The 1,011,247-nt window shown below is 39.1% G+C and overlaps 5 protein-coding genes across 13 annotated transcripts; 2 read left to right on the top strand and 3 right to left on the bottom strand.

The window, feature by feature from the left end:
* The first annotated feature begins 14,751 nt into the window (after nt 1-14,751).
* cadpsa (Ca2+-dependent activator protein for secretion a) lies at nt 14,752-276,673 on the top strand. Of its 8 annotated transcripts, none has more exons than XM_084725959.1 (30): nt 14,752-15,412; nt 71,319-71,432; nt 80,944-81,276; nt 125,195-125,275; nt 125,388-125,624; nt 130,106-130,227; nt 137,696-137,807; nt 137,911-138,050; nt 142,868-142,934; nt 157,997-158,105; nt 159,284-159,496; nt 169,229-169,365; nt 171,217-171,404; nt 179,413-179,514; nt 180,653-180,716; nt 180,857-180,980; nt 187,665-187,733; nt 194,270-194,376; nt 204,018-204,174; nt 209,720-209,861; nt 213,566-213,703; nt 218,320-218,475; nt 221,077-221,224; nt 221,548-221,562; nt 225,620-225,694; nt 227,820-227,903; nt 228,840-228,872; nt 233,965-234,072; nt 270,671-270,775; nt 274,638-276,673. In XM_084725959.1, the coding sequence occupies exons 1-30, from the start codon at nt 15,032-15,034 to the stop codon at nt 274,806-274,808; spliced, it is 4,032 nt and encodes a 1,343-aa protein (XP_084582085.1). In that variant the 5' UTR covers nt 14,752-15,031; the 3' UTR covers nt 274,809-276,673. The 8 variants fall into 8 exon arrangements, with proteins under 8 accessions (XP_084582085.1, XP_084582136.1, XP_084582100.1 ...); XM_084726010.1 differs by lacking the exon at nt 213,566-213,703 and adding an exon at nt 171,783-171,953; XM_084725974.1 differs by lacking the exon at nt 187,665-187,733.
* Nucleotides 77,245-79,248, bottom strand: LOC146331010 (arylamine N-acetyltransferase, pineal gland isozyme NAT-10-like). The gene has a single exon (XM_084743845.1). The coding sequence runs from the start codon at nt 79,240-79,242 to the stop codon at nt 78,370-78,372; it is 873 nt and encodes a 290-aa protein (XP_084599971.1). The 5' UTR covers nt 79,243-79,248; the 3' UTR covers nt 77,245-78,369.
* A 23,991-nt stretch (nt 276,674-300,664) lies between the features above and the next one.
* On the top strand, nt 300,665-305,980 carry fezf2 (FEZ family zinc finger 2). The gene is made up of 4 exons (XM_084725947.1): nt 300,665-301,917; nt 302,319-302,453; nt 302,555-302,687; nt 305,273-305,980. Exons 1-4 carry the CDS (start codon nt 301,150-301,152, stop codon nt 305,524-305,526), a joined length of 1,290 nt encoding a protein of 429 aa, XP_084582073.1. The 5' UTR covers nt 300,665-301,149; the 3' UTR covers nt 305,527-305,980.
* Nucleotides 305,981-321,576: 15,596 nt separating this feature from the next.
* Nucleotides 321,577-327,700, bottom strand: cep15 (centrosomal protein 15). Its single transcript, XM_084725934.1, has 4 exons — nt 327,609-327,700; nt 325,848-325,971; nt 323,783-323,851; nt 321,577-323,483 (listed from the first exon to the last, which is right to left on the bottom strand). The coding sequence occupies exons 1-4, from the start codon at nt 327,659-327,661 to the stop codon at nt 323,307-323,309; spliced, it is 423 nt and encodes a 140-aa protein (XP_084582060.1). The 5' UTR covers nt 327,662-327,700; the 3' UTR covers nt 321,577-323,306.
* A 13,728-nt stretch (nt 327,701-341,428) lies between these two features.
* Nucleotides 341,429-1,002,394, bottom strand: LOC146331006 (receptor-type tyrosine-protein phosphatase gamma-like). Of its 2 annotated transcripts, XM_084725921.1 has the most exons (30): nt 1,001,866-1,002,394; nt 880,268-880,384; nt 626,370-626,552; nt 605,205-605,353; nt 525,499-525,594; nt 496,604-496,670; nt 476,647-476,804; nt 451,600-451,792; nt 437,275-437,459; nt 421,488-421,596; nt 420,920-420,969; nt 416,836-417,595; nt 405,935-406,088; nt 395,132-395,233; nt 389,164-389,255; nt 380,285-380,376; nt 372,181-372,277; nt 368,719-368,801; nt 367,320-367,454; nt 365,270-365,404; nt 364,383-364,558; nt 360,379-360,514; nt 358,968-359,114; nt 355,469-355,562; nt 353,188-353,264; nt 350,999-351,127; nt 349,266-349,412; nt 347,405-347,547; nt 344,032-344,167; nt 341,429-342,415 (listed from the first exon to the last, which is right to left on the bottom strand). In XM_084725921.1, the coding sequence occupies exons 1-30, from the start codon at nt 1,001,954-1,001,956 to the stop codon at nt 342,266-342,268; spliced, it is 4,383 nt and encodes a 1,460-aa protein (XP_084582047.1). In that variant the 5' UTR covers nt 1,001,957-1,002,394; the 3' UTR covers nt 341,429-342,265. The 2 variants fall into 2 exon arrangements, with proteins under 2 accessions (XP_084582047.1, XP_084582038.1); XM_084725912.1 differs by lacking the exon at nt 395,132-395,233.
* Between the last annotated feature and the right edge of the window lie 8,853 nt (nt 1,002,395-1,011,247).

The following is a 1,011,247-nucleotide window of genomic DNA, read 5'->3' as shown; positions in this document are numbered from 1 at the left end:
AAACCTGTCTCCTTATTTTTTATCAGGGACCTTAAAGCCAATCGTCTCAGTGCCTTAAAATCAATTAAAAGGAAACACGCCGAGTCTCTCCTCAGAACTTATGAGTACTGATTGTGCTTTTTTTGTGCATTTTTCTTCTCTCTTAATTTAATTTATTTTCCTTTCACAATTTTGTTTTTTCTAGCTTAATGTTTCATTATGTATTACTCTACATTATAATATATAATTTAAGTTATTTTTCTATGAACTGTGTCTTGTATTCCTCTATAATCTAATTACTATGCTTCATTGTTGTAAATGTTTTTTTCTATAAATAAAGTATTAAAAATATGTTCCTTGTTAACAAAATTAGTATTAAAGAGACATTTAAAAAAATCAAAAATACATATTTTTCCTCTGGCCTGTAGTGCTATTTATCCATCTTGATAGTTGGTGTGAATTGCAGAGTCTTAGAGATATGAGCCAAAGAGATGTCTGCCTTCTCCCCAGTAAATATAAAAATTACATATAATAATTTAAATATAATATCATAATATAATTATTATAATTAGATATTAATGATAATATGAATATATGCATATATTTTCATATAATTAAAGATAAATATGGGACTAAATGGCACTCAAATTGTGATGCTCAAAATATCCAAAAATACATTTGAAAAATTCAAAACCAATGTCCCAGAGACTTTGTTGTGAGCAGTTTCATGAAGGAACTACTTTGTCTCTGTATTAGGTCTGTTATTTCTGTCCAACAGACCATTGTTATGAAGAGCAGACCAGCTATGGACACAGTACTTGACTCTGGAGGAACAATAAAATCATTGTTAAATCACTGAATTCATTGTGTCAAACAAATGGTGTTTTTTTTTTGTTGTTGTTGTTTTTTTTGGTACGTAACCATGTAACAAGCAGAATAATGTACAGTAAGCAGGTCATTATTATGAAATAAATCCCAACAGGGTGATACAGGACCCTGATGTGAATCTACCAAAACTAATCAAGAATCTACCGGAAGTACTCCCTTTCCTACATGAAAGAAAATAGTTCCTAAAAAAATCTACACGGCATGTGGGGAAAAAAAAGATTTTGGGGTGAACTGTCCCTTTAAAAGTCACAAAAATATCAATAATTATGTATAATATCTATCTCATCTATAATAATAATTGATAACAAATATGAACTCTGTAAGAGTGAAGAAGAAATGACTAATGACTAAGCATCTATTTCACATGTGTCAAAATCGAGCCCCATGGGCCAAATCTGGCCCAGTATGTCATTTTATGTGGCCTGCAAGAGCTTTCAAAGAATATAATTTACACACTGCAATTCTGTGCTGCAACACAGAAGTATGATGTCCATAAACTACATGTTCCAAAATGCATCCACATTTCATTATTCGCAGATTGATGATGTCTAGGTGGTAGATTTGTGCTAGATGTCATATAACCATTTCCTACAGTGTCACTCTACACTGTAACAAATTGCTGTAAAAAAAACAGGACATTTTGTACAGTATTGTGTCATTCTTTGTGAATACAGTGTAATACTGTAAATGTTGATGTCTTTAAGGAGCAAAGTATTAACAACTAGCTACTGTAAGAATTTACATTATTATACAGTATTTTTTTCTTTTTCCGTTACTCTGTTGCTTGAGTCCCCCTTTAACTCATTTGAGCAAAATCATGTGGCATCAAGTCCCAACATCTCATTTAGCTCAAATTCAACACAAAGAAGTTAAAACATAGACTTAAAATATTGAAAATAAGTGATTATTTGAAATAGAAGGAATAATAATAATAATAATAATAATAATAATAATAATAATAATAATAAGAGAAGAAACTGAAGATTTGCATCTCTAAGCATTCAAATCAGTAAAGTAGAGTTTGCTAGCTTGGGGATTCACAGTTAACTGATGTAATTAACCACTGATTGAGGCTCATTTTTACCCTTTGCTGTTGGGCTATTTCAATCAAAACTCTTTGTAGGATGTTTTATGTTGGTTTTCTCCACACCTAGGGAGGGGAAACGCTTGTTTATGCAAGTTGGTGTCAACAAATTGATTGAAATGTGCACTTAAATTATAGCTGTGTCATATATAATGGTCATATGCATGAGAAAAAAATCCTAGAATTTTGCATGCAATGGGTTTCAGTATTAAATACAAAAATCTTTACTTACAGCACCTAATATCATACATGCTTTCTCTGTTATTACACTGTTAGGTGCTTCATTGGAATTAATCTTGAGAGGGGAACAAAGACCAGCCAGGGGAAGGTGGTGTCCAAGAAGACTGGGAAGCTGGTCCAGAAAAATGCAGCAACTGTGAATCCCCATGTGGCCACCCTTATAAGAAACCCAGTGGACTTGGAGTGGTGCTTTATGTAGCCCAAAAAAACATCTCCACAGAGGACTTTCATAGATAGGTAGTCCACACTCTAACCAGGTGTTCATGCTGACATTTTAAGGTAACAAACCTCAGCACTGTGTTATGTTCAGTATAGTTTGTTCCAGATGTCTCCATTGTGCAGCTCCAGGTGTGTTTTGTCACTCACTCTCTTCTCTTATCAAAGTTGAAGAAAAAAGGAAACTGAATTCAGGGTACATGGACTAGACCATGCAGTTGAGAAAATGTTCTGTGCAAGGCATTTTGTTTTTATGGATTGGATTTTACAATAACAAATTTATTTAGTTCAAGTACGTCAGTGACAGAATGTGTTTGATGCTGCACAGAATTTAATAAAAGCTCAGTGTTGTAAAGTAATCTCTTCTTTGAGCCATTTCTAGCAATTTTCAGTGTCTTTTATTTTAAATTGTAGTTTTGAATGTTAAAATCATTAACTTTTAGCAGTGTTATACTGTAAAGATCACACTATACAGTACTTAAATAAGTTTGACAGTAATGAATTGTTTAATTAGGTTACAGTAGGAACACTAAAATAACAGTTTCCTGCTGGCAACTGTAGTTGCCAGTATTTTACTGTAAAACCTACATTCTATACAGCACAGTACTGTAATATTTTTTACAGTAATAAACTGTTGTTGTAGATTACAGTAGATAAACTGTAGAATACCTGCCAGTATTTTACTGTACTATACTGAAGTTTGTTACAGTGTAGACGGTGGTTGTAGTTAATAATGTTTATAGCAGCAGCAAAAATGCTGTCATTTCATTTTGAAGACAATATAAATTTTGGATTTCAAATCAGCTATCCAAACTGAAATAATGCTTATCGTTAATTTGTCTTTATTACTATGTATGTTTAATTTTTTTAAAAATAAATCTTATAATAGTTTCACACTTGAATTTCTGCATTACTTTTCCTAGTCTTCTGCTTTCAGAGCTGGGAAGTAAATATTAAGTTATTACTAAAACCAATCATCAAATTCAGATATGTAATATGATAACAAGTAGATATGGTTATATTGTCTTATATTGTCAACTGGTCCTTTGATGGCAGCCATAATGCTGATGTGACCCAGGATGAAACTGAGTTTGACACCCTGCATATTTTGGTACACAAACCAATCACTCGATTTAAGGGATAAATCACTCCAAATGACATTTCAGTCATCATCTACTTACCCTCATGTCGATTCGCACTCTGGTTGATTTTGTTAGTTCACAAAACACTGCTTGAGTTTCACAGGAAAACAGAATCTTCTAGACAATGAAAGTGAATGGTGACCAAACCAAAATAAATAAATAAATAAAAAACCCAAATAAAATAAATGCCATAAAATGCCTACATGTTGCTCTTCCGGCGTAATTCAAGCCTCGTAAAGCTCCAACGTGCCGTTTGCACACCGTCACAACACACACACTCCTGGTTCAGACAGTGTGCACATGAAGGTGGCTCCAAGCTAATGACCTACAGTGAAGATTCAGGTTAAAAACATGGTGTAAATGATGTTTTTCAAGTCAGCTTGTCATGTTGGAGCTTTAGGAGTATGACACCTCTCCCTCCTAATGGAATCAATAAAAGGTCCCCAGATCTTAAGAAACTTGGGGTGATTATTTGACAAAGTATACTGAATTTCCTCAAGATATAAACAAGAAACCATGTTATTTAGCCATTTTCTTAAAGGATGGAGGAGAAACAGATTTCCACTCTCTCAGTATAACCCTTTTTGCTATGACCACACCAAACATGAGGGCTTGTTGTAATGCAGAAGGGAGAGTGACACAAAAGATAGAGCAACCCAAAATCACAAAAATACTGTCAGGGGTTAGCTGTCTGCTGTTAACGTAACTGTACAACAACTAAATTTTGATTTTTGAGTGAACTATCCCTTTAAGCTGGAAGACAAGGGTGTGATACCATATAATAAAAACAAAAATCAGCAGAATGTCAACCCATTAATCTTAATAAGGGAAGTTTCACATCCATAAAGCACAGGTTCTAAAGGTCTCACCCATCATTTGAATCATTCAGGATGGATTTTAAGATGCACTCATAAACAACAACTCATATAGTAAATATGATACAGTAAGTTTCATTGCCCAGTTATGTTTTTTCTCTTTATCCTTAGGTTTCTACTTTTTATTTGTACCAATGTCATGTTAATTGTATGATATCATACCGGAGAAGATAGCAGGCGTTTGATGATAATTACTATGATGTCTAATGTTTATAAGTCATTTTAGGGTGTCATATTGTAAAGTAAATGACAAAATGTTCAAATAAAACAAAATATTAATATATTTAGAACAGTATGTTTGATGTAGATATCACATCTGTCTCCTTTTTATCTTTCAGCTCATCCTGCATCTCATGTTAACTTCAGATTTCTTACTACAGTAACACTTCATTTTACAGGTCCTGGATATCATGATATTGTGCTATTTCCTAGTAAGCAGGTAATAAATAGTCATTCAGATTTAATGAACATATATGTATTTTTTCTATTTGTGTTTTTTTTAATTAATATTTATTTATATTAATTAAAATTATTATTTATATTCAGAAATTACAGTGACTGTTTACTGAGTGCCCTGATATCATTTTGGACAATAAAGTTTATTATTAAAGCATGAAATATCCTGCTTCCATTACATATCTTTGTCACAAGTGTGAACCACTTTTGAGGGATCTATGTATTCTATACTCTGTATATTATGTTTTGTATTAATTAAACTGACCATCAGCCTAAAATGAAGTGATACCATTTATCAAATATGTCAGAGAAGCAAGAATGTGAATTGTACATGCTCGCCTTAAAAGCAACTTCTGCATAAATGAGCATATAGCTGAAGACTTATAATTTTTACTTCCATTTAAATCAAGATGTTCCTCAAATCATCATGGACCTTTATCCCTTTGTATGAAATCTGTTGCTGCCTAAACCTGAATATAATATGAAATAACCATAAAATAAGTCACTTAGCAAGGGGCTGTCAGTTTACTCATTGATAGAAAAGGGCTTCTGTAAGGAAAAGGTTTGGAACCTCTGGTATCATATTAAACAAATTATATAAATCAGTCCAACAGAGGCAGTCACAGGGGAGAGTGTTGTGAGTGAGTGTCTGAAGTGTACCAGTGGGAGACAGGTGTGTGTGTTGTGTAGGGGGGTGTTTTAGGAGGGAGGTCAGAGTGATTAGTAAAGTCTGTGGTCTCCACTGCTGTTGTACAGTCTGATAGCACCTCCTCCTCCTCTCCACCACTGCCTTTACACTCCTCAGTTCCAGCCTGATGATGGAGGTAGCCTTCTTTATGAGCTTGTTGAGTTTCCTAGCCCTGATGGCAACAGCCCAGCATGCACACAACAGCAAAGAACACAGCACGGACCGCTTCAGATTGGTAGAGGATCTGCTGGAGCCTGTCACACACACTGAAGGATCTGAGTCTCCCTATAGAAGGAGCAGTCTGCTCTGTCTCTTCCTGAAGAGGGCGTCAGTGAGCCTAGTCCAGTCTCAGTAGGATATGGAGAGGGAGAACAATTACATCAACCAAGAACTCTTCCAATGTACACATGGATATGTTAACATAAAAAAATGCAAAAATTAATCAACAATACATCTGGAAGGTGTGTGCACATCTTACAAGTTCTTGGTCAACCTGAGACCCTGAGTTAGTGTGCCTCTTCTTCCAGCTTTCTTCCTGTCATTCTGGGATGGTCACATCACTGTCGATCCAGCTGGTCTGGTCTGTGAGTGGGGGTGATGGGGATAGGAGATACGCTCAGCGCTGCACTGGCTAGTTCTAGTACCCCAGGTTATTTCCTATTTCACCATTTTAATTGTATTTAATTCTTCACCTTATTTTCATTTTAGTCACAAACTATTTTAAAGGGATAGTTATCTCACCGTCTTGCTGATTTAGCATTAATGTTATCTACAAAACACTGCTTCACAGGAAAACTGTGTTGCAGAATCTCACAAACAGTGGAGGTGAATGGTGACCAGTTTTCAAATGTAAAAATCAAATGAAAAAGTCCCAACATGATGTTTGCACACCATCACACCACACACACCCAGTTCAGACAGTGTGCATGTGAACGTGGCTCCAAGCTAAGGATCTACAGTGAAGATTTAGGCTAAAACATGGTGTAAATGATGTCTTTTTAGTCAACTTGGCATGTTGGGGCTTTAGGAGACTTAGATTACACCGGATGAGCAATATGGAAGCATTTCATGTTTTTATTCTGTTTTTTTTTTCCATTTTAAAACTGGTCACCCTTCACTTCCATTGTTTGTGAGATTCTGCAACACTGTTTTCCTGTGAAACTCCAACAGTGTTTTGTGGACTAAAAAACTGAACCTGATCTTCAATCAGCATGAGGGTGAGTAGATTTTTAACTTTTGGATAAACTCTCTTAACTCTGCCCATCTTGCCCCCCCCCCACACACACTTCTGGTCTAATTACTGCACACACTCCTCTCTCTGTTCCTCTAATCTCTGGGTACTGTTTTTGTCTGATCTGTTGACTTTCTTCATCAGCAGGATGTTTTAGTCACCCAAAAAACACAACCAGTGCTTTGGATGTTTTACACCTACGGTTCTGTTTTCACAAGCCAAACCCATTCTGGTACTGTTCTTAACTGTTCTTACATCATGTTCTGTCGGCAATTATTTACTTCATGTTCACACGTAATGTTGCTTGTCCCTCTAAATGGTATTTGGAAATTTGGTCTCTCTTGTGTGGAAGTGTAGTCTGCCCTCATTCCATTCAGGGCACAGAGCAGGTTTTGGTTCTGGTTTTACCAGTGCTTTGAGGGACTTGAATGTGCTTGATGTCTTCTCTAATTAACATTTGAAAATAATTTTTGACCCATATTCAATACAAAAACAAGAAATTTAATATTCCACCCGATAAACTGTTTTTACAAATATACACTCATTCTGAATTTGATGCTTGCAACATGTTCTAAAAAAGTTGTGACAGGAGCATGTTTACTACTGTGATAGATTCTTTTAACACACAATAAGTATTTGTGAACTGAGGACACTAACTGAAAGTGAAATTCTTTCTCATTCTTACTTGATATATGACTTCAGGTGTTCAACAGTCCAGGGTGTCCGTTGTTGTATTTTGTGCTTCATAATGCAGCACACATTTTCAGTGGGAGACAGGTCTGGACTGCAGGAAGGTCAGTCTAGAACCTGAACTCTTTTACTACGAAGACACGCTGTAGGAACACAAGCACAATGTGTCTTTGTGTTGTCTCACTGAAATAAGCAAGGACGTCTCTGATAAAAGACGTCGTCTGGATGGCAGCATATGATGCTCCACAACCTGTAGGTACCTTTCAGCATTAATGGGGCCTTCACAGATGTGACAGTTACCCATGATGCCATGGGCACTAACACACCCCCATACCATCACAGCTGCTGTCTTTTGAAGTTAGAGCTGGTAACAATCTGGATGGTCCTTTTCCTCTTTAGCCTGGAGGACACGACGTCCATGATTTGTGAAATGTGGACTCATGCACACTTTTCCACTTTGCGTCAGTCCATCCCAGATGAGCTCGGGTCCAGAGAAGTCTGCAGTGTTTCTGGATGTTGTTGATATATGTCTTTCTCTTTGCATGGTAGAGTCCTAACTTGTATTTGTAGATGCAGAGACAAATTGTGTTTATTGACATCAGTTTTCCAAAGTGTTCCTGAACCCATGTAGTATCCTTTATACAATATATTTAGGTAATCTTTATATATCATATATGTGACTTTTTAATGCAGTTTTTAATGCAGTGCTGCCTGAGGGGTCAAAGGTCACAGACATTCAGTGCTGGTTTTCAGTCTCACTCCTTACTTGCAGAGATTTCTCTGGATTCTCTGAATCTTTGAATGATATTATGGATTGTAGATGGTGATTTTTTTTTTTGGTGAGAAACATTCTAAAATTGGTGGACTACTTGCCCACAGTTTTTCCCAAAATGTTGACCATCATCCCATCCATGCTTGTGAATGACTGAGCATTTCAAGGATGCCACTTTAACACCCGTGGAATGATTTTCAAACATTCCACAGCTTCCCCAGCATTTTCCTATTTTCTATCCCAACTTTTTTGGAACATGTTGCAGGCATCAAATACAGAATGAGTGTTTATTAACAAATACGTTAATCACTTTGAACATTAACTATCTTGCTGTTGCTGTACTGTTTTCAATTGAACAGAGGTCAAAAAGGATTTGCAAATCATTCCATTTCTATCTGTGTTTTACATAGGGTCCCAACTTTTTTGGAACTGGGGTTATATTTAAGCCACTAATTTTGAGTCTACACTATGTTTAGAATATTTTCACTGAAGAGAAGTTGCATAAGCTACATATAACTCTTGTCACAATCTGCCCCTTGGATCACTCCCATTGCCCCACATTGCACCAGATGTCCTCAGACTTTTGTCCTGACCATACCTCTCCCACATGCCTTGCAATCACTCCCAGGTCACCTTACCTGAGTTTTCCCTCCATCCTCCCACCTTCACTTCATTTCCTTGCTGGCCATCCACTCCATTTGCCAGACTGCATCCTTTGTTTCTTGTCAGTTCATCTATGTTTCTCTGTGGATCAAGCCTCTTTTGTTTCCTGGACTCTTGCTAGCTGTGCCTGCCTGCTTCATTTCATTGTAAGACTGATTTCAATCATTAAATCAGTGAATCCACTGGTAAGCCGTGGTTGTAGGCGTTTGAGTCCAAACCTACATTTTACAACTTTGATTTTGAAACTGCTGAGCCCATACTTGGTCAGTTCACAATATCAGTTCACAATATCACTTTTTTTTTGAGAGACCCAGGCTTCCTAGAGTCTCTGGCTGTCTTCTGGAAGCAGGATCCTGAATTTACCACCATGTTAGCTTTGCTTCATGTCCTGTTTTTTTCAGAGCCTGTAACTCCAGCCTCCTCTGGTCCCAAGCTTCCCAAGCCTGTTAGCCCCCAGCCAGCTACTCTCCCCTCTCTTAGCACTCAGCCAGCTAGCATCTTGTGTGTCAGCTCTTAGCTATCTAGCCTGCCTTGGTCTTTGCCACTGGCCTCCTGAGGGACCCCAGGTTGGTCTTCGCCGTTGCCGCCTTTGTTGCCTCCAGAGGTGCTCTACCACACCATCCACCTGAATTCTCCAGCTCTGCCCCTATCTACCCTTGTGGTCCCCAGGTCCATTCTTCAGCTCCCACTTGCCCTTCAAATTTTTAGTGTTGTGTGACTTCAGTGGATCTGAATAAACCTTTTAAAACATCCCAGTCACACCATAACACAAACTAACTGAGGCAGCAGTAGACCAGCAGCTCTTGTATTCTGCAAGGTAAAACCTCTGATTCAGTCTGTAGAGGAAGTCTGTCTTCTAAAATACCTTTTCCATTGTTTAGCTTCCCACACCGGTACTCCTGCTGCTTCTCTGAATAAATAATCTGAAGTATCCCTTTAATGAGACATCTGTGTTGATGTCTCATCACCATTACATCTCACCCATGTCCTATTGTCTTGTCACATTTAGGCAGCACCAGTGGGATACTGATGATTCTAGTGTAGACTTCACTGGAGACTGTTGTACCTTTTAGAACTTGGGTTCAATCTCTTATGATATGATGTAATAACATTTTGATTAATGCTGCCCAGTACTGATGTGTTTACATATTAGATTGTGTATTGTGTGTCCACCTGCCTTATTTTCCTCTCTATCTGTTTCTCTAAATTCAATCAACTTTTTCATTACAGTAAATTAGTTTTCCTGGCACCAAACTTCTGAAACAACTGCCAAAGCAATTATGTACGAGTGACATATAGTTAAGATAATGGCGAGTCATTCAATCAGTGTGTGTACAGTGTGTCAACAGAGGAGGAGAGCAATAAAAAAGATTAATAGATTCATTATAGCAACGTGATGACAACTGAAGAAGAAAACAGATTATGAAGAGCAGATTAGGAGAAGATTAATCTTTTTTCATGCAGTGAGTGGATTGTTGTCTAATATATTTTCTCTCTCCTGTAGAGTGAATGTTATTTTTGTCCTAGCAGGTATTCTTTTCACAGGATGTATCAGATTCTTCGCATCTCTATAATGAAGCAAAGACAGGCAGTCACCTCTCTGCGCTCACATATAAACACCCGGCTCTTTCTCTGCTCTGCTGCTGCTCCTGCTGTATCATTGCTCTTCAAGTTGATGCTGCTGCTTCTCTTCATTGAGACCTCCCTCTACCACCTGAGCATCCACCTGTAGGGTCGGTCACTAAACAAAGACTAAACAAAGACTAACTTTGGTGTTTTTCTGTGTCTAAGAGACTAATGGAGACAACAGTTTATTTAAATTGGTCCAGCTCTGAGGGAGAGCATTGCAGCCATGCAAAAGCAAAACTGAGCCACAACATAATCCCACTGGGTAACTATGTGCGTCAAAGTCCATTCACTAAACATGCTTATAGTTGTGTGTCTGGCAACATTATGGAAAGGATCGTTAAAGGATTGTTAAAAGAGTGAGACCATTTTTGTAAAACCTGAAACAGCAGCTGTATCGCTCAGCTTGAAGGAACCAGACTCTAGTTACAGAAACACTCATTTTCCCTCTCTGTTCTGTTTCTGCCTCCATCAGTTTTGTTGGTGTGACTAAACTAGGGCTGACAATTGTAAGCACTTACCTTAATTAGTCATTGGTAATATTAACAATCAATCAATAATCGTTATTAAAACATTTTGCTTATACTAAACAATACTAAATATATTTTTTCCTAAATCAAAGCTGTATTTCCATAGCAACATATCGTATATTCTCTGACAGCATCACGTAGCCTGGTGATTCCCAAACTGGGGCAGACCCCCCTTGGGGGGTGCAGAGCCACTGCAGCAGGGGTGCGGAAGACCAGGAGACAAATAAAGAGTGAAACAAAGCTGAATGAATATGATCTATGTAGTGGAAATAAATGATCAAGAGTTTGCTGATTCTATTCTGCTAACTTTTATTTCACCTTTTTGGTCAGTTCCATCTCCAGTTATTGTTATTGATTGATAAAAATTCTGGGGTAGGAGGTTGTGAACTTTTTTCATCTTGTGAAAGAGGGGCACACCAGAAAAAGTTTGGGAACCACTGACCTAGCCTATGAAACATATAAGATGTAGAGATCTAGATATTAATTACATATATCTGAATATCAGATAACTTGTGGAGCACTTCAGATCTTTATTTGACTGACATTGATTCAATCTGAGATCATCAATCATAAATCAATCTTCATCATCCCTCGACTTAACCAATTGAAGCAGGAGTAGAAGAGTACATGACAACATGGGTGTCAGAAACTCAGGTACAGTGCATTCTGGTATATGTAGGCACTGCCAGCACAGCTCTGTGAGCAGGAGAACGTTCTCTGTCATTATAGAAGCACTGAGGAATTTATTGCTTCAATTCATTACATCTACCATCTCCACTAACTGGACATCCACATGAAAAATGGTGAATTTCCCCTTTAACTAAAAAAATATTTTCTCTGCAAAGAAACTGGTTAGCTCAGGCAGAGTAACACACAAAACACTGATAAGTTCCTATAAAAAGGCATAAATAAGGCCATGAACTGCAAGGGTTGCTCTACATTAAAGGGACAATTCACTCTCAAAATCAAAACAAAATATATTTACTCTTAGTTGTAGTGTTATTTATCCATTTAGAATTTTTTATGTGAGTTGCAAAGTTTTGGAGATATCAGCCATAGAGATGTCTTCTTTCTCTTCAGTATGATGAGACTAGATGACACTAGTCCTGTGGTGCTCAAGATGCCAACAGCAATATCTGTTTCCAGAAATCCTGTCCCGGTTGCTAAAAGTAATCCACAGACCTTGTTGTGAGCAATTTTATGTAGACTTTCTTTCTGCAGTGAAATCTACTGGAACTAATTTCTAACAGAAAGGAAGTACTTCCTACATGAAACTGCTCACAACAAGGTGTGAGGATCATCCTGAGTAATCAGGTCATGATTTTTGGAAAGAGACGCTAGTTTTGAATTTCTTTTTTCTGTTTTTTGTGCTTTGAGCACCACAAGCTGAGTGCTATTGTGCTATTTATTCCCACTAGAGAAGGCAGACATCTACAGCTGATATCTCCAAAAGTCTGCAAAAAATATGTAATGTGTAATATGTAAACTGTCCCTTTAAGTATTTTAGTAGATCTACATTATTAACTGTAACAAGATCCAGTGAAGGTGTTGGCCATGGATGTGCCAGACACTTTGTGCTTTGATTGCTAGCTGCCGTCCCATCTCTTTCACCAGAGTAACACTTGCTGTCATTTAATGTTCTGTCTTGAATAGAATAAACACAGTTATCGAAAATGTAAATAGTAATAAGCCATGACTCAACATAACAATAACAGCAGAACTCCTCTTTCATGGATCAATGGGTAGACTGTCATTGATTCATCAATGTTCAGTCACATGAACCAAGAGTTCTTCTTCCTCTATCATCTCCCCTGGCTGACAGTGTCTAACAACAACACAAACATGTAATGACATTTTTCAAACAGCACTCATTGTTGTTCAGTGTTCACTGTGATTGTGTTGCTCACTGCCTTCACATGTCTTTCATCCAACAAAGTGGCTGTATTAATGTTTTTCCTGATCCTGTGCAACTTCTTTTAGTGAGGGCTACATGAGAAATGTCATCTAAGAACTATGTAAGATAATATAAGATCAGATGAGATAAGATAAGATAGAACTTTATTCATTCTGAACAAAGTTCTTGTACCAGATTGCTCCAAAACAGCAATATCAAAATAAATGACTAAATGAAAATAGCCAGTGCCTAATATAATAACAATAGAATTAAAATAAGTTAAGTACATAAATAAGCTAAATAGAAAGTAGTATTGGCAGTTACATTGAAAGAAATACTGGCAGTTGTATTGTGATGTAATAAAAAATATATTGCACCAGATAATAAATGTTAAAATAGCACATAATATTACATGTAATTGTAAATGTGTAAAAAGTAACATCGCATTATAGTGAAAATAATATTACACATGATAATGAACATAATATAGCCCATGATGTTGAAACGTAACATTGTACATGATATTAAAAATTGTACATTAAACATAATAGAAAAATACTAAATTGTGGAGTTAGACTGTTAAACAGCTGTTGAGTTTTTCTGTGTTCAGGACTTTTTGGTGGACTTGAAATGTGGCTCAGTGACATGCTGGAGCCATGATATTGTTGTTTTACACAAACTTTGAAGTTTATCCAAAAATGTAAAATTCAGTCATTATCTTCTCATCCTCATGAGCGTTAGTTATTTACTCTACAAAACACTGCTGGAGTTTCACAGGAAACCAGAGCTGCAGAATCTAAACAATGGAAGTGAATGGCGAGTAGTTTTCAAATTAAAAAAAACCCTCCAAGCTAAGGATCTACAGTGAAGATTAAGGCTAAAAACATGGGGTAAATGATGTCTTTGAATGTTGGAGCTTTAGGAGACTTGGATTACACCAGATGAGAAATATGGAGGCATTCTTTTCAGTTGTTTTTAACATTTGAAAACTGGTCACCATTCACTTCCACTGTTTGGGAGATTCTGCATTCTGCGGTGAACTGTACCTTTAAAGCAGCTAGCAAGTGCTAGCACTGTTACCTTGAACAAATTATGGCTTTCTCAGCGTTTGAACATTGGAAACAGAGGGATTAGGATAATAAATTCAGCAAAATATAGGATATAACGTAGGTGTACTGGTTTTAGACATTTTAATGTGGAAATATTTCATATTACAGCGTTAAATTAGTAGTTTGTTCACTATAGAGCACTTTCATGTAAACAACATATTTATGTATATTTATAAATCACATTTCTATCTCTTATATTGTCAATGTTCTATTTAAACTTCTTGATTTGCAGTACTTCCTCTTTATCTTTTGTTATATTTTTTCTACTTTCTGTTTATTGTTATGCACCCAGGCAAATTCCTCATATGTATAACCGTTCCTGTAAATAAAGCTGACTGTGATTGAGTTGATTATTTATTCATTTTGAACCAGTCGCGACGCTTTTATTGTGAAAGCCGGAGCGCTTTGATTCCGGTGTGGTGCTGTCTGATCCTGTCTTCTTTTGACTCAGCTGGATCATCAGGTGGCCGCTCATCTATTGTGCTCCCAGCCTGATCAAAACTGATCCCAGAGCAGCCGGGGGATCAGGTTTCAGCACCGCGGTCAGCTCCGAGCCGAGCTCAGCCTCCTCCTCTTCCTCCACCTCCTCCTCCTCCTCCTCCAGCAGAGGAGCAGAGCATCAACACATCAGCGACCCCTCCCCCTTTAGATCTGCTCCATCACAAATCCCTCCTGTGTGCCGCTGACTGGCACACTGTGACCGCCTGCAAATCACACAACCAACTCGACTCTTCATCACTTTGCTTTTCCTGCTCACACTGACTCGTCTGGCGGCAGTTTGTTCTTTTTTTTTTTCTTGGAAAGCAACAGTGTGAGGCGCTCCTCCTCCTCCTCCTCCTCAGTCAGTCAGCTGGAAGTCTCCACAGCTGCTGCTCCTCATCTCCTCCTCTGAGGCTCTTTTCTTTCTCCACTTCTTCTCTACAGTTGTCCCTCTGCAGCCTCGGCAACATGTTGGACCCGTCTTCCAGCGAGGAGGAAGGGGACGAGATCCTGGAGGTGGAGCACAAAGAGGTGGCGGCCCCGAAGAGCGTCGGAGGAGCACGGCTGTCCCCGGGCCGAGCCGCCGACGGCCACGGCGGCGGAGGCGGCGCGGGGCTCCAGCCCCGGGGCCGCGGCCACGGCGGCGGTGGCGGCGGCGGCGGCGGCGGCCGACCCTGCAGCCCCAGCCCCTCGGTGGGCAGCGACAAGGAGAAAGAGGACCTGGAGAAGATGCAAAGAGAGGAAGAGGAGAAGAAGAAGAGACTCCAGCTGTATGTGTTTGTGATGCGCTGCATCGCCTATCCGTTCAACGCCAAGCAGCCGACTGACATGGCCAGGAGGCAGCAGAAGGTAAGAGCAGAGAAAAGCAACTCCAGAGCTGTGCTTTACACACATCTGTCACTTCTAGAAGATTCATGAGATTCATGGCACCAACTGTTGCTTCCACAGTCGCACCATGACGCAAGAGCAGTAAAATAACTGAGTTCACTCATTCTTACAGTCTGATACCAGTCTGCTTCACTACTGCACAAACACCAGGATCCAGATCTCAATACTTTTAGGAGAAAATGTAGCTGATCGAATGTGATGGATGACGTGCAGCCTGACACTCAGGGCTCTCAAACAGTTACTAATTACCTACAGTCAGTAACATAATCCAAGTATCACACTATTAAAGTAATGTAACTATTTTCCATTACTTTTGGATTACCTTGATATAAAATGTGTTGAATTTGTTTAGCCTAATATAGTGTTTTTAGGGTCACAACTAATGAACTAACGATTATTTTCAACACAAGTAATCGGCTGATTTTTTCCTCTATTAATCGATTACTTGTTGTCAGAAAATGGTGAAAAATGTTGATCACAACCCAATCTGACATCCTCAAATGTCTTGTTTTGTCCATAACTCAAAGATATTCAGTTTAATGTCAGAGAGGTGTAAAGAAACCAGGAAATATTCACATTTAAGAAGCTGAAATCAGAGAATTTGGACTTTTTTTTTTTTATTAAAAAATGGCTCAAAACGATGAATCGATTAGTCAGTTCTGTCACAGTCTTGTCTTGTAATGATTATTTTAATTGCTGATTAATCTTTCGATCATTTCTCCATTTCTCAATCAATTATTTGGTCAATAAAATGCCAGGAAATGGTGATAAATGTTGATCAGTGTTTCCCAAAGTCCACAACTCAATAACATTCAGTCTACTGTCAGAGGGGAGTAAAGAAACCAGAAAGAAGCTAAGAATTTTTACTTTTTTAAATTAAAAGTCTCAAAATGATTAATCAATTATAAGAATAGATGCAGATTAATGTAATAGTCTATCAATAACAGATTAATCATTGCAGTCTTTAGTGTTTATGTTGGTTGTTAGGTTTATTAGTTTGTCCAGCTGTTCCTTCCTTTGTTGTGCGTAAGTTATTGATTGATTTATTGATTTAAAGACAAAACATGGTGAGATTTCCACCCAGTGAAACATTTTTTCACTAGAACCCATGATAATGAATTGGGAGCTGTGTGTGTGCACTGTGCATGGTAGGATATCGTTCTTTATTTGAAATTATAATCCTACTAATAATCCCCATTTTTACTAAATGTATCTGTAGTCAGTTTACATCTTTGTTATCTATACTTGTAAAGCAATAGTTTCCATTTTTTTGTTTCCAGATCACATAATACTGTTATATGTAATCTGTTACTCCCCAAGCCTGCTGACACTACCTCACTGCACATACAACATCTAGCAGAGGCATGGCTCTAACTCCACGAGAACAAATGTCCACTTGATGTCCATTTGATTTTATTTTCTCCCTCCACAAACATCCTGGCATGATGACAAAGCTAAACTGTGCCAGAAAGGGTTAAATCCAAACTGAAGACTGACAGGGTTGGCAGCATGAGGAGAGGCTGAGGGATGAGAGAGAGAGAGAGAGCATCATGTTGTTCCCACCCATTGTAGTAGCTCTTGCATATGTGAATGGCCTCTGGGCACAGAAGCATCAGTCCCCTCCTTCTGCTCGTCTCAGCCGAGCTCTTATTAGAACATCTATTGCACAGGAGGAACAGCTCCTCCACCACGCATCAGAGACACTGAAAGACATCCTGTCTGTGTCTTCTTATCAGCTTTGATGAGGGAAATATCACTGTTCTGAATGCAGTGAATCAGACACAGCATTGGGAAGGTTACTTTAAAAATGTATTTCGATACAATTACTAATTAAAAAAATGTGATCAGTAACCTAATCCAAGTATCACAATATTAAAATAATGTTACTAAATTACTTTCTGTCATTTCTGGATTACCTTAAAGCTATAATACTGTTTGTAATGTTTCAGCATTAAAATGTATAAAAACAGGAATGTTTTGGGGAGGGTTCAAATATTACTGTCTATCTGTTCATTGAGAGTCCATGTTGTTTTTTTTTCGCTTATTTTAATTTTGTTAACATGGTTAATTTACATCATGGATCATTTAATAACGAGATATTAGTTGTAGTTCCATATCATCATCACCATTATTATTATTATGATCACTATTACCTATTACTGTTATCATGCTACTCATAAATACAAAAACCATAAACAAAAAACTTTATACAGCAAATGGGTAAATCATAAAAATAAAACAATTTTTCATGTTTCATTTTCAAAGTAAAATGGTAAATTAATGCGCGTTATGATATATGTATGATGCCACCCGTGCATAAGTCAGTGCCCCCCAGTCAAAAAAAATAATCTGGACACGCCCCTGTCTAAAAATACTACTTTTGTTTTAATGCGTACTTACTTTATCCTAAATGTTTCCAGCACTGTTCAAACTGAGTGAAATCCATGATTTGTTCAGGTAATGATGCATTCCTTGTTAGCCGTTGCTAGCTAGTTGTTAGTTGCTGTATCTTACAGACAGGGGCGCCGCCGGGGGGGGGTTAGGACGATTCTAAGGGCCCGGGCCTGACAGGGGGCCCTTTGAGGGCTATCAATATTATTTTAATAGTATTATCTATCTAATCTTTCAGGGGGCCCAAGATTTCTGGCAGCGCCCCTGCTTACAGGAGAATACGGTGTATGTCACATACGTCAGACAGAGAGGAAGGAAGTCAGCCAACATGACTAAACACAACTAAAGACAATAACTACCATGATCCAAAGCTCACATCATCAAACTATGCCTTTTGTTATTAATTTAATTTGAGAGAGCCCTGACAGCAGAACTCATAGTAAATTAAATTGTTTAGACTAATATGATGTTTTCTGTTCATTCTAAGGTTTATTAATTAGCTCTGATTCCTTCCTTATTATGTGCAAATACCCATTTAGATAATTAGCAGCAATTATGCACATTTAAATTAGTTCAAACAGTGAGTTGGAGCCACAGACTGTATATTAAATAGGTTGAAATCCTGTTAAATATATGACTGAAGTGAGTTGTTTCCCCCCGGCCCCTCCTCTCCAGAATCAGTGAAGCTCAGGCAGGCTGCAGGAACACTGCAGGAGCACAAGACGCATGCAGCAGTCTAAACTGACAATAACAAGCGAGGACGAGCCCTCAACTGTTAAGTCAGTCAGCTGTTTATAACTGTCAGTTGTCTGTCAATGTAAAGTTCAGCCTGTTATCCCAAAAACAAAAGCCCACTTCTCTGAAATAACACTCTCTGGATGATGAGTTAAAGGGATAGTTTAGTAGAAGTGCAGAGAGGTCCTGGCACTGGAGCTCAGCATTGTACTGCTTCAGACAGGGTCAGCAGAAATACGGCTTTTAGCCACATAAATAAAGGCCTACCTAAAAATCAATATCCATTCAAGTGTAATTTAGATTTTTTTCCCCTGCTTTACTTTGTCACTAGACAGCCTTTTATTATGGCACTACATTTTCTCAACCACAGCCCTTTCATACATCCCCACACTCAGGAGCGCCTGCCTCTACTGCGCTCCATATCAGCTGTTTGGCAACTGTTTGAATTAAATGCTGTGTTGGCCAAGGAAATCTGGCAACTCACTTGCCTGACAGGGAAAGTTGTAAAAAAGAATTAAACTTTAAAATATTTTGATATTTTGATATTATGATAAGTAGATTTCTCTCTTTTCTCTGTTTATTGTCGAATTAAACTGAATATCTTTGGGTTTTAGACTGACTGATATCACCTTCTACTTAGAAAAAGTGGGCAAGACATTTTTCAATATTTTGGTTGCAGCCCTATATTAAACATGACAGATAAATTTAGTCTTTGTTGTTATTTGATAACCACTAATACATAAAACAATTTGTACAGGAGCAAATTAAACTTGACTTTGGGTAAGTAGATTTCTGACCCACTTGCCTGTCTGCTGGCCAAAGTTCAGGTATCAGGGGAGAAAAAATTGTGTTTGACAGCTTGAGATATTTTCACATAATGGCTGAGCTGAAAGACCTGCTTTACCTGTACTGGAATTACAGGCACTCAAACACAGTACAGCACTGAGCTTACACCCTGTCAACACCCTGTCTACACCTCATCTACACCCCATCTACACCCTGTCTACACTGGTTGCGTAGTGAAGGCAGCATGTGAGCAGCTGCAGCAGTAGTCCTCCATCCATGTCTACACCCTTCAGTCGCAGTATTGCTATGCAGTGTTCAGACAAGTTTTGACAGCACGCAGCCGAGTAAATACAGTCCCAGCAAGTTGTCAGAAAAGACAGCTGTAGGTGCAGAATGTGATCCATTACAAGGCTGGTGTGGAACAGCTGGAGCTGTTTGGCCAGATGTGCATGAGGACTGAAACATGTCCAGTGGATACAGCTCTGAATGCAATGTGGCAAATGTCACATCTCCACCATAGTACCAACGCACACTGGAAGCATTTAAAGGCACAGTTCAGCCCCAAATCAGAAATGCCTATCCTATTTATTCATCTAGATAGTTTTGGTGTGAGCTGCAGAGTTTTGAAGACATTGGCTGTAGAGATGTCTGCCTTCTCTCCAATATAATGGAACTAAATGGCACTCAGCTAGTGGTGCTCAAAGTGGCAAAAATTACATTTGGAAAAGTCAACAGCAATACTTTCCAGAAATCATGAGCCAGTTACTCAAGATAATCCACAGACCTTGCTGTGAGCAGCTTCATGTAGGAACTATTTTCTCACTGCACAGCAGGAAACATGCAGCTTCTCATGGACGAGAGGCTCGTTCTTGTGACAGTGTGGGATGTAAACAATAATAGTGTTCTCCTTGGCCGGGCTGTAAACTGCCATCCATGAGTAAATACACGCTTACTTCTTTGTGGTGCTACAGTTTGGCATTCAGTCTGTCTCTGAACACTGTACAACACTGGTATCAACTACTGTGAGGCGACTGCTCATGTGCAGTGACCATGATATACTGTATATGGTCATAATATAAAGAATTATAATTGTGGCGTTCTGTCTGCAGCATGGTTACAGACCACACAACTGTTACATTCTTGGTTGAATTCCAGCTGGGCACCTTTGTTCCACCCCATCTACCTCTTTGTTTCCTGTCTTCCTCTTTACTGTCTGCTAACAATTAATAGCAAAAACGTGAAATTAATGGAGAAAGAGGGTAATAATAGACTGTGTTTGTTTGTTTGACAGTTGGAGACGTCCCTTTAACAGTTTCACAGACATCTGTTTTAGAATGGTGCTCTATGGGCAGAGTGTTTTTCGGGCAGTAGCGCAGTTGGCTACTGGAACAAACTGGCAGCAAGGCTGACTCACCACGCTTTATCTGGTGACTGCCTGGAATGTTGACATTACTGTGAGGTTGCCAGGCAACCTGCTTAGACTCCAGGAAGTCACAATGCCGGGCCGCTGTTTGCCAAGAAATACTTCTAGCACATAGCTCTCTGTAAATCCACCACTTGTCAATTTGAATCAAATAAATGAGATACAGTGCCTTAGCTGGTGAGTTTTAGAGCTGTTGGACAACATATTTTTGATGTTTGAACACAAGCCAGGTTAGCTGTTTTCCCCTGCCAGGCTTTGTGCTAAGCTAAGCTAACTGTTTTCTGGCTCCAACTCCCACAAACAGAGAGTGGTATCGATCTAAACTCTTGGCAAATCGTTCCCTTGGAATTATGAGGTTCTATCAGTGTTCTTAGTGGTTTTGAGATATTGAGCTTCAACATTTTTTCATTCCAAATAGCAAACATGATGTGGTCTCTGTCTGTCATACATGAAAAATGACAGATAACCTAAATGTAAACTAAATGTATATCAAAATCATATCAATCTACTGTAAATGTTCTTTTTGGAACAGGTCAAATGCAGATAGAACATTCTAATCCTATGAAGTCACTGTCTGTTTGGAGATTCTATCTCCCAAACATGAAAAGAAGCAATGATTTAAGTTGATTTAATTTGTTTTAAACTATCAATTTAGTGTTGTAACAGATAGTCTGCATGTATGAGAAAGAATGCTTTCTCTGACATTTTTTATAAGGTTTTGTTTTATATCAGAAATGTTGATACTTGTCTTATTTTCAGGGGGAAATAAAAGCAAAAAAAATGGCAGAGGAATGAATTTATATTGTAATTAAGACCCCATCAAATCATGAACTTAAAGGCTTAAAATTTCTAAAATCTCAGACACTGTAAGACTTTTCAAAAAACTGCAAGACAGCACGTCTTGTGATGGACAGTTTTTTATTGTTAGCTACCACCTATGTTAGTCTGACAGCCAGGGTGGAAAATTAACTTAATAGATGTGAAATTCTACCAGCCACTGACAAATAAAAGTAATAGTAAAAGGTAATAAAAATAAATTCACCAGCTACTCAACCGTAAATAATTATAAATTTAAAATTTATAAAAATTTAATTATTTTGTGTCAGCTACCTTTATATTTTGAAGCATGTAATGTAACATGAATAGGAAAGCACTAAAAGATTGGTTCAAGGTTATTATTGAAATCCATAACCTTTATTCCAGTCGCAGACAAAAACCTGTGAATATACCCTTTAATTTAGTGCCTGCCTCTTAATGTCTCACTGTGGACTAACATTAGGAAGTAAAATGGCTGACATGGTTGGTAGCTAACAATCAAAATAAACTAAGATCTAAAACGATTAAAAAAGGCTGAACGTGTCTGTCATCAATAACACTCTCCTTCACCAGATCATCAACAGAATCCTTGATCTTCAGGTTTCTTACAAACATTGTGGTGTGCTTAATTTTCTCAGCAGAACCTGGTTGGTCCTCATGTGCTGATTGGTTCTCGCGGTTAGAACCTTATAGAACAAAGCTGGAGTTTGACTTTGCAGATGGAACCTTTTTGTTTTTTAAATAAAAACAAAATTGCATTTAACTTAAAAAAAACAAACACCTCACTTAAGGTTAGTAAGTGGTTGGAAAATAAGTAAATAAACATATTTTCCAAAATGTCTATTTCATTATCAGGAAAAAAAAGTGTATCATTATAGCTACGTGCCTGGTGTTAGTTACCTGTTTGTGTTGTTAGCAGTGCAGCTTGATGGTGTTAATGACGGTCAGTCAGCTGTTTGATCACCAGTGTATCTCTGGTTGTATTCACTGATTGGTTCGTTCTATAAATATCATCTTGACAAGAGCACTTGTTTGCATAATGATCCATAATTTCTCTCAGCGTGTGATGAACTTGTGCTTTCTAAAGTGTGACATGATACATCAGAAATTTAATGGAATATTCTTCCTGCATCTGCAGCCCGGCACAGAGAGCTCAGTGATGGAGCTGCTGGTGTAAATCACACAAACTGAGATGTCACCCTGACTGACGCAGAGAACAGGCAGCAGCCATTAAGACAGATAGCAGTGTATCTGTGACTGACCGTGAACACACAATGCTGTGTGTCTGTCAGAGGTCAGCTCAGCACACAGCTCTGCTCAGTTATGATGTTCCCTCTCTTCGGTAAAAAGAATTCTTCACATCCTCGAAACTGACACATCTGGAGCAATGAAGGGAACAGTGTGTTATACTGAAAGACATCTGATGCTGTATCACTGTTGTATGAGAATAACAACAGAGCTAAACTGATTATCATGATCATGATCATCACCTGGCTTCAGGAATGTGCAGAATACTGAGAATAAAACACAAAAAAGTATTTAAATTATTTGATATAATAAAACAGTAAAACTGTGATGTGTTTTAGTTTAGAGTTGTGTGGAACTGTGGAGTACTTCATTCAAAAATATTATTACTGGAAGGGCAACATGTCCTCATACCTCAACACATCGATGCCAATGATTCCCAAAATGCGATATGACCGCAAGGGCTAGGATGACGACTCGATACTATCATAGCACTTGGGTGCTGATTCAATGTGTATTGCCATTCTTAACTCTTTCCCTGCCATTGAAGAGATATTCCATCAACTGCAGTTTTCACTGCCAGGCAGTAGGGCACACTGTGATGGATCATCTGACAAAAATTTGTCATTTGAAGAAGAAAAGAGCAGCCACAATTGAACAGCAGTAGAAGAATATGATGTTATGTAGCATGAAAACATCAGTACAAACTGAGGCAACAGATTTTACAAAATGCATGCCCCTTGCCTTTAAAGCCTTCCTCAAGAAAAGGGAATTCCTCTCAGGTAGTCTGGCTTGATGTCGCTGTGAAACACTGTCAGCAACAGGTTGCGATAATGAAAAGGAAAAAAGTGAAAATTTGTCAGAAATCGAGAGGAACGCAGGAGAATTGTGATCACGGGAGGAAATAGGGAGGGGGCGAAAAAGGAGCCTCCTGGGAAAATTGTGAGGGTTGGCAAGAGAGTGAGGACAACAGTAGCAAGTTGAAGAAAGTAATTTGCCCCATTTCACTAAAACTCATCTAACAAAGCCATTTCCATTGCAAACCTTCTGCTCACCGTAATTACTGTTCTCTGTCACAGTCAATGAAAGAACATAATTATGGTGTGTAATTATTGCTCTAGGGAATATAATAAAAGCACAATATGCACAATACAGACAGACATCTAGTATTGCAGCAGTTCTATCAATGGATAAAATCTTACACTTAACTTTAAATAAAAAACTATATCATAGTTATCTACAGTGGGACTGCTGTTCATCTCATGCACCAAGTATCCAGTTTAACTCCTTGATTCCAGTGAAGTGTGCCACAGTTTTCATCCCTTTCACAGTTTATTTATTTATTTTCAGTTTATTATGACAATGAGTCTGCACGGGGTCTTTTATTTTGAAAACTGACCAGATTCCTAATGTTGTTTCTGTGTCTGACTTCCTGCACACTCGATCTGCTCTGTGCAATTTGACGCGGCATCCATCAAAAACAGACTCAGTGCGTATTTCAAGCAGAGCAGAGCGGAGAGCCGCTCCTGGGATGCACTGCAGCACGCCATGTGGAATCGCAAGCATTGTACTACCTCTCCAGGGCATCTATAACGCGACACAGCTGTAATGCAACGCAGCCGTGCCTGGTGGAATCAAGGCATTAGGGCTTTCTGTTTTTAAGTTGTAATGTGGAAACAACATGGACGCTACAAAAGGTAGAGCAAGGAAGAGTTGTTGTAGTGTCTGGGTGATGGGTGGCAAAGATGGGTCTCCAATGCTGCTATCCAAGTCTGCTGACACAGTATGAAGATACCTGTGCGAGTTGGGAGCAGCTTGCTTGTTTATATTCCAACAAATTTCCCCTGGTGGCATTAATAAGGCTGTATAGAATTTAATTGAATTCATCAAAACCACAAGAATATTGTTTTAACTGACCTATTATCAGGGTTAATGCTAATAAATAACTGTTCTAACTAATCTGGGTCACTCTACATGGACAGCAACTACAAGTTATGACCTACAGTATATTATGTTAAAGCAAAAAGCTGATATGTACCAGGTGGATTAATAAAACGCTTCTTACCATCAACTAGGTGCTTTTGTCCACCATGTTTTTGTGATGTAAACAACTTGGCAAGTCAAGAACCAAAATTTTGGCCCAATTTCTGAGTTGTTGGCTCGACTTGAGGGGTCATTTTTTACATTAATTTTTTACATTAAGTTTTTACATTAATTTTCCAAGTGGAGAACCAGAGCTGGCTAAAGTGCAAACATTGCTTACTCAAGTAGTAGCTGACTGTTTCTGTGTAAAGCAGACTGAACCTCAGCTTTTCTCCACAGTCGAGTCTCTCTCTCTCTCTCTGTTTCGACATGTTACTTCTTTTTGTCTTGTGATGTTGTTTTAGTCTTGTCACGTCTTGTTACATCTTTTTCGTCTTTAACATAATTTCAATCAGGAGAGACTAAGAGTAAAAGAAAATGGTTTATTGACACGTGCATGAGATATGAAATGTAAAGTCTTTGGTGGTTAGACGTCATTGAGGTGAAACAATAAGCACATATATAAATGGGGGTGATGAAGCTGTAATGAAGAGAACCCCCCGGGGTCTTGACACTGGTGGTGGTGGTGAAGAGGTGCAAAGCAGAGACTGATGAGGTGAAGTGGCTCCGGACTCCTGCTGCCTGGACCTGAAGACTGGAGGAGAGAGGGGAGGAGGAGGATCGAGGTGAACATCTTGTGAGTCCAGACTCCTGCTGCCTGGACCTGAAGACTGGAGGAGAGAGGGTGTCGGGAAGGATCGAGGTGAACATAATTCTGGCTACCTGGGTCCAATGACTGGAGGAGAGAGGGGTGGAGGAGGGTTGTGTGACTGACTGAATGACAACTGATGGAGCAAAGACAGACGCAGCAAATTGACTGGCTATCGCGACTGTGGCAAAATCTGATTGGATAGTAAAGACGAAGGTGAACACCCGCAAACAGCTGATTAGAGGGAATAGGAGGAGAGAGACGGAGTAAAGGAAAGTTGTGAATGAAGGCAGTGTAATAGAAGGTCTTCCTGATTGAACTTACGCTGAGCTTCATTTTTGTTTTGTTACATCTTTTTTGTCTCATGCGTTTTAGTCTTGATACATTGTTTTCATCTTGTTACGTTGTTATCATCTTGTTGCGTCTTGTTACGTTTTTTTGTCTTGACATGTCTCTCATGTTGTTTTTCATCCTGTTGCATTGCATACATAATTTTTTGTCTTTTGTTTTTCATGTTTTTTTTGTTACATATTTCGCATCTTGTTAGTTTTTTTTATGTCTTGCTACAACAATCTTTTATGCCTTTTTATGTCTTTTACATCATGTTCGTCTTATAACGTTTGTCATGTGTGATATGCACTGATGGATACACCAAGGGATCATCTTCCCTATGTGTTATTGTCCCATGCATTTATGTTGAAATCAGTCCAGCCTCTGCTGAGAACTAATTTGACAGATTATTATTGTAAAGTCAGCCTTTAAACTCAGTGGTAAGATGGCCCTTTGTACTCAAACATGTTTTTTCTCTTTAATACTGTGTTTTAAATATATATTGGTGGTAATGCATTTCTGAACAAACATAAGAAATGTAGGCATCCGACTGAGACAGCCGAGCCCTGTTCCAGCTGTACAGTGTGTGTTGTCAGGTAAAGATCCTCCTCCTGTTGACTCCAGATTTCACACAAAGGGCACCGGTGAGAGCACACCACCCCTACAGTGCTCACTAAAGGTCTTGTTATTTTCTGTCAGTGTCAACATGTTATTTTGGTGTCATCTGTATGTGCTTCATTGTCCCCATGAGATTCTGCTGCGCTCTGGGGAGCACATGATGAAAGACACTTTGGTTTCATGTGCACTGAGGGGCTTTCTCTTCACTGTCTTCATGTATGAAAGGTGGAACGAAGCATGAAGTGACTGCACTTACCAGCACACTTGACATAAATAACCCTCTTACAATCTCTGAAAAAGAGCAATAGCAGAATAATATTTACTCCAGTACTGCACTTAAATACTCTTTTGAGCTTCTTGTACTTCATACTACATTTCAGGGAGAGATATTGTACTTTTTACTGCACTAGATTTATTTCTAGTTACCTGTAACCTAACACACCAGATGGTTTGTTATACAGAAGGCAGGTCATTGGATGAACCATCTGTCTATCACATCTAGCACAGGCTAACTTCAACCAATCAGATCAAACTCTTGCTGAAGCCGGTTGAGAGAGGAGTGAAAACATCTTTTCCATGGAGAATAACCTTCAGTGCCATTCTTTGTTCTTTCAGTGATGAAAAAAGCTCTCTGCACTGTACAACCAAATGTTTACATTAATTCATTGTAATAAGCAATGAAAACCTAAAACCTAAACTTTACTTTAACTTGCCATTACTAGATTTCGGAGCTCTGAACCAAACTCAAACTCTTGAAACTCAAAGTTTGGAACTAAAGTTATCTAAAATGTAATCTTATAATCTGTTGTTGGTAATTTCCCTTTTTTATTTAGATAAAATTGGATCCTTCAGTTTTAGAACCCCCCCAAAAATCATATTTTAAAAATGAAAATCGATCAGAAACTATCAGCCTGACCTTTCTCAGCACAACAGGTCTGAAATCAGCAAACAGACCACATTGTCCTTGTTTCTTGACTTTCCCAGCTCATAACACAATTTCAGTATGGCTGCTTACTTTTTAACTGCGACCAGCAGCTCTATAATTCACTCTGCCAGTCCACCAAAATTTCCCAGCCTCTGATTGCCACGGTTTTCACCCTAAGAGACTGAAGTTTGGCATGGAGGTCAAGTGTGTGTGTGTGTGTTTGTTCATGCCAATTGGCTAAAACAACGCTTGACAATGGGAGTGGCCTGTCACAAGAGAGTATCTAACTTTTAAAAATTAATCCACACTCACACAAGATTTAGTTGTCAGGTTGAGTCAAAGGACGGGTGATTAACTGTTCATACCAACTGGCAAAAGGGGGCGTGGCAGTGGGAGTGGCCTGTAGCAGAAAGGTGCATCATTTTTAAATGGATTCACATAACATGACCAATCTAATGAACCGTTTGCTGACTCTTGTGGGAGTCATTATTGCACTCAGCAGAGTTCCTTATGATCCGCCTCCTACATTTAGCCACGCCCCCCTCCATTCTTTGTTGCCTGTTTGTTACAGGCACTTCTTGGGGTCATTATTGGATTGGACTGAGTTCATTTTTCATCAGTGATGGTCTGTCTCACCTAGGGCCGGGCAATATATCAATATTATATTGTAGCATGATATGAGACTAGATTTTGTGATATATTTTGGATATCATTATATCGAGATATGACATAAGTGTTGTCCTAGTTCTTCAGGCTGCATTACAATGAAGTAATGTAATTTTCTGAATTTACCAGATTGTAATTATCAAAAAATCTCATTAGGTTAATATTTTGTGAACAGTCATCCCTACAATGTTCTGAACAATATTTGGTATTTGGTCAAAAATATTGTGTTTTTTTATTTTTTTTATTTTAACACTTTACTCACTTCCACCCCTCAGAGTACACAACATGTAGTCAGTCACATCCTACATGATCAATAATTATCAATATTGACTGATAAGAACCTTCACTATCGGGATAGGTTTATCAGCCAGGCCTAGTCTGGTCCCCTATTCCTCAGCCACACGTCACCATGATGTTCCACTAACAACAGTCATGTACATTTTAAATGAATGACATGTAAAAGGAAACATTTTTCTGCCATTAAATTGTAAAAATATGATGCAAGTGTTTTCTGCCCAGAGGTTATTTAAAAACCCCACTTCGACTGGTTCTATAAAGCATGTTCTAACTCTACTGTAGGCTTAAATCTGGAACATCATGGCATATATTGCTTCTTCACAACTAATATGACACATCTTCACAAATTTGTCTCCTCTGTCTGTCATGTTCTATTCCTACCAACCACATTTCACACAATTTATTTGCTAGATTTCTTGAAATAAGGCTGCTGCATCCAAACTGATGGAAATAAAACGAGAACACACGAAAGCTTGTAATATTTATTCATAAATGTTTTTTCATCTTCTATTCATTAAAAAACCAACCACAGCAAAGATGAAAAACAACACACGTATCACTAGCAATATAAGTTTAAAAGTCAACAAGGTAATGATGTGTGTGTGTCCACATACATGTACATGCCCTTATAGTCCACACTCATTAAAGCAGATGGAAGACATTCAGAGCTGTAGCCTCCACACCGCTGCTCATGTTACATCAGTAAATTACTATTTCAATATCAGTAATGATGTTTGAGTTCCCAATAATAGAAGCTGTCTGGTTGGTTATTATCATTATCCCACCCCTCCACTGTGTGATCTAAACACAATGTCCCATTCCACTGTGATTTGTTTTCATCATAATTAATAATTTTTCTCCCTCACTGAACTCGCTCAGATGAGAAACGTTAGAAGAACTGGCTCGTAGGTGCAAATACCTTCATGAGTTCATGTAGGAAATGATTATACCAGCATCGCACATCAGTAGTTCTGTTTGTTCATCACTAACAACAGAGGAAAACAACCCATGCTGATTTTAGAAAGGAGGAGGGGATAAAAGGACCAAAGCATTTTTGCCATCAGGTCAAACAACTGTTACAAGTGCAGTGCAAGGGAGTTTTCCTTCCAAACACGTTATACATGTTAGAAAATAGATGCTGAACACATGTGAAAACACTGAGAACTATTTAGTGTTGCATCGTGAGTTTGACTGTTAAACTAATTTCTGTGTTCAGGATTTTTTGGGTGGACCTGAAACATGGCTCGGTGACGTGCCGGAGCCATGGTCCCCCAAAACTATATTAGCCCCACAAACCAACACATGAACGACATCAACTTCCCCTCCCTAACGGTCAGTTACAAATGCACCTTCAGCGACTCTCATGGCTTGTTCACATTACACACTTGAACAGTGTGTGACCACAGAAGGGTTTGAAGAGAAGAAAAAAAGTTGTAGACAATGACTCTGTAGTGAGAGGTGTCCTGTTGTTGATGTAATGTCCATATGACTGGACCGCATGCATCAGACAGAAAAAAATAGGTGAGCCTCCAAATCTCTAGTTGAAACATGGTGAGAGCAGCGCCTGATACGTGCACAAGCAGCGCTGCACACGTGGGCTGTGTGGATGCTCTAACCTGTTAATATGGGTGCCGGAATGAAAACCAGCAGGTAAAGCCATGCACACATGCTGCTCAAGCATATAGTGTGAACAAACCATCAGTCCAAATCAGCCCAGCAGTTCACTTCACCTCACTTCAGTTCCAACAACCTGATTCAGAAGAAAAAAAAAATCATCCTGTCACCATCCTCTGGGTTTGGTGGCTGAAACATGCGCCCATGTTTCAGTGGAGTGGACATGGCCTTAGCATTTCAGAGCAGAGAAAACTGCACATTTTTTCATGATTTTGAGACCTAATTTTAGCATTTTTTTAAGCATTTAAATTTGGCTGGGTGGTTAATAACATGTTTTTGTGATATGACAAACACCCATTTATTACTGCTTCACACAATCTTTAAAAGACTCTTGAATGTGAGCCATTCAAAACCACGTCAGCATCACGGTTCAGACACAATGTCATGACCAGTCTGTGGGTTACGAGAGGATATGTCGAGGTAGACAGAGAATGAAAGTCTAATTTGACATTCTGTGTTTAGATCACACTCTGGTGCTCATACGCCTTCTCAAACACATTTGCCAGTCAGCTGGGAAGTGGGTGGTACTGCGCTGGGCTTGAGATGCTGTGGGCTGAGAAAAGAGAAAGCCATAGCTGTTCCTTATTTGAAAGGTTTCTTCAATGTTTAGACCTGTCCTTGAGACTTGCTGTTTTAGAAGAGCTGTTCTGAAGGCAGACATAATCTCAGAGTTCAGTCAGACTTAACCAGATAATGATAAACACAACACTGACATACTGGCACCAAATAAAGTTGTTACAAGAAAAACTTTAAAAAACTATTTCCAGTTTACTAGGGCTTAAAGTGGGTTTTAGCTGTAGGTGGAACCGTAAAGGGTTGTGTTCACCAAAGTGTGTTTTTTCCCCAGCTGAAAAAGCCAGGTGCTCCTCTGAAAACACCCAGCTGGGATTCCTTGAGATGCAGCGTTCTTTCAGCTAGGAAGCTTTTGTTGCTATGACAGAATATCCATGGAACTAACAGATAATTAATTTGTAGCAATACTTATTGGAATTTTACAGATAGTTTGTGTTATCAATAAATACAAAATGTAAAAATGTCAGCACGAGGTAGTGTACCTGCTCTGGTCCTCGCTTTGGATGAAGGGTAGGCTGAAGCTAGAGGGTGGACCCTGTTCAAGGAGTAGCTATTTTAAGAAGAAGAAAGCATACTTAATTATCCCCGAGGGAAAAATTACTTTCTTTTCACTTTGTTGTAAATTTTGAACATGCATACACAGGCTCAAAATACACACACATGCACAAACAGGACCAATAGACATGCCACTGAGTGAGGTGTCAGAGTGAGGGGGCTGCACATATACATATTGTCAGGCAATCTGAGCAGTTAGTGACTCAGTGCCTTGTTCAAGGGCACCTCGGCAGTGTCCTGGAGTTGAACTGGCGCCTCTCCAGCCACCAGTCCACACTCTGTACTTTGGTTCATGTGGGACTTGAACTGGCAAACCTTTAGTTCCCAAGCCAAGTTCTTACAGACTGAGCCGCCCCTGCCGCCCCATATGAGCATATGAGCAGGACAGTAGGGTGGGGCAGTGTCTGCTGAATTGGCATAGGATGGTGTTCACAGTGAACGTTGTGATGGACAATGATATTTTTGGTTTATTTTTGGTCTCACATCTCTGCCAGGTGAGCGCACAATGTGCATCCCTGTGTCTCTGCACCACATATCTGGAACTTAGTTGTGTTCAGCCTCTCAAGCTTGAAATACAAACAGAAATACCAACTGCATGGGAGAAAGCAACACACTAACAGCGGCTTGCAGGAAAGAAATACTGCTGCCAGTGTCATGGGTTTGCCTAACTGGGCAGGTTTAACGTAACGTTGGTGCAATAACCAGCAGCAACAGCTTCTTTTAATCATCTCAAAAATGAGCCAACACCTCCTGTTTTACAGCAGCCTTTAGGGGAGAAACTACTTCAAATACAGAAGCCTGTTAAATCACAATGTTACAACAGTAGAGGGCTCGTTGGTTGATGACCATTAGCTATCGGTGATGGACGATGCCATTGTGCATCTGCCCAACGCCACAGGACAGTTTGTATATTTGTCCTACCCCTCCTCTGCTGTGATTGGATGGCTGGGTGAAAAATGACAGTGATAAACGTTTCACTCACTTCGAAATAACTCCCAAATACATTTGTACACCCAGATCCAGAGGATTTTGTGATCAGTTAGCACCCATTTCTTGACATATTTTTCTGGATCCCACTGGTCCAAAGGTGGCCCGCCCTAAGAAACATCACTGCCGAGACATAAACATTGTTCATCTGTAGTTGTGTCCTTAAGGGTTTTATTTTATTGGTCATTAGGCCTACTGATTCCATCCAACCATTTTCTTCCGCTTATCTGGCAGCAGGCTAAACAGAGCAGTCCAGACATCCCTTTCTCCACAACACATTCCAGCTCCTTCTGGGGGATCCCAATGCGTTCCCAGACCAGACGAGATATATAATCCAGGAGGCATTCTAATCAGATGCTAAGGAACAGTTGTTCTACTCTGAGCTGCCCCTGGACATCCAAGCTCCTCTTCCTATCTCTAAGGCCGAGCTCACACACCCTATGAAGGAAACTCATTTCAGCTGCTTGTACCTGTATTATTTTTTGACTACCCAAAGGTCATGACTTCAGGTGAGGATTGGAACATGGATTGACTAGTAAATTGAAAGGAATTCCTACAGATTCCTCAAAAGCAAAGCATGGAAAAGTTTCAATGCATGTTTACTTCATCTAGCCTGAGCAAAATGCGCAGGTGGGTAACAATAACATCAGCTGTACTACACACTCTTTCTGACGGTGTGCTCCTGGCTGGCATGCACAGATACTTCCTTGACATGTTCGACCTTAGAGGAAAGTCTTGTTTGTGCAGTTTCCACCAAGTCAGTGGGGTCTTCATCGCCATTAATAACCTCTTCACTGAGATAACTGTCCATCTCCCTCTGCTCCGGGGTACGGCTAATTGGAGGCTTCATGCTCCCTAACTGTGAAACTGAACTGAACTTTGATGACTGCTGTCATGTTGGCATCATCTTTTTCCACTTTAAGAACAGTGTCTCTCGGATGATGGAACATCACAGTAAGAGTGGTTACATTCATGTCATTTTTCACTGGCAAAATGTAAAATTTGTGACTGGCCTTGAACCCACATTCACCGCCTCAAAGACACAGACATGTTGCCAGGTTAGGTTGCCTGTGGTGAAAATCCTTGTAATAGCCAGGGCTTGGTTGAGGACCTGCTGCACGACTCTTTCAGTGAGTTGCACAGTCGTTTAAACATACAAACACACAAAATAGTTAGATAGGCTAATGCTGTCATCTTTTATGCTTTCATCATAACTGATAGCACCACACTCTGAAACAAACCAACAAATATGAACCAGCAATATTTTGTGCTCTGATTAGCTGCTTCATCAGTTTGACAGACACACTGATAGACAGACAGATACCCAGGAGGAAAATGCTCCTGCAGCCTGCACATGTTCATGGTTCACATGAAAAATTAAAAATTGTTTATACAAGCAACAGAGCATCCACTGATACATTATCCACAACTTCAAACAAAGTCTGATCAGTTAATTAAAAGAGACTCAACAGTTGTTGAGTTGTTAAATATGCAGTATATCATATGTCCATTTGGTCTCATTGATCTGAACTTCCAAATGGGGACCTTATTTGTGTCTGCAGCAGTTCTGACATGGAGACATATTGTCCCTGTCAATCACGTCTGGTGCTACCGATCGATCATTTCTAATCCTGTTTCTTATCAAGATCTATTTTCACCCACTGTGAGAGCTTTGCCCCAAATCACTACATCTATACCTGTATCTGCTGAGAGATAAATAACTTTTAACTGCTATAGAGGTTTGATAATCTCGCTGAAATATGACACATTCCGTGAAACAGTCAATACTTGCATTCAGCATTCATTCCTCTGCTCACTGAGCTGATTGGAATTGATCACAGAGCCTAGATCCGTACATCCAGAACCAAATCATAATATCTACAGCACAGATTTACAGTGTGTAGGTTCTTCTGTTCAAAACATTCACTGTGTTTCAGCTGGATTCTAGAAATGAAAGCTAATTTTCATGAAATTCACACTTGATGATCTTTACTATGTTGTTTTAAGCCCTATGCGGACAGGACTAACATTTCAAGGGGAGGTGGGGAATGAAATGTTCACTGTGCTTCTTGGTAATTTAACGTATCACTCCTAAAGACAGTTTAACCATGCTGAAATAACAGGATAAAGTCTGTAATAGACTTTCAGCAAGACAAAGTCAGCAGAGAAAGCCACCAAAGGGAGGAACATGAGAGTTGAAGGTGAGGCAAAGACGCTGTGTGAGGTGAATATGAGTCTAAAATCGCACTCCTTACAGACATCAAATACATAATTATATCATTCAGTTTAGCTTACACTTCAAAAGGATATCATTATCCCTGATGAAAACATAAGATTTCCACACAGTAAAGTCAAGGTGTTTGTCCTGCTGGTAGTTCAGGTGTAAAATCCCAGAGCACCTCTCTCCCTCCGGGCTGCTCATGGCACTGTCAGTCCAATAGTCAGTCACAACATCTGGATCAAAGGTGGTTTCACTAACAAAACCACATCATAAGTTTGGCATGAAAGTATTTTATTTTCAACGGCAATGGGAATCAGGAAGGATGGGATGATAGGGGTCGAGGGGGAAGGGAGGTCGATTGTTGAGCTGAGCAGCTGGGAACCCTGAGGGTCGACATTCAGGGTGGGGGAGATGTCTCGGCGAGCCTCGGTGCATCATCCCCTGTGGTTCCTATGGAAGAAAGAAAGACTTAATGACAAGTCAGCTCCTTGTAGACTACATTTAGCAGATTTCATTGATAGTCATCATCGGAGCAGAGAGCGTCAGAGCAGCCAGCAGACTGGAGTCATGCCGCCATGCCTCACGCTGTCTGGCTTCACGCTGCTCTCCGTTTCTGTCACCCTCCTTTGCTTCCATCACAGTTAGTTTTGTGGTTTGAGAACATGCTTTGGAAAGTTTATATCCTCCTATGTCACTCCTGCATTGCTCTGTGCACAGCTGAAAAACAAAAGTGCACAGATTGGACTGACAAAGTGAATGTTGAGCCATATTTCTGATGTCCATTGAGAAAAAACATCTTAAAAAATCCACTCAGAAATCACAGAAAAATAATTTGCTGTTTGACAGGTTTAAAGAAGAAATCTGTAATATTTTTGCTGTAATAAATCATAAAATGTCTGTGATGTGTCATCATAGATCAAGGAAACATGCTAAGTTGAAATACTCACTTCACTTGACATGAATGAGTGCTACAGCCACAGGGTCCTCCTTTGAAATTTCTATTTCAGACCAGAATAACCATTTTTTTAATGTCAGTTTCACATTAATCAGTGTTCAAATTAATGCTGACTTTTTTGGTGAATGAGTACACGTCTGTTTAAGAGCTGTAAGAAATCTGACAGTTATCTACAGATGATCAACTTGCAGTGGACGACTTGTTGTTGCTTGTTGTATTTATGATACTGCACACATCCTGCACTCATGCAGAGCTCTTGCAGCCTGTCTGTCTCTGCTGTGTCTAGAAAGGAGGGGGGCAATAATAATAATAAAAAAAAACTTGCTTCAAGCATAGATTGTAAATTGAACAGCATTACAACCTATTTAATATACAGTTTATGCCTCCAACTTGCTATTTGGACGGCAGTGCTCATGTTTGCAGATGCAGTGGCTACATATTGCTGCACTAAATCTAAATCTAAATCTAGTCTTTACTATGGTACTTGTATTGGTACATGATACCCTTAAATAGCCCAGCACTAAGTAGTATCAAAACTTCTCCAGTTAAAAGATACCTGCAGTCACTTCCTTATTTGTATGGTTTTGCTTGCAGCCGATCACCGCAAGTGATTTAATGCAAAGTCTGATTGGCCCACCACTGCAGCAACTACAACCCATCACATGTGTAGTGAGGTGAATTTGAGTGTGATTTATTTGATGGAGTTGGCAGTTCTGTGTGTTGAGATGCCACAAAAACGTTGTAAGATATGGTGATACTACATGCCTGCAGTGTCTGATAAAATAAATGCATAAAAGAAGCTTGTAGAGGGATAATTTCAAGAATGCTTCCCTTCACATAATGGATATCGAATGAACTGGAACACATACTCTATTGGTGTCAGTATCACTTTAAGGGTATTGATATCATAATTATCTAAATGATACCCAGCTCCAATAATTACACATAGGAGAATGAAAATGATACCATTTTAGGTCATATTGTGCATGGCAAGAAGCAGAAACAGAAATGAGATTAGTGGGTTAGCCTGCTAAAGCTCTGTTTGTACAGTATTACCCAGGGTCCTCGTGTGATTTATCATAATTATAAGGTTGTATGCGTTCTTGATCTCCTCTGGCATGTTTTAAAAAGTAAAAAATCCCACTAAGAAATATGCAGCACTTTTTATCAAACACAGAGGTCTTCTCATTGTTTCTGCGTGAATTTTCAAGGCAATAGTTTTTTTTCCTCACCTTTTTGTTCCTATTCTCAATAAAGAATTATGACTCGGCTGCATTGGAAGTTAAGAGAGAGCTTTGATATCATTTTTGCATGCAGAGTTTGGAGGACTGTGTGGCTGTTCGGCATGGAGAGCCACATCAAACACTATCTTTTGTCTTTGAACAGGTTCAGTAGAAACTTTCTGCTTTCTGCTACGAGCCAAAGTTATGTAATTTTTCAGTCACACCCAGAAATAATCCTCTGGATTTGGTCGGTGGATTTGAGATTTGAGTGAAGCCCTGACTTTGTTTGTCCTGCAGTGTTAAGTCAAATGTGAGAGTAAATCAAATGATCAGATGATATTCACTGCAATTAGGGAATGAGTTTGAGCAAACCTTGGACACAAACATAGTCTAATATAGTCTAGTCTTGCCCCTCTGTGCTTTAATTGGTCAGTAGTACTGTGCTGTGATTGGATAGTGCTTGTTGTCTGATGCAGGCTGAGTGCAAGCTCCACCTGACGGTGCTGTGAGTGTGAGCGTAGATGCTGGCAGTTCAATTTAGGAAACAAAAGCACTTGGTTAGGTTGAGGAAAAGATCAGGGTTTGGGTTCAAATAGACAATCTTAAACACAAAGGCTTTGTGCCAATCACAAGGACGGCACAGCACATTATTGCAGGCCTAGCAGAACAATGTTAGGGAAAAAAACAACTAAACATAGTGACTAATTGTGCTCTTAGTTGCCATTAGTTGCCTTAGTTTCCATCCTGAAACTCATTTGTGGAGCAGTTTAAAGTCTGGTAGCTAATATTACAGCTTCTTCCATTTTTGGAAACTCTCTGTACCCTTAGAGGTCAGCTTTCAAAAAGATTTGCAATTGATCAGTGGTGCTGATTTGCAGGTCAAACTACTGTTTTATAAATGATATGACTGAACGTTCTTCAACAACCAGCTCTTTGAAAACTACTCATCACTCAGGATTCTGCACAAAATCCCTGCTTTTACCAAACACAGAACTTCCAGGTTCTGTTATAGAATGTCCACTCAAATTCACTTTGACATTTATTTCAATTTTTCAGTAATACAGAAAATAACCTTGATCATGTTATGCAGTTTATGTCATACATCTTCATCGTCAGAATTCTGATTTTAATCTCAGAATTCTGACTACACTCAGAATATTGAATAGGGCTGCAACTACCGATTATTTTCATAGCTGGTTGGTCAGTCATTTCATTAACCCGTCAGTTATTTTCAGAGTTGATTGATAAATAGTTATTTGTTTTAAAATGGCAGAACATGGTAAAGTGTCAATCAGTGTCTCACAAATCTTAAAATTACGTCCTCAAATGTCTTGTTTTACTCCCAACCCAAAGATATTCAGTTAACTGTTGAAGAGGAGTAAAGAAACCAAAAAATATTCATATGTAACAAGCTGTAATCTGAGACCAGCACACAGCTGGTGGACCATTTATCAGTAAGAGAGACAGATTTTTCTCAGGAGGTGGTGGAGACCAAACCAGAGCTATAAGGAGAGTAAATATTGGACTTATTTTAATTAGGTGTCTAGAAATACAACTTTAAATGGATGCTAACATTGTTCTGTATCTGCTGGTTGTTTGCCATGTCCACTTTAAGGTGGTAATATGTCCATGTTCAGTTTAGAACTTATTGTGCTGTCTCCAAGTGGCAAAAGAAATAATAATGTATGCACAGTTCAATTTGTAAAAAATAATGAAAGGTTAAAATTCAAATAGCAAGTGCTTCATCTCAGACAGCACCCATTCTTGAGAATCAGAAAAAATCATGTATTACAACAAAAAACAACAACAAACAAACAAAAAACACTTAAAAATAAATAAATAATAATAATAAATAAATAAATATATATATATATATATATATATATATATATATATATATATATATATATATATATATATATATATATATATATATATATATATGTATGTATGTATATAATTTATGAAATTTATGTAATTTATGAAATGTTTTGGTATGCTTTAATTTGTTTAATTTCTAAACTTGCTCTATGCCAGAGAACATTCTTGTCCCAGACAAGAATTCACAACTTCAAACAAAAAATGTTTAATTTAAAACTGTGTTAAAAACTTCAAAATCTAAAACTAACAACACCTACTGATGACATAGGTATAGAAAAGTTTTTGTTTGATTTGATTTTTTACGAATATGTTGGCCCCTCAAAGTTGTGTTGCAAATTTCTGTCAACTCTGTCAGATTTTTACAAAAATGTAATTTAATCAGGCATAAAAAGGCTTAGCTATAACCTTAGGACCCCTGTCTCACTTCCTGGTTTAAAAACGGCAGGAATACTGCTCAAACACTGGTAAACTTTGTTTTGTGGCAAATTCTTTAAATAATATTTCTATCAGATGTCTCAACCATAACATGTCAACTCTGTAGCCCTTCTAAATCAAAGTTAAAAAAGAATTATGATTTAAAAATGTGTATTTTGATTAACATTAAGAGAACTCTGAGACATTTTAAAACATAAAATGGCTGCTCACCATGTCATCAACTCTGTAAGACATCAACTCTACTTTTAATAAAAAATGTAATCACTAAGCGGTTGGCCTGTTACAAGGTCTAATAGCCCAGAGTTTGATCTTTTAAAATATATTTTGCAGCATGATTGAAGAGTAAAAATCAAAACCCCCTCAAAATACAGTCTTGTCTCAATTCTCAAGAATAAGTGATGGATAAGTAGAAAATAAACCCATGGATCATGTTCCACTGTTTCAGAAAGAGCAGTTTGACTGAGTCACAGAAGCCGGTGGTAGAGCGTGGCCCCGGGGTGATGTCAGGACTTACTATAGGCTCTATGAGCTGTTTCATATCCTGATAAAGGATCAAAGCTCTTCAAGTGTCACATCAAAAAGCAATGGTAGTGGTTTTGGAGGAGTTCCTTTTGGAGCTCCAGTGAGGCTGTGTTGATACTCCTACTTGACATTCTGTCTGATGAAAACATCTCCTTTAATTAAACACGGCCCCCATGAGGTCTCGCCTTCGCTGTATAATAAAGTACCTCCAGCACTGCTGATTGTATTTACCATAGCAATTATGTAAGAGCTGAGAACATGATGATGATACTGTAGATAAACTGTATAACTAACATGACGTGCATACATAGACAAACCAAAAATAAACAAAAGATCCAAATAACAATTGATTTTTAGGAGTGTATAGGTAACTTCCACAATACTGTAGGGTTTCATTAGCGGTACACAATATTCACACAATCACACATATGACACTATCTATGTTCTGTCTCAGTCATCAGAGGAGTTGCGCTGCTATTTGTTCTCTTTTGTTTTGTATTTACGTTGCTTTTCTCTTCTAATCAGGCCGGGGGGGATTAGTATGCCCAGGTGAGACACTCAGCGCACCAACACAATCAGGCCATCTGGCTGCTTGTTTTCTGCACCACAATAGGGGCTCTGATGAATCCACTCCTCTTTCCTCCCCTGCTCTGCTGCGAAACACCTCTTCTTCTCGCACTTCTGTTTATGTCATTTTTTTCCAAATCGGCACAGCGTTAAAGGGGCACCTCACTGATTTTGCGCAGCAAAGTCTGTCTACAGGTGTTTTTTTTTTTTTTTAAGCCTTTAGTGTCTCCAGAGGGAGTTGAGTGAAGTCTGATTAGTTTCCTCAAGTGATGTCAGCGTGAGTTGGGTCTGAGGACTAGAAGTGTGAAAAGTCTAGGACAGTCATTCCCAGATTCTGGGTTGTGACGCACAGGTGGGTCACAAAAGATTGTATTTGGGTCACCAAATCAATAAAAGACTATGGAAGAGGAAGAGGAAGTGGAGGCAGGCTGACACAGACACACCTGGCTGCCCACAGAGGAGAGGTGGTGTTCCTACTGTGACCAGGGTGCAACAGAGACAGAGCTGCACTTCCCGGCTCAGTGTAAACAATGCAGAGATATTAGAGAGCAATATTTTACAAAAATAATACAAATATTCCCTGATGTCCTCCAACTTAGTGACTCTGAAAGACGTCCGGGGAGAGAGGGAAGACTGCTGTAGACTGGCAGCAAAATCTGTTGCAGCCTGCCATGAGCTCCACAACTCTGTGAACCCCCTGTCCCACAAGAGCAGTGATTAATGTTGCTTATTAAAGAATAACAGATTTTATTACTCCATAGCCCCTCATGTTCTCCATGTCTTTTTACCTTTTATGTTGTTATTATTTATTTTGATTACTGTGTGCATGTTCATATTGGTATGCTTTGGCAACATTGTATTTCATGAAGTCATGCCAATAAAGCTGATAAATTGAATTGGAAGAAATTCTACAAATTTAAGATTTCTATCTGCAGAGCAGCTTTTATAAAGCATTTAAAATATGTTTATTGTTTTACCAATGAGAGGAAAAAACAAGAATCTGTTGATTCCACCTAAATGCACATATTTTGTCTCATTTATGAGCAGGATAAAATGCACCATGTTGGAAAATGAGAAAAGTTGAGAAAACTTAAAATTTCAAGGTGATTGACATTTCCTCTTTAGATAAACTTGAATCTTTGAGTTTTAGAAAAAACCCCAAAAACTGTATTTCAAAAAATTAGATTAAACTCAAAATGAAAGTGAATATGGTTAATATTTTAATAATTTTAATTAAATCCATTTCATTTTGAAGCACCCAAATATTGACGGATCAGGTTCACAGCTGACTGTGAACAATTTTTGAAATACAAATTTAAGGTGATGTGGAAATGGTCAGGAATGTTCATTTATGTACAAATTAGATTTATTGACAAGGCCTGTTGTGAAGTGGGTCGCCGTGGTTTGTCATGTTTGAAGCAGAAGCTCCAGTCTGCTCTGTGTCTCAGGTCGTCTCTGCAAAAACCCTGCGATAGACATGAATGAACACAACTGAAGATAAAATGAAAAATAACCCAGTGAGCTGATGAACTCCTGGACTGAGCATGTTGCTCATTAGCTGGACTCTTTTTAATATTCTCTTTCGGATAATTCAGTTTTAAAGTGATTTGTTCTGCACAAGTTCATGACTTTCATTCAGGGTCTCACTGAAGGAATGTGCACATGTAGCTGCACATGTAGAACAGCCAATAGGAACGCCCGGTCTGTGATTGGTTTAAGTCAGGTGACATACCATTAAGAGCAACAAAGTCCACATAGGGTTAGATGGATGGATCAGACTAACAGGACACTGGTGTTTGCGTTCTGTGTGAAACCTAAAGTCAGCATTGATTTATTTTAACTTACATGCCTAAGTTAATTTACTTAAAGGGACAGTTCACCCCCAAAAATGCATATTTTCCCTGGGGCCTGTAGAGCTGTTTATCTAGCAAGACTTTTCTGAGATATTGGCTGTAGAGATGTCGTTTAGGTATTAGGATGTGTTGGATCAATATCTGTCTCTGCACTGGACACAGAGAGGGAAATTATATTAATCTCCATGTTGGACTCTGGCGAAGACAGCACAAGAGAGTGTATTTCAAAATCCCTTCAAATAATTTTGTATAACCGAATAGACGAAGGAAGAACTGCAGTATATAAAATCTACAAACTGATTTTGGCTCTGAATTCAGAGTTTTTCCACATTATTATTAGAGAACATGGTTCACGCCTCCATTCACATAGAAAAGGACATGCTATAAAAGCACATCTTAAACAATGAAGAAATCACCCCTGAGCTTAAGCTGGGAATCAGCACTAACTAGTTCTCACCGCTGTCAGCATCAGTGTGCCTGGAAACACAAAACCAGGCAGTTAAAGAGGAAAACCTTTGTGAATTTCGTCATCAAAGGCTCACAGCACAGTCGTGTGTCTGTGTGTGTGTGTGTGTGTGTGTTGTAGAAACAGATCAATAGGGTCTGCATAATTCATGAGGACAGCATGTAGGCTGCTAATGATGATGAAAGCCTCGTCAGTTGGCCTGTTGTGTTCATGTTCAAACACACACCCACACAGACACACACACATGAATGTACCTCACATGCTTCAGTGTACAGAGGTCCTTTGACACATCCACTTATAGAAAGCAATGAGTGTGGTGTAATTAGGCTGGGGTGAGTCATCATACCAATCTAATCTATTGAGTCTCTAATATGATACTCATCATCACCGTCTGCAGGGCCACAGGGCAATTAGCATGATGAGTCCATCGCTTTGTAGATGGCCAACCACAATTTACTCCTCACGCTCTCCATCACCACTGATGTCATATCAGGAACATACCACATTACATTACGACCAGCATACATACATCACTTCTGTGCATATTCTGTAACCATCACTTCTCACTTCAGACACTTCAAACTGTGACCCTGTAGGTACACCTCTACTGTCAGTTTTGCATGTGCAGGGTCTGTGGGCATGTTAGCAATAATATGCAACATCCAGGTAGACTTTCAAAATACAGACACAAAAACGATGTAAGTTTTTGATAATCAATATCACCATTTGGGTGGACTTTCAAAGTAAAGGCACAAAAATGCTGAAAGTGAGCAGTGATGAATAAGCAACGTCCAGGTAGACTTTCAAAATAAATGCACAAAAGTTACACAAGTTAGCGATAATAAATCAGCAGCAACTGGGTAGACTTTCAAAAAAAACAAAAAAAACACAAAAACTATGCAAGTTTGTCGTGATCAAGACAAAACAGTGAATGTTAGCAATAAGATCATCTCATCTCTCATGAAAGTTAGAAATATAAATAAGCAACTCCCAGGTAGACTTTGAAAATAAAGGCATAAAAACTCCCCAAGTTTGCAATAATAAATATGCAACGTCTGGGTAGGATTTTAAAATAAAGGCACAAAAACAGTGAAAGTTAGCAAAAATAAATTTGCAATGTTCAGGTAGACTTTCAAAATAAAGCCACAAAAACTATGCAAGTTTGTCGTGATCAATAAGAAACATTCAGGTGGACTTTAAAAACAAAGGCACAAAAACAGTGAATGTTAGCAATAAGAAATATACAATGGTCAGATAGACTTTCAAAATAAAGGTACAAAAACTAGGTCAGTCAGCAACAATAAATGTGGAAAGATTATCAAAAATAATTCACAGACAAAGCAGTTTCGTGTAGGAACTTATTTTTTTCAGTAGAATCTACCAGAACAACTTTAAAATCTACTGGAACTTGTTACACCCTGAGGTTCCCATTAAGGTCATGTTTTCCTTGTCTTTAATTCTTGTCAGTGTTTCCTGTTTTATTTTGGTACTCACCCTTGGTTCTTGTTTCAGGTGCTTTACTTCCTGCCCCTGTGTGTTTCCCTCCTGTGTGATTACCTGCCCCACCCTGCCCTGATTGGTTTCCCTTGTCCCTCATTACCCTCCCTCTCTTGTGTATTTAGTCCTTGTGCTGCCCTTTGTCTGTTGCCAGTTGGTTGTCAGTTGTTTGAGTGTGTTTTCTAGCTGTTCTTCCTAGTGTACTGCCTTTGGATACCTGTGTTTGTGATTGTGGACAGATATTTCTGTGTACTGATCCTTTTTTTTAGTAAAGACCTTGTGTTTTTTTTGAGTCCAGCAGAGTTTTTCTTTGTTGGCTCCAGTCTGATAGAACTGTTTTCTTTCTACCAGAAAGAAAGGCACAAAAACTATGCAAGGGGCTGAACTGTCCCTTAAAGGCTGTTAGTCATCGTTGACTATTTATTTCACATGGGAGACAAACCCCGGGCCTCCTGGGTGTTTGTTTGACCCATTAAAACATCACATCAGGGACCCCTCCAGATATGATGCTAGACGGGTACCTACAGCGTCATAGTGTGGAGATTAGAGGCACTGACCAAGCTGCTAAATTTGACATGTTGGGAGTGAGAACAGGCAACATGTATGTAATTCATAGGCATGCAATATGTCATTGCAATCAGCAGCTGTACTCAAACAAACAAACACCAAACAAACAATAAAGAAATTGTACTAAATTTTGAGAACAAAACCTAACTAGCATTCACATTGTGTGTTTTTATCAATATCACAACATAGCTCTTTGTTCCACTTGGCACAGCAGTCATTTACAGAGGAGCTTCTGAAATCCATCCAATCCATACATTCATATGAAACACAATAAAAGGAGCTCTGCTTGGATATGACAAAAATAGAAAACAAAGCTGGCACGGCTGATGTAGCCACAACTCAGAGGAACTCTCTCTCCACCAGCTCACATAAGGAGGAGCAGTTCTCTCAGTCGCTTTAAAGCCAAGTACAAAAGAGTCTGAAAGCTTTCAGTACACACAGTCCTGTTTTTAATTTTCCTAACATACAATTTATGTTAATACATAAAGTGATGTGCTGCTGTGTGTGTGTTGTAAATCCTCAAAGAACAGCTCATACTCGTGACATACTCACCACTCCACTGCTGCAAAGTTTTTCATTAACACAGACACTGTTCCCAGTCACAGGTACTTCCCATTAGTTGTTTTTCGATTGCTTTTAAAGGCACAATTCACCCCAAAATGGGAGTAGATGGCACTCAGCTTGTGGTGTTCAAAGCACCTACAAAATCCAATTTCAAAAATCAAAACCAGTCTCTCTTTCCAAAAATCATGTCCTGGTTACTCAAGATAATCCACAGTCCTTGTTGTGAGCAGTTTCTTGTAGGAACTACTTTCTCTCTGCTGTAGAATCTTCTGGAACTACTTTAGAATCGAAAGAAGAAGAAGAGAAGAAAGAAAGTAGTTCCAAGGTCTGTGGATTATCCTGAGTAACCAGGTCATGATTTTTAGGAGGAGACACTGATGTTGAGTTTTTCAAATGTACTTTTTGGTGCTTTGAGCACCACAAGCTGAGTGCTATTTAGTTTCATTATATTGGAGAGAAGGCAGACATCTCTGTGGCTGATGTCTCCAAACCTCTGTTGCTCACACCAAAAAAAAAAAATCCAGATGGATAAACAGCGATACAGGCCAGGGGAAAAATAGAAATGAAACTTGGCACTTTGTCCAGATGTTGCACATTAAAAGCCCCCCCAGGATGGGAGACATTATGCCTTTTGAGCTGTGTGAAACATCGCTGCATGAAGTGTTAATCACTGCATTATTCTGAAAAAAAAAAACAAAAAAACAGATAGACAGCAGGTGAAGAGTAGGTGAAGTATTAAGTGTGAAAACAAAGATTCCTCTTGCAAAAATACAGGATATAATAGATCAGCTGTCAGTCAGCTCAAACAGCTGTAGAGACTTCTGATGGAGTTTGTGTCTGCACACGTGTGCTGTGTTAATAGGCCTGTTAATAAAGACACACAGTAATCAGTGTTTTCTCTCTGCAGTTATCTGTTTAACAAACACCTGCATGTTATTGCATGATTTCCATCTATATTTATTGTTATTCTGATCATTCATTCATTATTGAATAATCCAGAATATGATCACAGTTCCTTTTGAACATTAGAAATGATTTATTAAGCTAAGTGTTTCAGGGAAAGTTGAAATGATGTAACTCGTATCAAACCCGACACTCAGGAATGATCAGCCTCGCTGGTGACTGAATGAAGTGACAATAAATGATGTGAAAAGTGTTTCTCACTCAGACAGACTCCCCTCCTCTCTCTAACTTGAATTATACTCACAATAAAAATGATGGGGGAAATAACAGGTCATGAGAAGAAAAGTATTTCTATTAAATGAAGAAGATTGTTTCTGATGATTTTTAGTGACGACTGGATCTGATTTCAGATCTTTTATCCACCTGCCACCACCCAAACCCATTATTTTCTCAGATTTCAGGCCAGAGCCTGCAGGTGATTTCTTTATCATGTGTTGTATTGATGTCTGAGCGTTTTAATGATTAGAGTGGCTGTTACACACGTTTCCAAATGTGCAGCACTGCAGTTCCTGTGGCAGGCGTGTAAATCATATTTGCCAACCTTGAGAACTCAAACCTTGTTTCTTGCATTTTGGTGAGTTTTAAAGAAACTACAACCTTGGCAAAACATTCCTGCAGATGACTTATAACTGACAATTATTGGCTACAAAACAGAAAAAGAGCACAGCATTTTACCTTACCCAGTAGTCTTATTTTGAATTTGATAATAAATAGAAAATGAACGTTTTACAAATAATTTTCTAAGGGTATATTAATTAGGCTGCTCTTAGAAAAATTATGCACCTTTCCTTTAAAACTTTATGTAGAAAAATTGCCATGAATCAGGAGAAAAGTGCTGTGACCTGGAGAGGAAACTGGCAGAGGGAAATAAAAAAAATGGAGTCTCCCTGGAAGATTGTGAAGGTTGGCAAGTGTGGTGTAAACAGCTTCTGACTTGAGGGAGAGACATTTCCACCTGCAGTTTTTATGAAGCAGCCTGCTAGATCCACAGATTAATTGTAACACAGATTTTTAGATTTTTGTATCAGGAAATGCATAAAATATGTGTTGGCGTGATATTTAATCTGTTATTTGTCTTCACTCTGGTAAACTCCAGTCATGCTGTGATATATTAGATCGGTCTGACCAGCTGCAGTATCCAGTCAGTAAATGATATCCAATGAGACTTCCATTAAGGCTGCTCTTGTGTATCCTCGCTTCTTGATCCTCCAATAAGAGACGGCCTGCAAGATGATAGACCAGAAGAACTTCTTGTTCAAGCAAAGATCGAGGAGTGAGTGCCACCTTAAGTTCTCCTACATGCTTGGAAGGGGAGTGTGAGGAGAGGGGTTTTCAGTTGGTTGCAATCTATGTAATCTGTAAACTCACTGCTAGATGCATCTAAATCCTACATAGTGGTCCTTTAAGTGAGTACCTACTCATATATCATGCTGTCTCTTCCTACGTGCCATATTACATCCAACTGCAACCGTGTTGCACTTTAGTCAGACTTTTGTCTATTTGTGAAATGTCATAGTTACATGTTCTACATTTCCAACAATTTAGTACTGAGCTTCCATAAAACAAGTGGAATTTAAGAGATATCCTGACTTTCAGTACCTTACAGTAATGTAGCTCAAGTACCAAAAATACTACAATGTAGTGTAGCATCTTTTGTTTGACCCTCCATGCTCAGTGTTTCATTGCCCCCAGTTTTCCTTTCTGTTAAAAATGCATTTTCTCAGATTTGACAAAGTTCCATTAGACATCACACAGCTGTATGTGTGTGTGTGTGTGTGTGTGTGTGTACACCCTGTGACCAGCGCACTGACTTAACCAGTATACAGTCATTTGACAGGCTATGTGTGTGTGTGTGTGTGTTAAGCTTAGAAATGTTTATAACTTGTTTACTCAAAAATTATATTTGTTTCCAGTTTTTGAAACACACGTGAATGTTCTTTTTCACTTCTTAAACTTTTTATGCAAAACAAAAGAAAATAGCCAATTATAGCTCATAAAATGTTTTAAAAGTTGACACATGAACTTTTAAAAACATTGGGAAAATGTTTTATTCATACCCAAAACAGACAGTGTAGATAGCGTAGATGATGTATTTCTGGAGATACAGAGTCTAAATTGGAAATTAAACGTCACATTTTGAAAAGGCATTTTGTTATTTTAGCCTAGATGCATTAGAAAATAGCAATTAATTTGTATTCTAAAACATTTATATGGGCTTATTCATTTAAGGGTTAAATAAGTGCCCTTCTTTAGGAGGTTGTCATGTGTTCCTATGGGTGAGGGGTTTCACTGACATCACTTTGCATCATGTCCACGTCACTGAGACTTGATCTTCAATCACATGCTACACTTTCAAGTCATATAATAGACAACCAGACTCCACTGTGCACTGATCAGACTCTCTAAAACTGCTTTGGATGAACTGAACCAGAGACCAGAGAGCATGACACATGGAGCAGGGTGCTCAGGAGGACAGAGAGCTGAAGACTGATGGACACAGAGGCTGATTTCCAGGCTGTGAGTCTGTTTACTGATGACTCCTTGGAGTAATCCCTGATCTGCCACAGCTAGATTAGTGAAATTTATCTAAAGCTCCACACTTTGTCTTTGACATTAACAGCTCGAGAAGCTGAGCACAAAAGGTTAACTTAATGCCACTGAATGGGAGAAGTCCAGAATCTTTGGCATTAAATGCCTGTTGGCCAGTGAGGAGAGGTTGGCCGCACTTCAACTTTTGACAGAATGACTTACCAGCAGCCGATCGCGTGCCAGTAATGAGTGGGTGGTGTGTTTAGAAGCTGTCTGAATTCAGCGTCCGTCCATACACTCTCAATCACACTGTCAGTGCTCTGAGACCAGGCTCCGGACAAGTGTTAATGTTTAGTTTCACTTGAAAGATTTAAAGCTTACTGGAGGTTTTACACTTTTTCCCTATTTTGAATTTCCATCAGGAGCGTTCAGGGCACAACATGGAGACCAAGTGAGTGCGTGTGTGTGTGTGTGTGTGTGTGTGTGTGTGTGTGTGTTGTAAGCATTTTCTCCTGCCCTGTCTTCATGTGAAAGCCTTGTGTGTGAGTGTGTGAATAGCAGCTCTTGCCCTGATGAGCACTTTCTCAATCCTTTGTTGGTCTGCTGTGCAGTGTGTAATCTGGGATTACGCATCCATTTGATGTTATGTCATCAGCAGGCAGTTTGAGCATGTTCCCTTCCTGCTGCAGGTCAGAGAACGGGTTAATGTCAATATTAGAGCAAGTGACTGTGTGTGTGTCATGCTTCATTGGATTCCGCTGTGTATGTGTGAGCTACTGTATATACTCATGTAGTGGACATTTATCTTGGCAACCTATTCTAAAACTGAAAAGTTTGGTTTTCTTTGATCCAGATGTTGTCTGGTGTTCTGTGAGCAGGAACCTGAAGGATGTTTCACCTTGTAAACTGTGCTTTCATACATAATAATAACCATTAAAATAAACATATATCAATGCAAATGCTATGAATTAGTGATATTCCTGGCAACTTTTTTCCCTGTCGATTAAACACAAATCTTAATTTAGACTAGTTGAATAGTCTAACAGTAAAGGGGCCTTCACATGATAAGAAATTTGTTCCAGACTTACTGCGAGGTAGGGTGCACAGAGGCAAAGCACAGCGCTACAACCACTACATCTTGTCCACCTGGTATGCAAACGGCTGAGCTACCTTGCTCTGGAAGTAGTTCATAAACTACATCATTCTCAGATCTTGCATTATGTTTACTGACAAGATCAGAGTTTGTTTTTAATGTTGTGTTAGTCTGGAGAACCCTGAAACACTTTTCTTCGGTCACGTCTGGAACCGAAACCCTGATTTACGAAACTCTTGTGAGATTTTTACATGTTGTTCCTTCATTGTGATGTTAAAATCATCACTCTTGCAAGATCTTCTGCGGGTCTGGGGTTCCCTTCAAGACTTGACCATCAGTCACCTCTGCTTGTGTCACTTCCACACATCTGTGGTCTCTTCTCCCTACCTTGTCTCATTGGTTGCGCTTTGAAAGGTCAGCAGCAAACGGGGTCAAAGTTCAAATAATTTGAATTTGAATTGATCAGTGGCAGCGGTGCACCACACCGAGGGTAGTGGTTCAGCTTGGTCGGGCGCCACCGCTCTCTCCATAGGAAAACAATGGGACAGCCAGCACTGTCGCTCATGTGTTGGGACCCTAAGAAAACACTCAGAAAGCAGTTCAAATTGAGCACAATTTATGAAATGATAATGTTAAAAACGGTCCAAAAAATACTGTGTATTCAGAGCCACATTAGGCTATTAATCAGTCTACAATCACCAAATCATATTCTAAATGCTGCTGAAATGTGTGTCACTTTGTGCTGTGTAATATGAACATTGCACATTAACCTACAAAACAACAACTCAATAAATGCTTCACCTTTTTCAGATTGAAAAGGATCACAGTGTTTGCAGATAAACAACATCATTTACCTGGAGCTGACGTTAGCTGCAGCCTGTTACACAGAGTGGCTAACAAGCAGCAGCAGCAGCTGCTCTCCCTGCAGGTTAATGTCTGTGTCTGTGCTGAATGTGGTCACGTGTTGCTCCAGTTGAGTGGTTATATACTATATAAATATGCTATATAAAAACACTGCCAAACTGCACTGGTTCTATGAGCTGTCATCTGACTAACTTTTCTGATAACATCTGGGGTTGTGTTGGGCCATCGGGGCATTTGTCTTGGCTGCCGTCTGATGGGGTCACAGCCCTGACTAGTGGTGGGCGGCTGCATAACATCTTACAGGCAACAGTTAACCAGACTGTACATGAATAAAATACTGCTAAATAGTTTAACCAACTGGTATTTCTGGTGTCAACGAGCAAGGATGCTGATGTTTAGTCGTGTAGTCAACTAATCGCACACATCCCTACTATAAATGTTGCATCAAATATTGATTAGTTCAGTTTTGCCTTGTGGAGGTTGGAGCACCTGAGTCATTTTTTTGTAAAAGTTGTCAGACTTAGTAACATTTCTGGAAGACTTTGAACAAATAATAAGTGTTCACTGAATGCTGTCAGACCACAGCAGCACATCATGTTCATCTAACTGAGATCATACATTTCTCATGTATAAACTATTATGTCTTATGCTCAAAGAGAATGACATGAATGTTAAATGATGAAAGTGAAAACACTCTAACATGTCTAAATGATGTTGTAAAGAACATTAATGTGAATGTTACCAACTGTATTTAGTTACATATTCCTACTTTGATCATGTTGTGTTTACTTGGAAGGACACAGTGTGACCAAAGATTAGAGTTTAAAACTGAAGGAACATTGTACATTTCCTGTTCACTCTCACACTATGTCAGCGTAGATTGTGGATTATAAGAAATAAACCCAGAGTTGATGGACTTTCAGAGAAATCTTAAGTTTGTTTAGAAAAGTCACTATCAGTTCTGTTGCATATCTGTTATGGTTGACTTTGATCTCTGAATTCTGACTTTAACCTCAAAATTAAAATAAAGTTATTACATGAGGCCCTAACCCTCTTAAATCAGAATTCTGAGAATAAAGTCAGCAATTCTGACTTTAGAATTTCTTTTAGGTCTGACTTAAAATATTTTTTTTTACGAGTGGTCCTAACCCTAATAATTCTGACTTTATTCTCAGGATTTTGAGATTAAAGTCAGAATTTTGTGATTAAAGGCAGAATCCTGAGAATAAAGTCAGAATTCTTAGAATTAAGTCAGAATTCTGAGTTTTAAGTCAGAACCTAAATTCATTTTTCCCATGTGGCTTTAATCATCTTCTGAAGAAACCAGACTTCATTCACCTTTTCTTTTATGAGGATTAATACAGTTGCCACAATTTACAGTTGAAATGAATGAATGGTCATGAATAATCTATTCTGGACCTGTTAGTGTAGTGTATATACACTGTACACATGTGCCACCTTCATCAGTTTTAGGTTATTTTGTACAGTTTCTTTAAATCTGGGCAGGAGTACATGATAAACAATGAAAATGTAATATAAGAGAAAAACATTCCCTAGCAGATTCTGTGGCAGCTATTAGTAACATTTCTACTTTCTTTTGCAGCCAAAATAAGAGCGCCAGGACTTTAAGGACAGAGCAGCACAGGAGAGAAAATCAGTGGAGACTGTGAGAGGCCGAGTGAAACAGAGACATGTGCACCTTTGCTTCAACACTTCACTAAATCAAAGCTCATACGTCTTTTAATTAATCCACACACCCTCCGTTCACTGCCAGCTGAGCAGCTCACCGTTGGTCTTTTCTGTCAGTGATCACAGATGGAAATGTTCTCTGCCTTTATACGCTGTACAAACAATTAGCACAACCTCTCAGTTTCTCATCATTTGCCTGTATTAATATTTTGCCTTCCAGAGACTCTTATTGTACACGCTAAAAACTTATACCCGAGGACTTATTTTAATATTGCCTCAAAGGAAGTGAATTATTATATATACTTTAATTCTTACTCTGTCCCCCTCCTTCCTGTAATATTCACCAACAAAACAAGCTGGAATAAGCTCAGAGGAGGAATAAGGACTCAGACATTGTTCCATAGTCTTTTTGTGATGCACTCATGACAGTATGGTTTTATAATATAGACTTAAATGGACGGTTCACCCCAAATGAAAAGTCTATATTTTTCCCCTGGCCTTTAGTGCTGTTTATCCATCCAGACAGTTTTGGTGTGAGTTGCAGAATTTTGGCAATATCAGCCACAGAGATGTCTGCCTTCTCTGGCATCTGGCTTGTGGTGTTCAAAGCACCAAAAAATACTTTTGAAAAACTCAACATCAGTGTCTCTTTCCAAAAATCATGACATGATTACTTGAGATAATTTACACAACTTGTTGTTGTGTTGTTCTAGTAGATTCTACTGTAGAAAGAAAGTAGTTCCTACATGGAACTGCTCACAACAAGGTCTGTGGATTATCTTGAGTAATTAGGTCATGATTTCTGGAGAGAGACATTCCTATTGAGTTTGTCAGATGTATTTTTTGCAGCTTTTAGCGCCATGTGACTCACACCAAAGTCATCTAGAAGGATAAGTGACCTGGACCATACTTTTCCATATTTTTGTGTCTAAGTGATCAGAAGAGAAATGAAACGTGACAGCGGGATTTATTTTTGTTTATTCAGAAACATGTTTTGGCATGCTTTTTTTTACACTTGTCAACTGGTCACCATTCATTTCCACTGTTTGAGAGATTCTGCTGTTTTCCTGTGAAACTCCAGCAGTGTTTTGTGGACTAACAAAATAAATCCAACCCTCAGTTGGCATGAGGGCGAGTAGATCATAACTCAATATCTATTTTTGGATTAACTATCCCTTTAAGCTGTTCAGTCTTCAAATAGGAACAATCAGTGACATCTATGACTGCAAACAATTAAATGTGTTGAATGGACTGAGGCCGTGATCAAAACTGCGCACACTGACAAGCTGTTGTAAACTGTAAAAGAGGTCTATATGTCAAACAAAAATCATTTTAGGGCAGGTTCACACCTACAGGTCCAATGACTGAATCTAACCAATATGAGGATGATACAATGTTTCAATTTCCCAGCTGATCAAACAGTCCAGACATTGTAAAGCAAATCATGTGGCGGAAATGTTGTTTGATTACTGGTCAAGAAGTCGGCAGGTAAAGAGACAACAAAGCCTTAATGTCTACCAGGGTATCGTTCATCATGGAGCACCATCAGGTTCTCTTCAAGCTGATGTTGGTCTGGATCATATCAGCAGACCTGTGAGCACTGAGCATATGAACGTCTCATAAGACAGTGATTAATTTAATAATGCAGGCATTTCTCACCTCGCCCTGAGTCCGGGCTTGTCCCTGTCCCCAAGCATTAAGTGAACACACTGAAGGTTCACAGGGATCAGTTGGTGCTCAGTTTCACTTCTTCCAGCTGCAGTGTTCTCCCTCAACACTTTGAAAAATTGTTGTCTTCATTTGTTACTCAGACACAAAACATGGGAAAATAGGGTCCAAGGGCCTTGTTAAAGAAAAATGTCCCAAGTTCTTGTCCTATCTTAAGTTTCCAACAAAGAAAAAAATTCTCTCTTAACTATTACAAAAGTGATTTCTAAACTCATTGCTGTGTCCTGTCCTGAACTCATATTTTATCTTAACTAGATTCTTCAATCAGCACTCGTCCTGTCAGGCCTGTCTGTGTTTATAATGTACACAAGACTGCCTGTATCCATGACAACAGATGTCTTACTTCACTTGTCATTGGCTATCTTGTGAATGGACAGAAAAGACAGGCGTTCAATTTTAGCTTTGATGAGTCAGAGGAATTAGCTGTGTCTTAGAGGAGAGGAAGCACCCTCTTTTGTTGAAGTTTTGGGAAGTTTTCTAAACAGTTATTGACCAGTGATAAGGATTTGAACGGACAGAGCAGGTCGATCAAATTCAAAATGAATCATCTTGGTCGTTGATATTAGGGATGTTCCTTGCGAATAATTTCCCTTTCAATTAAACACAAATTTTGATTTAGATTCACACTCAAAGAATTCACATTTGAGTACATTTTATTAATTGATCATGTTAAACACTGACTGAAAAAAATACTGTGTTAAGAGCAGTTAATCACAGTTTACAACAGCCAAATCACACTTCAAATGCTGGTGGAATTTGTGACACTTTGTGTCATTCAATATGAACATTGCACATTAACCTACAGAACATGATAACAACTCACTAAATGCTTCACCTTTTCAGACTGAATATGATCACAGTGTCTGCAGATGAACAACATTATTTACCTGGAGCTGATGTCAGCTGCCAGCCTGCTACACAGTGTGGTTAACGTTAGCAGTGCTAACAGCAGCAACTGCTCTGCTTGTAGGTTAACGTCCGTGTCTGTGCTGAATGTGGTCACATGTTGCTCCAGTCGAGTGGTTATACAAGTTTCTTTTGTCACAGTCTACATTCCTACAATCTTATTTTCATTTTCTACGTCAAAACACTGCCAAACCACACTGGTTTTATGAGCTGTCGTCCGACCGACTTTGCTGATATTGCTGATGTTGGGTGTGGGGAGACCTATTAGCAGTGGTTTTGGTTATGCATGTGAGTTGAATCCAGTTAGTAACAGATAACATGTTAAATAACAACAGTAGGAGGAGGTAGTCTTTTAAGCTTATATGTGGTACATGGTCCATCCTAGGGTTTGAGTAGCCTTTCAGTCATAAGTCTGTGCCATCCTAACTTAGGATTCCAAAGTTTGTTCAGTTAGGACAGGATGGTTTTTTTTTCCTAAAAGCAAATACGAAACTTGTTTCTATAATGCCAAAAATCCGATGTCATCCTAAACTGAGACAAGGATTTCAGACTCAGGAAGTTTCTGTAATGAGGCCCCTGGTTGAAAAATAGCAAAGCTAGTCTTTAAAAGGAGCTGTGTCTCATGGGAAAACAGGTCTCAGACAGTGACTGATTAGCCAGCGGATGCAGACGAGGTCATTTTCAAGCATCAAGAAGTCATCAACAAGCATTTGAAGAGTTACTGTAAAAGAGGCACTTGACTCAGATGTGTGAGTGGTGGCTCAGGCTGTGCTTTAATTTACAATCATTTCTGAGAGCGTCTTCAGTAAAGATGCCTTTCAGAAACAATCAGCACAGTCCTGAGATGCAGCGGGGGAAATGTGGCCCTGATTTTAAACCACACACAACTAGCAGACGGCGTTATTGGCAACGTTATCTGACAAAGCTCCTAAAATACCACTCTGTTCTCACACTGTGATCTCAGCTGTCAGCTCAGCCTGATCCACGTCCACTGGCTGGAGCAATTACTGACAGGTAGATAGAACCCACTGAGAGAGGCATGTCACCCTCTCACACATACACACACACATGCATATGCATTGAGGCAAGCATCTGCTCACACACTGACGCACATGCATCCACGCAGACACACCCACATACACACACACACACACACACACACACACACACACACACACACACAGCAGTGTTATCTCAGTTTTCTAGCTCTCAGATGGTAGCCGTAGCGACTGATCGTCCTCCACTCACACCAGACACTCTGCTGTCTGCCTCTGTCTGTCTGTCTGTCTGTCTGTCTGTGTAGCAAATTGAAGTCTTAGATCTTGAAACATTTCCTGAATGCATGATGGTATGAAAGAGCAGCCAGCGGCTTGGTTATGCTTCAAACTACCACACTGTACATACCCCTGCAGCATGTTTTCTGTACGCGCCTCTTAAATGTTAAATTTTAACGTGCAAAGTAAGGTGATGTAGTAGAAAGAGCAAGAAACTGTATGTGTATTAGTAGATACCTTGCGCATGTAACTTACCTACGTAATGTAAGTACCTGTACATAAGCTACATATTTTATGTTATGTAGGTAAAAATGTACAAACCTTGCAACCCTAGCGTTAATATTTTGTGAAAGCACCAATAATCCTACCTACAATATTGTAGGTATTGTGTATCATCATGTTTCAACATATCATGATATGTGATTTTGTCTGTATCATCCAGCAATAATACAACAAACTTATTTTATCACCGCAGCCTCTTCCACCCTTTGAAGTACACAACATGTTTTCAGTCACAACATATATGATCATTTATGTTTATGTGCATATATATACATATTTATGATATCTCGTTACATAATACTGCTACTCTTTTCTGCATGTATATACTGTGCAGCACTTTGTAATGTTGTTGTACAGGTGCTATATGAATAGAATACTTATACCAGCCAAGCAAAGGCAGAATAGGGTGGATCAGGCCTTTGTCTATACCGTACATCATTCCTGCTTTATCTTCTAGTTTTCTTCTGCTTTATCTATATTTCTGTCTTCTACCTTCAACTATCTCCCTACATATATACTTTCTTTCCTTTTGGTGCCCCTCCCCCCCTTCTCTTATCCAGGGGAAGCTCCTGTCCTTCCTCTTTTCTTTTTTCTCTCCCCTCTTGTTCTCTGTCTGTCATGTCCTCCCTGGAGTGACAGTGGTAACAGAGCATTACATTATAACAGATGCCTCTTAACATGCACAACTGGAGTGGAACACTATTTTCTGGAAAAAGAGTATAGGGCCCGAGAGTGGTAGCCCTGAGGGGAAACTGGTTCTGGTGAAACAAAAAAAAGTGCACTACAGGCTGCTGCTGCTGAGTGTGTTTGTGTGTGTGTGTGTGTGTCTGCATGTGTGTGTGTGTGTGTGTGTGTTTGCCATTAAACTGGTAAAGATGCACTCAGGATCCTGTAGCCTTTATGTTGAGAATACAAACCCTATATAAAACATACAGTATAGCATCCCATCAGTCTGCATGTTTGATGAGAAAATCCATTAGCTCTTATAAGATTAATGAATTATGAATTCAATAATACGATGTATCACAGGGCTGTCTGCTGGTAATGGCTTCAACAAAACATAACATAACAAAATATCATCCATACTAACACAAAGTGGTTGCAGGAATGTGGCTGCAATGTAACTTTTGAGACATGATGTAGCAACCTACCAAGTGAAATTCAAGCATCTTGTCACCAGCGTGTTATTTTCAGATTCACTGGTATATTGTTCCAGCATGTCCACCACTTTTTGGAGCTGTTGTGATGTTTTAACAATGTTGCAGCAATGTCATTATGTAAGGTACAGGGAACATAATGCAGAGGATGTTAAACAGATGTTGCAAAAATACCAAAATTCCTATTTTGTTGAAATATTAAACAGTGTAACAGCTGTTACAACATTACAAATGCAGACTTTAATCCCATCAACAAGGTCTATGCACCAGAAAATGCTAACTAAGCAGCATTAAAGCAGCATTAAAAGACTTTTTTTTGCTACTTGTTAACATAACACTGAAACATTATCACCCTATAATGGACATGTTCACTAACAGTTGTTAGCGAACATCAGCGCTCATTTGAAAGTGTGTTTTTGGAGAGCCAGGAAATGTAAGTCTGATATTCTCTGTCATGGCTGGTGCTAGCAGGACACAGGGGATAGGACCCAAACACAGACGCCTGAGGCAGAGCTGATACAAGCTAAGAGAAGTTTTGTTTTTTAACACAAGGATGTACAAAGGTTTGCAGGATGGAGAGGCAGGTGACAGTCAGGACCAGAGAAGGGAGTCCAAACAGACCAAAAACCCTGACAAAGAACAGGCAGGGAACAGTTCTCAGGAAAAGCAGATGAACTGGAAACTAAGGCTAGAGAGCAAGACATGTAACACAACACAACATGATTAACAACACATGAACAATCTGGCAGGGAGTGAGTGGGGGTGGGGTTCAGCTAAATATCTGCAGGGGTGATAAGAGTAAGAGGAAACAGTTGAGATAGTGGGCGGAGTCGGTCAGGAAACTGCAGAGCAGATGAGGGAAGTGAGAGGAGGTGTGTAGTTGGGCAGGTGATGGAGAAACAAGGAAAAGTTCAGGTAGAGCAGGGTATGTTGTATGCTGAATCTGTTTGTAGGATATCTGACATACTGGTTAGTGCTCATGAATAACATTTCTAATTTATTTAGGTCATTCAGTGGACAGCAACGGTTACAACTTATGGTCAGCAGACAACAACTCTGCAACTCATGTAACAAAATTCTCTCTTTCTGAGTTGTTGTTTGGACTTGAGGGTGTGATCATGTGAATTTATATTCTTTTTTTGCATCTACAACTTACGGCTGCTCCCATGAGTGAATTGTCTGCTTGCTGCTGCTCACTTAACTCAGTTTGGATCAGCATATTTGATTTGGCGTAGGCTTTTTACACCAGATGCCCCTACAGATGCAACCCCTTTTTATCTGGGCTTGGGATCAGAAATTTGGAATTGCACTAGCTTGTACATACACAGTACCCGGGGAACAAACCAGGGTACAGTGTCTTGCGCAAGGATGCTTTGGCATATGGCTTGTGGGAGGCGGGGATTAAACTGACCTTGCAAACTGCAACTGTGTTAATGGGGTCGTGGCCTATCACAAAAAGGTGCATAACTTTTAAATGGATTCGCAGACTCACACAAGATTGATCGGAAAAGCTGGCCATGAGCCAAAGGACAGCTGATTAACTCTTCATGCCAAATTGCAAAACAGGGGGCATGGCAGGGGGAGTGACCTTTAAAAAATGGGCACAACTGTTAAATGGCTTCACGTAACACGACCAAACTAATGACCTGTTTGTCATAGACTCTTGTGGAAAGCATTATTGAACTCAGCAGTTTTTTTTGTCATTAGTGACTTAAGACCCCCCCCCCTTCATTTAGCCACACCCACTTTCATAACTCATTAACTGCTTGCTGTAGACTCTTGTGGGCGGTATCATTGGTCTCAGCAGAGTGTTTCAAACATGCAAGTTAGCCCTGAACCCAGATACTTTAGCCACACCCCCTCCATCACTTATTACCAGTTTGTTTCAGGCACTTGAATACAGCTTAAAATTGTTTGAGTTTTTCGTCTTATGTCCACATGTTTGCAACACAAATATCTGTACATGTACAGACATTCTGAATCTTAATTGTGTCAATATGAAAAAACTTGGGTGGATTTTTTCACTCATATTATTCTTTCACTTACTTCTATTTGGCGTGTAATCATAGTCTAAAATTTGGAACCACATCCCTAAAAAGTGTCAGTCACAATAAATGTAAAAATATGTGTTTCATGTATTCTTTTGTGTGACACTTGGGTGCCAATGATTTTAAAGTACCTTAATGTCCTCACTGAGCTGTGTGTCACAGCCACTGGTGCTACCTGTAACTGACCAAATCAGCAGGTCAAACTCAAATAACTGACTTCCAGCTGTTTTCAGAACAACATTTTGCTCCAGTCTTTTTCACCTCACGCAGTATGTTTGCCTCAGGTCTGTTCTGGTGCACCCCCACTTCACGTCCACCACATCTCCCCTGCTGAAGCACTTTAAAAACACCTGCTCTGGACAGACAGACCCGCTCTTTTTTGGTTGCCTTCTACTGGAGACAAAATAAACCTTGCAAGGAGCATAGTTATATATATATATATATATATATATATATATATATATATATATATATATATATATATACATATATATATATATATATATATATATATATAGTATATCTATATAGTATGTAGCATCCCAAAACAATTATGTCTTGACTTGGGAATGAGACTGAAAAATTCACCCATCTTTCTCCAGAAACTTACTGCATCTTCAAAAGGATCATCTTGGGAATATTTATAGTTATTTGTGTTGTTCCTGAAAGTGTATTTATTCAGCAAACAGCCAAGAGCTAATGAGCAACTAGCAACCAGTGAGCACCGGCTGCATGTGTGTCTGTGTGTGTGTGTGTCTCAGCCTCTGACAGCACCAACCAGAGAAGTAGGGTCTTTCTGTTCTGTCCCTTCTTTGTTTTCCTCCTCCTCTCTATGTTCATGTGAAGTAACGTGAAAGTACATTTCTCCCCCAACCAGTAGTCAGCATAGACAGACAGACTAATTAACAAACAGGAAACAGTCGAGTGAGGTCAGTTCCTCCGTGGGTCACTGCTGCAGACAGACTGAGAAGCAACAGTGAATATAAATCCACTTATTAATCCCAAAAGTTTGAAAATTTAACTCTGAGCTCCCCTACTGCCAGAAGACAAGTTTGTATTAAGGTTCACTCATGCTCCCTTTACGTATGAAAATAGAAATGTATGTTTTTAATGATATAACTGCCCACATACTTCCCTGTGTCCTTTACATGACATGGATATTAAGCAGTACATCCACTAGAGAGCACTTCTCAGAGTCAACCCTGAAGAAGAAGAGTCAAAAAAAAAGTTTCTGGAAAGTTTCTGTCAACAGCAAGCATGGCGACACTGGAGGAGGTCGTAATAATGTACGTCTTGAGAGAGAGAGAGAGGCAAAAGACGGAGGTGGCTGGAGATTTTTTTCACTGCCTGTTTGACAACAAACATCATTTACAGTGCTTTTACTACTGGATATTTAAAACTTCTCCATTGTGTCCTGTAGTCATGTCTCACTTCAACTACTGGCTACACTGCTACACTGCCCCCACAGTTACTGGTGGTACTGCTGTGTTTGGTCTGTATCCATAAGCTTTCAGAAAATGTGCAGATGTACGGATAAAATGAATGTAGAGTGCTGACAGAAGGCTTTGTCCATTTCTGTATGTGTGTGCATATAAACATGCACATATCCGTACACGCACATGCACACATGCAAATACTTCACCCCTACATAAGTCAGTGCCCCACTTGGTCCACCCCAATTAAAAAATCCGGAAATGCAGCTGAGATGATGTGAGCAGCTTCTCTTGTACTTGCTAGGCAGAACAAGTGTTTGAACTAAACTCACATCTGCAGGGAAAAGAGCTTGTTTGAAGCCAACAAGCTTGTTGACTCCACTTGTGCTGTTTTTCCTGATCACTCAGCTGTATAGGAAGTGAATGATAGCTTAGTCATTATGTTTGTCACACGTTTAGAACCCATAATGTGTTTGAAATTGGCTTCCAACATTTTTCCATTTTTCCATTTTTATCTGCAGTCCAGTGAAACATATAACAACACATAACATGTATATTGTATACTGTTACATCATTGTTTACATCACTTGGCATCCTGTGAAAGCACTTCATAGACATTTTCTCATGAACCATATGTGATTAGATGTAGATAGTAGAATGTTAACCACAGCATGAGTGTGAAAAATGCCTGTGAGCCGAGCATGTGCACAGTTTCCAGTTAATTTCTCAAGAAAACCTTGTAGCCTCATGAATGTATTCTTTTTTTTACCCAATTCAATTAAACCTTAAACTTAAGGTTTCCCTCAAAATTTAATCTAAGGATGCCTTAGGAAAAAAGGAGGTGCATAAAATCCCCCTAAGAATTTTAAAGAAATTTAAAGGAAAGCACTTCAGTCTTTAAGTATTTTCCCTTAGCTATTAAAATATTTCCTTATGTGTAGCTAAAAGGTAATTAGAGAACACTTTAAACAGTTCCTTTAAGTGAAATATTTTGTGGAACATGGCTGAACATTCTCATCTTTTTCTTTTTGTTTCTCTTTGTTTTCCACTTTGGAGAAGCTAGCGAACACAGGCTAACAACTGAATAATGCGATCTAGTAAAATTAAAGAATGCTGAGTCAACTGTAACCATGGTAACTGAACTGTCCATGTGCTGTATTATGACTGCTGTGATAGCCTAGTCTTTGTGCTCTCACTTAGGTAAGGACACAGTTGAGGAGGCTTGATGCAACATTCCCAAGTGAATGAATCAGCTTAGGAATACATTTTTCTTAGGTGGCAAACTTAAGTTTGAAAATTAAGGTGGTTTATAAAACCAGGCAGACATATTCACTTCTCTCATGTGAATTTACATTTATGGATAGCAGCAGACATCCTCTATCCCTGTACACTTGGTTCAGATATAGTCATGACAGTTTGTGGGCATTTAGGTTTGTGAGCACTGCATAAATTAGTTATTTACTGTACTTTTAAAAGCATGTAGAGAGCTCAGAGTAGATTATAGAAATCACCACATATATTTTCACGTATCATGATACTACAGTATGATTCAAGATTACACAGTTATGTATCTTCATGACTTTTTTTTAGAATCTAAGCGAAGTAAAATGAGATAATGCTTGTTATTCTGCATTATGATCGGGACCTTTGGATTCTGAAGACCTGGCTGAGAGCCTGAACCTCAGTGTGAGAACCAGTGGGATGAATAAGCAGTTCATGTTAATGGAAATAATCTGTTTTACACACACTCACACACACAAGCCCCTTTTCCATACACATGTGCTGGCACGGCTTGACTGAGTTTGACGGGGCGCATCAGCTCAGCACAGCAGGGATTTACATCTCCAATAAAACAGGGCTACCTGCTTGTAGATGTGTCTTAAACCAGTGGTTCCCAACCTTTTTTCCTCATAGTGCCCCCTACTTGCATCCACAAACAGCTGAGTCCCTGGAGCCCACACACACACACACACACACACACACACACACACACACACACACACACACACACACACACACTAAAAGAATAAATTAATTTCAAAGATTTATTGACAGAAATGATAATATTTCCAGTCTTGGAAACTTTACCTTTGGAAAATATCTCTTTTCTAGTATAAGCTTAATATTTTCCCATTTAATAACTCAGCAGAGTAGCTAGTAGCTGTGCAATTATGGTCCTGAATCTTATGTTACAGCAAATTAACAAGAAATCAAAGGTGTTCAGTTGCACAGCTGAGAACAGGAATCCTTCCTCTGAACCTTGAAGTTGGCAGACTTAAAAACTGGGAGGATGATAGATTGGGTCAATTGTGTGATTTGAGACAAGTTGAGAATTAATCACATTTTCTTCTTTATGATGACAACCTGTGACCCCAGGTTGGGAACCAATATCTTAAACTGATGATGTGCTTATCTGGAGTTAAGTGTCTGTAAAACAGTAGATAAAATCCCCCTTTATTTTGTAATTTAAAAGCCTTTAACATGAAACAGCAAATTTAGTAATAACAGAACTTCGATATAGCTCAAAGTAAACATCACACAGTACAATAAGGCAGCACAAACAGCGACGCTGGAGAGAAACTGAACTTCAAACCACAGAGATTCAGTTAGAAGCTACAGAAGTAGGTTACATAGGTCACAATAGGTAGGGTCTGATCGTCCTGATGTTGTATGGTGAAAATTGACATGACTGAGCAATTAAAGCCATGTGGACCTTGAAGGTTAGTTGGACATCGATCATGATGCCTAAAATTTGGGTCGACTTTGTTGGTGTGAGTTGGATGGATTTGAGTTGGATACTTACACACACAGGATGGATGGTGGAGTGTGCAAAGACCTTCAATTGAATCCTCTATTAGAAAATAACTGCCATTACAGCTTAGAACATTCTGTTAGATTCCATTTTGGAACAGAATGTATATATTCTATTTCTATATTCAAGAATAGAATCCTCTTTTAGACAACATTCTATTCTAGACCATCAGTTTTAATTTTGTTGCCAAACAATTTTCATCAATGTCTTCGTCAATGATATTTTTTCACTGATGAAGACAAGATGATGACAAAATAAAAAGTAATTTATGATGGCAAAAACTATGATGAAATTTACTATTTATCAACAAATAAAAGCAAGACTTAAATGTTAGGGAAGGACATGTAGACAAGAGATTAGATCTCCAGTGCGGCACTGAGGGTGTTTGTCTGTGTGTGTGTGTTCAGTCTCTGACTGAGACACCGCTCCTTTCTGTTCTTTCCCTCCTGTCTCTTTCTCCTCTTCTTCTTCCTCTCCTCTCTGTATGTCTGTATGTTCCCTCTGTCCACTCCTCACACACTCTGCAAAGCAGCACGATAAACACAACTTTTTCACTGTGTATTTTCTACCACCCTCCGTTCAACTGGTGCTGAAGACAGTATCCCCAGCAACATTATATTAAGCTACACTTAGTCTTGTTTTGGAGCTTTTTAAACATTTTATAGCTTAATAGCAGGGGACCACTGGCACCAGTGACAGGTCACTTCTAAACTATGGTGGCTCTGTAGTGTCAGACTGACGGGTCAAAAAAAAGGCACACTGACTCCCACCGGAAATTTAGAGAATATAGTGAACAGTCTGAATTGGAACTTTCTCATCATTATCACATATTTGAACATAATAAACTGGTTGACTGTAACTCCAGAGGCTGGATTTGGCATTCTGTCTTTGACAAGCAGTCAGCCATCATTTCTTTTACCCTGATCTTTCAGATGTAACCATAGAGGTGCAGAAATGACTCAGTGATCTTAAACATGAGTCATCATATGGACACTGGAAACTGAGTTCTCTGTCACAAGTCAGGTAGTACCATTGCTGTTAAAAATTTTAAAGAATTCCAAGTAAATTACACTAAACTAGTGCAAGAAAGTGTGTACAATAAAGTACACGCTGCAGGCTTACATGCACCAGCAGCTATGCTAATAGGCTGCTTCCCTGTTCAGGTTTAAAAGTGAACATTTGGTGCTACAGTATGTTGGACTTTCTATACCAAATAAAGTGATGCCACAGAATGTCTGCATCTGTATTAAGCTGCCAGAGGTTTTAGGATGTGTTATTTTAAAGTTAGTTAAAGACACATCTGTGAGACACACATTGACCTGCTGTCTCCTCACCAGCTGCACAGATTTCCTTCTGACCTGCTCTTTAACAATATTTATGGATAAACAGTAGCACACAGCTGGCTCTGCTGTAGTTCATCTCAACTTTGACCCCCATTAAGGAAGCTGTAATCTCATACCGCTTCCTCTGCTGCAGTAGCCATGGCAACGGTTACCAGGGGCTATGGACGGGAACTGACCAATGGGTGTGGAGTCATCTAGCAGGGAGGAAGGCTCTTATTGGCCATTTCAGTTTAGTGCTGTTGTCTTCTTTGACGGATGATTCAGTATTACATGTAATAACGTATTATTAGTAAACATCACATTTGTGTGTGTGTGTGTGTGTGTGTGTGTGTGTGTGTGTGTGTGTGGTGTTTGTGTATAAGTTGTAACAAGGGACCACCACACAGTGTGATCCAGGCTATCATCCATAGTATAAAACCAGCATTATTTTTAAAATCTTGTCATATTTATTAAAAGTAGTGTCTCCAGCAGGATGTTTACCTCCTAAAAGTTTACTCTCAGCTTAATAAAGTTTGTTATCAGGTTAAGCGTTTTTTTTTCTTTTAAAAACTGACTTTAATCCTTTAACTCCTGGGTGTTAAACATGGGGTCTGAAAGTTACTGTCAGGGTGCCACCGAATTATTATTTGATAATGTTTAGAAAGTTTTTAAGAGTTTAACTTTTTTCCCCACAAAAATCAAAAATATCTCTGAAAACACAGATTAAAGGAGAAGTCTGTAATATATTTACTGTAATAAATCATAAAACAACTGTGATGTGTCATCAGAGAACAAGAAAACACATTAAGTTGAAATACTTCTGTCGATGTGAACACTGCAGTCATGTGCCCCCCTTTAAATTTCCATTCTTAACCTGAATAACTGTGTTGTGTGTCCGTGTCACATTAATCAGAGTTCAAATTAATGCAGAACTTTCACTGAATGAGTAAGTGTGTGTTTATGAGTTGTAAGAAATCATTAATTATTTTGTAGAAGGTGTAGATGTTAATAATTGTTAAATTGAGCAAAATGTTAATGGAGTTTGGCAGGCAGCACAACTCATTGTCCAGAGTGTTTTTTCAGAGCAGTGGGCTTTTTTTTCAGGGCTTAACTTTACATACAACTGACAGTTATAAACAGCCGATGAAGTTACAGTGGAGGACTCATCCTTGCTTGTTATTGTCAGTGTATGAGGTTGCCATGTCTCTGCCACTTCTGAGGGAGGAGTGGGTAGGAGAAACAACTCGCTTCATCCAAAGATTGGGTATTTAACAGGATTATAGTATATTTTATGTATAATCTATGGCTTCAACTCACTATTTGGACAGTGAGACAGTGACTACATATTGCTCATTTGACTTGAATTCAACATATTATTAGCAAAGATAAATCTGTCTATTCGTGAAAAAACAACAACAACATTTAATTAACACAATACTAAACATAAATCCTTGTGAAATCATGTGAGCTAGATAACCCAAGAAATCACTGAGCAGTGCCTGTCCATAACAGACAACTGGCTTCATATGATGAACATACTGGCTAATTAGTTGTATTATTTTTGTGTGTGTACAGACTCTCTTGTGATCATTTTGTAACAAGCAAGAGACTCTGGGTCCCCCTCCACCTCAGAAACCACTGGCGAACGTGCAGAGGGTGAGGCTACATTAGCCATGCTTAGGGTTGCCAGGTCTGTGAGACAAAGCCAAAGCCAAATGGCAGATCAAACCCACCCCAGCTGCTAATAAAACAAGTGCTTGCGGGCAAAGATCATTAGGCACACTGTGTGTGTGCTTATGTATGTGGATGTTCATAATTGGTGTTCAAAAGAGGTCTATCCAACCAGCAGCAACCTATTCAACATGTGGTACAAAACAAAAGTAGGCCAATTTCCACAGGAAAAACCTGGACCTGGCAACCCTGGCCATACTGCTGACTCAACAGACTGAACTTAGTCCAGCTCTGCAGACACTGTGTGCTTTCCAACTGAGTTTATTCAAACAAGGCAACTGTGTCCTCAACGGTGTCTAGAAAAAGAGAGTAGCAGCATTATGTTGTGCAATTCTATTATGCACAGATATGATAGTATGAACATTCTGACTGTTCAGTTTTGGAATTTATTAGAAAATAATAGTCATTCTATCACAGAACATTCAATTCTGAATTAGGGCATCCCATTTCAGATTGTTCTATATTCATTAGCTGACAACATGCAAATGACTTCCATTTGTTTTATTCTGACACAGTGTGGAATGATCTGTTCTTGATCAGAATAAAAAAATGCCACGACAGAAGAGATCATTCTTTTTTTTTTTTTTTTAGAGCATTGTATTTTAGGATAGAATTTAAATATGCTATGCTATTTCATTCCACAGTACAGCATTACATTCTGAATTAGAACATTCTATTCTAGAATGTTTCATTTTAGAATCTATCAGAAAATAACAGTCATTCTAGACTACAACAGCTAGTCTAACAGAGTGGCCCTGACCTTAGCTAAGTCCTGGGTTAATAATGGATTAATAATGTGTGTGAGAAAAGGGACTACATTAGCCCAGGGTTAACTCTTAGCCCTGGGCTAAGAATAGGCAGTGTAAAAAGCCCTTTAGTTTTATTATTAACACAGTCTAGAATGATCTGTACTTCATCAGAATAATATTCTTTAATATATAAATATTATTTATATATATTGACTAGACAACATCATGTAATATTTTGCATTCTTCTCCCTCTATTTATTTATTTATCATTATTAATTTATTCTTATTGTTAAAAAAGGTCTCTGCACACCTGAAAGTATGACAGGTGTGTAGGAGGAAGATTCAGCTTGAAGAAAAACAGAAAAGGCTCCCGCACACTGTCTCGCTTTCTGTTAAAATAATAAATAATAAATTAACAGAAAGTGAGACAGTGTGCGGGAGCCTTTTCGTTTTTTATTTTATTTTTATTGCCATGTTTTTTCTTTTCCCGTTCTTATCTCTTTTTCTGTTTTGTCTTATCTTAACTAAGTTTCAGTGTCTTTTGCTTGTGTGTTTGTTTTACTAAAATTTTAGCTTAGTTTTCTTTCTTGCTTCCGTTTTGCCTTCTGTGGTTATTTTGCCTGGTTATTAGGCTCGGTTGGTATAAAGTTATTATGGTATACCAGGGTATTAAGACATCCTGATAGTAATAGTAATATATAATATAGTAATACCATTATACAGTAAATACAGACACTCCACTCTCGAATTAACTGGTACTGAGATGCTGTATTGTAGTGTGCAGTGGTTTCACCACCAGGGGTCAGTGTCTGCATGGCAGCACAGCTTAGCAGACAAACATACTTTCATTAGAAGAACTTAACGTTTCGGGAATAAAGTTACAGGACTAACTAATTAAAAAGATGAAAAATGTCTCTGCCCCTGTTTTATGTTGGATTTGTTTCACTGTGAGTGTGTAACTTTATCGAGCATCACAGAGGGAGGGGGGCAGACTAATTACTGGTGACAGAGTTATGGTGAATGCGTGCTGAGTGGAGGGAAAAGTGAACGGGGAAGTTCTCGTTCTGTCATAATATGCGCAGAGACCATGCTGTAAATTTACAATTTCGGTTTGAGTTTGTCAGTGAATAAAGGCAGCAGCTTCTCGAGACTGAAGTGGAGCTCCTGCATGTGGGAATAACCATTATGATGATCAGCTCTGCTGAGTATCAGTCACAGTGGAGTACGGTGTGCCGCCACAGTACACCCTGGTAAAATGTCAGCAGGGTGTGAAGATATGGAAAAAACGGATGTTACCCAAGACTATTGGGTATCCTGCTCTTTTTCCCTGTCTGTCAAAGCATGTTGTGAACTTTAAAGGTGCTGTATAAATAAAGTTATTGTTATTATTATATATAGCACAATACTCCTGCTGTCAGAACAACATATCATTGTGAGATTCTCTACAGACCTACAGCATATACTGATGCTGCCATCTCCTACGTGACAAAAATGATTTTTTATCACGTATTCTTTAACTCTAGATGATGTTCATTTGAAAATCCTCCTATTTGTTTTGCTTCACAGCAACACTTTATAACCCAGCGTCTCCTCCCAGCTCTCTGTGATTGTTTTCAAACTGGATTTTGAGCTGAGCTGAATTGTCAAACACCAGCAGTGTGTTAGGAGGTAATTTGGGGATTTCAGGTGCTATTAGGCATCAGTGAGTGCATCTCTGAACTGGTATCAGTGAGTGTATCTCTGAACTGGTATCAGTGAGTGCATCTCTGAACTGTTACAGCTCTCTTTCCTCCTGTAGGGATCGTCACTGAGCAGATGCAGTCAGCAGTGCTGCCTCTCTGCTGACTGCTCTCACACAGGAGCATTATTGAAGCATGACACTACAGTCTGTTCATGCTCGCTCTGGTTATCTTTTACATCTCTGTAACCAACACCTTTCAATGATTCACTGTGCAGACCAGCCATCCCCAAACACTGGGTTGTGACCCTCTGGTGGGTCACATGAGATTTTATTTGGGTCACAAAATAAACAAAAGACTGTGGAGGAAATTCTGCAAAATTTGAGATTTATATTTGCAGCACAGCTTTAATAAGGCATTTAAAATGTGTATTTGTTTTATTATTTTATTTCAGCCTAAATGTGCTTTTGCCTATTGTTTATGGTCTCATGAATGCAATTTTAATGCCCTTTCCAATGCAATGTTCCTTTAACATTTTATTTTAATGTATTTCTTTACTCCTGTAAACTTGCCTTGCCTTGAGGTTTCTAGAAGCAGAGAAGGATTTTTGGCACAATTTCAAGTGTGTCCAGGGTGCATGGATAAATGAAAAAGTCTGAAGACAACCAAGATGTGTCATAGCTACATTGATCCACAGCACAAAATGTATTAGTTTTACAATAAGGTCTCTAAAATTATAACATATATTATAATTTTTACATATTGTTGGAAAAAAAAGCTCTAGTTTTGTTTTTATTTTAACTATTAGGTTGGAAATTTCAAGTTTTAGTAGTGGTTTTCATAAACCGGGGTAGAAGTAACTAATTACTTAAATTACTGTAATTAAGTAGTTCTTTTAGGTACCTGTACTTCTGAAAAGATTTTCAAGTCTGTACTTTTACTTGGAATTAAGTATTCGTTATACCATATAATCTACTTAGTTACTTTCAAAATCATTATTGAGTACTGAGTACAAGTTGAATTAATATCCAAATCTTTCATGTGCATTTTTGTAGCCAGTAAGGTGGTCTGATGAAAACTGTGATGTCAGAAGAGGTTGTGTCATAGAGGGGTGACGCGTCGTGGCTGCAGCGAGGACAACCCATGGCCTCATGGCATCCATTAAAAGACTACAAAACCCACAGTCAGGAGGGCGGTCATGACAAGGGTTGCTGCCCAGCCCAACCAGATGAGCTGATTAGACCCCCAGTGAGGGTGCAGAGACAGCAGTGAGCAGTGACAGCTCTGAGGCAAGCAGAGAGGAACAGTCCTCTGGTGTTGTTAGAAAGAAGACACTTAAGTTCAGTTTTGATTTTAATTTAATTTTGTTTTGGTTTTGTTTATCTTCTGAGAATAAGTTGTCCTGTTATGAAAAGACTCAGTACACTGAACTGAAGTTGGAAAGCAAAGCCTGGCTGTCCAAGAGAAAAGCTCCCGACCTCTCAAGACATCACATGAAAAACCAAACACTTCAGCAGAACAGGTCTGCAGTAAGGATGTTAATGATTAATCATTAATCGATTAATCGGCATCAGGATTTAACCAATTAAAACTGTATCCACCATGAATATTTAATCAGTAGTCTAGACATGGCAGTAACTGCACCTCATTCCACAGTTTCATTAGGCAGAGCTGTTTGTTGAATTACGAAACTAAAACTTAGAATGAGAAAAAGATGACAAAACAAACCCCTGCCAAAAAAAAAAAAAAAAGAAAATGAGAAAAAAATGTTTTGTCTTTTATAAATTATTAATTATGAATCATTTGTGAAGATGGGAGTAATTTAGACTGAAGATTTGGAGAGACAGAAACCTTTTTGATTGAATGTCTGCTATTGATAATGAATTAAACATCTGTGGTTAAAAGTAACTAATATTCTGGGTAGTTTTTGAGATGAGCACTTTGTACTTTGTATTTTTCTAACACCAGTACTTTTATTTGTAATTGAGTAATATTTTAGTCATGTAACAACACTTGTACTTGAGTACAGATTTTCAGTCCTGTGTCCACCACTGTCATAAACTGAAATAACCTGTGTGTCTCCTGTTTGGTCATGTCTCCTTCAGATCAGTAAGCAGCAGCTGCAGACAGTCAAAGAACGGTTCCAGGCGTTCCTCAGCGGAGACACTCAGATTGTGGCTGATGAGGCTTTCATCAACGCCGTCCAGAGCTACTATGACGTGAGTCTCTATTGTCCCTTTCATGCATATTTCACCCAGATCACCAAATTATATCACTCATTCTTGATAAATGGGACAAAACTGTGTTTTGAAGGGGTTCTTTTGCTGGGAAAATATATTTTAAAAGATTAAACTCTTGTTGTTCCATTTTTCTCATTTCACAGCATAGTCATAGTGAGCAGTCCTTTTATTATTTCAATTGTCTCAGAGTTCTGGTAATGTTAATCAAAATACACATTTTTAAATCGTAATTCTTATCTAGCTTTGATTTAGAAGGGCTACAGCGTTGACATGACACCCATCTGATAGCAATTTTATTTCATGAATTTGTCTAAAAATATAAAGTTTACCAGTGTTTGAGCAGTATTCCTGCCTTTTTTAAACCAGGAAGTGAGACAGGGGTCCTTAGGGTATAGCTGACCCTTTTTATGCCTGATTATGCCTGTTTTTGTAAAAGTCTGAGAGTTGAGATTCTGGGACACAAGTTTTTTTTTTTTTTTTTTTTTTTTAGCTTTCTGGGACACAGCAAGTTTAAAAGTTTTAAAAATGGAGGCAAATATAAACTTTTCATAAAGTGAAAAAATGGGTGATATATATATGTATGTATATGTATTATTTACTGCTGTGTATTAAGTTACTAGCCCTGTGTTTCATAGCTTTGACCTGGCTTCTGACCTTCCTATTGATGAAAAAAAAATCAGTTTCTCTGTGGAATTCATAAGATATATGTTAATTCCATATGACTATTCATAAAAAGCAAATGTCTGCAACCTTAATGTCCTTTCAGATGTCTGAAACCTTTTTTTTGGGATGTTAAGCTCCCCTGGTGAGCCTCCTCTTGTTTAAAATGAATCCGTCCAAGCAAGAAAACTAATAATGGGGTGAAAGTATCCAAACCTCAGCGGAGATAACTTGTCTTGGCTGTGATAAATGATGCAGAGAGCGCACCGAGCTCCTCAGGGTGGTCTTAATAATGTGCTCCCAGACGGCCAGGATTCAGTGGGCCTGATCCAGCCAGAGGAGGAGAGGGAAATAAAATGTGATGAAAGAAGAGCCACAGTTCTTCTCTGCATCTCACACTTATAAACAAGTTGGACTGCAGTGTTCATTTACAACTCGACATTTAACACAAAGTGTCTGCAGTGAGTCACAGCCAGCTGAATGAGATTCACTTCTTTGGTTTTTCCACATTACAAGAAGCTAATAACAAGTCAAAGATCAAGTCCTCCATGCTGTTTTATTACTGTGAACACAGAATAATTGTATTTTGTACATTAATCCAAACTGCGAGGCATATATAATCACTCTATGAACTCTTATGTCAGTCAGCCAGTAGGCAAAAAGCTGATCCCATTGACACACTCTGAATAAATGCCCCCTCATTTGCAAAATGAAGCATAATGCTTAAAGAAAAACAGAAATAAATAAGCTTGGGGAACAAATAATATAAAAATGTAAAAGGAAAATACAGAAACAAACAAATAAATAAATTGAAAACTGAATAATAAATGAAATGAAAAATTAGATGGGAAAGTGAGAGATAGTGGAATTTGCACAAAGTAAGTAATTAAAGAAGCAAATTAAAGGGATGGTTCATCCCTGGTAGTGCTGTTTATCCATCTCGATCAATGTTTCCCAGACTTTCTTCTTGGGGAATAACACGCCATCATGACTCAGTCCACAGCACACCTTACTAATAAATCTTGGTAAGACTTCATTTGTGCATAAATAAATGTTCCTCACCATTTTATCTGCACTCCCACATCACCTATATTATCTTGACTAAAGCTGCAACGATTAATCGATTAAATTAAATGCCAACTATTTTCATAATCAATTAATCAGTTTGAGTCAGTTTTAAAGAAAAAAAGTCAGTTTTTTTCTCTGATTTCAGCTTCTTCAATGTGAAATGTTAAATATTATATAATGTTATTGTAAATGTTATTTCCTCTCATCAGGAAAACCATATAGTAAAAAAATGTCCTGTGACCCACCTGTGGATCCCGACCCAGTGTGTGGGAATGACTGATCTAGATTTGGTGAGCTGCAGAGTTTTGGAGATATCAGACGTAGAGACGTCTGCCTTCTCTCCAGTATGATGGGACTAAATGGCGCTTAGCTTGTTGTGCTCAAAGCATCAAAAATACATTAGAAAAATTCAAAACCAGTTTCTCTTTCCTAAAATCATGACATGTCACTCAAAATGCAGAAGGAGTTTCATGTGAGAACTATTTTCTTTCTAGTAGAAAAGAAAATAGATTCTAATGAAGGTCCAACAAATTCTATTGTAGAAACAAAGAAGTTCCTACATGAAACTGCTCACAACAAGGTCTGTGGATTATCTTGAGTAACTGGGTCATGATTCTTGGGAAGAGACACTGGTTTTGAATTTTTCAAATGTATTTTTTTGGTGTGCCATTTTGCCTACATTTATTTTTAATATTATTTTAGTACATATGATAGCATATCAGTTTATTTATTTAGTAATTTATTTGTAATTTTGCCCATTTCACATCTCCATATGATGCCAACGTGGTGTCTGGTGCCAAAGTCTGGCATGCTCACCTGACCACCTCCTTATGAGATTTATCCAGGAGAAGAACGCAGCACTTAATGGAATGTAAAAAAGTTGCTCAGGAACATAATGCATGCAGACATTACCAGAAGCAAAAAACATTTAGTACTAATGTGATTTCTGGGAGAGAGGCTTGTTAAGAGAGACAAATTTATGGTCATTTTTAATTCCATTGTTTGCGATGTTGTTGAATTGTGTATGTTGTTCAGTACTTTGAGTTCTTTCTAACATTTTGTCTGGTATAAATAAGAAACACAGACAGGTGTTTATGTTATTAAGCCTTCCCTCATTGATTTGAAAGGGCAGAGAAAATAATAAAAACACCTGCCTCTATAATGAAATACAGTTCAACAGCAGCACAAACTGCATCCACCAAAATGACCACACAGTTAAATGAACATCTCTCTACAACAGTTTTAACAAAAGCTGAACATTAGAACCTTCATGAGGGGAGGATTAGTTGCATGACTGTTCAATTACACTGCATTAGCAACAGATAACGAAATAGAATAAATGGGTAGAATGTGATTTTCAAGTTAAAAGCAGACAGTAATTTGCTAATGTTTAAGATGGGGAACGGCCCAATGGGAGCATGCCCTGTATCAACACCACCAGCATCATAATTATGCTCATTTTGAAGAACACACCACAGTTTTGACAGTGTAAAAACTTTACCTGGAATCATGTAACTGTAGCAGCTGAGCACGGTGTGGTCAGTGCAGGTTAATGTCCTCAGTCACATGACCTGCTGCACTGGTCTGAGGCTCTATTTTCAACAGCACAGATGCTTGAATGATCACAGAAATATTATATGAATATTCTAGTAAAACTACTGGCAGCAGCGTGTCTTCATGATCCTCTTGTCTGTGACTATGCGTTGCTACTTGTCATTTAGCTCATGCAGGTGACACTGCTCTATAGAGTATATACACTATAATATCATATAGAATTGAGTGTTTATAGTATATAGTTCAGAAAATATAGATCTGAGATGAAAGTGACCATCAGACTCTCCTTCACTCTGATTTGCAGTCATAACTCTCTCTCTTATCCATATTGAAGGCTAACTTATGATGCAATTCTTTCACACACTATACAACAAAAGATGTTGCCAATGGCAACATATAATGTTTACCTAAAAGTTTAAATTAATAATGTGAAAATGACTGCATTCTCTAAAGGGGTAAATTTTACAGAATGGCTCATATAGATATAAATGGCTATTTTTTAAAATTTGTCTCAATCTAGCAACATAACACATATTTAACACATTTAAATATTTTATTGAAACAAAATTACATGAATCAGTAGAAACCAGAATCAAATTTAACCTGTTGGCTGTTGCAGCAAGGTGTGCCTAATAAACTGTCCTGTTATCTTCATCCTGATTCTGTTCTATCTTCTTCCTATATCAGCCTAAGAACAGAGAATAGAACAATCCAGTCTGAATCAGAACATTCTCATTACCATCACCTTTTAGAACACAGTGAAGTTAAGATTAGATACCTGTAGTGACACCTACAGCATGCAAATGACATTCACTAAATAGTGGTAAGTTCTTTAAAAAGATGAATTAAAATGTACTAGGGCTACACCTAACAATTATTTTTTTTATTATCGATTAATCTTTCTGATTATTTTCTCGATTAATTCATTGATTGTTTCAGAACATATCAGAAAACAGTGAAAAATGTTGATCAGTGCTTCTCAAAGCCCAAGCTGATGTCCTCAGATATCTTGTGTTGTCCACATCTAAAAGATATTCAGGTTTTTTGCAATCTATTAAAAAATAATAGTCATTATACATTAGAACGTTCCATTCTAGAATGTTCTTTTTTGGAATAGGAACAGGATATTGTATTGCATTTCTATGTTCTAGAATCAAATCATTTATTAGAAAATAATAGTCTTCTTAGATTAGATTCCATTCTGAATTAGAACATCCATGCAGATCATTCTATTCTAAAGTGATCTATTTTAGAATAGATCTATTTTAAAATGATCTATTTTAGAATCTGTTAGAATATAATAGTCATTTTAGATTAGAACATTCCATTGCAGAACATTCTAGAATAGAATATTTTGGAATCTATTAGAAAAATAGAACAGTCCTTTCTGAAATAGAACATCCCATTGCAGTATAACATTCTATTTTGGAATCTACTAGACAATAATATCAATCCATTCTAGAATTTTCTATTTGGAATAGGAACCATTTTTATTTATTCCATTTTTACGTTCTGGACTCAAATACTCTATTAGACAATAATACTTCTACTAGATTAGGATTTTCCATTCTGAATTACAACATTTCATTGTAGAACATTGTATTCTTGATTGGTCATTCTAGATTAGAACATTCCATTCTAGAATGTTTTATTTTGGAATAGGAACCAAATATAAATCTTCTTTGAGAAAATAATACTCCTACTAGATAAGAACATTCCGTTCTGAATTAGAGCATTCCATTGCAGAACATTCTTGTCTCGTACACTTCAGTGGTGGGTGATTTTCCCATTTGTGTACTTTTAAATATTTAATCACTCCCTGTCGATTAATCATAACTACGAAGAACTACAGAGACAGCAGAGAGGAGGGAGAGGGATCGTGTGTGAAGTGCTAGTCTAGAATGTTCTAGTCTAGAATGTTCTATTTTGGAATGTATCAGGAAATAGTAGTTATTCTAGATTAGAACATTCCATTCTACAGTGTTCTAATTTGGAATAGAAACCAGATGTTGCACTGTGTTTCAGCATTTTCAAATCAAATCATCTATGAGAAAATGATGGTCCTTCTAGATCAGAGCATTTCATTCTGAATTAGACCATTCTATTAACAGACATTTAGTTCTAGAATGTTCTATTTTGAATTGAATTGGAAAATTAGAATATTCCATTCTGAAAGAGAACATCACATTCTATGAATAGAATGTTCATTCAGAACATTCTATTCTAGAATGTCCCATTTTCAAATCTATTATAAAAAAAATAATAGTCATTGTAGATTAGAACGTTCCAGTCTAGAATTTCCTATTTTGGAATAGGAACCAGATATTGTATTCAGTTTCTATGTTTCAGAATTGAATCCTCTGTTAGTCCTACTATATATTAGAACATTCCATTCTAAATAATAATAGTCCATTTCTAGAATGTTCCACTTTGGAATCTATGAGAAAACAGTAGTCAGTTTAGATTTGAATAATCCATTCTGAATGAGAACATTCTCATTGCTCTCACATATTAGAACATGGTGAACTTGAGGCTACTACACAGAGCTTTGAACTGGTTTTAATTTAATTCTGATCACTGACCAGGGACCAGGCTGCAAGCTTCAGCTAGATGACCTGTATCCAAATAGTTTGAGACTTCAGATTTCCTCCAAGTTCCATGTTGTTTTAAAGGTCAACACAGTTCAATAATCAGTCATTATTACAGGACTGTATCATTTCTGTGTTTTGTAAAAGCTGACTGAGGAACAAATGTTACACTTGTAGGTCTGCGGGTGGTGTTGGGAGTGCGTGTGTGTTGTGTTGCTGGTGCTGACACATTGACTGGCACTTCCTTATCAGTTAATGTGGCAGCACAAACCAGCCAAATGAGAGCAGTGTGATATTTAACAGATGAAGCTGGTGGCACAGGTTATCCAATTCAATTAAAACCCAAAGCTCTCAGCTCGGCTTTAGCTCCAGGGTAACACTGACAGAGGCAGACAGACAGAAATAGAAGGACAGAGGAAAACAGAGACAAAGGGTTACAGAGAGGGTGGCAGTGTTGAGAGCAGGTGACAGGAATTTACCACCCATCAATCACAAGCTTGTGTTCAGTCTTTCAAATGTGAGTCAGCTTTCACTTAACGCACAAATGTTTCCTTTGATTGAAATTCTCCTTTGTTTCTCTTAATTGAATAGAATGGAGGTGAATGGGATTTCATTTGTGCTTTAGACTTTCACAAAAATATGATTTAATCAGGCATAAAAAGGGTTAGCTATTCCCTAAGGACCCCTGTCTCACTTCCTGGTTTAAAAAATGTAGGAATACTGCTCAAGCAACTTTTTTTCCCCACATATTCATGAAATAATATTGCTATCAGATGTGTCCATGACAGATTTTGATTAAGAGAACACTGTGCAACTTTAAAAAATATGTAACATTATATGTATGTAATGTAACATTTTGTTAACGCCACATCTACATTTAACAAAAACTTAAATCACTGAGAGGTTGGCCCAAGTATTAATAGCTGAGAGTTTGATCTGTTCAAAAAATATTTTCCCAGCATAATTCAAGATTAAAAATCAAACCCCCGGAAATATGGTTTTGTCCTAGTTCTCAAGAATGAGACACACAACAGAATGTGTGGATTTCAGAGTGTGTACAGTGGTTTGTTGCTCGCAGGCTTTAGTTTGTTCTGCAGCTTTATATTGAACTTTTCCCTCAGAATTTGCTCTATCTCATCCTCTGCTATGTCCCTCATGTCTATGACATCAACTCCTTCCTCAGTTTTGTAGGTGACCTCACTGTAGGTCCAGCCAATCAGAGCTCTGAACCCTGTCGGTGTTTGCAGAGAGCAGATGGACTTATTGATGAACAGCAGAGTAGGATCTGTTTGCAGTGTGTGGTTTGTCTCGAGGAAATGATCGACCCCTCGAGGCACCAAGGTGAAGCGGTGGATCAGCTTCTTTTCCTGCCTGTTCACCAGGCTTGATTTGGTGAAGTCTGGATTGAGAACCACTGGCTTTCTGCTGGTTTTCTCCAGCACCCAGAAGTCCCCTTTGTCTATGAGGCGAAAGACACCCGCTGCCTGAGGTTGGTCCTTTCCAGAGATGAGCTCCAGAGGCTCCCATACTTGTGAAGACACCCCAAAGCTCACATCTGCTAAATAAGCTTTTCCATCAATGACCACCTTGTTGATGAGGTGGGATTCCAGGGGGCCAAAGTCATTTAGGGCACTGTAGAAAACACGGCAGCCCAGGGTCGTGGTGACGTAGCCCATTTCTCTCAGCACCCAGCCAAACAGGAAGTTGTTCTCAAGGCACCAGCCCCCGCGGCTGCTCCTCACTATCTTATTGAAAATAACCTCCAGGTCCATGGTGATCCTCTCACCACAGTGAATGCTGAGGTTTTCAAATGGAACTGTCATGACATGCAGTTTGTGGATCAATGTCAGCGTTGCAAGATCCAGTTTATCAAAAGAGCCATGGAAACCAATCTTTTTGAAGTACTCCTTCAAATTCATCTCAGCTGTAATAAAGGACATTACATGGATTTTAAATCTAGTTGTTATAGAGGTGCACTTTGCAAAGTTATCTTGATTGTCTCAAAAGTTAAAGGGTAAATTAGTTGTTTTTTAGCCTAGAACCCGAATTTTGTTCTGAGTTTTTGAAATTGATGCAGAGCCAGAAGCAAAACTCAGCTACCAATTAATCCCTCCAGGATTACGCCACTGACAGGCTCAGATTGCTTCTCAGAAGTTTCTAACTACATTATGGAAAGGATCCCTACTGGGAAGGACCTTTTTTAAGTATAGATCTTTTTTGTTTAACCACAACCAGCTGTGTTTTTTTGCTCTTGCCGAACTAACCAGATTCCCTTTGCAAAACTGTCATTTGAATATCATTATCATCATCTTCATTTAGGTGTCTTGGATTGTGTTTTGACTATTCCAAGAATCAACAACTCTGGTGTGTTCAAAGTTAACCTTCAATCCACTGAGTTAGATGTAAGTATTCTGGCTGTACATGCTGTTTCTTTCTGCTACTTCTCTGGTTTTCAACCTCGCTCTTGCTCCTCTCTCCAAATGTTTGAAATCTAACTCAGTGAATAAAGAGTTTATTTCAGCTAAACCGGAGTTGATGATTGTTGTAATAGTGCAAAGATGACCCAGGACAGTTTTGGTGAGTTTGTTTCTGAGTTTAATGTTGAATGTTAAAAATCACAGTTCTGTAAGCGAGTTTGGTTAGTTTGGCAATAAAACAACTGTTTTTGATTAAACAAAAGGATCTTACTATTTAACACAAAGGTTAATGTTGTCCCAGAAAACATGGGAAAATAGGGTCCAGGTTGAAAAGCACTGATGTTACCCTTCAAAAGTCTTCACATCCTTCATTACTGAGGGGAATTTATTAATGAGTCAAGGTTCATTTCTCTTGATCAAGTCTGACATGGATGAAGCTGGTGCTTCTATGCTCTCAGTGCATTTCAATCAAGTGCAATCAAGTACAATTTTATGCTTGTTTTCAATCTGTAAAAAATCTCTTAATCAGATTCCAGACATGTTCAAATTCTACATGTTACATTTAAGAGTCACTTAATTCTGCAACAGAAAGTGTTTATCCTTACCTCATGTAGAGGTTTCACGTGAGAGCAGTCACGATTATGTGTTCTCGGGACACAGTATCTCTATGGAACCAAAGCTTCCTCACAAAGGACTTGCAACTCAGCCGTTTTTGAACTCTGAGCTGTGAAGGGCTTGAGCTTGTATGGGCAGTAAAACGTGACTGTGTTTGGGTAAGTTGATGATTATCTCTGGACCCTTTGTTAATCAGTGCTCAATGTGTTGCTCCACAGCTATTTCCCTATGGAAAAAAAGACAGATAATACACAAAACATATCACACACATATCAAAATGATGAGTTTCTAAACATGTTGGGAGAAATTAAGACATTGTCATGCCTGTCAGCATGGCTGGATTGACCTTCTAGAGAGCCCTGGGGCAAAAAGTTGCTCTTGGACCCCAGGGACCCCTAAGATACATGGCAAGTTCATTATTTCTCCAGACACCCAGACACCAAGCAGTGCTCTGAAGCTGAAAAGATTAGTTGAGTAATCAATTAGATGACTGACAACTGAAATTAAAATTAACTGCCAATACATTTGATAATTCATTAACAAACCAGAAAACATAACTAAATATTTCAATTCTCAAACTGTTTGCAGGTCTTCCTGAAAAGTGACCGTGTGTCCCGGATGGTGCAGAGCGGCGGCTGCTCGGCCAGTGACTCCCGCGAAGTTTTTAAGAAGCACATAGAGAAGCGAGTGCGCAGCCTGCCCGAGATTGATGGCCTGAGCAAAGAGACGGTGCTGAGCTCCTGGATGGCCAAGTTCGACACCATCTACCGAGGCGAAGAGGACCCCAGGAAGCACCAGCAGAGAATGACGGCCAGTGCCGCCTCTGAGCTCATCCTCAGCAAGGACCAGTTGTACGAGATGTTCCAGCAGATCCTGGGCATCAAGAAGTTTGAGCACCAGCTCCTCTATAACGCCTGCCAGGTCAGTCCTCAGCTATAGAGCAGGGTGTTTTATATGTCATATGCCACTTTGCGTTTTGGAATATGCATATGTTCCCTCTCAGTTGTTTATTTCTTAGACATTATGGCCGATCTCTGGCCTAATATCTCCTCCAGAACTTGTGTCCATTGACTCAAATCTCAGTGCTGAAGAGCACAATAACAGAGCTGTTTACCATTCATATTTTTTCATTTACAAACTCAAAATTAGCTTAATAGTCAATTTGAATTGTCATTTAATTTCATAATTCAGACACCATTTTCATAGTAACTGATTTTGTAGTGGGAGTGGTTGTTCGTTTGGCAATCAATAGTGGCTAATTTGTCCTTTCAGTTGATGTAGAAGCTGTGGCAGTGGGTGGTGGGAGCATTTAACATTTTTGATTTAAGAGGTATGTCTGTAAATTGAGAGAGAGGCTGAAGCTTACCTAATCCCACCTACAAAGCTCTGAGTGGTTCAGTTCTCATTCTAATTTAAAGACAAAAGCCACCACCTGCACACACTTATCACCCCTGCATTGATTTATTAAATTAAAAAATCAGTAAATCAATGCAGAGGTGATAAGTGTGTTAATTAATTTTTTTTCTATAAAATTGATTTTGGAGGGTTTGATTCCCTGCACCACGAATGAGGCCAAGTAAGTGATGTGCATGATGCATCTTTAGTTGTCTTTCCAGTCAAAGAAATAATGTCCAGTTTAAACACCATCAGGCCTATTGGTATCCCTTAAAAAACTGGAGTTGTGGACAGCACATTACTGTAACCATGTGTCCATACTGCAGACATCATATTAGCGTTAGCTTGTGTGACGACAGTGTTCACGCCATGCTGAAGTCTTGCGTCTGTACTAGCTCTATCTTGTCCATGCATTTCTAAGCATCAGCAGCCAAACTTCCTGTATAGTTTGATATCTGTGAATATTCCTGATCTTCCATCTTTCCGTTAATGCAATGCATATGATTGTGGCATTAGAACAGCAGTGTGTGTGTGTGTGTAGTGACTGTGGTTGAAAGGGAGTGATGGTGGCTACACTCAGCAGACAGGTGCTGGCGATCAGAGGGATTAAAGTTTAGTAGTGAAATTGTCTAGTGGCAGTAAATGTACAGTTTGGATGGATATTATTTTACCATTATTTCTGTGGCCTAATACACTGTGGCCTATGGGGTTTCAATAATAGCTTCCCCTACTGGTCATTACATTTTCACCATAGATTTTTCTCCGGTATTTTCAGGTTTTCCTTAGTTACAATAAAAAATGACTAATATCAAATCAACCTTACAGTTACAAGAAAAAACATTGCTACAAAACCCAAAAGGTAGCAAGAAAATGGTTCCTATTATCCATAATCTGGACACCTAGCACTGGACTGCCATATATTTTAGAGAGGAACAACTGGTTGATTCCACTAGGCATAAGTACACTACGTAGTTAAATAGTTTCTTTCTTTATGATCGCGAGGCTGCACAGGGAATTTTATTTTGAAACTTGAGCTAAAACAAAAAAAAAAACTCCTGCCCGCTCAATCTATTCTGTGCTCATTGATGAGGCATCCGTCAAAAATAGATGTCATGTATTTGAAGTGGAGTGGAGAGCCACTTCTGGGACGCGCTGAATTGCAGCTGGTAGAATTGCAAACATTGTATAGAATGGTCGTGATCAGCTCCGGCTGCCACGGTGCAGCCATAATGTGATGCAGATGCCTGGTGAAATTTAGTTGTTAGAATGAATGAGAATTTAGAATTAGATGTAAATTTTGATTGAGGCAAACAATCAGATTAGCTAAATGTGCTGGACTTGTATTTGGTTCATTCTAAAAGGCTTTTAGTTTGTTGCTAAAACACTGCCTTAGAACTTGTTAGTTTTTATTCAGGGTAATCAATCCAAACCTCTACTTGTAATAACTTTAAGCAAATGACTCTACACCAGTGGTGCCCAACCCTGGTCCTTAGGGACCCCTGTCCTGCATGTTTTAGATGTTTCCCTGCTCCAACACACCTGATTGAAATGATCAGCTCATCATCAAGCCTCTGCAGAAGCCTGACAACAGCCTGATCATTTGAATCAGGTGTGTTGGAGCAGAGAAACATCTAAAACATGCAGGACAGGGGTCCCTGAGGACCAGGGTTGGGCCACTCTGTCCTTCACTGTAAACAACTTTAATACTGAGCCTTACTTGGAATCCACATAAAAAGTGAGATAAGTATTGGCTACTGGAGTGCTGTGTCCATACAATCTGCACTGAGTCCAAATCTGCTGTCCTTGAAGGCAGCTGTCTGTTAGCAGCAGGTCTTGAGGATCTGAAAGGACAGCGGCCAGCCAAATTGTCTTCATCATACTCACTGATAGGCATTTTTTTTTAAAGTTTGTTTCATGACCTCATCCTCCATAGCGGACGGGGAGAAACTGTCTACAGTTCAACCGGAAAACTGACAGCATCACTGGGGGCCGTGATTAATCATTAGAGATACTGTTTATTTGACAAGATATAAACAGGAGATTTGTGTGATTTAAACATCTGTCTGTGGAGATTATGCTTCACTGAGCACACCAGGAAAAAATCAACAGACTTGGAGTGGAACAGTGTGGTGTTGCAAAGCCATAAAGCTTTTTACTCTTATCATCTACAGTGTAGCTTACAGTGTGAGCTGTATACTTACAATGTACCAACTGTACATGGCATAGTGTTATTTGTATGCTGCAGTTGTAATTCTATAACAAACTGTTAAATTAATATGAAATATTGGAGTTTAACCATGACTGCCACTATTGAAGTCCAATATAACATTACAAAAGCAACTCATAGAGCTGTTATTTCACAAGAACTACTTGGTTAAGGTTAGGCAGAGATGACACACATGTTCTTTACTCAAGTAGACGTACAGATACTTGTGTAAAAAATACCATCCCTCCATCCATCCATTTTCTTCTGCTCATCCGGGGCTGGGTCATGGGGGCAGCAGTCTAAGCAGGGATGCCCAGACTTCCCTCTCCCTGGACACTTCCTTCAGGTCTTCCGGGAAGATCCCAAGGCGTTCCCAGGCCAGCTGAGTGACATAGTCACTCCAGTGTGTCCTGTGTCCAGTGGGTCTTCCCCGGGGCCTCCTCCCAATGGGACATGCCCAGAACACCTCCCCAGGGAGGCACCCAGGAGGCATCCGGTATAGATGCCCGAGCCACCTCAGCTGGCTCCTCTCGACATGGAGGAGCAGCGGCTCTATTCCGAGCTCCTCCTGGGTGACAGAGCTCCTCACCCTATCTCTAAGGGAACACCCCGCCACCTTGTGGAGGAAACTCATTTAGCCACTTGTATCCGAGATCTTGTTCTTTCGGTCATGACCCAAAGTTCATGACCATAGTTGAGGACAGGACCATAGATTGACTGGAAAATTGAGAGATTTGCCTTTAGGCTCAGCTCCTTCTTTCCCACGACAGACCGGTGCAATGACAACATTACTGCTGCCACCGCACCGATCCGCCTGTCAATCTCGCACTCCATCCTCCCCTCACTCGTAAAGAAGACCTCAAGATACTTGAACTCCTCCACTTGAGGCAGGAACTCTCCTCCGATCTGGAGGGAACAAGCCACCTTTTTCCGGTCGAGAACCATGGCCTCGGACTTGGAGTTGCTGATTCTCATCCCAGCTGCTTCGCACTTGGCTGAAAACCACCACAGTACATGCTGAAGGTCCTGGTTCAAAGGAGCCAGCGGGACAACATCATCCATAAAAAGCTGAGATGAGATCCTGTGGTCCCCGAACCAGACTCCCTCCGGCCCCTGGCTGCGCCTAGAAATTCTGTCCATAAAAGTAATGAACAGAACCGGTGACAAAGGGCAGCCCTGCTGGAGTCCAACATGCACCGGGAACAGGTCTGACTTACTGCCGGCAATGTGAACCAAGGACCTGCTCCGGTCATACAAAGACCGTATGGCCCTTAGCAGAGGGCCCCGAACTCCATACTCCCAAAGCACCTCCCACAGAATGCCACGAGGGACACGGTCGAATGCCTTCTCCAAGTTAACAAAACACATGTGGACTGGTTGGGCAAACTCCCATGAACCCTCAAGCACCCTGTGGAGGGTATAGAGCTGGTCCAGTGTTCCATGACCAGGACGAAAACCGCATTGTTCCTCCTGGATCTGAGGTTCAACTATCGGCCAAATTCTCCTCTCCAGTACCCTGGAATAGATTTTACCAGGGAGGCTGAGGAGTGTGATCCCCCTATAGTTGGAGCAGACCCTCTAGTCCCCCTTCTTAAATAGGGGGACCACCACCCAGGTCTGCCAGTCCAGAAGCACTGTCCCCAATGAGTCAACCTCTGGGTCCCCAGCCTCTGCTTCCTCTATGGAAGGTGTGTCAGTGGGATTGAGGAGATCCTCGAAGTATTCCTTCCACCGTCCGACAATATCCCCAGTCGAAGTCAACAGCTCCCCACCACCACTGTAAACAGTGTTTGCAGGGTACTGCTTCCCCCTTCTGAGGCGCCAGACAGTTTGCCAGAATCTCTTCCTCCTCCTCCATGGCCTCCCTGAACTTTTCCCATACCCGGGTTTTTGCTTCCACAACCGCCCGGGCTGCAGCACGCTTGGCCTACTGGTACCCGTTGGCTGCCTCAGGAGTCCCACGAGCCAACCAAGCTCGATAAGACTCCTTCTTCAGCCTGACGGCATCCCTTTTCCCAATCCCTTATTGTCTTTTACGTCTGTTTTGCCTTGTTTCATCTCTTGCGTAGTTTTGTCTTGTTGCATCGTTTTTGTCTTGTTATGTCTTGTGACATCTTTTACATAGTTTTCATCTTGTTACATCTTTTATGTTGTTTTTGTTTTGTTACTTAATTTTTGTCTTGTTGCATCTTTTACGTCATTTTCATTTGTCTTTTACTTTGTTTCCACCTTATTATGTCTTTACATCATCTATTTAGGCTGAAATCAGTCTTGATGTTGGGGAAGCAGAATAAAAATAATCATGAATCCCCATCAAATGCTTTAAAACTAAAGTAACAAGCCTGTTTTGAAAATGTAAGGAGTAGGAAGTACAGACATTTGTATTAAAATATGAGGAGTAAAAGTTAAAGATTTTCTGAAAAATAAATACTCAAGACACCTGAACAATCTATTCAAGTACAGTAACTAAGTATTTGTACTAAGTTACTTCCCATCTCTGACATTATGGCTTAAGTCATTGAGTGTTAGGATGCAGTCTTCGACTTGGTACACAAAACCTTTTACCCAGACATCTTCATCAAGATGTGTTGCATCATGTCACTTTTTAGGAAGGATGGTGTTTATTCTCACCGTCTCTGCATGTGACCTTTGTGGTGATCAGCTCCTTGAAGCTTCCAGCAAGGGATATAAACCATAAACGGAACAACATGTCCAGTTCCTTCATGCGCAGAATAAAATCCAATCAGATGTGTGTGGAGGCTTTCTCAGGTTTTGTGGCAAACTGAAAGAAGCAGTCTGAGCATGGAGGAGGAACAATAAGACAGGCTGGTATGCATAGATGATCCACTATTTAAGTGCCAGGTATTGCATCAACGGAAAATGTGCTGCTGGATGGAAAATGAGTTATTAATATATGCAGATTGTAATGATGATAACAGGGCAGAGAGCTGGGCTGTACGAGCAGATTGATGTGGTAATAACATGTCCAGTCGTTGGCAGCTGGTGGCTGGCCTTCAGGTACTCAGCCAGCCTTTTGTCACAGCTCAATCTATGTCTGGAGACACTGTGGGGGGTGAATCCTGCTCACTGTCAGGGCTCCTTTATCCTTTTATCTCTTACTGTTTCATTCCGACACTGGCTGAGGGAGGTGGTCTTCTAGTACAGTACGTCCACTTAACGCCAGCTGAATGTGAAAATACGTCTCTGACTATTTCGTGTTCCACCCTGTGCCTGCACTAAACCAGTGTTTTCATACCGAAAAACAGCTTTGTGAAAACTTGATGAAGAGCTGATACATTTGAAAACCCCACAGACCACAGAAAGACAAAGAAATTCAGCCATTTTTGCGTTGTTCAAGCGCATTATGACCCAACTAGCCAAAGCTTATGACCACAGGTGAGCACTAGAACGTACTGTAGATCGACTGGTAATCAAGCAGACTCCAGAAAGTAGTACAACCAGAACTAATGGGCATCCACAGTGTCCACAGCTGTCCGTGCACACTCTGCTGAGAGAGTAATCGAGCCTTCAGAAGGTTGGCATTGCCCCCAACCTGAATGCCTGCGGGTGGTGGGCTAACAGGGCAGCAGATCTACTTCATGTAAGCAATAAATACAGAAAACTACTATTAAACAGCTTCAACACTCAAGCTTGTTGTCTAATTAATGTGACATAACGAACTGTGAAATGTTAGTAGGCATAAGCTGAAAAGCTTGTGGGAGGAAAAAACACTAGAAATCTGGCAAAAGAATCCAAGGTTTAAATATATGCCTTCCTTCTAATACTACAAACTGTTGTACTCTAAATTACAGAATGCCAGATTTTCTTTTAGCATTTGCTGTTCCTATCTCTACGCTTCATTTGGATGCAGTCGCAAGGCATTTAGAATTTCTAAAATTGAGATACAGTGTTCTGCATTGCTAGCCAAGGGAATGTTATAAAATTAACCAATTGTGTCTCTGAAGTAGCTTGGATTTATAATAATATGACTAATGATACAAACACTGACCAGCTTTATCACATTTCTTCAGATTAAAATTTAAAAAAATTCAGTTTGCCTTTTGAATTAGAAATCCACTAATTAAAATATAATAGCAGTGATGAGTCAGTGGAAAGTTATTCAAAATTTACAGTCCCTGGCCACTTTATTAGTTACACCTATACAATTTAACACAATCTAGTACAGCATTGTTGCTGCATTTTGTACTGTACCTTCATGAAACATAGCACCCAGTTTTGTTTAAAAAGATATCAGTTCCTAGGTCGTAGTCAGTGCTGATGTTGCACTGGACTGCATAATAATGGAAATTTGTATCAAATATTTTGAGCCCCTCCATGTTTGTGAATAGAGTGGACAAACACCTCAACACCAGTACAAACTACTGTGTCAATAATGAAGGTATTTATGGTATTTAAAGGAGTTTATGGTTGTGCTGTATTGGAGTGCATTATTTTACACTTATGATCAGCAAGAAATTAGGAAGAAAAAGCTTCTAACTGAAATGTAATGTAAATGTACATACACTGAAATTGTTAAGCTGAAAAGCAGTTGAAATGTCAGTAGAGACTCTCACCAGAGAAAGACTTAAATCAAGCCACATTTGCCCTTTTCTCACAGGCAACCTGTTGAGAGGAGGTTTTGATTGATGAGTGGTTTGGGGGCATCAAGTGTCTGACCTTGTTATTCTGTCTCATACCAACCTTGAGGTTTGTTTTGCTGAACTATTTCCAAGAACAAGAACAAGAATGTTGATCCTATCAGAGGAGAGATGCCCTAAATGTGCTATGGATGAAATCATACTGATGTTGCGTTCATTTCAATGCCAACTGACCCAACACTGCCAGTGCCAAGACCGTGTGATATAGCAGAGATCTCTAGAAAAGTTTAATACAATCAGTTGAGATTGTTTTGTTCAAGCAAGTAGTTTTATTTGTCTAAACTTAATTAAAACTTCAGAGGTGGCTGATCAGACAGACTTACTCACATATATTGTTTTGGATTGACTGCAGTTCGGGTTGCAGGATTTGTTTTGTCAGTGGCCATGACTCTATATAATTGTCAGGCCAATTTTAAGCAAACTTTTAAGTAGCAAGAAAAAAACAAAACAAGCAAATGCAAATTATATTTGTTTTTAACAGCTGGTTTGGAGATAGGCCATGCAAAGCGTTGTTTCATCAGAAGTTAGCAGTATAGGCAGCCTTAATAAACAGAGCAGAAGAAGAAGAACGTAGAAGTCGTCTTGACCATCTACAAGAGAAAAATGGAGAGAAATCTTCAGGATTTTTTGTCAGTTTGTCAAGTTGTAAAGTTGTTCCTGGCTCTCATTAAGAGCATTAACTTTTGTTTGGAAAAGCAAATGCAAAAATGTATTTTTCCCAAATTTTCTTGATTTTTGCCATGTCCATCAAGCTCCTCTAATGTAGATACTTCAAAATTCTCAGAAAAGTACAACTGCTGACTATCTGTGATATGTATTTAATTAATTGGCAACTATATTGAGAATTGGTGAATTGGGTTGAGAATTTTTTTCAGAAAAAATGTCAAAATTCTCTGATTCTAGCTTCTTAAAAGTGAATATTTTCTGGTTTCTTTACTCAGTCGTGTCTGTATACTGAATATCCTTGGGTTGTTGTGGACAAAACAAGACATTTGAGGACATCACCTTGGGCTTTGGGAAACACTGAGCAACATTTTTTGCCATTTACTCACATTATATGGACCAAACAACTAATCGATTACAGAAACAGTGTAAACCATTAAATTGTGCATTTATAATATTATAATTTATACTATTTTAGCGTTGATTTAACTCTACAGATAGTTTTTGAAATTGTACTTTATGGAGATGTAAGGAATTTTGTTATATGAAAAGTTGTTTCTCTACATAGATGTAAATGAGGTGGTCAAAATATTAGAACTTAAAATTGAATGCAGTCAAACACAAAAAACAAACCACTCTGTAAAGCTTAAATGTTTTTACAGTAGCATGTTTGCTGGAATCTTGTAGCTGTTGTTATTTTCTGGTCACTCAGTTTGTATCCTCATATATCCTAAAAAGCTCTTTCAGTGTCAGACTGAGGAATAAAATGGAATATTTTTTTTTTCCTTTTCTCCTCTTGTCATGGACAATTGCCATTTCTGGAGTAACCACTCTGAATTAATGAGCTGTAAGCTGAGAAATCTGCAGCTGTCTGTTGCAATCCAGCTCTGAAAGGAGACATGGGGGAAGGGATAATAGAAGGTCTTGGTGGTGATGCCGAGGCTGTTACCATGCATTTGTGATGCTGCTTTGCAATCCTGAATGAGTTATCATTTGAATGGATGCTGTTTTCATTTATAAGTCCTGATACATATGGCTGTGTAAAAGGTCTGTATGCTCTCTGGATGCAGTGCATTCTTATTGGCTTCATGAGCCTGATCTTAGGGGAAATTTGTACTTATCTGCCATCAATTGTAAGATAATGTGTGAAGCACTTTTTTTTACCTGGAATGAGAGGAGACAGGCTATTATTAGAGACACTCTAATTTCCCCTCTTGATCATATTTTAGGAAAGAAGCATCCTGATCTTTTCCTCTTCGTCATTGTTGTTGCCACTATTTGTTTTTAATATACTTAATCAAGCATATTGACATCTTTGAATATACTTAGAGTTTCACTTTTCCAGCATAAACACACAATATGTTGCCTGAGAACATAGAACTTTGTCTGCAGTTGGAACCCTCCCTGAAAGACTTTTATTGTGAAACATTATTCTGAATCAGTGTGGTGGTGGTGACTCTGTGACTCTCTGATGGGATTAGTGTAGTAGAAATGTATAGATCTAATTTACCATGTGAACCACACAGGTACCAGTCATTTCATTTTACTTTGCAGTTTACTCCCTGCAGGATGGACCTTTATTAACAGAATCCAAGTTTGGCCATTTGGACTCAGCATGAGTGGTTACAAATACAATCAATCAAATTTAAGCAGAAATATGTAATATATTTACTGTTATAAAGCATAAAATGAACAAATAACAAATGTGTCATCAGAGATCAAGGAAACATGTTAAGTTGAAATACTCGCTTCTCTCGACAAGAATGATTTGAAATTTCCATTCCAGACTGGAATAACTGTTTTGTATGTCTGTTTCACATTAATCGGAGTTCAGATTATTACTGAATAATTACTAAATGAGTAAGTGTCTGTTTATGAGTTGCAGGAAATCATTAATAATCTTGTAGAAGGTGTAGACGATTATAACTGTTAAATTGAGCAAAATGTAAATGGAGTTTGGCAGGCAGTGAGACAGGCAGAGACTGAACTTATTGTTCAGAGCAGTGGGCTTTTGTTTTCAGGTTAACTTTGCTTAACCTAACTTTACACTGACAGGCAAATGACAGTTATAAACAGCTGATCAACTTATAATGGAGGACTTTTGGTTGCTTGTTATCGTCAACTTGCAATGTTGTGCGCACTCCTGTAGAGCTTCTGCTGACCTGCTGCTGTTCCTGAAACCTGCCTGTCTCTGCCGTGTCTGGGGAGGAGGGGGCGGGGCAACTCACCTCAACCATAGTTTGTATATTAAACAGGATTGTGATTAATATACAGCCTATGGCTCCAACTTGCTGTTTGGAGTGCTGTACTCAGTTTTGCAAGTGCAAACACATATCCTTAACAGAAATGAGTCAGCTCAAACCGTCCCAAGAGCTAAAAATTAACTTGATACAGCATAAGGAAAAGCAAAGTACAGACTGATAGTACTGTTTTTCAGGTTTTGGAATATGTATGAGGAGGAGATATGGCTGTGAGGATGTGTTGCTCATATGAACTGTGGAAAAGCTTTGAAAGAAAATCCACCCTAATGCAACAGTTAAAGCAGGGGTCAGCAATCTTTTATATCAAAAGAGACAGTTTTCTGTCTTTTTTCCTCTGAGGCTTTTGTTTTTTTGATTTGGCATCCATAGCAAGCTTAGGGAGACTCAAGACTAGCTACTGGCAACATTTTGAGGAAAATGGAGCTAAGTCATATATGTAGGCTATGTTGCACATTTTAGGTAATGAAATATTAAAACTTCCATCCATCCATCCATTGTCTGTAACCGCATACCCTAGACAGGGGGGGTGAAGACAAGTCATAAAACTTTTTATTCACTAATCCACACATTTTAACATTTGGAGAATGCAAGAATCACTGTTACACAACTAATTAATCATCTGTCATCAGTAAGTTGTTGGTTGTTTCCATATAACTTTTTGTCAAAGCCTCACAGGGAACTACTGGAAAAGAGCAAAGGAGCTGCGTGCGGCTCAGACTCCCACGTTTAAGGCATAATATGTATAATTTTCCTCAAAAAAACAAAAACAAATAACACATGGTGTATATACTCATGAAGACATAATCCTGTTCAGTTATCTCTTATGATCCACTAGAGGTGTGTGGTGGTGTCTGTATCTGCAGAGACCCAGCAGCCCTCTGCTTGTATTTTTTAAAATGTTTCTCATAATTTTGATGCTTGGGATGTTTTTACCATCCCAATTGTTGAGACTTGACAGTATTTCTGTTGCATTTACAAACAGCTGGAACAAATCCTACCTTTAAAGGACCAGTATCTAGGATTTAGAGGTGGGATCTAGCGGCGAGCTTGCAGATTACAAACACTTTGCCTCCCTCTCCCCTTCCAAATGTCGAGACTCTGCAGTGCCTTTGAAATTTGTGCAAAACACAATAGACCATATCTAGATCCAGTTTGTCTGTGCTTGGCTATGGTAGAAACATGGTGGTGCAACATGGTGGCCTCCATGGAAGATGAAGCATGTCCTCTGTAGATATAAAGGGCTCATTAACAGCAGCTCTTATTTTCAGGTGACATGAATATTATATTACAGTCCTTCCATAGTCTGCTACTAAAATTTCAGTAAATTTTACATACTGGACCTTTAAAAGCAGTTATTTATGACCTATGTGTCACCTTCATTTAGCTGTTTTTCTGGCTCTGGATTTCTTGGTCCTGTAGCTACCTGACCCAGTGCTGATGATATATAGATATATCAACAAATCGTGGAAAAAAAATAACAGAATGGCTTTCAGAATGACTAATAATCTAAAAAGAATATATAAAACTGAACCAATGTTCATAAAACATGAAATCAATCAAGGTTAAGTCTGCAGAAAGTTCATTTCCAGTGTCTTTTGAAGCTGAACTAACATTGGAATTCTCAGAAGTGTTTGAAAATACAAATTATAATGATACAATCCATTGTGCACATTCTTCCAAGAGGATTAAATTCTTTTTAGACATATTTGTGAAAGCCTCTCCCATGGTAGGAGTGACAATATACTACTGTTTAAAAGCCTGGAATCGCCAGGGACAGACGCCTGATTCTGTAGAAAATCCTCATTGCAAATAGATATTATTTTGTGAGATGGGTTTACAAAAAGTGATGTTTTGTACATGGAGAACAGAATGCTGCATAATGGTCCAACCAGATTGACAAGTGAAAAAGCAGAAAGAGACAAAGATCCCTCTGAGCAACAGTTAGATAAGAAAATAAGAAATCAGCAGTCAATGTTAAAAGAAATTAAAGGCTTAGCATCAAAATCTGAGGAGATTTACACAGGATCAGGTTCCTGTTTCAGTGTCAAGTGCGCAGTAATGTCTCTAACAAGTTTGAATTCACTGGCGTGTTTCTTTGGCAAAGCTATTCTTCAATCTTCAAAAATTATTTTGAAGAAGAATAGAGGGTTTTGGAAGGAGCTGGAACACCACATATCAGCTGAACATACTGTGGACTGACAAATAACAGTTGAAACCTGCTCAGTCGAACCACTGAGTGGGCTACAGAGGCACCATGGTGGGTCAGTAATGATGAAAGTCAAAAATTCAAAGTCACAGGCAATATGTTGAGAAAAATAGGAAAAAAAAGCATTTTCTCCTGTCACACAACACTACAGGGACATCAGCTAGTCCGGATAGCTTTAGACTTAAACTGTCCCTTCACAATATTCAGCATTTAGATGGACCCATCAGTTCATTATGTTTGTATTCCACTGTTCATTTAGTTTAGTAAACTGTTGGAAAACACTTCTGGTAGATCTCAGCTTTGTGCAACTTGTCAACGAAGCTTTTAAGTGCAGCATGTTTTTCTTTTCTTTTTGACTCATTCTGGTGCACCAAGCTGTAACAGGCTCATCACTGCCCCCTGAGGCTGAAGACCAGACAACACCCACCAGTAATACAGATGGTGAGATAGGGTTGGGCAATAGGTGAAAATTTTCCAAATGACCATTGTCAGCCCATCATTTGCCGATATGACAATATCTTTGTCCCCCTTCCCCCCTTCTCCCGTCCTCTCAAGTCTCAGTTGGGAGATTCACTGTGTCACTGCGCATGTTCACAACGTCCAACATCCAACACAATAAACTCACAAAGTGAGACATACAACTGTTCACCTTCTGAATTCAAGTTTCTCTCTTTTACCAACTAAGATGAGCTTACTTGCCTCATTAACTCCTTGGAAAACACACTTCATTCAAACTTGACAGAAAAACATGTAAAACTCACCAAAACCGTCTTTGTTAGTCTGTCCACTCTTCCAACAATCACCAGCTCTGGTTTGGTCAATTAAATCCTTAATTCACTGTGTGAAGAGAGTGCAAATTGTTATAATTGTGAATCTGAGCCACTGTGTAAAACAGTCAGCAATGGTGGTGCAAGTTTACTCAGTGGCTAAAGTGCAATATCCAGAATATCGTAGAATCAGAACCAAATTGCATGATGATGCAGATGACCTGACCTAAAAATATTTTTCTCTATGTGAAAGAAAACATGTTTGTTTGGTACAGACCTCAACAAATATGATGTCATCATGATTTTATTTTATTTTTTTCAATAAAAGTGACAATTGTAATGCAAAAATGATCATTGCCACTAATCATATCACATATTGCAGTTGTAGTCAAAATAATTGCAATATGCCTTTTTTTTACCATATCATTCTGCCCTAATTCAGAGTAAGCTCTGAGTTTAAGTGATACTTCCTGATATTCTGCAGATAAAATAAAAATGTCGGGCAGTACGAAAGAAAGACAAACAGAGGCTTTTAAAGAGAACAGCAAGACAGGTGTCAGAGGGGACGTCCATTCAGTCTGTGGAAAAGGACGACAAGATAGACAGAGTGACAGTGAAGAGGTGTATCAACTAAACAGCGAAAGAAGAAGTTCCCAGAATAGGATATGCCAGACCAGGAAAAGCTCATCAAATTTTTGATGAATATATGGAGTTTAGAAGTACAGAAATATGCAGACTAGTTTCATTGACCAACTCCCTTAAAATGCAGAGAACATGCATTTGAGTTTTGAAGGATGGCGTGGAAGGATGGCATTCTTTATTTTAATTTCCATGGGTGCACAATAACCTGAGGTACATACGGTAACTATGTAATTATTTGAAATAAATACACTTTTATTTTGTAGTAAATCATTAAATGTAAAAAGTGTCTCTACCCTAATATATGGAGGTGAAATGAAGGGTGCAGTGACTGTATTTTCAGTGTGCTAGTAGGCTCATCAAGTCCCCCTGCAAAAAGAAGTAATGAGAGGAAGAGAGGATAGAAAAGAGACAGGATTTGGGTGTGGAAGGGGGAGTAAAATGGAAAATAAAAGAGGATGAGAGAGTTGAAGTGTTTAAACAGGCATGGTGATTATTGGAGGAGGCGGTCAGGAGGGAGGCCTGGGCATTAGAAGAAACAAAGACATTTCCACTAAATGAGCCGTTTGTTTTCCAGTTATCAGTGCTGAGAGTAAATATTGGCTCCTTGGTGCGGGAGCTGCACTCGGCGGCTAATAACTGCCAATTAAAATCCAACAGTACCAAGCAACGGCTAAAAAACTATTCTTACACGAGGCAACAATACTCAAGGCAACAGAGCATTCATTGCTAGATGGCATGGAGATTTTTGAGGCTTCAGTTCAACAGGAGCTGCTGTTCCTCACTCCCACAATATGAAAAGCCTTCTCAAAGTCCTGACAGATGGCTTTCTGAGTTAAAAGATGATATGATGCTGAGTAAATATTTTTTTTATGTGCGTCTAACACATGCACATCATTTGAGCAGGCTCTAAATCCAAACCCACAGCATCGTGTATGAGGTAATCCCTTAATCCACATTGTGAGCTCGGGAATCCCTCCACTTAACAAGATGTTGAAACATCCTTTGCCACACAAGCTTATGTCTTGACTTTGGAGCTACGCAGCAGGCTAATGCAGCATGTATGTAACCTGGAGATAACCCTGGCCGGACCCAGTTAAGCACAGATGCAGGTTGTGGCAGCTGGACTGGGATTTGTACCCCCCTCCTGCTGTCATCCCTCGCTGCCCGTGGCTCAGGTCAGATGCTTTTGAAGAACCAGACGGAGCGTTCAGCCCGCCCCCCCATCGCAACGCGTTTCAAAGCAACATGTTGCTGCCCTCATTAGCGAAGTGACTGCTGTCTGGCCCACGCACAATGAGCCAGATGCTGAACGTCTCCGTAGCTCAACCCAAGAGACATGCAAATGATAGGCCGATCATAGTGCAGGTTTACTGTCCTACAGGCAGAAGGTGCAATTTTAACAAGTTGATTTTTGTATGATTAAGCCCTTTTGCCAGCTATTGAGTACTAAATGATTTAAGCTGTGTTCCAACCAAAGGAAGAAAAGATTTATTTCCTACTAGTTTGTTTAAATCTGCGTTGCAACAAGTAATCAGAGTACTCGCGTTACCTCCAACATTATCAGTGACTCACAGTTCTTCTCAGCTCTGTGGAGCTATTTAGCTTCTTTCAGCTCATTGTTTTACAATGTGTTTTACTTCCTGGGTTAGCACTCTCATTAACCTCATTTCCAGCTGCTGTGGACAGCTGTTTGTAATGAAAATAACTGAACGTAGTGCAGCATTTGGCACCTAAGAAAAAAGCTGTTGTTGTCTGGTACAAACCTAAAATACAAACATGTTGTCTGATGAAAAACAAGCACAGTGTGTGCAGTCTCTATGTGATGCTGAGTTTGATGATATGTGATATGCCAACTTCAGCCAGGTGAAATTAAAAATGTGCATAAAAATGAGTGAATGGAAACATGATGTTTTTATCATCAGACTGACATTTGTATCCATTAAGTCACAAGGAGGGCCAGGAGCTCATTCATTGGCCTTTTGTTGGTTTTTCTGAATCCTGACAGCAGCTTTATTCTGGGGACTGACAGCAAATCATCCTGCTGTCAGTTCTGTTGTTTTCTCTCTGTGGTTTGGTGGTCACTGAGAGCTCAGGAGGTTTATGAGCAGAGCTGTACTGCAGCCAGACTTCATCTGTCATAGAAATTAACCATTCTTCAGAACTGGGACAAAGCAAAAAATATAAAACTAATAATACCTACTGGTAGGGTAGGTGTAAAAATGTGCTATTATAATTAATGGAAATACTGCACTGGTAAACTTTATAGTTTTTGACAAATTCATTAAATAATATTTCTATCATGTGTCTCAACCATAACATGTCGACTCTGTGGCTCTTCTAAATCAAAGCTAAATAAGAATTATGGTTTAAAAATGTGTATTTCGATTAGCATTAAGTGAACTCTGAGACACTTTCATTGACATAATTTCTTAGTAAATAGGTGGTAATTACGTAAGGTTTATTTCTCTATAGTGACCTGCTCGCTCTACATTATCCTTATTACATGGCTGCGTATTGAAGAAATCAAGAGGTTGACATAAAATGTTGATTTAAATATGATTGTATTGATTTAGAAAAGATTTCATTGCTTCCATTTGAAAAAGTAGTCAGTTAATTTCTACAGTCAGAACTGCGTCCATAGCCCACTTAGCATTATAATTCACATTAAACTGAACATTTCGCAGTCATGGCCCATACCATGTTCCGTTTAGTGTTACTTCATGTCTGTCTTATTCAGTTTTGTCAGTTTTCTTGTCATCCAGCTCCTTGTGTCTTTTCTTTCTCTGCACTGTTTTCCTCTCCTCTTCTTTACTGGAGACCAATCAGCCATTAACCATGAATCCAAAGTTTTGTTCTTTCTCTAAAGTGGTCCAGATTACAGCTAGGCCTTATTACATGGTCATATTAATATTATGTACTGGAGGGAATACGATCTCACGGGATGATGTTATCTCATATAGAAGCAGATGTAAACAAACCGGAGACTGACATGGTGCTACAGTTTGCTGCAGTAAAACTTTGGCCAACTTTGCTAGCTGACATTAGCCTGAAGAGCTAGAAAGTCTACAGCTGTTTGGTGACACCGTCAGCTGTTCTGTCTCCTTCTAGACTGTCTTGTCTTCTCTTTATCCTGTTCTTGGAGTCTGTTGCTAACGCTGACTTCATGCAAGCATGTGTCTGAGTGTGTGTAACTGTGATGAGTGCTGTGGTGGGTGTGACATTACAAGTGTGTGCTGCATGCATGACATGACCATTGTGCAGAGCGAATATGATGGGCACAGAATTGGATATGTGGCACTGACCAGCTGGTCACCGGTCAGGGCTGGTCATGCAGAAAACCGTCTGGTTCCATTCTGTGGCCGGTTGATCGGTAAATCCCTAGAAAACTTGTTTCATTAAGTTTAGATAATAAATTAATGTTGATTAACAGTAGCTATAACAGATCAAAAGTCAAATTAAGATAAAAAGTATTCTGTTTGTACATAATATACAAATGTGTGTTTGTGAAGTGTTCGTGTGTTAGCACCCTATATGCATGTTGCAGCTGTGGCTGTAGCATTAGTTCAAACAGGCCAGTGAACGCCCCACAGCAGCAAATGAGATGATTGTTCTCTAACAAACTGCACACATCATATAAAGAGCAGCGGGGTCAAAAAGCGAGGCCCATCTCTTTTGATGAATGTGCCTTTGGCAGTAATGATGGCTGGAGCCGGGAGACAAATTGAATTGCAGGCCATCGCAGCGGATATGTAGTGAGGGAAGAAGAGAGTGGGTGTTCTTTCCTTTTTATCAGATGGGTTTGAGCCATTAGGGCTGTGGTGGAGTCAGCTGCCACTGAAAGCCTCTAACTGGTCACAGTGGACTCGAGACAACACATTGGAAAGCTTGGTGAGTGCTCAACCAGTCTGTCCATGAATCGATGGAAGAATAATCAATGTTGATTTCCATAATCAATTAAAGTATCTGTACATGCAAATTACAAATCAACAGCAACATCCATTTTCAGAGATAGTCTCTCTGTTACTCTGCTGATCCACGGTAGTCTCTGTAAAAACCCTGTCAGGAACAGGGACAGTGAAGGACACATTGCTGATGAATTTTATTAATGCAATCTTTCAATTCTGTGAGCACCACGAATAATTAATCAAAAATCTCAGAGACAGATATCTCCAAACAGACAAATAAATCAAGTCAAGACAAAGTACCAGAGCTAACCCAGTTCCAGCCTCCTCCAGTGCAAAGAGTGACTGGTCTTACCTGTTTCGTGTGATTGTAAACTTGGGGTTTTTAACCATGCTAGCTTAGCATCATGGCTCTAGGGAGGGGGCTGTTGGTCAGCTGAGGCACCACAACGATTTCCCTCAAGAGTTGATGGAGTCAATATTGGTATTGTATTCATCAGGTGGTCCAGAAACACAGCCCCAAATAAATGCTAATGTTAATGCTAATGGATGTGTAGATGAACCACTGGTGGACAACATATTGATCATACCAGCTTAATGAACATGTACCCCACAGCACCATCTCACAGTGCATCTCAAGTTTTGTTCAGACCGCAGGCAAAGATTTCAGATTTGTTTTTCAAATCAGATTTTTAAGACACAGATTTATGTGTACAGACATGAGCAGCCTATCTGCATGAGTTGTATTAGATCTGAATTACAAAAATCACATTCCGTGTGTCTTTTTTTTTGGCTGTCCACACTTTCTAAAATCCATTTGGATTCAATCTGGATGTGCCAAAAAGTGGATGTGGGCTGGCAGTCTGAGCAAGTCCTAGACAACCATTCAGCCACACAGCCACAGGGGGAACATGCAAACTCCACACAGAAAGGCTCTGGCACTTGCTGTGAGGCAGCAGTGCAAACCACTGCACCGCTGTGCTTCTCAATTTATAGTATAATAATCGATGAATTGTGGAAGTCATTCTCCAAACAAGAATACCAAAATTGATTGGTTCCAGCTTAACAAATGTGAGGATTTGCAGCTTTTTTCATCTTTTATATCATACACAGTAAATGTAATATATTTGGATGGACTGTGGACTCCAGTAAGCACTTCCATATGTATGAACTTCCTCAATCCAAACAAACATCCCTTTCTAAAAACAGAAAAAAACTGTCAATCACAAGTTGTTTTCACTTGAAAAAATGCAATTTCCTCTTAAATTTGATGCCAAATTTGTGGTATTTGTAGATTTTTAGACCAAATTTGATTCAACATATTTCGAAAAACACCAGACAAAACAACAAGTAGAGTTAAAACTGCTGTAAATTGCTGTGATGGAATGAATCTCTTTGAGAATGAGTCAACCTGAAAGAAGAGAAAGTACCTTAAAGTCAGTTTTAATAACAATTATGATCCACAACGTTTATCTTTGTTTGCTTCCTGAGTCCACATTCAGAGTCTGACAGCAACAGATCATCACTGGATAAGGCTGGGCTTTCAAAATAAAAGAGAAATTTTCCACACTTACCTCCACATAGTTGTTTCATAAGAAAAAGCAGCTTATATAAGAAAAATCGCTTAATTTACATTTGGAAAAGTTGCGACCTGGTCAGTCCTTCATACCATTCTTCATCCTGGAAAACAGTATCCATCCTGGGCAGAGGGAGCCAAGTCAGTCCTGCTCTTTACTGATGGTGATTTTATGATGATCTTATCATGATCTTTGTCATTTTCCACAGCTGTGTTATAAGTTGTGTTTTTGGCAGCTTGTCTCTACAGACTGCACTTCGTGCTTCCATCCCGACAACAGTGTCTGTCTCCAGCAGTGAGAAACAGGGAGGTTCCGCTGTTTAACAGTGGAAAAAAGTTACAGATCTCAACATTATGATGTATATATCCAATTCCATTTCTTCAGTTCCTCCAGGATTTTGTGGGCTGTGTTTGGGATTGTTGCGGCCTAAAATACCTGACTTTACGACAGCTTTTCTAAAAAAAAAATTGTGATGCATGTTGCGATATCTTTAGGCTTTTTTGCAGTGAAATTGCGGGAGCAAGTGAAAATTGCAAAAGAAAGTTGTGATTTTATATAAAATCATTCATTACAGTCAAAAGCTACTTGTTCCAGGGAGAAGGAAGATTGTAAGCAACCTCACCAAACAGGCTCACAAGTACAAAAACTCTAACAAAATCTGCTTTATTTGTAGATGAAGAAGTGCACAGAGCGTTGATAAATGTCAATAACAATGACAAACCTTTTTGTTCTTTTTACTACCTGTGACAAACTAAAAAAAATTATAAATGCAAAACATTTGTGAATAATAAAACAAAACATTGGGGTCTAAAGGGTTAAAAAAACGAATAATTGGATTGACTTGACTGTCCTCCAAAGAAGTCTGACAGGATCAACTGTGCTAATTATGATGAAGGTTGATGTTTACCTCAAGTGACATTTCTATTTTAGACACAAGTAATTGTTTTTTAAAATCTCATAACACAAAATAGCATTGTGAGAGCCCTGATGGTGCTTCTGTGCAGCCACACATTCACACACTCTGTGCAGCAGTTCTGAGCAGGGGACAGGTCTCTGTGAACTTTTACTAAATTAAATTTAGAGTCTAGATGCAGTCGCAGAGGCTTTGCCCTTTTGTCTACAGTTCTCCAACTGCATTTCCCATTTATCTGACTGACAGAAGATGCAATTGCAAATGTGAGCCTGCCATTACCTGCGATTTTCCACAGCATTCTCCACTTTGCAAGCTCAAGTTTTTCTTTCCTTCTGCATCTGTCTGTGTAACCACCCCCCCCCCCCCCCCCCCCCAACCCAGCCTGCTGTTCTGTTCATGAAAGGTAAACAAGACAGGGTGGGACATGTGCTGTGGCTGATAATCCAGTACGAGCACACAGTATTGATGTGAAACCCTTGTTTTCTCTGTGCATATTTGCTCTCATAACACAAATGACGGCAGAGAGACCAAATAACCTGCAACTGTGCTCCATCAAAGACCTGGTGCTGTCCTGCTCAAACACAGAGCGTGAACACTTTGAAGTATGTCTCCATGGTTAAGCTGAGTGTTTGGCCTCAGCACTCTGTGTGTGTGTGTGTGTGTGTGTATGTGTGAGAGAGAGAGAGATATAAAATATGTACTGATGCTACGCCAGACTCATTCCTGAAACATTTAAATGCTTGTATGTACGTGAGCTTCGAACAGACACACACGAACAGGCGCAAACACTCCCCAGTGCCCTTTATCCTCTTGTATGTGGTTGCCATGGCAACTGTACACAGAGGCTACCGCTCATCCCCCCTTCCCTTGCCGTGCCAACTCTTGTCCGCTTATCTGAATTAAGGGCGAGTGATTGCTTTTCTTTTAATCACTATCAGGGTTTGGGCCTGTTAATCCATCCAGAGGAGGTAGCAGCTCGTTTAAATCAATGGGGGAGAGGGGCGGATGAGGGAGGAGGGGGAGGGAGGGCTGTGGAAGGAAAGATGAGGAAGCAGTGACATTATTCATTTTTTTTTAGAATTGGAAATTTGCAGGGTTGGAGAGTAATGGATTACATGTAATGGGATCACATAATTAGGATACAAAAAAGTAACTGTATTCCATCAGTTTTTAAAAGTTATTTTTATGAGCTTTTTTTTGCCTTTATTGGACAGGACAGCTGAAGTGCAGACAGGAAAGGGGGTTGAGAGGGAAGAGATTACATGCAGCAAAGGGCAGCGAACGGAACTCAAACCAGCAGCCACCGCAGAGGACTGACAGCCTCAGTACATGGGGAGCACACTCTACAAACTGAGCTACAGGGGTGTAAAAATGGGGATTATTAGCAGGATTACAATTTTATAATATATTTTAAAATAAAGAACTCAACCTCTAATTTAAATAAACATTTACAGGTCAGACCAACCACTAACATTAGCCACACAGACCAGCCACTGATGCTAGCTACACAGAACAATTGCTAATGTTAACAACCAGACCAACCACTAACATTAGCTACACACAACAATCACTAATGATAGCTACACTGACCTACTGCTAACGTAAGCTACACAAGCCAACCACTGACATTAGCTACACAGACCAAATGCTAACATTGGCTACACAGTCCAACTAATTTACCTATAGCAGAAGCAGACAAACCAACAAAATGACCAAATCAACAAAAGCTGAGCAAGTCAACATAATCAGGTGGGCAAACAGATTTGCTTCTGAGGCACTGCTTGTGATGCATGAAGCCCTGTGGAGGACGGATCAAAACCTGTAGACATGCTGTGGAACAGTGGAACTAAGAAGTAAGGGGTGCTTCCTGTGGCTAAGAGCTGATTCCTGTCCCTATTTTGTGCACTCTGTCACAACTTGAATAATTACACTCATCAAACAGAGACATTTGAAAATGGAAATAAATGCCCGTGGCTAATACAAGCCTGCTTCTCTTAAAGGCCTGTCACCTTCTGCAGTTAGATAAGTAAAGGGCCCTGGTCGCTATTTGAGGAAATATGGTGCGTATTTTACTCTGCCAGTGCTGATATAGTTTATGAAATTCACAATATAATGTGCTCATGAAGGAGTTGAACATTTCAGATCAGTAATAATGTATAAATAAATAATGTATTTTTTTTAGGATGTCTCTTTGTTTAAAGGTATAATCTACACCATTTCTTGAAGAAAACGATATATAGACTCTTATGACATCACCTCATCTTATGACCCACTAGAGGTGTGCGGTGGTTTCTGTATCTGCAGAGAGCCTGAAGTTTTTTCACCCTAAATGTTGATATCTGACATTGTGAAGCATTTACGAACAGCTCGACAAATCCTATGACTCCACCTTTAAGTTGTTGTTGGTCGGATGAGATCCAGCTGACAGTAAACTGAGGGACCATTGTACTGTACATGATAACACATGGAGGAATGATTGAATCAGCCTTGTCATGAGGTCAGCAACTGTTGTCTTGTTTAGTTGAGGGTATATAAGGTAACATTCTCTGATAGCTCCTCCAGAGAACACCAGTCTTCTCCCCATGCTGCATGAAGTACAGAGCTTTGATTCATCACACAGACTCTAATTCTTCAGAGACACCAACTCTCACCATTTTTGTTCCCTACATTTGATAGAATACAGAGACAGAGACATGGTGCACGATCAGATCAATTTGTAACAACTGCACACATAGTACTTCTTGGCTGATTGGATACAGTCTGAGACACCTCTGATTCAATCTGGATTGGGTTGAGATGCATATATCAAATCTGAACCCATGTGTTACCCATGGTAACACTTCACAATAAGGCTCCATGTATTAACATTAGTTATGATCAATAAGCATTAACTCACAGTTCATTAATAGGCTTAATAGACTAATGTGTCTAGTAATCATGTACTAATGGTGTTCATGTCAACTATGGTATTAATCCATACATTAGTTAATACTTAATAAGCATTAACTCATGGTTCATTAATAGTTAACTAATGTGTCTAGTAATCATTCACTAATGGTGTTGTTAATACCAGAAAAAACAACATGTATTATAAATGATTTTATAAACATGCTATCAACATTAGTTAATCTGTAATGAGCATTAAGTAATAGTTAATGATGCTATAATAAGCATTATGTAATGATAACAAATATGTTGTTAAAATTCATTACAGTTTTGCATGTAAATTAAGGTATTAGTATGTGGTTGATAATAATGTTAATAAGCATGTATGGAGTCCATAGTCATAAGCCATTTTTTTTTTTTTTAATAAATGTTTATTTAAGGGTAATAATTGTCCACTTACTTGTCCTTCCCCCAACTTATTTTTGTTAAGGGTTAACATGAGTGGACACAACCTCTGGTCTACATGTCAGAGTGTACTTGTTCTTTTATCTTCATATAGATGTTTATTTACTTATAACCTCACCTATAGTTTTTGTGCATATCATATAAGCATCCATAACCATAACCATAACTGTAATACTGAGGCACTGGAAATGTTAAGCCAATATGGAGTGCAGCCATTGTTAATATTATCTGTTATACCTGTGCTTTCTCAGCAGTCTGCAGTTTTGACATGTCAAAATAACCATGTATCGATGCCGACGGAGCACAAGTTAACCATAATTAACAATACGTTGATGCCCTTTGTGACTCTTATTGTAAAGTTGAAAACACGTATCCTATAACTAACACTTCATTCACGCAGAATTAATTTTTCCTAATTTGTCTGATAGAAATGGCTTAGCTGTGAATTTCATAATATACTGTACATGCTAATCAATCATATACTGACATTAGTTACTACCCTAATTAACATGTAAATCTTTAATTTTAACAAGACATTTCCTAACAGTTATATAATGCTTATTATAGCATTAATTAACTATTAGTTGATGCTTATTACTGTTGCAACTAATATTAATAGAATCTTTATGAGCTATTAACTAATGTATGAATTAATGTCATAGTTAACATGAACACCTTTAGTAAATGATTACTAGACGCATTAGTTAAGTATTAACTGTGAGTTAATGTTTTTTTTAAGCATTAACTAATGTTAATAAATGGACCCTTATTAACTTTTTTAACCATATGGAGTTAGGGCCCAGTGTTTCTTGGATATAGTGTTAATCACTGAAGCTGAAGTTGTTGTTAGCTGCTTGCCTGATGTTAACTGATGCTGCAGGTGACATTAATGCGATCACATTATAAAGGGATCATTCTTTTTTCAATCTGTCTCATTTTTATGGAAGTGCACCTGGACAGTTGTTTTGGATCCAAAATGCAGACCACAAGGGAGGACCAGTTCAAAAGTATTTAATAAAGTGAACAGAGGAACAAAAGCTTTCAAAAACACAGGAGGGTAAAATCCAGGGTCCAAAGAAACAAAAGAATCCATATGAGGGCAAAACACAATAACAGTCCAGGAAAAGAGGTACAAGGTCCAAACACAGGAGGGCAAAAGAGGAGACAGCAGGATGACACGCATGGGCAACAACAAACTGACAAAGAAACAGAGAAACACAGGGTATACACAAAGAACTAATAAGACACAGGTGGACAGGACAGGTGAAACAAATGGCAATCAAAAAAAGCAGGAAAAGGACAAAGACAGGAAGTAAAAACAAAATACATGAGGGAAGACCAGAACTACAAAATAAAACAGGAAATAAGCAAGAAAATTCAAACCATGACAGCACCACTAAGTCTCTGTTGTATCCCTTTAAAAATAACTTGTAACATGCATGCTGTGTCCATGTGTTTTTATTTTAAGGTAGTGCTTTTCTTCCATATGAAGCTTTTTTCAGAACGTAGTTTGCTATAAGTGTGTATGTGACTGGAGCAGAAGTCACTGGATTGATTTAGGCAAATTGATTTAATCTTCTTGCAGTTATACTGATATTTTATGAATTGGTCCAGAACTGTGGTTTTGAACTGATGTAATCATATACAGCATTTACATTTTAAATTAGAAGTGCACATTTCTCCTTCTTTGCCAGTTTCCTGATGATTACAAACTGCTGGTTGGCCTTTTCCAAATGCCATTTCAACAGAACTGATTTCAGGGAGATTTTTGCTGCTGAAACTGAGATTCTTGTCAATTGACAACTCAGAAAAACAAACAAGCCACAATTCATTATTCTTATCTCTAACAGACTGACTGTATCTCTCAGCAGAGATGGAGTTGTCAAGCAGAGAAGTAATTATGTTTGCATTACATTTATGTGTTGCAGTCTCAGGGTTCTGGTATTGCTCATGCTGTCTCAGTGGCACAGCTTCCTGGCAGCCTATATCTAATATCATTAGTTACACCTGTGCTTTTCCTGCTGTAACAAGTCATCAGGTGTTGAAGTTCAACTTCTTAACACAGTTGGACAACAGTAACAAGCAGTGGCTGTACAATAATATAACCTGTTAGCATCTGCTGCCACTAATGAAGCAGTGTTCTCCTTCTATTTAAATAAAGGTATAGGAATAGTAAACATGTTGGCTAAACATGGTGAATCATAAAGTATACAGTTTGACATGTCAAAACTGCAGACTGCTGAGAAAGCACAGGTAACAAATAACAAATAATATTAAGGATGGCTGCATTCCATATTGGCTTAACATCTCCAGGGCCTTAGTATTGAGCATGTTGACTCATTGGTATGATTTATCGGGGCATTGAAAAGGAAAGGAACCATCATTAATGTCAGTTATTTCACTTGTGCTTTACCTGAAAAATTAAAGCCAAGAGAAATGTCTATCACACAGAGCAGTGCGATAGACATAATATTGATTAGTTAGTCTGTTATGTATGCTAAAGCATCAACACACCAAACAACAAAACATATTGTTTACTACATAAAATACTGATACAAATTGAAGATAAAGGTAGTAAATAAATTGGTGTCCTAAACCATCTGCCAAACAGTCAAGTAATTCACATTCTCTGTTCAATTTTAGAACAAATCCTTATCTATTTAGAGCAGCTGTCCTTAGTGAGACTGTCCTGCTGTTCTGAATCTGTTAAGAGGCACACAGAGTCAGATAGAATGAATGAAAATAATTCTCTTTACTTGCCCAGTCTTTGGGTAAGTGAAGTCCTTTGTTAGAATCCTGTCAACAGCACCAAATTGATGAAGAAAACTTGTACTTCTGGACTTCGCTTTGATGAACACAAAAATAAACTCTAGTGTACACATTGGTACAGTTAAGCTTAAAGATACAATAGAAATTCTATTTCTACTTTCTACATACACTGTGTCATACAGAATCATGTATCATCAGGACACCAGACAGGAGGATGCTGCATTATATAAGAAACAATGTAAATGTCACAAAAGACTTTATCCAAGCTGCTCATGCTTCTCATAACTAAGAGTCAAGCCAGTAATCTTGATATTACTTTTCACTGAGATTTGAATTTCAATGGTCAAATGAAATTGGTCACTTCATCTCCTGCGAGACCTAGAAAAGCTTACCAATGCCTTTATTTCCAGGATTATTTCACTGCAGTGGTCTATTCATGAAAAAAGCTCTTTGGCAACTATTCTTATAACTTATTCAGAATGCTGCAGCCAAGGTCCTGATGAAAACAAGGAAATACGACCACATTACACCTGTTCAAAAATGCCTACACTGGCTGCAAGTCAGTATTTGCTGTGCTCTTTTATCTATTAACAATGGATTGAATAAATCATCCAGTTCTCACTCCTGACTCGCCAATTACAGATGTGAGAGCTACCTGTTAGCAGATGAAAGATGCGTCAGGCTTTTCAAGTGACTTCAATGTTAACCTGTCTGTGGCTATATGAGACAACCTTGATCCTGGCTCTCGACACAGTATAAAGTGGGGGAAATCTCATATGGAGGAGGTTGGGTTGATGGACAGCTCAGACAAACACAAGACTTTCACCCAGGAGACCGGGAGTTCATTTCTTGTGTGAAAGCCAGTTAGTGAAAGTTTTAAGGTACATAAGGTGACTTTGGTCTTATGTATATGTAAAGTCACATACATATTGTAATACCAAACACAGTCTTAACCCAAACTTAACTAAGTCATTTTGTTGCGTAAATGTACCCAAGCTGCAACCATTTCACAGCGTTAACCACATCTTAAGCAGCTTTTTGGCAGCATCTCATACAGCCACTAAAGGGTGCCTTGTGCATCTCTATGAGACAAAATTATGACAAAATGTCAGTAAAGAAGGTGTCACATGAAGTGATAAACCCTCAGAAAATTATCACCTGACTTTGCTTTTCCCCTCAGCACTACAGAACTTTTCAGCATCTTTCAGGTCAAACACAATTAGAAATAAACTGGCGAAGCTTTAAGAAGTGAAAGAGCTGGATGCAAGATTTGCTGGAGATCAATTCAGATCTAAACAAGACATTGCTGGATCATAGGGCTCTGCATTGGCAGGAAACTTGTAGCATGATATGTATCACAATACAGGGGTTACCATTCATCGTGATATTGCATTACCATAACCAAGATGATATATTGCACTTTTTTTAAAATCTAATTTTAGGAAAACTGTCATAATATAAAGAACACACCACCATATGCATAAAATCTGAGTTGAAAAAGGTTTACTTTCTGTGAGAACAGTGAGGATAGATAACAGTGTTACCTAATGTTTGGTGGTTTGAACCAAAGACATGCTATATATTAGAAGTGGACAGGATCACAGCTCCCCAAAAATGACGCCAAAGCATCTCAGTTGCCCCCAGGCTGCAGAACAGATCATAAATCCTGCCTCCCAATGTTCATCCAATGTTCATTGATAGCACATGTGCTAAACTAACACATGTTTTCTGCTGTTTTAGGTAAATCTTATCACGCTGTTTGTCCAAGTGTTCATATTTTTGGAGCAGTGGTTTTAATTATTTATTTGATGATATAAAAACAGGGTTGTTTATCTTATATTATGATTGACAGCTGAGGTCTGCTTGCAATTGAGTCAGCTGGCTCTGTGGGTGGGAACTCCAAATTACATCACCAGTGCAAGATGGCAGCACTCATATCCAGGATATTTTGGCTTGATTTTTACAGTCGGAGGAAGTGGAGATGTGGTGTCTATTTTTATTTAGTTATTATTTTAAACACAGCACAAAATGTACCACTATCACAATATCACAGTAGTTTTTTGAGAATCAATACAGTATCACAGAAAATAATATTGTGATAATCAAGTGTAGCAGCATTTTCTCACACACCCTGTGTAAAGTGATAATATATCAGTGTTGTGTTCACAGCTTGTTCCACAAGCAGCCTCAAAAATCAGTTATTGCAGACTGAAATAGAGAGCTGAAAGCTCACATGTCAGTGAGGTGGTCAGTATTGTAGGCAGTAATGACACGCAGTATAATGTGCACAGTTTTTGTCACAGAGGAAAGTTCCCACTGTGAGCACTCTGCAGAACGTGCTGCCTGCTGAATGTTACAGCCTGTAGAGACAGGGGCAGTTAAAGCATTTCAGTAAACAAAGCGATAAAGCAGCGGTGGAGAACAGCTCATACAGGACGCTTACTACAGCTTCAGGAGACATGAGGTATCACTAGTTGCTTTTCAGATCGCTACATTGTGTTGTATCTGTCCTTTTCCATTTACGGTGAAATCTCTCAACAGCCCAGGATACCAGAAAACAGTCATTAGACTCCCAGCAGTCTGTCGAGCAGTGAGTGTAGAGGCCGATGGGGACGAATGAGTTATGGAACAAAAGGAAAGAGATGAAGGTAGCAGGGTAGACAGAGAGCAGAACAGAGAGAGGATGCGGGAGCAGCTTGGAGGGTTTGTTATTCACTGGGTGAAGAGGCCAGGTGTGAGGGCTCTGCTGAGGGACTGGAGGAGAGAAGACGGTAGCACTGGCCTGGACTACAGGACTGTGGGGTGAGGTGAGGACACAGGAACCAGATGCTGACTTAATGATGCCAAAGAGAGAACATCATGCATTTAACAGAAGACAAGATTACACCTCCGCTTCTTAAAAAAAACAACTGCGATTGGAAAAAGTTTCAGTCACAAAAGGTATCAAACAAACATCAGCCAGCCCGACCAGAAGTAAAGAAGACAGTTTACCCGACCTTGACAACCCTGACTAATGTGTGGAGGGTCTTATTTGACTTAAGAAATGAAGAGCTGTAATATTTTATTTTCCAAAATGCGGCACAGGCTTGAAAGTGTGGATGTGTCAAAGTTACAGACTTTCAGGCCTGGATCCAGAACAAATGACTTGGGGTGGCTTCTGAAATTAGTAGGGCTACAGTAGAACAGTGTGGGCTGGCAACAATATTGAATAATAGTGTAGGTGTTGCAGTTCCTGAGCGTGGTCCCTGATGGACAGATTATACAGGAACATAGCTTGGAAAAGTTGTAAACATTCTTAGAAATAAGGGCTGCAAAAAGGTTCTTCCTCAAGGGTTGAGGTTTACTTCCATTAAGAACCTTTTCATCCAAAGAAGACTGTTGAAACTCAGTCTTCAGGCAAACATAACAAGCTAGTAACATCAAGCTAAGTAAGAACTCAGCCTTTGCTTTTTTGGCCTAAACTGTTTATCTCACTGTATTTAAAAGAAAATATAACTAGATTAATTCACATAAAAGTTGTTGCAGCTGTTAGCTAACCACTGTTAAGGAGAAATCCAGCACATAGGCGGCACCTTAGGGTACTTAAAACAGGTGATTACTGCTCATCTTTAGTATCATTTATGCTCTGAGGGAATGTGCACACTTGGAATTCAGTCTTTGTTTTGATTGTGTGATAAAGTTTCACTGAAAAAGAGACATAATGAAGTAGACTTCCCCCGTGACTGCCAGCATGATCACTGGTATTTTCAGTTAAGTGTTAATGAACTCTATTGTCCCACAGTTTACTTTATAGCTGTGAATGCAACAGCAGTGTGACAAATTGATGACAGTGTCAGTCAGTGGAAGTATGATTTTCTCTTTTTAGAAGACTATTGTTTTAGTGCTTCTTGATTACTTTCTGCTAGCCAGCTTTGGCTGCAGGGTGCACACATGGAGGCATGGGATGTTGTGTAAAACTAACACATTCTGCCACTCCCAAGGCAGCTTGAGCAGTGGCCCTACATTTAAAACTATGATGTTGTAGGTACAGTTTTGCATGTGCAATTAGAAATATACAAGAGCTGGGTAGACTCTCAAAATAAAGGCACAAAGGTTTAAGAAAAGATCATAAGTGTGTTATATGTAAGTTTCCATACGAAACATTAGGTACGTAATAGTACTTTTGATTATACATGGGACATAAGCCCCGGTGTCCTGGGTGTGTTCACTTGACTCCATCCACCCCATCTCCTCCATGTGACATCAATGATACATCAAAACATAATGCCAGAGGGCGCCTCCAGAAATGACAGCAGAGGGGTGTAGAGTTTGAAGCACTGGGAGTGAGGACAGGCTGGCCAAACAATCAGTGTGGGTTGCCAGGTCATGAACATTGTGAAGAGAAGGCTTTAATTCTGTTTTTTTTTTTTTGTTGTTGTTTTTTTTGTTATTGGACTGAGATATGTGTGTCTAATTGGAGTTTTGGCTGTTAAATAATTTGTTGTTTTTGACATCCCTTTACAGGATAACAGATTATTTCAGTTATGTTAATTTATGCTATGAAATAAATCATTAAAAAACACAATGTAAATAATTTAAGGATATAAATTACTAGACAGGGAGAATGGACTGTATAATTAATTATTGTGTGGTAATTATCATAAAAAATGTATCCTTAATACTCTCTCTCTCTCTCTCTCTCTCTCTCTCTCTCTCGCTGTGTACTTGGGTTTTATGGGAAAAGACCTCAAATGTAATTGTTCTATTCTATTTCTATATTTTTAAAACATGTAGAACCATATGTCCACACTTGGTTTGTGTAGCATGATAGTCCACTGTTGGTAATATAGGAACGTATGAGTGCATGTGTGCATTAGAAATGACCGTTCACAAACCAACAGGGACCAGTAGTCATGACAACAGGTTTTGGCTCTGTGTTGTTTATTGAAGCAGAAACTCTGTGAAGCAGAGTTCCTCAGTGGAGGACTTGCTCAGCTCAGTGACCCAAACACTCCACCTGCCCCCCATCATCACCTCCAGGAGCACTGTCCTCACATGTCTGTCAAACACGACAGACAGCAGCAGCAGCTCTGATTAAAGGGATAATTCCATGTTATTATTGTGGATGTTTTGAGAGATTTCTAAATATATATTGTTATCACTTCACTTAGTTGTTCACATAAAAAGTGACAGAAGTGGTTGAGTGAAGAATGAAACAATAGTGGGAGAGGAGTTGGTACTCTGCCTTTCACACGCCCACCTGTCCAGTCACTGTGTAAAATCAGCCTGACTGTCAGATTTTCTCTTTCAGCAAATTAAAATAGAGGTCAGAGGCAGGCCCAGCAAACAATACTTGAAACATACTGAGCCTGAGGAGGTGCACTCATTTGTAGAGCTGTACTTCACTCAGATTTGATGATTTGTTCCTGTCTCATTTCACTGCCACACTAAACTCCTTTAGGCTACATGAGTCTGTGCCCAAACCACACCAAATGGCAAACCAAATGATTATTTTCATTAATCTTCCACTCATTTTATTATTTACAACTTCCCAGCACCCAAGTTGACATCTTCAGATTGCTTCTTTTGTCTGTCCAACAGTCCAAAACCCAAAGACTCTTCATTTACTTTCATAAATGGCAAAGAAAAGCAGCAAATCATCTCATATAAGAAGAAGAAGGGAGAAGACATAATTAATTAATTTTCCACTGTAATTTTTGATACACACATAGGCCTGAAATACACACACATGTGCAAACAGGACCTATAGACATGCATTGGAGAGATGTCAGAGGGAGGGGTCTGCACACATATACTGCATATACATACATATAGTCAGGTGCTCCGAGCAGTTAGGTGCCTTGTTCAAGGGCACCTCGACAGTCCCCAGAAGGTGAACTGGCACCTCTCCAGCTACCAGTCCATGCTCTGCACTTTGGGCTGAGCTGGCAACTCTCCGGTTCCCAAGCCAAGTCCTTATGGACTGAGCTACTGCCACCCCAAGAAGCTGGGACAAGCAAATGTTTGACATTTTTGCTTGAAAAATGACAAATCGGTTAATTGATAATCAGAATAGTTGTAACTAATTTTTGTTCGAATCACAATAATCATTGTTGCACCTCTAATTCATAGCAAACTAGCCTATGTAGGTAATGAGTACTCACTAATCGAGTTCCTGAGGGGAGTTTGGGAAAAGTAAGAGATGATTTTGATGGTTTTTAAAGGAATTTTTTGGGGGGGATAGAATTTGCCTCTGTCTTGGGAAATCAGTGTATACTGATATAGTAAATTAGAAAATTAAGTCATGGCTTTTTTTAAATTGTAAAATGCATTAATAATGTAATGTTGTCACACTTTGACACTGTTGGGAAGCCCACTGTATTAATCTCATGTTTCAATACCTTTCTTCATTTACGATGTGAAGATATTGGATTCCCACGCTGTCAGGGAAGTAAAGGTTTATAGTATAAAATCCCAGAGCACCACAGAGCATCACTCCTGCTGAGATTCTGACAGCGCTGTCAGCCGAACAGTCCCCCACAGTGATCGGCAGTGGAGGAGGTTCAGAAGTTGTTTAGACGACTTCACTGACAGTCATCATCAGACCAGAGAGTGTCAGAGCAGCCAGCAGACTGGAGTCATGCTGCCCTGCCTCATGCTGTCCTCAGTTTCTATCAACCTTCTCTGCTTCCATCACAGTTACTTTTGTGGTTTGAGACTTTGTAAAGTTTACAGCCTGCCATGCTGTTGTTCCTGCATTGCTCTGTGCAAAGACAGGTGCAGTAGTGTTGCACGGTATAATGAAATTTTGGTATTTTTCCAATATCTTTTTACTAAAAATGGTCTGGTATTAGAGTTTTTCAAAGTTCAGCCTTTGACCAAGCTCCCCGGGGCTCAGCAGCTATAGGTGAGTGGCGGCTCTGTCCCCTCACTCTACACTCTGCAAAGTGATACATGGAAACTTTTTACTTCACTTGAACATTTTAAACTTGTGTTTTCTACTGCCTTAACTCACTGTTGCCTGTCTCACTGTGTTATGCATGAGATATTTGGGGGTTTTGTTTTGGTGCTTTTTAGACAGAATGACCAGTAAAAAAAGGCACAGTGACTCCAATTTTAAATTTAAATAACATATTAGTGTCCATAGTGACATAAAAAAGTTGTAAGAGTAATGTTTACACCAAGTAAATGTCCTGTTGGTAAAATAATGGTTTGTAGTTCTGGAACTATTCACAGAATAATATATAGGTATTGTGCAGGGCAGCTCTACAATACATATTATATTAACATTTGACCTGATAAATTTAACCATTGATTAGCAATTTTGCCCTCATCTGTATGAAATTAAAATGAATGAATGAATGATTTCATTGTAAATGTGTTTTGTTCACTCCATGTTCTGTTTTTTGGGGTATCGAGTTATGAAGTATCTTTTCAGTCCCAAGTGTTGTTTTGGTGTCGAGTATCATGATACTAAACTGGGTATTGGTATCAAAATCAACATTTTGGTGTTGTGACAGATTTGGATGACAAAAAGCGAGTCTAGTTAGGGTCTCCTTGACTGATGATTTTTCAAGAGACACGAGTGGTTGCAGAAAATGTTCCTTTATATTTTAAACAGAACCGACAAGTTCTCTGATGTAAAAGTAAAATATGCAGTGTGTGTGTTTGACTTGACAGGACAACACCATCTGTCTGAGCCTACAAAATGTTATCATATGATAATGCTGTCAGTAAAATTTGGTTAGGTTTTAACACAAACACAACATTTATTTAAGGAAAGATCATAGTTTGGGTTAAAATGACTGCTTCGTTTAGGGCTTGTAAGGTCAGGGGACCTTTGTTGTCATGGTTACAGTATCACTAGAGGGTACAACGGAGAGGAATGTCTGTATGCTGCTCCAAAAATATTTGAATTCTCTTTAAATGCAGATTTTCATCAGGTCTGTGGTTACAGTACTAAACACATGGTGACGATGGACTGGACTCATAATCTAATGTCTGCTGGAAGGCTTTGACACTTGAACATATTTACTGAATCGACTGATGCTGGTGTTTTTTTGAGCGGACCGTCTCCACATTGCTCCTGTTTGTAAAGGGTGCACTGTGAAGAAAAACAAGCTCACCTTCGCCCCATACCGTTCAATGAATGGCTTCCATTTCCAACGCATTTTCTGTCTGCTGACATCTTAGGTCACATTAAACTCACCGAGGAGTAAACTGCTGTTAGCAGCCGTCCATCCTTTCAGAGTATCCCTCAATGACACATCTAGACGTCAGTGCTTCTAACGAAAACATCAACTTCTTTATTTTGACAAAAATAAAGTCAAGGTCCTCTCTTTGAAAAAGCTCTGCGGTGTGTAAGAGAAGCGGAGGAGCTGAGCTCAGTTTGCAGAAAAAAGGACTGCTAGAATTCAGGGAACATATTTAAAGGTTCACAAGGGGCAGTAGAATAACTGCCTCTGCTGTTTTGGAGTTTTTTCAGTGCACTCCCTTTTTCTTCCCTGCTGATCAACAATCAACAGGGAGCTTAATATTCTGTGGAGGAGGTAGTGCACCTCGTGTGGGACCACCATCAGCAGGAACCACAGTCTAAAGGGTACAGCCATTTATGCCATCAGACATAATTTGACCAACTTTGGTTGCATTTTATTTTACAAGCCCAATAAAGTAAGATAAGATAAAGAGAGAGATAATAGAGAGATAAAGATAAGATAAAATAAAAGAGATTACTTGAGTTTAAATTTCTTTTGAGGAAAAGTTTCTGAAATTCAACTGTAAACTCAACACAACTGACTGAATCCAAATGACTGTCTCAACATGGATAGTGCTTTTTGCTGCCTAAATCACAGTATTTAACTCTATTTGCATGGCACTAGTGTTACCAGGGGAAACTACCCCCCACGTCTGTGTTTCATTATTCCTTATTTTAGATTAAAAAAAAAAAGCTGTAGCTTCTCAGAGAGTGAACTCCAGGCTCATATTGTTCAATGAAGGCTGAGACTGGCAGTGCATTCCAGTATTTTTCTGCCTCTGTGTCGGTGATAGCTATGACCAGAGGTGTTCTTTTTTTTTTTCTGATTTCTGTCCATCCTCTTCTTGTGAATGTGATATCTTGAGAAAGCCTTGAGGGAATTTCTTTAAACATGGCACAAATGACCACGTGGACTCAAGGATGAAATTATTACATTTTGGTGGTCAAAGGTCACAGTGACCAGAGGTGGAAAAAGTACACACATTCTGCACTGTAGAAGTACTGATTCTACTTCTTCTATTTGTGTAAAAGTAAAAAGTACAGGCTTTGAAGTAAAAAGTCGTCCTCTAAAGGACATTTGTGCAAAGCTAACTGACACAGTTTCTCCACAGACGAGTCTCCCTCTCAGTCTGTTTCATCTTGTTACATAATTTTTGTCTTGTTACATCTTTTACACCATTTTGCATCTTTTTCTGTATTGTTATATTGTTTCTGTCTTGTTTCGTGATTTTCTTCTTGTTATGTCTTTCACATTGTTTTCTTCTTGTTACATCATATTGGTCTTAATGTCTTTTATGTAATTTTCGTCCTTTTACATTTTGTTGTTTTCATCTTTTTACGTCATTTTCATCTTGTTGTGTCTTTTATGTCATTGTCATATTAGTTACACCTTGCACATCATTTTTGTCTTATGTCTTTTAGTCATTTTCATCTGATGTCATTTTGTCTTGTTATGTCTTTTTATGTTGTTCTGTACTAAAAATTAGCAAGCCTGTTTTGAAAATGTAAGGAGTAGAAAGTACAGATATGTACTTAATAATAAGTACATATCTGTAAAAAGCTGTGAGAAGAAATACTCAAGTAAAGTACAGATACCTGAAAAATCTACTTATGCACAGTAACTCTCTGATGTTGACCTCACAAAACATGTTTTGCCCATAACACATTTGTTAATTATGACAAGATTTCAATGAAATGATGAAGTGAAATGATCGTTTTGTAACCAAAAGGTCAAAGTCATAATGTTCAGCTCTTCATCAGTCTTCTGTCGTGCTTCATAAGCAAAGTTTCTCACTGGAAATTATTCACTGTGAACTACCTGAAAGAGGCACACAAGCATGAGGTGGTAATTGTTTAACTTTAAGGTGAGAATGTAAAAGGACAAAGAAAACCTTGCATGTCTTCAATGTGACAACAGTCTTCTGTGTGTGAGCTGCTGTCTCTCAGAGGAAGAGAGACAGCATGAAAGCACATACACAGTGTTTCTCTGCACACTTCTTGATGTGTATACTCTAAGCTGCATATCATGTATATTTGTTTTATATTATATAAAAATATATGTTTGTGTGTGAGTGTGTGTGTGTGCCGTGTGTCCCTGGGAGACAGCAGTAATTCAAACATGCTCCTCAGTCAGTGGGAACAGCAGGGGTGGGTGTTCTGGCAAGACGTTAATGCAGACAGTGGGAGAAAATCAATGGCAAGGACAGATGGGTGAGAGGGTGAGAAAGAGACAGAGGATTAGAGAAAGAGAGAGAGAAAGAGTAAGAGAACAATCCCATCAGCCTGTTCTCCTTTCTACTTACCTGTCTGTCACTAGATGACAGCTGAAAAAGTAGATTACCAGTCAGGGAAAGAATACAGGACACTTTCCAAGGCAACAGAAGAGCCTATGGTCAGTCATAAAATAAATAAATAAATAAACATAATAATCTGACAAGAGCCAGTTGTCTGAGATGATCACTAGCTTGGGTGGTCGCTGATACCATTTTTCAATAGAGGTCTGGATGCTTGCACTGAGTGGAACAACTGTGACCACTCAAGCCAGGCTGACTCAGTGTAAATGGTTTTCCATAGGACAGCATGACGATTCACAGTATGTAGAAGAAGTGGTTTACTCTGATAGTCCTTGTAATAAAACTAGATATGTGGTAGTATGATCCACTAACCAGACAAGTTCCAGTTTCTATGCTTCAGCCAGACTCAGATGAGGAGTCTCTTGTGCACCAAAATCAGAGAAATACTCAAAACATATCAGAATTGTAAGTGTAGTTAGGACCTTTTATTTGTTTATGTTGTTTGTTAGCTTGTCAGCTTGTATCCCACTGACACTGCTAAAGCTAACTCTTTCTCTGAACTGACAAATCTGGCTTTCAATTTTTTTTTTGAACAGAAATGCAGACGTATCCAATGTGATGGGAGAAATTCAATTGCCTATATGGTCTAACTGTGTCTGTCTACTGCAGGTTGTCTGTACAGTGGCTTCATCAGTGGGTTTCGCGGGTTTTTTCTGAGAACAGCTGCCTGCTGCTGCTGGAAATGAGGTTGAGAGCAGTGAGACTGAACCTAACAGCATAGCTGAGGGCCATGAAATCCAGAAAATGAGCTGAACGATATTAAAAAGCTCTACAGGGCTAAGAGAAACTGTAGAGTTGGTGATGACTCTCAGCGAGTTCATCACTATAAGTGACACACTAAACATGTTATTTTACCCTTCGTTGAGATAAAAAAAATTTAATTTGTAGCGCTGATCATAATATAATAATCATATCAGTAATTATAGTAGTGCTGTGTGTTGCTTTTATGTCTTCTAAAGATCTCTACTAGAACTGAGCTGAGATCCGATGTTCTTTAAATGTTCTTCCCAGTTTATCTTCTACAACTGCTGCTGCACATTTTGAACCAATTTTAATGTTTCTGTTTTGCTCCACACAAAGTCTGTTCTCTGAACTGTGCAGGAGAAATGTGCTACAGTGATCTATGAGTATATTTATATGTATATAAATATGAATATTTTTGGCCAGGTTAAATGAGGTAATGACAGTTAGTCTCTTTTGACATATTGTTCATGGAGGGTCGTCAGTCAGTTAAAACAGTTGCTGGCTTCTCCCTGCAGCAGCCTGTTTCATCTCACTGCTCCAAACGGCCCTGCCTGCCCACGCTTCCTCCACCATCTGCCCCCCTGTGAAGACATGAGGCTTTCCTCAGAACAACAGCTCACAGAAGCAGAGGAAGGCAGCAGCCGAGAACACTGACAGTGGTCAGAGGGAACTCAATTCCACTCTAACTGAGAGTATTTTAGTTTTTACTATGACTGGCTACGTTCCAAGAGCTGCAGCGGCAGTGATGTGCAACTGAAATACTGGTTTTATGAATTCAAAAATACATGTTTCCCCCCTGGCTTCCAGTGCTATGTAGCTATCCATGTATTTGGGATGTAAGTTGCAGAGTTTTGGAGATATCAGCTGTAGAGATATCTGCCTTTTCTCCAGTATAATGGGATTAAATGGCACTCGGCTTGAGATGCTCTCCAAAAAAAAAACCATATCTGAAAAAAATTCAAAAGCAGTGTCTCTTTCCTAAAATCGTGACGTAGTTATTCATGATAATCCACAGATCTTGTTGTGAACAGTTTCATGCAGGAACTATTTTCCCTGGAGTAGAAAGAAAGTACCGTATTTTTCGGACTATAAGTCGCTCCGGAGTATAAGTCGCACCAGTCAAAAAATGCATCATGAAGAAGAAAAAACACATATATAAGTCGCACTGGACTATAAGTTGCATTTTCTTGGGAAATGTATTTTAACAGTTGTCCGGCTCTGATAGAGAAGCGGTTGCGTTGCATGAAGCGGTAACACCAAGAAGGTCCTCCCGCAGAGTCATTCATATTCGTTGCCTTGGCAACTACCAGGGCGTGGAGACGTACCTGCACCGTTGACAAGCCTCTCCCGGCAGCACGTTGTTCAAGCACCCATCTGTGAACTTGTTCCTCCAGCTGTGGCCATCTTGCTTTTAGCCCGCGATTAGCTTTCTTTGTTTTCTTCATTGCAGTAAGAGTAACCTCCGCTTTTCGCCAGTCCCTCACAAGTTTCTCACTCAGTCCAAACTTTCTTTCTGCTGCTCGATTACTCATTCACTACTTGTAGCTTGTAATCTGCAGAATATGATTTTCTTTTGAGGGGCATTTGTGTTCAGTCTTTCTCAGTTGTCTTTAAGTTAATGTTTAAATTAATTTTCAGTGGTACAGGAGTAGCAGATACCGGTAGTTGTCACAAGCCTAGAGTGCCCTCTCGCTGTTGTAGGTAATGTTTACTCCTGGGTCATGTCGGTCAGTGTGAAATAACATTTAAGAACATGTGAAATTATATATTTTAATTTATACAAGTCGAGTATAATTCGCAGGACCAGCCAAACTATGAAAAAAGTGCGACTTATAGTCCGGAAAATACGGTAGTTCCAGTAGATTCTAAAGTAATTCTGGTAGATTTTACTGTAGTAGTTCCCACATGAAACTGCTCATAATAAGGTGTATGAATTATCTTGACTAACTGGGTCATGATTTCCTGGAAAGAGACTTTGCTGTTGGGTTGTTCAAATGTATTTTTTGGTGCTTTGAGCACCACAGGACTAGTGCCATATAGCTCCATTTTATTCTCTCTGCAGCTGATACCTCAAACTCTGCAACTCACACCAAGATGGATAAATAGTACTACAAGCCATAGGAAAAACTGTGTTTTTAACTGTCACTTTAAAACTGCAAAGTAATATTTTGTATTAATAATGGATCTAGTTACTGTTAACAGGGTCATTCATGGTGCCAAATCCACACAGAATTATCATTTAACTCTTTAGTTCCCTTCAGCTTCATGAAGCGTTGTAGTCTCTCTTTTTTTTTTTTGACCAGGGCTGCAGCTAACTTTTTCTTCCATTAATGAGTAAGTTGCTAAATTTGTTGTTGGTCCCTATGTAGAAATAAAGTTGCTAAGATGGTTTGAAAAGCCACTAAATCTAGAGACAAAGTTGCCAAGTTGGCAACACTGGAAAATAAAGCCAATGGCAGCACTCACACTATCATTACATCCCATTTCCTTGTTATCAGTCCTAATCATAATCATCATCATGGGGCGGCAGTAGCTCAGTCCATAAGGACTTGGATCGGGAACTGGAGGGTTGCCAGTTCAAGTCCAGCACTGACAAAAGTACTGGTAGCTGGAGAGCTGCCAGTTCACTTCCTCGGCACTGCCAATATGTATGTATATTATGTGTGCAGCCCCCTCACTCTGACATCTCTTCAATGCATGTCTATAGGTTCTGTTTGTGCGTTTGTGTATTTCAGGCCTGTCTGCGTAACAAAAATTACAACAGAGTGAAAAATGAAATTTCCCCTCAGGTTAATTAAAAAAAATATGCCTTCCACTAATGCTGTTCACCAGAACAACATAAAAAATAAAATAAAAAAAGGTATCAAACTTCCATCTTCAAATGATATCCCAGGGTGCTGGGTGATGCAGTCATTACTCCTGTGGGAAATGCTCTTCCTCTCGGCTGTTGTCATGATTCACCATAAACAGTAATTGATTGGGTTTATTTATGCATCAACATTCATGAGGTACTTTTCATTGACCATTTAGGGTTTTGAATGTAGGTGTGTAGAGACGGGATAGGAGGTATCAATATTAACTAAGAGCATTCCATTTGTGGATATTTGTGGGAGTGAAGTAGGTGGTGAGTTGGGCTTGTGCATATGAGGACAATTCCAAGTTGGGATTTCTAGAAGGAAACTGCACACTGACATGCACAAGTTTATAATTATATAATGTTTATATATAATATACTGTGAATTCTCTATAGAGATTTTTGAGGTCTCTGAGTGCAAAACTGATCAGGTTTTGATACTTGGTACTGGTTGTTTTTTTTGGATAGTATAATGTAGTCAAGATAACTGCATTCACATATATAAAGATGGACAACATGACAGCTTCCCATAAGTAAAGCCAGAACATCATAGGTGATAAACCCCACCCTCTCCATGTTAGCTGAACTAAGCTAAAACACAACAACAAAAAAAAAAAAAAACAATCAAAGTACATGTCAAATTCATTTTTCCCCAAATGATTTTAAGTAGTTCTTAAACATCAAACCACAGAGACTCAGTTAGAAACTTTAAAAGTACTGAAAGCTGAACACGCAGACACTTTTAAAACTCTGCTCTTATGCACAGACATGAATTGGGTCTTTCCGATGAATGTGACACATCATTAAAATTAAAATAGAAAGGCAAACTCATTGACTATCAAGGGGAAAAGATTCAGTCGCCTATTATACCTTGAAGGTATTGAATACCGATACCCAGCCCTGCAAATATGACAAACGAAAGTGACATTTAAGAAGCTGCAACCAGTGAATGGTCGCATTTTTTAAAGAGAGCTTAAAACACTTAATTAGAACCACTGATCTACTCCACAGGAATCTTCCCTCTTGTGTGCACTGAGCACACATTAGTTTGTGTGTGAGGGAAGAAACACACACACCTTTGTGCCAGTCTGCAGACGGCAGAGAAGCCCTGCAGGCCGGGAGTGGGGGGAGAGTGGCTGATGAATTCCACATGGCTATCACATTGATTTGTGCTCTCTGTATCACTGGCCTCTGTACGCAGCAAGGCTTGGCCAACTGGAAAGGGAAGGTATTGACAGATGGTAGCAATAACATCCCCCAGAGGGCATTCTTCACTGTGATTATGGCTACAAGAGGGCTCACAGGACACAGCCTTTTGAAAGGAAAAATCATAAATTAATACTGTGCTACACAAGCCTTTTAACAAGCCTGTCTAATAAACATAAAATAATTTGAAATCATTACATGGTCACTGAGCTGCTGAACATTAAATCTGACTTGCCTTTACTAATGATATTGGACTGGTTCAGTGTGGACAAATGGAGACTTAAAATTGAAAAGAGTCCAGGGTATGTTGGCTTCCTTTGTCAGTGATAAGTGAGAGGGCATTGTCATTGCAGGAAGGGTTAAAGTGTTCTGCAGTAAGTGATACTCTGATAACATTTGGGCACTCATTGGTGTGCTCATCAGCAGTGAGCAGCAGGGGCAGACTCTTAGAAATTAGGGGCAACAGTGTGCCAAAAGTTGAAATGCATTTATGGTGAAAAATTTCCAATTCCTGGGGGCAACATGATAAACTGATCAGGCAGCTGTGGGCCAAAAAAAGATATAAGGTCCTAATAATGGACAAATCTCTTATAATGGAATGGTAAAAAGTGTTGTATATAGGGTACTACTTCAGACTACTGTTAGTCACCCTCTCTGAATTGTCATGTTGAACTGTGGTCTAATGTTTTGTTGGTAATGTCCAAAACATGATGTTTTACAGTGCAGCATGATGTTGCATGCTGGTCATAATTATATAGCAGCAGCAAAAGTAGAAGAAGAAGAACATAAACAACATGGATGTACAGCAATGAGTGAATAAAGTTACAGCTGAATGTAAAAGATACAGATCATTATCATTACCAATGAACACAGCAGTAAACCCTTTCAAAATAAAGGTTAGCAACATGCTATTGACTGTCTTTGCTAGATTTTTTATTTTTGGTATTACCATGATGACCTCGCAGGGCCACACGAAACCTTTCAGTGGGGTGCATCCAACCCCTGGGCTGCATTTTGCCCAGGTCTGATCTAGAGGGTGCTTTTACATTTTATCCATTGGAGGGGCACCCCATAGGGTACTTTGTTTTCTCCACTGGCAGGACACTCTACGGGATTCATGTTTTAACTACATAAGGGCATCCATGAGGGCACTTCTGCAGCATTTTTTTGAACACGGGGGCAACAGTGGTCAGCAGTAATTCAGAAGTCTTAAATCAAATGTTTTTTTGCCGTTGTGTACTCTTTTTTTTCTTTTTGACTAGCATATAAGTTTGCCTCCTGCCTGCTTGCACACATGCATGTGCATCCTATGTTCTATACTACCCCTTAATCCTAACCCATTAAGTGCTATATACAGTACACTGACACATTTGTGCCAAAAAATACTTAGCTAATACAAAATATATATATGTAAAGACAGAGCTCCAGCAGCTGCACAGCATGAGGGTTTTATCTAACTTAAAATTTTCTCATGCAGTGACTATAATTTTCATGTGAAGGGTTTTTTTTTCTGCAGCAGCTGAATGATGGATGATGATGATGCACTTGACTCTCAGTCTGAGTTTTCTTGTTGTTTTGTTTTGTTCTGTTTTTTTCTTCATTCTGAATCATTTTCAACAAGGACACTTTTTATGCCTCTGTGCTGTCGACAGCTGTGACCAGAGACATTATGTTTTGGAGTTGGGCGTCCATCCATCTGTCTGTCTGTCCCATTATTGTGAATGCACTATCCTAAGAACACCTTGAGGCAAAGGCGTAGAATTAGGTAGAGCACAGTAGAAACCTGTTCTTTCCAATATAAAGGGACTACTGATTTGTCCCTAAACTATAACCACTGTTGTCAGTCAGAGTCTGGCCAATGTTGGAGACGTTCACCACCCACTACATGAAACTGATACTTGCTAATTATCACATGTTTATCCATGACATCTGGGGGTAATTTCAAAGAAATTTTAAATATACTACTTGATAATTACCACCTATTTACCATGAATTTATGGGACATGGAAATTGAAGGGTTACTAGCATGATTATTAAGTTCAGAGTTTCTCCATTTTTAAAATTACTATCATTATTTAGGAACATACATTGTGGATCTGTTTGTGATGTTCTCCATGTGTATATCTGTGTTTCCCCAGCTGGACAACCCTGATGAACAGGCAGCCCAGATCAGAAGAGAGCTGGACGGACGACTGCAGATGGCAGACCAGATTGCTCGGGTAAGATTGATGGATGGATGGATGCATGGATGGATGGATGGAGGTTGAGGAAAAGGTTATTTTTTGACACTGACGCTGATTAATGAACTGGTTGCCTGTCTGTGTTGCTCAGCACGGTGGGAGGTTTCCCAGGTTTGCGTCTAGAGAGATGGAGGCCATGTACATCGAGGAGCTGCGGTCCTCCGTCAACCTGCTGATGGCCAACCTGGAGAGCATGCCCGTGTCCAAGGGAGGAGAGTTCAAGCTGCAGAAGCTGAAACGAGGCCACAACACCTCCATCATGGACATGGGCCAGGAGGACGAGAACACACTGTCCAAATCTGACGTGGTGCTGTCCTTCACCCTGGAGGTTGGTGGACTTAATGATGTTGGTTTACTTTTTTAATTGAATACATTTAACAGTGTAAGGACAGAGGATATATGTTCGAAAGATAGTTGGCATTAACAATGATCATTCTCTTCCTGGTTAGAAGAAGGTACTCCCTTTTAGATTTAGTGACAACTTGAATGTGGGCTGGCAATGTCCAGGCTGGAAAGGCTCATTCTTTGGAAAAAATAAAATGTTTTTGAATATTTCTTTAAATGCACCAGACAACATGATAAATATAATAACTTTAAAAGGAAGTCGGAGCACTTTGCAATGACAGATATGCAGCACAGACTTTATTCCTTGGACTCACATCGCATCACATTCAGCTTAAGACATCGATCCTCATGTAAGAACCATTCACTTTAAAGTGGTGTGTACGACTGATTTAGGAGAACTTGCTTCATTCATCCATTTTTTTTTGTATTTTGAATTTTCTTTCAGGCATGAACACATTTTATGAGGCCCAGACCTGTTGTAGGAGTCATGTGCAGTTAGTCTGTTAATGACTTTATATTGCATCACTTTGAATCAACTGTCAGTTTGAAAATTCCTAATTACACTTTATGTCGACATTATTCTGTTTGAATTATAATTCAGAATTTATTTGTGTAACCTAACTATAATTATAACTAATAATTTAATTTGACAATAACCTGATGTCAGGCCATATCTTCACGTAGGTTTATGCAAGTCTTTGTCCAGGGGAACATTCTGCTTTTCAACAACAACTATAACTTTTATAACAAGTATTTTCATCCATCTCTCTGAATGAGACTTCGCCTTGATCTCCTCCTCTCACTGCAGTCATCTTTTGGCTCGCTGTGGTTTTTTATTTCTTTGAAGTCATTTTCATATTGAGCCATTTCTTCTTTATTTCAATGACAGCCTGACCCTCAGGTAACAAGGCACTGATGGTATTCCTGTTTCTTTTCTTTAGCAAGTCCTCTAAATCCACTGCTGATACTGATAAAATGACAAATTTCCCTTTATGAGACTTCAATCTCAAAACTCGTAAAGTCTTGTTTTTTTGCACTTTGATGCCATTTTCATGAATGAACACTTGACATGAACACCTGACATATGGAGCAGGATGCATATGAAATTACTGGAACTTTAATTGTGTTAATTTACTAGTCTCATGTATGTGTACTCAAATACAAACAGATGGATCATCATTGAAAATGTTCTTGCCTGAGGGCCATTGTGTGTATCCTTGAAGTCTAACAAATTTGTTGAATGTGTTTTCCGTCCTCAGACACTTGAAAAGTCATATTTTTTTAGTATTTTAAAATCTACATTGTTTATATCATGTTTGTGAGCTAGCAGTTTTATTGTCTTTACTGCCACATACAATCAATGGAGCAGCATCAAACCATCAGCATGAAAGTGTCAGCAGTCTCATGGCAGTTTGTGAAATTGTCATGAAATTTCAAATATTAGATTAGTGCACATTCACAAATTTTCCATTTTTTTGCAACACTCTGCATGACTTTCAAACTAATGTATTGTCCACCTTTGTTCTTGCTCTCATTGTCAGTTTTGCAGTGATAAATATGCAACATCTGATTACACTTTGAAAATAAAAGGTGACACACAAATCTATAGATTACAATCTATGACTATTTCACAAACTGGGAAAGATACAAACAAACAAAACAACACATAAAAAACACTGGATGTCATGCAAGACCACTTTTGTGCTCTGTTATTTGAACAGCATCAGCAGTGGAATTAAAAGACCTGCTGAAACACAAGTGCAAATGTGAGAAAAAAGAGTGGTTGATGACTGCAGCAGGAGGAGGGGGTCAAGGGGAAGTCAACATCACAGAGACAGAGGACAGAGGTGAGGATGTTTACTTGGACAGAGACTTCATAAACCTGCATGTGAACATATACGATCAAAACACGTGACAGCAGGTAATAATAGATCATTAAATTAATGATGAGAGGATTTATGTGTAAATTTATAATTATATTGTAATTTGAAATGCAGTCAAACAGGATAATGATGACATAATTATGAAGTGTCATGTATTTTTCAAACTCAGAATGTCTTCAAACTAATGAAACATACAGCCATTAGTGAAAAACTTTGGTTTGTATAACAGCAGACAGACTGCACATGACTCTACGACAGGTCTGGACGGCTTATAAATTGTGTTTGTATCTGAAAGAAAATCCAAAAGATGAGAACATCATTGAATGTGACAAGTTGTCTTAAATCGCTTGCACACACCACTTAAGAACAAATCTGTTCATATGAGTGGCTCTTGCATGAGGCCCACTGCTATTAGTGGTAAGTGGACACTGGGAAGCTTTAGTGTCAGGTATAAAATGAGCTTTTATTTTTTTTTACCTATAGCAGAAACATACGCCTGCACAGCCTCGTGGGGATCACGAGGCTGTGCAGGCGTATGTTTCTGCTATTCTTACGTTGGTAGTTTGTAGTACACATACAAACAATTCTGCACATAATTAGGTAACACAAAGGCCCTGAAGCATCCGCTGACTGTCAGGTTGGTGCAGGGAAGCTGAAAGGTTTAGACATTAAGAGTCATGTTTCTGTTGCCTGGAGTCAACTGCAAATAATGCTATTTTTAATGCTATTTTTTTTTAAATCAGCCCAGCTGCTGTCATATGAATCCACCTTACAGTGAACCGTGAGGATTAGTGTCTGGACCTGCTAATGAGACGAAATGTCTCCCAGGATTTCTACTGACTGACAGACTTTTTGAACCTCCCCTTAATTGGTTGACAGGCTGGTCCATTTCTGTGAGAAGGAGACGGATACCTCCTGTCTCCTTACTATTCACGCAATAAATTACCTGTCCAACACCTATGTCCAGCTTCTCTGTTGGGTTTATCGTCCACAGGGATCCATGAAGCAGAACAGTCCAGCAGCTCCATGATTATTTCACTGCCTCCCTGTTGATTCTTTCTCAGATAAAAGAGGCACTTTTTCATCTCTTCTAGAGTATAAAAATACAATGTGGGAGAGGTGGGAGAAATTCTATCTTTTGTACAATGAATGTTTTCATTAGCCTGGCAGCACCTGCCCACAGTTTGTGCTGCTCTCAAGAGGGTCTGGCAAGGCTCAGTAGACATTTACTCAAGAGGGGCTTCAGTTTCCGTAGGCCTAGACAATTCTCTGCTTCATTCAGGTATGAACATCCTACACCCCACTGCACAAATATAGAGGATTATAGTGACAAAACTATTGAATGAGCAGAAAACAAATTCAAGCGTTCAACTTTTGAAAGTGAGCACAGTGAGATTCACAAATGTAACTAGAGAAGGCAATTTCTGAAGAAGTAGTGGGTTTCAATGCTGGATGTTGAAAAACTAATGCTTAACTTAAAAAGTTGAGTAGTACAAAGATTGTATGAATTATGGTGTGAATGCTGGATGTTGAAAAGAAACTCAGTGGCTGGTTTTAAAAGTTGAATAATAAGGTTTGTTCAAGTTGGCACCAAACTGAATTGCTGACTTTAATTTCATGTACAAGCAGTTGAAGTGGTATGAAGAGTTGGGAAAGTGGGAAACTGTCTAATTAGTATGAATGGGATTTGAAAGTTGAACAAGTTTTGACCTCAGTTTCTTGCTCATGACGCATGTAAACAACCAAAACTCAGTAACACTGTGTTTGAAGGGGTGTACGCGAAACTGATATGACACTGTTCTAACTATAACATGACACTTGTCATGAACATACAATTTCTAAGAGTGTTTATGACAGTTGTCATCATGTGTCATTATGACAGCTTGACATTAATTGAAACGGGTCTCAAACAGCATTTTGATTGGTCAGATGTGTTCCTGTCAGGTGTGAAATTTACTTATACATACAGGTTCAAAAAAATTATAAGCGTATGATTTAATCACTGTAATTGTGCATAAAAAGAGTATAGAAGAAGAGTGAAGTTTTTTAGTGTGGGTTTTCTACTCTGGTGTTTTCATTTAAAAAAGCATGTTGTCCACATTGATATTACAAAAGAAAAACAGAGAAGAGAGGTATGCTTAAATCTCTTCTTCATCCTGTTAATCATGTTTCAGTTGGAGAACAACAGAATTGTGCGACACTGCCCCCATCTGGTAAATAGGTTGGTTGATCTTGTATATACTCTGATCTCAGAAGGGTAAATTTACAAATGCTATTGACATGTCTTATGATGTTCCTACAGTTAGACAACTGCATGTGTAAAATAATGATGTGATTACAGTGAACAGTTTTTTTCACTGACCCTCAAGTGAAACCTCAACTGAAACCAACACACACTCAGGCACCTGATGTCAGCTTTATCTTCGTATTTTTATAAGTTGCTGTTCAAACTTGCAATTTTGAGATATGTTAAATACTTCCCTTTATCCTCCCTCTCTTTTTTCTATCTAAAATTACCTCTTTTTTTTGTGTGTGTGTGTGTGTGTGTGTGTGTGTGTGTGTGTGTGTGTGTGTGTTGCAGGTGGTGATCATGGAGGTCCAGGGTCTGAAGTCTTTGGCTCCAAACAGGATTGTTTACTGCACCATGGAGGTGGAGGGAGGGCATAAACTGCAGACAGACCAGGCCGAGGCCTCCAAACCCACGTATGTACAGCACACACACACACACACACACACACACACACACACACACACACACACACACATGCACGCGCACGCACACACACACACACACACACACACACACACACACACACACACACACACACACACAAAGAAACTTAATGAAATCTGCTTATCTGTAGTGTTGTTTCACCCCACATGTAGTGAAATAAAAATAGAACATACTGTGTTGTCAATGGATTTAGCAAATGGAGCTTCAATAATATCACACACTACCATCTGCTGGTCAGATAACTGCATCAAACCTGAAGACTGCCCTCTGTGCACATCATGAAATATGAATGCTCTGTGTGTGCTATACCTGTTGAGCTTGTGTTTAGTGTGATTGTTTCCCTCTGAGATGTTTTCACCCTTTATTTCTTATAACAAAAAACTGAGCTGCACAAAATGGATAAATAGCATTGGATAAAAGCATTGCAATATTTGCTGATATCCCAAAATAATGTTTAAAAGTAGGCATGTTTCTGCCTCCGACAGCAAATTTGAGATTTTCTTTTGTGCATGCATCTCTACCCCAGTCCTGCAAACCTTTGGCTGTTTGGTTTGTGTACAGTGTAGAGGAGGTGCACAGGAGGTCGTGTGTCACAAACTGCTGAAAAGATCCCAAATGAGATGCATATTGTGAATTTGCTGTTTATATGTCCCAAGAATACTCTTAAAACCAGATTAATAGCAGAATATCCCACAAGGCCTAATTCAGAATATCCAATAGGAATGTTTATATGACCTGTATGATTACCATATTCAGAATATTAATTAATATTACTATCAAAGCAAAATCACCAAACAGTAAGTAAATCAAAACACTCATCAGGCAAAAGTTTGGAGTGTTGATGATTAATCACTAATAGATTAATAGTTGTTAAGAATTTCACCAATTTAATGTATATTATATTTAATAGTTCAGACATGGCAGCAATTGGACTTCATCTGACATTAGTAACACTCAAAAAAAAAAATGTTTTCTATCTTACAAATTATAATGATGAATTGATTAATCAGTTGTCAGCCTTTTTAGCTACTGGTTAAGGAAAATGCAAAAGATCTACAGCCCTAGTTGAGGGAGTCATTTAGACTGAAGTATTTTTCTAACACAAGTACTTTTACTTGTAGTTGAGTAATATTTTCATAATGTGACAGTGCTTGTATTTGAGTAGAGAAAACTAGTGTGCATGTAAATATGGGTCTCTTTTTAGGTAAGAGAATTAGGTAAAAGCCAGGCCTTCCTCCTCCATTCTATATCATCCACAAACTGATTCACATATGGAATCACATATGGTAATGTAGTAAAATGCTCAGGAAGATGCGAAAGCACTTTTTGGCACATGTTCCGTATTCTGTCCAATCACATATGTCCATATCTCTGATTCAATTTGTCAGACCATATAATCAGCCTGGTGTTCAGTCTGCACTCCTCCACACTCCTGTACTACTTGCCACATCCTCCCCCAGTATTAGTATTCAGGGTCTGTTTCAAGCTATTTCATGTTAAATCAAGTGTTGTATATATCAGGGTTTTGAGCTCAGACTGTATTGCAGTTTCTCAGATTTGTTCCAGAGCATCATGTGAGCAGGGTGGCTGTTAAATGGAATGAGCTGAAATCAGGAGAAAGTCTGATTTTGGCACAACAGAAAGGTTGTGTAGGTATATGGATGAAAATATCAAAAACATTGTTACTCAGAAAGTAAATTTGCACAGTGTTTAAACTCTGGGATGAACGTTTAATTTCATGATTTTGACTGAGGTAACAAAGCAGTTTATCTTTTCATCATTTACATCATTATTTGTATTATTAAGAACCAAAAAGTAACAATGCTTCATTGTCATATGTGATATCTCAGGTCATATCTTGTCTCCATAGTAACCACACATTCATTGTCTCATCACTTTCACTTCCTGTTCATCTGGCGTGGGTCTTGTTTGTTACTGTTTGATAGTTCAAGCTGTTGTATGAGTACAGTAGGAGTAAGTGATGGGAGAATGGCGACACAGGGGAGCAGATCCTGGCTGGAAACACTGCTTATCTCTGTCAAATGGCCTGTTTTAATTCTGCAGACGCTGAACAAAAATCAGCCTGGCTTTGTGTTCTGGCTGATATGAGGGCTGGGTAATTGTAACACAAATGGACAGTCCTAAAACCCACTGCAGCTCTGTGGGAATTGGGTATCTTTGCAGTAATTTGGAGAAATGTCTCATTAGAGACACTGAAATGTGGTGAAATTCAACTAAATATTTTGCAAAGGGCAAAGATGCAGTTTCACACAACCTGATCTGCAATTAAGAAGATTAGAGTAGCACTGTTGAGTGAAATATTTACATAATAACTGAAATATAATTTGGGTGCAGAATTTGTGCAAAAACAAGAGGGTCCACTGTCAGTGCTACTGTACACAAAGAACTGGTCTCTGATTGTGGAAATAAAATGGCAGCTGTAACAACTTTACCTCATGATAATCTGCTTTATGTATCTGTATTTTTAAATGTATTTCATTTTTCAGTGTAGGATAAACACTATCAGTTGTGTACAGAAGAGGATGAGGGAGGGCTACATATGAAATCTATATTTGAGCTGAGTTTAAACTCAGAATTCTGACTTTCATCTCAGCAAGGCTGGTAAAAAAGAGGGAAGGGACAGTATACTCCTGAACAAAATCTTAAGACCAGGAGAAAAATTACAAGTATTCGCACTGGTGGATCGTAACCAGGTTGTAAGTAGAACTTCAAAATGCAAAAGAAGAAACAGGAGCAAGAAACAAAAAAATAGAGGAGGCAATTTAGTGAAAACTGCATTTAAACTCAAACAGGCTGTTCATCAGCTGATCAAAAGTTTAATACCATGGCCCTAAAAGGTCAAAATCTGTGCAAAAACTTTCTTTCAACATTTACACTGCCATGACCTCCTGAGCAAAAAATTCAAAGCAAATGGATAATTTTTGTCTGGCAAAAACTGTGGCAGGATTGTTGAGCTGCACAAGCAAGGCCTCTCACAACGCGCCATCGCTGCCAAGGTTGGACACAGTTAGACAGTCATTTTAAATTTCTTAAAAGATCCTGAGGGTTATGGGACAAAAAGGTCAAGTGGTAGACCCAAAAAAATTTCACCTGTGCTGAGCCGGAGGATCTGACGGGCTGTCTGTGAAGACACGGGCCGATCCTCGATCCTGCTCTTACTGATGCTGACTGCAGCCCAATAAGCAGAAGATGGCATCTGCGAGAGATGGGCTTAAAGAACAAAAAACATCTTCAAAGGCCACGTCTCCTCCCACGCCACAAACATGCCCATTTGCAAGGGAGCACCAAACATGGAACATTGAAGGGTGGAAGAAAGTTTTGAAATTTAACCACCAAAATTTAACCTGGATGGTCTAACGTTACTGGCATGACAAGAAGATCCCACTGGAGATGTTTTCTGCGTGGTACAGTGGAGGAGGCTCCATCATGATCTGGATTGCTTTTTCCTTCAATGGAACAATGGAGCAAAATATAAAGATTCACATATTGCAATGCCTTATACTGTATCATATTGTACTGTGACTTGACAGTATCGTACCAAATCATTGGCTGTTGAAAAATTTCCAATTTCCATTTCTTGTAGCGACAAACATGTACGGAGACAAATCGTCTCAGTCAGTGAAATGCACACCCCAACCCAACAAATGTGCACATTTGGAAAAATCACTTAGTATGCTATTCTTGGAAGTGTTTCCTGTCACTTATTTTTCAGTTTTTTAGAGGTGTTTCCTCATCAAAGCTCATACGTCATGAATATGTTGAGTTTTAGTGTGCTTTTTCATGCAGCTCCAGTAAGCTTCAATAGAACTGGCACTGAATTCTGAATAGAATATGCATTAGAAAAGAAAGAAGAAGGATGAGTCATTAGATTTTATTTGTTATTTGTTTATTAGTTTATGTGACAGGGACAAAAAGAAGGATTGCAGCAGGAAAGAACTCAAAACTAAAACAGGAAAAGACCAACAAGAACTCAGATCATTATACACCCCTGTACTGTTTGTCTAATCTAAAGTGTCCATATTATGTGAGCTATTGACCACCAGAGTCATGTTATTAATCCCTGTATGAATATTAAAATAATATTGCTGTGATTTTGTCTAACTGTCTGGTGTCTACTGTAACGTGTGAATCAGTTCTCCTCTGTCCCTGTAGGGACATTACAGGACATTGTGTTCAGTGACAGTAACACAGTTTGGAAGCTACAGACCTATAATAACTGTTATCTGCTCATGTCGAATGTGAGTGGCAACATAATTATCAGGGACTGCCTTATGTCTGCTAATGTACCACATTAGAGTGTGTGCTGATGAGGAAAAGACAGTGTGTGATTTGATCTCATTCAGCAGAGCACAGTTTGGGTTATGTCAGTGATGAGATTACAAAGCTTGTTATGTTTGGATCATTTGGGAATTATCTCATGATCACATAATGAGGAAACAAAGGCTGATAATGTTCAGATGACAGACCAGACTGCATTTCACAAGAGATTCATTTGTGAAACCAGGAGATGAACCTGTGGGTGATGTCACAGGCTCAGCTGTCAGATGTTTCTACAGTTGATGATTCAGACATTTGTGCACACTTTTCCTCAATGGAGCTCAGAGATGCCAGGCTGCATTAATAGATGAAATACACACACAAAGCTTCTGCAGTTCTCTCCTCTAACCTTCCCTTCACTGCATCTTCGATCTACAATATTTATCTGGCTCTCTGTCTGGTGGTCGTCCATTTTTCTGGAGTTCCTGTGTCCTCTGCTCAGTAGAGGATGTGAATAAGGTCCGAGGTGTGGGTGGGATGTGAAATGGATTTCTCCAGCGGGGAAACATCATTACTCTGCACAGCCACAGGCCTCATATCAACATCCACACAAATAACAAGGAAACATGTGTCAGTGCTATACATGAAAAGCCCCAGTGGCTGTATTTCTAATGTAGTCGATGTCTCTGCATAGAGTCATCAATGTACTGACTAACTTTTAGCCACCATAGTCCATATTTACAGGTACCAGATAAAGAATGCCAAATTGCGTGTGCATGGTCATACTACATGACGTTCTGGCAGACGCCCTGGAGGCAGACTTCTCCCATGTGCGATCAAAAGCAGCTTTGGCTCTTACAAACAGCACAGGCATAAAATGATGAGACAGGAATATCATTTTCATGTGGATATCACATGTAGCGATGCCTGCGAGCTAGTTCAGACACTCCTCAGTACATACCGAATGCACCCTTCCAATCTGGTGGTCTGTTTAAACTGCTACAGCCTCCCATCTCTCCCTCTGCCTGTCATTGCCAGTGCTGCCCTGCATCAGTGTCGCTGCCTGTTCTCTCAGCCCCATCACCACCCCAGGATCCACCTGCAGGCTCTAACAAGGGGTTTAAGATATTTGCTCATCACTCATCAGTATCTCTTTGTAAATATAATCTGTGGGGAGTGATGAGGTCGGAGCCTAGACGGCAAACTCTATGTTATGCTGCATCAATAAACTTTCTAAAACATGAGATGTCCGACTGAAATACATAAATGGCATAAAGTGGTTCTTTATTTTGAAAAATGGGTGTCCAGTTTTTTCACATCGAATGGACATCATGTGGCTGATCACAACCAAATGAAACTGTATAAAAAAACAAAACAAGGACATGCACTGATCAATATTTCCTGGGTTGTCAGAGAGGGTCTGGTTGGATTGTTATTGGCTGTAGAAACAATGTCACCATCTGGCTGTCTGCTTAATAACCATGTTGCAGTTTTTTGCATTCAACAGGGACCATTTTTGGCCAGGGTTAGGGTTAGATGATGTCACTGTCCAACAGATGTTTGATGGGATGTCTTAGCAAACAGTGTTTTATCTACACGTCCAGCAGACACAGACAACTTTGGCATTATTTGGCATTGTATTTCTGTATTCTGTAGATTGATTCTCCTTTCAGTGTTTTGTCTCTTTAGCAGCCTAATGCTCCACTATGCTCACCAGCTAGTCTCTAACATTGCCTGCTGTTTGGTGCTGACAGGAAGTGTGCAGTATTACAGTTTTGTTTAGAACAGCCTGCTGCTGGAGACGAGGTTGATGAAGGTGATGATTGTGAACCAAACGGAGTCAGGTGAAAATTCTGTGTGTGTTTGGTACTATGAGTGACACCTATTGTGTCACACATAATCAACAGGCCCCTTGTTAATATAAAAATGTTGGAGCAGTTTTAAGGATTGGAACAAAACTTAGCTGAATATAGTTAAGATAGTATCACCTGAGATACAGCTGTGTCTGTACTTGCAAAGACACATCCTCATCTCTCCACTGGCAGTATAGAAACGTGGGAATTATTCACATTTTAACATGATCAAACAAATTGTGATGAATAAGAAATGAAAAGAACCGGTTTAATTGTGTTTGAGCCAACAACCAATCAGTAACAGTAAAGTGTGCTGTGATTTCCCCAGAGCTCCTCTCCTGAGGGCTGCATGATTAACCCTCAGCTGACTCCTCCAGCTGAAACACTGCAAGAGATCTGTTTTCTGCTGCTGGATCAAAACCAGACTGAACCTTGTGGAATCTGCCTCACTGTTGCACGCATGCAGTGGCAGCAGTTTGTAAGCCAACATGAAATGCTCCATTTCAGCATCTTTGAACACATCGGAACATGATGACATGAAATATTTTGATTAAATGTGTCTGATACCACTGAAAATAAAATTTTCTGAATTTTGAGGATAAAGTCAGAGTTCTGAGCTTGAAGTCAGAAAATGCTGACTTTATTCTGAGAAATCCGACATAAACTCTGAATTCTGACTTAATTCCCAAAATTCTGGCTTTATTCTTAGAAGTCTGACTTAAAACTTATGACTTTGTTCTCATAACACTGACCAAAATGGTGATTTTATTCTTTAAATTCTGCCTTTATTCTCAGAAGTCTGACTTAGAATTCTGACTTTATTCTCAAAATCCTCACTCAGGATGCCAACTTTAAATTCTGACTTTATTTTCAAAATTATGACTTTATTGTAAGTATTCCGACTTTATTCTCAGAAGTCTGATTTTATCCTTACAAGTCTGACTTTAAACTCTAAATTCTGACATCATTCACAAAATTCTGACTTTGTCAATATTCTGCCTTTATTCTCAGGATTATGACTTTAAACTCAGAAGTCTGACTTTAAACTTAGAATTCTTACTTTTTTCTTAAAATTCTGACTCAAACCTATTCTGTCTGTTTTCACGTCTTTTCATGTGATATAACTGTATCACTGAGTCTCATGTCTTTGTGATGTTTCTGTGTTAATAAGGGCCTGTGTGCTCGAGACAAATGTCCCCTCAGGTTCAATGAAAAGCAACAACCTCAGAGACATCATCTTGTCTGACAAAGTGCTTTCTTTCTTGTTGTAACTGTGTGTGTGTGGTGAATGTATGCGTGTGTGTAGTTGGGGTACCCAGGGTGACTTCACCACCACCCAGCCATTACCTGCTGTGAAGGTGAAGCTGTTTACTGAGAGCACAGGAGTGTTGGCTCTGGAAGACAAGGAGCTGGGGAAGGTAAAAAATGACAGATGTCTTACATTTTGGTCATTTGACTTCGAGAAACCTTTATACAGTGTATTATAAAGCTCACATACATATTATTATGTGACTGCTGCAGGTTGTGCTCCATCCGACTCCCAACAGTCCCAAACAGTCTGAGCTGCACAAGATGACGGTGTCTAAAGGCTGTCCAGACAACGACCTCAAGATCAAACTGGCCATCCGCATGGACAAACCACAGAACATGAAGCATTGTGGGTAAGTGACAGTGAGACTCTGCATGCTGGTGGCCCCAGTGATTCTAAAATGACATTCTTCTTATTCTGATTTATCAGAATTTAAGTTAACGACATCATACAGTTGTTTGTATCATCATGGTTCTGTTCACTTCCCTAACCAGAAAACACCCAAAGAGCACTCATTGTTTAGTGACAGTACAACATTCAGGGATTTGAAACTAGATAAAGACATCATAACATTAAAATGTAATATTGCTCTTGTTTAAACAATACCCACAGCAATAACAGTACCCTTAAAGTACTGCTACCAGTGGAGTATTTCATTCCATACCTTTTCTTAAAGGTTCTTTACGCAGAGCACTTGTGGTGATTAGATGCAAGCAAAACCATATAAACAGTGATCTTGGGACCAAAAGGTTTAAATGCAGGCATCGTTCGACTGGAGAAGTTTTGCTACAACTTAACTGGTACTGGGTTATTTCAATCGATGCCTTAAAGGTATTGAGAACTAACGCCCTCATATTCTTCTCTCTCTCAGTCTCTTCTGATCAGTTCATTAGCTTGGCAAGTCACAGGGCTGGATAAAGTCTCAGGCTAATGTCCACCTTCAGGACATGACTCCAGTATTGAGTGTTGATTAGACTTGAATCACTTTCTTTTTTTCTTAGTTCATGACCTGTGTGTCTGTGTGGGTACAGTAAGTACCAAAAAGATATTATCAGCTGGGGGTTTCCAACCAAAGTTATGTCTTCCAGGGAAGAAGGACAGTCCTCGAACAATACAAACAAAACCTCTTCATTATCAGCCAAAGAGGGAGTTCAGTCTTTCTGGTCCACAATCCATCTATATGTCACTTAAAATAGTTTTATGTTGTTTGGTGTCAGGAGCTCACCAGACGGAGGGGAAGTCCCTGTTCTTTGGAGCATTCATGTGTTGATGTCTGTCAGATTCAGGCCTGAGGTAGATGTGAAAGCTTCTTATTTACTGTGTGTTGCACATCTCCAGTGTGAACTATAGTAGGTGTTTTACTGGAGGTGCTCTGCCCAAACCATAATGTTCTGCTTCCCTCTTGTGGTGATCAGTTGTCATTACATAGACTTCATTTTGCACTGCAGCAGCAGATGAGATGTTCACTTTTTTGGGGATGGAGCACTTCTTTTGAAAGGATTATAAATTCTATAAGTGTGGTCACTTTAATGAGCCATCCATCATAGGATTATTCAGACACACTAACTACAAAGAAAACATTTTGACATGTTACCCCTTCATCATCAAACAGAACAGTACATCATTCAAACATAAATTATCTCAGTTATCACTTCAGGAGATATCCCACAATACAAACATCCAAGCACAGCCCCATAAACTCAAAACACTGTGTATTAATCCACTTCATAAACCAGTAATCCATAGTGCATATGAAAATAAATTAAATTATCAGTATCATTTACACACCAGAGTTTTCACTGAGTTTACCTGTTTACACCTCCTCTCAGGACTGTGTAGGAGGGATGTGTGGATCAGTTCTGTGGGATCAAAGCTACTCATTTGGTACTGAGTCATTTTTTAAAAAATTGCTAATTAAAATATAAATAAAATCTGTGGGTGGATGCATCACCTCAAGATGTTTTGCTTTGCTTTATTTGCTAATATATAAATCCCACTCTAAAGAAAACAGAGCGTGCAATATCAAGTGCAACTGTACTGACTGTCGCCATTTTTCAGACATTGGACACACACTGTAGGTGCATGTCATGTGCAACCAGGTAGTAGACAAGTGAGGTCTGTGTGCAGGGCTGTTTAACTTCAATAGAAAGTGGGTCAAACAGGAAAATCACTGGGGGTTAAAGGGCCACACAGAATACTTTGCAAATGAATGGCTACAAATAACTTACAATATAATGTTAATAAATATATTCCACTGAGCCCTGAGGAAAACTGGCAGAAAACTAACCATGATTTGACTTGAAGTGCCTCCTCACATTAGAAAAAACGGATAAGAAACGCACATCCTTAAATCCAGTGGGATGGTTGCTGGATCATAAAAATACCAGAACAGAGAGGGAGATGTCTGCACACCAAAAAACTCCTGTTTAAAGAATGTTTTGAGATCCAGGCTCTTCTTCAGATTGCTTCTCATATGTATAGAGAATTACCATCTGAAATACCCATAATTCATCCTACATCCACCACATTGACACACATGACAAGTGTAATAAACCTTTACAAATTTCACTATACATGTCTACACCAGTCAGAAAAGTACCAAACGTTTTAAAGAAAAATATGGAAATCATTTTGAAAGAATATATTATCTAAGAATATTAAAAAATATGTATGGATCTATATTAAATATAATCCAGAGAATTCATGTTGCTCATACACCCATGTTCTCACAAAATATAGATCTATAATAAATACCTTTGAATCTTTAAGACAAGTCCTAAACGGAGTTCATAAACACCAATCTTTTCAAAAAATGCAATTCTTTTTGCATTCTTGTAGTGTGAAGAGAGATGATGGTTGGTTTAATGAGGAGTTCTTTGGTGGAACAAAGTCTTAGGGAGTCTGACCTGAGATGCAGAGTTACAGCAATTATAATGTACATTGAAGCTTGTGATTGGACAGCAGCCTGACATGGCAGCCTGAGTTGTGTGACAGTGTTTTATACACACACTTCCTGTTTCAGAGCACAGCTCTTCTGTGTGTAGCTGTGAGGAGCTGCCTGTCTGCCCCCCCTTCCTTCCCCTCCATATGCTTTCTTTTGGGGGCCTTGGAGGAGGCTGCTGGGCTGCCCTGTAAGATGCCCACCCTTCCTCCCTGCACCATGTTAGCGGTTCCGCTCTGTGCAGTGGCAGAGGCGGAGGCAGGGCCCTCATGTGTCCCTCATGACGCCGGCTTATTTAGGACGACAGGCTGAAGAAGCTCTGGGAGTGACCGGGGGGAAAGGCACGCTGAGGCGAGCTGAGGTGGGCGAACCAGGCAGACCTAGAGTCAGCCTGGGAGCAGCAGAGACAAATCAAACTGGGGTCCTCACCCTCAGATGTTCTTTTACTACAAAAGCCCTTTTCCCGTCCTTCTCCCTCTGCAGCATGTTTACAAGTCAAATGTAAAAAAAAAAAACCTCACCACAGCACGCCTCAGTACTGACACAACACACACTCACATTTATAAGAAGAAGAAAAGAGTAAATATAAGATCCTCATTCAAGCACTGTGCTGTAGTTCTGAATGAAATCATCATCAGGGTGATTTTCTATTAATGACAGACTCTGAGCTCACAATATCACATTTTGGAAAACAAATGAAAGATTTAGATCTCTGTAGGTGGCATGATATCACTACATACACCATTTTGGTTACGTCAAATATAATGTGATGAATTTTATTTTTAAAAAATGCAGTAAAATATGTATTTTCCATCTGATGCACAGTGATGCAATGCATAATAGGCACTGTGTTTTGGATAAGAATAACTCATAAGTAGAAATCTGCTCTATGGGACAGATGTACAGTGCTGGTGAGTGAAAATACTCCCTGGAGACATATATAAAGACATATATACAAATGGTCTGCTTTCAACAATGTGTTTCTGATGTCTGTTCAACAAAAAGAATAGAGGTCCATCCTCAGTGTTTGTGCACTGGCTGCTTCAAGTTTCTACACTACACGTGTATATGTTGCAGATCGGACCAGGATTGACTTCCAGATGATTTGTGATGTCGCAAATTTTGCTCGTAGGCCCACCTCTTAAAATCAAAATTTCAGTGAGCCGAAAGAAAATTTTCACTTTCAGCAGATGATGTGAAAACAGCCTTCTAGTGTCACATCCGACTGTAGGAGCAAGAAGAAAAACATATTTCTGAGTGGAGGGGGACTTTTAAGTGAGCAGTGAGACATTTCAATGTCAACAGCAAAGTGATTTGAGTTGAGGGGTTTCAGGCAAGGAGTCTTCAGCAAAATGACCGACAACTTGACCCTAACGATACACTGCCTTAGCACGACCACAGCCGATGCAGTGACAACAAAAACAACTGTTTCACCACACAGGACATGGGTTCATGAGCAGATCATTTGTGTTCATTTCAGCCTCTGTGGTACAAAATGATGTGCTCTCTATATGGTCTAGATCAGGAGGTTTTCAACCTGGTTCTTTTTGACATATCACGTTCCACTGAAGCTTAAGAACCTTCCAACAATGTAATTGTAAAGTTTATGTCCCGATGGAGACTCAGTTGAGTTGAAATGTGCTGGTGTATCCATGATTTAATAAAGGATTTTTAATTTATCATCAAAGTTGGATAGTAAGTCTGTTTTATTTTCATCAAATTTTTGGTGCCGTCCTTGAAGAACACCTGACTTTTAAATCTTTTCCATTGCCAATACTACTCCAATACAACAAAACAACAAAATGATATGCTGATTCTACATAAAGTTTTAAAAAATATATAAATAAATATAGTTATCCCAGTTCTGGGCTCTACTGTTCATGTAGCCTGATAGACATTTTTCAGAATTAGATCTCACTTAAATGGAATGGCATGGAAAGTGTCAAGCCACAGATATCTGCCCCTCAGATTTGATGCTAAGGAGTTTTTATCATGTGTCATGTCTGCTTGCAGTAATGGTGTTTTACCAGAAGAGGTTAGTAGATGCACTACAGAAGCACTCTGTGTGTCCTCTCTGTGGATGCAGCCTGGTGCATCAGACTGCTGTCTGATCAGTCATGGCACTGCAGAAAGAAGCAGAAATATTTCATTCAGCTGCATAAAGCCCACACTGAGAAACCTCTGAAGTGTCTTTTGTCTAAGTCAGTGTTTTTATTTTTATCCCACAGCTACCTTTGGGCCATCGGCAAAAATGTGTGGAAAAGATGGAAGAAGAGATTCTTTGTGTTGGTTCAGGTAAGCACAGATACTCCAGACTGGATTGCATTTTATTTTTGGTTCCTACAAAATAAAAGTCAAACATTTTACTATAAAACACAACCACAATGCAAGGTACCACACACACTCACTGAAGTCTTTATGCTGCCACTTTGCAAGTCATGAAGGGAAATGTATTTCTACTGAACTCAATGCAGCTGTGTTAGCTGCAAGCTTTGTGCACTCTGAGGGTCTCAACCTGAGGCTCTGGATCCCATGTGGTCTCATCTTCTCTGCAGATGGAGACAGATATTTTGACATTTCTCTGACAAAATTTTGTATAAAGATAAATAAAATACATTGAAATGTTGCATTGTTTCTATGTAACCCATCTGGAGCATATTTAACATGACATAATACACTAGCATGAGCTAAATACAACCTGCCATCACACTCATCCTCTGCCTTTGTCAGCTCAGATTTATATTTTGTTCAGATCCACATTTTTCAGATATAATTATCAATTAGTCAAATGAGAGCAATTAATATGCAGCTATTCAGATAATCAGTTAATTATTTGAGTGATTCAAGCAAAAAATGCCAAACACTCTCTGGTTCCAGCTCCCAAAATGTGAAGACTGGCTGCTTTTCTTGTATTTCTGTGATATTAAATTGTTTTTTTTGGTTTTGGACTGTTGCAGTAGTATATATGAATACAATGCATAGCACTCTAGGAAATTGTCATGGCAATTTTCATCACTTTATTAATCCAAAGATGATTTTTTAAACACAAGAACATATTCAGTAGATCAGTCAAACTGATCAGTGAAGTATATGTTAGTTGCTGGGCTGAGCAGTTAATAACAACAGGGGGGTAATCTACAGCAACAGCTGTAGCAACAGCTGTCTGGAATGATGAACTTGTAATCATTGCACTGAAGTAATCTGGGTAAAATTTGTCACAACATACCATGAATGAAAAATGAAAGAATAAATGAAACATTGTGGTGTTACAGAGATGCCCTGGCCTACCAATCATATTCTCCACAAGTAAGAGAACATGCTTGTCATGTCAGCAAGAATCACATTTTAATTTTTATTTCAGTGAAAATTCAGAACATACCAATTAAAATCATACCTCATATTGTCATGACAATATCTGTCAAAATAATCCAAAATAATCACAGTATATATATATATACATATATTTGCACATCATTCAGCCCTAGACTTAAATCCATCAGTGATGGACTGGTTAAGGTGATTTATATTTATTTGATTTGTATTCACCATTAATTATCAGATTGGCTTTTGAAATAGACGATGTTCTGGATCTTTGCTCTACAGTTGTCACTATATCCTGAGTTTTGTACAATACAATACTAATTCAATATGTGATACTTCTATATATACCAAGGCACAAAGAAAAAATAGGCACATACAACTTTTTTTCTTTTTTAAATGAACAACCTGCATACAGTGCTGGTACAGGAAAAGTCACTGAACACTGCCTGGTTTTGCAGCAAGCCAAATTTCAAGCAGGACAATAAAGACTGAACTGGACTGAGGTCTTGAATCAGAACTTTATATTATTCTTATTTATATATTCAGTTTTTCTGATATTATAATTAATGGATATTCTATCATTTTATGCATGATGCAGAGAAAGCATTGACGTGTTAATACTTTTGACAACCGTACTTTGCTCTCTATCATACTTTCGAAATCATAAGATCAAACTTAGACTGTAGAGGATGAAGAGTGAGCTGCAGAATCTGATCACACTCAGAGAAATGTTGAACATCAGCTCTGCTTCATGGTTATAATATTTTCCGTGGCCACGTGTTTGTTGTGTGTGCAGCCAGAAAGAGAGATGCAGCCAAGCTGTCTTCCCTCGGCTGTCACAGGAATGATGGAGAGGCCAAGCAGGCTTTTGTCAGGAGATGGGGTGGTGGGTGGTGGGTGGTGGGTGTGTGTGTATGTGGGGGGGTGGTGGCAGTAGCGGCCATTTCCTGGTGGCTCTGCATTGGGAGGTGGGCATCAGGAGGGCAGGGGAGGAGGAGAAGGGGTGGGGGGCAGCTTGTCTCTTGTGCATTGCAGAGGATATGTCTCAGAGCTACAAGTTGACAGGGGATTGACAAAGTGGAGTGAACACTAGCTGGCCTAACACTTGCAGCTAGAAAAGCCTGAGCGCCGCCAACTTGAAGCCTCTCACTGGCTCCCAGCTAAATATATAGCAAGTGACAAATACTGGTCAATAGACTGCGCACTCCTGTGTGTGTGTGTGTGTGTGTGTGTGTGTGTGTGTGTGTGTGTGTGTGTTTGTTTTTCTGTCTGTCTGTGGATGGATGTGCATGGATGTTTGTCTTGAGGAGCACAGACACTATGTGGTTTTTGCTGTTGTGTGTGTTTGAGCACACATACTTTTTGTTGCTGTTTTTTTCTTCCCTTGCTCACTGTCTGTCTGTTCTGCTCATGCAAAGTAAGTAGATACTGACTGTCTGTTGGCATTTTGTTACACACGTCTGTCTTTGTCTTTTTATAATACTGTTAACTATTACATTTATTCATAAGGAGGAATTACACACATTACAAAAAGAGTAAATGGAACATATTCCATTAAGCAAATACAGCTCAGCGAAATTTCAATACTAACAAGTGCTGAGATTGATCTCTTTTGTCTGAAGGGTCAGTTCAGTTACAGTTTGTTTGAAGACTACATCACTTGAAATAGTGACAGGTGAAGGACCACTGGACACCTTGTCTTCCATATGTTTGTTACAACAGTGCATATTATTTTCCGATAAACAAAAACTTTCTGCAACTTTCTGTAGGTACCTAGAAATTCACCATACATAAATACATTAGAGTAGTGTTTCCACAGTTCTTGTTTTACCTGGAGACCCAATTTTTTTAAATGCCAGATCAGAGCAACTCAATAGGCCTTTTCAATACATTTGTGCATAAATGAATGTTTGGGGCCATTTTTGTATCACCTTATACTATCCTGACACTTTATTGAACACATATACACATAAATTAGAAATGAATTCATTTAGGCTGAGTAAACAGGCTTTCTCATTGTTTTTATTTCTTCTTATTAGAAAAACAACACAGGACATTTTAGCCTACTTCATAAATGAGACAAAATATGTTCATTTAGATGGAATTAACAGAGTCTTGTTGTTTCCTCTCATCAATAAAACAATACACACATTTTTAATGCTTTAAAAAGTGTATAAATGAAATCTTTTGTGACCCGCATGTGGGTCCCAACCCAGTATTTGGGAATGACTTCATTAGAGTTTAGGTTTGTTTAAACATTACAAATTTTGAATATGCCAGTTTGTAAATGATATTTTGAGTAAGCAGAATCCAACCAATGCTTGACTTTTGGGGCTGATATAGATGCTGATATTTTTAATCATTATAAAAGAATAAGTAAATATAATCATTGTGAATGATAAGTAAATCCACAAATAAAAAATATACACTTCAAACTTAAACTTAAACTTCAATCAAGAAATTATAAAATACACATAAAGTGCATATAAAACTAAAAAGATTATTAATGCATATCAGAAAACATATATGCTGATACCGACATCGCTGTAAGGGCCAATATCGGATAATAACATTGGCCAACCGATGTACCCGTCTTTTAAAAGAATTCCACATTAATGAAGCCCTGAAGTGATCATTTAAACTGGAATGTAAGGGACAAAACAATATTTGCAAAAAAACATATTTTAGGGTTCAGAACAGAATAACAAAACAACAGTATTTAAACATTCTAATACATGAGTCATTGTGTTAAATTAAATTAAACTGAATGTAAAAGACAACTTTCAGGTTCCACATTTTATTAGACTATTCAGTGATCCTACGAACCTTACATCCATACCACAGGAAGGGGGCATTGAAACTACAGGATAATGTATTTCATGTTTAAATGTGAAAATGAAACACCTTTAAATTCAAGTATCACAGCTTTTGCTGAGATTATACTCCTCCATGGTTATTTGATGTTTGAGATGACAATTTAAAAGAATTGCCATGAGGAGTGAATGTATTTGCACCCTCGCTTGTAAATTTGATGCCTGTTTGAAAAAGTTTTGTCTCAAAATGTTTGGCAGTTATCACGAAGACGGTTTGTGTATATTAGAGATGTAAAGAATAGTTTCAAAGATCACTTTTCTTAGGGAGAATAAAATCACTCTGTTCTGAGTGTTAATAACAGTGACAAACCATGTATTCTTTTAAGTACCTGTGACAAAATAAGAAAAATAAAAATTCAAAAAATTATTAATAATGAAACATTGGGTCAGTTCATTGAGACCAACATGTATGACATTTTCATGGGGAGCTTTTATGGTTGGTTGAATTCATGGGAAGCTACAATGATTGATCAAGGAAAGTTGCAATGATTGGATAAAAATTCTAAAGTCATGCAGAATTTATGGAGATTGGTTGAATTTGCATGAATCATCAACATCACCTGGAGGAACTGATTACATTTCAGGGGTTAAAAAGTAACTAATACTCTGAGTAGTTTTGAGAGGAATACTTTGTACTTTAACTTAATAACTTAGCATATGTGTCAAACTCAAGGCTTGCGGGCCGAATTTGGCCCAGCACTGCATTTTATGTATGTTATGTATGTTTGCAATACAGTCCTACTGTTTTAGAGGGTGTAATTTTGAAGCAGTATATGTTGATGGTCTTTGAACAAGTGTGTCCTGACCATATTTTTCCCTAGAGATCTACTTTCAGAGCTACTATGATTATTTAATTATTGCTATAACCAATAATTATGGAATGCAGAGGTAATTATGTAACATGATAACAAGAAGATGCATTTGAGTCTTAAATTTACAAGTGGCCCTTGGAGGGTTGATGTGGCCCAGGATGGGAAGTTTGACTCCCCTACTCTGGAACTATATGCTGTTGTGGAAGATCATTTTTACTCAAGCTGTTCCATTTGTTAACAAATTCTATTCAAGGTTGATGTGAATAGTTCCTCAAACCCTTTTTCAAAGGAATAAGAGTAAGCCATGGAGAAAGAGGTCAAAGTGCAGTCTGATCAGATTAGTTTTCAGTCTGTGGTAGGAGCTGTATACAGTGTCTGCTGACATGATGTGGATGAGTGGCTCATTCCAGCATAGCAGGACAGCAATCAGTCATAATTTTGTTGACCGCCACCCTCATAGTGCAGGAGTAACAGGTCTGCTGCTGGACATTTGGGTGTGTTAAGTGTAATTGCTTCGTGGTTGTTAAGGTTGGTTGTTTAGGACCCAAAATGCAGACTTCTCGGGAGGAACCAGTTCAAAAAAAGTTTAGTAAAAAGAACAAATGAAACGTAGGCTTATGAAAACAGGGGGGTAAAAATCCAAGGTCCAAAGATACAAAAGAATCCACAAAAAAAGGCAAACACAAAAAGCAAAACTCCAAGAAATGAGAACAGGTCCAACAGACAACAGGGTAACACATTAGGGCAACAAAGGAGACGCAGGATGACTCATGGGTGACAAATGAACTGACAAAGAAACAGAGACAACACAGGGACTAAATATACAGAACCAAGTTAGACAGAGGTGGACAGACAGGTGAAACCAATGACAATCAAAAAGAGTTGGAAAAGAACAAAGATGGGAAGTAAAGACAAGATACTTGAGGGATAACCAGGACTACCAAAATAAAACAGGAAATGACCAACAAAAACAAAACCATGACAGCGGTGCCCTGGTGACTGGATGGCTAGCATTTCTGTTCTGGAAATTGCCCAGAATCCCCCTTTTTGTCAGTATAACTGGGATAGGCATCTGTCCTCTGAAGACTTCAGATATTTAGTTTGTGGTTGTGAACTTTCATGAGGCTGTGATTATCATAGAGGTCACTATAGGTCATTTTATACAGAGAGGTCAAGTTAATAAAAAAAAAAAGAAATGGTTACTATGGGGACTAACATCATCACACATGAATACAACAGGGCTCACTGACTTCACAAGAGTCTCAGCTTTCCAGCCAGATCTAATTTATGTTGCAGGAAACATTAGTGAAAATAATACATTAATACTGCATGCAAATACTGCATGGTTTTTGCTACAGTCTGCATGGGCTTATCACAGGGGTCAGCAATCTGCAGCTCCAGAGCCACATGTAGCTTTTTTTGCCAATTTCCAGTGACATTCTCCAATCATAAAAAACAGTTTTAATATTTTGTGCATCATAGTCTGTGCCTATTGCTCAGCTATTTGCTCAAAATTTTGCCTATAAGTCTATGGATGCCACTCCAAAAAAAACAAACAAAAACAAACGAAAAGTCTCTGAGGATTTAATACTTGTAGCCAAAAGACTTTTATTTTTTTTGGCCAGAATGACTCTTTTCTCTTAGGTACTGATAGAACACATTTTCATTTGGACATCTGGAGGTGAAAGGTCAAGGGACCCCTTTGAAAATAGCCATGCCATGGTACCAGTGGATCTAGCACTAAAACTGAGCCTGCTACAGTGCCTGAACTATAGCACTGACGGCTGAGGCTAATGCTAGGCTAATGCAGTATTTAGAGCTGTTACAGGCTGTTTTGCTGATGTACATGTACCTATCAGGGGTGCTGGGGAGTAACAAGCCATTTGGCTGTAGTGATCAGATTTGAGCAGCCACAGGTAGTCAGTGGAGGATGTGGAGGAGTGGTGCAGCATGGGAGAACTTGGCCATTGTACATTATTCTATGTGCTGCAGGGATTGGATGGCACATACAGGACACACACACAGACTTGAGTCATGAGTCGAGAGTTGCAGTAGCCCAGGCATCAACAAACAGACCACAACTCCACCTCCTGGGTGAGGATCAGACTTATCCTGCTGGGGCAAGTTGTCACTTGTTGGGTTTTATGCAAACATGTATACACACGAGTCTAAATGAACCCTTGTGAGCACGACCAACACGGTTTGGACTGAATCTGATCTGAGTACGTGACACTGTCTTCATCTCAGCTACACTTCGTCTTCCCACTGTTCATCCGCTCCCTGCGTCTCTTCTCATTCCGCCCTCTGTCTCTTTCTCCCTTCACTTGCCCGTCATCTCTTCCTTCCTCATCCTCAGCGCTTCCTCTCTGTCCTTAAATCACCTCCTCGTCCTCCCTCCTTCATCAGTTCAGAATCAGTTTAGTGGTCGTGGCCTGAGTCGCCCCTCCTCACAGAATCCAAGGCAGATTACAGATCAGCATTGCGTGTTCATAGGCTGCTTTATGTCCACATCTGTTTGTTCACTTTAGTTCAGTTCACTTCATGTCAGTGGATTTTACTTTACTTAACTTCAGCTCAGTTTCCTTCACTTCACTTCACTTCACTTCACTTCACTTCACTTCACTTCACTTCACAGTTGAATTTATTTCCATTCAGATCAGTGAAATTTACTTTATTTGAATTTTCTTAAACTCAGTCCAGTTCACTGTGTGTAAGTTACGTTAGACTGAATGTGTTTCACTCATTTTCATATTAGTTCAGGTCACCTAATTTGAATTCACTTACCTCAACTCAGCTTAGTTCAGTTTCTGTCAGTTCAGTTCAGTTTAATTCACGCTGTTTTAATTTAGTTCACTTAACTTTAACTCAAATGAGTTCACTTCAGTTCAGTTACATTCAGTTTGATTAGTTTCAATTAATATCAGTTGAATTCGGTTGAAATGATTTTAATACAGTTCTATTCATGTCATTATTTTATTTCAGAAATAATAAGGGATGTAACAATATATGGAATATATCCTGATAAAAAAAAATGTGTCAATACCAACTGGGCTGTGACAGTATCTACCATGATATTACATGGTTATTTTATTTTACTTTATTTTATTTTTTATTTTTTTTTAATATCACTGCTACTTACTGCTGCATTGATTTTGTTTTGTTTTATTTTTGAACATACATAATTCAAACAGCAATTCATGCCAATTTTTTTTGTCATGGCTCCTATTTTATCTTATTTTATTAAAGAAAAAAACAGAGGCACCTCAATTTAAAAGGAAAAAATAACTTTTTTATAAAAACAAAAAATGCTGTAATGCAGATTTATTTTTAAAGACATTTTTTAAAGGGGTAATTTTTCTTTCTTGGTATCAAATACTTTTTATTGTATTGCTATTATCATAGCTTGAGTGTCTGGCATTGTTACATCCCTAAAAATAATATTACCCAATATTCAAAACAATGATTGTGAGCAGCAACCCTACATGTTTTTATATCGTTGGTTCTTAATAAAAACTCTATTCTGAGCCAATATCAGAGGCCTCATTCATAGAGATGGATTTACACTTGATCTCAGTCTTAGCAATCAGACCAGTGTGTAGGATTTAGTGGCATCTAGTGGTGAGCTTGCATATTGCAAACATTATTCACTCTCCTCTTCCAAGTGTGTAGGAGAACCTTCTGTTCAAGGCTACAGCATTGTAGTTCAACATGGCAGCCTCCAGATAGATCAAACTCATTCTAAGCTGATGAAAACACAACAATCCTTATTTTCAGGTAAAAACATATTGATGAATATGATATTTCATTTTTGCCATATTCTGCCACGATGTCTAACAGAAATCTTACACACTGGACCTTTGAGATAAGTTTGATTTACAACACAGGATAAAAAAGACCTTGGATATGAAATTACGATAAAGTGCCTTTATTTACCATTGGTAATGCAGTAAGCAGGGTTAAGTTATACTTATTCAGCAGTAATACATGATTAATTATAAAGGATACATTTTCATCTTTACAGTAAGAGCAACAAAGAGCATTAATACATGGTTAATAATGGTTAAGTAAAACTTATATTACATGGACAATAAATTATAGGTTAATGAACATTTACATGTATATAAAGGACATGCAAACTTGTACACTAGACCGTAAATTGTGTTCACTGATCTCACCCTTAAACAAAAATAAGTACTAAGTTGGAGGATGGACAAGTAAGTGGACAATTATTACCCTTAAATTAACATTTTTAAAAACAACTTCATGTTAATTGACATTTTTATAAACCATATATTAATGTTAGTTAGCATGTTAATTACCTTTTAGTTAATGCTTATTACAGTATTAACTAATGTTAATACCATATTTATAAACTTTCAAATAATTCATGAATTAATATTATAGTTAACATTAACACCATTAGTAAATGATTACTACACAAAGCTTGTCATTGCAGGCTCTAAAAAGATCATTTGTAAACTTTTTCAGAGGCGAGATCACAGTGATGATAGAAGATGCCAGACAATGGACTAAAAAGTGGGTTATGCACCTTTAATTTCTCATTCCTGTCACATTGCTCATAAAAGTTAATCTAAAGTTCACCACAGACTTGGGCACATATGTGTCCCAAGCTGCAATAAACCAACATAACCAACAGGAAAATCACAAATTTCCACTGAGGTGGACTATAAATTCTGTCAATAAATTAGTTATTTCCCATCTAGACTGTGCTTTCCACGTCTAAGTAAGGTTTTATAAATAACTACTTACATGTATGTGGTTTTCTTTTTAAGACATAAAAATTTATCCCGACTCTGTTTCATATATGAGGCCTCTGGGTTTAAATAGAATTTTTTGCTTTTGGCTCCTGAAGTTTGTTTGTGAACGCAAACGCCACATCCAGCAAATCACGTCCAGTCCTCACGTCCATGTGTTTGCTGTAATGATGTGAATATAAACGACTGTAGCATCCTTCACTCTGTCGTCCAATCTCATTCTTCATCACTGTCTCCCTCCTCTGCTGACTGACAGCTCAGAGACACAGAGAGGGAGAGGAAGCTGGTGTTTTGGGGTGTGGGTGGAAGGGGGGGGGTCAGTAGTTTAGATTTGCCATTGTGGTGTCCTGGAGGCCAGGGAGCTGCTGGAGAGTTGGTCCGGTTCCCTCCATCCTTCCCTTGGCCTCAGGTCTCATCAGTGTTGTCGTGGGGAATCTCATTTGTCACACACACACACACACACACACATAGAATGCAGCTGCAGTGGAGTGAGAGCTGCCACTTGCAGCAGCGGAGGTGGCAACAGCGGTGGATTGGCCAGGCCCGGTGATTTGTGACGACAGGCTGGTATGACTGGCAGCTACAGTAGCAGCAGGCCAGCTACAGCTAGCAAGAGTGTCACTACACCTCCTGTTAGCAACACAGGGAGCAGTGACAGGACCACAGCCACTCACCTAAACCAGGGTTACTCTGATATATGGGTCAGTACTGGCTTTTAACTCTTTCCCCGCCAGCGTTTTTAAGTTGCTAGCCAGCTCCAGCATTTTTGACAAAACTCACAGATTTTTCAACTCTTACAGAATATTCAGTTCTATGAATATGTTAACATGGAATATATCAATGGAAAGAACAGATCTGATAGTATCAGACACAAAAACTATTTTGTTTTAGCTTCATTCATTCTTTTTTTATATGCACTTGAATGTTGGTTGGCTGACTCTTCATTTTTTTTTTGTTTTTTTTCTTATCACTTCATATTACGTGTGTGACATCACTGTCACTAGTGTGGCGAGTGTTAGCGTGTCCCCCGCCCTCTGGTCAAAACACTGTTCAGGAGGCCCGGGCTGGAGTGCTCTCTGCCCCGGCTTGATATGTATTTTAGCTAAATTTTTATTATATAATTGAATAATTAAAAAAATCATTAGGTTAATCATTTAAAAAAATAACTGATATATTAATCGTTTAAAAAATAATCATTATGTGTCGCACGATACATCTTTGTGTTGCCGAACACTAGCAGTTCTCATCTTCTTCAAGTGACAAACTCAGCGTCTTTTCCTGCCTGGCTGTGAAAATAGCAGTTGATGGAAAATCTCATCATTGGTGGAGAACTGTTTTGTCTTAAATGACGGAATATCTTGTCAATGATGGGAAAGCGTTTAAGGGACAGGTCACCTCCAAAATCAAAAAGACATATTTTTCCTCTTACCTGTAGTACTATTTTTTCATCAAGGTAACTCACAACAAAACTACAGGCCAGGAAAGATATATGTGTTATTTGATTTTGTGGTGAGCACGTGGAACAGGCAGCTCATTGTGCTCATCCTGAGGGTGGCACCAAAGGAGAGCGTATTACCTACAGTGGATGTCAGTCGACACGCCCCCAGTTTGGAGAGGCAGTAGGGGTACCGGTGTAAGAAGCTAAGCAATGTACTTTATCTTTCATTTATTGTTAGACCTGGATCTGATGAAGATTCAGAAACCCTGGAGTTGATTTACATGGATGTCTTTTGTCATCTGCTGGTGTATCTTGATTTCAGTCGTCTTGGGTCACATTAAACTGCACCATGTTGCAGAGTCAAGGTGTTTAATGCTACATTCATGTCATTCATTCATGAGTTGCTGTAATTACAGTTTTACTGGTCTTTAATTAGAGTTCAAGTCAATAGCCAAGTTGTAATTATGACAAGAGAACTCATTTTATTCAAAAGGCTGTGATATAGATAAATCCAGTGAAGTACTGCAAGTAAACAAGCCTCTCTACAGAATGTGCATCATATAAGAAGAGTGCAATTTTATGCTTTTACCTTACACTGGTACCACCTTGTGTTTTCAGTGTGTATTACTGCTTGATGCTAACACATAATGAGAATTACCATTAACATGATGAATATTTTCTTAACAAACAGATCTATTTTATTACATCCTAAATGTGTGCTCATACTTTAAGCTATATACTTCCTCTGTGGAAACTGTTGCTGATTTAAACTCAACCTGTTACTGTGGCTTCAACACTCCACACTGATCAGCTACAGTAACCTCAAAGGGTCAAAACTGGCTTTAAATACAAGGTGGAGACATTCCATGCCAGGAGAGGCAGCATACACATATTTTTATTTATCTACTTTATTCATGATTTTCTCATGGCCTGAAAAACAAACAAACAGGGACACCTTATGTCAGCTCAGTGTTAGTCAAGGTAACTGAACTCAGTTTTGACTTGTCTCTGATGAAACAGAAAATGGAATCTCTCATTGTCTCCATCTATTCCATATAACATGCAGTGGGATAAGCCTGTGTTGGTCATTCACAGCAGGGTGTCACAGGACAGTCACTCTTTATCAAGTGCTGCTTTAATTTCGATTATATACACATTTGCATTTGTATAAAAAATAAAAAAAAAGATTGCACACACAGAAACACACACACACACACACACACACACACACACACACACACACACAAAGCCGCTCTCCTCATTATTGCTGGTCATGAACACACATCTTTACTTCCATTATCAGTATATTGAGTAACACCTCTTCAAGTTAACCTTATAATTCAGCCACTTCACTTTATTATAATGTGATTATCAGAACACACAATCACTCACAATGAGACGTCCACTGAAGTATACCAGCTGTTACACTCACACACCCCTCCTCTCTCTCTGGTCTCTCTCTTAAATCCCCCCTAAAAACTGTCATCATTAATGCATCTGTTTTCATTCTTGAGAACTGGAAAAAAAAAACTGTACTTTTAGGGGGTTCTGGAAAATATATTTTAAAAGATCAAACTCTTGGCTATGAAAACATTGTAATGAGCCAACCTCCTGGTGATGACATTTTTTTTATTAAATGTAACAATGCAGCATAGTTGTAGTGAGCAGCCATTTTATTTTTTCAAATGTCTCAGAGTTCTCTTGATGTTAATCAAAATAGACATTTTTAAACCATAATTATTTAGCTTTTATTTAGAAGGACTACAGAGTTGACATGTTATGGTTGAGACACATCTGATAGAAATATTATTGAATGGATTTGTCTAAAAATAGAAAGTTTACCAGTGTTTTTTAAACTAGGAAGTGAGACAGGGCTCCTTGGGGTATAGCTAACCCTGTTTATGCCTGATTAAATCATGTTTTTGTGAAAATCTGAGAGAGTTAATGGAAATCTGTGACACAACTTTAATGGGCCAACATTTTAATTTGGAAAATTAATATCAAAACAAAGATTAATAAAATAGCATATTTTTCTACCTATTGTTATCAGTAGATGTTGTTAGTTTTAGATTTTGAAGCTTTTAACACGTTTATACTGTTTGAAGTTGTGAAGTCTTGTCTGGGACAACACAGTTTTCTGGCACATAGCAAGTTTAGAAATTAAAAAAATTAAAGCAAACCAAAACATTTCATAAATTATGTATATTTCATATTTATAAATCCGTAAAGAATATAATTTCATCAACAAATTGGAATCAGAGTGTTAGTATTAATCACTTTTAAAAGTTTTTTTGGTAGTACATGATTTGTCCCAATTCTCATGAATGGATAAATAGCTTCTGTGATCTTGTCTAGCGCCATCATCGGGTCAATGATTACGTTCGTCCAGTATTTTGGGTTATGACCTGTAGAACTATAGACATTCCCATCAGCCTCAGTAATACTTTGTATTTAATGTTGATTATCAAATGTTGAAATTCATGGCAGCTTCATTATGGTGAAGATAATAAGCTTTTATTAACACTGCTACATGAGTTAAAAAAAATGACTTTAGTACTAACTGCTGCTGATTGACTTTGTAGACTGAAAACTCTTTCTCTCTCTTATTGTTTCTAAATGTAGTTCTAAAGTGTTGACTGATGCAATGTAAAACAAAAGAAAAACTCTAATGGTTTTACAACCCTATGAATTTCACTTCATGTTTAAGTCGATTCCTTGAAAATTCAGTAATAACATCTATACATGTCTGACAATGACTTGACTTCAGCCCTCCACCACCATGCAGCAACCACACCCCCAACAGTTACTACAAACACCTGCACATAATGAATATTCCTCACACTCCAGGCACACACACATATTTTCAGATTTCTCACAGGTACATTTCAGTCTTTAATAAACAGATATGAAACAAATGAAGCTACCTGGATACAGTACATATGTAGTGTTGTTGTTTATCTGTTGTTTTGTAATCTGAGTCGATGCTTCATCTTTTCGGTGCTTGTCATGTTGTGTCTGTGTCCTGGATGGAGGTTGAAAAGATGTGTCCTGACATGGACCTGTGACATGAATTTGTCTTTCTCTACAGTAAACTGCAAATTAATACAAGAAAACAGACTTATATTATTCATCTACTATTTTCAGGGAACAAGCATTATACTGTGCTCATAACAATTTATAAGTACAGTTATATGCATTCATAAATATTTATCATGCTTTATAACAACATTCATAGATAATTATAAAACATTCTGTAATGACTTATATGGTGAAGTACCAGTGGTGAACAACTCTTAGTCACATAATACCTTCATATATTGTTATAAAACATTCTGAATGTATTTAGAATTGCGTGTAACTATAGTTTTACATTGCTATTCACACTGTGTAAGTATGTTTATAACGATACATTGCTATAGGCACAGTATATGTCTATAATTCATTACAGATGTGAGAGTTGTAGTAAGTGTTAATATTAGTTCATTTTGGAGGGAGATATTGCAGTTTCAGTGTTGCAGTGACAAAATGTTTACATTATAGATTCAAATGAATTTTATCTGAGAATTAATGAGGTGTATTGTATTCATAGCCTGGTTGCACAGTGGACATTTTGACTTTTTTTTGTCACAGCAGGAAAAACACATGTGGACTCAAAACAGTAATTACAGGTCAGTTCTATTAAGTGTCCCAGTAACAGTGACAGTGATCCAGCATCCACAATAAAAGATAAATAAATAAAAGAGACCTTCTCTAAGTGGGATGCAGCAGTCATTAATACACGTGTGAGTTTTCTGGTACGACATGTCAAAACATCTGCTGTGCAACCAGTCCATTGTTTTTGAACTGTTGAGAAGAAGTTTCCCTTGAAAGGCACACTGAAGTTTGCATCTTGTGTTTGTGTGTTTAAGGTTATGTTTATTATCCCTGAGAGGACAACAGCAAGACCAACCACAATGCAAACAATAGACAATAAATGCAATAAAAACAATAAATACAACAGACAATCACAATGTGGTGTTTAAAAGGCCAGTGGCAGCAGGGACAAATGAGTTTTTAAGACTTTTTGTTCTCCATTTTTGTACGATGTATCGGCCAGATGGAAGCAACTTAAACATTTCTCTCTCTGTGATTGGTGCAGGTGAGTCAGTACACCTTTGCCATGTGCAGCTACAGAGAGAAGAAGGCGGAGCCTGTGGAGCTCCTCCAGCTGGATGGCTACACTGTGGACTACACTGACCCCCAGCCAGGTGACTGCACACACATCACACAGCTGTGCAGGACATGACAGCAAGTAACACACTATTTTCACATAGACACAGGTATTACCAATGATACTAATTAAAGTCCTGTTCCATTCAGTGTAGCAGAGTCTTTCCACTGAGCTAACATGTACAGTCGCAGCACCCTGACTCCGTTTAAACTGAATGGAACAGAACTAATTAATTTAGTCATTGATAACACCTGTGTTTATGCTACTATTTCATGCCTAATGTCTACTGTGAAAAAGTTGTATCCCTGCACAGCCATAGTCCACTGTATACACACACACACACACACACACACACACACACACACACACACACACACACACACACACACACACACACACACACACACACACGAACAGGTGTTTTCATTGATGTGTGGTTAGTGGTCATTTTAACCTTTGACTTCCAAATTCTATTATAAATACCAGACTAAGAGATTAATGCATCTATTCTGTTCATTCATTTTTTTTAATAAATGAAATAACACAGAAATGTAAATTTTGTAAGATATATTTGCAGCCATCATGTGTAGTAAACCGTAATGATTGCAGATATTCACAGCAGAAACCATCAGTGATCTGATTCAAAATTTAGATTAATCTAGAATTACTCAGAGACTTGAGAAACACACTGTATTTTCTAAGATTCTAAACATGTTAAACATGTTATTTTAACATAAATTAGAATAAATTTCCACCTGGAACCATCACAAAAAATAATCATAGCCTATGGGAAAAGGCTGGAAATAAGTACAGAAATAAAACCAAAAAAAGTTGAAGACATTGCTTTGTGAAATAAGTAAGGGTACTTTGTCTCAAAATTTGAGAGCTTAAACACAAAACTTCGCTGAGTTATAGGTGCTGAGACAAAAAGTGTTACAACTGTCCCTGGTCTCCCCTACTTTATTTTTTATCTATCTGATCTAGTCTAGTCTAATGAGTTAATTATGTATATTTTAATGTTAGAAAATTGGAACTTGAGACCACGTGTGAATTTTTATTGACAGAGACAATGATAGTTGCTAAGCAACTAAGATGCATAGCCAATAAAAATACAACAGCAGGTACCCGCACCATTTTATATTTTAAAAATTAAACAGTCAAAATGACCACCTTGGCTGTTCTACTGTTTACACATAAATCTTGAACATCCCTCAGGTCTGGACGGGGGTCGGACGTTCTTCAATGCTGTGAAAGAGGGCGACACTGTGATCTTTGCCAGTGATGACGAGCAGGACCGGATCCTGTGGGTGCAGGCCATGTACCGAGCTACAGGCCAGTCACACAAACCGGTCCCTCCCACCCAGGTCCAGAAACTCAACTCGAGGGGGGGCACGGCGCCACAGCTCGACGCACCCATATCTCAGTTCTGTAAGTACATTTTAGCTGGTCAAGTTGCATTTTTTGGAAAAATATTTGAGCCTGAATTTATGAAATTGTTATATTTTCATATCAAGCCAGAAATGAACAACCCAAAGCACCTCAGAGTGACAGTGAGGGATTAGAGTTTTTACTACTGGAGCCTCACTTATATGGAGAAACAAATCTGACAAAACTAAAATTACATGAACCAAAATAAAATTAAGTGATTAATTTATAAAATGTTAGTTAAATTGATATTTCTGTTTTAATTTCTTTCTATGTTTACCTTTATATTAATACCCTATTTATTTACTTTCCCAGTTATGTTTACCTTAATTTTTTTAAATTATTTTTATTTTCTCTTTGGTCTTTACTTTTTAACATCCATTTATTTATTTATATATCTAAATATATATTCATTTGTTTATTTTTCTATAATTTGGCTTTGCATTTTTGCCCCTATTTATTTCCACAAACCTATTTATTTCTGTATTTTTTCTTTTTTATGTATATATATATATATATATATATATATATATATATATATATATATATATATATTTGCTGCATTTCTGCTTCATTGTGCAGGCAGCTGTCAAAGTGTGTTATGGGGTCAACCTTTTGCTCATTGATTGATTGATATCAGAGAGGGAAAATAATTATTATAATTATTAAATAAACAATTTAAAAATGAATAAATTTAGAAATGAAATGGAAATTACATGGTGAAGGTACTTAATAGTGAAATTAATACAAAAGTAAATAAATACAGAACAAATTAAAACAGAAATATCAAATTATGTACACACATTTTATAAATTAATTAATGCTGGCATTTATTTTTAATATTTTTGGTATATTTAATGGAGTATTGATTAATGTATTTCTCTTTTTAATTATATAGCAGTTTTGGTCCTCTGCAGCTTTAGGGTTTTTAGATGAAGATCATTCTTATTTTTACATCAGCGAATAAAAAGCAGCGTCTTCTCACTCACAGCTTCCTGTGCTCAATGTCTCACTCTGTCTCTTACTGTACAGTCGTCCTCACAACATTTTTTGACATATCAGCCAATGATGTCCTTACACTGTCCTATTCCTGTTCATGTTTTCAACTGTTAGTGTTAGTCTTTCTCTGTGTGCTGCTTGGCTCTCTGTTGTAGAACTGCTGTAGTGTTAAAGTGTCGGTGGCTTTGCTGTGTGTCTTTATGTTTCTCTGTTTGTTCCTTCCTTCTTTTCTTCTCCTCTTTCTTCTGTCTTCTTCTAAACCCTGACCCTGCTATCTTGTAGCTGGATTGAAGGGTAAGTGCTTTCCTCCCCTTTCTTTCTCTTTCCTCCTTTTGTTGTCCATAGCTCTTCCTCTTTTAACAACTTTATGTTTGTTATAATAAAAGTCACACTAACTTGTTTGTAAGTTAACATGCATGCAGAAGGGATTAGCTTTGGCTGTGCTTCTGTCTGCATATTTATCATCTGTAACAACAGGGACTGACTAGTTTCATGTGTCATGGATCAGCTGACAGAACTACTGCATCATAGGTCAGAGTTTAGTTTCATAGCTGTTGCTTTTTTTCACAAGGACTTCATGTTTGTGATTCCTGCAATGCTACAGCATGTCTACTTTTTAACATGATGCTGACACTACTATTTCGCAAATGTGGTGAAGTTTTATTCTCAGGAAGGTTAGGGTTAGGGGATATTTTTGTTTGATTATATACAAGATCAAACAAAAGTTGATGTAGAAGATCTGATGATTGAGCCTTTTGCACTTAGACCTCTTAGAGAATGTTTGTAATATTTTTCTTTTCATGTATGTTGTAAACTGAGGAGAATTGAAATGTTCAGCATACACAGAAGGAAGTTACCATGTCATCTAATAAAGGTCCTCTGCCTCACAAATGTATTATTTATCTATTTAAAGGGGTCATGTTATAGCTTAAAGCTAATTCATATCTGTAGTCCCTTGGCAGGTCAGCACAGTAACACACAAGGCATGCAAGACAATTCAAAGCTACAAAGAAAAGCACATAATATAAAATGATACAAAGACACACAATACAGTACAGAACTGCACAATAAAAAGTTTTACAAAGAACACACAAGACACACAATACTACTTGCATGCAAAAGCACAACACAAGTATATTCTTGTGAAATTAGTCCAGAGTTCAGGGTCAGTGAGTACAGAGCTGAGCTTTTTAACAGAGTTTTAAAGTTGGTTTTGACAGTATTAACAGAGCTGCAGCTCCTCACATCTTCAGGCAGGGCGTCCACTGGTTTGTGGCTTTTACTGAAAAAGCTGATTGCCCAAATGCAGTGCAGCATAAAGGTATGTTGCAGTCTCGTACAGAGTATATACTGAGTGAGTATACACAAAGTCACATAGTGGAGGAGGGGCCAAACCATTTAAAATGTTATAAACCAGGAATAAATTAGAAAATAATCTAAAATTCTCAAAGCTCAGTAAAGAGTATTTCTCTAGTAAAAAATGCACTTTTCATCCAAAGTTTCCACATTTGTTTGGTCTCATGGCTGTTTCACCAGCCTGCTTATGTGAAAGGATCATAGCAGGCAGAAATATCTTGGCTGCATCCACAGAGAGACAGTTTATAATATGTCTGAAGTTTACCAAGCTGTACTTTATGGTTTTCATCATTTTCTTTATATGCTTCCTAAAGTTCAAATTGATCCACAGTCACTCCAGAACATTTACCTTTAATATGAATATCAACATTAGGAAGTTGTACCATGGTAAGGCAGATTTACCTATATACTGCTCTTCCAATACTGATTCCAGTGTTGGACATGCTTCAGATACAGCTCAAAATGCTGGAGCAGATATTGGTATCATGTTATTTATTAGCATCTCTACCTTTATCCACAATTTTCTATCTATGGTGAATAATGTGTGGAAGTATTTTAGATTGAATAATCTAAAATACTTCCACACATTATTCCTTCAATAGTGATTGCCTGTGAATTCTGCTTGGAAGCAAGTACTCTCACTTTTCTGATACTATAATGAAGAAAGAACAATAATTAACTATTAGGACAACTTTTTTCCAGGTGATCTGTGTGTTGACACAATCAAGTCTTATTGATTGTGTCTATGATGAAATTAGCCCACTCATATTAAAACAGGTTATCCCAACTATCATAGACCCAATAACTCATATTTTTAAAACTTCCTTAGCTGAAGTATTGTCACAAATGACTTAAAAATAGCTAAAGTAATTCCCCTCTTTAAATCAGGTGATAGTAGTGTTTTATTAATTATAGACCAATTTCTATCCTGCCTGCATTTCCAAAAATACTTGACAAAAATGTCTATGAGAGCATAGTAGAACATTTAGATAACAATAACATTTTGTATGTGTGAATCCATGTTTGCTTCCAAATTGCTTCCTTTAGTCAGCGCTGTAAAAACTCTGTGCTGGAAGGCAAAAGTTTAACTTGAACCCAAACAGAAAGAAAATTCCAACCAACTGTGTCTGTATATCACAATGACTCAAAGAGCAATGGGTGCAGACCAGCAAACCCAATAAATGAAAAAGTGCTTCCTGCGTACGTTTGTGTAAGTGAATTTATTGAGAGAGCTGTTTTTGACACAACCACTGGAGTCCCACTGAGTCCCAGCAGCTGGTAATTACCAAGTTAAAAGTGCCAGGCTATGAATAATACAGTGAGGTTGCTGCACAATTAAATCAGGCAGCAATCAGTCAATGTTACCAAATAACTACTTGTCAGTTCACACCTGGATCGGCGCAATGAATAATATAACATCATGTCACCCACACACTCCCACCCCCCCTCGCTTTACTCACCCCCCAACCCAAAGCAAAATAGACTACATTAAAACACTGTAACAATAAAGACAGTGCAGAGATTTGCTTTCAGCTGCTGAGAGGTGAAAGTGATCTTCACAGTTTACTCTTTTCTTGTTATGATGACTGACAGTTTAATTTGTTTTGACATATGTTAGTACCATAAAACAAGATTATGATTTCATAATAAAGTTTGAGAGGCTTTGTGTTCTGTCAAATATAGTTTTCAAATGTTTTCACCTTTCTGCCTCTATTTTCTTTATTGGAGAAAGTGTACATGGACTGATGTGAGTTCTAATTCTAATGAGAGAAGGATCTCCTGCTTTTCCTATAATTTATATGAACTCTGTGAAATTTTGTAGTCCTAAAAACTTAAACTAAATTTTATGAATTACATTAATATACAGTTAATTTGTATGGTAACAAGGTTTTATAGGCTAGACAATGATTCTGAAGGACTTTAGGTTTTTATGGTTCTGTTTAGACAACTCAAAGTGCTCAGTTAACGTTAAAAGCAACACTTGAAAAATTGAAGCTAGTTTTTCAAAATAAAAGCATCCATATTATAACATGCTCAGCGGGGAGCTCTGGAATATGCAGGATTTCCAAAATAAAAACCCCGAACAGATACACACACACACACACACACACACACACACACACACACACACACACACACACATACAAGCACACAGACACAGATTTTCAAAATAAAACTTTGCAGCGATAACAAGGTCTTAACGGTCAAATTTTCAAACTAAAAGCACATTTCTATCACAATTAGTGTTTAAAGTCTAAAATATACTGCCACTGCAGCCTCCCAGTACATCATGTGACATGCGTCACCCATAATACACAGTGGAAGCACTGCACTGCAGTGCATCGACCACACACAGCATAGTGGACTTGGGATATTTCTCGACCTCAGCACCTCTGACCCTCCTTCTCTCCCCTCAAACAAGTGTGTATTGTGAGACTGAATTTCAGCCTGTGTTGGAGAACAGCAAGAAAGTAGTTTTCAGAAGTGTGTTCAGCTCTCAGTACTTCTGTAGCTTCCAACTGAATCTCTGTGGTTTGAAGTTCAGTTTCTCTTCTGTTTTGCTGTTTGTACTTTAAGATATCTTCTTTATTTAACTATTTTATGTTGACTTGCAGCTGGATAGGAGTAAGTTACTGCTAATGAAAACCCAACATTTACTTTTTTGCTGCTTCATAATTAAAGCTTTCATATAGCAACAAAAGTGGTACTTTTACTGTGAAGAATTTGTAAGAGACAAAACATCCAGCATCAGCTAAAGACAAGAGCACAAAAATTTAAAGATATAAATGCAGCACTGCTGAGAGGGTTGATGTGTTGAGTCAAACCGAGTCAAGCCAAATGGCACATGTGTATGGGCAAGGAGAGGAAGTTGAGCTGCCTGCAAGCAAAGAGCTGCAAGAGGAGCTGGGGTGCAGGCAGCGGAGAGTTTCTTTTAGGTGAAATTTCACGTTTTAAACATTCACATGAATCGTGTAGATCTGAGCATTTCACCACTTTAATTTTTCTCTGTGTAGTCACAAACTACTTAAATCTGCTCACCTGCTTTTCTCCTCATTTCTCTTCTCCTCACACTCTTACAAACACAACTCACAATTTGTTTTTTTTCCATAGATGTATTCACCCACGATTCATTGTCTGTGTTTCTCTGTCAGAAACTGTCAGACCTTCTCATAGCAGAGTGAACTGGTGATGGAGGCGTAAGAAAGCAGATTATTAACTAATCAGCTGCGTATGCCGTTGTCCTCTTGGACTGATTACAAACAATAGAAATGACAAAATTGGTCACAAACTACACTTGGGTATCCATCCAAATAATGCAGGAAATGCTGCAGATTGTAACATCACACTGATCACAGACAGGTCTGCTGTCTGGAGTTTGAGCGACAGGGAGAGAGGGTTATCTCTAGACGGGAAACCCAGACCCACGAAATATTGTGCAAGTGTAATTATTTTAACAGAAACAACTGTTAGAAATCTGTTGAGTTTTGAAAATCAAGGGTTCCCTTCTAGAAACAAATTGAACTAGGAGAACTCATATCTCCATCTACAGATGTGTTGAGTTTCAAAATAAATCAGTTGTTGGAAGCTGTGACAGAATTAGAAGAAGTATTTTCATGATTAGGTCTGTAGTGGATTGGTTAGAGAGGTCAGTTGTGTGGGCATCACTGAGGATCTTCACGAGTGTACTGACAGAAAGATGTAGATATGTTTCATGGTCAGTCCACAAAAAAGCCACGTGCTAAATAGCCCCGCGTGCTTTTGGCCATCAAACCCAGGACCAGCAGTGTGTCCGTCCGCTGCCTCCCGGTTCCTCTCTTCTGGATCTATAAATGAATAGCAGCCATCAATCATTGTCAGGGCCGTCCTTCCCCAGCCCAGACGGACGGGGGTGACTAATGTCACTGCATGTTACTGTCCAGCCCTCCCGCCTCCACTCCCGCTCACTCACATCAAACAGACCTGACAGGCCACCAGCTACAGACCAAAGGGGCACCACAATGTCACCTTTTTAGATTTTTGGGGGGAGGGTTGGTGGGAGGGTGACTTGTTGAGGGGACACAATCAGCTCCCAGCATCCCACTCTTTGTTTTGTTTGTTGATTGACAGCTGGGGTGCCTTCGTTGGGCAGTGAAGAGGACGTTGGCTGACAAATCTCTTGATTGCTGTGTAGCTCAGTATAACCTTCATTCACATCTGTCCCAGGTTTGTCCTGACTGATGAACAGAGTTCATCAAAGACACTCAAATAAAATGGCTGACTATAAGAATAGAGCACTCTGTAGTAAATAGGGAGTGATTTTGTGATCTGTAAAGTTATCTGAAAATAATGATGAAATATTCTCTGTGATTGGATTCAATAGTTAGGGAGCTGGTTTACCAACTGGGCAAAGCATGGAAATGCCCAATGGCCCCAGAGCTCAAGGAGCCCTGAATGTCCTGGGCTTACCTTTGGAACTGTTTTTAGTAAAGTGATTACTTGTGGTTGATTATTTGTCATTTAGATCAGGCTTACACTGTATATAATCAGAAATTAAAGTGAGTTTTTAATCAAATTAACCAACTGTCATACTAAAAAGCTGTGCTTGTGTCAGATAGTTGTCTGGATGTCAAAATATCTTTACTGTGCTGTGTACACAATGGGGGCTCAAAAACAAATCAGTGCTTTAATTGTGCATTAAATTCATATTTTTGGTCTTTGAAATAGGAAAGTTCAATTCATGTTCATGTGTTGTAAATGTTCAACTAGGATTTTGTTGCCATTTTACTACCATACAAGGGATAGATACCAATACTTTTAAACACATGCCATGCAGGCCACTAAGTCAGAAACTGGCAGCACACACTGCCATACATTACATCTTTAGATGTGTCAGATTCTAAACTCAGACATTCACTACTAAAGTTTTGTTGATGTTTTTTTTTATATATATTTCTGATTCTTCTGTACAGATCGTGTTTGCAGTTTGAGTAGATTTAGTAAACCCAGACTTTAGTAGCCCTGACATATCAGTAGCTAGCCAGTGATGAGCTGTTCTGTAAATGACGTGAAGGAATCGGGATGTTTGTGGAACTGTAACATGTTGGTGAAAGCCATCTCTGTGCTAGTAGTCCAGGGAAAGCTGATATAATACTAGTGATGAGCAGGCAGAATAGTGGGGGTTATAAGGTTTCCTTTGCTATGACAAATCAAACACATTGACTTTAGTTAGTATCTACTTCATGCTGTTTGAGTTGGCACAACATTGCCCAGCTTGTTAACACTGGACTTCTTAACGTATTGACATGTAAATCCAAAATCATAGAAAGTGGACAGAGCAGGTCCCCCCACCCCCTTTGTACCCCAGCAAAGCCTGGAGGAGGCAGCCTGAAGGTTTATGTGAAATTACAATCCCCGTCAACATTGCAAAATGAAAAAATAGACAGTCATTGCGCATTCACTTCTAAACACCCTGATGGAAGTATAAAACACCACCAGGAAAGCAAGTTTTATCTAAGCCGTCTGTTTTGTAGATAATGAAGATTAGTGTGGGGTTACCACATGTTGGGCTCATTGTGAGATGTTCAGGACAGCGATTAATTAGAGGTCATGGGGCTGGGGCCACCGACGCTGCAATGAAGTGGCATTAGAAATGGGGAGGGTTCATGAATGCAGTGGGGCGACTGTGGGATGGTATTATGGGCAATGCAGCTCTGCATCTTGGTTACACTTGAGTTGCAGGGTTAACGTGTGTGGCTTAATATATAACTGGCTTATTGATGGCCAGTTATAGTTGGTAGAGCATTTGCCACATGTACCGAAGCTGTGAGTCCTCTGCAGTGGCCGTGGGTTTGACTCCTGCTTATAGTCATTTGCCGCATGTCATTCACTCACTCTATCTCCCTCTTTCCTGTCCCATCTTCAGCCATCCTATAAAGGCATAAAATATAGAAAACAAATACATAAATAATCATCAGTGCAGTATTCTGTGTTCTGTGTGTTCTTGTCCAAAGACGTGTCAATATAAACCCATCCGCGGCTGTTTAAGATGCCGGAGTGACTTGTGCACTTCACATGACTTTCACGTTGTGAGTCTCTTAAGTGGCACATTACTTTTGTCAGACTTTCCTAATCAAGGTTATCGCAAACATGGTCGTATCCTGGTGCAATTTAATTAGGCTGTGTCTAGAAGGGAATCCTAGATCTGTGAAACTCTTGTGAGATTTGTATATGCTGTTTCTTTATTGTGCACGTTGTACAAACAAATAGCTTTTTATAATTTGACAATGCTGTGTTTAAGGTCTACTTAGTATCAGGGACAAAACAGTTGGTTGGGGCTCCAGCAAGATCATGGTTTGAGTTGGGGGTTCCCTTCTAGACATTCTGCGTCACACTACAAAGTGAACAGACATCTTGTGACAAGTTTTGATGCTGCTGTTTGTTCATCTTTTCTTTTTTCAAGTTGTCACTACTGTGAGAAACCATGAAGGCAATGCAAGATAAGGCAAGATTTGTTCAATATTAATTCACAAATCTTGAGACACTCAAACAAAGTGATGGTGATGGCTTTCTTTCTTTCTGTCATGCTTTGTCATTGTTTATGCTGCCAGCTGATTTCTATCACTCAACTAAAAGTTACATGATTTTAGAGCAGCATTTTGACTGACTGTTGTGAAAGTGAAAGAATTAAGCTTGGTTCAGTCAAAACAGGTGAAGCCACGAAGGCACTGTCCTTCACAGATTATTGATGACGTATCCTGAAGCAAGGCCATTAACTCTTGTGTTTATGAGTGCAACTATGCAGGTCGCAGCAGTAGAATGCTGCCAGTGTTTGTCATCATCCAGGTACTTGGAAAAAACTCTGACTTAAACCTAATAAGATATTCCAATGCTTTTGCATAGATTCATATTGACGTGTATAGACTTGAATGAATGAATATGCATGAACACATCATGACCCCCAGACCTCAGAACTGACCTTCAACCTCTGGATCAGCAGTCACTTCCTGAAAACCTGCCTGGAAAACTCTCCTGTCCACCTTAACTTTACCCAAAACTGGCAACCCTCAGGAAGGAGCCATAATGGAGTCAATGCTGGACACATGACGTAGTAACTGATTGGCACATTTTTCAAAATTGGATCACTTGTTAGTGCTGTTGCATCAAAACTGATATTTTCCATTTTTAACTTAAACTTGCAGTTAACTTGGACTCTTGTCATAAAAGTGTGTACAGCATTGCTCTATTGTTGGCACTTCATAAAATTATTTGTTATATGATATTTTGTGAGTGCAATGGCAAAATTTATTTTTGTTTTTCTACTACTGTATGACATTTGCCTTCTGTTTCTTTCTGTCTCTCTCTCTCTGTCTCCTTATTGGATGGGTAAATGGTTGTGTACAGATGCTGATCGAGCCCAGAAGCATGGCATGGACGAGTTTATTTCAGCCAACCCCTGTAACTTTGACCACGGCTCGCTGTTTGAGCTGGTACAGCGCCTCACCCTGGACCACAGACTCAACGACTCCTATTCCTGCCTGGTAAGGAAAGCCTTGATAACAACATGACTATCACTGTGTGAGACTGTGTAGAACTAGAGGAGTGAAGAATGAAAAAAAGGTGCTTGAGAAAAAAAAAATCTGTCACCACCACACACCTGAAGAATTACTGCATAATTGTAGGGTTGTCATTTTGGATAATCTGACATAGATTCACTTCACATTGTGTGTAAATGAGTAATGGATGGGAGGTTTTGAAATTGGTCCAGTATTGAAGGAGCTGAAAAACATGTGCAGTGCAATCCTTACAGGAAACTGTGCACCATGTCCACTAAAAGTCTTTGTTTTTGCCAGAGGCAGGCTCAGATTGTTGCCTCATGTATTCAAGTCATTAGATAAAAAAACTTGAGCAAATTTGGTCCAGATTAAAAAATATCTAAGATACCCTTTGAGACACTAGGGCCCTGTTCAGACCTGGTATTAACATGTGTCCTCCATGATCTGATCACTAGTGCTCAGCTCTAAATATGTGCGTTCATGTGCTATTACAATTTGTCTTCAGATGCATCCTGAGTGACCGCCTGTGATCAGATCTCACTCCCTTGCTCTATATGCAAATAAACACTTTTAAGTTCAAGGTCCATCACTGTCCATCGGGCCATGCTGAATTCCTCTATCAGCCCAGCCTGACAGGAGAGAAGCTCTGTGGTCTGCAGGCATTTTATAAATGAACTATGATCACGATTATGCACACTTTTACTCTTCCTGATTGTGTGGAAATCTCATGTATTTACATCATAGATGACAAAGGTATAGGCATTAATGACAGATTCAGACAGTAAAAGTGTGTATCCCAGCACACTGTAGAGCATCTCTTCTGTCTGCTCTTCTCAGCAACATCATGTCTTTTTATAAGGAGAGAAACACCTTAATGTATTGTATTTCATGTTGAATTTTTGTTGCAAAATGCACTGTTGTTTTTAACAAATGGCTAGCTGGAACAAATGGACAGAATGTTTTTTGCACAAAGAAAGACATTAAATTAGTGCACAACACTCCCTCTGAATGTGGTCTTACTGATAAGACCTCAAATGTGTCCAGAATGCATTCAGAACTGTCCTTAGAGCTGTCCACTTGTAATTGGGGGCCAGTTTCCCAAAGATATTTCAGACTAGACTAAATTTTACTAATAGATTAGTCTACTGCAAATTAGACCATTTCATAAAAATAAAGACTGCTTTGTTACCATGCCTTAGTGCCACCAACTGATCAGCAACACCCAACAACCAGAAAAAGGAAACATTGTAATGGAGCAAACAATGATTTCTGTGCATCTTGCACCATATTTTTGTATATTTTTTGAGCATCTTTGATGCTCCTCTCAGTGGTGGGATTAACACTGTTTGACTGCAGTTGTTTTCCATTTTTTTTGTATTGTTATACTCTTGGCTAAACTTAACAAGTAATAGTGTAAGTAAAATGTCCTTTTAATTGTTGAATCTCTCCAAAAGACACACACTTTCTGCTGGTGTAAACTGAGCTGAGTGGTTGGATGCGGTCACTCAGTTGGCCATTTTTTTAATTTTGAAAAAGGTCTTAATTTACCCAGAATTCATTGTGCCATAGTCCCACTTAAGATAGTCAAGAACTAAACTGTTTTGTGCAATGGATGAATTTAGATGTCTATCTGATGTCTTGCCATCTCTCAACAGATCCTAAGACACAGTCTCTCAGGTCACAGTCAAAGGTGTCAAAGACACAGATCTATGTTTTTATCTTTGGGTAAAGATATCAGCATTAGCTTGCAGTCTTGTGTGGTATTTGTATGTGTGTATTAGTGTGTTTACCTGACCAGAGGAGTGCCACAGCAGTGTTTGTGTGTGTAACCCACAGGGCTGGTTCAGTCCTGGTCAAGTGTTCGTCTTGGACGAGTACTGTGCTCGCTACGGTGTTCGAGGCTGCCATCGACATTTATGTTACCTGAGCGACCTGCTGGAGAGGGCGGAGAACGGCGCCATGATCGACCCTACCTTGCTGCACTACAGCTTCGCCTTCTGTGCCTCCCATGTCCACGGAAACAGGTAGGAATCAGACCTCTGGCCCGTCCTCCTTCTTTACTTTCCTCACAGGTACAAACTAGCCTCGGATGCTGAAGTGATTAAAACACACAATGTCATGTTATAATTGTAAAAACTGGAGTTGGAGCAGGGAAATAACAAACTAATGACAAACAAGTCAGTCCATACATACATGATGTAAATATGACCCCCTCCCCCCTTTGTTTTTTATGTTTTTGAGTTTTATGAATCTTGCATGTCTGTTGGTTTTCACTGCATGCTCACGTTTCCTCTTTCTTTTGTCTTTTTGCTCCTTTATAACATCCTTACCTTGTTTACTTTCACAAAATGACCATCCTCCACTGTTCCCACACCCCTGCAACTCTACACACCCACACCTAGTCAGCGCGTGTCTGAGTTGTTAAACTGGCCGGTATCTGAGGCCGAACTCGAGCGAGCCCTGTTCCCCTCTGCCCCTGACCTCCCTGCCCAAACTGCTAAGAGAGAACTCAAAATCATTGAGTTCATGAGGAAAATGGACCCCAGATCCCCAATTTTCACAGGAGCCAGAAGGTAAGTCATCTCATACCCTGTGTTGTACAGTCATACAAAGGGGAAACATTTTCTTTAAAAGGTTTTAGCCATCAGTTCTATTGTTAACTCACTAAAATCATCATCGTCATCAAACAGAAAAGATCTGAAACAAATCAAGTTTAATCCAATTATCAACACCACTTAATGTAATATAAAGGGACCATTCATCCCAAAATCAAAAAGACATATTTTCCTCTGGCCTGTAGTGTTTATCCATCTAGATAGTTTTGGTGTGAGGTGCAGAGCTCTGGAGATATCAGCTGTTGAGATGTCTGCCTTCTCTTCAGTAAAATTGAACCAAATGGCACACTTGTGGTGTTCAAAGCACCTTAAAAAAATGAACAATTCAAAGCTCAAATCCAGAAATCATCACTCGAAATAATCCACAGACCTTTTTGAGCGGTTTGAACTGCTCTTTTCTCATAGACAGAAAGATGATGATCGAGAGAACTACCATGGATGGATGGATGGATAGATGGATTCTTCCTCTATCATATGAAATCATCTGAAATTCATACAGTTCAAGAAAAAGTGTGTGTCCTGATCAGAGAGAATAAAAACTATGAAGCACATGGACCTCTCTTGAGTGACTTGCAACAGTCCTGTCAGCTGAATTGACTGGACACAAGCCAGGACAGGTTGTGTTACTAGTGTCTAGTAGTTTCGTAGTTTAGCTGATTTAAGTGACTTTCAGGCCCAGAACTTACAGCTTGTTCAGACTACACACTGGAGCAGTGCTTGTACATGGTGTGACCTGCTGGTTTTCATTTTGGCACCCATATTAACCAGTTAGAGCGTCCACAAAGCCCACTTGAGCAGTGCGACTCATGCATGTGTCACTCGCTGCTCCTGCCACTCGTCATCTCGAGAATCTGAGGCTCGCCTATTTTTTCCGTGTGATGCGCACAGTTCTTGGCAAAAAATACACATTAAAAATGATCTGTTGACATATGGACATTATATTAGAAACAGAACACCTCTCACTACAGTTTCTTTGTCCACATCTGTGCAGTATGTCACAGACATGAAAAAGTGCAGGGCAGTGTTTTTTTTTCTTTCTCTCTTTTCTCTTCTCCCTCTATCCATCTCTCCCTCTCTGAACAAGTGTGACAATCACTGATTGCATTCACAAAACAGCTCTTGTCTTCTCCTTGAACTCTTCTGCAAACTCTTTGTAGAAAGATAGAACTCTGAGCAGCTGCCTCGCAGCAAAAACGCAGCCTGTGGGGACACCACAGCGGTTCGGTGACGCACTGCTCCAACATATCGTGTGAACCAGCTGTAGTGGAGCTGCAATAAGAAACAAGTGAGAAGAACACTACCAATCTGTAGTTTGTGCAGTAAGTTTATGTTTGTAGCCTGCAGTTGGTCACTGCACTGAACAAGAACACAACAGCCAAGTGTTTTCTGTAGCTCTGACTTTAAACTAAAGAAGGTACAGAGGCATGTCGTTAAACTTGGTTTAGAGGGGCAGTTTTCAGTCAGACATCAGATGATGTGATTCCTGATGTGACACAGGAGTGATGTGGCTTTCTTCCAGTATGTACTCTGTTATCTAAGTTGCAGTATTTACCTCTTGTCTAATCTGCTGTGATGTCTGAGGACATCAAATCTGTCAACATCACAGTCAGCCGTCTGCACATGAAGCCTAACAAAGATCGACGAGGGCCACTCCGGCGCTGAGGGCAAAGGTCGGGGAGGGCTGTCTGTCAGTGCCCCCCTCCCCTGCACCTCCTCCTCCTCCTCCTCCCTCCATCCCTCCAACTTACCCCTTCCTCTTTACATCCATCCATCCATCCATCCATCCTTCCCTCCTTCCCTCCTTCCCTCCCGTCCTGCTGACAAACAGTGACTGAGGACTGAGGCCTTTTCTGATCAGCATGGTCAGATGGACAACACTCGCTCCAAGAGAAACAGAGAAAAAAAGAGAAAGAGAGAGAAAAATACTATAGACGGCAAGTATGACAGGAAAAGGAGAAACATGGAGGTTTTTTTCTTACTAAAAAATGGGCATATGCACAAAGGAGTTTGGTTCAAACACAGGCATCAAATAGTTGTCTCCTGCTGCCAGAGGACAGAGCTCAGATCAGTTTATTAATAATAGTTGAAATTAATATATGTTCATGTAAATTTAGTTCTAAAAATCGATTTTTATTTTCTTAAAATCCTAAAATAATGATCTCCACATCCACGTCCACACACATCAAACAAAGACCTGCTCTGCCAGGCCAGCCATCGTGCCTGGAGGTCGAGGCATGACAGGTTGACAGGTTGTCATGTGTGACGGCCGAATGTCTCCGCTGCCAACGCTGCTGCGTGTGCCCCAGTGCACACACCTCATCCAGACCACCACCGCCCCCTCCCCTCCACCCCCACCCCTTCTCAAACAAACACACACACATGCACATGCAAACACCCCACCCCCACCCCTGCCTCCTAATAGCCTGCTGGCCTGGAGGTGTTGGTGCACCAAGTTGGACTCGGTTGCCCGGTCGCCTGCTAAAGTGTCAGGATTTGACTTCTGTCCAGCTAAATGTCCACTCCATTTAGACAGACTCTTTGGTAGGAAATGGCCCTGAAATAAACCAATAATATATCAGCTGCTCTTTATTAGGTATAAAATAAAATAAAACCTAATTAAATGACACTGATGATGAATAAAAATTTATTTAAATTTAAATTTAAACTGAAGAATATTGCATTGTGTATAGCTACAGATTTAAATATATATGAATCTAAAGAGCAAAATATTGAATATAGAAGTTGTTTCTGAAGTGAAAGAGTTAAAGTCCAAGGATGGACTCATGTTATATTTGATAAATGACTTGCATTTTCTACACAATATATTACCCATACACACATGCAGGGCGGTGCAAACATGTTGCAGCAGTTATGAAATTTATATTTCAAGACAGATTTTGATATTAAGTGTGTGTTGCAAATCCACAGCCATTCTCATAATTCTTTTTTCAGAATTCAGAATCCTCAGATTAAAGTCAGTATTCTAATAAAAAGGTCAAAAGTCTGACTTTAACCTCAGGATTGTGAGAATAAAGTCAGAATTATGAAATAAAAGTCAGAATTGTAATAATGAAGTCAAAAATCTTAAGGCCAAAACACTTTAAAGGCATACTTTCATCTTAGAATTCTGAGAATAAAGTCAAAATTACAAGAATAATGTGTTTAATCTGAGATTGAAGTCAGAATTTGTACTTTATTCTCATGATTTTGATTTAAATCTCAGAATTATGAGACAGACTTTTGACTTGAAAAATTTGACTTAAATCTAAGAATTTAAACACATTTTTCACACGTGGCCCTAATCCTCCCCGATACAAACTTTTAAATTATAGCCCAATTTAAAAGTTTTATTTTTGGAAAATAAATGAATATATTTAAGCTCAAATGTTCTTTGAATGATTTATGTAAGCAACAAACTGTTATTATTTATTTATTGATTAATTATTCTATAATTTCTCAATTGATCTCATAAATATTTTCTTGATCCTTTTGTCAGACCGAACAGAAAACCTGTAGTAAAAAATGTTCTGCCCAGATTCCAACTTAAATTCATTTGTCTTGATTTTCAAACTCCAAAAAGTTTCATGTCACAGGAAATTAAGACAGGCAACAAATATTCACACTGGAACCAGATAATTATTGGCACTCTTGCTTAGAAAAATGGCTAAAGACTGAAATGATTAATCAATTAAATGATCAATCAGTAATCAAAATAGTTTACTATTTTTCTGTGAGTGAAATAATTGATTAATCATTTAATCATTTCAGCTTCAGACTGACTCTGGTAATGAAAGTGTACAAATAAAGACTACACTCTCATTAATGGCAGCAGTTTGTTACACACGATCCACTTAAAGCTGCATTTGTGGATTTAGTGAAATAAAAATTGCAGGAGATTTCTACAGCCAACACGTCACGTGGTAATTTACCTCAAGGACTTGATGAGGTTGTCCGAGGCTGCATGTGAAAGATGTGAAAGTGTTGCTGGCTCGCCGTCTGTCTGTCACTGATGGCTCATTTGCTTGTTGTCGTCATCGGAGCTGTGAGGTCATGAGGTCAAGCAAACATGAGGAAGCTGCCAAGAAACAACGCGCGGCTGGAAGGAAAAAAAAAAGAGAGAGCCCTGCAGGACTTAATTAGTGTGAAATTTTCCTCTTTCATTTTCTGTCACAATGTTGAAAGGTGAGACGGCTTTTTACTGTGAATGTTTCTTATGACAAGTCCTCTCCAGTGTTTCTGTCAGGTTTTTAATCTGTGTTCCTAATGCACATGATCACCAGCCACAAAACAAAACAGAAAAGACGAGGCTTCAGGCTGTTTTTATTAACATTTTCTATGATGCCCAAATATGTCTATAATGCATTATAAACATGGGTTATAATCTGTAATCACTGTACAATTAGTTTAAAGAATCCCTAAATTTTCATAATGATTTATAACAATAATTAGAACATATTTTGAAGCATTTATAATGACTCACAAGGTCTACTGCTTAAAGAATGTTTATGTGAAACAAAAAGATGAATATATAATAATATATGTAATCTTACATTTAATATAGTTTTTTAATATTGTGCAATACTACATTTCAACATAACGGGCTGTATTATGTTCATTGTCATGTGCAATATTATTTTTCTACTACATTTATAGATTTTTTAAAATACTATGTGCAATATTACTTTTCATTATTATCATGCATAATTATGTTTAATTTCATAATATTTTTCCATTCATTAGCTGGTGCACTATAACTTATTATAACTTATTATTACCTCTCAATGTCACTGCCAATATTACTTTTCAATGTACTTGCCAATACTGCTTTCTCTGTTTTTCCTTACTTTTGTACTTCTGCTTTGTACTTCTATCTTACTTAAATTATACTGCTATTATTCTATAATACGATTCCTTTGCATTAACTCCTATACACTTATGTATGTATGTATGTATGTATGTATGTATGTATTATATATATATTCTATTTTGCTTATATATGATGAATTTGGAGCATTCCAGCACAAGAATTTCCTTTTTTCCCTAGGATTAATAAAGTTCTGTCTCATCTCATCTTATCTTAATAGCAGGGGTGCATTAATGAAAGTAACATTACTTCATTGGGAATTTCATTACTTTACTTTACTCCCAATGACCACTTAGAGCAGGAGTCTCAAACTGGCGCCCATTTACGGCCCCTACTCCCTCTGCCAGCATCAAGATGTCCAAAATATAATAAAATTTGGCCTGCAAAATGATTCTGTTTTATTTAATTATTTTTATAGTTGTTTCATACCAATTTAAAGCGACCCTTCATACCCATTTGAAATGAAAAAATAAATATATTCTGCACTTGATGAAAGCACAGACAAAACCAACAATGCTCAACTCACCATCTTCATCAGAGATATCAAAGACCAATTCAAAGTGACAGAAAAGTTTCTGAGTGTGTATCCAGTGCATCACAAACTAAAAAATATATATCTTGTGATTATTGTTATAAAGCAGGGGTCTGCAGCCTGTGGCTACAGCAGCTCCCTGCAGCTTTAACCAAACATTTAATGAAAATGAACTTGTTTTTATCATTTCATTTATCATTGTGGTAGGCCTAAAGTCATTTTCCAAAGGGAATATTCCAATTAAATGTAAAAAATGTAAAAATAATTTAAAAATTAGTCACCTGTACACTGAATAAAAACATTACTTTTAATATTATGTCAACTAAAATATGTGTCATAACTTATACCTACGCCTCAGTGCCTTTTCCTCTAAATTCTGCCAGTTGCTGGTCTTGAGTCTTTCTAGACTAACTATGGATGCCAAATTCAAACAAAGGAAAATAAAGAATTCAATATTTGCAGCTCCAGTAATTTCTTTTCCTTTTCTGCCAAATATGACTCTTTTGATAATAAAGGTTGCTGACACTTGTTATAAAGCATAATGAATATCAATGAGTGCTTATAACTATGATTATACAGTGCTACATGCAAATTATAAAGCATTAAGGCACCAGAGAAAGAGTTACTTAATATACAAAATTTTTAACTGGCACCTCTTGTCACTCTTTTGTTAACTCCGGTTGTAACATTAGTACCATCCTGTTAGCACTGTATCTTCTTTAGAAAAAATATGACAATCAGTAACCCTCGCCTGATGACTCATGATTGTCAGCAGCAGGTCTACAGGTGTCTGTGATACTCTGAGCCTCTGTTCAACTGTCCATGAAGACCGAGTGCAGTCTGTGTGAGGTGATCGCTCAGGCTAAGCAAATCAGTACCACTCAAACATGTAACAAACACAGCACTCACCGAGCAGTAACCCCCCAACCACACACACACACACACACACACACACAGACAGTTTCTTACTGTCTGCTGAAATGACATGTCAAGTTGGGGGGGGGGAGTAGAAAGAGAGAGTGAGAGAGAGAGTGTCATGTCTCCTGCTTCTCATCATGCTGTCATGGCCACCAGTCCAGCGCCTCTTCTGTCACATGCACTCTGCTCACACTCCACCCAGACCCAAGCATGTCACAAACGATAAACACATCACATATATACACACACACATACACACACACATACACACACACCTGCTTGTAAAGCTGTAATTGCTCTGTGTGTGTTGAAATGATAAGAAGAACATGATACAAGAACCTCAGAATTCGTGGTTTAGGATGTTAGAATTGCACGTTTCAGTGTAATGTTAACTATAACTATAGCTTGTCATTTAAACAAATTAGTTTCAAAGTACTAATGATATCTCTGACAGAGAATAAACAGTGTGTGTGTGTTTGTGTGTTTCTGACTTCTACATCCGGGGTCACATGTCAGACTAAAGACCAGTTCACTGGGGACATAAGCCAATGGTTTTATGGTCAGGATTGTTGCGGCCGAAAATGTCTGATTTCTGAGTTTTTTTTGCAATGAAACTGTCGAAGCAAGTGAAAATTGCAAAAATGAGTTCTGATTTATTTATTTATTTGGTATATTTCATTAAATATCAAACATATCATGTTCCTGTGAGAATAAAACTATTCTTTATTGTAAGTGTTCTCAGTAAACCTCACCAAAAAAGGCTCAGGATTACAAACAAAAAAAAAAAAAAAAGCTTTATTTGTAAATGAAGCACACCTGGGGGATGTGTGGGGATTAATCAAATTTGCTGAAATGTTTTAGTGATTCGACAAAATCACAAGGTCATGCAGAATTCATGGGGATTGGTTGGTTGCGATTGCAACATCACAGCTTCCTGGAGGGTCTGGTAAGGGTTAGGGTTTGGTTAAGTTTAGGTTAGATGCAAGCAGAAAATGCAGAGGCAACAAGTTCCTCCTTGAGGTCATTTTAGAGGGGGTTAGTTGCAGCCTCTTAAGAGGGTAATATAGAGAATAAACTTACTTGTCCATGCTGGTGTCTTTCAGGCCTGATGGTATTGGCACAGTGACTGTGGAAGAGAAGGAGCGCTTTGAGGAGATCAAGGAGAGGCTACGGGTGCTTCTGGAAAACCAGATTACACACTTCAGGTAGGAACCATGAATCATACCTGTCAGCACTAGGATTCAGCACCCCACCCCAGCCTGTCCCACCACCCCACTTTCACTGTCCACATACCCCTCACACATTTGCACCCTTACAGACAAGGATACAAATGATGAATCCTAACATCAGCACTCGGCAGACACTTGCTTTAAAATATCAGTTAAACATGAATTAGGTCAACTAGTTCCTGCGTACAGTAAGGGACTTGGGGAAACTTATGTTTGGCCAATTTGTCATGTTGGCTCACATGTGATACACTAAAATCTGTTGTACAAAAAACATGATGACTGATGTTGCTCTTCAGTAAGAACAGGTAAACCTCTTCCCACTGTGTGAGATACTTGTAGGAACTTTTAGCTTTTAGTTTTGGCAGGTACTCCATCTCTCTCACATTCCTCCATTCTTGCATCCTCATGCTTCTTTACTTGTTCTTGTCTTTCTCTGTGTTCTTCTGATTCTGACTGCTCTTTTTCTTGGTCCTCTTGGTCTTCTTGGTCTTTTCTTGTTTTTGTTCTTGTTTTTCATTCTGTTCTTGTTCTTATTCTTCTGTTTCTTCTTTTACTTGTTTTTCTGGTCCTGTGTATTCTTTGTTTTCTTCTTCTAAATCTTCTTTTTCTTTCTCCTCTAAATCTTCTTGGGTCTCTCTCTGGGTCTGCTTCTTCTTCTTCTTCTTCTTCTTCTTCTTCTTCTTCTTCTTCTTCTTCTTGTGATTCTGCCTGTTCATTTTTTTCCTCTTGGTCTTCTGCATTTTCTTTTTCTCCTTTTCTTCTCATTCTTGGTGTTCTTTATCTTGTTCATCTTTTGCTTATTCTTCTACTTCCTCTACTTGAAAAGGCAGATTCTGATTGAATGACTTCTTATCACTAGATGTTACAACTAATGTTCTCCATACTGCCACCTGTCTCACCACAGCAGAATGAACACATCAGCAGGCCCAGCAGGCAATGCTTCCTATTTTTTTCTAGGAAGGTTAAAAATATGGTAGATTTACAGCAAAATATGTAAATGGATGGTCATAGGGAGAGAAGGGTCAAATACAGTAGAATCCCAGAAGAAATGGGAAAGTTCCTGAGCTGAACTCACTGCCAAGGGTCCAAATGAAAATTCAGTCTGTTGCTGCAGGTACTGCTTTCCATTTGGACGACCAGAGGGAGCACTGAAAGCAACTCTGTCCTTGCTTGAAAGGGTAAGTCATTACTGCTGGACACATGTATGTTGTTGTGTGAAAAAGCCAGTTTTCTGTCACCTTTTGCCAACTGTCTTTCACATTCCTCATCATTTGTCTTGATGATAAGGTAAAACACTGTTGCCATCTTTCCTCTTTAGGTTCTGATGAAGGATATTGTAACTCCAGTTCCACAAGAGGAAGTGAAGACTGTGATCCGTAAGTGTCTGGAGCAGGCGGCTCTGGTCAACTACCAGCGCCTGTCAGAGTACGCCAAACTGGAAGGTAAGTCACTGCTTCAGCACTACTCCTTTGTGTTAGTACTTGTGCAGTGAGAACACAGCGTGAGTCTTGTGTCTTGATACAGCTGTTAATGTAACAACTCTGAACCTGCTGAGTCAGTTAGAGAGACTGTGAGAGTTTCCTGTCACACAAGCATTCAGATGTTTCTAAATGCAGTGGTGAGTGGATTTCTGAACTCAGCAGGGCACAGCTTGCACAATGTGGTTCTAATATGCGGTTGTTACTGGAACGCTCGTAGAACGTTGTGGGGTAGTCAGTCAAAAGTAGTAAACATGTTCTCCAAACTTAACAACAAGCAAGGATATTATTAAATGACACTGATGAATTTAGGAAAGTCATTTTTTAAGCAAACTGTGTAGACATCCTTGTCTTCCAACAGTTGAATGAACAGTTGAAATGAGTCGTGTTCAGGTGGAACTTTAATGTTACACACATGCAATCAGATTATGATGTTTACAGCATTATTGTGTATGATATTTTAGAAAAAATGAACTAAGCTATTTACCATGGTCTCTGATTATCTGCTTTGGGACTGACCTCTGTAAATTAAAATTAGTGTACATAAAACTAGTTGCCACATGGGGCCACATGTGAAACATTTATTTTAATTCTGAGTAAAAATCAGAATTAGAGTCAGAATTCTGAGATGAAACTAAGAATACTTATTTATTCTCAAAATTCTGAGAATAAAGGCAAAATTCTGAGTGTAAAGTATAAACTTTATTCTTAGAATTCTGAGATTAAACTTTACCAAGAATACAAGGTGATTTTATTTATCATTCACAACAGGTTGTATATTGGGATTTCAGTGCAGTTACCTCTTGATTGCTTGGGACAAATCATGTCCTACCAAAAAACAGCACATGAAGGCATCTGATGTTCGCGTTTTGAAATGCACCAATTGTACTAAATGGCAGAACACACACTGAAAGCATCTTGACGTGCGTCAAACTGACTTGACACTCTCACTCCGAACTTGTTTTGATTTTGGAGCGTCACATGAGGACCAGGGCTTTTTTATCTGCAGCTGCAGTTCGTGTTTGGGGAGTTAAATAGAATGAAAAAGGCACGGACGTGAGGAGCGAGTGCTGATCGAGCTTTAGCTCCACCTGAAAGCAGATTAAAAAAAAAAAAAAACTACCTGCAGCAGAGAGTGAGGGAGGGAGAGAGTGTGTGAATATGGACAGATGCGCCGACTTGATATAAAAACTTTTTATGATCATTAAACATAATATTACTGTACACTTTGGTGGTGTGTTTTTTTGTTGTTGCTTCAAGTCCCATTTGTGTACTTTTAAATACTTAATTACTCCCCGTTGATTAATCATAACTATGAAGATCTAGAGAGGGACAGCAGAGAGGAGAGAGGGAGAGGGAGCGTGTGTGAAATGCAGACTGATATAAAACTTTTTTGATGATAAATCCTGATGTTACTGAACAGTTACCTGACTAAAATATCTTGTCTCCTCCATGAAACGTTTGTCACTTTGCTGCATTATTCTGAAGCCTGCAGTGTGCTATAGAAGCTTTATCAATAGACGCCTGAAACCTGCAGTGCGTTTTGGCCTTTAGTATCATCTTTATCTTAAAATTGATTTCCCTCCACGCCATTTTTACAAAAACATATTTTAATCAGATACATCAGATGTGTCTCACCCATAACATGTTGGCTCTGTAGTCCTTCTAAATCAAAGCTAAATAAGATTTATGGTTTGAAAATGTGTATTTTGATTAACATTAGGAGAACTCTGAGACACTTTAAAACATAAAATGGCTGCTCACTACCACATGTTGTGAAACGAAGAAATGTAACATTTTGACAACTCTGTCAGACATCAGCTCTGTCAGATTTTCTGTCTGACAGAGTTGGTGGTATAGCAGCAGATACTGGTGGCAGCAGGGTGAACAGGCTGTGGCTGGGGTGGCGGAGTCTCTTGTCTTTCAGTGTCCTCTTGGCTCTGCAGGCACCTCGCCTCCCCGATATCACTGACACTCAGTAGAAGGGTACTAATGATGTTCTGGACAGGTTTAATAACCCACTGTAGAGTTTTCCTGATCTGGGCCGTGCACATCCTATTATGTCAGTTTGTGATATTTATTCTCACATTTCTGACTTTGAACTCAGATTTCATACAAATAAAGTGAATTGAATACATTTTTCACATGTGGCCCTCATCATCTTCAGTGGGGATCTTTAAAATGACGCAGCTATACAGTAATAGAGTATATTTTATTGCACTTACTATTCATGAAGTTCAATTGTGAATTTAAAAACAAAGTCTAACTTCTAAACTTTCCTTCACAGCTGCAGTAAAAGCCTCTCTAATCTTCTTTCATAATGTACGTCATGGCATGACAGATGTTTTAAGTGACAGGAGTTTATTTTGCCTTATCTTCTATCTATTTTAGTAGCAAATGTACAGTAAGTAAAAATGCATTCAATTCAGTGTTTATGCTGACTTTGTCCACCATGCCTCAGCTTCTTTTTCAGCCGAGTCCTACTGCCTCTGTACCCCACTTTGGCCTGCCTGGTAGCTGAAGTGATGCTCCTTCTTTTCCCCTTTTTCTGCCTTCCTCTTCCTCGCTCTCTGATGGTTGCCATGCTCACTCCTCTTCTCCTCTTGTCTATTGGCTTTTGCTGCTTCTCATTAGCTGCTGGTTGAAAACAGGAAGGCCAATAAACAAGACATGGTGGGACTGCCCCTTGTGGCAGTTCAGTGTTTTTCCTGTTGCATGGTCCAGGTTTTCTTTAGTAGGCATCATAGATGTTCTGCAGACCTCTGAAACCAAAGAAAAAATGGAGTCAGAACTCTTAACTGGTGCCAACTTTAGAGCAGATTTTCTTTTTGTTATTGTCTTTGGTTTATGTGATAATTCTTCAAATTTCATTTTCACTTCTGTATCTGTGACTCTAAACCTTTAGATGAACACTGACATTTGGGAAATATGCTTATTTGCTGTTGTAACTAGAATAAGTAAAAACAAAAGAAAGAGAAAAGAAAAAAAGATTGAAATCAGTGTGTCCAGTACAGATCCATCCTGAATGTGATTAGCTTAGCTTAGCACAAAGTCATCTGGCTCTGGTTTGTGATCTCAAACCTGGGAAACTCATCAGGACTGGCCTTTTGAGATGCTGTTTATGGTCACTTAACTTATTGGTTATTTGTTAAAAACTTGAAGGCAGTCTGACTCACCAGATGTACTGTAGGCTGTCAGTACAAGCCTGCTATTGGCTACCTGTTTCAGGCAGCCAATAGCAGGCTATCTGCTATCTGCTATTTGTGTTTGCAAAGTCCCTGTCTCAACAGGAAACAATGACAAGCTCCGAGCTACCAGCTAGAAATGGCAAGTTAGCGCATGGTCACTTGAAATAAACAAGCTAGCAGCTATTACCTCTCCTTTTGCCATTTGAGGCACTGTGAAGATAAGTAGGCCTGGCTATGTGAAACTAGCCTGAAGGCTAACTGTTTCCAAAACCTAAATACACCTATTTCTACAGTGGCCCTACGCTTCAAACAGTGACGCTGTATGTGCACCTCTGCTGTCAGTTTAAGTTAAGTTAGCAATCAAAATAAGTGAATTAAAAGCACTTGGGTAGGTTTAGAAGAAAGATCACTGTTTGGGTTAAAAGAAGTACGTTACTTTCGTGAGTTCACAGACTGTTACATTCTGTTAAGTTATGTTGCGTTGTGTTACGTTATGTTATACAGGGCTGGGGGGTTACTTTAAAAATGTATTCTGATACAATTACTGATTACCTGTTCAAAAATGTAGTCAGTAACCTAATCCAAGTATCACCATATTAAAGTAATGTTATTTAATTATTTTCTGTTACTTCTGGATTACCTCGATACTAAATATGATGAAATAGTTTATAATATAATAATATAATGTTTAGTGTTCGTTGTAGGTTTATTAATTGTTTGTCCAGGTCTTCTTTCCTTTGCTGAGTGCAAATCCATGTTTAGATTAAAAAAAGTTATTACACACTTCAAAATATACTTTGTTGAGTGTAGCTTTCACACTTCATACTCAAGCTTATAGTAAACTGTAGTAAAACCAAGTCATAGTGGTGGTGGTGGTGTTTTGAGACTTGTGAAGAGCACATGGTAGTATATCGGTCTTTATTTTAAGAAGTATTATAAAATTGTAATCTCACTAAATAGTCCCCATTTTTACCAAATGTAACTGGAATCTGATTACATCTTGGAATAGATATATATGCTTTTAACTTTGAATTTGCATATGCATCCCTTTGCATCCATATGCATCATGGCTGCCTTGTGTCCATTTGGAGCAATGGTTGTGTGCATCCTCTGAAATTAGCGCTGCATACATGAATGCAAACATGAAACAAACACGTCACATCACGTCAGTTGCCAGAGCTAGGCAAGCGGTTTTCACAAAGGAGGCTTATCTATAGCTGGATCAGAATGACGCACCAAACAGCAAACAAGCACATTTTTTAATATGTTTTGGTTCAGTTAATGCTCAACTACTTTAAATGTTCAATTTACGACGATGTCTGTAAAGAAACCATCACCTCTCTGAAGACACTAAGGAACATCAACCTTAGTATCTCAGTTGTGATTGTTGATTATCCCTAAAACCCCCCTCCTTCATACTGGTGTGCTTCCTAACCGACAGGAAAAAACTCATATTTTCACATTTTACTTCTGCCTGGCGGAACGAATGGTTAATCCAAAGTAGACAGCCCATAATATCACCCACAGACACACACACACACACACACACACACACACACACACACACACACACACACACACACACACACACACACACACACACTGATATAGTCATCTTATACTCTGGTACCTTTCTCAGCTAAAAACAGGACACTGGACACTGACAACTCTGAGGTTAGAATGATACATTGTTGGGCTGACTGTGACATATCAATGGAAATCACAGACATTCAGCATCATCCAGCTTAGATAAGAGATATGAGGAATTGATGTAGGTTTTCAGAGCACACCAGGCTCAACTTATTTAATCAACAATGTCAGTTTTCAGACAGTTGATTTTTCGAGTCAGGTGTGCTGTTGGTTGGTTGGAGCGAAAACTTGCAGCCACTCAGCCCTCTGTGGAATAGTTTGGACACGCCTGCAGTATGGGGACATATTTGTAAGGAAGGTTCTCAAAGGTGCATTGTGTAGCATTGTGATTGATTAATTAATTACTATAAAACTTTTTGGTTTTTCATTTTGGTACATCCGTTTTATTGTAGTAAACAAAGAAGATTATCTATTAACTTTTAATAATTTATTTTATTAGTTTAGTCAATATGCTGTAATGCTGGAAAATTGCTTCACTATACAGCTATATAGAATAACAACCATAGCATACATTTAATCAAAATACAATGTAGCTTTTGTTTTATTTTGATGTATTAATCCTTTTGATATATTTAAAATGAGCTATATTAAATGCAAACGAAAAAATAGATGGTTAAGTAAAGTATTGCCACATTGCTAATAATATATTTTTTATCTTTTTAAAACTTGAAATGTTTCATGTTGTAACCTTATAACTATGCTATAACAATATAGGTTGTCACATTATAACATGAAACATTTCACGTTCCACCAATAATTTATCATGTTATTACATGAAATAATGATATGTAATGTAACATAATAGTATATCGGTATAATGAGAAAAGTTTTTCGTAATAAGAATATATGGTCCAAACAAACAAACACAAGACTTTCATCCAGGAGACTGGAGTTTGTGTCCTATCTGAAACCAAAAGTCATTGTTGACTTCTTTTTAACTTATCGTAACATAAGTTATGTTATGTATGTATGTAAGTTACATTTTTTAAGTCATATAACGTAAGTTATCAAGGCTGCCAGGTCCATGTTTTTCCTGTGGAATTGGGCTACTTTTGAAATGTTGCCATGGGATGATTTGTTTTTGTCCGCTGGTTCGGTGAACCTATTTTGGTCAAATTACATTCGTAATATCTATAAATACACATCTGTATTTTAAACGAAATAATTTATTTATTCCAAAATCCTACTAAACTGACTCCAGACAAACACATACACACATGGATCTGGCACACAACACATGCACGCCTACATAAACACACACAGCCTACACTCTCTGCTGACCAGTGCCACTTTTATTGGACACTGGGCTGTTTTTGCCACACAGACCTGGCAACCCTGTAAGTTATGCATGTTTGCATACAATAACTTTTGTAATGTATGTTAATTTGCAAAACTAACACTTAATCAAAACCAGACCATGATCTTTTCATCCCAGACACTACATAATTTTGCTGACTTACAGCATCATAGTTTTCAGGCATGTAGCCACTATGCTTATCCTTTTCAGTAAAACTAAAGAAACAAAGCGCCTACTGTCCAATTATTTTGTGATCATACCACATAACTGATTAATCTGCAATGAATATGTTCAAAATGATACATATTGCACCTTTGATACAACATTTTAGACTTGAATTCATTGAATATTTAATAAACTAAATGCTATTATAGCATAAAATAGTCAGATATTAAATAGCAACAAGTATGGGCCTGAAACACTTCCTACTGGTCGAACCCTAGTGATCTCTGTGCTCGTCCTCTCTGACCCTGGCTTCTCGCATGCCTCGGTATCCTCCCTCTTTCTCTGTAGGGAAAAAGAGAGAGATGTATGAGCATCCTGTCTTCTGCTTGGCGTCTCAAGTGATGGATTTAACCATTCGTGAGTACCTTCCTCATTCCCCAGCATCCCCCCCCACCTCTGCACCGATATGCACGCTAACCACGACAAGTGACATCACATCTCTGTCATCCCTGATGTCCTTTGGTCTGTTTGTATCTGTTGTTTTCGTCCCTAAAGTCTTCTTGTTGCACTTTCTTGATTGTGGTTTGAGCTCAGTTTGTCTCAGAGCTACTCAGAACATTCTAATCTTTCCGTGAGCTTGTTTTTAGTCGTGCCCAAACCACCCGTTCTTCGTCTGTCTGCGACTTGAATGCATTTTTACTTTGCTTGTGTGTAAATCCTCGTAAGTGTTTAAAATCATGGTACATCCAAACAGGACACCCACATCCTGCAGTTAAGAGGTCATCTTATTCAGTTCTCAATCATCTGAGTGAAACATCTTTGGACCCACATTAGATGAGCTGTCAAAGGAAAGGTCACACATTCCTATTGTGAACATTCCTCTGTCTATGAATGAAACCACCATCAAATGCTGATACTTCTGGCATATATTATAACCATTTTAACAGGTTTTAATGCTTTTTCAACTGTCCCATACTAGGTTTTAGGTCAAAGTGAAGAAGCTTTGTGTTTTGGGTATTTTCATGGCAAGCCCTTTTAACATTTAATCAGTAGTGATAATACCAATTGTAAATATCAACAGTTGCTTTTTGATAAGTTGAATTCCAAACCATCATATTTATTTAACCAGTAGCAGTTCTAAATAAAGGTATCTGCAATTCATTTATCGCTAGTTCATTGCAAACATCTGGAACTTTATTTCAACTAGTCAAATCTGACATGTTATAATTCCAAGTTAGCATGTTCATTGTGTAATTTGGACTAGTTGCAATAATTAATGATCAACAACTCTACACTCCACACCAGTAAAAATGCCTTACTTGTGGCCATGAGCATTGTAGATCTCCTCAATTGTTCTTACATTCTAGATATCTATCTTCACTTCTGACTAATCAAAATTAAATTAGTGATATGATGATGTGGAATTGAAAATCGCTAAAACAGTTCTGACCCACTGAATCATGGACTCCACAGAGCGGTCAACATCCTTTGCTCCATGGTCCAGTTCTGAACCTTAAATATCCATTGTACATTGTACTCTGGCTGGTCTGTGGCCTCATCTACAGCAAGCTGGGACACCTTTCTACTGGAAAGCAGCACAGTAGATGGGATAACCTTTGGGCGCCCATGACTCACTGGTTTACCAGTTGCTCTTCCTTGGACCACTTTTGCCCCGAACACTTAGAGGTTTTGTGCCTTCCTCTAGGGCCTTCCTTTGGCAGTGCTCAGGAGGTGAACTGGCACCTTCTTGTGCTACCAGTCCACACTCTTTACTCTCCATACTTTACTATGGGCGATTAGTAGTATATGATTTGTAGGCGACCGGCTATGCAACCTGTAAACATGCAAAATGACGCTGACCTTTACGTCCCTCTTAAATGCTCTGCTAGCAACAAAATCTTTTGAGCCAAGTGGCCACCCTCTGGTCCTCAAGCCATATCCTTATGGAAGTACTGCCACCCTAAGGTAGGTACCAACCATCCATACCTGGAACACCCCACAAGACCTGTCATACCAATCAGTTTCACAGATGGTCTGACCCAGTCATCTAGTCATCACCGTCTGGATCTTGTCAAAGTTGCTAAGATCCTCAATGTGACTATTTTTCCTACATCAACTTGTAGACCACTTGCTGCCTAATATGTCCCAGCTCTTGACAGGTGCCATTGTAACAACATGATCAATGTTATTCACTTTACCTGCCAGTGGTATTTATAGTGTGGCTGATCAGTGTGTATTTGTCAAAATTATCTTATAGATCTTAAATTAACATTTCAACATATTATCAAAGTCCATGCTGCTATTGAAACCCAGTACTATCACTGCTAGTCAACCCTGCTGATTAAATGTTGAAAAGGCTTGCGAATTGTCCTGTTTTTGTACTTCTTAAGTTTTGTGTAACACAGAATGCACTTAGAGCCAAGCTTTGTCTCAGAGGCTTCATAGAACTGTCTAGTGCATTGCTTTTGAATATTCAATCTAACCTTTCACTTTATTTCTGATTCCTGTCTTCCTTTACCTCTGCTTATTCTACCTGTATTGAATGATCTCTTCTCTCTCACCCTCTACCTGAAATTTTCACACCTCTGTCCACCTTCTCTCCATCCTTGCAACCTGTTCTTTTTTCTCTCAAAAAAAATGTAACTCTTACTTAGAGGAGAAATCTCAGAAAAAACTGAAGGATCCAGGTGACGTTGTACTGTATGTCTAATCTCTGCTGTTAGCTCATTCCTGACCAGAAAACACTCAGTCTACTTTAAACCATACCACCATGGACCCTGTCACAACCTTCCTGATACCTGTTCATTGCTCAGCAAAGGCACAGAACCTTCACAGAACATGTTTCAGGAATGTTTTGATGGAGTTAAGTGACCCTGTCCCCCTCCTGTGGTGTTTTTCACTGCTTTGAATTCTCAGAATGGAGATTGAACATGAGACATACGATCGATCAGTTCCTGGTGAACGTGAGAAAGAATTGAGATTTGCAATGATTTGATTGAACTGCAGTCTCACAATAATGTAAAATACAGCATCAAATTGGGTCTTCCCTAAATGATACCCTTTAAAAACAAGGAACTGATGACCAAACACGGCAGCAGAGCAGGACTGAGTTGATGACACAGCACACATTGCCAGTGAAAATCACTTCTTCTGAGTGCAAGCATCCAAGCATGGACTAAAACCTGTTTGCATGCAGGTGGCATTTAAAGTATTTCAATCCAAGAAATTGCTTTCTCTTTAAGAACAGCATAAAAAGACCATGCATAAAATGTTTGTTATTACAGAATATCATTCCTGATGGCAAATGTTTTTGTTTGTAGAAAAATGAAACAATCTCAGTGCCTGTTCATCTCAGTGTCCGCAGGCTGGATGTGGCTGCCATGGTTTCTTTTTCAATCCTTTCCTTTATTTAGTCCGTCACAGTGTAGCTTTAAGAAATGCATTTCATCTCAAGTCTCAACAAGTCTTTTTAGCGTCTGGTTAAAGAAGACCTTAAAGCTACATTGGGATTGGAAATGCAGATCTCGCCAGAGTGAGGCCACTTAAACTTTGCTGCAGGTGGGAACGTGATCTGGAACACATTCTTTGCAGGAGAGGGCGGTAGTGGTCGGAAATCGGGGGAGCGGTCAAGACAACAGTCCTACATAGAGCTGTACTTCAGACTCCCAATAGAAGTCAGAAATATCTGTTCATAACTTGTCAATTATCCTGGTGAAATATTAGTGATAACAATTGAAGCCTTGCCCGTTAAAGGGAAAATTCAGCACTTTTCATGTGGATTTCCAGTCAGTGTTGATGATCTATTAAACTTGGGCCAACAAAGAAGGACTCAGATGCAGGACTCAAAAACACGAGGTCTTTAATGGAAAAAGTGGTCAGTACACAGTTAGATCAGTCCAAAACACAAGCAGAGGTATCCAAAGGCGGCAGGCAAAAACAGGGTCCAAAATGCAAGAACAGGTCAAAAAACTAGGAGATCACTAGGAATATGGCTGGAACACACTCAAAAACAACTGAGACAAACTGGCAACAGACAGAGGCATGCTAGATAAGTATTTTTGTCACCTAACACTATGTTACCAATAGGTAGAAAGTTATATGTATGGTATGTGGTGATACATGGCACCATGGGTGAAGGAGTTAGATGCCTGCATAGCTCTGTGCAGGTGAACTAATTCTTCTTGGTCAGTATAGCCACATTGAGAGATCTATTGCTTCAGTTGACTATATTTACCATCAACATTTACTGGACATCCACATGTAAACTACAAAAAGTGCTACTTTTAAACTTCACTTAATTTTCAACTCTCTGTCCTGATTAGATCTGATAAAGCTGCAGTCCATTATCAGAATTAAAAGGTTATAGAAAATAAATACTTTAATAGAAAATGATTCTATTGTTTCCAAAACTGCACTTCCAAATTCTAACAGAATTGCTGTGACTTGACAGACATTACTAGATCCCAACAATTCCCCCTTTAAACCAGTACAGAGGTCCCATTCTGTGGAAGCCCTCAGCCATGTTAGAATAACTGAAGCTCCTGCTGTGTTGTCCACAACATCACTGAGCCACGAGAGCTCTGCCAGTAGATGGACTGAGCACAGTCACGACTCTGACATGGCCAGTTCAACCCATATAAAGCACTGTGTGTGTGTGTTCTTATCCAGCAGGATCATGGTACTGACAGCAACCATAACCACTGTTGCTTTATTCCAATGGTAACACTTGATTATTAAGGTCCTTGTAATGGTGTTAGTTAATAGGCAATGATACCCTTATAAGTCCTTATAAGATGCTAATTAATGTTATGTGTTAATAAGTCCATTAAGTGTTAATAATATCATATACATGTTCATTTTTAGACTGTAAGACATTATAAACTAAAGGTATAAGGCCTTTATAAGTTCATAAGTAGCTGTTAAAGGTGTTAAATAAAGGATTTATTGCTAATGCTAACAAGACAGTCTTCTCACTTTGGATCTAGTAGCTGCAAAAAGCACAGTTAATTGTTAATAAGTGCATAATAAAGGATTTATTAATGCTAACAAGACAGCTCCCTCTTTGGATAAAAAAGAGGAAGACTTTTTTTTTTTTTTTTATCTCTGGGGGAAATTACATGTTTTTGCTCTGTTGTTATTTACAATCAAAGGCCAAAATACATACAGTTGGGTGCCCCGAGCAGTTCATTGCAGCAGGTGTTCATTGCTTTGCTCAAAGGTACCTCAGCAGTGCCCAGGGAGTGAACTGACACCTCTCCAGCTACCTGTCTCTGATCAGTACTGACTGGTCCATGCTGGACTTGAACTGGTGACCCTGCAGTTCCCAAGCCACGTGCTTACAGACTGAGCTACTGCCAAAGGCATAGTTAACTGTTAATAAGTGCATAATAAAGGAGTTATTATCCTGAACAAGACAGTGTTTTGCTTTATATATAGTAACTGCTCATAAATACATAACACTGTATATATTAATCTTTATAAAGCAACAACAACAACAAAAACTTAGTAAAGTTTTAGCAATGGTATGATAGACAAGTTAGCTAAACTCAATAAATGTGTCTGTAATGCCTTTATAAACCTTTATAAACTGTTACGTTTCTAATAAGTACTTATAAATGTCTTCACAAAAACATGCTTATGATGCTTTTATTAACACATAATATTAAAATCTTAATCAGACTTATAAGGGTCTTATTTCCTATTAGGCTTATTAGGTGGACCTTGATATGAAGCGTTATTGATTTATGCTATAGACCATCGATTCTCCAGCAATGGGCCGTGGCCCTTCAACTCTGCCAACTTCACTAGTCTTGTGCAATGTAAATAAAACACAGCAAGTTGAATAATGGATGAAGTGGAGGCACTCTGTTGTATGTCATGGTGTTTCCACCTCAGAATTCATCATATTCTCTGTTAGAGAACTTTGGAGTCATTCTCATACATTGACCTCTTAGCAAAGGAAAAACATAATAATAATAATAATAATAAATTGAACCCCTCTTCATTTAATGCCACCAGGCTTCTGTCAGTTAATCAGAAACAAGCACATTATCTGGCTGTGGTATAACTTCAGTCCTTTCACTGAACATGCTAAAGGACATAATATGGATTGCATCATATACAGTCTATATTAACTGTTAACACAAGTAGAGTGAGAAGCAGCTTCACCATCCAAAACAATCAAACTGTAAACTAAGTCAGATACTGTGGACATAAACACAACACAACATAACTATCACATTACTGCATGATGAGTGTTCAGTGTACATGCTGTCTACATCAACTCATCACGTCCATGTTTCCTCCAGATAACTGTTCTGTCACAGGGACAGACATGTGAATCATTCACTACATACATACCACAGGCCATCACTACTGCAGCCACCCAACAGTGACATCAAAAATGCTTCAACAAAATGTAGCAGTCCTGGAATGACAGTGTAACTAGGGCTGAGTGGTTAATATTGAACTTTGTCTCAGGAAAATATAGTATACAGTTAACACAATTGTGATTTAAATTAGTCTAAATCTGACCTTAATTGGCATAACCAAAGCGTTTGTCTGAAAGTATTTAGGTCTGTTACCCAGCCCTAATTATACCATCTGATATTTCATGCTTGTATTTTTAATATGACCATGAGATTGTTCCAGTGGTTTAGGCTGAGGCTATAGACTGGACTAAGGATCACTTTTGAGGCAACAGCCATATCCAGACTTTGTGAGTGATTTAACCCTTTAGCTCCAGTGTTTGGGTGTAGGCAGGATAACATGCATGTTGTTTACTTTTTTATGTAAAATCTAAATACTGTATAAAAGAAGAGACACATGTATATGTCAGACTAGGGCTATTCTTATACACTTATGGTTGCATGAATACAATAGCAACAAGAGCCTTTGTTTAGAGTAGATAGTGATGAGGCTGCCTGCACTGACCCTTGACCTTTGTGCTCCAGAGAATGTAGGGCGGTTAGTCACCCCTGCCAAAAAACTGGAGGACACCATCCGCCTGGCCGAACTGGTGATCGAGGTGCTTCAGCAGAATGAGGAACACCATGCTGAGGTCAGTGTGCTGATATACATGCATCTGTGCTCACACACACATACACATCCACACACACACACATCCACTCTCAGGCCTGTAGTTTAACAGCAGCATGGGCTGGTGGCTGACTGTGCAAAGCCAGCAGTAACGAGACAGAAAAGATGGGCCTAATTAAAACTAATGAGCAGCGTTGATTATGCCTCTAATGGCCAATTCAGCTACTGATATCATGAACCTCATTATTGTCCAACAGAACTTTACTGATATCCATCAGCTCAGTCAAGTTAGTGTTCAGTTCCCTAAGTGACAAAAACAGCCAGTCCATCCAGTGCAGCCTGTTCCCACTCCCAACTCTTCAAATACAGCAGCTTTACGTAGCAGTAGGTACGATGTAGGTAGCATGATTTCTGAAGGCACCCTTCTAGTGTTATGTTTTGATGTCAGGTGACATTTTATAAAGATTGAGAAAGTCTACATATAGAGGAGGTGGGGTGGATGGAGACATCAAACAAACACAGGGCTTTTACCCATGAGACCTTAGTTTGTGTCCCGTGTAAAACCAAGAGTCAATGTTAACTCCTTTTAATGTAAAATCACACAAGTTACAAAACTTAGGTAACATATATAGATTACATACATGAACTTAGTTAACAAAGTTGCTTGTTGCCTTACCCTACCCAAGTACTTTTTGTGTCTAAACCAAGTAACTCTGTTGCCTAAACCTAACCAAATAGTTTTATTACCTAAACCAAACTGAGTAGTTGTTGTGTCTAAACCAAATAGTTTTGTTGCCTAACCCTTTGTTGTCTAAACCTAAGTGACTAGTTTTGCTGCCTAAACATCAACCATGTAGTTTAGTTGCTCAAACCAAGTAGTTTTGTTGCCTAACCCTAGTACTTTTGTTGCCTAGACCTAACAAAGGAGTTTTTGTGCCTATAGCCAACTAAGTAGTTTTGTTTCCTAACCTCAATCGAGTGCTTTTGTTGCCTAAACTAAATAAATTTTGTTGCCCAAATATTACCAAGTAGTTTTATTGCCTAAGTGTGCTTATATCTAACTAAGTAGTTTTGTAGGTTTTGTGCCTAAACCTAACAAAGTAGTTTTAGGTCCTAAACCAACTAGTGGTGTCTAAACCTAACCAAGCACTTTTGTTGCCTAAAACTTACCAAGTGGTTTTTGTACCTTCATTTTGAACGTTGACACAGATGCTGCATATTTATTATTGCTTTCTTGACTGCGGAGCCCTGCGCATGCAAAACTGATGTTAGAGGGATACCTACAGCATCATAGTTTGAATGCTTAGGGACACTAACCAAGTTGCCATATTTTACAACCTGGGAGTGAGAACATGTTGCTTTGTGTTTTCGGCCATTGGCACCAGTTTACCGCTGTGAAAATAGAGAGCGCATTCTGTAAATTGCTTACATAATGAAAATACTGCTAGTAATGGCTTGCTCAAGATATGTTGACTATTGCACTAATCAGATGGTAACAGCAACATATTGATGTTTAGCTGAAAGGATGGCTCACTAGCTAGCATAAAGTATCATTGCTGATTTCAGTAAGAACATAGAAATTGACTGTGTAAATTTTAAACCACTGGAAATGATCATACAGAAATACAGTCAACCTTTAACAAGAGCTAATCCTCCACTATTGCCACAGGTTGCATCAGATTGCCTGCAAACCCTCTATGGGACTTGGCTGGCAGTATATTTTGTTTAATATTACCCAAGCGATATGAACGTTCAGTTCCACTGATGTAACAGAATAAATGTGGGCCACAGCCTATCTTGAGAAATTGCTTACCAGTTGGAGGTGATGTAGGAGGTGCAGTGAAAAGTCTTAAATAAGTTTTCCTCGTCACCTGTGCACTGTAATGAGAGCAGCATACTGCACTTTTGCTACATTTTGATTTGGTTGGAAGCCGGTGCCAAATTCCATTTAGTGTGAAGTATTGTGTGAGCCATAGGGAGTGTTTTCACACGTTGTTTCCCAATTTGTTAAATCAGATTTATCAGCCACAGAGATTGGTTTATGTTTGGGATATTGATTGACTTCAGAAATCCCATTCATACACTTTCCATTGAATATGTTTACCTTGTTGTCTCTAGTACAGTTTTTAAAAGCAACACAGCACCCACAGGGGATCTCAAGATTGGTTTCAGAAGATAAATTGAGCAAGTTATTTTATATTTCTCCTGTCTGGGAGTCTCAAAGTTTCTTATTCATTCAGATTCCAAATGGTAAATACAAAGTCCCTCACCAGTAACCGCATGTTACTTTGAATCATCATATTGTGTCTTACCTGCACAGTGGGCCTTACCTGACACAAAGTACACACTCTAAAGTGTAGCAGTGGAGACTTATCAATCAGGTCTATTCTTATGTCACAGCAGAGGAGCTCCTCTGTGTCTTTGGCAAACACTGTGCTGAAAAGATATTGAACAATAAGAACAAACATCATGAAGGCAAAGAGAAAAGTGATGCACTGATGAAGAAAACATGAAGTTTTGATGTAAATATTCTGTAACCTATCCAACTTTTCTGCCTTTTCACTGTGAATGCTGTGCTATTTATAATAAATCACATTATTTTTGTTATTTAACCAAAACAAAATTGACTTATTCCCTCTCTGCTTTTTATTTCAATGATTCATTTGTTTTGCGGGGAAATGTTTGAACAGGGAAAAGAGGTATGTGATTGTCTTAGTGCCATATGCCCCGTCTCCTACCCCACCCTTACTCTAAGTCCCGTGCATGCACTTAATGATACAGCTATTGTTGTAGAGGATCATTAATGTTTCCCTGCTCAACAATGACCCAGAACCCCTTTCAGCTTGTGGTCACTGCTAATCAAGTGCTTGTGGCAGTGCTTGTTAGCTTCACAGCTAGCAACAGTTTTGCCTTTGATGATGATGAGAAGAGACAAGCACTTAGGCGATGTGTTTTACTTGTTTAAGTCATTATCCTACCTTACGCTCTGAGGAAACAAAGAGCAGAGTTGTGAGTTTCAAGGGACCAGTGTGTAGGATTTAGTGGCAGCTAACTGAATACCTCCTGCCTCACCCTCCCCTTCCAAGTGCGGAAAAAATTGTGAATAACACAGAGGACCCTCTTTAGAGCCCGCAGAGGTGTGGACACAAGTCACATGACTTGGATTTGAATGAAATTTGAGTCACAGATTTGATAACTTAAGACTTAACTTGACAAAATTGAAAAGGACTTGTAACATGAATTGGACTAAAAAACCAATCACTCATGACTTTGCTTGAGCTTGAGCCTTTTGACTTAAATTTCTTGATATCCTCCCCAAAGTCCAAAGATTAAACACGCACAGTGTTATTTAAAAAGTGCAAGTCAGTACTTAAGTTGATACAGTTTGTTTAAACTGATCTGACAGCATCCAATCGAGTTGCAGGAGGGAACCATGAAGAACTATGGGCTGCAGTTGGAAAGAATTATAAAAACAGATATTTCATTGGTGTACAAAAACTACAAGGTGCTCAACGAAAATTGAATTGCAGTATAAAAAAGTGCAAGTTGAAAATTACCAGCAGACACAACAACTACCAACGTCATTCAACATTCAAAGTTGCACAAAGAACAATAAGTTTTGGCTCTGTTGCTCAAATGGCATTACATTTGGTGGAGATGCATTATGATTGATTTATGACTCAAAATTCCAAGCTTAGGACTTTGGATTTGGATCAGGACTTGCCTGTCTTGACTTTGGAATTGACTTTGGTGCAAGGACTTGAGCCTTTGATAGTGTTTGGTTGGTCCATTCTGGGGTGCAGTAGAAACATGGCGGACTCTGTGGAAGAAGACCCTCTGTAGATATAAAGGGAAAAATAACGGGAAACTATGTAATACAAAACAGTACATATCTGAAATACACATACAGATATACACACATGCATATAGATACACTTTATATTAAGATGTTTGTAATAAGCATTAGTTAATAGATAATAAGGTCCTTATAAGATGCTTATTAACATTAATGTGTAAATAAGACCATGTAAGTACAACTGCATGCTTAAAGTGAAACTCACAGTTTATAGACTGCTTAAGAATGTATCAGCCTTATGGGTTTCTTACAATTATTTATAATAGCATTACAAGCACACTTATTGATTTTAACAAAGATACCTACTGTGTCATTACCTTTACAAAGATTTTGTTGTTGCAGTATTGAGATTTTTACACACTTTATTATGCATTTATTAGCAGTTCTTAATAGAGAAAAAGGCCTGAAATAGTAATAATTGAAAAGAAACATGGGTAACTGTTAACAAGTGCATAATAAAGTATTAATTAACCTTAATAAACATTGTTCACACTTTAGATCCAGTACCCCAAAGATGCACTAGTTGACTAAAACTAGTTATTACTATTAACTCTTAAAATGTAAAAGCTAACATAGATTCAAATGTAAAGCAATGCCCAATTAATATTACTACAAATGATTATATCCGGCTGATTGGTACCTGCTCGCTCTCTGTGGGGGGAGGGGCGAATTTATTGACGTGACCCCAGAGAACTTTATAAACATGTCAAAATGATCTAAACTGTCCGGAGCACAGGGAAGAAAAAAAAGAAAAAGAGAGGAGGAAAAATGGGATTAAGAAAGAGGTAAAGTAAAGATACAGTAATGAAATGAAGCATCATTTGTACTGCGTCAGTTATTTAGCACAGTGTACTGTTAAGTTGATAACTTGATTCTGACTGATTAGCCTCAACATGGTATGCTAATCAGTAAATAACCAGTTTTATATTTCTGTAGCTGGGCGGCATGGAGGGGTCTTTAAGACAATGGTAAAAACAATGCTATTCGATTTCTTCTGTAAGCGTATGTAAATTGCTGATGGAGGGGGGTGCCATATAAAATCTTGCCTAGGGTGCCACATTGGGTAGGGCCGGCTCTGGTTGTATTATACACTAATATAAACATATATATGAATATTCCATTCCATATTCTGCCAATGAATACCCCTAAATCTTACACACTGGCCCTTTAATGCTGAATGTGTAAGTTTTCATCTCAAAGAACACAACTCTGTACATTGTTTTCTTGGAGTCTGCCCCAAATCATCCCTGAAAATGCTAACCTGTCTCCTGTGTTTAGCCATGTGTCATTTATTCTACCAAGTCCAGTAGGTAAGCTTGGGGAAGATGTTGTGTCAACCTTCCTTCCCCTAAAGGACCCCATTCCTCTCCATTGGATCCTTCAACACACACAATGGAGAAAATGCGAGGCATGCTTTGTGTGATAGTAGAAAACATCACTCCCCTTGCATTTCAACGAAATGCATTGACACTGCTGCTCAAATGATGTGAGCGCACTGGTGAAGCAGCCTAACCAGCGTTAGAATCCAACCATGACAAATGGTTTCAGTTCCATTTTTCTTTTGGTCAGCTCACAAAAACACAATCAGGAGTCAAAGTTACTGTAATTGAATGCATTTGACTTTTCACTTGTGTGGCTCTAATGCTGGTTATAGCTCATCTTTTATACAGGCCCCATTTTGTGACTCTCATGTAGTCACCAATTTTAACTTAAAGACTTTCACACTGTTTACTGCATCCAACTTAGAGAAATGACCCACAGTTTTGTCAAAAATGAGGAGTAAAATTGAAGGAAGTTTAGCACTTTTAAGGACATAATCCTCTGGTTACACCTGACATTAACATGCGTCCTGGATGATCCAATCAGAAATGGACATGCATCTCCACAAACGTGTCGCGTCGAGCCACAAGGAAGTTGCCTATATTGGTTACTTTTTACTGGATATGTAAAATTTGACATGTTCACCATCTAGGAATATTGTCTTCCTTCACAAATTTAGTGTAAATGGTGAAATTAGTTGAAGCTGTTTGTTCAAACAATTGCCAAATGTAGGCAGATGGACACACTTCAAACCCAAAGTAGCCACTGGTACAGTGATGCCACTACAAACAGATATTTGTTTTTTGAGTAAAGAACGACTTCACTGCATTTAATGCAGAATTTACACAGATAATTAATAATTTGCCATAGTGGTTTTCCAAAGTTTATTTAGTTCCTCTTCACTCAACAACTCTCAAAATTGTGTGATTTTTGTAAAGGAGTCTGGGGATGTTGAAATTAGCTGAAATTAGTTGAAACACAGACATTGTATATAGAAAAACAAGTGAAGCCAAAGCATCTCTATCTTCCCCTGGTGGCTGCCAAAAATGGTTTCTGTAGTTTTATGCTGTTCTTATCATGCTGAGGTTTGTTCAAATGTTACATTTTCTGATCAGTTTGATTTTAATTAGTTATTTGATCATATAAATGTAGGGTTTCATACACAAGCCTGGTCACTAGGGAAGGCAAAGGAAATTTATTTAAACAGCGCCATTCAGACACAAGGCAAGGTGCTTTACAAGAACTTAGAAATACATTAGAATAAATCATTAACACTGCTGTGCAGACTCCACATGGCATCAGTAGTGCAAGATGGCAGCACTTGTATCTAGGGTATTTTGGCTTCAGTTTTTACAGAACTTTTATTTATGCCAATGGTTGAAAAAGACGGTGTGTTCACAGACATCTGCTGCTTATCTCAGCAGGTCAGAGAGACCACCTCTGAACGTGGAATAAGCGATCAGATCTCAGTGCATCCTCACTATGTCTTGGGTGCATTCACACCTGTCCACATGTGATCAGATCACCCAGGACACATGTTAATACCAGGTGTAAACAGGGCCTCAGACTCTTCTGTCCCACCGCTATGCAAATATTCCTCCTGCTGTACAAATTTAGTCAAATTTCATGTGGAGCATCCCCAAGAACAATGGCAACAGGAAAGTGATAGCTGCCTCATTCATGCAAATAAAAGTTTCTCAACTAAAGCAAATGACAAAAAGGTTAAATTTCTGTAGTCTTGACATTAGAGCATTTGACTCTTTCTGGCTAAGCAGCCTGAACCAGATACATAAATTACATGATAATAACAGTTTGGCTTTTCAGGAAACTTGTAATACATGTAGGACCTGATGGCTCAAATTATCATAATTCAAAGAACACATGTATCTTCACACAACAGTCCAAATTTGCATGATAGTTACATGGAACAACAGCAGTCAACAACAGCAGCAGCACCAAAACAACAATAAATATGAAATATATAAGAGGACTGCATTTTTCACAAGACATGATGCCTTTGTTGGAGCTTTTTTCAAAGTAGCATCAGCAGGGGATTCATAAGTCAATTTATTATCGGAACAACACCCAGATCTTTGTAGGCCCCAACTAGGTCAGTGTCAACACCTTTTACAACAGTTGGCAGAGGGCTTGACGGTAACTTCCTAAAATCAATGATCGTGTTTTTTGTTTTAGACACATTCAGATGTAGGAAAGACTCATCACACCAAGCCAAAAAAATCATCCACCACCTGCCCACGATCCTGTTCCTCCCCTTCAAAAAGGCTAACAGTAACAGAATCATCAGCCAGCTGTGATGTGTCTGTTCTTATAGCTGTTTTGACACCCATTAGTGTACATGATGTAAAGAAGGGGGGAGGTTGGACTCTCACAGACTGTGGCCTTATGAGTTAAAAAGTCAAGTATCCAAACAATCTGTGTCTGTTTAATGACTGTAAGAGCAGCAGCATGAGTTTGTCATTGTTTCTCAACACACTCAATTAAGTGAACCCAACACCCCCTCACACACACACACACACCACCACCACCCCACCTTTTGTTAAGAAGCAGCATATCATTATCATAGCTCAAGCAGTATCCACATGCATGCTGCTACATACCTGATGTCCATGGCCTTAGTTTTGCAGGTGTTTTGTATGTTATTTTCCTAACAATTTAACAACTACACAGTCCACAAGGTTCATGGGGTGTTATAAGCAGCTATACTTTCTGGTTGCCATCTTTGTTTGTTTTATAAAATTCTAAATCTTTGGGAACTCATTTGTACAGACAGAAGGATGCTAGAAGATATGAGCATGTATTAGGGCCAGACATAAGAAATGAGAATTATTTTAGATTATTATTATAATTTTTTTTTTTTTTTTGCATTTAAAGAATCAAATCCAGATGTCGAGAAAAATGGTTGAAATTAAAGTCAAATGAATCTTTTTGTTTTAATTTTGCATTTCTAGAATAAAGTCAAAATGTGGAGAATAAATTTGAAATTTCAAGAAATAGTCAAACTTTTGCTACTAACGTTAGTGCGTATGACTGCCTCTACAAAGTGCTTTGTGTAGATAAATCGGTGAAATTGTACTTCAGAATCTGTTTCAGTAAGAAGACAAATGCATAGATATTGATGGTTACACCTGTGTGCATTTCAGAGAGTACACAAGACTATCACAAGACACAGCACTTGTTTGCTCCTGAAGGGGTGGAGCTCAGGCTGGCAGCATGTGAGACACCGGCATTACTGTATCAAAGATCCCAACTCATATGGCAAGGCATATGGATTTGTGCGATAAACTGAAGCCAAAGGATGTATTAGTTTGATATATTCTCAAAGTTTGACCTTAATCTTGAAATTTTTAAGTTTGTTCTGGACATTTTGCCTTTAATTCTCAAAATGCAATATTGAAAACAAAAAAAATCTCTTATTTAGTTAGACTTTATTCTCAACATTTCAACTTAATTCTCAAAATGCACAATGAAAAGAAAATCATTTTTTCCCTAATTTTTTCTTATGCTTGGCCCTAATACTTTTCCATAGGAAGAAGAGTTCTTTCCAGACATGTATATAAAATACTTACTACTGATACATTTTAAAAAAGCTTATCTTTTACTGATCTTTGTCTTAATTCTGTGACTTTAATATAAACACAAAAGTCTAAAATGTAAAAATGACGATTACATGAGTGGCACTGACTGGATGTACCTTCTTGCCAACTATCCCACACCAACTATTCAATGCTAAGAGCTCCCGTGGCAAGTGCATGCCCCTCCCCATCCCCTCCCTCCCACCACCACCACGTAAGCCCATGGGTACATTCACATTACAGTGTTGACAGCTTGATGTGAATGAGCAAACACCATGGATCCTCAGGGGTCCCTCTTAAGAGGCCCCCGCAAGAGTGGGGGTGCATGGAGGAAAGCGAGTGTTTTCGATGTGCATGAGAGTAGCCTGGTCCCTAACAGTCACTCCACTGCGTCTGTTTTATGGGGAGATACGAGCGCGGTGCAGCTCGCTGGCTCCTTTCTTCTGATTGACTGGCTGAAGGAGCTGTGGGTGAGTGTTTAAGTAGTTCCCTGCCATGCCTGTCAAGGAGCTGCTGCTGTTCCCTGTGCGGGCCAAAAGAAAAGCGTGTGATTTTCCGTGTCCAAGCGCTGGTTTCTCTGCTCCGAGTTGTGAAGAATCCTTCCCCAGAGATCACACAGGGAAGTCGTTGAGGCAACAACTTGATTTCATTTGGTGAAGAGTAAGAGAGATAGTCAAGAGCCTTTGCAGTAGATCAGTGGAGTTTCATCACATATTTAGCCTTCATGGTAAATGAGATTCAGACTGTTAACTGTAAAGACATGCCCACTGGGGAGCACTCATGAGTACTCTCTTTTTGTCTAATTTGTCTCTCTTCTTTCACTCTCATCCTCTTGATTTGTTCCACTCCCTGTACTCTGTCTTCCTGGCTGTCTCTCCTCTTCTCCATCTGAAGGCCTTCGCGTGGTGGTCGGACCTGATGGTGGAGCATGCCGAGACCTTCCTGTGTCTCTACTCGGCCGACATGGATGCAGCTCTTGAAGTTCAGCCGCCCGACAGCTGGGACAGCTTCCCCCTCTTCCAGCTGCTCAACGACTTCCTGAGAATGGACTGTGAGTGAAGAGACACTAAAAACAAAACATATTCAACAGTTAGGATGGGGAACGAAGGAGCTGAACGTGCCTGTAGAGGGCTGATCGGTGAAGAAATGATCAGACACCAGGGAGAAAGGCCTGATGAAGGGTCAAATGAAATGTTCAATGGATGACAGCAGCCCATCCGAGCACTTTCCTCCTGTGTCATGCCACACTTTTTGGGTGATCAGCATTGCCACGGTCATCTAATTTGGTGCCAGCACTTTAACAACACTTGTTTTCATCTAAAAGGGGGCATGGTCAAGAGAAGTCATATATGGCTGCTCTCATCCAATAGCCACTTGCCTAGGTTAGCATAAATTACAACATAATCTAACCAACTTTATTGTGATCATATAATAACACAGTCATCCAAGTATTAGGGGCAGTGGGCAGTTGCTGTACAGCACCTGCGGTCCAGCTCCAGTTGTAAAGTCAGCACCTTGATCAGGGGTACTGACAGGACACACTCATTTTGTTTTCTTGAAAGTCTGTGTTTATTTACCACAAACACCCTAATGATCTCCTCCAGGTGTGAGTCAGCATGCGATGGGTCTTGCAGCTGTTCTGCATTCAGTCAGCCTACAGTTTTTTGCACACATTTATGGCTGTGAATCTCAAGGTCCTCTTGTGGTTGCAGTGATTCACAATCTTTGAAAAACCTACGTAAAACCAACATATAGCCAATATGGACTGCTTAATTGGCAGCTGGGGGCTGCAAGCAACAGCTGCCATGGTAAAACAAGGTTTACCTATTAGCAGTGTTGGGGAGAAACATGTAATTAAACTTGGGCTATTAAACATTGTCCAGCTTTCACTTGCATCTTCCTACACTGGTTTACTAAACATTTTTGCTCTTTCATTTTTGTTAAATATTCTCACAAGTTATAACAATGGAGTTACAAATTAATTTTATCATTTAACAAATGTTCAAAAATATATGTGATAATATTCAGCTGCCTACTCTCAAACCTTTTATTGCGTCTAAATCAATACCATGCCTTGTCATACACCTCAGATTTTACCTGAGAATTTCAACCACGTGTATGTAAACAGAAAGTTGATTATCATTATGCATGGTTATTATGCATAATCAGTCAGAATCTGGAGATTCATTTGGATTGTCCAAGTAAAGAGAGAACTACATGTAGAGTCTACATGTACACAAATTTAACTACATGCAGGTAGACTTCACACACAGCCTTGTTTTTGAGTTTGCTAGTATTTATGGATTGTTGTTTAACTGCTTACAAAACAGTTGAATTATTGAATCTCAACTCATGACCTGTTGAAAGGTTACAAACTCTTTGTTTTTCATTTTATTATCAAGGAAATCTTTCTATTGCCAAACTCTATTTTTCATAATTGACCACATGAATGAGAAGCATTTGATGGTAATAATGAAGGTTTACAGCTGCTGCTGCCTGAGCACTCCAGTCTCCCTGAAACATCTCTCAAATGTCTCTGAAATCATTCCTGTCAGTGTGAGATGTCTCCTTCCAGCCCGGAGCGGTTTACATACTGAACTGTGTGCGTGTGTGTGTGTGTGTGTGTGTGTGTGTGTGTGTGTGTGTGTGTGTGTGTGTGAACAGAGAATGTGTGAGTGAAGATAATAGTTGCTGCTGGTTGCTGCAGGCCAGTCATCTCTCTAATGAACTGCATGCACCGCCTGCAGGAGCTCTGTGGAGCTGTCCACGGTCCTGTAAAGGAGACACTTCACTGTTCACAATGCAGCCTCGGTCTGCTGGGCGCTAATTGTCCCTGGGGAATGCTTCCCCCTTTCAGTTAGTCGGGCGGGAGTCAAGGAGAAGGCAGAGCGCCGTCCACTCATCCAGCTCAGCGGAGATAACTGCAAATAGCTCGTTATGCTCACTTGTTAGTGTCATCAAATTGGCCACCTTCTCATTTGCTACATATTGTCAATTGTGTGAAAGTAGCAATTGAAGTGCATACCAGTGGAACAGCCAGCGGTTAACACAGGGAAGGAAATTGTATAGTTGTGGCAGTAATACAGTGACTATAAACACAGACACCCCTAATGTCTGTCTGCATTTCCTTTTGCACTACAAATTGAGTTTATCCATTCAGCTGGAATATCTCAGGCAAGATCTGGACAAAGAAGTCTTTCATATCAGAGCAAAATATTAAAACTAAAAGAAATAAAAACAATCTCTGCAGTATTTGCTATTTTTATTCTATTCTTTCACTGAAAAACACTTCAGAACATCAACATATGTAACTCATATCTCATTGTAGATTGTAGAGCTGCAACAATTAATCGATTCTGAAATTAATCGCCAACTAGTTTAATAATCGATTATTCCGTTTGAGTAATTTTCTCCAGAAAAAAGGTCTAAATTCTCTGACTTCAGCTTCTTAAATGTGAATATTTTCTGGTTTCTTTACTTCTCTCTGACAGTAAACTGAATATCTTTGGGTTGTGAGTAAAACAAGACATTCAATAACATCATCTTATGTTTTGGGAAACACTGATTGACATTTTTCACCATTTTCTGATAAACAACTACTAATACATTAATCGAGAAAATAAAGGACCAATTAATCAACAATGAAAAAAATTTGTTGCAGCCCTAGTAGATCGCGTAACATAATTTTCTTTGCCGGCATCAATTTGATCTTTCTCACAAACCAGTCTTCTTCCATCACCTTCTATAACTTTTAAGAGATGAGGCTGGTGTTATTGTCTCTCTCTGTATTTTCCCATAAAAAATGCAAAAAAACAACGATGTGTCTCTCAGTACTTTCTGACTTCTCTGCCACCTGCTGTCTGTGGTGCTCAGTTCTTGAAACAGCTTTTTAGCAAACCTTATTCAAAATGGTAGAAATAGTGTAAATATTTGTTGTGGACTATTTTCACAGTAGATTAATCCACATTTGGTGCTCTAGGTAGTATTTAGGGTGGCAGGACCATTTGCGTGGGTTTGAAAGTATACATTTTCCCTCTTATGTGTGGTGCTCTTTATCCATCCACATAGTTTTGGTGTGTGTTGCAGAGTTTTAGAGATATCAGCTGTAGAGACGTCTGCCTTCTCTCCAATATAAAGGCACTAAATGGTATTCTGCTTTTGATGATCAAAGTACCAAAAAATATACATTTGAAAAACTCAACAGCAAAGTGTCTTCCTGGTTACCATGATCTGGTACCTCAAGATAATCCACAGACTTTGTTGTGAGCAGTTTCATGGAGGAACTACTTTCTTTCCTCACACCTTTATTCTATGGATTTATTAAAACTTAGAGAAGGCTCATTACTGTGATCTAATTAGGTTGTCCACCCAAACAGAAAACTATTTTGTCACATCTTTACTTGTAAGATCAAAATATCAATGTCAATATTTTTCTGATTTATGTTATCGTCACAATTTAGCCAGGATGTTAAGTAATACTTAGAGCTTGAGATCTGTGCCTGAACCCAACGTGACCCAATGAGACTTAACAGGTTTTTGTTGGGCCGTATTCCTCACATTATTATCTCATGTATTTCATGGGCCTATGTTGGGTTTGGGCTCTATTATTATTATTATTATTATTATTATTATTATTATTATTACTAGTTGTAGTAGTTTTGTCATTGCCAATTCAAATCCTACCCCCCATGTATTGTCCCTGTCACTGCCAACTCCTGCTGTTTGGCTGTAATCAGGTTCAGCCTGAAATATGCTAATGAGGGACAGGTTTGGGTCGGGTTCGGACATAATTTTTTCAGGCTTGGGCCGTGTTGGGCTCATCTTCTAAGGCCTAATCAAAATTCTAATACTTATCAACAAATTTTTGTTGACAGAATTAAGACTTACAAATAGCATTGCATGAGTTATACTCATGATTAGTAAACTAACCTCATGCATTAGATCAGTGAAGTGCTCTTTTAATGTGCAATAAATGCAATGCACTTATACAAACATATGACTATCCTGACAGAAAGTCTCGGCCCACGATGTTATTATGTATCACAGTAACATCAGAGCACATCACACGTAACAAAGCATCTTCAGTAGCAGCACACTGTAGGAGCCAGCAGAGCCCCCTGTGCTCACACAGAGTAACAGGCAGCAGCACTTCAGTGCAGCCCATCATCATGGGGACATCTTTTCCACAGAAGGTCATCTGCTCTGTTGCCCCACAGCGGTGCACTTATGGAGCAGTAAATAGCCTTAGCACCAGACAGGCGCCAAAGTTGGGCTGCCATTCGAGGAGTTAATGAGGTCTAAAGCAGTGGTAGCTGGGCCGCGGCGAGCCCTGCGAACACACTCCTGGACACAACACATCCAAGTGGACAGCAGCCGCTCAAGTGGCTAATTGGGAGAGTGGCAATCAGGGAACACAACAAACATTGCACCTACTGTGTATCATCGACCTTGACTCCAATGCCAACACACACAAACACAAACACACACATGCTCAGAGGGGGAGAGAAAAACAAAGAGAGGAAAAGCAGACACACTGCATGGAGCCGTGAGGCATCACATTAGCACACACTGGCCTCCATTTTATCTCCTGTGGTCTTTGTCAGTGTTGCCTTTTTACCAGTTGGGAGCCGGGGGAGACTGGGGGGAGACTGGGGGAGACTGGAGGAAATGTGTTTGACGGCTTGGATTTAGATATACCCCGAGACTCGACCTTTTGTTTCGAAAGATTGAAAAGTGGATGTGCTATGTCATACCTGCTAATGAAGAGCCAGAGTTAGACACACACACACACACACACACACACACACACACACACCTCCCCTGTCATTGTTCATTATCACCATCCAGGACAGGCCTTTTCTATTATCTGTCTCACTACCCATCAGGTTTATTTTACAGCCCAGCGTGCACATGAACACATAAGAGCGTAAAAAGGCCCATCGGGTCACAGTTACACATGTAAAGCATGAGTGATCAGTGAGCTGTAACACTGTGTATGCTGTGTAGACTGACCTTTCCCCTCTATGTTTTTGTTGACATCAACATGTGCCCATACTGCTGCACCAGAAGAAACTTTTTTAGACCTCTTGCAGATCTATAAAGCTTAACTTGAGAAAAACTGATGGAGTCCTCCATCACTCAGTCCATCCACAGAGGCTTTGAAAGGGAATCCTGAGAACCTGTCAGTATACTCAGAACCTGTCACACATTCAGCTGGTCTTGACTTATAGCAGGGACTCAACTTGTATTGAGTTATAGCAGGGACTTGACTTGTCTTATAGTAGAGACTCGACCTGTCTTGAATTATAGCACATACTCAACTTGTCTTGACTTACAGCATGGACTCGACTTGACTTGTCTTACAGTAGCACCTCGACTTAACTTGCTTGACTCTCACCACAGTAACTTGGGAGTTGCTTGAGACCTGAAGTTTAAACCTGAGACTTGCTCACAGAAGACCTTCAATGTTATGTACTGTACATGTTAACAGACAGGACTCATACATTAGTCATGACAGCACACTAACTTAACACTACCTGCTATGTGCTCAGGTGTCACTTCAATGTCTCACGTCTGTCCTCCTCCTCCTCTCTCAGATAACCTGTGCAATGGCAAGTTCCACAAACACCTGCAGGACCTGTACGCCCCCCTGGTGGTGCGATACGTGGACCTGATGGAGTCCTCCATCGCTCAGTCCATCCACAGAGGCTTTGAAAGGGAATCCTGGGAACCTGTCAAGTAAGGACTCCTTCATTTATTTTACTTTACACATGTTCTTCACATGCATTACAGTTGTGTTTTTTTTAGGTTTAAGCCACTTTAGCAGATCTCTGCACAGATTTGGCATCTTTATTAAGTACAGCTGCACTAAACTGGGTATGACCCTTCATTCAATTCTTATTTTCAATACAAAAGACTGAGAATTGTCTCTGAAATATTATATAAATAAACATACCAGCGAAAATGGCAATGTATCTCATGTACATAATGACGTGACATTTTTCTTGCTGGCTTTGAAAGAGCAGTTCTTTGAGCAGAACAGATGCAGTGATCATGTCGTTTCTCAGTCTTGTTGTTGTTATGTATTTTTATTCATTTTTGCCTCAGCTAAAAACACTAACATATCATTTGCCATATGTTCAGGTCCCCAGAGTCAATATGCTGATTTCAACAGTGCTGTTCCACTTTTGTACTGTCGTTCCAGCTCCGTAATAGACACTGACACTGCTCTATGACATACTGTGTGTGCAGTCTGCTAGTATTGACAGAGGATATTTTGGCAGTAGGAAAAACAGCAACACTTTATATGAAGAGGGGGATGTTCCATCAAGGCTGATAAATAAGTCTGCACTTGAGGGAAAAAGCCTGACCTGAATAAACTTCAGCTTCCACTCAAGACTTAAGCCGTTCCACTAAGACAACTTATCCTGCTGTGGTCAAAGCTAACTCAAGACAGACTAAAAGAAGCTGCGCTGTGAGTGTGCACCGAGAACAGAAGCAGCCCAGAACAGCTAATTGCTGAAAAGAGGATAAGATGTCACAAAAAGAAGAGAAAATGGGAGTGATTTTCTTCTTAGCAGTGAAACAAAACTTGCAGATTAAACTATGTGAAGAATATAAAGGCGTAATCATGAAGAAAAAGCTAATACTGCATTTAACAAAACAAAGAAGATGACTAGCAAAAATAAAACCTGCAGACGAAGTTAGTGCCAAGATAACATGATCCCAGTAAGTGTTGCCCTGTTCCAATAAATCACATGGTAGAGTGTCCATCCTACATACTGACACCTCAGCTGTAACAGGTTCGATTTCAACCCGAGACTGATCTACATGTTACCCTCCTTCTTTCAGTCCTTATTTTCTTGTTTATCTTCAGCTGTACTATGTAGCAAAAAGGCAAAGAGCCATTAAATTAATTTTAAAGAAGAATACAAGCTTACCTAATGTTTTTTGTCTTCACAGCTTGAACAAATTGAGTGAATGAATAAATAACTTCAAACCAACTTTGGCACAAATTTTTTTCCTTGACTATAAATGTTAAGCTTTTAAATAAAGGGCTGTTGTTGGCTTTTCAAAACAGTAAAATTTGTGAGAGGTGATTTTGTTAATTTTTTTTAATTAATATATTCTTTAAAACTAAAGTGAACACATGCTTGGTCACATAGAAAAAGATTTAAACTTATGTTTCTGCACAGACAAGTGATATGAGCACAAAAGACACTTGATGGAGCTCTCTTTAACACACAGGCAAATGAAGCTCTACAGTTAACCTGCCACAGAGCAGGCTAGTTCAGAGGTGTAAGTTACCATGGTAACTGAGCAGGGATTTATCAAAGTAAGCCAGGCTTTTCCTTTATCCACGTTGCTGGAATACCCCTCAGGTGTCCATAAGACTGACATGAAGTGAGGTCAATGTCATTTTAAATCCAAACTTGACATTGTTTAAGATATACCGCTTTAATTGAGGAAATATTCATGACACTTAAAGTCTCATGATAGACTCAAAACCAACCACATAACCACAGTTTAAGGGAAAGCCAAACCGATGAGTACGAACCAGCAACTAAGGAGAAAAAGACACAGGATTAAATACACTAGGGAGAGGGAGGATAACAAGACACAGGTGAGTCAAGGACAGGTGAAAATAATCAGTGATCAGAAAGAGCAGGAAAGCAGACAAAGACAGGAAGTAAAAACACACAAAAGAAGACACACAAGGGAAGACACACCAGAATAAAACAGGAAGTGACAAAGAAAAACCCAAACCATGACACACTTCCCCTCAGGTGAATCCCTGCTGTTATCATAAGTCTTATTCTATTGAGATCCCGTGGGATCGACCCTCGGGGAGCTGAGGGAGCGAGTCAACAACGATGGTCACTCCAGAGGTGTATATCAAGGTTTCAAGATATCACAAACCTGCAGCAATAATCATGATACAGATCACAAACAGACATTTCTAAATCAGAAATTCTGATGAAGAGGATGCTTTCACCTCATTGAAATGAGTCTGCAGCTATTTCTAAAGAAAAAAAAGAAAAGAAGTAAAGTGCTTACTGGTGCTCCATCTGTGATAGTTCAAGTCCAAGTGGCCTCTGTGTGACATTTCTGTGATGTTATACCAAGGGCTGAGGGGGCGTGAATTGAACTACTAATGAAACACAGAACGACAAGTTATGTTGTCCTGGTTAATGTCAAATTGTTGTATAAAAGACATCTCAAACTATGGGCCTCATTCACCAATGTGTTTGTAATTTTTTTTTAAAAATTCATTCTTAAGAAAGGTCCTAAGAGAAGTCTGTGCCAGATGTTCTTAATTAGCATAAGGAAACACCTCACCAATGCCCATATGAGGGCATGAAAGTTGAGAGAGAACTCCAGAATTCCCAAACAAAAATCTGAAGATGGTGGAGTGCTGTCAGTGGTTTTATCTCCTAGGCCATGTCAGAATCAGAAAGTAAGCTGCTTTTTTCCAGAATTAATATAATTTGATGGTACATTTTTATCTAAAAGCTGTAAAACCATGAAAGACCTGATGATTTAGATCCCCAAAAGGGTCACTACAATGGATCTATTCTTTCATTTATTTACCTCCAGGTCCTGTTTAACTGCCCCTTTATCTCAGATGCTGTCCTGACAACCTGACAATCTCAACACTGGCCAAGATCTCCGAGACACTTAAAAAATGAATACATATTAAAAATAAAGATATGCACTGAAATCTGTTTGATTTATGATGTGTTTGAACTGTAAGATTTAAATGATCACACGATAAAGTCAAATTATTTATTGTAAAGAACATGATGTTTTGTCAAATTTTGAAAATAATTATTTAAAATAATATAAATTCTAAAAAAAAAAAAATTGTAATTTAAACCCTACAATACTATACAAGTGTGGAATTGAAGAAAATGCAATTATAAAATATTTTGCACAAGTATGTCAGCACTCAAATGTGTGTGTGTTCTTAGATTCTGTTCTTACCTGAGAACAGATCCCTCGTAAGAAAACAGTGGTGAATGACAGAATAATTGAGAAAACTGCGAAAGTGGGGTTTAAGAAGAACAGTTGGTGAATGAGGCCCAACATTCATTAAGACATTACAGGTGTCATGTCATTCTTATGATAGTGTCATGTCAGTCTGATGCACATCTCTTCAAATAAAGTGTAACCAGATGTATTTCCAACAGGAAATATAACAAGACCAGGACTGTATCATTTCAAAACTGAGACCATGTTTTCTTGTGTTCATCAATGCCGTATTAAAAAGTCTAATTTCACATTTTCTGCTGGTATTATTCCTGTGAACAAATTCAAAGTGTATCTTTAACTAAAGCGTGACTTAAACTTCTCTTCACTTTGTTGCTCTTTACGATTGTCTGCATCAGGTTTGACGTAGAATCTCTGTCTTCTGTCCTCTGTCATTCTGTTTCTGTCCACAGGAGCATAACAAGCACTCTGCCCAATGTTAACCTCCAAATGCCTAAAGTACCAAATCTAACAGTCAAGCCAAGTGTTAACCTCCCACCAATGCCCAGCTTTTCTCCACCCAACTGGATGTCAGCTAATTATGACTCGGAGTGTGTAACTGTCAGCCTTGTACAGCCTGAGACACACACACATGTGCTTGGCATGAACGTGGCATCTAAGTCGTACAGTACGACCTCGACGCTGCACGGTTAGCTGCAACATTTAGATGCACATCCAAAACTGTCGTCTTTCTTCAATTACACTATCAGAAATAAAGTAATACATTTAAAATGTATCAGGATCAAATGCAAAAGACAGAGTCTAATGAACACAATAGAAGAATTTTTATTACTTTTAATATTGCACATATTAACAGTAATATTGCACATGACACTGAAAATGATGATCATGTGCAATATTGATTTGTATTCATTTTCATATTGCACATGATATTGACAGTAATACTGAAGATGATACTGAAAAGTTATACAAGTTAGCACTGCACATGATATTGAATAGCTTTAATATATACAACATGCATATGATATTAAAGATAGTCTTGCACATGATGCTGAATATAACTTTAAATATTGTGCAATAGTATATATTTCTTATTAATATTCATACTACATTTGATCTTGAAAATAACAGACAATATCATTGACAGTAATATTGTCAGTGATATTGACATGTAATACAAATTCATATTGCAAATGAATGAATATAACTTTTCATACTGCACATGATATTAAAAGTAATTTTGCACAAGACCCTGAATATGACTTTAACTCAACTTTTTTCATGTGAAGTATTAATTTTCATATTGCACTTAATATTGACAGTAATACTGGACATTGGACATTGGACACTGAATAATAATACTGAATAATAAAAAATCATATAATGCATCACAATGAATTATATTTTTAAAACATTTAAAAATCATAAGCAATGTATTTTTTAAATTTTCATCTTGCACATGATATTGATATTGATATTACACATGTAATTAAAAAGTAATATTACTTATTATTGCACATGATATTTAATAAATAATATTATTAATATAATATTTATATATTATTATTAATTTAATATGTGCAACAGAATATTTCATAATAATGCATGATAGTTAAAGTAACATTGCTATAGAAATGATAATGGGAGAGAAAGTTTTTTTTTTTAAATTGAAATTGAAAAGTTTGTTGGTTTTGTAATCATATATCAGGAACCTTAACTGATTGATGTTAAGACTGCAAGTAATAAAGCATTTTTCAAAACAACATCTAGAATGCTGATTAACAAGAGACAATTATTATTGTTTCAAGAAATGCCATAAAAGTTTTAATTTAGGATGCTTTTCATGACTACTTTAGCCTTTTTGAGATTTGAGGAGGAATGTTTTGAGTAGCTGCAGCAGCCAGAGTCATTTTAACAGCATTTATCAATAAATACACCTTTTTTGTTTGCTGGTATAATCAGTTAACATTATTAATTTTTTTGAAGAATGTGTAAAAGCCTCTGATATCAGTGAGGGTTTCTATTAATATGTATGTGATCTTGTGAGTGTTATCATTAAAAGCACTCTGAATATCTCAATAAACACTTGACACATCATGTATAGCACTTTGGAAACTTAAGCGAAACGTTGTCTGCACCATCAACAGGGATCAGAGGTGTAAAAGCTGCTTCATACAGTACGCTGCAGCTTCCTGCTGAGTGTGACGCTGTCGCCGCAGCACATCCAGCCCTATTCCCTCATCAGGAACCTTCTGCATACACATTCAAAAATACCAGCACCTGAGTTTTCATTGTAAAAATGATGAGAGCTGCGTTTCAACCTTCACTTTATATTTAGTAACTAATTCACTTTGCAGATACCGACAGAGATGGTAGACTTGTTTCATTTGCACTCTCCAAAATCAGGAGAGTTGTCACAAAAGTCCAAACTGAATATCCAGAAGGACTGGTGGAGGCAGGTTTAGTGCAGGAGTGTGTAAATTAATTCTTATGAAGCTGTGGTGGCGTGTTGCGTTTCATGCAGACCCAAAGCCACGTTCATGCCAACATCACAGCATGGTGTGTGTGGACGGATGGAGAAGGCAAACATCTTCACTCCCACATATGTATTTTTATAAGGAATGAAAAGATGCAAAATCATAACAAGGAGACAAAAAGCACAAACCAAAGAGCAAGTAAAATTCATTCAAATAATATTAAATCCATGTTATTAACACTGAGGATGTGCAGTATGTTATGCATGCTGCTTTTGTGAATAAGAAATGTTCCTTAGAGAAATTACCAACTAGCAGGCATGTAGTTTCAGGCTATTAAATCATCTCCAGATTTTCTAGTCATTTTCTCTTCATTTAAAATATATTCAATTCCCTGTTTGTTAGTGTACTTTATTTATACCCCACATACATTGTTTATTCTGTATACAACAATCTTTTACAGATTTAAATACCAGTCTATAGCCATGCTAGTTGTACTGTGAATAGCTAAAAGTAAAGAAGGCTACAGCAGAAGCTAATGGGCACGTTACTAGTTTAGAAGGTAGACACATTTTAAAGTGATGACATTGTGCTTGAGTTTTTCAAATGTATTTTTCCCCTCTTTGAGCACCACAAGCTTAGTGCCATTTAGTTCCACCATACTGAAGAGAATCCAGGATAAATAGCACTGCAGGGAAGGTGAAAAATATGTATTTTTGATTTTGTGGTGAACTGTTACTTTAAAAATTAGGCTATAACCACTTCACTTGGCTTTCTGCTTCAACGGTTATGGAATATGGTGCCTGTACTACTTAGTGTAATTTCTTGCACTGTTACAGACAGTTCCTTAAACCAGGGTACACTTCTCAACCAAGGAAACTAAAAAAGAAGGAATGGTCAAAAACAGTATATTGAAACATATTTTAAAACATGTGCATATTTTTGTTTGTCTTTATTTGGAAGCCTTCACCTTTCTTCATCAAAGATCATACAACATAGATATGTTGGGTTTTGGAACCAAGAACCAAGGCACCAAATTCTGGAGCCAAAGTCTAGCACCAAGCAGTTCTATAGTGAAGTGATGACCCTTCTGTCTTTTTTAGTTTCCTTGTGCTTGGTCACAAGCTTAATCTCAACAAATCTAAATCCAAAGTCCTTTTTTTCTTTCACCTACTTCTTTCTGCTACTTCTTTTTTCTTCTTTGTTTCACTAGTTCAGCAAACCAAGAATCTGTGGTGGACATTGTACACTGTAACTGTCCATAAACACCACAGGGTCACCACAAAGACCTTTTAAAAATCATCTCAAGATCTAAACCAATTAAAGATAGTCTATTGTCTTATAATTACTTTGGCAGCATGTTTCAACAGCCACCAGAACTAAAACTTCTGGTAAAGTAAAATTTACACACATGACCTCAATCGCTGCTGTCCTGGTTATGAACTTGCGTCTTTTCATATCATTCCATTCCAAAGCCTTTCCCTCACTTACCCGACGCTGTAGGTCAGCACCCTGGCCCTGACTTCTCTCTACTTCTTTGGAGTAGATGGTTTAGGAGGGGCCCCTTGTGTCTGACTTTGTCCCTGCACTGTGCTTCAGTCTGCTGGGACTGGGTTAAAGGAAGTAACGATCCTAATAATGTTGTCAGCAGCTAATCCTGGTCCTCACATTCCTCCACATGTGACCCCTTTTTCTAGTTCTCATCAGCAGACTAAGGGTTCCCACGCATTCTGGAAAACCTGTTGATTTAATTCAGCAGAAATGCACAAAAAGTGTGCTGCAGATAAAAAGGTATTGCATGACAGTACTGGCGACCAGCACGCATTTGAATTTGAAAATGAGGATTTCTTCAAGTGAGTGGGAACCCTGAATCTGTCCAGTAAAGACTACAGCTCATGGTTTGCCTTCCCTCTTGTTTCTGTTCTTATTATTATAAATGAAATACACTTTGCAAAACTGACTAACCATCACACGTACAGTACAAAGATGAATTTCCTGCACCCACACATTCACACAGTCTAACCCACTAATGTTGCTCGGTATGTAAATGACAGGAGGGAACATGCATACATTTTCACCTATACTCACAGTGTAGTGTGTAAAACAGTGTTAGCATGGATCCTGCTTCCCCTCAGAGCTCAGTATAGACTGTGTTGAGGTGAATACAGTTTACTCACTCAACATTGTACACAAGAGTATGAGAAAAATCAGTTTGATGTTTTCTAATTGAGGTAAGTTTAGAAGATAGTGGAAAGTTAGCAATGTTACCACCGATACCACTGACAAAACTTTTACAACTGGTAATTCCTTATTGTTAGATAAGGAGGAGGATTAGAGCCATGTATGAAAAGACCATATTTTCAAAATTCTGAGGTTTAATGCAGAAAATAAATAAATAAATAAAAATAAAGTCAGAATTCAGAGAATAAAGTCAGAACTCAAATAAATTCTTCACGTGGCCCCGATCCTCTTCCTTAGACAACTATCAAAACAGCCAGAATTCTGAAAATGAAGTCAGACTTATGACAATAAAGTCACAATTTTGAGTTTAATATCAGAATTATTAGAATAGAGTCAGAATTATGGGAATAAAGTCAGAACTCTTCCTTAGATAACTATCATCTCAGATTTCAGCATGAATTCTAAGTAGCCATGTAAACTTTTCATTTGCAGTGATGATAATAGTTGTCTTGTTTTTTTAAAATGCGACACTCTGACCTGTGGCCCTGCAGTAACGGCTCAGGGACATCGGAGGATCTCTTCTGGAAGCTGGACGCTCTGCAGACCTTCATCAGAGATCTCCACTGGCCAGAGGAGGAGTTTGGCAAACACCTGGAGACCCGACTGAAGCTGATGTCCAGCGACATGATCGAGTCCTGCATAAAAAGGTAATACAGATTAAATAAGAATATATTGTAGTACTAACATGATTATACTGTAAACTGAGTTTTGATACATCAACAGTGAACAAGGAAGAAATACTGGGCAGAATTAGTGGAGTGTATCTTGAACCATGTGTTACAACAGGTTCCTGTGAGACATGAAACACTGTGCAGGAAGTCCAGTTTGAGTAACAGACTTTTTAACCTCCTCACTGATCCTTTATCCGACTGAGTTTTGTGGCAGTTAGAATCTGTGGCCTCGACCATGACCCTGAAACATCATCAGTCTAACTGTGCTGTGTGTTGATAAATCCGTGATGCTGTCCAAGGAACTGAAGCTGCAGACATATTTGTAATCATGTCTTTTTCTCTCAGTCCCGCCCTTCTGTCATTACTTTTAACCACTGATGTCACCTCTCTAAACTAAATTTGCGAATTTTGTGCATTTTCCTGAACCAAAATTTGAAAATGAACAACCTATTAATCATTAATATTTTAATTAATTTGCCCTCATTTTTCTGTGTATTATTGTCATTTTTCATTTCATTTGTTTTTCACTTCATTTTAAGTCCAAGTTTAATTTTCCTTATTAAACAAATGGCTTTGTTGGACAAAACAATGTAAAAAGATTATATAAATATCCATGAATGTATTTTTAATTAGCTAAATCCTTAACAGCAATTAATCATTAACATTCTTACTCCAACTGTGTGCTACCATGGCATTTTGTTTTGTTTTGTTTTATTTAATTTTTTTGTATATCACTGGTTTCACTGGCCCATTTGTGATCAGATCACCTTATTGGCTACTAAAACGTTGATGAAAAGTTTAGATATTAATTCAAATTGTACTCAGTACTCAGTTATGATTTTAAAAAGTAGATTATGTTGTGTAATTTTGTTTAGTTTAGATTATTTGATTTCTAAAAGGACAGTTGATCATTTATAGGAAATCAAAACATGATTCCACCAGATTTAGTGAGACACTAATTTCAACGTGTATTCCTGCACATAACAAGTAGATGCAGCAGATAAGAATTCAAGGTACAATACATATTACAGTAAATCCAGGAGCCAACCATAGTAGAAGCAGCAAGAACACACTGCACTTTAGAAAATACAATATGAAATACACAATAACTACCTTATAAAGTGACCAGGTTACCAGTGCAGGTGCCTTACATAATAAAATGCATACTTATGTATGAGTAAAAGTACAAACCTGGAAATCTACTCCTAAAAGTACAAGTACCCCAACAAAACTACTTAATTACAGTAATTTGAGTATTTGTAATTAGTTACTACCCCCTGTGGTTTGAAGGCTTATCAGCTGCCACAACACTTCACAGCAGTTAATAATATTCTGACATGGGATGTGAGGTAGACCAGTTGGGGTTACCACTATCTGAAACTAGCAGACCAGTATTTGAAGATGGATGAGGGGATATGCCATCCACCTTGTCAGCAAAATGACCAGAATGCACCGCCCTTGTTCTGCCCCTCTGTCTGTTTCACTTCAGATCTGTAATATTCTCTAGACCATGTACTATAAATACTCTAATCTACATGATATTGTAGCCTATATACTCTGTGGAGTAGTGTTAACTGTATGAAGTGACAAACAGCGATGTGTAGTTGAGAAGATCATAGAGTCAAGCATCATTCACTTGTGTCAGTGCTGCTGAAAATACACCACCACACCACACCACATCTGAAACGGGATATTTTAGGGAAGACATGACTGAGTTTTAACTATAGGATTTAGACTCTTACATTACAGATTGTTTTTTTTTTTGTTGTTTATTTGTTTGTTTGTTCAGATAAAGACCAGGATTGTGTTTTTTCATTCAGGGTTGAAGTAGGTCTTTAGCTAATTGTAATTTATGATTTGATCTTCTATTTAAATACAAAATTTGAAAAAAGTCATAAGAAGTGACCAGAGTTGTCAAATCTTCCCTTGAAATGTTACTTTACAAAAAAGTAATGACAAGGAAGTAAGAGAGTTGTAATTCTGTAATGTTGTAAAGTTGACCATAAAATAAGAACACTGTAGTACTGGTCCCTCAAAATATTTCTTAAAGGGACAGTTCACCCCAAAATCAAAAAAACATATTTTTCCTCTGTCCTGTAGTTCTATTTATCCATCTATCCATCAGATCATTTTGCTGAATGGCAGAGATTTTGGAGATATCAGCTGTAGAGATGGCTGCCTCCAATATCACAGGATTAAATGGTACCCAAAAAATGCATTTAAAAAACTTCAAAACCAGTGTCTCTTTCCAAAAATCATGACCTGGTTACTCAAGATATTTCCCACACCTTGTTGTGAGCAGTTTCATGTAGGAACTACTTTATTTATAGTAGAGAATAAAGTCGTTCCAGCAGATTCTAATTAATAGACTAAATATAAATAAAATTGACTAATTAGTCAGTGTTTAAAAGGCTTTGAAATAGCATTCAGAGCTTCATGTGTGAAGATTAGAATAAGTATAAGTATAAATGAACCTGGCATTTATTCGGGGGGTTGGTAGATGGATTGAGGGACTCATGACTTCAGTATTTCTGAAATCCTGACTTCAGCCCTGTACGTTCCTCTCCTTCTCTGAAGAACACGGGCAGCGTTCGAGGCCAAGCTTCAGAAGAGCAGCCGGGCCACAGACTTCCGTGTGCCGCAGTCCATCTGCACCATGTTCAACGTCATGGTGGACGCAAAGGCCCAATCAGCAAAGCTGTGTGCCATGGACCTGGGACAGGAGGTAGGAGACACTAAAGATGGGAACTTATTTTTCTCAAAGGAGTGGGAGCTCTGTTTGAGAGCAAATCATTTAATCTTCCCTAAAGTTTGAACCTGCCACTGACTCCATGTGGACATCATACAGGTTCCCTGTTTAAATCTCATAGAATTTAAAGGCCAAATGTTTGTATTTTAGTTATTTTTTTTCTTCTTTGTTAGTGCAACTTTTCTTTCTTTCTTTGCCACTTGCTTCTTTTGAAATATTCACATAATTTTACATGTGCCATGTCACCTCAGTCTTTCTCCATTTCTGCTGTTTTTTTCCTTCTCTCTGTCTTGTGAAAGTTTGTTAGAGACTGGGTAAGTGTGGCTATGAATTCAATTGAAATCTCACCCTCCAATTCCTAAATGTATAATTAGCCATCAGTTTTCCCTGCCTGTCTTCCTCCGCTTGAATTGTTTGGATTTCATTAGCATATGTGTAGATAGTATTGAATATACATGGGGCAGAAGTGAGAGATCTCGTATTTCGCAGAATCTTGAGAGTGATACCAATTACTGACGATGAATAATTATTGCGAAGTCCTTCGCTGTTCTGTTGGTGCTACGAGGCTAAACAACAAAAGGATTCCTCTCAGCAACGCTGCCTCTGAGTGTCCATGACAGCTGCTCCAAAGCAGGACTGATCGCTCCAGTCCTTCACTGCGCTCGCCTTTCTTTAGTGAAGAAGCTCAGTGGTCCTAAAAAATGGTTATGAAGTACTCCATTCATTTACTGCAACTAAAAACAAACACAGGAAAGTATCTATAACGCTCATTCCTGAGAACTGGGACAAATCATGTCCTTCCAAAAACATTTCTCTTCTTTAAAGAGGATGTCATTTATGAAATGTTTTGGTTTGCTTTTTTTATTTCAAAACTTCAGCACCACTTTTACAGGTACTGTCCCTTTAACCAATAATCTAATGGACCTCACTCAGTTATGTATCAGTCTGAGCTTTCAGTTTCAGGCCAGGTTCAGGATTGTTACTGCTCACTCCAATAAAATCCTCCAGAAAAAAACATGCCACCCTCTAATTAGTTGATTTTTGGGGTGAAAATTTATACTTTAAGAATTTACATAATGTTTTGGTTTGCTTTATTTTCTGTGACAGAAAGCAGCCTCATCCCAGACAAGAATTTACAACTTCAAACAATTTAAAAATATGTTAAAAAAAAACCATTGAAATCTAAATAAAACAATACCTACTGATAGTATAGGTGTATAAATGTATTATAATCATATTTGTCTTACAATATTTTTTTTTCTATGAAAATGTTAACCTTTTAAAGTTGTGTCCCAGATTTCTGTCAATTCAACAACATGATTTAATCAGGCATAAAAAGGGTTAGCTGTATCTCACTTCCTGGTTTAAAAAAAAGCAGGAATACTGCTCAAGCACTGGTAAACTTTCTATTTTTTGACAAATTCATTAGTAATATTTCTATCAGATGTGACTCAACCATAACTTGTCAACTCTGTAGTCCTTCTAAATCAAAGCTAAATAAGAATTATGGTTTAAAATGTGTATTTTGATTAACATTAAGAGAACTCTGAGACACTTTAAAAAATAAAATGGCTGCTCACTACAGCTATACTGAGAAATGAACTCGGAAAATCTGATAGGGCTAACATCTACATTTAATCAGTATGAGGCTGGCCTGTTACATGATTTAATAATCAACAATTTGATTATAAAAAAAAAATTTGTCCAACATAACTGAAGGATAAAAATGTAACACTGAACAACTGAATTTGAACCCAAATGCAAGATTTCATATTATACACAATTTTAAGTGAAAGAATTAATCTTTTAGCTGGGGGGAAGAGCAGGGGCTGAGCTATGAGCCAGGGTACGGAGCACAGCGAGATAAGGGGGATTAGTGGGGAAACCAGGCAGAGGGATTCCAAAAATCCAGAGTGTAGATCCAAAGTTAGGAGGGAGAGTTTCAGGAGGGACAGGAGTGGGTCAGAGGCAGGTGTCTGGGTCAAGAAGGAAGCAGGAAACAGGAATTAGCAGAACAGCTAAACACAAAACAAGAAAAATAGAGAGGCTGAAGCGAGACTAACTGACGAAGCTGAGTCAACGATCTGGCTGTGTGGTGGAGTTGAGGCTCAGTATATGTAGCTGGCTTAATTGGAGATGAGTAGCAGCTTGGCACCTGCACACCTCAGAATACGTTTTTCTCCCAGTTCTCAAGAATGAGTGATTAAATTAATAATGCAGTTCATCAACAAGCAAGCAAAACTAAAAAAGGCTTTTCAAACAACTAAAAACAGAGCATGTCCAGAGTACACAAACATAAAAACTCACTTAATAGATTATTTCATGTGAAAAATGAAATGAAAAGAAAGATGTATCAGTTCTTCAGTATGCATCTCTATTGCATTTGTAGTTTTATATTGTAATAGTAGTGAGTGCTGTGCTAACATGTGTGTTTGTTGACCTTAGAGTCTCTTCCTTTAAAGGGCTGTCCACACTGAGACTGATAACTCTAACTATAAATATAATGTTTTAAAAATCATTCTAACTCAAGTGGATGGCCACACAATGAAAGTGGCAAACAGTCAATCCTGACAGTCAGTCCAGCAGATTGCACATGCATGGTACCACTGTTTACAGAACATTACCATTCATCAGTGTCGATACTCACATCATTAGAGTCATTGTTAAAGTTATCGTTCTCACTGCAGACGGTCCTCAACTCTCTAATCCTCGCATCCCCACAGTACACTGCTGAAATCCTTTAACACTCAATTCAGAGGTTTGACTAATGACTTTTTATTACAAATGAGGTCCAGTGACTAAATTCGGTGCTACAGTTCGATTCATGAAGTATACAGATTAAGTTTACTATGGCTCTAATCTGACTCTAATTTTACATTTTTACTGAATTCTGTGGCTTTTCAACAACTTTTGTTCTTCAAAGTCTTGTGGGCATAAAGCATTATAGATCCTTTTTGACCAGATGTCATAACTATGTCATGGTGTCAGCTGGAGGCAAAACGAAGATAAAACTGAAGCCAAACACAAGGTAGACCGCCACAAATTGTCATCTTGCTGTATTGTTGGTGTCAGAACTGAAGTAGTAATGGCTTAAACTTGAAGTTTTATCTCATACCAGCTGCCACTGCCTGTCAAAAAAAAAAAAAAAAATCAGAAAACAACAACAAACAACAAAAACAAAGAAGAAGCTGGGAGATGTGTCCAGGCCTTCACAAAATGTACAAAATGAACTCACAAAATGTCAAGAATGGATATATTCTCACATCTACTTTCCTTATTAAACAAACATACAAAACTACAACCAATCACCTTCTGAATTCAACTTTCTCTCTTTTGCCAAACTAAAACAAGCTTTAATTGCCTTGTGAACATAAAGCACACTTCATTTAAACTCAACAGACAGAAACAAATCAGAACAGAACTGACCAGAATTGTCTGATTAAGTCTTTCCACTGATTGAACAATCATCAACTCTGGTTTGGTCAAAATAAATCCTGAATTCACTGTGTCAGATGTTAAAACATCAAACAGTCAGGCTTTACAGTAACTGTTTTTTGCTTTTATTTGTTTATTACTGTGGTGGTGTTAGAGATAATGTTTATCAAAATGAACACTACATGACTGTTCACTACTACTTCTTGAATGCTACTTAAATTGGTACATTGTATTTTTCACAGCCTACTTCATCCATATACTGAAGGTCCTGCTTCAAAACGTTTAAGATGGTTGGCACAAATTATTAATACAGTATGAACAGAGTGTGAAACTGTTGTGATGTGATCAGCTAACCATTTTCCAAGAAAATATTTATCAAACAGACAAGTTGAAATTTAGGTTAAAAAAGGCATCAGCATTTGTTCAGGAGTATTTTAGTTGATACAGATCCATAAAAATATGGACCAGTTGACCCCAAAATTCATCCTTGGAATAGCAGGATTGGACATGGCTGCTTTTAAGGGGACATGATGAGACATTTTCAGCTATTTTCACCTGTGCAATAACTTCCATGGACCATCAGTCCATTAAGCTGAAGGATTTCGAACACAGGGAAAAGCATCAATCAGGGCAAGTGACACAAACCTCAACTCTTGATATTCCAAATCTTCATCTGTGACTTTCAGGTACAAATAAATAATGTGTTCAAGTCAAATACTGTTGGTAATCAAATTTGTACTATATTGGTGCTCTAACAGAAAATAGTGTGTGACTGTCCTATGACAAAACATTAAGGCAATGCAAATTAACAGGCTATAAATAAAAAATCATGTCAGTTAATAACAAAATGTCCAGTGTTTCTCTGTAAAGTTACTTCTTGGTGGAGTTGCTGAGTGTGGATAAGAAGAATAACATGTTTTTTTTCTTCCTTTGTAGAGACAATACCATTCCCAAATTGACAATCTAATTGAAGAGACGGTGAAGGAGATGATAACTCTGCTGGTAGCCAAGGTACAATATAGAGTAAAAATTTAAATACATTTGCATTTGAAGTAATTGTTAACATCTCCTGTTGGATTCAAATGACCACAGAGAGACATAAAACAACTACAGAGACTCTCAAAACAACCACAAAATGAAAACAGAGACGCAAGACAACCATCCAGAGACTGTAAAAGACATTACATGACTTGATGGGATGCAAGATGACCATACAAAGAGACTCCAAATGACTTCAAACAAACTCCAAATGACCAAACAATCAAGACCCAAAAAGCTACATTCCAGTCAGGTGACATACAATATTACCAGAGTGACACTTAAAGCAAGCGTCAAGGAGGCAAAGAGGAGACATCAGGAGAGACTGGAGAGAGAGCCCTAAACACCAGAAACCCCAAAGATATGTGGCAGGTGATCCAGAACATCACAGGCCCTGTCCATCCCTGAACCTAAAACATCTGCAGTGGCACTCACCCATATTCTGATGAAATACTTTGAGAAGCTGGTTCTCCAGCATATCAAAAATAACTCTCCAACCAGCCTGGAAGATTACAAGAATCATGCAGGTGCATTCATCAGATATGCTAACCTGCTTCAAAGTGCTTCACTTAGTAACAGTAAGATAATAAGATAGGAAGAGAAGGTTTTTTTTTCCATGGGCTAAGGTGCAGTCTGAAGAGATGACTTTTCAGTTTGCGATGGAAGATGTGTAGAGTTTCTGCTGTCCAGATGTCAGTGGGGAGGCAGGATAGCAGACGGTCATAATTTTGCTGAGTTGTGGCCGGGCACCTCTTGTAGTGAAGGAGTAGCAAACTGATTGGTAGTAGCAAAACATAGAGGACATGCTGGGATGTATTGTTTGACCATATCCTGGATGTAGGATGGATATGAGCTATGCAGCATGATAGGCAGTGCCTTTATTTAGATCTGAGCAGTCACTGGTAGCTAGTTGAGGTTGCAGAGGATTGGTGTAGTGTGGGAAAACTTTTGTAGGATGGGCTGCTGCATTCTTAATGAGCTGCAGAAGCCAGATGGCACATGCAGACACACCAGCCTGGTGCAGCTTTCAGTAGCTTAGTAGATGACAAGTGCCTTGACCAGAAGCAGCATCGCCTCCTAGGTGAGGAACAGACATATATTCCTACTGTTGATGTAACGGCAGGAATGGTTTTTTGCAGTGATGTTAGGTGAGGGACAGTTGGACATCCAGTGTTATGCCCAGGTTCTTTGCAGTCTCAGCCAAGGACACTACAGAATTCTCAAAAGTAATGAAACAGTCGTGGACAGGAGATGCCTTACCTGCAGGGAATAGCACCTCAGTCCTGTTGGAGTTGAGCTTCGGTCGGTGTGCAGACATCCACTGAGAGAGGTCAGCCAAGCATGTAGAGATTCATACTGTGACCTAGGTTTCAGACCAGGGAAAAGACAGAATTAGCTGAGTGTCATATGCATAGCTTTGGATAGGAAAAGATATGTGAGTGAATATCAGAGTCAAGTGACCTGGAATAAAGAAGAGGGGATCCAGAACAGAACCCTGAGGGACGCCATTAGTGAGGCTACAATGTTCAGTTACACTGTAAGTGCAGCCCTTGAGGTAGTACGTGAACAGGAAGAGTCCAAGGCCCGAGAGTCACAGTTCTTGGAGGGTTTGTCAGACACTGCTGAAAGGACCAGCAGGAAGGTGAAAGAGGCAGCCTTCATGTTTACCTTGTGACAGCAGGCAGGGGTGGTCTTGGTCTAGTGACCTGCCTGCAAACCACAGTCGTGGGTGTCAAGAAGGTTGTCATTCTGGAGATATGCAGAAAGTTTAGTAAAGACAGTATGCTCAAATGTTTATAGAAATATATATTAAAAAAAAGGCGGATAGGTCTGTAATTCTTAACAATACAAGGCCAGTGGGTTTCTTTAAAAGAGGCGTCACTCTATAGCTGCTTTTGGACAGTAAGGAAAATTACTGCAGAGGGACTCAAAACGACTCCAAATGACAACAAACACACTAATTTTAGACTGGTTACAACTGAAAGAAACTGCAAGACTTCTGACTGTAATAGACTCTCAGTACTTTGTAGAACTGCTGCATTTAATAAGTAAACTAATTCAACATCTGCTTTTTTTTTTCTCTTTTCCTCTTCCTCAGTTTGTGGTCATTTTAGAGAGCGTGTTAGCCAAACTCTCCAGATATGATGAGGGAACGCTCTTCTCTTCCTTCCTATCTTTCACAGTAAGTAACACGCAGAGACACTTCTGACACTGTCATCCTTTTCATTGTTGGAAATCTTGACAACTTTTCAGTGCACCACGTTGCCATGAGTGGTCAGACTGAAAACAACGAATCATTTAGATGTAGCAGAGTTTTCAAGTTTAACTTTGACTTACCATTTTTGTAATAGTTGTGTGATTATGTACATGACGTTTTATTGTGGTGAACAATTATAACAGATAGGAATGCAACAATACCAAAAACTCATTGTGCAATAATACCTCTATCAAAAAGTCCATCATTAATTGATTAATTGCCAGTAGGAATTCAACTAATTAAAAATGTATTAATCGCTAATTAATCGATAATATAGAATGTTTTCCTTCTTTAATAAAATAAAATGAAATAAGCCAGCCATGACCTAAACGTGCAAAAAATGTCAGTGTACCATGTAATATCATGGCGTGCATTATCATCATCTTTTTTATTGCGATATTTGATATATTTTTACATAATCCCTAATAATAGACATTTTGAAAGTTTTCCCTTTTACTTCTGGGTTTGATGCAGTAATGACAAACTTAATTTTCAGTGGCATTTCTTGGATCTTATTTGTTGAATAGCCATCTTCTTGATGACTCAATCATGCTGTATTTTACTTTCTTTTTCCCGCTGATCTTTCATGCTAATTTTCATACAGTTTGACCTTTTTTGATTTCTTCCTGTGCACAAAATCTCTTAATACCTCAGCTGGTTTCCTACAGTATTACAAAAGGCAGGTTATTGAATTTGTGAGTGCACTTTTGCAGCTGAAGTCACCACATGAGTCAATGTCGCCAGTTAAGCAGTAATCTACAGGCTATACAGTCTCACCATGGCCGCCTGGGTTCTGAAAAGTGGTGCCGCAGCTGGAGTCCTCACTGTTTCCTCACTCACTTCTTTTTCTTTTGTGTCAAGGTGAAAGCTGCCTCAAAGTATGTGGACGTACCTGTAAGTGAGACTTATTTATTTTTCTGTGTGTGTATGTATTAAAGCTTAAATGCATTAATCATCTTATTAATCTACTGTGTCTCCTATAAAAGACATTCAGATATGAGTAATTTGCTATTTTCTATATTTTGGTGGTGGAATTTTAGACATACTTTGGTGGAAATGTATAAAATTCATGAAAAAACTTGGCAAAGGTTCAAGAAAGGTGGTGGCTTTAGTTAAAATATTTCACAAAAGTCTCTGTGTTGTTTAATTCTTTAAACAGACCCATAAAACCTTCACTGTGTGTTAAAAACGTATAAAATCAACCAAGTAAATCAGAAACACGAGTAGATGGTTTGGCACACAGTACACTGGGATAAGACCCTGAAAAAAAAGCCCCATTTTCTTTTTATTAAAGGGACGGTTTGCCCCAAAATCAAAACCACACATTGTCCTCTGGCCTGTAGCAGGGGTGAAGGGGTAAATACAGAGGTTAATAAACCAGAGTTTACCCCACTTTGTTTCCCCTCATTGACTGATACAGTGGGTATAAAAATTGGTAAGTAAAAATCATGACCCTGTTACTCAAGATAATTCACAGATCTTGTTGTGAGCAGTTTCATGTAGGGACTACTTTCTTTGCATGGTGGAGTGCATGGGAAATCTTTTCTTTCGACTAGAAAGAAAGTAGTTCATACCTGAAACCGCTCACAACAAGGGCTTGTGAGTAACCAGGTCATGACTTCTGGAGAGAGACACTGATGTTGAGTTTTTCAAACGTATTTTTTGATGTCTCTACGTTCTCCAAATTTCAGCAACTCACACCAAAACAATTGAGATGGATAAGTAGCATGGCTAACCTGATACGCTAGATGGTTTGTTACACAGAACCATTTGGGAAGTTGTCCTTAGAAAGTGTTTGGAAAAGGGCACGCACTTTCAAAAACCCCTTGGCAGGTGATTGTATGAATTGTCAGTCTATCATGTCTAACATGGGCTAACTTCAACCAATCAGATCAAACTCTTGCCAAAGCCGGTCGGGAGAACAGCGAAAACATCTTTTTCATGAAAAGCCTTCAGTCCTGTTCTTTGCTCTTCTTTCAATGAAGGAATTCTCTCCAGTTCTGATATAACTGATGCTATCACAGTATCTATGCTAACCTCCTCAAGAGACGCCACTCGATATGAGTTGCTTCCATGGATGCTTCTCTCTGTTGTCACATCTAAAACCAGACCCACAGCTGCCAGCAGTCCTTCTTCGGATGTTGACTGGCTGCACCACTTTTGGTGGGGACACAAATGGATAACTTGAAGCCTGGCAAGCTGGATTCTCACGTGATCTTGTGCCTCACCCGATAATAGCACTGCAGGACAGAGGAAAAATGTGATTTTTTGGTGTCTCTTTAAGTTGAGAACATTGTGTGTAAATGTGAAGGCTGGTAATCATATTATGATTATATGATTATGTCCAGATAAGATATTCATGCACAATATTTTAAGAGAAGGTTCCATTTTTGTTAGAATCTCATGGATGTGCACAAGGACATACAAGATATAATCCTGAAAATGACTTCCCACTGCTTCACTGATTTGAATGACCTCAGACATGTCTTTGTTTTTTTACTTTTACTTTCTATACTGCACATTTTCTTCACTCATTAGCTGACAGCAGTCTCAATATGTGTGAGATAATATGTTGGCAAATATGTCAGCCCTGATTTGTCAGTTGGCCTCTAGCATGTAGATACTAGAACAAAGATATAGATAAAAGCAGGAAAGAAGCCTGCTAAACTATGTAAAAAATGTTATTATTATTATCATTATTATTATTATTATTAGTAGAAGTAGTAGTATTCATTAAAAATAGGTTTGAATGTTTTATAATGAAAGTAATTGACATGTTTGTTAAACCTCACAGACACACACAATGTGTATTATTTAAACACAAAAGCAATTTTTTATATGATTTTTTTTCATGATACCTTAAATATCAGGTGTAACATCACTGGTCCATCTATATAAATATTTCCTTGTTATGTTGACAAAAAACAGCTGAATATTGGCATTTGAGTTACAGACAGATACAAGATGCAAAAAGTGTTTCCTCTTGCAAATTATTTATTTTTACATTTATTATTACATTAATTTTAAGCAAATAGTTTAATTTAATGGTTCGATTTAGTCTTATTGTGCAAACTAAATATAATATAAATGATCTCAGTGGTTAAATGTCTTAATTATTAAATTAAATTGAAACTAAACTGAAAGCCATAAACAACATTCATACAGTGATCTATTCAGGATTAGATATTGGTGGGAGTTTTAATCTTTGAAATATACATTTGACAAATGAAAGTTTAAGATGGTTTCATGGATTCTAATGGAGCCGTTTTCCATTTTTTTGTGTGTTTGTGTGTGTTTCTTGTGCATGTACAAATATTTGACCATGCTTTCACATGTACAATCATAATCCAGATGGTATTAGTCGTCGTATTTCCACATCGAACCTCCCCGTGTTTCCTCCCCCAAATGTCCATTCATATGCATGCGGCCACGCAGCCATGCCTCATGCCTCGCTCTCTGTGCAGTACACATTGTGAGTCCATGTTGTACAACACATGCCCATTCTGCTGTCAGAGTGGCAGTGCTGGTGTGTGTGTGTGTGTGTGTGTGTGTGTGTGTGTGTGTATGTGTGCATCAGATCTGTATTAGCTGCCAACACTTCGGCCGTAGCAGCACGCCAAATTTCAAATTAATGCCTTGTCAGTGAATGTGACGAGGCACTGTGTACGCTGGCAGGGGTCGCCGTTTCCAGCCCAGCATGCTAATTGTGTCCTTAATGTACAAAATTAGAGTTTCACTGGTAAAAAAGACACTCATTTACACATTGCAAGGGTCACTGCGGATGTGTTAACTAAGTTTAGGAGCAGCTAACAACGAGCTCTTTGCGTGACTTTTAGAATCTGTATGAGCTGGAGAAAAGAGAGAAACTGAGACCAAAAAGGTTTAAAGAGTGTGTGATCTCGTCTTGAAAATGGAAGGATATGTTGATGTAAGAGAGAAGAGAGGGAAGGTGCCGTTTACAAACGCATTGTCCTCAGTGAATATTTTAGATGTCAGAATGGCAGGCCTCCTAACAATCTGCTCTCCCCATCAAACCCAACTGAGTGTCTCCAGTGCCCCTGTTCACTTTGCACATGCCCAGACTGTGAGGGCTGGTTCCCCGCCAAGCTCAACTCTCTAACAAGAGCTGACTGAACTGCCCTGTCGTCCCGAGGCTGCATCCTTATACATCAAACACTTCTATGGAGAGGCAAATGTTACTTTTCTCCAAATAAGAACTGAAGACTTTCTCTTTGACTGTTGATTTTATTTGTTTCTGCTCCTCTGGCATCAGCTACAAGCCAACAATATCTGTCAGACTGAGATGAAATTTGCTGAGCATGTTTCCTTAGGACCAGCTTCACACTTGGACAAAATTAGCAGCATTTTGTTCACTCTGTCCAACACTTTGTATTGATGGGGTGTAATGACAATTTTAACCTTTAGGGGCCACTAGCACAGCTTTAGACCTTAAGTCTTCAGTATCTTTAACGTTGTCTGCAACCTTGTAGTCTGACTGACCAGATGCACACTGCAGGTGTAAGTCCTGCCATTGGTCGCTTGCTCCGAGCAGTATCGCGGCATCTGCATCTATGTTTTCAAAGTCCTTGGGAAACAACAAAAAAATCCTCAGAGTAACCTGCACACTTAAAACTTAAATTAGCGCCTGGGATGCTAACGGTATGAATGTAATAAAACTAAAAGCCATTATCTTTTCTTTTGCAGTCACATAGTCATTTTAACACCAGGACTCGCCTCCCAATGTGCAAATGTTCCACCAAAATAAGTTCCCCCTCAACACTATTTTGAAGCAGAACCATTGCTGCATCCTGGGCTTAGCGCCACCCACATTTAAAGAAATGCAAACAAGACAGTGTTTTTTTCCTATAACAAAATGTAAATGTTTGGAGCCAAACCTTTCTCCAGCTCTGAGTGCTGTGGGGAGACGCCTGGCTGTGTAAGACTAGCAATCTGGGAACGCACTGGCTATTGTCTGACATTAGGCTCAGAAGACGAGATCAGGCAGCTGCAGCAGGAGGGGTGACGAAAAGCTGCAGTCAAGTTGGACAGTTTCGAGCAGAGAATGTACAGGAAGAGACACTAACATCCTGTTAGATCACCTGTAGGTTACCTGTAGTCTGCAGATCACTTTCATAACTGAAGAAATAAAATGAGTTCTTTACCTCTAATTGAAGTTGAAATAGAAGAGATCACCCTTCTGTCCCATGATCATCTGCTTTTTTATCTGGCTTGTAAAGCAGTTTGTAACTGTTTGTTTGATAAATCATATATATAAGCTTTGTTATTATTATCAGCCACAGAATATATGCTTGTTAACAAATTAAAATTTCTCTGCACAACATAAGACTAACCTATTTAGCATTCAATATTATAAGTACACAGAAAATTAGTATGTTATACAACACGTGGTGTTTGTTCTCAAAATCAAGAGCCAGTTGGAGCCTGTCAGCTCATCGATCAGGTGACAGTCAGGAGTTTGCAGCTGGTGCCGAACACCTGCGCTGCCTGGCTCTGAAAACTGCAGCAGCCTCGAACTCATGAGGTTATCGTTGCCTGACGTGTGCATGATGTCAGAGTAAGTCAGGATCAAGTCAGACACAAATAGATTCTGCGCAGGCCTTGCTGATCTCAAATGCACCCTAACGATTTAGCGTCCGGGAAAAATGGTCAATGTATGGGGCTTCTGCTGTGGATATTACTTTCTGTTTCCTTAATAACATCAAAATATTATATAATATATGAAATATTATATAATATCCTCAACATGACTATTGAATACAAAACAATATAGACTACTCACCGTTTTAAATAATTTACGTAGTTTTAGTAGTTATTAGCTTCAAAATGAATATCAATCTTTGTGTATGTATCTAGCAAATACAATTTCAGTTGGATGGGATGAAATAATATTTGTACACTTAAGTGGCTGCCTGAGTAAATGCCATTTTCTCTTCTTCCATCTTTCTCTTTTCCCTGTCCCTTGCAGAAGCCGGGGATGGACGTTGCTGATGGTTATGTGACGTTCGTCCGCCATTCCCAGGACATGCTGCGGGAGAAGGTCAACGAGGAGGTGTACATAGAGAGATTATTTGATGTAAGTAAGCCACAGCACCACCTCCTCCTCGTATCAAAGGGAGGCTTAGCAACGACAAGGTTTCATTCACTCCACCTATGATCACTTGTAGGAGAAGATTAAAATTCACTCCTATCAGCAGAGTCAACCAAAGTCAAATGATTAAAGTCATGTGATAACTGATCTTTCCAACATACATGTGAGCTTTAATCTGTATGGAGTCATTTTCAGACAGCTTTACAATGACTGTTTCATAATAATCAAATACAGTATATACAATGTGACAAATACAATAAAATCAGAGCAGAGTATTATGAGAAATTTGATTTATTATCCATAATTTCAGAAATTGAGAAGCTAAAGGTTTTAGCAGAGGGACATGCAGCACATGGAGCTGCACAATATGTGACTGCATGTCACAAAATGAGGGATACATGAATAATAACATCACTGAATGTGACAAATATATCTTGATCTATCTTATATATATATGTATGGACCCCCCAACACACACACACACACACACACACACACACATACACACACACACACACAACTACTAGTTTAAAACCATTTTCCTGTGCTTTTTTGTTATTTATTTATATTATTTTACTCAAAAAATCATATTATATTAATTATTTGTACTACTACATTAATTTGACTACACTTTTTTGACTGTGTCATTAACGTTTTGACAGTACTGTTTACATTATTAACATTAAGGCCAGTAAAGCATATTGAATTGAATGAAAAAATCCATTCAAACGGTCGAGTAAACAAATGAAAGGGTGTTTCTTTTCGCTTGCAGGTTCATGTAAAGTGGAAAATAGTCTAAAAGTTGTTGTTCAGCTTTTTGATCCTGATTTTCAAGATTTAAATTTCACAAAATTGTGCACATTTATTCCACATTAACAAAAAAACATGAAATGTTTCTTTTAGAAGTGGATTTTTTTTTCTGCTAATATGGCTTTGACCTCAGCATGAAGACCCCATTGAAACTGAAGGACTTATTATATTTCTCCAAAATGAATCTCATTTTTGAAGGCCTAAACATGTTTGAAGCTGCATGAAACTTAGCACACTCATCAGTTGTGGTACATGTTTTGGTGATGGGCGTGGCTGAATGACCTGAACACGCCCCTTAAACAGCAGACCCCCTACGTGCATGAAAATCAGTAGGCACATGTATCATGCCCAGATGCACAAAAAAGCATATTGGAGCCATAGTCTAAACCAAACAGGAAGTTGATTTCCTTGTGTTGTACTTGAACGGAATCTTCCTAAAGAAGTGATCAGATACACAAAATTGGCGTGTGCCATCAAGAGACTGTCATTGAAAGATTCTGTTTTCATTGGCCTTGGCGTCACTTTGAACTTTAGTGTAAATGGTCAAATCTGCCCCAGACTTGACGTTTGATAAAAGTCCTGGCCTGAAGAAATTAGTTCTCAGTAACAGTCATAACACCACCTACTGGAAACAGGAAATGACATCTTTTATATAGTAAAGTGCTCTGCTAGCAAGTTGACCAGATCCAATTCAGATGCGGTCTGAAAATCCTTAAGTGAAGACAATGACATTTTGTAAGTGGGTGCTCTATAGTGCCACCTAGTGGAGACGGGAATTAACACTGAGATCCTTCTGTGGTGTCCAAAACGTGTGAAAATTTCAGACTTGTTAGTGTCTGGCCAAGAGGCCGAGGCCACAACATGCCGCAACATGCGTTGTGGAAGGGCTGGATTATTGCTGCTTGCACCTTTGATTTAGATGTGCGTTCTGATTTTGATGCTGATTTATTTAATTCTGCTCTAACTACAATCATTAGTACATAACTTCCATATTTCATGTCTGTCATTCTGCCAACATCTAGTGCAGATTCATGTCTTTTTGGGTCCTTGCGAGTCACTTTGTGAAGCTGACTGTACTGTTGCATCAGTGTCCTTCTCCATAGCTGACAAACTGTAATCAACTCGAGCTGTAATCAACTTGCAAAACAGTCCATGACACTGTTTGCCTCCAATACATGAGATGAGGTCAAGTGACACCAAAACAATCAGTAAATCTCTAAGCCTCTCTGCTGAGCCTCCACTTAGGTCAAACTGGAGGATTTCTCCCCAAAATGTGCTCAAACAGTCCCTGCACTGGGACGAGCTGCATATTGGGCCACAGCACGCAGCAGGCGTATTTTGTGTGCCGCCGTCCTCTCAGCTCCTCACAGTTTACCAGTTTGTTTCGTGGTGTTTGAGTGCGGTTTGTGCTGATCTTGAGGAGGGATTATCCTAAGCAGAGCTCTCTCTCTCTTTCTGAGTCAGCAAACAACAGTTAATCAATTGAAAAGAGGGCACAAAAGATCACTTTGTAAGATGGCTTAGGTCCATGTTTACAGGCAGCCACCCACCACACATTCTCTACACATTTTCTTTGTCACGACTTACAAATAGGAGCAGCTACTTTTAAAAGAGGCATTAAATCTCAGAGGTTAGTGACTGGTGATTGAGCTGGTGCATTTGAAGGATAGGTCAATCTTTCTGTCACAATGAATGAATAAATGAATGAAACCTTTGTTGCTTCTAAGGGAAATAGTTATGTACAAGGAGCATAAAAAGACTCCAACAGTAATACATGACAGCACATAATGTAACATAAAACAGAAGCATCATAAGAAACACAAAAAAAGGTGTAACCGATCTTCATAATATTAGTAAGAAATTATGTTACTGTAAGTTATTATATTTTATTACACAGCTTTGTTAAATCCCTGATTCTGATTGGTCAGTTACGGCATTCTAAGGTCTTGTATTTCTATATAGCAGGCCATTTCAATAAATAACAGACCGTTGCTATAGACACAGTTCTGATCATAAACTCTGGAGGAGCAATAAAATCTTTTCAAATCAATAAACTAATTTTAAAATTAGTATTTTGTGATGAATTATTTTGTGCCTATTTTTTTAGAAAATAAGCAGGATAATGTACAGTGAGCAGGTCAAGGTGATTTAAGACCCTGTCGGGGTTTATTTTGCAATAATGTGACCTGTTCACTACAGTATTTTTTACTGAGCACAAAAGCCGTGTCAGTCCTGTACATTTTCAGTGGTTGTGTTTGGCAGTAGAAGTGCAACACCCATATGCACATTGTACAGAGAGAAGTAGTCAAGGCACAGTTACTAGAATGTGTCAATCCAGGGAGCAAAAGTGATAAAATTACAGTTTTTTTTTGTTTTTTTTTGGAGACTTGGTACAAGCTGACGCTGTGAAAGAGGACACGCACTAAGATGCCACTGGTGCCTGTGCTTTCATGCTTGTCATAGACCACAGGTGTGTGTTGCTGCAAAGCTTCTCACTGACATATTGGAGATTTGCCTGTGTTTAGGTTTCCAGCCAGCCAGCAGCTGGTCAGGCCAAACTGAGCCACAGAACATAAAACCTAAACTTTTAAATATGCAGTCAGATCTTGCAACAATCTACAACACAGTGCTCACTGCAGGCGTATCATTATAAGAAGTTCTTTATAGTGTCCCAGATTTCCTACAGTGTTTTGGCCGTCATCTAGTGCTTAAATTGATCAGGAGAGGGCATATATCAGGCTCTAGCTGGCTAACTCCCTGAGCTAAATAATTTCATGTGGGACACCACACAATGCTGCAAGAACAGTGTCTGTACAGTAATCTGGAATCAAAGATTATTTAGGGTAATCTGAAGTGAACAGGATCACACAAACATGTTTTCTTTAACTAAGAATCTTATCCAAAGTCTAGTCTTTTCTAAACTTGACAGATCTTGCTGTTATCTTTTCTTGTTGGACTTTTGGAATTTACTTTATCCAGGGCTCAGCTCAGACAGTCTGCTTTCAGCTAATCCAAAACACTCCTCCATTGCAGTGCTGTGATTTCATTCATTTGTTTCTTGATGTACTAGTTTTTATCTTGCAAACATGAATTAAAAGAACATTCCTTTTGGGTCTTATATTGAGGGTTGGCCATTGGTCTTGTCTGTTGTCATAACATTCTCAATTGCTTGATTGCTTATACTTTAACAGGGTTCACAACATCCATCTATCCATCCATCTTCTAGTGATTTTCTGGGGGCGGGTCATAGTGGAACCAGGCATGGTAGTCCAGGCATCTCCCCTGAACTCTGCCCAGCAGTGTTTTACAGCTCTTTCGTATATCACAACACTGAAAACATGTTTGACTTTGTGCAGAGAACATGGACAACAGGTCTTACTCTGGTTATAAAGATCGGATGGCTCATAGCAATGGCTCCAGTTCCCCATTATCCTGCGTAGCCCCTACAGGACTCCCAGGGGGACATGACTGTAAGCCTTCTTCAAGTCCTCAAAACACATGTAAACTGAGTAAAAAGCTGGTCCACTGTTGCACGACCAGGATGGAATCCACATTGCTCCTCCTGGATCTTAGTCAAAAATTGGAATGACCAACCCCATCTCTGTGCAGTGCAATGCTGTAGAGGCATGTAAGCTCATATTCGAGCATGATTCATGATCAAACATGAATCATGCTCGAATATGGTGTTTGTTATGGCCAATCCACGAAGTCTAGTACAAAGCACCATTCAGGCTCGGATTAAGCAGGTCATTCCTCCCAATCACAACAGGTTTCGCCACATCATTGTTGAAGTCCCCCATCAGAACTACCAAGGCAGTACTCTTTCTAGAACCAAACCAAGGCCAGACACTCCAAACTGTAATTCTGAGTTCAGAGCCTTCCCCCTGCTCGTTGTGTAACAAGAACCCAGCCCTTAGCTTGGGGTTTGCGAGTATCCCCACACAGTCCTACACTTTTCACCCTGTACCACTCCAGAAAAGGAGAGAGTCCAGACCCTCTCCAAGAGTCTAGTTTCAGACCCAGTTCCATGCATATAGGTAAGCCCAACTATATCTAGTTGGTATTGCACCACCACTACTTTAACTCTGGTTCCTCCCCTGCCAGAGAGGTGACATTTCACCATCTCCTCTGTCAGTACCTTTGACCATGGCACCAGCGTAGATCTGGAGCTGGTTCTCCGGCACAGCACAGCAGCAGCCCACTGCTCCTAATATTATGATGGGTTACATACAGAGACTGCATCTCCCTGTACATTGTAATTTATATGACTGAATATGTTGCAATAAAATTGACCTTTACCTTTAGTTGTTTTGGGCTGTGCATGACTAGGCCCCATGGGTCAAGACTCCTCACTTGGGACCAAATTGTCATGGATCTGCTGCACCCAACAACACAGCTCTCAGAGTCACGGCAATGCCCTCCCCACCACAATAAGGTGGCGATTCTTGGAGCCATTGCTGAAAATAAGTCAGATAGGTCAAGGAATCTAAATATCCAAATGAGGTGGTGTAGATAATCTGGATAACCCATTTAAACTACTTGTTTACAGCTTGTATTATTGCACTGACAGACTTTGTTGTAGTGATGTTACTGTGTTCACACATCTCAGCAATTAACCATGATCAAATAAAAAAAGATCTGGTCAAACAGAGTGGAGACCACTGATAGAGACAGGGACATCATCCAGGTTGTGTAATCCCTGTCACCTCTGCATCCTGACTGTGTGTGCGTGTTCATGCTTGACTCTCTGCAGACTGAACAGTGGAGGCATGTATACAGTTGCATCTATCTGTCCGTGCCATTGTGTTGAATCGAGGCCTTGAGGTCTAATCCGTCTCCTGTTGTCTTCCTCTCTGTTCGTGCTGACAGAGGGTGACAGAGAGGTGTCCAGTGCTGGATGTTTGCTGTTTCTTGCTACATCTTGACCCGTTGCTTTGCCATGTATCCTCTTTTCCTCCACAAGAGCATTTCTGCCGGGATTTGTCTCACCCCGGCTCCTCTTTGTTGTCATTCTGTATCAGTTCTCCCCGCGGCGTCACCAAGGCCGATGAAGGTGTCTCTGGCTGCTCTCTGCAGCTCTGTTGTGCTTTTCTTGTCACTTCACCCTTTTTTTTTTTATCTACTTCTCTCTCATGCTTGTCTTTTAATCTGGTTAAGGATGGTGACACAAATGCAACATTAGTGTCTGATTTTTATTCTATAAAACCAAACTAGAGTGAATGCATGATGTGTCTATGTTTTCAACACCATTGAAATAAATATAATATTTCACACTTAAGCATACTTGCCAATCTTGTGACCTCTGGGTCTCCTCACCCAGCAAAGTTTAATCTGCATTTTTCCCTGAAAATACAATAACATGCAGATTTTTTGCAAAGAGATGCCTGCAGATGACTTGTAAATTACTTGTAAACAAAAATTATTGTCTGGAAAACACATGGTATATATTATGAGACAATGGATTATACTATAAGCAGAGAAATCCTGAGAGCCTTCTAGACCTTCAGAGAAGGTCTAACATATCAGTCTTTCAAATGTTGTATGTAAATATATTATATTTGATTTCTTTCATTTAATTATTAGGCTGTTCTCTTCTAGTTCTAATTTAAACCTCATTTTGATCAGCAATGAAAGGGTTACTGCTGTGTTGATAGAGAGAAATAACAGAAATGGAGATATATGCTACTTGTAACTGTGTGTGTGGGACTGAAACAGAGAAATAAGAAATGAATCATATAGAGATTCATATAGATTATCACAGCTCTTAATATCAAACACAAACTGAATTATAACTTATCCAAACAATAGTAGCAGTGTAAATGGCAATTATATTGCAGAAAACTGTGGGGAAAAAAACATGACTTATTCTGCTGTGTGGGTTTTGTTGCCCTCTACTGTTTTTTTTGTATGTGGCAACTACACGCTACAAACATGTCACAGCTACCTGCTGTCTGCTGCTTATTCCAGCAAAATCTTTTTACATTTTGCTGCAGTTTTGGTGTTTCTAGCTAAGTTTTGGCTGAACTGAAGTCCCAGCTCGAATAGTCACAGATCACCACTGACTAAGGGTATATTACTTTGGCTGCTCTTAGAAAAAATATGGTTCTTTCCTTTAAAAAAAAATAATTTTACAATTATCCTTAGAGGAGATGCACGGATTCCAGTTTTCTTGGCCAATTCCAATTTCCAATTTTTTTTTTAAGGGTCTGACCTGCCGATTCTGATTTTGGCCAATTGTGATTTTCAGTCTCTCTAAGAAATATAATTAACAGCATTCACAAACATTTGGAGGGTGGATGTTCATCATAAAGCACTGACTATTAAATAACTTATCTATTTTCTCTTAAGTGGTCCAGATTACAGCCAGCCCTTATTATATGATTGTATTAATATTATGTACTGGAGGGAACGCGATCACGCAAGATTTCGTGAGACACGATTTCACATGATCTCATATAGAAGCAGATGTAAACAAACAGGAGACAGTGCAACATTTTGCTGTAGTAAAACTTTGCAGTGAGAAAAACAGAACCAGAAGTTAAACGAGTCTGAATGAGAAAATGTTTGAAGAGAAACATCAACAAAGGTTGTTTATTCTTCAGTCAGAACAGGATGAGATTTTAATTTAGTCTGTGAACAGCAGTCTGCTGCTGGCTAATATTAGCCTGAAGAGCTACAAAGTTTACAGCTGTTTGGCAACAACGTCAGCTGTTCTGTCTCATTCTAGACTGTCTGTCTTCTCTTTATCCTGTTCTTGGAGTCTGTTGCTAACGCTGACTTCATGCAAGCATGTGTCTCTCTGTGTGTGTAGCTGTTATCAGCGCTGTGGTGGGTGTGACATTACAGTCAGTGTGTGCTGCACGCATGACATGACCATCGTGCAGAGCACGTGTGCGAATATGACAGGCACAGAATCGGATATGTGGCACTGACACCGGTCATGCAGAAAACCAGCCGGTTCCGGTCTCTGGCTGGTCGATCTGTGCATCCCTAATCATAAGGGGAAATATGGAAGAATTGTGACCACAGGAGGAAAGAAAGGGGAAAAAAATGTGTGAGTCTCCAGGGACAATTGGGAGGGTTTGCAAGTATGCACAAAAAAGACTTTAAAATCAAAGTAAAGGACTCCAAAATACTGGCCCCAGGCCCACAACTTATATCTTATCATTAGAAAGTTTCTGTCATATACACATAACCATAAATACTGGAAAGTATATCACAGTCTTTCTCTAAATGGGTACTTAATTATGGATGACAGAGTTAAGGTTTAGCTTTAAAGTCTATATATCTAGCTGGCCCTAGCCCTCCTCAGAAATGCTACACCTTGCAGCCATGGCAGGTGCAGAGATACCATGTGGAAACCACAAGAACACAGCTACTACACAGGAAATAAAAATTTGTTTGGGTGATCCAGTGAGAACAGTCCACTCAAGAGAGAGGAGAAGTTGCGAAACTGCAAAAAAGTATAAAACTGAAAAAGGGTTCAAACAAAAAGGGCATCAAAGCAGCACTTTATGCATCAATAAATCCAGCTTAAGAGCAATAAAGACATGATGCAGTCTGCATTTGTGTCTGTCTGTCCATTAAATCATTAATTGATTAAATCAATTAAATCAATTTTAAGTAAGTTAAGTTAAGTTTAAGTAGCCATTTAATAATCATGATAATGTACAGTGGGCAGGTCATTATTGAAAAATAAACCTCATTAGGATAAATCAAAACCCCTCCACTTCATGTTGGGGTCCTGCATTACCCTGTAAGGGTTTATTTTACAATAATGACCTGCTCACTGTACATTATCCATTACATACGATTTATATTAATATTAATGTTATGGATTTTTTCCACTGACACGGATAACCGACAACTACCTGCTTGTCATGGCTGTTGATGATTGATGAGATTTGTATAAGAACTTCATATAACCTGTGTTTATACACACTTGATTGTAAGAAAGGCTCAGGTGTAGTGAGCAAAGATGATGATTTAACATTCCACAGCTCTGACTAGGTCTAACTGACATCACTGTGACAACAAAAACAAAAACAGTTCTGACTCTTCAAATATACGCTAATACATATATAGACCAATATGGCTGGATAGACCAATATTACCGATATACCGCTACTGATATTTATCAATATTTATCCTGTATCCCTTATTAATATACATCTGTACTGTGAGGATTCAATAATAAGGCGTGACATTTTGGGCAAGTGCATCTCACAACTCACTTCCCCATCCAGGCAAGTGGTAAAAAGGAATTAAACTATTTAAGTAATTTTTCATGCAAAATGGCAGAAAATGCTGTTTTTAGCCTCTGAAATATGAAGATTTAAGGCTTTTCTGCCTTCATTATCATATTAAACTAAATACTTTGGGGTTCTGGGCAGATAAAACAAGACATTTAAAGACAGCACCTTGGACTTTGAAAAACTAGCATGAACATTTTTTCATTACTTTCTGACATTGTAGCCCTAGATTAAACATGACAATTAACTTTAGTCTTTGTTGTTATTTGATTACTTTTGATAATTCTAACAGTTTGCACAGTCACAAGTAAAAATTGACTGTGGACAGGTAGATTTCTGACCCACTTGCCTGACCGTGCAAGTAAAAAAAAGAAACATTAACGTTGAACTGACTGTATATGTATACAAGTGTTTTACACTGTGGTGATGTTGAAAATGGAAAAAGTTAACATTTAAAGTCAAGTCCATTTTATTTATATAGCACCAAATCATAAGTTATGTCAAGGCAGTTGTCGCATAGAACAGGCCCAGGTAGTACAATTTATAATATTATTTAGCCAGCAACTCACTGTGTTTCTGTAGAATAGACACTGAAGTAAACAGAGTAAGAGTAATGAGCAGTTAAACACAAATGTTCATCAACGTCCAGAAATTAGAGTGTTACAGGCCACCAGAGCAAATACCCTGTGTGTGTGTGTGTGCGTGTGTGTGTGTGTGTGTGTGTGTGTGTGTGTGTGTGTGTGTGTGTGTGTGTTGAGTTTTTGGGGGGTGTCGTCTTCTTAAAATAAGGTCAGGATGGACTCCCGTTAATCTTTGCTTTGTTAGGCGGCCCCTCCTCTCCCTCGGTGGGCTGCTTACTTCACTTATTTATCTGTTTTGTCCGTTCGTTTCCCCTGGAGAGGATTACAACTCGTGTCCCATACATGCTCACAATAAGGCAGCTTGTCACGTAGATATTGTGTCTTATTGACTTATTGGTTTTGTTTTTGGAAAGGTTGTGATCTTGAAATTAAGTTCATACTGTCTCTATCTCAGAAACATACTTTATTTTTAATTTAAGATACAATTTGTTTCATTAATGTTCTAAAATTCTCTTAAAATTATAAGAAAAACTCAAAAAGAAGAATGAAAAAAGAAGAAAGAAAGAAGAGCAAAAATAAACAGCTGCAAAGGCAACAAAGTGCTTGGAAAACAATTTTCAGCCATCTATATATAATCCATTTACTTTTTCAAGACCAGAAAGACATTTTATGGTGTTTTTTTGACCTGTCAGGACACATTTTTTATGCCAGTTGACAAGATTAAAGTCCTTAAATCTTCCAGTGGGCCATAATGTAGAATGAAAGAACTTTATCAAGTATCCCACTACAATAATAGTTGACTGTAAAGAGATTACATTTCAAATCACATCAACACATCAAGTCCTTTATGCATGTTTCATTTCACACATCCCTGCCAAATCTGAAGAGCAGCAAAGTGTGACAGCCAGCTGGACACAACAGAACAACATGATCCGGCCTTATAAAACTGAAGGTTACAGGCACGAGATGGAACACAGATACTTAACGTGTGCCTCAAAGTAATTTAGGTTTCTTAAACATGTTTGGCTGGGATTTCTTCCACAGACATTAATCCTGAGGTTACATGTCATTTTAATTGGGGTTATGACATGCATTTATCTCGAGATGCCTTCTAATATCAGCCAGAGTAAGCAGATTATTTCACCCTGGCCTCATAATTTCTAAATATGTGTCATCACTCACAATTTGACGTCTAGAGTGACAGCAGACAGGCCCATATGTGCTCTAATGCTGATAATGTTAAACAAACAACAGCGTCTCAAGACATGAATCATAATCTGAGACATATTAAAAGTGCTAATACCCATGTTCTGACATAGATTCACGGGTAGGGGGGCTTGTCGGAGCAAGACATTTTTAATTGATATTTGACCCACTTCTCTGACCATTCATGCAGGGTGGTGGGAAACCTTTACGACTGTTATTTTTGCTCCTTCTGAAGCATAGGATGTGTTCCTTTTTGGTGTTTAAATCAGATTTTCATTAAATCAGATTTACTTTATGCTATTTTGCTAACCACAATCCTGACCAGCAATCCAATCATGGAGTTGTTTTAATATTATATTTTCTGCTGTTGTGGAAATTGCTCTGAAGGCAGGTGTCTGCGGCATCAGTGATTAAACTGGCATGGAAATCCCCTGCAGAGAGGTGGCTGTTATTTATATATATTTATATATTTGGCATCCACACTAAGACTGATTGCTTCCCCAATGAAAATTTCATCAGCTTCATCAGAAACATTCTCCAGAGTGGGTAGTGTGGGTTTAAAAGGCTGATTTTGCATTGTAGCATGAACAGGAAAAGTTGAGCTGCTCAAAATTTTGAGCTTGATTAGCTGATAATACATTACAGGTGTTGCCATTAATTTACTGTATGTTCTTCTCATGTCAGATTGTATTACTGGGCCAGTGCCTGTGGACTGGCAGATCAGAGTTGCATATCCCTCCTTTTTTAAAGGGGCCCAAACATGAAGTCTTACGCAGTTTTTGTGCCAAAGTTTTTTAACCTGGGTAATTCCACTGTCAGTAGTTGAGTTTTTCTGTTCTTTTTCTTATGTGTCATGCTCAACATCACAAACGCAGTGGAAAACAAGTTTAACAAACATCAGAAAGCAGCATAACTTTTTGCTTCTTTTACTTCAGTCTCTCTTTCAAGCTGCTGACTTATTTGGACTAATGTTTGAGCGCTGCTTCAATGGCAACAGATGGAATTTGTCGCTGAGAAGTCTTAGAAATTACTGTCGGTGGCAAGAAGTCTTCATTGTCTCTGCTGGATAAGGGGCAGAAATTACAGTGTTCACCCAGGTGTCATGTCTCCATTACTGGTGAGCAGAACTGAAGCTGATAAATGCTGGTGACTACTACACAGTCATTTGACCCCTTTGAATGTTGACTGTAACTTTTTCCCACTGAAGACAAAAGCCAGATGTTAGTGGGTGTTAGCTTATTGTCATTCTGCTCAGTTTCTGCGTGACACCTTATGCCAAGGTGCTGGACACACCAGTGGTCAAACCTTGAATTCAGTAGGGGAAAGGTGGATCCATTCAGGCTGTGAAACAGTGAACCAGCTTTTTATCCTTGCTACGACACCGGAGCGGGTCATGGAAGTCTGACTATCCAGTCAGCAGGAGGAGGGGGAACCAGAGCTGTGACAAGTCATTCAGTTCTATCCCTGTTCCTTTCCCTATCTATATTATCTGCATTCCGGATAGGAAATAAAGCATGTTCTCAGTGGGCATTGGGTTCTACCATGCAGGGCTGTGCATTGGTCTGTTTGCGATTTTCATGGATGCAATCTCGAGCCATAGCCAAAGTGTATAGTGACTAGTATGATATCTTTTGGTCTGTATATGCATTTTGTGGATGGTATGGTTTTGTTGCCTTCATCAGATGCTTTACCAGGAAACAGTGGAAGGAGTTCAAGTGTCTTGTGGACTTGTTCTTGATTGAAGATAAGGTGGAACACAAGATCGCCAGATGGTGGTGAAGAGGCAACCAAGAGCTTGGAGTGAACCTCCCCTTTTTAAACGAGCTAGATTGAGATGGTTCAGGCATTGTATAAGGCTGCCTCCAAGAAGCGTCCCTTTGGAGGTATCCTGGTCACATACAAGGAATCCATGAGATCCTCCATAAAGTCCAAGTGTCTTGGGGTTTTGTTCTTGATTGAGGCTAAGATGAAGCACAAAATTGCCAAATGGTTGTGAAGAGGCATGAAGAGGCAACCTTGACTGAGGCAAAGCTCTTAATTTATTGGTTGGTCTACTGTATACAAGAGGCCAAGATGAGAGTCTGGGATCACCCTTAGGAGTGACAGAGACGGATTGAGGTGGTTTAGGCATCTTTAAGGGCTGCTTCCTGGTCACATCTAGGAATACCAGGATACCCCATCACACATAGAAACACATGGGATCCCCAGGAAGAGCTGATGGACATATCTTATACACTAAGGACTGGATTATACTCCCAAACAGATGTGTGTAGAGGCAGCTGCAGACACCATGGACACCTTATTAGTTTTGTTGATATGGTCACAATAAATTGGGACATGGATGTCCACATAGAGCCTACATGCCCCCCCCACCTTAAATGACAAAATTTATGTCACACAGACCCTAGCAGACCTTGACGGACACAGAAAGTGTAATACCGCCTTTAGCCTGATGCCACCACCACTCAGATCCTGATGATTAGTGGAAAATGGATGGATGGATGGAAGTGCAGCTGTCCAGCAGTTACTGTTGGCTTAGTGAGCAGGCAGAATTTAAGTTGACTCAAGTCAAATACGCAATTTATACTCTATGATGCAGTCAGCTGACAACAGATATGCATGTCAATGACAATACCTATGAAGTGAACAAAAATACTAAATAACAACAAAATAGGGCAAATGGGTTCTAACCTGATGATTGCTGTCTGATATGAACTGATCAGTTCAGACAGAAAATATAATGAAATATAATACTCATCAATGATGGAAAATGATCCAACAGTGTTTGCATTGACTGTCTTTTGATAATACCAGTTGGATCATCAGTCTTGCCACTAGGGACCAGTTTGCCTTTTACTTCATATCTTTGTTTGTTTGCACGTCTTTCATTTAGTGTCAGAGCACTGCAATCTCTTAGCCACCAAACAAATGCCTTAAAAATTACATAAAAGTGTGACATTTAGGGATGGTGAGATGTGTGTGTTTGTGAGTTAGGGAAATAGACAGAAATTAATTTGATCCCTCTGAACCCCCCAACCTCCCCCCCCCCGGTTTAGTTCTTGAAAGAGTGGCTGAAGAGGCCTGGATTAAGACAGATGTGCTTAAATGATACTGAAGGGGGGACTTAGTGCGGCGCAGCCTGGGGATCATTGATTAAAAAAAGCCATGTCTTTAGCCTGAGCCAAATCCAGCCCTGCACTGATATGCCACAGCTCCTCCATGACACTCCCCCTGTCCCCCAGCCCAGGCAACAAGCGTGCCAGCCGGATTGAGGAAGCTGGGAAAAGAGAGCAGGAAGAAAGAGGAAGATCAGGATGGTGGTATAGAGCCAGTGAGTCTTGGAGTCACCTCCCCCTTTCCCTGGGGCTGCAGTTGCAGATACTGGGATTACACAGGTCAATTATACACTTAATCTGCCTTCGCCCGGAGGGGATTAGGAGCGCGGCTCATTGATTGATTTGAAGTATTTCCGTTGACCTTGGGTAGTTATCAGATTCTCAAGCGTGGCGAAATTGCACTTCTGTGTGACGAAAGTTAAAGCGCTTTTTAATCGCTGCTGCTCCTCCCATCTCGCTGTGTTCACCAACTGCTGGGCGGCTGTGACGGAGCAGAGTGAGGGCAGGGGTCAGATTGAGCTGCAGATTGAGGAGTTTGAGATTGTTGTCCACGCTGTTGTACTCTGGTCACAGCGGGTGTGTCGGTTTGTGTACGGGTGGGTGTGTGTGTATGTGGGGGGGCAGGTTGCCGTCCTGACAGAGAATGCCAGCAGACAGGCGGTTGATAGAGCTGCCGTCATACCACTTGACTGTCCGAGGGATGCTTCACCACTTTGCCGGCTCCGGTCATGAACTGCCGGCACCACAGCCACGCCAAGTGAACAATTTAATCAACACTGAGCTCAGGCAACACGCAAACTTAACTCCCTCAGCCCGACAGATGTCTTATTCTGCTCAGATGACTCTTTTATGTGAGGACAGAGTGAAGAGAACAAGTTGTTGTTTTTTTTAATTACCAGCATGGAAGAAGTGAAAGCTATAATTAAAAAATTAGAAATAACTGAGAACATGGAATTATGTATTTGTGTATAGGTATGTGTATGTCAGGTTTAACTTTTTCTTGTTGTTGATTCTGTTGTTGTTTGGTTGTTGTCTAATATTCTTGTATTTCACTGCTTTGTTTCCCTTCATTCTCAATGTATAAAGACAAAATACTACAAATTAAAAGAAAAAAATGTCACTTTGGAAAAAAACCTTTGAACTCAGAAATTTATGAGTTTTCTCTTGTAAATTTTGATCTCACAGAATATCTGAGTTTTTTTCTTGTATATTTTTTAATTTAATCATGGGAATTTTCTTTATCAGATTTTGACTTTGTTTCTCTGCTTTTCTTTTTTTTTTTTAACCTATAATGGCCCTCGCCTGTCGTAGTTAGTCTTTATGATGAAATTATATGTTTTGATCATAGAGATTTACAACCAAAAATAGAATTCTGTTTTGTGCTGGGTGATATTTTTGAAATCTATATGACAATATTAAAGTTGAATTCTCTTCTCTAATCAAAATATACATTTTAAAACCATAATTCTTATTTAGCTTTGATTTAGAAGGGCTACAGAATTGATCTGTTATGGTTAATATTTGGTTATATTTGGTTAACTGATATAATAATGAATTTAACCAGTGCTTAAGCAGTATTCCTGCCTTTTTTAAACCAGAAAGTGAGACGGGGGTCTTTGGGGTGTAGCTAACACTTTTTATGCCTGAATAAATCATGTTAAAATATTTTAAAATAAAGCTGTTTACAATAGCACATTGAATGAATTTGGACTACAGAATTTGGTAAAATGACATTAAACATGATACTACAATGAATGATAAATTGATATATTACCCTGCAAAGTGTTACCTGATCATTCCCTGACTGTTTTTCTTACTGATACCAAATAACATCAAGCAGCAGTTTATCTCTGCGGTGTTTTGCTGTAGGATTGGCTTGTTTAATTCAGTTGCTGTTTTTGAGGGACCAGATGCCCTTTAGCCTTCATCCACAACAATATGACAACAGTTCTGCCCTGATATCCTCTTGTTGTTTTTCATGCCTTCAGTAATCTCTTTTAGGTTGAAGTAAAATAACTGTAAAGGGATTACACAACCAATAGGGAGGGAAATAATGGTTATAGTTGTAGGTCACAATAATAAAAAAAAAAAAAGGCCAGCCAAGCAGGATAGGGTAAGTTGACTGTGTGTGACTGTTCAAAACATGCTCTGAAAAGGTTTCACTTCCGTTTAATGAAGTCTGTAAGCAGCTTAGAGTCTTTAATAATTACTGAGGGAGAGCATTTTGTTTCCCTGCTTCGTTTCTTTGCCTCTAAATCCTCTGTGAGCATTCCCCGCGCCGTGTTGCCAGGAGGAAACAGCTAAGGACACTAAAGCCATGATCATCCTGAGAGGTGGGAAATACAAGTTTAATGGAGACTTCTCCTTTGTCAGGCCCCGCTGGTTTATTGATGAGGGCCGGCGGGGTGAATTGATCGAGGACACACATGTCATCTCTCGGGTCTCTATCACCCTTTTTACAGCCCCCTTTCGTCCCTCTTTCCCTCCGCCTGATTAAAAAGGGAGGTACGGTGGCATTTGTTTGATTAACTTGTCTGACAAAAGTGACAGCTGCTCACGGGCGTATGTGGATGAGTGGCCCAGCGCCGCTCCCTCTTTGTACATCTGTCAGAGCCGGAGCAGGGCGAGCAGGGTGAAAAGAGACAAATTGGACCCAAAAAGAAGGCCATTCACCTTCCCCAGACCCCCCTCTGGCGCTCCGCCCCTCTATCTCATTCAGGTGCTCGGCGGGACCCTCAAGTGCTTGCTGGCTTATTCCATTTTCACTCCCCCTATAGAGTTCCCTGAGCCCACAAGTGTTTTAGCCCTCTTTTTCCTTCCCTCAATCCACCCCTAAGCGGCTCTTTGTAAGTAGAATGGCTCACTTTTCTCAGGGCCTGAAGCTGGCGGCTTTTTTTTCTTTCTTTATTGTCCACCACAGAGCTTTTCTGTCGCTCATTGTATGTTTACTCAATGACTGGTTGCTGACCATAATTCCAACTGTTTAGTTCCTCACAACATGGCCCCCCAACCCCCTCCACCCACCGCCCCAAATATACACCCATCCCTTCTCCACGCCACCGTGTTTTTATAAAGTTGCTCCTTATTTAGTCTCTCTTGTCCACTGAACTGACACTTGCAGGAAGAAGGAGACGGCTGTTTTGTAAGAGACCCAGATTGCCGGCCTGAAAAGAAACCCAGACCTGAGATAAACATTTACCTTTCTCCTGTGATCCTACGCCCGTGGTCCACTGCCATCCTGTCCCTCAGCGCTCCTTTTTAACCAGCTGCCCGGCTCAAATGCCCACTGGGTCCGTTTTGTTGCCGGCCCAGCTGTGCTCAGGCTGTGGTCAATGGTCAGCCGCGGTTCGCCTTTTGTGTCACCAGCACAATCAAAACAGTTTGAGACCTGTGAGCTCGTTGAGCCCAAAACTTTACTTTAGTCCTACTTTCAGAGCCCCTCTGCTCCTTCCTCCCCCTCGAACAGAGTGAAAAGAGAGGGACAGAGAGAGGGAGAGTCAGAGGATGACAATATCCAGTCTGAGAGGCTGAAAAGCCTCTTTCTTTTTCTTGTCTGTCCACAGATACATTTAAAAAAACATCTTTATGTGTCAGAGTTCCCTTCACACTTGTGTTTTCATATTATTTTCTAAATTAGACAAATTAGACACTCAATCCCACTGTTGACAGTGATTTGCCTGATGTGTGGAGGTGTGAAAGTTGGATTGGAATGCAGCCCAGATCAGGCTGTGACAGCGAGCTTTTCACCTGTCTCTGGGTATGCTCATTTGGAATATGACTAGATATACTTTTAAGGCTGTACAGAATAGTTTGGAGTTTCCAGGCTTGTTCAGTGTGTTCAAACCCAGTATCTAACACTGCACTAGTATTATACTATTTGTAGATTGGTTGAGTAGGATTGTTTCCGACTCCTATGATCCAAACATTGCCAATAAATCCGGAGTGGTCCAAAGTGTAAAACTCAGATTTTATTGAAAAAAAATTAGATGCAATCATTTCCAGAATTCACATGTTTTTAACTAACAAAATATTCTGTTTCAGTCCATATTTGTTAGTGTTTTTCCTTTCAAAAGTAACATTTTTCACCACAGTGAAATAACAAAAGGGAATCATACAACTGTACTGACAGGACAAAAATGACAAGTTATATTCAAGAAAGCTGATTTGGTAAAAAAAAAAAAAAAAAAAAAAAAGACTAACTTACTCAATCTGATGAATCACTTTAGTCACTTTATTTCATGATTTCACAAAATATGTCTCATGATGGTCTAAACCCAGCTCACATTCCCTATTAGTGGGTGAACAATCCAACATTGGTGCATTCTGCTTCATAATGACAGGGTTAGGGTTATGTGCATAATTATGGATGTGGCACAACACTGACACTCATAGTTTTTAAAAATCTGCACTTTCTACATGTGATTTCTGACCATGCTTGTAGCTTTTTGAAATGCAGCTACTGACAGTCACAACAGACCGAGCACTCTGCAGAAGACACTGTATGTCTCTACCAACACTGAAATGTAAAACTGACAAACATCGTCAGTAGAACCCTGCCTGGACTGGAAAATACTTATTTATCTTACCACAGCGTCCAAACCAATGAATTTACTTTGCGAGGATGTGTTGTGTTAGTTAAAGAATATCACTCATTCTGGAGAACTGGGACAAAATTTTGAGGGGGGTTTGATTTTTACTCTTTAATTATGCTGGAAAATATATATTTTTAAAAATCAAACTCTTGACTATTAAACCTTGTAACTGGCCAATGTCCTAGAGATGAAACTTTTCATGAAACATTTATTTTTTCAAGTGTCTCAGAGTTCTCTTAATGTTAATCAAAATACACATTTTTAAATCATAATTCTTATTTAGCTTTGATTTAGAAGGACCACAGAGTTGACATGTTATGATTGAAATACATCTGATAGAAATATTATTGAATGAATTTGTCTAAAAATAGAAAGTTTACCAGTGCTTGAGCAGTATTCCTGCCTTTTTTAAAACCAGGAAGTGAGACAGGGGTCCTCAGGGTATAGCTAACACTTTTTATGCCTGAATATATCAAGTTTTTGTAAAAGTCTCATGGAGATGACAGAAATGTGGGACACAATTTTAAAAGGCCAACATTTTCAAACATCAGTTCAAACAGATGATTATAATACATACACACTTTTACACCTGTGTTATCAGTATTGTTAGTTTTAGATTTTGAAGGTTTTAAAACATTTTTAAATTGTTTGAAGTTGTGAATTCTTGTCTGGGACAAGAATGTTTTCTGTCACAGAGCGAGTTTAGAAATCAATAGCATACCAAAACATTTTATAAATTACATATATTTCACATATATAAATCCTTAAAGAATAAATTAAATAAATAAAAAAGAATAAATCACCAGAAAATGGAATTAGAGTGTTGGTATTAATAATTTGAAAGGTTTTCTCTTTTAGGACATGACTTGTTCCAGTTCTCAAGAATGAGTGTAATAATATTCTAGGATTGATTGATAGGCACCACACTGAGATGTACCAGACTATCTGGACTGACGTTCCTGAGGGATCACAGGACAGGAAAGCTGAAGTGCAGAGTTTGATTCATCTTCTGATTGGAGCTGTGTTAACCTGGTGACATGTAAGGACCATGCGAGGGTTACAGCAGCTTCCTTTTGTGTATCCTGGATTGTGGAACAAAAAGAAATTTTTTGTTGTAAGTTGTTGTATGGTCTTGCTCAGATTTAAAACCTTTGGTAGATGGGGTGCTGCTGGGAAGTAGCAGAGTTCATAAGTTATGTGACTTGCATCTTCACTGATACCCAATCGAGCATTTTAGGCTGTATTGGGGCCATTTCCATCACTGATATCCATCATGAAATGATATTTGTGAAAAGCTCTGGTTTTTGGAAAGGTATCATAGTATGGATACCAGGTCAGGAGAGAAAGATGCATTTATCCACATAGTGTAGACATGTCCTCAGGGATGACGTCACCCAGTGCGAGATGCTGAGCTCCATTAACCTCCAGTGAAAAGCTCTATTTGTTCTCTGAGGGTCAAGCTTAGTCCTGCTGTTGGGTGACAAGGTGAGCATGGAGCTCGGGGGCCTGGTGGCGTTGGTGCTGAGATTGGGCTTGTGGGAGGGGCTCCCAACCTACTGTGTGAGTTACTATGGTAATTGAGTGTCGTCATCAATGGGCCCTCTCTGCTGAGCTGGTGAGCAGGACTAGAATAGGCCAGCGGTGGGCTCTGAAAAGCAGAGCAGGTAGGATTAGACAGACCCTTTGTCCAAAGTGCATAATGTCTTGCAGTCAGATTTAAAGCTCCCCCACCCACACCAACCTTATCCCTACTTGTTTCCTCGTCGGTGTGTGTGTGTGTTCATATGTGTGCTGTGTGTGCACCAGTGTAAGCATGTGTGTTTGAAAGAAAAAGTAGTGTTGCTTTATGGCACTCAGCGGCCTTCCTTCTCCTTCACAAGGAAGCCTGTCACTTGGCATTAGTGTTGCCGCACCAGCAATCATCATTCCATGCCTCCTGCTAATTGCAGACACAGCTGGGTCTCAGCAGGACATGCTCTCTCTCTCTTTCTCTCTCACACTCACACACACACACACACACAGCTTACATACATGGCCTCAGTGTAGCAATGACAATACAGACTTTTAATCTGCTCTGTGCAGAGTAGAAGCTCAGACATTTACACCGAGTGGTCAGCTAACTGGTTGCATGATCATGAAAAAGATGATATCAATCAATATTTATCATTGTTGTCTGCAAGGAATTGAATTATAAATGAGATAATGAATTTATTTAGAATACAGACTAATGCCTTTTGCGTTTGCATTTGAACATTTACTTACATTTAAATGGACGGTTCACATCAAACATTTCTTCTCCTGGCCTTTAGTGCTGTTTGTCCATCCAGATAGTCTTGGCACTCAGCTTGTGGTGCTCAAAACACCAAAAAAATTTAAAAAACAGCGCCTCTTTACAAAAATCATGACCTGGTTAGTCATGATGATACACACATCTTGCCGTGAGCAGTTTCATGTCGGGACTAATTTCTTTCTGCAGTAAAATCTACCGAGACTACTTTCTCTTCTACTAGAAAAGTAGTTCCTATATGAAACTGCCCACAACAAGGTCTGTGGATTATCTTGAGTAACCAGGTCCCATCATATAAAGAGAAGACAGGTATCTCTAAGGCTGATATGTCCAAAACTCTGCAATTCACACTAAAGAAATCTAGGTGGGTAAATAACATGCAGGCCAGGGGAATCACACATACACAGTGGTGGTAAAGTACTGAAAATGTATCCTTAGGTAAAAGTGAAAATTACCATTTGGGAAAACTTCTTAAGTAAAAGTACAAAATACTAGTACAAGTTACTATTTAAATATTTTTAAGGTGTACTGAAATCATGAAAGTCATTTTAATGTTTAAGTATGATGTTGGTATTATTTTAGGTTAATGCTTTCTAAAGCAAAAATTTAAAAGTCCAGACGACAAGCTATGTGATAAGTTCATGTCAACACATGACGTTAGCTAGTTAACTTTATTTTCATTTACAATATGTGCAGTTTACTTCAAGTTTTTAAACATGGAGATCTCAGTGTTTTGGGAGGAACAGCAGCACTCTATCCAGTCCCTCGTGTTTTTTTCAATGATTTGTGATTTTTTAAAATTGTATTTATTTTTTGTGTATTTCATTAAAAAGGGCAGTTTGTTCCAGTGAGAGTACAACTGAACTGTTGCAACAGTTGCAACTAGTTGCAACAAAGGCATAAATAGCAAAGTAAAGTGTAGATTATTGTCTGAAAAATATATTCAAGTAAGGAGAGAAAGTATCATTTGACAAAAAGTACCTGCTTCTTAAAAAAATGCTCTTTGACTCATTACACACTCCTGGTTAGCAGGTAGCATTTGCTGCAGCCAAATCTCTGTTTTTACTCTGTTTCACTGAAACACTGAATAAGTGGTCACAGAGGGTGTCAGAGGAAACAGAACAGCTCTTTACCCTCATGAGGCCAATCAGAGAAATCAGTCCAAACACTGCTCATCTATCCACACTTCTTACCACAGAACTGTTGAACTGCTAATCTCCTATGTGGCATATTGATTTTTTATTTATTTATTTATTTATTTATTTACATCCTATAAGATTGGAACCTTTTAAAAGTCTACAGAATTATCTATCAGCACTTCCTGTTTGCAGTGTACATATGGGTGTACAGAAGCATATTGCTGAATTACTTTAATACTGAAAAATACAAACAAGCTGATAATTCTCAGGCAAGTTCTGAGGTGTCTTTTCTCTATGATTTCTAAACAGGATGGTCTAAACAGATAAACAGGTGTTTGCATTATCCACTCACAGTAAGGATTAGTGCTGTACATCCACAGTCATTAGCATACTAATAGCATAGTTCATTAGCCACTGCTACTTTCTGAGCCTCAACCAGGGAATCAACAGCCTGTACCCACTTCTACTTTTTTTTATTTTGGAGTTTTGAGCCCAACTCAATTTCTTAAGTTTTGAAAAAGTTTAACCAACTACTAATTTAATCTTCTTCAGATAAACGTAAATATTTGAGTTGTAGAACCCCCCAAAATCAAAAACATTACTGAGTAAATAGATTGAAGTGAAAGTGAATAATAAAGGTTGTAAAATTTTAATATTTTCAGTTAAAACCAATTAATATTCAGACACCAAAATAATGAAAAATCAAGTTCATAGTTCATTGTGACCAATTTTTGAACCCCCCCCCCCCCCCCCCCCCCCAATTTTTGAAAGATTCAACTTTATCTTAAGAGGAAAAGTAAATTTTCTCAAGTTAAGATTATAGGATGGTGAAACATTTTTAAGTCTCAGAAGTTGGGTTCAAACTCAAAAATCTATTGCAGCCCACTGCTTTGCAATGTTTTGATACCTCAAGTTTTTTTTTTACAGTGTATAGTTTTTACAAGTGTATAAACACTCATAAAAACTCACATTTGCTAAAAAATACTCTGATAAAATTGTAAGTGATGAATGTTGTCTCAATACAAACAGGTGACCAACAAACATGTAAAATATACACTAAATAAACAAGGTTGTCATTTAAATGATTTGAATAAACAACATGTAAACAAAACTACACCAAGCATTCAATGCCAGCTTTCAGTCCATGACAGTTTTCAGTTCTTTCCTGACATAATCCAGTCAGTACTTAACAAGTACTATGGTTCTTACTCAGCCCTAAACTTTGAAAGCACACACACACACAGGAGCAGCAGCCGAGGCAGAAAGAGGCAGAGTCCCAGGTTGCTTGTAATCCCTGTGTACCCCCTGTGGTGAGGCCCCTCCTCAGCTCCAACATTCCTGCCTCTCAGCAGCACAAAAGCTCCTGAGCGGCCCCACAAAAGAGGGCCTCTGACCTAACAAATCAGTTGGCTTTTTTGGGGTTTTGTGTGTGTGTGTCTGTGTGTGTGTGTGTGTGTGTGTGTGTGTGTGTGTGTGTGTGTGTGTGTGTGTGTGTGTGTGTGCAATATTCTTGTCTTATCTGCGCCTTACACTCACATGCACTTTAATGGTGTCTTTCTCCTTCCACCAATCAAGAGCACGGTCTTTTAACTTTAGAGCAGGCACAAGTACCTACAAGTTTATTAATATTTATACATTTTAAGGCTTCCCCCTCAAAACTCTGCTCTCATACTCAAGTATACCCTGGTCACATTCAGAGTTGGTCTCCTCTTTCTCAAAACTCTGTTTGCGCTCAGATATACTCCAGCTTCTTCTTCCTCTTCTCCTGATTCTGCAGCTCATTAAACTTCTGTTCTCTTGAATTTTTGTGTAAGGCACTGGCACAGGCACTTGTTTTGACCTCAGCACTCTCCTTATGGATGGTTGTCTTTCCTTTAATTGGGTATATCCACTGGCCCTCCAGGGATTCCTTGATTCCTGCATGAATTTTCTGTATATTTGCAGCATTAACCCAACATGAACAATTTGGTTTGTAATGCTAAAATGAACCAACTTCACCAGCTGTAGTTAGGTGACATTTAGCACGCTTACCAATTGTGGTTTTATTAACTTTGGAAGTGAAAATTCCATGATAGCTGAAAATGTCAGCCCACCTAAATTACATCCTTTCCTGTTTTTAAAGTATACATTGTATAATAATGTTGCACCCTAAGTTGCTACTAAGTATACAAGAAATTGGTGTAAAGTTTAAATACAAGATGACCAGGATTGTAAGACTACTACTACCACCTGCTACAAGGGTTGGATATCATTTAAAAAAAAATATGATACCAGTTATACCATTAAAGTGATACTGATACCAGTATTTTTTAAACTTCCAAAGTTTTGAACATTATGGTGGCATCTCAGCATGCTGAACTGCCAACTGGACTTCACCACACCACAGACTGCACATGTATGTAGCTGCTAGCTGTAGCAGCAGTGGACCAATCACATGTTGCATTAAATTGAAGAGTGTGTCTTTTCTAACATTTTGTTTCATTTAACAATCCAATAGAGTGAACTTGCAGAGGAGTAGTAAACAAAAAATAACCTACTATTTTTTATTGAGGACAAAAAAAATCTTTTGAATAGTTTTGTATACGGACATTTGTATAAATTGTGATTAAATTAAAATCTAATTTTGACAACCTCAGAAAAGACAAAGCCATGGTGACCCCCCTGTGATCTTTGGTGCCCCCCTAAGGGGGACCTGGGCCCCAGGTTAGGAACCAATGCCCTAGACAACTACTACCAATTTCATATTTAAAAACTCAGCAGCAGAGAGTAAAAAACAAAAATAAACTCGGTAAGACAGCTAGTGAGAGATAGGAAGCAACAATGAGGGAACAAAGCGAGTGAGCAACAGAAATTTTGAAATAGTTCCATATCTTCTAAAGAAGAAACAAATATCCATCAAACACTGTAGCTGTTTTTTCACCAAACACTTTTGGTACAGTACCCTTGAAACCTTGAAACCTGTAGCTAACCTGTACCTAGTTGCACATATCCATAAATCCTGGCCCTGTTTTGTGTTTCCACCTCTGACAGTACTATTAAATGTAGGCAGGTTGTTACCAGGACCTTGTAACCCTTTTCACTTTTCCCGCAGTTAGGTGACAACAGTGGAGAGTTTTCTTGGTCTTTAGAAGCTGCAGCATTTATTAAGTACCTCACAATAAACCAGGGGTCTCAAACTCAGATTGGCTTGGGGTCACTGATGGTATTGTTATCCTACAGGGAGGCCACTTCACAGTTCAGGTACTGCAAGAAAGGACCACATTTCTGAAAACACACATTTTTGTTTCCATTACTAACATATTTTTGACAGCAGATTCTATACATTTTTACATTCATTGGTTAGCTGTGCTTTGGACACAAATTCGGCAATTCTTCTCTCACTGTGAATTGGTCATTAATACCCCTGATGAAAATGTCGCCTGAGCACTGTCATTTTTATCTGTTTTCATCGAAGTACAGAAAAGCTTTGATGGAATTTAATTTTTTTTTTCTATTGCAGCATATTGCCTTTTATATTTAAAATTACAATTTTATTTTATTAGAATATAAATATTAGTCCCTTCAAATGCTCAGAAACATCTCAGAACCACTGAAATAATTTGATTTTAAAAGTTTCTTGCAACATCAAAATTGTACCATAATATAATAATAAATGTTGTAAATGAATAGGATAATAACAGCAATGTAAAGAATAACAGTAAAAAGTGTCATTTCATTTGACAGACCCAAGATTTGATCATATTTGTCATTATTCTGCTTTTTAAAGCATGAATGAAAGCTTCTGCCTTTTGCTTTGGTAGGACCCGATATTTTTTTGTATGGTCTGCAAAAGCAGAATACAGGAACTTCCAAATAAGGTCAAAGGTCAAATCAGAGGTCAGGATTAATATGTAGAAACAATAACCTGATATAAAGATATAAAACTGACATATATCCAAGTCCTTTTTCTCAGTTCTGCACTGAAGTTCCTGCCTTTTTCCTTTGTTGGGCAGAACTGTTCTAATGTGTAACGAACTGAAGTAAAGTGAAATGGACTGCTTCAGGGAACGTGGTGTAAGTGTGTCACAATAGTATTGCACCACAATGAAAACAAAGAACATGTGAGCAACACAACAGTATTATTGTTTCCTTCTGGAACACAAACTGGACATCAAGCATGGCTGGCATTTTTTAATCTATTACAAAACTATTGTGCTGTCATGGTTTGTTAGATGCACTTTGTTAAATGACTTTAAGATCCTGATTTGATTCTGACAAAAAGGGCATTAATACATACTACGCACGCAGAACTCAGCTTTATTGTCCCCACATCTTGCCACATCATCATCCAGTTTAAAAAATAGTATATTTATCTCTTCTTCTGTTTGTCTCTGCTAGTCACAGCGCTCAGAGTGAAGTAAAAGTTGTCTGGGGCACAATGCAGCTCTGCTGAAACTTGAAGCCACCAGCTTTATCTGTTGTTTGCCCTTTAATTCTCCCTTTAATTCTAAAAGGGCCAGTTCCCTCTCATGACACCAGGCAGCTAATACATGCAGAAGGGTCATGAAAGAGGTGAGTAGGTGGATGGGGAGGGAGAGAGGGAGAGGTGTGCCATTTTTTTGCATCAGATCCTGCTGGTGGCAGGCCCCCCCTGCCAAGCGCCATGTGAAGACTTGGGTGTGAACGCTGGTTCCAAGGCGAGGTTTGTGTGTATGTGTGTGTGGTGGTGGGTGGGTGGGGGGGTTTCGGTGGGATGGGTGGGTTGGTGTCAGATGGGGGCAGGAGGTCGTACTGTCTCCCAGCTCTCGCTCGAAGGGGGATGGACCAGCAGATGTATAAGTGTGTATGTGGGAGTGTGTGTGTGTGTGTTGTGTTGTGCTGGGCGTGCATGTCGCCTGTGTATAGGTAGGGGTTCATCAGCATGTCATGAGGTGACAAAACACACAAGTGCACACACGCAGATAACCCGGTTGAAGGAATGGAAGCCCTTCCTTCAGATGGAACTCGTTAGATGTCACAGATTTGATCCCTGTCGGGTTATGGCATTATGTATTCAGAGCCACATTACGCTTGTTTTGGCTGTCAGCAAGTGCTAGCCCCCCGCTGATCCCCATGCAGCCTAAAAAAGAGAGCTCGGGTGAATTTGTCTGTTCTGATGATTTTCTTTTGTTAGTTCCTGCCAAGAGGAACAAAGCAAGAGGGGCCATCACTGTTCATTTGACAAGCTCAACAAGCGTCAAAGTGCCTTTCAACTTTATCAACATGTGGACACAACGTCTTAATCCTGCCCCGAAGGATCGCCACCTTGTCCAGGAGTTTGATATCAGACTGTGGCTTTAAGGGTTGGTTTGTAGAGCTCAGATAGTTATGTGTCAGAGAAAGTGAAAAGATTGTTCCAGAAATGGTGTAAAGAATACCATTTGGAGGGAAAGAAGGGTAAAGTCAGGGAAAAAGAAATAACCAACGTTCCGGATAGGACTGAAAGTGGATCAAGATGAGAAAGTTGGTAAAATGAGCAGAAAAACCAAAGGAAAAAAAATGTAAAATTTCACATTGAGTTTAAAAAAATGAAACCTAGTGAAAGATTGATGTTAAGATGACAGGAGTACGCTGTGTGAAACATTTGTTTCATAAAGGATTAAAAGACAAGAAAACAAAAATACATTGGAAAAAGTTTAAGAACAGAAAACGATAATTCCGGATAAAGGTTGTGGAAAGAAATGTGTAATCTCAGGGCTGCGTCTTGTGCGTCTTCTTTAACTTTCCAAAACTGACAATACTTCAACTTACAAGTGACAGTGTGTAATTATAATATACTCCTAAGAAAGATATCAGAATCAAAGTTAAGGTTAAAGTTAGGAGAAGGATGAAGCTTTAAGTGAAAAATGTCCCCGTAGTCACAGTAACTAGGGTTAGGGTTATGTCAAGAACATGATGTTTGGCTTTCCTGCATCTTTCAGCAGCAGAGATCAACATAGTCTGTGAGCTGTAAGTTAGCAGTAAATCAGAGACATCATCAGTTAGTTGACAAACCCTCTAAGTCAACTTTGTTTCTGTTTGTGTTGTTGTAGAATGCTATAGAAGGCTTCATAAGAAATAAAATGATATCAAAGTATCTGATATCTTTGTAGAGCCTGGGCTTTACTGTGTAGAGTTGGAGGTGGGAGGAGCTATTTCAGACAGACTGGTTCCAGAAGTGAAAGTCACACTCATTTTCCTGTGGATAATGTTATGTCCAAAAGATTAACAACAGTATTAGAACATATATGTTCTTTGATAAGGTCAAGCTTGTGTACAGTTATATTTCTGTAGCTTGGCATCACAAGGCTCTGGACACAGTTGGACAGAGTTACAACCAATCAGAGCAACAAAACGTGTTAAGTAGCTATGTTCAGTCTGTTTTCAAGCAGGACACAAAACGGCTGCCACCGGATCACAAATTTTCACTAAAATAGGTTTCTGGGAAAATTTAAGGTGAGAAATAGGCAGTGTAGTAACAGAATCATGATCTGTATGTGATCAGCACTGCCTAGTTTGATCGTTTGATCTGAGTTTCAGGAGACTGAGGCGTTGTTGTATAGATCCTATCCATAACACTAATCCAATTTGTGGAAAAATTGTGGGGTTTTTTTTCCTATTTTGTTTTTTTTTTATGTAATGGAGGTAACTGAGGATCTGGCTTTTCTGACTGTCTGGTTAGGCTGTTGTAGCTTGAACCCCAGGCTGACCCTGAGAGCTGAACACTGCCACACACGCACACAGACACACACACACACACACACACACACACACACAGCAATTAAACATGTATATGCTGCCACCAGCACTCATTGTGTGATGACAACAAATTTGTATCAGACATTTTGTTTGTATGAGAACAAAATCATTCACCCATTTAGCTCTGTCATTTATCCTGACCTTTCTGAAGTCTCACACTGTCATATGTCCCAATGCATACTCTGTTTTATATTTTCTATAAATACTATCACAACGTTTCGTCTAGACTCTTAAATAGATTAAGCAGATGATCTTAAGTAGTCATAGCTTCCTTTGCTGTAATATTAGAGTGAGGTAAAATGATTACGGCAGTTCCTTTGCTAAGGTATATCTTATGAATCTTCGTAGCATGCTAAGGTACATCAAAACTGGGAAACGCAGCCCAGAGCAGTTTAATGTGTGACACAACTTCAAATCTGGATTGGTGGTGCTCCTTTGTCAATCACTGGATAAAAGCTGCCCCATACTGAATAAGCACTTTGGATTGGCCCAGGCAGAACCAAGGCTGCTGGAATTCTGTCTGAATGGAAGGCAGACAAATCTGCTAGAGCAGATGAAAACATGAGCTGGCAGATTCATCTTGTTCTCAGTACAAATATACAAAAAGCTTTGTTGCAAGGCAGACTCATTGAAAGTGAAATCCAAAGCAATCAAATCCAGCAAGGGGAAAATGAGAAACCTGAAGTCCAAAAATCCAAATCCAAAGTCCAACAAAATGCCACAAAGGTCTGAAATGTGGGATGACACAAAAGGACGACAACAAACTGACAGAGAAACACAAAGACTAAATAGACAAAGAAGTGATCAGATACAGGTGAAACAAATGGTAATCTAAAAGGACAGTAGGAAGTAACATCATGACACATGAGGAAGGACGAGGACCACAAATTAACAGAAAATGACCAGATAAACCCCAAGACCGGGACAAAAACTCTGATGAATGCCTCTATCAGGCTTTTTCTGCACAACAACAGCAGCCAAGGCTCAGGGGTATTGTAGTGTTTTGAGCAATTCTCCATGGCAAAATGATGGATAACACATGATTTCTCAGAAACTAAGTTGTGGTAATAACATAAACGTATAGGGTCCTAACATCAACTAGGAGAGTCCTGTGTTTCTATGTTGAGTGTATAGATTAAATAAAAAATTGAAAAAAGGGTACAGAATAGGGAAAACACTGCTGAAGCCACTGGCCCCTCCCACTCAGGACCATTACACAATGAAGCTGTAGGGAGACTTGAGGAAATCCTTACGATTCAGAGCAGGCCTGATGCATCACATAAGCTGTAGTCTGCAGCACCAGACCAGAAAGAGCTGGGAAAATGAACAGCTGTGTACCTGATTGTACATGCAATGTCAAGCACATAACCCATCTGCATGGAACCATCTCTGTGATTACTTTCGTGAGAAGATGACTCTCTCCAAGACAACTTGAAAATAATGCTCTCCGCAAGGACGAAAGTGTTAGCCTTGTATTCATGGGCTGGATTATCAGCCATGATTACATCTGGTCTGGAAACAGAATTCAGTTAATGTGATTTCTAAGCTTTTTATCATGGATTTCTGATAGATCTAAGTCTATAGACAGTAAAGACAGGTTGTACTATGGAGTCTGTTTTCTGATTGGCTGGCAGGTGTGTTAAACTGTGAACTATAGTTTCAGTCAATAGTTTAACCATCATTTACCTTCACATAACACGATCACTACTGAACCTGGCAACTGCTTGCATAAAATGAAAAAAAAATGCTCATATAAGTTGTTATGGAAAAAACTTTCTGTTTTGTTTAGTTTGGAAGACTTGATGTAGACAGGTTAGTTGTGACGGTATTCTAAATTCTAGACTGTCTACTTTCAGTTACATTAGTGAAGTTAATTAGTGGAAATTTTGATGCATCTCTTTTTCATGGCAAGTTCTTTCAGAGCGTGAATACATCAGTTCACACCTGACATTAGAATTTGTCTCCAGATGCATCTCGAGCATCTATCGCTTGTGATCTCATTCCCTGCTCTTTATGCACATAAACAAAGACCAATTGCATCTAAAACCTCATATAAATTTGATGAATTTACTGTTTATCAGACCACAAATGAGACAGGCCTCACTGATTAGGCTTTATGTACAAAAACGCAAATTTATAACCCGTACAAACAAAAACCTTTTTAACTTTATTCACTATTTTTGGTGAAACTAGACTGCTCCACCTCAACCCTAGGCGATTTAAATAATTTCCTGATGGTCAGATGGCTTTACTTGTTGCTAAAGTTACCACTAACTGCAGAGCAAACTGTGGCTGCAGTTAGCTAGTTTGCTCATTTAGTGATCTTACAGCTTATATACAGCTTTGTTATCTTCATTTATCCTCTTCCTCTTGGCGGTCTAAAGCTCCTGTGCTAGCAGCGTATACACCAACATTACCCCAATACTCCAAGAGCTCCCAGTCCTGATGGAGTCACCTACTAATAAGGTCACGAACTGTACAGCTAACTAAGATAGCTAGCTAATGTCATCTACAATTTGCAACAGTCAGCATTTACTTTGGCAACAAGTAAACCTATCTGTCCATCAGGCAGCTCTGTAGATCACAGAAAGTTGAGGCAGAGAAACTGGAGGATACAGCATGTTTTACATTTACTCCATCCAGTAGGATCCGTTTATCCTGTTGTTGTGGCGTCATCTTTTTTTCTATTGCACATAGATAAATGATGCGACTGGCGCACAAATGAGTATGAACGACATTAACACTACAATAAATATGTGGTCAAATGTGTCTCACACCTCCTTCGCAAGTGTTTAGAATAATTAGATCACATTGCATCCTGGTGTTCATTTACACTTGTATTTAATGCTGTCCACCTGTGTTTGGAGAGCCCAAGTTGCATGTTCATACCAGGTGTAAACAGGCTCAGAGAACCAAACTGAAACTGGAGTTTGTGGGTTCTGCACCAGGAGAAAGAAAATGTAAATTAAAATCACATTAGAATTATCCAGAACTGAAGCAGTTTGTCATGTGGTTTACTCCATATGCTTTGATAAGGATGGGAAAAGCTAAAAAAAAGTCGAGTCAAGTTATCCCAAACTTGTGTAAAAGGTCTTTACAATCTACGCAGCATAAGACAGCCTCTGTCATTAGATTGGAATAAGGAAAACTGTCTTGAACACATTTTCTGTCTTCATGAGTTTAAGCAGTTTTGTGTCTTGTTCTCTTGAAGATAATTTAAAGTAGTCACACAGATATCTTTTGATGGATCAACAGTCACTTTGAGTTTTTTTAGTGATGAAAGTGGTATTCCGTTCAAACTGGCATTGAAAATATCTTAAAGTTGATGAAAATCACAGGCATTATGTGTACACAAGATGTCCCTGACAGACCTCCAAAATGCCAGTCATGGCAGCAAGAAAACTTGTGACATAACTGTCAAAGCTTTTTTATATAAAATGAAGAGGAGTAAAGCAGAACAGGACACAAAATGGCTGCTGCAAAAAAATGGCTGCAGATGGGAGCTGCGTGGCACGGTGCAAAGTCTAAAGAAAAAGGAGAAGTGAAGGCGGAGTGGATGATGGAAAGAGGGAGAGCAGCCAGTCAGTGGATCAGTCACTCCAGGCCTGGCCTCTCGGCAGGGGGTTGTGCTCGGGGCGAGATCACAGGCCTGCTGCCACGCCGAAGCCTTCACAGGCACACAGCGACAGATAGAAAGCTGCTGGCACCAGGTCGACTCACTGATTCACCCCAGCACTGCCTCGGCACAGCCATCTTCTCTTTCAGCCATGTTCCACTGACTGAGTTTGACCTACATGTAGACCTGGCCTCTCCCTCTTCTTATGGCCTCAACAGGTTTCAGACTGATAACGGTGATCATGGTGTCCCACTGAGCAGCCACTGGTCTTGGCAATTAAATATTGGACAAAAGTTCCAAATCATTTTGTTGCACAATGATGATTTATTGTCAGTGCAGACAGATTAAATACGACGTCATAGTTCTATTTCACAAGTTCATCTCCAGCACTGCAAAAACTCTCAATTTCTGACTTTCAGGTTTTGTGACTATAGGTCTGGACAAGATATTTGCACAAAATCCAGTGCTTAGTTAGATCTTTGTTCCTTTTGCCTCTTACACACCAAAAACATTTGGAGTTGTGTCGTTTTTTCTGACACTTCATGGTCAAAACTGAGTGTCTGACCAATGAAATTCATCCATCTCTTTAATGATGTTATGTGATAAAGTGCAAGGCTGCAGCACAAATTTGTCATCGTTTCTAAACTTACCTAGACCACATGTTATTGAGGTCACCATAGCAACAAAGCCAACAGACAAAGATGGATCCAGTGCCAGTTCCATCCTATCTTCTGTAAGAAGCATGACATCATTGCTTGAGATACTGATGAAGAATCCCAAAAGAAAATGAAATAGAACACAAAGTGGTAGGAGTAGTGCAAGTTGCACACACATGTTGTGCACTGTCACTTGGTCTGATGGATCAGCCCGTTCTCACTAACAAAGCATCAAATACAGCAGCTTGGTCAGTGCCTCTATGCTTCAAACTATGATGCTGTAGGTACCCCTCTTGGATCTTTCTTGAGGCGCCCCTGTAGGGTCAGCAAAAAATGCAGGGAATAGGGTGGATGAACGGGTCAAACAAACACAGGACTTTCATCCAGGAGAGCAGGGTTTGTGTCCCATGTAAAACCAATAGTTAATGTTGACTTCATTTTAAGGTTCATATACAAAAAAAACATGAGTTACTGATCACCAAGTAGTTTTGTGCCTTTTAGTCTACAGGACATTGCATATTTATTATTGCCAGCTTGACCACAGAGCTCTGCACATGCAAAACTACAATACAGTACCTACAGTGACTGGCCAAGCTGACATATTTGACAAGATTGGTTGGTTGGTTGGTTGGTTACTTATTTTAACCCAAACCATGCTCTTTTCCTAAACCTAACCATGCAGATTTTGTGCCCTTATTCTGAAAGTCCACTGGGATATTGCATATTTGTTATTGCTAACTTGACCACGGAGCCATGCATGTGCAAAACAGAGTAGTGGGTACCTACAGTGTCATAGTTTCAGATGTAGGACCACTGACCAAGCTGTCATATTTGATGAGTTGGGGTTTGAGAATGTGTTGGTTGGTTGGTTGGATGAATGGATGGATAACATAATATTTCTATACATCTACAGTAACAGTAACTGCTCATATTCGATCATTAAGTTTACATTCAAAGATAAAATCTGGTGTAACTTGGAAATTACCCCTTGGCATCTCATCTCTCCTAAACACACACACAGACAAACACACACTGCGACCCCCTTCCTCTTCATTTCTCTTCCCATTCTTCTCCAGACCCCCTCCCAACCCCCCCATCCATTCCGCTGTGACCCTGACTGTTGAAAGTCAGTCGGCTTCTATTAGTATCAGCCCGCACTCATCATTATCCATCAATTAGACTGGCAACAGCCAGGGCCCACAGAGAAACATCTGCAGCCTTTCGGCTCTGTTTCTGCATGGCTGCCGTGCTCTGAGCTCACTGTGCCTCGCAGAGGTCACTGTTTACAGGAGGCTTGTCTAAATAGAGCAGTGGGCAAATTTCAAGGTTGAAGCTTGTAACACCTGTGGAAATGACGGGCTACAACACCTCAGTACTTTATAGTGTCCACTGATTGTCCAAGCAAAAACTGACAAGTTCTGACACTCAGCACTGGATGCTTTGACATATTCTTAGTCTTGTTGATAACAACTCTCTCATCATATACTAGCTGATATAACGTGTAACTTTTTCATTCCAAAATCAGCACTCTCCTTTTTCTTCATGGATGGTTAGAAATGAAATGAAATAATGACAATGAACTTCATCCACCAGTCTTCCATGGTCTGATACAAGCAGTGTTTAATGTTAGCTAACTATAGCTTGATGTTGCTCTAGAATCAATGTCTACACATATATCAGCTAAGAAGAACTGATATTAATTCCTGGTCAAATCTGTAGTCTGCAACCAATAATATTTCATACATCAGTAACAAATAACTATTTGACACACTACAATATCCTAAACAGAGGTAGAAGTGTAAAAACACAATGTATAGTAACAATCAAAGGTCTGGTACCAAAACATCACAAATAAATATATAGTGACAGAGTTAAAGTGTGTGCAGGAGTTTACTTGCAACTTTGTGTGTAAATGTTGTCAACAACTTGGCAAGTCATGTACCAAGTTGTTCTGACTTGAGGGGTCATTCATGTCAATTTTCTCAGTCTGAATCAGATTTTTCTGATTATTCTGACGCAAGCAGCAAGTAATTAGTTACTACAGAGCAAGTATTAAACTACTGGACTACAAACATTAATGAATCACATGGTTAAATCACTGGCTTGACTACAAGCAGCCAATATATTGTCATCCCAACTCAATTTGTCATCGCCCAACGTAGTTAGAAAGATGTTTTAACATGTGACTAACACTGTGTAAGAGATGCAGTTTTGTTAAGGCACAAAAAATACTTGGTTAGGTTTAGGATAAGACCATGTTTGGGGTTGTCATAACTACGCTATGTTAGGTACATCACAGGATGCACGTAATGTCATGTTCCTTACAAGTTTTTCACACAGGATATGAACTGCAGGTCTCCTGGGGGAGAGTCCTGTGCTGGTTTGAGTCATTCATCCATCCCAGCTCTGCAGTATGTGGACTTTCTCCCTCTTCATACTTTATCAACAACCCAGGCCATGTTAATGCCGCTGTGGATGGGTTTGCACTGAAGTCACTTGAAAAGCCCAGTGTGCCTGTTTTAGCCACCAGTGGACACTGTTCATGTCTGTATGAGTTGCCAAGGGGTGGCGACATTTTGTTGGTATCTGATGAGTTGGGAGTGAGACCAGGTTGAACCAGACTGACTGACAGTTTAATCCAGAGGGGTGCTGTCCCACAAAATTCAATGGAAAATTGAGAAAAGACGGCTACAACATGATACAAATATGTTGCAAATAATAATAAAACCTGACTTTGTAGTGAAGCTCTCTTCTCCCAGAATCCCTTACCTTTCTTTCATTAAAACAGAAGATCCATGTTCATCATCAAGGAGAGAGAGAGACAGTCACAGTCAGATGCAGTACAGCTTGGAACATTTTGCTAAACTGACACCTAAAAGATTCATTTCATGGACTTTGACAAGTGCCCATGGCAAAGAAAATGTCTCTGTGCACCAAGAGCATCATACGCCGTTTTCTTTATTAAGATCCCCATTAACTGACGCCTCATTGGCTGCTGGATCTTCCCGGGGTCCACACTCCAGACTTAAATAGATCCTGAGCCTATGGGACTATCTGAGGGGGCCCCACATGACAAGAGTACAAACTGTCTCCTAAGCCTGGGTCCCAGGGAGGACTGTGTGGGCATGGCTGAACTGCAGCAGAGTGCAGCGCCTGCTCTGTATGTGTCATTCTCTAATGGCTTGATGAGGCTGTGCAACCGACATGACATGAACATCTTCAGATTAGAGCCGTCTTTCTGCCGAGGGTTTGTGTGTCAGCTTCGTCCCTCTGGCCTTTCTCTCAGTCATCAACAAGGAAACTCTGTCATGATGATACACTGCAAAGATGACATCACATGCTTTTTCTGCCAAAAACACCATGAGCAAAGTAGATGGATTACAGATACTAATGTCCAGGGCTGTGGAGTCATTGTTTTGGGCATTAAAATGTTGATCTCTAATGTTTGTCCTGAAGTTAACAAGACTGCATTTATTTCATGCAGTCCTAGATGATGTCATGTACTAAATGTGTGTGTGTGTGTGTGTGTGTGTGTGTGTGTGTGTGTGTGTGTGTGTGTGTGTGTGTTACAGCAATGGTACACCAGCACTATGAACCTTGTAGGAACATGGCTGACCGACCGTATGGACCTGCAGCTCCACGTTTATCAGCTGAAGATTCTCATCAGGATTGTCAAGGTGAGATCAGCTCTCTGTTACATTTCTGAACCTAATATCTAAATGCAGGCAAGATGTTTCCATCAACTTCTGTCATATGAATTATGGAGGAGAATTAGGGCCACATGTGAAAAATTTATTGAGATTAAAGTTAAAACTCTAAGATTAGAATCAGAACTCTGAGAAGACCCACATGAAAAATGTAGAGTTCTTTCTTTATTCTCAGAATTCAGACTTAATTCTCAGAATTGAGCTGAGAATTGATGTGAAACTTAATTCTTATTCCAACTTTAAACTTAGAATTGCAACTTCTCAGAATTTGATCTTTATTCTCAGAGTTTCAACTTAATTCTCAGACTTTTGACTGTTTTCTCAAAATGTCAGAATTCTGAGATTAAAGTTGGATTTTAATCTCAGAATTATGACTTGATTTTCAGAATGGCAACTAAACTTGACATTTTAAATTTGTTCTCAGAATTCTAACTTTAAACTCAGAATTATGTGATTTTTTTTTCTTTATTCTGACTTTAAAGACTTTCTGACTTTAAACTCAAAATTCTGATTTTAGTTTCAAAATATGACTTTTTTCTTAGAATTCTGACTTTGAACTGGGAATTCTGACTGTTTTTTAAATTTTGACTTTATTCTTGGAATTCCAACTTCAAGCTCAAACTTTAAACTCAAAATTCAGACTTCTTTAGAATTCTGACTTTATTTCCACATGTCCCCAATTGAAATAAATCTTTCAGATGTGGCTCTAATTCACTTACATATTTGAATATTCTCAAGAAGTGTCAAAGTTGAAACATTAAGTTGACTCTTTAATCTCTGCTGTAACATTTCAACACTACATCCCACATGAGTTGATATTTATTATTGTTAAAAATGGATTTGTCTCCTCTATTCACACACAGTGTGGTGTTTTTGTCAGTTGCACTTTTTACACTTTTTTTTATTTGGCCTTTCTGGTAGAGTGGAGGCTTTTAACAGTGAGTGGCAGCAATCCACTCATGTCCTATCTCCCACTACACTGTATGCTGGAATTAAGAGGAGGTGTAAGTAATGTCATTATTATATATTCACTTCTTTGAATCAGCCTTTAGTATTTTCCTTTTACCAATACATCTTGTTTCAGATGGATACTTTTTTGGTTTTTGCTGCTTTTATCTACTTGACAGTCTACTATATTCGACTACATTTTGGAAACATTGTGCATTTACTATTCATTTTACAGCTATAATTACTTGTTACTTTACAGCTTTTAGGTGTAAAACATGAGATCATCCAATAAAATATGATGATTATTATAGTTTAGACAACCCCACACCAGCTGCAACCCTAAAATATGGGGTAACTGGTATTTCTGTCCACATTCATGTCTCCAATCATTCAGCCATTTATTTTTCAAACCTGGTCCACAGTGCAAACCACTGAGCCATACCTGTGATTGAGTTTCATTGCTGAACTGTAGAATAAAAAGTAACAATTTTTCCTCACTCGTGTCAATTCTGCTGTAAACCTAAAGGAAATAGCAGACATGACCTATTTTTTCTTAGCTGGATGTGATACAGTTAGTGATGTAAAGTGAGGTGATAATATTATGGTATGGTGATGACACCGTTGGAATCATGTCAGGTCACCTCAATTCACACTCACACATTTTTCTTGATTCATCTTTTTATACCCTTCCTAAAGACTGCAGCCAAGTATAAACCGTATGTGTAGTATGCGGACAGAAAGCTGACAGCCACACTCCTTTAAGGCAACAGCTAGGTAGACTTTAAAACTAATTCAAAATTAAGGCAGAAAAACTACTTGGTAAAGATTGGGGGGAAGAAAAACAGCACGCACATCCAAAGGCGATGAGTACTGGGTACTGGACAAAAAAAGCAGATAAAGAAAGTATAAAATTGTATAAAAATAATTTCACACACCAGAAACTGCTCCTTATAGCATTATTAATAGTTTCACCATGTGTGGCATGTCGGGGCCCAGCCCTTCATCAGACAAGCTTTGAAAGAAGACCATGGTTTGAAATAAATATGCACATATTACACAAGTCAAAGTTACGTAACTTCCATAACATAACTTGATTTGTTTAAAATGGACAGATCAGATAATAATTCTACCATTCCCTTTTAACTTCTTTACCAACTTGACTTGGGACTTTTACAGCCTGTCGTATCAACTGACCACTCATGTTTCTTGCCCTGGCAGAAGTATAATATTATCATAACTTGTGGAATCCAAGTTTTCCGTTTTTACTCTCACAAGTTAAATTAGATATAAATAAATGTGTGTAGGCTATACTGTACAGCTCCTTGTTCATTATCTGGATTGAGTTTTTTCAGCATATTACTAGACTTTATTTAAATTAATCTGCTGAAAGTGGCAGCTTTGCAGTCCCTCTGGCACTGGTTTTGTTCATGCTTCGGCTGTCTTTTCTATTACAGTTTTTCACAATTGCTAAGACACATTTCTTGAAACCTTCCACCCTTTTGTCAAAACTCTAAACACAAAACCAAATGTTCAAACTACATTCACAAAACCTCTGACTCTTCTGGCAAAATCAAACAGTTCCTCCACACACATTTCATCTGAGCTCAAAATCAAATCGGCTCAGTCAGTCAGTATAGAAGCACTACTGAGCAGTGCATCAGAAAATATAATTCACAGTGTTCAGGCCATGTAGCTACACAAAAACATTTTTATATTAAATGCATTTTGCATTTTCAAGAAACTATATAACCACATGATGTTTCTGTGTCTCATGGTGGTTACAGGAATAAATGTTCATGGGAACATTAGTTTGAAGACTATTTTTCCTGACTTGACATGTATTTCAGTCCAGCACCTATTACTGTTTTTCTCAATAGCTTAAACACATTTCCAGAAACTAAAGCTCAACTTCTCAAAACTCACACACAAAACTGAAAAGAATTAATCATGTTGTCAAAACTCAAAACACTGCACTCAAAACCAAGTTCTGTCCTCTCAAAACTGATTCTTTCCACCAAAATGATACAAACAGCTGTCATATGAACATCTGGAACAGAGCATCACTTTAGACGCTGCTGTGATAAATTTAAAATGCCACTATCAAAATACGGAAAATCCCCTGTTCAACACAGGGTTTGTGTAGAAAAAAGCAGAAATAGATTGCCAACCCTCCAGGTTCTCACCTGTTACACATCCTTGTCATGGGTTCATATCTGTGTGTAGGATGCAGAAATGTGTCTGGGATGTTTCAGCCTGTAGTTCAAAGACTGGAACTATCTGACTTCAGGCAAACATGCATATTAAGTCTGCTCAGATCGACTGACTGCCGATCAGTATCAGCCAGTATTCAGTAAAAAGACAATTCTCAGTCATTGTCACGCTAATTAATTTAAAGGAATACTCCAACCCCAGCATGATTTGTACATAAATTATTAACCCTGTGTTTTCCAAATCAAGTCAAACACAAACTCAATCCTTCCATTTCAAATTTCAAATAGCCCTGTTTAATTTCAGTGGACAAAAAAGGTTTTTATTGTGAAACATTTTGACTTGCAACTCCACTCACTCCACTCTCATTCATGGGCTCTTATTGTGTTCCACTCGTGTGTGTCTGAGTCACTGACTTGTAAAATTTGGTATCACCAGTCCTGGTTGCTTTATTATCAAACTGACAGACAAAACTGCTATACCAGCTGCTGGAACGAAACAAAAAAAAACAATCTGTATCAATCATGTATTGGCTGATATGGCTCATAGGTAATCAGCCGGTATCAGTGGCAAAAAAAATGTGATCGGGGCAAAAAAAAGACACCCTCTATCTCACAGACCTTGTAGTTTCTAGAATGCCTCTGCCAACTATTTCTTTTTTTTTTTTTTGTAACAGAAAAAGTACCGTGACTTCCGCCTTCAAGGGGTGCTGGACTCAACATTAAACAGTAAGATGTATGAGACCGTGAGGAACCGGCTGACCTTGGAAGAGGCCACCGCCTCAGTGAGGGAAGGAGGGATGCAAGGCATTTCCATGAAGGACAGCGACGAAGAGGACGATCACTAGATCAAAGCGCCTGAAAACTACAAGATTGTGGAAGCTTTTCAGAGGGTGAGCGGTGTACTGCCTGAGAACCCATGCAGCCTTTCCGTCAGGTCAGAGCAGGTTGGCCTATCATCCAACTCGTTCCCTCCATCATTTGCGTTGTCAGTTTTTCATTCCTATACTAGATCCACGTTCCTGTCTGAATTAATACAAGAAGAATGTTTTTCTGTCTATACCCACCTGGATGACCCAGGTCTGTCCTATCAGTGCTCTTGATTTTGAATCTCCCCATGTACGCTCATCAACGTTTAATTCCTCAAAACTAAAATTCACAATAGCCAAGTACTATAGGATAGTAGCTTAAATCAAACACTGATTTCTCCTGAAATGTGAGCAAATGTGTCCAGAATATCCAATAGAGGCCAAACCGTTACAGAAGTGTGAGACAAGCACCATGTGACCATGAACACTCGCTGTATGAATGAGATGATAAAGAAAGGGAAGAAATCTTTTAAAGGCATGAAAAATATTATGTTGTATCTTCATGTTGTGCAAACCAAAACGTCTACAGTCTTTGTACGGGAGTTTTCCTGTTGCTTGTCGCTAAGATTTCTCTTTCACATGTTGAAAAGTATATAACGTACTGAGCACTCTCTTTACTTAACGCAGTTCGACTGGAAAAGAACTTTTGAAACACTCAAGTGATCCAAACCAGTACACTTTTGGTTCCAAGTGAAACAGTGAAAATTCATACAGATGCTTTTTTTGTAGCCTGCCAACAAATGTATGATCAAGCTTTTGCTGTTAAAGTCGTGTTGTGATTGATCTAAACGGCACTAGAAGTGATGCTTCCCTCTTGGTTTAAGGTCAGACTGTCCAGTCCCAAACAACAGAGTTCTAAATAAACCATTCAAGAGATATTTCCAGAATGACTCCTGAATGTTCCCAAGCAATATGGATGACCATCTTGTTCCTAGGTTTATGAACACAGCTATGAAATTCTTTGTGTTGTGCTAAAATGTGCGGTGAATGCATTAGTGTGAAAATGGTCTCGTATTACTTTTTTTAATGATGGATCTGCATCATGTCTCGACCGTAAAATCTAAACATAACGTCTACAATGATGTGCTGTGATATGATGTGACAGTAACGTTTTTTCGTCTCTGTCTGCCTCAGACGGTTGCAACAACTGTCACACAGCAAATGAAACTTCATCAGCAAATTGAGTGATTTTAGCAGCATAGTGACAAAAGGTGATAATTAGCATCAATTTCATCTCTTTGAACCATTTCACTTTGGTACCTCTTTGGTTTGGTGCTCCCTGTGAACCATACAGTCAGCCTGGCTTTAGCAGACATGGCTTTAGTCTGATACAATCTAAATATCTAGGTTAGCATGTGTAGCACACAAATTCAACTGTGTGATTGTTTCGTAGGATGTAGTTTGTGGTGCTGTTTAACTGCTGTACATTATGCAGAGAGGTCTTTCTGTTATTAAGCCTACCCTCACTGATAGAAATAAATAAAAATGTCTGTCGGCAGAATGCAACACAGGTAGCAGAAACTACATCCTCCAAAATGATCATGCGGTTAAACTGGGACCTCTTTAGAGGAAACAACACATTTTTTCTCTTACCTGTTGTGCTATATATCCATTTAGATATTTTTGCTGGCAGTTGCAGATATCGGCCGTAGAGTTGTCTGCCTTCTCCCCAATAAACTGTGACTAAGTGGCACAGCTTGTGGTGCCAGAAAATATGTTCTAAAAATTCAAAACCAGTGTCTCTTCTCAGAAATCATGACCCGGTTAGTCAAAGCCTTGTTTTGAGCAGTTTCATGTAGGAACTATTGTCTTTCTGCGGTAGAATCTACGGGAACCAGTTTCTTTTTACTAGAAAGAAAGTGGTTCCTACATGAAACTTTTCACAGCAAGGTGTGTGGATTATCTTGAGTAACCAGGTCATGATTTCTGGAAAGAGACCCTGGTGTTGAGATATTCAGATGTTTTGTTTTTGGTACTTTTGGCACCACAAGCTGAGTGACATTTAGTCCCATTATACTGGGGAGAGGGCAGACATCTCTACAGCAGGTATCTCCAAAACTCTAGATGGATAAATATAATTACAGATAAGAGGAAAATATGTATTTTTGATAATGAGGTGAACTGTCACATAAAACAGATTCGACAAAAACTAAACATTAGAACCTTAATTTGTTTTTGCTGCCACACCAGAAAAAGAAAAAAAAGATCATATCAGGTTATAACATGAAAAGTTTATTGGACTAACAAGATATTTCAAGTTATTAGAACATACAAACTTATCTCATTATAACAAGAAACCTTTCATGTTACAACATGAAAACGTGATATTTTTAATGTGTATTAGAATAATAGTTATCACATAATGGTAGATTGTGATAATAAGAAAGGTTTCATGTTATAATGTGATGTATGAAGTTTCTATGTTGAAATAACATGAAAAACATCTTGTTATAACACTAAACTTTTCAAGTTATAATGTGATATGTGGCATGGCAGCAATACGCTGTAGCAAAGGGGTGGACAATGTTGAACCTAAAAATGACCATTTTATTGTACCAAAGTTAGCTTACAGCTAGACTGCATTAATATTAATTTAGGTGTACCTAATAAACCGATGACTGAGTGAAAGCAAATTAAATAACAAAGTTCTGACATAGAGGCTCACTACATCTTGCAAAAGTGTTGGAAAGAACAAACAACATAATGACAATTTATCAAAAAGTGAAAGGAAATAAAAAAAAAAAAAATCATGCTCTGGAGAGGCACACAGGAATACCCACAGTTAAGTTCACAGCAAATAGTTGTTAAAATATCTCGCTATGGTCCAAAGTGTTGTGCAGATGGATGGACGACTGACCAGCTGACATGGCCATCCTTAGGACTGACTTTAACAGCACAAAACCTAATTTATTCAACAAAACATGAACGCAAATAACTTAAATACTACAATAACATCAGAGGGATCTGCATATGTAGCCTAAATAAGTTTGAAATTTAAACAAGGAGCTAAATGAGACACAGGCTCATTTTAGTAATAATCTGTGAGCACATCGAGGCACAAATGAATCAAAAAGGAAAAAAAAGGGTCAAATATGTATGAAAATGGTTTTGAATCAAAGTGGAGAAACATTTTACTCTCCTGGCACTGACTTCTTCTGAGTGAGACATCTGCATTTATCCTTTACAAAGAGAGTGACAGTGTGGTACAAGTGTAAGAATTGTGTCAAGCTGCCTACATATAAATCTACCAGTGACAACACAAGCTGTATGTTGCTGTTGAAACAAACACCACCTGCCTGTGGTCGCACTTGTTCAGACATTTGATTTCCACATCAATCCAACACCTCTGACATGTTCCTGTCTTTAGTTTGGTTAATAGATGATTTAGCAAGGCAATACACTGATACTTTGGTTTTATCACTCATACACCTGTTTTTTTTCTCTGTTAAAGCAAAAGTTCTATTTTAATCCAATATCGTTTCAATAATATAATAGAGTTGATTTGCCATCTATGATATATGTTCTTGTATGTGCCCTGTACTTCATTCCAGGATGTATGATGGGGCAAATCCACATTTTTATAAAGGATGATGGGAAGTGAAGTCTGCCTGTACTCTCCCTCTGTCAGCTGTTTTCTATACTGTACTCCTAGAGCTGTGTGTCGCCCTGTGTGCAAGTACTGCATGTCCCCAGTATTCACTCCCCAAAGTGTTTTTGCTCCGTGTGTGAAGTTACCGGTGGGTTCGTCATGCTTCTGCCTTGTAGAAGAACCCACCAAGGCCAAGAACATTTAAATAAAGGTGAATGGCAAACGTGGAAACAACTCACCGCCTCTTTTGTTGTTGCTTTGAAATGACTGAGTGAATCTGAATTCATCAATAAATAAATAACTAAATAAATAACTACTCAAATAAAGTACAGATACCTGAAACTCTACTTCAGTACAACAACATAGTATTTTCTACTTAGTTACTCCCACCTCTGAATAATTTGTGAACTAAAAAGCACTATATGACAGTCAGTCCACATACAGTATCCTCAGTAGAGATGTGTGATATCAAACTTCTATGAGGAGGACACTCATTGTAAAGCATCACATTACATGTAAGACATGTCAAAGCTGAGTCACTGCAGCAGCCTGGGTTCAGTTTTAGCCTGCATGGGTCCTTTGCTGTACACTCAATTCTTACTTAAAGGGACAGTTCACCCAAAAACGAAAATTCAGTCATTATCTTCTTACCCTCACCCTCGTCGGGGGCTTTAGAAGTAGTATGCAGTATGGAGGTATTTTTTGTTGTTGGTTTTTTTTACATTTGAAAACTGGTCAACATTCACTTTCATTGTTTGGGAGATTCTGTAACACCGTTTTCCTATGAAACTCCAGCAGTGTTTTGTGGACTAACAAAATAAACCCGACCTTCAGTCGGCATGATGGTGAGTAGATAATGACTGAATTTTTATTTTTGGTTGAACTATCCCTTTAAATCTTATAATTGTGTTTGTGTGAGAAAAATGCAAACATAGCCACTGTCATGAGTAAATCATACTATGTGAACAGAACTTGAGTGGATGCAGAATGAACAGTTGGTGTCAGTGTTGTGGTGTACAACTTTGGTGGGAGAATGAAGCAAAATTTAAGAGAAAATAACATCACCAGAGTAAATGTGGTAAGTGTAGTAATCAGGTAAATCTGTCTGTAATAAGCTGTCTGTCTGTCTGTCTGTCTGTCTGTCTGCCTGCCTGCTTGTGTCGTGCTTTGCAGTCACTCCCAGGGCTGCTCTGTGACTTTGCGCCTGACAAAAGTGAGAGTGAAATACAACCATTCATCAGGTTTGATAAACACCAATTAATGTTTCTAATCTGCAGGTAGGAAAAGATAACCACATTGTGCATGAACATGAATTCATATGCACATGCACAAAATGCAACTCGAGACACTTTCAGCAGGGACCTCTGTGGACCAGTCAGTCCATCATGATGTTAATCCTCAGAGATGCACAATATGACCTAACATTTGTATCATGATATTACAAATATAAAAAGGATATATGCTCAAAAGATGATTCTACAATGTGTGTGTTGGCTCCAAACAGTAATGAAAATGAGGTATAGTCCTTTTGTGAGGAGAAGTCTGCTCCATAATGAAGGTTAATTAGTTCATATGATGAAATAATTACAAATGTCAGTGTAGCACAGTGCAGGTCTGTCAGCAAGTTTACATACAGCAGCAACTGACAGAACCAGCACAGATGAGGGCCTTTAATTAACAAAACCAGCTGAGCTATGCAGTGCTATGAAGTTACACAAAAAGTAACATGATGTCCCACATCAACCTACAACTGTCGTTATTTATCAGGCCTCAGATTAAGTTTAATGTTCACACGATTTCTCTTGACTGTCCCTCAGCAGCCTATTACAACAACACACTGTATGTCCATATCATCCCGGTGCTCTGTGCGTGAGCAATTCAACAAGTTGTTTGCTGCCACATTTAAAATCTCAGATAAAATTCCCAGTGAAAGTCCAAAGCATGCACTGGAAGCACTGGCATTGTACTTTCTCAGAAACACTTTTGGGCTAAACGGCCAACTGGCAGAAGTAACTGCATCTGATAGATTTACCTTCAACAGCCTCTTTCAGAGCAGTGAAGAAAGACAGTCAAAATCTCTCCAAGAATCCATCTGAAAACTAACATCAAGTGAATGCGAACTCTGTCATTGCTTTGATTTTAAACTGTGATCACTAGGCCGACTATATCTGAGGCACACGGTGCAGCCTGCTGCTGGACTCATGCAGCAATCAGCTCTGAACGCAAGATGACTATGTTGGAGTCAAAGTAATTAATAGAATGACTTTGAAAACACCAAATAACTCTCTTTAATTTATTTTGTGAAGAATTATGAAATATCACTTCCACAAGGCTTTCCACTCAGACAGCAACAGATCACAGACAATAATCCTGGCAGTTGCAGCGAAGTTGAAGCTGCTCCTGAGGGTTATATTTATTCTAAATTGCTTAACATTAATGTTGCACTTCTGCCTCAACAACTATTAAAACCACCAAATGACACACTAAAGGTCAGGCTGGGAGCCCATGTTTCTCCTAGTTGCATTTAGTGTTGCTCTAAATATGACCGGTGTGTTTTGACTGTGGCTGAGATCTTTGTGGTGGATGAGCGTGGCACTGCTGATCCCGCCCCTGCCGGTGCACATAATCTTAAAACAATGATTGTATGTCTCTAAATAAAGCTTTGATTGCAAGAGTGTAAACACTATTCAGATCCTTTAATAAAGCAAAAGTACTAATACAACACTGTAAAAATGTCTGAGGTTCTTGGATCAATAATATTGCTGCATTAATGTTTACTGCTGGAGATGTTTAAGGTTGAGCTCACTTTAACTACTGTAGGCCACTGTTATCTAGTTAAATCTACAACAATGATACATATGATCCAAAATGTCAGAAAACAACTTTTTTCAGCTTTATAAAGTACAGTATTTGTAGAAATATAAAGTTGGATAAAATGGAAATACTTAGTTACAGTCTACTACTGATTACAATTCTAAACTAATGCAGGATGGAAATTAATGGATTGGAATTGACTGATGGTTGATTAATTGATCAAATGCTGAACCAACCAATGCTAAAACCAATTAACTGACTACCAGGCAGCAGAGGTAGTCTTATATTTTTAGTATTTTCTATATTTATATATATAATATTTATATATTATATATTTTTTATTTATATCTTCTAAAATGTCTTGGTAATGTTAATATTCATTTATCTTAAGATTCTACACAAAATATTCTATTCAGTATTGTCTTTTTGTACCTCATTCTGATCTGTAAAGATCCCCCTCCCCCATTAGCTGCTGTTAATCCTTGTACATTTCTGATAGTTCATGAAGCATGACATGAATTAATTCAGGCTTTTTCATGATAGATCATGTACCCAGTGTTACCAACTTACGGATTTATGACTAATATAATTTTCAGTCAGCCTTGTTTTCTATTTAGTTTCAGGACAGTTTACTTACATGTAACTCCCAACAACTCCCTTTTTCCTTCCGAGTCTTGTCCTGTTTAAGGATATCCTTATAAAAAGGCTGCTGTGGATCATATATGATGTGCCGCTCAACCTCGTACATTTGTCTCTTGTCCTCCATGTTGACTGCTGACTGCAGGGGGAACAGAAACAACAAGGACATCAGCGTCAATTTTGACGAGACGTGACAAGAGACACTTGGCCTGTTCACTAGAGCTTTAGATCTGCGCCGAGACCCGTCAGAGTCAGGCCAGGAATTATTTCTCCAGCTCACGTTGTATTCGGACTGTATTAATATTATTATTATTTTTTTTAATATTTCCTCTCATTTATCACCCAGATTAGTCACCGCTAGTTCCAATCATCCCTGTCACTGCCAGCCCTTACTGTTCAGTGCACAAAGGGAAGCTTGTTAAGAAAAATGTTGGTCTGTAATCAGTTTGGGGTTGAGATATGCTAATGCAGATCGGGCTCAGGTTGGTTTTGGACAGAGTTTTGTCAGGCTCAACTTTTCAGGCCCATTTAAAGCTCTGCTGTTCACTGACACATGGAGCAGGTTAGGACCAAAAAACTGAAACAATCTGATGTCTCAGTTAGGAAGTGGTGTCATAAGACATACACCATTATTGAAATATAAACATTTACTATTGGAGGCGCTGGGAAATTCTTAGGTTTTCTTCTTCTTAGGTTTTTTTTTTTTATCCACATGGGTGGTGATTGTTCAAAAACAAGTCTTGAAGGTCTTAACAAGTAATACATGTAGTTTTTAGGATGGGTCAGTTCTTTGTAACATGATGAACAAAGAGATACCCACTTAGAGTGGACAGGGATGTTGTGTCAGCAGACTGCAAAAATACATATTTGTTAATCTGGGGCCTGACCTGCTTCCCTCCCCCACAGCAGCAGCATTTTCTTAAGAAACAGAGTCAGAGATTAATGCTGTGGATTAAAGCATCAGTCATCTTGAGAGTTGATATTACAGCTGAGAAGGAGATTGAAAGGAATCGCCAGAGATCAAATCAGTGATGACCAAAATCAAATCCAGAGCCAAAGATGGAAAGCTAAGACTGAAGTCGAGAGGATTAGATATAATATAGTCCCAAATTAAAATAAGAGAGGAGATCTTTTAATTATGTTATAGGAGGCAAGGGGGGAAACAAATCCTTCTTAGAAGAATAGAGAAAAACAAGATTTTGGAGGAAATGAGGTAAATCAAACCACAAGTGAAATTTGATTTTCTACCAATGCTGGATGCATATTATCATCCAGAAGTACGGAGTTGTGTGCCTAAAATATTTTAACAATTTTGCAACCAGTGGATGAATCAACACTATTCTATTATTTAGCTTGATAATCAGGTTCACACTTGGGATCATATGATGGTGGAGTTTGTCATTTTACTCTGTGATTTCATTCATTTCTAGGTTAAACAGTGTTGATTAGGACTTTTAGCAGAATGTTAGATTTCCCAGAATTTAATTGTGACAATGTGACTCTTAAAACTAATGCAATATGATCCACCAGAGATAAGACATATTGTTGGGACTGTTGGAGCCACAGTACATGAACACTGAGTCCACTCTGACTGTGCAGTGGTCTAATAGAGTGCAGCTTGTCATCTTTGGCTGAGCCCAGTCGCCTGCTGCAGAAAGTACTGAGACAACAGAATGCAGTTAAAGCATCTGGCCAGAACAGAGAAAAGCAGTTTAAGAGAAATCAAAAATACACACTTTTTCTCTGGTCTGTAGTGCTGTTTATCCATCTAGATAGTTTTGGTGTGAGTTGCAGAGTTTTGGAGATATCAGCTGTAGAGATGTCTACCTTCTCTCCAATATAATGGAACGAGAAGGCACTCAGCTTGTGGTGCTCAAAGCACGAAAAAGAATATGTTCAAAAAAATTCAAAACCAGTGTCTCTTTTCAAAAACCATGACCTGATTACTCAAGATAATCCACAGACCTTGTTGTGAGCAGTTTCATGTGGAAATTTCTTCCTCCCTGCAGTAGATGTATCTACCAGAACCTAAGAATCTATCAGAACTACTTTCTCTGAAAGTAGTGTATATAGAGAGATATAAATAATAGTGACAGGTATATATGAATATAGCACGATATCTATTAACAGTATGAACAGAGTAATATTGATGAACTGAGATATATACAATGTGCAGCAGTTACAGTCAGCAGTCATTGGTATGAGTTTAAACAGACAGTGAAGATGTAAGAACAAGTGATGCAAGTATAAAAAATGATAGAGAATAAGATGGATATGAATGGATTGTATACACATATGAAAAGTGATAGTTGGACTTTTATTTTTAAACTTGTCTGAGCCTTACTGCATTTTATCCCATTACACTATGACTTGTCACCCACTGTGTTTCTGCCATTTATTGTTTCTTTTACATAAATGAAGACATTTCCACTATAAACTGAAGAACTGAATGCAGGAAATGAAGTGTTTGATGCTTAGGATTTCCTTTTCCACTTAATATGTGGCCCCCTATGATGAAAAGAAGCCTGTGCCCTTCATGATATTGCTGGTATTTTAATGTAACACACCACCTTTTGACTGAAAATGAGATTGTGTTATGCAATATGATTAGTGGTAATGATCAGTTTTGCATTGCAATTTTCATTTTTACTGAAAAAAAATTGTGATCAAGTGACACTTGTTGAATCTGTACCGAACAAACATGTTTTCTTTCATCTGGAAAACATGATGATTTTTATGCCGGAAGATCTTTGCAAAACTAAAGTACTGCAATTCAGATATTGCAATTGGCCAGTGGTGGAAAAGTATAATTTATAAGATACAAAGCACATTTTTTCCCAAACAATCAAAATATAATCTAAATATGCATTAATACATTTTAAATGGTTAAATTCTTAACAGCACACCCTTACTCCAAATGTGTGCTGCTGCAGCATGTTGTTTTGTTTTTCAGTTGTATGTCTTTGTTTTCATTGGCCCGTTTTTGATCAGAGAACCTGATTGGCTACTAAAATACAGATTAAATGTTTGGATATTAATTCAAATTGTACTCAGTACTCAATAAGGTTTAAAAGTAAGTAAATAGATTACATAGTGTGATGAATACTCAAGTATGAGTACAGAGTATAAGAGTACAGACTTGAAAATCTACTCATTTAAGTATAAGTACCCAAAAAACTACTTAATTAAACTGAGTATCTGTAATTAGTTACAATTGGCCATATTGCGATTAGCTGTGCAGCCCTCATCACATTACAAACTGGAGATTTACAGGCAAAGTGTAACAACATGTCAGTATGAATTCACTGACTGTTTAAAATATAGTTTAAAATGATGTTGATGTGAGACAGGCTTTTCACACACAGTCATTCAAACATTAAAAACACTGATCATTACAGTGAGTGCATTCATATTTGAGACATTTTAATCATTTTGTTTGTTTCAAATTAAACTCCTCCACGTCTGTGGTTATTATTCAGTCGATGTTTCCTCGGAATTCATCCCCAGAAATGAATTCTGTCGACATCACTGGAGGATGAGAGGCAGAATAAAAGGAGAAAGAGCTGTTTGAGTTAATGTATCAGAAAGCTAACATGCTCTTAACTGCCTCTACAGAGGTTATTCCTTCATATCCTATACATATGAGAATAATCAACAGCAAACGCACAAAGCAGCCCACCTATTTTAACATCCAATCTGCAGCATCAGTGAGCCGCCTCAGAATATCATTCATTTAATTTCCCCATGAATATCCAGACACGATTGGGCAGTTTTGTGCGAGACACGACACCAGGACGGATTAATGGGCCTGGAGATTTATGCCGGCACGATCTGAGCTGCTTTGGCTTTTAAGCTCCAATCAAGTGGGGAAATGGGAAACGATAACTGTATCAAAATAAAAAGAATCTCCAACTGACCATCACAGTGAGAACTGGCCCTGAGTCTTAGCGCTGACAGGCCGCTGCTGTACTGCGGGGAGTCCTGCAGTGATACGGATGTGAGAACAAGCCGTTCCGACACATTGAGTCCATCAAGCCGTCTCCGACATGATACGTGTGGATAATGACAACAGGAAAATGAAAAGATGAAGAGAGAAATCAGCCCATGTGTAGACATTCAACTTGCCAAATAAATTGGTGTGTGATTTGTTGTGGAGAGGCATTTCATTTACGATGCGTCTCACAGTGTCCTTTAAGGTAAACAGCGTCCAAACATGGCCTAGGAGACATGGTTATTTTCGTACGGCTGCTTTGCGTGCCAGAAGTGTCAAAATTGCCTGCCATTTGAGAGGGCAGGTAGATGTCAGATCCTTTTAATAAAAGCGGCCCCCAAAGCCTCTTATGTTTCCCTCCCCATGCACCAAAACCTTCTTATCGTGGCCTTAAGAGGGGACGACAAGCCCGCTGATTAATTTTAGATCTTTTCCATGAAAAGAGTAGCTTACAGTTTAAAGCAATCTCACCCAATGTTCAGGCAAGACATGAGGGCAGATTGTTTTATAGCTCAGGGATGAATATCACAGGACTGTTTGTCCTGTTTCATGGTCGTATACAGTAAAAGCCCATATGGGGATCAACAGTATCACAGTCTTAAAGTGGGGCTGCTGAGGCCACTGTTATTATTAGATGGATGTCAGAGTTAATCCTCCCCCCCGCAGCCACATTTGATTGTGCACACCTCTCTCTTTTTACCACATATTTTCCACAGCTTTAATGTTAACTTTAAATGTTGAGAGAAAGCATAATTTTCAAGAAATTAGACTGAAAAATAAAATAAATCATTTCAGAACATTTTTTGCTGAAAATATGTGAAAACACTGAGAACTATGTAGTACTGAATTGTGGAGTTAGGCCATTAAACTGTTTTTCAGTTTCTGTGTTCAGGATTTTTTTGGGTGGACCTGAAACAATACATCACAATCACAATACACTGTTGTTCTACATTTTTTAACATTGTGAAGTGTGTTGTTGGTTGTTGGAACCAGTTGTTCTGTTGGAAAATATAATTACACTGATTATCTAGCTTAATCCTACATGTTACTTTTCAATAGACCATGTTTTTAATGACAGCATTGACTCATTTTTTTCAGCCAGTTTTTTAAACAAAAAGGTCTGCCAGTTGACAATCAACAGACCATTTAGCTGCTGGGTTAAAAAAAATGTTCAGCTGGGTTTAGTTTCAGACAAGTGACCAAAAACATTCATTAATAATAATGTTAAAAAATAGAAGTTTCCATTATTCTTTGTCCTGAACTTGTCAGTCAGTTTTAACGCTGGATTTCAACCTCACATGAAAAATAAGACAGCATCATATATTTTACTATTCTGTACAATTCATGGCATTGAATGGCACAGCCCTCTACACAGCCAGTGACTGTACCTTTACAGAGAATAAATCCACCTTTAGGGCTTAATGGAGTCACTGGACCATGACATTCTGAAGGATTCAAATAAACTCGGACAAGCATGCATCATCTGCATATTCTCTGCCAAATACAATAAGGCCCTGATCTCTGTCTGCAGCCAGAGTCTTTGGACTCGAGTCTTCCAGAAGTCATTTTAGTAAATTCAAAAGTTCTGACTGGATCTTTTATCACTGATGCTCCGAGGAATTCCTCAATTCCTTTGTGACTGCCCAAAGACTCCTGAGTAAGGTTTGCCTCCTTCACCTGACTCACAACAGAGCCAGAGGCTACACACATGCACATACACACATACACCTGTGTTGATCTGTTAGAACCATAAATAGCAGAGGAAATCACATAGAGCTGCTTCAACAGTCCCCTTTTTTAATATCAGAGAGCATTATGTTTGATGTTAATGTCAAGAGGCTTGTTTTATTTCCTTTCTCCTTTATTTCTTCTGAGCAATCAGAAGAAATACAGGGAAATAATTGTGAATTCCATACATCCCACCATAGAGTCTGGATCCACTTAGGGTTTCTGCCTCTTAAAAGGTAGTTTTTCCTCACCACTGTCTCCTTACTGCTTGCTCGTGGTGTAAACCAGACCTGATCTATGGGAAAAGTACCCTGAGAAAAATTCTGGTATGATTTGGGGCTATGTAAATAAAACTGAATTTAAATTAACTGTATTGAATTAAACTGAATATAACTGAACTGAGATTAAAGTAAGAATTCAGAGAATGAAGTCAGAATTCCCAGAATAAAACCAGAAAGGCTAAATTGCAAGAATAAAGTCAAAATTTCCAAGATAAAAGTCGGAATTCCGAGAATTAACATCAGTATTCTCACTATAAACTAAATCTAAATAAAGTGCTCACATGTGGCTTATTTGACAGACATGGAACATTGATGGAGGTCCTAGTGCTAGAACAATCCTCTCTGCCCTTACTGAGAAACTCAAAAGCCGAAGCTTGTCTGAATTGCTTGAATTGAACGTGGGCACATTGTGTCACTGTGACGTGCCATGCTAACAAACTCCTCAGAGTGAGAGCAGTCTAACTAAACACTCATCTTATAACGTTTGACATCTTGTCCTGTGCGCCACCTTGTAAAGTTGTCGGGGCAGGTTTGGATGTTCAGTTCTTTGTCTCTGGGCTGCATTCATCTCAACATTAGCAGGCCTCCCCCCCCTCCCCCCCGCCCATCACCCCCACCTCACTGAGCCATGGGCCAGTCCTAACTCCACAGAGGAGGAGAGAGGGTCACAAAAATAGATGTGAGCGGGGATGTTTGGGAAGAATAAAAAGAGGGCCGGAGTGTAAAAGTGGCCAGGGGGTGAATGTTGAAGGGAAAGGGGGGGGGGGGGGGCGGGGGTGACAATCTGCTGAGGAAATAGCAGAGTGAAGTGAACTGAGGGGCAGGTTGCTCAAGTGGTTGCTTTATTGAACCAACGTCTGTTATCTCCACTCTCTCACACTGAGCAGAAGAAAGAGTTTCTGCACAAAATACACTCCCGCTGTATGTCACCAGTGTGTGTGTCTCTGTGTGTGTGTGTTTTAGGACATTTTTGTGTAGTGAGGTCATTGTGCTGCTGCTTTCTTCAACAAGGGGATAGCCCAGCAATATTCAGGCCATTGATTAAAGCTAGAGTTAAAATTAAGTTTAAATGTTCAATCAGTATTTTTTGTTACCATATATTTATGAGGTACCATATGTTCACAAGCACCATTAAGGGGTTTTAATGGTTCTTAATGGTGAGTTTCTAAAGGGTCGCTCAAAGAACTAGTAGAAATCACTCAGTATAGTGCAGATCTTTGCTAGGTGACAGATGGTGAAGATGCATCAAGCAGAGATTTGCAAAGTATTGTATCAAGGTTTTTTTTGTACAGTGTAGTATAATGAAAAATGTATTATCTTAATGCATAAAAAGTTTTGTACAGTATAGCCACTGTTTTCTTTAAAGGTGGTGTACAGCAACAATAAATGCATGTTCTGAGTTTGTCACACATGGAAACATGTTATCAACCACCCAGACAAATCTGAATGGCTAAAAAATTATTCAGTATCTAAAATTCAGTCTCAAAATCATGAAAAAATTATCATTTTTTTCTGCTCTGAAACACTGGGGTTGTGTGCGCTCTGTTGTCTCAGTGTCAAACACCATTATGACCTGAAAGCCACCTGAAACATGACGCTCCATCCAGCAGCTTTATCGGACATCTCTAGACATGTTTGAGCCTCCAGAGCCAAAGTATGGTGACAGGATGGTATTTTTTTTCTTCTGTGTCAGGTTGTTGGAACTGAAGTGAGCTGAATTGATCTGCTGGGCTGATTTGGACTGAGAGGGTTGCTGAAGGTTCATTTGTAACTGACCATTACGGAGGGTGAGGTGAGGGGGAGGAAGTGTTATTCCTGTGTCGGTTCATGGGGCTTATATAGTGTTGGGGGACCATGGCTCCAGCACATCACCGAGTCATGTTTCAGGTCCACCCAAAAAAAAACATGAACACAGAAACTGAAAAACAGTTTAATGGTCTAAGTCCACAATTCAGTACTACATAGTTCTCAGTGTTTTCACCTGTTTTTTAGCAACTATATTCTAACATGTAGAATGTATTTAGAAGAAAAAGATAATGGTATTGTAATCAAGCATACTGACTTCATCCAACTGTATAAACTTAATGAGGAAACAATAAACAGGATGATAAATCCAAGTTAAATTGATTTAGAACATCAGAAGCAACCAGGCAACTTTATGACAGTATAATAGATTCTCATTTTTGGAGGAAATCACAAAGGCTGAAATCAACAGGTACCCAGTATTAAAGGACTTAGGGAACCGCTGTAAAATACAATTATAAAAGAAGAAATGTTGATGAATTTACTGTGAAATCTGTAATATATATACTGAAATAAATAAAAAAATGACCACGATATGTCATCAGAGATCAAGGAAACATGTTAAGGTGGAATACTTGTGTCTCCGGCAACAACAATCCTGCTGCAGTGCCTGCTTTTGAGATCGCTATTCTGGCTGGAATAACTATTTTTGTTTGCCCCTCTCATGTTAATTAGAGTTGAAATTATTACTGAATGTTTGCTGAATGAGGAAGTGTCTGTTTATGAGTCGTAAGAATCATTAATAATCTTGTAGAAGGATTAGATGTTTATAACTGTTAAATTCAGCAAAATGTTAATGGAGTTTGGCAGCAGTGAGACAGGCAGCCACTTAACTCATCATCCAGAGTGTTCTTTCAGAGCAGTGGGCTTTTGTTTTCAGGATAACACAGTGAACTTTACATTGAAAGCAGATCAACTTACAGTGGAGGACTCATCCTCACTTGTTACTATCAATTTACGATGTTGCACTTGTCTTGCACTCCTGCAGTAGTCCTGCAATCTGCCTGAGCTTCCTCAAGTCTGGGAAGGAAGGAGCAGGGGAAAACAATTTGCTACAACCATAGATTGCATATTAAATTGTATTTCAACATATCTGATATACACTCTATGGCTCCAACTCGGCATTTGGACTGCTGTACTCATTTTTGCAGGCGCAATTGCTACATATTGATCCATTGTGATTAAAGTGAGGAAATCACAAATGCAAGCTGGCAGTGAAAGTTCCTTACAAATCTAGTAAAAGGAATATGTGTATGTGTGTAGTGGCAAAGGCGAGGCAGTGTGACAGGCCACATGGCAGCTGGGGGGCAGAGGGGAGTCGAGGTGGCGTTCAGCAGGCCAGGTGAAGACATGACAGGCTGAAAAAAACCTCCACAGCGCTTCAGGACGAAAACTCAGGCTGACAAAAAGACTCACGCAGGAATCCAGTCAAACAGTCAGTTCTGCTGTTCCCCACACAAACACGCCACATCGCCTTGACACACCAGGTTTTCCTCTTTGTCGGCACCCCTCGCCAAAAACTTTCCGTCTTCTTTCAGAGTAGAAGAAGGAAGGAAGCTGACATTGAGTGCCGAACACGAAGTCAGCACTTCCAGTTTGTGAGGACATAAAACCACAGTTTTGATTTTTCAAAGGCTGCCCAATATTTTACAATCTGTTTGATGCCAGAGTGCTAAATAAGATGTAAGATTAATGAATTGATTGTCTGTAAAATGTCACAAGTCATGCTTAATTACTCAAGGCAAATATTAAACTCACTCAAATATACATGTCAAACACACAGGCTCTATCTACAGCCTGCAGCGAAGCAGTGCACAGTGCAGCATGGTTGTCATTGCTATTATTGTTGTCATTTTCTTGTCCAATGCCCATGTTGTGCAGGAAGCAAATGTATATGTCCCCATCTGTGCACCTATTGGTGTGCTGGTCTTAAGATGTGAGGTGTGGTCAGGTGCATTGCTGGTGCATTTCTATCTTGAGGCAGCAGAAAGTGACTGCACACTTGACCAACAAAAGCCTGGTCTAAAGTCAATGCTGCAGCATTTTAGAAGATAGTAAGATGTGCCCACACTGGCAGGTTCACAACATGCTACTATATCTACGACACTGTGTTCAATCCACAGGTCATATAAAATTAACACTGATTGATAGAACAGGATGAAGCTGTGTGTGCATAAGACAGACACTGTGTCATTTACGCACAGCAGCTGTAACTTCATTTACTGTTTAAATCTGACAGGATCGTCAGGATATGATAATTCAGCTTTTTCCAATCCTGGTCCTCAGGACCCTCTGCCCTGCATGTTTTAGATGTTTCTCTGCTCCAACACACCTGATTCAATTGAACAGGTCTTTATCAGGCTTCTGCAGAGGTTTGATGACAAGCTGATCATTTGAATCAGGTGTGTTGGAGCAGGGAAACATCTAAAACATGCAGGACAGTGGGCCATGATTGGGAAACGCTGTGATATTAATGTCCTTTGTTCTTCTACACATCCAAAAGGTCTCTCTCTCTCACCTCTCTTTGTCAGTCACAGTTCATACAGTGAAATCGTTTGTAGTAAAGAAGTCGTCCTCCTGATAAATCCTTAAAAAAAAGATTCCTCTGTTTCCTCAGGAGAGTTCCTCTGTCCTGTCTCTTCATAACTACAATTTTTAGTTTGTCTGCTTAAATAAACATGAAAGGCAGATGACTCACTGATTAGTGTCATTCATGTTACACCCAAAACACACCTATGATGAACTAAGAGACTAAATACATCTTCTGCACTTTGAACCTTACTTTGCACTCAAATTGTGCACCCATCTGTGGATGATCTTCAGTAAATGGGCCATGATTTTTGGAAAGAGACACTGTTTTTTAATTATTCAAATGAATTTCTTTGGTATTTTGAGCACCAAAAGCTGAGTGCCACTTAGCTCCATTATATTGGAGAGAAGGCAGATATCTCTACTGCTGATATCTCCAAAACTCTGAAACTCACACCAAAACTATCTAGATGGATAAATAACACCAGAGGCCAAGGAAATAATATGTATTTTTGATTTTGAGGACAAATTTCATGAGAAGGCTGTTTGGAAATTTTATGGTAACATTGCTTTTTAGAGTATAAATCAGATACAATATAACATCTAATCCCACAAATTGTTTTAATAGTCTCCCTGATAGATAGTCTGTGCCTGAATGTTTAAGATGAATCCTGTGTAACACAGGCAGATGAAATGAGCACTTTCTGTGGGAGAACTCCCTCCCAAGTCACACGTTCCTGTCTCATTTCCTCAGGTTTAACGTCAGTGAAAGTTGTCACCACGGGTGGAAAGCGTGAGGACAACTGTCTGTGATTTCCTCCACTGAGATGTGTGAGGCTTCAGTTGGGCACATTATCAGCATGTTATTTCATCAGCTGTAGGTTGACATGGCAGCCTGTTGTACTTACTGGGGAATATACAGAGAGATTTGACGTTTCGAGGTGAGTTTGACACCGGAGACAGGGGTCTAAGTCCTACTGCAACAGCTCCTAACGGAAATGACACTCTGCTACGTGATATTAGTCAACTGGAAAAACCTGTATGGTTGATACAAAACCAGGCAATGTTGTTTCCTATGAACTGTTATGATTAAAATGTCATCTACAGGCTTAGCAGATGAGACACAATTAATTATCAAAAACTGGAAATGGCTACAATGTTGGTTTTAGTTAACTTAGAAAGGTGATCTAAGAGTCTAAGTCATGTGATGCTCAGAAAACCCAAATACTGAATGTCCCATAAAATACTGTAAAAAATGTTTTATGATGGATGATATGCAGCCCCGAGCTCCTCCACCCCTGTAAGATAAAGGAAAGTAACTGTTATAAAACTGTATGTTAGTTGACTCAATTGCCAGCTATAGCTAACATTAGCTACCTGATACATTTTTCATTAGAACAAGCTTGTGTTTCTAACTATTTGCATGTAGTTTGTTAGCCAACATGAATAGTTCAGGTAAAACTGATGCAAAGCATAGTTTTTTGCTTGTTTCTTGCTATTATTAATTTTTTATGTTACTATTAGCACAGTAACATAGTAACACATGCTACTAAATATCATCCTAAATAAGGCCACCCCATCTTTCTTCATTAAATGTGGTGTTAGTAATGATAATATGCTAATAAGGACATGACAATTGGAATAAACATGTTTTCTTTTATTTTATATATTTCATTTTAGAAACTTACTCCAGCGAGTCTGTGAGGATTTTTGATTTTTGTCTTTATAAAGAGACAATTATACTAACTATGCAAATTGCTCAATGTGCATGTCTTTTCATCCACTTGGCATTTCAATTATTAAAGTTTAAATTATCTACTCACTCTCACACTGATTGAAGGTCAGGTTTATTTTGTTAGTCCACAAAATCCAAGTAATCCAAGTCTCTTAAAGCCCCGACATGCAAAGTTGACTTGAAAGACATCATTTACACCATGTTTTTAACCTGAATCTTTACTGTAGATCCTTATGTTTTTTACTACATAAGTAGGATTACAAACTGTGTGAGTCTGATCTTTCATATAATAATAGCAAATGTCACAACAACCATTTTACTGCCGGCATGACTCAGCTTCTCACAGAGGTTAGCCCTGCATCTCAGCAAAATCTTGGTGTAGCTGTGATAAAAAAAAAAAAAACGTGAGCAAGAGAGCAAAGAATTCAAAACCACCTGTATGCTAACTTTAGTTTAGTTGATGTTATGGACATTAAATCCCAGCCAACGCTGCACGAGTCAAGGCTACATCATACCTCTAACAAATCAAAAGAAAACTACCTACATCCTAACAAATTACTGCAACACAGATAAATGGCTAAAACATTAGCCCTCTCGAAACCCTCTGAAAAAAAGCAAAAAGATACCAAACCTAACCACTGATGATTCCAGGACCACTATGTCTTGTATGAGAACTACATCTCAGTTTAATATTCAGTCCATTCAAATGAACTCACTTGGATCATAGCGGGTGAGATGTGAGTTTGTTTCAAAAGTGCAATGTCTAACTAATCTTAAACTACAAAGCCACGGAAATGCAACAAAGCGATGCCGATGTGATGGAGTGGTCCCTCAGCAGAGGGTGGAATGCCCACATATCACACCTTAAATACAGTAGTCTGGTTCTCCAAACATTCATTTTCCGTGGGAAAGAGAGTCAGAGGTGAAAAAGCTGAAAGTGACGAAAAATCCCACCCACCGCAAATCAGCCTGATCTGAAGTCAGCATTTAGCACTGGCAGGAAGTGATTGGATGTTCATATAGTGCACTGTAGAGTTTTAGATCATTCCCTATCTGCTATCCAGTCCACTGTTTTCACTTTCTGACATTTTATTGATACCTTTACATCCCAAGAGTAAAATGGACAGAGGATTGTTAGGACCAGGCATGAGGGAAAATGTATTTTATATTTCAAGAACAAAACTGAAATACCATTTCAACCTTATTTTCAAAATAGTATTTTAAAATTATTTAAAGTTATTCTGACTGTTTTGACTTTGTTTTGGACATTGTGACTTTATTCTCAACATTTCAACTTCATTCAACATTTTGACATTAATCTCTATATTGTGACTTTATTCTCAAAATCTCAATCTTTTTCAACTTCATTCTCAGCACTTCAGTTTTATTCTCAACATTTTGACTTAATTTGACTTGAAATTATTTAACACTTTGACTTTATTCTTGACATTTCATCTTTATTTTTGAAATGACAACTTAAGTCTCAAAGTCTTAATCTTATGCTTTGCAGTAATAGTGATTGATGAAGTTTATTTCCAACATTTCGACATCATGTTTGACATTTTAATGTTATTCTCAACATTTTGACTTTATTCTGGATATTTCAACATTATTCTCAACATTTCAATTTTATTCTCTACATTGTGCCTTTATTCCCAAAATCTCAATCTTTTTCTTACACCTTGTGCTAAAAGTGATTGTTCAACTTAATTCTCAAGATTTTGACATTACTCTTAAAATTTCAATGTTATTCTTGACATTTCAACTTTATTCTTGACATTTGAAACAATCCTCAACATTTCGACTTTAGATTTTGAATTTACATTAGTTAAGTAACTTTTCTTCATGACCTTCAGGAGGGAGTGGTCCTGAAAGTATGAACTATGAAGTGCTTACCATACATTAAGTTTGTGGAATGGATTAAGAGGTGTTCAGTTTTCCAATTAACTGAAGTCAGGATTTTCAACTTTTCTTTCATGGAACCCCCCAGAGGCTCATGTTTACATCCAAGGTTAAAATACACTAAAATGGTGATCACAGTATTTTATAAGCTGGTCAAAATCATAAATGTAAATATGTCTACCTGTCATATGCTGGCAGGACTTTACTGTGACTCTGAAAAGGATAATTAGTTTTAACAGGTTGTGGATGGATCCAAGAAGACTCTTGAATCATATAATCTTATAAACATCTGTATCCATTTGTGGCATGTAGAAGTGACATTGCAGAATTATTTGAAATAACAAGGAGCACTGCCTGAGAAAAAAAAATCGTGGGGGAAAGCTCTGCCACATCCAGCCAGTATTTGTGACCCTCGCATGCCTGCAGGCAAGAAGGAAGAGTCCCTTAAATCAATGCTTGAGCTAATTGCTGTTAGAGCTGAATAGAGGGGTCTGGGTTACAGCAATAGGATCAATGTTTATTGTGTGGATGAGCTGACAATTGTGCCTGAATAAACTCAAATTAGTGTATTTTTGCCCTATTTACATATGAGTAGCACCGAGACAACAGGCATTAATCCTTCCATGCTGAGCTGCAGGTGTGAAACAAAGCAGACTAGGGATGTTTTTTAAGGTTATTAACAGGAAAACTAGTGTTATAGGACGGAAGCATGCTGGGCTAAGTATGGCACTAAGTCTATAGAGCCTGAGGTAAATCATCACCTTCCTCCACTTACAGTATAACATGGAGCATCAGTGATTAACAACACATGGGGTGGTTTTAGTCAACCAGCACAAAAAGTTTCAGCAGGAATTTTTTTTGTTTCTATATCTCTCTTTATAGAATCCATAAAACAAAAAGCTCCTACAAGTACAGTTAAGCAATACATCTGCATTTAAGTAGCCTTAGAACAAACCGTAGTATGAGAACTACTACAAATAAAAGTTGATTTAAATCAACAGACTGACTTCAAATGTGTGCACGTTGACACACGCCTTGTGCTGTTTAAGAACATTTTGAATTCTGGTGGTGACAAACTGAATTATGGGTAAATGTGTATACAATAAAAGGATGGACAAGATTTGAATTTGGAATGGGATGGTGCAGTCACAAAAACATCAGGACTCGCATTTGAATAATTCACTCGTAAGTGTGACGTGATTTAAATGAAGTTTTGGAAGAAGCATTTAAGAGACAGTTTAGATGGAAAATGAGAGTTTCAGAGATTATAAAACCCAACAAAGAATAAATATAATTGAATTATCCTCACCTAATGCCTCATGTAAAGTGACTGTGTGTGGATGCACAAGCAAGAGGGTACCTTTGTGTGAGAAAGATCACATCACAGCGTCCCATATACTGTATGTGTGCTTATACTGTATATATCAAGGATGAAGGTTCCATCAAGGTTTCCTAACACTATACAGTGTTCTGACAGTTTTACATATAGTGTTAAATTCTAACTTCAATCTCAGAATTCTGACTTTAAACATGGAATTCAGAACTCAGAAAAAAGGAAAAAGAATAACTTTTTAAAGTCAAAGTTCTGACTCTAATCTCAGGATTCTGAATTAAAATTTGGAATTCTGACTTTAATCCAAAATCTCAATATTGTTTGGTGATATGAAAATGGTTTAAAAGAAACCTTAGATCTAAATGTCATGAGATGTCATGGCCTGAAATACTGGTGAACACATTCATCCCAAAGTGTGTATATTTTCAGAATCAACCATGTGAAATGAAATATGTTACATTATAACAGATCTAAATAGAGGTGATCCTAGGATAGTCTTCATAAGATTTTATTTGACCATTTATTTGCCGCCCTCCCTGGTGCTTGGCGGACGTGTTGTAGCTATGAACTCTCTAACTTGTTGGGGTCCCTCAGGTAAAATGGCCCTGCAAACACATGAATTCAACACGGCCCTTGTAGCGAATAGAAGAGAGGCTGCTGCTCATTGTAACTCCCACACAACACTGTGGATTCCAGCAAACTTCTTGTATGCCTCTTTAGAGAGGAAAAAAAAGCCGCTCTTTTCATTTGTCCTTGTATACCTCTGTCCAAGCTAAGTCTTTTCTTTTTCCTCTCTCTCTCCCGCTTTAATCCGTCCCTCTATTTCAGGGGGAAAAAAAACACAAAACCAGGTTCACGCAGTGCTTTAGTGGCTAAAAGTGAAAGAGCTTGTGTTTTTTCTTTCTTTTTTTCCCCTCCCTGCGCAGAGTTGAGCCTTGAATCGCTCTGGAAAATTGCTTCTTTTGAATAGAAGGAAGGAGGAACAACGTTTAATAGGATCCTAAGGGAGTCCCTGCTCTTAAACAGGTGGAAATTGGACGTCCTCGAATTTATACAAATAGTAAGTAAGTATATAAGCCGGCGTGGAAAAGGAGGGATCCCATCTCTGAGGATTAGCAGCTTTCTCCTGAAAAAAAAAATCTTAAACTGAAAAAAGAAAAAAGATGATTGTGTTGTTCACCAAATGAAAGCAGGAGACTTACACATCTCCCCCAATGCATGTTTAATGATGAAAACACAATTATGATCATATGTTCACCCATTTTCCTGAAGGAAATGGTTTCATATTTATGTCACACATGGCAAATGGTAGCCTGTGTCAGTGGTTCTCTAAGTGGGAACCTTATGGAGGCTCCAAGGGGTCCCCAGCAAAAAAAAAGAATGATTTACTTTCACTGTAACTCCATCCATAGGTACGGCAATTCTCAAGATCACAAGTTAGTTAGTTATTGAAGTTTGCTTTCTAAAGATAATGAAATAAATCAACCCATTATCACAAGAAACAAATCTGTTCTAATACACCAATATAACTCTCAATACCAATATCTTTCATTATTATCATGTACAGTTGATTCAGTATCATGTGCTATCTTACATTCATTATCTGGTGCAATAGAATTTTTTACTGCCTCTCGATACAACTGCCAATATTACATTCAGTGAGACTGCCAATACTACTTTTTCTACTTAGCTACTTTTATACTTATATACTTATATTATCATTGTATAAAGCACTCTTTCTTTGCATTTCCTCCTTATGCACATTATATTTTATGTTTATATTTCACTTATTTCAATCTCTGTTGTTATTATTATGTCCCTATGATTTTGGAGCACAAGAGTTTCCTTAGTGATTCATAAAGTTCTATTTTATCTTATTTTATCTTATCTCATCTTGTTATGTTGAGATAAGGAAATAATTAAGCCATTGTTGTGAGAAAACAAGCTTTCTTCTTTCAAGATAAAGAAATATTTCAACCTGTTATCTTGAGAAAATGAGCTTTGTTATCTTATGATAATCAAATAATTAACCCGTTATCATGATAAAACAAGATTTGTTATATTGGGATGCATATCTTAACCTTTTATCACAGAAAAATGAGATTTATTATCTTGAGATAATTATTTCAACCTGTAATCACAAAGAAACAAAAAGAGATAACAAACTACTTAACCTCTTATAAAGAGAAAATGAGCTTTGTCACCTGGAGATAAAGAACTATTTATACCAGTTATCATGAAAAAATGAGCTTTGGATATCTTGAAATAATGTAATAATGAACCTGTTATTATGAGAAAATGAGCTTTGTTATCTCAAGATAATTATTTTAACCTGTTATCATGAGAAAAAGAGCTTGGTTATCTTGTTATAATGAAAAAGTTAAAGTGATCTCAGAGAACAATATTTGTTAGCTTGCGATGAATAAATATTCCTGTCATCATGAAAAAAAAGTTACAAAACACTTAACGTGTTATCACCAGAAAACAAGGTTTGTTATCTTGAGATAAAGAAATATTTCACTCAGTCCTCATGAGAAAATGAGCTTTGTTATCTCGAGATAATGAAATAATTAACTTGTGATCTCCAGATAGGCACAGATCTTTTAGACCAGTGTTTCCCACACTTTTTTTCTGGGGCCCCACTTTTTAAAAATGACAAACCATCGGGGCCCAGTTCATAACAGGCCTTATCAATAACTTCTGGGAAGAGTGAGAGAAAAGAAGCACATTTAGACAGAATTAACAGGCTTTTGTTTTTTCCTCTCATTAACATACACATTTTTGATGGTTTATAACAGGTTTATTGCAGATAAGAAATCTTCAATTTGCATTATTTTTTCTGATAGTCTTTTTATTTGGGGGACCCAAATAAAGTTTCCTGTGACCCACCTGTGGGCCCCAACCCAGTCTTTGGGAATGACTGCTCCAGACCCCTGCACAATTCTAGAATGTTTCTGCATTTCACTGAGAATTTTCACATAAAGGAGCTCAATCTAAACAGCTCCATGTAAAAAACAGAAAGAAATCTACTAATACAAGTTGTTTTCATTTTAAAATGTACAGCCTCTTCTTTAACTGACAGCTTTTTGGAGCAAGTTTGATTTAATACATCTTTAAAACCACAAATTGTTGTAAATAGCTATTTCCTTTAAATCATGTTTCCCTACTATTGGGGATTAACCATTAATTTAAAAAGAAGTGGAGGTATAGCCTTTGTTGGCTTTCAGATGTTTTGGTGATGGGTGTCACTTTCTGTATTAAAATCAAAAATCTTACCGGAGGGGACTCTGAGACAAAATGTTACTGGGGGCCTAATTTGTGTCAGTTTAATGCTCCTTGGCGTGTTAAAGTTTGAGGAGCACTGCTCTGTGTAACCTGCTCTTGTGTCTCTGGTGAGGGCGTGCAGGTTGATGAGGGCGTCTCCCTGTCACCCACTGAAGAGTTCGGGTGCCCGGGCTGCTGATGTCAGGAGACAGTGATCCGCGCTGAGGAGGGGCGGGCGCTGCCAACATGTGACACAGAGCAGTCGTCTGGTTTCTCCCACACCCGTCTGACCATTCAGGAGGTGAACTCCAACACAGACTCAACTTTCTGCTCTCGCATCCTCCACCAGCTCCGACTACAACATTTTGGTCTTTTTTTTCTTCCTCCTCCTCCTCCTCTTCTTCTTCTTGTCTCTAACGAGCTCTGTAATGTCCTGTTAATTTTGTGTGCACTAGTTAATGAGCATTAATCCATCACCCCTGGATGCTATTGTTGCAGGGGGGATGGCCATTTGAATGCAAATGTGTGACACTGTGACAGCAAGGTGCTTATTAAACTGATGTGTCCTCCTGTCTGCGCTGCTGGGAGCTCAGGACAGTGAGAGGACGCGGGGCAGCTGTGCAGGAGGAGCGGCTCGGACTAACTAACGGGAGTTGCTCACACCAAGTTTCTGCTCTGCTGCAAACAAACCAACTACAGCAACAACAGCAACATGGCAAGTTCTGCCTCTCTGGAGACCGTGATGTCGTGCGGGAGGACCGGACCGTCTGCGGCTCCCAAGACCCTGGCCTTCTCCATAGACCGGATCATGTCCAAGAGCTCGGAGCCGAAAGGGAGCGCGGAGGAGCGGGCGGAGGGGAAGAAGCTGCTGGGACTGTGCTCCCCGATCCCCTGCATGATCCCGCTGCAGCCCTTCAGCTACGACCTGCAAGCCAAGGCTCTGATGAACTACTCGGAGCTGTGGAGGGCCAGTTTCAGGGGCACTTTCTGCGGTTCCGCGGCCGCTCCGTGCAAAGGGAACTGCGGCATGTGCGGCAAAGCGGAACCGGGCGGCTTGAAGCAGCCGCTGCTGACCTCCGGGAGCAGGGTGGTGAAACCGCAGGTCCTCCACCAGGCCGTGGCCGTGCCCGGCAGCGGCTCGCTCTACTATCTCAACTACCTGGACTCTGCGTACCAGCAGTCCGAGCTGCTGGCCGGGCACTGGTTCTCCAGTCCGCAGGCCCAGGCCTCCCTGTCCGCGCACCACAGACTGCTGCTGCTGGAGAACGCCAAGCTTGCTGGCGTGGGGGGCGACAAGCTGCCCACACCGCAGTACCCGCACAAGGAACATCTGCCCGGGCAGCTGGACCAGATAGTGAAGGAGAACCACGGCCTGAGCAGCGAGAAGAGCGGCGTCAAGACGCACAGCAAACTGAGCGGCAGCGGCAGCAGCGCGCAGGACGGAAAACCCAAAAACTTCACGTGTGAAGTGTGTGGAAAGGTACGGCTGGTTTTATTTATTTCAGTATTTATTATTGTGTGTAAAACACAACTAAACAAACAAAAAACAACTACTAAAATCTGCTAGTACATAACTACTGGATTTATTTTTTTTTACGTAAATGTACCTTTTTAAAAATTCAGATTTAAGATTTTTAAGTGAATAATGTGGCTTGAAAAATCAAAGGATAAATCAATGTGTTCAATGAAAACGAAAATTTATCCTAAAAAATAAATGACAACAGCACAAATAAATTATTTGTTAGCAGCCAGATGAAATTCCAGAGGATGTAAATTCAATCATTTTACGCGGTGTATTTCTGAAGCTCTCCCTGAGTTCGCAGCTGTTATTGTTGTAAAAATATTATTAATAAATTCCCTGGTGTTTGTGTCTCTCCGCAGGTTTTTAACGCGCACTACAATCTGACCAGACACATGCCGGTGCACACCGGGGCCCGGCCCTTCGTCTGTAAAGTGTGCGGGAAAGGGTTCCGGCAGGCCAGCACGCTGTGCAGACACAAAATCATCCACACACAGGTGAGACACCGCGGCGGCACAGCAGTTTTTCCACAATCAGTGTTTGACTTTTAAAAAAGTAGACATCTGAATTCATTTCGCTTTGTTTTTCTTTCCACCAGGAAAAGCCTCATAAATGTAACCAGTGCGGGAAAGCGTTCAACAGAAGCTCCACGCTCAACACGCACGTACGGATCCACGCCGGGTACAAACCTTTCGTCTGCGAGTTCTGCGGGAAGGGATTCCACCAGAAAGGTAAATAAACCACCTTCATGGCATCTTTAAAAGAACCGAATTACAATTAAAAAGAGAGCATTATTATTCCAAACATTTTGCGCAGGTTTTCCTACTGTTGACCTTATTGGCAATAAAATGATTTGAATATTCCTAAATTATTAGTGTCAGCCCCACAGTTTTTACGCAGAGCAAAGAATCCAATCCTTAGTTTGTGTTTTGTTGTTGCTAAAATGTTTTAAAACATGACCAAAAAAACTCGTTTGGTGAGATGACTTCATTTTCGATCAGGACACAAAAATAGCACCAAAAATACAGTTAAATATGTATTTAAAAACATGGTCATTTATCCAGTGACTTGGAAAATTTGAACATTCATTAATACACAAAAATAGTTAATTCTGCACCCTGTGTCCAATCCTAACGAACTTGTTTAACGTCATTTTCTCGACATCTTTTGGTCATTTTAAAATATCTACAGTTTCAAATTCCTGCACCCTGAACAGGTGAAATAATTCAACTTCGTTTAATAAAATAAGATTTTCTCAGAAAATCAAAATGGTCCAATAAGTTTAAGAATTCCTGCACTTTGTCACTGGTTGATTTACATATTTTTAATTGAGTCTATTATATTTAATGTATTCACATAATGTTGCTTTTTTAAATTTTGTTTTTGCTGCCTGTCTTTATTTTTCTGTCTCGTTTTCCTGCATAATTTCACTTGAGACTTAAAGGGGAAAATGGGGTATAATGTGCAGTAATTTCAGAATTTGGCATGAGGAAACAGGATTTTTTTCCCCCCCTAAACACCACTGGTGTTCAAACTGGGGTCCGGGGACCAACAGTGGTTCTTGAGTGTGTTGTAGAGGGTCCTCAGCAAAAGGAGGAATGCTTTAGCTTTCATCACATTTTTTCTAGGAGAAATAGCTTCGCTCATTTTGATTGATTGAAATTTAGAGTATTCCTGGCTTTGATTGATCATGAAGATTTATTATCTTCAAACATAAAAAAAAAATACAATCAGACGGGATTATTTAAGACAAAACCTTGTCACATTGTTCTGAAGTATAATTCCTGTGAGTGTGCAGCCATGCAGTGTTTGGAGTGAACTCTCAGTGTTTGCTCCCTGTGAAGGAATCCTCAGTTCAGGATTTGTCGGCTGCTGATATAAACATTAGCTGGAGTAAACGCGGCACCATATGCTGCCGCTCTGAGTTATCTGTGCGCGTTAACGAAAGGGGAAATAATTGCAGGCCCACCGATGAGCATGAAGCGATCAGTGGAAATAGGACATGTCACTTTACACAGACTAATTCTCCCTTCAAGACGGCAGCATTTGCTCTGGGTCAGCTGCTGCAGACCCCGGCCAAAGTTAGGGACCGGGGCCTTTTTTTTTGTTGAGTTGTCGCTTGCGCTTGATTCTGACAAAGTTTGACAACTTCTTGACTTCGACACACAAAACCCTGATTAATGAAGGCTGGGTAGAGCGGAGGGACCGAGGAGGCTCTAACTTCACAATGAACCGCTGACCTTGGCAGGGAAGAAAAAGAGGCCTCTTTCATCCTCACTTTGCTCTGAGACTCCCTGTAAACAGCACAGTGGATCAGTCTACACTGCTGCTTTTCTACTACACTCTGCAAAAGTCACCCCTCTTTTCTTGTAGAAAAAGCTGCCACAGGTAGAGAGCTTTCAAATTTTGTGCAGCCTTTTTGAAAAAGATTTTCTTGAATCAAGAAGAATTATTTACTTTGTTTTGATGTAATTTGATTTTAGACAAAGTGACCAACTAGACAGAATTAACTGATTAAAACAGATGCTTTAGAAAGATAAACTTCTCATTATGCTTATTTAGCTTAATTTCTACAGATAATAAATTTGAGAGATGATGTGCACTGATGCTGTTGTTCTTGTTTTAATTTATTTAAATTAATACACATAGACATTTTAAAGAAAGAATTAAAGAATTTTGATTCCATGCAAGAAATTTAAGGTTTTTCTTAATTTTCAATCAGAAAAAAATGTATGTTATAAAATGCAATTCACACTTCACAATTCACAGGATCTTGTGTGGGTTGGATGTGAAGTAATTCTCACTCATTTTCAGGACAGTTCATGTTACATTTAGTGCTCAAATATAGCTGTGATAAATACTTCCAAATAGGGCTATTTTGTCGATTAAACTGTTGAGTAGTTTCTCTTAATCGATTACTTTCTTGATCTGCAAAATGTCAATCACCATTTCCCAAAGCCCAAGAAGACTTCCTCAAATGTCCACAACTCAAAGATAATCAGTTTACTGTCAGAGAGGAGTAAAGAAATCAGAAAATAATCACTTTTAAGAGGCTGGAATCAGAGAATTTTGACTTGTTGTTAAAAAAAAAAAAAAACTCAACACGATTAATTTATTATCACAATAGTTGCCAATTAATTTAATCATTGACAACTATTTTATTATTTGATTTGTTCTTAACTTCTTCAATCTGAGGATTTGCTACTGGAGCATTGAACTGCTGCTCAGAATTAATGCGAAGACATGACTTTGGTGTTTTTTCAACATCAGCCAATCCTCACTGTCCTCTCCTCTCATGTTCATGATTCCTTTGCAGGAAACTACAAGAACCACAAGCTGACTCACAGCGGAGAGAAGCAGTACAAGTGCTCCATCTGCAACAAGGCCTTCCATCAGATCTACAACCTGACCTTTCACATGCACACGCACAACGACAAGAAGCCTTTCACTTGCGCCACCTGCGGCAAAGGCTTCTGCCGCAACTTTGACCTGAAGAAACACATCAGGAAGCTGCACGACAACGGCTTCTCCTCGGCCGCCACAGAGGCCTCCAGAGAGCTGCAGAGCTGAGGCACCCTGAGGCCTCACAGAGACTGGATCATGTCCTGCATTTGAACAGCTTTTGAGAAGGTGTGCTCCAATAAAACTGGACAGGATCCCGTAAAAAAGAACTTTCATAACCCTATATGGTTGAGGATCCTGCAGGGAACACAGAACAGAGCAGAACACCGTACACTTCACAATGTAGGAACATCGTAGGGGTTCTTTTCTTCCTGTGTTGCCATTTATAAGCACCAAACAGAGAAGAGACCATCTGTCTCCATGATGGAACTGTAAATAATAGGCTATGGAAATAAAGAATGTTATTTAAAATGTGAATCATTGCCATGTTGTGTATTTGACAGAAAAAAATGTTAATGTGAATAAATAAGTTATAACTTATAATGAAAATTGAATGTTTGAGCCATGTTGTTTCTGTTTTTTTGAAGGCATTTGAAAATAAAACTGAAGAATAACAATATCATGACAGTTGTATTGACTTACGTGCAAGATATGCTGCTACATTTTAGAAAAAAGTAAGAGCATAAAGATGTCAAACTGAAATGGATAAAATAAAAAATACATTCAAAACTGATCAAAAAAGCAAAAACAAAAACCACAGTATTTCAAAAACAAACACTTGCTTCAAACAGTGGTGAATCTGTCTTCATTTATGAGCTGTTCTGATTTGTGAATTATTTTCTCATCTGTTCTATTGATCCTTTTGAAGTCATTTTGTTTTCTTTTTCCTTGATTTATTTTACATGTTGAGTTTTATTGTTTTTTTTAGAGTTGTTGCTGTGTTTTTAAGAGGAAAACATTTGCACACCTGTAGCTGGAGAGGTGCATAGGAGAAGATCAAATGTCAGTAATACTGATCAAAAGACTGCAGCGCACTTGTCTTTTTCACTTTCAGAGATATTTAATAATAACTTCACAGCACACAGACCCTCATCAGAGATGTTTAATAACATCTCTTTGGAAAATAAATAAATAACCTGATTAAGGTCTGTGTACTGAAACGCTGTCATTCAGTGTGTGATAACAAGAGATGAAGACAGTGTGAGGGACTCTTTTGAGCCTCAGGACCAGAAAGATGAGTGTGCAGCTTCAAGAGGACAATTTTGTAAAACATAGGTATTTTAAAATCTTTTTTTTTTTTTCGGAAAATTACAGTATCAGTGACAGGATCCTTTTTAAATTTTCTCAGCACGCTCCCATGGCAACATTAAAGCATCATATATTCCAGTGGAGGCATGTGTCTGCTGAACTTTGCAGGTGTTTTATTTTGAAGTGCTGTCAGAAACCCACATATAGACTCAGCCTGGCTCTACTGTATGCTCTGCAGCCACTTTGCTTCACCATTTATTGACAGACACGATCTTAATAATGCAGCATTTACACTTGACTCCGGCGTAATGGCGCAAATGATCGGAGATAACATGGGCCCTTGAAAACGAATTACATTAAGCAGCTAAACGGGCTTGGGGAGGCTTGATTGGGGAAAGGAGGGGGGTAGGCGGGTACTGTCGCATCCGGAGCCTCTCATCAGAACAGGAGATAATGGAGCACTCAGGCCGCAGCTCCTCATCTGGGCCTCCGCGTTAATAGACCACAAGTTATTCTCCTCACGGCTCCTGGAACAATATTATCCCTGCACACATTCTGTCGAGAGGCAGATCCGTGCTCCCAAATGGCGCTCTTTCTATTAACAGCCAATTAGCGCTCAGCCGGGCCGGCCAGGCCTGCAGAAGCCTGGCAGAGCTAATATTGCCAGATGAATGCCCTGCTCACCTATTTCATCAGTCCTGCACCACAGACACAGACACAGACACAAGCAGGAAAATCCACCAAACTGTTAACTTTGATTCTACGGACTGACAGGCTCGTGGACGGTCGGTTAAAATACAGAAAATATGTTGGATACAGGTGGAAACCACACATTCCTGGTGGCATCAGCACATAACATTCACATTAACATGACATTTTCTGAGTTACCAAAACCTTAAAGCCTCTTGGTTCAATGTGGGGCTGCAACTAACAATTATTTTCATTATTGATTAATCTGTCAGTCATTTTCTTGATTAATCAAGTAGCTCTTTGGTCCATAAAATGTCAGAAAATGATGACTTGTTGCCTTGTTTTGTCCAGAGATGTTTACTATCAAGAAACCAGAAAATATTCACATTTGAGAAGCTGACATTTCTTTAAAAAATACTAAAAACTATCAATCGTTTATATAGCTGGCAATTAATTTAATACACTGTAAAAACAGTGTATTTCATTAGCACCTGAAGTGAGTCTCTTCAGCTTTCTGCTTTTTCAACTTTTGTGGATTATATCAACTTAAAATTACAACCGGATTCCTTAGCTTGCAATTTCTATTTCAGTAAAATCGTGTCAGTCAGGTTTCTCTTATACTGTGCATCTTCTCCAGATTTTTCCTCCTGCAGTTGAGTCGCCATTTTCTCTTGTGGACTCTTGTGGAAAAGAGTCTAAATGCAAGACAAAATTATATTTTGTGATCAAATAATGTATTATGTGAGATACCTGAATTGCTTAAATTGTATTGTTTAAGTAAACTTACTGAACCAAGCTATTATTAAGTCAGGTTAGCGATTCACATTAGCAATTATTATATTTAACAAACTAAAGTAACATGCTAACGTTACTATAAAAAATATTTTTCCTGAAACCACATTGTTTGGTTGGTAAGGAGTTTTAATTTACTTTTACTTTTAATTTGGCTTGCATTAAGTTGCACTAATGCAAACTTTTTATTTGAGAGCAATTCGATTATTACGTACATCTCACTTAAAGCAGTTGTGTTCATCTAACGTGTTAACTTGATCTGAAAGACTTAATTCATTTGTGTGTCACTAATTGAAGGTTTCTCTTTTTTTTGGTTGGTCCAATATTCCTTTTTCTTCCATGCAGTTGACAACTAATCAATGAATGGTTGTAGCTGTAGTCTAATAAAAACCTTTAGGCTGAACAGATGAGGCTGTAACAAGGCTGTTCAATTCAACTGTTTGGAGATACAAGGTTGTCACTTATAGAGATCTGAATGGATGATTAGATGAGATGCTTTTGTTGGCCGTAGTCAGGATTTAAGACACACTGGGGTCAAGAGTTGTAATCCCCGGTTCCATTTCAGCTGATGGTCTTTGTTGCATGTCATACCCCTGTCTCTGTCCTCAGGCGTCCTGTCTGCATCTCCGCTATCATACAAAATCCCTGAACACAATTTAAGAATATATTTGTCATCTCCTGACAAACTAGTTTGTTGTTTTAAAGCAAATGGAGAAGCCTAAAAATACTGAACTACACGCACTGTAAAAAAAAAAAAAATATTCCTTTCACTTAAAAAAAAAAAAAAAGGTTTGTGTCCAAGCTGCCTTCAAATTTTTAAGTTGACTAAATCTGGAAAGACAAGTTGAAGTAAATTTGTAATGATTCAATTCAAATAAAAATTCTAGTCAAATTAACTGAATACTAATTCAACTTGTAGTTGATAAAACATGTTCAGTGAGCTTAAGATATTAAGTTGAACCAACAATTCTTCAGTCACACTGCCAAACATTACAAACAAATTTGATTTCCGTTTATATTTTCTTATTTTGAAGGTTCAGGTTTTCATTTCACGCTAAGAAAACCCTGAAGCCTGTGAATATATGGATAAAGTTTTTTCATAAACTTCATTTCCTGAATTAGTTGAATTCTGTACAGTACATTCATTCAACTCATTTCAAGTCAAGAGACTTCAAGTTAGAAGAATTCATGTTCTGAAAGATGTGAAAATAGATAAAAATTTTAGGTTGGATTAACTTAAATATGTAAAACTTGTATGTTTAAGTTAAATTAATGAGTTGATTCAATGACTGTGATTTTTCAGTGTGTAGAGTGTAGGCCTACACTCCCCCTCAGGTTAATAAAACCTCCAAATCCACAGAAACAACAGGCTACCAAAGACATGACCTTGATGTACACCCAGTTCATCCTCACACATTCCTCTGCAGCAGATAATACATCACTTTGGAATTTTTGTGTCTGTGTAGCGACTGATACTGGACTTTTTGTTCAGATTATGCTATTAAGGAACAAAACCTCTCATATTGATACATCGGTCAATATTTCAAAGATCCCTCAAATGTGCAAACACTTGTGACAAAGTTATGTAATGGAGGGAGGATACTTTACAGTTTAAAAATATACTTTAGTGTCCAAAATCATCTGGTCACTGATACTCAAAACCTTTCAAAAAAAAAAAAAAAAAAAAAGAAAGAAAGAAAGTTTTCATATTGGCGCATATTGGACAACGTATACACTTTATACTAATATGGACGAGAGCCTGACCGACACTGGACTTTGGGCTGATGGTGATAATATTTTTCTAATTATTTAGATATATTTATTTAGATATAGAAAAATTCTGCTATAGACATATTTTCCAATATTCTTTATTCATATATATTAATCCAAAAAGACATTAGAGCAGTAAGACAGATTTTAATAATCCTAAATAAGTATAGACAAAAAACACTAATATGATAACTTGAATTAATAAAACCGATCAAATACAGAGCTACGTAAAATGCTTCCTGTAAGAACAAACTACAAACAACAACAACAAAATTTGTATTATTATTATTTTTATTATTCTGTAAAAGAAAAGCTACTGGACAACACATACGCTGATACAGATATAGACCAGAACTGGACTTTTGGGGCTAATACTGATATTGATATTATTATATTTATATATATTATTATTATATTTATATATATTTGTTTCATTGCATAGCCAGATTTATTCAGATATTATATTAGGATAATATATATACATATACATATATTTGTAAGTATAAATTCAAATTGATGTTGCACACAGAAACACTTTTTAAAAAACAAATACTCCTAAATAACCAGAGATTAAAAACACACATATAATTACTTGATTTATGAAGAATTATAAAATATACATTAAATTCTTCCTAAAAAAAACTATTTGCGTCATGCTCTGTAAAAAATAAATAGGCTATCAGACAACATATATGCTGATAGCAGTATAGACTGACTGATATCAGTCTGGATTTATGCCTGTGTGCATATTTTCCGTTGAAAAAATGTTTGAATTTCTAGAGAAGGAGCGATATGATGAGGCCAGTAAACAGTTCATTTCTATCCAAAGCAATGTGTGTGGTGAGAAACAGACAACACACACACACACACACGGCTGCTGTGTGTGTGTGTGAGAGAGAGAGAGTCTTGAGTCTTGTGTCTGCGGGACATGAACAACAATGTCGGAGGGAGCAGTAAACAACCTGGAGGCAGGCAGGTTGGCCTTTTCTCTGCACCTCTCCAACATGTGAGCAGCCGCCTGCACATCACACACACACACACACACACACACACGCACACACACACACACGGACAAGCCGAGCTTTAATTAAGGCGCGCGCACGGCGGAGGAGATTAGAGGGAGCGCGAGAGAAGAGCGCGTCGGGAGCGCGCACTAATCGGCTGTCAACAACATGAGGACATCTTTCTTTCTTTCTCTCTGCTCCCCTCCGCCACCGGGGGGATCACCGGGGATTCAGGCAATTTACGGGCCACAAAGGAGCTCGTTTGAGACAGGAAGAGAAGAAAAGGAGAGGCGGACTTTTTGTCTGCGGCCTGAATTGATTGTAAATGGGAGATTAGCGGGAAGCTTCAGCAGCGGCCCGTAAGTGGCCGATCGAGGAGGAGGGAGAGAAAGGGACCAATTAAGTCTACCAAATGTTAACTTCCATCAGTTTCCCCTCAGTTTAGCCCACATGAAATTCCAATTAAAGCGTCCCCGCTACAAGAGGCTGGAGGGGGGACAGACTGTCTCTACAGCCAGCAGAGCACGTTCCCACAACATCTGATAACATTACCTACTGCCTCTGACACAATGAGCCATTTGAACTGCGATGCAACGGAACAATAATACCAACACACTATAGATAATAATGACACAGTGTGAGAATATTGAACTGACATCCCAGATCAGCCTGAATCTAAAACAAACAAACAAACAAACAAACAAGATCGCATGGCACAAGCAACAATCAACATCATAACTAATAAATGAAATGTAAACACCAACAAAATGAGAGATGAAGTGTGTCCATCCAGCTTCTGCATCTGGAGTCAGTACACAAACATCAAGCTGCAGAAGTGCAAACAAAAGGTGTCTGTGCACCTTACAGCTCCACAAAACAATACATGCAAAATTAAATATATACTGCGAAATATGTCACTACTTTATGCTCATATTTCTGATTTTAAACTCAGAATTCAGATTGTATTCTGTCAATTAAAACTTTAAACTCAGCATTTCATTTCAGCTTTAATCTTAAAATTCTTACATTCTCAGAAATGTGACTTTAATCTCAATTCTTTTCTTCTATTCTTCCTAACTAACTCTGAATTCCAACTTTATTTTCAGAATTCTGGTTTTGACTGGAGTTAGACTTTATTTCCTTAATACTGACTTTAATCTCAGAATTTTAACTATTTTCTTATTCCGCCTTAAATCTCAGAACTCTGACTTGATTCTCTTAATTCTGACTTCATTCTGTTAATTCCAATCCTATTCTTTGAATTCTGACTTTTAACTCAGAATCATGACTTTATTCTCAGAATTATTGAAAACAGACATGCAAGTAATGCAAGAAAATCTTAAAAATGTAATTACCACCACTATCACCCCATTAATGTTTAGGTACTGGTGACAGTGTGAGAAGGTAAAGGTCTGAGTTTTGTTGTTTATAATTACTCTTGTATTTGTACATTTTACAGATCTGTAATGATCTACCTTTAACATTTCATAAATGTTTTGAGGACATTTTCTCTGAACATTCTTATATCAACTGCCAACCTGTTATATAAATAACTTCTGAACATTCGGATTGAAAATATGTCAAGAGAAATCAGAAAAAAAAAGAACATCCCCCATAATGGAACATTTTGAGGACACGTCCAAGGCACAGACTGACAGAATCTCTGTGCAAAACTTGAATGGTGTGTTGGAATTTTGTCTAATTGCTTTTGAATTTTGTGCATGCCTCAAGAATGTTCAATGATTGTCTTCACCCATTTTTATAAAAAGGAAGAAGACATTTAGTTGAACTCTATTTTCCAGCAGTTTCATTGTATTTGCTTGTTGTTCTGCCAAGCAGCAGACTGCACACTTAACACTGAGATCAAACTCTGCTCAGGAACCTAAAAGGCTTGGACGGGCCCTGATGTCAGAAAAGCCCCCTCACCCCCCCACTCGGCTCTCGTTAGGGAAGCACTGGCCCTTTGGCACAATGAGCCTCCAGGATTCATTGTAAAGTACTGAGGGGTTAATGAGCAGTGGCTTCTCGTCACTCTTTGGCTCTATTCCTGCTTTAAATGAGAAGCTGCTGAAAGGATGGAGGATGGAACAGGCCACAATTAAATCCAGAAATGCTGAGATGTTATGTTTAAAAACACATGTAAGCTACATTTCTCATAAAGAGCAAGCTGAACATAATATTTACTGAAGAAAATGCTGCCATTGACCCTGATTTGGCTTCAAAACAAGAGCAGAAAGCCCTGAATGTGTCAGGGCTCAGCACTGAGGAATCCAGGGTGTAATGCATGGAAATGAGCCACTCAAGGAGCAGCCGAACACACAGATTAAAATGGAACAGCCGCGGCATTCACTTGCACCTCATTTAGATTCTTTTACAAAGTCAACCCCGAGCCTTTCTCCACCAAAACCTAATCAGAATGTCTTAAAGACAGCAGAGAGCAGCTTGTCCCTGGGATGTGTCTGCCCGCCCGCCTTGGCATGTCAAGGGCACGGCAGGCCGGGCGAAGGTGCTTTGTGGCTGGGAGGGGAAGTGGTGGGCTGCTGGGAACTGGGCAGCGAGGGAGCTCTCATCACTGATCTGTTGTCAGATTCCACTCTCTGACCTCCATCCACCCACCCATCCATCCGTTCATCCACTCTGTAGCTCCAGGGTCCATCTCTGTTAGGTGGAGGAGGAGGAGGAGGAGGGTGATGCAGGCCTGACCTCACCAGGTTTAGCTGTTTCTACACAAACTCAACAGGACTGACAATGAAGGCTCATAACATTATTTTTGAACTACCCACTTGACAAGCAAACTATTTGCCAACACTTGCAAGTATTCACTGCTGTACCTCCACATGTCTTGACTTTTACCATGCAGTGTTAACTAGACTGGTAACACTTTGTATTAAGGTGACTGTAATTAGTATTAGGTAATAGGTAATAAGGTCCTTATAAGATGCTTATTGACATTAATATATGTTAATAAGATCATATAAGTGTTATTAATAGACAATAATGGACACTGATAAGTATTGTTAACAGTGTAAAAGCCTTATGAGTTTCTTGTAATTGTTTATAACAGCATTACAAATGCATTTATTGAGCTCAACTAACCTACCTATAACCTTTTGTTGTTACTTTATTAATTTCCATACTTAATAAAACATTTATTAGCTGTTAACTATGTACTTATTAACAGTGAACTACACATTTTGGGGGTACCTGATCTTAAGTGTGAACAATGCTTACTAAAGTTGATTCATCCTTATATTATGCACTTACTAATAGTATGCTGTACCATTTAGGGGTACCAGATCTCATCAGCCTTAAGCAGTCTATGAACTGTTAAGTTTTTGAGTGCTTTTAAATATCTTATAATCTCAACATTAACATGTTTATTATGTGACTGTTAACACTCATATACTCTTAACACATATTAATGATAAAAAGCATCTTATGAGGGGCATATTACCTATTAACCAATGCTTCACCTTAATGTAAAGTGTTACAAAGCATGAACAAGAACACCCTGGTGGGAACAAAGCAGTTAATACTTGAAACTTTTGGGAACTTGCTTGCTCCTGAAACAGGTTAATATTTCCAGAGGAGCTGTAATAAAATTTTGAAAGAATTTTCTAATGATTGAAATATGTGTCTATGTCACAGAAAACAATCGTGCATTTGGTTCTCTACAAGCATATGTAAACTTTTGACCACAACTGTCTGGAGTAAAGTGTAGTTGAGACGTGTGTAGTTAAACACAAAGACCACCTAATACCATATACCTTGGCAAAATGAAAAAATGGATAGTGGCATACTGCCCAAGCCTACAAGCTTTACGCTGCATGCTGCAAGTGACCAAAACTGAAGTGAAATAATTTGTCAACAATTTTGAGAATCAATTGTTTTTTTCACTGACTGAGTTCAAATGCCAATCATTCACTACTCTTCTGTTGTATATCTTTGTTTTTTTTTTGTGTTTTTTGACATTTTACAGACAAAACTATTAATTGATCAATTACTAAAAATAAGTGATAGATCAAACAATAATGATAATTAATGATAATTAATCCAACAGTTTTGGCTGAACTGTCAAGTTGAGTCTAAAGTCATCAAATTTGTGACTTGAGTCTGACTCAAATCCCAGTCATGTGAGACACATTTTGTAAGTACAGAAGAGGATGAGGGCCACATGAAAAGTTTTTTTGAGTTCTGACTTTATTCTCCATGATCTTCCAAAAATCATGACCTTGTTACTCAAGATAATCCACAGACCGTGTGAGTAGTTTCATGTGGGAGCTACTTTCTTTCTAGTAGAAAAGAAAGTAGTTCAGGTAGATTTTACTGCAGAGATAAAGTAGTTCTACTGCCATTACACTACATGGTGTAATGGCAATACATTTGGTGAAGAACGCAGTATGACTTTTGTAGGACTCAAAACTCAGAGTTTAGGACTTGGAACTTGATTTGAGACTTAAATACAAAGAGATGAGAGACTTGAGACTAGATATATTAGGACTGAGTTGACCACTGAACTGAGGACAGTTAGAATCAGGAATGAATGTGTGTATTAGCAATGGTGCATTCACTTACATGTCCTGACATCTGTGCACCACAGTGAAGTGCACTTAAACAGTGATGTGATCATTTACTTTAGTAAAAAGAAGACTTCTGTCGTGACCACAAATCTTCAAACTGAACAAACCAATTCAAATCAACAAAGTGACTCATCATTTTCACCTCATGTTGAAGAAATCTAATGTGACCTTTATCAGACTGGACAGATGAATCACTTTTCACATCTTTGTGATCAGGGACTCTTGTTTTCAGGTTAAACACGACATTACATATGCAGGGATAGATGATAATATTATAAAGCACTGGCCCCCACCAAGTCCTACATTTGTTGGCCTGAGCAGATTTTTTGTGGCCCTAACATGATGTATCAGATTCTAGCCATTTAAAGGGACAGTTTGCGACAAAATCAAAATTACGTTTCCCCCTGGTGTGTACTGCTGTTTATCCATTTAGATAGTTTTGCAGAGTTTAGGAGATATCAGCTGTAGAGATGTCTGTCTGACTTCTCTCAAGTATAATGTGGCAAAATGGCACTCCCGCCTGTGGTGCTCAAAGCACCGAAAACCAGTATCTTTCCAGACGGTGTGACCCGGTTACTCCACAGACCTTGTGAACAATTTCATGAAGAAACCCTTGTACCAAAAAAGTAGTTTGTAGTAGATTGTAAAGCTGTTAAAATGTTACTGAGCTATATACAACCAAAATTGTTTCATGACAGCATTCTACAAAAGGATGACAAGTTAAAGGAAAAGTTTCTTGCTTCAAAATGTGTCACCTGTCTGTAAGTCAACTTTGAGTTGATTAATTTAACTATATTAATTGCCAGGTATTTTAATTACTGATTAATTGTTCCTTGTTGAGTCACTTTTTAAAGAAAAAAAATCAAATTCTCTGATTTCAGCTTCTCAATTGTAAATATTTTCTGGTTTCTTCTGTCATCTATGAAAGTAAACTGAATATCTTTGGTTTGTGGACAAAACAAGACATTTGAGGACGTCATCTTGGCAGTAATCAACTATTCTGACATTTTATAGATCAAACAAATAAATGCTTAATCTAGAAAATGATCAATAGATTAATCACTAATGAAAGCATGTAGTTGCAGCCCTATGGGCATCCTATACAGCCTGGCTGAGTCAGTATACAACTTATTTCATTGAAAAAGCCAACTATTTAAAGGAACGCAATCGCAATTTCAAGCAGTGTCAAGCACTTTATCCAAAATCCAAGCACTTTTCAAACCTCGAAAACTCACATTGAAGTTTGAGTGTTTTCCAGGACTGCCAGCACCTGTACGAACCACGAGGGAAAAACAGTTGCGTAAAAAAACAACTAAAATGATGCCACGTAGTCGCACACAAGTCAACACACACATTACACAATCTATTCAAATATGTATCTCTTTGTTCAGTTAATTACAAGCAAATTAATTTGATCCTGTGTTGCTGCAAACCAATGAGCCATTTTCTCCATCACGCTCCGGCTGCACTCAGCTCTTTTCTAGTGGCATTAAAGCAGTGTGTCATTGTTAGGGAGGATCAGTTGATTTGGGGATGTCCGGTGCTATGGCTAATCCCTTTGACCTGACCTGGCCCTGCTGGGAAATGTCCTCTTCTCCTTCACTTCAGGCCACCGTCTTAATGATGAACCACTCTGCTAGTTCACACAATTAAAAGGCCCCTCACATTTAATGCAACTCTGCATGGTGCTACACAACAAGCTGTGACCACAACAGGATGAGCATTCACTGTAAAACAACAACAACACAACATGTTTTCATGCTTTCCCTTGAAACTGCATGCTTAAATAATGCTGAATTCTAAAGGAGGACTGAGGAAAGTGACTCATACAACTCGTTTGTTAAACTTCTGGATTGATTCTGACTTTGTTCTCAGAATTATTATATATATAATCAGACTATTATGACATCAAGCTCAGATTTGGACTTTAAACCTAGAAGTTTGAGTTCATTCTCCAAATTCTGACATTAAACTCAGAATTCTGACTTCATTCTGGAAATTGATTTTATTCTCAAAATTCTGGATCAGTAACATTTTTATGTGATTTGATATGATCTTTTTGAAAGAAGAGCCTGACTGAGATGAACTCACTTAAATACAGGGTGTCCACAAAGTCTCTTTACAATTTAAAAAATGTATTACAAAAGCAATTGATGAGATATGTTAATCAGATTTGTTCTATGTACTCAGTGGTTATCAAAGTTTTTAATCGCATTGCATTTGTGTATTTTCAGGTAACCTGTTGATGAAACAGGTTCTGTTAAATAAACCCCTAAAAAATGGCTACTCCTCAAGAAAAGGCACAGCGAAACTACATGATTAAGTATGGACAACTGTCTGGCAGCAGCACGGATGGACATTGTAGGAGAACGATCAAAGGCTTCTCTTACATGATCAACATTTTCCTCAGATGTTCTTGGTCGTGCACTCCTCCCTTTATCCAACACTGTCCTGTCTCCATAAATGTCTTGTGCCATGCATGAATTGACGCACGTGACGGTTGATGTCTTCCATACTTAATCCTGTAGTTTCGCTGAGTCCGCGCATCCGATTTTGTTTCAATAAACCACGATACACATTGTGCCTTTTCTTGAGGAGTAGCCATTTTTAACAGAGCCTATTTCATCAACAGGGTACCTGAAATACACAAATGCAATGTGATTAACTAATAATAATATAATATATTATATATATATATGTATATGATAAGCACTGACTACATAGAACAAATCTGATTAACATGTCTTATCAATTGCTTTTGTAATAATTTTTTTAAATTGTCAAGAGACTTTGTGGACACCTGTATAATGCCTGCTGTAGGTCTAATCACACCAAGGTGTGCTGGATTCATCACTTTCAACATTAAATATATATATATAAAAAAAGAAATAATGAATGACATTCCCAGGGATTTTTTTTATTTTGTTTGATGTACAGTATCCATAGGCATCCAGTTCACAATAACATGAAAGAGGTTGTTTTTACAATGGTTTGTGTACACACGAAAGCTCAAAAACGAGAGAAAAAAAAGGTAATCATACCAAGAAGACTCAGTACTCCAGCATTGTCCCTGAACATTGGTGCTGGACATAAACAGAATTATCTATTTGACTAACAGGGAACTCCCAGGAATACTGGACTCATATTGATATAATTCTTAACAAAGTATTAGATACAGAAGATACAGAAGAGGATTAGGGCAACATGTGAAAAATCTATAGGAGTTGTGACTTTTAATTCAGACTTTAAACTTTATTCTCCTAATTAATCCTTTTGTTCTGACTTTGCTTTCACAATTCTGACTTTATTCTCTGAATTTTGGCCTTACCTTCAGAATTCTGTCTTTATCCTCATAACTGACTTTATTCTCAGAATTCTGATATTAAATCATAATAAAGAATAAAGTCATAAATCTGACCCGAAACTCAAAACAAAAAACTCACACAGCCCCAATCCTTTTCTGTAATTCTTAATGCAACAATCTAGTCATTAATGTTACAGAGTGTTATTTTCAGACAGAGAATACATTTTTAATTTAACTGAAAATACATCCATTTTGAATATGCTTCTACACAGTTACTGTTGAAAATGTGTCTTTACAAATCAGATTTCTTAATAGTAATGAGTGTGGACAGCCTCTACATGTTCATGTTTTCAAAAATACAATGTGACAACTGATGAGCCACCTGGTTACACAAACATACCTCTATTTAACCATTTGGAATGGGAACATAATTTTGAATATATGCTTGTGTCATAACCCTTTCTTCTTCTCTTTAACATGGGAAAGAAGCGAGGCACAAGTGTGAGAACATGTCACTCGGCCTTAAAAGTTGAAGATGTTTTTACAGTGTACTGAAGCAGAAAACAGACAGAGTGATTATTTGTGTGTTTTTTCCTAAGTTTGAAACCAATTTAAGTGTTTGCTTGGACTGGTGTGTGTGATAGTAAACTGATTAGAGCGTGATAAAGGACTTCATTAAGAATCAAACACAACACGCTGGTGCCATGTGTGGATCCACGCCCAGGCACAATCAATATCAACAAAAGGCGCAAGTACACAAACACAAAATTCATACGTGTCCTTTCAGCTGCCCACTTAATCCATCAGTCGATATGAATAGCACCGCACATTCTGACTCTATCAGGCGACGGCAGAAAGACATCTGTGCAAGCACAATCGATACAGTGACTGAAGTGGAATTCAGCGAGCGCAGTCCCCCTGCCGGGCTTCTCTATAAGAGCAATAATGCAGCTCAAGTATATTCAAGTCCAGCCGGGGAAGAATTTTCACATTAGCTCCAGAAAGCTGCACAAAATTTGAAAAAGATTCTGCTGGAAGGAGCTCTGAGAGCCGAGAGGTTTGTGATTCCAGTGAAAGAGGAAATGTTACACTGGTGCCTGAGCAGTGGATGGGGAGCTGGGCCAGGCTACCTTAAGGCCAGTGTTACTTCCTCTTAGTGTACAACATGAAGCCTTCTATTTAATGTGAGACAACATGACAACAGTCAAGGCCTCTGTGAAGGGAAAGACAAAGAGCTGGCAGGCCGGGCTCTTAAGTAGAGGTGACATGCCATGATCAAAGGAGAGACTCTGGAGTTACGAGCTCGCGCAGGGTCAGAGGGAAGCCTCAAACAGCGCCACCAGGCATGCCACCCAGCAGCCGCCCTGATCTGTGAAATCTGAACTTGCAAACTGAGAGAGAACATGGAAAAAATGGAACTCTTCAACAATAAAATGATGTCATTTGCAATTTAAATCGCATCAGCAGTTGATACAAATCTGTGATCTCTCTGGGCTTGAGATCCAAACAAATGCAACAGACCCGACGTGTGAAATAACAGGCTGCAGAAACGCAGCACGCCAAAATATTTTCCCTCCTCCATTCTTTCCCTCTCCTCCACTTGCCCCCGCTACACCCACAGCATATCACTGAATGAAATGCAGCGTGCAATTACCCATTATCCAATCAACTGGAGTCGACACTTAACCATTTGCGCGGCTTTGGGCTCGGCCAATTATCTGTCAGGGCTCTCAGTGGGCTCTCAACAGCCGAACCACATTGCATAATCATACGCGGCTCCAGATTCTTACCGCGCCGCCAGAGACGAAGTAAGGCTGGAGGAGAGCCGGACGGCTGTCTGAGCTGGGGTCATTGTTGTTGGGAGAACGAGGTCTGGTCACTGACAACTGCGGCGACTTGGGCTCCAGCACCCCGGGGCCCCGGCCATTAGAATACATAATGCAGGGCTAGTCATTTGGAAGGGCTCCAGATCGTGCTCTTCAAAACCCTTTTAGATAATTCGCTACATCACATTTTCATCATCCCCCCCTCTCCAACCGATTCTGTCACACATGATTGGACATGCGGCCCCAATACCTCCCCCACCCCTCTGCTTTCCTTGAATCCAGCGTGGCCTTGACCTCACAGCACTTGCCCCCCATCCTAAACCAGCGCCCCACCACCTAGCTCCTATCAGTCCAGGCTGGTCCAGTCACTGGTGGCCGGTGGCTACTTTAACCCCTGAGGGCCCACAGTGCTGGGGCCCCAGCTGAGGAGCCAGGGCAGCTGCCAACCACGGGCCACTTCAACCCCGGCTGTCCGGATGATTGCGTTTGTCAAGCCGCCACTCCGCGTCAGCCAGGCGCAGGCCTGATCACCCACAATTAGAGGTTAAAGAGAGGGAGGCAGTGCCAGCTCTGCGAGGTAGAAGTGAGGAGGGGGGGTGTCTTCATCCACCCTGGCACTGGAGAAGCAGGTGCTGTGTTTTATTTTGCATTTGGTGACAAATCACTGGGATGTTCCTCTCATTCCTCCTCTGTGGCTGCAGCCATACATCCACACACAACTTTGACTCCATCAGCCAGATAAACTGTGGACTGTGTGTTGTTGTGACCCCAGTAACCTCATGACTGGAAGCAGTCACACTTGCATATACTCATTTTGCAAATAGCAGCTGACAAAACCAAGGCCTCCAAAAACACATCAGGGTGCAGCTCATACAGATCGAGGGCCTGAAGAATTTACCACTGCAGCACCTGACTTTGATAAACTAATATTTATTTAAAGATCTTATTTTATTCAAGTACTAACACTACAACTAAATTAGATTCTATTAGTCGATCAAAACAAATTCAACTGCCAACTATTTTAATAATCAATCTAATTAAAATATATACACTTCATATTTGGACTTCTTAGAAGCATCAAAGCTTCATGTCTTCTCGCAAACAACAGTACAACAGCTCTGTAACCAATGTAAGAATGACTCAAAGTCCAACTGAAACAGTCTGTTAGTGGAATCATATTGTGATCAAACAATTCTGATCAAAAACACTGCTTTAAACACCACTCTGTCTTTTTTGTATGTTATTCTGCACATATTTTGCCATATCATATAGATATAGACCAATAACAGAAAATATCTTTATTCACATTTACAGCACTTTAGGTTTTGAAACTTACAGGGGATGATTATAAAGTAATGAGGTTCCATACACAGTCCTGTATGAGCAGCCTGCCTGCAGACCTCTGAGTCTCTGTTCACATCACAGTTCAAATACACAATCAATCAATAATCAAGTGACAACAAAACTGCAATTTACTCTGATTGTCAGGCCAACAGTTGAGGCCTGAATTCCTGAGAAGATGGACAGAATGTTAGCAGACAGAGTTGTTTGTGGACAAAGTCTGCTGTAGAAAAAGTCCAAATCCATTCAGGTCCTCAGCAGACAGAATATTATCTGTGATGCTGGCTCCCTCTAGTGGTTATGAACCAACACTGCAAATACTGACACTTAATTTGAAATGATCTACTCAAAGTCAGTCAAAGATTCTTTCAGTATCACGCCTGGAATTTAGACATTTTTAGGCCACTTTCAGTTTTGAGAAACACAAATTTTTGGGGGCATCACAGCTAAAATGTGAGAAACCATGACCAGAATCAGTGGTGCAATACCAGTAAGTGATACTGCATGAAGACAACATGATATATGTACAACCAACACTTGGGAATCAGTCTGAATTTACCAAAACTGCACACTGAATGTCTGACTCTTCTGCAAAATGCTGATAATTTTTTTAAAAATGTGAACTCATGAATAATTATAATTACATGAATAGTTTTGTATTTTAATGATAGAGTAAAGTCTAGAAATTTATCAAAATTAATCTGAACAAGTCTCAGTACCCATGCAACTATTAGCATTTGAAGTGAATCAGTTACACCCAAAATTAAACACTGATTTGCAACACTGTTAACTCTCTATTGTGTGTGTGAGAGTGCATTTGAGGAGTTTTTTCCAGCTGTTACAAAAGTAACTACCCACTTTGCTGCTTCCTGTTTGGCTCTAGAGAGATATGCACACATAAGGTAAGAAGAAGTTTTTTTCACAGTATGGTTTCTTCTATTTATTTCTATGATTTCAACATGAACTTGTTTTTCACAATATAGTGTTGCAGGGAAAAAATAGGCTGCATCCAATGGAAACATCAATAGAGAGTTTAGTGTGCCATTTTCAGATTTTAATGCAGGACACATGAAACAGAATATTACTGAAGATTGTGTGGGCTCAAGTTACCAGGTAAAAATGGTTTTGAGTTTATATTTACTTGCAATTTTGTCTTGTTTCCTTTCCGTTTCATGCTTTGTGTGCTTCCTCCGTGACAGTGTATGTTTGTATTTAGCTAATGCTCTGCAGCAGTATCCTGATACACTGAATCAATTTCCATCCCTGACAGAAATGTCTGTTTACCAAAACCCTGCACCTGCATCTAGCTCTGGTTCAGAGAGCGGTCAGCAGGGGATCTGAACCACCTGCATCATGTGACCATTGAAGCGATCCTTCTGGAACCATCACTCACCTATCGGGCAGTCCTGGGTTTGGGGCGAGGGGGCAGACCCCGGTCTTTAGCTGTGCTGGGTTTCTGTTTGCCTCTCCTGAGTGAGTGTCCTGGACAATCAGTAGGATGTGGGCCTTTACCCAGGAGGAAGTGCTCCCAGGCTGGGATGGACTCTTCCACAGATGCCCAGTACCTCATCTACCCAAGACAAACAGCGTAACCCTCACTGTTAAATCACCACATCTGAATGCATTATGAAATTATTGCAAGTATTTTAATCAGCTGGAATGAAGTTATTCTGAAGTTGTAGAAGCTCTGAATGCTCACTACTTATTATTATTATTCATTATCAGTAACATTTACACTTTTAAAAACACAGTTCTTGTCTGTAACCATATTTGTTATAAGGAGTTCTACAAATATCTTTGTACACAGAGCTTTATTGCATTTCAGAGGGCAGTACTACAATATGAGCTCCTGTATGAACAGCTTGTTACCTCCAGAGCCAGCAGATCTGGACTTGGCAGCTGTCTTCCGCTGAGACGATCCTCTATCTTCTGTAAATTCTGCAGAAACAGAGAGTGAACACAGTCATCCACACAATCTTAAAATTTAGTCAATAAATCTCAATGTTGATCTAAATGTTTGAACTTTCACTTTAAATGACCTCTTCATTGTCTTACAGAGTTGACTTGGAGAGCTTATGAAAAGTAGATTTACTCCTTATGGCTTTACACCGTTTACTACTGAAGGAAATATTTTTTGAAAACTAGTCTGGACTCATTTTAACACTCCCAAATGGCCTGCAAACCTCCTCTCCTTCACTCTATGTCTCTTCTTTTACTCAGTGGAAATTCAATTCACAAAGGCAGAAAATGTGAAACACACTGAAACACCAAAACAAGAATGATAGAGGTGTAACAGCTGCCACAAATGATGATTCGATTTTCAGTTCAATTTGAGTTCAAGGTAACCCATTGATGATGTTTTTATTAGCTGTTTAGTCACTAAAACATCAGAGACATGAAATTTCATATTCTGAACCTGGACACAGAACTTGATGAATGATTTCAACACTCAAGTGATTATCAAAATTGTCATTGATTAATTTTCGGTCTGACCAATTAAATAAATAATTAACAAATCACTTCAGCACTAGCTGACTAATTCTCTGTTATATAGAGAGATGTCTTGCTTTTCTCTGCTTCTCATCACATTATACTGAAAGTGTTTTCTTTTGGACTAACAAAACATTAGAAGACATCACCTTGGACTTGAAAAACTGGGATAGACATTTTTCACTGTTTCCTGACATTTCAGAGAGGTTGCAGCTAGGCTGCACAATTAATTTAAATTTTATCAAAATTCTGCAATTTTCAAATCGTAGGAGATGCAATAGACACAGCTTGTCTCCACCAGCGTCTGCACAGCTCTGAAGTGTGCTCTGCTACATGTGCTGCACACAGTGCTGACAGGATTGTAATCAATGGAGTCACAGCACACTCTGCTGGATGAAAATGCTATTACAACATTTGTACCATATCCCAAGCACATTTCTTCATTTTGTTCTGTTAAAAAAAACTACATTTATTGGTTCCATTATAAGACATGATAAAATTCTTGACAATAAGTACTAAAGTTTCAAATTTTAGTTATCATTAAAACCCCGTTAACAGCAATGCAGCAGATGCAGCTGCAGCAGCAACATGTTTTTTCTCCAAACTTTATATAAGATATTAATACATAAAAAGAAGTCAGACATGTGCTCTGTTAATGTTCTTCTGAAAAACATTAAACAAAATACAGCATCAACTATACATACATTAATAAATATGCATCTAAATAAATACATATTAAACAAAAAAGACAGAAAGAGAAACACAGGGAAAGTACAGTCATTTTCATTGAGAATATCGTTGTATAATTGGATTGTTTTGGTGCTTTTTCTTTATCGATGACTTCTATGTCCCAATTTAATTCTTAAATTTGAATACGAATCTTGTGAAGTTGGGGTTATTATTTCCCATTCTGCATGTGTGTATGTGCAATTTGCCTTTTAGGATGAACAAATTTAGAAGAAACTAAACTCTTCTATCATCATGTCCAAAATATGTAATGATATTTCTGCAGTCTGAGTTGACATCATGATTATTCTGCGATTTGTTGAAAATACATTGTGTAAAATCATGATGTGTACCTCTTTGATCTTAACAGCATCGTAGGTTTGTTTTGTGTCAATGAAAACACTGACATCACAAGGACATGATGTCATTTTAAATCACTGAGGGGTTTTCAGTATAAAACTGATTTCAGTGTATGCATTTAGCACTTTTTGAACATTTTTGTACATTTTAACAATATCACGATAATACTCATAACTGATCATTTTGGTGACTTTAAAAAAATTCCACAGTTTCATCTTTTTCTGTGATAGGCCAATATTGGCCTATAAAATCAACTGACTGATATACTGGTCAGGCTGTACTAAAGGTAACAAGGAGTTGCAGCCCTATTGCCTTTAGTCAGTACCATCCTGGCTCTTTAGGCATCTGTATTTTCTACCTGCAGCAGTGCAGTGTTCCTTTGGTGAGCAGCCTCAGACTCCATCACCTGCTGCCTCCTCTGGATCTTCAGCTGCTCTCTGCGACTCTCCATCTCCTCCAGCAGCTCTGCTCTCTGTCCTAAACTGATGTCACACACAGTGGAGAGACAAACAACGGACACAGCTAACCTTCATGTTTCAGTAATAACCCTGATATGAACACCTGTGCAGTTCACACCAACTGTTGCTGTTAGAACACAAGCTCTTCTGTCATTTTTTAAATTAACAACTGATATTTCAAAGAATTCAACATTTATGTCATAAAACAGACACAGAAAAGAAGATCCTGCACACTGTTCTTATTTAGAATCTCAAATTATTGATCACCCCAACGTTTCAGTCCCTCTGAACCAGGTGTGTCACTCTACCAGTTCTGACGATAACATTAACCGTAACATTAAAAAAAAGAAAACTGATATCATGTTAATAACACACATAAGATAATATTGTGTAAATAATCTGGTGCTTCTTAAACATACTGCATACTGTTAAACTATTTTCTGTCCTCACTTTGTCTCCCTCCTCCAGCACCCCCCCAACACATAGAACTATTGTTATTTACTGTTCTGATTGCATAGAAAAGTTAACTTTTTTTAAACACAGATTTGTTGCATGTGGTGGTGTTCTTTATTATGACAGAGAGGCTGCAATTAACAATTATTTTCATTACAAACTACTGTGTCCATTACTTTCTCAATTAATTCAGTGTTTCCACTATCCTGGTCCTCAGAGCTCACTGACCTGCATATTTTAGATGTTTCCCTGCTCAAATACACCAGATTCAAATGATCAGCTCGTCATCAGGCTTCAGGCTGCCAGGCAGAGGCTTCATGACAACTGATCATTTGAATCAGGTGTGCTGGAGCAGGGAAACATCTAAAACATGCAGGTCGGTGGGCTCAGAGGACCAGAACAGGGGAAACACTATAATTGATTAGTTGTTTGGTCTATAAAATGTCACAAAATGTTGAAAAATGTCGATCAGTGTTACCCAAAACCCAAGATGACGTCCTCAAAATGTCTTGTTTTGCTGATGACCCAAAACTACTTAGTTTAATGTCATAAAGGAGTAAAGAAAACATTCACATTTTAGAAGCAGGAATCAGAGAATTTGTCCTTTTTTTCTTAAAAAAATATTCACACTGATTAATCAACTATCAAAATAGCTGGCAATTAATATGATAATTGATTACCGATTAATTGTTGTAGTTTTATATGACAGCTTTCCTAAAATTAGATGGAAAAAAATGGCTATATCTCCTAGTTAACAATATTGCAATACATTGGCTCATAACTCCTATATTGTGTATTTGTATTGTATCACCACATTCTTGCCTACACAACACAGGTGACCAATGATACTAATTAAGGTTTCTTTCAGGTCAAACAGTAAACACATGGTGTTAAGACGAGGAAACAAAGGGTAAGTTATGAATTAAATTATAAAAGTACACAAAGAGAACGTAGCGGAGAGAAGAGGAAAGTGCAGCAATTTAACGTGTAAGAAACAATGGCTTTAACTGAGTGTGCAGCTTCGAGTAAAATGAATAAGAAAGTACTCGCACAAACTCTGGTCTAATTGGGGGGCAACTGCTGCTAGTCTGCTAGCTAACATAGCTACCTAGCCAACTGTGTAGACAGTCATGTTCGACAGCAGCCGTTGTCTTTATTAACTATCAGACCGGACCAACTATAGTTCATACGAAAGAGGATACACTCACATCTCCTCGTGTTTCTCTAGTAACTCTGTCTCTTCGTGTGGAGAAGCAGACATGCCTGACAGCAGAAACGCTTCAGACCTGTGGAATGAACGAGTACCTAACCGGAAACGAAGCGATTTGTACTTCAAAATAAAAGCGCGATTTGTTTACAGGAGAAAAATAACTTCAGCTTGTTTGTGCTGAAACCGTCTGAGTGTTCCACTCGGAAAAAATGTTGTTTGTATGATAGTATGTTAATGTATAATGTATTAGAGTATGACTTATTAAAACGGATGTGATTATATGAAGAAACAATGTCTTAATATTTTGAAATTGTATTCGGAAATTGTAATGTTTACCATGGGAGACTTCACAGTTTTTCTCTGTGAGGCATTCAGTTACCATAGAAATTCAGACACGCTTAGCTGCCTGCTGCCCCCTGTTGGTTCTATTGCAGATAGCAACTCTGAAGCAAATAAAGTTTCTGTTGTGTTTTTCTAATGTGCCTTTTGTGTCTGTTTTATACAGTGAAGTCAACATAGACTATCTTTCTTAAAATTCTCTCTCTCTCTCTCTCTCATCTCAGATGAGCTCGGGTCCAGAGAAGTCTGCAGTGTTTCTGGATGTTGTTGATATATGTCTTTCTCTTTGCATGGTAGAGTCTTAACTTGTATTTGTAGATGCAGTTTTCCAAAGTGTTCCTGAACCTATGTAGTATCCTTTATACAATATATTTAGGTAATCTTTATATATCATATATGTGACTTTTTAATGCAGTTTTTAATGCAGTGCTGCCTGAGGGGTCAAAGGTCACAGACATTCAGTGCTGGATTTCAGCCTTGACCCTTATGTGCAGAGATTTCTTTGGATTCTATAAAATCTGATATTGAATATTGAATATTGGATATATATTTTATGGATTATCAATGATAAAACCTCTAAATCCCTGCAGTTTTTTGTTGAGAAATGTTGTTCCTATTATTCATTGCAGGACTGTTTTCCAACACTCTGTGAACCTCACCTCATGCTTGTGAATGACTGAGCCTTTCAAGGACGCCCCTTTAATACCCAATCATGATGCTGTCACCTGTTACCAGTTCACCTGTTTATCTGTGGAATGTTCCAAACAGGTGTTTATTGAGCCACTTTTTTGTTGCATCACATTCAAAATTACTGTGTATTTACAACTGAACACAAGTCAAAAAGTATTTGCAAATCATTGCATTCTGTTTATATTCACGTTTTACCTAATGTTCCAACTCTTTTGGTAATTAGGTTGTATGTTCTTCAATTCTCTTCAGTATCAGTGTCATATTATGGTCAGACAGGTCTATTAATACACTGCATAATGTTGAGTGTATTCAGTATTTGTGCAACAGTCAAATGATTTAACCAGCCTGTTTAAACCATTATGAAAAGGAAAGGCATATATATAAGGCATATATATATATATATATATATATATATATATATATATATATATATATATATATATATATGCAGAAACACTGCAGACTTCTCTGGACCTGAGCTCATCTGAGATGAACTGACGCAAAGTGGAAAAGTGTGTCTTTGTAGTAAAAGAGTTCAGGTTCTAGACTGACCTGCCTGCAGTCCAGACCTGTCTCCCATTGAAAATGTGTGGTTCATATGAAGCACAAAATACAACAACAGAGACCCCGGACTGTTGAACACCTGAAGTCGTATATCAAGTAAGAATGAGAAAGAATTTCACTTTCAGAACTTCAACAATTAGTGTTCTCAGTTCACAAGCACTGACTGAGTGTTGTGGAAAAAAAAAGAAAAAGCTGTATCACAGTGGTAAACATGCTCCTGTCACAACCTGTTTGACAAGTGTTGTTGGCATCAAATTCAGAATGTGTAAATATATACAAAAAAAATGAAGTTTATCAGTGTGAACATTAAATGTCTTGTATTTGTACTGTATTCAATTAAATATGGTCAAAAAGATTTGCAAATTACTGCATTCTGTCTTTATTCATGTTTTACACAGTATCACAGCTCTTTTGGAATTGAAGTTGTATACTTCATAACTCTTCTAGCTCTTGGGAACTCGTGGAACTTTACTTTTAAACTAAATGAGATTTTATGTCAGGTTAGTGAGGTAATAAGGCAGCAATTTCAAACAACCATTATTATGGAAGACATAATAACTACCTTTGCCATAATATGTTATTTTCTAGGAAATATAGTAAAGATGAACATTTACCTTGTTTCAAGAACCCTTTCTTTTATCGCTGAAAAGGCTGAATTTATGATAAATTCCACTCACAAAGGAGTCTGATATGTTTTATAAAGGTATCCACTTAACAAATCAATATGAGGAAAGAATGGAGGGAATCTCTGTGTCTGTAAGTCCTCTGTGTGGAGAGAATGACGGCCAGACAAGAGCAGCTCAGAGGTAAAATGGAGATCTCTTACTGTACGTGATTTTTCTGTATGTATGTCTCTGTTGTAGCTAAATGGTATACATTTTTAATGTTGTCTTCTTACCAGGTTTTTGAAATGCCATCAGTTGTTCCAAATACAGGAATTCTCACTGGATGTATACCAATTCTTACAGACAAACGCCGCTGTTGAGTATGATATGCCGCTACTTTGTGAGACCTACAGACTGCTCATATTTCACATGCTTGATCTGCACAAAACTTGTCAATGACAGACTCGAAAGCACAAACAAATTCACCTGCTGGGATCAAGACAGTCTGATAAATCAAAGTTCATGCTTATACTTATGAGGGAAAGACAGAATCTGAGAACGGCAAGAGGTAGATGATGCAGAATTCACCATTAAACCCACATCACAAGCACCAACCTTGGCAACATTTTGGATCAAAACCTTCATCTTTTAAGAATTTTTGTTTTCGAAGAGCCTGTGAGCTCACTTTTTCATCTTATCAAGGCTGAAATTGACCAAGGTGCTGTTTTTGAACTGCAGGTGGTCCTTGGGTGCTACTAGGTTGGGTTAAATGCAGAAAATGAATTTGACTGTACAATCAGACACTGCATTATTGCATGATCACAACAAAGTTGACCTTTATCTTTATGTATTTGATAACCATGGAGCAATGGAGAAAACATCAACTCCCCTTAAACAGAAAAAGCACCTCCTTGACTCCATCTGTGGTCACAGAAGCAAGGTTTGGAGAAGTGCATAATGCATCAGTGCACTCAGCCCCAATATGTAAAGACAGGAGCTGAATCTTCAAAAATCAGGAATAGGACATCACTCCACTAACAAAGTTTATTCATTGCATAGTTGTTTTGGGGCAGGCAGCTTGCATGAATAAACTAATTTCCATTTGATTTAGAAGTTTGGAGCTATAATGGAGAAGAATCTTTTGATTTGGCCTCAGAGTGATTCAGGAATGGGAGGTAGAGTCAGGAAAATTGCTGACCTATAATTGATCTGGCCAACTGTACCTCTAATTCAGAGGGAGCAATACAGATTCCAACCTGACTGTTGAACAGTGGACTGGCTCTGTTCTTGCGAAGACACCGGAGTGGTCATGGAATCATTTATAGATCATGTAGATCTCTTTGCTTTATCAGACCACAACCTCAGACAAATACTGGTCCAGTTTGTAGTTGAGTGTGAAAGGACCAGGATCAGAATCTTGAAGTCTAAGGCCATGTTACTCTGGCTGATGGCTTGCCCCTATCAACCATGAGCTGTGTGCAAATTGGCAGTGATACAGTGGTATATCATTGTGAAGAGGGCACTGAGTATGAAGGCAAGCCTGTGGTAATTACATCACAGCCCTCACTTCAGGTATAAATGGCTGAAAAGAGTTTTTCTCGTTAGGTGGTTGAGGTCATCCTTAGGGACAGAGTGAGGAGCATGGAGTTGTACCACTCTGTAGAGAAAAGAGGAGACTTCCTTAGCAAGCTGACTGATGAGGGCCTATCTTCAGTCTGCTGAAAGACCACAGTTACCAATCAGTTATTCACCCAGCTATTCTTGTCCTTCCCCATATCTGACACTCAGGTGGAGGTACACATTGCTGCTTGACTGGCTGAACTCTCAGACTGAATGTCAAGGCTAGGGTTAGATGATGTCTACCATACTATCTTATGATGATGTCAGTAAAACACAATAAAACATTACAATGGACGATGATCTTATTGATAGGTCTAAAGGGTCGGCACCACATGTCCATAATTTTGCTTTGTTTACAAGAAAATAATATACATGACATGGACTCATGTCAAAAATGGACACCAACTCTATTGCAACTCTGAGAGGACACTCTTCCTAAAATACAGAAGGCTTTTTGGCAAGGCAATGTTACAATGGTAAAGGGCTGAATGGTTGATGACTATCATCCATTGTGATGCACGATGGCATTGTCCATTGGCCCAACCCTTTTCAAGGGACCACCTAAAGCTACAAAGCACCTAAAGCCTAAAGCTAACCCTAACTCTTAATAAGACTCGTCTTTCCCCAGGGGAAAGGGTCCCCTCACCAAGACCTGTTTGTCACCATTGAAAACACTGTGGTACAGCAAGGAATGTGGGAGCCCCTCTGGGTCATGAACTGTCATTTTTTTGGAAAGCATTGCAGCAGTAGCCCACTCCTGTTGAATCCTCCTTTACAACATCAGGAGGATTCATCCCTCCCTCACCAGGGAGGTGGCCCAGGTGCTCATCCAGGCACACCACTCCTCTTCTCTGCACACTGATCTGTTGTTGCTCACATCTGATTCAAAACTGTGGTGCTGGCCTACTGGGCTGTGACCAGAACTGTTCATTCCTTCATCCAAGCCATGGTCAAACCCTCCATCCCACTGCCTCTGGATGTTTAGCAGTCCAATCACTCAGAGGACCCTGTCATCACTCATCTTGGTCAAGGCTCCTCTCTGTTCTGGCTCCCCCAGTGGTGAAATGAACACTAACTACTACCAACGACTACTGAATTGTCTCTATCAGTAATTCTGGTCAAATAATTAAAATATAACTGTTGACCATCAGTGTTTTAGTTAGCTGGATTTAGTATTGTGACAAGGCTCCTGTGTTACTTATAGATGTAAAACAATGCATTTTTAATTTCTGAAAGATTGCGTGCTTCACTCCTCAAATGCTTTGCATTGGTTTGATCCAATATCTATAGTCATGGGTCTCTTTTTGCTACCAAAATATTTAGACTTGCACCGATTAATCGGCAGTGCTCGGAATCGGGCCGGTTTTCACGTGACTGGCCTTGACCGGTGACCGGCCGGTCAGCGTCACAAATCCGGTTCTGTGCCCGTCATTGTCACACACATGTTCTGCACGATGGTCACGTCATGCGCGCAGCAGACAAACTGACCGTGACGTCAACACAGCGCTGATAACAGCTACACACTCTGACACACGTCTGCTTGAAGATGGTGTCAGAGACAGATTCCAAGAACAAGATAAAGAGAAGACAGACAGTCTACAACCTGGTTGTAATCTGGATGATTTTGGAGAAAGTATCAAATGAATATTTAATAGTCAGTGTCTTATTATGAACATATTTACAAGAAAAGTTGCAAAAATGTTTGTGAATGCTGTCAATTACAGTTCTTAGAAAGACTGAAAATCAGAACCGGCCAAAATCGGAATCGGTAGGTCAGACCACTCAATAATCGGAAATCGGAATCGGCTAAGAAAGTTGAAATCGGTGCAAGTCTAAAAATATTTAATATATGAATTAAGTGACTATCAAGTATTCAGATCATCAGGGAAAAGTGAGAAATATACACTAATCAATTATTTTGTAACTTATACCCATGCATGCTGTAATCTTAGTCGGCACTCCTCTTGCAGCAGCACCCAGTGTCTCTGTCTGTCTCCCTCACACGAGACTGACAGCCTTTAATATGTTTACGGGGACACTCTGTGTCTCAGCTGCTCTGAACCTTTGCAGCAATAGGCAACAGAAGGACAGACAGTAACCTGATTCATTTTATCCAATCACCATTAATGACCTGAGTCATGAACCTACCCCATGTTTTTTGTTCCCACCAACCCTGATATGAGTATATGAATATGGTATCTCCCAGTCTGTTCTCTAGTATCAATCAGTAATCAATAATTACCATATAGACCCTTCTACAGTTAGTAAACAATGAGCAAGATGTGAGGGCATTTTGGCAGCACAAACTTCACGGACCAGAACAGCTTGTCAGTGGATCCTACAAACACGGGTGGTTTGATCACGTCCTCAGTTCAGTGAACACATTTAATAGCTTGCAGCCATAGATATCGCCGATTGTTCTGAAACAGTTGTGATCCAGTTGGAATTCAGAACAACTTAAGCCGACCAGTGGAATATTATATTCTGGACACTGTACATACAACAACCAGACTTTTTATTTATTGTTTTGGTGCTTGTAAATCATCTAATTCAGTGTTTGTAGTTTGATAACTCATCTGGATGACTGGGGGGCGACCAATACTTCCACTGAAATGTACTGAAATGGTGTGCAGCTTTTTGATGACGTTGGCTGTAAATGGGTCTACAGTCCACAAATCACAGTTACTGAGAAAATTACTGATTGTTTCATTAATGATCATTCCTGACTTGTTCCTTTGTACCCATCACATTTTTGTGTACTGTATAAAGTTTTACTGTAAAAGGATTCTATAATGTCACGTTCAGGTAAATTAGAAACACATACAAATGAACTGTATAACAAATCTCTGACCAAAAGCCAAGCACAAGTAAACTTAAGATGGAAAAATGATGGTGGCGACTGGCTGTGTTAACAGGATGCAGAATTTAACACTGGATCAAACTAATGTCTAACATAACAAGTTATGAATGAGCCATATCTAGACTCTCAGGACACCAGGATCCGTTCATAAAAAACATGAAGCCCATTCTTGGACTATATTAAAATGGACAACACCCAAGAACTGATCTCACACATCATGTAAAATGAATATGTGAATTTCTTATATATGAATATATAATGCCTGTCAGTATATGTATAGGTACATAACTTTTATTCTGTTTTTTTTTTAATTTGGTTTTCTTGTTTCTTTTCTTTTTTTATGTTTATTTATGTATTTATTTATTTACGTTTAACCTATTATATTTTCTTAATGTATGTTGATAAATGATCTTTTTGTGTTTTTTAAGGAGATATCAGGAGGGTTAGATGGGTGAGGGGTATCCACAATATGGAAATATCTTAAAGTCTTATAATGTCCATGTTATGACTAAATCAGTTTTTTTTTTAAATTAGATACATGTAGCTGGGAACAAAATGGAAACATTTTACTGGATACTACTGGATACTGCAGAGAAAAAGGAAATACAAAAAAAAGAAAAGAAAAGAACAAAAAATATCACACAAATGATTTCAGAAAATTACATCAAAACCCATATTTTATTTTATGTATAGCAATACCATTTACATATTAAATAACACTATAATAGAATGCTTTGATATAGCTTTCAACGAAACAAAAAAGAAAAAAAGAAATCCATCTTTTTGTCTTATTTCGTGTTACAAAAGAGGAACGAACAGCCACCTTTCCAAAACAGGTCAATGAAGAGGAAATCATCTAGCGACTCACAAGAGGGCTATTCTATTGGTCACGTCTGACAACAGATTCATAGCCTCCAGAGGACGAATACCAAAAGCCAAGAAAAGAAATCAAAAGAAGAGGGGATTAACATCATAATATCACAATCACTGCCTGAACGTTAATGGAGGGCGTGAAGCTGGAAACTGGAATATGATGATGACCACAAGCCGGACGCACGGACACCTGGCTTCCACACGATCCACCACAAATAGCAACGCCATGAGTGAGTTCAAATGAAAGTATCTGTGATTATAGACCAGAAATGTGTGTCAGATTGAAAACCTTGTGAGAGATTTGTGGCACATATAAAGAAATTAATTTGATTTACAAAAACATCTTAGGACAAAAAGAGAAATAGTTAAGTTTGAATTAAATCTGATGAAACAGTTCCTCTGACACAGTCAATACATACACAGTTTCCAGAGAAGGGCTGAGTTACAGAGGCAACAAAATATATGTACATTTCTTATTGACAGTACAGCTGTGTGTGCGCTTCAAAGGCAACACCAAACACTTTTCATTCTGAATGATCACAACGATCAGGATCACTTGAAAACTGGGATAAGAAAAATGGCAGAGTGACCACGTTAAGGGCCCGGTCACACCAGCGTTTATTACAGCAACATTTCACAAATCAGTTCATTTCATCTTATCAGTACATTCGACATTTGAATCCAGGCTGTTAACAACTGCGTCCTGTCTGGACAGTGCTAAACTTTGAGGGGTTGGAGATCCAGAGAGTTCCCAACGTTGGCAGCAGTCACAATGAGCTGTTTGATACTACCCCGCTCTGTGGAGAATAAATTGTTCCACAAAAGACATGCAGCATGGTCTGCATGTGATATACAAGATCATAGTCTGTGAACCACCAACAAGGACTGATTTATAAACCAGATTAAATCATGGCTTAACTTTAAATTATCATGCACCAAACTTTAAAACTAACATAAAATCAAGATTAGATTTAAACCTCAGTTAAGATTTTTACTCAAACCCAACATTACATTTATGTCTGATGCACCAGAACTTCAAACTACAATTTAAAATGTGATCCCGTAAACTTTACACTTAGACGTGAGAAGAGTGAACTTTTTAAATGGCTGCCATTTTGAGGGGATTGAATTTTCAATTGAATTTCATGATAATTCTGCCAGTTGCAGCCCTTTTTCCTCACTGTGCTGTTTTTAAATCTTCTATTTTTAGGCCAAATTGCACCATTAGTTCTGCCAAAGAGTTTTTCCTCAAAGGAGGAGCCGAGCCATCGTGAGTATGATAATTAACTTTTTTTTTTTGCTATTAAGCAATGTATCCTTTTGTTAACCTTTTACTTAGCTAGCAAACAGTATAATTTTTTGTTAACTTTTTAGGTAGCTAGTAAACAATGTAACTTTTTTTTTTTTTTTTTCAGTAGCTTGCAAGCAATGTACCATTTGCTACCTTTTTAGGTAGCTATAAAACAATGCATCATTTTGTTAACCTTGTAGATAGCTAGCAAACAATGTAATGTTTTATACATATTTTAATTAGCTAGCAAATAATGTAATGTTTTGGACATATTTTAGTTAGCTAGCGAACTGTGTAACTTTAAAAAAAAAAAAAAATTGGGATAACTAGCAAGCAATGTAACATTTTGCTACATTTTGTTAACTTTTTAGATAGCTAGCAAACATTGTGACATTTTATTAAGCACTTCAGAGCAGCCAGAAGTTACAGTTAAACTCTGATTTTACTAATCTGAGTTTAAATGAATCTTTGTTGGTGCCACCCAGTATTAGTGACTGGCAGTAAGCAAACCAGTAATGCAAGCTACTTTGACTGACTAGCACTAGCATGTTATCCACTAGCCAGCATGTTAAAAGGTAGCTCAGTGGCAACAGTAGCTCCCAAATTGTTTCAAGGACTCTCTGTTGTGACCCGGAAATTAGAAAAAAAAAAAAAAAAAAAAAAAAAGAAAAATGCCCCAGAAAGAGAAAACATTTTGAAGATGTCTCTCTAGCAGTTGTAGAGTTTAGCTTATATGGACCCCATTTCAAATGCAGATAACACTGCAAGAGAAGCAGAAATAGAAATGTGTTGCATCTTTAATGCTCTCCTGTCTGCTCAGTTTATCTTTTGATGCATCTCTTTATCCCAAATAATGGTGTCTAACAATGACTGCAAGTAAGGACTTTGATGCTGAAGTTAAAGCAAACAGGTACTGAAGTGAGACTTTGAAGCAAACCTTTGTAAAGACACTGATACAGATACAGATACAGAGTGAGGGGTGGTGGTGGGGCATCCAGTCAGGAGTGAAAAGCTCGCCCACCATCTTTCTCTGCACGGGAAGGATTCAAGTCTTTGGTAAAAGTTTTTAAAAAATCAAAATACATTTGTCCCCCTCGCATTCGACATGTTATCTGTTTTGTGCTGTGTGAAAAAAACACTTTCACATTTTCATTCAGAATGTAAAACTACAAGTGTTCATTTCACGCCATCGATCACAGAGGTACAGAGTATCATCAAAATCAGTGGCTAAATTAGAACATCCGTATGTCAAAGAAATGTGTACGTGTGGACATGTGTGTATGTGTGTGTATGTGTGTGTGTGTGTGTGTGTGTGTGTGTGTGTGTGTGTGTGTGTGTGTGTGTGTGAGGGGTTACTGCAGCTAAAGCAGGAAACATTTCAGACTCTGCTCTTTGCTTGTAGGCCACAAAACCACTGAAAAATACATCTCTGGAGAAAAGGGAGTGAGGAACAGAAACTATGTACACAAGGCCTTGGGAGGTCGGAGCAAGTAATCACAACTCTGTCAACGAGCACGGATCTCGAATGGCCCCCCACCTGGTCTGCTTTCTGCAAATGCAGTTTTTGCTTTAGTTTTGTGTAAGGTAAGACATCTTTAGTCATGTTTCTATGTGTTTATGCTTATTTTAATAAGAAGAGCAACAGATTATCAGGCTACGTGCTCAATGAGTGATGTGTGCTGGAATTTACTAACAGCTGCCAATTAGTTTTAATTAATGTTTTATTATCAACAAATCTTATGAAAAGACCAAAATCAACTATGAAAAGATTCACTATGACACATTGTCTGTGTAGCCGAACCCTGACAGGTCTCAGTATATATTCATCTGTGGCTGAAAGTAGTCACCAACAAACGCACTGTTTCTTCCTGTTTGAGTAACATTAGCTAAAAACTACAGTGCCCAGCTATTTTAAGAAATGAAAAGAGTTTTTTTATTTTGCGTTTTGTTAATAAAAGTATTTTGTAAAGGTTAACATTGAGTAGGAACTGAGTGCCACAAATCTGAAAGTCAGGTCTTTAGAGAAGTAGTAGTTTTGTTTGTACAAATTTCTGGCGTCTGCTTGAAGGACATGTCCCACAGCTGTTCTGTGGCCTGTTGTAGTTAGCGGCCTCACCATCAAATCTGTGTGGTTACAATGGGTTGGAGGAATGCAGATTTGTGCACAAAGCCTATACACATAGTTTGAATTATGGGAACTCAGCTCAGAAAGGACACAAGCTCCCCTGAAAGCTTACTTTGAGAAATTTAGGGGCAGTTCTTAAACATGACGTTCCTGAAATAAATAATAATAGTAACAATAAGCCAGTGTTGTATATTTATTCAGTCTTTACATTACAATTTCCAAACATTTATCTTCACTAATTAACACAATGCTGCTTGCTCTGTTTGTTGTGTGCCACTGGAGAGAATTTTTTGCTTTTTATTATTTGATTTTGACATAGTTGCCTTGTGTTGCTGTTATTTAGCCTCTATGAAATGTTAATAACAGAATTAACTGTCTATAGTAGTAACAGTACAATGACTTTTGCAGTAACCTTGAAACTGACCTGACCTCACCGGTATGTACTGGAAAACAGGGCTCTCCATAGAATTTGTCGACAATAAAACAAATATGAAGTAAGGTTAGATATATCTTTCAAGGCTGACACAGGAGTAGGGTTGAGTACAGCTGGAAATTAAAATGAATGATCTGTTTGATCAATTCCATTTCTTAACAGATTCATTTATCAGATTTATGTCATAACTCGGGTAAGAAAAGAAAACTAAGTATGCAGAAGGTAAAGACACGTGTAAGCTACCACTAACAATGACATACAGGGCTCAACAGCAAGGATTGTCCCAATGCCTGGGGCAAATAAATACCATGTCAGGCTAGTAAATCTAGCAACTCACTTGCCCAATCAGGCAAGTGGTAAAAAAAAAAAATTATATTAAACCCTGATGAGACATTTCATGTTTCTTTACCACACCCTGGCTCTTCAAACCTAATCTTACAGACATCACTCATGGATAAGAAATGCAGTTCATCAGAACTACAAACACAGATCAGACTTTCAAGTCCTAAATTAGGGATATCATAAACGGAAATAATTCTAGTCTGATTCTTCATTTTTACATCACGTCATTAAAGATGAACTATCTATCATGATGAGCACCTAAAGATTTAAAGGCTACATTCACACCTTTTTCACACATTTTTTGTTCCAAAACTTACGTTACGTTTATTCCTAGTGTTCACTCTATCCAATGTTTTTGAACCCCTAAAATGGGGACTCTTGGAAACACAGCTGACAGCGTCTTAGTTTGAAAACTCCAGGGTTGCAGAGTCTGGACAGGTGGAGACAGAGTCACAGACACTCATGTTCACTTCCTGATCAAGTCTTATCAGTCACAGTGTGTCCTTCCCTGATTTGTCATGCCTCTAACCCATGATCCTTTGCCAGCATGCCATCAACTTTAACCAGCGGTTAATATAACATAGATAATGAAGCATGGGTGTTTCTGACTCTGTTGTCTCTGTGTTACTTTCAGTAACAATTCCACCCCATTGTCTGTCTGAGCAAAGACATCTCTGGCCTTACTTTTTGCTGTTCTAGTATTTTCTGTAAGCAACTAACCGCAAAGTAGATGTCCTGTTTACACTGGGACCCGCATGCCTAGTGTGTGCTTTCAGGCATGTCGATATGGATGACAGCAGCCATACGTCACATCCCATGACCACGCCCCCTTTTTGGGTGAAAACAAACACTGGAACAGCAGCCAGTCAGTATATGTGTCAGTGGATAAAAAATGTTCTCTAAAATCTAGAGAATGATGCATTGGCTAATAACAGTATTTCATTTAAAATCATATTCTGACACACATTTCACCTTTTTGATAAAATTTCAGCCCTAGTTGTCAGGTTTGGCTTAAAGGTGCCCTACTTCTATAACTTGTCCTATGTAATGATGCTGATCGTTGATTGGCTAAGATGTAGCATAATTGTTCACCTGACTGGCCAGAGGATGTGTGCTCCAAATAGCAAAAAAGTGATACAATTTTCTTACTTTATGTGATTTTCCTGTCAAAGACCTCATAATTTGTATTTACCGCAAGTCAAATTTGAGTGCTTGTTTTCATCCAAAAAGGGGTGGGGCATGATGCAAGAGCAAAGTACCCAGATGGGCATCCATCAACAGAGAAATGTTTTGAAAATGATGGCTGAAAAGGTACCAAAATGCTAAAAAGGAGATAAACGGAGACATGTTTGCATTAAAATGCCATTTTAAAATGAAAACACAGTGTGGTTGTAGCCTAAAGCAGAAATTTAATATTTGATATATTGATATATATTGATATATATTTGATATTAAAAAACTGCTAAAATTTGATATTTAGGAGTTTTTACTGAAGATAACGTAAGCATTAATAAATGAATGGTCTACAATGTCTAAATAATCTAATTGAGATGAGGCAAATCTGCCAAAGACAAATAACCAAAAGACCCTGTTTCAGATTTCTAAAACCTAACCAACGTGTTGCATAGAGCTTGTTTTTGAGTCTGCTGCAGATCACACTGATTTAACCCTGTAATGATGCACAGGTGAGGGCTCCACACACAGCACAGGCCTCTGTGTTCTTAATCCGTGCTTGTCTGCCAGAATGAATTCATGACCAAAAAAAACCTCTTTAACATGATTCTCAGAAAGATGGGGGATGTCATGTTGTTGCATCACCTGCTGTAGTTGTGTCTGTGAATATTGCAAATGTAAAATCACTCACTTCTGGTCGTGTCTGTATGTTTGTTTGTGTGTGTGTGTGTGTGTGTGTGTGTGTGTGAGTTGAGATGACGTAGCAGCATACAGGAACGTAGAGGACTGAGGGAGTCCGCTTCCAGATGGCTGGGGGTCAGCTGTGAGAACTGGAGTGGACGTGGTGGAAATCAACCGGCCTGAGGCGAGAGGCCACAAAGGACATGTACAAAAATCACAAAGTTATTATGATAAGGATATATTTATATATGTATACATACAGTATTTCCATATATTAAAAAGCATAATATGAATTATACAAAGAAATAATAATAAAATTTCACAGTAGCAGTTGTTACACCACCTTAGGTATTCTAACATGAGTGTGACTCGCTAATAATAAGGAGAGTGACAAGAAAACAAGGCAAGAAAAAAAAGGTGAAGAGGAAATTTTAGAAAACAAGCGCTACTTGTCTGTGTGTGATAAATGAGTGGTAATATGAGTAGTATAGATGAGCATGGCGGAGGAGGTCACGCTGACCAGCTTTTTGTTACTGAGTCCGTGCCTTCCTCCGTCCGTGTCTGTCTTAAATCAACTGGTAGGTGGCAAGCAGAGCAATGTCCTTCACAGAAGCAGTTGGTTTAATAAGGGCCAAAGCCGTGGAATGTCAAAAAAATCAGAGCTCAAGTGGAGAAAAGCCAAGTGTGTCAGCTTTAGTATAGGCAGTAACACTGACATTATATAGTGCAAACAAGAAAAGACAGAAAAGTGTTTCTCGTTGCCTACCGACGCCGTCGTGAAACTTAAAACCGCAGGTGCAAACCCTTCAGTAGGAGAACATTAAGACATAAAATGGCGAAAAAAATAAATATCAAAAACTTTTTATCAGTGTAAAAAAGTAATCAGGTTATTTATTTTAACCAAGAGTCTGGCAAAAAAGGCCTCAAAAAGTCTTGTCCACAATAGTTCCTTGACGTTTTACAAAGTTAAGTGCCACCTTTGTGGGCTCAGGGGCCTCGCAGGGTGTTTGGACCCATAGGACACCCTCAGCTCAGCTCCGGGCCCCTGAGGGGCCTCTCTCAGACCAGCGACTCCATGCTCTCTGCCTGGTCGGACTGGTCGGACATGGACGCCATGGTCCCGTTAATGTCCCTGGCCAGAAGACCGGAGCCATTCTCCTTGGTGCTGACGAGGCTGAGTAGAGCTTTGTATAGGTACTGGTACTGCTCCTGTGGACCAATCAGAGACAGACAGAAAACAGACAGACAGAGAAGAGACAGACAGACAGACAGAAGAACAGGTAAGATATTGGATGACCACCATACTTTTTCCTCATCGAACCATATCCTGTAGTTTTGCTGTAGTTTAATAGCTGATGAATGTAGGTGAAAAGCTGACATGTGCTAACCAGTCTTCCTTAGAAAGTGTTTGGAAAAGAGCAGGCACTTTCAAAAAAACCTTGGCAGGTGATTGGATGAATCATCTGTCTGTTACATCGAACACTATGCTAACTTCAACCAATCGGATCAAACTTTTGCTGAAGCCGGTTAGGAGAAGAGTAAAAACATCTTCTCTATGAAGAAAAGCCTTCAGTGTTGTTCTTTGCTCTTTTTTCAGTGAAGAAATACTCTCCAGTTCTGATATAACTGATGCATAGTATCTATGCTAACCTCTTCAGGAGGCGCCACGCCTGTAGCTGCCAGTAGTCCCTCCTAGGATGTTGACTGACTGTGCTTTTGGGTCAGAAAAATTGGATAACCTGAAGCCTGGCAAGATGGATTCTCTTTTGATCTTGTGAATCCAGATGCATCACTATTGGAAGTTTTCTAGTTTCTGTTTAATGTATGAGCAGTACTTCAGTCATGTTTTATCTGGATTTGGTTGCATGCTAGTAAACTCTGTGTGGAGAGCAAAAAAAGCAGAATGCGTGAGCCGAAATGAAATCTCTGAACCTATCAGCTACTATCTGATGAAGATGTAACTTTGTATTAATGTTTTTAAAAAAAATATATGCATTCATATGCAGATATCTGCAGAGATTTTAGTGTCCAACTCCATTATTGCATCTCAAGCTGCTAAATTGACTTTAAACACTGACTGGTGCATGGAAGAGGAAGTCGTGGCCCAAATAATCACCATCTGGATATCTTCTGACTAAACCAAGATCGCAGAGACATTAGACATCGTCCCCAGAGGTTAAATTGTCATCAGACAAAGCTGCTGAGTTCTGAGATTACTGTCTTATTGTACCAGACCCTAGACCCACCCTAGAGCCTGGTTCTGCTTGAGGTTTCTGTCTCTTAAAATGACGTTCTTTCGTGACACTGATGCCACAGTGTTGTCTCTTGGTGGGAATTGTAAATAATTTTATAAAGAGTACTGCTCTATATGAACTGCTCTGAGATAACTCCTGTTATGATTTAGTGCTGTATAAATGAAACTGGCTTGACTTGACCACAGTGAGATAGATTTATCCAGAGTATACATTGTTTTCTTCTACAACTATCAGCACATGGCATGTGGACTTCTTGGAGACAAGAAATTGTGACATTTCTGTCTCAGTAAACTTCCTCTCACTTTGACAGTACAGTATAAGCAATCTGACCTGAGGTTATGAAAAACAGCACACAATCATCTTTTCACTATGCATTGTTTTTTTCAAAATAGTAACATCACATAGAAATACTTAAGTGAAGCACATCAAAGTACAAAACACAAGCAATGCTGATTTTACCCTAAAGGGGATGAATAAAGTTACATCATATTGTATTGTATCTTATCTTTGTGAAATTCCACCACTGTGTATGCCTCTAGATATTATTTCACTTGCAGTTGTCAGACTCACGATGTCTGTGAAGACCCCTGGCCTCATGAGGTTGATCATCTTGGCCACTTGATAGACATCGACGGCGCCCTCGCTCTCCAGCTGCTGAGACAGTGTAGTGAGTGCACACAACATGCCGGCTGACACCGCTCCCAACCTGAGAGACAGGCAGACAGACAGACAGACAGAGAGAGTCTGGGCTTAGCATGTACCTCCACAATATTATCACAAAAGCTCTTATAGTATGGTCTCATCCACTGATTCATCAACATATTGTTGATTTAGCTGTTTTTTTACTTAAAACTTTGTTTGTCTTGAAAATCTCAAATGTTTTAGGCCCATCAGTAGATAGAAATCGTAGTCTGACAGAAATCCATCCCTGTAGCAACATGTGTCATGTCTTCTTACTGTGTTTTCACATCTTTTGGTTTAAATCATCATCAGTTATTGATTTTTTGTGACAACTGCATATGGCTGTACAGAAATCTGCTGGAGGGGCAATTATACAAAGCCCCAGCATCGCAAAACTGTTGTTCAGTCCATGAAGGCATGAGCTGCTGTTGATTTGTCAAAACTATGGCTAACCTGGCTAAATCAAGCTAGCTTTAACAAACATTATGGTGTGTAACATTACTTAATGTTATCATTACTTTCCAGTTCCACCGTGGACGTGAGCTTCAGCTGTTGGGGTCGGTGTGGGGAAAGTTTGATAGACCTGCAACTCCAAACTGAAATATAAGTCAGTCCTCTCAGTATTTATTTTGTTCAAAGTAAGGAGAAGTTCTAAAGATCTAATGTTAAAGATCAAAGCGCTCTAGTAATATTACAGATATTGAGCGTCATCGCTCACATCTTTTCTTGAAAAATGTCTGATATATCAGTAACACTGGTGCTGTTGTGAGTTTATGTAACGTTCCCGACTGTGGCATCCCTACTGTTTATGACTCCTCAGCTTGTTAGATTGATGGTACAGCTGCCATTTGTTGCACTGTTCTTCCTATAAATGTTTTTTCACCAGAGAAATGGTCTTTCACTTGTTCTGTCTCTTCTGATCTCTCAAATTCCTGATTTGGGATTCTGTGCAGACCTTTACAACTCGGCTTTTGAGATGTCCTTGACAGCAGCTCAGCTAGGGAGTGCAGACCGTCACAGATCAGGTATGTCACCTCTGAGATTAAAGATTTATTAGCAAGTGAATCCACCTGAGGACGACAGCTCAGCCCGGTGTGAGGCTCCCTGGAGAACGGCGGGTCGCCTTCACAATGTAAAGGGTCTCCTCTTCCATTAGCAGCCCTGTCAGGAGCTCAGCAGAAACCGCTGCTAACAACCCATGCCTGGCTGAATAATGAGCGCGCAGACAATTAGGACGAGCCTCAAACTGACAATCTCTTAGGTGCTGTGAGCCGGCTGCGCCATAGCAACCAGATGAAGTGCTCAATTAGTCACTTTTCTTCTCGAGGATGCGACAAGCAATCTTCATTATTCTAATGAATAAACATGAGCAGAGCTTCTGGATTAGAGTGTCATTCACGAACACTAATGTGTGTCAATACTAAAGACACTTTCATTATGTTTAATTGGGCAGTTTGCTGGGGCGTCTTTGCTCACTATGCCTGCAGCAGGAGAGTCATTCTGCCAGTGTCTCTGCACGCCTGTTGAGGCCAGTCAGTTTGTTGTTCACATCATTCTGTGTTCACAGACAAAAAGATATTTAAACCTGAGAGTGGACATGATTTAACCAGTCAATATTGTGGATAACAACCATAGAATTATCTACAAAAAAGATATATATGGTTGTGATAATTAAATGCTACAGAGATTGAATTCTACTTCTTTAAGATTGAGGTTATCCATTTTGAAAGTTTCAAAACTATAGCAAGACAACATTTTAAATCTATATTAAAGCACAGTCAGTGGAACTACGGCAACTGTGACAAAGTGTCATGTCCAGTGTTTTCCAATAAAACTGCTGCTGGAAGGTGGAGAGTATCGGCACATCATAGCTGTGTGTGTTTGTGTGGACTGAACAATTAATCAAAATTGATCAAAATCGCAATATGGTCCACTGAAATGTTCAAATCATGGGATGCCCAATATTAGTTAAAGGTGAAATGTGTGTCAAAATACCATTTGAAATTAAATATTTTGCTGCTGCAGAGATGTCCTGGCCAACACATCATTCTCTAGACTTCAGAAAACATCTTTGTTTAGTACAGATCCCTAAAAAAAAAATTGTTTTTCAATGAAAATGAGAATAATGATGGAAAAATTTCCTCAATATCAAAAATCATATCGCAACTACAATACCAATCAAAATAACTGCAATTAGATATTTCTTCTAAATCATTCAGCCCCAGTGTGATGTGTGCCAGGTGCGTGTGTACATGCTGATCTGGTGTCAGTTTGGTAGGATTTGGGTAAAAATAAATGATTTCATTTCAAATATGGATGTGTATTTCTAGATATTGTTTATGTAATTTGCATGCAAAATAGTTTGACCCAACGGGCGGACAAAATAATTCATGACTTGGCAACAACAATTCTGCAGAAAAAATGTGGACCTGGCAGATATTTAAGTTCATGTTTTACAAATACATGTTGTTGTTTTTTTTTTGTTTTTTTTTGACATTTTCTTTGTATGTCTCAGACTGCTAAGTTGTCTGTCTGGAAGTTTAAAGGACCAGTGTGTAGAATTTAGTGGCATCTATTAGTGAGGCTGTAGAATATCCCTTGTCTCACCCTACAGTGTCATAATTACTATGACCAGTAGATGTCGCCACCTATCAATAAATGTAAATATGGGGCGTAATAAGCTACTTGTGTAGACGACATATTCGGGTGAGGATGGGCTGGTTTAGTTTGTTCATTCTGGGCTACATGGTGGCCTCTGTTTAGATACAAAACTTACAAATGCTTCTGCTTATGAATACTATATTCCACTCCTGACATATTCTGACAATTCATCCTCATAAATGTTACATTTAAGGCTGAATTTACATGAAGTGGTTTCTAGGTAAATTGGAACTGAAAGCTACATTTAATTTCAGATGGTGGTGACAGTTTGACTGTCTGAGGCCAGTGAGTTCTTTTTAAAATCTCACTGTACAAGATGTATGTCCAAGAATTCATCTGAAATATTATTACATGACTCTGCTGAAGGCTTATCAATACATCATAAGACACGACGATGCATCAAAGAGCCACAGCAGGTGCTGCGGTTCCTCTCATTCTATTATTTCCAACTATAACTATGCAGCTGGACCCAGTGAAGTACAATGTTATCTACTGTAATATTCTATTTCCTCTGAGATTTTCTGATGTCACATGATTTACAGTACCCATTCAGGGAGGAGGTGAGCTAATATAAGTAGAGTAAATAAAATGTCAGACTGACTCATCGTGGACGATGGTTGGTCCATCACGGGAGGCCGCCTCCTCTTTAATGACGTTGATGAGCTCGAAGGTGCTGCTGAGCGGAGCGTCGGGGTTCGGCCACTTGGGGCACTGAAAGTGACGAACCTCTAATACATAATCATCCTGGTGGACAGACAGAAGGCGAGACAGACAGGCAGAGAGACAGCGAGAGAAAGAGAGACAAGGTTAAAATTATTGGTGGTACTGTTTCACTCAAAAATTGCTTTTTTCCAATAGCATTTACATTTTCAATTTGATACTAAAAAATATGTGTTTATTGTTTCTTGGCAGGAAGCAGTCTGAGACTTCTAGTATCTGAGGCTGGTTCAAGTACAGCCCATTAATCAATCAGTCATGAAATATTACAAAATAATTATAAATGACCAGAATTTCAAGATATACAAAAGAAGGTTACAATCATATTTTAAAATACAGTCTTTACTTATTTTTTTTTCTCTGTCATTTACACGTCACACTTGAATGAACTCCTCCTAGAGAATTACTCTAATCAACCGTAAATTTGGTCAGTGCAATCTCAAGACCTTCCTGATGCTAAATTGCGAAGCTTGTTGTATTTGTGGATGGCGTGTCCGTGGTGTTGAATTTCCATGTTTTGCCATGAAACAGGAGGACGTTATAACTCAGCAGTCCTTGCATTGTGTTTCACCAGGATGAATGAAAAACAGTAGACACATGTATCATATCCAGATGTACAAAAAGTCTCTTGGACCCATACTCTACATCCAACAGGAAGTCGGCCATTTTGAATTAACTGTGCAATTTTAATGACATTTTTGGCCATTTATAAATGGTGTACCTTTAACAAACTCCCACAAGAGAATTTTTCTGGTCGACTTCAAATTTGGTCAGTCTAATTCTAAGACCTTTATGATGTTAAGTTGCAAAGTTTCTTTGTTTTGTTGAACATTGTGTTCAACATATTCATAGCACCACCTACTGGCAACAGTAAGTGAAAGATTCTGAACTGAATTCTCTCCTTTGATGCACTCCTCTTTTGTTGACCAGATCAATCTCAAATCTGATCAGAGAAGTCTTAAGACCTTGATGATTGTGAAGCTTATGACTTTTAATTGAATGGTGTGTCTGTGACGAGGTGTTGAGCTTCCATGAAACATGAAGTTTTTGTATCTTAACCCTAGATTGTCACATCTTCTCCAGATTTCACATATTTGATGAGAGTCCCAGCCTGAAGGTCAATATTGAATTGAATCCAGAGCCCTGCAGCGCTGCTTGCAGCTTTAATTATAGTATTGTTTTTTTTATATCTTGTAATTTGTGTATCTTTTGAAAAGTCACAGATACTGAGCATTGGGACTGACAGAGGACATGTATCAATGTGTCTGTTCAGCTTGTTTCTGTTTCACAGTCAAAGTCTGAAGGAAAACTCTTGGAAACAGTTTGATGTTATTTAGAAGGTGTTACATTCAGGTCAGAAGAAGTTTGTTTTACTCTCAAGTGAAATTTACACAGCAGAGATGAAAAACCTGAGAGGCAGGAGTGTTGAGGGTAGTGAGCAGGGAAAGCCGTGTTTCTTGTTCGATTCTGCAGACCCAGTTTCCAGCCCCCTCTGGAGGCTCCAAACATCGATCACACTCAGCTCTCTGTCCTCAAACACTCTCAAAAACTTTCACTGCGGTTATGAACCTGAATTATACATGCTCGCTCTCAAAACTTCAACTGCAGACTGATTATTGTTTAAATTGACTTTGCTCCCAATCCACTACCCTCTGTCTCTCTCTGACACACACACACACACACACACACACACACACACACACACACACACACACACACACACACACACACACACACTGAGTAACCTGTGTAGCTTCCAGGATGAAGTCATGGATGCTGATCTGCTCCTCATTGGACAGACAGAGTCGGTCTTTACTGATGAGGGTGACAGTGAACGCCTCGCAGTTCATGGCCTCCTCCCGGCTGGGCCAGTACACAAACTCATCCTCCGCCTGCAGAGGAGCGCAAACATCATTTCAGTAAAGGGTTTATTCAATCACCTCATTTAGCCACGTATCACAGGATTTGTATAGCATATTCTCTGTTATCATAAATAAATACTCTGAGGGAAAATGTTCTAAACACAGCATTTGGACTGATATTTCCACTTAAAGTCGTGGCAAGAATAATAGCAGAATAATAGACTTGAATGAGCAATATGTAGTCATTGCTTATGCAAAAATGAGTTCTGCAGTCCAAATAGCGTGTTACAGCCATAGACTTTATATTGAATAGGTTGTAATCCTGTTTAATATATGATCTATGGTTGGAACGAGTTGTTTTCTCCAGACACAGCAGAGACATGCAGGCTGCAGGAGCTCCACAGGAGCACAGGGTAGGTGCAACTGCAAAAACTGTGACAAGCGAAGCAACTGTAAGTTGATCAGCTGTTCATAACTCAGCTGTCTGTCAATGTAAAGTTCAGCCTGTTATCCTGGAAACAGAAGCCCACTGCTCTGAAATAACTCACTCTGGAAGATGAGTTAAGTGGCTGCCTGTCTCACTCGCCTCTCTCACACACCAAACTCCATTAACATTTTGCTTAGTTTAGCTCAGTTAAACATCTACTCCTTCTACAAGATTATTGATTTGTTATGACTCATAAACAGACACTGACTCATTTGGCAAAAATTCTGCATTAATTTGAACTCTGATTAATGTGAAATGTACAATCAAAACAGTTATTCCAGTCCTGAATGGAAATTTCAAAGGGGGACACTGCGTCTGTACCGTTCATGTCCAGTGAAGTATTTCAGCTTAATGTGTTTCCTTGATCTCTGATGACCTATCATGGTCATTTTATGATTCATTAATATATTACAGATTTCTCCTTTAAACATTATTCGATCATTTTGCTGTCACTGTTTTGTGAAATGACCTCTTGCTGCCTCACACTTGTCTCTGAATCTGCCACAGTTGGATTTTCTATCATTTCTGCAGAATCTCTTTCCTGTTCTGTGTGCTGAGACCGAGGCTATCTCCTCTTCAAGATGAACAGAATGCAGTGGAAAATGTTGAGTTTTTCTGTGACCCAAGCTTTCAATTTCAGGCTTGTTAAAGGAGTCCCAATTAGGCACTGTTCCAGTTAGTTAACCTGCACCTATTGACCTACCATGTAACTGCCAATTTGCAAAGCCTCATTGCACGGGCTGTACTGCTGGTATAAAACTAATGAAAGCTTCTTGTAAAAGTGCACATCCTGTTACTGCAGTTTCCTAATTCTAGTTTTGAAAACAACTCTATTGCCTCTCTACATGGTTAAACTGTTTGTATGTGTATGTCCAGGTCCTGTCACTTTTGTGGTTGTCAGTTTTGTCTGGGGCTGATCATGCCATTTTCACTCCCAGTCCCGTTGCAGTTATGGGAGGCAACCAAAATTACACAAACTCTCAGGTGTCTCATGAGGGTGTGTGTGTGATTCATAACACCTTAAACACAAGCTTAGTAGGCAGAAATTGCACATAATTGTCAAAGTGGTAGATGGCACCAAACACCCTCCACAGTATACAGTGTATGTGTTTGTGTGTGTGTTTCCTACCAGTCCGTGGTTGGCAGGTAGCATAACAATAATTTGTGCATTGTGGTCCCAGATCATTCTCCAGAAGTCTTTTGTGGTGTGGGGCAGAGGATGCTGGGTAATGATGAACTCATTACTCCGGTAGTAACCCTGAAAAGTTAACAAAAAAACAGCAGGTCATTGGTGGATTTACTCCAAACCGTTTACACCACATTCATGTGGATTTAGGTTGCACTTAAAACAGTGTAAACACGCAGTTTAAACAGTAATGACTAAAGCTCGTCATCAGAGAGTCATCTGAACAGTCTGGTTTGGTTTCATTTTAAAGCAGTAAACAGCTTTGAGCTGTGTGAAAGCTGCATCTGTGGCTGAGAGGAAAATCCTGAACTGCTGTAAGCTGAGCTGATTTCACACTGTACAGAACAACAAGGCAGTGACCTCACCTGACTGCACACACCAGCCAGCAGCACATGGCAACTCAGCTACCCACCTTTTACAGGCTTTTGGGTTCCTCTTAAAGGGACACTTCACCCCAATATACAAAAACACATATTTTCCCCCTATCTTTAGTGCCATTTATCCATCGAGAAGTTTTCTGTGTGAGTTGCAGAGTTTTGGAGATACCTGCTGTAGAGGTGTCTCTCCAGTATAATGGTGCTAAATGGCACTCGGCTTGTGATGCTTAAAGCAGAAAACCAGTGTCTCTTTCCAAAAATCATGACCTGGTCACTCAAGATAATCCACACACCTTGCTGTGAGCAGTTTCTTGTAGGAACTATTTTCTGTTTTATTAGAAAAAAAAGTAGTTCCAGCAGATTCTACTGCAAAAAGAAAGTAGTTTCTACATGAAATACATTGCTCACAACCATAGACTTATACTGGAACTAGACAGGGTGGTGCCACTCAGCTTTCAGTGGACAATAGTGGTATTGCAGTGAAAAATTCCTCACCAGTGCCAAAGTCCACCCTTACAAAAAAGATGTCTGTCACGCTGTCAGTTATAACTCTTTGTATTATGATTTTTTGATCCATGGAGTTTTTACATATTTGTAAAACTTTCCACCAGCCAAAAAACATAAAACATTTAAAATCTGTAATGTCATCAGAATGTAAAGTTGCATTCAGTCAGCCATATAACCAGGAAGTACAACCAGAAGCTAGGAAACTTTTTTGGCTGATGTGCCAGGTGAGCAACTCACACTGGTTGAACGGGCGCCATCTTTGCACTCGCTGTCTAGTTTATTATTATCTATCTATTCTCACAACAAGGTCTGTAGATTATTTCGAGTAACCGGGTCATGATTTCTGGAAAGAGCCATTACCATTGAATTTTTCACATGCATTTTTGGTGCTTTGAGCGTCACACACTGAGTGCCTTTTAGTTCTATCACATTGTAGAGAAGGCAGACATCTCTGCAGCCCATATCGCCAAAACTCTGCAACTCACACCAAAACTAGATCAGAGGTGGGCAGTTATTTTCCATGGGGGGAACGGCACCTGAGAAATTGATCAGGCTGCTGTGGGCCAGACACAAATGATATAAGGTCCTAATAATGGCCAAATCTCTAATAATGGAATGGTCACCCTTTTGAATTACCATGTGGGCTAATATTTTGTTGGCAATGTCCAAAACTGTGAAAAAATGTTTTACAGTGTACCATACATGCTGCTTACAGGTTGCAATGACAGTAGCAGCAAAAGTAGAAGTAGAACAACATAAACAACATGGATGTACAGCACTGAGTGAATAAAGTTATAGTTTAACTAGCATGGAATTTGAAAGATGTAATCATTATCTGCAGGAATAATAAAAACACAAGTGAGTTGATCCATTTTTGGTAGACACTGACCTGTACTAGCAATTAAGAGTCATCATATCTCACCCTCTGCTGCTGCCCAGATTTTGTCCTTTCTTTCTTTTTTTTTAATGTGAATTTTGCCATGTGGAACTTTATGGAAGTGCAACAGCAAATTGCTGGAGCACATTGTTAAAGGTACAGTCCTAAAATCAAATCCATCCCATTCTGCATGATGTTCTTGAACACAACTCTGAGCTGTGTTTGAGTCAGCTGTCAAACTATCAACCTGAGGACATTTGGGGACATGTATTAAAACACACAGCCAGTGATGGTGACTGAGTGTGTGTTGACTAGTTGTAACCTGCTCTGAGGAAAGATCAATAATTGACAGATGAAGTGGAGGTGCTGACCATGATGTAAGAGGCGTTAATGTAGTCGGTGCCTTTGATGCCGGGCAGAGGTGCCAGGCCCACCCTTGCTCGCTCCGCTGCTCAGACAGAGAGAGAGAGAGAGAGGGAGAGAGAGAGAGAGAGAGAGAGAGAGAGAGAAAGAGAGGGGTCGGGGTGGGAGGGGGGTGGTGTGGGGATAGACAGAAAAAACAGCCATTTAGCAGTTTATTAGAACAGACCGATAACAGTGAGAGGCCACTCTGTGTGCTTTCATTCATGCTTTTTGCTGTTATTGGTCGAGTGTGGACAGTTCTTGGAAATTCCTGGCTGCTGATTCAGAGAACCGTGGAACAACCAGTGACTGTCAACACATTGTGTAATAGCTGCAGAACACACAGAGGGACTGACTGTAAACAGTAGAGTAGTTCACATTTATGTTTGGCTAATGAGTTTTTGCAGCAGGGTTTAACATTAATGTTTTTTCCAACTGCCTGTCAAACAAGTTGCTCAGAAATATACTTGCCCAAAGTCAGTTTTTACTTGCCACTGTACAAATTCTCTTATTTTTTAGAGGTTATCAACAAACAAAGACTAAGGTAATTTGGTAATCTAAGGCTGCAGCATCCATGCCTGTTTACCCAAGTCCAAGGTGATGTTTTTAAATGTTTTATTTTGTCTAAAAGAGAAAAATATTCAGTCTAATATGTTTATAAACAAACAAAACTGTGGAATCTCCATAGTACAGAGGCTGGAAGATTCTTTTTATCACTTGCATGATTGGGCAAGTGAGTTGCCAGATTCAGTAGCCTGACATGGAATTTTACTTGCCCTGGGCAAGCAGCAACCTTTACTGCTGAGCCCTTTTGAAGGCTCAAATCCTTGTAATAAGCATTAGTTAATAGGTAATAAGGGATGATGCTTGTTAACATTATCATGTGTTCATAAGACTATTCAAGTGTTAATAATAGCATCATAAACATGTTTACTGTTTGATTATAAGACATTTGTAAGCACTTATACAACACTTATTAACAGTTTATAGACTGCTTAATAACTTACTACTAAAAGCCTTAAGGGTTTCTTATGATTTAAACACATTTATTCAGTTTAACTGACTTGCCTTTACTAAGCTTTTTTGTTGCTTTATTAATGTTAATAGATACTTACAATATGCATTTCTTGTTCACAAAGTCAATATACTTCTTATAAGTGCTTATAAAGGTCTTATAATTAACTATTTACATATTAAAGGATTATTAACATGTATATAGTCTTTTTTTAACACATAAAAATGTCATTCAGCATCTAATTATTCCTTATATGATGTTTACATAGCACCACAAAATAACTTGCCTATTATGTCATTGCTAAACCTTAAGTGAGCTTTTTGTTCCTTTACTAAGATTAATACATCCTACATTACATACTATATACATTTTAAGGTATATTAATTAACTATTAACATGTTTATGATCCTATTATTTACATTTCTCTATTTTTTTTTTTTAAATGACAATACGCATCTTAATAGGCCTTACAAAGTCCTTATTATCTATTAACTAACATTTATGACAAGGCCATTAATATAAAGAGCTACAATGTTTTATTTTTGTGTACCAGTGTCACAATTTGTAAGTTTCTCATGACAGCAAATTATACAAATCTATAGTCATTTAATTAGGACATAACTTTTTTTTTTCTTTAAAAAAGTTTTAGTCACGGTTGTGTGAAGGATGAGGTACTGTATGTTAAATCTGGGGCTGACCTGATCTGTCACGGTCAGTAAACATAGTTTTTTCTCCACAGAGCTTGGCATGTATGAGCACACATTTTTGGAAAAAGATTTTTTATTTAACCCATACTTGTTGAAGTGAACTGTGACTAGAACATATTGAGTTTTGAAGGCTGATGCTGGTTCAGTTCAGTTGGTTCAAAGGGCTGGCCAAACATACAAGAATTACAGTGAATTAATTGGCGGTTGGCTGATGGCAGTCATGTGTTTCATCCAAAAATATGAACATACAGATTGTGGTACGATCTTTGACCATGGCGGTGTCAGCCATCAGATGTTCTGCGTCAAGCTTTTTAATAATGAGTTAAAAAATCATCTGTCAGTGTGGAACAGAACAGAAATATTCTCCAAACTGTCTGTGTATCATCTTTCTGTAACGCTGTAAACTCACAGGTGATCTGTTCATTTAATTATGTCAGTGGTTCCTAATTGCAGCTGTTTTTATTTTCTGCAGTTTGGTTCTTCATGTCTTTTCAAATCTAATATGTTTTACATGAATGTAACACTTACATGGCACCACAGAGGAATTTCGGTTTTTCTCTTTGTTGCACTCCTTCTGAGCGTTGAAGCAATCCATGAATCTGGCGTTACACTGTGTTACCAACTGAAACACAGAGGGAAAACAGAGGGTCAGTGTGTGTCTGTGTGTGTATGTGTGTTACACTTTGTCAAACATTCTCATGGCAGACCAACTCATCACAGTTGTTTCATTTTACAAAATAACACAATTGTTGTGAAAATATTGTATTTCCCCATTCATTCGTTTCCCCTTGCCTTAAAGGGACAGTTCGCCCCAAAATCAAAAATACACATTTGTCCTTTGGCCTGTGGTGCTATTTATCTATCTAGATTTTTTTATGTGAGTTGCAGAGTTTTGGAGATATCATCTGTAGAGAGGTCTGCTTTGTCTCCAGTATAATGCAACTAAATGGCACATGGCTTGTGGTGCTCAAAATACCAAAAAATGACATTTGAAAAATTCAAATTCCAAAAATCACAACTTAGTTACTCAACACAATCCACAGACACTACATGAAACTGCTCACAACAAGGTTTCAAATGTGTTTTCAAATGTGTTTGGAGCTTTGAGCACCACAACTGATATCTCCAAAACTCTGCAACTCACACCAAAATTATCCAGATGGGTAATAGCACTATAGGCCAGGGGAAAAATAAGTAGTTTTGATTTTGGGGTGAACTGCCCCTTTAGCCCAGCAGTCATCTCTATGATGGCTAACCAGCCTGGCATGGTCAGACTAATTGTAAAATGCAACTGTGAATTAGTCTGGAACCTCTTGGTTTAGATTTGTAAGCAGTGTCAACATGAGCAAACCAAAACGCCTCTGAGTGAAGTGGACAGACCTACAACCAATCAGAGAAAAGAAATGTGACCTACAACCAATTAGAGCATCAGAACATGTGACGTAGCAGTGCTTGGGACGTTTTCAGCAGGACACAAAGTGGCAGCCACCTTGTCGCAGTCCTTCTTGTATTACAGCTAAAATATGTACACTAAAATATGTATCTGTAAATGTTTAAGTTGAGGAACAGGCAAAACAGGAACAGATTCTTGATATTGATATTTGATCAGCACTGCCTAGTTTGACCATTTGATCAAAGTTTCTGTCAATCAGTGTACAGAAAAATTTGCTCTGCATATTTGTTTGGTTCACATTCTGTACTCAAGTAGAAGTACAGATACTTGTGTAAAAAAAGTAGAACTGATTCAACTTCTTTACTGCAGTAAGAGTGAAAAAGTCCAGGCCCTGAAATGTATGATGATATGGAGTGACGGATAAACCAAGAAATCGTCTTTTCTATGTGTTATTATCCATCCATACATTTATGTTGAAATCAGTCTTGGGAAGGCGGTGCACAATGATGCAAAATAAAAAAGTATGTAATCTAATTCCCCTCAAATACATAAAAACTAAAGTAACAAGGCATGTAAGGAGTAGAAAGAGCCAAAGCATGTCTGGAGCTTCCTCTGTACTGTCCACACACAGCTGAAACTGATGTCAGTTTTGTTATCTCAGTGAACTCCCAGTAAGCAAACAAGTGTATTTCCTAAAAATGTTGACTTTAGTAACTGCACCTTAAGTTCAGGATAAAGTTGTGCTATAAAGTACAATAATCTACTTTGCATTAGATAAAATGAATGTCTCCTTTTCATGAGGGCTTATTATGGGACTTGTGGAAATGTACTACAAAATTACATAACTGCACTTGTCCCATACTGCTGTTTTTGAGAATAAAGTGCTCTGTGTTTGTGTGCCCCTGACCCTTTAATTCAACAGTATCAGATTCTTCAAAATGCTTTGGCCACAACAGAGGAGTTCTGTAACACAACAGAAAGTAGCTCACAATAGAAAATCCTCAGCTAAGAACGGAAAAACACCAAAGTGGCTCAAAGAAGTTGGGAAAGAGAAGAGGGAAAAACAAAAGGAGCTACAAACAATGACTAAATTCTAATCCTGTCATGAAGGCATAAAAGCATTACCATGACAAAGGAAGCTATTGTTCTGCATACACACTCCATCAAGTCTGAACCTTGGACTCAAATGCAATATATTGTGACGAAATAACAGGTTTCACCCTCCTGTTGTCAAGACGTCCAACCAGCCCTCATCAAACCAGAAAGAAAATCTAAGGAACTGATCAGGAGAATATTCATTTCAGGGCTGAATTATCAATAAATAATATTCACATAACATTTTATTATCATCATGTAATTGATACCCTCATTTTCATTTGTACCAGAGAAAAGAAACATAGCATTAGTCTTGGTGAAATCATAAAAACAATATTCTCTTTAGTCCAACAATGACTAAATGCATATAGAGCTGCATAAACTGAACAGACGAGAGAGAAACCTACAGATTTGTGTTTGCTAAAGGAATTTTCTACACAATCAAGGTAGATGTCCTTAATCTGAGACTTTTGATATTAAGCTTATTTTGATCCCAATTCTGATCAGATTTGTTTTTAAATTGATATCAGGTATTTCAATCATTTATTTTAATGTATTAAAAACTGCACTGGGGCAACGCCAACACGTTCTCATTTCCAACTCATCAAACATGGCAGCTTGGTCAGTGGCCCTGCACTTCAAACTGTGACGCTGCAGGTACGAAAGTTAATTTTATTTATAAAGTTACAAGATGCTGTTCACTGCAAACACTGAAGAAAAATGAAAAGGTAGGAAAAATGGAAATAGAAAATATGATAGGTACCCTGTTAGCATTGGTTTTGCATGTGCAGGGGTCCACAGTCGAGTTAGGAAAAATAAATAAGCAAGGTCCAGGTAAACTTTCAAAATAAAGGTACAAAAAGTTGGATAGGTTTAGGACGAAATCACTATTAAAATAAACATGTACGTAATGTGATGCGATGTGATGTGACGTGATGAAACGTAATGTAACATGACGTGATTTGACACGATGTAAAGTAACAGAATGGAACAGAACGGAGCAAAACATAACATAACAGAATGTAATGGAATGCAGTGTCTTAAAAAGAAATCAGTGTTAACTTTTGGCTTCACACAGGACATGAAGTCCAGGTGGGTGAAACTCCAGTCGGTGCAACTTTGATGTAGACTTTCAAAATAAAGGCTCAAAAACTACATGGATAGGCTTAGGACAAGATCATGTATGGAAAGCAACTCAACTTACATAGCGTCAAGAAATCACTGTTGACTTTTGGTTTCTTTCTCCCTCTTTATATGTCACCTGACTTTAACAGTATGTCAAAATAGAGGGGAACCTCCAGAAGAGATGCTACAGGGGTACTTACACTATCATAGTTTGAAGTATAGGGGCACTGACCAAGCCAAGCCAACGTCACATGTTGGGAGTGATAATGGGCTGTCAGTACATTATGTTAAAAGTCAAAAGCTAATAAAATTTCACTAATACAGCTTGTCAGCTAATAATGAGCAAGTTAATCCAACCAGATATAAATGTATGATAAATATGGAGTGAATAAGAGATGTCTTTGGTCTCTTCACCTTGAACTGTTTGTCCAGATGTGTCCTGCTGCCGTGTCCCGGCGTCGTGATGCTGTTGAAGTAGCTGTGAAGCTGGCTGGATGCCACTTCCGTCTCCTTCCCCAAAATGGCTTCCATCAAGGCATCGTGGATGAAGACATACTGCTCCTGGATCAGCCAAAAGGTGACAAAAGACACATTTAGCACGCAATATGGCAGATCGGTACAGGTGAACTTACATAAATACACACACAAATGTAGAATTTTTGTATTTGGCAGACCTAAACCATAGATTTACACTGCAGCTGCAATTCTGCAATGAGATTAAGGAGCAGGTATAACAAATTTCAGGTTTTTCTGAGGATGCTAAGTATAGTGAAACTGACTATCTTTCCTGTGCAAAAGGTTAAAAAAAGGCCAACTGAAGTAAAATGATATAACCACACATACACACACACACACACACACACACACACACACACACACACACACACACACTCCTGGATATTCATGGCTCATGTGAGACCACATTTTCATTTTCACATATTCATACAAAATGTTCATAGTTCCTGGAGGATAAATTCTAATGTTTTCTGTGACCCCCTGACCTTAACTCTATTGTCATTGTCAGACAAAATCTCCACCTTAAATTACCTTTTATCAACACTCAGTAACAAAAAAAAAACACTTTCATGCTTCCCAGATGACTTTTTCCAATTTGGTCCTCACATGACCTTTCTTCTGGTGCTTCAGTCCGAATGATGTACTCTGTAACAAATATACCTTTTGCAGGGTGTACAGTTGCCATGAATTTGGTACATTATGTATATTCATGGTCCACACAGAATGAATTCTAATCACGATCCTTTGGTATTTCCTCATTAAACCAACATTTTCAACAATATAATGGGACTAAATGGCCAAGAAATTACTTCTGAAAAATCCAACACCAGTGTCTCTTTCCAAATGTCATGACTCAGTTAGTCAAGATAATCCACAGACCTTGTTGGGAGCATTTAATGTAACTATTTTCTTTCTGGTTGAAAAGAAAGTACTTCTGTCAGATTCTAAAGTAGTTCTGGTATATTCTCCTGCAGACAGGAAGTAGTTTCTCCTAACAAGCTCTGTGGATTATCTTGAGTAACCGGGTCATGATTTGTGGAAAGAAACACTGGTTTTGAATTTTTCAAAAGTATTTTTTGGTGCTTTGAGCACCACAAGCTGAGTGTAATGTAGTCCCATTAAACAGGAGAGAAGGCAGACATCTCTACTGCTGATACCTCCAAAACTCTGCAACTGACACCAAAACCGTATAAATGAATAAATAACACTTCAGGCTAGAGGGAAAATATGTATTTTTGCACCCTTTAAGAGCTTCTCTGCCCAATAAGAGCCCCGCAAACATTTGTTTCGCACACACAGATATACACACCTCAGTCTGGACTAGGTAATTGCGTTGGGTGCGTATGTGTTTGAGGAAGCCGAGTACATTAACTGTGCTCTTGTCTTTGATCTGCTGCAGCATGCTGTCTATGACGATGTACGTCCCCGTCCGACCGACTCCAGCACTGCAACACAACACAGGAAAACAGACAAAGAAATGTCACATGATTTATATGTAGGAAATCAGCTTTCTTATATACATTTTCTAATGACAGGCTTTTAATTCATTGCTGTCCACAACATACTCACAGGAGTAGACTTCTGCCCTGTGTGATCGGAGTTTCAAAGCAAAATGCCTTAATTTTTTAAATTATTTTGTTTTGGGTGGGTGGGTGGAGATGCCCATTTGATACCACAGCCTTGTTAAAAGCATTATTAACTACATTACTTAAGCCATGTGAGGTTAAGTTTGGTTAGGTTTAGGCAACAAAACTACTCAGTCAGATGCAGGAAGACATCATGGTTTGAGTTAAAATCATGGATGTATTCGGGAGAACTGGATACGCTGGAGTTGGGCCTCTGTATACTATGAGAACTGCTCAGTAGCACACGAAGGCAGCTTCCATGTATGATCTTCCACATACTGTATACTTTTACACTGTGTGACCTAAAGAGCAAACACAGTAGACTTCCATCAGTCCAAGCGGCTAACTTCAGTTGTAGTCCTCCACTAACATGAATGGGGATGAAATGATAATTGTGTGGCTCTTCTGGTCATTTCGCAGCGGTTTATCCATCGTTTTACAGCTGCTTCTTTCACAATATAAGTCTTCTCATTGTTATTTCACTGTTTGGCCACTATATCAAATCGTCCCCAAAATCTGGAGCTTGGTTAAAATAAGCATGTTACATTGTTACAGACATACCGCGTTTAGAAAACAGCTATTTTCCTCTCTTCAAACCCTTGTCCAAACTCTATGTTGAAAGACAGAACTTTGAGCAGCTGCCTCGCAGCAGAAACATAGCCAGTGTGGACACCACAGTGACACCACAGCATGTGCGAGTGTGTGTAGTGTGAAACAGCCATAAGTCACGTGATGCAGGTCACGTATGTAACATTATGTAACTTAAAAGTGACTGACTATTGGCTTCACATCGGACATGAACCCCAGTCTCCTGAGCCGTTCATACACCACAGCTCCTCCACACGCTGACTTTCTCCCTCTTTTTACTGCTCATGTTACCTGCTATTACTCTGGCCATCTGCTTGCACAGACGACCTGTATGCCTGCTTTTCTGGTGTTAGAAAAGCTGTCATGAAACAATAAATTCAAAGAGAAAAAATAAATTCATTTACTGTGTCCTTCATTTTCACTGTGTGCAAATTCATTATCAGAACGACTAATTAGTGAGAACAAAGCACTAATTAATCAACATGCTGGTCCAGATTTCAGAGTGCACAGCAGCAGAATTTAAATCCCACAACTTCTGATGGCAGGTCAGGACAGAATGATCTAATTGTTTTTCAGACATTCTCTCTTAAGTTGTGTGCCTCAATTTTGGCAGATTGTACCACTTGTGTGTATGTAATTATCTTGTCATGTCAGCGTGTGACTAAATGTGACCTTCATCAGTGATGAACAGAACCGAGCAATTAAAGGGAAAATTATGTACTTTTCATGTGGATGTCCAGTCAGTGTCAATGGTAAGTGAAGTCATTTGAAGCAATTTATTCCTTGGTGTTGCTGTATTGATGGAGAACGCTCTCCTGAGTTCTCCTGCTGCAAAATCTTCTGTTCTTCCTGACTGAGTGATGTCACAGTGATGTTACTGTATTCAAGGAAGAACAGTGAGCTATTTCAACTTGGATACAGAGGAGAATTAGGACCACGTGAAAAATTTGAGGTTTGAGGTTTAAAGTCAGAATTCTGATAATAAACTCAGAATTCAATCATTGACAATAACTAGAAATCCAAACTATGAAAATAAGAGCATGAGAAGTGTTGTTGAACAGTTTCTACATTTCTGAAAGTTGTCATTAAATACTAAAACTGTACTCAGTTGAGGACTTTCCTGTTGCTTTAAAGCAGTGGGGCAGCAGGGTGACTGTGAGTGTGTCTCTGTCTCCTCTGCTTCTTGCATAATGAGTGGGAGGATGTCTGTGTGTCTGTCCCAGCACAAACCGGTAGTAATGAGTGGTGTGTGTGCAGCCGTGGCGGCGAGGTGGTGTGACAAGTTATTATCGACCATCACAGTGCAGATGATAGCAGAGAGCTTCATACTCAACCCCCCCCCCCCCCCCCTCCCCAGGGGCTGCAGTCAGCACACAATTACGAGTCATTTCCCTGCCTGCCTTACTGTAAAATGTCCTTAAATACAAGCTGACAGCTGTGACTGCAGGTTCACTCCTGCTGCTTACATATGCAGCTGTGCTAAAAACAGCTGGAAGTGTAGAAAAGCACAAAGGTGTTAAGCTGATAGCTGTAAATTGATTTGTAATATATCAGCCTAAAATACAAAGAACTGAATCATGTTTTTGTACATTCTTGTATTTGTTGATTAGATTGATGTATTTACTTCACAAACCCAAACAGATCTTTTACATAAATGAAGATACAGAATGATGAGCTCTGCTCTCACTGTGAACAGGGATTTGAAATGATGACACATATTCACCATCAGAAGTACACTCTTACAAATAAAGGTGATCACTAGAAACATTTTATTAAGGTTGCACCTGGAACCCTTTCAGGGGGCTCTACTTAGAACCTATCATAAAGGGTTATAACTGGAACCATCTGTGAAAAGTTCCACCCAGAACCTCCTATGAGAGGTAAAATTATGTACTTTTCATGTGGATGTCAATGGTAAGTGAAGTCATTTGAAGCAATTTATTCCTTGGTGTTGCTGTATTGATGGAGAACGCTCTCCTGAGTTCTCCTGCTGCAAAATCTGCTGTTCTTCCTGACTGAGTGATGTCACAGTGATGTCACTGTATTCAAGGAAGAACAGTGAGCTATTTCAACTTGGATACAGAGGAGAATTAGGACCACGTGAAAAATTTGAGGTTTGAGTTTAAAGTCAGAATTCTGATAATAAAATATAGGTATATTAGGTTCTTCGGTTTCTTCCTATACGAAAACCCTTTTTGGTTCCTGGTAGAACATTTTATTAAGGTTGCACCTGGAACCCTTTCAGGGGGCTCTACTTAGAACCTATCATAAAGGGTTATAACTGGAACCATCTGTGAAAAGTTCCACCCAGAACCTCCTATAAGAGGTACAACAGAGAACCCTTCTATGGCATAATGGTTACACCTGGAACCCTGTCTGTCAGTTCTATTTAGAACCTTTCCACCTTCTAAGGATGCCAACAAGAACCCACCCAGGGGGTTCCATTAAGAACCCTTATACATCCTCAGGGTTTCATCTAAAACCCACTGTGCTCTGCCAAGAACCATTTATATTCCAAGGTTTTCATCTACAACCCAGCATGAATGTTCTAACAAGAACCCTTTTATATTCCGAGAGTTTCATCTGGAACCCTCACAGGGTTTTCTACGAAGAACTTTTTTTTATATTGAAACAAACTGATCTGTAACCCACTCAGGGTGTTCTACCAACAACCCTTTTATATCCCGAGGGTTTCATCTAAAACTACATTTTATAAGGGTTTCACCTATAACCATCTTCCGAGGGTTTTATGTAAGAACTATTGTATTCTATAGATGAGGCAAAAAAATCATCATCCATCATTTGAACAATCTCCGACCAATGTTTAAATTGTGAAAACATTTTCCAAAAAGAGTTCTCTGGATGAAATAGGTTCTTAATGGAACCTGAAGTCTTACTAAGAACGCCTGACAAACCCTTTCTTCAAAAAAAAAAGAAAAAAAAGAAAAACAAAAGGCTCTTCAGAAGCAAATGATTCTGGGTAGAACATCAGTCCTTCAGGAAGAACCCTTTTGGAACCCTTCTTTCTAAGAGTGTAAATGACAGTAAAATGGTGAAAGACAGATGAGAGACATGATGAAGAACAGTGCAGAGACATTACCTGCAGTGGACAAGCATGGGGCCCATGTCAGGTGTCTGGGCAGCTGAGGACCTGCGGACAAAGGTGAGGACGGGCAGGGTGTACTCGGGGACACCCATGTCTGGCCACTGGGTGTAATGATACTGGAGCACCGTCCGTTCACTCTGCGCCCGCGCCTTCGGGTTCCCCTTCCCACCCTGAATGGAAGAGAAGATTTTGTGTGTTCAGAACTTTGACTGTTTAGGAAACTGCTGCTTAGTCAAAGTTAGTAACTCTTTTTAATTCTTTTCAGTGGTGAAATATTTGTAAAACCCACAGACAGACATAAAGGGTGTGCAATAGCGTTGAAAAAAAATGAAAAAATGAAAATGTCAAATATGGAGAGGAGAGGTTTGTGCCTGACAGCAGTGATATTCAAGATGTGTTACTGCTGACGTAAACCAAACACTTCCTGCTGCTACTTCACATTAAAAGCCTTCCACTGGTGAACTGGATTGTGAAGAAGGTGCAGGAAATGTAATGTGTTTGTCACCACGTTAGCGTAGCAGCATTAATGGTGCTATACTCCAATATATACAAAGGTCTAACCGACCTGATGGATGAATTCTGTATTATTTAATCAGCGGATTAGTTTTAAACATTGCAGGGAGGAATGGTACAAACTTTTAGATGTAGTTTTTCTAATTCTGAGAATAAACTTGTAATGTTGAGAATAAGGTTGAAATACTATTTTGATTTTATTATCAAAATGCAAAATTAAAGAAATATTAATATTTTTAAGAACAAAACCAACAAAAAAAGAAAAACAATCAGGTTAACAGACAAAGAACACATAAAAACAAGGTATGACAGAAACAAGCAACTTAAAATAGTTGGCAAAATCATACATAAACCCCTCTCATTGTCACCTTCTTGACTTTTGTGTTTCGCAGTGTGAAGCGGCGCACAGTGTAGCAGGCGTGAACTTTAGTGCTTTTCAGCGTGACAACCATGTTGCCATACTCTTCACTGTTCTCTGTAGGCCAGTACTGGTCACATTTCCTCTGTAGAACAAACACACACACACACACACAGAGATCAGGTTAAATTACTGTCAACAAACCGTGGAGGGTGTGAGGCAGTATGTGCTGAACCAGAAAACTTGGCAGGTAGTTTTTCCAGGGCTAAACACAGTCAGACGGATACCAAAGTGAGATTAAGTAAATGAAGTAAATCCTTACGCTTCAGGAACTGTTCCACACTTACAGAGAACTGCTTTCCAAGAATGAGCTCAAAGTCTTTGAGTAACACAAGATCATGATGTGATGTAGCACATTATATATCTCCAGGAGACAGATGAGCACTATCAATAATGCAGTGCTCTCTGTCACAGTACAAGAATCATCTAATAATTGTTCAGTGGACACTGAGGACAAAGTCAAATGCAACATCCACATAGAGGATTGAGATCAGGCTGCTGTGGGCCAGACACAAATGTGACACAAGGTTGTAGTAATGCCTAAATCTCTGATAATGGTACCATCAGAAGGAGGGATGTACACGATTAGTCGACTATATGATTAAATGCTGCCACCGTCATTAGTCAGCAGCGGAAATACTAGACAGCTTAACTGTTTATCAATATTTTATTTGTGCAAAATGCCAGTTAATCTCTAAAATGATATGCAGCCACCTGCCACTAGTCGGGGTTTGTGTCATCATCAGACAGCAGCTCCTCTCGCCCAACACAAATGTGCTGATGGCCCACCCGAGCCCACGTTTTTTATCAGCGAAGGCAGACAGATGACAGCTCTTAAAACCGGTTTGGCAGTTTTTATAAAATATGGTTGTCTGTAGGCTGGTATATAAACTCAGCTGGAGCAACATGTGACCACATTCAACACAGACATTAACCTGTGGGCAGAGCAGTTGCTGCTGCTAGCACTGCTAACATTAGCCACACTGTGTAGCAGCTAACGTCAGCTGTGGGTAAATGGTGTCATTTACCCGCAGACACTGTGATCCTTTTCAGTCTGAAAAAGTGAAGCATTTAGTGAGTTGTTCTGTGAACAATGCAGTGTCACACATTTCACCAGCATTTAAAATCTGATTTGACAGACTCTGTAACTTCAAATGGCTCTTAATCCATGCAGTATTTTTTCAGACAAGGTTTCACACGATCAATTAATACATTTTGCTCAGTTTGAACTGCTTTCTGAGTGCTTTCTTACTGTTAGACTAGTTGAATAGTCAAAATTTCCATTTAGTCGACAGGAAAATTAGTCACCAGGAACATCCCTAGTCAGAAGCTTGGGCACACATCTATTAGCTAATAGCTGGCTAACACACAAATGAACTTCTACTGTTGGTCAGTCTGTCTAAATTGCTGTGTGACTGAATTGTGGGCTAATTTTTTTTGTTGGCAGCATTCAGACCTTGAAGTTTTGCAGTATGTAATGAACAGGTAACAACAGATACAGCAACAGTAGAAGCAGAACCACGAACAACACAGATGTACAGCATTGAGTGAATAAAGTAACAATTTAATATAAAAAATTCAGTTCACTATCATTACCAGTGAACACAGCACTGAACCCTTTCAGAATAAAGTCCTGAAAACAGTTTAATGGTGAGCAAAATGATACTGACTGTCTTTGTTAGATTTTAACTGCAATGTTTCCAAGTGCTCATGATGGACTTGTGGACCACACGGAACCTCTCAGCGGGCAGGATCTGGTCCACATTTTGTCCAGTTCTGCCCTATATGTACCCCTCTAGTTTCTACAGTCACGTTCGCAGTAATAAATATGAAACATCTGAGTGTGCAAACTATTTAATCCTAAGAAGTATTGTTCTGATCACTGAGTGTATATCATTGTGTATTTGAATTTAACAATGTGAAACATTTTACAACACTGTCATAACCATCCAGAGATCTACACCGTGTGTGTGTGTGTGTGAGTGTGTGTAAGAACATACCCGGCCTTTCTCCACTAAGTTGGTGATCATAACGATGATGCCGGTATTTTGCTCCCACACCATCCTCCAGAAGTCCTCAAATGTGGACTTGAGAGGTCCCTGGGCTGCGATGTAGGCTTTAGGCTTATTGTAACCCTGAAGAATGGACACCGAGACTTATTATTAGTTTGGCAATATGTGGCATACAGAAATGATATGACTAAACTATTACAATGAAAGTTCTTCCTAACCTTCAAAGTATATCTCCAGATTCATTACTGTTTTTAGAGATGGTCTGATACCATTTTTTCCTTCCTAATATTGATTTTGATACTTGAAATCTGTGTATTGGGTAATACCAGTCTGTAAAAAGAAACATTCTACTCCTTACATTTCCAAAAGAGGCTCGTTACTTTTGAGTTTTGAGGAGAATTATTGATTATTTTTATTTTGCATCATTATGTGCAACATTTCAACATCAACACTGAACAGAAAAGATGATTCCATGTGTGTCCATCAGTGCAAATCACACATGACAGGTGCAATGAGACGAACATGATGTAAAAGACATGACAAAGAAAAAAAATTACATAACAAGATGAAAAACACCATAACAGACATAACAGGACTAAAATGACACAACAAGGCAAAAAACATGTAACAAGACGAAATGGCCATTATTGATGTAACAAGATGAAGAAGATGTAAAAGACGTAACAAGACGAAAAATATGTAGCAAGATATAACAAAAAAGACAGATGTAATAAATATAACAAGACAAAAAAGACGTAACAAGACAAACACACATAACAAGACGAAAAAGATGTAAGACGTAACAAGATGTAACAAAATGAAAAAAGTAATAAGAGGAAAAATATGTAACAAGACAAAAAAGACAAGAAAGAAAAATGACATAACAAAACCTAAGATGAAAACGGTGTAAAAGACATAATAAGAGAGAGAGACTCAACCACAGAAATGTTGTAGAAACATTCTTTTACATTTCAGAGCCTGTACTTATTCACTTTTACTGAAGAAATTGAATCAGTACTTCTACTTTAACCAGAGTCTTTTTTGCACAGGTATCTGTACTTCTGCTTGAGAACAGAATGTGTGGACCTTTGCTACCTCTGCAGCCAACCCTGCATGGATGTGATATGATTGCTATAATTGCTGTATGGCCTGCCTCAGGTTTAAATAAAATTGCCATATGGGACACAGCTGGCCAGTAGCAGAGTCCTGTTTCGGGGCTAATAAATAGTGTGGTGTTCCAGTATTTGAAGCTGTATCAGAAGCGTTTCTGATGCTGGTATCGGTATCAGAACAACCCTAATTGTTTTGTATTTGTTTTGCATGATCCTCCTCATCATACAAACAGAGACAGAGATGAGTGCTGAGATGTCTCAGTGGAAGCACTCACATCCACATAGTTGGCGTTGATGTAGTCGGTGTGTTTGGAGTCCTTCCCAGCCAGCGGCCTCAGCTTCACCCTGCTGTGGTCGTCTGAGGAGGAAGCACAGAGCAGTCAAATGGTGAGTGTGTTTGAGCTAACCTCCATGCTAACCCTGACTCAGAGCTGTCCATGTATTGTTGTTGTCTTGGTGCCCTGCCAAGGCACCTGCTCCCAAACAGGAAGCACATTAACCTTTGAGCCTGGAAACAATGGTCAAACTGGGCTGTGGAGCTTTTTTACAGACAGCTCAGCAGCGTGGCACCTGCCCTCTGCTTCCAGCATTCACTCGGATACACACAAAACTGAGCAGCTCTCAGACGCAGCCAAGGCTTGTATGAGATGTGTGAAATATTTATTTCACATTGATGGAGTCAAGCAGCAGCCTGTGTGAGGTGTTCCTGCGGTGTTTGGGGTGAGCTTTGCTCTGCTGGTGCTGGAGCCTGCATGCTGCTTTCAGCTGGAGGTCTGTTTAACCATTAACACTTCACTTCAGACAAATATCTCTGATTTGTCCTGCATTATATTTTAAAAAGTACAATGTAGCACAAATCACTGCAAAATTTGTGGACTCCTTGACACCTGGACAAGAAAGATAGCTGTGTGTTTTTCACAGTACTTTATCTGAGAAATGTCTATCTAACTTCTGGCCAAATTTTCCATGATAGCTGGCATGAGGATTTTCAGTGAAAATTGGTAAAACAAAACAAAACATACAAAAAAAGGAAAAGAAAATAAATAAAGGAGAGACATCAATTATGACTTTTCTGTTGAAAACATCTGATTAGTATTGATTTTCAACTAAAGCCACATTAGTTTTCACTAAGTTTGAAGAAATTGGTCAGAAACATACATCTGTCTAATCTGCTGAATTCTGCTGACATTAAATAAAAACTGACAAACAAAATATACAATGTAGAAATGGCAGTGGTTATGATACATGCAATAACATATTAAACAATATATTTGAAAATAACAATAAATATGCTCAGTGTGTATCAAATCATCTGGAATTTCCAGTAAAATTTGTGCTTGTAGAAAATTAAAAAAAAATGTGGAAGATGTGAAAAATATTTTTGAGTTCTGAGTTTATTCTTGAAATTCTAACTTTAAACTTTGAATTATGAGTTTGAACTCAAGGCTGGTTAAAACTTTTCTCATTACTGACCAAAAGTCAGAATTCTGAGTTTAAAGTCAGAACTCAAACACATTTTTCATGTGAGTTCTGAATTGTAGAAGTCTGACTTTAAAACTCAGTGCCTGGTTGAATCAAAGTGTTTAGGCTGAGTTTTCCCTTAAATTGTCGTCTAAGGATGCTTTGGGAAAAAATGGGATGAATAAAATCACCCTAAGGATTTCCTTAGGTAGTTTAAAGTGAAACTAATCTTCCCTCAGATAAGAGATAAGATAAGCTATTCCTTTATTAGTCCTACAATGGAGACATTTATAGTGTTACAGCAGCACAGTGGATAGCAAAAATATAAAGACGCATCAATAAATATGACAAAATAAACTAAAAAAAAGTATAGCAAGAGGAAATATAAAAAATATGAACAATTTAAACAAAGGAAATATAAAAAATAGGATCAATATAAACGGGGGAATATAAAACTAGGGACAGTATATACATAATAAGGAGACAGACTGATGATAATACACCTGATTATTGCACATTAGAATTAAAGATTCACCTGAGTGAAATGTTGATATTGTACACTGAATGATAATACACCTGACTGAAGTACTGAATATTGCACATTGAAAATGAAATATCAAAGATTAAAAGTTCACTTGCATGAAATATTGCACAGTATGATGTAACGTTATACCTGAAAATAAGTACTAGTAAGTACTAGCAGTGCAGTCTCTACAGCTACTTCAGTATTCACTTATATGTTGACTGAAGGTCCTTAGTGATCATCCTTAAAAATTCTACAAGAACAGTTCCTTAAAGTGAAATAATTAGTGGAACATCAGACTCTGGTTGAATTTATGGTGACCAAAGAGAAGGAGGAGACACCAAGACACATTTTTCAGAACAGTTTAAACTGACTGGACTCTATGAGAGATGTGCAACTTGTTTGACGTTAGCACTGGCAACTTTACAGCCAGCTCATCAAACATTAACACAACTGTCTCATATATTAACACAAGCTTTTTTTGAAACTTGCCAGTTTTTGTTGTTTGTCTCCTTTCTTGTCATCACAGTAATATTTTCATATTTATGCATCACTTTATCTGTTTTTTTTTCACAGCAGATTTCTCACATTTTCTTTTGTCAGTTACGTCTTGCCACATCTTCTGCTTGTATTTGTTCTGGCTGATTATGTTCTTTTGCTTTCCATATTCTTCAAGGAGAACAACATTCTCATCATCTGTCCAGTTTGGCGTTCTTTCTCATTTTGTTTTCTCTTCGTGGTCCATTTTGAAGAACTGAACAACTGACAATAATGCTATCTGGTGCTAATTAATCAATGCTGAGTGAAGTATAACTGGAATGTCCGCATGCTGCAGTATGACAGTAACTGCGTACTGTGTACTGTGGGAGCCTTAAGGGATAGTTCACCCAAAAATGAAAATTCAGTCATTATCTACTCACCCTCATGCTGACTTAAGGTTGGGTTTAGTTTTTTAGTCCACAAAACACTGCTGGAGTTTCACAGAAAAACAGTGTTGCAGAATCTCCCAAACAATGGAAGTGAATGGTAACCAGTTTTCAAATGGAAAAATCAACTGGGAAAAAAACAAATAAAATGCATCTATACTGCTCATCTGTCATAATCCAAGTCCCTTAAAGCCCTGACATGCCATTTACATACTGTCACACCAAACACAGTTCAGACAGTTCAGATCTACAGTGAATATTCAGGCTAAAAACATGGTATAAATGACATTTTTTAGTCAACTTGGCATGTTGGGGCTTTACAAGACTTAGATTACACCAGATGAGCAGTATGGAGGCATCTTATGTTTTTATTCTGTTGTTCTTTATGTTTGAAAACTGGTCACCATTAACTTCCATTGTTTGTGAGATTCTGTAACACTCCAGCAGTGTTTTGTAGACTACCAAAATAAACTCAGCCATTAGTAGTGACCGAGTTTTCATTTTTGGGTGAACTTTCCTTTTAGTTGAAACACTCATGTAAGGGGGAAACCCAAGATGCTTTATGCATCACTTTCACTTTGGGAAATATTTTGCTCCGACGACAAACAAGTTTGAAACTTAAGGTTGTTTATGCAACCAGGCACAGATCTTTAATCAGTTTTTCACGTTCCCCCAGTCCTGTTCTGTACTCATGAACTAACTTGTGTCTCTTCATGTCTTCATTCACATGCCCAGTGGTCTAACGTTCAGAAGTGCCAGATGTTCACATCATATTGTGTCCTATACAAAGATCACAGTGCAGGGTATACACTGTGTGGTGTACTCACAGGCCACTATGTTGATGTATCTGTTCTTGTGCTTGTTGTCAGGGTGGTTGGAGTGCTCTGATGTGATCTTCATATCAGCAGTGCACCGCTGAACCTCCTGAGGAAGATAAACACACACACACAGACACACCCCTGTCAGTCTGACATGTCTGCACACACTGTACAGGAAGATATCATGACAATGACTGCTTAAAACCTCATTTTACTTCACATATGTCACCACACTGTGTGTTTTACTGTTGATGTGAACTTTTTACGCACGGCTGTCATAAGTTTTTGGTCTCATGCACAAAAGCTGCTGTCCCAGTTCAACCAGTTCGGCCTGATTCCAACTCCCTCACTCTTTTTTCATTCTTCCTCTTTGACCATAGCATGTGTTCCTTTCTTCAGAGCCTGTGCTTACATAAGCTACATCTCTTACTTGGCATCATCATTTATTTTCTTCACCTGAGGGCATGCTTCAACATATTGTTCCTCCAAACCGCCCTGGAGAGCTTTTCTTGTTTACTTCCTGTGAGCCATTCTACCAAATCGGTGCAAACTGTTGTCCAACAACCAAAAAACTAATTTTAAAAGTATTTATGTGCACAAATCTATGATACTCTGATTGCCTATTAAAATCCAAAACAATATTTGAGATAGCAGTAATTTTAATATGTATATAAAATCATCATATGTAGGGTACTTTGAATTGGGAGGTGTCTGTCCTGAACCCTAACCCATAAATTTCAACTCATGAAAATGAAACTAAAATGATTTTTGCAAACTTTTCAAACTTTATTTGTAAATCATCAATCTTTATGTAAAAAATGCTGTCCTACATTTTAATGTCACTACCAAAACAGCCGAAGTCTGAGTCCATGGACTGAGACGGATTTTAGCCACACCCACTCATTTCTGATGAGGAAGTTTGTCTGTGTCCCTCTGTCTCATGGCTGTATGAGGAGATATCATGAGACACATGCCATAGTTTTTAAGTAAAAGTAAAAGTGAATTGTTGAGCTCACCATGTGCTGGTGAGCATCTTTGAGATCAGCACAGAATGATTTCAAATTGTTACAAATGAAACTTGATGATGATGTTTAGATTGTGATAAAAAAGAATATTTAATCTGAGGGACATAAAGACGTTTTTAGCTCATTTATGTGATTTAGTATAAACTCCATGTCTGTTACAACTCAGCAATGTGACAAACACCAGCTTAAATATAAAACATCTAAAACTGTCACTACTGTAAAAGTCACGTCTGAAATGTAATGATGTTTTGGTTATGGCATCATTGTTTCAGTATTGACAAATTAAAATTTAGCTCTTTATTTGAGAGAAAAACTAAATTTTAGCCCAGTTTTATCAATCAAAAGTATCTGAATATAAAGTCCATGTCATTTAAAATTCTGTAATATGACAATGTTTGAATAACAGCTGAAATATATCACTTCTAAAACTGTCACCACTGAAACCTGGGATGCTTTGTCAAAAATGAAATACATTAACTACAATGTAATTATAGTGTTTGATTCAATGTGTATATTAAAACTGATGAATTCTTAACTTTTAAATTAATATGATAAATTTTATGCCCTTCACAAAGAAAAAATGATTAAAACTGCAATAAATCTCGAAAATTACAATGAAAAAAATTGTTAAAGTTGTAATTCTTGTTCATTAATCTTATCGTGATATTTATTATTTTGGTAGTGACAAATTTTGGGAGAAGAAAAATATTCTGAAACTGAAACTGAAAATGACACTTCTATTTTTAAAAATGTGTACCACTCTGACCTTGAACCAGTTCTGTAGAATGGCCTATATATTTATTATTATTCTCTTACAGTATGTGAGTACTGTCGTGTGGCTGCTGCTTACAGTCCTAAAAATGACAGAGAGCAATTCTGGGCTTAGCAGCCTGTGAGTGTATGTCAGTGTTTAATGTTGAGTTCCTGCCAAGCAAACAGCTGTTGGCTGCTAGCTCAGCACAGCCAGCAGGGAGGCCAGGCGCTGGATTTGGCTCTGACCCCTTGGTCTCATTTCCTCTGGAGCTTTACAGGCCGACTGCCTTGTTTTAGCACTATTAAACATGGATTCATCACACTAATTGGGATGGGGGGGTTATTTTGGGCATGGCGGGATTCATGGTGAGTATGTGTGAGCAGATCGGGTTGCAGGTATGATGGGAAGAGGCAGGATCTGACAGGTGATGTGATCAGCAGATGGTACGTACACACACACACATGTGCAGACAAGCACATGCAAAACACACTAATATCTGTTCGCACACACATGCATTCATAGACATAAACGCATCTCATTTCTGTTGCTATCTTAGAACATGAGGGATCATGTGATAGTGAATTTATGTAACATGGTTCAGTGTGGTACATGCAGAGTGTCATGTACTCTCAGGCTGACACAGTGATGTGATGGTGTGTGTCACATGTTATCTGATTCCAGATTCATGAACCTGCTTCCAAACAGATTGGAATGCATCTTTGATATTGCATGAATTTGACATGAATGAACAAACATGTGTACAGACGACTGAAATGTACTCTCACACAGCCAGACCTCTCTCTGAGACAGCTTAAAATTTCAACAGCAGTAGATATTTGAGTTTTGAGCCCAAATCAAACTCTTAAGTTTTGAAATAAACTTTAAAAAGTTTTGCTGAACTATAATCTTTAGTTGAGATAATTAAATTTTCTTCTTTAGATAAATTTGAATCTTTGAGTTTTAGAAACTCAAAAAAAAAAAAAAAAAAAAGATTTGTCTTTCTTTTAGTGCCTAATAGCTTTAATTGAAAATATTAAAATTTGAACACTTCCTTTCACTTCAATGAATCTACTCAATATTTCTTTAATACAATGTTTTGAGTTTCTAAAATTGAAAGCTGTAAGTTTGTGTAAAGAAGAAAAGTAAATTATCTCAACAAAACATCAGCAGAATTTGAGTTGGGGTCAAAACTCACAAATCTATTGCAGTCCGCTGCCCTTTCCTCAGCTTTTTTGTTTTTACAGTGCAGAGTGGTCAGCACAGGAGAAAGGTCTGGCTCCACACATGAACATTTCACTTTAGGGGAGATAAAAGAGCCTGCCTTGTTTGGATTTCCTTAAACTAACTGCAAATGTCTTGGGCAGAGCCAAGTACAGGATGCAGCGATGGTGGTGCTGCAAAACAGTGCAGAGGTGGAGCTTGTTTTGATGGAACGCTTGCATGTCCGGAGATGAGCTCTGGCATTAAAATGGCTAAATCACTGCAAAAGAAAAGGTAACAGCTGCTAGCTTGTTTACATCATACTGTTTGCGTCCCAGGCTCTGATTTATTTAATTATCAGCAGGTAGTTGGCAGCTATAGTTGCAATTTGGAGGTTGTTGTTGCCTCTTGAGGACTTTGAAAACGTGGATAGTGGATGTCATGATGCCAACCGAAAACCAAGCAACCAATGGCAGGCTTATACCTGCAGTGTGCGTCCAGGGAGTCAGACTAATTGAGAGGTAAACCCAACATTAACCCAACACACAGTGTCTTAATTAGTAAGTGGAATTTTACTGGAGGGATGAACAGCATTCTCCCAAAGGGTATAGCCTCATTTGGAGGTTTGATGATGGTGGTGGAGAGAGATTTGGCCGTCCTATAGGAATATTTGATGATTCATCTTTTTATTTACAGTGCAGTGCACCACACAAAATTCCTGTATGAACCCATGTTATAATGCCTGTCTTCATAATTTCAGAAACACAGTCAAATAAACTGAAAGTGTGCTATGTTCTGTCCTATAACTGTAATAACTGTCCTATGTTTCAGTTATTATATCAGTGGACCTGTGGAGCTCCTCTCCAGAGGCTGCAGCTGCTGTCCACCATCACCTGCGCTGTGTGCTGAGCGCTCCTTTACGCTGTGAATAAAGGACTTATTTTCACCAAACCAGAGTTGGTTATTGTTTGGTCAGTGGAAAGAGGAACCAAGACATTTTTGGTGAGTTTGAATGAAGCTGGTGTTGATGCAAAATGATTTTGGTGAGTTTGGCAAGAGCAATCAAATTTCTAGTACTACAAAACATGTCTTACTCTTTAAAATAAGGTCTCTCACTGTCACGATCCTTTCCATGATGTTGTAACACACTAAGAATAACAACCTGAGCCGTCACCTGTGTGCTCTGTGGGTGCATCTGGACCAGGTGCAGGACAGTGTGTCAGGCTGCTCTGTATAGGGTCTGTACAGACAAATTTTTTGTAACTGCACACTTGTGTGTGGACTTGTCCATGTGGCAATGACTCGTGCCCATCCATCCGCATGCGCAGTCCTTTTGTGGAAAGGTACACTATAAACAAAAGTAATAGGATCTGTGGTGTGCGCAGCTCTATGTGTAGGTTTGGGGGTATAATCCAGCCCTAACCCTCTGTTTGAGTCCTGATTCTTCAGCTATGTTTCTTAGACCTTGGCTCCATGGGGCATGGCTCTCTGATGATGCATCTGTGACACGGTTTTGATCCGTTCTCCACAGTTTCATGCCCCACTAGCTTAGTGTTCGTTGACCTGCTCAGATTTTCTTGATTTGGTCTTTTTTCCTTGATTTTTTCTTCTTGTGTCATGGGGAATCAGGCTATGTCACAGGTTGTTTCATTTTTAAAAATGACTGGATGCTCCATGCCATTTCTGTGTCCAACTTCTTGTATGCAAATGGCCAAGATGAACTCTGGGAGAATGCAATGCAGCTGTGCCCGGCAGAATCAACATGTTAGATAAGATGATAAGATCCATAGCCACGGAGACACGGCTTGTGCTCGACATGCACTTATGTAGCTTCTTTTTATTTTTACAATTCAAGAGGCATTTGACTATTTTAACACAAGTAACAAATAGTAAAAAATGCAGCCATATTTCCATGTCATCCCTGAAAATGTTTTATTTGCCATGTTTGCAAGGCAGTCAACTACAAAACAAGGTCAGACTGTTTTATAAATGACATTTTGGAGCAGTGAGGGATAAAAACTGTTCATTCAACCCACTTCACACCCATTCCACCATGAGCACTTTCTGATTTAGTTTTTTTTTTTTTTTTACTAGCTCAGTGTGCATCTTCTCATTGCATCTGTCCTCACATACTACACATTTACGAACTTCTATAGAAACACATTTCTGTCACAAAAAAAAAAAAAATATATCCACATGGTAAGTCGTAATAATGAGGTGAAAACATCATAATGATGAGATAAAAAGTTGAAATTATGACTTCATATCTCATAATTTCAACTTTGTTCTCATAATTCTGACTTCTTTTAATCTCATAATTTTGACTTTTTTATTGATTTTTTTTCTTTCAGTGGCAGAAATAGAGCTTTTGTTTTCAGAGAATTCAATATTTGAGTTCTCTGAAAACAAAATGAATCTGAATGTGGATGTAAAACATGCACCTCTATGTTCTGCCTGTGAGGGCCTGTTTGGTATTTCACTCACGGTTTCTCATTTCATTTGTCACCCATCCTCACCTACGGTAACTACAGAATGGGTGCATTTACTCCAAGCATGTTTAAAGTATTTCCTTCCATCTCTGGAGCATTTGCTGCTACTTTGGCTGGGTGACAGCAGTGCCATTACAATGTAGATGAGACTAAATAGTGATGATTGATGCCTCGGCCTCCCTGAATGCACTCTGTCAAAGGAGGAGAAAGTGGGGCAGCGGGGACGGCGAGGATGTGGGAGGAAGATAATTTGATTTGAGAAGGGGCTCCCTTCCTAAAGCACTTTGCAGTGTCCATCGAGCCTAAAGCGGGGGCACAGGGGAGAGAAGGGGAGGGGAGGTGCTGCCAGTGTGTGAGGGGCTCTGTGTTCCCAATTAAGTAACTCATTCAGGGGGGTCCAGCTCAGTCCACTCGCTTCTCTCTGTCCAGGAAAAGCATGGAGCAGGAATGCAGAGTGGTTGGAGGAAAAGCAGAAAACAAAGCAAGGAGTAAAGAAAAAAGAAAAGAGCGAGATATTTTCAGACCACAATTGCAGAGGGAGCAAGAGGCCGGTGTGATGAAGCGTGCAAGAGATATAACTAAACTCAATTGCCCATCGCTGAAACATCCCTCTCGTTTTAGCTGTGATCACCATAATCATTCAGTATGCAGCCTTTTTTGTCTTCATTATCTCTTACTATGTCTGCTTTCAATATCTGTGTGCTGTGGGAGTATTTAGACAGCAGAGAACCCACATTTTCTTCCCCTAAAATATATTTTGAAGTGACCAGTTCTATTTGAGTTTTCTCAGTACATACTGACGCACTATTAACAATATGCTAGTTAAGCACATTCTTTTATTAGTTTATCATAGCCTGGCCCTACCCTCTCTGATAACAAGTCAGTTTCTAATATGTACTGAAGGACTGGTGCAGTCTGAAACGAGAAGGGGCAGGTAGTGAAGAGACTGGGCAGCACACAGTGGTGTCTATCTGCTACTAGCTGGTCTGTGGTACCAGGTGATGTCGTGTGATTGGCTAGGAGAGGAAGATGTTTTCGGCAAAAAAGCTGAAAAACACCAGACAGCAGACAAACACAGTTTGGAACAAGTGGAGCATTTAGCAGCTAAAGAGGCAGAAGTTGCCCTCAGGAGCTGGTGGAGACCAAAACCAGAGCTAACAGTGGGGCTTGAGACTAATGATGACAGAAAATATGTTTGGGATAAACAGAGATCTTCCATGGCATGAAAGGGGACTTACATCACTGATTTTTTCACCAAAAATTAGATATTTTAAAATCATTTATTTTTTTCTGGGAACCGAAGCACACTCTCTCAGCAGCTACCGTTAAAACACACTGGTCAAAGCTGTTCGTTCACACATTTTTCCTTTTTCAAAAAATTGCGATTTGGTTCTGGTTCTGCAATTTGGATATTGCACTATTGTAATTTTAATAATATTGTGATTAACTGTGCAGCCCCAGGCTTTAGTGTATTATCTAGTGGTATTAATAACTGAGGCAGAAGAGTACTATTGTTGCAACTGAACAAAGTGGAGGACATGCAGACAACACCAGGAACCAGCTCAAAAGGGTTTAATGAAATTGAACAAAGAAACAAAGGCTTCCACTGATTCAGGGAGGTAAAATCCAAAGACCAAACAGAATGGAATCCACAAAAAGGCAAACTCAAAAAACAGTCCTGGAGAAAAAAACATGGAAGAAAACTCGGGGGGAAGACACAAGGACTGGCTGATGTGGAAACACACACAAACGAACTGACAAAGACATAGAGACACAGAGGGACTAAATAGAGGAAACTAAAAAGACACAGGTGGAAGACATGACAATCACAAAGGGTGGGAAAACAGACAAAGACAGGAAGTAAAACCAAAGCACATGAGGGAGGACCAGAAACTACCAAAATAAAACAAGAAATAACCAACAAAATCCAAAACCACCACAACTATTCCAATATTGTTGAACATTATAATGAACACAATACAAACTGACCATCCAACATGCAGCTTGAACTTCACTACAGCTGTGAGAATGAAATGCTTATAAAAAGTTTATTGTCTGTGATCTGTCACTGTCTGACTGAACAGCCTCGTGGAAGTAATTCTTCATATTATAAACAAGCAAAATTCTTAAATCAAGTCATCTGGTGTTTTCATATCCATGATATTAAACTGAGGCAGATTCTACATTTTGTTTGCATTCAGAGGCTGCTGCGACTCCAGCAGAAGGTGTGCAGTGAGTGATCCCTCAAAATTGAAAAACTTTAAATTTGGAGTTGAAGACAATTTTCATTAGTGTCCACAGTGTACCAAGCTTCATTTAAATGAAAGCAAGCAAATACATTTACACTAGAACTTTAATTGGGCCTGAAAAGTTGAGCCTGACAAGATTCAAGCCCTGACCAAACTCAAACCCGTCGGGTCCTGTCGGGTTTGGGCACAGATCTCATGCTCTAATTTACACCACTGTATGTAAATAACCAATGGTTTGCTAAGAAGTCCACCCTATCAACTTAAGTTTCTGATATGTCAGTGTTGTAGTCACAACTTTTTTCTGTTGCCCTCTAGTGGTCAGAAAAATCAGGGTTAGAGTTTCAGCGAGGTTACTTGCTCCTGTTTGGTTTGCTCGTACAAGACTTTACTGCTTACCTCAAAATCCTCCGAGAATCCATGTTGGTTGTTTGAGTAGAGTTCAGAGACGTGTTTGATGAACTGCTTGACTGGAATGGCTTCCATGTCATCTGCAGAGAAGAGGCAAAAAGACCAGGGTTAAACCAGCCTCACAGGAACAGCAACTTGCCCCGGAGCATGGCACGCCCCCTGTCCCACAGCCATTACCAGGTCATTACAAAAACACAACAATCTGTCTTTGACGAGACTGTTCCAGACCAATGCCATTGTTTCGTCAAATCACTTCATCCCTTCAGAAACAGTCTAGGGTTACTGCAATATGAGCATTAGATGTAACCTTGCCAAGCCGGACTACTACGACTACAACTCACTCACAGCTCAGTGTTCATATCACTGATGGCAGACCAACAGTGATATGACTCACCTCTTCAGCACCCTAAACCCTGTGAGCAAATATTTAAACTAAGTGTTGCAGATATCAGCAATTGCATGGCCTACTGATCACCTCTGATTGAGAGACTGATTTGGATGGTTTTGAAGGAATGTGATATTTCCAGAACAGTGTCTTGCAAAGACCAGCGACAGCCCAGCAATCATCCATTTACTGATTTCAAATGTATCACACAATCTTCCTCAGCAAATGCTCCCAAGTTTCAATGAAATTATACTGCAGATGTTCAAATGTCTTTTTTTTCTGAGCTGAAAGTTAATGTTTGACCTTTGAAACTGAAATAATCTCACCACACAGCCCATGTAGCGGCTGTTCCTGAGTCCTTTTGTTAAGTTTTTTTTTAATCCAACGCAGGCAAGAAGTTCTTAAAGTGCTAAAATGGTGATATGAACACCTACATTTCCACGTCAGCTGGGTCAATTCCATCTGCTTACCAAGACCATGTGATACAATGAAAAGCTTCAAAACAACTGGATCTTGTCCTAAGATTGTTTTGTCCACTGCTGATTCCAAGGTCCAGACCAACGTTCAGTCTCATTGTCATTTATGTGTTTTACCAGTGGTGTCTGAAGGACAGGAGTGAAAAGACATGAAGAGAGCACCAGGTGAAAGTAAGTTAAACTGCTTTAATAGTGAAACGGTTCCAATTCCTAGTTTAGATTAAAACTGTTTTATTCCTGACAATTTTTACTGCCATTTCTGCATCACTTTATATTATGTAAATGCATGCATATACACATTTTAAATACTTTATAAATGAAAAATAAATACTTAATTTTTGAAATACATTTTTGGGGGTTTCTAAAACTCAAAGATTAAAGTTTATCTACAGAAGAAATGTAAATTATCTCAACAAAACATTACTAGTTGGTAAAATTACTGGCTGTTGTTTTTTTCCTCTCATCAGTAAAACATATATTAAAATGCTTTATAAGATCTAGTCTCTTATTTATTTCATGACCCTCCTCAGATTCACATTTTATATGGTCAGTCAGGTCCAGGTTGGGTCCCTTTCTACTACCACAGGTCCCAGGACTGTTAAACTGTGATCAGACAGCACTGATCATGATGGAAGTGTTGACTCCTGCTCAGGAGGTGATGGATCAGAGAGGTCAGACTCTTCTTGGAGAACACAATGATCGCGCAATCCTTATTGTAGTTCAGAAGGACAAAAAGTCATATTTATCTTTATTATGAAGGATGCACTGAAACTGCACAGCCAATTCTAAATGAGGCGCGTTTGTCATCCATCACCATGACAGCAAGTGGACTTTTAAGTAGAAGTAACAAGTGGATTAGCCATGCTATACCATGGAATAACAGAAAGCCTGGATGTATTTCACCAATGTTCTTGACAGGAGGATGGATTATATGCATCACTGGTGCAGATCGGGTCAGATTCTCCGAGGCAGGTTTGGGTCTGACATTTCATGCTTCTGCATGAATCTGGATCCTAGCTTTCAAATAATAGATGTGTCTGGTTCAGTTCCAGACAGATATTTCCGTGTTTTTGGGCGGTTTGGACACGAATATGCTGATGTGGATATGTTCTGAATGTTCATGCAAAATAATTCTTATTGAGTGTTCTTTGTTAATTCCCCTTGATACTCTACAGAAATAGATTGTTAGATATCTATGAATCAGAATTTAGAGGTTAGGGGCAGCTGCTAACAGCACTCATGACTCTAAGTGGTGTTTTGAATAAATCCATTCTCTAGAGGTCTCTGCCAAGAATAATGCAAGCTCAGTAAAGTTTCAGTTCCACTGCTTTACCACGGAGAAGCAAGCAATTAAAAACATGCCAGAAAGCTTGCATAAGTCAGATTTTGTGTTGTTGTGATGTTTTGTAGCTTGTGGGGGCTTTTAACGGGACGGTGCAGGACTGCAGTGCATGTTTCATCAGATGGCAAATGCTTGTATACAAACAGCTGCAAAGTGGTAGTCGTTCTTCAGACGCTGACAGAATAAAGAGCTGAACCCGACCCAGATGATCGCGGCGCGTTCACTGTAAAGGATGCTAAAACATTACACAACAGCTAAAACTCTCTCGCAGCTCCCTACAGTTTAGTCTTCATCAAATATTAACAAGAGCACACACCAGCTCGCTCTCACTTTGTGTCTTGCTAGACGTTCATTTAGGTATGCAAATATGTCAGAATTATTTGTGTGTCAGTAAACACAGCAGGCTGCTGACTGTTAAGCAGAGCGTCGCTCAGAGCAATCTCTTTTTATTGCTTTGACATATTACACAGACAGTACACAATCACTTACAGCACGGCACGTGCTCTGTCTAATGTATTTGTTGTTTTGTCCCACAGTACACGCAGAACACTGCAGTAAAACAGTAGTTTACTGAAAAAAAGAGCAGAAAACCTGGTTTCCTCAAATATAAAAGTCACTAATGCGATGAAAAATTATCATTATTATTAGTATTATTATTGCTGTTGTTGTTGTTATCAGTTAAGGCTGCATTAATATTAGAGATGATGGTCATTTTCAAATATTCAAATAGTCATTCAATTTTGTTTTGTCTTTTAAAATCTATTTTCCCTTGTTTGTGTTCCTTGTTTTACCGGAACCTGGAAATAATATGATGCTACCAGAGGCCCAGGTAGAATCTCTGACAGAATATCTGCAGATCCTTATGTTTTATTTAAGAGTGACAGGCTGTTTATTGAACATTCACTGGCCCCAAACTAACTGTCACCATGTCAGACAAGCAGCACAAATCGTTGCATCTGCCCCCCGCCTCAGAGGACAGAAGAGTTGAGTGGACACAAAGTTTATTTTTGATGACAACGTGTGTTACTCCGTCTGACTGCTTTTTTTAATAAGCGCCTGCCAGGATTGGTTCAAGCTCAGTGATGGTTAAATCCAGCTGCTGTGACCCAATGTCAAACCGGAAAGCTGTAAGCGTTGCAGTGTTTTGTGTCGTTTTAGTGTTTATGTAGCTTATCCTGTTGAATTCAGGGCTACTATAATTGCTAATATTGCTATTTGCCTGTTGGACTAATTGTGCAATATTGGGCGAGGGGGGTGGGTGGGTGGTCCAATCTTTGAATGAGTGTCAAATAGTGCCCAGTGAATATCAAGTAGCATTTTGGTTTGAAATGCCCGTCCCTAATTAATGTATCACATCACAAAATGTTTCACAGTACTAAAATGCAACAAAATGTATATCACTCCTTCTTGATCAACTGAGACAAAACCATACTTTGAGGGGGTTTTGATTTTTACTCTTACAATTATGCTGGAAAATATATTTTAAAAGATTGAACTCTTGGTTATTAAAGCTTGTAACGGGCCAACAGTGTAGCGATTACATTTTTTATTAAATGCAGACATCATCTCCATCTGATGGGAAATTTGAAAGAGCTGACGTTGACAAAATGTTCCATGTTTTCATTTCACAGCATAGTTGTAGTGAGCAGCCATTTTATTTTTTAAAGTGTCTCAGAGTTCTCTTAATGCTAAAAAAATACACATTTTTAAATCATTCTTTCTTCTTTCTTATTTATCTTTGATTTAGAAGGGCTAAAGAGTTGACATGTTATGTTTGAGACACATCTGATAGAAATATTATTGAATGAATTTGTCAAAAATATAAAGTTTACCAGTGCTTGATGAGTATTCCTACCTTTTTTAAACCAGGAAGTGAGACAGGGGTCCTGAGGGTATAGCTAACACTTTTACACCTGATTAAATCATGTTTTTCTAAAAATCTGAAAATCTGTCTCTGAAAGAGACAGGAATCTGGGACACAGCTTTAAAGGGCCAACATTTTTCATGAAAAAAATCACTTTAAAACAAAAATCCAAAATATAATAGCACATTTTTACACCTATGCTATATGAAGGTATTTTAACACATTTTAAATTGTTTGAAGTTGGGACAAGGCTGTTTTCTAGCACAGAACAAGTTTAGAAATATTAAAACAAACCTAAACATTTTCATATATATCATGTGTATACAATACTATTTCAGCTGTAAATGCCAGTAATATTAAGTAAATCCTGTCATATGTGTCTCAAAAAGATGTCTGAGCAGTGCATGACTGAATTAAATTCTGGCTCATTTTTACAACTGGAATGTGTTTTTTTTTCTTTTTTTTCACCACAGATGTTGCTTTAACTGACAATATGGATGTTTGCTGTGAAAACAAACTTGGATAACAGAAGATGGGCCGATTTAAAAACATTTTCCTCCTGAGCCTCTCGATCCGTCTCGTCTTTTAAAAATGAACTGAGAGATCCCACACTTGGCCATGCCAGGCTGGTACTCCCAACACCTGGAAACACATTTTGATGGTGTAAAATCACAGGATTTCCAACTTAAATGTGCCAAACAACAGGTGTGACTTTTCACAGGTGTCAGTGCCAGATATGCAGAATCGATAACTCTGATATTCATCTTCAAATCCTCATAAAAACGTAAACAGTAAAGTAAAACATGTATGTGTGTGGTTGTGTGTGTGTGTGTGTGTGTGTGTGTGTGTGTGTGTGTGTGTGTGTGTTAAGTGGAAGGTTGTGTAGTAAGTGGCTGCTGCCGCAGGTTTTAAAACCAGCAGAAGGTCTTAAAGAGGATTATGGGATGTGCGAGGCTCTAGGTCTGAGCGTATTGTGACAATTAACACAACAAACACATGGTCATACAGCGCGTCCCCGTCTCTGATGTCCACACAGTGTGGCTGACATGTGAGCTGTTGGCTTATTCCCTGATGTTTAGCCTCGGCAGTGTGTGTGTGTGTGTGAAGCTACCTGACTGGACAACAAACCTATCATAGCACAGTGATGGTGGATCCGGACCAGCAGCTCAGAGAGCCAGTGTTCCTGCTGGGGGTGGAACACAGGCTCAATGGCAGACCCCCTCTTTGTGTGTGCTGGGCTCTGCCATGCTGGCCACACTGGCCCTGGTGTGAATGGAGGCCTTTGGACTCAGCCAAGACCCATTGTAAAGAGGCCCCACAAGCTTTTAATTGATTTGACGGGTTTGGATCCAAATCCTGGACCTCAGGACCAGAGCTGGAGCAGCTAGAGAGCAGCTAACAAGCCCTGCAGTGGTTTTAAATATGTGTGTGTTCTTTGTAATCGGTGAACGGTGTACCCCCCTCCAACACAGGTTATGATGAGGCTACCAATCACATTTTCTGACAAGGTACCAGTAGTGTAAAGTCTGAGCTGCACATTCCAAAACTCTCACTGCTAAATCTTTGTTTTTCCAAGATGCCTTAACATACTGTGCTTAAAAGCCTTGTCTTCTGCATGCAACAGAAGATTAATTTAATCAATTTTTGTTTTAAATTTTGTATTAATTATTATTATTAATTACTTAGTAATTAGGGTCAAAATATGGGGAAAAATATGGAGGGACCCTGTGGTGACTTCCAAATCTGTTAGAGCAAGAGTTACACAATTAATGATCCTCCATAGAGCTTACATCACACCCTCCAGAATTAAAAAAAAAAAAAATAGACCCAAGCTCTTCTGATCTCTGCTGGCCTGGTTGTAGACAACTGGGAACTTTGATTCATATGTTCTTGCACTTTCCTGCGATCAAGTCCTTTTGGGTAGAAGTGTTTCATTCCATCTCTGTAATAATGAATATAAATCTCTCCCCATGTCCTCCGGTTTGCTTGTTGGGATGTAAGGCTGCACAGGTAAAGTCCAAAGAAGACAGAAGGATAGTCAGCCCAGCCTTCTTGGCTGCTAAAACAATGATTTTATTAAACTGGAAAATTTGTAAGCCAGAATGTTTCTCAATAGAAGCATGGTTGATTGAGTTCTCCAGTCTTCTTGGGATGGAAGGAATAGCTGATATGACCAGCAACACAACTTTTTGAATTGGGACCAAATTTGGAACTGCGTTTCATAATATACTACTTCTCCCTCGGCGAGCCGTGTCGATTGTTGGCAGAACCGACGGGGGCATTTTACGCGTCTCAGCAGCACAGAGCAGTCAGTGGCGCTGAAGAATAAAACCTGCCGTCTTAGAAAAAAATAGCTTCAGCAAGTGAGAGTGGTACAACACGTCGGCTCGTCGACAAGACAGGTACTAAGAGTCGCGTGTGGAAATATTTTGCATTTGAGGCGGATGAATACAGAGCAGTGCCTCAGAAGTTTTCAAACGAAAGGAGGAAGCACATCAAACCTGGCCAAACACCTCAAAGACAGGCACCCCGACTTGTTTAGAGAATTCAGAGTGAGTGAGTTTCCGTTTACTATCACTGTTGTCACTGTCATGTTATACGTTAACCCGAATATGCCTGCTACGTTCCGTCATTTTGGCATGAGAGTCAGCTGAAGCGCAGCCGTGCAGGATTCAACTCTCTCACTCAGTCGTTCCCTCGTGTAGATGACGTTTAACGTAATGTAACGATACGGTCTGCGTCATTATACGTAAGGTGTCATGATGAGATACTGTCTGACAGTCTCTTATGTTATTTAAACTAAAAGTTTTTTTTTCCTTTACAGTATCAGTGTGAGCCAGACCAGGAGAAGCAGGAGGAAAGTCGCACACTAACACAGCCAAAAATCACTGAAGCTTTTGAAAGGCACAGAAAATATGACTCGAATTCAACTGAGGCAAAAAAGCTGAATAGGGCAGTAGCAGAGTTTCTGCGTTTGTGTTTTTTTTTTTTTTTTTTTTTTTTTTAATCGTGGTATTGAATTAGTATCGAGTATCATGAAAATTCACAGGTATTGGTATCGACTACTGAAATTCTGGTATCGTGACAACCCTAACTCCTTAAGATAAAGAATTCATTTATTAATTATAAAGCAAAGGGTGGCATGGTGGTGCAGTGGTTAGCACTGCTGCCTCACAGCAAGAAGGTCTTGAGTTTGATCCCCTGGCTTGCTGGGGCAGGGCCTTTCTTTTCACTCCTTTTCAGAGTTTGCATGTTCTCCCTGTGTCTGCATGGGTTCTTTCCAGGTTCTCCGGCTTCCTCCCACAGTCCAAAGACATGCATGCTAGGTTAATTGACTCTAAATTGCCTGTAGGTGTGAATGTGAGTGTGAGTGGTTGTCTGTCTATGTGTGTCAGCCCTGCGTTGAACTGGCGACTTGTCCAGGGTGAACCCCGCCTCTCACCCAATGTCAGCTGGGATAGACTCCAGCAGCCCGCGACCCTTACAGAATAAGCGGTTACAGAAAATGAATGAATGAATGAATGAATGAATGAATGAATGAATGAATTATAAGGCAAAGAAATGTACACCCCCTTTTATGTTATGTTATATGTAGTTGTGTAATGTGTCATTGTATCGTTTTATACCTTTTGTTGTGGTGCTTTTTGTTTGTTTTATATGTCTATATTGATATGAAAATTATATGTAAAAAAGGAAATAGTATCAAACCTATTGTATTAAATTAAGTCTAAGCTGGGCTGCATACAACCATTTTATATCCTGTAGATTCATGTGAAATTAGCCTAAAAACTGTAGGAGGGATATCCAAAGTAAACTGAAAACAAATGTTGAACCATTTGGAGAAAGTGTATGGTTTCAGTCTCTTTTGAAAAGTAAATCTCTGGAGTTTTTCTAGGGACAGGCACTTCCTTTCAACATTGTGGACAGGATGTGGAAGCTCCTGTTTGGTAAAATGAGGTGTCAGTCCAAAAGGTGAGAGTGCAGCCACCATTCTGATACCATGATTTCCCTAATATCTACATGGTAACCCAAGTTATGATGGAAATACGTGTCGGCCAGCTAATTTGAAATAATGCAACATCAATTTACATGTATTTATTGATGTAAACCTGCTTACTAAATATGTACTGGATTGGATTGATTGGACCTTTGCCAATAGTGAAGTAATATGATATGATTTCATAGGTAAGTTGCCTGAGTTTTGTACTTGTTTGTTTGTTGGGGCTGTTGGTTGTACCTGTGATTGTATCTTTAAATGGTTTACATCAATCCAATCACAAGAACCTTTCCAAGGAAGTGCTCACTTAAACACAGGAGTTGTGTCCATATCATAGCTGTGTACAACACTGAATTGACCAAAACACATACTGTTCTATAACATGTGGCTCTGTTGACTCCAGTCCAGCTCCAGTTTGGATTATTGCTGTTTCTCCAGAATGTTTGGTCACTGGAAGTTGAGACCAGTAGGGTCTTCATGCTGGCCTTTGACCTTGGACCTCTGATGTAAAGATAGCCCTGACCTACGACCCCACCGAGGAGGTGATCACCTAACTTGAACTGTGCAGAAACACTGCACCAAGATAGATGGTTGGTTGAGGTTGCACGGCTCTGAGAACTCATGCTACCACTGCAGCTGAGGGCTCAGTGCCTTGCTTCAGAGCTTGTCAACAGCAGGTGTTAAGGGGGATGTGTCACTTGCTGTCATTTGTCACTCTTGGTCTGGTGAGGTACAGCAGTACATCAGGCCAGCGGTGTTGCATGGATATTATACACATGAGAAGTGTAGTGGTTGGTTGTTACCTGGAATTGGGATGACAGGGATGGTCTCATTGGCTACCACTCTGGGTGAACTGCTGTCTTCCACATAGAAATGGGCTGTCTGGAAGCAGCGCCTGACAGAAAGAAAGAGAGATTAAATTTTAACAATGTTTCAACAATCTCCTGTGACCAATTCATGTTATGGCTCAGCTGTAGATCTCATGTGAGGTCAAAAAACAGAGAGGAAGTCTTCTTTCACCTAAGTTGTATCCTTGGTGGTCATCAGTATCATTAAATCCATTGTGTGCTGATCACTTGTTTAATAATCTCTATCAACGGATATCTGCAACTGAATGCACAATCTGTAGGCAAGGGATGAGACTTTGATATCAGAAGTGTTCTGGTTTCCATTTGTAGTCCAAGTAGTATTGATCTATCTATGTTTGAGTGGGCTTTGACTGCAAGCAAATGCAATCTTAGAACCCATCAGCTATTGTCGGATGACGATTTATCTTCTTTAAAACTGATCTGAAACACTGTGTGTCAAGTTGCTAACCTAAGAGGAAGTCTTGGCCCAGTTATGTATTATCCTGGATAGCTACTGGCTACACCTGAAGCCTTGAAACACTGGCAGTTGCCTCCAGAGGCTAAATTGTCCTCAGACAATAGCTGATGAGTTCTGAGATTGCTTGTCAAATGGAAAAATGTCAAATGGAAGGATCATTTACCCATTTTTTATATATATATTATTTTCCATTTTCTGCCAAATGCATTAATGCTAACTCCACTGTTGTTCTGGGGAAGGTTTAGATTGGATGTTCACACTATCCCCCAGCTTCCACATCCCTCATGCAGGCACCCTGCCCAACGAGGAGTGATTTGCATTTCCATTACCACTTTTATCGTGTTGAGCTCCGCCCGAGATGGACCTACTCTGGAGTGGGGCCAAAGCAAGCCAGACCCGCCTCCAAGTTATCTGCAGTGACATCTCACTGACTGTAGCCAACCTGTGACGAGCCTCCTTTCTCCCCCTCGAACAAGCCATGTGTTGTTTTATTGCGAAGAATTTAAGGAAACCGCATGTTTATCCCCAAGACATATATAAACGGTTTATCCATCGCTTTACAGCCGCTTGACTTGAGCTTTGTTGAGCTCATCTTCACTTAAAAGACACACCTCCAAGCCCTGTTTTAATGGAAATGCATCAGCTGATGGACTGAGTCAAACTGATTCAAGCCTGGCCAGCTAATGTGTAAGGAAAAGGGCCGTAAGAATCATAACTTGTAGTGACTCCCACACACATAAGGCTGATCATGTTCAGTCACATATACGATCAAGCTGGAAGTATTGTTGCAGGAAATGTAACCTTTTAAACAAACTTAAACCTTTGAATTGAAACAAAGCATTCGTTTGGATCATATCTGATCTCTGAGAGACACACCTTCAGAGGCCTGATCTCTCCAACTCTTGAACTCCTGAACCAGACAGAACAAAGACTTTCATCCACTCTGTATGCTGTTGATCTTTGAGAGAGAGACTGAGATAGTGAGCATATGTGTGCTTGTGTGTGTCTAGTCTGATTTAGTTTACTTTCAGGGACATATTCCTAAAGCTGCAATGATAAATTGAATAAGATAGTATTAATCAATGACTAAATTAATTGCTTTTAGTAACTGTTTAAGAAAGAAAGGTCAAATTCTCTGATTTCAGCTTCTTAAATATGATTTTTTTTCTGGTTTCTTTACTCCTCACTGACAGTATACCAAATGTCTTTGAGTTGTGGACAAAATAAGAAATTACATTGGGTATTAGGAAAAACAAATTTTTCATTAGTTTCTGACATTTTATAGACCAAACAACTAATCGATTAATTGAAGAAATAATCAACTGATTAACAATTGACTATGAAAACAGTCATTAGTTGCAGCCCTACATATTTCAGACAAAAGACCAGCTAACTGGGGATGGCTGGTGCAACTGGGGACAGGAGCCATGTGCCCAATAGGAAAAAGACTATTTTTTCAGTGGTTAGGATTAGGTGAAGGTCAGGGTTAGGGTTAGGCAAATAGTGGTTAAGGTCTGATTAAGTTGACCCTCCAGGAAATGAATGTATGTCTATGTAATGTCCCCAAAAGTGACCTAAGTCAACACAGAGACATGAAGAATACAGTTGTCATCATGACAGTCAGCAGCTGATAGTCCTCCTCTCCTCAAAGTACATACAGATGGCAGAAATGGACTTTGAACTTCACTCACATGGCGCACACACACAATTACGCATACAACACAAACACACACACACACACTGCAGGCTTTTAAGCTTGTCAGAGCAGAGACTTCTCATGGAGAATGTCACATTTACCTGCTGGATTTACAGCAAAATGACTTGTCTGTTTTCAAAGCATCACATGCACTGCAGCTGACACACATACACACACAGAAAGTGCCTCACTCCAAGTGTGTTTGAAGTCACATATGTAGAAGCTGTGGTGGAGGGAAGCCTTCAGGAGGAGACACATCAGTGTCACTGTCGTGTTTTTAGTCTGTGACAATTCACAAACGTGATGTTTTACATCAGACGGCTTTGAAATGGAAATCTGCAGCAGGCTTTTAGAGACAAGTTGGAGCTAAAATACAGCAGAAAGCAGCAGAAGAGGTGTCACATGTCTTCTCTATTAAAAAAAACTCTTAAAAAGTAACAGCGTATCAGAGAGCATGAAAGGAAGCTTGCAATTGCAATGGTAACATCCAACTGTCAAGATTTTATAAGGTCACAGACACTGCAGATAAAGTATGTGTCCATTAACAAAATAAACGGCCTGTCTGTGGGTATCATTACATGTACACGTAATGACAAGAACTTTTTGTTGCAATCTAAACTAAACAAGTTATCTGAAGACTGAACCAGACTGAGAAGCAGAGTGGGGACAAAATTAGCATGTATCTTGAAATATTACTTCTGTCTTCTGAATCTCTCCTGAAATTTACTGCAGGAGGAGAAGGATTTTATTTTGAAAATCTTCCAGCCTTCATCAGCTGACCAGATGCTACACTGAACATGACATATCCACTGCAATAACAAACAGTAAGCTGATTACACTCAATGGCTTTTGCATGTTCTTTAAACATAATATCAATATGATTAATGGGAATATATGATTATCAGTTGGTACATATAAAACCCTGAATAAAAATCCATGAAATAAATGCTTTCCTCTTGGTGCTTAAGATAAAAAAAGATGAGGTGTGTCAATCATTTGTTTCAATTTCCTCACATGTAACCTCTGGCTTGTGTGAATAATGACTGTGTGATTGTCTGTCAGTAACAAGCAGCATGATGTTATTATAGTGCTGCAAGACCTGTTAAGGAGAAGGTCTGCTCGACGTTCAGCCTGCGTCTACACCGTGAACGTCACATCACCGTTATGCTCGCATGATGACAGCGTTCACCCCACACTGAAGCCTGTTTACACTGATTCCATTTGTCTGTGCACTTCAAAGCATCAGCAGCAGCTGAGCAGCTTTCTGTGCAGTGTACAACTTTCCTTTGATATGTGTGAATATTCCTGAGCTATTTTTCCAGCAACACATTGGATATGACTGTGTTATAGCACAGAAGTGTGTGTGTGTGTGTGTGCAGTGTGCGCATTTGAGGAAGAAAGGGAGTGATGGTGGCTGTGATCAGAGCAGATAGATGTTGGCTATCAGAGCAGGGGGATTCAGCAGTGAAGTTGTTTAGAGGCAATAAATGTACAGTTTGCATGAATATATAGTGCAGAAGAAGTTCAAGAAGTTCTGTGTCTTGCTTCCCAGCTGCTGGGTAAAGAGAAGGGAGAGTCTGTGGATTACAAATGCTTTCTGGCTCAGCAGCACATTCTGCCTAGTTTTCAAAATGTAAGTGTATTTATTCACTGTTTTTTTTTATTGGGCATCACCTTGCATTTACACACATATTTTCAGCTGCATAGATAAAAATAGGAGCATTTTTGTTATGTGAGAAGTGTGAGTGAAAAACACGTCTGACTTGCTTGCAGTCAAGATGTGAGATGTACAGTGTCTGACAGACACAGGGGACTGTTGCTGCCATTCTGTCTCTCTGTCACTGTTAGTTGTTCTTCACCACAGACTTCCAGCAATCTTAACAAGGTAATTTAGTGGTCTAATCTTAACCATCCTATGTTCCATATTGTTTTGTCATCTAAGTATGAAGACTTGCTGTGTGACAAGCTATGGCTCCACATTAACCGTGGCCTGATGGCCTCTGGCCTATAAAAAGTTACTCTGTGGCCACCAAATATGCCACGTAGGAGGCCTCCTGTGGCCACAAAGTTTTAAAGTGCGTTCATGTGCTCATCAGATGGGCCCAGTTCCTGAGTTAGGAACTTGTTATTCTGACTTCAGTGTGTTCATGAACACTTAAGTTTGGAAAAAACAAGGATGTTACTATGGTAGGGTAGGTAGGGTGTGTGCCGAATCTGTTTGTACCTGATTTGTTATCAGGGTAAATACCTTTTCTAAGTAATCCAGGTCCAGGTGTGAACAGCTGACGATTACAACCTAATACTATTACAAACTACATGTGAACAAAAAATTGATATGCAATAAGTGAATTAATAAAAGGTTAGCAACCAAACGGTTATTTTCATCCCCCATGTTCCTGTGTATATATGATGATGGTGATAATCAACAACTTGGCAGCTCTTGAATTTTCTTTGACTTTGCTTGGGAGTTGTTGCTCTGACTTGAGGTGCTGTTCACATTAACTTTCTTTTTCCAGGTGTTCAGACACATGAATATAGGATTATTCCCATACTGCAGCACAATGTTACAGTTCCACAAATATCCAGACTCCTTTGTGCCCTTTAGTTCAACATTCCACAAAAACATATCAGCTACCTACAAATATGTCGGAGCTACTGAGGTATGGGTTTAAGTAAGCCGACTCAAACTGCTAATGTGCTCCACACAGAAGAACCAAAAACTAAATAATTTAGAAAAAGCAATGAAAATGTAGTAGTAAATGGAAGTATGGGCCATCAAAGGATGTAATGTCCTCTGAAATGTGCTGTCAATTTCTTCAACCAGCTGAAAAGTCTAGCTAGTTTGGCATCGGAAAACACCACATCACAATCCATGGCAAAAGTGGACAACACAGTGTCACAGTTAAGGAAGGCTGTGGTTTTAGTTTACAGAAAACACTGACAGTTCCAACACCAGTCCCTTGATGGGCACTGATAGTTCAAGTAACTGTCAAAATTACAGGTTACAGTGTAGAATCTTAAAATTAGGCCATATAGTAACTTGAAATAGGAATAACTATCTATGATAACACAAAACAGCATACAAACAGAACAAAACAAAAACACAAAAAAAGTCAAGAAGTCAAATAAACAGATAACAGGTTATGTAGTTAGTATCACAATTACAGTTCTGACCAAGTTGTGTTAAATGGCCTTTTCTGTATTGTTTTACATAAGTTTTATGTAAGGTATTTGGACCAAATCTAGGGGCTTAAAAGTATTAGTGAGCCTGTAGCAGATTTTCAAATAAATATGGCTGTAGAGGAGCACTGTATTTCTACCATTCCACCAGAAAGATACAGAACACAAAATACAGAATCAAAAGAGATGCTGAGGGAAAAATCAGTGTGTGGTCCTTCATGACCGTAACATAAATTCTACAGAGGCATTACTGAAACTCTTAGTTCACTCATCCTGTGCCTTCTTGAGAACTTTGATTAAACAGCAGCTGATGGAAGCAAACACTCCTTACTTCTATGAGTGCATTTAAAAAAAAAAGACACACCTTTGAACAGTCCATTCAGACATGATATTCAACAACTAAATGAAAGTAAACTTACTGACAGTGTAGTTAAGGACATCCTTATCCTTATCTACCACTCCCAGTGACAACAGTTACTCAACACCCACTGGAACTCTGTGTGTGTGTGTGTGTGTGTGTGTGTGTGTGTGTGTGTGTGTGTGTGTGTGTGTGTGCAGACCCTCCCTACCTGTATTTGATACAGAGCAGAGAGCAGAGAGCGTTCATCCTGGTGAACATGCAGAGGAGAGAGAACAGACGGGCTGCCGCATGCTGCTGCTGCTCACATGAACTGAGAGACTGTGCACAGAGACACACAGAGACACGCAGAGACGCAGAGACAGACGGAGGGAAGACAGAGGGAGGGAGGGAGGAGGACGGCTTTCCTAACAAGGCATGAAGGGGGTTGTTCCCTCATACACACACACACACACCCACAGGTCAATCCCAAGCCACTTCCTGGTGCGAGACAGCTGGTGTTGTGATGCATTCAAGTCACGTGGGACAAAGTTGACAGAGTCATGCTGTGGTTCAGAGAAATTATTTACAAACAGAGAGGAAGTCACAGTTCTGATCGTCTTTCTCACACTTGGGATTTGGGACCTTTGGGTCATGTACGACTGCTCGAGTCTTGCAGAACTTAACTAAATATTTCATGTTCTAACTACAAACCAACTATTGTTTTTGATACCATTCTTCACTGAAGAATAGTAATAAGTTATCCTTAAAAAAAAAAAAAAAGATAGTTTTTACCTAAAAATACAGTAGGAAACAAATGTCTTATCAAAGAATTAGTAAAATCACTTTTGGACCAAGCATTCCAATTCTCTATTGTTTTGTAAATGTCTGTGATAAAGGCCAAGGATGGATATTTTATGTAACAATAAAATAATATAGCTGCACTAAAAATATAGAGCTAGTATAGCTTCAATGAACTAATATAGCTACAGTAAAATAAAATAATATAGCTGCACTAAAATAATGTCTGTAAGCTAAAATAAAATAAAATAATATAGGCGCTGTAAAAAATATATAGCTAATAAAGCTACAATGAACCAAAATAGCTACATTAAAATAATATAACTAAAATAATAGAGCAGCATAAAAATAATATAGATAATATAGCTAAAATAAAATAAAATAAAATAGGCACTCTAAAACTATATAGCTAATATAGCTATAATGAACCAACAACTACAATAATTAAAATAATAGAGCTACATTAAAATAATTTAATAGCTACAATCAAAGAAAATAAAAGAGCTGAATTAAAAAAACATGACAATGTGTGCATTAGTCAGACAATTAAAGCAGACATTGTAAGTAATGCAAAAGTTAGTTTTCCTTGTAACTAATTTCTTTTATATGCAGTAATTGGTAGAGTAATTCTGTTCATTTTGAGAGAAGTAAATTGTAACTGTAATGAATTACTAAATTTCAGTAATACTGAACTAACACTGGTCTCCTGCCTGAAGTGTGAGGGGAGAGGGAGAGACGCTGTGTTTCTATCAGAGGAATGCTGACAAAAATTACAACATGTATGGGAATAAATTACAAACTAATAAATTTGTGTATATTTTTCATGTTCCACTTGATGGTCTGAATAAGTTGAGAGATTTGTCGCTAGTCGCTTAATTCAGATATTAATTATCTTGGCGGTAAAAAGAGACTCGTTGCTATAGGTAGGAAGTGGACCAAACCACTGTGAGGCATAATGAGTAGGAGCACCTGATCTTTCACACGTTGTTTTGCATTGCTAAAGCTGGGTGCTTTGTCAGAACCATATCTCATTAACTAACACTGACTAGGCTCTGACAGACAGTGTTTGTGTTTAAATCTTTGGATGACAATTATTGCATGTCATGTCCCAATTCTACTGGTAAAGGCTCCCAAACCAGAGACTGTCTTTTCGAGTTTTGTTATTACACTTGCATGTGGACAATCACAATCACCAACAAAGTATCAGCCTGGGAGTGCCCTGAGCTCTGAGATGTACTGTGCATCCACTCTCCCCCATGTGAGCGACTGTAATTCATCATGCCTCATCAGCTGCACGCTGAAACACAAAGTTCTTTCCTTGCTGATATGCTTCAATACAACCTCACATAGCTGTCTAATCTGTCTAATAAATACACTATGATCATAAATGATCCCTTGATGGTTCCCAGTTACTGCAGGGAGGCTGTCAAATTATTGTTTGACAATTAAAAAAACAGGAAAACAAAAATACACATTAACATGTATCCAACACATTATTAGCAAAGATAAATCAACCTATTCATTACAAAAGAAAAAAGACCACCCATGACTCCTTGTGCAATCATGTGAGTTAGCTAACCTGCTAAACCTCTGTATGGCACCGATCCATAACGGTGAAATACTAAACTACATTTGACTGAAATATATTGGCCACTCAGCTGGATTATTATATCAAGAGTACAGTTCTTGAGCCACAATGAATTATTTTGTAACACCAGAAGCAAGAAACTCTGACAGACCCTCCACCTCACAAACCACCAGCGAAAGCACAGACAGTGCCGCTAACATTAGCAATGCTATAACTGCTGCTGACTGCAGCTACATGTGACCACAAATGAAAGAAGAACCAAAAATATTCAATGCAGTATATGTGTTAGCGGGTCCCTCTAACAGCTCAGGGGTCCATGGCCTGAAAAGTGTTGAAAAGATCTCTGCTGGAACATTAGGTCACTCACAGATTAAGGCTGTATTTTTGCTGCTACATTTACGTAACACATAACTCACTCTGTGCTCAACAAGAACAGAAGTTCCTTCTCCAAGTCCGTTGTGAAAAATGTTACAATTAATGTAGTGAGAAACAGTACCTACAGGGTTTTATCTGTGAACACTCACCTTTATTGCTAAAGATGTTTGTGCAGCAGTAAATTACCTTGTATTTACAAATGCATGAGGGTATAAAGTCTTTCTTGAGTATATTTATGTGACATGACTTCAGGAGAGTTTGGGTTGCAGCTAAGAAAAGGATTGGATACTTCTCGCTTAATGTTTATATTTCAGTTCACAAATGACCTTGTTTGCACTGTAACATTGTAAAAATGTGAATACTATCACACTGCGGCAACAAAATATCATCCCACTCTCCATCATCTGGAGATTCAAGGATTCAAGGACATTTATCATCATTATACAACACAGGGTTGTACTATGAAATGAGAGCTGCAGTTCCTTCATAATAATAATCACAAAAATCTGTTCAGAATGGAATAAAGTGAAATTATAAAACAAAATGAATACATACAGTATATACATACATGTATACATACAGGAGATAATTCTGTAGTGCAGTTTTTGAATTTGCATCTGGTTGAATGTAAACAGCAGCAACAAGGTGGTGATGATAATATGGTCGACATCTTCATGTGAAAAGTTTCCATATCTAAGAAACACTGTCCATCGACTGTGAATGAGTTTGAGCACAAGGCATCATCAATGTAAAAACACTGAGTCCTCCCCCTGCTGGAGTCTTGTGTGTAGCATCTTGTCACCTTGGAGTGTGATCCGCTCCTCAGGTGCAACAGCTTGATCCAGGATGTTGTGGAGCAGGTCCAGCCTCAGTCCTATTTCGCGTGTTTCATTTTCCTAACCGGACATTATCCAGGAGCAGCCTTACATCCCAGCTGCAGGTTGGTAGAGCATTTGCCCCTGTGTGCGGAGGCTGTGAATCTTTTGCAGTGGCCGGGGGTTTGACTCCTGCCTTCAGCCCTTTGCTGTATGTCATTCCTCCATTCTCTCTCCCCCTTTCCTGTCATATCTTCTACTGAATTAAAGCATAAAAGCCAAAAAAAAAAAAAAGAAAAAGCAACAAAAATCCCAGCTGTAGCAGGCTCTTTTCTGCTCACCTCCTCTCCACCTGGGGCAGTCACCCATGGATCCAGCTGATCCCACTGCATGCTAAAAGATGCTGACTGCATTTGCTGTTCATCTGAGGTTCTGCCGCTCTTTAATTTAATACACACATCTTCATGTTTCAATGCCTATGAGTGTATTTCTGTCACGGATGATGCGTGTTTCAGCTTGACTTGAAACTTGACTTGAGTACCACATAATGTCCCCAAACATAAGTAATTAAGTAAGTAAAGTTTACTTTTTGTGTAGCTCCTTGTGTAGTGCTTTACACTGATAGAATAGTAGACTGACTATTAAAAACCAGTATTAAAAATAGCAAAGACAAAAACAGCACAGGGGTGAATGCTAGAATACACAGCAAAAACAGATAATTGGGGACAGAAACAAAACCAAATAGAAAATACCAAACAGAGTCAAGGAAAAAAGCCAATAAAAAGTAATAAATAAAATGGAACTGTTATTCAGACAGCTTAACAAGAAGCCTGTCTGAATAAAAACGTTTCAGCTGTGTTATAAAGACATCACAGCAGTCTAGGGATCACAGGAGTAAGGTACTAATATCAGGTGAGATCCAACATGACTTCGACAGCATTTACAGTGAATCCTATATTATAGTTTGGATAAACATTCTCTTATGTGCTCCAGGGAAATAAAGATTTATTTGTTTTGTTAAGAAGCTTATATATTCCTCTTTCCCATAGGACCTGAATGCAGCAGGGCAACTGTTTGGGTAGTGAGGGCGGTACCAACTGCTGCTGGAGGACCAATGAGAGCGCAGCGGGGGTGGAGTCTGTGTGGAACACGAGGTTGTGACCTGAGCTTTGCTCTACAATAGGATTAAATACCCCAACACACCCAGAGCACCTGCTGATGGGATGTGTGTGTGTGTGTGTGTGTGTGTGTGTGTGTGTGTGTGTGTGTGTGTGTGTGTGATAGAGATGTACAGTTTCTCAACAGTACATACCAGCGTTCTCAATATTAACTCTGGAAGCAGAACTGGATTTGGTCAGTCTCACTGGAGATGAAAAAATGAAAAATACTCATGAAGAAAAAATAAAATAATAATCCTGTTAAACATTAGTCAGGCACCAAGTTTAATACTATATGATTATTGTGTCAATATTCCATACTATTATGTTCTGTCTTTGTTCACATGCCAACAATGATTTTCTGTGTGTTTCAGATTTTAATAAAGGACTACACTGCTGGATTTATTCTTCCTTCATTGTGAGGACAGACCTCTCCACAACTTGATACTAAAAACAATCAAACAAAATGTCAATCAAACAAGAACTGACTAAAGTGAAAACCTTTTGAGCTACTGATCATAAAACCAGAAAACTGCTGAAATATAGGTTCTTACTTTGGTATGAACTGTTAGAACACAAATACAAGGTAATATTCTGCCGATAAATAATTTACCAATGTAAGTGTAAGACATACTACATCACCCTCCAGGGCAGAAAAATGAAGCCAATGTGACAGTGACAAAAACTGCAGTTCCTTGAATGGCCACTTGACCCCACCTCCAAACAGGGACTGTCCAATCAGAGGTTAGCAACTGTAACTAGGGCTGGTAAGATTTGCCTTTCTCTCCATGTTGAAGGTATGCAGGACACTGAGAAGAATGATACTCAGTGTTTATGAGTCTGGACAGTGGCATATTTTTTTGGTCTCTCAAAAAGGTGAAACACCTGGTGAATGGATTAAACTGTCTTCATCTGCCCTAACATAAACTGTGAACTGTTAACTTTACCTGTTAACTAACACTAGCTTACTAGCTGCAGTAACTTTACCTCCAGACAAAATTGTTAGATACCACTGAATCTGTATTTGTTCTGTGGGGGTTTGAGGAGGTGGATGTGGGCTGATGCAGAATCAAAGTGGGCCAATGATGATGCATCTCTCTCTGGCTTGCTGTCTCAGGTCTAAGATGGGCTAGCTTAGCTCTCATCCCAGCTGTTTTCCTCAATGACGGTCCAGCAGGTCTGGCTGGGTTACTCGTCTTAAGGTCCGCCGCATTAATCGAGTCCCTGTGCTTCCTTTTCCCATGTTAATGAGTGTATTTCTGTCATCTATCATGTAGATATACAGTACCTGCCATACTTCACCATCCGACCAGTGTTTTCTGAGATGTAAGCTAACATTAGCCTCAGTCTGTTGGCATTAATGTTATATCATGTATGAAGCTGTTAGATAATTTTACACAAACACTTCCACAAGATTCTTGTTTTAAAACGTGTCAGATGGAAACATTAAAATGTCAGCTGGAGACTCCGCTGACTCAAATTGAGTTAGCTTTAGCTCACATCAGCCAGCTACACTTATGAAATCTGCTTGTTTGTCATTATTTTAGCTGGCAAAATCCCCCATCATCAGCTTGAAATAAGAAGCTGCTTTTGCTTAACTTCTCTAAGGAATTACAAACCTCGTGTTTCAACAATTTTGATGTTTAATCTGCCTCTGTTATCACTGTAAACTGAATAAATACAGTGTAAGAATGGAAAGTTTGGCAGGCGTAGCAACAGTAACTAAGGAGGGCAGTGCTTAGTGAAGGGTCAATCTCCACAGAGCCCCACATTAAAATGTCCAACTTTCCAGCAGGAATTAACATTTTTATAGCCTGGTACAAAATACAGTTTTGGTCTTTATAGCTTAATTTCTCATTCATGACTGCACAGGGGCTGAATTTCTATATAACTCACCTGTTTAAATTATATTAAGGCTGAAAGTTATGCATAATTAAGGGTGTGGCTGCTTTGACTGATAGTTGGATTCTGTCACAGATGGATGGCCACTAGGTGGCCACATCATTTGGCCTGCCTCAGATCCACCCACGTTTCACCTCTTTGCCCACTTTTGGATTAGCCAGGAGTTAGCCGAGTCAGGCACTGTCCAGAAGCACCACAGTGAGCTTCAAAAAGGCTTTTTACAAGAGCTATGGGTGATGTCACAGAGACTGTTTTATTCAGTCTGGGATATATGCAAGCACACTAGACTGCCAAGTTTGTACATCCAACCAAAAAGCCTGTGTCAAACTATCTGTTTAGTCTGTATCTGTTGCCTCTTGGTCATGTTATCCGACACTTCACCCCTGTGTCCTACCATTGCTACACAGATGATTCTCAATTGTATGTCTCACTCAACCCCGAAAATCACAATAACCTGGAATCTCTGCCCTGCTGCCTCGCTGCCATTAAGGACTGGAGGGCCTCCAATTTTCTGCAACTGAACACAGATGAGACTGAAGTCCTGGTTATTGGTCCAGATCATATCTCTAACACTCACTCCGTACCTTGGTCCACCAGCAACTACTCTGAAACAATCAGGGAGTTGCTTTTGATCAATACCTCAGCTTCAATCAGCACACTAAGAATCTTGTCCAATCTTGTTATTTACAAATCAGAAATATTGCTAAAATTAAATTTGTGCTCACTATTCACTCGCCTAAATGATGCAGCAGTTGCTCGTCTACAGTTGGTTCAGAGCACAGCAGCAAGACTCTTCACAAACACATCACTCCAGGCCTCACAGAACTATACTGGCTCCTTGTCCAGTAAAGAATTCAATTTAAGATCCCACTGATTACTTTCAAGTCCCTTCATGGTCCAGCTCCACCTTACATTTCAGAACTGTTAACCCCTTACGCTGCCCCAAGACCTCTCAGGTCACACACAGATTTTGTTAAAAGAGCCACGGCCCAGGCTAAAAACAAAAGGAGATGATGCTTTTACTGTTTTGGCTCCAACATTATGGAACAAACTCCAGCAGATGAATCAGGACTCCAGTTTAAAAAGTGCAGAGTAGCATTTTTATAAAATTTTATGGAAATGTTTATGTATATTCTATGTATATTTAAATCTTTTTAGAGGGTGAAAAACACATGTGCATCACTCAAACATTAACACTCTTCCAGCAGCATTAAGAGTTAGATTATCAACCCGGGCCCTGGTCCCCACAATCAGACGTTATATAAGAGCAATGTCAGTAATGGATGAGAGAAGTGAAAGCATGCAGCTTTAAAACAACCAGAAACAGTGAAATACACTGCATAGATGAAGGAAAACAGACAGCTGTGATACAGAAGAGGAGTCAGCCAGACCAAGATAGTGACAGACTTGCCTGTTTTACAAAATCTGCTGTTGGAGCACCATAACAGATGAAAACATAATCAGTGACAGCACCCCTTCACACATAGAAAAACCATAAGACAGATGAAAATATGTAACAGGTACTGGTGCACCTGCACACAGATGAGAATATAATCTGTGACGGTGCACTTTTACATTGAGCCATTAGTCTGAAGAAAAAACACAAGTGTGTAGGATGGTTATTAGTAAGATAAATAATAAATAAGTTCTACTTAATTCATATGTGCACTCTCCTTAATACATCCATGGCAACAACTCGTACTTGCTATTGTGTCTTTCTGAAACTTTCTGAAAGAAAACTATTTGTGGAAGCTTTGCTTTTTCTTTCTCGGCTGCCTCTTTCAATTTTCACCTCTGAAATATGCTTTTGTGTTTGTACTCTATAGCTCATTTCTTAGTCACTTGCTGTCTTGACATCACTCCCTAACTTTTCTGTGTTTATTTTCCCTTGCAGTAGTATTGTGTTTATTTTCCCTTGCAGTAGTATTGGACACGTCCATAATTGCAATAAGCCAGAATTCTGCAGGGGTACACTTTATACATTTTTGAACATTAAATTGCCTGTTAATCTTTATTTTAACAGAATTTAAAAACATGACATAGAGGATTATATGCTTATATATGTGAAACTTATTTTGTGTTATTGTAATGTTATTTATTTGGTGAGTGACTTCCCATTTTGTGACACTATGAAGTGTCTTAACTGATGGAACACTATAAAAAACAACCAGGAGGCCAAATACATATGAGTGATTTACTTTGTTCATGCTCTTTTAAGATGAGATGCATGTGGGCCCTGATTGGTCGTGGGTCCTAATGCAGCTGCAATAACTGCATATGTGGTTGTTCTGCTGCTGCACCCTGAGCCAATGCAAAGATTCTCCTTGTGACGTGAATCCTACTGATTAAGTGTCTCCTCCTCTCTGACATATTTCATGTATGATGCCTATATACCGTATAACGGCTGGTTCACCCAACACGCTGGAGCAGTGTGTGACGGCACTGTTGCCGGCTCACACACCCTGTGGTGTCCACACAGGCTGAGTTTCTGCTGTGAGGCAGCTGCTGAAAGTTCTATTTTTCTACATAGAGTTTGCCGAAGAGTTTGAAGAGAATAAACTGCCTGTTTTCTGAATGCAATCAGTGATTTCCCCCTTGATCAGAGAGGGAGGGAGGGATGAATGGATAGAGGGAGAGGAGAAAAGAAAGAAAGAAAAGAAAAAAACACTGCCCTGCACCTGATCTTTGTCTGTGACATACTGCATAGATGTAGACAATGCAACTGTAGTGAGAGGAGTCCTGTTGCTGATATAATATCCACATAACTGGAAATAGATAATTTTAATGTGTTTTTTGCTGAGAACCATATGCATCACATGGAATAATAGGAGAGCCTCAGAATCTGTAGATGAAGCATGGTGAGAGCAGTGCCTGACATGTGAGTCACGCTGCTCAAGCTGATGTGGACGCTCTAACTGGTTAATATGGGCACAGAAATGAAAACCAGCGGGTAACGCCACGCGCTGCTCCAGTGTGTTGTGTGAACAAGCTGTAAAACAGTGTGTTGGTGCTGAAATCCCCTGTACTGTATTCTGTGCTGCTGCAGTATAATAAACTGCACTCTGCTGCTGAACACGAGGCCTTCCTTATTTATCTCAGTGATCAACTGATCTTCCAGTCGTGACATTTAGGTTATTTATGAACATTAGATTTGGTAATTGTGGCCTCTGAGACAATGTATAAAAGAAAAGTATAACTCCTCACTGGTTTTGTTGCCAACCCAAAAAGCTAAATTAATAACTTTCATTTCATAGAAATCTCTTCTGTAGGACATTCACATCATATCTGGACTTGGTTTTGTCTCTGCCTTAAATGGAAATTATTTCTGAAAAGATAAATGTAGTTCATTCCTGGCTGCGATTTGAATACCTAAAAAGCTTATTAACTGAGCTAAATATTATCTGGAAAGCTAGTTCTCTCTCTGTAATAGACCCCCTGGAGGTTTCAGGTAATACACTTTGTATTTTTTATCATTTCATTAAGCTGAACACAACAAAAGATTTGGCATCCTCCGACACCAGCACTCAGAGGACAGATTCACACTAAATGACTCTCAGGATTCCCACCCTGCCACCAAACCGTGCAGGACGTCTACACAACAGGACTGACTCAGCATTAGTGCACATTTCCACCTCCTACAGTCACTGGGTGAGAACAATGTTACAGGAACACGTTCCTCAGTTTATAAGCACCTGCACCCTCATGTCACCACCAACTCAACAATAAAGATTCTCTGTAGAACCCTCTGAGTGGTTTCTACATAAAACCCTTGGAATATAAAAGGGTTCTCAGTAGAAACCTTGGGCATGTTGTGGATAAAACCTAAGGAAAATTAAAGGGGTCAAATAAAAGGGCTCGCAGTAGAGCCCCTGGGTGGGTTCTGGATAAAACCCTTGATATATAAAAAAGGTTCTTGATAGAACCCCCTGCTTGGATTCTGGATAAAACCCATAAAATATAAAAAGGTTCTCAGTAGAGAACTTCAGTAGAGTGCGAGTGACTTCTTGATAAAACCCTTGGAATATAAAAAGGTTCTTGGTAGAATCTCCTGGATGGGTTCTAGATAAACCCTTAGAATATCAAAGCGTTCTTGGTAAGACCCCCTGAGGAAATCTGTTAGTACCAAGAAAGTGAAAAGGTTCTGAGTGGAACCATTACACCATCTGATGGTTCTCTGTAGAACCTCCCATAGGCAGTTCTGGGAGAAACCTTTCTCCACTGGATCTAGTCATAACCCTTTATGTTGGGTTCTAAGTAGAACTCTCTTGAGCCTTTATAAAAGGTTCTATCAAGAACCAAAAAAGGTTCTCCTATGGGGACAAGATAGAGAACCCTTTACGGTTAAAGTCAGCACCTTTATTCCTCAGAGTGCAAGTTGATGGTACTATTGTACTCACCTCCAGTAGACGAGCACAGCCAACAGAACCACGAGGCAGAGGAACGTCAGGGCTGAGACCACCACCAGAGGAACCAGCCACTCCACACGTCCCAGCCCCGTCCCCGCCCCGGGCCTGGCCTGGTGGGTCAGGTTGGTCACAGCACTGGGACGGTCTGGAAGACAAAGAGGGAGAAATGAACGAGGGAAAGAAATGAAGCCCACAGACCACAGGAGGGAGACAGACTGAGGATCTGACTGAGGAGAAGACAGCAAAATCTGATTCTTGCTGAGAAAATCAGGACTGGATTAGACTGAAAGTAATAACGAAGTAACAAGAAAGAAGAAGAGAGAGAAGAAGGCGAGCCGGAATGACCAGGTTAGTGTTAATAGGAGCCTTGATTATACATGATCAATGTTTAGTCTTTATATTTACCTTCATATTACAGGAAAAATACAGGACAGCCTCCACCACTTATCTCTCATCGTAGAACCAATTACATTAAGTCAGAAAGGTTAACATAATCCCTTCTTCTTATCACTGATCAAGACTTAGGATCAACTGAAGCAACATTAAAGGACCTCTGAGTGCAGCATAGTGTGGAAGAGCATTTCTGCCAATGTGATGGAAAAAAAATCATCACATTAGCAGAAATGTGCTTCCATAAAACACCTTTAACATCTGCAAAAACTTGACAATATATGTATCACAAAACTTTGGTACAACTCTTATAAAGTCATTAAACTTAAATGCTATTTTGAAGGAGTTGGAATTTCAGCACAAACCGAGAACCAGCCACACACAGTGTGTGAAGCCACAAGCTGGAGAGTGACACAAGCGTGACAAGACTTCTGACAGCCCTTAAAATATATGAAATTGCAAAGGGCAGCTGTACACATTACAAAATAGAAAATTGCTTTTAGGGTACACCTAAATGTCACCATAATAACAAAATGAAAATGATGTCCCTTCCTCTTTAAAGAAACAGTCTGACATTTTAGTAAATGTCTTTTGACAGCTTTGGAAGGACGGAGCTGGGCTGGCAGTGTCCAGTCCCTACTCCCAACCCTGTCTCCTACACATGATGATTGTATATTACTAAATTATTTTCATAATTACGTTGTGGTCACTACATAATTCCAGTCTGGATTATGTTCACAGACAACATTTCTTTCAAACAATACATTTATATAAAACCAGGAGGTGGTTGAGGTGAGTGGTGCAGAAGTGCTTTGGTTAATGTAAGGATATATCATGCTTTTGGCTTAGTTTAGGCAATAAACACACTTTTGGTAGAGCTAATTATACTATCAGAAAATGTAATTCTGTTTGCATGGCATTTCTCTTGAATTGTGTTTACTGTTGCAATTGTGTACAAACCTAATTTCTAGGAGGCAGGTCTGTAATTCCATACTTAAAGATGCAGATCACCACAAAATCAAAACTACATATTTTCCACCTGGCCAGTGTTATTTATCCATCTATACTGTTTTGTTGTGAGTTGCAGAGTTTTGGAGATGTCATTTATAGAGATGTCTGGCTTCTCTCCAATATAATGGAAGTAAATGGAACTCAGGAGGAACTGAAATTGAAACTGAACTGTCATTTTCTTTCTTCATTTATTCAGCCTGACTGTGTGTATCTATTTTTTGTTTCGTTTTGACCTAACCAATCAGTGTGTTATCTTTGGTGGACTCTGCGGTAGCTTTTCCCGGGGTAGCAGGTCTTTTTAGCAACTTTTTTTCCAAAAACTGACCAAACCTACCACCCTCATGTCCATCCCCTTCATGTTAGTCTAGTCTACCAGACTCATTGATCCTTTATCTGACCGGGGTTTGTGGCCCTGACCACGGCTCTGAAACAGTCTAACTGTGCTGTGTGTTGGTGACTCCATGAAGCCGTCTGTGGTGCTGAAGCTGCAGACACAGTTGTAACTGTACTCTCCTGTTAGTCTCCTCTTGGATCTGTAATAGTCGCTTGGACTCGTTCATGAGTCAGTTCGCTAGTCGTGGATGAAGGAAACAAACCAGGACCATCCCCCCTGTTAAAACTGAACAAATTGCCTGCTGAGTACAACACCAACACAAACTACAGCTACAAGGCTGTGATTGGTCCATTGTCCCTCAAAGCAGCAGAGACAGCAGTGAGCACAGGAAAACTGACAACATCAAATCTTCTAAAAAATGTCCATACATATACTGACTTCACCCGCTGCTGCACTGGAAAAAATGTATTTCAATACTTTTTTTGTGGATTATAACAACTTGAAATTACATTTTGTTTCTTTAAGCTGCTCTTCTTATGCCAATAAACACACGTCAGTTAGGTTTTTCTGAGTACTGTACACCTGACGTCCACATCTATTATTTATTTATTTATTTTTTGTTACTCATAAAGGTCTCATATAAGACATAATTGTATGTTGTGATAAAATGGTGTATTTTGTTATATATAAAATGAAATTGATTAAATTGTGTTCTTTAAGTTGCGGTGAACTTACTGAATGACATTAACAATTCTATTAATTATATCTGAAATAACACACTAAGGTTACTACAAAAAAAAAAATCCTGAAACCACACTATCGGGTTGTTAAAGAAAAATTTGAAAGCAATCAGATTATTAAATACATCTGATTTCATTACACTTAAAAAAATAGAATTCTTTTGATTGATATCGATTGAAGTTTTTTTTAAAGTTGATTCAACAATTTTCTTTTTACAGTGTGTATACTACCATTCAAAAATACAATTCACAAAGGAAATGAGGAGCTTCCTTCATGGTAGAATTCAGCTGAAGTGTTCCAAAATTTGGCATCTGTTGGAACATGTCTCATTTTATTTCCTGTTCATGTTCATGTTTCTGTCCGCTTGTGGGTTAAGCTAGGCTAAACGCATCCTGAACATCCACATCTTTTCCAGATTTCATTATTATATTTTGTGATCAAATAATGCATTATGTTAAGTCAGGCTCATGTTAAGTCATTCTAACATTAACAATTATATTAATTATATTTTTAATAACACACTAAGTTTACCTTCCTAGAAACATGCTATGAGGTTGTTAAAGAGCTGTATTTTACTTTTGGGTGCAACAAATAATTGAACTTGAAAGCCGGAAACTTTTAAGTTGACTTCCCTTAAATTTTAGTTGCATTAATGCAAACTGTAGATTTGATCAGATAATCAAATTATAAGCATGTGCATCTGACTTAAAGCAATTATGTTCACGTCACTTGTTCATTTGATTTGAAAAATGTAATTCCTTTGTTACCAATTGCAGTAATTTTTTAAAGTTGATCCAACAATTCTCTTTTTTCAACGTATATTACTGTTCAACAAAACAATTCACAAAGGAAATGAGGAGCTAACAGCTGGGAAAAAAATCAAAGAAATTGTAGATGTTGCTGAGACAGGTCCTGAAAAGTCTGAAAATTTTGTAAAAAACATAACTTTGACATCAGCAGAAGCATTCCTCAGTTTGACTGACATCTGTTGGAACACGTCTCATTCATTTCCTGTTCATGTTCATGTTGCTGTCCAGTATTAGAGTTTGTATAGAGTGTGGAATTGGGACACAGCTTATTCTCTAAGCTCAGCCAAACACATCCCGGACCTGCTGTATCTCTGAGCGAGATGATAAAACGCATCAATATCTCCTGCTGGGTAAGACAGCAAACAAGCAAATTTGTTCCTTTAACTTCATCTGACTGAAACACTGCAGAATACAAACCATTAAATAAATGAAAATGAATACAGATCAGCACTGGCCAGTCCCCAGCTGACTGTGTCCCTGCACTGAGATCTGACATCTGCACACTTACTGAGCGAGAGCAGCCAGATAACTGTATCAAAACACACACACACACACACACACACACACACACACACACACACACACACACAACTCTGGATAATTTGAGCCATTTGTTAAATCCAATTCGATTTTCTCTCCCTTAATCACTACCAACACCACCACCACCACCTACCCAGTTCAGCTGCTGCAGCCGTGACGTTGCTGGAGCTGATGCCGGCCCCCATGGCCTTCAGTCTGCAGCCTCGCCTGGAGCCGAATGCTACATCAGGCTGGGCCCCTGCACTGCACCACAGCTGGCTCGCATCACCACTAACTCTGCATCTCCTTCTCCTTTACATCCTCACACACAAACACACACACACTCGGAGAGTCGGAGTATAAACAGAGAGAGCCAGAGATGCTGCCCGCCTCTGTCCCCTTCTCTTTTCCTTCTGCTTTTCTCTTACGACTACGGCCGTCTGCCCAAAATAAATAAATAAATAAATAAATAAACCCTCGCCAGCAGCACGCAAACACAACACACAGTCACACACAAACATCCAGGGCCGGTCAGTAATGTGTAGTGAGATGCATACAGTACAGGCACTAACACAGTGAACACACACCATACACACACATGTAACTATAAATGGAGCAGAGGCTTTTTTTTCCCTTCCCTGCAGCTGAGTCTAGCCTGCGAGCCTCATCTCCTCTCACCATGTCTGAAAGTAGGCCAGCACTCAGATCAGAGCAAGAAGAGAGGGAGAGGGAGAGAGGAGAGGAGGGGGGGCAGAGGGAGGATGATGAGGGGGCTGCTGGAGGAGGGACAGTGAGGGAGGGGGCAGTCAGTCAGTCAGTCACTTCCACGGGTGGCTCAATCAGGGTCCCCACTGTGTGGCCCCAATAAAACTGCACGTCTTCTGCCTTGACTTTCCACCAACATACCACACCACTGCTTCAACACTACTAAAACCATATAAACACTGTAAAAATCAAACTGCAATTTAGTAAAATCAGAAATTCTCTCAGAAACTGAATTTACAGAACACTTCAGATCTTAGAAACATGAATTAATATAACCTGATGTATTTTGACTTGAAATGATGAGTTGAATGAATTTACTGTATCAAGTTCTACCAACTAAAAAAGATCTAAGGAAACACAATCAGCATATTAGCAGACTTCCTAACATAAATTGTTTGACAGTCACAGCTACGATTGTTACATCTTTGTTTGTCTTGTTACGTCATTTTCATCGTCACATAATTTTCACCTCTTTTTTCATATCACATCATTCCTATCTTTTTTCTTGTTCTGTCTTGTTACATCTTATTACCCTAGTTTTGTCCTATCATGTAATTTTTATCTGTTCCGTCTTTTTCATCTTGTTACATGGTTTTCATCTTTTAACATCTCTTTTTTTATCTTCTTATGTCTTTTTCATCTTGTAATATATTGGCACGTCTTATTGCGTCTTTTTTGTTTTTTTATGTCTTGTTTGTCTTCTTATGTCATTTTCATCTTTTTTGTCTTGTCTATGTTGTTTTCATTGTGTTACATCTGTCATGTATGATCTGCATTGATGGACACACTAAGGAATCTTCTTTTCTGCGTGTTACTGCTCCGTCCATCTGGGAAGGTGATGTGCAGTGATACAAAATAAAAATCAGTAATTACTAATTCTCCTCAAATGCATTACAACTAAAGTAATAAGAGTAAATAAACATAGTCAGAGAAATAAATACCTGTAAAATCTACCTAAGTACACTAACAAAGTATTTGTACTTAGTTACTTCTTTCCTTGCATGTATCTAATACACAATAGACAAGTCATGACAGCTTGTTCTCACTATAATGAAAACAGTGAACCATGATGAAGGTCACTATTAAATTCTGCTTCAACTCATCATTTCAAGTCAAAATACTTATATTTTATGTTAAATTAACTTGAATAAATAAAGTTGTATATTTAATTTAAGTTAATGAGAAAAGGTTAGTTGATTTAGTTGGTTCTACTAAATTCCTGTGTGAGTTTTTACAGTGTATAGACTGGGTGTTTCAGACTGGTATTGTTTAGATGGTGTATTATCAGTGCTGAAAAGCAACTAAGTAGATTAATTACATATAATTTTGAGGTATTTCTGTTTTACTTGAGTAATTCTATTATACTTTGTGGTGTCATGTTATGTTGCAGAGTCTGATAAATTATATCAAAATGTAAGTCAATAAAACATGATATATTATTATAGGAAACCAGCTGCAACATAAAAGGGATCAACACATTAATGTACCACTAATTATAAGCAAGTAATATAATACATATGGTTATAAAATGGGCTGTTATGAGTACTTTAGTATATTATATTTAGTATACGCTCAGTATAATTAAATGTTAATACTTTTGTACTTTTACTTAAGTAAGATTTTGAATGTAGAACTTTTACTGATTAAACTGTGGTATTACTATTTACTACTTCTTCCACCACTCTGTATTATATTATTGAAATATTATTACAGTTGGACTGATGTCATCAGCATTTTAATGTTGTTTGTAGATGTAGTTTGATCTAGCATTGACTTTATAAGATTATAATTACATGTTACAAGTAAAACCTAGAGAGTAAGACCTAAGTACTATACCATAAATATAACCATCTGTTATAATTGTATGAGGCCCTGTGCTACTTCCTGCTTTATTTGCCTGCATAGTTTTCAGTACATGTGGTAAAACAGAAGTTACAGGTGCACATGGTTTAGATCATTTACATTAAAAATGGGGCTCCGTTTAAACTGTCTGCTATTCTGACTGCTAATGTTGCTAATCTTGTTGCACTCTGGTGTATGTTACAGCAGGCTCTAGCTGATTCACCATGTCTCATGAGCTATGATAATAAAAAATGTGGTAACACTTCAATTTTCAGATCCCATAATTTCATGGTAAGCAAGTGGCAGTTACCAAATAATATATCTGAAACATCTTAGAAATTACCCATAAATTACCCACAAATTACATGGTTAATTATGTAATGATTAGCATGTCCATTTTTTGTGTAGTTGGTGGTAATTACAAAGCAACATATTTGAAATTTCTTTGAATTTACCTGCAAATTACCCCCAAATTTCATCGTAAGTATGTGACAATTCACAAGTGTTGTTTTCATGCATGTAGGTGGTAATTACCATTTCATATTTCTTTGAAATTAAGTGCAAATTTACCCAAAACTTCATGGTAAATATGTGATAATTAGCAGATATCAGAACTGAAATTTCTTCAAAATTATCACCAAATTTATTGAAAACTACCCTGACATTATATAATAAATATATTCTGGTAATTTCTTAATTTCTTTAAATATATTTCCAGGAAAGTAATGCAAAATTGACCAGCCATACAAATGTTTTACACCCAAGTCTGCCTATAAGTATCAAGTAATTCTTTGAAATATCTTAGAAATTACAACCAAATTAATTTTATAATCAGTAATGCAGTTATTTCAAATATTCAGTTATCACATTCTTACCAGGAAATAATTTGTGGGGAAATTCAGAAATATTTCAAATATATTATTTTGTAATTACTGCCTATTTACCATGAAGTTATGGGACCAGGAAATGTAGAATTTCCATTTGAAAACTGGTCACCATTCACTTCCATCATTTGGGAGATTCTGCAGCACTGTTTTCCTGTGAAACTCTGCAGTGTTTTTGGACTAAAAACCTAAACCTGACCTTCAATTGACATAAGGATGAATAGATAATGACTGAATTTTCATTTTAGGTGAACTATCCCTTTATGGAAAACTGGATTAAGCAAATGTTGCAAAACGACATTGATGCAAAGCTAACCTGCTAGCCTCTTTGCTAACAGATTAGCTGACTCCTCTTAGCCTACGGCTCCTTGTTTTGGAGCAAAGATAACTGATTAAGTTAAAGTGTGTTGGATCAACATGATGTGGCCTATAAACAATAAGATTCACACAGCAGGCCTGAATACATTATTTCAATAAACTCTTTTTATGAGTTGTATTTAGTTATTACACACACTCACAAGATAAACGTCCAGAAAGTTGATGTACAAAATGGAGCCAGACACATTTAGGATTAGCTAAAGTGTCTGTGGCTTGAAAATTGGGATTTGTAGTTGCTTGTAGCTTATAGGCTAAAGATTGATGTTATCTAAAGTACTGAAAGCATGCACTCAGCATAAAAAACACTTCCCACAACAGAATACAGTTACCACTTTCCCAAAGTTGTGCTACAACTTCTAGGTTTTTGCCCTTGAGTCCCTCACACTCAAACAGAATAAAATTTGCCAAATGTGCTTTGACAAAGAGATTGAGAAAGCCATTTCCGGGGAATATCAGAAGATTGCTTTTGTTCATAATAATGTCTGGTCTTGCGCTTAGACTGTTTCAAAGCACTTGAAATTGAATTGATGTCCCATGGTGTTAGCTTGGCTAATGCAGTGCCCTGCTGAAAGTCTTGGCTGGAGGGGGGGAGGAGGAGGAGGAGGGGTGGAAGCATTAGGTCGTCTCTCAGCTCCTGCTGGAACTCCGTTAACACTTTACTTTACTCGACATCACTGCAATTCATCTACTCTAAATCACTGCAATTCATCACCACTTATTACATTAAGACCTTTAGATGTATAGGCCTTTGTGCAAGAGCCCAGTTCCACTTCTTACCCTGCATACTACACACTCAGCCCTCTGCTATCCAACTCAGCAACCTCTAAAGGGACAGTTCAACTCTAAAATACATCATATTCGTCTTACATTTCCTCTAACCTGTAGCTCTGTTTATCTATCTTGATAGTTTTGGTGTGAGTTGCAGAGTTTTGGAGATGTCTGCCCTCTCTCTAATATAATGGAACTAGACGGCACTCAGCTTCTGGTGCCCGAAGCACCAAAAAATACATTTGACAGATTCAAAACTAGTGTCTTGTTCCAAAAATCATGACCTAGTTACTATATCACCCCACAGAGGGAAGCGTGCATCTAGTCATGGACAAGAGGCTCATTCTTGTGACAACACAGGATGTAAATATCCTCCTCAGCTGGAGTTTGCCTATTTCTTTTTTTTTTTTTTTTGTGGACAAATTTCCAAACCCATTAAATTCTTTGGAAAAGTACACCTGGAGGAACAACATATCAAGTCATCAAAGTGTTGTTCCTTTGGCTTGGGCATCGCTTTAATACCCTGTGTTTACTTAATCTTTTCTCGCGGCTTTAATGAAAGAGAGTAGAAGATTACATTTGGACTCACTGAGGCTATCATTTACTATGTGCCATACACATTGCCAGAACCAGCTGATGGATTAGATTTTCTTCACATCTCTCTTTATCTTAATCTAAAAAGAAACAGCATACGCATTGATCTCACACCTCAAGGGAATGTGAGAATGAACTTGTGATTAAAGCAGCCATTCTTCTACATCTTCCTGTTACTTTGCACTGGAATAAGTTGGCCGCAATAGTGAAATTTGAACATTATGAAAAAAAGAGTTAGAGAGAGTCAGTGCTATTAATACTGAGATACAGGGATAATGATCTAATTTCTATTTTCAGAGTGAAATAATTTCCAATTCTACTGTAATGAGGGCAACATATCTGAAATGGTTTATTGACATATTGGAAATGCAATAATTAAATAAAAGGTGTTTTTGACATGTAGAAATGTCATTTCCTCTAGCAAAAACTAAATCACTACCAGTTAGCCCCGCTGATTAAATGTTAAGTGGTGGCAAAAGTCCACACATTCTGTGAAAGAAGAAGAAGAAGAAGAAGAAGAAGAAGAAGAAGAAGAAGAAGAAGAAGAAGAAGAAGAAGAAGAACAGGTACTTGTGTAAAGAAAGACTGGTAAAAGTATAAGTACCAGTTTAACTCCAGTCAAAGTACAGGCCATTTCTACTGAGTGCTTCTGTGCAAACACCTTGTCTCTGTGGTTGAGTCTCCCTCTCTGTCTGCTTCGTCTTGTTTAGTCTTTTACATAATTTCATTTACATCAATTCATTTTTGTCTTGTTATGCCTGTAACATTTTTTTCTTGCTTTTGCCTGGATGCGTCCATTATGTCTTTTATCTTTTATTTTGTTTTTCTCTTGTTATGTCTTTTGCACTTGTTACATGATGTGATAGGTGCTGAGCAGAGAGATACTCCTGTTAATTTACACAAAACTAGGTCTATTTCGAACTATAGTGCCCATTTTGGATATGTAGTGTATAGTAGGTGATTTTGGATGCTGCGTATATATTTAGGGATCTCAAAAACAGGGAGGATTTCTAAACCAGAGTCTTGGTTTCTGGTTGACTTTTAAAGATTGAAAATAACAAAATAATAAGTATTTTTTGATGCCTACAGATGACCTCTAACTGACACTTATTAGTTGGAAAACTCAGTGGGACCACAGTATTTAGCCTTACCTGTGACAAGACTACACAGAATATTAATGTTTTACAAAGGTTTTTCTTGTTTCTCTTGTTGTGTCTTTTATGTAGTTTTTGTCTTGTTGCATCTTGTTTTTGTATTGTTATGTCTTTTTACATCATTTTGTCATTTATCTGTGTTACATCATTTCATAATTATGTCTTTTACATCATTTCCATCTCATTATGTCCTGCTATGTTGTTTTCACCTTGTTACATCTTTTTGCGTTGTTGCCTGTTTTAAAAATGTCAGGAGTATAAAGTACAGATATTTGTGTTAAAATGTGGGGAGTGAAAGTAAAAAGTTCTCAGAAAAATAAATATGAAAGTAAAATACAGATACCTGAAAAATCTACTTCAGGTGGGCAACAAAATATGAGTATTTAAGTACCTTCTGCCTCTGCTTGCCATACTTCTAAAGATTTCCCAAGTGGTCAGAGTGGACTTTATCCTGTTTTTCTATTTCACACGGATACACGGATTCCTTACACAGATCATGGACATTTGGAGAAAAAAAGAAAACTTGACTGATGGAGCTTTCACCAAAGGTGTTGTACCATTTTTGTACATTTTTCTACTTTTCTTTAGAACATGAGAGAGACAGTTGATTCTGTTCTGAAAATTCACTCCACTCCACCTCTCTTGTTCTACAAAGTTTGAAATTGATTTTTTTCATGAGGCTTTAGTACACTGGCTGACTCACCAGTATGGATGGAGAAAGGCCAGTGTTTCTTGTCCGCCCCTGTTCTGGGTCTGAGTGTTGCTGCTGGGCTCTTGGGGGCAGGAAATGCTGCTGTGTCATTGGTTGCATCTGTGGTGGTAGCAGGTGGATTATTGGTATACTCCAGTTGGTCTTCTACATCAGGCGGCGCACTCATTGGATCTGGCTCAGTCTGTTTTTTCTCCTTCGCAGTGGCGTCTGGCGTCTCACTGGGTGGCTCATTCACCGCTGTGCTATTGTCCTTCCTCCTCGCCCCGCCAGCACCTCCTGACCTCTTCCTCCCTTTCTTCTCGTCTTTCTCTTCTTCTTCCTCCTCTTCCTCTTTCTCCTCTCCTTCCCTCTCTCCTTCCTCTCCTTGACCCTTGCCATTCTCTCTGTCCTCACCTCCAGCCTCGCTGTTATCTTTGGCGGTGGCTGTCGTGACAGCAGAGGCAGAGGTGGTGGCGTCTTTGGCGGGCTCGGTGGGTTCGGTGGTCTGCCGTGTGGAGGTGGGATTGTGGGTTGGTGCTCTGCTTGGCCAAACAGAGCTGGGGAAGGAGGAGATGACGCCGCCACTGAAGCCCAGACCAGCCAGTAAAGTGCTGGTCACCACAGATGCCACGGTCGCTTGACTACCGCTGGAGGACGGGCCAATGCCAGTCGCCATGGAGACAAAGGAGAAGGGGATGCCCGAGGAGGTCCAAGTAGATGAGCCAGAAGAGATGGGTGCCATGTCGGCTGAAGAGGCTGGAGACACTGTCGGCTGAGAGAGAAACAATTTACTGATTAGAATTTGAAATAAAAGGAAGTTTTTCCTCACTTCTGTTGCCTCAGTGCTTGCTCATGATAACAATGCTTTGCTCTGTAAATAATATTATAATATTATATATTATATATATAAGAGTACAGTCTAGATCTGCTCTATATGAAAAGTGCCCTGAGATAACTTCTGTTACGATTTGGTTCCTCATAAATAAAATTGAGTTAACTTGAAATCATTTGTTGTTTATCCTACTGAGTTAACTTTTACATTATTGACCCCTGAGTTGCATGTAATTTCTACAAAACTATAACAAAAGATTGCGTAGCTGATGTCTTGAGGTAGTGTGGGATTATGGAAGTTGTTGCCTTCATTGTTAAACAACCCCTTAGCAGATAAAAATCTATCTGAAAAATCATGTTCGTGGATGAGGTCAATTTAAAATTTAACATTTAGTCACGCTCACTGACTCTCTGACATATCCTGTGTTTCCATGAAAGTTACAGCCAGAACAAGGTATTGCTTGAACATGGTTAGAAACATTTGAAATAATGTAAGCCCACATCTCAACAAAACGTCATTTTTTGCACATTTTAAATTTACCTTTAAAGGTTAAGTTTGGATCCAGGGACAGATGGACTTACCAATAGGCAAAGGTTGGCAATTGCCCCAGGCCCCAAGCTACCAAGGGCACCAAATTTTTATATTTTTCCTCCTCTTTCCATAAGTCCAAACATTAAAATGGCCTCAGAATGAATAATTGTCTCCTAAGTGTCTCAGTCCCCACACCAACTAACTGACTAATCCATGATCATATAGTGTATCTGCGAACATGATTCAGGAAGATAGTAGCCTTGCCTCAACGTGGTGCACAACTGTTAACAAATGAAGCAAAGCTACCTGTGCTGAAAAAAATGAGCAAGCAGAAGGACACTGCTGGTATCTGGCAGGAGATACAGAAGTATCCACTACTGTACCACCAGACTACAGGCTGTGAAAGACCTCCATTCACACTCCACTATTTACAAATGTTTATTTTTCTGATATATTCAAGGACTGAAAAAGGAGGAGAGCAAAGGATATGGAGGGCCCTATGCCTATGTTTGCTTGAGGCCCCTAAATGACTAAATCCATCCCTGGATTGAGGTCAGGGAGACCACTGAGTACTGGCCTGGGCCATTATTAGCTCCAGCATTCAGCATTTCACAATTATTGAAATCATTATTTTTAAATTCCAATTTCATATAAAATAGTCATAGTTAAATAATAATAGATAAAGAGGGATACTTTCACATTTATAATAACCCATTCTAATTTATTAGTTGATTTATATTAACACAGTAGAGTAAATATTTACTAAAGTTATCAAGTAACTGTGGAGGAGTAAAAAGTATTAAGTTTGCCTCCAAAATGTTGTGGAGTATAAAATATAAAGTAGTATTAAAGTAAAAGTTTCTCAAGTACAGTACTTGAGTAAATGTATGTAGATACAGTCCACCATTTAAAGTTTTGACTTTTTAGATTTTCATTTTTACGGCAAATGAGTATCTGTAATATTGGTCTCTTTGATTTAGGTCCTGAGCAAACCATACGAGTCAAGATCCTGCAAGATGGACCAGAAATAAATCTAAGGGTTCACAAAATGAGTAAAGGTATAAGAAAGAAAATTAAATATTTGTTACAGACAGTTTTGTTTACTTTCTCTGACTTTTTTAAAGTTTTGTGTTCATCTTGTGAAATACTGGACTGTTTGACCTTTTTAGTGACCTATAAAACTACAAACTATCTGAGGAGGAAAACTCATTCTGGTGGAACGGCTCGAAATTCATGTGAAAATGGGCAGGTTTGAACATTTCTCCCGAGTTCTCTTCTTTCATTCTTCACACTTCCATCACGTTTCGTATGTGCAAGTGCGACACCATGAATGCCTTTGAGGAGAGACTGTCCGAAAACGTGCATCAGCATCCCTACTGTATCCGAACCGTTATGACAACAGGTTTTTCGAGTGGAAATTATATTAAGCACTGTTGCTTTTGGATGTGGACATACAACATGTCAAACAAACTAGTTCCTTTCAAGCATCATGAGTCTTCAAAGGATCAAATATAATCCCTTAATTTCAAACCTTCAAACCAGTTTAGAATTTAAAGATTAATTTGAAATGTGCATGAAGTAAGAGATAAAACAAATTTGATTACTGACAGACCAAGACTTATGAACAGTTGTATGAAGTGTTTCTTTGGACCAAACTGAAGCCTTAAAGGGATAGTTCACCTAAAAACTAAAATTAGGTCATTATGTACACATTCATTGGAAGTGAATGGTGACCAGTTTTCAAACAGAAAAAAAACAGGAAAAAAAAAACATAAAATGTCTCCATACTACTCATCTAGTGCAATCCTCCTCCTAAAGTCCTGACATGCTGTTTGCACACCGTCACACCACACACCACACACACCCAGTTCAGACGGTGTGCATGTGTACATGAATGTGACTCCAAGCTAAAGATCTACAGTGAAGATTCAGACTAAAAACATTGTGAAAATAACATTTTTTTTAGTCAGCTTGGCATTTTGGGGCTTTAGGAGACTTGGATTACAGCAACCAGTATTTTTATTCCGTTGTTTTTTTTACATTTGAAAACTGCTGACCGTTCACTTCCATTGTTTGGGAGATTCTGCAACATTGTTCAGCAGTGTTTTGTGGACTAAACAATAAAAGCTGACCTTCAATTAGCATGAGGATGAATTCTGATTCTGATTGTGGTTGAGCTATCCCTTTAATGTGTCATAGGTCATGACAAAATTTTCATTCATTTAATAAAATTTTTTAGATTTACATTAAATAACCAACTTTGACCTGAAATCCAACATGTTGCTCTATGTGCTGCTGACCTTCATTGTTTATGTACAGCAGTATTATCACATAACTGTAGGTCTATTTTTGTAGCCTTTTGCCAAAGTAATGGAAGATTAGAACTCAAAATTCAGCTAAATAAAAGACCTAAAATTTATTTTAAGTTGTGCGTGCTGAGATTTCGATTAAGTTATGATTCCCACAAGTTGTTACATTTGATGATTTGATGTTTGTGCCATAGGGTCATTAAAGTACAAAAGGATTTCTACATTAAAACACACCGCAGTTTCTTTTTTATTTCAGAATTAAAATCCTGTCATCCCGTCACATGTGAACTACTACTTTCTAACCTTGGTCTTTATTCCCTCTGAGACAGTCCTGTCCACGCAGGGAAGATTGATGCAGATACAGACACTGCTCTCTGCTGGATAAAGAGTGAAAGGACAAGTGATTCACCTCTGCTTCTCTTACCATTCCAGTTTTCACGATCCTCGTCCCCTCAAAGATCCTGGTGGTGTTTGCTGAAACACAGCAAAGAAAAAAAAAAGCGATAATCCACAGTTAAACACAGAGGAGACAACCAGGCAACACTTCACTTGAAGGGGTCCCTATAAGACATCCATGAGTGTATTGTAAGCACAACATGACAGAGTGTATATGCAGCGTGCTGAATACTTAATGGGGCAGACAATAAACTGAAAGCATCTCAGTGCATTTCAGCTCCTTGCTGTTAGTTTCTCTCTTCCCTTCCCTCAGTTATTTTTGCTTTTTCCTGCAGCTGTTGATATGAGCTCACATTTACAATCTGAAGATGAAAGATTTGATATTGTGATCAAAGGAATCCAAACCGTTGGATGATACTGTTTGTACAAATGTAAGACAATATGTTCTGTATGTTGAGGGAGGCCTGTGTACATGAAGGAGACGGGTACTGATGCTCACTCTGACATTTATGATGACATGAGTGATCATGTGGCAGCAATTCATGAGCACTTGAGTTCTAAGTGTGTGTGTGTGTGTATGTGTGTGTGTGTGTTACCTCTGAAGAGCATGCTCTGGCTGAAGTCACTGCGCATGTCATTCATGCAGACGGCCTGGACTCGAAACAGGTAGAGCACATCAGGGGAGACGGGAGAGATGACGGCCTCCTGGACAACAAAACACACACAACAAACACACAAACACAGTCAGTCAGGTCCTTTTGGTTTGTATCATTTGTCATGCTGATTTAGCTACAGGTCAGTGAGTCTGGAGATGTGACATTAAAGGTGACCTTTAGTATTATGTTACAAGGGGGTGCACAGACTAAAACTGTAGTTCCCAAACTGGGTGGGTGCAGAAGACCAGGGGCGACACAAAGAGTGAAACAAATTTGAATGAATATGATTGATGAAGGGGAAATGAGTTTGCTGATTCTATCTTGCAGACCTTTATTTCACAAAAATATAATGTTTAATTCTTTTTTATCAGTTTCACTCCCAATTATTGTTAATGAGTGATTAAAAATTTTGGGGTCAGGGGGCTCAAAAAGGGGGGCATGCCAGAACTACTGGGCTAAGACAAGAAGCTTTCAAATAATGTTTTTTAGTCTAGGGGGAAAAAATCTCCTAATTAGCAACCTTAAAAACAATATCTGTCTTTGTTGCCTCTCATGTGTTTTGCTAACCTCCCCAGTTAGCAAAGACACTCATTGTCTTGCTGTTAAAAGTTTGCTCCACTTTATTTGAAATGAGCTTAATTTGAACTTCATTTATTAATAAAAATACCCTTGTTTACGTATTCATCTCAGTTTTCCCTTCTTCCTTTTACCTGGTTACTTTTAGTTATTGTTTAACTCCTCATCCTCGAGCCCAAACTTTGGAGTTGTAACACTTGGGGGCTTGTAAACTTGACAGAGACAGAGGGGAAAATAATTGGTCACCTGAACAACAAGAGGAGGGAGAAAAAATGGCTCAGGATAGATTTATCTATATAATTTTAAATGTCCTTCAAATCGGTGTCAATCAAAATGTAGGCACAACACGACTTCTGTGAATGAAATGGAAGAGATAGATCAACACCAAGAACGCAGAACAAGAGACTTGAGACTGGACTGGAGTGGCTGGTTTAGGCTAGTATCCTCCTAATGAAGCTACGATGAAGGTCAGCCAGGAAGGCCATCTCATCCCCACACACACTGTCATCTCTCAGCCTGTCCTCCTTGAGCCCATCAGCCCACATTCATAAACTCACCATCGCTCAGTTAAACTGAAAATACCAGAGCTGGCACTGAGCTACATTTGTCACATTATTCAGTCTTACAAAGTGTCCTTGCTCTCATTGTGTAAAACCACACTATCAAGCTTTCCAAACCAGTTAATAGAAAGAAGTCGTGAAGCTTTGCTTCAGCAGAATATAAAAATATTCATCTGGGGAAAATATAAGACCAGTAAGAGATCGATTCCAGTACAGCTTGTTTTAATGGTGTATTAGACTCTCCTCCGCTGCTTCATTCACTCTTCTGACAATTTCATTACATTACTAAAGTCTCATTTTTTAATCAAGTCTGACAAATTTATCAGCCAGAGATTTCATAAGCTGTTTTATCGCAGCAGATAATCAGAATCACACTGAGTACATTGTGCAGAGATACAGTGGGCCACTGGAAAATATCAGACTCTGTTTCAAGAGGTTAAATCAGTTCAGTCAGTCAGTCACTCAGGGGGAGTCTGTGGAAAGCAGTGTTCTCAGAACATGTTATTAACCACCCAGATAAATTAAATACATATACATATAAATTATATTTAAAAAATATATTAAAATAAAACTCAAAATCATGAAAAAATTTACATGTCAAATACCTCTATAACCTGTAAACAACCTGAAACATGGACGCTCTGTCTAACAGCTTTATTGGACATGTCCAGACATGTTTGAGCCACCACAGCCAGAGGAAGGTGACAGGATGGTCTCGAGCCATGTTTCTGATTCACCCCAAAAAATCCTGAACACAAAAATCCTGAACAACAGTCTAACTATCCCTCTTCACATATGTTTAGCAACTATTTTCTAACATGTATAATGTGTTTGGAAGAAATCCTGTGACTTCCCTTTACACAGGCAGACCTTCACATTATATCAACTGCACGTTGCAGTATTAAGCTATCCTGTTAGCCTTCTCTAATTTCTAGGTACTGACATTTTGTTATGTGATTCATTGTCTCATATAGTTGAACACGGTACATGTAAACAGCTGAAAAAGATGCACCCGGCTCGCAGGTGACTTCACTATTAACTCATCCACGGCTGCTTGAGATTCACCAGGCTTTTGACGTCGTATAAAGAAGGAGACAATCTGCATGTGGAGAACTTGGGGTGGATGGATGGCTCAAACAAACACAGGACTTTCACCCAGGAGACCTGGAGTTCATGTCTCATTTAAAATCCAAAATGTTTTTCAAGGTTGCAAAGGCACCATAAGCCCAAACATGGTCTTATCCCAAACCTACCAGAGGTGGCAAAAGTCCACTCATTGTTTACTCAAATGGAAGTACAGATACTTGTGTAGATAAAAGACTCTGCTAAAAGAAGAAGTACTTTAATTTCTTTACTTAAGTAAAAGAGAACAAGTGAAATGTACTCAAAGTATAAAAGAAAACAGGTAGTCCTCTGAGGGACTGACTGTTTCGTCTTTTATGTTATTTTTGTTTTTTTTTTGGCTTGCTGGGTCCTTTAGAACTTATGTCATTTCAGTTGTGTTACCTCTTTAACATTGTTTTTGTCTTTCTTGGTACATCGTTTATGTCGTTTTCATCTTGTTTTTGCCTTGTGTCCTTTTTTTTTGGCTTATGTCATTTCCATCATTTTTACATTGTTTTTGTCTTATTATGTCATGTTTGTTTTCCTTTGGCTTTTTTGCCTTTTTATGTTGTTTTCATTGTCTGAAGTCTTTTGCATCTTTTTTGCCATGTTGTGTTATTTTTTTAATCTTGTTATGTTTTTTGGTTATTGTTCCATCCACTCAGGTTGAAATTAGTCTTGAGATGAGAAAGTGGTGCACAATGAGGTAAAATCCTCAAATACATTAAAACTAAAGGAAAAAACTTTTTTGAAATGGAAAGAGTAGAAAATACAGATAATTGTGTGAAAATGTAGGGAGTGAAAGTAATACTGTACTTAAATACAGCACCAAAATATTTGTACTTAGTTACCTCCCTCCTCTCAAAGTTAACCAAGTATTTTTGTCGCCTTAACCAACCCAATCTGTGACCATTTCACAGCATTAATCACATGTTAAAAAGTTGTTCTGGCGGCATCTCATATAGCTAAAGGGTACCTTATGCGTCAATAGGAGATACTGAGATGCTCTTCCTAAACAGGTTGCCCTTATTTATACCATGAGCCATAAATTTCCCTCCAAATCCAACAAGGTGGACCACAGTAGCCATGTCCCACCTCAGGCTGTACCTCTTTCAAACTAAACTCCCACTGATGTGGTAAAGACACAGTGACATTAAAATGATACATGTCTCACCTTCAATAAAAACAGGCGCATTTTTCATTTTGAAAGTTGAGCCGGGTTAATTAGAAGTTTTCACATCTCGGCTGTGAATTGCCACAGCGCTCCTTTCATCTCCGTCGTGTATTCAGGGAGCCAGATATCATCACCGCAAACGCACCATGGATCTGTGCAGACAATCTGACGTGCTACTGATAGCTTTCATGAGAAGGCAGAGCTCTGTCAGATGTGGGTGTTGCTGTTCGCACTAACGCTGTGGAGAATTCACGCTTCCAGCTGACTCCTGCTCACAAAGATGGGCGGTGAAGATTGAGCAAATCAAAAGGTTTCATGTAAACATCTCAGGGCTCCGACATACAGTGGCATCAAGAGCAGCTGATAAACAGAGTGTCTGAATCTGAATCACATCACTTTCTCCATGATAGAACCCATCTCTATTTATACACTCATACAATACCATGTTTTTTATGTATAAATAAACATACAGTACACAACCACATTATTACTGCTGCAAAAACAACACACACAGTCGTATAGAGCAGTGGTTCTCAACTTTTTTTCCTTGGGCTCCCCAACCCAAAGACATGCTCACACACACACACACACACACACACACACACACACACACACACACACACACACACACACAAACACACACACACATATATGTATACATACAAATTAATGATTAATCATTAACTGATTCATTGCCAAATAAGAATTTAACTGATTAAACATGTATTAACTGATAATTAAAAGTTAACTAAGAAATTTAAATAAGAAAAAAAAGAGGAAAAACAAAAAGAAAATGAGGAATGAAGAAAATCCCATTTTTCATTGATTCCTGATTCTTTCCCATGATTTTCACACATTTTTCCCTTTCATGATCACAATCTGTTTCTGGAACTGTAGAACAACAGTGCAGTTGCACCAAACCAGACTTGATGGAAAGAAGAATTCCCATTTCTTAAGGAAAGTTTGATGCAATCAGCTGGTAAAATCAGCTGTGTCAATTTTCTTTTAGGTCAGGGCAAAAAATAAATTAATTAAATTGAGAGATTTATGCAAGCTGCCTTAGGGGTGGTTCATTCTGTTTTCTTTCCTGAGCATTAAGAGGAAAATGAAAAGAATTCAACATTAAAATGCTGTTGCAGTGTACTAATTAGTTTATCATTTTCATTCTTTAAAAGTCACCAAAATGCAGAAAACAAAATCTCTTCAACTCTTTTTAGGTTTTGAATTCCTCCCTGTTTCTGAAGCCTCAAGGTTGGTAATGCACTAGTGATGAACATGTACTCTACCTGCTAAACATCAGCATGCTGTCATTGTTAGCATGCTGATGTTAGCATTTAGCTCCAGGCACCACTGTGCCTAAAGGTCTGAATATGCTCCCAAACAGACAATGATACCACAGACATGTAGTAGTTCTGTTTATTCTGCTCTCTGGAGTTCATTTGGAGGACGCGTGCCACACATGTGCAGCAGATTGGTGTCTACAGGATGGGTGTGGTGGCTGTGTGGACAAATCTGTACAGTCACAACAAATTTGATGTACACAGACATCTGCACAGAGATCATGCACACACCTTCTGAAGCCACATGGACCTTTGAGCAGTGTTTCCTAAACTTTTTTCTGGGTATCTACTTCTTAAAAATGACAAACCATTGTGACTCAATTCACAGTAGGCCTTATTAATATTTTTTTCTTAATAAATCTTGGAAAGTGTAAATCTATGCACCTTATATTATCTGCATATACAGGTGAGAAATAAATGGATTCAGTCTGAGTTAACAGGCAAAGTCATTGTTTTTAATTCCTCTCATTAAGAAAACAAAGCTTAAAAAAAGTTCAAGGTAATTTCAAGGCAACTTACTGTGATAGATTTTTTGAGTTTCTAATCAAACTCAAACTTAAATTCTGAAATAAACTAAGAAAGTTTTGCTGAGCAATAATCTTTAGTTGAAATAATTTACTTTTCTTCCTCAGATAAATCTTAACTCTTCAAAGTTTAGAAACTAAAAAAAAAAATGCATTTCAAATGTGAAAATGAAAATGAAATGGTTTTAGATTTTATCCAAAGAACAAAAGTAAAATTTCAGAATAAAACTTTATTAGTTGACAAGACTTTTTCAAGACAGCTCAAAACTCACAAAAATCTATCAAACTAAGATGCCTTGAAATTCTTTGAAGTGTTCTGAACTTCTTCGTTTTTACAGTGTAGGACATTTTAGCCTCCTTCATAACTGAGGTAAAAAAAAAATGCGTTTAACAGATTCTTGTTTTTTTTTTGTCTCATCAGTAAAACAATATACATATTTTAAATGCTTTATAAAAGCTATACTGCAGGTACAAATCTTCAACTTGCAGAATTTCTTCCATAGTCTTTTATTTATTTGGTTACTCAAATAAAATGTCCTGTGACTCAGCTTGTGGGTTACAACCCAGTCTGTGGGTGTGACTGTCCTAGTGAACACTTGTGCATCCACGGACATGACATAACTGTAGATTCCGTTGCTAAATATAAAAAAGAATTGCGCCCAGCTGCAAATTTAGTAGGTTCATCTAATTAAACCCAGTCTGATACAACAGTTAGATACATCAGTACTTCCTTCATGAAGGTTTCAATGCTCCCTTTGTTCAAAAATTTTTTAGAGAAACATTTTAATTTTATGATTATTTTGGAGGCTGCAGTTTGAGGGGCTGTTGAGTTGTATTATACTGTGACATGTTTCTAATTTTTTTTGCTTCTCTAGTGTAACATTACAACCTTCCTGAAGCGATGATTTACTGCAGGACGGCTGAAGACTGCATTAGTTTTAGCTGGCTGTACCTAATAAATTGGCAACTGAGTATACTGCATATTTCCATGTCTATCCCCAACCCCACCTCCACCCCCCGCTCCCTGACTCCTGCCAGTTCTGCCCTGTTGAATCCAGTTAGGAACCTGTTTCCCTCATTTGCTCCCCCTTCTTCACAAGTGGTAGGGGCCATAAAATATTCCGGTCCAGGCGTTTTATTACATGGGGATTTTCCATTGATTGTGACAAGGGGGACTTGTGTGGGATTTGGGCGGGGGGGGGGGGGTCCCAGAGCCATGTAAGTCCCTGTTGTGACCTAGATAGAGGCATCAGGGGAGGATATGAAGAATATGAGCAAAATCAAAGGGCTGACAGAAAGAGGCAGGGAGAGATGTGTGTGTGGGAAGGGGAGGGGAAGACCCCGTGAGGAAGAGGAGGAAGGGTGAAGTAGATTTGAGAGGGAGGGATAGTCTCTTGAGTTAATGATGGGAGGATAAAACACTTCCCACCTCTCTCTCCCTCCATCTCTCATCGCGGCAGGCTGCTGCTTCCACAGCCAGGGGGCACTCTGATCCCTCTCCTGCAGCCGCTCCGTGTTCCCACAGAGCCACTGGCCCAAGGTCATGCTTTCTGCACAGGCTGGCAGCCCTGCATCCCCTCCAGCTTAGCATTAGTATTCTGCTAGCCACGCTGCAGACCACAATGTAAGGGAATGAAAGCTCCTGTCTGCTCCACAGCCTTCTCTCATAGCTCATTTTGGCTCCTGATGAGACCATTTGTAATGGAATTGATGGAGGATGTTGCTCGGTTTGTGTGTTATGTGCGTGTGTGCTGGCATGTGTGTGTTTGTGATCAAAAGCCTTTGTCCCCAGACAAATTAATAACTACTTTATTAAAACCCCTGCTGACCCATTTTCTCATAATAACTTGTATTTTGCCAAAGCTGCGTATGTGTGTGCCTTTGTTCAACAAAATAACGCATATTTTTAATGATGCAATCAGTGCTTACTTTGTATGTGTCAAAACAGTTTTGTTCCAAAACAACTTACTAGATTTTTCAAGGCCCTTGCAGTCACATTTTTGATGATGTAAATTCCTCTGTATTTCTGAAATAACACACACACACACACACTGATACTACACACTACATACATATTTCCAAGTGCAGCTGTATTTGACTGTTATATCACAAATATTCTTGTCATCATTAACAGTTACAGCTGATAAAGTTGAGTTTGGCTCAAAGCTTTTTCACACTCTGATCACACATGTACAGGGAAATAACCGTCCATTCCAGTTTTTACCCAGTGCTTACACACTTAAAGTGAATGTTAAGACTAAAGCATCAAACCCTTAAAGGGATAGTTCACCCAAAAATGAAAATTCTGTCAATATATACTCACCCTCATGTTGACTGGAGGTCAGGTTTAGTTTTTTAGTCCACAAAACACTGCTGGAGTTGTGGAAAACAGGAAAACAGTGCTGCAGAATCTCACAAACAACTGAAGTTTTCATACGTACCCAACAACAGGATAAAAACATAAAATGCCTCCATACTGCACGACTGATGTAATCCAGTCTCCTAAAGCTCCAACATGCCAAGTTGATTTGACAGACATTTTTTAGCCTGAATCTTCACTGTAGACCCTTAGCTTGGAGCCACGTTCACACACACACACACACACACACACACACACACACACACACACACACACACACACACACACACACTGTCTGAACTGCGTGTGAGTGGTGTGACGGTGTGTGAGCAAGTGAACAGCATGTTGGGGCTTTAGGAGACTTGGATTACACCACATTCAGTGCGGTATGGAGGGTTTTTTTTTTTTTTATTTTCTTGTGGCTGTTTTTTTTTTACATGTTTGGGAGATTCTGCAGAACTGTTTCCTGCGAAACTCCAGCAGTGTTTTGTGGACTAAAAAACTAAACCTGACCTTCAGCCAAACAGCATGAGGATGATAGTGACTAAATTGTCATTTCTGGGTGAACTATCCCTTTAAACTTTTCTAACCATTCTTTAAACAAAGACACCTAAAGTACAAACACATTTTCTGCTTTGCACTTTGTTTGCAATCCTGCAACACACTGTTTCTTACATGAGACACTTGGTTCAAGAATGAAACATCTCACTATAAGTGGAGAAACACTTCTGTTTAAAATGCAAAACACACACACACGAAAACACTAATGCACCAATCAGTGTGAGTCTTACAAATAGACAAACAGACCTCAGGTAAGCTCACCTCGTCTGTGAGAAGTCAGAAGAAGTCAGAGTGAGAAGTAGAGGAAGACTGAGAGGAGGATAAGGACAACAACAAACAGAAGGACCAGGTAATAGATGGAGACACATTTCTGACATCATTAGACACTGAGGGAGGCTGGACAGTCCAGCACAACCTGAGTCACTGCACAGCAGCATTCATACAGTTTTTTTTTTTTTTTTTTTTTTACCATTGCTTGCACACTAAAATGAGAAATAACAGTTGGTGAAACCTGACGCTCAAGGAGCCAAACCTCAGCCCAGATCTGCACGACTATAAGCACATTCTCAGCTTCACACTTTTTGCAAAATACTTCACACAGTGTTTTCCAAATCACTAAACACTCTTCTCTACATCAGACACAGAAGTCCAACATGATGTCACTTCTTTGCCTTTTCAAATCTCTGCCTTTCAACATACAACACAACTCAAACAACTGATCAAACACGGCTGTCAGGTGTTCAAACACTCAGCTGCTTAACTGTAAACTCACCAATCAGACATGAGAACTATGGCAACAGGTGAGTTTACCTGTCTTCAAAACAAATGGAGGGTGTGACTGAAGAAGACAAGGACCAGGACGAGGGCATGAACTTCTTCTGAGGGGGAAAAAGTTCTGGAGCTGCTGGTTTACAACACTGTAAGTCTACTTTTCTTTGTGGATTTCTTGTTGTCGTACAGTAAAAACTAAAAAAGTTGCATATATTTTTCTGAAGCCTTTATATTTTTGTGTTCATCAAACTAGATTTAGTTTAATTTTTAGTTGAGAAAATAAAAAAAAATGCAAACTAGTCAGCAGTGTTTTGTATAAAGCACAAAATAAAGTGTGTTGTTGCTGCTTTGATAGAGTAATTCAATTTCAAATGGTGCGTGTGTGAATCATTTTGTTGCAGAAATGCTGTTCTGAAAGAGGATTGTCAGGTTTTGATCGCGGAGTTTCATTCTGACACAGAAGTGAGATGTTTTTCTCCAAGTGTTGTGTCTTATTTGGCTTGTGTGAGTAGAGTTTTGGCACAATGAGCCAAATTCTGCAACAAGTGTGCAAGCAATGGGTACAAAACTGTAATCAAGTTAACAAAATAACACATGGCTGCAGGCTGGGCTGGTGGGTGGTGTGTTTTCAGCTCGCGCTGTATCAGCAGAGAGGGGACGAACACGGTGATTGTGAGAGCGCTCTGTGTTCATTTTGTCAGCTTTTATTTTCTATTTAGTTTAATCCAGTGTCAAATGTTTCAGTCTGGACATTTTAGTCTCATCTTCGTTAAAGAAAACCAAAACTTTCTTAGTTGAGTTTTGCTAAATCTTTGTAAATGTTTTAGTCATTGGATATTAAACATTTCAGTAAATCCAGTCGAATCAAAACCAATAATTTTTTATTATTTGATGAAAAACACTGACTAAATGATCCACAATACAGCTGACATGATGTAACACCCAGAGGTGGAAAGAGGACTGAAAATCTGTACTGCATTACTAAAATATTATTCAATTACAAGTAAAAGTACTGGTGATAGAAAAATACTCAGGCCAAAGAACAAAGCACTTGTTGAGTATTAGTTACTTTTTAACTGTTGATGTTTTATACATTATCAATAGCTATTCAATCAAAGAGGTTTCTGTTTCTCCAAATCTCCAGTCTGAATTACTCCCAGCATCCTCTCTGTTCTGCTCATTGGTCACAGTCACCTCTCTAAGCTAGGGTTGAAAAATCTGTGCATTTTTCTGAAAATGCTAACATTCGATTAATAATTAATCATTTATAAGACACAAAACACTTTTTAAAAATTTTGTCATGTTCAGTGTTTTCTGTTTTGTTTTGTCTTTTTTTTCTCATTTTAAGTTTCACTGTTCAGCAAAAGGCTCCACCAGACAAAACAACGTCAGATAAAATGCAGTTACTGCCATTTTTAGACTACTGATTAAATATCCACAAATTTTGATTGATCAAAATATAATAATAATCGATTAATTAATTAATTGCCAGTGAAAATTTTACCAACCATTAACATCCTAACTCCAAACCTGTGCTGCTGCACTGTTTCTCCTGGTTTTTATTGACCTGTCTGCAATCAGATCATCTGATTGGCTACCAAAATGCAGATGAAAAGTTTGGATATTAATTCAACTTGTACTCAGTACTCGATTCTGATTTTAAAGTAGATTACATAGTGTAATGCAAACTTAAATACATGTGAAAGTACAGACTTGAAAATTTATTCATAAAAGTAAGTACAAGTACCCCAAACCCCCCACGACTTAATTACAGTAATTTGAGTATTTATAATTAGTTACTTCCACCCCTGGTAACACCATCATGTTACCTGCTGTCTATAGCTTAAAAAACAGCCTAATGTTTCATTAACCTGTCTCAGTGACTTTGTGGTTAATCTTAATGTGTCTCCTCAGTATCTTATGGTGACATTGTTTCCCTTCTGATAAAACAATGAATGAGTTTTTTTTTATTCAGGCTCACTGTAACAATAACAGACCCAAATTAATCTAATTTCTCTCTCCAGAGCCTTGTTGTTGTCATTTACTGTAACTTGCTTTCGGTCCTGATCAGTCCTGATATGTTGCATTCACTCACACAGACAGGAAACAGAAGGACTTCACTGAAAAGTGAAGTGGTCAATGAAAGTAAAGCAAGATTTTAGTAAAGTTTCTATTTTTTTGCACTACATTTTAGTCCCTTTTTTTTTTTTTTTTTTTTTTTGGGCAACAATATCACATGCTGATATAGTCATGGTTAGTGGTTAATGAGGTCAGCGCCGTCCGGTCACTGTCTCATCTTCGTCAGGGGAATAAAGTAGTTATAGTTTTCATAAACAACGTTACCACTGCTCAGTGCACTGCAGCTTAAAGAGATAGCTCCTTCAAGGGACCCGCATGCTGATTAAAGGTCAGGTTTATTGGAAAACAGTGTTGCAGAATCTCCCAAACACTGGAAACAAATGGAGACCAGTTTTCAAAGCTAAAAAAACCAACTGCCAATTCATTTTACATAAAATATATTATAATATATGTGGAAATTGTATAGCAGTATAAAAATACATGTACTGTGATAGAGGATTTTATTCATATTACACACTTATATTTAGAAAAATCAATAATTTGTTCAATGTACACATGACATGTGAGTGTCATATTAAGGCTGACTTGAAAAAAAAAATCCTGTCCTTTAATGCAGCAGCAATAACTGGAGCTGTGTTATGGAAACACATTTTTGAAAGTGGGTATGTATGAGGTATTTCTTCATAGTCAGGGTTTTACAAAATCAGTAATTTTACCTTGCAGAAAGAAGGAGTTGCTGATCTACTAATTAGCAGATTATGTTCTGCGCGGTAAAATTACTGCTTTCAGCTGTTTTTGGCATATATAACTATTTCCCATCAGAAAAGTCTGTCTGAGAGAAAGGTAAACCAGTGAAAATATTCTAAATATAGCAGACATGTAAACTATTGATTTTTTTAGGTGTCTAAACTACATTTTGCTGCTGACCCTTTCCACAGCAGGACATTGCTTAGCTTTCTACACCGGTACTCCTGCTGCTGCTGCAAAGTGAGGGCATGTTGACCTCCATGTACTGTGGGTAAGTACCTCATACGACCCCAATTCAGATAATATGAACTATCCCTTTAAGTCACTGTTAGCATACTGATGTTGGCATTTATCTCAAAGCACTACTGTGCCAAAGTACAAAAACCTGAACTATCCTTTTAATAATTAAAACACTCAGGGAGCACAGTATTTTTGTTAGAAAAAGAAAGTGGTACAGATAATAGGCCCTTTTGTTATTCCTCTTTTTCCCACTGGCCTTTATTTGAGACCAGCCATTATACGAATACTAACTTTTATTTTTTAACAAAATCAATGGATTTCAAGGAAGAATCTGTTTGTTTGTTTTTAAACTGACTTCCATTTCTAGAAGCTGGTGTCTGGTGTCAGTTTAAAACCTACCAGCACTGCTTCAATATTTATATTATTCACAATTCATTCATTACTGAGCCGTGGTGGCTGCTGCTTGATGTCAGTGTGAGAGAGGCCACAGACTGACACGGATGGAAGCCGAAACTAACTTCACACGTGGACTTCCTGACGGAGGCTGGAACGCTGCTGCGTGATGAGACACACGGAGCTGTGGACATGAAATCTGAGGAAGAACTGAAGGCACTCATTGTTCATGTGTCTCTCGGTGGAATACACGGCGGCACAAACATGGCTGCATCGACAGCTAAGAGTCAGAAAAGTCTGAACATGCTTTTCCTTTTTTTTTCTTTTTTCTTTTTACTCCACACACACAAACCGGGCCAAGGAAGCACATCAGAGAGACACTGCAAATGTGTGTGTGAGGAGAGATGAGTGTGTGTAAAAAGCTAATTCAAGGAAGGATTTAAAGGACTGAGCTCATTATATATACACACATATTTGATGTTCAGCAAATCCTGTCCATACTGGTGATTTCCTAACATGTTACACTATAGAATCCTGGCAGGTGTGGGCATGTGCTTTAAATGCACAGATTATTTTTAACATACTTAAGCCCTTCTGCCAACGTGCATGTTAATGTCTTGCTGTATATATATCTACTGATATTACAAATATGAACGCAGATAAACTTGGATGAATCTGGGTTATTAGATTGTTGTGGATGCAGACATATTTGGGACACAGTTTGTGGAATGTGGATTATTGGCATCTTCGCTTGGCTGAAGGGGCTTCAGGCTCTTTCTGTGTGAACACACTGATTATTCACTGATGTTCATTTTAATCAGATTTTTTGGTATCTAACAGTCTTATTATGATTGCAAACCGCATCTCCTGCAAAATATGTGTTTATCCTACTAATTTGCTTTCCTAAGTATCATTTAGAGGAAATGTCATTGCTACCTGGATTTGATTACTGGCAGTGATTTTTAACAATCAAGGATGTGTGATGTTCTCGCATGTCGAGTCCAACGGCAACGGCGCATCTCCGCCACAGTTTTGATCTGTCCTCCGCACAGCTTCCTCTTTCAGCAGTGGAGCATTTTGCTTGTTCAATTATGTTGAGAATCTTTTACTCTGAAAATTGAGTGAGTATTTGGGACGCCACCAGCAGTGCTTTGGCGCGTTGGAGAAGTGACTACCTACTTCAAATGCAAGTCGCATCAATCTGTACTGAGCAGGCTGAGCGGACAGGAAGCCAGACCCAGAAAAGGCGATTCCTGTCAATTTTCAAAATAAAATACCCCATGCAGACTCACAATCATAAAGACAGACAGAAAAGAATTTATTTAAGCAAGGAACAGAGGACCAGATCAACAAAGCCTGAACATAATGAGGTGAGCAAAATGCGACACTTCTGAAACATTTCTGAAACGCTACTTATGGGGAGGACGGATCAAAATTTTACAATCTCCATCCTGTGTGTTGTCATGTTAAGACAACCAGCTACAACTGCCGCACAACTCTTGTTCAGCATAGCAAGGTTATTCATTCATTCATTTTCTGTAACTGCTTATTCCCAAAGGGTCGTGGGAAGCTGGAGTCTATCCCAGCTGACATTGGGTGAGAGGCGGGGTTCACCCTGGACAAGTCGCCAGTTCATCACAGGGCTGACACATAGACAGACAACCACTCACACTCACATTCACACCTACGGGCAGAATCACCAATCAACCTGGCATGCATGTCTTTGGACTCAGGACCTTCTTGCTGTGAGGTGGCAGTGCTAACCACTGCACCACCATGCTGCCCACAGCAAGATTAATTTAGTAAATGTTTGTGGCTATATTGCCTTCATCAGGGAGGTTTCTGTTGTGGTTTCTCTTATATACAGCCATCGATCACTCACGTGACTGCTTTATCACTATAGCTATTTTGTATAAAGTGATGAAAACATGATATAAAGTATTTACTCATACTGACTGCAGAAACTAACAAGAAAAAAATAAATAATCATACTGCAGATACAAAACTCTGATATTACTACAGCCTTTTTGGAATGATTTTAACTTAAAAGGTACAATATGTAAAAGAAAATATAGTTTAAAACACTCAAAAATTAATTTAAATTATCAACATAATGTGGTGAATTAAGAGTTTTGACATTATCCCAAAGATGTCTATGGATTGTTCTGCAGAGATAGCTACTCAAGTTAGCATTCTAACCAGTTAGCTTTGGCCTGTCCCATCTGGTAATACCACTGTGTGCATCAAGAGGGGATGATCTGTTATGTATGTATCTTTCACAAGCTCTCTTAATTTTATTAATCAAAAAAAGAAACAAAATAAACTCACAGAAAAAAAAGAATGTTCTCACCTATTTTCCTTATTAAACAGAAAAATACAACCAATCTGAATTCAGTTTTTTTCTCTTGGTTGATAAAAAAAACACTTCATCCAAACTGGACAGAAACAAAATAAACTCACCAAAATCTCTTCACAATGCCAGTGGGAAGCCGGCATTGACTGGCAGCCAATTCTTACATATTGAATTTTTAACCCATCAATGCATAAAAAAAAATCTTTCTTTCTTTCAACTCTTTCAGACACATCCATCCTTTGCATTAAAACTCTCACTTGATCTGGTTCAGGCTACTAAAGTACTTGGTTAAAAATGTAAGAAAAAGCAAAGATAGTTCTTTTTGATCATATTGATAAAATCAACACATCCTGTCTCCTACTTCAACTGATCATTATATTTTTATATTTACAGTAAAAATAACCATTTTAAGCTTTAGGTGTCAGGAGGGAATATTGTTGGAAAATTAGTCAAATATGTTGTCAGTGAATGTTTTCCAGGATAACAGACACCTTCATTGTCGGCTGTTAAAATAATGAAGAATATCACAGTAACAGCAGAATTTTAAGGTGTGTATCATTTGCATAGAGCTCATGTTTGCTAATTGTTTGATTTTCCCACAGAGGAGCTCATCAACACAACACTGTTCAGCAGCAAACTCTCAGATATATCTCATTTTTCAGAGCCTCTCAGCACATGAATGCAACACAAGTCATCACTGGCCTTTCCAAACCAGTCTGCACTTATCAGCTGCTTTGCTATGCAACAATAAAGCAATTCAGAAATGTTTACACTCACATATTTTCTGTGTTTTCACTGCCGTCAAACAATGTGAGCAGCTATCTGACCTCAAAGCCATAGTATAACCGTTCTAATTCCTACATACGATGTCACGTGTTTGATTCAGAACCTTCAATATCATCAGTCTAACCCTCCCACTACAGGTTCCAGTCCCTCCCAGTCTCACCAGTTTGTGTTTGGCATCAGTGAGGTGTGTCTCCTCATAGCTGTCGTCATGGGCCGTCCAGCTGTAGGACACCAGGAAGTGGAGGATGGGTGGGTGGTAGGTGACCTCCGGGCGAGCCCAGCGCACCACCAGAGCGCTGCTGTTCACATGCTGCACCTTCATGTTGATGGGAGCGCTGCTGCACACTGGGAGGAGGACAGGAGGAGGCAGGAAGGAAAGAAAGAATGGAGGGATGGAGGGGGAAAGAGATGAGAAAAAGGAATAAGGGAAGATAAAGGAAATGGATAGAAAAAAGAGGAGGGAGAGGAAAGGAGGAAAACATTATTAGGGTAGGTTAGTGAGTAGAAAAAAGAAAGGGAAGCAGTAAAGAAGAAAGGACAGTCAGGTGAAGACATAAGGAAGGGAATAAGGAAAGGATGGATGAGAACAGAGGATTGAGGAGGCAGAAGATGAGAAAGGAGACGAGGGGGAGAGAAGTTGAAAAGGAATGAAAGGAAGGGTGGAGGAGGAAAATAATGGAAGGGAGGGATTAAAAACACAATGATATGAAAGAAAGAAGTGAAAGAAGAAGTCAAAAAAGGATGATAAGGAAAGAAAGGATGGATGTGAAGGGAGAATGAAGGAAGCAAGGGGATTTAAAAGGAGAAAGAGACAAAGGGAGATAATTTAATGACAGAATACATCGACTCAGCTTATCTTTCGAACACACTCAGACACACACACAAACGAAAACACACACACACACACACACACACACACACACACACACACACACACACACACACACACAGGGTGTGTGAGACAGAGTTATGTGAGCGTGAGCTGTATTCATGATGTGTTATTAATATTGCTGTCACACCCTGAGTGGTCCAGACTCACACACACACCACAGCACCATCCAGTACACACAAGTGAATGGCTGGACTCCACACACAGAATGCCTGAAACGGAGACACACATGCATGAAAGCTCTGCACAAACACACACCACACACATACACAGGTTTTGTCTAAAGGGTCCAATAACACAGGTTCATATATAGTGGTCTTGAGGCAGAATGCAGTCATATCTGGCAGTGGGAAATATGAAGACAAACACATAAACATTGCATGTTTTATTATGAATTTGACACACACACACACACACACTCTTGCATTCATTCTGATCAGAGCAGCACTGCACCGACCACTAGATGTCTCTGTTTGACCAGTGAGGTTCTCTGCTCAGCCGGGACACACCACATATTTGATTTCAGATATTGAATATTTGATCATTATTACTGTAAATTCTCAAATACTGGCGGATGGTCAGACTTTTTCTCATCTTTCTCCTTTATATTGTATATGCATCTTTATTTTCTGATCTACACCTCTTTTAATATGTTGTTGATGTTGTTCATACAAAATCAGTACAAACTTCCTCCATGTTTACCTGATGTCTTGATAAATTCAGTATAATATACTGTACATCCAATATGCTGTACATTCTGTTTGGATGTTTCACATTAAAAGCCAACTTAAATGGCATTATCACCACTCCAGTGGGCTTTTAATGTGAAACATCTGCAAGTATTCAGTTTCACTGATGGTGACTCAAAAAAGGTGACAGAGGCAAAAGAGACGTAAAGCAGCAGAGTGGTGAGCACTTTGTGACATTAATGTGTTGTACTGATGGAATTCGTATGGTGGAAATGTACTATATATACTGAAGTTACCATGTAAGCCTCTAGTGAAGCTGGTCACACCCTGGCATGATTTTAGTCTTTAAAAAAGCCATTCTTTAAATACTAGCTTTTCCTTTACAGTATTGTTCTTATTCTAAATAGAAGTAGTAGTCAGTTTTATATTTAGGAAAGCTTGGGTTGCAGACTCACTATGATTTCCCTTTGACATATATGCAGAAATTTAGAAAGGTAACATTAGAGCTTTTCATATTGCACATTCTTAGCCCAGGGCTATATGACTCACACTGCCCTTCTTTTAGCTCTGGATTAAAGCCTCTGTACACCCACACAGGTGTTTTGCGTTATCCTGGCTGATTATCTTCTTCTTTTAATCTTTTAGCCCTGTTTTACACTGGGTTTAGTCAATTTCCAGAGGATAACCCTGCAAACTCTGGGCTAACCCTGCTCCAGAGCAGGGCCAGCTAGCCCTTGGCTAAAGTCAGGGTTAGCCCACTTTGGAATGTGCCTGGATTGTGCCTGTGTGAAAGCTCTTTTAGCCCTAGTCTAACAGCTTCCTTAGCCCGGGGCTAACTGCTCTCTTAACCTGGGGCTAAATGCAGTGTGAAAAGTCCTAATGAGAACAGAATCTTATTCAACATTTTTTCACTCCCATCTCCTCAAATACAGCAGCTCAGTGAGTGGCCCAACGGTTCAGTCTATGATGCTGAGGTAGCAGTCAAGTTAGTAGTAATAATTATGCAATGTCTGGGTAGAATTTCAAAATAAAGGCACAACATGACTTGGGTAGGTTCACAACACAAAACTACTTTGTTAGATTTATAAAAAAAAAATATCAAGCTGTGTATGTATCATGCAGTTGATTTGGGATGGGTGGATGGAGAAAAAGTAGCAAATCTATCTGCTACTTCAGCACCATGGACAGCTCCATGAATTTATCAACACAGAGCACAGTTAGACTGCTGATGATTCAGAGCCATGGTCAGATTCTGTCACAAATCTCTGTCAGATAATGATCATCAGTGAGTTAGATGGACTAGACTCCTCTTTTGCCAGGAGATGAAAGGGAGATTGGAGGTTAACAGGGGGATGCATTTTGATAATTTGGTAATTTAAGAGAGATGGCATCCGCCCTCAGCCCCCTCATATCACTACAGTGCAACACCTTATAAAGAGGTTAATATTGTCTTGTGTTTGTCTGAACTGCTGTCTGAGCTGCCTGCTGTTTGTGGAGCATTTTTTTGTGCCTGATCATGGTGACTCAGTCAGATTTGGTCTTCTTTCCTTGCTTTTGTAGGCTGCTGCTTTTTGTGCTTCTACCATGGATAAGAAGGTTGCGCGGATAAATAGTTTCTTTTCTGTCTGTCTTTATGAGTCTGCACAGGGTCTTTAATTTGCAAACTGACCGGAATCACTTTCTGCTTTTTCTGTTTCTGACTTCCTGCCTGCTTGATCTGCTCTGTGCAGGTTCACGCAACATCCATCAAATTAAGATTTGGTGCCTATTTGAAATGAAGTGCCACTTCTGGGATGCGCTGAGGCAATGCTGGTGGAATCACAGGCTCTGTGTTAAGTGGCAGCGGTCAGTTCTAGCTGATGTGGCGCAGTCGTATTGCAACGCAGCCATGCCTGGGGTATGAGCTGTATTTATTACAGTATTTTTGTATAATTTTGGACTGAGGTTGCTTTTTCATGGTTTGAGCTAGGCCCCATATCTCTACTGAAGAGAAGTCTTAGTGTATCAGTGCATAACGATAGTTCAGACAACAGTGTTCTTCCAATTTTGCAGTGACTCTTTCCTGTTTTAATATAACAATATCCCCATGTACAAAGTCAGATAAAAAAAAGTAATTTCTCTCCCAGTTCGCTGAGGAAGAACTTGATCGGCCTTCACTGAGCTCTGACCTCAACCCCGTCCAAGACCTTCGGGATGAATTGGAACACTGACTCTGAGCCAGGCCTTATCACCCAACATCTTGACCTCACTAATGCTCTTGTGGCTGAATGGGAGCAAATCCCTGCAGCCGGGTTCAACCCCTGCTGGAAAGCTTTCAAACAAGAGTGGAGGCTGCTGGAACAGCAGATTAATGATGGAGACACACTTTTAACAATCATGTCCAGGCGTCCACATACTTTGGTTAGTGCATCTGTAGTGTTAAACAGCAATTCATTGCACCACTCACTGCTGTAAAAGAAGCAGTACCATCAAACAATGCACATAATGATTATTCCACACACTGTATCATATTATGCAAATGTGTAAGGTAATTCGATGATGAACATGGCTTGATTGAGAATAGACTTCACGTGCCTGGTGGAACCAAATTGATTAGCTTGCTCATAAAGAGCTGCAGTGGAGTTTTTCTATTCATAACCTGCAGTCGCGCCCCATGTGGCTTAGCATTACTAAAGCCATTAGTCACACGCACACAAAGCACACATGCTCGCAAAGTAGAACACACACATGCACACACAGACATCATTGAGAAGTCGAGCCGTGGATGACCTCTATGCAGGGAAAACGTATTTAACAGATTTTATCAACCTGGGCCCAGTCAGCCATGCACTGTGTGTGTGTGTGTGTATGTGTGTCACAGGTTAGAAGACTGCCATTCATTCACAGTGTGAATTTAAGTTTTAAGTAAAATACATAAAGTCAGTTAAAGGGACAGCTCACCCCAAAATCAAGATATATCTTTTATTTTTCCTCTGGCCTGTAGCGCTGTTTATCCTTCTAGACTTTTTTGGTGTGAGTTGCAGAATTTTAGAGGTATTGACCATAGAGATGTCTGCCTTCTCTCCAATATAATGGGACTATATTGCATTCAGGTTGTGGTGCTCAAAGCACCAAAAAATACATTTGAAAAATTCAAAACCAGTGTCTCTTTCCAGAAATCATGACCTGGTTACTCAAGAGAATCCACAGACCTTGTGGTTCTACTTTTCCTAGTGGAATGAAAGTAGATTGCAAAGTAGCTTTGGTAGATTCATTCTAATTAACTCTTTACCTGCCAGTGATGAGATATCCACTGAGATAACCGCTGAAACTGAGCAGCAGCAGAGGAAGACAGTGTTATCTAGCATGGAATCATCAGTGTCCAGCAGCAGCAGATTTGAGGGGCAGAGAGCATTGTGACCCAGCCACAGAGCGGGGCTGCTCACGCTGCAGCCGGGGGCAGAGAGCCCACACAGCTAACGTTAGCCACACCGGTGACAGTAATGTCACAAATGTAACATGATGTAGTAAAAAACCCAAAACAAAAAATGTGAAGTCGATATTCTGCTTAAAAATCTCTCTTTCGTTTTCTGAAAAGTGGATTTTTTGATGTAACCAACCAACACTGAAGTGCTTATAAAAAAGAATGAATGAAGCTAGAACAAAATGTTTTTTTGTGTCTGAAACGCTGTTCTTTCTTTTGATATATTCCATGTAACATATTCACAGAGCTGAATATTCTGGGTGTTACAAAATCAGTGAATTTTGTCAAAAATACTGCTGCTGGCAGGGGAAGAGTTAACTTGGGAAGAGGCTGTATAAACTTCACAGTTGTTGGTTACATCTAGAAAGGAACCCAGACCCATGAAGGATCTCATGAGAGTGATCATTTTTACCCAAACCATGATCTTTCTCTAACCATAACCAGATGTTTTTGGTCCTTAAACATCTTAACCACAGTGTTGTCACATTAAAAAACATAATTAGTTAATTAGTAGTTAGTGTACAAAATGTAAAATAAAGAAACTGGGTTTTTCGCAGCGCTAACTTCCAGGTAAATGGAGTGCAGCATTACTGCAGGCCTGCTGGATTTATCTATTTATTCATTTAGTCATGTTTTTATTTCTTTACTTATCTATATGTTTTCATTTAAAAGGGACCCTGTACAGTTTAAAACATAAATCTCACCATTTCATGCACTGTATCAGATTGCAGCATGGTGTATATTCAGATCTGTCATCACTAAACAAGTCAGAACATCACCTTATGAAAAGTAACTTAAAAAACAACAACTAACAAATAGATTTCACTGAAAACATATGTGTGACATATATCTAAAAAAAGAGATACATTTAAATATTTTTTTTCGCTTTTAAATGAGCTTTGTGCTTCATGCTAAACATCCTGGACCTTTCTTTAGCGGGTTCAATTATTTATTGGTTTATTTAACAGAGACAGTGCACATTAATAAACATCACTGTAAATGGTGAATGAGCCAAAAGGATATTTTTCATCTGGAGTCCCTGGACAGATGTTACAGACTCAGGCTAACAAAGAATATCAAACCATACACAGAGATTAAACTGATCATCTTAATCAGGGTGCGATATTAAATAAGGATATGTTAGAGGATTCATTTAAGATCGTGATACAAAGTAATCTGCTATGAAGCATTATTGTACTAATCTAAGAGGAATTTCTTGTGTCATCAGTGAATGTTTGGGTAGAATTGTGATATTTTCTTAAGTCTGGATAAATCCTTGGATAAAGATGTTTTCACTCATGTGGTCTTTTCACCTTTATGTATGTGTGTGTATGAGTGTGTGTGTGTGTGTGTGTGTGTGTGTGTGTGTGTGTGTGTGTGTGTGTGTGTGTGTGTGGGTGCGTGTGTGTGTGTGGGTGTGTGTGTGTGTGTCTGCATGCACTCCTTTTCTGCTAAACTGTTACAACTTATGTTCCCTGTGTGTAACTGAAAGGGTTGTGTAGCCCCATGTGTCTGGCAGGGTGATGAAGAGACCCTCTTATGGCTTTCATCAAAGATAAGTGCGCCAGCACACGCACACGCACACACGCACACACACACACACACACACACACACACACACACACACACACACACACACTGGATGGCAGTGAGTGATGGAGAGTAGGGCCCGATCACACTGAACAGGACGTGGTAGGGGAGGTGCTTGACACAGGTAAACCCCACAGAGGACGATTCTCTGTCTCTCTCATAAGTCTGTAAAAAGCCATTTGCAGGAGGAAAGGACATCTTCGGCCCTGCAGCGTGCTGACCATAGTTGATCGATGACCAGGTCTTGATTTGGGGTTGGTCTGCAAGGTTTCATACAGGGGGAGATTGGGTAGGAACTACAGTGAAAGGACTGCTGCCAAACCCTGCTTTACACTGTTACAATTAGTTGTGTACAGTTAAAATTTTATGAGCAGCCAAAACCCTCTGCTGCTGTTTATATTTTTTACCTTTGTACTGTTAAAGGAAGGAGAGAGAGTCCACATAGCTTCAAACTGTGTGTGCATCCTCAGGTATCAACACTTAGACTGGGTTATATCCAATGAAGACTCATTTCATTTAAGACTAGATCAGAGTTTAACAAAATTAGGTTTAAAATGGGTAAGTCCATACTAAAAAACTGAGATCTCTGTTGCACAATTAAAATCTGATCTCTGATTTGTAAATCAGTTTATTGATGTAAACAACAACTTGCTGTATTGGCTCTTAGCCTATTTGTGGAGGTTGCAATAAAAAATGAATGATAAAAAAAGAAAAAATTAGAGTAAAAACTGAAGAGGGGATTTAATTTAATCTTTCCCTTTTAAGCGTTTAAGAGTCAGGTTGTAGAAAAAAATGATTCCAGGCAAACCATCAGCAACGACTGCTGCACACATTTCACAAGACATTTCCAAGACTTCACTGATGACATTTAGTCGACATGCCAACTTTCCTGAGTGCTAACATCATGAAAATGCATGATAATAGCACGAGTTTGGGTGCACTAACTGTCATTTTTCTGTTGCAGGTAAATGTCTTGTGATGTGAAAAATTGAAATGCTGCTGTGTGTGAAGTACAGCTTGTGTGCGCACCACTGTGCCTCTACGACACTGTGTCATTGTTTTATAACAGGCAACCACTCGATGGCATGAAGGACTGCAAATTGAGTAGCACTTAGACTGCCACTTGTGTTGCTCAAACTACTTGATACAGTACTTGTATCTTTTTGTAAAACTGTTATTGGTGGACCTTTAGATATTATGCAGGGACATCATTCAGCTCTTGGACATCTTAACCTTGACCTCAAACAAAATAGACAGAAAAAAGTGGGCAGAGAGGTGAACAATAAGTACTTTCAGACTGCAAGTTAGTGTCACTTCTTGTTTTAGTACAGGCCCATTTTAACCTATGCAAATAGGCTTAGATCAAATACTTGAAACCTAAATTACTATTATGAATATTTCACCCACTTTTCACTGAAATTGGCAAAAGAGTTGAAAAAGAATACATATCTGAATCTGTGCAGTGTAGATGTTCTTAAATAAAAATACATAAAAGCCAGAGCAGAACACAGACTTGAGGTTTGGCCTCGTTTGGTCTAGTCAGAACGGACTGTGGTCCAGAAAATCTACACTGCACAGATTCAGATATGTTTTCTTTTTCAACTTCAAAAGGTGGCTGTTGGTGTGGTTCTGAACAAACACCATGTGCTGACTAGCATCTTTAAGAGGCTCAAAATTATCTAACCGAAACATGATGATGGTGATGTTTTGGTTGTGAGAAGACCATTTCAGAAGTGACAATAGGGAACATTTAATCCTTTATTTGAGGGGAAATTAACACATTTTTAGCCCTGTAATCCAAATTAGAAGTATTTTAGGAAACACTTTGTAATTTTAAGTTCTGTAATGGGACAAATACCAGCCGAAATATAACACAGTCACTAGTGAAACCTGGGATGTTCGGTCACAAATAAAATATATTAAAAGACCAACTAAGATGTTATTATAGTGTTTAGCTCAATGTATAATAAACGGATAGTTCACCCAAAAATAAAAATTCAGTCATTATCACCTTCATGCTTTAGGTTTTTAATCCACAAAAACACTGCTGGAGTTTCACAGGAAAACAGTGTTGCAGAATCTCCCAAACAATGGAAGTGAATGGTGACCAGTTTTCAAATGGGAAAAAAAAACAGAATAAAAACATAAGATCCCTCCATGCTGCTCGTCTGGTGTAATAAAAGTCTCCTAAAGCCCCAACATGCCAAGCTGACTAAAAAAATGTTATTTCCAACATGTTTTTAGTCTGAATCTTCACTGTAGATCATTAGCTTGGAGCCATGTTCACATGCACACTGTCTGAACTGGGTGTGTGTGGTGTGACAGTGTGAAAATGGCAAGTCAGGAGACTTGGATTATGCTAGACGTCTGAAAACTGGTCACCATTCACTTCCACTGTCTGATAAATTCTGCAGCACTGTTTTCCTGTGAAACTCCAGCAGTGTTTTGCAGACTAAATCACAGTTTCCACCAGGAACGGCTGCACTGCATTATGGCCGCACCATGGCAGCTGGAGCGATTTGTGGCCATTCTAGACAACGCATGATTCCACGAGAAGCGTCACTGCACATCCCACGGCATCCTATTTTTGACGGAAGCCACGTCAATTAGCACAGAGCAGATAGAATGGGCAGGAAGTCAGACACAGAAAACGTAGGGAGAATCCGGTTAATTTTCAAAATAAGACCCTGTGCAGACTCATGATCATAAAGACAGACAGAACAGAATAGAAACTATATAACTACGTAGGCTGCTTATCCGTGGTAGAAGATTTAAGAGCAAGAAAAGATGACCTAATGAACAAAATCTGAGAAAGTTAACATAATAAGGCAAGCAAAACAGCAGAGCTGTGCGGAGGATGGATCAGAACCATGGCGCAGACTGGTGGAATTTCTGGGGAACAAAATAAACCCAACCTACATTCAGCATGAGGGTGAGTAGATAATGACTGAATTTTCATTTTTGGGTGAACTATCCCTTTAAAGGTGCTGTTTGGTGATTGATTTGATTTGATTGTTTTAAACTTCTGAGCGTGGTGACCTCTTCCCCAATTTCCAGTCTTCATGCTCAGCTCAGTGTATTTCCTAAAATATTGACCTATTTGTTGAAATTTAATAAGTAAGCCACATTGAATCAGACAGTGCAGCAGAGGTGATACCTGTCTGTACCTCGCAGGCCAAACAATCATGTTGACTGAAGTCTTTTTAGAAGAGGCAGAGGGAGAAAAAAGTGATCCATCAGTTTCTATGACCACATTCACATTACACATTATTGTTTAGCGGCACAGACCTCCATGCCTGGAAGAACACGTAATGTCTACTGATGCATTATATCACTCATAAACAGTGTAAATGTAATGTGCCATAAAATGTAAGTGCAAGCATAATCTGAAGTTAAACTTTCATTATTAGTCGTGTTTACTTGACATGTTGTCTCTGATCAATAAACAGAAGTCCTTCTCTACTTATTTTTGGCTCCATTAGAGGTTGTGCAACATGACTTACATAATTTATTACGATGTATAATTTATTTATTTCACTTAGCTGACTTTACTTGTAACTTGTTACTTCAACATCAGCACTTTAAATAGTTGTAAAATGCAAATAGGCATATAAGTTGATTTATCTCACAGGAGTCCGTATCAGACAACCTCCAGACATATCATTATACAGCTGTGTATCTAAGTTAGGATGCACTCTTACAGTGCCCTTTAAGTGCATTAGATGTGGTAATAGATTTTATGTTTTGCTCATGGCGTGTTCTGGAAAGCTGCTCTGATACAGCCAGGCAGTCAGTAATTCAAGAACTTAGGAGGGGCCAGAGTTCATCTTTGCTTATGCTTTTAAGCTATTTGTCTCTTCATTGCAAAAAGGTTTCGTTTTTAGAATCAAGAGTTAGACAATATTTTCAAAAAGGAAGCAAGACACTCTGAGACTTTTTGCAAACAAAAGTCAAGAAGTCTCACATCTTGGACAAAATGCATTTGCTTCCTTTTTTAGTTTAGCTTTGTTAGGATTAAAGTTGTTTCTTGTTTTGGAGCACAACTGGACCTGATCATTCCTCTTTTCACATTTTAACCTTGACTTTGACTGAACTACTATAATCTATTTTAAAAGGAAAAGGAAAAGGACTAAAAGTTTGGGAACATGTTTGTTTGCTGTCTGACTCAGAGTCAGATCGATATCAATTTAATCTCGGCCCAGTACAGACCTACAGTAGGTCCAGGCTCTCAAATAGCAGAAAGGGGGAAAGCCAATAGCCCAACAGAGCTGAGGTGACACTGGAACTTCTGGGTTCTTTTTTTTTTTTTTGCAAAAATTAGAATATGAGATCAAAATTAAATGATCAAATTTAGTAGTGCAAACGGTAATATGTCTGTACACTATATGTCTAGATAAGGATTGTCTAATATTCATCAGACCTCGGTGGATTCAAATGGTTTAAAGTTCATCCAGAAATAGCAGGAAGAGGCTTACAGATGCTTTAGTTATTTTTAAAACAGCAAAATATACAGTTAAAGATGGAAACTGACAAGTTGATATTAACTCTTAATTCATGGGAGCTGTATAATAACAAACAAGAGTGTCACTTGCTTAAATCATGAAGGTTTCCAATTCAAACACAGACCAAATGAGTAAAAGGTGAAAGAAAGACAGCTAGCCTGGAGGCAAGTCAGGACTTTGCCACTCTTTAGTCTATGTTGTATTAAAGCTACAGCAGTTAGCTTACTAGTTTGTTGGTTAGGACAGTGGTTTTCAAAATGTTTGTGCCCAAGGCACAACAACAGACAAGCAAAAAGCAAAAATCTGACAGCACAGCTGTATTCATATCCATGAAAAAAAATCTTTATAAGTAACCTAACCAGTGAACAAAACAAGCAGCCTATTGTCAATCAAAGGTCCTCCAAAACATACTTTTCTTTATCTTTATCTTTTTCTGTTTTTAAGAGGATTTACAGTGAACTGTAGCAACATTTGATGATTCTATTGGGGCTTTAAGTATTAAATAGGTGCATAATGTGACTGCCATGTGATCTGAAAGGGTTAAAAAGGCATTTCTCATTTCATCTCAACTTTAAGGGAGGTTAACCACAACAGACCTTTCTCTGTACTGGACACACAGAAATGAAACTGATACTGGTCATCTCATAATTTGCTGGATGTAGCTTTAACAGCATCCGAAAAGTGTTCCTCTTTGTTCTCTGTCGGCCAGCATGCATCAGTCTGTCATTCAGCCTCACTAAATGTGAGCAGTCATTCACAGACCCAAAAGTAAATGAAGCATCATGGCTGATGGGAAACAATCACCAGCAGCAGGAGGGGAGCTGAGGCTGAGCCACAGTCAGATGGAATAAATTAGCACAGGCAGAGGGGGATTGGAAGGAAAATGACTTATGTAATTTAGCTGCTGCTGTATACGCTCCTCATTCTCCAACACCACCTGTGTGGTGTGTGTGTGTGTGTGTGTGTGTGTGTGTGTGTGTGTGTGTGTTTGCAGGGTGTCAGGTGAGGGAGTGGAGGGGTTATAGGCCAGGTGAATACATTACCATCCTGAGCCCACTCAGCTGTAGCTATGGTAGCATGTTGCAGAGGGTGTGTAGGTGGCGTGTGGTCTGTATGTCTCTCTGTCTGTCTGAATGTCTGTTGTATTTTTTCTCTAATCCTCTTTGCCTTTTTTTTCTAAACCGTCCTTTCCCTCCTCCTCCTCCTCTTCTGCATTTCCTCTGCCAGCCTTATAGATCTGCTTACAGCAAACATGTCCCACTGCAGCGCTCAAGGACATACTGCACGAGCATGCAGCACACTGTGCCAGGACAACACACACACACATATATACAGTGTGTGTGTCTGTGTATGTGTGTGTACATCTAGGTGATGCACCTCTCTCCTAGTCGACCATATGGAAGTGTGTATGAAGGAAGGGAGGGGACGAATCCTGCTAGGACAGTTGACACAGCACAGATGCTAGGTTACACACGAGCACGTACAAACGCACATGCGCGCGCCCTCCACAAGAATGCATGTACACACACACACGTGCACGCATGCACGCCCACACGTGCACAATGTGTTGCGTTGTTTGAGTGGTAATGAGGCAGGAGTGGGAGGACGGCTGGTGTGCCTCCCACTGCCTTATGCTAGGGGAGTTACCCAGCTCGCTGGTGAAACGACAGAGAGCTAGTCCAGACCACACACACACACACACACACACACACACACACACACACACACACACACACACACACACACACACACACACACAAAGGACAGTCATTTCCTATGGGCTTTTGAGCAACACTGAATATCCCTCATTTATTAACATTAAGAAATGTCACCATCCAAGAATAATATGAGAATACTGGACCAGTTTAGGGAGAAAAGGGGAACTTTAATGATGCTGCTTGGATCAGAAAAGGCTCTGAGCACTGAAAAATTGTCTTACTGGATGAAGTTAAACACATTTTCACCCTCAATTATAACTGGAATACAGTGAACAGATTGCAGTTTATGTAATATGCAAGACTGCAGTCAGGGTTCTTTGGCTTGTCCCAACAGAAAAACCCTTTGTGGTTCCTAGTGCAACCTTTTAGAAAGGTTTCCTACACAGCCATCTGTTAATGGTTTCACCCAGAAACCCTGATGAGAGGCTCTACAGAGAATCCTTCTGTAGTGTAGTTCCACCCAGACTCCTCTCTAAACCCTATATCTAGAACCTTTTCCCCTTCTAAGGATATAAACAAGAACCCACCCAGGGGGTTTGACCCAGAAACATTTTTATATTCATCTGCTGAGAACCCTTTTATTTTTCAAGTTTTTATGTAGAACACATCCAGGGTTTTTTTTTTTTTTTTTTACTGAGAACCCTTACATATGTCAAGGGTTTCATCTGTTACACACTTCTAATGAGAACCGTTTTATATTTCAAGGGGTTCATATAGAACCCATACTGGAAATTCTACTGAGAGTGCTTTTATATTTCAAGGGTATTATCTAGAACCCACGCAGGGGGTTCTACCAAGAACTGTTTTATATTATTATACAAAGAACCCTTAGCAAACCCTTGACAAAAGGGTACTTCAAGGATTTCATTAATCCTAGAAGGTTCTTAATGGAACTCTACAAAGAATCCTTAACAAATCCCTACTTCAAAAGAGGGTTCTACAGAAGCAAATGGTTCACAGTTTTGCATTAGTTATTTGTTTTTACATTTTAATTTTCAATTATCATTGTTTCAGGTCTATGAAAAAGTTGAGACAAGTCAAAATTTCAAGGCAACATACAGCAATAGATTTTTGAACTTTGAGCTCAACTCAAACTCTTGAATTCTGAAAAAGTTTTGCAAACTACTGATCTTTTATTGAGATCACTGACTTGAGTTAGAGAACCCCCCCAAAAAAATGTATTAAAAGTTTATTCCATAGTTTGACTTGTGCTCAAAACTCAAATCTATTGCAGTATGTTGCCTTGAAATTTTGAGTCGTCTTGGCTATTTTCTTCAGTGTTAAGTGATTCTAACATTGCCAACTGTAAAAATATTTAGCCGATACACCATTTTCTTAAAAAATGTTTTAATATTTTGTCAACTAAAATGTGCATCATAGCCCACATCTTTCGCTCAGTGCCTTTTCCTCTAAATTTTGACAGTGGCTCATCATCTTGAGTCTCCATAAGCTAGTTATAGATGTCAAATAATAAAAAAAGTCTTCAAGGAATAGAGAGAATTTAATAGTTGCAGCTCCAGACAGTTTTCTTTTCTCATTTGTCTGGCTAAAAATGGATGGTAAAGGTTGCAGACTCCTGACTTAGAACAAACTAAGTGTACATTTGAAAATGAGAGTCTCAGCAGCACTCTAACCTTTAGAAGCCTCCGTGCCGTACGGCCCGCTGCCGCTGTCAGTCAGGTCGGGCAGCCAGGCATCTTTGACCGCTGACTTGAAGACGTGGCGATTGTCCAAGCTCTGGATGGGCCTGAAGTTGCTGCGCAGGTACTCCACCGACTTCACATGGTCCTGCTGCTCCGTGGTGAAGATGGAGTAGAAAGCCTCCAACTGGTCCGCGAGAGAGGAGAGAGGAGAGCAGACAGGAAGAGTTAGTGGCAGGATGAACTCACATCCTGTGGTGAGTCTGAACTGGTGATTTCTGCCTCCATCATACAGAAAGCAGTGAGAGCCACTTCAGCTCGCTCCAAAAACACACAACATGAGAATGTGATGCAGACATCTCATTGAAATAGAAAATGAGATAAGATGAAATTTTAATGAGCCCCATGAGGAAAGTGGGTCACTGCTGCAGCAAAACAAAAACTTTACATAAAAACATAGAACTCAAAAGAGCATACTGGAAATACATAAATAATAATCCCAACACATTGTGAACACACTCAATAGACATGTATCCATGCATCAGTGAAAAATATGACACTATTACAGTGAAAAATATCACTCACACACTATTTAAATCATAAGGACGGCATTAAAATGATTCCAAGTAATAAACAAAATAATAATTCATTTCTAAACATTATCTCTTTCAATCATCTCTCATGACTGACTGCACACTAAGGTTTCCTCCTGAGTGGTATGGTTCTACCCAGAACCATTTGCTTTTGAAGAAACCTTTTTAGAAGACAGAGTTCTTTAAGAATTATTGAAACCACAAAAGCATCATTGTTCCAAGATTTTTAAATAAAGGTTTATCCAATAAAATTATTTGAATGTTTCCTCAATTTAAACTTTGGTAACTGCAACATAAATTAATCAAATGATTAATGTAGAATAAAATATGGTTCCTTCATAGACCCCTCAGAGGATGAGGAGATTATTGAAGAAACCCTTGGAAAACAAAAAGGTTCTCATTAGAACCACCTGTGTGGGATTTAGATGAAACCTTGGAAGAAAAAAGGGTCATGGATAGAACCCCTTAGTGGGTTCTAGCTTTAACCATAAGAATATAATAGAGTTCTTGGTAGAGCCCCCTACTCGGTTCTACATGAAACCTTGAATTACATTGTTCTTGCTAGTTGAAACCCTTGGAATATAAAAATGTTTTCAGTAGAACCACCTGCATGGGTTCTGTATGAAACCCTTGGAATATGTAAAAGGGTTGTTGGTAAAACCTCCTGGGGAGGGTTCTAGATGAAGCCTTTGGAATATAAACAAGTTCTCTGTGGAGCCACCTGAACAAGTTCTAGATGAAACCCTTGAAATATAAACTGTTGTCAGTAGAAGCCCCTGAGGGGTTCTAAATGAAACCCTTGGAATATAAAAGGGTTGTTGGTAGAACCTCCTGGGTGGGTTCAAGATGAAACCCGAGAAATATAAAAGGGCTCTTGAACCTTGTTCCTGTTGGAACCCTTGGGTGGAATGTTTCTGGATTTAGAAAGGGTCCTGGTTGGAATGATTACATCACATACAGGTTCTCTGTAGAACGCCTCATAGGGGGTTCTGGATGTAACCTTTACAGGCTCTAGGTGTGACCTTTTATGTTGGGGTTTTCTGTAGAACCCTCTAAAAGGGTTTAAGATGGAACCTGAATAAAAGATTCTACTCTGAAGCAAAAAAGGGTTCTCTTCTGGGGCCAAAAGAAAGAACCCTATATTGTTCTAGCCTGCAGCCTTCTTCCTGGATTTCATTTTTTCTCATTATTTTGCTGCTCAGGATACTTCACAAACCCAATATGTCTGTTTCTGATGTCATGGTATGTTTATGGTGCATTGATGAACAGCTCAGACAAATCTGATTGTACCTTTAGGCGAATAATTTGATCATTTTAATCAGATGGATTTTTGCCTGTTCAGAAAATTCTGATAATCAGCCTCGCAGACCTCACATATCCAGGCTTTAAACCAGACAGTTACATCACAGGACAGTGGAAAAGTCAACTTCCTGATCCAAATCCGAGGGTTTCGATCCAAAAAGTCACTAGAGATGTTTGAGTCTGTCAGCCGCCAGCCCTCCACCTAGCTCCCAGCCCCAGACCTGTAGGGGGATTACTTCAAAGACATGAACTTTCAGTGAGTGTGGGTCCTCGTGGCCTTCGTCTCTGAAGTGCTGTCACAGAGGATAATTGTGGTTTTGGAGTTCTAATTGCATATTCATGTCCTGCCCGTCTGTCTTTCAGGCTGTTTTGTGTGTCCGGCAGAAAGCAGCCACAGACACACTCCAAGCAGCACTACAAATGTAGTGCTGGAGTTGGCCAAGTCCTTGAGAAAGTCAGTGTTTTGATGAACACATTGAAACAATGAGTTGCAAGTAATGTTGTCACATTATTTGCATCTGAAATAGCCCATGTGAAGTTGGCCAAAAAAGCATTGGCCCACCAGCAGTCTCCATCCCGTCAATCTAGCTGTCAGACTCCTGCCAGGCACATGATGAACGATGGATCAGAAATATTCAAACAATACTGGTCTGATTATTTGAGCCAACTGTGGCCCAAAGCTACTTAAAGTGCTGCTACAAGGGGCTGCCTCTCAGACACAACTGGCTCAACTTTGCAGCCCTAAAACCTGGCAGATCTGGCTCCAATGTAAGGGCCAAAGCCGGCTCACATTAGGTCCTCTGGGGAAAGAGCACTCAGTCACACCTGGCTGGATGTGTTGATTGGGTTTAGGAGACTAGGAAATACCTCTGGAAGGATGGACAAGGCTCTCAGAGGCAATTTTAAAGGGATAGTTCAGATTAGTTGAAGTAGGGTTGTTTGAGGTGCTTGGTGGTTGGAAAGAAGCAATGTCCTGCTGAGGACAGGATCAACAGCAATGGTATCAGGTTAAGTGTACGCTATATTTTGAAAATTTTCACCTTGCTGTTATACAGTCTTTTCTGACAGGAGACCACTGTTATATGGGCCACTCTACTGAATGTCCCACAACTACTGTTACACAATCAATCACAGTTTTTAACTGATCTCTTTGATGGTTTTGAAAGTTAAGAGTCTTTATAAATCATAAATATTTAGGTAAAAAAAAGAAAAGAAAATCTTTTTTCATGTCACTACCAGTGTAAGTTCAAGTCCATGGACTGAGACTGGTTTTAGCCACACCCCTACACTTCTGATCAAGAAGTTTAGGTGCCATCATTTTAAGGTAAATGTGCATCGAAAGTCCAAAAATCAGAGTGTAACTTTAACCTTCCTCTTGTGTTAGCTTTCTGTTGCTATCTCTTATGTTAACGGGTCGGTTTTGACCCGTGTCTTGAATCAGCCATAAAATACCCTAAAAACAATTATTTATCATCCAATTTGTTTCTTATCTCTTGGTTACCTTGTTAGGCTTCCCTATCCATGAAAAGTTTGGTTTTAATATTTTTGTTGTGGCCCCTGGGCCTTTCTTTTGACAGCATACCCCTCGATTTCAATATAAAAAAACTGTCAAATGAACCTCAAGAGAATTATATAAATAAATAAAAGGTTGTTATGTTACCTGACTGTTACTGAGGGGTATTAGAACACATCTCTTAAATGTTCAAAAAAAATTTTCTTTAAATTTTAATATTATTGACTATAGTAACATCTATGGTGTTATGGGTCAATTTTGACCCATATATATTTACTTCAAGAAAAACGCAAAAAAAAAAAGTATTTTTCTTTTCAAAAATAGAACTTAATACGAATACAAAATGAAAAGCAGAACTAGTGTCCATCCATTCATTTTCTGTAACCGCTTATTCCCGAAGGGTCGCGGGCTGCTGGAGTCTATCCCAGCTAACATTGGACGCGAGGCAGGGTTCACCCTGGACAAATCATCAGTTCATCACAGGGCTGATACATAGAGAAAGCAATTCAGAGTCACCAATTAACCTAGCATGCGTGTCTTTGGACTGTGGGAGGAAGATGGGGAACCTGGAGAGAACCCAAGCAGACACGGGGAGAACATGCAAACTCCACACAGAAAGGCTCTGCCCCAGCCAGCTGGGGGACTCAAACTCAGGACCTTCTTGCTGTGAGGCGGCAGTGCTAACCACTGCACCACTGTGCTGCCCCGCAGAACTAGTAATAATACAAAATGTAGATTTGCAAAACAACAACCAATCAAGCAAATCAAACCAACAGAAATCAAGTACTAGTTCCATTAAAACTCTATGTGCAAGAACATGCATGTGTACTTGTGTATTTTTAGCTGCATGTGTGGCAAAAAGTGACACTAGTGTGTTCTTTGCAGAGTTATTTTTTGCAGAAGAGGCACAATTCATTTGTACTTGGTCCATAAAAAGTCTCTCTGTGTAATAACATGCATGTGTATGTGTGTGTGTTTAGATGCATGTATGGCAAAAAGTGACACTTTTAGTGTGTTCTTTGCAGAGAATTTTTTTGCAGGTGAAGCACAATGTGTTTGTCTTTCTGTCCTTACAGTAACTCTTCTTCTCATTGTTGCATGCTGTAAACTGGAGATGTGTACTCTGCAAGTCACCAACCCTAAACTGAATTGGCCTTACATCCGACATGTCCGTCTTTGTTTGGTCAAACAGGCAAAGAGAGAAGCCCCTAACTGAAGCTCAAGTGGTTGGAGGAACAGCTGGCTGTGGGCTGTTGGCTGATAGTTTCTTTATGATTTCAGTTTTGGCACTTATTGTTTTATAATCTTATATTATAACTGGGTTGAAACCGACCCTAACAACACAAAGGTCATAATTTTCACCAGAGCATTTTATAATTTAATACAATTATTTTTTTAAATTTTATTTTGTTTAAATAGAAGTTCCTGACAAAGTCAAAAAGTCTTGATGCAATAAACAAAGTTTATGTAGTACTTTTATGCATTTAAAATCAAAAACGGGTCAGTGCCGACCCTAACACAAGAGGAAGGAACCTCATTACCGAACACCTATTTTCTGCAATTAAAGAAACTTTTTGGTCATTCTTCTGGAAAAATCAGTTCTTATGTGTGTATTAAAAATCTGTAATGTGATTCAGTAGAATGGCCCAAATAAGCCAAATATCAGTGTCTCTTGTTCAACCACACACCTTTGGCAAAATAAGTAATTTTACCTGGAACTGCTGGTCTACTGCTGCCTTGACTGCCTTAGTTTGTTTGCGGGACTGTGTGTCCTCGGTGAATCCAAACTAACCTTTTAAAACACAGACGTCACACAACAACACAAACTAACAAATAGATCGAGGCAGCAGTAGACCAGCAACTTCTGCCTTCTGTGAGGTAAAATCAATGATTTCACAAATGGAGCCTGGCTGAGAACAATATTTGTCTTACAACTGTTATAACACTGGTTTATCATCAGAAAAAGCTGTCTGATGGCTGGTTGAAGTGGTGAAAACATTTTAAATACAGCGTACACTTGAACTAACATAGAATCTTTTTTTTAAAGTGGCTGTAATACATTTGTTTTGCTGACCCTGTGCACAGTAGGACATGAAAGAAGACATTCATATATTGCTGTGATTGGTAAAACTCACTATCTGACACACTAAGGTACTGTTCTGAAAGTTATTTTAATCTCAGTGTAGCTGCCATGCTATCAAGCTGTGAACATTTTGTACTTTGTCGGGTTGATGTTGAAGTTGGCCTCTTCCTGCACGTTGCCATTTGTCAAACACGTGCTGGGTGGCAAGACGTGCGACCAGACATGGATTTGCACTGTGTGATTGAAGTGTCATCTTTCTGTCTGTGCTGGCAGATGGATACCCTGTACAATGTGTTTGGAAGCAACGCACTCAGACAAACAGCTTGTGTGGAAGGGAGTGTTGAAAAGGAGGAGGGGGGGTTGGGGTACTGAGAGGCAGATTTAGTTTAATGAAGGTAAATGTCTCAGCGAGTAGAAGTCTGAGAACAGCAAATTCTTGTTGTGACTCTCTTTGTGGAGTATAACAGTCAGGTATGCTGAAATAATACACACCAACTAAACCTCAGTAAAATAAAGTGATCTGGAACCAGAGTTTAAGTTTTGAAGACACTGTCCTTGACTTATTCTTGTAAAGTGGTTTCAAGAATTGACTCTGTGTCCTCTTTGCCAACCTACTGTAACCATTCTTGCAGAAAAAGCTCGTCTACCAGTTAACAAGCTCCCAAAAGAGAATGAACCACAGACCAAACCAGAGAGAGTGAACAAACAAAGATCATTGATTAAAGTAAAAAGACTGCTAATTGCCTTTATAGAAAACGCTCATTAAGCCTGACAATCTAAAAGTAGTGGATAAGAATTGCCTACCCTGAGGCTGGCTTACACCAACAAGGATTCATTTTCATACCTCAATAAACCATGGCTTAATTTTTAATGATGTCACACTAAACTTTAAAACTAGCTTAAAATGAAGAAAGATTACATTTAAACATCTCTGTAAACCTCCATTTAGTTTTTACTCTAAACCTAGATTAGATTTATTTCTGTTGTATCAAAACTTTTAACTTGCAAAATATTGAACAAAATAATTAAGTTTCTCAAAGCTGATCCATTAAAAGAATCTGCCAGTTGCTTTTTGTTGTCTGCTTTTTGTTTTTGTTCTTTTAAAATCTAAAATCTATTATTTGGCCATACTGCTCTATTAATTGAGCCATTTTGCTCAAAGGAGGAGAGTTTCTTTACTAAGCTATCACGAGTTGGTTAACCAGGCTAGCTAGCAAGCCAGCAAACAATGCAATGTTTAGTTAACTTTTTAGTTAGCTAGCAAAAAATCTTATGTTGTGTTAACTTTTTAGCTAGCTAGCGAATAATTTAACATTTTGTTGACATTTTTGTCAGCTAGTTAACAGTAGAATGTTTTGTTAGTTTTCTAGATAGCTAGCAAACAAGGCAATGTTTTGTCATTTTTTTTAGTTAGGTAGCAAATAATTTAACTTTTGTTAACTTTTTTTATCTACCTAACAAACAATGTTACATTTTTACATTTTTGAAGTTGGAGTACCCATTTTAAATCTAATTTCATTAAACTCTGGTTTGAAGTAATCTTTGTCGATGCAACCCATTCAAAAGATACCTTCAGACTTATTGTGTCTTACGGTAATTAGGTGATTGCTAACGTTAATCGAAAGATATAGTAAGTGGATTTGAACACATGCACATTAATTCTTGGTGGCACAGAACAGAAGGGAAAACATACTTTACAGTGCAAAATACTTCAAATTGTGCAAAAATTAAATGCTAATCATGTGGCTCACTTACTCTACATACATGGCTGGTGCATTTATTGCTACCTAGCAAAAGGCAGCATCTGAGCAGTTGGTAAACAGGGGCTGCACAAACCCTCTGGTGGTAAATTTTGCAAAACCAAAATCTATTTTGAGTTTGTAGCTTCAGTATCTAAGGTTGGCACAAGAGGAAAACTAAAGTATTCAAACTGACTTAGAACGTTTCCTGGCAATCTGTGTATTTGATTTCAATTATATTTGTATATATAATGGCATGTTTTTCAGGTGGTGGCCACAGACAGCATTAAGCACTTCCCTCAACAGCTGCAGAGGTCTAGTGTAGTGGAAGCTTTTTGCTCTGATTCAAACAAAATTTAGAATCATCTGGGGACCATGAATATCCACACCAAATGCTATGGCAGGTGGACAGTAGGTGTTGAGTTATCTTTTTCAGTGTGATGCATGGATAAAGCCAGAATCATCCCCTTCCTCAGGCCCCATATTGTGCGAGGGAAAAACAATAGCAGATGAGGAAGTCAGCCAGTGTTCTTTCATGAGCAGAATGTGATTGCAGCAAACCCAAATCCCAAACCCCCTGAGCTGCTGCAAAACAAATGTAAAACGGCCATAAAACGTCAGCCTGCCAGCTTTGGTGACCAGCTTTAGGGGTGACTTTCTGAGATGATGAAAGTCAAATCTGAGCGTTGAAGCAAAGGATTAATAAGAAAAAGCCCTAGTCTGACTCCACTGTTTACCGAGCCATAGTAAACCCTCAGGGTTTAGGCTGGACAAAGACTGAGGATGGAGGTAACACTGCACGATGAAAGAACAAACACAGATCCGTGCACAGCTCTTTAGCTCACTCCTTTGTATTAGATTTTCACTTGTCTTCTCAGTAGCTTTATGTGAACTGCTGATTTATTTTCCTTCTACTTCAGGTAGCAGGTTACATTTCCCATCATGCCTTTGCAGGGCTTTGGAAATGGTTCGGGATTTGTTGTTGCTTTCAATTGAAGGTGGTGTCAGTTGACTGATGTTCAGGTTTGATTCCTGGGCTTAAGTTCCTGTGCTTCCACTGCAGCTAAAACCATAATGTGTCAAGAGAAGTGAATAGTGTGAAAATAGATCAACACAACTTCATACCTAAATGCCAGAATAGGTTGACTGTCAGTTACTCCTGAAATGAATGAGATATTACCGGTAGAGAATACCAGCAGTGACATCACATGTGACTTAAATCATGAAATGGTGGCAGTTTGGTTATGGTTAAGCAAATAAAACTGCTTGGTTAGGGTTAGGAAAAGATCTAGTTTGGGTTGGGTTAGAGTAACTATATTATGTATGTCGTGTGATGGAGGTCACGTGCGACAGAAGTGACACAACAGATGTGCATTACATGATCTGCACTGTGACCACTATATCAACACTCCCTACAACCACTCATAGCTAAATGAGAACCCTAGATTTCTGAAAGTCTTGTGAGATTTGCACACATTGTTTTTTCGCTGAGTGCAATTGTACAACAAACTGTGGTTAAGAGCTGCTTAGGTTTAGGGACAAAAACACTAAGTGAGGGTTAGAGAAAGATCATAATTTGGGTTAAAATCTCTTGTGAGATCTTTCATGAGTCTGGGGCTGCCATATAGACACAACCCCTTCAGCCCAGTGCTTTTCCTGTAGACCGGAGGTAAAGGTCTTGACTTCCTAAAACAGTAGGCACCAAAACTTCTTGGTTAGGTTCAGGAAAAGATCATGCTTTGGTGTAAAATAAGTACGCTACATAAGTCCTGTGATATAGTTCATGTGATGTATGTAATTTGGGACTTTAAAGGTGAAATACGCAACACCCTAGTGTTAAAAAATGGGTATTACAGTACAAATTCAAAATATTTGAGTGAGTTGTGTCCCTTGCCCCTTCCTCTCCGGACTGAAGCTGCAGCCTGCAGTGACACTGACCTCCAGGCCACGAAGTATAAACAAAACCAACAGGCGTCCATGGTGTCCACGGTTGTCCATGTACGCATCCATCTGGGATGTAGAATCAAACCCCAAACCTACACAAGCACAAGACGAGGGCCTTTCTGTGTGGAGTTCTGTGTGTTCTCCCCGTGTCCGCGTGGGTTCTCTGGCTTCCTCCCACAGTCCAAAGACATGAATGCCAGGTTAATTGGTGACTCTAAATTGCCCGTAGGTGTGAGTGTGAGTAGTTATCTGTCTATGTGTGTCAGCCCTGCAATGAACTGGCGACTTGTCCAGGGTGAACCCCGCCTCTCACCCAATGTCAGCTGGGATAGACTCCAGCAGCCCGCGACCCTTCCGGAATAGACGGTTACAGAAAATGAATGAATGAATCAGGGATTGGAACTGTTCAACCATAAATGCATCATGACTTTGACTGTGCTGGTGCCCTTTAATTTTTTTCGGCCCTGACCCTCAGACACCACCACTGACTATGAGTGACACCTTTGACCTTAAATATAATAGTTTGATCCATTGTTATTATGTTACTTAAAGATTTGTAGAAAGATTTAAAGTAATGACTGTAAGTAATAAGTAACGTTTGTGCAATCTTCTATAAAGTTTGCCAAACCAAACTCTGTTCTCTTCAAAGTGTGAAGTAATCAGTGCCTCTAACTGTGTGTGTGAGAGATTAAGAGCATATTTTCTGAGAATGCTCACCACTGTATGGCTTTACTGTGTCTACTGAACTGTGTTTGTCGACTTACACTGCAGACATTGTGTTTGTGTGTGTGTGCGTGTGTGAGAGAGAGAGAGTGAATGATTACTATTTATGGCCTGCCTCCAATCTGTTTCTGCTCACACAGTGGACTGCAGCAGTGCATGAGGCTGAGAGCCTTCAGCCCTTCCTCCACCGCTGGATCAAATGCAGACAGTACTGGCATAAAAACCAGTGCAGCCTCACACCTGGCCAGAACTCCAACTTCCAACATCAGCCTTTAATCTGAGCTGAAATCACTTTACCAATAGAGCATAAAGTCTTGGTCACAGCAGAAATTAGCAGAGTGAGTTTCCCTGACAGATTATAGGCAGCTTGAATTTGTTGCTATTAACTATCAGAGAAACTGGGACATGTTTTTCTCCACAAAGAGTTACCTCTGCATTGTGCTAAAGATGATTTTTACTGGAGTCACAGACCACTCTCTGAAACCTGTGCTAGCTGTTGATGAACGGTGTTACATTTCTACCATTGTTCTGGACGTCTGCAAAGATTCTCAGTCATTTAGGACGTGGTATTCAACAACTCTCATGGTGTTAATGACTCCACAAGAGTTTAAATGCCTGGAACTCCCCATTATTTGGTTAAGAACTGAAAAGGTCTTTCAGGTGAGAGATGAAATATCATCAAGAACCTCAAGAAAATCTAGTTGCCTTGGTATCCCTCCTAGAGAACATCATGCTGAACTTAATAGTTATTATGACAAGGTAGTATAAAGATGGCGGAGGTGGGGTAGATGGATGGGTCTAAGAAACACAAAGTGAAGGTGAAATTAAGTCAAGCGGCTTAGCATGATAGCAAGTCACATAATATAACACACTTATTCTAACTAAAGACAATATTTTCCTAAACCTAAGCAGTTTGTTGCCTAAGCCTAACAAAATTGTGACTGTTTCACAGTGTTAACCATGTGTTACCTAACATGTTGTTGCTGGTACTGTTCAACAGTCACATATTTGTTGTTTGGGGACTCATTGTTTTTTAATTGACCTATTCATTTTTCGTTTAGGCATGAGGATGTGCTGGTCTGCTACAATTTTTTGACAAGAAGAGCAGACTAAAATTGAAGTAAAATTTTGTTTAAAGTTAGAGCTTTATGCTTGTCTCTAACAGTATGAATTCATCCAGAACCATTTGGTACAGGATGTTCTTCTTGTTTTCCCTGCTGAACCAAAAAGATACCAGAGAACATAATGAACACTGGATTCTGTGTACAGCTGCACTCCTGTTGGGTTAATGATACCCAGTCTTACAACAGAATTTCAACGACTAGATGAATGTGTAATTAGGACCCACTTCAAGTGAAATATAATTTCATAATTAAGATGTTTTGTTAAAATGTATTATAGATGTCTTTAACCCCAGATTTATTCTGGATGTATAAATGTATAGAAACATGTAAATCACCAGATCAGTGCTTACTGAGGTATTTTACAATCTAACAATGCTAAATCTTCTGAAAGAGCTCAAGGAGAAAAAGAAACCCATATGGCTGTATCTTATCTGCTTTCTGAAAATGTTGGCAAACTTGCACACAATGCCAGATGGGAAATTATAAAAAATTCCCACATGTCCCACTTGGAATTGCTACGAGGAGGCTGATCTCAACAGTACTTCCCTGTTAGCAGCTCATATTTAGGGTGAATGTGATGTGAGACCAGCATGGCATAAGCTATCTTAGGTTGGTAACATCTGAGACAGAATCTTATTCTCTCTCTCCCACACACACACACGCACACGCACACACACGTCAGACCCACAAATTCAAGTGTGGCAAGTCCACATGTCTGTTTGAAAGGAAGGCATTTTAGGTGAGTTGTTGTGCAAGAGCCTGAGCATCGATCCACTCTAAAAGCAGGCCCAAAGCAACGGCTGTCACTCCTGCTGACCTACTTCAACTATCATCCAAAACAAAAGACGAGCAGAGAGACGGAGAGAAATAAAACACGAAAAGGCAGACAGAGACGATAACTGGAGTCACCATTGGTGTTAATTCTCCTTCCAACCTCCTCCTTTTATCTTTTGCCGTGATGTTTTCTCCGGAGAGTTCAACAAAAGGACTTCAAAAGAGGCTTTTAAACATGTTGAGAAAGACTGGCTAATGGTCAGGAATCCACAGCTAGAGAACAGGAAGGATGAACGATGCCCCCGTCATTCGCTTCTTTATTGACTTTCTGATTAATTTCCCCTTTTTCATATTCCATTGGCCTTTGCATCATCTCCCATGTGTTGACTGTGAATTCTATTTATCCTTTGCTTTTTCCCATCATGCCTGGTGCTGGACTGATTATGTCAGAGGATTTATCAGTAAAGACAACTTTTAATAGCTTTAATAATGACCTGAAAGCATACCTACCAACATTTAGGTTTCAAAATACAGGAGTATTTTTCACCTGGGGTAGGGTGGAATTATCTGCAGGCCATAGCTTCATTAAATCACCTGAAAATGACACCAGGCTGCTACAGTATAACAATACAGACCTCAACATACACAAGACTGGTCGATTATTCTGCTTCTATGAAGGAGATGTCTTAGTGCCAGGGCTCATTTCTTGGTTGTTTGGTCTCAGTTTCTTGTTATCCTTGAAACACATCATGGTACAAATGCTGCTGTGTAACACTGACTTATTAAAATTATGTGAACATGTATGAGGTGATACACATTAGAATTACTGTTAAAATATTGTTGGTCCAATGTGATCATACATCATCCTCAGTCTGTGTTTGGGTGCAGATTTGTGGTGATGTGTGTTCAATGTCGTGTTGCTCTGAATCATCCAAACATGTTGTACATTTTCTGAAGTAAATCTCTCCATTTGCTGGGCTTTAAACGTTAGCATGTTTAAGTGTGACTGGCACATATTGCAAAATATTAAACTGTTGCATGCTTTTGCACCCTGAACTGGGTCTGTTTCAGACAAACACACAAGACTTATAGATCCAGTTATGAAGATTATTCATAATTATGTTTGGAGATCATGCAAATTAAGGAGGTTTCCTGGGAGAAACAACAAGATGGGAGGGCACTGGGAGATGGCCATGCAATATGGGAGAAATCCAGGAAAAGTGGGAGTGTTGGCTGCTATGGCTGAGAGGCCTCAGTGCCCTTCAGATCAGAATATTTTCTGTTAACGTCATGATGATTCTGTATGATATGAGACTTACTGTATAAAACTTAAGCTTTTGTAATGAACTGTGCCCATGTGTACATGCTGTACCAAGATCTTCTCTGTCTGTTGTATTAAACTTCTGTATTAAAGTAATAACAACTGAAGCTCCTCAAGTTTATTCTTTTGGTCATCAAAGTGAAGTCTGACCATAAGTATAAGTTTTCTATGTAAATGTTATTTTTCGTTAGTGTTTTTTAATATATCTGTTCAGAACATGGTGCTTTGCTAATTGTCATTTTGTACTGCTTTATAGTTTTGACCATTAGTGAGGTGGCTGGTACATTTCTTGACACCAGCCAACGGTTTTAGAGTTGTCATCCTGTTTGCTGAATGTCATTAAAGGTTTGATGTCGCCAAGAGCTGCTTCTTGTCTCTCATTTCACGCTGCCTGCCACAATATGACCAATTATACTTATCAAACAGAGGGAATTAGAAGTAAAGCCTCCCTCCCCAGTACAAACTTCAAATAAAGGCCTGTTTCCTTCTGCAGCTGAGGTAAATACATGCCACTGACACCATTTGAGTTAATACAATATGCATTTTACTCCAATAAAAAACCCGTCTGTGACCCATTTTGGGTTGTGACCCTAAATTTAGGAAACGTTTGAAGGATTAACTCAGTCAACAACAGTCTGAAAAGTCTGCTGCTCTGTGAAGCTGGATGTCTCCTAAAATGTAAGCACACATTCAGCATGATGCAGATACTGAACTGTGATTGACTGTCTTGGGCTGCTTGTGTTTTTTCCAACAAGGTTCAAAGGCCTGAAGATGTACGGACAACAGTAGGCAAGCTAATGTAAAACTACATAATCAGGTCCTTTTCAGTGATACACATCTATTGAAGTTGTTCTTTCCGTAAATGTAAAGGTTGCTTAAAGGTCCATTGTGTAAGATTTAAGGGGATCTATTGGCAGAATATGTCAGAAATGGAATATAATATTCGTAAGTATAGCTTTCATTAGCGTATAATAACATGAAAATAAGAACTACTGTGTTTTTTGTGTCCTCTGGGACAGGTTGTAACCGAATGGAATTTCCCCGTTGTGGGATCAATAAAGGTTTCATTCATTCATTCATTCATTCATTCATTTCATTAGCTTAAAGTGAGGCCTCCTCTTCTATGGAGGCCGCCATGTTGCACTGCCATTATTCTGTAAGCCAGAAAGAACAAACCAAAGCCTGTTGTGTTTTGTGCAAGTTTCTTGGCCACCATAGGTTCTCCTACACGCTTGAAAGGGGAGAGTAAGATTTGGTGTTTGCAATCTGGAAGCTCACCACTAGATGCCATTAAATCCTGCACACTGGTTCTTTAAGTACAAGCAGGTACAAACTAAAGCACATTTTAATTCATCTGTGTCTTTTTGTTTTCTGTTTAATTCATCACAGAACCATCTGGGAAGTCGTCCTTAGAAAGTGTTTGGAAAAGGGCGAGAACTTTCAAAAAGCACTTAGCATGTGATTGGATAAACCTCACATCTTACTACATCATACAATTTCATTTAGCAGACACTTTTTATCCAAAGCCATGTACATCTGAGAGCTGATACAACACAAGCAAGGATCTAGTCAGGAGAGAACAACTTGAGCAAGTAAACTATTTATCTATCATGTCTATCACAGGCTAACTTCAACCAACCTCATGCAGAAGTCCATAAGGGGAAGTGTGAAAACATGTTTTCCATGGGGAAAAGCTTTCAGTGTTGTTCTTTGCTCTTCTTTCAATGAAGAAATACTCTACAGTTCTGATATAACTGATGCTATCACAGTATCTATGGTAACCTGTTCAGGAGCCGCCATTGTTTGTTCCAGACAAGTCATTTCCATGGACACTTCTTGTTGTTGCCACACCTTAAGGCAAAAAAGTTTTAAAGTTACTGGCCAAAATGTCTCAGAATCTATGGAATGAAAGAGCCCTTGTGTTAACTTTTTTGATATAAAGAGCTTTTTAAAGTCTGTTAACAAACCTGGTTTGACCTTCACTACTCTTGCATAACAAAATTGATCCAATTGAGACAAAGTTTTTTGATTTCAAATGAGCACAAAAGGCCTCAGCCTTTCTTGATGGATTTTTTAAATAACCCTTGTTATCTTTGAATTGATTTATGCCAAGGGAAGGCATAACAGCAAAATAAAGACTGCACAGTCCCGCAGTGTGTCCCCAACTCTCCTGTTTGTATGTAGGTTTTCCTTCTTGGAGGTGAATGAAATTTCAGTTAAGGTGCAAAACTAACTTCTTAAATAAATTATATTTCTCTTACCTAACTGACCAAAACTTCACTCACAGAAATTAAAACATAGCTTCAGAAAGAATAAATAATAGTTTCACAGCTAAATGAAAAGCTTTGTTGGTCAAAGAAAAGAATAACTACAGTGTTTTACAGGCATGTAGCAAGTTTGAAATGTGTTACAGTTAAATTATTTCTGCTATGATTATGATAAACTCAGAGAAGCAGGACTGAAAGTACTGGTGACCCCTGTCCCTCTGTTATTGTCAGTGGTGTTTAGTGTGGTAGTGTTTTTCCAAAATTAGGGTCTTATTTCCTATCATCTTCCTTTGTTGCCAAAAACACATATCCAAACTGCTCCATTTACATATGAATTCAGACTTTTTGATATGAAGCTTCAAAATTTAGCTGCACTTTCTGTCTGATCATCCTTGAGATGTATCTTGTACTTGACTAAAATCTGGCAATGAGGAACGGAAAATGTTCTCCTGAAAGGTTTGAGGGAGAGCAAACAACTTGTGCTTGTTCACCAGTGCGCAGCGGAGGGTGGATGTCAATGGAGCTTGTGTGGGAACTGTATTGATGTGTGTCACTCTGTTATTGTTGCTGAACCTCGAACACTTTAAGCTGGGAGCAGACCTTAAGATATTAAGGTCTGCTAAGTCTAGACACCCCACACAAAACGAGTCTTGCCACTGACATACACAGATTTTTTCAGTCTTGGCAGCCAGAAAAGAGCACACACTGAATGACTGACAGGTAGAATGGTAGGAGCTGCACCGGAGACAACCTCCAAAAAACACAGATACAAAAACAGAAACAGACAATCAAAAACAGTTTCTAGCCAATGTACAAGGCTGTTTGCACAGAGAAGGGAAAGTGAGTTACTGTGTGAGATGAGAACAATAAGGGCTGCATATTATTGAGAATAGAGCTGGTTCCAGACTCTGTATAACTGCCTGTATGTCTTTTCATTTTGTTCAGTGATTAGACCAGGTTCAGGCTAGGTACATACTGTAGTTACATCCATTAAAAAGCAGAGATCAATATATAAGTACAGGTTGTTGTAAATTTAATTACAGAAATAACAAGTCTTAAATGAGAAATCTGTGATAATATTTACTGCAATAAATCTTAAAATGACCATAAGAGATTAAGGAAACATATTAATCTTAATATCAAATTGATGGCCAATCTTCACCAAATTAGTAAATGTCTATTTATGAGTTGTAAGAAATCATTAATCATCTGGTAGAAAGTGTAGAAATAGGATTTCAACCTGTTTAATATAGTGTCTATGGCTCCAATTCACTATTTGGACAGCTGCACTCATTTCTCCATGTGCAGTTGCTATTTATTGATTTAATCTTTTAGTGTTGTTGTGTCACCTAGCCTGGGAACCAAATGAATCTACCAAGTTTTTAATTTCCCTGAAACTCAGATCAAACTGCCAATCTAGGCAGTGCTGATCAAATATGGATCAATATTCTGAAACATATTCAGAAACATATTGTATTTTAGTGTACCGTTTAGCTGTACTACAAGAAAGATTGCGACCAGGTGGTAACCAGTTTGTGCACTGCTTGTGAATGGACAAAACAACACTACAGCACATGTTATGTTGCTCTGATTGGTTGAAGGTCTATCCACTTGCATCCAGAGTCGTTTTGGCTGCACAAATCGAATGCTCCTTGGAAATTGGAAATGAGCTGAGAGAATTAGTCTGGTGGTGCGAAATCAGGACAGAAAATGGAGCAATTTGTATGATTGCTTAATCATTGTAAAAATACAAAATACTGTGCCTCACAAACCAACATTCTTTTAAATTGTCTCTTAAATTTCCTCTGTTTTCTGCTTAGAGTAAAAATAAGAGAAGTCATCTCCAGATGCACCAAAAGTTGCTAATCAACCAAATTTGCTCTTACTCAGGTATGCTGAATGATAAATATCACTTGACTATAATTGTGGTTATATATTAGACTTGTCTGATCACTTTTTTATTAGATTTTGTCAATTTGTGGGCTCCATAGACATCTTACAATGCATTGTCTTGTCTGATCAATGGTCTAAAACCCTTAGTTATAAAATAGATAAAATCAATTTTGTGAAGCAGGAAGTAGCTGTAGGAAGCATTTTTTTTCTAGGTAAGAGTGCTCTAAAATGCTACAAAAATATTGGTGAATCCCAGACATCAGTGAGTACCAACAAAATCTTACAGTCTCACGGTTTCATTTAGCAGATGCTTTTATCCAAAGTGACGTGCATCTGAGAGCTGATACAACACCAGCAAGGATCTAGTCAGGGAAGAACAACATGACTAAGTGCCATGAAGCAAAGATCAAGTAATATATATGTATATTTTGTGCAGTCAATCAAATGCAAAGGTGTTCATGACACAACTGGGTCTTCAGTCTTGTCTTAAAGATGAGTGGGACTCTGTTGATTGAACATGTCTGGTAGCTCGTTCCACCTTTGGGGAGCCACAGACTAGAAGAGTCTAGCTAGTGACTTTGGGCCCTGTTGTGGTGGTTGAATCAGCCGTCTTTCTTAGGCAGAGCATAGTAAGCAGGATGGAGTGTAGACCTGAATGAAAGAGTTCAGGTAGGTGGGGGCAGTTTTTGTTGCTGTGAGTGCCACGGTCTTGTATTCGATCCAGGCAGCAACTTGGAGCCAGTGGAACCATCTGAACAGTGGGGTGACGTGCTGTTTTTGGCTGACTGAAAACCAGATGTGCTGCCGCATTCTGGATCATCTGTAGAGGTTTGAATGTGCATGCAGGGAGGCCTGCCAGTTAGGAGTTGCAGTAATCAATGCGTGATATTACAAGAGCCTGAGCTGGAGTTGTGTTGCATGCTCAGATAGGTAGGTACTGATCTTCCTGATGTCATACAGGGAAAAACGGCACAACCAAACAATTGAGGCCATGTGGACCTTGAAGGTTAGTTTGTTATCAATCATGATGCCCGAGTTTCGAGGAGACCTTGTAGGTGTGAGCTGGGCGGATTCAAGCTCAATACTAATTTCTTGTTGTATAGAAGGACTGGCTGGGGTGACAAGGAGCTCAGTCTTGGAGAGGCTGAATTGAAGGAGGAGTTCTTTCCTCCATGTCAAGATATCAGCTTAGCATGACGAGAAGCATGTGGTCTTCTGGAGGGAATGATGAGAAGAGGTGGGTATCTCATAAGAACAAATCATGGATACAAACACATAAAAGAAAGTTTATTTGTAAATGGTTTCTTGCATGAGGCCCATTAACTGGTGCTGTCCTCTCTGATGGGATGATTTACAACCTCTCATTTTCACACTGATCCAGGCTCTGGAAATGTGTGGGCATTTGGGGTTTTGTTTGACACTTTAAACAAAAACTGAAAATTGAAAGATTAATTGATACTTAAACTAATTGTTAGTTGCAGCCATAACTTTGACTTGTGTATTTCTGTGTGGGAGTTCTTGCTGTGGTTTCATTCAGTATGTTTGTTAGTTGTAAGAAGTTTGGTTCAAGAGGATCCTCTTACTCTTTGCTCTTCTGGCTCTCTGTCTGTGCTTCATTCTTCATCATTCTCCCTCCATCTCATCAGTCTTTTTAACGTCTCCTGCTTTACACAGACCTGCTCTTCTAACTTCAAGGCAGAGAAGCCAATACTCTGTCCACATTTGGCTTGCTCCACTGCTGCTCTTAAGCAAACTCATTTGGTCTCATTAGTGGACGAGTGTGTCAAGTGCTCTTTAGACTGGAAGGAAGATGAGAGCTAAAGACTTTTTCCACAGATTTTTATTCACAAACACTGGAAACACTGAAGCTGCTTTTCTATTTTAAATACTACTACTACTGTTCCTACAACTAATGCTTGTAGCCTCTGTATTTAATTCAAGAGTCCAGCAGGCACCACAGGATTTGTGTAGGACAACGGAAGTTTTGGACTCACTGTTTTAGAAGTAACAAACTCGTGGCTGGAGAATAAAAAAATGTTGGACTTTATGGTGGATATACTGTGATTCGAGAACAGAGCACAGCTGGGTTTTGTTTACAGCAGCAGTGTAGGTGGTGAACAAAATGTTTGATAGAAAAGTTCAATACAGCAGATCTTTTCTCTTGTGTTTTTTTTTCTTCTTTCCTCTTCATGTTCCACACCTCCTCAGGCAACAGTAATGAAGGAGTGCAGGGTTCAGTGAGCAATCAATTCCAAACAACAGATTTTGTCATTTAGTCTGGGGGATTTGTTGGCTGTTGTGTAACCCACCACCCACCATTATTTATATGTCCCAAGAGGCTGCTCAGTGTTTCTGTTTCTGTAAGTCAAAATGCATCATCTGCAATCCATTCAGTGACCTCGTCTGACAGTCTGGTCACTGTAGGCATTTGGTCCTAGCCTAGCCTCTGACAAGATACAACAATAAATGTGTCTTCTGAGTTTGTCACACCACAGAAACATGTTATTAACCACCCAGCCACATTTGGATGAGTAAAAAAATGCTAAGTATATAAAAGTAGGCTTCAAAATAATGAAAAAATGAGCAGTTTTTCTCTGCTCTGAAACACTGAGGACACGTCCTTTCCACTGTCTCAGTTTCAAACACAACCACAACCTTAAAACAACCTGAAACATGGACACTCCATCTGCAGCTTTACTGGACACGTCCAGGCATGTTTGAGTCACCAGAGCCAGAGGATGGTGACAGGATGTTTTTATTTTTTTCCTTCTGTGTTGGGATGTTGGAACTGAAGTGAGCTGAACTGATCTGCCAGGCTGATTTGGACTTGCAGGGTGGTAAAGTCACAACAACTAGAACTACAACCATAGTGGTGAGCAATATCATTGGGATCACTTACAGAAGTTGTACTTAATGAATAATAGAAACACACCCAATCAAAATCCATCCAATATAACTGTGACTGAGGGTCAGAAAATGCAGATGCATATGCAGTCAGACTCATCTTCGGAACCAGTGGTAAGTGTTTAGTTATTATTATTAATATGTGGAGACATTTTCCTACAACATAATGTTGCTTATAATATTGGTTTCTGACTGGTTTCTACCTCTTAGATGTAAGCTAATTGATGACATTTATGGAAAGTATTAAGATGGTCTACTCATCTCACCTACTGTGGTTTACAACTCATTAAATGCTTATATAATGTAATATTAGGCTGCAAATTACACATTAAAAATGTCATTATACTTGAGATGTACTGTCAAATGGTGTTCGGTGTTGATAGGGTTGCAGAAGTTTGTTTGGTCCTTAATCTTTTGAAGATCGGCAGGATCCCATCAAACTGATGGGGACTGACTCATACGAGGTGAAGTTAATACTGGCACAGACATTTTCAAAGAAGTCTCTTGATATGTCACCTCAATAAATCTGAATGAAAATGGATTCTGCCAAAGAGTCTTCTGCTAATCCCATGCAGTTTCGGGCAAAAACAATGCAGGTTTTTGCATGCAGCATAAATGTGTTATTTTCACCCAGTGTATCTGAATTTCATATTGATAGTCAGGGGGTTTCTGAGCAATTTCCAGAACAGAAGTACTCACCATCCAATTATTGGAAAATGTAATTCTTGCAGAAATCTCCAAATATCAAAAGTCTTTGATCCCAAATCATAGCATGAATTTTTCTTCTTAAGAATGTGGTGTCTTAATATGGTAATTTAGAGGGATTTTTGACCATTTTTTTTAATCAATCTCAAGTGGTCAAGAATGGTTCAGTTTTGCTCCAAATCTGTGTAATCAACCCAAATACTGCTGCAACAACTTATAAGGAATAACTGAGCATGGGCACCCAAATGGCCGGCAGCTGCCTTCCACCGCATCATTAGAACATATCATAGTCTTACCAGAAGAGACCGCCTGCTGCTGCTGAGTCTGTGAACAGAACTAATTACTGTGCACAAACTTTAAGGCTGTTTACAGAGCAGAAACAGTTGAAGTTTAACATGACGTTAAAGAGGTGCAGTGATGGACAGCTTTGTCAACAGTGATTTAAACCTACTGAGGAAAAAAGCTTGAAGTCAGCAGGCATCCAGAAAGTCATCCTGCCGCTGGAGCCAAGTCATCACATTAAAAACAAACAGGAACACCTCCTGCTTTCAATAAACTGAAAGACTGAAACAAACAGAGCTGATGGAAATGAGTTTACATTTGTCCATTACGTATATGAATTTCTGAATGATATGCTGCCATTTTATAAAAAAAAAAAACATTTATTATAATTAGATAAAGCCCTTGCGATGCATAATTAAAGGAGCAATATGGAGCCATTGTGTGTGCAGTAATGAGTACAGCAGTCCAAATACTGAGTTGGAGTCATAGACTGTATATTAAATATGTTGTAATCCTGTCTAATACACAATCTATGGCTGAAACAAGTTTTTTCCACCTGCCCCCTCCAGAAACAGGCAGGCTGCAGGAGCTCTGCAGGAATGCAGCAAACTCATAGACTGACAATAACAACCCACAACAAGCCACTGTCTGTGATCAACTGTTTATAACTGTCAGTTGTCTGTCAGTGTAAAGTTAAGCTGTCTCACTGCCTGCCAAACTCCATTAATATTTTGTTCAGTTTAACAGTTATTAACATCTACACCTACTACAAGACTATTAATGATTTCTTAGGATTCAAATTCAAATGGGCAAACAAAAGTCTGGAATGGAAATTTCAAAGGGGGCACTGTGGTGAGTAGTTTCCTTGATCTCTGATGACACATCATGGTCATTTTATGATTACGACAGTAAATATATTACAGATTTCTCCTTGAAGACAACCTTCTCAAGACGAAAAACAGAAAAGAGTAAACTTAAGGATAGATAATATCGTAAAAAATATTCCTATCTTTTTTGATTATTTTTCTGACACAGTGGCAAACAAAAAGAAGCTCTTCATGTGTAATTTGGAGTAAGGGACAGAGAATTGTTTTAAGCTATACGGAGAGTTAACTACAATGCATTAACAAATATGCTAATTCCATTGAAATTATTGTCTTGTATCAAGAGTCCAAGGTAAAAATCTGCCCGTAACTTTCCAAAGTTCTCCGTGGACACATTTATTGAGCACCTGAGTGAATTCAGAGTAGAAAAATCCAAAGCATTTTGAACATCAGGTATCAACTGGAATCTATTCCAATTAATGCTAATCTATTCATTTTCATTATTGTTTCTTATCCTGTACATGTAGTAACCACTGAGTGGTCACTGAGGCAGACTGACAAAACAACAGCTATGAAAATTCTATTTGGATGGGAGACAAGAATCTAGTCAGGCAAAGACTGAGAAGAAGGGCTGACTCTAGTGGGCTCATTAATTAGGTTCACATTAAAAAAGATAAGTTTTATCTTTGCAGGAGGAACATTTTTTTTAAGTCATAGAAAATGATCAAATAATGGAATTACTGGTTGAATTTAAATAGCTAGAGGACTCAGCAGGTGCAGCTCAGCTCTGTACATTTCAAATTGTTACATATTTCACCTGTTCTTGAGAATAGGGATAAATCATGTGACAGTGACAGATGAAGATATGACAGGAAAGGGGGTCCTGCGGAGGACTGATGGCCTCAGTACATGGGGCGCGTGCTCTACCAACTGAGCTATAGGGGCGCCCTATACAGTTACAGTATTTTCGACCCAGCAGATTTTGTCATATTTCTAGAAGACCTCTAATAAATTTATGAAAGAGCCAAGATGTATGATTGTTTTTTGAGACAAAGACACGTGTTTCAATCACTCCATCATAGAAAATGAAGAGTTGTAGGAATCACTGGAAACTTTAAAACTGCCATGATATACATACTCTTTACAAGTGGACTCTTGACCACATCTGTATGAGTGCAGTGCAGCTGTATTGAGGCCTGATATCTCAAGATCACAACGTAATCAACTTGTTACCTGAAGTACTAACACCTTTATCTTCAGATTTAAGTCCATTCTCATTAAATATCTATTTGTAATCTTGCGATCAGGGTTTAAGTGTGTTATTTTTTCAGGATAACAGTCTGCATTCTGTATTTCATTGCCGAGGAGAAGTCTCTACTGTCAGTGCAGCAAATTCCTCTGTGTCCTAGAAACATAATTAGTCATCTCTAGAAGATTATATAATTAAGTCTTCATAACAAGAACACAATTTACCTCATGATAGTTAGATAATTTAATCACGATCTGGAAATAATGACCTAAAAAAAATATGACAAATGGTCACTTTTGGAGTGTATTTATTTATATTTAGGTGCAGTGAATAGTTCAACACTGTGGTCACTAACACTGAAGCCAAATTATGTGATCTATACCAGTGTTTCCCAACCCTGGTCCTCAGGGCTCACTGCCCTGCATATTTTAGATGTTTCCCTGCTCCAACACACCTGATTCAAGTGATCAGCTCGTCATCAAGCCTCTGCAGAAACCTGATAACAACCTGGGCCCTGTTTCTCAGAGCCTTCGTAGTGCTACGTGCGTCGTAAGTTGCATTTTAAGGTCTCCCTTAAGGTTACGGGCTGTTTCCCAGAATTGGGATAACCTCGAGGGAGACCTTAAAACACAACTTACGATGCACGTAGCGCTACGAAGGCTCTGGGAAACGGGGCCCTGATCATTTGAATCAGGTGCGTTTGAACAGGGAAACATCTAAAACATGCAGGGCAGCGTGCCTTGAGGGCCAGGGTTGGGAAACACTGATCTATACTGTACATACAGCACCTACACACATGATCATTTTTGGTGATGTAAAAAGTTGTGTTAATCAAATTTCCTTAGTGTCATTGCCTGTGGACTTCTTGTGAGTAATTTCGATCAACTACTGATGATGATTTCTCTGAGCTGATGTAAACAGGACCCACTTGACTCACTCATTAGATTCAGCCACAAATGCTAGAGTGAGGAAGTCCAAGGAGCTCAACATAGATCTGAAAAAGTGACTCATTGACTTGAACAAGTTAGGAAAATCACCTGAGGCCAATTCAAAGCAGCTACAGATCCCAAAATCAACTGTGCAAACAATTGTTTGCAGGTAAATAGGCATAGCATGATGATCAGCTGCCATGATGAGGAAGAAAACACAAGCTGCTGCTGAGAGGCAGTTGGTCAGGATGGTCAAGAGTCAAACAAGAATCACCAAAAAGCAGGTCTGCAATGAATTAGAGGCTGTTGGAACACAACTGTCAGTTTCCACAGAGGCAGGAAGCTCTTGCTCCAGAAGCAGCACCTGAACACGCAATTTCCACCAGACACTCCTGACTTAAAGCCCATCAAGAACCTGTGGACTGTGCTGATGAGACAAGTCTTCTCTCAGAAAGGCAACAAATTTAGTTGAACTGCACCAATTCTGTCAAGAAGAGTGGTCAAAAATACAACTAGGCTTTGTGGATGGCGACCAAAAGAGCCAAACTGAGATCAAAAAGTCCAAGACATTTAACTAAATATTAGTGTTGCTGTGTATATTTTTGACCCAGCAGATTCTGTCATATATCCAGAAGTTTTATGAAAGAACCAAACTGCATGACTGTTTCAATCATTCCATCACAGAAAATTAAGAGTGATAGGACTGCAATGATATACATGCTCTTTACAAGTGTATATAAAGTTTTGACCAAAAAAAGTGTATACCAAAACAATATATACACCTCATCCTTCAGCATGATACAAATATGTAGTACACACAACAAGTGCAGTCTTCTCCACCTGTGTTTGTCTGATGCATGTGTTTTTCTCACCTGTTTGTAGGAGACGTAGATGGGTCTGCTGAAGATGATCCACTCCACCACCTTGCTGCAGGGTGGAGTTGTCAGGGAGCCGGTGTAGCGATAGTAACTCCCCAGCGAGGACGGCAGCAGGTCCTTCAGCACAAAAGGCTCCAGGACAGTCTCTTTTTCTACATGAGAGAGGGCAGGACAAAGTGTTCCAATCAATACGACATGATCTACACAACACTCCTTATTTCATTGCAAACCGTGGCGATCGGGCTCTCTGGAGCACGTCCAACCCGCTACTGTTTCACAGCCTTTAGCTTTATGCTATTGATTTCATTTGCATTGTGCCTGCCTCGTTCAATGTCCCCCTATTGACAGACATAATTGCACCAAACACCTATAATTATACCCCTCTTGATGTTGGGTGGCATACAATACAATCAACTCTACAACATCACATCTCCAGGCCCAGTTGTTGACACAGTGGAATTATTCACTGACTAACAATGTGCGCTCCAAACAGAAATCATCATATGAAACACAGTGTGGTCTGTAGGGAAGATGGGAATGCAGCTAAATGAAAAGCAATATAGTGTGTTTACTTTTTAAATTATGCTTTCACTGAGAGCAGTCCACATCCCCCAGAAACAGGCATTTTAAACAAAAGTAATTAAAGTAATCTGACAAACACATTTACAGTACAACTCGAAACTGTCCATTTGTTTTCTCTGAGTGGCTGGCCTACAGCTACCACTGACCTGGGAGGAGATGTTAATGTGTTCTGCAGTGGATGTAAAAAACTAACTCTGCAGTCAACATTGGTAGCAGAGTGAGCAGTTGGCTGAGATGTTTAATAAATGTAACTTATTATCAGAGTTCTTTCTTTCTGTCTGACTGTGCCAATCATCTGCCTCTGTGAGTGTTCTGTTTGACTGGAGACGTCGCCCATGGGTTTCTGAGGAGCCATTTTGAAGGCCATTGTGGTGGCTGTGGCTGTCACCATCTAGGCAGTGAGTCTGACTCACCTTGTGCACACTGTGGGGCCTGCCGTTGGCTGAGGTATCACGGCGTCCATTATCTGAGTTTTCAATGTCCCCGTGGAAGAAGAACAGAAGAACCCAGGAGTTTTTACTAACTGCTGAACTGAAAAACTGAGTCTTTGAAAAGAAAAAAAAAACTGGATACAGACGCAGGCATCAGCAGGAGAATGGGAAAACTGCGATCCTGGCTGATTGTGGCTGTTACAATTGCAATTTTTTTAGGCTAATTGATGATCTTGATGTGATCAAATATCAAAGTATTTCACTCCTGGCCATACTGAGTTTGTTAATATGCCCTTTCTTCCCTGGTTGGCTTAGATGCTATAATAATTCTTAAACATGCTAAAACCTTATGTTTCTGGACAGCTCTGGTGGGTGTGGTTTTCAAAGTATAATGTGTTACGCTTTGTCTCAGACCTGTTTGCCCAAAAGACATTTACGTATCTGGTCTGTTGGTGCTGGGACATCGTCTTTAAATCTGCATTTATTAATGTTTTTGTCCACCGAAGACCATTCATCTTCCTCAAAACATCAAATATCACTTTGTCCACCAGAAATCTGAGACTAACATTCCACTCAGATCTCAGCTTCCAAACACACGTCAAAAAAGTTGCGCAGTCCTGTTTTGTCAGTCTGCATACTATATCTGGAATCAAACCACTGCTCCCACTCTCTGACCTGGAAACAGTCCTCCGCACATTCATATTCGCCAGACAAGACTATTGTAATTCAGTCCTCTCTGGCCTCAATCAAAAGTCAGTCTCCCACCTCCAGCTGGTTCAGAGCGCAGCAGCGAGGCTTCTTACTGGTTTTAACAGACCACATCACATCACTGCAGTCCTGGCTTCCCTCCAACGGCTCCCTGTGTGTTTTAGAGAAGATTTTACTGATCACTTTTAAAGCCTGTCTGAGTCTGGCCCCAAGTTATATAGTTGAAATGTTGACTTCTTATGAGCCTTAGATCCTCGGGTGAGGCCCTCCTGGCTTTTCCAAAGTTGAGACTTAAGTTGACTGTGCTTTCTCCATCAGGGCCCCTCTACTTTGCAACGACCTGCCCAAGAAGATCAGGCAACAGAATGATGTTGTCTTATTTCCATCCATTTATTTATTTCTATTGACTACATACATCATGTAATGTCTCTGTAATCTCCTCCCTCCATTTTCATTCATTCTTACTGTCTGTTTTTCTTGTTTTCCTGTTCTTATCTCTTTTTCTGTTTTGTCTTATTTTACTATGTTTTACTGTCTTTTGCTAGTCTTAGTTTTTCTTTAGTTTTAGCTTAATTCTTTCTTGCTCCAGTGTGGCCTTATTGTGTTGGCCTTCTGTTGTTATTTTGCCACCTGGGTATTCTGCTCTTTTGCTTTATCGGTCAAATTATTATTATGAAAGAAAAGCTTTGTAGACAAGCAAAGGAGAAAGAGGACGGAGAGAGTGTGACAGAAGGAGGGAGGAGTTGTAACTAGAGGAGAGCAGAAGGAAGAGGGAGTCAGTCATGAAGCAAGGTGAAAGGTGGGGAAGACGGGATTGAGAGAAGAAAAATTTGAAACCGAGTTATGATAAGAGATGAGAGGAAAGGGACAAGGAGAAGACACTGCTCCAATGAAAACATTCAAGGAAGGAGGGTAACATGAGTGGAAATAAAATGTGAGGAAGTGTGTACGAGTGTCTGGGATGCAGGCTTGATGCGCGCACCAGGGCGGGTCACTTGACAGGGCTCGCAACGGGTGGAGGGCGAGATGCATGTCTTTATTGACGACAGAGAGACCCACAGTTCCCCTCCCCCTTCCCTACCTCCACCTCTTCCTCTAACTCCTCCCCCCCTTCCTCTTCAACCTCCTGCTGACAAGACTTGTCTCCCGCTGCCTTGCCATCCCCGAGTCAGAGATGTATTTTCAGCTCCATCGAATCTGCGCCGCAGAGCAAGCCGGAGAAGGAGAAAGAGTCGGAGACAGGAGGAGGGGTGTCGATTGCGTCGGGGCGTGAGCAGGTGGGGTGGGAACGGAGGATGACAGGACAGGCCTTGTTTGAGATTTATGCATCTGAATTAGTACCCTCAAGAACTAAACAGAGTTTGGCATGTCTCGCTTCAAACACACAACTCAGGAAATGTCTAAACTTTCTCACTCTGACACACTCGGATATGGAGAAGGATGACGATTCAGGGTGGCGAGGCAGCTTGTGCAGTAACAGCCTCTCGGTTTTAGTTATTCAAAGCCACTTTTGGTTTGACTTCAGCGCAGCAAGTCCTCCAACCTAAATGACAAAGCAGCTATTAATGAGAGTTTTTCGAATCTAGCACCCTTATCAGCATGACAACATTGTTTTTTCACTGCCATCACAAATGCAACAAGATTAACTCAAGCTCACACTGTCAACACTGGAGACTAGAGCTGTCATGAGAACCAATACTTTGGTACCAAATCAGTGCCAAAATTCTGAAAAAGTGAAAAGTGAAGTGGTGCTTGTTTTTCTACAGTACCGTAAATAGCAAGAGTGGAATTTTTCCATTACATGCCAAATAAAGAAGAAGAACGCCTACCAGCACGGAAGAAGAGCAACAAATATTAACTGAAGGTGGACCTGCAGCAACAGCTCTGTCTCAACTCATAAAAAAAGCATAACTTGTATGGAAATACTTTGCATCATCAGGGATTAATAATAAATTTGCAAAAAAAAAAAAACAGTTTGCAAATGGTGCCATCAAACTTTTCAGCTGAAAGGAGGAAACTCTTTCAACTAAGAGCAAGTTTCAATTCATGTTACATGAATTATGTATCTAAAGAGTTTTCCTTGTTATCCTTATCCTGAGATACTTGTTATTATTTTTGTTTGAGACGGATGGCACTGCTGTGTAACCATCTATGTTTCATGACATGTTTAATGGCTAAAGGCTAAATGCTATCATGTTTAGGCTAACGTAGTAAGCCACCACCCTGACTCTTTACCGTTCAGTCTGTGTCATACGTCATTAAAATATAACATTAGCGTTTTAAATAAATAATTCTGGACTAAGGGTCTGTCACCATCTCAGTAAATTTAAAGGGATGAATACATATCTTCTGGTCTGTAGTGCTATTTATACATCTCAGCTGTTTTGGTGTGAGTTACATTTTGGAGATACTGGCTGTAGAGATCTCTGCCTTCTCTCCAATATAATGCAACTATATGGCACTAGTCCTGTGGTGCTCAAAGAGCCAAAAAAATAAATTTGAAAAACTCAACACCAATGTCTCTTTCCAGAAACCACGACCTGGTTGCTCAAAATAATTCACAGACCTTGGTGTGAGCAGTTTCATATTGGATCTACTTCCTTTCTAATAGAAATAAAGTAGTTCTCAGATGAAACTGCTCACAACAACTGTCTCTTAAACTGCTGCTGCACTCTGAGTTTCACTTATATTCAAAGTTCAGCTGCAGAAATCACTTTTACACGTCATTCCTGTCCTGACATGAGCAACACGCTCCTCTGACAGTGATTTGCATCAGGCTCAGTAAATATCTCCCTCAGTCTTCTGTCCTAGATGCTCAAAGGAGAATTTCAAGTGGCCAAGAGAAGGAACAATTGCTGAATTTTACTTTTGTTCTTGTTTTGTTACAATGGTATCAAATCGGGTATATTGAGAAATGGAAACGGAAATAGTGGAAATTCACTTGTATTGGTATCAACTACTAAATCTTGCAACCACCTCCTTTTGTCTCTTTTTGTAATTTTGTAGTCAGTTTGCAAATGAGCATAAACATGAGCACTGTTGACTCCTGCGGGACTTTACAACATCCATGAACTGTGTTGTAGGACACACACTACATGATACAGCTTTGAACGGTTAGGTTTAGACACCATAAGTGCAAACATCAGTCACAGAAACAACAGTTTAACAGTCGAACTCCACAATTCAGTACTGCATAGTTCTCAATCTTTTCACACTTTCAGTACTTTTCTAACATGTATGTGTTTAGAGATCACCTAAAAACAACTGAACTATGTCCATGGCAACTGACTGAACTGTTTCTCCATCTCTAGTGCAAACACTTCCATGTGTACTATAAGAACACAACATACAGGCTATGGAAAGGCACCACACTTAAGACCAGTGCTGCATTTGCATTTTTATTTTTTACTTTTACATGTTCATGAAATTGCCTCGCCTCTGGAAACTGTTGCTTCGCCCCAGAGAGCAACCCCAGGGAGGGAAATGAGTTCAGGCTGGTGGCATCCACCTCCCACCAGATGAAAGTATTTGAGCAACTGATAAAAGCATATATTCTGAAACAAGTTGATAATGTGGTAAAGCTATTACAGCGGGCATGGTGGAGACTGGACTGTGCAGAAGTCACATCAGTGTGTTTAGTGTATCTGAGCAAAGTGAGTTCATAGCCAGGACGGGAAAATGATGTGCATATGTTGTTGATAACTTTGTGCTCTTCCTTAAGAAGCTTAAGAACATGGCAGTTTAAAGATTACAGTGTGTTTTCAAAGCCCTTGTAATATAAGGGAGGAAATTGAATTGGCAGACAGCTGAAGAAGAGCAGGCTGGTTTTTGAAGACAAATACAGATGCAGGCAGTAAGAAGCCAACCTGAGGGTTTGCTTTTCCTGCAGAAAATGAACGTCATTTAACTTGTCTGCTAACTTTTTTTTTTTTATCACAGTTTTATTGAATCCATTTTTAAATCTTGTGCCCATGCCTGCTTTGACAGCTTGAGATGAAGCAAAATAACCACTGAGGTCAGCAGCAGGGCGGGAGCTCTGTCCTGACAGACTGAAGAACTCTTAACCAGGGTTAGCCAGACATTTCTGAATTTTCAGCATCTCTAAAATGTTTAGACCAAAGCCTTCTTCATCTGAGGACATTTCACACAAACACTTCATCAAAGTGCGTCCAGTGTTCATGTGGAAGAGAGTTTTATTGTCACAGACCTACAATTACTGTCCACTTTTGGATGGCTGTGTCAGTCTGACAGCCAGTCAGTCTGTCCACCCCTTTGGTCCAGACTAAAATATCTCAACAGCTACCGGATAGATCGCCACAGACGTTTATACAGACATTCAAGATTCCCATCAGAGATTGAATCCTACTGACTTCGGAAATCCCCTGACATTTAATCCAGCACCAGCAGGTCAGGTTTTGTACTTAACCAGTGAAATATGTCAAGATCTAGACTACTTGATGAAGTGATACATCAGATAGAGACACTCACTATTCACCACTATCAGATTGACATTTGTAGAACTGAGTGAAATGTGAGTGAAAGGGTTTAAAGTCAGAACTCTGAGAATAAACTCAGAACTCACATACATTTTTTCACATAAGGCCTTAAACTTCTTTTGCATCATGATGGATCGCCATCATCAAAATTTGAATTTGTCAAATAATTTGATTTCTGACCAAAAAACCAGAAATAAGATTAACACACTAAACTAAGATGGCAAATATAGTAAACCGACTATCCACACTGCAGAGCATGTTAGTAATGTCACTGTGAAGATGTTGGCATGCTGACCTTAGCATTTAGCTCAAAGCATTGCTGTACCTAATGGCCCTTTTCCATTTCCTTTCCATTTCCTTTCGCAGCATGACAGCCGTTTGCATTTCCATTACAACAAGGCTACCCGTTTGAAGGTGTGTCTTTTACCTGAAGACAAACTCGAGGAGGCTCAAGTCGAGCAGCTGTAAACCTGTGGATAAATCATTCCTACACGTCTCTGGGATAAACATGCTGTTTCTTTAATTTCTTCACAATGATAAAAGTCCCCTGTTGTTTTGTTATTGAAATGGTTTTATTATGAAGTGGCACAAACAGGAAGTGTTTCCATTTGGAGATTTCATCAGCAGTAACTTAACCATGACCACTGATACAGCTGAAAGTGAATGTGTAACAGAGATTCAGTTAGAAGCTACAAAATTACTAAGAGCTGAACATAAAGAGACGTTTAAAAACATCTTCCTCTTTGCTCTCCTACACACAAAAGAGCTGAGTGTCACAACACTCATTTGTTGGAGGAGGAGAAAGAAGGGTCACCACGGGTTGGCCGTGGCCGGCGAGACGTCACCGCAGCCCGTTTGGAGGTGGGTCTGACTTTGGCCCCGCTCGAGAGTAGGTCCATCTCAGGTGCAGCTCAGCTCAGCTCCATGTGACAAAAGTGTAAACACAAAATCAGCAAATCGGCGTAATTTGACTTGCCGTGGCAAAAAATGCCAGCAGAAGAGTCCTATAAGCGAGGCCTCACAGACCCACTTGCATGGCTGCAGACTATAATCTTGTTTTTAAATCTGTGACCTTAATCTTTCCCCAACCTCAACCAAATGTTTTGGTTGAATTCCTGTCAGTGTTGCCAGATGGAAAACACAATAATATCACACTGCCACTTGATCATATTTGAACAAAAACGTCCTCATACACTGAAACAACCTGGGGAGAGGCCAGGATACTACATTAAATGGCACTTCACCATGTGCACCATACTACACAGACGCGTCATTGTCTGAACCACCGCAACTGTGTGTTCTGTTTCATTCTTGCCCATCAGAACCATAATCGCCAAATCGACACACTGCAACACAGCTCTACCTGCTGCTTGGTCAGTGTGGTGCTGATGAGATTGGCTGCTCTCACATCACCAACAAGGTCTCATATTAGGTTCATTGAAATAGCTAAATTATTAAATATTCAGCCTTTTTTGGACTTATTGATCATATATCCTACAAAAACAATCATTCTTGTACTGTACGTCTGGGAGCACAGACTGCTGTGCTGGAAGAATCAAAACTCCTCACTGCTCGTTTCTGCTTCTACTGACTGACTTATGATGGTGAAAGAATGATCAGAATAACAATGTCGGTGACCATCAACATAAGAGCAGAAGGTTTTGTGGGCCCTTCTCAAAAATTAGAGCAGGTAATTAGTCAATAATTAGAATTAACATTCTACATGTGGGATCAGTAAAACAGGCTGCATCTTTATAAGCTAAATATTGTGTTTTATTTAATTTCCAACAGATACAAGACAGTGAAAACCCTTTGAGAACACAATCTGTTGATAACAGTCTGATCATAGCACCTACTAAATAAAAATAGTGAGAACATTATTATTAGAAAAACATGCAGTTTTTTTGTATTTGGCAGGACGTCACACGTTCATGCATGGCTGAACATGATTAATATTCCTTATCAAACAGGCCTGTTAGCGGCCTAAAATAAGCTCTGGTGTCAGATTGAATTAGGTGTTTGTTTGCCTCCAGGTTACCACAAGCACACAACCATTAAGCATCTATGATGAAAAAGCGTAAATACAGAAGAGTCAGAACTTTCATCCCTAATTCCTGAACTCCTGAACAGCACTGCTTTGTGGAGAAAGTGGGTCTCGGAGAAGTCACACAGGGACAGTGACGCAGGTTTTTTAAAAAGCTCGGATATTTCAGTTCTAAATCCCGGAGTGTTGGAGGGCAGTTTAAAGAATAAAAGAAGCAGGGACTCATTTATCTGCACTGCAGTTAGATTGCTTCATTTGCACATGAAATGAGGTGGCATTTTATGCCTGGATGAGAACTTTGTATTTTGCAGTGATAAGTGGATTTTTACTGCAAAACACTGAGCTAGTGACTTCCTATCCAGCCTTATCAACAGATGGTAAATGTTGGGATTTATTGTGTGGATTTATTAGGATTTTATGTCGTGTTTTCATTGTTTCTTTTATTGTGTGTTCCTATTGTAAAACCTTAGCCAATAATGTTTGAATTAATTTGAGTGCTTTATGGTCATGAACGATACGTCTCTCAGTGTTAGCGTATTAGCTGTGGCATTAGTTCTGCAGAATGAGTTGTTTTCTTTCATGGGATTTTCCTCTTCTTACATAATAAAATACACAAATGAGAACATTTTGATGTGCAAACTAGTTATCTTAGTATGTGTGGAAAGGGATAGTCTAGATATTGAGGCATTTCAAATGTCTTTTCTTGTGTTTGTGTGCCTGAATTATTAGATTACATTCCAAGAACAATGCAAGGCGGTATATTGTGACACAGTGTACAGATTATATATGTGGTAGCTTGGTGTGTGTCTATATTTTGTTGGTTGGCCCAGGTTCCACCTACATGTACTGTGTACTGTGTTACTGGGCTTTATGAGTAATCTAAAGGAGTTTGAAATATGCTTATGCTACTCTTCTGTAGAGAGATAATAAAACACAATTTCAGGTTTGTGTGTTACATATGGAAGAGGAGCTGGGGGGGGGGTAAACTTATGATATAACAGGAACCAGGGGAAACAGTTCAAGAACACAAAGTTCAAAAACACACCTATCAGCACTTGTAAAGCTCTCTAATTAACACATATTATTTAATCCAGGCGTCTGCAGCCTGCACCTCCAGAGCCATGTGGCTCTCTTGCTCCTCTCCAGTGGCTCCCTGGGGCTTTGACAAAAAATTATGAAAATTAATAATTCTCCTTATTATTATTATTTTAATATTTTATTCCTAACTTTTCTAACCGTTGTTGTAACATTTTGATTTTCAATTATCACTGCAGTAGGCCTAAAGTGATTCTTAAATTCTCTAGATCTAAAAATGTGTAGCCCTTACATCAAATTTAAAAAAGTTTTAGTATGACATTAACTAAAATGCGTCTCAAAGTCTATATCTACAGCTCAGCACCTTTTCTTCTAAATTTTGACAGTGGCTAGTGTTGAGGCTAGCTATGGATGCTAAATTAAAAAGAAGAAAAATTTCAGAGGACAGAAGAGAATTTAATAGTTGCAGCTCCAGACAGATTTCTTTTCTTTCTTAGGACAAAAATGGGTCTTCTTGAGAACAGTTGCAGACACCTGGTCTAGGTCTACGGCTCAGCACTTTTTCCTCTGAATTTTGCTGGTGGCTTGTCTTGAGCGTCCCCAGTCTAGATATGGATGTTAAATCCAAAAGGAGAAAAGTCTCCAAGAAAAACAGAAAATGTAATAGTTCTGGCTCCAGAAAGATTTTGTGTTTTATTTTTTGGCCTTTGGTTTAATCTATATGCAAAGACAAATGAAAATACTGTTGTTCGCTACAAGAACTATTTCTTGGGGACCAATGGCCATGCGCACTGGACTTCGTTGAGTTTTATCACTGTGTGTATGAGATGCAACATAAACTAATGGTACGCTAATCCTTCCTATCAACAGTTGCAGCCTGTACCTCCTTCTTAAAGCATAAATTGTCATTTTAAAATTTCAATCAATGACATATAACTTCTTTAGTAAGCTTTAGAGGTGCAGGCAGTTTCTCCCTAGTCTTGACACTAAGCTAAGCTTATCACCTTTAGGCTTAAGCTCCATATGTAACACACAGACATGAGCTGGTATTGATTGTTCTCACAATGGAGAAAACAAGATAAAAGACATAACAGGACATAAGACAAAAATGGCATATACAAGTGACAAGACAAAAACAATGCAACAGACATAACAAGACGAAACAGACAGAGGGACATTCAAGCACTGAAAAAAGGTGAGATTCAGTTAGCTTTATCCAGAAACATCCAGTAGAAATGTTGTTCAGAGGACAAATTTTTTTCTTTTATACTTTTAGTACATTTCAGAGCCTGTACTTTTTCACTTTTCCTGCAGTAAAGACGGTAAATCAGTTCTTCTACTTTTACTCTTTTTTTTTAACACAATATCTGTACTTTGTGTGGACTGTGTGGATTTTTGCCTCCGCTGCCGTGTTCTCTTTTCTAAAGATCAAACCAAGGAATCTTTGATATAAGTAAAACAAAATGTCTGATCTGTCAGTCTTTGACCTGAGACAGGAAGTGAATGACACGGCAGATTTCATCAGCCAGTAAGAAACTGCACGTCTGTGATTCTGTTAAAGTGTCTGACATCCAGTCCACTGAACTGGAGAGGAGGGACACGAACACGCCAAGTACAACAGCGCATGTCGACAGATTTTAGAGGATTATGGCCTAAGAAGTGTGTGTTTGGAGTGTGTCCAGTACAGAGCGGTGCACAGAGGGGCAGACAGCGAGGCGTTTGGTATGATGCCATTGTTTAGGTGCTGCACGGAGCTGTATATATTTACACAGGCCTGTGTGTCAGCACCGTGTCATTTCCTCTGTTTATCTACTCCGACGTCTGTGCTCACGCTGCTCTCATGTCGCAGAGCTGAAATGAAGCCATTCTTCCTCGCCGGCGCAAATTACAAGTCCATTAATTCACTATCTCACTCACCGCACGGAGTCTCCACTGACTCTGCACTCCGCGACCCTGATTGGCAATTAATTTTTAAAGGGTGTACATGGCTCACGGTGGTTTCCCCTGGTTTGAGGTTCCCTGTCAGCCCCGTGGTGCTGCTATAGGAGCTCGAAGAAGAGAAATCGTGTGTTGATTTCCCTCCTTCTCTCTCTGCGTCTGTGCTACTGTACCAGTATGTCTACCACTCCTCTGCTGATGGGGGTTTAATCCCACAGCGCTCTCTTTCACATCAGATCTGATGTGGCTCCACTGCACAGTGTTCACATGTTAAGCTTCTTTTTCATCCCCTCTTCAATAGGATTTCCAGAAATTTGGGGCAGACACATCTATTTATCTGTCCTCCTTTTTTTTTCTTTTGGTGTATTTTTGAGGATTTTATTCACAGCCTCGATCTTGATTTCAGTGAATATGTGAGCAGTTTTGGCATCATGGTAGTTAGTTATGCCAAGATTTTATAACACCATCACTGAGGTAGGCTTTCTACAGTTTTGGAGAGCATTTATTTATGGTTGTTAGTTTGGTCCGCACACCTTTCCTTCAGGCTCTCTGCTGAACTTCGCTGCATCTTAAAGACGCCTCATCTCCAGCTGTGCTGTGCATTACAGCAATGTGAGGAGAGGCCTGGTGTTTTGGATGAGATGATAAAACTCTCCGTGTTCCTGAATCTCATGTGCCCTCACTCAGAACACACTCATTCTCTTCTTCAAAAACTAGATAAATTAACTTTATCTTCCCTGTGTATTTTTCTATCCATATCTACTACTACTATTGCTGACATTAATGTTAATCAGAGGATGAGCCCTCTGCATTTTGGAAATTTAAATGGTGTGTGATATTTGTTCTAGAATTACTCTTAACTCAGTTCAAATCATTAAAATTTTAGAATGGTAGCTTGGTCTTCTGTAAAAATAGAGACAGACTTGTGCTTTGGATGCAGACGATGCCCGACATCTAAAAGAATTTGAACCACATACAACTAAACAAAACAAAAAAACAGCAACAGAAATGTGATTACTTTGAGATGTGCTTTTATTTGACATAGTGTCTTAATATGACTTTTGTCCTTACAGGTGAAAAACATAAATTGTTTTATTAATTAGTGCACATATACATGTTTTTCACATCAAAAGATGACTCGTTTATTGCAAGTAGTCTGGTGGCCCCAAAGCTGCTGTGCTGGCGCAGGTGGATTTGATATCTTACACCAACACAGTTGCCATTTTTGCCATGTCTACAAGATAGCAAATGCACTTGTGCCTGGTCTGTGCAGCAGTGGGCGGGAGGTCTAAAAAGAAAGGCAAAACAAAGGTGTGGCCCGGCGCATTTGCTATCTTATACTTGGCACATTGGAGTAAAATCCACTTGTGTTTTAGACCGGCTAAAGCCTGGTCGATACGCAAAGTCTGTGATGCAGTAATTCTGAATGTGCAAGATAGCACTAGGCACGTTTGGCCAGAGCACACACACACCTTTACAATCACAAAACACCTTCATTTATGTTCAGCCTTTCCCCCACACAGGAGGGTGGATTAGTAAAGTGTCCTTTTGAACATATTTTCTATCAGCCATAGATTGTAAATATTTGAGTTAAAAGTGTGCTGGTGTGTGTGTATCTTACTTGACTGAGGCGTACACACACATCTACACAATCAAAAAACACCTTTCGTTTATGTTAAACATCCTGTGTGTGTGTGTGTGTTTGTAAAATTATTCTCACTAATAGGGAATCGGGAATTCTTATTAGAATTATAAAACTAATAAATCTCAACAGACCTGCAAAATGTGCACAGGACGGGATCACAGCTGTCAGATCGTCTTTGACAGGTCAGTCAGCGTCACATCTGGAGCAGCTGGAGTGTTTGTGTTCTATCTGACCACGAGACCAGTCTGACCCAGGGAGAAAACAGTATGTGTACCTTTGTCAGAGCCTGACGCTGAGTGAATAACTTTTGCGTAACTTTGCATACAAGTTGAAGCTGCACCTCAATCCAGCTCAGGTGGGTGTTCACCCTGGTTGAGGTGTAGCTTCGTGGTCAGTCTCTCCTCTCTCCAGCTCCTCACTCATCTCCTCTGCTCCTGCCCGCTGGCTCCTTCTTCAGGAGCTTCAACTAGCAGAGCTGTGTAATAATGTTGATGATAATACTGAATTATAAACAAACTTTCAGGGTGTTTCAGTATAACCAGACATGACCAGTTACATATCTGTGTGGCTTTTAATGTACCTCTTGAATGTATTAAATCCATTACGCCCTGCGATCTCCACTTGTACTTTAGTTCAGAGTAAGATAGGGCCCTGTGAGTTACAACTGACACAATTTATCACTTGAAGACCAACTTTAAAAAAGCTCAAATTAAAGTCAACATGCTCTGAAGGGTGTTTTTATGTTAAAAAAAAACATTGTTGTGGACCAGTGCCAATCTACATTATATGTCAGTTAAAGGAGTGAGTTTATGGAGCAGTTGTAGTAATGAACTGAAAAGATGTAGAACATTAAGTAGGTTTAAAGAAAAGTTTAAAAAATAATGTGCTGATCAAATATGACAATGGATGGTCAGATTGTAATACTGACAGATGGACAGGGTATAGGAACTTAAAGTTTGTAAGCTACCTTTTGTAAGTTGTTTTTTTGTGTTGTATTTTGTCTTTGCCTTGTTTGACTGTTTTGGTTTGTTTTGTTGTTGACTGCTAAATATGATGTGCTGTTAAAAGGGTGGGTGTTATAAGCTGTAGCTTCAGCCTACGCCTTTTCCAGACTGCAGAAGTGTCTAAGTTATGTTAAATTACTTTATTGTAATGTTTTGCACTCTACTATTTCAGTATCTGCCATTTTCTGTGAGAGGCTATCATTTATTTTATATGAATTTGTAGATTAGTACATGATGGTTTTGTTTCTATTTTCAGCAGAGCATTTTTTATCGTTTAAAAGATGACTGGTGGCGGACTTTAAATTTGACATTGATTAATACATTATGGAAGTTATTGTTTTTTGTGCACATTACAATGCATAATTTATCCCATGAAACCACTAAAGCTGCCTGCTTAATTGGGATTTATGATGCATTACTCATCAGTAACATGTCTGGAGACACTAGAACATGGGACATTATGCCTTTAGGCAATTCCTGGTCAATAACACTGACAGAATATATCATCTATATAATATATCCTCAATATCAATACACCTTGACTGCACTATGTGTGGATTTTTATGTGCTCTTCATCTGTGAGGATTCCAGATGTGTGTGTCTGAACTTTTCACTGTAATGACAATCTATGCAATAGTGATGACGATGTCTCCAGATAATATTGAGAATTCACTACAATCAACATTAAAATGAAAAGCATGTAAGCATGAGAGAACCATCATCGTGCTCCTCCTCCTCTTCCTCACCACCGCCTCTCATCTTTCCCATCCCACCACATCATTATCAGTCTTTGCATCTGCCTCCAAAGCCCCTGCAAACCCTGTGTAGACAATGGGCTCCTCTCTTCGCCGCCGAAGCCTTTCATGAGTCTGCTATGTAAATCAGACTCAGCCTTTTTACCGGGCTGATTTCACAGGGATGGCGCAGAGCCGCTCGCTGGCTAGCTAGTCAGAGGGCATTTGTTCCAGCGAGGTTTCATGTAAAATGCAACAAGGCATGAGGTACAAAGGCAGAGGAGTCAGACCTGCGGTGCGTGTCCGCCAGACAAGCCCGGCAACAAGAGAGGAGAGTGCTGTGAAAAATTTAACCACCCGCTGCTCCATAGAGGAGCACTGGTGGAGACAGAGCAAATTAGCCAACCACCTTCCCAGTGGGAAAGATGGGAGCATGGCCTTGATTGAACTTGAGTGGTCTTTGTGTGAGATGAATTATGGAGGCAGAGTAGTTTTTCCAAGACAGCTGAGCGGGAGATAAAGTGCAAGTATCATGTGGTGGGGTTTTATCAAAGTTTTATTTGTGTACAGCGAAGCTCTCAGAATTCACTCTGAAGCCGTTCTGCTGTTGCAAGGCGAGCGGAGCCCTTTGGGGGGGACAAGACAGAACATTGCTTTAGGATAAATGTTTTGATCATGACAGGGATGCACTTCGGGGCTGTGTGCAGGAGACAACTGTTTCTGACTGAGGGCATACAGTGCTAACACAAAACAATGTAAAACCCTCTAATTTGTTGTGTGAGGAAAAAAATCCCACAAGTCCTAATTTATTGTGTGAATAAAGTGTATGAGAGACACTAAATGATGCAAAAGGCTAAGACTTTTTGATGAGGAGTACAATCAAAGCCAGAGTAGCCTGCAGTTAAAGCTTGATACAATATTATACGTCAGATGTTTATCCCACTCGCACTCCAGTTTTCTTTGAATCTTCTCTCTATAATGCAGATGCATCTTCTCTCTATGATTCAGAGTATAGTGTCACATCCATGTTATGGTCCCAGCTAGTAAAAATAACACCTGTCACTTTGATCTCCATGCACATCCTATACTGTGCACATTCACGCACACGCATGTGGACCCTCACTGAGCCTCCTGCAGCTATGGTCCAGATGAGGGACTTGATTTCATAAATAAAGTGGAGCTGGGACGATACACTTATCTCCTAATTTAATACTACAATGATACTTGGGTGCTGACTCAATATGTATTGCATTTCTTAAACATTCCTATTCAAATTAAGATTTATTGCAATTTGTAATTGCTTTTGTAACACTAGACCATGGGAAAAAGTTTAATCATACACTGGTAGAGACTGTATCATCACTGATATTTCCAAAAACAATGAACATTATGTCTGTCAGTCCTTTTGATTTCAGTAGCATCATTGCGATTCTGCCTTAAAAGTATTAAATTAAATAGTTTTTGAAAGAAACTTAAGCTGTTCCTGCTCAACAGGCCAGTACCACAAGAAATCAGACAATTAATAGAGCACAAAAACCGTTTGAATTAACATCTTTCATATATATAATTGACTTTTGAAACTGTGACATTTGAGTTTTGACCCTTTGAGGCTGCTGTAGCTGGTCAGTGTGCAGTGTTGAAGCCTCGGAGTCTGAGCACACATAATTTTACGTTACATTACACATTTGTTAAGATAATATTACACAACTGTGATACTAATTTCCATTGTAGTGTCAGTGGGAATTAGAAATGAGCCAACAGATTAAGTGCTACTTATAGAAAATCAATTCAAGAATCAACTATTATTCGTGGCAGCTGTGATTTGTCTCATGCCAAAGCGTGTGATAGACCCGCTGTGCCACTGAAGGATACTGTGTCAGTGTCATGTTTTGGCTTAAGGTGTGAAAAGTACATGTGTGTTTGAAGGTCTAGCACCAATGAGGGGAAATAAAGACGAGAGAAAAAAATGTAGTGTAAAGAATGACAAAGTCCATGTATGGAGGAGGCTGGGGTGGATGGATGGATGGATGGATGGATGGATGGATGGATGGATGGATGGATGGATGGATGGATGAATTGAAAGGCTAACAACACATTGCATCTGTATTATTGCTAATTTGACCACAGAATGAGAATTTTCATGCAAAAAACAACACTGTCATAAGACTGTTGAGTCTGTTACATGTTTTGCTGGATTTGAAGCGAGAAGTTATAACATCTGTGTCTCTTGTTGCTTCTGATAAGCAGAAAGTTTTGTAAAACAGAGGAACTCATTAAAAGTTCCACTGTTACTGGAACAGAGTTACCTTAAAGGTTCATCACATTTATTTTACAACTTTGGTCTAATTTTTGTCATTTCCAATAATTTTTAAGAGTTAAGATAACACTGTACTGATAAATATTACTTCCTGCACACTGTTGGCACTCATATTTATTCTCTCTTTTTTTTTTTGAACAGCCAATTTCAGAACTGTATGGCTATCATTTGATAATGATTCAGCCTCTGAGGGTTTCAAGGCTTCCAGTATATATCCTGATAATACATATCCAGGCCAAGACATCCTCCCAGTCATTGTCTACAGTCTGATTATCAATTTAAGATGCAAGAATTCTGACAGACATCATTCTGAATAATCTCAAAAACAGATATCTGAATGCAGGTCAATAAAAAAAAAAGTTGTTAAAAAGCTAGATAAGTGCCTTGTTCCCAACATAATTAAAGGCATAATAAAGCCATAATAAAACTGTCTTCATACTGTGGGGAAATTCACTTTGACAATAAAAATAAAGCTCTTTGCCAGTGTTATCTCTGTTTCCCAAAACACTGGATTAATACCTGGAGAACAATCAGTCACGTTGGTCGAACTCCTATGTAATGAAATCTAGTTTACTACTCCAGTAAGTACTCTGACCCTAATGACCAGTGACCAAGATGATTTCTAATCCCTTTTGAGTCAACAGCCAACCTGAGCTAACGGTAATGCTTTCCAGAGATTAGGGGATTTTTTTAATTGAATAAATACCACACTTATTGTAACTAAGGTGGCAAAATAACACAAACATGGTCCCTATATACTGTATGCCTCCATAGCTCAGAGCAATAAGGCCTCAGTTAGTAGTGCAAATTCAACACTCTAATTCCACAGACCTCTGCGTACAATGAGGAAATTAGCAGAGAAAAGTTATAGTTCAAATGCTGTGGCCCATCAGTGTGTAATGCTGATCTGGTCCAGTTTTCACATATATCACGGCTCACAACAGGAATATCGTTCTGCTGTAGTATTTTACGGCTGTAAATTAACCTGAATTAGTTCAACTGCATGAAGCTGAAGCCCCTCACAGCACTGCAACCTGATTGGCCGACAGCAGCAGTTCCTCAGATGCAGGTGAACCTGCTGAGTCGAGGCTTTCCAGTTCAACTGCTGCAAACTGGCCTGACTGGACGAAATCACTGTGTGTGTCCTGGAGAATACAGTCAATTGAATTTTGGACTGATGAAGAGGCCACATTTCAACACAAAATGCTGATGACAGAAGCTGTAGTGCAGCAATATTACTGAACACAGTATATATATCTCCTGGACACAATGGCAGGTCTGGTACTGCCTTTAATGGAAGGTACCTTTAATGCTGTGGATATATCATCATCTTTTGTTACTTTACACCTACCTGTTCAGTTTTCAATTCTTATACATTGACAAGAATGCTGCCTACCATCCGATTAGTTTGCATTTTCAGTATTATTACTGTGACAATTTTTAATAACTTTTTTATTACTTAAATGTCAAAGTGAAGGGAGATCCCAATCCAGTATGATGGTAGGACCAGGACCAGGGACCAAGGACCAGGAAGGGTCATACAGTATCTGTGTGGGCTGGAAAACCAAAGCAAGTAGCTAAAAGAGGCTAAATGCATGGCTACTAACACATACTTCCTGTATATGTTTTGACAAATTGCTCTCTTATGAGTCAATAGCCTTCATTTCCCAACATGTTCTGACTTGTAACTCATCAAATACAGCAGCTTGTTCAGTAGGTCGACACTTCAAATTGTAGGTGGCCCTCTGGTGTCAGTTTTGCACATGCAGAGCTCTACAGTCAAGCAGGCAATAATAAATATGCAACGTTCTGTTTGACTAGTACAAATAAAGGCAAAAAAGTACTTGGTTAGGCCAGTCACAACCTTTTATTTAATATGGGTTAATATGGGTTTGATACGATGATAGAGAAGTTTCACCAGTCCAGATTTGAAAAGGCACACGTTTCAAGCCCAAGGCACCAGCCTCAGAAAACTCTGATCAAACTGTCAAACTAGGCAGTGCTGATCAAATATGAATGAAGATTCTGTTACTGCTTTGCTGCTTTCTCACTTCAAATGTTTTCAGAAACACACTGGTTCACTCAGTTTAGCTCTAATTCGCGAAAGTTTGTGATCAGGACACCATTTTTTCCTGCTTGAAAACAGACCAAGCACTGACCTGACTTGCTTGTGTCAGTCAGGACAGTGAAAACACTTGACAAGGTAAGAGTCCAGAGAGTAGCTATACTCCAGTACTCCCAGCTCTTAGAGGATGGGACCGTGGCTCCAACCTGTTGGTTGCAAAGCTCCAAGCAAAATGTGAGCAGGCTACCTTTTCCTTTCATCCAACCTGTATGTGTGTAGCACCTGTGAGAAGATAAAAGGGATGTTCTCCACAATGACGTGGGCTTATATATGCTACATAAGCCCAGGTCACATGAGACTTTGTTGACATTAAATACTCAACCTGCACGAGCACGAGATCAGTCACTGTCAAGCACTGCCTCTGGTGACCAGGAAGAATGAAATAGAACTACCAAACACGCAGAGGCATTTTGGCAACATGTACCTCTTGATAACACCTTGAAAATGAACTGAGAGAATGCAAATTAGTCTGGTGATGCCAACTTAACTTAATTAGGTTCAGGAAAATTAGTATGTTATATGTGTGAGTTAACATAAGTAACATAACTTTTGTAAGTTAATGAACATAGGTTACATAATGTAACTAATATGTGTTATGCAAGTTATAAAGAAGTCAGTGTTGACAGTTTCACAGAGGAACACAAACCCAAGTCTCCTAAAGTCCTGTTTGTTTGACCCTTCTATCCACACCACCTTCTCCTTACCCAGACTTACCCCTCTAACACAACGTTTTGATGTTGGGCGGAAGTCAGGTGATAAAATATAAAGAGGGAGAAACTACAGCATCACAGTCTGAAGCACAGTAGCACTGACCAAACTGCTTTATTTGACATACTGGAAGTGAGAACAGCCTGCATTCCATATAAGACTGGGCACTGGGACTGCCACTCACCATGATGGACCACACCCTTCAGGCCATGGATTATGGGGTCGACAGCAGGATTGTCCTTCCCTCCCACCTAAGGAAGACAAAAAGATACAGTGATCATCTGATTAGAACTGCAACGATTAATTTATTATTAAATTAATCGCCATTTATTTTGATAAGCGATTAAATTCTTTGACTCCAGCTCCTCCAGTGTGGACATTTTCTGTTTTTTTACTCCTCTATGACAGCAATCTGACTATCTTTGGGTTGTGAGGGAAACAATACATTTAAGGACACCATCTTAGACCCTTGAAAAACACTGATTGAGATTTTTCCCCATTTTCTGACATTTAAAATGAAACAGATATTAATCAATTAATCAAGAAAATAATCAACAGACAAATCAACCATGAAAATAAACATCAGTTGCAGCCCTAGAAAACATCACTATGTATCTTAAATGTTAGGGGTACATCATTAAAATCATTTGTATTTATTTAATGCTAATGTGTTAGTGTGTGTAAGTGCACACACTGCTTATATGAGCTGTAACATGTAATCAAATAGACACCTTTATATTGTAGTTTTCTAGTAGCAGTTCCCAAATACTGCTTATCTGTCCTCCCAGCTGGGAGATTATATTGACATCGTGTCTTTTCCTCTCAAAATATCAATTGGAGAAATTCATGGTATGCTAAAGTATATAATTTACATTTATTCATTTTAGTATTTTTGTGTTTCTTTGCATATTGCATCCTCTGCTGCTGCAGTGACTCAATTCCCTGCAGGCGTGAAGTGTCTACTTATCTTAAGTCTATGCAATGCACACATCTATGTGCAAGTGTCTGCAAATGTGTCAGTTTAACTGGAATAATGATGAGAATTTGTGGTCAAAAAGGCTTGTTTGCCAACCTATGCTTGGCTGTAACAATAGTCCGATATCCTAGAATGTGTTTAATCTATCTAAGATTTAAAAAAAAGAACCAAAAAAAAAACAAAAAACAGATTAGTGCTAAATCAGGAGAAAGAAAAAAGGCGAAAGTGAAAAGTGACAGAGGTGGAGGGGAAAAGCACAGACGAGATGCTGAGAAAACAAGTGCAGTGTAATTAGGAGGAACAAACAGCGGCAATCAACAAGCTCTCAAAGGCCCTCTCCATCTGAACTCAAAGAGCGCGTGACGTCATTGTAACACATGCGTTTTCATTGTCCTCAATTAGTTGTCATGGAGGCTGGAAATCAATAAAAGCAAAGCATAAATGGCAAAATGCACGAGTGCCTTCCAAAATACCACATCAACACTCAAAAAATGTTTCATGTGAGTGTGTTCTGATCTGCCACCTCTGTGTTTGTTAAAATGCACAGGAAAATTACCATTTTTGTTGCGTAGGCATGAGGACAGTGTTTGTTCTGTGGAAAGAAATCTGTCAGGCTGCAAAAAGGTGGACATGTGCCTATTTTTATATTAGAATTGTTTTATATTCAAGTGAAAGTAAGAAAAATCTCCTTGGAAGAGCCTTTGGAAAGACAGCTTGACAGGAAATGTTTGAATGACAGCCTGCTAAAATGGCAGAAAATCACTGTCATTAAACACATTGTAGGATGACAAGTATGATGGACAGTTAGCAGAGACAGAGGGACACAGCATTGTAGTCAGCCTGTTTTTTACATGTTAAAAGACAAGCCCAGAAAAGTCCATGTCACTGCTTCCTAGAAGATGATTCTGTATCTACAGGTGCAGCAGTTTGTAATTAGCTGTCACTGTTCACTGTCATCAGGTTTTTATTGAGAACTACTTAAAAAAATGATTTTATTGCTTTTAGCTTTGAAACAAACAAACAAATTATATTGGGGTGGCAGCAGAAGTCTCAGCAATAGATATCTTGAAACCTGGTCAAATCAAACCATCAGTTGAAGCTGTCTATAGACGAATCTGGTGAAGAACTGGAACCAGAATGAAGTTGCCACTGCTGTGGTGGCGTCTCCCTTCAGTATGAACATGAATGGTTGCAAGCTGTCATAAAACTTTTACAATTTTCTACATTTACCTTTATTTTTTATGTATTTTAGATGTCTAGGAAGCTGTAAAGAAAAAAAAGTGCAGTTTGGCTGTTCCAAAAAAAAAAAAAAAAAAAAAAAAAAAAAAAAAAAAAAAAAACAGAATGCAGTACTTGGTGGTCCGTTTTTCTCCATTATCCATTTCTGGCTAACTATTTTGTAAAATTTGAACAATGTTAATATCTCGTCGTCAATCCCATTATCCATGTTGTCACTGTCAGCAAGCAACAGTAGTGCTTAGTAGTGACACAGTAACTATAAGGTAACCCCAGACCTGTGAGATCTTGTGAGAGTGAACATTTTAACAGAATCCATGAAAAATCTTGCGTGAGTCTCTCAAATTTTGCTTTCCTTCCTAGACACAACCAGCAGACACCGAGAGTGATGGACACAACCTGCTACCATGGAAATGGCAGTGCCGCTAAATGGTGGAACACACAAAGTGGTTGCTGGATTCATCTATATGGCTGGGAATCGAACAGGGGTAACTGGACAATGTATTTTTCTGTCTATCTTAAGACCTTGTCGTCATTGTATGTGGAGTCCCTCAGGGATCAGTACTTGGGCCACTGCTCTTCAGTCCGTACATGCCACTTCTTTGCCACATAATCTGGCAACACAAGGTGTTGTGTTACCATCATTATGCTGATGACACACAGTTATAACATATTACATATTACAAACCTGTCCCTGTTGTCTGCAGACTCCAATACTGTCAAAGTACTGGTAAAATGTAGTACAGTACTCAAAATGTAGCTTAACACGGAGAAGACAGAAATCACTGTCAATGATGAGGAATTATGCTCCCATTTAGCTTAATTCTCAGTGAAAAGTACTACACAGGTCAGAAATCTGGGTGCCATCACTGATTTGGATCTAGCATTCCAGAACCATCTCCCCAACAACATAAAAACTGCCTTTTCTCATTTAAAAAAGTAAGAGCCTTCTTGTTTCCAGCAGGTGCAGAGAACCCTGCATTTATTTCTTGTTGTTTGAACTAATGTAATGCCCTCCTGACTGGTTTACCTACAAAGGGTGTGGGCAGACTAGAGCTGATCCAAAATGCCGCCTCCAGAATCCTAACAAGAAGCAAACAATTTGATCACACTCCTGGCTCCTGGTTAGTTTCAGAATTGGGTTCAAGATTTAACTCCCTCTCAATAAAGCCCTAAGCTGCCTCACTCTACAAGACCTCTCTGACCTTATTCATTGTGAACCTATCACGTCCACTGGCGCAGGCCTGCTTGTTGTTCCAGGGATCAAATCAAATTGGTGGAGCAGCTTTTGCTTTTTGTCCCAGCTGCTGGAATACCTTACCAGATTGTATTAGATGTGCTCTGATACAAAACTTTCACATTCTCCTGTGCATTTGAGTAATTTTCCCTTAATATATTCAAATTGCATCAGATTATTCTAGTTACTTGTTTATAAATGTGTATGTTTTTCATGTGTATACAGTTTGTGTATATATGTTTTATGTGAAGTACATATGATCTCCTCTGGGATAAATTTCCCCGGAACAGTTACCACTAGCTACAGCTAATACTATCACCGTGCAACTGCAATAACTACTGCTAACAGCCACTACTACTTCTATCATACATTTATTTGTTATACATATACCTATACATGCTAAAATTGCAACTACAGTGTTGCTCCTAGAGCTTGAGATCTGTGCCAGAACCTGACAGGGCCTGACAGGTTTGGGTCGGGTCAGGTTGTATTTCTCACATATGTCATGGGCTTAAACGAGTTTGGGCTAAAATATGTTAGTGAGGGACGGGTTTGGGGCAGAATTTCGTTGGGCTCAGGCCTTTTCAGGCTCAACTTTTCAGGCCCGATTAAAGTTCTAGTTGCTTCCACCATGGCTACAAACAATCACTGGTAGTAGCTATATGCAGTTACAACAACAATTATTGTGAAAGGATCATTTATGCTCCCTTTACATTAGGATTGGGTGATTCGATGAATACATTGTTTATCCATAGTCCATAGCCGGTTGTTTTTTAGGGCCGATTTTTGTCAGTTTATTTTGCTAATGCAAAAGTCTACAGAGAGACAGCTACTGCTCCACGCCACACTCTCAACCAGGACCACACCACACCCACTTGTGGTGAGCTGGATGAGGAGTGAGAGGGAAACGGCCTGAAGTATTACACTCTTTTCACTCTATTCATGCAGCGAATTAAGGATTTAATTCAACCAAACCAGAGCTGGTGGTTGTTGGAAAGGAGGACAGACTAACAAAGATGGCTTTGGTGAGTTTTACATGTTTTTCTGTCCAGTTTGAATGACCTGAATTTTCTGAGGATTTCACAATTAAGCTCATCTTTGTACAGTAAGACAGAAACTTGAATTTAGAAAGTGTACAGTTGTATCTGTGTGAGAATATTTAATTTCTTGACCCTTTGTAAGTTAATTTTGTTTATTGGACAGTGAATATACACAGCATGCATAACATAGTGAATTCACAACTTGGGCACATCTCCTGGCTGAGACCCAAGAGGATGGGAAGAGGGATGAAGATATTGTCAATTGCTGATTGATGGCTTGACGACAGACGTTTGGAAAATTTTAACATATCGCCCAACTCTACTTTACATATGAAAATAGATACGTCTGTTTCAAACAATGTAAGCATCCCTGCCCACATGTTGCATTCACCATAGCAACCATTTTCCTCTGAGGGTGTGAAGCTCAAATGTCGTTACTGTGTTCCTGTTTGCAAGTCATATAAACATAGAGAATCTGACAAATCATTATCATTTCATCACTTCTTGATTGATCAGCAACTGAAAAGACAATGGATAGTGAAAATCTGGAGGGACATTGGGCCATATTTCAAGCTAAAATAACATTTGTTGAGCCATTAGATACCATTATACAACAGCATCAAACCACCTCCTTACTAACACTTACTGCTAAACTGCTTGGAACACACTTTGTGTTGGATGTAACCTGTATGAATATTACACATAAATATGTGTTCCAGTGAACAAAATGTTGCCTAACGTTTCTGACTGAACGAGAACATTTCTGAGGTAGGGTCAACAGACGGCAAGAAAATGAACGTTAGCCTACACTGCAAGCTTGATTACATCCACTGTGTTTGAATTCCAGGCTGCTTAAAGAAATGTGTTTAAGATTTGCATTCATATTTCACACACCTTTCACACTGTATCATGCAAAACTATTAAACAGTAATGTTAGCTAGGAGGTGGTTGAATGTTAACATCAGGTCATCATCTGGTAGTTAATGGGTTTTCAAATATCTTATCGTAGTGTGAAATATGCTGTGATGTCCCTCCAGATTTAATCTATCCATTGTCTTTTCACTTCCAGATTCTCTATGTTTAAATACAACTTGTAACCTGGAGCAGAGCAGTACAACATTTGAGCTTCCCACCCTCAGTGTGATGTCAGAGGAAAATGGCCACACTATGAATATGGTGAATGGATCCTTTACGATGGCATGGGTGTCAATCAGTACTTCCACAGAGTCAAAAGTTTCCTCTAAGAAGAAGAAGCTGTGAGGTTGTAATAGGTGTCGTATCTCATGGACAGAAGGCATGCATATCTAACATTAAGCATACATAAGCCGTAATAATCCTCATCCTTGTCATAACAAAACATTATTATAGCGACTTCAAATGATAAATATGTAAGTATTTATCAAATTGCATCATTTCTAAGAGGTAAGAATGCCTCCAGAGTATTTAGTCTTTCACATGTACTGTAGTGTGTTGTTGTATTAGACAGTGAGAAACAGCTTCGTTGTGTATAGTCCAAACTAATGCAAACTACCACAAAGCCATTTCCAGCATCCATATCCAACATGTTGCCTGAACAGCTAAGAGACTGCCAAGACTGCTCCCTCCATTCCCTACACTCTTCACAACCTCTTCTCTCCTGGATCTGGCAACACACACTTGTTGACCTCAGGGGTTTAACAAACACACACACACAAACGCAAATGGTGTCCAGTTGGATTTTGAAACACACACTTGTTGGCTAGATGGATTTAATTGTCAAGTTTGGTGTGAAGGATTACTGGGATTTGTGCTTACACTGCCTGCCTGCTTGGACCACAGCAAAAGCACATAGAACAAAACACAGTCTGTTCAGTCTCTGCACATTCATGAAGCACATTAACAAATCCTGTTCCAGTGCAAGGCATTTCTGTGGATGATATGTTGAATTCCCTTAATTGGTGTGAAAAACAAATATATTTTTCATTGTATTGACTCACATGGCCTCGTTGAATGATCATGCGACACACACACGAGTGACATGATGCATGAAAAGCTGATTATGGAGGCAGCTGCATCCTCTACAGGTGTCAGGGACTGGCTGCTAGATAAATAGGGGGCTCTCTCCCAAATCCAAACTGTCCCTGCTGCTCTTGACCAACTGCTGTTTGGCTGTTTGCCCAGGAGAACTGCACCACAACGGTTCTTCTTGGACAAAAGCAACACATGTTAACCAAATGTAACCAAACGTATTATCTCCTTCAGAGCAGCTTTAATACAATCTCTCTATGGTGGCTTTTAGACGTGCGTTTTCACTCATGGTGACTCTGCAGCTCTCGCATGAGGACGTCAGTCTCCTCTAGGGTGAAGGTTGTGAGACCTGCACCACCATCAGTGTTGTAGCTGAGTTTAAAGGTACAGCTAGTTCCACTATCTTCCCAGCTGCATTTTCCTGCAAACAAAACTACAAAAAAGTTGTTTCCACACACTGTTCGCTACTACACCACATTTTTTACCTTGTTCCATCCAGGTTATGTTTTCAATGCTGTTTTTTGTCTCTCTGTCTGTCTGTCAACAGGATTACGGAAAAACTACTGGTCTAATATTCATGAACCTTGGTGGAAGAGTGTGGCGTGGTTAAAGGAAGGACCCATCAAATATCGGAGTGGACTGAATCACAGGGCTTGTTCCGGTGTAATACGTTAGTATTGCACATTTCTGTGTTTTTGCATCAAATATTTTTGATGGAGAGTGAGAGCTCTCTTTCTCTTAGGAGAACAGGGACTGTTAAATGACAAAGATCGTCAGCGCGGACTGACTGACCTCCAGTGATGGTACTGCTGCAGACTGGCTGATTCCTGCGGTCAGCCCTTATTTAGCTTCTGGGTTTACAGCACTGAGGGTTGCAGGTTGACAGCAGTGCTGCAGTCCTGCTTGTCCCCCCATCTTCGAGTATCTTTGTGTGTTAGCCTAGACAACTGTTGCTTGCATCTAACTGTTAGATATAGGTCTCTTGTTAACATTATTCCATCCTTCTTGTGCTAGTTTATTAGCTTCGGCCTTGCTGCTGAACACTACCCTGTTCCTGCTGGTTAGACAGATGTTGCTTGTGTTAATCTGCTATTATGTAAGCCTTGTGGATAGTCACAACCACTCTATATATCAGTATTTATCAAATGTTTCCCTGTTTTTTGTTCAGTTTAGGGAGTCAGGTTCAGCACATGTCTTTTGTTTGTTCTTTTGTTTGGTGAGGATTTAGTTGCAGTTTAAAAGGATGAGCAGGGTGTTTTGTTTGTTATTTTTGGAGTCTTTTGCTTCATTTGTGTAAATACTAACCACCATTAAACAATGTAAATATTTTTGTGTGTAGCAATAAATTGCTCGCTTTTGCTTTCATCCCTCCTCTCTCTGCCTCGTCCTAACACCCCTAGACCAGGGCGTAACATAGAGTGGGGGCTTGCCTGTTCTTTTTTCCCGGTTCTGGCTGTTGTTGAACATGTTAGCTGTGTCTTTGGTTGGTAGTTTTTCTTTGTGTGTGGAGGTATAAAATATTGTTTGATCCACATATTATTTGTCACTTCTGTCAACACTGTGAGATAGGTCTGTTGGTCTTGGCAGAGGTCTGTGCTCTCCGAATGCCCTTCAAGTTTACCAACTGATGCGTCTGCACCAGCAAAAAGCAGCATTTGTCAAAAGTGATGTTATCATGGTGGTCATGACTTGGGCCATCACCTTGCAGAGCAGGCTTCTATCCCTCTTTATACCTCCATGGTGGCTCTGAATACAAAATGGGTGAGTTTCAGAACAAGTTGACAAGCTGACAGTTTAAACTGCACTGGGCTCCATCAATTGCTTTATGCAAGAACTCTGCCTCCATGCTGGCCTGGGTAGACTTGACCAATCTTCTGGGGTCGATGGCAGAAAAGAAGCAAAGTCTCTTCCATCCCCAGTTACCCAAATTGTCTGTTTCCTTCTCTAAACAATATTTGACATTATAAAACTGACGTTGACATTATAAAATGCTGGTTATTTCCAACATCCATCTGCACGTCTGTGACACACATGAAATCCAGACTGAATAATTACACTACAGGTATGATGCATGTGTAGCCCTGTTAGTTAGTTAGTTAGTTAGTGCCATCTCCTGCCATTCCAAAGACCATCTTCCTCCTGTATCTGCATCTTCCTTCTCGACAGCAACTCTTCATTCAGAAGTTGTTTGATGAACCTGTCTTGACCCTGCCTGTCCCTCACTCCAGACCACTGGTCAGAGTCACAAACAGTTGATGTGGTTGAGGCCTGGCAGGTGAGAAAGAGAAAGCTGTTGGCTGTATGTGTGACATAAAATGCACTATAGGATCGTTTCACATAGAGGAACCTGAGGGTGGCTGATGCTGTTGCTGATGGTGTTGAACAGATTTGGAATTTGTACCTTTATAATGGGGACACGATTAAGGTGGGTGGGAGCCCTTACATCGCCAACAGAAAGCTGGAGGAGGCTTTGTTGATGCTAGGCTGGGGGGAGGGGGGCGGTTGCTGTGAAAGTGTCAGACTGGGTGTGGCAGCCGCCTGGGACTGGTTGCCAGAATCTCATTGGTGAAGAGAGGAGGTGTGACTGGGGTGTGAATTGAATGTATTAAGGGAAGAGAATAACAAACAATAGTTATGGCAGATCACCACAGCATGAAACGGTGCTGTATACACTTGAATGTATACTATCACTAAAGCTTCACCTTCAATATAATACGATCGCAGGTGTTTGCATTAACGCTTGGTGCTCACAAGGGGTCTCATCATCTTAAATCTGTCTACAATATGCAAATTCAGTCATCATAGCTGGTAGATTTGTCACCTAATGTTGTTAACCCCTGGTCAAAGGAATTGATGCGGGATGCTCTCAACAGCGTGTGAGGGAAAACAAAAAAACGGCATCTGTAAGCTACTTTTCAGTCACCTTAATTATTGTAACATTAGACAATCAGTAATCCTATCCAGTGGAGAAGCTTTGCATAACTAGTGCTAGTTCTGCTCCCGCCAAAGATAAAGTGACTGCATGTCATAGCTGGCCTTGGAGAGTTTACTGAAATGATAGCAGAATGTTTGTAAAAGTTTGAGTTGGGCACAAAACTTAAAAATCTATTGCAGTATGTTGTACACCAAATTTCAAAAAAGTGTTAATATTTCATCAACTAAAATATCAAGACTGTGTCTATGGCTCGGTGTCTTGTCCTCTAAATTGTGATGGTGGCTCATCCCCTTGAGTCTCCATAAGCTATAGCTGCCAAAAAAGTCTTCAGGGAAAAGGCAGCATTTAATAGCTGCGGCTCCAGACAGTTTTTTTCTCCACTTTTCTGGCCAAAAATGGCTCTTCTGATTATAAAGGTTGCAGACCCCTGGGTTAGGCAGTTTAGTCACACAGCCAATATATTCTGTACATTTAAAATCTGGCAGTTGTAGAATTTGTTCCTGTGTATCAACAGCAGAAAACTACTGACCCAGACTCCTATCAGTTGTTGTGGGGCTCACTGACATCACTGTCACTGTCTCCTTAAGACTTCATGTTTTTATGTAAATTGAGCAGAGGGTCACTGTATACAGACCTACTGAAATGCAACATAGGACAGAGAGAGAAAGAATAATAGAATGATAGAAAAATATTAAATAATTTAGCTGTAAATACTGGTTTGTGTGTGTACATAGTTTTTACCTAAGATTATATGGTTTCATCTTGCACTAGTAATGTTATTTTATCTTACTTTTGAATTGATGTTATTTTGGATCCTTTTAATACTCTTGCAGAAAGCACTTAAAATACAGGCTGGTTAAACACCCACATCAAAAAATGATCCAGACTTCACTGTAGTCCTTTATACACAAAGTGCAGTTACTTCTCAAGGCCACAGTGTCACCTTTAACGTCAATATACTGCACATACCATTACATCTTTGCCTTCAGCCCCCAGAATTCACTTTTATGCACAGTTAAAAACTGAATGACATATGAGGAGTGCAAGGCCAGGTAAATGTTCCATTATAAAAGAAGTCTCTCCAGAGACTCCTTATGGACAACACAATGTTTTTTGTACAAATGATGAAGAAAGAAAAAGCCCTGAACAAGAAAGTAACTTAAGGGAAGAGGAAAAAGTTTAATTGTGGCAATGTAAGACACACTTACCCACACTTACCCCCACCCAAAAACACGCACTCACATTGTGTAATCATTTCAAATAGCCGAAGTAGATCATAACTGGAACTGCAATAAAGAGCTTGTTTTCAGCATGAGGCAAGGCAGAAAGTGGGTGAGAAAAAGAGTGTGTGTGAAGGAAAGGAGATTAAGAGAAATACAGGCGGCCAGGGAGACAGAGAGAGAAAATGACAGACAGAGAGACAGTGAGGACGAGAGAAAGAAATGAGGACAGAGGGAATTAGCGTTTCATTATTAATGTTTGTCTCTGAAAGCCCACAGGCTCGTCCCCCGAGATCCTCAGCCACCGGGCCTCACATCACAATGTCCTACTCTCTCTATCTCCCCCTTTCTCCCTCTTCAAATCCTGCGTCTCTCGCTCTTTCACTTCATTCCTCCCTACAGCTCCATCTCCCTCTTTCTCTCCAGGGACAGGCCACTGCAGTGACAAATCAGGAAAAAAAGAAACTGTGGTACAATGTGACATGTCCTCATATTTCTCTCCTCCACCACTTTTCTTTCTCTCTCATCCCGCGTCCCTCCCACTGTCATCCTTCCAACATCCCTCACTAGGTATCCTCTTTCTCTTGACTTCCTTCACCTCCTTCTGTGTCTTACAGGGACTCCTCTCCTCCCATCGCCTTTGGCAGCAGTAACTGCTGATGAATCAATGGTGTAATGGATGTAACGGTTGGACTTCTTTCAAAGAAGACACATTTGAGTGTAGAGTTATTAATTATATCAGTGACCGATCCGTCAGTAGGCGGTGGAAGACAGGGCGGACAAGAAACTCTGGCATTATTTTGCTGTTAGTTTTAGAACTAAAGCAGACTTGGCCTTCATGTAATCCTTCGATCTTGGCAAAAGAAAACTGGGCTTCTGATCTTTGTTTGAGCAAAACTTAGTAGAACAAACTCATGGTCATTTTTATGTAGACATAGACTAAAGAATTGTGGGCCTTGTAGTCGTTCTTGGATGTGGACCAAAGGAGATCAAGCACTCCGGTCATTATCAGTGCTCGACTAATAGGTTCTGGGTGTTCTATAGTGGGTCTATAGCAGTCACTCCCAAAGACTGGGTCTGGACCCACAGGTGGGTCACAGGAGATTTTATTTGGCTCCCCAAATAAATAAAAGATTATGGAAGAAAGTCTGCAAATTTAAGATTTATATCTGCACCACACCTTTTAGAAAGCATTTAAAATGTGTCTTTTTTTTTTTTTTCAAGATAATATAAGGTGATGCAGAAATGGCAGCAAAAAATTATTCAGGTTTATTGTGATTTGGGTTGCAATGGTTTGTCATTTTTAGAAACTGGGCCCCCAGGAAAAAAAGTTTGGGAAACACTGGTTTAGACTGAAGAAGATAGGACCTTTCCTAATTATAAGGTTTATTTATACAGCACTTTTCAAAGCAATGTTACAAGGTGTTTCACATGGTAGACCCACGATTAAAAAACTTTCCATAGTAGAACAAATAAAATCAGGCAAACAAAAATGGAATAAAATCAGAATAAAAGAGACAGATAGTAATAATAAAACAAACAATAAACAAATATGTTGGCAATAAAAATGCTGTGCTACTGTAAGAAAGAGCTTTTTGAAAAAAGATACGTTTTGAGAAGTGACTTAAAAGAAGTTACTGATTCAGCAGCCTCAGATTCTCAGGCAGGGAATTTCATAACTGAGGAGCTTTGACTGCGATAGCCAGATCACCTTTAATTTTGAGCTTGGACTCAGGAACAGCAGAGCCCTGCCTGAGGGTCTGAGCCTGAGGGTCTCAGCCTTGGGGGGTGGCAAGAAAGCAACAAAATGAAGTGTTTTAATAGTCACCAGTAAAGTCTTAAAATCAATTCTAAAAGTAACTGGTAACTAGCAAGGGGAAGCTGGGACAGGGCTGATAGCCCTGTGGTATTGTGGTATTAGTCAAAAGCCAGCCAGCTATATGGTGAGATGGTCTAAATATCGAGCCATCCTTCTATAATACACTAAAGTAAACATTAATTAACCCCTAATTTGTTGCGTCCATGGAGAATTGTCCACTTGGCCACTACACCAGTCTACTGCGCATGTGAGGAATGCGTCCTCCAAGGGGACTCTATCATCAGAACTGCTATGCATACATGGTATCTGCAGCTGTCCATGTATGCATCTGTTTGGGAGAATAATTCAGGCTTTAGACCTAGACAATAAGAGACTGAGCCATGACTCATTCATGGATCCAGACTTAAGGAGATTGGATCAACCAATTATTAAGGGAGGTAGGCTAACGGAAACACAGCAATCAACTTATTCTTAGAATTAGACTTCAGCACCAGGTTGAAGCATCTTGTCTGAAGTTACTGTGTCCAGAAGTAAATCATACCTGCCTCATTTGAGACAGGACATTTGGTCATATAACTTGTGTCCATTAAATGCTCAGATTCGCACTTCTGTCAATCAGGTAATGGTGGATGCTCAGTCCCAGGGCTTCTAATCATTTATACAGTAGATTTAGAATACAGAGTGGATGTAGAATACAGAAAACTGAGCATTCTCGTCATTCCTAGAGCAAAATTAGAGAATAAGAGGTTAGACCTTCTGGATATTCTTAGATCTAAACTAAATGGCACTGGTATTTCTTACCACTTTCAAACTGGTATTACAGTGCCTTGCAAAAGTATTCACTCCCCCTTGGCATTTTTCGTGTTTTGTTGCCTCACAACCTGGAATTAAAATGGATTGTTTGAGGGTTTGCATCATTTCATTTACAGAACATGCCTACAACTTTGAAGATGTGATTTTTTTTTATTGAGAAGCAAACAACAAATAGGACAAAATGATGGAAAACTTCAATGTGCATAACTATCCACAGCCCCCTCAAGTCAAGACCTTGTATAGCCACCTTTTGCAGCAATTATAGCTGCAAATCACTTTGGAGAAGTCTCTATGAGCTTGCCACATCTAGCAACACAGATTTTTGCCCTTTCTTCAAGACAAAACTGATCCAGCTCCTTTAAGCTGGATGGGTTCCACTGGTGAACAGCAATCTTCAAATCTGACCACAGATTCTCAATTGGATAAAGGTCTGGGCTTTGACTAGGCCATTCCAACACATTTAAATGTTTCCCCTTAAACCACTTCAGTGTTGCTTTAGCGGCATGCTTAGGGTCATTGTCCTGCTGGAAGGTGAACCTCTGTTCCTGTCTCAAATCACTGACAGACTGAAAATGGTTTTGCTCAAGAATGTCCCTGTATTTAGCACCATCCATCTTTCCCTCAATTCTGACCAGTCTCCCAGTCCCTGCTGCTGAAAAACATTCCCACAGCATGATGCTGCCACCACCATGTGTCACTGTGGGGATGGTGTTCTTGGGATGATAAGATGTGTTGGGTTTGCGCCAGACATAGCGTTTTCCTTGGTGGCCAAAAAGTTCAATTTTAGTGTGATCTGACCAGAGCACCTTTGGGGAGCACCATTTGGGGAGTCTCCCACATGCCTTTTGGCAAACTCAAAACAAAAAATTCTTTCATATTTTTATCTTTAAGTTTTCTGGCCATTCTTCCATAAAGCCCAGCTCTGTGGTGTGTACGGCTTATTGTGGTCCTATGGACAGATATTCAAGTCTTTGCTGTGGAACTCTGCAGCTCTTTTAGGGTTACCTTTGGTCTCTGTGTTGCCTCTCTGGCTAATGCCCTCCTTGCCTGGTCCGTGAGTTTTGGTGGCCAGCCCTCTCTTGGCAGGTTTGTTGTGGTACCATGTTCTTTCAGTTTGATGATGATGAATTTTATGGTGCTCTGGAGATCATCAGATTTTGATATTTTTTTATAACCCCATCCTGACTTGTACTTCTCAACAACTTTGTCCCTGACTTGTTTGGAGAGCTCTTTTGTCTTCATGGTGTTTTTTTTTTTTTTTATTTGGTGCCTCTTGCTTAGTGGTGTTGTAGCCTCTGGGGCCTTTGTACTCTGTACATATACTGACAGATCATGTGACACTTAGATTGCACACAGGTGGACTTCACTAATTATGTGACTTCTGAAGGTAATTGGTTGCACCAGAACTTTTTAGGGGCTTCATAGCAAGGGGGGTGAATACCTATGCACACGCCAATTTTCAGTTTTTCATAAAAACAAAAAAAAAAAAAATATATATATATATATATATACATATATATACATACATATATATGTATATATATATTTTTTTTCATACTCAGCATGTCTGAGAGTATGCAAGGGTTTCACTAGGGTCATATGCATAGGCTTACCCCAAATTTTTTGTGTCATCCAGAATTGTCCATGTGGCCACTAAACCAATCTACTGTGCATTTGTGGAACATGTCCTTCAAGCAGACTCTGAAAAAAGTCATAAAGTAGCATGAACAGAAATTTTATGTGTCCATGGTGTCCACAGCTGTCCTTGTATGCATCTGTTCGGGAGTATAATCCAGGCTTTAGAACTAGGCAACAGGAGACTAGGTCTTTTTGTCATTCCTGGATCTAGACTTGTGGAAATTGGACCAACTGATTATTGCTGGGGCAAGACACTTTTGTCAATCAGAACATGTCCAGGGATTAAGGCTTCTAATGATTCACTCAGTATATTTAGACTACTCAGTGGATGTAGACTAAAGGAAATTTAGCATTCCAGCCATTCCTAGAGTAGATTGACAGTACATTAGGTCAGGCCTAAGGATGTTCTTCGATATAAACTAAAGGGGCCTGGGCAGAATTAGAGTTAAGACTAACACCATGTTGAATTATCTTGTATAACATCACTGTGTCACCCTATGAATCATATTTTTCCTCACATTAAACAGAATGTGTTCACATGAGCATCGATAATCTGTGACTCTGATAAGGTCGCTGATGAGTCACTGTCTCTGAGAGAATTGCTGCTTTTAAAGTTGCTGCTTTTGATGGTTTTAAAGATGAAAAGTATTAGCAGGTTCGCTTCAAATGCAACATGAAGCATTAAATCTGAATGGGATGTAAAGTAGACTTGGCTGTTTCTGTCAGTGCATTCACTCTGGTAATGTGCACCCTGGAGATATAAGGGGTTTGAACCACCTCCCAAGAGATACACATATATTTCCACAGACACGCTTTTCTTCTTCTTGTTCCACTACGTAGGTTTGTTGGTAATAACATCCGTTTCACAAGGACTCACAACACTGTAGAATGTTTCTTTTCAGAACATTTTCTTTAATTCATTTAGAAAGAAAACCTGTTTTTGAAGCATGGAGCATTCTATCTTGTGAGTCCTTGTAAACCAGATAGTACCTCAGCACAGGGACAAAAAAGATGTGTGTGTGGTTTAACACACTTGCAAAAGGACTCCTGGACATTCTGTAACTCACAATATAACATTTATTTGCAACATTTCTGCACTAGACCTTCAACAGGCAAACGGTTTGTATTATCTATTGGTGCCTGTAGGATTTATTTTGTAGGGACCTACTTGAGTTAATGTGTGCAGTCTAAGTGGGGTATAGGTACACTTGATTATTGTTATTTAACATATGTAGTCACTGATGAATTGTTTACCTTGTATGTATTATGCGGGGTTGCATTTATTCATTGATGCTGTTTTTAACTTTAAATGTATCCTTATAGGCTAATTCACAGTTATAACCTACACTATTTAGGAATGCAGGCATTTTTGGATATATTTCCAATTGAGTGTTTTAGTTTTCTAATTCTGTTTTGGATATTGTAGAGTGTTTAATAGCTGTTGGTACTAATGTCCCAATTTTTTCATGTGGGGAATGATATTAATTGAAAACTAACAACCAGCTCTATGTATGATGACTTTTCCTTGACACAGACTATTTGTCTTATCCTGAAGCATTACAAATATATGTTATATTACAAGTTAAAGTGTGCAGGAGTCTTTTTACAACTTTCTGGTGCACTTGATCATTGTTTTATCCACCTTTCTTTTCTTTTCTTTTCTTTTCTTTTCTTTTCTTTTCTTTTCTTTTCTTTTCAACATGCTTGCTTGTCTTTTTATGTTTATGTTTTCCTGATTTTCATGTATGTAAGGATGGACGTCACCACAAGACATTAAAAACACATTATTCTCTTACAGTGCCCTTGTTGTCTACAAAAAAACAAGCATCCTCTTTTTGTTTTGTTGAGAGAGAGGAGACCAATGACGGTGGCAGTTGATTCTTCAGTCTGAGCGATGGTGTGTAATAAATAGGGCAGCAGTCATGTAGGGAAGGGACAGCCAAGACAAAGCAGACGGGAACACTGCCTTTCACCGCCCCATCACAGTGAAGAACAAATACTTAATCGATTTAAACAACAGTAATGAGATATCTTCTGAAATTCCCGGCAAATTGCTAAAAAACCGACTGGCAGCAAATTACATGTAATGAATTCTGTTTTGCTGCATAACTGCTGAGGCTAATGTCTGCTCAAGTGGAGTGCACTGTGCTGAATTGGAAGCAGCTCAGTGGTGGTTTAGCAGTGTCGGCATATACTGCCTAATTACCGTCATTGGGGGTATTGGATTTAGAGCAGAATGAAGTGGTATGAGGTCTCCTATGTCTTCAAACCAAACCTTTCATCATGCCGTTCTTACTCCTGCTGAGTATCTCCATTTTGACATGGCTACCTTTAATGTGGAGAACAGACCCCCAAGTATGGAACCAATTCAGATGAACCTCAAGGTTGTCTGGGAACGAATACATCCAGGACTGAACTTACTGAGCATGTCTTCAACTTACTATTAATCTTTTTCCAGCATATATATAAAAGGGAAATGGTTGCACTTTATATCAGTGCTGAAGTCAAGCAGTGACACTTGGTTTCCACAGTAACTTAAAAAGCAGGTTACATTAGTGATATTAGTAAATTTTGGCAATTTTATTATTATTTGCCTTGACTTCTTTATCATTGCAGCAAATCAGATGTCTAGGAAGTGAGAGTCTCTGCCTCCTTTTCTGTCAGGTCTCACTGGATTATATATTGACCTAAAAAACAAACCTTCAGGTCAGTAAATTACAGAAAATGAGTTCATTTGAAACAAAAGCCTTTTCACCAACATTGCAACACTGCTTACAACCTCTGCTTTCATTATTATTTTATAAGCATGAAACAGTAACATATAACAGTGTGTTTGCAAGGTACCATAAAGAACTCTGACATGTGTGTTTAATTTAAAGCAGTGGGTCCCAATCTGGGGGGCGTCCCCCCCTGGAGAGGCAGAGCCACTGCAGGGTGGGAGTGAAGACCAGGGGAGAAATAAAGAGTGAGACAAAGTTGAATGAATGTGATCTATGTAGGGGGAATGAATAAACACAAGTTTGCTGATTCTATCCTGCTAAACTTTATTTCACTAAAATTCAACTTTAAAATCCTCTTTCAGCAGTACGACCCTCAATTATTGTTAATGATTGATATAAATTGTGGGGTGGGGGGTGTGAACATTTTATGGCTTCTGAAAGGGGGGCATGCCAAAAAAAGTTTGGGAACCACTGATTTAAAGCAAGCAGGATTCACAGATTTGATAAACCAACAAAATGAATAATTATTGCCACATAGAAACATAGAAATGGTATACAGATGGTGAAGCAACTACTGCAATGTGCTGGATCCAACCAGTGGAGATTTGCAAAGTTTCATCATTTCAACATGAACATGACCCCCACATACATTGTCCCGACCTGAAACAAGACTTCAAACTGAAGCAGCTGTTTACTTGCAGCCCCTAGTGACCAGTTAAGAAGAGTGAGAAGTCAGCTGTCAGTGCAGTCAAAAAGTAGAATCACTGCCTCACAGTTGTTTGTCTCAACAACCAGTCAAGTTACAGTTTACATCCATATTTCTCCACACTGATATAATGTCACCACTATACTGCCCTGTACCTCTGAAGGAACTTAAAAAATGTGTATATTTTGGTAAAATGGAACTTCTCACCATACATTTGTGATTCCAGTGAATAATTTTCCGGTAGAAACATGTTGTCTTCACTTAAAGACTATTGTTACAGAGGAGGACAGACGACCACAGAGAGTAGGACATTATGATGTCACAGTGAAGCTGACCTTTGACCTTTTGGATATAAAATGTCATCAGCTCATCATTTTATCCTATTAGATATTTCTGTCTAATTTTGCCATAATAAGCACATGAAATCATTTTATGAACAAAAATGTGCTTAATGAAGTTATCTTGATCTTTGACCACAAACTTTAATCAGTTCATCTTTGAGCCCAAGTGAACATTTGTGTCATTCACATTCACAAGAATGGGATGACCTGAAAACATAAAAACATAAAGGCATAAAAATGTTTATCAAGGTTTTTAAAGACTTAAATCACAGAGGTCCTTCAGCATGCAATCATACCATCATGCTCCACAAAAAAACATAAGGCTGATCGGTCCAGTAGTATTCGAGATTAGCTGTGGACAAGCTGTAGCTCCAGTCATCACTCATTCAGTCACACAGACACACACACACACGCACGCACGCACGCACGCACGCACGCACGCACGCACACACACACACACACACACACACACACACACACACACACACACACACACACAGAGAAGCGATTATATGATCCCCTCCCAGCTGGATAAATATATATAAAAAATAAATAAATAAATAAAATAGCTACTTGGTTAGTTTAAGGGAAAGGTCATGGATGGAGTTAAATTAAAAAGGTAGAAATTTAAAGGGATAGTTCACCTACACATGAAATTTTTCATTTTGGGCTAAACTATCTCTTTAAGTACAAAGAAATAAGAACTACTTTGTTAAGGTTAGAGCCACACGTGGAACAGTTTAGAACCACACTTTAATCCCAGAATTCTATTTTCTTTTTGCAGTCTTCACACCACTACTTGTGTCAGTTTTTGTATCTACAACATAAGTACAAGTATAACATAATAAGATATGCACAATTATCCTCATTTGTATCTTTCATTGTCTTTTCAAGTCCATCATGAACATTTTTGTCTCCCCCTCTATGACATCAAGTTTCGGCCTCACCTACGTTATAAAACTATGTCTCCTGCAAAGTGATTACTTAACATGCATCATTAACTTTTTCATTTCATCAATTAATATCATCATCAAGGCTGTTTTAAAATGTGTTTCAATTTACTTTCCTCCTTCCTGCTCCTTGTTCTTGTCTAAATATGTTCTTTTGTCAAACTCACAGTGTGGAGTTAAAGTCAAAGACAGCTTTCACTTTTCTTAGCTCTGCCCCTCACTCTCCTCATCTATATCAAATGAGATACAGATGCCCCAAAATCATGTGTGATGAGACTCAGTGGGATTCTTATGTTAACTTAAGGAACAAAAAGCAGAGTGGATGTTCCATGTGATTTGCATCCCAGCTGGGCCTCGGTTTTTGCATGTTTCTGTGTCTCGCTGAGTGTGAAGCAAACAGTGAGCCATGCAGCGCTGTAAATAAGCAAATAAAAGGCCAATGATAGCTGTTTACAACTGCCATCTATTCCAATCAGAGGCTGCGCTGCAATAGCAATGCTGGGTCATAAAAGCGTGATTCCCAAGCTCAGTTGAGCTGATGGGGCCAATTTGTCCTGTAATACGAGTGTGATAATTTAATTAATAGATGACACAGAAGCAAGAGTGTAGTCACTGCAGAAACACTGACGGACGTGGAGAGACTGCAGATGAAGGAAGAACACACAGAAAATAAAAGCATTTTTAACACAGAAGAAGAGATGGAATGACAATTAGATTAAATCAATGATATGAATAATGACTACAATTCATGGCTTATTGTTCAAACAGCGATTAAATAGAAATTGTTTTTAACTTGCATCACATTTTACAGTGGTTCAGTGGTCAGTGAGTGTATTTTTATCAGCATGAAAAAAGACCAGTAAAAACTTTCAAGCATGATAAAGTCAAGTGAAGATTGTAATATATGTAATGTTGGTCTGTAACTTTCAATACATACAGACACTTCATCCATGATTTTTAAGACAATATAAAGTTAAATATGTGGCATATATTCAGATGTGTAGGTAATGATGATTGTCCAGATGAGATGATTGCCATAGCAACGCTATTTCAGCAGTTAGGAAACAACACACGGGAGCTTTACTTTGGTCTTGAGCAGCCGCAGCCTTTATTCACTGACCATCCAGCCTACACTCAGTGGTGGACTCAAGCTGTCTGTGGGGCAAGGGCAAAAATGAAATAAAAGGGGCACCAGTTGTATGCAGTGGGGCATCAGCACAGTAAAAATAATTGTGCATTTAAGGTGAAATAGTTTCAGTTTCTGGCTTGGATTAAAATTATTTTACTGTGCAACAACTACTGCAATACACAGGGATCTATTTAACCATTTAAAGGCACCTAAAGACCAAATAATTTGGCAGTGGATTGTATTTTCCCCACTAGAAGAACACTGTCCACGGGATGGGCACTTTACCAAGCACTTTACATATTTAATCTACCATAGGAGCATCAAAGAGGGCAACTGGAACATGGCTGCACCACAGGCGGCGATCACCCCTTTGTCCCCCCCTTGAGTCCACCAGTGCCTATACTGTACATTTACTGCGAGATTGACACCTTCTCACCTTTTCCTTTCAGCTTGATTCGACATTTGACTAAGGTGATACCAAAGAGGAAAGTACCAGCTGCTATCCACAATGGAAAAGCAAACAATAGCAGGTTTGGTCGAGCTGTAGTACGCAGTGGAAAAGCAGCTTACATTTGAATACAATATTGTTAAAAAAAAAATACAAAGAACTAAAAAAATAGCTACTAAAATGAAACTTTCCAAACCATCATGTACAGCCTCTTTCTTGTCATTGGATGGTTGCACATTTCTCCTCCTGCTCATCTGAATCATCTTCCCTGTGGTTTTACACATGAGCAGCGCAACGCTAACAGTGCTAACAGTGCTAACAGTGCTGAAACCTGGAGGAAACTGCACCCTGCGGCTGTCGGTGCGCAACCAATGTGAGACATGAAAAATGAAAAGGATGAGGCTGAATAAATAGGACTACGAGTAACATGGAATTTTGATCTCAGGAAGAAAAATAAAAAAGCTGACAAAAAAATACTTCAGGCTGTAAGATCCTGAAATTCAGTGTTGCAGCAGAGGGGATGTTCCTGTGGTGCACCGAGGTTATTTCCTCCACTTATGTGGGTTTCTTATCTTTGATGCCAATCCACTGGTGCACTACAGTCATGGTGCTGAGAATGAGTGGCTCTGCATGGTTCACCACCCTCAGAGTGCTTTATTCCATAACATGGTGGTCACTTCAGCTGGTGAAGTCACACCCAATGTAAGCTTGCGGTAAGAATCACCAGAGGCCTCATGATGTGATATTATCATGATACTTAAAATTGTAAGCACTTTACTTCGACCATTAGTAACATTAAAGGTCAATTAATGAATTAATTGTTTTTAAAAACATACAAATTTTGCTTCTACCAAACAATACCTAATGTGATTTTTCCTCCTCAGTCAAAGCTTTATTTTCACAGCAACATGTTGCATATTCTCTGACAGTGTTATAAAGCCTATGAAAAACATAAAGATGTAAAGGCCTACATATCAAACACATGTACTTGAATATGTGATAACATGTGGTGCACACTGAAAAATTAACTTTTATTTCTGATCTCTATTTGATAATTGATTGATTAATCTTTTCTTGATTGATCAACTGCTTAATGACTGATCATTGATTGCTATCATCGCTAGTCACAAGACGATATTATTGCTTTTTAAAATGTTTGCAATATTTTGAGTATTGTGATACATAAATTGTGACATATTGCAATTTCTTACATTTTTTCAACTGCAAAACATGTCCCAAAGCAAAACTTTGTCAGCATCTGTTTGTTCTAATGAAATAAAGTTTCATTTTAGATGAAGCTATGATAAAGTTCAGTTCAGTTCAATGTGTTCATCTCACTTCAGTGATTTTTATTTCAGTAAGATGGGAACAGACTGACCAACCAGTCCTGCTGACTGTGACCTCTGCTGACCTCACCAGAACACCAAAAACTCAGCACCATGTAGTGGACTGAAAAATCAGTTGATTCTATTCTCCTGCTACCAAAAAGTTGCATTTGCATTTGCAATTATTAATCATTTATATAATTTAAGATTGATATTAGCATCTGTGTATCAATATACAATAATGCCACACAAAATATTGTGATACTATGCTGCTCACACATATTTTGCTCATCTTTCCACACATTGTACTTTTTGTAAACAGCTAGCATGTTATCACACAGGAAAAAAAAGTTCTATTCTGATTCTAATTAGTTAAATATTTTTTAGAATTCAGCCATATTGGTGAAAATGGAGGAAAAATGAACTGTTAAGCTCAAACTGCTTCACTTGCACACACTGAAGTCTTTACAGTTTGTGTGGAGTGTGTGTGGGCGGCTGCTGTAGTACAGTACAGCCTGGCAGAGGACACATTTACACTCATCAGTCCAGGAGGAGAACTGCTGTCTCTACAGGACTCATCAGCGTCAACAAGAGCAGAAAAACTCTACACACACGCACACACACTCAGTATACTGCCTCACAATGTTGAAGTCGATTCTTTTACTCACACGGCAAAACTATTTGAGTGATAAATCTGCGACATAGAAGCACACACTTTATCAGCACACAGCAACAAACTCGCAAACAGCATCAACATCTCCATTTTAACTCACAAAGCAAAAACTATTGGAGTGATAAAAGTGCATCAGTGCAAACGCTCATTTTAGACTCACACACTGCAAAATGAAAAAGTTGATAAAACTCAAACTTTCAATGCATCTTACTGTGATAGAAGTTTTGAAAACGGTCTTCTAACTACTAAACTTACTTACAACTTACTTTTCTTCTTTAGGTAAACTTGAATCTTTGAGTTTTAGAAACCCAAAAAGGTATTTCAAAAGTTATTGAGCAAACTCGCTGATGTGAAAGTGAATAATGTTTAATATTTTAATTTAAAACTATTTCATTTTCAAGCACCCACATAGCCCTAAATATATAGATTCAAATCAGGTTCATAACTCACTGTGGCCAATTTTTTTGAAATACATTATTTTTAAATTCTAAAACTCAAAGATTCAAATTTATCTAAAGAAGAAAAATAACTTATCTCAATCAAAGATTATCAGTCAGAAAAACTAGTTTTGTAATTTATTTCAAAACTTAAAGCGACTGTCCCATGACTCACTCCCATGAATCATTTTTTTCCAAATCAAATCAAATAGCTTTATTGACATGAACAAAAATATGTTGTTGTCAAAACAGTTCAAACAAACATCCATATTACATACATATACACATATATACAAATAAATGACATAGGTGTCATTAACATGCATATGAGTTTTATATCAATACAATATATTGCAGTATATTAAAGTTTAAACTCATACTGAGTCCCTCAGGCTGTGGCAGGGAGATACACATTTAGTGCCCAGGAAAAGAGCCAGTTAATCTTTCAAAGTTATTTTAGTTATTTACTCTGGCCTGTACTGCTACTTATCCAATCTAGGTTTTGATTTTGGTGTGGGTTGCAGATTTTTGAAAATATCAGCCATAGAGATGTTTGCCTTCTCTCCAGTATAATGGGACTAAATAGCACTCGGCTTGTGGTGCTCAAAGCACCATAAAAAAAACAAAAAAAACATTTGAAATATTCAATACCAGTGTCTGGTTACTGGTTACTCAAAATAATTAACAGACCTTGTTGTGAGCAGTTTCATGTAGGAACTACTTCACTTCTAGTTGAAAAGAAAATATTTCCAGTAGATTCTACTGCAGAAAAAAGTAACTAACTCCCACATGAATTTTTCAAATGTTTTTTGGTGCTTTCAGCACCACAAGCCAAGTGTAATTTAGGTCCATTATACTGGAGAGAAGGCAGACATCTCTACAGCTGATATCTCCACAACTCTGCAACTCACACCCAAAAACTCTAGATAGACAAATAGCACTACATGGCTGGGGAAAAATATGTATTTTTGATTTTTGGGTCAACTGTTGCTTTTAAGGTTTGAGCTGGGCTCAAAACTTAAAAGTTGCCTTGAAATTTTGAGTTGTCTCAACTTTTTTTTTTTTTTTTTTTTTTTTTTTACAGTGCACACACATACAGAGATGTGTGTTTGAATCTGGCACACATGGACTACATAATACAATATGTATTTTTTCTTTCAAAGCACAAAGCTGGATGTGCCTCCTGTACACACACACCCACACACACAGTTTGAGCGTGTCTTCTCAGGTCACCAGAGTCAAACTGCAGCATGTGAGCGGGGCAGCAGAATGACACCTGGATGACTTGAGAAAAACACACTCTTGAGGCAGGCACCCACACACACTCTTCTTTGCATAGGAACCAATACACGAGCACAACATGTCGAGATGTGTGTGTGTGTATGTGTGTGTGTGAGAGCCAAGTTATGGAGGGCAAGGGTTCAAATCAATCCCTGAGGTTGAAGCTGCAACTGCGCCGCATCAGAGGAAGCGTGTGTGTGCGTACTGCCATATCATAACTCCCAACCAAAAGAACAGACAGACGATTCCGTGACTGGAGGACAAGTGGAGTTACCTGTCAGGAAAGGTAGCAGTTTTGGCAGCTTTTCAAAATAAAGTAAGCTTTTTCCACCATTTTATCCCGCTGCTTGGAGGTAAGCAGTTTCTCCATCTGCCTACTCATCTCCTCTGTTTTGCCATAACTGCAAATCTCTCCACTCCTGCCAGCTGCTTACTCCTTTTTTTGGCGACATGCTGTCCTCCAGAGAATTAGTCCTTTAACCCACTGACCTTTCTTCCAATGCCACCCTCCACACTATGTCCGAATCTTCTTTCATTAAAACATTTTTTAAAAAGTATGCTTGTAATACAATGTGTTAAAAAAGCATTTTGGTTCCGGTCTAATTTATTCATTTCTCACTGCATTGGAGGGAGGTGTGTGTGGAGCTCCAGATCTCTGTGGTTCTCCAGACACTGGGTGTGTGAAGTAAGATTTTAAACAGTGAGGAGCAAAACATGCTCAGTTCAAATTGAATTGTGAAATGTACAGGGAAAAACTGAACAAATGGTTCTTTACTTTGCAGGAAGTTGATGCGCAAGATTACTCATCAGTCAGTTATATATACAATAAGTATTTGTATATTTTATATGTTTTTTTATATTATTAATTGAAGCAATTAAAATCTGGTTTAATAAAATATCTAATATACAGTAATGTTTAATGTAACGAAATAATTGAAGTAATATGTTTATATTTATATTTCTACATCATTTACATATGTCTGTAAGTATTGTCCTTGTAAACATCATTACTGGTCATAATTACGAAGGACAACATAAATATTAGCAGTCTTTAAATAATTACATACTATACTATTATACTATTATTATACTATTATACTACTATTACATAATAATGTGTAAATAATCTTCATACTGATATCAACATATATCTTGTAAATCAATCAAATCACATTTATTCAGAACGTAGATTAAGTTTTGTAATGTATCAGTTTTTGTTTTGTTTGTTTTGTTTTACTCAGTATTTAGTTTCAGTCGTGTGTGTTGGTGATGTGAGCTCATGAACACAGCTAGTGTGGCTTGGCAAACATCACATCAGTTTTGTTTGATCCAGTCAAATGAATGATTTGATCAAATCCCACTCTATAAAATAAAACAGAATAAAAATAATTCCTCCTACCGTTATGTCACAATGTTATTTAATACAGGAAGAAAAATTAAACCAGTCTGATATTATTAATTAACCTTACTAAAGAAATAAAGACAAGGGAAGGAATATTTTAAAGAATGCCAGAGTCTGTCTTCCAGAAATAAATACTTCTTCAGTCTTCCAGAACTGAAATAATCTTCCAGATGAAGCCAAATTGTCTTCAAAACATCCTCAAGAGTCTAAAGCAGGTCCAGTCACTCTTGACTTAGAAGTCATGAATATTCAGATGACCATGTCTTGGAGAGAGAGAGGTCTCTAGATTTTGGGTTGCCATCAGTCCAAACTTTAGGCACTGATAAACACACCTAAACCACTGAATAGATGGATTGCCAGTTAGGCCCAACAGCACCAGTGACAGGTGTGTACTGGACCTGAAGTGAGTGACATGAGTAAAGTCATGTTAAACATGCTTAACATTGTAAAACGTTACCAGTTCGGTCAGGTTCAGGTACCACAACTAACTTGGATAAGTTTTGGAAAAAAATGTGGTTTAGGTTAAAATCAAGGGCGTAACAAAACGTTTAAAAGGTCAACATTGACTTTTGGTGTCACACAGGACATGAACCCTGTCTCCTGGGTCAATGTCCTGTGTTTGTTGTACCCTTCCACCCACCACACCTTGTCCATACACTGCCCTTGTCACTCTTCATACTTCTCCTGCCATAATTACTACGACCACTAGAGGTCGCAGCCTAACAGTAAATTCAGATATGAGTCCTTCTAAGCTACAAATCCACAGACAACCTTAATTGCCAGTTTTTCTGGTGAATACAGACTGGATAACATTATGTGAGTTTCAGTAAAGGATTTGTGCTATGTTTATAGGTTTAAGAATACCAATTACTATGGTACAAAAAACTAAATATCTCATAATGTAACTGGCAGATAATCATGAGCTTTGTGATGGATTCCATGACCTTTCCTCAAGACAATGCTCTTTAAATTCTGTATTTAAACCCCCAGAATCACCATCCACTGTTTGAACATTGTCATTCACTTTAGATGTACACACAGTCTGTGTGTATGTTCTGCTGAACACCCTCAAATGGTGGTTTGTAATAAACTGCAGCATCGTGCTCAGAACATTTGGTCTTGTTCCCGACACAACGACATCTTGTTTTGTTTTCACATGGGTCCAATTTGAAGGTAAACTGTAATTTCACTGCTTTTTGCATCAGCAAGTCAAAATACATTTTCGCTTACAATACAAGACCAAATTACAGTTATTGACAATGATGACTGTTGTAGCACAGATCTATGAATTCATTGCATGGGAAAAAAGTATGGAATATAAACTTTCTATGGTGTGAAAAACAGGGGTGAGATGAGTGTAAGTAAAACAAAACAGGTAAAAAAAAAAGGATATTTAGAGTAAAGTAGAAAATCAGTTACAGAGATGTGTCTGTATAAGAGATATATGTATCTGTCATTCTTGAGAACTGGCTCAAACCCGTATTTTTTTTACAAGATCAAACTCTTGGCTATTAAACCTTGTGACAGGCCAGCCTCAAGTTGATGTTTTACAGAGTTGACAAAACGTTTCATAGTCATGGTGAGCAGCTATTTTATTTTTAAAGTGTCTCAGTTCTCTTAACATTAATCAAAATACACATTTTTAAACCAACATTCTCATTTAGCTTTGATTTATGAGGGCAAGTTTAGAAATATTAAAAATTAAAGCAAATCAAAACATTTCATAAGTTACATATATTTCATATATACAAATCCTTAAATAATAAATTTTCACCATAAAATTGGAATTAGAGTGTTGCATTAATCATTTTTTAAGGTTTTTTTTTTCACTTTTTGGTGGATGTGATATGTCCCAGGTCTCAAGAATAAGTTATATAGTCAAAGTTCTTGTATGTGTTCACATATTTGGCCAAAAAAGGTGATTCTAGTTCATCAGTGATGTACTTATATTAATTTTATGATAACTGCATGTCAGCAGAATGATACAGAACAGAAGAGATTGGGGAACAGAGTGTCGTCATGATTCAGTTGATGTAAATGTCTGCAGGTGTTTGTATATGTAAATGTATCAGACGTACACTGAGCTGGAGAGTGAGGCAGTGACAGAGACGACAGACACAGACAGAGCCAGAGGGACCGAAGTGAGAGGAGGAAATATTAACTGGGAGTTAATGGTCCAAGTAAAAGCCCACTTAGCTAATCGATGGCCTCAAATGAACTTTTTATTTCTGCCAATTGAGAGTGATAGAGCTGAGGATGACCCCCGTCCACCCACAGCTGCACTCAGTGGGCCAGAGACGACTTTATTAGTGGCTGAACTCTGATCTTGATCTACAGGTTTTACAGCTCACAGTCACACCCATTCACAACGCTCACGACACTGTCGGGGGTTTTAAGAGCAGCAGCAAAAAGCAAACTAAAGAGAGATGAGAAACACACATAGTCTGAGGAAAGTATACAACTACAAAATACTGATCTCTGACCTTAAATCTCAACCTCACTGTACCCCAAACTGAACTAACCTTAATCTTAAGTCTGACTCAACACTCTTTTGTTTTGCAATCCATTTTGGTTGTGTGAAAAAACTCTGACACATTGATGGACAGATGATGACAGAAGTTTAATTTTGGGATGAACTCTCAAACATCAGAGTCCAAATTCTAGAGGGAAAGGCTAAATAAAACTGTCCTCTTCCTCATCACAAACAAACACAAACAGGCTGGGTAAAAAAATAAAAGGTTCTTACCTGGAAAAAGACAGCCATGGCTGCGATGATCCTCTTCTCCCTGAGAGCTGCGCTGAGGCTGTCGAAGTCGTCTGAGTTGTACATGTAGATCTGCATCTGTGACAGAAAGAGACACTGAGTTAGTTTGTGGGGGGGGGGGGGGGGGGGGTACATACTGTTGAAGATTAAACCTTCACACCAAATTCAAACAACAGACTGAGCTGACTAACATCTCCCTCACAAGTAACCACTGGTGGACTCAAAGGGGGATTTAGAAACTACAAACTGTTCTGTTCTAATAGACAAAATGTAGTAAAGCGCCTTCTAGGATGTCCTTCTAGTAGACAAAATGTGGTAATGTGCATTCTAGGATACCCTGAAGTGGACAAAACATGGTAAAGTGTCCTCTAGAGTGCCCCTCTATTGGAAAAAAAAGTCATATAGTGTTTTTTAGAATGCCTTTAGAGTGGACAAAAGTGGTAACGTGCCCTCAAGGGTCCCCTCTAGTGAAGAAAATGTAGTAAAGTGCCTCCTGGGGTGCCCTTCTAGTGGACAAAATGTGATAAAATGCCCTCTAGGGTGCCTTTCTAGTGGACTGCAAAACTAAAAGCAGTTGCAAGTAGAAAAAGACAGAGAGAAAAGAAAAATAAAGACAGAAGTTATAAAGAGAAGAGTTGTGTGTATAGCCTGAAGTGTGAACTGGCCCAATAATTCTTGCCACCCAATTTTACATCCAGTTAGAATCTCTTCATATACTTCTCACTTGTCACTGAGACATTACCTGTGACCTTTTCTCTCTGCTGTTTGGATTTCCACAGCGCTGCCTAGAGACACACTGAATTCAAATATTCCACTGCTGGGAGCAGCACCTTCACACTGCTCTCGTTTAAGAAGATTTGAAAGTGATGAAAATGCCCAACAGAAGGAAAAAAAAAACACATTACAGTTTTATTTTATTCTCTATGAGATTTTCTCAAGGTAATTTGAGCTAAACAAGCTGGGAAACATCTGGAATCAACAGCTCAGGGCTTGATATACTGCAAGAATGACTCAGCTGAAAATATGCACTCCACTGCTTATTCAGTGTTTGTGTAATTGCAGGAATGAAGAAACTTGAGGTGATGATTTATTCAACTGGTGAAGCAGTGGTAAATAGTAGATGGGTGAAGTATGACCTGCAGTCAGTCAGCACCATGTTCCATCAATACCACTGTAAAATCTATGAAAATACATCAGTTATTTATTCTGAGAGAAAATGTTCCCCTTTTCCCTCCCTGTTAACACATAACTGATTTGTTTCAAGTTGTCGTTATTATGTTTATTAATTATGTACAAATTAATAATGATTTCTTGTATGCCAAACTATGTAGCACATGTTGTACAATTAGCATCTAGGGATGGCAATGTCTATCATGATTGAGGCTGATTTCTACAGAACGAAACAACACAACACAGCCAATAATACCATCCTCCAAGATGCAGCGACAGAGAACTTTGTTCAGTATTTCAGCCTTCACAAACAACGCCAAGTTGAGGCTAACATTAATGTTAGTGGGCCAGATATGACCTTAGTTATAAGCTAATGCAGTGGTTCCCAGAGTTCTTTGGACATGCTACCTCTACATCTCCTCCCAGTGGGACATGACCAGAACACCTCCCCAGGGAGGCGTCCAGGAGGCATCCGATATAGATGCCCAAGCCACCTCAGCTGACTCCTCTCGACGTGGAGGAGCAGCGGCTCTACTCCGAGCTCCTCCCGGGTGACAGAGCTCCTCACCCTATCTCTAAGGGAGCGCCCCGCCACCCTGGGGAGGAAACTAATTTCAGCCACTTGTATCTGAGATCTTGTTCTTTCGGTCATGATCCAAAATTTATGACCATAGGTGAGGGTAGGAACGTAGATTGACCAGAAAATCAAGAGCTTCGCCTTTCGGCTCAGCTCCTTCTTTCCCACGACAGACCGGCGCAATGACCGCATTACTGCTGCCACCGCACCGATCCGCCTGTCAATCTCACGTTCCATCCTCCCCTCACTCGTAAACAAGACCCCAAGATACTTGAACTCCTCCACTTGAGGCAGGGACTCTTCTCCGACCCGGAGGGAACAAGCCACCTTTTTCCAGTTGAGAACCATGGCCTCGGACTTGGAGGTGCTGATTCTCATCCCAGCTGCTTCGCACTCGGCTGCAAACCATCCCAGTACAAGCTGAAGGTCCTGGTTCGAAGGAGCCAACAGGACAACATCATCTGCAAAAAGCAGAGATGAAATCCTGTGGTCCCCGAACAGGACTCCCTCCGGCCCCTGGCTGCGCCTAGAAATTCTGTCCATAAAAATAATGAACAGAACCGGTGACAAAGGGCAGCCCTGCTGGAGTCCAACATGCACCGGGAACAGGTCTGACTTACTGTCGGCAATGCGAACCAAGCTCCTGCTCCGGTCATACAGAGACCATACGGCCCTTAGCAGAGGGCTCCGAACTCCATACTCCTGAAGCACCTCCCACAGAATGCCACGAGGGACACGGTCGAATGCCTTCTCCAAGTCCACAAAACACATGTGGACTGGTTGGGCAAACTCCCATGAACCCTCAAGCATTACATTAATATGTGTTAATAAGATTTAGGAATTAAGATTTAGTGATAAGTGTTTATGGTAGCAAAATAAACATGTTTATTGTGAAATAAGACATTTCTAAGCACTCATAAGAAACTTCTTAGTAGTTCATAGACTGCTTAAGAATTTTAATAAAGCTGTATGAGATTCTTATAATTGTTTATGACAGCATTACAAACACATTTATTGAGTTTAACTAACTCACCTGTTATGTCATTGTTAAACCTTTACTAAGCTTTTGTTTTGCTTTATTAAAATTTCCACATGCTTACTAATCATTTATTAGCAGTTAACTATGCACTTGGTAACAGTTAACTCTGCATTTTTGGGTAGTGGATCTAAATTATGAGCAGAGCTTATTAAGGTTAATTAATCCTTTATTATGCACTTGTTTAACTCAGTTAACCATGATCATTCTTTAATTATTAGTATTTTGAGGGTTTTTTGCCTGTATTGGACAGAGACAGCTGCAGAGACAAAGAAACAGGTGAGAGTACAAGGGGCTGTCCTGGGCATCCTTTGAACCCAGGACAGTACACATGAAGCATGCACTCAACTGTACCAGCTGGGCTTTATTAACTACCAATGGTGGACAAAGTACTCAACCCCAGTACTTGAGTCCAAGTATAGATACTCCTGGTCAAATATTACTCAACTACAAGTGAAAGTTGCTCAGTCAAAATTTTACTTGAGTTAAAGTACTAGGGTTCTTGCTTTTGAAAATACTTAAGTATTGAAAAGTAAATGTTTTTAAAAATACTTAAGTATTCAAAAGTACAAATTACAAAGTACATTTTCTAATATCAATACATGCTGTATTGTTTTCATGATGCATTTACAGAAGCTTGTAACTCTCTGAAACCACCTAATGATGCGCGGATGCTTGTAGAACCACTCTGCTACACAAAGCCTATAGAAACAACTATAAAACATTTAGCACAGAAATACAATCAAAAACAAAAAGTACAGCTGTTGTCATTTTCTGATGTAACTGTATTAAAATCACATCATAAAATTAGCTTGAAGCCAACTGTAATGAGTTCTCCAAGTCTGTTAAATAACTGAGATTTCTTTCTGTCTTCAGAGGCAGTATATACATGAATTATGTAGTATTTTCACCCCAATAAAAACAATCCAACTTTAAAAGCTACCTGGAATAATTAATAATTATAATAACATCTTGAGATTTAATTTTGTCTTTTTCCTGCTGTCACCATTAACACTTTTTGTTTGAATGACAGAGGGAGAACTTGCTTGTGCTTGTTAGTGCGCCTGGACGTATTTCTACTTTTACATCAGTCCCATTTGAGAGGAGCTACTGTGATTGGTTTCCTTTTGTGAGGAACACAGCATGTGACCAAGTGCAATTTAGAAAAGAAAAAACACCAACAGCTGACTTCAAAGCTCAGTCGAAAAGTAACAACAACCTTCCTAGAAATGTAGTGGAGTCAAAAGTACAATATCTGTCTTTGAAATGTAGTGGAGTGAAAGTCAGAAGTTTCCAAAAAAACAAATAATCAAGTAAAGTACAGATACTCAAAAAATGTACTTAAGTACAGTACTCAAGTAAATGTACTTGACTACTGTCCACCACTGTTAACTACTGATTAATGCTTATTACAACTAATGCTTTGTAATGTCAATAAGTATCTTAACGCTTATTGCAAACACTGTAATATAAAGCGTTACCCATCTTTACCCTTGCGCACCTCCTGGGGAAGCTGATGCATCCTGAGGTGAACATGTACACCACTTTTGGAAAACCTGAATTAATAGTTTGCAACAAGAAATCAATGTGTCCTTTGCATCCCAGATTTGGTGGCCTAAGTGTGTTCTTTTCAAATTAAAATGAACATTCTGCAATGTCTGATGTTAGCTAGCTGTCACTTGGATGACTGGCAGACAAGTTGAGTTCCATGTAGACTTGTTTAGAACTAGTCTGACATCACTCAGGACTGAAAGGTAGAATCAGTAGGATTTGTCTTAACTCTTCATAAAGGCATCAGAAAGATGCCAGGATACTGACATTTTGGGTTGAGTCTCTGCAGATACACCCACCACCACACATTGTGGGTCAGAAGTAATAACTGAAAACTATCATTTTTATATGAGTCTATACATCATTTTTTAGAAAAGTGTTGCATATTATGCTTTCAATGTCTAATACATGAGATTTGCAAAACAATGACTTTGTCCCACGTCTGTTACTTTCACTCATGCATTAATCCACATTTGGTGGTGAGTGTTTGTGTGTGTGTTCAAGGTAGTGAAGGACCATGTCAGCCAGTGTGACAATGTGGCTCACTGATGTGATTTTAATACAACAACAACAGAATGGATTTTTTCATTTTTAACCCTAATTCCCTCATAATCCATTAACTGGTCAAATTAATTAGACTATTTCCATATTTAGTGACCTTATATACACACGCAGATGTGTGTAGTAAAAGTGATAAACAAAAAGTGCATTGTGAGTCTGCTATTTGTGTTGAAGAGATAACCTGGTTGCAGCCTGAAGTCAATAATACTGTGAAATTGACTTGGATGATGTGTTGTTGCTCAGTGAAAACCAATGAGAACAAACACACACACACACACACACACACACACACACTCACACACAGAAAACTGGTCAAACAGTCAGGCGCTATTCGTTGCCATGGTGATGTGGAGGCATGACGCATTAAGGCACACACAGCAAATGTGTGTGTGGAGCGGGAACACATTATTCTGCCGGTGTTTGCGTGCATGTACATAGAAACTGTGTTCATATGCACATGTGTTTACATAATTTGGAGTGTCGGGGAACACATTTGTGCATGCCAAAAGCAATTCTGGGGGCTTTTTCCTTGCCAAGATCAAGACTGCCAATATCACTTGTGTAGCATTTTCTCCAGCTTGCTAATCCTCACATAAAGAGCCCTGCACATCGCTTTTTGATCTACTTGCGAAGTAAACAGTTGTCAAGCAGCCTGATATAGAGTCTGTTTGGTGAATTTATAGCAGAGATAGCTCAACTGGAACAGCATATTCTCCCAAACGGGTATTAATTAAAGTCATTGTGGGGGATTGTGCTGGTGAATGCAGCGGTGAGACAACAGCTCAACAGTCAGAATCTGTTTAAACACAGCTGGATTTGCCTTAATGATGGTGATGTGTGCTTTCTCACAAAGTGAAATTGGACAGACATAAAGTTGACAAAAGACATTTTGCTCCGCTGATGATATGACTGCAACATTGAGCCCGCCTGTGGCAGTTAGAGCTGAGTGACATGGAGCACAGGAGTTTAAAATGCCGTACTGACTGTTTAATCAGACTGTTGGGTCCCTCAGCAGAATGAAAAATACTTTTATTTCACTGTCATTCAGTTCTGTAGAAATTCATTACAATGTCAAATCAGCAACACTGGCTACTAATGATTTAATCAAAATACCCCATCCCACATAGGGTTACACAAAACATGAAATTACATGTGGGAATAATGAGTAAAATGTATCATTTTAACCAGCCCCATGTCATTCCCAGATCATCAAAAAACATGTTCTCTCACTACACTCTTACAGTCTCTTACTGTCTCTTACAGATGCACAAAGGTACCTTTTAGTCTCTGTATTAGAAGCACCAGGCTCTCAGGAAACTAAAAGTAAACCCATCCATGTCAAGAGACTTTGTGTAAAGACTGAGAAAGTCTGCTTATGGAGAGGGTTGGATGGATGGATGGATGGATGGGATGAAACAAACACTAGTCTGACTCACCAGATAAAGACTGTGGGTAAAAGCACTCTATACACTTCCACTATCTGCATGCTTCTGTTTTCAAAGTCTCTGTTGCTATGGGAAACAACAACAACCTCTAAGCTAGCAACCTGCGCTTGGAAAATGGCAAGTTACCCTAACCCTGACCTGGTGACTGATGGTATGAGTGTAAACAAACTATGGTTTTATTTGCAGGGATTCAGCCATTTTGTGCAAATCTAAGGTAAGGCCATGTAACACAGCATAATGTAATGTAACGTAATGTAAAACCATAATCTAAACCGTAACGTAATGTAAAACCATAATCTAAACCATTATCTCTTCCTAGATTTAGCCAAGCAGTTTTCTTGTCTAATCAAACTGCGACCATTTCATGTTAAACACTTGTTTAAAAGGCTTTCTGACAGCGTATCATAAAGGTCAAAGCCTCAGTGTGAGACCCAGAGGGCCATGACAAAGGTGTCAGGATTTGAGGACCTGGAATGACAACTGGTTGTTTTAATGTTTTCAAAGTCCTGATTTGTTATGGGAAACAACAGCCTTTGAGTTAACAACCTGCACCCTGGCTGCTGACCTTAACCCAGAGGCTCCCAAACTTTTTTGGCATGCCTCCCTTTTAGACGCCGTAAAAAGTTTGCACCCCACAACCAGACACTTTTATGAATCATTAACAATAATTGGGGGTAGACCTGTTTGAACTTTAGTGAAATAAAGTATAGCAGGATAGAATCAGCAAACTTTTTTTTTATTAGCCCTACATAAATCATATTCATTCACCTTTGTTTCTGGTATAGTAGGGTGACTTAAGGTAAGGTAAGGTAAGGTATAGTAAGGTAAGTTAAGGTAACAAAAGGTTTACTAAGGTAACGTAACATAACGTAACACAATGCAACGTAACTTAATGCAATGTAACACAAGACAACATACCTCTTAACCCAAACCATGATATTTTCCTTAACCTAATCAAGTAGTTTTGTTGTCTAACCAAACTGCAACCATTTCATGTGTTAAAAAGGCTTTCTGACAGCATCTCATGAACACTAAAAGATGCCTTGTGCCTCACTATGAGACCCAGTGTCACCCGATGTGACAAAGACATCAGTATTTGATGACCTGGGATGGGAACAGATTGTTTTAAGATAAATATAATTTTTACAGCCGACTTAAAACTTATGGGAACTGTATTTTTTTAATGCATTTAAAATGTCTTGTTAAAAATATTCAACATTATTCTTTATGTTTTATAAAAATGGACATTTCCTGGATGGAGCCTGTTGATGCTTCATCATTTATCATTACACTCCTATTAGGTTGGGGGAATCATAAGAACCACAATTTTAATACCTGCCATAGGTCAAGTGCCCAATACACTGGATCCACAGCAACTTTTCTATTGTCTTTTGTAATGTCCTTCTCATCTGGTAAATACCCAAGAATCTCAATCTCTACACTCTCAATTTGAACTACAGTGTTATCTTCTCAGACAGAGCCACAGGAGACACACCTGTCTCCAGTATTCCTAATGAAGAGTAAACGAATCTTTGTATGTATGTTTCCATTTGCCTCAAATATGACCATGTTTAAAATACTATTTCTCCAAACCTTGACCAAGATATGCATCAAAAGAAGTGAAAGTTCTTGAGAAAATACTGTATTTGAAGAGAGAAGATGGAACTTTACTGTCACATCCAGTGTACAGCTTGATGTCATCTGCAAACTTGAACACTCTGGTGCCTGATTGTGAATGGGGCTAAAACATAATCACTATTAGATCAAAATTTGTAGTTCACATCCATGTCCAAATATTACTGCACTCATCAAAACCTGATATACACTCCAAAATCAACCCCCCATGCTCAACAGAATCTTGATATTACAGATAAAGAACAATGGTGTTATTGATGATCACAACTTACACAGAAAAAAAGAGAATGCTGACTAGTGTTGAAATCAAACATCTATTTAGCAGTCCACAATCCTGACCTCCACAGCCACCTTTACACTGGACTATATCAACCTCCATCAGTGCAGAAACTCACACACCCCAACCCTCACACAATTGCAAAGACAGATCCTCAAAAAGACATAATGGAAATTAAGAAATGAAGACTTTTTTAGTCCGTTCCTGTAGTGCTGATATTGTTGTTGAAATAAGAACAAATTTTCATTGGACAACTGGGATATGCACTGTGAGATGCCATGGCGTCGACTAACAGCCATGTAAATTTCCATCCATCTCTGATTAAGCGGAGGATCAGCAGCAGACTGAGGGTTTCAGTGCTAAGCTGGGACAGTTTACCGTGGAGGGTTTCCAGGACAAAGAGCCGAGAACAGCATAAGACTTGTTTTGTATGTTTAATTTTGACTGGGATGATTTCAGTTGGACTGTCTGTTGAAGTTAACTGAAGTTAACTCACTGGGAGCACTTCCCCCATGAAGTTCATGATGGCACTTAAGATTTGAACTTTTTTTTTGCCAAAAACCTGCCTTAATGGTATTTTCGTTGGATTGGAATAAAATTGTGCCAGGTTGAATGATCATTTAGGTAAAGTGGGTAAACTGCCCTGATGCTCCAGATCTTCAAGGGTCAAGATTTTTATGGAAAAAGAGCCACTCTAAGGCATTTATTCTGTGCCATAAGGCACATGTTTTGCATTAACATATGAAGCTACATGGTCGTATCTGTTTTGTAAGAGTCCCAACGTGAACACATCTAGAGACCAATATTCAGTCAGTGAGGAAAAATGGCTGAATAGCAGCCCCTATAAAATTTCATTGGATCAGCCCCCACACGGCACGTTTCATGTACATGTTCGAAAATCGGTAGGCACCTGTATCATGTCCAGACATACAAAAAAGACTCTTGGAGCCTTACTCTAAACCCGACACGAAATAGAACTTACAGAAAAAACGTGAATTTGCCATATTTTCCACATATGACCCCATTTGATCACAAGTAAGAAACATGTTACCACATGTGGCACGTGTTTCACATGGGAATAGATATTGCACCATGAAAATGTTCCAAAACCGCACAGTTGCCATGTGATTTTGCACATGTGAAATTCATGTGTTTTTTTCTGTAAGGGCGGCCATTTAGAATTTAAAATCAACATCGATCTTGGGGTCAGAACTCCTATACAAGCTAGAAAACACACTCATCTTGGACAAACATATTATGTTCACACAATGTGCTAATGTGGTTGGCATATCAGTGTGATTTCCATGTGTCTAGTTACATATCCAACAGACACACAGAGAGATAAGAATTCATCTTCATTCCACCTGACAAAGGTTAGTCGAATTTTCACTCTTTTGACTTCTTTGTTCTGTTTTGGTTTTTCACAGCATCCAGAAAAATATCTCTAGTTCTTGAAAGCTTCACTGTGTTCACCAGCTACCCACTGTCTTTGTCTGTGTGCTGGTGCTGGGCGGGTAGAGAAAAAAAAGCTGTTTATTCAGCTTTTTTGCTAAAAACAGCTGCCTGTTACTGCTGGAAATGGGGTTGATGAGAGCTGTGAGAGTAAACCAAAACAGTAAAGTTGCAGGCTGTAAAAACAGCCCCCGAGCACATCAGTCCAGCCCTGCATATAGAAACATTTTCAAGTTAAATCCTTTTTTCCATGCCTCTTCAACCGCTTTAACTCTGTCCTACCCACTGATGGTTGCATCTTCACAAATTCATATTGCGTGATGACTCAAACACTGAACTTAATTAGATTTTCTAGTGCAAAGATAACAAATATGTCAGGTCGGGAGGTGTGTGGAAAATGATGCCCTAGGCAAATATAGTAGAACGCTTCAATCAGATAGAATGGCACAGCCATAAAAACCATGGGATCTTTGATTTGAATGTTGGGAGTGTCAGTCAGTCTCCTGAGTTTTTCTTGTGTGTGCTGGTTTCACAGCCTCACACACACAAACAGCCTGAGCAGTATTGTTAAAATCTGTGAAACAAAGAGATTTAAGTTCTTTTTGCAACCAACACATTCTCCAGAATGCAGAAAGTATTTTGGCTTCTTCTGGACATGTTCTTGCAAGTCAATTTTCTCTGTTGCCATCATTCCATTGTTGTGTTTTTACTTGCCAGTAAAACTAACTGCTGTTCTACATTGTTTGTTCCCTCTGCAATCTGACCACTACACGCTCCATAGTTTTTTTTAACTATTGTCATTGTTGGTATATAGCATATGAGCTTTTTATTGTGCTTATAACGTTTATTTATCAGTATTATTTGTAGATTCTATGGCACAATCATGATTTGTCCATATGTTACTGTGTTTTCTGTGTAAAATCTATTTAAAAAATCTGTAATGTTGAATGTTGGCAGCAAAAAGACACAAACACCATCTTAACTGTGTAAATACAACAGAGACATAATTCACTCTTGTTTCCTTGCTACATTAAGCTTCAACCCTCCTGAGATCTTTGCACTGTGATTGTGTGTTACAGATATTACTTGCAAAGGTGGCAAAAGTCCACACATTCTGTACTTAAGTAGAAGTACAGATATTTGTGTAAAGAGAGACTTTGCTAAAGTAAGAGTACAAATAAAACTTCTTTACTCAAGTAAAAGTGAAAAAGTACAGGTTCTGAAATGTACTGAAAGTATAAAAGTCATTTTTCATCTTGTGTTTTTTTTGTCTAATGTCTTTTGTGTTTATGTTTATTTCTTGTCTAGTTACATCCTTTTTGATGTTATTTCTTTTATGTCTATTTTTTGTTTAATTATGTCTTTTTGGTCTTGTGTCTTTTTTTTTTTTACCTTTTTTCTATGCTACTTCTTTTGCCTTTTTATGTCTTTTTCTTCTTGTTATGTTGTTTTTCTTTGTTTCGTATTTTTTGTCTTATGTTGTTTTTCATTTTGTTACATCAATTTCTTTTGTTGTTTTTTGCCTAGTTAAATCTTTTTGGCCTTGTTACATCTGTTTCGATGGTACTTCTTTTACGCCGTTTTTGTCTTGCTATGCCTTTTTCGTCTCATTACATCTGTCATGCTTGGTCAGTACTGATAAGATACACCAAGAAATCATCTTTTCTTTTATGTGCTATTGTCCCATCCACTTGCACAATGATGCAAAATAAAAGTAATCAATAATTCCCCTTATTTGCTTTAAAACTAAAGTAATAAACATGTTTTGAAAATGTAAGGAGTACAGACATTTTTATTAAAATACAGGGAGTAAAAGAAAGAATTGTCCGAAAAATCAATAATAAGTAAAGATCAGATACCTGAAAAATCTGTTTAAGCCCAGTAAGGAAGTATTTCTACTTAATTACTTCTCCCCTCTGATTACTTGTGAAGCAGTTATTTGGCTGTGTCTTGTCCTGAGTCTTCACCCTTTCAACACAAACCTACAGTATGTGGGTCACTGAACATTTAGCATTTGGTTCACTCCTCCATTTTCTCCATATTTATAAGAGAGGAAAGTTTGATCCTGCAAGCACAACCACCTGAGTATCTGCAAAGACCTGAGGACCAGCAGCACAGGGAGAGGATTCAGAGCACCAGTAGATACATCATCACACTGCTGTCGATTGGTCAATAGCTGCTGGACAAAGCCACCCTGCAGTATCACCTGTGCACAGATTGGACACATCACACCTGTTACAGCACACAGCTCCATGGAAAACTGGTTTTCCCCAGTCTGGTGCGGAAAAACCAGTGACCTGGCCTGACCTGAACTCCATCCAACACCTCTGGGATGAACTGGAAAGCCAGATGTGAGCCAGGCCTAATCACCCAACATCTGTGTTGGACCTCAGTAATGCTCTGCTGGGAATTATTGTGAATTAGAGCAAATCCCTTCAGCCAGGTTCCAAAATCTGGTGGAGAGCCAGAAGTGGTGATGCTGTTATAGCAGCAGATTAACGTAAGCTTTTATCAGTGTGTCAAATACAGTAAAGATGGAGTTTGGCCCATATATGGCTGCTCACTGATGTTTTGTTTCTGTGTTACATAGGTTTAATTTAAAAAAACAGCTTTTAAATGAGATGAGGATGAAGAAACAAAGACAGCTCAGACCAACAATATGCTGGAGCTGAGGTAACTTCAGGCTCACCACCGTTTTACCATTTCTCACCCTTTTCTCTTGCTTTTCTCCTGTGATTTGATGTCCAAGGTCCTGATTAGCATCATGAAACAACGACTGGCCCAGACTGAAACAAACTAACTCCCTCTTGGTCCAATTAGTCATGAGGCCCAAATCATAATTACAATTGACTGAACTATCATAATGTTTGACTTCACCTTCAGCTGAGAGCCAGCAGTGGCAGATTTAGGAGACTGCTGGTCATTCTGCTATAATAGTTGTGTCTGACACTCATGCAATTATCAGGCAAAGTGCTGCAGAGCATACAGGCCTGATCATTTTGTGATGTCACCTGAAAATGTGGTTAAAATTATTGTCTGTTAAATCTTGAGAACCAAAATTTGCATTCTGTTTGTTGCAGGTGATGTGAGGTAAATGGACCTATTCCTTTCATGTTATCAATGGTGAGCAGAGATGTGAAAAATAAGATGGATTGATGAAAGATTTTTTTCTGAACATATTTGAGCAAAAATTTGTGTCATCACTTACCAGCATTTTGTAAATCTAACTATAAAAGGAGACAGTTGTTGTCTGTATGTTCTTTACATGTCTCAAAAACTGTTCATCTGATCAACTGCACTCTTGTGAAGCTGGCAGGTGCATTGCTGAGAACCCGAAACAGTGAAAAATCAAAACTGATGAGAATAGACCAGATGGCAATGCTATAATTTTACATTTTGATTTGTACTTTTTGAACTGCACATCTATAAAATACTTTTTTTTCTCCATGGATTCTGTAGGTCCAGATCTATCCATATAAGCCACATCCATTTTTGCCTTGGTCAATTTTCTACCATTCTGAAATTCATCCAAATATGTTACTGTCACCAAATTTGGGACAGAGTATCTCTGGATGCAAACAGAAAAAGTAACTTTTTTTTTTTATTTCTGATATTTCACACAGATTTGCTACAGTTGACCCACAAAGTTTACTCTACTGCTTTGTGAATGCTTTGTGCTATTGCAACTACATTTGGTGGACAAATGTAGATATGAGTGATTATCACAAGCATCAGCATCATGAAATTATAAAGGGAGGAATCTCTGTCTGTATGTTTGTCTATATGTATGACTATCCTTTGCACTAGCCTGTCTCGAGAACTCTTCATCTGATTGACTTTACACATTTGGTGGATGTACTGAATTTGGTGAGAATTGGCCACATGGTGACACTATAACAACAAACTTTACATCTTAACCTGTAATTGTTGAATTGTACATCATCTAAAATTCTTTTTCCCCCTGGATTGTGTGGATCCAGACAAATCTATCCATATAAGCCATGACCATTTCCATCTAAATATATTTTATACCATTTTAAAATGTGTTGTTTTTTTTTTTTTTGTTTTTTTTCTTTCAAATTTTGAGCATCATTTTTTTCACAAAATTTGGTACAGAACATCTCTGGACAAAGCCAGATAAAGTTACTATTCCACACAGTTTTGCTGTAACTGGCCCTAAAAGTTTGTTCAAATGCTGTGGGCAGGGCTTATATGACAAAAATGTCATATCATGGACATGTAGAATTGATTTGGTGCCATGTAGCCAATAGGCAGCGCTGTACAGTGTCATCTAATTGTAACTAACTGTATGTAAGTCTATGTGTATGATTGTCCTTTGTATGGGCCTGTCTCTAGAACTGTTTACCCAGTCAGCGTCACACGGATGTATTACTGAAGATGCAAGGTGGTGCAGGGTCGAGTGTGAAGTCAGTTGAGTGGTTCTTGAGAACAATGTAAACAGCCATGCAGTTCTCGATGTCACTGCAAGCAGCACTTCCAGGGGTCCTCTCCAACTGGCACACCTTCTTAATGTGCGCTACACTAGTGTCTTACAAACATGACAAAGACCTAAAAGGTGACAGCTTCATAGCACTGAAAGTGATCATTTTTAAAAATCAATTTCTTGTTGTAATAACTTCATATCTCTGCCCTGTACGGTGCTGATGACATATAGAGCCACAGCAGGAGTTAAAGAGGAAGGACTTGTATCATAAGTTGCTCTGGATAAATGTGTCATCAAAAATGTAACAGTCTTCCATCACTCTGCTGCGCTGCTCATTAATCCAGCCACATGCAGACATTTATGTGGCTCAGGTCTGTAATTGACTCCTTCCATAGTGGGCTCTGTCATGTTATAATGGTGGGAGTCATGACTTTGTGTTCATGTTTGCCTTTAGAATGTCTTTGAACCGAGTCACCTTGCATATCAATATTCCCCATTGGCACCACAATAAGTCTGTCAAATGCTTGAGCGTGCTGTCTGTCTGCTCTCACCTATCTGTGATTCCTATGATCTGCCAGGATATTGAAAAAAAACTCTTATCAATAACAGGAGGCAGGAAAAGCTGTAATTTGTAGCAATGGAGTGAAGGGAAGGAGAGACAAAGAGATGGAGGGAGAGTGAGGTAAATGGTGCACTGGGAGGAGTAGGGAGGCAGAGGAGGAAGAGGAAGCCTGCCCCCCTCTCGGCGATCAGCCTTAGGGGGCCTGTAACAGCATCTCTCCCTTCCTGGAGTTCAAAAGCCTGAGTGGGAGGTAGACACGCTGTTGAGCCCGGAGGCAAGCCATCTCAACACCAAACAACATATTTATTTTCTGCTCAGTAAAACACTTTGTAGGGTGGAGGGGAACCCCCTGTTGCTCCAAAGGCAGGCAGGGTCCACTTTCCTACTTTTACATCTTCACATCAGTCCAAAAGACCTCCAGCCAGTGTGAGGCCCGCCGTACATTGAGCTTGAACCTGTAATCAGAGCTGGAAGAAGGCTGATGGCCCGGGTCAAGGCCTTGGTTAAAAATATCTCAGCTATGCTCTGTCCGTGCACAGAGAACAGGAACACTCCGGGTGTCATTTCCAGTGAAATGTCCCAGTTCAAACACACAAAGAAGAAAAGAAAGAAACAAAGGAGAAACTGAAGTGACCCAGCCAGCTCATTAGAGCCAATCACAGCCTTCCCCTGTCACTATTCTAGTGAGTATAGAGATCTGGGACAACAGTGGGAAGAAAGTGTCACAGGAATCTCCTTTTGTGTCAATGTTACAATAATAGTTTTCTTCTTTTAATAATAATGGTTTATGGAAGAAGATTAGGGCCACTCATGAAACCCTCATTTGAGTTTAAACTCAGAATTCTGAGATTAAATGTAATCTGATTTTAGAATTTTCAGAATTCTGGCCTTAAAATTAGAATTTTATTAAACCCAGAAATATCAGAATTATTTGAAATCAGAAATCATATATATATGATATATATATGAAGATATGTCAGTATCATGAGAATAAACTCAGAATTAACCCTTCATAAGTGTGACCCTTCATAAGACTGACCCTTGTCAGTCTGTGCTCCAATAACAGCTGAGTGAGCTTGGTATCTGACAGAATTTTGGTAAGCTTTCTCGCTTTCCTGCTTCCTGCTATGTGATGTGCTGGACTTTTGCAAAGAAAACCATATTTTGAAGATGGTTAAAACAAGCCCTGTGGGACCTGTAAAACACACACAAATATATAAATATAATGTAAGCAAAGCACTAGTTACTTGCTAGCTAATCTACACAATTGTTAGTTAGCTAGTTACACCTGATAGCTAATGTCAGAAAATATTTCAGCTAACTAGCTAGCTAATCAAGCTCAATCATAGTGAGTTACACCTAATGTACACCAATTGTTAGTTAGCTAGTTATATGGTAAGTTATATTAGCAAAATGCCAGATAACTAGCTCAATAATTTACATAAATTGTTAGCATACCCAGCATTTTGCTAACTTAAGATGGAAGTATATGCTTTTACAGGTCCTTCAGCAAGGTCTTTTGGTCTTCTTTAAAACATTGTTTTCTTTTAGTTTGCACTAGTTAAGCAAATAGCTAATCTGCATCAATCATAACTAGTTACACCTGGTAGCCAGTGTTAGCAAAACACCAGCAAATTAAAGCTGCAAGCAGCGTTTTACGGGCCCTCGCACCCCCGCGCCACTCGGGGGGGCCGGCGGCCGCGGCCTCGTGGCAGGATTCGCCCCGGGCGAAGAGGCTCTGTGATTGTCACGGCCTTTTGACGTCCCCTTAAGGAATTCGACGTCGCTTCCTGACGCCGCTAGGTGGCGCTGTGAGTATGTCTCCTGCTTGTCACGTGGATGTGTTCAGACCAGGACTTCTATGACACTTGTGAAGTTTGGTGGGGATCGGACCATGTCCGCCCAAGTTATGGCAATTTCGTGTTTCATGGCGAGACATCAAACTTCGCCGCCACCTGACGGCCACACCCTTCAATGAGGGCGTAAATCTTTAATACCTTTTGATCACAATGTTGTCTAGATGGTACACAGTGATTTTGAACCCGTTCTGATCAATCCTGTAGGAGGAGTTCGTTAAAATACGACACGTGAGAAACGCCAAAAATGGACGCAAAATTCAAAATGGCTGACTTCCTGTTGGGTTTGGGCAATGGGTCCAAGAGGCTTTTTTGTGCGTCTGGGTGTGATACATATGTGTACCAAGTTTCGTGCATGTCGGTGAAACGTGCCGCAGGGGCTGATGTTTAAGGGGCGTGGCCAAACTATTTGGCCACGCCCATTAACGAAACTCGTATCACATGTTCAGGCCTGGACCGTTAACGCACATGTCAAGTTTCAGGCAGATTCGACTAAGTATAGTGAAGTTAATGCTAATTTTTCATTTTTGGCGAAACATCAACTTCGCCGCTCCGTCACGGAAAGACAGTGTGACATCATGGCACGATTTTCATAATACACGATTATCAACATGTTAAAGACGGTTTGACCAGATTTGAGTTGGATATGGTCAACGTGCTTGGAGCAGGACCTCAAAGAGTAAAACATGTCATTTCCTGTCGCCACCAGGGGGCGCTATGACAATCACAGAATATTGTGACATAGATGTGTTCAGGGCGGGACTATTATCCATCACAGCAAGTTTGGTGCAGATCGAACCATTTATGCTAAAGTTATAGCAATTTCGTGGTTTTTGATGTGGGTGTTGCGAGATATCAAAATTCGCCCTTCCGCAGCGACCGCGCCCTTCAACGATACGAAGATCTTTTAATAACTTTTGATCACACAGTTGTGGAGCTCACACAAACCGATTTTGAAGTCATTTCGATGAAATCTGTAGGAGGAGTTCGTTAAAGTATGACGTGTGAAAATGGCCAAAAATGACCTTATTTTGAAAATACAATTCAAAATGGCCGACTTCCTGTTGGGTTTAGGGGGTTGCTCCAAGAGGCTTTTTTGTCTGTCCCGGCATGATACATATGTGTACCAAATTTCGTACGCCTAGGTCAAAGTTAAAGCAGGGGGCTTCAATTTTGAAAACTGTTAGGGGGCGCCATTGAGCCATTTTGCCACGCCCCTTTGTAACGACCATAAAATATCGAATTTTTCGCAAGACCTGATGAGTGTGCAAAAATCTGGGACTTTTTGAGCCTGTTTAGGCCCTCAAAAATGCGATCTTAGGGGAAAAAGATAAATAATAATAAGAAGAAGAATTAAAGCTGCAAGCAGCGTTTTACGGGCCCTCGCACCCCCGCGCCACTCGGGGGGCCGGCGGCCGCGGCCTCGTGGCAGGATTCGCCCCGGGCGAAGAGGCTCTGTGATTGTCACGGCCTTTTGACGTCCCCTTAAGGAATTCGACGTCGCTTCCTGGCGCCGCTAGGTGGCGCTGTGAGTATGTCTCCTGCTTGTCACGTGGATGTGTTCAGACCGGGACTTGTATGACACTTGTGAAGTTTGGTGGGGATCGGACCATGTCCGCCCAAGTTATGGCAATTTCGTGTTTCATGGCGAGACATCAAACTTCGCCGCCACCTGACGGCCACACCCTTCAATGAGGGCGTAAATCTTTAATACCTTTTGATCACAATGTTGTCTAGATGGTACACAGTGATTTTGAACCCGATCTGATCAATCCTGTAGGAGGAGTTCGTTAAAATACGACACGTGAGAAACGCCAAAAATGGACGCAAAATTCAAAATGGCTGACTTCCTGTTGGGTTTGGCCAATGGGTCCAAGAGGCTTTTTTGTGCGTCTGGATGTGATACATATCTGTACCAAGTTTCATGCATGTCGGTGAAACGTGCCACAGGGGCTGATGTTTAAGGGGTGTGGCCAAGCCATTTGGCCACGCCCATCAACGAAACTCATATCACATGTTCAGACCTGGACCATTAACACACATGTGAAATTTCAGGCAGATATGACCAAGGACAGTGAAGTTCAGGCCACTTTTCTGCGTTTTGGCGAAACATCGACTTCGCCGCGCTCTCGGCGCAACGCCGTTTGACGATACGTCATAATCTTCACAATATAGCATTACCAACTTGTTAAGGCCTCACTCACCAAATTTGAGTCAGATATGGTGAATGTGGTGGGAACAGTACCTCAAACTGTAAAACATGACATTTCCTGTTGCCACCAGGGGGCGCTGTGACAATTATGGAATATTTTCATAGACATCTGTTCAAGGCAGGACTATTATCAAACATGTGAAGTTTGGTGCAGATTGGACCTTTTATGCTGAAGTTATAGCAATTTTGTTTTTCATGGCGAGAAGTCAAATTTCGCCGCCACCTCACGGCCACACCTTTTAACGATAGCGCGATCTTTTAATAACTTTTAATCATAAAGTAGTCTAGATGGTACACAGTGATTTTGAAGCTGTTCTGATTAATCGTGTAGGAGGAGTTCGTTAAAGTACGACGTGTGAAAATGGCCAAAAATGACCTTAATTTGAAAATACAATTCAAAATGGCCGACTTCCTGTTGGGTTTAGGGGGTCACTCCAAGAGGCTTTTTTGTCCGTCCCGACATGATACATAGGTGTACCAAATTTCGTACGCCTAGGGCAAAGTTAAAGCTGGGGGCTTCGATTTTGAAAAGTGTTAGGGGGCGCCGTTGAGCCATTTTGCCACGCCCCTTTGTAACGACCATAAAATATTGAATTTTTCACAAGACCTGACGAGTGTGCAAAAAACTGGGACTTTTTGAGCACGTTTAGGCCCTCAAAAATGCGACCTTAGGATAAAAGGAAAAATAATAAGAAGAATTAAAGCTGCAAGCAGCGTTTTACGGGCCCTCGCACACCCGCGCCACTCGGGGGGCCGGCGGCCGCGGCCTCGTGGCAGGATTCGCCCCGGGCGAAGAGGCTCTGTGATTGTCAGGGCCTTTTGACGTCCCCTTAAGGAATTCGACGTCGCTTCCTGTCGCCGCTAGGTGGCGCTGTGAGTATGTCTCCTGCTTGTCACGTGGATGTGTTCAGACCGGGACTTCTATGACACTTGTGAAGTTTGGTGGGGATCGGACCATGTATGCCCAAGTTATAGCAATATGTGTTTCATGGCGAGACATCAAACTTCGCCACCACCTGACGGCCACACCCTTCAACGAGGGCGTATATCTTTAATACCTTTTGATCACAATGTTGTCTAGATGGTACACAGTGATTTTGAACCCGTTCTGATCAATCCTGTAGGAGGAGTTCTTCACATTCCAATGCGTGGAAAACGCCAAAAATGGCTGCAAAATTCAAAATGGCCGACTTCCTGTTGGGTTTGGCCAATGGGTCCAAGAGGCTTTTTTGTGCGTCTGCATGTGATACATATCTGTACCAAGTTTCGTGCATGTCGGTGAAACGTGCCACAGGGGCTGATGTTTAAGGGGTGTGGCCAAGCCATTTGGCCACGCCCATCAACAAAACTCATATCACATGTTCAGACCTGGACCATTAACACACATGTGAAGTTTCAGGCAGATATGACCAAGGACACTGAAGTTCAGGCCACTTTTCTGCGTTTTGGCGAAACATCGACTTCGCCGCGCTCTCGGCGCAACGCCGTTTGACGATACGTCATAATCTTCACAATATAGCATTACCAACTTGTTAAGGCCTCACTCACCAAATTTGAGTCAAATATGGTGAATGTGGTGGGAACAGTACCTCAAACTGTAAAACATGACATTTCCTGTTGCCACCAGGGGGCGCTGTGACAATTATGGAATATTTTCATAGACATCTGTTCAGGGCAGGACTATTATCAAACATGTGAAGTTTGGTGCAGATTGGACCTTTTATGCTGAAGTTATAGCAATTTTGTTTTTCATGGCGAGAAGTCAAATTTCGCCGCCACCTCACGGCCACACCTTTTAACGATAGCGCGATCTTTTAATAACTTTTAATCATAAAGTAGTCTAGATGGTACACAGTGATTTTGAAGCTGTTCTGATTAATCGTGTAGGAGGAGTTCGTTAAAGTACGACGTGTGAAAATGGCCAAAAATGACCTTAATTTGAAAATACAATTCAAAATGGCCGACTTCCTGTTGGGTTTAGGGGGTCACTCCAAGAGGCTTTTTTGTCCGTCCCGACATGATACATAGGTGTACCAAATTTCGTACGCCTAGGGCAAAGTTAAAGCTGGGGGCTTCGATTTTGAAAAGTGTTAGGGGGCGCCGTTGAGCCATTTTGCCACGCCCCTTTGTAACGACCATAAAATATTGAATTTTTCACAAGACCTGACGAGTGTGCAAAAAACTGGGACTTTTTGAGCACGTTTAGGCCCTCAAAAATGCGACCTTAGGATAAAAGGAAAAATAATAAGAAGAATAATTTTTACAGTTTCAATAGGGTCCTCGCACCGGTTCGGTGCTCGGGCCCTAATTAAAGCTGCAAGCAGCGATGAACGGGCCCGAGCACCCCCGCGCCACTCGGGGGGCCGGCCACCGCCTCCCGATGGCCGGACCCGCCCCGGAGCGGAGAGGCTAAGCGTGGCCGCGACCGTCTGACGTCGCCCCGAAGCCACAGTGAGCCCGGAAAACCAAACGGCATTCGACACCCACTCTCCGCCGTGCTGATGCAAGGATGGGGCAAAACCTCAAGTGCGCACAAATAACCCACAAACTGTCTCCGTACCGCTCCTGTGCTGTGATTTAAGTGTCTGTAAGAGGTGACAGTAAAATGTAACCCAAAAAGACACCATTTACACCGTGTTTTCAGCCTCATTGTCAACTGTAGCCTCTGAGACTGGAAATGCATGCACACGGCTGAAGCACGTACACAAGCTCTATCCCAAGCGGCACAGCTGCAGCCAAAAAACACCGTTTCTCTTCTATGTCCAAGTGCTCAGACATTTTCCTTCTTTTTTTGAAAGTTTGCTCAGGAAACTCTATGCATAACAGGTCACTGTTTCTGAGAAAAACTCTGTCTGTTGTCTGAGTTGTTTCCAGGATTATATCATTCGTGCAGCATGGAGGCATTTTGTGAGCTTTTTGTGTTCATTTTTACATTATAAAACTGATCATTATTCACTTAAATTGCACTGGATGTCACTATGATCATGTTTTCTGTTGAAATTGTTGGAGTATTTTGTGTACTGGAGATCTTCATCCATCCTCACATCAGCACAGGAATGAGTATATATTGAGTGCAATTTCATTTTTAGGTGAACTACTTTTGAAAGGAATTCAGTGTTGTTTCCTGCTCCCAGTATTACGTAGCTGTGTTCAGGGCATGCCTATTATCACACATGTTAAGTGTGATGCAGATTGGACAAATCTGTAGCCTCTGAGACTGGAAGTGCGTGCACACAGCTGAAGTGGGTACATATGCTGTAGCCCAAGTAATACAGCTGCAGCAAAGAAATGATGTTTCTCTGCTATGTGAAAGTCTTCAGACATTTTCTTCTGTGTTGAAAGTTTGTTAGTTAAACTGTGTGCCTAACAAGTCACTATTTCTGAGAAGAATGCTGTCTGTTATCTGAGTGGCTTCCAGGATTACGGCATTCGTGCAGCATGGAGGCATTTTCTGTTTGTTTTTCTGTTTATTTTTTTCATTTTAAAACTGATCACTCTGCAATTGAGCTGGATTTGACTACAGTGCTGTTTTCTGCTTAAACTATGGGAGTGTCTTGTGAACTGGAGATCTTCATCCCTCCTCACATCAGCACAGGAATGAGTAGCTATTGAGTGCAATTTCATTTTTGGGTGAAGTACTTTTTAAAGGAATTCACTGTCATTTCCTGCCCCCAGTATTACATAGATGTGTTCAGGGCATGCTTATTATCACACATGTGAAGTTTGATGTTTCATGTGTCATTTACATTAAAGTTATAGCAATTTCCTGTTTCATGGCAAAACGCCAAACTTCGCCACCCCGCTACAGCCACAGCGTTTAACGCTGACCAAATCTTTTAATAAGTTTTAATCACACACTTGTCTAGATGCTCCAGGCCAGTGTTGAAGTCAATTGAAGAATTTTTGTAGGAGGAATTAGTTAAAATAGGTCTTGTGGAATACACCAAAATTGAGCACAAAATTCAAAATTGCCGACTTCCTGTTGACTTTAGCCTATGGGTCCAAGAGACTTTTTTGTTCATCTCCCTGTGATACATATGTGTACCAATTTTGGTGCATGTCGGCCAAAACTCACTATTTGCAGCGCCGCACGTCAAAGGGCGTGGTCAAGCCATTTGGCCACCCCCATGGACAAAACTCATATCACATGTTCAGGTGGAGACTGTTAATGAACATGTAAAATTTCAGGCAGTTTTGACCAAGCACAGGGAGGTTAAGGCCACTTCCTGTGTTTTGGCGAAACGCGTTAATGGGCGTGGCCACGCCATTTGGCCACAGACATGGACGAAACTCATACCATATGTTCAGACCGGGACTCTTAATAAGCATGTCAAGTTTCAGGCAGATATGATCATGTACAGTCCAGTTATAGCAATTCCTGTTTTATGGCGAAGCATGGACCTTCGCCACGCCGCCAGGGCAACACCGTTTGACGAGACATCCTGATCTTCATAATGTAGCATCAGCAATGTCTTAAGGCTTTTCAGACCAAATTGGAATTTGATACAGTCAACGTGGTGGGAGCAGGACCTCAGACTGTAAATAATTTCATTTCCTGTCACCAACAGGGGGCGCTATGAGAATTATGGAATATTTTCATATAGGTGTGTTCAGGGCCGGACTGTTATCAGACATGTGAAGTTTGGTGCAGATCTGACCTTTTTTACTAAAGTTATAGCCATTTCCTGTTCCATGGCGAAACATGGACCTTCGCCGCGCCACCAGGGCAACGCCGTTTGACGAAACGTCCTGATCTTCATAATGTACCATCATCAAGGTCTTAAGGCTTTTCTGACCAAATTGGAGTTTGATATAATCAACATGGTGGGAGCAGGACCTCAGACTGTAAAACATGACATTTCCTGTCGCCAGCAGGGGGCGCTATGATAATTATGGAATATTTTCATATATTTCCATTCAGGCCCATACACTGATCATACACATGAAGTTTGGTGCAGATCTGACCATGTACCCCAAAAATTATGGCCATTTCCTGTTTCATGGCGAAACGCCAAAATTCGCCGCCACCTAACATCCAGGCACTTTAACATGCCGTGAAACTTTTAACAACTTTTAATCACACAGTTGTCTAGATGGTACACAGCGATTTTGAAGTCATTATGACGAACCGTGTCGGAGGAGTTAGTTCAAATACGACACGTGTAAAACGCCAAAAACGGGCGCCAAATCCAAAATGGCCGACTTCCTGTAGGGTTTAGCCCATGGCTCCAAGAGGCTTTTTTGTGCGTCCCGGTGTGTTCTATCTGCGTACCAAGTTTCGTGCGCGTCGGAGAAACATGCCGTCGGGGCTCGTCTGTAGATGGCGCTACTGAGCCATTTCGCCCCGCCCATTCGCGAGACCCTTAAATTACGTAATTTTTCGCCGGGACTGACGCGGCCGCCAAATTTCATGAGTTTTCGGATATGTTAAGGCCTCCAAATATGCGATTTACTATTGCCAGAATAATAATAATAATAATTAAAGCTGCAAGCAGCGTTGGACGGGCCCGAGCACCCCCGCGCCACTCGGGGGGGCCGGCCACCGCCGCCCGCCGGCCGGACCCGCCCCGGAGCGGAGAGGCCACGCGTCGCCGCGACCGTCGGACGTCGCCCCAAAGCCACGGTCCGCCCCGAAAACCAAACTGCTCTCGACACCCACTCGCCCCCGTGCCGATGCTAGGACGGGTGAAGACCTCAAGTGCGCACAAATAACCCACAAACTGTCTCCGTACCGCTCCTGTGGTGTGACTTAAGTGTCTGTAAGAGGTGACAGCAAAACGTAACCCGAAAAGACACCATTTACACCGTGTTTTCAGCCTCATTGTCAACTGTAGCCTCTGAGACTGGAAATGCATGCACACGGCTGAAGCACGTACACAAGTTCTATCCCAAGCGGCACAGCTGCAGCCAAAAAACACTGTTTCTCCTCTATGTCCAAGTGCTCAGACATTTTCTTCTTTGTTGAAAGTTTGCTCAGGAAACTCTATGCATAACAGGTTACTGTTTCTGAGAAGAATGCTGTCTGCTGTCTGAGTGTTTTCCAGGATTAAGTCATTTGTGCAGCATGGAGACATTTTGTGAGTTTTTTGTGTTCATTTTTACATTATAAAACTGATCACTCTTCACTTAAATTGCACTGGATGTCACTATAGTTTTGTTTTCTGTTGAAATTCTTGGAGTATTTTATGTACTGGAGATCTTCATCCCTCCTCACATCAGCACAGGAATGAGTAGATATTGAGTGCAATTTCATTTTTAGATGAACTACTTTTGAAAGGAATTCCATGTTGTTTCCTGCTCCCAGTATTACGTAGCTGTGTTCAGGGCATCCCTATTATCAAACATGTTAAGTTTGATGCAGATTGGACAATTCTGTAGCCTCTGAGCCTGGAAGTGCGTGCACACAGCTGAAGCTGGTACACATGCTGTAGCCCAAGTAATACAGCTACAGTTCTTCTATGTGAAAGTCTTCAGACATTTTCTTCTCTGTTGAAAGTTAGTTAAACTGTGTGCCTAACAAGTCACTATTTCTGAGAAGAATGCTGTCTGTTATCTGAGTGGCTTCCAGGATTACAGCATTCGTGCAGCATGGAGGCATTTTCTGTTTGTTTTTCTGTGTATTTTTTTCATTTTAAAACTGATCACTGTTCAATTGAGCTGGGTTTGACTACAGTTCTGTTTTCTGCTTAAACTCAGGGAGTGTCTTGTGAACTGGAGATCTTCATCCCTCCTGACATCAGCACAGGAATAAGTAGATATTGAGTGCAAGTTCATTTTAGGGTGAAGTACTTTTTAAAGGAATTTACTGTCATTTCCTGCCCCCAGTATTACATAGATGTGTTCAGGGCATGCTTATTATCACACATGTGAAGTTTGATGCAGATTGGCTCATTTACATTAAAGTTATAGCAATTTCCTGTTTCATGGCGAAACGCCAAAATTCGCCACCCCGCTACAGCCACAGCGTTTAACGCTGACCAAATCTTTTAATAAGTTCTAATCACACACTTGTCTAGATGCTCCACACCAGTGTTGAAGTCAATTGAAAAATCTTTGTAGGAGGAATTAATTAAAATAGGTCATGTGGAAAACGCCAAAATTGAGCACGAAATTCAAAATTGCCGACTTCCTGTTGACTTTAGCCTATGGGTCCAAGAGACTTTTTTGTTCATCTCCCTGTGATACATATGTGTACCAATTTTCGTGCACGTCGGCGAAACTCACTATTTGCGGCGCCGCACGTCAAAGGGTGTGGGCGAGCCATTTGACCACGCCCATGAACAAAACTCATATCACATGTTCAGACCGAGACTGTTAATGAACATGTAAAATTTCAGCCACTTTTGACCAAGTACAGGGAGGCTAAAGCCACTTCCTGTGTTTTGGCGAAACGCGTTAATGGGCGTGGCCACGCCATTTGGCCACGGACATGGACGAAACTCATACCATATGTTCAGACCCAGACTGTTAACAAACATGTGAAGTTTCAGGCAGATCAGAGCACGTACAGTCCAGTTATAGCAACTTCCTGTGTGTTGGCGAAACATGGACCTTCGCCACGCCGCCAGGGCAACGCCGTTTGACGAGACGTCCTTATATTCAGGATATAGCATCATCATGGTCTTAAGGCTTTTCAGACCAAATTGGAGTTTGATATAATCAACATTGTGGGAGCAGGACCTCAGACTGTAAAACATTTCATTTCCTGTCACCACCAGGGGGCGCTATGAGAATTATGGAATATTTTCATATATTTCCATTCAGGCCCATAAACTGATCATACACATGAAGTTTGGTGCAGATCTGACCATGTACCCCAAAATTATAGCCATTTCCTGTTTCATGGCGAAACATCAATATTTGCCGCCACACTATGGCCACGCCCTTCAACATGAGGAAAATCTTTTAATAACTTTTGATGAGAGTGTAGTCCAGAAGGTAGGCAGTGAATTTGAAGCCATTCTGATTCTTCCTCTAGGAGGAGTTCGTTAAAATGCGAGACAAGTGAATCGCCAAAAATGACCAGGAAATTAAAAATGGCCGACTTCCTGTTGGGTTTGGCCTATGGGTCCAAGAGACTTTTTTGTGCGCCTGGGTGTGATACACATGTGTACCAAGTTTCATGCACGTCGGTCAAACGTGGCGGGGGGGCTGATGTTTAAAGGGCGTGGTCAAGCCGTTTGGCCACGCCCATCGACGAAATTAATATCATACATTCAGGCCGGGACCTGTCATGCACACATGAAATGTCATGCCGATGCGAACTTGTACACGAAAGTTATTGCTAAATATGTCATTTTTTCGGGCCGCGGTCCTTCGCCGCTCTCTAGCGTCGACACCCTTCGCCGGACCGTCACGCCCGTCAAAATGTAGCATCACCCACTTGTTAAGGTCATCTTCACAAAATTTGAGCTAGAATTAATCAACACGCTTGGAGCAGCACGTCACAACCTAAAAAAAGTCATTTTCTGTCACCACCAGGGGGCGCTATGACAATTATGGAATATTTTCATATATTTGTGTTCAGGCCCATACACTGATCATACACATGAAGTTTGGTGCAGATGCGACTATGTACCCCAAAATTATGGCCATTTCCTGTTTTATGGCGAAACGCCAAAATTCGCCGGCACATAACATCCAGGCACTTTATCATGATGTGAAACTTTTAATAACTTTTAATCACACAGTTGTCTAGATGGTACACAGCGATTTTGAAGTCATTATGACGAACCGTGTCGGAGGAGTTCGTTCAAATTCGACACGTGGAAAACGCCAAAAACGGGCGCCAAATCCAAAATGGCCGACTTCCTGTAGGGTTTAGGCCATGGCTCCAAGAGGCTTTCTTGTGCGTCCCGGTGTGTTCTATCTGCTTACCAAGTTTCGTGCATTTCAGAGAAACATGCCGTCGGGGCTCGTCTGTAGATGGCGCTACTGAGCCATTTCGCCCCGCCCATTCGCGAGACCCTTAAAATACGTAATTTTTCGCCGGGACTGACGCGGCCGCCAAATTTCATGAGTTTTCATATATGTTAAGGCCCCCAAATAAGCGATTTACTATTGCCAGAATAATAAGAAGAAGAATAATCCGAGCAATTTCAATAGGTCCTCGCACCGAGGTCGGTGCTCGGGCCCTAATTAAAGCTGCAAGCAGCGATGAATGGGCCCGAGCACCCCCGCGCCACTCGGGGGGCCGGCCACCGCCTCCCGATGGCCGGACCCGCCCCGGGAGCGGAGAGGCCACGCGTGGCTGCGACCGTCCGACGTCGTCCCGAAGCCACAGTGAGCCCGGAAAACCAAATGGCATTCGACACCCACTCACCCCCGTGCTGATGCAAGGACGGGTGAAGACCTCAAGTGGCACAAATAACCCACAAACTGTCTCTGTACCGCTCCTGTGGTGTGATTTAAGTGTCTGTGAGAGGTGGCAGTAAAACGTAATCCAAAAAGACACCATTTACACCGTGTTTTCAGCCTCATTGTCAACTGTAGCCTCTACAGAAGCTCTATCCCAAGCGGCACAACTTTTGAAATGAATTCAGTGTTGTTTCCTGCTCCAAGTATTACATAGATGTGTTCAGAGCATGCCTATTATCACACATGTTAAGTTTGATGCAGATTGGACAATTCTGTTGCCTCTGAGACTGGAAGTGCGTGCACACAGCTGAAGCTGGTACACATGCTGTAGCCCAAGTAATACAGCTGCAGCAAAGAAATGATGTTTCTCTTCTATGTGAAAGTCTTCAGACATTTTCTGCTCTGTTGAAAGTTTGTTAAACTGTGTGCCTAACAATTCACTATTTCTGAGAAGAATGCTATCTGTTATCTGAGTGGCTTCCATGATTACAGCATTCGTGCAGCATGGAGGCATTTTCTGTTTGTTTTTCTGTTTATTTTTTAATTTTAAAACTGATCACTCTTCAATTGAGCTGGATTTGACTGCAGTTCTGTTTTCTGCTTAAACTATGGGAGTGTCTTGTGTACTGGAGATCTTCATCCCTCCTCACATCAGCACAGGAATGAGTAGATATTGAGTGCAAGTTCATTTTAGGGTGAACTACTTTTTAAAGGAATTCACTGTCATTTCATGCTCCCAGTATTACATAGGGCATGCTTATTATCACACATGTGAAGTTTGATGCAGATTGGCTCATTTACATGAAAGTTATAGCAATTTCCTGTTTCATGGCGAAACGCCAGAATTCGCCACCCCGCTACAGCCGCAGCGTTTAACGCTGACCAAATCTTTTAATAAGTTTTAATCACACACTTGTCTAGATGCTCCACACCAGTGTTGAAGTCAATTAAAAAATCTTTGTAGGAAGAATTAGTTAAAATAGGTCATGTGGAATACACCAAAATTGAGCACAAAATTCAAAATTGCCGACTTCCTGTTGACTTTAGCCTATGGGTCCAAGAGACTTTTTTGTTCATCTCCTTGTGATACATATGTGTACCAATTGTCGTGCACATCGGCCAAAACTCACTATTTGCGGCGCCGCACGTCAAAGGGCGTGGTCAAGCCATTTTACCACGCCCATGGACAAAACTCATATCACATGTTCAGACTGGGACTGTTAATGAACATGTAAAATTTCAGGCAGTTTTGACCAAGCACAGGGAGGTTAAAGCCACTTCCTGTGTTTTGGCGAAACGCGTTAATGGGCGTGGCCACGCCATTTGGCCACAGACATGGACGAAACTCATACCATATGTTCAGACCAGGACTCTTAATAAGCATGTCAAGTTGCAGGCAGATCTGACCATGTACAGTCCAGTTACAGCAATTCCTGTTTTATGGCGAAGCATGGACGTTCGCCACGCCGCCAGGGCAACGCCGTTTAACGAGACGTCCTGATCTTCAGGATATAGCATCATCAATGTCTCAAGACTTTTCAGACCAAATTGGAGTTTGATACGGTCAACTTGGTGGGAGCAGGACCTCAAACTGTAAATAATTTCATTTCCTGTCACCACCAGGGGGCGCTATGAGAATTATCGAATATTTTCATATAGGTGTGTTCAGGGCCGGACTATTATCAGACATGTCAAGTTTGGTGCAGATATGACCTTTTTTACCAAAGTTATAGCCATTTCCTGTATTGTGGCGAAGCATGGACCTTCGCCGTGCCGCCATGGCAACGCCGTTTGACGAAACGTCCTGATCTTCATAATGTAGCATCATCAATGTCTTAAGGCTTTTCAGACCAAATTGGAGAGTGATATAATCAACATGGTGGGAGCAGGACCTCAGACTGTAAAACATGACATTTCCTGCCGCCAGCAGGGGGCGCTATGAGAATTATGGAATATTTTCATATATTTCCATTCAGGGCCATACACTGATCATACACATGAAGTTTGGTGCAGATCTGACCATGTACCCCAAAAAGTATGGCCATTTCCTGTTTCATGGCGAAACGCCAAAATTCGCCGCCACCTAACATCCAGGCACTTTAACATGCCGTGAAACTTTTAACAACTTTTAATCACACAGTTGTCTAGATGGTACACAGCGATTTTGAAGCCATTATGACTAACCGTGTCGGAGGAGTTAGTTCAAATACGACACGTGGAAAACGCCAAAAACGGGCGCCAAATCCAAAATGGCTGACTTCCTGTAGGGTTTAGCCCATGGCTCCAAGAGGCTTTTTTGTGCGTCCCGGTGTGTTCTATCTGCGTACCAAGTTTCGTGCGTGTCGGAGAAACATGCCGTCGGGGCTCGTCTGTAGATGGCGCTACTGAGCCATTTCGCCCCGCCCATTTAGGAGACCCTTAAAATACGTAATTTTTCGCCAGGACTGACGCGCCCGCCAAATTTCATGAGTTTTCAGATATGTTAAGGCCTCCAAATATGCGATTTACTATTGCCAGAATAATAATAATAATAATTAAAGCTGCAAGCAGCGATGAACGGGCCCGAGCACCTCCGCGCCACTCGGGGGGCCGGCCACCGCCTCCCGATGGCCGGACCCGCCCCGGAGCGGAGAGGCTACGCGTGGCCGCGACCGTCCGACGTCGCCCCGAAGCCACAGTGAGCCCGGAAAACCAAACGGCATTCGACACCCACTCTCCCCCGTGCTGATGCGAGGATGGGTGAAAACCCCAAGTGCGCACAAATAACCCACAAACTGTCTCTGTACCGCTCCTGTGGTGTGATTTAAGTGTCTGTAAGAGGTGACAGTAAAACGTAACCCAAAAAGACACCATTTACACCGTGTTTTCAGCCTCATTGTCAACTGTAGCCTCTGAGACTGGAAATGCATGCACACGGCTGAAGCACGTACACAAGTTCTATCCCAAGCGGCACAGCTGCAGCCAAAAAACACTGTTTCTCCTCTATGTCCAAGTGCTCAGACATTTTCTTGTTTGTTGAAAGTTTGCTAAGGAAACTCTATGCATAACAGGTCACTGTTTCTGAGAAAACTCTGTCCGTTGTCTGAGTGTTTTCCAGGATTAAATCATTTGTGCAGCATGGAGACATTTTGTGAGCTTTTTGTGTTCATTTTTATATTATAAAACTGATCACTCTTCACTTAAATTGCACTGGATGTCACTATGGTTATGTTTTCTGTGGAAATTCTTGGAGTATTTTATGTACTGGAGATCTTCATCCCTCCTCACATCAGCACAGGAATGAGTAGATATTGAGTGCAATTTCATTTTTAGGTGAACTACTTTTTAAAGGGATTCAGTGTTTTCCTGCTCTCAGTATTACGTATCTGTGTTCAGGGCATGCCTATTATCACACATGTTAAGTTTTATGCAGATTGGACAACTCTGTAGCCTCTGACACTGGAAGTGCGTGCACACAGCTGAAGCTGGTACACATGTTGTAGCCCAAGTAATACAGCTGCAGCAAAGAAATGATGTTTCTCTTCTATGTGAAAGTCTTCAGACATTTTCTGCTCTGTTGAAAGTTAGTTAAACTGTGTGCCTAACAAGACGCTATTTCTGAGAAGAATGCTGTCTGTTATCTGAGTGGCTTCCAGGATTACAGCATTCGTGCAGCATGGAGGCATTTTCTGTTTGTTTTTCTGTTTTTTTTTTCATTTTAAAACTGATCACTCTTCAATTGAGCTGGATTTGACTACAGTTCTGTTTTCTGCTTAAACTCAGGGAGTGTCTTGTGTACTGGAGATCTTCATCCCTCCTCACATCAGCAAAGGAATGAGTAGATACTGAGTGCAAGTTCATTTTTGGGTGAATTATTTTTTAAAGGAATTTACTGTCATTCCATGCCTCCAGTATTACATAGATGTGTTCAGGGCTTGCTTATTATCACACATGTGAAGTCTGATGCAGATTGGCTCATTTACATTAAAGTTATATCAATTTCCTGTTTCATGGCGAAACACCAAAATTCAGCGCCACACCACACCCACAGCATTTAACACTGACCAAATCTTTTAATAAGTTTTAATCACACACTTGTCTAGATGCTCTACACCAGTGTTGAAGTAAATTGAAGAATTTTTGTAGGAGGAATTAGTTAAAATAGGTCTTGTGGAATACACCAAAATTGAGCACAAAATTCAAAATTGCCGACTTCCTGTTGACTTTAGCCTATGGGTCCAAGAGACTTTTTTGTTCATCTCCCTGTGATACATATGTGTACCAATTTTCGTGCACGTCGGCCAAAACTCACTATTTGCGGCGCCGCACGTCAAAGGGCGTGGTCAAGCCATTTGGCCACCCCCATGGACAAAACTCATATCACATGTTCAGGTGGAGACTGTTAATGAACATGTAAAGTTTCAGGCAGTTTTGACCAAGTACAGGGAAGCTAAAGCCACTTCCTGTGTTTTGGCGAAACGCGTTAATGGGCGTGGCCACGCCATTTGGCCACAGACATGGACGAAACTCACACCATTTGTTCGTACCAGGACTGTTAATAAGCATGTGAAGTTTCAGGCAGATCTGACCATGTACAGTCCAGTTATAGCAATTCCTGTTTTATGGCGAAGCGTGGACCTTCGCCACGCCGCCAGGGCAACGCCGTTTAACGAGACGTCCTGATCTTCAGGATATAGCATCATCATGGTCTTAAGGCTTTTCAGACCAAATTGGAATTTGCTACGGTCAACGTGGTGGGAGCAGGACCTCAAACTGTAAATCATTTCATTTCCTGTCACCAACAGGGGGCGCTATGAGAATTATGGAATATTTTCATATAGGTGTGTTCAGGGCCGGCCTATTATCAGACACGTCAAGTTTGGTGCAGATCTGACCTTTTTTACTAAAGTTATAGCCATTTCCTGTTTCATGGCGAAACATGGACCTTCGCCGCGCCGCCAGGGCAACGCCGTTTGACGAAATGTCCTGATCTTCATAATGTTGCATCATCAAGGTCTTAAGGCTTTTCAGACCAGATTGCAGAGTGATATGGTCAACGGGCTGGGATCAGGACCTCAAACTGTAAAACATGTCATTTCCTGTCGCCAGCAGGGGGCGCTATGAGAATTATGGAATATTTTCATATATTTCCATTCAGGGCCATACACTGATCATACACATGAAGTTTGGTGCAGATCTGACCATGTACCCCAAAAAGTATGCCCATTTCCTGTTTCATGGCGAAACGCCACAATTCGCCGCCACATAACATCCAGGCACTTTAACATGCCGTGAAACTTTTAACAACTTTTAATCACACAGTTGTCTAGATGGTACACAGCGATTTTGAAGTCATTATGACGAACCGTGTCGGAGGAGTTAGTTCAAATCTGACACGTGGAAAACGCCAAAAACGGGCGCCAAATCCAAAATGGCCGACTTCCTGTAGGGTTTAGCCCATGGCTCCAAGAGGCTTTTTTGTGCGTCCTGGTGTGTTCTATCTGCGTACCAAGTTTCGTGCGCGTCGGAGAAACATGCCGTCGGGGCTCGTCTGTAGATGGCGCTACTGAGCCATTTCGCCCCGCCCATTCGCGAGACCCCTAAATTACGTAATTTTTCGCCGGGACTGACGCGGCCGCCAAATTTCATGAGTTTTTGGACATGTTAAGGCCTCCAAATATGCGATTTACTATTGCCAGAATAATAATAATAATAATAATAATTAAAGCTGCAAGCAGCGATGAACGGGCCCGAGCACCCCCGCGCCACTCGGGGGGCCGGCCACCGCCTCCCGATGGCCGGACCCGCCCTGGAGCGGAGAGGCTACGCGGGGCCGCGACTGTCTGACGTCGCCCCGAAGCCACAGTGAGCCCGGAAAACCAAACGGCATTCGACACCCACTCTCCGCCGTGCTGATGCAAGAATGGGTGAAAGCCTCAAGTGCGCACAAATAACCCACAAACTGTCTCTGTACCGCTCCTGTGGTGTGATTTAAGTGTCTGTAAGAGGTGACAGTAAAATGTAACCCAAAAAGACACCATTTACCCCGTGTTTTCAGCCTCATTGTCAACTGTAGCCTCTGAGACTGGAAATGCATGCACACGGCTGAAGCACGTACACAAGCTCTATCCCAAGCGGCACAGCTGCAGCCAAAAAACACCGTGTCTCCTCTATGTCCAAGTGCTCAGACATGTTCTTCTTTTTTGAAAGTTTGCTAAGGAAACTCTATGCATAACAGGTCACTGTTTCTGAGAAAAACTCTGTCTGTTGTCTGAGTTGTTTCCAGGATTATATCATTCGTGCAGCATGGAGGCATTTTGTGAGCTTTTTGTGTTCATTTGTACATTATAAAACTGATCATTATTCACTTCAATTGCACTGGATGTCAATTTCTGTGGAAATTCTTGGAGTACTTTGTGTACTGGAGATCTTCATCCCTCCTCACATCAGCACAGGAATGAGTAGCTATTTAGTGCAATTTCATTTTTGGGTGAACTACTTTTTAAAGGAATTCACTGTCATTTCCTGCCCCCAGTATTACATAGGGCATGCCTATTATCACACATGTGAGGTTTGATGCAGATTGGCTCATTTACATTAAAGTTATAGCAATTTCCTGTTTCATGGCAAATGCCAGAATTCGCCACCCCCACTACAGCCACAGCGTTTAACGCTGACCAAATCTTTTAATAAGTTTTAATCACACACTTGTGTAGATGCTCCAGGCCAGTGTTGAAGTCAATTGAAAAATTTATGTAGGAGGAATTAGTTAAAATAGGTCTTGTGGAATACACCAAAATTGAGCACGAAATTCAAAATTGCCGACTTCCTGTTGACTTTAGCCTATGGGTCCAAGAGACTTTTTTGTTCATCTCCCTGTGATACATATGTGTACCAATTTTCGTGCACGTCGGCCAAAACTCACTATTTGCGGCACCGCACGTCAAAGGGCGTGGTCGAGCCATTTGACCCCGCCCATGGACAAAACTCATATCACATGTTCAGACTGGGACTGTTAATGAACATGTAAAATTTCAGGCAGTTTTGACCAAGCACAGGGAGGTTAAAGCCACTTCCTGTGTTTTGGCGAAACGCGTTAATGGGCGTGGCCACGCCATTTGGCCACAGACATGGACGAAACTCATACCATATGTTCAGACCGAGACTCTTAATAAACATGTCAAGTTTCAGGCAGATCTGCCCATGTACAGTCCAGCTATAGCAATTCCTGTTTTATGGCGAAGCATGGACCTTCGCCGCGCTGCCATGGCAACGCCGTTTAACGAGACGTTCTGATCTTCAGGATATAGCATCAGCAATGTCTCAAGACTTTTCAGACCAAATTGGAGTTTGATACGGTCAACGTGGTGGGAGCAGGACCTCAGACTGTAAATAATTTCATTTCCTGTCGCCAACAGGGGGCGCTATGACAATTATGGAATATTTTCATATAGGTGTGTTCAGGGCCGGACTATTATCAGACATGTCAAGTTTGGTGCAGATATGACCTTTTTTACTAAAGTTATAGCCATTTCCTGTGTTGTGGCGAAGCATGGACCTTCGTTGCGCTGCCATGGCAACGCTGTTTGATGAGACGTCCTGATCTTCATAATGTAGCATCATCAATGTCTTAAGGCTTTTCAGACCAAATTGGAGAGTGATATAATCAACATGGTGGGAGCAGGACCTCAGACTGTAAAACATGACATTTCCTGTCGCCAGCAGGGGGCGCTATGAGAATTATGGAATATTTTGATATATTTCCATTCAGGGCCATACACTGATCATACACATGAAGTTTGGTGCAGATCTGACCATGTACCCCAAAAAGTATGGCCATTTCCTGTTTCATGGCGAAACGCCAAAATTCGCCGCCACCTAACATCCAGGCACTTTAACATGCCGTGAAACTTTTAACAACTTTTAATCACACAGTTGTCTAGATGGTACACAGCGATTTTGAAGCCATTATGACTAACCGTGTCGGAGGAGTTAGTTCAAATACGACACGTGGAAAACGCCAAAAACGGGCGCCAAATCCAAAATGGCCGACTTCCTGTAGGGTTTAGCCCATGGCTCCAAGAGGCTTTTTTGTGCGTCCCGGTGTGTTCTATCTGCGTACCAAGTTTCGTGCGCGTCGGAGAAACATGCCGTCGGGGCTCGTCTGTAGATGGCGCTACTGAGCCATTTCGCCCCGCCCATTTGCGAGACCCTTAAAATACGTAATTTTTCGCCAGGACTGACGCGCCCGCCAAATTTCATGAGTTTTCAGATATGTTAAGGCCTCCAAATATGCGATTTACTATTGCCAGAATAATAATAATAATAATTAAAGCTGCAAGCAGCGATGAACGGGCCCGAGCACCCCCGCGCCACTCGGGGGGCCGGCCACCGCCTCCCGATGGCCGGACCCTCCCCGGAGCGGAGAGGCTACGCGTGGCCGCGACCGTCCGACGTTGCCCCGAAGCCACAGTGAGCCCGGAAAACCAAACGGCATTTGACACCCACTCTCCGCCGTGCTGATGCAAGGATGGGTGAAAACCTCAAGTGCGCACAAATAACCCACAAACTGTCTCCGTACCGCTCCTGCGGTGTGATTTAAGTGTCTGTGAGAGGTGACAGTAAAATGTAACCCAAAAAGACACCATTTACACCGTGTTTTCAGCCTCATTGTCAACTGTAGCCTCTGAGACTGGAAATGCATGCACACGGCTGAAGCACGTACACAAGCTCTATCCCAAGCGGCACAGCTGCAGCCAAAAAACACTGTTTCTCCTCTATGTCCAAGTGCTCAGACATTTTCTTCTTTTTTGAAAGTTTGCTAAGGAAACTCTATGCATAACAGGTCACTGTTTCTGAGAAAACTCTGTCTGTTGTCTGAGTGTTTCCCAGGATTAAATCATTGGTGCAGCATGGAGACATTTTGTGGGCTTTTTGTGTTCATTTTTACATTATAAAACTGATCACTATTCACTTCAATTTAGCTGGATTTGACTACAGTTCTGTTTTCTGCTTAAACTATGGGAGTGTCTTGTGAACTGGAGATCTTCATCCCTCCTCACATCAGCACAGGAATGAGTAGATATTGAGTGCAAGTTCATTTTTGGGTGAACTACTTTTTAAAGGAATTCACTGTCATTTCATGCCCCCAGTATTACATAGCTGTGTTCAGGGCATGCTTATTATCACACATGTGAAGTTTGATGCAGAATGGCTCATTTACATTAAAGTTATAGCAATTTCCTGTTTCATGGCAAAACGCCAAAATTCGCCACCCCACTACAGCCACAGTGTTTAACACTGACCACATCTTTTAATAAGTTTAAATCACACACTTGTCTAGATGCTCCAGGCCAGTGTTGAAGTCAATTGAAAAATATTTGTAGGAGGAATTAGTTAAAATAGGTCTTGTGGAATACACCAAAATTGAGCACAAAATTCAAAACTGCCGACTTCCTATTGACTTTAGCCTATGGGTCCAAGAGACTTTTTTGTTCATCTCCCTGTGATACATATGTGTACCAATTTTTGTGCACGTCGGCCAAAACTCACTATTTGCGGCGCCGCACGTCAAAGGGCGTGGTCAAGCCATTTTACCACGCCCATGGACAAAACTCACATCACATGTTCAGACTGGGACTGTTAATGAACATGTAAAATTTCAGCCAGTTTTGACCAAGCACAGGGAGGTTAAAGCCACTTCCTGTGTTTTGGCGAAACGCGTTAATGGGCGTGGCCAAACCATTTGGCCACGGACATGGACGAAACTCATACCATATGTTCAGAACAGGACTGTTAATAAACATGTGAAGTTTCAGGCAGATCTGACCATGTACAGTCCAGTTATAGCAACTTCTTGTTTTATGGCGAAACATGGACCTTCGCCACGCCGCCAGGGCAACACCGTTTGACGAGACGTCCTGATCTTCATAATATAGCATCATCAAGGTCTTAAGACTTTTCAGACCAAATTGGAGTTTGATATAATCAACGTGGTGTGAGCAGGACGTCAGACTGTAAAACATGACATTTCCTGTCACCACCAGGGGGCGCTATGAGAATTATGGAATATTTTCATATAGGTGTGTTCAGGGCCGGACTATTATCAGACATGTGAATGTTGGTGCAGATATGACCTTTTTTACTAAAGTTATAGCCATTTCCTGTTTCATGGCGAAACATCAATATTCGCCGCCACACTATGGCCACGCCCTTCAACATGAGGAAAATCTTTTAATAACTTTTGATGAGAGTGTAGTCCAGAAGGTAGGCAGTGAATTTGAAGCCATTCTGATTCTTCCTCTAGGAGGAGTTCGTTAAAATGCATGACAAGTGAAACGCCAAAAATGACCAGGAAATTCAAAATGGCCAACTTCCTGTTGAGTTTGGCCTATAGCTCCAAGAGACTTTTTTGTGCGTCTGGGTGTGATACACATGTGTACCAAGTTTCATTCATGTCCAAGAAACGTGGCGGGGGGGCTGAAGTTTAAAGGGCGTGGTCAAGCCGTTTGGCCACGCCCATCAACGAAATTAATGTCATATGTTCAGGCCGGGACCTGTCACACACATGTGAAATTTCATGCCGATATAAACTTGCACACAGAAGTTATTGTTAAATATGTCATGTTTTCGGGCCGCGGTCCTTCGCCGCTCTCTCGCGTCGACACCCTTCGCCGGACCGTCACGCCGTTCAAAATGTAGCATCACCCACTTGTTAAGGTCATCTTCACCAAATTTGAGCTAGAAATAATCAACACGCCTGGAGCAGCACGTCACAACCTAAAAAAAGTCATTTTCTGTCACCACCAGGGGGCGCTATGACAATTATGGAATATTTTCATATATTTCCGTTCAGGCCCATACACTGATCATACACATGAAGTTTGGTGCAGATCTGACCATGTACCCCAAAATTATAGCCATTTCCTGTTTTATGGCGAAACGCCAAAATTCGCCGCCACATAACATCCAGGCACTTTAACATGCCGTATATCTTTTAATAACTTTTAATCACACAGTTGTCTAGATGGTACACAGCGATTTTGAAGTCATTATGACGAACCGTGTCGGACAAGTTCGTTCAAATACGACACGTGGAAAACGCCAAAAACGGGCACAAAATCCAAAATGGCCGACTTCCTGTAGGGTTTAGCCCATGGCTCCAAGAGGCTTTTTTGTGCGTCCCGGTGTGTTCTATCTGCGTACCAAGTTTTGTGCGCGTCGGAGAAACATGCCGTCGGGGCTCGTCTGTAGATGGCGCTACTGAGTCATTTCGCCGCGCCCATTCGCGAGACCCTTAAAATACGTAATTTTTCGCCGGGACTGACGCCGCCGCCAAATTTCATGAGTTTTCATATATGTTAAGGCCCCCAAATAAGCGATTTACTATTGTAAGAAGAAAAAAAAGAAGAAGAATAATCCGAGCAGTTTCAATAGGGCCTCGCACCGAGGTGCTCGGGCCCTAATTAAAGCTGCAAGCAGCGATGAACGGGCCCGAGCACCCCCGCGCCACTCGGGGGGCCGGCCACCGCCTCCCGATGGCCGGACCTGCCCCGGAGCGGAGAGGCTACGCGTGGCTGCGGCCGTCTGATGTCGCCCCGAAGCCACAGTGAGCCCGGAAAACCAAACGGCATTCGACACCCACTCTCCCCCGTGCCGATGCGAGGACGGGTGAAGACCTCAAGTGCGCACAAATAACCCACAAACTGTCTCTGTACCGCTCCTGTGGTGTGATTTAAGTGTCTGTAAGAGGTGACAGTAAAATGTAACCCAAAAAGACACCATTTACACCGTGTTTTCAGCCTCATTGTCAGCTGTAGCCTCTGAGATTGGAAATGCATGCACACGGCTGAAGCACGAACACAAACTCTATCCCAAGCGGCACAGCTGCAGCCAAAAAACAGCGTTTGTCTTATATGTCCAAGTGCTCAGACATTTTCTTCTTTGTTGAAAGTTTGCTAAGGAAACTCTATGCATAACAGGTCACTGTTTCGGAGAAAAACTCTGTCTGTTGTCTGAGTTGTTTCCAGGATTAAATCATTCGTGCAGCATGGAGACATTTTGTGAGCTTTTTGTGTTCATTTTTACATTATAGAACTGATCACTCTTCACTTCAATTGCACTGGATTTGACAACAGTTCTGTTTTCTGCTTAAACTATGGGAGTGTCTTGTGAACTGGAGCTCTTCATCCCTCCTCACATCAGCACAGGAATGAGTAGATATTGAGTGCAATTTCATTTTTAGGTGAACTATTTTTTAAAGGAATTCAGTGTTGTTTCCTGCTCCCAGTATTACGTATCTGTGTTCAGGGCATGCCTATTATCACACATGTTAAGTTTGATGCAGATTGGACAATTCTGTAGCCTCTGAGACTGGAAGTGCGTGCACACAGCTGAAGCTGGTACACATGCTGTAGCCCAAGTAATACAGCTGCAGCAAAGAAATGATGTTTCTCTTCTATGTGAAAGTCTTCAGATATTTTCTTCTCTGTTGAAAGTTTGTTAAACTGTATGCCAAACAAGTCACTATTTCTGAGAAGAATGCTGTCTGTTATCTGAGTGTTTTCCAGGATTACAGCATTCGTGCAGCATGGAGGCATTTTCTGTTGTTTTTCTGTTTATTTTTTTTTCATTTTAAATCTGATCACTCTTCACTTCAGTTGCACTGGATTTGACTACAGTTCTGTTTTCTGCTTAAACTATGGGAGTGTCTTGTGAACTGGAGATCTTCATCCCTCCTCACATCAGCACAGGAATGAGTAGATATTTAGTGCAATTTCATTTTTGAATGAACTACTTTTTAAAGGAATTTACTGTCATTTCCTGCCCCCAGTATTACATAGGGCATGCTTATTATCACACATGTGAGGTTTGATGCAGATTGGCTCATTTACATTAAAGTTATAGCAATTTCCTGTTTCATGGCGAAAGGCCAAAATTCGCCACCCCGCTACAGCCACAGCGTTTAACACTGACTAAATCTTTTAATAAGATTTAATCACACACTTGTCTAGATGCTCCACACCAGTGTTGAAGTCAATTGAAAAATATTTGTAGGAGGAATTAATTAAAAGAGGTCATGTGGAAAACGCCAAAATTGAGCACGAAATTCAAAATTGCCGACTTCCTGTTGACTTTAGCCTACGGGTCCAAGAGACTTTTTTGTTCATCTCCCTGTGGTACATATGTGTACCAATTTTCGTGCACGTCGGCGAAACTCACTATTTGCGGCGCCGCACGTCAAAGGGCGTGGTCGAGCCATTTGACCACGCCCATGAACAAAACTCATATCACATGTTCAGACTGGGACTGTTAATGAACATGTAAAATTTCAGGCAGTTTTGACCAAGCACAGGGAGGTTAAAGCCACTTCCTGTGTTTTGGCGAAACGCGTTAATGGGCGTGGCCAAACCATTTGGCCACAGACATGGACGAAACTCATACCATATGTTCAGACCGGGACTCTTAATAAGCATGTCACGTTTCAGGCAGGTCAGACCATGTACAGTCCAGTTATAGCAACTTCCTGTTTTATGGCGAAACATGGACCTTCGCCACGCCGCCAGGGCAACGCCGTTTGACGAGACGTCCTGATCTTCATAATATACCATCATCAAGGTCTTAAGACTTTTCAGACCAAATTGGAGTTTGATATAATCAACGTGGTGGGAGCAGGACGTCAGACTGTAAAACATGACATTTCCTGTCGCCAACAGGGGGCGCTATGAGAAATATGGAATATTTTCATATAGGTGTGTTCAGGGCCGGAGTATTATCAGACATGTGAATGTTGGTGCAGATATGACCCTTTTTACTAAAGTTATAGCCATTTCCTGTTTCATGGCGAAACATCAATATTCGCCGCCACACTATGGCCACGCCCTTCAACATGAGGACAATCTTTTAATAACTTTTGATGAGAGTGTAGTCCAGAAGGTAGGCAGGGAATTTGAAGCCATTCTGATTCTTCCTCTAGGAGGAGTTCGTTAAAATGCATGACAAGTGAAACGCCAAAAATGACCAGGAAATTCAAAATGGCCAACTTCCTGTTGAGTTTGGCCTATAGCTCCAAGAGACTTTTTTGTGCGTCTGGGTGTGATACACATGTGTACCAAGTTTCATTCATGTCCAAGAAACGTGGCGGGGGGGCTGAAGTTTAAAGGGCGTGGTCAAGCCGTTTGGCCACGCCCATCAACGAAATTAATGTCATATGTTCAGGCCGGGACCTGTCACACACATGTGAAATTTCATGCCGATATAAACTTGCACACAGAAGTTATTGTTAAATATGTCATGTTTTCGGGCCGCGGTCCTTCGCCGCTCTCTCGCGTCGACACCCTTCGCCGGACCGTCACGCCGTTCAAAATGTAGCATCACCCACTTGTTAAGGTCATCTTCACCAAATTTGAGCTAGAAATAATCAACACGCCTGGAGCAGCACGTCACAACCTAAAAAAAGTCATTTTCTGTCACCACCAGGGGGCGCTATGACAATTATGGAATATTTTCATATATTTCCGTTCAGGCCCATACACTGATCATACACATGAAGTTTGGTGCAGATCTGACCATGTACCCCAAAATTATAGCCATTTCCTGTTTTATGGCGAAACGCCAAAATTCGCCGCCACATAACATCCAGGCACTTTAACATGCCGTATATCTTTTAATAACTTTTAATCACACAGTTGTCTAGATGGTACACAGCGATTTTGAAGTCATTATGACGAACCGTGTCGGACAAGTTCGTTCAAATACGACACGTGGAAAACGCCAAAAACGGGCACAAAATCCAAAATGGCCGACTTCCTGTAGGGTTTAGGCCATTGCTCCAAGAGGCTTTTTTGTGCGTCCCGGTGTGTTCTATCTGCGTACCAAGTTTTGTGCGCGTCGGAGAAACATGCCGTCGGGGCTCGTCTGTAGATGGCGCTACTGAGCCATTTCGCCCCGCCCATTCGCGAGACCCTTAAAATACGTAATTTTTCGCCGGGACTGACGCGGCCGCCAAATTTCATGAGTTTTCATATATGTTAAGGCCCCCAAATAAGCGATTTACTATTGCCAGAATAATAAGAAGAAGAATAATCCGAGCAATTTCAATAGGTCCTCGCACCGAGGTCGGTGCTCGGGCCCTAATAATAAGAATAATCCGAGCAATTTCAATAGGTCCTCGCACCGAGGTCGGTGCTCGGGCCCTAACTAGAACTGCAAGCAGTTATGAACGGGGGCCAAGCCTCCCCGCGCGAGCCGGTCCCCGCGGCCCTCGGAACCCGCCGCCGCGGGCCCCGAGGGACGCGGGGCTCGGGGCAATCGCGGGGACGCGCGCCGTCGTCCGAGCCGCGGCCTTCCAGTTCAGGGCAATTGTCAGGACACAGCGTGATGCTGAGCTGCAGTATTCCCTGTAGTGGGTGTGCACTGTTAGTGCCAAAGGCAGAATGCGTGGCGATTTTGATTTGTTGTAATAAATCCCGCCCACTTTGACCAATCATTACGTAAGTTGGCGGTTGGCCTCAGGAGGGAGTCCACATCATGCACAGTGAATTTCGTCGGAATCCGAGCAACTTTTCAGAAACTCGATTTTTTGGGTTTGTAGCGCCCCCTATCGGCCGATCCGCACCAAATTTGGCACAGAGCGTGTGGATGACCTCTGGAATCACCGTGTTAAGTTTGAAGTCGAAAGACTTTAGTTTGACCGAAATATGACACAACATGTGTTTTTTAAGCTAGCCGAAAAATAGTTCGGTTATAATTAGCGCATTTTTTGTCATGCAACAATTCTTTTGATAACTTTAGATCAGACCCGTCTAGACATCGTATGTGCAAAGTTTGGCGCAGATGGCGCTTAAACTGTAGGAGGAGTTCGAAAAAGTAGGTTTCGGACATGCGGCGACTTAGCGACGGGAATTTTCGGCGAAAGTGGGCGTGGCCTACGTCAGAAAATCCAGCGCCATTGTGGGAATACGGCAATATAAGATTTTTCAATGGGTCATTTAAAATTTGGAAGTTATAGGCAAAAATGCGTTATAGCGCCCCCTAGTGGAGCACACGTGCGATTTTAGGTAGGCGGGATCTGAGTCCTATTCTAAATGTACCCATAAAATTTCAAAGCCCTAAGTGTTATACTTTGGCAGAAATTATTATTTTTTGTTTATCTTGTAATAAGCCCCGCCCACATTGACCTGTCATGACCCCCTTGAAGGTATGGCCTCAGGGCTGGCCCTACATCGTACGGACCAAATTTGGTAGAAATCGGTGCAGCCGTTCTAGAGATATAAACTTCCCATATCTCTAGCGCCCCCTAGGAGCCAACATTCGCCAAATTCAGCTCATAGGCTCCCAGTCTCATGCCAACCAAGGATCTCTGATTTGGTGTCGATAGCATTTACTTTGACCGAGATATGCAACATTTTCCATTTTTAGGGCTAGCTACGAAAATTTGTTCGTTAATAATTCGCGGAATTTTCAACCCAAAAATAATCTTTTGATAACTTCAGCTCTAGAGGAGCAGAAGAGTGTCCGGGCCAATTTTCGTGCAGATCGGACAAAATCCGTAGGAGGAGTTCGAAAAAGGTGGTTTGCCAGTTTTCGCGATTTTGCGAAAAAATTATTTAGGCGGAAGTGGGCGTGGCCAATTACAAAGTGACTCAGCTCCACTCAAGGAATATGGGGATATAAGGTTTTTGAATGTGCGACATACGGTGTGGGAGTTATAGGCCAAAACGCGTTGTCCTTGCTTATAGCGCCCCCTACAGGCAGACGTGTGCAGTTTTTTGTGTCTGAGGTACGGGCGGGGGTGTGGGCCAGCCCTCCAAATTGCACCGCCCTACCTTGCACGGTTTAGCCTGCAGCATGAGTTTTATTGGCGGAAGAATAAAAATAGAAAATAATAATAATAAGGAAAACTAGAACTGCAAGCAGTTATGAACGGGGGCCAAGCCTCCCCGCGCGACCCGGTCCCAGCGGCCCTCGGAACCCGCCGCCGCGGGCCCCGAGGGACGCGGGGCTCGGGGCGATCGCGGGGACGCGCGCCGTCGTCCGAGCCGCGGCCTTCCAGTTCAGGGCAATTGTCAGGACACAGCCTGACGCTGAGCTGCAGTATTCACTGTAGTGGGTGTGCACTGTTAGTGCCACAGGCAGAATGCGTGGTGATTTTCAGGTAGTTGTAATAAATCCCGCCCACTTTGACCAATCATTACGTAAGTTGGCGGTTGGACTCGGGAGGGAGTCCACATCATGCACAGCGAATTTCGTAGGAATCCGAGCAACTTTTCGGAAACTCGATTTTTTTGGGTTTGTAGCGCCCCCTATCGGCCGATCCGCACCAAATTTGGCACAGGGCGTGTGGATGACCTCTGGAACCACCGTGTTAAGTTTGAAGTCGGAAGACTTTAGTTTGACCGAAATATGACACAACATGTGTTTTTTAAGCTAGCCGAGAAATCGTTTGTTTATAATTAGCGAATTTTTTGTCGTGCAACAATTCTTTTGATAACTTTAGGTCAGACACGTCTAGACATCGTATGTGCAAAGTTTGGCATAGATGGCGCTTAAACTGTAGGAGGAGTTCCAAAAAGTAGGTTTCGGACACGCGGCGACCTAGCGACGGGAATTTTCGGCGAAAGTGGGCGGGGCCTACGTCAGAAAATCCAGCGCTATTCAGGGAACAAGGCAATATGAGATTTTTCAACGTGTCATTTAAAATGTGAAAGTTATAGGCAAAAATGCGTTATAGCGCCCCCTAGTGGAGCACAATCGCGATTTTCGGTAGGCGGGATCTGAGTCCTATTCTACATGTACCTATAAAATTTCAAAGCCCTAAGTATTATACTTTGGCAGGAATTAATTTTTTTTGTTTATCTTGTAATAAGCCCCGCCCACATTGACCTGTCATGACCCCCTTGAAGATATGGCCTCAGGGCCGGCCCTACATCGTACGGACCAAATTTGGTAGAAATCAGTGCAGCCGTTCTAGAGATATAAACTTCCCACATCTGTAGCGCCCCCTAGGGGCCAACATTCGCCAAATTCAGCTCATAGTCTCCCAGTCTCATGCCAACCAAGGATCTGTGATTTGGTGTCGATAGCATTTACTTTGACCGAGATATGCAACATTTTCCATTTTTAAGGCTAGCTACGGAAATTTGTTCGTTAATAATTCGCGGAATTTTCAACCCAAAAAAAATCTTTTGATAACCTTAGCTCATGAGGACCAGAAGAGTGTCCGTGCCAATTTTCGTGCAGATCGAACAAAATCCCTAGGAGGAGTTCGAAAAAGCAGGTTTGACAGTTTTCGCGATTTTGCGAAAAAATTATCTAGGCGGAAGTGGGCGTGGCCAATTACAAAGTGACTCAGCTCCATTCAAGGAATATGGGGATGTAAGGTTTTTGAATGTGCGACATACGGTGTGGGAGTTATAGGCCAAAACGCGTTGTCCTTGCTTATAGCGCCCCCTACAGGCGGACGTGTGCAGTTTTTTGCGTCTGAGGTACGGGCGGGGGTGAGGGCCAGCCCTCCAAATTGCACCGCCCTACCTTGCACGGTTTAGCCTGCAGCATGAGTTTTATCGGGAGAAGAATAAAAATAATAATAATAAAAATCAGAACAATTACAATAGGGTTCCCAGCACCGCTGGTCCTGGGAACCGCGTATGCCTTGCATTCGCGGTCCCCAGGCCCCGCGGGCTTGGCCCCCTAATAAAAATCAGAACAAAAACAATAGGGTTCCCAGCACCGCTGGTCCTGGGAACCGCGTATGCTTGCATTCGCGGTCCCCAGGCCCCGCGGGCTTGGCCCCCTAATAATAATAAGAATAATCCGAGCAATTTCAATAGGGCCTCGCACCGCGGGTGCTCGGGCCCTAATAATAATAAGAATAATCCGAGCAATTTCAATAGGGCCTCGCACCGCGGGTGCTCGGGCCCTAATAATTCCTTCAGTTTCAATAGGGCCTCGCACCGCCTTCGGTGCTCGGGCCCTAATTAGCTAGATAATGTACACCAGTTGTTAAGTATCTAGTTACATGGTAACTTTTATAAGTAAAATGCTAGATAACTAGATAATTTACATAAATTGTGAGCATACCTAGCATTTTGCTCCCATTAGCTAACTTATGATGTGAGCATATGTCGCTTTTACAGGCAAGATCTTTTAGTCATATTGAAATGTAGTTTTATTTTTAGCATAGAGCTGAGCACAGAGCATATCTAAGTACAGGAAACCAGAAAGAAGAATCCTCTTTCATGGTGATTATTATATCCCTGTATGAATAAACTTAAGTAATGTAATTTTGAGGTATTTTGTGGTAATTTTTAGAGCTTCACATCAGCAAACAGTGCGCTCTCAATAGCTGAATTTGGGGGAAACAAGACTAAGATTGTGGAGATCTTCTACTGGGCTTGTGAAATCGTCTGAATGTCTGGTTTCCTTAGCATTACTGTAAAGAAATCAAAAGTGTCTGATGGATAAAATTGAGATCAAATGTCAGTTTCGCAGTCTAAGTGATGCCAGGTTGAGCGAATGAACAGACACAAAATGCCAATTTATTCTGATAAACAGGCAGGATATAACCAGCTCTACATCCAGGTCGCCAGCTACTATTAACATATTCATCAAGCTGTTGATTTGTAGTGGCTCTGACATGGGTCACTGCACACCAAACGTCTCTATATGCATGGAGGAGAGGTTATTGGTGAAAGTGGACAGGAGTCTTCAATTTGACCATTTTATGCAGAATAATTACAAGTTCCTGACAAATTCGAAGTGGTGTTGAAGCACAGTGTACACATTTGGGTTATAAACATCCTCAACAAGTAATATTTGCCAAGTCTTGTGTGTATGTGTATGTGAGTGTCTGTGTGATGATCATCAAACACAGATGTGATGTAGTGTAATGTACTCAATGAAACATTAATATGTGGGAAGGTAAGCACAGGAGACAGACTCTCACCATGAACAGGCTGCAGTGATGAATCAGGCAGCCTGCACTGTTGACACCTTAATGCATCATTATTATAGATGTTCTAAGTGGTTTCTGAGGGAGGGGAGGACGAGCTGATTTAAAGCTAACAACCCACCTGAAAACTAAATGTACACGCATTCATTCTGCGATGTTACGAGATTCTATTATCTATCACTGCGAACAAACTCTCCTCAAGCGGGAACACGACGAACAAAGCCAGCATCAGTCATGTCTTTGAAGACTGGCCAAATACACACACACACACACACACACACACACACACACACACACACACACACACACACTAAAATATGCTTTTTTTTTTGTCTTTTTAGGAAGTAGACAGAAATTTCAAATACACACCCTTTTATCAGACGTTATGCTTTCAATTCCCCATCATATGAGTTACATTCACTAGCAAAAATACTGCAAAATACTCTGGAGAACACAGAGTACCTTGGTGTGGGGTTTAGTGGCATCTCGCAGTGAGGTTGTAGATTGCAACCAACAAATTACCGCTTGCCTTTCCCTTCCAAGTGTGTAGGAGAACCTACAGTGTCCCCAGAACTTGTGAAAAACAAGAGAGGCCATATCGTGTCCATTCTGGGCTACAGTAGAAACATGGCGGTGCAACATGTGTCCGTGGAAGAAGACCTGCTCTCTCTATGGATTTAAAGGGCTCATTCTAAGGTAACAAAGACACAACAATTATTATTTTTGGGTGATTATACACTGATGAAAACAAACAGATGAATATATATTCAATTTGTAGCATATTCTGACAATAAATGTTACACAAAAGCATCTGGGAAGTCTTTCGAAACTGTTTGGAAAAGGGCAGGTACTTTCAAAAAACACTTAAAAGGTGACTGGATGAACCAAATGTCTGTCACGTCTTACACAGGCTAACTTCAACCAATCCGATCAGTGCTTCCATGGACGCTTCTTGCTTCTTGCTCACACCTAAGAACATTGATTTTTAACTAAAGAACGTTAATGTTAAATTTCTGCTCACCTCAGTTTTACAACCAATTTTTCAATTAATTATTCTTTTAATAGAAAAAATGGCCACTTGCAATCTTCCAGAGGACTGGATCCAGCGTGAGACATATTTTGCCCAGACCTGCATTAGAACATGAGTTCCTCATCTGGAGGCCAAGACCCGCCCAAGGAGATTAAAAGATAAAATTGAGGACTCACAGATTTTTGTAAAATGTTTTAACTGAACAATGTTATCGTACCTCTAAAAAGCTACAGAAATGGTCACAACTTATAGACATACTGTATATCTGTAGTGAAGCATTGCAAGTTGACATTGCCTCATTTAATGAAACTGGGCTCATGAGAGCAACAATATTTGTCATTTATTTGTCTAAACACAACTTATGTATACCTTGATCTCTTGCTGGTGTATGACTCATCACTCTGGTCTGCCAGGAACTAAGGTGGGAGTAGCCTAACATTAATAGTGCCAACAAACCTCTTACCACTCAGGGGGTTGATGGATGGCACAAAAAAGTTTGTGACTTGGATACAGGATGCTGTTTGTATTCCTACTGAGAGTCAACACGGTTCTCTTCTGACTGTGATAACCACCATCTCTGCTATACAAAGTAGATTTTGTGCCTAATGTCTGTGAAGATTCTCAGTCATCCAGGTCATGGTATTCGAAAAAGGGTTACCATGGACCTGCTTAGGTTCTTGAAGACATTTCACCTCTGATCCAAGAGGCTTCCTCAGGTCTAACTTACTAGTGGGGAATTCAGGTGTTCAACCACTATAGGGTCATTAACACCTTTTGAGGTATGTGAATGATGAACTCACCCACCCATCAAGTGAACCATTAGAGTCACCTAGGTAAAGGTGTGAGTGAGGTCGACTGACTCACCCTGCCATCATGTGAGTCGCTAGGGTCTTGAGTCCCTCAGTGCCTTCCAAGGTTTGTTGTCCTACTGATAGCAACATGTTCTTATGCCAAAATGACTATAGTTCAGTGACTCCCAAGGTGACATACAGTTTAAGACCATTGAAGAGTACCAGCAACAAGCAGACCAAAGTGTGTTATGCAAGTGACGTGAGGTTAAACACGTGGTAATTTGTTGTCAGAGACTGGTTTGGTTTAAGCACAGACACTACTTAGGTTAAGGAAAAGATCATGTTTTAGGTTAAGATAAGTACGTACACTGCGTTAGTCTACTTTATGTTGTGTTGCATTATATAATGTAAGTGAAGTAACTTAAAACTTCAAATAAGTGAACCATGAACTTTGGTTTCACACCAGACATGAACTGTGTGCTAAGTCCTGTGTTTGTTTGATTCATCAATCCAGTCCACCTCCTCTATATGACACCTTCCTCACCAGCTTCCTCATAATCACCACTAGAGGACGCTGCCAAACAATAAAGATAAGTATAGGTCATAATACGTTGCTTGCACAGACAACCTATAGAGCTATTTGTCTGTTGACAGTTGGTTGCCCAGTAAAGATGCAGATGAGAAATAATAGGGTAATTTTGGGAGCCACCGACAAACATATTTTGTTGTTTAGTGCAAACAAAATGTACACTGATGGATCTCTTTATATACAGTGTATATGAATGTGTTAACATCTCAAAAACATTTTTGTGTGCTAACTCGATATTTGTACATGGACATAATGCTCTGAAGATAAAGTTACCACATCCAGATAAGTCTGTGATTTCATCCAGGGTGTCTCTGTCTCCTGTATTTTTGTGTTTAATCCTTGAAAGATATGTCAAGTTCTGACATTTTCAGTCCATTTATTCATTTTTGAATAAACAAAGTTTGACAGCCAGAGGGGTACATTTGTTTTTAATAAAACAAAGTCCTGGCTCTCATTTTGTGGACAGTTTATCATAAAAATCACACACTAAAAGTCTGGGTTTGAGGATCATAAAGCTAGCACGACAGGCGAGCCCAGAGGGGAGCGCAGCGCTGCCTTGTTAACTCCGATCACATCACAGCCTGTCTCTCATGTTGCCAAGTTCAAAGTTTTCAATACACTGGTCAATTGCAGAAAAGCTGTGGGACCGAGGAAGCTGTTTATAGTGTTTGGCAGTGCTGTAGTTTGGACTGTTGTGTTTTACATATAAATGAATTCCTGCGAGGCAGAAATTGCTCAAACATTGAGTGCCATCACGAGAGGAGGAACAGGGATGGATGCACAGTGGCCCGACTTCATTTCACACTGCTGTCTAACTCCAGTCCTTGCTTCAGCAGTGCAGCACCTGAGGTTACAGATGGCCAGGCTGAAGATGATGAGGAAGATCAGTCACTTAAGGTACACCCTGTGGCCCTTACCCTTCAGTCTTTACAAACTGCCCGTCTGGGCCCAGATTGTGGCCAGGAAATTGAAAAGGCCCATATATAAACAGTAGGTGTAGCAGTGAACTGAGTGAAGGAAAAGTGCATAGAGATGCATGTGGTGAACAAACATGGTACTGTAGGAGTTGGCATATTGAAGCCTGGATTTGGATACACTGCTCATTGCCATTTTTGCAGCTACGGTCAGACAAGCAAGCTGCAACCACCACAACTACTGATGATATGATAGAGTGTATTTTTTTTAGACAAATGGAAGTTATCACTATTAGGCTTGGGTGGTATCAAGGTATTACAGTAAAACAGGGTATTTAGAAATCCAGAAGGTTTAATTTTCAATACTGTCATTGAGAATAAAGTTATCTAAAACATAGACATTGCAACTGTTTTTTTAATTAAGAGAAAATAAAAATGTTAAATGAATTTATTAAAAAAGGGAACTTAGCTAAGAGGAGAATTATTTGGAGGTAGAAAAAAAATAATTGGCTCATCATTTCTTTTTAAGTGGTCTCCTAGCCAATTCATTAAATATAACTGGACATGGAATTATGAAAATATTGCCACTTATAACTTTATGTAGACAGGACTTCTTCCAGCTACAAAAGCAGTTTATTAGCCGTATGATTCTCAGAATCAGAATCTGAAATATTTTCTTGATCTCCAGAAGAAAATTGTTAAAATTACAGATGCTTCCAATAGAGCAATCATAGAAACATATAAAATAGGTATGTAAAATATGCATAATCTACTATCATACATACACAGATGATATAGCAATAATAGATAATATAACAAAATACATACAATAATGCATTTCAACTACCAGTCTGCAGTCACCCCCCATACATCATCTCTGTTCAGACCAATGATGTTTAGTATCTGCCACAGCAGCAAGTTTCACCAAGACCTTTATCAAGAAGAAGTGTGTTTATATCCCATCTGCTCCTTATTCTAGGAGCCCAGTATTTAAACCAAGCAAGACTTATGAAAGAAGGTTACCTGCATTTTAGACACACAGCATTATAGACCTGACCAGGGGTCAGCAACCAGAGGCTCCAGAGCTCTTCAGCTCAACTCCAGTGGCAAAAAATGATATGGAAATGATTAACATTATATTTTTAAAATATTTTTCATGTTTCATTGTTGTAGGTCTATGAAAAAGTTGAGACAGCTCAAAATATCAAGCCAACATACTGCAATAGATTTTTGAGCTTTGAGCCCAAGTCTAATTCTTCAGTTCTGAAAAAGTTTTACAAACTACTACTATTTTTGTTGAGATAATTTACTTTTCTTCTTTAGATTAACTTAAAACTTTGAGTTTTACAAACCTCAAAATGTTGTATTTAAAAAATTATAGCATAAACCTTTTAATTTCAAGGCAACAAAATAGTAACAAATCAGGTTCACAGTTAACTGTGACCAAATTTTGAAAAACAGTATTTTTGAGTTTCTCTTACTTTAACTTTTACTATATATTGTTTTCTAAAGAAGAATAGTAAATTATCTCAGCTAAAGGTCAGCAGAAAGTTTGTAAAAGTTTGAGTTGGGCACAAAACTTAATTCTTTTGCAGTATGTTGTACACCAAATTTCAAAAAAGTGTTAATATTTCATCAACTAAAATATGCATCAAAGACTGTGTCTATGGCTCGGTGTCTTGTCCTCTAAATTGTGATGGTGGCTCGTCTTCTTTAGTCTCTATAAGCTATGGCTGCCAAAAACAGTCTTCAGGTAAAAGAGAGCATTTAATAGCTGTGGCTCCAGACAGTTTTTTTGCCTCCTTTTTTGGCCAAAAATGGCTCTTTTGATCATTAAGGTTGTAGACCCCTGGGCTAGACAATGCCATACATTTTCCCACACAAATGCTGTCATATACTGTATAGCCTAGTGAAATGTCAGCAGGGTATTAAGATATAAAAAATATACTGACCAAACTTTGTCAGTATATTGACATGTGTGATTCCTGCGATTAATTCCCAGTGAGAAACATGCTGTCTTCACTGAGACACTATTTACAGAGGACTGATGGAGAGCCGAACATTATGATGTCACAGTGCTCATAAGACATTATGATTCACTTTCTGTACATTTTATTTTGTAAAAACAATGTATTAAAAACTCCACTGAGTAAATGTCAACTTTTTAAACAACCATTAAAAGTCAACTTTTCCACTTTTTCTTATCGAAGCAGAGGGAGTACATCCACCTGGACAGAAGCTGAATTTCCCACCAAAACAGACTGTATGCTTCCTCCGAAGGAAAGATAACTTTCCTTCCATTTCTTATCAAAGCAAAGGGAATACTTCCACCCAAAGGGAGTCAGCATTTTTTCCTCTTTCTCATCAAGTAATGGAAAAATCTGCAGATAAAGAATATTTTATTACAATTTCTCAGCTAATTTAATATCAGACAAATAAAGAGAGAAGCTTCTAGAAAATTCAGTTTTAATGTGATATGTAGAGGGGGTGATAAGAAAAGACTCAGAGATTTATGACTTATATGATATTCAAATAGCTAACATCACAACAGTCACCACAGGAAGAGTTTTTACCCTGACGTGTTGGAGTGAAAAGCCAGTGAACCGCACACACAGAGCAGTGGGCAGAGCAGGAGACTGTAACCCCCACACAGAGACAAAGACACAGACTCAGATCCTGACAGAAAACATAGAAAATCAATAACAATGTACAGACTGAGTGGACAGAAGCTTGAGAAAGACCAGGCACCGTCTCACTCTGGAACACACTCAAAGAGTAAAAGGAACTTTAACTTTGAAACACTAATGCGAAAACTGTATAAAACACACAGGAGCTTTAAAAGAAAGAGAATTTGTCTGCACTTTGAACTGTAACATGTCATTTGATTTCATATGTTAAAAAAAATTCTTTATATACTGTCTGACTAAAATGTGTGATGGCAATTCAAACACTGTTCCAGTTAACCAACATTATAGAAAGACTTAAAATTAAGAATTATAATAAATGACAGCAAACACAGCCTCTCTTTTTTGCTTTGGTAAAATAAGTGTTCATGGTAAGAATGATAATGCAAGAATGAAATGCATTTTTAAGTGGGCAGAGTAGCCGAAAACTGTAAGTAAAGATACTGTTAGAAGCCCAACTGAAAACATAGCTGCTGGACTGATGCCTGAATAGTGGGTACCTTCATAAGTAAAAGAAGAAATCTGATCAACAAACTAACTATGATGTTTTTGCATCTTTCAAAATTCAAGCAATGAAATTGTCTGGCATTTCTGGGGCCAATCAGAATTAAGCTTGGGCCCACAGATGAGAGCAGCACATCTGGGCACTCTGTATCATGTATCATGTCCCGCCCCTTTATGGGTGAAAGCAGCTGCTCTAATTTGACTGGTAAATACACATTCTGAGGTTTTTTCCAATTTAATAGCATAAAATAAAAATACTGTGTAGATATTAGGATCATGCAGGAACATTTTCGTATTCTTATCTTAAATCACTCTTTTTTTAGATTCAACAAACATTCATAACTTTAAGTGACCATGTAAATGCTCCAAATGTGCATATTTGTGTGCAAGTGCATGAGACTTGTAAATCAGCATAATTAACACACCAATAATACCACATGAGGCTGTGCTTCCTGCCCAATTTGTCAGGAAGTGATGAAAATAGTTTGACATCCTGTTTTAAGAGATCCATCAAGGAAATTTTCCAGAAATTTTAAAATCCTGCTAAAGCAAAGAAATCAGAAAAGCAAATGACTTCAGAGAAAAAAAAAAAAGACTCCCCACAGTAAGAGGCAATTGATGACTGCAGCAGGAGGAGAAGGGAAAGGTGAAGTTTTCATCACAGAGACAGAGGACAGAATAAGTGAGGATGTTCACCTGGACAGAGACTTTATAAACCTGCATGTGAAGATATACGGCCAATACACCTGACAGCAGGTAATAATAGATCATTAAATTAATGATGAGAGGCTTTATGTGTGAATGTATAGTTATATTAGAATTTGAAATGTACTCAAACGGGATAATGATGACATAATTATAAAGTGTAATTTATTTTTCAAACTCAAAATGTCTTCAGTCTAATGAAATATACAGCCATTCATGGAAAAACTTCAGTTTGTATACCAACAGACTGACTGCACATCAGTGTTGTTTTCGTTAACGATGACGACGACGAAATGATTTCGTTAACGCACCTTTTTTTCATGACTAAAACGAGACGGTGACGAGCTAAACATAGCTCGTTGATGACGAAAATATGACGAGACGTATCTGTTGTTTTCGTTGACGAGAGGAGACGAGATGAAAATGTCAGTGGGTTGGCTTTAGGACTATCAAAATGCATGGTATTTCCTCCAACTGTATGTGCAATCTGTCTGCCAAATGCTGAAGATATCAGCAACGCACCTGCATCCCGTCCTTGTTTGCTCACACCCACCACCGGGCACAGTGCACACCGGGCCAGTCACACACACACACAGTTCATGAACCATGGCGGCAACATCAGCACAAGGGCTTGGTGGGCAGAAAAGACATGATGATTTATGGATATACTTTACACATAATCCAGCCAAAAATAAAACGGATGGGAAAGTCTAGGCTAGCGCTATCAAACTGGTAAAAAATCTGGTTATTATACAAAAGTGTTAACTGTGTAAGAGAGTTAACTGTTGCTTTATGAATTGCAACACAACCTGTCAACCTCAATTACAATTTCCTATATCTGTATTGGCCTAATTTAATGTTTTAAAGTCTTTTTTTTTTTTTTTTTTTTGACTAAAATTAATGACTAAAACTGGACTAAGACCCTTTTAGTTTTCGTCAACTAAAACTATCAAGGATAGAAATGACTAAAATGTGACTAAAACTAATAAGCATTTCATCCAAAAGACTAAGACTAAAACTAATTCAAAAATGGCTGCCGAAAACAACACTGCTGCACATGACATGTGTTTGAATCTGAAAGAAAATTCAAAATATGAGAACATTGGTGAATGTGACAAGTTGTCTTAAATCACTTGTACAGAACACTTAAAAACAACTCTGTTCATATGAGTGTTTCTTGCATGAGGCATATTATTATATTGTCATTATATAGAAAAAATAAAGAAATAGGAGTTATATGTCCTTTTAGTTTGCCTCCTATAAAATTGAGGAACCTGATACAACCACCATGAACCTCCAGGTAATGGTGTTTATTATGTAGTGACACTTTATTTTGCTGTTTCAGTTGTCTGTCCAATGATGTTACTGTAAATGAATTTCTTTGCTGTGGCAAAGTAGAACTGCTGTCTCTATTCTGAATGGTGTTTGTGCTTATTACTCAACCTTTTACCACTAGCTGAGAAAGGTAGAAAATTGACTATGACTGTCTGCTGTTTACAAGGTTAGATGTTAGGTCAGCTCAATTCATGTGAATAACTAATGTTAAAATATCCTCTGCTCCTGCTGGTTTTTTGAGTGGACAGCCTATTAAAGGCATAAAAGCCTTCCAAAACACTTAATAATGATAATAATAATAAAGATAAAGGATGGAGATTGGTTTAATTCATTGGACAGATGAGGACATGACAGGACAGGGAAAGACAAAGTGGGGGAGTTACATATATGCACCAAAAGGGCCACAGGCTGGAGCTGAACCCATAAGACCTCACAGCCTCAGTACATGAGGCAAACAGTGCACCAAACCAAAGTACATACTAAAAAACTGGTGTGTTATGGTAGAGACATATATTTTTTTTTTACAGTTAAAACTTTCGTTCCACCATTACTAAGACTCTTTTCTGATTCACTTCATGATCTACAATCAGCATGCATCATTTACTTAGTAACATCATTAACTAACCTATAATGAAGTGTTTGCTGCAGATCTACATGTACTGACTGACCGGGTCCCACAGTTCACCATTTTCACTTTATTTCTACTGTCCTTCACTCTTTGGAGAGATAAAGAAAATTGCAAACTGTTTGTTTTATTTTTTGACATGCAAAATGTGTTGCAGAAGCATTTATGCATGTCGCCACTAGTTTTTTCAATTTGGTGCACATTTACAGCACTTGTTTTCACCCAAAAGGGTGTGTGGTCCATCTGACGGCAGGAAAATTATTTATGCATCTGTGGCCCTGCCCCTGGATCAGGGGATGTGCATGGAATCCATGCGTCAGTAACTGGAGTGAAGAGCCTGGTGAGGCTGCAGCACTACTGCGGGCGTGTTAATGAAATATGTCTTAGACAACACAGGAGCATAAAAAGAGACTTGTGAGGCAGACCTCTGCCCACAGGAAATGTCATGTAAGTCTCTCCTCTGTTTGGAACCATAAGACAATGATTCAAAAACATGTGTCCTGACAGAAACCTCTGAGCGCTCCCTTCATTCTTTTCATCCACCTTCAAGTGTCTCCTGGGACAGCTCTGTTGCCTCAGGATGGAAATGTAAAGCAGGAGCTACTCCGGGGCCGGCGATGCTGCCACGACCCTGCTGAGAGTGCTGCGAGCCCGGGCGCTGCAGCCTGTGATCCCCCCTGAGGGACTGACAGATCTGAAGCGACATAAGCAAGGCTTTGTGTAAAAACAGACAACAGAATGCGCTGCGTGGAGCGCACGTCCTTGCTGAGCGGGGAGAGCGAGGACAACAAGAAGAAGGTTTGATGCAGCCTCTCTCTCTCGATCTGAGCCACGCTACAGGGTTTCACATTCCTCGGCCCCCTTTCTCACAGCTGGAGAAAGGGCGTCCATCAAAGAAGGTCATACGATGGAGCGTTACCGGGCACTGATGCAACACATACACCGCCTTTCATCTCCCTCACCGCCGCAGTTTTACAAAACACATCGGAGATGCGGGGACAGGCCTGTACAATCTGGGTTATGAGATATGTTTAGAGCATGCTTCGACCTCGTGCAATCTATCTTAAAAACCCAATTGAAATGCATTACGTGAGAAATGGCCCTGAGAGTCAGCTGTGGCTTTTTCAATTTCATGAGTGTTACTTTTTCATAAAAGCAAAGAGAGGAGGGGGCGGGCAAAATATTGCTTTTTCCCAAAAAAAGAAAAAAAAAAAGCACAAAAAAGGTGGTGGGGGCTGCCCCTATCAGCAAGCCAGATTATTAAAAATGGTATGGAACAGGCTCAGCAACTGGGACAGCATCTATTTGCCCTCTAGGTAGCATTGGGCTTTTAAAGAATGACTGTGTTTTTTTGGTGTCATTGAGGACAGGCACCAGGAAATATAACATTATGTTAGGAATGGCATGTGTTCTCTATCCAGAGGGAAGGCCAATCATAAATAAAAGAGAAATAAATATAAAAAACAAGGGAGTGCAGCCTGGCAGTCATCTGTTATCTTTGAAGGTTTAATGGAATGTAGCTGGCTGAGAGAGAGGAGGAGAAAGAACAAAAAAGAGAGGGAGAATAAGAAAGAAAAAGCAATAAATGAGGAGAGCACAAACAGCATAAAGGCAGAGAGGCTGGATATAACAATAAGACAAGAAAAACTCCACGGATACCATTACTAATAAGATCAACAGCACAGAAAAACAACCCCCCATCACCATAATGTGGTTATGTACAGCGCGGCTCCATGTGTTAGCCTGCAACATCCAGTTACACTGATTTACTTACTCGTGTTGTGCTACGGGAGAGGAGAACAAATGCAGTTTTTCATCAGCTGTGTGTGTCTGTCAGTGTAACAGCACCGTCCCTCTGCAGCCATCCATTCAATATCCCGTCTGTGCTGTCAGTGACACGCTGCTGTATCACTACAGACAGCTGACTGCTCACCTTTCCTCTCATATACAAATACACTCTGCACACACACCTATTAATGCCTACAGGCGCTCCAGTGATAAATATACACAATTAAGAAATGCACTCAAATTCACACTCAATCTGTGGTTAAATCCACTCTAGAATGTAATTATCTGTTTTCTTTTTCATTAAATGGATAGTTTAGGTGATTTGAAGCAGGGTTGTATGAGGTACTTATTCTTAGTCATTGGCAATTTTTTCCCCAAGATTATTCTGCCTAGGCCCACCCTACTGTTACTGTCAGAATCACCAAAAAGCAGGTCTGCAATGTATTAGAAGCTGCTGGAGCACAGGTGTCAGTGTCCACAGTCTGAACAAGAAGGAAGTCTTTGCTACAGAAGTGGAACCTTAAGGCTTGACTGAAGTTTTCTGCTGATCACATGGATGAAGAAAAGGCTGTCTGGAGGAAACTTCTGGGGTAGGATGAAACAAACATTGAGCTATTTGGGAAGTAAATGGAATAATGCCGAAGCAGGATTACCTCCAAATACCTCAGGAAAACCTAAAATCATCAGCCAGAAGGTTGGGTCTTGGACACAGTTGGGTGTTCAAACAAGACAATGACCACACAAACACACATCAAAAGTGGTAAAGAAATCAAGCTAGAATTAAGGTTTCAGACTGGCCTTCCCAAACTCCTGACTTTAAACTCCACCAAGAACCTGTGGACTGTGCTGACGAGATAAGTCTTTGTCAGAAAGGCAACAAATTTAGTTAAACTACACTGAGGCTTGTGGATGGCGATCAAAAGAACCTAACTGAGGTCAAAAAGTCCTAGAGACATATTAGCACCTCTGTATGAATATTTTTGACCCAGCAGATTTTGTCATATTTTCAGAACACCTTTAATAAATTTATGAAAAAAACAAAAACAAAAGGCACAATTGTTTTTTATGACAAAGACATGTGTTTCAATCATTCCATCTGAGAAAATTAAGAGTTAAAGGAATCATGAGAAGCTCAGGACTGTCGTGATACACATGCTCTTTACAAGTGTATGTAAACTATTGACCACATCTGTACAATACGATCAATGAAATGAAACACAACGCCAGTGACTTCAGAAAACTGTGGGCCAGAAACCTGGCAGTAGAGCTCAGCTGTCAGCCCAAGATATCGTTCCCAGTCAAAAAAACAGTTAAGAGAGACATTTAGCTTCAAACGGAATACAAAGACCAAAGTCTCCAGGGTGAAAGTCCTGTTTTTGATCCATTCATCTACCACAATCGCCTTGCTAAACTTCCCCCAAGAGCCAGTCTACACACACTTTCACTGTCAATCACAGCACAGTAGGGCAGACAGAAGCAGGACAGTCTTGTCAATATATTACCTTTACCAAGTACCAGCATGGAAACTAAACAACCAGACTCCTTTGGCAAAATCAGTAATTTTACCTAACAGAACACAGGGGTTGCTGGTCTGCCACTGCCTTGAACGACATGTTGTGTTATTGCGTGACTTCAGTGAATCTGAACCTGTTCAAACACCTAAGGAGAGAGTGATATTTGGCTTGTATAATTCAGTTCAATTTTATTTGTATTGTGCCAAATCATAAACTTATCTGAGGGCACAAAACGAGCAGGTCTAGACTGTACTCTTTATAAAACCAATTGTTCTCATCAAGAGCAAGCACTGAGGCAACTGTGGCAAGGAAAAACTTTCTTTAAACAGGCAGAAGCCTCAAACAAATCCAGGCTCTTTATTACCAGAACCAGAAAGATGGACGGGGAGCTTAACATGAAGACCAACACAAACAACACTCAGAGGAGCCACTGATATACTCCATCATCTCTATCTTCATCACACCTCACCAAACTCATCTACTGTGTTGATGAAGACAATGATGGGAAGAGGTTGCAAAAAGCAAATAGTGGACACTGACTTGGGATTATTTTATCAAATCACAGGTATGGTTTTAGTTGAGTTTGGGCCAGATCAGAAACACTTCAAATCATTTTTTGTGAAGGTTAGACGTTTGTCTGTGTTTTGAAATGTACCGATAAACAAGCTGTGTGTTGTTCAGAGTGAAGGACTTGATCCGGCCGTTACAAAATGATTCATTTTGCTGTCATTGAAGCAGAACTTTAATCTGTTTCACAAGGTGAATCTCAATTCCACTGACCCACAGAAGGATGCCAACTGGAAGAGTAAACTATGATCGTTTTCAGCTGCCATCTGTATGAGTCAGTCGATACACACTCCCCTTTAAAGACAGGTTCAAATTTGACCTACACTGTCTGCTTTCACATAAAACCTTGCTTATTGCTTTAGAGCTGTCGGTCAACAGGGGAGGAGAAGACCACAGGCCGCCGTGTTCTGTCTCAGAGCATTCTGAGTTTGTTGAGGCAGCATTAACAGCCCCCTCACACACTTCCACCTTCAGATTTCTATCCAGGAGGAAAAGTATGAAGGGTTTTTTCTGTTAAGAAACATGTTTTTGAAATGTTGTGTTGTGGTCAGAAGTGGCCTTTAAGGTCCAGTGCATAAAATTTAGGTGGATTTATTGGCAGAATATGGCCGAAATGGAACATAATTTTCATAAGTATGTTTTTATTAGTATATAATCACCTAAGAATAAGAATCACTGTGTATCATAGAATGAGCCACAGGTCCTCTTCCGTGGTGACCACCATGTGGTCCCAGAATGGACAATTCAAACTCTGGCTCTAGATATGACCATTAGCAGTTACTGCTAGTTTCCCTGCCAATGTATGTTCAGTGACCCACTTATAAGAAAACAGTGAGGTAGTCACTTCTTTGTAGTCTTGCTCATCGCTGTGTGCCACTGAATCCTACACATTGTTCACAACACACAGCACAACAATCAATCACATCAATAATATATCAATATCTGGTCAAAAGGGTCTGAAGGCTTCTTCTGTTTCCTATCAAGTTAATCTTGGAATGATCATAGATTGCAACTTTCAATGAGTACAATGCAAAGGTGGCAAAAGAAGTCATTCTGTCTTCAAGTAGAAGTTCACATAACTTGAGTAAAACAAAAAGACTGGTTAAAGTACACACTGAACTTCTTTACTCCAGTATAAGAGTACAGGCTCTGAAATGTAATTTAAGTTTAAAAGTAAAATGTTGTCCCCTGAAGAGCATTTCTAATGGCTATTTCTGTAGAAACTCACTGAACCTCACCTTTTCTTTGTGGTTGATTCTCCCTTTCTTGTCTGTTTTGTCTTGTTATGTCTTGTAACATCTTTTTTATCATTTTCGTCTTAAGTATTTTTTGTCGTATATCTTTTACAATGTTTTTCATCTTATTATGTATTTTATGTAATTTTTCTTCTTTTGTAGTCTTGTTATGTATTTTTCGTCTTGTTACATCTTTTATGTTGTTTTTCGTCCTGTCTTTTTCATCTTGTTACTTCATTATAGTCTTGTTTGTCTTGTATTATGCTTTTTTATGCTTATTTTTTTGTCTTGTTATGTCTTTTATGTTGTTGTTCATATTATGTCTTTTTCTTTTTCTCATGTTGTTACATCTTTTTTGTCTTGGTACGTCTATTTTGTCTTGTCAGTTCTTTTTTGTCATGTTACATCTTCTTAGTTTTTAGGTTAAAATCAGTTTTGATGTTGGAAAGAAAATGCACAAGGACACAAAATAAAATAATCAATAATTCAAATGCATTAACACTAAAGTAATGAACCTGTTTTGAAAATGTTAGGAGTAAAAACCACAGATATTTGTGTTAAAATGTAGGGAGTAAAAGTAAAAAGCTGTCAGAAAAATAAATACTTAAGCAGAGTTAAGTACTTGTACTTTGTTACTTCTCACCTCTGGCAAAATGTCATCCACTTTTGGACTTCCATTCAACAAGGAAGTAATATCTGTTTAATAGATATTTTCCCTCCAGCCTCTGAACTCTTTCTGTTGACCTGTATTTATGTCCTCGTGGACAGCCCCGCATCACTCTACATGCCTCTGCTGACATGATGTGAGCTGGTGTAATGAACGGCCATGTGTTGCACCGTCACGGCGGTTGTAAAAACCCTCGGAGGGTGCCAGCTCACTGAGGTGTTTTTGATTGTTCAACAAATATATGCCAAATAAAAGTTTATGGTGTCACTTTAGTGGTTCAGATGAATGATGGGGTTCGTGCTGAGCACATTGATTCCAATGCTGTTTATCTTGGAACTCGCAGTCAGGAAATGACTGCCAGGAACGATCAGGGGAACAAGTGGGACCAGAAATAGAGGATGAATTGAGCTGTATTATTACGTCTTGTACTTCCCACATTGGGAGTAAAAGAGGGGGATGTGCCTCTGAATTTTCTCCTGCTTGTACCGAGCCTCTGTAGTGGTGTTGGTGGGTGAATTAGCTGCCCTCCAGTGTGATTAAACAATGTACAAACATGGGTTTAAACATCTGCACCACAGTTTGTGGAAGCTCAGTGTTTAATGTGTTTTCAGCTGCAATGTGAAAAAAGAGGAAGGCGCTGATAGAAACAAACAGTTTGCATACGGCGCTTTGCAGACAAATAGTGCGAAGAAATGAAAACTGCTACCCAGTGTTATCATTATTCATCTGATGATTTAGGGGCCGGGATGAGCTTTCCATTTCCCACGCAGCAAAGGTTGATGGGAAATAAAATCCCATTCATCAATGACACATCTTTATCTGTGATACCTGCGGCAAAGCAAAGAGGGGAAGTGTGTGTGTGTGTGTGTGTGTGTGTGTGTGTATGTGTGTGTGTGTGTGAATGAGTGCACAAACCCCCCAAATCTACACACACACACACACACACACACACACATACAGAGCGCCCGTGCTCTCAGCCCCCCTATCGCGTGTTAATTTACAGTGCCTCTCTTATCTAGGCAGGTGGGTAAAAGCTGGCAGAGCAAGTTCTGGAGCCACACACACACTCATCCCTTCCCCCTCCATCTTTTCATCCTTCACTCCTCGTTTATCACGTCTGGGAGGCTTGGGAGGGGGTGGAGATAAAAACGAGCCTTGGCAAGAGGCAGTCAGACAGAATGGATAGCTTAGCACCTCGGCCAGCTAGCCCTGATAGTACTCTCACCTGCTGTGGGAGGGGTGGGGGGAGTGGACACGGGAGGCGCCATAGTGGGAGGTAGCTTTCGACAGATATACTGGTTTGCTGATACACTGGGGTGGACACTTTAATAAACATCAGCGTGGTGGCTCCCTGATATAATGCAGGTTTAACAATTGATTTCATATTGATGCTGGGATACATGAATAATCACTCAGGGTGTCTTTGCAAAATCCTTAAAGTGAACGCCACTCTAAAGTGGGATTTTCATGGTATCCCCCAGTCTGTTGTCATTCCCAGACTGTCAAATACTGATCTTCTGTCAGCTGACATAGTATCAAGAGCAAGAAAGTCTGCATATGGAGAAGATGGGGCAGATGGATGGATCAAACACACATCTTCAGCCAGGAGTTTGAAGTGTCATATCATTACATGTTACATACAGTATGAAGAAAAAAAGTTGCTATGCTGTGTAAAACATTAATAAAAAACAAATGCAATGATTTGCATGGTTTTCCCGAGCTCTATTTGATTGAATACAGTACAAAGACAAGATGTTCAAACTGATATTTTTGATTTTTATGCCCATAGCATGTTCCAAAAAAGTTGGAACGGAAGCAAGTTTTGGAACTGAGGACACAAATTATTGAAGTTCTGAAATTTTTGCTCATTAGTTCAGTTTATTAGGATCCATATTAGCTAACGCCATCATGTAAATAAAGCTGGTCATTCTTGCCTGATATATGACTTCAGGTGCTCAACAGTCCAGAGTCTCTGTTGTCGTAGTTTGTGCTTCATAACGCACCACACATTTTCAATTGGTGACAGGTCAGTCTAGTCTAGTACCTAAACTCTTTTACTATGAAGACTGTTGGGACACGAGCACATTGTGGCTTTGCATTGTCTCTCTGAAATAAACAGAGACGTCTCTGAAAAAGACATTGTCTGGGTGGCATCATATGTCGCTCCAAAACCTGTATGTACCTTTTAGCATTAATGGGGATGTTAGAGCTGGTATCAATCTGGATGGTCCTTTTCCTCTTTAGCCTGGAGGACACGACGTCCATGATTTGTGAAATGTGGACTCATGCACACTTTTCCACTTTGCGTCAGTCCATCTCAGATGAGCTCTGGTCCAGAGAAGTCTGCAGTGTTTCTGGATGTTGTTGATATATGTCTTTCTCTTTGCATGGTAGAGTCTTAACTTGTATTTGTAGATGCAGAGACAAATTGTGTTTATTGACATCAGTTTTCCAAAGTGTTCCTGAACCCATGTAGTATCCTTTATACAATGATGTGGCTTTTTAATGCAGCTAATAGTCATATACTGTATGTCTTTTTGGAAGTCACTGGCATTTGTCATATTCTGTTGATTAGGTATGAGGATGTGTTGTAAAAAAAAATCAGTAATATTTAAATATAAGGCTGTGATGTGCATTGAAATTGAAGTGTGTATGTGCATAGCTGGAGTCAATTTAAGTTAAATGTTTGCAGGTGAAATATTCTGTTACAGCCACTACTTGAGAGGTCCTCAGTGCTAAAATCAAGTTGAATCCAACCAAAAGTACTTATGCATGAATTTTAGTATGCTAAACTATCTTTAGTATGCTAAACTATCTTTCTTTTCATCTAAGACAAATTATCTCAAGTGAACACTGAATTCCTTCCATCAATACGCTCATGCTCTGTTCATGCTGTGATCCAGTTCTTCAGTTAAGCAGTGAAAAACTGTACAAAACCTATCTGCATACCACACGGGTTAAATCAATTACTGACCTCTGAAGCAAAGAAGACACTTTATTGGCCATTTGGATTGAAACTGCCAAAAATGGAATCATGAATTATCAGCATAGTGTTGTTGTTTTTGTTGCCAGATGTCACAAGGTTTTGGTGTAAAATTGCAGCTGCTGGATAAAATCCTCACAGCTTGACTTCCAAATAAGATGTGTTTTTGAAATTGTACAGTGGGGTTTAATTTGGAGTTTCCTGGACTTCTTTTACAGGGCAACCACACCAATCAGGAGGTATTTTAGTCCAATTGTCAAAAATTGAAAACGGGAAATGAAGAGTGTGAGGAGTTCATGTAGTTTGCACAGAAAACAGGGGAATAATGAGGAGTCAGAAAATAATGTGTCAAGTTTCAGCAGATATTTCCATTTTGGTCCATTTTCCTTTTCTATCTGTCAGAATCTGATTTTAACTATGTAGGATACCAAAAAACCTTTGACCAGATAAACTCAAACAGATTTGAAATAAGTTTAGTTAGTGTTTGGCAGTCAGTGCATTTATATTATATAGACAGAAAGAATAAAAGTTAACACTTTCTAACACTTAACTTTAAAGTCTTTTGCTAACAGATAATTTTTCAAGGTAGGCACCAGTTAACATGTGACTTTGAGACACTACAGCCAATTCCATACTTGAAAATAGTAAGAGTAATTTGTTTGATTTGATTTGAATTTTTACTACATTGCTTTGACAACCCTTGCTCATGACTGCAGCCTCCAAAATGAAGAGAACTTTGTTTTGAGATTTGTGTGTGAAGTTAATACACCTATTTGCTTACTTGCCAAGAATTACATGAGATGACTGATACCACTCCCACATCTGTAGGGCCCACTCTTAATATGAAGCAACCACCAGTAAGCAGTTAGCTTAGCATGGTACAGAGACTGGAAACAAGGGGAAACAGCAAGCCTGGCCCTAACTATGTGTAACAAAATCAACCTATCAACACCTGTGACCTTAAACTTAGAAATCTAACCTTAAACTTAGACTTCTGACCTTAAGCTTAGACTTTTGACCTTTTCTGACTTTAAACTGAAAATCCTGATTTTCAAATTAGAATTCTGACATTATACTTAAACTTCTGACCTAAAACTTAGAAATCTAACCTTAAACTTCTGATCTGAAATCTGAATTTAAACTTATTTTAATAAGTAAATTTGATAAATAAATTTTGACATTAAATCTGATCTGACCCTAAGTTTAGAATTATGACTTAATTCTCAGCATTCTTACCTTAAACTGAAAATCCTGATTTTCAGGATCCTGATCCTGAAAACAATTCTGACCTTTAGCTTAGAATTCTGCCTTAATTCTCACTTTAAACTCATAATTCTGACTTTAAACCGAAAATCCTGATTTTAAAAGTAGAATTCTGACTTCGCATTTAGACACTGACCTTAAACTTTGTTGTCAGAGGTTTGACTTTAAACAGAAGTAAAATTAATTTTCCACATGTCCTAGTCCTTTTCCATTGTTTAAGCTGTATAAAAAAACTGGTGTTAAACTGAAAGTGGAACAACAATTTGTGGTTTTACAGGTGATTATCTTGTGGACTATTTATTGGTCAGGAGCAGTAACTTGCTTCCTGTCTCTGCTGCTTGATGACAAGACAGGAACACTGGATACAAGATGGCAGTTCAGTCTGATTATCAGGCAAAAACATTTCCAAACATACTTTCAAGTACATTGGTACAAACTGGTCCCATAATAAGCTAACCTCCCTGGGTCCCCAGAAGTCCACTGGCCTTGGGGCAGTCATCCTCGTTGTCTGGTTCGTTACCCATGCAGCCTTGCTTCAGTGCTGTTACACTACATTAGTGTTTTGTCTTTTTTCCAGGTGTGAGTATCTGCTCCTTTGTTGTCGGAAAACAGCATCTTCAAGTGATTCCCTGTATATGCTTGTGTAATTTTGTGTGTACTTAGGAAACAGCCTGTACATTATTGGTATTTGCTCTTTAGACAGACTGAACAAAGTCTACAATATATTTGCTGCTGCCTCCAAACAAAGACAGTCCTGAGTGTAAGTGTCAGTTGACCTTGGGCTTGGTTTGACAATTCAGAGCGGAGCACACAGCCTGCTGCCTGAGAATACCTGTGGGCGGATTCATACATGTTTGACTTTCAATGCAAAGCACACAACAGTGGAATGAGAATGTACAAGACACAGGGGTGTGCATACACACACAGGATGAGTGACACACTCTAGCTGAAGATGTGTGCTGTGCTGCCTGGCAATGCTGTGCTTGGCATATTAACCAGAGCATTACTGTTTAAAACAGCAGGTAGGGGAGCACTGGGTCCCTACTTCATCATGCTATTCAAGGGCCCTATTAGGCTACAATTACTAAATGGCAAGGCTTGTAAATCATACATCATTCATGTGGAGCACTCGCAGAAGGCACAAGAACACTCCTCTCCACCGCCGCCCACTGCAACACTATGAGCTGCTGTGAGGGACGGTAGGGGGACAAGGAACGGAAATGGAATGGAAAAGCAAAAGGAAGGGAAAGAAAACAAGGAAAATAAAAGAATAGTAATAAACCGTAAGGAAACTTGTGTCAAAAGAATATGACAAAATAGAAAATTTAAGAAATAAAAACAAGAGGCTGAACCCTGTGCATTTTGCATCAGAAAGTAAAACAACAGTTAAATTATATTAGAAAAATTGCACCCAACAAGATGAAGTTTCATATTATGGGTTGTAGCTAGCATTGCTGTCTGTGGGGAGTGCTGACAGGGATTGTTAAAGGTTCAGTGTGTAAAATTAAGTGTGTAAGATCAGCTCTAGATACGACTTGTCATTGCTTTCTCCTACAGGCTTGGAAGGGGAGGGTGAAGTGAGTGGTATTCCATTGGTTACAGTCTAAATCCTCACTGCTAGATACCACTAAATTCTCCACACCAATCCTTTAACCAGTGCAAAACTAAAAGTGCAGCTGAGGCTGATGGGAACATCATTAGCTGTGCAGGGTTAGCTGAAAGTTGAGGGGTCAGCGTTATTCAGCAAGTCAGATCCATGAATGTCAAGACACAAGTTCAGTTACATCATCTGGAATCCAGAATCATGGGAATCATGATTCTGGTGTCAATCCATTAAGCAGATTTTGAAAAATTGTGGGACAATTGAAAATTTATACTAATTATTAAACAAAAAATAATAATTTATACTATTCAACTAAAAGCAAGAAAACAGTCAAAATTAAGCACAATTTATCAATCCTTTTCACTAGTTTCATCAAGTTGAAGGTGGCTGTGTGGAATCTTAGAGGAAGAGTTAACGGACATTGTACATTAATAAAATATGAATAATTTCTTTAATTGACCGGTATTTGTGGTGCCAACTAGTGAGGATAGCAATGTTTAATCGTTTGGTCCTTCATCCCATCCATCCAATAGTCATGATATTTTGGTCTGTTTCAGAGCAGTGGACAAACTAAGTGACTCCAGCATCCCTAGAGTCAGTCTACCCACATATGCAAAAAGAATACAGACTGGTGTATGGTGAGTGGTGGGAAAATGTCTACAAATACCGTAGAAAGTAATAAAGTTAAACTGAAACACACCTACACAGGAACTGTGAACTTTGAAATGAGAAATAAAAATATTCAGTCTGAACTGATTGTAAAGAAGGTAAACCGTGTGTTATATCTGGATATACGTCTGTGCCTCTGTTCATTAGCAATAAGAGTTTTAGCTTCTGTGTTCAAATCCGCTGGGAAAAGCACATCACACGTCACACCAGCACTGAATTCAGGTCAGTTGAAAAGGGAGAGGGAGACATCGTGCCACAACTGACTTAACAAGTGGGCTCAAGTTTGGAACCATTTTCTGCAAAATTGTCAACCGCAGCGTCAAGGACCCATGAATGAAGACAGGGCAGATAAGAACCTGTGCCTTTATAAACTTAGGGAAATAATTTATTACACATTTTGGTACATGTTTCTCCCCTTATTTTTAATTCACAGTCCTAAAAAAGCACAACCATTTACAGGTTCTGTGCAGACAAGGTTAAAGTTGAAATCTCAAACATTTTAATTTAAATGTCTGTTAAGACACTATCACCACATGAGGTAACACAGCAGTGATTGAGCCTCTGGCCCCGCTGATGAAAGGATGACATTATTATGAACTAGGTGTCTCTGACGACATTCCTGGAAAAATGCATCAAGTATTAGGTCACTGCTTACACAAACTTCCTGCTGCACAGCTTCACATTAAAAGCATTTTATTGGTGAAACACAAGTTGACTTTTATTTTGAAGAAGTCAGCTTGGCACTTACTGCTTTTGTTCATCAAAAATGCACCAACAAAACAAGAACATCTTCATTGTGGTCATCTGTCAGGGAGTAATGGAACAGTCTAGAGCAGGCACAGTTAGGTGTCTGCTCAAAGAATGATGGGAAAATGACAATTATTGCCTGACTTCTACTACCTGTAAAGGCCATTTTTATAATTATTTCTGACAATTTATGAACTATAATGATAATTATCAATAAAGTTAGTAAATGAATCAACAATAAATACTAATTTTTTACATGTTAACTATAAACTCTTGATTTGATCCAAATCAAAATGTTTTTTCTACCTATACTGCTGCTAGCATCTTACCATCCAGATAGTGTTGGTTTTATTTGCATATTTTTTAAAAAATGTGCTGCTGAGATTTCCACCCAAATTTAATCAAGGAAAGGTCAAGGAAAGTTCCAGTTATATTCCTCAAAGCATTTAAAAATGACATAAAAAGAAAACAACAAAAACACAGCCACAATGGAACTATTTTAGTTGTACATAAAAAGTGACAGCAAAAGTCTCAGCTGTGAAAGTCTCAAAACTTCTTCTAAATCTGAAACTATCTGCACATCTAGTCAACACCGCAGCTGTAGGTGGAGAATATATTCTGCTGTGATCATGAGATGGACACCCCTGGCAACTGTGTGCTGACTTTGTCTACAGTGTGTCCATAAGTGTGTGTGGATGCATGTGTATCCATATATTAGTTTCCATACTCTCCCTGCAGAGATAACATTGTGCACTGTAGCAGGTAGGCAATAAAGTTGAAGCAGCAATCAAAGTGTACTGCGATCTCACTGCTGATACTGTGGCTGGATGAAGCAGCATTAGAGGCTTCACTGAGATAGATTTACACACACAACACAAGTTGAATCTGTTGGAAATGTCTTTCTTTCTTCAACAGACATCACGTATATCAAGACTGTATACATCAGGGGTCCCTAACTGGCGGACCACGGTCCGAGTCCGGACCCACACGCTGTCCTATACGGACCCGGACCTATAACCAATAAATTATTAAGAGATTTTAAATTTTGACGGGACGCTTCTATTTTAACTGGCTCAACTTTTCTAGTCTTTCCGGCGCTGGTTTATCTGATCAGGAAACACACAGACCAACTGCAGAGAAGCTGCGTGTGGAGGAGACTGTTGTTAATGACGGAGTTTATTACAACAGAAACTAACGTGATGGTTAATGACATCGACACCAACCAGATGCACTTATAAAATTAAACAACTGTATAAGGAGGCCTGTACGTAAAACAGGAGAGTCTGTGTTTCTCTGTGAGAAACTTTCAGATCTTCTCACAGCAGAGTGAACAGGTGAGGGAGGAGAGGAGGGCAGACTGATCACTAATCAATCACTGATACCATCGTCCTCTTGGACTGATTAAAAAATAAAAATGACAAAACTGGTGACAAACCAAACCTGGGTGTCCACACAAATAAAGTCTTTGTGTGAAACACTGCAGAGTTTAACATCGTGCTGTTTAAAGACAGTCTGCTGTCTGTAGTTTGACAGAGAGGGTCGTGTCTAGAAGGGAACCCTAGACCCGCAAAAGATTTTATTATTTTAGTAGAAATAACGAACACAAATCTCACGAGAGTTGTGCAAATAAAGAGTTTAACTTCTAGACACGAGCGAAAAAGGTGCGCAGCTCCAAAAATAGAAAATCATGTCGCGGTGTCGATGTTTTTAATGTGGCGGGCCGCCATAAATAAAACTATTCACTGATCCACAGAGAGTCACTGAAACACTGATCACTGACCTGCTGTGATGGAAAAAATACTCACATTCTTTACTTAGGTATTCTTACATTGTGGTATTAGTGTTTTTACTTAATTACAATTTAAAAATTTTGTATATTATTGTTTCAAAATCAACATTTTTATTGCTGTTGTTGTACTTTAATGGTATTCTTATTGTTATTTTTTGATGACTAAATACAGACCTGCAAACTCATAAGAGGAGAAAAAGGTGGCATGTTGGTAAACCAGTCCCCTGTCCTCTGGGGGTCTGGGAGCGTCTGTCCTGCTCCAGAAGAAAAATGTTGTGATTTTAACATGTTAACAAAACATTCTGGTGACTGTTTCAGTTCAAAGAGTTAGTTCCATCTTCTGTTTGTGGTTTCTGCAGACATTACTACCTTTACTTTAACCTTTGTACATGGAAAAAAAGTAGAAAGTAAAGTAAATACAGTAAAAGTAAATACTCAGTAAAGTGACTTTACTGAGTATTTTTACTTTAGCAATTTATAGTTGTTCATTTAATAGACCTGTCTTATTTTCTCTTTTGTATATTACCATTGTTCTTAAATAAAGCAAAAGAAATGTAATAGAAAAAAATTCAGAATACTAAATTGGGCTGTATGTGGCCCCTGAACCAAAATGAGTTTGACACCCCTGTAGACGTTGATACAACTACTACACTACTTCAGTATATATCACTCTCATAACACAAGTTAGACATTATGATGTTCTGGATCTTTGCTTTAGGAAATTTTCTCTAACTGGACCTCTTTGAATTTTAGTTGAATACCCCTGGTATACATAGAAAGCTCAGTGAGATGACCTGTTAACATTAGAGATGCAACAATTATTCAACTATTAGCTGAATATTAAATGAATCACCAGCTATTCCGATAATCGATTAATTGGTTTGAATACATTTTAAAGAAATAAAGTTAAATTATCTGACATCAGCTTCTTAAATGAGAATATTTTGTGGTTTCTTTACTCCTCTGACAATAAACTGAATATCTTTGAGTTGTGAACAAAACAAGATATTTCAGGATATCATTGCAGATCAACATTTTCTGACATTTTATGAGCCAAACAACTAATCAATTAGTGGAAAAATGATCACCAGATTATAGTTGAAAAAATATGTGCAAACATGTGAAAACAGGTGGAGCGCATGGACGTTCGTATTTTGATTTGGGTCACAATGGTTTGTCATTTTTAAAAAGTGGGTCCCCAGGAAAAGGGATTGAGAAACACTGCTTTAAAGAATATAGCCGGTCCTTATGATAAAATTGGATGTTTAGGTCATCTGTCCAAGTAACTCATTATGACCCATATTTAGGTTCACTGATGGGTGATGATTTGTAGTAATTCTAACACAAACAAAGAGGGAAGTCAGGTGACGTGCAGTAGTATAAAGAGCAAGAATATCTAGACTTTTAACCAGGAGTACGAGGTTTATGTGAAATCAAAATCCATGCTGACTTAAGTTACAGTGTGTTACATTATGTACATGACTTCTGCCACTTCCATCGTGTCACATATATAACTTACGTATATTAATCCAAAACACAATCATTTCCTAAACCTAACCAAACTGCTGCCCTTTCAGATGGTTAACTTTAACATGACTTATGCCACGTGACGAGTGTGTGGAAATTAGTGGCATCTAGTGGTGAGGTTGTAGATAGCAACAAACTGGATACCGCTCACCAGCCTCCAACCACAGCCTACATCCAAGGTGAGATTTGTGATAAAAAGATTAATATCTACAAGGAATGTACATTTATAGGATAATTAGGAACCTTAATAAGTCCTAATAAACAATTCAGGAATCATGACTTAAACACTGTAGTGTAGTGTAAACAATGAGTTAATGAAGTAGTGTGATATTTTCACTTTCATTCCTTTCACTTTTCTGATGCAGACACACAGGTGATGTGATAATACACACAACAGAACTAAAGGTTAACTGCTAATCTAACAAACCAGAATTAAATCCCCTTTTGCAGAACTTATTTTTTGTGCTGGATCCTGCCAGAACAGGATCAGGGAGCTGAGTGGTACATATTTAATTGAATCCAGTACCTCTGTTGTCACAATGAAAACCTTTAAATTAAGTTTGTGTAAAATGTAATGTTATCTGATGACTGACTTTATGAAGAGATTCATCAAGTTGAACCTGAGAATATTACTCAGCTGTCAGTCCACATGAGCGCTCCCTCTGACTGTCTGTCTGCTGTGTTCACAGATGCTGCACTGTAAAAGCTGCTCTGTGTCTGATCGGGGCTTTAGCTTCATTGATTATTCCTAAAAATTTACAAGAATGCATTTTGTCTGCTGTACAGTACCTGTATTTCCTCACAGAGTGGCGCAACATCATTCCTGTGTGTCCCACAGGTTGACACCAAAGGCTTACTTGGGAGGTGCTTGTAATGGTGTGGAGGAGACCCATAGACAGACAGAATGTGTTTGCTTTTTTTGGTCATAAATTGTCTCTTTGAGGGTCTACAATAGAGGGGTCGTGGCAGACTGTAGAGTACAGAGGTGGAAATAAACTTTGTCCCCACCAGGGATGAAAAATAATTTAGCAGAGGCAGGGAGATGCCCCCCCCCAGCAAATCACACCCTGCCTGCATCTAAAGCCAGTATTTTGTTTGCTGATTCTGGCCTATAGTAGAAACATGGCGGTTCGATATGGTGGCCTCTAGGATCATCTAGGATCATCACCGGTCCGTGGTCAGTACACATCAGCCCCCACAGTTCAGCCTGCATGTGATCCATGGACTTAATTTGCCCATCAGTGTGAAATACACTGTCACTGTTACCTTTTAAAGTTACAATTCCCTAAATCTTGAGCTGCAGTAAGAAGACGAGACAGATGTGTTTACTCTGATGCACTCTGTGTGGCAGCAGAGTCTGAAAGAAAAGAACTGATTTAAAGGTCATTACTTCCACCTCCATCGAGTGAAATCTCAACCATGATTTCAGGCATTTGCACAAGTGTAACTGTGAAACTGGGCAGGGTGACCATAAGATTCTGATGTCTATTGTTACATCTGCTGTTTTAACTTCCACACACAGCTCTGCTCAGCTCACCAGAGCAGCTCTGTGTCTGCCTGTCTGTGTCACAACCCTCAGTGCTGATTAGCTATTACTCATGAACCACAGAGTGTTGTGGGCAGGCCATTGAGCAAGACTACTGTAATATGATTATACTGCATAGTGTATAATTATCTGTTATGTGTATTATAGTATACAATAATACAGTAGACAATAGTATTAGTGGTATAATGTATATTATTATTATTATTTTTATTATTATATTCACCTCTTTGTCTGATGCCCACAGACAGAGAGAAGCTGCTACATCAAAGCCAAGTGCATTTTAAAATTAATTTAACCCTAATCCCACCTTAAAAGAAATCATAAATTCATTTCAAAAAGCTTTTTGAACCTCCTCCTCTATTACAATTAAACTCTATAAAAGTCTGCAGTTCTTCTGTTTGCATTGCTCAGGCTTTATTACATAACCATGTTTATTATTAAAAAAATATATATCTAATTTGGCCAAAAATCTGCACAAAATCCTGTCTTTCAGAAGCTTCACTGCAGAAATATCAGTATCAGTGTGGCCTTAAAGGACTGATCAGCTGAATCATTCTGCCAATATTGAATCTGGCGCAAGGCAGACATGTGTGTGTGTGTGTGTGTGTGTGTGTGTGTGTGTGTGTGTGTGTGTGTGTGTGTCTCTGGGGAAATAGTATAGCTGACTGAAAGGCTCAGTCAATATGAGAAAACAGACTTGATTTCCGCTGGAACTTCATACGAGAGCTACATGGAAACTTTTCCTTGCTGATGTCTCATTGTTGAATCAATAGTGGCGGCAGATTATAAATCCAGCCATTTTAAAACAGCAGCCGCAGAAAGCTTCGTCATGCATTCATATGGGAGGTTTTGTGTTTTCAGCAGAATCTTTGAATTCTTCTACCGCAGACAGGTAAGCAATATTTCTAAACTGAGTAGTGAGGACAAATGCATCATTTACATACACAGCTATCTCACCCACTGACACAAAGGCACCTTTCTGCAACTCTGTGGAAAGGTTCGGGGGGAAAAAAAGAGTTTGGAGCGGAAGGAGAAGATTACAATATCAAGCTGAACTGTCAGCGTGCTGATCTTCCAAATGTCAAACAATACATATTCATCTGTTTGGCCGGCCGCTGCAAAGAGGTAGCGCTCTAGGAGAAGTCCAAACAGAGATGGCTGACATTTCAGCATTCAAGAGACTGACAGCTGCACATAAACAACACGCAAACACACACACGCTGTCAGACAGACCCACACACACTCGTATTTACACACTTGGCATGTTGCAATGAGTTGGACAATGTTGAAGCTGGATACTGAAAGAGTGTGTCTTAATGCCAAATATCAAGTTTGAGAGAGGAGGCCTAGTCTTTACAGCCAAGATCATCCAGTAGCCTGTGGACAGTGCCACCTGTAAAATGTTTATTTGTTAGCAGTACTCAAAAATATTGAAGCAATCAGTTGCCAAAATTTTCTTGAGTTCATAAACTGAAAAGGTGGAGTTTATATGAGCTTAAATATCCAGAGTTTGTTTTATATGTACTCTTTGATTACAGTTAAATTGTGTCTTCTTTTACAAATCCATGAACTCAGAAAGAAAAAAAAAAACATTGATTTAGTTAATTAAACTCTAAATCATCTACCTCAAAACTTAAAATATTTGTGGTGTTTCAGGAATGTTTTAGGGACCTTATTTCTCATGAAATTATCAAAAATTATGAGTTTATTAAACACACACACACACACACACACACACACACACACACACACACACAAACACACACACACACACACACACACACACACACACACAAAATCAACGCCACTGAAGATTTTTTAAGTCAGCAGAACTTCAGCAGAACAGTGTATTCACTGAACATTGATACTCTTAAGTGTCCTCTACCAACATAATTACTCTGTTTAATACCCTTCAACAAATACTAAAAAGATAAAGAAATCATTTCACAACATGTTCTTAAAAAATGTATGTGTTCAGACTAGTATATAAGATGTTTATTGTAAATGAATTTATAGATAGGTTAGTCTATGTGAATACTGAGACTACTGGACTATCACAAAGAAGTGGATCAAAATATCCTGAGCTTCACTAACTTAAATCAGCTTGTGGTGCTCAAAGTGCAAAAAAAAAAAAAAACATTACACAGCAATGTATCTTTCCAGAAATCATGACCCACTTATGCAACATAATCCACCCTCAGCAGGAAACATGTATCTACTCATGAACAAGTGGCTCTGAAGTGGCTCAATGGAGTCCTCCTCGGCTGACCTCTTGTCTAGTAGTAGATGCATGTTTCTTTCTACACGATGATCCAACTGGCAGGTGTGGTTTGGCAAAAAGAAAATAGTCCCTACATAAAACTGCTCACAATAAAGTCTATTGCTTCACCTATAATAACACCTGCCCTGTATGATTTAATACAACAGAACTAAAGACTTGACTCTAAGCAGGCTTACTTCAGCCTTATGTTATCCTTATTCAGGTTTCCACACATGGTCAGTGGTATAAACTGGGTGGAAGCACTACCATTATCACTACTGTTGGCGTGGCGCACTGCTCAAAATTGAGCCTTCATTAAGCCCTGCCTCTAAACAGCAATTGTCCAATCATAAGTTAGCAACTATTACTAGGGCTGGCAAGTTTTGCATTTCTCTCCATGTTGAAGGTGTGCAGGAGGCTCTGAGAAGAATGACACTCAGTGTTTCATGGACAGTGCCATCTTTTTTGTCATCTCTCAAGCACATGAAATACAAGAGCACATGTGTAGTGAATAGATTAAAGTCTAACATAGGATGCAAAGATTAGCATGTATGACTAACTAACACTAGCTTACTAGCTGCAGTAACTTTACCTCCAGACAAACTTGTTAGATACCACTGAATCTGTATTTGTTCTGTGGGGGTTTGAGGAGGTGGATGTGGGCTGATGCAGAGTCAAAGTGGGCCAATGATGATGCATCTCTCTCTGGCTCGCTGTCTCAGGTCTAAACTGGGTTATCTTAGCTCTTATGTCAGCTATCTTCTGCATTCATGTTCCAGCTGGTGTGACTGGGTGAGCAGCCCCTGCGCTTCCTTTTCCCATGTTAATGAGTGTATTTCTGTCATCTATCATGTAGATATACAGAACCTGCCGTACTTCACCATCTGACCAGTGTTTGCTGAGATGTAAGCTAGCTTTAGCCTCAGTCTTTTAGCATCAATGTTATATCATGTATGCAGCTGTTAGCTAACTTTACCTAAACACTTTCACAGGGTTCTTGTTTTAAAACATGTCAGATGGAAACATTAAAATGTCAGCTGGAGACTTCTCAGCTGACTCAAGTTGAGTTAGCTTTAGCTCACATCAGCCAGCTACACTTATGAAATCTGCTTGTTTGTCATTATTTTAGCCGACAAAATGCACCATTGTCAGCTAGAGATGAGAAGCTGCTTTTGTTTATGTGTCTCAGGAATCAAAAACCTTGTCAGTGTTTCGATGTTATATCTGCCTCTGTTATCACTGTACACTTCATAAATGCAGTGCAAGAATGGAAAGTTTGGCAGGCGTAGCAACAGTAACTAAGGAGGACGGTACTTAGTGAAGGGTCACTTGTCACATTCAGATTATTTCAAATTTGACCTTGGTTGATGTTGACCTTTCGAAGCTAAACCAGTGAAATAACAGCTATAGCCAGAAGCAGCACATACAAGGAGGAGAGGTAGAGAGTGATGGAAGCTTGGAATCTCTCACCTCAGACTGTGCAATATCAATACATCACACAGGTATATTATCATTTTGGCAGTACAATATCAATATTTCCTTTGTGCAATGGTGTAAACTCTACTGTTGAGTCTGTTTCTTGCATATATTGTTCTATTTTTATATTTCCTCTTGGCTATATTGCTCCTATTTCACTTCTTTCCATTTTGCTAACAATTATCTCTTATCTTAAGAAAAGTGTGTCAGAATTCACCAAACTCTGTAACTCAACAAACTTAGTTAAATCCATTGCTAAAATGAGCTATACCAGGTAGACAGGACATATACCTACACTGTGCTCTGCCTCTGCTAGTCTCTGCAGTGTAGTGAGCAAAGAACAAATTTCTTATCATCTGCAGACAGCTTTATTTGCACAGCCCACCCATCACAATATTTCTGCTATATAGCTATGCCACTGCTACTGTATATGTAGCCAAATGATGCACACCTTCTTGAAATAAAATCATATTTTTTCCACAAGAACTCACCGACTCAAATAATTTAACTTGTAATGTTTGTGCTGTCTTAACCATTTGCAGGATATTGTGCTCTAAGAGCTTATTGAACTCTAAAAATGGGTATATTTGCCTTGTCTCAGTCTTTCACAGTCAACCTGAACTCATTCTCCTTTGCACAAATTTAAATTTTCTGGTTCAAGTAACTGGCAGGCTATCTAAACTCCAGATGAGCGCTTCCTTCAGAAGCCTGATGAGGTCTCAAAATCTGCACCCATATGATAGATTTCTCACTTCCCACTCTCAGATATGGCTCAGTCCTTTGTATGTTGAGGCTGGGTAGATTTTGCTTACCTCCACAGGGTAACGCCGGCCGTTGATGCTGTGTTCAGAGCCTTCAGATCCGTTGCTTGGACCCCAGTGGAACTCCACTTTTTCTGCCTTGAACCTGCCTGGTAGCCCTGCTCCCCGAACAAAGTAATCATCCTTCAACATAATGGCCACTGGAAGAACGATGGAAAGGCAGAGAAAAACAGAGACAGAATGAGCGGTCATACATCACTGAACGTCTTTTTCAACATACATAGAAATCATTCCTCTCAGAATGAGAGGAAGCAGATGACAGAAAATTGGTGTCTGTTGTTGATGTGAAGCTCAAAAACCCGCACGAGTGAGAACACGTACTGTCCTCAGTGTGAAACCTGTGTAAAGACTGGAGAGACACAGACAAAAAGATGAATTCTATGTGTTTATGTGCTCAGAGGAAGACATGCTCACGCAAGACCGTCACTACCATCAGCCTCTCAGGCAACTCCTCCAATGAGGGGCTAATTTTCTGAGCAGGACAGCTCTCTTCAGCCAGCACAAACTGTCCTGCAGGCTCCTCTCTTATCCCATCACATCAGGCTGAAATGACATTAACCAGTGCAGCTGCCACACACACATCGCACACACCTGACAACACATCAACACGACCACTTTACATACTCTGTGCTTATGAAATGTTGCCAGTACAGAACATGAAGATGTACAGGTAAAATATTACCTCTGTGGTGGCTAGAACTCTTTAATGTGTAGTTTATTATCTTCAGCCTTACTCTCACAGCTTTGTTCATTGTTTCTATCAGTACTAAGAACAGTGAACTGACAGATATTTTTCACAACAGCCAGACTGATATGAAATAGCAGGGTAAGCATGTATAATATAATATATAAAAGTTGTAAGAACACATTGCACAGTACAAAATGCAATATTAAATACTAAATACTACCTTATTAAGTGACCAGGTTACCAGTGCAGATACTAATAACAATCTGTCATCACAATGTGAAGTCTGTGAGCTAAGAAGGAAGTCATGGGTGTAGCCAGCAGGAGAAACACTACTGTGCATATTCAGTGGCTTTTATACTACTGAAGGAAACCTGAAAGCCAGAAAACTTTTTGGCTTATATCCAAGGTGAGCAACTCTCAGAGCCAGGCGATAGGGGACACTGTGACGGATCATCTGACAAAACTGTCACTCGAAGAAGAAGATAAATATGCCAGAACTGAACAGCAGAAGAAGAAGATGATGTTCTGAAAGCATGAAAACATCGGCGTGGTCAGAGAGCACCACAACCGGGCCACAGCAGCCGGAGCACAGCGAGGCTGCTCAGCTGCTCAGCTGCTCACACCGCAGCCGGGGCAGAGAGCGCTCCAGCCCCCGGGCCACTCAGACAGGATTTTTTGATGCAACCAACCAACATTCAAGTGCTTATAAAAAAGGATGAATGAAGCTAGAGTTAGCTTGAAGAAGTTAGAAGATCTGTTCTTTCTTTTGATATATTCATAGAACTGAATATTCAGTAGGTGCTGAAAAAACATGTCAAAAATGGTGCTGCTGGCTAGCAACATTAAAAAAAATGCTGGTAGGGAAAGAGTTAAAAGTAAATGCATGGTAAGTTCAGGTGTTACCAGGGATACTAATTAAGGCCCCATTCCTTTTAGTGTAATAGAGCCAACATGCACAATGGAATGGAACGTAAGAAAGTATCACTGCTAACTGTTTACTGTTTCATACCAAAATGACTGCTGTGAAAAAAGTCAGTCTGGGGGAAAAAAGGTACAATAACCTGATCCTTTAATAGCTGCCACATGCAGTTTTGTGAGAATGTTTGATATGAAGTTTTTATTTGATGACAATTAATTTGATCCACCTGTGACACAAGTTTCTGTGTGACAGCAGCTATAGAAAAAAAACTGTCATAATGTACTGCTTGTTTCTATTATTCATTCAGCTGTTCAGAAAGAGTTGTATATTATTTCTTTGTGAAATTGCAGTGGAGGAGCTGTGTTCACTCTCAGTGAGGGCATGTTTAGCGTCGTAAAAATGATTCTGTGGAAGTCTCCTCAGTTCAGTGTTCTGTGCCCGGAGCTCATCATCTCATACAGTCACTGTCTGTGTGTCGGCTGTCTCCCAAAAGCCACAAAATGAGTTATTCATAATGTGCAAAAAGCAGCCCTGGACTGTTCTAAATGTTGCCACGGACAACCAAAATCACAGTTTTCATCGTGAGTGAAGTCTGTTTAAAAGCTCAGACAGCACAGCTCTGTCAGATGAGATTTACCTTCATTTAAACAATGACCACTTATAGTGACTTAGATTGTTATGTATTATGTTGGCCTGTAACTCACCATTATCATTCCTGACATTAAAGCACCAATTGACCACTTAGAGTAACTTATACTCATTGTATAATGCATTATAACAGTGACTGCAATTTTATTGCTTATAAAGTATTACAACTATGACACTTATAATATTTCACTTCATCATTAAAAACACTTTGTATTGTTTCATCGTTATTGTTATAAAATTTATGAATATCCATAAGTTCTTATAACTATAAATACACATTCTGTAACCACAGTATAACCCGTAATAAGCAATGCATTATAAGGCACTACAGACATGGCCATCATAACATGTCAGGATTGTTGTTATAAAGCATTAAGATTTTTTTAGTGCTTACAACTATAATCATACATTGCCACACAATAATCATAATACTAAATATATAAAAGTACACTATAATACACAAGTATGTCTATAACACATTATAATGCATTATAGACATGGACGTCATTGACAGTGTTAACAGGGTTGATGTACATTAACCTTTATTTTCAGGAAATTTTATAACTTCAGACAGTAGAAAACACGTGGCTTAATAAGAAAAACATTCTGATGCATTCAGTGTTATAGAAACACTTGTAAACAGGGTGACACTTCAACTTCCACGTCCCATAATTCCATGGTAAATAGGTGGTAATGAAGAAGTTATATATTTGAAATTTCTATGAAATGACTCACAAATTACCCCAAAATTTCATGGTTAATTTTTTGATAATTAGCAAGCTCCATTTTCATGTAGTGGGTGGTAATTACCAAATAACATATTTGGAATTTCTTATAAATAATCCACAAATTTCCCACAAATTTCATAAATAAGAAATTACTAGCTATTTATTTTATTATGCCATGCTATCATATCAGACCATTAATATCATATTATTGCCATTGCAATTACTTTTGCTGCTATTATTATATATTTATATTATCTATTGCTACATTATTTTTTATAATATAAAACTATATTATTATTATTATGGTTGTCAGTATCACTCTGCTCTTGTAGATCAGATTCTTTCAGACTGTGTCCAAGGTTTATTTATTTATTTATTTACACTGCCACTGGGCGTACCTTGTGCATCCTGTATACTTGTTGTTGATATTCTGTGTAGTTTGTCTTTGTATTTGTTGCATGTACTTTTGCTGCCATGACAATTTAATTTCCCTCTAGGGAATAATAAAGGTATCTATCTATCTATTTATCTATCTATTCATTACTTATTTAGAAATAGAGGAATATAATTATTAAATACTGTTGTAGTAAATAAATAAATAAATAAACAAATTTGAATAATTTCTAAGAAATTTCAGTTATACTTGCTAATTATCACATACTTAGTTGAGAATAGTTTGCAGGTAATTTCAGAAAGAATTCAAACATGTTGCTTTGTAACTACACACATCACATAATAAACCATGAAATTTAGGGGTAATGTGGAGGTTATTTGCGGGTAATTTCAAAGAAATTTCAACTATATTACTGACTAATTTATCATGACATTATGGGACCTAATATGCTGCTTAACAGGAAAATATCAATATTCTAAAAAATAAAGTATATTATTTTTCCCTGAATTTTAATTGTGTAATCTTATCTTTTTCTTTGGTTTTTATTATTTTTAATTAAAATATGTATAATGAAATCATTTTGTGAATGACTTTGTTTTGTAAATGCATACAGGAGATAACCCAAAAACATTCAGTGCATTATACTGTATGTGAAGGATCCCTGCAAGTGTCAGTTCCTTCATTTGGGGAACAAAACATCATCCAAAAGCCACTACTCTACAGATATGACTGTCACTTTCATAAACATGTAATTTTTGGTGCAAATAGTCTTTGTTGGCTTCTGCAGTTTCTCATGTGTGTCACTCTTCTTTTTCTTCCTTCCCTCTCAGACAGTACCGTTTTAAACATGGTTGCAAAAGCTAGAACATATTTTCAAGACTGATATAAAACCAGTGCATTCTATAGTTCTGTTTACTCGCCCCCTGACCATGAACTGCCAGTCTCTGAATTATTTCTGCAACTTTAAGTCAGACACTGAGCTTCTACCTGCTTACCCTACGAAAAAAAAAGTTTATTCGAGTGTGCTGTTAGAAAACTTCTTTTAAACTAAAAATAAGAGACTATTATTTTAGTACATTTTTTATGTACACACTTATACTTAAGTATACTTGGCTTATACTGAAAAGTACACAAAAAAGTTTCAGTATATTTGGCCTCTACTTGCACTTAATGTTTTGTTTGAGATATATTAAAAAAAAAAAAACTATAGCTTCTTTAAATAAACGCACACACAAACACATAGACATATTGGCTTCTTTGAGTTAGTATTCCTGCATATGTTTTACATCCTATGTGATGTTTGTGGGCAGCTGGGGGCTGGTTCCAGGGACTTTAGAGGTTCTTACATGACATATGTACTAATATCAAACTGTCCCAAAGACTGTGTTCATACTGTTTGATGTATTTGTTTTGTGATTTGAGTTGTCATCATCATACTCTTATATTGTCTCTTCCATGGAATCCAATACAACACTGTTTCCTAACCTGGGGTACAGGTGCCCCTTAGGGGGTGCCAGAAATCACAGTGTGTCCCCAAAACTTTTTCTGCTCTGAGGTCCTCAAAATCAGATTTTCACTTTTGAATGAAAATCACAATATCAGGGTTCGCACACCTTTTCCAAAGTAAAATCCAAGCATTTTCAAGGTGCATTTTCAAGCTTCTCTACCCCTTTATAGCTGTGGTAATTAAAATATTCCTATACAAAATGATTATTTCTCCTCTTCATCACATTAAATCAGATGTTATTGTGCTGTTATCAACCAACATTATGTTTTGTGTTAGAATTCTACAGGCGGCTGACAAATTAAAAACTATTAAAGTAGTAGTGTCCTGCTTGAACGTATTATTTCATAAACTAAAAAGTGAGTCATAAGCATATAACTAGTATACAACACTATAGCTGTTAAGTTCACTTGCAGTATACTTCACAGTATAGTTTTGTATAGCAAAATAAAACAGATGTAAAATATTTGTGTACTTTAAGGTTACTACTCTTATACTTCAAGTTTATGTTCATAAACTAAAAGTGGGCCGATTTAGTCCAAATAAGTATTTAAACAGTACACTCATACTGTAGGGATGCATTGATAACAATACCAGCATCAGGTTTCAGTACCTACTCTGAAACCCCACACCTGTTACCACGTCACAAAAAGTAGCCGCTTGACACAAGCAAACATCTAAAGAAGCAACACTGCACAGAGCTCAAGGAGCTTGTTGATGCTTACCTTCTTTTTAGTTCATCATCATCAGTGAAAGACTCTCTGTCTTCAACATCATCCACTAAAAACCGCAGACTTTAGAAACTGTCCATAAAATTCCTTCTAAGTCCATGTAAGACTGAAACAACCTCCCAGAGTGCACCTGTAGACCACAGCCAGCCGCCGTCCATTAAGTCCTGGTAAACGTCTCGACTAATTAATCCGAAGACGAAGGAAAAACACCGCTGTCACCAGTCTGTAACCATCTTTTTTGGTAATAAGCTGCCACAACTTTTCTTATGTTTATTCTCCTGTTAATCTTCACCAAAACGGCCTGACAGCTCAGCACACCCAACTTCACTCTTTAGGGTTCACAGCAGGGTCAACAAAACTGCTGCACACATGGTACCACACTCATACCTGTCCCCCCTTAAACAAAGACAGGTAGGAACTAATCTTGGACAAGAGGCACATGAAGAAGAAACTTCAATAACTACATATGTAAATGTGTCATTAAAATATTAGTTAAACTGCTGCAGATTATATAATTATCATATGTAACACCATTTGTAACAGTAAACTTGTCATATATCATGTATGCAGTAAACTGTACATCTCAAAAAGGAACACAAAATTAGTAAAGTAACTTATTACAAATAAACCAAAAATGTCATGTGTACAGTTACTGTGGTTACACAGCAGAAAACAGCAACAACATCTGATTGAAATAAAACATGTTTTTAAAGTTAACTGCACTATTAAATACTTGTATCAGTACTCAGTATTGGCAAGTACCCAAGCCTAAATACTTGTATTCTGTCTGAAAAAAGTGGTATCCGTACATCCCCATATAAAGCCTTTGGTTGATCATGGAGTGTGAACTACACTGTAGATTGGAGTTTGTATTGCAGTGAGAAATGGACAGATAGATCCACATAACCTTTGCTCGTCTCCTCTGTCTCCTCTCCCTCTTCAGCTCTCATGCATTAATGATGCCTGTTGGTGTTCATGTTTGCTCTCTGCTGTAGTGTCAGACATTCTCAAATTGTTGTTAATAATCTAAAATAAATTAAAAACAAAAGAAAACAGAAGAAATGAATGTGAAACAGTTCATTCTTGGCACTATGAACTTTGTTCAGAATTCTAGATTAGATTTTGTTTTTCAAACTGCCAGTCAGGGCCAGCATTTTTGACAAAATTCGCTAATTCTTCATCACCCACAAAATATTCAGTTCTATGAATATCTTAACATGGAATATATCAAAAGAAAAAACAGAACAGATCATCTCAGACACATTAAAGCATTTTGCTCTAGCTTCATTCATTCTTTTTTTAAATAAACACTTGAATGTTGGTCGTATCAAAAAAAAGTTTTCAGATAAAAAACAGAATCATTTTTGTGAAAGAGACGTTTTTAATCAGAATATCAACTTCATGTTTTTATTTTTTATTTTTTATCACTTCATATAACATAACATGTTTGACATCACTGTCACCAGTGTGGCTAACACAGAGCGCTCTCTGACCCGGGTGCAGCTTGAGTTCCAGGGGCTGTGTGAGCAGGCGAGTCCTGGCTGCTGTGGAGGTCAGGGGACTGCAGTGTGAGCAGCACCATTCTGTGCTCGGGTCATGGTTCTCTATGTCCCGTGGATCTGCAGCTGAGCACTGATGTGTTCATGCTACATAACATCATCTTCTTCTTCTGCAGATCTCTTCTTCCAGTGACAAGTTTTTGTCAGATGATGCATCACAGCCTCCCCTACCACCTGGCAGTGAAAACAGCAGTTTATGGTGGGGAAAGAGTTAAGTGCAAACTTGCACAATGCTGCTTATTCCTGTGATGATAAAATTCCAGTATTTTATAAGTACTGTGATTAAATGTACAGTAAATGTCCTGTAAAATGGATTACAGCAACTTACTGGCTAATTGCTGCCAGCAAGTTACTGATTTCACAGTATTCTTGTTGCAGTGAACAATATGCAGACATCACAGAGTCCACATGAATTAATAGCAGTTTTTCTTAGAGCTCCACAGCAATTAACAAGAACACAGTTTAAAAATAGCATGAACGTGCTGTCGACTGCACATTCAAGGTCAAGAAGTTAAAGTGGAGCTGTGAAGAAAACACAGTGCTGTGTGTGAAGAGAGTTTGTTGTGCAGGAGCAGAGGGGTTTATCAGCCCCTCCCTGCCCGCCTGCCCACCTTCACAGCTCCATCACAGCGTTCAGCAGCATCTCCACCAGGTGATCCCTCCACAGATAAAACGCTCATCTGTCGTTTCGAAACACTGCAGAATCCATGCATAATTTGTGGCAAAGACACAGGGACATTTGTCTTGTTAGCCATGCATTATGTAGCGGGGGGAGAGCAGAAGCTGTGCACCATTTTGTTTCGCAGCTGTTGTTTGTGTTAGCATTTTTACATGGCTCTCTTCATGCTGCGGCACCCCAAATCCATTTAAATGACGCTCTGCTGTGTCTTTACTTTGCAGGTGGCCATCATCATCATCATCACCATCCTTTTCTCTCTCTGTGAGCAGCCCGGGTGGCCTTGGGGAGGTGGTTTGAGTCACTAAAGGCCTGGGGACTCTCTGCATTAAGCGTGTCGGGGAATTTTTCTTCTTGACTGTGATGATGAGGTCTTCTCTTTCTCCGTCTGCGTGTCTCACTCTCATCTCGCTGTTTGTGCTGGCGGGTGTCAGCGCCGGTGATCCTCTACCTGAAGGTCAGCTGCTTGGTCCACTCCCACAGGGGATGACAACACATGCTGCGCTCGCCTCGCCTGATTGAGCTACCTGCACTCAGTCAAAGGGATGTCTCACATCATGATGCAGTGACTGCGAGGTGGACGGGACATTTACTCACTCTGGGTGACCTTAATGACTCACTGAAAACTGGGAACAAAAACGGGTACAGGAACAAGGCTGCTGAGGGAATATGAAGCACGGAGGGATACTTTGTTCTTCAGCTCTCCTGTCCTTTAATGGTCACACTGTGATTAGGATTATTACTAGGACAGCCATAAAGACATTTAGAGCCGTATATGCCATATTGTTACTTCACAAAATGTTTGAAAGGCTTCAGGATATTGAACTCAAATATGTCCCTTTTCACTAGGGATGCCCTGATCATGTTTTTTCCACAGATACCGATGTCTGTTGTCTACGAGCCATAACGACCAATACACTACCTGTAGGATTGTTTTTTGTTTCGTTACAGCAACTGGTTCGGCAGTATTAAAGGCGAGGTGGGCATTGAGAACATATCCCAAATATAAATCCATTCAAACTTATCATTAAGAAGTTTTAATTCAGATTCCATCTTATCGTATTCTACTCAAATTTCACTTTTTCTAGTTTAAATCATATACACCTATCGACCTGACTTTCTGTGTCCTATAGACATGATTTGACTGCATGCATGTCTTACTGTCTCCAAATGCAAATCCTGAGTATTTATCTCAGTTAACCTGTTCAGCCATCGCTAGGTTGATTGACTAGCAGGTGAATTGCAAAACTTGTGAGTTTTGTAACAATCACCTCAATTTAGGAAATGATACAAAATGTCTTACAAGGATACCTTCTATTATTACAGTAAAGTAGCCTCAATAAATCCCCAAATATGCAAGCAACCAGTAAAGAGGCTACAAGTGGTACAGTTATCTCGCTACTTTTAGCTTAGCTCAGCATTTCTGCTTGTAACATTTATCCATGGAACTGTCAAGAACCAAAACTGGTAAGCAGAATCAGAATCACAATCAGTAAAATCCAATCCAGCCCTAATTACAGGTCAGTTTTATATGACACCAAACCAGACCAGTAGTAACAAATATGACCACTAGGTGTCGCAGAGGACTCAGGTGCTCCCAAAATTTAAGAAATGATGGGATTTTGTTCATTGAAAAGCTAGAGGGCTTTTTAAGGGGACAGTTCATCTTAAATCAAAAATACAAATTTTTCTCCGAGTTGCAGAGTTCTGGAGAGTTTTTGAAGTTTTGTTTATGTTCTTGTCATTAGTGTCCCAGGTGTTAATTTGCTGTTTTCAACATGTGGGTTGAAACTAGGAGGTTGTTCTTGTTTCTCAGGGACTTTGCAAATGCAGAAAGTGGACGCCACAATGCTGCTCAAAGCATGCGACCAATGGCAGGATTTATATCAGCAACATGGTATCCGCTGAGTCAGACTACATGTGAGGAATAAACAAAGGTTAGTCAGCATGTGACTATGACACCATCACAGCTCAGTTTTGTCTCATTGATTGGTTTCGCAATCGGCAGCTGGAAAGCATTAATCCTGATCTCCTGATCACATGTTTTAACTGAATATTGGCAGATAATTGCCACCTGATTGATCTGGGCATACCTACTTTTCACTACGTTATGAAAACAGGACCTGTTTTTTATGTAGTGCCACGCTGTACTTTTTCACTCCTGACAGAGCCGAGCAGTTTCCCCTTGCTTTCAGTCTTGTTCAGCTCTAGGCTAAACACATTCTGGAAGTATCACCAGGCCAGACACAGACATTCAATTGATACGTGTTAGACAGAAAACAGGTGCAAAAGTGTTGCTCTGCTTCTTTGCTGTCTGCCATCAGGTTTTTGGCCTCAGACTCCTACAAGGACGAGCTCCGGCATGTTGTCCGCAGTGCTGAGCAGATTTGTACTGTCAGGTGACTTCCTGTGAAGAAGCATCACAACAACAGGGTGAAGAAAAGGGCAGGACAGACTGGCCCTGAGCAGGCTGGAAACACCTGCCCCAGACAAGATGTCTCTCAGTGATGGAAGGCTTGTAGAATGGTCACCTTCTCTCTCTCTTTCAAACCACAGTGATCTGTGTATTTTACTGCTGGTGTGTCATATTCAGTGGTGGAGGAACTAGTCAGCTCTAACCTTTCTCTGTCTAGATACAACAATAAAAAATCTGATTGGATAACTCTATTTTGCTGTTTTCAGGACAGTAACCCTTTCCATCAAACCAAAGTTGATGGAAAATTAGGCTGATATTATAATTAGAAGAGAATAGCCTAAAAATTCAATGAAATAAATGAAATATAATATGATATGTTAGACCTTCTCTGAAACCTGGCTTTAAAAAAATCATTCATTAAAAGTTGCCAGTATTTGGTCAGTCATGTGATGGAATAAATGTGCCATGGTGAGTAAAATCTCCTCTAACTGATCACATTTTTGGGCCAAAACAGTTTCAGCCCATGGCAAATTTTACCACTAGGTGTTGCAAGTGACTGAGCCAATCCCAAGTGGGACAATAATAATATTAATAGCCCATGAATGAGAGTGGATTTGCAAGTCAGTGGGCCTTACACAGCAATATTTCCTTATATTTTCTCTTAATTTACTGTTAAGAGAAAAAATAGAAGTCAACTCCAAATGCACGAAATGTTCTTAACCTACATTTCCTCAGTTGAGCTGAATGATGAAGCCCACTTGATCATAAATTGTTATTAGAGTAGGTAACGCCAGGTGTTGTACTATCCAAAGATTTGGCCACATGCCCAAGAACAGGAGCGAAGCCACCAAGAAAATCTGTAAGAACTTCAGCACTAGTCAAATCAACATACCATTTAATAAACTTAAACAAAATTAATGTGATTTTCATTTTCATTACAGTAAAATCAAAATACCTGGAAAATACCTAAAACACTCATCAGCAGGTGGGTGCACAGTGCCTGAAGTGACTGAGTGAAGGAGTTAAAAATAAAAGTGTTAAATTAAGAAAGAGTTAAATATATTCAGTTTAACTTTTTTTATTAAATGGTTGGTGGTAAAAGGAAAGAAATTAAAAGCTCTTTCCTATTTGATTATTCACCCTTTGTTCCGCTGCTAGCCTGCAACACTCAGTGTCAAATTACTGGAACAGCAGGAACTGAAGTTAGTCAGGAGCAGTCTGACGAATGCTAACAAATTAGAAAAAACTCATTTGTGTGGACCCCCACCAGGCTGCATAGCTAAGAGTCTAACAATAGCAAAATTATAGTATGTTGCTTGTACCATCCAACACTTTCATATTATGGGATGCCATGAATTGTGAAGCCTCTAGGGGCCACTTTAAAACATCTGCTCAGTCAAACCTAGCTTTAAAAAAAACATTAATTAAAAGTTGCCAGTGTTTGGTCAGTTGTGATAGGATAAGTGTGTCCATGTTGAGTACAATCTGCGTTTCCTGAGGAGTAAGTGAGCACATGAACTCTGTGTTACCTTGTGTTGAGTCGGGGCAGCGCACTGACGGCCATATTTCAGCAGCATCTGTTGCACACATGTATTTTTGACTGACTCCCAGCACTGATGTATTTAATCATTGCTTTTCGCCCTCACTTTCAACTTGAATGCAAATGAGCTCTCTGACATCACATGACTTGAACCCCAGGAACTCATAAACAGCTGCAGGAGCCATACTTTTAATTTCCCCCGCCGTCTCCTCTGTGTAGCTGTTTTGACAGTGAGTTGACATTTGCCTGAGTGGATAACTGTATAATTAACTCTCCGGCTGGAACAACAAATGGCACTGTTATATGCATGCTTCGTAGGCTGTTTTACCAGAACATTTGGCATATTCAAATAGCCTGTATGTGATATGATGTGGGGGTAGAGGACCCCCAAGATAGCTCCAGCCCAACCTGACTGCTGGGAAATCCACACATCCAGAGTGACAGTGAATGTCCCACCATAACAATTCACTGTGAGCAGTAAGTACAGCTTAACTGCTGCCATATTAATCGGATGAGCATCCATGACCATGATACAGCTGTGTAAGAAGGGTGTGAACATCAGTGAGGCAGATTAACCCTATGGATGCTGGAAGGTCTGAGCAGAGAGATGATCTAGATCAGAGGTGGGCAATTATTTTTCATGAAGGGCCGCATGAGAAATCGATCAGGCAGCCGTGGGCCAGACACAATTGACATAAGGCCCTAATAATGGCCAAATTCTCTAATACTGGAATGATCAGAAGTGTTCTGTATAGGACACTTCTACTGTTGGTCACCCTTTCTGAATCACCATGTGATGAACTGTGGTACAATATTTTGTTGCCAATGTCCAAAACTTGATGTTTTACAGTGTACCATGCATCCTGCACACAGTTGCAAAGATAGTAGCAGCAAAAGTAGAAGAAGAAGAACACAAACAACATGGATTGTAGCACTGCGTGAATAAAGTTACAGTTTAATACAAAGATACAGTTCATTATCATTACCAATGAACACAGCACTGACCCCTTTCAAAACAAAGGTCTGATAACGGTTTGATGGTAAGCAACATGCTATTGATGGTCTTTACTAGATTTTTTATTTTTGGTATTTCCAAGATGACCTTGAGGGCCTCATGAAACCTTTCAGTGGGCCCCATCTGGCCCCATGGCTGTATTTTGCCCATGTCTGATCTAGATGCTGATTAAATTCTGACATATCAAATAACATTTCATTTTGCTCTGTATAAAGGTCCTCTTTGCTTTTAATGTCTGTCATACACATGATAGTGACATGCTGTGTGTTTTAGTGATGTGTCACTGTGTATAATTTGTATTGTGTGTTTTGTCTTGTTTGTTTAGTGCTGTTCAGTCACTGTGTGGATGTTGCAGGGGACCACAGATGAAAATCAGCCTCAGGCTAACTCTGGTACAATGCATCAAATGGTAACATTTATGTTTAATATTGTACATGACCCTGTACAGACATAAATAACTGAATAAATAAACATCTTTATAAAACCCATATACCCTGAAATGATGCATGGCAATGGTACAGTATATTACATAGGACTATAATTGCAAATGAGATAAGAGAGTGCAGCAGCTTCGCTGGTTTTATATTCAAGATAAAGTCATGACTAAATCGACCCAGTCATGTACCATCACACACAAACTCAAGCACTTGATCTAATATGAAATCTTGTTGTCTCTTTGTTGTTGTGGTGGTGTCTAAGTGATGGAGTTTTATTGTTGTTTTGGTGGGATATTAGTGTTGTAGCTTCATTGTTGTTGTGTCTTAATGTTGTGGTTTTATTGTTGTTGTTGTGGGGTCTTAATGATGTAGTTTTTTTGTTTGTTTTTTGCTGTAGTGTCTTAATGCTGTGAAATCGTATTGTTATTGCTGTTGTTGTTATTATTGTGTTGTTGTGTGGTCTTGTTATTGTTATTGCTGAAGCTTTTCTGTCTTGTAAATGTGTTTTTATATAATAGTGTTTTTTTAGTTTCTGTTTCTTGCCCAGGGACTACTGATGAAAATAAGCTTAAAGCTAACTCTGGTGCAGCTAAGTAGCTGTGCACTGTCCCTCCTACTCACTATCATCACACCTAAAATCACAACCACAGCTGCCAGTAGTCCCTCCTAGGACACTGATTGGCTGCACCACTTTTGGTGCGGACACAAATGGACACCTTGAAGCCTGAGATTGGTGAGATGGATACTTGCTTGATCTCAAGGTTACACCACCATCCCCTTGAATTAGACCAATTTTTAAAACTATATATTTATAATTATTGTTAAAGTTATCGGTTTTGGTTTGTCAACTGTGTAAAATTGCCAAATCATGTATTGAAATTGTAGACAAGAAAAAAATATTATGAATCTGACCAGACATATTTTTTGATACTTTTGATACAGACTTTAACATTTCTTATTCTATATTTTCTCCAAAATGTTGTTGATCAGTACATACTACTCTTCATCAGCCCTCATCACTGTATTGTTGTGGCAGTGGAAGTATCTGTGCTGTCATGAGAGCAGATGAGCTCCGCTGACACTGAGATACTGAGACAGAAAGTGAAAGAGAGGCCATGACAGCAGTTAGTGAGGAGCTGCTCCGTGTGTGACTGCTACAGGATGTGCTGTAACGCTGCTCAGCAGCAGGTGGAGATGACTGACAGCTTATTTCATCAGAGGATGTCACACTGTGTCTGTCCTGCACGTTACGCCGCTGAAGACAAACACGTTTTCTTCACGAAATTAACGTCTGTTTGATCCAATAACATGAAAGAATACTATGACCAACTGCAATGTCACTATCAAAGATTAGGAATAAACACACAGAGGACACGCTCAAAAACAATCTGACTGAATGCCACGTGACTTAGTCTGCTGTGACTGTGGAGGAATGAGCATCTCACAATGTAGACTTACAGTCTGTGCACAAAATATGACAGAACTACACTGAAAAAAGAAAACTGTTGGACCAACTATATTGAATATTCAGTCACTAGCTGCTGGAGTTTCACAGGAAAACAGTGTTGTAGAATCTTCCAAACAATGGAAGTGAATGGTGACCAGTTTTTAAATGTATAAAAAACAACAGAATAAAAGTAAAAAATTCCTCCATACTGCTCATCTGGCGCAATCCAAGTCTCCTAAAGCCCCAGTGTACCAAGTTGGCTTGAAAGATGTAATTTACACCATGTTTTTTGCCTGAATATTCACCTTAGATCCTTAGCTTGGTGCCATGTTCACGTGCACACTGTCTGAACTGCATGTGTGTCATGTGACATTCACTTTAACTGTTTGGGCGATTCTGCAGCACTGTTTTCCTGTGAAACTCCAGCAGTGTTTTGCAGACTAACAAAATAAACCCAATCTTCAATCAGCATGAGGGTGAGTAGATAATGACTGAATTTTCATTTCTGGGCGGACTATCCCTTTAATAATCTGATTGTTTTCGAATCAACATTTTTGCAATAATGCAACCTAAATTTAAGGCAAGTCAACTTAAACTTTGCTTTAGACAAAAACATAGAACATTACATCACCCCATAACAACCTAATAGTATGGCTTCAGGTAAAGTTTTTTTTTTTTATAGTAACCTTTGTGTGTTATTTCGGTTTGTTGAATATTGAATGAATACAATTTGTAATGTTAGCCTGACATAAAGTTAGCAGGTTTTATTCAGTGACTTTCTGAAACTCTAAACTGATATAATTTTGATCTTGCATTAGACTTAACCTTCTGTCCGAGTCATCAAAAGACAATAGCGGCTCAACGGCAGGGAGAAAATCTGGAAAAAAGCATAGATGTTGTCAGACAGTCTTTTACTGAAATATGAATAGTGGATTAAGGGGACAGGGTGTAACTTCAAGTTGTTCTATAGTGTATTTTCTCTGACAAACTGCAATATTTTTATATTAAATGGAAAGTGATGGAAAGAACAAATAACTAATTAAGATGTTGGTATATTCAGAGCCTTGCCAGTAACTGTGCTCAGCAAATGTCTGTTCCATTATGCAGGATCTTGTGTGGAAGTTGAAATGTCAGGGTGATGCTAAAAGGGCACAGGAGCAGTGCTAAAAGAAATAACTCGGGCACACACAAAGTTAAAATCAATACCTTGAAAATAAGTTGACCTCCGTCCCACGTTGAGAAGCGTGGACCTGACTTCCCCTCACATTAACTTTTATCCTGCCGCTGTCACAGATTACAACATCCTATTTATTTGTAGCCACTGTCCTGCACAGCTCATAATAATGCCTCCACAATCATCTGTATTTCATGCAGTGTTAGCTCCAGGGCAGACTCTCACATTTTATATTACACTCATTACTCATTTCATGTTTACCATTCTGCTATTATAAGCACCTCATGCTATATTGTCCCAGTGCACTGCAGCGCTCTCTTTACCTGCAGCTATATATGCATTGCTGCTTCAATAAAGACTGCAAACAAATGTACATTTACTCAAGTTCAGTGCAGTCCATTCTATGCAACTTTATACCTCTACTCCACCACATCTCAGAGGCAAATATTGTGCTTTTTACTCCTCTATATACATTAGTTACAAACAGTGGTACTTGAGTACTGAAAATCTGTACTCAAGTACAAGTACTGTTACGTTGCTAAAATATTAATCAATTACAAGTTTTAGAAATATACTTAAGTAAAAGTACAAAGCATTCATTGCAAAAACTACTCAAAATATTATTTTCTTTTTAACCATCACCTCTCCAAACTAGGGTTGCGAATTTTGTACATTTTCCAGAACCAGTAGTTGAAAATGCAATCAATTAATCATTAATAATTCATCTGATACAAAACATATCATTTCCTTATTTTTAATTTTTTGTCTTTTTTCTCATTTTAAGTCAAAGTTAAATTTTTCTTATTCAACAAATGGCTCTAAACAATGTCAAGTGAGGTGCAGTTACTGCCATGACTATTGATTTAATATCCATGAATACATTTTTAATTGGTTAAATTGTCAACAGCAATTAATCAATTATTGCTTAATCATTAACATCCTTTCTCCAAATGTGTACTGCTGCAGCATTTTGTTTTGTTTTCTGTCCATATGTCCTGGTTTTGGAATCGGATGACCTTATTGGCTACTAAAATGCAGATTATTTGCATATTAATTAACTGATAAAGTAACTAAGTAGATTATATCTTGTAATTCATACTTAAGTGCAAGTAAAAGTACAGACTTGAATATCTACTCATAAAAATACAAGCACCAAAAAAAAAAATGACTTAATTATAATAATTTGAGTATTTGTAATTAATTATTTCCACCCCTGGTTACGAGTTACTTTTCAGATTACAATTTTTTAGACCTCTATCTCCACATTTTGTGATTTTGACTGTAAATGTTTGCGATAAACTGAAGGAGGAAGTGTTCCTTTAGAGGTTCAGAACATTCTCATACTTCTTAAGTTAAATAAACTCTGTAAAAACATCATCATCACAAAGCTGAAAATAGGCTGTTTTAAAACGACTGTCTAGTTCTCATGCAACAGCCACACTACAAACATATGATGATCTTATAGAGCAGTCATTGCCAAACACTGGCTCGTTACCCACAGGTGGGTCACAGGAGCTTTTATTCGGGTCCCAGGAAAAAAGTAAAAGACTGTGGAAGAAATTCTGCAGAATTTAAGATTTATATCTGAAGCACATTTTTTTATAATGCATTTAAAATGTGTCTGTCGTTCTGCTGATGAGAGGAAAAAACAATGGCCTGTTAATTCTGCTTAAATACACTTATTTTGTCTCATTTATGAAGGAGGCTAAAATGAAAAAAATCAATATTTCAAGGCAACAATGGATTTTTGAGTTTTGAGCCCAATTCAACTTTTCTTTTTCAGATGAACTTGAAACTTTGAGTTTAAGAAACCCCCCAAAAAATTCTTTCAAAAACTGAGTAAAGTTGTTGAAGTAAGTTTTTGTTGATTTGTTTTCTTGATGAGAGGAAATAAACAAGATTGCGATGGCCTGCAGCTGCAAGGAGAGGAGGTACAGTACCTGGACACAGGAGAGCACAGCGAGAAACACAGTGTCATGTAACAAAAAGGTTCTTTGGGGAGCATTAATGTGCCTATTCAATTAATGAATAGTTTGACATTTTGGAAAATATTATAGTTATTATTGGCTTTCTTGCCAAGAGTAAGATGAGAAGATTGACCCCACCATCATGTCTGTACCTTAAATATGAAACTATGTCCAACATCCCGTTAGTCAAGCTTAGCACACAGACTGTAAACAGGAAGCAGTGAGCCTGGCTCTGCTCTATCAAATCTTATTTGTTGAGATATGGTGTCTTTGACAGGATCAGACACTTGAATGTGCTGCAGTGTCTCTCCCTCATTAAGGCTAATAGGATGAGCTTTATTTTTACACAACATAATCTGCTTAGTGAAGCTACAGTAAACCTACAGACAAACTGACAATTTACCCAAATGTGTCATCACACATGACACACATCCTTGATTGAGCAAATGATGGGATGTAAAACATCATTGTGCTGAACACACAGCTGTGCTCTGGGCAGCTCTCAGCGTGCTGTCAGCGGCGGTGCCAGCCACCTGTGGCCTCGGCCTCTCAAAAGCCTTTCAACTCCATTTCTCCACTGAGGGGAAGGATCATCCATCTTACTGACAACCTGGAATTGTGAAAAATACCTGTGGCTGACAACGAGGGTCCTCGACATGCCAAGAGAGCCAAATGCAGATGGCCCGGTGCTGCTGAATCCTGCAGGCGCTGACACCTGCCACGGCACTTGTACTAATATGGATGCAGCATGTCTGAATGGAAATGGGATGTGTAATCTTCATCATAAATGACTCGCTGCAGATTGCACCTGTCTTGTTTTATAATCATGTGCAGGGAAGTGATGCAACAGATGTTTGACATGCAGACACCTGCCAATATGAGGTGGATTATTAGAGGTGTCACGCCTCAGCTTTTCATTCTCTGTGCACTGTGCTCTGTCACAGCGTTATATGGATACAAACAGTGTGTCATCAGCTACAGTTCTTTGAAGAACGTGACTGTGACTGACATGCGGGGGTTTGTGACTACATACTGTGATCTTAACTTTGATTAATATGATGTTTAGTGACAAGTAAAACAATGACACACAAGATCTAAAAGGAATTTAAGTTTGTTACACTATGGTTCTTATTGTCAGATTTTTGACCATCACTTCTATCCGTTATGATGAGGATCTGCAACCTGTGGCTCTTTAGCCTCTCTCCAGTGGCTCTCTGTGACTTTGGCAAAAAAAAAAAAAAAAAAAAAAAAAAAAAAAAAAAAAAAAATTGTATGAAATTTAGCAATGGTTTTACATTTTCATTTTCATTTATCATTGTTAAAAGTAAAGTTTCGAGGCAACGTACCACAATAGATTTTTGAGAACTGAATTTACTTTTCTTCATTAGATAAACTTAAATCTTTGGGTTTTAGAAACCCAAACAATTGTATTTAAAAAAAAATAGTTGTATAACTATAGAGTAAATTCATTCAAATGAACATGAGTGATTCATAAAGTTTTTACATTTTCGATCAAAACAATTTAATGTTCAGGCACCAAAATAACAACAAATCAGGTTCACAGTTCATTGTAACCAAATTTAGAAATACCATTTTAAGATTCAAGAAGACAAGTAAAGGTTATTGGTCGACAAAATTTAGTTTATGTCAAAACTTAAGAGTTTGAGTTGGGCTCAAATGGCCAGAATGATTTAGAAAATGTTGAATATATATATATATATATATATATATATATATATATATATATATATATATATATATATATATATATATGTATATATCCATGGTAGAAGCACAAAGAGCAAGGAAAGAGGATTTAATCAACAAAATCTGAGCAAGTAAACATAATCAGATGGACAAAACGCTGCGCTTTGAATAATTAAAATGAAATCATTTTTAAAGTTCTATGAAAGCTTGAATATAGCCACCATTATAATTTATTGTGCCATTGTCAGACTGATGCAAAATAATCAATATTTTGTTGTTTAAATGTTTGCATGTGTCTATCATTTGATTCAGTCATATACCAAAATCCATTTAAATTGAAAAATGTTTCTTCTTGTGGCAAATATTGTTATGCCATTAAAATGTGATTAATTGAGATTAATTTATCACAAAGCCTCTAATTAATTTGATTATTTTTTTTTAATCGAGTCCCACCCATACATATATACATTGTAATTTAAATCCTATATTATCCAACTGTAGAATTGAAGAAAACACAATAACCAATTATTTTGCACAAATATGTCAACACAAAAATGTGTAAGTGTGCTCTTTAGTGTTTGGCATTCATCAAAGTTTTTTTATGTGGGATTTGTCTTTAGGTAAGAACAGAATGTGCAGAGAATTTGTGAAAACTGCGTAAGTGAGTTTTAAGAATTAATTTCCTCTTAAGAATGTTTGGTGAATGAGGCCAATTGTTAGTCAGGGAGTGCAATTATAAGACAGATTGTAAACCAACTGCCCATTTATCCAGATTATCTAAAACACTTTATTTGGTGGCAAAGAGAAATTGAGCACATTGATATTAGCCACAATCCCTCAAAGCAGATAAACCTGTGAGAGCACAATTACATGGGGAACAGGGAGTTCTTTTTAGAAATGCTGCCATGACCTCAACCATCAACTCTGTGTGCCAAAAAGTACTGAATAATTCTTACAAATATGTTTTGATGGAAATGAAATTACTGCATGGATACTGGATGGATGTTCACTGGAAACATTTTCTACAACCCAGGACGTGTTATGTTGTTACACTGCAGTAAGTGGTTTGGATGGTTTAATGCACAAAGCACAGGGCTGTGATAATGGAGACCAGAGTTCATGACTGGTAGGTGGTTAGTTAGTGTGGTTAGTTTATGCAACAAAAACTTTGGTTAAGGTCAGTGAAAGATCGTGGTCGCTCACGTTGACCTCAATATTTCCAGCACAACCTTGTTGTACAGTTACGGATTGAGCAGGGTCTCTAGCCGGTGGGACAGCAAGTGGGTTCTTAGATGGTTCATGAGTTGAACAAACTTCGAACCTGCACAAGGTTCTTGTTTGTTGACAGACTGAACCAAACAGATGAGATGTGACAACACCCTAAATGTGAAACACAAGAACTATTTGGGGCCCTCGAAGGTGTTAAACAAATCATATCAGCACCTAAGCCAAATTGTCCATATTCTTAGTTTTTCATTTTCAACATTGAGCTTGCAACATTTCAGTCAGTATGAGTGCAGAAACAAGTTTATCCCACATATATCCAGGAGTTATGAAGCAGCAGAAATCCAATCTAGAGCAGGAGCTTGTGTTGCTTTTACTCTACCTGTTTTGCCGGTGTTCTTCATAGACGTCTTATTAGAGGATTCAGTATCAAAGCCCTCCAGCGTCAGTTCCTGATACTCTGTGGATACTTTGGTATCCTGGTCCACAATGTTGATCGGCGACTGGTTTCTCTCTCTGCATTCTGGGTAGGCTGAGGCCCAGCCTTCGTCTGGCCCGTATATACCTGAGGAGGACGAGAAAAGCAACAGGGTCTCATCACTGGAAGGATACAGTTTGATGTGAAACTGAGCAGGCTTCAGAAGGATACATCAGAGAGAAGTGACATTTCAGAAGCATCTCATGTCGTCTGAAAACAGCTGACAGTGTGCGCTGCCAAGTCGTCTGAATTCCAATTAAACAGAATAAACATCACGAGCCCCAAACAGAGGCAGCTGCTGAAAAAGCTAAACATTTCCATTCATGTGGTAAATAGAGAATTTCAAAATGTCATCATTATGAGGCCATGATGTCTCCCCTGCTGCCTTTTTGCCACTTCTTACAAATAAAATCGATTCTATATTTGGTTTTGCACTGCTGACCTCCCTCTCAACTCCCCCTCAGACAACCTCTGCAGTCAGCGTCAGTCACAGCGTTACTGAGCTGACAGGGAACCCTAAAACACCTTCGACAAGTGGTGAAGAAGCCGATGTGTGGCTCCATGTGAGTTTGTGTGTGTGCAGAAGCATCCTTTGACAGTAAATGTCCGCGGAGTGAAAGCCCGAGGCCAGAGGAGCACTGGAGTCACTTTTTGCAGAGGCTGCGAGAGAAAGATAGTCAGAGAGCCATCCAGGACTGAAATGTCACCGTCCCTGCTTTAACACCTGACTGTTTACTCAAAGAGCAGGGCTGGAGCTACTGGCCACACCGGGGGCACCATGTTGCCCCCAACCCCACCTATGGACATAATGAAGTCGACACTCACAGGAATAGGAGAGCAGTAGAAAAAGAAGAATGTTCATGGTATTTCTCAGTGGTGTATAAAGTATGTTTTTGCCTGGTGGCTACAGAAAGTTAAAATGAAACTGGAACTTATGGATTCTGTTGAAGAAGTATGAAAATCTCATTTAAAATGACTTATTTTTATGTTTTTTAACAAACAAAAAAAAAAAAAAAAAACCTGACTGGGAAAGTTATTATTTTAAAAACATATGTGATATTGTTGCTGCGCCTTGTTCATACATGCTTCAGGGTTTTTAGGCAGCAGAGAGTTAAGTTAAAAAGTCAAATGAGATGGAGGGGATGTATCCACCCCTAAAAAACATGAAGTTGTCTGCATGTTCTCCTCATGTCCACATGGGTTCTTTCCGTGTACTTCGACTTCCTCCCACAGTCCAAAGACATGCAACATTATAGATTAATTGGTAACTCGAAAAATTGGCTGTGGATGTGAATAGTTGTCTGTATGTCAGCCCTGTGATGAACTGGTGACTTGTCCAGGGTGTACCCCACCTCTCGCTCAGTGTCAGCTGGGATAGGCTCCAGTCTCCTGTAACCCTTATGGTCAATGGATAGATGTATGTCCCCCTGAATGATTATTTTGAAATTAATTACAAGTAGATTTAATTGAAAATATACATTTAATAGAGGCTGAGTTCACTTTCGAAATAATTCATACATACACACTGCACTCTTTGAAGGTTTTGTTTATGTTCCCCCTATCTATTATGCTGAGTGGTAAAAGCCACATATGTCACTTTCATCTAGTGAAAACCAGCACTGTAGTGTTGGGTCGGTCAATATGAGTATGTCTGTGGCAAACATTTCATCCACTTTTGAAATAATTAATGCATAAGCGCAACACTTTTTGAAGGTTTTGTTATGTCCCTTCCATCTCTTCTGCTGAGTGGTATGAACTGCATACATCCTTTTCATCTGGTAAAAACCAGTGCTGTAGTGCAGGGCCAGTCAATACATATATGCCTGTAGCAAACACTTTTTCCACTTTTGATAAAATTTGTACAGAAGTGCAACATTTTTAAAAGTTTTTCTTGGTATGCCCCACCCCATATCTATACTGCTGAGTGGAATGAACCCCATAAGCCATTTTCATCTGGTAAAAACCAGCACATAGTGCTGGGCCAGTCATTATATGTACGTCCATGGCAAGCACTTCATTCACCTTTTATAATAATTCATGCATAAGCACGACATTTTTGAAGGTTTTATTATGCCCCCCAATCTGTCCTGCTGAATGGTATGAACTGCAAACATCAGTTCCATCTGGTAAAACCAGCACTTGTAGTGTCGGGCCAGTCAATATAATTATACTTCATCACAGGTTAGTTATATATATAGTGAGATTGTGCCTGTAGATTGAAGTGAATCAGAAAAGAGTTTTTATTGTAAAAAAAAAAAAAAATGGCCCTAGCATAAAACACTAGCACACTCTGCCCACTCAAAAGACGGCCTGGACAAGAGGGTATTTTAATGTCAATAATTCACATAAAGTGAGCTGGCTTACTTTCTAATAATGAACTTTGAAAAACAGCCTAAAGTAATGAAGGAAGAAAAACTAAAACCAACCTGTTTTCTACTTCTCTCAGCTCATAGTAAAAGTTCACGAGCTGCATGGAGGAGGAACCGCTCCCTCTGGAGATATAAAGGGCTCATTCTAAGTTATTAAAAACACAACAATTGTAATTTTCAATTGATTATACACAAATAAAAACATACTTAAGAATATTCTATTCCATTTCTATTCTCATTTATTTTAGGATAAGGATATTAAAGTCCAAGAACCTATTGTACTTTCACAAAAACAAATGAAAGAAAGAACTAATGAGAGATTATGATGGAACAAGTAGCTAGACAGGAAGTGGCATTAGGACTTTGGCTCTGTGAAAATGCTGTAAAGTTTGCTCAAGTCCACATATCTCTATCACAAATATTAGCATGCTAAATCATCAGAATCAGAATCAGAAATGGGGAAATTGTTTCCAGTACAGTTAATGCCATTCAAGAGCAGATGTATATGTAAGCATATAGAAAATATAGGAATGGAAATAGAAATTGTAAGTATGTGTAGGAGCCTAAATGCAATTCATTGACTTTTGGTTTAAAAAAGTAAGCAATAAATAATCTAATTTAATAAATGTAATTAATTTAGAAGGAATTAACAGGCATATTTACAAGTATTTCCAGTTCATATGTACAAAATTGTAACAGTTTGGTGTTTCCAAGTTACTGCACACCTTTAATTAGTTTAACTGAGGCTCCTGTGAGAGGTTAACCTGAGCTCAGGCAGTCAGGCAAAGGGAGAGTAGAGCCAGACAGTTTTGTGACCTCTCCTTCTCTTCTTCTCAGTGCTGATTTTTGCTTGTGATGTGATGATGTGATGGATGCTTGATGGATACTTTGGACATTTTTGATAATTTGTATGTACCACCTTTTTGTGTTTGTCTTAGTAATCTGTTAAAACTTTACAAGTGGTCTGATGGATTTTTTTCCACTGATGTGAATTATGATGAGGGGAATAGATAGCTCATCAAGCTAAGCATCACTCTGTACAGTCAGTATGTCAAAGAAAAGGAGTGCATTATATTACTCTATACAAGAATATAGAAAAAATATAAATAAAAGATACAAAGATATATGCTGCACAGGCAACTGCTCTTTTTTCACTTCTGACCACACCCAACATCACCGATGCTCTTTGAACTGAAGAGAAAACACTCATTGAGGTTTTCACACATCAACTGTGATAGTATGTGATTTTGAAAGAAGAAAATATCAAAAGGAGATCACTTATCAAGGCTACTGAAGTACAATATTAACATTATAAAAACAGAATACTGATCTTAAATATGTTCTGTTTGAGGCATTATCTTTCATCAATGTCTGTTACATTTTACATCTGATCCTGTACTGCTGCTCTGACCCAGTTTCATCTTATCTCAACAGTGAGCTCAGCTCACTTTATAACACAAACCAGTCTAATTGCCATACCTCCCTGCATGTGGCCTCACAACAAAAACTACCCAAAGACTTGCATATTTTCTCTGAATTAATGAGACTTTTTGAAGAAGTTGTTCATCTGATTCTGTTTCACTACAAACTGCATGGTATGCTATCCCTACATTTATGTTCTTTATGTGACTGCAGACTCATACCTGCCTCTGACATGTATGATGGGATGGAAAATGTAGATAATAGGCCACATGACCCTAATTAATTGCTCTACATTCAGCCCTACATTCAGATGTTCTCCTTTGTGTTCGGCACGGAGCTGCCTCGCCACAGTCCCATTTCCCATTCAGGCGGCGTTGCGAGCGGCACAGACCTATAATTCTGCTGTCAGTGGGAACTAGCTGATCTCTGCAATGAGGAGGATGAGATGTGAGCCATTAAAAGACGATTTCATTGAGACGTCGCTAAAAATCAGGCAAGGTGTATTGCTTTGGCATTTACTGAATACATAGAAAAATAGCTGAAGTTGATGTGTTGATACAGCTGTTGAAAATAGCAGTCATCGCCCCTCTCAAATACTGCTGCAGCGGTGTTTGAACTGTGTGAAGGCCAATGAAATGAGAGAAAATAACTACTCTGTCACCGGCATATTTACTCTGTCTTACTGTGAACTGCAGAAACTGAATTTCTGCCCAAATCTGGTGCTTGCTTGTGTTGTTTAACACTGTTGTTACAACTGTGATGGTCGTCAGGTTTGTTTAAAGGGACAGTTCACCCCAAAATAAAAAATACATATTTTTCCCCAGGCCTGTAGTGCTATTTATAGCTATTCTTTGGGTGTGAGTTGCAGAATTTTGGAGATATCAGCTGTAGAGATGTCTGCCTTCTAACTGAAAAAAAAGAAAAATTTAAAACCAGTGTTTCCAAAAATCATCAGCTGGTTAGTCGAGATAATTCACAGATCTTGTTGAAAGAAAGTAGTTACCGTAGATTGTAAAGTAGGTCTGGTAGATTCCACTGCAGAAAGAAAGTAGTTCCTACATGAATTTTTGTATCATGACCACTGGAAAGAGACACATGATCACCACAAGCCAAGCGCCATCTATTCTGGAGAACAGGCAGACATCTTTATAGCCGACATCTCAAAAACTATGCAACTCACACCAAAACTATCTAGATGGATAAAGAGAAGTACAGGTAAAAGGAAGAATATGTATTTTATATTTGGGGTGAACTGTCCCTCACTCTTCAAGTTTAAAACAAGGACCTTGCGCTACAAGCTTGGAGCTGATGACGTTTCAACGAAGCATGAATCACACCCTGATGACATGCGATAAATGCGGCCAGCCCTGTCTGAAAAGCAGCGTGAAAGCGCAGTAGGAGAAGGTGGTGGAGTCTTTTCTTGGTTCTGTGACATTGTCACTAAAATAACTTGAAGCAAGTCTATTTTAGAGAGCAGTCATGCAAGTGTGAGTGTTCTAACCCCGATGCTACACTCCATTAGCCTTTGAATCTGCCAATGAATTTGAATAAAGGAGGGGTCAGCCCTCAATTTTTCACTAACACTGAGAGTACAGAAGTATAGTCATGGGTTTTCCGGATATTCTTTCTAAACAAAAATATATTTCTATATTCTCAAACACAGACAGAGTATCTGAGACCTCATATGCTGGTTTCTACAGGGAAATTTCTGAGTAGCGTGGGCTTATATTTTTATGTCTAGACATTCTGGCCAGAAATAACCATATTTGGGTGTCAGTTTGGTTGAGGTGGGCTGAGGAAGCAGAAACGACTAAAACTTAGTCTAATAGGTACTGCAATCCAAATATCGAGTTTAAACCATAAACTGTATATTAAATATGCTGTGTAATATATGATCTATGGTTGAAGTGAGTTGTGTCTTCTCGTCCCCTCTTCCCCAGACACAGCAGAGACAGGCAGGCTGCAGGAGCTCTGCAGGAACACGGGACGCATGCAACCTCATAAACTGACAATAACAAGTGAGGTAAGTAAGTTGATCAACTGTTAAGTTCAGCCTGTTATCCTGAAAACAAAAGCCCACTGCTCTGAAATAACTCACTCTGGATGATGAGTTCAGTAGCTGCTTGTCTCACTGCCTGCCAAACTCTATTTACATTTTTCTCAATTTAACAGTTATAATCATCTACGCCTTCTACAAGATTATTAATGATTTCCTGCAACTCATAAACAGCCACTGACTCATTTGGCCAAATTTCTGCATTAATTTGAACTCTGATTAATGTGAAATGGACATACAAAAGATTTTTCAATAATCAAATTTCAGAAGGAGACACCACGGTTGCAGTGTTCATGTCAAGTTTCCTTGATCTCTGATGACACATTGTGGTCATTTAATCCACTGACAATGGATAGGAACTTCGTACAACCACACTTCAAAAAAAATCCAAGCTATCCTTTCAACACACATTTCTGGGATTTCTCAATCTTAGAAAGACATAATCCTTGTTAAAATATGAAAGGAGGTTAAAAAGGACCAGTTGGGGTCTGTTTTCTGCGGCGGCCGCCAGTTCGACTCCCGCCTGCAGCCCTTGCTGTGAGTCATCCTCTCTCCCTCTTCCCCTTTTCCTGTCATATCTTCTGCTGTCCCTTTCAAATAAAAAAAACAAACAAATCTTTAAAGAATAAACGGATCAGTTGATTAGATTCCAGCGATCTGCAGATACATCAACATGTTTTTAATCACAACAGTGGCTCCAAAGCTGCGTTCCAGAGCTGGTGGGAGAGTCTGGCATTCAAGACTTCTACATTGGCAGTTGAGCAGAAATGCAGTCAATTGCTATTTTGTTAGGAAATCTTAATGCCATTTTGTTGTGAAATCAAATCCAAAAGGGACTGGAAAAGATGCAGCCTCCAAAACTGTATTATTTAGTGATAAACAGGCGCTGCTGGAGACTTGTCCAGTGTTGGTGGAGGTTTGTTCCTGGAGGAGTGTGCTCTTGTTTAAATTGCATTTTTATAGAAATGCCTGCATGGATGCCATCTCTTACATCCCACTCACTTTTATTCTACTGAAACATCATGAATATCAGTCCAAGTGCACAATATCCATAAATATGTATGTCTGACGACAATTGGATGACTACATTGCCAGGGATCTTAATGGTTGCATGCCCACACTCTTCTATGAAACCTTAACCCTTTGTTGGATGTACACTGTGTGGTTCGATGAAACACACAGCGATGGAAAATCAGCAAATATTTAACAGCGAAAGAGGAAAATGATTAACAGGAAGAACATAAGAGGTGGGACAGATGAATAGATAGATATCTGCAGTACAGGGAGATGGGGAAAAAAAAGCAAGGTTAAGGTCAACACCATGGAAACAGTGACAGAAAACATTTTTCTATATGTGTCATACATATGTGGGTGAATGTAAATGTGCATATTTGGTAGAACTGATTAACCCTGAAGCACTGAAACTACCCCGTAACCACCACGCTGACAGCTGCATGACATACATTTATTCAAACCATAATTACATTGTTTGTCTGCAGACTCACATGTCACATCAATTGAAGGTTTTAGTTTTTGTGCATTCAAATGCATATCATTTGTGAATTAAACATGACTTTTTTAGCAAAATGAACACAACCAGACCATAAAGAAAATGTGTGATAAAAATATTCAGTCAAAACATCCCCAATAGAAGCTCTTGTTTGTGTTTGTCATTAGATACAGTACAGTGAAAACACAGTTTGTATCTGACATAAAATTATCAAGAATCCTGATTTTTATTTTGGTTTCACTTGGAAAAAATGAAGAGTTTGCTGGATTCCAACACAAGACCCCTCATTCTACTTAATGAAACACTGATTAGATGATCACCCGAACCAAATCTTATTTTATGAGGAAGATTCTAAAAAACACTGCTGTGATTAAATATTGAGATGACCCCACCAATATTGGTTTCTAAACTCTTCCTAAATTAAAATATTAGTGCTGTGTTGTTTAAAAATGAATATGAATGTGTTTTCTTTGCATTATTCAAGGTCTGAAAACACTGCATCTTTTTTGTTATTTTGATCAGTTGTCGTTTTCTGCCAATAAATGCACTAAATGGCAATATTTTAATTTCAAATTTGAGAGAACTGTCTGCAGTTTACAGAATAAAACAAAAATGTTCATTTTACTCAAACACATACCTATAAATAGTAAAACCAGAGAAAATGATCATTTTGCAGTGGTCTCTTCATTTTTCCCAGAGCTGTATTACAGTATTTTGTACTCTGCAATAGCTGTTATGTCATTCCCTAAAATATCGTAATATACTTATCCAATATCTAAATATGTACAACCTAAGCCAAAGGCTAAGCTTATTGAAATTGTCATGAACAAAAAAATAAATACTTGAATAACAATAACAATAATAAAGAAAAAAAAATCTGGCATCAGATTATTTTTTTTTTTTACAAGTTTTAATAAAGAAACACACAAAACCTATTGGTCCCAAATAATTTCAGTGTAAAAACATAAACAAAACATTTTTTCTCCACACAGCTAACCCCTGACTCCATCCTCTTTCTCTCAGTCTCTCTCTCTGACATAAAGCAACCTGCTTCTATGATGCACTGCACATAACTCGCAGGTCAAGTCAGCTGTAGAAATGTTTCCTGATATGTAGGTTTCAGCCACAGACCATGCAGGCCTTTACTACATGAAACGCTGGTGGTGAATATTGGTAAATAAAGCCCTGCATCATTGCTTTCCTAAGAAGCATGATAAATTTTACTGTAATTTCAAATGTTGAGCCTTTGTAGAAAACTGTGTTCAGGGTGTTCGGCAGAAATTATGGTGCAGTGTTGCAGGCTTGGTTTATGGATTCGATGCATGAGTTTCAGATTTCAGTGACTGCATTTAAAGTTCCAATTTCAGTATGTAAACAGTTGTTGAAAAGTGAAAATCACATCATTAGAAACGTCGTTGTTGTGTGTAAATGATGACAGTTGTATTGTTGTGTTGCAACATTTTGCAGCAGAAGTGCATCACAGTGCAAAATGTGTCTTAGCAAGTAAAAATATTTTTAGAGTTTTGCTAAAAGAATAAATGATTTGATAAATGGGTTTAGGGCTGTGCGTGTTTGGTTCAGGGAACAGGGTTTAGTGTTTTAACAATTCTCTCATCAAGGAGGTTCTTTTAACTACTTTATATTATGTTGGGTAGTTTAATCTGTAATAATCCATCAGATTGTGTTGGTTGATCAAAGGTGTTGCATGTCAAATCCTCTTCTATTAAAGCACAATTATTTGATCATAAAGGTTGACATGTAATTTGGGTTTTGTCTTTTATTTGAGATTTGACGGTCTTTAGAAACTGACTGACAATGATCTCATGATGACAAAATAGATTTTGGAAACACATTAGTGACACATCCTTTATATTATATCTATTCTGCAGTTTCTTTTGAAAACACAGGGCGAGGCAAAGGCATTCATCAGATCAGAACACTGACTTTTATACTGCATTGAGTATAAAACACAGCAAAACCATTCACTGCCAATGCATCTGTAACACAGCTTTGCGTGTACCAAAGACTCCTTTCAGTTTTTCTTCCAAACACGCTTCAGCTCATAATAAGTACTTTCATAACCTTTCAGTTAGAAAATACATTAGAATTTTTGTTGACTCTCAGTGTTAAACTCATTTCAAAGAGATGCAGAAAAAAAAAACAAAAACGTCAAGCTGTAGTCAGCTCTACAGCTCTCAGCAATCACACACATTCTGTTCAGGAAGTGTTTTTCTCCTGTCTGAAGTACAAACGCCAACATTTCTGGATAAATACAAGGTGTTATGGGAAGTCAATTCTCTGTAGATGCGGAGTAGATCAGTTTGGCTTTAGGACTATGATAGCAGTGGTGAGTCATTTTGATTACAGTCATGTCTCATGAGTTTCCCAGTCTTTGTCTAAAAAGACATTAGACCAACATTAGCATGTATATGCAGGGTTTTTAAACGTGGATAAACGCACTGAAAGTAGGTGACTGCCCTTTTCCTACTGCCGGTAGATGAGTTTGCCTCTGTTTTATCTTTTATCTTGTTTTTTTTTTATTTCTGATGTGTGCTGGAAAGCCGTAGCTCAGCTCATGTGCATGCAGGACACACAACAGTTTTTATGATTTTGAAAACAAGGCTAATGTTGTCAAGACACAACACACAATTCAGCCGACCACACACACAAGCAGCAGGGCACCTCAGATCTTTTGCAAAACGAAACACTTCATTCAAAACGGTACAATAATTAGTAAAAACCCAACTTTGTCACCATACGGCACACACAGGCTTCATGTGATCTGACTTTGTTTGAACCACTTAAACACTGCTGTGCTCAAGAAATTCAAAACACCACAGTAAGAGCATGTTTAGGCCGTCTTTATGGAGATATAATGATGAAGTCAATGCACAAATATGATTGAGTACATGACTTGCCTTCCTCTTTTTCCCCCCTCTTGCTCTCTCCTCCTCTTCCTCTCTGTTCTCTATGTTGCCTCTATTTTTTCCCCACCACAGCAGAGGTCACCTGAGGCCTCCTTTATGCTCTGATACATGATTGGACTATTTTGCCCATTGAGTTTTACAGTTATTTTTTGTTACAACTGCTTTCACACTAAAGTTAAAAATAACACACAGTTAGTGAAACCTGACACTCAAGAGGCAAAACATCAGCCCATATCTGCACAACTATCAGCACATTCTCAGCCTCATGCTTTTGCAAAACACAGCACACAGTATTTTCCAAATCATTAAATACACTTCTCTACATTGGACACAAAAATCTAATATCATGTCACTTCTTTGTCCTTTCAAAACACTGCCTTTCAAAATACCAAGCATATAACCAGTTGGTCAAACACCAATTAGGTGTTCACATGATAACAAGTTCATACATTTCGTCAGGAAAACAAGCCATTTTTCACTAGAAACAGTAAGAAGAAGTGATGCTTAGATTGCTGTAATTCATGCTTCCTTCTTGTCTTCACAAATGACACTTTTCTAAGCCCCACCTCCAAACAGCAACTGTCCAGTCATAGCTTAACAAGCTTAGGGCTGTCAAGCTTCACATGTCTCTAAATGTTGAAAGTGTGCAGGAGGCTCTGAGAAGAGTCTGGACGGTGGCGTTTTTTTTGTAGTCTCTCAAAAATGTGAAACACATCCACACGTGTGGAGAATGGAACTAACGCTAGTTTACTAGTTGCAGTAACTTTACCTCCAGACAAACAAGATAGCACTGCATCTGCATTTGTTCTGTGGGGGTTTGAGGAGGAGGATGTGGGCTGATGCAGAATCAAAGTTGGTCGACGACGATGCATCTCTCTGGCTCGCTGTCTTAAGTCTAAGCCGAGTTAGCTTAGCTCTTATCCCGGCTGTCTTCCGTGATCGCGGTCCAGCTTATCTGGCTGGGTGATGCGTCCCAAGGTCTGCTGCACTAATCAGGCCTCTGTGCTTTCTTTTCCCACGTTAATGAGTGAATTTCTGTCATGTAGATATACCTGCTGTATTTCACCATCCGACCAATGTTTGCTGAGATGTAAGCTAACTTTAGCCTCAGTCTTTTAGCATTTAGCGTGTCCACCCTCCTGTCACCATCACTGCTGATCAGAGCTGGAGCCGATAAACGTAACTACAGCAGAGTCATTTGACCCGGGAGTGAATGTTGATTATTCTCTTTCCCACTGAAGAAAAAAGCCAGATGTTGGTGGGTGTTTTTGTCCAGTGTAAAAGCAGCTTTTGCCTCTTTCTCTGTCTCTTTTGAGCAGCACTGTTACAAGTTTGTTACAAGATTCATGTTGATTTCATTTGTTGTTTAGCCACTTCATCAGCAGCATCCTGTAATGTATTATATTTTCCATTAGTAGGAAAACAACAACACCATCCTCTTGCAGATGGATCATTGTCTGCGTCTCACAGTGAACTGGTTTAGTTGAGCATTACGCCGACTCCTGCAGCTGCTCTAAATGCCTGAAGAAGACCTCAGCTACAAATTGGCAATGTCAACAGAACCTGATCCGAGCTCTGTCTGAATGTCTCCCTCCTCCTCCTCCTGTCCACTCACACATGCTCCCACTATATGCACCCCTCTCACTCTAAACTCTGCCCTTAATTGAAAGCAATACTGGGCTCCTGGGCTCTAAAATGAATTTGTCTATGATTACTCATGCCCTGGCGCGTTGCGAGCACCGGGTAATGTCTATTTCATTGAATTAGGCGGCATCCTGTTCTCCTTCCCCTCCCCTTTATGTCCGTCCTTGCCTGGGGGCGGCTATTGATTGAGATGGTCTGGCTTTCGTATAAGGCTAGCATTACCTATGGATCCAGACAGCCGCGGCCCGGCCCGCAAATGCAGCTGAAGGGAAAACGTGAAGCGATTAGTCACTGCCTTAATACAGCTAATTTCTGCTGAAAGCAGCAGTATGGGCCAGTGCAAAGGTAAAGGAGGAAAAAAAGAGGAGACTGGCAAGACTGCTGGAGTGCTAACCTCAATCACACACCTGGCTAATGGCTAAGAAGCTGTGTGCTGAATAGGCGGACTCACAAAGGGGCACTGAACCTAGAAATCTACTTCCTTCTTTAACTTCCCATTATGTCCCTGTGCCAGCTGTGTGTTGAGACTGTACAATACAAATGAGCTTGTGCCATATAATTTGTATTGGTTACACAATGCTCAATCATTTCTCAATGACTTGGTACAGCATCTGAGTCTGTTATTGGAATCAAATGATTGAGAGGCCTGTGTGACACAGTCAATGAGCTCCTGTTTCCACTTTTATAAAACCCAGACCCAACAGTGCTTTGTGCATTGTAGATTTGGGTTAACATTTTTCCAGCAGAATCAAATGCAGAATATTCAATATTAATATTTCATTGGAATACATTTGTTGTTCCAAGTATCTGACTTAAATCATATAACAGTGATATAGTATGTGCATAAATAGATAGAGAGAGAGATAGAGATAGATACATACACTGGTATAGATAAATTTCTCAGCACTGTGGAGCTGTATACTATAGTGTGAAACCATGTTGGTTGTTCGGAAGCAGACGAAAGTTCAAGCCTCCCACCCCAAAATCTTCAACTATAATCGGGGATGGAATTGATAAAAAAGAATTCAAAAACTGAATTTTAGTGAAATAACGGTCAGCAGGATAGAAACAGCAATGACTTTGTTTCACTCTTTACTTCTCTCCTGGTCTTCCACGTCCCACCCCCCAGCTGCAATGTCTCTGCACCCCCCCAGGGGGTCCCACCTCCTAGTTTGGGAACTACTAGTTTATGCCATTCAATTTTTGCTTCTTCAGTCTCTTTTTTTTTTATGCCCACTTGTGTTTTGGAGAATACTGCGTTGGCTAGCACATTGAGCATAAACACCCCCAGGAAGTGTGCCAGGCTTAAAAGTAAATTTGAAATAGTGTCCAAAACGTGCAACAACAAGGCCCAGGGAGAATTATAATGTGAAAGAAGTATCTGTCAAAGAGTGAATAAATTTTACTTGGAAGTCACAGTCCTCACAAATTACTTAGAATTAGCTGAGGGTTAAACCAGAAGTTAACCAGCTTAGCCTGTGGAAGCCTCCTCTGTGGGCTGCACAAAACAAAAGTACATGTGGAAGATCAGGGTCATTTAATACCCAAAGTCAGTGTCATGCAGCACCAAGAAGTTTTCATAGGAATGAATGGAATGGAATTCACTGAACAGAGATTTATATTTCAAACAGGAATGTAAAAAATGTTTCAACAAAGTATCTTTATTATTTATATACATCACCCAAGTCATGACATTTTCCTGAACCTAACCAAGTGGTTTTGGTGCCTAAACCAAAGTGGAACCATTTCACAACCACGTGTTACAAAGGCTCTCTGGCTACATCTCATACAGACGCTTACGTCACGCATCAGTAGACACAGAGGACTGTAACAAATATGTTGGTATTTTATGACCTGGGATGAGAACAGGTTGGGTGTGCAGGTAATTCATCACTTGCATTAAGTCTCCATCAAATACACATCATAACTTTCCCCCACATTAACTTGTGCTCTTATGTGTCTGTCAGCTAGTGGACAACACTGTTTTCACTGTGGGTGAGGGTTTGAGAGCAGAGAAGGGTTGGGGAGGGTCAAGAGTATAATTAATACACCTCATTGGATGAGTTCTCCCCCTCTGAATGTAGCCATCCTCTACATCCAGGCCAACTCATTTTGATTTCTGCATTGATTTCTGCCGTTTCCCCGCTAATCCTGATGGAATCAGTGCAGGGAAAGAAGATCTCTTAGTGCCTGCTGAGAGGACGCTTCCTGCCAAATGGAGAAGAGAGACACAGCACAGAGCTCTCCAGCTCTCTTTCTCATTATTTCCACGCTTGAGAAGACCTTTTCTGATGTGAGCGGTTAATTGTAGGAGATGGACATATGGCAAGAGCGTGTCTCATTTTCCTGGATGGAACAGGAATCGGCATGAAAGATCGCTCTGTTTTCTTCCCCCCTGCCTCCCTCCTGTCCTTCGTCTCATTAGGCACACCTTGATTTTTTTTCAGATTTCTTCTGACAGCAGATTTCTCCCAAAGGTGTTTGTGCTTTTGTGTAAAAAAAAAATCTTTTGTCTTTAGAGGCTTACAGCCCATAATTGTGATCTTTAGGAGGCTTTTCTCCATACAGTCTTGGGTTTGTTTATGCTGCAAATTGGAATCTTGGCAGGCTTTTCAGTGAGAAGTGAGCGAGGTCACCGGCACAGCATCTGCTTCAAAAATGGCTCTTAATTGACTGAAAAGCCTCAAACTCTCTGAAAGGTCAGAAGCGGCAGCCAGGTGTATTTACAAAGTAAATAATTGACGCAGATGAAGCTCTCCCTCCTGAGAGTTGCTGACAATCTGCAATGGAAGTTACACAAAAGCAACAGAAACCTCTGATGAGAGGACAATGTCTTCCCCGTCCCTCCTCTGTCTCTCTGTTTGCCTGAATGGACAGTTAATCTCGGCTAATGTTAGCTTTCCTCTGTGTGGCAGCACTTCCTTTATCATCCAGACTGACTGCCATCTCTCGATTTTCAATTGGTCAGTGGTGGAGGCCCTTTTTCAGAGGTTTATATTAGACATATTCAAAAGCTTGCTATCACAACTGTGTGCGCTCACTATCCTGGAATAAAGTCCTAGTCTGTAGGATGGTAATGATAGGTTGATTTTCTTCCTCAGACAACTATTTCAGCAGGTTACAGGTCCCACAGCTTTGATACACACATAACTAACTAATTACAAATACTCACATTACTGTAATTAAGTCATTTTTTTGGGTACTTGTACTTTTATGAGTAGATTTTCAAGTCTGTACTTTTACTCATACTTATGCATTACAAGATGTAATCTACTTAGTTACTTTTAAAATCATAGTTGAGTGCTGAGCACAATTTGAAGTAATATCCAAATCTTATGCCTGCATTTTAGTATCCAATAAGAGGATCTGATGACAAACAAGTAGCATTTAGATTTAAATGAGGAAATCGACTTTCTTTCCAGGGTTCAACGGCCAGCTGAAAACAGTGTGTTTGCCAAACTGGCTCAGTAGGTAGATCATTTTCAAAGGGGCACGAAGGGCCACACTTGAAGGAATCCTCAGCACTGGCTGTTTGGCCACAATTCATTTGCCAAAATTTCGTGCTCTGCACTATAACTTTTTGTAGGAATACAACATGGGCTTTCACAAATAGTGAGAAAGTGAGATTTATTTCACAGAGAGAAAAACAGGAAATTTTTCTGGAAAACTTTTGCTCAAGCTCACCACTTAACTTTGTCATACTTCAACCTACAAATATGAGAATAATTTTAAATAGGTCAACACAAAAGAAACATTTCTGGCTTAAGTTAAATTTTTCATATGTTGTTTTTATGTCTTTTCATTTCTGATGATTTGAGAGGTGTTTATTGTATCCTCTGAATACCAGATGGCTGGTTCAATTATGAATGAAAGTTGCTACAAAAGAAAAAGAGCTCCTCACTGTTGTTTAAAAAGATCTAAGAAATAAAAATATAGGCACAATTAGACAGAAAGAAGTTATGCAACCATCTCAGTAAAAGTTACATCATAAATTTACCATTTGAAAAAACACAATAGGTTGTTAGCTATATTTTAGATTTCTTTTAGAAAAGCATGTTCCCTGTAAACTACAATGAAGGCAACAAGAAACACAGCAACAGTTTGTATGTAGCTCAATATCTGTTTAAACTCTTCCAGTCTGGACATGTTCTAGATAAATCAGCCAAAAAAACAACCTCAAAATAAGCCTTTACTAAACCCGTGTTTCTGTATCACACACATCAGATCCACAGTGTTGTGGAAAATCAGGTGTTGTGTGTAGCCGACGCTTTCCTTAAGTGAAACAAGGCAGATATTGATCGCTGAGACCTACAGGGTCAGGAAGTGGAGGGATGTTGATGTGTCACCCCAGGGTGCCGCAGGCTTTATGTCCCAATCAACACCGCCTCCAAGATGCAAAGGGACATGATGAAGCACATATTTGGTTAGAGTTGTTAGAGCTTTAAAAAGCTGAATTTTCATTTCACTGCTCTGTCACTGACTCATATTCATATAAGCGATTCAACTGGTCAATTAAAGTTTTTTTCCAGTTTTCTCAACTCTTGTTATCAGTTGGTTGTAAAAACACTGGGAGAAGCGGGTTTGACATTTGTGTCTGGTGCTAAAAAGAATAAAAGAAGAAGTGGATCAGAGAGCAGATGTCACAGCACAGGGCAGACTTTACAGTACAGCCTCTGTCAGACTCAGTGGAGAGAAGCCACACTTTTAATGGACTATACCACTATTGTGTATCTATATAATGGAAGTATGCTTGCTGGTGGGGGTCTGTGCATTCTCTCTGGCAGGTCACCACAGTAGAAGACAGTCTGTGTGTTAGATTTGAGAATGTGCATCACTTTTCTATGTGAATATGATATAATTAGATGTGGTTTTAATGCAGTGTGTTAGTTTGCTCCTCATGGTTCAACACAGTTTCATTGGTTGGTCTACCAAAATTCCCCAGCCTCTGGCGGCCACAGTTTTCACCCTTGGAGGCTGAAATTTGGGCACACAGTTCAAGTGTGTGTATGAAGGTGTGTGTTTGTGTTCAAATTGGCTAAAAAGGGGTGAGGTAGTGGGAGTGGCCTATCACATAAAGGTGTATAATTTTTAAATTAATTCACAGACTCACACAAGATTTAGTGTAAAAAGTTGATCATGAGCCAAAAGACAGCTGATTAAGTGTTTGTGCCAACTGTCAAAAAGGGGGCGTGGCAGTGGGAGTGGCCTGCAAAAGTGCATAACTTTTAAATTAATTCATGTAATATGATCAAACTAATGAATCATTTTTCAGAGGGGAGGCATCATTGTAATCAGCAGACAGTATTTCAATGGTGTGAGTTAGCCCCGCCCAAATAATTTTGTGTTTTTGTTTCAGGCACTTGTTTTCATGAGTCATCATTGGTCTCAGCATTCATTTTTCATTGGTAACAGAATTCTTGCGCGTTTTGATCACTCAGAAGGACTTTATCCATCATCATTCTTATTCTGAGGCCAATTTAGCAAAACATAGATTTACACTTTCAAAATAAAGGTCCTGATTAAGTTTGGGCACCAAAATTACTTGGTTGGATTTTAGAAAAGGTCATGGTTTGGGTCAAAATTCCTACTTCCTTACAACAATGAACTGATTATTGTTCTCACATGGGAACTAAACCCTAGTCTCCTGTGTGATAGCTCTGTGTTCATCCTTATTACTTTGAAAGTCTTACTGACACTGAGAATTTCATGTACATGAATCTCCAGATTACTGTAGACTGCAAACACCATGTCTCACCCTCTCCTTCCAAATATATGAAGAGCTTACAATGGCTGTGAAACATGAAATATCATATCTAGAACCAGTGTTTGGTTTGTCTGTTCTTGGATGGCCTCTGTGAATATGAAGGGCTCATTCTGAGGTAACAGAAACACAACAGTCCTTATTTTCAGGTGATTATACATCAATGAATATCATATATCATTTCTGCCCCCCTAAAGCTTACACACTGGATATTTAAAGGACAAATCTGTAATATAATTGCTGAAATGACCATGATGCATCATCAGAAATCAAGGGAACATTTTAATTTGAAATAAATACTTCACTTGACATGAATGCTACAGCAATTTCTATTCTGGGCTGGAACAGTTTTGTATGTCTGTGCTAATGATGAAGTTCTGGTAAATGAGTAAGTGTCTATTCATGAATTGTGAGAAATCGTTATAATCTTGTAGAAGGAGTGGATGTGTATAACTGTTAAATTAAGCAAAATATCAATGGAGTTTGGCAGGCAGTGAGACATGCAGCCAGAGTGTGTTAGCAGTGGGCTTTTATCTTCAAGATAACAGGCTTAACCTCACACTGACAGATAACTGAGTTGTTATAATCAGCTGATCAACTTACAGTGGAGGACTCATCATCACTTGTCACTGTCAGTTTACAAGGCTGCACACCTGCATTCCTGCAGTGTTCCTGCGGCCATAGATCGTATTTTAAACATGATTATAACCTTTTTCGTATACAGTCTGGGGCTCTAACTTGGTATTTGGACTGCTGTACTCATTTTAGCATGTGGAATGATTGCATATTGCTCCTTTAACAAACCGTGCCAAACTGCTAGCCTTTCAAAATAAGACACTTTCAATATGTTTCACCCAACAGCAGAGATTGTTTTTTCTGTATCACATGCAGCTGATTCAGGCAGAGCTTAAACTTGACAACAGCAGTGGGAGCTGATTGGTCTGGTAACTAACTGGGGCTGTCATGAGGTGGTGGATGGACACTCTGCGATAATCGCCAATCAGCATCTGCACGAGCCTGAAATCTTTAAGTGAAAAATCACCATTAAAGCTCCTCCAGTTCCTCTGAGGACTGAGGATAGAAATAACAGAGGGGGGAGGAGGAGAGACAGCTCTGCCAAACGCAGAGCGTTATAGCAGAGGATGTACTGTACTGTGTGGATGTGCAGGTGCATTAAGTTCTCTGAACAAGGTTACCTAGAGTCATCCCATTACCTTACATCATTACAGGACATATGTCTGAATGCTTTGCTCCTGAATCCATTAAGCTCCAGCATCGTATGAGCGCACGTCAGACCAGTCTGATACTGAAAAAACAAAACCCCAAAAAAAGGGTTTGTTTTCTTCAATATCTTTTTATCTCTCTGATGCCTCAGTGGTCAGCTCTGCAACACCAACCGAATCCACAAAACCTACATTAGTAAATACACCCCAAATTAGCTGAATTCATTCCACGTTCTTCTTAATTTTCAATCAGTAATCAGTCGGTGATTAATATTCATGACTGTGTAATCTGGAATCAGTCTGCTAATAAATTTATCCCGTGATCTGCCCGGTGCAGCAGTTAATTGTGTTAACTGCTCAAAGTGTCTGTCAGCATTTCTCTCAAAATGGCTGCCTCATTATCTCCTCCGAGATGTCGCTTGTCACTCAGCGTGGCCAATTACTGCGCTCCATCATCAACACATGAGAGAGGAGCCGCCGAGATGTGCCCGCTGGCCATAATAAGGCATGATCAGTGGCACACGAGTGTCAGAAAAATAACAACGAGCCCCCCCCTCTAAGGCTCAAAAAAAAAAATATATATATATATATATATACATATATATCACAGGGCTTCAGGGATCAGTCATTCCACATGTAATCAGAAATTATTCATGAACTTCTCATGAACCAATCACTATTTCCACACCCAGAGCCTCGTTAAATATAATGACGAACATATGGCGTAGAAATCCTAATTGGCTTTTTTTTTTTTTTTTTCTTGTTACTGGGATTAAATTTTTTCTGTTATCCCAGGGGGGCACTGGATTGTTGTTAAAGCAAGGAATAACAGCAACAAAAATCAGAATAAAAAGTAAGAAAATAAATAAATAAATAAGTACAAAATTATAAAAGTAAATTTAAAAACTGAAACTGTAATGCATCTAACCAGGAGGCAGAAATAAATGAATAACAGGTGTGAAAATGTTATGAAATCAAGCTACATGGGAAAATTTATGAATATGAAAAACAAGAAATCACAGAGAATGAATGATTTATTGGCTTCAAGGAGCAAAAATAGCCTCCTGTGGATGTGGGTGCTGGGTATACAGTAATCTCCCATGGGTGCTGACTCCTGTCACCTTGAACACAAGAGCCATCCATTCCTCTTTGTGACTGACGGGAAGAAGCTGGCCGGAGCGAGCGCACTGCACGTGGGTGGAAAAATGCATTCTGTAGAAGCTGAAATGGCACTCAGCCTTAATTAGATAAAGTACAATTCTGAATGTGTGTGTGTGTGTGTGTGTGTGTGGATTCGGAGAGACAACATGACAGAGACAGATAGGGAGGAAGAGGGAGTGTGTTGACAGAAGGCCACTGGGGCTGCTGGCTTGCCATGGGCAGTCAGTAAGTCTGGTTGAAGCCACTGTCACAGTCCATTTCACAGCTGTCCAATGTCACACACACACACACGCACCCACACACACACACCATACACACACACTCTATGGATGCTATACACATGCCTTTAAACATACCTAAGCAAAAAATGTGAGTGAATCTCAAGCATGTCACACCCAGTCGAGCACAACATGTGCACATCACAGCTTTGAGATTACATCAACATGTGCCTGATCAACTGAAAATAGACTCAATACAGTGCAGACTACAAAGAGGCAACATGAACTTTCTGAACTTATCAGATCAGATCAGTCATTATATCCACAATACAAATGATTAATGTGTTAATAGTTTGTAAAAGCACCAATAGCCTTCCCTGCAGCGATGTTGCCATATCAATATTCAGGTGTTTGGTCAAGAATATTATGATATTTGACTTTGTCTATATCATCCTGCAATATACAAGAAACTTATTTTATAGCCACTTCAACTCTTTGGAGTACACAACCTGTTGTCAGTCACAACCTACATGATCAATAATTATCAATATCGTGAAACTATCATGATAGGTTTTTCAGCTGTATCTTCCAGGTCTATAGGTCTGGCAAAAAATCAATTATTGCAGCTAAACGCTCTATGTAATCAATTTTTAATAGTTAATGGAGCACCGATTTCAGTGTGGAAGCACTTATTTTTATTGTAAGTTCATTTTCTCTTTTCTTTTAATTATAAACATAAATGCATTTTTTATCCAGCATTACTATACTATACAGTAGATGTCAATCAGTAATTCTGAAGTACCTTAAATTAAACTGAATGCTTTGTTACAACGTGTAAAAGTAGCAGCCTGACTGAAAATATTACAAACTGAAATGGGATGTGCACACGGGCCAGAACAGGATGAAACACAAGGTTGATGAGCAATAAAAAGACACTGAATACATAGTTATCTAAGTCTTATAACCCTGGCGGAGCACAGTGTTCTTCTAAGCAGCTCACTCTGCTATGGTTTGTAATCCTGTCAGTTACCCCTTCTCTTTACCCAGTAGCTGGGAAGCAAGACTTGGAACTTAGAGAACTTCATCTGCAGTGTTTATTCATGTTCAAACTGTACATTTTCTGCTACTAGACAAGTTCACTGCTTCTTTAATCCCTCTGATCACCAACACCTGTCTGCTCTGAGCACAGCCACTGGCTCAACCACACTCACTGCACACACACTGCAGTGCTTATGCCACAATCTTTTGCATCGTGTTGATGAAAAAACAGAAAAGAAGTAGTTATTTAAGGAAAACTGCACTGCACTGCTTATTTGCTAGATGCTTTGAAATGTGATGGAATCAGGGTTGGGTGATATGTTAAAATTCTACAACCAACAATCGCCAGCCCATCAACTGGTGATTGGCAATATATTCATCTCCTCCTCCCATCCTCTCACATCTCAGCTGGCACAAGTGTGCATTCGTAAATTTACTACATAACATACTTTGTGCACAACATCCAATAAACAATACGTGCAAAATATTAACAAATGAAATATTCTCACACCCATTTTCCCTTTGAAACAGAGAAATACAATCATATATCTTCTGAATTCAAGTTTCTCTCTTTTGCCAAACTAAGATGAGTTTAATCGGCTCAGATGCGTCACTGGGGCGTGAACGCTGTCGTTGTGATGTTGATGTGTTGTTTGTGATCTATAAAGGGCATAAAAGACAACACCCACCCCAGCCACATTCACCCTGCTGCCATCTGGAAAGAGATACAGAAGTATCTGCAGTCCACCAGGCTGAAGAGCTGCTTCTTCTGTCAGGCTGTGAGACACCTCAACTCCATCTCATCCTCCACCATAAATCAAATTTGTTTGTTTTTCATGTGATGTGTAGGATAAAAGGCTACAGCAGCATTTTGTTGTATAACCCTGTGTTACAGATTGTTTGATTCACTGCTTGAATTTAGAGTTAAATTATCTGGAACCTTGAAATAAAAAATATGAATAACGTTAATGACTGTGATTACGGGGACATGTTTAGCAGGAGCCAGTCTCCTCAGCTCTGTGTCAGTGGGCCACAGAGAAGTGATTTCACACCTCATCCTGTGTCCCACTGACCCCATCACTCTGTATGCTGCCAGCCATTAATCCCATCTGACTGTCCAACTGAGCGTGAAGAGATTGAAAAACAAAATGCTCCTTCCATACATGACAGCAGCCCGCACCACCCGCCTACCATCACACACACACAAGCAAAAACTAGTAAAGAAATAAACTCACACATCAACCCGGATAATGTCATTTCCACCACATCGCCGTCACCTCCCACCTCATCTCTCCACATGCCGTGTGGTGGAGGACGGAGAGGACAAACACTGATCCAAGCATGAATAACAATAACTCCTTTCTTCACCTTAACTTTGGCTTAAGTTTAAGGTAAAACCAAAAGCAGGTTGTTCAGTTTGCTATCAGGCAAAGGACAGAGTAATAAAAGTTCCATGTTAATCAGCTGTTGAATGAAAAGTCCAACATGAGTCTGAAGGCTACAAGATGTTCAATATGACTTCAAGAGCTGGAGTGATCAATGAACTAGATTTCTTCAATAAACTTTATTGAATACTTTCACTTATTCTTCACTTAAGATGACGAATAGCCACATTACATACTATAAGTTCTGTAAGAAATATTAATGATCTCCAGAGGATGTACAGAAGAGGGTTCTGGCTCCATTTAAAAATATAGTTTTTGTGTGAGTTCTGAATTTAGTCAGAATTATGAGTTTAAAGTCAGAATTCTAAGAATAAAGTCAGAATCCTGAGTTTAAAGTCAGAGTTGTAAGAATAAAGTCAGAGTTGTAAGAATAAAGTCAGAATTGTAAGAATAAAGTCAGAATTGTAAGAATAAAGTCAGCAGTGGCGGTGGCAGTAGCTCAGTCTGTAAGGCTTGGCTTGGGAACGGAAGGGGCACCAGTTCAAGTCCCACATGTACCAAAGTACGGAGTGTGGACTGGTAGCTGGAGAGGTGCCAGTTCACCTCCTGGGCACTGCTGAGGTGCCCTTGAGCAAAGTCCCAAACTCCTGTTTGTGTATGGTTGTGTATTTCAGGACTGTGTATGTATGTACAAAAGTTACAACAGGATGAAAAGAATGTAATTTCCACTCGGGGATTAATAAACCATGCCTACTTCCTCTTATTTCTTCTAAAGTCAAAATGCTGAGTTTAAAGTCAGAGTTGTATGAACAGAATCAGGATTCTAAGTATAAAGTCATCAGAACTGTCAGACTTGTAAGAATTGTAAGAATAAAATCAGAATCTGGAGTTTAAAGTCATAATTGTAAGACTAAAGTCAGAATACTAAGAATAAAATCAAAATTCTGAGTGTAAAGTCAGAGCTCAAACATTTTTCACTTGTGGCCCTCATCTTCAATAGATTCAAGTGATGGAAAGTCTGTAAGCACATTCAGACACTGAAGAGGAACGAGTACACAATAGCAACAGCCATTTGAGGTTACAGACTACTATAAATCTGGACTAAAACACATATTGTACATCACACAGCTGCTCATTTTGTCTGTTTCCTGCCCAAATAAGATAAGGGAGGACTCTTATCTTATTACAGACAGGAAACAGGCCTATTTTGCACAAAACCTTTACACATGTGGTGACTGTCCAATTTATCGGCACTCATGGGCCCATTTGATTACACTACATTTACTTTTATTCATTAAATGACATAGCTGATAATACTTCTTTTCATTCATTGAATGAAATTGAATGAATGATAATACTTCTTTAATTTCTGTCATTTTGACCACTTGTAATGGAACACACTTAACATCAGGGATAATGGCATTTTTAATACTTTTTAAATTACTTGGTTATTACTTTACATTATCAAAAGATCTGGGTAGTTGTCCTCCCCTTCCAAATGTGGAGAAACTACGGTGGCTCTGAAGCTCACGAAAAATGTGAAAGTCTGTATTTAGAGCCAGTTTGTCTGTTCTGGGCTACTGCAGCAACATTGCTGTGCAACATATCATATGCCATTTCAGACATATTCTGCCAATAAATCCTCCTAAATCTGACACACTGGACCTTTAACGGGCGATTCCAGAATAAATCCTGCGTGGAGGTTAAAGCTTTGCTGAATTGACCTCTGTGAGTTGAAGATGCCAGCGTGTGGTGCGAGTTGCTGTGATGTGTTGCAGTGTGAAGGTTGTACTGCACAGTGTGGTAGTTTACACAGACAAAATGACTTCCCTGGATGCAGAAGAAGTCAAATTGTTAAATATTGTTTGTTCAACTTTGCAGCTTATTGGGCTAGCCTTAGACTTTTGATCATATTTTTTACCTGAATAATTTGAACTTTCAAGCATACAGTGCCACACAACTCACCTAATTCTATCATTGATAGTTTGATGGTTAATTGCATACATGTATGGTGGTCATTCTATAATAAGTAAAGTTCCTGAAAAGCTGGCGTTTTTTGGAGATGAAAGGTTTTCTCCTGACAGCAGCGATATGTTGCCTCCATCTGTAAATGTGACATACGAATAGCTTACACTGCATAGCTGCACATCTGGACGTGTTTCTGGATGTGTTGTCCCATCTGTACACCTGGTGCTGATGCTCACTCACTCGCACAACTGCTACCATCCCATAAATGTGTCAGTAATTATGTTTTGTTGATCTAATCACTGTGTAATTTTCAGCACTTTATAATGGCCATTCACACTTTTTGGAATGTAAGACTGGAGGATCTCCTGCCTGCATAAACCTGTCCACCCTGCATGAATAGATTCTCAACATCTGGTGAAAATCTTAGACAGAGTTTAGAGGTCCATTTAGAGATGCACTTTGTCTGATAACTTTTGTCTAACCTGGTTTCATTTTAGTGAGGGACAATCATGGAAATGACAAGGCATAAAAAAGTCATACAACAGTAATACAAGAGACTTCTGTCATTGAAGTTTGCTGCATTTAAAACAAAATCTGCATTTTACTTTCTTACATCTTTCTTACTCTTTATTACAGATATTATTATTAATGTTATTTCCTTAATTCATATAAATAATAGCAAATAATAAATTCTGATAAACTGATTATCATTCTTTCCATAATAAAGTTAGTATACCAAAAAAACAAAAAACACAAATTGCATAAAGCTTCAAAAATACCATCCAGTGTAAACAATGAACCTATGTTCTTGCTATATTTAATTAGAGCTCTGTCTTTTTGTCTTTGACTGATGGTCAGTTCCAGCATCGTTTAGGAGAATTTACTCTAAATAAAACATGTTTTAAACCTGAAAATGCAGAGGAGTTTCAGGACTTTTTACAGCCGTGTGGCTGCACACAAGTTGCGTTCAGTCCCAGTAACCTAAGACATGAGACTGCAGGCAAAATCCAGGACAAGGAAAGCACAGGGTAATAACTGAAGGATATCTATATGAGCATTTCAGCCAGCTCACAGGACATGTAAGTTGCTTGACTATTGCTGCCTCGACCTCTTTGTCCACCTGTGTTACTGTATGACGTTGGTGTTTTACAGGCTTAGTCCAGTCAATCATTCAGGGCAGTCACAGACCAGTTTCAAAAAGAGCTGTCTGAAAAGGTCTCTCTGTAGGGATCTTCTCCATAATGCTGTCAGATGCTGTCAGACACAACAATTTGAACCTGTCAGTGGCAAAAACAAGCACTTTTAGTCAGTGGCATAAGGTAGTCATAATGGCCCCCAGTGCATGCTAGTTACTAGTTATAAGGTGTATTTATATTTTACTAACAGTGCGTGGTAAATACAACAGTTTAATGATCTAGGCCAATAAATATATCATCAGTAGATATATCTGTATACATATCAGTTAGGGGAGTGTATCTCACTGACTGAGACTGATTCCATACATATCTCGATACATGTTCAAGCATATGATATATCTTTTTAAATAGCCAACGTTTCCGTTTGATTCAATTCAGCTCTGTCATGATACGATGATGCAATACAACACAATGAAATGAATGAATCTTTACATTTTGATTCAATTAATGGTACATTTGTAGAGTGCTATTAGTTGCAAAAAGAAATCCTCATAGTTTTACTAAATATAGTAACAGTAGAGACAGAGAGAAGGAGACATTACAGTGATGTTAACATCTTATTATGAGTCTCATGTGTAAATGAGATACTGTAGACTAAATAAGAATTTGTGAACAAACTTTAAAACTGTTTATTAAAATAAATAAATGTCAGTATTTCTGCAGTAAGATGATCTGTTGCTCTGCTTCATATAAAGAGTGCTGTGGTTTGGATCAGTGTGGAGGAACAGTGATGCTCTGTGTTACCTGCTCTCACAGAGACATGACGTCTCTGTGGGTCAGACTCATGGCTCTGTACTCTGTTGTCAGACATGTTTTACATTAATGATTTGCAGCAGGGCTTCTCATCTTTCTTATAAAACCCAAAACTTATTCTACATTTGCACATCATGAAAGTTTAGTGGTGTGACACAGTACAATGTCACTTCTGTCGCTGTTTTCAGCACAGCCTCTTTTGAGCAAATGAAGAGGAGACACAGGAGAGGGAGGAGGGATTGTTTTTTTGTGTGATCGCAGCTGCAGGTGTCCAGCTAAGGCTATCTACTGGACCAATTCCTTTTTGCACCAGCAATTAATCATTTACGGGTCCATGGGCCCAAGGTTAGAAATGCCAAAATTACCCTTAAGTGAACTGTTGGTCCCTGGTAATCTGACCTCATCTCCAACTGTAAAATCAAATGCACATACAATAATTACACATCGCCCAACAAAGCAGTTCAGTACAAACTCAGCCTCCAGCCTGACGAATAAAGTTGCCGAACAGAGTCGACCAAATGTTTTAACTCACAATCTCTTATTGTACCTATTTTTCAGTGTTCAGTTTTCCATGATGTCCTAAAACTCAACCCTTGGTTGCCTGCAGGAGAGCTCTGGACTCTATCTCTGTACTCTGTACTGTCTGATTACTCAAACATTGTTTTGTTTTGTTTTTTTGTTTTGTTTTGTTTTTTTTATCATCACTGAGATTCAGGGGGCGGTTCATCTCATGCCTCTCTCCCCTAATCTGAATTCAAATCTGTACTGAGGGACTGATATTTGTAAAAAATTGACAGTTTAAAAACAAAGACAGTAGTGGTTGTGTGATATTGCAGCTGAATGTGAAGCCTCTGTAAATAAAAGACAAACTGCAGCAGAGATATCTCCCATCCCCAGCAGTCAGGCTATTATGAACGCACGCTGCTTTCCACACTAGATGAATTCATGGCTGCTGAGGAGCTGCTGAGGAGCTGCACCCACGCTGCCGTACGCTTCCCTCTCATTGCCTCTCACCTCGACACAACACACTGCAAATGAGTGTGGGATGAGTTTTGTTGGAAAAGTTTGTGATAAACGGCTGCGTGGGAAGAGTTGGAGGCGCTTTAAGTTGAACAATCATCCTCGGAGTAGATGTGTTGCTCTGACTGACAGAAGCCAGCCTGTTTGTGGCTCTAGGCTCTCCACTCCAAACTGTTTGTCCACAGCTCCTCTTTAAGGTGAAAAAACTAACTTGAGATAAAGGCAGCACAGTGTCAGAGCTCGTCAAGTGATGTAGTTCAGACTAAGTCTCAGCTTCAGCTGATATTCTGCTCTTCTGCTTCAAATCACGACCACATAGAGAAGAGCACAAAGCTGCTATTCAGGCTACATCCGCATGGCTACATTTTCATTTTAAGAAACACAAGTTTTGCAACGTTTCCACATAATGTCCACAATTGCCCTGTCATTTTAGACACCTAAAACTCAGACTTTTGGAAATGATGCTGGCCGTGTGCTAGTTTTAAAACTCCAGGGTTGCATTTAGTCTGGACAGGCAGAAACCAATACTTTCACAAACAATATTGGCAAACATGCCAATTTTGAGCCACTGATATCTGCAGTATGGACACCATGACACAACAGAGCTAACAAATGATGAGGGAAGACTTGGGAAAAGCCTAAATGCATCTGCATAATAATGAACTCAATTTGATGCACTAATGTTTGAAAGTTTACTACTTTATGTTAGCTACTACCTTTAGCTAGCCTGATGTTAGCTGCCAGCTTTGGCTATTGTGTTCATCCACTGTCTTTAGACTCAAACGGATATTGTAAATACAATTACTACGTAGAAAAACATCTGTGACAGAGTTTTAATAAAAAATAGTATTATCTGTATTGTATGTGAAGACCAGTCATGTTTCCCTGCCTCATCATTATCATCCAGTTATCCTGGAATGTGACTGCTTGCTGTTTACACCAGCACACGCATGCTCAGTGTTTATGAATGGTTATGTGATATGTGTTTTCAGGTGTGTTAGTACAGATGGAGATTATTTCTGAAATGGTTCCAAAGTGCTTATCTGGATGGAGTTCGATTTCATTTTCGGTTTCTGTTTTAAAACAAACATTAATTTAATTCCTTCCATGGAATAATTACATCATAGAAAATGTTTCATAAGTAGATTTTAATAGTAGTCAAACAAAACACAACATATTTAACCATATAATCCAAACAATTCTCAGAATAATAGTTTAGTCTAGTCCACCAAAGGATAAGCATTTATAATTGCCCTTAAACATTATGCAAAAGGGCATTCATCTGCTCTTTATAATGACACAGACTCATAGAGTTAGCTATTTTCTTCAGCATATACAGTAATCCACAGCCTGTATGTCCATGGATACAGTGCATACAGTGATTACTATAATTTAACATGACTTTCTACAGTGCAGATTAGGGGTCTGCCATACTGTGCTGTTCACAATAATCATTACATATATTTTTTTTATGATAAAAAAAATCATATTGTGAATAATGGCAATATTCTGACATGCTGAAATAATGACGCCATACCATTGATCACAGTAACAACTGAGCTGAAAGCGAAACATTGCTACAGGCCCCATGGTGGAGGAATTAGTTCCAGAAAGGGGAATGACTTGGTGTGGTTACAAAAGATCAGATCAGGCCCAGTTCAGGACAAAATGACTGAGATTGCATTTAAAATTAGTGGGGATGCACTAGTATCTATGCACACTGGCAACATGCATGACCGCTCACTGTTTACCTTCATTAAATCACCTGAAAACAGCACCGGGCTGATACAGTATAACCGTACAGAACCCCAACACACATCAGACTACGTATTGCTTTTCTTCTGAAGATGTCTTACTGGGGTCATCATAACCACTTCTCCAACCACTTTTAGCAAAAGTAACTTGTTTTATCCTAAAAAACATTGCAAAAACTGCTGGGTAACATTAATTACTAATTTCTTATTTTCAATTTCTATTTCTCATTTTATTATAACTACCTGATGAGAAATTGTACATATGTTTAAGTCACACAGCTGTTTCAGAACTACGACACCAGTGATGTTAGTGACTGAGAAACTAATTAATTCAATAATCACAGCAACCACTGATATTCACCTTTGTCCAGCCCTCCTCCCACGTTGCACTGCTTCATATACATGAGCCAAAACATAAGTTGCACATGGAGATGCCCAGTTTGTGTGCCTTGAACATGCTCCAAATGGAGACGTACACGGACAACAGATGTGGATGTGTGACCTACCACTTTGCACTTGGCATTTATTATTCATATTTCAACTGAGGGTGCAAAATATTCAACTGAGAGTGCAATGCATGCTTTTGCACCCTTGTAGAACCTAGCCTGGATCAGATGTAAAATAAACCATGGTAATATGTATAAAAAGGAGAGCAACACCAGCATGAGCAGAACCTGATAGTGCTCCATGATGAACAATATCCAGAAATTAGGGGTTTGGTGTCTTTTTACTCACAGACTGCCTGACCAATTTCCACCACAACTTAAGTTACAATTACTTACTTACAATTTCTGGGTGTTTAGGTTTGAGGTTTGCCTTTGTGAACACAAACCAGACCAGCTGGAAAACTGAAACAATCTATCAGTATATCAGTTCAGGAGCCTGATCTTCAGGTGTGAACCCTCCGAGGCAGAAACACCTGACTGAGTACTAGGAGTGCCAAAAATCTCACAAGGAGAGCTCAAAAGCTGTTCAGTTGCTCAACAGTGGTTCTGAAACAAAATTATTTATAGGAATTTTGTCATTTGGTCAAGAATATTGTCATCCAAAAAATATTTTAGGGCCATATTGCCCACACTTTGTGCAGATCCACCACTCCACATTGATGACACAAAATAATTGGTGTTTAAAATTTCAATTTACCCTTCATCATAGAGTAAAGTGTTGAGTGTCAGTTATATTACGAACACTATCCAAGTTGCTTAACTTGTTCTGAAAATAACACAGTACGACATGCAAAATTAAGACATGTAGTGAACATCCAAAATGTGTGTAAATATAGACTGAATACTGAGAAAAAAATAAATAAGATTCAACCAAAACTTGCCAGTAAACAACATACAAAGACTGCTGAATGAGCACCAGTGAAGCATCTAAATGAATGAAATGAATGTGATAACGATATTCATTTGAGGAAATGAATTCAGTAATTTCAGGCCATGATTTAGTAATTCCGGGTCGTGAATTATTAATTTGAGGGAAGAATTAAGTAGCTTGTGCACAGGATTGATTACACTGAAGGTACAAACTGCTAATTTGTGCTGGAGAATGATGAAACATTTTACCCTTGACACCTGCCGGCCTCCATGGGTTTTATTCCATTAGAGCCGATTTAAAAAGCAGCAGTCCTGTGAGCCACAGGCCTGACATGAGCAGCTGAAAAATGTGAACGCAGAGGAGACGCTCGGCCAAACAAGAAACCAACTTTTATATGTGTTAGTTTTATGTGTGGCCTCTAGTACTTTATACACACATGCCTTCTTCTTGTTCCTGCTATATTTCATCAACTGTGGTTCATGCTATCAGCTAATAATAACAGCAGGAGTCTGTGCGTATGTATAAAACTAAATTAATTAGGAAAATGTTCACAAAGTTTCACCTTAACAATTTGCGTGGAACTTTTAATTAAGCTGCAGGAGCTGACACATAGAACAATAGGTGCATACAAACAAGCGCAAGTAACACATCCCCCTCAATGTTTACAACACATGCATTTTCCACCATAGTAAAATCATGAAATGTATGCAACATCTCATTACACAATGGCTAACCTTAAAGGGATAGTTCACCCCAAATTATCTACTCACCCTCATGCTGACTGAAGGTCAGGTTTAGTTTTTCAGACCATAAAACTCTTCAGAAAAACAGTGTTGCAGAATCTCCCAAACAACTGAAGTGAATGGTGACCAGTTTTCAAATGGAAAAAACAACCGAATGCCGTTCACTTGCACGTTCACAACATCACACCATCGCTTTAAGTTTAAGCACCAAAACTACCTTGTCAGGTTCAGGAAAAGGTCATAGTCTGAGTTAAAATAAGTGATGTGGTGGATATAAGGTTGAAAGAAAAAACAGAGTGAAAAGCAGATTGCGTATAGCAGAAATTAAAGGCTTTTAGTACCACTTTGCACTGCTGTGACCTCAGCCTGTACTGACTTTTCCACAGATCCATTTTATTCAGCTCATTTTCTCTCCTTTATACTTCAGCTGCAGGATGGAGTTCACACATTTACCTCAACTAACAAAACATTTCATCTCTGACCTTAAAAAATTAACCTAACCTTTGTAAAACTGTTGGTTTTACAGGACAGGGCAGTGGGACATTTCAAAACAACACATCCTGCCACAGTGTCCTTGAGCAAAGCAGGTCTGAATGACTGGATCTCTTTGGTTCACTGTATAGAAAGACAGGAGCTTAATCTGCTGTGTGTCTGTGGGAGGTTGATTAATACCACTGAGTCAACGATTACTGAACAGCTCCTGACAGTTTCCTATTTCAAACTGACTTTCTACTCTTTTCTCCTTTTGATTTAAGCCGCTCGTGGCGACGCCTCAGGAAGGCGATGTCAGCTGGCGATTGATGTCATTTGACTGCTGACAGAGGCGGTAAAAACAGGATGATTTGAGAAAGACACACTTTCCTCCTTGGCAAAGTTATGTGAAAGCAGGTAGTGTTTAACTCTGACAATGAAACTGCTTTTTCAAACAGATGACAGAAAAGAAAAACGCTCGACTGCTGTGTGTGTGTTTTATGTACAGTCAATTCTGCAGCCAGGTGGCTTCACCATCTGCTAACAAGCTCCACTGCAGGTCACATCTCCGTCCATGTCTTTGACCCACAGGATCCCTGTCCTTAAACAGTGCCGGATCCTGATTTGATGCGAAATATTTTGACCCTTTGGAAAATCAATAAGATTGTGGTTACATACAGTCTCATCCTGCTTATAAATTGTTGACAACCCTAATTAGCAGTGGCCAGCTCCAGCACAAAACTCAGGAAGCCATTAAAGCATTAGCAACCAACAGCACCTTCAGACAGCTGGGTGAAACCACTTCATTGTCGGGTGGCTCGGTGGGATGCACTTTAGTTTTATTGGTGTAGATTCATTTTGGAAAACATTTTCTCAAAGCAGCCATTAATTTAACCAGGCGTTGGAAGTTTCATTTCCACTGGTGCTGCTGTTGCAGAGTGAAAAGTCCTACTCTGCTATACTGACTGCTCCTCCCTGGGAATCTAAACAAAACCACTGAGGTAAACATGATAATTAAACATGATTAAATATGATATTGGCCTCCAAAATGATGTCCTCCTGCTCATATTGGCAAAGCATAATAATAATATTATAAGTGCCCTCTGTAAGATTAGGATTCAACACAAAACTGCTTAGAGTTATTAGACGATGGTTGTCATGGTTAAAATATGACAAAATTTGACCCAACAATCCACCCTGAACTCACAGAGAACTCTTGGAGTGCTTTAGCGAATAATCACAATTTTGTTGAACATCAAGACAGTGTAGATGGTAAATGTAGTCAACTGAAGCAATAAATTCCTCAGAATTGCTATACCAATGTTTTTGTGTATTCCCACCCTATGGCTACTACTTTGATCAAAACATATCTTAATACCTACTGATATAAAAATGTGATATTATAATCATCTTTGTTTTAAATCAGTTTGATGAAAATGTTGTCTCTTTAAAGTTGTGTCCCTGATTTCCTTTAACTCCATCAGATTTCTACAAAAACAAGATTTAATCAGGTATAAATAGATTTAGCTCTACCCTAAGGATCCCTGTCTCACTTCCTGGTTTTAAAAAGACAGGGGTAATCTCATCATATTGCTGCCCAAGTTTTATACCTATGAACGTACCTTTTAAAAAGGAAGTACAATCATGCATTAGAACTTTTTAGACCTCCTGCAGTAGATTTTGGCTACTTTAAAAAATAAAATGGCTGCTTACTATGGCTATGCTGTGAAATGAAAATCCGTAATTTAATAAAAAATGTGATCATGAAGAGGCTGGCCCATTACATGATTTTAGCCAAGAGTTCGATCTTCAATAATATAATTTATAATGTAATTTAAGAGGGAAAATCAAACACCTTTGTCCCAATTCTGATGAATGAGTGAGATATCAATACACATATAGATATGAATAAAATTGACCATACTTCAAATAAACCAGTTGTATCACTCTGACATCACTGGATGCTAGAGGACTTTTACAGCAGGAGAACTCTTTGGTCAATTTAGCATCACTGAGGTATTTTTGCTTCAACTGACCACATTTACCATCAAAACTGCCTGGACATCCTCATGACAAGCGGTAAATTCTCCCGTTAACAGCACCGTACTACTTCCTGCTAAAGTACAAGTAAGGTACTCAGTCACTTATCAGGGAAATAGTTTGTGTTAAGGAATAAATTATGTTACTTTTTCTTATGAGAACAGAAAACTTATAGGAATATTACATTTTTACTTTGGATTTCAAATACAGTGATAGAATATTTGAGGAGGGTAGCTGTGAAGCTGTGGAGTTTTTAATGCTAGAATTTGTGAAAGATTTTTAGCGTGCTGTGACTTATAAAATAAACGTCACATTTTAGTGGATTTACATGTCTTTCATATGAATCATTTTTTGGCATGCTGACTGTCAAATACTGTACTTGAATCATACGTCTTTAATATTCAAATTTGGTACAAAAGCTTCACTGCAAAAACATCACCGTCCACCACAAAGCCCTGATCTGTATGCTATCCCTGCTTTACCATTGTGTGCTTCAATGCATCGCAAGTGACTGTTGGTGAATATATGCACGTGTGTGTGTGTGTGTGTGTATGTGTGTGTGTGTGTGTGTGTGTGTGTGTGTGTGTGTGTGTGTGTGTGTGTGTGTGTGTGTGCGCGCATGTCAGTGTGATGGGGGGTTTTACACGCCGAGACAAACAGCACTGATCCGGATTGTGGAAATAAAAACATTTCATTTTCATGGCCCTAAATCCCTTTGACCTTGCTTTGTTCAAATCCTCCTCGGCTGTGCTGTTCCTGGATTGTTCCACTATTATTATTATTGTTGTTGTTCTTTCCTTTTCTTTTGCTGCTTATAAATAAAAGATAATGAAAGTCCCCTGGGCAAAAGAGGGAGCATTTAATTCTAACTGAGATTTAACTGAGATTTACTTTGTGTGTACTTCTGTGTGTGTGTGTGTGTGTGTGTGTGTGTGTGTGTGTGTGTGTGTGTGTGTGTGTGTGTGTCTGTGTGTGTGTGTGTGTGTGTGTGTGTGTGTCAGAGAGAGAGAGAGAGAGAGAGACAGTCTGTGGAGCTGCAGACCAGAAAAAAAAAAAAAAAAATCGAGAAGAATTAATGGTCCCATAAACAGAATGAAAATCAATTATCAGACCGTATTGTTTTTCGAAAAGTGAAGTGACACTGGCAGTGAATTTCAGAGAGCGCTCTTCATGAGGTGACAGAAAGGAGGCAGGCGCAAGGAGAAGTTTTGGAAATGGGTCATAACAATCTAGTCAATTTGTGAAAAGCCAAATCTAATGAAAAGCTTCCACATATAGAATTTCAATATTATTTCATCATCCAGCTCATAAGGACACGCCGACTGAAATCCAGAATTACACAGAATGTCCTTTATTAGGTTTCACAGGCAATATAGGGAAATAGACTTGCTAGGCTAATTTCAGCATGCGGATCTCTCTCACTGTAAAGGCTGCTGATATTTTAACCCTTTAAGGTGAAATAACACGGAATTTAATGGATAATTCTGGCGTATTACATCTTAGTTTATTCACTCCCCCATTTCCTCAGTGGGCACACTCAGCTGTCTCCAGCACTTCAACTGATAAGTTAAATGTTTCCATCTGTTACTCCTCAACTGATGTTTAACCTGTTGCCATTACCGACATGCCAACTAGACGTGTAACAATACATCAATCTGGAGCCATATACTGATCCAATATTATTGATGCAAACTGAAAATATCAATATATATCATCATCTTTAAGATCCTCTTTTATTTTGAAATTCCCATGGAATGTCTGTTATCACAGAGTTCAGTCCTAAAATAATTTTGATGCTTTTTGTGAGTTGAGAGACACATGATGGTGTCTGATATCAATCACAGAGCCCTGAACTTAATTGAATCTAAATCCTATTGTGGCAGACTTTGTGATACATGTGTACTGTATCTTGTATGTTGTATCTATCTTGAAAATATCTCCTGTCTCCTGCATTCACTGGAGTGGAAGAGGAGTGGAGTGGAAGAGGAGCTGTGACAGCTCAGTGACAAAAATTCAAAATTAGAGATGAGTGTAGTTATTGGTTGCATGTGAAGCAGGAAGTTTTACATCCAGTCAGAGTAATGATGTTAACAAATAAATCAGACAATGCACAGGCGGTTTAGTGACACCCCCTCAGCTGTGGTCTTGGCTGGTATTGAAATCAAATCTACAATCCTCCGATGAAAAGCTCAGTTGAAGGCTGAGAATGAATCAGTGTGTTTTTTATTTTTTTTATTTTCTGAATATCCCAAGTCCTTTGTCTGAGACTGGGACAATACAGAGTAAAAATACAGTCGAATCCCAGATGAGATCAAGACCTTCAAAGGGTTGTCTTGAGAGCCCAATCAGCACACACTTTTACTGTCTCCAGCACTTCCCAACATGGTCTATCTGTGGACTCACAACAGCAACAGAGGACATGCCTACTACATGATACATCTGTTGAAACAGGAGATTTGACCACTTTAATTTCTCCATTCAAATGACAGTCCAGCTGCTGTCATCACTTAAATGCAGCTGACATTTCAATTGCTTTCATAGCTCAGACATTTTAGCTCTGTTTACATATAAACGGATGATTCAAGAGGTGCTTGGCTTTAACAAGAAAAAGAAGTTTCAGATGCTTCAGCACTTCAACTGATTTCAGCAGCTATAAACTCTGTACACTTCACTGAAGACCTTTAAAACTACAACTCCCATACCTTTTTTTTCCTGCAACTGCAAATACTTAATATTTCATTTTTTTAAAGACATTTTACTGACCATTGCTAATCACAATAGACATTTTTAAAACACTGACAACTAGCAGGTGTCCAAGTGTGTGCATGCAGATGCAGAAACCAACTCAATCACGGACTAGAAACTGTCTTCAGAGCTGGAGATTCTGAATTTTTAGAGGCTGATCTCAAGTAAAAAAACATGGTCAAGTTTACCAGAACAAGGCTCACACCATTCCATTTGGAGTGTGTAGCAGATAAAAACACTGTGACGGACCACAGTCGCTGCAATGCCTTCCAGATTTTTCACACTGTGACTGTCACCTCCTCTTAATTTGCCTCATGTTCACAGCTCTGGGGGTTTGTTGGGAAAGCAGACATGAATGTTTTTAGTTCATGTGCATACATGGACTTAAGTGCCTTCTAATGCAGTAACCATCGTGTCTCATCTTTTTAACTAACAAATGCATTAATAATGAAAGAGTGCATTTGAGCATAATAATTATGATCCCAGATGTACACACATTATCAACCACACATCAACCCTGCAGCCAGGTGTGCACAGATGTCACAGAGGAGTGTATTCTGTCTATCAGTTCCTGTATGTCACTACTGACATTATATCAACGTTGCATATTAAAAGAAAGCTTAGAAAGCTGTGCAGTAAATCCTCACTGAGCACATAAACATCTCACCATCAGCCCAATCTATCTGTCTACATATAAACACAGCATAAATATCAGTTTATGGCATGTCTTTAAAAATCCCTGACTCGAGAAAGTTTTGGCAGCAGTTTCATTAAATCACTTCAGATTTTTGTTACCCAACCACAACATGAAGCTTCCTTTACAACGCTGTCAATGGTCCATTAAAACAAATTCACAGAGGTTCTGTTGATGTGACATTTTTTAAAATTTTAAGACTTTTAAAACCAGATGTAAATATCTGTGCAGATCAGTTTACTCAGTAGAGTATCCCAATCCCTGCCAGGCAACAGATGGTGAAGCACCTACTGCAATCTCACTACAACTGCCTATTAGACATTTGTGTGTCCTTTTATCAAAATTAGCACTTTAAATCTTAAGTTATAACCAAAAATGTTTTTAGTGAGGTCACTGTGACCTTGACCTTTGACTCTTCAACAGCAAAATCTAATCTGTTCATCTTTGAAAACAAATGAACATTTGTGTCAAGTTTGAAGAAATTTCCTCAAGCTGTTCTTGAGAAATCATGTTGAAAGGGATGACATGAAAACATAATGCCTCCAGTCATTAAAAACATAAAGGCAGAAAAATCATAAAAATGTTATTATTATTATGATTATTATTATTATTATTATTTTAAAGAATTATGAATCACAAAAGTCTGTCAGTATACAGTCATGAACGTGCCCAAAAATATTAAGCTAATCGGTTCAGCAGTATTTGCAATTAGCTCCAGACAAGCTTAGTGATCATGCACCCACTCACACACTCATGCACACACTCACGGAAGCAATTACTTGATCTAAGCCTAGCAGAGAACACAAACAAACAAACAAACAAACAAAGTCAATAGCAATTGTGTTTAGATCTAGGAATACATTAAATTATACAGGCTTGCATATAATTCATTGCTCACCAACACTCGACCTTTAAAACGACAACATTCAATAGTTTGTCTTCAGAAACAAGCCATATATATTATGTGTGGTTAACATGATCACACTAATCAACTGTTTGAAAAAAGTCAATGCTATGAAACTCAATGATTTGGTGTGTAAATGATTTGAGAGATGTTTGAAAGTTAAGCACAAAAAAACTTTAAAAAAGGGGATTCAAAGGAGAACCATTTCTGTTGCTGGGGTTAAATTATGGAACAGAGCTAATATTAATTAATTTATTTTTTGGTTTTAACACTCAGTGGTACAGTATTTGCTCTCAGTAACATTCCCATTTTCAGCCCTTTACAGTCACCTAAATGACGGTGCAATACATTAAAAAGAAAGGCAGGAAACCATTTGTCACATGACTTTCTGGAGGTCATGATGAATCCTTTGATTGTGGTCTTCCTCACAGTATAAAGTCTTTTGTGTCATTTTATAATCAAAGAAATTGAAGTCACATTAATAGATGAGTAAAGTTTAATTTTTAATTGTTTAATGTGCTTTATTTTATAATTAAGTAATGGAAAACTGTTAAAATGTAATTGTTGCCTTGAAGTAATGGATTAGATTCCCACCATGACATTTTTAGTATTGTGTATTTAACATTTATACTACTATACCTTTTAAGCAATAACTCTTTTTTTTATTATGTTTACTTGGTCTAGTTTATGACAAAAAAAAAAAAAAAAAACATTACAAAAATATTTTTACCAACTGGCATCATAATGTGAACCATAGAGGGCAAATAAAGTGTATGTGTATGTAAAGGTAAATGTAAAGTTAAGTAAAGTAAGTCCGTGAGAATGTAAGCATTATGCATCTGCCTTTTCAATCACTCAATATACTCTGATCTTAATATCTAACACTAAACGAGTAAAGAATAAATGACATGAAACTGATGCACTAACAGCAGTTTTTTTTATGTCCATTATGTTCTAGTGTGTTCTAGAAAATTCTAATTAATACACCACCTCTATTTTTCCATAATCAGTTATGGTATTTGGATGAATCAATTAATATATATTATACATGGTGTATGCAGTCTGTGTCTTAAAGCAATATGCAGTCAATGTTTGACATGAAGTCTAATCTCTATATTTAACATCCTATCAGCTCTGTAAAAGCAATAAGAACTTTTATTAATTTGAAGAAAATTACTTTTTCTCATCACGATGAAAATTTATGCAGCAAGATGCATCTAATCTAATCAGATCATCTGGAACCTGTGGAGTAATGTAACATTTCTGTTGTACAGTGTACTGTTTGCATTCTAATGACAAGAATGTGACCAGACACACACACACACACACACACACACACACACACACACACACACACACAACAACAACAAAATGATTTCACAATATTATGAATGTAGACAATGTGAGCCTGTACCTGCAGTATAATAATTAATGTGTTATCAATATTTACAGTACTTACAATAAATTATGCATAATGTTTTATAGGACTTGCTATAAACTGTCACACTACATGATAACAACAGTCATAAGCCATCACACACAGCAGACTGTCCACAGGCTCCCATACAGTGTGAACATTATGAATAGTTGTCAACATCAGTTGTGCAAACGAATTTGATCCCAGGTGTTTCCATAGCAACACAGTACAGTCTAAACAATGCGGACTGATCTCTTAATATTGATAATTGAAATATTCCTTTTTTTCTTGTAATTACAACAGATTATATCTCTGAGTTATCAGAGAACGGTTTCTTATTTACTAAATAGTTTTTCATAAGTCTGAGATGCAGATCTCATTTTCTCATAATTACAAGATGCTAAAACATAATTATGAGATGTGGATTAAGAATGTTTGGTTTGCTTGTAGGAAGAATGTCCAGCATTTGTCACATCTTGAGTTTATGTTTCAGAGCAGTTAGAGGGTATGTTTATCAGCTTATGAATTCACTGAACTATTAACTGCATGATAAAACTTTAAGAGAGGAAGGAAAAGAAAAGAACTGAACATGGTGATAGTTTTTGACTAATACAAATGATGATCAAACTGCAACTTTAGATTGTCATTGTCAATTTATCCTCACAAACACAAAGAAGATATTATGTATTTTTCAATCTTTCTAGAGCTGTCTCATCACTCCATCGATCCTCCATTTAGCCCTCCTCCAAATAGACTAGACTTAATTTTGACACTTTGTCAGTGTGAACTCACTACAGACTCCAAACCTGCCTGAGAGACAGATAAAGATACATTCATGGGAATCTATGTGTAAACGCAGAAGTGTTGAAGGTTAGATGCACATCATGACTGCTACCACTGCGACTAAAGGACAATTAGTATAGTGAGAAGATAAGGAAAAAGAAATATTTGTGTTCATGCAAACTGGAACACACTGCCTGTAGACATCATGGGAGCCGGCTCACTAAATACTTGATCAGCCTCTGTTATGCACTGCTGCACATTTGTATGCATTCTATGTTCTCTGTCTTTAACTTTATTATCATTCGGTGGGTTTTATTTTTCATTATGCTATTTTTTGCCCACTCAGTTATGTGCAGGGCACTGACTTATGCAGAGGTGGTATGCACACTTTAATGTACCATTTCTCATATCTACTTTAATTGTTAACATTACAGAATCTTACAGCTGTTGTTTATTTTTTAAATTTAAAAGGTTAAGTCCTACTAAAGTACCAATCACACACAACGGAGTGGCTACATACAAATATAATATATACCTTCCATACAATGTTCTTTAAGGCCTCACAGAGATATTGTACCTCTATCCTCAGGCTGTCAAATTCATCCTCCACACTCCATCATGAAAAAATACTTTATTTAATACTTTATACTACTTTATTATTTATGGTAACATTTCAATTTCCATGTCTTATAATTTAATGGTAAATAGGCAGTAATTACCAAGTAAAGTATCTGAATTTCTTAGCAATGGCGATCCTTCCACCTGGCGATTGCCAGGGGTGGAAGTAACAGCGGTGAGTTACAAATACTCATATTACTGTAATTAAATAGTTTTTTGGGTATTTGTACTTACAAGAGTAGATTTTCAAGTCTGTACTTACTTGTACTTACAAATGCATTGCAAGATGTAATCTACTTAGCTACTTTTAAAATCATAATTAAGTACTGAGTACAATTAATAACAAACATTATTGATTAATGACCATTAAGAATTTAACCAATTTCAAATGTATTCATGGATATTTAATCAATTGTCACAGCAGTAATCACATCAATGCTTAAAAGTAACACTCCAAATAGTTTACTGAGCACCCCTTACTTCACTTTTTAAACTTATTTTAGCAATGTAACAGTACTTGTACTTGAGTACAGATTTTCAGTAAGAAGAAGAAATTTGGAGGTAATTTGGAGGGAATATTTGGGTCATTTCTAAGAAATTTCAAATATATCACTTGGTAAATTATGGGACCTGGAATTTGAAATGTGACCTTATTTATTATTTAAGTAAATAAAAAAAAATAAAAGTGGGCTACATGCAAAAGAAAACAATGTGCATTTACAAACACCCATCAAACGGTTCAAAAAAGAAAAAAGTCCCGTCTCTTGTTGTAATTATTGTAGATCAGTCAGATATTGATCACTGACTTATGCTACAATAAACTTGTATTCGATCAACTGTTTGTAGACTGTAAAGTGGCCAACATTTCTTTTTTCAACATGGCTGCTGCTGGTCTGAAATAAGAGTGAACAAATCCTGTATGTGGGCGTCTACTTGGACACAATCATGTTTATTGTTCAGTGTTTGTTTTGTGTTTGCAACAATATTCACAGCATGCAAAAAATGTGTGGGCCGGCTATTGTCATATATTTTTCTGAAGCCACAGCAGGTGTGGGCATCTCCTACACAAGCCATGCTGGTGTGTGTGTGTTTGTATGTGTGTTAGTGTGTGTGTGGTCCCATTGATTGTGCAAGTGATCTTAATAGAGAGTTGGTTTAGTTTCCAGCCGTCCTCCTCTTCCTGTCGATATATATCTTCCGCTCCGTTTCACTCCCTCTTCCTACAAACCCAACCCCCACCTCCTCGCCCCTTGCACACACACACAAGCAGACACACACACACACACACACACACACACACACACACACACACACACACACACACACCAGTATCCTTGGACCGCTGCACCAGCGTTGGAGTCTTTATAGGCTCTCCCCAGTCTATGATCACCCAACCCTTTATTCCCCCTGTTCTCCATTTTATCTGTATCACTGTAGTTGTTATACTGTGAAGTAACTAAGCATGCAAAGCCTTCACTCCCCAACCAGTTACACACACACACACATACACACACACACACAGCCTATCCCAGCTTGAGCTCAGCAGCATATCAGCAGCTGAAGTAGATCCGTTGACCCCCTGCTTGTACTCTGTGTGACTGCTAAGGCCCAGGATAAGAGATCCTTAAGCCTTCCTGCCTATTACCACTGTGCCTCCTCCCCCGGCCGCCATTCTCAGCCCGCGGATCCCCGGTGACAAGTTTTCAACTTTTCTAAAGTAATACCATCATCCCTTGTTGTGTTTTCAACCTCGCTGAGTTTTTTGGAGGATTACCTCGTCACTCAACTCAGCTGAAAAGTGATGAGAGCGCAGGCTGCTAAACTCTGTCCATGTTGCAGAAGAGTTTATCATCATTAAAGGAAGAGAAACTACAAGTCCAATCATTAATTAGAATTACAAATGACACTAAAGCCATTTTCATATTCAGAAATTAATTGGAAACTAAAATCTGGTTATATAATGATGGACAGAGAAGATAAACCTTTTTGTTAATAAACTATTTTTCCCCATCCTTCTTCAAAAAGTTTCAGTGTCAGATACTGTGCTTCAGTCATTCCCAGAGACTGGGTCTTTCTGGTAAAACATGATGAGTAAGGAGGGACCCAACACAAGGAGTAACCTGGGGGCCCATGACCACCTTCATCTGCCACTGGTCAGGGGATTTTTATTTTAGTCCCCAAATAAATAAAAGACTACAAAGGAAATTTAGCAAATTTAAGATTTATCTGCAGTACATCTTTTATAAACATTTAAATGTGTCTATTTTTTTTACTGAGTAAAAAGTTAATTCTGTTTAAATGCACTTATGTTGTTGCATTTATGAAGCAGACTACAATGTGTTATGTTGTTTTCTTAAAAAGTAGAAATAAAAACAGTGAGATGGCCTGTTAATCCTGTTAACTTAATTTATTTTAGTTTATTTCTCATTTCTAAAGTTTCTACATGTGTATATGTTTACCATAAAGTGTCAAGATAATATAGGGTGATGCGGAAAAACAGTCAGCAATGTTCACTTAAGCAGGAACTTGGGTCACAATGGTTTGTGATTTTAAAAAAATGGGTCCCCAGGATCAGCTACATGAAAATGGTACATGCAAATAATCACATACTAAAGCATGAAATCTGGAGGTAATCTATGGGTAAGTCCAACTATGTTACTTGGTAATTACTACTCAAGGCATGAAAACTGTACTTGCTAGTTATCACAAATTTGGGGGCAATTTGGAGGTAATTTGTGGATCATTGTAAAGAAATTTCAAATATATTATTTGGTAAATTATGAGACCTGGAAAAATAAAAAAATATAGAGAGAATTATATGAACAGAAAATAAGTACTATGAAAAATATATACAATCCTCTACAATATAAAAAAGGGATCATATAAAAATAACAATAATAACAAAATCTATACAATAAAAAGTGTGTTAAAGTGCATGTGCCTTAGCTACAATATATAACAGCTATATAAAACATAAAACTGCAATATGTAGAAAATATAAGATGAATAGAAATATGAGAATGGATGTAAGAATTATGTACAAAAATGTGCATCAAGGTGTAATCATTTAAAACAGCGTAATAACAGTTTTGAATATATTGCATGGTGAGTTATTGCACAAGTTATTGTAAATTCAAGTCCGTACTGCAGACTTATTTATTAGAGTTATTGTGGGAGCAGCAGGGACTAGCATGATATTCATGACACAGTTATCATTTTTCAGAAGCAGCTCATTGTGCAGGCTGCAAACAGAAACTGTCTTTTTTATCCATTCTGCTAATCTGTGGTTGTTTTGATCATACTGGATGGACTGGATGGATCATTGGCAGAGACGTGTGGATCGTGCTGACTGGAGATGTTTTTATGGATGTTTTCATTCATCATTTTAACCCATTTTGAAAACATTCACTGCAACTGATTGAATTTCAAATTGCAGAGTGTCTCTTTACACCCAGGTGAGAATAGTCACACAGTGGCTATTTGGCCCTTTTCACCCCTGCCCTTTGTGAAGGTATATAGAAGGACAGCAGACAGACACAGTCTGCCCATGGAGGACAGGATGTATTCACAATGCACACAGAACATACACTGTGACAAATATACAGAAATCAGAATTTTTACTCTCCCAAAACTTTACACAAATATTAACAGTTTGAAGCACAACCAGAACTCAAACATCTACTAAAGCTTGCAGCTAAATATATGGCTTCAACCTGAGGGACATCCACTGAAACACCACCAAATCAAACACTAGTATTAAACACAGATTTCTTTTTTATTATTGTGCTTAAATAGACTGTTGTTGTTTATTTGTTTGCTTAATTTGTTTTACAAATAGGTACACATTTATTGTTGTTATGCTGTCATCAGTTATTTATAACTAATGTTTTATTCTTTATTTACTATCACTATTGCTAATATTTGTTTGCTTTGGCAATATGAGCACTGTCTTTTTTATGCCAATAAAGCTCATTGAATTGAAAAGTGAAAATTGAAACTGAAGCACGTCTGGAGAGCGGAGTTTGTCAAACTACAGTCCAGGGTCCAGATGCAGACTGAACACTAAGTCATTTCAGAGTCAGCCCAGATCTAGTGTTAGGAATACAATCCGTATTATTATTATTATTATTATTATTATTATTATTATTATTATTATTATTATTATTATTATTTAAAATGACTTTGTTAGTGATGTTGAATATACAGTGTAACTGGAGATCATTCACAATGTTTTTGTCCACAGATGGATGTGGTCTTAGTGTGGCTTATTTCATTGTCATGGCGACTTTAACTGCTGGACAATGTTGTGTGTTGTTGCCGTCGAGCTCCTAAATCACCTTTTCTTCAACTGGGTGTTGATGAATTTTGGCTGTCTTGAACTTGAATGCATGTAGCTTAAAAGTTATACATGAGTTGATTAAATGTTATTTTGTTATCGCAAGTCTTCCTGGAGCTCTGACCTGAAATAAAATATCAGATGCAGACCTGTGAGTCATAAATCTGAGAACTTCTTCAGTTTCATTTTGATTTAGCCAACCAAACTGTTTGGTTAGGTGTGATGTTTCACAGTACTACAGTAATAAAGGAACACAGATCAACCTCTCTATGCATTTTTGTTTGAAATTTGATATTTGTTCACAGCATGACATATAAGTTTCCAAAGAAAGTTTTCTCTCATCATTATTACTGAATAAACTTGGCTTTTATCAGCCATCTTTGAAAGCTACAGGGTGTCAGTGCTTTTGTGTGATGTTTTGCTTTCACTATATTTTAGTTGCCACACATGGACAGTACAGGAATATCCTGCTGAACATTATCAATAACCACTCTGAAAAAACAGAGTCTGGCTGCCTACAGAAACTATTCTGTTACTTCAGAGAGAATCCATCGGGGTGTTTGACTCAAAAATATTGACAGGATTATGTAAAAGAAAAAAAAAAGGAATCATAGTCAAAGTAACTTTACTTAAAAATTTAAAGACCCAAAAAAGAATATCCTGAGGTACTAAAAGTATCATAAATAATATGACAGTGATGAACAAGATGACCTGTTGTCCTGTGACTCACCTGCTAACACTTAGCCTTTAAATGGTTTCTGTATCCTTCTCATGTGTGTTATATTTTGGGGGGATTTTGTTTGAGACAGAATTTTTTTAAGGATGATTTTATTTGTTATTTTAAAGCTGCTATTACTGCTGTTTGTCTGCTTTTATTTATGTTTTATATTTTTATATGCCTTTATTTTTCTGATGCACAGAGAGAAGTTATTCATAATTTCATTGTGCCTATAATGACAATAAATATCTTTCTGATTCTGATTCTGATATACTTGATATACTTGTGTTTTGAACCTGATAATCAGTAATATAAATGTATGAAATATTGAATACTCTTTATTTTACTCATATTTTATTACTGAATGATTGTACACAGTAGTAGTGTATACATTTTGCATGGTTAATGGTAAAAATATTAATGGTGAACTTTTTATAATTTGTTCAGTTTCTGTTGCTTACAGGATATTGTAGGAGCACCACTGGGAAGATGACTGTGGAAAAACAGGAATAAGAGATTTTTTTTATAAATGTCAACTTGTAAACTTTTAGACTTTTTAAAAATGTTTTATGCAAAAAATAAAAGAAAGCAGCTAATTAACTGTTTATAAAATGTTTTAAAAGTTGCCACATGAATTACTTAAAAAAAACAAACAAACATGAAAATGTTAAATTTATACCCTAAATGCACAGTGAATCTCTGAAGATACAACGTCTAAATTGGAAACTAAAGGACACATTTTCAAAAAAACACATCATTCTGTTATTTTAGTCTAGATACAGCAGAAAATAGCAAAAAAATAATTTTCCAAAATGTTATATGTGTTGATCCATTTAAGTATTAATACCATTAATACCATTAAGTATTAATTATAAGTTTGTGTCTGTGTGTGAGAAAAGTATGTTATATGACTGATTTGTCAGTCACACACACTGACATGTGGGAATCATGTGTGAAATGTTGATTTCTCTTTATTTTATTCTTAAATGTGTATTATTGATTAACGCAGCACATGTTTTTGCACAGTCTCTGGTCAAAATGAAACTTTTTCCTGTTGCTCAGTTTCTGTATGGTCACATAAAAACAAGAATAAGATGTTAATAAATGTTAATGTCATTATTCAATTAAAGATCAGATTTGTTTCAAGCATTCATACATGTATATTATTAACATATGTTATATAATATATTATATAATTGTTGTTCTTTTTTTCACTTTTTAAAACTTTTTATGCAACATAGAAGAAATTTGCAAATTGATCGCTTATAAAATGTTTTAGACTATTCAGCAAAAGGTGAAAATGTTAAATTTATACCTTAAATGGGTGATGTACTGTATGTCAGGATGTAGAGTGTAAACTGTAAACTAAAAGTTAAATTTAGAAAGAATACATGGATTTTTGTTATTTTAGCCCAGATACATTAGAAAATAACAACTAATTAATTTCCAAAAACATATATATGCGCTTGGCCATTTAAGGGTTAATACTGAGTGGTAAAGAGTGTGTGTGAAAAGCTTGTTGTATGACTGATTTGTCTTTCCCACACACACTGACACACTAAAAGGAGTTGGGAGTTATGGAGCAGTGAGATCGACCAATAAAACCCACACGTCTACAGTACCACACACGCAAGCAAACACACACACACACACACACACGGAGAGAGAGAGACCCAGGACACCATAGCTGTTGTGAGAGGTCCCTGTGAGGATTTGTTCTCGAGTAAGGTGGCAGATTGTTAGGTGATGAATGAGAGCAGGGAGTCAGGCCCTTCAAATGGCCCGTAAGCTGCCCGCATTGATTTTTGGTTCCTCGCGAACACTCTCTGGGGAAAACACAAGCATCGCCTACAGCGCCTGATGTACCTCCATCCAAAACGCACGCCCTCAAAAACACACTCGCCCTACTGCACATAGAGTGGGCTACATGTGTGAGCTGACTGATATTGGCTGGTAATGTAACAGTCAACCTCTTGTGCAGGAACAAAAACACTTTAAAGAGTCCCTGGTTAGAGAGAAGAAAAGCTCTGCCTGAGCTTCAAGTGCTGAAAAAGACTGAAAAGATTTCATACCTTAGTGTTCTTGATATTATGAATAAGAAAAATTCAGCATAACATCCACGGCCATAAAAGTCATAAATAATATAAAAAATCAAGTACCATAAAGGTTATCCAAGCATACAGCTGTTCAGACAAAATATCCTCATTTCTGTTTTCGAAAATGTTGAAATATTTATGAATATTCTTGTGCGTGTTAAGGACAAGTTGTAGATTTTGGTGACAGTCCTGCACCAGCAGCTGAGATGCTGCCTGACATATTTCCATTTGGAAATTGCCAATTTGTCCAGATGGAGATGCTATTCTGCATGTCCAACTGTGGTGCGATGCACTCCAGAGCCACTTGCAAACAGTTCATGGGAGGTTTGGATTGGCTGACAGCGAGGAGCTCAGGAAAGATGGCCATCTCTCCGTCACAGCCAAACGCTCACAAGTGGCACAGTTCTGCTGGAAGTTCCAATACAGCTAACTGTGTGTAAAGTTTGCTCGAGATTAATTAGGGGGCCTCAGAGAAAGGTTCTATGAAGCGAAAGAAATATGTTCCGTCACATGGTCAGTCCATCCTGAGTGTCATCACTGTCACGTCACCTCCTTGACTGTGTTCAGAAATAGCCACCTTTCACCACACAGCAAAAAAAAAAAAAAAAAAAAAAAAAAAAAGGGAATTTCATGAAAGTTAAGAAAAAAGCCTTGTTTCTGGGACATAAGTCTTATTTTTGTCTAAGCAGAGGTGGGAAGTAACTAAGTACAAATACTTTGTTACTGTAGTTTTCAGGTTTGGACGAAAAAAGACCTAAAAGACAAAACAAGATGAAAAACAATGTAAAGGACGGACAGAAAGATTTTTACTTTTTTACTTTGAGTACAGAGCCTGAACTTTTTCACTTTTACTTGAGTAAAAAAGTTGAATCACTACCTCTACTTTTACTAGTCTTTTTTTTTTTCACACATCTGTACTTCTACTTGAGTAAAGAATGTGTGGACTTTTGCCACCTCTGCTTGTCAAGCACATTTTGAATTAGAAAAGTAATCTCATTTTAAGAAAATAGATCTAACTTTGTCTTAATAAGATATTACTGCTAATATTGAGCTACATTTAACCAATAACAAGCTACAACAATGGTCTGCATAATATCACAGCAGAGACACAACAATGTTTTTCTCATAAGAGTGAGACCATTTCCACCACTCTTAAATTTAAAAATCCCATGAAATTACACCAATTAAAGTTTGATTTAATCTACTGAATATCTTTTAATTTTAATGTCAATGAGTGTGAGTGCATCAGACTGTGTGTCATCTGTGGTCTGGTCTACACAACACACATACAGCAAAACACAAACAGCCGTGCCGAAGACAAACTGCAGCTTGTTAACACGTTATGATTTAATCATTTGAGCCATTTGAAGAATACCTGACAGACAGCAGGACTCATAGCTGTTTCTGAGGACATTTTCAGATCTAAATACAAACTAATGAGTCACACAGCAGCGATACATTTGGTTCAGTAATGCAGACACATCCTGCAGCACCGTCATTATCAGATATGAAAATATGAAACTGTTATTACTTCCAGAAAACTATATAACCAGCGACTAAGTTTCAGTTTGAGTCAGAGTTTATTTCTCTCTGCTGCTCACACATTCACTCCCTCCCTGAATGATGGACTCAATGTTGTCAGTATTTTTCATAGGAGATAATTTTTTCCTCATTGTTTTAATGAAAAATGCTAAAAATAAGATGCTTCTGGTGCCTTAATTTAAGATGAAGATGAAGTCACTTGTTTTCATCATGCTTTTTGAAAAAGTTGTGTCTTATTCTAAGCTCTTTTTTGCTGCATATTAATCTCAGTTTAAGGTATAGATTCTTAAAATCAGCTCAATCAAGAAACCAAAATATTCAGTTTTAAGAAAATGTTTCTTACTATAAGCTTTTTTTGCTAACTGTAAATCTTAATCTAAGATAGATACTCTTATAATCAGCTCAATGAAGAGATTATATCACTGATTTTAAGTATTTCTTAAACAAGTAAATATAGGTTAATACAATTATGTATTTATTTTGCTTAAAACAAGATAATTTAATCATATTTAGTGGCTTCTTTCTAATAAGGCTGTTTTTGCAGTGCATACACTGTACTTTATTATTGTGTTCCAAATGCCAAGTACAACAGAAGAATTGATGGACCCCCCACAGGGCCTTCTTGTATCTTGAAAGGTCCTAATAATGTTGAAGATTCTTTTAACCCAACAAAAAATAAATGTCACACTTAGAAAAATAAGCATGCATAATCAAGACTATAGATCAGTGTCACAGAATATAATGTGTGGATTCACTGTATACAATGAAACAGATGTTGCATCTCAGCTGGATTTTGACAGCAAGAAAGTGATTCACTTCATTCTCTGTACAAAACTCCTGCCTTCCTTTTAATGACACCACCTGCCAACATCACAGGTTACTGTCCAGTTTTTTTTTTTTTTTTTTAGAATTCTTATCTATTTTGATTTTAATATCAACAAGTTCTGAAATGTCCTATTTCTATTCTATTCTACCAGACTCCATTAACAAAATCAGCAATTTTATCTCACAGAACACAAGAATTATTCAGTTATTCACTAAAGTCACAGAGTAACACAAACTAACCAGTCAAGGCAGTGGTGGACCAGCAACTTCTGTGTTCTGCAGGGTAAAATTACTGTTCTTGTGAGTGTAGCCTGGTTGAGTGAGAGACAGTGATATTTAGCATTTTACAACTTCCCCATCAGAAAAGGCCATCTGGCAGTAACATAAGCAGTGAGTGTAATAGCGTACACTGATTTTGTTTTTTAGACGTCTAAAATATTTTCCTGCTGACCCTGTCCACAGCAGGACATCGTTTAACTTCCTACACCAGTACTCCTGCTGCATCACACTGACTATAAGTGCTTCACACAGCCACACTTCACATAATCCAAACTATCCCTTTAACCAAGTGTTTTGTTTTTTTCTACACATTATGGTTTACCTTCATCAAAGTCTCATACAATTTTCTATAAGGGAAAAAAAGCTATATATTGGATGGAATATACAAAATTAATCTTTTTCGTTTGTTTGTTTGCTTTTTCCTTGTATAGTGAGAGTGAATGAATAAATGATTTCTGACAAAGCCCTTGTATCTTGTGACATTCATGCTTTAAAAAAGATGCTCGTTATGGGATGAGGGAATCTTATTCAGTTGTTATGCAGATGAGTGTTTCTCTTTCCTGAAGATTTGTGGCATTTCTGCCAAAGGTTTTAAATGGTCTTAAAACTCCATTAAAATATAAGATAAAATGAAATCAAATGAAATCAGAGATTAGCACTGTGTGGGAAGGAAAAAAAGGAGAGGAGAAATATGGAATATAAAAATGATGGAATGAAAAAAGAATTAAAAGTGGGAAAAGGCAACAGCAAGTGCATAAAAATGTCTTTTAAGGAGTGATTTAAAGATACTGACTAACAGCTTCAGCTCCTCAGGCATTTCACTCAGTTTGGGAGTTCTGCTGGCATTCAATCACAAAGCAGAAATTGAAAGAAAAAAAAATAGTTGAAGTGCTCGTACCTCAGAGACTAAACTTCCTTGAGTAGCAGGCAGCATCTCTGTGGACGGGCGTCTGCATATATGTGATGAAAATGACTGCATGGAACATATTACCGTCTAGACAATCTGGCTAACTCCTTCCCAGAGCGCCTCGCCTCCGCAGACTGAATGTTTTATCACCAGCAGATGGCGGATCCTCGGAGAGGAAATGACTTACACGATGGCTAACCTGAGCTGGGTTAAGATGCAAAGACAATAGGATCCACCAGCTGGTTAACACACCAGAGACTCCAGTAACAAAGTTTGTGTGCTAGCAGAGATTTCTAATTGATTTGTTTTTCCCCCGGCACACCAGCTGCTGGTGCCAGATTAGCTAAACTGAGTGTCAGCCTCCATCTGAGGAAGACTCTCAGGATAACACGGTTAGCTGCTCTCCCAGAGCTACACCAGGAGAAACTGTAAGGTCAGCCATGAACATCACAGAGCACTGCTGGAGAAAGCTTTGAGGAGGAAGGAAATGTTCCAAACCTACTGCAACTTTGAAGTAACGTTGGCAGTTTTTATAGTTTTCAAACCTAATGAAAACAGAAGATGCTTGTGTCTTTACTGTGTCCATTTGAGGGACAGAAGTGTGGCATTTGTGGGACGTATCTGAAGTCTTACTGGGTGGTCAGACCAAAGACAGCACTGTACTGATGTGGGTCTGTTGTTTCAGGTTCTGGTGAGATGAGGAACTATCCAGCAAGACCAGTCTGCGTGATTAATTCATGAGTTTGAAGCTTTACCAGATGCCAAAACACAGTTTTTATTATGAGAAATGATTTTACAGCTCCTGATGTTATTCTCCATCTGTCTGATTGGTAAACAGTAGAGCAAAGAAATCTAGCAGGAATATGTGCTTGCAACAAAGACAACAAATCAAAACAAAATAAAATACAGCAAAATTAAACAAAACAAAGAAAACATTAGAAAACAAAACAAAATGAAAAAAAAAACTAGACTAAACCAGATTAAACTAAACTCAGCTCAACTTAGCAAAACAAAACAAGAAACAAAACAAAATCAAACCAAACCAAACTAAATTAAACTAAAGTAAATAAAATGAAATAAAATAAAAACAACAAACCAGAACAAAGAAATCAAAACAAAATGCAGCCTAACTAACCTAACTAAACTCAACTCAATGTAACTCAACTAAATTGAACAAAACTATACTAAACTAAACAAAATAAAATGGAACAAAACGCAAACAATATAACAAAACAAAATAGAATAAAATAAAATAAAGAAAAAAACATAAAGAAAACAGTGCATTTCTCAGCATTGGAGCACCAACATCTAAAATGACATCATGTCCATTCATTGGCCAATAGACCACAAGAGCCTCAACAGCAACATGTTGTGATTTACACTCTCATAAACGATGACCTGCCAGATTCAGTGAGGAGAACAGCCAATCACACTCCTCCTGGAAGCTCCAGATGATGTAATAAGAAACAGTAAGTACATGTGACCCAGCTCTGCACCCTTCAGCCTCCTGAAGCCTTCAGAAGGAGGTGAATAAACAGCTAATATGGAGCGAAGCTCCTCTCTCCTCTCCACTGTGCCGTAGTTAAAACCCCATCAACACTCCACGCAGCTTCCTTCCCCAACGTGCCCACCTTTGGCCCTCCGCACTATACGTACCATAAATCAACACTGGCAACAAATAACATTACAATCATTCAGTAATGGATTGCACCTTTCACTGGGGGTATGCGCGATCCATTAAAATTCAATTTAGCCCCCACACTTATTTCTCCAAACAAGTAAAAGTGCCAGTCATCATTTTGCGATGCAGGGAGAGACTCGGGCACTTCTGGGCTGGAGAGATTGATGAGAAGAGAGATTAACACTTCATTTTCAACGCCACTGGAGATAGCCAGACCTTAATGAGATAAATGGACTGAAAAGAGAGTTAGAAGGAAAAAGAAAGAGCGGAGGGTGCACTGACAGAGTGAGAAAAAATAAAGATCCAGTGAAAGAGTGAAGAGTGTTTGAGCAGCAGCCATGTCTGACAGGGTTTCAGGCCGGGGGCAGGAGGTGCCGGCAGAGGGCGGCTGGGGATGGATGAGGCAGAACACGGACGCTACATCTATTACAAGACAAGCAGGCCGACATTCGGCCGGCCGCTTTCAAGGCCAGCCTTCACCCCCGTCTACCTCATGACCCCACAGAGCCAGCTCAAAGCTGACAGGCTGGGTTTGCCCTCAGTTTTTTGAGATTTCAGCCTGAAGAAAATCCATTCGACAGCAACTCAGCTCAACACGTACACGACACACCAATAAGTGAACTGTGAGCAGTAGCTCCTGCCAGGCTTATGTCAGAAAAATCACAGGCAACAGTTGCACTGAATGAAAAAGCATAACTGATCTTGACTTGACCAACATTTTTTTTTTTTTTAACTGATTCTGGTGGATAGATAAATTAAAATTAAAATAAATTATTTCCAAGTTTGTCTCCAATTTTGAGATACAGAAGTCTGAAAGCATTAACGCTAAAAAAAACCCCAAAACAAACTACAAGCCTCTAAGTGTGTATAAGTGTGTGTCTGTGTGTGTTGCTCAGTGAAATGTTGCAGAGAGAAGTGGAGCAGCAGCATCAATAAAAGTGTGTTAATCTCTTGTATTCTGCAATATTTTATGGAAAAACATATAGCCAACAACATATTAGACTAAAAGTTATACGTTATTTATTATTGTAGAGTGCATTTTAAGAAATTGTCCACTTCATTGGGAGCTGTGGAGACACTGAACAGTTTGCTGATCCTGCTCTATGCTGTGAAATTTTGTTTATTTATTGTCATTTCTGGTATGCTCATAAAAAAATTGCCTTCTTGGTGTGCTTCTGAGCACAATCAACCGAATTACATATGACCGTCGTGGCACTTTAGGGGAGCACAAGAATGCTGGAGGTCCTAATGTTAATACTTAATTTACAATAATTCATTACGCTATATAATTAAACTGTTAAACTATAAAATGGAATGGAATGTGCAAAAATGTCAGGGAGCCATTTAAATTTCAAACAAAGCCATTATGTCTGCACTGTAAATCGTTGTATATTTACAGAGAAATCTGAACAGTACTCTGCTGTATGAATGTCATAGAGACTTATTCTATAAAGTGCAATGCAATCTGGGAGAAAGATAACACGATTACAGCATTTTAAGAGAATGTCATTATTTACAAGGACTTACTGTAAAATTGAGTGTAAACAGCTTAGCACCTTGGGAAAGTGAAAGACAAATGTGGGATGATTTTTAAAATTAACTGCCCAACTTTGGAGCACATCTGCCAGCCAGTCTGTCTTTGTCACCACAAAGACACAGCCACACTAATTCTTTGTATGTGAAACAGACAAGAGCAAAGACTTGTAAATAAGGTGAATGTCTGCACAACAGTAAAACAGATATGTATTTCAGTATTTGGAGTGAAACTGTGGAATTCTCCAGACAGTGACTTGAAATGTTGCTCACATATTATTCATATATCAACCAATGTGTAATATTTATGTTAAGATGACTGTAATTGATGGTGTTTTGAGTATGACTGGATTTTATAAGTGACTGTATTTGAGTATTGTTGAATTTTTATGTGATGTGTGAAAAGGAAAAAGGGTATCCTTATTTATGTTATGTTATTTTTATGAAAGGTCAGAGCTAAAATAAAAGATTTCTTCTTCCTGCTTCTTTTTCAGTCATGGAATGTGCAGAAGTATTTTGTGTTGATCAGTGTCTCTCAAACTTTTTACAAAATATTGGGCACTCAAAGTGGAACCGTTATGACTGTCATTAAAATACAGTAGTGTAGATCTAGCCTATTCAGCGACAGACAGTTCACTCAGGAAGCAGGTTTAATCCTCATAAGACGATTTTTTATTGTTGTCAGCCACAGTCACACTGTGCAAAGGGTTAGCAATAAAACTGGCACTTCCACACAGCTCTCACACACCACAAGTTTAGCTTGTCACTCATCATGGATGATATATGCTCATGATATGTGCATAACTGTGACTATGTAGCATGTTGATAGACATAAATATATATCAGGAAAGACAAAACTTATTTTAAATGACATTTTAGTGGTCTCATAGTTCAAATATTTTCATTTGAAATTTTGCAGTATTTTGATTATGCTTGTAAATTAATTCATTTTATTACATTATTTTACTCATTATTTCATTTTTTTTTTTATTTCAGGAGATTCTTGTTGTGGTACTAGTGGCAGCTTGAGTATCACCAGTGGACCTTCTACCATAGTTTAAGAATGTAGGGGCCCTATCATACACTTTGTGCAAAGCAGATGGCACAGGTGGCATGGGTGGTGTTGCTATCTCACACCAGTGCAGTTGTCATTTTTGCCATGTCTGTGAGATAGTAAATGAACTTGCAGTAAGTCTATGGGTGGCCATGGGTGAGAGGTCTAAAAGTGAAAATCAAATGAAGTGTGGTGTGGTCTGGTGTGTTTGGAATCACGCATGGAGCACTGTAGTCAACACCACTTGCATTTTAGACAGGATAAAACCTGGTCGAAGTCAAATAGCAAATGCCATGTTTAAATTATAAAAATTTCAAGGTCTGTCAATGTAAAACCATTTGTGTATCTGCATCACATTGTTGATGTAAAATAAACTACACATGAAGCTGTTTTGGAGGCACCGTGCCGTTATTACCACCAGGAGAAAATCTTTTCTCTTTGTTTCCTTGGTCATGCTGCCAATGCTTGCGCTCCTGGCGTCCCTGCTTCTTAAAGGTGACGAGAGCTGACTTTCTGATCAGTTTATTGCATGTTTGGCCTGAAACTCACCCATGAATTAATCAAGGCACTTAGGCGTAGCTGATAGGTGCAAGGGGCGGAACAGGACAGGATGCCTCTGCGCCCCTGGTGCAAGACGGCAAAGGTAGAGTTGAATAAATGAAATCCATTGCCCTCGTGCTTTACTTTAGATCAGCGTAAGATAAGGCCTTGGGTGTTTGAGTGCACTACCTCTCACGAACGCACATTGAAATGTGCGAAGTAAACTAAATTAAATCAAATCAAAATAGATATGAATGTAAGGCATATGCTGTTATACAGTATGAACAGTGTGAAATGATAACACTGAGATATATGCTGCATGAGCAAAGACACACAGTGAAGGTCTAAGTACAAACAAGGGCTGAGTGTGATTTTGATCATATAGGCTGTAAATTTCAAATTCAAATTATAACCTCTGAAGCCACATACAGGCACATATATCACAGTCATACATCACCAATAATTCCTTCAACTCTACTTAAAAGCATTTATATTTTTCCTGTTCTACTGTTTAATATATGTATTCCATTTCTGTGTTTTCTCAGTCTCTTCCTTCACTAGCTGTGATGATCTGATGTCCCCATGAGGATTAATAGTTTCATCTGTTCTCATCTCATTCACCCACTCACTCTCCTCAGCAGCAGCAGTGTTTTGGAATTCTGCTGCTGTTTGTACACCATCCTCTTACAAATGATTGTATTTGTTGGATGCATTTTTTATTATTATATTTTTTTTTTTGCCCTGATTCACAGCCACTGGAGAACGAGTGTGACGTTGGAGCGTTCTAAATGTATGTGAACACATCTTGTAATCATTCACTGTGTTTACATTTCGGGAATGATTTTCCTGCTGTATGCATTGGATGCTCACAGTAAAGCGGCAGTAAAGCGTCCTTGTGTTTTAGTGATGCACACGGGGCCGCGGCTCGCCTCACAGCTCAGATTGCAGAGCTATTAGCCACAGAGTGCCCCATGTTTATAGCCTCAGCTCGTTAGAGCGCTGGCTCCCTTATGCTTCTTTATGTATTTTGTACAGCTTTTATCATCTTAAATTATTAATGTGTGTGTTGTTCTTTACTGTTTAATGTGTAACCTTTCATACGCCACCGTCCTGGCTTGGAAAAAAAAATAAAAAAAATTTCATCGCAGCGCCATTTAAGCAAAGGTCAAATGAAAGTAAAATAAAAATCTAAATACAACCAGCAGGTCACAAGTTCACGTTAAGCCTTTAAAGCGCTGTGATTTAGTAAAGCTGGAAGTAGCGGGGGGTACCAGTGCTCAGTGGGGGGTTAAGTAGGGGTGTCGCCACTCATACACCCCTCTTTCATCTGGCTGCAGCGGTGCATTAAAGTGCCTCTGTCTCTTCACACCGCCTCCCTTCAGTTAATGAGGCTGCATGTTGTTCTTTCCAGATCAATATTCACAACACCATACCTGGCTGCTATCCAGTTTTAATTAAAGAGACAGTTCACCCCAAAATCAAAAACACATATTGTTTTTCTCTTACCTGTAGTGCTATTTATCCATCTAGACTTCTGCAACAAGATCTAAAAACATACCAGTCAGATGAAATGCAGTATGGGTTGGGGGCAACAAATGTAAGGTGTTGCAGTAATGTTAACTTTTAGCAGCAACAAAGTAATATAATTAATAAGTTTGGTAATATTATTTACTATGTGAAGTAGTGTGTGTGTGATGTAGTCAAAAACAGCTATTAAACCACCATGTTCTGAACAAACACTAACAAAAACAAACAAACAAAAAAAAACATTTGCATTTGGAACAGAAAAAAGCAAAATACTCAGTTCAGCACTATAGGCATAATGGGAAATGTAGACACTCGCTTCTTGCTACAATAGTTTAACCTACATTGCAAACTGTAGCAGAGAGTAGCACACTCTGCTGCAAAATGTAGATAAATATATTTATTCAGTGGCGTTTTATTGGGTATCAACCTCACCTTCATGCATGTATGGTGAAATAAAATAGACTTGAACCACAAATAATCACTGATACATGAGCTTGAATGCAGTCAGCAGGGCTGACAGGGAATGACTGAAACATCTTTTTACTAAAAGTGTTGCAAAACCGGGGCATTTGTGAGGATACCAATATGAAACAACTTTACTCTCTTTCATTTTATAATGTCTAGTCGTACTTCAGCAGTTAGTTTGGTGAAAGTTACACAAAAGTAGTGCACAACATTACTCTACACCAGCGGTGTGAAATATACGACCCACAGGTTACAACCAGTCCATTAAAAGATCCAATTCGGCTCACTGGATGACTTTGCAGTGTGAAAGCTGTCGATTCCAGTTTTCCAATAAAAAGCACTGCTAGTCCTGATTTATATTGTTGAAACTGCACTTATTTTTCTACAGAGGTCTCATTCTGCTCATCATCTGTTTTGTAAACCATAACCTCAACCCTGAGAACCCTGTTTTCTGACTGTTTTACTTCTTTGTACAAATCAGGCTGTATGTGGCCATGTTTCAGACATATTACAGGTGAAACAGTTTTTTTTAACATAATGAAAAAGCTTTATACTGGACTTTATTCTTTCTGACATAAGTGTGACATGAGAAATGTGAATTATGATAGTATGATATTTTCTTGGCCCTATCTGTTATAATATCTGGCTCTCCAAGTTCATATCTAACATAAGGAGACCAGGGTCCATCAGGACACAGTGGGATAGGTTTGAAATGAAAGTAAGTGCCCCTGACATGTCCTTTATAATTAGCAGTTCTATTCTAAAACATGCACACAACTGCAGAAGGTCAAACACAACACACATTTCCAACAGCTGGTATTCTCTGATACTTCATCTTAATTTGTCATTAAAGAAAACACACATTGGAACAATAGTATTGCCCCCTCTGTTCCAACAGCTCCTCCTGGATACTCTGCCTAACAAACCAACCTACCCCGAGCCTCTGCAGCCCCACTGGGCTGAATGTTTAGCTGTAATGAGGATATATGAAGATTCAGAGTGATTATACGTTCATAAGACAGGGGGTGACATTCACTGAGTCCCTGCTGGATGTATACAATATGTGGTGTTGCATGTTAAATAGTCCTTCATGCTAATTATCATGTCTTTTCTCTCTTTTTCTATTAGGCTGAGACAAAAAAAATCACATTCTGAAATCACATTTCACACAGGAAGCAGAAAGAATCCAGAGAGACACTAACGTTAGCATCCACCCTAGCAGGACTTCCACTGGTCATACATACATCCTCTCCTTCAGAGAACGCTGTGGCTTTTAGCACGTCTTGTCCTGTCTTGTGAATGTCACTTTGTTTCTTCACACATGCACACTAGATACTCACACACGCCTGAACCAGGCACAACACACATGCCTGCTGTATACACACACAGCATGCTGTACAGCATGTATGTTGTCCTGCAAAAAAATAAATAAATAAATACAAACAAAGGAAAATCCTCACTGTGCAGCATTACTGCACACACAAACTGTCTTAAGACTGGAACAGCCAAGGACGTCATTACTACTGTTAAAGGGACAGTTCACCCCCAAGACATTTCTATAGCTAACATCACCAAAATTCTGCAACTCTCACCCAAAAAAATCAAAATGGATAAATGGCACTTAAATAGCACTGCAGGCCAGGGGGAAAATATGTATATTTGATTTTGGGGATGAACTGTCCCTTTAAATCAGACGTGTATATGACTTCATTTGTTTCTGTTCATATGGTCTGTATTGATATTAATAGCATGCAACAAATTCATTTAACCTCCTTTATTTGTCCCCATCACAGTGTCTGGAAGTAAAGAAGTGATCATTTCACGTCTGCAGACAGTTTGTTTGGGCAGCATTAACAGCTAAAGAAAAGAGCACCGTCTGCTAGAAGTCTACAGAAATGAACAGTGGGCATCAAAGATGGGGATAGACTCAAAGTGAAAAAGCCGAGCCGGAGGATTATTCTTTAAATCCTTGTCCTTGACCGTTCTTCAGGCTTATCTGCCAGCCTTCACTCCTCCAAGCCGTCATCTTTCCAACATGCTTTACATGTCTGCGCTTTGAGAGGCAATAACACAAAGTTTACAGTCTGCGGATACTTTGCAGATCTTTTCACTATTTAAAGTACAGTTTATTGCTTAGCAGAAGGTTTTATAGTGTAAGCCTGCATGATATTGGGTCTGACAATTGCAATATGCAATTTGTCAGTCAAGACCAAATCTGTTTTTTTCTGTCTCTTTCTGATTAATCATATTGCAACAGCTCCGATTTATTTTCTGGCCCAGTGGGGGGGTGGAGGTGGTATATTGAAAGAATATCTGATTGAAAAAGGCTTCATGTTTTGAAGAAACATTCTATAAAGTTTTGTTTGATGAAGGAAAGCATAATCTCAGTGCTTCATGTTTTTCTTTTGTTGTTTTGTAGTTGTGCTGTTGCATTTCTTTTTAAATGTATTTTCCTCAATATTATGCCTTTATATATATTGATTTTTTAACTTCAATTTTATTATTATTATTATTATTATTATTATTATTATTATTATTATTATTATTATTATTATTATCATCTCAGTGGGTTTTATTTTCCATCTAATGTTGTGCATTCTATGTATTATATTGTCCTTATTTTTACCTTAGTTTTACTGGCATTAAAGCAGTGACTTTTATCCATGTGAAGATGCATCGTATGTTTTCCATTATTATTTGCATAATAGGTCCAGGAAATTACACTCAACATTCATCTAGTCCCCACCATGCAGAAGTAATAAACAGCTGTACATGAACGAAACAGTTCCTCATCTCAGTAAATTATCTTCACGCTTAATTCCTACAATATTCAGCCATTTCTTCCATGTTCTTACGAAGAGATGAGTTCTTCCGCCAATACAATATCTCAGCTTCTTCAAAATGACAACATCATATAAGAGCATTCCACAACTGAACTGTAGGAGTCGTCTCCAACCCACTCCACTCTAGCCTTTCTTTCCCTACAGGGCACAAAAGTGGGGTGTGAGTCACTTGTTGCCCTGTCATACTTGTTTCTTTACATATTCTCTTCCAGAATAACAATTTTTTTTTCGCACTCCCTGCATTCTATGTATGCTATTCTCATTTGATCATGTTTCTGCATGTGGATTTTATATTTGTCTTATTTTACATTATTTATGGCATTTTATTCCTCTGTTTATGTTCATTCTATATATTTTTTTGTCATTTGGTGCATGTCATTTCTTTGTTTTAAAGCACTTTGGGTTGCATTTCTCTTTTCTTTTGCATTTCTATTCTTCTTCGATTTTCTTCTTCTTCTTCTTCTTCTTCTTCTTCTTCTTAGTAGTAGTAGTACTTGTAGCAGTAGTAGTAGCATTAGTATTACTCAGCATCAGATAAGACCAGTAAGTTATTTTTTTAAGTTTTTACACGAGCAATGACCTCATGGAAGCACTCCAGTGATGAGAAGACCAGTTCTTTAACTATAGGTAAGTTGTTTTGTTCAACCCCGACTAGAGTCGTGGACAACTCTTTTGGTTTCCTCCTGTAGCTATGAAGTTAAGAGAATATTATAGATCTGACAGAAGAGCAGGACTGAGGGAAAAAAGGTGCAATTACAGATGTGTCTGCTACTTCAGCACCACGGACAGCTCCATGGATTTAACCATCACCAACCTCAGTCAGATAAAGCAGTGTTCCCCAACCCTGGTCCTAGGGCCCACTGTCCTGCATGTTTTAGATGTTTCCCTGCTCCAGCACACGTGATTCAAGTGATCAGCTCGTCATCAAGACTCTGCAGAAGACTGACAACAACCTGATTTTAAAAATACCAGTGTACAGGGATCCTGTTGTTCCACTGTGTTTGGTTACATTAAGTGGGGTAAAAAGAATCTGTGCTGGTTCTACTATGAATTAAGCAGGTTTTTAAATACATTAAAAAATACATTATATTAAAAATATGCAATTTGCAAACACAACCAGTCACTCAGCACAACTTGAATATGGCAACAATTTTATTCGATCTCCTGAAAGAAGATGATTCTCAATTTAGATAAAGCATATTATCTTTGTTATGTTGTTTATTTCTTTATTTTTAAGACAATAGGGGCATTGTACAACAATGTTGCTATTATTTATTACACATAATATTTAAGTTTTTTTTTTTTGCTTTAATCATTTTGGATGGATTTTTAGCAATTATTGGACTGGAAAACATTAAACCAATCTGGAAAAACTAGTCCTGGGGGACCCACAATTTTCTGCCCATCAACCTGATGGAACTATTGATTGAGTTTATATTTGCCATGGGTCCTAATTTAAAGTATCACACACATTTAAGAGTGAAAGTGCATTCTCCTCACTCCTCCTGTCAGCTGTCAGTATGTCCTGTGCAGAGCATGATCCAAATCGTGGTTCTACAACATATGTAATCACAATTAAATTTTACATTATGTTCAAATTGAAAAGTCTAAATGTATTGTTCTTTTCTTCAGATGACATTAATTGCATAAATAATTATTTTATAATAAAGAAATAAGTTAACATTGTGCTTTGATGGTTGTTTGTAACAATTGGTAGTCCTTGTATGTTAGACATATTGGTAGGATGAGGGTGAAGAGGATTGGTTGGTTGATCAAGAAACAATGTAACATAAATAAGCTTTAGAGCTGTTGTTTTTAGGGAGCTAGGCTAGCAGTTTCCCCCAGCATCCACTCTTGATGCTAAGCTAGGCTAAACTAAACATAAACTCAAACAGGACACACAAAGGAGAATCTGATATTGATCTTCTCCTCTGTTAGACAGAAAACAAGTTATTTCCCAAAATGTTATAGTGTTCTTTTAACATGGCCCTGTGACCCTGACTGAAGAACTCTGTGGCCCATAACCCCCCTCTGCTGGAGTCAGAGCGCTGTTAAATGGACTGCTCGCTGTGTCCGCACGACCCCGCCTGGAGATCCCATAGAAAGAGTCTGACTCAGCTAACTGAACAGCAGACACCTTCATTATGCTGCTGTCAGGAGCACACAGGCTGGGGTCAGCCTCTGCCGGCCGGCCAGCCACACACACGCACACGCACACACACACACACACACGCACACACACACACACACACACACACACAGAAAAACAAGCATGCTCATATATTGCAGCTTTAGTGTTTTCCCATGGCAGTGGCCCTGCCTTAATTAATTTTATTCTTGGTATTTCTCAAGCAGTGATGACGTGATCCCAAACACCATAAATACATGCATACACAGCACACACACACACACACGCACACACACACACACACACACACACCAACAACAACAACAACAACAACGACAACAACAGAAGACAGATCACTGTGCTAAAATTAAGAATATAAATATGTTTACACGCAAACATGAAACCAGGTTACTGTAAGAAATGTGTTCAGCTGTGAAAACCAGTTTATTAAGACTTAAGATGCTACTTTGGGTCAGTTTCAATTTTATTTGGATCTTTGGACCATTTTGAACACAAGGATGCATCACTATGTGAACTGATCAGAATCAGAATCAGAGTTTGTGATACTTGTCTGTCTCTGGAAAGTCACCTTTATTTACTACTAATCGGTCATGTCAAATACATTTTGAAAGAAATGTAATGCCACTGTGATTACGCCAGAGAAGTGATGTGGAAGATAAAGATGATACTGGAAAAACAATAAAGTAAACATAACTTTGTGAAAGCAAACTTTTTCTGCTTTCCTTTCCCGTTAATTTTATTGCAGCCCATCAGATTCATTTTATAGCTCAGGTGGGGATCTCTACCCCAAATCAGGAACCAGTGGTTCAACAGTGAGTGTACTAGTTACACTTTCTCAAAAACATATTTTATAAAAGTATTTTCTCATAACTTTAAAAGGCAGTTGCTGTCTGAGGTCAGCGGTGTAGTTAGAAACCTGGTTACATGTATACATGTCCAAGTACAGAGGAGGATTTGGGCCACGTGAAAAAAATCTGACTTTAAGTTGGGATTCATCTCCTAACTAAATGGGACATGAGCATCGGCAGTGACAAAATCAGGTTGATTGCATTGTTATCTATGGAAAGGTCCTCACTGGCTGTGAGGACACTACGAGATGGTTGATTCATGAAGTTAAAATCAGTTACCACCTCAGGTAGAGTCAGGATTTGCCTGAGCTGTTCATAAAGCCATCAGAATGTCAAATACCAAGGTTTTGGGTCAGTGAACTGTCCTGAGCAGCAAAACAATGAGAAAAATGAGGAAATACAGGCATAGAGATGCAGGGTCTGCAGATACAGACACCAGCACACGTGTAGTGGGTAATAGGTGATTAGGAAAATGTAACTACAAAAAACTACAAAATGTACCAGTTGGCTGCAGGGAGATCAGCAAGGAGCAACCTACTTGCTCTTAGCTGTATTGTACATCATTTCTTAAAAAGAAACATAAATAAAGCATAAACATCTAAATATTACAATATAAAATGTGTGTTCTCTTTAAAATGTACAAAGATAAGATAGCAAGGATGATAGCAAGTACTCCCCTACGTGAGCTGATGGGTACATGGTTTGATTACATGACAGATTCAGTGTGGACAGACCGTCCAGTGTGTGACTGTCAGATGCATCAGTGAGGACATGATGCCAGACTTTAAAGTCAGAATAAAGTTGGAATTCTGAGTACTGACTTTGTTCTCAGACTTTGATTTCAGAACTCAAATGAATTCTGACTTTAGAATTCTGACTTTAATCTCAGAATTGTGACTTTAAAGTTCAGACTTGAAACACAGAATTCAAATAAATTTTTCATATGTGGCCCAAATCCTCTTCTGCAGCTAAGAGATTGTCTTTCTTCATAACAAACTTAAATTAGTTTTCTATAATCCTGATTAGGGAGACTGGGTAAGTGATGATAACCTGCACATGAATGCAGAAAATGAAACTAGATTCAAGACATTCCTAAAAGACGTAGATTTGTGTTTTAAACCTCATAAAATATTCTCACCACAGTGAATGATGCTGTTGCTTTTGAGAAATTAAATTTCAGGACTCAGGGTTGTAGCCTTCATCTGTCTCCACCACTTTACACACACTTTACGCTCTGTGAATATATTCTATCACAAAGTGTTGCAAATGAATGTGTTAAATTTTCAGATGAGGATGCCACACACAGTGCCCTATAAATGTATGCTCACACTCCACATTGTGTGACTGTCTCATTAGCATTTTAGAGCTGCAACCATGTTCACCATAAAAAAGAGACTTCTAGACATGCGTTTTCTTCTATTTATACTCTTTTTAGTTACATCTCAGGAGAGGTGGTGCAAAAGAGCTAAATTCCTAATAATCCAACAGTATGGAGGACAGAGGTGAGCTGGCTAATGAAGAGTTAACCTCCATCCCTGCTGCCTTCACCTGGGAAGGCAGAGGAAGTGACAAGAACATTTGAGCTCTATAATTCCCACGAACGGTCACAGTCTGAGCTCGTCTCGTCAACGTCATGCTGGGTGAGAGAGCTGTCAGCCTGTGAGTGTGTGTATGTGTGTGTGTGTGTGTGTGTGTGTGTGTGTGTGTGTGTGTGTGTGTGTGTGTGTGTGTGTGTTGGTCATGTGGAAATTAAAGGGGGAGGGAGTTACAGTGGCAGCAGAGGTGAGTCTGATGAGAATTGGCAGGCAGATTATGGATGTGGCATTTGGGTTCTCTGCTCCGATGGCGGGCAGCTCATCCAATCCCGAGGCTGGTGAATGGTTTGGCCTGACACTTGAGCGTTGTCAGATGGTCTGAGATTGCAGAGAGTGACATCACCAAAGACAGGAAAAGCTTGTGGATGAGATTCTTTTCCACCTTTAAAGTCAACTTGAATTTCAAAATAAAACCTTCGTCTCAATTCTTTCTTATCCCTTTGTCTGTATTCTACATTTCTCTCAGGGCTCCCCAAGTAGATAGGGGTTTTCAAACATGTCTGACTATTTTGGATTTGTTTGTTTGAAAGCTATTAAAGTTTGTGTAAAGCAATAATAAATATGAGTTCCGAGTTTGTCACACCACAGACATATATAAAATTAGGTCTCAAAATCATGAAAAAATGAGCAGTTTTCTCAGCTCTGAAATACTGGGGGCGTGTCGGCTTGGCTATCTCAGTGTCAAACACTACTTCGATCCAAAATCAACCTGAAACATGGATGCTCCGTTTAGCAGCTTTATTGGGCATGTCCAGGCATGTTTGAGCCACCAAAGCCAGAGGACGATGATAGAGTGGTATGTTTTTTTTTTTCTTCTGTGTGGGTTGTTGGAACTGAAGTGAGTTGAAGTGAACTGCTGGGCTGATTTGGACTGAGAGAGTCACTGAAGTTATGTTTGTAACTGATCATAGGGGGACCATGGCTCTGGTGCATCCCTGAGCCATGTTTCCGGTCCACCCAAAAAATCCCACATGCAGAAATTGTGAATAACAGTTTAATGGTCTCACAGCATAGTTCTCAGTGTTTTCACATTTTCAGCAAGTACATTCAAACATCGATAATGTGTTTACCTTCACAATAAAATGTGACTGTTAACAGGGCGGCTGTAGCTCAGATGGCAGAGTGGGTCACCTGCTGATCGCAGGTTCAGCACTTGGAACCCCACCTTGACCTGTCCACATGTTGAAGTGTGCTTGGGCAAGATGTAAACCCTAGTTGGCTCCTTCGCTGAGGATGCACAAGCCAGTCCCAAGGCTGGATAAATAGAGAGGGTTGCATCTGCGAAAACATCCTGCTTAAAAAGCTGAGGACAAACCCAATTTATGCAGATCCATGCCAGGCTGGGTAAGGCCTAGTGTTAATGGGAGCAGCCAAAAGACAAAAAGGGTGTGTGGTTGATTCCATTGACCTCTCAAAGAAAAAAGTTCACCTCTACACTGCAAGTGCAACTACAGCCATAGTTTCATTAAGAGTACACTTTCTTTTTACCAATTCTTTCTGTGATTCCCCTCCTTTCCCTTTCTCTTCTCTTCTCTGTCTCTTACTGTACATTCACTTCAGGGACTCCTAACCTGATTTTGGCAGGTAACCCACTTTAGTGGTCTTGAATCTCCTATGAGTACTACATTTAAAAGACATAAGAAAAGCTGAAACTGTCTTTCATATGGTACAATCCGCTGTAGAAAAGCAGCAAGAGACTGTGTAAAGGCTGTAAGGTTTCCAAACTGATACAGAGCCAAAATATTTTTAGAAGTTCTACTATTTCCTTTCTTTTTTTCCCCTTGTCTTTCATCCTTCTGCTTTTTTCCCCTTCAATTTTCTGGGAAGGTTACCTCAATAAGTAAAAGACACTGCTTGTGACTTCTTAGGAGAGATTACACAAAAAAGTAGTGCAAGGGCATTTCTGTGTTCCTGCAAGAACACAAACTGAGACTCCACTGATAATAACAGGCGTATTGTGCTGTCATCTCTGTAACACAGTCATCTTCATTTCTCAAGGGCCTTACGCCAGCGCCTCTGTAAAATGTACAGCGCTTGTGCAGCATACAAGCTTTGGCACACTAGATCAAAGGGCAAGCAGGAATTGATTTGAATGCGTCTTTGCCGCCTGAAAATAAAAGACCTTGTAATGAAGCGTGTTTACTGCCAGAGCCCTGCACAAATGTCCCCTAGGAACCATGTAATGTATAGAGAAGGGAGGGGTTTGTTTATTGTGACATGCTGCCCACCCATAACAGCTGCTTGAATCTGACAATGTAACAGTGTTTCCTACTTCAGATTCAACTCGCAAAGGGGAAACATTGGCTGAAGACAGAACTGTCAGGTGCATCCCAGAACAAGTGCAGTACAACTCTCTGAAGATCTGTTCAGACATCCTCGCGTTAGGGACGGGGAGACAAGGAAAAGGACTCATAGTGGTGATATGATGGTGTTGACTAGGGCCCGACACATAGACTCTGATGTGTTTTAGCTCTCCTAGTTTCAAAATCTGATGATGACACTATTGGTCGATCTGTTTGTCTATGTGTCCAGGACCTTGATCATGACCATGACCATGACAAGGTATCCACTAAATTAGGTGGAGATATTCGCTGTTGTTTTTGCAGCTCCCCAGAGGATCTCTGTCTTTCTTGGTCAGTACCTCAGCTTTTGAGTCATGATTAGTTTACATTTTCAGTTTTGCACACAAAAGCATGTGCCCCATGTTCTGAGGCTATTGGTCCTCTGCAATGGCCCTGGTTCGATTCCAGACTGCAGCCCTTTGGTGCATGCCATCTCATATGTTAAGCTGTCTCTATATATAATAAAGAAACTAATAGCCCCATTCTTGTTATCCTCACTGCATGTTCATGGTCCCCAGAGTAGGACCCCTGTTAGATCAGATTTAGGTGATCCTGGCTTTTCCTTTAGCACCAGCCTGCAAAACTTCTAAATGTGTCCTCATATCTGGCTCCAAGACTTTAGCAGCAAATCCTTTAAGTCCTGTAAGTTGCAGGGTGGGGCCTCCATGGATCTGGTTTGTTCCAGCAAGTCCCACAAATGTTTGATCAGTTCGAGACTTCAGGAATTTGAAGGCCAAGTCAACACCTTGTCAACACCAGGCCACTATCTTCCACTGCTCCATGTTCCACTTTTGACCTTAACATGCTTATTGTGTGTCTGATTGCACTGGAGGTCAGCTTGGGCATTCTAACTGGTATGTGGTGACACAGCCTCATACACAGCAAGCTGTGATGCACTGTGTGCTCTGAGACCTTTCTATCAGAGCCAGCATGAACTTTTTTAGCAGTTTGTGCAACAGTCGCTCCTCTGGGAGATCAGACCAGACAGACTAGCCTTCACTCCCCATGAATGTGAGTGAGTGTTGGGCACCCATGACCCTGTTGCTGGTTCACCAGCTGTCCTTCCTTCTGGTAGGTTCTAACCACTGCAGACTGGGAATACCCAACAAGACCTGCTGTTTTGAAGATGCTCTGACACAGTCATTTAGCCATCACAATCTGGCTCTTGTCAAAGTGGCTCAGAACTTTCATACAGGAGACCAGAGTGTGTTTCTAACAAATGAATCTAACAAAACAAGCTTGGATTTGTTTAACGACAACCATGATCTTTTCCCTGACCTCAACATATCATAGTGTCAAGGACAGATATTGTAGAATAGAGATGTTCAATAACTGTCTCACTGAACATGAACCAAGATTGAAGAGTTAAACTCTACACACTACATCATCATTCACAACATAGTGTGCAGTATAGGTTCCGTAATACCATGGTGTTTGCTGAATACAGACATATTTTATCATTTTAAATTTGGCAATTTTCAATAAACCTCGCTTGCATTACAGCTTCCGTCCTATAATCTTAATTTACACTGTGGTAATTTAAACATTTGACCATATAATCAGAGAGAACTAAATTAAACCTTCTCCCAACTTGTTACAATTTCAATGTCTCATTGTCACAAATGTAGCTATAAAATGGTAGCACACACCTAGCAATTCCTGAGAGTGGATCACTTTCTGACTACCTGGATTAAATTGATACTTTCCAGCCAGTACACAAGTGGGTAAAAAAAAATAATAAATCTGGATGGCCACTGAAACCTTGTGTAACCACTGAGTGTCTACTTGCTAGCTTGCTCCTCTGAGAAAAAGTACAAACTAGGGATTTTTACCAGAGGATGTATGCCTCTGCCCTGACAATATCATGGCCAATTAGGCCAGCTGATAATGTGACTTAATTAAGCATGCATCGGTGCTCTAAGGAGATCTGCTGGGCTCTGGAGAGCAAAAGGAACAGAGCAGGACAGAGGAAATTTATTTACTAACAATACCAACCTACTGTATATTTCCTATATATTTGAGTCATTAAAATGAAAAATAAATGTCTAAAGAGATAGAGGGACACAGGCTACAGTACAGAGTAACCTGGTAGATGTAAAAGGCTGTAGCAGCTACAGTCTTTTACATCTAATCGATGGTTTTCATCTGGAAGGTAACCCTCTGCTGGGAATCAACATTAGCTCCCTAAATAGCTAAACTCAAGTCAAACTAATCCCCATAAGCATTTGCAAAGACTGGCATTATCTGAAACCCCACACACTGCATTTATTCAAGCTGTTAGCTCTGGTCCCCTGGAGCCTGCTTCCGATCGGTAGATGCACACCCTCGCTGAGGATAGGGTATTGACTGAAATCAATTATAGGCCCATTTACTTAATGAGCTTGGTCAACATCTGTGTCGGTGTGGCCACAGTGCGCCATGCTTGATCGGCTGGCTTCTGACGATGGCTCAGGCCAGCATTGATGGTGATTGGACAGAAAAACATCTGAGCTGTTGTGCTCTATTAAGCGAGCGAGGTCTGTTCTCAGGTTTCTCTTCATTAAGACCCGTGACACACTGAGGACAAAACCTGGATGTCATGCACTACCTGATGGGTATTCTGAAATTGATCAGATTGGGTTGGAAAGGCCAGACAAACTTGGTAACAGTGACAAGAGGCCCATATTGACTCAATTAATTTGGAGAATCCAGGACTATTTGCACTCATGTAACACTCCATAAATGACAATGGCATTATAGAAACTAGTATTGATTTTTTATGGGTTCACTTCACCCAAATAGAGCTCACTGTATAATTGATTTATTGTATTACTTTATTTCAAAAATATGTGAGGTGCAATTAAAAGAGTTGCTGAAATGGTACATCCATTTCAAACTGCAGTTCAAATGCATCTGAATACAGTGTGAACACTTGTGAAAGACAAGATAAGTCCCTCACACATAAAAAAAATATCCTAATGACTGCCACAACCCAGTAAATCAGGTAATAGTGGAGGAGTGTACGCCTCTAAAACTCAAGACAGACATATGCCTGAGTTACAACAAAGTTTAATATGATGGTTGATCAAGATTATATCAAATTTGAACTGGATGTTCATGGATGTTGTGGAAATTGAATGGGATATTTAAAAAATCCAAAAGGCATGTATATATCATCAAGAAATGTTATTTATATGTACCAAAGGCTGTTTTCTTGTCATAAAAGTGTTTTTTTTGACTATTCAACCTCTGATGTCACCAGCTCCTAACAGGTGGTTCAGCCAGCATTTCAAACTGACAAATAGAATGAGGAAATATACATACAAACAGTTATGAAAATGTGCACAGAAAAGGACAAAAACCATAGATTAAGCCAAAAAATATGTATTATTATTTTCTAAATTTAATGCAATCAGATCTGAGACAAGGACAAGATGTGTTTTCAGTAATAAGAAGGGTTGTAGATAGGAATGCAGTGGTGAGGGAATTTTCTGTTAATAAATCTGTGATGCCAGTGTTACTGACTGCACTAAACATTTCACAAGAGAAGATATTCCACTCAATATCTGCAATGTTAGAGCACTTACTATAATTAATTCTAATTATTTATTAAGTTGAGAGTTGCCATGTCTATCAAACATCCCCCACACTGACCTCAACAACTGACATCCAAAGATGAGCTGTAAAGTAATGCTAGTGTTAAGTACAGGCTGGTTGTAATATTAGCTCCTTCTCAAGGCTAGCTTAGTTTGGCCAGATTAGCCTTAGTTTAGACAAATGGTCACCAGCTCATGCCTTCAGGGTACGGTCCTGAAAATCGGAATACTCAGTCTGATGTCTTCCCAAACCCAGGACTGTCTGGTGGATTTCAGTTTGTAACTTTTCAAGCAGCCTCATGTCAGCCTGTGATTAGCCAACAGTGTTACGTTTGAAATCTCGTGCTGCTCTGTGATGTGGTTGTAGCACAGTCAAACAGACTTTGACAGCGGCAGTGGCGGGCAAGTATTGTGATTAGTGTATACTGTGTAACACTGTGTAACACTGCTTACACACTTACTACACCAACAGCCTTCACTAATGTCATATTTTAAGACTGACAACAGTGCTATGGCAAAAATGGCTTTATTTTGTCCAACACCACATCTCCCATTTTTTTCCCCAGGACAGTGAAGTTATGTCTCAGGTTTAGTCAATTAGGACTGTGACCGGGTAGCGTTACGGCAAGAATATCAGGGTAAACCAATCAGAGGCAAAATAAGGCAGGGCAGGCCTTAGCCATCTTTGGAAAAAAATATTGCTAACTGTACACATATAGTAGATATTAGCCTGTAGCACTGTGCTAATTTACTATTTATATAACCAGAATCAAAAAAGGAGGAAAAAGTGATGCTGTGCTCACATTTCTAAAGTTGTAATGTCACCTGAGTTCACCTCAAATGAGTGTCAGGACATAAAGCTGGACTTGCTGTTTTGTTTTTCTTACCTGTGGCTACCCTGCGGCAACATGCCTGCACCAACATAGCACCTTGTGTTATTTTGCTGTAGTGTTGTTGTTGGTGTGAAAGATCCTTTGGGCATTTACAGTAAAGCAGAAACAAGTTACAAACACGGTGCAGAAGAATGGCAAGGTCACTGCAGGCCACTTTCTGATGATACGGGCAGAGAGTACTGGAAAATACCCATGAGGGCTAATGACATCAGAACAAGAGCAAGATGTTCTCTGTGATTTCTGATTTATATCATTTCAGCAATGAGTGAAATAACGGTTTAAAATAACTTCCAGTGCCACTGAAAGAATGACTGAAAATGAGTACAAAAGTGAGGTAAAAATAAAGAGCAAGGCAAGGAAAGGTGAGAACGAGAGACAGGAAAGAAACAGAGTAAAAAAAAGAGAGGGAGAATGAAGGACTGACTAAGTGCTAAATGGTGTGAATAATTGAGTTGGAGGTGGCAACTTAATGAGGTGAGCAAGAGAGTGATCACGAAGAAGGCCAAGACTCCCAGTGTGGCCCTCCCAGCAGGACTGGCTAACACTGCCTGGCACATGCTAATAATGAGAGAATTCACACGTGCACAAGCACGGAGCGAGTGTTACAAACACTGGAAGGAAAGGCTTCCTCAAATTGCTGCTTTGAAAAAAAAAAAACATGAGCTGGAGCAGAATTGGTCACGCCTGAGGTACAGCTTTCACATCCAAGTAATATGCAAAGGTGCATTCACACATTATGTAAAGTTCCCGAGGTGTGTGTCTGAGTGTGTGTCTGTGCATGATGCTGTGCTGACAAACCTCTATGTTTTTAAATGAAGCAGTGTCAATCCAAGAGAACCAGTGTCTGCAGTGTAAAACCAACACCTGCATCATCAGTGAAAAAATTAATAAGATGAGGATGACAGGCAAGATACTTTTAGCACTTTACAGACTTAATACTTGAATATACTCGCAGACAAAAAAAAAAGAAAACTAAAGATTATTACTACTAAAAAGCTAATCTGTTTTTGGTGAAATTTTATTCTTTAAAGGGATAGTGCACCCAAAACTGAAAATTCAGTCATTATCCACTCTCATGCTGATTGAAGGTCGGGTTTATTTTGTTAGTCCGCAGACACTGCTGGAGTTTCACAGGAAAAAAGTGGTACAGAATCTCCCAAACAATGTAAAATGGTGAGCAGTTTTCAAATGTAGACAAAAGCAGTGACAAAGTTAATGGTAACAATAACTTCATAATCCATAACCTATGGAATGATATAAATAACTAATTAGAGATCTGGCATATCATTTAATAAATACAAACAAAGATTTAAATTAAATTCTGTTTTAAGGACTGATTTCATGACTGAATGAACTGAATTCCAAAATTTTTTCAACAGATGACGTTGCCAAAACATATGTATGAATTTGGGTGGTTCTAAAATCACAGACAGTTTTGGACTGGTAGTCTGAACGTGGCCGTAAGTGTTGTTTTTGTTCTGCTGGCTTTGTTCATAAGACACATCTTTAAGGTGGAATCATGCCTTGCTGTCAGTGTTGTTGTCTGGGTAAGCCTATGTCAGAGCTGCCTGCTGAGAGAGATTGATTTATAGTTGCTAGGATTTAATGTGGTGGTGTAACACCTACACAACACTAGCATGATGTGTCGTACAGAATCGTGCTGGTTTCACTCCTGCACAAGCGCTACAGTGCACACAGAGAGACAAAGATTACTAATATACATGGCAGCTGTATGAGTTGTATTCATATACATACTGCCCTGATGTTTCACCAGGTTTTGTGATCATAGTTTTAGTCATTTGAACTTTGACCCCATTATGCTGGCCTCCATAATGCAGGTCCAATAGCACTCCAGCATTGCAAAATTTATAAAGGTGCCAGTTTGACTGTGGAAAGGAGTGGAAGAGAAGGAGCATTTTATGCATCTGAATCTACTCTTCAATCCTACTGGGACTTGAGTAAAACATCTCAAGCATGACAGACAATATCAAAGGGAATGAGGTATCAGGTTGGAAGATTAATCTTGTGTTTTACGTATTCTCCATGTAGTTCATGTAGTTAGCTGCTGTATAGGATGGGTAATGCTTTCTTCATCTTATCCTTTACATTGCATTAACTGTGAGTTCTGCAGCATTTGAAGATGACTGTGTTACAAAGATGACAGCACAATGCACCTGTTATTATCAGAGTCTCACTTTGAGTACTTGTTGTGAAAAATGGGTCAGGTACATGTTATTATACAAAACCTTCAGCTTTTTTCACATTGTCTTATTGAAACAGTGATAGTACTACTCATGCCAAAGATGGGGTTTGCACTGACAACAGCATTGTCTTAAATATTAGCTTTAGCTGTCAAACATTGTCTTCACCAGAAAAACTGTGTTTCATTATTTATTCACTTAGTCTCATTGAGTTTAAGATCTATTTTTCAAGAAACACCTGAGAAAAAATGACCAAACAACCGGCATACAAAGAAATCACACATATAAACAATCAAGTGACAAATAGAATGAATAAAGACCAGAAACTATTAAAAGAGTCATTTGTCAACAGATCATAAAGCTTTAAATTTGCACAAAGGTATTTTGCATGAAATTCCATTTAAAATGTGTAGACATAATGGAAATAAGCATTCAGTCTACACTGTTTTTATCCTCTGTGATTTGTAGTGTTAGTAATGACTGCAGTGCACTGTTATTTATGTTATTTATGTCAAATAAAACCAATTGTTCATACCTGAGATTAGTTTTTCTGAAATTCGTCACTATATTATATATTTAAGGTTTAGATTATTCACTTGTGCACTTTCCAAATTTACATGAGAGAAGCTGCCAGAAACATAAACAGCAGACATGTAAGAGAAAATACAAAGCAGCCCAAGATGACCAATCACAGTTCTTGTTGTGTCCACATAGCTCAGTTTTGATGATGTGCATCTAGGGGACTGTGGTTGAGTTTACATTTCAAGGTGGGAAAATACTTCAGCTTTTAGGCATGACATGGAGGAGGTGGGGTCTATGGCTCATGCAGCCAGCCACCAGGGGGCGATCCAGACCTTTTGGCCTTACTTTTGGGTAGCTGTCATGTTGTTCATCCTAATATACAGCAGAGGTTTCACAGAATAGTTGGTTAGTTGACTGGAAAAACCTCGAGTCGACACTGTGCATCATTGTAGATGAATTGTTCATCTGCGGTCAGCCATGTTAATGAACAGAATTTATAAGTCATTTAAAGAAGGCTCCCTCCATCGCTTCAAGAAAGCAGTCAGGTTGTTACTGCAGTCAAACAGTATTTCTAGTTCAAACAAGCTTGATGGGAGTGAACCAATCAGGGACCTACTCCCTAGTTAGTCTCGTCTATGCTCATTAATCTTTTACTGGTTGTATTTGAGACTGTTTTGATGAGTACTGACCATGATTATTGGGTGAAATATATGTCTCCCGTGACTTAACAACTAGTTTAATACTTTTTGGGAGAGTAGACGACTATATGCATCATCATAAATGTCCTAATATACGGTTATTTTCTGATCCCTGAACTTTCACTATCAACACAACTCCATGCAAAAACATACAAGAAATGCTATTCACAATTGTGCATGTGTCCAAGGTTTCAACTCTAGACAAGATGCTTTTTATAGCATACTGAAAGGACACACAAATAGCTGAAAGGCAGAATCAACATGTAAAAAATGAAAAGAAAAGAAAAGAAAGAAAAGCCGCCATCCATGGCCTTTTGCCACCTCTGAATCAAGGTTGCACCTTGCCGTATATGTAATAATATGGGTATGTTCAGCAGAGTGCACTATAGAAATAATGGAGAAAGGAGATGGAGGGGTTGTGCTATATTCAGTGAAAGTCCAAGTGAAATATCAGTCAGACTGACAAAGGCTCTTAGTTGACATTAAAGGCTAATTGGCTGCTCTGGCCGTGTAGCTATGAATGTTTAAGTCGAGGAACGGTGAGGTCCAGAGAGGCAAACCAGGGCTGAGAGTCAAGATAATGAGGCACAGAAATAGAAACATATTCTTTTTAATTAAACACTGGAAAAAAAAAACAATAACCAGCAGACAGCAACTTGGTGTGTATCTGTGTGTGTGTGTGAAAAAAGTCAAGTGCTTCATTGAAATATAGTTGTGTGGGGTAGAACATCAGTCCTGCCTTGGAACAGTGCACGTCTACACTTTGGAAAGACAAACGAGGTACAAATAGAGATTTAACCTTGGCAGAGCGAAGAGAGGGAGAAAAAAAGTCAAAGTTATTACGTCAGTCGGGGTCCTTTCAAAGAGGAGCTAAAAGTCTCGTCAAGTTCTGTCAGCCTTGTCATCGTCAATTTGCTTTCAAGCGACACTAAGCAGAGGTGGCGTCGGAGTCTGTGACAGGCTTTTATTTGACAAACTACTGTACAAGATCCAATGAGAGGCTGTGTTTATCACAGTAGACTGCTGCTAAACAGATGCCAGACACTTGTTCATCATGCTGGGTGACACAAACACCTCTTGAATCAAAATATTTAATTTGGAACATTTTATTTAGACTAATTTCTTCTCGGTTTAACCCACTGTGATGACCGTTTTATGGATGAGACCAGTGTTGGGGGTAACAAAAGTAAAATCTTAGAGTAATATGCTATAATGCAATACTAATAGGTTTTTCAATAATATCATTACATTTTCTGTTTTAAGTAACACATTATTAAGGATATCCGCGTCATTTCAGAAGTGGTGGGGCTAAAACATGTCTGAAAATATAGAAAATACAGCTGCAGTTAATAAGAGGTGAAACTAGGCCTATAAACACTACAAAAATGATAATGATCAACTGAACAGACACATTGCAAATACTTTTCTTTTTTTTTGCCATTTTTGTAATATAGGGTATTCACAGAGATACAGCTATGATACAACATCACCCTCTTCTATTGTATACTTCATAATTGCACTTCAGCAGTTAGTTTGGTGAAACTGTACACACACATTAGTATTGTAAAGTAACATGACTTTCTGATTAAAGTAAATATGAATATGTAATATATTATGTTTTGAAAATAACTTGCCCAACACTGGATGAGACACACAAAAGAGACACACACAAAACACCAAAAGAGGCTCCCACATTGAAAGTCTGTAGCAGAATTAGTCTGTGGTAAAGTAAATGTAGATAAAGAATCAGCCTTATCCTAATGAAACAGTACAGATATAATAGGCATAAAAACGATAAACACCACAGATGATTGCTACCACTTTTGGCCAAATGTCCTAAGGGTGTCAAACTTAAATGCATTGTCTTGGTACTCTCAATGCAAATGTGATCAGTTTGCCTAATGTCTCTTAAACTAATGAGACTTAATGAAACTGCGAGTGGGTGTAAACCTTTTTGCAAGGGCTGACTGCACTGGACATCAGACTGCAGTATCGTGGAGTTTAGAGCAACCCAGTAAAACATGCCTCATCTTGGTGGATGTCTATGGAACTGGCATACGACAATGTACACAGTGAAACATTGTGATAGACGATGATGTCACTGCTGAGTTGAAAAGGGTCTTTGACTTGGCACCACCTGTCTATAATTTTGTTGTGTTGAAACAGATAATAATAAATACGTCATGGATGAACAGCAACAACAGCTTTTGTTTCTCATGTCAAAAACAGAACAACAAATCTATGGCAACTTTGAGAGAACACACCTCAGATTCAGAGGGTTTTTAAAGTGTGATGTTACAATAGTAGAGGATTCATTGTACGTCAGCCCAACTCTGTACCCTTAACATGGAGCCATACTGACACATCTGCATGGCTGATATTACTGGAAATTGTCAGATAATCAAATATATATATATATATATATATATATATCAGCATCAATGAATATTTTACATGACACAACAAGGAATGAAATTGCAGTAAAGAAATATTATATATTCCATGTGAGTGGCACTAAGTTTTATCTCCAATCTGTGAGCCCTCTACATCACAATATAACATTTCCACAAGCATCCTGATTTCTTCTTGCCTTTTAGTTCCACAAATGAAAGCAGTATAGTACTCGTTACTGGCTAGTTATCAGTATGTCAGGGCTACTGAAGTCTGGGTTTAACAAGCCGACTCAAACTGTGAACACAAGCCTTACAGAAGAACCAGAAACACAACAGAAGAAGAAGTCTAGCTCATTTGTTATTGGAAAGAATGACTTCAGGAAACACTGCGTCATAGGGAAAATGGACAACACAAATGTCACAGTTTAAATTTGGGCCACCAAAAATGTACTTTTGCACCCAAATTTAGAGGCCTGGTGGCCTGTCAGGGCCAGCATCTATCCCTGATAATAAATTTTACAGTTGGTTATCTTATATGTTTATTTTAAATATCAAACAAAATAATCAGATTTCTCTTGATAGTGGTGTCAGCCTCAAAGACTTCCTAATGTCTATATTCTACATGTAAAGTTTGTGTTTAATGCAGTAGTTGAGAAATAATGTGATACTCATCAACCCTCCACATCCACATGTTCACTGCTGATCTAGTTTTTAAACCTAAAACTCTCAAAAGTGACTACTTTTAACTTCAGTCAGTATTGTCACAAATATTCCCATAAAGCACCAGCATTTTGTAGAGAGCGTGCCAGTCAACATTTGACCCAGTGAAAGAATTAAAATGTCATTTTTTTATATTTTTCTTCTTGTCAGTAGTTAATTTCTTTTTTCTCTGGTAAAAAGCAGAGGTTATGAACGTCTCACAGATGAACAATGATTCTTTCTTAAAAATAAAAATGCTTTCCTAAAAAAGCTGGAGGTTGTAGTTTATGAAAACGTCATTCAAATAGAGGGAAACAATGCATTGCTGGGAACTAATTTCAGCAGCAGTTGAGTGCACATGTGGTGCTGCAGTAGCAGGTGTATGGGGGATTAAGTCAAAATAAATTAGCCTGTGTGAATGCGAGTGTGTGTCTGTGGTAATTGCTGTGTTTTTAATAGATTTTCAATAACAATGGAGCTCTATTTCACATCCAGTCATACACAAAATATAATAAGCGTTCTTTACCTGTTGTGGAAACAGCATCGCAGCACATGCAAGAGAAAAGAGGAGAGAAACAAATTAGAGGATGAACACTTTAACATACATAAATTAAAAATGGCAAATGAGTTTGCTGTTTGTTGATGTAAAGAGCAGAGGGCACAGGGAGAGATTGATTGGCACTATAATTTCAGGTAATTGGCAGCAACATATCAGACATGAGAATTGATCGGCTCATTTCAAAGCCAAGTGTCTGAAAATGATTCTTCAATGCACACGAGCCGTAACACAAAGCTAAAATAGGCAAAAGACTGAAGCGAGTTCGAGCAATTAGTTTGGTGGCGGGCCACCAGAATCCAGGAAAAAGATGGTGTCATTTTTCCGATCAAATGTGACTTGTTACAGGAGCGTCTGTACTCATTAAAGAAAAACCTGCAGCTTGGATTTCTTACTGAATTCACACATTTCAGTCAAGGAAATGATCATTTGAGAGGAAATACACATGGATTTGTTTTAAAAGTCGCAAGGGCAAAACGCAGAGACGTGTTGGGAAAGTGTTGCCACTTTGATCCATACCCACAAAAATATGTTTGCTAATGAAACAATGACTGAAATCAAGTGATCATACAAACACAAAGCAGACATTTATCAGCCTGTTTCGACAGGTCATTGTCTTCAAAAATGATTTTTTTTACATCACTGATAAAGCACAACACAAATCAGACAATATTTTATTTTATTAAAGAACTTTTTTCTAAGAACATACAGTCAATTACAACAACTTATGACAAGATGTATAAAGTATTATAAGTGGTGAATGTATTAGAAGGTGTGCTATAAAATATTATTGATGTTTATAAGACATTAGTCCATTGCAAAAACTTGAAATATATTTTCATAAATGTTGACTGTATATACTACTATATAGTACACTACTTATAACACTTTATGAACCTTGTTATACATGCCATGCATGATTATAAACAATGAGTTTTATAAGCCTTATAAATGCATTGTAATGTTTTATGAAGGGGCTTATAACAATTTATAGACATGATCTTCATAGAAAGTGTCAGCATACCAGTTTGTTTTATGCTAAACTAACCCCATCCTGTGTCTATAATGCATTATAAGCACTTCATTATAATGCATTTATAAATAAGACATTATAATGCATTTATGAGGCTTTATAAAACTCACAATGTATGTTTTTAATCATATGTGACTACTTGTAACAAGGTTTATTAAGTATTATAAGTGGTGGTTGGTTGGGCTTATGATGAATTATATATATGATGTCAAGTGTCAAGCAGTTCAATTTGCATGCTTTGGTTTATGCTAAACTAAATCCATCCCCATCAGCCTACAGCTGCACTTTGTGTTTAAAGCTAATCAGCAAATGTTAGAAATCACAAACCATGGTAAAAATTATACCTGCTAAACATTAGCGTATTAACATCCATAATAATGTTAAAAACATCACTGTGAGCATGGATCTGCTCATAACCTTGTTTTGGAGCTATACCAGGGGTCTGCAACCTGCGGCTCCAGAGCCACATACAGCTTTTTGATCTCCCTGTGACTTTGGCAAAAAAAAAAAAAAAAAAAAATATGGGAAAGAAAAACAGTTATTACTTTTAGTATTTTAATTTTCACTTATCATTGCGTTGTCTATGAAAAAGTTGCAACAGCTCAAACTTACAAGGCAACATACGCAGTGGATTTTTGAGTTCTGAGCCCAACTCAAAAGTTTCACCAACTACGTTTGGTTGAGATAATTTACTTTTCTTCTTCAGATAGACTTAAATGTTTGAGTTTTAGAAACCCTCAATAAAAAAAAAAAATCAACACCAAAGTTTATCTCAAAACATAAGGGCACAAAAACTTAAAGGTCTATAGCAGTGTGTTGCTTTGAAATTTTGAGTTGACTCAGCTATTTTTTGCAGTATAAAGTCAATCTTACATTTGTCAACTGTAAAAATATGTAGCCTATTAAAAAAAAAAAAAATATTTCATTAGTTAAAATCTGCGTCATAGCCTATGTCTGAGGCTCGGTGACTTTTCCTCTCAATTTTGAAGGTGGCTTGTCTACTTGAGTAAATTAAAAAGGTCTTTAATTAAAGAATTTGATAGTTGTAGCTCCATAAATGGCTCTATTGATCATAAAGGTTGCAGACTCCTGCACTATACAAATGAAACTGAATTGAATTGAATTAAATTGAATGTTAACAGGGTGATACTACCATTCACTTCAATTTCTGTATTTATGTGTAATCTCTGTATCTGCTTCAAAGGCTTGAACACAGAATGTCTTAATCATTTCTAAGGAATTGTGATCATTATCACTGGAGGTTTTATATTGGGATCAGTAATGTTACATTACAAGTACATTGAAAACTGCTGCATCATTCATCACTGTGTTTCAGCTCAAATTCACAGAGACAATTGCAAAGACTGGTGTGTTTTAGAAGATAATACTACATGGCAACAGGATGATTGGCAGCCCTGCTGGCCTCACCACTGCGTTTCATATTTTACATCGCCAGTGGCAAGAAATCTACTGGATGGCAGAAAACAGGAGAATAATGATCTCCACATACACTAACTGCACCATAAGTTTAACCCACAGTGGGACCTTTTTCTATTAGAGGCATAAGTAAATGTTAGCATATGGGTTTTGACGGGCACAGAGCCGGAGCAGAAGAGGTTGGCTGAGGTGCATCAGAGCTCCTGCTGAGAGGAGAACATGCACTCTGTGATAGGCAGCCCTCAGCCCATAACTCGCTCTCTGCTGTCCTGAAATATGCAGGTGATGGGGAAGCCTTCCTCTGACTTCAGATGAACTCGTCTTTTTTTTCTCCTCATCAGTGATTATTCAGAGGCCAGCGCAAGCTACAATATTTAGGAGGACTGGGAGACAAGGGTTACCGTGTAAAACAAGTCTTTAAGAAGAGAGAGAGGTGAGCTATTGACAGTAGGATAATAGATACTAAAAATGTAAGGTCCTGCTGACGTTCCATAGAGGCTAAAATGTTCATTACATGAACAGAATGAGAAACATTATGTTTTTTTTAGCCTTAGCCTAAAATCTTTTCCCCTAGCTGGCACTAAAGGAAAGGTAAAAAGGTCATCCAATCATGCAGTCCAGAATAAAAGTGCTCAGAAAACTGCATGAATTTGCAAAATCTTTTGCAGATTATAAAAGACAGTATCTTGTGTGCAAAGTTGTAAAGAGCTGCAAAGAAAAGTTCATGGAATATCCAAAATAGAAAGGGTCCATCCTCATGAACATGTTGAAGATTTCATTGCAACGTGTTAATTATGTTATATATATATATATATATATATATATATATATTTTTTTTTACCTGGTTTTGGCACTAGAGGAAAAGTCAAGGTGTTATATTCATCCTCAGGGGATCATGAACATCCAAACCAAATGTTAGGGTGATCTAGTCATTAGTTGTCATGAGATCTTGATCCAAACTAAAGCCCAGGACCATCTGGATACGGTCTTCACCAGATAATTGACAGCATTGGCCATTTGTTCAATGTTTAAAAACAGTTTGCGTTTTCCTGAGAAGAGACCTCTGATAGCTGTGTCAATAATGGAAGCCAAGGAGGAAGTAGTGAAATGTTGCCACAGCACTAACAAAACAGCATCAGACTACACAATGGTTTTAGCTTTCAGTATGGTGACTGTGTCAGATGAAGATGCCCCACACTCCAGGAATTTTAAAATCCTAACAAATTTCAAAATCTGGTTGCACCACACGCATCAGGAGAAACCTCACAGATTCTCTTCTCTCTAATTTCAAACACCCACACCCTGAAAGTTTGAAAATAACCACACCACAGGATACTACCAAGAATATCAAGAATGAGACACAGTCAGCATAGCTTGTCTATTCTTTAGTGAGAACTGGAGGTGAGATTTTAGTACTTTGAATATCTGTCAACAACAGTATGCAAGCTAATGTTAGCCAAAAGGGCTACCGTTGCTTGGCAACACCTCTCTGTCATTTCTGTGCCGATGAAATCATCCAGATTCTGAATCATAAATATCAAACATGTTTGAAATTATCATGGCCATGTGGGTGAAGATTGGATCTGCAAACACATCACATTACCAGAAATATGAGTCAAACATCATGCTGACCTGAATCTGAGGTAAGTTGTCTCGAAACCCAAGGACTGTATATTAAATAGTGAACGGAGCTTCCAGGTGTGAAACGTTAAGTGAATGCAAAGTGACTTAAACCTGTATTGTAACCACAACTGCCAACAGGGAGCGACTTCACTGGCTGCAAAAAGAAGTATGATTGTGCGTGTACTCTTGATGGTAAAATGAGCCTACTTCTCACTGGATCTCTGAGCTCAGTAAATAGTTTCCTAATGAGTTTATGGTCTCAATTACTCAATTACTAAGTCTTTTCTATACAGCATGATGTTCATCTAGTAAATTATGGTTCTGTTTAGAGTAAAATAGATGATAAAGCAGAATATGTTCTAGGCTGTGGCTACCTTGTGAGTGTGACAACACACAGGGCTCACAAAACTGACTGAACTGTCAAACTAGACGGAATAGATCAAATATGAATCAATATTCTGTTACTGCATTGACTATTTCTCACCTTGAATGTTCTCAGACACGTCTCACTTCCTGGTTTAAAAAAGGTGGTGCTCAAGCACTGGTAAACTTTCTATTTTTAGACAAATTCATTCAATAATATTACTATCAGGTGTATCTTAACCATAACATGTCACCTAAATAAGAATTATGGTTTAAAAATGTGGATTTTGATCAGCATTAACAGAACTCTGAGCAAATTTAAAAAATAAAATGGCTGCTCACTTTGAGGAATAAAAAAAAGAGTTCATGTCAACATTTACAAGGTTTAAAATAGCCAAGAGTTTGATATTTAAAAATATATTTTCTAGCATGATTGAAGAATAAAAATCAAAACTTAAAAAATACAGTTTTGTCCCATTTTTCAAGAATGGGTGACATGTAACATAACATACTTATTTTAAACCAAACCATGGTCTTTTCCTAAACCTAACCAAGTAGTTTTGGTGTGTAAACCAAACTGCAACTGTTTCCCAACATCAACCATGTATTGAAAACGCTCTGTGGCAGCGTTTCTCACAGTCACTAAAGGGGAACTTCATCAGTATGAGGCATCAATATTTGACGACCTGGGATGAGAAGAGGCTTGAGGGTGGCAGATAAGAGAAAGCTGACAGCCATATGGGCCATTTTGAACTGCATTAACGTCAGCCCACTTTGTAAATTAGGCATTGTTGATCATCTGACCGACTGACCGATCGACCAACATCGCTACCCCAGGTCCTCAAAAATCCAAACAGATTATCGGAGTCGAACATTATCAGCGAGAATCCAAAGCCTCATTGAAGTAAATGAGCTGAGATAACTGTAAGGTAGAGGAAGGACGGCACGATAGCGGCAGATGTGGCGCTGGCGAGGGGGAGGCTGGGAAAGAAAAATTCACTTCCACTCAGAGTGCGGAGGAGAGGCCTCTACAGAGAGACACAGAGCAAGCTGAGGCAGGCACAGGGAACAGGTAATTAATGGTATTCAGGCCAGTCTAGGTGGGAGATAAGCCGAGTCGCTCTTATTGCACACTTTCCCCAGGCCTTCCCATTACCTGGACCAACATAATGACTTTGTGAGCACCTCAACACACAGCTTAGCCTCGAATACAGCACTCATCCTCCCCCCCTCCTCTGCCTCTCTCTCTTTCTCTCTCTCTCTCTCTCTCTCGGGTGTAAGGGAAATGGATGAGAAACATGAAAAACAAAATGGCCACCGTCACCACAGCAGAGCATTTCAATGCTCTGCGGTAGTGCTAATTATTTCCGTGTCATGTTTGTCCCCTCTCATAATGGATGTCATAATTATTTTTAAATTGGGTAATAACAGGAGGGAGCAGCAGGGAGGGGATGAAGAGACCAGAGGAATTAAAAAATATCTGGGAGGATTTTTCCTTTTTTTTAGGTCAGTTTTCATGTTTCACTACAAAAAAGTACAAGAGCTTATTTGTGGAATGATTCTCTCCCGACCGAGTGGAGTGCAGATTTTGGCATATTAGGATGTGTATTTGCAACATTGCTGTGTAAGCCTGTTGAAATCCCCAAATAGCATGAAGACTATGACCTATTAAAGCAGCTGAAGTTGACTCTCTGCAGACACATTTGAAGTAGCAGCGAGTCTTTGGAAGGCTGGCAGTAAATATCTGAGCAGATGAGGCTGGGGGAAAGGTGCACTGCATGCTGAGTGTGTTTATGTTTGTGTATGTGGTGTGTGTGTGTGCCTCAGGATGCCTTAAGTGTCCCTGCATTGAGAGTTTTGGTCCAAAAGACTCAAAGGTACAGGTTTCCTTCTGTTTGTTGCAGGATCTTTATGGAGCTGTGTTTGTTAATAAAATGATTGTGGAGAGGACATTTTGGCTGCCAGAGGCTATTATAATGTGGCATTATGGGCTGTGATTCCCCTTGTCCCCCTGTCTAATTGTATCAAAGCTCCATATGATCATGTCCTCATGCTGTTATCAATATTATATTATATATCAGCCACGATCTAAATTTCATTTTTCTCTAACTTGTCTTCAGGGCGCACATAAACACCATTTACCTCCCTCTCAAATTCTGAAATAGTGTTTGCACAGCCCCTCTGAGCGTTTACACATTAACACCTTTAGTGCACAAACTGGTTTACTCCTATCTGTTTCTCGAGGGTCGCTCATTTTGCTCTCTACTGGAAGACTGTATCCTCAGGTGAGCACTGAAACCATTAGGATCTTGTGAACCTCAAACCACCCCTGACTTCATGCCCAGCATAAATTAAAACAAATCTGAAGCTAGTACACAATCACTGGGCAGAGCCGGTCCATGGAGCAGACAAATGAAGCAGAGTCAAGAGGATGGAAAACACTGTGAAATGTGCAGCATGTCCTCATACATAGATATCAGAACAGGTCAGTGATCCTAAAAATGACTCATATGTCAGGGACAGGCGTTCCAGGTCTTAAGGACATGTTGTAAGTCATGTGACTTAAATGTATGGTTACACAAAAGTACTTAGAACTAGTGCCTACTGTTTAGGTTCCTGGAAGGATTGTGGTTTGACTTACAATAAGTATTTTATGCATGTTATGTGATTACAAGTAAACTTAAAGGTATGATATGTATCCTTTCTGCACTGAAATGTCTAAAAACTAGACATACGTTCAACATGTCCTCATAACTAAACGCCAGAATAAGTTGATGTGACATAACACATGTGGTGTTTTTATTGACAGGATAGCTGAAGATATAACAGGAAAGAGGGAGAGAGAGTAGGGAAATGATGTGCAACAAAAGACTGTAGGCTGGAGTTGAGTCCAGAGGACCCACAGCCTCAGTGCCAACTGAGCTACCAGGCCACCACACACGGTTCACGTTGTAAAACACTCACAGTTTGGTTAGGTTTAGCAAAAGATTTTGATTTGAGTTAAAATAACTATGTTCCATATGTCACATGACAACAGTGAACCTTACACTACACAACACTATTTCACACTATGTCATCAAACTAAGTCTTTCGTTTCCTTGGTGTCGTGGGTGAAAGATCTGTTTGTTTAAGCCATCTATCCACCATATCTCTTACATATGCAGACATTCTTGCTCTTTATACAGTCATAAGTACTGCAGCTACAAGCTACCTGGCTCATAAAAGGCTGTTTGCACTTTTTTGTTTTTGGTGAGGATGGACAGGAAACATCCTACATCAAATAATAATCTGTTCAATAAAAGATTTTAGGCCTATGATGTGCTGATTTTTTGGAGTCAGTATTTGTATTATTTTGGCTTACCAATTAATTTATCTTTTTGTTGTTTTACTGTAGCCTGAATTCAGTTTGTTTTAAAGTCAAAAACAGGAAACAGCACAATTGCTGTAATGACAATTGCAGTTTAACACCCTGTTTAAACCAAATGTTTTTCAGTCTTACACATTTTCATTAACAAACCATAACAGCCATGTAATGTGCTGCATTTCAGTTGCGCTTTATGCACATTACTGCAACCAAACACATCCAGTGTAGATACTGAGGGAGGAATGTGCTGTTTTCACTGCAGGGGAGAGGTTTTGAATCACTATTCTGGTAAACATTCTTCTAAAGGCACGACATGTAGCCAAATGTAAAAAGAAAAAAAAAAAAAAAAAGAGTAGACCCACAATCCAAAATTCAAAGCACAGGATTGGAAGTACAACTCCCAAATTTACTGACAGATATATCAATCCAAAGACTGTCACCAACATGACTGTGTTTAAAGTGTCTTCTAGTTGTTTATATCAGTAATGTTTAGGGTAGGAGGGGTCCATCTCTCTATTCTCTGTGGCCCTTCTGTTTTTCTTTTTCTTTTTTCAGCGTGTATTAAAGAGCAGTGGGAAGGACGTGTAATCAGCTGCTTAAGGCAGTTGTATGCAGGATTAAACACTCATCCTTTGTCTATATGAATTAATACCCACATGCCCATGCCTTCATGTGATTATATCATTATTAAAATTGTTTACAAGCTGCCCATATTGTGATTTAATTTATCCGCATCATGTTCTTACTCCTTGTTTAATTTCAACCTTTTGTGCTCCTTTCAGATACGACTCCTCCTTAATTTTACTGTTGTTCAGTTGTTGCTGGTTCTCTTTGCATCCTCCTTTAAATGAAAGAAGAGCATTTTTGTTGCTACTTGACACTTGTTTATTGTACAAAAGACTTCAATAAAAGTGTCTAAAAAAAGACAATGTTTGTGTCCCCTGCTGTGTTTGTATGTCACACATTCCTGCTCATGTGCGTGTGGGTGTGCCAGCATATGACTGCAGCTCCGGGTTTTTTGGTCTCACAATGAATGTGCTCCCATCCCCTGTGATGTGTGTATTTCAGAGATTTGTTGTTTTGTGTGTGTGTGTGTGTGTGTGTGTGTGTGTGTGTGTGTACATGTGTGTAGGTGTGTGTGGGGGTGGCTGGCTGAGAGAAAATGGGTCATGGGTGGAACAATAACAATTTAGAGAAGAAAACAATGAATGTGACTGTGACAGTTGAGGAAAATACATGGCTTTGCTTTTAACAAACTCCACTGGAAAAAAAATGGACTGAAAAAAACAACCAATAAAAAACAAACAGCGGCACAGAGGTGGAATCATGATGACTCACTGCAGGGGGCAGAGCTGCTGCACGCCACCTGCACAGAGGTGAACAACTTCACAGTATGTAGTGTAAATATTTAGCCACACTTTACATTGAAAATGTGTTTTACATCCACCAAACAAGACTGGATGAATTGTGCTTTGTGCTCTTCAGCAAATATGTGAAGATCACATGCCTTACTATTTTATACAAGAGTGGATTATGAACATGAGTTTGAGCTGATTACATATTTAAGATGTCTACTACACAAAATGACTTCTGTTTGAGTCCACAGCAGCTGTAAAAGCTGTTTAAATTATGGATTTTTGGAAGCTGCATGTCTGTCATTGGTATTGTCAATACTGTTTACCTAGCACTATCCTCACAAAAAAGTCCATTTTGATTGCTATTATCGGAGTTTTAAAACCATTTGCTCATAATAAGTTTAAAGGGATCAATGAGTATAAAGTAAAGTATATATTTTATGCCTGGCCAGTTTCATGTAGGAACTACTTTCTTTCTGCAGTAGAATCTACTGCGTCTACTCTAGACTCAACCGCAACTACTTTCTTGCTACCAGTGCTCATTAGTGTAATAACAAGACACCATTTGTGATGATGGGAACACAGCCACAACATATATGAATATGCCTGGGACAGACCACACCCATCTTTGAACTCAGCCTTCATTGTGATCTCAATGACATATTTGTAAAGTTTTGTGACTGTATCAGGCATGGTTGTGACACTATCATGTTTACAAAATCTGTCTACAGACATAAAAACCTGGCAAAGGACTCAGAACTGCCTCTGTGGTAGTTCCAGATACAGTAGGTATCTCGTGGACCACATTTTGCCATGATGTCACACATACATACAGACTTTTTATTTCATGTCTTAGAGTGGATGGGAAGTGATTGTAACTGGATCCAGTGATCTGCGACCTACATGTGGGCCAGGGGCGTAACATGAGGAGGGGAAATGGCCACTTCCCTACTTCCTACCCCACTATTCCTGGCACCCTTGCTCAGCTCACAGCCACCTTTGATCCTCATGCTGATCTCAACTGCAGATCTGTAAGTTTTCTGACTACATTTATCAGTTTGACAAAGTCTGTCCACAGACATAAACAATCAAAAGGACTCAAACCTGCCTCTGTGGTAGTTCCTGATACAGTGGGTATCTCCAGGACCACATTTTGCCATGATGTCACACATAGACAGACTCACTAGGTGCAATTTTACATCATGTCTTAGAGTGGGTGGGAAGTGGTTGATACAGTGATCCACAAAATGTGGGGAGGAGCGATGGCCTCCTCCCTACTTCCTACCTTACTCACTCTATTGTCCTTGGTCAGACCACACCCATCTTTGAGCTTGTCCTCCATGTTGATCTCAATGTAGACCTGTAAATTTTGTGACTGCATCTTGCACAAATGTGACACTATCGCTTTGACAAAATCTATCCACAGACATATTAACACCTGACACAGTACTCAAAACTGTTTCTGTGGTAGTTCCTGCAACAGCAGCTCTTTCCATCACCACATTTTGCCATGATGACACACACAGACTCACAAGGTTAAAGCAATATCTACCATACTGTCATGGCTGGTAATTATGGCACTAAATGTCAACCAATGCTTGCTTCATTATCTCATATTTCCTCAAAGGATTTTAGAAAGGTCAAAGGACAAAAAACAAAATATATGTCTTTGTTCTCTTTTTCTACTCACATTGTGTGAATTGTTTGGCAGACACTCCTGTGCAGGCAGTCAGTGATCAGAAACCTGGATCCCATGTTTACATGCCACAGTATCCTGCTTCCTTCGTGTGCAGGGTTCTCACAGCCAGGAAACAAGCTTATCTAACATCCTACAGCCAGGATGTTTACTGTATATGCTGTATATACTGTATATGTGCAAACACTTCATCAGAGCACAGTCAAGACAATGTAAACTCTAAAGGTCCACTTATTAATGATTCAACCTCCTCCTCCTCTCACCATCTTCATTTAGTGAATTGGACACACACAGACAACAACAGACTGCCCAGTAAACCCAGCTATAATTAGTTGGCTATTTGGAAGCCTTGGCTATGTTCACAGTCTGACTTTTAGTGGGTTACAGTTGGCAGGCTAACTAAAAACCAGGGCTAGACAGCTGGTAAAATGTTGCTCCATCTCAGTTTGTAACAGGTATCCTGGCTGTGTGGAGCATGTGCTGTTCCTTCCACATGTCGGTGTCAAAGAATATACACAACTTCTGAAATATTGGAATATTGTCGTTTTTGGAGTTTGAATAAAGTAGTAAAATGTGTGTGGCCAGGTGGTTGTGTTTTGCTTTTTAAAGGGAGATTTTTGTGCCACTGTGGTTCTCCATGTGTCAGTAGTTAATTTACTACAGTGTCATATGGCCAGGTAACCCTGTGTCCTGGAAGTTATGGCTGTACAGTATAGTACAAGTCACAGGGAGGTGGTGAGGGTGGATGGCCATAATGGACTTGCAAGGTCACTGTTTAGGATAACATACTGAGCATTTTTGGAAAACAAAATGGATATTTTGTTCTTGCAGCCCATATACTTTAAATATATAACTTAATTTCCATATTGTATTTTTTCACCCTCATCAAATGTAAAAGCTCAGTTTGAGTAAACCCACTGTCAAAACAACACAGATTTCTGCAGACAGTTGGCACAATGACTGACTGATAAGATGAGAGGTAACACTTATAGCTGTCATGAGTAGTAATAGATGTTGTTCTCATTGATTGACATTAGTGTAATAACTAGAGACCATCTTGTGATGACAGGAACTCAGCCGCTATACACATCAAACTGTAGACATTCTGACTGAGTATGCATGGGTCAGACCACACCCATCTTTGACTTGAAATAAGTATGTTCTTTATGTAAGTTCACACAGTGTAAGGTTTGTAAGTATCTAATGTAATGTTACGCTACTTACGCAACTTCTTAAAAAGAAGTCAATCTTGACTCTTGACACATTCATCCACCTCACCTCCTCCATACGCGGCCTCTCTCGCTCTTTATACCACATCATCTGACCTCTACAGCTCATCAAACATGATGCTGTTGGAGAACCTACTACAGCATCATAGTTTGAAGCATTGAGGCACTGACAAAGCTGCTGTATTTGATGCATTGGGATTGAGAACAGGCTGGCATGGTCCAGTACCAATAAATAAAATAAATTCTGCTGTGCATATTAACATACTGACCTTTTCTGCTTCCATAAACAGAAACTACACCACTTTATGTGTGACAGAGAATATTCTTCCACTTAGTAATTTGAGAAAGTGATGTTAAAAGCTGCAACTGTTTTCATAAAATGGCTGTAGATTTAATAGCAATAGCATAAATTGGATTTAAATAAGGTTAAATTATAATTAAAATAGTTTGCATTGAAGCATTCAGTACAGTTGTGTGTAACTTCATGGTTTCATACTGACCACTCATGTGACAGCAGCTGCACAGTCATTTCTATATTCTAACCCTGTCACTCTGTCTTCTGTCTTCATGACTGTGGGAGCAGTGAGCAGGCTGAGCTCAGCCCTGATTGTCTTATTGCCTCGAAGAAGTGCACTGGCAACTGCACCTCATTGATTCCTTTATTATTGCTCTTCTCATGATGACATTTCCCATTTTGTCAGTTCAGCTTTTTTCCTCCCTCTGATTTCAATTGCTGATTATTCCGCATCAGTCGGCTCTGATTTGATGAGGGAGCCAACAGAGTTATTGCTTCCCTCATTCACAGTTATTGCTCTCTGCTCTCCCCCAGCCGGCCCCGCTCAGGCTGCACGCGGAGCGGCAAATAATATCGACGGAGGAGGCGACCGACATTCTGACACATCAGCAGAAGGCTGTGACTGACAGAGGACAATACAAGCATGCATGGACCTGTGCACCAGCATGCACACATCACAATGTACAACACATACTGTACATTCACTATATTTCTATATTCAACACACTCAAGCATGCGATGCTCCAATTGTATGCTGATTTTTCTATAAGAATGAGCAAAAGTATTTGATGTGGTTGAATTGAGATTTCTAGAAGAGTTTAAGCAGTAGTCTTCTTTCTTTGCATTGGCCTCATTCTTTGAGTCTGACTCACTCCGTCAGGTTGATAAGCTGCTGTAGGATTTTCAACTTTTCGAGCAGCTTGAGGCGGTTAAGTTAGCTGGATCACGATCTGTTCAGTCAAAGTCTCTTCTCACTTTACCATCTGTGTCAATTTAAGATATGTATGACTCATTTTTAATCTTACAAAGAAAGACAGCTATAGTAAAAAAGCAAAAACAGATTAAAATCAGTTTAATGCATTTACAAAACACTGTGAGCTAAACCAAAGACATTGAAGTCAGTAAATGAATTGTAGCATACACGTGTATGACTGTACCTGATCATGTCTGATCTGTAGTTACATCATGAGTAAAATAAATTGTATGTACTTTGTCTGTTTGATCTTCTTTTCGGAACTCAATTTCACTGAATTTTTTAAAGGGACGGTTCACCACAAAGTCAAAACTAGATATTTTTGGTTCGAGCTTGAGGGCTGTTTGTGAGGCTGTAGAGATGTCTGCCTTCTCCTCAGTACAATGGGACTAAAAGCAAAAGCATCCAAAAATTTCTGTATCAAGAAACCTCAAGAAAATCCTTGCAATGAATAGTTTCATGCAGCAACTACTTTCTTTATAGTAGAGAAGAAAGTAGTTCCTGTAGATTCTACAGCAAAAACAAACCTTTAAACCATACATCATTAAAGCCAGATAGATTTTTTTAAATTCACAGTATGTAAATTTTACCACTATGGGGTCTGTCACATCAACACAACAACAAAAGATGTAGTTTGATGACATTGTGAGGTAGCGTGTGATCATAGCAACACATTCTCATTCCCAACTGTCAAATACAGCAGCTCGGTCAGTGGCACTTCGCTTAAAATTATTGTTTTATTGTTTTTATTGTGTGAAGCACTTTGTGTTGCACTGTATTTGCATGAAAAGTGCTATATAAATAAAGTTTGAGTATGGAGTGGGGATGCCCAGATTGATACTGACTGATGTTTGGTAAAAACATTTCAGTTAAACAAAATCCTTTATTTCTCACCAAGGCTTTTATTGTGAAACATCTGCAGGAACACGATGTGGAAAACTCAATGATTCACAGCTCCACTCTCATTCATTGGCTCTTATTATGTTCGCTGAGGAGCGGCTGAGCCAACTAGTGGACTACTGGTGAAATTTGGATTATTATTTATTTAGCTTAATACCAAACGTATAATGGCCTATAATACTGTCACCTGCTATAACAAAAGAAAAAAATGATCTGTATCAGCTGTATATTGACCAATATGACTCATAGACGATTGGTATTGCCGCAAAGTATTTGATTGGACATCCAGAGTATGCAGTACTGTACACACTGGATGCACACTGTCCTGCCATTGGCTGTGGTATTGCAGCGTCCACTATCTGCGTTTTCAAGTCCCTGGAAAACAAGAACGACCTCTGAGCTGCAACCTACATGCTGAAAACGGCAAATTAGCGCCTGGGACGCTAATGGTGCAAATGTAAACAAGCTAACAGCTGTTACCTTTTCTCTTGCAGTGGTGTAGTTCTTTTAATGCCAGTGTTCACCTCATGGTGTGTAAATGTTCCCGGGCTGAGCACCGCCCAAGACGTTTGTGAGTGATTTAAAGAAATACAAACAAGGCAGAGCATTTTTTATCCTATAGCAGAATGTTCATGTGTGGAGTCAAACCTTTCTCCAGTGCTGAGCGCTGTGGAGAGACGTCTGGCTATGTGTGACTACACTGTACTCTAATCCCAACACCTCAACCCCAAACCTACAGGCACATATCACACATACACATATCATCAAATCTCTGCCCAGACTCTTCAAAATGGGATCCTTTCAGGTTATGTAACTTGTTTATGAGCTCTGCTATGCTTGTAATTGGACAGGGTGACCTTCAACTGAAACTGACTAAATAAAAACATTTACCACAGTAAACATTTCCACTAAGGTTCAGAAAAAAGGGCAAAAAGCCTGTTGCTGCTGGACTGCAGCGTAAATGGTCACAGCGTGGTGGAATATGTATAACCTATTAACTCAGATTTACATCCATCCATCTCTGTACCGTATCTGTTTATTCACACTCACATACATCAGACTACACATCCCATCACTGCATTAGGCTCCTCTATGCATTTCTGTGCATTCACCCAGTGGATTATACACAACATCATTATGCATTATTATGTTAAGTCGGGGTTACAGCTGAATTTCAGCACACAAATCTGTTTTCCTCTGAAGTCATAGGACTGTTTGTTTTGTGCGAGTGAACATTTGCAGAGAAATATGTGTGAGAAATATCTCCTGCCCTCAAACCTACGATGACCCAACCACACGGCGTGCATTTTCACTCAGCGTGAACTTGAAATAAAGTGAAATGAAAAACAGCATCTGTGAGAACTCCAAGGTGAGCTGTCTGTAAATATGAGTACATTTCACAGCTCAGACTGAATATGACTTGCGATTAAATGGAGCTTGTTTGGGTGCAAAAATGGCAGCAAATGAATCTACAAAGTCAGTCTACCATTCATTATTGGAATAGATCCAGGTTGTTCATCACAGTGGCACCACAGAGTGGAAGTGTGCCTTTCATAATTTATAGGAGAGAGTTGTTACTTTTCACAAATATAGATTTAACCGTACTAGTTAGAGGAATAACAAACACGTCTGTAAATTAAATGGTGTGTCTCTTAAAGGGTCAGCTATACAAAGTTGAATGCACTGCAAACTGTCAGGGAGAAAATTTAAACCTGCAGTCAAACTGAAATTAGAAAAAGATTTCTAAAACATCTTGAGCTCAGCAACTACTGCAAACTATCTGAAGAACTTTACAAAGCATCTTTGCTACAGTAGATTTTTTTTGGGTGCTCGGAAAGAAACTTTTAACCTGGTATCACCAGGTGGAAATTCTTAGATAATTTTTGATTTCCTAAGAATGTGAAAAACATGTGCAGGCCACAATGCTATGCACACAATTGGAGAGACCTTCAACTAATCAGAGCAACAAAATGTGGGATGTAGCATTGCTTGGTCGGTTTTCATGACATAAAATGGTGGCCATCTGGCTAAAACCTTTCTTGTATTAAAATTATGTTTAGGCAAGAAATAATTAATGCAGTAACAGAATACTGATCCAACTTTGATCAGCTCTGCTTAGTCTGACAGTTTGATCTGAGTTTCAGGAGCCTGAGGCATTGCGCTGGGTGGACCTGCTGTCTAGACACAATCGGATAGAGCTACAACCAATCAGAGCAGCAAATCTGGATCAGTGACACTCATCTGTCAATCTTTGTAAATGACCCACCCCTTATTAAATAAACTGTTATGATTGGCCTGACCAGGTGAATGGCTGGTAGAATTCTGTTTGAATGAAAGAGGGACCAGATGTATCTGCCAAAAAAATGAAAACATGGGCTCAGGGGAGATTAATCTGGTTAAGAAACCTTACCATGCACACAAAAATTGTCTGCACTGTTCAATTTTCACTTCAGTTGTATTTCTATAGCACCAAATTATAACAAAGTTATCTCAAGACACTTTTCAGTTAGAGCAGGTCTAGACTGTACTCACTTGTTCCCTCACAGACGACTGTGGCAAGAAAAAAGCTTCCTTTTCATTTCACTTGAAAATATAAGTGCTCATTACAAAGCATCTTATGATGATAATAAATAGTCTCATGGAAACTTTTCATGCAAACCAGAAATGCCCTGAGGACCATCTGGTGCACAAAAGAAGCTTTTTTTGTGCATTAGAAAGTGTGTTGGTAGCACACAACTTTGAAATGCACATCTCATGTGAACACAGAAAGCTCTATACTTTGTAAAGCAGAACACATCTGGTACTACAAAAAATGACCATCAGTTTTCTGTGTTATGTGAGAGGGTTGAGCTACAGTTCCACCCCAGATTTCTATGTAAAAATGGCGCTTGCTTGCTATTTGTCATCATCACGTCTTGTATGTTGTAATACATCTTCCTTTTGTGCAACTGTGTGACTATAAAGGAAAATCTTCATTGCTTTGCTCCAGAAATAACTTCTGCTGTGGGGCTGTCTGTAGAAAAGTTCCAGTGCACACGAGATCAAAGATCAAATCAGGAGTGTTTTTGTTGTTTCTTTTCCTTCCAACTGCAGAGAAGTCATTGTTCTATCAAGCAACTGTATCAGACTTGCTCTGGTTTTTAAGATAAATTCCATCCTTATTGAGTGAAATTTCATTTTTGGGTGAACTATTGCTTTTATGCTAATCATTAAATTTTAAAACCATAATTCTTATTTAGCTTTTATTTAGAAGGGCTACAGAGTCGACATGTTAAGGTTGAGACACATCTGATGAAATATTATTGAATGAACTTGTCTAAAAATAGAGTTTACCAGTGTTTGAACAGTATTCCTGCCTTTTTTTAAACTAGGTGGTGAGACAGGGGGGGCCTAGGGTATAGCTAACCCTTTTTATGTCTGATCAAAAGAAAGATGATTATGATAACATGTTTTTATGCCTATGTTATCAATAGATATTGTTAGATTTAAATTTTGAATACATTTTTAAATAGTTTGAAGTTGTGAATTTTTGTCTGGGACAAGGTTGTTTTCTGACACAGAACAAATTTAGAAAAAAAGAAATTAAAGCAAACCAAAACATGTCATAAATGACATATATTTCATGAATGTGAATCCTTAAAGAATACATTTTCACCCCACGAAAATGGAATTATACTGTGGGTATTAATAATTTTTCAAGGGTTTTTTTTAGAGGACATGATTTGTCCCAATTCTCCAAATAGGTCCCAAGAAGGCAGGGGACAGCATAGGCTCTCTAATCTACATCACTGCTTTTTGCTAACAGCTGAGTGGGCGTTTCCACTTGAAAAACCCAGAGAAGAATGCAGATGGCATCGCCCTTGAAGTGATGAACAGCTGTCTTTGCTTTTACCTCCTTTTTGTTTACCGCTGACGTTTAAGATCAATGAACATTTCTCTGCTCTCAGACTCTATTTCAGATGCACAGGAGATTATGTATGTCTACATACAGATATATAAGCAAAAAAAAAAAAAAACATAGAACACCAGCAAACCTCACAATAGGAGCAGTAATCCAAGGCACATTGCTGAAAAATGTTTTTAACAGTGAGGTGTTTTAGGGAATTTTCTTTTATGTCTGCGCACACATACCTCCAATACACACAGAGACACAAACATGCATACACTTAAGTTAGCTCCTTTGCAATTCAGGTGCCAAGTCTGCAGGGTGTAGAACAGACAGGGTAGAGTGTATTGTGCACCAAATCAGTGTAGCTGCATCCTCGCTCTAATCCATTTAGCTTGCTTCTATCCCGGCTCTGCTGGGAAGAGCTGAGCTTCGGCAGAGTGGAGCGACGGGCCAGACTGCGTGCAGTATACCTCAGAAACTCCAGGCTAAAAATACCCATTTGCAACTTTTGTCTCTGTCTCTCAAACACCACAGCTTTGTTGACACGCCTTTCACAATCTCTGATCCTTCAAAGTCACGTTGCACATCACGACTCCAACTGAATTCTCCCTCTCCCTGTCATCTTTAACACTCTGAATGCAGAGGCTTCCAGTTATAGCAAGGGGTTATTTCCAGACTGATTAATATCACAGGGGTTTTTTTTATGCATAGATGTATCAGATTACAGTAATTGGGCTGATTTATATCAACTTTAAAGGACTGAAGTAAATACTATTAAAATAAATAAAAGTAACCATTTGAGAAAATCTAAATTTCCCATCTGTCCAACCAGGATTCTGCTTTTATAAGCATCTTTATTCCACAAATTACAGCTTTGAAAGTTGTAGCCTGATGATTAAGTTTTAACTTTAGTCTGAGACAAACACTTTTTTTTATTCATCTACCAACCTCAACTTTATCTTGTGAATTAATTTGGTGTAGTACTCACAAATGCTTCAGAATTCCCGAAAAAAAAAAAAAAAACAGAAGAAGCATTTGTAACTTTCATGTAGGAACTACTTTCTTTCTCGAAGAAAAGAAAGTGGTTCCTACAGAAACTGCTCCCAAAAAGATCTGCAGATTATCTGGAGTAACCTGGTCATGAGTTTTAGAAAGGACACTGGGGTTTGAATATTTTGAATGTTTGTTTGTCTTTGTTTTTTTGTGATTTGAGCTCCACAAGCCAAGTTCCATGTTGTCACATTACACAGGAGAGAAGGCAAACATCTCTACAGACAATATCTCCCAAAATCTGCAAGTCACACCCCAACAGTATAGATGGAAAAATAGCACCACAGGCCAGGGGGAAAATCTGTATTTTAGATTTTAGAACTGTCCCTTGACAGACGATATCTGAAGAAAGTCTCCCCTTTACAGACATGTCCATGCAGTTTTCTGCAAATATCCTGCAGTTTTTGCCATGCAGTATAAATTTTCAAATATTCCTGCATACTGAAGTCCATAAATTGCATAAATTGTGTCTGACTGGAAAGCTGAGACTCAGTGAGCCCAGTTATATTCATGTGTGATGATGTTAGTTACCATAGTAGCAATTTTTTGAAACTTGACCTGACTGTATAAAATAACCTTCAGTGACCTCTAGGATAATCATAGCCTCATGAAACTTCACAACCACAAACTAAAGTCCTGGGGGCAAGAGGATGGAAACATTTCCAGGCTATATTGACAGTAAGGGGGTCTCTGAGGAATCCGCAGAACAGAAGTGCTCGCCATCCGATCAATGAACAGTACAATGAAAGATGTAGTTCTTACACAAATCTCCAGATGTCAAAAGTTTTTGATCCGAGGTCACAGCATGAATTTTTCTGTGGTGCTCCTCATGGTCTTGGCACCCTAATGTAGTGATTTAGAGTGGTGAAAATGGTTAAATTGTGCAGAAAATCTGTGTAAGTAAATGGTATCAAACCAATTGCTGCTGTAACAACTTATGAGACATGATAGAGCATCATGGGAATGGCCATCAGATACTTCCATCATAATGTTCACTCTAAACCATATATGTCAAAATAAAGGCTTGCAGGCCAAATCTGTCCCAGCATCTCAATATGTGGCCCATGAGAACTTACAAAGAAAATTATTTATGTAATACAATTATGTGGTAAGTTATACAAGCACGGTTTCCTTAAACTAAACATGTACATTATTTTTCTGAGATTTCTGCCACCAGAACTATTAATCATGGAGTTATTTCTAAAACCAGTAATAATGGAATGCAGGGGCAATTATGTAATATTGATAGAAAGTAGATACATTTATATAGTTTTACAGTTGTGGCCCTTTAAGGTGACCATATGCTGATGTGTCCTGGGATGAACCAGAGCTTGACAACCCTGCTAATAGACACCTAACGAAAACACAATGTTTATTACAGATTTATGACTAGAATAGCTTGACCGTGTGCATCTTAAATTAATCTTGAGGTTCCAGCTTTTAGAGGATGCACACCACCTCTATGTGCCATATGTGACCTGCTATCTCCACAAAAAGACCCCTGACACCACCACCCCTCCAAAAACATGACAAAAGATGAACCACAGTTCTCTGTGGTTGATGTCCAGCTGTTCAGGGCAAACCAAATGTAATGGGAGCAGACAGAGTATTTTCCACATACAAAGAACTACACTTTTTTGAATGTGTTCAATCATTTGTTAAAGGTTATGTACACTTTTGTATTGCTGGACTGAATTATTATATATTGGATGAATTATTGTGTTTGGAAAGGTATTTTTTTGGGCCCCTATTGACCACTCTTTTGGCAGCATTTAACCTGTTGCCTCTGACATCCCATTAAAAACAGAATAGTGTATACAGTAGACTATATATAGCAGCTTCATTATTATTTTTATTTGCCCGAGGAAGATCATGTGGATTGAAACTTTGCAAAGAGAACATTCCAAACAGAATCACATTATTTATTTGGAGCTGAACAGTGTGCAGACTTCTCTCCTTTGTAACTAGCTTCATTATCTACCCCAAAACACAGAAGAAGCAATACTCCTGCTGGTATAATACTCTTCACGTTCTTTGAGAGTCAGTCAGTTTGTGCAAGTTTTGATCAGCTTTTTTAGGAATGTGATAAAATAATAAAGTTAATGAAGTAGAAAAATATTTTGATACAGGCCCTATGACAAAAGAGGGTCACAAGATCAGAAAATAATTCATAATCTGCTTAACGTGATACTGGACAAACTCTTAATAACATTTACAACATTTTATATTTATACTGTATATTAGGGATGATAACCATCAATCAATGATCAGTTAATCAGTTGTTAGTTAATTATTGATCGATCTACTATCAAATCAACATCTGAAATGGACTGCACTCTTAGAAAAAGGAGTTCTATAAAAGGGTTCCTCTTGAAGGGCTGTGGTTCTACTCAGAACAATTTGCTTCTGAAGGATTCATTTTGGAAGAAAGGGTTTTTCAAGAGTTCTTTGTGAGACTAAGGTTTTCAATGAGAACCCTTTTCACCCAAAGAACCTTATTTTTAGAAGAAAGAATATAGAATCTAGATAAAAGCCTTGGAATATAAAAAGGTTCTCTGAAGAACTTCCTCAATGTGTTCTAGATAAAAACCTTGGAACAAAAAATGTTCTTGGTAGAAACCCCTTGGTTCGATTCTTGTCAGCTCCCTTAGAAAGGTAGAAAGGTTCTGGATAGAACCTCCAGAGAGGGTTCTAGGTGTGACCATTGCACCATGAAAGGGTTCTTTGTAGAACCTTTCACAGGTGAAACCTTTCACAGCTGGTTCTAGATATAACAATTTACATGTTGGGCTCTAGGTAGTTCCAAGTGAGCTTTTACGAAAAGTTCTAACAAGAACCAAAAATGGTTCTCCTATTGTGACAAGCTAAAAACCCTATATGGTTCTAGTTAGCAACTTTACTTCTAATGCTGTCAGAGAACGTGCAACATGTTGCTGTGGAAATAAAACTTAAACTGAGGGTAAAAATACATTTGGTATTTTTTAGCATATTCAAAAACAAATTAAACACTGTTCAATCCTATGATATTTATATTATACTGTATATGATGTACTGTATATTTGACTCATAGAAAATGGGCAAAAACATGCAAAAGGACAGGACAGGTCCTTTAACCTGCCGTGCTTTATAAACCTGTATGTATTTTTCAGTATATCCACAGAGCATGCTCATTCTGCCAACACTCTAAAGGCTGTGGTAATTATTGACATTAAATGGAAAAATAAAACCTGCAGTTAGTGTATTTAGTGCACTTTAATGCTCTTTATGGGCTTAAATTTTGCAGATTTTATGAGTTCCTGTGGATGCCCAGTTGTTTGGTCCTGAACGGCGCCCTATTGGCTGATGCCGCCGTCTGCCTGGCCTCTCTCATCAGCCCGGATAATAAACGACTCGGCTCCACGCCTCATTTCACATTAGGCTCGGCAAATCGTCAGAGGGACAGATTAACGGGACGGGGGACGCCGGCACCCCGGGTGTAAACACTGTATTAATCACACTGGGCCTTTCTGTTGGACCGCCTCACCCCCGTCTCCTTCCTGTCTCTCCACCTCTGTCCACGCAGATGTGTACACTAACACAGACATCCACTCGCAGACACACAGCGCAACGCTTTGGCTTTTGGCCCCCTCCTGTTATTTCACGCTGTGTGCACCTGCCAATTGAAGGCCTGCGCTTTAGGGACAGGACTGATGTGTGTGTGTTTGTGTGTGTGTGTGTGTGTGTGTGTGTGTGTGTGTGTGTGTGTGTGTGTGTGTGTGTCAACAGGGAAAGTAGGCCAGCATCAAGACCTAAGGGCATGGAGGGCGGCCTCAGGGATACACAGCACAGACAGCAGGGTATCTGAGGAGGAACAAAGAGTGTGTTAAAATATTTGTGAACGTGTGTGTATGTGCATGTGTTTGTGCATACCCTTGTACTTTAATATGTGTTTATATATTCCTTTGTGTATTTATAGAGGAAAAACAAATCATGCCTTTGTGGGATGTCATACTGCAGCCGATAAGACCTATAACTGAGGACTTATATAATATTGGTCTGTTAGAAAGGCATAAATTCCATCTGATCCCTCTAAATTTGAACAATCAGCTTTCTCCATAAAGAGCTGGCAACTCTGGAAGACATGACTAACTGAAATCTTATTGATTCCAGTTATAAAATCCTTCACAACTAAGGTCAAATGATGGTTATATGTTGTGATGTATATAGTGTGGTATATGTACAGGGTGCAATTTGTGAAAAAATGAGAAGGCCTATCGATAGAAGCCTGATGGTATACCTCTTGCAGATGTTAAAGTAACATTAAAAGAATAGTTAGGAAATTTAACAGAATAATTTATGAGCTGTAACTGAAACACTATTTGTAGGAATAATTTTAATTCTGCATAAAAACATTCAGTTAATGAAGTAGTGTGATATTTTCACTTGCATACCTTTTTGCTTTCCTCATGTGGACAGGTGATGTGATAATACTCACAATAGAACAAAAGGTTAAATGCTAATCTAACATGCCAGAATTAAATTCCTCTTTACAGAACTTAATTTGCCCAGACTGGGACTGGCACGTATTCAGTTGGATCCAGTACCTCCTTTGTCACGATCAAAACCTGTGAATATAGTTTGTGTAATATATAATGTTATCTGATGATGACTCGTAACAGAGTAAGTGGGCATTTGTGTTGTAAAATTGGTGAAATGTGCTGAGGGTCTACAGTACTGGGGGTGTCACAGATTGTACAGGGTGCAGGGGGGTAAATTTTTGTCCCCACCAGGAATGACAAATAATTCAGCAGAGGCAGGCATCTACGGAGCAGAGAGGGGGATTTTATTGTACCTTCCGTGTCTACAGTTTGTTGTAGTTTTATATTTTAACATCACTGTTGGCCTACATATCAAAACCAAACTAGGGACAAGAGCTGAAAATTAGTGATAGCTATAAACTCTCTGTGCAGCCCATCAGTTTCATTGGGACTAGTTAAATAGTTAAATTGCATTCTTTTTCAAATTAAATGGATTTTTAAAAAAAAATGCTGATAATGTTGAATACATGACAAGTAACAAAGAATGAGCAACATTTATATTGCCTTTATTTGGATTTTTAGATGATTTTTAGCATGAACATCTATAGAGACTTCTAGGCCGCTAAATTATCCACATCTCATAGTAATGTAAATAATAAACCTGATTTATTTCTTGTTAAATAGCTGTGGTGTAGCTGCTGTTCTCAATACTGTTTTATTTCTAAAATGCAAACAGTGACAGATGAAAGGCCGTCATAGTAATGTAACTGGCTCATATTAAAGATTAAATGTGACAAATAAAATGAAATGAAAAATGAAGCCTGCGGAAGTGCTTTAAAGAGACAGTTCACCTTAAAACAAACAAACAAACAAACAAAAAAACAAAATAAAACATATTTTTCCCCTGGCCTTTAGTGCTGTTTATCCATCTGGATAATTATTTGTGGAAAAATTGGTTGTAGAGATGTCTGCCTTCTTTGAAAGAATTCAAAACCAGTGCCTCTTTTCAAAAATCATGATCCTGTTAGATACCTTGCTGTGAGCAGTTTCATGTAGGAACTACTTTCTGTTTAATAGAAAGAAAGATTCTACTGTAGAAAAAAGCAGTTCTTCGACGAAACTGTTCAAAGCAAAGTTTGTGGATTTCTTTTGAACAACCAGGGTATGAGTTTCGGATGTATTTTTTGGTTAAAAAAGAAAATAATAAACCAGTGATCTCTAGTTTCCTTTTCAAGGGGAGAATTCTCACAGTGCTTAACCCATTCGACCACCACAGCCTGTCATCTCCAGAATCTCTGTGGCTGTTTACAGACTGCTGCCTGGATGACGTAGTATGTAGACCAGCCCTGAGGTTCGCATCGCTCAGGTTACCTCCACTAAAAGCCAGTGGGATTTTTCCTTTGGAATTTGGATTAGTGCAAAAAATCATGTCGTGGCAAAAAAAATGTTTTGTTCAGCAAGATAATCTTCACAAATGTACAACACTGGATTTGTGAAGCATAAATGTGATTGGCAGAAGTAAAAAGCTAGCATAAGGCTAAAATATAATATAATATGGCTATGTGGACCACTAGTCCACAGTTACATAAATTCATCGTCACCACCACAAGGTGACTAGTATTCAGTATGATGAGATCTCATTTAAATTAGCAACCATCTTTTTTAAGAAATGACAAAGCTTCAGAATTCAGGAGTGGGGTATTTACTGACATGTTTGATGTCGTCATAATCTCTTCATCTTTTGTTACCCGCTTTATTTCAGTCATCGAACCAAAAACCCACTGAAAAACCCACTGACTCTGAGTCTCATTTACAGGTTTGAGGGCTCATTCCTGCAGTGCTACATCACTAAACTTTGTGACAGGTGTAAATAGCCAAATAACTGCTGTGTGACTACTTTCACCTGGGTCCACTTCAAATGGACAGTCCGTTCTTTTCTAACCATATCAGTAATGATCCTTAGCAAAGTAAACAACAGTCTATGTAACAATACATATAGCTTTATGTTTTGGCTTTCCATTTTCATTATTTCAACTTTGTTCCAGGAAAAGAGTCACATTTCTCTCTCTCATGTTGTTCTGGGCAGATGGCTCCAAATACTCAGACACCCATGAGCCTCAGCTGGCTCGGGAGCCAGAAGGTGTGAATCAGAGCTGTAGCTTTGTCACTGCAATTGTGAGCAGAACACTGTGCCATACTACCATAATTATATAAAACTGGCTCAGATTCTGAAGGTGAACTGATGTTATCAGGTTTCTACAAAGTGTAATATGCTCACTGTTCTGCTGTATTCATATCATATGAATGGGAAACATTCCATTTTTACTACTTGTGAGCAACAGCTACTGCACTATTATACATTATCTGATTAAATTTGGGTTTAATTAGCATAAATGACACAGTTTGATGTGAGGGCTTCATGCACTTTCATATGAGTTCAGGTTCAGCATCATGTTGGATATACTGGAGCTTTCCAGCCATAAGTACAACCTGGGTACATATATATATATATGAAGAATTTATGCTCCACTTTGTTTGAAGAGAAAAATCCCAGGCATGATAAAATGAAAGCTCGTATTCTCTCTTCTTACTGATAAGTATCATCTCTATCAGTTATCCTGATGTGATAGAATAAATTTGATTTGATCTCGCCCTGTAACATATAGATAGCTCTACAATTAAAATGAGTGCAGTTAAAATCTTCCCATATAGGTCCCCAGACTCTTATCAGTCAAATGAAATGGGCGTCTGTGGCATGAAAAGGCATGAGAAGCTCTAATGCAGACAGCAGTCATTTCTAAGAGGGCAGATGTTGCCTGTGTGTGCTGCACATTACACCATCCTGCAGCTGAGGCTCTAAGGACACGATATAGAATGCTAAATCATGGAAATGTTGCTGTGAATGGGCAAAATAAAATAAAAAAATATACTGACAAGAATGTTGGGTGTAGTCAGAAACAAACCAAATTTTTCAGCACATCCTGTCTCTATTTATTTATTCTTCTCTCCAATAGATGCTCAAAATGAAAACAAAGATTACATAAAGTAACGAGGATAAACTTGTCTATACTTTAAATATTTTAGCTCGGTTGGTGGAGCATGTCCCACATGTACTAAGCCTGTCAATACTGCAGTCTCTTTCTCTCTGCAGTCCTCTCTCTCTACCCCCTTTCCTGTCTGCATGCTCTTCAGCCATCTCTGTCAAATAAAGGCAAAAAGCCCCCCCCAAAATAATATTAATATGTATATTGTTAATGGAGCTAATTCTCAGTTTTAAAATAGGTGATACTCTTAATTATCTAGAACAAGACATTAGAAATTAAAAATTGTTAATTTTAGAAATTTAGCTCAGTAAGTCCAGACAGATTTTGACTTCACCTGTATTTGTATTTCTTAGGCCCAAAGTGGTTCTTACATTATCTAATTGTATACACCAAATAAATGCTTTAATACTAAGTTAAATTTGTGCTTACATCTACAGCTCAGCAACTTTTCCTCTAAATGTTGCTGGAAGCTAGTCTTATGTAAGCCTCCTTGGATGCCAAATCCAAAAATCAAAAAGTCTCAGAGGACAACTGAGAATTTAGTAGTTGCAACTCCAGAAAGACTTTTTATTTTGTCTTTTGGCCAAAATGACTCCTTTGAGAGTAAAGGTTTCAGAACTCTGCAATACACCAGTCATTTGAGTTAAAGGTTACAGAACTTATTTAGAGAGAGTGTTTCCATCTCCCATAAGGAACATCAACTCAGTTTCTAAAAAGGCAAAATCCACCTCAAGTGAGCATAAAAACTATTTTGCAAAAGGGCTGAAGTTTCTTGCAGTAACAATTAACCTTTTCTTATGTGATACTTCAAAATCTACATAACAATACATAGATTGAAAACAAGAATATTGGACACAAACACGCACACAAGAGATTTCTGTACTTAATAACAGCCTCTTCTTTCTCTTTCTCCATGACACAAACACACACACCCTGCATAACAAGTTACAATGTTACATAATGTGCTTGGCTGGAGTGTGTAGGTGTGTTTAAGTTGAGAGGAAAAATAAAAAGAACAAAAAAACACGTTCACCACATTAGTTTGTGAAATTACAAAAAATATATATCTATATTTAAAACTTTTTTTGGATTGTTGTAGCCAGGGTTTTAAAGTTTACACCATTCCTGACACACCATGAAGCATGGCAGTGGACTGTTGGTGTGTGTATAACTGTTTAATGTGTGTATGTGTGAGTAAATGTGTGGATGTGTGTCGAGGAGGAACTGATGATTGTTCAGCTGTGAAATTCATGCAGTCCCCTTCAGACCCTCAAGGAGAAGCTGTAATTTATTCTCTGAAGCAGTACTGCTGCTCAGAATACACACACACACACACACACACATGCACACATACAGTATACAGAACACAGACACACACACACACACACACACACACACACACACACACACACAGACACACACAGATCTGACTGGCTATAACTCCATTGTACTCGATGGAGGAGAGCTTTTCTTAAACCGAGGTCTACATTAATTAGCGGCACAGGGTTCCCTGCCTCTCATCTCCAGGGGCCTCGGGGCTCTATTCCAGGGACCCCCAGCTCCCTTCTCCCTGCTGCCACCCACCCACAATGCATCTGTCCTGGCATTCACCAACGCCTTGCAAAAAAGACCCTGCACTGAAACCAAGATAATCGCTGGAACAGCCACAGTTTTTATTTTTTAAAGAAAAATTCTTCATTGTACACACACACACACACACACACACACACACACACACACACTGCTTCCAACATATTCTGGGTAATTAAAAAAAAAAAAAAAAAAAAATCATAACATTGCAGCATCTCCATACATTAATGTAACCTGCTGCTACCCTTACAAAGCAGCGTTACACAACTGACAGTTTGTTCTCTTATGCAACAACAACAAAGCGGGTGTTGCGAGGTGGGAGGTAGTGGGCGGGTGGGGGCTATAAGATCAAATATGGACTCATATAATGGAGTGTGTCTTTCTCCTGCTAATTGGAGGAAACTGGTTGGTGAAAATAAGAGAAGAAAAAAGAGCTGGAGGCTAACGGAGGTGGAGACAGAGATGCTTCTCACCATGAAGAAAAAAAAAGAAAGAGGGCACTGCATTCAAATAATAAGTGATTTTAATTCTATTAATGGTGGTTATAATCTAATTTTAAGGAGGGTAATTAAATAGCTGGTTAGCTTAATCAGATCACAGCCACAGTCCATCAGGAGTGTTTATCAATCGGAAATGAGAGTGACACTGATGCTTCGATTGGCATGACTGAGCATTCAGCTGATATGAAGCTAAGAATTATTGACTGAATCATCCAGATATTTACAGATGACTTGTTAATAAGCTCTTTTGGTATGCTTGCTTAAATTCTGTTTGTCTTACAATAGGTACTGAAAACTGTAAAAACATACCCACTGAAGCCTAACAAGCTAAAAGACCAGAGGCAAAGGTGGGAAGTAACTAAGTACAAAGAACTTCTGACAACTTTTTACTTTTACTTCCTACATTTGACCACAAATATCTGTACTTTCTACTCCTTACATTTCCAAAACAGTTTAATTACTTTAGTTTCAATGCATTTGAGGGGAATTATTGACTATTTGTGTTTTGCGTCATTGCATGCCACCTTCCAACATCAAGACTGATCTCACCCAAAATTGATGAGAGAAAACATTGAGAAGACAATGTCTTTGTGTATCCATCACTGCATATCACCAACGACAGATGTAAGAAGACGAAAGTGATGGAGCAAGACAAAAATGATGCAACAAATCAAACAATTTGAAACAAAATGAAAAATTCTACCATATAAAAAAGATGTAACAAGAAATCTGAGAAGATGAAAAATGACAAGTTGGAAAAGACCTAAGAGGATGAAAAAGATGTAACGACGAAAAACTACATAAAAGACATGAAAAGTTCAAAAAGACAAAAAAGACATAAGACGAAAAATGACAAGATGAAAAGTGATAAAAGAAGATGAAAATCAATGCAAAAGACATAACAAGATGATAAAGATGTAAAACAACGAAAAATTACTTAACAAGATGAAAAGTGATGAAAGAAGATGGAAATCAACGTGAAAGATGTAGCAAGACCAAAAAGATGTAAGACATACAAGATGACAAAAATTGAAGATGATAAGACAAGAAATGAAATTACAAGATGAAAAAAAACTTTAATCAGATGAAAAAGACAAAAAATTACATAAGACAGAGAAAAGCTGGGGTTAAGTTTTTCTTTGCACAAGAACACTCGGTAGGAATGTCCTTCTGAGGATGACTATTGACTTTCATCATTTCAGAGCCAGGACTTTTTTACTTTTATTGCAATAAAGATGTTGAATCAATACTTCTGCTTTTACCAGTCTTTTTTAACACAAAAATCTGTACTCTAGTTGAGTAAAGAATGTGTGGACCCTCAGGCGAAAAGGCAAGAAAAGAGACGTCCAAGTCACATTTGTGTGCCCTTGATCCCAGTCCAGCTGTTTGCTGGATAAGTGCTGTAGACTGTGTTTTCAGTAGTATCACTGAAATACTGTCATCAGTTAGAAATGTACATTTCTTCTCATGACAGACTGATGAGATGATGTTTTAATTACACTGCTGACTAAATGCTCGATGTTGTGTTGGCAAAAGGACGTAAATTATGTCATCACATCTTTAAGGGTAAAAGAGGGACAAGTGTCTGCAGTGAGGAGGTTTTTTGAAGTGTCTAAATGGATGGAAAAGCTGCTATTTACAATGATTGCTCAGTGTCAGTCATATGAGGCAGAGCCAATCATTTGCCAGTGGGCCATCACGTCAAGAGTAGGAAAAGTTGTTTTTTATGTGGGGCTGAATTTCTCTGTAACTCACTGTTTAAATTATACTAAGGCTTAAAAGTTATTCAGAATTAAGGGTGTGGCAGCTATAAGTGACAGGTGTATGTTACAGGTTTCTAGCCACCATGTAGTTTCTTCATTTGGCTGCTTTAGCTCCAACCATGCTCCACCTCTTTGCCTATTTTTGGATTAGCCAGGAGTTAGCTGCCAAGATGGAGGCGGCCGGAGCTATCCACTCTAAGCTTCACAGTGACTCTTCAGAAACCTCTGGGTGATGTCATGGAGAATCTGTCCATGTTTTATACAGTTTATGAGTCATATAAATATTGAGCAGAGCAGAGTAAAGATAAGCCTTTACTGTCTCCTTTAGGAGAAATGTGTCTTGGACATTTGAGAGAATGCAGATGACATGACCACACACATACAAACAAACTACACTTAACATACTGTGTAGTATCACTGCCAGATCCATACACCAAATAAAGCAGACACCCACGAGTACTGCACGATGCCCTAAATCTGAGTAGTTGCACAAAAGTCTCCAAACAAACAAACTGTTATTTCCCTGAAAATTCCCTGTATCCAATTATTGCACAAATGCCCTCCACCAAAATATTGCATATTCCCCTTCCCTCACCCCCAACACCCACACACACATACACACATTTCACCTCCTACTGTTAAGTAATTTGATTGATAGTGGGACTGTTCAGCTTACAGTTTGGTAACCTGTACCTCCTGCCTGAAAGCATCAGCTCGTACTCCTTATGAAGGATTGTGGTTCGGGTCAGTAGTGATTTTGAGGCCGTGCTTCCTCATTGTCTCTTCAAATACCTCCTGGACAGAGGATGGTGGCAGCATTCCAATTATTTTTCCTGCCCTTCTGATCAGGTTTTAGTGTTGTGATCTGAGTTTGATGGCCAGATTACCAAACCATGCTGTAATGCCATAACGAACAATGGATTCAATAGCTGCTCTGTAAATCAACATAATAATTTCATTAACTCCATGCTGGGCCTTCACACAAAATGAAGGCGCTAACCTGCATTCTATTTATGGTCTCGAACCTCCTCTAACTGTGATGTGGATGACAGGATGTTACTGGAAATGTAGCAACAGTCAGAAACATTAAATCTTTGTACTTCCTCCAAATTTTAAAACCTGTTTGTATCCACTCAGTGTCCAGAGTTACAGTACAGATGCTCAGTCATAACACAGGATTATAGTAGCTTAGACAAAGTAATACAACAGTGGATGTAGGTCAGGAGATTTGTCAGGTCAGAGTAGATAAAACTGATCAGACGTCCACATACATGTGTGCTCTTTCTTGCACCTCGCTTCCATACATTAAGAATGTGGAATAAAAGATCAAAGTTTAGCTGACTTTGTTGAGGGCAATGTCTGCCATAACTGGTATGAAAACTGACACACACACACACATACACTAACACACACACACACACACACACACACACACCATGATGAGCATCTGGCTCAGATGCTTTGGCCTCCGAATGAGACGAGAAGAGAATACAGACAGAGGATTCAGTTGTTTCTAACACCCTCCCAGCTGAAGCATTCTTCAACAAAACAACAAAAAAAGCCTCTTTTCAAACCATGAATCAGTGGTGCATGATGAAAACAGCAGTCACCATTCAAAATCTATTCTTGATGTGCATGTAAAGTTAGACATGAAAGAGCTTTACATAACTCAGGAGGGTCTGTGTGGGAGCGCCGACAAAAGCGAGAGCCAGAAAAATGTCACTTAACAGCCACACCTGTCGACTGTTCAGGCTACCTGGTCTGATGCACATTTTGAACTGATGCCTGCAGAATACAGAATGCAAACGTTTCATGTGAAGCAGCTGCAGTCCTGACATCAGCCAATGGAATTAACAGTATCTTGAATGTTCATTCTGGAAGAAGATAAATACGATATGTTACTATGCAGGCCCGTAATCAAAAGCAGAAAAAAAAAAAAAAATGACTCAGTAAATAAATCTGTATGTCATTAAATGCACCAAAAGTAATATCAAAAATAAAGACATAAAAGAATAATTAAAGAAATGTAAAAAGAAAATACTGAAATAAGTAAGTTTGGGAAATAAATAGGGCAATGGATTCAAAGGGAAATAATAAAAAAATATGAACATAATCAAACAAAGGAATGGATGAAATGAATAAAAAGGAAATTACATGGGAAATAGGGGGATTAATACATAGATAAGCAAATCAAATCAGAAATATAATTTTAATTCATTAATGCTTACATTTACTTGTATTATTATGTTATTGGTACATTTAATAGTGCATTAACTAATTTACTGATTTATTAATTTTGGATTTTGGCAGTTGGTCCTCCATCTGCTGCTACTAACTCTTAAAATATTATTTTTACAGTGTGATACGCTCACTTCAAAGAGATTAGAGTAGATTTTTTTTTTTTCTTATACATTTTTCCAGGGTGGTAAATGGTAATTTGAAGAAGATGGATAATCGCAGCAGCACTAACAGTATTATGAAGTGAACACAGGGTCTAAATGTCTCCAGTCGCTGCCCAGAGAAACACATTTGACCTTTATTTTAATTTATTTTATTTTCCATGTTTCATGTTCCCTTTGTTTTACATTCACTCTCTTGTCTATTTTTCAGAATGTAATTACATTCTGACTCTTTGTCTTCCATGTTTCCCTTGACTTTTGTGTTTCACATTTCTTTACCTTTGCCAAAATGACATGTCTAACTACACTGCTGGATAAACATTAATCAGCTATAATGATGTTTTTTTGCTGAAATGTTTCACTAAAATTTGATTGTTCATCAGCTCATCATCAACATCAGTACTTTTCACTGTAATTCCAATGTTGACATAGACATGTCAAAATTAAAGTTTTGAAAATTCAGATCTAATTATATTTTTTATGCATGCAAAATGTGTGTACATGTTAACCACACATAGAACAATCTCAAGCAGCAGCTTCATAAATAAAAAAAAAACTTCAGACCCATGGAGGAGATGAAATTGTTTGACTCATGTATTTAATACAAATGTCTTTATTGCAGTCATAGTGTTCAGAAATCCCATTTTTTTAAGACCGTTTTAATGACAGACTTGAAGCTCCCAGATTTAAAGAAGCACATTTAGAGATTAGTTTTTTTTTTTTAAAGGAATTTGAAGGCCAAACTGTAATTAAATTGATTTTGCAAATGCAAGCAGTCTGTTTAATTTTAAGGTCTCTAACTGTCAATCTTCAATTACTCTGTGAAATAATGTATCCTATGGGATGTGAGAAGAGAAACATATTGACAGGGTAGGTCAAACATGCTGCAGCTGAGCTCAAAGCAGTTTGTCCTCATTTATCCTCAAAACCACAAGATTGTTTAGCGATAGGGATACCAATGGTCCTGTAAAAACCTTCTAATGGTTTATGGTTTGGATCAAGTTGAAAATGGTGTTTAGATTAGGTTTAATATGGGCTGCCTCTGTCCAAAAATATGATGGGATCCATTAGAACACATTTGGACTGTATGTCAATCTTAAAATCAATTCTAAATTGAATATACCCATACAAAAAGCATAAAATAAGTAATACAGTCTGTGTTAAAAGCCTGGCTGCTGCATTCTGGTGCAGCTGTAACAGTGAGAATGAGGAGAGAGGCCTGTCATCTACAACAGAGGAAATAAAAGCATTAAGGATACAAATATATATTCTTTATGACACAAAATTGTCAGTAGTGATTCTTTTCACCATCAGTTCATTGGCAGTCTTTTTCTAAATAACTGGTTGTGTATAAAATTTCTACAATTGTGAAAAAACGGCCATAACAAGCATCATCAAGCCTCTGCAGAAACCTGATAACAACCTGTTCATTTGAATCAAGGGCGTTGGAGCAGGGAAACATCTAAAACATGCAGGGCAGTGGGGCCCAAAGGACCAGGGGTGGGAAACACCGACCTACAACAAAGATATTGTGAGGTTTTTGTGTTGGAAATCATGTCACATAATCCATCAGTAAACAGAGGGACCTGCCCAGCTCACCCTGCCCGAGATGGAAGCTGCTCTCTGGGATGAAATGCAACAAAGAATTACAGGGACAACTGACCAGGTCGCAACTTTTCCACATATAAATTCAGCAGTCTTTGTCATATAAGTTGCCGAAAAACACTACCTACTGCATGCTGAAATATCTCATTGTGATTATTTTTGACTTATATTGCAATTGTGATATGACTTGCGCCATTAGAGGTGATGATAATTCTTACATTATTATTCTTTTTTTGATTGAAAAGAATGTTAAAATGCTGTGATTTTTTGCAGGAATCTGTACCAAGTGAAGATGTTTTTTTAAGTCTGCAGGACATCTCAGCCTCATGACATTCATTAAATCAAAAGTTTTTGACACATATTTTGCTCTAACAAATGTTGCACCTCTTGCGATTGTAAGAGAGAACCATATTGCAATTTCGATAAAGTTTTGATTAATTGTGCAGCCCTGTTGGACTCAGAGTTCTGCCACAACATAGGTGATCAACTCTGTAGCATTAAAGCTGCTGTCACTCTGCTAACGTGTTGCTCATGCTATGTGGGCTGTGTAGACACTGGGAGATGGGTTTCACAAAGAAAGAAGACGATATTGGCAATTGGGAGGAGGAACAGCAGCTATGATTTGTGTACCCAGCCTCTCACCCCGACCACCTCCGTATGAGCTTTCCCTTTATTTTCTCCTCCTCCTCCTCCCTCTGCTCCTGCTGCACAGGGGCCAGCAGAGGTCATTGGAACTGTTTGAACAAACAACCGACGCTGTCGACTTTCTTCTGAGAACAGTCTCATTGACGCCGTCTGGTATTTGACACTTCGGCGGTGAGCCCCTGCATGCTATCTGAGTCACATGGAGAGGGAGCTGATTCCTCCTTCTCTCCTCCTTCTCTCCTCCTCTCTCCTCCTCTCTCCTTCCGCTCCAAGTCTGCTGGAAAGGTCAGTGGGATAATTAGGGCCGTCTGAGGCTGGCTCATCCCTCTCTCCCTTCCTCCCTCCCTTCCCCAGTCTGTCCGGGACGTCAGCTGCATTTTCTAGTCGGCCCCGCTCTGTCCTTCATCTACCAGCCATCACTCAGGTTGGCTTAGTTTGGACGGCTCTTGACTGGACGCACAGGAGGGTGAGGAGGGTGGGGTGTGGTTGGGTTGAAGATACCGTAAGTAGCGTCAGCATTAAGACATTTCATTTTAGCAGGGCGCTAACCTAATTAGCCTTGTGAACCCCCCCCCCCCCGCACATATCTGCAATCTAATAAGTAATTAGCATCCAGCACTGCTTCTGCTCGGCATGTGGGGAGAGGAGGAGAAGAGAGGAGGGAGGGAAAGAGAGAGCCGCTGGCTATTTCACTTGCCTTCTCTGCCATCCTCCCTGCCCCCCCCCACCACCACATCTCTCCCTTCTCCCCCTGCTTGCCTCTCTCTCTTTCTCCTCCTAATCTATACACCAAACCCCACTTCTCCCCCTCTCTCTGCACGTCTCTCCTCTCGCTTTCTCTCCTTGTTAGTCCCAGAAGGAGAACAAGGAAAGCGAAGGCGAGGAGGAAAGGGGTTGAGGAGGAGTATGAGGAGGAGGTGGGGGAGGTTGTGTTCATTTTTCTTACATGTACCAGAGGGTTCTGCGAAGACAAAAGGGAGCCCAAAGTTCCATGAAATCAGGAGCAACAGAGCCGATAGGGAGACAGACACAAAGAGAGAACGAGACAGTGTTCTTCGTCTGCTTGTATCCATGTGAGATCCACTCAGACCTTCAGAGTGAACACATTCTGCTCATATTCTCTTTATGAGTAGCTGGTTTCAGATTGTGACCAAGCTTTAGGTGTAAAATTAGAGCCAAGACTGACTTTGAACCAAGGTAAAGGTTATAGTTCCTATTGTTCGGTTAGCTTAGCTTTGGAACTGATCAGAAGATGATTCTGGTGGATCAGACTGATTTTGCACATAAATTCAATAACACTGAGACTGGTATCCTCTGTAATACTTTGATTTCAATTTGTGTCAAACAATTACATTACTTCTTCTCAGTCATAAAGCACTAAAAGCATAAAGCAGAAACATCACACACATAGAGATCTGGTGACTTAGTAGCTGATGCGGTTATAGCAGTATCTCCTGTGTCCATCAAAGTTAAACATCCAGAAATGAAATCGTAACATTATAGGCTACCTTATAAACTCAGATTTTGCCTCATAATCATAAAATATGTATTTTTCCTTCTGAATTAGCAGTAATCTAGTGATTGTTGTCAGTACATTCATGGTTACAAACAGGAACTGCTGCAGCTAATGCAGCAAGACTTTTGATGATAGAAAATTACCAAATTGTACAGAAAAAATGGGTGGAAACTGTTCATCAATGACCTATTTTCTGACAGGAATACAAAGACCTAAGTAAGTAAATAAGTAAAGAAAAAAATACAGCCTTATAACAGGGCTCAGGCTGACTAACACTCCATAGCAACCTTAAATGTAACATCAGAATTAGACACCGGTCCCAACATGCTGTCCATTAATTCCAGTGAAAGTTACTCAACCAGCACAAAAGCCAACACAGTTTTTTTTGTTTTGTCTTGTTTTGGCCCTTACTTGAAATGATCATTCTACAGACATGACAATGAGCACTGTTGCCATCCTTCTTCATGTGGTGACGCCATGTTTTGGACACTTTCTTCCTCTTGGCCAACTCCTGCTTGCAGCTGGTTTCGAGCAGTTTGACATCATTGTTTTGCATTGCACAACTGTCAGTAAAACATGCCAGCATTGATAAAAGGAACTGATTAGATCAGGGGAAGATGATCCCGATGGATCAGTCAGTTTGGACATTCTCACCTGGAACTGGTTCTTGATTCCCATCCCTATTCAGGGCTGTGAGATGTGAGTAATAATTGATTTTGTTTGCAGCTGGAGGTGTCCTGTCAACAGTTTTATGTGTTTCTTTTACAATGGAAGTCTCTGTGGAGAATGCTTTTTGTGCCACAGGGGGTTAGATTTTTTTGTTGCAGTGCTGTGGCTGCCCCCTGGAGTAAACAGGTAGCAACGCTGACTCCCTGTACTCTGGTACTCTCTGGATACCATGCACGTTCTATGAGAACTGGAAACTGGGAAGTCAAAGAATGTCCCATCAACATGGTTCTTAGATCCATGGAACAGTGACATTGTCCTCTGTGCAGAATAGGAAAAAAGTTCTTTTCTCATCCTAATGGTGGAACATAATCACCTAATCACCATCAGATATGTGATGAGGGTATGGCCTAACATACCAGCGCCTGAGGGCCAAAATGTCAACTGAATAGAAGGAAAATACATATGAAGCCAGACATTTTTCCTACTCTCAAGTCTTCTTCCAATTATCTGCCCCTCACTACTACTTTTCTATCATATCCTCTCCTCTCTGCATTCATACACAGATATTTGAACATAAATGTGACAAAAACATGCTAATTGAAGGCATATCCTGGAAACCAACTTATCCTAAAAACACTGAGCTTCCTGCAATAACATTTTCATATTCTTATCTTAACTTACTTTTTTTCATACAAAGCGTTGATACGGACATGCCATGTCAGACTCATCACACACTCGTACCTCCAGATAACTGTGTAAATGAATGGGACACTTGTAAATTAGCATGATTAAGACCCTAATAAAACAATATAAGGCTGTGCTTCCTGCCCCATATGTCCAGAAGTGTTCATTGAGGAAAATAGCATCAAAGAGTAAAAAAGAACTTCACATTTGACGTCCTGCTTTCAGAGATCCATGAAGGAAAATCTGTCATTTTTACAGTGTAAGCAATGGAATTAAAAGTCCTGCCAAAGCAAAGAAATGGGAAAAGTGAGTGCTGTTCATGCCATGTTACCTTAGCATCAGACTATCACTGAAATAAATGTCTCGATATGAAAATGACTTCAGAGGAGAAAAATGACTCGCCACAGTAAGGGGCAATCAATGACTGCAGCGAGAGGAGAGACTCAGGGGAAGTTTTCATCACAGAGACAGAGGATGGAACACGTGAGGATGTTCACCTGGACAGAGACTTTATAAATCTGCTTGTGCAGATATACAGCTATCACACCTGACAGCAGGTAATAATGGATAGTTGTATGAATGTTTTTAGGCTTTATAAGTAAATTTGCAATTAAATTATAATTTGAAATATAGTCAGGATAGTGAGGATAATGTCGACATAATTATTAAGTGTAACTTTCATTTTTTTCAACTTCAAAATGTCATCAAACTAATGAAATATATAGTCATTAGAGAAAAACTTGTTTGGATAACAGCAGACAGACTGCACATGACTCTATGACAGATCTGGATCTCATAAATTGTGTTCGTATCTGAAAGAAAACTCAAAATAGAGAACTGAAAAGAAAACTTCTCGTGAATGCAAGTGTGAAGTTCTTCTAAATCACTTGTACACACCACTTAAGAGGAAATCTGTTTGCATGTGTGGTCCTCGCATGAGGCTCAATATTTGGAATATAAATTAAAAGTGAGAAACAAATGTCTCTTTGCACTGGACATTAAGAGGTGACTTCATCTCATTTGATTGAGGGTTTGGTCACCATCCATCATATTTTTTAAAATGCTGAACTTTTAGGGTTAGTAGAAGACTGAGTGAGTGATTTTCATCAGTGGAAAGTCCTCACAAACATATCAGAATCACAGCTGTGTGAAACATGCTTGTGTGCGAGGTGGGCAGTGTGTGACTGAGTGAGAGAGTGACAGAGAGAGATAGAGACTCAATAGGGGTTGAACAAATAAATTCATTTCACATTGATACAGCAAGATGAAAGAATGCAATTTCTGTCCTGCCAAGGCTGCAGCATGGCTGTTTTGTTATGAATCATTTTTGAAATCCAGCACAATTACTGACTCAAATGGAGAGACTGGAAAGGCATCTGGCAGCTGAACCTCGCTGCATCCTAATAATCACACCACAGCGTGTGCACACACTGTCTTCAGGTTTGTTTTCAATCTGTTCAGAGTAAAGAGTAGGCCTATCATCTCAATTATCACTGCCTGCTCTCTGCCCATGGAGCTCACAAACACAGCAACACTTAAACTGTGTCCCCAGATGCACTTATTCACTTTAGCACACAAAAGGGATATGAACACAGCAAGGTCTCAGTGGGTTTATATTGTGTAGTGTGGAGCAACACTGCAGAAGGCAGGAAAACGATAAGAAAAAATGTTTACCTCATACAACCTAACTGCAGCTTGTGACCTCAGTTTTATCACAAGATACAGTCTGGAAATGACCAATCAAGGCAGGATTTCAGCCTGCGCGAATGTGTACGAGAACAAATATTAAAGGGAAATGAAAGTTTAAACCAATTTGGGTTTTGTTTTGTTTCGTTTTGTTTTAATTGCTGAGATCCAGGAGCACACAAAGTCAGACAGGAAGAGAATTACAAACAGTCAGACGACCAGACGGGTTGAAAATAAACCAATAGTTTACCCAGATAAGCTAAACCACTTTATTTGGAGGTCAAAATGAAAGTGAGCACGTCTGAAATGAGTGTAATAATCCCCCGTGGCAATGGAACACTGCAGAGGCACGACAGGTGCAAGACTTGCAACAGAGACCTGACTTTAACACAGATGACTTGTGACTTCACTTCAACTTTCCCTTCCTCTCATTTCCTCCATCAACTTCTGTTAACACTATTCATTCTCAGCAAGTAAATACTTAATTCCCCAGATCCACTTTATTTGAACCGATCTCAGAGCATCAAATCAAGTCCCAGGACAAAACCATGAAGAACATTTTGTTGCTGATCTACAGTTGGAAAAATGATGCCAAACATAATCTCATTCAAGTACAAAAACTATCATCACACTACCATATTTTCCTTCCACACTTGAAGTCGCAGTGATGTTCTGAAAATGGCGTTACATTTAGTGAAGAGCGCATTATGACCTGTTAAAGACTCAAACCTCATAGTTTAGGACTTGCACCTTGACTTGAGACTTGTCTGTCTTGACTTAGAACTTAAGTGCAAAGACTTAAGACCTACTTGTGATTTAAAAAACAGTAACTTGATTCCACCTCTGCAGGCCAATGAGTTATGTTCAAAATGACAAAGGTGCCTTGACCAGCTATTTTTTTCAGAGAAATAAAGCAACAAGCTCTACATAAATTATAGAATTGATGACCCAAACTACCACGCAAATTTAAATGTTAATGATGCATAATCCTGCAAATGCTTTGGATATTTCTCACTTCTAGTTTATTTATGTAATGCATTTTTGGAGAAAATGCCAAAGTCTCTGGCTTCCTAGTTTCCTGATAACTTCTTCTCTTTCTTCTTTTTATTTATTCTCTTTCTTTTTCCTATAATAGACATGTGATTTATATGGCTTTGCTTTTAGATTTCTTTTTATTTTCGGTTTGACTCAAATTATTTAGAATCTTTTCCAAGAAATGCTCAAAGACATTTTTACAACTTTCTAGGATGCTACTCAGAAACAGACATCAAAGACAACATATTAAAATGCCTGTGCATATTGCAGGTGGACATTGCTGCATCATGATAACCTGTTGTCCTATAGTATGTCCCAGTATTGGACTGCATCAATGCTCCAGACAAGAAGCAATTTGATCACATTTGCTGTCTGGATTGGCACATCGACTGCACCCTGACTGCTACATCTCTGTGGTGGGCTTGATATGTGCTAAAGGCAAAAAGTAGCAACTGAACTATTCCTGTTAAATTCAGGCCAGCAGTCTTCTAGTTGGATATGACAGGTGGGACATTTTGTCAACTGAAAAGGTAGGACTGTGCACGTGATGAACGCATCCATCCAAGAACAACTACACTTAAAGAGTGCTTGTGTAACACAAAAATGGAAAAGGCTTCAGAGGTTTACAAGAAAGTGTCACAAAGTGAAGAGGGATCAGCGCAGGGAGAGACAGCGAGGGAAAGTGGCAGACTGAGTGATGGATGTGCACGAGGGAAAAGGAAAAACAAGGAGAAAGTTTCCTCTTTTCCACATGAAGTGAGACTGTGGCTGTCTATTGTCAGTCTCTGAACTCCTTTAAATGGAGTTTTCTCATGGCACAGCCCACATGCAAGGGGGGAGAATTGGGCAAGGACGGTAGGGACATGTCCCTGCCAATATTCAGGGAAGTTGTCTGTCAGTGTCTAGTCAATGTTAGTTAATGAGATTAAGTATTGTGACAAAGCACCAGTGCAAATTAAAAATGCAAAAACAAACAAGATGGCGCCCGCTGTGGCAGACATTTTTGCGTGCTCTACTCTTTCTTACAATGCTGCTACTTTGTTTCTCATACCGGTTTTGTATATTGAACAGTGTATACGATGTGCATTTTTAATACTTTATATTGCAATTCTGTGTTCCTCAGTTATTTATTTATGTTCTTTCTCTTATCTCTTCCAATATATATAGACTTTTGAAGAAGATTTTTCTTCACTTTTATATTTTTTTCATTGTTCAGTCAGTGTGGAAAGCTGAGGAAAAATTTCATTGTACAGGGAAACTTGCTTTTAACTGTGCATATGACAATAAATGCTTTGATTTGACTTTATGTCCCTAGAAAGTGTTTGGAAAAGGGCAGGTACTTTAAAAAAAAAGGTGATTAGATGAACCATGTGTCTATCATGTCTAAAATGGGCTTCTTCAGTCAGATCAACACTTCCATGGATGCTTCTTGCTGTCGTGACACCTAAAACCATGCATGTAGGTGCTAGTCGTTCCTCCTAAGATGCCGATTGGCTGCATCACTTCTGGTGTGGACACTGACAATATATTTAATATATTAATTAAGTGACTAGCGACAAATCTAGTGAGTTATTAGACCATCAGGAAGAAAGAAATATACACAAGTCTATGATTTTGTCATTTGTCCCCATGCATGCTACAATCTTAGTCAGCAGTCCTCTGGCAGGAGCACATCTCTCCTCCTACACTGTCCACCAGAGACTGACAGCTTTCACTTTACTTATGAGGATACTCTGTGTCTCTGTCGCTCTGAAACTTTGCAACACAGGAAGAGAACAGGGTTGGGTCGTCATCATAGCTGCAGCTGGGACATGGTTATTGTCCCCACCAACCCTGGCATGAGATATCCACCCTTGCACACATGTACTGTACTTTAGGGCATCCTGGTTACATAATCAGTGCCCAGGGCTGATTAGGGCTTCTATTTCTACCTGCTTACTCAATATAGTTTCATGAGCCTCAATGTCATAAACATCCTCTCAGAGAATGGAGACAGAAAATGGCATCATCACATAAAGCAGTGTCCTTTAGCTCAACCTCCTGTCCTCATAGCAACATCTCATAAATCAGCCATCACCCACGTGGCCCACCTCGCATTTCACAGCATTTAAATCAATTCTTCAGCGGTTCTGTTTCCCTGCCACTTTCTGTGATGTGAAATCCGTCGACAAAGTGCTTTGCTCACAGTCAGAGAGCCTAAAGAGACAAGGTTGTGTGATCAGAGATTCAGGCCTCCTGTCTGTCTGCCGTGGCCCTGAGCCCCCCTGTCCCCGTGAATTCACTTCACTTCGTCGGGCCCTGCGGCTCATCAGCCCCTTTGATTGTCCAACTTCAGGGAGATCTTACATTTTCCGACCATCGCCACTACAAAAGTCTTCAAAAGCGCACGCCACAGCCGCTATTTCTGCTGACTATCTCTGCTCTGATCAAATAGACACCCAAATGTTTCGGGCTCTGGGTTGAATCGGGCAGGAGAGAGTAAAAAAAAAGTATGCAAAGTCTGTTGGCAGTGTAAAACTTGACATGACTGTTGGAGCCTGATGTTTAGAGGACATGAAAAGCATTCAGCTGAAGTACAATCCCTGTATAATATCAGAGAAGAGAAATGTGATAAAAGCAGAATTCCAGTGAAAAAAAAGCTATTTTCTTTTGACAAAAACACAACATGACATCATACTCTAACAAGTCAAGTCTACCTGGCTGCTGTGTTTATTGCCCCCATTGGGTAAAAAAAAAACAAGTTCATAAAAGGAAGATGTCTTGCATCAGATGATTACAAATGCAGTGGTACAGTTGCCCCTGAAAACCCACATCACACAGCATCTGAGCATCACAGGACAGCGATACCAACTCAATTTATGCTCTGGAAGCAATGTTGTCAAGCAGCACTATCTCTCACACTCAGCTGTGACAACCCATCATCTGTGATACACAAACCGCTACTTTTTGGGGCTGGGAAGGATATCAAGGCAATCCTCATCCAGCCAGTCAGCTTATCTAGCCAGGATGGCAGGGTGGGAGACTGCAGCAGCACAACCTGCTGCCGCGAGATTGGCTGGAAAAAGGACGGACAACCTGCTTCATTTTTCAAACACTGATACATACTCAGATGATGAATATACTGTACATGGCTTACACTCTGACATTACTATCATGGACAGGAAGTTAATGCTTACTTTGCATCTTTGCAGCATAACAGCTTCGATGTATTTTATTTCAGTATGTTATTTTCTATATTCATTAAAGGGACAGTTCACTCCAAAATCCAAAATATATATTTTCCTTCTTAAATGTTGAGCTATTATCCATCCAAATAGTTTTGGTGTGAGTTGCAGAGTTTTGGATATATCAGCTGCAGAGATGTATGCCTTCTCTCCAGCATAATGAAAATAAATGGTACTCAGCTTGTGGCACTCAAAGCACAAAAAGTACATCTGAAAAGCTCAACATCCGTGTCTCTTCCAGAAATAATGACCTGATTACTCAAGATAATCCACACACCTTGTTGTGAGCAGTTTCAAGTACAGAACTGTTTTCTGTCTACTTTCTTACTTTCTGTCACCCGCCAACAATATTTCTGCACTAGTTAGCTCAGTGGGGCTAATCGTACAGCTCATGAGCCTCTCATCCATGAGTAGATGCACACTTCATTCTACACAGTGTTTTTTCATGACCAAAAAATCTTTTGTAACACTCACTGATTGACATAAATTCTTTGTGATTTGCTTTAATGGGCAGGATGCACATACATTTTTGATCATTTCATCTGCAAAAGAAATACTTCCCCAGTGCCTGCACTCTTAGTTTTGCTTATTGTGATGTCATTTCCTGGAGTAACTTCAAATGCTTCATATCCCTAAAATCTGTACAACCTCAGCTGAGAGACTATGTAAGTCAATAAACCATAACAACTTTTTAAAAATCTGCAACATTTTCCATCAAATTTAAATAAACACACAAAAGATATCGATCCAAAACAATTCTGAATATTGAAACATGAACCAAATATTTCTCACCACAACTAGCAGCAAACTGCTCAAAACTACTGACTCAATCTAATTTCTCTCTGTCTCTCTCTGACATGAACTATCAATGTGCTTATCTGCTGCTCTTGTGCTGTTTCACTGCAATTATGTGTGTTGTCGCCACATTTTGCACCACATATAATGTAATGACACCATCAACTTGCAACACAGGTGTATAAGTATATGATTACGTGAAAGTCAGAACCCTTAGCTTTCAGCTGCAAGAAGAATGCATGCTCTAATTAGGATTATACAATAATGGCCAGCCTGTTTCAGAAAGGTTAACACTAATACTACCACTGTTAGCCATACAGTTTACCAGTACTACTTATGTGACAGTACTACAACTACAACTTACAACGACTACAGCTTTCTCAGTATACTATTAAATATGCTGGTTTGAGTTAAGCCTCCTCTCTCCTCCAAACTACCAACTCACCAGCCAGCCCATTTATTGATAGCTGAACATTTATTTTTATCTGGTGATTCCTTCAAGGCAACAGGGCTACATTAAGCAACAGTGACTTTCAGTGAATAATTCAGTGCAATACGGGCAGCTCAGCATGCAGCACAAGCTGTCATAGTAAACACACAAACACCTCACAGAGGCTTGACAGAATATCAAACATATTACTTCTTCCAATACCCAGCTTCAGTATCATGTTCAAAAATCTAATTTCAAATATAATGTTTTTGAATTCACAGTAGGTTACCAACACCATGGTCTGTGTGTGTGATATCATGCAGTCCACCAGGCATGTCCAATAAGAACATGGCATTAGAGATGGGTGTAGGGACTGTAATGGGATCCCTCACTCCATCACTGTGCAGTCCTGCTAACTGTAATAGAGTCAGCGGGTAGATGCTGGTATGGATCTATAGCATGCTGCACACATGTCCGTGCACACACATACACATGTGTATTTATGTATTTCTATGCTTGTGAGGACTCTAACTGACCATTATTCCCTGAGTTTCTCAACATTAAGTTCCCTACTCTGAATTGTTGAGTAGTGTGATCTCATACTGTTTTTATTTATCTCTTTTTTTGTTATTTTTTTTAGATAAAGATAAATAAAATATGCTGGAAATCAGTCATTATTTATATGTACCCCATCAGCTGGAGCTCCATGAGAAAATCATATGCCATATCTATTTTTGTGCCCTTTCTAATTACAAGTGTTACATAATGTCATTCTTTTTTAATAGCAAAATATAATTAAATTCTTGATAGACAGCAGTAGAGTTGTTCAATTTCTCTCATTTCTTTCAAAATCTGTACTCAGGTAAGTGCTGTTACATCACTAAAATGTTACTCAATTACAAGTAAAAGCACTGTTGTTAGCCAAGTACTTGGGTAAAAGAACAAACTATTTGTCTCAAAAACTACTCAGACCATTAATTATTTTTTAAGAGTTTATTTTTACTGCATTATGAATAGGGGTTTGCAAAATTTGTGTATTTTCTTTAAACGATAGTTGCAAATGTTTACAATTGATTAATTGTTAATAATTTCTACGATACAAAACAGAATTTTCAAATTTTCTAGTTTTTTTTCCCTCATTTTAAGATTAAATTTCCTGAATCAACTAATGGCTCTGCCAGACAAAACAATGTCAAATGAGGTGAAATTACAGCCATGACTATTGATTAATTCATTTTTAACTGGCTAAATTCTGAGCTGTTCATGTGTCCTGCTTTTCACTGGCCTGTCTGTGATTAGATCTCCTTAAATTCAGATGAAAGGTTTGGATATTAATTCAGATTGTAGTCAATACTCAACAATGATTTTAAAGTAACTAAGTGGAATGTGTACTCAAGTGCAAGTAAAAGTACAGGCTTGAACATCAACTCATAAAAGTACAAGTACCCCAAAAACCTACTTAAATACCGTAATTTCAGTATTTGTAATGAGTTACTTCCACCCCTACGTAATGTAACATAACATAACATAATGTATTTATGTTATCCCACACCATGATCTTCTACTAAACCTGACCAAGGAGTTTTGGTTCTTAAACCTAACCAATCTGTGACCATTTCACAACGCATGTGATTAAGTCACTTTGCTTACATACTGTAGTTAAGACACACCTGTGGCTTTACTGTCCAGCAGTCATATATGCCAACAGTCTGCTTTGTTGTGTAGGTATGAGGACGTGCTGTTCAATTTATAAATCCAAATTTTTGTCTTCACTCTCAGGCTCTAAACACTGGGTCTCACAAAGACATACACAAACACACACACATAGGATGATGACTGCATGCTCTGTTGTCTGTGAGGTTATAAACCCATCAACTCCTAATGGAGCACAGAAAGAGGGAGAGATGGGAAGAGATGTGGGGTGAGAGATGAGACTCTCTGCTCCTGCTGGGGTTGGATGACTTGTGGTTGAAGTGTTGTGGTGTCACTCAGGTGAATGGGGGTCTAAGTGTTTACATCTCCGTCCATTTTGTGTTGGATTTGTGAGAGTGGCTGCAGCAGTGATAGTACAGTTGCTGTGGTAGGTGGAAGAAGGTGAATCAGTTCTAGCTGTCAAGTCTTGTTGATTTGTACAGGCAAACAACAGCAACAGTATCTAACCTGTGGTCCACTTTATGAGTTTATTGACCTTTCAGCATTATTACAGGTTCATAAAGACACGTGTCATTAAAAATATTGAATTATTTTGCTGTTACAATGAAACAATACAAAATAAAGCATAACACTTAAAATGCATTACAAGTATAGAGTAGGGATTTCAAATTTGATCTCAAATCTGATATCTATAATCCACTTTCATTTAGGAGTCTGCACATGTAGGGCATTGGTGATCTCTTATATCCCTCAGTCCAACATTTTGGGATGGTCAGTTTTTCAATTAAATCTAATTCACTTCCGTCTAAAAATCACTCCAAACTGGTTCATTAATACTCCTAAGGTATCGAAAGGATGGGAGCTCCTAAAAATAGTATGCTAAGCACACCTGACTATACACAAATGCATGAAGCAGCCATCTTGGGCACCACCTAAAAGTTCAGGCTCTGTGAATAAATAACTAATCTCCTAAACACCTTAGAGAAATAAACCTAACAAAACATAATGAGATTAAAAAAATACAGCAATTAATAGATATACAGTAAAGCAAACAATATGACTGTTAGAGATTCAATATCGCTAATAATAATACATTAAATTAAGCCTTCCTTTTAACCTGCTTAACCAGAGAAATATACCAGTATATTATCATTAAAGACTAATTTAGACCATTAACAGACCATCTTAATTATAATAGTGTTGTTTACCATGCTGGACCTGAAATGACCATTAAATAATCAGTTTATCATCATTAAATGATAATAGTAATAATACGATAAATCTAGACTTAAAAATATAGTCTAATCTGACAAAAGACCAGTTTAGACCATCAGGAAATTAGTTTAGACAATCAAAGACCTCTTTAAGAACACTTACTGTAAGACCATCTTGGACCTTCAAAAGTCCAACATAGACTATGGAAAAGAAAACCAATTTTGACTATGAAAAGACCTGTGTAACATCATCAAAGGCCAGTCAAGACCATCAAGAAAGCAGATTAGAAGATCACTTTAAGAATATTTAAGACAACCTTAGACCTTGAAAAGTGAATAATGTAGACCAGTTTAGAAGATGAAAAGACTAACAAGTGTAAACCTATTAAAGACCAATTGAGACAATGAAGTAACCACAAACAATCACAATAAAACTCACAGTAAGACCATTTTAGGCCTTCAAAAGTCCAGCATGGACCATGAAAAGACAAGTCTGGACAATGAAAGGACCAGCATAAGACCATGGGATACCATTCAAGACCATCAAAAACCATCAAAAGACCACTGACAGATATTTTAGATCATCTTTGACCGGTTCAGACTATGAAAAGACCAACAACTGTAAGATCATGAAAGACCAGTCGAGACCATGAAGTATCCATAACAATCAAAAGACATCTTTAAAAACATTTAAGACTATCTTAAGCCTTCAAAAGACCAGAAAAGACCATGACCAGCGTAAGATCATTAAAAAACAGTTGTGACCATTAACACACTAGTTTAAGATCAATAGAGGCCAGTTTCTACTGCATAAAGACCAGTTTAGACCATCAAAGTTCAGCAGCAAAACCATGTAGGCCATCAAAATTCAAGAATATTTCCTCCAGAGATGGTCCCAGTGTTGGAAACCCCAGTAGAGCAGAGTGAAAATATTATACCAGCTCTCATAGGGCTTCACTAGCATGCTGATCTGGGGAGAAATTGGCTACCACCTGTGGAAGGTTTTAAGCAGTTTAAGAAATGCAGTGAGTGCAGCCTGAAGTGTGCCTCCACCTTAAGCTTGGGCCAACTATTTGAATGCATTACAATAATCCAAGCATTTCACTATTCCAAGCAACCTGCATACCTGCAGGCTTCAGATTAGCAAGGTGCTACTGTATTTTTAATGCTGTAAAACCTCCATATAGCACAGCTTGGATTACAGCCCAGATGTGGTATGCGTAATTACCACAGACAGTCCTAGTACGGAAGGGTTACAGCAGATCACAGCAATAATTAATGGAAAACAAACAACAACAAAAACTCTCACCGCTAATAATGATAATGAGAGATGAGACTGACTGTTTACGACTTGTGTGACTTTCATATGATATGACATTTATGAGCGTACGCAACTGCCAGCACAGTGGTCAATTAAACCTTCACTCAATCTGCCTTTCAGCAGCACATTTTACACTTCTTGGTCACTTGGCACACATGTGTATCTTTCTCCTTCAGTTTATTCAAGCACATAAGAGCATATACAAACAGACTGAAGGGTTTATGAAAGATGCATTAACACACACTACAGGAGGAAGGTGTGCAGAACCACTGCAATTTGTCCTGCTGCACATAAAGCCCACAGGCTGGAGGAGGAAAAACAAACACATAAAAGAGCAAACAGTATATTGTTCTCATTCAGTGTCTGCTGAGACACATGTGACCTTTTCTTGTTTTAAGGGAGGAGCTGCGAGCAAGTCTTCCTCGTTAGTCTACAATAATAAGCAGAAGGTCACTGTTCCAGAGTGAGAAAGTTTACGACTAATGACTGCATCCGAGCATTTCAGGAATCCCATTTTGAGGGTGAAAACTCGGAGTCGGGATTCCTTTCCTCTGCGTGCAGAATGAGACGCTACAGGCAAAGTTCAGCAAGGAAATCCATCATGTTCTGTTTAAGGAGCCACTTTCACCTCCGCAGTCCTGGCAGCTGCAGGGTTATGTGTGGTATATACTTAGGAAAATGACATGTGAAGCCAGGCCGTCCCGTGAAAGAAATTTTATAAAGTTATTTATTTTTCCCTTCCTGTTTCCTAATGTCTCTCTCATCTCTACCTTTCTGTTTTAAGGCCATCAAGACAGAACTGATGAACTCTTTCAAGAATGTTGCTTTTATTCCAAGTTGGCAGGCAGCTTTTGTTTATTCTATCCAAGAAGCAATTAGTGTTATTGTGCAGAAGACAAAGAGAGACTTCCTGTGTTGAAAGCAGATTTTCTGTATTCTCTGTAAAGCCCTGACACATCAATATCTCTGTAGTTTACAGCATGTAACACAATATACCCTGTTAGTTCCATTTTTCAGGTCAAGCAGAGTAATTTGCCTCTCAGGGAGACCAATGGAAGCATTTTTCCACACTGCTTACTCTATCTTTTTCTACATTAGCTTACATTCCAGTGCAACCACAATTAGTCGCTTCCCACTGAGACGATGATGTCAGTCTTCAGGCCACGTTTTCAAGGTGTGAACTTTTTAAAAGTTCTCAGGTTCAGTGAAATTCTCTGATGGAGAGCTTCCTAACAGAGCAGCTCTTTCTTCACTGACACTTTTGAATTACCGCCAGTTTCTAAGACGTACCACAGTCTTGGAAAAACAAATGACGTACTGGTTTCTCTGGAGAATTCAATGCAGAAGAAACAAGAATTGATTTTGACCCAGACTGAAATGATTTTACAGCAAATAAGTCAGCTGATACATTCAGCTGTGTCTGAACGCCTCTTCACTGCTGATAAAACACACAAACAACTTACTTCTAAAATGAGTTTGGCTACACGACAGGCACCAACTGTGCTACTTGAGGGTGACCTTTTAGTGAGTGTATTTTGCATTGTAGTCAAATTTGATACAACGAAACACATGCTGTTAGCTCCTTGGGCTCTCATTTATCAATGCTGCCTGAAAAGGGTTCTAATTTTACCAAATATAATCCTGGTACTGTAAATCTCACCACAGGCTTGAGGACTACTCTAGCAGTTTGATATTGCGCTCCCATAAAGCTGGGAGAATTGTTGGGAACAGAACTCAAAAGGGGTGGTCAAACATGAGGCAGCAGAGACAGAGACTTTTAGGACCCCGATCAACTGCTCAACCCATTGCCCATAGGGTTCATTTGACTGCAATTCCACAGTCTCTGACTTTCATTCCAAATTCTATGACTTCCATTCCATTTTCTGACTTTCAGTCAGTATTGTATGACTCATTCTATATACTGTGACTATTTTATTCTGACTTTCATTCCATATTCTTACTTTACTTCCATATTCTGACTTTCATTCTATATTCTTACTTTACTTTCATATTCTGACTTTCATTCTGATTTCTGACTTTCATTTTATTTTCTGACTTTCATTCCAAATTCTATGACTTCCATTCCATTTTCTGACTTTCAGTCAGTATTGTATGACTCATTCTATATACTGTGACTATTTTATTCTGACTTTCATTCCATATTCTTACTTTACTTCCATATTCTGACTTTCATTCTATATTCTTACTTTACTTTCATATTCTGACTTTCATTCTGATTTCTGACTTTCATTTTGTTTTCTGACTTTCATTCTATATTCTGACTTTCATTCTATATTCTTACTTTAATTCCATATTCTGACTTTCATTCCAATTTTTGACTTTCATTTTATTTTCTGACTTTCATTTCATATTCTGAATTTCATTCCATATTCTGACTTTAATTCCATATTGTGACTTTCATTCCATATTCTGACTTTCATTTTATTTTCTGACTTTCATTTCATATTCTGAATTTCATTCCATATTCTGACTTTCACTCCAATTTCTGACTTTCATTCCATATTCTGACTTTCATTACATATTCTGACTTTCATTCCACATTCTGTCTCTCATTCCACATTCTGACTTTCATTCCATTTTCTGACTTTCATTCTATATTCTGACTTTCATTCCATATTCTGACTTTCATTTCATATTCTGACTTTCATTCCACATTCTGTCTTCCATTCCATATTCTGACTTTCATTCCACATTCTGACTTTCATTCCATATTCTGACTTTCATTCCACATTCTGTCTTTCATTCCATGTTCTGAATTTCATTCCATATTCTGGCTTTTATTTCACAATCTGACTTTCATTCCATATTCTGGCTTTTATTCCATTTCCTGACTTTCATTCAATATTGTACTTAGAACAAAGGAACACTTTGCACATCTAGATAGATGTAGATTAGATAAGACAGGTGTGTATGAACAGGGTGCAGAGACCAAAAAGTTGCAAAAGGACTTCCCCACACTGTTTAACTTGCAATATAACATTTATTTGCAACATTTCGGTACTAGACCTTCACCAGGCAGACAGTTTACGTCAATGAGAAACCATCTTAAACAATAAATGGTTGTAAGCCCAGTTTTTTGTCACGAGGGGGCAGAAAAACTGCAGAATAAGCCCACAGAGACACAGACCTGATATATTGTTACATTATAAAGTTGTTACAACAAACCTGTTAGCATACAGGCTGAGGCCAGTTTTTGCCCTATTTTTGTGCAAGCAAACTGCAAATACATCCAGTTAAATAGATTATGCCCCTTTTTCAAAAATATGCAGGGTGTGTATAAACTAATCTGCTTACTGGACAAAAAAATCTTCCCCGATAAAATCAGAATCCAGATGATTTAAACAGAGGAGGCAAATTGCCAGTGATGCAAAGCTGAAGGTTATAGATTTAAAGCTATAGATTTATTATACTCACCAAACTGACCTCTGTCCTCAACAGAAAAAGACAAGCAACCCTGTGTGTGCCTCACACACAAACACACACACACACACACACACACACACACACACACACACACACACACACACACACTTCAATAAAAAAAGCATAGGCTCTCCAGGCTTTAACAGAGTGCTCTTGATGAGACCCATGTGGTAAAGAGAGAAACAGTAGAATAGGATACGGTCCAGAGCACCTCACAGCCACAGGCTGAGACTCCCTGCAGGAACAAAGCCTTTGACCTTGCAGCCTCTTCTGAAGGATGAGAGTCAAAGGCTTGTTAGTGTGAGCCAGCTGGAAGAGTGGCTCAGGATTCCATTGTTACCAGCTCTGGCAGGCCTTTCACAATGCAATACCTGAATGTAACTTAAAAATTTTCCTGCAGGTCTCAACTAATCTTTATATTGTACAACCCTGTCTCTCAGTCATTAATTTATTGATAAATTAAATGCTTTTATCTAATATGTTTTGGACAAAGTAGAATTTCCACATGAATTAGATTTACTGGCTGTTGTGTCCGGATCAAATGTTCCAGGAATCTGACAGTTGAGACTGTGATTCACATCCTCTGTCTTAGAAAAGATTGCAGATTTGATTAAATATTGAATCAGTGAGTCCTCTGTCTAGTGTCACAGTTGACTTTGTCAGTATTCAACTACAAAACATCTTTTTTCCTGACATTTAAGCAAGTGTTCTGAATTACTGAAACATAATGATAAAGAAAAATCCAGTTAAAGACAGAAGTGCCGGAGCTTTTACAGATAAATTAATTAAAAATATTTCTTTATTAAACGCCTGTAATGGAAGTTCTTCTGATAGGGGTCCCTCTCATTAAAACAATAAGAGAAGACCGTTTGATGATGTTGGGAAATTATGTGGGATCATGGGAGTTACTGTCTTCTCAGGCAGAAATCATGTTCATGGATGAGGTAATGTATACAGTTTTATTTGCGTTATGTTATTTGCTGGCTTCTTTCTTTATTCTCTGACATATCTCGTGTTTTTCTGGAAGTTATAGCAAAGAGCAGCTAGCAGGAAATGCACCATCACCTTGAAGACATTACAGATTTCTCTGGTTTGACCATTGTTGGAACAACACAACTCAACAACGTATTTTCCAACAGCAAATACATTCTAAAAGAAACATATGGATGCCAGGATTTTTTTTTTTTCTAATATTACCGGTGCTGGAGGTAACACGTTACCTGTTATGTGTAATGAAATGTGTTTGCAATTTTGTAATTCAAGTACTCAGTTATTCAGTTACATTTTCAAATAAGTTGTCACAATATCAAGGTATTTGTTCAAAAAATATTGTGATTTTAACTTATTTTATCAGCTTAGCCACTTCCACCCAGTGGAGTACACAACATGAAGTCAGTCACAGCCTACATGATCAGTGATTATCAATATTGACCAATATGAAACTTCACTATCATGATAGGTTTTTCAGCTATATCGCCCAGGCCTAGAGGAGACTTTGAATGTGTCTTTCTTTCATTTGAGACAGACTAGGTCTCTACAGACACTGAAATTGTGGAGTATCTCAAGTTGAGTCAAGAAATGTGGTGAACAACTTGCGCATGATCAAAACTTCTGAAAGATTCTGTAATGTGTAAGATACGAGTGCATCAGTTCAAATAGCCTATGTGAATTGGAAAAAATCAATGCAGCATTAGTGTATCGATACATCTCTTTAGGATGTGCATGTTTTATTTTTGGCATCGATGAAAAACAGACAGTGAAAGAAGTGATGCTGCACCGTGTCGCATCACCAAACTTTCATAAAGCACAAGTGTGGAATAAGTTTAAGTATTTATATTGCATCTATTTCCTGGCAGACATGGACTTTCATACCCATCAGTCTTTACTTGCAGTGGGCAATAAGTTAGGAGACATTGGAAGTAAGTTACAACATATTAAGAGTAATAATGGCTGCTGAAATGCATCCAGAACAAATAACATCAAGATGAGCTGCATAGGCAGAAATATCTAGTGAGACACTTAGACTAATTTAGATTTACAGCACTGCATTATGAATGCTCCCCAGTCCAAATGGCTACACTGTTACAGTAAATGTTTATGTGGGTCTTAAAGTGTTCTGTTAAGACCACTCACGATCAATAAAATCCATATGGCGTGCCTTGTAAAAGACAAACGCTGGCACCTAATGGCTTGGCAGAACCCACCAGAGTTAATACGCATAATTGACCCATTGCTGAAATCAAAGGTACAAAATTGGAGCGTGCACACAAAGGAAGCAACCTTTCAAGCTGTGGATGTAACACCTTTTACCTCAAGTAAAATACTGCCCATTCAGGCCATTTGCTAAAGAGGTTTTCTTGAAAGAGCTGTGGAGATTCTAATTCCTTTAAAAAGTGTATTTTTGGTCAATCATTGTCTGGGCTCTGACCTTTACAACACTACTTCCTAGAGGGAATAAAAGACATACCGTGTGGTCAATTCTGCCAAATTGAATGTCTTTCAAAAACCAAGTGGAATCAAAAGTCTGTTTATTTACGGCCTGTAAAGGGTCTGTACCTAATAGATTTTTATTTTGCTGTAGCATTTGGCAGCTTCATGTTCTTGTGTTTGCCCCAGAGACAGAGATCATGCCGTTTCAGGCCACTCTCTCTGCTTCAAAGTACAGCTAGAGATTTTTCAGCCCTCTTGAAGGCAAAATGCAATCCAGGCCCTGAGGGTGTTGCATCAAAGGAACTGTAATATCAAAGCAATATATGTGAACAGCTGCAGTGATTTTGCAGGAATCCTCAGTACCCGTGATTTGCAGCTTCATTGCTCAGGTACACATCCTGCAGGCACGGCACAGAAACCTGGGAGCTCGGGGACGTCCCCCCTAAACCACCACCACCCTGAGGGCAGCACATGTGCAAGCAGGCGTGTGTGTGAGTGTGATGATCAGAGGGTAACACCTTGAAGGTCAGAGTTATCCTTGCATGATAATAGACATGAAAAAGGAAAAGAAAAAGAGCCATGTAGCCCAAAAAATCATGTCATCATGACCATGTGCAAAGCTCAATCACTGTTACAGGTGACACACTGTATTAAACCACAATAACAACACAATAAAAATCATCTACTGCTTTAAATTGAAACTTTGATGCATTCAAATGAACTGCCCTTTTAGTTCTATCAAAATAACCTGTGCTGTGTTCACTTAATGGTGGTTAATTTAAAATAATCACTCTGAAACTACTATATTACTCATTCACTTATTCTAATGGAATATATGAATGAAGGCAGGGGCCCATGTAATTAACACCAGATAAAGGCGATATTTAATATTGCACTGACCTTGAAGAAAGCATGACCAAACTTCATTTTTACAACTTTAAACTGCTAATAGTTCACAGGACAAATTATAAAACTTCAAAACCGGAAGTTAACAAAAACCTTAAAGGCTGATCTAATGTATAATAATGAGTGGAAGGAAAGGTGCATATTCTAGTTTCATCCAGAAGGTTTGAAATTATCATATGAGTCTTAACACTAGAACAGTCAAATTTATATGTGCAATAACTTTGTTGAAATAAAACATACAACATGCTGGTACCTCACTTTTCCTAAAAGTGACTGTATTATTATATATAAATAACACTAAAGGCAAAGAAAATGTGATCAGTTTTACCCATTTCAGCCACAGGTGGTCATACTGACCCCACAGAAATGACCAATGGAGATGCATCTTGGTTGCTCAGCAATTGTCAGTGTCTCTGTAAAGAAAACTTCACAAGCGGTCTTGGTTTCCAATTTCATGACAGTAAAATACAAATAAGGAATTACTTAGACTAAATCTTTTAAAAGTAGGGGAGAACAGGGATGGTTGTAACACTTTGGGCCCTATCTTACACCCAGTGCAAAGCCTTTGTGCTCCTGGTGCAGGTGGTTTTGCTATCTCACAGCAGCGCAAGTGCCATTTTTGCCACGTCTGCAAAATAGCAAACACACTTGCGCCTGGTCTGTGCAGCTGTGGGTGGGAGGTCTAAACATGAAGGCAAAACAAACACGTGGCCCGGCACATTTTCTATCTTGTGCACAGTGCATTGGAATAAAAACCACTTGTGCCTTTGACCAGCTAAAAACTGGTCGAAACACAAAGTCTGTGGTCTTTCAGCACAAGATAGCACCCGACAGGTCTGGCCGAAGCACACACACATGTCTTCACAATCACAAAACACCTTCATTTCACTTCTCAAACCAGGAGATCTGTCTCCTCGCCTTGAAAATCTTTTCTCTTCGTTTCCTCCTTGTAAATCCACTGTCACGCTGCCACTGTTTGTGCTGCTGCCGCACCTGCCTCTTAAAGGTGATGACAGCTGACTTTCTGATTGGTTTATTGTATTATATCAGCCGAAGCCATTTTGTGAAGCCAGAAAATTCAGAAGGCTGTCACTCTAATAGCAAGGATAGAACTATAGATTATAGATTTCATTCAGTATTCTCAAATTTATGTCATTATATTCTGAGTTTTATTCCATATATTCAGGTTTTGTTCCATATGCAATAAATTTCTGGAGCTGAATAATATGGAGATGGACAAAAGATTTTTTTAAAGTTATTCTCTGATTTAGACCACAGCTTGTGTTCAGGGACACTCTTTGGTGGGGTGATATTTCCATGTTCATTCACCGGGTGTTGAGGAGCATGATTCAACACTATTCCTGGTGTTGATTTATCTTTACAGCTTTGTTGCTGCACCCATAAGTCTTCACTTGGGAGGCAAAGGTACCGTTTTACTTGTCAAACTATTTGTTAAGCTGTGAGGGATTTTCTGCCTGTGTAATATATTTGTAGATTTTCTTGGATGAACTTGTTAAATTTTCCTCTGAAGAGTTTATGCACTACATAGAGATGGGGCACTGACGATATTTGTACAGTTGTGTGTGTGAAATAACTGGATTTTGTTTTTTCTTTGCTTTTAAATGCACTTACATTTTATTTGTCATTTCCATCTGACCAGAGATTTTCTAACTGTTATAGCAGTTTGTTTTAAATGTGAATGTCTGCAAAGAAAGCACATTATTCAAAATGTAATTGGCGGTTTTGAAGTCATTTTCACCTAAAGTCTTTTTAGTGTTTTTTTTAATTTTTTTATTTTGGAGGTACTAATTTTAATTTAAATAACTCATCTATTCAATTAATTAAATTGGGTTATCCCTTAAACCCTAAATAGTACATACAGCTGTATAATCAGGATAAGACCCAAACATAATAACATTGGTGTGTCAACACATTTAAACAGAATTCAGATTACTTATTTGTACAGCAGGAAAACAAAGAAAAACTAAAATGAAATTAAATAATAAAATAAAATGCTAAACCTCCATCTATCATAAATTTTACTTTGTGCATCCTCCCACCCCACCTCCGCTGTGGACAGAATTCTTGTCTCTCTTAACTTGTAAAGTTGAATTTGTGTTTTACACAGTTATTAAATCACCCTTCTACATTCTTAAGTCATTTTTGTGTTTTGAAAGATTAACTCCATAAATGTTAAAGGGAACATATTTTTAAGCTTTGACTGTTAACACTGTGAAAGAGCTCACATTAAAATAAACTCAAGGTGAGTTATACTTTACTTTACATGGGGTTTGTGTTTTAAATCCCACAAGAGTTCAGTTTAAACTCCTGAATCGAATTAAAAGATCAACTCAAATGGTCTCACATGTTCACTCAAACTGATTTGAACTCACAATGAGTTTATTCTAACTGCCAATCCATGTCCTCAAACTTCACATTATATGTAATATTTTCTTAAATGGCTTGCTGGGACAAACTAGCACTGTAGCTGTTTGTTTATGTTTGGTTTAATCATTTCATCAGTTTTTGTTCCTTGTTCCTTCATTTATGTGTAAAACAAAAAAGCGTGTTTTGACAGAAGATAAAGATTTCTCATTTTCAAGTTCTAAAAACTCATACAGCATTTGACAAAGTGATTTTCACATATTTAATATTTTAGGTGGTCTTAGATTTTTTCTTGAAACTCTCCATTCTCATTTTCTTTGTTGTTTTCTCTCTCTTTAAGATGTGAAATGAAACGCAGTTCTTGAAGAAATACAGTTTAGTACATCAGCAAAGGTTTTGATTATCAGAAATTAAATCCTGAGAACATGAAGTCAGTATCAGCTCTGTCTCTTGTTCAGCCTTACCCATAGAAGTGGAGGAAGAATAACTTACATACAGACATTTGCGACTGAAATGCAATTGCAAGTCAAAGCGTTTGCTGTCACCAATCACAGCCCACTCACCAAACAAGATGAAATATTGCAGTTCAGGTGACTCCAGGAGGGTAGAATGCTTTTTTCATGTGGTTTGCAGAGTGTTTTAGTTGCATATGTCTGCATGTAAGGTAAGAGGCTGTGCAGACGCTTGCTTTTATTACATCACTTTGTTCTAAGTCATCATAAACTCTGTGCGCTATAAAGTCTGTGGCCAGTCAGGGAAGAAAAAAAGAGCCCAAGACAGAGAAAGTGAGACAAAGGCTGTCATAACACCACACGTCAGATTCTGGCCAGATCTGATCGCATTTTTAATTGTCTAATCACACAAGCTGCTGTTCATGACAATGACTTCTCCTAAAACAGGCAAGGTGTGAAACTCGAGTTGTCTTCAAAGTGTGAAAGTGAGCTAATATCAGCTGATTGCTGCTCCTGGCAGACAGACAGGCGGAGGAGGGAAGGTGGCAGCCACATGCCAGTCCTGCTCAGAATGAACAAAGGATGAGGGAGGGGAGGAAAAAAGGAAACAGTGGACTTGTGAAATGGAAATCCAGTCAAGCCTGACTCCCCTCGGTCTCTGGTTGGTCTATTTACAACGATAGCTTTCCTGTTACACTCCACACTCAGGGCCATGAATATTGCAACAGCCAACAGTTTACTGTAATGCAGAAGACATCTCTTTCTGCTTGCTATCGACAGGGATCACAATGATGCTTTGATGGGGTGGAAGGAAAAGAGAGCAAACGGGTAGCTGCTTCCTCAATGACCCCCATGGTGAACACCACACACAGTGAAACAGAGTTACCAAACGAAGGGAAAGGAAACAAGACAGGAAGACAGAATGCCTGGTAGTAAGAGGTGAGATGAATCATGAGTAAAGGCTTCAACAGCACAGCCACCACCCTGGGACGTCCTCAAGCAGGTCCACAGCTGCTGGCTAACACCTGAACCTTTCATCATCTCAACAGTCAGCTCAAAGTGCAGGCTGTTGAGCCTCCACATCCAGCACACCAGCCTCTGTCACAGGTTGGTAGAAGTGAAGGAGGGAACAACAGAATTGAGGGTCCTGAGTATTTTATTTTACCCTTATGAAGAGTTAGGGCGCAAAAAGTTTCCAGATAAGAGTTTCCTCTTAAACAGACCTGTCCATGACACTGCTGAGAGCAACTCTACACAAGAAATCTATACTCTATACATGAAGAATGTGCACAACAACACACAGAACAATGCATAGGATATTCCTCCAAGGCTTTGTGTGTCAAAAGTGCAATCCAAAACACGTAACACTGCTGCAGTGTCATGACTTTCAGGTCAGGTAGCTAAAGAGAAATAGTACTGATACCAAAGAATAAGTAAGTTCCCATGTAAACAAATGAACAGGTGAATTGGCAAAATGAGAGTATTCTTCATCTTGTGATCTTGACCTATTTAAAGGTTACTGTCTGCTTTCAAAGCTCTGTTTTTGAAGCCGTGGAGAGTGCAGGAGTTCAGTCCCACATTTCTCCACAGTGGCCATTTTTATGCAAATATAAAAGTCAGGGTTGACGTTCCTGCAGTGGGTGACCTTGCACTTACAGAGTCTGACTGAAAACAGCATCATTAACTGAGTGAGATTATACTAAATGTAGAAAATTAGGTAAATGTTTGCTTTATTCCGCTGTCCCTCGCAAGTCCCATCTGTTGTGCAAATTAAACAAGTCCTTCAAATTCTGACGATCCCCCAGTTTCCACATTTAAAAGAAAGTAGAACTGCAACAATGAATCAATTAATCATTAACTGATTAATAAATTAATTGCCATCTGTTTTGATAATCTATTAATTGGTTTGGGTAATTTTTTAAAGAAAAAAATCAAAGTTCACAGATTCCAACTTCTTAAATGTGAATATTTTCTGGTGTCTGCACTCCTTTATGACAGTAAAGTGAATATTTTTGGGTTACAGACAAACCAAACATTTGAAGACAACATCTTGGGCTTTGGAAAGCACTGACCGACATTTTTCAACATTTTCTGACATTTTATACACAAAAAAAAAAAAAAAAAAAAAAAAAAAGGGGGGGGGTCCCTAAGACTTTGTCTGCTCTGAGGTTTGAGGCACATGTTGACTAAAATGACTGTTTATACAGATGTCTGTGCACAAAACCATTTAAAAATAATACATTGATTTGTCCTCAGTTAAAAATAGAGTAATTTGCAAGCTACTCTGTAGACCACAACTCTGTGAGCTCTCAAGCTCTGTGATAATGAGTCATTATTTTTCTTTTGCTAAAGATGAGTGGGTTTAAGCCACTCTTGGTAAAAGAACAAATGTTATGCTTTTAGGCCAACTGGAAAAAATACATTTACCAAAAGTTGGTTTTACAAAAAGGTTGGGAACCACAGCTCTAGAAGAAAATGGTCATGAAAAGTTGAGATTTTATTTTCAACTGTTGCCGCATGTCTGCATCTTATAAATCTGACTGATATCTGACATTTTGTGGCACTGAATCTAAATTTTCTTGTTTTTGGACGAGACCCCTTCATGATAGCTACCTTGTGGTTCAGCCTCTGCTGGTCTGCCTAAAAAAATGCAAATATTTATTTTTAAAAAGTTGAGTCATCTGTGTCAAGCCTAAGTCAAGTGTAAAGTCTTGAAAACCAAGTCGAGTCAAGTAGAAATGGGTCACAGAACTGTTTTGTATTGGGTCGCCAACTGACAGACTAAAGTATATACCATATTTCCTCAAATAGTGGCCAGGGCCTTTATTTATTTCAGCTACAGAAGGTTACAGGCCTTTAACTGACATAGATTTATACTATAGATATTCTTATTTCTAATTAGCTATGTTCATATTGTTGCAGCACAGACAGAGTCAAAATCAGCCCTAAATAACAGTTAAATGACATGCAATACAAAGGACAAAAATGCTAAAACGGCATTGAAATATAGCCAGTTCAGTAACGGTTAAAATGTTACACCAGCACTAAAGTGACAAACTACTTCCATAAAGCCCCACATTCTGAATTTATTAACATTATGATCCACCCTAAAGTTACTGCATCATGCTGTTAATAAAACGCTTTCAAAAGTTAAACTAAAATATAATAAAATGAAATAAAACATCTACATTTCAGTTTTAATTCATGGTTTGTTGTGTTCTTTATCAGGAGTGTTTACATGTTATAGCAATTCATGATGTTTTCTTTTTTTGTTTGTTTGTTTGTTTGTTTTTTATAAGTTTGGGTCCCACAGAGAAACCAAATTTCTCTTTTGTTCCTCAAGCTGAAAAACTTTTGGAATCCTTGCTATAGTGAATTGATCACCACTCACCCAGCCTCATGTTTTCTTTGGTGTAAGACTACACCAGCAACATGGGAACATGCAACATCTGTCACTGTGTCAGGATAGGCTACGACTCTTATTCTGGCTGTATCAACACTTAAGAAAAGCACTGATTTTATCCCATTCACTCCTCTGAGCTTCTATACGGTGCACTTGAAGGCCATGTAATAACATGTGTGAAATGCCACGGTGTTACATGATGTTGCTGGAGAATGCTGCCCTTTAGAAGTCCTCTGGACTAGCAACCTAACCTTTCAGTGGAGCCAGCTTTATCAGTAAAACCTGCTGTCATGTATGTTTAGAGCTCTTAGAAAGTTATGACTGACACATCCACCACATGTGCACCAGTTCCTCTTGAATTAGCCAATTCAGAGCTGCTCTCAGACTTGTTTTGTGTTGTAAAAATGTTTTGTGAATGCAACCTAAAACCTAAAAAGCTGAGGAAAATGACAAAATCTCTTGGCAATTCAAATACACTGATGAATACTTGTTACAGGAGCTTGACTTTAGACAAAAAGTTTGTTACTTTAATTATCCACAACTGAATACAAGAGAGAAAAGTGGAGAACTCCTCTGCCTCAACAGCTAGTATCAAGGTGCTGCAGCTAAAATGGAGCTCAGTGGACTTGACTCTCCCTGGGTAAATGAAAGTTGGGTATTTCTGGGAAATGCATGACATGGGGTTTGGGGATTTCGGATCAGGTTCTGCTATTTCTATCATAACTTTTCTTTATCTGGGGACCTAAAACTGAGTCAAGTCAGTGATGTCCTGGGACACAGGCCCAGGAAATCATTCAAGCCTTCCTTTTGGTTCAGAAACCACGAGAGGCTGGTCTCTAATGTATTTGGAATGATTTTCTTGGTTCAGGGCTTCTGTTTGTGGATGTTTAATGATAAATATTTCAAGGTCAAATAGGAGCAAAACTAACATTTGTTGCTGTAGGTGTGTTGAAGTTTTTACAGCTTGCATTTCCAGTAAATGTACACACTTAGAACAGGTGTGAATAATTAGTTGGTATAATTATTCTGTTCTGAATTTGGTGCATGTTAACATGTTGTCCTGACATCCTAAAAAAAAACAAAAACTCCCACACTGTTTATTAAAAACCTGAATATGATAAATTAGCTGCAATCTGTTGATATTACTCAAACACTGAGTCATGTATACACCGTATTGTTTCCTCTTATTTTTGTGGCCTGTTTCCATGGTAGCACCCTCAATACTGGGGTACAGAGATACATATAAAATGCATTCCAAATAAGACCTTAACCAGGATTATAAATCATCCACAACACTAGATGTAAATATATTCAGTAAGTAGCAGCTCAGCAGCAGTAGCTCCTGATTTTGGAGTGAAATTTATTGTCTAGCTATTGTTGATCTATTGTCTAAGCTTTTATTTATGTTCAGTTCTAGTGTCTTTTTAGGACTGAATTACTGTGTCTGGCTGCAAAGACTCTTGGCAGACTGAGCCCAACCCCCAAAAAGCAATCAAACCGCTCTCCTTTAGGTAGGTAGGTAGAAAACACTGAATGCTTTATTTTCTATGAGGAGTGGTAGATCACTCTCACAAGACAGGATTGTAGGCAGCCAGGGACAGGCAAGTGTTCCAGGGAGCAGAGTTCAAACCAGTGAAATGTGATCTGGAGAAAGGTGTGAAGGCAACAACCACCCACTCAGGACCTTTCATATATTTATTGTATATACGTGTATATTAAAATCTAGTTGCAGTTATGGAAGCAAGCTGTGATCTGCATTTGGATTGGCACATCTTTTTATAAGGAGCAGGGTATTCTGGGAGGTGTCTGCGAGGCCTGGTGCATTAAGTGACAGTGAACTGATAAAGACTTTTGGACCATCTTTGCGGATAGGGTCAGCCAATCCCAGCTGTTCTGAGGCCTAAGAGGAAATACCACATAAAAGGCACAATTATGTGCAAACTGCTTATCATTAAGGTTTTGCTGTCAACAGAAGCGATGAATAAATCTGTGTTTCATTAACTTAGAGCATTCTCATCTAACCCCTCTTTCAAAAACTCACCCGGGAGCTGTGTTGTCAGGGGCAATAGCTGCTGGTAGGGTCTCTCAATGCAAATTGGTCCCAGTGGAAGGACCAGAGTAAGAATGATTCACAGACCCTGTGAGGTGGCCAGAGTGGAACAAAAAACTTTAACCTGAATTAGGAAACCAGGGCTCTCTCCTAGAGCTGACCTGGGAGAAGAGCTCACCTTCGAGTGTCTGGTGGCTGAGCCTTGACCCATGGGGCTCGACAACAACATGGACCCAATGCCCTTTGAGCCCGCCACCCACAGGGATAGGCACTGGGGTCAGATGCTTTGCAAGCTGAGCAGCGGGTAACGGCAGAGACTTAAGGAAGTGCTATGTTGCTAGAACAATGTCTGGAATAACCTGCTGCAAAGACCTCACCTTGGATAAGACAATGGACGGATGGACAGACAGATGGACACATTATGACGGCTGTGGAATACTACATGCATTTGATGTCACCAACTGTGGAAATCAAAGCATTTGGACTTGTGGAAACTACCCTCAGGTGACAGATTCACTGCCATGCTCGATCAGTCGGGCTAAAGTTAACACGGAGTGAGCATGAGGGTTAATGGTTTTAGGCCTCACAATACGGTGATGCATGTTCCTGGGCCAGGTCAGAGTAAGTGGATAGTGAAAAATTGCAGGCAGCGACATGGCCCTTGGCGGTGAGAGGGAAAAAGGCCCCGGACATGGTGTGACACCCCAGCCATCCATCATGCAGCGGGACAGAGGGGAAGCCCTAACTACCCATAGATCATCTCCCTGGAATGCAGAGGGCTGATGGTGACACAGCACTTTTGTCTTTGCTTACAGGGTAAGCACAACGTCCACCAAGAAAAAGTTTGTCATGAATTTCTGCTGTTAGAATTATATTTATTGCTTGAGTTTTAGTAGAAGTTTTTACATTAAGCTGCCTTTTTTTTTTACAAGCCTCCTCTTTGTACAAAAAAAAGTAGAATAATATTGTCAGGGTCATCCATCCATTGATCCGTCCATTCATTATCTACACTCATTTTCTCAGCTCACTGGTGGCTGCATCATGCCTCAGCTCATACTAGGTAAGACACAAGGCAAGGCACACGCACAAACATAGAGAGTTTCGATGGGCCACTCACAGCTACAGGAAATTTGGAGTTAGAAATTTACCAGCATGTTTTCTACTGGAGGAGGAAGGCCCTTCTCTACCTTATTAGCTCTGGTTCTTGAACCTGTTTTGTTCAAGATTCTTGGAACCTTTGTTTTATCTAGCAACCCAACATGTTTTGTTGACACAGGGTTTTGGACAAGGCACAGCTTGCTGTATAATATGACATACTCACTTTGGTTTCAAAGGAAAAGCTTGTATTTTTGGGTTCTGGCCAGGAATCAACCTTTTGAGTTCTTACTTTGCAAGATGCATACTGGCTTTTTGAGCTTAAATGTGAGCCACTGTACATCCTGAAATACAAAAATGATGGTGTTTGAAAAAGGGAGGTTGTTAAACCATAATCTGTACTCACCAGAAAAAAAACAATATTGATATGATGAGTTTTCTAGACATGCAAATAAATACTTTCTGATCAGCAGCAGCCCAAGTCATATTACGCTTGGATAAACAAAATATAGTCTACATTAGTTAGGCTATGCCTTGGGCCCACTGTGAAAAAAAGCTAATGAACAATCAAACATCAATGGACACATCTAGTTTACCATGTGTTCACATAGTGCAGACTGATACAACTTAATAGGAGAGCGTCAGTGTGACAGGACATATGATGTTTGACAACGTAACAGGTCACATCAATGAGGCTTCCTTGTTTTCCTCTACTTTTGCACTATGCTGCCCATCCAGGGCCATGTCACTCTTGTCGAAGGTTTTTCAAGTCAATCAGAAAAAGCTCATACAAATCAATTCTGGAAGGCACTGACTAAAAATGTCATCCTAAGGGCAGCACACCTGATCAGACGGCTCATGTCGTGGGGTTGTATGGGTTGGTGGACTTGTTCCACCACAAGGGAGGGAGGGAAGAGTGATAGTCATGATAAGATCATTTGGTAACCCTTCAATTTCCAGGTCCCATAATTTCATGGTAAATAGGTAGTAATTACTAAGTAATATATTTGAAATGTCTTAGAAATTACCCTCAAATTATGACCAAAACACCCCCGATACCCCGTGGTTAATTATGCGATAATTAGTAAGTACTGTTTTCATGCAGTGGCGATTACCAAATAACATATTTACCTAACATAATTACCTCCAAATTATCCCAAATTTATGTGACTATTTTCATGCAAGTAGCAGAAGTACATCGTAACTGTTATATATTTACCATGAAATTTGGGGATATTCTGCAGTTAATTTCAAAGAAATTTCAAATATGTTATTTGGTAACTACTGCCCACTACATGGAAATTGTACTTGCTAATTATCACATAATGAACTATGAAATTTGGGGATAATTTGGAGGTAATTTAAAAAAAATTAAGAAATTTCATATATTACTTGATAATTACTACGTATATACCATGACATTATGGGACCTGGAAATTGAAGCATTAGTGATCAGTTCAAATCCTATCTGATGTGTCACCAAAAACAAATCCACTGCATCTTGAGTTAGTATTAGAATGCAGCAGAGGATGTCTATTTGCAGACACGCACTGTACTATAAATAAGGCTTGAATAAATACACTGAGTCGGTGTAATAGCAGATATGTGTGATGCCCAAACAAAGACACAACACTGATTCCACTGTCATCCATGTGAATGAAACCAGGAATGCCTTCTGTTGGTGCGATCAGCCATGAAGCAGTCCCAGTTCCTCATACATGCGCACACAATGGTAGTAATATAGGTGGCAATGAGCACCCACATTAACAAATATGGGTCAGCAGCGCTCCAATATTATGATTTATTTTGCTTTTGTGAGCCTGAGGTCCTAATTTATCTGCCGCTGGCAGTTCCAGAGGGAATGCTACGCTGGCTAACTCAAATCTCCCCCGACACAATGTGCCTTTGAATGTGCTCTTGCAAACACAGACATAACTGCATGCTGAGCCATAATTGGCCCGCGTTATTTGCATTTGAATGGAGGGAAGCCATGCATGGGAGGCCTCGGCAAGAGAAATATCTACACGTCTCACTGTAGCAAAGACCGCAAGGGGAGAAAAAAAGACTGGGAAAGGATAGGAATGAAAGAGGGGAAGGATGCAGAGTTAACAGAGGGAAAAAAGAGGAAGTCTGAGGAGAGCCTGGAGAGGAAAATAGGGAAGCAGGGAAACCCAGGAAATCACCAAGGAGTAACAGAAAATGAGATGTGGGGGGATGGGGGTGGGAGTTAACTTCTAATGAGAGAATGAGGAAGAGAGCTTTGATTTTTAGGAAATGAAAAATGGAAGTCCAAAAGACAAAAATGAAATTGGACAGTCATCTTATAGATGAATGATATTGACATGGAAGAGTTCAGGTTGACCAGGACAAAAGCAAAGAGGAGAACACTGATGTTTTTGCCATATAAATGCTTGTGATTATAGCCAAACAAATCATGCCTTGCCTACATATATATAAATATCCTGTCAAAAGCGATTTACAAATTTGATTTGTTATTTTTTTCTTTCATTGCTGAAAAGAAGAACAAAAAGTCTTTGAAGACCCTCCAAAACGTGTAGCTCCAAGCCTCTGAGTGGGCAAGCCAGTATGCATGATTGATTGACAGCTGAGCTGCACAACGGACACAAGTTTTGTAGTTTGCAAGCCAAGGATAGACAGCATTTTACTAACAGTGCTATCCAAGAAAAAGGACAACTCCACTTAGCACCTAATCCGGCTGATGGCTTGTAGCTTAGTCAAGAGGCCAAGTTGCAACAACAGACATCTCAGTGTGTGTATGTAAGAAGGGAACATGAGCTGGAAAGCTAATTTTTCCTTTGTCACTAAAGCCACTTTCACACTGGTTAAAAACTCTCCCACAAAGAAGCCAAAAACATCTGGCTTTTGTCATCAGTGGGAGGGGTATAATCGCCATGCAGAGTCAAATGACTCAAATTGTGCCTTTGTGTCCGCACCAAAAGAGGTGCAGCTGATCAGGGGCGCCGCTAGAAATCTTGGGCCCCCTGAAAGATTACAATATTGATTACATATTGTTTTTTTTTTTTTTTGTCAGATATTGTTCCTCAATAAAATAAATAGGATTTAATTTTTTTTTTTTCAACAGTAACAAAGGAAAATGAGAATATTTCAGCTCAGAATATTTCAGCTCACATATCCAGGTGGGGGTTACATTTGAAAATGTTTGCTTTTTGTCTGGACACAAGATATTGCACACTTTAATCATGCAAACCCTCAATGGCACTGCATTTGACATAAAAATATGTTCATATAATAATATTACAAACCCATCAGCCCATCAGGTACAGATGAACATATTGACCTGCTCAATTTAACATTAAGGCCAAAACGCACTGAGAACTTCAATAGAAAAGTCAACTGTAGCTTCTATGGTTCACTGCAGGCTTCAGATTTAAAATGTAACACCACAGAACCAGCAGTATTTTAGAAAAAGGTTAAACTGCACACTGACACACACTGAGGAGATGAAGAGGAGAGGCAAAGTCTGGACTCTTCATCATCACTTACAATAATGCAGCAATTAAGTATTTAAAAGTACACAAATCAGACTTGGAGTAAAAAAAAATTGCGCACCACAGAAGTGTACATTAATATTATGATTCATGATCATAAAAAGTTTTTTATATCAAGTCGACACATCTGTCCATATTCTCTCTCTCTCTCTCTCTCTCGCTCTCTCTCTCTCTCTCTCTCTCTCTCTGCTGTGGGTCAGTCTTATTTTTATTTTTACCTGGTTTCAGGTGGAGCTGCAGTTCATCTCCCTCCTCATATACTTGTGTTTCTTTGCACTGAGTCAGTTGTCTGAACAGACAAACCTGTTTACATTGTCGTTTGACAGAAACTCGCGTCTTCGCGACTGCGAGCTGATTTATTTCTCGAGTTGCGCGGCAGCTGTCACAGTGCATTGTGGGACTTGTAGTATGAGTGGTGGGAGTGCTATTTGCCGACGGGCCATTCATAACAGACACGTGAAATTATCTCGCGGGCCGTATATAATTGAATTGGGCCTTGAGTTTGACACGTGTTCTAATATGTTGCCTACTCACCTGATCGCATTTCAACTGAGTAGCCAACACTGCGCATTTACTGGCATCTACGGAGCATGCATATTTCACGTGAGAGGGGTGAAATGATAATCATACATAATTCAAGGATTTTGTTTTTAATAGCAAATCACAACCATATATAATTTGCTTATTTTAATAGATGAAATAAAATATTTCATTTCAAAAACCTACGATAGATAATACTATTAAAATAATATTGATAGCCCTCAAAGGGCCCCCTGTCAGGCCCGGGCCCTTAGAATCGTCCTAACTTTTCCCCCCCTGGCGGGGCCCCTGCAGCTGATCAGCATGCAGGAAGGGACTACTGGCAGCCATGGGCGTGGTTTTAGTTGTGATGACAGCAAGAAGCGTCCATGGAAGTGACTAGTCTCAAATAAGATGGCAAAGGTTGGCAAAGATACTGCGATAGCATCAGTTATATCAGAACTGAGGAGTATTTCTTCATTGAAAGTAGAGGAAAGAACGACACTGAGTAGTTAGCCCATGTTAGAAGTGATAGACAGAAAATTCATCCAATCATCTGCCAAGTCTTTTTTTTAAGTGCCTGTCCTTTTCCAAACAGTTTCTATGGTCAACTTCCCAGATGATTCTGTGTTAAAACAGAAAAAAAGAAACATCTGGTGTGTTAGCTAAGGTACTTTTCAGCTCCGGCTCTGAAGAGCAATGGTGGACATGCTAATTTTTGCTCCTTTTCTAGCAACCTTGGTAACTTCTCTTTTGTTCCCTTTTCATACACATGTGCTGGCTGGGCTTGACTCAGTTTGATTCAGTGTGTCAGGCCAGCACGGCAGGGATTTGCATCTTCATTGCAGCAAAGCTACCCAATTGAGGGTGTGTATTAAACTGATGATGTTCTTGTCTTGAGTCAAGCTGTTGTAAAACAGTGGATTAACATGTTTCATTTCCTATAAATTCTTTATAATAAAAGTTTTGTTGTTCAATAGCATTTATCCTGAGGCAGTAACATCAGCAATAACTTAAAGCGACTCCTATACATCTGACAGCAAACATGAAACAATAAAATAAAGCAGATACCTGAAAGTACAAACAGTGACACAGGAGAGAAACTAAACTTCAAACCACAGAGATTCCATTAGAAGCTACAAAAGTGCTGAGAGATGAACAGAGAGACGCTTTTAAAAAACGCTTTCTCTCTGCTCTCCTGCATGCACATGTACTGAGTCTCAGCTTTCCAGTGCATTTGTGATGTTGAACAAGACCATCAGAAAAAAAGGGGGAAAAACAGAAAGACAGTGGGAAAGGAGTCAATTGCCTATCTTTAGCAGGTTTACTTGCTTTAAAAAATCCTCATATATACGCTAAATTTAGTGTAAAACCTGCTGCCACCTGGCATGAGATACAGAAGTATTTGATGCCATACACCACTACTGAGCAGCTTCTTTCCTCAGGCTGTGAGCCCCATCAATTCTTCCTCCACATTCCACAAATCATAATTTATTTTAATACGATTATTACTTATTCATCCATTTATGTAATTTTTGTTTTGTAAGCAGCATAGAGGAATGACAACATGCATTTTGTTGCCCAACCTTTTGTTGGAGAACGATAGACAAATGAACATTGTACCTTCTTTTTGTGATGTATTGTGACCGTGCTCAGTGTCAGCATCAGCCTATGGAATGCTAACAAAACTGGCTTTGCACAGATACTATTAAAAATGTTGTTTTGATAGGCTATATGGAAAAATAAATAAATAAATACATATAAAATGTTAATTTCTCACTGGGCAATGATTTCACACAAAGGGTCACATGACATGCAATTTACAGAAACGATCTGTATGCTGTAATAGAAAAACACATTTTTAAGATAAAATTAGCATAGAATTTTATTTGAAAATGTTAGTACTGACTGAGCCATCAGTTACTTGCTGACACCTATCCTGACACTTGTATAATTTGCAAGGAAAAAAGGTTCTTGCAGTATAGATTGAATGTGTGTCAGTGGCTGTGGCTGGAAAAGAGGCCAGTGACAGCAGGAAAGAGAAAATAATGCCACAAGACAGAAAAAAAGACATAACAGCACTCAATGCAACTCAGCACAATTACTCACTCACACTGACACGCACACAAGTAACTCCCATGATGCCGTTGGCCAGCTGTTTAAAAGGTGTCCTCGGAGAGCGCGTCCTAACCCCCACCACCCTACCCTACCAGCGTCACCTGGCCCTGTCGCAGCCAGTCAGAATGGCCATTAATCACGCCTCACGCAAACACTGTCACCTCTGCCGCAGCAGCTCCGGCTCCATCCCTCTCTCCTCCCGCCTCCTGCCTGGCTCTCTCACTCGTCTTGCTCTCCTTGACTCCCCAAGCGTCCCCTGGATCCAGGAAATGTCTTTTCCTCACCTTTCTCTGCTGACATTCCTCTCCTTGCCACTGCTAATGGCCCCCCGACCTACCGCACTCAGATGAAAACGTTCACCCTGCTTCAAGTTGCTTTGGCAGAGAGCTCCTCTGACTCACAGATTTACACCAGCTTTCAAACAGGCCAAAGAGATTTTCCACAGGAGGAAATACATCACTGACTGATGACATCTGATGACATTTCAGCGCACATACATGACAACAAAAGCATGTGAATAATTCTGTATTCTACCAATATGTGATGGCTGAACATCCAATTCCAAAAACATGGTCATTATCCATATACAAGTCTAACAGCCTTTACTTTTTAGAGAATTTGCTTCCATTCAGCCACAGGAGTATTAGTGGGGTCAGCTACTGGTGTTGGATCATCAGGCCTGACTCACAGTCAGTGTTCCAGTTCATCCAACAGATTTGATGGAGCTGGGATTAGGATGTGTAAACATTCCCATGCCAAACTAAGAAAACCAAGTCTGTATGGACCTGGTTTTGTACTTTATGTGGGAACATTGTTACGTTGCAACAAGGGACTCTGCAAACTGTTGCCACAATGTTGCAAGTGCACTATTGTCCAAAAGAGCCATTTCAAAACTTGAGAATGCCAAATCTTCTGCAGTCCAACCAAACCTTTAACCACAACTGTGATGTACACAAGACTAGTCAGTTATGATTAGAGATAAATTCCAGTGTTAATGTTGTGGGGCACCAAACCTCTTAAACTACATCAGATAAACAGAGAATAACGTGTAATTTAGGCGTTGTTTTATTAGTTCTGATTTATTTATTTATTTTAAAAGGCCTCTCACAGCCCACCTATAGCACTTTCACTGACCACCAATTGGCCAATGCCCACACTTTGGGAAGCAATATTCTAAAATATCTTTCATTAGTGGTACATTCCTAGAACTTAAGCAATGAGACAAAGAAACACACAGAAAGTTATGTCCACATTGTTTTGGCTATATGCTTTCTAAATTTCTGAATTCAGAACTTATACTTTGCCTCTCCAAAGTAGAACACATGGATTTATACTAATACAACTTTCAGAGGGATGAACAGCTCTTTAAAGACTCATACTTGTGTTTCTGCCCATTGTAACAAAAAAAAATCCCATCCCAACCAGAAAAATGGCTGTATAGGTTGTGTTTGCAAGAAGCTTACTACAAATCAATATAAAGATAAAGATCAAGAAAGTCTACATGGGGGAAGGTGCGGTGGATGGGTCTTTCACCAGGGTTCAAGTCCCATGTGAGATAAAATTTAAGCAATGCAAATTATCTTATGTCATATAACTTACAAGTCATGGGACGCAACATAATAAACATTTTCATCCAAACCATGATCTTTCCCTAAACATGACCAAGTAGCTTTGGTGTTTAAACCAAACACACTGCGACTATTTCACAACGTTAATGGGCTTAAGGTTGCTGCCAGTATTCTCCAACTGTCATATGTGGTTTGGGGAGTCACTGGAAATAAATCTATTGTTTTGTTTAGGTATGTGGACATGTTGGAAAATATGTAACATTACTGACTGAATAAATCCTGACTTCACTGACTCGTGCCTTCGTAATCCCGTAACTCTCCTATGTAATCGCTCATCCTTTCTTGTTCAGTCCCTAATTACACAAATTAAAAGTGAAAACAATAAAAGAGCAGTCAGGAAATGCTACAACAAAACACACAGATTGTATTTTTACAGAGTGTCGACTGAGGAAGCAGCCAACTGTTTGCTTAATACATAATTTATTTTGTAGTAAAGGTCACAGTGAGAAACAATATTTTGAATACTAAATGTTTTTTCTCATGTATTTTTATGCCTTTTGAAGTTCAAGAATTTGCAACAGGTTTAAGTTTCCTCACTATAACTCTGCCCCAAATTCACCTCTTTAAGTCAGTTTTTAGTCATCAGCCTTATTTCTTATGTTATTTCTATTTTCCCCCGTGAAATAGGACAAATTATTGTTTAATATACTAAAATCTGACAAGTTGACCTTAATTTGAAAAAAAAAAAAAGAAAGAAATTTTAGATTAAAGAATTAAAAAGAATCTTGGAAACTGGTTGCTTTGAAATAATTAAGTATACTTAAATTAGTCTTAAATCATTTTTTTAAATCATTTGACATCAACATGTTCTTTCTTAGTGTAGAGAACCATTTGCAAACCTATAAAAACCTTTTCTTTTCATACATTGTGGTTGAATACAGTGGTTAAGCACTTTTGCCACCAGTCTTGAGGCTGTATTTGTTTCTATGCACACTACTATAACTTTAATATCACTTGAAGGCACTGCTTTCTATTTGTTTCATGATAGTATGAAAATGAGCTTTTAAGGCCTTGAAAGCTGCCTCAGTGAGGTAATCCATCACAGTCAACATCATGTCAGCTTTTATTCTTGTCAGTGCTGAATTATTGTGGCATGGTAATGTTGCTGAAAGTGCTGAATGATTGGAAAAGTCTGCACTGTATTACCACACAGCACTAACTTTAACAAAAATCAAAGCAGACCTGCTGTTCATCATGATGGATTACTGGAGTTAAACACGTTTCAGGTCAAGACTTCTACACTGGAGTGAAATGAGTGGAAGAGCTTCATCTGAAACACTGAGCTAACATCATATATGCTCCAGAAGCTTCTTCCCACCAATTTGAAAACAGTCAGTCAGTCAGTCAGTCAGTCAGTCAGTGACATGGATTTATTTACTGACTAATTATCAATCAGGGTAAAGTCACATCAACACTTCCCAGGTCTATGATGAATTCAGGAAGCTCCTAAACATCAACAGCAACTTTGTACCCTAATTAAAACAATTATATCCGCTAATTTATTGGTATGATCACAAGGCTGGCTGCTATGATACTGAAAAATACATTCACTCACAAATATGATAAAAGCCTCATTATGGTGACTGCTCATCAGATTATTGTAAACAAATTATATCTCACCTTTCATCTCTGCTGCTGAAATTTATTCCCTCATCTACTTTCTGTTCCGCCTCTCTTATTGTCCCACTGATTTTAGGCTATTGATATACAGTGGACTAAAATTTGAAATGTTCAATATTTTCCATTAATGCATAAAAATGCATATGTGCCTTACCACATACATGAACACTTACAAAATAAAAACGGTGGTAACCTCAAGTTTGTTTGTCATCTGTGAGGATCATGAGTGTGCTCACTCATAATTAAATGTGTGAAACATACTTGTTACAATGGACACCTGCACTGCTTTGGAATGATGGTGTAGAGCTGTTTCAGGTGACTTCAAGGAAACTAAAAAAACCTTTGTAAAACTTTAGAGTTTCCTGCATGTTAAAGCCCCATTCCCATGTATTTCTGCATCTTTGTCATATATCAGATTTTTCCATGACAATGTTGATCAACCACACGTTTTGCCAAATATATCTTTGACAAATTACTTAATTTTGCGTGCAATGTTAAAAAATTAAGCTGGGGCTAAAACAAAACTATACTACTATAAAAGCTGAAGTCACAGGTCATGCTCCAAGCTTGCACAGGTGCACTGTCACCTCTTTGTCACCCTTAACTTGGCTTTGGAAGCTAGTTGTGTTTTTTTTTATTTTGGGCTAACCACTGTATAAATAAAATTTGACCTGACTCCTAGCTGGTTAGCTGGAGACAGAGCCCTGCATGGGTCCAGTTTTGCAAATCCATCCCGACCTGCACCTACAAAGCTGGGAACCAGAACAGACCTGTTACCCGCAATTATCTCTAAGTCAAATCCACACCCACCCGGAACTGTGATTAAACATATACACACAGTCACTCACTTGTCACCCACTTGTGTTCTCAGCTGCCAGTTCTCCTGCAGCTGTTCATGTGTTTCCATAGTGACAACAAGCTTAGGTTGCGACTATCAAACGCTGATACTTTTTAAAAACTTTTGACAAGCAGCAAAGTCACTGACAAATTTATTCTCACAGTCTTTGTTTACCAAGGTCCTCCAAAATGTTCAGCTTGGCCTTCAATGATCTATTGTCTGCAATCTGCTATTCTCCACTGGCTCTTTTTGCCTTTATGTCATCCATTTTAGTTAACAGCTAGCCAACATCACTGTCAGATCAAACAGTGGGTCAAAGGTTGTCTTAGACTCTCACAATAAAGTCCTGTGGGCTGATTAGGTTAAAAAATCCATTATTTCTTCCCTGCCTTCACATGTGAATTTATAGAATTTGTTTTTTGTTTTTTTTTTTCATTTTTTTGCAGGTCACCCAGCGGGTACCCACAGGTCCCAGACTCGGTGCAGGACTCTAACTGGGGATGTAGCTTGTTAGCTGCCAAGAAAAATCCTCCACCTCATTACTTGTTATTAGAGTGACCACAGTCACTGTCCATGCTATAGCTCTCCGTGCTAATGATGCTGACCAATTTGGTTGCCGTGGTAATGAATAACATCTGACTATTAACCCCACCCCCATTCTCTGTTTGAGAAAGAAAGTTGATCTAAAAACATAAGTTCACACTGGCTGGAGAGGTTCTTAAAATTCAATTGATACAATGACTGTGGTGTCACGATTAGTGGTAAATTCCTCCTCAGTGTTCTGCAACATAGAAAAAAGCAGTCTAGTTTAATGGTACTGTAGGTTTAAGACATGGACATCAATTTGATTTATTTCACCTATTAACTAAAGAAATTATTTGTTTTATAACCTCGAGCTAGTACTCTAATTTATATTGCAAAATTAAACACTGCACCCAAAAATTGATCAGAAATCAGAAAACATCTGTATGTTCAGATTTTTCATCAGTTTCTGCCCCCGTTAGCTGTGCAGGCAACATCATTTGAAGTATGACTGGATGTTTTATACAGAAATGCACTCTTGAAATGTGTACATCATCATGTCCATCAAAGCCTTAGAAGGGCGCCAGCCGCCCGTCATCAAACATTTAATAAGCGGAAAATGAACAGAGCTTTTACCTCCTCTTCTCTGATCTGTACATTACACACTGGTAGTTATGTTATTCCAGTGTGGGTTCAGACACACACCCCACCAGTGCAAATTCTCATGCAATGCTAAACAGAGGCACTATATACAAACACAATGGGGAATAGCCCAGGAAATACTCTTCACAGACACTTTTTAAAATTCCTCCAAAGATACTGTACATCACAAAACTTCTCCTCTCACCATAGAAACATCTAGAGTTGTTTTCACAGTAGAACTCTAACAACTTTGTCCTGGTAATGGAGATTAATTCATGACTTTTAATGTAGCCAAGATTAGATGACATGAATTATTAAGGTAAATATTTTACTCTCATGTTTGTTCACACACACATACAGAGAAAGGAAGTATGCACAAACACAAAAGTGCATTACATCAGAAGATGCATTAACTCTTCTCCCACAGGACAGAAGCAGTGAGGACAGTCCACAGTGTAAAAGTAAGAAATAACACGGAGATTCTTACCTGGATGTGAGGAGATGTCCGGCAGGATGAGAGTAACATGGAAAACAAGGGAACAGAAGGAGACAGAAGAAAACAAAGGGACCATTAGTAAGTGCTCAGGTGTGAGTCAGAACATCTCTGTGAAAGAGGCACGAAACACAAAACCTGAATATGAAGAAAGAACAAGGTGCTTATTGTTGTCATTGATCAACACCTTGTAACCACAGCGCACAAACACCTCCAGGCTGATGAAACTCTTTCACCCAACTAACTACAAAAATGTAATCATGGAGTGAAAAATAAGGCTGTTTGTTCCAGTTGCATTTTGCAGATGTGACAGTTTCATCCAACTGAAGCAACATTAACATGCACACACACACACACACACACACACACACACACACACACAAAACAAATAAGAGTGATAAAGGTAAAGGTGTGTTCACACTTCACTAAAAAACAAGTGCTAAAGTGCTACCACAGCTATAATTTGGGCTGTTACCAGGATTTTTTCTGTCTTAAATGTGACAATAACGAGCAGAGTTTGGCAGGAAGAAGTTAAGAAGTTAACGTCCAACTTTTTATGCAGTTTTACTTTAATGATTTTCATCCCCCTCTCCTCTGAGAACACGTTTCCACTCAACGCAGCAGCGTGACAGCTTACAGGAAGCCTTCAAGAATAAACTCTCCTTCTGCACGGCTGCATTCATCAGCAGGAGGAAGATAATAATAATGATAATACTGCAGAAACAATCTGACGGATATTTAATTAAACCAAATAAAGGAGCAGTTCACAGATTTTACACTTAAAGGTCAGGTTTTTAGTCATAAAGAGTAGGTTACTACTCAGCTAGTAGAAAGTTCTACAATGTCTTCTGAGGAGCTTCATTACGTCTGAGGAAATTACCTTGATGATGTCATCATCAATAAATGCTGAATCTTAAAGGGACAGTTCACCCCAAATCAAAAACACATTTTCCAATGGGCCTGTGGTGATAGTTATCCATCTAGGATTTTTTGTGCGAGGTGCAGAGTTTTTATATTAGCCACAGACATGTAGTACTCAAGGCATACATTTGAAAAATTCATACATCTTCAGTTGAGAGAAAGTAGTTCTCATAGATTCTAAAGTTGTTTTGGTCAAATGTAAAGTAGTTCTGGTAGATTCTAAAGTCATAGTGGTAGATTCTACTTAAGAAAAAAAAGTAGTTCCTCCATGAAACTGCGTGTGGATTATCTTGAGTAGCCAGGTCATTATTTCTGGAAAGAGGCACTGGTGTTGAATTTTTCAAATGTGCTTTTTTGTGTGTGTCTTTTTATGGCTTCATTCAGACAGGACAGCAAGTGACAGTGGGGAGTGACATGCAGTAAATGGCCACAGGCTGGAATCGAACCCATAGCTGCTGCAGAGCACTCACAGCCTCAGTACCTGGGACACACAACTGAGCAACCAGGCCGCAACGCTTTTTTTTTTTTACAGAAATCCTGTGGTACAAAGTTTAAATACATGTGTTTTGCAATTAGTGTCTCACAAAAAGATTCTTCAGGCATCTTCTTCAGGCAAATGTAGGAATCATGAAGGTATCTGGAGCTCGACTCAGCTGCCTCAGCCACTGCTGCTTCAAATTTCACCATTACATTTTTCAGTAACTAAATACATTTAATGAAGTACTTAGTACAATTTTCAGGTACTTGGAATTTTACTTTTTAATTGGTAACACTTTGTAGGAAAGTCATGTCTATAATGCAGTATAAGTACATTCAGATATTGTAATGCATTTATAAGGCTTTAAAAACCTCAGAATCATACATGAGATCTTTTAACAAGGTTCATAAAATGTTATAAGTTGTGAACATAATGTGTCATAAGTTAAGTGTTCATAATGCTTTATAGCTCCCATGCCAAAGTGACAACAGTGTTGAAAGAAGAATCTGAGTCCTGGGTTACCATGACTTTAGTCAGTTACAAAGACACATAGAGGACTGCTCGAGTGTGTCATAACAGGTTATAAGTTTCTGACATGGAATGTCTTATAAACATCACACAGTTGCTAATAACCCCATACAGTGCTGTCACTTGACTTAAAGCTCACAAAGTCATGCTGTAGCTACAGTATATGAGACTTTAGAGTAGTTCTGTGTCTTTATAACAGACAGTTATAGTGTGCTGTGCAACCCAGAACAAACAGTTATTTTATTGTGCAGATATAATACATTATGAATGCTGAACTTAAAATACATTCTAATATTTAAAAAAATTGTCATAAGTTGTCACACATTCATAAAGAGTTTCATAAAGCTTTATGAATGCATTATAATGTCTTATGAATGTTCTTATAATGCACTCATAAAAAGTGTCACCCTTTCATCTTTCTTTTTTGTGCCACTTTATACTTATAGATGACAGTGCAAACAAAGCAGTCTTTTTTTTTACTTTTACTTTGGATACATGAAGTACATTTGATGTTAATACTTCTGTACTGTCCTGAGTATTTTTAAAATGTTGTGTTGTCATATTTAATAAAATAAAAATCCATAAATATGCACGAATACCCCTTAAATTGATCAGTGAAAAAAATCTTATGACCACTGGGCAACAAAGCAGCACAGGACAGGCCTACAGAACAGATCAAGTCATTCCGAGAGCACAGTTTCATTCTGGACCTTTGGGAACAGTAGTTTTCGTTCCAGGTCACACAGATTTTGTTTTTGTAGCAGCTCTCAAGAAACAGAACTGTGTCCAGAATTTAAATCGTCACCTTCTTGAAACTATGAATGTCCAGTTGAAAGAACTGATGGAACTTTCTATCTGACTTGAAGCTGATGTAAAACAACGGTCCACTGAATAAAAATGTCATCTACTCCTCCAGTCCAAAGATGGCCGACGGGTTACCATCCTCTGAGAGGCTGAGCAGCCCTCAGCTGGCGTCTCTTTTACCTTCAGAGGATGGTCAGTGTCTGCCTCCTACCCCGTTAACCCCTGCTGCTCTGAGACACTCCGACACCAGAACCATCATAAAGCCCAATCACTTCCTGCACCTTGGCGCTGACTGGGTCTGGCTCGCTTCAGTGACCACAGACCATCTCCCTGCCTGCTGTGTGCAGGAAAGAGACGGAATCCAAATCAGTTCAGACACACACACAGAGGTGAGGAAAACATACCAGAACCAAGAGAACCACACAACGTCAGGACAAAACTAATGACATTCTTTACTGAGGAAAGTGTTTTTGTGTCTTCTTATATTTCACATTTACTTTCTGTTGTTTTTGCACACAATTCTCATGCTTTATGTTTCACTACACATTCTGTGGTGTGTAAGTGACAAACAAAAATCAAGGACTTCTTTTTATATCTGCCATCACTGACAGCCAACAGTCTAAGGAAGAGGATTAGGGCCACATGTGGAAAAAAAGACATCTGACTTTAAAGTCAGGATTCTGACTTGACTTTATTCTCAAGAATTCTGACATTAAAGCCAGAATCCTGAGTTTCAAGTCACAACAAAAATATTATTTTCTTGTGTCCCTAACTCAAGTAAATTTTAGCAGTTGCTGTTAGCACACAGACGTCTTTAGCCAACAATGCTATTTGCATCAAGGGTGCAAATGGCATTGTTGTCAGTAGCTACTTACACCTGCATGGCAGAGAAGATGCATGGTATATTCCTTAAATTGAACAACTTTATTGAGACTTTGTTGCTTTTTAAAGCTGAAGTAGGGGGCTGGGTGTAAATAGCTAAATAGTTACTGTGTGACTCAATTAACAACACAGGATTGCATAACAAAATGAGAGTTGTAGTTATGCTACACACACATGCAGTACAGATAAATAGTTAAATTCAGAATATAATACGATCAAAATATAAATAAAATACAATAAAATACAATAAGGGTAGATAAGCCAAAGTGGTTATTTACACCTATATAGCCTAACATGGTAGAGCCGACAAATAAACACAAATTTAAAAAAGAAATTTAAAAAAGAAAACAAAAAAACAATATATGCAGTTACTTATACACCCAAGAAATTATTCTGTAGTGATTTTTTTTTACTTTACCTCAGGATGAATGCAGGTAATAAAAGAACATTCACATGTGGCCCTAATCCATCAGAGAAATGCACATATCAGTCTCTGCACTGCAGTTATAGAACATGGCACCACCTTTGAGCAAGACAGACTGGTTATGGGTTTAAAGGAGCTACAGGAATGGAAAATTTGAAATGAGGAATAAGAAAGTCCCAGAGTATTAAATGAAAAGAATATGTGGAATGGACAAACATAATGTGTTAACTAGGTTACATATGCAGATATAATGTGCATATGGGCTATGTATTTATAAACACACTATGGACTTCATAGTCACAGCCTTCAAGATGAGTTTCCAGAAGCGAAGGCCACCTCCTCATCTGTGATGTCATTTCCCTTGGCGGGGCCTAACCCCTGACATCCCCATCCCACTGCAATCACAGTGTTTATTTAGAGCCCAGACCATTTAACGGCCGAGTAGCTCTCCCTCAGCATCTGCTCAATTATTCAGTGTGTGTGTGTGGGGGCATGTCAACCTCAGTGAAAGAAGCAGAAAAGAAGAGGCAGTGAATGTAAATGTGTTGGTATGTGTGTGTAATTGTATATAAGTGTATTGAATCTGTGGAGTGTATCTGCATAACAAAGAGAGCTCACTCGTGTCTGTCTGTTTGCATACGAAGAGCTGCTGTTAAGAGATATACTGTATACTGCACTGTGTGCGTGCTATGTGAGCATGGCAGAGGGCTACCCAGGGAGCAGAGGAGAACAGGTTTGTTAGCTGCCAGACACAAACACCAATTAAGTCCACAGGCAGAAGGCAGAGGTATCTGGCCTTTCGTGGATCCACACTGGATCGCTGTGGCCTTGTTACAGCATTCTTACACATTTTTCGATATATAAGTCTCCATGGCCATACCAAGTTTACTCAAAAATAAATCTAAAATATTTTTCTACAAAATCATATTTAATATTAAAGATATTAGCATTACATTTTACTGCTGTCTGGACACCAAAGGTTATGCCTTTAATTGACAGGACAGCTGAAGATATGACAGGAAATGGGGAGAGAGAGTCGGTGAATGAGACCCAGCAAAGGGCCATGGGCAGGAGTCAAACCCACAGCCGCTGCAGAGGACTCACAGCCTCCCTACATGGGGTGTGCACCAACTAAGCTATGCAGGCGCTCTGGAGCCATTATTTTTGACTCAAATTGACAAACTTATGATAACAAACAAACTGTAGTACACAAAATGTGCAGGTCAAAAATTACAGACACAAAACTTTGAACTTTGGTCAACATAACAAGCTGAAAAAAAAGTAAAATCAAGGCTCTGTTGGTTAAAATGGCATTACATTTGACATGACTTCTTTGGGTATCGTGACTCAAAGTTTTGGACATGGGACTTGGGGACTTGACTCTCTTGGCTTGGGACTTAAGTGCAAAGAGATGAGACTTAGTTGTGACTTGCAAATTACATACAATGATGATTTAAGAGTGTCAACTTTACATTAAATGTTTCAACAAAACCCTCAAACAATTTGGTGTACGAATGATCAAATGTCGCAATGGTCATGTGAAACAAAATGTCTATCAGAAGCATGTAACTTAAATATTAACTGCTTTCCAAAATTTATATTGTTGAATGATGATTCAGGGCAGGACTTTAATCATAGCTGTGGCTATCTGCATGTACAGCTGATAAAAAGATGTTGGCTCTCAGGTGGCAACCACTGCGCACTTTCTCTATTCAACAGCAGAATCACTCCTTAATAGAGATATTAAATCTGGAGCTCTCAGTTGTGAGGATGAACGGGGGCAGGCCGGTGTCTGCTGGATGCTAGGAAGAAGGCACTCAAGACAGCTAGAAATATGATATAAATACACAATTTTAATTCTGTTTTTTGTGTACCATGCATTGTATAGAGGAAATATCATGAATGTATAATGGGATTTTGTGAGGAACATGGGGAAGGGGTAGGTCAGGGTTAACAAGTAATCAAAAGTGTAGAGATATGCTTGTTGTAGCTGTAACTGTCTTAGTCATATTAGTAGGACTATATGATGTGATTAACTTGAATTGAGGAATATATTAAGAGAAGGGGGAAAAAGTACTTTTTGTTCATTTATATATTATTATTTTCTAATGTATTGTTTCCCTTGTTTTCAATGGCTTGGTATACTGGTATACTGCTGAGCAGTGGTATACTGTATGTTATGTGGTAGACAGAATTTATTTGCTAATGTACAGCTGTGAATCTTGTGGAAAATATTATACAAACATTTTTTTGTGTGTTTAAGTATCAAACTGTGTCTGAAAAGCCTGGAAAAGAATCAAGATATGTGCCAGTTTATGAAATTTATCCAGTATTCTAATAACCAAGTGCATGTTTTGTCAGTTGATTGGTTTGTTGTGGATGTGAAGGTCTAATTTGTGATTGTGAAAAGATCTATTTATTAAAGTATTTATCATACATTTTTGAAAAATGTTATTCATTCATTGACCAAGCAATTAAAGCCAATCTCTAGTACTTGACAGATATCTATGCTAACTGCTGTTAATTGGCTAAAACAGATCTAGCCAATAAACGCTTCCCATGAAAACAAACACCTGCAGAGTTTAACAGTGTTTTTATCATTAGTGTCTCATTGTTAATCAACTAGGACACCCCTAATAACTATAATCAATGGGACCACAGTGCGACAATTGATCCTGAAGCCTCTGTGACACACCAGTGATAGTGCTGGAAATCACAAACATTTCAAAACAGTGAGAGTAGTGTTATAAACAGGATCCAGTTTGTACTGTTTTATGATATGTGTCGTCTAGAAAAATTTACAGCAAAGGTTAATGGTCCAAAACTTGAGACATTTTCCTCCTGTTCTCCTGCTCTTGCTTATATCCCCAGGCTGTTCTAACATGGGGTAAAAGTGCTCTTCAGAAGCTAAATTGCAACAGTTTTCTTGTTTCTATCTATAACAGGATGTTGCTACGGATTGAATTGAGATTTTGTGTCAAATTATTGTTTTTTTTTTTTGTTTTTTTTGTTTTTTTTGGTAGCCATTTAACAGGTGGGGTGTGGCGTGGGTCATTGTTGTGGGATGGGCCCCCGTCAGCGTTCCTGACCCCCCCCAAAACACTGCAGCAGACACAAGTTTGGAGAGCTACTAGTTGACATAGCATATCAGTTAACATTAGCCATCATACCAGAATAAATAAGGCTGTAGCAATAAAACTCTGAGAGCACTGATCTGCGCTAGGGTGCTTTTTATTACTTATTAATTAAAGTGCCAATAGAGCAACAGTGATCGCCCACTTTTCCTGTGTGTTCACTCTGTTGACGTTTCAGAAAATCCTCATATAAAGAATTTTAAGCCTGGAACCAAACCAGCCAACTACAAGATGAATCATGAAATTAAAAGCATTTAATTTGAACCAAACAAAGACTGGAAAAGAGAAAAAAGGCAAAGGTACAAGACTGTGCACATAATTCTTTTAAGAGTGAAGAAACTACCCATCCCACAATCCACTGTGAATGATACAGCATCTTCTTAAATGTAACTTTTGTCATTATTTTAGTGACAATAGAGATGTTGTAATATGTTGTAGACTGTATTGTGTTGATCTCATAACTTGTGGTCAGTTCACATTGGATGGTTATGACATCATGACCAATCATGACCAGAACCTCACTGTTGAGCTCTCTTTGTAAGAAGAATAATGTGTTATGTCTTCGTTCAAAGTTTATTAAGTTACTATTATAATTTCATTTTAAATATGATTTGATCAGCCATTGTTCTGTTAGCTCTTTAGTTGCTTTAACTGTGTATTTTTCTTGGGAGGATGAGTTTGTTTAGCAGATAGTGAAGCATCTGTCAGTATAGCTTGTGTTAAGATTTAATTTAGTTTTCTTTGTTAAACATCAACGGTAACAAACAGTACTTGTAGATTAGTTTTCCTTTGCTTGCTTGTATCCTGTGATTACAGTCAAACCAAGCATCTAAAGAGCCTGATTAGATGTGATGGTTTCACAGGTCAGCCACATGAAAAAGAGTCAGTCTGTAATTAAAAACTATATAATCATATAGTTTATGTGTTAAAGCAAAAGCAAGCTTGTTTAAGCTCGGATTATAGGCAATAAAATCAAAGTATATGAAATGGGATATTTCTAATTTAGTTTACATGATTGCAGTTTTCTCTAAATATTAATATTCAGTCTGCAGTGAAAGGGGGATAGAGGCTGCTCATACAGCAGAGCGTTGCACAGCAACATTCCTCTTGCTCCATCATTACAGCAACCAACCTTCTATGATGTGAGTGAATTAGAGGCAATTTTGCTCATGCGGAGATAACACACAATGAAAACATTCAAAACCCTCTTCAAAGCCGCTCTGCAAAACAGAACACTGCACACCATCATGAATCAGATGACACTCGATTATTTTAATGACAACACTTGGTGTTGGCCACATTTAGGACATCTTTTTTTTTTTTTTTTATTGACAGTGCATGAAAACACGATGACAAAACCTTCTTACATAAATATGCATGATGATAAAACTGGTCTCAACAATCTAAAAGACTTGTGAAACTGAAACTGTCACTGTTCCAAACTGTCTCTGCGAATACCGTAGCCATCTATTTATTTATATTTAGCTTCATACATGCAGAACAATCTCATCAATAATCAAATAATATTGTATTCTTTTCTCTTTCGTATTTGTTGTTGTAGTAACACTTTCTTTCATACTTATAATGGACTATATCTGTTTAGGTATAATGATGTAAAATTGTAGTTACAAACATTCAAAAATACATAATGCTTCATAACAATAATCAAAACACAATACAAAGCATATTATAATGACTTATAAAGTCAGGTATCATAATACTTCATAATTTCTGATCACTCACTCACATTTATTTGGCAAGGATCATAGTATATTATAATTCTCATAGTTCTAAGACATTATAACCATTTACAATGCATTTGAATCACTGTTTTAATGCATTATGTACAGTGAGCAGGTCATTATTGTGAAATAAACCCTGACACCGTGATGGAGGACCCCAACGCAAAGTGGAGGGGTCTTGAATCATCCTGTAGGGGTTTATTCAACAATAACGTCCTTCTCACTGTACATTATCCTGCTTATTACATGGTTACTTACAAAAAAGAAAAGAAAAATCAATTATTTGATATAAAATAATAATTTTAAAAAAAGGATTTGATGGATTTAAAAATGATTTTAAAGCTGCCCCAGAGTCTATGATCAAAACTTTGTCCATAGCAACAACATGTTCTTCATAGCAATGGTCTGACATATAGAAATAACAGACCTTAGAATGGTGTAATTGACCAACAAAACCATGGAGTAAAAGTGTGATTATAATGCATTATAACAGGGATAATAATATATCATAAAATAGTAATAATGTATTAGAAGTATAATACACTATTGTCCTTAGCTAAAAAAAAAAAAAAAAAAAAATCAATGAGTGTTTATATCTATACGTATGCATAGCTGTAAGGGCAGTGTTATGCATTATATGTATATTTATAATGCATTATAGATATGACCATCACAGAAAGTGTTTTTTCTTATTAATGGGTACTTGCACTTTTATGAGTAGATTTTCAAGTCTGTACTTTTACTTGTACTCAATTATGCATTACAAGATGTAATCTAGTCAGTTATTTTTTAAACCATATTTGAGTACTGAGTACAATTTGAATTATTATCCAAACTTTTAAGTTGCATTTTAGTAGCCAGTCAGGTGATCTGATCACAAATGGGCCAATGAAAACAGACATACAGACAAAAACAAAACACTGCAGCAGTACACATTTGACATTGTTTTCAACTACTGGTTCAGAAAAATGCACATAATTTGCAACCCTAGTTTGGAGAGGTGACTGTAGCATCAAAGTTTAAAAGTAACTAATACTCTGAGTAGTGTGCGTCAAATACTTTTGTACTTTTACTTAAATATACTTCTAACACCAGTGCTTTTACTTGCAATCCACTAATATTTTAGCAGTGTAACAGTACTTGTTCTTGAGTACAGATTTTCAATGCTCACTAGTGCAAATTTCTGTGGGTATGTATTTGTGCATTTTTGTCCATATTTGTATTTATGTAAAACTTTGTGAGAGAATACATTTTTATATTGTGTAATTATCATGTCTTGCCATCAGTGAACACGGTGGGTATGTGTGATAGTTTCTGTGACAGTTCTGCATGGTCATGATGTATAAGAAAAGTCTGTTGCACATTTAGATTTCAACATTTGACAGGTGCAGGTTGCAATTCAGTGCACAAAACACCTGGATTAAACACAAACGAGTCTGCTTGAACCCCACTTTAAAAATGGCTGATTCTGGAGTGTGTGAGGATGCAGATTTATGTTCTAGCACTTCTGTCAGAGTGTGTGTCACTGAGCTGTTTCAGTAATGAAAAGTGCCCCATTTCACCCATGTGAAGGAAGCGGTGTGCGCTCGCACAGAGAGAAAGCTGACAGTGTGACTTTCCGCAGAGGTCCTTCCTGCCCAGGGGCACAAACCAGAGTAAATGTCACAGTTTTCATCTCCCCCCACATTGATCTCACACTCGGCTGTTCAAACGGCCACCAGACCCCTTTATGCCCTTTATGAAATCAATGCATTCCTCTGCCCACCTCATAAAAGTCCTACAAATGGAAAGAGGGCTGGGCTCACACACACACTCACACACACAGGGGTCGCAGCTGACTTTGCCAGACTTTTTTATATGGATCATTATCTTAATTAATTTGTCGAGCTAGTTGCTGACCCACAAGCTGGAAGCTGAAATGGACTTCTCTCCCTCCAAACCTCACCTGACCTTTATCTTCCCCCCTTCTCTTCTCCCTTCCTCTGTCTCAGTTTTCTTTTATGGCACCTGTATTCCTCTGTTCTTCATTTTCCTTTTCTTTTCATTTCTTCCAGCACCTTTTTTTCTCCCCCTCCTCCCTCAGACTCCTCTGAGACAATTAAAGCCCTTTTTTATTGACATGTGAAAGTACATTTAAGACCTATTTGAAACAAACAACGATAAAAAGCTGACAATAGCAGCCTCCTCTCTTTGCAAATGAACACCGCCAATGAAAGCTAAGAAAGTATTAATGGGCAGTACAAGAACTTGAGATTTGTTAAGCAACATTAAGTGCAATTACCATGCGCTTAGAAAAGCATACAGAATGCATTTTGTTTAAATAGACCTGCTGTGTATTAATAAGCAGCACAAACACATCTGTCATTACATTGTGAAGAAAAAAAATATTGCTATTAAGTTCATTCTTTTACAGGCTTTAAATCTGCATAATTTATTTTACAATGAGTTTTAAAGGCTGAGCGGTGCCACAGCTCTCACTTCCATCTAACCATCCTGCTAAATTATCATCTTGTTTTGCCTCTTAATTCAGCACTCTCACCTTCCTTCTCCTCCTCCTCACCCCTAAATCTCTCCCTCTCATCACCTCACCTCTCTGCTCCACCTCCTCCTGCAACAAGCTCTTCGAGGTTTGCCTGATGTTTCACCGGCCTCCCTACCACCCTTAGACACACACCGTGCAAATCCACAAACTAGACTTCCAGACCTGCACTCTACATCCAATGAGAGAAAATCAAGTAACACTCAAGCACACAGCTACAGTGTATTTCTGTATTATTCTCAACTCCACTGTGGTTTGAAGCTTGACCACATTCTCTTTATTAAAGCTGGGCTCATGTAGATATATGTATATATATGTATATATGTATATATGTATGTATGTATTGTTTTTCACTGTTTGAGCTTCCATTGGCGCTCATTTAAAGAGACAATTATCAGCCATGGAGATGTCTGCCTTCTTTCCAAAATAATGAAACTAGATGGCACACCACTTGTGGGTGCCATCAAAATAATAACAGTAATTTGGAAAAACTCAACAACAATGTCTCTTTCCCAAAAATCATGACCTGATTATTCAAAACAATCAACAGACCTTTTTCTTTCAATATCCACCAACTGTATCACTGTGCTGAAGGAAGCACGCTTCGACTCATGAACGAGAGTCCCGAGCTTGTGATGGAAAAATTAATGGCATCCTCCTCAGCAGAGCTGTAATCTCTGAGGCATTTGTGTGTTGTTTGTTTGTTGACCAATGCGTACATTGCTGTGGAAACAAATTTCCCCCTGGGGTGTCTGGGCCCTATCTTACACCCGGTGCAAAGTGGTTGCGCTGGTGGTACAGGTGGTTTTGCTATCTTACACCAGCACAGTTACCATTTTTGCCACGTCTACAAGATAGCAAATAAATCTGAACCTGCCCCTTGCTGCCATTGGCGGGTGGCCTGAAAATTAAGGCAAAACAAAGGCGAGGCACATTTGCCATCATGTGCTCAGCGCATTAGAGTGAAATCCACTTGTGCCTGAGAGCGACTAAAACCTGGTTAAAGTGCAAAGTCTGTGGTGCAATGATAATGATTCTGATGGTTCTGTTACATGCAGGTCAGGGTGTTATTGTGCAGGATCTTAACTACTATCATTGGTAACACCTCTGTTTACAATATGGCTGCTGTGAAAAAGGTCTATTCTAAACCTAAACTTAAAGTCTGACTCATATTTAGTCAGACGTAGCAAATCCTGGCGTCTTAGTTCAATTTCAATCATTTTCCTTCAAATCTTGACTGAAAGGTTGACTCTGAATAATGTGTCATTTGAGACTTTAATTTCTGTCATGTTCAAGAATATATATATTTGTGAATAATTAGATAGGGGATGAGGGGAAGGATTACATTACAGTCTATACTTCTTCCTACTCCTTTTCAAACATGTTCTGTTTGGGTTTTTCTGAGAATTTCTTCAGTGAATTTGTTGTATAGTTCTGTTTTCATTTTGTTGTTCTTAACATAATTTGGATTTTTATTGTTTATTATCTTTTTGTGTTATTGCACACAAATATAAACACTCTACTTTTCATTGACATAATGAATGTTTATCAATATCTGTACCTCATGAACAAATCACACTTGTACATCAAACAGTGTGTAAGTCAATATTTTATCTCACTGTTGCACATACATATAAAGAGTCTGTATGACTTAACATTTGGCACATTAGATAAGGATATGCACATTCTCAGTTGGTGTATATAGTAATTGTATTTTTATCTGACTTATTTTGGATTCTGTTTCTATTTTAATCCATTTTCTTTCTACATTTCAACTTGTGGTGTTACTTGTTTGTGCTTCTGTATCAAATCCATTTGCCCCTTCAGAGGATCAATAAAGGTACATCTTATTTTATCTTATCCTCATTCATTTCTACAGCTGTTATGTCAGCTGACACAGTTACCGGTCCCATGTGTCCGATGTTCCTGCGACCACCTATGGTCACCTATGTGACATTTTTTTATAGAAAGCTCATGAGAATTTTGTTACACAAGTTTTCACAAATGAAAGGTTTTCCAAGATATTTCAATGACCAGAAAGCTATAATAAGGAATTCCAGACATCTAAAAATAAAAACATCGACCTCACAGCCAATATGGTTAACTTAAAGGACAATGAAATATGCCCAGTGTCTCCACTGCATTATGTTTGGTTCAATATGAATAAGTGCAAATATGCATGAATGGCACACTGAGTTAATTCATGTCCTGGCTTGTGTGAGTAATAGTGCAGTGCTGTGGCTGCTGCTGTGTGGCTGAGGCTACGGAAGTGACACTCAGGCTCCCACACAGCCTCCTCCTCTGTGTGTGTGTGTGTGTGTGTGTGTCTGTGTGTCTGTGTGGGTGGGTGGGTGTGCTTCCACCTGAATGTATTTCAGTGTGTGTGCTCAGACTCTGGGGTCACCTCTAGGTCACGGCGAGGAGGAGGATTGCTCTTGTGGTGATTTATGGCTCGTGCAGCACTGTCAGGCAGGCCCTATTTTCCCAGAGGTCTTTGCAACAGGAGCCAAAATAACACTCCTTTTCCTATTCAGCTCTGCCTCTTTCCTGCCAGCCAGCCAACCCCCCCCCCCCCCCACACACACACACACTCCCTCTGCAGCTCCTTATTATTTTCTTCCAGTCACTCATTTCCTGTTTTACATTCAGGGATGTAGTGGAGGGTAAACCTGCCTAAACTCAGTTCACTCACCTTTCTATTTTCAGAAAAGAGTTTGTCTGCACTGAAATGAATCTTTATTGCCTCAATTCTGAGAGTATATCATATTAAGTTGTGTGAGCGCGATGCAAGTCATTTGAGGATTCAATCATTTCAGGTCTAATTTGGTGTTGTTATTACAATCTGTCGAGCTCTTACAAACAATGGGCCTCATGCAAGAACTACTCATATGAACAGATTTACTCTGAAGTGGTGCATGCAAGTGATTTAGGAGAACTTGTGGCATTCACCAGTTTTCTTGTATTTTGAATTTTCTTTCAGTTACAAACACACTGCCGTAGAGTCATGTGCAGTCAGTCTGCTGTTATACAAACTGTTTAAATTTTTTTCACTAATAACTGCATATTTCCTCAGTCTAAAGATATTTTTAGTTTTTTAGTTTTAAAAAAACAAATTACACTTAATAATTATGTCAACATTATCCTGTTTTACTGAATTTCAAATTATAATATAATTGTTAACTTACATATAAAGCCTCTCATCATTAATTTAATGATCTATTATCACCTGCGTCAGGTGTATTGGCCATATATCTTCAGGTTTAGGAAGTTGCTGTTCATGGTAACATCCTCACTTATTCTGTCCTCTGTCTCTATGATGAAAACGTCCCCTCAACCCCCTCCTCCTTGCAGTTGTCTTTCACAACTTGCTGTGGCGAGATGTTTTTTTTTTTTTTTTCTGTGAAGCCATTTTCATATCAAGGCATGTCCTCTGTATTTCCGACCCTCAGGTATAACACAGCATTAACAGCATTTTGTTTTCCCCTTTCTTCATTTTAACAGGACCATTAAAATGACAGATTTTCCTTTCTGGTTCTCTGAAACAAACACGTCAAACTCCGAACTTGTAAAGTAACTTCTTTTTGCTTTTTGATGCCATTTTCATGAATCAACACTTCCCGACATGTGGGGCAGGAAGCACAGCCTTATAAGATATTATTGGGGAGTTCATTATGCTAATTTACACATCTCATGCACATGCAATCAGATACATTCAGGCACATCATTCAATCTGAAGTTATGAGCATTTGCTGAATCTGACGTGGTATATTTGATAAGAATATGACAATGTTCTTGTATGAGGCCCAGGGGATTTCCAAATTTACTATTTGCACATCTGTCTTTTATCTTGTGATCCTCATCTTCATATTGTGGTACCGCATCTTATGACTTATTTAACATTTAGATCTGTGAGCGGCGGGTCTAAAGATCTGCCAGTCTTCTGTCTGTCATTCTCTGCCCTGCAAATATTTTAGCCACAGACTTTTCAAAGCTAGTCAGGGATGCTGGAACTATTTTGTGGGAGGCATGAGTGTAATTAGGGCAATATATTGGCAAAATTCACCCAGGATTTATGGCACTCATATTAACAATAACATGTAACTGCATTCACCTGCATCTCAACAGGATTTACAGTAAAGGAACATCACATGCATCTGAACATCACCGAATCCACAATGCAGGTACACTCAATTAAAACCAGCATCTCATATACAAATTACATTCCTGATAGCAAACACAGGAAGAGTTTATGAGCCTATATTAATCATAAAATAGTTACTTTATGCATTGTTTTTTTTTTTCCTGGCTTGGCTTTGTGCAGAATCATCCACTATATCATGAAAGTACAATTTATGGGTCAGTTTATTCTTAATTGCCATGAAAGAAAGAGCCTCGAGGCGTTTTTGCATCATATTAGTCCTTAATACATTTTTAATCCTGGACAAGTGTGCCAAAAAGTGACTGTCAGCCAAAATCTCATCATCTACTAGTCCACACCATGTTTACAAAATTGGCATATGTGTCCACAGTGTGACATCCACAGTGAAACATCATGACAGACGATGATATCAATGCTCGGTCTAAAAGGATCTTCATCTCAGTGCCACATGTCAGTAACTCAGTTGTATTTAAAAAGAAAATATTAAACACGACATGAATGTGTAGTGCAGTGATCAGCAGCGACATTTTTTCTCCCATGTATCAGAAACAGAACTTTACAAACAACTCTATAACAACTCTGAGGGGACACACTACCTCAAATACAGAAGTCTGTGCCAACAGCAAAGGAATATCTTTCTCTGACTTGATCTGCTTTTTTCAGTTCTCTATCCATTTCATTTGCATTTTCAATTCAAACTCCACTCTTGACATGGAGTGACTGATGTGTTTGAAGGGGTGGGGGGAGGTGACGGTACCACCTCCTGCAGCAGCAGCTCAGTCCATAAAAACTTGGCTTTGGAACTAGAGGGTCACCAGTTCAGGTCCAGCATGGACGGAGTGTGGACCAGTAGCTGGAGAGGTGCCAGTTCACCACTTGAACATTGCTGTGGTGCCCTTGAGCTAGGCACTGAACCTCTAACTGCTCAGGAATGTATGTATATAATGAATGTATATGCATGTGTGCAGCTCCCTCACGCTGACATCTCTCTGATGCATGTCTACAGTTAAAATACAAGATTACACTATGTAGCCTCCAATCCAACATCCGGTGGGCTGCCACTGTTTTGTTTGTTAGTCAGGGAAAGCTGTTGATACCTGCACCCCCATTTCCAAAGTCTATGAAGCTAGCTGAACCTTTTTTTGTGTTCTACCAATCTACCAATTAGCACAGAGCAGGTCGAATGGAAAGAGGACTTAATCAACAAAATCAGAGCAACTGAACATAATCAGATGGCCAAAACACTCCACTGCTGAAACACTTCTGAAACACTGCTGGTGGAAATTGCAGTCGCTCGTATGATGGAACAAAACTGCAGCACACATGCGACGTCACAAAGTCGCATCTGGTGTAAATTACGGGTAACAGGGCTGAAACACAACAAGGAGCAGACTCTTGACCTGGTTTTGTATCATGGCAGCATGATTAGTGATGCTGTATAAAGAGAATATGTGGTATGTGATCATAAGAGCCTTCTTTTTAATGTCCATAATGGGATCAATGATAACACAGATATGTCCTATTCCCATTTATAATTCTTCTTCAGCTGTTACCTTCCGTGATGCTTTTGCCTCCTCTGACAAAAGGTTTTGACTCTGTACTCAGTATTAATAAAGTCATTACTACTTCAAATTCAACATGTACTAATATTCTGGACACTGTGGCTCCCTTAAGAGCAAGAAAACCCAAAACGACACCTCAGCTCTGGCTAACTAATAACATAAGGCTCTAAAGCAGTTATATTCTACAGCTGATAAAAATTGAGTTCTAGTCACCTTGTAGACTTGCAGAATTTTGGGGATGTAATGAGGACCTTTAATCAAGCAGCAAAAATGGCAAGAGAAAAGTGTTTCTGACCTCATTAATAAACATTAATCCAACTCCAGAATCCTCTTCAAGGTATTGAAACATTAGTTGATTAATGTGAACAATTTTGATATTATTTCTCAGACAAAATCAAAAACATCAGAAACACTATTACATTTGTTGCACACCATGTTACTGAAGCCAGTACGCCTCGCACAAACTGCACCTTAACCTCCTTTGATGAATTAACAATTGAAAACGTAACTGACTATTGCTAAAATGAAGAACTCCACCTGCTCTCTTAATACCATTCCAACCCATTTCCTTAAACATAACCTGTTGTCATAACCTGTTCCAGTGTATTTATTCAGCTCCTCACTCTCATTTGGGCTTGTTCATAATTATTTCAAAACAGCAGGAGTTCCTTAAAAAATCACACAAGACCCAGCTACTCTTAATCATTTATAGTCAATCTCAAAACTTTCATTCCTTGCAAAAAAAAATCATAGCAGAGCAGATCGGGTCTTTCATGAGCAGTAGGCTGAGAAATTCAGGTTTTAGGGCAGGTCATAGTATAGAAACTACACTTCTTACAGTATTAAAAAATCTTGTCTTAGCATTTGGCTTTGGTCAAGACGTTGTATTTCTCCTGACATCTGACACGGTTGATCATAGTACTGTAAGTGAATGTCCTCAAATTGGGTGGGCAAGTTTCAGGTTTGATTTTAAACTGGTTTCATTCTTATCTTTTGGGAGTTACACAGGGATCCATTCTTAAGCCCTTAAAATTTTCTGTGTATACTTTGTTTGTGGGCAGCATGGTGGTGCAGTGGTTAGCACTGCTGCCTCACAGCAAGAAGGTCCTGAGTTCAAATCCCCCAGCTGGTTGGGGCAGGGCCTTTCTGTACGGAGTTTGCATGTTTTCCCCGTGTCTGCGTGGGTTCTCTTTGGGTTCTTCGGCTTCCTCCCACAGTCCAAAGACATGCATGCTAGGTTAACTGGTGACTCTAAATTGTCTCTATGTGTCAGCTCTGCCATGAACTGGCGACTTGTCCAGGGTGAACCCTGCCTCTCACCCAATGTCAGCTGGGATAGACTCCAGCTCCCCACGACCCTTCAGGAATAAGCAGTTACAGAAAATTAATGAATTTGTTTGCTATTGGTCATAATAAAAAAAAAAAAAATCAGTCAGTCAGTTACCAGTTCTCTGCTGATGACACATAATTATATATAATGGCATAAATCAATCAAACAATAAAAAAACATACACATGTGCCCTGGAGATATCATACACTGAATGGTATTGAATTAAGCTCAGAAAATATTTCACAACAACTGTCTACAGAAACCTTGGTGTTATTTGTTATTACAACATCTATATTTACAGGCATATTAATTCTGCTGTCCAAGCATGTTGTTCCAGCTAAGAACAATTATAAAAAATCAGGTAATTTTTGTGTGCAAAGAACATGGAAACAGTAATTCGTGCATCTATTTCATCCTGGTTAGATTACTGCAATGCACTCTTCTCTTGCTTCGCATGACAAAGTGTCTATAAATTTCAGCTGGTTGTTGAGCCAACTCCAAAATCATCAAGTTTAAAGATCTGGCAGCAGCATTAAACCCATAAGCAACTGTTCTCAGGGGTAGTGGCAAAAGGCAGCCTCAGCCAAAGAATGGGTTCAACACCTCACACCACATCACCTCCAGGAGGCTGATGCTGATTGATCATAATGAAGCAGTCTTGTCATTTTCCTGCTTTCCCATGAATGTTGATGGAAATTTGCACCTGCCCATGGTCCAGCCGGTGGTATCACATTTTCCACCTGTGACTGCACATTTCCCAGAGCCATCTATGAATCCACAGATGATGACAGAAAGGCCAGCCTTCTCAGAACCAGAGAAAGATAACACTTTGGTGCTTTGAGGTGGAAGGAACATGGCAGCCTTTAGAGGCCACAAGGACTCATGGTCTTGGTAGGTGATGATGGATGTGTCAGAAATAGATTTTCCACCACAAAAGACAATGATCGATCCATCCATCCATCTGTCTACGTACCTATGAAAACACTATTCATTTGTGATAATACTGTTGGCTCTTTTCTTGTTATAATCAACAACTCAGAGGTCCAGGTTTAATCAACTAAATGACTACAGTATAAATCTGTACACTGTTTGAGGTAAATTATCAAACCCTTTAATTTCTCTGCTCTGTGTTTTTCCACCTCACTTCTCTTTTGCAGTCTAGCTGTGTCTCATCCTCTTGGTTCTGAGAGCATGTCACTCATCAGATTGCTAACACTCTTCAAGGATCCTTCATATCTGGAGACTATTAAAAAGCCCTTGAATCTGCACCCTGACATTACCTGTTGCAATCTTCTCATTTAGTTTCAGCAGCAGATTCCTCTCTAACAAATCAATATGGGAGGAGGACTGCAGGCCGCGTGAAGGAAATGAGTGGCGGAGGTAATAATCATCATCTATCATCGGGAGATAGATGTTGAAAATATAATAAAAACATGCGAGAAAGATTATCTGAGCAAACCATTTCAAAGGACCCATTCCAAATCCAAATAATCATCCAAACAAACAAACAAACAAACAAAATCATTTATTTTCCATTTTGGCTCCCATGACTGATGTGTTGCATTGACCCCGGCTACTGTGCCCCTGTTCTGCACTACTTGGCTAACTCCAGCCTTATTAATTACCTCATTAGCAAATGAGAGGAAGGATAATGGAAGACTGTGTTTGCCGGGCACGATGACCAAGTGAGGCGGACGGAAAGCATGACGGTCAGCATCTGAAAGCACAGGCAGCATTAACCTTTGTATTTGTTCGGAGGAAGGGCCCGTCAGAGGAAGGAGAATTCAGACTCTGATGATGTACGCCCACAGATCAGTGAGTATCAGTGGTCATGCTTAATGAGATGACACCAGGAAACGCTTTCCCTCCAGATATGAAGCACTTGATAAAACTTCATTAATTTACTTGTCCTTTCCTCAACTAATTAAGAACATAATTAACCACCGGATAAAAGCTATTTTGCCCTATTCACATGCCGAGAACTGACTGAATAATTTATAAATGTTACAATTGTAGACTGCATGAATATGTAATCAGTTTTCATAGCTGCTTTGGAAGCTTGATTGTTGCATTACTACATCCTATCAATAGAAATCAAAAGAAATTAATCTCAACATGATGACTGTCAATTTTACTTTGATAAACAGATCATGCAAGACAATTGAGGAAGGCACTATTGTAATTTATTATAATGAAACAGTATGTAATGTATTCAATGAGAGACAAATGCTATTTCTGGACAAAAAGAGGTTGGAAATTAATTTCCACAGACTATTTTAAGTGATTCCTGTCTGTCAAAACCAGAGATCCAAGCTAACTTTTTCACATAGTAGGATAGAGCTCATACCATATTCCATCTGATGGAGACAACTGGACAATGGATCAAACTTATTTAATTCTTTTGTATGCTGTATTTACATCAGTTACCTATATAATAGGGTGCAATGGATTGCAGTTGGCATGTATTTTGTACGGATCGCCCTGCATCTGATCTGTGGACAACATGTAACCATCATAGTGTGAAACACTTTTTCTATTGCTGTTACTTTTATGTAAGTAATAATATTCAAAATCTCAAGGCAGAGTTGCAATGAAAGGCAGGAGAAATGCTGCTGTGTTTTACCCTGTGTCCCTCTGTGAAGAGTGACTGAAGCAGTCTAATTGCCTTGAGTAAAATCCCGACCATGACTTTGGGCATTTTCATTGGTAAAAATAAAAAAAATAATGCTGTTGTCAAAGAGACAGATCATAAGATTGTGATATTTGTTGAGACTTTGGAGATATCTGCTATCTTAACTTCTACAACTCCTCTCTGCTCACCGGTGCAGCTCTGTGTCTGTCTGTCTGTGACACAGTGCGTCTGATTGGCTATTTCTTACCCAACATTTTACACCCTGTACCACCTCAGAAAATATTAAACTCTCCACCTCATTTTTTTGCTACCTGTGGTGCTAGCAGGTCCTGTTGCCACATCACTGGCTCTTCTTAAATAACCAGTAGCCAGGAACACTTGCCACTATTGCAGTGTTTTTGAGACATTTATTTTCAGGCTCTTCATTTTATATGCCATCACAGTTTAGCTCATAATTACCAGTAATCATGAATGATGTATGCACGTGCTATGTGCATAATCATTTCTACATACTGTAACAGGCTGATATTGAAACAAAAATATAGGAAAGACATAACTTATTTTTAAGTAACATTTCAGTAGTGTCATGGTTCATGTATTTTCATTTGAACGTTTCTTGTATTTTGATAGTATTATGTTTTCAAATTGACTTATTTCATTAAAACAAAACATTTCTGACTTTCTTCTGTGTACCACTAAAGGGAACTTACATGTACCACCAGTGTACCACTGATAGTACAAGAGAAGCAGTATGGTAAAGGACAGGCTGACATTTTAGTCAGAATTGATAAAAACAGATCCATGCTGACAGTGGCTAGAATTCTTATTTAAGGCTGTGAAAGAAGACACAGTTTCAGTGTCACTGTATGGCACAACAATAACCTATATAGTAGTGTAACATGTGTACATGTACCACAGTTTGAGAATCTAGGTGCTACATTGTATACATAGTAAGGTACTGTATAATACAGTATTGTATTCTAAGTATACTTATGGTATTATTATTACAGTGCAATTATTATTTTATATAATTAGTTTATATATATTTAATATTATTATCATTATTACTATTACATTGCTATAGTGATAACTACAGACAGAGAGATCAAAGCCAAGTGCATTTTTAAAATAATCCAATCCATGACTCAAAACCATGAATTTTGTGATTTCTGTTACACCCCTACTATATAGGCTATTGTTGTGCCATACAGTGATACTGAAACTGTATCTTCTTCCACAGCCTTAAAAAAGAAGTCCAGCCACTGCCAGCATGGATCCATTTTGCCAATAATACCTATCAACTCTGACTAAAATGTCAGCCTGTCCTTCACCATACTGCTTCTCTTGTGACTCTGCAATACTATTAAAACAAGAGACTTCAAATCAATCCCTGAAGCACTCACCACTTAAGATGGTTTTATACTTTCCACGTACAAAAATGCATGAGGGAATGTATGACATAAATTTCGTCATCAGAGGATTGGCTCTGTGTGGACATCTATGTCCCACAAAATTTGTTGTGACCGCACAGACTTGTCCACAAAGCCACCATGCTGATCCTTTAGATATCAATCTGCAGTAAGTAGTATAAACAGAAGTGCTATCCATGGTGTCCAGAGTTGTCTATGACTGTGTCCTTTTAGGAGGATATAATCCAGGTTTTATAGTATGTGCATGTTAAATGCATTGCTTGTCCGTGATTGGATTACTTTTCCTATGCTTTACAGTGATGCATGAACACAGGCTGCAGCATCGGGCAAAAATTGTGCTAAAGTGCTACACAAAGCTATCATAAAGCTCTGACAAGACAGTGCTAAAGTAATGTCATTTGTCAGTAAAGTCATTGTGAAGTACTGAAGCTTTTCAGATGCCACTCTCTCTACAAGCTTATATATCACTGAAATTCTTTGACAAGCATGACCAGTGACTTTATGACATCTGGAAGAACCTTCTGTGAGTATTCAAATGTAATAATTACACAAACACAGCAAACAACCTGAAAAATGCTAACTTATCATCAGAAAAAACTGTTCAGCATTAGAAACTAAACTCTACCCATAGACACATCTGTCATTTCTGTGAAAGAAAGTACACTTTTCAACAAAAGATCACTTTTACAAATGTATTTTTTGAAAATCTGGAAAAGTGACACATTCACTCAATGGACCGGAGGACTGCTTGAAAATCAGGACTCATTGTGACAGCTACCCATCTTGAATTTTATTCACTGTAAAGACAAACAATGGTCGGAAAGTAGCACCTGGTTCGAAAATCAAAGCATTTGAGGGCTGGGACAGTTGTTTCCTACATTTGAAGCTAACATTTAAGCTTACTAGTCCTAAAAATCACGCTGTAGTTCAAGCAACAAAATGGTCAATTAAATAATTCCAGTTTAAACTGACAGCAATTTCCATGCCCTGTCGCATATTACTGAGACGGCACCATGGAGGCATATAAAATGACCAGAGGACTCGACACTTTTCCGAAGCCCATTAGGTAATTGGGGCTGGTGGTTGGGGAATTCCAGTGACATTGCTCTTCTGGATGGGATAAAATTCATGGAGGTGCTCAGGTAATAATTACAATCATTCAACCTCCCCCGGTGGTAGTAAAGTTATCCGGAGATGATGGCTCATTGTACGAAGGCCAACTGAGTGTTACGACAGAATTAAAATGATTCCATCCAATACTTCTATGACCCTTGAGGATAAGTACCTCAGAGGATGGAGGACATACCACTTGAAAGCCCTTGTGGAGATGGCCCTTTTTTATTGCTTTTATTTGTTAAGTCATATATACACATATCCAGCAGTTAAATAGGGAGTAATTGAGTATATATGGCAGGGTGTTTGGCTTCAGTGTATTGATCCAGAGACTGACTCACAGGTTCTTTTTCTAATAGTAATTAAAATTTCCCTGCAGCATAGAGGTGGTCCAACCTTACCACTGGTGCTTACTAAGTTCAGAAGTGAACAAAGGATCAAGTGTTGGTTAAAATTTGATTAAACTGGGACTGTTATGGGATTATGAAGGGTCACCTGTCTCCACTTAATAGCCATCCTGGGGAGGCTTTAATCTTCCGTACCAGTGGAAGTCAACGAGAAAAGGAGCAACCCTAGAACAACGCGGGGCTAATTTCACTGCCAGAAGAAGTGATGAGTTCCCTCAATGGACAGTCAGGGGCCTTATTACCTTAACGCTCCTCAGTAATGAAGCATGAAACTCACTCAGCACACACACCCACGTACACACACCTACCTGATGCAGAGCAGTAATTACTGTCCCCTGTCCCTGCTTTCCCCTGCTATTTGAATGTGTTAGCAGTCGCCACAAATATTCAGCAGATGCAGATGAGACGCATGACATATTTCGGGGGCCGTGGCCCTGGCATTACACTTTAATAGACATACTTAAGCCTCAGTTAGACAATGAGAACATCTTTGCACTCCCTCCACCCCTCTCTGCATCATTTTTTCTGATTTCTTTCTCTCTATCTCTGCCTTTCCTTTCTTCCTGCAGACATGAAGCCGCTGAGCCCAGACAGCCAAGGTGATCTTGAGTGAGGCCAATTAGCCCCCCCGCTCATACCGAGCTTCACAGTGGAAACGCTTGGGGAGAAAAGCAATAGGTTTACTCTCTAAACATGCCTGGCATAAGGACAGAAATCAATAGGCACTCGTGTAATTCACTTTGCGGCAGATAACTAGGAGGTGGGAGGGGGGATTAATGAGTCTCTGACCAATGAGACGAAGAGAACAGACACTTACGGGCCAAGCCTCATCAGGGCTTTGCCAGTGCTCCATGGCAAGCAGACAAAGGGCTAAAAGGGTAAGGGCATGACTGAACTGGACTGAACTAGACTGATGCAGCTGGACTGGAATTATTTTGAGCAGAGTTACACTTGTTTAACCGTAAAGAATATTCCTGAACTATGGAACATTTTGACTGAACTGCATCTGTAGTATTGGAAACTGTGGCACTGGATGCATCATCATAGTTTTCTAATTAGATGATGTATATTTTAATTAGGATATTTGAACACTATGTTAAAAGGCCAGTTCAGTCTCAACAAAACATCCCTTACATAGAGGTAGTTTCAGTTTCATGTCCAGATGTTAAAAGAATTTCACTGAGATTTGTATAAACCCACAGCTGAGGGGGAAATTATTCTGTATTCTTTCCTGAGAATTAAAACTAAAAAAGGTTGTTGCAATGCACTAATTATTTAAATATTTTTCATTCTTTAAAAGTCACCACAATGCACGAAACAAAGTCTCTGAAACTCCAATTTTTGGATACAATATCCTCCCTATTCCTCAGGGTTGGTAAGATCATAGCCTGATGGCCACAAAAAGTTACTTGTGGCCTCCAGGTCTACTATACATACTAACCTTCAAAAAACAGTCGTTAGCCAGTTATCTAAAATACATCAGGGCTACTGAAGTTAATATGATCCTTACAGAAGAACCAGAAACACAAAAGTTGGACTATGAAAAAAACAAAACAGCAATGAAAATGTAGGCATGAATGGAAGCAGGGTTCAAGTGGCTAGAATCTGACAGAGTGTCGTGTATTGTGGTATGCCGTCAGTTTCATCAACTAGCTGTAAAGTCTAGCTTGTTTTCCATCATAAACAAGTCAGGAAACACCACATCAGTTGTTTTGAACTGCATATTTTTTGTTTTTGCATAAGTTTACATTTGGGCCACAAAGAATGTACTTTGACCACCAAATTTAGGGCCTTGGTGACAGATGGGGCCAGTGCATAAGAATATTAGCCTTGGTCTATACCTGCATTGAAAGTTATGGAAATGAATGGAATTCAGTTTGTTTCAGAGAATTGCAAAATGATGTATTTCCTTTTGGAGGGAGGAGTTCCAGTATGACCTCAAGAGTAGTTATGTAGTATATAAAAATAAGAAAACAAATAAAAGCAAAAATATAATCTTAACACATACACACACACACAAACACACAGATACACACACAGCAAGCAGGAATAATTGCAGCACAATAAAGGAAGGTAAGGTGTCTAACTCAACCTGAATCAAACGCCAAAGAGGAGAGGTGGATCTTAATTGAGTATTAAGTGACTTGAATGTTTCTGGGGTCTGAGCAGCCTTTTATATGGAAAGACAAATTATTCCATAAATTAGGGGCAGCCACTGCAAAGGCTCTGTCACGTCTAGTTTTGCATCTGGATCTAAGAACATCCAGAGAAACTGGTTAAAAGATCTTGTTACTCTGACTTGAGTGTGAAGATGCAAGAGTTCAGATAGATACAGCGGTGCCAGCCCACTTAAAACTTTAAAATCAAGCAATAAAATCTTAAAATTGATCCTGAACCAGACAGGAAGTCAGTGGAGAGAGGCCAAAACTGGTGCTGCGTGATCACACTTCCTTTAAAAGTCAAGCAGCTGCATTCTGGACTAACTGATGTCGATTAAGAGATGACTGTTCTAACCAGACAGAGAGAGAATTACAGTAATCCAGTCGTGACATATTGAAAGCGTGAATGACGCTCTCAGAATCTCTGGAAGAGAGATGGGGCTTTACTGTGGCTAAGAGTCTTAGCTGAAAAAGGCTAGTTTTGGCAACTGAACTAATCTGTTTGTCACATTTAAAAGAGTTGTCAAAATGTATTTCAAAGTTTTTAACAGAAGACTGATTAAATGACGGGGTGTGAACACAGTCATCCAGTTGGTCAGGCTGTCCATACATGACAGTCTCAGTCTTACTACCACTGAGCTTTAGAATGTTTAAAGCCATTCAAGTTTTAATGTCATTTAAGGAGTTTACTAATGGCTGCATTGAATCTTTGCCATTAACTTTTAAGGGTAAATAGATGTGAATATCATCGCAAAGCAATGGAAAGAAAAATTATTTTCCTCCTCAATCCCAGCATAAAGTGCATTAGTGAGGTGTTGAGCCTCCAAAGCAGTATAGCACAGCATGATGAACAGCATTCCTTATTTGGTGTTTAGATGAGGGTAGTGAGAAGCTGGGATCTAATGAAGAGATCTGGTGATCATGGTGACATATCATTCACTTTCATACTCATCAAACTATTCAGTTGGTCTGCATGTATGTTGTTTCTGGACTCACTGACTCTGCCAAAGAGATTATGATAAAAAAAACCACTGGCCTGATTTTAATGAAACTTGGTGGAGGGGTGTATCATGGATGAAAGCAGCCATACATCATGTCCCATGGCCACCCACCCCTTTATGTGAAATCCAACACTGTAAAAGCGACCAGTCAGTATGTGTGTCTGTGGCAAACTCCTCATCACAGCTTAGTCAATGATGTTACTGAGGAAATGACATGTGCCAATTGTCTCTATTAAAGTGAGTCTTTGTGATGGTGGAACTTAAGTTATTGTTGTGGAAAAATTGTGGCCCTACCATAAAACACCTTCTTTTAAAATGGACTTTAGTTTAGCAGTACCAAAATGTTAAAATAAAGTGTCTTAACAATGTAAAACAGTGGTAGATGTCTAAAATACAATACCCGAAAATTCAATAAGGTAGTTTAATGTCAGTTTTGTCCACTTTGTTGGAGACAGACTTAAATGACCCTTGTTTCTTTAGTTTTTTCTACATAACAATATGTTGCATACAGGCATGATTGTTCACCTGACTGGGCTCCTGATAGCTACACACAAGAGTTTCCTAATTTTATGCATTTAATCTGGCATATACCTCAATTTGTATTGAGCCCCAGTCAAATTAGAGTGGTTGTTTTCATCCAGAAAGGGTCACACAGGAGCAAAGTACCCCAGTGAGCTGCTCTCATGTATGGGCCAAGGATGAACCCACTAAATTTTGGATCCAAATGATAGGGCAAATATACTAATTAAAGTGAAAGGAGTTCCACAACTAAACACATTCAAGCTTGAGATCTGTGCCTGAACATGATAGGAACCAATTGGAACCGACAGGTTTGGGTTGGGCCTTATTTCTCACATATTTCAATGGCTTACATCAGGTTTGGGCTGTATTATCATTATTATTATCATTATTATTATTATTATTATTATTATTAGTAGTAGTAGTAGTAGTAGTAGTGCTAGTGGAGGTGGTGGTGGTAGTAGTAGTAATAGTAGTGGTAGTAGTAGTGGTAGTAGAAAAAAGCTGATTAGCCAAAATAAAGCTTTGAAAGTTATTGTGAGGTACTGTAAGATAACTTGCATATCAGAGAAGGCTGGTCTATGGGCCTTGACAGATGTATTTTTTGTTCTTTAGGTAAATGAAAAAAGAAGAAGCATAGTTATCAACAAAGGACTGCATCAATAAAAGTATCATTTTGGCTATGGTACTAAAAGTCAGGTGTTGAACTGGTGGTATTATCAAAAGCCCTGCACTGCGACCAGTTACTCATTCAAGTGCCCATGTAAGCTGCATGTTAGAGGTCAAAATGAGAGTTGATTTTTTTCACTGTCCTTTGGCTGCTTATACACCACCACAGCACCACGTTATCATTCGATTTGAAGCACACACAATCACAGTGCACACTTCAGAACTGCTCAATCCAGGGTTACGCAAGAACTCAGATTTAACCTTTCTTTCTGTATTTCAAAGGCAGAGGATGCCCTTCCACTTAGAGCCAAGCTGAGGAGCCAAACTGAATCAATTGCTGAATACCCTCAGCAATTCTGTTGGATCTTCAGAGGAAGCCGCTCAACGCATATCTTCACAGAGCGAGGGGGAGATTGCGACGCTTTCTCCGTCCGTTTCTCTGCGCAGTTCGACGCTGGGACAATCGATGTCTGCACTGCCTGGCCATTTTAACCTGCATGGTGATCAATCGCCTCAGTATTCCACTGACCAATAACCTGATAACAAACCAGGACCCACACCCCCCCTTCCTTTACCCACGCACCCCTCATTTTCAATTACACACTGTTAAACATGTTCAGCAGCAAAGAAGCTCTGAGCAGCTGCATCCATCACAGGCCAGTATGGAGATAAGGCTGATAACACAGCTGCAGCTGATAGCCCACCAGCTGACACACACACACACACACACACACACACACACACACACACACACACACACACACACAGTCTCGATATCCAGGCATGCATGTTCTCTATCTCTCACACACACATGAAACCACACATCCACACACACTCTCTCTCTCACTCAGCCTCCCTCTCAATCAATCCATTTGAGGAATCTGCACTGAAAAAAAAAATCTCCATCTCCATCTTACATCATTTTGTGTGTTAATGAGTCCCACACATCTTTCTTCAAACAAGAGTTTCAAAATCTGACAGGGGAGCAGAGATTATTTTAGCATTAAAGTTGTTCATCTTAATTTCAGTGCAATGATCTGCAAAGATTTGTACCACTGCTGGAAAACGATGACAGACGCAGCCCTGAATTCATATGTGCCATTGTTGCCCGGGAAACTGACAACAAATCTTACACTGCAAAATTACCTCCAGCTTGTTAAGTTATTTCTGTCCTTGTTTGAGTTATGAAAACTTAAGACAACATTAAGGTTTGACCTTGTTGTAAGAATATAATATTCTTATAAACATGTTTTGAAAGAATTTTCTGAATTTTCTTTTTCTGTCTCTAATTTCTAGAAAATGTGTAAAACAAGTTGATTGAAAATGAAAATGGGTTGGAAAAAGTTTGATTGCACTGATTACTGCCTGGCTTAAATTTCTCTTTCAATTAAATTCACCAGGTGTGGGTGTTTCCAACCTGTATGATCACCTGACTTGTGCTTCTTTCCCCACTGGACTTCTTTACTATCATCATATTCCCAGACCTCAGTTAACTCGGTAGGCAGTCTACACAGGCAGTAGAATTTATTATTTATTCTTAGTTATTACTGATAGGACTGGTGACTAAAACAGCTTGTTTTCACACCTCAAAGGAGCTTGGTCAGTCAGTACCCCTATGACTGAAGGTAGGCTATGATGCTGTTGGTATCCACATCGCATCGTTAGTGGAGTCACCGTCTAGTTTTTGTTTTCATGTGCGCCAGGGTTTAATTTATGTGGCATTTGTGCTGTGAAATGGTGATAAAACTAAACTTGACAAACCATATGGTTCTGTCACACAGAACAATCTGTGAAGCTGTCCATAGGAAGTGTTTGGAAAAGGGCAAGCGCTTTTGAGAAAACCTCTGGCAGGTTATTGGATGAACCATCTGTCATGTCTAACACGGGCTAACTTCAACCAATCAGATCAACTCACCAAACCGAAGCTGGCTGGAAGAGGAGCAAAAACTTTTCCATTGGGAAAATTTTTGTCCTTCTTTCAATGAAGAAATACTCTCCAGTTCTGAGATAACTGATGCTATCACAGTATGTATGTTAACCTCTTTAGGAGCCACCATTGTTTGTTTGAGATAAATCATTTCCATGGACGCTTCTCACTGATGGCGCATGTAAAACCACACCAGTAGCTGCCAGTAGTCCCTCCAAGAACGCTGATTGGCTTGCACCACCTCTGGTGCAAACTAGCAACGGATAACTTGTGAAAAAACACTTTTTTTTCTCATTTCAATTTTTCTCTGTTTTGTTTTGTCATTTTTTTCTAACTTAAGTTTAAGTTTACTTGTTAAACAAATGTCTCCACCAGACAAAACAATGTCGAATGAGGAACTGCCATTTCTAGACTATAGTTTACATATTCAGAGATACAGTTTTAATTTGGGAAATTCTCCACGTTGATTAATTGATTGATGGTTAATAATTAATATCCTGACTCAAAACCGTCCAAATGTCCTGCTTTTCATTGGTCAATCGGATTACCTTATTGGCCACAAAAATGCAGATGAAGCGTTTGGCTATTAATTTAACTTTTACGCAGTGCTCAATTATAATTGTGAATGTAACTAAGTAGATTTGTTGTACTTAAGTATTCATTGCACTATGTAAAGATATAGCTTTGAACATCTCTCATAAAAGTCCTCCAAAAACTATTTTTTTACAGTAACTTGAGAATTTGTAATTAGTTACTTCCATCCCTATTAGACATTGTCAGCTGAAGTAGTTTTTGTTCCTTTATTTTGAAAATCTGCCCAGACGTTGCAGATATATTAGTGGTAACTTGAACATGGAGCCCTGCATGTGCAAAACTGACACTAGAGGTGTGCAGCCTCACAGTTTGAAGTGTGGCGCCACTGACCAAGCTGCTCTATTTATCAAGTTGGGAGTGAGAATGTGTTGACCAAAGTCACAGGCCTCAGCTGTAAAAAACTAGATTTAATATGATCTTTCTTTTTTTTCAACCATCATGTTCTTTGTTAACCCCCCCCCCCCACACACACACATATTTACCTTCCTTTTCATCTTTCCATCTCCTGCTTTTTAAAGACATCACCCTCTTCTCTTGGCGCACTGCATCACTCGGTTTCACTCTCTCGTCATGATCCACTAGGTTCATTCACTATGTAAACACACACTGCCTCTCTGTCTCTTACTTTCAGCCCACCTCTAACCTACTCTACCTCTGCTGTGTGTCCTCAGGCGTTGTTTGTCCATGTCAGTGCTAAGCTGCTTGTCTCAGGGTATACACTCCATGCCGTCACGTGGAAGCTGTGTCGGGCATATTAAACAGGCTGCAAGCCAATAAAGCCGGCCGCTGTGAATTTTAGAAACCACAATAATCTGTCCTGAGCCTTTGTAAGAGATTTACTGTGTGCTTTGCTTCCTCTGCCTCTTCATGTCTGTGTTTATTCTTTTTCCTGTGAAATTGATATTGTGCAGTCTCTCGAGCTAATCTGCCACCTAATTTGTAATGTATGCAGGTTTGGGGTGATGATGAGTGATGGTGTCAGGTGTCTGCAGGTTTAATCAAGCTTCATTTACAGACACAGCAGGCAGGATTTTTAAATTCCAGCCATCTTACTAAACTAAATCACTAAAAAAAGAATGTTTTTACAGTTCTAATAGAAAGTGAGGAATTTAAATAAGAGTGAAATCTAGAATTGTCTTCTACACAGCATTGAGCAACCACTGCAGGGATACTGGAGTCACCCGCAATTACCAATATCTATTTTAACACACACATATATTATGTATAAACTCTGTTTCGTGTAAATGCTATCGGCACACAGGTGCTATTTGCACCACAGGTGGAATGGCCAATTTACACACAGGTTTCCATAGCCAACAATGCTATATAAGGATACTTCTACAGTCAGGCAAGAGATACAGAAGTATTCACTGCTGTACTGCCAGACTACAGCAGCTTCTCTCCTCAGGCTTTGAAGACTGCACAATTCATTTAACTAACATTAACTAAAATCTAAAAATGATTAAAAAAAAAACAAAACTAAAATTTAAAGGTTAGCATGTAATACCAGTCTAGTCCTCCAGGCTGGGATTCAATCCCCCGTCTCCCTGACGACAGTCCTGTAACCCATTCACCAACGACAGCCTCCTCTCTACCAAGACTTTACTGCTCTCTATAGGTAAACTAGACAGGGGGGTGTAAATAGCCAAATAGCTGCATTGGGACTATTTGCATGCAGGTGTAAATAGACACTGCATTTTTTTCTGCTCAAACTCAACTGTCTGCTTGGATTTGAAAGCTCTCACATGTATTTTCATTTAAAGGGATAGTTCACCCAAAAATGAAAATTCAGCCACTACCTACTCACCCTCATGTTGATTGAAGGTCAGGTTTAGTTTTTCAGTCCACAAAATCCTGCTGGAGATTCACAGGAAAGCAATGTTGCAAAATATCCCAAATAATAGAAGTGAATGGTGACCAGTTTTCAAACATAAAATGCCTCCATGCTGCTCATCTGGTGTAATCCAAGTCTCCTAATGACCCAACCTGTCCCAACAAAAAAAAAAAAAAAAAAAATTGTATTTACACCATGTTTTTAGTCTGAATCTTCACTGTACATCCTTATCTTGGAGCCATGTTTATGTGCACATGCACACTGTCTGAACTGGGTGTGTGTGGTGCGATGGTGTGCAAACAGCATGTCAAAAATTAGGAGACTTGAATTATGCCAGACAAGCATGAAGGCATTTTATGTTTTTTTTTTTCCAGGTGCTTTTTATATTTGAAAACTGGTCACCATAAACTTACATTGTTTGGGAAATTATGCAACACTTTTTCCTGTGGAACTCCAGCAGTGTTTTGCGGACTAACAAAATAGACCCGACCTTCAATTGGCATGAGTGTGAGTACATAATGACTGAATTCAAATTTTTAGTTGAACTATCCCTTTAAAAGCAGGGCACTAAATAACTATGGTCCCAAATTGTGCCTCTCACATAGTGCTGCAAGTTGCATTAGCAAACCTAATAGGCACCAGTGGAGAAACATCTTCCAGGAAGAAGATTTAATCCTCTACAGGGGCAGTAAACACAACACATGGGCCCACTGATAACTATTCAGAGCTTAACAAGATATTTAGGGCTGATAAACTGTAACTTAATAAATAGCAGTGCTGTGACTATGTAACTCTCCCACAGACACCCACACAGAAAGGTCAGTCTCTCGTAATAGAGATGCTAGGTCAGTTACCACAGGTACCCACACAGTAACAGTCTAAAATGTGCCTCATGTGACTGTCAAAGCTCCAGCAGCCTCCCTGTCCATCCAGCACAGAAACAGGAGGTCTGACAGTAACTCTCTCACGGCTGGTTAGCTCCAACCACCACCTCTGTGTCTCTGTCCCTGCTATACTGAGCAGTGGTCAGTCTGTCACCCCTGTGTCCACCCACCCTCTGCATCACACAGACTACTATATAGACAAAATGCCATGCATATAAAGGGTTGTGCAAGAATTTGAAGAGAGTATTTTCCAGTAATTTAGTATCACACCTCCATAACGCTGCAAGACTCAGAGACAGGTTTAAAAGAAGAAAGGTCTAAATCACAGCAGCACAGGCAGAGTTATCCCAACCCTCGGTCCCTTGAATGGCTCAAACTAACACAGCTGGACAGAGTCTAAAAATTTATAGAAATATTATATATATAATATAATATATATATATATACACAGTCACTGACTGAAGTCTTGTCGCATAAGGACATAGTAACATAAATGTCATATAACTTTATTTCTAATCAATCAATTGTTACAATAAATGGTTCATTTTAATGTCAGGGGCTTTCACATTAATAATTGGGAGCAAAATGAAACCGTCAAACAGTGTCCTGATGTTCACAGCTTGGTAAAGACCCTAACATCTGTTTTTGCAAGGACAAAAGTCTTGTTGTATCTTTAAGTGATTCAACCAATCACAGACAAATAATATATATATATATATATATATATATATATATATATATATATATATATATATATACATTATTATAATTAATACATTCCCAGGTGTGTATAAAAAGAATCCCAGCACACCAGACCTTCATGTGAAGTGCAACCTGACCTCTGACAACATGCCAAAGATTCAACCACAGACCAAAGTGCTGATCATCAAGAGCCTGAAGACCAAGTCTGCTGCTGAGGTGGCAGACATCTTTAAAGTATTCAAACAAGTGGAGAGGATAAGAAAAAGATTTGAAAAAACTGGTGATGTTCATGACAAGCCCAGGACAGGCAGACCCCATAAGACAACTGTTCAAGAGGACCGTTTGTTGCTTCGACAGTCCAGGACCAGCCCTTCTTCAACTGCAGCAGAGCTAAATGAGAACTGGACACCAGAAACCCCTGTATCTACAGGAACAGTTTGTCGAATTCTCTCACGCAGTGGCCGAATTAGTGCTGAGAAACCAGCATTAAACCAGCATTAAACAGAAGATAGCAGAAAGGATGGACAGTGGAAAAGTGGCAGAAGGTTGATTTTTCTGATGAATCATCCATTGAACTGCATCCCAATTGCTGCAAATACTGCAGAAGACCTGTTGGAACCCACATGGACCCAAGATTCACCCAGAAAACAGTCAAGTTTGGTGGAGGAAAAATCATGGTTTGGGGTTACATCCAGTATGGGGGTGTGTGAGAGATCTGCAGAGTGGATGGCAACATCAACAGCCTGAAGTATCAAGAAATTCTTGCTGCCCATTACATTCAAAACCTCAAGAGAGGGCAAATTCTACAGCAGGATGGCGCTCCTTCTCATACTTCAGCCTCTACATTGAAGTTCCTGAAAGCGAAGAAGGTCAAGGTGCTCCAGGATTGGCCAGCCCAGTCACCAGACATGAACAGTATTGAGCATGTCTGGGGTAAGATGAAGGAGGAGGCTTGGAAGATGAAACCAAAGAATCTTGATGAACTTGGAGTCCTGCAAGACTGCTTTCATCAACAAGTTATTTGAGTCATTGCCGAGACGTATGGATGCAGGCCTCCAAGCTCACGGGAGTCAAACATGATATTAATTCTTTTTTCAAAGGCACCATGACTTTATGTTCTGATGTTATTGTAGCATGTTTGTATATTCAAAATAAATCATTTCTACATTATTTTTGTATGCAACAAGCAAAATCTGACCTTTCTGTCCTAATTAAATGATAAAACTCAATGAATGATACAAAACTTTATTTTGGTATAATAAGCATGATCTAAAGGGCTTTGCCTTTCATATAAGCCATTTCTGATTCCAAATGATCAACTGCAAGTCAAGTTATTTTTATATTATTATATATATATATATATATATATATATATATATATATATATATATATATATATATATATATATATATATATATACTTCTTAAATCTTATTAGTAATACAGTACTTGCATGGTAATAACCAGGATCTCTGCCAGTCAGTGTCTATAAAGATATGTTGTCCCAAAAGGCTTTCCCTCTTGGAGATTTTAAACAACAGTCTTGTTTTAAATGTTGGTGTGACATGGCCTTTTTCATCAGCAGTCTAAGTTTCGGCTAAAATAACCCAACATCACTGTGACATTTCCTCAAATTTGACAAAGCTCCTCCAAAACCACAGAAGGTTTTACAACTGTTTCACAGGCTGAGAAATACTACGAATTACTTGTAAACTTCATGAGTGAAATTGGCAAATTCCCTCAACACTCCTCTTTAAAGCTAACATGAAAAACTGATAAAAAAAATGAAAAGCCAAAGAGATGAAAAGTACAAAATGCATAAAAACAGAAGTATCTGCTTTCTCAGGGAGTTCATCATTTATGGAACATTCTAAAATGAGGTGTGATACAATTCAAACATCAACATCAGACCAGATCACCATCAACACATGGCTACCACCACAGCACCAGCTGGCCTGGCAGGCAGCTTCACAGCAACATGAGAAAATGTTCTGACGTTTCACTGACAGAAACAGCATCAGAGCAGGCAAACACATTTTGTACTCCTCACTAGAATATTATTTATCCATATGTCTTGTGTTTGCATCAGATATTGCGAGTAACATTCAGCATTAGCTGTGCAATCACAAGAGCCATCTCCCAGATCAATTACTTTGTCAGAAAGCAAGATTTAACACAAACTCTACAATATTAGTCAAAAACTGTAAAAAAAAAAAAAAAAAAAAGTTCTGTCTGACTGACTTTCCTGTTAATCCACACGGAATATTATTGAAAATTTCTTGGGGTGTGATTGCATGTTCTATTTTCTAAGTTACTCAGAAAAATCAAAAGCAAAATCCTTTCACTTTGCTCTCACCTCTGCTACGACCACTCGCTAAGGTGCTCTGAATTGACTTGAAACACATCTGACTCTCATCAACACTCAGCCCAATCCTTATCAAATGAAAATGGCTCAGCGGTGTATCCGCTCCACGAGCAGCAGTGCCATGTGTGGTGTTTTTTTATGATGTTTCGATTTAACTGATCCCATTGTGGCAGCCAGGATCAATCGAAGACAGACACCAGCAAAGAGCTTTAGATCGACTTTGATCATAAGAAACCATGAGCCCTGAGCAAAACCAATCCACTCCATCTGCTGATGCAATGAAATCAAATGTACTGGAGTGGAGTGTGTAAAGAGCACACCACAGCATGAACTGGTCATATTGGTTTCTCTGCTCTCATTTCAAGCAGACCGGGGCCACATGCATACTAAAAATAGAGATTAAAAAGGGAAAAGTCTTCAGAGTGAAGTGAGATGTAACTTTTTAAAGAGAGAATGGCTCAATTTGTGACTTCACTGAGAAAAATGTCATGTTGCTAAGGTGCGATAGTTCACTAGCCTGACCTCATCTGATCTCTCACTTAATTTTTGATTTCCAAGGGGTGTTATCAGTGGGTTCAGACCGAAATGCCTCTGCCAATTAAATAGACCTACAACCAATTACAGTAACGGAACATGTAATGTGGCCCTGATAAAAGTGGCAGCCTCGCCGCAAACTTTCTCAAGTTACAGCTAAACAGTCACTAAAGTGTGTTTCTGAAAACATTTGAAGTGAGATGTAGGCAATGTAGTGACAGCATCTTGTACTGCCTTGTTTGACAGTTTGCTCAGAATTTCATAAGCCTGGTGTGTTGCCCTCAAAACATGTGACTCCTCTGTCAGCCATTATATTATACCCAACCCATATTAAATAAACATTTGTGACTGGTCAGAAGAGATCTGGGACATTGGGAGCCTTGTTGAACAGCAACATGCTTTACCATATTTCTGTAATTGCCACTGTTGGCCTGTTCAGCTAGAGGACACAATGTGTTCATTTTCTCACATACAATACAAAAGTGTTGAGTGCAACAGCCAACTGGAAACCCATGCATGATGTATAATGAAACCCAGCATTGCTGCTTCCTATGAGCTTTTATGATTAAAATGTAATCTACAGGCTGGCTGCTGAGAGTTGCATGCGTGGCAATTTGAATACAAAATTGGACATTTTGCTTTTTGTTAAGGTGATCTAAGAGTCAAAGTCATGTGATGTCCAGCATCTCCAAAACCCCAAATGTTTCATAAAACTTTGGAAAAAAAGAAGGTTTTTATCAGCACTGATGGCAGCTTGCTTGTAATTTGTTAGCTAACATTAATAGTTCAGGTAGAATTGATGCAAAGGCAGTTTTTTGCTTGTTTCCTACTATTAATTATTTTTTACTTTTTATTTATTTACTATTATGTTACTGCTAGCACAGTGATACAATATTAAATATATGCACTATACATTTCGTTAACATTAAAATACATTTACTCTGGCTGGTCTGTGATGATTTTTGTTTCTTTATTTTATCTCATAATGAGCTGATTATACTAATTATGTTAATTTCCCAACATGCATCTCTTCGCAACAAAGTTGAATTTCATCCATGTGGCCTATAGATAAAATGGAAATCATAAACATTTACAGGAAACAGCACTACTGGGTCCAATAATTTTCCATTTGACTGCAAAGAAAAACACTGACAGTTTGGAAACTAGGGACTTAGAGTAGAGGAGCTTAAAATGTTATAAAGATCAATAAATGTCAATAAATAGATGTGGTCAATAAAATTAAAAGGGTATCTAGTGCAGGGGAGTGTAAATATGATGTAAACTAATCTATTCATTAGATTATTAGATATCTTGCATGAAAGGTTTTGTCCTGAGGGAGCCTAAAAGGGCTGCATTTCCCAGTTTCGATGTACATCACTGTTCTATGCAGGTCTCTAAGGTATACTTTAGCAAAAGAACTTCCTATAAATGTTTCCAAGACTGTCCCTTAGCAGGTGCCCTTAAGGAAGAGCTGCTAAGGTACACTGTCTTTCGCCGTGGTGCACACATGGATTGATCACATGTAATGGCTCATAAGTAATGTTTTAACATAACGAGTATTGCCATAATCATTTTCCATCAATCTAATATTACAGCAAAGGAAGCTATGACTACTAAAGATCATCTGCTTAATCTATTTAAGAGTCTAGACCAGACTTTGTTTTATATTTTGTAGGCTATAGGCTATATGTGTTTATTGGAACTATCACAGAGTATGAATTGAGACATATGACAGTGTGAGACTTCAGAAAGGTCAGGATAAATGACAGAGCTAAATGGGTGAATGATTTTGTTCTCATACAAACAAAATGTCTGATACAAATTTGTTGTTGTCACACAATATACACCTGTATATCCAATTTGCAGTGTGTGTGTGTGAGTGTGTGTGTGTGTGTGTGGGTGCTGTCTATGTCAGCGCTCTGCTCCTCTGCTGGCAGTGTTCAGCTCAGGCTACTATAGACTAACCAGAGAGTAAGAAAAGCCAGATCCTCAGTTAGCTCCACTATATACAAAATAAAAATCAACAATTTCCCACAAATTGTATTAGTGTTATGAATATGTTCCATATTTTATTAGGCTACCATCATGATAAGAATAGATAGCTCAAATGACAACATTCTCATGATGTGTTCTGCACAGAAATGTTGATTTCATAATTAATTTTCATAAAGTTCATTTTAAAGTAATGATGAAATTTGCACAAGAAGCCTAGATGTGCACTATACTGCAACTGTCCATTTGAAAAGCATAATGTTGGTCTAATAAAACTAAAACTGTGACAGGATGAACAGAGCATCACTAAGGGACAGTTTACCAGTGGGTCAGACCAACCTTCTAAAGGTAAACCTTTCAGATGGTACACCTCTATAAGGAGGCTCTGGGAAACGGGGCCCTGGTATCATGTGTTGGAGACTGAAATTAGTGCCAGGGACTTAAAAATGAGCGTATGTGATGCTTTGCCAAGTTCAGAGTCTGGACCTGTTCAAAGAGAGCTTTTATGCCACAAGAGGGCAGTGCATAGGATGTTATGAAGTGGAACTAAAGATGATGTGTCTTTATCATTTTTACTTCACTTCCTGTGGCCCGTGGTTTCTGCCTGTGTATTATTTTTTCTGTAATAAATAAAAATAGAATATTAAATAATAAACAGAATTCCTCCAGCACTCGTGCATGTTGTATAATTATGTAATAAATAATATGAAAACAGTATTTAAATCAATATGCTAAACAATTATTTATACAAACATGCAGGACTTGTTTAGATATCTTCCACAGTGTTAATTGACCAACAGATCAGCTGACATCAGCATCTTCAGGCACCCCCAGTGGGCAGTGAGTGCAACAACACAACACGCATGCAGCGTAACCTGGTGTTAGCCAATAGCAGAGCCACAGGGATCCCCCCTTTGGCATCTCCACTGAATCCTGTTCAGTGGAGATGAGAGGGCTAAAATCCTAATTCCATGGCGGATTAGCAATGTAGGGATGAAGTTAATTTGCTCTGCATGCAGAAGAGCTTGTGTGAGCTCAGGGGGATGATCCAGGATCCCATTCACTCCCCTATTACGACATATGGTGACTATGGTTGGGTCATCTGCAGGACTAAATGGGCTCTGTCGAAAGGCCGTGTAGGAAAACACACACACACACACACACACACACACGCACTCCCTGAGGTGTGTTTGAAGAAGTGCATGTGTATGACAGCGACCCCCCTGTCCTTGCGTTGCTCCCGAGTGTAATTACAGCCCTTAAAGATGAAGGATCACTCACTATTAATTAATCAATAGACAACACACAGGGGGAAAGAGAGGGAAAGCAAACGCAAGCAGTTGGTACATTTCCAGAATGCAATACATCCATTTTGGAGAGATAAAAATCATTACGTGATGTTCAGCATCCTGTATATCTAAAACCAACATGGAGCCATCTGTTAAATAAAGTGGAATCATTCTGTCACTCAGGAACATAAGTGACCTACTGTCCTGTAAAAAGGACAGTAGCAGTCTTTACTTCTGTCAGTCTTTGTGTGTGTGTGCGTGTTTGTGGAACTGTTTCAGTCATTTACTTGCAGAAACACACAAACTTCTAATAAAATCTCTATATTTTGGATGAAAGAAGAAAACCACTACTGTTTGATCAGTATGACATAATACATTTACAGTCATAATTAGGGGTGGTAATCTCTGGGTACCTCATGATTCGATTACAATTCAGAGGCCTATGAGTCAATGATAAAATGATTCTCGATGCATCAAAATCTTAATCTTCAAGCCAGGTGCTGATTGGACTTATCTGCAGCAGCTCATGTTCAGCCATCCTCACTAAAACTTTACAAGTAGCATCATTTAGAAGTAAACATGATGCAGGGGGGAATCTTTTTTTCTGATTTGATTCAGTCCATTTTTGACTGACTGAATAGAAAAAGGGGTCCAATTTTCAGTCTCTTGTTCCAGTTTCCCTGAAATACAATATGAAACGTAACTGGCAATTAAATGGTCTGCAGCCTTTTTATTGTAAAAAAAGGTTAACTGCATTAATTAATGAATTAATTGATTTGAAAGCATCATACAGTCTCCTGCCTATATGACGATAACAAAATGAGAGGAAGGCGGAGTGTTTCGCTGTGTGTGGTGTTATTAACATTGTGTCTCCAGCAGTGGAGAGCAGCGTCTCTGCTGCATTGTGAGCTCTGAGGAAAGACCTCGCTGTCCAACATGAAGAGCAGGTACAGAATTTTTGTCTCGCAAATGCAATTATTTAGACACCAAATCAAAACCTAATCTCACCCGCTGCTTTTGAGAAGATGGAATAAATCTCCTTGTTAATGTGTGCACTGTGAACTGTCCAGGTGCTGCACTGCCCTCACAGCTGAGTTCTGCCTTTTTCGCTCTATCAGCATCATGTTAAGTGACATTCATGGTACATGGTTTAAGTAACATGATTTAAGTAACAGAGATACACTGGAAAAGCATTAGCTGAAGTTAAGTCATGTCCGCAAAAACGTGTACATGACGAAACAGGCAAGACAAGCTCAAAATAGAAAAAAATAAAAAACAAAACATAGTGTCTATGTGCATTTGGATGAGAATAGTCACATGGCTAATAATCAGCTACTTATACCCAGCTACCTAATTTTATCTATAAATAGAGCCTATGTAGAGAGGAGGCTGTGGTGGATGAATGTGTTAAACAGGCATGGAAGACTGAGGTTAGAGTCCTTTGTGAAACTGGAGGTCAATGTTGACTTTTAATTTTTAGACTCTGCCACGCAGGTGTAAGGAGCCACATGGCTTGTTTCTGCCATGCTAGGCTATATACATGCCGGTGTAATAGCCACGTAGACTGCCTGAGCGCAAATAGTATAGTTGGCTACCGATTCTTGGGTGTAAATAGCATTGTTTGCTATGGACACCTGAGTGCTTGTCTATGCCATGCTAGGCTATATACATGCAGATAGAAATAGTCACATAGACTACTTGCTAGCACATAATATTGTTGGCTACTTATTCCTGAGTGTCTGTTACTCTCAGTGTTTTGTTTGCATTTTATTATTTCCAACCTTCAGTCACAGTTTGGCTAGGTTTGTGCAACTACTTGATTAGATTGGGGAAATGATGGTCTGTCTCTGCTATGCAGGTGTAAATAGCCTCACTGGCAATTTATACCCAGGTGCAATATCATTGTTGTCTATTGACATTTTGTTGCTTGTCTCTGCCATGCTAGGCTATATACATGTCGGTGTAATAGCCACAGAGGCTGCCTGGGTACAAATAGGCATTGTTGGCTACTGATCTTCACTCAGTACTACATTTATAGAATGGCAACCAAATATGTGCTGTAAAGTAGAATCACAATATTTCCTGCTGATGTATAGTGCAGTAAAAATAATTCCATAAAAAAGCTAAATAGTTTCCTAAAACATTTTTTTTACAAATCTCATTCAAGCAAGAGCAAATAGTGAATGGGATTGGAACCATTTTCAGCTGTGGATTACTCTACATTTGGTGCTCTTTGTTACTAAAATAACAGTGGCCATGTTCATCATCAGCCTTCTTCTACAAGCAGAGTACTGAGTAAATGTACTTAGTTACTTTTCACCACTACCCCTTGTTAATGAGTTTGAAGAATAATTGTGGATGGATTTCTTGAACCAAAGGCTCTGCTACACGGTAGAGTAAAGGCTTTTTAAAGCTTGGCTGCTTCCTTTTAATCAAAGAGGATTGCCAACTGTGTTCCTCCCCACCCCCCCACACACACAATCAAACACAGTATGAGTCATGAGTCAGGACTCATCAATGGCCCTTCAGTTACACTCATTAGACCCTCAATTACCACCAACTCCTTTGATACCTGGTATGATGGAGCAAAAGAAGGTGCAGTCATACACACACTCACATACTATATGTTTGCTCGGTTTCCAGCAGCAAAGTCTACTGAAGTTCATTAACAACAAAGCTATTGAGGGAGCACAAAACAAATTCAAAAAAAAAATAAAAATCTGTGAGTTGATATTTGACAGCGTGCAGGGACAGATTCATGAGAGCAGAACGAGTTTAGAGAGCGGGAAGGATGGAGCGCTGAGTGTGATCGATGTTTTAAGCCTCCAGAGGAACTGGGTCTCTAGATTTGAGCGAGCAGAAGGGCTTAATTTGCTTTCTAGCTTCAAAGCAGCTCGATCTCAGTTTTGGCAGTTTGCATCGCCTGCATGCAAAACTCCAGCTGAGAGAAACTCCACTGGATTTAACCTGAGAGTGAAGCATCGTCCTGTTAGACTGCACCCTCCAAATCACATCCGGGCGCCTCCAGTGAGCGCAGCTTTGTTTTTACTGGGAGTTAACAGACAATATTGGTATTTGACATTTTTCCCTAAATTTCTTTACATATTTTCATCAAAATCATCCTAAAGATTTTTCTGCTATGTCCTCAATATCATCCTTTTTCCCTACACAAACTTCTTATGAAAATAAGATCAACATTAAACATGGTTGTGAAAACAGTCACAGTCAGGTTGGGTTTAGGAAAAGATCATGGTTTAGGTTAAAATAGGTATGTTATGTTTCATAATGTAGCTTAAAAGTTTAAATAAGTTATTGATGACTGTTGGTTTGAGCCATGCCTCCATATGTGAGCTTCCTTGCTCTTTATACTGCTCCCTTATTTACTACGGTCACTAGACATCACTGCCTTACAATAAACATAATTAAGCTGCTTGCACAGACAATCTATATTTTTGGTGAGGACAGGTTGAAACCAACCAGCATGCATCCCTGAATTTGTATACTCACGCCTAGAGGATATTCTGATTGGCTGCTTCAATATGGTAAATTAGCAGAGCTCATGTTTTCAGTGTCAGGGGGTTCTGGTCAGACCCATACTGAGGCTACCTAAAATGTGATAATATCAGTTGATATAGAATGCATTTTTGTATTTTCAAAATTAATAAATTCATTAATTAAATACATTTTCATACCACTATTTTATTTAAATACATTTGATGAGCAAGTATTTGTAATTTGGAGTAAAATGCTCTTAGATGTATTTGTGTCCATCTATTTGTATTTTAAATTCAGCATTCATAATGCAAAGTGTTTGAAAGAAAAATCCGAGTCCTGGGTTACACAGCACATTATAGAGAACTGTTTTAACATATTAGAAATTCTACAGTTCTGAAAGGAATCATGTCTCATAAACATCAATGCTGCACTAGAGCTTGACCTGGAGCGCTTTAAGTAATGTGACTGCACTGGATGAGGTTATTAGCAATTAGAGCAGTCCTCTATGTGTCTTAATAACTGATTAAAGTTTGGATAGTTATAATGTGCATTATGAATGCTTAACTTACAATACATTATGTCCACCACTTATAATCTTGTTAGGAGTTATCATGCATGATTATAAACACGTAAAAAGAGTTTTATGAAGCCTTATCAATGTCTTATGAAAAAGGTTTTCACAGTTCAATATAAGTGTTTGACCAATAAAAACATCAGGGTTACCATCAAGCAATAGCAGCACATCATCCTAAAGATGAAGGACAGGAAAAGGAAACAGTCTCGTCAAAAACAACAAAGATTTTGTGTCATACTAGCTGTCTGTAAATCACATCTTCCTCTTGTGGCTCCACCATATTCAATACTTTTCTTTTTTGAGAAGTTTGAAAGGCATTTTGCCTTTCATCACCACTGCTAAAATTCAGAGGTTGCTGACCAGATGCAGGAAAAGAAAATTAAATGTACAGTTTGGTCTGGGATTCAGTGTGCCATGTTCCTTTGAAAAATTTATGCATGCAAACATTTTGTGATAGATTTTCTGTTTGTCCCTGGAGTGCAACAGGTTTTGGTCTGGAGGTAAAATATTTTAGTGAGTTGGAATGAAAATTGATCAGATCTGCCATTTACATATTCCTGAACTTTTCCAGTTTTAGAAAACACAAAATATCCTGTAGCCATTGGTGGCTGGGATCCTGGTTCAATTCAAAGATTAAGATATTCTAACTGTTGAGAAGAGACTTTAAACCCAGAATTCTGACTTTAAGCTCAATATTTTCTCATGTGGCCCATTTTCCATATCTGAGGTACAGAAGACATGATCTAAAAATGACAAAAAATATTACATAATTTAGCTTAAATTGTGAAGAATAAAGAAGCAGGACATCAACACATTCAGATAAAAATCTGAATGTGAAAATATATTTGAGCATTGCAGCCAAATATGGGTGTGTCCTATTGATTCTCCAGTTTTTAAAATCTGATGGAGAAGTTGAAGAAAATACTAAAATAAATAAAAACCAAACTTTAGTGATTTTCCAAAATCATGATTTTACACATGAAGTAGTTTCACTCTGTAGAATCTGTCTCTGAATACTCTCAAATTTTGATCTACAGACTGATGTCGAATTTGTTGTTTCTGCTGAAAGACCTTTTGCTAATAAACATCCATAACAAAAATCTAACAGTAGCCAGTCCTCCAGCCAGCAGTGGTGGCGGTCAACACTAATCACAGACTGAAGCTGGACACTTTCAAACACAGAAACAAGCAAACTGTAATTAGGAACAGAAATACCCTTGGAGTGTGTGTGTGTGTGTGTGTGTGTGTGTGTGTGTGTGTGTGTGTGTGTGTGTGTGTGTGTGTGTGTGTGTCTTCTGTCCTCGGTATTAGTCCATGCTGCCAAATTACCTCTGAATTGCAGGTGAAACATTATTTATCCTCCTGATGTAGAGCGTTCAGACGGGTTGGGTAGGATTAAAGCATGTTCTATCAATGTTAGAATTCAACTCATTCAGTTTAAAGTCATCCATTGGCTGCACTTTTCCCAAGAACAAGCTTAATTGAATTTTTCCTTCTGTCTCTGCTACCTGTGATAAGTGTAAGTCAGGTGACAGGACTCTAGGCCATCTTTTCTTGTCTTGCCCAAAACTCACGACTTTCTGGTATGGTATTTTTAAGATGTAAATAACATAGACAGCACACAGCTAACCCCAGATGGTCTTTTTGTGATGGGTTGCTCTGACTTTTCTTTTTTTTTCTCTCCCCTCTGCATTACAACAAGCCCTCATGTTTGGTATGATCATAGCAAAAAAGCTTATCCTGAGAGACTGGAAATCTGTCTCCCCTCCCTGCCTTAAAAAATGGCTAAATGATATGAAATGAAAATTGATATAGTCTGTCAAATACTCACCCCAAGTTTCTTAATATCGGGACACCTTTTATTGATTACATTTCAATCAGGAGAGACTAAGAGTAAAAGAGAAATGGTTTATTGCATGTGCATGATATATGAAACATGAACAGTCTTTGGCGTGGTGAAACAATATGTATATATATATATATATATATATATATATATATATATATGTATATGATTAAAATATAATTTTAATATTAATTAATATATAATTTAAATAGTCATGATTATTTTGATAATGTTTGTATCATAGGTAATTGTTTAAAAATTAACAGCACTTAAGTTAAATTATCAATTTTTAAATGAGGCGTGCAGATCACCTCTTGGCTATGTCTTTTATAATGTTCAAAAAGCAAATGTGCACCAACATTATGGTAAAGGACCTTAAAAGCAGTTATTCTGTTCTATTTTTATATTATTAAAATAAACAGAACCATAGGTCCACACTTGGTTAGTATAGCATGATAGTCCACTGTACGGAATATAGGAATATGTGTGTGTGTACAGTACCAAATGGATGCTGTTCCCAGCAGCTACCTTTTAACAGAGGATGCTGGACTGAAGTCATTTGATGAGTGTGTGTGTGTGTGTGTGTGTGTGTGCATGTGTGTGTGTGCACATGCGTGTCTTAAGGATGTGGGGGGAGGGGAGGCTTGTTCTCATTTCAAGAAATCCTGTCCCAGGATGTTACCGATGACATACAGACTGATAGGTGTATGTGGTACATGGGGCATTCAAGTACTTTCATCAATCCAGTTATGTTCAGAAAACTGCAGTGGAATGACAACTGATGTCCTCAAACTTTTTGATAACAGAGCAGCATGCTGGGAAAAAAATACGGTGGAAAGCAGAGAGAGACAGAGAATTGTCCGCCCTCTGGACTTGCAGATTGGACACTCACAGAATTCAGTAATACCTGCTCTCATGCGTCTAAAGTATACACTGTCATCAACTCAAGACCGCAAGGGTGCTGAGCCTGATGGGAGTTCAGACCCACATAGTTGTCATGGATACGACCAATCTTGAGATTTTGATCCTTTAATCCATCTAAGAGTAGTTTTCTGATTGGTTCTGTGGGGAATTCATGTGGGGGAGTTGTTGTATCAAGCTTCACTATATAAAAAATACACACACACACTAAATATATATACATATATACATATACACACACACATAAATATATATATATATATATATATATATATATATATATATATATATTTTTTTTTTTTTTTTGACAAACTTGATACTGTTATCAAAACAATCACCTCAGTGCGGTCTGGTGAAATCTGTACCTCTGTCTCTTGTGGCAACCCTGTCTCTTGGAAGTTATGTTGATATATTACTAATCTGAAACAGCAAATATGTTTTGTATGAAGTATGAGACATGTAACCACTCGCAGGAGTCAGGATGCAAATCCCTGTCTCCAGTGTCAAAGTCCTGCATTGTGTTCACCCATCATCCGCCAGAACCACCTTACAATTACCACACTGTACAAAAATGTTGCTGGGGAACATAAATCAGACAACACTTACATTTTGCCTCAAAATATGACTGTCTGCATTTAAACGTAATTTCTAAGAAAAAGACTTAACAGATTCTAATCTAATCTAAAGGTTATGTCGAAACAAGAAAAGGAGCTGAAAAATTGTGATTAAATGAAAATTATAGTTTATTACGGGGTTCATTTACAACCTGTCTGATTGGCTGACTGCTCATGTTTGGGGATTTCTTTTTTTTTTTTTTTTTTTGTTTTTGTAATGATCTGTTCATTGGTGAAGATAAAGGTAGGGTACAACTGTCCTGTATTTAGCAGTTTTCAACAATATTAAATTGAAAAACTCAAACAACAAAGTAAGAGAAAAAAGAACAAAAAACAGAGAAGATCAAAAAGAAAAGAAATGTACTTTCTTTCTTCCCTTCAAAATATGAAAACAATGCTAAAAGACAGGCACACCCCCACCCCCTCCAAAACCCCAGTATTTGATTTGGTTCTTTGCACTTAGACAAGTATCAAACCACAAAAACTGTCATGTTAATGATGTAATTATGAAAATCATCTGGGGATTTCAAAATGCAAGGTAGTTCGTTGAACGGTGGTGAGGACAGCTTTTAACAAAGCTACGCCCCTTACATTTGTTCTGGAGATAATTCTCAAATGGGACTGGAAATCAGAGTGTCGTATCTTACGAAGACCTGCGCCACAATATTGCAAATCAGGCTGTTGCACTTGGATCGGACTCTGAGTTTACAGGACGCAACACACAAGACTCTGGCAGGACGAGGGGAGGAGGAGTCTGTGTTTACATAGATGATGTTTGGTGCTCAAACACAGTCACAGCAGATGAACAGTGTTTCACAGATGTTGAACTTTTTGTGAGGATGTCGACCATATTATTGTCACCATCTTGTTGCTGCAGTTTACCGTCAATCTGACACAAATTCAAAAAATCACTTACAGAATTATTGGTGTATATGAATGTATGTAAATAATTTGGTTTATTTTGTTTTGTTTCTATGCTTTTCTACTCTGAATTTAAGTATCTATGTTGTTGGACCAACAAGTCTCATTTCATTGTACATGCCTGTGTTGTGTAATGATAAGAAATGGCCTTGATACTTTCAGCACAATATCCAGAGTTTTCCTTAAATTTCAGAGAAAGGTTTACAGTTTTACATGTTTTTACTGTATGAAAAAGTCTGGTCTTGCATCAACATTCTAAATGTTTTTCATTGATTTTCAAAGTAAAATTCCATGCTAATAAACTCATGGCCATGGTCAACAGTTGCTGTCAGCACACAACACAAAATCTGAATTTTGGCAGTTTGAAAATCTCATACAAGATCAACATGACTGTAATGTTTTTGCGTATTAAAAACCTAGATATTCCCTTTTTTTAGTCCAGTCTGACTTACATAAATGACTGAAGTCTGGAAAGCTGCATTTAAAAAAAAAAAATCCAGGATTTCCTGATTTTCAAGGGTGTGTGGAAGCCCTGTTGTACTAAATTCTGAACTAAATCTAAACCCAGACACACACGCATATGGTAAGGAGAAATAAGCTTCTTAAAAGATGCACATAGGCATGCATGCATTATCAAACACACACTCACTCACACACACGAACACACATCCTTCAAAGCCAGCTGGCAGCAAAAAAAGCCTCATGTTTTGGCAGCGACACAGCTGTCATCCATCAATGCTAAAACAAATCCTTCAATCCCTGTCGATACAATATTTATCCAAGCCATCACAGCGTATACTAATTTATTTACATTGCTGATATATTGATGCAGGTTTTTTTTTCAGCTGAAGCAGGTTGATAGATGGCTGGATGGGTGAAAGGAGGTGATTTGGTGATTTAAGGTCCAATTCTGGGCACTAAAATTGGTTCCTGCCAGAGTAATACATCAAAGGGAATTAAAAGGTGATTGCAGTGTGTGCGTGTGTGTGTGTGTGTGTGTGTGTGTGTGTGTGTGTGTGTGTGTGTGTGTGTGTGTGTGTGTGCAAAACCCCAGTGTGTTTGTGTCTGTGGCAATGAAAAGAGAGGGGAAATGGGTTGGTTTGATAGTGCCATGGTAACACACACACACACACACACACACACAGAGCAGATGGATTAGGATGTGGACAGAAGAAGGAATTGCAAGAAAAGAATGGGGAAGAGATGGAGAGGACGGCTTCAAACACTCATTGACCTTAGCCTGATTCAGGTTGTCCCAACACACACACACACTCACACACATACCCTCGCTTCTTCTGTAGCACTGAACGGTATAAGTGATGAGACACTTGTCTCGTCATCATGGCTGTCATGTCAGACACGGAGGATAAATGATGTCCAGGAGAGCGGGCCAGTTTGGCTCAGATGGGGAAGAGAGAGGGCTCACTCTGAGCTCCAGTCAGAGTCTGAAGCCTGAAATCCTCCTCACGCCATGATAAAAAAGGATTTTCTAAGGCTAGGTTTAGAAAAAGATCATGGTTTGGACTGTCTATCTCGCCTCACTCCTGCTCTGAAACATAACAGTGCCTCTATAGGAAATTGCAATGCTGTAATTTCATTGGTTGCACATTTAAACAAACAAGGTTGAAGGCGGAACTAACTGAAATTTTGATAATTCTTGTGGAGCAACCCTGTCTCTCAGATATTATATTTATACAATGTATCTGCAATAGCAAATACATTTTGAGGGAACACATAAAATCATTATGTTTTTCACTAATGTAATAAGAAACTTTGGTAACGCTTCAATTTACAGGTCCCCTGATGTCATGGTTAATACATGGTAATTAGCAAGAAACATATTAAAAATTCTTAGAAATTTTAATTAGAGCTTGAGATCTGTGCCCAAAGCCGACGGGACCAATGAGTTTTGGTCAGGCAGTATTTCTCTCATATTTCATGGGCTTATATTGGGTTTGGGCTACATTATTATTATAAGTAGTAGTAGTAGTAGTAGTGGTATTAGTAGTAGTAGTAGTAGTAGTAGTAATAGTATAGAGGGAAGCTTGTTAAGAAAAATGTAGGGCTGTGATCTGGTTTGGGCTGAAATATGCCAATGAAGGATGGTTTGGGTCAGGTTCAGACAGAGTTTTGTTGGGCTTGAGCCTTTTTGAGCTCAACTTTTCTGGCCCGATTAAAGTTCTACTACAAATTACCCCCAGATTTCATGGCGAAGTATGTCATAATTAGTAAGTACCATTTTCATGTAGTGGATGGTAATAACTATGTAACATATTTGAAATTTCATGGTAAGTATGTGTTAATTGGCAAGTGGCATTTCAGTGCAAAAAGGTGGTAATAGATGGTTTCACATAGTTGAACTTTCTTTGTCACTACCTGCAATTTTACCAAACATTTTATAAATATGTGATAATTGGTGGGTATCATGTTTAATTAATTATTATATTCTTACCATGAAAACTGGGGGTAATTTGTGGGTAAAGTCAAAGAACTTTCATAATATGTAATTACCATCCACTATCTGAAAATGGTACTTGTGAATTATCACATACTTAACAATGAAATTTTCTTCTCCACAATGTTTTTATTAGTTTTTTTCTTCTTGTAGAGACAACAATATTACTCTTTCTATGGTTGTTCTCACAATACTTGATAAGTGTCAAGGAAAGATTGTGGTTTGCCTGAATATTAAAAAAAAAGTCAACAGTCACTTGACATACAGGAGGAGCCTTTTTTGTCAACATGACAAAAAACACAAACTTTCTCTAAACTTCATCAAGTGCTTTTGTTGCATAAATGTAGCCTCAGATACAAACTCTGTCTCCAGTGTCAAAGTCATCCATCCCCTCCCTACAAATTTCTGCATTACAGAAAAGTGTAGCCAGTTAACATCATCCAGGGAGAAATTATGTTTCCTTCAGAACTAATCTGCACTGTATAAACCTCATTTCAAGGAGATTGGGTTGTGTGTAGAAGTGGTAATTTTGCTCTGGCGGTGGGACCAAAAGAAAGGTCACCACAATATGAGTGTTCATTCTTTGGAGAGTGTTAATATCCATGGCCACCTTTCACTGAAACCTGACCAAATATTGGTCACGAGAAGAAATCCTGGTATGATGTTGATATGAGAGGAAAGGTCAGGGGATCACTGATATTTTTAGGAATCATTCTGGGGACTGTTGCTATTCACACCAAAAAATATCACAATCTCAACTGTAGCTTCTCTAATATGTTGCTCAGGACCAAAGATTTCAACAGAAAACCCTCAGTGGTTCATCACCTGTGCATGAATGTGATCAACAAATTTCATGTGAATTTGCTTGCTAACTTTCAAGATATCTTGTGTTTGGTGGTGGTAATTTTGCTCTGACAGTGGCACCAAAATATTGTGTATTGTGGAAGTATTAATATCCACAGTCACTTTTCATGAAAACCAGACCAAATATTTGTCACAGGAAGAAATTCTGGCTGAAAGGCTAATATTGTTAGGATCATTCTGGGGCTGTTAATATTCACAGCAAAGAGATCAACAGAAAAATCTTATTGGTTCATCTCCTTGGGAACATGAGTATGCTCAGCAAATTTCATGACATTCAGCTTGTTAGATTTTAAGGTATCTTGTGTTTAAGTTTATATTTTGGCCTGGAGGTGGGCCACAGTGAAATTCACTGAAGATCAGTCCAAAAAATCACAAAGCAAATTGTTAGTAAATAGTTTATTTTGGTGGCACTACAGAGGAAAGGTAGGGGGGGTCAAATTGTCGATTATACATATGCCACATCCAGGTAGACTTTCAAAATAAAGCTTCCTAAGAAACATTTAACATTTATAAATTTTGGACATGCGGGAAAGGATCAAGTCAAGTGACCTTTGTCATCATAGTGATCGTCATTGCCCTGGTAACAATAATAAGCACGTGGCTACTTTGTGGAACGGTTGGAGGTTGGTTAGGTTTATGCATCCATGAATGAGCACGTTAGTTACATGCTGTACATTGAGCAAGTTACAAAGAAGTCAATGTTAACTATTGTTTTCACATAGGACCTGAACCACAATGTCACATGTTAAAAATAAATCAACACTGACTACTGGTTTGAGACGGGACGTGATCTCCGGTGACCTGGGTGAAAGTCCTGTATTTGTTAGACCCATTCATCCAGCCTACCTCCTCACGCTTTACACTGCGTCACCTGACTTCAATGGCACACCAAAACACAATGCTGGGGGGGGGGGGGGGGGGGTTCACTGAAATTATGTTAGAGGAGTACCTACAGTGTCACAGTTTGAAGCACAGGACCACTGACCAAGCTGCCACATTTGACATGTTGGGAGTGAGATTGCGATCCTCTTGCAATCAAAACTGCACTATCCATTCTTTGTCACATTTACCTTAAATGTCTCCTGCTCTTGAACATTACAAAAGAATAAAAATGTCTGTATTGATCCCCTTGTGGGGAATACATTTTATCTGATCTTACATCACATGTTTCCCAGGCCTCCTCAGCAGACTCACAGTGATATTTCTAAACCACAGCAAGGCTCACGAACTCTTTTGGAGTGGAGATATTCACCTCAGATCCTGCAGTGGTCATGGTAGAATTTTCTTTTCCTAGCCTGAGAGAGGGGTGTTTTATTTCAAAACACTACACATAGCACTTCTCTGCCTTAAGGGGGCATGGCAGGGAATATGATTTTCACATTGTTGCTAAAACCCCGGACAGTTAGGTTGGATCAGTAAAAGCATGCAGGGATCAGAAGCTTCACACAGGCCTCAAACTCCTGCTCTTTGTGTCTGGCATTTTTCTGACAAAATAACACCTATTCTGACTGAAACACAGATTTCTGCAATCAAAGTAAAGCACATTATGGGCTGCAATTTAAAACACAAGATAGGGACCTGCTGGAACTCACAAATCAAATGACGGGTCTTTCAAAAAAAAAAAAAGGGAACTAACGCAGGAAAACAATAAAATCCAAGTTATTCATGTTTTGTTCTTTTCTGTTGCTTATAGGCTTGGTTATGACATAGCCATGAAATTTTAGTTCATCAAGACTGGTATTGTTCTATAACTATAAATGACAGAATCTCTGTCTGTCTGCCTTTATGTCCTTCTTAAGAACCTTTCATCCAATTGACTTCACACTTGGTGGGTGTATTGCTGAGAAATTTCAGTTTTGCCCCATCATTGGATAAAAAGACTTTTAGTGCACTTTTGTGTCACAAGCACATGGATAAACTTTGCCAAAAAAGAAAACAAACAAACAAACAAAAAAAAAACTTAACTTTGACTTTGGTGTACCAGCAGATGATAACCGCAAATTTCCCAAAAACTTTCCACCAAAATCAGATTCTGAATCATTTTAAGGAAAAAACAGGGCATGCATTTGTAGAATCAATTCTGATTTTACAGTACATCTACAACAATGACTTTGGGGAGATGAAATATTTCAGAATGGGCAAACTGTGTTCTGTGATAAAAACACAGCATTTCTTTTCCTGCATGTCTGTGGGAGCCCTACTACTCCAGGTTCAGGGCTCTTCTGTACAAGAACATTTTCCATTTTTCCATCTATACAGTACAACCTGTCCTCTGTCATCGAGGCCTTGTAGAGCATGAACAATAGTGACTAAGTGGCTCTGCAACAAGACTATTCATCCTCCGTGTAGAGGATGTAGTTTCGCTCTGGCAGGACCTGTGCTGATCTCTGTCAGATCTCCAAACTAATAACTAAACATGAAAGAGGTTCTGCATGGCTGCCTGCAAACACATTAAGGTGGATGCTTCATCTATATATATATATGTACACACACACACACACGCACACACATTACCCAGTCACCACCACTTGTACTACTTAACTACCAATCACCCTACACTTGCACTTGACACTGTGTATTTTTTTAAGTATGGCAGTTATTCAAGGTGCATTATAAAATCAATTGTTTGCATATTTTTCCTTCAGAGCTGCAGCAGCTGATGCCTGATAAGTTAATTTAGGGTCTTATGTAGGCTACATTTTATTAAACATCTACAAAGTATTAGAATTTAGTTTTAATCCAAATTCAAAATATGAACATTTAGGTTTTGGTACACTTTCCTGATACTGGATTTGAAATGTTTAGACACTTATTCTGAAAATTATGCAATTAATTTTGCAAACCAGTCATAAAAAATCATGATTATAGTCAGTTGTTCCACTGAAAGGTTGCAGCAAAATCTCTCTGCTTCTGCTTAATCTGCCTCTGAGTCTGAGTCAACTCAGCAATGAGGAACTGAAGCCACTTCAGCCTCCTTTGACAAAGAAATTGTACACACAATGACACAGACAAAGTAACTGATCAAGGCAGCAGCACACCAGCAACTCCTGTGCTCTGGGAGTTAAAATTAGTGATTTTGTTGATGGAGTTTGGTGGATTTGAATGATGGTGGCTTCAGTTTCCTTTCAGAAAAGGCTGTCTGTAAAGTAAAGATGTCAAAATATTCTAAATATAATGTACACTTGAACTAACAAAACTGTTTCTTTTAAGTCTCTAAGATACATTTTGCCATGGATCCTGTCCACAGCAGTACATTGGGTACTCCTGAGGGAGATGTCAATCAAGACGTGATCTGCCACACCTACACAGTCTTGAAAAATGGTCTAAACAGCAAAATCAGCTGTTTCTTGAACTAGGTTTTTCTGATAACCAGTCACAGCAGCAGGCTCCACCACAGACTCTGATTCCAACTGAGGTTTCTGCTTGTTAGAACAAGGTTTTTCCTCACCACTGTTGCCTCAGTGCTTGCTCATGGTGGGAATTGTTGTGTGGGTGTAAATAAGATAAAGACCACAGAGTAGATCTGCTCTAAATGAAAAAATGACGCAGTTGTGATTTGGCACTATACAAATAAAATTAACTTGACTTGAAATTACAGCTCTGAGCGTTTATATTCACTCATTCATTTTTGTGGTCGCTTAATGAGACACTTGACTTTGATATCATATACGCATTTTTACTATTTCAAGATAAATTTCCAGAGAAAAAAAGAGAACAATTACACTGTAAATGATCTGAGCAGTCAGTTTTAAAGTGTAATTGTTTTGAAAAATGTAATGTGTATAATACTGTGTTGCAATCTATATTTTAGATGGATGATGATGGATTACATCTATATTCCACATTATGATGAATATGTAAGGTGCTTCAGAGTGAAGGGTGGGGGGGACTCACCTTAACCATCACCAGAGTGTAGCACCCACCTGGGTGATGCATGGCAGTCATTATGCCCCAGAACACTCACCACACATCAGTTTGAGGTGCAGAGGGAGGGAGACATGGAGCCAATTACACTGGGGGGTGATTAGGTGGCCAGATGGAGAGAGCCAGCTTGGGAATTTTGCCAGGACCCCAGGGAGCCCCCTACTCTTTGTGATAAGTGCCACGGGATCTTTAATGAGTAGAGTGAGTCAGGACCTCGGCTTAGTGTCTTATCCTAAACTTTTTCTACTTTCATTCTGTGAGACTTGACAACTGTTCCAAGTCAGATTCACCAAACTCTCTGACCTGAACAAACTTGTTTCAGCCTGGTGAATATCACTAACTGATGATGAACACCGATGCCCCTAAAATTGTCATATAAGGCAACCTGTTCCACTCCATTTGTAGGACAATTTCAAATGCAAAAATGAGAATAAAATGTCCTGTAGTCAGAAATCAGCAAACATATTTAGCAGTGTCAGTGCAGTGGTATCAGAGGAGCCAAAACAATTAGAAAATATTAATAGTACATCTGTCAAAGATGTGTCACCAGAGCAGTGCTGTATCGTGACAGATGTAAAGAGAGAATGATTCACCGTGAGGTTAGACACTAAAAAATATCTTTCGGAGGCAAAGCAGTCCATGACTAATATGAGAGGCTGTGAAAAGGATGTGACAGTCACAGAGATATTAGACAGGATAATATTAGAGCCTACAGCAGGTGATGGACAGAGAAAGACCCAGAGGCTGCTGTCAGAGTCAGAGAATATTCCTGAAAGCTACTGCACTGTTCTGAAATATACCAATAAAGTCAGAAAAAAAATCTCTGAACCATGATGATGATGGTGAGAACATGCTGAGCTTTTCTTGTAGTGTATCACCGATCTACCTACAGAAATACACTCAAAGGCATGGAAAAAGAAACTGAAGTTTGGATCAAAGAGAGATGGTCAAGAGTGCAGTCAGCATCTTTCAACCACCCACTCAGATCAGCTGGACTCAGTGTGTAACCATCCCAGAAACATCCACAATGCTTTGTGCACAAACAGCCACAGTTGATAAACAATGTTTCATGACATGAAAGGACTACAACTTTCATTTCATCATGCAACCCTGTGTACCTGAGACCAAATCTGTTTGTGAGAGTGGCTCCTGCATGAGGGCCATTGTCTTTTGAAATGTCACTGTTCAGATACATTTGTGTGCTAATGCACTTAAAAGAATCTTGAATTGAAAAGTTTTTAGAAATAGCTGCTAATAATCATTTAAAGCAGAGTTGGGTGAGTGTTTGGAAAGTCTGTTTCTTCCACTGTTGACCAAGTTTAGCCAGCATTGCTTCCAGTCCTGGGCAGCTCACTAGGGGTGACACATAGGGTTCCAATCGGCTCGAAGTTCACTGCGAGGTGGACCACACAGTGGTTCAGCCATGCGATTCCAAATAGTATGAACACAACATTCTTAGTTCAGAGGAAACAGTGAACAATGTAGAGAGGAACTGAACAACAGTTTTTCACTTTGCAGGAAGTTGACAAGCAAGATTACCCATAAGTCATTGCAGCAAAATTATTAATTTAAGTAAATAAACAAAAATATTTATTACTTAATAAATATATTTTCAGTTTACATATGTCTGTAAATATTGTCATTATAACTAACATTACCTGTCTTAATTATAAAGGAGGACATATATAAATATGACATGTTAATAGTCTGTAAATAGTTGACATAATGTTAATAATCTGTAAATCTGTATAATATTAATCTTTTTTAGGAATAACACAGCACATTTGGTAAATTAATCAAATCACATGTATTTACAAGTTTACAATTTTTTTAATAGTGTCTGTTTTTCTTTCAATACAATCAGTATTTTAATTCAGTTGGATATAATTTCCACCTTCCACCGCAGTAGATGTTTGGGTTACCAGGGTAACGCACAGAGGAAGTTGTGTCTTCATCGGTGACACTGCAAGGTGTTCCAAATAGAGGTATTTTGTCAAGAGTGTTCCTTTAACTGACAGTCCCTGAAGGGAGCAGGGAGTACAGTCTAAGTACACTGTGGACTAGATCATCATGATTTGAAAAATCATCAAAAACTTGCAGCCTCCTATTAAAAGGATGCTTTTCCTTTTCTTTTTCTTTTACTGTCCCACAGTGCTTGCTCATGGTGGAATTTCAGTCTCTGTAAATACTTTAATAAAGATTACAGTCTGACCTGCTCTTTATAAAAGTGCTGTGTGATATCTTCTGTTGTGATCTGGCGCTATACAAATAAAGCTGACTTGACTGGACTTCCTAGGTGACAGTATTAGATGTATTATCAAGGTCAAAAAAACTGCTAATCAAACTACAGCGAAAAATGAATCAAGAGGTCTTCTAAAGCAGTCTGTATTACACACACTCAGAGGCGTAATTTCTCACTCTCTGTCAAACCACACACACACAGACACACACTTACATACACACATACCTTGTGTTTACAGGGATATAACACCCTGCCTCTCACTAGTGCAATGTTGTCACGGCCTCGTCAGATGATGTATGACAAGTCTTGGAAATCTTTAGCCGAGATGATCTGGGCCAAATGAATTAATAATTCATGTTTGATGGAGTCTTTTTAATATTTCAGGCATAATTAATAAGCAGGGGCATCGCTTCCCCTCAGCAGAGGAAATCACACTCAACGTCAACAGCAGATAAATGAGACAGAGCGTCCTGCCCCAGCCTACTATCTCACACACACACACACACTTCTACACACAGACACACACTCGGATGGATGAGACAGGAGGCCTAGGGCGTAGCCTGGCTTACTATTAGTCAAAGAGCGAGGAATGAGCGTACACAGTCACACACACACAAGTTTGTGAGTGATGTGCAGCAGTACGGATGTGGAATAAAAAGAGACGGGGAGGAGGAGTGTACATCTAAGTCCCTATTAAGTTCAAATCCGACTCTCAGCTCATAGAAAATTAATTCACAAACGGGAGAGAAAGACGCTCATTCCCAATACACAGCAGCACTGGATCTTCTCGGGCCGACACGCACACACAGAGCGCTGCAGGGGGAAGCATTAGATAAAGTACAACACACACACACACATACATACAATTGCTGTCCCTCGAGTGTGTCGCTGTGTGTGGTGGCTGGATATTATCAGCGTGCAGTGATGAAGAATGGTCCCGAAGTAGACGCCGCTTGCTCTAAGTAAACCATAATCAGTTTCAGAAACGCCGGCCGTTTCAGCTAATCCATCCACCTCCGCCTGCAGCGGGGAGGTGCTAGAGGAAAGGGGGTGAGGGGGGATGGGGGGACTGGGGCAGAGCATCCGCTCAACTTGATTGCGCTGTCCTCCCCAGCCACAGGAATGAACGAGGGGTCAGTGATGGAGGTCAGCAGAGGTGGAGAAGAGGAAGAAAGCAGCAAACAACATAATCCATTACTGATGGAGCTGAGCAACAGTTCAATCAGGTCAAAGACCACAACACTCTCTCTACAGCACTCCCCTACCACCAGCACCAGTATCAGGGTTCCATTGGAGTTCAGAAAATAAAACAGGACACCAGCTGGTGATTTTATCAAGGCTTAATGGCCAGTTAAGGGTTTCAATTATTGCCACTGACCTAAAATGAGGTCTATGCTACGTCAGTTCTCTTGAATTAATTTTGCCTATTCATCCTGATTTTACATCCATCTATTTAATGCTTAGAAACTTCTCATGTAAAAATATGAATGTAAAACAGTTCCCTCATGTCTTGTTCAGAAGTGTGCCAAATTTGAAGTTGATGTGGTGAAGTACTAAGGCCTTACAAGGCAATTAGTAAGCAGTGTACCTAGGCATCCTTTTGTGTCCAGAACCTATCCAGAACCTCCCCAAAATAGTTTACAATACTAAAAAAGTAGTCCTTTTTTCTTTTTTTAAAGATCATGTAAAGAAAGAAGTGTTTCTTCTGAACACATTATACGTTACACAATAGTCACTAAAAACATGAAAAAACTGAGATCTATGCAGTGCTTGATTGTGGAGTTAGACTCTTGCTCACAATGTCTGTGTTCAGGATTTTTTGGGTGCACTTAAAACATGTCTCGGTGATGTGCCAGAGCCATGGTCCCCCAGCACTATACCCTCCAACCGACACAGGAACAATATTGCCTCCCCCTCCCCTCACCCTCCCTAAGAGTCAGTTACAAAAGCACCAACAAGACTTTCTTAGTAACTCTCTTAGTCCAAATCAGCCCAGCAGTTCACTTCAGCTCACTTCTGTTCCAACAACCCGACACAGAAAGAAAAAAAAAAGAAAGAAAGAAAAACATCCTGGCTTAATCATGTCTGGACCCATGTCCAATAAAGCTGCTAGACACAGTGTCCATGTTTCAGGTTGTTTTCAAGTTGCAGTGGTGTTTGGAGGTGTGTCCATTCTGTTGTCTCAGTGTCAGAGTTTCAGAGCAGAGAAAAAGGTATATTTTTTCATGATTTTGAGACCTAATTTTAAACACTTGGCATTTTTTAATCATTCATATTTGGCTGGGTGGCTAATAACACATGCTTCTGTGGCGTGACAAACTTCTTAAATTTCTTTAAGCACAAACAAAGCTAAATCCAAACTGTCAGTGCTCCAGATGTCAAAGGCTCAGTTGTGCTCTTCTTCACAGTCACAGAAATCTCCTTCTGCACCTCCAAAGACAAATTTTATATTATCATGTTTTTTTGGTGGAAAGAAAAATAAAAAGGAAATAATACAAGAAACAAAAAGCTCTTGTTTTGCATAACCACTCTCTCTTTGTGTCTCTGCATGCATGCTATGTTGATGAATGAAATACACACACATCCAGTGTAGAAAATGAACCAATCAGTCAGGCCACACATTATTGTAAAGTTTCCAATGAGACCTAATGGATGAAAAAGACCTATGGGATATTTCTTGTTGCTGCGATAGTAAAGGATATTTGTTGGTGAAATAAAATGGTTTAAAAAGGCCTGTTGTTATAATAAAAGTAGAAGGGAAGTTTTAATTGCAAAAGTACAGTAGCACTTATATGATAATAATCATAATAATTTTTAGACCTGCAGTTGTATGATATTGACCTTTCTTTTGTCTTTTCTGATTGGAGCATTAACTTATTTTGTTACTTATATCTATTATATTCCATAGGCATTTTTGTTTAACTCTATACATTGCATAGTATACGTTTAGGACAGTGAGTTCTCCTCCCACCACTGTGGATGGAAATAACTACACTTATTTCAGACACTGAAAGCTGACAATTTTACAGTAATAACTGGGCATCTGCAGTGAGAGGAAGGCAGAAAGTGAATATCAACTGCCTTTATCTGTGGATCTCAATTGAGTGTGGTCTCCCTGGACCCTGTCCAACTGTTCTTTACAACTTTCATGGTCATTTAACAAAAGAAATATTCTAAAGGAGCTACTACACCTGTAGCAGTATATTTAAAGTGCATTTGCATTCAAATAATAAAAAAGCTATAAATATGAGATTAAAAAAAGATTCTGCTTTTAAAAACTTGCAGTAAGGCCACAGCACCTGTCTCTGCTGAGTGTCAGCCATCCTTTATGGAAATATAAAATCCATCAGTGATTATTAGCATGATGATTTTGTATTGGATGGACACTAACACTTCCAAAGAGCAGCCAGTGGAAGATGCAGCAGTAGAGAACTGGCAGAAGCTGCCAGTCTCCACATCAATGGCCTCATTTGTTCACACTAATTATACTAATGTGTGAAAATTAATGTGCTAATGATTTATTGATGCTAAAATGCTAGCACCTCTAGCTGTGAGGATCAAATTAGCAGCTAACATTTTCACCAAATCACATTTCATGTTCACATGGACTCCTGACTGCAGTCAGGGCTGACCTTTTTATTGGCCACAGACACTGAGGAAGGAGGAGGGTTACTTTTCATTGGTCCAATTTGTGACAACATATTTACCGCTGACAGATGACAACCTGCCTGCCTGAATACAGCATTAAACAAGTGAGTAGAGCACAATAAATTCTGGACGGCCATTGGTTGATAGAATATTTGACACACTCCTCTGACACACTAAAGAACAGGATTGTTGACGTTGTTTATCTGAAATAATAAGGGATGTAAAATTAGACCACAGGTACGTAATTTATCTAAAGCCCAATTACACTGCTACTTATGTAGTTCATCATAATCTGTGTGTGTGAGAGTGTGAGCTGTGCAGGCTAACAAAAAGAATGAGGTTAAAGGCAGGACAAGAGAAGAGCAATCAAGACAGGAGGAATCCAATTCTCTCTGCCCTACATGTCTGACTGTCTGTCTGTCTGTCTGTCTGTCTGTTCCACTCACCACCAAAGGTCAGTGTCTTCTTAGAGAAAGAAGAAATGAGGTTAGTGCTGAACACGAGGAGATGGAGGGGAAAGAGGATACTTAAAAAAAAACAAATGAAACATAAATACTGTACATTTCTTGCCTTACAGGAGACAAGGAGTAAAAAAAATGGAGATTGTTTTAAAGGATGGAAGCTAGCTACAGCTACAAAAGTTAAAAGCTGTTGGAGAGATAAAAGGAGAATTGAACTAACATGCTAGAGACACACACAACTAATGTTAACGTTGCTCTTACCATCCCAGTGACAGACTGTTCACCCAGCTGTCATCTGGCAAGAGATACAGAAGTATCCTCAAACACTAACAACTAGCATTCAGATCAGCTCCTTCCCTCAGGCTGAGAATCCAAAATTCATTCTCATTTTATGACTAATTATTTATCTACACATGTACTGTATAGAATTTTTGTTTTTGTGAGTAGCAGAAAGCAGTGGTGGAAAAAATAAAAAGGGCACCAGCTGTATGCAGTGGGACACTGGCGCACTGAAGGTTATGATGTAGTTATGGTGAAATAGTTCCATTCCCTGGCTTAGATTAAAATTGTTTTATTATGCGGCTTCCACTTCCACCCAAGAGGGCATTTCATCACTTTCTGCTACTAAAAAGGCAGTGTAGAGGGCACATTTTCATGTCTTTTTCATGTTTTCCACTTGAAAGGCATCCTATAGGGCACTTGACCACATTTTGTCCACTGGAAGGGCACCATAGGGGGCACATTTTATCTGCCACAGGGGTGACCAAAAGAGTACTTTTGCTGTGTTTATTCCATACACAGGGGCACAGTTGGGGGTTGTCACCTCTCCTGCCCCCCTCTAGTACACCAGTGGCAGAAAGGAAGCTACACTTGGCATCTTGTTATACAACCGTCTATTAAAACAATAAATAAATTAACGCTGTAACCTTGTGTGCTGGATGTGTAAATTGTATGCTAACACATTTCCCATATCAACTCTATAAGGTGTCTATGATATATGTATGTTGCGTTTACATCTTGTTGTGCTGTAATGCAGCTTTAAAACTGGGATTGTTAATATTTTTTATGTTGTTTTTAACGCATGTGCAGCTTTTAATTTCGTGTTTTTTTGGCCCCAAAAAAATAATTTCAGGTTTAAGGTAGAATGTGCTCCCCCTCTTTAATCTTTCTTCATCTTTCTCTCTCCAGCAAAAACAAAGACATCCCTCGGGCAGGACAAAGTCATATTTGATTACAGTGGAGGGATAATAACCTTTAACTGTCAGAAACAGAAATGGAGGGCTGCTTGTTGCTTTGTTTGTTCTTTTGTTTTATTTCACCTTTGTCCCAGTTCCTTTTAAAGCTAGAATTAAAATTCAGATTTAATTATCAAACACAACATTTGATGTTTTTTGTTGTTGTTGTTGTTTTCAGATTACATCATTTTTCAGTCTATTTAGACTTTAGAAAGGCCTCTCTATATATTGTTACTGTTGAGGACTCCTTTGCATTTTGCATTAATATAATAGATGCAATGTGAAAGACAAGACAGTGTCAGGTATTGGGAGGAGAACTTCTTTACCCCTGAGGGCAGAGGCTGAACAAAACTGTGCTGAAAACACAGTTGCTGTAACCACTAACAGTACAGCAGCAGTCATGAATGCCCTAACTATCTGCAGGGACACCACCGCGCTCCGACCTCCTGGTGCGTTTCCCTAATTGCATATATCCATGTATCAAGAAGAGGGTCACACTCAGGAGCAATATCTTTTAATGAGCTTCTGTTCAGTCACGTCTGGCTGGAAAACATACAAAAGGTTTTTGGCTGTGCATTGTATGCATGTATGTGCACACACTGATGAAGGCCAGATGACTGAGAATATTTTGTGTGTGCTCCTGCCAGATATGACTGACTAAAAGCTTGTTAAAATATGTTACTCTTGAGAGCAAACCTCCTCTTGCTGCATTTTAGTAGACATCAGCTACTCGCAAAAAAGTAGTAGACCTATCATATTTTTTTGACCCAATAACTATGACCAACTTTTGTCAAAACTAATGTAACTAAAAACTAACTAGTGTCCTCGAGTGGCTCTGAGAAGCTGTTTACAAATGAGCTTCGATTTCATTGGATTAAACTGCCTGCAAACTCATCTGACCTGAAGAAACTTCTGTTTATTTAGCATGGCACAAATTAGAGAATGACTGTTCAAAAAATGTCGAACAACAGCCAAAGTTATGTCCACCTTTGGTTGTTAGAAGACCATCACAAAAGCTCTGAATTACCTTAAATACAAGATCAAGGTCAGATATAACGTGTGAATGAATTTACTGGTTTATTGAAATAAATATAATTGAACAAAAACGGGGAGAAGCATATTAGAAGTCATCATGTCCAAGCCGGAATTGATATCACACCAAATTGACCACGTTCTACTACAACAAGTTGGAAAAAACTTTGTGCTTAATGACAGTGCAAGTGTATTGCACATACAAACACTATAGATTGTGTGCATGACTTATTTAATGAGACACAAAAGACAGAAATGTTGTCTTCATGTTGTTGATGCATGGAGCAGCCATCTCAGATTTGGAGGTCGGTGTTTGTTCCATATTTTGAGTTGGAAAGCCTCCCTCAGGAGTCTTTCCAGTTGAAATTTCCACCCGGGAACCTGGAAATTCCAACTACCAAGTTCAAATAGATTGCAACATACCTGCTTACTGCTGCTAGCTGTATCTGCCATTAGGTAGTCAGCTAAGCTAGCCATGCTGCTAGAGTCAACTGTATGTTGCTTGGACTAAGAGTTTGGTGCACAAGGGCAGTGTTTGTCTTGACACCACCAGCCTAAGAGCATTGGACCAACAGGAAGAGGACTTTTCCTGGTCCGGGACAAGGGGGACCCAGTGGGAAATGCTGACAGGGGGCAGCACTGGGATTGGGCACCAGAACTGAAGCCGGGCAAGCAGCCAATAGAACTGGGCTCATCAACCAACCAGTGAACATGGCCAGAGCAGGAACAAACACATCCTCTGGGACCGACTGACCCCAGTTTGAAGACAGAAAATACAGCAACAAGGGGATTAACAGCAGCTACAATCAGGCCTGTGACCACCAGGAACAACAAAGACACAGCGGGTTTAGGTGAGGACCAGACCAAGAGGAGCTATCCCATCAGATTACCACCTTTTGAGGTACAAAGTAGAATTCAGAGACAGGATAGGCCAAAGCTAGCAGACTACTTCAACTTCAATACCCATCGCTCCAACACAATATAAAGACATCTGTTCATCACTTTAATACTGTTATTTCTTCACATACTGTTGATAATTTTATCTAATATTTTAGCCAAATTACTCATGTAAAGACAAATGCAAAACTTACTGAACATAATGTTAACACCATCAAGAAGGCTCATGGTGGTAGATGTTATTCCACTGTGTAGAGCTTGAGATCTGCGCTCGAAAGGGTTTGGGTTGGGTCAGGCTGCATTTCTCATATATTAATTGGGCTTACTGGGGCTGTTATTATTATTATCAGCAGTAGTATTTTTTTTCCACAATTTTGTCGTTACCACTTCAAATTCCCTGCATGTATTGTCCCTGTCACTGAAAACTCCTACTGGTTGGTACATAAAGGAAAGTTTGTTAAGAAAAACATCAGGCTGTAATCAGGTTCAGGCTAAAGTATGCTAATGAGGGGTGGGGTCAGGTTCGGACAGAATTTTGTCAGGCTCGGGCCTTTTTGGGCTCAACTTTTCAGGCGCGATCAACATTCTGCCACTGTGTGTACAGACTACAAAGTAGCTGCTTTAGCGCCCCACACTGCACAGTGTTAAAGTCGCACATGACAACTATGACAATAATACCCACAGCGCCCCCAGCTGCATATCTATTGTACTGTAGATGCATTGCCACTGCATTATTACTGCACCATGCTAAAACTACAGATGAAAGGTTAGTCTACAGTGTTAACTAATCTGTGAAACCCCAGTTACAGGAGCTAGTGGCTCTGTTGCCAGATCAACTGGGACTAAAATAGCCACTTTTGACTGACTTTAAGTAGCTTGTGTTTGTGTCTCCTTTGATGTACTAAAAGTAATTTCAAATAAGAAATCTCTCCCTTTCCCTCTCTCTGTCTGATGGTGGTGTAGTCGAGCGATGATGTCAACAGCAAAAATCTCATTGGCAGAAGCCCGGCAGCTCAATGTGACCTACATGCTTTATCTACACAAGACGCCTTTTACTCACCTCTCACTCTCACCTCTCTCAGTCTGTGTCTCTCGCTCTCCAGTGAGGGGTCACGGCATGAAACGAAGAGATTACTCAAACAGGACAAAGTCATATTCAATTACAGCACAGGGATATTGGCTGTACAGTAAATTGAACAATTATGTGGCAGGACTACAGTGGCAGATGTGCACGGGGCCCCATTTTAGTGGAGTGTGCTGTCAGCAGTGCTGGGTCATTCCATTACAGCTGCAGACTGGGAGGGAGGCCGGTTCAGCATACTTATTAAACCACACACACATACACACACACACACACAGTAAAGAGCTGAAGTAAAATGATAAAACAAGAAAATGGAGCACAGATATTTATCTAACCATCTCTACTTACCACATGTTCAATATATATTATATCCCTATTAATTAATGCTCAACCCTTTTAAAGTGACTCAATTAATGGAGGATGAGAATACAATGATTACATAGAATACATTAATTTAGCACCATACCTCATACATAATGAAACATTCAAACCTGCCAAGATTTCTCATCTAAGGCTATAGAACGGAAGAAAGGTAGCAGTGACTTTAATTGAATTTATTAATTTACTTTACCAAAAGTACAGTAGTCAAACTTCAACTGTCAAACCGAGATAAACTGAAGTTCTGTACAAACCAAAATGGGTGTCCAACATAGACACAATCATCATTTTGACACCCTGCAACACATCATACTTCTACGCTGCTTAGAGAAGCATATCTGTATCCAGGAAACAGTGCTTCCTTTCATTCATTTATCAAATAGAACTCAAAGTGTAATTTACAATAATTCAATCTATGAATTTTCTGCAGTAAACTTTGGTGTATATGTTTTCCTTTGGTGACATCATTTGCAAATACAGTGTTAATTTTCATCACTGCACTGATATGTATACCTCTAAAGAATTAGTCTTGTATAACCAGACCACTCTCTACAGTGCTCAGTGCTGGAGAAAGGTCTAGCTCCACGCATACACATTTTGCTATAAGGGATAAAACACCCCACCTTGTTTACATTTCTTTAAACCAATCACAAACTTCTTGGGCGGAGTTAAGCCCAGGATACTGCCACAGTATCGCTGCTAAATAGTGTCAGGGAGGAACTTGTTTTGTGGAACATTTGCACATCAGGAGGTGAGCCCTGGCATTAAAATGATGATATCACTACAAAAAACAAACAAACAGCTGTTAGCTTGTTTATACTCCAGGAGTGAACTTGCTCTTTTCAGCATGTAGGTTGCCGATTAGAGGTTATTCTTGTTTTCTGGGGACTTTGAAAATGCAGATAGTGGACACTGCGATACTGCGGCCATTGGCAGGACTTATACCTCCAATGTGCATCTGGTGTGTCAGACTACTAATGAACTGTTATTGGGTTGACCAACAAACTCATTTAAGAATTTCAGTATTACCATCGATGGCTGTATTATTTCTGAAAGTTCAACCATTCTTATCTGATATTTCATCATATCAAGGCTATTACCAAAACTACATTTTGTCATCTTAGCCATATTGCAAAAATCTGATCTATTCTATCTTTGTGTCATTCTGAAACCACAATCCATGTATCATCAAGACTATTTTGTTGTTGTTGTTAAGATTATTTTTTTGGCTTTTGCCTTTATTTTTCATCGTGACAGCTGAAGATGCGACAGGAAAGAGGGTAGAGAGAGAGGGGATGACAAGCAGCAAATGGGCTGGGAGTTGAATGGGGGGCCACTGCAGAGGACCGACAGCCTCAGTACATGGGGCTGCCCCCATTGTCCAGAATGGATTATTTTGATGCCCTTTTCTCAGGTGTTCATATTTGTGTTACTAGAAGTCTTCACCTTATTCAGAATGTAAAAAAAAAAACATGTCATAGAAACCCTTTCTGGCCTCTCTTTACTGATTAGTTTGTGCAGCAAAGGAAAGAGCTAAAAGAGCTCAGAAGAGCTGATTTTAGGTTTCTTCTTTTAATTTATAGCCACTGTATGTACTTGTACCACCTTACTTATCTGATTTAATCACAACATTTACACCACCATGCCCTCTTCACTCTCACAAGCCTCCTCCTCCTGGTCATTCCTCCACGTCACAAAATATCAGTTGGATGGAGAGCATTTACTTACCGTGCCTCTTATCCTTTGGAATGACATTCCATTACATGTTAAAGAAGCATGTTCAGTTCAAATCTTGATTGAAAACCTAACTTTATTCACTTCACCACACCCAACACTTGAACTTACATACTTATACACTCATGAACTTACTGAAACTGTAGATTCTACAGTGATGAAAAGCTATTTCTGTGACAGAACACAAATGTCAGAAGTCGGTCACAATTAAACACATCACAAGCAATTAAAAGATCCTCACTTGTCGTCGACATGTTGTCACCCCTTTGTGATTCTTATTTTCACATTGTCTCATTGGTGCTCACCCCCTGTCAGCCTTCCTTCCCCGTGTTCTCACCTAATGTTTCGCTGTGGCCCGCTGCCAGCGAATTTATTAGCACACATGGAGAAAACAGACAAGATGAGACAGAGGGTGGTGCCACGAGAGAGAAGAATATGTCATTTACATAAGAGAATTCATATCTGCAGTTGAGATTGTGTTCATGTACTGATGCATCTATTGCATAGGTTCGAGTCACAAAACAGGAGCTATGGAGGTCCGCATGAAGGTAACTCTAAAACAACCTGTGATTGGTTTTGGCAGGAATTTCTCTCCATAGAGGAAGTGTAAATTAAGTGAAATCAAAAACTAGTGGTGAAATGTATTGACTGAGGACAACATGGAAAGTAATAGTGACAGAGACCAGACAAAGCTGGAGATCAGACAACGTTAGTGTAATCTAAACTCACAAAACAATTTTGAACAAAACAATTTTGAACAGAAATATGACTCTTTTATACCCTGTATGACAAAAGTACCAGCACTACAGTAAAAATACTTAGGGAAAGGAAAAGATGGTCAAGTTTGCACAGTGTCAGTGCTAACACCAGTATGTGATGAGACATGACCCCTGAGTGCTGGCGTCTATTCCAGTCTTCTTTACAAGGTTTTCTTAATTTGGGGTTTTGTTTGCAGTCTGCTTCTCTGTTCTAGTGTTATATACTATAATACAGTATTTCTAATAGTCTGCAACAATACTGCTGTTACTTGGGATAGATTTTTTTTGTGCCTATATCAAAGATCTGTCACAATTTTATGGTGCATTTAATGACCTTGAAGCACCGGGATAAAGACTTCTGTTTAATTAAATGTTCTTGCCAGAAGCAGAGATTGAGGGGTTGCATTTGGCAATTTGTGCAACTCTACAAAACAGATAATCTGACATCAACACCAGATTTAAAACATCTGCGGTAATAACTGATCAGAGAAAACAATCTCACCTCAAAGCTCCATTAAAGGGACGGTTCTACCCTAAACTAAACATACATGTTTTTGGATTGTACTTTTTAGTTTTGGTGTGAGTTGCAGTTTTGGAGATACCCTATGTAGACATGTCTGCCTACTCTCCAATACAATGGGACTAAATGGCACTTGGTTTGTGGAGCTCAACGCACCAGTGCCTCTTTCCAAAAATCATGACCCAGTTACTCAAGGAAATACTTTATTTCTAGAAGAAATTAACATGCTCTGGGAGATTCTACTGCAAAGAGAAAGTAGCTCCTACATGGAACTGCTCACAACAAGGTCTGTGGATCATCTTAAGTAACCAGATTTTTTTTTTTGGTGCTTTGAGCACCACAACCCAACTTAGTCCCACTGTATGTCAGACAAGGCAGACATCTCTATGGCTGATATCTCCAAAACTCTGCAACTCACACCAATTTTTTCCAGTTTGTCCATTTTAGTAGCTGTTCTGATGCTTTCAATCATACATCATAATCAACCCATTATCACTCACAACTTGGCAGCCTGATTAGTGGCCCTACACTTTAAACTATGACACTATAGGTCCTCTTCTAGCGTCCATTTTGTGCGTGCAGGGCTCTGTGATTAAGTTAGTAATAATAAATATGCAACATCCAGGTAGACTTTTTAAAAAAAGCCATAAAACGTACCTGGTTAGATTTGGGTAACAAAAATCACACATTATAATGCTACAGCATATGAAACAAAGAAGTAAATGCTACTAAAGGAGTACCTACAGCATCATAATAAAGCATAGGGCCACTGTCCATTTGTCGTATTTGAAGTATTGGGAGTGAGACAATGCAGACATGATTTTTATCAGAAGATTTGTCATGGAATTGTGGATGTTCAAATCTCCAAATAAAACGTGTGCTGATATTTTCTTGGCTACTGTTTCCAAGGTCAAGAATAAAATCTTAAAATGAACATCATGCCATAAGATCAAAAGCTCCAGGGCAAATAGTTTAATCCAAATGCTGAACTCCTCTTTCAGAACATACAGTATGTATTTGACTCTTGTAATATTAGTATATTGAAGTCTTTTTCTCAATAAGATGAAGTTTCACTGTCAATATATGATAATTAAAAGTCATACAAAGTGCAAACCATCAAATAAAATAAAGCAGTTCTCTTGCTGAACTAACTCGATGACTACTTTTACCAGCCCGCCATCACACACCATTTCTAGATGATGATGTTTTCAAAAGTCAAACATTTAAATTTGTTCTTCATTCTCTTAGTCACTCATCAGATCACAACTCCCACTCACACCTTCTCTCCTCACACCTATGTCAGTCTCTCTGTTATTTATTTTTCTCATTCCATGCATCTTAATACGCCACCATGTTTTCATCTCTGTTCATGGGAGCTCCATTTTCCAGACCTTTGTCATATTTATCAGTTCATCTCCATTTTTTATCTCCCATCCCTCTCTCTGCCTCCCTCCGAGCCGAAACACATTTCTGCTCTTCATTTCCATCCGTCTCGCTGGTGTTCCCATCACTGCTGAATTATGTCCGCCATCAAGGAAAACAACGCGAGTCAAAATACTTCACACAGGCTGAAAAGTCAGCCGGTTCTGCTTTTGCAGACAAGGCGCCTGGAGGCGCAAAGCAGGCCAACACACAGAGAGTACATTATGGGACATTACTGTCACAACTGATGTCCCTACACACATAAAAAATCCCTGCGCTATACTGAGGAGCAGGGACTTTTTAAGTGTGTGAGAAGAAGAAGAAGAAGTGCGATGGCAGACAAGCTTAACTTTCAATAAATTCTGGGTATTCATCTCACGAAAAAGCCTTAAAAGCCTTTATTGTAGCAGCTAATGACCTTCCATGAGGCACCACTAAAATTACAGCTTTTTACAATATTTTATCCATCTCTTTTTTATATATTGATTCCCCAATCTCCAATAGCTAAAGCAGCATTTCCCCTCCATGCCTCAGAGTTAAAGAGATTGCTGTGATTTTATGAGCTGGTACAGTCACCATTGTCCTTGAATGCTTGCAGCTCTGGGCAATGAATTCTCTTCTGTTTGTTACTTTATTCATTGTGTTTTACCTTTCTTGTGCTTATAAATTAAGAGTTTCAGGCTCTGTCAACTCAAACCTCGGTCATATAGGCCTCTGGAAACATTCTATTTTCAGCAGCCAGTGTGGCCTCAATGAGGACGGAGGCTCTCAACAATTACAGCTGATAGATTCAAGTGTGTTTGCATGGTAGTAAAGTGGGCTGGACTATACAAAGGTTCCAGTAATAACTACCCCCTTCATCTACTGCCTAGTAGTAGCAAGCAATACCACAAAATTTGGTTTTGTTCCAGTACACAGCTGTACAGGTCCAGAATTGCCAACACATTTACTTGTACTCATTTGATGGACCCTTTTGTCCAAAGGGACACACAAATGAGGTACAATCCAACCCTCTGCAGATCAAAGAGAAGCCTTGGAGAATAAGTGCCTCAACACTCAGCTCCACACCGACAAGCATTAGTGACTTGAAGTTAATGTGAGCAGCCACAGGCAGCCGGTGGGAGAATAATGAAAAGTGGAGTGACATGAGCTGTCTTTGGCTGCTCAAAGACCAGACGTGCTGCTCCATTTTGGACCATTTGCAGAGGTTTTACTGTGCACACTGGCAGCTCTGCCAGAAGGCTGTTACAGGCGAGAGATGACCAATGCCTGTACAACGAGTTGTGCAGCACACTACGTCAAGACCTGATCTTTCTGGCGTTATTCAGTGCCGAGCAACATGACTGAGTGACAGATGCAACATGCACAGTCAAAGTTAGTTGATCATCAATCACCATGCCAACAAAGTCTGCTTTGTTGGAGAGAGTGCAGCAGAGCTGAGCTGGATACTAATGCTGCGACTGGCTGGGATCACCAGGAGTTCAGTCTAAGGACTCACAACTCAGAGACTGAGTTGAAGGTGGCGTTCCATCATCCATTTTGAGATATCACTGAGGCAGTTAGGAACAGATAAAGCTGGCTATCAGCATAGCAAACTTTGTGAACAGACCTAGGGAGGTGATGCACTACACAGATAATGTAATATACCATGGAGATGCACTTTAAGGACTTTCCTGGACAAGTCCATCATGTTACATTTAGCTACTAAACGGACCTTGAGATGAGATTTTTGTCAAATTTGTCTACTCTTTGATGAAATAAAAAATGATGCAAAGCTGAGGACAAATACAGGTCCATTCTATTTTTGTATCAGTCATAAGCTTCTATTACACTAGACAAAAACACCCAATAACATATGTTGCATGCCTGTCTGTCCTGGCTCTCCCTGAGGTTTCTTCGATTTTTTCACTGTTAAAAAGGTTTTTAGGGGGAGTTTTTCCTTAAACTTTTGAGGGTCTTACAGACAGAGGGTGTTGCATAGTGCACAGATTGTAAAACACCCTGAAGCAAATTGTGATTTGACATACTGGGCTGTATAAATAAATCTTTACTCACTGAATTGGCTGCAAATTTACACTCAAGTTTATTATCTCAGTGTTTCTCAGACCTGGGTTTCAAGGCCCAAAGTGAGGCTGGATACACAGGAAATATGTAGAGGGCACTGGTTTGAAATATGTTTCTACAGACATTAAACTGTGTAATATTCAAATTCGCATTACAGATTCATGACGAAACTAGAAAGACAAAATCAGCATCATTACTGACACACTGTGTAAAGCGATACAGCCGAATCTCTTCCACTGCTTGCATCCTTGCAAACCATATGTGATGACAATATAATGAAGTGTGATGATTCTACATAGGTCTGACTAGAGACTTAGACCCAGATGGTTCCAAATTTTGGCCAGTTGGGTATCAAAGTGTGCCAAAAAGCTTGTGTCTCTTTGCAGGGGTACAGTAAATTACTGTTGACAAAGACTTCAAAAGGAGGTTGTGACAGTGCTGTAGACATGAACTGTCCCGACCATGTGTCCAGCTGAATGACAGACCTATTTTTAGGTTCTTCAGGACTGCACAGCGTGCTTGCCGGATATATATACTTGATGGATATTATCCTCAGTAGAGGCCAAGGCTACTCAAGGACTACTTGAGAGGTGTAGAAATATTATGATGGCATCAAATCGATGCGTTTTTCCCTGAGAGCCAGTCAGTTTGATCCTGCATTAGACACGCAGCCACTGACGCAATCATAGAGAGTACTCGTATAATGCATCACCCCTCGCACCTCGCACGGACAGCTCAATTGGTTGCTGCCATTCAGTTAATCAACAAGCACACACAAACACAGCTATGGGCATTTATGTGATGACAGCAGCACTATAGAAGGTAACAAGGTTGATTGAGAGCAGCTTTCTTTGTCCTCTGTGTCCTCTGACTCGGAATATGTTTTAAGTTCATAATCAAATGAGAAGCAATGGCCATCCAAAAGACTGGACACATAAGAGACATCTATGTGTGCGGTATTAGTGAAGTTGTGTGAAGTGTTCTAAGAAGATTTTTGAGTTAACCATTAAAATGAAGGTGCATGTTATAAATGTTAATCAAAAGTAATAAGGCCCTTATAAGATGCTTATTACATTAATATGTATTTATAGAACATTTAGAAGTGCAGAAACTTGTTAACAGTTCATAGGCTGCTTAAGAATGTTAATTAAAGAGACTCATATAATTAGCATAATAATCAACCTTAACAAGCACTGTTCACACTTAAGATCAGATAACCCCAAAATGCCCAGGTAACTGTTAATAAGTGCATAGAAAAGGATTAATTAACATTAATAAGCACTGTTCATGCTTCAGATCAGGTACCCCCTAAATGCACATTTAACTGTTAATAAGTGCATACAAAAGAATTAATTAACCTTAATAAGCATTGGGCATGCTTTGGTCCCTCCAAATGCATACTTAACTGCTAAAAAATGTTTAATTAAGTATGTGGAATTCTGACACAACAAAGACACAACAGAAGCTTAGTAAAGGTTTAAGAATGAAAATATAAAAATCATAAATTACAGGACGGGGGTCGCTCAGTCTGTAAGGACCAAAGGGTCACCAGTTCAAGTCAATGTTACCAACAAGCCTGTGACTACTGTCCTCAGACAATGAAGTGACCATGACACTCTTATCTCTAGTCAGCTCACATGGGTTCACCTTACTGTACTGCAGGGGTTCATGTCATTGCACCAATATGGTGTCCACATGTTTCAGAATAATCACATCCTACATGTACCAACTCCAAACACATCAAATTCATTGGTCAGATCCACTACACTTCAAAATCTGACTACTTCTAGGGTCAGTTTTACATGTGCTGGGCTCAACAATTAACTTAGCAATAATAAATATGCAATATCCAGGTAGTTCTCCAAATAAAGGCACAAAAAACACAAAACTACCATCCACCAACCTCCTCCAAACACAGACTTGCTGGCTTTTTTATACAACGTCACCTGACTTCAAGGGCACATTAAACCATAATGCTAGAGGGGCGCCTCTAGAAATGATGCTTCAGGCATACCAACAGCTCCATAGTTTGAGTCAGAGGAGCACTGACCAACCTGCTGCATTTGATGCGTTGGGAGTAAGAACGAGCTCTTACCTATCTCTATAATTGTGGATTTATATCATCATTTAATTCTGTTTATTAATTCAATCATTTTAAATGTTTACTGATCTAAATGATTAGATAACAGAGACAGAGTCTTAAGTTCAGATCACAGACCAAATGATTTAATGCAATGCACCTCATCTGCAAGATCTCACCAACATCATTTTTCTGCCTTCCAGTGAGAGTTTGATGATAGGTCTGACATATCCCTGTCCATTGTTTAACCAGTATTAAAGGGACAGTTAACCCCAAATCATTTACATATTTTCCTGCAGACCTGCAGTGCTACTTACCCACCTAGATAGTTTTGCTGTGAGTTTTGGAGACATCTGCTGTAGAGATGTCTGGCTTCTCTTCAGTGTGATGGGACTAAATGGCACTCATCTTGTGTGTCCAAAAGTCATGACCCTGTTACTCAAGATAATCCACAGCCCTTGTTGTGAGCAGTACTACTTTCTGCAGTAGAATCTACAGAAAGATCTACTTTAGAATCACCAGAACTACTTTAATTTCTACTAGAAATAAAGTAGTAGACACCACAGATGTGTTGTGGTGTGCTTCCCAAAGTTCTCCAACAAGAACAACAGTTAACTCAGTCTGCATATAGACAGATAAATCTGCTGTGCACATGTCCATCACGGCACCATCTCTATATCTGTTGCTCTGGTACAAATCCATTAATCAGTGGTTCCCAAACTTTGTCTGGCATTCCTGCCTTTCAGAAACCAAAACCAATGTCCAAATAATATGCAATACACAGAATCTTGAAGAGAAAATAAGAACTTAGAAAACATTCATGCATGAGGACCTCTGTACCCTGGATTTTCTTTTTTGAGCCCCTGATGTTTAGTGAGTCATTTTGACTTAGCTAGTCAGTTCACTTTACATTGGTGTCACATAGATGTGCTGCACATTTGACAGTGGGAATTGCGATATCAGATGACTAGTTGAAATGTGCTTTAATAATAACAAATTTGTTATTTTATCGTGTACATTGTATTATTAGTGATGAAAGTCAGTAAGTAAAATGTACTGGTATTGGGTCAGTATACATATAACTATCTATCTATCTATCTATCTATCTATCTATCTATCTATCTATCTAGGAGTGGCTGTTGACTCCAGCTATAATTTTATGGATTACAGCATCTTGGTATGTCAGAAGTGCAGCTTAATAATCATGACAGAGGTCTGGAGGAGATGGTATTTTATAATTTCCTAAGATGCTGTATAGATCCCTGTGGGGATGTTGGTCTTTTTGGCTCCCCCTCTCCATCTTGGAGTCAGAGGTCAGAAGTCATGCTAGCAACAGACGTGAGCCTCAGAGCTGATCAGGATTTAGTGGCATTTCAGCAGAATTAGCTGTGTCATCCAGTTGTAGGATGGAGATATATATATATATTTTCCTCCTCAAACTGGAGTCTTGCTGAAAAGCACAAAGCATCACTATAAAACACACCCAGTTTATTATTTAGCAGTGGTTGCAGCTGTAGAACACTTTGCAAGGTTGAATGTGTTGACAGTAAGATACCTGTCTAAGAAAAGCATTTCTCTTTCACTGAAGTTTCAAACAGCAACGGTAACAATCAGGAGGAGAATTCTAAACTGTGATGTGAAAAGGTCAAGACAGACGTGGAAACTTTTGAAAGATGTGACAAATCAGAACATGTTGTTTTTTTTTTTTTTAAATAGCTGCCATATCTCAGATAAAACGGCGATTCACGTCATCGGTAGAAGAGCGAATTGTGACCCTCTTGTTAAGAATGTTCTTGCTGTCCTCTTAATCCACAGTCAATTTGGAAAAATGTCGCATTCTGCAGCAAAACAAGCCTTTGTTGCACCATCTTATTCTCAATCTTTGTTATAGGCATCTGCAGCAGTTTTCCACTTTCTGTCAACAAAACCAGTGGCAACAGTACAGGGGCATGTGGTCTGTGTAGGAGGGATGTTAAAGGCACAGTCCAATGTTTTGGAAAATTCTCTTGTTTACCCACAGACAAAACATTAAAATCCTTTCAGACTTATTTACATGTTGTTTCATTCACATAAACAGACAATGAAAAATTTAGCATTGTGGATTTAGCAGCATTTAGAATTGGATTTGTATTTGACCAAAGTCGCCATGTTTGAGTTCTGACCTAACATGGACCACAAGGACCAGTGTGTAGGATTTAATTCAACGTGCCATCAACACCATTTGACAAAATACATGCCTACTACATTTATGTCATTTCCTGCTGCCAGCAGTTAGCACTGTAACTATGACTGAATATTGTCATGCAGATGTGTTGGATCATTTAGACCAAAGGTATGACAATTTCCTGCTTCACGGTTAAACATCAAAACTCGACACAATACCACAGCTGCATCCTTGAACGATCACTACATCTTTTATAACTTTTAATCACAAACTAGTCTAGATGATACACAATGATTTTGAAGTCAGTCTGATGAATTCTGTAGCAGGAGTTCATTCAAATACAACATGTGGAAAACAACAAAAATGACCACGAAATTCAAAATGGTGACTTCCTGTTGGGCTTAGGCAGTGGATCCAAGAGACTTTTTTTTGTGTGTCTGGGCATGAGATATGTGTGCGCCAATTTTCATGCATATCTGTGAGCATGACCAAATGACTTGAAGAGGACAAAAAAAAGAAGAAAAATAATTAAAGTTGTAAGCAGCATTGAATGGGCCCTCTCACTCATCGAGATGTGGGCCTGCCACAACCCCATCACCAATATGGCTCTGAATTGTCATGTGTTTTGGACACCGCAGAAAAGAGTTTGATGCCACCTCCTGTCTCCAGTAGGTGACACTACAGCACAACCATTAATGATATGTTCCAGTATATTAAGTGTAGACAACACTAAAAATTTCATGTAAATCTGATGATGACTGTTACACAAGACTTAGTATCACTCCTGACTGTGATGTAAATATGATCATGAAGGGACTCTTATCAGATATGTGAATAGGCTGATTGGATCATTTATACTCAAATTACAGTAACTTCCTGTTTCATGGCGAGACATCAGAACTTGACACCATGCCACGCCCTTCAACGAATCTTTTAATAAGTTTTGATCACAAACTAGATGGCACACACCCATTTAGAAATCAATCTGATCAGTTCTCTAGGAAGAGTTTGTTATAATATAACATGTGGAAAGCACCAAAATTGAGCATGAAATTCATAAAAGTCTGATCTCTTGTTGGATTAAGGCTGTGGCTTCAAGAGGTTTTAATGTACACCTGGACATGATACTCATGTCCACTGATTTTTGTACATGTTGAAGAAACGTACCAGGCTGCTTCACTGAAATATTGTAGGGGGTGCAATGGAGCTGTTTTACAACACTGACTAAATATTGTCCTGTAGATGATTTAGGCCAGTTATCTTATCAAAAATATTATGTCTGGGGTGGATTCTACCACAAAGTGCAAAGTTACAACAACTTCCTGTTTCATGGCAAATCATCAAAATTTGATGCCACGCCACAACAATAGCTAAATCTTTTAATAACTTTTAACAGAGGAGTACAGTGACTGATAGAGAGATGAACATTATGATGTCACAGCAAAGTTGACCTTTGATTTGTTGGATAAAGATAAATAAAAATAAATAAATAATAATAATAATAATAAAAAAAACACAGTGAGGTAGGATGACCACTGTCAGCAGCTGCCTCAGGAGGCACCCTCAAACTATTTGATTGGCTCCTTCCAACATGGCTGCCAGGCTCAGCTCTTCACTCCAGAATCTTTCAGACTTCTTTCACAGCAGCTGATACAGGTCAGGTGCCATGTTTGATGTCAGTGAAACAGGCAGTGTTAGAGACACTTATGCAAATAATTCTAACTACAGTTATATTCCAGTTATTATGAGAAGGCTTTAAATTTGTGGTTTCACTCACTTCCCCTCAATTTCATTTAATCATATATGATCCAAGACTCCAAGAAATAAGTTATAAATTGGAGTTAATGTGCTAAATATAAATTTTTAATGTTTAGAGTTAACTATTTACAATTTTATGTTCACAGCAGCATCTTTAAAAACAGTCAGATTTGCTGAATCTGCCTCATTCATTTACCTCAGTCTGCCTAAGTTACTACACTACTACCTACTAAGGAAAGTAGGAGAAACAAGAGAAATCAGTAGAAAGGAGGACATTTGGTCTCACTGGTTTCAACAGGACATTAATGTATAAAGCTGCTACAGGTGATGTGGACATTGTGGACTACAGGAAATAGTGGAACATTTTATATTTCCCAACATAAACATGAAATACTTCAAAACTACACTTTAAATAAACTAAATGACAGTAGACATTAGAGTATGATGAAGTCTGTCTTGTACAGACTGGACAAAAACTTTATATACTCACATGAGTTCAGTCCAGAGAACCAATAACATTTGGGAAAGCTACAAAATTAAAAGACGGTGTCCTCCATTTGTCACTTCTAACATTAACACTCATAAACATTTCGTACAATTCATTAATTAATTCTTGAACATACCTGTGAGTCCATAAACAGCCTCTTTCATGGAGCAGCTGTCTCTGTGGCCGAGGAGGGAACAAAACTGTTGTGGAGGCAGCAGTGAACATAGTGACCAGCAGTGGTGGACTGTAACAAAGTACATTTACTTAAGTACTGTTCTTAAGTAATTTTTTTGAGTATCTGTACTTTACTTCAGTATTAGTTTTTTTTTTTAGAAACTTCTGACTTTCACTCCACTACATTTCAAAGACAAATATTGTACTTTTGACTCCACTACATTTCTATGAAGGTTGTTGTTACTTTTTGACTGAGCACATCGTTGAAGTCAGCTGTTGCTATTTTTTCTTTTCTAAAATGCAATTGGTCACATGCTGTGTTCCTCACAGAAAGAAACCAATCACAGTAGCTCCTCTCAAATGGGACTGATGTAAAAGTAGAAATACGTCCAGGCGCACTAACAAGCACAAGCAAGCTCTCCCTCTGTCATTCAAACAAAAAGCAGTAATGGTGACGGCAGGAGAAAAACAAAATTAAATCTCAAGATGTTATTATAAGTATTCATTATTCCAGGTAGCTTTTAAAGTTGGATTGTTTTTATTGGAGTGAAAAATACCACATAATTCATGTATATACTGCCTCCGAAGCCAGAAAGAAATCTCAGTTATTTAACAGACTTGGAGAACTCCTTAAAGTTGACAGACTTTGTTTAGCAGAGTGCTTCTACAAACAAGTCAGCTCATCATTAGGTGGTTTCAGAGTTACAATCTTCTGTAAATGCATCATGAAAACAATACAGCATGTATTGATATTAGAAAATGTACTTTGTAATTTGTACTTTTGAATACTTAAGTATTTTTAAAAACATGTACTTTTGAATACTTAAGTATTTTTAAAACTAAGTACTCTAGTACTTTAACTCAAGTAAAATTTTGACTGAGCAACTTTCACTTGTAGTTGAGTAATATTTGACCAGGAGTATCTGTACTTTGATTCAGGTACTGGGGTTGAGTACTTTGTCTACCACTGGTGACCAGATCAAACCAAATAACACACAAGGGGAAAACAAGATGGACGCCAACTACAGCTAATACAAGGCAAAAACTAAACTAAACTAAAGCCCAACCCCCACCCCCTGACTTGGCAGCACATGGTTTGGTCTGATGAGCTGGCTTTCAGATTTAAGAGGCCCCACCCCTCAGACACACCATTTGCTAAACCAGGAAGTGAACCGCCCCCAACAACCACAGTAAGTCAAAGACAAGGAAACACAATATAACAGAAAAGAGCTTATATCTCACAGAGTGAGAATGTATTCACTCCATTTAAACAGAGTGAGGATACAAGCAAAGTAACAAGATTCATGTCAAACAAACTCTGTCATGTGAATTGTTTGAGTGTGTGTGACTGCAGATGAAATGAGTGTGAGTGTGGATGGCTGTTAGCATGTGTGATTGTTAGCATGGCTGTTAGCATAGCTGTTAGCATGGCTGTTAGCATGTGTGGCTGTGGTCATCAAACATTTAGCACTCTTTTTAAAGACACCACTTGTACAGAGCAGCAAAATATTCCCTGCATCTCCAACTGTATACAGAAATGAAGCAAAACTGGTAAAAGTACTGGTGTTAAAATGTTTAAATTGACATTCATCTCCAAATCCAATTTGTTGCAGAGTTTTGAAAATGTCTGTCTTCTCTCAAATATAATGGAACTAAATGGCAACTTGTGGTTAAAAAAAGGTTTAACATCAAAGTTTCTTTGACCAGTTTCATGCAGGAGCTGTTTTCTTTCTGCAGTACCAGTTGCAGGTTTTTGGGAGGGGTATTCCAAGTTACTAATTACCAGTTAAAAATGTAGTAAGTAACCCAATCCAAGCATCACAATAATATAGTAATGCAATTTGAATCCTTTTTGTTACTTTTGTATCACATCAATAAAAAGTATGGTGAAATTGTTTAGCCTGCTGTTTAAAGGGCATGGCAAGCCATTTGTCACATACATCACAACCTTCATAATATAGTATTATGAAAGTCTTTCTGACTATATTTGAATTGGATGTGGTCAACCTGCCAGGAGGAGCACTTCAGAGCCCAAAACATGTCATTTTTTGTTGCCAGTAGGTGGCGCTGTGACTGAATATTATCATGTAGATATGCTCAGGGTGGAGTTATTGTAATTTTGGATTTTATGGTGAGACATCAAAATTCAACGCTATGCCACAGCCACGCCCTTCAACAATAACTAAATATTTTAATAACTTTTGATCACAAGCTAGTCTAGATGGCACACACTGATTTCGAAGTAGTTATAATGAATTCTGTAGGAGGAGTTGACCACTAAATTCAAAATGGCCGACTTCCTGTTGGGTTCAGGCTGTGGGTCACTACAGACTTTTTTTTTGTGCATCTTGGGCATGTGAGTTCTGATTTTCGTGTATTTCGGTGGAACATACACAGCAGTTGATGTTTAGAGGGCATGGCCAAGCCATTTAACCACTCCCACCACCAAAAGCTATATCAGACAAAATTTTTCACCACAACTAATGTGTGTGTCTGGTTTCATGAGCCATTGAGCACATTAGCCCCTCAAAAATGAGACTGGAAGAGACAAAAAATAAGAATCCAACCAAATCCAATAGGGTACCATTCAGTGCTTGGCTCCTAATTAGCTTCCCATTCCAAGTGTGTACAAGAAACTCTAGTGGCTGTGAAACTTGTGAAAGGCCCTCTCTGGAGCCAGTGTTTGGTTTGTCCATTTTGGGCTACTGTAGCTGCATGACAGTGCAATAGCAGCTTCTGTACATATACAGGGCTCTTTCTAATGTAACAAAAACACAACAGTTCTTAAAGGAGAAGTGTGTGATTTCCAGTGGCATCTAGCGTTCAAACCTTAGATTGCAACTAAGAGGATTTACCCCGACACTGCCCCTCTCTCACCAAGAGTACGGTGGCTGTCAGCAGACAAATTGGCGAGCGAAAGCTGTCTCACAACAAACTACAATTATGTGTGTAGGATGAATTACCTGTCCAGCAGAAAACAGGCAACCTCGGCATCACTGTGAAAACGTTTGTCCTCCATCAGCGATTTCCATCGTGTAAATGCTATGCCGATGTTGATTCGTGTTTTTGCTGTTTCCTGTCATGTTTGCGTTTACTTTCTTCGCATCTCCGCTTCTTGGATGATGGGGATTCACTGTCCGCTGCTTTTTGTTCTGGTACAGTGTATGTATGATCCTCCATTTGTCAAAACTGTGCCAGTCAAGGTTCACAACGCTAAATGGTCTGCCAGCAATCACTGGCGTCTATCCTCCCCGTCTACTTCCGTGTTTACGATGCGGCGTCTACGTAAGGTCGCCATGGGCTTCTCAAGACTCACTGTTAGTGCAGTTTGTCCGCTCTGCGCTGCCGTAGACGGCGCAGGATGATGATCTCCGTAAGTCGACCCAACAGTATGTAACTATAAATGGCTATTTCTAAAGTGACGGCAACATATAGATTATGAGTTTACGTTGATTGATAAGAATAAATAACATACTTATATATAATATATGTCATTTATGTACATAAATTCCTGTAATTATTACACACTGGTCCTTTAATTTCAGGTGATCATACACTAATGACAACATACTGATCAATATTATATTATGTTTCTGCCAATGAATCACCCTAAATATGACACACTTAGACATAAATTCCATCATTATTCCATGTATGGTGGCTACAGCTGTCACCATCTTGGCAGTGCCTGATTCCACTAACTGGAGTGTGGGTGGAGCTTAGGTGGAAAAATTATGCGGCTACCTAGCGGCTAGCCATCTGTGGCAGCACCCCTCTGTCACACAAAGTGGCCATGCCCTTAATTATGCAGAACATTATGAGTAGACAATATGTAACTTAAAATAACAAGTTGGACCCCTTGATGTGCGACTATATTGTTGTAACTTTCTTGACTTGTAAAATTAAGTTTTAAACTGAGAAACATTATATGTGTAATTTGTGGGACAACTCGAACTGGATTGAAAAATAATTTCTCTCACCACTGACACAATGGAAACTTGCTGTTCTTAAGTGCTGTTAACTTGCATTAACAGCGCATGGAAATCAGGATCAATCAATTCATGGAAAAGTGATTCCTGAAACATGACTTAATGCCTGCAGTTTCTTCTTCTCTGCTATCTAGCAGTAGCATCACACTGAAGTGCTTTGCTGCATCATAGAAACATTCCAGGTATTTCCTCTGCCACACTTCCTTTGAAAACATCTTGTTGATGCATCTTGTGTTGCCATAGGAATGCACATACCACAGACGGTCTGTTGGCTATATTAAAGCACATACCATTGATGCCTTGAGGCAGATGACTCAGATGGGTCAGGCAGCCCAGCTGACCCTTCTGAGCTTCTGGGAATGGGCTTTGCCATTTCCCTAGCAACCCCCATGGCAACAGTGAGAGATCTCAGCAATGTTTGGCTTTAGGATGTTGCAGCTCCATATCTTTTGACAGGGATGTTTCAACCTGTGTGTTTACTTTATGTTTAGTCTGCGCTTTTGTTTGCTTGTAAATACTGTGCTAAATTTCCATTTTTACAGCTCATATTTTTTCTTAAGTTAGGTCCCATGGTGGTCCATGGGAAAGGGTATGACTTTGGCTCTCAATAGAGACCAAAATCGTTTTTTGTACCAAGCTGTAAAAATGTTCATTTTGGCTGATAAGTTGGCCCTTTTGATACGGCGCTCTATGTGGATTGAGTAACTTTTGGATCCAGCTTCAAGTGGCCATTTGAGGGACAGCACTTTTTCAGCCCTGGAGGTTGTTGCTTGTCCTAGAAACCCAATATAGTGTGAACAGAAGCACTTGTGGGTCAGCTGTCCATACATGTCTGATTTTGAAGGCACTTGGGCCTATTTTACTTTTTAAATTGAGTTATGCTTGCAGGTCCCTTTCTGTCAGTCTTTGAGTTAAACTAAACTTTGAATACTCAAATCAGTATGTACATACATTTCTTTAAACCTAAAAATACTGAGACAAAGAAGGCAAGTCTCACAAATATTTTACACTATTTTATTTGACACTATGTGCATCAAAATATGGTAGTACCGGTCAAACAATGCTTTAGCTTTTTTTTTTTCTAATTTGTGACTTTAATGTTCTGACATAGGAATTTCAATTTTCAGATGTTAAAAAAAGAAAGACAACACCACTTACTGTCAGGCTAAATTGCTTTCCCTCGTGAGTAAAATGACTGTACAACATATCATCAATTTCCATCTTCATTTACCCACTTCAAGGCTGCAGCACAAAGGCCTGAGAGCTCTCTGATGGTGGCTGGTGTTGAATGGTAAAACAGCTCGACAAGGAGCACGCAAATTAGGTTCGCCTCTCCCGTTGATAGTGAGCCTTGACATTGTGCAGGCCTGAAAATTAATTTCCAGTCAAGTGCGTGTGTGTGTGTGTGTGTGTGTGTGTGTGTGTGTGTGTGTGTGTGTGTGTGTGTGTGTGTGTGTGTGTGTGTGTGTGTGTGTATATCAGTGGTATCAGATGGGGGCAGGGGATTGTTAATACCAACATGTGGATCATATTGTGAATAGAAAAACGAAATAGTCTTTGGAAAAAGGCATACTGGTGTTTCAATTGTCCAGCAGTAATCAATTTGACCTCTGCATGTCACAGTCAGCCCGCTGCAAAAGACGACCTCCTAAAATTATACGGCAAAGCACTTGTAATTATGTGGAATGGGTAACATATATCACAGTAAGGGTGGTATGGTATATTATATGGTTTATATTGCATATCTTAAGAAAAGGCTTGGCCAGTGGAGCTTGAATGAGGTTAATGTGTGCAGTTAAACTGTGAGACTCAGCCTCATAATGACTTCCAGTTAATGTAATTAGAATTATATTCAAGTAATAATAATTTTGATTCATCTGATCACAATGTCACCTGATTGCACCATAACTTCATATCAATAACAATTAGTAAATGACAGTATAAATCTTCATTAGTGTTATAATTTCTATATGAGAAAATTGTGTACTTGAATATGAATTAGCAACTCATATAATTAGCCTTTGATGCTGGTAGTCCAGATTCAAGGCTAGCCAAGCCTGGAATTTCTGTAATTCAATGTCAGACTGACCCATAGAAAATAACACTTCGACATACAAGTCACTGTTTGCTTTAAGGCAGCGTTTCTGTAATTTTTTACACTCTGTATCACTCAGAAAATATTAAACGCTCCAAGTACCACCTTACTGTTTTGCAGTGTTTGGGCCTGTCACCAGTTCACTAGTGCTTCTTAAATAGCCAGTAGCCAAGAACACTGACCACTGTTGCATTGTTTTTGAGGCATTTATTTTCAGTCTCTTCACTTTATATCTGCTTACTGTCTGCCATCACAGTTTAGCTCATAACTACCAGTAATCATGAATGATATATGTATGCACTATGTGCATAATCATTGCTACATAACAGGCTGATACGGAAACACAAATTTAGGAAAGACAATTTATTTTAAGTAATATTTCAGTAGTGTCATGGTGTATGTATTTTCATTTGAAAATTTGTAGTATTTTGATTGTATTGTGTTTTAAAAACATTTTTAAAAAATGCTGACTTTCTTCTGTGTACCACTAAGGGACCACCACCACCAGAGGTACAATTACAACAGTTTGAGAATCTAGGCTCTAAGGTAAGTTCTATATTGAACCCCACATTGTGCATTGGTATCAGTTGTCGAAAATTCAGCATTGGACAGTATTTAGGTTATCTGCACTTGCACGATTGTAACTGACCCATCGCTAAGTTGCTCTTGTCCAATCATAAATGAGCGACCATACATAGTGCTCCACAGGCCTGTCAGGCTTTGCATTTCTCTACATGTTTAATCTGTGTGCATGGGGCCCTAACAGGAGCAATACTCTGTGTCTCATGAGTTCGGACGGCTGCATCTTTTTTCTGCTCTTCCAAAAATGTAAATCACATGACCACACGTGTGAGCAATGGGTTAAACTTTCTTTATCAGGTACGTTGCCTCCAGCCAAACTGGTGTTAGATACCACTGCATTTGCCAAACTCACGGCTTATTCCCCAGCAGTTCCATTTGCATTTGTCATGTGGGGGGTTTGAGGAGGAGGAGGACATGAGCTCTCTCTGGCTCACATTCATGGGTCTAAGCTGTGCTAGCTTAGCTCTTATCCTGGCTCTCTTCCTTAGGCGATCCCAATCTGGCTGGGTGACCGTCTCGAGGTCTGCTGCAGTAATCGAGTCCCTGCGTTTCTTTTTCCTTGTTGTCCATCATACATATATGTGTTGTATTTCACCATCCAACCAGTGTCTGCTGAGATTGAAGTTAGCTTCAGCCTCAGTCTTTTAGCATTAACTTTAGCTGTATCACATATGCAGCTATTAAGTAACTTTACATATTTCAGACCCTTTTAAATGGTTCTTGTATGTGTCAAACAGAAACATTAAAAAGTCTGCTGGAGATCGATGTCTCAGCAGACTCGAGGAGTTTAAGCATTAACCTCCATTAGCCAGCTATGCTTATGAACTCTGCTAACAAGAGTCATAATTTTAGCCAACAAAATCCACAGATCTGAATGTGTCCTGTGGTATCTGAGACCAAGACGTTAGCAAAAGATCCTTTAAGTCCTGTAAGTTGTGAGGTGGAGCCTCAATGGATCAGACTCGTTGTTCCAGCACATCTTACAGATGCTTGATCAGATGGAGATCTGAGGAATTTGGAGGCCACGTCAACACTAGACCATCTTCTTTGGGTGTGGTGTGGGTGTCTATGACTGTAACTGGTTCATCAGTTGTCCTTCCTGGGACCACTTTTGCAAGGTACAAATCACTGCATACCAGGAGCATCCCACTGTTTTGGAGATTGTCTGACTCAGTCATCTAGCAAACACAGTCTGGATCGTCGCTTGGATCCTCACACTGCCCATTTTTTCTACTTCCAACACATCAACATGAACTGATTGTTCAATCACTGCCTAATATATCCCACCCATTGTAACAAGATAAGTTATTTACTTTAAAGTTATTTACTTTAGCTGTCAGTGCTAATGTTGTGGCTGATCAGTATGTGTAGTTTTCTTTTAAGGATGTCACAAAATCCTTTAATAAAGAGTTTCCTGAATAATTTAACAATACTATAGGTTTAAATAATGGTCATTAGTTTTAATTCTTTCAACATAGTTTTTCTTTGTTGCAGTAGGTAATAAAACACCATGCCATTTTTGTCTAATTCATCCAAGATTGACCCCGAAGATTTAAATTGTTGAATGTTTTATCGTTTTTTAGTTCAGGGATTCAAGATGTTCAAGATTCCGAATGTTTCTTGTCACACTGGTTACATATGTAATTATCATTAATCTTCCCACCTGTAGATACAGCACCCCATAATGTCATTAGAATTTGTAGCAGAGTGCGGTATACTTATTTCTCTTAACTAGTTCTATACCTCTTATTCTTAACTCATACTGTACCTTATTACTCCTATCTTTTATTTTCAATTTGAATAGCATTCTTATTTGGATATAATTCTTGTATTTAACTTGAACTTTTTAAGCTTTTAAGCTAGTCTCTTTCAACTTTTTATTTTTCCTGTTCCACTGCACTGCATCACAAAATCAAATTCATGTGTACTCTGTTCATTAAGTGATTCTGATTCTAGTTATACAAGTACTATTGTGTGACAAACTTTGGCTGTAATGCTCCAACATAATGGACTAATTTTTTCAAGCGGAAGCAATGAAATCTTTTCTTAATCATTAAAATCATATTTAAATCAACATTTTCTGTCAAATTTTTGATTTCTTTAGTAAATAGCCATGTAGTAAGCAGGATAATGTGAGCGAGTATCACCCTGACAGGGTGATCAAAGACCCCTCTGCTTCACGTTGAGTCCTGCATCACCCTGTCATGGTTTATTTCTCTATAGTGACCCACTTGCTCTACATTATCCCTTATGTAAAAGACAGAACAGTAATCATAACGATAAAACAAAATATAACTAACAAATGGACATAAAATTAGCCTAAAGGACATAAATAAAGCCTAAAACTACTCCAAAGGGTACGGAGCTCCCGACATATCGCCCTCTCGCTATGCCGTCATCTTGGAAGCATTGGATGTTTGTCCCTGAGATTCCACCTAGTTGATGTCTCTAAACCTAAGCATGACTTCTTTGTGCAGGGCTGTGATTTTGCTGTAGCATGCAATACAGATCACCTTGAATAAAATTGTTATATTTTCTGGAAATTGATGATGGTACTTTTCTATGTCATAGGCCTTTTTACAAAATGTTTAAGAATGTTTTTATTTTTTTAATATGTCACCTAATTGTTTTCTGAAGAAACAAAAATGTAAAAGTGAGGGTGCTACTTGATATACGAGTCACACATACATCACAAATTAACTGTGCTCCCACAGTGATGGTAAAGTACAGGTGCTGGATGGCTGTGTGAATCTCCCATCCCTCTGTCTTGTTCTGACTTTTTGTCTCTGTCTCTCGTTCTGGATGTATAGAGCCGTCCCCAGATAACTCTTGATTTGTCAGTATTGTGCTTGGTTATAATCTGCTATTCTGATCAGGCAGAGGGCAGAACAGCCATGGCCCGCTGAGGTCCTGATTGGAGTTTGTCAGACCTCTGGAGGATGCGATTAGAGCAAGCTAATTAGGACAGACGGAAGTTTTGGAAACTTTGGAGAAGTCATCAGAGGGAAGAGAACATCTATAATGGAAAACAGTGCTGCAATGTAAATGACTGGAAATGTAAAGGACTTTTGATGGAAGAATCATAGATACAATTAGCTTCAGTGAATCTTTACCAAAGCCTCATTTCAGATGCAGCTCAGCACTGTGTGCAAGTTTTTCTAGTAATAAATCTGTATTCAACATTGTGTTTTGGTTAGGATTTCATTCAAATTTTGAAAGTTTAGTTTAATGGCTTATGACTGAAGTAATACGATGGCCGTTCCCACGCTCTGTTATGACTCATAAGTTGGTGCAGTAGTTTTTGGATTGATACCATTCGGTGTACAGATTTAACTTCACCATTTTTGACAACTGAAGAATTGATGAAAAATAGTCCAAAACCTCTCCGAAGTACCACATTCAGACACCAAGACTTTGAGGAACACCAGGTCCATGGTGTGATTTGGAAACAAACACTTTTGGAGATTTCTGTAAGAACTGCATTTTACTTTGATTGGAGGGCGAACTCTTATGTGTTATTGTCAGTATACCTAGAAACTCATCCATCCTCTGAATGCTCCAGATCTCTAGTTTATAGCCCTCACTATAATAAAACTGCTTTCAGTCTCAGCTCTAATCTCTACTAGAGAATAGAATAGACAAACATAACACATTTATACTGTGTCCAAAAAAGACCCCATGTTTTTCTCCCAGATTGCGTGGGATTATCCTGAAGTGGGTCTGTCTGTACCCATAGAACCCATTTTCATTCAGATATCTTGAGTTGAGTGATCAAGGGACCCATTTTGCCAGTTTTTCCCTCACCAAAATTTTGCCTAACTTTGGAGCACCATTTAGCTCTTCCCGACAAGCTAGCAGACAAGCTTCACACTAGGGTTGTTCTGATACTGATGCCAGCGTCAGAAAATGCCACAGATGATGCCTAATAAGATGGTAATGGTATCGACGAGCACCTGTGTCTATGCACCAATGCAATACGACATAATTTATTACTGTGGAATTTTATACGTTAGAATCAGTAGTGGGAAGGAAATAATTCTATTGGAACATCTCCATTTGGTTCCAACAGACCCCCTTGGTCATCTAGTTTCATGTCTGTTGTATCTTCACTCTAGCTTTAAAACTGAGCCCTCTACATCTTCTGAAAGACTAATTTCAGCAAGTTGAACAGGTTAAATGAGTGTTGAAGCCAAAGAAACTACTAAGACAATACTGACAAAGGTAATGTTAGAAGTCCTAATGTCAACAAAATTATTTCTGCCTCCTAAGACTACTGTGTTGAACTGTGGATCTGTTGGGTGGCTGTTGCTCAGGGGTAGTGCGGGCCATCCACTCATCGGAAGATCAGCGGTCATGCTCCCTCTAGTCTGTATGTCAAAGTATCCTTGGGCAAGATACTGAACACCAAATTGCCCCTGAGGGCAGGGCCATTGGTGTGTGAATGGTTGGTTTCTGAGGAGCAGAGGCACCTTGCATGGCAGTATTGTTGTAAATCTTTGAGTATTGAGAGGACTACACAAATGCATATAAATGCATCCATTTAACAACTTGTAAAACTGTTTTAACATGTATGTTTTTGTCCACAGTCTCCACGATGACAATGATGAGTACAGTCTTGTGCTAACCTTATGTAATACTGGCCAATAAGACCCACGTAGGGGAAAAACTGAATTTTACAGAACTTCTACTCCCTGTAGCCTTTACAGTGACATAAAAATAAAATATCCACCAGTATGTCAGCCTGCCATTTCTCCATTGTTTTCCTCTCTTGCCTGGATCCTGCCCACCATTACATCAGCATCTTATGTAAGAGCCACGATCAAACATGTGTGGGGGGACAGCAGGAGAGCATCGGTAGATCTTAACATCAGCAGCAGCAACACTAAGTGAAACTGTCACTGGCTCCGTTTTTACCCATAAGCTCCTGCGCTCTCGCAGGCACGACGGGCGACCAATTAGGGTTAGACGAGCCAGCGGAAATATTGAAATAAATAAACTAAAAGATCATTTGTGGCCCGGGGCTCGCGTCGCTTGCATGGTGAAAGATTAATGCTGCCCCTCTGAAAAACTAAAGGCTCTAAAGGGACAGCGGAAGTGCCTTTTTTCTTTTCTGATGCACTGGTAAAATAAAAAAAAGGGCCCGGAGACGCCCCAAGGCCAGAGGAGCACTGAGGAGAGATGAGGAGGAGAGCAGTGAAGAGAGGAAGAAAAAGACGCAGGGAGAGAGACTGAAAGAGGAAGGCAAACATATTGCATTGACAGTGGCATATAACTGCTTTCACTCTAAAACACACACACACACCGACACACGCAGCATGCTCTAAATCACACAACTTTGTCTTACTGTACTTGTGAAGCCTTCACTTACTGAAACCTGTAACATCTAACCCACTGTCAAAATCAGGAGGCTTTAAACCTACTGGATATTATAAAATAAAATCCGGTGCTCAATAATGGTTGAGTCTTTAATAAAGTGTTGATACCACCGGGCATGGCAGCGATGCATTCCAGCTGCGACACAGCTGTGGGAGCTGATCATGGCCATTCCTGAGGCTTGTGATTCTACCAGAAGCGCCCCAGAAGCAGCTCCATGTCAAATAAGCACCTAGTTTAATTTTGCTGGAAGCTGCGCTAAGCTGCATGAAGCTGGATGAGACCATAGACTCTTTATTAAATACTGGACAGAGCCTCTCAATCTGAAAAGTGACGCCAAAGTGGAAGTGCTTTAAACCACCATTCTGTTTAGTGGCCAGCAGGGGGCGACTCCAGTCTGATTGTATGGAATCTTATGAGAAAATGACCCAACTTATCACTATGAGCTCAGTAAACATTCATATCATTAGTTTCCTAATGAGGTTAAATCACTAGTTTCAAGACTTCCTCAATACACCATGATGTTCAGTTTGTAAATTATGGTCCCATTTAAGAGTAAAATAGACCATAAAGCAGGTTTAACTTTTAGTCCGCAAGACAACACTGGAGTTCCACAGGAAAACAGCATTGCAGAATCTCACAAACAATGGAAGTGAACGGTGACCAGTTTTCAAACGTAAAAAACAACAGAATAAAAACATAAAATGCCTTCATACTGCTCGTCTGGTGTAATCCAAGTCTCCTAAAGCCCCAACATGCCAAGTTAACTAAAAATTGTGGTGTGACAGTGTGCAAACAGCATGTCAGGACTTTAGGAGACTTGGATTATGCCAGACAAGCAGCATGGAGGCATTTATGTTTTGTTTTTGCTTTTTTTCAGTTGTTTTTTTATGTTTCATAACTGGTCACGATACAGTTGTATTGTTTGGGTTATTCTGAAACACTGTTGTCTTGTGAAACTCCAGCAGTGTTTTTCGGACTAACAAAATAAACTCGACCCTTAATCAGCATAAGGGTGAGTAGTAGGCGTAAGGGTGAAATATCCCCTTAACATTGCAATGAAAGTGCTTCTTCAGTTGTGAAACACTGGTATGGATCTGCATGGTAGTGATGTGTCATTCACGAATGATCCAGGTCTAGAGCCGGCTGTTTGAAGTGAACGACGGGAACCGGCTCTTGATTGCGAGCTGATTTGTTTTTTTCGCCTCTTTTTTCTGTTAAAGCCGCACGTGATTGGTCAAGATGTGTGGTGGTGTGTATGTCCACACTGTGGGGGGGGGGGGGGGGGGGGGTATAGACACACACAAAACAGTGAGCACATGAACAGGAGGGAGGGAGACGAGAGAGAGAACATGCGCTGCAGAGAGAGACAACACGCTGGAAAGGTGAGAAAATAGGCCCATTCGAGATGAACTGCGCTTCGCCTGGAAAGTAGATGAGATCAGGCGGCCGCAGCAGGAGGTGGAGACGAAAATCTACAGTCAAGTCGGACAGTTTTCAACAAACTTAAGAGAGAATAGAGGAAGAGACACTAACATCCTGTTAGATCACCCGTAGTCCTGTAGTCTGCAGACCACGTTCATAGCTGAAGAAATAAAGTGCGTTCTTGATCGCTGATTGAAGTTAAAATAGAAGAGATCCTCCTTCTGACACATGTAACATCTGTTCTTTTATCTGCCACACACAAACTAAGATTAAAATTTCATTGCACAACAGAAGACTGATATATCCAGCGTTAAAAGTACACAGAAAATTTGTATTTTATACAATATGTGGTGTTTGTTGTCAAAATTAAGCACTCTGCTGAATTTTGTAGCACTCTGCTCCATGTTGAGTAGCCATATAAATAATAAACATTTGATACAATGTATGTTTTTTACATTAGTAATTCATTTTGCACATAATTTTACATTATTTTTGGTAATAAATTAATTTAAGCAACAAAAAATCTGAGGAGCCACTTGGGAGCCGAAAGAACCAGCTCTTTTTAGTGAACCGAGCCAAAAGAACCAAAGAGCTGGAATTCCCGTCACTACTGCATGGCTGCTATAACTGCGCTCTTATCACCACACATATTTCACATAAGTGAAATAAATCTTTAATCTTTAATAATATTGCGGTATAGTCAAAATTCATACTATAGGGCACAATCATATCAGTATACTTTCTATACCATTTACACTATCCACCACTAGCTACCATGTGATTGACAAGACATTCTCAGTGAGTCAGTTGACAAGGTCAGAAAACTGTCAAACTATTTTTTGCCTCAGATGTTTTTAGAAACATTTTTCAGTGACTGTTAAATTGTAATACGAGAGAGATTGCGACGTGATCACGACCAGGTGGCCATCATTGTGTTTCCGGTTTCCAGCTGAGCCTCCTGAAACTCATATCAAGCTGTCAAACTTGGCACTGCTGATCAAATATGAATCTGTTTTCTATACTTCTATATTTCTCACCCAAATTGCTTTCAGAAACATGTTTTAGTAACTGTTTAGTTGTAATATGAGACACTGTGTGCAGACTAAGGCCAGCTCACAGTACATCATCCACCCGCTCCACCGTTGGTGGTTAACACTTGAGTCAGAAACAGGAGCGACATTGAGTAGCAGGTTGATTTTCAAAATAAAACACCCTGTTCAAATTCCTGATCCTAAAGATGCACAAAAAACAAGGAAAATGACCAAATCAACAAATTCTAAGCAAATCAACAAAATCAGCCAAGCAAAACACTTGACTTCTAAAATGGTCATGGTATGTTATGAAGCTGTGTGGAAGAAAGATAACAATTGCAGGCATGACCAAGACAATGAAATAATTTCTTCTACTTTTCTGTTCTTGTAGTTATTGTTACATTAAGCTTCCATCCATGACATTACACTACAATACACATCCTGCAGGTGTTTCACATTAAAAGCCTCTGAAGAAAAGACGATTAGTGAAAGATTTTTAATGTAATGCAGAATGTGTTAAGTTTAATGAGGTGAAAAACTGGCAATAGAAGCAACTGTTCTTAATTATTAGGAACAGTATTTGTGAGAGAAACCTCTGTATGCATTGTCCCTTCATTGAGCACACTGTATGATGCTTTATAATGTGACACATAATGTGTGGTTAAGATCGGTTAGATTTGGGGACAAAAAGGAAAAGGGGAAAAAAACATGGTTTAGGTTAAAATTCTTGCACAGGATCCTGATGGATTTGATGTAGCCTTAGCATTATCCTGCCTTTATCAAGACAACAGATAAACATGGTGGAAGTATTGACTTTTCATTAACAGCAAATAACTCTAATATAGGACTCTGTGAAATACTCTAATTTTCTCTGCAGTTGGGACATTAGATGATGGCTTGTGGGTCCATGATGACTCGTTTCCTTTGCTTATCATAGATTATATAATTACTGCCATTACTTTTGTGTTAACAGAACTGATGATGACAATCTTTGGCAAAAAATGTTGTAGATTTTTGCACATTCTTGACATTTTCACCACACGAATAAACTGTTTTGGAGTTTTTCTCTTGGGTATGTGGGTTCCTTGATCCATTTCTTGTTCTTAGGTTTGGAAACTCTACACCAGAAATGTTCCAGTTCTTTGACATCAGAGGAAAGGCTCAGAAATCCTCAGCCACCTCTAGACAGGTGGAAGATAAATGTTCCTCTGCTGCACACACCAGCTATTGCACCAAACTGACTATGTATGTGACCTGGGGAGCAATCACAACATTCTGGGCGGTCAAGAGCCTCACACAAGCTTCCCATGTAAAATAATTTACCCATCAACCTTCAACCAAGTTTTCTCGTCATTTTGCAGCTTACTGAAAAGTGTCAGGCAGTTGAATCCCTGCTTGAACAATTGAAGGCTCACCACAGTTTCCACACTGGAGAGACTGGCTCTCACAGAGACAGAAGTACAGACAGAGGCACTCACCTGAGTAGGCCCAGTAGGTCTCCTCGGTGGCTGCTCTCCGGTGTCGTGTCCCGCCGGCCGTGGCTCTGCGAAGGCCTTGGATAGGGGCTTGGGACTCGGCTTGGCTTCCTGTCAGCGCTGTAGGGGAGGAGGAGACGAGGACAGCCGGGTTAGCATAAACAGCAGCACAGCTCCAGCAGCACTCTGCTGCCCTGCCTGGATACCTGCTGGGCAGGATGACAGCCAACTGTGTCCTTAGCTGCCTTGCCACGCAAGCTGCCTCATAATAACATTCACAATAGGAACAAAGGTCAACAACAAAGAAGAACTACGCTTTGGAACTTAAACAGACCAGGCTACCTCACATCCTGCTAAGGACAACCTCAGTCCTCAAAACCAGTTCAGACAAAACAGCATCACAAGTGAGACTAAAAGGATTTAGCAGCATCAGAAAAACACCTTCAAATAATAAAGAGTACAGACAAAAACATCAGAGGGAAATAAACAGATAAATGTCAGCTTTGGCTGTTGTTGAGGACCTGCTCTGCCTCTCTTATATAGGCTCAAAATATTGGTGTGCTTCTGAAGAACAGGCTCAAAGTGTTTTGATAGTCATAGGTGTATCTTTTGGAGGGGACGCAGGGGACACCTACACATAAATATTTAGAACACATGCATTTGTCCCCTCCCAATAAAAACATGAAAGTAGCAGAGGACTTCTTTTTTGATGAACCACTAGAATGCAATGCAACAATGCTGTCAGTAACATAGATGATGGCAGTATACAACCTCAAATGTTATAGTCACACTTATAGTCACAGTTGCATAGTTGGTCTCCTTGCTGTGATACATCAAGGTTGCCGTCATGTTGGACTGGGCAAGGCTGACCTGCGAACACATGTGAACTGGGGAGCTGCAGTTTTTTTTTGGGGGGGGGGTAAAAAGCACTATAATGTTTTCATTTCTCAACAGATTTCAGTCAGTCATGTTATATTCAAGGGTTTATGATCTAAATAGAGTACATTCTAACTTGTGCCACCTAGGTCATGTCAAATCAGTTGTGAAATGTAAACTTTGTAGCGTATTCTTTCCCTAGAAAAATGGAAGATCCTGCATTTACATGTATTTGTTTACAGGCCAGTCTTGACTGGATGAAAATGGCGTTGACATCAACTTATGATCCAAAGGAAATTGTGGCATCTACATATGTGTCTACATGGTCAATAACCATGGAGGAGCCAGAGGGGAAAAGGAGGAGGTCTGATATAGGACATTTGTTCACAAAACCAAGTAAGATGCGAGTTATGCTACAAGGTAATGTTTTGTTTTGTTTTTTGAGTTGACTTCTAGAAATGCCATTTGCTACTTTGCTAACTAATCTCAAGGTAATGTTGCCTGCTAATAATTAAAGCATGCTAGCTAGCAACTAGCTTGCAACAACATTTGTCATAACCTGCATGTAGGTGGCAGGTCAGAGGTTGTTGTTGTTTCCTGTGGGCTTTGAAAACATAGATAGTGGATGCTGAAATGCCACCTGAAACCAAGCAGTCAATGGCATGCTTATACCTACAGTGTGCATCTGGTGAATTTTGTGCTGTTTTTAACATAAATAATCATAATCACCATTAATTGATGCAAAAAGACACAAAATTGTGCATGGAAGATTGCAGGAATTTAAGTATTGGATGTTTAAAATTTCCACAGGGAGGATTTTTGGATCCCCCACTTCAAATGTGTCGCCCCAGAAAATGAACCCAAGCCATTACAGATATAGTGTAGTATTTTGTGAAATAAGACTGAAAGATGGAATGCACAGTATCTAATTTAGACAGTTCTTTGAGTGAACCTGGGGTTTGTGGTAAACATGGATTACACACAGGGCCCCAAGACTCCCATGTTCAATGCATGTCAATCAGTTTTTTTCAGTTTTATTAATTGCAGTTTTATAAAGGATTCTGCACCACTAAAGTTCTTTATCAACAAGGGCATCCTGAATTTTAGCTGTTTTTGTTTCTGTTTCAATAACTTTATTCTTTAGAAAACCTGCAACCATTTTTTTTTATTCTCGGCTCTGGGCGTACACTGAAGCTGCCAAGAACAGTATACTGTGTGAGGCTAAAGGGAACATATACAATTCACAAAAGGATGTGGGTGGAAATGGATGGTCAGTGGCAGCCCAACAGAAAATGTGTGTCTTGGGGCCCCAACAAGTTAATCTGACCATGATGTTGTTCAAGAAAAACTCATCAAAATTAGTTTGTACAATGTTTTTCTTTTAAATTATAAGTAACACAAGATCAACACTGTCACAAAGCTGGTGCTTTTGTTATATTCACTCTCACTCATATTTCTGTCTCTGTATTTTGATGCATCTTTCCTTTTGTTGCTCCTGTCTGCCTGCAAATGATTAAGATAAGCAGATACAAGACAAGCCATTCCTGTTCTGGGGAGATATGATCAGTAGAAAGGCAACATTGTAATTTGGTTGACAAGTTGATGCAATAAAAGCTGCAACTGGATGTAACTTTATCAGGCCCCTTTTACATAAAAATGTTCTGAAATAAAAAAAAAGAAAATCCTGCTCATGCAGATAGAAGCCTCTAAATGCTAACTGATGAGAGGTCACAACTGAGCTGAAGAGAACATCTTCAACGTTTATATCCTGTGCTGTCACAAGCACATGCCATGAGGTGATGCATGTTTCCTTCTGTGCAGTGATATGGTTGCTGGGTGTATGTAGTTCAGTAGAAAGAAACTAGTACCTACATGAAACTGCTCACAACAAGAAGACAACAACAATATATTTCATTTTGGGGTGAACTGTCCCTTTATGGCTCCAACCTTTAAAAACATTAAATTCCTTCTCACAATCAGACATATTCCAGCAACGCAGCATTTCTTAGAATTAATTTCTCATGCATTTCATTTGGGAGCACAATGTTCAAATGGAAAAAAAGTCAAGAACCCCTCTGACGGTTTCATGTGTGAAACTTTAAATCACCTCCTCTCGGGCTCAGAGACCTTCTTGATCCCTGCTAAAGAAAAGGCAGAGATGGAACGCTTGGCTTCTTTAAAGTGGAGGACAGGATTTCTGACAGCTCCTCTCCTAATGGCTCCACTGTGCTCTGTGATTTGGCCTTTTAAAGATCTTTCACAGGACAAAAATCATGCTAAAAGGAAATGAGTGGAGTCTTTTAGACCCGCTGAAGGCCACCTTTAACTCTCTATTCATAGTGTATCTTACAAGCCGCAGTACAGTACAAGTCCAAAGAGGGTTTTTCTTTTCTTTTCTCTTTGTAATATTTTACTTTGAGTGAAGAGCGTTGGGGCATTATTTGACAAGAGTAATCACACACATTCATGCTAGTTATTTTAAGCTATATTCACAATTGTTGTCTTGCACGATATGTAGCCTTTTGCTGCTAATAGCTTTGGCAGTGCACTCACACAGAATTTAGTGTATTTTTTTTAAATGTTATTCACTCTTGAAGGGACATTAACATACTAACATCTTCTTCCACCAAGGTGAGCAGCTGCCAAGTGTTTCACTCCAATTAACCACTGAAAAAAATAAAGTTTACTTGGATCACGTCATTGCAACACCAATATCTGGGTTAGTTCACACTACCAGCTAGAAGCTCCTCCAGCCAGTGTTAACTGAAGTCTTCAGGTAAAAGTTCTTTCTCAAATGTGGTTAATAGTCGGATGTATGGTCAGATGCTATTGTTTATTTCTATTACATTTAGTGTTATGTTTTAATCTCGTGCAGTATTACTTTTCATTATCATGGGCAATATGTTAATTATCAAGTGTAATATTACATTTCTGTTATAGTTAACATCATGTTTTAATGTCATGTGCAATATTATATCACTATTACATGTAATATCATGTGTTAATATCATGTGCAATATTACTTTTCAGGATTAATATAAAGTTCTGTCTTATCCTTATTCCATTACCATGTCAACCAGATTAGTCAGCATTAGCTGGAGAGTGATAGCATGGATTCTAGCATGGTTAGCAACAGCGGTCACTTTAACATAAGGTATGGGGTGGAGGATTTTTTTCTCTCTATCTCCTTCACCTGCAACAACAACATTCAAAATGGGATGAGTCACCCCCACTTAATATCCCAGAAGCGCAGTGTGCACTAAGTTCGAGTCAAATTTTATTTAGCTAATGTTTAATGTTTTCCATACACAGAGATTGTCTGACTTGACTCGGTTTGACTCATCTCATCAGACCAGAACAGCAAGGGTTTGCATTTCCATTACAACAAGGCTACCCACTTGAAAGTGTGTCTTTTAAATGAAGACAAGCTCAAGGGGGCTGCATTCAAGCAGCTATATAACAGTTCACGTCTCTGGGATAAACACTAAAGTTATTTATTTATTCACACTAAAAGTCCCTTGGTCTTTTGTTATTTAAACGCTTTTATTATGAAGCAGCACAAACAGGAAATGTTTTCATTCAGGGGTTTCACAGCAGTAACTTAACATGACTTTGACACAGCTGAAAGAATTGGTAAAATGATGCAGATACCTGAAAGTACAAACAGCGACACAGGAGAGAAACTACATTTCAAAACACAGAGATTCAGTTAGAAGCTACAAAAGTACTGAGAGTTGACCATAAAGAAACATCTTTCTCTCTGCTCTCCTGGACACACAACAGCTGAATATCACAATGCTTGCTTGTTTGACGGAGAAAAGAGGATTGTCACGGGTTGGCTGTGGTTGGTGAGACATCACCGCAGCCCACTTGGAGGCAGGTCAGGCTTGCTTTGGCCCCACGCCAGAGTTGGTCCATCTCAGGCGCAGCTCGGTGCGATAAAAGCAGTAATGGAGAAGAAAATCAAGGTGGCACAGGTTGTCTCGGCGCGGCCAGTTGAAAAGCCCCAAAGGAGGCATGACAGTGTGCCTCCACACGTTTAGGATGACATATGACTTCAGCTTCTAGTCATACCTCATAGTTCTATTCAAGCAATAGCTTAATTTTCTAACACTGAGCATAAGATGTAGTCATTTGTCAAAAAATATTTGGAAAGTCAGGAAAAAACTGTCAAAATACACTGGGGTAGGGCTTTAAATGTTCACATTCAGGTGTGTTGAGTTCAAGTGTGTGTTGGGTTGCACTGTGTCACATGTATTCTCGTGCTGGGATATGTGCTTTTGGCTTTCAGTGGGGAATCTCACCTTAGCCCACTATAAATACACTGTGGCAGCGACAGGAGGAGGAACTGCCACCTCACATCTGACCCCACAGTGACCAGCTGTGATTATGTGAACATAGGGAGGTGTGTGTGTTTGCATGTGTGTGTGTGTGTGTGTGTGTGTGTGTGATATCTGAGTATCAGCAGGGACAGACTGAGCTGTCTCAGGCAAACCTGAAAATGTCAATCATTTCGTAATGGAAACTCAAAGTCTCAAGCTTTTTGCAAGGCATTGTGGGGGAGATTTAAAGGCTCAGGATGAACAAAGGGTGAGTCTTTGTTTCAATGACAGCCCCCCATCTCTCTCCTCCCTCGCCTCCCCCTCTTCTTGTTTTAATTCTTTGGGATGTAAGCGTGGCTCATGTCTGTGAATGCCAATGGGAGGCAGCTCTATGGCTTTTCTATGAATTACATTATTGATTCCCAATACTGCTCAGAACAGAAAATGTAATTATGCACAGACCCCGCCCTAACCCCCTCATCCTCGCCAAACACATCTTCTTCTTTCCCTTCCCTCTTTCTCTCTCTTGTCTTTCACTCGGTGGCTTTTCATCAATTTGTCTTTCACTCCTGCCTTCAGGAGCCTGCCTCGCCCCCACCATCACCTGACCTCTCTAAAGCCTCCAAGTGCGTTGTCCTTCAATCATGTCAGCACAGCGATGGCTTTCCCAAACTGCTCTGCAGCAACATCAGCGGTTTAGTGCAATATAACATCCTAAAAATGTGACTTTAACTTACATTATCTTTTAAAAATTGAAACAATAATAATAATCACTTGCTGCCTGGTTACATATGAACCAAATCAATTTGACATTTGCACACTAACCTGCTTCCTGCCCCTCCCAAATTCCCTAACGTCGGCCAGAACTAAAACTATTAAAGATAGAAAAGTATGATTCTAAAACTTGCTGATCTCTTTCTCACTTCAAATTTGCCCATAACCTGATTTTGGTTGAGGATTTATTGCATGTTTCAAGAACAATCCCAACATAGTTCTAAATTGAAAATGGACCAGTAAGAAACTGTCAATAATCTACATGCAGCATATAGCGTAAACTAAGGCTAGATATCATTTAAAAAATTACAATACAAATTCTGACTTTAAATTTACAATTTTAAGATTAAACTTTGAGATTAAACTTTGAATTCTGACTTTAATCTAAGAGTTCTCTCTTTACTCTCATAATCCTGACTTTATTAATTCTGACTTTATTAATTATGATATTTTGCTTAATTTTGACTTTAAACTCAGAATTAAGAGATTAAACTCTTTAGTAAGTCTGATATTAATTCTGACTTTTTGCGGAATTCTGACTTAACTAATTCTGACTTTTCATGGAAGTCTGACTTTAAACTCTAAGTTTAAACTTGGAATTTAATTTTCAGAATTCTGACTTCATTAATTAAGACTCTTTTCTTGGAATTCTGACTTTATTCATTCTGACTTTATTTGCAAAATTCTGTCTTGATTATTTCTGACATTTTGCAGAATTTTGACTTTATTAATTCTGACTTTTCATGGAATTCTGACTTAGTAAATCTGAATTTAAACTCAGAATTCTGAGATTTAACTTGGACTTTAATTTAAGTCAGAATGTTGACTTAATTATATGTGTCGCTATCTTTTTCCATCCAGTCCAGCTACAGATTTGTATTGGTATAAGTCTCATCCACTGACACTGTATTTCATGGGCCAACAAAGTCAAAAGTATTTGCATGACTACACACCACTAGAGGTAAGTGAGAAATTTAGATGAACCTTTGAAAAAAGTAGATTTGAATTGGTTGAGCAGGTTGAACTAATTTGAATTAAGCAGATTTGTCATTTTGTTTAAAAGATTGACTTTTTTTCTGTATACCTCCTTCTCTCCTTCTGTGTCCTCCTCCACTGTTTTTATTTCTCTCTGAACCCAAGGAGCCCTCACCTCAAACCCCCCCCCCAGTCTCCATTGCATCTTGGTCGTGGCCATTCAGACGTGTCCGGCCATTTAACAGGCTTTATTTATCCAGGGCCGATGCCCCATTAAGGCGAGCGGACAGACTCAAGCTGAATCTATTTCATGGAGGGGGGCTCTCCTATGGGCCTCTACCACACGAATAACAATGTTTAAGTCAGTGACAGCAAAAAGAGAGAGAGAAGGCGGATTGAAAACAGAGGTGAAGGACACTGAAGGAGATGAAGGAGAGGAATGACAGATGAGAATGGCAGGAGGAGGAGGATAAGATGGGAATAAAAACAGAGAAGATGATCTTAAAGAGAGTCAGAGAGGGGGTGAAGGAGAAGCCGGGAAAAGTGGAATGTGGAGTGAGGAGAGCGCATAAATAGGAGAGGAATTAAGCACCAACGATAAAATTACACTCCTCTCCTAGCAACAGTTACCGGGTCACTGATGGACAGCCGGCTGCATGGCAACCAGTCAGTGGCAGAGGATGAGAGGAGGAGAGATGAACAGAGGCCTACTGTTGGGCTGAGGGGGAAGAAGAGGAGGAGAGGAAGGGGGGGGGGGGCTGTCATGGGAACATTTGCAGTAAAATACAATGTTGTGCACTCCACTGTAAAGTATGTACATATAAATATTAACATTTTAGGCATTTAACTGCTGCTCTCCCCCACTAAGACTGAATGCACTGTGGTGAAACAAAGAGATTCAGCACAGAGGAGCGTTGGAAGTTTGATTTTCACATCGCTGTGTCAGTCTCACTAACTTTGGAGCTCTAAAAAGAACAAGAGACATAGATGAATGCAGAGCTGCTGTTCTGACAGGAAGATTTGAACATTTTAACTACAAGGTCTGTGTTGTCAAAAGAAAGCTGGCTCATGATAAGGACGAGCTTTCATTGTTATTCCACAGATAGTTATCACTTTAAGAGGAGACATGGACTGAACAGACTGCACAGATAAAGACAATGACAGAACAAGCTGTCCTATAAGGAACAATGAGACATCATGAATGTCACTTTGTCGAACCAAAGCAGAAAATTCTCTCTGACAGAGCTTCAGAGGAGACAAAAATCCTACTTAGCGTCCACACACTAATGACAACCCCATCTATAATGCTTTACAACAGCAACAGCAAGAGCCTATTTAAGTCCATAAGAAAACCAGACTCATCCATCCCTGCAGTCCAGCAGCATGTGGTCAGACTGCTTTTAACAAGAAAATAAGTTTAATTGTAGTAAGATGGTTTATCAAAATAATATGACACATGTAAATGATTATACATGCCCTTATTTAACCCTGTGAAGCCATGAAGTAATTGCCAGAAAATTCTAAAATTTTGAAACTATTTATTGGATCTTTTGACAAAATAAAATTAAAAGATTCTATATCAGTTACATGTGTGATATTTTGTTTGTACCATTTAATACGTCAGGAATTAAAAAAAAAAAATCACTGATCAAGTATTGTTTATTGCTTCTGGAAATTTGGCACATTTCAATTCATTTGGTTCCTTTTTCCAAACAGTAACCTTTTTTATTTCACACTGTGGACAGCAAAAAACAGCTTGGTCAACTGAATTGGCCCATATAACAGGAATTGTTTCAGTGAAAATCTATTAAAAAGACAATTATTAGCAAGCATTCACTTGCTTATAACTGTTTCCAACAATCAAATTATTACAATGGGAGTAGGATGAATATGTAAAAAACATTAAATTAGTTTGTTTATGAGTATAGAGATATAATTAGTTTCCATATCAGGATGTCATGGATGAGAAAAGGTGGGGAGTGTGGAGGAGGTGGGGTGGATGGATGGTCAAGCAAACATAGGACGTTCACCCAGTAGGTCGGGGTTTGTGTCCCATGTGAAACCAAAAGTCAAAATTAACCAAAGTTGTAAGTTGCATTAGCTTTCTGGCAGTGTATCATACAGACACTAAAGAGTAACTTGTGCATCCATATGATTCACTAAAGGGCAGGGCAAACATCTCAATATTTATGATGAGAACGGGTTGAGAAGTCCATCTGCTAAGGAACACACACCTCACACACACCTTGTGATGTGATGCCAGTTTTCTTTGTCACTGGACTTACATTTTTTCAGGTGTCTGTACTTTACTTGAGTATTTATTGGTCAGACTTTTTTCAGCTTCTGAAGGGGGACCTGTCAAAAAAAGTCTGGTAACCACTGGTTTAAACGATGGTTATGGTTTATGGTAATGTAACTGGTGGACTCTAGTGTGATGGAAAGCAGTAGCATCGTTGTTATAATTACTAGTGGTTTAAGAAGGATACTTACATAACGGAAAGTTCCAGTCCTGGATCCGGTTCTGGTCCAAATTAGAATTTGTTGAGCCAAGTTCATAGCGGCTATATAATGCAGCTGTGTGAGTAATGAAACACAGGTACCTTTTTTTTAAATAAAACAGTATCAACTACTGTGCTGTTTCTCTAAATTAACTAGTGCAGTTGGTCCACATGGAAACTTCATCTTTCTCTCCATCCATCCATCTTTCCTTCTCTCCTCTCTCCAATGCCTCTGCCCCTCTCCCCTGTCAGACTACACCCCCTCTCTGTCAGAGCTCATCTGCATCAGCACACACTGACAAACAGGAAGATATAGAACATTCAAGCCATGTATATGGAAATATATGGACCATCCTAATACTAAAATGCCATGCAGAGAGGCCCATCGAGGTTAGCAGCAATTGTTTTATAGTATATTTTCAAATGTTTTCAATACCACAGCCAGTGTAATATACAATATTAAATCCCAGTATCAGAATTCCAAATTTCCGATGTTTTTTCCAGAAACAAACACCTAAATTAAATAAAATAGAGCACAGCAAGATTTGTTAGCAAGCATCCAGTGCCAGCTTTCAGGAGCTGACACTTTTTAATGCTCACTGTTATGGACACTATTCAGTTAGTAGTAAAAATATATTGAGGTTCCATTTGCAGCTTTAACGTCCACACACACACACACACACACACACACACACACACACACACACACACACACACACACACACTGACACACAGTGCCTTCATCAGACATATTAAAATGCTCTTCCTCTAACATCACCACAGAGGCTCATAGAGCCGTGCAGCAGCCCAGTGCAGTGCACAGGTTGTGGGCTTATTGCTCCCACTACAAGCACCCTGTGAAGTGAAGGAGCCACTGGTCAGACTGAGCTGTCGTCCAGCGGTTTATTGCACTGTGGAGTGTTCTGCTTGTACCCACATTAAAGGAAAATGCCCTTATAAAGGCAGAGAGAAAGAAAGAGGTGACACTTTTTTCCCTCTGGCTATCTGCTCAGAGAAAAGAGAAATCAATGATCTTTTACAACAAAACTGCTTTGCAGACAGACAGATTGTACTTTTCATTCCACTACATTTTACTGTTTATACTTAAAACTTTATACATAATATTTGACTGGTTTATAAAAGATGACACATTGTTATAAATGAAACTATAAAGTCATTATAATTAGCTGCACCTGACCAGCTACAACATTAAAATGCTACTTATACATAAATGCACTGTGCATAATAATACAGTTATATAACATAATATAAGTGAGGTCATTCTGCTGCATACTGAGTACTTTTACTTTGGATGCTGAGGTTTATTCCACCACTTAATTTTAGTGTAAAAAGTATCTACTATATATTGTCACTTTTGGCTGTGCAGAGTCAAACCATGCCGCGTTAATTTGCATTTTCATTACCAGTTATATTGCACTGAGCTGTGCCGCGCCGTGCCTCAGATGGACCGTCTCCAAAGTGTTCCCAACCCACCTCTAAGCAGGTCGCTGTAACGTTACGCTGCCGATGGCCAAACCATCGCTTCTCTCCCTCAAACAAACATGCCAATATGTGTGTGCAGGAGTCCAGAGAGAACGAGGTTTTTAAAGGTGTCAGTGTTCAGCTCTCAGTACTTTTATAGTTTCTAACTAGGGCTTTAACTAACGATTATTTCCATTGTTGATTAATCTGACGAACATGTTCTCAATTAATCGATTAATTAATCCTGTCACATTAAAGGGATAGTTCACCCAAAAATGAAAGTTCGGTCATTATCTACTCATCCTCACGCTGATTGAAGGTCAGATTTACTTTTATAGTCCACAAAACACTGCTGGAGTTGGACAAGAAAACAGAGGAGAATCTCCCAAACAATGGAAGTGAATGGTGACCAGTTTTGATACGCAAAAAACAACTGAAAAAAACAGAAAATGCTTCCATGCTGCTCATCTGCCATAATCGAAGTCATTGCACATAATTTGCACGCTGTCAGAACACACACACCCAGTTCAACATTTCTGACAACAAAAGGTTTCTTATTTCTTGCATATCACTCAGCCAATCTTAACAATCACTCACATTACATGCATATAAGATATGCCATATTACATAGTTCCTAATCTAAATTAAGAAGCAGAAAACAATATGTGTGCTGTATACAGAATTTGTGTAGAATTGTGTAGATCCTAAATAATGCAACTGAGAAAAATACTGGATAAATATTAAAAACAATAAATCTCATCTTACACTGTTTTTCAAGTCTTTCCACTGACTGTTGTTTTCATTATCAGTCAATCTGTTGATCATTTTTGATCACTAAAGGAGTAGTTGTTTGGTCCATAAAATATCAGAAAATGTTCATCCAGAATGATGTTCTCAAATGTCTTGTTTTAGTCACAATACAAAGACATTCAGTATATAGAGAGAGGAGTAAAGAAAAAAATATACACATCTAAATTTTGACTTCTTTTTTCTTAAAAAATGACTAAAACAAATTAATCTCTTAATTGTTGCAGCTTTATTTCTAACTGAATCTCTGTGGTTTGAAGTTTAGTTTCTCCCCTGCATCACTGTTTGCACTTTCAGGTATCTGCTTTATTTTGCTGTTTCATGTTCACTTTCAGCTGATAGGAGTCGTGTCATGTTGATGAAAACCCATTTTTTTCTGCATCACAATAAAAATTTTGAAATAACAAACAAGGTGGACTGTTATTGGAAAGAATTTATAATTATAGGAAAGTGTTTAGTACCCATTTTACAGCTTCTTGACTCAAGACAAACAAATTATGACAGAACCTTAAAAGATACTTTCAAGTGGGTAGTAATATGCAGATGTAATCTGATGCACTGGGTCAAACCAAGTCAAGCCAAACAAGCACACATGTATAGAAAAGGGGGGTTTATGTGCCCTTATAGAGCATTTCATTATAAAGTGACAAAATAAAGTTTCTCCTACTGTGTTCATTTTCCAAACAACATGTTCAGACTGTAATTATGAGCAGCACAGTGTGAAAAAACCATTCACATCAGTCTCCTAATCAACAATCCAAGTCATAAACCACAATACCAACAAACTGGTGGCAAATTGGCTGCAAAGCCACCACGGTTAGCAGTCATGTCAAAGTAACATCCAGCACTGACTGTGATGGCTGTGCCCACAACCACACAACTGAAGAGTAAAGGTTCACAGACTCTTAGTTCAGATACTTTCATTTGCAATCACTTAAAATGACATAAAACACAATCTGTTTATCTGGTTTAGAATGTGTCTTTTCTAGATGAAGTGTGCACATGTAGGTTATATTGTTTTGTCGTGTTGCTGGTTGGTTTTCACTTCTGTTTGACTCTGAGTTGCCTGCTGCAGAGTTTTCTTCCTGGTCTGACAAAGGGTGAGGATGAGGGTGGAGCCTGGTTTTTATATAGGGGCCCAAGCCAAAGACCATACCAAGAGCTCTGACAGGAGGGGGGGATTAGGGTTTCTTTATCTTGAGTTTAAATTATTGTCTGTCAGTGATTCCCAATGTCTGAATGTGCCCCAGTTTGAATTCTGTATGGTGTGTTCAGAGGTCCACTCAAACCCTTAATCACAACTCTGATCAGCTGACTAATCCTACCAATGATGAGATATCAGATACATTTGGGTGTTAATGTGACAGGTCACCAACAACAGCTTAACACCTGATAAACTAGGTCAGATGAACAAATGAACAATAACATCATTTAAATCCCAGTGCTTGGTTTTATTGGTTCTGATTACTTTTTCAAAAATAATAATACTACACATCGTCTGGTAATTTCAAACTTATAAAATTGAAACTTTGTTGTTTTAATTATTTATTTTTATGGCCTCTCTGGGCCCTGCTGGTGGGCTTTGTGGGCCCTAATGTCTGCCTGTTAGACCTGCTAGCTAGGTTAGATTTTGTTTTGAAAGCCTAATTTTTCAACTGAGTCATGTTGACATCTTTTAAAGACCCCATGACCTCAAAGCATTTCTCTTCTTCTTTTGCTTTAACTTTATTCTGCAGACACTATGTTTGTCTGCAGAGACTGACCCCTAGGGGTGTAAGCTGCACATTACAATACAGTGTCTCCCTATCAGTTTAATAGAAAGAGGAGCGTCTGTATTTATGACGTATTGAAAATCATACCATTGGAATTTCTTAATAACCTGGTATACTGTAATACCTTTATACCATCTAAGCTTACCATGAACACTGAGTGGACATCCACATGAAAAGTGTCAAATGTTCCCTTTAAATGCTACAGTGGAGAACAAATAACTAATTTAAGGCTAATAGTGGGATTAACCACCCTAAGTCAAAATATCTGAAGGGTTTTCTGTTCTTTTCTATTCTGCCAGCATTACATGAATGCAACATATAGCTCTTACACTGTTTGCCAAGAATTCCATAATGAAATCCTTTGTCTTACACTCCAAGTGTGTATGAAGGTGCAAAATAATGATTTATCTACTGCTTACTGCTGAATGTTTGTTATGTGGGAAACAGTGAAGGAGTGAACAATTTCAGCCACAGCATGAGTGATTTTTCACCATTCCTTCAATCTGAAATATTCTTGAAATATTAGATGTCGTTTGCATCATTTTTTACACATTTCACCATGACAGATTTAGAATCTTTGAAAAGTTTGGGATCTCCACAAGAGTTTTGAGAAAGTTCTGTCCGTTTGAACAATGTAAGAAAAGTTAGTAACAATATGGCAGCTGCTGGGTCCAGTACAGTTTACAACAAGACTGCAGAAATGTGAAATCCTGCCTGTGCAGGTGTTCAGTGGTGAGTTCTGGTGGACAGATTCTTGTTACTGAGACATAGTGCAAACACACACACACACACACAGTGAAAGTGCATAGCAGATACATTGGAGATGTGTACCAAGGTAACTCATTTTCTCTCTAACACTCTGCCTCAGTGTGTAGTGCCAGGAGTCAATAAAGCTTAAAGGAGCCAGGACTTTGGCTGGCCTGGCCTTTTGTGTCCAGACACACTGCCGCTTACACAAAAGTTCCTCTTGAGAAGAAAAATAGACAACACTGGTTCCTGTCATCCATCACAGGGGGCCATTTAGGGGAATTGCAGAGTGTTTGCTCAAGCCTCAATTAAAATGCATGGCCCATCACTGTGTTCCTGTGCTTAACCTTGGCTCGCCCACTTCTCACTTGATCTCTCTTCACTTGACTTCAGAGAGAGCGAACATCAGGGTGTTCAAATGCATTGGAAAGCATGCACACACACACAGAACGCACACACACACGCACACACAAACACATACAGTGTATGTATGCCAGGGCTGGCCAAGTCAGTCCTTACTCTAGTGATTCACTTCATTAGCATTCTTTACATCTCCCTCCAATGCTCTTAGTGTTGAAGGACATCTAGCAAACACACACGCTCACACACTGATGCAGAGCTCGCCTTAACTCCACCTCCAGTGTGGCGCTGCTCTCTGGACGAGGTGTGCTGCTTTATGGTAGCAGCTGTCGTGCTACAGCAGGCTGGCAGGGAGGCAGGCGGGGGGTAATGGTCGTCCTGCAGCCCTGCTGGTGGCTCAACAGATAGTCTGGCACTGGAAACTGAGAGGACAGGGTGTGTGTGTGCACGTGTGTGCATGTGTGAGGGTGTGGGGATAATGGGGGGAGAGCTGACGTTGAAAAATGAAACTAAACTAAAAGTCTAAAGCTCCAACAGCAGCTCCCCAGAGACTGCGATGATTCTGATTACAGTTTGCTTCCAGTATCAGTTGGACAACAGACTTTTGTACAATACACATAATATGATATTGCTGTATTATCAAAACACAAATCCACTCAAAGTCAGAGGATGATCATATTAAAAACCCAGCCGAACAGGAAATCACTGATTAGTAACTCAGTCATCTGGATGACTCTGAATGACTTAATTCATCCTCCCAAATGAATAATTTGTGGTTAGACATTAACAGAACATTAAACTATAATATCAACATTTTAACACATCTTTAATAGGTGTCATCGATAACTCAATGTTGTATAGCAGATCAAATTAAAAGGACTATATCTGATACATTATTTAACTCCAGGTTAAACAAAGTTATATCCAGGTACCTGTCCAAAATCAGAACAAAACTGGATCATATCCATGTGATTAATTTAGCTGAGATATTTTACTGTTACTATTTATTTCACTGCATTAGCATACACAATAGTATATGTGAACTGATAGCAGTGTTTAGAGAACAAAGGTAACCTCACAATGTTTATATGAAGGAATGTGAGGACATCACTTCCTGGCCTACTGATAACACTTTGCTGTACATCTGTAGAATTACAATAGTGTGAAAATGATGTGTTAAAAGAAGTATTACAAGCAAGTATCAAATGTTTATGTACTCAAAAGACAATCACACAAACACAAGACTTTCACCCAGGAATACTTTTTTTCCTCCAGCTATAAAAAGTTTTAAGCCACTTAAGTTTTGTTACATGCGTGACTTAAATTACACACTTCTGTCACAAGAGTGAAATCACTTCCACCACATGACACACACACACACACACACACACACACACACACAGACACACACACACACACACACACACATCCATATATATATATATATATATATATACATACATATATATATATATATATATATATACATATATATATAAGCTGCCCAAGTAGTTTTTATGGCTAAGTCTAACCAAGCTGTGTCCTGAGCACAGCAAAATACAGCCAGAGGGCAAAGTCTCTGCACACAAATCCGACAACACACACTTCTAGTGGGTCTTATGTGATGACTGAAAGAGATTATTTTTCTGAGACTATAAACTGTTTTTTAGGGAAAATGTTTTTCAATGACCAGCACACTGACTAGGATTTATTAAGTTTATTAACTCTGCACATGGAGCACTATTGGTTACTGTAAACGCCAATCAGTATTTATAACATGTCCCTCCCTAGCTGCTTGTTTGTACAAGAAATACGTAAATACATACATAAATAGATTCTTGCTGTTTCATGTGGACTTTAAGAACAGTAAATGAGTACTCGCACTCCTCCTCCCAAATGGACTGAGGTGGCCACAACAGATTTGAAACTTTAGTTCTTATACTGCTTATATCTTGTCCTTAATTTGAGAGTCCTGATTACTAATATGTGCACACTAATTGAAATAAATAAATAAATGAACTTGTCTTGACAGCTGCCTGGCTCTGTAGAAAAAGAGAACATTTGTGCTGAATGCAAATTTAAAATTTCTCCTAAAGGTGGTGCAGGAGGAAAGGTCACAGAGGTCATGAAAATCTAAACTTTCAGTCTGTCGTTTCATGGCAATCCGATTGTAATAATTGGACATTTCTTTAAAGAAATTAAAACTAATGATGAGACAAGAGGAGAGGTTGGAGGGTCAGCAAACATATCAGGAGTCAGGATATTCATCATTCTGTGGGTCAGGAATAATCAAATGATTCTGATGACGAGTTTTTGATTAAAATTCTGTACTGGACTGAAGTTTTGGATGAAAAAGAGGGACGGTAAGACCGACGTGACTATAATTAGGCCTTTGTGCCTGTGAGCCAACAAAAAGGCAGCAGCGAACGACGTGGGTGAAGAAAAGAACAGACAGAGACAGAAAGGAAAAGGTGGAGGTTATGAGGAGGGGATTAGGATTGTGAAGCAGGAGAAAGGAAGGTGAAAGTAAAGAAGAAAGACGAGTTTTGAGCAAGGGTGGTCAGGGAGGGAGTGAAAGAGGAGGCTGTGGTGAGGAGAACAGGGAGGAGGAGGGGGTGGAGTGTGGAGAAGGGTGGGGGTGAGCGGAAAGGGATGGCAGGCTTTTGTGGCTGGCTGGACGTCGATCAGAGCAAAGCAGAGAGAAATCACTCGCTCATGGAGTCCGCCCAGCATGACTTCATGTTTTCTGGAGCCTCGGCCAAGGGCAGAGAAAGACAGTAGCATGCACAGCCACACACACACACACACACACACAGACACACACACACACACACACATGGGCTATGAAGCCCAACAAGGCACATCATCATCTCTGAAGCAGAAACACTGGGAGGCAGCGCCATGCAAGGAGGCTAGGGGAGAAAGAGGAAGCGTGGCCACAGCATATAGCTCACAGAGCTCTTTAATGTCATGGAAAATGCCCTCGCAGACATGCCTCGCCTCCAAAGCACCACCCGCCCTTCCTCCTCACCTTCCTCCAGCTCATTGATCGTATATAGACGGCCAGGCAGGCAGGCAGGCTGCGAACCGATGCCACTCACACCCTCTTCCCCTCCAGCCACCCACCTATTACCCATCATCCACCCCTGCACACACACACACACACACACACACACACACACACACACACACACACACACACACACATACGCTTGGCTAATTAATAGCCACTGTTCAGTGAGACAAGGTCACGCTGCCAGGAGGCTAAACACAATGCCACGAAGCTGACACCTCTGCTGGGACACGAGACAGAAGCTGTTAATGCACTGCTCCATTGTCCTATCCCACTGGAAGCTGTCCCCTGTCCCCACCCACCCACAGTTTTTTTTTTGTCATGTTTGTTTGATTTTTTTCAGTGCACACAACTGTGAAAGTAGTCAATGATTGTTTTTCTTGTGCAGTGAAGGTCAGATCAGTCCCATATCAGATCCAAGTGGGTGTAACCATCTGCTACATGTTATAGGATTTTTTGTTTTTTTTTTACATTATCTGTATATTCCTACAGAGAGGTATCTGCAGGTTAGGGCTGCACAATTTATCACAATCACAACAAAAAAAAGGGCAACATCAACATCACAGAACCAAAACTAAATTGCAAGTTTTAAAATTAATGAAAAATGTATGAGAAACCAGCACTACAATGAGGCTGATTTTCATCAGGAGAACAAGATTTTTAGAAAGACCACGTTTCTGTTTGGTTCAGACCTCAATAAACATCACAGCATCATGATTTTAATACTTTTTTTTCAGTGAACATGAAAAATGTAATGCAAGACTGATCATTTCCACTTATCATATTGCATATCACAGTTTCAGCCAAAATAATGCCGGTATAACTTTTTTACCAAATCGTGCAGCAATACTGCAGGTCCAGTTTTGAAAAAGCTTTTTCATGTAAGGCCTAAGTATAGACAGCTACAAACATGCCCACTTTTTCATCATAAAACTGTTTCTGAAGATTTGAGTCAAGCTGAGGCAAAATCTTTACCACCACAGAAAAAAGAAATGATGAAATAAAAAGGTTCCACCATCAACTGTCCATACACACGCGTTTGAGTTTATATTTAGTTGATCCACCAACCAGCAAGTATTTTAGTGAGAAACAGTCATTTTTGAAAGAGTCTGTACCTCATTTTCATTGTCTTCTTGGCTTGTTTGATACCAAATAAAATACCAGGTACAGGTATTATCCATAATGGAAACCCCACCCCCCCAAAAAACGAGCACAGACAGCAATAAATCTCTAATGTTGTTAGTCATCCTTATGAATTATGCTTATGAACTGTTATATTTGTAAGAGGAAGGAAAAAAATATGGATAAAGATAGGCATTTCTTGGAGCAAGTACAATATAAACACACTCTCAGACCAAAATAAAATATGGGCTTTAAACTGACATCACTTTGGAACCAGCAGAATGTGTCAGAACATCACAGAGTGAGGAGAAACCAGCAGGACAACACATGAAACTACACTGAGCTCTTTCAACATCTCACTCTCCCACTTGATTTGATCTCTTTACTTTTATGGTTTTATAGTATAACTATTACTCATTCTGAATTATTACTGCATACTTACACTACACATTGTTACTTTGTGTTTAAAATCATTGTTGTGGTGCCAAAACAAAACCAGTGTGTTTACATGAATCAAAGATGTCTTTGGAAAAGCTGACATTCTAAAAAAGTCAGGCTTTTGAGAACCTAATGTTCTGTACTAAAGAAAGAAATGGAAATCAATCAGTCAATTAATCACACAAATGTCTACAGACTTGCAAATGATCTGAGTCTCAGTAAAACAGAAGCACAGACTTGGCCTCGCTGCGCCGTTGCAGCAGTGACACCGGCAGTAAATGATGTAGTGTGCACTCAGAGAAATGTTTTTCACCATCTCTGCTTTCTGTACATGATGCTCCACTGAGTGCTACTGAAAAGGCTCCGAGCTTCAGCTGCGACTTAAATGACAGGCTGATGGAGTAGAGCGCAGGCTCACTGAACTTAAACCACGAGGCACCTGTCCTCTCCATAAGTATTCAGAGCAGGGGCCTGTGGGTGATCTTTAGTAATGTTCCAGCTGATTGCTGTAGGATGGCAGGGGTGATTTGTTGGCATCACCTTCCCACGATAAAAGGGAGAGGGAAAAAAATCTCTGAGCCCATCTCACCAAGGATGAGGGGCGAGGAAAGAGAGATGAGACATACTCTTCTTTATCTCTTTCCCTCTCTTTTCTAAGTAGGCTTGAAGGTCACCGCATATGAAACAATCCATAACAGATGTCGCGTTACAGAGTCTGGGAGGAGACAAAAGGCATCTGCTGCTGTGTCGTGCTCTCTCTGAAATGGCCCTTTTCTCTTAATAACTCACCGTCTTCCCATGTGACATTTCAATATTCACAGATACATGCTCGTCCTGCAGGCTTTTTATTGTCCAGCAACAGCCCGTGCAAAATGTCAATGCATTTGGCGCACTGACATGTTGTCAGGGCTGCACCCTCACGCTCATGTGGCCCATAGCACTGCTTTGGCCTCTTTTTGGATGCACCATGTGCACATTGTGTGCACTCAGTACAGGTTTTAGGAGTAGAACAAAGAACCACCAGCCACAAGGATGCCAAGATGCTGTCTGATGTATATTTTAAAGTCTGTGTGAAGGAAAAAGTGAGTTTTCTTCCGAACACATTATACATATTAGAAAATAGTTGCTGAAAATGTGAAAAGACTGAAGTAGACTGATGTAGTACTGAATAGTGGAGTCAGACTGTTAAATTGTTGTTCACAATTTCTGTGTTCAGGATTTTTTAGGTGAAACCTGAAACATGGCTTGTTGACATGCCAGAGCCGTGATCCCCCAACGCTATAACCCCACGAAGCGACACACCAACAACACAGTTATGAATGTACTTTCAGTGACTCTCTCAGTCCAAATCAGCCCAGCAGTTCACTTCAGCTCACTTCAGTTCCAACAACCCGACACAGAAGAAAAAAAATACCATCCTGTCACCGTCCTCTGGCTCTAGTGGCTCAAACATGTCTGGACATGTCCAATAAAGCTGCTAGGTGGGGATTTTGAGACCTTATTTTACATACTATCAAATTTAACTGGGCAGTTAATAACATGCTTTTGTGATGTGACAAACTCACATTTATTCTTGTTTTGCACAAACTTTAAACTTGTGCTATTTCATGTCTTTGTGTTATTTTGTTAGAGTCTCAATTTTAAAGGTGGTGGTTAGGATAGTCAAAGTTAAAAAGCAATTTAACCTCCATTTCTGTAAGAGCTGTAATTGACAGCATTCACAAACATTTTTTCAACTTTTCTTGTAAAAATTAAATTGGATGTTCATTATAAGACAGTGACTATTAAATTTTCATTAAATACTTTCACCAAAGTCCTCTAGATTACAACCAGGCCTTATTATAGTTTTATATTAAGATTATGAATCGGGTGAATGTGATCATGGAATCTCGTGGGATTTCGCGGGACATGATTTCACGTGATCTCCTGTGGAAGCAGATGCAAACAAACCGGAGACTGACGCGGTGCAACAGTTTGCTGCCGTAAAACTTTGCCGTGAGAAAAACAGATGCAGAAGTTAAAGGAGTCTGGATGAGAAAATGTTTGAAGAGACACATCAACACAGGTTGTTTATTCTTCATCCAGAACAGGAGGTGAGATTTTAACTGTCCCTCTGTGAACAGCAGTCTGCTGCTGGCTAACATTAGCATGAAGAGCTACAAAGTTTACGGCTGTTCTGCGACATTGTCAGCTGCTCTGTCTCGTTGTAGACTGTCTTCTCTTTATCCTGTTCTTGGAATCTCTTGCTGACACCAGCTTCAAGCAAGCATGTGTCTGAGTGTGTGTAGGTGTTATCAGCACTGGGGTGATATCACGGTCAGTTTGTCTGCTACGTGCATGACATGACCATCGTGCAGAACACGCGTGTGACAATGACGGGCACAGAATCAGATTTGTGACGCTGACCAGCCGGTCACTGGTCAGGGCCCGTCACATGAAAACCGGCCCAATTCTAAGCATTGCTGATTAATCAGTGCAAGTCTACTAAATTTAAAATATTGGAGGAAGTTGTCTCCCCAACCCTTCCTCCCCAGACTGAAGTTCAGGCAGGTTGTCTGCAGGCTGCAGAGACACTGACCTCCAGGTGACCCCTGAAAGTAGTATAAAGTAGTATTATCAAGCCCTGAAGCTTGAGCGTAAGACAAGCGCAACATTATACTTTGACAATGACAAGTGATGACGAGTCCTACCAACTGCTTATAACTGTCAGTTGTCTGTCAATGTAAAGCTTAGCCGTTATTCAGAAAACAAAAGCCAGCTACTCTTAAAATACACCCTGTCACTGCCTGCCAGACTCCATTCACATATTGCTGAATTGAACCATTATACTTCCTCTAAATTATTATTAGTGATGTTTAATGACTCATAAGCAGGCACTAACTAATTCAGCAAGTATTCTGGATTAATTTTAACAGGAAAACAAAAGCAGGCATTCCACACCAGAAAGGAAATTTCAAAAGAAAACATGCTGTAGTATTGTTGTTGGAGAAGCTGGTATTTCAACTTGATGACATACCATATTCATTTATGATTTAGGACTTTAAATATATCACATATTCCTGCTTCAAGTTCATTTTATTTGACCTGGAAACAGCAATACCATTTGTAATTGCAACATACAATTATGCATAAGCACCAGATACACTGTATTTAGTGTTTGCTGTGAAAAAGGAGGGTTTTATAAAAGTTAAAAAAGAAAGAAAAAAGGGATGAAGGTCCATAAAAAGACAATGTGATCTGATGAAGTGAGAGTGAATAAAATATTTTACCTTGTCAGTGGCAGAACTATCTGTGGTAATGCACAAGCCATAGCCAAGATGTTGTTTATCTAATGTAGAATGTAAGTCCCTTCAGATTGGTGAAACTCCTAAATTTACAGACTAAAGGAGTGCAGACATGACCTTCGTGTCCTCAATGGTAGCTATGGCCCTGGGTAGTTGGCATTTAAACTGAAGTGTAATGCCAAATGTGCATTATGCTTTTTGGTGGGTTAGAGTTAGGGGGCAGCGGGTGTCTGGCCCCAGGCACAGAAACGGTCAGAAACAGTCGCGGCACCATGCGTCCATTGTCTGCAGTCTGCTGTACTCTGCAGCCTTGGACAGGTGTCTCTACTTCAGAAAGATCTCCCGATGGAGCAATTTAAGCACATAAAAGCTGCATGAGCTAATGCACACTGGGCTGCATTCAAGAAAGTGACAATATGGCGGATGTTACACAAAGCCCGGGCTTTTCATCCGAGTGAATGTGCCCTATTAGGAGCAGCGGTTGTGTTTTTTTACAGAGCTCCTGTGGTTAAGTGGCTGCTTTAATTAGGCAAACATTATTGTGCAGTCATTCAGTAGACACTGTTAAGTCAAACAACTCAGTTAAGCCTTGCACTCTGTACAAATGTGGCTTAATTGGGAGTTAAAAGTCTAACTGTTGGGTTTTCAAATCTAATCAGTATGCCTTTGAAAGGGCAATCTGCTCAGAGCAGCCTATACTTGTGTTTGTAATGTCTCCGCTTGACACCCGCTTGATCTACGAGGCTGTTTTGGTTTGTTTTGGCTCGGTTGTAACACTGCAGCTGATTGTATAGTAAAGAAGTATTACTTTTAGAGCTGCAAGTGGAGTGATGATGGCAAAATTGAACTGATAAAATGTATTTATTAAAGGAGACAGCCAGAAGAGCAGCCATACACTTCCACATAGTCTTTAAGTGCTTTATAATACAGGTTCTTGGAACTTATAATAGACCATATAAAAAGTCATAGATTGTACATATAAAGGACAAAATATAGTGCAACTTCTATATGGAGAGAATTTAAAATAATCTTCATTTCTACATGACTAAACTAAGATACACTTATCAAGGCAAAGAGCAGTAGCCTTGACACTGGAAACCCTTGAACAAAGTGAAGATAGTCACTTAAAGAGTGAATGACATGCAGACTTGCAGTGATGATAAACTGAGAAATGCAGCAAATGTTCACTGAACCAATAAAGGCTATTTCAAAATCTTTTTTTTTTTGTTAAAAGATTACACAGTTAACAACAAACTACAGCTGGAAATTTGTTTCCCTGAGCTGCCACTTTTTCAAAGCAATTGAAAAGTAATTAAAACCTGCAATAACTGATTTCTTCAACAATCAAGGGCTGCAGAAGCAACTTATGATCAAAGTTTTTAAATTGATATTGCTTACTTGTTAGCAAACAGTTATATGATGTGATACAAAACAACATGATACGACATGAAACAAAACAAAACAAAACAAAACAAAACAAAACTATGCAATATACGTTATTGTACCCATAGGGAAATTTGTCAGATGCTGTATACATATAACTTCCTTTATAGTCATAGTATGAAAAACAAAACAAAATAAACAAACAACACATTGACAAAAACATATACTAGTTGCTTATTTGCACATCCAGAAGTTATGAAGAAACATGCCATGTCATGTTTCTGGCCACCTGGAGAGGGAATGAATGACAAATATTCACTCTTTTAGCTCTCTTTTTGGTCCCCACCAACTCCTGAGAGAAATATCTGTCTCTTTAGCTGCTAAATGCTCCACTTAGTTTACCAGCTGGTCTCTAACTGTGGCTGTCTGCTGTTGTGGTTCTTAGCAGGTAGTGTACAGTGAGTTCTTCAGGCCAAAAACAATGTTATTAGAGTGGAGACAGTGAACTGAAACCGTTCTTTGTAGGTTCAGCCCGACAAGCGACCCTGTTCACATTGTCATCAATACACTGTTATTTCAACAATACTGACATAGTTACTTTAAACACTTGGATATAGCTACTGTAATCACCCATCTCAGATACATATTTGACACTTAATGGTCCAAGCAGTCCACTCCAGCTGACCAAAAGCTTGATTTGTCTAGTCTGAGACAGGTCTCTTCTGGCATTTCTCACATACAGACACACTGTATGTTGCCTGATTGCCCCTCTTCCTCCAGTCAACCAATACTTGCTACCTCCATCCTCTGAGGTAGACTGAGATGCTCCAGCGGACACTGAGACTTTGGAAGCTCAGTTCAAACCACAAACCCAAAGTGTTGGTATTTGACGACCTGGAAACGAGACTCAATGATCGACTATCTTTCTTTAGAATCATTTACTGCAAGTCTCCTGGCTAGATTTTCTAAAGTCTGAAAACAGAGCCAAGAGGAGGAGCAGAAGTCTAGTTTTCTCTCAGATCATTTGTATTACATTATATGCGTCAAGGTTATTACAGAAGTCTTGCCCGGTGATGCCAAAAATAAACTGCTTACCACAGCTTCCAGAGCTGGAAACTGAAAGTTTAAGAGGGTGGTGAACAGGTAGACCTGTCCAGGACAACATTTACACTACAATTACATAACTGGCACAACTCTGGATTTTGAACAGGTTGCAGAAGACAAATAGAAAGAAATATATCAGAATATTATACCATAAAAACATGAGACTGAAGCCAAACCTGATCAGTGTGCTAAAGGGTAACTCGATCGATTCAAACAATATGAGAGGTTGACCAGGAACAGAGAGTTGGCAAGTGATCATTAAAAGAAAGGAAAAGGGCAAAGACACCAGTACTTGTGTGTGAAAGTGTGTGTGTTGTGGGTATTGAAGTATTGAACAAAGAACTGTAGATCAAACCCCACACACGTTACTTTGTCCTTGCGTCATCTGGAATGGTGAACGGATTAACACCTATTGCATCAAACCGAGACACCTTCCACCCGGCAATTATCACCCATCCAATTGAGGGGTAGGAGTGAATATGAAGTTAAGCAGCTTATTTTTTCCCAGTTGAACAAAAAGAATTGTCAGGATGGACGAAGAGAAAGACAGGTGCCGTGTGGCATTATAGGGAGGCATTATAATAAAATGTGATGTAGAACAGAACTACCTTTATCTGAACGTCCAAATTGACCAGGTTATCAAATACCAAAAAGATAGGCAACTCTACATAAAACTATGCCTCCAGCTGAAAACAGGGGATGAAAAAAGAGAAAGTGAGGGACAGGAAGAGAGGGAAAGTAAAATCAAATGCATACTTGAGCCGGTGTCGGAGTGGAAGATAAGGAAGGCCAAGCAGATGAGTGATTGTGAATCGATAGCCTCTGGGCACGCTGCTCTCCTCTCCCTCGCCAAAGAGTTAACCTTGCAGGTCAACGCTGATTCAATACGCCTCCACTACCAATATGCCTTTGAGCCCAGAAGCCCACAAACCCGTTCATTAACAGACGGCATTAGTGAATCATTGCTTCAAGTCTCCACATTTGGCTCTGTGCAGTGTTTTCCTTTAACCCCACACATACACACACCTGGATTTTCCAATCTCTTGCCCTTCCCATGATGCATTTCCACTGCTCAGATGTGAGGCTGAGGATTGGTTTTTGCCTCTGAGAGTGCAAACAGTCCAGCGCAGTTCAACCAGTGGATATTTAAAAGCTGAAGGCACTTTTGTTTTCCACTGAAGCTGTTAAAGATGAGAGTTTATCAGCCTCATCTTTTCAGACCCCAAATTATTGGGTCCTCTATAATCACACAACTCTCAATGTGCTATATGGTCCAGATCAGATAATCAGTTTGATATTTTTAAATGTTTGAGGTATTATCAATTTTATATAATCAATATCAAGTACTTAAAAAAATAATGAACAAATGAACCAACATAAAAAAAGGTGTTAAAAAGGCAAACTGACATTGTGCACCCAGAATTCAAAAATGTTCGTAAGATTTGTATCCTCTATTGTACAATTCCAGTGGGACTACATGTCCCATAAGTCCTGTCATTGCCTGTCCCTTGGCACTCCTGGTGGTGTCTTTAAACATACTGTCCTTTCACCTCTTCCACAATTTATCACTGTGAGAATCTGTGACATTATGATAAATGTGCATGTCGCTGCTGATGAATGTTAAAATTGGAAAACCTGAATGCCTGTTAGGTGTCTCACACTGAGTCAAAACACAAAGATCAAGCTCAGTTTCACCTCAGAACATAGGGATAGACCTCTAGCTGAGCACAATGTTCAAACCAGTACTGGCACTATGGGAAAAACACATAGCCCCTGTAATTCCTTCCAATAAGACCACAGTGTTGGCACAGCAGAGGTCCCAATGCAGTGGACCCCAGGTAGAAATATGCAGCATTATCTGGCAAAATAAATTGAAACTGAAGTGGATTACAATGTAAGCATACTATTTAGCTCACAACTGTTGCAACAAAATGACTGATTACTTTCCAGAGCTGCAAAAATCCTCTGCCCCTCAGAGACTCTTGCAGATGTAAAAGGATCCCATTAGCTTCAAAGTAAACCCATCTGCGGCTGTATGAGATGCACCTGGCTTTTGACGTAGTAAAAACAGGGAGAAAGTGTGCATCTGGAGGAGGTGGGATGGATGGAAGGCTCAAACAAACACGCAGCATTCACCCAGGAGACCAAGGTTCATCATGTTCCATGTGAAAACTAAAATATTTTCAAAAGTTTTAAGGTACCTGATAGTACGTCACTGACTTATGGAACATTATGTATTTTTTTGAACCAAAAACGGCATCTTATCCTAACCCGAACCCAAGTAGTTTTGTTTTCCAAAGTTAGCCAAACTACAGCTGTTTCATACTGTTAATCACACATTAATAACATAAAAAGATCCTAAGGTAGGTACCTTAGGTAGTCAGAAAGTTGGGATGAGAATGTATTAGCAGTGTTTGGGTTTCTGATAAGCAAAGTCATGTCTCCATCACTCAAACTTCACTGGTACCTAAAACAGCTCACAAACACTTACTGACAGTGGTACTCAGGGGGAGGCAGGGAGGCAGTTGCCCCTGTGAATGAATAAAGTAAAACAACAAAAATGCATTGTAGATAAATCATGAAAAAGTACCCTTCTAGTGGAAGCCACATAATTGGAACTGTTTCACAATAAAAGTATCATTACATTCACCTCACTGCACACAATTTTTGCCCTTTTAATTTTTTTTCACCCCCTCAGACAGCATGAGTCCACCACTGCTTATTGAGGCCTTCTTGGTTTTCTATATGCAGGGCTGTTTTCAGTCTGCTACCCTATCTAAAACTTATTTTAAAGTATTCGTACTTGGGAAACAAAGGCAAACAATAAAATTATTTTTACTTCAAAATAAAGTGGCAGAGATAAGCCATCTAAACTGTTTTTAGAGCATAACCAAAGGAGACAATGGACAAAAATAAGAAACATCAAACTATCCTATCACTTACAACCTAATATCCAATTTTTAACACAAACAGTCGAGCCTCTGTCTGTTTCCCCCCATTATTGCCCTGCAGTTGGATCTGGCAGATCAGCAGATGTGATGTCTCACTGACACTCAAGCTCTGTCTCACTTTTGCTTCACTCCGCCTGCCTTTTCTCTCTTTAACGATCCTTGTTTCACCCATATTCGTGTCTCACCTCCCTCGCATGACCCCACCTCACCCTTGTATGTCATATATGACTGTGGAGGAAGGAAGCGTAAAAAATAAAGATCTGACCAACCTGAGGTGCACGCCTCCTGACAAGATTAAGACACCTCAATGGATAAGGTGCAGCATGCTATGCTGCCGCCAGTGCAGGGGCTTTTGAAGGTGCATTTGAAATTGCCTCTGTGAGCTGATAAACAGAGTTTTTGGCAGGCAATGAGAGTTTGCGGGGCATAATCTCACACAGTGAGGATGCGCTTGAGTGCTGGACAGCGAGAAATTCGATTAACGCCTCCTCCGGGGTCTTCCTCTTCCCCCCAGCCCCGTCCCCCACTGTAGAGGGTTGGATCCAGCTCTGGATATGGACCCCGTCACCCGCTACTGGCTAATGACAAAGCCACTGTTCCCTGGCTGGAAAACCATCTGCTGGCGACAAGGCTTTTAAAGCAAACACCAAGTTGGCAAAGATGGCTGACAGGCTGGCTGGCTGGTTGCTGTGGGTATATATGTTTGTGTGTGTTCATCTGTTCACAAATGTGTGTTTTTGACCCTCTTTACACCTGACAATAATGCGCATCCTGGGTAATCAGATTGCAGTCAGGCTGTGGAAAATAAAAATGCATTAATTCTAGGTGTTAATGCAAGCGAGGCACATGAAAGAGCGGATCAACCGGAGCACTTTTTAGAGGTGAGCAGAGACACGGTTTACCACCAGAGTGTGAATGCAACATGTCTCCAGTGCATATCTCTGAGATACACAAACACAAATTAACTTTTACTCATGAATCCAGCTGGAGCCTGTGCACAGCAGCAGACAGCTCACTGACTTCACACCTTACTAGTTTACCTCCTCAACTTTTGCTCTTCAACTTTTCTCTCGTCACTGCAGGGACCATCAATACAGAGACAAACTCCGTTATGGGCTCCACAACTGCATTTTCCAGTCTGGAGGAGACCCAGAAGATGTCATGGATACCAACTGTGTGAAACTGTATATAAAGTGAAGCAAAAGACACATGGAATATTTCACTTTCTTTTGAACTGAGTAGGCATAATAAACCCATGTCTTAGGGTTTCATTGTTTTACTTGATGTAGGTGCTTTTGTGTGTTTGTCCAAATCTTTTGGGTTTGGTTAATACTTTCTGGAGGACATGTAATGACTTTGTGGATTTTCTTCACTAGCATAATATTTTCCAATTCACAAAGAACTATGTTCTTAAATTCTAAAAACGATGGTGTGGATGACCTGTGTGCAAAGTGCAGGACTGGACAGTAGAATAAGTGTCAAGAGTCAATATTAGACATTTCACACTTGAAGTTGAATTCAGAATATGGCAGCACAACATGGTAAAAAAATCATATTGTGATTATTTTCAATGAAATTGAAATATGATTAGAAGGAATAATTTTTGCATTACAATTTTCATTTGAAATCATGATGATGTGATATTTGTTGGGCTCTGTACCAAACAAATGTGTTTTCTTTTATATGGACAGCAAGACTTTTAGGCCAGGGCATCTCTGCAGCTCTACAGTACCTCATTATTATGCCATATTGTCACACATTTCTTTTTTCAGAAAAACTACAATTTGGGTCTGGTTCTGCAATTTAGATATTGTGACTGGCCACATTGTGATTTTGATCATATTGCGATTAATTTTTCAATGTTAATTCAGAAGGTGTACGGTTGTATCTTTCTATTTAATATGGAAAATAGGTATAAGAATATTTTCTGTCTTCACACATTCTGAGTGTATTTTGTATATTTATTTGACATAGCAAACAAACATAGTGTGCACTTATCTTCCCAAGTGTGTGTGTGTGCGTGTGTATGTAGTGCGTACTACATATTACATAGATACTACATACTACAATATATTTCAATTACGTGTCCTGTCTTTCAAGAAAGAAAGAATACAACACTAAATACACTAAAGCTGGTTGTCCTGAGTCTCATTGTGAATCTGAATAACTAATGCTGGAAAAAAGATGTGCGTTCTCAGCAAAATCCATCTCTGCAGGGAAACAGTTACACTGGCTCATCCTGAAAACATTAAGAGGCCCTTAAAGTTAAAAAAAATAAATAAATAAATAAATATACACAGGTGCAGGCACTTACCCACAGTAAGTGATCATTGATCATCAGTTACAGGCTGTAAGTTGTCACCCCACACACATTTAGTTACAATCTTGGAGGAAATAAATATAAATAGCAGATTTATATTTAATTATAAAAAGGCTCTGTAAAGATTTTGGATGCCTTTCTGGCCTAAGCTAATTATCGTTAATATATGAGTAATAACCCCAGTGATTTTCTGGATGGTCCAGCTTTAATTTGAAAAAGTAATTTGAGCCTCCGGATTCAGAATCTCTTAGAGAAATATGTCTAAGACACTTGGAAAACATCAGAAGATATGTGGAAAATAAAACCTGAAGTAAGGCACTGTGGCATGAAAAAACAAATCTGTTCTTTTTTGCCCTCGGCGATGCGTTGCCACGACACGGCTCTTGGACGAGTCAGCGGCCCCTCACAGCCAGACTGACTGGTGGAAATGCATAAATACTCTGTCAATTAGACATTTAGTGTTAACCTGCTCCCAGCAATTTGTGATAAGGTGTGGGAGTGGTGAGGTGAATCCAGCTAATAAATGACTAGAGCCGCTGGAGCCACTCCTCGGAACGACAGATAAAAAAAAAAGCTACCTGGCAAATGTATTTCTCTTGGGAGCAGCCCAATCTAATTATGGAGGGAGATGAGGGGTGGAGGTGGCAAGGAAGGGGCTCAGGAGGTGGGACAGTGTGTGTGTGCAAGCCAACACCAGCAATCCTGTGCCATAGTCTGTAAATCATAGGCTCAATATCTTATAATGTGCCTCCTTCTCAGATGTTGCATGATGGTGTAACAGAGCTGCTTAAGAGAAAAGCCAGATAAGAGCCTAAAGTCATGCCAGTGGCCTCTAGAGGCGACAATGTACCTCACATCCTTTATTATGAAATACAACATGCTGGTGATTTAGCTATTTGCACCAGGAGTGGAATAACCAAAGTGGTTTTGAAAATATATTTCATTGCAAATATATATAGATTTTGAAAATATATCTCATTGCAATTATTTTGACTGGTATTACAATTGCAGTATGATTTGCAATATTAGAGGTAATTATATTTTTTTTACCTTGCTATGCCTTAAGGTTGGACTAAAGGAAAGGTCCCAGGGTCATTAAAGTCAAAGTGGCTCATCCAGGAACATGAACATGCTCAGAAGATTTCATGGCAGACTGCCTGTTAGGTTATAAGAAACCTTGTGTGCAAAGTTTGGAACTTTGTCTTGCACATGGCAAGAGGGAAACATCAGACAGTGCCCAACATGGAGAGTATTCAGCTACTGGGGATTATGGATATGGAGTGGGTGGATTACCAACATGGCTATCATTTGAATTTTCCTGCTCCGAAGCCACATGGTCACTAAGAGTAAAAATAAAATTGCAATTGATGAAATTCCCAAATTGTTTGGTGAGAACAGGATTTGCACATTTTCAGATCCACAAATTGGTTATCTGGTATATAGAATATTTCATTACTCCCATTAATGCAACAAAAGACAGGTCAAAAGTCAAACACAGTGACGCTGTCATGTAAAATGAAGGTATCATGGGTACAAGTGAACAAATGTAGGAGGCTAAGGGGCTGGGATTTCACTAAATTTTGAATGTAGCGCTGCTGAAACAATTCTGCCTGAAAGGCATCATTATGTGGTAAAGTCTAGACAGGTAGCTCCACAGAATGACAAAGAGTGGCTTTACTGAGTTCAGGTAATGGATAAAAACTGTCGTTTAAAAAAGGAGCTGAGATCAAAGCTGCCTCGCCTGTCACGATGTGAGCAACTGGAGTTTGGTGTTTCCAGTTTGATGATAGAACTGTTTTGTCAGTGATGAAATCCCACCTATCAGTCAGCCCACCGAGTGAGCTGCTCCTCTGCTGTGTGTGTGTGTGTGTGTGTGTGTGTGCATGTAATCCTGTCTGATGGAATTAAACACCTCACATCTCACACCCAGTGCCGGAGCAGTGAAGAGACTGATTAGAGGCAAATATCACACACACCACGTCTGTGTAAGAAGAAAGAACTGATGGAGGCATGAATTCCACTGTCCCCACAACAACAGCACAATGAAAACACTGACGTATGGAAGGAAAATCTCTACAATTAAGCTTATTTTGACAGTTCACAAAACAAAGCCAGCTATTGCAACCAAATTTTATAAGTATCTAAGACAAATTAGCATAATTCACAGTTTACTTGGTAATTCTGGTTTGACACTTTTCATTTATTTAATGTCAAAACAATCCCTGAACCTGAAAGTGAGTTAGCTCTTTTTCAGCAATAGTTCCTCTAAAAATCTGTAACCAGTTTTATATTTCAGAGTTTCTATTTACACATAAAGAGCAACAAAGTATAAAAGTCAGTCATTTTTAGATGTAAATGACTTGTTTTATTAGTCTTTTCAGATGTCAGTCACAGTTTGGTTAGGTTAAGCAACAAAACCTCTTGGTTAGGGTTTGGATCATGGCTCATCTCTCCCTGGCTGCAATAGCATTTGTTGGCTATTGACACCTGGTTGTTTGTCTCTGCCATGCTTGGCTCTATACACCTGGGTGTAAATAGTTACACTGGCTAGTTCATACTGGGTGCAGATTGTATTGTTGGCTACTAACAACTAGGTCCTTAAAGCATCTGTCTTCATGTTTCCCTCTGTGAGAATAAACCATCAAACAGACAATTATGTCATCTGAAATACAGGAGACTGTTCTGAATTTGTAATATCGACTGTATCATCTCCTTAAAGCCATTTAGCCCAAATACAAAAAAAAACAAAAAAAAAACAATTTACCGTTTTGCAGTTTTTTTTTTCTTATATAAGCTTTTGTTGTTAGCAGTTTAAGATTGACAAAGCTTTGATAATTGTAGATTTTGTTTTTTTGAAGGTCCATCTAACACTAACCTTTCACTAAGGTGAGTTTTTATGCTCATTATTACACTTAAAAGTCTGTGGAAGGGAAGGTTTTTTTTTTTTTTTCTAAACCCATTCTATATGTTGTAAAATAGCTGCTGAATACATTAGAAAAGACTGAGAACTGGATTGTACTGAACCGTGGAGTCAAACTGTTGTTCAGGATTTCTATGTTTTGGATAGAACATCTGAAATGTGGCTCGTGACTGATTTTCTGCACTGCTAAAACATTTATCAAAATGAAGTATTAGAGTGCGGTGGTGCAGTGGTGCAGTGGTTAGCACTGCTGCCTCACAGCAACAAGGTCCTGAGTTCGATCCCCCGGCTTGCTGGGGCAGGGCCTTTCTGCGCGGAGTTTGCATGTTCTCCCTGTGTCTGCGTGGGTTCTCTCTGGCTTCCTCCCACAGTCCAAAGTCATGCATGCTAGGTTAATTGGTGACTCCTAATTGTCTAAATTGGTGTGATGTGTCAGCCCTGCAATGAACTGGTGACGTGTCCAGGGTGATAGACTCCAGCAGCCCGCGACCCTTATGGAATAAGTGGTTACAGAAAATGAATGAATGAAGTATTAGAGTGGTGGTTTTCTTTGCAGAGCTAACTCCTACACACTGAAGCACTGTTCATTGCACTATAGAAACAACACAACAAAGCACTTAAGAAGGTTGAAAAAAAGATCATTATTTGTATACTATGAGCTTAACACATTTACCATACAAAATAGTAGTTTGATTAAAAAGGTCAATGACAAAACTAATTAATGTATTTATTAAGAAATTATTCCTGATTGAATGTATAAAATGTTTGCATTGTAAAAGATTCTGGTTGTAATAGTTTGTCCTCGTTTAGTCTATATGCAAATTTATGCAGCAGTGGGCTCCAAAATCAAATCAGGTCTGGTACACAGGAGGAACCTGGGGTGTAAATACAACATTCTATCGTAGGCTGATCTTGTATTGTGTTCACACGACTGTGACTACACAGACAGCCGTGTGATGACATAATATTACAAATAACATGTTAATATGCCTCAGGGGAAAGGAGGCAAAATCCCTTAATCACATTGAAGGCCCTCAGAGGAAAATGAAGGGCTGCACCTTGTCAGCAACAAGGAGCTATGGTCGGCCTACAAGTCTCAAAAAGGCTGTTTGAAGCTGTATTCAGAAAAAATCATGCCAGTCCTCTCATTCATTCAAATGAGGGCAGTGTGTTTAGAATGCAGTGGTGGTGGCGCAGGAGATGCCAGAAATACATAGCAGCCCTGTGGAAAAAAGTTGAAAGAGAATCAACTTTTGGAGAAACACAACCTGAAGTCAGCTATGGTGGTCAGTCACAGAGGCCAGCAAGTAGAATGCACCGTTAGTCTGATATATCTGTGAAACAGACTGTGTTCATGGACCAAATGATGATACTCTCCCAGTTGTGTCCTTAGTTGGTTTATTTCATGTACCGATCTTTGACATCTGCGTCTGGCTGCAGTGTATAGCGAAGAAGAAGGTTTCTTTGGTTTGTGTCCATGTGTTTGACAGAAACGAAGAACAGCAGTGGTTGAGAAAGCTCGAGAGTGAATAAAGATAGACAAGTAAAGACACCCACACACCCCCACACCGGTGCATAAACCCTATGATATCATTAGTGGGCATCAGAACCAGGCTCAGCAGCCTCCCTGTCAGTGTGGCTGGTCATGGGGACGAACACTGCCTCCATGAGCGACAGGGAGATAACAACACCAAGGTCGCACTGAGATGGTGTTGTTGCTGGGTTTGGATCTTGGCTTTCCAACCGAGCTAACGGCAAACTTACTTTAGCTTGGCTGGCACAAGCAAACTGCCATTGGCTCAGTTAGAAGTGATTTGGCCCTGGGCTGCTGGGAGCTGGGCCCTGTCGCCTATTCCCTGTTGTCCAACTGGTCTCCACCTGTCTAAGAGGCTCTGTTGGTCCCGCTCTGGCCATGTTCATTGGGAATTCTCAGTCCAGGACCACCTCCAAGCATTACATCCTGCATGGCAGGTGGGCATAACACACAGCTGTATTGGCTACTGCAAACATCAATCAATCTCTGCAAGAACTCCTGCCCTAACTGCCTGTTTTACAGGAAACACTTAACCAATAAGCTGGCTGTCCACTGGCCGTTTCATGGGAACTTTAAAGTCTGCTGATCACATTGATGAGGAGTTGAAATGGAGCCATCTTCCAGCACAGCTGTGAAGAGACAAGGCCATGCTAAACCTATAGTGGCAGATTGGCTCTTAACTCTCTACATGTTAGTTTCAGGAACTCAGAGTTGCTCTTTAATGTCACCTCTTTTGCCCCTGAGAATGTCTGTCAGCATCAGCGACCAAATAAAAGAATCTAACATCAATAGAAACATATGGGCTGACTTAATGAGGCTATTGTGTCCTGACCACTTGCTGTGTAGTTCACTTTACTCAAAATCCTTGTCCTGTTTTCAACGTCTGCACCAAAAGTAAAGCTCTCTATGCATCCTTCAGTTTTTTGTACAGAGCATGAAATCTCTCTGCAGTTTGTTTTGGTGACCCCGCTGACCTCTTGAGACTGTTCTCACCAGAAAAACAGCTGTGGTCATTTGGTCTGCTGCTGCCTTCTCCACACTAAAAATGACATTTTAAAGACAAGACCATCTAGGGTCCTTTTAACAACTTTTAAAGCAACATGGACAAGAACATGGAGTTTGATCATTTAATAAAATGCCATCACAATTGAGCATGAAGACTGTGTGATACAATTGAAAGCTCCAGAACAAGCAAGTACATGGACCTTGGAGAATGAACAGTCTAGCTTGACTTATGTTAATATCTTCCTGACAAACAACATTCTGCTGTCTTATGAAGTGTCTGTCCTCTCTCAGAAGCAAAGGTAGGCACAGCTTGACATTGTCTGTATGACAAAAGACTTTCAGGAACTCTAATAATACACCTCCATCCTGCAGATAATTGCTCCGTTGCCCATTAACCTCAATTGAAGCTCAGATGACACACAGTTTCAGAGGAACATCCAGCTTACTTACAGGTCAGAGTTCACATTTGTAGATGTGCACTGGAGGTCAACAGATACACTCATTCTCTGTGTTTGGATATAAATAAATTGAAGGTGTGAAGGTATGCCATCACCCTGTTTAGTACAGTATTTCAGTATCAGACTACAAATCTGATCATCACTCCTACAAACTCATCACCGTTCAAGATCGTTCCTTTTTCAGAGCAGAATGTGAGGCACTTTTACTGGACAGAGAGCTAATGTGACTGTATCTTGAGAACAGAGGTCCAGGTGGATGATGAGATGTTTTTCTGATGTTTGCATCACATTTTCTACAGTCAGCATTGGCATCTTTTAACCTCAGTCAAGTAGTTTTAGTTGCCTTAACTCAACCAAACATTAACCAAAGACAAGGCAGATTGGAGAACAGCAACAATTCCCGATAAAAGGAACCAGATGAGAAATGGTTCAGTATTATGCTAGCTGTGGTAGTAGGTGTTACTGGTCTTACATATTGTTTGAGCAAAGACTAATTACATTAACATTACTTGCCCAAGTGCCCTTGTTATCAATACTTAGTTGGACAACAGACACTACAATTATGACGTGAAAATGAATGCTGAGTACAGCAGTGACAGCAGAATTGTAACACAGAGTTGCAGGAGTCAGATTTCTGCCTGACACGAGGGTGCTTAACAACTGGATGTGGTTGTACAAACAGTTGTGGGGGGTCAGACACAAACGTGAGTATTCTGTTATACAATACATTACTATAAACCTGTTATCTGGTGCTGATTTGTCAAAACTAAGGCTAACTTGGCTAAACTCCCTGGAGACAACCATCTTGTACTTCACATTAGACTTAATTTACAATTCATCTGTGGATGTCAGCTACAGTTGTAGGGATCAATGTGAATAAAGTCTGATAGACCTGCAACTCCAAACTTAATAATGAATCAGCCATCGAAGTATTTCTTTTGTTCAAACTTCTAATGTAAAAAGTAAAGATCTAATGTTAAAGATCAAAATAAGCATCCTAATGGTACAGATATTGAGTGTCATTGCTCATATTGCTCATCTGTCTTTTCTTGTAAAATGTCCAGCATTACTGGTAACAACAGTATTGTTGCAAGTGTATTCACTGCTGTGAAATTTTCTCACCGAGGCTTCTCTACTATGGGTTGTTTTGGAAGAAAAGAACGTATGACCTGTATAATCAAGCATGACATTAATTTCCTGATCTTGGAAATGGGGCACTGTGACTTTTGGAAAGAAAAACTTAACAAAAAATCCATTACCTTTTTATGAAGCTTTCAACCATATTTCATGGTCTAATAAGTGTAGTAAGTGAACCTTAAGATAAGATGTTCATTTTTTCTTTTTTTTAAAGCAACCTCTGGACCTTTTCTGAGATGCAACAATAGGGCCAAGTGAAGAGTGAAGAGACTATCTCCCCACTTTGAGGTCGGTCAGAATCATGTGTTGATCAAGGAAAGCCTGAGTGATTATTCACACATGTGCCTTATATACCCATGTGTGCCAGTAATACTGGTGTGTCTTAAATAATTATCCATGTCATCTGTCAGGTGGGAACATTCCCTGTACATATGGAATATGTAGCTGGGTGAGGAGATATGATAGAGAACAACATTTTCATGTAGATAAATGAATAAAGGAGAAACACCTTGGGCTCTATTTTACACCCGGCGCAAAGCAGATGGCGCCGACGGTGCAGATGGTATTGCTATCTCACACTGCTGCAGTTGTCATTTTCCCCACGTTGGAAAGTTAGCAAATGAACTTGCTCCTGTCTGTGCGCCCATGGGCGGGAGGTCTAAAACTGAAAGTGTGGCCGGTGCGTTGAGTATCTTGCTCATTGTAGCTGAAACTACTTTTACCACAGGCCCTCCTGTAACCAGGTTGAAGTGCAAAGTCTGTGGCGCAATATGTCTGTTTACACAAAACAGCAAACAGTTCATTTGGCGGACGCACACACACATCTTCACAGTCACAAACACTTTAGTTTATGTGAGGTATTTTCCACACACAGGAGTGTGGATTAGTTAAGTGCTCCAGGTGAACCTGGCTTCTTGCAGGTGATAAGAGCTGACTTTCTGATTGGATTATTGCATATTATGCCCAAAACACACCCATGAATTAATCAGGGCACTTATGCACAGCTGATATGGTGTATCCCACTGTGCACTGTCTCATGGTGCAAAAGGGCAAAGGTGAATTTGGACACACATTGAATAAATTAAAATCCTTGCGCCTTGCCATTTGAAGCATGCACTGTAGATTGCCATAAAATAGCCCCCCCCCCCATAGGGTTTAAATGACACTATGACCTTTTGTCTAGCATAACCAAATGGCCTATTTTGCCAGTTTTCAAAAAACACCTCAAAGCACTTTGCTTATTCAAGATTCAAGTATGAATTTAAGGTCAGTAATAGTTTTATTTTCTTTATGCAAGAGAAATTACACTGCAGGCTGCTTTTCTCAGGTCTACAATCCACCATGACAAAAACAACAATTACTGAACAAAAGACTCCAGCCATTTGCATAAAGTTCAATATGGCCATAAACTGTGGAGGAGGAGGCCAAATATTTCATGAAGGGCTCACTTTGGCTTCATTTGAATACCATTGGGTTCACCTCTATTTTCTATCTTCATTTAGCTCCATGCATTTTCCCCTCCTCAGCTATATACATATATAAATGGCTCACACCCCAAACACCTATCAGCTGCCACATCTCAATCTTTCTGTCTGCTGTGCGGAGAGCATGAAGAGAGGAGAATGACGTCTCATTCCTGATTGGGTCAGACTGACAGGAGGGCTATATTTCACTATAGGTACCCTCCATACACACACGCGCACACACACACACTCATGCACACACACGTGCACACAACCCGACCCCTCTCCTCCTTGAGACTCGCTGTTAAAGGAGAGATAAAAAATGAGGAGATGATGAATTTACTGGAGGAGTGCTTTGTCCCCTATTCTGTTCCCATCACCGTTGGCTGAACACGGGACAGGATGATAGATGTCCAACCCCTCCTCAACCCTCCACCCCCGATCCCACAATCCTGCCAGTGCTTAATGGTGCATTCCAATAAACCTACATTCAATCTACACATTACTGGTACAGCTCCCACTTATTGACCGGGCCGGTTATTACTTTCTAATGGAGTCGCTGCCAATCTGAAAGTTAAATTTGAGATGGAATCAATAAGCGCAGGATGAATGACTTGGGGAGTAAATTATATACTTAACCTCGTCCACTCATCCCTCTGACACTAAAAGAAAAGACGAGAACAAAGCAGAGATTTGAGATATAAATACGATTCCAGCGAGAGGCATTAGCAGTGAGCTGGTTTTATTTTCCCCAGTGGACTCTGGGATTATTAGGGGCTTATCTCTGCGTTATGACAGCGTAAACTGAGGGTAATTCTTCTTCCCTCCAAACATGTAATCAAACTCTGTTCTGTCGGAGTGCTGCCGAAGCAAATGTAAATAGCCATTAGCATCAGTCAGGAGAAAGAAAGGTCAATAGAGGCCCATACAAAGGCAGTGACAGAGACACAGACACATTCAAAACAGCTCTGCTCTATTCACTAATGCTCACAAATGCTCTTTAAAAAAACACATATTTCCATAAAACCATCCCAGATCCTCTTTTACATCATGTTTTTATTTGGTCAGTGAGATAAATTAAAGGGACAGATCACCTCAAAATCAGAAAGCTACTTTTTAGCCTGTAGTGCTATTTATCGTCCAGATTTTTTTGGTGTGAGTTGCAGAGTTTTGGAGATATCAGCTATAGACGATGTCTGCCTTCTTTCCAACATAATGCGACTAAATGGTACACGTCCTGTGGTGACAAAACAACAAAAAAATACATTTGAAAAAATCATGACCAGTGTCTCCTTCCAAGAATTATGACCCAGTTACTCAAGAAAATCCACAGGCCTTGTTGTGAGCAGTTTCATGTAGGAACTATTTTCTTTCTAGTAGTAGAATCTACATGAAATTGTTTACAACAAGGTCTGTGAATTATCTTGATGCTGTAAATATATCAGCAGAGAGACACAAAGTAAGTGAAGTGAGAGAATGAATGAGATGAAAAATAAATAATATTATTAAAAATAATAATAAAATATCATTTATTGTTATCAAAAGGTTGGTGGTAAAGGACAAAACTTTTTGTTATTTTTTACAAAGTGGTCAGAGTTTACAAGAAAAACTTTAATTTCTTTTTACACTTTTATTTACAATATTTAACAAACAGTCTTATTTATTAAATTATTAATTCAATTTTTTTGACTCATCTGATAACTTTTTATTTTATTATATCAGTTTATGGGCTTCATAGCTGTCTTCAGATTACTTGATTTGCCTGGCCAGCAGGCAAATCTAAACTATCAAGCATAAGATGATTTAAAATAGATAAAAGCAATGTGGGAAGACTCAATGCCTTTAATTATTAACAGTTAAAGACATCCCCATAGGTGAAAAACCGATGTTTTTTTTAAATAACAACAAATGTTTAGAACAAATTATTATATATAAATAATAATTACTATTATTAATAATAATTAGAAATACTTAAATATACTTTAAACTTGAATGGACTGTGAAAACAAGTTGTTTTTCTCTTGTCTTGTAAGAGTGCTCTTAGCCACTTGTTTTTGTGATACATAAAATAAAAAGCAAAATTACTAAAACATCGGTGAATCCCAGAAATCACTGGGTACTAACCAAGAATAAACACACTGTGGATACAAACAAAAATAAAAGAAAATTTGTTTGTTAATGGTTTCTTGCATGAGGCCCATTGCCATCTGTAGCTGACTGGCAGATTGCAGAAAGAGATGGAATGCGGCCAAGCTGTATTTACACTATAAATAAGATCAAACTTGAAAAGCCTTAATCAATATCCATGGTAAAACAAGGTGACATTTTTTAAGCTTTTTTATGTTGAATAAAATGTAAAAAGTAGTAGGCCAACAGTGACTGAAGGAAAAACAGAAAGGGATGAGTGTTTTCCAGTGGGACAGAGAGAAAGTGAAGAAAGATGAGAGAGAGAAGGAGGAGAGAGAGAGAGAGAAAGAGGTTGTGGTGAAACTGCCAAGTACATAAACCATCCTCCATTTGAGTCTGCTAAATGCATATAAACAAAGACTGGTTACAGCATGATTGATGAACACATCAGGCTGCTGTCTCACTCCCGTGCCTGTGCTCCAACACACACACACACACACACACACACACACACACGTACACAAAATCTGGTCACATCGGTTGATTCACAGACACAAAGGCTGCTCAATTAGTGTGAGCTGTGTGTGTGTGTGTCTTTGTGTTTTTATGTTGACGGAGGTGTAAACTGCAACAACTATGACCGCTTAACAAGATGAAAACACACTCTCATAGCAAATCCATGATGCGGGGGCTTCAATTATTGCAGGCCAACAACGCAACACATAAATATAAATACGCACCGTGCACGCACACATTCTTCAACCCCGCTATGCAAAACAGAATGAGTCAGAGAGAAGAAAAGAATTGAACTTCAAGGGCACACAGTGCCTTTAGCTTCAGAGCAAGTGGAGGAGACAAACAACAAGACAACAAAACAGGCAGCCGGAGGGGCAGTTAAAGCAAATCCCTCTCCTCCACCTGACCTCCGACCCCCGACCTCCACCCGCACACAGCCGAGCTGGGGTCAGCTGCAACACAAGAGCAAACCTCTGACGGTGGTCAAGGTGAAGGCGACACATGAGAGATTAAACAAAGGAAGACAAGAAGGAAGGAAGAGAAAGTTTGATTGCCTGGATGCACAGTCTGAAGGTTGATTCACAAACAGACCAAAGCAGGTCGCTGCAACAGTACGGAAAGCCTGCAGGGTCAAAACTCATTTGCACAGACAGCTTACCTGCTATTAGGACACGCTTAGGCTACAATAGCGGCACCACTGTTATTGCTGCAGTTGTTATTGTTTCTGTCTTCATCATTATTGCTTTTGCTGTTATTAGATATATTGTTGTGTTGTGCTGTGGTGTGAGGTCAAAGGTCAAGAAGACAGCAGAGCACCCCTGGAGACATTTATGATAGAAGTAGGACAGCCAACAGGGACACAAGTCACCAGGTCCACAAAACTGTCCAATTAGAGCTGAGCTTTTAGGGTCAGAGGCACACATCAAAGTGTTTGTGTGCGCGCGCGTGTGTGTGTGTGTGTGGATAAGAAACTTAATCATCTGTAATAGAACACAGGACATTCATCACCTTTATACTATGAGTACTGCTCATCAAATTTAAAGATCATTTAAAAATCTTTAAAGGGATAGTTCACCCAAAAATGAAAATTCAGTCATATCTACTCACCCTCATGCTAATTAAAGGACAGGTTTAGTTTTTTTAGTCCACAAAACACTGCTGGTGTTTCACGGGAAAATAGTGTTGCAGAATCTCCCAAACAATGGAAGTGAATTGTGACCAGTTTTCAAAGGTAAAAAAAAACAACAGAATAAAAACAGAAAATACTGGTCTTCTGGTGTAATCCAAGTCTCCTGTGCACACTATCTGAACTGGATGTGTGTTGTGACGGTGTGCAAATGGCATGGTGGGACTTTCAGAGACTTTTAATATTCCAGACAAACAGTATGGAGGCATTTAATGTTTTGTTTTTTGTGTTTTCCAGTTGTTTTTTACCTTTGAAAATTGGTCACCATTCACTTCCATTGTCTGGAAGATTCTGCCATGGAGTTTTCCTGTGAAACTCCAGCAGTGTTTAGGGACTAACAAAATAAACCTTCAATCAGCATGAGCGTGAGTGGATGATGACTGAATTTTCATTTTTAGGTAAACTATTACTAACTAACTTTCTTTTTATTTATTATATAATTAATATTATTGTACAGGCCATGCAGAGCATCAATGCAGCACAGCACTGATGCAATAATATGACAGGCTGATAACATTCAGTAGTACAGTGTTAGTAGACATAATATTAATCTAATGAAAATGTTAATTGCAATAACTTTATAGTCACTGAAATTAAAATGACATATAATAAACACATGAGCCAGGCAACACACAGTCATAAGATATTTAAGAATCAATCCTAGGTCATATGCAGTAGTGTTAAATAAAAGAGTACAACTTTATGGCTGCGCAATATATCAAAACTATGATATGATATGAGACGAGGTAGGGTCTTTTGGATATTGCTGTATCATGATATATCTCAAGTGTTGTCTTTTCCTGGTTTTAAAGGCTGCGTTACAGTAAAATGATGGAATTCTCCAGACTGTTCTATTGTCTGTCTTTGCTGATGATTATTTATTTAATTATATCTCTCATATGTCACAGTCTTATGTAACAAAAAGTCTGATTCAAATCAGGAAAAAACACATCTGATTAATAAGTTGTAAAATCTGAAGTTATGTTGAGTCAGATTTTGTTGATTTGGCTCTTTTCTGTGGTGCTTGTTGTGCTTCTACCATGTTTAAGAAGGTTATTTAATTTAATAGTTTATTTACTGTCTGTCTGTATGATTGCAAGTCTGCACAGGGTCTTTTATTTTGAAAACTGATCAGATTCTTTCTGCTTTTTCTGTATCTGACTTCCTGCCTACTCGATTTGCTCTGTGCAGATTGACATGGCATATATCAAAAAAAAGACTCAACATGTATTTGAAGTGGAGTGGAGAGCCACTTCTGCTGTGCACTGAGGCACTACTGGTAGAATCACACGCCTTGTGTAGGATGGTAGCGATCAGCTTCAGCTGACGTGGTGCGGCCACAATGCAGCCCATAGATGTTACTACTAACTTGACTGTGAAATGAATGTGTGTAGTTTCCATGCCTATGCAAGTCAAAATGTGACATTGTCGTGGTGGAGCAGTGTGTCTATTGCATGTGTCTGTGTGATACCAGGTTGCAATACAAGCTGAAATGATAAGAACCTTCAGGTTGACATATATGAGGGCCCTTTTTGTATAGGTGCAAACATACAGTTGCATAAAGTTTTGTTATATAGTACATATTTCCACATAAATTAGCATTCAATCAGATTACACAAACTAATTAACAAATGGCAAACCTGAAGCCTGGTAATACACCAAGATAGAAGTGCTCATGGGTACCTGTGGTTTTAAAGATGCTTACCATTTAACTGTGTGCATTGTATTGTTAAGTTAACATGGCCACATACTGGACAAGAGGAACACAGAGAAGCTGGCAGAGATCAGTCAAAGTCTGAAATGTCTGTCACACTGGTAGCTAACCACAACACTTAAGTCTGAGAAATAAGTGCCGACTCTAAACACACACAAACAAATACATTTCAACATATAAAGAAAGTAAAAATAATTTTTGTTTCAATCTGAAAGCATCTTAATGGTCAGAACATGAACTCAGTACCACTGGACACTATTCAGACACTGCTCACAGAGAGGTGAGGTTCCATCCACAGCACTACTTCTCATTTCTCACCCTCCTCTACACACACACACACACACACACACACACAGGCTCCATTCATTAGGCCTGTCTACCTGTGGTTCACAGCAGTGTGTGATGCCAGACGTTCTCTGTGGGTTAGGATCTATTTGTAGCCTGGTGGAGGTGGAGGTGGTCTCCACAGGCTAATTACTCCATTTAGTGTTAAGGTGAGCTGCACTTCAGGTAGAGCCAAGCAGGAGTAATTATGTCGACAAAAGCGAGGGCCTCGCTGGCTGTAGTTCGACCAAGTTAAAAAACAATAACAGCCTTTAAAACTTCCCCCGTGTTGACATTCCAGACAGAAGCCTCTGAGAGATTACCAAGCAAATATAGAGAAAATAGCCCAGACTGAAAATAATCTAAAATATGTATTTATTTGAAAGACAAATGCAGACCACAGCTACACTATGATTTAAAATAGGTTACCATAGTGATTTTTACCAGTCCTTTTTAAAGTCAAAATTTCTACTGAGCCTTCCACAAAAACATAAAATTGCAGGAGCACCAACTGATAACAAAGTGACTTCACTGAGATGTCAAGAGGTGAAAACCAAAAGGAAAAGAGAGTGACAGGTCCAGTAGAGGAGGGTTCATGCCAGCTAATTAACTTTTAAGTATTAGGGCACTGTTGAACTCAGATAACATAGAAAGCCAGTAACCTCAGCCAGTGTGAGTGGAGTGGTGGCAGGTACATATTTATCAAATGTGTATGGAGACTTGTGAACCTGTGTGTCATGTATGTGTAAATGTACAGGAATTAATACTGAAGAGCATTTTACTTGCTTGAATGGATTTTACCTTGACCCCAACCATGGCCTCAACTCAATATTTCACACAATTTCTCCTACATCCCTTCTTCTCAAAGAAAGTCAAACCAGATTGCACAGATGGAATCAGCAAAATTTCCTGTCTCCTGATAAAAGCATATATCATTTTATGAAATTTTCAGAAGAAAAAAACAATTTGGGTAAGAAAATGGGGATCATCTGAAAAAGGTAGAGGAATCATTTTTGATTGAAGTAATATTGCTTGCAACAGATGTGGGTAAAGTTGACCAGCGTGTTAGATCTGGTTTGGTCCAGTCAATTTAAGGATTAAAATTACCTTTACACAAGGCTTGAAAAAATGTGTAATTTGCACCCCAAGGTAGGTGAAAGACATTAACTCCACTTAAAATGGGTATTATCTAGGGGTGGGGATCATTTATAAAATTAAGATACCATTACCAATACCGGTAGTCTTAAAATAATACCAACACAAATGGAGTACTTCATTTAATACCTTTTTCTGAAGGTTCTTCTTAATGAAGAATGCTTGCTATGATTGGCTGTGAGCAAAACTATATAGATAGTCACTGTTTTCTATATTTGGATCCAAAAGGATCAAATGCAAGTATTGTCTGACTTGACAAGTTTCAATACTAGTTAATATTAAGTCATTTAAATCAATACATTAAATGTATTGAGTACCAACACCCTGCCCTAGTATTGGGCATGATTAATGTCCGTTGCCAGTTGGTTGATGGGAAAAAGCAAACTTTTCCCTTAGGTTCAATTTGTAGCCTGAAAAACTGCCAAAAGTCTGTAGCACTTACAAGAGTTTAGTGACGGAGTCACCCGTATGTGTTATATAGAAAAGGAGGTTATCTGCATACAATGATAATGTATGAATGACACTGTATTCACGCTTCCCTATAATCTCCTTGTCCAGTCTTAAAGTAATAATCAGAGGTCTATGGCTAGCAAGGGGCTGAGAGGGCAGCTCCTAATCCATGAAATAAAATTTGTCGAAATTAGAAAATAAATACTACATTCTATATGATCAAATATAGTATTTTTGGCAACAAGGGATATAATGACATCAGGTGTGTTTGGAGAGTAGTCAGGGGTATAAGATGTTAAACAAGGACAAAGACAATCCACAAGGGCCTAAGTAAAAAAAAATATATATATAGTTTCCAATGACTGTATCCAGAGAACATAGGAAAAAATCATATAAAAAATACACTGCATATACATTCATTTTTCTCCCCTCACGAGCCAATGGCAACTAGAGCAACACAACATTTTGTAATATTTTCCAAATGTAAACAATACTAAGCTCAGGTTTAGCCCAGAGCTAATTGACTGACCTCAGAACAACATCAGATTTTGCATCACCCAGAGCATGATGGGAACACTGGCAGCCAAACTCTTCAAGATAATAAAACAGCAAAAGATTCAGTTCTTTTACACAGAGATAAACACTGACACTCAAGGCAGAATCCAAAATATAAAGACTATTTACAGTGAGTCATAATCCACTCATATGTAGGAGGCAAAACAAATTAAGTAAAGAAAGAATCACACTTAAACAGAAAATGGTGAACTAATGGTTGGTATTGAAACAAACAGCACGAGACAAATCAGAGAACAAACACAGCAGCAGTTAGAGTTCTCAAACTTGGCTGCTGATCCTCCAGATGAAAATAAACTATATCCATCATAGACCTGCGTATTAAATGGGCATGCTGGGGTTAATCAAATGTACTAAATAAAAAGATGCTTATCCATCCTGCCCTGCACATGCATACACTCACACCCTTGAAGCCATAAACAAAGCACATCAGCCCTGGCTGTAGTTTCTCCACATCCTCACAAGTTCAACAGCCTCACCTCAGTCATTTCTAACTGCAGGAAGGAGGGTAAAACCTCACTGTGATCTGAAGCATTATTTACAGATTCCCTTTATGCTCAATGACACTCACTCAGTCTGAGTGAGGAAAGTGGGTATGAGGAAAGACAGGAAGAAGGGATGGCTGAAACACAGCAGTTGTCTCGTCTTCTGTTCATCTTCAGGAATTGTTCCTCAGCTGCAGATTCACTCATTTATAAAAGCCTGTGTGGGTTTACAGGCTCAGAAGCATTCAAATAGGCCATATGAGTCACAGCCAAACGCAAACAACAACACAATTTACTTCCAATGTGACCGCCAGCTCAGTCAAAGCCAAACCTCGATAAGGTACGCACCCTCACAAAGATTCGACAAGCTTTGTAATCAAACTTTAATTTGGCTTTCATGTCAGTTCAGAAAGTAATCATCGTAGCCCATTTCTGTCTAGTCAGTGATAGATATACATAAATGCATGAATATATTTTTTGATCTAAAGCAAAGGCTTCTATTTACTGCCACATATTATGCAAATGGAAAGCAAATGGTCATTAAAAACAGCAGAGCAAGCCTGTGCTCACTGCTGTGCCACATTGTGCCGATGGCGCTTTCATGTCTAATCAAAGACGAAAAAGCCAAGTTACTATCAGCGATATCAAAGGCCTCTTCTGAAACACAATATAATCTTATATCTATTCCAATTATGGGACTCTTTTTCTTCCATAATAAAAACAACTGAGCGCTCGCTTCAAAGAGAAAGAGAAATTGTACAGGCTGTTAGTTGGAGTGTGTGACACAGAGGAGCATCAACACACACACACACACACACACACACACACACACACCCACACACACACCCACGCTCAAATAACATATTTGTTTACAGAGGTCAGTGTGCAACCTCTGTATTATTTCTCAACTTCAGAACCTCACTCAGTGGCTCTTGGGAATGATGGTGGTGACTGATACACTGCTGGAGGACGGGTCACTCACTGTATCCAAATACCTCGTGTCTCATCCTCATGGAACAACATTACCATATTCAAGAAAGGAAGTAACTAATTACCAATTCTCAAATTACTGTAAATGAGCAGTTTTTTTTAGTACAATTTTAATAAAAACCTAAATCTTTCATCTGCATTTTAGTAGCCAATAAGGTGATCTGATCATAAACAAGCCAATGAAAAACACAAATGAAAATCAAGACAACAAATGTTTGTTAATGATTAACCATTAATCAGTTAACTGTCATTAAGAATTTAACTAAATAAAAATGTACTGATGGATATTGAATCAATAGTGGCTGACACTGCATCTCATTTAGCATTGTTTTGTCTGGCAGGGCCATTTGTTGACTAAGGGAAATTAAAATTAGACTTAAAATGAGAGAAAAAAGACCAAAAAAGAAAATAAGAAAAAAATACTTTTGTCTGTAGCTTTAGCAACATATCTGCAGCATACTAGCCAACCTCAAAAATAGGAAAGATTCTGATACCCAGTAAACTGATAGACTTTATTTCTTGTATTCTGGTGACTTAGAAATGAAAATAACAAAATAAGTCCATTGTAACAACATTTTTATGCTGAATTTTGGTTTTACTTTTAATTCTCAGGAATTAAATCACGATCATTCGTCCCTCTAGCATTAAGAAATATCTGGCATAAGCCAATATTCCTCAGTTTTCTGTCATTCAGTTAGTTTTTGCCCCCAGTTAGTTTTTGAATTCTTCTTTAGAAGTCTGGTTTGGTGGAACTGTATTGATGTCCAGGAGGAAACGGTAGACTTTTAGAGTCATACAGGGTTTATACACACTATACAGTGTCAGAAACAGGTTGTGATAATTAAAAGGGAAAAAAGTGTGAAAATTCAGGATAAATACAGGAGAATTGTTATTCAAGGAGGAAATAGGGAGAGAGTAATAAAAAATGGGAGTCTCTTGCTAATATCAGGATTAGCAAGTATGATCTGCTAAGTCTTGTGGAAGACTCCAGTCATGTGTGAGTACTCAGTGTGCGCGGGCAGGCAGGTATGGAGGTAGACAGGCAGGTAGGCCATCCCCTCATTTCATTCAGGCTTAATGTAGTCTTGCAATACCAGACAACCACGAGAGATCTCACCGTCTACTGTCTGGGGATTTCTTAACGCAAAGTAGCAAGTACAGATTACAATTTTCAAGGTCACGCCTTACCAGAAATTATGCTCTCCTCCCATTCTCTTCAGTATCAGCACACAATGTCACCGGCCAAGTATGAAGGCCCACCTTAAGGACCTTGTATTGGTTTGGAACTGTAGATGTTATTTGTTTTTTGCTTTTTCAACTCCAAACACCATGTTTTCACAGTGAAAACTCGGAGATTGTCTTTGGTCTCAATTGAGCAAAGCGTTGAGAGACTAACCTGTGCGTCTAGACAAATAAAATGGTTGGATGGGCTTGTTACAGAGCTGCGAGAGTCACAAATATTTTTTTCTTTTTTTGTCAGCATTTGATTTATTTATTGCTGTCAGAGAATTTCAACAAATATAACAAGAAATACATGATGTTCCTGAGCTTTTCTACTGTAGTTTGAATGTCATGAGGACACCTATGCACTTTACTGAATACTTATTAAATAAAATACAAATTAACAAAAAATTAAAAAAAGAAAACAATCATACATCATTCTGCCAATTTGCTTCTGGACTGAGAGAAAATGGTATCTAATTCTTCAATACTAGTTCTGGTATGATACTCTAGTTTCAATATCATGCATTATCCGTAACCACTTATCCTTGAAGGGTTGGGGTGGGGTGGGGTGGAGCCTATCTCAGCTAACATTGGGCGTCACCCTGGGCAAGCCAGCAGTTTATTACAGGACTGACACACTCACATTCACACCTATGGGAAATTTACATTAACTCATTAACCTGTCTTTGGACTGTGGAAGGAAGCTGGAGGAAATGGAGAGAACCCACCTAGATATGGGGAGAACACGCAAACTTCGCAAACTGTGCCCCAGCTCGCATCACAAAAAGTTTGAGAACTATTGGGTGAGTTAATCTGGACAAAAGTGACAGCAACAGCCAATGTGCTTTCAGCTTGAGTGGGAAGAGAAAGAAAATAACTTGATGAGATTCATTTCCCCAGTTTCCTCCAAATTTGTTATATTTTTCAGTCTCACTGACTCCCACAGTTCTGGTCTCTGCCAATTCCCTCTGCTGGCCCGATGAGACTGGGTGAAGACCGCCATGTGTGTCCTCAAAAACACATGGAGTCACCAGCTGCTTCTCTTCCACTGACAGCCTGGACAACTCGCTTAGTTAGAGTTTTAGGACAGAAGGGCAACTGACTCATGAAAACTGGCTCAAGTGTCCGCGGTGGTGGGCGGCCAGTGTTTGGCCTCCGAATCCTACAGAAAACCTGCGATGATGCCATTCAAAGAGAAGTATGTTCAAGTCCTAACCTCCTCCCAGGCCTCGTCCATGTGTCCAAATGTGGATTTTCTGTCTCCCATAAGACAACAGAGAGCAGGAAAAAAAGAAAACATTCCCTGAAACACCTGCATATTACATCACACACTCTGCAGCCATGCTTTGTGTTTCTGTAGTCTATATTTTATATTGTCTGTGCAGCCTTGCTACTGTATGTAAACTTTCAGTGTGAACAGACGTGTCACTTAAGATTTGAAGTGCTCGGCCATGATTGCAGGGATGTCAGAATGGTATGGTAGCAGCTTTTGGGTGAAAATTGTAGTCTTTCTGTGTGTACTGCATAGCCGGCAGCTCTGTGCCAGTACAAACAGCTTGAAGGTGAAACACAGGAGGGAGCAACACCTCGCCACTGGAGCTCTGCTGCAGGTTGTAGCTCTAAACTCAGCCTAAAGGAAGAGACAGGGGGGAAATATTGTATATCTGTAAGGCAGTCTGTGCTTTGGCTCAGTTTATTGTGAATGTTACAGTCTAGGTCTTTGGTTCCCAACCTGCGGTCTGGGCCCCTCTTAGGGGACACCAGAAGTCACAGGGGGGTCCCCAAGACTTTGTCTATTCTGGGGTCCTCAAAATCAGATTTGTATATCTCAAATAAATCACAATTTCAGGATTCGTACACCTTTTCCAAAGTCAAATTCAAGCACTTTTCAAGCTTTTCCAGCACCTTACATTTACCTTGGTAAATGATATATTTATATACAAAATGATTAAGTCACCTCCTCATCACATTAAATAAGATTCTATTGTGCTATTATCAACCAAAATTATGTTTTGTGACATAACAGACAGGTGACAAATTAAAGAAAAACAAAGTTTCACGTTTCAAAATGTGTCATTTCATATTAATGTGTAAGTAGACATGACATCACATCTACTTACAGAGACATGACAAGATTACACATTTTGTGTATTGTTTAACTGTTAGTTGAAAATGCTAACAATTGATTAATTGATTAATCATTAATAATTAATAAGATATAAAACCACACATTTTTTGTCATTTTCATTTTTTCTTTTTTTGTTTTTCTTATTTTAAGTTCAAATTTAAGTGTCATTTTCCAATGCATGGCTCCACCAGACAGAATAACATCCAATAAGGTGCAATTATGACATTTCTTTCTGCACTGATAGATCATCAATTTTTGTGATATGTTACATTTGTGGTGTTTCAAGGATACAATCTGTGCAAGAAAACACCAACAAAAACAAGGATTCCCAATTAATTTTGCCACATATTTTCTCTGAGATTTTAAATTCTTCAACACTACCTCCTATAACTGCAGCAGCCTGACCGAGGCATGTCTTCTGAATTGATGGCAAGATTTTAAAATGAAGAGAGGACAAAACACATTTTCAAAACAAATTACAGTTTAATCACCTTTGTCAACTTCTCAAGTTCTGAAATTTCAAAGTTCTCCACAAAAAACATTGTTTTCAACAGCTGACAAACTGGCTTTGGGGATAGTGAGGGCTGCAAAGAATACATCACATACTTAATTCTAAGTTAGAATGAAGTTCATAAGATAGAATATGACTGTCAATGTCATTTAACATTCTAGATGCAGAGTATATCCTTTGTATTACATATAGAGATTTTATTGAAGGATTTAAAGTTGTACTTAATGAAATCTTGAGAGCTCTTGTGTCTTTCAACAGCCAGAGGGAAGAGATGTTCAATTCTCTCAATCATGTTGATTATTTAACTTTTCCCTTTACGTCCAACAGCTGTTAAATCAAACACCGTTCTGCACTCTTGTGTACGTGTGGTAGATATATTGCTTTTACTACTGAGGCATCACTACTGTCATTTTCATACTGCACTGTAATGGATCTTACTCCCACAATGATCAATTTGTTCATTGCGTAACTGATCAAAATGTGAAATGTATGGGGTGCCTGTGTAGTGTGCACCCCATGTATGGAGGCTGTGAGTCCTCATAAAAAGCATGAACCTGGATCAAATTAGAGGGCTTGGAATTCCTCCAACATACTCTATTTTCACAAAATAGGGGCCCCCAAACAACCTTTTGCCTAGGGCCCCAAAAAAGCTAGAAACAGTCCTGCATGGAGGCACAACTTATTATTTCAATTTAAATAAGTTTAACTTAAGTAATCCAGGACTAAAGAATTATCTCATTGTGCTCAATTTGCTCAGTCTGAAGTTCAAAAAACTCAAAGTGAATCTGACAGGGAAAGACAAACACAGAGCTGCATTTGTGACAGTAGTCCATCATTTAGATGCAAGGTGAGGGACAACTGTCCACATTTTCCAGCAGTTTAGCTCCAGCAGCTGAGTGCTGATGCATGCTGCTGTACAGGCTGAGCGGACACTCAAGGCGAGTGTTGAGCTGCCTGTGATTTGTTTTGTCAAAAGCAGGAGAGTGTGTTCTCTCTTTCTGAGTGTGTTATCATAGTTTTTTTTTGCTGATGTTTGTGCAGCTATATGCAGCACCATGAAAACCCAGGAGGCTGGGGGGAGTATTTGTCACACATTTATGGCTGACATAACTCTTGTACAGTATCACAGTACATAGTCCATGGCCTCATCATCATCACCTACTTTAAGTGCTACAAGGCTGCTGCTACAATGCAAACAACACCCCTATGGACTGATACTAGTTTTTCATTCTAGTGTCATAAACTTCAGGTATGAGGATGAGTTCAGTGTTAGATCTTCACATCAGTTTCCAGCAGCTCCTGGTGATTCTCCTCTCATCTCCTTCCTGTTTGTTATTTACCTTGTGCTGTGCATGATGGCCACAGTTTGTACTGTGTGTGTGTAGGGATTAGAGCTGTGTGTGTGGACATGCATGGAGCAGTGTTTGTTCATTGTCAGCAGCACAAATCCAAACAAGCACTTGAGTCCTGGAGGGCCTGCGAGCTCTGAGCTCAGCTGGTCAGCAGATGAAAATGTGGTGAAACTGTACACAGTAAACCAATACAATGCATACAAAACATAAATTAGGCCCTCTGGTATATCATCATCCTCTCCTCAGTGTGCCAGTGGATGCTGGGAAAAGAAAAGAGCTAAATGAATCATATGCAGAGTAAAAACATGGTGTCTCTGCCAACATGATTTCTCTTAAGACATAGTTTGTATTCAGGCTGAAAATAAGACTTGTTTTTACTGATTCATCTGTGGAGTCTTTTTTAATTGGTTAATCATTTAGTCTAAAGTGCAAAAATGCCCCATCTGCCCATCACAAAATCTCACAGTCCAAGCTGGCATCATGGCCAGATTAACCTCTTCCACTCCACCATGGAGGCATTTTTGTCATTTCATTATTATTCACATAGAAGTGGTAAGAATATTCTGAAAGATGTGATTTGAGATGCAGCTCAGCACTGTGCGTCAAGTTTTTCTAGTTATAAATCTGTCTTAAACGTTGTGTTTGCATTGGGCACCTTTTTACATTTTGAAAACTTAGAGCGTATGAGGACATTATGATGGAAGTATATGATCCCATGATACTCTATCATGTCACATAAGCTGTTACAGCGGTTTTTGGGTGGATACCAATTATTATCAGTCCCTCCAGGATTTCGCAGGCCTTTTTTTGGATTGTTGCAATCAATAATGTATAAAATCTTTGACGGCAGCTTTGTAGAAAATTGCAATGTATGTTGCAATTTTTTTAGGCAAGTGAAAATTGCAAAAGAAAGGCAAATTGAAGGCAATTTGTTCAAGGAAGAACAAATCTGCGCTCTGTTCTGACTGTTCTAAATAATTTTATATCAAAAAGGCTCACAATTACAACAAATATAAAAATCTGTTTCATTTGTAAAGGGGGGATATTTCATAGAGCAGAATCATTGTGGAGCTCAAACTCAGTCAAAACAGCACAACATTAAAAGTGCATGCTGCATTGAGAATAACAATGACAAATGTGTTCTTTTCCATACCCATGACAAAATGAAAAAATTATATATGCAATAAATAGTGAATAATAATCAAAACATTGAGTCAGTCCATTGAGATGTATGTGCATGATGTTTGTGCAAGGGACTGCTATGATTGGTGGAACCCATGGGAAGTAATGATGATTGTTCAGATTTGATGAAAAGTTGCAGAGTTTGGATAAAATTGCAAGGTCACACAGAATTAATGGGGTTTGGTTGAATTTGCGTGAACTGTTGCAATCGCAACATCACTGGAGGGACTGTCTTACACAGATGTGGTGCAAAATTTGTTATTTCAAGAATCATTTTTGACCACTGGAGAGCTGATAAAAATGGTCAAAAATGTAAAATGTAAAATGTACATCTGGGCAGGGCTGTTTTTCATTATATGCAGACTATGTATTTTCATGGGGCCCCCAAACCACCAAGGGGCCCCTAAGCAGCATAATGTAAGTCAAGTGATGAGGGGAGAGATTTATTCTGCCACACATCACGTCACTACATCACTCTCATGAGCACATCCTGTGTCAGTGCTGGCAGTTAGCTGCAATTTTAACTGTTATTTTGCTACAGTCTAAAATTAGTGAGATGAAGTAGATCTTTTAGTTTTTTTTTTTTTATTTCTTAACAAATTTGTTCTATAGATTTAAATACATATTTTGAGGAAAATGCAGCATCTGCCTCATCTATGCATATTTTCAGATGTTATATAATGCAGAGTTTGTAAATCCTTCAAATGTCTTGATGTAAGGAAGTCCTGCTGTTTCCCATACATCATCATTTCTCGTTGGTTTACATGGCTAGTCAACTTGAGATTGATAGAATTTGAGAGAAAAAAGAAAGAGATCTATTTTTTTCCCCTTAAAGTGCACCAGGTTATCCTAGAGGTCACTATCGTCCAGTTTCAATAAATGGTCTCACTACAATGAAATGGATACTGTGGTCACTAACATCATCACACATGAATACAAGTGAGCACACTGGACCCACAAGAGTCTCTGCTTTACAGTCAGACCCATTTTATGATACATGGCACTGTTTATGGACCCCAGTATGCAGGAATATTCAAATCGAATAGGCAAAAATAACACATTCATACTAAATTTTTGCCCAAAACATCATGGGATTAGCATGAAGTGGGCATGTTTGTAAAGGGGAGTCTCTTGGGTACCCATGGAACTCATTTTCATTTAGAGATGAGACGTGAAGGGATGTCAAGGGACCTCTTTGAAAGGATCATCGCAGTTTTTCCCTAGACAAAATGTGTTAGCCTAACTTTGGGGCGCTATATAGCTAAATTCCTGACAAGCTAGAAGGCACAGCAGAGGGCAGGGCAAAAATTTCCCTGTTGGAAAATAAAACTCCTAAAAATGACCAAAACACGTGTCACAGGGTGAAGTGAGAAGTTTTGGTCCCTGGAGTGGTTGCCTACTTTGCTTTGTTGCTAATCCGTCTCAGCTGTTCAAAACCAAATTATATTCCAAACCAAAAAATATATTCCAAGATGAATTTCCACTCTAAATAAACCATAATTAAAATCATGATTAAAAAAACTTTATTATGTTATTTATTTTATATTTTTTCTGTCCTTTAACAATATGTTTAATAGATTATCATGTGTGTTATGCTTCCACCTCGGGTGCTTTTCATTTGGTAATTTCATCTCCTCGTCTCCTCCACTCACTTCCTCTCCTCGTGTCCTAGTTCCTCCCAGTGAGGATATGAGAGAGATGCCAGGTAGAGATACGAAGCTGCTCTCCTCGCTCCCTGTCTCCTCCAGGTGCATTTAAGCAATTGGAAGAGCCTTCATCATGGTGGAGGGGAAATGACTTCCAGGTCAACAGAGGAGAGAGTAAATGATGAGGCATAATTCAACATAATGAAAAGCACCCCTGGTCTCACAGTCAGCCAGAAAAAGGGGGTGTGTCTCAACTGCAGTCTACTTTAGATGGTGTGGAAAAATGTGATTGGCCCGTAGACATCCAATCAAATAAGTTTGTGTCCATTGGAAAGGTCAGTGGACTAGAACGTGTCTGATTTCTTCTGATTATTTGTGCTGTCTGCTCTAAAACTCAAAGCTATTACTACAATATAAAACTGGAGACTGCCATTTCTGTTGGATAAATGTCCTCAGAACTTATTCATTTGATCAACATTGTTCTTTAATTAAAATCAAATTAATTGGTCAGTCAACTAATTGTTTTCAGAATTTGTCTGTAATGTTTAATAGGTGAGCAAATAGACCAACTTCATGAAAACTTGACTTGTTATTACAAACAAGTGTAAATTCTGATGTAGGAAATTGGTGAACAAGATTTTAAAAAAGTCACATGACTCTCAGGGCTTTTGCTGAGCAATCAGCTCCGTTTACCCAGCACTGCACCTTTTAATGCCACTTGATTTCCATAATGGCCCCATGGCTCCCCAGTATTGATTACAGCTTCCAGCAAACCTTCCACCAGCAGCAGCAGCACCAAAACTCAATTTCACTAGATTGAGCCAACTCACACAGATTATGCATATGACCCATAAGAAAGAGTGAGGACTGGGGAGGACAGACAGACAGACCGACCGACAGACAGTGAGAGACAAATTAGACGATGGAAAAGAGAGGAAGAGAAGCAGCTGCCTGGCTGAGAGTAATGAAGGAGAACAAGTCGACTCTGATTGGAGTGGAGTGGGGAGTGTGTAGTATGTGTGAGTGTGTCCCTATTGATTTCACTGTGCAGTGGTACAGCCATGACACCCCCTACTGTAACTAAGTGAAGCTTGGATTGTTCAAATTTGAGTCACTGCAGCCAATAATGTAAAACAGCACTGGGTTGATGGGGCCAGGCAGGCTACTGCCCTGGGGCCTCTGCCAACCGTCTGGGGCCCATGTTCACTGTGTGTCAGTTAGTTTGTGGTAGGATTTGCAACTAATTTGTTGGGATATGGGTTTCACTTGATTTTACAGGTCTGCACTTTAATTTCCTAATAATTGACAAGAAGTTTTGTGTGACTGACCTCTGTAATTTGGTCCTGATAATAGTGGAAATAGACTAGTTCATTGTTTCTCAAACATTTTACACTGCTTACCATTTCAGAAAATATTAAGCTCCCAAGTACCACCTCGTGCTAACAGGTGGCTGTTCTGAAGTAGCCATGTCCACTTCATTTTCAACATGGCTGCTCCAAATATTTTCTTCTTGATTTACAAATCTTGTAATGGTTCCAGTTTGGAGCCTCTCTTGTAGTGGTTTTGAACCATTTATTTTCTGTCTTCCTTTTACCTCCATTTAATCAGGCTGATATTGATATGAAAATACAGGACAGACGACTGCATTAGAATTGCATTTCCAAAATCTCATATTTAATGTATTTTTATTCAAAATGTTATTATGTTATATTTATGATATTTTACCTCTAGCAGGAGCTCACGTCCCACCGGTGGTGCACGTATCACAAATTGAGAATCTAGGGAGTAGTTGGTACACTTCCCCACCACTGACAAAATATGCTGTCAATTGCTATATTCACTGCCAGTCGGTAGACAATAAACGGTAAAAATTTATCAGGAGTAGAGAACTGCCGGAGTTCAGCAGCAGCAGACAAAAATAATGTTCCATATCATGAAAACATCGGTGCTCGGCTGCAGATGCAGAGAGAAACACCACCGTGGTCACAAAGCTCACAGAGTGGGGCAGTTCGTACTGCAGTCCCCAGATATCCACAGCAGCCGGGACACAGCGAGGCTGCTCACACCACAGCTGGAGCAGAGAGCGCTCCAGACCCCAGGCTTCTTGGACAGAGTGTTTAAGGCAGGAGACATGCACAGCTAACGTTAGCCACACTCGTGACAGTAATAATAATAATAAAAAAAGCAAATTAATCAATAAACACATGAAGTTGATATTTTGCTTATAAATGTAAAAAAAAAGTTTTCTCAGTTTTTTGTCTGAAAAGTGGATTTTTGATGCAAATGACCAACATTCATGTGCCAATAAAAAAAGAAAGAATGAAGCTATAACAAAATGTTTTTTGTGCATTTGTGTGTGTGTGTGTGTGTGTGTATGTGTGTGTGTGTGTGAGAAACTAGAAGATGTGTTCTTTCTTTTGATATATTCCATGTTAACACATTCATAGAACTTAATATTCCATGGGTGTTGAATCAATTAATTTTATAAAACATGCTGCCGCTGGCCATCAACTTTATTAAAAAACGCTTGTGGGGAAAGAGTTAATTGCAGTAAACTTCTAGTGGGCCCTAGAATATTTTATTCAGTGCACTTTTCTTTTATTCAAAAGAGGACAAGGGCCAAACGTGAAAAAGTTTGAGTTACAGTATTTGTTTTTGAATAAAGTCAGAATTCTGACTTTTTTTTCTCAAAAGTAAAATTTTTCACATGTGGCCCTAATCCTCCTTCATATTTTTAAATCCTTCTGTCCTATTGTTCTTTTAATTTATACAAAATTACAACAAGGAAACAATTTAGAGATTGTAGGTCAGTAAAATAATGCGGGAGTTGATGGAGGCCCACAGCTAATTTTAGTAATGGGCCTCCCCACAAGGATAATCCAACCATGGTCTCCAAATATGAATCAAACCCAAACTCATAAAGCTCTGAACAAAGGATCCATGGACTCTCAACATCAACCCACCTTTGGAAAGAATAAATCACACAAACATAATTGAAATAAGGTTGTAATTTGAATTTGTATAGGTTAACACTATCAGCAGTTTGTCAGCAATATCTGCTGCTACTCTTCTGGACTCAGGCTTTCCACCAGATGTTGGAACCTGGCTGCAGGGATTTGATCCCATTTAGTCACAGAAGCATTAGTGATGTCCAACATTGATGCTGGGCCATAAGGTCTGGCTCACAGTCGCGTTTCAGTTCATCCCAAACCAGTTGGATGGGGCTGAGGTCATGGAAAACAAACTCGGATGAAAAGTACTAAAGTATAACAGGGGTTTCCATACTTTGGCCAGACAGGCTGGCAGAACAGAGTTCACTTCATCAGTCAGTCAGGCAGTGAGTGATGAATGGACATGTCACACATTACACAACTTGTCAATAAATAATATTTGACAGAATGTGATGCCTGTTAGTGTTACATAATGACAGGTGAGGGGTGAGGAGGACAAAGGGAGGACAAAAGTCACTAAAGGAGGACAGATGGCAGGAAAAGGGAGGACAAAGCAGAGGAGAGAGGATAATATGGTTGTAGCTATCAACACTTCCTGGTGCTAACTTGATCTGGAAGTTTCATTTAGACTCACACCTACAGTGTGTGCTACACTCGAGTCAGTCTGTCACATGCACCCATTAATGCGCAACACGTTCTCACTCCCAGCAAATCAAATACAGCAGCTCGGCCAGTGGTCCTATGCTTCAAAATCTTTCTATGTGCAGAGTGATGAAACTAGCAATAATGAATCTGCAACATTCAAAATAAAGGCACAAAACTATTTGGTTATGTTTAGAAAAGGATCGTGGTTTGGATCAAAATAAGTACCTTTACAGAAGTTCACATACATAATGTGACTTACATACATCATGTAACTTGTGTTTGACCCATAACTAAAAAAGAAATCAGTCCTGACTTTTGGTTTCACATGGCACATGAGCCCTGCTCTCTTGGGTCCCTCCATCCACACTATCTCCCCCATTGGGATTTTCTCACTCTTTTTTACTACATCATCTAACTTTAATGAAACATTACTACATAATGCTAAAGGGGAGAATCTAGGAAGAAGTTGGTACACTTCAAATTAATTGATTACAGTAAACTTCTAGTGTAGCCTAGAATATTTTAGTCAGTGCACCTGTCTGTGAATGAAGTCAGAAGTCTCTTTTTTTTCTCAGAAGTCAAATTTCTCACATGTGGCCCTAATCCTCCTTCATATTTTTCATATCCTTCTGTCCTATTGTTCTTTTACTTTATACAAAATTACATCCAGGAAATAATTAAAAGATTGCATGTCAGTAAAATGATGCTGGAGTTGATGAGGCTCACAGCTAATTTTAGCAATGGGCCTCCCCACAAGGATAATCCAACCATGGTCTCCAAATACAAGTCAAATCCAACCTCATAAAGCTCTGATTGGAGCATCCATGGACCCTCCAGATATGATGCTACAGAAGTACCTCCAGCATCTTAGTTTGGGGCATAAGGGCACTGACTGAGCTGCAGTATTTGATGTGTTGGTAGTGACAACAGGCTGGAATACACCATGAGTTTTTGTTTGTTTGAAGATTCCAAACTGTCCAATGCTTGGTTATTTTCATTTTGACATCCTTGACCATATAAGAGATGAAACTTTTGACATTTTGAAAAACAATAAATGATGCACAATGTGCATTTGTGTTGAGTGTATCCCCGCGCATGGATGGTCACAGCAGGAGTAGACAGCACTGTGCTTATAAGACACCAGAGGTGGGAAAAGTACACATGCTTGTGTAAAAAAAGACTCAAAAGTGGAGGTACCGATTCAATTTCTTTATTCAAGTAAAAATGAAAAATTACAGGCTCTGAAATGTACTCAAAGTAATCTTTTGTCTAATTGTCTATTGTGTAATTTTTCATCTTGTTCATGTGTCTTTTGGCTTGTTGTGTCTTTTACATCCTTTGTGTCTGTGAATATTCTCAGTCATCCAGGTCATGTATTCATATCAAGGTTTGTAGTAGGCAACTGGACTTGATAGAATTCTTTCAAGAACTTATATCGTTTTTATTTTATTATTTATTCAGTGCGTCTTTTTCATTTTGTTACAGCTTTTACACTGTTTTCATCTTGTGACATATTTTTTGTCTTGTTATGCCTGTTGTGATTGTTGTCTGTTGTATGTGTTATTGTCTGATCCATTTAGCCTGAAGTCAGTCCTGATGTTGGAAGGGAGCACACAGTGATACAAAATAAAAATAATCAATATTCCCCTCAAATGCTCTAAAGTAACAAGCCTTTTGTAAGGCGTAGAAAGATATTTGTGTTCAAATGTAGGGAGTATAAGTAAAAAAGTCAGAAAAATAAATGAAGTGAAATACAGATACCTGAAAACTCTTAAGGACAGTAATAAAATATTTGAACTTAGTTACTTTCCACCTCTGTTAGATACAAGTCATCAGAAAATCCATGTTTGGTGACAAGTCCCTTATGATTAGCATATTATTTATTTCAGAAATCCACCTATACAGCAAATTTATACAGAGGCACAACAGTGCCACCAAAAATGATGATGCAAGTTTGCATATCATTTCAATTTAAAGAATACACCAATTGATAACCTTTTCTATCCATTTTCACAGTGAGCAGAAGGATTCTGTGTTTCAAAAGGCTGCAAAAACAGCATTTAGATCAGAGATGGGCAACAATGTGAGACACAGCCATGTGTCACAGCAGCTGATTTCACTGATTACCTTCCAACCAGAGAGGAGGTAAAAGTAATCAGTGAAATAAGCCTCTGTGGCATTTGCATGAAATGAAAATTTGCGGAGCATGAGCGCCCATCACTGATTCAACATGCCTGACGAGGGAAAAAAAGCACTGGTGACAACGATGTTTACTGCAGTAGAATCTCATGGAACAGGAGCACTGTGCAGACCTAGTTTGGATCCTCCTCTTTAATCCATCATCCAGCCCCAGTGGACGAGGAGGAGGACAAGGCGGAGGTGTTTCATGTTAATTCTTTTTGGGTTCTGATTTGAACCGTGGGACATAAGCCCAATATAACACAGATACAGTACAGGTACATGTATAGAACCTGATGTATTGTTACAACAAAGTCAGTTAAATTTAATTGCTACCTGAAGGAACCAGTGTCATATACTACATATAAGACTAGGGCTACAATGACTATTTGATTAATAGTAAAATTAATTGCCAACTATTTTGATAATTGATTAATCACTTTGAGAATTTTTCTAAGGAAAAAAGTCAAAATTCCCTGATTTTCAGCATCTTATTAAGCTTTTCACATTGCATATTCTTAACCTAGGGCTAACCTTAGCCTTGGGCTAAGAGTTAACTCTGGGATCATTGAGACCGTTTTCACACACACACATTGTTAACCCACGGTTATGTTAAGCCTAGGGCTATATGATTCACACTGCCCTTCTTCTAGCCCTGGATTAAAGCCTCTGTACACCCACACAGGTGTTTTCTGTTAGCCTGTCTGATTTTCTTCTTCTTATCTTTTAGCCCTGCTTCACAGTGGCTGCTTTTAGCCCTGGACTTAGTTGGTTTTCAGGGAATAACCCCGCAAACTCAGGGCTAACCACGCAAACTCAGGGCTAACCCTGCTCTGGAGCAGGGCCAGCTAGAACCCAGGCCAAAGTCAGGGTTATTCCAGGCTTGTGCCAGTGTGAAAACTTTGTGAAAAACAAAACATTGGAAGATATCATCTTTTAAAACACTGATAAACATTTTTCACCACTTGATTCCAGGAGACCGTGAATCTTGGACACGAGTTTGTGTACTGCATAAAACTAAAAGTAAATGTTGACTGTTGACTTTCGTAAGTTATGTACCATTTGTAGTTAGTAGTTTTTGTGCCTTTATTTTGAAAGTGTGCCCAGATATTGCATATTTGTCATTGTCAACTTGACTACAGAGTCAGGATGTGTTCAAAGTTGTAACCAACTGTGCGGTGGTCATTTTCCACCTGGTGACCACAATGTGCAGAAACTCAATTTAACATGGCACACCAACAAGCCACACAAAGGTGACCTTTATGCTTCATCATGCTGGTTTCTCAAATGTACATCTGGTTAACTTGTCAATAAAGTTCAGCATGCAGTTGCTTCCTTGAATGCTTAAATGGAATGCATGTAGACTGTCTGCAGTGCAGTGGAACAGACAGTCCTGAATTTCCTCTGACCTCACTTCACATCTTGATGGCACAGGTTATTGCACTTCATTACAACCTGTGGACATGTAGCAGCCATTTCTGACTTCATCTTCCTACATAGTGAGCTGGCTATATCCATGAAAAACAGAGACATAAAAACGCCAGTTAACATGTTATTGAAAGAATTTATGCAGCTCTGAGTTGACTTGACACCACCTATAAAAGCTATATTGGAAATTATATATATATATATATATATATATATATTTAAGCATATATATATATATATATATATTTAAGCATATATATATATATATATATATATATATATATATATATATATATATATATCTTCTATTGTATTCTTGAATGGGAGCAACTGTAACACTAACAATTTCCCCCCAGGGATCAATAAAGCATTTCTGATTCTGATTCTGATAATGATAGATTGTGACAGAATTTTTCTGACCCTTTTTGTCAAAATGGCATACAATGGAGAAAGTCCAACACAACCTCTACTGGTGGGCGATTTCTGCTGGTAGTTTGACATGATGTCAGTTGTCCTTGAGCCAAGTAAATGTCCAGTAAATCGCCTGTCACTCAGAAATAAAATACATCTGGTCGGCATATTCCCTTATTCTCCTTAAGAACTCTGTAACACCACCAGCTACCTGACCAATGGGAATTTAGTCGCACGAGACCGTATCAACCAACTAACTGACCAACAAACCAGAAGGTGTCAGTCCTACTGGAAATTCAGTCTGATTTTCAGGCTATGCCACACCCAAATGTAGGTTACATTTACAAAAGTAAGCCATGTTTTACCACATAAATGATTTAAAACAATAAATTGAATTTTTTAATTGAATCGTTACACATTTCTTTATATTAACGCCGAAACTTCCTGTATGTTGTATTCAATGATGCAGGTTTTAAAAAGGCAGCAGATCTGAGCACTTTGCCATCTGTACAAGCTGGCTGCCACCAAACTGACACAAATATTCTGATATATTTAGGCTCCTTCTATACGCAGAGAACTGCAATTAGTCACTTCACACATCAACCCCAAGAGCTACAGTGGCATGTTTGAATCGAAACCACATTGTTGACACATTTGTACTATTTCAATGATGCCATGCTGTCATGAAATGAAAGATGTCAAATCTTTTAGATGCCTTCAAAAACTCCGAGCTCCAAAGCCACCACCACCAAAGCAAGCAGCTCCGCCACACCAATCTCCAGTCATTTCTCTTCTGAGATAATGGCCACTTCAGGGAAAATTCTATAGTATATGTGTCCCCCACCTACTGCTTGCTTATGTGTGTATGTGTGTGTGTGCATTAGCATCATTTACAACACCAAGAGGGCATGTATGTAAATGCACTAGATCTAAAAGCATTTGCATCATATGAGAACAGCCACATACAGTGAGAAAGTGTGTGTGTATGTGTGTGTTTTCTATTCCAGCTGTTTTTCCATAGAGATCTTATTTTTTCTGAAATGCTATTTAGCATATTTTTTCTTTCTGTGTACTGTATTTGCTGACAGCACGGCGGCGAGGAGGCGAGCAGAGGAAATGAGAGATCCTGTTACTTAAGTGAGAGTCTGGACTGCAAATATGCTAACCCTCACCAAAAGGAATAAATTGGAAATCACTTGAGTCCTTTTAAAATCAGAGAGAACCTGAAGAGCAGATAATTAACTGCAAAAAAGGAAAAAAAAATTAACAAGCAGCAGGCTCGTACCTTTACACATTCAGATGTGTAATAGTAAGAAGAAAAAAAGTAAAAAAGAAAAAAAAAAGTGCATGCAAATAAGGTGTAAAGGCACAGAATTTCATGTGAGCTGGTAGGTGGTACAGTGAGATGTTAGACTGAAGGAGTGGTCGCCATGGAGATGATTAATAAGGCCATCAGTAGCCCTGCTCTAACACTGTTCACACAGGAGTCACTGTGAGGGAAAAATGTGACTTATGAATGCCTCAGCTGTCCACTCACCAAGATATGTCCTATTTATTTTTGTCTCAATGCATTATGAAAATACTAAAATGTGAAGTTCTTAAATTTGTGTTACAGGGTCACTGATGGTCTTCACAGGGTCCAAAATTCTGGACTGAAAAACTCTAAGACAAAAGCAATGGATTACACCCAAAATAGACAACATATGCTGCTATTTTTAATGTGAAATGCAAAGCTGGCAAGAGCAAAACATCTAACCTGGGGAAAGACAAACACTAAATATATCTAAAAGTTGAAGAGTGTGTTTGATGGTCTGGAAGCAAAGTCCCCTGAAGCAGTCGAACCCTCTGTGGACAACAAAACTCTACGTGAGGCATGGACTTCAACTTCATTGATATCTTCTGCTGATTCATTGGCTGTTGGGTAAATTATTGTTGGAGATAATGTGGCTGTTTTCATTGTCTGGGTTGGCTGAGCATCTTTACTTTAGCTTTAGCCAACACTCAGCTGAAATTCTTCACTGACATGGTGTTTAGTTTAGTACTTTTTAGCATATCCGAAATTTTAGTATGAGACTAACAGTATGTGATTTGCATATGATTAATGGAGAAATATTATAGCATGCAAATGTGGTGTTAGTGATGATGACAACACACTGGAGGCTGTACAAGATTAGAATGTAAACTGGGCCTGACAAGCTGAGCCCAAAAAGGCCAAAGTCTTACAAAATTCTGTCTGAACCTGACCTGAACCTGCACATTTCAGCCAAAACCTGATTACACCCCAACATTTCTCTTAACAAGCTTCCCTCTATGTACCAAACAGTAGGAGTTGACAGTAACAGGGACCCAAATCCATCAGGTTCAGGCACAGATCTCATGCTCTGGTTTGGTAGGGGAGAAGGAAGTAGGCAGAGGTTTTATTTTGAAAAATCTGAAGTTTGGATTTTTTGATTTTTCTCACAACAGAAATGATGTTTATTATAAAAGAGAAAGTGAATTACAGCTACCGGGTATCTTTACCAAATTTGAACCAAAATCAATTCAAAATGTGAAGGGTACCCAACCCTACTCAGAGATATGAATGTGTTATCTGTCTATTGGTGACCCATCAAGAGTGTGCCTTCAGCGCCTCTTGCCCAGTGCATGCTGGGAAAGGACCCCACCCACTGTGACCATCCACCAAACTTGCAATGCAAATCATTTCATCTGGCTCATTTTGACTAAACAAATGCCCATACTATGAGCTGTGCATGAGCATGCATGCATCCTGTAGGACTCGTAAATGTGTCTGCAGTTCAACATCATTTGTGAGACGTGGTGCTGCAATCATTTGTGATCTGCATGTAAGCAGAGAAACAGGCCTGTTGTCAGGATTAGCACGTATAGATAATGGATGAACGGATGGATGGATGAAAAAGAGCTGAATACTTAGCACAACCAGCAGCACCTACACAACTGAACACAGAAGAACTCCCATACACAAACTGAACCTTATCACCTGAATTTCCATTTTAAAGAATCAGCTCTGGTTGGACTTTGTGATTGACAAATGATCGCAGGGAGGTGCGGAGCAAAAACACCACGGCAATTAGCGCTGAGCGCTGCTGATGAGGGAGGACATAAACAATGCTTTACATTCTGCTCCAGAACCTGTCAGACCTCTGCATATCAAATGTTTGCAGCTCTTGACAAATGAGGTCCAGCGAGTTTAGCTGAGGATGTGAAGAGAATCTCGCTGAATCATGACCGACGCTCACTCACTCAGTTCACTGCCAGCAGGGAAAGTCCCTGAGATCTGGACCCGATCCTCATCAGCCTACAAATTAAGCTGCTAATACTGAAAACAGACGTGATGCCAAACCAACACACACACACACACACACACACACACACACACACACACACACACACACACACACACACACACACACACACACACACACACATTAAGTACAAGCCCACAGCAGAGTTTCAGACAGCACAGGATGTGAATGGGTGCCATCAGAGTTCACATCAGGGTCAAACTCAAGAGTGAGCAACATAGACAGAGAACGAAGATTAAACGAGAGAGGGAGGGTGTTTAAAGTCGACTTTGCCGCTCTCTCCAGGAACTTTGTCCTATCTCGTCGGGACACGCCACACACCTATTCTCCATAGAATCCAGCGATAATTCCAGCGTTATCTATTTCCATGTGTTTAAGCCTTTGAGGGTTAAGTACTCCTGGCTGAGGGCACGCCAGTGCATTCCCATGAGGGAGGAGATTTGAGTCGATGGCTGCCACAGTTCTGCTCAGATGAGACGAGAGCAGCATTTCCTTGGGGATATCTCCCTTTTCTGCTCTGCCGTGGCACCAGGCAGCAGGAGGTAGGAGGGAGTCGACAGCAGGAGCCTGTGGGACTGGAATTAAAATGGTGCCAGGAATCCCTGCTGCTAGCTGAGCCGACATTAACATACAGTATATTATTAAAATACCTATGGACCTGTGCAAAAATATATACATGACTTCATGCACCTTAGGTGCTGGCAGGAGATTTACATACACACCAAAAACAGATTACTGTGAGGAACCATTTTAAGACGTGTACATGTACATGTGCTGCTTTAGACTTTCTGAAAGCTCACTTTATGTGCAGCTGGTCAGTAACCAAATAATACATGTACATACAGTGGAAGAAAATGACTCCAGCACTTTATGTAATATACTCTGTGTGAAGGAAGCTACTTTGAAACAAATTTGTACTACTGCAAAGCCACCCCAAGGACGAATCTGTTTGGATAATAAAGATACTAATTTGTAAAAAATAATATAATAAAAATATTACATGTGATATGAAAATATTAGGGCTGCACAATTTGGTAAATTGAAATTGCAATATGTGATACGATTAGTGAAAATGATAAGTTTTGCATTACAGTTTTCAGGTTCATTGAAAAATTAAAAAAAAAATCTAATCCTGATGATGTGACATTTATGGATGTCTGTACTAAACAAACATGTTTTCTTTTACCTGGAGAAAAATAGTTTTAGGTCAGCTCATCTATGCATCACCACAATACTTCATTATAATGCTGTTTTCTCACACATTTTTCCTTTTTCAAAAAATTGCAATTTGGTTCTGGTTCTGCAATTTGGATATAGCACTTGGTCATACTGCAATTTCATTGCAACTGCAATTAATGGTGCAGCCCAAAAAAATATTTCAAAATATAAAACAAAAGTCACATGCCAGCAAAAAAGCCACTTAATTCAAGTTTTTTTTCAGAAAGTTCCCGCATGTTCACAGGTCATATTAACTCTTTCCCTGTAGTGTTGTTGTTTTTTTGTTTTTTTAATGTTGCCAGCCAGCACCAGGATTTTTGACAAAATTCATTGATTCTTCAACACCCACAGACTATTCAGTTCTAGGGATCTGTTAAGATGGAATGTATCAAAAGATAGAACAGATCTTCTAGTTTCAGACACAAAAAACATTTTGTTTTAGCTTCAGTCATTCTTCTTTTATAAGCACTTGAATGTTGGTTGGTTGGTTACATGAAAAAATCTGCTTTTCAGACAAAAAACTGAGAAAAATGCATTTTTGTGAGACACTTTTAAGCAGAATATCGACTTCATGTTTTTCTTTTTGTTCTGTTATCACTTTATATTGCATGTGTGACATCACTGTCAGCACTGTGGCTAACATTAGCTGTGTGGAGGGTATCTGCACTCTGACCCTCACTCTTCTTGCTAATGGTTGAGTGTGAGTTTCCATTCGAAAAACTCAGAAAATAACACAGATCAAGTCACCCATTAAACATTCCCACCATCACTTTCTTAGCACACAGATACTCTGTAGTACTGTATGATTACTCTGTGATTATTGTATGATTACTGTATGATTACTTTATGATAGCTCCTTGTTTCTCTCTCTCCCCAATGTTCCCTGCCACTCTGTCCTCTTAACTATAAATACATGTACAAATGCCCTGAAATATTCCTTTAAACAAGTAATAGTGTGTCACATTACTCAAAAGCTGCATCAAAGTCCAATTTCCCAATAGGGTTCAGGTCACATGCTATATCCTTACAGGAAACTAAAAGTAGTTACACTTTACATGCAGAATACAGTTACAGCGTATCAGAAAATGGAAATGTAGCAGCAAAAGATAAATAGCTCAAAGCTTTATTTGACTCCAGTCCTGAGGAAACTGATCTGCCTGGTTAGCCTGAGGGAGCAGGAACCAGTGGACCAGCTGCAGACGAGTACTGGAACAGCTGCCGAGTGACATCAATATACTGAAAACCTTATTTAGACCTTCATTTATAAAAGAGTCAGAGGAACATGTAGTGTCTTTTTCACATGGTTAAGTATCAGGTTGTGTAGCAGAAAGTCAAGGGAATTATTTTTCTGTAGGGTGTCATTAGGGGTAGTGCTGTCCGAAAGTTTAGAGATGCAATTGTGATAGAAAAGTCATCTGCTTTGAATCCTGTAGAGGAAATCTGTAGAGGAAGTGAAAAAGCAGCAGTAAACCCTCTCTCAGTATCATTATTGTGTCAAGTGCTATGGAGCATGAAACTGTGTAGCTGGTTTCTCAAATTTCAAATATATATGACAATCAATTTTTAATAGTGTGAAAATTATGAAAGAAAGACCGGTAATACTATCACCCCAGTGTCTATTATGCATAATAAACATACTTATAATGCGTTATCATCTGATTATACCATTTTATATTTAGCATTACAAGCATTTATAAATATTCATAATGCTTTATAAGAATATTCACAAAACATAAAGCATTTTATAATGGCTTATTATGTCACTCATTTACATTTTTTGCACGGATCATAGTGTATCATCACTCTCATAGCTGTAATACATTAAAACCATTTTAGAATGCATTATACCCACTGTTATAATGCGTTATAATGTGATTGTAAGTTACCCTAAGTCAGTGGTTCCCAAATTTTTTCTGGCATGCCCCCCTTGAAAGGTTATCGTCAGTGTTGTGCTAGTTACTGAAAACCAGTAACTAGTTACCATTACTAGTTACTTTATTTCAAAAGTAACTCAGTTACTTTACTGATTACTTACACCAAAAGGTAACGCAGTACTGTGAAAAGTAACTTTTTAGTTACTATGAAAAAAAGGTCTCCCAGTAAGTTTTAAGCTAAGTTTTCTTTAGCTCGGTTTCCATTTTTGCGTATTCGCTCTCCAGGTACTTAGAAAAAGTGTTTCGTCCCATTTGCTTAGCAAGAACAGGTAGAAAAAAGGGGTGAGACAATAGACAATAGAACACTTACAAAATAAAGATAAATTTGAAGAAAAAATATACATAAAAGATTTAAAAATTATAAAATATAAATTACTAAATTTGTCAAAGCTATACACCGAAGACTATAACTATAATTATATAGTGCTATCAGCAGAACTCCACTAAAGCATGGCCGTAAGGCTTAAAGCTCCTTGCTGAGGACTTCCTCTAATGACACGGATGTGAACACTGTCAGCAGCTTCAAATGTGCAATGGCTAAATGGAACTTGCATCCTATTGAATTCCTTTGTGATGAAAAATGATAATGGGTTTTATATCAGATATAACACTGTACTTCCTGGTGTAGGGCAGAGAAAAAAGTCTATCAGGTGTGGAAATAGTTCTTACTTTTATTTATATTTTTTCTAAATTAAAGACAGCATATTAATCCAACAACAGAAGTCAAGATTTCTCACAGCAAAATACAAGTGAACTAACCTGAGCCCCTCTTGTTGAGCCTCATCTTAAAGCTCTAGTTGGGCTTCAAGCTGAGGCAGAGATCGGTAGGAAATGGTAGGAAACAGTAGAAGACGTGAACGAGCAGTTAACAAATGATCTTCCGTGGTCTGATGCATTGTTGACCATCTTATCCATCCTAAACTCTTCCCAGTTAGGTTTCTAGTGCTGAGAACACACCTTGATAGTTTGTCCGTGTTCCTGACAGGTGACAGTCGTGACTCACGTGGCCACTCCAGGTCATAATCACGTAAATTAAGGTTGACAGGTTGTTTTAGGCTTATGAACAAACACCAAATGCCATCATTTTTCATGGGAGCACAGTCTCTTCTTTTCAAGACAACATTTTCCAGCAGGCTTAATAACCATATCATACAAGCAGACATAAGAGTCAGAAATGCATCACAAACAGCAAATGAAAGTGTAATTTCCTTTGAATTGTAGAAGTAACTCACAGTTTGCCACAAGCTGCCAACTGTTACACTCAGCCTTACAAAACAAACCTGCAGATTTAAAAAGTTCATCTGCCACTGACGTATGTCATCTCTTATAGTCTACTGCAGCAATTCCCAAAGACTGGTGGGTCACAGGACATTTTATTTGTGTCCCCATATAAACAAAAGACTATGGAGGAAATTTAAGAGTTATACCTGCAGTACATCTTTTATAAAGTGTGTAAAAATATGCTTATTGTTATACTGATGAGAGTTAAACACAAGAGCCTGTTAATTCCATCTAAAGGCACTTATTTTCTCATTTATGAAGCAGGTGAAAATGTCCTTAATTGTTTTCCTGATAAAAGGAAATAAAAACTTAGATGGCCTGTTAATGAATATTTTTGTTATCATTATTATATTTCTCATTTCTAAAGTTGTAACGTATATATGGTGATGTTGAAATGGCAGGAAAAATGGTCAGGAATGTTCATTTATGCATGAATGAATTCTTCCCAAAATGTATTGATTTTGTGATTTGGGTCACGATGGTTTGTCATTTTTAGTGTTTAGAGTGGGTCGCTGGGAAAAAATTTTGTGAATCAGTGATCTACTGTATATACCAAAATATGACAAACCTGAGTTTGATGCACAGTAAAAACTTCAGCATTAGAAACAGTTGCCCAGTGTATTTCAGGCAATCCTAGTGAGAAGAATTCCAGCTTTTCCAGGCTGAATCTGCATCAATCTTGAAATCCACTTCTATAGTTTGATGACAGTTAGCCTCTGGGGGCCAGTGTTTCAGGGCTTATGAATAACAAATATCCAGGCTAAGTCAGGAGAATGGAGTTGGAGTTGGGACTATGGGCCTCTGTAACATCTCTATAACTGCATATGAATGCAGATATGTTTTTTCAATAGCCAATGGGTTGCGAGATTACGTGTCAGCCAATATATCCCGCCTCTTTTTCCCTTCACATGAACTAGTTACTCACATGCAACCAAGAGCAAGAACTTCCTTTTAAGAGGCAGGCTCGGTTGTTTGTTTCGGTTGCAAATGCTAGAATACCAGTATACAGTATGTAGCATATAAAATAGTTTATCAGGTTTACTGTAGTTTTTCTATTTTCTGAATTTATTTTAAGGATGTCAGATATGTTTATATGTCTATGTCATACCAGAGTCTCTTAACTTTATGAGGAAGAGTTGTCTTATACTCTGTGTGACCTCATATTCAGGCCAGCCTACATCCGTCCAATCAATTTTGAGCTTTTGAAAAGGTTTCATCAGTAAGAGAAAGGGCCTTTCACAGGGACTAATTCAATGACACACAGTACTCCACAACACACTGTACAATATTGTTCCTTTGCAGTGTTTTATTGAGGAGCGGTGGATATGAGGAGCAGTAAAAGGCCTTGTTGTTTTTACTCGTCTGTCCCCATCGTCCTCACAGCGGTCCTTCCTGACTCACTCTCCACACTGACGCTCTGGTGCTTATATACTGCTCCGTATAGGCCTGTGTGTTCCAGGTGATCTAAAAATCACAACAGCTTGCTAGTGTCCACTCTGATACAACCCAGAGTGACATATGTAGCATTAAAAAGAATTGATCACTATGCACTTACTGTCTAGGAGAAGCAATTGAAGTCAAAAGCCTTATGTGATTCTTTCAATTGTTTTAAAATAACACTGCAAATGCATTTAATGAGTTTAACTAACTTACCTACTATGTGATTGTTACCAAGCTTTTGTTGTTTCTTCAAAAGATCTGCACATACTTTGTACTGCTTTGTACATGCTCATTAGCAGTTAACTGTTTATTGCAAACAGGAAGTGTTACCAAAAAAATATCCTGACCTTAAGTCACTTGTATAGATGACGCTCCTCAAACACTGAGGTATATATTTACCATAACACAACTAGAGAAACTCCATGACCTGTAAACGCCCACGTCTTTCTCTCCACATTCACAGTTTGCAGCACCACTGCTCTGAAAACTCATGATTATTCAATCAAGATCATTCTGGATGTGGACTGGTCCATAAAACAAATATTATGTTTTCTTACTTTTTTTTTAATTATTATTTTGACTGATATTATGAATAAAAATTAACACAGTATCCTGGGATTATGAACATGGAGGGAAGTCATTAGGGAAGTCAAAAAGCTGCAAGTGGTGTAACACTTTATCTTAAGGGGCCAGTAATAAGCATTAGTTCACAGGTAATGAACCCCTTTTCAGATGCGAGAGCCTGTGTACCTGCTTCAGGCGTGTGCACACGGATCAGGTCTGAGAGGCTACAGCTGACATTTAGGCTAAAAATGCTGTAAATTGCGTCTTTTTCGGTCAAATTTTTATGTTGCGGCTGACAGACACTTGGATTACACCACACAAGCAGTATGAAGACATTTTGTGGGTTTTTTTGTGTTTTTTTTTTTACAGTTTAAAACTGGTCATCATTCACTTCAATTGTACTAAATTTGGCTGCAATGCTGTTTTCTGCTGAAGCTCCAGGAGTGTTTTGTGAACTGGAGATCTTCATCCATCCTCACATCAGCACAGGGGTGAGGAGATATTGAGTGAAATTTCATTTTTGGGTGAACTATTGCTTTAAAATGGGTTACGATTATAACTGTTAATAATAGCATAATAAATGTGTTATTGTTAGATTATGAGACATTTATAAGTACTAAAGTCACTTGTTAACAGTTTATAGACTGCTTAAGAATGTTAATGAGTTTCTCACAATAGCATTATAAACACATTTATTGAGTTTGACCTATTATGTCAGCTTTTACTGTTGCCTTCTTAAGATTTCTACATACTCTGTTATGCACTTGTTAACAGTTAAAATATAAATTTTGAGGTTATGTGATCTGAAGTGTGAATAGTGTTTATTAAAATTAATTAATCCTTAATTATGCACTTATTAACAGTTAACCGTGTTTTTTTCATCAGCCAGTGTTAAAAAGATTAAATAAGCTTAATAAGAACTGTTCACAGGTATGCCCAAAAATACATATTTAACTGTAAATCAGTGCATAATAAGGACTGATTGAACTTAAGACATATAAGTTTAATTTACCTATTACGTCATTTGTATATGTTGTTTAAGTCATAAGATTTCTACATAATTTACTATTAATTTGTTAGCGGGTAAATATGCACTAATTATTAGTTAACTACGCTATTTTGGGGTTACCAGATCTGAAGTGTGAGCAGTGCTTACTAAGGTTAATTAATCCTTTATTATGCTCTTATTAACATTTAAGTATTTATGCTTATTATGACTTATTATCTGGTAATACATGTATTATGTTGTTATTATTAACACATATATTCTTATTAAATATATTATTGTTAATTAGCATCTTAAGAACCATCATGAGGTTCTTATTACCTATTAATTGACATTTCCTGCAGGCACTTTAATATAAAGTGTTGTCACAAGTGGGCTCTTGATTTTTTGTCTTAGCATCAAGTGTACTGGTACTAACTAGACTACCAGTTTTATTCTGGCTTACATGCTAGTTGATCTTCTAAATGCAGAGATCTTAAGGCCAGAATATACACTATTTATCCAGTAAATATACAGTATATATCTACGGATTGTTGCTGCTACAGTGCTGAAACACCAGTGTGGGCTTCTAAAATTCCAATCAGTCAAATCTAACACACACACACACACACTCACACACACACACACACACACTCACACACGCTCACACAGCTCATCATGTTGCTGGGGTCTCTATCTCATGCGGCCGTCAGAACAATCCCCATACACTAATTGGCCTATTAGTTTTGGCATTGGCCGTGGGGGAGGGTCCTGCAGCCATTACTGCTGCAGCAGCCTCTGATTGACTAGTTGGCTGGCTGGCTGACCGGGGCGTGGGGATATGAGGTGAGAGGATGACTACAGCTGGAGCAGCCGCACCATTAGCCAACTATAACAATCGTCCATACACTTTCCGCCTAATGACACACACCCCGCCTCTCGGACCAATTACTCATAAGCGTGTGAGGAGGAGCCGGCGGTCTGCATTCAGCACGCTGTCTTTGATTAGCCCTTGCCACTGCCTTCCTGTTAAAACGTCCTGTCACATGCAGAACGCCTGCATTGCATTTGAGGCCATTTGTCAAAGAGCGTTAAGGCCTTAATTTACAGCTCTATGTCCAGTGCCAGCGAGTCAGACAGCAGGGAATCCAAGGAGCATGCATTAAGTAGCTGTATCAGTGATTTATCTTTTTGGGGGACCAGAAGGAAGATGTGGAAGAAAAGGGGGTGCTGCTCACATCCAAAGCCAACCACGAGCTATTAAAAGGAGTTATGGTATGAACACAACTCTCATTCAGTCTCAGTTATTGATTCTGGATCATTTTTTGGCAGAACGTATTTCATGGATGGGGTGGAGGTGATGGTGAGGTGACGGCTGAGATGAATAAATGCAGCCCAACAAGATAAGAGGAGGACAGGAGCACAGAGAGGAGGAGTGGAGAGGCAGAGGTGAATAAAAAGGAGGTGATGTGAAGACAAAGTGAACAGTGTTGCTGCTAAATCAGTTGCTCCACCCACAGGACAAGAGGGATGCAGATGTTCCCAAGAGTCGCTTTCTCATGCTGCCTGAAAGAACATTCTGACAAATTTAACAACCAAAGGAAGAAACAATGGTTAAAAATACTTTTCTGAGTTAACATTGCTATTGAAGGTTGTAGAGTAGTGTCTTTTTCATGTCAGTCATACACAGGTAGTGAAATCAAACCACATTCCTCCAACAACATGGTGCTCCATAGAACAAGTCAGGAGACTACTACTAATCAAAGTATACGTATGCACTCATGTAACCAAGCAGTGGGCTGACTAAAGAGTTGACAGACTGTAATAAGCGTTAGTTAACTGGTAATAAGGCACATATAAGATGTGTAAATTAATGTGTTAATAAGACTATACAAGGGTTAATAATAGCATAATAAACATATTTAAACATAATATTTATTGTTAGATTGTAAGACATTTCTAAGCCCTTATAAGAAACTTGTTAACAATTTAGACAGCTTAAGAACGGTAATTAAAGGCTTATGAATTTCTTATGATTGTTTATAATAGCATTACAAACACATTTATGCTATACTAAGCTTTTGTTGTTGCTTTATTAAGAGTTCTACATACATAATTATGCACTTATTATCCATTAACTATGCATTTTGGGAACACTAGATCTGGAAGTATGAGCAGTGCTTATAAAGGTTAATTAATCCTGTATTATACACTTATTAACAGTTAATTCATCCAGTTCATCCAGGTCTTTTCCCCTTCTCTGCACCTTTCACCTGTCCAAAAAAGGCAAAAGGTCTGATAATAATAATATTAATAATCAAAATCATGGTCAACTGTTAATATCAAAGGATTAATGAACTTTAATGAGCACTGATCACACTTTGTCTGTTTAAGTGTTTGAAGTTTTTCCTTGCCACTGTCACCTAATGCTCGTGTAACCAGTGGACTCTAGAGTTGTCTGTGTTGTGTTGTGATGAAAAGGCCCAAACCGTGGATATCTTTGGAGTCGCTCTCTGTTTATTTGTGACAGCTGACAGCAAAAAGTAAAAACAAAATCTGAATCCAAAATCCAAAATCCATATGTGTGAAACTTCCACATATTGACTGTCGGAGGCCTAAGCATGTCAGGTAAGGACAACTGAAACAATTTTTTTGTAAATATAATACTTAACATTACATATGTACATTTGACTTTCTTACGCATATTACTGCAGTATAATTGGCCCTGTTACACTTGTTCATGGTCCAAACTGTTGGGTCTCTGTAAATTATATTATATAGTACAGTCTAGACCTGCTCTGAGATATTTTCTGTTATGTTTTAGAGCTGTATAAATAAAATTGAGTTGACTGCGATAAAACAAACCAAATCTAATATAAATTCTTACAGTCTTGAAAATGTAAAATTTACCCTGGAGGTGGTGCTATAGGAGAGATCATGGGGTCACATAAATGAAAGGGTTTCATCCTCTGGGAATATTAGTGTGTTCGGGATATTTTAATGGCAACCTGACCTTTCTATTATGAAATACCTTCTGGACAGATCTCATTTCCCCCTGAAGATAACCCTTGAAAAAAGCTACATTGAGCATCCAGAGAGAAAAGAGTCCATCCTCTGGGGATAAATGTTATGGCAATCTACCCACTTGAAGTTGACATTTCTCAACTAAAATCTTTAACCTGTCTTCATGGCTGTAACAGGAGGGCCAGGGAGTCCAGAAAATCATTAGGAATGATCCTCATGGGACTATTCATATCTATACGGAATTTAAAGGCAATCTGGTCCACAGCTTACAACAGATGGACTAAAAGTCATCATCTGCCTTACCTCTAGTAGAGCAAAGGCAGTGTTTTACCGCTCTAACATCAGTGTTTGAAATTTTGCTAGCTTAATTCATGAACACATGACATTGTGTTTTCCTTCTGTTTCAGTGCTCAGCTGTAGCAGTGTTTTAGCAAGAATGGGAAACAGGAAAAGAGGAAAAACAACAGTAATGAGAGAAATCCAGTGAATATTGCTGTTCAGTCCTTACACAGATGAGTTTTTTTGCTTTGCCTCCGGTGGGTGACCCTCTCTTCTTCTCTAGTTTCTCTTTCCTTCTCTCCTCCCCAGGCTCCGACACCCATCTTTTCCCACTTGCTTCTCACTGTCAGATCAATACGCCCCCTAAGTGCTGTCTGACTAAAGGCATATTCCACATTTAAGTTCACTTCACACAGCAGTGGCTGTAACTCAATCTCCACATTACACCACTCCCTCATGATGCCCGGTGCCATTTCTTACAGCTCCTCTAATGTGTACGGCAGTCTAGAAATCCATTGTGTCATATACTTGAAAAACGATAGATTAAATGTCTATAATCTTCACATTCCATTTAGATTTTTAGCATCACATAGCCTTAAGTCTTAGCAAATCAACCTTGAGGTAAATAGAACACACTTTTTGTTTCTTACCCATTTGGTATTGATTGATTTATGGACACCATCTGGGATGCCTCGGACGAAAAATAGAAGACTTGAGACATTGATTGACCCTGAGATGTGGGTGAGTTTTTGCCTCCACGCAATGGAAACCAGTGCTGTGCTGCTCTTAGCTTTATCATTGTTATCATTGTTCTGATTCTTATCACGAGTTTATAATCCATACTCATTTTGTATCATCATATCCAGGCTACAGGTATGGAGCAGAGTCCTGCCCACACATGTCAACCATGTGATGGATCCTAAGCCGTTTTACACATTGAAAGGAATAGTAGAATAAAAATATGCAATTTGTCCCACAAAACCAACAAAAGGAATGATGAGAAATATTGATTCATTTACAACTAACATTTACGTGTTATTAGTTTTTGTATCATCTTATTGATTCCAAAATCAATATTTGTGTTATTTTTGAGGATAGTAACAGTCATTGTATGTCATGATGAAATAAAATAAGTACAAGAATGACACACATTATTATGATCTTTTTCTTGTTATGAACACAGGGAATAGAAAGCTGAACCAAATATAGAAGATGACGATGAACATTCCTGAGCTAGAAGTTTTGGCTTAGTCCCACTGAAAATAGCTGGCAAAGCTTACAGGTGAGTGATCATGTCCTTGTTGCAGCACTAGTGACATAGATGAACTGGTTGATCTGAGCAGCCTGTCTCCATCTGTCTGCACCCTGCCCAGGCTCGGAGTGAGAGCTCCAAGAAAGTACAGTGTGAAACAAGTGTAACTGCATGTTCCGAACGGAGGAAAAGGTAGCACATTTTGAAATTTTAGAACAGATTTATTGTACTTTCAAAGATACAAAGTCATCAACACCCATACCCATACCCAAACAACAAAGAATTGCCTGCCAAAGCAAATCAGATGATTGTTTTCTGACCTCGATCATCTTTGTTTAGTTAACTTCAGGCAGCTAGCTGGTAATAGCCAAGCAACTAGATGAATCTGCCACAGTCATGTTTTCATTTGCTCTGCCATAAGTCTGGCCCTCTCTTCCATTCAGATAGAATTCCACCAGCCTTGGATCTGTTTGGGTCAATCACATTACATTATCTAATGTGGGGCGGGGTCTTTACAATGATTGACAGTGAGGCGTTACTGGTCCAGATTTGAAAAGTCACATGTCAAACACTGCTCTCAGTTAGCAGGTCCGTCCAGTGCAACACTTAAGGCTCACTCCCTGATAAGACAGCATGCAAGTCAGACATGTTTTTCACTCACATTTCACATTACAATAACAATTTAATTTTTATCAGTGCAGCTGTCTGTACCAGCTTCATATGTCCCATAAGCGGCTACTTAGACTTCAAGGGTATTTTATCGTCAATATGCCCGTAAACGCAAAGTTTGTAGCCAGAAAAAAGGCTTATTTTCGTTGCAATACAAGAAATATTACAACCAGGCAGACACCATTCTGTGCACTGCCTACTCGTTTCAGTGCTCTGATTGGTTGTGCATCTATCCAATTGTGACCAGAGGTATTTTGGCCCGTGCATATTAATAATGTGCCTTGGAAACTGAAATCGAATGGAAAGGTTGCAGACTAATTCACGTACGTGAATGACTCTGGCGATGCCAGGCTAACTTGGTAAAGGACAGGGAAAGATTTTGTGGTCATAGAGACAATCAGTCTCCTTTGTAAAATTGAGATGCTTTACACAATTGTGTTTTGGAGTGCTACAATACTGCACTATGTCTGATTGGCCAGATCATTGAACAGCCAATGTGCCTTGCTTGAGGACACTTCAACAGGAGAAACAACAGAAAGGACACAGCCATTCTTTTAGTTTGCGCCTAAATTATTTCTGTTAGTCCAGAGGTCAAAACGTTGACCTTTCTGTTGCACTCCCACACACTTCTTCAAGCTTTCAGCCACCTTTGAGCTCATTATTTCTGCATACTGTTTTAATACTAAGAAGAGAAATCTCATCATGAATAATCAATGTTTCTAACATCCTACACTTAATATTGCTGAATAGTCAAAAAAGAAAGACTTTCTACCGTTTGGCCACATTTCAAAGTCAGCACTAAAACATCCCAAATCTCTTAGCAGTCAAATCCAAAACACCGACACTGAAAAAGTACAAGCTGTAGCTCCTTGCTGCTGTCCAGGTACAAGCCTCCCTCTAGCTTTCCTACTCCTTCAGCCGTTGCCTTTCCCTCTCAGCACATCTTAAGTCAGTCAGCTGGCCTCTTTGATGTTATTTTGGGATCAATATGTTCTGGAAGCTAGTGAGCCACTCTCATGCTACTGCAGGGAGGGAGGGGAGGTAAGCGTGAAGCAGATTTTGTCAGATGGCGATGTATGAGGAAGCATCGCATCTCTGTTTTCCTCAGGCCACTTCAAGCTGTCTGATGCCCTTTCTCACCATGTCCCATAGTGTGCACCAACTACGGAGAATAAATTCAGGGTGTTAACAAGCAGATGAATGCTAAGGTCTTGTGTGTTGCACAATGCATGTTTATAGCCTGTAAATTTAGCTTGGCTACACCTACAGGCACTCAGCAGGATAATGCATATGGCGTGTGCATGCATGAATATTCACACATATAAACATAGAGTGCCTGGCACTGTCCTTAATTTGCATTTATATAAAGCATCAATAAAAGCAACATGTCCTCATATCTAAACAAAAGAATAGGTCAATTTCCATGTCCATTTTTGATCTTGGAGAGCAGTGTCAGGCAGTATCAGATCTGAACTACATTACATGAGTCACACAAAGTTAAACATGTGGGTAACACTTTAAAATAGTTGCTGTTTGATTTGCTTTAAAATAAATATTTTACCTTATAGGCTTGGGTGGTATCTATTGATATCATGAGTCATGTTAGGTAAGTCATGTATATAACATAACTTCCGTAACTTAAATCAAATGATCAGTGTTTAGATTTCATGGCATCTAGTGGTGTGCTTGCAGACTGCAAACACCTAACCCTCCCCTTCCAAGTGTGTAAGACAACCTACTGCAGCCATGAAATGTGAAAAACGAAATATCAAGAGCCAGTGTTTCGTTTTTCTGTTCTAGGCTACTGTGGAAACATTGAGCACTTTATGGTCCATAATGTGCTCCCTCTGTAGATATAAAGGGTTCATGAAAACACAATAATACTTACGTTCAGGTGATTATACACTAATAAAAACATACTTATGAATATTATATTCCATTGCTGCTACATTCTGCTAATAAATCCCACTAAATCTGGACTTTTCAATAAGTCATCTTTGACTTTTGGTCTCCTGGCTTTCTGGGGAAAAGTCCTGCAAACATAGATTTCTTGCTTTTTTTGCTGCTCCCTCATAATCACTACAGCCAGTAGAGGTTGTATCTAACAATAAATGTAACTATAGGTCATAATAGTATTTATACAGACATTTTTCTGGTGAGGATGGGCTGATTAAGCGAAGAGTAAGAGCTGAAAAGCAGCTGAAGTGTGAAGAGATGTGAAGTGAAGAGATGACAGCAGCCTAAATGTATATCGATTTCTGGGCTATAGAAGCAACTGATATGCTTTTCATCAGCGGTGAAAGCAGCTGATGTCAGCTGCCAATAAAAAAAACAGCTGAACTAATCATTAAAACGATAAATTGATCATTTCTAACAGTAATATTTACTGTATTTTCTATAACATGGGGCAGCTGGTCATGCACTTCAACTATGTGATCATAAACAGTTCCTTCATTTCATTTTTCAATTCTGTTCTGTTTTTCATTTGAAAGGTAGTAAAATTGGCTGCATCTACAAAAAAAATAAGCAAAAATGTTGTTTATCAGCAACTGCAAAACAAACACATCAGTGGCAGCATCAGCCTCGGCAACCCCACATTAGCTCAAGCTCAACATGTGCACATATTTCCAAGAACACATTTACTAATGCACACAAACACACACACACACACTCCTTCATGCTATTACCTCAAGCCAAAGTCCCTCAGCCACATTTCAATCTGCATTCATATTAATGTCAAAGCAGCCGAGCTGCTTGCCACCCCGATGAATAGCCATTACCAATCCATTTGGACTGGGTTATCATCAGCTGGCACTGGCCCCAAATCCCATTTCACCCCTTCTACAAGCTCTAACTCTGTCCCCCGCTCTGTCCCACACCGACATTATCTGTTATTGGCAAAAAAAATAATAATCTCGTCATATATGTATACAGTTCCTGCAGGTCAGATCCTGCTGCAGATCTGCACGTTGCCACACGAGCTCAGTTAACTCCTGTTCTACTGTCATCATTCCAATAACTTCAAATCCAAAATGGATTTCATTAAATGTCAGCATGTACACTAGTGGAACAACCCAACAATGAATTCAATTTCTACAGACAGTATTGATGCATACAGCTGATCATCAATTATAAATATACCACCGCTTCCTCAATATCGCCTCGGAGCCACGGGCACCATGGTATGTGACATTTCATACAGCAGACACATTAAAGTTTTACAGTTGCAGTTTTACAGACCACGTAGCACAAACCCACAACAATGCATTGCTAAGCAATGCAGTGGTTGTTGATGTTCTCATGTGGACAGTGAGTTCAGTGAGTTTGTTGTTGTACCCAACTTTCTGAACATCATTCTATCAGTCTTAACAATTTGCTATAAATGCAAATTCCCAGCTTGTTCATTCTTGAAAGATAAAACTAGATAAAACTAAGACGTTACTCATTCGAGTGCAGATCTCCATTAGGAAGCACCATTGGTGAAGCACCTACTGCAATGCCACCACAACTGCGAGATGCAAGTTTTAGATTAAGTTTTTGTATAGCATACTGTAAGTTTTTTAATCTAGATGTATACAATGATTTTAATAAAATGCTTTTGTATGATATGATCTCAGTTTTCTTTAAGATGCATAGAATAGTGTAATGGTTTGGAACAGTTTTCCATGTAGTATCCTTTACACAGTAATGTGGGTTTTTAATGCAGTGTTGCCTCAGGGGTCAAAGGTCACAGACAGTCAGTGTTAGTTTTCAGCCTTGCTCTGTACATGCAGATATTTCTCTGGATTCTCAGAATCATTTAATGATATTATGGATTGTAGATGGTGAAATCTCTCTGAGAAATGTTGTTAAACTGTTGGACTATTTGCTCTTGTAGGTTATCACTTCATCCATGCTTGTGAATGACTAAGCCTTTCCAGGATGCCCTGACCTGTTACCACTTCACCTGTTTACCTGCAGAATGTTCCAAACAGCTGTTTTTGGAGCATTCCAAAACTTTCTCAGTTCTTTGTTGCTCCCATCCCAACTTTTTTGAAATGTGTTGCAGGCATCAAATTCAGGTTGAGTGTATATTTACAGAAGACAATAAAGTTTATCAGTCTGAACATTAAATCACTTGTCTACTATTTTCAGTTGAATACAAGTCAAAAATGATTTGCAAATCACTGCATTCTGTTTATATTTTAATTTTACACAATGACCCAACTTGTTTGGAAGTGGGGTTGCAGAATTGTGGTCTAATATTATTAGGATGATTTGGAGGCTAATATTGTTATGTATGGCTAAGCTATAAAAGTATGGTAATGTGTTATGTTTATTTTTTCTTCTTAGCTCTTATGATGTGTTGATGGAGCTACAGGATTGTGCATCACCTATAAAGCTCTGTGAACTGTGTTCAGCTGGGATGAGATCTGACTGTGAAGGTCATATTGTATGATCATGCAGTGACCTCTCATATCCTGCAGCATCTGTGTTTTTCCTTGAATTTGCCTCGTCTGCATCACAAGCACCTTGTTGTACCTTGTTGTATTGCTCACTTATTCAGGATCACCAAGTCAAGATTAACATTTCTATCACCACACATCACAGTTAAGCTGCCACACTTATACAAACATATACTACAGAAAGGCTTGGCAGTGAACGTTTGGCAGTGAACATTTTGCAGACCCATATAACATAAAGGTTGTGTTTAATATCTTGAAAAAACAGAATGAATTTTTCCCCGAAAACATATTTTGCTAATGCAAATACTTGCATACTGTGCACATGCACAAGCAACAAAGTGTCTTCCTCTATCCATCCATCCATCTCCCTGCCTCTCTGTGTGTCTCTGCTGCTCTGTAAGCAGAGCTCAGACTCACTGCTTGCCAGTTGCATAATAAATACAGCCTGCTTGGTTCACATGGGATCACAAGCCTCTGCATTAGCATTCCTTACACACGCACACAAACACACAAATACACGAGCATGGCTGACAGCAGTGACATCACCAGGCTTGTCAACCTAAACACACTCTCAGCCTTTATACACAGAGCCAAATACACACACCTTGATGCTTTCACTGGCTCCCTACACCTCAGCTGTAGATACTCCACAGACTGCTCTAAAACATGTACACATACATTAGACATTATGGAATTTGGAGTCAGAATTTTCAGACTATTCCCATAAATATTAATATGTTGATTTACTGTTGAATCATAGTTATAAATGGTCCAAAAATGTACTGTATGAAAACTGGGGCCAGAAATTCTTGCAGCTATTTTTTCTGCTACTTAATTGGGTATTAAAAACTGACTGTTTTGTTCAAAAAACAAAATGAAATACAAGCAGCAATTGTTAGATTTAGAAAGCTGCAATCAGGAAGACTTGTTTTTGTACTTGATGTATATCTTAATTATGTAGTAATTGTCTACAGTAACAGTGATTCCTGTTTCTGAACAAAAAGAGCCAAACAAAAGCGCCATGAAAACTACAGCCCATCCTTATCAGAAAGTCACACAGTCCACACATTAATTTTCTCCAGACTCGACTATTGTAATTCAATCCTCTCTGGCCTCAATCAAAAGTCACTCTCCCACCTCCAACTGGTTCAGAGCGCAGCAGCAAGGCTTCTTACTGGTTTTAACAGACCACATCACATCACTGCAGTACTGGCTTCCCTCCAACGGCTCCCTGTGTGTTTTAGAATTGATTTTAAGATTTTACTGATTACTTTTAAAGCCCATCTGAGTCTGGCCCCAAGTTACAGTTAAAATGTTGACCCCTTATAAGCCAGTACACAGCCTTAGATCCTCGGGTGAGGCCCTCCTGGCTGTTCCAAAGTTGAGGCTTAAAATAAAGGTGACTGCACTTTCTCCATCAGGGCTCCTCTACTTTGCAATGACCTGCCCGAGAAGATCAGGCGTGCCTCCTGGGTATCCTGTTCTTTTGCTTTGTCTGTCCAAGCACCTTGCAAACTCTGTTTTTAAAGGTGCTATATATATGAAGCTATTATTATACCAGGAAAGCATGCATGTCTAAAATGTTAAAATGTATATACATTTTCAATAAAGCACCAAGACAACACTCACAATCATTCATTTTAAAAAGTGTGTCCCCTGGAAAAAAGTTTGGGAAACAAAAGACACACCTTCAAGCAGGTTGTAATGCAGATTCAAATTCCTGTGCTGTGCTGGACAGAGACACTGATGAGTCATACTGACTCAATCCAAACCAGCACATGTATGTAAAAGGCCTGCATGTGTCAACCCTGTGACTGACTGCAGACCTGTCCAGGTGTACCCCACCTCTCATCCTCTGTCAAGACAGCATCAGCTCCAGCTAATGCATGAAGGGATAATAATAGCCTGTTTTGTAACACATTAGTGCATGTTATTTTCTTTCCATCCCTCTAATGTGTGATTTGTTGGTCCCAGTTAATTACAGTCTAATCAGTTATAGATTACAAGCTTCCTGACTTGACTGTGGGCTGATCGCCTGCTTGAACTATTACTATGTTGGTGGTTTTTGTTGTTGTTTGGGGCTTTTTTTGCCTGTGTCTCTACAGGTTTTCAATACACCATAAAATTTGAAGATGAATGAATAACGGACAGCGTCAGTGATCCAATGAGATCATAACCATGCTGATGGGACGTTCTGAGCTCTACTACTAGGGCTGCACTGGGTTCTGTACTAAACAATCATTAAGGCTTTTCACAAGACCAATTAGCCCCAGGCAAAGGGAGCTGTTCGCTTAGGCTAAAAGAGCTGTCACACTGGCACGTTCCAAAGTGGGCTAACCCTGACTTTAGCCTGGGGACTAGCCCCAACTCTGCAGGCTTATCCCCTGAAAATCAACTAAACCCAGGGCTAAAAGTAGTTGGTTTGAAACAGGGCTTAAAAATTAAAAAAAAGAGGATAATCAGCCAAGTTAACGCAAAACAACAGTGTGGAGAGGCTTTAACAGAAGGGCAGTGTGAATCATATAGCCCTGGGCTCAGCTTAACTTTGTGTTAACAATGTGTGTGTGAAAAGGTGCTAAGTTATCCCTGGGTTAACTCATAGCCTGGGGCTACCATTAGCCTAATATGCAGTGTCAAAAGCCCTATGTTTTCTTAGATCTGGAGAACAAGATTTTTAGGCCAGAGCATCTCTGCAGCACTGTAGTACTTCATTATAATGCTGTTTTGTCACATATTTTTCCTTTATTAAAAAACTGACAGGTTCTATAATAAGGACATTGCAATTTAATAATAATAAAAGTATTGCAATTAAATATGCAGCCCTACTAGATTACTGAAATGTTTCAACATCAGTCTGTTAAGTAGTCATGATTATGCACGTACTATGCGTATACATCATCCGCCCACTCGTTACAAGCTAAAACTGGGATGGCAGGATAATAAGCAGAAGTAAATTGAGGAAAGAGAATGAAATTGAATGCTTCAAAAACGCCGCAATCGTGGCTCCAAATGGGAGGAGTGCAGCTCAGGAGGAGAATATTTCTAGCAGCCCTGTTAGAAATGAAGTGGATGACAGTGAACCAAGCAGGAGAGTGAGCAGCTACTTAAGAAGCACCAGTGAAATGTTCACTCAACCTGCTCACACCAAACAACGCGAAACACTTAGGTGGTACTTGGAGAACTCAATATTTTCTGAGGTGGTGCTGGTGTAATAAGTTAAATTACTGGATTCTTTCTCAAAGTAATTCATGGCCACTAAAAAGAGAAACTTACTGTAACTCCAACAGCGTGTGTGTGTGTGTGTGTTCTGGTTTGACTCAGTTAAGACTCTGAGAAGAACATGTTCAATTTTGGACCAAAAAGGTGCCAATCAGTGTCATTGGGTTCATGTCCACGAGAGATTCATGATGTTGGTAATGGGAGATGTTGGATTTATTGTGCAGACTTAACTCAGAGAGTATTGCGGTCCATACTCAGCCCTAATGAACAGTCACATAACTTTTGTCCACCTTCGAGCTGTCTATTCTCCCTCCATCCCCCTTGGATGTGGGATGGATGTGGTGGGAGAGGGGAGGAGAGGAGGGGACGTGCTGGCTAACACCGATGAGGCCTAATTAGAGAGATTAGAAGTGGAGGGAGTGACTCACACTACAATAGCAGCTCTGACCTAACTGCTAATGTTCTCCACCCAGCCCATTTAATCCAATTCACATCCATTATCTTTAGCCTCTTTGTGCTCGCTCCCCCTCCGTCCCGTCACTTACTGCTGAATGTCATCCTTTGTTTTTTTTTTTCTTTCTGTCACATCCTCGGACGAGGAAGAGAATGAATGCGGATGTGACCGGAGGATGGTGAAAGATCTGGCCTTTCACTCTTCCACATGTATCATCTAATTCATGCTTTTATCAAGGGCAAACTCAACCAATGAGATTTAATGATACCAGCAGCACGCTGAAATATGTCTTCAGCTAAGTGATCACATTTAGCTGACAGCTGATTTTGCATAAACCTAGTGAGACTTGAGCGAGCGGTGTAATCACATTAGCAATAGAACTTTAGGGAAAACTATAGGATGTGCTTTAATGTAGGAAATGACCAGCTAGAGCTGCTCGCTAACTAGGACTGAGGGTTCAGTCCAGTACTGAATGTGAATACTTTGAAAAGCCTTATCTAATTAATTAGGTTTATCGTTTAACATTTGCTATTAACTACATTTATTAAAACATGTAAGATTCAATTTAGATCTGTAGAGTTTTGTTGGGGGGAGAAAGAAGACACATTGCAGGTTTGATGTCAGCTAACTGAAAATGGGATGAGCAACAGGAAGTATTAAATGTTGACTAAAATGTATCCTAAGTACTGAGATAATACATTTAGTGTAGTATATTCATTTTCTACTGCTTATTTTTCCTGGACTACCTCCAAATACTAATAATTCTGATTCAGAACTCATGAAACAACTGCCAGATTATATTTGAAGTGTTTATTACACCTTTTACTAAAATATTATACACATATATGTATATATATATATATATATATATATATATATTTGTTCATTGCTTTTGGAAAATTTCACACATTTCCATGTGCCGTTTTTTTTTTTTCAAACAGGAACCTTTTTATTTAAAATAAAATTAATCAAAACAGCTTGGTCAATGTAACTGAATTGATCAATAAAATATATAGCTATGATTGCCCAGGAACTGTTTTAGTGAAAATTAACTTAAAAAATTATTAGGAAGTGCTGACTTGCTCATAACGGTTTGCTGCACACAAGTGATTATAATGGGAGCAGATTGCATACATAAAAATCTGCTGTAAATGTCTATATTTCCACTCTAAATGTATCTTAAGATGGCATTTCAGTCTTAAATTAGTTTGTTTAACGGTGTATATGTGATTGTGGTGGAATAATTGCATCATAAAATTCAACAGAATAGTGTGTGTGTGTGTGTGTGTGTGTGTGTGTGTGTGTGTGTGTGTGTGTGTGTGTGTGTGTGTGTTTGTGTGTGTGTGTGTTACAGTCAAACACGGGGAGAGGGCTACTAACATTGCATGAGTTAGGACACAAAGTTTTGAGAACTTCTAAACTGACGTTGACAATGGTAATCCACTGTGAAATCTGTGCAGATTGGGTCTGTGTCCCAGCTGGGTCGGTCCAAATTTCTTGACTCTGCATAGGTCCAGGTCCCAGCATTCAAATAACAGACAGGTCTGGTTACTACACGATAATCGTGGCCAAGAGAACAAATGAACAAATTCTTGATTTTGCACAGCAGGGGCAGCCATGTACTCTGGTAGTAGCTAACTAGCTAGCTGGTTACTGCGTCACAGCCTCACATAAGTATGTGTGTGTCAGTGGCGTTGGGGGAAGGAGACAGAGCAAGAATGGAAAGAAACATAAATGATTTAAGACCACACAGAATGTTTAAGAGGTGCAGGAATATTTACATGATATTATCATATATGCATTATTAACAGTACTTCTTTTTTAAGTATCATGGTTATCATCAGTACCAGTATATCACAACACTCCTAGTTTGGACAGGAATTTTTGGAACTGTGAACAGGGACGTTTCTAGAGCGGGCGGCCTACAGGGGCATTGGCCACCATTGAAATCTGATTGGCCACCCCATTGTCCTCAAGTATGATTTGTTATGAGAGGTGGGACCTTTGAACCAATTGTTTAATGATTACTTGATTTTTAAATGTGCATTGTTCTCTTTTCTATGTAGGCTGTACATGGTTTACTTACCTAAAAAGAAAAGTATTTCTCATGATGGAGTGTGGAGGATGATATGATGCTGTTAGGTTTGGGTCAAGTCGGGCCGTATTTCTGACATATTTCACGGGTTTACGTCAGGTTTGGGCTAATGGGCTATCATTATTATTATTATTATTCATATTTTTATTATTATTATTATTATTATTATTATTAGTAGTAGTAGTAGTAGTAGTAGTAGTAGTAGTGGTAGTAGTAATATTTGTAGTAGTAGTCTGTTAATATGTGTGCATATGTGTTTGTGCAGGTACACGTGTACATGCATACATGTAGTACATACGTACTTCATACCCTGCATAAGTCAGTGTCCCTCTTGGGCCACCCCAGTCAAAATGAAAGGAAATGCCCCTGACTGTGAAGACCTCTACAGCTGATATAATATACCCCCTGGTGAAGTTTGTCATGTCAACTTCCACAATTAACTGTTAACCTGAAACATCTACTAAGGTCACCTGAACATTTTTATATTGGTCTCTGCCATTAAAAAAAGAGTGACAAGATATATATGAGGTCTGTTAGTATCTTTTAAGCAAAGAAAGATGATGGATCAGCCAAATATACTATTTTGAAATGTGAATCCATATCTATAGGCACCAGTGTCATTAATATTGATTTAATTACAACATGATGACATTAAACAGTTTGTGATGATCGGTACATTGCAGAGTGTGTATTAGACAGTTGGTCCATCTTGGCAGTGTCAAGTTTTGCCTTAACAAGGCTTGAAAACTATAAAGGTTCTCATTCCATAGTCAAGTAACAATGCATATCATAGAAAGTCCGGTTCAACGTACAAAATAAAGCTGTCTGAGGCTGGACATTGTCACTAAGGATAAGGCAGACTGTACCTTCATCATTGACTCCCAAAGTGGATTTCAGTAGATAGTCTTGAGAGAAAAAGGCATTACAGACGAGAATAGAGCTACAACGAGTGAGAGGAAATTAAGTCCTCACATGTTACCATGACCATGATTTATAGTGATGATAAAATGTTGTAATGACAAGATAGCCATTTGATCTCTTCAACAAGACATAGAACTGTTTTTCAGAATAACAGTTTTATGAGCACAACAAAACCATAATTTGCCTGAAAACGAGACTGAAGTCATGATTATGAGATAAACTGTTTCTTTTTCCTCACTAGAAAGAAAATGGATTGACATTTTCAATGACATACTAAGCCTTTTTATAAAGACCATAATAGTCTGAAAAATACACTTTTGGTCTCTCAAAGTATCAACAAATGAAAAATGTGTGAAAAATTAATTTGTGATGTGAAGCTCAGTAGGTGGTATACAGCTGCTGGAATCTCCATCTCTAATGAAATAGATAAGAAGGTCCTTTGCACGTACAATATCTAACTTTTTTTAATTGCTAATTAGAAGTGTAATGCTGTGGGAGTGTCAATTCAAAAATAGCGTGGAGAAGAGTGGGAGGTTTTCAGGGTGAAGCCTCGATATGACACTAACTCACTCTCTCTAAGGTGATTTTTCTTTTTTTTTCTTTTTTTTTTTATGCAAGGGAAGGCGAGTATCAGCAGTCACCAGTCGGCTCCATCATCAATAGCTCAGACTAGCTTGAGTCCCACATCAGAGAGGGCCCTTTCAAAGCGCTCCATAGCGCTGGGCTGCTCAGGCGGTGGCAGCGGCAGGCCGAGGTTGGGTCAACCTGATAAGATGTTCAAGCTCACTCCCTGGCTGAGCTGCGAGTCCAGAGTCTACAGCGCGCAGAACGTCACGCCTTTGATTTACTGCAATAGGCCAACTCCCGTCTGTGAGAGCAGCTCAAATCCAGCCTGTCTACGATCAAAACGATGATTTCACGGACAAACACTGATGCACACACACATCCAAAAGCACTGTCTCAAAAATGGACCCCGATAATGAAGAGTAGGACCTGTATTGCACTTTTAAGCCCGCAATCATCACAACAGACAATTCAAAAGAGACTTATAAAAATAAAGATTAAGACACAATCGGGGCCTACACAGCTTAAAGATGACATTTGTGTGTTTCAGTTGATAAGCATGTCAACTGCTCCAGATGGCTTACACTGGGGTAGCTCAGGATTAGGGGAAACATAGAAACAAAAAAAGCACATCATCCTAGTAATGGCTAAAAAGGCAGTAAGTCTATTTCAATCAGGAGAGACAAAGAGCAAAAGAAAATGGTTTATTGACACGTGCATGAGATATGAACATGAAAAGTCTTTGGTGCTTAGACCTCAGTGAGGTGAAACAATATGTATATATATATAAATGGGGGTGATGAAGCTGTAGTGAAGAGAACCCCCCGGGGGGTGGTGGTGATGAGGTGCAAAGCAGAGACTGGTGAGGTGAAGTGGCTCTGGACTCCTGCTGCCTGGACCTGAAGACTGGAGGAGAGAGGGGAGGAGGAGGATCGAGGTGAACATCTTCTGGCTACCTGGGTCCAATGACTGGAGGAGAGAGGGGTGGAGGAGGGTCGTGTGACTGACTGAATGACAACTGATGGAGCAAAGACAGAGGCGATTTAAAGTTTTGGCAGCAGCAAATTGACTGGCTACTGCGACCATGGTAAAATCTGATTGGATAGAAAAGACGAAGGTGAACGCCCACAAACAGCTGATTAGAGGGAATAGGAAGAGAGTAGGAAGGAGGAAGGAAAGTTGTGAATGAAGGCAGCGTAATAGAAGGTCTTCCTGTTTGAATTTACACTGAGCTTCATCAGTGCCTCAAATCTGAATCCTGGAATTTCCACAGCTGTTTGTGTGGACACACGCCACGAAATCCTGGAACTTTAAGGGATAGGTCACCCAAAAATGAAAGTTCAGTCATTATCTACTGACCCTCATGCCAACTGAGGGTTGTGTTTATTTTCTTATTCTACAAAACACTGCTGAACTAAACGACATTCTTTTAGTCAATTTGGCATGCTGAGGCTTTAGAAGACTTGGATTACACCAGACGAGCAGTATGGAGGCATCTTATGTTATTATTTCTGTTGTTGTTTTACATTTGTAAGATATACGAAAAGTCATTCCCAATTCCATAAATAACATGACTACCTTAAAAATAAAGACAAAAGGTCCTAGACAGAGGATGTTCAGTCTTATAAGGTATTATAAAGTATGCAAACTCCTACCCAAAAACCTTTAAAAATGATTATACCACAACTCTAATTCTTTTCCTTGGTGAAAATGTATTCTTTAAGGATATATTATAGAAATGAAATATATGTAATTTATGAAATGATTTGGTTGGTTTAATGTAACTTGCTGTATTACAGAAAACACTGTTGTCCCAGACAAGAATTCAAAACTTCAAACTAACAATACCTACTGATAAGATAGGTGTAAAAATGTGATATTATAATTTATATATAACTTTGTTTTAGAATCAGTTTTTTATGAAAATGTTGGCCCTTTAAAGTTGTGTCCCAGATTTCTGACAACTCTGTCAGATTTTCACAAAAACCTGATTTAATCAGGCATAAAAAGGGTTAGCTATACCCTAAGGACCCCTGTCTCATTTCCTGGTTTAAAAAAAGGCAGGAATACTGTTCAAACACTGGTAAGCTTTCTATTTTTTGACAAACTGATTAAATAATATTTCTATCAGATGTGTCTCAACCATAACATGTCAACTCTGTAGCCTTTTTAAAATGTGTAATTTTGATAAGAGAACTCTGAGACACTTTAAAAAATAAAATGGCTGCTCACTATGACTACACTGTTAAAAATGAAAAAAATGTAATATTTTTAACTCTGCAAGATGAGTTGACATCTAAATTTAATCAAAAATTTGGCCCGTAATAGCCTAGAATTTGACCATTTAAAATAGGCTCTATTTTTCCAGAAAATTGAAGGATAAAAATCAAATCCAAGAATGTGAAAGGTATTTCTCTAAGCAGTCAGTAACAACTCATAGATGGTAACCTGACTGTCCACGCTCATGGTTCTGTGCTTTTACAGTGAATTTAGAATTTTTCAGGATGCGTGTGAACTGTGATGCAAAGAGATATGTTAAGACCATATTTAGTGCTGTATCTCTCCTTGTTTCTTCATTATTTATACTGTACAGTGCTGTGAATAAAGTTAAATCACCATCAAAGTCAAGTCTTTGCATGCTGAAAGTGCCTGTTTGCACTGTAAACATGAATCTACAGTCAACTCACTGAATTGCTTTGGTACTAAAGAAAAGTCTGAACCTGATCATGATGAGACAGAATTAGAGGTTAAAAGATACACAATTTAACACTTAGCTGTGACTGAGAAAAGGGGGTGACAGGTCAGCGGGAAAACAATGAAGACATAAATAAATATTACAGCCCACATTCAGGTGGCATTTTGTAAAGAAGAGGATTTAGGGCCACGTGGAAAGGACATTTTAATTTAAAATCATTATTCTGAGAATAATTCTAATTCTAATTCTAAAATCAGAGTTATTTCTTCTCAGAATTCTGACTTTAATTTTGGAATTATGACTTATGCCTACCATACACAAGATGATTCTGAAAAGACTTCGTGTGACAATCTGTCAGATGTCTCAGAGTTTTAAGTCATGGACTAAGATATTGCAAAGACTGGCAGTCTTGTAGGGTCACTATTTACAAGAGTACAACTAATATGCCTGTACATTTATTTTCTAATGTGTTGATTCTGAATTTTCACTTTCTTATGATAATGTCTTATTTGGCTTTTTTAAAAATGTTTCCTCTGAAACAAATCAATAATATATCATCAATTAGATCCATAAATCTAAAATATCTAATCATAAAACCACACAACGTTTTTTAACTTTTGAAAATGAAGTCAAACAATGTTATTGCAAATGTGTGTTCTAAAAACAAGAATGCCATCAAAGCATTGGATTTATGAACCCTTGACATGACATTTTTACAGTAGGAACTAATTAATGATTTCTGACAAATAAATAAATTGTAGTCATGCTGGTTGCAGTTTGAGATCAGCAGCCATATCGAAGGAAGGTTTCCATATAGAAATCTACAGCCAAATAATCACAAACTCACTCCAGGAATTACATATTTGAATTTTAGAGAAAATTCTAGAGAGAGAGAAGATCAAACCAACTACTTATGTATTCACAAGATTTGGAGATGGCTTCCAAAGTTGTGAGCTGTAATGCTGGCATTAATTCTCTAAGTGAAATCAGAATTTTGACTTTAATCTAAGAGTTCTGATTTTCAATGCAGAAGTAATTTTATTTTCTTCACGTGGCCCTAATTCTCTTTGGTACATTTGCATCTGTGTAAAGTGCATCTTTTCACATCAAAATAACAAATTTGTCTCATCAACTCAACAATAAGCCCATTTACCTCATAATAAATGCCTCCATTCCTCTGAGAGGTGCGCTGGATGTAAGTTTGTACTCTGCTGGTGGCTGAGAGGACGGCTGGGACAGGATGGACATGACTGACAGGATCGATCTTGACACTATGTCTCTGCAGTTCACAAATGGGTCCCAGAAGCCATTTATTTCACTGTTATTATTCCAACAATTATTACTGCACAGAGGAACAATGACTTTCTCTGCTGGCAGAGGAGTGGAGTGGGGGGGGGGGGCAGTTTAACGGAGGAAAATAATTGTGGTAGCCACGGCAACCAGGATGACCACGAATGATGACCCCACCCTTTCACTGCGGTGCTGCCTCTGAATAAAGCTGAGGTTTATATTTTGGTATATAGGGTGAAGGCTACAGCTGTATAGATATAGTACATTATATGTTATTCATATTTATGTTGCATGTGCTCTTGTATAATACAGCACAACCTTTTCAAGAAAAAATGAGAAACAGTCTTGTTTCAGCAGGATGACATGCATGCATTTCTGACATTATCCAAATGATATGAATGGATTTTATAAACATAACAGTGTTGGAAAATGGTCCCAGCTAATGAGAGAGAATGTAATCCTTCAGCTGATTTGAAAGCATAAAAATTGACAAAACTGGAGACATTAAGTTTTAATTTGACAGTGGTATACCTTTTGTTTTATCCTAAATCTCCATAACCATATCTGTAATGACTGTGGGGCCTGTTTTCTTTGCCTTGGTTTTTCATGTTGTACTCAGTCTTTTGGATTGACACTACTTCTACTGATTTGAGCCATTTACCACATTACATCATCTAGTGAGAATGTGATGATAAAAAACATGGAGACACTAATTTTCATATTTGTCACACATTTACAGAATCATTTATTAAATTTGCATTTTTGTACATTCAATGGCCTCGAGAGTCACTAACCTGACACGCCAGATGGTTTGTTCCACAGAAACATCTGGGAAGTCGTCTTTAGAAACTGTTTGGGAAAGGGCAGGCACTTTGAAAAAAACACTTGTCAGGTTATTGGATGAACCATATGTCTATCACATCTAACACAAGCTAACTTCAACCACTCAGATCAACATTTCCATGGACACTTCTCATTGTCATCACACCTAAAACCACACCCGTAGCTGCCAGTAGTCCCTCCTAGGACACTGATTGTCTGTGGAGAACTGGAAGCCTGTTAAGATGGATTCTCACATTTTGATATGATGGAGGGACTTGTTCAACTGTCAGACATTTTGAAATGTCCCTTAACATCAAAGTAGCTATGTTTTAGATCTCTTTGGTTATATTATGCAATTGCAACACAGCATCACTCCAAAGCATATAATGTACCTGCTGGTCCACCTTGACTTATTTTGCCTCATCTAGGTATGAAAAGTACACACTTTCTCCACAGTCAACATGGCAAGGTTGCTGAGAAACATCTGAAGTGAGGGTCACTATGTGGTTAGTTTTAGGCAACAGAGCTACTTGGTTATGTCAAGGAGGCATGATGGTAGTCCAAATGACTTCTTCCTTAAAACAATCAGTGATGACTGGTCTTCTGTCTGAGAGTCCTGTGTTTTACCATCCACCCCAACCTGCCTCTCTACACAGATATTCTTAATTAATATCACATGTATGTTTTGCTCCTGTCATTATCACCTCATGCTGGTACCACACCTTATATACCTGCACATGCTTTTCATGCCTACTGTGACACTGAAACAGTATCTACAAGTAGATTGGCAGGTCTAATACACACTTTGGCATGACACTGGCCATTGCAAGGAATTTTGCTTAAATCAGGAGGATTTAACAAAATGCAATTAACAGTATTGCTCCATCAAAGCACCTTGATCAGGTTTGTAATTCAATGTGGATGTCCCTGAGATAAAATTACATATATCATGATAGATTTCATCAACAACACACACCATACAGCTCCAGAAAATAAGTACTACTAATGACAGACCTTCAGTTGACTGAAGCACTAGCTTAACGCTAACACTGCATGTTAGCTATCTAACCCTAGCATCAACCTCAATGCCTGAGCCCATCTGAGACCATGTAGTGCCCCCAAAACACGTCCTTTTGTCTGGTCACAGCTTCTAAAATTTGACTATTAAATTTTATTATTTACCAAATGATTAATTAATTAATCAATGAAATGATTGGCAGACAAATTGATAACAACTTAGCAATAGTACCCAGATTCCCTCTGACTGCTGATGTTTTGAAATGTAACACTGTTAAATCAGTCTGGTACACATGCTAAAATCTCCAACCTGCCAGTGTTTCATTGTTAGAATGCATATGAAATACTGCATCAAAATTTTAAAAGGATGCGGGTTACATGGATTTATGAGAACTGTGAAAAACAAGTGCGTTGTCTTTCCCAGATAATAAAGCTGTGGTTTGGTCTCCAAACTGCAAAGTTCAAAGTCTTGTTTTATCACTGAGCTGCCAGAACGAGTGGCAAGAGGAAACACGATGGTATTGTGTTACCAGCCATCTGCAGTGCTGCTTAAAACACTTAGCCTGCAACCCAAAACGCCTGTGTGTGTGTGTGTGTGTGTGTGTGTGTGTGTGTGTGTGTGTGTGTGTGTGTGTGTGTGTGTGTGTGCACGTGTGTGCGTGCATCCCTGCCTTTATTCTGCGGTCTCTTCCGAGTAGAACATGTAATGCATCATCTTCACCCACCTACCATACAGCTCAAAACAAGGTGGGATCAAAGCCCAACACATATCATAATGGACAAACTGTGTCTCACTTCCAACAGGGATATCAGATTCGATGTGTGACTCAGGCAGCGTTACCAAAGAGGATGTAAGAAAACCCCATCTAGATGAGACGACATGCTCTCCCTGCTGATTTCCACCTCCTAAAAGTTGAAACAAAGTGAGGAGGAGTGTGAAAAGGGGGCTTGTGGCAAGGACAGGGGAATGTGTGACTGAGAAGAGCGAGGCGAAATGTGTGTGTTCCTGAAGCGCGCGAGTGTGTGCACTAATTTTGGCTAATAGGCCTGGGAATGATGTTGCTGGCTAAAGCAGGGCTCCCTGCTTTAATGGTAATTAGATTTAGCTTTTGGTCGGCTCGCCCGGCGCCTGTCAACATCATGTCACAGCAGTGGTCTTTGGAGTGACACTGCCTCAGAGGCTTTTTACACTGGCCAGAGCCCAAAACAGGGCCGCAGGCATGAGGGCACAGCACAACAAGACACACAACTACAAAGAGGGTGAGGGGAAGGACAAAACTAACAGGCAAGAGATGTTAGTCGAGGATAAAGAGAACAAAATAGTCTGAATACTGATAATAGGCAACAGTATTTTTTAAGTTTTGGTGCAGAAATGAAAACTAGTATTGGGTACAAGCAGACATACACTGGGTGAAGTTTTGTCCAGTCTCCATGGAGAACTCATGTTTGATTTGATGTTTGATTTCACACTGGATTTGAGTCAAATCAATGTGATGTTATTTGTCACTGATTGGTTTTCCAATCTTTACACACTCATCAATCTCTTATCAATCAAATCTAATCTAACAATAAAGAAAGGTATCTCTGTTTGTATGTCCTTTGCATATCTTAAGAGCCTTTCCTCTGGATCCACTCTGCTTGCTGAGTGTATCACTGAGGAAGGAGTGCAGAAACGGCCAAATGGTAGTGTTATAACAACAAATTTTACTTTTTAGGATGTAACTTTTGAATCAGTCTCAGAAATGAAATTCTACCAATATCAGCCACGCTCATTTGCATCTTGAATGATTTTCTACCATTTTGAAACTTCAAAATCTGTTTTTTCACTACTCCTACTTTTGAGTAACCTGACATGCCACATGGTTTGTTCCACAGAACCATCTGGCAAGTGGTCCTTGGACACTGTTTGGAAAAGGGCAGGTACTTTCAAAAAACACTTGGCAGGTGATTGGATGAACTATCGGTCTATCACGTCTAATACAGGCTAGGTTCAACCAATCTGATCAAACTCTTGCTAAAGCCAGTCGGGAGAAGAACAAAAACATCGTTTCCACTGAAAAAAGCCTTCAGGTCTGTGTTTGGTCTTCTTTCAATGATGAAATTCTAATATAACTGATGCTATCACAGTATGTACGCTAACCTCTTCAGGAGCCGCCATTGTTTGTTCAAGTCATTTCCATGGGCACTTCTCACTGTCGTCACACCTAAAACCACGCGCATAGCTGCCAGTAGTCCCTCCTAGGACGCTGATTGATTTTTGGTGTGGATACACACGGATAAGTTGTGAAATGGACTCTCCCGTGATCTTGTGTATGATATATATGTGCAAGGCTATTAGAGACACAAAAAAGTTTAATTGACAATGTTTTGATCACACTTGGATCTCCAAGCATGTATGATGTTGTTAATTGAACTTTTTGTGGTATGGGGTGTGTGTGTGTCGGTGTTACCTTTTTCTTCTCAGAACATCTCTAGACCAAGACAGAAAAGTTTACTTTTTCAGAATGTGGTACTTTGGCGATTAGGTGGCACTGTAACAGCAGGCACACATGTCAAACTGCCACGGCTCAAACAGGCACTGCACTAGTTCTTTTTTAATTTTAAAGATCTTATTTCCCTTCCAGATCACTGCACTCTATACAGTGACGAGGAGTCTGCCAAACAGTACTTTAGGGCACCATCCATATCTAGAGAGAATACAGTCACTTGGACAACCCTAATTCTGTGGGTCACAGTGCATCCTCACAGGTGGACATTTGAGGACCATACTTATGTTGGGTCTGGGTGTCAGACAGTGTGTAATGGTGCACAAAAAGTTTAACCGACAATGTTTTGATCACTCTTAGATCCCCAAGTGTGTAAGACGTCAATTAAACTTTTTGTAGCAGAGAGTAAGTGCGCAGGCAGTCCCATTATCTTTTCCAGAGAACATCTCTGGACGAGGACAGAAAAGTTTAGTTTTTTTAAATTTGTTACCATTTGGCCATTCAGTGGTGCTGTAGCTGTGGGAACACACACAGAATGGCCATGGCCTGTACTGGCACTGCACTAGTTCTTCCAGAATTTTCAAGTTTATGTACTGTGGGAAACAGTTCAGTCACATTAAAGACAAATCCAAACAGAAGATGGATGGGCAGAGGCAGCACTTCTGGAAACCATCCATTTCTGGAGAAAATACAGTCCCTTGGACAACCCCATCTCTGTGGGTCATGGTGCATCATAAGTTTGAAGATAACAGTCTTCCAGTGAGATACTATAATATGTCAAAGCAGCATTAGTCAAACAATCTACAAACAATCTTTTGCTGGATCTCATATAATTAAAGTAAATTAGTATAAACACCAAAATACTGCTGAGTCAAGCAGCTGCCATCCTACAACTGTGGTATGTGGCGTTAGTAATTCATAAAGTATGCGTTCTGTAATGAGCCTTATGTTGATTAAGGCCATCATTTCTGATTTTTGGGACTTCCTACAGGGTTTTTCATCCATCCATCCGTCCATCCATCCACCCATCCAGCCATCCATCCATCTGCTTGCTCCTATTGAGAGGTGTTTCTAAGACACTGGTTAGTTAGTAAACCACAGTACAGTGAATTGGATTACAGACTGATTAGGTTCCTGATTAAATGAACATTCTGACACTGATGAGTCAATGAGCTGCAGATTCAAAGCAACACATGATAATGATGTCAGTTTGCACCACAGCTGTTTTATTATAAACTGTTACCTTACACACCCATCTTTCTCTCATATATGAGACATACGGCAATCAAAACAACTTTTTTAAGGTTACTGTAAGGTGATGGTATGGTTAAAATGAATCAATGTTAATTGGTTGACATGACATGAACCATAGTTCCCAGAAAGGTAAATACTTCAGCTAACACAGACAAGCTCTGGTTGGGTGTTGTAGTGGAAAAGTAAAGTAGCACTGGTTTTCTGATCACCAGTTACTAAATAAATATATTTTTTTACCTGTAAAGCATCGGTGCATATTCATATCTACTTGTCTTCTAGTATCACAGCAAATCTACATGCTAACAGGTTGTTATGAGCACACACTCTTTCTCTCATTGTCTCTCATTGAAATGATGAGTACGTATCCAGAAAGCTGAAAACAAAAACACATGAATGGTAATACCGCGTTGTGGAAGCAAACCCAAATGGCTCCAGCAGACAATTACTCATCCAAACACTGTTCATTAGCATTTGGCAGAGGAGAGGGGGGTCTGAACTGATTCTGCTGACATTATTACAGGCCCTGAACATGCAACAAAACAGGCTCAGCGCTGGTTTTGCTGTTCATGTCAGTGTTGTATTCGCTGTGTAATTCTTCTGCATTGTTGTGTGATTGGTTTTGAGAATATCTGTTTTTTCCCTGAATTTTTTGGCAAACTGGAACCGGGGCTGGATTATTAATCAGGCAAAGCAAAGACCTGCCTCAGGGCTCCAGACCCTGTCTCTTGAATGCTCTAGGTTCAGTGCTTGTCAGATGATTTATAGTTAATTAATGTTTTGAGTATGCAACACTTGAATACAATATCAACTGTGGAAGGACCCTAAGTCAACACCTTTGAAGGAGTTCTCCACCAACTCCGCCTACATGATCTGGCAATGAGTGTAAGACAAATACAGAAAGAAGAAATTAAATTAAGGCTCAAACTGTTTATCAAATGATCAGTCAGTCCATGGTTCATATACAGTATGTCATTTATCGATCTGGTTCCATGTTTAATTTTTATTTTGCTCTGGTTCTTATAATTAAAGGAGTAAAATGTAGACACTGTGCATGCAAAATTGCGTACAGCAGCCCAAATAGTAAGTTGGAGCCATAGATTGTATATTAAATAGGTTGTAATCCTGTTTAATATACGATCTACGGTTGAAGTGAGTTGTCTCCCCTAACAACCTCCTCTGCAGACACGGCCGAGACAGGCAGGCTGGAGGAGCTCTGCAGGAGCGCAAGAAATTGACAAGTGACGACTTGTCCTCCCTGTAAGTTGATCAGCTGTTAATAACTGTCAGCTGTCTGTCAATGTGAAGTTCAGCCTGTTATCCTGAAAAACAAAAGCCCACTGCTCTGAAATAACACACTCTGGAGTTGGAGTTCAGTGTCTGCCTGTCTCACTGTCTGCCAAACTCCATTCATATTTGCTCAATTTAACAGTTATGAATATCTACACCTTCTACGAGATTAGTAATGACTTCTTACGAATCATAAATAGACTCTTGCTCATTCTGCAAAGATCTGGCATTGCGAATATTTAAACTTAATATGTGTCCTTGATCCTTAATGACATATTGTAGCCATTTTATGATTTATTACAGTAAATGTATTACAGATTTATGTAAATAAATATAGAATACCTTCAGGTCTTTGAACTGCTGGTGGAAGCTAATGCTGACATCTCTTCATCCTCTGGTATCATATCATTGGCATTTATCATTGTTTTAATGAACTGCTTCTAATGGATCAAGTGTTAATTGCAGCTCTGAATGCAAACAGAACTGAGAGATGATGTATTGTGTGTTCAAGAGCCAAGTGTTGACCAACAGACTCCAGATGAAAGTAATATCTGTAGGAAAAAAGAATTCATCTTTGGAAAGGGTACAGATTACAACATGCACTGAATTAGCAGCAGGGCTGTGTTCTGGCCTCTGCTACACACACACTGAATTACTTTGCTGTCCTATTCTCTCCCTCTCTCTTTCAGTCTGGTACCTAGAAAGTACCTCCAGAGCGTCAGGCTTGGCTGGTTTCCATTCGATTTCCCCTGCGGGTCATCCATCGGCCTGGGGACGTGGTGAGCCGGAGCGCCCAGCCCCGAGGTGATTAACGGAAGAAAGATGGCTGCAGTTCGCAGCGTAAATCCAAAGGCGTTTCAGGTGGAACACGGGTGCTTGTCTAGCAGTGAGGAATGGGGCACGGCTTCCACCAATCCAGCACTGAAAACCTCTCTCCCTCTCTGTCCTTACTGCAGTTCCAGCAAATGTCTCGAAACAGAGAAAAGTCGCAGCCAAACGGGGAGGGCGAGATGGAGAGGGGAAGTTATAAAAAGGATGTTTTTTTTAAGGTCACAAAATAGAAGCTAATGCACAATAGAAAGCTACGCACAGAGAAACGACAGAGAAAAGAGTGACAGAGGCTGAGGGAGCTAGAGTGGAAACCTGTGCACCCTAGGGTGATATTAGTGAACCCCATCTGTTGAACATCTGGCGCGAGGAGCCAAACGCCGAGCGGCCTGCTCAGGAAATCTTAAATTTAGCAGCCGTGCTCTCACAGAGGGCACGACAAGCCTCAGTCCTGCTGAAACTGATGGAGACGACAGCCAGATAAACTCTCCATCCATCAGCAGTCCAATGTGTTCTTCTGACCAATAAAATGAGATTATCTCTAGATCTGCAATTAATGGTGAGGTAATTATCTACTGATTATTTTAAATCAATCAATCAATCAATCAATCAATCAATCAATCATTTAACCCTTACAGGGTCAAAAATACTAACAAATGCCCCAGTTCAGGCTAGAGCCCAAAGTGGTTTCTCAAAGGTTAGCCTGAAAAACAGTCAAAAAAAGCATATATACATTAAATACATTCAATATGACTAAAACTCTTGGCAAACTGTTTACTTGGCTATTAGCGGTAGCCCTAGGACCTACAGTCTCATAGTTTGAAGCATAGGACTGCTGACCAAGCTGCCATATTTGACAAATTGGGAGTGAGAACAAGTTGTCCTCCAACCAGTTGTGAAACATGTATCTCACAATCTCAATTTCTGAAACTCTTGAGAGAGTCAACATTGCTGCCCGCCACACTGAACTGTATACTGCTCTGTTGAAACCCCCATTGCTCAATTCATTCCTATGTGTAGTTCACAGTTCAGCTGGACTAGTGTCTCACCGCTCAGACAGAACTGGACTGTTGCCTTAGATGATTTATCTGCAAGAATCAATCACAGTCAGATTGAAGGTTTAATTGTCTTGCACAAACCAGTTAATTTGACTCAACAGTATAACAAGTCCTCTCAGCAGATTGTTCAGTCGCAGCAGTCACTGACAATTTGTCAAATTACTTCGTTCCAGTAAACCACATTATACGATCAAATTGCCCAAAGCAATATTTTTGGTCAATTATTATAGTGTGAACTCTGAGATTGATTTATAATCCACAAATTGCTGGATTACCTGTCAGGGTCGACTGTTCCTGTCCATATGTATCTGAGGGGAGGGCAGCTGGAAGTGATTACAAGGAGTGAGAGGTCCTTGACAACTGGAGTGTGACTTCGTTACAGGAAAAGTCAAAGTTGCTATTAGAGGTCCAAGCCCGTTCATTAGCACAACCATGGCATGTCCACGCAACTGACAGGGTTCACGCCTCAGCTGTCCGCTCCTTCTCACCACGCCACAATCTCAACTTTTCTCTCACTTCTTTTTGCAACAGGTTGCATGTTCAATCCATTGTCGAGCAATCATTTTTTTTAATTCTGCAGAGTAGTAGTGTGGCTAGAAATAGGAGTCCTGGACTTCCACCATGAGGGATCCCTGTGTGAAATCTTATGAATCAGGTGGAAAGAGAAATATAGTGTTCTTGAGGAAGCAATATGCACAGACCATGTAATACGAATGCCTGACACACACCTCCCAGGACCTCCAATCTAAAGTAAAATCTAGCCAACGAGCACCTGGAGGTCAGAAAAAAGTTTCCACGACAACATCAAGATCAACCTCAAAAAACTCAACCAACCCCTCAAATTAGGAGGTCAAGCTTCAGCAAAGAAAGAAGAGAGTCCCCTCCAAAAAGCCTCTCCCACATTCCAATTCCAGAACCTCAATTTGTGCCAGCAGTGAGTTAAAGATATCAATTATTCCCTAATATATTTCAACATCTACGAGATGCATTGGCATAAAACTTTGAAAGGACACTCATGAGTCCCAGGTAATGTATCCTAATGACTTACTATACTCCTCTGACTTCATTTTTGTCTCAGAGAGGGTCTTGACAACTGTTACAGTAAAATACCCAATGAGATTTATTGATAAGGTGCACCAAACGGGTAAAGGCAAATCATAAAAAAGCTACAAAATAACATCACTTTACTGTAATGCAGTCATTAAAACCAGGAAAAGACAACACTTTAATACCATATCATGATATAACTATATCAAAAATCTATCATTATATCTAGTCTCATATTGCGATATGATATAATATCAACATATTGCACAGCCCTAGAATTTCAGCAATTGGGTGCTATCACAAATTTTAAAAGTACATCATTAAGCTATTTTAGGCAAGGATGGTCATAGTTAGTACAAACCCAGCAACACACTATTTTCTACTCGTGTTTTTTTTTTTTTTTTTTTTTTTTTACACATTTGGGCACTTTTTACTTAATGAAACAACAGTGGCTAATTAATTGCACACAGCTTGACCTAATGAGATACATAAAGCTTATGGACTGAAAAATAAAGCTTGATTTGAAAATGACATGCTTGGCAGGCATGCCTGTCAGTGATTCACCTGGTTTCATGCTAATTTGTGGCCAAACAAGAATAAGTCATTTAAAGGCGGAAATGAACCGAGTTACAGGGTTGTAGGATCCAACAGCCTTATCTCACATGGGGTCAGTGGGAGAATTGGCTCAGAGACTGAGAGACAGACACAAAACATGGAGTCAAATGAGACAGCTCGAAGAGGACACAGTAGCAAAGAGCAAAGGAGCTTAAAGCACAACAGAGATGTGAGATAGAGAGAGGGAGAGGTCACCAGAGATTAAGAAAGAGGAGAGGGCATTGCTGTTAAAACCACCTCCCCCTGGAACTAAGACAAATTGGGCTATGCTCGCTGTGCCCCCCCCCCCCCCCCAAGTCCCTATCTCTCTCCAAGGAGGAAGCCAGCATCTCCCAAGCATTAAAGTGGAAAAACCAACGCCACTGCAAGAATTTAATGAGGAGGGCTCTGCACTGTTCTCCACTCAGTGTGTGACACAACACTCCTTGGCATGTAGTGATTTTCTCTCTTTCTCTCTTCTTTATTCACTGCCTTTATTTCCACTGCCTACACTGGAGGAATAGAGTGGATATCCAGGCTGGAAACTAGCACAGTTCCACTTAGTCCCCACCGTTATGATGCAAGAAAACCATACTTACCCTCAGCACGGGTATTACACACTTGATCAACCCTCCAATCATGTAAAACACCATAAAGTCAGAGTCCACTGAACACAAGGACAAGAATATTTACTTTTTTTGTTTTCCTAAGGCAGAGTTGGATAAAAGGACAGATAATGGATGGATGTGCCCTACACTGACACAGAACTTGGTTTGAAACTACTGGTTATAAGCCCTCTCCATTAAATCTGCCATTTTTTGGTGAAGATGCCCATCAACCATGTAGCTCTCCACTGTAGTATGACACAAACTGTATCACTGTGCTAGCTAGCTCATTGGTGCTAATGTTACAGCTTGGCTGAGGAGGATGTTGCCAGTTTTTACATCCTGCACTGTCACAAGCATGAGCCTCTCATCCATGATGGATAGATGCACAGTTCTCTCTGCACAATGACTGGGTCATGATCTCTGGAAAGAGGCATTGCTGTTGAGGTTTTTCAATGTTTGTCTCTTTTTTTGGCACTTTGAGCACCACAAGCCATGTGCCATCTAGTTCAACTATACTGGAGAAAAGTCAGACTTTGATAAAATTCACACCAAAATTGTCTAGATGGATAAATAGCACCTTGAGGGGATTGTCATACTGGCAGCACTGTTTTTTGTGTTGTTGTTGACTGTATCTGATACATATTGATATTGCTGTATATTCTATATCATATTATGTTTAAAAGCTCTTGGTGGCTTCACTCTGGTACATACATACATCCATCTCCCTGGGCTAAAGCCCCAGCACTGACTTTAAACAGATCACAATTGAGTGGCTCCATGGAGCTTCATGGAGCCACGCACAACACAAGAAATGAAAAACGGAGCTGAAAAGAAGGTTTGTGCTCCATTTGTAAATATTTGATCAAGGTACAAATCACGCGCAGCCATGAGATTGGAATGCAGGCATTGAGTTTTATTTGGGAGCTGCTTATGTGAGATTGGCAGGATGGTGGAGTGGGGTGCAAAAAATTAATTTAAGGAGTGGGAGGCAGGAGAGCTTGCAGTGGAGGGGAAGGGCAGTCTGTGGAGAGACGGGGGGAAGAGGGTGATTGATGAACATTCCCAACACTGGTCTGATTGAGTGGTAAAACAAGCCGTATGAATTAATGCCTGGTGATAATCCAGAGTAAGCACACTGAGGGCCACAGCTGAGCTATGTAAGCACAAACACATTCTGCTTCTCCTACCTTTACACACAAACACCTAACTTTGCACATAACCTCAGGTAAAAATCATTTACAAAATATATAGATTTTGGTTATGAGGATAGTTTATGCAGTAATTCCAGGGTTACCCAGGTTATGAAAACATTTTTACTAGAGGTAATACTAAGACAGATGTTTAAATTACCCAAACTGGCAGAAAATATCACTAGATGGAAGCAATTCATGGTCATAACTCAACAGCAGTTTAGTACTGCTCTTAAATCAAGCCTATGTAACTCACTGAATACCTACTGGGACTACAAATGAAAGTTAACCTTATGAGTCAGGTAAATAATCTGACACACCAGATGGTTTGTTACACAAAACCATCTGTGAAACTGTTTGGAAAAGGGCAAGCACTTTCAAAAAATCACTTGGCATTTGATTGGATGAACCATCTGTCTGTCACATCTAACATGGGCTAACTTCAATCATTGGCTCTTCTTTCAATGAAGAAATACTCCCCAGTTCTGATATAACTGATGCTCTCACTGTATCTATGCTAACCTCTTCAGGAGCTGCCATTGTTTGTTTGATGAGTCATTTCCATGGACGCTTCTCATAAATCTGCTAAAACAAAGATATTTCCCCATTAAAACATACAAAACACTAGAGCTATGTTATATATTTTGTTTGAGTTCTGTACTTACATTATCATAAACATTTCTAACAATGTTGAAACCCAGAGAAATCTGTAATTTTATCAAGCTAACAGTGCATTTCCTACTAGCTGCTAGTTGCTTCTTTGTTTTCTGGGAAAACATGGGACACATCAGGTATGTCTGAGAGAATTAATACATCACCTCATCTGTGAACATGAGTTCTGCCTGAGTCATGTCAGACAGATTTTAATTGCCAGTGGTTGTTGTTTAATAATGAAGAAAACAACTTCCATGATCCCACACTACTTCATGACATCAAATTGTGTCTTGTTATTGCTTTGATATAAGAAACCCATAGAGACAGACATTACATATAGTGTGTTTAATGTAAGTCAGAGAAACATCAATCTAAAGTTTGCTAATTTTAGGCACCATATGCTACAGGTAGCATTTGCTAATTAGAATTACATCAACAACAAAACAAAAAAAAAAACGATTGTGATTAGTTATGCAGGTATTAACACCACAGAGTTCATCCTGTAGGGCAGGCCTATTCAACTAGCGGCCCCTGGGCCAGATACGGCCCTTTTGAATTTTTCTATGGCCCGCAAGACTCCTGGTAAATCATGATTACATGTGTGTCATACATGTGATAAAATAAAATAAAGGTAGCCTACATCTCTGAGCTTACCTGAGCTGTTCAGGCTCAACGGTTCTAATCTGACTTGGATAGATCTACATCAATGTTACGTCACACCATGCACCTATATGCTGGACAGGGGTGTGCTGCAATTGGCTGCCACGCTCACTCTGCACTTGCGCTCAGGGCTCGCAGATGAGAGAGGTAAAGTCTGGTTAGCTAAGCTAACGTTGTGTTGCAACATGTCGCTCTCAAAACCCAAGAGACGGAAAGTTGATTTTGAAAATCGGCAGTTCCAGGGCGAGTGGACGGACAAATATTTATTTACTTTACCTGCTGCGACGAGTAATAAACCAGTCTGTTTACTGTGCAACGAATGTATATCTGTCATGAAAGAATACAATGTGAAGAGGCACTACAAGACAAATCATGGCTTGTTTTATTTATAGAGGGTTAGGGACCTTGGTTAAAAAGCTCTGTATGTAAAAGCATTAAAGTGAAAGAAAAGGAATATGTGTCACTAGTTTATTTCATGTATATATCTACTAACATAAGAGTTATTTTTAGCCATTAGTTGACAAATATTCTGTGTGGCCCACGAACCCCCAGTGATTTTCCTATTCGGCCCACTTGGTATTGAAGTTGAATAGCCCTGCTGTAGGGAAGCAAGTGTCAGAACCAAATTTAATGGTTATCCAAACAATGTGGAGAGACTTCAATCTGAACCAAAAAATAGTCAATCTTTACAGTCAGTAAGATTTAGTCTGTGGGGACCATCAATATTTGACCCAAATGTCATCAAAATCAAAGTGGTGGATTAACTGACTTTTGAATCCATAAAGCCGTGCTACTAATGTGGCTACAACAGAATGATCCCTACTATGGATCAAAAGCACTCCTTCACCTCCCATGATGCAACTTCTTAGCATCAATCATTCCCCCCTTTTCAAACTTCGCACATACAGTTTGTAACAGCATCTTTGTTAAAAATTTGTAGCCCTGGTTAGTGTCACTCGAGCAATTTTCTCGACAAAGTAAATGAGTAAGAATTCCTCTTCACAATGAGTGAACTGATCTCGGGGTTTACAGTTTGTATTTATTTCATACTTGTGTGGACACTGCTAGTGGTTCTATTTTACTGCACTCTGTTTGAGCAGCCAGATCTCAGCAATTAACCCACCAAGTAAAAGATGATTATCACTGATGGGAATGATGGCCAAAGCTACAAAATAAGATCCAGGCTGTAAATAGCCAGAGTTTGGTGTCTGTGTCTCAGCCAATGGTGGCCGTTTATCTTCATAAAATAATAATATCATATTTATTTCCTCATTAACAGCCAAGGAGGAGATTTTAAAAGGTGTCCTTATGTGTCCTCAACACTTTGCATCTTGATGTCGACTTTGAGATTCATCCTGAATCCTAATTTTCATCACTTAATTCATTAATGACTTTTACTGCAAATGCTACTTTGTGAGCACTTAACAACTGTAAAATAAGTTATTATGTGCGTGTGTGTGCACATACACACACACATACATACAATTTTCCATTCTGGTGAGAAATGGGATTTAACTTTATGGCCATTAGTTTGGGCTGTGTTCAGAATAATAATCCATGGTTACAGAAGCTTGTTAATGTGACCAGAGACAGGAGACACCCAGGGGGTCCAGCAACAAGACTCAAACACTGCTTGATGAGTGGGAAAGAAAGTAAGAAAGAAAGAAAGAAAGAAAGAAAGAAAGAAAGAAAGAAAAGAAAAGAAAAAGCAACTAGAAAGCAAGTAAAGAAAGATAGATGATGAAAAAGAGACAGGAAATAAGCAGAGAAAGAAAGACAAAATAAGTGAACATTTTGGGGAAAAGAACAAAAAAAACAAAAAAAGATGAATAATGGTAATAAATACATGTATACATATTATTTAAACTCTAACTGCACCTTTGTATGTACTTATGTATGTATGTATATATCTATGTATGTATGTCTGTATATATGTATACAGCTGCACATGTTTACATTCCATATGAATATGTATACACATCTATATACATATATTCCTGTATTTATTCCAAACTACACTACTTGTATATCTATAGATTGTATATAAAGCCACTAAAATTCACCAAATTTCCAATACCCAGAATTGGATATTTGTTTACAGCAAATATATTTTTTCTTATGCAGTTTATGTATATGTTTTTTTTCTATTTTTTTTTCTTGGTTTTTCATGGTTTGATGTGTGTTTGCACAGATAGGATTGCTGCTAAATTTACAATGACAATAAAGGATTCTATTCTATTTTGTTCTATTATGTTCTATTCTATTCTGTTATGTGATATTCTATTCTGTTCTATTCTGTTCTATTCTATTCTAAATTGAAAACTGTGGAGGAAGGACAAAGAAGAGAGGAAAGCGGAAAGATTAGAAGAAAAGGAAAGAATGATCAAATGAAAAAGAAAATGGGAGAAATGGGAGAAAAGAATAAAAAGGATGGAAGATCAGGAGAGAAAGAGCAATGACAAAATTAAAAAAATGTAAGGTGTTGAAAGATTAAGAGCATAACAATAATGATAACAATTAAAAGAAGAAAAAAAAAAACAATGGGAATACTGGTTAAGTGACCCACGGGAAGTATAAAGGAAATAAGAAAGGGAATAAAGAAGTGAGGTGAGTATCCAGGACAAGGAAGAGGAGCTGAGTGAAACACTCACTAAACTGTTAAGCAAAACATGAGGACTGTTGTCTAACTGACACACCAAATCTCATAGTAAGATGGTGACATTTCTTTCACCTTTCTCGGGGAGAAAGCAGCTGCTTCCATTCCACTGTCAGCACGGATGACTGATGGAAGTCGAGTGAAGTGCATTTCGCCATTCAAAATGAGAAAGCGTTCTGGGAAATGGCAGGAACACCCATCTACACCTTTCACCGGTGTATCGAAGAGCTGTCACAGCTCTGGAGTGAATGGCCACCTATCGAGCCTGACAAAAGAACACAAAGTGTCTGAAAGTCCTGACATGTGCCAAGGTGGTGGTGGTGGTGGAGAGGGAGAGGGAGAGGGGGAGGAGGGCCCATGGCCAAAAGAAGCACCACCTGGCAACCGTCAGCCACCTCTGTGTCAGGAATATCCAGTCAAATTGCATCTTCCAAAACGACTAGCGGTGTCACAAGTTTCAATCTAGGGGGCAGGTGGAGTGCGAACTCTCTCTTTGGCTTTCGTCATGTCCATTTGTTTTCCCATCTCATCTGCTTCTCCCCTCACCTCGCAGTGTTTGTTTAGTGTCGCCGTCGGTTAGGCTCGTCAGCCTCCATGCCGGCCGACAGCCTGTCAGTCTAAGCTCCTTTTAACACTCAGCAGCCCTGCACAGTGACACAGAAGCTCCCCTGGCATCGTGCTTAGCAAAATGGAAAAAAGGGCTTGGCTGCGTACACCTCTCCACTCTCATCAGCATCTCGTGCTGTCTTTATGTCTTTCTCTTTTCTCTTTGTTTTTCCCTCGCTGTGTTCCTGCCTGCACGCAACCGCGGCCTGCCAGGGTCTCTTGCAGCATTTATTGGTTTACCAGGAGGGAACGCAGACAAAGAAGAGTGGAGGAGTGTACACGCTTTTTTGCCAGAAGTATATTCAACTAATCTTTGACTCTGTAGCTGTAGCCTGTGGAGCTGCATTACTCTTGAAATCTTTTTATACTGGTGCCAGTACGGTGCAGCTTTGCTCCCAGTGTCAATCCTATAGTACATCTCATTTCTTACTTGGATAAATATAAACAATTTTATATAAAAACACTGGCACAATGGATTAAATGACTGTGTGTTATTTCAACACATCCTCATACCCGACAGACAGGGCTGGGTATTGATACTGAGTATATTTAAGGTATTGACTGAAATAACACAGCACCAAATAGTATCAATACCTGCATTCAATCCTTTTGGTACCCAGATCTAGAAAAGAAAACTATTTATATGGTTTCACCACAAGTAAAGAAATAAAGAAAAACCTTTGAAAAAAGGTATTGAATGCAGTACTCCATTAAGGATAAGTATCACTTACTGGTATTGGTACGAGTATTGCAATTTTATAGATGATACCAAGTCCTAATTGTCAGTGACTGCAGTAACATGATATATATGTCTATAACTGTATTCTGTATGATCACAACAATGTTGACCTTTACCTTTACCTATGAATGCTTTACTGTGCCACCAGCAACAGTGGTACCAGACCTTAAATACGTTCTGGAAGTCATGTGACATGAAACACGTGACTAGCATTGTAAAATAATTGTAGATTGGGTTAGATTCAGACAACAAAACTACTTTGTTAGGGTTAGGAAAAGATCACGGTTTAGGTTAAAATAAGTACAACACAGTACATAAGGCACTCAACGTAGGTCATAAACATAACATTAAAACTTTCAGTAAGTCAATGTTGATGTTTGGTGTCACTCAGGAGAGGAACCCTAGGTTTCCTTGGTGTTTGTTTGACCCCACCTCCTCCATAAGTGGAATTTCTCACTATTTTTACTGCTCTCGTCATAATTGCAATGTCCACTAGAGGTCGCTGCCCAACAATGAATGTAAATATGGGTTGTAATAAGGTACTTGCATAGATGACCTATTGCAACACCTGCTTTTCTGGTGGACTGGCTATGTCATTTAAAAGTGGCAACTTGTAGTGACAAATCCACAATTATCATCTAACTTCAACATTTCCTTCACCTCTACCACCTTTTTAGTCTCTTTTATCAACTTGTTTTGGTTCTTCAGACAGCTAATCCACTGCACACTATGTGCCAAGAACCACACAGCAGACAGACTAAGCAAGTAGCTGGTGAACAGGAGTTGCTGGAGACCAAAACAGAACTAAAAGAGAGTGACTATTGGACATAGAGTCTTCTGGTTGCCAGAACTACAACTCTGAATGAATAATAATGGTGCTTTTCACTGTCCTGCATATCTAAACAAGCAACTATTGGCTAAAGCATTAGCCATAACAATTTTAATTTTGTGAGGCAGTAATGTGTCAAATGTTATGTTATTCAGTTTGCCGTGGATTTACTCTGCCCCCAAGTGGCAGAAAGAACCTTTAAGAAATGATTCCCTATTTCTCCACAGTTGTCTATGAAATATGTGGTTGTACAAGACCATGGCTGACTAAAGATAATTCAATTTGAATCAGCAACTGTCTCATTAGAGAGGCAATTACAAAGGAACTCTGACACTCAGGTTTCCAGTGTTGGGTACTTTGTGTTCTATGAACACCGCTGAGAGAAACATCAGACTCAGTGATGGGTACAAATCCTTCACACGAGCATAGTAGTGTGTTCTGCTACTGTTTTTCTTTTAAGACAAAGCAACTGGAGCTATAGTGGAAACAGCCCACTTCAAAGTGCGTTTGATGCTCGATCTCAGCTTTTTCCAGCAGCATTAGTCAGACAAATGAATGAAATGGCTGCATCAGAAGCTGATGGTGATAATGGCAGAGGGAGGCAGAATATATGGTAGCTAACACCAAACTCTCCTCGCAAACAAACAAGACTGAGGAAAGCAGAATGAAGAGTGTAGAGAGATGGGACGAGAGCCTGACCGAGCTACAAATCTGGAGGCATCTTCCAGAAAATGGAAGGGGAACACCTCCCTCCTCTTCCCCAAATAATCCAGCAGTGGACTTGATTAAAACAATGAAGTGGAACAATGGAGAGGGGGAGGAAGGAGAAAAAAAGTGGTTGAAGAGTGCGCCTTATTTTCAGCAGCCCATTAAGTCTGAGAGCAACGAGGCCCGGCAAAAAGGAAGAGAGGGCCCGACTGCTCCGTCTTTCCCCAGGATTCTCCATTTTCCAGTTGCACTGTGGGGCCGTGAGCTCATGAGATGCAGAGGGGGAAAAAAAAGCTGATGAGAAACAGATTAAAAAGCTAACAGGCACGCTTAGCTGAGCAGAAACGCTGATCGAAAAACAAAATAAGACGATGCTCTATGCTCGGCTCCACTCCTCGTATTCTTGAGATATCATTAGCGCCTCTGCACTTAATATCATCATTACTATTGTTATCATTATCGGACCTATTTATCTTTAGTTTCCCCCTTTGTGCAACAAAACAGCATCATTTCCTGCTAAAAATCAATAGCACAATAAAAGGGATGTTTTCTTTTTTTCTCCATTTATCTGCCTCCTCATCCCCTCTCTCTCTCTCTCTCTCTCTCTCTCTCTCTCTGTCTCTCTCTCTCTCTAGCAGCTACCTCCTAATGACAGGGCGACAGATACCGCAGCAGCATCCTACATGGATAACTGCCTGATGCCCCCCCTCCATCTTACATACACACACAAACATGACATGCTATCTTTTAATCAATCTATTAAGGAAAGCCAGGGTGGCGCTGACAGGCCCCGCACTGACTGATAAAGTGACCCGTGAGCCGACGCGCAAGCATTTTACTGGCCACAGCGGAGGCCAGATAATAGCTCGGTGCGCACTGAGATGATGATGATGATAATGTTGGCAACCGAGGGCCACGAAGCATATCCAATCCCTTCCCTAAATGTCAACCTTCCCCCCGTATCGCTGCGACAAAAAGGCTCAGCGAAAAGGTTGGTGACACGGAGGCCTGCTTTGAATGGTTAACAAACCCACTTGTCTCGTTTGTCCCTGGATCTAAAAGAAGCAGAGAAGGTGCACGTGTGTGTGCATACACACTCTGAAAGCAGAGGAAAGGAGGGTGAATTAAAAAACTAGAGGAGGAAAGAGACAGAGATAGATGAAGGAGGGATGTGTGTGTTTGTGGGGGTGAAAAGATGTGCTAGCTCAGGCGCTTGTTGTGAGATTACAATGACTGTTCTGTTTTTCCTCCCAGCCAGGAGCGACAGCGCCCATTCATTTTTCGCAGCAGAAAGCGACAGATTGAAGGCCAAACATCTCTTTCTTTCCCTGTCGCTTCTGTCCTTTTTCTTTTCTTTCTTTCTTTCTCCCTCTCTCATGTGTTTGGTTAACCCAGGGCTGAAGTGCAGCGTAGTGACAGGGGCGTGATGCCTCAACGCTGACACCGCACGCCGCAGACGGGAAAGGAAAAGTGATGCCCTGTGTCAGCTAGCGGACGCCCCGCGGTGATGTTCAGTGCTTTCCATCCCAAAAAAACAGATGTTTGCCAGGCTGCAAACCGGCCATTATGTGGGCGACTGGGGGCGTGTTGGCAGCAGTCAGGTCACTCGTGCAGACACGACAGCGCTTGCACAAACTTCCTGTATCTCCGACGGCACTTGGCTGAATCATTGCGGGTGTTGCCTCGCAGTGAGGTATGACATTATTGAGGTGGACTCCAGAGTAAACAATGCACTCTACTCTTCGAAAGCTCAGAGGATGAAGCTCGCCCGTGCTCTGCCAACACGCAGGTCGGAGCTGAGGCCGTAATTGCGGGCGTCACAGCCTCCCAGCACAGGAGCTCACAGGGAGCCGCTTCAAAGATGAGCGGTAGCTTTGTGAATCAGCAGGCAAATGCAAAACTGCATATACATGAAGTCAGATAAATCACCAGCGGCCTCTGTTTGCTTTTCACTGAGCTCTTTTTAACACACGTGAGGGAGTGAGAAATCTTTATCGCTATTTACTCAGGTGAACAATCCAGACAAAACAAAATTCTTATTGATGACAGGCTTTAAGGTAATGTGATTTATAAATCTAAATTTTCACTTCAATTTCTGTCAGTTTTCATCATTTTAATGTGGTGATTAGGGCCTGATGGATACTTGATTTTTCAAGCCAGTGGTGATTACAATATCAGGAAGTTTAAAAAAAAAATCAGCTACCAAAGTATTTCATATTTGCATGGCCCGCAGGTGATGGGGTAATGAATTAAGGAAAAGGATCAAATATACATAAAATTCAGCCTATTAAACAAACAAACAAAAAACATTCTCCATTGTGTTTTCATACACATATCAGACAACTTATATGTTGATACTGATATAACTGTGATAGGCCAATATTGACTCATATATCTGTCTGATTCTTGTCTTATTTTTTTCTGTCACAAAACTGACATTCATTTTCTGATAAAAGCTGATTTGTACTAGAAATAACTGCAGTAGAAAAAATGAAGAGCTTCAAACAGAATCAACATATATGTGGGAAATGTATGCATTTGGATGTATGGATGTATTTTCACATCTTTCAACACCATACAACAGAAAATCTTTAAAAATCTTTCCAGAACCTCTCTCACTACCATCTCTTCTTGACATTAAATCAGGTCCAGCAGACCAAAAATGCTCAAAATGAATTTTTCTGATGCTTTTTTTTTAGCTGATTATACATCATCAGCTACCAAAGCGTTCCACATTTGCATGTGGCCCACGGGTGACACATTTTTTATGGAAAGCCGATCCTGCCTCTCCCCGTGCTTTTCCAGCACAATCTCCTGGCTGAGAGCCTTATTAATAGAAAAAGAGGAGCGGGCTGGAAGAAAGAGAGGCTGTCCATGATGATACCCAGCAGGAGAGAAGCACCCTCGTCTCTGTTTCTACATCACCTGCAGCCGCTATAACATGAAGCAGCCAACCCCGGGCTCGCTCCGAGCCGCTATCAGGAACGTGTGTGTGGTTGAGCCGAGGGGGCGAGAGAGGAGTTAAAGAGAAGGTCAGGAAGAGAGAGAGAGATTATCGATGTCTGACATCCTGACCTGTGGATTTACCCTCAGTGACAATGCTTCCTCACAAATTCATCATGTTGTTAAAACATCACAAATTGGCAGCTGAATATCTCCTCTGCTCTTCCTTTTGGTAGTTTACATTTCATTCAAATAGATTCCCCCACAAAGAAATGAAATGTTTCTAGATTTTATTATTGATTCATGTGACATACAGCTCATTTTGACACGTGTCCTTTTACTGGGCAAGAAGGACCCACTCCGGCTTACAAATCTCCTCTCATCACTTTCTTCCTAATTTCTGTACAGCATTCAATAATATTTCTAGAGCCTGACCAATGCTGGATGTTTGAGGGCTGATGCTGGAACTGATATTCAGGAGTAAAACAAAAACCAATTTAAATGACAATAACAATCTCTATTATGGAGAAAAAAAAGTTTTCATGTTGCATATTGAATATTATAGATGACGTAGCTTTGATGAGTCAATGTTGGCCGACCAATATATATGTCTCTAAATATTTTTAACTATTTTTCAAAGTTGCATCACATTTATCTTTGAATGTGTTGTGTTTCCATTAAATATACACACTGAAAACAGTGAGTTTAAGCTGCTAATGAGCTGTTAATTACTGCATCTTTACTAATGTGCTTTTAATCATCTTGAATATTTGGTCAGTGAAAAACACTGCATGTGCATTAATTCCTATTTTTAGCTTATATTTTATTCAAATAAATGCTCTCCAAACAAGTAAAATGTTTATAGATTTTACTATTAATTCATGTGACATGCAGCTCATTTTGACACATATCATTTTACTGTGCAAGACGGTCCACCGCTGCTCTCCGATTTCCTCTCATCACAGACAGTGGTTTGAATTTACTTTCTAATTTTTTAATCTGCACAGCATGAATAAATATTTTTACAGCCTGACCGACACTAAATTTTAGGGACAAATGCTGCTACCAATATTCAGGAGTAAAACAATTCAAATATCAATGACAGTAACAATAACAGAATAGAATAATAGAAAGAAAAAAAACAGGTACATACATGCCGATACACTGATATAGTTCATAGGCCAATATCAGCTGACCAACATGTGTGTCTGGGTCTAAATATTTTTTAACTGTTTTTCAAAGTTGCATCACATTTATCTTTGGATGTGTTCTGATTATGAGAGTTCAACCTGCTAATAAGCTGTCACTAATGACTGCATCTTTATTAAAATCTGTTCATGAATTGTTTTTAATCATTTTGTGTTTGTGCTTTGTGAAAAACTAGTGGTGCTATTTTTTTTTTTTCAATTTCAGTCTACATGTTTGAATGAACCACCACAGATACATTTATGCTCAACCTGTGGGATAAACTGTTCTTCCCATCCAGTCATCAGTAGCATCCGCCTCTCCCAGCAGCTGCCTTTAACATCTCGGCTTTCACATTTGGGATCAGATGGAATGCGAGATGAAAAATAGAAAAACCTACCACAAAACCTCTAAATGTCTGACAAGAGCCTTGTTTCCAGAATTGAAAGGTAGTCTATCAATCCTAACAGTGTATTAATACTGCAGGTATGGGTTTGTTAAAGTAGTCAGCGTGTTCATTGGTCAGCAGGGCGCTGTTATCTTTTGCTCTCTGACTCTGTGTGTGTGTGTGTGTGTGTGTGTGTTTCATGACATCTCTTAAGACTCATATAAGAGCTAATCTCGGCGAGGTGAAAACTAGGCTAATACTGTCCGACTAAGCGGCTCTGTGATAATGTGTCATATCTACAGACGGCTACAGGCTCGAGCACGAGCTCGCTGGATCTCCACACTACACTGGCTCCTCACACTCCTCATATTTCTCTGCTTTGTTCTCACTGCTGTGTAACACATCAATATATCATATCAAAACCAGGACATGAAAAAACACTGAGACAGTGTCAGGGATTTAACATTATCACAATATAAAAGCTTCCATTTGAAATACGTTGTTTAGTCACGTTACAAGTGGAATTACATTTCTGAGTGAAACAAACCTCTCTATCACTGTACATCTACATCGCAGACATCATTCTATTGACTTGTTTGATCTTGTCAGTACATATCGTCAGGAAGAAGTGCCTTAGTCTAAAATGAAGTCAAGTGATACACGGATTTGGTAAGGAATATTGGGATATTAACCATTTTGTCCATATCGTCCAACCTTTATTGGACATTATCTCTGTCTAACCAATACACTCAGATGGAGTTTCTTCAGAAAATATGAAGCTGCAGCACTTTGATTTTTCCATCAGTTGTCAGCTATTAAATTAATCACCATTGATTAATCATTTTGAGTCATTTGATAAGAAAAAAGGTCAAATTTCTCTGATTACAGCTTCTTTAATGCAATTATTGTCAGGTTTCTCTGACAGTAAACTGAGTCTTGTGATCTTTCAGTTGTGGACAAAACAAGACATTTGAGGACATCATCTTGGATTTGATCAACATGTTTCACCGTTTTCTGACATTTTGTCAACCAAACAACTGATGGATTAGTGACAAATTGATTTTTCTTCAGTAAATATACTCTGAAAGTGCTGTCCTGTCATCCAGATGTAGGTAAATAGGGGTTTGGACAGAAATATCGGGATATTAACCATTTTGTCCATATCACCCAACCTCTATGGGATATTATCTAATTCTATGCTCCCAGATGGAGTTGCTTTGTTATGTTATCACATATGCATCTAAAATCAGTCTATTTTCAAGGGTGGGTGATGGTTAACATGAGCAGATCGTAACTCCAGAATCTAACACTCTTGTTCAGCCTGTGACAGTGTCCCAGAGACATGTCTCGGACCTTCCACAGCTGGAGGACTGGAGTGTGAGTGGACACTCTTGTCAAGGTCAAATTTGATTTGTTGGATTTATTAAACAGTTTGATGCACGATATTTCTCCTCCTCACAGTGTGAGAGGAAGAGGAACAGTGAAGCCGTCGTTCCCTCCTCAGGTGAGGGTCTTAACGCTGGAGGGTTTGGACCTCACAGACTGGGCTCCTGCAGTGCCCAAGCAATGTTTGATTCAGCTCTAACTGAAGCACATGGTTCCCTTTGCAGGATGAAATGGGAAATAGTTGAGTCCTGTTATATAACGGCTGGAGATGAGCCCAATTAGAGACAGTAAGCATTTAGGACAGTGTTTTTACAGCACTCTGGGTATCTCCAGTCAAATCTGATTATGTGTGGAGCCCCTCTGAGGGGCTACATGACAGCCCCTAACACAGACATGAGCTCTGCTCTTCCCTCAGCAAACATTTGAGCCTCAACTGCAGTTTTGGGGTTGTGTGCGAGTGTGTGTGTGTGTGTGTGTGTGTGTGAAGCGGCTTCACAGCCCTGCTGTCTTGCTCCAGGCACTGAGATAACGGCTCTGGCGTACGCGCCGCCGGCTGACAAGGCATCACATCTTCCTCCTTTTATCTCCCCATCTGACCCAACTACCAGCCTGCTGCTGCCTTCATGGCATCCCAGCACATTGTGTCTCCTTTTTTCCCAGTTTGAAGGGTTAAAAGGGAAAATTGTGCAGCCACAGTGGGAGAAAGTAGAGGGGAAATATGCTCCTGTGATAACGCTGTGTTGTGAATAGGTGTGAGAGGGTTCAAACAGGTCACTGGGTTGCATAAAAAACCGCTCAGGGACTGCTCTCTGCGTCTCCGACAGTTTCCAGTCGACGTGCCGGTGCCGTGGAAGCGCGTCAAGCCAATCGGCACCAAATCTTTCAGCCAGTGACCCGTTAGAGGAGATTCAATGACTTTATTCTATCAGCCTAACGTCCTCACACAGCCACAATGATCAGCGCATTCCATCATAGACTCAGCAGCACACACAGCCCCGTCAGTGTAGAGGGGACGAAACTTACCAGGATGACAGTCGGCCCAGAGCAGCACGCAGGCTGGCAGCACCAAAGAGAAAATCCAGCAGCAGCAGCACGATCGCAGTAGCCTCCACATGGCAGTGATCTGCACGTCCACATGCAAACAATAAGCGGCAACAACTGTTGAGTTTCTCCCGTTTGCGGGCAAACGAGCGACGCCTTCGCTGCTGCGTAAAAAGCAGCGCCGGAGACGCAGCAGCGCAGACGGAGCCTGGACACGGTGGAGGAGGAGGTGGAGGGCGGAGAAATGCTTAGAGGTCCAGTGAAGAGTCTTTCCGTCCACGAATCCCCCCGATATCCCCGGAGAAGAGCATAACACTCGGACACGCTGGCTGTAGAGGAGCGGGTGAGAGGAGACTAGCAGTGGCGGTCCTCGCAGCGCGGCGGCGCTCCTGCGGCTGCGGCGGGGGATGCAGCGCTAGTCGGGCACACACAGAGGGGAGAGTCGGTGTCGGTGGTGATGGAGGAGAGGCGCTGGAAGCTTTCCATTCCCCCGTCCGTCCAGGAAGTAACGTGTGAGCCCGAGTCTGCCAGAGACTTTAAAACAGTCTGAGAGTGAGAGAGAGAGAGAGAGAGAGAGAGAGAGAGAGAGAAAGAGAGAGAGATGGAAAGAGAGAGAGGGGTCATTCTTCTGGATCCTAGCGCCGGCGACAGAACGCACAGTCTCTCAGTACAATAACACGCACATGTCCCATAATAATCAGTAATAATAGATGTGTGCTCTCCAGGGGCTCCTCCAGCTTTTTGTTCATATTAACCACCCCAAAATAGATCAGACAGCGCGCCGTCCACCAGTCTGTCCTAGAAGGAGCCTGTGTGGAAGGGCTGCGTTCAGTTATCATTTATTAGGCCTTTACAATCAATCGTGGCCAGCAGTTAATGCAGTGACTCTCAACCTGAGGGTCAAGACCCAGAAAGGGGTCGCAGGGTAATTTCTGGGAGTCACTAGATGGTTGTGGAGAATAAAGAACAGTATTGCAGAAAGTTGTGATGTTGCAGTGGCAACAATTAAATGTACAGTTCACCCCAAAAATACATATTTTCCCTCTGGCCTGTAGTGCTGTTTATCCATCTATACTGTTTTGGTGTGAGTTGCAGAGTTTGGGAGAAATCAGCTGTAGAGATGTCTGCCCTTTCTCCAACATGATGGGACTAAATGGCATTTGTCCTGTGGTGCTCAAACTAACCAAAACATTTGAAAACCTCAACAGCAATGTCTTTTTACAGAAATCATGACCCAGTTACTGAAGAAAATCTACAGACCTTGTTGTGAGTAGTTTGATGTAGGAACTACTTTCTTTCTGCAGTAGAATCTACCAGAACTACTTTAGAATCTACCAGTTACTTTGTGTCTAATAGAAAGAGACACTGGATTTCATTTTAATCCCTGTGAATTCTGCATGACCTTGTAATTTTGTCCAGTCATCCCAAACCCTCCCATAAATTTAACTTAACATTGTAGCTGCATGTGAGTTCCACTGATCATAGCAGTCCCCTGTGCAAACATCATGCATGGACGTCAAAATTAACTGACTTAATGTTTTATTATTTATGTTTTTGTGTTTTTTTTATTTTGTCATACGTACTGAAGAGAACACAAGGTTTGTCATTGTTATTGACATTTATCAATGCTCTGTGCAATTTTCGCTTCATTGTGCTGTCCCTCCTGGATTTCACAGGTGATTTTAGGAATGTTGTGGCCTAAAATGTCTGATTTCACAGCAGCTTTTCTAAAAAAAAATGCAACACATGTTGCTTTTAGGAATTGCTTTGCAAGATCAAGTAAATTGGCAACAAGGCAACTTGTTTCAGGGAGAACAACACTGCACTCTGTTCTAAGTGTTCTAACTAACCTTACATCAAAAAGGCTCAGAATCACAAAAATTATAAAACTCTGCTGTATTTATAAATGAAGTTCATCAGGGGGTATTCCGTAGAGAAGCAAAATCTTTTTGGCACTCAAACTCAGTCAAAACAGCACAAAATTATTAAATAAAAGTGCACAGAGTGTTGATAAATGTCGTGATGTGTTCTTCTCAGTACCTGGAGGGAGAGGGACTGCTGTGGGACTGCTGTGATTTGTGGAACTCATGGAAAGCTACAGTGATTGGTCAGATTTGCAGAAAAGTTGTGGAGACAAAATTTGGACAAAATTGCAAGGTTGCACAGAATTCATGGGAATTAGTTGAATTTGGGTGGATTGTTGCTTTTTGGCAAGGATACTGAGAACACTCAGAGCAGAGTGAGGTTTACTCTCCCTGGAACAAACCACTTTTAATTCTTAATGAATTCTTAAAAATACTTTTGTAAATCACAATGATTTTTTTTTTTTTTTTTAGAAAAGCTGCTGTGAAATCAGGTATTTTAGGCCACAACAATCCCTCCCAAAAAAAAGTGTGCAGTATTCTTGAAGGACTGATGATAAAACAAAACATTGTTGCAAACAGTGTGGAATGAGATCCAGGAAGCAGCTCTCAGCAACTTTAGTGACTTAATGACATTTGTGATTCTCAAAAACATGCAGCTGACCTCAGCACAGCCGCCACACTGACGGTTCAAACTACAAACCAGAACAAAGATGACAATGACCAACAAAACCACTATTTTCTGAACAGACAAACACAAACAAAAACTGTAACTGACGTTTGTATTTGGTAACACAAAATAGCCAATTTTAACTACTAAGCATGATGGGAAATGTGGTCTGTGTTTCCTACCATGACCTGTACCAATGACATAGTTTTCCTAAGAAAACATTCTATTTAGTGAATGACATGAATTTTGATTGGACACAAACAAAAAAAAAACTTCTGGTGTTTTGGCATGTTTGTGCCACAGTATCGTGCTTAACCAAACAGCTGTAGACAGTTTTACTGTGGAACGACTGCTATGGAGAGATGGTTGTCCATCTTCAGTCCTCCGGCTCAAGACTCAGACCAACAGGAAACTGAGCAGGAAATGTAGTCTCAAGATGAGTCACCTTCAAGTCTGACAGCAGCACCATCAACGGAGAAATGCAAGTTTCCAACAAACCCTGAGTTTACACCAAGCCTCCTGCAATATACATTTCATTTGGGGGTGCTGCCAACACCAACCTGATTATTCTGGGGGAGGGTGCGACTTAAAAATGTTGATAACCATATAATGAATTAGTGCAATTTAAAATGCAATTAAAATAAAAACTTAATGAGAAATGTTGAATTAATGCAATCCAAGGTGTAGTAATGGTGATTAGGCATTTCCATCACTCAGCTGGAAGAGAAAAATGATAAAATGTTTCAATGGTGCAGAGCCTGTACAAACTTTTCTGTGCCTGAATGCTCTAATTTCTGCAAACCAGGTACAGACTTATGCCAAGTTGATGAACTGATTCGAGTTTGGCGGTCAAAGGTCACTGTGACCTCACAGATCCATAACTCATGAATTCATATGCCAATTACGATAAAATTTCACACAAATGTGAAAAAGGATAAAAATTATATAGTGGTGATGTTTTATATCTCAAAGGTCAACTTCACTGTGACATCATAATGTTCAACTCTCTATCAGTCCTCTGTAAAAAATAGTCTGTAAGTCATGTTTCTCTCCTCTATTATGCCAAAATAATTTTAAATTCCTTTCAAGTCTTCATGACAGTTACAGTTACATGACTCTGGACAGACATGAGTCCAAACAGCTACTTGACTGGCTGGTGGAGACAAAGAACTGCAAGACAGTAATTCTAGTTCATTTTAACTCTAAAAGAAGTTAAACAGAATTGAGAAAATTGAATTGCAAAAAATGAGAAACAAATGAATGAATGAATGAAAGCAAAAGTAAGGAAGTTGCATATAAAGAACTTGCCAAGTAATTATATCAGTGAAGAAAGGGAAACTAAGAAATCTTGTTGGCTGTAAGCCTCATTGAATAGAGCAGTGCTGCATTTCTGTACACTGCCTTTGCATTGTCCCCCACACAAAGTCAAAGGTCAAATCCAGACTTTTCAAGAGCTACTGCACACTTAAACATGTTGAATTGAGCTGTAAACTAAATTATATTACTGTAGTGGGATGAAACACGACACAGCTGGTGTTAATTTTGAGGTTATTTAATACATTTATTTAAAAAAAAACAAAAAAACAGCATTTCATGGGTTGAAAATGGCTCAAAACACCACCTACTGTTTAAATCATCCTGAAACCTGTAAGGCCAATACTGACATGGAGTCAGTCATTTGGCGGGGGTTATATATCATCAGAGTTATGAGAGTAGGCTGGCCCACCTCCCCCAGCCCCCACTCTTGAGTCAATCTGTGAAAGTATAGTGCCAAATAATAATCTTCTATTGTAACCCACTGACATCCTCTCATGCGTTGTTGTATTTTTTCAATATTTCACCAACCTAGTGCCAGGCATTCCACCTAAAGAAACTACAACAAACAAGCTATTTTATATTTACTGCCTTTCTACACGGCATGCAGCCCATTCCACAGCTGCCAAAATACATTACAGTAGTAGATTACATGTATTTATACCATATGTGAATGCAGCATGTTGCAGCTGCAGAAAGCTTGCAGCATGCAAGAAATATAGAGTAGAGCTCTGTTTTTTTAGTGTGATAAAATAGTGTTTTAACATATAAAATTGCTTTAATTTTTAATCGTGTGTCTTTCCTGTATTTTTCTTGGCCAAAACTAAACATGGATATGTTGCTTTCCTGTCTTATTTTGTGGTGGTACTGGTAGAATTTAAATTGGGTACATGATTTCTTTCACCTTTTTTTCAGCCAAGACTTTGGGATTCTCTCTTCAGGTTGTTCCTCATTCGCGCTGCTTAGCAACCACCCACAAACGCCCTGGCAACCAAGTGCACCCTACTCACAGCGCACCCCGTTTGTTGTCATCCTGTAGCTGAGTTAGTTCAGTTGACAAATGGACAACGAAAGAGTGATTGTGGAGATGCAGAAACATAAAGAGCTTTATGACGCACAGAACCAGCTTTACTTCTCTACTTCTGAACAGAGTTGGTGTAAAATGACACACAGCTTGTCGTGCTGCATATATATCACTGCAGTGCTGTATGTGGTGTAAAATAGCCGTGACTACCAGTGTTTGTGAGTGACTTTATAGAAAAGTCCAAAGTCGCTTATAAAGAGCAGACTTTGCAGTTGTGCTAGACATCCAGTCATTGTTTTATTTTTTTTTATCTATGCAAGCCTGGTGGTCTCTTGACCTATGGTGGCATGTCATCATACACAACTGACCCACTGTCACCACTGGCTGAAAATGCAATTTTTATATTTGCTCCACAGATCAGAGCTACCAGTCCTTGATCTTACTGTGAGACGTCCAGTCCAGTGTGTTCTACGTGAGTCAAATGGCTCAAATGTATAACATGCTACAACCATATCACCGGCCAGTGTACTATTATTAATGTGTATTTTCTTATATTCATATGGATCAAATTAAATAGTTAAACAAAACAGTTTATTAGCTCTGTTCTTGACCATGAAGGAAGGACAGCGAGAAAACCTCAGTCCACAGCCGAGTTTGACAAAAACATACTGAGTTCATGGGCTGTGCTGAGATACACCAGTATAAACATGCAGGTACAGCGCCGCCACCAAGAAAACATTAAATGTGATTGCAAACCCATATTAGTACAATTCTGTTTTGTAAAATAGGTTTGTTCCATTATACCGTTTGTTTCATTTTGAAGTGAAATATTTAAAACTTTCATTTTGAAGTTCAACTCATAGATCATAAATGTTAGTTTCAAATAGTTGCCTTTTAAACACATGTAATTTCAAGTGGGGTGCAACTAACAGTTATTTTGATAATTGATTAATTGGTCAATAATTTTCTCAATTGATTGATTTGGTAAAATTTCAGTAAATGGTGAAAAATATCAATCAGTGTTTCCCAGAGCACAACATGATGTTCTCATATATCTTGTTTTACTCACAGCCCAAAGATATTCAGTTTAATGTCACAAAGGAGTAAAAAAAAAAAAAAAAAACAATATTCACATTTAAGAAGCTGAAATTAGAGAATTCTAAAATAATTGAGTGTTTCTACACAGGATGGAGAAATAAAATATATAAATACATTTCTCTAAATAATGTGTTAGATTTTGAACTTTCCAGACCAAAATTGTCCATACATGTAGAATGACCTATTGTGCAGTGTGATGGTCACAGCCACGCAGAGTAACAGAAATAATACTGTACGGTAATACTGCTCACTTTCTCACCTTATTACTTCATAGGTACACTGGTTAATTTTATCCACAGTCAGCCACACATCAAACAGTTCATTTCCATGTTACAGTCCATATTACATACTTTATTTGATTTGTTATCTCAGTATTTGCGTTCAGCCTCACACTATTTAAATGGAGTGCACATATTTTCACATTGTAGGATTAAAAAAGCAGTTTTCTGTCATATTAAGTTAAGTTACTGTGCTTGTGGGATGTCTCTTCCTGGAGAAGAAAAGGCATGGCCAAAGTGGAGGACTTGTGGCCAGCTCGTCAGGCCATACCATGTGCTGCAAAGTCATGGGGAAGATATGGGTTTAGTTAGTTTTTCCTCTGTATTAGTTCTGCTTGATATCCATCATGATTCCCTCTTGTGTGTTACTTGGCTTATCCAAGTCAGTATATATGTTCCCTCATGTGTCATCACAGCATGTCAGTTTATTCAGTTAACACCTCTGATAGTTGCTGTTATTTTGAGTATAGCTCTCTTTTATAGGCCCGGTTATTAAGTTCTTTATTTCATTGTCTCAATGCTAGTAATGGGCAGATGAATTCTTATAAAGCTTTGGGACTTTTCTTGTATTTGTGCCGAAATAAATTTGAAGCTTTGGGGCTTCAGACTCGCCAAACACAGTGACACATGTTGGTTTGTAAAAGTTATAGCAGAACCTTCAAAACTGGAGCCAAAGCGCCACCACAGTTCACTGAGAAGAACAGGTCATATGTGTGCGATGGAAGTCCACGTCTGCATTATTAAATCTGTAGGCCTGTACTTTGAATCAGAATTGCTGCATTGAATGAGCGTATACTCTGCAAAATGTTTCAGTTAAAAAAAAAAAAAGATGCATTGAAAACATTCATGTACCTTCATGGTTTATGTTTTTAAACTTAAGATATTTGTGTGATTGCCATACGACAGTGATATTCATTAAAGGAAATGTTCTTATACTCTTATACTCAATTATTCCCCTGTCTTCTTATCCCAGTTATGTGCCAACCACATAGTTCAGCTATAAAACGCCCAAACTGTCAAACTGAATGAAGCACTTTCCAAAGAACCAGTGATGTTTGAAGCTTCGGATGTCATCAGTGACATGATAATCTTCATTAGACACGAGCTCTGGCACAATGTATTGAAACAGTGAACTTCACAGGAGTGAAAGAAGCTGTGGAGCTTTGGTATCATCCGCCCATCTGGACTCACTGCTTGATCCCTCACATGTTCGATAAACATGTCTTTACACAGCGATTTGCACTTAAAGGCATAGTTCACCCAAAACTGAAAATTCAGTCGTTATCTACTCACAGTCATGCCGATTGAAGGTCAGGTTTAGTTTGTTAGTTCACAAAACACTGCTGGAGTTTCACAGAAAACCAGTGTTGCATAATCCCCCAAACAATGGAAATGATAAAAATGAAAATGCCTCCATACTGGTCATCTGGTGTAATCCAAGTCTCCTAAAGCTCTGACATGCATTTCAGACACTATCCCTTTAACAGGTCTTCAGTATTCAGTATTTCAAGGCATTTGAGGTGAATTTTGCTGTGCTATCACAATGTTGATTAATGCTTCCATTCCATTGGCTGCCACTATTGAGTTGCCAGTATACTTATGTACACATATTTTTTTCAGACCTGGTAATCAGACAGGTCAAAGAGCTTTGGAAACCGCCTCCCTTCTTGGGATTCAGGGGTGCAGCCGTGTCTTTCCAAAACAAGCAATCTTTTTTTTTATGATATTTTTTCTTCCTTTTATAGCAACATTAAAAACGATTTGTCGTTCCTTTACCCCATGCCTTTGTCACCAACACATACATACAATACACACACAGCATCCTCTCAAATTGCCATTAATTAACACCAACATCCATCAAAGCCACAGCTCACATACATACTGGCCCAGTACATACTTTGTAGACAGAAAGCAGCTGAAAGGTTCAAGCATTTGTCCTGCTAAAAAAGAAAAAATAATGGTCAGAAGGTCACTAAATACACAAACATATACATTTGTCTATGAGAATAGCTGTTCCTCTATATTTTGCATGTTGCTAGTAAGTTTGCCCCATATCCTGTTGAATTTCATTGGTTGCCCTCGCACATTATACATGATTTTTTCTGGTTGTGCAGTATGACAATAATCCTCTCTGCCACTGCTGCATAGAAGGTGGATTCTTTTCATCATCATTAACCCATTTATGCCTGTCTACATCCCCCAATATCCACATTTGGGGATCTGGTGTGATCGCCTTCTGTAGTATTTCTGACATATATTTATAGATAGTATTCCAATAATAGCCTAATCGTATGCACTTCCAAAACACGTACATAATATCTGCCTTAAGCTGCATTGCATCTTGGGTATTTAGGAGATGTCTTGGTGCTGATCTAATATACGCAATGAAATACTGTAGACTGCATAAGTCTGTGTTTGGTTTTGACCAAATTTGAGGCTTCTCTAATAGATTTTCACATTCTTTTAGCATATATTTGTGTCCTACATCTTTATCCCATTTGTGCTTATGCTGTGCAGAGATACAGTTCATTTCACTGCTCACACCATTGTATAGTTTCGATATTAATCTCTTTTGTCAGTTTATTTTCAAGATATTTTTTTCAACTGGGGTTTCTAATATATTGGGAAAGTTTGAGACGGTGTTTGTTTCTACCCAGCTCCTTATCTACAAGAATTTTAAAAAAATGTGTACGTGAGAGTTGGTATAATTCTTTTATACAAGTAAAGTCAACAAACGTATTATTATCACAGATATCCCCTAATTCTTATTCTTATTTTCTCTTCTTCAGAGCCTCATATATCTGCACCCAAAGACAGGTGGAGTATAATTTCCCATCAGGTAACTATAATAACGATAAGAAATTGATTTGGCGATGATTTCATCAGACCCACACAAGTTTAGTAATAATTCTAAGGTAGTGTCTCACCTTATATACATGGTCACATAGTTAGTAATTAGTGTTACACAACAGCATTTGCACTGCGGTGGGTTTCAAGATTAAAACATGAGCTACCGTTGCTATTAGCCCTGTCAATCAGGCATCTCCTTCATAAAAACACAGAACATGGAGTTATAAGTGAGCAGTGTGACGTGTGTAGAGGACTGGTTATACTGCAG

Source organism: Lutjanus erythropterus, chromosome 2, assembly GCF_056507025.1.
Source record: "Lutjanus erythropterus isolate fLutEry1 chromosome 2, fLutEry1.hap2, whole genome shotgun sequence".
Classification (NCBI taxonomy): domain Eukaryota; kingdom Metazoa; phylum Chordata; class Actinopteri; order Lutjaniformes; family Lutjanidae; genus Lutjanus; species Lutjanus erythropterus.
This window is presented reverse-complemented; position numbering and strand designations above follow the sequence as displayed.

Excerpts from the sequence above, each read along its gene's own strand:
- cadpsa (XM_084726010.1), top strand. The coding sequence starts at position 15,032 with ATGTTGGACCCGTCTTCCAGCGAGGAGGAAGGGGACGAGATCCTGGAG. Across the intron at positions 130,228-137,695 it reads GCCGAGGCCTCCAAACCCAC|TTGGGGTACCCAGGGTGACT; the intron begins GTATGTACAGCA and ends GCGTGTGTGTAG. Across the intron at positions 204,175-209,719 it reads CGACTTCCTGAGAATGGACT|ATAACCTGTGCAATGGCAAG; the intron begins GTGAGTGAAGAG and ends CTCCTCTCTCAG.
- LOC146331010 (XM_084743845.1), bottom strand. The coding sequence starts at position 79,242 with ATGAATTTGAAGGAGTACTTCAAAAAGATTGGTTTCCATGGCTCTTTT.
- LOC146331006 (XM_084725921.1), bottom strand. The coding sequence starts at position 1,001,956 with ATGTGGAGGCTACTGCGATCGTGCTGCTGCTGCTGGATTTTCTCTTTG. Across the intron at positions 406,089-416,835 it reads GCCTTTCTCCATCCATACTG|ACCGTCCCAGTGCTGTGACC; the intron begins GTGAGTCAGCCA and ends TTTGTCTTCCAG. Across the intron at positions 360,515-364,382 it reads CCCATGCTTGTCCACTGCAG|TGCTGGAGTCGGTCGGACGG; the intron begins GTAATGTCTCTG and ends GTTGTGTTGCAG.
- fezf2 (XM_084725947.1), top strand. The coding sequence starts at position 301,150 with ATGGCAAGTTCTGCCTCTCTGGAGACCGTGATGTCGTGCGGGAGGACC. Across the intron at positions 302,454-302,554 it reads ACAAAATCATCCACACACAG|GAAAAGCCTCATAAATGTAA; the intron begins GTGAGACACCGC and ends TCTTTCCACCAG. Across the intron at positions 302,688-305,272 it reads GAAGGGATTCCACCAGAAAG|GAAACTACAAGAACCACAAG; the intron begins GTAAATAAACCA and ends ATTCCTTTGCAG.
- cep15 (XM_084725934.1), bottom strand. The coding sequence starts at position 327,661 with ATGTCTGCTTCTCCACACGAAGAGACAGAGTTACTAGAGAAACACGAG. Across the intron at positions 325,972-327,608 it reads CTAGAGAAACACGAGGAGAT|TTTAGGACAGAGAGCAGAGC; the intron begins GTGAGTGTATCC and ends GTGTGACATCAG. Across the intron at positions 323,852-325,847 it reads GGAACACTGCACTGCTGCAG|AATTTACAGAAGATAGAGGA; the intron begins GTAGAAAATACA and ends CTGTTTCTGCAG.